General features: G+C 42.9%; 31 protein-coding genes, 6 long non-coding RNA genes and 4 other non-coding genes across 112 annotated transcripts; 20 read left to right on the top strand and 21 right to left on the bottom strand.

Moving 5' to 3' along the window:
• Positions 1-4128: 4128 nt before the first annotated feature.
• On the bottom strand, positions 4129-13543 carry PSMD12 (proteasome 26S subunit, non-ATPase 12). The gene is made up of 11 exons (XM_054083570.1): positions 13379-13543; positions 11616-11675; positions 11220-11348; positions 9764-9871; positions 8706-8810; positions 8120-8269; positions 7822-7956; positions 7151-7263; positions 6614-6788; positions 6020-6097; positions 4129-4794 (listed from the first exon to the last, which is right to left on the bottom strand). The coding sequence occupies exons 1-11, from the start codon at positions 13484-13486 to the stop codon at positions 4585-4587; spliced, it is 1371 nt and encodes a 456-aa protein (XP_053939545.1). The 5' UTR covers positions 13487-13543; the 3' UTR covers positions 4129-4584.
• A 4517-nt stretch (positions 13544-18060) lies between these two features.
• Positions 18061-103681, top strand: PITPNC1 (phosphatidylinositol transfer protein cytoplasmic 1). Its single transcript, XM_054083160.1, has 9 exons — positions 18061-19051; positions 55938-56086; positions 59970-60058; positions 60623-60630; positions 72301-72372; positions 83322-83417; positions 92839-92994; positions 93969-94032; positions 100417-103681. Exons 1-9 carry the CDS (start codon positions 19004-19006, stop codon positions 100674-100676), a joined length of 942 nt encoding a protein of 313 aa, XP_053939135.1. The 5' UTR covers positions 18061-19003; the 3' UTR covers positions 100677-103681.
• A 1511-nt stretch (positions 103682-105192) lies between these two features.
• Positions 105193-107011, bottom strand: LOC128854016 (uncharacterized). The gene is made up of 3 exons (XR_008452906.1): positions 106896-107011; positions 106477-106632; positions 105193-105962 (listed from the first exon to the last, which is right to left on the bottom strand). It is a non-coding gene; the product is annotated as an uncharacterized LOC128854016 (long non-coding RNA).
• On the top strand, positions 106179-120609 carry NOL11 (nucleolar protein 11). Its single transcript, XM_009563902.2, has 18 exons — positions 106179-106371; positions 107669-107782; positions 108647-108703; positions 109296-109441; positions 109704-109761; positions 110296-110431; positions 110825-111022; positions 111700-111776; positions 112499-112622; positions 113252-113355; positions 113628-113705; positions 114167-114351; positions 114604-114729; positions 115386-115607; positions 116105-116183; positions 117054-117146; positions 117442-117549; positions 117808-120609. The coding sequence occupies exons 1-18, from the start codon at positions 106222-106224 to the stop codon at positions 117919-117921; spliced, it is 2169 nt and encodes a 722-aa protein (XP_009562197.2). The 5' UTR covers positions 106179-106221; the 3' UTR covers positions 117922-120609.
• Positions 120610-122358: 1749 nt separating this feature from the next.
• BPTF (bromodomain PHD finger transcription factor) lies at positions 122359-175831 on the top strand. 12 transcript variants are annotated; one of them, XM_054082906.1, is made up of 32 exons: positions 122359-123228; positions 134752-135574; positions 143189-143412; positions 144138-144338; positions 144844-145032; positions 147042-147215; positions 147347-147522; positions 148447-148802; positions 149097-149228; positions 149776-149905; positions 150182-150317; positions 150923-151141; positions 151439-153821; positions 154059-154183; positions 154400-154528; positions 154837-154987; positions 155753-155873; positions 157339-157591; positions 158010-158171; positions 159134-159282; positions 159667-159790; positions 160291-160514; positions 161786-162008; positions 162231-163105; positions 163842-163924; positions 164367-164592; positions 165016-165365; positions 168639-168812; positions 169698-169890; positions 170859-170943; positions 172725-172911; positions 174165-175831. In XM_054082906.1, exons 1-32 carry the CDS (start codon positions 122592-122594, stop codon positions 174169-174171), a joined length of 9621 nt encoding a protein of 3206 aa, XP_053938881.1. In that variant the 5' UTR covers positions 122359-122591; the 3' UTR covers positions 174172-175831. The 12 variants fall into 12 exon arrangements, with proteins under 12 accessions (XP_053938881.1, XP_053938882.1, XP_053938883.1 ...); XM_054082907.1 differs by having other exon boundaries at positions 122360-123228; positions 144919-145032; positions 174924-175831; XM_054082908.1 differs by having other exon boundaries at positions 122360-123228; positions 155753-155792; positions 174924-175831.
• Positions 175832-179627: 3796 nt separating this feature from the next.
• C18H17orf58 (chromosome 18 C17orf58 homolog) lies at positions 179628-185281 on the bottom strand. 2 transcript variants are annotated; one of them, XM_054082918.1, is made up of 5 exons: positions 184983-185281; positions 182501-183115; positions 182310-182381; positions 180543-180734; positions 179628-179956 (listed from the first exon to the last, which is right to left on the bottom strand). In XM_054082918.1, exons 1-5 carry the CDS (start codon positions 185044-185046, stop codon positions 179769-179771), a joined length of 1131 nt encoding a protein of 376 aa, XP_053938893.1. In that variant the 5' UTR covers positions 185047-185281; the 3' UTR covers positions 179628-179768. The 2 variants fall into 2 exon arrangements, with proteins under 2 accessions (XP_053938893.1, XP_009562199.2); XM_009563904.2 differs by having other exon boundaries at positions 182301-182381; positions 184983-185264.
• Positions 185282-187143: 1862 nt separating this feature from the next.
• On the bottom strand, positions 187144-187216 carry TRNAR-CCG (transfer RNA arginine (anticodon CCG)). Its single transcript has one exon. It is a non-coding gene; the product is annotated as a tRNA-Arg (tRNA).
• Positions 187217-188532: 1316 nt separating this feature from the next.
• Positions 188533-195790, top strand: KPNA2 (karyopherin subunit alpha 2). Its single transcript, XM_054082917.1, has 11 exons — positions 188533-188612; positions 189648-189763; positions 189866-190003; positions 190433-190521; positions 191274-191542; positions 192654-192748; positions 192828-193091; positions 193723-193956; positions 194047-194229; positions 194340-194489; positions 194601-195790. Exons 2-11 carry the CDS (start codon positions 189689-189691, stop codon positions 194691-194693), a joined length of 1590 nt encoding a protein of 529 aa, XP_053938892.1. The 5' UTR covers positions 188533-188612; positions 189648-189688; the 3' UTR covers positions 194694-195790.
• A 14730-nt stretch (positions 195791-210520) lies between these two features.
• SMURF2 (SMAD specific E3 ubiquitin protein ligase 2) lies at positions 210521-270591 on the top strand. Of its 2 annotated transcripts, none has more exons than XM_054082974.1 (19): positions 210521-210692; positions 239110-239148; positions 240800-240908; positions 246724-246857; positions 248052-248117; positions 251844-251928; positions 253223-253306; positions 254637-254839; positions 255012-255096; positions 256548-256706; positions 260914-261124; positions 262348-262451; positions 263388-263502; positions 263929-264107; positions 264544-264681; positions 264865-264985; positions 266384-266585; positions 267063-267138; positions 267553-270591. In XM_054082974.1, exons 1-19 carry the CDS (start codon positions 210641-210643, stop codon positions 267650-267652), a joined length of 2262 nt encoding a protein of 753 aa, XP_053938949.1. In that variant the 5' UTR covers positions 210521-210640; the 3' UTR covers positions 267653-270591. The 2 variants fall into 2 exon arrangements, with proteins under 2 accessions (XP_053938949.1, XP_053938951.1); XM_054082976.1 differs by lacking the exon at positions 210521-210692 and adding an exon at positions 236912-236957.
• Positions 270592-270742: 151 nt separating this feature from the next.
• CEP95 (centrosomal protein 95) lies at positions 270743-288901 on the bottom strand. 8 transcript variants are annotated; one of them, XM_054082965.1, is made up of 23 exons: positions 288747-288901; positions 286916-287044; positions 285910-286017; positions 285512-285625; positions 284151-284259; positions 283564-283673; positions 282708-282842; positions 281660-281874; positions 281467-281536; positions 280756-280859; positions 279413-279534; positions 278964-279096; positions 278678-278792; positions 277888-278066; positions 277526-277618; positions 276490-276640; positions 276087-276137; positions 275162-275322; positions 274590-274664; positions 273920-274072; positions 272689-272835; positions 272525-272596; positions 270743-272454 (listed from the first exon to the last, which is right to left on the bottom strand). In XM_054082965.1, the coding sequence occupies exons 1-23, from the start codon at positions 288883-288885 to the stop codon at positions 272278-272280; spliced, it is 2862 nt and encodes a 953-aa protein (XP_053938940.1). In that variant the 5' UTR covers positions 288886-288901; the 3' UTR covers positions 270743-272277. The 8 variants fall into 8 exon arrangements, with proteins under 8 accessions (XP_053938940.1, XP_053938941.1, XP_053938943.1 ...); XM_054082966.1 differs by having other exon boundaries at positions 278964-279093; XM_054082968.1 differs by having other exon boundaries at positions 278964-279045.
• Positions 288902-289012: 111 nt separating this feature from the next.
• On the top strand, positions 289013-293156 carry LOC128853951 (uncharacterized). 2 transcript variants are annotated; one of them, XR_008452792.1, is made up of 3 exons: positions 289013-291881; positions 292035-292458; positions 292574-293156. It is a non-coding gene; the product is annotated as an uncharacterized LOC128853951 (long non-coding RNA). The 2 variants fall into 2 exon arrangements; XR_008452793.1 differs by having other exon boundaries at positions 289013-292237; positions 292377-292458.
• A 1049-nt stretch (positions 293157-294205) lies between these two features.
• DDX5 (DEAD-box helicase 5) lies at positions 294206-301739 on the top strand. Of its 2 annotated transcripts, none has more exons than XM_054083069.1 (13): positions 294206-294362; positions 295799-295964; positions 296112-296208; positions 296295-296428; positions 296552-296617; positions 297034-297175; positions 297253-297413; positions 297595-297767; positions 297972-298082; positions 298306-298367; positions 298446-298505; positions 299758-299982; positions 300548-301739. In XM_054083069.1, exons 1-13 carry the CDS (start codon positions 294331-294333, stop codon positions 300928-300930), a joined length of 1812 nt encoding a protein of 603 aa, XP_053939044.1. In that variant the 5' UTR covers positions 294206-294330; the 3' UTR covers positions 300931-301739. The 2 variants fall into 2 exon arrangements, with proteins under 2 accessions (XP_053939044.1, XP_053939045.1); XM_054083070.1 differs by having other exon boundaries at positions 294210-294338.
• Positions 301740-303541: 1802 nt separating this feature from the next.
• POLG2 (DNA polymerase gamma 2, accessory subunit) lies at positions 303542-310784 on the top strand. Of its 2 annotated transcripts, XM_054083071.1 has the most exons (9): positions 303543-303904; positions 304654-304780; positions 304931-305036; positions 305392-305565; positions 306641-306781; positions 307518-307598; positions 308125-308225; positions 309011-309148; positions 310033-310208. In XM_054083071.1, exons 1-9 carry the CDS (start codon positions 303592-303594, stop codon positions 310043-310045), a joined length of 1194 nt encoding a protein of 397 aa, XP_053939046.1. In that variant the 5' UTR covers positions 303543-303591; the 3' UTR covers positions 310046-310208. The 2 variants fall into 2 exon arrangements, with proteins under 2 accessions (XP_009562293.2, XP_053939046.1); XM_009563998.2 differs by having other exon boundaries at positions 303542-303904; positions 309011-310784.
• Positions 308946-315449, bottom strand: MILR1 (mast cell immunoglobulin like receptor 1). The gene is made up of 9 exons (XM_009563999.2): positions 315376-315449; positions 315239-315283; positions 314150-314437; positions 313539-313823; positions 312906-313022; positions 312363-312452; positions 311243-311305; positions 310791-310850; positions 308946-309080 (listed from the first exon to the last, which is right to left on the bottom strand). The coding sequence occupies exons 1-8, from the start codon at positions 315407-315409 to the stop codon at positions 310798-310800; spliced, it is 975 nt and encodes a 324-aa protein (XP_009562294.2). The 5' UTR covers positions 315410-315449; the 3' UTR covers positions 308946-309080; positions 310791-310797.
• Positions 313829-353549, top strand: PECAM1 (platelet and endothelial cell adhesion molecule 1). 5 transcript variants are annotated; one of them, XM_054083068.1, is made up of 18 exons: positions 313829-313976; positions 314336-314458; positions 318847-318987; positions 324018-324044; positions 325726-326019; positions 326975-327274; positions 327361-327630; positions 328013-328273; positions 328552-328833; positions 330833-331114; positions 331524-331631; positions 332437-332464; positions 332924-332994; positions 333652-333708; positions 335428-335496; positions 340290-340346; positions 347095-347117; positions 352045-353549. In XM_054083068.1, the coding sequence occupies exons 5-18, from the start codon at positions 325791-325793 to the stop codon at positions 352072-352074; spliced, it is 2067 nt and encodes a 688-aa protein (XP_053939043.1). In that variant the 5' UTR covers positions 313829-313976; positions 314336-314458; positions 318847-318987; positions 324018-324044; positions 325726-325790; the 3' UTR covers positions 352075-353549. The 5 variants fall into 5 exon arrangements, with proteins under 5 accessions (XP_053939043.1, XP_053939039.1, XP_053939041.1 ...); XM_054083064.1 differs by lacking the exons at positions 313829-313976; positions 314336-314458; positions 318847-318987 and adding an exon at positions 323583-323878; XM_054083066.1 differs by lacking the exons at positions 313829-313976; positions 314336-314458; positions 318847-318987; positions 335428-335496 and adding an exon at positions 323583-323878.
• A 207-nt stretch (positions 353550-353756) lies between these two features.
• On the bottom strand, positions 353757-359100 carry LOC128853955 (uncharacterized). Of its 2 annotated transcripts, XR_008452800.1 has the most exons (5): positions 358971-359100; positions 357616-358007; positions 357033-357159; positions 355777-355843; positions 353757-354769 (listed from the first exon to the last, which is right to left on the bottom strand). It is a non-coding gene; the product is annotated as an uncharacterized LOC128853955 (long non-coding RNA). The 2 variants fall into 2 exon arrangements; XR_008452799.1 differs by lacking the exon at positions 353757-354769 and having other exon boundaries at positions 355631-355843.
• Positions 359101-364866: 5766 nt separating this feature from the next.
• Positions 364867-415601, top strand: TEX2 (testis expressed 2). 4 transcript variants are annotated; one of them, XM_054083062.1, is made up of 12 exons: positions 364867-365006; positions 390354-392008; positions 396698-396898; positions 397047-397377; positions 398498-398745; positions 401119-401268; positions 402636-402735; positions 406035-406167; positions 409901-410023; positions 411998-412207; positions 412435-412555; positions 413521-415601. In XM_054083062.1, the coding sequence occupies exons 2-12, from the start codon at positions 390380-390382 to the stop codon at positions 413641-413643; spliced, it is 3369 nt and encodes a 1122-aa protein (XP_053939037.1). In that variant the 5' UTR covers positions 364867-365006; positions 390354-390379; the 3' UTR covers positions 413644-415601. The 4 variants fall into 4 exon arrangements, with proteins under 4 accessions (XP_053939037.1, XP_053939035.1, XP_053939034.1 ...); XM_054083060.1 differs by lacking the exon at positions 364867-365006 and adding an exon at positions 367652-367735; XM_054083059.1 differs by lacking the exon at positions 364867-365006 and adding an exon at positions 367664-367730.
• A 1203-nt stretch (positions 415602-416804) lies between these two features.
• LOC128854053 (small nucleolar RNA SNORA76) lies at positions 416805-416937 on the bottom strand. The gene has a single exon (XR_008452958.1). It is a non-coding gene; the product is annotated as a small nucleolar RNA SNORA76 (small nucleolar RNA).
• A 168-nt stretch (positions 416938-417105) lies between these two features.
• On the bottom strand, positions 417106-417168 carry LOC128854051 (small nucleolar RNA SNORD104). Its single transcript, XR_008452956.1, has one exon. It is a non-coding gene; the product is annotated as a small nucleolar RNA SNORD104 (small nucleolar RNA).
• Positions 417169-420102: 2934 nt separating this feature from the next.
• Positions 420103-453260, top strand: ERN1 (endoplasmic reticulum to nucleus signaling 1). Of its 3 annotated transcripts, none has more exons than XM_054083393.1 (22): positions 420103-420228; positions 428655-428766; positions 437571-437604; positions 438554-438626; positions 439792-439864; positions 440856-440978; positions 441811-441912; positions 442429-442690; positions 443306-443384; positions 444136-444298; positions 445585-445703; positions 446041-446232; positions 446842-447097; positions 447484-447574; positions 447901-448090; positions 448631-448730; positions 449158-449357; positions 449589-449736; positions 450185-450312; positions 450878-451001; positions 451249-451316; positions 451548-453260. In XM_054083393.1, exons 1-22 carry the CDS (start codon positions 420169-420171, stop codon positions 451752-451754), a joined length of 2904 nt encoding a protein of 967 aa, XP_053939368.1. In that variant the 5' UTR covers positions 420103-420168; the 3' UTR covers positions 451755-453260. The 3 variants fall into 3 exon arrangements, with proteins under 3 accessions (XP_053939368.1, XP_053939367.1, XP_053939369.1); XM_054083392.1 differs by having other exon boundaries at positions 446821-447097; XM_054083394.1 differs by lacking the exons at positions 420103-420228; positions 428655-428766; positions 437571-437604; positions 438554-438626; positions 439792-439864 and having other exon boundaries at positions 441792-441912; positions 446821-447097.
• A 564-nt stretch (positions 453261-453824) lies between these two features.
• Positions 453825-470368, bottom strand: LOC128853981 (uncharacterized). Of its 4 annotated transcripts, none has more exons than XR_008452853.1 (4): positions 461859-470368; positions 454980-455179; positions 454070-454212; positions 453825-453962 (listed from the first exon to the last, which is right to left on the bottom strand). It is a non-coding gene; the product is annotated as an uncharacterized LOC128853981 (long non-coding RNA). The 4 variants fall into 4 exon arrangements; XR_008452854.1 differs by having other exon boundaries at positions 453828-453965; XR_008452852.1 differs by lacking the exon at positions 453825-453962 and having other exon boundaries at positions 454007-454212; positions 461859-461935; positions 462514-470368.
• Positions 455055-461852, top strand: LOC104061984 (sterile alpha motif domain-containing protein 9-like). 2 transcript variants are annotated; one of them, XM_054083389.1, is made up of 3 exons: positions 455055-455192; positions 455915-455959; positions 456481-461782. In XM_054083389.1, the coding sequence occupies exons 2-3, from the start codon at positions 455956-455958 to the stop codon at positions 461217-461219; spliced, it is 4743 nt and encodes a 1580-aa protein (XP_053939364.1). In that variant the 5' UTR covers positions 455055-455192; positions 455915-455955; the 3' UTR covers positions 461220-461782. The 2 variants fall into 2 exon arrangements, with proteins under 2 accessions (XP_053939364.1, XP_053939366.1); XM_054083391.1 differs by lacking the exon at positions 455055-455192 and having other exon boundaries at positions 455299-455959; positions 456481-461852.
• Positions 470369-474099: 3731 nt separating the features above from the next.
• On the bottom strand, positions 474100-486383 carry ZNF207 (zinc finger protein 207). Of its 8 annotated transcripts, XM_054083396.1 has the most exons (13): positions 486184-486383; positions 484213-484339; positions 483628-483766; positions 482853-483023; positions 482062-482137; positions 481524-481571; positions 479602-479672; positions 478528-478688; positions 477621-477713; positions 476213-476455; positions 475338-475500; positions 474975-475158; positions 474100-474754 (listed from the first exon to the last, which is right to left on the bottom strand). In XM_054083396.1, the coding sequence occupies exons 1-12, from the start codon at positions 486222-486224 to the stop codon at positions 474998-475000; spliced, it is 1494 nt and encodes a 497-aa protein (XP_053939371.1). In that variant the 5' UTR covers positions 486225-486383; the 3' UTR covers positions 474100-474754; positions 474975-474997. The 8 variants fall into 8 exon arrangements, with proteins under 8 accessions (XP_053939371.1, XP_053939370.1, XP_009562206.2 ...); XM_054083395.1 differs by having other exon boundaries at positions 474100-475158; XM_009563911.2 differs by having other exon boundaries at positions 474100-475158; positions 482853-483020; positions 486184-486382.
• Positions 486384-487247: 864 nt separating this feature from the next.
• C18H17orf75 (chromosome 18 C17orf75 homolog) lies at positions 487248-493516 on the top strand. The gene is made up of 10 exons (XM_054083713.1): positions 487248-487395; positions 487541-487603; positions 488533-488658; positions 489063-489203; positions 489400-489457; positions 490113-490232; positions 490995-491059; positions 491178-491314; positions 491875-491978; positions 492087-493516. The coding sequence occupies exons 1-10, from the start codon at positions 487274-487276 to the stop codon at positions 492294-492296; spliced, it is 1146 nt and encodes a 381-aa protein (XP_053939688.1). The 5' UTR covers positions 487248-487273; the 3' UTR covers positions 492297-493516.
• A 5319-nt stretch (positions 493517-498835) lies between these two features.
• Positions 498836-554453, bottom strand: RHBDL3 (rhomboid like 3). 5 transcript variants are annotated; one of them, XM_054083652.1, is made up of 9 exons: positions 554324-554453; positions 550794-550817; positions 520422-520580; positions 513847-514071; positions 512980-513128; positions 508134-508246; positions 505468-505568; positions 502314-502374; positions 498836-501606 (listed from the first exon to the last, which is right to left on the bottom strand). In XM_054083652.1, the coding sequence occupies exons 1-9, from the start codon at positions 554441-554443 to the stop codon at positions 501335-501337; spliced, it is 1224 nt and encodes a 407-aa protein (XP_053939627.1). In that variant the 5' UTR covers positions 554444-554453; the 3' UTR covers positions 498836-501334. The 5 variants fall into 5 exon arrangements, with proteins under 5 accessions (XP_053939627.1, XP_053939630.1, XP_053939628.1 ...); XM_054083655.1 differs by lacking the exon at positions 554324-554453 and adding an exon at positions 552516-553584; XM_054083653.1 differs by lacking the exon at positions 550794-550817 and having other exon boundaries at positions 554324-554451.
• Positions 554454-560379: 5926 nt separating this feature from the next.
• On the bottom strand, positions 560380-587289 carry RHOT1 (ras homolog family member T1). 4 transcript variants are annotated; one of them, XM_054083371.1, is made up of 21 exons: positions 587156-587289; positions 582820-582878; positions 580628-580709; positions 579381-579424; positions 578662-578715; positions 578249-578301; positions 577610-577718; positions 576957-577058; positions 575453-575551; positions 575029-575137; positions 574014-574134; positions 573632-573716; positions 573123-573268; positions 572424-572524; positions 572049-572179; positions 571595-571678; positions 570709-570828; positions 570176-570378; positions 568555-568677; positions 562987-563130; positions 560380-561515 (listed from the first exon to the last, which is right to left on the bottom strand). In XM_054083371.1, exons 1-21 carry the CDS (start codon positions 587190-587192, stop codon positions 561398-561400), a joined length of 2124 nt encoding a protein of 707 aa, XP_053939346.1. In that variant the 5' UTR covers positions 587193-587289; the 3' UTR covers positions 560380-561397. The 4 variants fall into 4 exon arrangements, with proteins under 4 accessions (XP_053939346.1, XP_053939344.1, XP_053939342.1 ...); XM_054083369.1 differs by lacking the exon at positions 562987-563130 and having other exon boundaries at positions 570176-570375; XM_054083367.1 differs by lacking the exon at positions 562987-563130 and having other exon boundaries at positions 560382-561515.
• Positions 587290-590230: 2941 nt separating this feature from the next.
• ADAP2 (ArfGAP with dual PH domains 2) lies at positions 590231-598540 on the bottom strand. Of its 2 annotated transcripts, XM_054083286.1 has the most exons (10): positions 598293-598540; positions 596798-596928; positions 596016-596107; positions 595803-595888; positions 595358-595467; positions 594634-594780; positions 594345-594428; positions 593893-593955; positions 593279-593356; positions 590231-592660 (listed from the first exon to the last, which is right to left on the bottom strand). In XM_054083286.1, the coding sequence occupies exons 1-10, from the start codon at positions 598375-598377 to the stop codon at positions 592442-592444; spliced, it is 1095 nt and encodes a 364-aa protein (XP_053939261.1). In that variant the 5' UTR covers positions 598378-598540; the 3' UTR covers positions 590231-592441. The 2 variants fall into 2 exon arrangements, with proteins under 2 accessions (XP_053939261.1, XP_053939262.1); XM_054083287.1 differs by lacking the exon at positions 594345-594428.
• On the top strand, positions 596938-608766 carry LOC128853976 (uncharacterized). The gene is made up of 3 exons (XR_008452848.1): positions 596938-597575; positions 598992-599133; positions 607920-608766. It is a non-coding gene; the product is annotated as an uncharacterized LOC128853976 (long non-coding RNA).
• On the bottom strand, positions 598663-619259 carry ATAD5 (ATPase family AAA domain containing 5). Of its 6 annotated transcripts, XR_008452847.1 has the most exons (25): positions 619089-619259; positions 615967-617753; positions 615547-615634; positions 614871-615035; positions 614218-614356; positions 613662-613746; positions 613022-613203; positions 612083-612240; positions 611611-611764; positions 611092-611385; positions 610841-610937; positions 609928-610010; positions 609669-609814; positions 609403-609553; positions 608776-608946; positions 607795-607913; positions 606912-607005; positions 606622-606686; positions 605880-606060; positions 604968-605155; positions 603860-604671; positions 602570-602734; positions 599923-602383; positions 599716-599819; positions 599131-599319 (listed from the first exon to the last, which is right to left on the bottom strand). XR_008452847.1 is itself a non-coding variant. In XM_054083283.1 (23 exons), exons 1-23 carry the CDS (start codon positions 619152-619154, stop codon positions 602305-602307), a joined length of 5469 nt encoding a protein of 1822 aa, XP_053939258.1. In that variant the 5' UTR covers positions 619155-619259; the 3' UTR covers positions 599131-602304. The 6 variants fall into 6 exon arrangements, 2 of the variants coding, with proteins under 2 accessions (XP_053939258.1, XP_053939260.1); XR_008452844.1 differs by lacking the exon at positions 599131-599319 and adding an exon at positions 598663-598735 and having other exon boundaries at positions 599320-602383; XR_008452845.1 differs by having other exon boundaries at positions 599716-602383.
• Positions 619260-619668: 409 nt separating this feature from the next.
• Positions 619669-635169, top strand: CRLF3 (cytokine receptor like factor 3). The gene is made up of 8 exons (XM_054083152.1): positions 619669-619892; positions 622214-622421; positions 624236-624323; positions 624749-624926; positions 626378-626600; positions 627265-627397; positions 631616-631728; positions 632045-635169. Exons 1-8 carry the CDS (start codon positions 619770-619772, stop codon positions 632296-632298), a joined length of 1320 nt encoding a protein of 439 aa, XP_053939127.1. The 5' UTR covers positions 619669-619769; the 3' UTR covers positions 632299-635169.
• SUZ12 (SUZ12 polycomb repressive complex 2 subunit) lies at positions 627439-661449 on the bottom strand. 2 transcript variants are annotated; one of them, XR_008452807.1, is made up of 19 exons: positions 661125-661449; positions 657467-657513; positions 657306-657370; positions 652980-653048; positions 650569-650618; positions 649400-649485; positions 647895-648126; positions 647020-647122; positions 644129-644234; positions 643382-643559; positions 642605-642696; positions 642056-642199; positions 641196-641353; positions 640567-640765; positions 639718-639797; positions 636358-639429; positions 635823-635944; positions 631827-631961; positions 627439-628709 (listed from the first exon to the last, which is right to left on the bottom strand). XR_008452807.1 is itself a non-coding variant. In XM_054083151.1 (16 exons), exons 1-16 carry the CDS (start codon positions 661432-661434, stop codon positions 639084-639086), a joined length of 2265 nt encoding a protein of 754 aa, XP_053939126.1. In that variant the 5' UTR covers positions 661435-661449; the 3' UTR covers positions 636351-639083. The 2 variants fall into 2 exon arrangements, 1 of the variants encoding a protein (XP_053939126.1); XM_054083151.1 differs by lacking the exons at positions 627439-628709; positions 631827-631961; positions 635823-635944 and having other exon boundaries at positions 636351-639429.
• Positions 661450-673170: 11721 nt separating this feature from the next.
• Positions 673171-684269, top strand: UTP6 (UTP6 small subunit processome component). Its single transcript, XM_009564009.2, has 19 exons — positions 673171-673287; positions 673481-673565; positions 674154-674195; positions 674281-674373; positions 675002-675049; positions 675605-675668; positions 676057-676175; positions 676772-676849; positions 677268-677349; positions 677885-677966; positions 678566-678747; positions 679245-679324; positions 680001-680078; positions 680236-680415; positions 681081-681161; positions 681724-681833; positions 681921-681987; positions 682283-682355; positions 682885-684269. Exons 1-19 carry the CDS (start codon positions 673196-673198, stop codon positions 683040-683042), a joined length of 1794 nt encoding a protein of 597 aa, XP_009562304.2. The 5' UTR covers positions 673171-673195; the 3' UTR covers positions 683043-684269.
• A 793-nt stretch (positions 684270-685062) lies between these two features.
• COPRS (coordinator of PRMT5 and differentiation stimulator) lies at positions 685063-857370 on the top strand. 5 transcript variants are annotated; one of them, XR_008452810.1, is made up of 7 exons: positions 685679-686408; positions 686976-687224; positions 813220-813330; positions 834832-836213; positions 848202-848283; positions 849108-849259; positions 853025-853893. XR_008452810.1 is itself a non-coding variant. In XM_054083158.1 (4 exons), the coding sequence occupies exons 2-4, from the start codon at positions 686324-686326 to the stop codon at positions 689400-689402; spliced, it is 504 nt and encodes a 167-aa protein (XP_053939133.1). In that variant the 5' UTR covers positions 685063-685133; positions 686321-686323; the 3' UTR covers positions 689403-690295. The 5 variants fall into 5 exon arrangements, 2 of the variants coding, with proteins under 2 accessions (XP_053939133.1, XP_053939132.1); XR_008452809.1 differs by lacking the exon at positions 853025-853893 and adding an exon at positions 856846-857370 and having other exon boundaries at positions 685700-686408; positions 834832-846219; XR_008452808.1 differs by having other exon boundaries at positions 685700-686408; positions 834832-846219.
• On the bottom strand, positions 800360-805694 carry LOC128853957 (uncharacterized). Its single transcript, XR_008452811.1, has 3 exons — positions 805486-805694; positions 804682-804974; positions 800360-801705 (listed from the first exon to the last, which is right to left on the bottom strand). It is a non-coding gene; the product is annotated as an uncharacterized LOC128853957 (long non-coding RNA).
• Positions 857371-874698: 17328 nt separating the features above from the next.
• On the bottom strand, positions 874699-874770 carry TRNAT-CGU (transfer RNA threonine (anticodon CGU)). Its single transcript has one exon. It is a non-coding gene; the product is annotated as a tRNA-Thr (tRNA).
• A 4871-nt stretch (positions 874771-879641) lies between these two features.
• RAB11FIP4 (RAB11 family interacting protein 4) lies at positions 879642-997102 on the bottom strand. Of its 6 annotated transcripts, XM_009563919.2 has the most exons (15): positions 996811-997089; positions 959675-959762; positions 949839-949927; positions 900136-900359; positions 896526-896717; positions 894875-895009; positions 893333-893368; positions 892330-892429; positions 891817-891920; positions 891141-891281; positions 890531-890612; positions 890136-890273; positions 889779-889937; positions 889279-889422; positions 879642-887644 (listed from the first exon to the last, which is right to left on the bottom strand). In XM_009563919.2, exons 1-15 carry the CDS (start codon positions 996952-996954, stop codon positions 887528-887530), a joined length of 1893 nt encoding a protein of 630 aa, XP_009562214.2. In that variant the 5' UTR covers positions 996955-997089; the 3' UTR covers positions 879642-887527. The 6 variants fall into 6 exon arrangements, with proteins under 6 accessions (XP_009562214.2, XP_053939282.1, XP_053939283.1 ...); XM_054083307.1 differs by lacking the exon at positions 896526-896717 and having other exon boundaries at positions 996811-997102; XM_054083308.1 differs by lacking the exons at positions 949839-949927; positions 959675-959762; positions 996811-997089 and adding an exon at positions 942200-942313.
• Positions 997103-1005044: 7942 nt separating this feature from the next.
• SCPEP1 (serine carboxypeptidase 1) lies at positions 1005045-1017753 on the bottom strand. The gene is made up of 13 exons (XM_054083558.1): positions 1017596-1017753; positions 1016045-1016190; positions 1015032-1015121; positions 1013984-1014139; positions 1013424-1013498; positions 1013125-1013197; positions 1012112-1012149; positions 1011807-1011935; positions 1010241-1010325; positions 1009302-1009412; positions 1008508-1008645; positions 1006837-1007000; positions 1005045-1006716 (listed from the first exon to the last, which is right to left on the bottom strand). The coding sequence occupies exons 1-13, from the start codon at positions 1017657-1017659 to the stop codon at positions 1006651-1006653; spliced, it is 1335 nt and encodes a 444-aa protein (XP_053939533.1). The 5' UTR covers positions 1017660-1017753; the 3' UTR covers positions 1005045-1006650.
• Positions 1017754-1017976: 223 nt separating this feature from the next.
• COIL (coilin) lies at positions 1017977-1024097 on the top strand. Of its 3 annotated transcripts, XM_054082956.1 has the most exons (8): positions 1017979-1018281; positions 1019132-1020296; positions 1020631-1020717; positions 1021120-1021167; positions 1021738-1021813; positions 1022301-1022389; positions 1022896-1022998; positions 1023435-1024097. In XM_054082956.1, the coding sequence occupies exons 1-7, from the start codon at positions 1018031-1018033 to the stop codon at positions 1022983-1022985; spliced, it is 1806 nt and encodes a 601-aa protein (XP_053938931.1). In that variant the 5' UTR covers positions 1017979-1018030; the 3' UTR covers positions 1022986-1022998; positions 1023435-1024097. The 3 variants fall into 3 exon arrangements, with proteins under 3 accessions (XP_053938929.1, XP_053938931.1, XP_053938930.1); XM_054082955.1 differs by having other exon boundaries at positions 1022896-1024097; XM_054082954.1 differs by having other exon boundaries at positions 1017977-1018281; positions 1022301-1024097.
• A 2592-nt stretch (positions 1024098-1026689) lies between these two features.
• Positions 1026690-1038039, top strand: LOC104061995 (E3 ubiquitin/ISG15 ligase TRIM25). 2 transcript variants are annotated; one of them, XM_054082952.1, is made up of 9 exons: positions 1026690-1027351; positions 1029452-1029547; positions 1030413-1030646; positions 1031163-1031319; positions 1031929-1032009; positions 1032387-1032452; positions 1033129-1033155; positions 1033498-1033593; positions 1034262-1038038. In XM_054082952.1, the coding sequence occupies exons 1-9, from the start codon at positions 1026770-1026772 to the stop codon at positions 1034789-1034791; spliced, it is 1869 nt and encodes a 622-aa protein (XP_053938927.1). In that variant the 5' UTR covers positions 1026690-1026769; the 3' UTR covers positions 1034792-1038038. The 2 variants fall into 2 exon arrangements, with proteins under 2 accessions (XP_053938927.1, XP_009562307.2); XM_009564012.2 differs by lacking the exon at positions 1032387-1032452 and having other exon boundaries at positions 1034262-1038039.
• Positions 1028326-1057157, bottom strand: DGKE (diacylglycerol kinase epsilon). Of its 2 annotated transcripts, XR_008452791.1 has the most exons (14): positions 1056453-1057157; positions 1054460-1054619; positions 1053873-1053992; positions 1052865-1053008; positions 1050788-1050945; positions 1050452-1050503; positions 1050182-1050295; positions 1049621-1049692; positions 1048984-1049111; positions 1048286-1048397; positions 1041135-1047983; positions 1039197-1039256; positions 1031763-1031843; positions 1028326-1028435 (listed from the first exon to the last, which is right to left on the bottom strand). XR_008452791.1 is itself a non-coding variant. In XM_009564013.2 (11 exons), exons 1-11 carry the CDS (start codon positions 1056902-1056904, stop codon positions 1047792-1047794), a joined length of 1704 nt encoding a protein of 567 aa, XP_009562308.2. In that variant the 5' UTR covers positions 1056905-1057157; the 3' UTR covers positions 1040743-1047791. The 2 variants fall into 2 exon arrangements, 1 of the variants encoding a protein (XP_009562308.2); XM_009564013.2 differs by lacking the exons at positions 1028326-1028435; positions 1031763-1031843; positions 1039197-1039256 and having other exon boundaries at positions 1040743-1047983.
• A 1938-nt stretch (positions 1057158-1059095) lies between these two features.
• On the top strand, positions 1059096-1064486 carry C18H17orf67 (chromosome 18 C17orf67 homolog). Its single transcript, XM_009563922.2, has 4 exons — positions 1059096-1059252; positions 1059920-1060020; positions 1062471-1062610; positions 1063970-1064486. The coding sequence occupies exons 1-3, from the start codon at positions 1059198-1059200 to the stop codon at positions 1062585-1062587; spliced, it is 273 nt and encodes a 90-aa protein (XP_009562217.1). The 5' UTR covers positions 1059096-1059197; the 3' UTR covers positions 1062588-1062610; positions 1063970-1064486.
• The last annotated feature ends 1678 nt before the right edge of the window (positions 1064487-1066164 follow it).

The following is a 1066164-nucleotide window of genomic DNA, read 5'->3' as shown; positions in this document are numbered from 1 at the left end:
TGAGTGGGCAGCACGGACCCCGGCTCAGGGCCGCGCGTGGCGGCATGAAGTGGACCGCGAACCAGCAGCCCCGGCAGGAGGTTTTCCCCTTTTGGGTTATTTGGGGTTGGTTTTCCTTTCCTCTTTTCCTGGGAAGCTGTGGCCACCTCTGCGCGAAGGGATGCTGCGAGGCAGAGCCCTTCGGGGTGGGCTGTGCTTTCCCCGCTGCTTTTCTACCATTGTGGTGGTTTATTTTGAACTTACTGCCCTTAAACTGGTGAAAGCGGGGTCCGCGTGCACAGCTGCAGCCAGGGCTGGCAGCGATCCCCCTGCGCTCTGCACACCTGGCGTTACCAGCATCCCTCGGGAACAGCACAAGTCCAGCTGTCCATAGGGCCCGGAAACTGCTCCGCCTAACACTTCTGTTTCTGAGGAGTGATCTTCCCCTTTAGCTGTGTTTCCAAAATGTTTGGCAATCAGTTAATACCTGTTGGTTTGTTGGCAAATGGGCTCTCCCCAGCCCACCTCCACAGCCATGGATAGTGCCCCTCGTAGGGCATTGGCCATCGGACTCCAGGGAAAAGTGGACAAGAAAGAGGAAAAGCAGCTCACTTCAGGATCTTAATGAAGTTTATCAACAAAACAGGATTCCAGTGTTTTCCAGAAATTTTTCCTCCTATTTTAATTAAAGTAATTAAAAAGATCCAGATCATTTTAGTATCGGATTTTCCTAAATACAGTTCTATTTAAATTTGCATGTAACACCCTTTGAAGCATAACCACCAGCCGAGCCGGTGATGCATTGCCGCTGCAAGAAGATACTTGTGCCCAGGAATATTTTCAATATTCATCAGTAGTGCATTTATAAAGAGGGCTACTTGCAAAAATGTAAATGCAGAAGGAAATAAACGTAAAGAAATCCTTTGCATTTGCAGCTTCAGACTTATATCAGTCCAATTTGAATTCAACTTCATAAATAGAGTTGAAAGTATAATTAACTGTTTCCCTGCCCTACCAGAGGCCTTGCCAGAGGGTAGCATGGTTGGTCCCAGCCCCGGAAAGGCCATTTCAGGAAGACAAAAGCCATCCCGTGGAGCTGGCCCTTGGATAACCGGTGGTCCTGGCTGCCCACCTGGGACACAATCCCCAGTGAGCTAAGGCGGATGCTGTGACTCTGCAGTGCAAGTCCCAGCTTGCCCATGAGCTGCACACTTAGAATCACAGCCCTATCTTGGCTTTTGCTTTTCAAAACAAAACTGTTTTAATTGATTCAAACTTACGTTGCTCCTTTTTCTTCTTCTCAGACTTGCTTTCACAAGAAATTCAGAAAATCAATTTCTATTTTACGATCCTGTTTCTGGTAACTGGCATTTCTTGAATTCCAGTACAGAAAACATGATTTTCAGTCAGCACCACTCATGCCTAAGTTCAGAATACAGGAAAAAAAACCATTACCATTTCCATTTCCATGTAAAAGTAATTAGTACATAGAATACAATCAGCACAGAATTGCCTCCCTGACCCTGCAGTCTAACATCCCAGCATCTTGAGCAGTTTTCACCTCTGAGAAACAAAACAACAGGCGGCCTTTCTCAACAGAGGTTCCAGACTGATTGCAGCAATAGAAGCAATGTTTTTCTTGCCTTAACACACTGGCCCTTTATAAATTTTTGAACTCCCTCAGAAGCAGCACTCATGGGAAACTAACAGAAGTTAAGTGGTTTACCCTCTGCCACAAACAAGTCAGTGGTAGACCTGAGGTTAGATAGCAACACTCAGTCTTACTATACAATACAGCAAACTGTTTCTAGGCAGCCATTAATGTGTGATTATTAGGCTGAAGAGTAGTAAGTTTTGATTTTCCAGCATGAAAATTCCCCTGGAATTCCTCCAGAGTCCTCTGAAGAACAGATGATCTCATCTTTAATCTTACTTCATAATTATGCAAGGATAACATTTCTCCAATGTGGACTCTTAAAACACATAAAATTTCTAGCGCAAGTAATATTCAAACTCATTCAAACTCAATTCTTACTCATTTTTCCTTTGATCCACAAAATGAGAGGGTTGAGAAGCAAACAGCAGTAAGGGGAGTTTGAGGGTACATTGAGGAGATAGGAACCACAAAGTTCACATTAATGTAATGGTTTGATCCCACACTGTCAAGAACAAAGATCTTCAATCTCGGAGCATTTTTTTTAAGTAGCCGGCATGCCTGTATGTTGAGCTTTAAATTGCTCATGGAGGAGTGATATCTGACTTAGATCCGCATTCTTGGGCTGAACTAGCAGCAAGTTTACAGCATGCCTTTTTTTTGTAACAACTGGAATGTGGCAACCTTTTCCAGAGAGACTCAAAATACACTCCTTTCATTTTTATCAACAGTAGCCTGCCAACAAGAAAAAAAACCACCAAGCTAAAGGAATAAGATTCTTTTCCACTCCTTTAGGCTTACTATACAGCCTAGCAATTCTACAACTCTGTTTTAAAAATCCTCTTAATTTTGTGATGTGTGGGGAGACAAACCCTGAGGGAATCTTGCTTCTGGCACTAAATTCTAGGTACACAAGCTATCCTACTCTAAGGACAGTTAAGTGGGGAGTCTGCCTCAGGCAGTACGTGGTCAGACCAAGACGAACGCATTTTAAGCAAACTTGGCAAAGACTAAAATTTATTTCAGACCAAAAGGCAAAAAAGCTTGATCATTGTGGATTTTTGGTATGAGTCTCATGGTCTGTAGACCATGAAAGTAAATCTTGAGAATCCTTCTGAATTGAGTTTTAAGGAGATACTTGGACTGTTAAGAGTGCTTCCATGTTCTTTGCAGCGATGACAGCAAAAAGTAGTTGGAGGGAAATCGCCTCTTCAATACACTCATGCTGTAAGTGCAAACAAAGGCAGCAGAGAGGGACACAGCTAAGCCAGAGAGGGAGTGGGATCTGCAAGAACCTCCAAAAGTAGGGCCAGGGCATCAGTGAACCACTCCACTCCAAGACAAAAAGAAGAGAGTTGGCTGTGGAAACAGGTTTGCTCTCTCATCTGGTGTAAGTCACAGAGCCCTTAACCTTAGATGCTTGGGATTGTAGTTTCCAGACCAGATTTGCAAACAGAAAAGGTTTATGGTAAGAACAGGGAGAGGCGAGTTCCCACTTCCCCTTATGACCCATTGTTCCCCTTTCTGATAACCTCTTGCCTCAGAAGATTGAATTTTGCTGGTCAAAGGCCGAAACAGAAGTAAGTCACTTAGTTCATTATCCTGGCAGCAGCCAGTTTTGCTGCTGCTAAGAGTAGCCTTGCAAGAAACAGTACATCCCATTCTCAGACACAGCTGTGACAAGATCTGACAACTCATAAAACTGTGACTACAACACAATTTAAGAAGTTAGATGGTAAATGTTCTATGCATTCTAAATAGTCTGATCCTCTTTCTTCCTTCTCTTGCTCATAGTTCAGCTTTTTCATTGCTTTGATGCAGTGAGCTGGACTGGTATGGCTTTGACAAAGTTAAGAGCCTCTACATCCAAAGTCTACGTTTCAAATGCAAATCACTACTTAGAAGCTTCCATCTTTTCGTGTCCCCTCACAGACTTCCCTCACTCAAAAACACTGTCTAAAGTTTCCTGACTTGCTATGTATTCATATGATAATTCCCTCTCCTAAAAGCGTTAGTTTGAAGTTCAGTGAGCTTTTAAAGACATGAGATTTCTACATCTCAATACAGCGCATAAAATTATAGTCTCTAATTAATTATGAATTGAATAGTTAGTTGTGGCTAGCTTTGAAAAGCATTTCAACCCAGAGCAAATTCAAGAAAAAAATCTATTGATTACTGTATCTGTGCTACAATTTTACTTTCTTAAAAAAAAAAAGCAGGCACAAGGGGAAAAATCTACAGTTTCCCTCCATTACAAGTAGGCTAACGCAGATGACAGGACATTATCTAGTCTGAATTAACACATTCAATTATGAGAAGCAGCAGCTTTGAAGTACTATCTTAGCTAACTGCATAATCACTAATGTAGCCATAACAAACTGCAACGACAAAACAGTGAAAATCAGAGACTTGCACCAAGCAGACAAGATTCAGATAGACTTCTCAGTCAGTTTATAATTAATAAGTTTATCTGCAGTCCCAAGTGACAAGAACAGCACTATTCGCAAGCATGAACATCCAGAACTTTGTTCAAACAGTATCTTGACATAACATCACGATATTATCATTGTAAATTACCTCAATGCATGTTACTGTAAAGCCCTAGTATTTTCTTATTTACAGTATATCCTCTCAATCACTGCCTCAAAAACTCCTGTGATAAAGTAACCACAGAATTACATGTTAGATAAAAGTATACATGGAAAAGAAGAAATCACAAAACTATTATTATACAGGCAATACAGTTTTATTATGTTCTTTCAGCAATTCTAGTGAAAACATTGAACAACTGAATGAATAACCAAGGGAACTTAATTGTCAACAGGAATTTCAGCATTATGTTCTAAATTTTAAACCAGGAAGGCTTGACAGGGAGAAAACAAACCATATACACACTGTAATAAGTCTTTATTACGAAGATTCTTTAAAAGCACTGAGATTACTGAGGCACCTTACTGCAGGTTATGTATCATCTCTTCTTTGGCAATGAGATGCGTGGTCTTGTTAACCAGAGCCATTAGTGAGTTGAGCTTGTGAGACCAGTCATTGAGTATATTGTTTGGGTCCTTCGGCCTCTGGAAATTGATAATTCCTGCCAGCCTGTCTACTTTAGCAAAGATAGTCTTATTAACTACTAGGTTAGACAGGAACTCCTCCGATTCCTGCAAAGACAAACAGCACTAAGTCAAGCAAACAGCATTTTTATCTACAAAGCATCAATATTCCTTTTAAACAGCATTAGAGAAAAGGGAACAAGGTTTTCTTCATACTTAGAAGAAACACAGCTGTAGTAATCCCATACTTAAAATTCACATAACACTTTTCTATTATACCTGTTCTCACTGCAAGCTCCTAGCACCATCTATTCAAAATCTTTTATTGTTTTAATTTGACCTATAACTGATTGTCTTTCATTTAATTAAACATTCAATATACTATGCCAACAGACTTTTTGGAGTACTTGGGTATGCAGGTATCAAAAAGAGCCTTCTGACAAGCAGCGCATAGGAAAATCCACCTGAATTACTGACCACTGTCAAATAAGGTTTACTCCTAGTTTGTGGGAAGGAGATTTAAATAAACAACAGTAGGGTAAAGCTTTCTATTTACACTTGAAATACCAATACGCCTTGATATATGAATCTCTTTGGAAAGAGAAAACACAAAGGAGGGGGGTGACAGGAAGACAACTCCACCCTATGTTCCCAAAGCACAATCATCTATAAAACGGACATTTAAAGATGTGAAACCCTGTATCTTCAGTCAGTTTTAATCACCCATTGACAAGATCTTTTTAACACTGAAACACAAGACAAGAAGCTCCAGCATTTAAATGAGATCTTGAACATAAATTGATTTTTTAAGAGCAGCTTTTGCCTTATGGGCACAAGCATCATGACACTGAGTTCTGCCTGGATTATAAACCAGTTTTCTAACTTCCATAAAGGCATGAAATTACACTCAAGTCTTTGTATCGACTAGCAAAGTGACAAATATTCATATTAATACTATTAATCGCAACAGACTTCTACACTGCCTCCCAAAAGAAGAACCCAATGAACTAAAGTTCACTTAATGCTCCATGTCCATCTCTATAGCACACTATGTTCTTCCTGGTCAGAGCTGAAAATCACTGCCAACAGAAACAGCAGAATTATACTAAAGATAAATCTAGCAGAGCTGCAAGGATAATACAAAGACGGATACATAAAGTTTCAACAACAGATAGAATTTTGTACCAAGCAGTATGTTTTTTTAAGCTAAAAAGAGAACTCTAATTAAATTCAAAGAGAACATTACTTTGCTGAATACTTAAATTTCTGCCACAAATGTGCGCATGTACACTTCCACACCGTTCACGGAAGGATAAAGCAAAGCAACACTTACGTCAACAGACAGATCAAGGAGCTGTGCCATTCTCTTCATTGTAATTCTGGTATAATACTTAGCCATTATTCTAATATTCTGCAATAAAAGTGTTCAGAATAGAAGGTTATGTGCAAAAAAAAAAAAATTGAAGTAGGCTGCAAAAATGTTAAGTCAAAGTTAAAAGCAGACTAGGAGCTGTAGTGCTGTAATGGCAGTCCAGCATAACGTACAGGAGGGAGTTGTGAAGAAACAGTTCTTTTGCTTGTTAAAGGTATAATAATTTGTCACGTAGAGACTTTTAGGTAAGGAAATCAATTCATTATGAATTTAATACAAAGCAAGACTTTGAAGTTTCTACTCCAAAATGTGAATGCTAAATCTCACAATTTTGAGTGCAATACACTCTTTTTTCTCGTAACTGTACCAAATACCCATCTATAACAAAGATACTCAAGCAAATAATATGTTGAAAATATAACACAAAGAAAAAGGCAAGTTATCTGCTGCTTTACTGCATACTTTTTTTCTTTGTAACTAAACTATGACAAGCAAAAAGCTTTTTTAGTTGAGGCACTGAATACATAGCTAATGCTTAAACACAGGCATACTTACATGTTCCACAACTCTGTTCTTTAAATCTTTCCATCTCTTTTCACCTTCTTCTGTACAGCCAAAAACGTCTGTTGCAGGACTGTCAAGCGATCCTTCTCTCAATTCTTTACCATATTCTTCAACCAGGGCAGTCCATCGCATCAATTCCATGGTGGTAAATAGTTTTAGGAGGTCTCTAAATGGTTTAGTGAAGTTGGTTTACAATCCTGTATTAATAAGGCTCATTTCATACTCAAAAAGATCAAATAAATAATTCTAAATGTTTTAATTTTATTACCATTAATATTCACTGTTCTCCAAGAATATACTCTGTAATACTTCACACTATCAGGGGCAGCTCAAGTCAAACTGTACTTGTAACAAAAATCTTTCATTTTAATATAGAACTTCCAGTCATGAAGGCTTTGCAGTATTTTTCATACAGCATTACATTTTGAGATGCTTGCAGCAGACTCAGCATAAGCAGATTTCACTTGCACAGCTATTTTGAGACACACTTTTTTTACTTAAGAGTTGTTTATTAGGGAGAATACTTACTTATACTTCGGGATTTCTTCTAGCTTTTTGTCACTGCTGATTCTGTGCACCAGATCAGATTGTTCATTGTCATAAGGTGAAAGAATAACATAAAGAACAACGCTCTTCAGTGCCTGTTTAAGAGACAAGAGTGTGTTTTTCTCCCCATAATTAATCAGAGGAATTGAAAACACTGCCCACAGAGCTTAGAATTATAACAAGGAAAAGGCTTAAGCCCAGTGTATTAAGAAGTTACAGTGAAATTAATGTCACCTTGCAGAAATGAAACCCCATTCACAGTGACAGATTTAAATTTCTTCAGGTTAATCAAAATTCTTGTGTTTAAAATAAATACATGAAAAAAACCTTTTCAAATATGTAACATTTGTTCTGCACACACAACAGTATCATTGAGACCATACTTGCACAGCTGGTTTTAATTTCTGCGCTTGTATAAAACAGATGAGACATTCTCAAGCATTAAAAGACAATATAATGAAGATGTTAGCTACAAATACTCATTTAAAATCAACTTTATTATACGTGTTTTCAACTAACCAATCCGTTAATATAGCCATTAAAAACTAAGAACAGACAGACGAGATATTTAATCTGCAGTGAATCAATCTGGTAATGAAATGGGTATCTGCCACATGGAAATACAGGCATTTTGTACGCTGTGTTGTTTTTACCTGCTGCCACTTTTCACTTTCGGCCTGGATACACGGCGTATCATAAATGGCTCTGTAGTGCTTGCAGATGGAAAGGTAGGAGCCTTCATGTTGATCCAGCTGAATCATTAAGTTGTAATACTTCAACTTTAGTTTCTGAAACAGTAAAGAGTAAAATCACTACAGCTCCATGAGTTAAGTAAATTAAATCCAATTGCATCCCAGAACACAGAGGGATTCAAACACATCTGGACTTGAATAGAAGCAGGTCAGATTAAATGGTGCAAAGGGGCAAATAAGAAATCCTCCAATGACTTACTTCTGTGTTTTCTTCTTGAAAAAATTTTGTATTAATTTTTTTGCTGATAATTTGAGTCCGAATATAGTCTTTTACAGCTAGACAGAGTCTCATCTGTTCCAAGATAAATTCTACACGTTCTTTCTTTTCCATTGAACCATAGGTTTCCACCTAAAATGAAAATGCAACTATTTAACACCATCAAAGTAAAATCAAGCGAAAGCTTAACTGATAAAGAAGAATGGGAGGTTGTTGAAGGTGGGAAACAAAACAAAATGACAGAAAACACAGCTATTCCAAAACAAATGAAAATGGATAAAAAGTTACTCTATTTGAAATTATAGCCCCCACTTACACCGGAAGAATCCACTAAACCCAATGCATTACCGAGAGAATTGAAATCTATTTTCCAAATGGGAAATGGTATATGCAACCTAACCATGAGACTAACACAAGCAGTTAAAACTGAATTACACTTTCACTAATAACAGTTAATCTCATTCCAGGCATTTCTGCAGATGTACCTGATTAAGTTTCTGAACAATAATCTAAGAGCAGTCAGAATTAATTTTTATTGCTGACGCAATTTTGAGTTACACAACATTACCTGCAATTCCTGCAGAATAGAGGCAGCCTCTTTCACTTCACCATTCTGTTCTTTTATTGTTGCAAGCGTCTTTGTCAGGCGAGCACGTTCAATTTCCACATATATCTGAAACCGGAAATAGTAGTTTAAACACTGGAGTTTTCTAAAGAAGAGCACAAACTCTAAGATCAAAACCCCAATAAGACACACATTTAACGTGTTCATACTACCAATTAGTCCCTTGTGTATCCATACCCTATACTGGTACTATCCACAACAGACACAGATAATGACGATAGCTGACACACCAGAAGTATTTGGACCATTTTAATCTATAAAATAATGGCTAAATTTGTCTACCATTCTTTAAGCAAACATAAAAAGATGTGCACTGTGAATGATCAGATATTTTGTCTTTATTTGTTTTGATTGAAACAGACAGGAAGTAGACTTGACTGATTAATGTGTAAGTAGTACCATTTGCATTACTTCCCTCGCTCCTAACCATTCATAAATCAACCACACTTGATTAGAAACAAATTAGACTAACCTTGAAAAGGCAAAAGCTGTAATATTAATACAAATTTGCCCTAATACGTAATTGTTCATTTTCTTAAAGTAAAAGTAACATCATGTAAATAAATAACTTGGTATAATGCTTTGATACCACTTTCTGGTTACTGTAAATGTACACGACAACTTGCTAAGCCAAGGGGAAATTCAACTAACCCTGCCCATTTCTCTAACCAATTAAAATATATAACATTTCAAAAAGTGAAAAATAAATGGCATTTTAGACCTCTGAAATGTTTTGTTAATTATATTAGTAATACGTCCAAACATCTACATCATAGAAATATGACCAGTGTTTCAGCAAACTATTTAAATACGAAATCTGGAAGATATTTGCAGTATTTTGCAAAGAAATACACTACTTAGCTTCTCAGGTTAATTTAAAAATATACTTTTGTTCTTATTTGAACAAGACTAAAAAAATAATGTTAAAAGGCTATGCATCTATAGAAGGTGAACATTTTTATTCTACCTTTTAGACATTCAGTCTTAAAACAAAATCTTACTTTTCCTTCTGTAACCATACGCAACGTGTCAATTAAGCGCAGTTTGACTGGTAAGTCTGTGATCTCTTCAATGTAAGTGCAGCACTGCTGGACCATTTTAGCAACTGCCTAGTGCCATAACAGAAAAAGAAAACAGGTTTTAGACTTCACAAATGCATTCTAACTATAACATTGGAGATAAGTACTAAATAGTTTCATATCAAACTAAAGAGATCCATCTCAACAAAAAGCATGCAAGACACACCTAATCACTTTGATTCATAAAGATGTGTGAAATCATGCTAGTGACTGACAGTAGAAGTCAAATGCAATGCTGTTCTGTCATTTCTTTCACTTCTTTTTCCAATGATATTCAAAGTAACTCATCCCATGCGGTTCCCTCTTGAAAAGCAGTACCTTTCTGCCAAATTCACACCATTCTCACATGGAATGGCAAAACTTATTGTTTGCTCCAAGACCTACATGGCTAAAGGGGAGGCACATCTTCTCTTAAGCATGTGCACTAGCCCTTCTTTTCAGAACATCTGTTGATTTTCAAGGAAGAGAAGAAAGAGGAATAATTATTTCTGACTGACACTTTTCCATCTCTACATATTCCCAAACAGGTACCTTCAGCGGCAAGCACAGGTATTGAAATATGTTCTGGCAACAACACTGACAGAACTGTCACAATTATTATTAAAATACCTACTTATAACATTAAATACATTTAAAAAAAAAACAGTGGAGCTTCTACAAAACTTCTTCCTCAAGAAGAAAATTCAGCTGAAACAATCCAAGTTTTCAGCCACAGTTTATGCAAGCTAGAGAACTAAACTGTACTCTACTTGCACACAAACTCCTCATGTTTCTGCACAGTAAAAAGTAGGCAAACCTTTTCTCCCTAAAGGAATGATGCCATTAAAATTACCTGTTACTGACTTCTAACTAAGTCAAGCTAAACCCACAGTGCAATAAACTTTCTACCTTCTTAAATGCAAATGCTAAGAGATGATTTCTGAGACAGAACTGAATTCCAGAGTCCAACAGTTTCAACAGCAAGCATGGAAAGCATACATCATATTTGATCACAACAAATCACAATAACTCTGTGCAACGTGCACTTGGTGAATACGAAAAATTAAGAATATGTCTACAATACAGACTGTATAAGAGTGGAAAGATGAGCTGCCACCTAAAAGCACTGGTATGCACAAAAGCAGAGAAGTCACAGCTGTGTTACCAAGAATGGAAAGCTGGACCACATGGAGCCCGAGCACAAAGTGAAAAGACAACACCAGACATCACCTTCATTATTGCCTTTCCTACTTCTACCAAAAACTGTCCACAGAAGCTAGCTATAATGTATTCAGGCAGGTGCTACGAAGTCTGAAAGTCCCTACACACAAGGGGGAATCAGATATTTAATACAGCTCCAAATAAAATTGTATCTTTTGTTTCAAAGGATTTAACTCACCTGTTTTAATTGACTTCTTCTCTTTGATAGAAGAATAATATTTTCATTAAGAGCATCCCAGTCTTTAGCTTCATAACACATTTTCACTATAGCAACTAAGATACGAGATGTGGAGACCATGTCAGATGCCTGTAACAAACAAACAATGTATTAGTGATAGGATAAACAACATGCAGACCTTCTATTATAGGGGAAAAAAAATTATTATACCTAGCCTTATTAATTTTATATTTAAAGAAAAGAAAAGAACAACAAAAGAGACAGGCCTGTATCCTGATTTCCTTCACAACTTTCATGCAGTAGAAAAATGTGGTGTATAGGAAACTCAGGATAAATGCGCACTGAATGTGGTGTATAGGAAACATATAGCATAAATGCGCACTGTACGCTACTTACAGTTCGTGTTTGTTTTTCCAAGGAGAGAAGGTTTTCAATTACTTCTTGTAATCTTCCTTCCTAAAGTAGTATGCAAAGAATAATCACCATGAATGAAGAACACAACTCAAGTTTAAATTGAGAGCAGCTCTAATTATCAGGTAAGTAACAAACATAAGACTAGCCTGTACATTTGGTTTTAAGCTTTTTAGTTCTTAAAAAATGAAACAGACATAGCACTAACTTTAAATACATGGTTCTACAGAGCTTAAATTGTAAAGGCACCAGTCCCTCTTTTGCCCAATGCATGCTCCAAATTGTCTGTCTAGTGTGAGAAACCCAGCATGTTTCAGACCGGTTTGGTTAGTTCACGCTCACCAAACTAGATAGAAGACTCATTTCTCTTCTAGCCAAACAAAGCTCTATATATTGCTCTCACATATGCAATTACATACCTTGGCCAAAAATTGTTACACTATTACTTTCATCCATTACCTTAATCACAGCATATTGTGTAGGAAGCATACATTACATGCTTCACAGTCTAAGCATGGAATTATAATAATGCTATTTCAAGAACTACATTTGTCTTTGTTTGAAGGAGTTAGACATGAAAATGTACTTTCAATCCTAAATTGCAATTCCTAGCAAATACCTTGTAAAAAAAGTTAACATGGGAGAACGTTTAAGAGCCTACATCAACTGTGGGGCTGCAAAAAAAAGTTGGAAACTAGGCAAATCATAAAAAAAGGAAGAAATTACATTTGTCTCTAAAATTTACCTACCCTAATGAAATGTTTTAAGCCCTGTACAATCGTGTGTCAGGGACGCGCACTTAATGTACACATCCTGCGGCAACAGAACATGGTCTTGGTGTCTGTACCAATGCGGAGCTGTGCCCATGGGATAAAACACCTGTGCCCACTCTCTATGCAATACAGTCTTAAGATAGGGTAAGGTGCAATTTACTTCTCTTAATCCTACTGCCTTTAGAATTCTAACGTTTGCTATGTAGTACAACACATCTACCACAATGACACACAAAGGATTTGCAGCATGTACAGAATCAGATGCCATCCTATGGCGACAGAACATAATACCAAATCCAAGCAATTGGTTCTGATGTCTGAGATGGACAAGAATAGCTACACTACCAAGCAAGCCTACGAAAAGTCCTTAAGATGCACCACATGTGAGATTACCTACGATCCCACCGAGACACTCTGTTGTCGCCTGTGGTTGGGTGCACACACAGATTTGCTCAGCAACGCCCAGCACCGGCTCTGGCCCTTCATCCCAGACTTCTGGGGCACGTATATAGCGTGACGCAAAGCACTGTCTGTCTAACTTGACACAATGACACAAAGACAGCCTTAGCCTTCACTCCTAGGATGAATAAGCGCCTGCCCAGAAAAAACTGCAGTAGGAAAAAGCCAGCTCCTTTAGAATCTTAGAATCACTAGGTTAGAAAAGACCTCTTAGGTCATCGAGTCCAATCATTCCTATCTGCCACTAAACCATGTCCCTGAGGAAACCCGAGCAAAACCACGGCTCTTCTGGCGAACTCGGGCTGCGCCCTGATGCCTCCTCCCATCTCCCTCCCAACGCGACGCCAAATAAATAGCAGAGCAGCCCTTTCTTCTCTCCTTCCCGACATGAGCCCCCGGGCACTGGTTCGCCCGCCGGTCGCATCGCACGAGGCCGCCTCACCGAGCGCGGCCTAGCGCCGCACGCCATGACTCAGCCCATCCGCGCGGCCGCTCTTTCTCCCCGCCCGCCCTCACCTGCGCCAGCCGCTCGCACTCGGGCAGCCTCTGGTCCACCGTCGCGCTGTAATCCACCTCCATTTTCACAATGCGGCCATCGGCCCGCTCCGCGCCGCCCTCCGCCATTGCCCCTGCCCTGCGTCCCCCCACGCGCGCGCACCGGAAGCAGTGGCCCCTCGCGCGCGCGCACCGGAAGTAACGGGGTCCCGCGCGCAGGCGCTCCCTGAGACAGCCCTGCCGAGGACCCAAACGCTGCGCTAAACAGGCGCTGCCGGGATGCTCAGGGCTTCTTGCGTTGCGCCAAGCAGGCGCTGCAGGGACAGCTCTCGACTGCCTGAGGACCCCGGGGGGCGCTTGGGCGCTTGGGCGCTGAGGAGAGTCGGCATGGCTGGCGCTGGCGGCTCCCGGTCCGTGGGCAGCTCTGGGTCCAACCCCGGGCCCGAGCCTGACCCTAGCCCCGACCCTAGCCCCGACCCCCAACCTGCAGGCAGCCCCACTGTTAACCTTGACATCGCTAACCTGGCCCGCAGGCAGCTCCACCCACAAGATCCCTGACCCCTGGCCTCACTGCTGGTGATCCTGACCTCTGGAGCAGCCCTGCTGCCACCAAACTTGGTCTACAGGCAGCAGGGCTGCTAACCCCAAGCCTAACCCCGATCCCTGGCATACAGGTAGCCCCACCACTGTAGACCTTCACCCTTAGGGCAGCCCCATTGCAGTCATACCTGCCCTCCATCAGGACTGATCCCCAGCCCACAGGTTTTGATGACCCCAACCCTTGGCCAAAAGGCAACCCCACCAATAATGACGCCAACCTGTGAGCAGCCCCACCACCACCAAACCTGACTCCAAGCCCACGGTCAGCCCTGCAGCTGCTGCTACCCATGGGCTGTGGGCAGCCCCGCTGCCTCTGACCCACAGGCCTAACCCACAGCCTGAGGCAGCTCTGACAACATAAACCCACAGCCCACAGGCACCCCTGCCAACAATAACCCTGACCACTGGCCTGCAGCCTGCCCCACTGCTGCTGACCGCTGGCCATGCTCGGGTCAAAGAGACTCCTCAGCCCTCAAGAAGGGGGAGTGTGGCACTAGGTTTGGGGCAGTGATTTCCCTACGGACTCCCGTGTCTCAAGAACTTGAGACCTTGATACTGCTATAGGGTGGTGGATGATGGTCAGGAGGATTGTGGTTTGATGCCATTTCCCCATATTTTGAGAGGACCACGCTAATGTTGATGTGTCAGGCTGCACCACAGCATGGCCTCTGTGGAGAACTTGGTGTGCAGTACTGGTGATTTCACTGCAGTGATCTCACCACCTTGCAAGTTTGACTCACTTAATCATCCTGCAGAGCTGGAGAGGTGGGGGCAAGGTAGGGGTCACAATGATTTTTAAGACCATAAGGGATCCAGATTTTAGATGGTGTTGCACCATCAGTTGTTGGGAGACGTTGCTGCAACACTTGTGGTTGTACGTTGCTACCATCTCCCATTACAATACAGAATTTCATACACTACAGAAGTTCCACTTACTGCAGAAATTCAGAGAAACTCACTTGTGTTTGCAAGCAAAGAACTCTGAAGGAAATACTGATCAGTGAATGCCCTATATCTCTGGTTGTAATTCAAGACTCCCAGAAAAAATTACTCATAAATTTCATGGTAACTCTACTAGATACCTAACAACATGATGTGGCAAAGGGTTATTTGAGATAACTGCTCCATGTTGCTTACAGGGTTAAGGCTGAGTTACTACATTTGCTACACTGGTGTAATTTAAGAGTAATTCAATTAAGTGAATTCAGAGCTATGATACAGTACTTTGTGATTGTGTCTGATACACGCTTTCCAATTAGCACAGCACAGACCAGGACTTTGCGTCACTTTCTGCTTGAACTCAAACTTGATTTTAAAAGTTAAGTAATAGAATTTATCCATTATCCCTAATAATTTTTAGTTATTAATTGACCTAAGTACTGAAAACACATGCAGAAAACATAGAGTGTACAAGTTTTTCTTTCTGAACTCTGGCATTTACAAATTTTTACAGAGCTTTGACTACTTCTCATAGAATCACAGAATCATTAAGGTTGGAAAAGACCTCTAATATCATCCAGTCCAGCCATCAGCCCAACACCACCACGCCTACTAAAACATGTCTGTAAGTACCACATCCGCACTGTTTCTGAACACTGCCAGGGTGGGAAACTCCACCACTTCCCTAGGCAGCCAGTTCACCAATGCTTCACCACTCCTCAGTAAAGAAATTTTTCCTAGTATCTACCTAAACCTCCCCTGATTGCAACTTGATGCCATTTCGTCCCACCCTGTTGCTTGTTAAGTGGGAGAAGAGACCAGCACCCACCTCACTACAACCTCCTTTTAGGTGTGGCAGAGAGTGCTGAGGGCTTCCCTCAGCCTCCTGTTCTCCGGACTAAACAAGGCCAGTTCCCTCAAGTGCTTCTCATAAGCTCTGTGCTCCAGGCCCTTCCCTGGATTTGTTCCCCTCCTCGGGACGCACTCCATCCTCTCAATGTCTTTCCTGTGGTGAGCGGCCTAAACCTGAACAAAGGGTTCAAGGTGTGGCCTCACCAGTGCCGAGTACAGGGGCATGATCACTTCCCTCCTCCCACTGGCCACACCAGCACTGATTCAAGCCAAGATGCTGTTGACCTTCTTGGCCACCTGAGCACGCTACTGGCTTATGTTCAGTCAGCTCATGTTATTGTGAATTGTAAAATCTCATTCTTTCAGCTCATTGTAATATTAGTATAATTTTACAGTCAATGGACAGGCAGTAATGGCTTTCAGGGAAGTGAAAAGTCACTTACTAATCTAATGGAACATATTCCCATACACAGAAATTTCGGTTCAGACAATGAGTGAAAGAGGAAGAAAATTAATGCATACTGCAACTGTTCTCTTCCTTTGCGTGCATGGGTATGCTGGAAGATGCGGAAGCAGCTTTTGCCTCCAATGTAGACTATCTCAATGGCTCAAAACCCCATAAATTCTTATTCAAAAGTCCTTAGTAAAACACCTGAAGAAATAGCATGACTTTTAGTGTCTCTTATCACAAAGTGACATTTTGCTGACACAAGACCATCTAAAGTTAATGTCCAGCATGGCATAACACACGTTTTTTTTACCCCCAGGTCAAAAATGAAAGATGAGTGAAATATGTCTTATTTTTACAACTGATCACAGAGAGCCTGTTGCAGAGGTAAGAGTTTCTGACAATTCACAGAAAACAAAGAACCAACATTCAGACAGGCATGCTTGGCAGAAACTACCTGTCTGGCTGGAGCTAGAAGTTTTCTCTCGGCAGGTTCTCCCAGAAAGCATTTGGTAAGCGTGCTTCTTAGAGAGTCCTGGGAGAGTAGTCACAGCAGGGAGTCATAAAGGATGCTGTTAGGGTCACTGTTTTCTTCCCGTATGTATATGTATATGGAGATGGCACAAGATGGAGCTGTGCCTGTGGCAATAAGCATGGGGTGACTGAAGAATGCTTTCCTGTAGGTATAGGAAGTAGTTTTAATCTCCATTTTCAGTAGCTTCTGGATTTGACACACTACTTTCCAAAGATCTGCATGCTTTGCTAGTTTATACAGACTTGTAAGATTTGGTTTATGTTGAAAACACATAGTAGGCGATAAACTAGTTCAGGGTGTTCTCCTGTTTTTATTGGAATCAGTGTCTTTGCCTATAAATGAGAAGCGTCGTGTCCCTATGCAAAATAGTTCAATTTTTTATCCTGCTTTTCAGCAGAAATCCAGAGATATTGCTCCCAGTGAATGAAACAACTAGCAAATCAATTAAAATTGAAATAGATGTTTTAGAAGTGGATTTGGATATCTCTCGTCTATAACTAATATCATGGTATTGCCTTGTTTGTGCTATTTTCCATAGAAGTTTCAGGAACATACACTACCAACGTTATGAATTACAGCAATGGTTCGGATATTGAGAAATGGCTGTTGTCAGATTTGAGATACAAGACTCATTAACTGCATTGTTCATACCTCAGTCAAACCCCCAGACTATTAACAGAGCTCCCAGATTTTCAGTCTCTCTGTAGGTGTTTGCACTTCACTGGAAGGACAGGGTGCGTGAAATATTGTGCCATTATTGCCAGGGAATGGAAAAGTTATGTTAGTAGCTCCAGGAGATGGCACTGTGTCCTCTCTGGGCTGAAAATTATATACATAGCTTTGAAATGTACATTCAGTACCAATGAAAATCAGAGGTTTTTTTGCTCTTTCTTGTTATGAAACATTTTATTGTAGACCTAAATTAATTTTAACTGTCCCGATACGGTAGTTCATCATTTGTACTTTAACAAATGATTTATATTTAAATGCAGAGGTATATTTGACCACTATCCCAGCAGTGCTTTGTATTTTCACATTCCTGTCCCAGCACTTCTCTGCGGTTTATGCTTTACAGACATTTGGGAGGAACGGCAATGTGAGCGTGTTATGATTTACCTGCAGTTGTGTAACAGGTCAAGGTTCTCAGCAGGTTTCAGAGTCGGGTCCCTGCGTGCATCAGGTTGCAATTAATAATGCAAAACACAAACCCCAAGCATATTAAAACGCTTTAACTGACAAATTGCCTACCAAGGAGCCAAAGAAAACAGGGCCGCCCGCAAGGGCTCCGGCTTTCTTGCTCAGCTAGCAAGGAGGCACTTTTTCACTGAACTTTCTGGGTGGCATTTGAAAGTAAAGCGCTGATAGGAAGAAGGCGGTTTATTTGTGTTGCCAAACGTGCCGGCCGAGAGCGGCGGGGCTGCCCGAGGGGGAAATGGGCGAGGTCTCCGCATCCTGCGGGCGCTGCCGGGCGCGGGGCTGCCTCCCCCGCGGTCCCGCCGGGCTCACACCGCCTTCTAAACCCTCCGCGAGCCTCAGCAGCACACGCAGGTCAATCGACTCCCTCTGAATCGAGCCGGCTCGGCGAATTAACCCATTTAAACGGCGCGTTCCGCCGGGAAGCGCAGCCGGGCGGAACCCGCGCCGGCCACCTCGCTCCGTTTAAGCCCGCCCGAGCGGCGGCTGCTGCTGCTGCTACCCGCCCCCCCCTTCTCTTTCCTTCCCTTCCCTTCCCCTCCCTCCTTCCTGCCGCCCCGCTGATGTCAGCATCGCCCCCGCCGGGGCCGCCGCCTCCCCTGCACCCCCGGCACGGCGGGAGCGCCCGCAGCCGCGTTGCGGTGGGAGCCGCGCAGGGGGAAAACGCTCTTCAAGGGCTTTTTGTCTCGGCTAATCGGCATCTGCTCTTCCCCCGCGGTGGGGGAAAAAGCCACGTTCTCGCCTCGTTTGTTCTTTCCGCCGCCCCAGGCATGTCTTGACAGAGCCGCGAGAGCCCCAGCGCTGCCAACGCGGGTAGCGAAAGCGTTCGAACGGGCGGTGAGAGTCGGGGCGAGCCCGGGGGGTTCCCGTGATCACAGCCTGAACGAGGAAGAACTGGAAGAAGGGAGAGATTGTGTTGGTTTCTCTTCTGGCTGGTTCAGCCCTCCTGGATGGTTGCGTTCTCTCCTGCGGACACGCTGCCAAAAGGCTTGATTCTTTTTTTCCCTGATTGGTTTTCGTCGTGCAGGAAGAAGCACTTTTCTCCCAGTTCGCGGCTCCGCACCGAGGCAGCGGGAATATGCTCATGAAGGAGTATCGGATCTGCATGCCTCTGACAGTCGAAGAGGTAAGCAACCCGCCGCTCGGGGGTCTTCTCCTTCCAGCCGAGCTGAGGTTGTGTTTGTTTAACTGAGTGTTTTTAATTCGTGTAATCAACTTAGCCGGAGATGATTGGTTAGAGAGGTATGTTTTTATTGGAAAATAAGCGAATCCTGCTGGAACGAAGGTAACTTAAGTGTATGGAAAGCATTGTTTCGTCAAAGTAAAGGTTATCAAGATTTTCCAACCGGACTTTTGAAGATGCGTGTTTGCAGGAGCATGGTTTGTACTGCAATCCTCTATCTGTTAAAGCTTTTATCCAAAACCCAGATTCTAAATATATCTTCACCTTTGCTTAAAATACCCTTGCAGATGGCAGTGCCCTGGAACTCTGGCACAGGTAGGGTGGGAAGGCGACCATTTATCAGTAAAACTTTTTTTTTGTCGTTTGAAGAAATGGTTCGAAGTCGAACTGCTTTTTTTTTTTTTTTTTTTCTGTCGAGGTTCCAAACTGTTAAGAACGTTATGTTTTTATTTATCTGCAAACAGCCTACCTGCTCGTTGTTTTAAGTAAGATAGTAACGCCTACATGGAAAACACGTGCCGTGTAGTTCCCGTGCCTATAAATAGCGCTGCTTTATGGGTGCCATAGGTACCTAACGGCCTGATGGCCAAATGAGGCGGTGCTTTCGAGTTCACAGCACCTCGCACGAGCAGGAAAAGCGGAGCTTGTTTTAATTACCCGGTTTTGCCGTGGAAAAGGGCGCTGCAGCGGGGATCAAACCCGCCGTGCAACTGCGCGCCCCCTGCGCGGGGCGCCCCGCTCCGCGCATCTTGCGCCGGGGCCGCCAGGGGGCGCGCTGCCCCGCGGGGTCCGTGTCCCCCGGCCCCTCTCCCCAAGGTTATCACAACACACGTTGGCTCCGCACATCAATTAACGCGGGTTTATTGGTTTAAACACATCCAGGTGAGTGTTTTGCGGCACAATTTGATCTTATTTTTAGTAGAGGAGCCTTTACGAGTATGATTGAGGAGTCGTTTCAATGGGTTCTTTGTATCATCAGGTTTGGCAAATTCACTGTATTTTAAAACTGAGAATTCAGACTGCCAAATATTTATTCCAGGCTGCTCAGGAAATTCCTTCTTCTGGGAGCAGGACCTAAACCCACCACATTCGTGCACACAAATTGGCGTAGGTTTAATTCTGGTATTTTTCCAACCCAGTTATAAAGTATGCTGTGATATTGCGTGACATTATTCTTCTAATACGTAATTTTATTTGTTTATTGTGTTATCCTAATGTAGACAACATTTTATCCAAGCCAGTTCCTGATGTCCTCAGACTACCACACTTAGTAAATAACAGTTCATTATGTCATCAGAAGGGAGCAGATCTAATTTATTTTGAAAAATTATCATTAAGCAAAATTTCCAGGTAGAGAAAAGTTTAAAAATCAACCAAAACAGGAATGGCTGATGCATGGTGAGGCAGAAGACAGCATAGGAAGCATTTTGTTCTCTAGAATGTTAACAGAATTAGTAAAGATATTCATATGTTTTGTAGTTTCTCTTACGATGAATTAAAGAGCGGCAGCTGAGATGCCTGAATGAGAGACCTAGAACATGTGTGATATTTAGCATGAATTTGATTATTAATTATAAAATGAACTACCATAAAATTGAAATTAAAAAATCTTTTTTGTTACACTCTTTACATACTAAAAATGCTTTGCGCTGTATTTCCCATAGTTGTTCATCTTTGTGACATTTCCTGCCATCTGTGAGGAGGCTGTTATCTTATTTTACCTCTAGTCGCACATGAGCTACCAATAATGCCTGGTGATTTCGGCATCTGTGTAGAATAAGAAGGGGATGTGGTACGTGCTTAGTAGGCGAACATCATGGGGCTATGTTAATCCTTCAAAAAATGAGCATTTTGGTTCTAAGAGGCCTAAACTGGCTTCTGTGGCGTACTTTGATGGAAATACCATTTCCAAAGGATATTTGATTTCTTAGAGGATTGTGATATTGGGCCATTATGTACTATGGTGCTTAGGTACCCAGCTGGCACTGACATCACGAGGAGTTAAGCACCTGGATATTTTTGAGGTTGTCTATGTCAGCAGGTATGTGAACAGTGCAGCTGCATAGCTTCTCTTTTTGTCCTGTTTTCCTTACTTAGGCTTTACAGCGCTGTTTTTTACACTCTTTGAAAGTTCTGGCTTTTGGCTTATGCACTTTATACATACATTCAAAAGCATTTCCTTGAGCAGTTGTTCTTTTTAGCACTGACTTGCCAGTTATCTATACATAGAAGTCTCACGACACGAATGAGGGAGAATTCCATCTTTAGTCAGTGCTGGTATGTTGTCTAGACTAATATCTAGAAGTTATTACTTCTGCATGCAAATGAATATGCACACAGCAGTATAGCAATTAATACTGCACATTAAGACCTAAATTTATCCCTAGAGAAGAGTGAAAAACTGATAGATGTCACTGTAACAACAACGCCATCCCCAGATCTGTAGAGTTTCTGCAGAGGAGATTCTGCATAGCTGGTCTTCCTCAGCTACTGCGGATCATGTTCTTGAGGCATTCTTTCATTGATCAGCAGATAAGATACCCAAATATTTATGTGAGTTTTGTTTGTATACCTGTCAGCTTAGAGGCCAAGTGCTTGCTTGGAAATAAAACATTTCCTAAGGAATGTTGATGGCTGTAGACTTCTCTTCCTGTGTATTTTGAGATAGGGTACAGGAATCAGAGATGCATCTTTTAATTCCTTGTCCAGAAGCACCAGGAAAGACAGTCTATTCCAAGAACACTCGTTGAGGTGCTGTGGCACCACAGTACAGTTCTTATTCCCGGCTGAGGCCAACTCATGAAACTGAATTTTTATTGACGTTTACTTAGGACTGTTACATATACATTGCTGCAAGCTGCCTGATCAGCTTTGACATAATTTGAGAAAGTAAATATCATGTTAACTTTTAAGCAAAATAATAACTACTGTAAGCTTTGCAATTTAGGTCAAAACATAGCTGTTGGTTGACAAAGCCAATTTGATTGCCTGTTAGAAGTCATTCTTTACCTCCTTTGTGGTATTTTTGGGAGGCATGCATGCAAATTCAGTCCTTTTGTTAACATTGAGACCTTATAAATTAGGAAAAGCCATTTCTTTTGGTTAATACATAAAGCAAGTAAAATCTGTTGCAGTAATTGGTTAGAATATGCTACCAATCTTCATCCCAGCTGCAATTAATAAATGAGTATGCCTCTTGGTTATTTCCGCCCTTGTATTTCCATGTGTTAGTTCATTCTTACAAATAGTTTGTTGCATTATATGAGAAAATAGTATAACAGGCTGCATTGTGGCTTTTTAAATATCATCAGTAAAAAAAAATGCATTCCTAAGCAAGTGAAAAGAACACCAAGCCATTGAAAAGAGGGGAGATGCTAGGTGATTCTCGGACTTAGGTCTCATTGCGAATGGTAATTCCACAATTCTTCCCAGGAAGGTTGACGTGGTTTTGTGCTTTTGAGAGGCCTTTATCTGAAAACGTAAAACAAATCTGATGGGTTAGCACGTGACTGAACTTGTGTTTTGGAAGAGGCGAAGTACAGTGAAGTCTATGATTTCTGTGGAAAGTGATTATTCTCTAGGGGAATAGGTGGAAAGACATTTTTGCTGGACGCTGTTGAAAATGGAGTTGTCATTGTTGTAAAATGCTAAGAAAGATGCGAAGCTGGGTTGTATATATTTAAAAGCTGAGTATCGAATAAAATACAGTAGTCACCACAGGGGTTTTTTTCCTTGGAAACAGAGATGACCATTAGCATTTCTGTTGGTTCTGAAGTATGCCTGCCTGGCTGGTACCTGAAGTCCTAGTAGATTTTTCTTTCCTTTGTTCTTTATTTCAACCGAGATTATCTCTGCTGAGGTTGGTGGAATTGCTGCCCTTCTGTGCTTTAGATAAAAGTGAAGTTTGATCTGTGGGGAGCAGTGCCTGCATGAGAAATGCAGGAACAGCTGTATTGTTAGGAATACAAACAAGCAGAGACCTGCGAAACACCCGTAAATGTAGATCATGATTTTTCAACAAGAAAATCCTCTCAACATTAACAAATTCTGGTTTTACAGGTGTTGTGCTTGCTCCTTTATAAAAATATCCGTTGTTTAGCTCTTGTTTCAAACATTATGAATTCTCCCAGTGTGGATTATTTGTGTAAAATTATTTCACCAACATATGTGTAACCAGTGTTTGTATTCTCTGAATCTTGTGTAGATTTCTTCTTTAGAAAACTAGTTTTGTGTTTAAAGGGGACCCCGTTATAGGACATTTCATTCAGATGGATTTAAAGCTCAATGAAAGCATTTGAGACTGTTCTTATGCCCTGAGAGTGAGCAGGTGTTATGTTATTTAGACATAACTGTGTATGTAGGACAGAAAAGCCTTTAGTAGGATATAAAGCGTAAAATAGTTTCTTTCAGAACCATAGTTATCTGCTGCAGCACAAACTACATATACTTGTCCTGCAGTTAATACAGATGGATTAAATAATGATGGATAATGAATGCTTTTTTTAGCTTCCCAGGTATTACATATTTTCAGGAATATGTAAATGTACGGAACACTTGAAAGAGCAGTGTTGGTTGTAAGCAAGAGAGCTATAAGCAAACATAAGGTGAAGTCAGCTTTTCAAATTTAGTTCAATTTAATTACTTGTGATTAAAATAATAGTTGGATTGTATCATGGCCATGACCTCTGCAGAAAAAGTTTATTTGGCAGCTTTGAGCTGAAGTTGTCCAGCAAAGATGGAGGTTTATTGTGCAATTTTAATTTAAACTATCAACAGCTGTGATGCATCGATGGTCTTAGACTCAGGCCTATACAAGATGCTAGAGTGCTATGAGAAGTAAAGGGCTTCTCGCTCCGGTTAATCATTCTTTCTGGATGTGCGTTTTGAGAGCATCACCACCCTTACCTTCTTTTTGCAATTAATGCTGTGGAGGCACCGATACGTCTGTCTGAGGAGCATTCAGAGTTAATTATTAATCTAGAAGTGCAGAATGGTGTAAAGAGCTCATCTTTTTACCCTTCAAAAGGAATTATTATGTAAGATTCTCATTAGCAAACAGAAGTCTGGTCTGTTGTGGGCGGTGATGTCTACTGGCATCACAAGGCCTCTGCTACACACAGCGTGACCTTTAATTGACCTTAGAGCTTAGGGGCTGAGAAGGATCATTGCAGTGATCTGACAGATAAAATAGGTGAGAGAAAGCACCAGAAGTTAGCTTTCACTACCAGAGAAGGATAACTGTTTAATTCTCTTATGTTGTCTAGTTGTGAGAATGCCCAGAAAGTGAGAGCTGTATTTTGCCGTGGGAAGAAAATAAATACCTCACTTTAGCTTGACCTTCCTGTACTGGTTGCAGTCACCTAGAGAGCTGTGACAGCAAAGCAACACAGATGTCAAGTCTTTATTCAACTCCTCTGCAAACAGAAGACCAAAAATAACCAGTTTTCTCCTCTACTTCTGTTTGCACACTTCAATACCACTGTGTGAAAGAAAGAAGACAACCTTTGTTCTCAAAGTTTGAGTGTAAATCATTAAAAAAAATCTTTCAGTGGAAGGGATTAGATATTACTCAAGAACTGCAGGCTCTGACATATGTCTCTCTTCATCTCTCTTGCTCTGCCTCTCCTTGTCAACACTTGTTTTCTCAAGCTATATATAGCGAATAATACTGCACATGTGATTTGAAGGCTTTGTTGGCAAAATGTAGGGCCCAGGTTTGCATTTTCCATAAGAGAAGATGCAGCTCGCCTGTGTTCTATGACATTTTCTAGCTAAATGGAGCTTCGGTGCTGTCAAGAACTCTGCAAAGTGTATTTGTCTTTGAAACATAATGTAGGTTCGGAAACAAAAGAACAGGGAGAGAGACACAGAATGTCAATACTGGCTTTTCAAACTTACTGTTTTCTGGGTTTTTATTTTTTTAGATGATCTTCAAGTTGATGAGAGCATGAAGCTCTTGTAAGAGTTGATGTGAGCACTAAGTGAGCAGCACTTCTGAAATTGTGGCCACATTTGTTTATGAACCTATAATGAATGTAGATGCCAATATTAGCACCTTGGAGTTTGGTAACTCTATGTCAAATACATTTTCCTTTTGTCCAGTCTGTTTAATTTCCTCATCTGTCTAATTGTAAGGTTAGAAATAATATAATTAAACCAATTTTCTTGTGCTTTTTGCCTGACAGCATGTGTCAAAAAATGTTAGGTGATTTATAGCCCTTAAAGAATATAAAGCCTTTTAGATAATAGGAAGGGATGGTTTCTGTGATAACTAGGAAAGGCTAAAAATTATATTTTCCTTAGCGAGTGTTTAGTTTAGTCTGATAGGCATTTCTATTGTTAAAATGTTAGAGATCATACTCTTTCATACAAAAGACTGCCTAGCCAGGTAATGGGAAACTCACCGTTTATAGCAATGATTCATTCACTATATTCTTCTTTTTGACTAGTGAGTTGACAAATATGTTCCCTAGGCTGTCCTTACAGCATGGAGTCGTATGCTGAGATACGTGCTGAGTCTCTGTCCTGAATGTCTGACCTAACACACAACTAACTATTAAATACTCTAAGGATGGGTGTAGATAATACACACATGCAAACCTGTTGAAATATACTCAACAACTGTAGGTGAGGAATAATTATATCTTTGCTCATGGAAAACTTATTTGACATTTAATATTTTTTTCCCAAATAATTATAATTTTCCTTATATTTTATCCTTTTCTTCTTTGGTTTATAGAGCATTTATCATGACCAGTAGTGTCTTTGGTACAAATTGATACCTTGATAATAAAATAAAGCAAACGGTGACATTTCACACAAATCTGCTATGGTAGCCTTCTAGTACAGCCTGGAGAACTTTGTGTAGGCACATTATGCACTATTTAACTGAAATTACCACTGTCTGCATGTGTCTAGAAAGCAAGGAGAAAGGTGCTCCCCAGGATTATTGACTAGGCTTAAAAAGGAGTAAAGAGAAGATAATCTAGATTTCAGTTGGGTTAACAGATGGGTTTGTAGTCTGTATGTGAGGGAAACTACACCTGAACTTAACCCATGTGTGTATATATAGTGCTTTTAGTCTAGTCTTAGTCTTGTTTATCTCCTTCTCAGTTCATCGTTTCTTCCCAGTTTTGGTTATGAGTGATCAGCCAATTTTTAATCCTTGGATATGTACTAAAATACTGTTTTTACTTTTATGAAGTATAATGCAGGGTGCTAAATTGTAGGAATGACATTTTAATGGCTTTTCTTGGAAAAAATATCAATCTTCTATCTTATTCCTGTTTGTGGTTAGAAAATGCCAAAGCAGTTTTGGACTCTATTAGTTTTGTAGTTTTAGAGCTCCAAAGCTGGTTTTACAGTGCACATTCTAGCTTTTGCATGTGTTTAACTTGCGCACATATTATTTTAAAGCACAAGTAGTCACATGCCATGAGTCACATGCATAAATGTTTGTGGACTGGGTTGAGTAAAAGGCTTATTCATATGCTCACCAGAAAAATCATGGTCTCTATTTAGGAGTTTTTACATCTCTGTTCTAAGATTAGCCTTGCCTAAGAGATTTAGGTATACTTAGGCTCTGTGGGAATTGTTTTCTGTGACCATGATAGTACGCCTTATTTTCCATTGCATCACAGTAAATGTCATTTTAGCTTTAGTGTGTTGCCCAATTAATGACTACATTTAATATATTTTTGGTAAAAATATTGTTACAATGCATGACAAAATAATTGTGATAAGGATACTCCAGTATAATGCATGCTGTTGCTCAATTGCTTGATTAACAGTCACTCACTGATAATAGTCAGACAAATAACTGTTGAGTGTATTTTCAGCTTTTTGCTTCCATTTTATATAAAAATTATTAAAAAAATGTAAAAATAACCATTTGTGTTGCTTGAAAGCTTACCAAAATACTGAAGTCCTCTGTGAACCAAAAAGTTGTTCTTATCAGAAGGATAAAGAGATTGATAATGCTGTTGATTATTATTGCAAATGCCGTGCATGTATTTCTCCTGGTCAGACATAGATGTTTTTGAGTAGTCTCACTTGTTAAGCCTATGGAATATACTGATCTTTAATATGTATAATCTTATCTTCTGAAAGGTGTTTGACAAATCTATCCAGCTTTTTATCTGATTTTGTGAGGTTTTCCTGGAAAGTGCAAATTAGCTGACCTGTAAGTTATATTTTTAATAAATTAATTGTATAGTGACTTGAAATAAGCCAGATGAAACATATGAAATGTACACATGGTTTCAGTCTTAAGTAACCTGCCTGCTGCGTTTATCACATAGACTTCGTATCAAGTTTATTTAAATCTTACTTCATTGGATCGGCTTTTGTTTTGCTTCGCTCTGTGTGAAAGGAAAATCATTCAATGGAATTTAGACCACAGCACTACCAGTGCATTCTGTCGCTGATGTCAGAGAGGCCAAGATTTCGCCAAATATGTATGACAAAACACAGCGTATTTTTAGAATAGAAGTGTTGGGAATTTAAATTCCATTTTAGTTGCATGGTGCAAATGTGAAATAATTCCATGGACCTCAGTAGACGCATTGCAGGTTTCTATCAGTCTAATCAGAAGTAGACTTCAGCCAGTAGCTGTAAACTAAAAGATGTTTTCACACGCTTAGATTAAGGCCCCAGATTTGTGTCAAACCTGTGATAACGTCTTTGAGCCTACAGAGAATTAAGTAATTGCTGTCCTTGCACTGCAAAGCTTGGCAGTAACCTCTTCGCTCTCAATTTTCAGTCCTAACTTTGTAGAAATGCTGATTCTCTTTTCTTTATCCCATTTTTGAGCCCTTGGTCATCCTCCCAAATAAGGCAGCCCAGCCAACCCCAGCAGGCGTCTGGCCAGCTGGCAGAAAGCTGCTGCTCGGAACAGCAGCCTGCTGCTCTGGCTCTGCCTCCGTCTTGCGGGGAAGAAGGAACTCTACAGCAGAGTGAAACAATTGATAATTCAGCTCCCCTCTGAGTACTGAGCACAGGCTTCAATCCCAGTATTCCCTAAGTTACCATGGATCTCTGGGCAGACTGAAGCTAAAGAGAAATCTCTCAAATGTTTTAGAGGGTTGCTAAGTTTATTTGCATTTCCAAACTGTTTGCTAATCAGTTAGGCCCAAGTTTTTTTGTTTTCCTTTTTTCTTTCTTTTGTTTTCTTGTTTCCTTTTTCTTTTTTCTTTATTAATTTTTTTCTCCCTGTCTTCCTTTCCCCTCCCCTTCCTCCCTTCCCTTTCTTTATTCTTTTTTCCTCTCCTTTTCTCTTTTTTTTTTTTTTTACCCTCTCCCAGGAATGATTCAATACAAAACCATACATTCCATATACTAACGGGTGTCTCTTATGCAGGGTGTGTGGGGAGTTCTCATTAACTTCAGTGGAAATGGAATAACACCTACTATGGGGATTTTTTTATTTAATTTATTTTGCACTGTTCTGCTATAGTTTTTCTCCACTGTCTCTGTTTTTTCATGCCTGAACGTGAACTTGCTCAGAGTCAAGTGAAGCTGAACTTCTATATCTATTCTGAGTGGGTTTGAGTTAAGGCAAATAACATTTTAGTGGAAATGCTATGTCATAGTAATGAATGCCTATGGATTAGTTAGTTTATTTCCAGGACCTCACGGGCTATACATTGCTATTTATAATTTAACTCTCTTAAGCAGCATCGGCTGTGTTTATGTTACCATGGTGTTACTTGCCATACTTGATGGTGGATAGTAAATTCTATAATTGAAAATAGATACTCCCACTGAAGTAAGGGTAACAGGTGGTTATGTTTTCATTTAATCATGCTGCAAGCCTAATACAAGTTAAATGTGGATACCTCTAGCCCTGCCTTTTCACTGGGACATTTTCAGACATGCCGATTTGTTTTTAGTGGCCAGAACTGAAGTAAACAACACGAGTGATTTGTCTTGTGACAGCCCAAGGTACATCAGTGGCAATCAATGAGTATCCTCCCCTTCAGGCTTCAGAAAGCGAATGTTCTTATGCGGGAGAAGACATGCTGTGTTACAGAAGGGAAGTCTGCATCTCATCCTTCTCCTGGGGACCATAGTCTGGATGAAGCTCTGATTCTTGAGGAGCATTTGAGGAACAGTGATTGCTCCTTCCTTGTGATTCCTCATATTAGCTCTTTATCTCACCTCATCCCTTAATTTCCTTCAGTTGTCCACTGTAAGGAGCTGCACATCTGTTTTGAGGTCGCTCTGTATTATGTGGCTTAGTTTGGCATTAGCTTACCCTACCTTCCTGGTGTTGGCAGCACACATCCTACTGGCAAACCTGTTCAAACCATCCTCCTCTCACAATCGTATGAATGGCTTTTGATTAAATTTTGTCAGCTTCCATAAAATCAGTGAACTCTTGTGTATATATAATATATAATACATAAATAATATAAAATATGAATGCGTTCTATATGAGTACATATATATTTTTTCATTCTCAAGGGTAAAAGGACAGAAACGCATGGATATTATCCTAAATTCTTCTAAATATTTAGGCAGAGGAAGAACAGATTGTAGATTTTTCTCTCATAAATATTCTAAAATATGTGAAAATTAAACAATTCAAACCAGCAGTATTGCTTCACACTCTCTACTTACTGCAAAAAGTCGTATGCCCAAGAGTAATAAGTAACCAAGTGTGAACACTTCAGTCAGAATATTATGGTTATTATCAAAGGCATTTGTAAAATACATTTTAATAGAACCATACAAAAGATATCTAATCAGTGTGATTATATGAACAGTAAAGTGCAGAGTAGAGACTTGCATGAGTTCTGCACATCAGACTCCTTGAGGATTTTTGTACCTTTTTTAGAAGTAGCTGTCAGACTCCCATCTACTCTGTTATGCTTTGTACCAACCCAAAGCTATTTGGGTCCTCCCATTTTCATATAGCTGTAGGCTAGAAAATTAATTTTCATCAGCAGGAGAAGTGTGTGCACATAGATATTCTCTTGAACTCAATTCAAGGTGGTTCCTCAATTTTCTTTTTACCCAGTGAGTAAAGCAAAGCAAAAAAAAAAATAGTTGTGGTTCAGAAAGCCGTATGGTTTGTCATATTTTGTTTTTAAGCTGGTTTTCATTGGCTTGAGAGGTTATTTAAGCCGGTATCACTTCCTGTGTACACAAGACTGAGAGTCACAGCTTAAATCCTAAAGCTTTGCAAAGAGGTCCTTAAGGCCTTTTACAAGCTTCTAGCAATTGCATTCCTTCCCACAGGTTGTTGTACTCAACATCTTTGTTTGTAGGCCTTTTCCAGGAGTAACACTTTTGGAAGTTAGACTTGCAAATTAAGTGAGTTACTGTGGCTGTCTGGCTTACCTTCTAGGTAGCAGTTGATTTACTTTATTGTTGCAGAAAAGCTGAGGACATTCCCTAGGGCCACTAGCAAACTTCCAAGTAACAGTAAGTATGCAGTAAAGCACTAGTCTTTGAAGTGTTCATGCATATTTAATGGGAAGAAGAAGAAAACTCTGCATTATAGCCAGTCCAAACCTTTAACAGGAACGGTGAGTTAAGAAAAAAACATTGAGTTTGCAAGATGTTTTTGGTGAAATAAAAAAATGCAGCTCTGAAGGTGATTAAAATAGATTACTAGATCATGTCTGTTAAGAATTGTCATAGATCCACTCATCCAAACTGAAGTTCACTATCAAGCTTGGGTTTTTAACTGTCTTGCCAAGTTGTTGCTGTTCAGCTGGCCCTTTGCCTGTTTTTTTTCTAGATGTAGGAGCTCTGCTTTCTTTTGGTGCTAGTACGGAGTCTGAAAGTCACAGAATCCTTTCTTAAACTGGTGGTGCCCTTGAGCTACCTAAAACATAGACTATTGACCTGGGAAATAACTTCCTAGCATAGAAAACCAATGTAGCCTATGTGGGTACAAGAGTGAGTCTTGAGTCAGAGTGCTGGTTTAGCAAAGTCTTCATCGATTATAGGTGGGAAATTTGTCTTGATGTTAATGTAAGATTTTCCATTGTGCTCTACCAGGCTTAATTTGTTAGTGTTTATACCTGGTTATTCCATGCCTTTCTTAAAAAGTTATCTGTTAATTCTTAGCAGTCACAATTCTCTGCATGACATTGTAGCGTGGGTTTTTAGGTCGGTGTTGATAGGTGCTTCCTAATATTGCCCCTCTCCTGCCCTGAGAATTCCTTTCTCTGGTAACTTTCTTAACTTCAGGTTAGACAGTGCAGTGCAAATGCTCTGTGACTCTGTCCAAACCAAGAGTTTTACCCATTTTGTCAGCTGAAAGAAAATAAGGGAAAAGTAAGGGAACAAAGTTGTATACAGAAGGCGTTTTCCAGGCAAAGTAATTTAATAAATAATAATGTTTTACTTCAATAGACAGAATTCACTTGCTCCATAAGGTGACAGTTAAAAGCATTTTCCATTTTTTTGCAACTGGAAATATAGGAAATCTCTGCGGGAAAAGAAATAGTCTTGCTGATTAATGAAAGCTTTGTCATTCTTTAAATATTTTGTCATGTCATCACCGACACAAAATAATTACAGAGCTGTCAGGGTAGATTTTTGCCTTTCTTATCTTGCAAACCCTTACTTTTCTTTTGCACTCTGACACCTTCTGGTCAAGAGTTTCAGAGGGAAAGGACTTTTACTCCATTTTGTCTACATAACAGTTCATCATCCTGCTGATTCGTGTCTGCAAATTGTTTGCATACGTCAGATTTAGACATGCACAGTTTTGGAAGCACTGTAAAGTTTGCAAGTCGACATTTAAAGTTTGCCTCAGTAAGTCAGCTGAAGATAAGGTCCCTTGTGTCCTTTCTGTAGCAAATTAGTGCACTATATCTGCTTATAAACAGGGAAAGAGTAATGATATTACCAAAGTTTAAAAGGTGAGCATCAGTAGACATTTTTTTACCATTTCTCTTACCTGCATGGTGATAACAAGTTTAAAACTATTTTTTCTTAGGCTTTTAATATTGAATATTTTTTCATATTTTGCATTTATACTGATGAGATTAAAGGTTCAAAACTGATGAAGTAACTAGTTACTGGGTTTGTTCCTGTTAGGTCTTTAGCATTCTTTTATAAGCTCCAATAATATACAAACTCTCCTGTGAATCATTTCTTGATGAAAACCAGTGTTTCAGTTTATCTAATGAAGTTGCTGAGGAGGTTCACATTAGGGAGCTGCTGTCATGAAAATGCAAAGACTTGTGTGACATAAAGCTGTTCTAACACGCCAAGTATGGGATCCTTTTCAGGCAGGCTCTAAACAACTTTGCAAATTAATCATTACCTTAAGGTAGAGGATGGCACTGCAGTGTGTATTGCTTTTCATAAGAATGAGAATTAAATAGCCTGAGATCAAAGGCTTGTGTACTGTGTTCCTAAGGAACCGTGCACTGGTAGTATGGGAGGTGGTCTTCCTCTCAGTAGGTCTTTTGAGATGTTTCTCTGTAATTTCATACTATGAAGTCTTGTGTCGCTTGTACATTTGCATGTTTTTGTAAGTAGAAGCAGTAACAGTTGCAGCACGATAGGGAGTAACTAGTGGTGACTTGGAAGCTCTTTGGTTCCTCTGTGGAAGACCACAGTGAAGCCTAAATTTTCATCCCGGAATTCTTCCATCTGTCATGCGCTGAGGTGACCCTATGGTGAATTTGGGCTAAGGAATTTTAAGCTGCTGTTCCAGGTGTTCATTGCCACTAGGGTCAAGGGAGACAGTTACTCAGCTTTTCATCTAATCAAGAGTTGCTCTCTAAGCTTACAGGCTGCAAGTGATCACTGTAACTCTGTATTCTCTCTGCTCTGTTCTCTCCTTTCTTTTCTTTGTACTCTATAATATGCCTCCCACTCCCTCTTTTAAATCCTTTTGTAGGAGGTTAATTACAAAAATGTAGCTTTCCATCCTTGTTGAGTTCAAGTTATCACTTGTTCTTTTTATATATTGTTCATTGGGGATTTTTTTTAATACATTGCGGATGAGTATGTTACTGTCGTTAATGAGTGTGTGGAGCACTTCAACACCTAGTACAAATTCCTTAGGGACTTCTCCGGTGTCCTCTCTCCAGTGGTAAAAAATACTGGTCTATTTACTTTGCTTTTTCTTTGTGTCTTTTAAGCAATGATTTATACATATAAGGACCTTTCTTACCACCAAAACAGTGCTAGCTTTTCCACTTTTTCCTCTATATTTATGCATCCATGCTTTGTTTCTAACATATTTTCTTTTTTTTAATCCTTTGAGAAATAGGAATTGCCCTCATACCCTCTTTCTCATTTTTCTGTTCAATACATTGAATTGGTCGTAGCAAATGAAAAGCGTCTGAAAAACAAAGTAATACAACTCCTGTCCTACTTTATTGCATTTAAGCACAAAATTCTGGCAGAGGATTTTTGATGCCTTCCTTTGACGCTTCTTCATCGAAATGATTGGCTGACTGGAGACTACTTCTTAAAGACAGTCAGAGAGGTAGCGATAACAGTAACAATTAGGATTTCAGGGGATTTATTAATATTTTGGCAAGCAATATTTGTTAGTGGTGTGCACCACTATTTTCATATTACATTATCAGATGTTTTGCCAAGTGCTGGTTGGCAGTATGTCATGTTCCTTAGTTTCCATTTGGAACCAAGTACTTCTCTGATCGTTTCATCTCTGAAAGGAATTAACATTTGCTTTATTTTAGTTAGTAGCTCTTGTAGGATGCATATAATTTAAACTAGTAGTATACTGTGTTACGAGGCATGATTCTTTTGTTTATCTAGGCTTTGTCATTGCCAGTAGCAAACGTTGTTCTGCTGCTGTTTCATCACCACAGTCCCAGTTCATGCCCAGTGCACACAGAATTGGCAGACTTGAAAGCAGAGATAAATTTCCATGTCCATGTTTAACTTTGATTTGTTCTTATGCTTTTACTATAACTGCCTCCCACTGACTGTAAATCAGTACGTGAAAAGCACACCATGTACGCTGTCTGCAGCCAAGCACTTGATATGGTTGTAATTAATTGACAGCATTCCTATAGTACGCTGATAAACAAGATTAGTGCCCTGCTCAGGTCCGCTTCTGCTCACAGTGAAGTCAGTGGGAGTTTCCCTTCTTTTGCATTAAGAATGCAAATCTATGATCCCGAGAGAATTTGTTGAATGAGGAGGAGCTATATATGAAGTACCAGAGAAAATCGGCACTGAACTGCACTCTGTAGGACTCCATTGGCTTTAGGTAAAGCGCAAGAAAATGTAGTAATTTATCTGTCAGTGGGAAATAAAGATGATGTCTGCAGGCTTGTAAATTTTGAATTTAAGATTTACCTCAATTGTGGTGTCTTTGGATTGTAATAACACATTAAATCAGTTTGCAATATAATCAATGGGCCAAATTAATACCAACTATGTTAAACGTTATAATTGAGACAGGTAGTTTTGTAGCAAGAACAAACTAACTTGAAAATAAATTTTCTAAGGTAAGATCTAACAGAGAGAAGGAAGCAGTGTTTCTGTGGACTGTAAGCTACTGTCATGTCAGAGTCTTGTGGCTTTGGAAAAACAAATGGGTCACTGCCAAACTTCCTCTGCCGTTTCCATCTTTCACACTTACAGAGGAGGTTGGGTGTAACGGTCAGAAGGAAGCAGGATCAGAAAAAATAAGAGCATGCGATCAAGTGCTGATGGCAACACAATGGCTGAACCAGCATTTGAACAGAGCAGAAGGTTTGCTTTGGGAAGGTATTCTTCTAGGTTGTGCATACTCATATTTTGTTCCTGGAATGCTAAAGAATCTCCTGTTGCTATTTGTGTAACACAGTGCCATTTCCATGATTCAAGCAAGTGTTTTTTGTCTTACTCTCCCACAAAGATCAACAAGTCATTTTTGCATAAGACATTCCTGTTTATGCGTTCTTTAACTTGTTCTGACAGAGGCCGAAGTTATGTTAGGAAATTCGAACAGTTTCCTAGGGAATTCTATTAAAATTGTGGAACAGATCATTTGGTAAATGACATATGTTATGGACAAAACGGCAAAAGATTTCTGGGAGAGATGAGCCTGGTTTGATAAGCAGTGATACATTTCTAGCACTTGTTACTTTACTGTCTCATCTTCTTTAGCAAGTGAGTTAATAGTAAGTAATTCTTCATGTTCTGTTCTGTTCTGTGACTGAGATAATTTCATTGTTTCTGATGATTAAAAAAATCTTAAAACTTGTCTTCTTCAGGAGAAAACCTGCTTTTCTTTTAAGGAAATTAAAGCATCCCCTGACCACAAGTGCGGGAATGCCAGCAGTCTCAGTTAAGCTCCACATTCAAATAGGAATGACATCAGTAAATGCTGAGACCTTTTTGTTTTGCTGATCGTGCTCTCTTGCAGTGGCTGTAGGCACTGATGGCCCATGGAGGCTTTCGCTGTCAGTAATGGGGAAAATGTGCAAATATAATAATCTCCTGAATCATCTTTTATAAGGCGTTACTGCAGTATGAGATGGAATTACAAGCCACCAGACCATGCAAATCAGGTTGGTGAGTGACAGACTGAGGGTGTCCCTCTGTTTTAATAGGGCATTACTCAAAATAGTACTATTCCAACTTTCCATGGGAAAGTACTTTCTGTTCAGTGAGATGTTTTCTTTCTCTACCTAGTCATCAAAAACACCATCAATCCCATTTCCAGTGAGGCAAGCTTCTGTGGAATGTGACATTTATTTCCCTTACCTGATAAGAGCTGTATACTTAGGCTTGTGCAGCATGGAACACATACTTTTTTTGTTACTTTATTTTTTTTTTAATGCTTGGAAAGGGCTTGTTCAGGAGATCTTTGTCCTGGAAAATTGATTTTCTGGCTAGATGCAGGAAGGGTAAATTCACTCTTCCTATTTTTTTTCGGTTTTGGAGCACCTTAATAGGAGAGAGTCTGAAGTAATGATATAGAGTAGAGTTTATGGTTGCAGATAATTCAAAGGTAACCTCCAAGTGATATTTCTGTGTCTGTTGGAAAAAAAGTTGTGTAGCACTCAACTCCCAGATGACATTTCAAAGTGTATATTTTACAGAAATAGAATATGTTGTGTATATTGTAATCGTGCTACCAGTTTATCAAATGTTTGTGGTAGGATTAAAAATGTAAAATTAAAATCTATATGGGCTATAAGCATATTATTCAACCAGCTACTCTCCTGGATCTTCTTTTCTCTGCATGCATGGACTTTATACAGGCATCAAGAATTTTGTAATAATATATAGAACTGACTATCAAACAAGATCCACTGAAAAGAGGTGATAAAACTTTTCCCTCCTTAGTATTCAGAAGCCTAATTGCATCGCAGATATATCATTTCATATTTGGATATAACAAGAAGCTTTGAAATGTTATAGAATGCGGGAACCAATATGTCATTTTTATGTTCATTTATCAGGCTTCGGTTTTTCCTATAAAATAATATGGTCTTATTCTCACCATTTCTTTTGCTCGAACATTTAGTATGATCGACCAGTTCAGCTCGAAGTACTGAAGGGGACATATTCATTGCAGTGTATATGTCCTTCTGAATATCAAATTACTCATTTGAGTCATGGAGGTTAAAAGGAATTTTAAGTGCTGCTTTAATGAGGACAGATGCTAACATCTTTTGATACCTTGTATTGAAGTTAAGTAGTATGCCTATCTGATATACTATTATAGTGGTGCCCGCTAGTGCTTCCATAATTATGGGCCTGTCAGCATTTCCATTACAAACCCCTATATTACAGCTGAAAATATCACTCCAGGATGAAGTTTTGTACAACGGCTTTCAGCCTCAAACGAAGAAGCTTTCAAAATTCATTTTGCTGCTTCTCCGGTTTAAAAAAAGAAGTTTTGCTGGTGCTTACCCTACCCTGTATTAATGTCTTGTTTTCAGAAAAAAAAACCCCACGAGGTCAAAATACTGATGTTTGTTTCCTGTAACGTGAATGTAACACATCCAAAAGATAAGAACTGAAAGCTGAACACTTTCATTTAACTGCAAAAAGGAAAACAAAAAGGCAGCACAAGCAGGAAAAAGTACATCTGCGAGCTGCCGTGCTGAGCCCATACCGACTTCATTTGGTACCTGTCTGCAAAGGTTTCAGTAGCCTCTGTCCTTTTTCATAGATTTAGAAACAGCAATGAAATTATAATTTCAGTTTTTATCAGCATAGACTGGATTAGAAATAATTATTTAAGGGTTCAAGAAACAAGCACTTAGAATTGGGAGTTGCCAAAATCAACATTGCCCATACAGTTTTTGTTTTCCTGCTTTTTGAATATATTTTCCACAAAGCTGGTTCCTGGAAAGGTTGAGTGATGCTCAAGGAAGCACTGCTTTCTCATTATATAATTTTTTGTTTTCTTTTCCAATAACTTACTACTGATCTCTGAGGTCGGAACCACTGTCTCTCATGGTTTTGAGTGGTGTTTATCATTAACGTGTCAGAATGGTTTACTAACCATTAATCAATTTGTTTTCCTTACACTTTTGTCAAATGGACAGGTTTTCTAATTTTACACGTGCTGAGTACCTGTATTGAGACATGACAGCTGAAATTATCCCCTTATTTTAATTATTTAACAGTTAGAACCTGATTTTTCAGAATGGTGTTGCAGAACCCATTTAAAACACAGTTCTCATTGACTTTAGCTACTTCAGTTTTAGCTGGTAAATTTTTAACATATCTTTGAATCAGATCTCTTGTGTCCGGTGGGGTGCATAGATGATGAGGAACAAGGAGATAGCAATTGCTTGTGAAGCATTTGGGGTCAAACAATTTGTCTTGTGGTACCTAGATTTCTTAATTTCTGTAATTTTTCATCCTTATGCATCACAACTGAGAACTGTTGTGTGCTGGTGATGCCCAGAGGATAGGCGCTGATGTGGATTCTTCAGTTCGTATGACCTTGAGCTGGCACAGTTTTCCTCTCCCAGTATGTTTTTCAGCTCTTCGGCCAGTGGAGCAGAAGCCCTATGTAAAATCTACATTGGTATGTAACTATCTCAAACAGGGAGAAAAAGTGGTACCTGATTGTTTAACTGTGGCAGTGTTTATGCACACAAGCGCGTTAATATCCAATAAGCCATCTGTCACTTTTCTGTAGCTCTTAACTGACTAGCTTGACAAGCTTGACAAGGTTTCCTTAAGTAGAGCTCTTGTTTTTAATTGTTTTGGAGGCATTTAAACCGTTCTGAGGATAAAAAACTTGGACTGTAAGGCCTCACGCAAACCACTTTCTGATTTATCATCAGTGTTGGAACCTTGAAATGCACTGCACAGACTTCTGCACTTGAGATAACAGAGCGTAACAGCTAAAATAATAATTCACAATGCACACGATGACATATGATAGAAGAGAATAAACAATAGAAACAAGTGATAACATGCAAGGAGAACATCCTATATATAGCAGGAACTGAGAGAGGCTTGAGAGTGTGCAGTAAGCACATAATATTTTGATAATTCATCTGGAAAGCTCTAAAAAGGTTCTGTTGAAAATATGGAACTGTATTTGCAGCGGCTTAAATTTAAGGTTTATATTTAGCCAAGGGGCTAAATATGAATAGATTTTCATGTGAACAGCATAAAATAGGTATTTATGCAAAGACTACGTCTGTTGAATTTCAAATCTCTTTTTCTAGACCATTCTAGGCATGAAAGCCTTTGAAAGGAAAAAAATTACAGCATTTATTTCTAAGACAACAAATAATTTCTATTTAATAATTACAGTTATTCTGAACCAGCAACTGAAACATTCCTGAACCATTTTGACTGCAGCTTTCTGAGCCTGAAGTAAAACATTCATGCAACTAAAATTTAGCGGAGTTTGTTACCAAGAGAACAATCTCTTCTAATGGAAGTCGTCAGCAAGGGTAATCTGTTACTTTCTCTGCTTATACTTTAGATATATATCTCTTCAGTATGAGTGGTTCATTTTCATATTACTGCTACTGATGGCGTAAATTTTAAATACAATTCTGTTAACATAGGAAGTCTGCTACTTATTTACACAATACGCTGCCTATGTCAATGTTAAAGTAAATAGTTGATGGTAACGTAAACTTGTGTTCTACTTAACTGGCAATGACCTGCCACACTATCAACATTGCTGCTAGTAATATAAACAGTACAGCTGGTAAATACACAACACGTTCACTAAACTGACTCTGTCGGAATTGTTGTCAGAGCAATATTTTATTCAGTGAAACTGCCAGCTGTTTATGGTCTTTTAGGCCAGATTCAGCAAGGCAGTGGTTGCCTTGCAGTCAAATGCAGGTCAGCAGGAGCTGTGAATCAGTGTTTGGCTGCAATTATAAGCTCCTTTATCTTGTATTCCAAATAATAATAATGAAACGGAAGTCAAAGTTAGCAAAAGTTAAGAAGGAGCTAAGAGTGTAGGCAGACTTTTGAGTGCAATAGTGTGGTAGGTTCTCTATGCAAATGTTAGCCTGGGTGTTGGAAACAGTCTAGCCGTGGTAGCACAGCGCAACTCAGCCGAACAAATTAGCCCACACTGAGCTTTCACTGCAGTAAATGTCTGTAACTTTTTTTTTATTATTATTATTATGTTGTTTCACAGATCAATAATTTGCTGGCACTTGAATCTCATCTTTCAGCATCCTCTTCATAGAACCTTCTGACAGTGTTCTCTGAGAGGCTAAGATTCATTTCTACTATGTTCATGGGTTTGTATTCTTGTAGGGGCAATAGCAATTTTAGGAAATTCCAAGAGGTTCTTGTGATATCTGGAAAATTATTTTGAAGCCAATACCTGATTGTAACCTGAGAGTTCATTTAGTGGTGCTTTTTCTTTCTGATGTCACTGGAAGGAGAAATGTCAGTCAGATGGCTGTGATGAAACATTTGATCTATGGATGAATGGAGAGGCAAGCATGTCTCTGCAAGCTTCTCTTTGGGATTGCCTGCATTTCTGTACTTGAGAAAGTGCTTATTGTGCTTTGTTGTCGCCTTGAATGCATGTGTTCATAGAGATGAAATAGTAAAATGATGCAGTGACGTCTTCCAGTTAATCACATGGTAGAAGTACTCTAATGTGGAAAACTGTTTCACATCACACTGACTTTGCAAACGCCTTAGCTGCAAAGATAAAAGCATCCACTTTGTAAATAGTGTAGTTTTCTGATATAAATCTTACCAATAGATAGAAAAGGAAAGAAAATAATATAAAACTGGAATGGCAAAGAATAGTATAGTATGCCAGTCCTGCTTGATTACTTTGAATAGTAAATGGAAAACCAACACTATTTTTATTTTTCTCATGTAATGAAATAGTGAATTATCCTTTCATTACTGCAGGTCAGAAAAAAATAATTAGGAAACTTGATCCATCATAAATGTTGATTCACACAAGTGAATCTTTAGTCATTCGGACTCTCATTGTGACAGTGAAGTAGTTTGTTGAGTAGTTGGGGTTGTCAGGGCTTTGTGGCAGAGTAAAGGACTAGAATACAGTGTAAATAGCAACCCTCAAACTCCCTGACTATAAAGAAAAACGTTGTGTCTCTGTAGCACACGTTATTGTTTATAGGAAAAGCATAAGGTCTTTCTAAGGAAGCAGCCTTACCAATTTAAGGCAGAGCACAGAAAAGTTGGTTCTCTGATATGTGTGAGCTCTGGCAAGGAAAACAAAGTGATTTTCAGGGGACTGGCTGCAGGTGGTGGGTTCCAAACCCAGTCCTGTTGTCAGTGCAGCTTGGGAAGTTTGCTAAATTTTGTTTAGGAGACCACCAAGAGGCCGTCAGATCTCTAATGCCAAGTGGTCATCCTTTTTCTCTCTGCCATATTTTGACCATAAAGAATTTAAGGAAGTTGCCAAGCTGATACGAGAGCTGTGTCTGCTAGATTTGCACCAGCTGGGGGGAACACTTGTATTTGCTCAATGTGGAATTCTCTGGTGTCCCTTAAGGCAATTTAGCCAGGCAATACAGGAAAAACTAGCAAAGATGAATCCAAGGCTGAAGCTCTGACTTCATTCCTCTCTTCCATGCATTACAGTTCAGGAGCTGTAATACAAATCTTCTGGTTTTTTCTCAGTAACTCGGCAGGAACTTGGGGATGGGAATCCTTTGAGCTGTGAAAGAAGAGCTGTGACCCTTCACTAAGTTATATTGAATTAAGCACATTGCTTATCCTTTTGGAAGGCTTACTTTGTCGTCAGATCTAAGCTTTTGTATTCTGTCTTGATGGTCATTATGTTTGTGTGCTAGAAACTTTTGAAAGAATAAGAAAATAAAGTAATAATCGGTCATGCTTTCCAGACTCATAGTTTTAATATCACTAGTGCCATGGGAAAATGACATTAAAACATTGTATTGTCATCCAGAAGCCCTGAATGCAGTCATCCCCGTCTTTCCTTTCACTAAATTAACTTTGTTTTGCCGCGCAAAGTCCTCTTCTCTGTTCAGGTTTCACTTGAAATGTCTTAAATATTTTTAAATAGTATTTACTGATTTTTTCAATTTAAATTTAAAGAAATAAACTGCAGTCAGAAAGGGTTGTTTAATTTTTAAAATTTTCCTCCGCTTTTAGCATTAAATATTATTTTCAAGACCACTGCGCTGTCTGTTCTACCTTATTGTAATACCTGAGGTGCTTTTGTCTTTATAAAGTAACTTCAGTCGTGTATCTTAGCCGTTTATTTGGCATGAGTTATTTGTACACCTAGGTTATACCAGATAGCAGCTGAGCTATTCCGAATCATGATAAGGGAATGGGCACATGCCAGGTTTGTTGGAGTCCACTGAAGTATAGCCTTTCAGTATATAAACCCATAATTGCTTGTACGCGTGCACACATCCCAGTGGAAATGCCAGATTTCTTCCCACACGCTGCCCTACTTGTCAGCATTTGTGCTTACAGCAAGACGACCATTTGGCTCCAACAGAAGTAACACTTCAAGCTTCCCACAGAGCCAAACTGATAGCTGGCTCTCAGCGACAGTTGTGACCAGTAAAGACAGCAAATTTCTCATTACCGTCATTTCAATCAAGGAGTAGAATGTTATGCACTAATTTATTTGTTTTTAATTGATTGTACACAGCCTGGATGGAAGAAAAGATTCAAGGAGGGCTGTTTAGCCTGATTATCTGCAGTAGCAGGGAATGGCTTTGATAATCCAAGACAGGGAATGGCTTTGATAATCCAAGACTGGGAAGCAGATAGATCAGATCCCTATAATTAAGGAGGATGCGGTTGAAGAGTAGGCCTACTCTGCCGTGACACCACGTAGCTTTAATTTGTTGGTCTGAGGTGCTGGATAGTAGTTCAGCCGTGGCAGTGAGGAATTCGGAGTGCGCTGCCTGCTCAGATGGTTATCTGCTTCTCCGGAGAATCGTGCCATCCACAGGAGCAAAAGGCAAAACAACAACAACAACAACAAAAGAGCAATAGGGAATTTAGGTTTCAAAGTTGGATAATTAACCATTAACATTCCTTATATGTGTTCATTCTGTGCAGTAAATGGGGGAGAGGGAAGAAAATGACACTATAAAGATTAACAAGTGGCGGGAAAGCAACAGCGTGGATGCTGCAGTGACAGTTTGCCGTGAGCTCCCACTAAACCTATTCTCTGAACTACCTAGCTAAAATATTCCTAGACGAGCTCCAGACCCCAGGCCCTGAGTAAAATACCACATTGCAAAGTTTTCCCTGCTTTGGTAACACCTAGTAAATAGTGTGACATCCTCTCCCTCCTTCCTACCCCGAAAGTTTTCAAACATGGAAGAGAAATTTACATTAAAACAGATCTGATAACCAGTGCACTGGAGCACTTAACACGCATTCATCTGACCTTTGAGCTGTAGGATAAAGCACTGAATATTCACGTTCTCCAGTTAAGAAAACTGGTAGATCATAAAGTTTTTAGGATAAAAAATTTGTTCATAAAAATGTTTCGCTGTCATGTGCTTGTAGAAATAGTAGAAACCATCCAAAACAGTAAAACAGCAATGTTTGACCTTAAAAGTAAAACTGTTATGTGCTGTTATGAATGTGTGACTGAACCACATACATTTACAAGTATGTTAAACTGAAATTTTGTTACTGACTGACCTATGGAGGACATTTTTAGTGAGATTCATTCATGTTTTAATCGTTTTTCCGTCCTTCTCTTTTATTATACCTTTTTGTGTTTCTTGAGGAATAATTTACAGCCACATAGTAAAAGAATTTTAGAAACTTTTCCAAGCTCTTTATTTCTATGAAAAGTAATAAGTTTGTCAAACAAGCAGATGTCAAACTAGAGAAACGTCAAACTATGTTGGCATGCAACAAGTTTGTGTGTTTGCTGTCAGCTCTTTCTGCATGCTATAAAAAATAAGAAATGTGTTGGACAAAGGGCCCTCGTTGCGTTACCATTGCTACAGCAACCACTTCCTCTCTCCGAGTTTCAACCAATGGCTTGTTGAGAGTTTGTTGTTTGGGTAGGAGGCAGCGATGGGGTAGCAGGAAAGGAAGCAATGATATCTTTGTATCTGTATTTTTAGACTGTGCTGAGGGTTTTTTGTTTAGCTTTCGTATGTCTGGTTTTGTTTGGTTTTTCCATTGTTGAGGTCTACAGCAGAATGCTCTAGATCTTTGACTTCAGTACCAAACCAGCTTTTCCTAAAGTGTGTGCATTTGCAGTCTTTGTGCTGTACGTTTCCCATTTTAAACATGTGTCTTTGATAACAGATTACAGCTCAGAGCACTTGCATGAACTGTAATCGCGTGAGTCTGGCAGAGCACTGGTCTGAAGGTCCAAAGAACCAGAGGAAGAAAACCAGGTTCTCTGTAAAGAGATCGTATCTATTTATACATGGTTTTCAGCTTTATTCCCTGGTGCGCTATACACCATGAACTCTTATACCCAAAGGATCCATTCCCAATGACGCAGCTGGCTCTGACTAATGAGGAAGTGGTTAACTTGGGAGTAGAAAGTGTAGGACAGCTGTTTGTTCACTTACGTACAAAACTCTCTGGAGTCACCAGGAGAAGCTTTCCATTGAACTCGACAGGATTTGTTCCAACCTAAGTGGTCTTTTGAAAACTTCTCTGTAGCAGAAAGTTCAAACACCAAAGAAAATGCTTTTTGGTGGAAAGAGAGAGATTCCCACTTGCAAGTATTGAGAAATTGCCTTGTTGCTTGTGCCATACTAGTACTTCAGAAGAGTGCCTGGCACAGAACCAGGAGTTAATTCTCCTGTTATTGCTGGTGATCAATACTGCTGTTGCTGGTATCCAGCAGAGGTAGGGTAGGAATATCTGTCCTAGAAGAGCTTTTTAGTTCTCTAGTATATCGTCAAGGCTCCATATGTAGTACTGGATTCTCTTACATGCTGTATATCTTCACTGATAAATTGCTCCTGTATAGCCAGACTGTGGGTATCTCTGCAGGATACAGAGATATTTATTTGCTGTATAAGCTTGAGAAATTATGTGCCATTTAACCCAAGCATCATCACTTTAACTCTGTTACTATGGGTAACTTCCTTAGAGGAAGGTAATTACCTCTCTGTGTTTATGCTTGTAATGATGTATTTCAGCCTGCGAAATTTTGAGGGATTATATTTGGACTCTCGTAAATGTTTGAGTTTTTAATGAAATTGTTGTAAGTCAGTTTGCAGTCCTTCAATTTACTAGACTTGTCAGAATAACTATGCTGTATTATTTATAGTATATTATGGCAGACAGTATGCTTTATTTTTATCAGCTTTAAAATTTTCACTGGCATTTTTCAGATATGGTAATTAAAAGTGCATGGGAAAGAATATTGCATTTGAGATTTCAGTAGCAGGATTTTAAAAATTCATGCACTGTAAAGATAAAACACATTTTAAAAGATTTTATTTCTCTAATATTTTTAAGTCGGATGAACCTGTGTAATTCTTCTGTATTAGTTAAAATTTGCGAGTTTGTAGTTTTCTGTACCTCCCACTCTCCTGTTTCCAAATTCTGTTCCAGAGAAGATGTTGGTTGTGTTTGTAATGTTTTAGGCTTTCATTACAGTATTGCTTTGGGATCTGACACTGATAACTAAAACCAGACAAGCACTGGTAGAATGCTCATTGTGTGACACCGGCTCTCAAAAACATCTGGAAACCACATAGCTTCACATTTCTGGGTTATGATAAAATCGAATTAAGCCTATAGAGTCCCTTGGCAGTAATTCTTTGCCTGCATCCTCCCTTTATTCTATGCGTGGTATTGAAAGAATGTCTGTTCTGGAAGCTGTGGAGTCTGTCAGTTGGTCAGGAATGTGCTCCTTCCTGGAAATTTCACTTATGCTTACATAAGAGCTTCCATTCTCTGTTGTGCTGGAAAGCAGCAATTCTACTCATCTGTATGTTGTGAAAGTGCTTACGCCTTCAAGGTGAAGGAGTTTTCAATGAAAGCTTCTGTATTGTGTAATTAGCCTAGACAAAGAAATTAGGTGGCAGACACATATTGTCCGAGAATCCTCTCTTCTCCAGCATGTGCACTCCGCAAATGTCACAGCTGCATTGTGTTCTGCAGCCAACTTCAGGTTTCTTGCACAAGAGTTTATTTGGCTGCAGTTTTGATTTTCCCTAAGTCAACAGCAAGCGAAGAGATTTCTACCCTAACCCTGCTTAGTATGTTTATTGGAGACTTCATGCCTGTAAAAAGGCATCAATGCAGAAGTAGTGAGTTGCTTCTGTAGTGACTTACTTCAGGGTGGGTATTCTGCAGAGTTACAGAGTAGATATTTAGTTGCCAAATGTTTGTCCTAATGAACTAAAATGGAAAAATTGTATCTCCTTTTGGTATTACTTTGAGATTCCAGTGGAATTTATCAATCTGAGAACCGCAGGGAAGTGTATCTTCATTTCCTTCTGGGCAATTCAAGTCTTGTTCTCGGGTACTTCCTTTCATCAGATGACTTTAGACAATACCTTCATCACCCTAACCTCTAGGTTAGATGCAGAGATGCAGGAGTGGCCTCAACTATATGCAGACACAGAATTGTATCTCTCATTCTTTTTTATCTTCAAAATGCAGACATCAAATGAGTGAATTTTAAAAATCAATTTGAAGTAAGTTTTATTTTAGAAGATCAGAAAGAAAGATGAAGTATTTGTGAAAATAAAATGAAATATTCTGGACTGTGAATATATTTGTTTCTTTGGAAGTAGCCAACAAAACTTCATTTCCTTCTGAATAAGATAGCAGAAGACAGGTTGGGTTTCTCTTATACATCTTGTAAATACTAAGTACTAAATTCCAATAGTCTTTTTCATCTGATATTTTATATCCTAAGAAGGTTGTCTTTTGTTCAGATGTATAAGCAGAATTTGGTTGCCCATCATGCATCATAAGGAAGTTACTTGCCTAAAAATGTAATGGTAAAATTGCCCTCTGTAATTCTGACAAACTGTATGGAATCTTTTGTAGTTTCTTTGGTGCTTCTTAAAGTCAGATTTTAAAGGCAAATTTTTGTTTCTGAAAGCATCCAATTCTCTGTACTTGAAGGCTGATGTTTTTTGATATGAGATTTTTATAAGTCACAAGAGTGAGTAATTACTGAAGAAAAGTAATTAGAGAAAAGTAGCCTGAGGGGAAAGAAGTTCTACTTAAACATTAAGCAAATACCGTTAGCCTTGCAGAAAAGAAAAACAATTTCCGAAAGTATGACTAGATGCACACGTGTTTGGTTCTTTTATAGTTAAAGATAAACCTAACTCCCAAGTCCATTTCTGCACTCTAATGAATTTTGAAAGAGTCAAAGGATTCATGCAACTCTGAATACCCCCAGCTTAAAATGAGTTGAATTAAAATACATTGGTTTATAAAATCCTGCCCACCGGAGAAGTTAACGTAATGGTCAAACTCTGCAGTGTGGCTCAAGCCCTTTGATGTGTTGCACTGCCTGCTGTCCATAGCGTTTCCTCTCTCTAGACAGCATAAATGTGTTTAATATGCACGGCATGCGGGTTTAGTTCCTTCTCTTCCCCCTCCCCCCATTAAAAATCTTGTTTATTTTAACGAGTAAACACATAAGAGCTTTTGCCGTCTGGTTTAATAAAGCAAGCTTCTCAATCACCATCACTAATCCATGGAGAATGTTACTTTTTACTGCAAGTGCAGTAGGTTTGTGGTCACTCTCCACGTAGCGCTGGTGCGCACTGCTGAAAAGAGATCAGCAACGATCATCAAGAGGGAAGCCTATGCCTTTCTATTCTGACTTTCCTTTGAATATTTGAAGTGGAAATAGCGTTTTTCTGGAATATCAGGAAAAGAGGTTGGGTTAGTAAAAAAATTTACTAAACTCTACAAAAAAAGTATGTTCAAGTGTCATTTCATTTTACTGCATTCAATGTTAAAATATTAAGAGATTTACTAAACAGCTCCTTGAGCCTCAGCCTTTAAGTTAATGGCAATCTCATGAATGAATTGTGATTAAAAAATTAAATGTGCTTTTATATTGACTTTGAAAAAAAAGGTCAATAGTATTTGGTAGTTATCAAACCATTTTTTTGCTGTGAGGCAGAGAGACTTGTGCCTGAAAAGCAATACACTGTAATTAAGGCATAGTGTATTTGTGGCTTAATTAGAGGCAGGTACCCTTTAATAGAGAACAGATGATGTGAAGAGTGTTTCAGTATGCATCACTGACAAACTGGTTATAAGCGTTCAAGTGACGTGATACGACCCTTTTAGCTGTCCTTCCTGTTTCTGTGAACATAGGACGTTTTAGACAGCCTCTTGAAAATTTATGTGCATCCTTTGTAGGAAATATATGAATCTTCATAAAATCTAAATAACAGAATATTATCGGTATGTATGGAAAAAGCCCATAGTATAAATGGTTGAAAAATGTATCCAGCTGACTCACTGTAAAATATGGTTAATAAAAACTGGTTCTGTGAGCTTGTACACTCAGTGTAAACAGCTGGCTTTTCTCAATAGCACAGCTGGTGCAGAAGCATAAAATTACTACCATTTGAACAGGACATGAGCTATATTTGGGAAAACATTTGCATGAAAGCTGAAAACTTGCAACTTAATTTTCATTTCTTTTAATTTCATTGTACACCTATTCACCACAGATCCAGACCTGCTCCTGTTTGATGGTTGGACTTGATGATCTTAGGAGCCTTTTCCAATCTTGATGCTTCTGTGTTTCTATGATTCTGTGATTTCAGTGTTACTCGTTCAGGTTGTAAGCCATTATGTGGCAGGACACTGCAAATTTAGCATAGGCAACGGTTCTTCAGCTGAAAATACTAGAGGAGGACACTGTCTTTCTGAACATCAAATATGTTGTTACTGAACTGTCCTTCATAGGAATTTAAAGAGAAGTATCTGAGGATGTAATTTCTTCCTTGAAAAGGCAAAGCAAACCTAAAAGCGGTAAGAACGGCACTTTGCAGCATGCAAAGTCGACTGTTCCTGCTGCAACTGTGTGAGGCTACAAAACCATGTCTCCATGAATTTTGGCAAGACTAAAGACGACTGCTGATGCAAGTCAGATGCATAGTGCATTGTGAATCACAGATGCATGCAGGAATTAACTGAAAGGAAAATCTCAAGTTCAACTCAGACTAGTCAGACTCTTTATAAGTTACTAGGATAAGTGACATTTATGCCATCAAATTACTTGTGCGATTTTCTAAAGCTTCAAATCACAGCAGTACATCATATTTACATTAAGATTTTAGGGCCTTGATGTTTATAGTTATCATAGCCTTCCTGCGAGAGTTTTCTGTAGACCTTGTTAATCAGGCTGGTTTTTTAAATGAAATTACATTAACTATTCATTGTACGCTAGTTCCTGACAGCTTATTCTGTGTCTACGTGTCTTAGCTTTAATTTAGTCCAAGGTCTGCTAGAAAGGCAAATTGCTGCACAGGCAAGGTTGGTTCCCACATTTCTGCTGTGGTGAAGTAATGGACATCCTGTAATAGGGACAGCATTTTGCCAGAAATTTAATCTTTACTATTCAGTTGATGTAGGAAGTTCTACACAGATTATTGTCCTGAGCAGTAATGGCATTGATCACCTGAAATCCTCTATAAAGTGATCTTTTGAAATATTTAACATTAATTCCCTTGCATCTATGATTTCTCCCACAAGTTGTTAGTGAATACTGTCTTGATTTCTTACATGGCTTCTCTTTCTATGCACATTTTTCTTATTGCTGGGTTTTCCTGTATTGCCTTGTTTTTCAATTCGGATGCTTCCTACAACTGGTTTTCAAGACAAGCTACACCTGTAGTGTGTTTCAGCCCAAAGACGATGTTACTCTTTTCATGTTTAGTCATCTTCACCCTAGCCCACAATGTAGTCATTTAACCAGGAAAATCACTGGTTTTAGCAGTATAAACTGCTGCCCTCACATTGGTGAGTTACGCTGCATAAGAGAGACATGAAAGTTTGAATTTATAGCGAGTTTCTTTTCTCTCTGCACATGGCTTTCTAGTCAAGGAGAATTATTATTTCAGTGGCAAAAAGTTTTTTAGCTCTGCAATGATTCAAGTCTGACTGATTTCCCCCCACAGCAATGTTCTGCAGTAAGACCTTGAGGTGGTGGTTGATGTGTACAATCAGGCAAGACAGATTCACTTCCATTACTTGCAAATAGTAGCTCTGAGAGCCGAAAGTCCACCTGAAACCAAACCAAACAAAAACCTAATTTGTGAAGCGAGCCATGTAGGAGCTGATGCAAATCCACCAGTACGTGAAATATGGATACCAGCACATTGTACATTCCTCTATGCTAGTTAAAACCAATCTAGGAATGCTAATCACAAGGAAAACAAATCATCTTGTCAGAACTTGGAGCTTGTGTCATGGAAAAGATTTTCTTTAATTATTCTTAATAGCTGTGAATCATCATCTGCACAAGTACGGAGATCAGAAGGCACAATCGTGGTGTTGTGAGCCTGAGTTACAACTGCTTTAACCTCCAGATGAGTGTGAGGATGCATTAGGCTTCACCATTGCAGAAGGCAGACAGAATGATGTCTAATAACAATAATAGGATGAAGGATTTACAGTCAGTGGGTGAGATAAGAGAAACCACTTCTGTTTAAGTAATTACAGTTTAAAATTAAAAAAAAAAATTACAGGTGTGCCTTATGGTAAAAGCACTGAGCTGGAAATCGCTAGATGGAGATTAAATTCCCTGTTCTGTCACAGATGTGTTTTTGACTTTGAGGTATTAATTTAATTTGTGTTCCAATTAATGAAATCTGAAATAAGGATAATGCTTTCTTTACCTCTCTTACAATATCTATCTGTAAACTTTTCATATTTATGGCAGTGTGGGGCTTAGGTCTTGATTGAGACCTGGAAACAATGCTTTCTAACATCAAAACAAAACACTCAGTCAGAAATGTCATTGTATCCTCCTAAACAAAGATATTTACTCAAAGTACGTTTTGAAACAAGTTGCTCCAGACATAAAATATCTGTGTAAAACTGCTGTTAAGAGACTTCTTCGAGTGACAGGCTATGGTGTTTGGACAAGTAACTGAGCTGGGGATCACCGTGCTTGTGTCATGGTGCTACTTTGAGGAATAATCAGAATGTGTTTTAAATAATTTTAAATGTGGAAATTGTTTTATAAGTGCTGAATAGTGTTCCTATTAATCTGTCTAGTAAAAACATGGCCTGAAGTGAAGTCTTGAAACACATTGACCAAGGAGCACGCAAACAACTTCCAAGGGCTTGAAAACAGACTAGAAACATAGCAGTCAGGTTTAGGATTGTTTTCTGCTAATGAGGCAGCATTGTATAGATCAGAATTTCTTAATCAAATTGCCACTGCTTTGCTTTCATCAATGTCGTGTTCAGTGTGGCTAGACAGATACAACTGACAATGAATTTGATTCATTATGTTTCTTGCTAGAAGTAAATCCTCACTAAATTGAGGTCAATGACAAAACACCTATGGCCATCAGTGGAGGAAGGATTTTGCCCTTTAGAGCTGTCTCTGTGAAGGAGCACGTTTGTGCATGAATACAGATCTGTTTCAGCTTAGCTGTTGCTGGTTTTCTTTTTTCCTGTTTTACCTTTGCAGTTTTCTGAGGACAGGACTAAAAACCACCGGCATGTTTTAGCATGAATCATTGTGTGAGAAATACTTTCCATTGCGAAAATGCAAAGCGCTGAACAACCAATACCTTTAATAGGTATAAAAGACATTCAGCTCTTCTGGACTCCAACTTCTAACTGCAGGGAGGAATCTCACTACTGACTTAGAACAATAAGTTGCATACATTGGAATGGCAGCACCTTCCCTGAGCTCTAGTTATAGAAAAGTAAAAGTAGATGAAAGGGTTCAACTATTCTTTTGAATATGAGAATTGCCATGCAAGATGACACCAATGATAAATGGTTAACATTTTCTGTGAGCTTTCAGATAATAACTTCAAAGAACGGTATAAAAATTTCAGGTTATGGATAGCTTCAGCATTATTTCTTATTTGAGAGAATGGTACTTCTTGCATTCCACATGAAGTTTGAAAGATTGTACTCTAGGACTAGGATTTCCTGTGCAGTTGCTGCTGAAGACAATGGGAGTTCTACAAATGAAAGATACGTGGGGTGGACATTGCCCCTGCATTCCCCACCCCATCTCAAGAATACAAAGAAGTGATTCTAGTCTCATGATTTTAAACAAAATTGGGTTGACCGTCATTATGCTGTTGCTAACATAAACCTTGTTTCTTGTGTGACTAAACCCCCAGTAGGCAAACACCATCTGCCTGTTGAAGGAAGAGAGAAGTCACCACTGAGACAGCATTGGACTCATTAGGAATTGGGAAACAGCATCTACTACAGATCTACATAGCAATATCCTTAGAAATCTTTGTCTCCGTATTCAGTGCATTTGTTTGTTGAAGTTCTTCCTTTGGTGTAGAAGAAAATTTCCTCTATTAAACTGAAGAGTTTTCAAACAAGGGCTTTTCTTCAGAACCAAATTCAGATCAGGTGCTGCTGTGTGAAATTTTACTGACTTCCGTCAAACAGTGTATAGTCTTGGAAATTATCTTATGGCTAAGAACACAGAATTTCAGGTTGCGAGATGAATAACAATATGAATAACAATGACACATTGGTTTGCCCATGCAGGAATAATGAGTATTGTTTACAACTGTAAAATGTGTCTTAAGTGATGTTTCTCCACAATATCAAAACTGTGACTTTTTTTTTTCCCCAGGCTTTTAAATTTTGGCAGGTTCTAAAAGGCAACTTTGCTTTGGATTTTATTTATGTATTTATGAACATACACTTCTTAAAAAGTTACTTTATCTGAAATAATAGTTGTGTGCTCTCTGGTTTAGTAAAGTCTGTAATTTTGGATATTAACTTTCTTCTTCTTGCTCTAGAATGATATTGCAATTTTATAAACCAGATAAACCAAAGAAATAGCTCACAAAGGGGCTAATTTAGCTGCTTTGAAGTACATGTAAAAGTATGTCTCTTTTACAGAGCAGCTGCTTTCTAGCAGGGCTACAGAGTCACTTCAATAGTTTGGAAAGCTGTGTATTTCTAGTTGACTGGTGTCAGATCCATAGATATGGAAGGCCCTTGCCTGGGGGGAGGAGGGTGGCTGTAGGATTCCTCTGGAAGAGCTATCCAGCACCAGTTGTGGTGCCTTCTGTTTTCTTCAGTCTCTCCCAAGTGAGAAGCACCTCCCTGAGCTGCCTTGGATGCCTTCTGTGAGATCTTGGGTATAATTAGAGTGTCTGATTTTGAGCCCCGCTAGAGAAGTAGAACCTTTCTTTAAGTGCTGACTGCAACATCTGTAAGGCAATTATCTACTTGATAACACTGATCATCACGTGAAGAGTGCAGTGGGTATGCAGCTTAACTACTCGTAACCACGTATTTGGACTGATTTACAGTCTTCGCATGTGTCCATGAAAGAACAACAATCCCTGTTAGCAAAACATGTGTTGTTGTCATAGGTGGATATCTCTGATTCATGACGCTGGAGCAAATTATTGTTTTAGTACAACCCCATTGTTAGTTGTCAGTGTGAATCTTCCTTCTGTCTTGAAGTTTCTGAGCCAATATTTCCACCAGAAGCTGAGGTGTTTGACTTTGACCATTAAGACTGAGAGCAAAATTGCAAAGGACTACGTGGAAGTAAGAAATCAAAGCGTGCAGTGAATATTTGCAATGAAACTCTTTCCAGAGATGTCCATGACACCTAAAAGTCAGAACTTTATGGGATAACAAAAATTTCGGTAGAAATACTGGCTTTATGGCAAATAGTTGTTCTTTCTTCTCTACCCACTGAATCTCTTTATGTTCCACAGGCTACAAATTACTCTCACTTTCTTTCCATTGGAAGATAAGCACCTTATCACCTCTCGTCTTTTATAACATCCTTATCACTCCACAGGCAGTAAGCGTCTTTGCTGTCAGGGGGTCTAATTGATACATATCTAATTAAAGCCAAAGCATTTTTTTCTCAACTTGCATTCAGCTTTGAAGTATGTTGCTTTGATTTTGGACCTGAAGAACAGCTTCATGTACCTGAAAGTTCTCCTTTTTTGAACTGTATTAGTTTATCAAATAAAATATACCTCCTCTGCCCACAAACTTTTCTTTGCCTGGCCTGGGTACCAGTGCATTCATTTATTGTTAGTGAAGAAGAGAAGAGAGTTTTTCATGGAACTAGTTTAAAGGTACATGTGAGGACTGCAGCTCTTCAGATTAGGACACAATGTTTAAATATGATGAGACAGAGAAGAAAAGGAGTCACGAAAGACTAACGTAGATAACTGGATTAGCCAGAAAGATAATTTTAGGGCTTATTTCTTAAATGCAGGCATTCTGTATGAAAGAGGTACCAGAGATGAGAAAGCTGTATGTACGGGTAGGAGAGAGTGCCAGCATCAAATTGTTTAAAGAGCGTTATTCAGCTTATCTTGGGAATATTCTACGTAGTGAGAGAGTAGATTCTCCAAAGTTAAATAGGATATAAAGAGAAAGAATGATCACGCTAATAAAAAAAGGCCATCAGTTCTCACCAATTAAGAGGAGAAAAGAAAGGAAGAAACTTCATGTGCATAACCCTGGAATTTCCAGGCACCTCTAAGTTGCACAGCCAGCCCTTAGGCAGATTTACTGGGTCTTTTTTCAGACGTTATGAGGGTCACATTTTCACAGTTAATTGCCCTGACCTGTGTGACACTCACTATTTTTATGACAACTGTATCTTCTTTTTTTATCTAGTTCTTTTTTTCACTAGTTCAAACAAGTTTTAAGAGCGGGTTATGTGTTTCACTGTAAGGAGATGTTTAAAGAAAGGTAATAGGGGGAAAAATCCACTAAAATGACCTAATTAGATTAGAGGAAAAGAAAATAAATCCAAGGTACGTCATCACCCCCTCAGCAACCTTTTGCCCCTAAAGAACTTGAGGCATTTTTAGTACTTTGGAATTATCAGCTGAAAGGGACTTTTTGATCCAAATAATTTGCTTCACTCTTGTAGTGTGTGGCTGGCGAGGAAGCAAGAGGTGTCCATTCAGCTCTAGGAGAAGGCAAATCCCTGTCCCTTAACTGAATGATCCTGCAAGATGCAAGTTCTAAATTTTTTACCTTCCTGTGGCCTTATTGCTGCAGGGGAATGGAATGGGGTTATGTGGAATACAAAGAAATTCTGTAGGGAGCCCTCCGTGATTCTGTTCCTTATCATTTTGTTTAGTAAGATTGTCTTGTTGATAGTTGTTAATAAGGTCTGTGGTGGTTTTGGCACTTTTTTCCCAGCTAATTCCTCTTTCGGTTTGGGCTTTTTGGATGTTTAAAGTCTATGACAGGTTTGCTGTTTACAATATGGAATGGCCACAAGAATCTCGGAATTTTCTGAGGTCAGACTGTCACTATGCTTTTGTTTGCTTATGCTGAGCTGGTACTTGGCAGCTTGTGTAGTCGCTCAGCCATTCTCTAAATTGACAGATTGTTCTTTGTATTTGAAGAGATTGATGTGATTGAAGTGATTAGCATGTATATGCCTCAATAAATCGAGGGAGAGAGGAATCCAAATGGAGAGAACTAGGTAGGTCCAAAGGCAGTTTGTTGTAGGAACCATGGTACATTCAAGAATGTGGAAAGGACTCAAGTGAGAATAAAATCTCAGACCACAAAAAATATATGAGTACGGTTTTCGTCTAAGAGCTTTGCCAGTGAAGGTCCAAGGATGTGCTTTTTGTTACATTTCTCTGGAGGCAAAAGCCCTGGTGCAGATGCAGACACTGAGGAAAAAAAGATCAATTGCTGGTACAACAATTTATTTTTCTGTGATAGGGACGTTGTGTCAACCCTCCTGGGTTTTGGCTTCATAAGTAACTTGAGAGCCTACAGATAAAGAATCATTTAAGTGCTTAAATTTATTTTAATAATGTTGCCAAGTCACTCATCTCAAACATTTTTTGAAGGCCTTATGAGTCTGTTTGGGTTTTTCCTTAAGAGCTGGCATCCCTCTTTCTCTGAATCAGCAATAGTTATCCTGAATCTTTTTGCAGGTTAAAATCCTCTCACATGTCAGCACGTGAAAGCAGTAGATTAATTGTTCGTTTCTTCTTAACTTACATACCTGCAAATACAATCTACAAATAAAGGACTGGCCTGATTCTCTACATCTATAAATGCACGGATTTTGCTATTTTTTCCACAAGTGACACCTCAGACTTTATAAAATAAAGGGAGGACCCTGACTCATAGGTCTGAGCTGCAAAACACTGCTTTTTGCCCTTGAAGTACCTTTTATTTACACATACCACTATATCATTGTTTGACATTGGTTTTTGAATGCACGTGTTTTACATAAAGCTAATACATTGTCCTTGATTTTGCTTTGCAGTACAGAATTGGACAGCTGTACATGATAAGCAAGCATAGCCATGAGCAGAGTGACCGAGGTGAAGGTGTGGAAGTGGTGCAGAATGAACCCTATGAAGATCCACATCATGGTAATGGTCAGCTAACAGAAAAGCGAGTCTATCTCAACAGGCAAGTGCAATAACACTGTTTCTCTCAGTATGGACTGTAATAAAATTTTCAAGGAATATCCCTTCCAGCCCGTAGCCTTTCTGTTTCAAGTAGAACATGTTCCCATAAATACATGTTGCTTCTTGATACCTGCAGGAAGAAGGAAGGTGGGATATACCAATGGCTTGAAATAGGAAGATTAGTTGTCATTTCTTCTAGAGCATCTTTTTGAAGAGAAAGAATTATAACTTGAAGTTAAGGATGTACTGAAAATCAGAACTTTTTGTTTTCTTTTACGCTTAACAGTTTGTTATTCTGTTTTCCAAAATTATGGGAGAACAAAGAAACAAACTAAAAATCAAAAGCAACAAACACCCCACCCTGCAAAAAAAAAAACCCCAAAATAAATCACTAAAATGATTTAAGGGTTTCTTACTTCGTAATGATGTCACAAAGCCAGTACTCTGTGGTTGGTAACAAATGATTTACCTCAGCAAAGTTAATTGACATTATGAATGGCCATTAGGCTTGTACAGTGATGACTTTCTGAACCAAAATAATAAGCTTAAAGACATCATGGAAAAAAATGCTTTTGTTTCCCAAATGTTCCATCCTTTCTTAGTTTGTCTTTTCCTATGGTGAAATCATACTGCTGAAGGTCAGTGCTGCCACACTCAAAGGCTAGAAATGTTTTAAAAAATATATTCTTTTGTGTGTGTCTGTGTGTTCTATGAAATATATCGCTCAATCTGTTCCCATTTTTACTACTGCTGATCTAATTTAATGTTGCTGCTTTTCTGATGTCCTTCTATTCTCCTGAGCCTGTTTCATTCTATTAAACTTGTGCGCTGCAAAATTTTGTAGTGGGCACAGAAACACTGTAGCTATTGCTTCTACATTGCAAGTTACTCCTCCACTGCAATCCTGACATATCTAACCTTAACTCAGCCTAAATTGAATCACCAGTAATGTTGTGCACACACAGAGTCAAATAACATATAGATATCTTGCTGGCATTCAATATTGTTGTGATTGTTCTCTCACAGGTGAGATACAGGACTCGGGAAAAATCAATAAATGTGTTCTTGTGGTAGAGCTCCCAGAAGTTCGGGCATTTTATGTTTCTGAGTATTCTTTTCCTTCATGTTGAAAGGAGATAAAGCTGAAAAGCATATTCAGAATTAACACTTCAGGGTAATTCAGAATAACCACAAGAATTGTGTTTAGGAAGCATGTACCAGACATACTGGGAAAGCATATAATTTCTGGTAGTGCAGGCAATGGAACAAGGGCTCTCTTTCTTAGACAGGTACGAACACAAACAAAGAATATCTTCACGCCTGCGACAACTTGGGAAGTTTATCTCAAGCTGTAGTAGATGTTTGAAGTCAGTCTCACTGAGTTTATTGAGAATTACGAACAGTCCTTGATAATCATCACCAGATTTGCTATTTAAATCCAATTTTGGTGTCACAATACCACTGCAATACTAGTAAAGCTTTGTGGAAAGGATCCATAGGTTTTCAGACAGCTATAGATTTTGCTGGGAGGCCAGGATCTCAGTGGAAGACTTCACTCAAGGAGAAGTGCTGCCATACAAGATGTGCTGCAAACCTCCTCTGCCTGCCTTTCTTGAGGAAGAGGACTCCTTACACCAGCACAATTATCTCCCTCATCTTTTCTTCTTTCAGGGTCTGCTGCCCTAATAAGCTTGCTAGTTTTCCTTCATGTTATTTTGCTCTGGACTGATCTCTACTGAAGAATTTTGAGCTTATATGTTTCAGTAGTGGTTTCTTGGAAAGATTCATACGTTGTTTTCATTTGTCTTTTCTTGCCTGCTAATACTTTAATTCTTGTAGAGGGTTCTTGCTTACCAGTAGTTTCAGCTGGAATGCCTTTAAGAAATGTTTCCTCCCTGTGTGCTGAAAGAGTGAACTTCATCTGGGAAAGGAAAAAATTAAAAACAAAATAAAGATAATGTGATCAACAGATACTTTTGTGCTGCTAAAACAGAAATATTATATTTTCTTCCTTTGAAGAGACGCTTAGAACAATTCATGTGTGTCAAGGACTGACTTGCTGGCAACTCCGAGTGCAGTGTGTATAAAATTACTCGTTTTGGAGATGTGCTGTACCAGCAAAGATAGGTAGACAGGCGTATGTGCTAAAACAACAACAACAACAAAAGCACAAGGAGCAGCTGTATGTTTTGAAGACATTGCTAGTAAAATTTTCTTGTGTCAGTGTAAGCCTTAGTTATATTCAGACTTGTTTACTGCCTCTTCTCTCCCACTGGAGCATTGTTTTCAGAAGCTAAAAGTCTGCATCCTCTGGTATTTATTATTTAGGCATCAGAATAAAGTTTAGCAGAGATAAGGCAGGGAGCAGAGACAGAGTCATAAAATACGCTGACAGAGGCTGACGGAATAAACAAAAGATCTGATACAGTGAAGTCTGTCACACGATATGTAAAATGCTGCTTAAAAGACTGCACACAAGAAAGGTTTATGTAAAGAAAAGAATCTGGTTTTGAGCAGTGTCATGAAAGAGCAAAAGTCAATGCACTTGACTTTGAATCTTTGGGTAATGTAGTAATGTTTGCATTTTGCCTCTGAAGAAATACAATATTTATGTGTAGCTAGATCATGGTTAATAATCCAAACTCTGTATTTGCCTCAGAAATTTGCTAATATGGAAAGTTAATTTACTTTCTGTGCACTGTTATGTAAACATAACTTTTTCAACCATTTCACTTGGAAAGCTGATGTTTGAAAGCATCTACTTCACTTCAGTAAAGCTTCAGTCTTGGGTTGCGTGATCTGCTCAGCCCATCACCAGACTGACTGAGTCCCTAAAGTACAGGGATATTTGTGGTCTCCAGAGGTCTGCCTTCCTGTGAGGAACTAGTATTCCATCCTTGTTCCTGGCAGCTTCAGCAATTATAATTAATGTCATTAAGAAAGGGTTGAAAGATGAATTCTCATGAACTTGCCTTTTAAAATGTATGTTTGTTCATCGCTTGTTTGGTACCCTGAGTGACCAGAGTGCTCGAAATAAAAGACCCGAGATCCATGGTAAACAATACTCCCACTCTTCCATAATGTTATCTAATTACCCTTTAATGATCTTGGCATGTGCTGTGTCCACATCTTTCTTTTCTTATTCCACTGGTGTTGTGCCACCACATTGGGAGGTTCTCTTGAAGGACTGAGCTCTGAACTATGACATCAGCTCCATTAATTCTCTTCACTTTTCTCATTTACTTTTCCCATCAGCAAAATGGGACTAACCCTACCTACCAGTCTTGCAGAGGTGTTTTGAGTGATTTGTTGATTTTAATGTAAAAGCTTCCTACTCAGGAGTTGGTGGTGGTAGCGTGGGAAGAACCGTGTGCAAGGTGAGTTGAACGTAAGGGTTTGTGTGCCTGCAGAGAATATGAAGGAAGAAGAAATAGTCGCTAAGAAGAAATAACGGAATTGGGATCAAAGTGGACTGACATCCCCTATTGCCTCCTGACCCCTTGTTAGGGAGTGCCTGCCTGTGGATCAGGATCCTGTGAGACGGATACACCCTGGATGATATGGTCTAACCGGCTGTTCCTCCATGATCAAAGGCTTAGGCCATAAATCCTTGAAATCTGCAATCTCAATTTAAATCCAATCAGAGGGTTTTGCACTGGCACCCTGTTGTGCTCTTTGAGAGGAGAACAGGCAGGCTTGGTTTCCTGTGTGCTTGTGGAGAAAGCTGAGACAGAAGGCATAGTCATGAGATGAAAATATTGTTGTTAAGTCTAGGTATTGCTGCATCTTGTCTCCAAGTATGAGCACATTTGGATGGATTTTCTTTTCTACAATACTCATAAATCATAACATATTCTAATTTTATATTTTCTTTTTCTTTTCAGCAAACTGCCTGGCTGGGCTAGAGCAGTTGTTCCCAAAATATTTTATGTTACAGAGAAGGCTTGGAATTATTATCCTTATACAATCACGGGTAAGGAACAAAGCAGAGTTTATTACTGAATTGTACTTTACAGATAGTTTAACTTGTCTTCAGAAGCGTGAAGTTACATATTGAGCCACCACTACCAAGTTACTTTAATAACTTCTGTTGAACTGCATATATTTTCCCATCTTATATTGTCTGATATCAGGATATAAAGATAATAGACTATGGATAGGTTGATGAGACTTAGAGCAACCTGATCCAGTGGGAAGTGTCCCTGCCCATGGCAGGGGGTTGGAACTGGATGATCTTTAAGGTCCCTTCCAACCAAAGTCACTCTATGATTCTATGACAGGTAAAATCAGGAGCATTGTATCTATGCCATTTCTTCCTTGCAAAGCAAACATCAGGTGCTTAGATCTGTGCTGACTTGTTCCCTTTATTGTCCCATAGACTTTAGTCAAATAAAAATCAGCAGATTATCTGACACAAAGGTTTTGATTGTTAATGTGTGCTTACTGTAAGGATCTTGCATCATTGTTTTATTTCACATTTCTTTTTTTTCTTTCTCTTCATCATTCTTTTTTTTACAAATGGACAATTGGAAATCAGAGTACACAGTAAGTTTTTCTTCCTCTTTTTATTCTAAATAGAATAATTATGTGAAATATTGTAGTGGAATCCAAACTTATTTCTTCTTAATATAACTAATAGATAATGTATTCCATAGTGCAACTTTATTTTTAGGTATTTGTTTAAGAAATTTAAGGTTAAATTTGAAGTTTTTCTGTGGTGATCCCATAAATCATTTACCTTATTTTTTTATCACTTCAAAATAATTTGATATATTTTTAGTCATTGACGGTAACAAAGAGAAGCTTCTATAAAACAGGGCAAGGTTATTAAGGTTCCAGTTATTACGTGGAGACACGAGAACAGATTTTATTTTATTTATTGTTTTATTAAGTTATAAAATGCTCATCTCTGATATAGTATCTGGGAAACTGTACAATTTGTGGACAAAATTAAACATAATCTGGGCACGGTGCCCAGAAAAATCAACTATCCCCTCTAGTAGAGCTAAGGCAAAATATAACATGTAAATCATGAGAAAAATTGTTTTAAATGTGCTGGCCTCAGTAATGTACAGTAGCAGCCTTTGGAAGATGAGGAGGTGGTGGTGAGGAAGTTCCAGGTGAAAGGACCTTCCCGAAGCTGATTTGGTTTGAACTTGAGTGCAGATGAAACATAATCCACTTGCTTTTTTCCCCCGTAACTCTGCAGTGCTCAAAATGTTTGTGCAGATTTTTTTTTTAAGTTCAGTGAAGAATACTGATTTTAAAATAGAGGAAATAATTTTAATGTGATAGATGTGAAAGAGAAAAAATAAAGGGATTTAATGACTCAGATCAGAAAGATGAAGACTTAAAGTTGATACTGTGATGACCAGCTTTGAAAATCCAAAATACCAAACTGCTTTTCAATAGGTACTGTAGATACTTCTTACATATTCTGCTTTGTTTCATGTTTAAAATTCATTTGGTTGTCAGGAAATCCAGATGTTGCATGACAGACAGTAGTGGTGGGGGGATATATTCTTAGCTGTTTCTGTCAGAAGATGTCTTTGGCAGGGCCTATCACAATTCACATTAATTAAGAGTTTACCCTTTGATAGCAGGTTTAATCTTAGGCTGAGAAGATGATGTGCTGTGTTGGTACCTGTTACTTACACTCTGTTGTTTTATTTTTTCTTCAATTGAAAATCAGTTTGAGCTTTTTAATGTGTGTGTGGGGGGGGTTATTTGACTGAAATAAACAAGTAGAAATGATTAAGGGGGTGGTAGCAGAGAGAAACATGTGTCTGAATTTGAAATGCGATACGTCATCAAAACCAAACAGCAATGTTGTACTCATAGAAGTTGAATCAGGAGATGGTCTTCATCTGATCTGATGAGACAACACCTGAAACAGATTTGGGTGAAGGTCCGTAGAAGGTGTGCGGCTAAAGGACATGTTCGAGAGCATCAACAAAAAGGATTGCAGGGTTGAAGAGACTTGTAAAGAAAAATTAAATCGGTCTACAAATGTAGAAGGTAGGCAAAACAGTCACTAAGTGACAGTATAACTGCCTGTGGGAGCTGGGGACTAATTACTCACCATGGTACAAGGAAACAGAACTAGAAATATTAAAATGAGATTAAGGAAACTGTACTTCAGACAGAAATCTAAAATATATTTTAATGGAGCTGGTAGACTATGAAATTACCTTCAAGGGAAATAGAGAAAATGCCTTTGCCTCAAACTGTTGAATCTAGAACAGAAATATTAAATATACTACTGGGAATAATTCCTATCCTTCTCTGGAGTATTTCCCTAAATTTTGATCTACTATATTCATTAGAGAATTCTGAAAGCAAGGATAAACCTACAGACGATGCCCAAAATATGTAAGATAGCTTGTAAACGCTTTTCTTAAAGATGGTAAATTCCTTCCAAAGGGTCTGCGGGAAACCCTAAGAATTAAATTGAGCCTCATTTTGAGGAAAATTGGTTGTAAAGGCTGGCCAATAATTGGATAAATAAAGCATAATCTTATTGAATCAAGTACATAACGCTGTGTAGCGTGTTCACACCTTACTTAACCTCTTAACTTCCGTTCTAGATAAAGAGCAAAGATCTTAAAGGCTCAGTGTTGTTATTTCAGTGTACACTAGTGATGTGGAAGAGGAGGTGAACGACAGACTGAATCTTGCTGATAGTCCTAAGGGTTTTCAGTTGTAATATATGGAGGCTGTTAGAAATCGCATTCAAGCACGTACACTAGCATTCAGAGGTACAGTGGAGAATAATTTAATCAATGTAGTTTTCCTGTTAAATATTATGGATTTCATAAATACGACCTTCTTAAGGCCCTGAAGTTAGGACATCTAAGAAAAAAAGGTCAGAAGGCATTGAAAATAATATCCAGAATATTATTCTCTGCAGTGGTTGTAGAGAAAGGCAGGAGTGATTGGATGCATGAAAACAGAAATGGAAATTAGAGGGTCATGATGGCTGTACTTTACAGTCAGGGTCCAGTTATGATGGCCTGTTCTTTATGGAATGGTGTTTGTCACACAGCAAACGCCTAAGTTAGCCGACTAACAGCAGGAGATGACTGCTTTGTCTACTACCAAGTCTTGACAACCATATTAATAATATGTAAAGCAGATGACACACTTGAGAGAATGAGCTTAACGTAACTGTTGCACCAGTGATGCTTTTGTGATGTGTGGTAGGTGAAGTATTGTGAAGTCAGGGGAGCATTGTAAAATGGAAACAATGATGTTTGTGGAGGAGGGCCTCATTAAAACTGCTATACAAAAGACTTCCTATCAGGAAGATAAGACGTAGGTAATGTCCCAAGAAAGGCTGTATCAAAGCTGGAGCTGATCCTTGGAAGCTTCCTGCTGACATTGAGAGGGGGGGAGGAAGTGGAAAAAACACTTTTGGAGCCGAAGCCAAAGGAAGTCATCCACGTTTGGGGGTACTATTTAGAGAATAGGATACTCTTCTAAAGGTCAAACCCTGTTTTAGTGGCTGGGGCATTGCTTAAGAACTGTATATGAGGATGTCTTTTAAAGGTAGAACAGCAGTTGTTTTGGTTTTGATCTTGTAATTAGAAAGCTGGCAAGATATCTTCCTAAAATGCTTGATTTTTATTTATAAGTTTGTTTAATATGGTGAGTAGGTTGATGTTAAGCTCATAGATTTGAGGTACTGTGTTTAGGAGACAGCTGAAAGGGAGCCCTGTAAAAGAAACTCCTTGGGACTCCACTCTGTGAGCGATGACTTCGGTACTGCTGAGTGTCTCCAGTCCAGCTACACAAGAGGAATGGGAAAGCTGCTTGCTTTTAGAGAGAATTCCTTTGCTAGTCACAGGTCGGAGCCTTTTTCATTTGGAGGATGGAGGAAAGATGCCTTACAGCTCGCAACAAACCCTTACATGCCGGCTTATCACAGTATTTGCAAATATGTATCTTGAGCGTAAAGTGTTTGTGCTATTCATAGTTATATGGACAAGAATGAGCGACCTTTCAGGAGGCTTTCCTATTTTTCTTTCTGAGGTTGCCCAGCTAGATTAAAAATAATTAACTAGAAAACAAACCTGTCTCTATTACAAACTAAATGAAAAAGGATTGCATAGAACTAAGTTGCTTTACCCGCATCGGGGTATTGTTAGACAATAAGCAGCACAGAGCAAATATCCATTGACTGATTCAAGCAACAGTTTAGATTCTAGACAAGAAGAGAGCAGCCTCAAGCAAGCAAATAATGAGATCGTGCACGTATGGTGACTCAACCAGGGTACAAAAAATTCATATGATCAAAGTACACTGAAAATGAACCTAACAAAGTTTAGCTATCAAGTTGGAGTACAAAGAGCTTAGGAGAAATACAAACAGAATTTAAGTAAACTCTTCTGAGTTTGAAGGTGCAGTTCAAGTGTTTACCGGGGATAATTTCAAATGGTTTTGCTGTCTGATCTGAACAGCTTCAGTGTTGTTAGCAGTATTTCACTTCTGGGACTGAAATTTATAAAACAGCTTTTTAAAGATGCATAATTTATGGCCAATAGTTAGTTTCACAATTGTAAGTATATAAAGCAAAATATAAGCTAAAATGGCATGTTTTGCCCTCTGCAAGGAGGAAGAGTATTCTTTCAACCTGCCACTGTCTCAAATTAACTTAGGAATAAGATATAAATTCAGAATATTTATGCAAACCAGTTAGGGAGCAGAAAGCAGGAGACAACAATTCCTTTGATGATCTATCACAGTGACACTAATTCTTCTGCAGCAAACGGCTGAGGCAAATAAAATTATTTCATCTGGTATGTGTCAAGGCCCCAGAGTGATAGTTGCTAAATGCTCCATTATTGACCTGCTGGTTTCTGATTACCTTTGAGAAGAGGCTTGTTATGTGTTTCACTTAGTCAGTTGTCAGTTTAGCCAGGAAGTAAATTATCTGGAAGTAGTCTTTTTTTAATTGTTATTTTTATAATGGGATGACCTGAGAGAGAAGAGTTGTTTCAGATAAACACTGCAAGGAATCTGTACAGGTTTTTTTTTCCTGTGTTCTCTTTATCTGATTACCAGTGCTTGAAATTTGGATGTGACCTATCTAGTCTTCAGTGCATGAGTTTTTTTCCAGCTGGAGTATATGAAGAATTTGCATCAAAAATTCAACAGAATCTGTGTTGCAGTATTAGAGTCTGCTACAAAGTCACTACCAAAATGCCTCCCTTCTCCCCCCCCAACTTAGAAGTCAGGCTGACTGGTGACATGACTCTAGTAAACGTAGATTTGGTTCTTTGAGAGGTTCTAGCAAAAGGAAGGACTTCTGTGGTATTTATAAGAAACAAATAATACATTTGCAGAAAGCTGTAAACCTCTATTCTCATTTAATAGCTTAATCCATTGAAACATAGTAAATCAAACTGCTTCGGAGAATTCCCTTTTTCCACCACTGGCTTATTATAAACCAGTCCAGCCCCTCTCTGATTCATGGATTGTCATTTTCACTTGTGCACACCGCTTCTCACTTCCACTCTTCCTCAATAACCCGGTTACTGTTCTTGTGTCTCAGAGAAAGGAGATCCTAAGGGAAGGCAAAAACAGACGTAAGTGCCAAGTGCCATAGTGGTTGGAGGCAGCTTGTTAGCTAGCTGTTTCATCTTCAAGTTATTGTATGTAATACAAACAAATAATGGTTTTCTTTCTGAGCTTGTTTATAAGAGTTTAACTCCCTTGCTTATTTTCAAGCCTGAGTTTTGCATTGTTTTACTCTTTCCGCTCAACAGCACTTTTGCTGCTCTTTGCCATCTTCCTGTGTTTATCTTGCTTTCCATCATTGAGTAGCATCTTCCAAACTCTGTCATCACCCTGCCCAGCCCTTTCCGTCTATTCTCTTCTGACTTTATCATCCTGATTGGTGCTAGTTTAAGTAGTAACTAACCTGTATCACATCGCAGCTGTGCGTGCTCGCATGCAGTGCTGTCTGGAGTGCTCTGAAGGTAGTCAATAACATGGTGGCCATTTGCCCAAAAACATTGAATGTTCAATTAAAGAAACTGTCTTTCTCCCTTCTGTAAATAGCTGAAGGAAATATTGTCATTTGAAATATGCTGTAGAGACATCACTATATTTTCTTCACATATCTTCTAGCTTATAAATTGTAAATACTTCATATTGTTTATCCATACCTATGTGTGATTTTTATTTCTTTTCTGCATCCAGGTCTCGCTGTTCTGTCTTCACCATTGTCTAAAGCTGTTGGCAATCTCTCATGTTATATCTCTCCTCCCAGTCCATTCATCCTTGTTTATGAATGCTCCCTGTGGCTCTGGGGACGGTGTATATTGGTGTGCCCATTTTCCCTCCTGGTCCCTTGCTGTTCGGGGCATTCCTTCCTGCTTCACTAAATCTGGGGACCTTCCACTATCCCATAATCCCCAATTGCCATTTTCCTATTGATGAGAAGCAGGGTCTCCATTTGTCTTTTCCAGGTTCTTGATCTTCCATAAACAAAAGCTGTCGTTACCCACTGATTATCAAACACTGCATAAAGATTCTGAACTTAAAGGGTATCTAGAAGATACGCTGTTGAAAACGGCTAATTTTACTTGGCCAGTCTCATTTCATTTTGTAGTGGTTACTGTGTTCTTTAGCTCGAGGCTCTATGGAAATGGCTCCGTAAAGGAACCAGTTCCACGTGTATTGCCAAAATAATGTATATGTGACCATATTAAAAATCAAATCATCAGTCTGGGAAGTGGTGGGAGATCAGAGAGAACATCTACATGAAATGTCTGCCTCTCCAGGTTTTTATGTTAAGATTTAGGGGAATGTGCTTCTACTGCTTAAAAAGAAGTGGGATTAATTTTTACTGACAAAAATAACTCCCAGGGATTGTGGATTAATATTCAGAAGGAGCAGGAGAAGTGATGTGCAATGATGAGGTCTCTAGCAGCTCTTTGAACATTCTGCAGAAAGAAACCACATGGAAAATGAAAGTAGCTATAACGGCATTGATGGAATAGAGCTCGCTCGTACAAAGCAGGATATAGAGGTTCAAGAAACCTTGCTTAGGTGCCCTCTGTCCAACGTATTTACTGGCAACTCTTGTAATTCCTGCAGCCACCTCAAGTGTAATTACTATGCAAAGGTTATTTGTACAGTCCTGTCCATAAAACGATTGTAAGGCGCCGTATGTGCTAGGCTGTCTCTTTAAGACTTTGGCAAGTGTTTTGGCATACTGAGGTTCTACCCTGTTCTTGTAAGTGTTGCTTATTGCTATGGCAACACTAATCAATCATCGTGCTAAAAATAGGCCTTTCATTTTTCAAGAGGTTATCTGTAGTGAATTGAAAATGCAACTGCGGTCTGTGTTTTCTGTATGCTGCTTTCATTTCCCTTTATTTTAATCTGGAAATACCCATGCTTATGTGTGGTAATTACTATTACAGACTCCGGGTATTTCACGGCTTTACTCTCTTGAGCTTTAAACCTCTCCTGTTTCTTCCAGAAGGGCTGCAAATACAGAAAGTTTAAGAAAACAAACAAAAAAAATCCAGAATATTCTTCTGTTTCTGAGTGTCACAGGTGTAGTAGGTTATAACAAATTTTTAAGGAGCTGATAACACATCTGAAAAATCTGGAAGTGGCAATATAAAAGGCGCCTCCTCTAAGGGCATTACACAATGAAACCTTAGCATTCAAGTTGCTAAGACCCTGAAGATTTTGTCCTATTATGTAGAGTTTCAGTCTAATTTCAAGTTAAAGATTCCATTTGGCTCTACTTCTTTCAAAGAGGAACCTCGCAAGCTATAGAGATAGTGAAATGGAAAATTGGAAACAGTGCCCTGTGCATTCCTCTGCGTGCTCAGTGTATCGATCGGCTGCCAGGTTTGTGCTGGAAGAACACACGCTCGCGGGGAGGCAGAGCAGAAAGGGAGTGTTGCTTTGGGGGGAAAAAAAAATCACCTCCTAAAAGGTTTATTACCTACCACTCGCTCCCAATTTTGAGTCTGACTGTTGCGCAACACTTAATCCCTGGCTAAGTAAATATGCACCCACTTGAGGAGGGGGAAAAAAGCCAACGACTTTTTTATGATGCATAATAAAGCCTTTTGTATGATGCATAAACAGTTTTCTGGTTCTGCCAGAGCCCTCTGCCAATTAGTCAGAGTGCACCTGATGAATCATGAGACACATTCTGTGAAGTGCTCAAAAATTGGGACCCTGCGAAGTGTTCCTGAAAGCCAGCGAAACCCCCCTCCGGCTGCTAACACGGGGGCTGCCGGTCAGCCCAGCTTCTGAGCGAGAGATTTGCAACGGAGGTCTTTTTGGTGAATTTTAGTTTTCATTTGGGGTAAATTAACATTATGGTTTATAATCTCAAATTAGAGTATTACAGTCCTCAGCTTTATAGTAAATACACAAGGAGGTTGACTTTTAATAGCTTTGTGCTGAAAATGACTTCTGCTCTCTTGTGAGGTGGCTGGAGGTAAGTGGCACAGTTCTTCTACAGTACCGTGAAGATCTTTAGTCTTTTCTTAGTGTTTCTTTTTTTGAAATACAAGACTGGAAGATCTCTTTTTATGGTTTAGATTCTGGGTCACAGGAAACAACCACCAGATTCAAGCAGCGGCTTGCTGAACTGCTACAGGCGAATTAATGCAGCCTTAAGTTCAATATATGAAATGGCTGCATTTCAAAGTATCGTGACCTGAGTCATTGCTTGTAAACGCTAGACAGTGGTGGAAAAGAGTGTAATTTTTGATAGCATGATAAAACAGAAATCTGGAATATGGCTTTATTCAAAATTTCCTCTGAAACTGTAGCTCTGCTTCAAATGAGCGGCAGAAAGGGTTTTCTTCTTTTGCATATTTATATTCCACTGTACCCGAAATCGTGATCTAAAAGCAACTATTTTGATAAAAGGAAATGTTGTTGAGTATTGAAAATGTACTGCATCCAACAGCTCCTGAATTTCTGTAGTTAGGTCATAAGCAAAGATACTTTAATCAGAACCAGGAACGGGGAGTTGTTTTGGTAAGGGGGTTATTTTTGTGTTACCTGTAAATGTGGAAGATGCTATACTGAAGTTCCTCCTGTCAGTGGAGTTCCCAAACCTGACAGTGGGACCGTGAGAGCAGCACCAAGTCCTGGGGGGGACCCTGTTGCTTCTTAAGAGCTGAGAGAATTACACTGCCTTGAGCCATTAAGGTCAGTGCAGTCAGAGCAGTTTCCATAGTCACTGAGGTGTCTGACGAACCGCCAGGCTCACACTGTAGAACATAAAAGTTCCCAAGCTCACAAAGCTCTGACCTAGATACTCAATCTGCTCAGGCACTGTAGTCTTGATGACCCTTGCACTAGTGATAGATCATTGATGTACTTCTCTTTTCTGTTCTCCTCGATTGCTAGATTTTATTCAGGAGGTGTTGATTTTGTTGAATTTTGTAGCAAAGAAAATTAAATTTTGGTCGTCAAATTAAGAGGGCAGATATTTTCAACGCACTAACCTGTGAGTAAAATATGGCCTAGAGCAGTAACCTTGAAATATGTAGGCACAAGGGTAGTAAACTGTTTTCTTAATAGCTGTTCTAAACAATTATTATATTATAGAGAGTATGGCATATGTCTCTGCTATTGTCAGTGAAATCATTTCTAAAAGCTGTTCTTTGGACTGAAGCACTGAGTCCTCAGTAGTGCCATACCAGTTCCTGCACTCCGTAAGCGCTACTTGGAACTGCTCGTAAAGCAAACTATTCCTCGGCAGTCTCCTCTCATTTCTCCAAGGATACTTTCTCTCAGGATGCCCATGTGCAGAGATCTAAATTGTTGTCAGTAAGAGCTTGGTACACCTGGACTGTAACCCGAGCATTATACATCTTTGTAAAATACAAAGCTGCCGTATACTAAATTTTTGTGACCGGTAACTCATGGTTTTACCACTCTAGTACCAATGGAGTTATTTTCTGAGTGCTCTAAGAGCTGTGCAGTAGATGATGTCTGTTGTTATACATTTTTTTTAAACCTACTTTTCATGATCCACCTCCAGTAGTAATTTACTTTTCAACACTCTGTGTTCCTTGCAAATATGGAAAATAACTAGGCTGTTGGTTTATGCTGTTTGATTGCAAACCCTGAGTGAGATCAATCATTGTTTTAGGATGTGCTGGCATCCCTGTGTCTCCTGGGTCATTCCCTATTTTTGGTAACATCATATTTATAACTTTTCTACTCTAGGAACATTTGATTATAGAATTATTTTAATCAACCCCTTTTATTAATCTCGTCTTCCATTAATATAGTTCAAGGATGTTCATTCCACCTTTTGGCTAATTTTGGAGATACAAATTAGAACCTTAGGACAAATCTTGGCTTTCGCCCTGCCCCCAGCTTCTTTCCCTGCAGTGCCTACTGTTTGCTAAGGCTTTTGTTTGCAGATGCCTTTGGATGTCTGCCAGAATAGGAGCAGCATACAAGATAAATGGTAAAACCTCAACTGGGAGAATATCAGGATATTTTGGGTATTAATTTGTGTTATGAGATCCCTGTTTTTGACATACTGCTTATAAATGTTGTATGTTTTCAACTTGCACTTCCTGAGATGTACATGTAGGAAACGTTTAATTGCTCACAGAGTATGGGTAATAGGAGCTAAAAGATCTGTCCTTGAACTTGTCCCATCCTGCACTCCACATACTGCTGATTTGGGGTGGTTGGGTTTTTTTTGCCTCCCACATATTCACTCAATTCACAAGTTGCAAAGCTGAGAGCCCGTCACAGTTGAGATCAAACCGAAACTCGTAAATGTGCTACTCTGCAGAAATCTTTAATAAAAAGCAAAAAACATTTATAAGATCTGAATAGACGCCTGTGCGATCAGGGCATCTGTGACACCAATGTGTTATGGGGGAGTGTTTCACGTTGTTAATAGGAAGCCAGTTTGACCTTCCATGGCATGAGAACCTTATTCCAGCAAAGCTCTTTCACTCTTTTTTCAGCAAAGATTGGTTCTAGATGTGCTCATTGAATACTGGGGATTCTGGGATCAGAAGATTGAACTTGTTAGGTAATATCCCTGGAAGTGGGAATATATTTTCTGTAGTCTCAAAGGAGTTGGCTTCTCACTTCAATTTTGTTGTGCTACAACTGGCCTTGTAAATCAGCTCTTTCTTAGTCATCAGCCTCTCCCTTAGAAAAACTTCACATTTTATCAAGTCTGAACTTGGACCAACAGCAGTGTGAACACTGAGGGATTGTAACATCCTCACTGTATAATCTGGATGTACAGCGCATGAAATAGTCATCGTCTTTACAAAGACTCTTTGCCATAGGGTATTAGTGATGTCTCGCACAGGGAGCTGGCACTGCAGTTTTGCTGGCAGTTAAGGCAAGAAAAGACTCGATGACTAATAGTAAAGATACTGAACTAGTATTCTTCAGAGTTTGTTGGACATTTTCTGCCTGTCTGAAAAGTTGATTTGAAAGAACTGTGAAATGCTAAAGACAAGATATTTGAAATATTTTTTCACTGGAATTATGTTGCTCAGTATTGTATACTCTAGTCTTGACAAGCCAAGTAAAATTAAGCAGTCCACAGAAAAAACTAAATGTATTTCCATGTAAAATACAGAAATGTTATCTTTGATAGAAAAACATTTGTGCATTCTTAATTTTCTTGCATTATTATATAAAGACTAATTTGGGTTTAATGTAAAAGACTTTCCACAGAAGCTCATAATCCATCTTAATTTCATTAATAGGAAATTATGCTAGAATTCATTTCTCACTGCAAATGAAAAAAAGCCCTCACAAAGCACTGTTGTCTGTTTGGTTGCACCTGCAGCTAGTGAAGTGTCCTTGGATTATTTCGTATGGGGGATAGACTGAACTGTGCTGATGAACATCTAGTTGCTCTCAAGATCTTCGTGAACTGAATGTGTAACAACATTCAGGACATTTGTACTCTTATGCATGAGAACTATTGTATCCAGTTGTTCCAAAGTACTCATACTAATTTATTTATACATTCATTTTAGTATTCAGCTTTCAGATAGAATCTCTCCATCCCTCCAGAATCATAAAAACTTTTGCTTTTATGTTCTGCGTACATTTGACTCTTTTCTTGAAGTAGTGTAATAAAAATAAGAAAGCTGATACCAAACTGTACTGAATACGTCAGCTGATGAAGCAAGGCATAATTTTTATGTCAAACATATTTTTCTTTTGTTGCAGTGTTCATTTTTGCCTAAATTCTCCATTCACATAGAGACAAAATACGAGGACAACAAAGGAAGCAATGACAGTGTGAGTATGATGGCTTTTGCAAAATTTAACTTAATCCTTTTAGTTAATCGTGTTCCTTACCTGGGGGTTGTAGGTCTTGCAGTCTGGGGAAGAGGCTTAATCAGGCTCCTGTCTTTACACCTACCCGGGTATCTTGTTGATTAGCAGCTTGTCAGCTTGCGGCTTGTCAGCTTGCAGCGCGCTTACCTCTAAAGCACCATGAGATGAAAGATTCACGCATACCGCTTCCCTTCTGCATCTCACATTCTCCTTGTTACTTCTCTAAACACGACATAATTTACATATGTGAATTTAGTCCTGGTGAACATTTATGGAGAGTGAAAATTACTCTTGTTTTTTTGGAGTGTAATTGTATTCTACTTTATCTGTTCCACATTATTCTCTCCAAGCAAAGGGGGTTGAAATTCAAAGGAAGAGCAAACAGGAAACTAAACAATGGTCAGAGATGAAAGATCTCAGTAAACAGCTTCGAGGGAACAATGGCTGGGCTAGGAAGGTGATGCTTTTCATGGTCACTTACCAAAAGATACAACGTTCTCAGAGTTGGGGCTTAGAGATGATAAGCATAATTAACTATGCAAAATCCTCTCCAGAGGAAGGGTGGGAGCAGTACCCAGCAGCTGCTGATCAGGAGATGCTCAGGAATAGAAGGCAGGAGGTCAGTCAGGCTTGGTTGCCCAGACAGGGAGCAAAGCAGAGTCGAACAACTTGCAAGAGAAGAATAACGTTTGATAAAGCCGGGCAACCCTTGGCATAATGCACAAATATCTACCCCTCATCCCTGGAGATGCTCAAGGCCTGGTTGGATGAAGCTATGAACAACCTGATCCAGTGGGAAGTGTCCCTGTTTGAACTGGATAAGCTTTAAAATCCCTTCCAACGCAAGCCATTCCATGGTTCTGTTTCTGAATGTTTCATTTTGTTACGGCTTAAATGGTCCCTCGTTGCATGCCTGTGCAAAGAAGTTTCTTATCGGCATGAAATACAGGTTAAAATGTCTGGAAAATGGATCTGTAACACAGAAACCCAATGAAAAAGTGTTTAAACTCATTCTTGAGACAGAAGAAGGCAGTGAAGCAGGTTTCAAGGGGTCCGAGACACAGAGCCTTTCAGGTTCCAGGGCTGTCCCTCTAGCAGCGATGCTGTGGTTAAAGTGTTGTGTTCTCCAGATGGGAGGTGCATTTCCCCAGCCGCCTTGGGCCTGCGTGTTAATGACTCTGACAGCTGTTGCACTGCTTATGGCAGAATAATTACATGTAAAAGAACAGGGTATAATTTTGAATAATGCTTTTGGCATACAGACACTTTCCCAGTGGGAACATGACAGAAATCATGTATTAGCCACCAGATACCAACAACTTTCAGTCACTGCTCATCTAAGCCAGATAAGCGAGAGAGGGAAGAAAAAGAAGTGTTACATTACCAACTACATGAGCGTTATGTGATTTATGCACTTTTTAATGTTCAGTTTGCTTTTTGGCAGCACTTTAATTCAGAACAAGCCCACACCTTTGGTTTTGGGAGGGTGTAGAGAAGTTTTCTGGTACATTATAATGTCAGCAGTGAGAAGACACGTTCTGTACTGATGCCTAATAGAGGAGGAACTGAAGCAATATAATCAGCGTATATTCAACTTTTTTCCTGTGTGTCAGCCTTGTGGCTAAAATACTATGAATTGAGCCCTGAATAGTACCCAACCAGTGAATTTAAGATGAAAGTAACACAGAGATAGGGTACTCAGATGGTATAAATCAAAGAATCTCTACTCTGCTTGAATCCAGCTCTTCAAATGTCATTCTTACCACAGTGCTGGTTGGGTAATATTGTATTACCTTTACATAGTGGTACCTGAGTCACAGACTAAGCAAGTATTTACCAAGATTAACAGATTTAATTGAACTTTACTTGAGCTGAGGAGGAAAATGAGGAGCTGAATGAGAGGGCTGCACTCCAGCCCTGGTTCCCGTGAGTTTGTAACTCTGAGCGCTGTGCTGTTCATTCCTGTGAACACAATAAAGCAGTGGAAGATGTGCACTTTCTGTTGTTGATCCAGTGACATTGATCTGGTGACATCACGTGGCGTTGAAGTGCTGGAAGGTTAGTGAATATGGAGAGAGATGATTGATCCTGGGGAGAGACTTCTGTTAAACCAAACACTTTGGAACTAGGGCTGAGTCAATCTTGTTTCTGTGACTCGATGGGTAGGCTTCAACCTCACTTAAGAAAATGCAAAGTGTATTTCTCCCTCATAAATGTCAGTGTTTGCCCAGTCAGAAAACAACAGGAAACACAGATGTCTATAGATTTCCATAGTTACCCTATATTTTTCTTCATTGCCACTGTCAACCTTGGCTGATGAACCAATAATTAATCCAAAAATACTTCTATAAATTTTGCAGTCATAATTCAAAATATACTGAATGAATATTAATATTGCAGTAATGAGGGTAATAATGCATGTCTGATTTTAACTCGGCTATTTCTAGTAATATTTTTGAGATCATATATAGGGTTTTTAAATCTTGGAACTCTGATCTGTTGTTCATTTCCATGCTGTCTAATAAAGTAGATATTGACTGTGAAAAGCAATAATTAGATATAAGGATACTAAAGCTAATTCCATTGATCAGCGGAAGAAAGCGATATAAATGTTCTTGGGTTCCTCTTGTCATTTAGCAGGTAGTACATTATTAGAATTATTTTATTTAACATGTTGCATTGCCTGGTAAAATTCTACCTAATTACTGCGGTATATCCTCATGCAAAAGTTCTCCTGATTTTTCTTCCCAGTTAACTTGACAGAAGAAAGTAGTGAAAGATAATGATATCTGCTTTGGAACTTGATTTTTCTGTATCTTAGACTTTGTAATCATTTTAACCTATTTTAAATGTGCTTAAAGCACTATTGTTCCAATGTGTTAAAGTTTGCACTTGATTTGCATAAATATAAACATTGCCAGAAAGAACAATGGAGAATAAACCCCTTTATTTAGATAAAATATTGTGTAGATGGTAGTAGTGCAGTACCATAAACCCATCCAGTTGTGATTTCTATTGCTACAGCGCAGCTGATTTTTCAGTGTGGCATCGAGATGTTCGCATGGCAACTCTCTCCTTAGAAAAACAGAATCAGCGTTGAATGAACACATTAGTAGATCAAATATTGTCACTGCTACATTGCAGCTTTATAGCTTCACTAATAGTGCTGGAAACTAGACCAAGGAGTCGGGCCATTCAGTGTTTCCTCTTATGGGTCTTTTTAAAAGTAAAGTTCTCAGTTTAGAGGGAAATTTTGGGTATGTTTTACTTTTATTTTAAATTATAAAATGGGATTTCTAAAAATTAGACTGGTTTGTAAAATGTAAATGGCATTGTAGGTGCTGTCTGCAGAGTACGTGAAAATGTTGCTTCCCTGTTGCATCTTTGGCTGCTTCTGTAAGTCAAGGTGGCAGCAGGAACCTCTGGGAGGAGGGAAGCACAGGTGCCTGCAAGGGACAGCTTCAAGGAACACGGGCAAGCTATGAAAGTGAATATTAAACACTCAGTGCACTTTTTTCCCCATAAGAAAAATGAGCAGTTGGGGAATTTGAATATCGATACATAAAGTCTGTATTTTGAATATTAAAACTGTGGTTGGATAGGAGAAAATTCTTAAGGTCACCTGGTTAATGACATGGTCAGAAACTACAGGCAGAGTGGTTTAAGGTGCTGCTTCAGTAGATGATTGGGCTGTGGTTTTTGCAAGTAGACTTTGTTAACCTCTTTTTTTTTTTATTTGGGCAGATATTTTCTGTGAACATTCTATTGCCCGGTCAGTATTTATGTCACACGAGGCTAATTTTATTCTAAATGCTGTATTGCTCTCACTTTTTTCTCATCTCTATTTTTACTCTTTCGGGGCTCTCCACAGATACACATTTTGTTTATTTTTAATGTTAGTGGGGGATGCACCAGCTCAGGTTTTGTGTTGGTAACGAAGGCTCCGCCACATGGCTCTTGTAGACACCGTGATCAGTGCCTGGGGATCCCACGCGCTGCAGCTCCCTCTCTGTTCTTGCACGCCGCAGTCTGCCTGGTGAAACCATCTAAAAAGCAGTCTGTAGGTGAAGGTAGAGGGAAGACAGACACTGTTTGAGCAAATCAATGAATCAGAGACATTTCAATTTTCTTATTTGTTGCAGAAGGGTTGTTAAACTGTTTGACTGGGTTTTGGTGTGTTGTTTTCTTTTTTGGTCACTGAATTAATTTCTGCTGATATTTGAGCAGTGAAGTTTTGCCATCTGAGAGCATCTGGGGAAAGTAAAAAAGTACAGCTTGTATTATAAAAATAATCCAATAGTTATTAATAATGGAAATTCACTGTATGTAAAACTTAACAGTGCCCTGCCCTTTGCAGCATAACATTTTGCTCTGGAAAATTCAGTGCCCAGATCTTGACTGTTAAAGAATAACCACAAGATCTTAAAGTAGCGTAGCCTTTCTTTTTGTTAAACAGCCTTGATATTCACAAGAATAACATTATTCTTATGAGTAATGAAGGTGCGGAATACAGATGTCGATGTAGAGTTGTATTTCAAGATGACAAAGTATTGGCGTCATTGGGTACGTTTTGGTGTCTCAGCAATGCTGATAAAGTCAGCAGAGCTACAGGGCTAATTCCTTGTCAAACAAGAGAAAAATATATTATCAACGTGTTTCTTGCCTTTCGAAGATAGTGTAGTGTTGAAAATGTCTCAGAATGACCGTTTGCCAAATGAAAACAAGCGGTAGTTCTGTATTCCATGTAGTTATAAATTAACACCAGTTATCATTTGACACATTAATAGCTTTGAGCACACTAAAACCAGCCAGCTAATAGCAGATGCTTTATATGCAACCTATGTAAATCGCAGTGCCATCATTTAAAGTTAGAAAATCCTCTCCTGACAGCGAGTTCTAATTCTGCAGCGCGACGAGTGACCAAGTAGGCAGTATTGGGTCATTCATCATGGTTCATCCTTAGTATTTCTGAAGTGTCGGCTGTGAAACAGTTGGCTAAAGTAAAATAAATTATAGATATGGCCAGCTAAAAAGAAAAGCCATTTCTAGTTTTCCTCTTTTTAGGGTAGTTTTCTCCCCCTATTTTTGTCTCCTATCTTAGTAACACAAAACTAGGTTGTAACAAACTTCAATATAGCGCATGTAAATTAAATGTAAATTCACTATTTAAGGAAGCTGCCTTGGAAAACTGATTTCAGCTGAAATGGATTCAGCTGTCCTGGCTCAGCCTCACTGCGCTGCAGGGTATCGTTCTGTAAATTGTCTAAGGGATTGGTAGGCACTACTGCAAAATATGGCAAAATCAAAGCTAAGGGTGCTTTTAGGGGCAATTTTATTTGCATCTGGGCTTCTTCTCTATGAAGAGCTCTCTTTTGATTGAACGTGACTACAAATAGTATGTCCCAAGCACATATGGCTATTGCAGAACATAAGATGAGATCGACACTGACAGAGAGTGTGAACAAGTCATAGGGTTGTGCCTCTACATTTTGATTTTTCTAAATGAACTACTGAAGTTAATTATTAAATCTGGCTTTAAGAAAACTAATCCCAGTAAATATTACTAATAGTGTATTACGGTTTTGGAAGCGTAGCTACTTTTACATACTTATATAAAGATATATTTCTCTGTTCAGAAAGCACAGAGCCAAACGTGATATTTTATAAGAGGTGGCACAATAGAGGAGTTGTGACATGGAGATAAAAAGGAGGAGGGAGCGAGGTTGCTGATAAATATGTAACTGCCTTTGTGGGTCCCACTCTGCGGCATTTGGGGATGTTCCTGTGCTGTTCAGTGAGCCAAATTTACTGCTCTCAGGGAGAGATTCGGTCTTTTTCCATAGAAGAATTGCTCTTGCTCCCAGTTGTGTGTCTCTATAACCATTTTAGCCAGTGAACAGGTTGAAATCGGTCAATTCTGTAATCTTTACCCAAGTAAATCTCAAAAGCAAATGAATGGACTTTGGGGATAACCGAGGTCAGAACATGACTTACAGAGAAGTGACGCACTGGCTAAAACGCCAGAGATCAAGTTCTGAGTAGATGGGGGGTTTTTAGACCACATTTTCCTTCAGAAAAATGAAATTTTAAGTGGGCCAGATGACACAACCTGCGAAAGGATGCTGATACACTGGAGACCAGCCGGTAGCTCTGACAGTGGCAATCTGAGGAGATTAGAGTTTCAACTTGGAGCAAAGGTTTTGTGCCAGATTTTCCCTTTTTCAAACAGAAAAAAAAAATAAAGAGAAAAAGCTTATTCTTGCAGTCCTGCAGTTGTCTCTAACTTTCACATACTATGAAATCTAGGTTTAAAGCGCCCACAAATGATGGATACGTTTGTATTCTTCTCACAGAAAGCGCTCCTAATCATACAAATTGGTGAGTACCTGCAAGTTGCACGGTTAGACTGCATTTCAGGGATGAGAGAAAATACAGAGAAAACCCAAAAGCTTCAGTGAAATGTCAATATTTGAATGAAAAAAAAAGGAGCATCTGTGTTGCATTTATGCATCTAAGCTTAGGGACTCTTCTAGCTAAATACTGGGTTTTTTCCTGTTTTCTTGAAGCTTGATGACAATGAATGGATCAATAGAATAGTGAGAGGAAATTTAATTTAATTTAATTTGAAATTCTGATATTTAAAGGTAGTTTTGACATGCCACTCATGTCATAGCCTGCCTGTCCCACTAATACATCATCTTGTGACATGCAGGTACTGCGAAGTCAAGGTTTAAGTTTGTTGGGATGCCTGTTGGCTTTGTTGGCAGGGAAAACGGGGAGGCAGAGAGGGAAGAATAGTGTTGCCCAGGGAGGTTGTGGCTGCCCCATCCCAGGAGGTGTTCCAGGCCAGGTTGGATGGGCCTTGGGCAGCCTGAGCTAGTGGGATGTCCCTGCCCATGGCAGGGGGTTGGAACAAGATGATCTTTAAGGTCCCTTCCAACCCAAACTATACTATGATACTGTGTTTTCAGGCATGGATATTAACTCAAAGAAGGATTTAATAGAAGAGGAAATGTGGTTTATAGTAGAAATTCTCATCTCAAGAAGTTATTTTTACATGTTGTCTATTGAACAGCGTAGTAATTTTGGCTTAAGTTTGTACATAGGCACAGGTGTCCAATTACGTACTATATGGACAATAATCATGTTTGCTGCCTTATTACCTACCTGTAATTAACTTAGGAGTGCTCTGCTTTTTTTGGAAAAAAAATCTTTTAGCTCTTATCCATTTGATTTCTCTGCTTTAGCTGCATTTCTCAGCAAGGCTGACTCTGGATCTAACATAACAAGTAAGAAAAACAGAGAGATCTTCTCTCACCCAAAGGGATGGAAAAAATAGCTTCCAGAGAAAAGCACACATTTTTAAACTTGTTTGTTTGTAGTATTGAATTTTCTGTGTAGGTTGTCCTATCGCTTTCATCACTAGCAACTTTGTCTAAGCTGACCTGTTTACTGTTTCCACAGGAAATTATATGTCCTGTATGTATTAGTGTTGAAAATGCAAATTAGCTGCCTTATTACAGCCTCTGACCACAAACTCCTGATATCAAGGCTAGTAAAAAAAGACATTTTGCAGTAAAGACAGAGACAAACAATGTTCCAACCGGTAATCTCTTGAATACCTTCTTTGCTCTGGGTGATAGAAAAAAAAACATCACAAGAGAGAATCATACGTTGTGGAACAGAGCCAAGGCAAACAAGCACAGATTTGACCCTCGGAGTCCTACTGGTGTAGATGAGTGAGGAGTTTGCCAGTGGGAATGTAATCAATGGATTCAGCAGAGTCTGGCTTTATACTATTTATATCCAAGCCAGGTTAGCTGTGGTGGTTGGTCACAGAAGTTAAATTTTGGATCAGCTATATCTGAATGAGGTTAATTCCAGCAAGTTAGCCTGAAGACAGAAGAAAAATGGGAAAGGAGCCAGGAGGAAAAAAGATATTAAATTTGTTGTTGACATACCATCAGCTCATAACCTGACTTTCTGCTCTGGCTTTGGCTACAGGGAAAAGAGAAGTCACTAGCAAAGTACGTGCTAGTCTGTGTCTTTGTAGGTCATGAGGGAAACTACAGAAGAATATTTAAATACACCAGCACTTGTATTTCTGCAGGACCCTGTCTGCTCTGCTGTCCTGCAGTGTTAGAATGAGCTGGCAGGGTTGGTTCTTTTTTTATTTTAGATTTTCTCCAAAGGAAACTATTGGCAATTGTAAATATGATACAAATTGAAACCTTTCTTCTGCTTTTTCTCTAAATAATGATGCGTTTTCATTCCTCTTAGAAACTAGAAGTGTATAAATGTTTGTTGTCAAAAAAGCTGTCACAGCCCTCCCCCCCAAAAAAAAAAACGCTTCCAAAACCCACAGCAAAAAGGGCACTTCAGCCTGAATGTTACTTTTTGTTTTCCACTTGATTGTGTATTTCAATCTCACTTAATTACTTGGCTTCCAAATGTAAAGCCTGTCCAGACCTTTCCAATATAATATTTAATATTCTGCCTCTCCACATCATCTTCTTAAGAATACAGATTGTTCTCACCATTCATTTTCTGCACATTTGCAAATACAGTTGCACAGATTGGGAGCCTTATGCTTCTTTTCGTGGCTTTTAATCTCTTCCTTTAAAACTTCTAAATTTCTCTAGTCTTTTTGATCACAAACGCAATAAACCCATCCTCCCTACAGGTTTTAAGACAATCCCAGATTATGTGGCTAGGAGAGGCAATAAGAGAATTAGAGCTACGAAAGAAATCGCTCCTGTTCTCTAATGACTTCTTATTTTCTATGCTGATAGAATGAGAAGATTAAATCTCTATCTGCAAATCTTGTGAGGACAATCGTAGAAGGGGAGATGCATAAATGATTAGGCAACAATTTCTGCCAGCTCAGGGAAGCGGGGATATCATTCAGCAAACTCTTGGAATGGAGGAGATGGTCAGAGAGAGCCTAAGCAGGAAATAAGGCATAGTTGGAATGATTGGCAAAGGCTTGTGTCAGCCCCAGTTCCATTAAAGCATTGTAAGGAGAGAAAAAGAATTTAAAACTATATTCCTTAGAGGTGCAGGATGTGAATCAAGCTGGTGACAGAGCAGGGTGAAGTTCTTCACATCAGATACTGGGTAATAGTCCCAATGTAGGTCCTCGCAGGCATGCAGAGATAAGCATGTGCTTAAATTTATTAGGCTTATACTTAAACCATGTGCTGATTCAGAGCCTCAGCTGACCTGCTAATGTCCATTTCAGAGAAATCTCCATTATTTTATTTGAAGCTCGGAAATTATGGTGAAATGCATCTTGTTCCAGAAATAGTTCAACTGTTTTCATCAAGGAACTACTCTGTATATCTGAATTTGTTTAGAAACAAAGCAAGCATGAACCATATGAAAAGCAACCTATATTATATATATATATATCTCTCAAAAAAGTTATTTTAAAATATATACCCCGGTTCTTGGAAGGAGCGCTACAGAGGAAGGATCTCTCAGCTCAGATTTGTTCAAATATTTGAGATAATTTTTTGGGAAAAAAAGGACTGGAGAAGGAATAGAAGCACACAAATACAAACAGACTAGAGCTTCCCTTTGTTCTGTTCTTCTGCAGTTTCAGACACGTTAACATTTTATGTCCAGTTCAGTAGGCATTCAGTGTTGCCTATTTTATTCCAATACTGTTTACTACAAAGACAAGATAGAATTGTAGGGTCAAACTTCAGCTTTTCATTTATTTGCATGATTTCCTGAGCAGCGTTTTTCTTCCAGTTCACTGTAGTCCATTGCTCACTTTGAGTGCATTACATGGGCAGCGGTGTTTCAGACATAATAAAGTAGCATTCTTGTTACTAAATAGATGCTGGCATTTTGTATTTTTAGCTGTTCCTCTGGAACGAGATGAAATTAAATTAACAGAGCGTTCACTACATTTATTTTAAAAAACAAAACCAAAAATATTTATGCTTCCTGGAAACGTTAGCTATAGAACATTGTGCCCCAAAGGAAAAAACACATCATTAGCTTCTTACTGATCTTGACAGCGTATGCGCAGCTTCCCTGAATTTTATGGCACTAACTCATGATAGCCTTTTAACTAGTCACTATTTCCGAGTCCTGGAGTCATGAGTAGAAATTTATTGCAGACATAGCATAAGTGACATGGGTGACTCAGATTCCCAGATAATTCAGCTATGGACACAGAGGTGTACTAAGCTGCAGATAGAAATGACCTTCAAAATCTTCAAAATATACCCATCCTTTGCCTTGCATAGAACACAGATTCTGTTCAAAACCAGCTCCTAAAGAATTAAAACAAAAATAAGCTCTGTGTCTGCATAAATGGATAATGGAAGTTTCCGGCTTCCAGTGGGGCCAGGTCAACCAATACTTGGATTCTCAGTATAACAGCAAGGTAGTGACACATTCACATTTCATTATCCCTAGAATGAAAAGGTTAGAAATACCCAGAGCCCAGAAAGTCAGGCTTTTACAGTGATGGAATCTAGTTCAAAGATTAGAGAACACAGTAAAACCAATCCTAGTTGTTGACTTCACTGCTTGTGACCCGTCTCCATTCCAAAAAGTGCAAGGAAGAACAGTGGTGTGAGCAGCAAGTGCTGAGCACCAGGTGTTAAATATAACAGTCCACCATCTCTTGAGCTGAGAGATCAAGAGACCTCCCCGAAAAGCCTGTAGCATCGTTCATTTAAACCATTGTTAATCTGGTTTAGGAACACCATGCTTACATATGACCTTAAAACCACCCATTCTCTTCCCTTTGCTGCCTGCAGTGTCTCTGCAAAAAAAGTCAGTACAGTTCTAATACCATTCAAGTCTTTGAAAACAGGTTTTAACCATCGTTCCAGGTGGATTTTGTAACAGTGTTGTTCAGTGACAATGATAGATTTCTTTAACTCTTGCAGATTTTCGACAAAGAAGCTAAAGATCTGGAGCGAGAAGTCTGCTTTATCGATATTGCCAGTGATGAAATTCCGGAGCGCTATTACAAAGAATCAGAGGTAAGAGACAACTTGGTTGTGAAATGGTGAAGAAGGGAAGGTGAGAAGCTGCAGGAAAGCCTTGGTAGGAATCAAAAAAAATGCTGTTTGAATGAAATCTTACTGATCAATAATATTTTAAAAGCTTTCAATTAGACAGGAAGCAGATAGTGACCTCTCTATCTAGATTGCCTGGCACTTTCTTTTGCGGATGATTCCTCCAACCTTTTAAAATGCTTTCACACTCTTATCAGAACATATTCTGTACCTTTGGTATTCACCTGAATACATTCAAAGTATTCGGGTGAATTCAAAGAAAAGGACTTTTCGCTGAAGCATGAAGCTCAGTTAAGTGTTTGCAGGTCTGAGCAGTTTAAACGTTACTGTTGTCCTTATTTGCATCCTGCCCTGAATAATAAGTCACACGAAGTGTCTGAGCCCAGACATCGGACAGATTTGCTGCAGTGAGAATAGGCTTTGCACAATTGCTTAGGGGCGACCGTGACACAAGACCAAGAGGGACTGAAGCACTCTGCACTCTGCAGAAAATCTGCCAGAAAGCATCAATGGCAGCAAACACATTCAGTCTCTTCGAATTCCCTTGGAAATCCCTCCATGTATATTTGATAGTGCACGTCTAGAAGAATGTGTTTCTTTTGGGTCAATGCAATCAGTTTTGAAATTAGCAACCACTGTGCAAACGAAGATGACGTCTCAATGTTTTAACCTCAAATTTGAGAAATGGTGGTTCGCAGGAAGTAGCTGGAGAGGATTGATCAGATCTATGCTTGCATTTAATTTTGGAGATATGATTTGCCTCTGGAGCCAAGTATATGTTCGTAGCTGGCAACGAGCACAGCAGCTGTTTGACTATACAAAACGAGACTACATAATCATTTTTAGGATAGAAAATGAAGATTTGCCAATGAATATATTTCTATACCACAGGAGATATGATTTTCAGACTAAAAAAAGTCAGGGACTTGTTATCTTCCATTTATAGATCTTATTTCAAATTTTACGTCTGGGTCATAAACCAGAATTGGGTCTACAGTAGAATGAAAAGTAATTTTATTAGTTTCTTTACATAATGACACCCATCTGTTTGGTACCAAAAATTACATAACACCTCATGAAACAGCTTATTGGTCCCATCATCTTATCTGAAGTCCACAGTCGCCTGTTTCTGTTTAGGAGTGGCTGCTGCTGGTGCACAGGTCAGCATTTGACTGTTTTTTTGAAGAAATTATGTAAGATTTTTCACTGTGTGCATTTCCAGAAATTGTAAACGTGAAGGTAACCTCTTTTCAGCTTTCCTTCCCGTTTTTAATAGCCACTTCAAAGTGTAATTTATCTTATGATATAGAAAAAGAGCCTCATATGAAGCAAAAAAAGAATTTCAGTGTTTGTGTTGTTATTTCAAAGACAAAGCTAGAGACCTGATTCCAAGCTGAATTTTATATGGTTTTAAACAACAAAAATAGCCCAGCATCTGTTGTTTTTTCTGTGCTGCTGGATGATTTGTATGTTGGCTACCAAATTCTGTTTCAGGATTCATGCAAAGTAGTAAGAACAACTTAGCATTTAACTGTGCACATACTGTAGTCGATATTGAATTAATAATAGTTGAGTTTAAGTATCTTCCAAAGGTTACAAACTACGGGGGTTTTATGCTACCATGAGATGAACGCGAAGCCAAATTCCCATTCCTGATGAGGCCTCTTACATAATTTAGGAGCTATAAAAAGACTTTTAATGATGGTAAATGTAATTTCCGTCTGTTTTAAATCAGAACAGCATAAAAAAAATAACTCTATGTAAATGAGAAGCAGTCTGTGTTGTCCAAACAAACAGTTTCAGAGAGAACTCAAACCCACTTACTGCAAGCTTTTGAAAGGTATTTTGGTTACACTAACAACAATTTGGCTGCTTTTAAATCATTTAATCTGAATTGATGCTAAGTTTATAGATTAAAAATGAAGCCAGGTCCTGAGGACTTAAGAATTAGATCGCACAGGATCTAAGTGTTCTGACTCCCATCCAGAAAGACCGGGGAGAATGGTTTTACTTTCAGGCACGTTCGTAATCTCTTCATTCCAATGGGTCTTTTACTTGCTTAAAATTAAGCAAGTTCTGTATTACGGTGGGCTTACTTTAGCGGCTTCTAGAAATTAGCTTTACATTTCTGTTTTCATCCTAATGAAAGCGCATCCTTCTTCCATTAAAAATATACTTCATTTTTAACAGCAATTTTCATTATTTAGTTGTATTACCGTGTATTAGAGAGGTAGCATAAATAATTAAGACCTTTCACACATTACTTCAACTGCCTGTTCCTTGTCAGTGCTTACGAGCCTGCTCGTAGGGTGACTTCTGATGTGATCACGCAGCACTAATTACATAGTTGCGATTAAGCTCTAGTATTTGTGATTTTGGTTATTTTTAGCTTTGAAGTGCTCAGTTATCCTTCATGAGCTTTTTGGGTCAATATCTTATGTTTTTCAAGAGTCCTCTCTACAAAAAAACCCTTTCTGCAGTTTGACTGTGACCATTCTTTGAGCCAAAGCGTTAAATAACTCATTGATTAGAACAGAATGAAGCAGCTGAGCTGTTGATTTTCTTATTTATATAAACAGAAGATATGGTTGAGTGTGCGTTACACCAATATCATCAATAGAGGCGATAATATCACAGTTACCACAGGAGGGTTCAGGAGATACCCAAGGGATCCATAGCGTAAACCTCAACACAAACAAGTGAACCATTCTCTGCTTCCCAACGCCCAGGATCTAACACGCTATTTTTCACTTGCCCAGACATGAATCTTACGAATAGATCTACGTTCTTCCTTTCATTGTGTCTTACATAATAATGAGTCACGCATAAAAAGACAATATATATAAAACATCTTCACGTGTCTAGTACTCCATTTGAATTGCATAGCTCTTTTTGACTTGTGCTGCTGATGATGAGAAAGGAAAAGCGTTCCATGGAAATGTCATGACGATCGAAGGAATAATGATTGAATTCAGTTTTGTACATACGGGCTTTGTCTCTCTTCAACTTAAATGTTAAAATAAGAAATACAGTTAGCTGGAGACTAAGAAGAGTTGTTGTTGCACCGAGGAACACTTTAGAGGAACCTCTGACAATAATACTAAGTAATCTCTTGACCAGAATCACCCAGGTGATTTGAATTCCTTTAAGAATGGAGGGCTTATCTGGCAGTGTATGCACAAAAGGGTTTAAGTCACCAAGCAAATAGTGAATCAGAAGAGTTTTGTTAGCTATTGCAAACACATACACAATTCTCTCTTCTGTGGAGATCTACTGAATTCTGCTGTCAAAAGAGTTGCCCTTGTTGGAGACTGGAGGAGGTGTAACTGCAGCAATTCAGGGTATCCCAAAGCAAATGACTTAATTTTAACTTAATGACCATCTAGAAACTTCATTAGCCACCAGAGTACTTATCAGTGCTGCCAAATCTTAAATGTAGCTTTTTTTACAGACAGGGACCTGAAAATCCTTGAATTTTAAGATATTGAAATGTGAGGTGCCAAATTGAGAAAGCTTGAATCTAGGTCCAGGCTGACAGGTTTGCCTCTAAGGAGTCACGTGTGTTTCCAAATCTGAATGTACATATTACATTGGATACAGAAATTTATATTTCTATATAAAGAACGTACAAGCGTTCAGGTAAGAGGAGCTGTACATTTTGTAAAGTCATTTCCTTGTGACTTTACCATCAATGAATATGTATCACCAGCCTTCGTGTATTCCCCATATAGACATATATATTTATCTGAATTATAGAAAAGAATAAAACGGAGCTGTGCTGAAGAGTGAGGGCCTCAAGTGAATCATTCACTGAAATGAAACGTTTACTGTAGATGTGAGCTACCGAGCAAAATGTTCTTTGCCACCATATTCGAGTTCTCAAAATCAGCAGCGTTTCATTTCCTGTTTATAACAAAGCAGCTGAGAGTTGGACAAATGGAATAAACTTCTTAAGTTACCTCCAAACAGAAAGATTCTGTGCAGCTGCTGCAGCGTTCCTCTTCAATTGCTGTCTTTTCTGGCATTAAGGCAGCTGCACTGTAATAGGTCCAGCTTAGTGTCCAGGTGCTTTCAGAATGACAAAACCTCTATCGCATTACAAAGCCAGAAAATGATAGTTGTTAAAATAATACAGCTGCCTCAGGCCCAGAGTGGATGTGTGCAACGCGTCAGTACAGTGGATCAGTACAGGGCATAACAAAAACAGATGAAAATTTCCTTTTCCTTACATAACAGTGTGTGAGCTTACATAAAGGCTGGCTGGATTATCATAGTTTAGCACCTCAGAACTGCCCCAGTATTTACAGGTCTGAAGTATTTAGCTGCCTTTTGCAGAAAACACATTTTAATGGAGAATCCAAAAAGAGGAAAAAAAGATCTTAAAAAATTATTCCACGTATCTCTCCAAAGTAGCATCTTTACATCAACAAATCTTTCCAGAGCCTTGGCTGTACGAGCTAAAATCCAAACCCTAGCAACTACAGGTGATGGTGAAATGCCAGATCACGTGTATTAAAGCCATGAAGGATTGGTTCTGAAATTCAAGATCAAACAAATTGGTCTTCAGCTTAAAGGGGGGCAAAAAAGCCCTGATTGCACTTCAAAAGCACGATACTGCTACTGCAGTAGCAGTCTGAAAAAATGAATGGCTGCATTAGAAGGAAGGAAGGAAAGGAGGAAGGAAGGAAAGGAGGAAAGGAGGAAAGAAAGGAGGAAAGAAAGGAGGAAAGAAAGGAAGAAAGGAAGAAAGGAAGAAAGGAAGAAAGGAAGAAAGGAAGAAAGGAAGAAAGGAAGAAAGAAAGAAAGAAAGAAAGAAAGAAAGAAAGAAAGAAAGAAAGAAAGAAAGAAAGAAAAAGAAAGAAAGGAAAAGAAAAGAAAAAAGAAAGAATGAATCTGCTTCTGGGACATAGCAGTAAAAGAACAGGATGCCTGGCATAAGCACAATCCACTTTCACCTCCGCAGAGCAGTTTCAGCTTGGGGATCTTTTTCCATGCTAAAATGGCCATACAAGCAGCAAGTAATTTTCGAGACAGGTCAGTGTCAAGGCTAACAAGATGTTCCGTGCAGGCTTTCAGCAGGCAGACAAAGGAGGTGTTGTCAGCTGCGGAATAGTATGGGATCTTCAGTCACACCTGATACCGCGGCAAAGCTGAGGGAAGGGCTCCCATTCGGATTTGAAAGTTTTCTGTAAACAATGAGTATATTTAATTGTTTAATTTTAAGTAAAAAAAAAAAAAAAATAGCATTTCAGAATTAGATCTGAAAAAACATTGTAGCAACCCAGTGCCGTATTGTCAACACGTTGGTGTTTGCAGCCTGGAAACATCTGATGCCTGTGATGTCCGTGAGGAAGGTGAAATAAATAAATGCTAAATGCTAAATAATGCGATCTCCAACAATAAACATGTTGAGCCAGGACCTGCCAGATGTGGCCTAGGTAAGAAAGAGTGGGAGAGTGCTATGTTTGAAACCACATCCATCGCACTATGGCTTTTATTCTGTTTTATTGTGATTTTATATTTTATTCTCAAATAAGCCCTGCTCATGGGTCACGATGTTTCTGCTAGGTTAGCAGAAGTGCTATTTTTAAACCACTCAGCACCTGGCAATAATGTATTGCAAATACAGGGTAGGTTTTGCTCCTCTGTAGCAAAAGGATTTGCCAGATGGGCTTTCCTAATAAATTGTGCCTGATAAAAGGACGAGAAGGTTATTTAAACAAAAAGATTTTAGCTATGCCATTACATTTAAAATAGATTGAGGATTTTGCCTGTAGATAAATTAAGGGGAAAATAGTGAATAGATGCAGTATTCTTTGGGCGATAACTTCTCTAGGAAGGCATGGGTGGCTAAAAGCAACAATAAGGCACACACAAAATTAATGGTCTAAATAATGACATAAAAATGGGGTCAGACCAAAGATCAGCTTGTCCAGTTTTCGGTTACTGACAATAGTGTTTCAAACACACGTGTGCCACCATTCCTGCCTGGGGAGAGCGCTTCCTCACTCCGGCCTGAGGCCTCTTGAGTATGTTCTGTGAATTGCCGTGCCTTTCACAGAAGAGCAAGGAACAGCCATGATCCGGTGCAGGCAGGTGCTCAGCGCTTCCTCCTGAGACCTGGAGAGATGTCAGCGTGGCACATGAGTCTAATTTGTTCTGTCTGACTAACCTAACCAGTGAGCTGCAGCACGGAAGGCAGGGAGAGAAGCAGTGCTGTGCGCCAATATTATTTCTACTTGTATTTGATAGAAATTGAGCGTCCCTGCTCCTTGGTTTGTTTTATTTTTAGTAGAAGGACCTTACGTGCCTGATTGCAGAAAGGATTCCAGGCTGTGAATCTTAGCCTGACAATCTGAAGCCACAAATTAGGTATGTGAAATCATTCTGGGTTGTGGCTTTGGTGTCAAAGTTCGCATTGATTTCAGTGGGCTTTGGATCAAATATTGAAGAGCAAAGACTAGCAGTCGTGGTAACACCAAAGCTCCTTCTAGCGTGGTGTGCTCCGAGTGGCTGTGGCCAACAGCAGCGGACTAGGGAAGGTGTAAATATATGCAAAAGGTAGAGATAAATACAGAGATTCTTCCCCTAAATACTCCCTCGCATGAGCCATGGCCACAATTTGTGTCTTTCTAAAATAGTCCAAGACTTTTTAAAACACCAGAATGTTTGGCATTGAGGTAAAATCACAGAATGGTTTGGGTTGGAAGGGACCTTAAAGCCCATCCAGTTCAAACCCCTGCCATGCGCAGGGACACCTGCCGCTGGATCAGGGGCTCCAAGCCCCATCCAACCTGGCCTGGAACCCCTCCAGGGATGGGGCAGCCACGGCTTCTCTGGGCAACCTGGGCCAGGGCCTCCCCACCCTCACAGTTACTGATGAAAACCACTCTCCTCTGTGAAACTCTCGTGCCCTTTGGTCCCGAGATCAAACTCTCCAGTTGGCTTTGTTTAGTGTTGCTGTGTTTCTGACATCCACTACTCGACTTATACGCAGTCTTTGAGTTTTAGCTCCCCTGTGCAAGCACTTGGTAAAAGCTTTAACGATCTGATCTTTCATACAGCAATCTAGAAATCTAGTCCTCTGAATTCTTTCTGTTTCCAGGCTTCCGTTCATCAGTCTGCAGTTTTTTAGCATCAAGATGCTAATGTTTTCAGAAAGGCAGGAATTTCCATTAAAGCTATTAGATAGAAGTTGCCCAAATTGCCCGTCATTGCCTGGCTCTTTGCGTGAAACTGTACAGCCAATTTGTGACTAAACATCATGTCCTTGAAGAAAAATAGATGTGATTAATGGAAGTAAAGGTGCCGCCTCTGGGCACCTTTGAAGGTATTTGCAAGTAGGAGCGACGTCATGGATGTGTTGCATTGCAGTAGGTGGATTATTTGTGGGTCACCAATTTAAGAACGATTTGTGCTATGAATGCCCTTTTCTGCTGGGTTAACTTCACTAAAACAAAACAAACCAAAACACTATTTTCACAGAATCCAGAGGGTTCTTGCAGTTTGAACGAGATATAAGTTTTAGGCCTGACTGAGCAGTCTTGCAGGGTGGCTGTTCGTCACTTCATTTTTATTTATAAATTCTGAATACTCGATACCGACTCAAATTCATTACATTAAATCCCTTTGGACTGCACTGAAGTTATTCTATTACAGATCTTGTTATCACCGAAGGGATATCAAGTATCTCTGCATAACACTCAGTGTTATTAAAGCACATACCTGAACTGCTTAATCAAGAAAATGGCTCTATCACACCAACGCCAGACGTGTCTGTAAGAAACAGCAGACCTTTCTTTAAATTCAACTATTTTCTTTTGATTTTCCTTGTTTCCTTTGCTGAATATTATGTCTTAGTTCTTCCCTTTTAAGTTGTTGTTGTTGATTGATTGCTTCAGGCACTAATCGGTTCTAAACCAACTTTTTTTGACGTGAAAATATCTAAATCAGTGCGAGGTCAAGCTTTATTGAGTGAGGAGATGGGCAACAGCATGTGACTGAGCTGTGAGACACAGTGGGACGTTGCTCTGATATACGATGATGCTGAAGTGTTTTTTTTAATGGTGATTTAACATTGAAACCCTATTAAACTGCAAGATTAAAGTTTCTATTTAGAAAAGAACGTGTCAGCAATAAAAGCAATGACTTTCACAGAGAAGGAAGACTCTCACCTCTTAATGCTCTTAACAAAGCTTTAATGACAGAGCTCCAGCTTATGGATAGAATCTGAAGCCAAGTCAGGAGGCGACTATAAACATTAGAGGAAGGAACACTGAATGATGGATAAGCTCACACTGAATGAAAGAAAATTACAATCAGAGTAGTCTTAATTTGTTAGTTTTTCTCCTGATTGTCTTCCATTTAGCACATATTTAACTACCCATTTAACTGCTTTTATAACAAAGGATGGATTTAAAAGATCTTCCCAGGTCTCAGTTTTGGAGAAGGCAGCACAGATGAGCACTACTGGTTGTTCTCAAAGACAGATTTTAGAAGTTTCACTACAAATTTACCGAAAGTAGATTATTGTCAAGGTTTGAAAATCAATGCCTAACTGTAAATTATTTCTATTTTCTGGATGTAATTAGCAGGATAGGACATAAAGTGAAGTGGAGTGATACCAATATGGAACATAACACTTTGATAGATAGAACTGTATCTTGTACAGATAAAAGTAAACCTGGAAGATGAACTAATGTACTTATTGTTTTTTTTGGTCTTGCTGTTGTGATTTTGACACCAATTTATTTGATTTTCCATTTAGTAAAAGAGAGGGAGAGTTGAAATTAGTCAGTGCTCTGCCGAAAGATCCCACAACTCGGCTGTAAGCAGAGATGACTAAGTTGGATGAAATTCAGACTTAGCTGCCCAGCTGGATATACCAGTACACTTAAAATTGAAGGTGGCATTGTTGGGGTCACATCACAGTGTTGCTGTGTCAAAGCGCAAACAGGACATGATTTTAGGAAGACAGGCATGGGTAGAAAGTACTAGTAAGTCACACTGAGACAGCAGTGGAAAAGCAAGCTCTGAAGAAGCAACATTTCTTTTCTCCCCCAAAGGCCATCAGTAACACTTGGAGTGCATTGTATTGTAATGACTTGCAACAACACATTTTCTTATAGCAGAAAATGTCCTAGACGATATGGTTGTCAAAGCATCACCAAGAATATGCTGCCATCGATTCAATGGCTGTTGGATAAAAGACAGGATTTGATTTTAGTACATCCTGGTGCTTATTTAAGGCAATTTCATATTACTTTTTCATAATGTTTATTAGCGTGTTTTCATATTTTATGTCTTATGAAAACATCTACTTTAGCAAACTGACAAACAGGGCTTCCACTCCTGCATTTCCCAGTATGTTTTCTTTGTTTTGCAGGATCCTAAATATTTCAAGTCACAGAAGACTGGGAGAGGCCAATTAAAAGAAGGCTGGAGAGAGACCCATCAGCCAATTATGTGTTCCTACAAACTCGTGACTGTGAAATTTGAAGTCTGGGGACTTCAAACCAGAGTAGAGCAATTTGTACACAAGGTCAGTGAAACAGGAGCTGTTTCTTACCCTTCACATAAGCAGAACTTGAGTACTACCCTGCACAGGAATGCACCTATGGCTGTTTAGAAGCTAGAGACCTCGACCGAAGCTGCTTTCAGACCTCTCTCAAGGTCTGAAAGATCTGGAGCAGAGCCAGGGAGTTTATCTCTGAGAATATACTCGATGAAACCTGGTGTTGCTTAGGCCTAAAGTTGGGAAAAACAATCAGTAACATTTTCAATACTACGGTAAATGTATGAGCTAAAGTATTTATGAGTCTACAGGAGAGCTGCACATGAAGCAATGATGTGCCGGCTTTCTTGCAAACAGGTAGTGGAAACGTTTTCATAGAATCATAGAATTGTTTGGGTTGAAAGGGGCCTTCAAGATCACCCAGTTTCACCTCCCCCCGGGCAGGGACACTCTCACTGGCTCAGGCTCCCCAAGAACCCATCCAACCTGGCCTTGAACACCTTCAGGGATGGAGCAGCCCCAGCTTCCCTGGGCAACCTGGGCCAGGGCCTCACCACCCTCAATGTGAAGAATTTCTTACCAATGTCTAATCTCAATCTTCCCCCCTCCAATTTATAGGCATTCCCACTTGTCCTTTCCAATCAGGTTACCAAAAAATTAATTCATGAATGGCATAACATGGCAATTCATAATATTTTTCAGGGTATTGACCTTCTGCATGTATAAAAAAACTAGCAAGGAAAAAGAAGAGTTCCAGTCTAATTGCCCAAAGATTAATGGGTTCTGTACACATCCCTAAATGGCTTCCCATGCCGGCCAAAGTCATGCTAATGCATAGCAACAGATCCACTTCAAGTGGCACGTGTTAATATCTGGGTCATGTCTTTTTACAGACAAAACTGACAAAATATTTTTCAATTTAAATCTTGTTGAAAGACAACAGTTCTTTTCTAAAATGTTTTGTCGCTGCAGAGGTATTTAACCTTTTCCTTATTTCGCAGGTGGTCAGAGATATCCTATTGATCGGTCACCGGCAGGCTTTTGCCTGGGTTGATGAGTGGTACGGTAAGTATACTCCAAATTTAACCCATTTAAACGGGCTGCTGCAAAGCTTAGGACAATTAACAACAGATTTCCATTTGCTTTCATGGGCCATCGGGTCCTAGTATAAGTTGTTGGCGAGAGAGGTGGAACTATGTTCAGTTTCTCTGGAACATACGGAGCTCATTTACAGCAGGTTCTTTGTCACAGAGTGGGCTGTATTTTAGGCAGCCCGTAGGCAGCATACAGGGATGCCTTTCCATCCCATGCATCTCAGCGTTATGTGCATCGGGACTGTCACCCTGCGCTGTAGGCAGATAGAAGCTGCCCCTGCCAAGAGTCATCTATACGGAGAACCCCATGTGAGTTTGAATAAAGCTTCTTACTAAGACTGCATTAATAGGCAGTCATTTCCCTACTGCAAACTCCTAAGGCCTCTGATCCAACACAATTTCAGCTTTTTAGGAAAGTTTTAAACTGTTCATATGGATTGCAGGAAAGAAAAGATGGAGCTGTAACGTTCCTTCTGAAAAATGGATATAAATGTAAAGCCTACTGGGTCTGATTCAACAGCAGCTGCATGCAAAAACTGTTCTGAATCCATGAAGCAGCTGTAGGAATGGGCATTTTGAATAGTGCAGAGTAATCTGAATATCAAAACAGCCATTTCCATCTTATAAAATAAGCTCACAGGATTTGTGCTTTTCACATGTATTTTCAGTGAGATGTATCCATAATCACAGATACTCAGAGAGCAGTTTCCAAGATGTTCCTGTAACATATAATAGGAATTTGGGAATATAGTTAGAACATTTATTTATACCCTCCTTAAGCTTCAGGAAACACCATTCTGGATATTTCGTGGGTAAGAATGATACCTCTCTCTCATCAAAACTCAGAAACATTCTGCATTGCTTAAAAATAGTCAGCCCAGCTGGTACAAACACACACATCTCCAGTAACTTCAAAACCCTGCATAATTTTACACTAGAATCGAACCACAAACTCACTGTGCTGATTTTGAGGAAATATAGGAAAATTGCTTTGGAGATCACCGTGTTCTTGTAAATGTCATAATGCATGAAAATCTTGGGCTGTAATGATCATAAAAATACTGAACTCTACTAAAAACATCTTTTATTTTGGGTTAGCCATAAGAAACTTTTGTATCTGGTGAGAAAGCATTTGTAAGAGAGAGTATTTTTTTATTTTACATTTTTTTCCCCACTTTTAACCCAACATATAGCGATCTGTTATTTTCCCTGTATGAAGTCAGAGAAATGGATGACTTTAAAAAAGGAAGCCTGACTTTATGTAAAAATTGAGCCCACGAATTTGCCTGAAATTTACCCAAAATATCTACTAAAGCAGAACATAAAGAAATGTTATTGGGAAGCAGAGTCATCTGCGCTTTAGCAGAGTTATCGATAACGGTAACAAGTGAGTAATCATGAAGTAAAACATAGGGAATTGGCTTATCCCAAAAACATTTAGTCACAGATTTTCCCATCCGAACTCTGAATGCACCCTGTCAAAAACACACTTCCCACAAATGAAATATTGTGAGACACAATTATCTTGTGGATTTTTGCTGTCACAGTGAATCCTTTTACTAAATATTAGAGTGTATTTCCAGCAATTAGTTATCAGGCTAAGTACAAAACCTAAAAAATCCATGCTTACTAAAACAGAGAGGAATAAAGGCAAAGTATACGGTGAGATTTATCAAAACAACAAAAAAAAGGAAAGTCATAGTCGTGATCCTTGAAGCTGTCGCGGTGCTGCTCTTGATGTGTTTATGTGTGTAGGGAGAGCTATTCAGAAATACAGTTTTTAAAACATCTGTTACCAACTCCTAACTTAAAAGTTTGAGAAAGACTTGGAGATGACGTAAGTCAGCTAAACTGAATCAAGTAATCCGTGCAATAAAGTGACTTATTAAACAATGTTATGTTAAAAATATTACTGACTGATTACTGTTACTGATACTGTAAGTACGAATGTGTCTTGTCATTAAATTTGCTAACTGTATTTAGCTTTATTATTAAGAAAATCCATTTTCACAGTCTTATTTACTAACAAAGAGCATGTTCTCTGCTTGGCAAAATGCATCCTTAGCATGTTACTGACATGGCTTATGAGCTTGTTTTTCATTCCAGATAACAATAAAACGAAAAGAGTATGAGTTAGAGATATTCAGTGTTTTGTTTTGACCAAAATTTTAGTCTGCATTTCATTGTCACTGATGAAGTACTACATTGTGCTACTGATTTAACAGCTAAAGTTATAGCTTTCCTTGAAAGCTCTCTTGTAAAATGCAGCAAGAGCCTCATAGCACATAAAGTGTGGTGTGATAGAAGAATTCACACATCCAAGTAGCACATTGTAAACCTAACAAAAATGATAGCCTCAAGAACAAAAACACAGTGTACATTACCGAAAGGGCACACATTTCCAAGTACACTGTGCTATTAAACTGCGATTTGATTTTTGTGAGTAAAAAGTCAATTTTCATGAAGCTCTGAAGTTCTCAATCCATTGGAAAGAGCAGATCAAACTTCTGACAGCCTTCGCGTTGATTTACACCTTGCTCTCAAGTAGATTTACTGAAAGCATGGGAATGCTCTAAAGAGTAAGGTCACAAGTCAATTAACTGGATTCTTTATGCTTTTACTGGAAGTGTGGTTTATGACAAAATCTGTAATAATTGCTTTGAGTTTCATAGCAAGCACCTAACAGATTATGCACTAGTTTGACAACATCAGGCGTGCCTCGGCAATGATAAATGATCCTACCAGTAGAATCAGCCTGATTTGTAGAATATTTCTAATTCTTACAATTCATTACATTGCTTGAGGCTATAAAACTGTTAACATATTCACTATTAAATCACTTACCGGTATAATTAAGTGTTAGTTTCTGGAATCTAAGCTGATGCGTGTTCTAACACTAAGAATGTTTGCTGGTTCTGAGCTGTATTGTGCAAAGATAACATAAAATCTTTCCTAAAGTGCCTGGAAAGGTAAGTAAAATATTTGTAATATTTCTGTATCTATCCTTTATTCCAAGGGATCTTCTAAAATCATTTTAGAAGATCTTAGCCTTTGCCAAGGCCTGCACTTCAATACTTTTTGCCCACCTTATTTTAGATACATACTCCTAAGCGATTTCCACTCCTTCCTGTTCTCTGACTCCCTTTGACTTAACCTTCTTGCACCTTCCTTGGCTGACATAACTACCTTTATGAGTCAAGTTTCATAAAGCTAGTTGCTCCACGCTTTTTAAAAAATTCCTTTTTGGCTTCCGCTGAAACACTATGTGCTCCTAGAACCTTCTTGGAAAAAAAAAATATGTTTGCATTGAATCAATGGAAAGCGCCAACGATTTTGAACTTTTTACAGATATGACTATGGATGATGTTCGAGAATACGAGAAAAATATGCATGAAAAAACCAACATTAAAGTTTGCAACCAACATTCATCTCCTGTGGATGAAATAGAGAGCCATGCCACAGCAAGAGTATGTCGATTTTTAAAAGATATTGCCCATCCTCACCTAACACGCCTGCACAGATCAGAGAAGAGCAATGACCTGATCTTGCTGACCCGTCAGTGGAATTCTGGGGAGGCTTTGCTTCAGCAGGAAGAGTCTTTCTGCATGAAGTGGAATCCTGCCTTTCCTTAGCTCTGTTAACTGCCACTGATGTAAGGAAGGGAGGGGCTGGGCTCATACACAACTCCCTTTCTTCCAGTAAAACACAATTCTCAAATTTCAGTTGGATGCGTAAAGAGGAAGTTGATGAGTAGTTTTACCTTCTCTTACTTGAATAGTTCAAAGATGCAAGAGTTCAGAGTGCTTCAGTCAAAAAGCCAGGAACACGGGGAGTGGAAAATTTCTCTGGGACTGATAAAATTCTTTGCTTCACCAGGGGAAAAAAGGAAAAAGTTAATGAATTATTCACTCTTTCCAAACTGATGTGAATGTTGTCATTGATAAGCTACCAACAAGGTGAGAAGTATTTTCCGAAGTGTACAACAGCAGTTCCTGAAGAAGGGCAGGCTCCTGTGTAGGTTCTTTGATCCAGATTCTGGAAACTTCATGAAGTATTTAAGTTCCTAATTTGGGCATCTCAAGTAGAGGCCTAAAACTAGAAAGTATTACTATTTGCAAATAGAAAAAATTCAGTGATATTCGCTTTTGAAGTGTTATTCCTTTTTTTTTCTACTAACTGCACTGTAGAACTCGGTAATGGTTTGATTCATATAATGAGTGTGGGGCAAGGCCTGAAGTACTTGAAATCTTTCTTTTGTTCTTACTCACTAAAAATTGTCACCTGCCTGAGAAGGCGTTGTCTAAGTAATAATCAGGAAGGTAATTCTTGTGTTTGCAATGCTGCAGCTCCACTGACTTTAAGGCTACTCCTTAGCTGAGCAGTAAAATAGAGAATCAGTTCTGACTGGCTCTGCACTTCAGGATTTGGCTTGGAATGAAGTCTGTCATCTGTAGTTCCCGGGTAGCAGAACTGCCATTGAGATCAGCATAGAACTTGTCATTAATGAAAAAGAAGAGCGAGCCTGAGCCATCTTAGCTCAGGGTGAGGACTGGTTTCATTATACTTGAACGTGTATCAGAACAGAAGTTAATTTACAGCTAAAAAGCAAAAGTCACTTGAAGGAACAGTATTTCATGCCTGAATTTAAAATGGACAGTCTCGGAGGATGCCACTTAGTAGGATTTTAATCAGTCTTCACTTCAATGGCCAGTAAACTGAGAAATCTTCCTGTACTCTTTCTCTTCCATTTATTCAGGATGACTTTTGTTTCACATTGCACAGAAATCATCAGTAGAAAATAGCTGGGATGAATGCATGGGTTCCCTTTGATGTTGGGGTGCTTCTAAACCCTTTGCGTTCAGGTGCACCACACGCACTGTTACAGGGTGTAACAAAACATAAAGCAGCAGAACAGGTTCAAATCTATCTGCAGCACAAGTAGGTGCAGTTCTTTCAAGACCATCTTGTTTATTTCTAGCACTTCTCTCAGCTTTGAAAATCGCTTACTCCTCACTCCTGATAACTGGCACAGCGATGTAGGCTGGAAAGGTCCCTGGAATGTCGTTTGCAGGGAAGAGAGAAGGCAGCTGGGAACACGCACGCTTCTGTTTATTTAATAAGATGTTGTAATACAACATAAAGGTTCTCCATAACATTTGCAGCCAAGGCTACAGATGCATGCAGCTGGGTAATACTGAAAAGTATTGATGTACTGAAAATAGAGGATTTTGGTGTACATATGGTGAGGACCATTGCCAGTCCCAAATGTGGGAGAATTTAAAATAGATTTAAATGCTAGTGGATTTATTTCTGGGGGTGGGGTGTGTGAGCTTTCAGAGTTCAAAGAATCTATAAAATGGTTTAATGAAATACTTCACATTTACAAATTCAACATGACGTTCAGTAAAACCCATAAAATTTATTGCAGTTGGCTCAGTGGGAATCTTGCAGGCAATATAGACGTGAAGCAACAGGCTTCAGAAGAGTCTTGCTGATCTTTTTGCTCAACTTACCGGTTTGTAGCAGATGTCATTCATTTGGGATTTTAGCTAGAAGGATTTGCATGGCTCAGCTCGGAGCACTCTCATGCTGGGATCGCTCTGCCCTCTTGTGGGTTTCCACAGCACTGTGACACAGTTGTCCCCTCAGTGAGAAGGCTTTCGCTGCTCTCTGTGGACCCGGTCTTCCATTGCAAAGTGGCTTTAACCTCTCCTTTCATTTTGCCTCTGTTTTGCAGGGAAATAAGCAGTGCAGTTGTCAGTTGGCCATAAATTAAGGACAGATTCTGGCTTTATTAGTTGAAAAGCAAAATAGCCTCAGTTCTGTGCACACAGCTGTTGTGCGTGAAGGGAGAGACATTTTTTCAGCCCTTGATAATTACAGTAGACAAACAAACCGATGGCAGCCCTTTACGTGTTCGTGCTTATGATCGAGATGGAAAAAAAAAAACCCAACAACTTATTAGGGTTTGGATTGGTTTGGTTTGGTTTTTAAGTTCTGAAAAAATCTACTTGCTAACTGTGTGTCTAAATATATTCTTTAATTGCCTTTGAAATAGCTCGGTTTTTCCAGCAGTTGCAGAGGTAGCACTCTTTACTCAGTTCAGACCCAGGCAGAAGAACCATTAGTATGTGATTAATGTACTTAACTTCATTTTCTTTACATTGTCACTTATTGTACTCCAATCAATGTGTTATAATAGGAAGGCATTCATGTGGAGAATCAGTTAATGATATGCATGATAAGCAATCATTCCCTGATTTAGAAATTGGATGGAAGTAGTTAACTGAGTTAATTAAATGATGATTTGAAATGATTCTAATGTGCTTTTATCTTTCTTTCCTTCTTGTTGAAGACATGACAATGGATGAAGTCCGAGAGTTTGAACGAGCAACTCAGGAAGCTACCAACAAGAAGATTGGGATTTTCCCACCTGCAATATCTATCTCTAACATTTCCATGCCTTCTTCAACCCGCAGTGCTCCATCTAGTGCTCCATCAACTCCTCTCTCCACAGATGCTCCTGATTTCCTAACAGTTCCCAAAGATCGGCCTCGGAAAAAGTCTGCTCCAGAAACTCTCACTCTTCCAGATCCAGCGAAAAAAAACCTTTAAATTAACCCAGCATGTTTCCTCCTGATAAGCCATGTCTGCCACAGCAAGAGTGACATAACTCAATTCCTACAAAGGTCATGGTGGTTTGTTGGTTGTTTTCTTTTGCTTAAAATAATCTTACTGGTGTGGAAAGATTACTTCTTTCCTCAGACTTGATCCCTGAGACCTTCAGAGAACTGCATGCAAGAGAACATAGTTTATATATTCCTAAAGTAGTGTTTCAAGCCATATGGTGCATCTTATTGACGTACAATGAAACAGTCTGAGGGGAACCCTAAAAACGAAAATAAATCTTTCTGTAGCAGTGTCCTGCCTACAAATCCTCGTCTAGGTCATAGCATTTATAATTAGGCATAGGTATTTAGTAAAGCTGCCAAGGACTTCTGAGGCAAATTAGTGCCAACCAGAATGCAGGGTTAACAGGAAAAAAACCCTCCCATTTTCTTCTTTTATAGCTGATTTTAAAATCCTCCCTATTCTCAGGCTTCTCCCGTGTGTTCATAAACCTTTGACCTGTAACTCATTGTTCTTGGAACACCAATAGCAATCACTCAGATTCACATTCTGCTCAATATGACTCAGGATTTGGGGCCTACCTAACAAACACAAAGCTTTTCAAACCCAAAATATCACTGTATTGAAGCCCCAATTGTCATTAATTAATTATACTGACTTTGAGGCCATTGAACTATTTCTATCTTGCACAGAATTTGTAAAAGAAACCACCTATTTCTTGTAGATAATGTATTTTAATAGCTCTCCCCTGTCCTTTTGTGATCTCTTAAGTCCGTATTGGTGTTCATCAGTGGTGTTCCATGTGTGAGATTGAAAAAAAGCAGCTAAATTGAGCCAGTTGAGAAGCAAACCCGATGAATTCTGTCTTGTCCTTGCTGGAAGAAGAGTGGTAGTGACGCTGTAAGACCTTGAATGTAAAGGAAAGAAAATATGGGACTCCTTTTTTCTTTCCTCCTTCTCATCTTTCCTAAACAGCACAATCTCTACTGATAGAAGGCTGGATCCAGGAGTTACTGTTGTCTAGGGGAGAGGTGAACAAAATCAGTCAGTTTAAAAAGGAAATGAATCATGGGGCTGCTCAGCCCCGTGTAGTGTGACCTTAAGGAAAGAGAAGTGCTCTGGTCTGCGTGTGAAATCACTCTTCAATCTCAGGAATTAAAATGTGGAAAAGGATGTTTCCCCACTAGGGAAGTGCAGGTTGTGGAAAAAGGAGAAAAATAAACGGCAGAAGTGATCTCTTCCTTCCTTCCTTCCTTTCAAAATATAAACTCGGTGAGATCTTTCCCAGCTGACCCCAGTTTGGGGTACTTTGTTCTCTTTCCTACAAATTGCTACTTAATGAATGCTGTCAGGACCTGTCTCTAGTGGTAGCTGTAGTAGATGTTAAATAAGCTCAATTCCTGGTGAATGACAGCTATGACCTGAATCATGTGATCAAAGTGGGTGATATTTTGTACCAGCGGTGACATGGTACGTGGATTTAAAAGAGGAGGGTCCTCCAGAGCTGAACCGTCACTGACTATTGAACAATCAGGTTGGGGATGGCCTTCTGCCGGGACGGGAGGTTTGTGCCATCTTCTCAGCGCAATGCTGTGATTTGACTGGCTTAAATGCACTGAACTTCTCAATGGCTGTAGATCCAGTAGAAGTTACGTTGAATGTGTGATATTTATAGCATAGATTTACTAGCAGGAGAGGTAATTCCACTGCCAATCTGCACTGAAAACAACTGTGTATATTTGTTTGATAGTTAAAATCCTGTAGCTAGCAAAACCTGAGAGCTCTTGGTAGGTTAGCTGTGGTCTGAGTTCATGCATTCTCCCACTTACTGTCCATGTTTTGCTTTTCTTTTCTTCTCAGAGCGTGTAATTCTGTGTGATTAGTAAACTAATGGTGATGATTTTTTTGTTTAAAAAGAAGCCGCAGTAATGGTGCAAACATAACTTCCCTATGGTAGTTTATGAGTTCAGCTTTAAAAGTGTGGAGATTAAGTATTCATGATTATATTGGTCTAATCTTTTTATCATCATTATTTATTTAGTAGCAAGATTGGAACATTGGCAGAGAAGGGAGACCTTTGAAAACATACAGCATTGTTTGGTTGTTTTTTCCTTTCCTGAGTCTGACCCGTATAAAAATAGTTCAGGGCTGCTCCACCTCAAAGTCTATTTTTCAATGAATTTTTTCCTTGTCAAAGAAACACTTTCTCGGTTCTAGTCAAAATGTCCTTGTGGTCATGTATTACTGCTCTTAAATATGTTATAGCTTCTGGGTTTGACACAGATTATTAGACCAAAACAGTCATACCTTTACTGATAGTCAGCAGATTGATTTAAATCCCATGTGGATACATTGATAATCGTGTTGCAGTAGGTTCGGGGATAAAGCATGTATGGAAATTATTAACATACCTGAATAGGACACGTTTTAGTAGCGGCGCGACAGAGATGTAGGCAAAAGACACTGATCACGTCATTGAAAAATGACAGACTGCTTAATGCCGTGTCTCTGTCTGCACGTGCTGCTCCCGTAGCCCGGGATTGTTCCCCACGATTACCAGGTTTACAGACCGAAGAGCCTGAATTCACTGTTGGCCACAGCAAGGATCACCATCAGCCACGCTGCCTCCGTCTTGCTTCCTGATGAAAGCAGATAAAAAGATCCGTCATGTTTCATTGCTTTGGATAAGAATTATCCCAGATTTTTCATCACCTGTGTAAGCACCCTCTGCTGGATTTTGCTTTGCTTTCCCCACCAGTCCTTACTCATTGGGTCAATGCAATCTTTAAATCTGTTTGATTGGGGTTGTTCGGTTCGGTTGTTTTTTTAAAGCAGGATGATTTTTTTCTAGAATATTCCCAGCAAACACAAAAAACCCCCCACAAAAATTAAATTAAAAGGAAGGTCTGAATGCTTCAGTACGTCCTGAGGCAAAAGGTTGTTTTCATTACTGATCTTTTCACAATGCTTTCTGTTGTATTTTCAAACACGTTTATAAGAAGAAAAATAGAGTGTTTTGCAGGTGTTCAAAACTTCTTTTGCAAAAATAAATGATGTGATTATTTAGTGAGTACATCTTTATAGACTCTGGTGCCAGGCATCACAGCTGAAAAGGCACAATAGCCGCGTTCCTGTTCTCTGCCACAATGACTGAAGAATCTGATGCAGCTCTGCTAGGACTTGACAAGGAATTTTTTCATCAAGGAGAATACAGTTCGGAGCAAACAACATGATTAGTTTGTTTGGGTTTCTTTAAAATGTCCTCCCAGCTTTGCTCATACTTTTATGCATTTCGTATAGAACAATCATTCAAAATAACTGGCAATTCAAAAGGGAGGTATCCATAAAGACTGAGAGGAGCACATTCCTGAAATACATACTTAATAGGATTTCTTATGAATGTAATGGTTAATTTTGTAAATGACTGGATAAATCCTATGGAAAGAAACTATTTGACTTTATTCTTTGGCTTTTTTTGAATATTCTGGAAGGTGACTTTGTGACATCTAGTAGCCATTTTGCATTAATTGCTGCCGTAGAGGTTTTGAAATGGAAATATTTGTTCCTTGAATTTTAGTTTGTATCAAGGCCGCTATATTTTGTTAAAACTGCTTTGAAGCTCGCTGCACTGTATCTTCAAAACGATGTGCTATCATTTGAAATAAGCCAAATGTATATGCTTTTTATGAACTAGTGAGTGCAGTAAGAGAGAATTCATGATCTTGTCAATAGCAGCTTTTCTGTTTCCATTGTTTGGACTTGGTTTTATATGTGTAAGTTAAAACTGCTAAATAAGTCTAACAATGTTTTGCTTTAAATGAACAGCATGGTCATTGAATTACAATCTCGTGTAGTTTTGTGGTGTCACTAAAAGAGGTTCCATTGTTTTATTTTGTTTCTGTGATAATCCCACCTGACTCTGAATGTTTAGTAATTCATTTATTTTCTTTAGAGCAACGATGGTTACAATTATACATCATTACCATCAAGGAAGGACCAAGTGTTGAAATGCTCTGCATGTTAAATAATGCAAGGCTCAGCAGGAGAATTTGATTGTCATATTTCTCATTCATATCACTTAGTTTCTGGTTTTTTCCAAGTTATTTATTATTTTTAATATTGTATTTTCCCTTGCATTTTGTTGTAAATAAACTACCAACAACTATTCTTTACAATTGTGGCTATTTTCTTTTCCTAGGTCTTCTCTAGCAAGGATCATATCCATGACTGTTTCTATCCCCAGCTCTGTAAGTCACTTCCTCAGAGTTAAATAGCATAAAGAATGGGCTCTGTAGGGAAAAATTAAACGACTTGGGGGTGCTGATTGATGAGAAGCTTGACACGAGCTGTCACTGTGCGCCTGCAGCCCAGAAACCGACCGTGTCCTGAGCCGCATCCAAAGCAGCATGGCCAGCAGGGAGAGAGGGGATTCTGCCCCTCTGTTCCTCCCTTGTGAGACCTCAGCTGGAGTATTGTGTCCAGTTCTGGAATCCTCAACGTAAGGAGATGGAGCTGTTGGAGCAGGTCCAGAGGAAGCTACAAGGATGATGTGAGGGCTGGAGCATCTCCCATACAAGGACAGGCTGTGAGAGTTGGGGTTGTTCAGCCTGGAGAGGAGAAGACTCAGAGGAGATCTTATAGTGACCTTCCAGTACCTGAAAGCGGCTACAAGAAAGCTGGAGAGGGGCTGTTCACAAAGGGTTGTAGAAATAGAACAAAGGGCAATGGTTATAAACCAGAGAGGGGCAGATTTAGACTGGACATAAGGAGGAATTTCTTCACCATGAGAGTGGTGAGGCCCTGGCCCAGGTTGCCCAGGGAAGCTGTGGCTGCCCCATCCCTGGAGGTGTTCCAGGCCAGGTTGGATGAACCTATGAACAACCTGATCCAGTGGGAGGTGTCCCTGCCCATGGCAGGGGGTGAAACTGGATGGGCTTTGAGGTCCTTTCCAACCCAAAGTATTCTATGAATCTGTGACTTAGAACATCTAAGTCATAGATGTTCTTGTCCCGCCGTGGCTTCTTAACGATTTTTCCAGGGCGGGTGCCCCGCACTCTGGTCTTCGCCCATTCCTTTGTAAATAGGATAGGAACGGTTGGACTTGATGATCCTGGAGGTCTTTTCCAACCTCGTGATTCTGTGATCCTGTGAAATGACCACTGGGTTGACAAGGAGGTTTTTCCGTAGGGAATCAGGGGCTCGGTGGGGCAGGAGTCACTGGAACAGAGGCCACTCAGAGCCCCTGGGAGGCGAGAATCCTCCATCGCTTCTCTGGAAGTCATTCATTCAGTCAGCAGAGATTCCGCATGCGCCATACGACGTTTCATTAGCGTGGGCGCAGCCAGCCCCGCCCCCCGAGCCCGGAAACTCCCGAAGGGGTTCGGCTCTTTCCGCCACCCCCGCTCGCTCCCACGGGGTCCGGAAAATCCTGAGGGAGTTCCCCCACTGGGGCAGCGGCCTCGGCAATGAGCATGCGCAGAGCGCCCCTTCGCACCGCCCCAAGTCTCGCGAGAGGCGGGAGCTCGCGAAGATGGCGGCGCTGTGTGAGAGCTTCACGCTGTGCGGTTTGGGTCCCAGCGGCGGCGTGGGCCTCGGCAGCGGCCTCCTGGCGCTGGAGCCGGGCCCCGACCCCGACCACGTCCTGCTCACCGACCGCGGCAGGACGGCCACGCTCTTTAAGGTAACGGCCCGGCCTGTGTGAGGGCCCCGCGCCCCGGAGCCGCGCTCCCTGCTGCCCGGCCCCTCCGTCACCGGGCCCGCCCGCCTCGGCTGCCGCTGAGGTTACCTGCGCGCTGCTCCATGTGCCGGTGTGCTGTCTCCGTCCCCCGTTGCAAACAGCGCTTCCATCCCCAAGGTGCGGGGCCCGTAACGCTCCCTCGCAGCAGCCAGAGTGACGCGCTCTGTCCGGCTGCCAGGTTGGTGTCCGCTGCCTTCCTGTGGGCTGGAGAATGAAAGAGTTCAGTTTGCAGCGCTTCCTACTGAAAGTATGTTCTGGTGTCTCTTCATGTGCACGCAATAGAACCACAGAATGCATTGGGTTGGAAGAGACCTTTGCAGGTCATCCGGTCCAACCTCTCCTTGGGCAACCTGTGCCACGTTCATTGTAAGAAATTTCTTCCTTATATCCAGTCTAAGTCTGCCCTCTTCTAGTTTAAAACCATTACTTCTTTTCATGTCACAACAGTCCTTGGGAAAAAGCCCCACCTTTCTTGGAGCCCCTTTCGGTACTGGAAGGCTGCTCTAAGGTCTCCCTGCAGTCTTCTCTTCTCCAGGCTCAACAACCCCAACTCTCTCAGCCTGTCTAGTTCAGTAGAATGGAATAAGAAACTTCAGGAAGATATTTGGGGTTCTATTTTTAATGAGCTCTCACGTTCATGGGGCTGGGGGTTGTGTCTTAGTGCGTTCATGACACTGCCCCTTTGGTTTGTTTAGTTGCCAAGACCACACACAAGATCATAAATATGACCAATGACAATCAAAACTGAGGGAAGGGGGCTGAGCACCCTCAGCAACCGAATGCCAATCGTACATAACACAAGTTTAGACCAGAAGCTCTTGATCACAATAGTTTACATTGAAATAGGAAGAGAGAGAGTGTGTTTCTGTGCATGATTGTGTTAATGAGTAAAAGTAACTGACGTTGGTGATTGAAAGTAATAGCTTCATTTTGGAAAAGCCACACATCGTACTTGTGCGCTGTGGTGCAAGTCCGCCTGACTGTTGTGGATCAAAGTTATTTCTTACATGAAAAGGATTTTTTTCTAGTTAATAAAGAGTTCTTTCATGTTATTCTGAAATTTTTAGTATCAAAGTCAGGAGCAGGAATGCTCAAGTGGAAGTTCAGAGTGTAGCAGTTTCCGTATTTTAATATTCCAGTCAGATGCCCCTACCTCGCATTTCCTTTCTGTCATGTGAAAAATCCCCAAACTATACCACCTTATATTTTAATTACAGTGTCTTTCTTCTGACTCTTCCAGGTTTCAGATCAGAAGCCCCTAGGTTGTTGGTCGGTTAAACACGGGCAGATTATCACATGTCCAGTTGTGTGCAACTTCGAAACTCATGAATATATAGCTGTTCATGATGACAAGGTGAGATCCTTTATCTTTTCTTAATGGGAAAAGAAGGATGTCATGAGTTGTCTGAGTGAATGTGCATAGACAAGAAATCAGCAGTGATAGATTTTTGGCTAAATATAACTGTGGGGCTGTCAGCACCCTCTTGCAGTTCAGGTCACCTCTGCTCTTTGGGGACACGGGGATGTGCAGTTCTCTGCTGGCAAGGGCTGTTCTTTTTGTTAGAGACCATCTGTGCTGAGTAGCAGTTGTGCAGTGGCCTTTTAGAAACTGAAGCGTTCTCAGTGAAGAAAGCCTCACGCCTGTATTCCCTAAGGATGAGTTATTTCTTTTGTTGCAAACTGGTTGACATTTAGAACTGCATGAGGATTGTACTGAAATGGCTAAAATGTTCACATCTGCATCCTTGGCTCATGTTTTACAGCTAAACATTTTTTCTTAGCGTGTGCGTAGTGTTTGCTCAACTTGTGCTGAGCCTTTGGCTTTGTTTTGATTGTTGTCAATGTTATACCTTTCCTGACCTTGTGTTGTTCTGCTTGAAACATTCTCTGCCAGATCAGGTCACCTGTACTTTAATCTGTCTCCATCAATTGGATCTACTTTCATTTATAATTCTGTTGTATCTTTTTCCTTAACCTTACTCTCCTATCCTTTCTTCCCAATTCAAGATTCCTGAGCTCGGTTGGTATTCTTGTTGTCTCTGCTTCAGCTTCTTCCCATGCAAACTTTCCCAGGACTGATTTCCACTAAGGTTACTGTGAATACTTCCTGTGTGCTTACCTCCTGTGTTTCACTCACAATGAATTACTGGTATTTTGGATGTTGGGAAGTCCATATGTTGCTGTTTAATGTGCTTAGAAAACAATGTTTCTCTTAAAGGTTTTAAGAATATGGAAGAACAAAGATATTAACTTGGACAAAGTGTTTAAAGCAACGGTAAGTCTCTTACATGCGTTTGCTTTTATGTAAATGTTTTGAATCCCGTGAAGAGATGCTAACTTTCATAGTACCAGTAGTATAATATTTTAGTTGACTATTGTCTTAACTTATGCTTCATGATGTTCTGGAATATTGCAAAGACTCCACTTGGACTGAGAGACTTGATCATCAAAGATTACTCTTAAAATTATTCGTATCCCAAGTCCTATATTTTAGAGGACTATCTTTAAAGGAGGTGAATTATGCTCAAGCACGGATATTTCTGTTCTGCTGGTGGGTATGTTAACACTTTGTTATGCTGCATAACAGTTGTTTGAACTCTTTACTCTTGACTACATTTTTTCTGATATGACTCAGAAATGCAGTGCTCCTTGGGACACTTTCCTGGCTTTTTCTTGAGCGGTGATTTGCATTCCTCATAGCATTTCAGAAAATCATTGCTGCTAGGTCTAAATTATTAGGAATCTTGCATTTTAACCATTCTCCTGTTACTCGTTTATTGAAAGAACTTTTTAAAAAATCACAGATAAAGCACTTGGCTTTCAGGGTGATGTACTGAAGAACCTAGGAATGTTTTTTTTCTTTGTAGCTCTCAGCTGATGTATACAGAATACATTCGCTACCCAACGGAGGGCCGGTGGTACTGTTCAAAGGAGGTGGTGTTCGAACTTTAGATGTCCTTTTGGAAGCCCCACAACAAGAAATTGAAAACATTGTCTCAGATGAAGTCATCAAGTAAGTGACATGACTTCATGAGGCTTACTTCTTGCTCAGAGGAATTGATGATGATGATGAAAGTTGTTCCTTTTTTGAGGGGATAGGAGAGAAATCTGAAGACCAAGATCTTGGGGTTGGGTTTCTTTTCCAATACACTGTTTTTAAAGTCTTAAAACTGTTTTGACAGCCATTCTGAAAATAAGAGGCTGCCTAAGGCATAGTGATATGACTTTAGTTATAGTCCTAGAATTTGTATGTTCATGCAGCTTTCTGGTTTTAGGTGGAGTCAAGCTTTCATGGAAGGTCAACAGCCTGTCTTAATTTTCGCTACTGAGAAAGTGAGTTGAATACTTTTTAAAAAGTACTTTCGTAGCAGGAAATCTAAGTGCTTTTCCTAAAATCTGTCATCTATTTCAATGGATTTTAAGAGCTTTTAGTGAAATCATTATCGTGATGTAATCAATATCCTGTATATGTATTGTTTCTTATACAACAGTTAAATTGAAGTGGTGTTGCTTTCAGGCTGTGGAGCCTGGCTCTCGGAACTTCAGAGAACAGCTAAGATTAAATAGAGTAGATGTGGTTGCGTGACTCTTTATTGCCCTCAAATACTTGCTTATTGTGCAGAACTCATTTAATATGATATGTGTGTATCTGGTTTTATTCAAATGCTGCTTCCTGTGAATCCATTTGTTTCATCAAATCAGAATTTTCTTTACATGCTTGAGTCTGAAACTTTTCTGAATTAGGCTGCATGTCCTGTAGAAAACACAAATTCATTTTTTAACGTTCAAAGTTAGACTGTACTAATACCTGAATTTGTTACTTCTTTGTGCATTTACACAAAATAAACTTTATTTTCTTTGTTTTAGGATGGGGATTTTTTTGTCTACGTGCAGAGGGTTAAGATGAATAGTCTACACAAATATAAGCTTGAACAACAGGAAAGTAAACCTATGAATTTCACAGCATGTATAAAAAATCAGTTTATCACATTGCTCTGTTTGTGTAAGTTATATTTTCTAATGGGATATGATAATAAAGCAAATAATTGTATAAAAGGATGTGAAATGTTGATATTTTTTAATTACTGTTAAATATTTTTAGGTCTTTAAACTTTCTGAACCAGCTAGTGGTAGAAGTTGTAATTAAATCTTCCTTATATTTTAATGACTGCAACAGCTGAATGTTCCTAAATGTTATGACTTGTACAGCTAACATGAGATCCGCAAAGTACTTTTATTTTGCTACTTTACATCATAACTTGTCCTTCAAATATTGTGTATTGTTTATTCTATCAGCAGTCATTGGATTTTGTTCTCTTTGGGTGTCCTCTTACCATATCTTTTCAAATAGATAACAATAACAGATCATAAAAGTGTCATCACTTCTCTTTGACAGATTCCAATGATGCTGTGTACAAGGCTCTGATACCTCTGCAACAAAATGCTGAAGAGGAAGAGCAAATTTTGTCCAAGTCGCTACTACTAAACCTTTCGGTATCTGGAAGCGTTCTAAAAGGCACTTCTTTTGTTGTTCTTGATAAAGACCATATCGCAGTATTAGGAAGTCTGGTGACATCGGGAGAAGAATCCAAAGGTAACTTGACAAATCAAATTAAGATGTTGTAATGTCTCAAATTTCCTTAGGCAAAGCAGTAAGCAGGAAATAGTGCAATTAAAACGTTAGCTGGTTCTTGAAACTACTAGGTACTTGCTCAGAGTAGTAGCTAAAAGATAACCTTTACCAGTAAACAGCAGAGCGGGTTGCAGGACTGCACTCACTGCTGTCTGTCAGTGTTTGCTTTCATGCTGTTTCTAAAACAGCTGAGAAGATGCAGCAGGAGAACTCATGGGTGGAGGGGAGTTGAAAGGAGGACTTGGACACTTCTAAAGGCATCTATGTGGGCAAACAGACCTAATGTCCTACAAGAATTCAGTGTCTAAAATAAGTGAAATAAACACATCGATCTCATGCCTGAACTTCTGAAGTACGTGATACCTGGAATTGAAGCCACTAAACATAACATTTTATTACAAAATGTTCTGAGTGGAAGCTCCACTGGCTGCTGTCCCTTTCGCCACAGCATCTTCACTGGCAAACTTACTCGTCTTGATGTGTTTTTCTTGAAATCTAACCGGAATGACTGAATTCCTAATATTGAAGGTATTAATTATTGAATCATTTTGAAACTTGTTTCTGTTTCCACAAGTGTTTTTAACTGACACCATTTATGTTGCTTTTTAGTTTGTAACATCTATCTCTTGTTTTCCCAGAATGCCTAACAATATGGAATACGAAATTTCAGACACTGCAGACTTCAAAGGAGCTGCCCTTGGGAACCAGTGGACAAGTAAGCTCCGTTTTTAATTTGTGATCCATAAGCTTTGTGCATTTGGTGTGTTAGCAGTCAACAGGCGGATGGGCTTCAGAGTTCTGCTTCTGTCTGGAAGAGCAGCAAATGCCAACTTCTGAAACAGAATTTATGTTGACCAGTTGATGAACAATTTGGTCAGACTATTTAAAGTGAGAGCAGTGGCTTATGGCAATATCTTTGATAATTGAGTATCTTCTCACTTCTGATGACCTTGGTGACAATACAATAGCTAATTAAACAGAAAAATGAGCCAGTATCTCTTCTCTTCAGACAATTTGCAGTTGACTGCCTAAATGATCCCTGCATTTCCCTAAATAGTGTGAAGATGTTCAGGTGTCAGTTAATGACAGGGGAAAACTGACATCTAAGTAATAAATGCACCGGTGAAATAGAACAGCTGACTGGTTCTGTCATCAAATGGCACAAAAGAGAATTTAAAATATTAAACTACCAAGTGGACTTAATTTCTCAGAGCTGCCACTGTACTTGAAGCCATCGTTCTGAAACATGCATCAGAACGCTTCTTATTTCTGTACTTAAGAGGTAATGAAGGTCTGCTAAACTTGCCAAAACCAATTTACAGTAATCTAATGAGTGAATTTTAGTTGCATTTTGTAGTCGGGAGTTAAGACAGCAAGTTGTGCAGGAACATGTCTCTGTTCATATCCTCATTAACAATATGTTTCAATCTTTTGTAGTTGTGGTGTTATGAGGAAAAATTTTTTTTTACTCATGGGAAAGTGCTAACGGTAATTATTTACAAGTGTGAAACTTCATCCTTGGCAGCTGCTGTGGGAAAGCTCAAGGACAGTCGAGCCCCAGGTAAGAATTTTTATAATTACAGTGAAAAGATCTTACAGAAGGAAAACATCTGAAATTGTATAAAAATTACTTTAATACAGTCCTATAAAATCAATTGACTCTAAAGAGCTTTAAGTAACCTAACATTCTGAAGCACACAAATGTCTGAATTCATTGTAGCTTCACTTAAACTAGGTTGCCATTCAAATATGGGAATTACTGAAAATACTGGCATGCTAGCTGTGAATACTGAAAGCAAAATGAAGTGCTGTCTTCTGTAAACCGATTTTCAAAGAGTTTGGGATTCCATAGGGCAATGTCAAATGGTAGTTTGTAAACTGGAGTTTAAAATTGTACCGTCAGTGTCTTTAATGGTAAAACTGGTAAAACATGGGTTGCAAGTAGTGCTGAGAATGAATTCTGTAATGACTTATTTCTCTTCCTCACAGAGGCTAAAAGGAAAAACAGTATGCAAAAAGGGTCACAAAATTACCTGCTGCTGAGATAGAACTGGAAACTTTCTTGGCAGAAAATGACCTGGATTATACTTTAGAAACTACCTATTAGTATAAGAAGTCGATGGAATATTAATACTTGAATAAATGTGCTTTAAATGTTACCTTCATATAGTTTAATTTTTGTGCTCACAGATGTGTCTACATTTGTAAACTGGGATACCCTTGGAGAAGCAGAGCTGGCGGCTTCGTTTCAGTCACAGCAGTCTGTGCCTCTGAAATCTGAGCCCAAAATGACGGTAAGTTAGCATTAGGAGCATAGGAGGTTTTTGCTTTGTTTCTCTTGGCTTTTCCCCATGCTGCTACTTGTAGGGACTGTACCAGAAGGAGATTTCACTTTGTATTTGTCACTCATTTCTAACACTGTTTTTGAAATTGTACAGCCATTTACTAATTATATTCTGTGCAGCAAGTTGACACATGAAGCTCCTAGTTAGTTTGATTTGAAATCCTTAAATATAAACCATCTTTTTGGAGTGGAATAATAACTTTTTGTTTTCCTTTATAATAGTTAAGATCAAGAAGGAATGCTGTTACTAAAGTACAGCAAGATACCTTATCAGTTGGGCAGCTCTTACTAAATCTAAAGGTAAGTGAGCAAAATATCATAAAGCAGTGTTTTAGACACTCTCAGAATATTATAGTTGTCTCTTAAGCTATTTTCTTTTCCTATATCCCTTTGCCCTTATCAAGTTGTCAAACCTGCCTTAGGCAGGTAAGTTGAGGGATATTATTGCATTAGAATAGCATGTGATCATGATGAAAATAAAGATTTGTCATGGGAGTCTGTACTGAACTGTACAATATAGGGTTTAGAGTAGCTGTCGGAGCTCTGAAAATCGCACAAATTTGTTCAATTTTAATGAAAATCTTCTCTTGGAGTGAATAAGTTGGGAGGATTTTTCACCTGAACTCTGATTTTTTAAGCTTTCTTATTTATGCCTTTAATTTTGTTGAAGACATTTTGGATCCTTCTACTTGGTCTAAGTAGTAACAGTAATCAAACCTGTGCCTTCTGCTACTGAATTGCACAGTATTTGTAATTTTCAGGACGCTTCTACAACTGTATTTGAAGATGAATTGAGACAACTGATGTCAAAAGCACAGATGCCAGATATCCAAGCCACAATTGGATGTGTAATGACTGCCATTACAGACAGATGTAAAGCAAATCCGAAGTACTACCCGCAAAGTTTCCTGGTACAGATAGTCCAGACCCGAGACTTGTCTTACAGGTGATAATTCTGTGGTTTTTTGAATTATGAGGAGTTGTCTTCAAAAACAACAAAAAGTATAAATGCAGTTCTTTATAAAACACTCTTGAATTATTGGAATTTACTATCAAAGGTGCTTATGCTTGTTTTCTTATGAAGCTGACACTTGTAGGTGGATTTTTGTGAAAACAAGATCAATACTTCTCCAGTAGTTGTCTACGTAGTTTTCAGTGGGTGTGAACCATGCAGCCTATTCTTTTCATATTCTTACAGTTTATGTCCAGATTTAATGGTCGTTGCTTTGGAGAAAAAAGATGTGCATCTCTTACAAATCTGCTTGCAGCGGTTTCCAGATATTCCTGAAGAAATTACTTATGCTTGCCTGGAATTATTTTTAAGGTAATTTGGAATCATTTTCTTTTCATTATTTTCTTCTTTACCAAACCCAGGCCCTTTAATAAAAAGCTGTGTGTTACTTTAGCTTAATAGATGAGCAATTAATACAGTATGTGAAATTCTTAATTCTGAGCGCAGTCTATGTTGTAGTCTTGCAGAATGACAGACTTTTTACAGATGTCTGTTTTTCATATCCTAGAAAGGCTGGGCCTCCAGAGCAAAAAGGATTTTTTTATTATTAGAAACATCAGATTTTGTTAATTTCATACCTTAGAATTGTCAAATAGCTTTTTACTAAGGGTTAGGAAAATCATAACTCTCTTACATGTTGAAGTAGTCCCTCTAATGTCAGAATCAAATGACAGTTTTGATTGAGGTATAACCTTTAAATCAGCCCTTGACAGAATGTCTAATAATAGAGTAACTTAAATTGTTGCAATAAAAGAGCAGCACATATATTGCTCAAGGTTAACAATTACAAAATATTAATTCTTCTTCATGGCCTTTATTCGTTCTGCAAGACTATATTTTAGTGTATCTTTTTATTTTTAGAGTAAGCCTCAGAGAGTTTATAGTGTGTGCTGCTGTTGGGTTGGTGGCATTGCTGATTTTAAAGCTAGTAATTACAAGTATTAATGGTCTGGAATTTCCTTCTACAGCCTTAGTGAAGCCTATCTTCAAAGCACAGATGTGAATCTAGAATCTGTAATCTGTTACATTGATGTTGAATTCAACAATAAAGAAGTTAAGAGTGAAATTGTAGAAAATGGTTTCAACGCAGAGCTGGAAAAAGACAGCTGCGAGACTAAAATCACAAAGGAAACCCATCTGACAGCTGCTGGTGAACTCTGCCCTGTTGGACCACAGAAGGCAGCATTATTGTATCCTTTTTATGTTTTAATGAAGGCAATTCAGTGTATTATAGGTGATGTTAATGTTGGTATTAGTATTACTGAAAGAGATATCTTCTGTGATTGTTGAAAATTTCTGAGAAGTTATGATAAGAGAAGTTCTGATTCACTAGGAAAATTGTTTAGAATATAAATAGAAAAAATTATATACCAATTCAAACTTACATTATTGCAAAAGCGTAATAAAACTTTGTCTATTCAAGAGAAAATAGCATCAGTGATTTTGATTTTGCTTGTTGCAACACATGAGCCAGTTACCTGCTTGCAGTAAATAAAACTGTTCACACTAACCGTGGTGTGATACTTCAGTTGCTCTGTGTACTTCATTATAGAAATAAGGGAGATTCAAAAAGCTGAACCAGGACCTCTCTCAAAGAACCTGGAGAAATATTTTAATTAGAATTCACTTCAGTTTGTAGAAACTGGTATTTTTCCTAGAATTTTAGTTCCTTAATAGTACTGCCCAGAAATGCTGTTCTCCAGTCAGCTTACAGTGAAACATTTCTTCTGCCTCATCTGAAAAACCTTCCAGCTCAGCAAGCTGTTGTAAGTATGTTAAAATTAAAAAGTTTTTAAACCCTTGTTATTTTAGGAGGAGGGAAGGGGAAGAGAGTTTTTCAGTTATATATGAGAAACTTACCACTCTTACTGGAGTCTGAATCTCAAACTAACGCATGAGAATGAAATTAAGATGCCTAATAAGACTTAGTATTAACAAATGTCAGATTTTTCCACATACACCTGGAGCTTTTACTAATTCTAATAGCCCTTGCTTATTTTAGAAAACGTAAGTAAGAAATCCTCTTCATGACCCAGTCTACTTGGAAAATACTGTTCATATTTTGTTAGTGAGTATAGTACCTTTTATTGACTTGGGTGCTTTTGAAGGAAGGAATGAGACTTACTAACTTTCCAGGGTTTCAGAAGAACCCACACATCAGAACAAAGCTGATCTTAGCACTGACCCATCTCCTTTCTCCCTCCTCTTTTGGAGAGAGAAAGAAAGCTTTGACTTGTGTTAGCACAAGATGATACTGACCTGATTCTGACCATTAGCAATTTATTGTTGGCTATTGAAAGTGGACCTGGGACTAAAATTTTTCATGGTGATACAGTTTCTAGCCAAGTTCCTAGGGAAGTCTTTGTCTGAATTAAATTACACTGACGTGGTCGCTGGAACAATGATTACTGCTGAATCATTACACTGACTATTACTGAGTGAGAATTTTCAAACACCTAGCTATAGAAGGTGTAGGAGAACCAGAAAACTTAGTTTTAACCCATGGTATAAACTAACTAAATAAAATCCTTATGAGTATTACTGTATGCAGGACAAAAATTCTTGGTCTATTAAATCGTTTGTCCTTGGTCTATTAATCGTTTATCCTTTAAAAATACCTTCTTTTCTACTTTTAGCTGTTTCTCAGATATTTACACTACCTGCATGTGAAATGTAGTGAAAAAATTAATACCACTCTTCCTGGAATACGTGCTCCAACTGTAAATCAGGTGAGAAGCTATTTGTACGAGTTGTACTTCCTTCAGTTTCTGTGATGTATAATTTAGTGAGTAGCTGTAAATATCTAAAATCAACAGAGACCTACATTGATTCTACAAAGTATTGTCTTTTGGTATAACCCATATGAAATCAGATGTAACATTTTACTATTGGGAAGTAAATATACTGCCTGAAAATGTGAAACAACATATTTTGCATTGGAAGTTAATGTTTTGGAGTACAGTTCTTAAAGCAAAATCTGTATATATCATGAAGTGTAAGTGTGCTTTCCTTGTTTGTCTTCAGATTATGGACTGGATGTGCCTGTTAATTGACGCTCACTTCACAGTTATGGTGATGCTACCAGAAGCAAAAGGGTTGCTTTCAAACCTGCATAGGTTTGTGAGAGCCCAAGTAAGTTGCATCTTCTGGGTTAATTGTTTCACTTTAGTATGGGTTTAGAATATGGGCATTAAGAATTAGGGGGCAAACAACAACAAATGAGCATAAAATGGCAGTTGCCTCTTCTTATTTTGATTTCAAAAGCTGCTATATTTATTTGGTTTAAAAATCTGAAACTCCGCAGAAGCACAGCTGATTGTGCAGTGTAATGATATATGAAAACAATTAAGATTTACTTGACAGTAAATATATGTATTTTCTTGGTTTTAGGTACGATTCTACTCCGAACTCAACAAGATTGAAGGAAGCTTGCGAGAGTTACAAAGACTTAACCACCAGAAAGACATTCAGACATATTCTATTGAAGTGCTGGAACTTATTTGAATTTAAAATGACTTCTTAAGAAATTTATTTTTTATTGATTCCTTTAATGACAAGGATATATTAGCACTCCATATTGGGGATGTGAAAAGTTGTTTTCTACATAGCTGGAGCACGATTACTCTGTAGCTACATGAGAGTTCTAAGTTTGAAACTTGTGTATTAAAAGCTCTCTTTTTGACTGGTTGAGAAGCTGGATGCTTGTTATATTTCCTCCATGTGTAATTTCAGTACGCAGTCATAAGAACATCCTAAAAAGCCATGTGATTCTTTACAAAGAATTAGGAGAACATTTGCAGTAAGGCTTACACAGACATTTCATCAAATGAGTTGACAGTTCTACTTGCTGCTTTTTTTAGTTAATAATTGAAGTCTAATTAGGTTGGTCACAGTACTCTTATCTCCACTCAGGTTATGAACTGTAGATGAACTCATTTGAGTTTGCTTGTCTTTCTATTTTTAAGTTATTTTTACTTATTCCAAAGATTCCTTTGACATTTTCAGACTTAAATAACTTAAAACAGGGAAGGGAGCTTAACTGTAGGTATAGGGTTGTTACCTAATTCACACTGCCTTCTCTCTCCTGTGTCATGGTATCACAGCTTGTTAGTGTACCCTTTTGGGCTTTCCTTTCTCATCTAACCAGCTGCTCGTATGTTGCTTTTACAAAAACTGAAGGGAGTGGTGTGTGGTGATTTGTAGTTAAAATCTTGAATGACAATAATCTAAAGCTGTTTTGATGCATCTCCTATCTGATAAAACCACCTATATCCAGACGCTTCCCACAGCCAGGAACCAGACTCCTTCCTCAAATGAAGAAGCAAAGTGCAGTTATTTGATCTATGTCTTATTCCAGTTGTTACCTCAAAAGTTGCCATCAGATGAAGACAACTTTGCTCAAGCAGATAGATTGCTCCCTAAAGCAGAGTGGAGTTCCTGCATTTCAGCATAAGGAGCTGTACTGCAAGACTTCTGCTTTAGAAATTTCTGGAGCTTTCTGATGTTGAAAGATTCCATCCATGACCGTCTCCGTTTTTTAAATACTTCTCTCTTGAAATCTTGTCTAAATACATTTATACTCCCCTTCCCTCAAAGCTTCAAAGATAACATTGAGGTGAATTTTAATGCTGTGGACTTCAGAGCGAGTTTGATGTGTCTTTAAGCTGACTATGCAACTGATAACTGCTAGCAGAGCTCAGAGCAAGAATGGTATCTTGCTATTAGATGGAAGCAAAGAATTAATAACTTCTGTTTCTGGGTAGTGATTTTTCTTTGGTAGTGTTGACTTAAGTATAGGTCACTGGATATAGAGGAGACATTCAGTTTGATTTGGAGCGGAATATTGGAAATAATTGCTTACATAAAAGGCTCCTTGACCTTTGTCAAGTTAAACTTGCCTGAGAATGAACAGCAGCGTTTTCTTCCTGTCTCTGGATAGGGCTAGAACATAAGATCATTATGGCAGAAGTGCTAGGTGCGCAAGTTACTGGACTTTGGTTGTGTGACTTTGAAATAGCTGCACACAGTTAAAAGCCTGAAGACTCTTGGAATTTGACACATTCCAGTTGTATACAGTGTTACTGGAGGTCAGTACCAAATGTATGTAAAAGTAAAATTAAAAATACACTACAGTGGACAGCTGAAGAATCATGTGGAGGGATACTTCTTGGCACTGGCAATACTTTAATTTTCTGAACAACAAAATCTATCTCCAATTTAAGTAAGAATGTTCTTACCTACATCAGTGTCTGTTTTCCCCAAGTACTCTGTCAAAGAGTGAACACCTCACATTAAGCTTAATCTCCTCAATACTGCTTGTCCTGTGCAGCTTGAATTTTAGCTTTTCAGAGTATGTCTTAGGTTTAGATTTGTTTTGACTGTCTCTTTTTTAAAAAAAAATGTGATGAACTAAAATTTTATGAAAGCAACACTTGTTAAAGGTATTACAGATATATGCATCTATTGAATTACACTTCTGCTTAGGTCTTCAAACTGACTTTTAAGTTGTGGAACTGAATAGTCATTCAATTTAAGCTCATCTGGGATAGGGGAAAATGGACAGATAAGCTTAATGTCTTATCTTGATCACATGGATGGTTGACAGAAGCCTTCAGAGAGGATAGACTTGTTCAGAATAGATAGATGTTCAGAATAACAAATAAGATGTTAAAAACTTATTTTTACTAATAATGTGATTTAGTATTAACATAATTCAGCATATCAGTATATTGGTAAGCTTTGGTTTTCATCATACTAAATAAAATGGTCATTGGTAATGTACTGAATTACACCAGCAGAAGTAATGTATGCCTTTGCTTCCTAAGGCTGACTGTATTTAGTCTACTGCTGAGCTGTAGTCCAACATTGCTTAGAAACACCGTGGCATCCTATAAATGTATGTGTAACTGATTCTAGAGCTGAATACTTACATTCAATGCTTAATATATGTTATGAAATAATTCAGAGGGAAGGACTGGACAACAGCAGGTCAATAATTAAAGCCAGAGCATATGCTCCCTTGTTATTAGTACCATCCAGCTTTAGGTTCTTAAGTTATTTCTCTTACCCTTGGAGAAGGGAACCCATCCAGACAACAGCTTGGCACACTAGGCTATTCAAATGCCTTTTGAAAGGAGTCTTTTTCTGCGTGTCTTGAGTATGGAGGCAGTGTAGGGCCTCCTACCTAAAATTCCTCCTCTTGCTGTTTTCAGTTCACTTATAAATATGCTAATTTAATAATAACAGTAGACTCAAAATGGGAACTTCGTGTTCCTAATGGAAATCTGTTTTGTTCTTGCAAGTGGACATGGGTAGAAAAGTTAGGTTAAGGGGTTAGGGTTGATTTCTCTGTACTGAGCTACGCTGTGTGTTGGAAAGGACTAATCTATGCCTCTATGCATCCATCTCTCCACCTACAAAATTCAAATTCTTTATGTTCTATTCAGTAAGCACTTCTAAACCAACTGATAAACTTGTGTGATCTTACACAAGAGATGAGATTAAGAAACAAGGTATTCTGGTTTACAGTATTCAAAAGCAAATGGTTCTTAGCACCTTTGATCTATTCCAGGTACACAGAATTCACAGTAGAGATGTTGATGCTCATAATGCTACAGGCTGGTTGTTAGAAAGGCAAGATGCTTGCCTGCCGTGGGCTGGCTTTCAGTTTGTACTGCTTTGGCCTGAGAAACCTGTACCCTGAATTCATGTGGTGGCATTAGAAACCCAGGAGTGCAGTTGGTTTATGAGGAATTTCAGCCCTTTAGGGTCTTTGGCAAATGGGAAAACAAGAGGGGATACAAAACATATGAAGCCCATCAGGAAAAATTTCTTCATGGAAAGGGTTATCAGGCACTGGAACCGGCTGCCCATGGAAGTGGTCAAGTCCCTGTCCTTGGAGATGTTTAAAAGATGGGTAGGTGACGTGCATGGGGATATGACTTAATTGTGGAGAGGTATGGTTGATGATCTCAAAGGTATTTTTCAGACAAACAATTCTATGATTTTCTGCAGTGCTCCAGTGAACTGCAGACACCATAGAATCATAGAACGGTTTGGGTTGGAAGGCACCTTAGAGGTCATCCAGTTCCACCCCCCCGGCATGGGCAGCAGTTCAGAGGAATTAAATGGGCAAAAATGCCAATAGTGGAGCCTTGTTTTGCTTTATCCCCACCCTGGTCAGGTAACAGTGAGCTGTGAGAGAGCACTAATTTCTGCATAATGGGTGAAGACATAAAATGCAACAAGAGACGAATGTGGCAGTGGTAAAGGGGGAACTGGTGAGCGCTAGGTGAGGGCAGGAGATCTCCGATGGGGGAGAACGTCTGCTCAGGTCCCCCTCTGACGAGGGGAGAACTTCTCCTGAGGGAGAATCTTTCCGGGGGGGGGGCACCTCTGTTGAGGGGAAAATTTCTCCTAACGGGAGACCCTCTGCTGGGAGGAGAATTTCTCCTGAGGGAGAATCTCTGCCAAGGGGATAACCTGTGATAGGGGAGAATTTCTCCTGAGGGGAGAAACTGGGGGGGGGGGGGGCACCTCTGCTGAGGGAGAACCGGTGGTTCTGGTGTTGGTGGGGGCCCAGACCCCAGCAAGGAGCCCCTGCCCGTGTCTGAGGGAAGCTCAGGGCTCGCCCCGTGCCCCTCAGGGCTCGCCGAAGCCGCAGCGCGGGGCGCTCCCCTCCGGTCATCCCCGGGCACCAGGAGCTGTCGAGGTGCGGGGGGGGTCTGAAAGGAACCGTGAGGGGTCCGAGAGGAGCCGTGGGCAGCGCTCGCCCACAAGTGCCGGCTGGCGCCGCGCAGGATTCCAACATGGCGGCGCCTGGCGGCAGCGCCCCCTGCCGGCGGCGCGCGGGGCGGGCGCGCGCGGGGCGGTCACGTGGTGCGCTCGGGGCCTGCTGCCGCCGCCGCCGCTTCCCCCAGCCAGCGCGGAGCGAGCCGAGGCAGAGACGAAGAAACAAGATGGCGGCCGGCGGCGATCCGGAGCGGGACGCCGGCAATTCGGATTGAGCCCCTCGGCCCTCACACAGCTCGGCGGCGCCCCCTCCCCGGCTCGGAGCCTTCGCAGGGGGGGGAGCTTCCCCGTAGCCACCTGTCCGGACTCGGAGCGCCCTCCCGAGCCTTCCTTATCCCGTCCCTTTCCCTCCCCCCCCCCCCCGCCGCGGCCAGCGCCCAGCGATGCGGGGCCGGCGGGGCAGGCCGCCCAAGCAGCAGCAGGCGGCGGCGGGCGGCGCTCAGGCGAGCTCCCCGGCGCCGGCGGGGCCCATCGGGGGACTGAGGTCCCGTCAGCGGGGCAGCAGCCGCGGCAGGTGGGCGAGCACGGCCCAGGCGGAGGCGGCGGCAGGGCCCAAGCAGAAAGGAGGCGCGGGTGCCCAGGCCTCGTCGTCCCCCGCCGCCGCCGCCTCGCCCAGGGGGGGCGGCAAGAGGAAGGGAGGCAGCACCCCTGGCGGGGGAGGCAGCGGCGTTAAGGGCAGGGGCAGGGCCGGGGCTGCAGGGGGAGCAGGAGGAGGAGGAGGAGGCTGCAACAGCCAAGGCAGGGCTGCCTCGTCCAGGAGGAGCATCAGCAAAGTGGTGTACGACGATCATGAGAGCGAAGAGGAGGAGGAGGACGAGAGCATGGTGTCCGAGGAGGAAGAGGAGGGAGACCCCGACGATAACCAGGACTCCGAGGAGGAAGAAGAGGAGGAGATAATGGAGGAGGAGGACGACGACGACGAAGACTCCGACTACCCCGAAGAGATGGAGGATGAAGACGATGCCAGTTATTGCACTGAGAGCAGCTTCAGGAGCCACAGCACCTACAGCAGCACCCCAGGTAGAGCGTCGGTGGGATGAGCTAAAACGAGTCGAGGGCGCCCCACATGCTCCCTCTAGGTCTGCAGATGGGGTCCACACGCCTTCTTCCTCCCGTGTGTGTGCGTGAAGGGATGCCTGCGAGCGCTCCCAGGCACCGGGGAATGCAAATTAACGCCTGGCAGCCCCACGGATGCAGGGAACGCTAGGAGATGCTTCCAAACACATGCACTGAGAGGAGGGAGGGCGGGCAGCACATGCTGGAACGAGGGGATGCTTTGCAACCGTGCATGGGGATTTTGGTGACTGCCCAGCTGCAGGTACTCCAGGACACGGTGCAAACTATCAAAAGTGTATAGAGTGTTCCCTTAAAATTTAAAAGCCAGGGGAACGAGGTGCATGCCTTGCAAAGAGGTCCTTTTAAATTTTTACGGGAAAGAATGGCTTGTGCTTGCAAATATAACTTGATGTTAAAAGGAAAGGAAGCACATGCGACTTGAAGTAGCCAAAAAAAAAAAAAACCAAAACCCCTTAACCACCGAAAATCTTCAGGATCTTGAAATCAGAGTTATAACTGGAGCCAGCTTTTACTAGCTTTAAGGCAAAACTAGCTTCCCAAGGAGGGAAATGAGGTGCATTGTTCAAAATGGAGATTGCATTGTTATAGTTTGGGGAAAAGTGCTCAGAGCTTCAGTGCAAGTGTGTTAGATGAGTTTTTAGTTAAACGCAAAGGTTAAAAGGTGGGGGTTATGTCAAAAGTCTTGGATTTAAACATTGTATTTATCTTAAGATATGGCAACCTTTAAAACTCACCTTGGGGTTTAAACTCATTAAACATCATTGTTATAAATTTTTTTTAAACTCTAGTGGCAAATTTGGGCTTAAATTTTTAAGGCCTGCAATTCTCTTTCTCCTTAATTAGTTCATTAACTATGTAGGTTTCAAGCTTCAGAAATGTTTTTATCTAAATTTAAGCACTTTATTTGAATTCATTCTAGAACAGATTTCAAGCTTAGTTTAATTTGTTTTAGGTCTCTGAACCAGAAGAGTGGTTAAACTTAGGGATAACCTAGGAGTGTTTCTGAGTTGGGCTACAGAATCGCAAACGCTGCTGTTTGGAAGGGGAGAGGAACAGGTTGTTGGTGTAAGAGCATTGCATCTTAATTAAAAAAGGAGTGTAGTTTCAAGTAGTTAGCTGACGGCTTTTTAAAAGGGGGAAGTACTGGCTGCTGAAGTGTCATTTGAGTTAATGGTATCAGCTCAGTGTGTGACTCCATAATAGTCTTTTAAAAACCTCTGCGTGTCTCTCTATGTATATATATAATTTTAATCTATATCCACATGCTCAGGACCCTAAACAAATCAAAATATGTACATACATTGCTAAATTAATTTAATTTAGAGATAAATACTTAAGGTGGTGTTTTTCCTGTTGCAGGGATGGTCCTGCAATCAAATTCAATTTTTTTGATATTTATTCCTTTTAACGATTGGGGTCTGGCTTCACAGAAGAAAAAAAAATGAAGTGGTCTCTTGACTTTTAACTCTTCATTTTCTCCTTAGTTGTCATAACTTTAATTTTGATTACTTTCAAGGGTGCTTTTGTTGGGGAAATAATATTTTTATGATTTTAATTGGCTGGATAGGGAAAATATTTTTTACGTGAGCATCCAGGTTTAAAATGGGTTCTGCAGAGCGTGGGTATATTCAGTTTTTGAAATGTACTGAAGTGTTTTGGCAAATAACAGGACACCTCCGTCTGCATTGCTGTGCAAGCATAGACAGGTTTTATGTGGTATTTAGGTGTATCAGAAACCATTTTGGTAATTGATACGTTCATGTCTCACTCAGTCAAGGTAACTTTGGTTAACTTTTTAAGGATAAGTTTAAGTGTAAACATTTTCATCCTTACGTGCTTTTCTTTTTTAATACTGGATTTTTGGTAGTTAAGACATCTATGTTGTAAATCTGGCAATTTACTGGCAGTTCTCTTGAGTTCAGTGTTTGCCTAGAGGTCTCCCTCTCTTCTTTCCTCTCTTAGATGTTCTGCTGCCCTTTTGCAAAGGAAGTAGGAACTTCTCATCCATCAGTTCACCCTGTCTCTGGTTTGTGCCACATTGTGAGCACTGCTGTGGGGTGGTGGCACGAATTGAAACCTTCCTCTTATCACAGTGCAGGAAGAGATACTTGACATTAGAACAGCACCAATACCCAAGGAAAAGGTTCTTTCTTCAGTATCTCTCAGTCTGACGGTGGTCAGTGCAGAGAAGAGTGTTAAGAACAGGGCAGGCATGCGGGGATGTCTTCAGAGGCTCTTCATGGGCTCCGGTGCGCTCTGACTCGGGTGCATGCTGAATCAGAACTGGTCTCTAGCTAGGTTTAAATACAGGTTTTTTTCTTTCATGTATTTGTCTTCAAACCAGACAAATTGTAATATACAATTGTAATATACAATATATATAATGGCAGAGTTCTGTGGACAGATTGAAGGAGCATCCTCTCCTTTGCTTCGAGCTGTCCCCGACAGAGTCCTGCGGTGCCAACCTGTTTTTTGTGCTGGAAGAGAGAATGAAGGATAATGAAGGATGGTTCTCCACTTGCCTTCAATCAGTCATGCAGCTGGAATTGCTGCCACTCGCAGGATGTAGTCTTAGAGGCTGGAGAGTTCATTTTTTTAGAACAGGTATTGAAAAATTGCAGTGCTGATCAAACTCGCCTACCAGCCAAGTTTTCACAGCTAAATCACATTCTGCTGAAATGGGTGACAGACTTTTGACAGTTTTTTCAAACTTGTATTGAACAATGAATTAAAAGATCCCTGGTAATGTCTCTAGCCAAGAAGGGCTCAATATCTGGGCTGTGCTGAGGAGTTCATGATGAACTTGGATGTAGAAGTACTTTTTTTACTGTATTATTATTGAAGTATTTAAAGAAGTGCAATCTTAGGAATGGTAAAATGCCTTCGATATAACTTTTTATGATGGTACAGAGCTTATTGTGTGAATGCAGATCACATTTATCGTTTCTTCTGCTGAATGGACTTTTGGTAGAGGGATTTTGTGTGTGTGTGTGTGTAATGTCCCTTCTCTCTTAACCCTTTGGATCCCCAGAAGGTAGATGTACTTTTAGGACAGGTATCCTGTATATCTTCTACCACTAAACATTTTTGCCATTACTTGTCCACTCTGTGTTCTACTTTAGACTTGTCACGGTTGTGTTACAGATATCAAGTATTTTCCATATGCTGCAGGATTTTAAACGAAAGATTTAGTCAGGATACCTAGAACCCCTTCATTTTTTCTGTTTCTTGCTTTTCTTCATCAAAAGCTTGGAAAACCAGCTTTTGGAAGAGCTGTATGTGGATAGGGATAGTAATCATCAGTCTGTCTAACAAACAAATGCCCAACAGTGGAGTTGTGAGCCAAAAGATTTATCTTAAAATACATTAAATACATCTTTTAGATGGATTTTACTAGTCTGAGCATTTACAGTGATTGGCTGTCACTTCTGTTAACCATTTACTTTCAGTGGGGTGCTTATCAGAGTGAAAGAATTTAAGTGGAAAGGAGGTGCTGCCTTTTATCTGTAGTAAGTTTGTATCTTAACACATTTTCATGATCTTGAAGACTTGCTAAAGTGAAGCCATTGAGGTACAACAGTCAGATAGGCAGGCTCCCCTGTCTGTCCTGGGAAATTTTCCAGCCTTCCCAACATCTACCTAGGGTAACCTGTTCTCTAAATTTAATCTGGTGTGCTGTTATTTTACGGTTCATCAATATGAACTGTGATTTGTACTCTAGAGGAACCCTCCCTAGTTCATCCTGACTAGGATTTCAGTCATGAAAAATGGAAGAGAAGTCCTAGGAAAGAAATGGTGTAAAAGGCCAGAAGAGTCAATCTGTGGCTGATTCTGTTGTATTGACATGCAAATTTGCAGTTTATCTGAATAGAGCATTTGTACTTCAGTCATCTTTCTAAGAAGCAGCGTACAGCAAACACTGTACCATTGTCAAAGCACGTTTGTTATAAAAGGCGGACTAATTTGATGTACTGCAGGTGAGTTTATTGTGCAGACTCCTTTAGGCTTGCAGTAAAATTCCATAGCTGACCATTGTGTTGCGTAGAGTTGGTGTAAGGTGAATAAACATGGGTTTTAGTAGTTTGGGCCTGGTTCTCAGGGCTTGCTCACTTCTGAAATTAGATACAACTTATCCAGAGTGTGTTCCAACTAGAAATTGTCAGAATGTTCCTGAAAACCCTTGTATTAGTGTTACTTTTTGTTTGTTTGTTTGCCTGGGTTCTAGGCACAAAGGGACTATGACTCCTCAGAATGACAGTGTGTATCTCATCTACGCTTGTCTTGCATTAGTAATGCATATGTTAAAATGATGACTTAGGATACAGGGGTTTCTGTTCCTGACACCTGCTGCAAGTGAACTGGTGGCCACAGTGTGGAGAAATTAAATTCTTCATGTAGAACCAGTAGAGAAGGCTGGTTTGATTTAGGAGCGTAGTACTGGCAGATGTACAAACTGAGAAAATAAACAGCCAATAAGTTTTAAAGTTTTAAAATAGGTTTTGAAGAACATCAAGACCTAGTTTTGTACATTTGGAAGGCAGTAGTCAAACTTAACTCAGGAGGACGTGTTGACAATTTCTGTGATATGGGTGCTTTTGGGAAGATGCTCTCAAGATCTACTCTCACAACCAGTTATTTTTCATTTGAGCTTCAACTTCCAAAGCTTTGTAGTGTTTGGAATGTCTCATTTTTAATGTTGGTTTAGATTTTAAGTCTAATCTGGTTTGTGGTTGGTTTATTTTCTTTTTCCAGGCAAAATAAATAAATTTGGGTTAAGTACGATTGTTGCAGACAGCATTCAAATTGGAGCTGCGCTTACAAGTAGTTGCAAATGCATCTTATTCTTTCAGAAAATTTCTCTGGAAGAGATTATTTGACTTGTGAATATTAGAAACGTTGGTTGTCATGTTGGTGTTTTTAAAAGAGAAAAAACTTTTCTGTAAGTCAAAGCTTTTAATTTTGGCCTTTCCCAAGAAAAAGATTAAGATTTTTCTATTTTGGTACTGCTTTTCATAGTACATTCTTATTTTATGTTAAACTGTTTCATTTTGCTGCTTTTTCTTTTTTGGTGTAAGCTGAGCAAATGCTTTCCCAAGAGGCTGACTTTTAATTAAGGAATTACTTTGGATGTTACTGTATCCAACGTGTAGCTGTATTGAGTTCATGCACTCTGCTGTAGGAAGAGAAAAGGAAAAGACATTTTCATCCACTGTTATCTGTTTTTATGTTGATTCCTTACAAGTACTTGTGTGTCACTGTATGTTCTCATTTGGAACTTGCCTGGTGCAAAGTAGTAACACGGCACACCAAGCATCTGGTTCTCACCTCTTTTTTTAAAACCAAATAAAATTAGAGTAGTCCTAGTGACTTGAGGAGGGCAGTCAAAAGTCAGAATTTCCAGGAGCAAGGAAAACGTAGGAGGGGGCATCTCCTCTAAGGAGTACTCGTGCTTCCAGGACACCATATTACTGCCTCTACATTGAGAAGTTTCTGTAGTGACTCATAATCTGGAAAACCAACCCAACCCAGTTCTGCGTCTACTAAAGATGAACTTTTATGTGGTGGTAGTGCGGAACTTGAAGCCAAAAATTAGTCTCTTACTGGGGGCAAACTGGAAGTCTTTCACTCGCTAGGATGAGTTTTGTGGACTGTGCCTGAAGGGGTGTTCTATATTCTTTTCCCCCTGCCCTTCTGTGACAGATTTCTGAAGTATCTCAAGCTCATTGAGGGGTCTTTTCTCTCTCCCCACCACTGAACAGTAATTCTGAGGAGGAGTCTTGGTGCTCAAGTGCTGAAAAATATAGGAAGGGAGAGTTTTTAGAGAAGAGAAATGGGACCAGATGTGAGTTTTCTAATGATGTAATGCTGGGACCAGTGGGGTTTTTTTAGGTCATACCAGTGTAGCTTCCACCCTCATGCTTTGAACAAGACAGTGATTCTGGCAGATAATCTCTTATGGCTTCTTTTAAACCCCACTTAATTTCTAAATTTTGAAAGGGTCAGCATTTGATCCGTGTAGGTTGAATAGATGGAAATAAAAATTACAAAAAAGTAAAGCAAGGGTTTAGATTTGTGTTTCAGAAAATTCTGGTTTTGGGTGCTTAGCCTGTCACTTCAGTAACTTCATTGCATTTCAAATATCATTAGTGTGTTTTGCTTAAATATTTGTAATATAAGTTATTTTACTAGATTATGGTAATTGTAAACTATAATTATCGATATATAATTATATGTGCCATGTGAATAAAATTGTTTACTCTTTAATCTTAATTACAGGCAGCTCTTCTGCTAGAGAATTCAAAATAGGGAGAGGCAACCATTGCAGACTACTTCACTTTTGGAGACAACTAGTGAAGGAACGTGATTTAAAAGAAGCATATGCTAGGTAGAAGTATAGTGCTGAGACACTGAAGATGATCTGAATCCTGTAAATTGTGCAGTTGTGGCAGCAGGAGGCTGTTGCAGATCGATTTATCCTTCCAAATACAGCTACGGAATTTCAGTGGCATAAGGTGGACATTTGCTCTCTTTGTACTGGCTCAAACTTGAAGGTGGAATTTGATTCGGGCATTTGGTTAATATGTAGAAACACTGTGAAGTGTACAGTTTGTGTAAACGTAGTCCATTTTGGGAAACTTCACTGTGAGTAAATTGACATTTTTAGTGGTGAACAGATGCCTCGATTCCGTTTGAAGTCCAGTGAGTCAGGTGGTAGTGGTGCCTAAAGGAGAAGTAACTTCTGCTACTACACCTGGTCCGGAATCCTCTTTTTTTAGATTCAGGCCAAGTAGTACATATTGCATTTTCTACATGAAACAAAAAAAAACACTGCTGGGAGAAGAGATTTCCACAAACGAGAAATTATTCAGAGCAAATCATAAATATTAGTTATCCAGAGTTATTTGAACTATACCAAGATAAATTGAAAAATATTACTGGCAGTAGGCGATGCAGTAATACAAAGTCAAGGAGAGAGCAACAGCATAATTCTGTTGACTGCTCAATTTGGAATTGCACAGAATTTCTTGTTCTAGTTCACTTCTATATATTATTTTATATATATGTTAATGGAATGGACATATGTAGCATCCCAAATCGAAATAACTGTGTAATCATCAATTGTATAGTCTATGCAGGCTTGCACTTCTCTCTTCAATATTTAAATTGGGGTCATTAATTTTTTGAATCTATTTAATTACATTTCAGTTTACATTCTTTCTCACAGATAGTTCTTGGAATTCCCTGGGGACGGCAAAATCCATGACAAATGTCAAATGGAGGGGAAAAAAAGTTGCTGTCAAATCCCAGAGTCTTTAAAATCATTCAAAGTAAAATAAAATCATTTGAACATACAAATATTTGAAGAAACCAAAGTAGGGGGTTTTTTTGTCTTTTTTTTTTTTTTTTTTTTTTTTACCTGCCAGGGAATGTCAAATTCAAGCTGTGGGCAGTGTGCCTTGTGGAAAAGAGAAGATTTTCCTTGAAAGCAAGAAGCTTGAACAGTTGGTTATGTTTATCGTAGGAAAACCTTTTTCAAAATGTGAGGCATTTCTTTGTGTATGTGAAGAGTGTATGTGAAGAGCAGTTGGGTAAACATGATCTGTGAGCTTCAAAAACCTTCACAGAAGTTGAAACTGCTTGTAAGTTGTGTGAGCTTGTATGGGCTGTCAGAACACTGCGGATAATTAGCCATAAAGAAATTGTTGTTATCAGAATTGCAAACAAGTGCAGAGTCCTTATTTGGAGTTCAAAACTGCCTTTCTTCAGCTGTCAGAGCTGCTGGCAAGGGAGGGGCTGATCCACCCATGAGCAGAACACAACAAATTTCAGCTCTGAACAGAGACTCTAACACTTTGACACTGGTCTGTCTAATACTGTTGGCCTGCACTGGGGATTAAAGTTCAGCAGGCACTGAGAGTGCTTCAAGGTTTCCGAGCACCTTGGCAGAGAGCATCCGACTTCTTCGCTGGAGATTGGACCGCTTGGTTTCGTTGGTTTGGTTTTTGGGGGACAGCTTTGTTTTTTAAAGGTAACTGGAGTGTTCGTTGAGATTGCAGTTTGCTCATCTAACAGTAACAGGTTTAAGCACACGTTTGGAATGTCTGAATTTCCAAATCACACGTTGTGATCTTTCCGAGTTTCAGACTTCAAGTTCTGTTCAGCCCAGGTACAGAAGTTGGAAACTGAAAAAGAAACAGCGTAGAAGGATTTGAAATACTGTGTCACCAAGCTGTTCAAGAAAAATATGTCTGGGTACTGTTTCCTTCTAAAATATTCTTCATCTCTGAATACTTTCCCTTTTTAGCTCTGGAAATGAGACTATGTGCAGTGCAGGATTGTTCAGAGCAGTTCAGTGCCTGAAAAGAGAAATGGTTTGAGATGTGGTATGTGATTTACAGTGTGGATTGGGAGTGTTGAGTGGTATGATAAAGTAACCACTGCGTACTCTGAGGCATAACACAAGGCAGTGGACGGATGAAACATGCATTTTATAATGCAGTATGTTTTCCTTATTGTCTAAAATATTGGTCTTACAATTACTTTTTAAATTTCTATGCTTTTTTTACCAAAGCAAACATGAAAATATGGAAATTGATTTATATAGAAGATGAAGGGTGGAGTGAATAATGCAGCCACCTGCTTACATTGTACTTGCACCAAAATGCAATTCTTTATGATGTTACTGTGACATCCTTTGTGTCCTGATAACACAATAACTCCTCTCTGGGGACACCTTATAGCAGCCTTCCAGTACCTGAAGGGTGCCTACAAGGAAGCTGGGGAAGGGCTTTTTTGCAAAGACGTGGAGTGATAGAACGAGGGGAAATGGCTTTAAATTGGAAGGGGGAAGATTTAGACATTAGGAAGAAATTCTTCCCTATGAGTATGGTGAGGTCCTGGCCCAGGTTGCCCAGAACAGTCATGGCCGCCCCATCCCTGGAGGGGTTCAAGGCCAGGTTGGATGGGCCTTGAGCAACGTGATCCAGTGGAGATGTCCCTGCCCATGGCAGGATTTGTAACTGGATGATCTTTAAGGTCCCTTCCAATCCAACCCATTCTTTGATTCTATGATTTATTCTAGACCTCTGATTGTACCAATGTGTTTCCTTTGTGAGACAAAGCATTAGAGAACTTCTGTAACTTTTTAAGAAAACGTTAGGAATGCCTTAGTTTGAGTTTGGTGGGTTTTTTTGCTTCTGTTGGTTTGATGATACAAATACACCAGTGTTTCTCTCCTGTGAAAGAGACAGCAGCAAAGATGGTATACAGGGGGTCTGTTTTTCAATGAAGGATAAAAACAATGCATAGGGTGGTTATAATTTTGTTCTTAGAGTAGAAAATCTGAGCAACTGAGAGGAAATAAGGAATCTCTGCTTCTTTCAGCAGTGTTTCTTCATTCTGGTTTATCTTTTCCTGAAGTTAGGAAGAACTGGTGGGGGGTTGTGGTGGTTTGTCACTCTGTTGTGTGTCGCTTCTGACTAATATAAGTAAACCAGGGTTATCATTCTTGCTGCTTGCTTTCTTCAAGAGCTGTTTCTTTTATGGCTTTGCTGTGTGACAGACACATTTTTCTGCTAGAATTGCAAATGCTGAAAAGAATCCTAGTTTACAGCTCTGCCAGGGTTTTTTTTGTGATATTTGGACTCTGTGAAGACCATTAGTGATTTCAGAATATCTGTTCTGCTTTGTTGTTGTCTGGCATGACCGCCTACCAGGACTGGTCCTACACCGTCCTGCTATGGTGAAAGAAGCATCAGGACCCTAAAGTAATTTAATCTGAGTGTGTGTGTTTGCTTTCAGGGTCTTCTAATTAAACCAGCTTTATGCATATATAATTTTGGATCATGATGATAGAGGAGTTTGGTTTAATCTCAGTGTTTTATGCTGTAAGGATGCTTGCTTTGTGCCTGGTTGTGAAGCTCCTGTTTGTGTGTTTGCCATGATTAACCATTTTGCACTGATCTGTGCAGAGGCATATTGGAAGTCAGTCATACCAGCATTCTTTAGTTTTCCACAGTCAGAACTCAACTAAACTTGGAGATACAGTTTTATGTGCAGACAATGTTGACCATTGTCTGCACATAAATACATTTCATAGATCAGTAATGGAAACATCTGGCAGTTCATCTTCTGTATTGTTTTGGAGTGTTTAATTTGTTGCGTAAGGTTTCATTCTTTAAATTTTGAGAGGAAGAGATGTATCTGGTGTCATCTTGGGTTATTGCTCAGGGACTGATTCCATTTTCTTCTGGAATCATTTGGCAGACTGCTGTGCATCAAGATGTTTCTTACAGGTAGCTTTTCTTTTTGCTGACTAAAATCTTAGTTCTTGATTTTGGACCAAACTGATGCGTTTGTGATTAGTTTATAAGATTGTATAAATTTCATTATGGGTTATTTTCAAACAAAAAGGCAGTAGGATTAAAGAGTGCATCCTGATACTTTAGCTGATGGCTGCAACATAGGTTCATGTAGCTGGACACTTTTAGATACTTGATAGGAAGGTTGAAATAGTTCGTCTGTTGAGCAGTGTCAACTACAGAAATTTCCCTCTTTTGTTTTTCCTTGTGCTTGGCATCAAGGTCAAGGTTAGTGGAATTAAAGGGAAAAAAGTGTAGCATCTCACCTGAGTTACCATCTGAGACCGAATTCATTATGTTCAGTGTCTTCTCCTTTAGGTAGTGAAACGGCTTTTTAGATTAGCTTTTTGTGTTAGGCTTTGTCCTTCCATGATTTTACCTCCGTTTTAGTCTGTTTCTCTCTTCTGCTTTAGTGAAGCATGGATGTGGTTTGAGGGGCTCTGTTTTTTTTATAATAGGAAGTTCATGAAGTACTTTCATAAAACATGGAGTTTAACTTTTGTTTCTGGCTTGTAGGTATCTAGGAGAAATGTTCTAGTTAGAAAGCGATGCACAAAGGTTCTCCTTTGGATTTTAATTTGATGCAAATTCATGTCCTAAGACATCTGCTTGAAATGATCTTTCCTGTATGCTATTGCTGGATAGGAGAATAGCTTGCAGTATTTTAATACAAAATAGCTGTTGTTTGAAGCTTGATTCTTCAAGTTTACAGTTAACATTCCAAGAAGAAATGATAAACTAGTCATGCTGAATAAAAATTAGAAGAATCTGTAAATTAATGTTTTGGCTGAGGGAAGTGTCTGTCTTTTTAACTAATTTAAACAATTAAAAATCTAGACATCGTTTTGAAGAATCACTGGATATATATTATATAGGAAATGCAACTACTCTGAGTGTCTGAAGCAAAACTTCAGATATCTTGTGTGTTTTATTTTCATACTGTTAATTAAAGTATAAGATTTTTAGCTGAATTATCACATGTATATAATTGTGAAGATGTGAATATTTGCAGTAGCTTAGAAAGCTTGACACTGTCATTGCTGATAGATGTTTAAACATGTCGCCCTGTGCATGGCAAAATTCTTACTGTTGTTTTTCATTCCAGGTAGGAGAAGACAAAGAGTTCATCGTCCTCGTTCTCCAATATTGGAAGAAAAAGATATCCCACCCTTGGAGTTTCCTAAATCCTCAGAGGACTTAATGGTGCCTAGTGAGCATATAATGAATGTTATTGCCATCTATGAGGTACTAAGGAACTTTGGCACTGTTTTACGCCTCTCTCCTTTTCGTTTTGAGGACTTCTGTGCTGCTCTGGTAAGTCAAGAGCAGTGCACACTTATGGCAGAGATGCATATAGTGCTTTTAAAAGCAGTTTTACGTGAAGAAGACACTTCAAATACTACCTTTGGACCTGCTGACCTCAAAGATAGTGTTAATTCCACTTTGTATTTCATAGATGGAATGACGTGGCCAGAGGTTCTGCGGGTATATTGTGAGAGTGACAAGGAATACCATCATGTTCTTCCTTATCAAGAGACAGAGGACTATCCTTATGGACCAGTAGAGAATAAGATCAAAGTTCTGCAGTTCTTAGTGGATCAGTTTCTTACAACAAACATTGCACGTGAAGAGTTAATGTCAGAAGGTGTTATTCAGTATGATGATCATTGTAGGGTTTGTCACAAACTTGGGGATTTACTTTGCTGTGAAACTTGTTCAGCTGTGTACCATTTGGAGTGCGTGAAACCCCCTCTTGAGGAGGTACCTGAAGACGAATGGCAGTGTGAGGTCTGCGTAGCACATAAGGTGCCTGGAGTAACTGACTGTGTTGCTGAAATCCAAAAAAATAAACCGTACATTCGACATGAACCTATCGGATATGACAGGCATAGACGAAAATACTGGTTCCTGAACAGAAGGATCATTATGTAAGTAAACTAATAATTTAGTACTTTCTGAGCAATAGTGTGGTATCAAATGTATTTTCAGTATATAAGTTGCTGTTGCCGTCTTAAAATTGTTCTTTCTTCAGATAAGACCATTACTTGGAGTTATGCAAGTGGATTTCTAAAAACCGTGTATTTAATCCATCAATTTTATCCAAAATAAATATCCTCATAATATGTATATAAAAAGGAAAAAAAGCGGGGCCTCCAGAGTAATTGTAATATGCCTGAAACACATGAGTGTGAGGAAGAGAAAGGGAATTTTAATGAGAACTCCTCGGTTTCTGGTAACAGTTAGTGAAAAGTGGTTTAACTCTCTGTGATCACATAGGACAGTGGTTTTGGTAGTCTGTCACCTGCTTAGTGTTTAGCAGTTCGATACTGGCGCTGGTTTGAAGGTCTGCTTTTGAAGCTAAAGCTTTCAGAGGCACTCACAGGTGTTCACTGTGTCTGTTAGCTAGAAATGCAGAAAATGTTGTATGTGAACGTTTATATAGGCATAAAGAAAGTAAAAATGGCAGGTAGTGCCTGTCTTCAAGTGATCTCCAGCTTTGTGTGTTTAACGTGGTTTCCTGTTACTGCTTGGTCTTGAGCTGCTAATGTACTCTGAAGACATTAATGATAATCAAACCCTTGTTAGTGAGGGCATTGTGCCCTGTTTTTACCTGAATAGTTGAATGTGAAATGATAAAAATACATTTTTCACAGGAAAATAGCTAAAGACAGGTCTTTCTTATAGAAGACTGGTTTTATGCAATTGTTCTCATAATGGAGGAGAAATGGTATTTAAGTGAAATTAGTGGTATTGTTAGTTTAGGAAAAACAAGGAGGTTTCACTAGATTTCTTGCAATACAATTTTCCATTCAATCCTATGGAGAAAAGGCACAGGTGGACACCTTGAGAGTTTCATACCAAACAGACTACAATGAAAGTTAAGGTATTAGCCAGTGTCTTTAAATGGGATTGCGAGGAGTGTTGATAGTGTTTCATCTTGCAAACGAGCCACTTCTAAGGACTCAGTTTAGACCTTTAAACTATAGTGCCCTTGCTCGAGTGTATTGTTAGCTGATGCTTAAATTATTGCTGCTCTTTCCTTTGTTCTTCTTTCATAGTTGTGAAAAAAGAGCCCACGTTTGATTACTTTTAATTTCTCCGTGGTATAAATGCCACACAGCAGTGTCATGTGATCTTTTGAAAGATGCAGAGAGTCCATTATACACCTTTTTTTATACTCTGTTTCTCAATCGCATGCTCTGCAGTAGGTGGTTTGTCGTTCAGAGGGTTCAGCAGGATGTGATGGTCAGCCCGAAGCTGTTGATATCCCAATCTTCCCATTGCCTCATACATAATATTCTACCTTCTGTTACCAGAAAAGGAATCAAAAGTTTTATTTTTCACAAAAAGCCTGGTTATGAAGGCCAGGTAACTGATGGTCTTTTTGCTGTAGTTACCTGTGCTTTAATACCTTACAGATATTCTCCTCTGTGTGGAGATTTTGTATCTTTCTTTTCAAAGTCTTGAGGAAAAGTTTGTTCTAAAGATGCTTGTCCCACAGCTCTGCTATACTAGCAAGAAAGATTATATTCTGCGTGCCATCAGAGGTCTGGAAATTAACATAAATCCAGAGAGTGAGTCACTCGGGAGGCAATTTTAAGGTAAATGGGTAGGCTTTTTCCCCCCAGTATGCAGGCAAGTTGGTAATTATTTTTGACTAAACTTATTCTGTGAAACAATTTTTTTCCCAATAAAGTGGAATATTTGATGTTCAGAAGGTTTTGATACAGGCAGTATTTGAACATATTTTAAACTACAATCACAGGTGCTTCTTGAAAACACATGTGAAAGTTTTTTCTCTAGCACATTGATGTTAATTTTTGCTGGACTAGGAAAGACTTCTTCAAAGGTTGAATGTTTCGGGGTTTTTTTAATGATTTTGCATTCCTCTTAGGAGTTCAGGGGGCAAATATTAAATATTTTTTTCAGAAATCGTAAATCGAGTTTTATAAGTGCAAGTTTTGTATCTTAGTTGGAATTTATCTAAAGAGAAAATACACCAGTATTCCATTTCAAATCAAAATAAATGAGAATTGTAAACAATGCCACAAAAGGAACATTTTTATTGGATTTTCCATTGTATTTTTTTTTGTTACGGATTTAAATATTTCAGAATGTAAATAGAGAAGTTTTCTTTATGTTTACAAAGACAAGAAGAAATGCAGTTCATCCATTAATTGTTCCTTGACTTTCTTTCAAATTCTCATGCGGATCATGTAGGTTGAAAGATTCTTTCCCTGCTGGTCTGTGTCTTCCCTGTTGCCGTTAAATATCAGGCTTTCTGCCAGTGCAGGTGTACCTGTGCATGCTCTCAGACCAAGTTCTTTCTGAAGCGTGTGGTTTGGATTAAAAGTTCCTGATGGCATCAGAATAAAAACCAGGCAGTTGTTGTGGTGATCTGCCGCAGCAGTGAGAGATGTGCATAGTCAGTCAGTTCCGCTAGACTTTTCACAGAACTTTGACATCATTAAATTTATGCATAATGTGCCTTAGAACTTTATGCGGAAGCCATTTCATAAGCGGGCAAAACTATTTCACTACACAACTAAATTCCAGACAAATATAACTTTAATAATTCACATAGATATTAAACTCTGTGCTTTGTTTTTAACGTCTTTTAGACCCAGTAAGCATGCTGATTGCAAACCCAACCATTTAACTTATATGTACTGAACAAGATCAAACCATGCCTGGTATATTGAATAACTGAAGGATAACTTAAAGGATGACTGACAAGTGTTAAAAGCTGAGATTTGTGAAATGATATTACCGGAGTGTATTCACCAGTGCCACAGGTTCAAATCTGTCAGAGGAAACTGATAGATTTAAAAATAATCTGTGGAAACATGGATTTGAAATCTTGCCCAGGGAGATTAGAGAAACAAAATCCTGAATTCTTGCGCTTTTTTGTGGTTTTTTTCAAGGGAGTTTTTAGGGCTTTTTACTGCATCTCCTCTCTCCCTTTATAAATGTTACAAATCCACCATACCACTGCTTTTCCCATCTTTTTCAAGGGCACTGTAGACGTGTTGTTCAGTGATTCTTTTATTTCCATGCTCATCGCTTGCTGAGGGTAATAAGCCTCGCATAAGCCTGTCATTGTGGTTTTGTTTCTCTTTTTCACCTCTTCTGTTTTACAAAGCTGGAAAAGTGGACACTGAGGAGGCCTCTCGTAGATCCCCGTGAGTAAATATCAGCTAGGTTTAAAAGAAGGGCAGGAGATAATTAATTCCTGAGTTTTAGTTTCAAGCTGTTATCAAAGCTAGGATGCTGTGTCCGAGTCAGTTGCATTTGTTTGGCTTTTGAAGGTTATTTCTGCAGGGTTACAAGGCAGGAAACTTAGGACTTGGACTTGTTCTCCTAGGAAGCTGCAGCAGTATTTTAACAAGTTATCTTTGTAGAACTATTGAGATGCCTTGGATTTGTCAGATGTCTATGAAAGAACATAATGAAACATTGTTTGGCTTTTGTTTTGGTAGCAGAAATGAGACACAAAATGTTATTCCTGACTTGTATTTATCTTCCTTGATGGTCAAAACCAGTTCAATTTTTTTCTCCGCAACATTTGTCGTGTTGTTTATATTCTTAGCGGGTCCTTCTCTACTTTCTCCAATTAAGAAGGTTTTGAATCTTCATTTGAATAGAGCACTTTAAAAAACTTGCTGAATTATTCAGTTAGCGCATAATTCAGGAAGGGGTGTATCTACTGTGCTGTTACTTTATTTGAAAGTCTCTAGGATCTTCTGTGTTGGCATTTTTATCAGTCTTTAAACCTGCCCCCAGAGCCTGCCGCTGAAAAGTTCTGGGCAGCGAAGGAGGCTTAAAGTGGTAGGAAACACTCGTGTGATTCTTTCCTCCCATGCACGGCCTCGCTTAATGCCAGTGACTCAGCCGAGTCCCCTGGGGACCAAGCAGACCCATCCAGCACCGCGCTGGCAAATCTTGTCAACAGAAACACTGGAACTGGCCCTTGCAGCCTCCCATCTTATTGTTATGACAGCCTCTTTGGTTTGTTCAAAGGGTAAAAGGAGGGTCCCTTTAGCTGATGCAAGAAGGTGTTCAGGGAAAGTTAATTTAACGCTTTTAATTGTTAATTTAAATCTTAATGAACTTTGCCAAACAGGATTGCATAGAATGATTTCTACTGTAGTTCTTTGACTGTTAGTGAGTTGGTAATGAGCACTCCAGGGCTTCCACTGGCATACAGCTGCATCTTGAAAAGAAGTCTGACTTTGTGTAAGTGTATATAAAGCAAGCTTGTGCCTTTTGATGTTCTGTCTGTTCTTTTGTCAAGAAAAAACATTAATTCCTGAAATTCTGTTATTAAGGTTGTGATGGCCTTCAATTCAAGAGCAATTCTATGTTCATAACCCTATATAAATGAAATAGAAGGGATATAAAATACCCTTGGATAACCTCATTGTTTCTAGAATGTTATCTGAGCGGTTCTTTAATTAAACTCATTGTTTCTGAGCAGTTCTTTAATGGGCAGGACTCAATCACACATGGAAAGCTGAGCTCTAGGTGCCTTCTGTGGTCTGGTGTCTGGATGCCTCACAACATGCTCCTGGGTTTTATTGCCCTATAATACACCACACCTTTACTGGTACTGATGGGTTTTTTGTGAGTTATATAGGGACATTGAAGATAACAGCTAATTGCTTTTCAGTCCAGTGGAACTTTGTGACACTGGAATAGGAAGAACTGTCAGGAAAGGAAAAACTGGGTGATGCTTGGGATTTCCAGGTGACACATACACATCCTGGATGCATTAGCATTGTTGTAGCAGTTTGAGATTTGCTAAATGAGGGAAGAAAGTGGAAAAAGAAGAAGTCCCTTGATTGATTACTATCCAAATTTAAGCCAGATGTACAAGCCTCTGTGCCTGAGCTGCCTTGGCCAGCGGGTGCTAGCACAGCCTTCCTTCATGGAATGGAAAGACTATATAAAGCTTTTGTGTTGTTGCGTATCTAGGTCACGTAAGAAAATGTATAAATGGCATATCTGTCTCACAAATAATTGTGTAATGAGCTAGGGATTCAAAATGAAATGTTAAAGTTCCCTTTTTGGTAGGCTAAGAAATAATTAAAGCATAAACTTAGCAACAGCATTATGTTCTGCGGTTGTGTTTGTGAGGCACAGAGCAGCCAGCCTCACAGCTGCTGCTGTGCAAGTGTCTTGCTCTCACCACTTCCATTGGATGTTTGCCAGGGAAGGTTCAGAAGGCATACTTTCCCTGACGTTTTTAGTTAAGCATTGTGTGTCATTCTTCTCTTTCCTCTGGCTGTACAAAGGTGTATTACAGAATCATAGAATAGTTTGGGTTGGAAGGGACCTTAAAGATCATCTAGTTCCAACCCCCCCCTCCCATGGGCAGGGACATCCCACTGGCTCAGGCTGCCCAAGGCCCATCCAACCTGGCCTGAAACACCTCCAGGGATGGGGAAGCCACAACTTTCCTTGGCAACCTGTGCCAGTGTCTCACCACTCGCATGGTGAAGAAATTCTTCCTAATATCTAATCTAAATCTGCCCCTCTCCAGTTTATACCTGCTCCCCCTCATCCTATCACCACAAGCCTTTATGAACAGCCCCTCTCCAGCTTTCTTGCAGCCCCTTCAGGTACTGGAAGGTCACTATAAGATCTCCTCGGAGCCTTGTCTTCTCCAGGCTGAACAAACCCAACTCTCTCAGCCTGTCCTTGTAGGGAAGGTGCTCCAGCCCTCCGATCGTCTTTATAGCCTCCTCTGGACCCGTTCCAACAACTCTGTCTCCTTCTTACGTTGAGGATTCCAGAACTGGACACAGTACTCCAGATTATTGCCTTCTTATCTCCTCTTCCATCTTAGTTTTTGGGTGTTTTCCTTTATCTTCCTTTTCTGTTGCTTTTGTTACAAACAATAGTAAAGGTGCTGCCATTCCTGTTATGAGTAAATAGCTTCCTTAGTTCAGCAGAAATGTGGTTTAAATAATAATTTTTCTTTAACTTGGAAGTCTACAGAATATTCCATGAAGTGCAGTGATTTCAGCTGTTACTTTTTGGTGTGTTGTATGTGGACAGCCTTCCTGAAATGAGCTGTTTTCTAAGAAAACTTGTCAAACTAACCATGTGAACTTGTTAAAACTAACGGAAGATTACTGGTAGCTTGGAGGAGTAAATGGGTAAAGGAGAATTAGTTGCTTTTTTTGAGCAAAGGCCTTTGGAGAGAAGTGGTGGTGTTTCTTTGCAATACACCAGATTTTATCATCAAAGCCAAAAGTCTGTTTTGTAGTCATGGTTGTGACAAATCAGTAGTAGAATTTTGAGTAATGTTACTAACTTCATAACCACTTTATTTTAGTAGTATTCTGATTGAGTTGTGAATATTACAGTTGTTTGTTAAATAGAACGTGGAAAATAGCAAGTAGTTGACAATCAAGTTGCCTTGTGGTTGCGTAGCTTCTGAATGTGTGAGGCCAGTTTTCTCTGTCTTTCCTGTGTGAGGGAGGCAGGCAGTGGAGTGGAGCTCACAACAAACCATATGAGGAGTAGAGCTTCCCAACTGCAGACATCTTTCAGTCTCTAGGGATGCTTCAGTTTAGGATTGATCATTAGTGAGCCATAGGCCTGTAATGCTTTTAAGGGGAGTGCAAGTGTGGCAATGGTTGAGCTCCTCTTCCAGATAACCAGGCAGAAAAAATCATCTTGTCACTCCACACAGTGTTGATGGTATTGAGAGTACAGGGGTGTGCTGTGGAAACAAGTGGTCCTGCCCCCCAGCTGCCATGAGTCTGGCTGCTGCTGCTGCTGAACAGGTCCTAACAAGCCAGGTTGAAATCAATCAGCCTCCTTCTTCTTGATGTGCTCCAGTGTTCCAGGAGAGTCTGTTACCCAAGGTATTTATGGAGCTTGCTTGGATCTGGTGACCCTGTTGAGGTGCTTTAGATACTGTGGTCTTCCAGCAGTTCTGTCGAGGCTTATGGTGTCATGGAGTGCCCGGGATAAACAATGTGGGAATCCCTTGATCTGTTCAAAGGATGGTGTTACGATTCTTTATCCCTTACACGTGTGCTCTTAGGTGAATGCCATAGAGATGCTAATATAGAATATTTCATTAATGTGACGTTCCACACTTTGAATTTCCTAACTTTATTTCCTGAATACGCACCCAGAAACGCTGCCCTTTATGGATTCCAGAGCCAAACCCTCTTTCATTGCAAATTGTTTGAGACTTAGTAATGGATTACTGGTTACAGTAATAGCGACTATAGTGAGAATAAACCTAGTTGCCAGATTGGACAAACCAGTTTTCGGGAGAGTCTTCAAAAGCTTTCCTGAGGAATTTGTCATGAGAACTTCTGAGGGGATGGAGAAAGGGAGGGAAGTGAGAAAAGAGTGTTTGGGTACTAAACTGGATGCGTATGACTTGTCCTCACATGATTTGTTTCTCCACACTTGGGTATTGGCATTAAGTGGTTCTCTGCAAAAAAAGGAGGCTGATAGTAATTTTTGTCATTTATCCAGACATTTTAAAATTAATATTTTTTTAAATACTCTTTCAGAGAGGAAGATTCTGAAAGTGAGAAGGATAAGAAAGTCTGGTACTATAGCACAAAGATACAGCTGGCAGAGTTAATTGAATGCCTGGACAAAGATTACTGGGAAGCTGACCTATGCAAAACTCTGGAAGAAATGCGTGACGAAATTCATCGGCACATGGACGTGACAGAAGACCTTACTAATAAAGCAAGGGGCAACAACAAGTCTTTCCTTTCTGCAGCAAATGGTAAGAATATGTTGTTTAATGGGAACAGATGTTGCACTTTGAATGAAATACTGGTTTATATTTATCTTGTTATAAGAAGTTTATAGAAGTTGATGGAGAAGCATCATGCAGGTGTATCAGCATGGCTGTGTTGTGCTGACTTCTTGTAGGACTATGTATCATGTATTCCAGGACGTCCTGAATGATTCAGAATCTTGATATGCTTAGGGTGTGCCAGATTGTGATCATTCCAGGTGGAGCTGTGTTAACTGTCGAAGGGTTCTGGATGTACTGTCTTTTATATATAGATATATATATACACACTCCTCATAAACATTTTACGGTCCAATGGGAGTTGGAGTAGCAAAAATATTAGAGCTCCAGTATTATGGAAAGTGTGGAAAAGGGCATATCTCCTCTGCAGTTCCCCACCAGCTTAATTTCTCTACCTTGGAGCAACGAATAGCAATATAAATCTCTGGAGGTCTGAAATTTGGTTCTCGGGAAGATTAGATATTTGGGTCTAAAAATTTATTTAAGTACTCACTAAGTGCACAACTCTGAGGAATCAATAGTTTGATCTTTGGAATTACTTCTTGTAGGTGGGGAAAAAGTAGTAAGAAGTCGGATGTTACCTTTTGTCTCATTGGAAAGATGCAGTGTTTATGTCATGGTTTTTCTGCTCTGAGGCTCTGTAGGTGGTGGTGGTTCATTGTTTATTGATGACAACGTAACCTCTGTTGCAGATGAAATTTTGGACATTATCAGAGCAAGAAAAGGGGAAATAGTGGAGGATAGAACCACAGCAGATGATGAAGCAGAAAAGGCCAAAAGTGACGTTGATAATGACCAGACAGATGCTGAGAGAAGCAAGGAAGAATCAGGAGACCAAGACAAAATTGAGGAAACTGCTAGTGAGCAAGATGCAGAAAAAGTGAAAACAGAAGGTAAAGAAACTGCAACTTTAACAGCTGCATTTAAGTGAAGTGAATCTTTAAGTAAGATCCTCACATTTCTTCACGTGTTACTGTGTTTGGGGTTTTCTGTGTGATTGTCCAAGTTATTTAAGTAATAGGTGATTTTTGTCAGTTCCTTTGTGGTTGTATATTGTATTTATTTTTCTTGTTAAGTAATTTCACCAATTTTCCTACTTTTCAACATAAATACAGCTACCTTGGCTTGAGGTACACATGGTACTTAGAGGATCAATACATTTGTAGTAAGCAATATTGCAGCATTTCTAACATTGTTTTCCCCATCAGGTTTAGTTTTTGCTTTGATTCTGAGACAATGCTATCTCACAGGGAAAGTAAAAGGAAAGGAAAAAACTTGATGTTTTTCAGCATTATCAGGCAGATAGAGCTGCCAAAGCTGCTTGCTATGGATGATGCCAAATGACATCCTAAGATACTAAAGAATATCCCTAAAGTTTTGTTGTGCGTTTTACTATAGAGGCAACAGTCGTTGGGAATAAAAGTAACTCTGTGGCATCAAGCACTGACGACAACCACCCAAATCCTTCTGCAGGAGAGTCTAGTTGCTCTGAAGGGAAGAACGCAATGGGGTGTCAGTCAGAAACCCTTGAGAGCAACAACGTGGCAGAGAAGAAGGTGGCATCAGAGCTCCCTCAGGAACTCTCAGGTACAGAAGGCACTGTTACCAATGCCTCTGTAATTTGGGGAATCTGTTACGGTTTCTATCCGGTTTGTCCACTAAAACCATTCACAGCGTACATCACCCATGCCGTTTGCTTGCAGTGCCATCCTTTGCTGCTACGTTGTCATTAACATTTCAAAGTTAATTTTCTTGCAACTAGTGCTTGAAATTTATGGTCCTCTGTGACATTAGCATTTGTTTCCATGCCTTCCAAAGATGACTGTGACTAAGCTTTTTATGTCTATTTTCTGTATATTTTATTTTTCCATAGTGATCCATAATGATTGTTAGCATCTTATCAAATTTTATGTCAAATTCTAATTTGCTGCTGGCTTATTATTTTAACCTCTCATTTACATATAAATTACTAACAAAGTATTTTCATTGACGAATAAACCATTGCACTGAAATGTCGAGACTAAATTGTCATGCTAGGAGATGCAAACATACTTCAGAATTATACGAACAGGGGTCATTGTTGTGTTTTAACGTGTCTTATTCTGCCATGTCAGTGAATCGAAAGTATTAATTAATATATATTAATTCTAAAAAACGCTGAACTTGAGATTCAGGAATACATGGGACTTCATTAGGTGTAATGTAAATGATCAATGTACTATTTTAGAATTACTTCCTATTATATTAAGAGTTATTATGTTCTAATGCAAGCTTTACTACGTAAACAAATGTTATTCTAAACAGCTGGTTACTGTTAAAATGATGAGTTTTATTTTCAGTTCTTAAAAATGTGGGAATACTCTAATCTGTAATGTAGCCATCCTCAGCATGTTATGTTATGTTATAAGAAGTGGTGGTAAACATTTTCTCTCTTCCTGAAATAGCTCTCCATTCAGATACAGATTGCAGTTCTTGGTCTTGGAAATGTAAATGCATCCAAACCTTGTAATTAACTTTGTTAATATGAGAAAAAAAAATGAAGGTTCAGATTACTCTGTAATCTGGAAGCCTGATAATAGTTTTTTAATATAGAAAATGTCCTAGTGTGTGGGCTAAAAAGCATACATTTTAGGTATCTGACCAAATTTTTGCCTTTTCGCATAATTTTTATTCCTTTTTAAAGTTAAAATAGAAGTATAGAGATTTAATGGCAAAGATACATATTCTTTAACTTTGTTCCAGGCACATCTATGGGTTTGTATTTTATTTTAAATGTGTGCTTAAATATTCATAGTTATTTCTTTATTGTACTTGCATAGGTACTTTTATCCTTCCAGAGTTTCCAGCTTGTTTTGAAATCAGTGGGCTTATTTTGTAAAGAAGTGTGTATGTATGTGTAGAGGGTTCTTCCTGAAGTCTAATTTTTTCATAGTGATACTCATGTTCCTGTTATGAAATAGTGGTTTGAGACTCGTTTCAGAGAGAGGTACTGAACCTGTGTCAGTGAGGCAGCTGCCTCCAAATGGGGGTGAAAATAAGGGTAAAATGCAAAGCTAGAGGAGAATGTGTCTGTCACCATCCTTGTTAAATGTGATTTGGATACGAGTCAGTGAAGAGTTCAGTTTGGGTGCTTCCACTCAACTCCAAACAGCAGGCACCACAAATGGCTTTATTTTAACTCAGAGAAAAAGGGAAATGAATCGAATGGTGGTGATCACACACTTGGCAATGTCAGAAATCAAGATGTGTTCAGGTTAGGGATCTTAGAAGAATCCCAGAGTATTTACCGAGTTCTTTCTGCCGGGAGTGGGTATTTCATAAAAAGGAGGTTTTGTTCTGTCACCTTTCTTAGGAACAACAGAATCCCTGATGTTTTGGAAGAATTCCAGAAACATAAAAACCTTGTGTTCTTTAAACAGCAAAGCTGCGTCTGTTTTGCACAAAATCAGGAAGATGTTGTTGTGAGGGATGGTGGCCTGTTCTCGCTGGGAAGCTGGAGTGATTTATTTCTATGTCACTATACTAGAAAGAGTAGAAAAAAAATGGCAGTGGTCCCATTTAAAAGAAAAACTAAAAATGAAGTTATTGTTTTGTAGAAGAAACTGGTCAGATGATCCCTTGCAACAGCAGCAGCGCATCCACTGCACCTCTGCAGTCAGATGTTGACAACAGCTGTAGTAGTGAGTTGGGCTCGGGGCAGAATGACTCCATTAAGACACCTGATGATGCTGAAAATGCAGAGAGGGGATCCCAGACTTCAGAAGACATAGGTAATAATTACAGTAGCGTCTGTAACTTTCATTTCATCTGTCTTTTCTTCTTTGCTTTATAACTCCCATACATCAGTAAAAAACTTCCGTTTTTAAAGTTTGTTTTAAAAGCTTTTTTTTTTCCTGGGCAGGAGAGAAATCTAATGGTGAAAGAAGTGATTCTCCAGGTGCAGGAAAAGGCACGTCAGGTTCAACGCGAATGCTCACAAGACTACGAAATCCTGATAGCAAATTGTGCCAGATGAAAAGCCAGCAGGTTGCTGCTGCAGCACAAGAAGCAAATAAGTTACATAAAGAAAGCAGAGAGGTTTGTGCATATCTTGGAAAACTCCAAGAAGTATGAAAACTGTTTTTGAAAACTGATAGTCTTTTTAAAAGTAAAGCGATTTTTGAAAAATGTGGAGGTACTTAAAAATTAGAAGTACTAATAATAAATCAGCAAATGGTGCAGTTCTAATATCACAGTAAATTCTCTTCTCTTTTGCTCTTGCTCTCTTAGTTGCTGTCTAGAGTGGTGTGGCAGTGACCCAGCACAACTGCTTTCCTTTAATGTGTTCATCATAAAAGTTACTGGTTTACTGTGTAGCCAGTAATAAATTATATGTGTTTTCTCCCACTTTTGTATTCAAATGTCTCAGAGCTGGTTTGCCTAAACTAGAACTTTACAGTGGTGGGTGTTTGGTAATTGAGTAGTTAGGTCATAGCCACATTTCTAGTTCATAACAAATCTGTGCTGGCAGAGCAGGAGCATTTAACGACAATCAGTTCAGAATTGTAATACTGTTTGATGCAGACCAAGTGAAATCTCTCTCAAATGTCTGCCGGGGGTATACATTTTTTGTATGGCTGTGTAGGTGGCTGTTTTCTGTTTTGTTCACAGAAAACTTACTCAGGTGTTTTAAGCTCTTTTCACAAGGCTGGCTGCCTCAGTAGCCGTGATTCAAAGGAGCAGAACAGGTTCCTGTTTGACTTCCTGTGGAGCCTGAGTGGCAGTGTTTTTTAACGTTAAAAGTTGATCTTTGTGAACATCTTAACTCTGTATACAATCAGTGATGAAGTACTTAGGTTTAGTATGTCAGATAAACAATTATTTGCTTCTACAAACAGCTGCAAGGTTTTTTTTTTTTTTGTTATTTTAGATAGACAGTTGAAGCCTAAATCATAAATAACTGAACAGAAATATTTGAAACTTAAGTGAAGCTTTAAAACCGTTCTGTCTTTCTTTCCCAAGGTTCTGGTGGTCAACTCTCAAGGTGAAGTCTCCCGACCGATCGTGAAGAAGGAAGTTGTGATCAAAGGAAATCTCAACAATTATTTCAAATTAGGGCAAGAGGGGAAGTATCGCGTTTATCATAATCAGTACGCCACTAATTCATTTGCATTGAACAAGCACCAGCACAGAGAGGACCATGACAAGAGACGACACCTCTCGCATAAATTCTGTCTGACTCCTGCTGGCGAGTTCAAATGGAATGGGTCTGTACATGGGTCCAAAGTTCTTACCATATCCACTTTGAGGCTAACTATTATTCAGCTAGAAAACAATATCCCGGCATCATTCCTTCACCCTAACTGGGCTTCCCACAGGTAAATTGATAAATGAAAATATGTATTATCTTGTTTTACTTGTATTTTTGCTAACAGTCTTAATAAGCAATGGTCTTTATTTTTTTCAAATGGGTCATTTCCAAGCCCTCTGCTTCAGTATGTTAAAATGTAGGATAACGTGTTTGTGTTTTGTGAGGGATAACTAAAAGGATTGTGTATTTGAGTAAAGTATTAAAATACAGGAAGGTCTATCCTACCATTAAATCTTGTTAACTTAGCATGTTGTATCAGTGCATGTATATGTTTCAGGTTTTTATCTCTTTTCCAATTTAGGTCTAACTGGATTAAGGCTGTTCAGATGTGCAGCAAACCCAGAGAATTTGCACTAGCACTGGCTATATTGGAATGTGCAATTAAACCGGTTGTCATGCTGCCAATCTGGCGGGAATCGTTGGGGCACACTAGGTAAAATAAATAAACATAAACCCCTTTTGGATATGAAAACTTTACTTGGTTTTACATTACTGGTTTCTCTGAGGCTGTAAGAGTTATGTTTAAATTTAGTCAGTCATTCAGCACTTTAAGTGTTTTTCTCAATCAGAAACACTGAAAAATACATGACAAGATTTTTAGAGTGTCATTGCTCCTGCAATGAAAGTTTGTTTTCATTATCTGAGTCACAGTCTTAAAGTGATAAAACTTTCAGAGACTAGAAGAGTAAATCTCAACACACTTAATTCAGTGGTGTCTGTCTTTTCCCTCCCTGTGTCATAGAGCAGAAACAAAAGGTGTCTTCTGGCAGGCACAGTTGCAGGCAGCTGTTTCCCTTGCTGGGATGGCCAAAAAAAAGCAGTGTTCCTGTTGCAAGTAGCACATATAACCTTATACTGGGCTTTCCTCTTATCCTCAGATACTTGAAATTATTCAAAGGGGTAGTAGGTGCTGCTGTTTGACTTCTTATATTTCCTTAAAAGAACTAGGACTTCAGTGTACTTAAATCTGTGTGTATTAGATTGCGCAGAATGACAGCACTAGAGAGAGAAGAAAAAGACAAAGTGAAAAAAAAAGAGAGAAAGCAAGAAGAAGAAGAAACAATGCAGCAAGCTACGTGGGTGAAATATACATTTCCTGTCAAACATCAGGTAATTTTTCTTTTTGTATGAAGAACAAAAAAAAATACATTTAATTTCTTACTCTTTTTCTGGTTTTATTTTAAACTTTAAAGTTTAATTATCAATGTATCTATCTTTAATTTTAGATAGTATTTTTTCCTTGCAAAGTACTTCAAATTGCTTGAAAAAGTCTGTAAATTGAAGGGGTTTCGTTTTAAAAATCATGTTAGGTTTTTAAATTAATCTGTACATGAATAATGCAGCAAATAGCACCGTTAAAACTACTATTTTAATAATATTTAACAGGTTTGGAAGCAAAAAGGAGAGGAATATAGAGTAACGGGTTATGGTGGCTGGAGCTGGATTAGTAAAACACATGTCCACAGGTTCATGCCCAAACTGCCTGGAAATACTAACGCGAATTACAGAAAATTGCTACCAAGTAAGTGTCTGCATTGCTTACGGTGTTTAAAATTATTAAGATATTGCTTCTCATTGCTTATTCAGTTATTCAGTAGTTATCTGCATGCAATATTTCTTAAGTAGACTTTGTTGCAAATAGTGTTTCAGAAGAGCTTTTGTGGATTTCTGCTAATCTTTGTCAATACAACCAGTTCAGCTATCGTAGACATTTCTTAGCTACATTGATTTGTTTTCAGTTATGAAGTTTAGAGCTTTTTACAGCCTTATTTATATTAAAGGTAGATAAATATTACATAGATAATCACAAGCAACATTTAAAGTATTGGTGTACACACACCTCTTTCCCTGCTGTGGTGGTGTGGCTTTTGAGAAAAGCTGAACATGGACTCCAGAAAAAATAACGTAAATGAAACATTTTTATCTCTGCTGGGCTTTTAGATAATTTTTTTTTTTTTAGTTCAGTATTGCACTGAGCTTAATCTATGATGTCACCATTGTGTATTTATTTCTCTTGCTGAATTTCAGTAATGGTGTGAGTGATTTGAGAGGTAAACTAACATACCTTAAAATGTAACAGGGTATAAAAGATATTCTTAATAATTCTAACCATGTATTTGTTAATAGCAAAGAGCGAAGATGAAAAATGCAACTTGGATAAACGAAAAGGTCCAATTAAGGTAAAAACAGAGAAAGATAAAACAAAGGAATCACATGATATGCAAGCAAAAGACAAAGCAGATGTTTCGGAAACCTTGGAGAAAGTACGAGTGAAAGAAGAGTCGCGTGAAGAAAAAGTAGAAGTCAATACAATTTCTGAAAACGTAGATCCTGCAAAAGGCAAAGGTGATTTACTCAGTTATTGTAAAACTAGCAATTCATTACAATATTGTAGAAGCACAGGACCTCAGAAATAGCTATTGAAAAGCTGTGTAATGGGTTTTGTGAAGCCATTTAAAATGTGTCAGTTAAATGATTGCTTGTTATCCTTGTAGTAGCATCTGCAGTTTTTGTTCCTTTCTTCTTGGAATCTATTAATATGCTAAAATATCCATTTGTTTCCTAGTACTTCCTGTAAAAATACAGTTTGGTATTCGTTGTTAGGGGAGTTCACTGATTGAGAGTTGTTATTTCTTTTCACAGCGGACAAAGACGTGGATGGTGAAAATGATAAAGTCGTAAAGGAAGAACCTATGGATGTAGATGATGTAAAAACTGAATCCCCCATAAAAGATGAGGATAGTCATTGTAAGCTGGATATAATCAACGTCAGTGAGGGATTTCATTTAAGGACTTGCTACAAAAGGAAAGTAAAATCATCAAAATTAGATGGACTACTTGAGAGGCGAATAAAACAATTTACACTGGAAGAAAAACAACGCCTAGAAAGGATAAAACTGGAGGCTAGTGCTAAAACAATAGGCATTCAGTCTGCAAGCCCCCATAAAAACATAGATGAGCTACAAATGAGAAAAATAAAACAAGGAAGCCAGCTTGACATGTCGTCCCAAGATCAAACCTGTGTTGTAGATAAGACCCAAACCGGAGATGGAGCACAGGACTGCTTGCCCATCAGCAGCATCTGTGGTACCAAAAGTGGTGACGCGGATGAGTCCTCTCTGTCTTTGACAAACAGGCTGTCAAAAAGAGAAGGCCAGCTACTGGATGAAGACTCGCCTCAATCCTCTGAAGGTGAAAGCAGCATTCATAATGATCAGAAAGAAGACAACCCTGAACCTGTGACTGCTGATAAACGTCAAGGACAAGAGGTTGTTGGAGAGTCTGAGAGTTCCTTTGTGGATGACTTGAAACAAAGAAATACAGAAGGTAGAATCAAATGGGATGTTTCAGAAACAAGTGAAAAACTGCCTATTACCAGAGTATCTCAGCTGGGGACTGCTGAGAGCAGCTGTAGAAAAGGTGCTCTGAGCGCTCTTGAAGAAAATGATTCAGAAGGGAATTCTGAACAGCAGAGCAAAGATCCAGCAAACAATTGTATGATAAAAAGCCATATTGAACCAATGTCCTCTCAAGAAAGTGAAATGGAGGAAGAAATTGCTCCAGGAAAGACTGAAACTAAATCTGAAAACAAGATTATATTTCAGCAAAAATCATTTAATAAAGATCTAGAACCATTTAAAACAGAGCTAATTTCTGGAAGAAATCTTGAAAGCCAAACTCCAGAACACATGGATGAGGTAGAAGTTGATGAGGATTTACGGAGCTCTAAAGTAACTGAGGCTAATGGTCAAAAGAAAGGTCGGGAACTGAAGGTGGAGACAAGTACCATAAACAAATATCATGATCAGACAAATAATGGTACTGACAAAAAGAATAAAGGTGAAGAAACTGAGACAGACTTGGGAAAAGAAAAATCAGCATTTCAAATTAATGGAAAAGACAATGACATTAAAGTATTACCAAATGATGACCACTTAGTTAAAGATCCCTGTGAAGCTAAGGCAGGTGGTGATATTGAACCAAAAATTAATAATATTAATAAATCCATTCCAGAACATGAAATAAAACCTTTGGCTTTGAAGGAATCTTCAGTAAAACCATTCATGAATGGTGACATTGTGACAGAGGAAACAAAGGACAAAAATAATGTGGACCCAAAGTCACATCTGCAGAGTTCGCCGGAGTTTGAGTCTGGAGAGAGTCTTCAGCCACCAGATGAAGTTCCCAAATATATGCAAAAAGCTGAAGAAAAACAGCTTTCTCCTGAGAGATCTGCTTTTGTTGGCACTGCGTCTGTGCCAACACATACTATGTGTAAAGAAAATAGTCTGAATAGTGAAACAGAATCTATGGAAACTGAAGCAATTGAGGAAAAGAAAGTTGCTCCATCGCCTGTAACCTCGTGTGAGGAATCTAGCCTGAGTAGTGACTTTGCTGATCAGAACGGTGTACAGACATATAAAATGGAAAATATTAATGGAGAGAGTAAAATAAAAACTGTTATTACTGAAGTGACTACGACAACATCAACTGTGTCTACAGAATCCAAAACTGTGTTTAAAGTTGCAGAGACTGTAGCCTCTAATGATGAGAAAACCACAGTGGTGTCATCTACAGAAAACTGTGCCATATCCACCGTCACGACCACCACCACTGTGACTAAGCTGACCACTCCAGCTACAGACAGCAACGCTGATGTCATTTCTGTGCAAGAACATAGTAAAACAGTGGTGACAACAACAGTAACCGATTCACTGACCACCCCAGAAGGCACACTGGTGACTTCCATGACTGTCAGCAAAGAGTATTCCACAAAAGACAAAGTGAAGTTAATGAAATTTGCAAAACCCAAAAAAACTCGTTCTGGAACTGCCTTACCATCTTACAGAAAATTTGTTACCAAAAGCAGTAAGAAAAGCATATTTGTTTTACCTAATGATGACTTAAAAAAGCTGGCCAGAAAAGGAGGGATCAGAGAAGTTCCCTATTTCAATTACAATGCGAAGCCTGCCTTGGATATCTGGCCCTATCCATCCCCAAGGCCAACTTTTGGGATCACTTGGAGGTAAATCCTGTACATTTTTGAGGAAGAGTTTAGGACGTGGTGAAGTTAATTGCATTTTAAAATACAGGTGATATACATGTTCCTGCCAAACGTGCAAATGTTTCTATTCATTATTCAATAATTTTACATATAAATATTGTTCAACGAAGGTGAAATGGAAAGGCTTTGTCCCATTGGTACGGTTAGATATTTTAAATAGGTTTTTATTTTAAAATATAACTAATACTGTATTGTTAGGTACCGACTTCAAACAGTAAAATCATTGGCTGGAGTGAGCCTGATGTTGCGGTTGTTGTGGGCATGTCTCAAATGGGATGACATGGCAGCGAAAGCTCCACCTGGGGGAGGAACTACACGCACAGGTACTATTTCTTTAAATTTCTAGGTTTTTAATGCAGACGCTCTTTGCTGTTAATTTTGAGTGTTGCACTTGTTCCAAGCAATTCTATAACAGCTGGCATTGGAATTTTTTTAGTCAGCAGCTTTTACTTGTGCTGTTTCTTTACCTAGAGTATATGGGGTTGATTGAGCTTTTATTTGTTTTCTGTTACTGACGTACTGGGACTAATTTGTTGTAGAAACGTCGGAAACTGAAATTACAACAACAGAAATAATCAAGCGAAGAGATGTTGGTCCGTATGGAATCCGGTCAGAGTACTGTATAAGAAAAATTATTTGTCCCATTGGTGTGCCAGAAGCTCCAAAAGGTACATCTGTTTAGATATCTCTTTTTTTTTTTTTCCCCCCGCCCCTTCTCATAAGCTCTCACAGAAATTAAGGTAACCGGATCGTTATATTAATTCGGCCCATCCATGGAGCAAATATAACTTGATATGAACAAGTCATTTGCCTGTTTGGAACAAAAGATGCATTTAACAAACTAATATGGTTTATCTGAAGTTGATAGGCCTTACTGTTTATAGAATGAGACCAAAAGAAAGACTAAATCTTGGCTTACACTTTAATTCTGTTTTATGATTGAGCTTAATGTGTGTGTTTTGACTGTTCTCTAAAGAAACTCCAACACCGCAGAGGAAGGGACTGCGATCAAGTGCACTAAGGCCAAAAAGACCAGAAACACCCAAGCAAACAGGCCCTGTTATAATTGAAAGTTGGGTAGCAGAGGAGGAATTGGAACTATGGGAGATCAGGGCATTTGCTGAAAGGTAAACAAACTCAAATGGGCTTTTAAAGAAAGCAGTTTTAATTTCTGTGTGTGTGTTAAATAAAACTTTCCACTGGAGAACACAAACTTGATGACTATAATCAGTAAAAGTGGATCTGGGTTCCATTTTTACTGTATCATTTGATAATGGTATCTGGCTTAAAGCTGCAAACTGTTTGCTGGTACCAGTACCACCTTATGTAGATCTTACAGATTTATTAGAACTAATATTAATTTTTCCATGCTGATGAGCTATTCACTGTCATATGCTAAAAGGCTGTTACTGTAATGCATGGAAAGCCTTTAGGCTACTTCAAACAGTATTTGTTTGAATACTTCTGTAATACAAAGAAAATGAATGTGTAAGAGTAAAGTAAAGGTAAATTCAGCCTGAGAATATTCGAGTCATAGGATTAATGTTTTCACTATTGCATGCTTAGCGTTGGAACAGTGGTTTTGAGTCTCTTGGAAATACTTGTTTTAAATTAATGGTATTACCTAGATTGTTTACAGTCTCAGATATAAATGCCGGTTTTGAGTAACGGTTTTCTGTAAGGTGTTGCAGTAGTTTAACATCAGAATATTTCAGGGATGTTGCATGCAACTTCAATAGTTTATTTCAAAATACTTCAAAAGCTGTGACCAGTTTTTCAGTGATCTTCAGTCTTGAAGCTCTTATGAGAGCAAATAAACTGGATAAAATGCAATCCAGTTTGGTTGGGTTTTATGTAGTGGTGTAACTTACTTCTGGTTGTGTCTTTGGCAGGGTGGAGAAGGAAAAGGCACAGGCAGTTGAACAACATAAGGTTAGTGAACAGAAGTCGGCAGAGGAATTCAAGGCCCAATTGGAGGCTCAACTAAAACACCAGCGATTGGCTGCCCAGCAGGTGGGGGAGCTATTGGTGGTCCCACCTGTCAGCCCATGCACTGGTAGTCCTCACGCGTTAGAACGTGGGAAACAGTTTAGCCCCATCTTACACCATTTACAAATAATTTCCACCTCCTTTGTAAACTGAGGCATCAAGCAATACTGCTCCCACTGTGTACATTCATTATTCTGGAATGGGGTTGACACAAAGATTTGTTTTCAATTCCCTTTTTTAATTTTTTCCACCTGATTTATAACACATTTGAAAAGGTTCGGTTTGTTTCCATTTTAAAAGAAGGCTGAGAATCGCCAATCTCTGGATAAGGTCAGCAGCATTCTGTGGTGTGATGGAACGCTGACGTGGTACATAGCTGACTTGGGAACACAAGGACATTTGTTATTCATGCTTCAATCAAATTGAATCTTTTGATTTTTACCCTATCCAAAGTTGGATGAATGAAACACATAGCTCATTTATTTATATATATGTGTATATGTATGGATGTGTGCATACAAATGTAAGTAATTAAAATGAGTAAGTCCATTAATACCATGTTGGTATTTCACTTACGTTATTAAGAACTGTGCTTTTTTCCAACGTACTCCTTTTTCTTTTCATCTTCCCTGACCAAAATACATTCCCTGTTAATGAATATTTCTGATTCACAGACAAACTGATCTCTGAAATATAAACTAATAGATCATTCCAGTAACACAGGGAAGAATGTTAGATTAGTTGGAATTTGAAGAGCTTTCTGATACTGTCCCTTCACAAAGTGGCTCTAAATTAAATGTACCTTCCTGGCAGTTGCAGCACAGAAGGTTGCTGGGTAAATATGGGATTTCGAACCTATTTTTTTAAGCAGGCTGAAAACTGGATTTACAGTTACTTTTTAAAATTACAGTACTTGATAAAATTGCATTCTTAATGGTGAAGCACCATGACGCAGTCTCTTTTTTTCTCCTGTAACTGGTAGGATCTCAGTGCAGACAGCTCTAAACTTAGGAATGCTAGTAGTAAACTCGGTGTTAATGATGGTCTACTTCATCTACCAGGCTTACTAGATCATTATAACGATCTGCTTATTGAAATAGATGCAGGCTCTGTGCGCAACGTAAAAGCCAAATACAGATGGAGATTGTTTCAGGGTTTTTTAACCTTTCAGATTAAACCAAGTCTAAGATGTTTTCTTTAAAATAAAACGTGTAGTGCAATTAACGTAAGATGAGATTTCAAAGATGCTATAAAGGAAAATTTCTGGCTGTGTTCTACCAACAGGCTTTTAGTTCTGCAGGTCAAGGGGTCTTGTGCCGTAGGGCGTGCCGTCAGCATGTTCTTCAGTCCTTTACAGCCTGAACTAAAGTCCTAGCAGAGCCCTCTATTTTTCAGTACTGGGGGGAGACAACATTTATTTTACAGCATTTGAAAATGTTAATTATCCCTTTGTTTGATTTTTTTTTTTTTTTTTTTCTAACTGCTGTAGAAGCGACTGGAACAGCAGAAGCAGATGCCTGCAGCGAGTGTGGTCCCTGCTGTCACCACAGCCAGCAGCACCGCAACCACTGTCTCAACACCACAAAAGGTTGTGGTGGGCCCTTTAGCGGGCCCAGTCCCCACCGGAACCAAAGTAGTACTTACTACAAAAGTGGGTTCTCCAGCTACAGTAACATTCCAACAGAACAAGAATTTCCATCAGACTTTTGCTACTTGGGTTAAACAAGGCCAGTCTTCAACAGGTAAGTAGTAATTTATCACAGAAAGAATGTGTGACAGGATGAACTCCAGCACAGCGCCTACGTCTTCTCCAGAATATTTAGCATGTTTGCATTTCTTTTAATCTTTGCTTTTAACTCTCTTGCTAAGTCAGCAGGACACTTCTGAGATAATATCTGTCTAATTTTCCCTTGTTCAGACTTGCTCGGTAGTCTTATTTCTGACCTGTCTCATTTATCACTGACAGTTGTCCTAGTAATCATTGATAACGAAAGCTTTCTGTGCTGTAACATACTGTTTCCAAAGAAGCTTTACCAAAGAATGACGCATTCCAGAAAGATTGTAAAAATAATCCTGTAGTTTGCTGTTTCATACTTGAAAAAGTCATTTCATTGACTAATTATTCTGCTCTAAACCTGCCTGTTCTGTGTGCCTCAATAGCCACTAGCACAGCTGCCACTTCAGCCACAACCATTGCCAACACAGGGCAGACCTTCCAGATCTCAGGCAGTCCAGTAACGATGGCAGGGAAAGTGATAACTAAGCTGCCACTCCCTGCAAACAGCAAGATTGTTGCCGTCAATGTGCCATCAACTCAAGGAGGTAGGGGAAAGGGAACTGAATTAAAACTGTATTCCAGCTTGCTGATTAATTCTCCATTGACAGTGTTTTCCCAGTGAAGTAAACTGTGACTTGAATGGGGAAAAAGTCTATATACACGAGTTCCTAGAGCTCGTTCCCCCTGTGCTGTATATTTGTGTCTGTGGGGGAAGAATGCAAGTTTTTTGCCTGTAACTCAGCCTACATTCCATAGTCACATTTCAGAATGAAGCATGCCTTTTTGTTTTTTGGGTTTTTTTTTTATTCTCTAAATTTTACATCAACAAAACCACTTTCTTCACAACAACAACAAAAAAAAGCTGCTGTTCTTAGCTATTAATGCCTGCATCTGCTCTTCACTGATGAGCACGCGTTTGGCTCCAAACCAAGATTAGCATTTTTTCTTCTTGCTTCAAGAAGAAGACTTAATGCTTTGAGATTTGTGAATGTATTTTGACCAGAAACGCTCAATTCTCTGTCTCCATTATACTTAGCATTTGAGGAAATCATGAAGGTTCCCAGTTTTGTATTTAAATTTCTTACAGAACAGGAAAAGCATTACCCATTTTCTTCAGCACCGTGAGCTTACAGGTGTTTGAACTGGTCTGCTACATTTTAAATTAATCAGATTATAGCTTTTAATGGTTGTACGATACTAATTTGTGGCACCGTGTCAAAGCAAGGACTTACTGCAGTTACTGTCAAACTGATCTTTGTGAAGATTCGCCCTTTCCTTAATCTTTCCTACAATGCCTGTTTCTTACCTTAAAATGTAGTTGGACTTTCGACAACGTATAATGCTAATTTTTTTCACAATATGACAGAGGTTCTCCCAAGAAATGTTGAAAGACTCAAAGGTGTTGCAGAAATCTGGAGACTGATTTCTAAATGCTGCCCTGGAGTTGCGTTTATTGCTTTTCCTGGCAATTATGTCATTAATAAATTCTCGATTTTTCTTTAATTAGGTGTTGTTCAAGTTCAGCAAAAGGTATTGGGTATCATTCCATCAACTACAGGTGCGAGTCAAACATTTACTTCATTCCAGCCAAGGACAGCAACTGTAACCATTAGGCCAAACACCACAGGGACATTAGCAACAACAAGCACTTCACAAGTAAGATGGTTTTCTGATTATTTAATACAAAAGAATGTGGTTATATATATTTGAAGTTATTGGCAGATATTGAAAAGTTCTATCTAGTCGCTTTTTAATGTTTTTGGCTCATCTCGGCGACAGTGTTTATGGATCCATTATTCCAAGGAGGTAGAACAATTCTCTCCAGTTGGAAAAATTAATAGTTTAGAGCTTGGTAAGCTTTAGTGGTGTGAGCACAGGTGAAAAAATATTGGTTCTGCTTGCATCCTGTCACTTCTTACTATGCTTTAAAAAATATATTTTAAAAAACTGTTAAACAACCAAACCAACTTCACAAGTTCAGGACGTATCCCAGCAGCTTTTCTCACAAGTTTACCCATGCTCTCCGTTTGATGTGTGTAGGTAGTGCAAGGGACACCGCTCCGCCCTGGTATGGCCGTAATACGGACACCACTTCAGCAGTCAACGCTTGGAAAGACCATCATTCGAACACCTCTAGTGGTGCAACAAGGTATTCTTCCAGCCAGTAGGTTCATTTTAATATTTAAATTGCCAGTGTGAAATCCATGGTTTGTTTCTTCGTCGATATTTTCTGTATCATGTGTCCTAGTGCAAAAATAGCCCTTGTTTATGTGTGCCTTGTCACAAATGCCTGTTGCAGGCTTTGTCAGTGTTCTTCATCATTGACACTGGGAAATCTCATGTTTATTTTAAAGTCCATTCATTTGAAAATGAACAAAAAAGTTTACATTAATTGTGCATTGAGAAAGTCTTTTTCGTTTAAAGGCAAGTGTTCGAAGTACTCTGTAAGTACATTAATTGAATTGAAATAGAAAACATTTTGCAGACATTTTTCAGTCAATTACACAGACAAATGGCTTGTAAAGAAAATTTGTTTGCAAACTGCAGTGTTGGCTTCACTTCTTTGATTTTACACTATTACGAGTTGTTGTGACCCGAAGGTTTGCTGTGCAAATGGTGAAAAGATCTGAAACGTGTTTCTTATCACAAATTACTCTCTCGCAGGTCAGACACAGCAAGTGGTGACTCAGATAATCAGGGGTCAGCCTGTTTCAACAGCAGTTTCTGGTACCAGCACAGCTTCTTCTAGTTCTGGACAGAAGACAGTCACAAGTCCTGGAACACCACCCCAGCAAGTACAGCCACAAAGCACGTCGCAGCCCCCTCGCCCTCAGCAGGGCCAGGTGAAGCTTACTATGGCCCAGCTCACCCAGCTCACCCAGGGACAGGTAAAATAGTTTACATCCTCTGGGCATGAAAATGCACTAAGGCTTAGGACAGATCTTATCAAGTCTTTGGATTTCAGCAGTGTAGTGTGTCTGCTCATAAATTTATGTTTCAGCCTTCACTTAGGATGACCAGTACCATAACTGCAGCCTGAAAGAAGCTGAAATATTCGCTGTAAAGTTTTAAATACCTCTTTGTATTGTGTTCCCTGGTAACATAACAAGCTTCAGGAGTGTTTAGCAGTATGAAAAGAAAGTCTTTGCATTGATAGCAGTAAGGGATGTAATTATTTTGTATGGCCTATTTTGTAGACCTTCAGAACAAAACGTTCGTTCCTTGTCTTTTGATTTTTGTGTGAAGATTTAGTTTTCATTTATGCTATCCGGAGTCTTAGAGAGAAAACTACTGTATCTGGAACTGGAGGAGGAAAAAGTTGTTACAGCTTCTGCTCAGATCATGACAATCTGTTGGCAAAAACTGAGTTTAGACTCTAAACATTTTTAGAGTCAAGTCTAAAAATAGACTTCTGTAAGTTATCACAATAGTTGCTCTTCAAATGATAACTAATATATATATAAATTATTGTAATGTACAGCTGCTTGTTGCTGGATAAGGTTTTTCTGTGTGGAACAAGACTCAAGAGTTCATTTCCACACCAAGAGACTCGGAAGGACTTTTGTAGAGATCTTATCTGTTCTATGTGTTCACAGAAGGGAGAGTTGTGCATGTAGGTGTTGGGACAATCCCCTGCCTTCTCCATCACCAAGTAGAGAGCGATGTTATGAGCTGCCCAAGTGTTAGCTGAAGCAACAAGAGTTCATGTTACAGTGCAGACTGAACAGTCAGTCATGAAAACTCACAGATTGGTGGGGTCTGATGCATAGTTAGGAGATGTTTTCAGTGCAGAGAACCTTTACACAAACTGTTGGGATTCTTGAGAACACAATTAGTGTATGTCTGATTTTCCATGCTTTCTATTGTTTATAAATTCTAGGAACAAATATGTTCCATTTTAGCTGCTTTTTGGCTAGAGTTCTTGTAAGTATTTGGATGAAAATATTTGTAACTAACTCCAACCCGGTAATCTGTTGGCAATAGAATTGTTGAAAGAGTATTTTAGTATTTCATGATCTCAGATGAAAGCTTTGGATTTTAACAATAAGGTATGTGGTAAAGTATTGACTTCTGAAATCCAAAGCCTTGATTTTTCTGCTTTTCAACAGTCTAATACATACATCACTAATTCATCAATATTAACTTTTTTTTTTCTTAGGGTGGCAGTCAAGGATTAACTGTGGTAATTCAGGGACAAGGTCAAACTACTGGTCAATTGCAATTAATCCCTCAGGGTGTGACTGTAATACCTGGTCCAGGACAACAGCTCATGCAAGCAGCTATGCCAAATGGTACAATTCAGAGATTTCTTTTCACCCCCCTGCCAGCAGCTGTGACTACAGCTAGCACAACTACAACAACAGTTTCTACTTCAACTTCGGGTAAGCACTCTTCTGTTCAGCAGGAAAAAGCTTGTAATTTTCGTTGCATGGGAGCTTTTATGCAGCCAGAGGAGTTCTCTTATTACAGTGACTTTGTTGGCAGTGCATTATAAACTTAGAAATTCTGCATAAAGCTTTAGAGTAGTTCTAAAAGGTTCAGATTAGCAAGGTTCGTGTATGTGTCTTTGAAATGAGTGGAGTGCTTGTTTTTATCCTTCACAGCTACAGGGGAACAGAAGCAAGCTCTACAGGCACAGCCAACGTCAGTGTCGCCGTCAGCCCAGCCTCAGAGCCAGCAGCAAGCCCAGCCTCAAGGGCAGAACCAGAGCACTCAGCCTGCGCCGCTGGCCCAGCCGCAGGTGCCTCAGCCAGCGCTTCAGCCTGAAACTCAGACCCAGCCTGAACCTCAGCCTCCTATTGACTCTCCTGTCACACCTGAAGCACAATCGTCTAAATCTCCCGTTCAGTCTCCAGCACAGACCCAGGCTCAAGGGCAATCTCCAGCGCAAGTACCGAGTCAGCCGCAGACTGCAATCCTTCCACAAGGCCAGTCCCAAGTCCAGCCTCAGCAACCAGCTCAGGTGCAGACTACAACCCAACAACAGATTCAGATGCAGCCCCATGCTCCCATACAAATTCAAGCTCAGCTGCAGCAATCACAGCCTCAGGTTCAGACTTCGGTCTCAACCCTTCCAACTACTCAAAGTTTAAATCAGGTTCCTGTGCAATCCCCAACTCGTCCTCAGCTGCAACTTCAGCAGCCTCCAACAAAAGTTATTACAGTGCCTCAGCTTCAGCAACAAGTCCAAGTTCTCTCTCAGCTTCAGTCACATGTTGTGGCTCAGATACAAGCCCAACAAGGCAGTGTGCCCCAGCAGATCAAGCTTCAGTTACCTATTCAGATCCAACAAACTAGCCCAGTACAGGCTCACCAGATTCAGAATGTGGTGACAGTTCAAGCAGCTAGTGTTCAGGAGCAGCTGCAGAGAGTTCAGCAGCTCAGGGAGCAGCAACAGAAGAAAAAGCAGCAACAGATAGAAATTAAACGTGAGCACACCCTTCAGGCTTCTAATCAAAGTGACATTATCCAGAAACAGGTAAAGTTAACAGAAGGAAATGAAAACTTAATGAAACAAATCTCATTTTAAATGCCTGTTCTTGTTAACGATGTTGATACATTTGATAGGCAGTTAATTTGATTCTTTCCAAGTTAGTGCACGATTGCTTTTGGCAAGTTAATTAAATAGTCCAAGTTAATTCAGCACATCAGGTCGGTTGTACCATGTTTGCAGTCTTCTGGCACCTTGATTCAACTTACCACTAGCTGCTAGGACAATGTATCTCTATTCTCAGTTCAGGCAGGTTAGGTTGTAGGTAGGAGAGCTGATGTTCACAACACATGTACAGTGCTTTCATTGCTATAGGAAACTGAGGTTTCAAAGAGGTATCTGAAATGTAATACTGTTGGATGGCTGCGGGGCTTAAAAAAACCCATATATATATAAAAAAATAGACTCTTACCACTTTGTAAAATAAAACAACCAGTCACTGCAGAAATACTATCAGTTTACATTTAGTCCCTAGGTTTAAACTGGGCATAAGAAAATACCCTACTCTGTGTGGAGGGTGGAGGTGGTGTTAGTTTTCAATTTCCTTTCCAATTTTCAATTAACTGCTTTAAACAAGCACCACTCCCCCAATAAAATCAGTTTTGTTTTGTCACTTACTGAAATAAATAACACTTCAACTTTTTCTATGACCTCGTTCTCCCAGTAATATGAAATACTGGCTAAAGCTTTCATGTTTTATTTTGGATTCTGTATCATCCTACAGGTGGTTATGAAACAGAATGCTGTCATAGAACACTTGAAACAGAAGAAGACACTGACTCCAGCTGAGAGGGAAGAAAATCAGAGGTGAATATATGCATCATATTGCATCTTCAGATGTGAAAGTTTTACATTTGTAACGTCTTTTCATGGTGGTATAATAAACCACTGATTTGCAAACACCTGCTTAAAGAAATTCAGCTGTTACAAAATCAGTTAAAGTAACATTCAAAAGTAAGCTTTGGTAGGAGTTTTTTAGGGGAAGGAGAGGAATGATTACTACTCAAATCAGTTAAATGACATTGGGACTGGCCCTCTTGAGCCAAACTAGGGACTCAGTCTCTCCTAGTGGTGTTGTAGTAAGTACGAGCGGGAGCAATGTGTGTTACTGAAATTACCTTGTACATTTTAAGAATGTAATAATTTAGCTTGCAACTTGCAGAGATGGGAGAAGAAATAATTCTGCGTTCTCAGCTGGGGATAAACAGGCAGCTCAGTCCAACGTAATTTTTATTTATTTCTTCCCCAGAATGATTGTGTGCAATCAAGTGATGAAATATATTCTGGATAAGATAGACAAAGAAGAAAAACAGGCAGCTAAGAAACGAAAGCGAGAAGAGAGTGTGGAACAGAAGCGTAGTAAACAGAATGCTACTAAGCTCTCAGCTCTGCTTTTCAAACATAAAGAACAGCTTAAGGCTGAAATATTGAAAAAAAGAGCACTCCTGGACAAAGATCTACAAATTGAAGTGCAGGTAATGACAGTTATTCTCAACGACTAATTTGATTTTAAGCTAGGGAGAACATTTCTGTGTTAATGCTTAATTTATCTGTTTGCTCAGTGAGGTTTTAAATGAACGTACAGGAAGAAGTTGTGGTTGCCGATGCATGGATCTCTGCAAAGCCAGTATATGTCCTTTTATGCTTCTTATTTTTCATCTGGACTGAAGTTGCCTCGTTTTCTGAAACAGCTTTTGATAAATTACAGCTAATGGGTCATAGTGGGCCAAGAGTATTGAGGGAATTGTAGGTTAAGCTCATTAAAAATTTGCACATTTAAATAGTTTCAATTATTTTCTTCTGGTTAAGCGTGGGGATTCCTGTCTAGATTTTAATGCTGTCCTGGAATAATCAAATGGAGTGCCTCCCTCTCTATCTATTCTTTTAATATACTTCAGGAGGAGCTAAAGAGAGACTTGGCTAAAATTAAGAAAGAAAAAGAGAAAGCTCAGGCAGCTGCTGCGGCAGCAGCTGCTGCAGCTGCGGCAGCTGCAGCCGCTGCACCACCGCCGCCACCGCCACCAGTGCCACCACCACCACCCCAGCAACACACAGCAAGTGTCACCTCCTCCTCCTCCTCCACCACAGTCCCGATGCCAGTATCCTCTCAGAAGAGAAAGCGAGATGAGGAGAAAGATTCATCAGCTTCCAAGTCCAAGAAAAAGAAAATGATTTCTACTACCTCAAAGGAAACTAAGAAGGACACAAAGCTTTACTGCATCTGTAAAACGCCTTATGACGAATCTAAGTGAGTAGTGAATGCCACAGCCTCTTACTCTGTGTTCTTAGCTTTAGATCTAGCATTTAGCTGATAGCGCAAGGTAGCTCTAGAATTGGAGAGAATCAGGTGTTATCGCAGTGGTCACTGAGGTATAAAGAATAAAGTCTCTGTTTTCCACTAGCAGTTACAAAGCTATTAACATCCTTGATTTATACTATAGATGTACGTGATTTATATTTCTACTCGTTTGCATGTTTTCATTGTATGACCTTTCTGTCTCACATGCACATACTCTTTTTTATTTTTTTCCTCCGCTCTGTTGTTCTTTCTTTTGCCGTTTTGCCTCTGCCTCGGAAGCAAGTGACAATTTGGGTTGAGCAATTTCTTGGGAACAATTAGCTGCCGTTCTTTAGAAATAGCTTTGGTACCGTCTTCCAATCAGTGCCTCTTTCTGTGAGTCAGTAGCCAGTAAAGGGAGTTCCAAGTTACTGGACTGCAGTTCACTTTGGACAATGTTTCAGGTAGAAATGTTATCCAAGTGTTATAATTTACGTCCTATGCTCATAAAAAATGAGGGTGTAAGCATTTGCCAAAGTGAAAACTGCAGTTCTCTGTACTTGAATTCTGGCTGTGAACGAGGGAAAATATTTATGCTACGTACAAAGTTTGTGAGGATGTCAGTAAGTGGCATAGAGGACTCAGAGGATTGCACGGGGACAGTTATGCATGTCTGCTGGGGCTAGAAGTGACTGACATCAGTAGTTGTAATGGTTCACATCTGATAGCTCCGTAGAGGTGTGTGTAAAGTACATTTGACTTCAGACCAATGCCAAGTGAGTATGTACCTGCTCAACAAGTGAAGATACCTAAAAGTATTAACTGGTGCTGTTGGTGGTGGTTTTAAATGCCAATAATGGACCAAAACCATTGGAGTGGTGTTTTCACTCCAGTAACGCTTCATTCTAGATTTAGGGCCAGGACCAGAGGACCTCTTGAGGTTCCTTGCAGCCTTTTATTTTTTAAATTTTTATTTTTTTTTCTTTTTTTAAACAAAGTTGAGGTCTTTGGGTTTTTTACACCTTGGTTGTTGTAGCTCTGACCGTTCCGTCAGTGAGGCCACGCTCTGTCCCACCGTCAGTGCAGCACTAGCAGCCTGCTGGTGCCCTGGTGGTTAGCTCGCTGCTAGCTCCGAGGGATGTCACCGATCTCATTTAAAGTAAGAACGCTGGGTTAGGCTGCTCTCATCCAGTAAACTTAGGAAGATATCCTGTTCTAGTTTTGTTGTGAAACAAAACAAAGGGCTGTGTTCCTGCCTCTGCTGTAAGTGCTAGAACTGTCACAGAAATGAGGCGAGATGAACAAATCCCATGAGCAGAAGGATTTGATTGTCAGACTCGTTCAAATGCCCACTGGAGTCAGCAGAAAGAGTAAGACTGTGAAAACTGTGGTCACAGAATTTTGGAGGCCTGAATCAAGAACTGTGCTCAAATGCACAGAATAAAACTTAAAGAAAGCAAAATGTTAATAACTTAGCAGGAGGCTTAGCAATCTGATTCGGTTCTGCTGCTTCACTTTTTGTGAATTCTGAATTTTACATCCTTACAAATGGGGACTACACTGTTGTACTGCATTATCCTTCCACTGTTTGGAAAGGGATCAGTCAAGTTTTACAACAGTTTTCTGTAAATGTTTGTTTTTATTTTCATTCATGTATAGGCATCAGATACTCTTTCTTGTGCTGGTGTCTCTCTTTTACTTCAGAAAAGATGGATGTTCTGCTTGAAAACCTCATTTGTGGTATGCTGTGAATACCCGCTCCATTTTTTAGGGTGTAGTAAATCTTCAAAGGTCATTCTGTGTTGTGTATTTTATTGCAAATCTCTTGCATTTAGTTCTTACTTGTGATACTCCAGGGCTGTAGGGTTTTGCTCTTACTGTGTTTGAGGCTGGTCAGTAAGGGTATCCTTCTAAGATTCCTACTTAGGTTGCAGCTCATTTGTTGAAGCATAACGTGACGCCTGTTCCCTGTTCAGGAACAAGGTTTAGCATCCACACCTAGACATGGGTGTGCTTCCAGGTCATCGGAAGCAGGCAGGAACAGAGTCTACTTGGGAAGAGGACACAGGCCAAGTTGCTGGTCGTTATCAGGAGCTATGTCTGTCTGTTCTTGTGGGAATGTTGGGTTGTGTGGTATTTCTTCTAGGATTTGTCAGACTGAAAATGAAGAGCAGAGGCACAATCCGAGTATCAAGGATGTATGTCGAGGCCCGAGAAGTTAGAGGTGCCTGCTCTGTGGAGCACATGCTGGCTCCTGTCCTCTTGCTGGTGTGTGGTGGGAAGTGCTGGCAGGCGGCGGAGCGAGAGTGGCAGTAATTCAGACAGCAGCACATGACTGGTGGACTCCAAAATCTAGGAAGGTCGAGGTTCCGAGTCAGCTTGCTTTTGCTTAGGCAGAGAGAATGGATGTGTACCTTTGCCCATCTGGTTGATCGTCACTGGCCATAGGTGTGTTTTGAGATCTCCATACACAAAATGTCCAACATCCTTGCATAATATTTTACAGTTTTGTCACGTCATTCTGTGCAAGGTCCCATTCCCATGACTCTGTACCTGATTCCCTTCGCTTTGTGTCATACCATACCTGGTTCTGTCACACAGCTGTGTCTGAGAAGAGACATTATTCTCTGAGGAATGGTCCACATTCCAATTTGTTGCAATTTTGAGTAGTTTTAATACCTGTTTTTCAGTCCCCCCCCAAAAAAAATATTAGAACTATGACAAAAATGTCGTGACCCCGATTTCTTTCATCCCATGTTATACCAATATGTACCCTACACATGGCTGGTATGCATGTTCTTCGTAGTTTACTCGTAACCCCTAGCTGGTGTTTGCGCTTCGCTTTTGTTTTTTAAATTAACTGAGACCTACATTTTCAAATCTTAAGGAAATGTTTCAGTGGCTTCCGAGCTGCCGTTTTGAAAATGTAAATCTTTTTCTTTGGCCTTGTCTTTTTGTGCCTTTTACAGTTTTTCACCCGCACATTGGAGACGCACGTTTTTAGCCCAGTTCTCTCCAAATCTGGTTACAAATTGATGTGCATTTTAATGAACTGTCAATTGAAAATTGGCCCTTTTCGGCAGGATAGCTGCAGCGTGAGGTGTTAGTTTGTAAGGATAGACTGCTAGGAGGCAGGGAAACAGAAAACTGAAGCAAATAGACCAGCCAGAAAGAAGTGCAGGGGAAAGTCCATGCCATTTGAAATGACAATTACATTGTCATTTTCATTGTGAATGCTTTTAGGTTCTATATTGGCTGTGATCTTTGTACTAACTGGTATCATGGAGAATGTGTTGGCATCACAGAAAAGGAGGCTAAGAAAATGGATGTGTACATCTGTAATGATTGTAAACGGGCACAAGAGGGCAGCAGTGAGGAGTTGTACTGTATCTGCAGAACACCTTATGATGAGTCGCAGTGAGTTCTGATCAGAACCTCTTATTTGATGTTCAGGTGGCAAACTGCTCTGACTGTGGTTTCCTCTGCCTTGCAATGAAAAAAGACATTGCTCTGCATATGTTGTATTCATTCGTAATACCAATTGCTTTTCAGTAATTGTCTTCCTCTCCAAAATGTTTCTGTACAGTAAAATGTTTAGGAAAAGTGACGTTTGCAGGGTGTGAAAATGTATGGGGTTGGTTTCTAAAAAAAGAAAACGCCATTTACTTTAAAGTGGGATTGATTTTTCTTTTTTTTTTTTTCCTTTTATTTTTTTAAACGAGGGTTGGTCAGAAGGCAAATGTAGTATCTAGCGGATTTCTTTTGTGCTTTAATCTGATCTGGATGGAAAGCCTAATTTCCGTATTGGGGGTACGGGTTGCTATCTCTCTCTGTAAGGCTTTGTGTCACAGAGTTACCCCTTCTCTGTTCACCTGCAAGACTGCAGCTTCCATGTGAAAAATGCTTGTACAAAGTGAAACCAAAGCCCTAGTTGTAGTCCAGTTTGTGCAAAATGTATCTCGAATTGGTTTGCAGTGCTGGTTGGGTGAGGGTTCTGGCATTACACTGTTCCTTTCGACTCTAAAGCAGAGGAAATGATTTTTGAAATCTTGATTGCTTGCAAGTGCCTAGCATCAAATTCAGGAACTAATATTGAAACGGTCTGTAATTTAGCCTGTTTGCAAATACAAAAGCAGTTTGAGTAGTGTAATTGGAACGTGTCAGCCTGAAATATCATGTTATACTGTTGTATTTAATTGTGCCGAGTAACTGCTTGCGTGCAGGGGATTGCAGGTTTAAATGTTTAAACGTAATCTTTAAATCAAGCTGGTAAAGTCACTAACAGTTCTTTGGATCTTGCAGATTTTACATTGGCTGTGACCGATGTCAGAACTGGTATCACGGGCGCTGTGTTGGTATTTTGCAAAGCGAGGCAGACCTCATTGATGAATATGTGTGTCCGCAATGCCAGTCCACAGAAGATGCCATGACCGTGCTTAGCCCGCTCACTGATAAGGATTACGAAGGCTTAAGAAGAGTGCTACGGTCCTTACAGGTGAGAGCAGGGAGCGCTGCAAAGGAGAGTACAGGGCAAATCTCCTGAGTCTTGGAGGTTTTGACATCTCTCTGAGTAGTTTTGAGATTTCATAGAAAGAAATAGCAAAGCTTTTCTTGTGTGTGTAACGAATGCCAATGTGTCAGCTGCAAATGTGGTTGGCATTATACTGCTGAGGAATACTTACAGTAATCAGCTATCACTGCTTCTGAGCCACAGAAACTAAACAATCTCTGCAGTGGAAGGCATTTAAATGAAACAGGTTTGCTTAGAATGTCAAAAGGCCGTATCTGCATGGAATGCAGAAGGTGCAATGTTCTCTTGTCAAATGAGGTTTCAAGGTTTGTGTGATTTCTGATCTATGCTTTCTGTACTTTAATCTCAGTTATTAGAGTTCAAGTGTTCTCACAGAAGGTCGTTAGCAGTGTGTAAATGGTGACATCCTGATAATAAGAATTGTGTCGCTGTTACAGGATGTTTCTGGTTTATCTGTCACTCCCAAATATGCCTCTTCTGCTACAACTGGGAAGAATTTTTCAGAGCTTTGATAAAATTGTGTGGAAACAGAACTCCACAGGCAGTAGTATTCTGCATTGTCCAGTATTTTGCAGACATTTATGACAACAAGTTCATTTTAGAGTACTTGAAAGTGAAAACAATGCGAAGCACTCTCAGTAAATGTATTGCATACTGCGCTGACCAGGTTGCACAAAAAAGTATCTGATTGTGTCTGAATTTCACGTGGTTTCCTGTTTTGAAGACCAAACTACTTTGTTATTGACATTGAGCTTGGAAACCTGACCCAGTCATCAGATGAAAACTAGACACCTTTTCATTTAATGCCACACTTCTTCCTTCAGTTCAGCTCTAGGGTCCAACAGATAGCGGTGTAATGCAAATATTTAGCTACTGAAGGTGCTAATTGAACTTAAGGGGGTTTTTGTAATTATGTATTGTTTTCCTGACAGGCTCACAAGATGGCATGGCCGTTCCTAGAACCAGTAGATCCCAACGATGCACCAGATTATTATGGTGTTATTAAAGAACCGATGGGTAAGTGTCTCTGAGCAACAGTGTGCGTGAGTGGGGTTGGATTTTTGAATATCACCCGCTGACCGCTCCCATCCAGGGATTGTGAAGATATGGGATTGTAAAGATATGTTTGCAGAATACACAGGTTTTGCAGTTAGGCGGACAAAATAATGTGATTTCTCACTGATTTAAAAGTTCACGAGGGTTAATACAGCTCCTTCTAGGCTGACTCCTTAACCCTAAATGTTGTATAGAATGTGAAATTCAGTGCAGCAGTAGGACAGAATTCTTGGGTTTGAATTACTTTATTTCAAGAGGGCACTTCTGCTGTGTTTCGCTTTGCTTGGGTTTTTCTGTCTTTGTGTATCAGTTGCTTCTGCCAAGCGTGGGGTGTTGGGTGCTCCGGAGTTTGAGATGCAAGTTTAAAATTATCTTCATCAGAGTAGTGGCACGCTAAATTTCGTAGTATATGTAATTTGTCTTTAAAGCTGTGTGAACAGGAAGTGATTCCAAGGTTGTGTTTGTGGGGAAGGTGGCAGATGCTGCAGCTTTAGTGTTTTACTCTGCTCTTACTGGACCTGGATAAACACTTGAATGTGAAACCTCTTAGAGAAATCGACCTCCTGTGAGAAATGGAGTTGCTAAATGTTATTCCTTCCCCTCCAGTAATTGAACCAATACCTTTTCATCTGTCTAAATGAGAGCTAGGATATCATTTGAACTTTCCCACCTGCTCCTTATTCATCCTAGAAATAAGAAAGCTAAAATTAATATTGACAAAATGGTGGTATGTTGACTGCAAATCATATTTTGCTTAGAAATTCTGTCCTTTTCAGTTCCAAAGTTTTGGTTTGTGCTGTTAGAAAAGCAGTTAACAACTCCTGTTCCTTAACTGGTGGGTTAAAAGTTTATTAGGAAAGCCCAAATAACAATTTGATTAAGCGTATGATGATTGAATGAAGTAAACAAACATGCAGGTAGCCCTTCCTGACTTAACCAGCTGGCAAATACACTTAGAAGCGTACAAATAAATATCTGTAAAATACAGTGAGTGATCTGGATCCAGCTACACTTTTTTTTCACACATTCTGGCATCCCTGGCATTTCAAAATAAGCACTTCAGGGGCTTTTTCTGAGGGTTGGTCGTTGTTTTTTCCATCCAGAAGTGCCACTGTGCATTTGGACAGCTATATTTATAATTGACAGTTCTCATTCCTCTCCCTCTTTTGTTTACATTTGCACTAAAACAGGACAATTACTGCTTGCTTCGCCATTCCAGTCTCATTGTCTCCAGTCAGTGAGAATGAGAGCACTCGCATTTTGCGTGATCCTCTTGAAATCTCTTTCTTCTGTGCTGTGTGGTAATGTGCGTATGGCCCTGAAAGTTGGTAATTCATTCAAAGCAGTCGTGAATTCCAGTTAATGGTCAGGAGGTTTAGGTAGATGTTCCATGTACACGTATTAGTCTGGGCCTCAGTGAGGGCTGTAAAGCAAATAACATTCAATTCACAGAATCCAGATTGGCTGGCATGTTTTTTTCCTTAATTTCTTCAGAAAAAGCAAATAGCTTCCTGCAAAGATCCAAGTCCTCCAAGGTCGCTTTGATACGTGTATTTAAATTAGCTGCACACAGTGTGTACAGGTGTTTGCTCTGAAGGAGACCTGTTGGTGTCACCCCCTCACGACCAGTGTTCTGGGAAAGCAGCTCACCCAGAAAGGCTTTGTTTCCCCCAGTCTGACAGTGTGCATGTCTGGAGAGGATGAAAATGTTGGCATTTTAATCATCTTTGGTTCCTTTCCAGACCTTGCCACCATGGAAGAACGAATCCTGAAGCGTTACTACAAAAAGGTCACAGAGTTTGTGGCAGATATGACCAAAATTTTTGATAACTGCCGTTACTACAATCCGAGTGACTCCCCTTTTTACCAATGTGCAGAAGTTCTTGAATCGTTCTTTGTACAGAAACTAAAAGGATTTAAGGCAAGCAGGTAAGCTGAATCATTCCTATCACCGATGTTCTGGTTTTGCCTGAAATTTCCTTCATGTTTTTATAAGCCTGCCTTGTGTTCATACGGGGATTTCCCTCTCTGCACTTTCCTGGGCAACTGCTTTTCTTTTAAAGGGGAAAACAGTCTGTTCTGTAATAGCAAGCTGGTGCTTTCAAAATTAAATGTGATTTTGTGGAGGGTACTTTGTAATGTTTGTTCAAAGTGGGTTGTTAGATGGGTATTCGGACGGTATCATAAATGTAGGACATTTGACACTTAAGTCATGGCTCCAGAAAATTTCTTGGGATTCACTTCTGATGGGGACGAATACTGCGTTGTTCTGAGTTCCGGGAATGGTCTGCTGTGCACTGAATATTTTTCAGATGCTCAAAAGAGCTGTTAATCCTTCCATGAAGCTTATAATCCAATGAAAGAAATATAAAATGCTTCAGTTTTTACTACCTTCTCTTATATTTTTATAACTTGACGTATTTGAAACCAAGAGAATGAGTAGAGTTTAAAGCCAGATATGGAAAACTAAACAATTCAAAATTGACTATTTGAAATTAAGCTTTATTTTTTTATAAGCTTTATAAAAAAATAAGAGTATTTCCCCAACATGGACATTCCTGAAAAGGAACAGGCAACTCTGCTGCAGTTGTTGCTCTTCTTTGCCTGTTCTGTCTCGTGACACGTACGTGGGAGCTGCATGATCCTCCTGGGGTGTTTTAGACAGCTGTTCCTCAAACCAGCTTCCTCCGAATGCTCACGGAGCGAGCAGCTTTCTCCCGTGTCACTGCTGTGTTCCAGCATAAGCAGCTGTCACTGAGTTCCAGATGTTGGCTGCCTGTCAGCGATACTCAGGAGTTGTACGTGTACAGGAGTTAACTTTGTCCGTCGACTGTGACAGAGCTGTAGCAGACTGCTGCTCTAAGATATTAATGCTGGATTATAGCCATTTGCAATTAAATTGAAAGCTTCGCTCTCTATCCATTGTTGTGGAAGCTGTCTAATTTGGTATAAGCAACGAGAGTAGGATTGATAAGGGATGAGATCAAATTAATTAATGCAGTGGTTTTCTTTCCCATTTAATACTGTATTAATGGGTTTTAGCGGGTAGTTTTCAGTTCATGTTTCCATCCCCTTCCTTTGCTGGTTACCCAGCGTTCACTGCTCGCACACTGATTTCATTGCTGCATCTTATTTGTTATTGTTTTTCATTTATACCATCCATGTTCTTTCTTTTCTTGCAGATTGTGATATCTTTAGTGTGAACTTTTTAACTGGAGTCAGAACTGGATGTTGGGGTCACTTTCTTTTATTGTACAATTTGGTGATATTAAACTGCCCTAAAAATCCAAATCATTTGTCAAAAAAAGTAAATGCTGTTGGGGTTTTCATTTTTGTTGCCAGCGAACCCATGCTGGTAAACATAACTGTACTAAGAAAATATTTGTCCCGTTCCTCGAACACTGTATTGAGAACAATGAAAAATTCACCTTGGAAATCATGTATTTTATTGTTTTATTTTCAGTCACTAATAAAACTGTGAATGTCAAAGAGGGGGTTTGCTGAACTCTGATTAGCAAAAATGTGATTTTAACATGCCTGTTCATTTTTTTCTATTAAATTAATCCAAAGACTTCTTGAATAAATTTAAGCAAAGTATACCTTATTGTAAATATTCACAATTAAAAATGTCTTTTTGCTTTCCTTTTGATGGGCTACTGTTATGTAAATCTGAGAGTAAAACTGATTTCAGGCATTGGGCAGTATCCAGGAACACGCTGCCTTTTACAAGGACTGAAATATTTGTTTGCTGTAGGAGAAAACATGCTTGAAATTCAGACGGAATTATTTTAAGTGTTCTTTTTTTCTTACGGGGGAAAAAATAAGTGGAAGCAGCGTGGTGGTACTTCCCTCGTTGGGATTTACCTTGGCAACACCTTGCAGCAACTGTGTTCTCCAAAATGAAGGGTGCTTAATTCTTCGCTTTCTTCTGTACTCTGCAGGTCCCATAACAACAAACTGCAGTCCACAGCTTCTTAGAGTCCAGCGTGTTAACCTAACACACGAGCAAGACTCTGGTGGTCTGAAACTTTTTAATTTAAGAAGCCAGATGTTTTTAGTCGGGTTATCCTGACAAGACTTGACGTAAACTGCGTTTTTATTGGTCACAGCAGTCAAATTCTATTCTTGGCTTATTTTGTCCAAAGGACAAAGAAATAAAAATCAGCAGCACCACTTTCTTGTCAAGATCAAATTGTTGTACTATTGTGGCAGAAGCAGGAAAACTTTGTTTTGTGGAAGGAAAGAGAGAAAGAGAGCAAGAAAAAAAGATACAGTAAATGGGGTCCCGTTTCACTCCATGGAAATGCCACGTCTGTTCTTCAGTGAAGAAGCTGGTTTAAAGTCCACACAGAAAACTTTGACTGTATTTATTTATTGTTGCAAAAAAGACGCTTTTTTATTGCTGCCCTCATTTGTCAGCTAATTATTTTTTCTTATAAAATCCAGCCCCGGTTCCATGTAATCCATTCTGTATCTTAACATGATTCCTGTAGGTAAACGTACCAGAAGACCTCTAGATGTCTTTTCTTTCTATGAAAGGAGCTGCTATGTACACATGTGCACACACACAGAACTGGGAATCAACGATGAGTTTATCATTCATGGTAGAGAAAAACAACTAAGCTTGCAGAAAAGTTGGGCTAAGCGGTCACGGACTACAGACTCTGTTGCCTTGAATATAACAGTACAGTTTGTCATTTACTCCGCACCAGACTGAAACGAGTAAAATCTATTTGAAGGTATCTTGTTTGTAAACATTTGTCAGATTCTAATTTTTTTCTTTTGTATTAAAATTCAAAATATGGATGTATATGAAACAAAATAAATGGAGATGGTTGTTCTCCCCACAGATGTAGGTGTCTTTGAGTGTGCGTTGACGTGTTTGTAACGCTCTGGGGATCTGTTCAGCTATTGCGAGTAACGGGGGAGGGAAGTGGCCAGGGAGATCTGACTTGTCTTTGCTCCCAAGGTAGCATTTCCTGCGTTTCATTCCTAAGCAGCTGTCAGCCCTTCATAAAATTTCTGCAGCGGTGCCAAAATTGCTGTAACGGAGAGCGTGGTAGGAAGTACTTTGGGAAATGTCACTGCCCCCGCTGAATCGAGCGATACTTCGCCAAGTGCTCTAGGAATGCCGAGTACCACGCGGAATTCTGTCTCTGGAAGGCGTTCTGGACTGCTCCGTAGTTCCTGTGCGAGGAATGCTCCCGGGAGGGATGGACTGAAGGCACGAGAAGATGCAGATTGCGGATGAGGTTGCCGTTTCTTTCCAGTCTCTCTTTCATGCTGCGTGTGTAACTGACTTGCTGGTGTGACCGGTCTCTAGTCCATCGGCCGTGGTTCACGTGTGGCTCTTCAGCCATCGACTGGCTTTTGCACTAATGCTCCATTAACTCTGTTCTGCGGCGAGCTGGGATGTACCTGACTTACGGATAAGTTCCCTTTGGGTTTAACCTCGCACCTTGCTATGCAAGAACCTCTTCTGCTACTTTTCTTACTGAGATGTTGCTACTGACCACACTTTCTTACACTTCCAGGCTCAGGTGTACAGGTTCTTCTGGGATTATTTTATCTAATAAAAACCCGTGGGTTTTGTACATACAGATGTTGTCATTTAACCTCTCTGTGCAAATTAAAGATAATTGTTCAATGTGAAGACCATAACCCGTTTATGCTTCTGAGAGCTACAGAAGAGTGGTTGCGTTTAGGTTCTGTCGTCCTTTGACGTTTAAGAAATGCTGCACATTGTATGCGCTGTGTTTTTTAACACAAAAAGGAAAAGTCTCAACTTTTAACAGCGGTTGAACATACCCTGCGTTTCATCCAAACTTTGCGGTATTTCTGTACTATTTATTCGTATATAAATCTATAGGTGACATCGTTTAGCACTTTCCTACCTGTAGGCAATAGATTGCTATGTTTTTAACAAATTGTGGCAAACTGAAGAGTACTTTTTTGTACCTTATAGGACACCTCATCCTAGACAAATAAAGTCATGTGTTTGACATTGATTTGTGGTGTTTCTAATGAAACATTGGACAGTGGTGTCGTGTCTAGGTCTCAGCTTTGCCAGAGGAGGTATAATTGCCAGAGACTCAGGTCGATTAGGGAAATAATCCATACACACAACGTGTGGAGAGCCTTTTTCAGTGTTTTCAGTTGCCATCAAGTAGCCTGAGGTGCTTTTCTTCATTTATTTGTGGTGATCTTTTATGCTTACATGGTGTTACTGAAAATACATTGCTGGTAATTGATGACCACCTCCCTTAAAAGCATGGGAAGCTCCTAAGATTTGTGATTTCCGCTCAGTCCTTGTCGTCTTTGTATCCTTACAAATGATTGCAATGTTTGTTTCAAAACAGTCATGTGTTGTAACCCACATTTTGATAATGTGAGCTATGCCAGTGTGAATTTCTTTTTGTCTCCTCAAATGTGAAGCAATTATCCTTTGTCTTAGTTTTGTTACTGCCGAAGTTAATGGGGATTTGAAGTAGAACAAGAAGTTGGGCTTACCCAAAAACCTTCAGCAAAGCCCTGGAAAGACAGGAGGATGACAATATTCCTGTTTACCTGGATCTCTCTGTATTGGCTGCAGAATTTGCATGCTTATCCTGCGGTCAGAATTACTGTGGCAGCTATTGTGTGGAAGCGCCGGCTGCTTCTCAGTATCACTAATGCTGTAAGGCTTTTGTAATTGCATCCGTAAGATTGTGGAATCACCTGATGCAGGAGTGTTTCTCTCCGATACGTCAGTCGCTTGTGATAAGCCTGGTAAGAGAAGAGTCGCTCGGCTCCCGCTCCGGCCGTACGGCAGTCGGGCTGTGAAAGGCGGCGCCTCGTTGCTCAGCTGTGGTCATGTTTAAGGAGCAACCTTCGGAGCAAAGAAGGAAAGGTAAGAGAGCTTTGTGACACAAAAAGAGAACATGGAATACATTGCACTTCGTGCAGCAGCGCAGATGCTGAGTGTCGGTTACTGGCATTTCACTCAGGCTTTGGATGTGATTACCACTGGTTTCCTATTGCTTATTTATTACCCAGAGACAATCCACATGAGATCTCGCTGTGGATGTTAGTTTTGTACCCACGCTTTGCCTGGTTTAGATTATGATAATGTCTTGGGAGCGGGGAAGGCTGCTTAATCGCTGTTACGGGTACGGGGATGACTGTAGGACTTGCTGGTTCCTCCCTGGACTTTAGCTGAAAATAGAAACAAAGAAACTTGAGATGCACATGGAACCCTTTCTCCTTCCTTCTCCTGTCCCTCCCAGTCCACTCCAGCGCTTTGATTCAGTGCCAGGAACAGTCCTTCTGCCAAGTCAAAAGCCCCCTCAAAGTCTCTCAGGAAAATTCTGTCTGTATATGCTGGACTATGTGCAAAATCCTTCACGGAACAGAAGTGGGACTGTGTTTTTCAGACGGACACAAAGTACGAGTACATTTCTGTCCTCTGGCAACAGCCTTTTGGGTCCCTGTTTGCTCTAGGTATTTGGCTCCTATTCCATATCAAGAGCTATTTCACTTGATATGGTATTGGGTGCCCATCAGTGACACAACCGAGCTGCAGGTATGTGTGGAGGTGGAACTGTATTAAACTACCTTTCTGTCCAAACGAAATGCTGGGAGCAGCCACGGGGTCCTGTTCCAGCTCACGTCGTATATATCCCTGTGTGTGTATTTCTTCAAGCCAGCCTGCATTTTCCCTTTTTACTATATAAATATATATCTTAAAATCTATAGCCGACTCATCAAACGGGGAGATGCCATTGTTTGATATCATTTTATTAACTGTTTGGATCTTTCCAAACCCAGGAAACACTGAACCCAGCACCCTATCAACATTTTTAGTTTCTTGTAAAGACTTGAGGGCTGACGGAATAGCAAGCGTTAAGCTTCCCTTTGCAGAGTTTGCGTTGTTCCTTACATCCCACGACATTACAGGTACTAAAAGATTGTATCATTGATTGAAAAAGTAACTTTACTGATGTGCAAGTACAAACTCGGTAATATTCCTTGTGGGAAAATGAGAATATAGTTCTAGCAGTGAGTTTTTAAGGAACCAACAGTGTAACCAGGCACACGACATGCATGCAACCGGCGGTTATTGTGTGTTCCTTGGCAAGAACCGGTGCTGTTATTCGTAGCCTAATTGGGTGTTTGTGTTGTGCAGTTACATGACTTGCTTTCAGTTAATGTATTCACATAATCAAGTAATTACATAGCGATTGTGTGTGATTCGTGTGAGAATCCAGCTCTGTTTGAAGAATGATAACATATGGACATGTTTGAGAGTACCAGAAAGATACAAACGGTACTTAGTTTTGTTGGTTTCTTTTGAATCAAATGTAATTGCTTTTGGCAATGAAAACACAGTGGACATCCTCTGCAGACAAAGCTATGGTAGCAGCTAATATTTGTTCAACATCTAACGTTTGTTCAAGGTTAAGGGCTTGAAAGCGTAGCTGCTTCTTGTGTGCCTAAAACGCCGCCTCTGGAATTTTACTTCACTACAGATTGTGGGGGATGCACTGCAGCCAGGGAGGCAGCGATAACCTGGGCCTCAGAGAACAGCGGAGGCAAATTCACAACTAGTCAATGTTCTCCGGACAGACTTTTGTGCTGAACTTCACCACAGGTAGGTACCTCATTCAGTCGGCACTCGCTGGAGCACGAGTGTCCTGTCAGTCCCACAGGTGAGGAGACCCACCTCCCCCTCCTGCCACGCCATGGCCAGGTTTATTTCAGTGTGAATACTGCCGCTGCCCGTGGCCCAGACGGAGGTCACTGAAGCCTTATCGACATTTACTGCGAGCCGCTTGCACTTTGTGATGCCTCTTCCTGTTGAATCTCTTCACGTAGCTGCTACTGCTCTGAAGCAAGCCATCCCCCGGCCTCAGGCGCCCTCGCAGCAACGGCAGCAGGTCGGCGGGCATCTGTCGTCGCTTGTAGTACACTCGACCCATCACGATGTATCTACTGCCTGCAAAACAAAGGAGACTTGGGTGCTGTGAAGGAAGCGGTGAAGGAAGCGTGGGTTCATTTGCTACGCTCGCTCCGAGGGCAACAGATTTATGATCGGATGTGGAGCCGTGCCCAGCAGAAGCCCGTCCTGAAGGTGTGCACAGTGGCACCCTGAGCTTAGCCGGGCTCTGTGTGCGCAGGAATAATCATTTACTGTCCTGGACTGCAGTTAAAAGCTTTTTTGGAGGAAACACTGGTATTTGATAAACCTGAATGTAGCAGGAAAAAACTGGGCTGTGTACAAAGGCATCGGTTTAAGCTCCTGCATAATTTTGTTTGGCAGTCCTGAGAACTCCTGCAATCATTTTGGAACTGGATAAAGTTAAAGGCCTCTACGCTGCTACCGGAATTCTTCAAGCAGTTGGTTCTCTCTGAAAGTTCAGAGAAGCTGAGAGGGAAAAAGCCCTCATGTTATTGAGTAAATACGTATTTTTTTTTCCCCAATTTTCACCACAACCCAGGATGAGCTTATTTAAACTAAGGCAGACTGCAGTCGCCCTTCATGCAGGAGGATTAGTGGAAGGGATTTAGTTGAAGTTATTTACCAAGTTTGAAGTCTGGACATGGTTTACTGCAGTTTAAGGTATCCACAACTAGAACATGAACTCGAAAGAAGGCGGCATCAGGAGTAACGTACAGGCGACTCATCTTGTACAATCCATCACTGTTCACCAAAAGCGTTATCAGGTGGACTCCGTTCCCCAGTCTTTCTATGTTATAGACAATTCCGTTCAGTGCTGTTTTAATGGAAGAGGAAGCAAGCATCAGATTACAGATCTTGGTGGCAACCCAGGGTAAATGAGAGGGCTCTCGTTTAAAGTGCTGTAAAGTCAGGGCCAGCAGAAGTTCTTTGGCTCAGCAACAGGCAGTCTTGGAAGTAGGAGTTGCTTCAAATGATGTGATGAGGTCGTCACCTCAGTTTTTGCTGAGTTTCTAACCTTATGCTTTACAAATCTGAGATGTTTCCTAGCGACATTTATAAAATGTTTCAAAGCAAAGTAATTTCAGTACTTTTTTTCCAGCCTGATTTACAAAAAGTGGACATATTTACCTCAGGGAGTAGAAATTTCAACTTTAATGCTGCACGACGAAGTCCAAAGCTAACCTGCTCATGAGACGCTTCAGCTTTTGAAAGGAAAGGCCCTGGTCTTGCCAGGAGGCAAGGGCACCACGCAGCCTGTGGCCTATGCTCAGACAATCGCTTCATGCTGTCCACCCAGTTCCCGGTTTTGTAAGTGTTGAGCTGATTACACGAGTCAGAAAACAGCGAATGTTTCGGGCAGGTAGGGCAAGCAAAACTTCTGTAACTGGCGTGACACCTGCCTCACTGAGTGAGAACTCTGATTCGGTCATTCAGTCTTTAATCTGCACTGTAAATGTGAAGAAATGAAAAGCGTTCCGTGGTTACTGCAACAGAACCTTGGCTGATGCGCTGCTCAAAGCTGTCTTTTTCCTACTTGTCTTTTTCAGTTTAAAAGATGAATGTTGAAGTCTGAACTATACCCAGGTCAGGTCGCTGTAAGGCTCACGTCTGTCAGGAATGCATGAGAGTAGTAAAAAAACAGGGATACAGCAGTTGTAGAAAGCACTTCCTGACTTCTCCATTTAGAGAAAACAGATGTCTCATCATGTATTTATATTGTACAAATGGAAACATCTGTTACCACCAGGCGTGTATTTTGCTTATCTCTTAAAATACTGTGAGAAAAAGCTGGTATCTATTTCACAACTTTGTTAAGCGCAAGGCAAGACCTCAGCCAGAAAACGCCTGCTCTTAGACAGTCCACACAAAAGTGCTCGGCTATTTACCACCTTTAGCTGCGCCTTCTTGGACAGGAGGGCTAAAGACAGGGAGTGCTAAGGAACTTCAAGGAGAATCCTTTGTACAGAGAGGATCACGGGTTTCTTTTTTCGCTTGGTGCTGCATTTTATTTTTATTTGAAACTTCAGCCCCCAAAATAATAATTGTCTTTAAATAGTAAGAGGTCAGTAACACAGCTACAACATTTAATCTTAGAGCACCTGAAGCAATGGGTCTTTTCAGTTCTGCTGAGCACCAGCAAGAACATTGAAAAGTAGAGAAAACAGGAAAAAGAGTAATCGCAGCCCAAAGCATGGAAAGGGCAGTGACAGGCTCGGTACCGTTTGTCACAGCACGTTTATAGCTGCGATGGGTCCTTTCAGTGTGTTTAGTACTTACTTAATGTACTCAGTAAAACAGTATCTTAAAAGCAGAAGTGAAAGGTCAGTAGATGAACAAAGGCTGTGCCTGCTTAGTGTGGTTCATGGAGGACACAGCTTACCAAACTCACTAGCGCAGAAGGCCTCTGCTTCGTCTCTCTCTTTCCCGCACTCGGTCAGACATGCTTTCTCCTTATCGCCACCTAGAACAGGCACAGACAGAGGGACAGCAATGGGTCCTTCGGGGTATTTCACCCCAATTTAGCCACCCAGCCTTTGGAAAGGTCAGGGTGCCCCGTGCGAGAGCAGCCTCGGCTCTTACCTCTCCTCGGCGCGCTGAAGTGGTACGCTGAGCTCGGGGACTGGCGGTTGGTGACCCAAGAGGGGTTGGTGACCTTTTTCAAGGGATCATAGGAAATGATCTTGCCTGGTCGGTTGAAGTGATCCAGTGTGTTACGATCATCTGAGTCCACTGCTCCAGAGTATGGAAAAGGAAGAGCCTCCACCAAGGATGTGATCTTTTGGTAGGAAGATGCTGTGTGATAGAAGTGAGCCGACACGCTGTTGGCAGCCTTGTCCAGCCACCTATCCACCTGTTTTCTGTTTGTGTGGTTGAAGCCAAAGGAGGCAGGAGAAGGCCCCTTGGTCGGGCTCTCCAGAGGCAGGGCTCCTCCATACCGCAAGAGGTGTTTCCTCAGCCCCGTGCTGTTTTCTAGGGAAGGCTTGGCGTGTTTCTTTTTGTCTGGTGAAAGGGAGATGATTTCAGGCTTTGGCTGCTGCGGGGCAGCAAGTGGCATAAGCCAGCGTTCCACGCGATTCTCTCTGGCGCTGCTGGTGCCCCAGGCTGGCAGCTTGGCGTGACCGGGTGTGGCATCTGCTGGGCTATAAGCATCTTTGCTCAGTGCCTGACTGGGTTTCTCCGCAGAGGGCAGGGATCCTGCACACAAAAAAAAGGAGAGGGTGAATTAGCATTTTAAGTTCTCTACTCCATGAATGGGAAGTGTCTGGTGGATCTGAGGCTCTAGTCCGTAAGTGAGGCTTTCAACAATAAGGCAATATAACTGATAAATAGTTCCACAGATGAAATAAAGTAGCTCCTCATTCTTCTGTACTCAGACATGGAAGGTCCAGTGCAGAGAATGCAGCTGTGCGAACACAACACAGGAGATTTGCATTTTTACTTTATTATTGTTGCAAATTAAAAGCATGACTTATAAACAAACTCTTTTCTCAAAAGCCTGACTCTCCAGGGAACATCTAAGGAAACAAGGTTCACGTTGCCATTTGGGATGCTTGTTTAAAAAGACTGTGACGGCAGAACTATTTGGTTTTTCCATCCCTGGGATGCCTTATTGAAAATGTCATCTGGGCTCTTCATTGGCTTTGAACGCTACTGAAAAGATCTTTATCCACAGTTTTGGGTCTCTGACTTTTGCGCTACAGCGTGGTATGGTGGCAGTACCATGGCCCAGTAGCGAGGCTATTGCTGAGGAGAAACCGTTTTAAGGCTTTTCTTAAGTGTAGAGGACAAGGGCTGAGAAAGAGAGGAGGTATCTGGGGATCTAGAGAAAAATGGAAAGAATTAATGACACTGTTCAAGCAGTCACCTAGGCCCTCGATTATACCTTCACCTAGAGCACTCAGACCTCACAAAGAAAAATGACTTTTAGCCAGGGAAAAGAGACATTTCCTTTTGCAGTTCATTTTCGCTTTCCTTCATCCCTTCGCTGCATGCCTTGAGTTAGCCAGCACAGTTTTGCAGCTCACCCACCCACGGTGCTGTCTGGGTGATTGCTGTCTGTGGTTAACATCGTGTAGGAGGCTGATCCTAACTCCTTCTGCGAAAAGAGATATTTGACACACACAGATGAACAACGTCCTGGTTTATCTTCTATATCTGACTCAACTGCTGACCTTGCCACTTCTCCCCCTGTGCTCTCACCAGCTGCTGTCATGGGAAAGATTCCCTGATATTTGGGCTGGCCACACGTAAAGTCAAAAGAATGTCCATGAAGAAAGGGGTGGAAGAAGTCCAAGCTAAAGAAAGTAATAAGCAAGGGTGTTCTGGAGATGTTTCAGTATGAAGCTGTGAACTCCCAACAGGTGTTTTGGTTTGGTACGTATACTTTTCTACCAGTTTATCGTGCTTACTCAGTCATGGACTGTAACAAAGAACAGTTCATTTCTCTCTACTCCATCTGTTCAGGACCTTGAGATCCATTCCCCTATAGCAGCGTATTCCTGTCTAGCTCTTGCAACCTGAGAAATACAACTGCAACATCATCAGCTCCTGGGCTTCTCCTTCCCGATGGAATAGAGGGATGTCTTATTTCTGTACCATCAATGAGGTACTAGAAAGAAAATAAATCTGTTCAGGACGGCTCACTGCAGGGACAGCTGACAGCACAGAGAGTGCTGAAAAAAAGTGAGAAATCAGGATTCTACAGGTGAGGGAAGGAACCTAAAAGGGAAAGGTCACATACAAATCAAAAACCTCATATGCAGACACACGTCAAACTTCAAGTGCTGAACGCCGGCTCAGAGCACCGGCTCACTGCCTGCTTTTAGCAGGTGCTCTTAATTCTTTCAAATGCGGACAAATTAAATATTGCAATTTACATTCCCATCCCATGAACATGCTGAAATGTTTCCTTCTTGAGCCCTTACGTGATTACTGCTACCGCTTGCTGATAGCACTACAGCTGAAGAGGGCTGCTAGGGCAAGAATCCATAGCGATACGGTCAGCCTCCCCTGCTACCAAAGCCGAAGGTGCCCCAGCCCCGCTTGGAATGTTAACACTTACCGGCCACGGAGCCGGGAGATGATCCAAGGACAAAGCAGAGGAGCCACAACACTTTGGTTGTCATTTTGAAGTAAAGTTTTTTTCCAGACTCAAAATGAAGTGGAGTCTTTTATGCCCTCCCCTTGGTCCATGCTAATGAGAGGCAGCCTTAGGGGAAACGGGAATCACTCACTGGACAACCCACTGGAGCAAGACCAAGCTGCTGCCGTCCCAGCCAGCCTCCCACTGCCCCGACCAGGAGGGAAGCACAAGGACAATCCCTTCCCGTACGTGCAGCACCTGTGTTTCTGGGAATAACGTATGGATATGTGGGTTCAGCAACAGATTTTTTTATTTCAGGGGTACTTAGCAATAGTTTATTTTCACTTCAGGGGAAGGTCTTGCTTCCTGTGTCATTTCGTAGAGAAAACTCATACAGAACAAATGTGGTTTTAAAGGATATGGAGACCCACGTGATAAAGCACAGTGGATCGATGCTGGAATACACGTCCCGCCGTGATTCAGGACATGCAGTACAATGGAACGCACTTCAGTATTTCTGGCGACCTCCAGTTACGCAGCTGGTAATCTCTTTTAGTTCAAGGAACCCTTTCCAGCGATTCTTTCCAGACTGAAAAATGCAGTAGTTACTGTCCAGGCCAAGGCCCAGCTCTGCTAACCCCAGATAAAGCTTTGTTTTTAAATCTGGATTTGCTAACACAAGGAACTCTGTGAACCTTCACACACCAAGCCAACTCTGACTTGGATTCTTGACTTAAGTAGGCTTATTCCTACGTTCCCAGTCGAAACTGGTGACCTTATTGCTAAATAAGATCTCCATTGTGACGGTTTGTCTCACTGCTGCTACTGGGTGTCCAGACAGTGAACTGGTTCGTGGTTTTCAGGTGCAATTAACAATTTAAGTACCCTACAAAGCAGAATATCCAAGCTCCTGAAACTCATTCGCAGATAGGAAATCATAGAATCAAAATAGTTTGGGTTGGAAGGGACCTTAAAGATCATCAGTTCCAACCCCCCTGGACACCTCCCACTGGCTCAGGCTGCCCAAGGCCCATCCAACCTGGCCTGGAACACCTCCAGGGATGAGGCAGCCACAGCTTCCCTGGGCAACCTGGGCCAGGGCCTCACCAGCCTCATAGTGAAGAAATTCCTCCTTATGTCCAGTCTAAATCTGCCCCTCTCCCGTTTATCCCCATTCCCCCTCATCCTATCCCCACAAGCCTTTATGAACAGCCCCTCTCCACCTTTCCTGCAGCCCCTTCAGGCACTGGAAGATGCTCTAAGGTCTCCTCGGAGCCTTCTCCTCTCCAGGTTGAACAACCCCACCTCTCTCAGCCTGTCCTCGGATGGGAGGTGCCGCATTATCCTCGTAGCCTCCTCTGGGAACACTCCAACTCTCCATGGATGTGGGGCTGAGCGCCCTGCGGAGCGGCACTCCAGGGATTCTCCTGCTTACACTGCCCAGTGCTGCAACCCCACAAACATTAACGCCCGCCTGAGTCTGTATTAACTTCTGAGACTCCTCTCTCGGTCACGATTAAAAAGGCAGGAGAAGCTCCTTGAGGTGCGCAGCCACAGCGGAGAGCGGGAAAGGGGGGGGGGGGGGGGGGGGGGAAATGGGAGGAAGGGGGAAAATCAGAGAAAGGGGAAATCAAAGAAAGGGGAAATCAGAGGAGGGGGGAAATGGGAGGAGAGGGAAATGGAAGGAGGGGGAAAATCAGAGAAAGGGGAAATCGGAGGAGGGGGAAATCAGAGAAAGAGGAAATCAGAGGAAGGGGAAATGGGAGGAGGGGGAAAATCAGAGAAAGGGGAAATCGGAGGAGGGGGGAAATGGGACAAAGGAGAAATGGGATGAGGAGGGAAACTGGAGGAAAAGGGGCATAGGATGGAGAAATCAGATGAAGGGAAAAAATCGAGGAAGATTCCCAGTGTGAGGCAAGCCGGGAGCGGCAGCACCACGGCGGGTCCCGGTCCCAGAGCCAGGCTCCCCCCTGCCCACCACAGCGGTGCCGCGACGGAGGGAGGTGGCGGAGCCAATTTGATGCCATTCCCGCATCCCCTTCAGTCGCCCGCTCCGGTCTGGGTCCCCCCCACCGTCCCCGCTAAAAGCGATGATGGCGCCCCCCCCAGTAGAGGGGGCGCCGCAAAAACAGTACAGGTACGACCCAGATGGGACTCGAACCCACAATCCCCAGCTCCGGAGGCTGATGCCTTATCCATTAGGCCACTGGGTCACCCGGCAAAACCCGCGCGCGCCGCACCCCAAGAGCTCCGCCCGCCGGCGCTGGCCCCGCCCCCGGCGGCCGTTGCGACCACGCCCCCTCACGCATAGCCATGCCTTCCCCAAACACTATTGGTCGCCGTCGCGAGGCCCCGCCGCCACGGCGCTGTTTCCGCCACGTGCCCTCCGTGGGTGCCGCCCTCCCCGTGTGCCTCGGGCAATCCCGCCCTTTGTAAGTGCGTAGAACCCATCTGCAGCAATCCCAAATCTACCAGTTTTCAGGGCACGCCACGCGGGCAGGCAAACTTTCTTTCTTATTCCATATAATTTAGTTTTGATCCATTTGCTGAAGCACTTTAAACTGCCGTCTTGCATCCCAGTTTATCCTTTAAATTCCCACACACTACGTTTCTAGTAGATGACATAGGGAGTCCCGGGGCAAGCCTGACAATGGATCATAGAATAGTTTGCGTTGGAAGGGACCTCAAAGCCCATCCAGTTCCAACCCCCCTGCCATGGGCAGGGACACCTCCCACTGGCTCAGGCTGCCCAAGGCCCATCCAACCTGGCCTGGAACACCTCCAGGGATGGGGCAGCCACAACTTCCCTGGGCAACCTGGGCCAGGGCCCCACCGCCCTGATGGTGAAGAAATTCCTCCTTATGTCCAGTCTAAACCTGCCCCTCTCCAGTTTATACCCATTATCCTTTGTCCTATCCCCACAAGCCTTTGTGAACAGTCCCTCCCCACCTTTCTTGTAGCCCCTTCAGGTACTGGAAGGTCGCTATAGGGTCTCTTCGGAGCCTTCTCCTCTCCAGGCTGAACAACCCCAACTCTCTCAGCCTGTCCTTGCTCCAGTCCTCGGATCATCCTTGTCGCCTCCTCTGGGCCTGTTCCAACAGCTCCATCTCCTCCTTACATTGAGGATTCCAGAACGGGGCACAATACTCCAGATGAGGTCTCACAAGAAAAGAACAGAGGGGCAGAATCCCCTCCCTCGCCCTGCTGGCCGCGCTGCTTTGGGTGCGACCCGGGACACAGTTGGTTTCTGGGCTGAGGTAGAAACCGGGCTGCACCTGAGCAAAGCACGCAGCACCACACTCAGGGGTCCCGCGCCGCCCTCTGAGACTACAAATCCCATCAGCACCTGCGGCGCAGCCGAGCTGGCGCCCTGCGGCCAACCGCGCGGTGTCTGCCGGGAGTGGTAGTTTGGAGCCCTCTCGCCACGCAACGCATGCGCTGTCGCCCCTCGCGAGACTAGCGTCGTTTCAAACCACCCAATCAGACGGTTGCTATGGCTCGAACCGACCAATGAGAGGGCGAGGGCGCGGGGAATTTAAATCCCGCCTGGAGCCGCCTCTGCTAGTGGCAGCGTGCGCGCGGGCGGGAGCGGAGCGCAGCGCAGCGCAGGTGCGGAGCTGTGGCGGCCGGGGGGCTCTGGGCTTGTCAGGGGGGCTCTGTCCGCTCTACCGGGGTCACCTCAGAGCTTGGCGGGGCCCGGGGAGTGGGGAGCCTTCGGGGTGAGGCCGGGTGGGGGGTGCTGGGCCGTGCGGGTGTGAGGCACCGTGAAAGGGGCGCTGAAGGGGGCACTTCTGGGCTCGCAGCACAGGCGCTCAGACGTGTCCTGGGCCGCATCCAAAGCAGCGCGGCCAGCAGGGCGAGGGAGGCGATTCTGCTCCTCTATTCCTCTCTTGTGAGACCTCATCTGGAGTGTTGGATGGGCCTTGCGCAGCCTGATCCAGTGGGAGGTGTCCCTGCTCATGGCAGGGGGTTGGAAGTGGATGGGCTTTAAGGTCCTCTCCAACCCACACTGTTCTATGATTCTACGATTATATAATTAGCCTGGAGAAGAGGAAGCTGAGGGGGGACATTGCTCTCTACAGCTACCTGAAATGAGGTTGCAGAGAAGTCAGTGTTGGTCTCGTCTACCTCAGGGGAAATTTAGATTGGACATTAGGAAAAATTTCTTCATGGAAAGGCTTATCGAGTGTTAGAACAGGCTGCCCAGGGAGGTGGTTGAGTCACCATCCCTAGAGGTGTCTAAAAGGTGGCTAGATGAGGTGCTTGGGGACGTAATTTAGTAGTAGACAAGTATGGTTGGAGTTGATGATTTCTAAGGTCTTTTCCAACCTAATGATTCTATGATATGTGTGCTGCGTATGGGAAGGAAGACCAGTCTTTCTCCTAAAAACAGTGACTCTGATAGTGTTTTATGATGTTTCCAGCCACAAATTATGTACCTCTGTTTACTGCTGTTGTGTTAATGCTAGAGCTTGCTCCAGTGCCTTAGCATTTAAAGAGATAGCGGTTCAGTTACTGGTATCTTTGATCAAAGCGGAGGCCATTATTGTATCTAATATGGACAAGTATGTCTTGTTCTCAAGTATTGATCTCACTTTCTAACTCTTGTGGAGTAAACTTGCTGTTTACTTTCTCTCTTTTCAGACTTCTTTCTTATCTATCTCTCTCCAAATCTAACAAGCAAGATGTCCACTAACGAGAATGCCAATACAACAGCGGCTCGCTTGAACAGATTCAAGAACAAAGGAAAGGATACTACAGTGAGTATTCTGATGCAGTTAGTATTTTAGCTAGCCATAATTTATTTTAAAATTGGTTGTGAAAGCCAAGAACTTATTATGCTATGAATGTATATCCTCCAGGAAATGAGAAGGCGGCGTATTGAAGTCAATGTAGAGCTGAGAAAAGCCAAGAAAGATGACCAGATGCTTAAAAGAAGAAATGTTAGCACATTACCAGATGATGCTACTTCTCCCCTTCAGGAAAACAGGAGCAATCAGGTAAGTATGTACTTGGATTGGGGACACCCGAAGGTCTTGTATGATAAACTCATGTAGCCACACTGGTATGAATCCCTTCTCGTTTTGGAGACAGCACTGGAACATAAATGTTACCAACTTAACTCTAATGGACAACACTTAAATGTAGTTTGGACAGTTGTGTTGAAGCTTTCTATAACAGTGGTGTGAAGCACTTGGATCAAAAAAGCTTTCAGATAACAGCTAAAGCTTTCAGTTATCTGCAGATAGCTGTAGATTAAGCTGTAGCTAATGAGGTTTTGGAGTATCATGTAATGGTATAATCCTTTAATAAAGGAAGTGGCTGTAAACTGGGTCAGTTAATGGTATTGTGTAGGAGGCCTCTGCAGTCATGAGAACACATACATGGCTCTCCCAGCGAAGCATTCATGTTATTTTTTTATTGTACAGGTTTCGGCACACTGGTCAGTTGAAGAAATAGTCAGAGGAGTTAATAGTAATAACATGGAGCTTCAGCTGCAGGCTACTCAAGCTGCCAGGTAAGGAGTTCAGAGGTAACAATTCAGCTATTCAAGCTGCTAACTAGGCAAGTTAAACCAATTGGCTTTTGAGCCCAAGTGTCAGCAGCTATAAGTCTTCTCATCATAGTATTTTCAAAACCTGAGCCAGTGTTATGTACAATGTTTAGTTATGCTGAATTTAGCCATAATTTTGTTGAGATAATGTGGCTTTTAAATGTTTGAAATGCCTGAACACTTTACTAGGAACTAGTGATTCTCGTGGTTTTGAGGTGGCAAGTTAAACAGTAGTGAATTTCGGAGCCATAGAAGTGAAAATAATAAATATTTTGTTCTGCCAGGATAAGATCTTTAAATGGTGTGCATTGACTACTACTACTTGACTACGGTATTGGAGTCTTTAGTCCACTTTAGAATAACATGAACAGTAAGAAGTCTGGGATTTGAAGTGTGCCAAATTTCTTTTCTGCTTTCAAATCTAAAATAGTTGGCAAACTTGTCTCTCACTGCTGCTTCTGGCAGTCATTAACTTTCTATCTGCTGAGAAACCTCTAGCAATTCAGATGTGTTATGACTCCTGTAGGCCTGCTTTGGTGCAGAGTCTGAACCAAACCTCTCTTATACTGAAGACATGGCAAAACCAGTGTTGACAGGGGTTTAGGAAACTAGTGTTCAGCTTGTTTGTAGTTAGTATGTATTTCTTCATGTCTTGTTGCTTTGCTTTCTCTGAATGCTAAGACAATGCTAAACTTCTTGTTTGTCTCTCTTCTTAGGAAACTCCTCTCAAGAGAGAAGCAGCCCCCCATAGACAGCATAATTCGGGCTGGTTTGATTCCAAAGTTTGTTTCCTTCTTGGGCAGAGCAGACTGTAGTCCTATTCAGTTTGAATCTGCCTGGGCGCTTACCAACATTGCTTCTGGCACATCAGAACAAACAAAGGCAGTAGTAGATGGAGGGGCTATTCCAGCCTTTATTTCCCTACTGGCCTCTCCTCACACTCACATCAGCGAACAGGCTGTGTGGGCCTTAGGGAATATTGCAGGTATGTCCATATGCTGCACAGCTCTGTTTCAGACCTGGTCCCTTACATAAATAGGAGGGTGTTACTACTGACATGTCATGTAATGTGCTGAGCTGCTTGGGAACTCTGCCTTGATGCTTGTCAGGTAAAGACATGCTCAGCAACGTAGAGCGTACTATGGACAACTCTATCTTCAGACCTGGTAGATGTCTCATGCAATACCTGTGGGTTGCATAATGTGGATTGCTTCCATATTTCAGTTCAGTTTTGATAGAGCTATATAACTATCCTACAACACGGGGCTTTTTCACATCTCGCTCTGTTTTTGTGACTTATCAATTTGATGAACTGCTCTCTGTGTAATTAGAAAGGTAAAGGCATGAACCAGATAGTTCACGTAATGGTGTATATGATGGCCAATATCCCTTGCTTTGAAAGAGTTACTTATGTGGAAGTCCTATATACTGAAGTTTCTAATACCCCTTTCAGGATTACTTGATTTGACAGTGTTGGATCCTATTCTGAAAACAAAAACTGGTCAAAATTAGTAATATGGTTATAACAGTTTGCTGTATTATTGCTTCCAGCTGCTGTTCCTTACAACAAATCTTCATGCAGAGAGAATAAGCTCGTTAAACACTTTGTTTGGAGTTTTCTTATAGCTTTTTCTTTGAGTTTAAAAAAACCCTGAGTAATAAAGGTGCTTTCTGTACCTTGCAATAGAATAATCTAGTCAAACTTTGCCATTCCTTCAACACTGTACTATAGAACCCAGTCATGCTACTAATGATTGTAAGGCATTTGAAGTCCCATGTTACGGGAAGCGCTCTGTTCTAGTGGCAAGGTGGCCTAGATATGTTTTCTAAGAAACATTCAAGTCCCTAATAGTTATGAAATCTAAGAAAAGATGTATAAAAACATGTGCTAAATTATCTGGTTTTGCAAGAGAAAAATTGATCTGTGTCTTGATGGGAAAAACACATGCTTGTCGTAACTTCACCATGGCAGTATTTTGTCCTTTTTTTATCTAGCCCTTCTTAAGCAGTAGAATTAATCTTAACATGCAGTAATTCTCTATGCATGTGTCCCTCTATTCTGGTCTTCATCTGGCTGTTCTTTTTTTTTTTTTTAGGGGATGGTTCTACCTACAGAGATATGGTTATTAAATTTGGTGCAATTGAGCCATTGCTGAGGCTACTTGCTATTCCTGATCTCTCTTCTCTGGCTGTAAGTGTGCAGTAAGATTCAAACTAAGATTCTAGCAAGTGATGAAACAATTGCTAACAATTTATTTTGATGCTTGCAGTCTGGATATTTACGCAATGTTACCTGGACCCTGTCAAACCTGTGTCGTAACAAGAATCCTGCGCCACCCATAGAAGCTATTGAGCAGATTCTCCCAACTCTTGTTCGGCTCTTGTACCATGATGACCATGAGGTGTTAGCAGACACATGCTGGGCGCTTTCCTATTTAACAGATGGTTCCAATGACAGGATAGAAGTTGTAGTGAAAACTGGATTGGTGCCACAACTTGTGAAACTCCTGGGATGTAGTGAACTGCCAATAATGGTAAGCCGTCAGATGTGCCAATTGCTGTTGTTTGATATGAGTCATGAATCAAACTGCACTTAGAATAATGTCCGTGTAACTAAATGGTTCTTGCCATACACAAACCTGGAAAAAGCATCAGATTTTGTGTAGATATGACCTGAGCTTCTCTTGCCCAAACACTGCCCCACATGAGGTGTAGACTATTGCTGTTGATGATTATCAAGCTGCTTAACATAATCATTGGGCTGGCCTGTGTGTTAAATCCAGTAGTCACAGTCATATAAAGCTTGCTTTTAACTCTTAAGCTACTGTTGCAAATCTGTGTTCTAGGCACAGTGTTTAGAAGCAGCCTTTGTCCATACTATAATTATAGTGTAATAAAATTGCATTAGCGCTTTGGAGATGATTTTCCTGAAGCTCTGCCGTGAGTAGTTGTTTGCAGGTTGGCCTTGGAAGGTGTGCAGTGTTAGCATGCTTAACATCTGCATATGCAATGCTAATGAGGAGCTTAAAGCTCTTTGGTACATAGCATATCATGCCGTTAAATGGGAAGATCAGAGCAGAGGGGCACTGGGTAATGACTGGTTTTGTTCAAATACAGATTAAATGATACTGATTTTCCTGAGTACTACTTCTATATTTTTTTCAGACTCCTTCATTAAGAGCCATAGGAAATATTGTCACTGGTACTGATGAGCAGACACAGATTGTTATTGACTCGGGAGCCCTATCTGTCTTTCCAAGTCTCCTTGCTCATCATAAGAACAATATTCAGAAAGAAGCAGCGTGGACAATGTCCAACATCACTGCTGGACGACAGGACCAGATTCAGCAAGTTATAGAGCATGGTCTCGTACCTTATCTCATTGGTATTCTGAGGCAGGTAAGTAAAAACTATCTACAACAATGAGGCTTTTGCTACTACTACTACTACTGCTGCTTGTGGTTAAATACCCTGCTTTTACCTTCACAGGGGGATTTCAGATCTCAAAAGGAAGCTGTGTGGGCTGTGACTAACTACACAAGTGGTGGAACAACTGACCAGATCGTGTATCTTGTTCAGGCTGGTGTTGTTGAACCTCTGCTGAATCTTCTCTCAGCTAAAGACAGCAAAACTGTGCTAGTTATTCTGGACGCTATTTCTAATATCTTCTTGGTATGTGGGTGCAGTAATACTCAATCATTGGCCAGGGTGTTGCTGGTGGTTATCCAGTAGCTGGTGCCATACATCTTTCCTGAGGTTATTCCATGTGTTTTCTCTTGCAGGCTGCTGAGAAGATTAATGAGACTGAAAAACTTTGCCTCATGATTGAGGAGTGTGGAGGCCTAGATAAAATTGAAGCTCTTCAGTCACATGAAAACGAACAAGTGTACAAAGCGTCCTCCACCTTGATCGAGAAATATTTCTCAGCAGAAGTAAGTGGTGCCAGAGTGATTTTCTTTTTTTCTTCTTCAGTGTTTATTTACTGTTCTAGCACTACTGGGTTGAAATGCTACTGTTCTTTCAAAAGTCTTTTTTTTTTCTAGGAGGAAGAAGATGAGAATGTTGTACCAGAATCTACTGCTGCCAGCTATACCTTCCAGATTCAGGGCAATACTCCAAATGGTTTCAACTTTTAAGTCTTGCATATGCTGCAACCACCTAAAAGTAGTTTGGCACAGAAATGACTGCCACCTCTTTGTCTTAATTGTTCTTACTGTTTTACTGTTTGTTTTTTTTAATGTGACCTGTAGCACTTTGTCTAACTGAAACATACTTGAACAGTTTAAAACCGTATGTATTATGTGAATTTTCAACTGTCAACTTGATTCTTTGAAGCACCTGTAAATACTTGTTCTCTTTCTGGCTTTTACTGTCCCTTTCAGGCAAAACAATGCAAATGGGCAACGCAGGCTTCTTTCAAAGCGTGAAGCCACTACTCTGTGATAACCTCGTGATAATCTATTATGTTTTATTCCATCTTTTGCTGTAATCAATACACTGAGTAGGCTTTTAGACGGGACTTAGGTTTGAAGTTCAATAAAGTTATATTAGTACATCAAACTGAACTGTCAATTGCTCTCTTAAATGATGACTGATAGGGTAAGTACACTTAAAATGCATGATGGTAAGAATGCAGATCTAAACTGACAGATGATATTCTGAAGGGGGGGGGATTGCTTCTCTTACCCCAATTTTCTCTGTATAGCAGCCTTGTGTTATGCAGAACAAATGAATTGCTGCTTCTGTCTAGATATCAAATGTGATGAGTTCTACCCTGTTCATAACTGAGTGAAATTATCTTAGGCCTTTTGGAGAAATAGTTAAAGACTACTAGTGAGTAACACAACTGCAAGTAACTATTGTAGAGGGTTAAGTAGTGCAGTTAACCCATTGCAAGTATGTTCATGTACCTTTGGCACAGAGCATAGGAAATGCTTTGAAGCAGTTGCCTGCTCTAAAAAGCAAAAATTTAAGGCCTCCTTTTGGAATCTGTTGCACCTCTTCTAAATCATTACTGTCTCTAAAAGTGGCTGTGCGGGGTTGTGTTGTGGAGTGAGGAGAACTGTAGACCTTTTCCAGCTCTTTGGGAAAATGGATTGAGCTATTTAACTAGATCCTCACAGGAGTCAATGTCTGCATAAGTACCTTACCCCTAGCTCCTAGCATGGTGGTCAGTTTTGCAGGGCTAGGTTTTTGTCATAAGCATTACTTCTGCTGTGTTTCGGATATGTCACTTCAGTACTGTTTGTTGGGTATCTCTTCAATATTCATAAAGGGGGGGGGGCCTAATCTATTGTATATGCACTTCTCTCACTTCCTGTAGGCTTTGAGCCCCTTTAGAGGGGAGATGGGTTCAAACCACTTTGTATTTTGCTAAGTGAACCTGATGAAATTTTGGTCTTGTGCATTTGTCTGCTTGTGTACTGTTGAATTTATTTTCAAGTGCATGTGCTTATATAGGTGGATTTGGGTGTAATTTTAAAAGAACTTAAGTTCTTTGTTAGGAATATCTGATCTTAAAATGATGTTATTTCTGAACCTAGATTACCATTCCCATGTACTGCTACCTAAGACTGACTTAAAGGAGTTTCTGCTCGTGTAGAGGATCCCACTGTCTTCCATTATTGTTTGAAAGTCTATTCCTTTAATACTCACTTCACACGTGTTTGTGAACGTGGCTGCCTCCTTGCCTTGAAGCTGATCACATCTGCACCCCCCTGCCTTCTCTGTGCAAGCCGCTTGCTGGGATCTTGGGCCTTCTGGATAGTCATATATTTCTCCTTAGGGTGAGCACCAATAACGTTTCCTGTAGGGTAGTCACTAGTAACCTCCTTGGCATTAAGGCTGTTGGGTGATTTCCGCCATAGGGGTTTCTTCATCCACTCCAGAAGGTGGCTGTGAGACACAGCCATTGCTATCACTGGTGCATCAATGCAGTCGTGTTTTTACGTGTCACAAAAGTTTGTCTTGCAAAAATCATAAGAGCTCTGAGCTGGTTAATGATGACTTCATGTGTTTGTACCCCTTTAAATGCCTTTTATTATTGCCTTATACTTGCTGCAGCAAGTAATAAGCTTTTTAGCAGTCTCTAAAGGCAATCGGACCGATGGTTATTGCAACCCTATCGCATCCTCTGCGTCAGAACCTGGTGTTAGTGTTGCTGTCCTTGTCTCTGTGCCTGTGCTGCCAAATGAAGGGTGAGAGTGAACTGGCTGCAGGCTGTTCCCAGCCCTGTTTCCCTTCTGTACTGATGGCAGCAACTGCAGGTGGCACCCAGCACCTGCAGAAGAAGCTGTAGACAGCGCCAGACTGAGGGGCAGAATGCCTGTCTAACACCACAGATACTGCAATGCCCTTGGGACCGGATTCTGGTGTTATCTTAGTGGTACCCGTGCAAAGTGGAAAGAACCATCTGCCTTGTAATGCTGAAGCCTTTAATCTTTCTTGGGGGAAAAATAACCAAATATGGCATTTATACATCTGCTCTGAAGCCTCAAATGTCCTTTGTTGTTTTCAGGCCAGAGTGGGAGGTTTAACATCAGTTACAGAATCGTGATTTTCCATGTCTGTAGAGAACTGAAAGAATTAGCCTATATAAAAGCAATTATGCAGAGTTGGTTTTCTTAAATGAAATAATTGCTTCTGTGTACTTCATGTTTGTGAGCTTATAAGGGCAATGAGTTGTGAAGCGTAATTCAGAATTCCTGAATGATTTCATTTTCTCTCTGTAAAATCCTGCATCTTCCAGCAGAGGGTGGTACAGGCAGTCCATGGTCTCTTTTGAGCATCAGAGGTTGATGTGCTGCTTCATCCAGCCTGGACCGTTCAGACATGATGTACCTTATTTTCCTTTTAAGAAAATACTGAGATAAAATGTTTTGGGGCACTTGTAGTTACAGAAAACACCTGTCTACTAATTCCTTAGTACTTAACCAGGTTAAACAATGAATATAAGATATATGCTTTTAAGAGTGGTACCCCAAGGCACTGTTATGTTAAAACAAAACTACTTGCTTTAACTTATAGCATGTACGCTGTTGGTTTGACACTTCTGTCTTGGTATATAAAAAAGGAGATGAGAATGCAGAACACTTGTTCAATAGTGTTATCTAAATTTTTTTTCCCTGAAGTAATTGTTCCAGAATTATCTAATATACTGTTAATGAGAGTACTGCAAACTCTTCTCTGTGTCTGACAGCTCAGTGGCTTAATAATTAACTTTCTGGGGACCGAGACTTTGTTTTTATCCAAGAAAAATGTGTTCAGCCTGTCCACCAATGAGCCCTGTTCTTGGCAGCATGTATTTCCACAAGCAACAATCTACGGTGATCATGAGTAAGTGACTGGGGTGAGTCACTCCTTATTCTAAGAAAATGCGAACTATTTCTGAGGTTAGGATCACGGTCATCCATTAGGCTGTGTCTCTAGTTTTAAAAAGTGCTAGGAGGAAAAAGGGAGAGAATTGTTGTTGTTTCTGGTTGTTGGGTTTTTTTGGTTGGGTTGTGGGTTTCGTATTGCCCAGCCAGATTTAAGAGCTAACTTTCTTTATTTGGCAAATGCCTAATTCAGGACAAGGGCTGGAATAAATGTCTGGTGGCCTATGTGTCAGCCTGCCAACTCCTCTGTGCTGAGAGCAACAATAACAGACCCCTGGTGACATCAACTGGCTTGGAATGCAGTTGTTGCTAATGCTACTTTATCTGTGGAGAGATGGCAAGATTTCGGTCTAATATCTCAGCAAACGTAACCATCTCTGAAATCCTGACGCTGGCAGATGCTGCCTGCCTGACTGCTTCCACTCTCGTTTCGGAGACGCTGGGGTCTGCAAGCAGAGCAGAGGCTTTGCAGTCCTGTTCTTCAGCAGCCTGTCTGTTCGCTTTCCACCACAGGAAGAACAGTTTGAACTGTGGAAAAGCTAGAAATGGTTAAATTAAGAGAAACCTATCCTTTATTTCCTTTAGACTGTGAAATATTCTCTTAAGTGAAGCCGCTTCCTGCTACTCCATACAGAATGATTTAAATGGCACAGAACTACACGGTGGAGTATCAGCAAAAAGGAGCAGCTGTAAGTTTGCAGGAAAAGGAATTCACTAGCCAATAATATTTTACATATCTCTTCTGTTTCTAAATCTATTTTGCAGCAGAGTAAACTGCAATACAAGACCGTTATCCACAGACACGCAGAATGTAGCTGCTTGAAGTAACCTGGAGCCTGGGAATCCTGATGTCCATTCCTCTAGTTAACCCACAGCACCTCTGGTCATGATTATCCTTTTGCTGAATGTAGGATTATCCCAGCAGGATTGAATCTCGTTTGTGATAAGGTATGGCTTAACATTTAAGCATAGGTCTAAACCTTGGGAATGTGTACAATTTGGAGAAAAAGTACTGCTATTCAAAACAGAAGTAATTAATGAAGTCTAACTGTAACTTAGCGATATTTCACCTAGAGAGGAAAGGTTGGCATTCACTCAAAACCTATCAGGAAACAAATTAATGCTTTGGCCTGACTTAAAAACTTAAGCTTAACTCACCTTTGGGGAAATGTGCTAGGAGAATGGTGCAAGAGGGAATTACGTGACCCTATTAATGTTGGGAGGCTGTACCTAATCCCATTGCAAGTTGTGGAAAAAGAGCATTCCCAAGAACACTCAAATAGAAAACGTGCGGAGTTTTTCACTGTGTTTGGAAAACCCTTCCTTCTTGTGGATCCTTAGCGTGGCACCGATACGAGTCGGGCAGAAGCTCGGCTAAGAAAGAATTGATTTGCCCCGAGTTTCATAGCCTTTCGTATGAAATAAGGGTCGCTGGATGCCAGTCCAGTTTCTGACTGTGGAGCATTGTCTGTCCCAGACTGGCTCCAGGAAACGGACGCTTTTCCACAGAAGCCGGAGGATTTCGTGGAAGAGCCGTGGCTTGTTTCCAGGCTGCAGTTCACCCACGGCCCTAGGGAGTGTCATTAGTGGGAGGGAAGTGAGGTTGGTGTGAGGAGAGGAGAGAAAAATTAAAGCAGGGTGGAGAAAAATCCTGATCGTTCTTATTAAGCACAACTTGTTTGGCTACAGTAAAATGTGGCGCTAATCATTTAAATAAAACAATGGACCAAATCAAGAAGCGATGTATAAATTATACACCAGGAAGGGAATTTCGGTTGACTGACAAGACTAAAAGCAGTATCAATGACAAGGGCTCACTGGGGAAGAGGCTGGATTACACCTATGAGCTCAACAAAAGAGGCAGTATAACAAGGAAATGTTCTACTTTATTTCATATCTTTCTCCATTTTGCTATTCATCTTCTGAAGGTGTGTGTCTATATACATATATAAATAGAATCATAGACTAGTTTGGGTTGGAAGGTCCTTTAAGTCCCTGCCATGGTCAGGGACACCTCCCACTGGATGAGGTTGTTTGTAGCTTCATCCAACGTGGCCTTGAACGCGTCCAGGGATGGGGCAGCCACGACTTCCCTGGGCAACCTGGGCTAGTGGAACATAGTGGAAATCTGCCTGACTTGTTGCCTGTAACAGATTGCTTTGTGTACAGGCTCACAGCGGTAAAATCGTTATAATACCAGGCACATGTAACTGTGCTCTGTGGGCATGTGGAAAATTGGATGTACAAACTTATCAGAAAATCTTGAATAATCTCCAAGGTGCATTTCCATCATCCAAATCACTTCATTTTTACCCGCTATATGAAACAGATGTAAAAATAGCCCTTTCATCAGTAGATTACTACACAGAGTTGTGCTGCAGAGTTCCAATTCTGTTCAAAGCGATGCTGTGAAATGATTTGCAGAATGTTGCTGTTAATCAGAAGCAGCAATTTAACGTTACGTATCCATCTCTCCTCCCGCCCCCAGCTCCCCTTCCCAATTCTGAGCAGGAAACGATACTTGGATGGAGCTCAGCGTACTAACTTTCTGGATAGGCTCTCTAGGAACGAGGAGGGACTTGAATTCTCTCCATATGTCATTTCCTTTCCCCTAATGGCTAAAAGAAAACATTGCTGCAGTCCATATAACTTACAATACAGAGAACATTACCAATATAGGAAAAAACCCGGGGGGGTGGGACAGGCAGGAGATCCACATTCCATTTCTGAAGAACTGCTTTGCAGAATTTGCCTTGGAATAAGTAGGGATCTTTCTTCTGTGTAGAAAGATTGTTTGATATAGTTCCTAAAACTGAAGCTCTTGCCCCATCTGTACTTAAGTGCATATCAACACCTGCAGTCTGTGGCCAGACATGGATTAGAAAAGGAAAATGTAAGTAGAGGAGGAATGGTAACAACTGTGTGAGATTTAAATTAAGTTAGAAAGGAAAAAATGGAGGTGATTGAGGAAAACTGGCTGTGGGGATCTAATAATTTCTAATAAAACCAATTTTGATAGCAAATAATCCTAGAAATTACTTAAAAATCAGGAGATTAGCCCACTCCTGCAGCCAACCTTTGTCCAGACTGCCTTTAAAAACTCTCCGATCAGTATAACCAACAGCATATGCAGATATCTCAGACTGCTGCAAAATCCAAAACTGAATCTGCCGTATTGCCCAGCGCATTTGCGGCTGTCAACAGAGTTCAGTTACAAACAGAAAAACCAACCCAGGACTAAATGTGACAAACCCACCCATTTTAACTAAATGGAAAGCTTACTTCCTCGTAGCCAACCAGCCACATGTTAGGCTCAAACTGGAACATAGTGTCTTTCTAGCAAAATAATCCCAATGCTTGTTAGATTTACAGCAACTAGACTGTGCAAGGCGCTTTGCAGGATGAATGAGAGATAATATTTGCTCACCCTCCCCCTAAATTTTGCTGCCAGTGAATGAACACCTATGGACAGGAGCTGGATGCATCTGCCTGTGGGATGTTTACACCTGCTGGCAGAGCCAAGGCCTCACGCCTTTTGATAGAAAGAGTGCCGAATTGGGCACATTGCCCCTGAATTCTGCCAGTAAAGAGAAAAGGAAAGGAAAAAAACCCTACCTTTTGTTCAATTCCATTTTTAAGGGTTTTGGGAGTGGAATAAAAGAATGATTCAAGACACATGGTGACAGATTTTGCTTTAGGTTACTTTTAGCACTGCTCCAGACCCACTAGCCTACTTAAATATCTGTGCTGTTCTTCTCTGGTATGCAGCCTCGCTTTATGATTTTTAGGACAGAATAAATTGAGACATAACTTTATCTTAAATCCTCTCAAATTGATTTCACAGTGGTCTTGTGGGTGACTCCGTTAAAGCACAAAAGAAGTCAGTACAGATTGTGGGATGGGCTTGGTATTCCTGCAGTTCACAGAGTGCTAGGAATTGGATAAAAAAAAAAAAAAAGAGTGGGATTGCTGTGTTTATTGAACCTGCAAATGCTTTTGTGTCATGATTGATCTTATTTATAGCTTTAGTTTTCATGTAGCATTTATAAATGCCTACAGACTTCTTAATGTAAGGCAGAGCAGAGTGCTTCCAAAGCCAGTTAGCCTGGGTTTTTCTCAGCAGCTCACAAAGCCCTGTGAGCACATGTGGTATGTGCATTTTAGGACAGCTCATTCTGCATCTTTGCAGTTGCTTCCCCGTGGCAGAAAATAATCATCTTGTGAAGTTAAGGCTTTGTTAGCTATTCTTGTCTTTGAACATTGCGGATTCAATTGCCTTGTGTAGAAGTATACAACACTGTTATAATTTGATAAATCTCCTGGAATTAATCATGTCTCTTGAATGGGAATCTTTGAAAGTAGCTTGTATGAGACATGAAAAAACCTTTCATCTGCTTGAAGAAACATAGAAAATGAGAGCTACCAGGTGAGGACTGTTGTAAGGAGTTTACACTGCCTTGAGATGCTCTGTCGATATCAGGTAAGCAGAAGCATCTGCCACCAGCCTTGTTGCCTATCTGTGTCAGTATTTGTCTCTAACAAACACAGACTCTGTAAGAGATTGGATTGAGACAAATAAGTCGTCTCAAAAACCTCTTCATAACCCCTGATGTGGAATTCTGTAAAGCTAGAAACGTGGGGTTTTAATCCCTGAATATCCAGATAAGTAATGATGGCCAATAAGAGCAAGCTAATTACACTGCAGTATTAAGGCTTATCAGATAATCCTCTAGGGGGGTTTGGGTGTCAGGAAAGCATCTCTGTTTTCCTTGGCTGCGTGGATGGAAGGTGCCTCACAGAATGTTTTTCACTTCTTCCAAAGCAATAAATAGTGGCTGTGGCCCAAGTAGGATGTTAACCAGGCAGTCCAAGAGATTGATTTAGTGTGGCAGCTACCTTCCAATGTATCGCTGTCCGTCAACGGTGTCCTAGTGGTGAATTTACAGCAGCAGGACTGAGTCAGCTTTGGGCATCGCTGTCGGCGGCACCCTTCTCTCACTATCAGCGTAATTAGGACTTGGAGAGACTTATAGTGTAGGAGAGTTTACAGTTCATCTTTTGCAGTCAACAGGATTGTGATTTCAAGTTGATGCTGGACTGTGGTGGAATAGGAAATATTAGAGAAGGTTTGGTATTCCTTTAGTGCCTAAATAATATGTCTTGGTTGAAAACAGTGCTTTATGTCAACTCTCTTGAATACTTGTTTGAGCTGACAGTCTTCCTAATAACACTTCATTTGTCGAGAGCTGCGTACCTCTGGGACAAATGCACTGTGTCAAGTTGAATCAGGCAACGTCTAAAGTCAGATGTTGTTGTACAGTAGTAAATTCTTGATCCATGTCACTCAGAGGAGACAGTTTCCAGCTGTCTTGTTCTGCAGAGTCTTTTAAGAACCTATTTAGATCAGCCAAATAAATCTAAGGATGAGTTTCTACAGTTGCTTCATTCACAAAGCAACATGGGGAAGTCCTGCAGAGCAGTTGTGTAAGGGAACATGCGGTTCTTCAGGAAACTGTAGTAATTTCAGTTGGAATACTTAGCATGTAGCTCTCAAAGCTCTTGGCAAAGCCAGTCATCCAAGAATCTGGTAAAGAAATTGTATTATCAACAGGATTTTATGGGTAAATAAGTGGAAATCGTAGAATAATAAAGGAAATAATTTTCAGAAATAGACCTTTCTGGCCCAGGACTTTTGAAGACTCAGTTTGTACTTTGAGTCAGCATTCCCAGTGATTATGAATGTAAGACAAATCGGGGCAAACCTTTTATAAAGGCCTAAGATGCTTCACTATGCTTAAAGACTGAAGCTTGGCTCTGCCTTTGTGCTAGGCTGTTAAACGTGCTGTACGTCTAACAGCAGAGAACAGTGTTGACTTGAGCTAGGAAACAGGGCTGGGGCTCGAACATTGGTATAATCTGTTCGTTTGCCCAAGTGCCTGGATGTAGTTTCTCACAATAGATTTATCTCTTTCAGAGAATGAATTTTAGACTCTGGCTAGTAAAAAAACCAATGCATCTATTTATTGTGTTCAATGCTTGTCTCTTTAAAATCTGCTTTTTCTTCCTCTAATAAAGTTGCATTAGGATAGCGCTGTCCTGCAGGACACGATGAGGAAATAACATGGGTAAAGAACTGCATGGAATATCTGTGTATCAGTTACTAATCTGTTCTGGATGGATGGACTTAGGAGTTATCTTAGTGACTAACCACTGGAAAATCCCGTGATATGGGAGCTCATGCATTTTTTTGTAGCCACAGCTGCAGTCATTTCCCTTCAGAGACACATCATTTCCCCAAGACACATCCTGTCTCAGAGGGCTATGGTGTCTGCTGCTCCAAGCTGCTGTCCCCTTTCTCAGTAGCCAGCATATGGGTGGAGATTTCCTTCCTAGTTCCTTCTCCTGAAAAGCTTCATCTCAAGCTCCAGCTTGAGAAATGGATTGAATCTTGACCTCTTGCATAAACGTTGTCTCTGCATGCCAAAGGGAGCCTTACTGGAGAACCAGAGCCCCTGTCTAGACATGTTTCTTCATCATATAGCTGATGGGTATGACTTCCACTGCTAGGTTTGCTTTCTCTGTCTCCAAGTTGTGATGGTGCAAGAGTTAAACCAAATATTTAAGCTCGTGCACCTGAATACTTTGTTCAATTCACCAGCAACGCAAGCAATGCTGATGGTTTTCCTAATCTGCAAAGGGAAATAAGGACTCTTGTACAAAGTGAAGCTATCTATTCCTAGTCTTTCTTCCTGAAACATGGAGCACTTTATGCATGACTTCAGTAGAGTTTGATCTTTTTGTGCAGAAGAGCAGCGGGGAAGATGACAGAAAGCCTCGTGGAGGACAGAATTCCATCCAGGAACAGGACAAAACTGCGATGGATCTGCAGTCAATAGACCAAGTGCTTTTGCTACAGTAAGAAGTTATGAATGGATTAGAGAAGGATTAAAAGAAAAAACCTGTTTCAAAGAGGCAGAGGAGGAGAGCGATGCCTGTTGTAAGCAGAGACGTCGACGGAGCAGCACACGGTGGCTAATCTAGTTTAATGACTAGGCTGTGCAGGGTAGTGTGTTGGGACACTGATTTCGATAAGCCTTGCTTGTTATTAGACGCTGCGTTAACACAGTAAGAGAAGGTCCTTGCTTTGAAGACCTTTGCTGTTAACGGTGGGCACTGGCTTGTGATGTGAGGTTTCTCCAAAATGATATTTTGCAAAGCAACAAATAAGAATGCTTTGAAAGGGAATGAGTTAATCAGGCAAACTAAAGAGGCAGGGAACGCTGGTGGCATGAATGTTCACCATTCTTCACAATTATTTCTTTCCAGATGAAATTGGACCAGTTGCGTTTAAATCTTCATGGGGTCGCCTAGCTGTATGCTGCTGTAATACTTTTCTTCTCAGTACTATGCCGTTACATGGCAAAAATAAGCATTTAGCATTAACAGTTGCACATACAACAGAAATACGTCATAAAGATAAAGGAAATAGAGGTGTAATTCTCTTCTGACCAACTCTGCCTTTAACTCCATGATCTCTGGGGGTGGGGTCTGTAATTCAACCACCCCAGGCTCTGGGAAATTTAGTAAATCTTGACTACAAGAAAGAAATACAATCCAGATAATTTTAAATATATTTATTTTTTAAAAGTTGTTCCAGGAAAATAGTTTTAGCCTTTTAATTTACTCACAAAAGCTTAACAGTAGGGACGGGACTCTCTTGCTTTCTTGATATCATCACAGAAGCTGGGGAAGAATGTGCTATAACACCAGCCAGCTCTCATTAGTGCTGAAGGAATGTGGTGTGATTAAACCTCTATACAGAAAGAAATGGAATGTAATTCTTACATGTTGATTTGCTTTGAACACATACCACATGCTGAGGAATGAGTTTCCAGGGTGCTCTTCTGCTTCTAAAGATGGAGAGGACCTCGCCTCCAAAAACTATCCTCCTCTGAAAATGGGCACTATCTGGTTAAAGATGTTTGTGCCTGTTTCCTAGTGTCCAAAATTCTTCGAGAAGCATCTGTGAATGCAAAGCTTTCAATTTCTTCATATTGGGAAATACAAGAAATCAAAGCCCTGTTTTGTGCAGCCATAGAACAAAAGACGTACTTGTATTTCTGCGTACTTTGAAAGTTGCACTGATACCATACCAGCTATTAAATTATTTTCTCCTTACGGACTTCTCTACAGCTCCGTTGGTGCCCTAAAGATGCCTGAGTTTACCGCCTTTCTATACATTTCCTCCAGCTCTTGAAACAGTGCCTCAGTTGCTAACTCATGGCTGAAGAAGACTGGACAGGACTCCTTCCCAAGTCCAGCAGCCAGGCTGTCATCCAAGAAATGAGCTGCGGGTTGATGCAAGGCACTCCCTTCCCTCTGGATTTGAGCAGGCTACCTCATCTTGAAAGGATTTGTTGCTCAATGATATCAGCATACAGCAAAACACGGATCACTTGTCAGCAGTTAATGATGACATTTGCTTGCTTCCTTCACAAGATCAGCACTATAGAGCATGAAACCTCTTCTCACCCTTGAGATGGAACTGCATAATGACATTTACTCTAAACGTTGGCTTCTAAAACCTAAAGCAGGATTAGCAAGATACCTGTTCCATTGCTCTGAGAATATTTTGAGAACCTGGAGGGATAGCATTGGCACAGGAAGCTCGGGATCACAGCATCCATATGGAATTCTTTTGTTGGAAAAGTAGCACTTTCAGTCATCATGTGCTATCAGTATCTTTAGTCTCCTATGTTCCCTGCAGTTTCTGGTGCTTTGCAAGGCTTCCTGACCTCTGCTCACTGCGGATCTTGCACAGATCCCTCATGGGGCTGCTGCTCTTAAATTCTGCCTGGTAATTCTTCTCAGTTAAAGGGAGCAATAAATAAAATTCCTTATTTCCCTGTAGAACTTGGAGATGCGATGGGACAGTAACTTATGTAGGATATCCAAGGCGCTGTAGTTGTAACTCTTATACAAAGCCAGAAGGGAAAAATCAAGCAGTTCACTTTTGGTGTGTTTGTCTGTCCAAGCACAACCTCTTCTAGATCATTTCTACCTGTGTTAGTCAAGAGAGGACCGAAATGGGACATGGACTGTGCCTTCAGGTGGTAATAAGAGCTAAAGCCCTTCTTCTGATCCAGTGGGATGTCCCTGCCCGTGGCAGGGGGGTTGGAACTAGATGACCTTTAAAGTCCCTTCCAACTCAGACTACTCTGTGATTCTCTCCCCCTATTAAATATATACATTCTATATAGGACCTCCTTTTGTGTCACAGATACGTTTTGGATGTATTAGTGAAAAAAAGAGCGCTCAGGCTATGTAAGCTGTTTAATAAGATATAATAAATACAGTCAAACATCACAGATATTTAAAATCACACATGGCAGTAGGAGCGATCTTGCAGTCAGTGCATTTTATACAGGGACCCAAAAGCACAAACTGTCAACTAACGCTCGAACGCTTGCAATATATCACAGGATTTTCACTGAAAAGTGAGCAGCCTGTCCAAAAATCTTAGTGAAATTTATGGTTCAGTGAGTTGCTTTCTGAAAAGCAGTATGAAACTAATTATACTTCATGACCTTTAAAAAAAAAACACTTTCAGGGAAAGCATTGAAATGTTCATATACCTGCTGAGCAATGAAATACTGTATTTAATCCCAATAGTTTTTTCACTATTGGCATCACAGTGAACGCTCGACACGCTGGATATCCATTAGGAAAAGATCATGTAGCAAGAGTACCATGTTTAACATAACCTTAAATACTTCTGTCAAATTATATCAGAATTACTGAACGCTGGGTCAGGAGTGCCCTGTGAGACCCCAGAAACAAATAATCATTGCGTGTTAGGAAAAATCTCAAGTGAAATATATAGAAATATGTAAAGTATGTGAAACGTGGCTTTATATTTTGCTTTTCTAGTCCATCCAGCAGTGGCCAGGTATCCGTGCAATATTTGCAAAGCATCAGTCACTTGCTTTATAATAGTTGATTTTAGAAAAGGATAATGAACCGGAAGTGTGAATTTGCATCAGATAGAAAATTTAATAGTACAACCTTCAATTATTAAGGCCTTTAATTATTAAGGAAGATTTTTTTTCTTTTTTTTTGGTTTTTTTTTGTTTTAAAACAAGAATGAGGACACCCAGAAGGTCTTTGAGGTGTGTGTGAATTTACCTAACTATTATAAAGTGACTTTTTAACTGTTTCATTGCAGCACATACACCGTAAAGCTAGCAGATATTTTGTGGTGAAGGAAGTTTAGGCTTGCTTCAAATCCTCTTTGCTTGGAATAACAGAGAAGCAGTGAAGCAGCGTTTTCTCTGATGCTCTGGCTATGCTGTGAAGAAAGATTCACTTCTAACACTTGGTGGCTTTGTGTTAAGCGGGCATACAGCAAAGGGATCCCGGGTGCTAATCCCAGGACTTTGCTCCCAGGTGAAGTGACGTTGGAACAGCAGTGCCACCAAGCAGGCAGCATTGACACCCTCCACCTGGAAGAACCCAGTGCTTAAGACACTTTGGGAGGAAGGAGCTGTGAGTCTGCATGTACCCGCTGTGGGGAGGGGTCTTATTTTAAGGGAGGAAAGCTTTGAGAACCAAAACCCCCTTCCAAGGTCTTCACTGGGGAAGGGAGTCAGTTGTTCATGCCAGAATTTCATAGAATGGTTTCGGTCAGAGGGAACCTTAAAGCCCCTACAGTTCCAACCCCCCTGCCATGGGCAGGGACACCTTCCACTGGGTCAGGTTGTTCACATCCCCATCCAACCTGGCCTGGAACACCTCCAGCGTTTGATTTAATGAGGCCTGAGCTCTGTCAAGACAAGACCTCTCTAACCATGCTTATAGTTGTTGTGTGTACATAACTTCAGGAAGGAAACCTTCTGGGCTTTGTAGGAGCTACATTACAAACTCTGTGACGCACAGGTCATCTTTTCATCTCATGTTTGCCTCCTGATCCACAGGCTGGATCCTAATCTATGACTCTGCAGATGATAAAGCTTCCCAGGTTGCCTCACCAGGAAGAAGCCAGTGCAATGACTGACACAGCTGAGCAAGGTGTGTGTAAAACGGGTTGTTAGTAAGAATAGGTGTGTGGTTTATGAGCTCCGTAACTGCACTGCGGTGACCTTCGGAGCTCTACTGTGAGCTTTTCCTACCCACCAGAGGCTCCTCTGACCCCACAGAGAGCCACCCGTGACTCCGCGTGCTTCACTCGCTGGAAGCATGCTGCAGTGCTGGGAAAACTCTGGGAAGAGCCACCTTTCCTGCGGGATGGTGGTTAAATTGGGCAAAGTGCTGCGGGTGCAAGGCTTTTTAGATTATTAGTTTTTGAGAACGACAAAACTTGGCTGATTTGTACAAAGCACAGACAAGCAATGAATCGGTTGAAAATTCACCCATTTCCACAGCCGGTCTTCATACCCTATCCGTGGGATACCACCCGGGTGTGACTGCACACCTTCCAGCCTGGCTTTGACTGGTCTTTTCCCAGTTGTACCTTTGATTCTCCTTTCCCAACCACCCCACAACCTCAGTGTCACCTTCCTGCTCCCTCCTCTCAGCCATGGCCCTTCATCCCCGGCGTTCCTGATCCCGAGGAGCACCCCAAGCTTCGACGCTGCCCAAGAGGGAGCCCTTGATGGCATCCATGGGTGATCGAACCAGATGGACAGATGGACAGACAGGCTCCTTCGTCCCAGTGGGGTTCAGGAGAGCTCCTTGGTACCCAGTGGGGTGGTTGGACAGACAGACAGACAGGCTCCTCTGTTCTGTTGGGGTGCAGCACGGGGGACCAGCAAGGTTCGGGGTGGGCTCCCTGTGCCTGGCAGGGGGACGGAAAGATGGACAGACAGACGGACAAGCTCCTGTATCTGAGTGGGGTGCAGGGGCGACAGATGTGGTTCGGGGCGGACAGACAGACAGATGGATGGACAGATGGATGGGGTTCCCCCGGGGAAGGTGGGGGGGAAGAAGGGAGGGAGGTAAAAGAGGGGACAGGGGAAAACAAAGGAGGGGGGGAAGGAAAGAAGGGGGGAAAGGAAAGAAGGTGGGGAAAGAAGTGGAAAAGAAGGAGGGGAAGAGGGGGGAAAGAAAGCGGAGGAAAGAAAGGGGGAGAAGTGGGGAGAAGGGGGAAAAAGGGGAGAAAAGAAGGGGGGGAGAAAAGAAGGGGAAAGAGGGAAGGGGGATAAAGAAGAGGGGGATAAAGAAGAGGAGGGGATAAAGAAGGGGAGGGGATAAAGAAGGGGAGAGGGATAAAAAAGGCAGGGGGATAAAGAAGGGGATGGGGAAGAGGGGAGGGGGAGAGAAAAAGGGGAAAAGAAGGGGAGAGGGTAAAGAAGGAGAGGACAGAAAGAAGGGAGGGGGAGAGAAGGAGAGGAGGGAAAGAAGGGAGGGGGAGAGAAAAAGGAAAAGAAGGGGAGAGGGTAAAGAAGGAGAGGGGGGAAAGAGGGGAGGGAAAAAGAGGGGGGTGAAAGAAGGGGAGAGGGGAGAGGGAAGAGGAGGAAAGCGGCAGAGGAAGGGAGGGCGGCAGGCAGGGCCGTGCCGGTGCCTGGCGGGGCGGGGCGGCGGCGGGACGGGAAGCGGCGGGGCGGCCGCTCCTCCCCGTCCCCGCCGATGGCGGCGCTGGGCACATCCGGGCTCCTTGTGCTGCGGCGGCGGCCGCCGCTGCCCTGAGCGCCCCGAGCCGCGGGGGCACCATGGCCAACCCCGGGGCGCGGCGCAACGGGCCCGTCAAGCTGCGGCTGACAGGTGGGGACACCGAGGGGACACGGGGGACATCGAACCGCAGCCCCGAGACCCGACGGGGCCTCAGGGGGAGCCGGGCGCGACCCTCGCAGCCCGCGTGGGGCTCGGGCAGCGCCGCGGCCCGGCTGAGCCCCGGGGAGGCTGGCACCGGCGGGGAAGGGGGGTTCGTCTCTTTGTTGGGTGGTTTTTTTCCCCTTTTTGTTGTTTTTAATCAACTTTCTCGGCTCGCTGGAGCGCTGGATCTCTGGTGGCAGGAGAGGAATCGCGGGGTCGTGTAGAGGGGGTGGGTTGAGAGGGACTCCAGAGGGCATTCGGTGCTAAAGGGGACCCTGAGGATCGTTCGGGTCCTCAAAGGGGGCTTTAAAGATAAACGGGTTCTTCAAAGGGAACCCTGTGGATCATTCGAGTGCTAAAAGGGGACCTTAAAGATAACCGTGTTCCTCAGAGGGGACCCTGAAGATAGTTCGGGTCCTAAAAGGAGACCTTAAAGCTCATTCAGGTGCTAAACGAGCTCCCTGAAGATCATTCAGATCTTAGAAGGGGACCCTGAAGCTCGTTCGAGTGCTAAAAGGGGACCTTAAAGATAACCGGGTTCCTCAGAGGGGACCCTGAAGATAGTTCGGGTCCTAAAGGGAACCCTGAAGATCATTCGGGTCCTAAAACGGGACCTTAAAGATCGTTCAGGTGCTAAACGAGGACCCCCGAAGATCATTCAGATCTTAGAAGGGGACCCTGAAACTCGTTCGAGTGCTAAAAGGGGACCTTAAAGATAACCGTGTTTCTCAGAGGGGACCCTGAAGATCATTCAGATCCTAAAGGGGACTCTGAAGAGTATCCAGATCCTTAAAGGGACCTTAAAGATCATTCGGATCCTGAAGAGGACCTTAAAAATAACCAGGTTTCTAAAAGGGGACCCTAAAGATCATCCAGTTCGTAAAGGGGACCTTAAAGGTCATCCTTTTCCTAAAAGGGGACCCTAAAGATCATCCAAATCCTGAAAGGGGCCTTAAAGGTTATCCAGTTCCTAATATTTTAAAATATCATTAAAACTGCTCACCTGCCTGCTATGGAAGACAATAAGTTGGTTTTAAGATACTTAATTTTAAGTTTAAATACTTAATAAATATAAATATTTGAAAGTATGTGCTTTTCTGTATAAGAACCCAGGTAAATAAGTTTAGTGGAAAAAATCTTGGGAGTTCTGTTGGAGAATTTCTTAGCTAGGGCTTTCTTAGAAGAAGTACAGGAGCTTTTAAAGGCAGAACCAGTTCAGAGTGTGGTGAGTCCCCACAGCAAAATAAATCTAAATACTTAAAAGTATGTGCTTTCCCATGTAAGAACCCAGGTAAATAGGTTTAGTGGAAAAAATCTTGGGAGTTCTGCTGGAGAACTTCCTAGCTAGGGCTTTCTTAAAAGAAATACAGGAGCTTCTGAAGACAGAACCGGTTCAGAGTGTGGCGAGTCCCCCCCACCAAACAGGGGTTTGAGTTCTAGAGTGTCACTATGTGAAGGTAAGGGATGAAAAAAATAATAGATAACACTGTAAATCCTTTTCTCTGCATGTGGTGTATTCAACCAGCTTGCAAAAGAAACGTGTTTAAAAAACATACTGCAAGAGTTTATATATTTACTTTAGGTGCATGTGAAATATTTCCAGTTTAATGCCTAATAGAGGTGCTTTCATGCTTATTTCTCAAAGTATGTTATTTTTATGGGGAAAGTAAAATGTTTTACTTTGGAAATACTTGGACTGAATTTGTAATCTAGTTTTCATGGAGATTTGTGAGTGTCTATGTATTGAACTTAGAAATAAAACTCGGAATAAGAGTAGCTGGGACCGATGCGTGGCACAGTACTACCTTGTTTTTACCGAGTATTTTGTAGCTCTCTCCTCCGGTTGTTGCTTTATTGATGTTGTGCTTTAATACTTCTTCCCTGAGCAGTGAGTGCTCAGCTTTGCTTATCTGTGAGACATTAAAGATGGTCTGTAGCCGTATGTGCAAGCACAGAAAGTATGGTTTAGGGAGTTGTCTCTTTCACCTTTGGATTTTGTGTTGGATCTTGTTTCACATTTGCTTTATTTTTATTGAGGTTTAAGCATATAGTGAAATCATATCTGCGACAATAGGAGTGTGTTGCGGGGAGTGTGATGGTGAGCAAGGACAAGGCAGGAGTTCTACATAATAAGTTTTAATTGTGTAGTCAGTGCACAAAAAAAGCAGGTACAATCCTGAGGAGCATGTCTGAGTTTTCTGTATTCTTGTATTTTAGGAAGGGAATATACAGAGCATGGGATGCTGGCAAAAGTGTCTTTCTAGGGACCGTTCCAGGGTTAGCAGCTCTTGCGGTTGCTGAGTACCAGTTCTGTTACTTGGACGTTGATGTGAAACAGCGGCCTGTTTCTCGAGTTAAAAAGGCTTGAGGTATTTCATGCTTAGCTAATTGTGTGTTGTTTCTCATAAGGTCATTTGTTGCAGGGAAGCTTTACGTGTTTTAAGAAAAACATTGAAATTTATTAATTCAGCTGACGTTGTCGATTCTTGCGTAGGAATAGTTCTAAGTGTTCTGAGTGGTTTTGATTACCCTTTTTGATTGGAAAAGCAGTTTGAGGGCTCTTGAATTATAAAACTGTTTGGAATTAGAAGAATCTGTGTATCCAGTGTTTTAGAAGTTTATTCTCAAACTGACAAATGCTATTTAATCTTAATTTTCTTTGGCTGTATGAAACTAGCAGTCTTCTGTTTTGGCTCAAATATTTATAGGATTAATTCTGCAATCATTCTATAATACTTTTCTATTCGTTATCTCTGAATTAGATGGTATAGATTAAAAAGTGGATTGCAAGAACTGGATTCAATTAGCAGTTTTTCAGGACGTAAACATTAAAGGTTTAGATGGAAAACATTGTTTTGACTGACTGGATAAATGACAGGGTAATGTTTGATGTGAGTCCAAGAACTGATCTGGAGCTAGTGCCCAACTTCTCAGTCCATCCTGAGGAGCCAAATAAAATATTTAACCTAGGCCTCATTTTGCAAAAAAAGGTTGATTCTTTGTTGGGACCTTAAGAAAGTTCTGAGAAATGTTTGGCATACCTTTACACTAAGTGTTTAACAGTTTATTTAGGTCTGGGTTCCATAACAGAGAGAAACCACAGTGGTGGCATACTTCTAGTAAGTTTTTATTTAATTTACAGTGCATCTGTGTTATACCTTTCTTATAAAAGGTAATTCTTTGCTCCGAGGTTTAGTTGTCTGTCATAAATATCACCTGAGTCTTTAGTGATATGTATGTCGATGCATTTTGCACAACCTTGAGCTGGTAAATCGCTGGATAATTGCTAAAATCCAAAGATTATGCCTTCTAATGATACTTTACTTCTAGTATGAGGTATAAATGTTTGTTTCTGCTTAAAATACAGGCAATGTAATTTAAGTTAGGTAAAGTCTAAAGTCTAGAATTGTGCTAGTCTTCTCCAAAATTGATCTTAGCAGCTTATAACAACATTATCCAAGGAAGCTGTAATATAAGGGAAGTTCCTTTGACTCTGACTTTTTCACCACCATTTTATCTGGTCCCATCCTGAGTACATCCAAGTTCTACAAAAGCCGCAAGTGCTGTCATCCCCTTCCATTCTTACTGTCATTTTTCTCAGTGTTGTGTTGGATTTGTGGATTTGTAAATACACTCTACTCCCAGGCAGAATGTGCTCTTGCTTCCACCTCCATTGAACCAATATTATATTCTTTAAAAAACTGAGAAATTGCCATTGCTTTCCCTTGCTCAGTAAATATTTTAGGTCCCAATCTGTGAAGTATCTAAGGTTGAAATAGTTGTATTTGGCTGCTTTTGCTTATGGTATCAGTGACATTAATCTGAATGAGGTCCTTAGGGCTGGTTTTTTATCAACTAGAAAGGTATATTTAAAAATCAGTTTGAAGTCTGAGAAACTCATGGGCACTAAAATGTGTTGAGTCGAATAAAAGTTAGCCCGTGAATTTATTTGGTTTGTGTGTTATAGCTGGTGGTTGTGTCAGAATAGTTAACGAGTAAAGATGCTTTGTTCCACAAAGCACAGTTACACTGCGTGTAACAAGTGGTGATGAATAATCCCTGGCTGAAACTGGAATGAGCTGGAAGAGTTTTGTTGGTAAAGAGTCAGGTAGGTCTGAAGAGTTGTTAGAGCTGGTTTTCCTCCTCCTCGCTGTGAGCTTTCGGGTTCCCTGGCAGAGTTGGCTAATTATGGAAATAAAAGCACTGGCTCTTGTGTTGCAGAAAACGGACAGCTTCTCATCTTCTGTCCTGCTCTCTCTCATGTTGATTTTCCTGTCTATTCAGTCTTTACAGTACATGGGTGGTTCTGTACTGTCAGGTTATGATGTTGAAGGAAGACAGTGCTGCTTTTTTTATCAGTTCATAGAAACTCTCATGATGCCAATAATATTTCTTAAGGAAAATGCGATTATTCAGGAAAAAAAACAGGATATTCTTAGTTTTGCAAAATAATGTGAAATCTCCAAACCTGGAGTTTATGGATAGCAGAGACTCATTGTAGGAGCAGCGTCACTGATTGTTCAAGTAGCTACCTGTGTTTTTAAGTAGCAAGGCTATAGTGTCATAGTTGACTTAAATGGTAGTGCAATCTTAGGTCAGTTTAAAATCTGTGTGTTGCGGGTATTTTTAGCTCTTTGTAGTCCCTGGCTTCACTTTTGGGCCCTCCCTTGTGCTGACTCCAGCACCTCTTTAGCTATGGTGATGTGAGAAAGCTCATTCTACGGAGGAAAAAGTAGTTTTTTGCCTTGAAGGAGGAGGATGCACAGGAGAAGCTGAAAAGAGGGCAGGGCTGCCTCTTACCAGCAGCCTGCAGTTAGATAGGCTTTGGTCAACAGCAAAACAATGGGTTTCCTTCATGTAAGGTGCATTTGACTTAGTGACACATGACTTACTAAAACCCACTACTTAGGAAAACAGAATCAATAAAATACACAGGTGTATTAAACTGGTCCATTCATAACGAAGTCAATAGGCTTGTGTCTAATCAGATCGTGTAGGGATTGATGGGTGCTTGGCCCTCATCATCAAAGCATGAAGCCTGTGTGTATATGTGTACTTTTTATATAGAGAGTGTGTAGTTATAGATATCTCTATACATATAAATCGGTTGTGGATCGTGCGGATGCCAAGGAATTGTAATAAACAACTGAAAAGCTGTATGGAGCAGTCTCAATGTCTGCTTTTGATGGGGTCAGTCTGTGTGCCAAAGTTTTTGTTCATCTGGGAATAAAATCAGGTATCTGTGCTCAGAGATATGTAGTAGGGTATTGTGGCAAGGAAAATGAAGATCGAAAGGGATTTGGGGGAAGAAATCGTAGTAGGAGAACAGTTCTACAGAAGCTGCAATTTAAAAGAGCAAAAAGGCGCAATAGTCGTCTGTGGTTGTTGAGTCAGAAAAGCATCGAGTAGGGCCTAGCAGAGGATTTACGCGTGTAGGTAGCATATGGGACGAATGTAGGAGATGTATGGGAACTCTGTACGGTCCTAATGTTAATGTTTAAAGAAATGAAGCTGTTGGGGGAAAAAATAAATTAGAAAATCCTGAGGGTGGAAAAATAATGAGTGCTTTTTAGAGTTCCACTTTTCAGTTATGTTTAAAGAGTTTAAGCTCTCTGTGTAGCTGAACTTAACTGCGTAACTCAACGAGTAGTGACAAATCATTTTCTATTTTATTTTGTGTTTGTAATCACACTGAAAATCTGATCAGGCCCCAGATGAAATAATTTTGTCTCTGTGTCCTTAAGGTGAATGGGTTGATCTGGACAAGAGGACGGCTTTTGTTCTGGTTTATCTCCTGGCCTTTGAAGTATGTCCTTGCTTTGCCATTTTACTTAAAATGACATCTCACCGTTGGACCAGACCTTTGTTGCAGGTGTTTCTAAAGCTAAAGGTTTCTTCAGGTGTCTTCCCTCTACTCATTATGATAATGAGATGCCCTGACTTCTGACTTGGCCTGATGGCACGAGTACATTGCTAGGCAGGCTGTTAACGTGCACGATTTAATACACCCAGCGTAAATGCCTGTGACATGCAATATCTCAGATCATTTTGGTGACTTCTGAGAGGCTGGTAAAGATTAATCTCAGTAATATCAGATAGTTTGTGTGAAAGTAGCTACTGTGCACGTCTGCTATTAGCAAAGCCCGTTTCCTATTTGGGAAACAGGATTGAAATCGGGAGGGATGTTTGGCAATAGCATATTCAAGGAAGCAAACTGTTGACTTTTTCTTGCTACTTAAACTTTAAATACTTTCAATGAAAGCATAGATAAGAATGCGTGTAGCTTTAAAGAAGGCTTCATCTGCAGATAACAAAGCTCAGGTCAGAATTGGCTCAGCATTATCATCCGACTTTAAGTGGGGAGGCTGATCCAAATGGAGAATAGACATCCTCAGGATCATAAAAAGGACAAACCAGGTAAAGCCAGGATTTAGAGCCACTATCTTTTGACTTTCTGCCCATGGACATTGTCTCTCTTGAGCTGAAATCCACATAGAGGATAGTTCCATCCTGGGCCTTCTGAGACTGTGCGTTCAGGGTGATTTGGGTTCAGTTCTCTCATAGATTCATGTTGCGGTATTAGCTGGATTTTAGCATCCTGCAGACCCTTGGCAATTACTTTTTTCTACTTCAGTATTCTTTTTTACTGTTGCTCAGGCAAATTAAACTAGGAGCGATATTCCCAAAAGCGAGTAGCAAGTATTGCATAGATGATGTGGTATTCACATTATTTTCGCACTATTCACATTATGTTCAAAATTCTGAAAGTGAAAGAAAAAGCAGCAGTATGTGGGCTTATGTGGCTGGATCTTGTTGTTAGTTTTCTGGAATGACTCCTGGCTTGTACATATTTAACTCAACTTGCAAGGATTGTTCTGTTGCAGAAAGGGAGAGTCGCTTCGGTAATTGTTGGTGTAAATGGGTTCAAATGTGACCTTTCAGTAATGAATTCGTTTAGGTTGTTTCAAGTATGCAGAGCATGCATGGACTATGTAATTTACAGGTCCCAGTAAAATATATACCCAGATTCTACCATTTGTAGTCAAATTAACGTGTGTGATGCCATCTTGCTGCAAACATTAGAGTGACAATGCCATAGTCAAGCTTTCCAACCCACAGCACTGTTTTTTGGGATGTGTGCATCCCTGTGCTCCATCCCGGAGTGTCGGATAGGGTGGACTGAGGAATATATCCAAGTTAAAGCAAACCTCTTCCTCTCACTGCCCTTTTTCTTTTGTCTGGGTGTAGCAGAGGGCTCTCGTGGGTTGGCGCTTGTGCGAGCGGTGGCTCAGGTCAGCCAGGTGTTGGCAGAACAGCAGGCTCTTTGTGGGACTGGGGGACTGTCCTGGCTGATCACGTGGAATAGTTTTGAACAAGTGACATATATTCATTTTCACTCTGCCTTGACCCAGATTTTAATATTACTGACGGAGTTAAGTGGTGTCGTAGCTAGTTATATCTGGAACGATACTTCTTTTTAGCATACCTAACAATTTGATTTGAAGCTTATATATAGATGCGTGCTTAAATTCTGTTATAGTTGAAGTTGTGCGTGTATTTAATTGCAGGTGGGAATCTGTAACGGTAATACTAGGGGCATTTTCTGAAAACTTGAGCCAACATGGTGATTTCTTTATAATGCAGATAAAGATGAGGCTGTGCAATTCTGAAACTGCATCTGGTAAACCTGCTTTGTGGGTATCATAGGACAGGAAGAAAGTGAATGGAGCGTGTTCAATATAAGTTTGCTGTTTCATTTTATTAAAAGGTAGTCTACTACCTTTTGCGATTATTTTTCATGGAAAATATGTAAATGTATCCTCTTTTATTCTTGGTGGAGAAAGAAAGATCTTATCTGGCTTAGAGTGCTTATAAATGTGACTGGTTTAAAAAAAGCAAATCCTTAAATGCGTGTGAAAGAACTAAAGGTGTCTGGGTAAAATGCATAGAATCACTTTTGTGCTTAGCTGCCTGGGATTAGAAATTCGTAGCAGTAATTATGCCAAGTATTTAGGTGTCCTTATGACAAATAATCCTTCAATTCAAATCTTAACAGAGATTTTTCACCTTTTATTGTTCCAAAATTATTATTTTGTGAAGTGTATAAATCTTTCTTTTCAGAGGAAAAGCTCTCATCTACTATTTTCCCCCAGGGTTTTATTACCTTAGTGCTTTGTAGCCCTGCATAGATTGTATACAGGACTAAATGAGTAGCAGCATTGTGCCTAGGTGCTGTAATATGAAGGTATCTCCTTTTATTGTCTAGCCACAAAATAAGTACTTCTGTCTTAATTTATAAAGGGTGGTATCGGGCGTGATGTAAGAAATCATATAAAGGTGGAGCTGGCTTGGGCAGAAGGACTCCTTTGTAAAGGTGTACCAGGACAGAGTAGGGCAGGACAGGAGCTGGTGGAGGACATATGAATGTGAAGTCACAGCCATTATACCACATTTTGTGTCTCTTTATGATGGAAGAAGAAAACAAATAGGGGTTCTTGCACTTGGGCTAAAACCATCCAGAGATCTCTCCTGCATTTTGTGCCACTGGTTGCAATGTTGCTTTTAGCCAAGTAACAGTGATGGCCTTTTCAGTGTGAAAAGTCTGAGGATACCAAGTTTTTTTTGTCTTCGTGCTAATATTGATATCTTTTAAGAGACACAAAATAGATGTGTTGATAAGCTCTCCATTTAAATGGACGTGAAGGACCTGATCCTCCTGTATGCTGGAGAGCACTTGCTCAGCATTACTCACTATGAAATTAAAAATGACTGGCTTCTTTAAGCCTAGGTTCACAGTGGATGACACATTAATTGACCAAGCTTTAAGGAAGGCTGTAATGCGTGTTAAAGTGGAAATTTTCTAGGGTTTTTATTTAGAGGATTCCAGTAGAAAGTTAAAAAAACGCTTTATACTACTCTTGCAGAAGCTTCTTGGTAACTGAAGCCTCTGAACAACTGTAAAAATATTCAGTGCCATCTTTCATAATTTCACCTGTGTTCTATATGTGGCATTTCTAAATGTCTAACTAGCAATTTGGGAAAGGACAAGGTGTTGGTGGACAGAATCTTCAAATGCATCTTTAGCATTGCTGTAATAAACTGTTATTGAAGTATGGATGCATGGAATGGGGAAGAATTGTTGTCCTCTGTTCAAGCTACGTTATGCCTCTGTACAGCGGAGGTTGCCGTGTGTTCTTACAGAAGCAAATGCAGTCTATGAGTTCAAGATGCCCTGCAATAATTGTGGTTTGTCTTAAATAGCTGCATATATGCTTTTTGTCCAAAAGTTAAAGAGTTTAAATCTTTGATTGTAGTTGTGCAGAAATAGCCAAATTTTTCCTAAGGTTGTGATACCGTGTTATATTGGATCCCTTTTGTGAAAATCTTTCACATTTGGGATTTCTACTTAAGAACTGGGTCAAAGTATGTTTTAAAATGTGGGTTTCTGCTTTTTTTCTGCAGCAGGAAAAGAGAAGGCCTTTAAGGAAAAAGTGACTTAAGAGTAATTTTCAGTAGTGCAAACGTTGTGCCTGGCTTGTCATAAAATAAAATATTTGCGTAGTCTTCTCTGCCTTCTTAGGCTGTTCCTGCAGTTCATAATGTTCTCCTAATACCAGTCTTACACAGAGGTGGTAAAAGAATCTTAAGATTTCTGTAATGCTGTCTACGTGGATGGACAATAATTTCTTTTTGTTCCCCTCCCAGACTGTAAGAGGTTTTTCTGCTTGGGGAGGTTCTGTATATTTGCATTTACCTATGTCTTGCTTGCTCCTGTGGCCAAGAGATCATGAAGAAATTCCTGTTCGTTTGTGAAATCTGAATGTGGCATTGTGAATATGTGCCTCGAATTTCCTCATTACGATATTTATCATTTTTCCTGAAAGTTCCTTTCCTCTGGTGAATTGTTCATCCTGTAGAATAAGTCAGCTATTTCCTGTGTATCAGCATAATGTAACTTAATCTGCACCGGGCAGTGCTTTTGGACCTGTTCTGAAGTGACATATTTTTTGTAAGTTTATGAAAATTTAAGACCTTCACTCTCCATATTTAAGCAGTTTTCCTAGTGTGGCCTACAACTGGAGATGCACTTGTTCTGCACCCACCCTGTGATGGAGGAGCAGTAAAGGCAGAGAAAAATTGTCCCTGGTCAACCTGCCCCTTTTGAATGTTCCGTTCACACGTAGATTCCTGCAGTTGCTTCTGCTCCGTGTAGTTTGAACACAATTCTGAATTGTTTTGTCTCTCTAAACGTCTTTGCTTTTTATTCGCTGTCAGTGAAATTTGTTGCCATAGTTGTACTACCGAACTTGACCTCGTAACGCCGATGGTAGTTGGTGTTTCCCATTGTAGCTGTCTCTTCTGTTGCTGTTAAGCATCTTGCTAGTGCTGACGTATTTCACGCTGAGTAGCTAAATTGGGCTGAATTTATTTTGGGAAGAATCAGTTAAAATTCGAGCAATTTCAAGAAGGAGATTGAAATTATGTTGCACATCTTTTGAAAGTCCTTTATTCTTGTGAATTGTTGGGCAGGAACAAGACGGTGGTAATTGGCAGATGTGTCTGTGTCGGCCCAGTAAGGAGTGGTGCGTGGTTTAACGAATGGACCTGGTCTTGCTGTGTTAGTGCTAAACGTGTCCATTGCTTCCCGCGTGAAGAGAGGCATTAGGGAGAATGCAGAGGGTTCAAAAATTGGATGAGGGTGGGGAAGAAGGGAGTGACTCGGAGCAAGGAACTGTCTGCGACAAATGGGTGGTTGGTGGAGACCGATTTTGGCAGGACAAAGTGCTGGGAATCTTTTGATGCCCGGATTGCAGTGTTGTAGCCATGAACATGGTGCAGGGTTGCAGGTCAGCCTGGATTCTCCAGTTTCCAAACTCTTTAACGCTTGGCTCCGTAACCAACGCTGTCACTGTGCGTGCTGTGTTATTGTTAGTGATTTGAGCGTGTCACAAGAAGTTGTCACCTCTAGCAGAGGTGTTTTATAAGAATTGAAGTTGTATAGCAAAAGCAAAGAATTCAAGCGGTTACAGTTGGGTAGAGGCAGAAATTTAAAAACAAACAGGAGAAAACCACCCACCCCAAAATTTCTCCCATCTGTTCCTTTGTTCCACACATTCAACACCTTAATCCTATACAGAAGAAATAAGGAATTAAAGCCTTGCTTCTAAGTGGTTGTGATTCATAACATAATTTTAAGAAAAGCTGGCAGATAAGATCAGGGTTACTCCTTACCTGTAGAACAAAAGGAATTTTTCAGCTTTGGCAAACTTGAAGTGTTTTTTTTTAAAAAAACCTTGATTCTAAGAATCAATGTGATGCTAATGCTTGTATTTTCTTGCTTTTAAAAGGGTTGGAAGACTTTCTGTTAAGTAATAATGTGGTGATTCTGTAGTTTTTAATGTAGTTCTTTGGCTAATTCATGTGCCAGCTCTTCACAAAGGTTTTGGAGTTACCATTAATATTTTTCCAGCTAAGTGATGGGTTAGTTGCGTAAAAGATTTGACCTCGTTGAGTCAATACAAATATGTTAAATATCAGTTGGACAGAGAAGTTATAGAAGTCATCATCGATGTACTCTGAATCTTCCATAGCATGTAAAGATTTCTCTGTGGAAGAGGGGGTTCCTCTAAGTCTACACAGCACATCACCACCGGAACAACTCTCTGTGCTAGTGGGTGATGTGATGCTCTGTGCATTGTTTATAAGAGGTTGCCGGTGCTATGAGAAACTTTGATCTTCCCTCTATATATTAAACACACACATGAGTCTGCAAAGAGAGTTTAAACAATGAAGAAACAAATCAGGGGTTACGTGCAGTGAGCAGGTAGGTGTATTTTCAGCAGGAGCGAGGCATTGTGTTCTGTTTGGATTTCTTTCAGAGGGCTGATCAGAAAATGGCTGTGGTAAAAGGGAACAGGAGTTGTGAGTGTTATCAGGTGTAGGATGTTTTTTTTAGTTAAGTAAAAATAAATGAACTGATACAATGTGAAACTTCAAGGTTTCATTTTAAGTAAACTTACACTCAATATTGTCTAACTGTGAAGAAAAGTGAGCTTTTTAAACTATTTTCATGTTCCTACAGTGTTATTTGTTGATGCTTAACAGTGCTTCTCTTCTGCCCCAGCATTTAATTGATACAAGGCTGAAACAACTCTACTCCTGTGAAGACATCTTTCCAAAAAAACTGCCCCTTTTTTACACCTTCTTGAGCTATGGGCAATTATAAAGTTGTTAAGTACTTGATTTTTTTCGGTTGATACCCTTTTTATGATTAAAGGTCTGTGAAAGCCCTAACTACTTCCCAGGGAGTTGCAGTGATGTTACTGCCTGGACCTTCCCGGAGCTGGAGGTCTGTTTCTTTTTCAGGTACACTACACACATCACCTTTTTGCTGAAATAACCATCTGTTATCAGCGTCATAGTGAGTTGTCAGACTTTCAGGGGCAACCGATATTGTTGTTTTAAGACTGTTAAATAGCTTAAAAACAGAGTACAGTTTCCATCAGATATGCTGTTAACTGTACTTTATGGAATTATGTTTTTCTTACAGGGTTTTTTTTATTATTTGTATATACACAAGTTTGCTTTCTTCATTGTATTTGGCTGTGTTTCTAACTTTTTAATTGAAGTATTTACAATATAGTTATTTTTGTTATAGTGAACCATTTTATTGTTTCAGAAGTGAATGAATCATATATTCTGGGTTATTTTTTCCTGGCAGATATGTTTCTTTAATGATTACTCAGGGCTAGCTTAAATTGTATGGATGAATAATACTTGAAGTACAGTATCTGATTTCAAATGTTACAATGAAAAACCTTGTGAAAATAGATCTATTGGTCCTTTTATTTGCAGGAACAATATCTTTACAGGGAACCAAACTGGCTGTGTAGCTGTTGTAGGGCAATGGAATAATACTCAATTATGTTATTTGTTCTGACTTCATCTCCATTTCCTAAAATCCCAAGAGTTTGTTCTGTTTCCCAGGTTCCATCCGTCTGTCCCACATGGATGAGCAGGTCCTGGCTTTGCAGCGGGTGGTTCTGCCTTGGTGTCCCCTTTGCAGGATGGATGAGCAGTTGCTGGGGTGGAGTAGGGAGCGGATGTTCTGCACATCCCCAGAGCTGCTCCAACTGTCTGTGCGTAGGTGCACCCTGCTTGTAACTGTGTCAGAGCTGTCTTCTCACCTGGGTTTGCTACATCACTATCAACTGCTCCACTTTGTTTATTTCCTGCACCCATGTGTTTCTTGGGTTTCGCTTCCTCTTGTTTTAAGAACTTGCTACTACTTTTCTCATTCATACCGTGTGCTAGCAATGCTGCTGTGCCCCTTTGAGCAGTCTTCCCTATGTCTGTGTTTTAGAAGCAATTCGTGCTACCCATGGCATGAATGATCTCCAGTTCTCTCCTGTGTGGAGTCTGTGCTCTTGATTTCTCTGATTTATTTTACAGTTTGGTTTTTTTTTAATTTATTTCTCGTCTGAAACCAGTCAAGACATCAGCCAGTTTGGAATGTTGTGTAGGTACTGTCATGAGGAAAGCCATCAGCAGGGATGCTCAGCTGGTCTACAAGTAGGCAAATACAGTTAGTTCTTAGTTCTGGAAGCAAATATAGCATAAAGTGACTGTAGGGTGGTGTGGAATCTGCTTACAGTAAATGGCCTTTACATGTTGAATTCCAGTTCCTGACTAGCCTTTCTAGGCAGTCCCAGGTGGAAGAGAGGATGCTTCCTTGACTGCTCAGCAATAATTAATGAAGCCAGGTAGCCAGACTTGAATCCTGGAGATGAGTAAGCAGCTCCATGCCCCCCTAAAATGGAAAAGAAGAGAGGAATGTAAATATTCTGTATTTTTTATTAGTGGAATGGCTGTGTTCTCATATTTTTGTTGATTATACTGAGTTTTAAAATATTTGGAAGAGTAGAAGTATCAAAAGAGCATCTAATATGTGGGTATGTGTTTCTGTGCACACAGTGTGCCCTTTAAAATGCAGAAGGAATTCTAGTGTATAAAACCTGTGTTTTCCAGTGAAAAACCTGGAAAGAGTGAGTCTACTTTTTTTTTTTGCATCCGTATAACTGATTTATGTAATCTGGAATGTAAAGACTTAAGCTCTGGTTTAGGAGTAAAAATGTCATACGCAAATTGTTTTTTCATATGTTTTCCAGATTCTCTGTAGGTAGGGCTAAAAAAACCAAACAAACAGAAAAAAACCTACATATTTTCTCTGTTACCCCTGCCTTTTTAAGCTTCTGTCCAGATAAATATTTATAAACAGAAAATAATGCAGTTTCTTTTGCATGCACAAAGCCCTGGGGAAGATGAGGAAATGTTTAGTGTGTGTGAGGCGTTTAATACTTCGGTTTGCTCTGATTTATCTTTCACAGAGCTGTGGAGGCCTGCCTAAAAAGCTAGAATACACTCCCTGTGAGCTTATATTACTTTTGTTTAAAATAGTCAAACCTCTACTGCTGAAGCTCAGGAATTCACGGGCAGAATGACTAGAACAGCAAATATGACTTTAAAAAAATGCAGTTGTTGGATAAACTGGTATGAGCCCAGCTGCTGTGCATAAATTGATTTTGCTGTTGCTTTAAATCTATGATGTGTTGGTATTTTGGCAGAGTAAGAAAAACAAGGATATTAGAAAGTAATTTACTGAGCTGGGATTAGTAAAGAGTGTTCTGTTTCTGTGACTGGGGCAGAACAGGATGGTTGAGATGTGTCTGATAAACAGGACGAGGTCTAGTCTGACAGCTGGCAACAATAGCTTTTGCTCAAAGTCAGGTGTACTAAATTAGCAAATCTATTACAAGGACACAGGAGAAATCTCACAGAAGACAGCCTTGTAGGCAGAAGTGTTGCCAAATGGGAAATGATTCATCGTCTCTGAATGGGATGAGCACTGAGCAGAAGCAGTTTAAACCTCAGACTGCTTTGGCTCCGAACCACCAAATATGCGATTAACACTTTATCTTCTCCAGTCCTTTGTTTTTTGTTGTCTGCTGAACAGCAGTCTGTGTTTAGGATCAAAATCTAGGAGACTCACTTGTTTGTTTTGTTTTCTCCTTTGTAAGTTTGAATGTGTTGGTGCTTTCTTGACTTTTAGCTAAATCACAAAATGTTTGCATGCATCCTGGAAGCACTCCAGTCTTGTGACCCTCTGGCAATGTCACCTTTTAGTGAGGACTGTTATGTGTCTGGGATGCAAGCGCCACAGGAGTGATGCTGGCAGAACTTGGTGAACTGACTTAATGTAGTTTATTTGCTTATATTTGGTGAAAAATACATGGTTAGTTGGAGATGTAGATTAGTGCCGGTTCCAAGGCGGTCACTGCATTTTGATTTTTAGTATTTTTAAAGTTTCTACATCTACAAAGATAAATGGAATATATTTGTGAATTCTTAAATTCGGTTAATTATGCAGAAAGGAGGTACAGTTTACAAACCTAGTTGAAGGAATATAAAGGGGGAAAAAGTTTGTGCCCTCTTCATTATTCATGTAGCTGATCAGAGTTTTATCATGTCTCTGGTCTTGTTTTATTTAACATAAATTGTTGTCTTGGCTCCAAGATACGTAAATGATCACGAAACAAAAGGAATTAGGTCATGGGAAGGTGTTTAGTATTAAATAATTGAAATGTAAGAAGATAGTTGTGAGAGGAAAAATTATTTTACTTGGTAGGTTAATGTGTTGTTTAGCGAATGATTCTATTTGGAGGGGTGCTGGGATAGCATTGAATTAGCAGTTGAGATATCCAAGGAGCAGTGTGCCTAGGAAGGAGAGTCCTCTGGAAAACTGGGTTTGGCGTCATTGGTCTTGCCTTGCATGTGCTACCATGTAGGAAACGCTAGAAATCAGGAGAAGTGTATTTAGTACAATGTTTTGTGAGCGAAACTGCAGGAGGCTGAAGGTTTCTGTGGTGAAAGACAGCAGAGTTAGTGAGGGCTTTCGATATCTGTGTCCCTTGAAAATCCTAAGAGATTTCTGAAGTTGTGGTTTAAATTGCATGGTAAGCATTTTTGGGCAAGATTCTTTATTTTCACGTATTGGTGAGCTGTTTCGTCTGAATCGCTTGGTGTTGTGTTTCTTTAAAATCCTTTTTATGTTATATCGTACAGTTGTATAGAAATTGTGCTGATTTGGTGAAATACTTTAAGCAACTTGCTTAAAAACAGAGCAGAAGAAGAAAAATGGGGATTTACTATAGGTTGCGTTTGTTGCTGTTGAAATAAATAGGATTGCTCATCCACTTAGCTCATCTGTGTTTAACAGCAGCAGCTTCTTAAACTGTTTGGATTTGATCTGTAGAACACATCTGTTTATGCAGAGAAACCAAACTGAATGTATTCATATTAAAGAACTGCAATAATTTAACTAGATCCGTTTATAAATTGTGTAGTCTATTGATGTAATTATCTCCTGGGAATGAGGCTTCATGGTTGTCTGATGAGGGGGAAGAGCCTGCGCTGAGGTACATGAGAATTTTAATAATGCATGAATGGTGATGTTGTCTTGGTTTTCTGTATGGACTTTCTTTAAGCAGCTGGCACTTTCCTCACTTACACAATGTTACGTTTCTGCAGGTAGAGACAGATTTACGTAATTGAAGGCGCAAGCTTAGTAACCAGGTAAACCTGTAGGTGTAGTCCACACACCTTTCTGCTGACCCTGTTGGTTTTGGCAGAAGCCAAATTGCCAACTTCCAGAGAGAGAGTTTCCAGAGTTAAATGCATTCCACTAAAAACAGTTTATCTCAAAAAAAGTAAATCTAGGGACATTGTAGTTAAATATTTCAACTACATTAAGGGAGAAGGCAGGATCCACGTGTTATCAGGGAAACAGATCAGAATCCATATCTGAAGTTGTGGATATTTATGATAACGCAGGAGGATGTCAACGGAACACTACTCATTGGTATTCCTTGTATAATATCGTTTGGTACATCAGATGTAGTAGTAAAACATAATTCTGCTGAACTAGGAGTTTAGGCTAAGACAAATGCTTAATTAGTGATTTTTACTAATGATAGTATTGAATCACAGTCTTCATGAACTCCTTAACATTAAGTTGTTTACTAGAGAACGATTTAAAAAAACCCAACTCTTTCAGGTTGTGGATTTGAAATGCTAGAATTTACTTCCCCCTCCCCCAGGACAGTTGTCACCTTAAGCTGTGTTCATGTTTTAGGAATTGTTTCTTACAAAGCAGCTGACAAATCCTTTTGTTAGTGTTGATAAAATTAATATTTGCAGCGTTTTGCTGTGGTGCCATGGGAATTACTCATGAAGGGTTAGTGATGTCCATGCTTTTGGTGTCTCTGGTGGTTTCTTTTTTTCCGGTGGTTCTTTTTCTTTTGCCTCTTCCCAACAGAGCCCCAGCAGCAGCAGCAGCGTCCTGCTAGGATCGTGTCTGTAGCGGAGACAGAATTTTGAAACTTCCTGTTTAAATCAAGTGTGTGACTGTGTCCCGACGGAGATGGCAGCAGGCCTGCAGTCTGGAAAGCTGCTGGTATCTACAATTCCAGCTGCCCAGGAGCCTGGGTTAGTTGCAGGTGCCTCTTGTCTGAGGCCCTTCTTAAAATTCAGGGCATTTTTGTCTGGTTGGTAATTAGATCATGAATTTCTTTTGTTGTTGCCTCTCCTATAGATCATTTAGAGGGTGGAGAGTTTCACTGCAGTGAACCAAATCCTAGGGTTCTGCTTCTCGTTAGCATGTTTTTCCCCCAGCACGTTTTCAGAGGTGCATGAAATACATCAGGACAGAGCTATAATTTGTTTCTCCTGTTAGCTTTTCCCCCCCTACTCCTGTTCCTATCAAAACAAGCTGAGAAATGTATGAGTAAATTTCCATGGTAGCTTTTTTCTTTATTTACCCCTCCTCAGAGGAAGAAAGAATCCTGTGCTCTCTAAGTATTTTGCAACTTGATAATTTTGGACTAATCACTTCTGTCCTACCTGGGTCTTGGTTAAAAAATAGCTGCTGGGATTTCGCACAAGTCTTTAAGGATTGAGGTAAGATTTCAGCACAATGATTCTTAAGAGTTTGAGATAAGAGTACTCCCTTTTTGAGCTTTTAAATATGATTTTATTTCTGTATTTCTAGGAAAATTGAGTTAATGCTCATAATAGAATTTAGTTCACTTACTTGCATACAGTAACCACCTCTGTGGGTTTCAGATGAGTTAATCTTGGTAGTGTTACTTTAAAGTTTCTTTTAATGGCAGTTATGTTTTTAATATTGCAGGAAGATAAAATAATTTAAAAAAATAAATTGAGAGGAACAGACAGCAACTATAACAGCAAAGATCTTTTTCTTTTCTTCAATGGATCTTCCCACCCTGATTTTTCTTTTTTTACTGAATACAATTCTAAACTTACTACAAATGTGAGAAACAAAAGAGAGAACTTTGAAATTGGTCTGAAAATTGATCTTTGGCTGCTGACCTTTTTTTTAGGTATTCTTAGAGCTGTTAATTTAAAGCTGTGTTGTTCCCCCTCTCTCCCTTCCACCCAAGCTGACCAGCATAGCGTTCAGGCTTCGGAAGGAGTGTATTTCTGATGACTTCATGGTACCGGAGTGGTTTTTCACATGTTGAAAAATGGACAAGAAGTGAGGGTTAGGCCATTTTGGAGTAGGGTGGAGAAGTGAAGTGGAATTTCTAGTGTATGAAAGCTATGTGTTAGAAACATCCTGGCTGGTCTGAGAGGCTCCGTCTACACTAAACCAGGAAATGCAAATATTCGCAATAGCCTTTGTTTTCCTAAAGTTTCCCACGTGTTAATTCTGCTTCTTTCTCCTTGCTCTGGGCTGTGACTGAAGCTCTGGGTTCCACAGAGTCCTGATGGGAATGGTTAATCCTCTATCATTCGCATTTAGTTTGTGTATTTGGTATAGAGCTAAAAAGGGCAAAGCCAAAATCAACTTAAGGTTTTGTATTTATGTATTCAGCTTCACTGGTTCAAACCTAAATCGCCATAAAAGAGACTTGTAAACCTTCATGGTAAGGTTTGAAATGCTTAGGGAGCATTGCTACCTTCATGGCAAACATGGCAGCGTAATTTCTTCCCTTTACCTCTTGACAGGCGTATCGAATAAATGGGACAGATGAATAGAACGGGTGACACGTGTGGCAGCGAGCCCATCGCGGAGTCACTCGAGGAAATGTGAATGCATTCGTTGCTTGAAGGAAGAATTCAATGGTGGGGGGGTGTTTTGTTTTACTTTTGGCTTTGAGTGGAATAAGGGAGGAGAAGTGGAAAAGGAAGCCTTTTGTTTACAGCAAAACAATACTGTGAAGTAGACATCATGATGTTAAAACAGGAGTCTAAACATGGCAAATGTAGGCAGGCTCCATCTGGGCTGGCCGTGTCCACAAGCCATTCAGGCGTCCCAGCACAGACTGCTGGAGTCTTGAGTTGCTGTCGTGTCGTCCCCCATTACGGGAATTTAAAATAGCCTTGGAGACTCTGTCCCAGAATTTTATTATTACATGAGATGAATGATTTATTGGCTTTAACTGTTTATATTCAGTGATGCAATTCATCTTTAGTAACGTTTCTTCCGTGATAAATGCACGATATTTTCATTTTGAATTTTAATCTCTGTGAGTTATATTACACGTAAGTAATATGGGCCTAGACTTCTAAAACCAATCGAAGCACAGCCCATAGGCAGAATTTAATACAGTGGATCTGTTGGAAAGAAAAATGTACTGCTGCTCCTGTGTTAGTGTCTGGCATATTTTGGGTGATTTAAAGGACATTGCGTTATTAGGACATTTTTCACTTCTGGGTAATCTCTATTGCTTTTTGGGGGTTGAATGCACATTATTGTGGTTTTGTTTGTTTAGTCCTAGAGGAGTAATTCCAATTTGTTGAGACACAGATTTCTATCTGACAATGCTTATAAGCAGGTGTATGTGATCCTTTGAAATGGGTTTCGTTTTACATGCAGTATATTAAGGATTTAGCGTCTGGCTTGTGTTGAACTTGCAGAAATGTGTTTATGGGACAATTTAGAATTTTAACAATTATTAAAGGAAAACCTTGTTAAAAGCACTTTTGTAGTTATAAGGGTTTCCTAAGATGTATTTTAAAAGCGTTTATTTAAAACCTGTCTACTTTGTGTTTGGATATCAGCCTAGTAATATTACTTTTATATGGCACTTAGAACTAGTGTTGAATGGGTTTTTTTCTGAACTGACAGGTTAGTATTTAATAGCACTTTAAAAATTCATTAGTACTTCTGAATTGTTCTAATGTATGTTCCATTTAAGACAATTGGAATTGTTACAGAATTCTAAATTTACATTAGGTTTATAATTTTGAAAGAGAATTGAAATCACTTTTCTAGCAGTATGAGCTGTGAGTGTACGTGGTCGGAATATGGGCAGATGGCTGTGCCTGTTGGAGAAGTAACTGTCCCTTCCGAGTTGTCCTGGCTCCCATACCACTGGGGGCAGATGGGATCGTGTTATGTGTCATAGAAACATGGAATGGTTTGGGTTGGAAAGAACCTTAAAGCCCATCCAGTTTCAATCTCCTTGCCATGGGCAGGGACACCTCCCACTGGATCAGGTTGCTCAAAGCCCCATCCAGCCTGGCCTTGACCAGGGAGGGAGTCTCCATGAATTCTCTACTTCTAATTCACCTCAGAAGAAGATATCTAGGTGATACCTGAGTGGTTTGACTTTTGCCTGGCTGCTCCAGAATGCAGTGCTCACGATGCTCTTCCCTGCTGCAGAACCATGGCTCTAGGGGCTGGTGGAGAGTATTTCCAGTTAATCTCATCCAGCAAAGCGTGTCTGAAGTCGGCATCAGTTTGTCCGGTGTCCTTGGGTGAACTGGGCTTCCCTCTGCCTGTCATCTGGCACCTTTACCTCAGCGTGCACTGCCTCCAGGCTAAAAAAGAAGTGGCACTGGGGTGGATATTGATTCTTCCAGTTATAAATTAGTTTTGTGAGCACTGAACTTCAGATAAGGTGGGGAAAATAATTAAACCTTGTTATGAAGGGCATGCTGGCCTCTGTGTGCGTTCGTGGTTTGTACTAGCTCTAGGTAGAGGTCTTGGGTTATTCTGTATTTCTAGTGCTTTGTGAGACTCGGAAAGAGCAGCTGTCAGTGCAGCAGAGCAGCCTGGAAGCAGTTGTGTGTGTACTTGCAAGCGAAATGGTTTCTTCAGTGTTTTGGTTCTGTGCTTCTTGGTGTGCTTTGGGAAACGGGCAGTAGCACTCCATCCAAACGTCTAAGGTTAAGATTGTGACTCTGAAATTCTGAAGGGTGTTAGGTGGTTAATTTGGTTTCCTGATGGCAAAAATCTGCTTTTTAAAAAATTATTTTCTTTTTTTCTTTTTTTTATTTTTCCAAATAAATGGCTGGAACTGCAAAACAGGAGGAATTGTCTATCAGTCTGCATTAAAATTAAAATATTGGGGGCTGTATTTTGGTTTTGGAGCTGAAAACCCCGCTGGTATGGAGTGCAATTTTACATCAGAAAGGTAGTCTTGGCTAATCCTTCCTCCGGTGCAGCCAGGGCTTCTGCTGCTTCCTTTGCCTCACAGCTATGGCTGGTGTGACTGCAGGGTAAGTCAAGGCAGCTCTTGGAGCCAGTGGCAAACTAATCCATCTCCCCGGAAGGGTAATTTTGTGTTAAGCCAGTTCAGCTTCCTGATTTACCTTGCATCCTGGGATTGCTAGACCTGATTTGAGAGAAGAACAGCTGTGGCGCTCTTCATTGTTAGGGGCAACGTGAAACCTTCTTGACCACTGATTCTAGGTAGAATCCTGGTCAGCTGCTGCATTCCTGCCCGTTTAGTGTCTCAGTACCTTTTAGTCAAAACCCCTGTGCACCTGTAAAACATATTTGCTAGGAATACTGATCTTTGTGTCCCTTCTTGACAGTAATCAACTGCAATCTTCTAAAAGTATGAATTTCATTAACCGAAGCTAAATTCTTAAGCTTATTACTGTGGTCTATCACTTAGTTTGTTCATTTGCGAAGAAACACCTTTCAAAGGAAATTAAAATTGAAAGGAAATTGAAACTAAAAAAAAAAAAAAAAAAAGTTAATTATAAAATAAAATTTAATGTGAGTAGTTGGGATAAACAGTTTTATTTCAGAACTTTAATTGGGAAAGTTATTACCTCAGCAGCTGTATTTTCAAATCTGTATGGCGTTATTTACAGCTCTTTGTTCGATGAATGGTTGAAGACCTCCTGTTTTTTATCTTCCCATGTGGGAATTCAGGCAGGTCCAAGGAGGGAATGCAGGCAGAAAAATATAAGTTTCTCGGTAGCGTGCCAACCATGGAAGAAAACAGTTGGAATTTGTTAGAAACGTTTAAAGTCTTGAGCTGTCCCGCTGGGACCAGTGCATGGTGCGCTGTTTGCCTGTCGGTTAAATAAATATATTGATGAAGAGTTTGGTACAACGTGGAGAAAAGCGTGCCTTGTCAGCCATAGGTTCCAAACACCCCAAACAATTCCTGGGTCCCAGGGCAGCCATCCCAAGGCAAAGAGGGGCGTGTGTGTGTTCATTCGCCTCCCTCCCTCTCCCTCCCCCAAGCAGGCTCATTCCAATCAGCAGTGTAATTGGAATGCAACCGCAGTCTGGAGGAGGAAGGGGAATTTTTGGCAAGGAGAGACAGAGCAGTTGGGAGCTTTATTCAGATTAAAGCATAGACGACCATTCATTATCAGTACAACACACATTAGCAACAGCCCAGCATTGTGTTTCTACAGCTGGGACTTATTTCAGTGATGGTGTTGCACTGCGTGTTACATGCAAACAACTGGGATCCGATCGCAGAAAGCAATGCTAATGGCTCTCATTAAAAGATGGTGTTTCTGTAGGGCAGGAAAGACTTGTCTTCCAAATGAACTATTGTGGTAAAAATTGATAAGGAGCCTGTCCTTCTCCTGACTGTCCAGGGTGTCACATATGTTCTAGAACAAGCACTTTTTCTGGGAGAAAAACCTTTTGGTAAACTAAAAAACCCAACAGGAATTCCAGTGTTAGAACTGTTGGTTGGATTCTGAAGGCTGAACCAGTTTGTCTGTGGTGATGACACGTGAAAAGCCAGAAGATTAGTAGACATAATCTTAGCTTTGGACCAAGTCCTTTTCTGCCCTGGTGAACTCAGGACTGTCTGTTGACACAGTACTGGTTCCTTACGGGTGTCTGACGTAAGTGGAGGGTGTTTTCTTACGAAGTCACCTACCGCATCTTAAATGTGTTGGTTGTGGGTTTTATTCTGCTTCTTCTGCTGGTGTGCTTGCAGCCATGGACATTTATATTACTTTTTATTTTCTTCCGTGTCTTCCTATATCTCTCACTGATAGTATTGATGTCTCTCCAGAATACATATATTAAAATCATTTGCTTAAGGAAGATTAATTTTTAATACAAAAATTTTAAAACTATTATATTTACACAGTGATCAGCTACAACTGTAGCGCTGAGGTGCTGATGCCTCGTGTCGCTGGGTGCAAACGCATTTAAACCTTGTAATTTGTCATAGTAGGTAGACAAGAGTGTGCAAACGTAAAGGTAACATAACACTCATGTGCCTGTGACGTAAAGTAGCATTATCCCTGTTTTGCAGATATGAAGAAGTGTGGTGAACAAATTGTCTGTGAACAGTTTCATGCAGACTGCATAAAGAGTTTGATACAGGTTGGAAATACCTGCGAGGGGTGAATAGAAGATCACAACCCTTAAATGTCCAAGTTCCTTAAATTCATATAACATTTTCTTTCTTGTTCCTTCCTCAACACTCATTCCAGGTCTGCTATCCTACCATTGAAGGTGATGGATCATCAAAGACTCTTAGATGATGTCTGAGATGTGGGGATTCTGTGAAATCTCATAGCTCTTCTATCACTTGTTTTCCTTGCCAGCTGCCTACAATCACACTGACCTTTCCACTTTGTGTTTTTCATGACCTTCCCTTTAAGTATGGAGACTTGGTGTTATATACACACACTTACTATTCGGAAGTAAACATACTTTTTAATACTCACATAAAATAGTGGTAATGTGTAACACCAGATACCTTCCATAATAACAGTTTGATGTCTTAAAAGTTTGATTTTTCTGTAAAACCTAATCTAAAGTAAAAAATGGTCACAACGAGTTCTTCAGTAGACAGCAAAAAGAGGAAGAAAAATTCAGAAAATGAAAAAATATTATAATCTTGGTTCCTTTCATTTTTTTTTTTGTGGGATCAGCCAATTATTTCACCCCCCGCTGTAACTGAATGTAAGTTTTAATGGCTAGCACATAAATAAGATTACAGGAGTTTGGGGATATTAAATATTTTGCGTTTACTTGTAGTAGTTTAAATTACTTTTCAGTAAACCATTCTGTGTCAGTCACTCAAGTAATAAATTGGAAAAAGGAAACTGGCAAACGTGATTCACGTGATTCCTATTTTTGAGTATTTGAGAGCGATGCGTAGCAGAGCAGCCGTGGAGGGAGAGTAGGTAGCTTGTAATGTTGTGCTCTCTTCATGTTTCTGTGAGCTGGCCCGAGTAGCATATGTTAGAATGAGATCATAAAGGATGATAAAAGGATATTTGATGAACGTATAGTATGTAAAACTGATGTGCATGTTTGTCTTGGCACATATATATTGTTCCTTCATTTGGAATATTGATGGTCTCTTTTCCGTTGACTACCCAGGAAGTCTGTAATAGATACAAAACATAGCTATCCACTGACTCATTGATTCTTTGTAATAAATACTTGATCTACATATGTATTCTAGAAGCCATTATGTCTCTTGATGATGCACTTATGCTGCAATGCTCTCTCCCCCCCTTTTTTTTCCAGACCAGTGTCACTATCTGCAGGCATTGATTTATGTTCTAGTTTCTGAAAACATTCAGTGCAAGTTTAAACAGCTTAATTTTTTTTTGCTTAAAAATAATTTTAATAAAAAAGATTCTAAAACAAGCACGGACAAACAACAAAAAACTTTGTGCCACCTTGAGAGGATCTGTTAATGGTGCAGCTGTGTAGATCTGATAATGATGAGGGTTTGGGTTCAGAACCATTCGCATGTTAACATGGCTTTGTTGTAAAAAATAGATTTTGCTGTGGTTCGTTCTGGTTTTTTGAATCTTAACCTCAAATTCGACATTGGAAAGAGGTCTCAAATATAATTAAGTCCCAAGAGTTTCATGAGAATTGTTGCCTGGATAAAGAGGAGACCCTAAGAGTGACCTGAAATGAGAGGAAAAAGCTGCAGCGAGAGATCCCGCGTTGTAAGACCACTGGAGAGTCTGCGTGGGAGGGTGTCTAAGTGCCCTGCCGGTGGGAACAGCCTCGGCTATGGCTTTCCATCAACCACAAAACATAAATCCATAGGAAACCGAACTTCCTTAGTTTTTATTCTCGAGGAACTATTAATCAGTTGGTTATCGGAATATTCAGAATAGGTTTTAATGCAGTGTTGAAACTGTTAGAAAAGTGGAGCATAAAGTCTGGTGCTCTCCCGCCAGTGGGAAAAGTCATGTCCGAGAAAAGTCCTGAGATGGATTGGAGCTCTGTGCCTGGAAGGAGATTGTTTCACTTAGAATGGAGCTGATGCTCCTGGGACTGGGTTTTTTTTACCTAGAAATACCTGGCAGAGAAGGTGTTGTTAATAGAAGATTTCTCAGCGTCTCTCCTGTTTTGTTAACCTGACACAGCCAGAATGGTTTGAGAGCTGACTTCCCTTAAATGTGGTTACTAGAGAGGGAAATATTGAGCCAAAAATATTAGTTTGTTCGCTCATGGCTAATTGTTGGGGAAATGGTTGTCAGTCTGTCTGTTGTGCGTGTGCCCGATCTTATAAAAATGAGACTTTGGTTAAATCACACTGGCAGGCTTGCTTAGTGTTTTGAAAGGAAGTGTTTCTAATTAGTTAACCTTGCCATTTCTCTCTGAAAAGATTAGTTAAACCCCTTATTTTGGACACTACACAATTTCAGGAACACACTGTGTGGCTCACTGTCCTGTAGATTACTTTTGACTTAACCACTGGATTTTTAAAGCCTTTAACTTCACTTGATGCTTCCCGTTTCTTGTAATAGGTGAAATTGTGTAAGTAATTATATTTTTTAAAATATTTTAAGAAGTGGTCATCTATGTCAGCATCTATTTTATTTGATGTTTTTCACTACTAGACGAAAGACAGATGGTGAGCAGTGACCTCTTCCAGTTCTTGGGTGAGTGGTGTCTGTTGACAACTCAGGCTGAAGATTTTCTCAGTGTAAGAAAATCTTTAGGAACTGTAGAAGTGCTTTTCTGAGTTTCTTACCTGTTTCTTTAAATGTGTTTCAAGTTCTAATCAATTGTATGGATAGAGTAGACTTCAAATTGCAGGGCACATAGAAGTCTTCCGTAACTGGGTTTTTACTACACCATCCTAAAGACTTCATCTGAATGTCCTGTGAAGCAGACAGTGATGGGACAGTGTTTCCTGCGCATGCTTGAACTCCAGGTATTAGAAACACCCCCAATTTTTGGCTCTTTATGGGTATTTTACTGCTCTTGACTGTTTACAGTGGAATTAATTATTGGGTGAAAATCCCTTAAATAGAGCTCTGCTGTAGGATTATCAGTATGTCTTTGAATGGAAAGAAATACCTGTAGTCATTAGTAGGTGTCCCTTTCTGGTTTACAGAGGAACAAAATTCAGACCTAAGTAGAGGTCTAGCAAGATTTTACAGTGCTGAATTTCCATGGAAAGCAGTTTCGCTGAAATTAACATCTTTATGAACATAAAAATTGGGAAAATGTTAATTTCATTGATTTAGACTAATCTGTAACTTTGTGCTAGCACGTACAACTATTCAGGGTGGTGCTCCTCTGCCCTGACCGCTGAGCTCTCCATGGGCAGCGTTCATGGGCTGCCTCTGCGCGGTGATAGTTGGGCAGGTACCATAGAAGTCTAAATCTGGAGAGAGGCAGATCTGGACTGGACATAAAGAGCAATTTCCTCACGATAAGGGTGGTGAGGCAGTGGAACAGGTTGCCCAGGGAAGTTGTTTCTGCCCCATCCATTGAAGTGTTCCAGGCCAGGTTGGATGGGCTTTGGGCAGCCTGAGCCAGTGGGAGGTGTCCCTGCCCATGGCAGGGGGTTGGAACTGGATGGGCTTTAAGGTCCCTTCCAACCCAAACTATCCTGTGATTTGATGAAGCAGTTGGAGAATCAGTAGCCCTGCAGGATCAGTTTGAGGATATTCTATGGGGAAAAGCATGAGCAATTCTGTTTGGTTTTAGGGGGTTTCTGTGGGATGTGATTACTGCATGCACTTTTCTCTTTGCATTCCCTGGCAATGATAAATATTGGCAATCTCATAGAAAAAATATCCAAGGGAATCATATACTGAGGACTCTTTGCAGCATCAGTTCCAACCAAATACCTCTTCCCCCCACCCCTTTTTGTCTTTCTTGTACTAGCTGTGGGAATTCATGCTGTCATTTCATACCCAAGAATCCTTTTGTGTTATCAGTAAATATTTTAATGTTTCACCGGGGGATCTAATATTTCCTGCTCACTAAACCTGCCATAATAGATAAGCACACATAGTTGAACAGTGGTGCATTTTGTGAGGAGAAGTCTTCTGTGTGTACCTTGGCATCTTCATATGAAAGTTGTCCTCTTTGACCTTTTCATTTATTTATTTGTTTGTTTTAATTTACTCTGTTCTCATATGAGATTGTTTGCCCCTTGTATTTTTAGTTGACAAATGCAAATGGTCCTCCCTTTTAATTTAAACAAAAAAGCCTGAAACAATTATCAGGTTCTACAAATAAAACATATCTTTGGAGCCATCAAAACTCTGGTGTTAGGAGTTGGTGTACTCCACCCAAATGTTTTTCAGGTAGAAACTTTTATTTAGCTTCCACGTAGGATAACGGAAAAGTCCAGGCTGTTCGGTTTTTATGGTCAGGGAAGCTTTTGCAGGTCTGTAGAGCTGAACACAAGATTTTACTGGCATGATTGGTTGTGCCATTGTATGGTGAGCTGGTTAGAAGTAGTCGTGTTCTCTCACCAGGTAAACAGACTTGGCAAAACTATTGGGAAAAAAAATTACCACGTGAAACTACTGCCTGAGGAAACCACTATGGTGTCGCTTCCACTGTGATCTGCCTAAAGGGACCTTGCCAAAAGATGACACTTCTGGCTCAGCTTTCAGGGACTATTTTACATTACAATATAAATTATGTAGGAGCACGATTCATTTATGTTCACTCATTTTACTTTGAGCAGGATTTTCTGGAATGCTGAACAGGTAAAGTAATGTTTGAGTAAGTTGTTTTTTTTACTTGGGAATCAGTAACTTAATTTTGTATTTCTGTTTTTTCTTGCAGTACTGTGTGCAAAAAACTTAGTGAAAAAGGACTTTTTCCGTAAGTAGCTGTTTAAGTTTTATACTTTTATAGGTGGCATAAGTATTACACGGGTTCTATACATCAGTGTTTGCACGTGGTCATTGTGTTAAGATATTTGAATTAAAGGGTCTGGAGGCTTTGTTTTCATACTGCTTTTTTTCAGTGCTTCTAATTTTGTCTTAGGTGGCAGTCATCACAGATTCATAATAATAATAATAAAAACACTGACATGCTCTGTTTTTCATGGGAGTGGGGAACAGTTCTACTCTCTCAGGCAAATTACATGTTATTCTGTTAGTACCCACATTTATTAAAATGCTTTTCACATCAGAGCTTTTTGTCCAGCAAACAGATATGCATCTTAATTATTATTAATACTTACCTACTCTGAAATTGTATTGAAATTAATAATGTTTTGAAAGCAGTGTGAAAGAGTGGATGAATGAGGCAGAAAGGAATGTCATTGGCTGTGGAGGCACACACGCACAGATCATTGTCTGCTGCCTCCCTGCTGGGAGTAGGGAGAATTTGGAAAATCAGACCTGAACATTGAAAAGAACTTGAAGTAGGGATGATACAGAATTATACTGTAATTTGTCATACTTCTCTAACTTGCTTTATATATCTAGGTTTTTGTATTGATTGCAAGTTCTTGGGTGCTCAACAGCTAAGTTCTGCCTAAAAAAACCTCAAGTTTTGAAATCTGTGGTAGCTTTTGTAGTGAAGCACAAATCTCACGAGGTCCCGTTCCTTCTCTTCCACACGTGCTTTGTCTTTGTCCCCACGTGCTTTGTCGGACACTTGTCCTGAGCCACTGTGCCGCCTGACTGGCTCCATTGTGAGTCACCTGAGGAAGTGGAACTGGTATGAAACTTGTGATACAGAAAATGTGAATAATGCTTCACCACCTTCAGCTGACTCACTGGGTGCTCAGAGGAGGGGAGGAATTAGTATGATGGGAAAACGGGATAGGACGGCATGACTTGGGGGCATTAGTGGTGGGAGCATCCCTTTTGGTGTTAGTTAACAGGTTGCTTAGAACAGCAGTTGCAGTAGAGCTAATTGTAGGCTGCTCTGGGCCTGCTTCTTCCCTGTCATCAGCTGTGTAGCCTGGCACCATCCTTACACTAATTTTTGTTGATCAGTTCAGTGTTTCCAAGGTACTAAGCTGGTAGAAAATGGAGTAGAAAGCTAGCAAAAAACCAAAATGGAACTCAAAAGCAAGAATAACCAAGTGGAACTCAAAAGGAAGAATAACCTATTATAGGTGATTTCCTGAAATACCACTAACAACCAAAATCCTGACCATAATTAATCTTAAAAATAGGAAGAACATAAATCTCTTTTCTCTGCGTTCTTCTATTTGCTGAATTCTTTGTGTACAGAGAGCTTACTCAATCCTGAATTAAGAAGATTAAAGTGTTCATTTTTTCTTCCCCCCCAAATGTTTGACTTACACAGGTTTTTCTTGGACTATATCAGTGAAATGAATTGCTAATTTAGCTGTTTCCTGTGCTTAATGTGTCATGTTATTCCCACTCGTTAAATACCGCTCCCTTTTATAAATAAAAGGTGACTTCAAATAAAATATAAAAAGTAAATGTGCAATGATATAGGACTTTAAAGCATCTTGATCCATTTGCTAGCTTTTTTCTTTTCCTCCTCTTAGGACTCCCTGATCCATTTGCTAAGGTTGTGGTGGACGGATCTGGCCAATGCCATTCTACAGATACTGTGAAGAATACACTCGATCCAAAATGGAATCAGCATTATGACCTGTAGGTGGTAACAGTGATAACCAAAGGTTTGAAGTGAAATCCTCTAACGTACACAGCCATTGCCAGATGTTCATAGTACTGTCCTATTTACAGCTTGAAAAACATGCCAGGGTTTATTAGTTTGGGTGAAAAAATACACATGTCAAAATACTACTTTTTCTCATTTCCTGCAAAACCTAAACACTACACTGGGTTATCTCCAGCATGCCTTACATGTACTATAGCATTGTTTTATTGTAATATTTCCATGTTAACAGTTCTGTAAAATGAAGCAAATTGACACTGTTTCCCTCGAGTTGCTCCTTGTGCTTTTTTTTTCTCTGCTGCAATGCTACAGTGTCTATTCTTCTGTGTGGATTTTCTTCAGGTTTTTTTTCTTTTATGTAATTTTCTGTCGCAAATGTTCTTCTCGCTGTCAATTATTATGTTGTTCTCATCACTTGAGCATCTTTCAGTGCATTTGAGCATACATACGTTGGTATGGCATGTATATCTGATGTTTTTCCTGTCTTTCTAAACCTTAGAATGTATAATACAAGTTATTAAAGCTTTCCTTTTTATATAGCTTTCTTTGTGTTTGTGCATGCTTTGTTTTCCCTGTCTTTTATTCTTTATCTTTTATCTTGGAATGGATCATTTGGCAGTTATCTGCTACTAAATTCCATATTGGGAATGTCAGTGGTTCCCTGTCTCCCTCAGTATCTGCCAGTCGCATCTTGGTTTTCCAAGCGCTGTGGTGACAATGCAAATCAGTACTTGACGGGAACAGATTAGATGGTAAGTGCTTCACGAGCTAATGACTTGGAGACTTGGTTCCCTGCTGGAGAAAAGGAGTAGAGGACATGGGAAATGAGAGAGTCTGTTAATATGCAACGAGAGTAATGGAAAAACGTAGAGAGATCTTTAGAAGAAAGTTCCTTTCTGGTTACAATTTTCAAGTAGGTAGTAAGAGAAGGTATTTTTACATTGTTTTGTTGAACAAGTCATGATTGTCTGTGGATACTGTACTTGTGTCAGCTTTGAAGCAAGGCTGTGACTGCAGTCCACATTGTATTACAAAAAGGAGAGAGAGAAATGGGGTTTCTGGCAGAATATTTTGCTCTGCCAGATTCAGGGCATCTCTTGGGTTGATTGGAGTGTCCCCAGCCTGGAATTTGTATAACAGGTTAACACTGCTGCTAATTAACAGTTTAGTGTATCGTGTGATGGCATATGCAAATGATCTGTTGTGATGTATTTATGGAATAATGTCTGAATTAAGTTGCTAATCCCAAGGGAATTTTGAAGCTTCCTAATCTCATTCAGCATAGTAGGTATTCTGTTGTAGAAGATGGTTTTTAAAAAAACCCTTCTGCAGTGTTGTAAAGAACAAAAAAAGGCTTTGCTTTTGCCTTATGTGGTTATTAATTCAGATCTTGGTGTGAAAGGAAGCAGCTGAGTGAGTTAGTTGCTTAGATTCTTCAGTCTAGATGGGTGTGTGTAAGGGGAGAGGGGAATCTGGGAGGCTTTCCAGAAAGAAATTGCCAAATAGTTGCTGTCTGGATGCAGTTTAATGTCAGTAAAATACCATGCTTGCCCTGGATGTATTCCCCTTCCTTATTTTCAGTCTTGTTTGTGTTTTTTCCTATTGTTCAGGCCTTTTCTCAGACCTTAGAACAACCAGACTTAATACTTGTACAGACCTTCTTGCATTCAAAGCGTTTAAGCACTAAACTTTTACTACCTAAACCAGCACTTCTGAAACTCCACAAATCCCCTTCTTCTCTTCCTTCACCTTTCTTCCATTTTGTGTTACCCTCCTCTCTCCTACGGCCTCCCCACGCTCACCTGTCCATAGCAGCCTCTGCCCTTAACGCATAGCAAGTCATATGCTCTGTTTGTCTCTAAAAGATGTTTATTCTGTGGTCTCCACCCAAACCCAGTCCTGGTTCTATCTTTACTCTGTGCCCTTCAAGTCTGCTCTAGCATGGACATGTTGCTCTCCTCCTTTGTTATGTCTCTTTCACCCAGCTTCTGCAACTCCTCCTCTTCCCAAAGTCATCTCACTGTAGGTTTGGTGCCTCCACGTTCTCAAGCTTCTGCTCTGCCCTGACAGAATGACATTTCTCCCCCAGCTCTACTTGCCTAGTTATTGCTAATGATCCTGGATTTTTCCTGGGGAGAGAAGTCAACCGTTCTGCTTAGTGCTGGTTTGGACAATCCCATCCTAAATTAGACTCTCTTTAAGAGCCAACAAAGAGCTCCTTGCAACAGCTTTGCCTTCTAGACATGTTTGCTTAGACCAGTTTGATGAAGCTGATGCCCTTTGCCTTCAGGGTGAAAGCGTTTCTGGGTTGTGTTTGGGCCGTATCGAGCAGATCTGGCCCTTCTGTCTCAAGCACATTAGATGTACAAGTCTCAGCTGAACTGCTTAGGTGGCTCAGTTAGGAACGTTTGGAGTGGAAGCCCACTTTGCTTGCTCTTTGCCTGGTGCAGCTGCTTTTAGTGTCTCGTAGGCTCAGCCCAGCGTTGAGCTGGGCGGCACTGGGGAGGAGAAGGGAGCAGCCAGTCAGTGCCACGTGTCTGTGCTGTGTTTCTGTGTAATCCACAGCCTCTGGCTGGTTCTCCTGACCATCCCAGAAGCTCAAACACAGAGATGAGAACGATGTCAGGGTGAGGGAAGAGAGGAGGAAAAAATTGGAGATGTTATTTTCCATTACGTCTTTTCGCACCCTCTTCTCTCCAAACCTCAAAACAGCTGATATTTCAAAGCCTAACGCTGCCATTATATTAGAAAAAGATCAGAAATGGGAGAATGGAGAAACAAAGTAACTTGTCCGGGTCATAAAAAGACAACATGGGTTAGAAGTAGGGAATTCCTGGCTTCCAAGCTGGAGCTCGTACCTCCCGATGTTGCATTTTTTTCTCTTTCTAGAAGGAGTACGTCTGGCTTGGAATCAGGAAGAGATGTGTTTTTTCAGGAATAATTTTTTTCCACTTTCTTCATTCTGCTTTTCTCTACTGAGCTGAACTCTTCAGGGAAAGTCTCTCTCATGCCATGGGGATGAAAAGTCATTTGATCCCAAACCTTCCTGAGTGGTACATTAGCTCAGAAGGAAATACCACCCTGGCCAAGATAATTTTATTTAGACAAAGTAACAATCATCCTTGTGTTTTAAAATTTGATTAAAATATTTTAGAGGTTTCCAGTATGGCATTTACTTGATTTTTTGTTTAGAAGTGGAAGTGCTACGAGTAGGTACTTAAAATCTCCAAACACGCAGTTTTTATCCAGAGCCCTAATTTTACAGAATCAGGAAATATGGGAGTTAACAAAATGTGTATGGAAATTGAATTTCCAGGTTTCCATTGCATTAATATTAATCCTGTTATCTCTATTGAAGTACAGAGCATTGTGAAATAGATATTGCTGATGGGGAAGGGAGCGGAGGGAAGTCCAACAACCTTAATGATGAGAAGGGAGAGAGAGGCATCCAGTAAAAAGGGAGTTTTGTGTTTTTCCGTGGGCTTTTTTTTGTTTTATTTTTTTTAAAAAAATGTATTCACTTTATTTTTTGGAACATTCTTTTTTAATAACAAATAAAATTCCTAGCTCAGGCTTTTATGTTGGAACTTTATTGCCAGATGATGTAAAACAAATGTAACGCATCCATTAAATGAATTGGAAATGTCAGCTTGTCCTACCGTCACTCTCTAAATGCAACCATGTATTTTCATGCTTGAAATTCTGCTGAAGTATATGAAGCAGTTTGCCATGAAGCCAACCAGCAGTTACTGAGCTGTTTCTTCCTTTGGAAAAAAAAAAAAAAAGAGGACGTTTTTATTTGGAAAATGCAGCTTGCCTTCCTTATTTCCTTTAAATGTGTGAATCAGCCACGGTTTCTGGTGCAAAAATCAGAGTAGGTTATAGTAGTAATATAAACTCCTCACCTGTTTGGTATGGATGGTTTACTGTCTGCATCTCGGCCATGAGAACCTCACCCTGAAAAGTTACAGTCATTCTTGGAAACTGTGTTGTATATTCAGCTGTTCTACTTATTATTCAAACTGTTCTGTTATGAAATTGTGTTTAACGATATACCTTTGACTTTTTTAAAGCAACAAGGAAAACTGGAAAATTGAAGACAGGTCATGATAAGTCTTTATTTTTAAGTGCACCTAACTTTTTGTCATAAGAATTTATTTTAAGTACATGAAACATTGTAGACTGCAACTGTGCACGTGAATACCCATCCTCATCTCTCGTTTCTTTATGCAAAATTGGCATTGTCAAGGTTGTAAGGCCAAAAATCTGACCTATATATGCAATCACCTTACTATTCAAATATCTTTGGGTTTCGTTGTGAGTGAAGTTTGTGTTTTGTCTTGTCTTTTAAATGCGCACTGGTTATTTTAAACCATGCTCACGGGTGTGTGCCTACAGTTACGCTTTTCTGTCTATGCTTCTTGGGTCAGTCCCTGTCTGCAGGTGGGAAAGAGAAGTTGTCAAAGTTCTGCTTTTTGGAAAAGAAAAAATGAGAGAAGTGCTAATTGGGAACTTGGTCACAGCTGCAATTTTAAGCCATGACTGTTAGTTCAACTGTTTGGTTTGCCAACCTTGACAGTATCATTTCTATCTATGAAAATATTAAGATGTTTTAAAGCCAATGAAGTCTTAGTCAGTGGTGGAGGGGTATTTAGATATTGGCTGAGTTTGTTTGATCAGTTTTCCTTCAAAACAAACAAAAAGGCACTTGGAAGTAAACTTCAGAAGGCCAGAATTTGTCGTCTGGGAATGAAGTAGTTCTTGGGATCCGGGCCATAGTTATAAATTCATTTTCCTCAACTTGAAATTACTCTAATAATTCAGTATTTGCAATAGCTGATTTATTGTAGGTGCATTGAAATTGTCCTCTGAACGTTTTGAGAACAAAAAACAGCTCACAAAGGAATTGCTTCTGAAGTGCAAAGCTTCAATCAAAAGAACAAAACCAAAATCCCCTCCAGCGTCCAAGTATCCCAAGTGGATAAAATGCAGGTTGAAGCTCTGCAAAGCATTTCCGTGGTGATGCTGCGAGGAGGCAGCCCACATGGGAGCGGGGAGCAGGAGGGCAATGTAGCACATGGCAGCTAAGATGCTGCATGAGCTTTCTGTGCTGGGTCACATTCGTTATATGTAATGTGTGACGTACAGGCCTTTCTGAAGCTTTCCTAATAGTAAATTAGCTTCCTAGTTTTGCTAACTGCGGGTGTGTGACAAGGTTTGCTTTGTATTTCCCTGAGCGCTCAGAAGGCTCTAAATGAGGGTGACTTGCATTGCCGGTGGTTGAAAGAGTAGCCTGAAAAGCAGCAGCAGACGAAGTACTGCAAAAGAAAGCTACACGGATAATTTCTGTCCTGGCATTGGAAGGGCTCTGCTTGCTAGCACCGCTCACAAACACCTGCTGCCACGAGCATTGCTGCTCAGTTTGGGTAGGCTGAGCCTAGGCATGAATCTGCACGTTTGTAGCTGCTTGAAGAGATGTGGTCACTGAGCCAGCCCGCGGCCTGTTCATGTCACTGCTTTCAGCAGATTTGGGTAGACTGGAATGCCTTCGTCCAGAATCAGGACTTTAGATTAGTTTGTATTCAAGTAAACTCCTTCATAAGACATGCTTCCATTAAAGTATAATGTGCACATCTTCTGAAGATGACTGACTCTTTTGCTGATACAGTGTGTGTTAAATTTTTAATGGTTGATAGTCTTCTTTAATTTTTTTCCCCCAGGGTGATTTCTGGAGCATATTCAAAGTGTTGAGGAAGTGTCGTTCACAGTGCTGTTTTTCACGTTTTTCAGATATATTGGGAAGTCGGATTCAATAACCATCAGTGTGTGGAATCACAAGAAAATTCATAAAAAGCAGGGAGCTGGTTTTCTGGGCTGCGTGAGACTTCTCTCAAACGCAATCAACCGCCTTAAAGACACTGGTTGTAAGTAAGCTGAAGATGAGTGCTTTATCTCTTTCAGACCAAACTCTTATGCACAGACTCTTTGAAGAGTGACAGTTAAATGAGTTTTTGTTGGTTTTTTATAAATCTTGTATATTCCAATTAATTTGGTAGCTTGTAATAGTGTTTTGTGGTGGAGTATAGCACAGGTAGGTCAGAAAATGTAATTTACCTTTGACTTTTCGGCTCCTTTGCTCCGTTCCCGTAGACGGGTAACCATAGTGCTGTGGTCTGGTCGTGGATTGTCAAGATAGAACTTACTGTGTTGGAGTTTTAAAGGAAGATTCTAATCTAAGTTTTGAATACTGATTACTTTAAAATTATCTTTTTATTACATTGAAAAATGCAAGTCTTAAGGGGTAAATGAAAGGTTAAATCTGTCTTGAAGCCAAATTTGTCCTTAAAAAATAAACGAGTCTTCAAAGTGAAATAGTAAATGTTGTCATAAGGCATTAGCACTTAGAGCACTTTGTATTTACTTTCTCAAAAGTTAATTAACATGTAAGATGCTGTTTTCTGATTATCTTAATGTGTGCCATTTACTTCTCAACAAAATTTGGCACACTGTGAAGGACAAGCAGTGCTTGGCTATAAAGATGGTTTAAAAAGAAAAGAGTAACATACTGATAAAGAAGTGTTGTGATTTTACCTTCAATAACAGGTTCCTTGGCAGTAAAATCACTGAAGTTCTCATTTTCAAGAATTTGTCACTAGATCAGTGCTTTAGTGCATCGCACGTAGGTAGAACTTCATAAAATCAAGCAATTTAGTGCTGAGCACGTGGATTGATGCTGTAGTTTAGCTCTCTGCTGTACTAATACAAGTGTTGAACTGGGAATGCATTATGACAATGGCTGGTCTTCACAAGAGAAGAGAGTTTGAAATACTTCTTGCAGTCCCTTGAAATATCCAAGCTAGGATAATGTCATTTTCTCTTCATCAAAAGACCTTTGTGAAGTAGGAAAAATGTTAAAGCAAAGGTACTTTAGACTTGTTTTCTGATTTAAGATTATGAAAAGTGATGTTTTGACTGAAGATTTTGTTTTGCTTCCCTTTCACCGTCTCTTGAACTCTTAACTTTATCTTGCACTGAACTTTGTTCCGATGGTACTTCAGCGTGCCTTTCAAAGGCAGCAAACTGTTGCATGACTTACGCTTTGTGTCCTTGTTTTGTAGATCAGAGATTGGATCTGTGCAAGCTTGGGCCAAACGACAATGATACTGTTAGAGGACAGATAGTAGGTAAGTAAGGAATCTTATCTTTTAAGTCTTTTTGAAGCTTAATAGTAGCTGTAGAAATACCCTTCCTAGATGTCAGTTTTCTGTATTTTTTTTAATTCAGTGTGTGGTGGCAGAGCCACCTCAAGCTAGAAGTGCGTATGTAGAGAATTAAAACAAAAACATGAAAACACCTAAACCAGCCCTGAAAAACCCCAAACAGACCACCCCAAATATTATTATAAGTGTTGAGACAGATAAGACAATAGGTAATAAAAAAATTACTTAGAACGTTTTTAATGTCACTGTAAAGAATGGTGACAATTTAAGCCTGAACTCCCTGTGAAAAACTGACTACAGATTTCTTGGCCATTGCGGGTTCCAGCAAAGCTGTGCTTCATGTAAGTTTTGCGCAAGGGTGAAACCTCTTGCTGTAACCAGAGTGAGTTGTCTGGGATGACTTGCTCGATTCATTTTGTGTTTTCACGGGTTATTAACAAGTCTGTCACCAATCTCCCTAGCTGTGCTTTGTCATTCTGCAAACTCATAAACCTTAAATAACCTAAGAATTAAAAAGAAACTGGCAAATTTAAAAACAAGTATCCTAAAACAACTTCATAAACACTCTCTTTGGTGCATTGCAAGTTGCTTCAGAAGGGAGCATTTCTAGTAGGTCACTAAGGAAGTAAAAAAAAAAAAAGTTGGGATAAGGAGGTCTTTATTTTTGTGGCAAGATGTTAATGAGAATATTTGGATCGAGCGGAAAGAAAAGTGAATTTGCATGCTCAGTTTTATGTTCATTTCCTAGTTCAAATAATAGCCGAGCAGCACTCTTGTTTTGTCAGCCAGAGAAAACTATTGAAGTATCAGCCAGCAAGTAAGGGCTGGGGTGCATTTGTTTGCTTTCCTCAAAGTGCTCTGTTGAATATGACTGCCTCGTTACGTTGCTTTAACCATCTGTCTAATGTCTGATCTGCAAGTGTTTGCACAGTATTAAGATAAGAGTGAGGTGGCACAGGAGAGTCAAATGATGGTAGAAATGTGGAATCCTAAGTGCATTGCTGACACTTCAGACCATGGAACATTACATTTCCCATGTGGGCTTGCACAGAAGAGTAGAGATCATTTTTCTAGGGCACGTTATGCTGTCAGTTTGGTTTGCATTTTGGTTTTGCTCCAGTATACTGGTCCTCTAGTCATCCATGCTGTACGCGTGCAATTTTTGTTTGTGGAGTTCCTGTTGAGAGGAAGCTGAGCTTGGCTGATGGGAGAGTTTGTTCAGGGTCTGCTCCAAGCAGCAGAGATCCTCTCTGCCCACAGCAGTCCTTCAGATGTGTACCCTCACACTGTGACGTGCTCTCATGCTGCCCTCCAGAGTATGCAACATGCATCCTTGTCATCATGACTAGAGAATGATAGCATTAATTAAACAAACAAAAAAACCCAACACCCTGCCCCAAAGCAGAAAGGTCTCAGGATTATTGGGATGCCAGATGGGAAACCTGGGACAAGTATGCTTCTGAGTTAACTAGTCAGCAATGCGGGCATAAACTAGACTGACCAGTTGGCTAAACCTGATCTGATCATGACAAGTGGAATAGCCAAAGCAGTATCAACTCTCTTGGCATGCTGTTGGGGCTGTCCCTAATTAGCAGGAACTGCTGGGTCATGCATTGAACCTAGAAAACACGCGGCTTGTCAGGTTACAGCAGAGACCGAGAACAAATCTGTATGTTCTGCTTTTTGCCGTTATCATCAGAAAGGTCAGATTTCCTCAGTCACGGCTGTGTTTTAATTTAAAGCATCCTTGGTAAGATTCCAGAGACTCCTGTCTTTTTCTTAAATGTAATCGTTGTTATTAAACTCCTTATATTTTACTCTTTCTTGACTAATGTAATTTTGTTGAATGAGTGAGTCAGAATAAAACTAGATCGTTCTGCTGCAGTAGTTACATGGTGGAGAAATCTTGATTAAAAGTAAGTAAGAAGATAGAACAAGTTACAAATACACTCTTGGTCCTTCTAGTGATAAACTGGCCTACATTAAGAGGCTACACAAGATTGAAAACCAACATTAAAATGTAATTGATCCCTCCAGATCAATTCAATCAGCAGATGATAACCTCACAGATCGAGTGTGCAGTGGGCGTGTCTTTATCATCTGGGACAGGGACAAAGGTGACCTTCATCTTAAATACCTGAGGTGATTTTCAAACAGGGAAAGAAAAAGGGATGCTTTTGAGTAGTGGATGCAAAGGGCACCTGAGCTGCATCTTAATCTTGCAGCTCTCTTCTGTGCCACCATTTTATTTCTGGTGTGGCGGTGCAGAACAAATGAGTCCTTACTCATTACAAAATGAAGTCGTGCACAAATTTTGGTCCTCGCATAGGCAAAGAGGAGGTAATTGCCTTTGTTTAGTTTCATTTTTGTCTGTGTGTTTTGCTTGCCAAACCTTGCCTACATGCAGCAATGTGAACTTGCAGCGTGTGGGTTTGTTGCAGAATAAATATATCATCTGAGATTTTGTTTTGTTTGAAATTCAAGGTGTCTTTTGCTCAAAGAAGTTGATTTGCTGTGTTAGTGTCCGGGGAAGATTGGAGTTGGTATTGATGAGGAATAAAGCCAGCGGGTACTGCGGGGCTCCCAGGGTTGGTCTGTTGATGGCCCAAAATTGTAAGCTTCAAAACATACTGTTGTTGAAAATTTGGACACTCTGGCAAACCCTGGCAGTACTACTGCATCTTTTTTAACTTTGTGATCTTGACAGAAGTTTAGTTGGGTTAAGGTTAGTAAGTTTATTTCACAGCTTACGTAAATAGAACATGAAGACAGTTGTCCAGAGGTGCAGTAGTGCCACCTCCAGAAACATGTGCCACAGCACGTATCGAGCTTCTTAAGTAATCGTTTTATTGTTAAAGGCAGAACAAAACATCAAAAAAACCCCAACCCCACAGGAACACAAGTGTCATAAATTATCAGATTGGACATCAGCAAATTATGATATTGGGAACAAAAGCTGACCATAAAAACCTTTGTTTTCATAATTGTAGTACAAAAGCTTCAGGCGTAAATATCCCTTCCAATGAAACGTAAAAAATAGAGGTTACATTTAAAAAAAGTAAGAGTTTTGCTGAGGACTGGAAGGGGTTTTTGGGGTGCTGAGCACGGCTTTGTGTGAGAGTTGCATTTAACTTCTTACCACTGGTGTTTGCAAATAGCCAAGAAACCAAACGTGGTGCTTCTAGCAGTGAAGTTTTGCCTGGTTTTGTGTGTGTGCGCGTGTACATGTGTGTGCTGAATCCCACGTGCACAGAAAATACGTAAGGAGTCAAAAACACATGGAAATTTCTTATTTTAGCTCTTTCTGTTAGCAGGACACGGCTGGCACTAGCACTGTCTCGCTTGCTGTCCCAGCCATGTGCGAGGGTTGCTACACTGCTGCTGCAGCTCCACTGTATCACGTCTGTCTCATACAGGGAAAAGTTAATGAGAGCTTCAGAAACAACTTATTTTTCTGCCTTAACTTGCATTCCTATTCTTCAAGCTAGCTTTTTTGAAGTAATGTGTAGAGGATTACGTGTTTGAAAACATACCCAGTTTCTTTATAACTCTCTTTGATTTGTGAAAAGGAAAAAATATTCAGAACGTGGTTCAGCTTAGTCCTTCAAGTCATACCATTTCTCTTTCAAATATAATGGTACTTTGCATTCAGATGTCATGTCTTTAATAATCCTTTTATTATCTTAATAGTGAGTCTTCAGTCCAGAGACCGAATAGGCACAGGAGGACAAGTTGTGGACTGCAGTCGGTTATTCGATAATGATTTGCCAGATGGGTAAGCTGACCTCACTGTGGTGTAAATACCAATACAGCTCATACTACAGACTTTTGCAGTGATGAGAAATCAGTGTACAAATAGGTTAATTTAATTCTATTCTTGCATTCAAGTGTCTTGTGGTTTTGTATTTAGGAGCAGGAGATAAGCCAGCCAGGCTACACAGAATAGTTAATAATTAGCACTGTCTTGTCTCTTCTTGGGAAACAGGAGCTCATATATACGGGTAAATACATCAAAAAATATACTTGGGTCTAAGAAGACATCTTGTCTTTCAAATGATAGAACTGATAAGCTAATGCAATGTTAAATCACAGCCAGCAAACTGACTTCATCCATAGAGCAGTTCTGCAGCAAGGGTGGAACCACATGCGCCTGGCTGTCTTCTACAGGGCTGTGCAGAGGTGCATGCTTATAACAATGGATCCGTTTCTTCCATGTAAATCATGGCAAAGAAAATGTGTTTGGAAAAGGTAATGCAGCCTGAGTTCTTGCTGTGTTTACCTGCCAAAGGCTGGGTTTAGGATTTCAGTTTGTCCCTGTGAGAGTTAATGACATCATTAACACCTAAAACAGTTTTGTGAATGCAGAAAAAAAGCTCTGTGTTAGGTTCTGGTGCTGTCATCAACTTCAGAGCAAACACAGACCTTCTGAATGTGATTCATGGCAGGTAAAGACAGGAGAAGCTGATTTTTCAGGCAATGAATTTTGAAATGTAAATTATCATCTTAAGGCCTTTAGCATTTTTTTGCTAACTTGGAGTCTGGAGAAGTCAAAAATGTTTTTCAATATGCTTTTCAGATTTCACTACAAAATGTTTTTCTTTTGTGTAAGTATTGCTTACTTAATTGTGTAACTGGAAAGCTGGCTGTACAGCCTTGTATTTTGGAGTACAAAAGTAGTAAGTCATGTTATTTGAAGGTGACTTAATGAAAGCAAGCGTGTGAAGATGCTGTGAAAGCACTTACTAGGATCAGTGGTCAAAAAAAGTTAAATGCATTATTAAACATGTTTTCGAGAATTTTCTTTATATGGCTATTTGGATTTAACTAGAATTCAAATAGTTACTGAATGTGAAGGTGCGATATTGTTAATGATATGCCTGGTTCCAAGGGAAGAATATGTACAATTAATTCTGAGCTGAACTTTGAGTTGTTTCCTGTTACCTTGTCCAGCTAATGTGATTCATAATAGTGTAAGTCTTCCTGAGTTGGCATTTATGTTGGAAACATTTTGTGCCCTGGTTTCCTGGAAATACCACTCATTGCCTTATCTCTCAATGTCTGAATTCTAGGTGGGAGGAGCGGCGGACTGCTTCTGGAAGGATCCAGTATTTAAATCATATGACGCGAACAACCCAGTGGGAGCGACCAACGCGGTAAGAAACTATTTAAAGAGCCTGTGCGTATGAAGAAGTTTGCTTGCTGACCAGGAGCGCTGGGCGCAAGCGATTGTAAGTGGCTTTGATGGGGAATATTCGGCATTCCTCTGAGTCACTTTACAAACTCTGTATGCTTTTCTAACATCCTGCTCCTTCAGTCTGCCTAACGTCTAACTCAGAAGAATCATTCTGACTAGATTTTTTCCCTCCCCTAATACTAGCATCTTTGTTTTCCTGTAACGCTGCTTTGGTACAGCTCTGGTTATGGACATTGCAAGAAGTGAAGAGAGCAGGAATAGCTGACAGACATCGTCTATGTACATGCTATGACCATGTAATCCAAAACTTTTAAAGCTGATGGTTACAGAGCATGTTTCTAAATCATTACAATCACCTTTTCTAATTACTATAGATTTGTGCTGTAAAGCTGTTCCTCAAACCAGTTTTGCTGTTATCTGACCTGTAGACAGTGTCAGTGTGTGGTTTTCAGACTCTTCTGCAGACTGTCTGGGCCTGCAGACTGTCTCTTCCATCCTCAATAAATATTCCAGTCTCTATAGGGAAACTTAAAATAATGCGTACTGTGCATGCTGCCAATTCTGATATATATTTGCAGTTTTCAAGTAGTGAAGGTACTGAACAGCTTTTTTGATTATCTATCTGTATTTTTCCTGATATGTTAAAATACCTATTCTAAGCTCTAGACACATCTACAGTAAAAAAACCAAGCGCAAGGTGTATATTTTTGGAGGGGACAGGACGATTCCCTGCCTTCTTATCAATCCCCCCTTAACCTATTTTAAACCCTTTAGAAAGCAGCATTGAGATAGGAAACTACATAATTTAATGTTTCCTCTCTTGCTTTTATCTAACTTAACCCTTTTTTTACCATCCTCACCTAATAACCTTCCTTAAAACTTAGGAGAAATAACAAGGCCTGATCCCTTCAGCCTCATGGAGCCAAGGTGAGAAAGTTTGGGTTGTATGCTGCTCATTTAAAAATAATCATAGTTTTACTCTCAGCACTCTGTTTAAGGTGGGAACTGCTCCTGTGAGCATTTGATATGATCTTGATCATACAGCATCCTCTATTAAATGTCAGACCAGACCATAAGATAGGTGAGGAGGTTACTAATTACTCTGGGATGAAACGGTGAGCGCAGGACAGAAGCTTTCTGCCCCTCATGGAATTATCCTGCTCAACAAGTCAGCTGCTCAGTTCCGTCTGCAAAGATTTTTCGAGAGCCCCTGGAAGAAGGTTTTAAAAAGCACGTTGTGGAGTCCCATGTCCAGTCAGCAATGCGGTTTTGATGTTTTTTCCCCTCAGGCCAGCGTCTGAATACTCCAGTCCAGGCAGGCCGCTGAGCTGCTTTGTGGATGAGAACACTCCAATTACAGGAACGAACGGTGCGACCTGTGGGCAGTCATCGGATCCCCGGCTGGCAGAGAGGAGAGTCCGGTCACAGAGGCACAGAAATTACATGAGCAGGACACACTTGCACACTCCTCCCGACCTACCTGAAGGATATGGTATGCTAATTAGAATTATTTAATTATAGGTCTCCCAAGAAACTGGGAAAATGGGTTATGTTTTCTCACATGTAAGATCCTTTCGATTCCTTAGCTTGGGGAAATTGGTCTTTGTGACTTTTTATATTGCATTTTTTGTACTTAAAGTTATTAATTGATCTTTATTTTGCAGAGCAAAGGACGACTCAGCAAGGTCAGGTCTATTTTCTCCATACTCAGACTGGTGTTAGCACGTGGCATGATCCAAGAGTACCTAGGTAAGAAATGATGGAAGTATCCTTAAGGTGTCAAATCAAAATAGTACTTGAAGCAGTACTCTCCTCTGATTTCTTAGTCTAATACTGTATTTCTGACTCTTGGCTCCTAATATATAATTTTAACAAGTCATTCATCAAAATAAATTAATCTACCTCAGTTCTTCAAATTGTTATTTTAATGCAAAGACAGAGAATCAAGAAATAAATTACGGCGGTGTTTTGAAAACAGGCATGGTTAACTGACAGTAGATATTGCATATGAATTATAGTCAAGCGCAGCGGTTAAAATGATTTTGGTAAACACACTGATAGTTCTACCTGTTGCTAAGCAAGCAAAGACTTTTCAGCTTCTCATGCTGGCCTGCCGGTGAGAAGGTGATGGATGCACGAGAAGCTGGGAGGGGACACAGCCAGGACAGCTGACCCCAACTGGCCCAGAGGATGTTCCAAACCATGAGATGTCATTCCCAGTGTGTAAACTGGGGGAGTTAACCCCGGGCCAGCGATCACTGCTTGGGAACAGGCTGGGCATTGGTCATTTGAGTGGGGAGCAATTGTATTGTATACTTGTTTTCTATATTCTGTTATTATAATTATTCCTTCCCCCTTCTGCTGTCCTGTTAAACTGTCTTTATCTCAACCCACGAGTGTTTACTTTCTCCCACCCCGCTGAAGGTTGGTGTGGGGTGAGCGAGCAGCTGTGTGGTGCTTAGTTGCTCGATGGGGTTAAACCACGGCAGGTGTCAATGATATGCATGAAAAATCATAGTGTGTTTTTGCAGACTGGTATTTGTTTTTGGTGAACTGGAATGAGTCTACATCTTCCTAATTTCAGTAGAAATTTCTTGAGACCTGTTAAGCTCTCTCTGCATTGCTTAGGGCACAACTGAGTCACTGCTCACACGATATTTTATTTGAAATATTTTGCTAGAGAGCTGTTTGCTTCCCACCAGCACTTGGGGTTTAGGGGCAAAACCAACTGTGGCAATCACATGTATCCCATGCGTAGTTCTTCATGGAAAGTATAACTCCTCAGAAATATCGTTTTGTTTTGTAGGAGTTTTTAAAGTGTGATTCAGAGTTCCTTACGTGACTAATGTTGTTTTAAAAATATTTTCTGTCAGAATCGGTGTAGAACTGCAATTCCATTTTGGCAAATAAGGCAATGGTCTTTGTTTTTGTTTTAAGCCTGTATTAATTTAACATCTGAAGTTAGTTTGTAAAAATGAAGGTTATTTGATAAGAATTTTTTCCCCACGGCATGTGTTTGGGGCATGTGTTTTTTCTTTGGTGGGCTTGCACCTTGGGAGCAGTGATTCCAGCTGAACAGATCAAGTTTCTGAAACAATACATTTTCTCAGACTTCATGGAATTGTTCTGTTACATTTATGCTTGTTTGGCTCGGAGGCCAAATGCTGAGGTATTTTTTCATTTTATATTTGTTTTCACAGGGATCTTAGCAACATCAATTGTGAAGAGCTTGGTCCACTGCCTCCTGGATGGGAGATCCGAAATACGGCAACAGGCAGAGTTTATTTTGTTGACCATAACAACAGGACAACGCAGTTTACAGATCCCCGGCTATCGGCTAACTTGCACTTAGTCTTGAAGTAAGTCTGGAGTCTCTGGCACGCGTTGAGTGGAACAGAGGAAAGCAAGCATCTCCTGAGGGGTGCTAGATTCTAGATCGGGATGTATTCTGCCATTCAGTAGTATTTAAAGTATAGTGGCAGTGGGTGCTCGTTAACACCCCACCAGTTCACTGTTTCATAGCAGAGACAGGTTTGATTGTTCTTGGAAAAAAAATGTCTAGCAGCATTTAGGCCGTTGTGATCTGGGGAAAGCGAGTGCTCTCCGGTGGGAAATGTTGGCCGGTAGAGTTTTTTCTAACAGCAAGGGAGACATTTTCCCCTTTTCTTTATACCTCAGGCTGCTTACAGTTAGGGAGAACTTGTTTTATAATATGAGGTTGTATTCAGGAGCCAGTGGTGGGAAATGCTGATGAGTTGGGCGAAGGTGCACGAGTGCCCAACCCCTCTCCTGGAATAAAGGAGAAATAACGCAACTTTTACCTTCAGTTCTAGAGTGAGGCTAGTTAGGATGTTGTCTAAATAAGAACCTGATAATTTAACTCAGATTTTTTTACAGAAAGAATCAAGTAAAACAGGCACGGTGCTTTTTCTGCATTGGTGTTTTGATATCACGCTTTTCTATTACACTTTTAAGAGGAGAAGGGGAAACTCCAAAGAATTCTGCCTCGTTTTTATTCCCTAGGGTCTCATTTCATGCTAGGGGATTTTCTACTGAAAATGGAAACCGAAAAGCGACCAAATGTTTCCTTTATGTTTTTGCATAGACGTGGCTGCCGGTTTATCCAAGCTACTCGGGAATTTGACTCTATTGTTTCTCCTACAGACACCTTTTATTACTCTTGGGAAACACCTGTAAAGTGCTGAGTAGGTGTTAAGTGGAAGGAACAATGAAGAGTTGGTTAGATAGAAAACCAAGCAGCCCTGAGCAAGGAGGAAAGAGGAGGAATCCTCATTTTAAGGAAGTGAATCGTTGGGAGGGAAAGAATAATGGGAACAAGCACTGAAAAGACAAAACCAAGGAATGGGAAGTAATAGCCAGGAGGTCAGCTTCTCTTTTGTGTAATACATAAAAGCTGTCTAGCCTTTGCCCAATATACGTTTGAACTTAACATCCCGAGCGGAGAAGAGTCTGAATATTAACAGATATGCATTTTAATTTGAGAAGTCGTTGGTTATATACATGTATGTTACCGAACTTCAGTAAGTTCCCATCATCCAGACGCTTGTGGGTCTTTTTTTTGTTCTTTAATTAAAAAAAAAAAGAAATCACTGCTAATGTTAGCTGAATTTAGGTTGCTAGTTTCAAATTAACACGATCTTGAAAAAACATTTAGCAGTGGAGGAGTGTGTTTGTTTGGTACACAGAAAAGTTCATTAATTAATTTAGATTTAGATCTTTTACCCGGAGAAAAACCTCAGACCCTCCTGGCTACAACAGTTCAATTGATAAACTATAGAAAATTCAGTTAACTGGGCTATATCCGAAAAAATGCCTTTCCAAGGTAGATTTCTTTTTAAATGGCAGTAGGGTCTTAGTGCCTAGTTCTACAAGTGTTGTAGAGGACAAATACAGAGCTAGCTTTTTATCTGGAAAATGCTAATTGACTTTCAAGTTCCAGAATCGGAACCATTTTGCATTTCTTTAAACTTGGAGTACTACTAAGCACACTTCAGTTTTTCATTTGTACATCTGTCTTTCATTAGGGAAGGATTTCAGAAATTCAACCAACAGTGTCATCAGCAAAGTCTGCTGCCTGATAAATCTTTCCTGGTGTTTATTCTTTTATTGCACCAAACAGGATATGTGAAAGCTTCCCCCCCTCCCCTGGCTCCTTAAACTCCCCTCCTTATGTGTTCTTTTAGAAAAAAAAATAGCAGTTTGCCTTTGGCCTGACATTTTGTAAATTATCTGAGAAATAAGTTCAGTATTTGGGTGGGATGGGTGTGATAGAGTTTTAGATTCAAAGGCGTAATAAAAGTTTACTCTCGATGATCCTGGTGTTTCTACTGAGCTGAGTAAAGCAGTTTGTTCGTCCAGTGATGACATCGTAAGTTATGAAAACAATCAAACTCGTTAGTCAGTTCTGTTTTAAAATATTGGCCAAGAGCTTGTGATAGTTACAGCACCTGAAAAGCACTTAGCTGTATCCTTAAAGCACCATAGAGAATCAAGTGTAGCCATTCAGCTGTGAAAACACACTGAGAAATTAGATTTAATAACTTTAAACACTGCAGGTTGTTTAGCTAATGCTGCACTTATTATTTTTAGTCTAATATGGAGAATGGCATTTTATTTTTCTCCTGCTAGTACCGCCCTGGTTTAGATCGGTTTGGTTTGATGCACAGATCTGTAGTTCATGCTCGTTTCTGAAATTACATTTTCTTTAAGACTGACATCATTGAGCTTTGTGTTTAGGGCACTTCTGTACCATTACAGCGAGTATGAACATACGCTCACTTTAGTAAATAATTATGACCTTCTCTGGTAGATATAGGCAAGGGATACGTCCACGTGTCTGTCATACAGAATTACAAAGTTCAGAGGATAAAACAGTGATTTTACTTTAATTTTGAATGTCAAGTAAATACAGTTTACGTGAGAGTTGTATTTAAAACTAAGCAGAAGTGAAAAGAAATCACCACGCACAATGCACAAATGACAGAGCCATATTCTGGAACCACATTGAGAGATAAATTGTTGTAGTGACTTGATATCTCAAGGATGACTTTAAATAACTGTAGTTTATTGTGAGACCAATGCAATCAGTTTGAGAATAAAGCTAAGGTAGCCTTATTTTAAAAAGAAAAATCCAGAGTCAAACAACAAAACAGTGGGACTAACAGAATTGATCGATTTTGCTACCTTGTGAAGTTTTGCATCCTAGGAGGTTGTAACCAAGTAGGACTTCTGTGTGTTATTTCCTCTTTAGAGCCCAGGAATAAAGAGGTGTTATTATTCACATTCATCTTTGAGTTCTTGCTGAAGTGATCTCCAATGGGTGCCATTGCAGGGGTTTTTAAATGTTAGCCTTGTAAGATTCCTGATAAAGGTTTCCTGGTCCCTTGAGGATGGTTTGTGCAAAGTTGTTTAAATAGAAGGTTTGCCTGTCACAGAAGGGCTGTCAGAACCACAGGGCAAACTGGGAACACCCCCACCCCTTTTAATTGCCAATTCTGAATGTTCCTGCGGTGGAAGCCTGCTGGAGGGGAAGCTTGGTTGGCCAGGAGAGCCTTTGAGTAGACTTCATTTCAAAACAGACAACAGGCTGTAATTTTTAAATGTATTAAAAACTGCCTTTGGTTCCATCTGATATTTTTTGGTCTCTGATGTTGAAAAAAACAATTCACTAACGTTCCACTGGAAAACATTCTGAATTGTAACCTTCCTTATTTATCCAGTAAATGGGGGTGTTCTCATGTGTTCCAAACAGAGATGTTCTCATGGTTTGGGTAAAACACGGCTTTTATCCTGTGTTGTTTGGAAATGCTGTACTAAAAAGCTATGAAAATATCCGCTTCCTGTGTACAAGAAACGACATGAGAGAGGACATCTCTGCAACTCGATTCATTTACTTTTCCTAGTAAGAAGTTAGATTTACAAAATCTCTTAGAATCGCTAGTAAAACTACTTGTTTATCTGTGCCAATTAATTCCATGTGAACTCCCACATTCCTGTGGTCCAGACTAGGCCAGGTACAAGGGACAAGGTCCTTGCCAAGCTGCCAGTACAAACATCTTTCTGTAAGCGTTCTCTTTTTCAGACAAGCCATTTAAAACAGACTATGGTATTGACTGTAGATTAGAGGCGCAGTGTTTGGCAGATCCCCCAGTTTTAAAACGGAGGAAGGCAAAACACGCAAAGGAAATATGGCAACGGTATCTGAGAAATTCAGTGTCAGCAGCTTAGTAGTAAAATTGTATGGATAGTACCTTATTATATAGTGCTGTTACCTTTTACATACTTTGTAGAGTAGCACTAATAGAAATAACAAACCCTAAAAACAACCGATGGTTGCCAAGAAAGACAGAAGCATATGTCTTGAGGCAGGATAAAGTATCTCTGCATTTATTTTTTACGGGACCCGGACATTTTTAGCATAATCACAGTTATAATCATAGTAAATTGAAAGTAGTTTAGTTTCTTAAAGGTTGAGCCTTTGTAACATCAGAAGAAAACAGGGAACCTATAACTCGAATATCTGCTAACAGCTGTGTTTGTTTCTAGCCGCCAGAATCAACTTAAAGATCAGCAGCACCAGCAGCAGCAGCAGGTCGTGTCCCTGTGCCAGCTCCCAGAGGAGGCAGAGTGTCTGACCGTGCCGAGGTACAAGCGAGACCTCGTGCAGAAACTCAAGATCCTGAGGCAAGAGCTGTCGCAGCAACAACCCCAAGCTGGCCACTGTCGTATTGAGGTCTCCAGGGAAGAGATTTTTGAGGTAATTTGTGAATTTGACCCATTTCTTAACATTGAGGGAAAGGGAGGAGAGTTGTTCATAACTGTCTAAAGAAGTTATTCGGTTAGGTGAAATCTTGAAGCTGGAATTTTACTGGTTGATATTTTTTTTTTCCGTAATCAGACTGACGTTAGGAATTGTCTGCACTTCTGAATGACCAGAGATGCTCACAGCAGGATAGCTGCTTTTCATTCTGTGACGTTATTCAGCAGCATAATTCTGCTGAATTGATTAAACACAGTTATAATTCACTGGCTTCTTTTGGAGAACAGTCTGTCCTCTTCAGAACTATCACCCATCCCACCCATCCCTGCTGCATTTTTACCCCACCCACAAACTTGATAGCCCCACTGTGTTGTCACAGTTTTTTTTGGCCAAGAAAGATTTGTGTTGGTCTTCCCTTTAGAGAGAGTCAAATTGGTTCATAATCAGCTTTAAAAAAAAAGGAGGAAAGGCTGCTGTGCTGCAGTGAAAGTTACTGTATTACATTCTTGTTCTGAAAACTCAGTTGAGTATGTTGGGTCCCAGACACACCTCCCTCTTCTGTTTTGCGAAGCCAGAGACTGGGGCAGCCATACTCAACGTAAATAAAAAAAATATACTTTTTTGGTTTAGTTCCTTTTTAAAAACTGGCCTCTTTCAGCTTTCTTTTTGTGTTTTTTAAGTGAAATCTTCCTGATAGAGGACTAGAATCATAGGATCTTAGAATAGTTAGGGTTGGAAGGGACCTTAAGCATCAGGTAGTTCCAACCCCCTGCAGAATAATTCTGTAGATTTATTGGGATGGCATTGATCCTTTTTTTTTTAAGATGCTTCCTGAAGGTTTGCGTGTGTGTTGTCTCCAGAGTAAAATCTCCACTGTTGTTTTTGCAGCCTGCAAAAATTGTGAGCCTTTGTGCAAAACAAAAGTTTACTGACGCAGATTTTAATATTTTGTAGTTTATGTGAGAAAGAGAGAACGTTCTGATCACTGTACACCTCTGCAAATATAACAGACGGCAGTTCTTCTCACTTATCTGTTTTATTGGACAAGTGTAATCACATTTGTAGACAACTAACTAGCTCTCTGTGATTTGAGAAACTGGTATCTAGGAAAGTATTATCCTCTTCAGAGTTTAGGTCTGAGACTGTCTCCATTTCTAATAAACAGTAGTAGCTTCTTGTCTGTAAATAGCAGTTAATAAAAGAAATTATTGTGTTTACAGGAATCCTACAGGCAAGTCATGAAGATGAGGCCGAAAGACCTGTGGAAACGATTAATGATAAAGTTTCGTGGGGAGGAAGGTCTGGATTATGGAGGTGTTGCCAGGTAAACAGTTGGTCTGCTCTCCCTTTCCTCCTGAAGCCCAACCCCACCAACTGCACCTATGCTTTGAGTCCTCGTAGTAGATTGTGATAATAATAGTGTTTAAAAAACGAAGTTGCAGATGGTGTTGTGTGCTGTTTTCCAGAGTATCTGCTAGTATTTTTCGGCATGGATTTTGTTTCTGGTCTGTGCGCCGTAGAGCCTTTGCTGCCTTCCATATGTGAATATAGGAAGACCAAACTAGAAAGCGTTACAGTTTTCCTAATTCATAGGCCATTATTTGGTGATTTGTGAACATGTAATTAAAACTTTAGTTCGTAGAATCATTAAAGTTGGAAAAGACCTCTGAGATCGTCAGGTCCACCTGTCAGCCCAACACCACTGTGCCTATTAAACCAGGTCCTGAAATGCCACCTCTACACTCCTTTTTAACACCTCCAGGGGATGGAGACTCCACCACTTCCCTGGGCAGCTGGTTCCAATGCTTCACCGCCCTTTAAGTAAAGAAATTTTCCTAATCTCCAGTCTAAACCTCCCCTGGCACAACTTGAGGCCGTTTCATCCTACACCTGTGGTCATTACATATATCCGTGACCTGAAGAGAGTTTATATTAAAAGCTTTGACTCGAATGCCTCTGTAGTGCAGTTGATAGAATACAGAGTGTCTTCTTAGTGCATCATGGGTGAAGGAGAATCATAGTCAGGAACTGTCTTGGAGAAAAATCTTGGAAAGCTGGGAAATACGTCAGCTGTCAGGTGCTGTGCAGTTACTGAGCCAGTAAAAACAATTCCAATTTCAGCCTTATCTAAGCACATTCAGAGATAACTTCTTTTGCACTTATGTTTAACAGTAAGATTTATAATATTCGTAGTCTTTTCTAAAGATTCTCACTGTAGGAATGCATATGCCTACACAATGAATGATTTTGTTTTCTTCAGGGAGTGGCTTTACCTATTGTCCCATGAAATGTTGAATCCATATTATGGTCTCTTCCAATACTCCCGAGATGATATCTATACGCTGCAAATCAACCCAGACTCTGCAGTCAACCCGGTAGGACTGGTAACATCCGTTCTGTAAACGATCGTTTTGTGCCTAGAAATCAAATACATCTGGAGAGCGTTCTGGGCTTAGGAACCGAATTCTCACATTAGCATTGCTGGAGACTGTATTTGTGCAATAATATGATAATTTCTTTTTAGTACTGATCAAAGAATCTTCTCAAATGTGTTCTTAATTTTCTGTAAGATGTCAATTTATGCTTCCTTTGGGAAAAATTAAGTTTATTTTGGTTCTTAATAGTAAGACTTCTGGACTGGAAGCAACGCAGTCAGCGCACTGTGTATAAAAGCAAACAAAACAAAAAGCCCTGGATGTTTTGCGTTTTTTTCTTTGTATTGAAATTTCATTTTATATTCTGTAAATAGAAGCTGGAGGTCTTGTTTAGCTGAATGGCTCAGTCTTTTCTTTCTATTCTAGGAACACTTATCCTATTTCCATTTCGTTGGACGGATAATGGGGATGGCTGTGTTTCACGGACACTATATTGATGGGGGCTTCACGTTGCCTTTCTATAAGCAGTTGCTAGGGAAGCCGATTACTCTGGATGATATGGAATTGGTTGACCCTGATCTTCACAACAGCTTAGTCTGGATACTGTATGTATTGTGAATTCTCTTATAGCATTAAAATTCTGTCTTAGTTAATGTGTGATAATGTTCCTAAATCCAGATGAAAAGAAGCTAAGTTTATTTTGATCTCCTGCCTATGCAGATTTAAGAAACAAATCAGATTCTTTTAAGGCCTAACATGCTCAGATTTGGGGGTAGAGGGGAGATAAAAGATTACTGAGCTGTGAAGGGCTCAGTTCACAAATTTTGATTTATTAATTTTGACTATTTCTAGCAGTAACATTATTAAAATATAATGTTGAAACTCTGATAATGGTTTAAAAATATACTGTAGCAAAGAGGTATGTTCACCTTTTGCTTTCAAGCAGTGATTCGACATGTGCTGTCTGTCCGCTGTGTTCTGGCTGTAACGTATGTGCAGAAGATGGTTTTGCTGAATCACTTGCTTATTTCTTTCCACCAGTGAGAATGATATCACGGGAGTCTTGGACCATACGTTTTGCGTAGAACACAACGCCTACGGGGAAATCATTCAACATGAACTGAAACCCAATGGCAAAAGCATCCCTGTGACAGAGGAAAACAAAAAGGAATACGTCAGGTACATCAATATCTTTTCCAAAGTGTTGTATATTCCTATGCGAGGGGGAAACTTTGACTTATCAGAAATAATTGACAGTTTTGTCTTCCCGTCAGTAATACTTTTTTCTTTTTGGCTCGATAAATTGCAGGTTTATGGTATTTGAATGCATCTTTCACAAAACCAATTTGTGTTTGTTTGCAGACTTTATGTGAACTGGCGATTCTTACGAGGAATTGAAGCTCAGTTTCTGGCTCTACAGAAGGGATTTAATGAAGTAATCCCACAACATCTGCTGAAGACATTTGATGAGAAGGAGTTAGAGGTCAGTCCACTTATGTTGCATTATGTCATCAAGTGTAACAGGGAAAGCCTGAGGTGTTCTTTGGAGACTGAAGAACGTGCGAAGTTGTATCCCCAGCACATTAGGGGCTTGCAGGTGCACCGTAACTAGAAATACAGTTGCTTTTCTTACAGTTATAAGGGGTTACCAGGTCACATAGTCACTGAGATTGCACCTGCCTTCCGCTGTGAGCTACGAGAGTGTTTCTCAAGGTGGCATTTCGTAGCGACCACAGAAGCGGAAGAGAAGTCCCCTTCCTATACCTGAAAACCCTGCCGAACCTATCAACAAGTATCTGCCATGACCTCAGACTGTTTTGGAGAGCGTTACTCCAGCAGAGATGATGGTTTTGCACATCTCTCAAGGTGCAGTTTTGCAATATTAAATTCAGCGCTGGCAGGAAAATAGTCTCTCTCTCTTCCACCTCCCACCACTTGCTCCCAGCCCTCGCAGCGCACTGCTCTGACTTTGGTGTCAGGCAGCTGTGTGGTTTTACAGGGCTGAGTTTTGCCAGGCTTACCTGGCCCTGTAAATACAGCAGACGGAAGGGCATTGTCTGGTGCTGTCACCAACAGACGTGCTACAAAATGTCGAGATTGGCATCCAAACAATCTATATCCTCTCAGGCGAATCCCAGAGATCCCAATATTGTTTTAAAACTGAAGTCTAACATACCGTCTGTTAGCTGTGGAGCTGAGGCTTTTGCAAAGTAAAATGACCACAAGGTGAATTATTCTTGCTTTCTTCTGTTGCCTTGATGTCAGCGATTGTTCTTCTATCCTAAATATTCACCACCAGTGAGCCAGCCGTGCTGTTAGCCCAGAAAACATTTTGCAGATGCAGAACGAGAGAGGGGAAGGTCACTAGAAAATGTTTTCCTAATCCCAGCCGTGTTGAGCTGAAACTGGTCTATTGTGGAGCTTCATTTTAGAAGCGCTGAAAGCTCTTGGTCAGCAGAGGCGCCTGATTTGTATTCCGTGCACAGTGTGACAAGAACTTACTTTTAGGAGTCTAGAGTTGAAACAGCTGATGTGCAGCCTTAGCAAAGAAACACCGAGTTCAGACATGCATTATTGGTGCCCTTTCACACACGGGCAGAATCTGCACTTCTGTTATTTAATTGACAGGTTGAGCCACTTTCATATAAGCTTATGAAATGGTTAATTTTTATTAAACCATAAATGAGGCCATTTAAAAAATAAGATAAAAAAGTATAAAAGTTACATTTCTGCGTTACTTAAGATTAGTGAGAGGCTGTAATTAGCCTTTGGTATCAAATCTGTTGATTTTTCAATATCACTTCATCGTCATTTAGCCAGCTCCAAAACCATTCTTATATTGATGAATAATGAAATATTTAATTCTTTTTTAAATTTACAGCTTATCATTTGTGGACTGGGAAAAATTGATGTTAATGACTGGAAGGCAAATACGAGGTTGAAACACTGTACCCCTGACAGCAACATCGTGAAATGGTTCTGGAAAGCTGTGGAGTTTTTCGATGAAGAGAGGAGAGCGCGACTTCTCCAGTTTGTGACTGGCTCATCCCGAGTGCCTCTGCAGGGCTTCAAGGCATTACAAGGTAAGGTTTCTCCAGGGGTAACGGCAAACGCCTGTACTTGGATGAAGCAAAGGGATGAATCGCACAAACATCAGCTGAAAATGAGACTGGATCTGGCCACTAGTCCAGAGCCGGTACAGCGCGGGGACAGAGATGTACACGTGTTCTGTAGGAAGAGTGCGAGAAGCTGAATTACAAACTGTTAGAACTATGTAGTGCACTGTGTGAAACAGGTATTTCATTCTTCTTTGTCAGTGCTTTGCTTTTGTGGATCTTTCAGTGGTTTAAATAACTGCCTGGTTATCAGTTGTGGGTGGAGAGGCAGAAGCTGTCCCATAGGCACCCTGAGTTTGTCTTTTCCTGCTTTTTTATGATTTCAACGTTGTCAATCAGCTTTTCTTTTTTGTGGTTTTAGTTACTTTTTGTGTTGTCACAGTGTAACAAAGACATTTCATGTTATGCAACACAGCAGTAGCGGAGATCTTTTTGGATTTTCAGGTGCTGCAGGCCCACGACTATTTACAATACACCAGATCGATGCCAGCACTAATAATTTGCCAAAAGCTCATACCTGGTAAGATTTTTTTTGAGCCTCTATTGTGACATACAGATTAAGACCAGTTTGCTGTCTCTGCAGGTGTTCAGGAGGGGTTCAAGGCCAGGTTGGATGGGACTTGGAGCAAACTGATCCAGTGGGAGGTGTCCCTGCCCATGGCAAGGGGTGGGACTGGATGGGCTTTGAGGTCTCTTCCAACCCAAACCATTCTTTGATTCTATGGTATTTTAAGCAGTCATGTTTCTTTTTTCCCCCACCCGTCCTCCTCTGAGGAGTAAAGTTGTGAAAACCAGAGACAGATTTTCCTCGTAGAAATCCCGTTGCCCTTGTTAGGTCTTGCTTTGGTGTTGTCTCAAGTGGGTTAAAGTGCGCCAGTACCTTCCCAGGTGATGCCTGAATTTCAGACAGCTGAGATGTTTCTTTTCTCCACAGCTTTAACCGAATAGACATTCCTCCTTACGAGAGCTACGACAAGCTATACGAGAAGCTGCTAACTGCCATTGAAGAAACCTGCGGGTTTGCTGTGGAATGACCCTTCGCAGACTCACCCGAGACTCTATTTATACTCCTGTCAGCCAGAAAGCCCTTCCCTCAGCCATGACTCAAGAAATGCTTGAAATACAGGAACCTTTCCCTTTTCTACACTCGGACATTGGGAGGGAAAGGACAACTTTGGAATTTTTTTTATGTTTTTTTTTTTTATTTCAAGAAAATCGGTTCCGTGGTTCCCGCCACGGGATCATTCAGCTGCTATTAAAAACTAATATCTTGAACACACAGAATGCTGACTTTTCCTACATTTCAACAGTTAAGCAGTATTCTATACTTAAAGACTACTACTATTTTTGTAAAAGGTAATCTATTCTATTTGCCTACCTGATTTCTATTCTCAGATACCAAGACACAACTTCAGCAGTCGGTACAAGTCACGTTTCAGCCTGTTTTCAGTGTATGATACTGAACAGCATCTATACCTGCTATTTTTGGAAAAGAAATATTTTGGATTATTCTAACTTTGCATAAAATTGGCTGAAAGAATCATTAATCTTTTTAATTAAAGCCACTTACATGTTAACTGCATTTTCTTATAGTAAAACATTATATTCTGCAATGTAAATTCAACTGAACTGTTACCACAGGGGGCTTTTTTTATATTTTTCAAGCATGAATTACAAATACGATGTTTTGGGGTCCTATTTATATCACTTGTCAGATTCCTTAAACAGAATTTCTTGTGAGCGACACATGCTGTATTTGGGACAGTTCTTGTGTTACCGTGCGGAATTGACCTTTTTTAATGAACAGTAGGCGTTTTGATTTTTTTAAAACAGCATTTTTTTTTTTAAAACAAGCCTGTCAAGAGTATTTGTTGTTGCTTTTGACTTTAAACACTGCATTTTTCAACTTTTTAAGCGTGCTGATGAGGCCGTATTTGCCAGCAGGAGCCCATCGGCACTTTGTTTCAGAACCCATCCTGTCCAGTCAACCAAAGCGTGTTTGAATGCAGCCAAATCACGTGATGTGTTTGTTGATGCTAAAGATGAATCAGGTAAAACATGTCGTAATCTTTGTCCAGCTGCTCGTGACATGTGGGTTTCAGTTACAGCTAAGGAAAAATGGTGTTTTAACTGAAATATGTGTAATGTGCTTGGAGAATGAGGTTTTAAAAGCACATAATTTATTGATTGTAGGGATGGAAGTAAGTATATATATGAATTATAACATGGGTTGATCTCTTCAAAGGAATAAAATGCACTACCAGTGGAGGGAACTGAACTTTTGACGTTAGTTTGGGAATTCTCAGTGAAGCTCTGTGTGATGCTCGTGGTCTGTAGGTGAATCGGTCTGCGTACGAGATGGTGGCATTCTCCTCTCAGCCGTGTGGATATTTGGAAGAAATAGCATTTTTTTTTTTATATCAGCATTGTGGTTTTCTAACTTAGGTTATCATTAATCATCAAATCTGCGCTACTTTTGTACTACCTATGAGAAGGAAGTCGAGGGTATCAGCAGTGCTGAAAGAATGGGGCGTAGAGAGCTGTTCTGGTTTTGCAGCGTAAGTCACACAGCGACGTAGCTCATTTTCTGTCTGTTCTGGGGAGCTTAACCTTAGTTCTGTTCTGCCAAGTCTGACTGCCACAGCGAGCGAACGACTACTGGATGTTGTGCGTTAGCGTAGCGGGCGATGGACTGCTTTTGTCGAGTTGTGGTAAGAATCCGGTGAGCCAAATCCACATGTTCCTTTGATTATTTTTTTTGTACAGCTGTTGCTGGAAGGCTTGTTCTGGGAGACTTGTTTCCCATTCTGGGCTGGCTGCGGAGAGGCTGCTTAGGGATGTAAACAAAACCGAGAAACCTGCTTTGACAGCCAGGTTTGAACCCGATCAGGCTCTTTTTTCCCTCATTTCAAGGGACTGTTGCACTCGTGTAAAATGGCCGGTGCCTTTGCAGCTCCAGTCGGGATCCCTGATTCGTGGCTTCCAGGCAGTGCTGTTCCCAGAGGAGCCTGTGTCCGGGTTGCCTGGGAGAGCGCAGGAGGCTGGTTTTCGCCCCGTACAGCTGCCTGTGCCTGGGGTTGCCGCTTGGGACGCTCCCAAAGACCCGTGTGAGTCTTGAGCGCGATGCGAATTGCTCTTCATGGAGACTTTGCAGAGACAGGTTCTTCTGACCACCCTTCCCAGGACAGAGACCCCAGTCTTGTAGAAGTGGTTTATTCCCCACTCCGGCTACACCCGCGGCCTCCCCGGTCGTGAAATGTAAAACGGAGAAGGCAGGAGGGCTCTCTTGGGTGGTTGGAGGGGAAGGCGCTGCCGCTCCCTCTGCAGCAGCCGTCTCCCCGTTCAAGGACTATCCTTGAGGCATCTCCCAACGGTTTCTCCTGCTCCCAGGAACCTTCTCCCTGTCGGCCTGTTGAGGCTGGGAGAGACACTGAGTGCAGAGCGACGGCCGCCCTTGCGTTAAAAGGCATTGCGGAGGAGGGAGGAGACAGCTCTGCAGAAGGGGCCTCTAAATCAGCTGACAAATGCCATTCATTTTCACAGCAGCCTTAGCCGTACGTGTTTGAGCTACCAAACATTTTGATATGGCACAGAAATTTTTTGAACTGCCACAGATAAATATTGTAAATTTAATATATTCTAGGCAAAACTAAACTAAGTACATTTGACTTAGCTGACAAATGAGGAAGAACATATCGAGTATTTTGAGTGCCTTTCTACCTTCATAATGACTGAGAGCTTTAACTAAAGCACCTCATCGCCTCTCGGATGAAAATGTTAAAGGGTTGATTCCTTTGCAAAATTTAGTTTCAAGATCGTGTCAGCTACTTTCCCCCTCAGAAAGGTGCTAAGCCTAATATTGCATTTTAACTTTGGACTTTCACCCCATGATTAATGTGAATATTTATTTCAGCGCGTCCCTCTTACTGGGTTTTACTTTATCCGGTCTTTAGTTGTTTTAGAGAGATGTCACATCATGGTTTTATGCTGTTGCTTTTCATTATGAATGTTTAATTATGAACAGTGACTTTTGTAGATTTCAAATATACAGAACACAGTCGAGTTTCAGAGGATTTAATTTCTCGGTGTAAAGAGTTTTGTAATGGTGCTTTGTACAGTATGTATTGTATTTTTTTTTTTTGCACATAGTTTCAGTTTCCCTAAACTGATTTATTTGTACCAAATTTTTGTGTTGTACTAAAGTCCAGAGCACACAAACAGTTTCTAAATCCTTGTTCTGCAACACTACATCTGAACTTCTGGTGCGTTTAAACTTGGCTGCATTGATGGAAGGAAAAGCTTTGCTTCCCTATCACAAGTATGCGCCGTACAGCTTCACGTAGCTGCTCCAGCTGCTTCAGATTGTAAACAGCACCATGTAGTTAACAGGTGCCATCGGTTGTACTTTACACTACGTAGTAGGTTTCTGGCTCTACCACATCCTCAGAGCTCTGTCTGTAGCTGTAATTAGTTTATACAAGTGTAATTACTCCTCCACAAACTGACAGTTCTTAGTTTATCATTTCCATTGTATTTATTACAGAGTGTTTTAGCATCGATATCATTGTATTTTCACCCAGCTGTTACATGAGCTTTAACAAAAAAAAAAATCTGTATAAAATGGTTTTTAAGTACTTAATGTATGTACCCATGCAGAAGTTGAGCAATAAATTGTATGCTGTTTGCACTGTCACAGCATCAACAGTTTTAAAAGTTTTAAGTTTTTCTTGATTAAATATTTACTTTAAAATGTCACAATATCATTTTTAAGTAATTTAAGTTTGTTTTGGGAGAAAATACCTATAAACTTGGTGTCTTCCTACGTGCTCTTACCTACAGGCAGGATCATGTTCAATGTTCTGGTTAAGAGGTCAGTCTTGTGGCTTTCACGTAACGTGTGTGTCCTGGCGAGGACTTGATCTCAGCACTGGTGCATGGATGTCTCCTCTCAGAACTCAGCAAAGCTGAACCACCTTCCTTAAGGGAAGGAAAACAGTAAATAAAATTGGTAAATACTGGTTAAATTTAGTCAACTTAGCTCGTAAATGTTGTCCCTCGGATAAAGGCTGCAAATGAGCCTGGCTTATAGCAGCTCCCTGGAAATTATTGTTAAGGAAGTCAGGGTTTCTAGCATTGTGGAGGTTTTTGTTGTATTTTGGGGGGGGTTTGTTTGGTTTTTTTTAAAGCGAAGTGTATCGGGCTGGAAGTGCCAGCCTGGTTGGTTTAGACTGGGGGACTGTTTTGGGTTTAATCTGTAAAGGAAGCCTCTCTAGCTGCTGGGGGCGCTTTTTTCCTGCTTAGATCTTTTTTTCCTTCCCAGTGCTTGAGTCCTGATTCAGCGAGTGCGTTGTCAGTTCCGGAACAAGCCATCTCATTGCATATGCAGTGCAGTTAATTCCAGTATGTCCGTATCACTTCTCACCTGCAATTTGAAGCAGGAATTCTTCTACTAAGAAGGTAGAAAGTAAAGTAGTTTAAAAACTTTTATTTGTGATGATAAAAGTGCTGTAGAGATCCCCGACAGCAGCAGTTACCCCTCTGACACGTCCCAATGACACATTTCTGAGAAAAACAGCCACACCCCACCTTCCTGTTAGAGCAGCTCTGGAGGATTCTCACCATCTGAGCCAGAGAACTGCAGTGGTATTTACCGCGATTCTTACAAGAAACTGCTTTTGCTGTACTGAAAGGAAGCCATCTGCAGCCGAGATTTCAGTCTGTCTGCTTCCAGCTCTCGAAAAAAGGTGTCATCATCGCTCTGCATTATTGCTGCTTGCAGTTGCTGAATTTCCTTTTCCATCCTCGATCTCAATTCTCTTTTTGCTTTCTGTAGCATCTAAGGGAAATGCAGGCATTAGCCACAGCACATGAAAAGAAGACGGTTACACAGCATTAACACCACTTACTTGTACTTGTGCTTTCTCCCTGGTTTGGATTTCTTGGCGTTCTTGAGATAAAGCTTCTGCTAGCATGGAAAACTAAGCACAACAAGCGTTTGAGTTGAACCAGTTAAAGAAAGGAATTATTGTGTAAACAATATTAATTGTCTTTGATGCAGATGAAGCTTTACCTGATCTTTGTAATAGTTCTCCATAGACTCCAACTCATTTTGATGCTGTCTCCTTTGCTCAGCACGCTTCTCTTGAGCGTACGCCCTCAGGTCCTTCAGTCTTTGCTTCTGAATTTCTAAGCCTTCTTCAAATAAGCTTTTAAATATCTGCCAGCAATTAAAAAAGCAAAACTTAAAACCTTCCCAGAAACTTCCAAGTATACATTTACGTTTTTCAGCTGCTTTCTGTCTTGATGGGATGGTGACCACATGAAGATCGGTCATTGCCCACGAAAAAGCACACAGATAATGTGCCCAGCAGTGGTGGTACAGACAGAGCTGAGCTGCATTCCCATTACTCAGCTGAAATTCTGAGAGAAATAAGTTTTTTGTGTCAGTTTAGTCACATGATTAAGGGGCTACAACAGAAAATGTGTATCGCAGTTAGAAAATCACTTCAGACAACTTGACAACGCAAGCCAGAGTCTTTGAACATGTGCTATGATTTACAGCCCACCCTGCATTCCGTCATCAATTTCAGGACCTTCATCCAGGTTTCCGATAGCAGAAATCCAGCCTGTGCTCAGCCTTTCCGTTTGTACCAAAGAACACTCTCCAGCTACAGCGCAGCTTGAGGCGAACGGGTGTCAAATCACCAGCAGAGGATTATGCACTGAACTTGTAGTCTTATTTTAAAAGGTGAGAATTGTCTGTCTACTCCTGCAAAGTGTTATAACTCTACTTGCTTCCCTTAGCTCTGATGTCCAGCTCTAATTAGAGATCATATCTGTCAAAAAATCAGCTTTGTTTAACAAACATAACCGCATAACAAGGCTGTCTTTTTGATAGTTCCCTTAACTGAAGATTTAGATTGTTTTCTTTGGATAGTAACTATAGGAACAACTTCTTAATCCTAGTGTTTCTGAAAGCTCATTTCCCCAATTTCTCATGTTACCAGCCGTTTTTCCATACTGATACTTCTCCCTTTCTCTCCTTCTCTTAACCCCATAGGGCAGCCTTTCTTGTTTTACAGTGGTTTGCCCGCAACTGTATCAGTGTTTCCCAGGACAGAACCTTTTCATCTGTGGCCCTGACTGACCAAACATTTATTCCTGGCTCCTGGGCTCCGTTCACTTAACTTGATCTCTGCTTATTTGTGCTGTTATTGGAACTACCAGACTGTGGGTCCTCAGCACTGGGCTCTGAACAAGAAATAATCCTGCACTTGCAAAGCGAGACATCCCATACTTACCCTTTCTTCCCGTGTCCTAGCCCGCATCATCCTGGCACGTAACTGAACCCGGTAATCTTCATAATATCTCCTGGCTCGAGCAATTTGCTGGTGTTTCTCTCTCACTTTATTCTGAGCCCACTTCTGTCGGCAGATACGTTGCCTAAGTTCTTGCTAAATGGAGAACAGTAGCTGTAAGGCCACCAAGCTTCCAATAGATATTGCTGCAGGCAAAGCTTTGTTAATCACTGCTACATAAATAGAGCCCTTTAAGGGCTTTCTCCCGATCCCAATTTTACACTGCATTTATGGTCTAAAGCTTTGGTCACTACTGATCTAGAAAAGCGGTCCCCTCCAGAGCGCTCTGTAATTAAGGAGTTGGCATTGCCACGGTAGCTGGTGTGTTCACCAGCAACACCAGAAGCCTGAAGTTTCTCCTCCTTGCACATCCTTAGGATTTGTTTGCGCTTTTAAAGCAACAGTGCAGTGCAATAATAACAATATTCCATTCCCACGACCTCAGTAGCCACACAGCAAACGGATTACATGGCATTTGAGACCACAGCTACTCAAGAGGCATAAAATCATCATAAGACAAAAAGCCTCTTTCAGGGATCAGGAAATAAGCATTCTAGCTTGCTGAACATGAGTTTTTTTGTATTGTGTAACAAATACCCTTCAAAGAACATACCAGCCTCTTTTTGTGGTCTTGATCTTTTTTCATAATTGCAACAAGAAGCTCATGCTTCTTCAGGGCTTGTTGAACCTGGAGGTTTAAAAATAAAAAAGCTAATTATTTCCATCATTCTGCAGGACAGGCAGTTGTGCGTAGGGGTTTTAAACACTACCCCTCTGCTGTGCTTTGGTTGTTTGTGTTGAGTTACCGTAAGCTAGTCTCAACTTTTGTATCTTGTAACTATTAAATTAAAAGGCTGTTGAGAACGAGCACTTCAAACTACAAAATACTTTTTAAAAAGCGATAGCAATCCTAGGCAGTACTAGAGAGAGGAGTATAAAAGATGAACATTATATTCAAGTGGCTGGTAAAAAGTCCAGATCTGTACATCCCAGTTTAACCCAGCTCAGATACGCATTGTTTCGTATTGCACACTTGCATCCACACTGCATCGTCTGTGGTGCATAAAGAGTCAGGATGATTTTATTACATTGATATTTTTGTTATGCAGTACAAACCGATGTCTGCTGTTCCGCCAGAGGCACTATCCCTGCTGAGGCTTAAAAGGTAAGAATAAGAACACTCACTTCACTTTGGAGTCTTGATCTAGTTGTGCTGGAACCTGCCCTAAGCTGTTCCGTATGCGCACGCTGCTGCTGCCACATCTTATTCATAGTATGTTGGGAAATATGTAGGTGGGGAAACTCTTCCAGTAGCTGAGACAGGAGGTCACCGTCTCTTACTTTCACTACAAGGTAACGACAGATGTAAGCAATAAATTCCTGAAGAATACAATTAGTGGTAAATTCTTCTAGAGAGTGTCAGCCTAAGTGATGAAATATTTGACATCGAATGCTGAGTACAGCTGCCATACTGTCAAGCTAAACGCAGCAGGACATAACATCACCCTGTCGGTACAGCAGCAGAGAAAGCAATCCCAAGTTTTTGTGGGTTTTTTTCTGCTGAAGAATTCTTTCATAGCTCAGGTGTTATTTCCTTCCTTTCACCACATCCAATTAAGACAGGATTCCCCTTCTTCCTTCAAATGGTTCTGACCACCACTAATCAGTGATTTTTTTTTTAATCTGTCTCTCTCACTGGCTGCAGTAACTTAAAATAACGTTAATGCAGCAGTCGTAGTGACAGATCAAGGTCAAGTAAACGGGTGGAAGATAAACTGGTTTATAACCAGCTCGTTCTTATTACATCTTTGATCCTTCTAGCTTAAAAAGATGATAGGGAGTTGAAACAACTGCATATTAACCGGGTACATGGCCTTTAAATGCTGAGGAAAAAATAGGCAATGTCTCGAGCAACATTCATTGATGTAGCGGATTATACCACGATCTTATTCATAAGCATGCACAAGAACTACCAAAATTGAGCCCGTGGTTTGCATGTTGGCTGTTGTTGGAGCATCACTTGCTCAGCAAAACCAGTGGCAGTGTTAACACCATCACGGCAGGGGCTTGAAAGAAAGGTGACAGCAATCAATAGATTCTGCTCCGTTACCTGCCCACGGCTCAGCGCCAGCCCACTCAAGCTGAAGGCCCAGTTTTAAATCTGATTTAAAAGAAAAAAAGGAAAAGGGAGAAAAAAAAAAAAAAGTCCCCACTGAGCTCAGACTATCATGGAGCAAGCACAGGAGTAGCAGTAATGGAAACAAGCCTTGAAAATAATCCAAGGGGTTTTAAGGAGGTAGCAAATGGGTCACAGTTTTGATTATGCATCAGTGGTTTACATTTACTTAAAGCATTATCTTCCCTAACAAAACTCCAGACTTATAGAGGTCATAAAAAGGGGAAAATGCTACAGCTGACTGGTATATGTTGGACTAATGCCTTTATTCTTGGAGTTCAACACATGCTTTCAAAAGATGCCAGTTTTCCACCAAGTATAGTTTTGCAGTTCTTACTTGGAGCTGCTTTCTTTGGCTTCACAGTCCCTCGTTTTGGAATCCACTGGCTGTATTTGGGATTCTGAGGTGTGGTTTTTCTAGAATAAACTTTCACTGGCTGAGGCATTTTTGGAGGTTCTTTAAAGATGTTTTCTTTGTATTCTTGTTCCTTAGCAGATGTAAAACAGATGGAGAACAGGTATGAGAGGAGATAGACTGATAGATCACATAGTTTGGATATCAGAACTTTACATGTCTTTGAAGCTTTAGAATGAGCATTTGGACATATAGACCTGGATTCTCCAGAAGGCCAGAAATTACCAAATGCAGATCAGGGTTCAAATAAAGGCTAAATCTCACTCACTATTGCATAACCTCAGCTCTTCTGCAGGACTAGATGTTCCTGCAGCAGCCTCTGGCCTGCTTCTGCAAAGGTGGGGGTTAAAGGGCCAGTGTAGTGTGCATTGGTGTGACATTGGTATGACCAATTACTTTTCAGCTTCGGTTCTTTGCTGTTCCAGAAGCAGGTAAGAAAGTAGCAAAGAACTCTTTGGCATATTCATAACATTACAGAATCATCCTTGCACAAAGCCAGCTTTTAGAATAGTTAAAAAAGACCTGGACAATATTAAGCAGATGGCCTATAACGTAGAGCGGCTCCAACCTCCCAACCTAGCTGGTGGGGATGTGTTTGAAGAAGTGCCCATCTAGGGAAGCTCAGACTGGACTATAGAAGTGATCTGCTTTACCCTTTTAAATCTGAGTGTCTTGAAGCTACCATGTGAAAAGTGTGGCGGTGAAGTTACCTGTGAGAAAAGGTATTATTCTAAATACACAGAAGTGCTGAAACTTCTAAAACTACTCGTCCCTTGGTTCTTCCACCTATCTCAGGAAAAACTGTCCTTCTGTTTACTACCTTAGTATACAATGCTGTAACTAGGACACTGGAAGTCAAGGAGGTTTTGTACCCAAAAGACATATTCAGTGTCTGGGCAGATCATTTAGGAAATTTAAAAACCACACACATCCCACAATCGCACAGTGCATCACCTACCATCTCCTTGATGACTTCTCTGAGCTTGGCAAGTCTAAGCCTCTCCCTAGCTTCATAAATTTCAAGTTCATCCTCATAAGCTTTAGCAACCATCTAGGAAATAAAAATGAGAGGACTTTTCAGGGAAAATAATCAGACCATCTAACCCTCTCACTGACTTGTTCAGTGTATGGACCAGAGTAGCTTCTTCCAGTTTTTTGCAAAATTTGGGGGGTTAAGTCTTCTCCTCAGCTGTCTACAGGTACCATGGTACAAAATTACTATAGAAGGCCAGATGCCTCCATTAAGTAAGAGCACTCAGTTTTCATGCTTTTAGTATAACTACCCGTAAGAATGACCAATAGGTGTAATGTAGAAATTACCTTTGCTTTTTTCATTCTTTCGTCCCTTTCTTTTTGCAGCTGGCTGCATATTTTCCTTATTCGGCCTGTTCCGTTACCGCTAAGTTTATCTTCCAAGTCAGAAGAGAATTGATGCTGAGATGAAGGCGAGGATGGAGAAAGCGATCGTGGTCTGCTTCGGTACATGAGATAAGGTGTGTCTGTAAGGAAAAGTGATTTGGTATCTAACTCAAAACAAAAAGCACCTCCAGCAAAGACACATAAAGGCAGCTCAAGATGAGAGACTATTTGCCAGGGTCACAAACGGCTCCATCTTGCAATATAACGTTATGCGTGTGAATTACATCAAGCTATAAGATAGTTTTATAGCCTGGAGTACAAATAGGCTGGTTAATATATTGCTACCAACTCATACGCTGCACAGTAGGAAAGATGTATGTGGTAGGTGTCGGCTGTGTTTGGCACAGAAGAATTTGCGGTGAAGTGTACTATGAATAGGCCCTCATTTTAGAATCACAGTCTTATCAATGAGCTTGTGTTCTGTCCCTCCCTCTTCTTTCCGTGCGTTTTTGACTGCAGCTGTGTCTGCTTTGAATTTTTGGTAAAGTTTTACCATGGCTACTTAAGCACTGAATGGGAACTTACTTGTAATTCTGTTACTGTTGCTCAGGTTTGGATCCAAGGCAAGAATATAAGTGAAATAACAATATAAAACTTAGTAGCTTCGAGTAGTTTGAGGGATCAACTTTATGTAAGAAGGAAATTTATATTCCTCTCCATCCTAATACTTCGCTAGCATAAGAATTTTTACCTCGCTCAGCTTTTCTTTGGCGATAATCCATGACACTGTCACTGTGCTGAGACAGGTTGTCATCATCTGCCAAGTCATCTTCTCTGGTGTGCCCACCCAAAGCGCTCTTTAACATCTATTGGAGAGATTTTGGCGGGGTCAGGTTCAATAATTCATTCAAAATTTAGAACTGTCTAAAGTCAGGTGTTAGCTATCCTTTTAATCAATATTAAGTGTATATTCTCATTCTCTCCACTATTATTACTAAGGCTAAATTGCTCAGATACAACAAAGAATTTTAACTTACCAAATCTAGTTCATTTAAGCGTTGGGAGAGTTTTTCTGACGCTCGATGAAGCTCTTGCTTAGATTGCTTTTCCTTTGTTGTTCTGTGGGAAAGAGACTCTTCAAGTGAATCTGTGATAGAATTTTCATATCTGCTAAAACATAGAAGAAACAGATTTCATTTCTGTTCTAAAAACTTGAAGACAAGCATTACTTTGTACAATTCCAGTTGATTTATCCCATGAGCACATTTTTATGCTGAATGTGTAAATGCCTATAACTATATTTAAGAAAATGCACAGATGTCAAGAGAAAGGGGAAATCTTCCTGTTAAAATAATCTTTCACTGTTGTGCAGACGAGGAGGACAAGATCTTATCATTAAAGGAGGCTGGGGGGCAGCACACCTGGTTGGCCATGTATATCAAAGTGCCGGGTGGGCTTAGCAGCAAAAGACTGTACTCGTACTCACCTTTTCTTTCTAGGCAGGTATCTAGATTCAGGCATTGGAGTTGGTGTTACTTGGTCTGCACACAGTGAGAGGTTTTTGTGCGAGGAGGAAGCAGATGTAGAGGTCCCGTGTACCCAAGGAACCTAGGAAAATAAACAAGAATAAATTAAGATTTTATCAAGATCTTCACGGTAAGGGTCAGAAATACCATAGATCGTGTGAGCAGGGAGCACAGGAGAGCCATCTCAAACCCTGTAATTTTATATATAGATCTCTATTAAAAAAAAAAAAAGTAGTTCTGTAGTTCTGTTCTGGTCCCTGACTGAAAACAGAGTGCTTTACAGAATTACGTGTTTAAAGAAACAGACTAGGAGAAATAGAGAAGATCAGTTCAAGACTCATCTCCAGCTAAGCCCTTGAATTAGAACAGCAAGATCTAGGTTAAGTTACATGAGTATCCCTCCACGCTACCTCATTACCCTGGGACTAATGCCAAGTAATGCGAGAAAGCTGAACCTCACAGAGCACAGGCTAAGCTGCAATTCATAGCAAACTCCAAGAAAACACTTACATCCTTCTGCCATTTAGTTAAGCGAGTTTAGTACTGCCTGGTAACATCAAACTGGAGTAATTTGGGGTTGGCGTGCATCTACTTGCAAATACATCAATGGAAAATGGGTTTTGAAACAGAGACAATGTTTTAAACAGACAATATAGAAGTAAAGGCTGTTGAAACTATTGGAACAAATGAAGTCTGCGAGTACCTCTTGTGGTTGCAGAAGGCAAAAAAAGTGTTTTCCAGAGCAAGGAACTTCCTATACAGACATGTTTCTACAAGCACAGGATGGCATCTGCTCATGACTTGGTGGGGTTTGAATTATTTGGTTTTTGAAAACAAAGGACAACACAAGGAAATAAAATGAAAGAATATAGCCAGGCAGTTCAGTGATGTTTACGATGGGGGCGAAATCTGAATTTTCTTGGGAGTCTGAACAGCCCCAGAAAGCCAAAATTCTTACTAATTTAGAATACTGAGAAATACAGAAAAAGCATGTGACAATACTTTTGCGGTTTATAAATCTTTGATTAAAACTAAGATAAGTAGTAAGTGGTTGGTTAAGATAAATTAGGTACTGGCAGTTATACTTCTTGGAGCAAACAGCTCCCAAAAGAACTGACATGACTTATAAACTACACATAGTCACAGTCTGACACCATTGCACCACTGATTGTATAATGAAGAAAGCAAGCCAAAATCAGGTTTGAAAAAAGCCCTGAAGTGCCACAAATTATCAGGAAAATTAAGAGTAAATCCAAAAATATTGACTGAACTTCCACAAATAAGGTAAAGATGTAACAGCTACCTTTGCCACATTGTCCTCAGCTTCACTTGATACCACCTCCTCTCCCACTGCAGGAGCAGATGACAGAGAAGCGTCAGCTGATGGTACAGACTGCACCGTGCCTACTAATGTGGGGAACAAGTGAAAAAATATGTGATCCGTGGCCTTTGGAACCAGATTATTCAAAGAGAACAGAATGACAAAGCAACTGTGCTTACAAAATTGTGACATTCATTTCAGTAATTTCTCAAGTTTTGAATGTTCAGTGTCATGGGAATGCTATGGAAACTAGAAAGGTAAGCAGCGTTTCCCAGGCAACGGAGAAAATAAGCACTGAAAACCAGCTTCTAAACCTTTTCTACAGTAGCAGTTAATGGCTTTTTCCTAGAGCTGAAACTGCCTTGTTTGATCCATGTTTTCCTGCTGAGAATAAGCTCAGCCATGGGAATTATCTGCTAGAAGAGATTTCCATAGCATAGGCATATCTCACCTGGATTAACTAAGAGGTGTTGGACTAGGGACACAGATTATTTTTTTCTCCAGCACAGTGAATATCTTAAAAGTAACCTATTTTTGTTTTTCTATAAAACAGAGATAGAAATATGAACTTGAGCCCAAGTTAAAAAAAAACGCACTAGTAGTTTCAAACTCATGCTTCTTGTAGTGTCAACAGAAATAAATTGAAACGTTTGACACTTCAGAGTTACCCTATAGGAAACAAAAATCTCTCACCAGGGATTTTCCTTGATAGAGGAAGACTACCAGAAACATCTTCAGATTTTTGTGTAAGTGATTTTTCAAGCTGAAACACAAAGCGATATGTTTCCTACAAATTCACAGGAGAATGTTGCCAGGAAGGTCACACATTAGGTTTTAAAATGAAAGCAATATTGATTACAAAGAAAAATAATAGGTTTTTACTTACAGCAGGAATTTTCAGTCCTTGGCCATTAACCAAGGCTGCTGACTGGCTGGCTGAGCTCTGATAACCTCTCCATATAGGATAAAGAGGTCTGGCTTCTGAAGGCTGAAACGGTGGTAGCAAAAGAATAGCTTGCTGTATAGGCTCCCCAAGTTTTGTCGCACTGGCACTCAAACTCTCTTTTTGAGGTTCCGTGGTACGAACAGGCTCCACTGATCCTTAAGAGACAAATACAAAGAACCCGAACTTTTAGTGTTACCTGTGGAAGCAGAACGCTAGTTTCATATATTCCTCATGCGTATTCGATGGAAGTATTTCAATATCTAATGTTAACTGCCATCTTTGCAGGATTGCATAGAACAGTACTGTAACATTTTATGCTTTATGATGTTACTTTTCTTCTGTTTACCGAAACACATACGCAGGCCCACCCCATCTCACTGCTTTTCTAAGAGCACCAGGTTTTTCATGACTGGATATACGCATGTTTATATATGAATATACACTGCTCTCACACTGCACGGATGTAGCTGTGTGTGTAACGGTAAGTAGCTTCCGATTTGCCGTTATCTTCCTTACAGTCATTTTAGCTACATGCTGGGGAATGCCTGCTTGCATGCGGGAATTCTAAGCAATGACAGAGCCACAGTGAGCAGAGACCAGAGATGTTTGGGAGAAGCTGGCTGCCACCTGTCAGAATGATTCACACAATCTATCCATATCTTCCCTTAAAAACAAGCTCCCTTGAGAACGTGATTTTTGATGCTAGGATCTTCCACAAGTACTTTTTACTTTCATTATTTTCCTTATTGAACTATAAAAGGAAAAAACTAGCTGAAGCTGAATCCTAGCTAAGCAGAAATAACCCAGATAACAGAGTTTGCATACTCTGGGACACTAATATATAAAATTCCTGAATACAATTTATTTATTTGAAAATATAGCTGAAATGTTTCCAGCCATCACTAAGGTTTTCCTCGACACTGCCTTAGTATCCTATATTCCTTAGTTATAATCAGTTAGATTAGATACTGGAAGAATGAATACTCACCATCTTCCCTTTTCTTTACAATGGCCTTTTCAGTTTCAGAGAAGTGTTTTGGTAACGTTGCAATAGCCTCTGAGTTTTTAGATTCTTCCACCCCCTCGTCCTTTTCTGCTGGTAACAATTCAGGCAACTGGAATTCTAGAAGTGGTATTTGACAAATTAAGAACTATAAGTATCTTGCTGTTTAGATGGACAATTTTCAGCTTCAGTATGTTAATATCTTGGTGTTAGCAACCCTTAATGTGATCAAAATAGGTCTGTTGAATTCCTACTTGTAATTCTAGGCAATAAAAATGTCATGATTCATAATATTTTTTTATGCTTTGAGAATAGAAATACTTTTATAGGAAAACAGGAAATAAGACTGGATTCTATTTCAGCAGTTCGCACATTATTTCTTCAGAGCCACCCATCGGTTTTAAATGGCACAAACGCCTAACAAGTCCTCCGTAAGATTGAATTTACAAGTCTCTTTACAGCCTTAAATAATACATTTTACACTGCAATAAATGAAGGAAATCAAAGGCTTCAGAAATCTTAGGCTTCAGAAATCTTATTCTATTGAACAAAAATAAAATGCCTTTGTAGGGAGATCTGAATTAGAAGTCAAACAACAAACCTTCATTCAACTAACATGGCCCAGGAGTCATGAAAAACAGTGTCTGAAATCTACATTTTAACTTCAGCAAGATCAACTGCAGGTATGTTTTCTTATTGGGGGTTGGGGTTTTTTTAGGGGCAGGGAGACATAAAGCATTTAAAACAAAGTATTTGCCTGAAAGAAATAACTTAAGAAAACAACAAAAAGGCCTAGAAATGTTACCACAAAGAAGTCTTAATTTCTTTCACCTAAACTCACCTTCCTTTCTCTTGGAAAATGAATAAGCAGTATCTCCAAGTTTAATCAATTCACTTGTAGATTCTGATCCTTCCACATCAGAAGACGGAACAAAAAAGTCTGACTGGGACCTAAAAGGAACATAACGCCATAGAATATTTACTCTAAACATCTTCGCCCTTTCAGTCCACAAGATGGAGCTGCAGAAGAGTGGCAACTCCGCTTCAGGCAGCTGTTTATTAATTATAGCGTAGGACATAAGAAACCACCTTCTACAAAACAAACCAGTGTAGAAGTCATGAAGATAAATCTAATGCAATTTAAATAAAATACAATAGTTAAAAACAGACAAAGTTTTCAACTTGTTTCATTCCACACGTAAAGTAAACTTAAGGGAAACAAAAAGCCATCGGCACTCTTGGAGATAAAAAAATTCTGGATCTAACTTCAGCCCTCTTGCTGCCTGAATAAAGGAGAAAGTTACATTCTACTTGATGTATGTAATCAGTATGTTTCCTACTTGCGTACTATGAAAAAAAACCTACTGGTTTCTCTACAAAAAGATAGTCAATCACTATGTCAATGTGAACATTCAGAATCATTCTCACCGTTCACCTGATGAGAGTATTGCAGGCTGTGGAAGTTGTCCAGCATTGCTTCCCAACTGCTCTTGAAATGCACTTGGAATTTCAGCGTTGGATAGCACGTTTGCCTCATCTGTTATAATAATGAAGAGGCAATTATTTTCAGGGAAACTACTTCTACCTACTAACTAACGGGTATTATTGCCAATATCATCAAAACAGTTTAAGTGTAACAAAACTTGATAACGATGATATCTAAAATCATGACATGTAACTCCCCCTCTATGGGGGGGGAGGGCAAGTTTTATGATAAGCTTTGAAAAGTCATACAACTGTCACATCCCCTATTGTTTCAATTATAAATAACCCCTTTCTTCGTTGAAAGTATAAAATCCTGTGCTTAACCGGCAAACTCGAGCCACTGACTCCTGTCGGGTGGCAGCCCTGGTGGTCTGAGACATGGGAAAAACAGAAGTACAGGCACTGAAAATTGCTGCTGGTCTCCTTCTGCCGTTCACTTGGAGCCACCAAGTGCTCTTCCCTTTACTCGCAGAGGGCAACAGCCAATGATGACAGTTCTTATCAGCTTTAAGATAGGAAGACCAGTACTCAGTTTGAAGCCTCTGAAGGGCTAAGCAGCTTCTCTTCCCCTGCTTAGCATCTTCCTCAAAATAGCCCATGCTATGGATCTGCTCCCAAGACCCACTTCACAGGCAAGATTAAGTCATCGCCCTGTTTGTCTCCTAATAAGTAAAAGGGACATTTGCGTGTTGCTCCAATTTAAGTAAACATTTCCTTCCCTAAGTCCTAACCATAAGTCATTTGACTTACAAGCTGAAAAGCAACATACTAACAGAGGATGAATCGTCTGGAGCAGGCTTCTGCCACAAGAATGCAGAGGATAGATAAATATTCTCCAGTTCTTGCCTTTTAACAAGTCTTGGAGAAAATAAGTTATCTATTTCATCATTATTGGTTTTGAAAACAAGGAATGTAAATGCTCAGTCTGGCCACTGAAATTTCCTTCCCCCGTGGTGTTTCGGTCTCTCCTCTTCTGCATTGTCAGGGTTATAAATAAGGCAAAACCACCAAATAAACTCCTGTTACTGACAGCGGAAACACCTTGTGTATCCTGGAGCAAGGATTTGCAAAGCTTACATCTTCCAATGGATTTCATTCCCTGGAGCTTCTAGTGGGGAAAATGGCAAAGAAACAGTTTGTACCTATTGTGGGAGCTGTATCCCATCCACAAACACCGAGAACTATGGTCATGAGAACCTAAGCACTCAGCAATCTCACTTGATAGCAGATAAATGGAAAAAAACTGTGCATAATACAGCAACAGCAGAACAGAATACATTAATCTAGGACACTCGTCTACTCACCTCTACTCTGAGAAGAAGATTCACTGACTTCTTCTGTAAGATACTCTAACAAACCATCAAATATTTCAAGCAGGTTTCTGATAGATTCTCTTTCTCCTTTCACAATGTTCTCACCTTAGGAGAAGATAATGCCACGTATTAATAATCAGTTCTGCACAGCAGAAAAATTCTGAAGTAAGTGAAGTCTGACTGATTGCTAACTTTAACATTTCTTACAGGTCTGTGTTATACAAGACAGCTCTCCTTTATTCTCTGCTTGCTGTTAAATTTATTTATAACCTGATATCCAAGGCAAGGGTTCAGCATTTTCATGACATTCCCTACAGGAAAAACATCTTTCTTACACAATATTCAAATTAAACCACACAGGCATTCAGCTGGTGAAAACCAGTACTTACCAGTGATATGTGACAAGCTGACCTGCAAATAGTCCAGTGCCAAGGAGTCTATTACTGCTTGTACATTATGTGCATCATCTTCTTGGCTTCTAGTAGTAGTTATGAAATCTATTAAAAATAAATAATAGATTTCAGGCTATCTAAATAGATAGCTCGTTGCAGATGTTTTGACTAAGCTACTTACGCTTTCACTTACAAGTTAGTATTTTTTTAGTACCTTGTGTACTCGGTGAAAAGCCCAAATATCACAGGGTTGTACGAAATCTTTTATAAATACTGAACACAGACGTAGAAACCCCCTGGAATATGTGAGGATTTTATCTGCATCAGTATTAAAATCAAGAACGCAGACTACTAAAGCATTTTTCCTCCTTCCCTCTAGCACAAGAACCTAGTTCAGATGTCAACTCAGAATTGCAGTTTGTGTTAAGGTCCCTTCTTTCCCTGTGAGAGCCTTGTCGGACTGCGATGTGTTACAATTAATTGGGAGCAATGTGATTTTTAGTTCTGGGCTTATATTTAATAGGACTTTACCTCCAATAGCTGCCAGTTACCACAGGACTAGCAAAATTTTCTGCACGTAAGAGTCTTGACACTTCCCAAAGGCAAACACATACGGAAGTGAAATGCAGTTGGGTTAAACCAGAGTTAAACCATTTCTCTTCTTTAAGAAAAATGAGCGGATTCACACCCCTCAAAGGTATTGTGCCTACGAGGCTTTTAAGGCTTAATTTACAATAGAAAGAGTTTTGCTGTAGCTACACTAGTGAACTCCCCTCATAGCTGCCATGCATACCAGCAAAAAAAAATCCCCAAAAAGTCAACATTACTTAAATCATCCTAAAGAGCGACTATTTCATCTGTTTGTCTTTGGAAGGACACAAATACTTTAAAAAACCCTATGTCTACAGTAAGCTTTGCAAACTTGAATTTGTTCATTACAAAACATACTGAGACAGAAAAAAAAAAAAAAGAAAAAAACAAGTTCAGAAATTATGGTTCCCACCTGGTACTTTTTCTCCTAAGATAGACTCATAAAGACGAACAAACACATCAGCACCACATTCCGACAGATTCGTTATGCGCTGGTTTATATGACAGCTCTTTAAGAGATCATTGGCAACATCAACCCAATCTGTTAGGAAGTAAAACATATTAATGTGAGAACTGAAAGAGACAGAAATAAACACACGGTTAGAGTGAAAGACGGAACCTGTTTCAGTGTCTTTGATACCACCATAGGCGTTTGATCCAGTCATGCTATTCCAATTGCCCAAAACATTGACTGTGTTGTATCCTTTCTGCTCCATTCCCTGTTTACTTCAGGCAGAAGCACAGACTTGTTTAGGTTGGAAAGATACAACTTAAGACCAAGTCCAACCATAAACCTCACACTGACAAATCCACCACTAAAGCATGTTCCTAAGTGCCACATCTCCATGTCTTTTAAATCCCTCCAGGGATGGTAACTTCATCGCTTCCCTGTGCGATGAAGCTCTTTTGGTGAAGAAATTTTTAATAGGCAACCTGAACCTCCCCTTTGGCAACTTGAGGCAATTTCGTCTTGTCCTTATCATTTGCTCTTTGGGAAAAAGGACACCAGCCTCACTACAACTTCCTTTCCAGTGGAAACATGGACAGAGAGTGGAATGACACATGCCAGTATCTTGTTTAAGTACACAGTCAGAGGACAACTGGAGTTGAGGGCTGAGGGTTTCATGCTATGTCGAGCACAGTAATATCTGTGCATAAATGCCTTGGTTTCTGCAAAACTTTAGCTCCTGAATTCCAAGTGCTTTGAAGTACACGTATCCTCTACAGTCTTCCTCGTCACCAATTCAAATATCATCTTGGAAGAGAAAAAAGTCATCATCTCTGGTAGTCTGTGATCCCTTAAGGTTGCATTTTCACCCTATTTGTTGCTTTTGCAAACAAAACAGTATTTTAACAAGCATTGTCAAGGACTTAGATTACTAGAGAAAGGATAAGTCACCCTTATCCTTGGAATAAGGAATAACATCCTTGGATACGTCACCCTTACCCTTTTTTTTTTTTTGCTTTGGAAGGAAAAAAGTATACAAGTACTGCAACAGAAGCTAATCCGTGCAGTTTTTACTCTTCTGCACACAGGGAGCAGCGCTTTCCCATTGCTCTATTCCTCACTCAGTTCCAGAAATCACTTGCCCCTGACATTTTACGAATTCCAGGTGCAAGAAAGGTTAAAGGGGCATCTCCTACGCTTCAGACTGACACGACTTCCAATACCTGAAGGGGGCCTACAAGAAAGCTGGGGAGGGACTGTTCACAGAGGCTTGGAGTGATAGGACTAGGGGCAATAGGTATAAACGTGGGAAGGGCAGATTTAGACTAGACACAAGGAAGGATTTCTTCATGATGAGAGCAGTGAGGCGCTGGAACAGGTTGCCCCATCCCTGGAGGTGTTCAAGGCCACGCAGGATGGGCCTTGAGAGACTGATCCAGTGGGAGGCGTCCCTGCCCATTGCAGGGGGATGGAATTAGATAATCCTTAAGGTTCCTTCCAACCCAAACTGTTCTATGATTCTATGACTCAGACAGCTTCAGTCACCGTCCATCCCCGCCTTCACCAATTTCCAAGTGTCACGGGGGGGGGCTGGGTTACACTGAGGTCCTCAGAAAGCCACAAGAGACAGAAAGCCATCCTTAAAGAAAAGCGCCTTAAGGCAGGAGGAGGATGAGGGGGGACAAAAGGCGGCTCCCCCCTCTCCCCTTTGTCCCCCTCTGCCAGAGCAAGGAGAACGGCTGCCTCTCGGGGACTGTCAACCCATCGGTGTCCTCGAGGCCCCCCCCGCCCCTACCTCTCTCCTCAGCGCCTCCCATGGCACCAACGGCCGCAGGCACCGCCCCCGCCTCGGGCTTCAAATCGCCCGTCACGGCGCTCCCCGCTCCCATTGGGGGGCGTAACCGGAAGGGGTGGGGCCTTGGCGCCACACCCATCCCACTTCCGGTCTCGGAGGGCCAGCCCGTGCCTCACAGCCACGCTGCAGCGCGGGTCACGTGGCCGCCCCCGCCCCGCGTCTTCGGACGGTGTCACGTGATGGGCACCGCGGGGGGGTGTCACGTGACGCGCCCCGCAGCCCCCACCGCCTCACGGTCTCCATCGGCCGCCCCGCCTCGCCTGGGGCTCCCTCCCCGTTCTCCTCCTCGTGTTGTGTCCCTTCCCTCTGCCCCGACACCCGCCGGGGCCCGGCTGGGAAGCGTTTGGGCTGTTGAGGGCGTATGGAGGCACAAAATGGCGGCGCGATAACGCCCGGGCTAGTTCCGCCTTCCTCACCCCGAGAGGGAAGAGGGCGTTGGGGCCTTCACGGGTGGAATGAGTGGGAGAGGAAGGGTGGGGCGGGGAAGGTGCCAGCTCTTGGACTCGGAGGCCTGGCGGGGGTGGCAGGAGTGTTACTGGGGCAGTGGGGCCTGGCAGGGTGTGTAGGGTTGCTTGGAATGGTTTGAGTGGGAAGGGACCTCAAAGCCCATCTGACCCTGGATACCTCCCACTGGCTCAGGGGCTCCAAGCCCCATCCAATCTGGCCTTGAACACCCCGAGGGATGGAGCAGCCACCACTGCTCTGGGCAACCTGGGTCAGGGCCTCCCCACCCTCACAGGAAACCATTTCTTCCTAAGATCTTATCTAAATCATCTCTCTCAGCTTAAAACCGTTCTCCCTCATCCTGTCCATGCACTGCCTGGTAAAGAAGCCTTTCTCCCAGCTTTCTTGTAGGCCCCCTTGAAGTACTGGAAGGCTGCTATGAGGTATCCTCAGAACCTTTTCCAGGCTGAACGATACCAGCCCTCAGATCATTTTCGTGGCCTCCTCATTTCACACTGCAACAGCTCCATGTCCTTCTTGTGCTGAGGGCTCCAGAGCTGGATGCAGGACTCCAGGTAAGGTCTCACAAAAGCCAAGCAGAGCAGTAGAGTCACCTCCCTTACCCCGCTAGCCACTCTGCTTTGGATACAGCCCAGGCTGTTGTTGGTCTTTGGGCTGCAGGTGCACAGTGCTGGCTCATATACAGCTTTTTGTCCACCAGTACCCCCAAGTCCTTCTCTGCAGAGTTGTTCCAAATCCTTTCTTCCTCCTGCCTGTAAGCTTGCCCGAACAAGCCCCTTGTACTTGGCCTCATTGAGTCTCATGAGGTACACGCGGGCCCTCTTCTCCAGCTTGTCTAAGTCCCTCTGGCTGACATCCCAGCCTTCTGGTGTGTTAACTGCACCACTCAGCTTGGTGTTATTTGCAGATTTGTTTTGGGTGCACTGGCTGATGCTTGGGGAATGCAGGGTGACAATGGCTTCTGCGTGTGATGGGCACATGGAACCTTCATTACAAGTAAGGTTTGGAAGGTTTTGTCTAGCAAACCTTATTGAATTAATGGCTGCTAGTTCAGGTTTTTGGTGGCATTGCGTGGTGAAAGTACTATCTCCTTTCTGAGCAACTTCCATGTTGCATCAAGTCACGCAGAAACAGAAATAATGGTGCCCTTATCTCTAAGCTCCTGAGGCATGAGAGCAGCAGCTGGGATCCCAGTTCTGGCTCTAAGGACGATGATTGGCAGCCACTAAACATCAGGGCCAAGGTCAGCTCTAACAGCCTGCAGACATCCTGTAGAGATATGTGATCCAAACACACACAATACTTTAATGAACACAACAGAGCTTTTGTGCATATAAGCAAATGTATATCAATACTATAAAAATTAGAAGGAGATGTATTTCGATTTGATCAATGTACAGTGCTACGCAGCTATGTTGATTTGCTTCATGTATGTTGGCTCAGAGTAAGAAAAGAACACAGGAAAAGAAATGGTGTTTAACTTGAAAAGGGTGGGACGCAAAAATGAGGAAGTGTTTTTTCAAAGAGGAAATCAAAAGGAGTTGCTTGCAGACTAAACATGCACAGGCGAGACAGAGAATGAGGTTTTGTTTTAGTCTTTTCAATTCTTTAAAACGTCAGCAAAGTTAAACAGCACAGGAATAGACACCACTAAGTTATGTTCAAACAAAAAAAATCAAACCAAGCTGTGTTGGGCTAAAGGTAGAAGGCAGGAACAAGAAAAAAAATGGACAATTTGCTCATTTCACAGCCTTTCTGGAAGCCTTGTTCAGACTTGGCAGAAGCAGGAAGCCTCCAGGGTTGGTACATATAGGCCATTACAAGGAGTGTTTTGGAAAAACAGTCTTTAACAAGCAATATTAAACCAGTAACTCTTGCTGAAAGAGACTGGGGAGGATCCCCTATGAGAAATTTGCAGAGGGTGGTGTTGAGGAAGCTGATCGAATTGAAGTGCTACTAAAACCCCACATTAATAACGGGGAAAAAATGATTGAGATAGTATTCCAGATTCCTGAGGAGGAACAGCTGTGGCCGTTCATAAACAAAGATAGCTTAACTGAGGTGCTATTTTTGAGGAAGAGATCACAGAAACATCTGGTACTCTTCTCTGAAAACCTTGCTCTGTTCTTAGCAACACAGAAAAAAATAAAGAAAATAATCATGCAGAAATAATAATAATAATACTCAACAGATCAAAAAGATCTTTTTGCCTTCACTAAAGGGCCCAGATCTTATGTGCGTTTCTTGCCAATTAAGAGAAAATGGTAATTGGAATTGCTTTTAAAGGAGAAAGCAGTAGATAGACTGCAGCTTTGGTTTACAAAGGAGGTGACTTTAGAAGGTACTAATGTCCACAAAGGGATTAAATAAACTATTACTCACCATTTCTAATAACTCATGTTTTATGCCTCTTGTTCTTACCAGGAAATGTGTTGAAAATGAAAGGAAATGTTTTTCAGGTAGTAAATAATTAAACTGGGAAACACATTTTCATGGGATCTTAGAAGCCAAGAGTATAAATAAATAGAACTGAAATGGGAAGAAATGGCCATCGAATGCAGTTATGTTATTTTTGTTTCTGAAAAGCCTTTAAGCAGGGACTGCTAAAAGGTGAGAGATTGTAAAGGGAGAGCGCTGTTACCACACTTCTCCTTCCTTATGTTGTTTTCATTTGCATTGGCCACTGCTTATGGCAGGTGGCCTGGCAGTGTGGCTGCTTGTATTTATGCTTTGAGCTTCCCCTTTTCTTTTGTGTGCTTAAAGCCTCAGGTAGAATGTCCTGAGTTGGAAGGGACCCACAAGATTCATCGAGTCCAGCTCCTGGCCCTGCACAGGACAACCGCAGTGTTCACACTGTATGTCTGAGGGTGTTGTCGGAATGCTTCTGCAATATTGTCAGGCTTGGTGCCGTGACTGCTTCCCTGAGGAGCCTATCAGCAGGGCAGATAAGCAACATGGTACTTCAGGTATTTGTTCTTTGTGGTGAGTGTGTGTTTTCAGCAGCCCTGTCCTTCCATGCACTGCTGCACTCTGTGACCTGTGACTTGCTTTATTGGCCCTGCCGTGGGGGTTCAAAAGGCAAAATCAGTAACTTTCTAATCCCAGATACGTTAGAGCACCCAGGCAACGAGGAACAGCCTGAAAGCATTGCTCCAAGAAAGCATTCAAGGAGCTGCTGATACAAAAGGTAGTTACTACTACAAAAAGTGGAATATTTTTGATTTAAGCTAAAGTTTCATCAGTCATATTTTTTTGAAAGTTAGACAGAAGGTCCCTCTGACAGCATGTTTTCTTTCAAACAGTGGTTTTCCAGGCACTGCTCGTTCTCTGAAGATGATAACATCTTGTGTTGATATGATCTATGCTGAACAGATGTGTCGTCTTCTGTAATCACCTCTGTTTGCAGTCTCTCCCTGTCTCAAATGCAAGGTCAGGCAGAGCTGGAGCCAGCTTCGAATTACCAAGAGTTTTGACTGTTGTGAAGTTTATAATAACATTAAAATGAGTCCTTGGAAAGTAATAGAATATGCGTAAGATTTCTGGGAGAATTTAGACACATGCATGTAAGTGGGAAATACATTCTATCCCAGGTCTTGTCTCATTGCACATAATAGATGGAGATTGCTCCCTTGTGTTGCCAAGGCCTGATAAAGGATGGTTGCTTTCTAGAACTCGAAAATGAGTCTTAGAGAGCTTATTTGCCGGCATTTTCAGTATCACTGCCTGCTATCGTGCCTGTGCCCAGCCTGCTAGCACCATGACAGTGAGTCCCTCTGACTCTTGCAGATGCCAGGCCACCTCGTGCCTGAGCTCGCCATTAATTCGATATCCTTTTGTGGCTACAACACATGATTGCAGCCCTGTGGAGAAGGACTTGGGCGTGCTGATTGCTGAGAAGCTCTATAGAAGCTGGCACTGTGTGCTTGCAGCCCAGAACGTCGACCATATCCTAGGCCACATCAAAAGAAGTGTGGCCAGCAGGTCCACGATTCTGCTCCTCTATTCCTGTCTTGTGAGACCTCATCTGGAGTATTTTGTTCAGTTCTGGAATCCTAAGCATAAGAAGGAGATGAAGCTATTGGAACGGATCCAGAGGAGGCTACAAATAAGATCCGAGGGCTGGAGCATCTTCCATATGAGGACAGGCTGAGAGAATTTGGGTTGTTCAGCCTGGGGAAGAGAAGGCTCCAAGGAGACCTTATAGCAACCTTCCAGTGCCTGAAAGGGGCTACAGGAAAGCTGGGGAGGGACTGTTTACAAAAGCTTGTGGTGATAGGACAAGGGGTGATGGGTATAAACTGGAGAGGGGCAGATTTAGACCGGGAATACAGAGGAATTTCTTCACCATGAGAGTGGTGAGGCCCTGGCCCAGGTTGCCCAGGGAAGCTGTGTCTGCCCCATCCCTGGAGGTGTTCCAGGCCAGGTTGGATGGGCCTTGGGCAGCCTGAGCCAGTGGGAGGTGTCCCTGCCCATGGCAGGGGGGTTGGAATTGGATGGGCTTTCAGGTCCCTTCCAACCCAATCTGTTCTATAATTCTATGCACCCCAAGATGGGTTCTTGCTGCTTGCGGGCAGCTCTTCATAAGGGACTGGGAGAACTTGGGAGGCCCTGAGCCTGGGAGCACCACGGGGAGCAGGCGGGCTACTGCTGTGCCTGAGCCCAAGGCCGGGAGCTCCATGGGCAGAGCAAGAACTGGGGGCGGAGGGGGTGGGGGGCAGCTCCCCATTCTCCACCACTTGCTCGCTCTGCGCATGCGCAACTCCCGCTCCCCTTTTCCTTAGAGACCACGCCCCCTTGATGCCACGCCCACACGCGAGGGGGCGGGGGTTCCGGGCCCCGCGGGCCGCTTACATAACGGCGGGGGCGGGCGGGGCGCGTGCGTCAGCAGCCCATCCCAGCGTGCTCCGCGCCCGCCCTTATATAAGGGGGCGCCCGCGCGCGCGCCGCCTCACAGTCAGTGCCCCCCCACACCAACTCACCTCAGCCGGCGAAGCGCCTCGTCCCGCGCCTCTCGCTTTTCGTCACCGGAATCGTCTCGCCCACCGCCACCATTGCCGCCATGCCAGGGTATTCCAGCGAAAGGGATAGAGGGTGAGTCCGGTGGCCCGGCCGGCGCCAGCCGCCGCCAGCATCCGGACTCTTCAGACCGACTGTGGGGCTGCCTTGGCTGCTTTGGGAGCCTCTTAAGATGGCGGCGGCGCGCGGGGGTTAGGCCCTCAGCCCTTCCCTCGGCCCTCGCCGTCTGGAGGCCTCCGGGGCTTGGCCAGGAGAGGCCGGGGGAGGGCATCCGGCCTCGGGAGCCCCTGGCGAGGGGGGTCCGACCGCGTCGAGGGCGGCCGCCGCGCGTGGGTGGCCGCCCGATGCGGGAAGGGCTCGTTTATCCGCCTCAGCGCTGCCCCCGTGGAGTGCGGGTGGGGTTTTAGTGGGGAAAAGGGGCTCCGTTTTTCCCCCTTCCCCGGGACCGCGCCCGCATCGCCCGGTGCCCCCGCGGTGCTGCGGTTTGTGGGTCACTGGGTTGGCCGGGCGGCTCGGCGGTGCCGGAGCTGCGGGGAGCTCTCGATAGGGCGGTTCCCTTTTCCTCCCTTCCCCCACCTGCTTGCAAGGGACGGCGGCTCCGGGCGCTGCCGGCAGAAGCCGGCCGGCTGCCGCTTTGTGTTGTGCAAACGGATGTTAATGGCCGGCCCCGCCATGCGGTGACTGAGGGGAAATCAAAATGCCGGCTGCTGCTGCCTTTGTTCCTCCTCCTCCCTCCTCCTCCTCCCCCCGCCCAGCTCAGGCTCTAAAATGGCAGCGGCTGGAAAATGTGGCGTAGACAGAAATGAGAGACAAAGGAAACAGCGCTGGCAGGAAGCAGTGGCTGCTTAGCCAGGTCCCCTCTGGGAGCGCTGTGTTGTGCTGGAAAGGACCGATCCTAGCGCCTACCCGGGCGAAATCGGGGAGGAATCGGGAGCCCGACGCTCCGATTCTCTTTAGAGTCCTCGGTGCGCGGCTTGGAGCTGCGCCTCGGGGCTGCCAGGGCAGGCGCTCAAGAGGGGCCTTTTCCGAACGGCAGGACCTGACCTCAAAAGCTAACTTAAAATGTGTGGCCTCTTGAAACATCGTCATTGAGAGAAGTTTATCTTCAGGGATTTAAGAATGTGGTTTATGGGGAGGTTATCCCATGGTTTTGTAACTGGCCCTGCCCGCTTTCTGCAGGCTGACGCACAATAGGAGCGTCACTGGAGTGGGAAACCATTTTGATCCATGGGGTAATAAAAAAGTTTTAATGTCTTTGGCCTATGGTGTAACTTGCTAACAGGCCTCTATTTCATTTTAGGGAAACTGCAAAGGTAGGTTATGCGTTAGTGAGGGAGATGGTGGCATCTGCAATTTAGATATATTTTTCTTAAGTTTCATTATCCTGCTGGTGAGGTTTAAAAAACTGAATTTTAGAGCTACAGAGTAGACCACAGAGATAGCGGTTAAATTGTATAAGAGAAGAACCAAAATATTTCTCTTTGTTTCTATGTGATGATCTTATTTTCTAGGTTCGGAGCTCCCCGTTTTGGAGGAAGTAGAGGAGGACTTCTCTCTGGGAAGAAATTTGGGAACCCTGGGGAAAAACTTACAAAAAAGAAATGGAATTTAGATGAGCTGCCCAAATTTGAGAAGAACTTCTATCAAGAACACCCTGATGTAGCTAGACGTACTGTGGTACGTACCCACTCCACCTCCTGCAAAAGTAAACAGATAAATGCAAACGTGCTGAGGGTCACTGGGCCCAGCTGGCGTGTATGGGGTAATTTAAAAGAGAGTGTTGGTATCAAAACTTATTTCCAATCGGGTATTTTTGTCTTGCAGCAAGAAGTTGAACAGTACAGAGCAAGCAAAGAAGTCACAGTTAGGGGCCATAACTGTCCAAAACCGATTATAAACTTCTATGAAGCTAACTTTCCTGGTAAGTGAAGACTAGCTTGCTGGTGGCTTTTCCAGGTTTGATTCAGACAAAGGCTTAAGTTAATAAGTGTCAATTTCCTCTTCAAGCAAATGTTATGGAAGTAATTCAGAGGCAGAACTTCACTGAACCAACTGCTATTCAAGCACAAGGTTGGCCTGTTGCGTTGAGTGGATTGGATATGGTTGGAGTGGCCCAGACTGGATCAGGGAAAACACTGTCGGTAAGTTCTGATTGTAGTCTGGAGTACTGCTTGATTTCAGCAGTGAAAGCACGGCCTGGCTTAGTGCAGGCTGAACTCTTCTGGGAAAGAGATCATAAAGAGACTTTTCTTTCTTCCAAACAGTACTTGTTGCCGGCTATTGTGCATATAAATCATCAGCCATTCCTGGAGCGTGGAGATGGACCTATTGTGAGTATTCCTGAGTGAAAGCTGATCTTAGTTTCTAGAGGATGTGATTTTTTACGGTCCAATTGTCTGTGCTCATAAGTGCATAGCTGTATTGTGTTTCTCTGTATGAGTAAAGTGGTTCCATGCTTTGGTAGTCTCCCAAGAACATTCCATAAGCTTTGATTGGATTGTGCAGAACAGGGCTAGATGTCCCATTTTGGGAATTGCTGTCCCCTGGAAGCTAGTGAATTTAAAGTATCATGCCGCACAACATAGCTCTGTTTGCTGGTAACTGAGATCCTAGGTAATTAGGTTTGCTGGTCTGAGCTACTTAGATCCACTTTAGTCGTTCTGGTGCATGACAATCTTTCCATTTAAAACTGGTTTCCGATTAGAAGCTTCAAATAGATATTAAAAACTGGGCATCTCATTTCTAGTGTCTTGTGCTGGCACCAACTCGTGAACTGGCTCAGCAAGTGCAGCAGGTAGCTGCTGAATATAGCAGAGCATGTCGTTTGAAGTCTACGTGTATTTATGGAGGTGCTCCAAAGGGACCACAGATTCGTGACTTGGAAAGAGGTATGGATAAGCCTTGATGACCTTTGCAGGGGACGGTGTGAAAACTACTGCAGCTGACAGTACTGCTTGGGTTTTAGGTGTGGAAATCTGCATTGCAACACCTGGAAGGCTTATAGACTTCTTGGAAGCTGGGAAGACCAATCTCAGGAGGTGTACTTACCTTGTCCTGGATGAAGCTGATAGGATGCTTGACATGGGATTTGAACCTCAGATCAGAAAAATTGTGGATCAGATAAGAGTGAGTATAAAAGGCTCATGCATTTATCACTGTTATAGAAACAAATACTACTCTGCTCATTAAAGTAAGGGCAGTGCAGCTAACTTCTTCAGGCTTGTCTGAGTAGGTGATTTTTCTTTTTCGCCTGGGCTTTTAACCTAACTGTCTGGTGATCTCATACTGACCTGGTCTCCTTCTCCAGCCTGACAGGCAGACTCTGATGTGGAGTGCCACATGGCCAAAGGAGGTGAGGCAGCTGGCTGAAGACTTTTTAAAGGAGTATGTACACATCAACATCGGTGCATTAGAACTAAGTGCAAACCACAACATTCTTCAGATTGTGGATGTGTGCCATGATGTGGAGAAAGATGACAAGTAAGTACTAAGCGGGGAAAAGCATTTCCATTCGTTGTGTGGTTTTGATGGTTAGTTTTACTTTATGAACTGTGAAACAATTGTTTTGATGGATTTCTTTTCGCCAGTCAGAGACCACTAAAAAAAAGTCAACATCAGACTGGTAGAACTAAGATTGCACAGTATGAGTCAGTCTCAGCTCTAACCATCGTCTCTTCATGATAGGCTTATTCGCTTGATGGAAGAAATTATGAGTGAGAAGGAGAATAAAACCATTGTTTTTGTGGAAACCAAAAGACGATGTGATGACCTTACCAGAAAAATGAGGAGAGATGGGTAAGTAACAGCTTGAACTTCAGTGAGCCACCCTGGCGCTGCTCCTGGTTCTGCCTGAGTGAGCAGTTAGCTGCTGTGTCTAAACTGCCAGGCGCTGACACCAGGTGTCATTAAAAATTTTAAAACTAACTCCAGGAGCTCTTTGGAGTTTGCCCCAGCCCGATCTTGACTAATTAAACTACTTGGGGAATGGTGTGAGGTAATGAGAGTTCTGCATTTTCAGGTGGCCAGCAATGGGCATTCATGGGGACAAAAGTCAGCAGGAACGGGACTGGGTTCTAAATGGTGAGTATTGCAGCAATTCCTGCAAGCACGTGATCTCTGTTACTTAACTAAGAAGCTGATGAGTTGCTTCTGTTACAGAATTCAAACATGGAAAAGCACCAATCCTGATTGCTACAGATGTTGCATCCAGAGGTCTAGGTTAGTACAACTCGTAATGGCAGTTGCCCACAGCTATTTAAAGAAAGTCTATTGCTTTCTTTAACCTCTGCATTTTTCTAAGTTTTCTTCACATAAAGGTGCAGTCTTTGTGGCAAGGCCTAGGCATGACAATCGGAGGACTCGAGGGGGATGGAGGACTAGTGGAAGTGATCGGCTGGCTGCTTCCAGTCAAATAGAGAGGTGAAAGCTGAGAGCATTGTGTGCCAGTAATCTTCAAAAGGCAAAGATCATCCTTTAAACTACCCCCCCCATAAACTGTTCTCTCATGAAATAAGCAGTTTCATTCACAGTTCACTTTGCCCTGGTATTTCTCTTCTCTCCATGCTTTGCATGATTTGCCATGGTGCAGTACTGTTAGTTTTGTGCATACTGTCTGCTGTGATCTGTGGGTCTTTGAATTTCAGTGAGTTTGCTGAAATGTCGAAGGAAATAATTACAAACTTCAATGTTCAATGAAATTTTATTTCAACCATGAAATGGAGAGAGCAGCTCTAAAATGTACTAAACCTTGTACAAATTGGTGAGTACTGGCACATGAAATCTGAGAAAAAGCCCACCTCTCACGTTAGCAAGTGGGGCAGGAAAGCAATGGCTTTTCAAATGCCTTTGAAAGTCGAAGTTCCTCCACCTATAACGTAGTCGTCATGTCGAGACCTGCCAGAGAGAGACACATTCTCAAGTGAACCCTGGCTTCTTGGCAGCGCTTGCCTAGACAAGACACAGTGCATAAAAACAACTTGGTGACTTTGGGGGGACAGGTATGTTTTTCTTGCAGCTGCGGTTCAAAGGTCTTGGCAAGACGAGCAGTGTGGCCCCTTTTTTTCTGAGCTTCTAATGAGTGTGTATGTGAAGGACCTTGTATGTTTTTACTCTAAGGTCCTCAAATGAGCACATGAAGAGGCTGCTGTGAGCTTTAGTGGCCCTACTGCAAGAAGCATTCAGATGTCACTTGATGATTTGTAGAGGGGACTCTTGAGTTGGGAATGACAAGCAAATGCATACTCCTTTATGGTAAGGTTTTGGATCACAGGGTGGGTGATGAGACGGGAACAGACGGAGTGTGCATAACTTTCTCTTCCACAATACTCATGCAGAAATGGATATTCTAACACTGTTCTTTGCAGCCGTTATTTCCTTTAAAGTACCATTGTCTAATGTTTATCTCCGATTTGGCTGTTGTGGTGTGCAAAACTTCGTACCTTGCTTTTTGCCACACTGCAACACTTTACAGATGTGGAAGATGTGAAATTTGTCATCAATTATGACTACCCTAACTCCTCAGAGGACTATATCCACCGAATTGGACGAACTGCCCGCAGTACCAAAACAGGCACAGCATACACATTCTTTACTCCTAACAATATTAAGCAAGTAAATGACCTCATCTCTGTGCTTCGGGAGGCTAATCAAGCCATCAACCCCAAATTGCTTCAGTTGATTGAAGACAGAGGTTCAGGTAAGTAGTGTTTCTTGAGCAGAGCGCATAGCTTTCCTCTCGGAACAAAATGGAAACTCACATTTCCACCTCCAGCCTCTCTCCAAAATGGATGTGGAAGGTGGTTTAGCTACTAGTTATGGTGAGCTGAAAAGGTATTTATTAAACACCAATAACAATAAACAACACCCCTTCCCCCTGGATGCTCCACGCTGATGCTGTGGTGCACCTATGGCTGGTGCTGGCCAAGGAGGCACTTTGGAGTATTTTCTCTGAAATAAAATGCCTCGGGGCTCAGTTTTGTGGCCTTCTCTCATACGGCTGGAAGGATGGACGCAAGTGTCCTGTTGAAAGTGACTTTTTTGCCTTGATGCCACCACTCGCATTAGAGGCGAGAGAGTACCTCGTAGGTTAGACAGCTTTCTCTGTCAAACCAGTCTTCATCCATGTAGCACAGACCTGACTGGAGACCCTAGCTGGATGAAGAGTGCCCAGGAAGGCAGACCTGTATGAGCTGAAGTCATTTGGTGGTATGTAAAATGCAGCTCATACGATATGTATAACTGTGCCTTCTCTCTTTTGATAGGTCGTTCCCGAGGCGATCGACGTGACAGATATTCTGCGGGCAAAAGGGGTGGATTTAGTAGTTTTAGAGAGAGGGAGAACTTTGAGAGAACCTATGGTGCACTAGGAAAGAGAGACTTTGGAGCAAAAACCCAAAATGGGGCCTTCACCGCCCAGAGTTTCAGCAATGGAACTCCTTTTGGCAATGGTTTTGCAGCTGCAGGCATGCAGGCTGGTTTCAGGGCTGGTAACCCTGCGGGGGCTTACCAGAACGGCTACGACCAGCAGTACGGCAGTAACATTGCCAATATGCACAATGGCATGAACCAGCAGCAGTACGCATACCCCGCCACCGGCGCTGCTCCTATGATAGGTTACCCAATGCCGACAAGCTATTCTCAATAACTTAGTGTATTTAAATGTCTCAGTTTTTCATAATTGCTCTTTATATTGTGTGTTATCAAAACAGGATAGTTATTTAAGAAATGGGAAATGCAGAAATGACTGCAGTGCAGCAGTAATTATGGTGCACTTTTTCGCTATTTAAGTTGAATATTTCTCTACATTCCTGAAACAATTTTTAGTTTTTTGTACTAGAAAATGCAGACAGTGTTTTCAAAGTAAATGTACAGTGATTTGAAATACAGTTACAGAAGGCAGTGCATGGCCTTCCAATAAAGATATTTGAAGACCGAATTTTCTTTCAGATGGCAATTTTCTCAACATGTGCACAACTTTACATTAATGGAATGTCAAATGTTTTTATATTAAATTCTAGAAAGGTTTCTCAAATGTGTCTGATTAAACATTTAAGCTTATACAAAAACCAGCCTTGCCTTGATTGGGCTAGATCGCTTAGCATGGCAGGCTCTGCTTCGACAGGGAAGAAAACTAAGGCTGGCTTCTCAGTCACTGTTGGAAATGGTGCTCTTCCCTGGCTTACTAGCATAGGGCCAGTTCTGGAAAAGATCCGCCAGAATAATGGGATAGCTGAAAGTCTTGTGAACGAAAACTCTGCAGTGGTGTTGCTAAGGAGCCTCTACGATGGTAGGAAGCGCTTGCAGCACTGCAACTGTCGCCTTCCCCAGAGCGTCCGTACAGACCAGGCGTGAGTGTCGTGTACCTACAGCTGTCAGACCTTGCGGGTTAGCATGCAGGCTTACTGCGAGCTTCAGAGAAATGGGAAGATCTTAGTATTAAAACTTCAAATTATACTTAAACTGGTATTGAGCGGTGATTTTTTTTTTTTTTTTTTTTATGTAAGTGGGGAAGGGAGGCGGGTGGTGTGGATTTTTCAAGACTTGCAGGATGTGGGAATGACCCCGGGCTGCCCCTGCTAGGTGAAGCAACAGTTTCCTTGGCAAAGACTCTAGCTGAATAGGGGTTAAAGTACTTGATGCTTTCAAGTACACCATTGTTTATTAGTAACAGTGATTAGTTTCAAGTTTAACTATGCTTGCAGCCTAAGGGATTCAGGGTTGAATCTGCAAGATGCTGTCCAGGCTGTTTTGAGCCCAAGTTGGACTGTTTACTCTTGCTTTTACTCTTGAGCTCATTTTCCAAGTAGTCTTGGCGATTGTTTTCGTCTGTGGCTCAGTTTGTGATGTTTTTAACCACGGCCTAATCTGCCTTCTAATGATGTAATTCAGCCTTTTCTGTGGAGTTCTATCAGCTGACAGTACTTAAAGTGATCACTGTTGCTATGAGAACTCCATCTGGAGTCCTGAAATGCCACAGTTGAGTCCAAACTTGTGGTTTGCAAGGTGGAAGGAATCTTTTTAATTGCATTTGCTGAATTCCCTTTGTCCCAGGGCTATCAGTGCTGAAGACAAGGAAGTAGATGGCTGTTTATCTTTGAAATACAATGCATTAATTGCCAAGTTCCCAGATCAGCTGACTGAAACAAAACACCTAGGAAGGTTATCTTTAAAACCTTTATACTTAAGAAGAGCATATGTGGGAAAAGTCCAGGTTGTGAATCAACATTGATGGAGTGGGGGCTTCTGTAACACTGGGAACAGGTAATGTCTGTTCTCCGTTTGGGCGGGAGGTGGCACTGACCAGACCTGTTGAGCTGAAATTCAGAAGGGTGTGAAGTAGTTGGAAATGTGCTCTGCAAACTTAATCAGGGAAAGCGTGGGAAGAGGAAGGTGAACCTTCTGACTTCAGGCTCCTGGGGGTGGACTCCAGTGTAATTGTCCGAAGTAACTTCAGCTGCAGTTCTGCCCGTCTCTGGGAGCTGCGATGTGGGCTACTGGGGTGCTAGTTGAGGTGATTTTTATTCAGTCTGAGGCACAACTCTTGAAACACAGGAATGGCTCTTGTTTATTTTGGCTTTGTGTCTTTCCCCGTCACCTCGAGGGGCTCTCCCTGAGAGGTGGAGGCTTTTGCTCAGGGTGCAGCGGGCACTTGTTCCTAAAATGATGAGGGACGAGCCCTACAAGCCCACTTTGCCAGAGGCTGGTGACAGGATGGAGCAGCAGCTATGTATCGCATGGGGGACCGAGCTGTGCCTCCCCGGGGATGGGCTTTCCACACCAATTCTCCCTTTCATAGAATCACCAGGTTGGAAAAGACCTCTTCGATCACCAAGTCCAGCCCTTCCTATCAGCCATACACCACGTCCCTGAGCACCTCATCGACCCCTCTTTTAAATCCCTCCAGGGATGGGGGCTCCACCCCCTCCCTGGGCAGCCTCTGCCAGGGCCCCACGACCAAATTTTTCTGTGAAAAAGTTCTTCTTGCTGTCCGGTCTGACCCTCCCCTGGCGCAGCCTGAGGCTGTTCCCCTTGTCCTGTCCCGTCACTGGGGCGAGGAGCCCACCTCCCTCCTTTCTCTAAGGTTCTCACGCGCGGGGTCAGCGTTGATTCTTTATTTTCCCCAAGCCTTCTCCTTTTTCCCCCCCTTTCCATAAAGCCGCTTCAAGGCCGGGCAATCCCTGAGGCAACCGCACTCTCCCCCAGGAGCAGCCGAACCCACCCCCACAGCCCCCTCGGGTCAAACCCCCGCTGTGGAAATTTCCACCCCCTGCCCGGCGCATGCGCGCTGCCCGCGCGGGAGGCGGGGATGGCGGCGGCCAAGATGGCTCCGCGCTGCCCCCGCCTCACACCGGCCCCTCGCCGCCCGTTCTCGGCGGTGGCGGCGGCCCCCGGGGCGGAGCTGCTGCTGGAGCTCTGCAAGCGGCGCCGCTTTTTGCGCGACGGCCCCGAACGGTGGCGGCGCGTCCTCGGCGGGGACCACCCGGGCTTCGGGCCGCTGGGCGCCGCGCTGCGCGGCAACCTGACGGGGCAGTGGTGGGACTGGGCTCACCGGGAGCAGGTGCTCGCCGTGGATGCCCCGCTCCGAGCCCCGGGAGGGCTTCGGGACAGCCTCCTCCCCGGTAGGTGCCGCCAGGGGCGTGTTTGCTGCGCGCCGAGCGGCGGCTGTTAAGGGAGTTGGACAGTTGTGTGTCCCCCGTGTCCACTGCTCCAGGGGTTTGTCTTCCCAATTCGAGAGGCGCTCTCTGTCCATATCCCGTTTGAGGGGCTCCATCTGTCCATTCCCCATTCAAGAGGGTTGAATCTGTCTGTCGCCTGCTCGAGGAGGGTCTCCCCATCCCTCGAGTGGGGTCCGTCCCCTGTTTGAGGCAGTTCCATCTGTCTGTCCGAGGGGGGACTGTTCCTCTGACCGTCCATGGTTTGAGGGGTTCTGTGCATCCGTTTGTCCCCAGTTCAAGGAAGGTCTGTCCTTCCACCCCTCCCCAGTGTGAGGGGGTTCCATCTGTCCATCCCCTGTTTGAGGGGGCCTGTCCATCTGTCCCCAGTTCGAGGGCATCTGTTTGTCTATCCACAGTTTCAGGGGAACCCGTCCATCCCTTGTTTGAGGGAGTCTGTCCTCTGTTTGAGGGGTTTGTCTCCTGTTCAAGGACCTGAGCAGCTCAAATGCCGAAGCGCACACTGGATGCTTTCCCGTGGAATTAGGGAAAGGGTGCATTAAAATCACAGTTGCTGAAGTACCCCGAGGATCCGAGCTAAAGGGTGTTGTGCTTATCTCTCTGAAACTTTGACACTAGTTGGACTGCACATAGAAACAGTGAAAAAGTCCAATTCTTCCTGCGTTTGCTCAGATGAGCGGTGTCTCTGTTGGCAGGTGTCCTGGCACAGTACGTCAGCTGCTTAGACCTGGTGAGCAGACGACTGCCTTGCGGCCTCGCGCAGGTTGGGGTTTGCTTTCACACTCTTCCGGAAGATGAACCACAAAACAATAACCTTGAAAGGTAGAGTCACAGAGGGATTCATCCCTCCTCGTGCTTAAATGATCTGTTTGCACTTGTTTCACTTTGGGACTATTTTTGAATACTCTCTTTTGTCTTTTTTTTCTGTTATTTTTGAAGGAGTTAACTTGCTGACCTTGCTGTTCTTTTAAGAATAGGCGAAAGGACCACGTCTTTGCTTGCATGGTTTAGTCCTCCCAGAACTGCAGGACAGTGGCTCGATTATTGGTTACGCCAGAGACTCCAGTGGTGGAGAAAGGTACCCGCAGTGTGCCCAGGGCAATCTTGTCCTGTTTTATATTTCGGACTGGGAGGGAGTAGACACCCTCATGGGTTTCATGGAATTGTTGATGCCTGTTCCTGACACCAAAACACAGGCATTTCTTGTGAAAAAACAAAAAACTATTTAGGTTTATGGCTAGTACTTTACTTGCAGAACGGCAAATGTTTTGTGTTTGTAACTGATTTGAGATCAAAATGCTGTAAAAAAGTAAAAGGCTGTAATTGATAATCTTTTGCTGAAAATCATTGACTTCAGCTTGCATTATAGACTTGTTTTTCATAGTTAACACAGTGGGCACAGTAGTGATCCCCTCTATGTCGTTAATTTTCAGTTCGCAGTAGGCCCATCTAACTTCAGCAGCAGTGACTTTCAGGATGAAGAAGGAAGAAAAGGATTTAATTTACATTACGCATTTCCCTGGGGAACAGAAACGATAGAAACGTTGACAAACCTTGGTGACACCGAGCTGTTACAGACGTATCCAGGGGACAGCTCACAGCTACTCGTAAGCTGCACTGTATACGAAATCTTCTATAAAGATGATAACGTGTGAGAGGAATGGTTTCTTTGCTGGTCTGTTTGCTTAGCGTTTGACTATCTTTTAAGTTTTGTTGTTCTAAAAGTAGTACAGTTGATACTCTGCAGTCATTTCCAAAAGCAGATAAAATACTGTGGGGTGGGTTTTTTTTAAGGAGCAAATTCTTTGGAATTAGAACTGGGCTGTATCGGCAAGACCACTCTTGTCAGCTGCGCAGCCGTTACCGGTATCTGTGAGTACATGTCAAGACAAACTTGGTCAGTGCTTTGCAGTGTTAAGTTTGCATCAAAAGAACCTGCAAATGTTTTTCCTTTCTGTAGTTTGTCCAACTCCATATATGTAGAGGTATACGTGGGTTAATGGATTATTAATGCTGTAGATGGCTTTGTAGAAGCTACCGCACTCAGAAGGGGGAATATATTTCCACAGAATATATTGGAAAGGGACAAACTCTTAGCAAATGGCAATGTTTGATGAGTCAGGCTGAACAGATAACATGGGAGTAACTTGGTACTTTAGCAGTAAATCACAACCTTCTTGTGGCAGTCCTGTCTATCTCTCCTCATTTTGTAGTTTATTTCCATACGGAAGGCAGAGGGCTGTAACGTAACCTACAGAACTGTGGGCTACGCAGTGATTTATCAGAATGTGGGGGCAGGTCCTTGTGGGACTTGGAAATCACCTACAAACCTCCAGAAGGAAATGCAGAGTTCTAAGTATATTTGCTGTAGATTTAAATTTGTGATCAGAGAAGGTGGGACAAGAAAATGATCCCATCCTGCTCCAGTCTTCTGCTTTCCCCAGCGTTATCATCTTAGTTAGGCCACATTTTGTAGATTGCTGGTAACATTGTCAAATGTACATCTGATTGTGTTTTAAATGCATAGAATCATAGAATCACTAGGCTGGAAAAGACTTCTTAGATCATTGAGTCCAAATGTAATAATGGCGCTTGAGCTCAATGACACGTTGTTCATTTAGAGTAAACAGAAACCTCTTTGATGTGGTGTATGAGATATGCCTTTTCTTTTTTTCTCTTCAGGGCCGAGATGGGAGGAAGAACGTTATTCCTCATGTTCTGTCTATGACTGCAAATCTGGACGGAGGAGTGTTAGCGTACCTCTTTGATTCTCTACAGCTGGCTGATAATCCTCTAACGAAAAAGAAAAATTCACAGAGAAAGGTAACTTTCTGAGAAAGTATAAGGGGTGATGGAAGGCAGAGGCAGCTCTAAGTACAAAACAGACAGCGTGATAAACTCAAGCATGGAAATGTTGCCCTTTTCCACATCTCCAACCTGTGTTCCCTTCTCCAACCCCTTTTTGCTGGTAGCAATGGGCTGCCACTGTGGTCCATTTCATTCACAATAAGCAATTTTTCTCTCTTTCTGAGGCCACCTTTTACCTTCTTTCTCTGATGAGTAGGTGGTCTCTTGCCATGCAAGTGATGAAGAGGAATGAGGGCAGGAGGAGTTTGTGTCTTGTGGCAGCATTTGAAGCTGAGAGGAGTAGAGAAAGTGGGTCGCAGATGGTAGTGGGGCATTTCCCCGTGGACCATTGTTATCCCCGCTTTTATACTGGCTTTCTGGAGTTGACTTTCAGACAGCACGTGTTAATCCAACAGCTGTTTGGTCTTGAAGAACAGGGAGTAACTGGGTGGTAACGGCTGGGCTGTCTGATCACATCTCCATTGAAGATGACGGGGCTCTGCTTACAAAACTTCATCTGTTTTCTGGGGCTCAGCCAAAAGGAATGAATTCCGCCACGCTAACCTAAGCAGCATTGATGCTAGTTATGTAAAATACAGCTTGCTTCTAACTCAGGATTTTCAGTGAAAAAAAAACCCTAGTATTTCCTGGTTCTGTTTAGAATTTCACACTAAATACATTCAGTAATCCCTTGTTTCTGTAAAATTATTAGGTGCTTAAGCTTCATCCTTGTTTAGCACCCCTTAAAGTGGCCTTGGATGTAGGAAAAGGTCCAACAACAGAGCTGAGACAGGTACGTTGTAAGAAAATGTTTTAATTTTGAGCATTGACTTCCCATGTAGCCCTCTGTTATGATCCAGACACTGTTTTAAGTTGGGCAAAATCCTGCTGGTTCTTTGATTCTTGGAGGTCCATGGCTGTGCAGATTTCCCAGTGCTGCTGCTAAGCAGCTGATGAGGTATAGCCGAAGGAGTTCACTGCAGGCAGCGGGTAGTAGGTGCCTTTGTTGCTTTAACACCCTCCTTTTAGTAGTAGTAATAGAATCGATGTTTATTCCGTGTAAAACTAAGGAAAATAAATAACTTATTTGTCAGTCGTTAAGCCAGTCCCCACAGAAGGGAGGAAACTTCCACTGGCATGTTTCTGAGTGAAAACAGAGATTTAATTGCCAGGCTGCTTTCTTCTTTGAGATTGTTTCAGCCAAATAATTAACACCAGCTAGGAATGCTAATACCACATGCACTGGAGTTTTAATGGTTTCTTTATAAAGGTTCTCAAACCCTCAAAGTCTGTCTTTCAACTTTTGTTTTTAAATACAGGTTTGTCAAGGATTGTTCAATGAACTGTCAGAAAATAGAATTTCTGTGTGGCCGGGTTATCTTGAAACCACGCAGGTATCTCTGGAGCAGCTTTATACAAAGTAAGGGAAAACAGTCTTTTGTAAATTAAACTATGAAAGATGACTTTCTGTGGACTAGTGAAAATATGCCTTATTTTGGTAAGAAGTCAGATAGTTCATTGTTTAAATTAAGCAAAGTATAAGTCTTTCACACTTCATTGTTATTTCTCTGGAACTGTGAAATGCCTTTTAGAGACCCTTTCTTAAGATGAATCACAAACTCACAGAACTGTCTCACTCTCACCCCCCATTTCTGTATCTGGACTGGTCCTACGTTCCGTTCTGGAGTTCTGTTTCAAACAACACACTGTGTCTAGTCTTGAACTTGAAGGTTCTTCCAAGTCTGGAACCAGTAATGTATGTGATGGAATTTTTTGTGCAGATAGATACTGCTATTCCAGTTGAGGGCCTCATAGATGATTTATTGATCAAGAGTGAATTTTGAGCATATCGCTTCTCACGTCAGTAGATCCTGAACATATGGGTGAATAATTTTTCCCCAGAGAAAATAAATATGACTGTTAATGTGTAGTAGTTTCCAAAGTAAGTCTGGTTATTAAAATACGGAAGAGGGATTTATTTTGCGTCTACAAAAATACTCTTGTAATAGGTCACTAAATAACATTCTTTTTCTGTACCAAAGTAACTAAATAATTTAAAGAAATATAATCCATGAAGCAAGGAATGGCAACAAGAAAACATAGTGCGCTAGAGCAGCAATAAATATTTACAGCTTATGGTCATCTGTACTTGTCTGATTTTTTCATACACCAAAAGCAGTAACAAGTGTGCACTTCCCTTTGCAGGTACGATGAGATGAGTGTTCTCTTCACGATCCTGATAACTGATGCCACTCTGGAGAATGGAGTGGTCCAGCTGAGAAGCAGAGACACCACCATGAAGGAAATGATGCACATCTCTAGGCTGAAGGACTTTTTAACTAAGTATGTAACATCAGCCAAAAATATGTAAACTTCAATTTGTTGAATAAAAGGAATTTCTTAAAGATCTGTGCCTGAACAGTGTCATGGACTCGGGTATCTCTGCAAATAGTTCTGCTAAAACTTGGTGTTGCATCTATTTTCTGTCAAATCCAGACCATCTGGGTCTTCCCGTTTACTTTGAAAAGAGGGAAGAGATGAACTTGTCCCTCGTTAGCAGGGCTAACTATATTCTCTTTCACGTCTTCTGTTTTACTGTCTAACTGAAAATTCTCTGTCCTAACCTAAAAACTCAACTTTCAATTGTTTTTTGTTGACACAATTATGGTCTCTGCTGGAAAATTGTATTTTATGTAAAAGAATTCCAAATCTTAAATGTTTTAATAACATCAGTAAGTATCTTTCTACTGTCTGTTTATAGGAATGTATTTTAATCACGTGGCTTCAGGTCTTAAGCTACTTTATCTTGCTCTTGATAAACATAGAGATCAGAAATACCAAGAGTAACAGAGGAAATAGGCAAATTATCAACTATTTTTGACAAGCATTTTTGTGGGCAACATCTATACATAGAAAATGGTGGAAAAAGACAAATATTTATCGTATACCTAAGTGTTGTAGTCAAAATCTGATACAAGAACTTGCATAGATACGAAATAGATTCTGATCTTCTGTAGATTTACTGTGCATGTGCAGCTTAAGCCGCTGTATGCAATTGCTCTGAGGTGGGTGCAGCAAACAGACACTGATGGTCATCAATGTCATGAAATGAACATTTCTTCTATTAATGTGGTGCTTATTTAACTCTAAACTGGTTATTTGTAACTGCTAAACACTAAAGAATGTTAATTGCTATGTAGTGACTTACTGAACTCATGGAATTCTAGGTCAGCTGACTAAGGAATGGCATGAAACCAACTCAGAAACGTTGAAGAAACAGCCTATAGCAGGATGCAGAACTGGTTTTGGAGTTAAACCATCCCAAAAGTTAATTTTAGCATCCTGTCCCCGTTCCAAGAGATGAAGTAATGTTGAGCTGAAAAATTGCCATCCTTACTGTGAGGTAACAGCAGGTACAAAGGACAAAGCTGGATCCCCCAGCGTGTGCCTAAGAGGGTTGGGATTCACTTATTTTTGATACTTGTCTAAAGCCTCTTCATTATCTTGTGTTTCCAGTTCCTATTTCAGGAGAATTGTTGAATGTACAGGAACTTGGGTCTAAGTGAAAGCTTTACGTAATTTATTCCTTTCTATTTATTTATCAGATGTGTATGATGTCAGATTATCTGTTGTGTCCAGCAGGATCTTACCTGACAATGATTACATTGTTTTGTTTCATTTTGGTTTTTTTATGGTGCTGTTTGGGCAAGAAGCTGCTGTTTGACTAATGGGATTGCTATTTGGGTCTTTGTTAATTCCAATTTTATCCGTTCTGCCTTTTATTTTAAGTTGAAGTCCTTAGAGATTATGACTTGGGGATTTTGCTTGCTGATAGAGAACAAGCTGTATTGTCTGTCTACAAAATAATTAGGCCAATGTCTAAGTATCATCTCGTTCTGTGCGGATTTGGTGGTACTTAGCACATCTGAGGATCAAAAGGTTCTTGAAAAATATGTGATTAAGTTAATTGCAAAAGAGGTCCTACCTTGTACTCAGTCTCTGATGAGGACCTTTGAATAGACTGTAGCAGGTGCCCTCTTCTCCGCTGAAAGCCAGAATCACATAATTCATAATTCCTTTCTTTGGTAGGGATACACAACAAAAGAATTAATATGCCATCAGCAGCTCGATCACTAATAACATCTCCTGCGTGGTTTTGTAATGAAGCTGTTGAATTTTTGGGTCATAGGATGGTGATAGGTATTTTATTTGGATTTTTTTGGGGTCATAGGATGGTGATAGGTATTTTATTTGGATTTTTTTGTTTGCTTTTTCTGCCCCTAAAAGTAATCCTAGGTTATTTCAATTTTTCTGCGGTAAGTAAGCAGTTTCAGTATGTAATTGCTGCTGTCTAAACTCTGCCTTCCCCCAGCAAAATCCCCCTCCAACATATTTGTCCGCATCAGATGTTCCAATGTTATAGCTTGGGGTTTTCACCTGTTTCATCTTCTCTTCTCATAGCAGAAAAGTTGACGTATTCTTCTTCTGGTTTAACAGGATCTGGATTAAAAATGATGAGCAGCAGTTAATTAAATTACAAGAGGGAGACCAGATTTTAAGCAAGATTCCATACTGACTAGAACTCTATCATGCTTTCTGTAGTATAGGTGGAGTTTCTGGGCCTTATCAGAGCCGTTGTTGGTCCTTGCAGGCTGTGTGGGTAGAACGCTGATCGATATCTGGCATGAGCAGCACCTACCTGAGCCCTGAGCTAAGGCAGCAGAGCAGTTATGGTTCTACCTCTCTCCTGTTCCAGTGGACAGGAAGGCTAATCTGTTCAGAGAGAACGATCCCCTTTTCACATTTATGAACAGGAAGCTTAATACCTTCTTTGCTGTTGGTTTGATTTGGGAGTTTCTTTTTCCCTTGAAAATACTGACTTTCATTATAAGGCAAATGTAGAAAACTACAAGATAATTGCAGCCGGGCTTGCATGTAATATCTTTGTTATTGTCTATTTTCTGCACTTGAAGCAGTGCAGTGTCTGAATGTGGGTGAATTGCTTTATTGTCCAGCATTATTTTATCATTTCAGTTTGAACTGACTGAGTCTTGTCAAAGTTAAGGAAGATGGAATAACGAACTGTTGTGTACTGAGCAGTTTTGAACAGAATGCTGGACTTATTGAAGTTTTGTTTAGCTACAGCTTGCATTTGGCCCGCTTTAGTCTCTTAGTAAATGGGTATTGCACCTGTGATCCGCTTACTGTCTTTTAATTTCCTCTGTAATGGCTATTTCAATCCTCACCATCTGTTGGCAAATGCAATTCTTCATTTTACTCCTGTTTGCAGTAGATTTTTGTATAGAATTTCAGTTAACTAGTTGTTTTGGCCGCATGGCTATCAGGTAGTACCAAATACGGATCCTGAGGGACTTCAAATGATGCCCACTATGGTCAGCAGCAGCATTAGCCCACCTACAGAGTGGTACTGGCTGTCTGCTACCACTGTTTCTGCAGTACTTGAATAAATTTGCCCATACTGGCTACAAATATAACAGCATTCTTCAACCAAATCCCCACGAGTAAGTTTTAAGCATAGGGAGTAACATGAACTTACCGATCTCTGCGTATATGACATAGTTTTCAGAGTCTTCGGCATTCATTGTTAAAGGAAGGCCAGCTGGGATCCTAGTAGATTTAAATTTTTCTGCAAATTGTAAAAGAAAAACAATCACATGCTTATGTACATGTATCAGTTTTTCTTATCGGGAAATAAACAGCTCTGTGATATTTTTTGAATACTTGGAGATCTCAGATAATGTTATTTTCGTGATAAATATTACTCCATAACCAAGGGCATTTTTAATAGAATTTCCTTTCTTTACTAAGAACAAAGAGATCCAATTATTTTCAACATCTATGTGGATTAAATTAGACGTTGCTTTGCTTCTCCCATCTCAGAGCTGCAGTCGAAAACATAGCTCAGAGATTTTGCCTTGTCAATGTCTTACGTTACCGGTGCTTGTTAAGAGGAGACTAGACAACATCCGAAAATACAAAGAGCATAATTCTACTTGTAAGATGATGTTTTCACACTAAAATGTGTTGACAACATAAATGAGCACCTCTGGAAAATGAAACAGACGTTCAAATAACTCACTTGCTTTATATGAAGGAATTATGAAAAAATGAATTGCCAGAGCAAGTCCTATGATGAGCAGCAGCAGCAAGATCAGCCCAAGACAAATGATCAGAGGTTGAGAATGCGTTCTCTCTTCTGCCAAAAAGAAAAAAAGAGGGGATTATGCAATGAAATGTGGGGTTTTGGGGTTTTTTTTTTTCATAATCTAAGTATGTTCTGTAAATTAAAATCAAATGTTCGCATTTCTTTCGGTTTTTGGATTAACTGTGATTGATGTCACTACTTAGGACCAAGCACATGCTGCAGCAGGAGGAAAGAAGCTGGCTGGTCCCAGGAGGCTCCCTCGTCCATAGGACCAGAGATAAAAACTAAACTAGGCTCTCCCCAAAGACCAGGGGTCTTGTGTCAAAGTGAATTGTTTACACTTGTCCTTCACGTTCACTTTTATTACTGTCTAGGCTGCATGGAATCTTAACTTTTTGCATTGATTTTAAAAACTTAAATTATTTTTTAATTGTAAAAAAAGTACATTTTTGAACATTACACTGCAGGAGCAACATTTCTGGCTAAAAACCTTGCATCGTTATAACATTCTGAATTTTATATAGTCCCTGTTTATTGACAATGGTAAACTGTTTCACGCATGCATACCTGCCAATGTAAAGTTGAAACTATTGCTGTATTTTGTATTATTGCGAAAGCTATTTTCAGCTCTGCATTTATAGGTTCCAAAGTCACTAGAGGAATTGATAAGTAGAAAAATCACAGCTGCTTCCCTCTTCTGTATCTTCATGGGGGGAGAGATGTTTCGTCTTTCTTTGAAGAATATGTATGTGATAGGAAGAGAGCCGTTCTCTGAGAGACAAGACAGGGTCACGTTCTGGCCTTTCCTTGCTTGAGAGGTGGGTGAGCTCAGCAGTGGTTTTGAAATTGGCTCTGTAAAAAGAAAACTGAAGAGACTGCATCACTGCGTACAGGACAAGCTCCAAAGCAGGACTCGGAGTTAAGTGGCAACACTGGCAAAAGAGATGGGCATCAAGGATGGAGGGCGCGGCGAGCCGGATCAGAATAACGCTGCCAACTCCTAAGGTAATAATAGGTGTTTGCAGTAGAGTTCAGCTCCGCAATCAAGGCAGGCATGCACAGCAGCCTGAAACACTACCTGTCGCAAATGAAGCCCTGATTCCTGCTGCTGCAGATACATCGCTGGGCTATGTGCCCCCAAAATAAAATGTGCTGGGAAGGTACACAGCAAGACATACCTAGAAGGGTAAAGGTGAGGCTGTTGCTGTATTTTCCGGCACTGGAGCTGTTATCCTCAGCTTTGCATTTGTATTCACCCATGTCACTGGCAGAGCTGATAGTCAGCTTAAACAAACCTGGGGTCAGGTCTGTACTACATACAGTGGCTACCTTCTGATTGTGTTTAAACAGTGTGTATCTGACAGGTGGAGACCCAGAGTCTATGCGGCAGGAGACGGTCACGTTCTGCTTCATCACTACATTCAGCGTCCCTGGGACAGGTACAAGCCTGGGATTCGACAGCATCCCTGGAAAGAAGAAACTTCTGAGTGAGTTCCCTGCATTTATCATCCAAAAACTCTTACTTTTTTTTCCCAAAATACGTTGAAGACCCAAGTTAGCTTTATTTCTCTTGAAATAGGAGGTTATATTTTTTTTGCCTCCCATAGCAGTTAACGGAACTTTTCTCTTTTTCAAAATCAGATTCAAACATATGGTGAAAAACGCTTGTCTTCATATAAAAGAGAGTATAGACACACAGAGCCAGCAGATGTATCCAGGTGAACCAACAAAACCACTTTTGGAGTACAGCAGCAATGAAAATATATAGTATAAAATATATATAAACGTTATAGAGTGCTAATTGAGAGGTAGCAAGTGAACTTGGAAGAAAAAGCAGTATATGTGGCTGTGTTTAAACAGGCAGAATTAACTTTATGTCGGTAGACTCAACTTTTGAATAGTGGCGGCAAGAGTCTTGATGGTCTATCAAATTAGTTTGCTTTTATGAGATTATACAAAGAAATTTGTAATAAAACTTGTAATGTCTTTTCCTAGAAAATGGTAGTAAACGAGTCATGACAGGTAAATTATGACACTCGTGGGGGGGGAGATATGTTTTAACAACTTAAAGCAATTTTGACTGTGCATACAAGTCAGTCAAGTCTGCATATAAATAGTTAACTTTGTATAGAAACTTGTAAACTGCCTCTCAGCACAGGCAGATTTAAATTTAGGAGGTTTTGGATATTTTAAAGTCCTCCCCTGTTTTTTTGTTAACAGTCAATTTCAGCAGATATACCAAAATAAAAAAAAAAGAGAGAACCTACCTTTGCCATTTGCAGTAGTTTTCTGAATCTGCTGAGACATTTGGACTAAGAGAAGAAAAGAAAGTGTGTTCAGACAGGGAATAACGGTTCTTGTTCAGAAAGATTTGTAATATGTAAGAAGTATGTCCTTAGCTTACGGTAGGAAACCAGCAGAACTGAGAGAGAAAACATTTTCTTGGTGCTGAGCAAGACAGCTGGTGGAGCTACACTAACGAGATCTTTGAGGAGTGGCTCTAGGAGTTGAGGAAGTCCTAAATATGGAAACAGTGCTGATCTTTACTGATGTTTGTGTAAAGACTTTTGTCATCTTCCACTTAACATTTAGGCTATGGCAGAAGAGTGGGCAGAAGAAGAAGCTGTGGAGTGAGGAACAACAGTTTGAGATGCAACTGAATGTCATATAGAGTTGTTCTAAGATGTAGCTGACATAATTAGCAGTTTTCCATGTGAGAGAGCTGTGTGGTAGACCATGCAGTGTACAAGACTGAATATACTTCTTCCTGCACTGTTTTTAGAAAGGAACAAGATCACTGATTCATATCAAACAGTCACACATTGACTAGAGATAATGCAAGTGATCATATAGCTGAGACTAAGGGTATGTGGTACTGGGCATTTTTAGCAGCAATATAATTAAAAAAAAATGTTTCAAGATGCTAATAAATATTTATAGGTAGCCAGGTTACTAGGGAAATATTGTGGTAAAATTTCAAGTCTTAAACTGTGAGGAAGTGAGATCTTCTACTAGGAAGTACAAGTCTCATCATGACCTTGAGTTCAACACCACTGCAGAACCCAGTTTGATGACTAATTTGATCGCCTAATCGGTAATACAAAGCTACATAATTACAGCTACAGCCAGTAGATGTTCTTTGCCATTCTCTGGGCAAAGTAAATGTAATCTTTAGCTCTCCAGGCCCTGTTGCATGTGACGAAGAATGCCTTGAAAGTGTGGTTGCGTTCCTTGTCGTATTTCTTTGTCTCTAGTTTCTAAAGGTAACAATACAAGGTCCTGCAGACTGTCCTCTTCTCCTGTGTGGCACAGAATCCCTCCCAAAGCCTGGTTTGTTGAAGCGTTGCGCAGTTTCCTTACAAAAATTTGTGTGCAACTTCCTTCCTCCTTGTTTTTTTCTTACATTTTGGTTTAATTTCTTTTAAGATAATCTCCACCCTGCCCTCGCAAATGTTTCATATGTGGAAATGCTGACATCTAACCACAAGACTGGAATATTTTTTTGCAGCTGGCAGGAAGCATGTGTAAAAATGCAGCTGCCAGGAGGAGAACTGGGAGCGTTTGTGCGTTTTCCTGTTGTGGGAGCCTGTGTTTTGTCAGAAAAGCACACAAAAAGTCTTTAGGACACTGGTGGGCAGGTGATGGAGGATGTAAGCATCCCGGCTTGGATCAGCCGTGGGGTGGCCAGAAGGGAAGGGGTTGTGCGCCCTGCACTCAGCGCTGGTGAGGCTGCACATTGAATCCTGTGTTCAGTTTTGGGCACCACAAGAAAGACATTGAGGGGCTGGAGAGTGTCCAGTGAAGGAGACTGGAGCTGAGGAAGGGTCTGGAGCACAGGGGTTATGGCAGCACCTGTGGGACCTGGGGCTGTGTAGTCTGGGGCAGGCTGAGGGGGAGACCTCATTGCCCTCTGCAGCTCCCTGGAAGGAGGTTGTAGTGAGGCGGGTGCTGGGCTCTTCTCCCAACAAGAGATAGGACGAGAGGAAATGGCCTCAAGCTGCGTCAGAGGAGGTTCAGATTAGATATGAGGAAAAATTTCTTCACTGAAAGGTTTATCAGGCACTGGCAGAGGCTGCGCAGGGAAGTGGTTCAGTCACCATCCCTGTAGGCGTTTAAAAGATGAGTAGACAAGGTGCTCGGGGATCTGATTTAGTAGTGGGCAGGTACGGTTGGACTTGACGATCTCAAAGATCAGGGACATGTTTTACTGGCAGATAGGAATGGTTGGACTTGATGATCCAAGAGGTCTTTTCCAACCCGGTGATTCTGTGATTCTATGAGAGTGTCTAAAGGGTGTAAAAAGATTTTTGAACTGTTACGATAGGATTTGGTAGCTGAGGCTTACTGATGAACTTTGTGTAAAAGCCAGGCTTCAATCCCTAGATCATCACTAGCGAGTAATTACATGTACTGGTCAGAAAATTAGACTTCAAATGAAGTTGATAATGTAAATGATTAAGTTGATATAGAGAAGCTTCCAGAAAAATTTACTTGACCACTCAGTCCTGTAGGGTAAGGTAGGACTGGATGTACTAGCATTTTGTTAAAGCATAGACCAAAGAACTGGATGTACCAAGTGTTGTTAAAGCATCATGCAACAGACTGTGTGTACTCATGGGAGCTGTGGGTGCCAATAATGCATTATCATTCTGAAGCGCTGCTGTTGGAATAGCGCTTTTAGTTTCTGCTGTTTTATGTAAATATAATTGCGATGAGCATTCAACAGGTGGATAGCATCTTTATGGCAGCTTGGTAAAGGGCTTTAAGGCACTATTTTTCTACAACATGTGCTGGAAGTGCCCCAGAATTAAGGGAATGATCTTCATTAAGTCCTATAGTATTACTCTGAGACAAAATGTTGCTGTCTTATTTTGCCCTTTAGCAAAGAGAACAGCGTCCATGTTGTCCATATGGCATCCAGTTTGCCATATTGTCAGTCTGAAGCGGGGAAAAAAGGCAAATTTAGCCTTTGGCATTACCTCTCTGTGAGGTTTTGAATATCGACTTTAACTTTGAATACTAACTAGATCCGAAGTCTATTGAAGAGCGCCCTGGATAGTAGTAATCAAAGTTTACTTCCATGTTGATTGTTTTTCTGGCAGAGCTGGTTATTGACTTTGGACTAACGGTGTTGATTAGCTCACGTGTATGCATAGAGTACAATAGCATCAGCAAGATATTGCACAAGCCTAAAGTTCCTGCCTGGAATTATTTGGGTTCTACATGTAGGAAGAACTGAATAAATTTAACAAAAAGCCATGACCAGAAATCATCAAGCCAAAAACAAGTAAGTTAGAAAGTCTGAAAGGGAGATGTGTACCACTTGGTGCTGTGACAATATTCTGTCACGGAGAACAAAAGCAAAACTGAATGTTCATTCACAAGGTCAGTTCTTTGAGTTGAGAATGAAAATAGCGTGAGATAGCATTCCATAGTTAGACTGTGCGGGCTTCACGCTGTATCTGTCCTATCGCAGGCTTCCAGGGAAATGTGCATGTTTCAGTGGAATTATAAAAGTTATCCCCAGTTCCAGTTTCTCATCCTGAGAGCTCCTCCATTCTGGGAGAGCATCTGCTACAGTAGATGTCTGCAGAAGGCTTGCTAGAAATCACCATATATTGATAGTTGTGGCTGATGCTGAATCAAATGAAGTGTTTCTGTTTTGTCTGCAAAAAGGTTTTACTGATATAGCTAGAGCAGCACGGAATACTATATTTTCCACTCCTACTCTATATGGCTGTTGTGGCAAGTCTGCTGTTTACTTTAACTACCTGGTAGTTGATTGTAAGTAGATTTTTTTAGAGGGCAAGCAAGAACAGAAGACATAAGGGTCTTTTCTATATACATAGCTAAGATACATTTACATTTCTTGCAGTGATCCTCAGGTTACGAATGAGAATTTTAACGTAGTGAATGGTTTTCAGTGAACTGCAAATTCTTCTCAGAGAGAAGTGAGGAACCATAGTGCACTTTGCTGTGTGACCATCCTGTGCTTCGCTGCAGTGATCATCTCCCGGTAGGTGGTGCCATTGTGAAATGCAATTTATTCTGAGGAGCACAAGCTTTCAGCCTTCTGGACTTTGGTGTGTTGTAGAACTTCCAGACTGCTGGGAAAAAAAAAAGGAAAAAAAAAAAAAAAAGCTGTTAATTACTTTAATGTTCTTTGTACATGTTCAAAGCCAGGGATAAAATTAATTTTTTATTCTTCTGCAGGGAGGTATAAAGAGACACTTTATAAATAAAAAGAGTGTAAATGTCCCACGTGCAAGAGAAGACAATATACCCCAAAAATATTTGCAGAACAAACTCACTTCATTCCCAGTCCCCCAGGGATTTATTTAGACTTGTGACAGCAGTTGTGTTGGTTATACTATGCTATAGTGTACTGAAACAGAGAGTGATCATTAAGCAAAATAGTTTACAGTTGCAAGGAACCAAAATGATTAAATGATTATATGCATCAGGGGTTGGGGGATTAGAGATCAGAGCTGCTTTAGTAATCCGAGTTCTTGATTTAGTAACTGGAAAGCTGGTGTTGATGCCAGTATAGATGGAAACAAATCTCTGAATTTTTATAGATTTAAAAATAAAATTTAGATAATCCTGAACATTTGTAGATACACGTCTATAGCAATTAACTGCTTTTAAAATCAGATACCGGAAATTATGTGGAGCCTCTGTTATCAGGGACAAGATCTGATGACTCCAGAATGTTGTGTTAAGAGAAATGTGGGTCAGTGAGACAGATCTTGGAGGCAACACATGTAGAGACTTCTTATTTACTCAAGAAAATGAAACTCCCATCAGGAACTGGGTGGTTTAGACCAGGAGATGAAGTTTTAAGGGCTCCAGAAAAATCACTGGGATCTGCGTGTGTTCTGTGAGGAGGTAAGGTGTTCTAAAGATCGGCATGGCGGTGTGCTCTTTACTGTCATGCCAGCCAGCTGGAGAGCAAGTGAAAACAAACGGTTGAAATGTGGCGTGAACTCCGAGCTTCCTTTCCTGTCATAAAGGACTGGCTGGGAACATTGTATTTACAGAGGGAAAAACCTGAAAATCCTAGTCAGCATTTTGTCTTTAGTTAGGAAAATAGCCTTACTTTAGGCAAGGCTCTGTTCAAAAGACAAAGTTGATGGCTTTTAGGAAATGTCATGTGTAAGCAAGTAGAAAGGGACCCAGCCAGGAGAAATAAGGGTCATGAATTCCAAGATAAGCGCAGCTTTAATGCTTAGGAGTCTGATTCATAGGGCAGTAGAGTAAATGTAATGATTCCCATAGGTTTCAAAGGGCATTGCATCAGATTATAGTGACAATTCTGCTCTTTCTGAAGGTGTGTTGCGTTTTTTAGGTAAATCTTACTTTTCCCACAAGTACAATAGGGACTGAATAGTGTTCTTTATATGATGTATATTAGAGTAACTGTCTGATGTTATATATTTCAGAATAACGTATCTTAAGATGTTACAATAAGATAACTACTATGAAATTATACAGTTGTACTACTGGCACAGGTGCTTTTAAGTTTAAATTGTTTAAGTCAATCTGATTTTCAGTTTAACAATGGAACATAGTCTCAAGCCATTCTTTTCTGTTTGGAAAACTTTTCTTCCAAGTTTCATGGTATTTTGGCTTAAGTTCCTGCAGCTGAATTTACTTTTGGTCAATATCAGCTAGATTTTCCTCTCTAGGGCAATGCTGAGGATTTATCAAGAACATGACAGTCTAATCGGCCCTGTGAGATCTTATGGAACATCCTTCACTTGGGAGTGACATCTCACTACAGTCTTGGAGTTTGGCACCATTAAACCTTACTCCTGACCTAGTTCATTCTCAAAGCTGGCCTTTCCACCTCAGTTTGAAACTAGCCTTTTTCTGAGATCAATCATATTGGCTTACTCTGAAGGGTATTGACCTGCACTCACTTTCTCCTTCCCTGTACTGTGGCTGAGACGAGAGCCTTTGTCCCCTTCGTGGGAAAGACTGGTGTGGTTTTGCTGAGCTTTGTATGTCCTGCTGAATTCTTTTAAAGGGGAAGGGAGAAATCTCCTTCCTTCCTAGTTTTTGTTATCAATAGCAAAAGTTGATCTACCTTTGTTCTCCACCTGCCATGTGTCCTCCTCCTTTTCCTTTACCTGGCTCTGGAGACCATTGTTGGCAACCAGCCATCAGTGTTTTCTTGGTGGTGGATTTCAAACACACTGAATTAAGCAGAACAAATATTATTGCTCCTTAGCCAGCTTACTTCTTAGTCATTAATTGCTATGGCCATTGTGCCATTCTGTATTCCCTCCCCGCAAAACAGCTAGATAGATGCTTGTTCATATTGCTGATACGTTGTTAAAAAGATGAGTGTTTGCCTCCTGCTTCCTTTTGTAAAATGCCATGCTTAGGTGTGTAATACCAGCACTAAAGTACATTTATAGCTTTAAACTATTTGGTCTTTTAGAAAAATACAGTTTTCATTGACGCAGGAGGAAAAAAAAGTGAGTTTCATAGAAACAGTGAAGCTTCTAAGAACCTTATGTCTAATTTGTAGACGTCTGTGGCTGTATTTACTATTGTGTTAAGCAGTGTTTTAACAAGCCTGGAAAATGTTGCTGGAAGTAAAGGAATGCATGGACTCTGTCATAATGGAAAGATCAAAAGGATTAAGAGTGGAGCACTTGATTTTCAAGTGTTAACTAAATCACTACATAGAGAGTTCTGGGATGCACAACTTGAGAAACACTTTTTGAAGGTCATGATTTCAACTCACCTTATCAAGGCTATAGAGTGAGTCAGTTTAAGGCTCGAGTGGAATAACTTAAGTCTGACTTAAAAGTGGGATGATAAACTGAGAAAGGAATATCCTGAACAACTGAAAGGTACTAAACGTTGAATTCTTTAAAGTTATGGAGTAAATTTTCTCTGGAAAAATTAAATTGGTGCTTAAATCTGCCACTTCTGCAGTGTCAGGTTATTCAAGATTGAAAGCACATTCATACAAAAATGGTAGTATCAATGTAAGAAAAGTAGAAAAAGAGAGACAGGGACAGGACGGTATCTCTGTAATCCTCTTACTTTCCTTGTTCTGCCTCTCTCTCCCATTCCCTCCCATTTGAATATCAACAAACTGCTTATGGTAATGAGATTTTTGGAGAATGATTACATTTTACTTTTCTTCACAACTAATCTTCTTCAGAACAATGCCACCTAAATCAAAGCTGATAGCTACTGATTTACTTGCATTAAGGCTTTCTTTAGGCTTTTTTCTTTTTAGGCTTTTATCCATAATCAGAAGAAAACTCAATTTTGTTAAAGGAAGTTGAGTGATTCTAAATTTTACATCAGTTCCTCACTGTATCTCAGGCAGACGTTTACATGAGTGGGAATCAAGGGCAGAATTCTGAAGTAGAGTGCTTTGCAACTTTTTCTCCTCCTCTGATCACACTTGTTCAAATTCTGCTTTCGTTGTTTTGGATGCAGCATGAATCACCCCTGATTTCCGACTGGCTGTCAGACAGTCAGGCTACTTACACTACTGCAAAAAACTTGGTGGTGCAGAAAAGGTGAGCAGATCTCTCCGAGATGCCCGAATTCAAAGAGTCAAGCTGCTAGCAGATAAAACTCCTGCTCTAGAGTATTTGCTGTCCCAGATTCTGCCAGTGCTGCATCAGATTTCTGCTGAGAAACGGAATTCTGACTAGTCTTTTTTTGTGGGGTTTAAGTTTTGTGATTGTGTGTGTTTTTCACTGTCCTAACTGCATAGAATCGTAGAATAGTTTGAGTTGGAAAGGAACTCAAAGATGCCCCAGTTCTATCCCCTTGCCATGGGCAGGGACACCTCCCACTGATCAGCCTCCCAAGGCCCATCCAACCTGGCCTGGAACACCTCCAGGGATGGGGCAGCCACAACTTCCCTGGCAACCTGTTCCAGTGTCTCATCACTCTCATAGTGAAGAAATTCTTCCTTATTTCTAGTCTAAATCTGCCCCTCTCCGGTTTATACCCGTTCCCCCTCGTCCCATCACTTCAAGCCTTCATAAACAGTTCATCCCCAGCTTTCCTGTAGGCCCACTTCAGGTACCAGAAGGTCGCTCTAAGGTCTCCTCAGAGCCTTCTCTTCTCCAGGCTGAACAACCCCAACTCTCTCAGGCTGTTGAAAATAAAATCTAAAACAAAATCCTGCGCAGGTCTGTGTTTTTGCTGTGTGATGGTAGCATGAGAGGTCCGTGTGTCCATATTCAAATCTAACACCACAGTAGCTATGGTTTCTGTGATAATTTGAATTTGTTGTGCACCCTACAGTGAAGCTGTTCTTTGCCACAGCAAAGATGAGAGACCGAGATAGGGAGGTAAAGGGGAAAAAAAAATGAGTAATTAAGTATATGTATTCTCTGAAAGAGTTCTCCCTGTCAAGGTGATGGGAAAAATTTGTGCACGTATCTGCTGGGGTCAAACAGCAAAGGTGACTTGTGTTCGTAAATGGTTAATTGTGACTTAAAAATACCCATATTGTCAGGAACTGCAGGACAAATGTCATTGGGACTTCTTGTTTTTTTAATACACCTTAAGAAATTAAACAAAGCAAATGCTTTTGGTGGCGCCCTCAGGAAAAGTCTAGTCACTTCCTGAACAGTAATCTGCCTGGGAGCAGCAGATAGATTCTCATTGTTTGCCATTTCCAGTTTCCAGTAATGGGAACGATTACTTGATCTAGCCAGTCTGTGTTGAAGATCTGGGAAAACTTACGAATTTTAATGGCAAAATTTTATGTATTTCCATAAAACAACAATAGTAAAAAACATAACCTGGTTTTGGTACCTGGAGGCATCACCTCCGATGATGAATATTGTTTTATTTTGGAATTAAGTGTCTGTTCTTCAGGAACGAGATGTATCTTGCTCTTCTGGTGATTTTCTTGCAGTGTAAGTTTAATAACTAAATATCTGTGTGGGTGCAGGTGTTTACGGTTTGTTTGGGTTTTATTGGGGCTTTTTACTGTTTCCCATTACTGTTTCTCAATCTCCAAGCTTTGAAAATAACATTTCTTTTCATTTTTTCCAGGTTCAGAACTTTACGCTCACGAGAGAGGTAGGTAATAATAGGGTTTAAGTGAGAGATGTGCTGCTCATACCTTAATAAATGTTTTAATGTAATGTTTCCTAGACTAATTTGCTTTACTGAGGCATAAAAGAGAAGAGATGGGAGAGGAAATTTGATTACTAGCATTTTTTTGTTTGTTTTTAAAATAATCCTCTCATTCCCACAAGTAAGGACATAGGATAAAATTATAGAATATAAGTTATGGGCACTCTCTCTTGCTCTTTTTCTTACAAAAGAAAATATCATGTGTGAGCAGAGTGCAGAACTTACGTTCTGAAAGGACTGCATTTACTTTATGTTATCTCGCTGACTTCCAGCACGTACACTCTGCATGCTTCCTTTTTTCCATCACTAGAAACAGTTGCTTCTTGTTGTCGTGTAGGCTATTCGCATGCAAAAAAAAACCCCAACAAACAGTTTTTGCGTTGGTTTTATTCCCAAAACTCTCTCTAGCAAGGAAAATGAGAAATAGCTGGTAAGCCTACATGGCAAAGGACTTCTTAGATGCAGGAAAGTTTTCCTCTTCTAGCAGCAAATTTCTAATACAAATCCTGGGGAAAATGGGCATACCCAAAAGCTGTAATTCTAAAGGAAGGGAAAGTGAATGAACTCATAAATCTTTCTCTATACTTGTTCATCTAGCTGTGTGAATAAAAGTATTAATTACAGCAGGATTCTAAGAATGATAAAATTTTAAGTTACAAATTATTTATCACTGCTGTGGTTGTAAACACAGAAGCTCTGTATACAGATTAATGCTGTTATATGCTTTATTAAAGTGCAAATTTTGCTGTCTGGGTTTTTTAAAAACAGGAATATTGTATTCAGTATATTTTTTCAAGGGCTAGCATATCTAAATTCTAAATTAATTGAAGGCATTGCTTCTGCATATCATTCTGCGTTTGAATTACTCAGTGTGTGATTGCTAAGGACTCAAAAGTACGATTGCTGGACTGCCAACGATGTCAAGTTAGGCATGAATATGTTTGCTTGCAGGACTTGAACTCAAATATCTTCTCAGGCTCTAGTTGTCTTAAACTAGAAATTTGAGATTTAATATTATCCCAGACTTGCGAATTATATGTTTAAGGTGGAATTTGCTGAATGACATAACCTTAACCTTGCTTGTGGTTAAAAGGTACTGGGATAAGTCAAGGGATTTCTGCTAATTGCCTAGGGATGAGTTGGATTGGGGTTTAATACAACTCTAAGCAGGGTTTTACTGTCATTTTTCAGTTTATTTAGACAAGTATAAACACAAAGATATTTTCACCTCTCCTGATACTTGGAGTTGAGCATGAGAAATAAGGAAAACAATGAAGCAGCTGCAAACATATTCCAGTGTCCTCTGTGTCTTCTAGGGAATTTAATAGATTTGGCCATGAACATTGCCAGTTCAGTGGTTCTTTCAGTACCCACAGGCACAGACTGAGCAGATGGACAGTGTGTGCTGTGACAATCAGCAGTTGCCTCTAGTGTATCTGTGCGGTGGAAGGTAAAGCTGCTGCTGCTGTCAACATCTGTGTGGTTTGACCACAAGAACTGTGACACCTGCTACTAGGGCGCAACGAATTAATTGTTGTGATTAGCATGTACCAGCTTGAGATAAGGGTATTATGTTGGACTAATTGAAAATAAATATGACTTTATTTATTTTTTTCCCATCAAGTTTTCACTTTCAACACAGTTGAAATCAAGGTTCAGCCATCTGCCAAAGTAAAGAATGGAGCTCCTATGGCGATTGTCTGCCATGCTGATATTAGCAAAAGTACCGATTTCCAGCTGAAGCATAATTTTACAATTTTAAAGGATGGCAAGCTTGTATTCATGACTGTATCAGACAAAGGAGAAGCACGCTATGAAATATCTACAGCTAGATCTTCAGATACAGGAGACTATGAATGTACTGTGGAAGCAGGTGGAAAGACAAAGACTAGTAACTCCTCACATGTTTGGGTAACAGGTGAGTATTCCTTCAAACACAGCAGTTTTCTAAGATACAAAAAGAGAACAACCTTCCAGGGGAAGTAATAATAGTCAGTGCTAAACGGGATATCTCGCAAAGTGTGTTTAATCTATAGACATCACAGTACTTTGTAAGAGTTTAGTGCTAAATCCTCATATTAAGGCACAGAAAGGAAATTGCAGCCCCAACGCTACAGGGCAGATCAATGATAGGAATACAGTCTGTGCCCCCTGTGCCACCATCCCCTCTGTCCTGAGCCTCTGTTCCTTAGACTGGAGAGACTATTATTTGTGAAATCTTGTGGCTATAGATCATAAACATGATGGGGGGGTCAGGCGGATTACTGGAAAACTGGAAATAACGTAGAGATTCTCTCTTTGCGACAGCCATTGCCGGAGCCGTTATCAACTGTGAACTGCTTTTATGGACACTGTTATATCAGTCTTGTTCTTTCATCTCTTGAAAATGGAGGTCACCTCCCTCTATGCTCTTTCTAGCCGTGTGTTCTTGACTGCAAGTGCCATTTTTCCCTTTGGAAAAGCAATTTAGTAAGAATTTATTCAGCATTAAATAGCTACGGGGTTGTACAGGGCCTATAATTTTTCATCAGGGGCCTGAACTTGTACAGAAGCTGTGATGCCATTGAATTTCTTCACTTGCTCATTACTGAGTGGCAATAGAAAACATCGAGGAGGGAGTGATCTTACCTTCAAAACAGCAAGTTTCATGCTTCACACATTGCAACAAGATTATATTACCTTGTTAAAGGACATTCTGTTCTTTTGAAGGTGCCTTGGCGTGCACCCACACACCAAAATAACTGTCCTCAAAAGCTCAATTCTTGCAAATTATTTGCATCTGTTCACTATCATAGATCACTACCATAGTGATCAGAGTGTGTTATTTCGGTGTTATGCGATGTTCTATTTCTCTTCTTGTTTTCTGTTCTAAGGAATGACAAAGCCAATCCTGACTGCTGAGAAAAAAGAAGTTTTGGAGGGTGAAGTTGTGAAATTACGTTGTGAGTTGCCAGAAGAAGTACCTCCTTTGTTTTTCTTTTTCCGGAAGATGAAGATGAATTCAACGCCTAAAGAAAAACATGTATTTGAACCACACAGAAATTTTTCTGTAGTGGAGTTTTCTGTTGAAGAGGGAGATAATATTTTACAATTTGATTGCTTTGGTAGGAGAATTGTAAAACTTGAATACGAAAACTCAGAACACAGCAACAAAACGCTTGTTACAGTCAGGGGTAAGTTGCCTAGCTTTTCTTTTTACATTTCTTTGCTTGCTACAGTTAACAAGTTGGGTCATAAGTTTATGTGTATTCTCTTGCAGAACCATTTATAAAGCCTACTCTGAGTGCCAGGCCCTCAAGTAATGTTACAGAAGGAGACAGAATGCAGTTTGAATGCTCAACTGTTGTAGCCCGACTGCGTGATATTGAGATCATACTCCAGAAAAACAAAACTATACTGAACAGTGTACGAGATGAGAAAGTTTTGAAATACACTGCGGTAGCTACTCTAGAGGACAGCGGTGAATACCTGTGTAAGGTGGAGCAAGGGAGAGCATCAAAAAGCACCAAACTGAATGTTTTTGTGTCAGGTAACACCTCTGCTCATCTTAGATTTTACTCAATGGATTAATGTTTAAATTTAAATTTGGCATAACTCATGATCCAGGCGTAACCTCCAGATCCAGGTGTAAATTCTCCCTAAGATAAAGGCTGTTTAGATTTCAGTTTCCGATTTCTGCCCATCAATACTTTCCAACTAAAAGAATACTTTCAAATAAGACATATGAGAAGTGGTTTCGAGTGAATGCTAAGTTTCTGTTGTCCCTAAAAATATTATTATATTAAAATAACTTGATTGGGGCTTTTTTTTCCTGATTGTAAACTTTCCGTACGTCCTTCATTCCATATACTTTGGTGGTCATGTTCTTTTAGGCTCACTTTAAATGAACGTGTTCTCCTTTTATCTTGCAGAGTTATTTCCCAAGCCAATATTGGTGGCTCCTATGAGTAACCTGGATGAAAATAAAGAGTTAACTCTGAGTTGCAGCATTAGTGGTTTTCGGAAAGCCAACTTCTCTATTTTGCGGAAAAATTCAAATGGAGACGTCTGGTTAAAGAATTCCAGAAACTTAACAATGAGAGTTAATGTGAATGATACTGGATCCTATAGCTGTAAAGCTGAAGTAAGAGGAATAGTCAAGGAGAGCAAACCTGTAAGGATAAACGTTTATGGTGAGTTGATACAGAGGCTTAGAAGCCAACGGGGAGAAGAATGGGGGCCACCTCCATCTATGCTATTAAAAGATGCGTATACTTTATTATCTGGGTTTTTGTTTTGTTCATCACCCCCTGCTTCCATTCTGTCGATGAGGACGAGCTTCCCAGTATAGGCTGCGCACACAAACTAGCTAAATATTGCATATTTGTATGTTTTCTATAAAATAATATTGTATCTGTCGGCCTTACCCAGTGTAATTTGCAACATTTTTTTTCTTTTCTTCCCCTTATAGCTCCAGTCTCCAAGCCAACTCTTTCTGTTGTCAGTGGTTTGCCAGAGGTGGTGTTAGGCAAGTCTCTACGGTTGATCTGTCATTCGGTAACGGGAACACCACCAATAACATTCACATTCTACAAAGGAAATGAAGTTAAGAAAACAGTAATTAATGACACATATGCTACATTCTTGGATGAAAACATTAGGGAAAATGACAAAAGAGGATACAAATGCGATGCTAGAAACAATCACTCCAGTGGTATGAAGACTAGCAGTATTCTAAACATCACAGTGATAGGTAAGTCTGTTTAATTCTTCTTTTTGTCTGATGTCATATTTTGATTTTTGAAACTGTAGTAGCAAAATGGATGTGACGTGTTTACAATTTTTTTTCTCATTTAAATTAAAAATAGTTGGAGATCTATGTCACTAAAGTAAAAATCCAGATAGTAATCTGAATCAAGTGAACTACGATTGAGTTTATTTTAATGTTAAAAGTGGATCTGATGTGAAAATTTATAGAAGCTTTTTTTTTTTTATTTTAAAAATTTCAGGGCCAGATCCATTTACTTCATGTTTCATTTTCATAGGACTGGATTAAATGTATACATAATGATATTGGAGTTAGCGTGTTATTTTACTCACTAAAATAATTGAGCTAGCTCTATTCCTGTTAAAAGATGTAGATTTGCACTTTTAATAATCCCTCTAAACACCTCTGATATTAGTGGCAGTTTTCAGAGGTACTGAGCGTATGTTCAACACCAGGAGCTACAATTACTGAGTAGCTCTGAAAGTCAGTCTGTTATTACTCCTTATTAGCAACTAGGAGTTACTGTATGAGAGCAGAGACTCTGATCTACAAATAGGTGTGAAGTAGAAAGGGAAAATTCCTCTGCCCGTGAGGGAAGTTGCTAATCGAAGCTTCAAAAAGATGAAGTGCAAATCCACAGAAGAAATCGTGCGTCTGATATTCGCTGCGAGTACTCTAAGAAGGGCAGTGCAAGTGAAAAAGCTGTGATTTCCAAATGTGCTGGTGGCAGATATGAAGAAACCGAGGCAAATAATAATTCCATAGTAGGCAATGTGAGACTGGTGTCAGGACTGATAACTCTTAAAACACATGTGTGTGGTTTTCCCTGTCATTATGTGTCTAAGGGAGCATCCTGTCTTGGTAGAATTTTTTAACCAGTATACCCCGTTTCTGTAGATTTGTTTGATGCGCTTGGAGCAGATGGTAGTGAGGTTTCGTGTGACAGTCCCGGGGTGAGTTCCTAGTGCTTCAAAGGTTTGGCTCAGGAAACTTCTGTCACTGATTTAGATGTGTTCTGTCCCCATCACGGGCAGTTCCCTGTGTGCCCAGAGAACGAACTTGTTAACAATAGGTTTTGTTATAGGCTTTAAGGAAGTTTCTTGGATATCCTGTACCCAAGATACGGATTACACCTTGAATTTAATTTGAAAATCTAAGATAAATAATTGTAGAGAACAGAGCAGCTGTTTGAGGAGACATACTGAGCTTTCTGCAGTAGATGAAGATCCCTAACAGTTGCAGGCCTCTCGTTGACAGATACTGTCTTGTTGGGGTTCATCTTAAATAGTGAAAGAGGTAAGCAGAAACAACGGTCTCCTACCCAAGTGGAAATAAAGCATTGATTGTGGCTGCTGCTCCTGGAGGACATGAGAATATTCTTATTCTACAAAAGGAACCAATTAATTTTAGATATGGACCTATTATTATAATATAATAATGTGCCTGTATAATATCTTCAAAATACTTGCCTGCTCAGCAGCATCACCTTGGTTCAGAAGTGGTCAGTTTGTCAGTCTGATGTTGTCGAAAACCTTGACTATTTTGGTAGTGGTTTGATGATACGTAGTGATAGATAAGTAAAGCTGTGTATCCTGTGCATGCTGTTGGCATTTGTACTGATGTCACTTGACCGGATAGTAACCACACACAGCTATTGGAAAAAAGTAGTTCTTTGGGACCACAAGTAAGGGAGTTGGTGGCGGTGGTTCCAATTGTAGAGCCAGGCTGACTGACTTTTGTGGAATGGATAGAGTTTCCTTCTGTGTCTCATTGGTTTCTTTACAGTGCCCTCTCTATTTCTGGGTGTATAAAAACATTTACTAGAGGATGCTGTCTGACAGAGACTGTTCAGAAAGATTAATACTGTGCATTCAGTCTCTGTTTAACTAAGCATTAAAGCAACTATTTCTACAATATGATATTTTATCATGAAGGTTATTTCTAATAGTGCTAATGTTTGTTTTCTTTATGTCTTCCTCTGTAGTACCCATCAAAAATGCCAGCTTGGGCAGCGTTCCTAATGGTGAAGTGGAAGATGGCAGTGATATTGCTTTTCTCTGCACTGTGAATGAAGGATCTTGGCCAATCCACTTCAAGTTTTTTAGAAAAACTGATCATGAAGTTCTGCTATATGAAAGAAGTGAAAATGCAGACAGAATGCTGTGGCGCAAGAAAGGAATGAGCAAGCAGGACGTGGGGTCATATTACTGTGTGGCTTCTAATCGAGCTAAGATGGATGTGAAAAGCCATCCAATAACCATCAGTGGTAAGCTAACTTTTATGAGAAATAAGCTGCATGCTATGTCATCATGACAAGTGAGGTCATTTTCTCTGGGATGTTACTAAGTGTAACTCCCTTACTTGTTTTTTTTCCACCATTGTCAGAAATTAAACAGAGAGAACTATTTATAAGCAGAGGTTGTCTAACTTAACACAGGAAAGTTTAAGGGATGCTCAAAAGGAGCCAGGTGGAAGCTAAATGCAACCCATTGTTGTACTGAGCTTTTGGTCACAAAGGAAAGACTCGCTAGTCAGCTCTGCAAGCAAGTCTCCTTTAAGTTCTTCCCTAGTGTGTAAGAAGTCCAGTTTATAGTAAAATGAAGAGAACTGCAGAAGCTGGTAATGATGACCTGTCACTGTACGTACCCTCTTGAACATATCTTTCTTCTTTCCAGTCATCTTAGCAACTTGGCAGAAAGGAGTCATTGCTGCATTTGTCCTACTACCTATTGCAGGAGCAGTAACTCTCACTTCTTGGTGGTTTTTGTATAAGAAGAAAAAGGGTAATGAATTATTCCCTTCTATTTGTTTGGGGACCAATGTATTACAATTGCATTTCTTTCAGGAAGAAAGGCTTGTGGGGTGAGGCTTCAGGAGATAACTAAATACAATTTAAAACAACTAAAAATCTGCTCAAAGGTACCAGGTGGCCCAAATTAAGCTGCAAGCGTGCTGAAGCTTTCCAAGTATATTGGGCAGAATGTGAGCTTCCAACTAATGGTGTTGGGAAGGCAATTCTGAAGCAAAGGTTATTGGACACAGGCCAGAATTGCACTGTTCTGATGTAGTCCTAAGTCTGAAATTCAGTCCTGTGCAATGTAGAGACAGACAAAACCTGAGGAGTTTTTTGATCCCTTATAGAGCTGTGACAATTTGATTTGAGGTCCCAGCTCAGGTGTAATTGAGGGACTGTAATGCAATTTGACTTAGGGATTTATTTGTCTTTTATCATTAATGTATTCTTTCAGATCTTGCTCTTTCAGAAAATAAGTAAATCTGTTTTATCCTGTGCTACGCATTACATTGCAAAATATTTGGGAAAATTTAGAGTATCTGGATACCCCAGGCTGCTTACGATTGACCAAACTAAAGTCTGTAGTTTGGGATCTTAGGTTCTCTGTGAAAGAGACATTTAAGAGACCTGGATGACAAACAGGATATAAGACACTAGGCAGTAATTTTGTGATAGCCAAGAGAAATTATTCTGACTTGGGTCGATAAACACTATATTTTTGTTTTCATTTTTTACTGTAAAATTCTTTTTCTTGTGCAATCTATTAATAGATGCTTTTCCTTTTCTCTGTCAAGCTAAAGGACCGTCCATGGAGATGTCTGGGTAAGATGGCTTGTTTTATAATAATGGTGAAGTATTTCTGTGTAAAGGGCTGAGGGCCTTCCAGTGTGTGAATTCAATTCATTATGGCACACACCTGCAGACAATAGAAGGCTGTTCTTCACGTACCACCTGCTAACACAACAACAGGATAAGGAAATACTCTAAAAATAGGAAAAGAAGGCCCAGCTAAGAGTACTACAAGAATGTCAGCCTTGCATTTGAATGCATTTAGATATGGAATTAAAACTACAGAGGTCTTAAAGAAGAGTAATGAGAGAGGGAGCATTTTCTACTTTCAAGTTTGTGCTCTTAAAGACAAAGGCAAAATTTTCTTTATCTTTGATAGATAAGCATGTGTGGTAGTCAGCACAGACAGTGACTGGTGTTTGTATATCATCTTGTTGTTTTTATTGACTGGTTTAGGATAATTACATCAACTTTTATTGGTTTGCTTTTCAGTTCTGCCTTGGCTACAAACTCGACAAGTGAAAAACTGACAAGACAGCACAATGATGGAGACTATTATTCAGGTAGGACATTTGGCTGTAAGGTTATTAGTGAGTTGGCTTAATTAAACAGTTGTTTAAAGTTTTGGACTGACATGGTTGTTGTTTGGATAGGGCCCAGTGTTTTGGGAATACAGAGGAATACCAATAACATTCCCCCACTTATCTTCTATCATTTTGTCTTTGTACAGTTTTTTCATGAGCATGTCTGATAGGAAGATTAGTTTCTAAGTCTGCTCTGACGCTTCTACCAGGCGATCAGTTAACAATATACAGATAGAGAGATCACGGTAAAATAAAACTACTTTCTGGGCTTTGACAGTTTTGAGACAGCTGCAAGGAAACTATTTCGGAGAGCAAATATGAATTGTGGCACATGGCCCTGTGATGTGGGCGCAGTACAGGGATGTTAATTTACCGTGACTGGGCATCCCAGGATCTCAATGCACGTCACAAAGATAGGTGGACATGTTGCTTAGAGCACCTGCTATAAACAAATACCTTGGGTATTTCTTAGCTGATCATTTAAAAAGTCACATTCTTCCCATCTGTATTATATGAAAGTCTTAGTTGTGAATCTAAAGGTAGAATTTCTCATATGTAAATAAACATAATGGCGATAGGTATTTGATTGGCTATAATAAATATTTTGTCAGCTCAACTTTTGCTTTAATATTTTAGGATCAGGTTACATTGAAGATAGTGAAAATCACATGAAACCAACAGATGAGAGCAAAGGTAATTTCATACTTAAACAACAGATTTTAAAGTTATTTTATAATTGACAGTTTTCCAATAGCAGCAATCAGGGTTTGCTAAGTCCAGTCCTTTCCTTATTCTCTTTGATAGTGGGGAAGACTCTTCTGCTGAGCTTAGTTCTTTTTCCTTATGTGCAAAATGGCAATGATAGGACCCATTTACCGACTGCATTATGAAGTGTAATTAGTTGTGCTGGATTCCAGGCCATCTAATGAATGGTGGCATAAAAATACAACTTAGACTCAACATTTTAAGTTCTAGACAACAAATATTCAGATTTTTGTTTTGGAGAACTTTTTCTACAGACTTCTGCTGCTTTTACTTCTCTGTCCTTTCTTCATTCTTGTCTTTTTCTATTGTATTTTACCTGTTTCAGATTAAATAGGCTCTGCTCTGATGATCTGCATGTGTGCCAGAAGCAAATCGGGCAGCTTCATTAAAACCAGCTGGGCTATTGCAGGTCTCTCTACCAGATGTGAAAAACAAATCTGTTATTCGTATACTTCTAAAAATAACAATCTCTCTTCTGCATTTGTGTGGCAACAGCTTTTACTTCAGCAAGCAAAAGGAAGGAGCTTATAGTTGGTGCATGGTATTTATTCCATTGTGGCCTGAATAAGTCAAATTAGAACTAGAGAGACATTCTCAAGCAAAACATAGAGACAGCAGAACCATGGGAACATAAAGCTGTATTGATCACTCACAATTGCTGCTGTCGTAGGAAGCGTGTCGTTTAAACTTTGTTAGTAACCAATATGTCACCTTAAACACTGGTTTTGTTTTGTTCAGCCTTTTGTTTTTCCCTTCTCTCACCAATAATGTCGGAAAGCTTCTGCAAAACTTTGCTGGTCTAATGATTCAATCTTTCTCCACTTTATGTTCTAAAAAATCCACAAGCAGTTCTGCAGGATTCTGCTCTGGGTGGCTGTTGTGGTTCCTTCCAGCTTTTCCCAAAAACCATCTCCACCCTTAGGAGAAGACAGAGTAGAAAGCTACAGCTGTTTCTTGTGTCTGTTGTGTCCAGGTAGCCAATACTTGTCAGCCAGTAGTCTTAGTAAATCTAGTGTCTAATCGTTGTCAGGCTTTCTGCGGGCTGGTGGCAGAGAGGCCGTTTGAGGAGGAAGGTGGGCTGGTGTTGATGTTCTATGGGCAACTATAAGAGAAAAGTGCTTAAAATTGCTTATTAGCAAAGCAGAATTTGAGAGTGTGAGAGCTGATAACAGAGGCCGTGAAAGACTTAAGGAAGGCTTTAAATGTGAGGAAAGCAGAGAATGGGAAGTGTCCTGCCATAGCAGCCACAGAAAAGGAGGAAAAAATAAAGGTAGGGAGAGAAATACAAGAGAGAGGAGCGGCAGCTGAGGCAGGAATATAGGAGAAGGTCATATAATTCCTTGCTCCACTTTTGAAGATGTTGAATTGAAACTCTCAGTTTTAGACACAATTTGCTCATCCCGCAGTTTCAGAAATCTGGCTTGAGCTGTTCTACTGCCTTTCAGATCGGGATGACCCTTCCGAATGGGTTGACCTTACAACTCTTAGCAGAATAACTCATGTCTGCTGTACGTAGGGCCTGATCCTGCACCTATCAAAGTCAACAAGGACTTGTCCATTAATTTCAATGGCAGCAGGATCAGATCCACAGCTTAAATGAAGCGTGCAGTCCTACAAAGAAACATCTTCTTGGTATTTTTGGGGCAGGACCTGACCTTGAGAGCGCAGATGTGGAGTACACTGAAGTTGAAGTATCAACGCTTGATCCTCACAGAGGTAATAACCTGTCTGGCCTCTTCTGGTTCTGTTTTGGGAGCAGCTCTGGGCATGGTGTTACTCCCTGACTCTGGTTTGATATTAGCACCTGTGAATGTAAGAGCAGGTTGTGTTTTGTGTGCATGATGGATTCATGCCAGTAGCGCTCCTCGATGATGCTGTGGCAACCGTGCTGTTCATCGCAGCCCTTCTTCCTCTGGGAACCTCTTGTCCACTTGGCCTTCCCACCCCTGTGAGGTCTGGGCAGGGCAGGGCTCCCAGCTGGAGCTGTGGCTCTGAGCAGAAGGCAACCTGCTGTGAATCTTCATGTTATAGGGTCCAAATTCACCGAGGTTAGCCACAGGGTAGGATAACGGGGAGAACAGAAAGCAGTGGAATTTCCTGCTTTGTAAAGGAACTGGTTGAAGGGTCAAAGCTGTGATTCATGTCTTATAGAGAAGGAAGAGAGAGAGACCAGAGTAGATTTAGTCACTCAGTCTGGGAAGGCCTGGAGACCATCCTGGATTTTGTGGCACGTTAAACAGACAACTGAGAATACTGATGCCCAGATAGCTTTGGCCTCCTGCCTGTAGTTCTATGGTGACAGTAACTAGAACTCATTGCCTGAGGCTAAGGTCTGTCTCTGTAACCTTGAAGGCGAAATATCCACTGAAATTTATTCTCAGGACCCAAATGCACACTTCAGTCATTCTGTGTCATCTGAAGAACTGATATCATTATGACCTTGTGTTGAAAGCTGTTAAATCTTTCAGAAATATACAAAAGGTTTCAAGTAGTTAAGAGCGAATAAAAACCATGAGAGATGTTTATGTTACACTCTAGCTTCTTTGCTTTAGCTGAATGAGAAGCAGACTGAGGAAGAAATGGATATATTTACTTTTTCCTGACAGGAAGGATCACTCACTCATTTCAGAGACCAAAGACATTTTGTTTAGTTAGTGATACAGATGTTTGGGCAGAAGTGCTCTTTCTTCAAGCACGGCAGCAAAGCTCTACTGGAACAGCCAGTCCTCCTATTCTTTCTCTGTTTTCACTTGCTGATATTATTCATCAGAGTTTTCCATGTGTTCTAACCATGCTACATACCCACCTCTGCTAAATTCTGCACTGAGATACCGTAGTTGTTGTGTTCTTTTTAAGAAAAAGCTTAACACTTAATTGTTCCAACTGTTTCTGAGCGTGCACTACACAATACAATGCTGTAGGATGGTAAAATATGCCAGTGCATGATTATTTTAATTAAAAGCCCTATGGCATGCAAAATCAGCATCTCTAAAAATAGCCCATTCTTGATACATGCCACTCTTCCCCTTTAAAAAGACTGAGTGATAAGATAGTATCTATACTACGTAGACTGAACCCCATTAAACTGCAAGATGCAAAACAATGTTTAAAAGATAGTGTGTAAATGAGGTCAGATTATTTTAACTGAATGCTGTCACATGTTACAGACTTACCTACGACATACAGAACATCAATTGATTCTGTAAGACTGAACTGTGCTTCAAGTCTATTGAGATGTGATAGTTAGCTAATCTGTTTCTTTTGTTGCAGCCAAGATACAAGTGAATGCTTAGCAAATGCATGCTTTGGTTACTTCAGTGGCAGCTGCACTGTGTTTAATGCATTAATCTTTCAGAGCATCTTGAGGATGCTGCTTAAATGGAACTTGTATGAAATCAGGTTCCGAGATTAATTCTTTCAGCTCTGTGCTGCCTGTCACAATGAGAAAGGGTGAGATTTACTCTTGAAAAAGAGAAGCAAAGCCATTTCTTTATATACGCTTGTAATAATCATGTACAGCCACAGAAATAATTCAGCCACAGGACTGCCACTGGTACTTCTGCCACATTGATGTTATGATACAAGTTTTGTTTCAATTTATAATGTTCTTTCATTGTCTGTCTGTGTGCTATGACCGGCCCATCTTAGGGAACAGACCTTTCAGGTTATCACCTAGCTCCAAATCCCTATCGCGTCTCTTTTGATTCCACGTATTTTCTGAATGAAGACGAAGTATGTCATGCTCACCTTTGCTCTGGGCACGCACGTCTCGTCCAGCAGGCTGCACTTAGAGTCTGATTCTTTGGACCTTTTGAGGAGCTTCAGATTTCTTTGATCTCTCAGGACTAAGTTCAGATTAATTTATCTTCCCAATCACTTGTTCCTCCTGCCAATGTGGTCAGTGTCAATACTAATGTTCATTTCAGGAACAAGAGAATCCCCTTTTGTGTGTTGTGAAAGACTGCTGCAATGAACGCTGCAGTAGCTAAGCTCTAACAGTAGCCTTTATGTCAGTTTTGGGAAATTGAAATAAATCAATGCCACCTCAAAACAGGTTTACATCATTGTAGAAGGATGTACATCTTGTCTTTGACAGTAAAGAGCTACTTGCATTTGAAAACAGTGGTTTCACCCTTTTTTCCCCGGCCACGTCTGCACTAGCTGGTCATTCCTGAAATACTTTTTAACCCAACACAATGGAGATCAGGCTAGTGCATCTAGAACTTTATATGTGCTATGCTTCTGTACGAGGAGTGAAAAAACAGGGTTCAATAGTGTTACTGATAGTAAGCGGTGAGCAAAGTTTCACTACTTTATTTTAAAACTCCCGTGTGGAAAGAACTTGATTCCTACTTTTGGAAGTAGGGGTGAAAATGCTAGATGAGTACAAGGTAGAGCTGGATCTCCACAGTCCAGCTTTTGATTGTGGTAGTCTTAGTGGAATGTTAATTTGGTATTTAAAGAGGTGGTAATTCTAAAGAGTGATTAAATTGAATACTAACAGAGATTACGTGCTTGACAAAAATACAGTGCTTATCTTTTCTAAAGCTTAGTTGTGCAAAAAGAAGGCAAGGTGATTTAGACCCTGTATTGTTAATCCAAGCAAAACCAAACACCAGTGCTAAAGTAAGATCAGGAAATATCTCTAAAGTGAGAAGGGAGAAACCTCTGATCTTGGCAGAGTAAGAACTTGCTCCTTCTTTTCCTTTTATAGCTGGTTAGTTATCTGCAGGGTGGCAACATTTTAAAGTTAGTGGGAACAAAATGTCAAATTATCCAAATAATTTCGCCTAGCACATTTTTTTTTCAGCACTTAGACGACTTTTGGAAGATTAACAAAGAAAATAGCATGGGCAGTGGCATTATATCACAATTTAATGAAATGGGCCTGGAATAAAAAAAGCAAGCAGGCTAAGGAAATGCCTCCCACCAAGTCCTTCCACAGAGTCAATAGGTTTGATTTAGTAGAGTAGATTTAGGACTGTAATCTGCTGAAAAAAAAAGTGTCCCAAACAAAATGAGCTACCTCTCATTAAAATTCTGGGACGATTACTTCTTCCTTTACTGGAAATGGAATTGATCATTTAAGCAATAGTCTATGAGCTTATGAAACGCGCTTCAAGACCTTCGGACTATTTTGCAAAGAAAGTTCATGCCAAAATTGCAAGTTTTAAAGTTGTGATTAGACAGTCAGTGAAGTGTAACCCCTACTGTCATTGAAAGTAATAGCAGTTTTGCAACTCTATTCTGATGTGGTAGATCTCAGTGGTTAAAGGACGCTTAACAGAATTAAATAATAAAAAAAAGAAATTAGCTTTGGGAAATGAGAACATGGTGCCAGAGACACTTACGTTCTCCAGAGCGCTGCAGGACAGTAACGGGCCTGAATCTGAGTCCGGCTGCAGATCAATGGGTCTGAATTCCTTAAATGTTGGGGGTTTTTTATAGCTAAAGTACAGGACTCTGTATCCAGAAATATGAATTTTCTTTCTAGTTTCTTGCAGAGAGAAAAAGAAATCTTGATTTTACTCCTACTAGCCAGAGCTGTGGTTACACTGACCGTAGAGAAACTGAGTTCTTGCTGTTTTCAGGCTTTAGACAAGACTCTGCCCCTTCCCTCCTGCAGTAGGTGCCTATAGTTTGGGATCAAAACTCTGCAAATAGGATTCCACAGATGTCAGACAGAAAAAAAAGGATTTTCACCTCATGCAATAATAGAGGCTTACAGAGGCTTATTTGTAAACCTAAGGGTCTGAAAAGTATGTGTCTAAGACTAACATCACTTTTGTATCTCAGCTGTGTCCTTGGAGGCGCAAATCTCTGTCTACTTTTCCTCTTTACTTTCTGTCTTTCCACAAGCTTCCTCAGCCTTTGCTCCTGCTGTATCCTGATCTCAGTGCACTAACGGAGGAGACTGCCACGCTGAGCAACCGAGAGGAGACCTTTCCCTCCCAGAGAGCACCTGAACAGAAGCTGTGCAGTGAGAAATATACAAATATTATTCTCCCAAGACATTTCACAAAGAACAGAATTAGATTATTTTTGTGCCCATAAGATTTAATCAGGCTGGTTGCCAAGAGGGCATGTAGTTACTCTTCCAAATGATAGATTTCCTCCGGTCTAGGATCCCTAAATCCTTAGAACAAATGGAAGAAGTCCTTCAAAGTGGTCCAGAGCAGATCTAGTGATGGGTTTCTCTGTAAAATCAAAGCAGTATCAATTTTAGTTGAGAATATTATTAGAATGTTAAATTCAGAAAGGGAAGCCTATATTCGTCATCATTTTTACATAGAGGGAGAGACGTCTCCTTCTCAGAACTCTACAGTCTGGATTCAGGGGAGGGGTTGTAGTTGCTTTTTCATACGGACTCCACAAGTTCATTGCTGCTTATGTAAGTACTTCCTCTGAAAGTAAAACAGTGTGTTCTGTTTGTTTAAGGAGCTTTTCATAGGGCAAACAAAAAAAAAAGAAAAGAAAAGAAATTGATTCTGTGCCAATGCATTTTCCAGCTCCTGTACAGAAGGGGACTGAAACAGTTTATAGTGAAATCAGAAAAGCTAATAATGGTAAGTAAGCTAGCGAAAAATTAAACACATAAAGGAAGCTTTTATGTACAGATTAGGGATAAATTTGTGATTGAATAGTTTAGACGATAACTGCCGTAAAAAGCGATCCAGATCACAGATTAGCAGCTATGAAATCACAGGTGTTGATAAGTTGTATGACACCTCCTTGGTTTCTCATAAGCCGGTAATATTTAATGCAGTGAGATTCATATTTGTAACACATACTTCCTCAGACATTTGCACTGTACTTGCCAAATAGTTGGGTCATATCTCTGGATCTGAAGCTGAAGCTAACATGGCCTGTTAGGGGTTAGGATGCTATGTTGTGTTTATCTCAAACTGCTAACGAATCACACTTTTCCCTTAAGCTGACCTTGTTTGCCTGGTGTTATAAAATATTAGACTGGTTTTGAATATAATCCCGCAAATACTATACCTATAAAGCCTCCAACAATAAACTCAAAAAGCCTTTAAAGCAATATGATCACTTCAGGAGGGTGGGTTGTTTGCCCTACGTGCCATCAGGAATTGTCTCGGGTTGTAGGTACAGCCACTCTCCCAAAAGCATTTCTCCGTAGTTTGACAAAGACTAAATCAGAAAGGATTTCTTTCCCTCTCTCTGTGTTGGGAAGTCTAGGTTTGTAAATATAGGGGCTGTAAACTGTTCGGGTTTTGTCCAAGTGGCTTTGTTGTGTGCCATTTTTGGGGTTTGATTGTTGTGTTTTAATCTGCTATTTTTCTGTTTTATAAGGGATTTCCCACCTACTCCAACACAATTTTCTGTTTCTCGGGAATCTTTCATGTGAGGGTCCCCAAGTACTTTAGAAAACATTACTTAATTTTCCCTTGTGAAGGCTTATAAGGCAATTTTTATCTCCATTTTACAGCTGAATAAACAGAGGGATTAGGTCATTTGTTTAAGGCAATGTGTTTAGAGAGTGACAAGACTGGGAACGGAATTTGGGAATCCTGACTCCTGGCTTGGTGCTGAGCCTATACGTTGCACTCGTTTGTCACAGCCTCGCAGTGAAAAGCAGAATATCCTTTACACTAGAGCAGGATCTCTGCGAGCTATTTCATATATGATCTCCTGGCAACATTGTGAGCTAAAAACAGCTCATTTCAGTGCTGGACCTAAAGGGCACTGATGTTCTGAAATGTTTCCCAGTGAGTGTGAACTGGACCTGCAGAAGGTGACTGTGTAACGCCTCGCTTGCTCTCTGCCAAGGTGTGAAGCTGAATATTACACCTGTCAGCATTCCTATTTTTGACCTAACAGAAAGGTTTGTACACTGTGAGGATTTTTTGTGAGTTGTGGTGTAAACTCAAGGCTGAATTTCAAATTCAAAGCATTTGTAAGACTGTACTGGCCACAAAGTGGGAACTGCAATAAAATGTGATCTGATTGAAAGAACGAATTAGCCAGATGATGTGCAAACGCCCCTTAATCTTGCAGTCCACCTGCTCTTTTTTGCATAACATAGTACAATTTCAGTTATTCTTGGAAACACAGTAACAGTTTGTTGTTTTAATCACGTCTGTTTTTCCTGAGTGATGCACAGGAAAAGTGTTTCAATTAGATAAGCAGCGCATCCCATGGCTATGCGGTTGCTGTGATTGGGGACACTACAATCTATTTACATCTAAGATTTACTCTGGCTGTGTGACTGCAAGGTGGCAAAGTGTAAGCGCAGTGGAGGATCCCCAGGAAATAGATCTATCTTCTTAAGTACTTCAATCTAAGTATATTAATGGCCAATTGTGAAAGATGTTGAATGTGACTTGTGGGTGCAGGAGCTGGTTTGCTATTACGATTTTCACTACGTTTGAATATTCTCTGAGATTTTTGAGTAAATGCCCAATAATGAAATGTCAGGATGAGACAAACCTCTCCTCAGGGGAACTTATGTGAATTTGGGAACTGGTGTCAGCTACACAATTTGACAAATTTAACACCTACAGCCTAGGTAGCATTTTATTATTATTTGTTTGTAGGGGACTGACTGTTGTGGTTTGGGTTTGTTTAATTAGAACTGAGTGCTTCATAAGCCATTTTGGTTTTTCACTGGGTTGTCTGTGCATCCCAGAAATCATGTCCACTAGAGAGGAAGCTGAAGAGCTGTCAGTAGCTGTTACGTCTGATGCAACTCTTTGTGACTGAGCTAAAATATTTTTCCTCTTCATTTTTCTGATGCCTCTCACTGCTGTCCCCAGCAAGGCAGATGCCAAATCAGTAACCAGCTTCTCTTGTAATTTGAGTTCTACAGCTATTGCTTGTCCTATTGCGGGTCAAGAATCCAAGTGCAGATAAGGCTCTGACCTTTTCCAAGCCCTAAGCCTTTGGCGGTGTCTGCCACTATTCCTTTTCTTTTTATTTCCTTGGCATTGGCTACGTTATCTCCTGTTGCTATCATTTTAGTGTTTCCATCACACTGTGGTAAGACTTTCCATCCTATCTGCTGTGCTGCCTTCCTTATTCTGAGTGCCAGGCCTAAAGTAGTGTTACATTAAAGACAGACGGAAACCAGCTGTCAAATGCGCATTATGAGTCCCAGAAGACCTGCATGTACTTGAAAGCATTTAACCCCTTAACAGCTGGAAAAGCAGGTCATTTGCAAAATTCAAGCCTAGTCAGGTGTATTTTGATTGAAAGACAAATAATAGAACTGTAGCTGGAGGATGTCAGTCTCTTTAGCTGGATGATATATTTCCTCTGATATAATGAGAGGTTTAAGGAGGATGTTGATTACTAGCATTGTCTTTGGAAGCAACTCAAAGAGATTAAGTTGTCCTTGCATTGTTACTGAAAGGTTAGTTTAATTCAGAAAAAGAAGACGTAGTGTTCAGGAAGTTATTGATTTAAAACCTTTTCGAGAGCAATAGGTTGTTACTTTAGTATTTTACATAGAGCACCTAAAGCTTTAAGCCCCAGCTTTAAATCAAACATTGCATCAAATGGTCAAATCTCCATCAGGACATTGAGTTGTTGACCACTACCATCTGACCAATTCCTGATCCACCAAACAGTCCACCCATTAAATCCATAGCTCGCCAGTTTGGAGAGAGGAATGTTGTAGCAGCCGTGTCAAAGTCCTTGGAGAAGTCCAGGTAGAGTCAGGAATATCTAGCCCAGTCCCAAAGCTCTTTCTTTTTGTTCAGAAAGAACTGAGACAGTCCAAGACTTAATCAAAGTGAGCAATTGTCTAAATCAACAGACTGCCAAGAATGATAAAATGGCCCTGCTGCCTGCGTTGGAGTCCCAGCCGGCAAGGCTGGTGGCTGATGCCCTTCCTGAGGGAGGGGTCAAATGTGTCAGATGTTAAGTTCAGATGGATGGGTGGAGGCTCTTTTAGATGTAGGCCATACTTCCATCACACCTTTCATCCTCCGAAGAGGCAGTGGGGCAGAAAGCCCAAGCATCTCCATGCTGGTTCTTTATCTCAGCTCCGTTTCTCCTCTTAACACTGATCCCAGTTCTTGGCATAGCACAATTCTGTTCCTATCGCTAAGAAGATGAGAGCCAGCTCCAGTTCACAGATTTCCTTACATTTTTTCAGGGCATTTCTTGTGGAAGTCTGCTTATTAGTACATTCTTGCTCCTTCAGTGAACTCTGCCTTTGCCCTGTGTCAGATCTCGCAGAAGCCAGCGACAGGCTTTGCACTGATCTTGATGCGCGCTCAGCTGAACTCATAGTGGCTTACTGCAAGATAACTGTTCCTAATTTCTTATCATGAAAATGGAAATCTAGTGACCAAAACGCAGAGCCAGCCTTTATGCTGCTAAGTATGGAAAAATGCATTGGTCACTTGGAAGCAGTGGCAGTGGCGAGACAGGAAATTCTAAAAATCCTATTGCAACCAACAATGTACTATGGAAAAATAAATATACCCCAGTGGAAAGAGGCATGATAAATTCCCTTTGCATTCAGTGGTTTGGAACAAACTATTAGAAATCAGTTCTAGCAATCAGGAAATCTGCTCAAATACTTTCCTGCTACTGAACTGCAGGCTTAACACTTGTGTGCTGAGCCAGAATTTCCCACTGAATGCCTTTTCCAGCATGGAGAAAACTCACAGGGTCTGGGGGTTCATTATGTTATTCAGAATTTGCGCCTTATGAGCACGTTAGTTGCATGCAGTCCGAAATCAGGCAAATAACCTTTTCCTGCTCCAAAATAAAAACTCTTGGGGATCTTTAGGTTTCAAGACGTGTTCTAGACCAAATCCTGCATCTGTGAAACATTGATTCCAGAGCCAAATGCTTAAGATAGCTTCAGCCAAAAATTAGGCAAATCCAGATGGTTTCAGTAAGACACAAAGATGCAGGGAGCTTCTGACCTTGCTTGAACCTCAAATGCAAGGCTGAATTGCGTGCATGGCCCTGCGTAGGATCTGTTCCCAAGCTGCCTGCCAAGATTCTCTGTTAGAAGCCACTGCTCCAGTAAAAGGCTTGGATTCAGCATCTTAGCTTCCACCGGTGCTGGAGATGGGTTTGGATGGGTTGTGAATGGCAGCTCTTTAGGCATATGTTCTCCTCTCCATAATCTCTGGCAACGAGAAAGTGTCTTCAATTCCTACCACTAATGTATTCCTGTGTAAAAATGTATTCCTTGAATTTAAAATCCAACAACTAAAAGCAGGAGCAAGAATTTAAATTCATCAGAAATCCATAAAAGCACCTTTATCAGACTTGAGAATCTTTTAGAAATCGCCAGGACCAGACCATCAGCTCTGATTCCTTTCAGAAAATATGCAGCTTCTCATTGGCTCTGCTATGGAAGCTTGACCAATTTTTCTATATATGACTAGAATCCAGTATGTCTCGTTTTCCTGGTTTTGTTAGTAGTGTAAAGCCAGGTGTCATTTGAAAACCTTTCTGTCCCAGTAAAATCAGCGTGCGTAAAGGAAAAGCACTTCATGTTCTTAACAAGAATGAAGTAAAAGGGTTGTGAAAAGATTAGTATAGCAAAGAGTCAGCAAAAGCACTCTATTATTGTGCTTTCATTAGAGGCTGCATGCTGGCTTACCTGATTCGTACCCTTTAGAAATCACACAGCCTTCCAGCGGCACTTTCAAAGGACACAGATGATGACTTTCTCCTGGCAGAGATATGACTCTTAGCTGGAAAGCCTCACTATTTTGAATCTGGGTGACAGATGACAAGGAGAAGGGATATCTGTCATTTGTGACCCAGTAGCTATGGGGTAGCAAACATCCCGTTGTTTGAAGTTTGGAATTTATACAAAATTTATCATTTCCTCCTTCCTAGGAGCACAATACATTGTGTGACAGGAGATTAAACTACAGCTCGTTAACACCTCACTTCATAAACCTTACATACAGCTTTGTCCACTTCAAGTCAAGCTTTGATGTAACACTGGGTCAGCAGGGGTTTTGTTCGCTTCTCTCAGCTTGCAGGACGCAAAAAGCTTTTACGTCTTTTCCATGTAACTTTTAATTTTGTTTCTTTTTATACTTGCTAAAGGCATAGGCATCAATCTTGCCAAACGCTGAATAATAATACTGAAATTAAGTTTATGCACTGGTATAAGGTGTTGTATTCACCTCAGTTTTTAATGCTTTTCCTAGGCTAAAAGTTCTGGGTAGAGCTGTCTTGGAGAAAACTCATACTGTACAGGGCCAGCAACATTCATGTAATCTCTCTGTGTGGCAGAGATTGCAGCCTCACTGCATTGTATTGTTCATGGCGCTGCTTTCAGTGAGGCAGAATCGCAATCCTAATGTATTATAAATAAACGTGTGGATGGTAGGAACTGTACAAGGCTAACTGCATCACAAATATACACGGATGTAATCACAGAGGAGAGAGAAAATAGATTTTAGCATTGTTAACTGCCAAGTTAGATTCACGTGTGTTCAGTTGCCTCTGAACCCAGAGCCCTAATCCAAACCCTCTGCTCTAAGCATTGGGTGAATTTCCTTGACACAGCCTCTTTTGGCTGAATTTTACACACTTTCTAAAAAAACACCCTTCAAGATTCAGCATTTGCTTTTGTCACGTGTGAAATATCTTAACAGACCATACAAAGAGCACTTTAATGAAACTTGGAGTCCGCTTGTAAAAGAGGAGTTACTTTCCTCAACTCTCTAAATGGTCTTTGAAGGCAAAGAAATACTTATATTTTCCTATTTGAAGGTATTCTGTGAAACTTCTGAATAGCTAAATCTGCTTCTAAAAAGAAAAAGCCTACAGATTTAGTCTTAAAATTCACTTATTGTAAATGGAAAAAGCCTGTTGGCTCTCAGGCTTTCATTGGGAACCATCACCTCTTTATTAATAAAATTTCAGGTGTCTTTGCAGGATCTTATTTGGCTCTGAAAATTGTATCGTATACCGGATTTCTGCAGTATGTTACTTTCCTGGCAAGAAATTGGAAGAGGAAGTATAATGCTCATGAGAACTTGCCTCTAAAAGGAAGACTCCTTTTTGTCCCGTAACAGCTTGTGCTCTCAGTAGAGAATTCTCCTGTAATCAGGAAAGCTGTCAAACATGTTCTGTTCAACACAGCTTTTGAAATACCTGGTCCCACCCATGTGCTTGAATTAAGCTGGTGCTTGGATACTTCTTAGGACCAGAGCTTGAACCTTAGTTGTAGGTAGCAGTTTTACATCAATGCAAGGTGAATAAAAACATTAGATTAGCCTGTTTCCTGGAATATAGAACTGCAATGTAGTGCTCTCTGCAATGTGCTATTTCATAATTTATACACTGTATTTTATTTTGCAGATTCTGTGGAAAACAGACACTCTGTAAGTATACAATTTATTTAAGCAATTAAAGATAGGGAAATCGGGTTGCAATTATTGTGTATTTAGTAAAAGAGATTGTTTTCTGCATTTTAATTGTTTATTTGTTGTTCAAACCCTTACTGGACGACTACCGGGCAACCCCTTCCTATAGATTCTCCCTAGCCAGGCCTTCAGCACTACGTTTATAGAATGGTCAGCTTTAAAAGTCCATGGAAGCGGCTGGTACTTGGCAGTGCTGGTACAGGATGTAGATGACAATTACTGATCTTCCAAGAATTTGTGTTGAACACCTGCACAGCTTTGGGTCTGTGCCACACATATTCACGCTGACAGAATGGCACAAGGCTGGGATGATTGCTCTTGCTTCAGGTTCCTGGTGGAGCCGAGGCACTCAAGATTTGTGTGTGAAAACCCGCTAAGCTGGTTAATGTGTCACCGGGGACAGAGCTGCTCTTCCAGTTCCATTTGTGAAATCTCTAGTGTGTTTAGTGCCAGGGAATCTCCTCAGGGTGTGCCTGCCCACGTGCACACAAATACATTCTGTGACTGGAATATCCAGAGAAGTGAGGACTTTCCCAAGATGTGAAATGAAGAGTTAAACTGAGGAGAAGTGGCTGATCACCTGAACTTGAACAGAAGTCACTTCTGTTCCCTGTGTGTGACTGTTTCCTTCTGTGTGTGTTTTCACTGACTGGTACAGCGAGTGAGATGACTCTAAGGGCTGGTGGTGAAAACTGAGACCTCGCAAGAAATTTTAAAGGCAGACATTTTTTTTTACCTCTGAGTACAGACGCGTTATGCTGCTCTAACCAAGAGGTGAGAACAGTACCACCCACGTATGGGGAATCTCGGCTAGACAATTAGGAGTTTTGTAAAGCTTCTGTAGGTGGAGAGGAGCTTTATAGGGCGAAGAAGCCAGTGAAAAAGATGATTTTTTTTTTTTTTTTAAAGAATAAAAGTCTTGAATGAGCTCTTACTCTTCTCTTGAGATCCAAGAGGCAGGGAACTTACATTTCAGGAGTACTTCTATCAATGTTAGGTAAGCTATCTAATCCAACCTCAAACTACACAGACCGGGGTGTTTTTGCCATCCACTTTGTGACTTTAGAACTTGTAATTAAAAAAGAAAAAAAGAAAGAGCGACTCATAAATAAGAATCACAATAGCACAGTCTACGTCAGCTTATGGCATCCATTTGAGTTTTTAAAAGCTCCATCAGCACTTGCATCCCCATGGGATAAAAAAGCAGCCCATTGTATTATTTACAGACAGTGGCAGTGCACTGAAGGTCACAGATTGTGTTACAATAAACAGACATACGTTAATAGGCCAGTAGGGCTTATAGTATCATTGTCTCTCTTAGTTTAAAGGTTTGTTTTTATTCTTTGCCCTCAATTTTCTAAAAATAAATTGAGCTGAACCCTCCTATGGGTTATACCAGGCATTCCTTGGAGAGTCACGCAGAAAGTTTGTCCCTGTCGGATGCAAAAGGAAAAACAGTGAAGAGTGGCTGTGACAGACATCTGGTGTAAGCTCAGGCAGGAGGTTTTGTCTGCTTTTTTTCCACACCCTATGTAATTGATAACAGACATTAGATGAAAACCTGAAGTTTTATGAAGATTTTTTTCTTTCTTTTCCTGTGCCCAAAAGGGAGAAAAAAATCTCTCCGTGAAAGTAAAATGAAGCTGCTTCAGTGAAAATACGCTGACTACCCAGTGTAAATCACTTTCATCATAATTAATTGGGCTATTAAAGCTTGGTAAACCAGGCCATCTATGAAATAATTGTAGATTCAAAGGAGAAGAGTGTCAGCTGAGGGCAGTGTTTTCTTTGTATTGTTTGTACAAACTCCTGTTAACAGTAGGAGAGTAATAAAACTAGTTATTTTGTCAAACTAATCCCTTTTTCAGAAACACCCCAAAGAAAAGCCAGCTTTATAATACTTGCACATCTTACTCAAGTTTTCCTAGAAGTAGCCTTACCGGGTTTACATCTGTGGCACTGTCCTCTCCTCAGGTATTGTCCATGTACTTAACGTAGTAGCTATTCCTTTTTTTTGAATTATTGGTGCTTTAAAGAACATAGTAAAAAAAACAGATGCCCAGCTCTTGCTTCTTAAATTCTCACTTCTGTTCCCAATAAAGCCTGTGACAAAAGCCAGCACCATCCCTCTTTTGACCTCTCCAGATCAGTGACCTGAAGTTGGGCTGGATAGATAAATTTCCCTATAGATTTTCCACACCCTTCCCTGTTTGTCTCAGCACTTTTCAGGCAACACTGATGAGTACAGAAGAGGCAACGAGCTACTAAGGTGCTTTCTATCATTTTCTTGCAAATGTTTTTTTTTTTTTCTGTAGCTCATTTTCACACAATGCTTAACTGTGATGAATCTTAGAGGTTTGGTCCAAATGAGAAGTTGTTGATCCTACTTATGAAAAGGAAAATGCTCCTCGTAAAGTGATCAAGTGGCTTAAACTTCCTCCCCAGCTGTTCTACTTCTTTACAGCCAAATGAAGAATTTGGCTCAGAGGTGAAGTTGCTTTCGATCTGCTCCTCGCTTAACTTGTGAGCAAAAGGAGGCCACCAGGAGCCAGGCTGGTCAGCTGGCATCTTCATTGCATGAAATACCAGATGGATTATTTAGCTATGGTGACCTGTCAAAAAAATTGTAAAATTTGATTGTGTTTAGGAAGTAATAGGTATTCCAGAAGTGTGGGACAAAGGGCACCACAGCAGAGAACAGTTTTTTGCTAAGAGCTGTGTTTCCAGAGACAGGACATGCGGCCTTTTTCCTTTACTAATAGTGATGGTGGAGACTTGACAGCAGATCCTGCTGTCCTTTTCACTCTCTAAATTCAAATAACAATGTGGGTTCCACTCCTCAGATAAACTCTGTTGACTAATTCAGTTCTGCGTGGGTCTTCCTGAAGTCCCAGGCAAAATGGAATACTGTACATTGGGAAAGAAAGATGAAGCAAATGGCTTTGATGGCCCTGCTCTTGTGCATCTGCCCCTACGTAGGCTCTGTCAGAATAAATATAATCCAGCATGGAAATGTAGGAATTTTGCTTCATCTCTGCTGGGAAACCATTAGAAAATTGAGCTTGGAACTTTAGTAAACACTGTGTACTGACAGTGTTGCGTTACACAGAGGCATTGAAAGTGTTTGTATTATGTCAAGAAAGGTGGTGCGTTACAGAAACAAACAATTGGTTAAAGATTGGATTATTTGAATTGTATAAAGGCCCTGTTTCAGTACAGGTTCTGACTGATTTGCAGTCCTGCGTACCTTGAATGTGGATGTCTTGGACTTTGAGGTCATTTAGAAATGAACTCGGAGGTTTGGGTTGGGGGTTTCTTCCCTCTTTCTTCTCTGTTTCAGAAATCTGTATCTTAAATGCCATCCATAGGAAGTATTTGCAAAAGAAATGAATTACTTAGAGAGGAACTGGGAGGAGGTTTCCTTCCTGAAATCAGAGCTGGCAATCTTTCTAAGTTATTTAATGGTCCCAGTTTCTGAAAACATATTGAAGGAAATATCTTAACAATGAGATAGCCACTTCGCCAAATACTAATTGGTGTTGTGTCAAATCTACCTCAGCGGTACATTCTGACTTCATATCTCCTCCTCCCCTATTACCTCTTAGAAGTGTGTGTTTGTTTGTTTGTTTGATTCTGTCCTAGGGGTACATGAGGACTGGCAGCCTCAATCAGGACATGGTGTGCTTTTAGTTGCCTATTTGTTCAACCTCTGAGATAGAAACATGTACAATTTAAGTCTATTTGGAGAAAATTCTGGGGTATTTTCAGCTACTTTCTCATCTTACTCAATTGATCTCAAAATTATTTTGTAAATTCCCAGTGGTAGAGGAATTGTTTCACATTGCCAGCACAACATTGCCAGCTCCGAAGGGGGACCTGGCATGTGTTTAACTGTGCAAAGTAACATGGCACAATAGTTTCAGACAGGAAAGAAAGATGAAGGATGTGTCCATTTAGAATTGGGGGGAGTAGGGGGGATTTCAGGCAGTCAGGATATGAAAAACAAGGTGATACACTGAAATAAACACTGAATTATAAACCAGGAATTCCTGCCTCTGACTCATGGGGCAAATCCTTTGGGGGTAAGTTCACAAAAGGAATTAGGCGCCTCAATGCTGACAGACTAAACTATTAGGTTAGAGGCCACCATGTACTCTTAGCAGATATTTGTTGGAGGAAGACTTGCTTTGGCAACTGGTGTCAGGAAAGACTTGACAGTTGTGAATCCCCAGCGGGCAGAATTATTTCTGTCATGTAATTTAGAGACAATGAAGTTTGGGATCTCTCGGTGTCTTTTGCCATGGGTTAGCATAGAGGACACTCTGCACGCCGCCTGCTGTGGTTCTTGGTGCCAGGCTTCTGTGTCCCGGCTGAGTACTGAGTAGATAACCTATTGGAAGGAACAGACTCCTGTAGAAACAGTGTGTCTAAAAGTTGAATGCTGCAGTGCTCACTGCTGAGATACTCGAGTGCTTCTTGGGAAGAGATTTTCATTCTTGTGGGACTGAAGATGGGGGCCTAATTTGGCAACTGGGCATCTTCTAGTAGGTAAGAACTTTAAGAGTCATTGAGTGCCAGCAGTTCCCATAAGAATCCAACTTTTATCTGTAAAAGCCCAGTTGCAGATGGTGATTAACAGTATTGCGGTCTAGCCTGTCATTGTTAACCTAAATCTCCCACTGTCTTATTTCCGTTTTTATCTGATGAAGATAATAGTAATATCTCCCCAGGGAGCTCCGAGTATTTATTAGTATTTATTCCTTGCTGTCCAGTGCTCTAAGGAATATGTTACTATATTTAAAGTTTTTGTATTGATCAAAAGGGACAGGAGAGGTCATTTATACTCATAACTTTTTTTTTTGCTTTTTGGTTTTGTTGCCCACAGAGAATATACGGGCATCCTGATGCCACTTAGAACAGTCATCTCAAACATCAGCTGGGAGAAGAACACAAGCCAAGATGGAAGATGTTGTAAATGTTCAAAAGCCTCCAGCGCTTATTTATGAATTTGCCAGGCTCTTCTTTTCGAAGTTTATTTCCTCAGAGGGAACAACAGAGATGTTCCTAAAGCATATAATGGAAAAAATGACAAAAATTCTCATACAGAAGTGGATCTAGAAACCACTGACCGAGGTTCCCATCTTTAATTTCTCCTGCTAATGCAATTTTGCCTATCTAGCCTCCAGTTCATCATGCTCTGAGGAAATAAAAGGTGAAGCTACAGCTGAGGAAGTCCATTTCTGCAGTGCAGTAACTACTGTGATGCAAGTAGGATGTAGAAATACCTAAGCTTGCTTTAAACTAGCTAACTTGGTTATCAGTACCATCCTACTGTGGCAGAACAGAGCTCAGCACAGCTTGGCCAGCCATGTACGTACTTTGATGAGATCTTGCAGCTTGTGCTGAGCTCCCTGTGCTGCAGCAGCTGGACTGCTACCAGTCTTGGAGCCGGCTAATTTATAGCTCACTTGGATGCTACACCGCAGTCGGGGCCCAATGGAAAAGTGAGCTTTGGGCTCTCTAAAACTTGAATAACTGTTCAGACATTCAGTACTTTACCAAGTGCTTCTATCAGGAGAGGCACAAATTTTCTTTATTCTTCACTAAATTGCTTTCCCCCCCTTGAAAGTTCTGATGCTCATTGGTTACTTTGGTGTGGTGGTTCTTCAAAGAATCGTTGCCCATCACAGTTACTTTGGATGATGCCAAATATAGATCTTGAGTGGGTGGATGTACTGCACCCAGGTCAGTGAGTTTGTACCTGAAAATCCTGTTACATATAATCCTTATTCCTATGATTTCAGGAGAGATCTGAAGTCTCACTCGTCTCCAGTTTGTCCAGTATGGAACTCCATACATGTCTTTTCTCTCTGTAGTATGATAAGCCACTAACATGGGTCCAGTTTGGGCCTGGATTTAATCTTTGCAGCCCATGTTTATCTCAGTTGCATTAGTTTAAAAAAAAGAACACAAAACAAACCAGAAAAATACTGCCCCAAATCCCTTAAACAGCTGGTCTTTGACACTGCAATTGCTTTCCTTTTCTTACTGCAGATTAAATTGCTACAAGATCTGGGCCACAGGTAAGAAGGTTCTCATTTTAATTAGAAAATAGTGAAAGAGAAGACATGGAGTTGTATATACATATATAGTTATTGCTTTAAGCGTTGCATCAAAGGCACAAAACCAGCAAGAAATACAAAAGGGTTTTATAACCTCATTCCACACATTTAATTTTTCAGTATCCAGTTACTGGCTAATATTTCTAATTTATTGTTCCCTGTGCAAATGTTGTTTGTATCATAAGCCTTTCACAAATGACTGACTTCACAGCACTACTCAGTCGACAAATGTTCTTTCTACATCCCATGAGTGTCCATACAAATGCATTAGTGTAAGGAATGTGAAAATGTATTTTAATAAAGAAAGCTCTGAACTGAACTTTGCACTGGATGTTGCATTTCAGATGAGTGATGACTTGCAAATGGACACCTATGGAATTTGTTATTAGTGATGAACCATACAGATCCATTGTATAAGTTTATATATGGAAGACATGATCTCTGCCACAAGTGATCTGTTGGCATGAACCAGTTTAGCAGCAAATGCACTGAATTGGTTTCAGAGTTTCGCAAGAGAGTGCTTTCAGGGGAAAAAAGTTGGGGTCATTCAGCCTGGAGAAGAGAAGGCTCTGGGGAGACCTTGGAGCAGCTTCCAGTACTGGATGGGGCTGCAGAAAAGCTGGGGAGGGGCTCTGGATCAGGGAGTGGAGGGATAGGATGAGGGGGAACAGTTTTAAGCTGAAAGAGGGGAGATTGAGGTGAGATCTTGGGAAGAAATATTTTGCTGTGAGGGTGGGGAGGCCCTGGCACAGGTTGTTCACAGAAGCTGTGGCTGCCCCATCCCTGGAGGGGTTCCAGGCCAGGTTGGATGGGGCTCGGAGCCCCTGATCCAGTGGGAGGTGCCCAGGGCTGAAACTGGATGGGCTTTGAAATGCCTTCCAACACAACCCATTCCATGATTCTGATTCTAAACCAACAGACTCTTCTTCCGTGCCACTGTTAAATCTTTTCATTCCCAGCACACTCGCAGCCGCTCCTTTTCCTGCCTCAGGTAAGCGTGTTTGTGTGCGATTTTCTGTGGGAAACCAGTGGCGATGTTCGCTCCGGTTCGTTAAATTGGAAGGGGAAGATTTAGATGAAGATTTAGATGAAGATTTAGATGACACATGGGAGGTGTCCCTGCCCATGGCAGGGGGGTTGGAACTGGATCATCTTTAAAGTCCCTTCTAACCCAAACCATTCTGTGATTCTATGAGGCATTAGGACGAATTTCTTCACGATGAGGGTGGGGGGATGCTGGCCCAGGTTGCCCAGGGAAGCTGTGGCTGCCCCATCCCTGGAGGTGCTCAGGGCCGGGTTGGATGGGCCTTGGGCAGCCTGAGCCAGTGGGAGGTGTCCCTGCCCATGGCAGGGGCTGTGGCGGCGGGTGCCCCTGTGCCCCCCCGCAGCCGGTCCCGTGCTGACCCCTGGTGGCCGCCGGAGGGGGGAGCGGGGCGGCCGTGGGTCCCGCCATGGCTCCTGGGGAAGGTTCTCGGTCCTCCCCCGCCGCTGGAATAGAGCAGAGGGAGCCGCGTGAGTCTGGTGCGCTCTGAGACCTTCAACCCCACCTCTGCCGCTCCTGAAGAGTAGTTTTCAAAGCTCAATCCGCGGTTTCGATACAGGATGGGGGATGGTGTGATGGAGAGCAGCCCTGAGGAGAAGGACTTGGGGTGTTGGGGATGAGAAGCTCCACACGAGCCGGCAATGGGCGCTCACAGCCCAGAAACCAACTGTGTCCTGGGCTGCATCCAAAGCCAGCAGGGAGGGACGGGATTCTGAACCTCTGTTCCTCTCTTGGGAGACCTCAGCTGGAGTGTTGTGTTCAGTTCTGGGATCCCCAACATAAGGAGGAGATGGAGCTGTTGGAATGGGTCCAGAGGAGGTGACAAGGATGGGCTGGAGCACCTCCCATCCAAGGACAGGCTGAGAGAGTTGGGGTTGTTCAGCCTGGAGATGAGAAGGCTCCAAGGAGACCTCATAGTGACCTTCCAGTACCTGAAAGGGGCGCCAGGAAAGCTGGGGAGGGGCTCTGGATCAGGGATTGTAGGGATAGAAGGAAGGGTAAAGCTTTTAAGCTGAAAGAGGGGAAACTTAGATTAGGTTTTAGGAATAAATGTTTTCTTGTGAGAGTGGTGAGGTTGCCCAGGGAAGCTGTGGCTGCCCCATCCCTGGAGGTGTTCCAGGCCAGGTTGGATGGGGCTTGGAGCCCCTGATCCAGTGGGAGGTGTCCCTGCCCATGGCAGGGGGCTGGAAGTGGATGGGCTTTAAGGTCCCTTCCAACCCAAACTATTCTATGATTCTCGGCATACTCCACCAACTGTGAGTTCTGTCTCTCTCGCACAGGTGAGTGAGTTGTTGGCAAATGCCGGGCGCTCCTGTGCAGACTATATGTTCCAGTCATCCATGGGTGAGCCAGCCTTAGAGTTTATTTATTGTTACGGGGTATTATGTGCTTGTTCTAACTGCTGCCTTGTGAGCTTGGTTCAGTTCATGTTCTTAGCATTACAGTTCCTCACTGAGCTGCTTTGCCTCATCAGCTCTTGCGGCCGGGGAAGCGATGCTGTGGGACTGGTTACAGCCATCCTGTTGTGATGGAGGGAAAAGAAAGTTTGTTAAAAAACAGAGGCTTCAAATAAAAAGAAACCCACCGATTAAACTAGAAATCAAACTGCAAGCAACAAAGAATTGGTAGATTTAAAATGCTAGCACATATTGTGATTTAGAATTTGAAGGCCTTTCTGAATAGGCTGGTGAAAGCAGAATAAACATTGCTTTTACCGTTATTTGGGAGGCAATAAGCAAGTTGTCATGTTTGAAGAATGACAAAGAATAGGGTTATTGTCTTCATGCTTTGAAGTGCTCCACTCTGAATCACAGGTGCTCCCATTAAAAAAAAAAAAGCTTAGAGAGTACAGCAATAAGAGAATTTGGTTTGCATGGGAAGCTTCAATTAAATGTGAGCATTTATATTTATACAGGTAATTTTATTTTTTTTTTCCTCACCAGCCACAGACGTGCTGAGTGGGAAGGCTGAAAAAATTCTCACCATTGCAGGAAATAATCACTGTAGTTAGATGTTAAATTTAATAGCAAAAGAAATCATAGGTCTCTCAGGGAGGGAGTCACCTGCAAAGCTTGATGCCAGACAAACAGAATAACAGAATGAACCTGAAATGAAAGACTTGGCACAAACCGGCAGATGGTGAGGCAGCACTCAGAATATGCCCTGAGTGACTGGGGATCCGCAGCAGCCTGGAACCGTGAGTGAAGCTGGAATGGGGGTTCTTAGAAATGGGCCTCACACTGTGTCCTAGGAGTGACACAATTCCCATGGTTAACAGGAATTCGGATCCAAAAGTTGTTGTTTGAGTAGTTCCACAAATAAACTGTTACTTACGGTAAAGATAGATTCTGGCTCTGCGATTAACAGATGAGTAATACATTTCTGTGTAATCCTGTGTGTACACGAGTGTCAGATGAAATCGGGGCCTCCTGATGGGCCATGAAAATGAGACAGTTTTTTCACTGAAGAGAACCCAGGAGTGACCAGTGTGACAGTCACCATCCTCTGTTATTTTTCTGTAATTGTGTTTTTGTTCTAATGATTTACTCAGGAGATAAAAGGAGCTCTTGGAATGAAGGCTTGTTGCAGGGAAGAATGAGAGTGAAAAGAGGATGAAAGGAAAGACAGGGGAGAGTGAGCAGGGCAGGAGGAGAGAACTCCTCCAAACGGGGCAAGGTTTTGAAAGAAACAACCCATCCGTTCAGTCACCTTGGAGGTGTTGATGGCTCCACACTTGGAGGTGTTGGCCATGCTCTGGGGAACATCCTGTGGCAGAATCAGTGTTGTGGAGGAGGCTTATCCCAAACGTTCGTGTGTTACAGTGCTCCTGTGACCACTAGGAGAAGCAGAAAAGATACCTGTTAATAAAAGGCACTTTTACAGATTAAACCCCCATAGGTCAGAGAAGACAACAGGTTCATTTCAGCTGCTGCTGGACATGCATTTGTCCTGTGTGGGGATGTGTAGCCGTGAGGCACTGTCTGACGCAGAGCTGCTCTTGCAGACTAAGATATTGATGGTGGAATTGAGTGTCTTCAAAAGAAAACATCATCTTTATTACACTGTTATTTAGCTGTTGTAATGCAAGCCCTGCTCAGTGCTTGCAGGGGAACTGTGGCTGCTGAAATAGGCTGTTCCACAAAGCACTTGCCAACCCTTGCGTAGGGAGAGCTTGGCTTTCAGTCCTCTGCCCTGGCTTTTTAGCCACAGGCAGAGCCAAGTCTCCACTGTGACTGACACAGTTTCACTTGTAAATCAATGAGACAGTGCTACAAGGGCAGAAAAGTCTTACCTGTGAACTTCATGTTGTTCGAGCTGCCAAACTGACATCCCTGACTGAGTGCTGTCTTCATGGAACTCATCAGTGCCGATGGCCTGGCCTGCCCTGGGCTCTCTACATCCATCCAGGCTGTTCTCTAGTGGGACCTTCCAGGCTCCAACCAGCAGTGCTGTGTGGAAACGTGTCCTCTCCCAAATGCAATCACCGCTTTCCCTCCCCACCTTTGCCTTAGGGAACTCTGCTCTGTTTGGAGGTGAGAGCTGCTGGTCTGTCCTCAGGAGCGGAGGGGACAGAGGTTGACATCAATGGGACAAAGATGAGGGCTGTGTCTTCAGTGGGCTGAGTCATGGCATTACTGGAAGGGCTGAGCTTGGCATCCTTGCTTGATAACAGGCTGGGAGAGTCTAATGGAAGGAAAAATTGTCAAGTCTATTAAGATGTGGTCAGAGTGTAAGTCAATTAATGAAAATTACAGTCATGCAGGTTATTAAATTAGCATGAGCTTGTCAGTAGGAAATATAGATTGATTTTGAATAATTTTAAATTATTTAAAGCATGCTTACAATGAAAATCTTACAAAGTCTCCACAATGCGAAACTTAGTTTTTATTTTATTGCTGTTTGAGTTCTTTTTTATATTTTTGCTTCAACTTTATGGTTGCTAAAGGAACAGGAGCTTTAAAGAGCAAGACATTCTTATTTAGGAATGCCAAAAGCTGCTGAAGCTGTTATGAGGTAGAAGCTCAGTGGTGACTGGAGATGAGCAGAGATGAAATCAGGTAAAGAGCTGAAATCAGATAAAAATCCATGGCAGAGCTGAAATCCGGTAAAGCCAAGTGTGCCTAAAAGCAGTCTTTGAGTGCAAAATGATAAATTGGATTTTCAAGGCGCTGGTTGTGCTCAGATGACCCCAGCAGGTGATCTGGACTCATGGCCCGCATTGTTCCAATTACTTTGGCCATTAATGACAATACTTCTCACAGCAACCTGGACCTGCTGTGCCTGATACCCAACAGCTCTCACACACGTGGCCACTGCCACTCAAGCTGTGGCCTCCAGGTAGGGATTTGGCTTCTTGTACTGCCCTGGACTCTTAAAAATGCTCACATACAGACGAAGAGGATGGGAGTGAACCACCGACACGGCTGCATATTCCAGCCCTATTTGGTGAGTAGAGCTCAGCCCTGACTCAGGGTGTTCCTCAGACCTGGAAGAACAAATCTGTGTCCTTGCACCATGTGTTTGCGCTCTTGAAACACTGGTTCTGCCTATGGGTGCTGAGCCTGGAACAGCCTCCAAACAAACCCTGTGCCCTGGCTGGAAGTCAGAGACCTGCAGGGAGCAGAGAGGGGAAATCTGGAGACTTACGGAGAGACATTCGTGTCCATCCCTGGGACCTCGGGGGCTCGTTGATCTCTACAGAAGGATGGTATGTTCAGCATGACTGAAAGTATTAGCTGGCTCAGCCCTGAAACCTCAGAACATTGTGTACGCTGCTGAAATCCAGTTTAGTCACTGCTGGAGGGAGGCAAGACTGCCCTCCTGGAAAGCAGCCCTGACACACACCTGTGCTTTGTCAAACAAGAAACGCTGCCTGAAAGGTTTTTCTTTAACTGTCTTCATTTCCTTTTCTTTTTATTTTTTTCTCCCCTGAAGCTGATCTTTTCCTGCTGACTTGATTTCTTTCTGACTGTTCCAGGATGAATCACACGGTCCTACCTGTCTATCTGTATAGCAAATGGGCCTGTGGAAAGCAGACCTGACTCATGTCCCCTACAAGGAGAAAAATGATAATTGATGCTTTTTAATTACAAGTTTCCTGCATTATGGTCTAGTTTTTCAGCTTATTATCATTAACAGTATAACAGAGACTTCAGTAAATTGCTGCCTTTTCGTCTTTCGGAGTGTATATAGGTCAGATTTTCATGTTTAACGGTTATTATCTCTGACACGCTAATTAGTGCACTAACTGGCTGACAAAGGTCACATCTGTGTTTTCTTCGTTCCTTACAAACAGGGATGGGGTTGTGTGCTCACACCAACCGATTCTCCTAATTGCTGTGTCCTCTGGAGTAACTTCCACCAGTGCAAGATCACCAATCTGACTTAGTAGCTGCTTTACACCTACTTTGTACTTACATAGGGAAGTCAGGGAAAGAGAAGGTAGAGGAAAGAGAAGGTTGGGCGCAAAGGGGTGTCAGCTGCCATCACATCCATGGCTCTCGTCCCCTGTTCAGCACTGCCTAAATCATAGCAATCACGCTTCATCCATCCTTGGCTTTTCAAGCTCTGTGCAGCTAGAGCCAAAGGGATAAAGTTGTTGCCTTTCCATGAGGAAATGAATGGAGCTTTTATTCTTCTACTAAAGCACCTTAGATGGTTTTAGGCCCAGTGGATTGTTTCTAATAGCAGGCAAAATTGATCACTCAGGTACTTTGATGCAGCCCTTTTATTTACAAAGTACAAAATTCTGTTTCCTTGAATAGAGGAGGAACCAGACAATAAAGGACGGTTTCCCTGCATGCAATTTCAAACCTTTCAGCCAGCACTTTATCCAGAAACACTCCACCAGTTTTTTTTTTCTCAAGGTCATTCTTGTAGAGTTTATCTGGTTCTGCCTGGTTTGAGAGAAAGGCTGCTCCTGCCAGACTGCAGGAGCACAGGCTCCTCCAGGCACTGCCCTCCTCCCTGCATCTTCAAAGGCCGACATTTCAGCCGGGAGAGACCTTGAATGCATTAGATTCTCCTCCAGGTTTGCCCTTTTGCCTCCTTTCCTAGGGTGGCTGTTGCTGTTTCAGCTGCCTGCTTCTGTACTAGAGCTTGTTTGTTTCTTACACAAGAGAATATCCAAGGAAAGGCAACATTAAACCTGTTGGGGTCATAAGCTTTTGCCTGAACTCTGTGTTTGGCTGGCATTCGGGTTAGATACTCAGTACGTGTCTGTGCACGCTCATTATCAGTGATGAGGAACTGGAATATGTGATGGAATTGGGACAAGATGAGATTCCTACTGTCTGAGTGAAGTTTTTACTATCTGCTCCCCTTGCCACTAGAGAGAAACACCCTGGTGACCAATAAGCAGTATGCATTGCTAATTCTGGATTGAGTTTCTCTGCATTCCTTCCCCTACTCATCATGTTTAACCTTGGATTTATTTGTAGAGATCTGCACAGAAAGTCCTGTTTAAGAAAGGAAGAAACAGAAAGGCTGGACATTGCGTGTTTTCTTGCAATATTGTCCTGGACAGCTTCCAATCTGTTAATGAATGAACACAGATATCTAAACCATTCCCAAGGGAGGTTCAAGATCCATCTGAGTTCAGTAAGAGGTTTCTAAATAGCTGTAACAAGCCCATACTTCAAAAGAAATACATTTTGCTATTTTTAAACATGCAAGTTTTGGAAGGCTTTGAATACTAAGATTAATTCTCTGTCTAAATGCAGCAGAAGGCAGCACTGTCTAGTGAGTCTCGCTCAAGTCTGGAAGGTTTTAATATTGACTGGAATCTGGATTTGATTTCTAAAAGCTTAAGGTATGACTGTGTTTAGTTTACTTTTTTTTTTCCCAGAGCATACCGTGCATGTACTTATCAGATTCCTCAGTATATCTCACTGGGTTTCCGTGAAAAATAGATTATATTACCTAACAGCACTTGAAGGTTTGACTCAGGGATTCTGGTTGGACAGATTACTGGGCAATGTTTAATTAAAAGATTTCATGATACTCTGAACAAGACATGACTCACTCTTGCACAACAGGGAACAGCTCCTGTGTATGAAAAAAACCAGATTATGTGGAGCCAGATGTTGCCCTGCGCAGTGTGATGCTATTTGCAGTAGGTACCGATAGAAGATGGTTGCGGAAGCAGAGCAGCTGGGCAGGTTTGGAGACTGGATTATGCAGCAGGTCACTAAAATTACAAAGTGAAGCTGTGTGGGGTATTCTCAGTGACTTGTATTAGACATCTGTCCTGGATATTTGAGTAAAGAGCCTACTCTGCTCTCAAGTAGAGTCACTGAGAGCCCTGTTCGGATCTGCCCTTTGGAGGTGCCTGTCCCTTTTCATTGCCTATAATAGAAGCACAGATTCCCTATTTAGTGACCTGAATGATTAGCAGTGTGAGATGTTATTTAATATGTCTCTGCTGAGGTCTTCATCCTCAGCTGCTGTACAGTTAGTATTTTCAGAGAGGAGAATACAAGTCCAGAAAAAGAATTCAGTTGTGGAGGCACTGCAAACATTTGGCTTCAGAGGTTGGGTCCAAATCTATTAGAGAAATGGGCCAGGATGGAGCTGTCACTCAAGTCTCTTCAGTGTTTTATCCTTCTTTGATAACTCAGAATTCCCTTCATGATGCAATTTCTGATTCCTTTTTACCAGGTATACATTCAGCACGGGATCAGATGTTAATGCTTGCAGAACAAAGACATCTGAGCAAGCTGTTGCTGTTTCTGTGGTGGTGTTGATGTTTTGACCTCACGCCAGCATGATCCAGGAACAATTCCCATTAAGTCTATTGATGTGAGCCTTTCCTCGAAGGGAACACTCAGGAAACCTTACCTGAAGTATCTTTTAAAGCAGATTAGTCAAATTCTATTAAATCCTCCACAGATATTCATATTCAGAATTAAGTGACATTAATCTGATTTAGTGTACCTCACTCTGAAACTGAAGAAAGCCAAATCAAATGAAGGCTACTAATTCTGAGTAACAGCATTCATGCAGTACTCCAATGCAACTTTAGTAACCGCTTTCAAAAGACACTTGCCGTTAATTTGGATTAATTTTTCTGACTTTCCCTGTGAAGACAAGGGACAATAGAATCATCACAGATGACCTGACCATAGGTTCTGCTCCCCCCTACTCCAAACCACTATGGCCCTAGCTCCTCCAGAATACTGGATGGTTCTGGATCTGAAGGTTACTGTTCATTTCTTGTTTAAAGTCCATGCCCTTTTCTCTTTACTAACCACTTATGTTAAGCACATCAGTGGAGAACCATAGCATCTGTCCAGGCAAGAGCGGAAGGGCACTGCTGGATGATGTTCATGTTCCTCTGGTAGAGCTGTGCTTGTAGAAAAGTTGCAGTGTAGGTGCCGGGTTTAAATACGTAACAGCTTCAGCTGTTCTATATCAGGAGTACTAAATTTACTCGTAGATTTAAAATAGGTGAATGATTTGGCCACTAAAAGGTCAGGACATTTGCTGTTTATTTTGTGCTTTGCTCCTCTTGATTAATAGAAAATTGTCCGTAGCCTCTGATATTGTTGTCAAGGAGTTCTGGTGCAATGCCTGCACCGATAAAATGTAGAATAATGCCATTGTATCCCCATACCTTCTCTCAGCTTTGTATATTTTGTCACAGTTGCACTCTGAAGTAGTCCAGCACTCAGCCAGACTCACAAAGGTCTCTGTGGAGGGAGCAGTATTGACTTCTCCATCATGTGCAGATCAAATTTCAGGCTTTTAGAGTTTTGTGCATTTGCCAGGTACACTGAAATACAGATACCAGCTCTTGCAACCTTCATGTGACTTTGGCAGCATGCACGTGGCTGTTCTGCATGGCACACAGACTCCCTTCTGCCCCAGAGATGAACGGCACCACTGTTATAGGTATGCACCAGTCGTTTTCCCTATCTGGATTCAGTGTCTGAGGGAGATTAGCCTCTGCGAGAAACACCAAGAAGGTTTTGCAGGCCTCAGAGAAACCAGCGCAAATCAACAGCGTTCAGATTGTTTGACCCCAGCTGCATTGAAAAGCACCTTCCCTGGGAACAGCGCTGCCTCTGGGTGTCAGCTGGGCAGCACGGTTCTGGCTCCGCACTCCCTGCTGACCTTGGTTTAGCCTGTTCTGAAGCCACTTGGCCTCCTGAGAGAGGCTATGCTGTCCTCTTCTACCAGTACATCCACCCATAGTTGCTGGGAGATGGGTACAGGTTGGAACCTCTGGCTCTGGAAATGCGTCTTCTCTGCGCATGTGCAAGGGTTTGATGTGAGGAGTAGTGCAGAGCTGCTCTCCAGAGATACCTGGGAATCTAGAAGCCTTCAATAAATTAAAGGAAAAAAGAGAGAGAGGCAGAAAGAGGAGCATCACGAGGACAAATAAAGAGAAGTTCCATCCTCAGCTCAGATTTAAAAATGAAGCAGCAATGGAAACTCCCGCTGCAGAACAATGTGATTTAATACAGGAAGCAACAGGAGCCCAGAGGTCCCTGGGGGATTCCAGAAGCAGAGTTGGAGCTGGCTGGGGAGACTCTCCGAGGAGGGAATGGCCTGGCGGAGCTCTGCTGTGCCCCTGGGAAGCCAGCAGCAGTGCTGCTCTCAGGGGCTGGGATCAGCGGGTGGGGAGGAGCGATGGCTTGGAGGCCAAGATGGGCACATTTGCAGCTTCCCGAATTCAGATCCAAAGACAACAGTGAAGCCATTGCGCAGGGAAAGAATTGGGAGGTGCTGAGGACGCTATCGTTCCAGTGTTTGACAAGCAGAAGATAGGCACACAAGCCCTATGGAAGGAGTGGGGCATTCAGGAAACTTGCAGTGTCCTCCGTACCCTCAGTCAGAACCCGCTGAAACCCACTGGGAAGCCTCTGCCTCTGGAGAGCCTGTCGGGTTGCTGTACACACTGAGTGGGCTGGGGGGCTCGTTTGTTTTTTCCATGCTAAGCCTCTTTCCGTTGTGTTTAATATCGCACAGATAACAAACAGGAGGAAAGCTGTTCTCCCATACACACACAAACCCACGTCTGCCAAGATTCACGCGTGCAGGCACAGCTGCTGCCTCATTTGTTCGAAGGCTTCTCAGCACAAAACTGCAAGCAGGCATGTCCTGTGGTACTCGGGTCTTCCCTGGGAGATCCAACGGCAGTGAGAGTTTTGTGGAAACCCAAATCTCATGTAATGTTCTTTTCTCACAAAAGTACAGGCTTTTAACCGTCCTGAGCTATGAAATTCTGATGGGGGCATTACAGAGAAATGAAGTGAGCATCACAGCAGCTCTGGGAGAGAAATATCACTTCTTATTTTACAGCCTGCTCAAGCACTGCTTTTAAAAGTCATTTAAATGTCTCCCTCGCATATTCCGAAAGATTAAAGTAATTTTTTTCAAAAGCAGCTCCTGACTATGGATACCTATTTCTAGACCCGCAAGCCTGTTGTGCCTCAGAATGACTGCATATTTATACACAGGATACTGGAGTATTAAAAATAAATAAGCAATGTTTTTTTTTTCTCTTCTCTTGTTGTAGGATGGGTGGAAGATAAATTATCCAATAAAAGGATTTACGCTTACAACACTGGATGTTTCTGAAATTCAGAGATTCTTCCTCTTCCCCTCTTCCGTCTGACTGGGATTTGCCTTTAGAAGAGGACTCCCAAGAGGCTGTCACACCATGAAGCTCAGGGGCAGGTAATCTTGTGCTTGTTTTTTCCCCAGCGACTGTTGCTCCTGCCTTTGCTCAGCACTCGTCACTCTCTGGAAGAGCCTCTGCTGAGCACCTAACTTCAGCTGCAAAAATATTTCTCTTGAGACCCAGCCTGTTAGGCCATAGGTTGCTTGAGTTAGATGCAAAGAAAGGGCAGATAAAGCTTCATAAATTCTAGTGAATTGTTTAGAGCTTAACACAGCTCAACCCAACCTGTCAGCCACAGTTTCAGCCACAGTCTCTCTTCCTGTGGGGAAAACCTTTTAGGAAAACAGCCATTATCTTATCTTCAGGCTTTGGAAACACTGACATCAGCTTTGTATTATGATTCAAAGGTCTGCCTTATATGCAATGACAGCTATGAAAAGAAACCTATCCTAGATGACTGAGTATACTTGCACATATATTTAAAATAAAATATTTTGAATTAAAAATTACTGCAGAATAAAGGTGATACATCTCACAATGCAGTCTTTTGTTGGGTTCCCTCAACTCAGGGAGACTTAAGACTGCTGAGTTTACTGCTTGGACACTCAACAGCTTGAGGGATCCATCCTTCCTTTTGGTGAGCTCAGTTCTTTCCTCACTGACCCAGATTTTGCTGGGTGCTGACCACTCTCGGTCACCTCTGGTTTTACAGTTACATTCAGGAATCTTGGTTTTAAAAACAGCTACTAAAAGCCTTGAAGAACCAAAAGATGCCTAGCGATAACTCATTCCCACAAGCACTGAATTGTCCCTGAAATGTACAGAAAGCAGCAGCATGAGCGTGATCTGCATCTACTTTTGATTTACACCGCCAACCCTACTACCTACTCTATACGTAATGCCTAGTGTAACAGACCCCAAACTACGTGACTGCGTGAGAGCTGTAGATAAGATAGGAAAGCATTTGAAAATTAATGTTGTGTATTTAACTCTTTGCATTAACTGTTTTGGAGCAATTTGAATTCAGCTCATGTATCCTACTAAGAGTTGGCTAGTAAATAAATCAAATCGTGCCACATCACCTCATAAAATATCATCGATCTGAGCACTGCTAGGAAATAGAGTCTGAAAGATCTGGTAGGATTCTTCATATCCTAATTTGATCTGAAGTTGTTAAAGAGAAGTGAGAAGAATTCACACAGCCAAGTTAATCCACAGGGTGAGTAAGAAGCCTGGGTAGCCAAGGCCAACCCCAGTCTGACCCAGTGTATATGTTGTGAGCTCATTATTAACTGTCTTCAGAGGAAAGAGCAATTAAGTGACAGGTAAAAGCAGTGCTAAAGCTGTCATTTATTGCATGAGACCATTATTATGAAAACAACCTTTTCAGAGAATTTTCTTTCTCAGTCTGCCCAGGGATAGGAGGAGGTTTTAATCTGAAAGACGGGAGTTTTAGATTAGATCTTAGGGAGAAATGTTTTTCCTGTGAGGGTGGTGGCCCAGGGTGCCCAGAGCCGTGGTGGCTGCCACATCCGTGGAGGTGTTCAGGGGCAGGTTGGATGGGGCTTGGAGCAACCAGATCCAGTGGAAGGGTCCCTGCCCATGGCAGTGGGGTGTAAATGGATGGGCTTTAAGGTCCCTTCCAACACAACCCATTCCATGATTCTGATTCTAAACCAACAAACTCTTCTTCTGTGCCAATGTTAAGTTTTTCATTCCCAGCACACTCACAGATGCTCCTTTTCCTGCCTCAGGTAAGTATGCTTGTGTGCGATTTTCCATAGGAAACCAGTGGTGAAGTTTGCTCTGGTTTGTTAAATTGGAAGGGAGGAGATTTAGATGAAGATTTAGATGACACATGGGAGGTGTCCCTGCCCATGGCAGGGGGGTTGGAACTGGATGATCTTTAAGGTCCCTTCCAGCCCAAACCATTCTATGATTCTATGGGACGTTAGGAAGAAATTCCTCACGATGAGGGTGGGGAGGCGCTGACACAGGTTGTCCAGGGAAGCTGTGGCTGCCCCATCCCTGGAGATGGTCAAGGCCAGGTTGGATGGGGCTTAGAATCATAGAATAGTTTGGGTTTGAACGGGCCTTAAAGATCACCCACTTCCACCTCAGGCTGCCCAAGGCCTTGAACCTGGCCTGGAACCCCTCCAGGGATGAGGCAGCCACAGCTTCCCTGGGCAACCTGTGCCATGGCCTCACCGCCCTTATGGTGAAGAAATTCCTCCTTATGTCCAGTCTAAACCTGCCCCTCTCCAGTTTATCCCCATTCCCTCTCATCCTATCACCACAAGCCTTTATGAACAGCCCCTCTCCAGCTTTCCTGGAGCCCCTTCAGGTGCTGGAAGGTCACTCTAAGGTCTCTCCAGAGCCTTCTCCTCTCCAGGCTAAACAACCCCAACTCTCTCAGCCCGTCCCTATCGCAGAGGTGCTGCAGCCCTCGGATCATCCTTGCAGCCTCCTCTGGGTCCCCTCCACCAGCCCCATCCCCTCCCGGGACAGCCCAGCCCGCCCGGCTCCGGTGGGCGGTTCCACTGCCCATGGCGGGGGTGGCACCGGATGCCTTTGCGGTCCCTCCCACTCCGCCCCTCCCATCGCTCTGTGGGCGGTGCGTGTCCCCCCCCCCCCGTTGCGGCAGCCCCGCCCCCCGCGGGGCCCGGATTGGCGGCACCGCCCCCCCCCCCTCCTTCGCCCTCCCTCCTCCCCCTCCGCCGCCCGCCGCGCGCGGGTGGCGCGGCCCGGGGACGCCGCGCCGGGCGGTGCCATGAGCAGGGGTGAGGTGAGCCGGGCCTAGGGCAGGGGGGGAGGCCGGGCACCCCCGGGGCGCTCCGAGGGGAGCCCGGGGATTGCAGGGAGCTGGGGAGCTGGCAGGGTTGGCTCCTCTGGGGGAGCCCCGGTTGTAGGGCAGGCACCGCGGGGAGAGCTCGGGAGCTGCGGGGAGCCTGGGAGCTGCGGGCTGGGCACTGCTGGGGGAGGCGGAGAATTGCGGGGAGCTCGGGGGCTGCAGGGTGGGCACCGCTGGGGGAGCCCCGAGCTGCGGGGTGGGTACCCCTGGGGAGCCCCGAGCTGCGGGGTGGGCACCCCCGGGGGAGCTCGGGAGCTGCGGGGTGGGCACCCCCGGGGGAGCTCGGGAGCTGCGGGGTGGGCAGCCCTGGGAGAGCCCGAGAATTGCGGGGAGCCCGGGGGCGGCGAGGTTGGCCCCGCTGGGGGAGCCTTGGGTTGCGGGGCGAGCGGGAGGTGCGGGGTGCGCGTCCCCGAGCGAGTCTGGGCGCTCCTAGGGGAGCCCGAGAATTGCGGGGTGGGCAGCCCTGGGGGAGCCTGGAATTGTGGGGCGAGCGGGAGCTGCAGGGTCGGCACCCTTAGAGGAGCCCAAGAATTGCGGGCGAGCAGCCCTGGGAGAGCTCGAGGCTGCGGGGTGGGCACCGCAGGGGGAGCTCGGGAGGTGCGGGGTGGGCGCCCCGGGGCCGTTGCCGGGGCTCGGCGGGGCTGAGCCCTTCCCCTGCGGCCGCCGGGCAGGGTTCGCGGGGGGCGGAGGCGCCGCTGGAGTAAAGGGAGCCCTTAAAAACAAGCGGCGGCGGCTGACGGCACCGGGGAAGGATTTCCAACCGCCTGTAAGCATCGAGGGAGAGTTTTTCTGTCTCCTGAAACTGTTCCTTTCTCTCCTATCCCCGGGGTCGGCTCTGTAGTTTGTGCTTCTCTTCTGATTCTCGGTATCTTGTTGCGTTTCGGCGTTTAAATCCATTTACTGTCTCTCTTCAGCGTGTGCTAAAGTTCCTCCTCGGTGCCTTGTATCTGTCAGCAATGCCTTAAGGAGCTCTTGCCCCTAATTAGAGGAACTCGGTGCGCAGCCGAGTTGAAATCAAACTTCTGTGGGCAACTTCCATCCCCGAAGTGCGAGTGTCAGGCTTGGGTGCTGTAAGATTATCCTCTGTTAAGATGCTTTGTCATACTCTGCCTTCACACAACTCCTCTTTCAGGAGGATCATCCTGCATAACTCGGGAAATCAAGGCAGGCTCACTAGCGTGGGGACCTGTGTGTGTGTTTCCAGAAAGGGAGAGCTTTTAATGAGTGTGAAAATAACTTCATATTCCTAAAACCTGAATAAAACTTGGGCAGAGCAAGTGAGTTACCCTGTGTCAATTTTCTCTGAATTGAAAGTGTGCTAAACTAAAGGTAAAAGCACTTTAACTCAAGCAAAAGGTGTTGTTGGTGTTAGAATTGACTTTTAAAGACTCTGCCATCGGGTTCTTTTATGATCTATGAGAGGTTACTGTTCTAATTGACTTCAAAGCTGCTCTGTTGTAGGTGGTGGGTTCATAATGCTCCGTGTAGGTGCTGAGGTTTGAGGCAGTGTTTCTAAGGCAGGGTTGAGTAAGGCACTTTCTCTCTTGAGCAAAAAACAAGGTTGTTCTGTGCTCCAAGGCATCTTACTCTGGACTCTACCAGGTTATGGTATCCCCTGTGAACTGTGTTGGTAAGCTGAGTACGTCTCTTGTGAACTTTGGGTTTGGTCCATGCAAAGAACTTCTTTGAATGACCTATATTGCTTTGATTTCAGAAAAGACAGGCAGTTAATGAAATCCAAAGCAAAACCGTGAAGGACACAGCCTGATAAAGCACGCGTGTTAATTGCATGCTTCTTTTTGCATGAAGATTACGCTTAGTAGTTTCAAATCTTAATAGCAAATACTTAATTGTTTATAACTAAAGAACGTCTAAGACAACTGTTTTATGGAGTAAAGAGTGTGGAGTGGGGAGCCTAGGCAGAATGTGTGATCCCAGTAATTTCCCTGTTGTGCTAGACATGTAAACAAAGTAATGGGAAGTAGGGGAACTTATCTAGTGAACAGAAGGATAATGCAGCCAGCATAAATTTAAAATTGTGTAGCCAGAGGACTGAAGATGTGTTGTTGTTGTATGCAAACAGCTTCTTAATTGACAGTTTTGGGAACCGTGCGGCTCTAACCTCGCCTTTCTGGGCGAACTCGACCTAACCCATTAGGTGAAGTCAGAAGGCATCTCGCCCAGCTTGTCTGGAAAGCCACCAGCCTTGTATTGTGTGAGTGTGCAGGTGACCAGTCACAAGTACAGCAGTGGACATTCAGATGGATGTGTTTCCTGTGCTGTTGTTCCCCTCCCTGTTCTCCCTGCGATATCAAGGATCGAGGTTTAGCCTGGTATGGCTCACGAGATGAGTCAGTTGTGGTTCTGAGTGCACAGAGTGTCATTGATACCTGCTCGGGAGCTGAATCAAAATAACCTTGTTTATTAGGATAAACTGTGGATTTCAAAAGAAGGAAGAGAAGGGTAAGTAGATTCTGGTCTTAAACAGAGTCTTGGAGCTTGGAAAAGGCCCGCAAATCTCTGGATTTTTGTTCTTTGGCAAGATGGAAATTGCGTTCTCAGACATCCACAGTGAGTAGTAATGTTGTTTCAGTGTGCTCTAAAACACTTATCCTCGAATAAAGGCATCGTAATCTAGAGGCACTTACTGCTCTAAGTGAAACAAGCAGATGACAGTGTATATTGGAAAAAAAGAGCGTAATGTAGGCTTAGAGATTAGAGAAATAAAAGATGAGAGTTAATACCGTGAGTCTTCATGAGTGTGTACGAGAGGAGATGTAATGTGTTCAGAGTAGAAATAAACTCTGGAAATGCGTAAGGATGCCATGTGTGCCCAGTAAAGGGGAAGAGCAGTGGCTACGCTTATTCTAGGAGGTGTGAAAACCAGAAAGGATGTGTTGTGAGTCTAAGGGGGAGGATGGTAGAACAGTGAGCGAACAATCGTATGTGTCAGGCCTGCTGAAGAGCGCCGCTCTTAAGGGGTGAATGAGGGAGTTAAGTAAGGCAGTGTTGGCTTTGTGCCTGCTGGATGGTGAGACTTCTTCAAAGAAAAGCCTCTGTACAGAGCTGTCTGAACTTTGATGTGCTGTCTCGCATTGACGGCTCAAGAGCCCTGACAGTCATAACCAGACTTGCAGTGCTGCGTGCAGCTGACCTTATCCTGTGTCCTCCTCTTGATGTAAGGCTGGAAGTTGACCCTTTTTTAGCAAGAGGTTGGACCAGACCAGCTCCAGAGGTCTCTTTCGGCATAAATTGCGTTGCGATTCTACAACAGTTGCATAGAGGAGAAATGACAAGCAGAAATGTGAGAAATGTTGCTCGCAGAGCAACGCTCTTCTCAGATTTTGAAATTCCAGGTGATGAGCAAATAAATTGTTTATTGTAATTTAAACTTTCACTTATGTTCCTGGAGAAAACATCAACTTCTTTGCGCTGGCATGTGGCATCTAGGAATTCTGTTCATGAAAAGCTTTTAATTTTCCAGGGTGCTGTACAGTGATTGGAAAAGATTCTTCTCTAAAAAGCTGGTATTTCAGGAGGCAACAGATGACTAAATGAAGGAAACGGTGAGACAATACGAGCAGGCATTGATTTCAGCACATTAATAATACATCTATTAAGCTTTTTTAAGGCATTGTGACAAGGGAGAAATTTAAAAGGGATTTTGATGGAGAACAGTTTAGTAGCTTTAATATTTTTTATTAAGCTTGATTCCTGCCGTCTAATTCTCTCTCCACTGCTTTGTGTGCAGAAAAAAACTTTTATTCCAAGTGCCTTTTTGCTTATTGGTGTTTTTCAGCTGCAGATATCGACTCAAGAGTCCTGTCTGTGAATTTAAGAGAAACCATGTTAGTCTGCTCTTCCAGAGGAGTATGTGTTGTGTGAAGAAAAATCTTGTATGAGATTTTAGTTGTGATATTTAGCAGTGTACTTTGAAAGCAGAAGATGTTCTGTGTACCAGATAGGTGCTTTCTAGAATACTGTACTGTTGCAACAGGACATTTCATTACCTTAGTTCCATCTTAATCTCCTTTTTGTTTTATGGTAAAGATTTGTCAGTTAGTATGCCATGGACAAGTCTTTAATGCTGGTGCTTAGGAGAATTCATCGCTCTGTGTGGCGGGAGGAAGGGCTGTAGTAAACTGCTGAAGCAAGCAGAGTGATGCATCTTCATAGCTCTCAAACCATCCTGACGTGAAGACGTGGACATCTTCTGGCATTTCTTCTTAGTGGAAGAGGTCCTCTGGAGAGCAATTCTGAGACTCAGCTGGTGGGAACCGTGCATGAACTCAGCTCTGCTGGGCTTCTTCGTGCGTGGAAGCTTTTCACTCGTGTCTCTTGCTGTCTTAGGTATGCTGCTTCCTGTCTGGATGTAGTGTTTTTGAGAAACTGGTGAAATTTATGACATGGAGACAGTTATCTCAGGTATCTTCTGTTGTTGCTTCATTATTTCTAAGCGTTTTCTATCATTGCTTCGTGCTGTATTGTACAGGTCTGTAGGGGAGGCAACATCTTCGTTAGGCTTGCCGGAAAAGGACATGAAAAACAAATTAGTTTGTATTTGGAAAAGGTTTTTCTTATTACAGTCTGGAATGGAAACTGCGAATTTGGAGATATGTTCAGTCTGGGATCTAAATAGAGCTTAGTAACACAGTCGTAGATAGCTTAAGGAAAAGCAGTATTTAACATTTAGGGAGCAAACTGCAAAGTGCAGCGTTGACTGTCCCTGAGAAATCTCTCTCTAGTGTCAGAGCAGGATGTAAGGCAATCCGAGGCACTGTGGTGAGTAGTGACAGCGTTGGGATCGGCAGTTAGTATTCCCCATTCTGTGTTTATTCCTCCAGTGCACTGATGCATATCGTTACCATATGTGTAAAGCTGTTTGTTGATTGCTGATTTAAAAAAAAAAAAAGAAGTGTACCATTCATCTCATTGTAAAGGATTGTGGTCAGCGGTTCACATCCACAAAGCGAAGGGTTTGGTATTTTTTTGAACTGCAAATGGTTGAGTTTGGCTTCTTTTCTGGATGTGTGAGACAGAATCCCAATTACTGTTTCATAAAAATACATGATCTGCTGCTGTTCTTGTCAGAGCTGTGAATTATCTCTTCTTGGACAGTTTAACTTCTTTTGGGCTTCTGTTAACAAGGCAGGCACGGATGTTTGAAGGCAGAAAGTTAATGACTATTGGTCAGGATCCCATTCCTGCCTAAGGCAACAAAACATGAAGACTACAGGTTGGCAGGAACAACTTCAGCCCAGGGCCTCAGCCTTTGCGTGCCTGCTTGCTCAGGAGCATCACGAGGACAGAGATTTAGCCACCTGGAGAGTCAGCACCGAAGCGCTAAAGCAGTTCTTCAGAAGAAGAACTGGAAGTGAGTGGAGTTGCTTGGATTTGGCCAAGCTTTACACAGTGTACCTACTTGGAAAATGAAATTTTAAGTCTTTTAAGGTAATATTTAGGTTCTTTCCTTTATTGGAATAATTTTGCACTGGAAGCTGCCATATGCTAACATAGTTCCAGGAGTTTTGAGTGTGCTTGCAGAGCAAAATCCCCTTCTGTTTGGCGAGCGTGGTAGCAATATGCCCAAAGACTTCCACTTGGACCATAAATACTGTGTTCTGTAACACAGTATTTATATTGTGTGCTGTCTGCCTTCTCTGTAGTTTCTTGCTGTGGAGCAGGGCTGTTACAGTAATGAATGATTTTGGATCCCCAGGGCTACGGACATTACTCTTAAGACCTAATTAACAGATGCATCACCATTTCCTTTAATGGGGTCCTTGATGACCAGTATCTCTGGAAAATAAAAAGCAAGTGCCTTAAGTTGAAATTGCTCAATTAAGGCATCTGAGAGGAGTTGTTTAAAAAATCTTCTGTGTCAGCTAAGGTTGGTCCTGCCCAAGTTGGAAGTCCTGGCTGTTGGGAAACAGAGCAGCAAGTTTTGACGAGTAGGTGAGAGGGGCTGAAATATCTGCAGTGTGTAGTAATCGCTGTAAGTTCTGCAGGCATCTGCGCTTCCTGCTTCACCCCCTGCTTTGCAGAGGGTGTTCCAAGGTGTCGCGTTATTTACCACTTGTTGTTATTCTCCAGGTGCTCAGAGCTGTTGTCTCTAGTGAAGCCAATTGTTGGTGTCTTTGGAGACACATGAGAGTGTAATGGTAAAAAAGGGTTTATCCTGTGATGTTCCCTATCTTGCCTTCCTGCCTCTCAGAATTCCTAGCTGTGTTTATTGTCTTTCTCTCCTCTTTAACTCTCTCCTTTCCAAACAGCAAGATGTGTCATTCTGCTGTGCAAAGTCCGAATCAATGCATAGCAGAGCAGTTAAGTCGGGCTTCTAAGAGACAAGATGACTGATGGACAGAGGATAACAGGAGATCAATAAAACTTAGCAAACAGTAGTGTTTTCCCATGAAGGCCAGGAGAGTAGCACAAATGAATTGTTGTACAAACTGGACTTTAATATTCATTACTTAGTGTCTCTGTGGTTTATAAACTGTTGTGCTCTCTGACCCCACTGGTGTTGGATGACATTGCATTGTCCCTTAGTGCTAGTAAAAGCTCTGCATGTCCTGGGCCACTTATCCTGTCAGTGCAGGATTGTTATCCTGACGTTGTGGGAAGATAGGACAGTCAAGCTTAAAAGTTTGAAAATGCACCTTCGGGCATTGGGCTGCTGATTTTTAGGTCCGAGTCCTAAAAATTAGGGTATTGGGTTTTAGTACCTTATGCAGAGGACTGTAAGACTCTGGATTTCGCTCTGGATTTCATGTGTTTTGTTTAAATTATACTTCAGTTGTAAAATGGGACTGCAAAAATACAAACCGAGCTACTATTTCCTTTGATACTGGGAATTTCAAAGCGGGTGACAGAGGTCTGAAACGTAAATGCAGCCTGTCACGAGCTGCAATGATGTTCTGATCTGAAGTAGAGAGCTGCAAAAATAATTTTGTTTCACTGGAAGTCAGGGTTAAGACTGAGGCAATAAAACTGTTTCATGGGCCCAGACAAACTCTTAAGAATTAAAGGCTTCTTTGAGAGGAAGGGAGATGGTCATGCTTACACACTTGTGATTGTGGTAGCTTGATTAGGAAACCTTGCTTAACATGTGATGCTAAGAGCAGACAGTGAAAGTCATGGTGTGGGCTTGCTGCTCTGTCCTCTCGCTTGGAGCTGCGGTGTTGTGTTACCTTCTCTGCTGAAACTTCTGAGTATGAAGGACCTGCCTGTGTGGGGCTCTGCCAAACTGCCGAGAGCATCCTTCGCCGAGGCTGGGAACAGTAACTGCACAGCCGAGTTGCAGAATTCCCTTAGCATTCCCGTGTCCCACCTCTCATTCCTGTCTCCTTGCCCCTAAGTCTTATGCAAGGTGAAGATTTCTGCTCTGGATGCCTTCCAAGCTGGGTATTTCCATCCTGCCCAAAACGTTATCTGTCATTTCTGTTGCCTAACGGGGCTTCACTTTCTTTCCCAATAGTCTTGTGTAGCGTTTTGGGTTTAACGCATAAATAAATGTGTTTTGATGGTAAATGAAAGTGACCCATACTTCTCTTGTTTGTAATGGCTGTGAAGTTTGATAAGGCTTATCTTTGTAAGACCTTCTCAGCAGCAGTTCCTTTGTCTAATTGCTTTCACACGTCTTCCTTTTCAACTTGACTTGAAGTACTAAACAAATGCATTGGCAGAAGGGGCAAGAACTAAGGGGGAGATAAACCCAAACGTCTGTCAGCTCAAAAATGTGCTTGTTAATAAAAGCTTTCCTAGGTCTTTAATAAACGTTCTGAGCAAATGCATGACAAGTTTACAAAAGTGTTTTTATGGAAAAAATTGCTACTGTTTATCTGTTATTTTAGTGAATAACAAAAGATGTCGTTGGAGAAAGGACCAGCTGTGCATGCAAACTATCTCCTGTTTGGCAATTCCAGTAGTTATTCCCTTTATGACAACAGACTGAGTTTTCAAGATGCCATAACGCTGTCTAGAGGTTACAGGCAAGCTACAGATCCCTGCCCAACAGTTGTAGGAAACTCTGTGATTGCCTGAAAACATTCATTTAGAGGTGTGTGTATTTAGAAGCGTAAATATTTGGTTGTACAGATCTCCATTTCTTTTGTCATGCAGCTTTGAGATGTGGATTGGTAGTTGGTTTTGAGTCTTGATCAGCCTTTATGAACCCTGGCTCCTCTGATGAGTTGGGGCAACTTTTCAGCTTCATTTCTGTTGGCCAGAATTTAAATGTGGTAGCTAGATAATTATTTTTCTGTCAAGCTAAAACTCCACAATTAAAGTGACAGAAATGAGTAAATTCACTGTGCTGCACCAGGAGTGTTGTTTTAGTACTTTACTTTCTTGTATATAAATGTATTTTAATCTGCTGCTTGAATCCAGATGCCCTAAGCAGTGTATTTATTCACCAGTGAAAACTACTATGGGTTGGCTGTCCTGCAGATTCCTTTTTAGTCATAAAAGAGTATGGCATGAACAGTGGTTTTTCAGGCTTCCTCCTCCAGTGCCCCAAGCCAGATAAATGCTGAATTGTGTGTTCTGGTCCTGTTTCAGACTGTTAAAGAAGGCATTGTTATGATCACGCTTCTGACTCCTTCATGGAGCTCCAGAGAACCGTTGAGGGGATGTAGAGGCTGTTCTGTGGTTTAATAGACGAGCTTGACTTGCGACGTGGTGAGGAGGTTTCCATCCCATGTCCAGATTTCCACTTGTATTGATTTTTTGTTTCCCCAAAAGAGCAACCAGCATTGAATTTAACACCTTCATTGTAAATAGCACGAGAGTAGATGGCTCCTTAGGTGGAGCTTCCTTGCACTTCAGTCACCCTTGTGTGTCACCTCATCCTGGAAGGCAACTGTAACTGCCACCCATGCTTGGCTTCTCTGCTCTGACCTCTCGGCAATTAAAGGCATCGCTAAGCAGCCACCCCTTGATGTGTAGTGATGAATGAGGACGTGAGTACATACACACTCGAACACCTATTAAGTGTGTGTAATTTAGAGCTTGTGTAGCTGCTTGACTGTTTGATAAACAAATGCATGGTGGATTTATTAAGCATGCGTGTAAGAACATTGCCATATGTCTGAAATTAGTGTTCCCTGCATAACACTGTAATGAAGCGAGGCAGGATATAGCTCAAAGACACTTATTTCCCTTTGCCCTTTTGAATCCATCTGGTGGGTTTTGCTGCTCTTTTATCTCCCAGCAAATCAAGACCTTAAAATTGATGACCTAAAATTCATTTCCTTGAAGCTATTTTAATGACACTTCTCTTTCTGTGCCTATGTATGAACAAAGTGTAACCCACGTACAGTGGAGCGCATTTGTTCTTACCTGTTTATCAAGTAATTGAGGCAATAGATGGGATTTCTGTCTACAACAGGAGGAACTTCTCCAGTGCCAAAAAAGTGGACAAACACCACTGAGGGTACCTGGTTATTGAATACCAAACAGCATAGGATGAGAAAGATTTTAGCCCTTTTTTACCGGGGAGTGACTGCAAAGGAGAACGACGGTAGAGAGTTTGCATGAACACTACTTGAATTTAAAGTAGATCTGGAGTTGTTCTTAAAAATTCATGAAGAAAATTTTTTTTTAGGCTCTTTTCTCCATACTGCGCTGTGAATTAGGCAGGCAGCCGGGGAACTGGGGTGCGTAGAGCCACAAGGCACCCACCTTCTGACCTTTTCTTTTTCAGCCTGTGGGGTTGTCAGATGGGATTCTTGGAGAGAGATACGTTGATTAACATTTGCAAAAGTGAGCTCTGCCTGCGTGTTTCACAGCTCCCTATGTAGCAGATCAACACTTAATATCTGCATCTCTGAGTCCTGGAGGAGTGATTTCATTTACAGATGTTGTCCCATCATCTTAGTCTAACTTGAGGTCTACTTTCCACTGGGATAAGGACCCGTGTCTGTGTCTGCGTGCTGTATGAGTGAATTATATTGTGTAGGAACAAATAATTGCCTTTTAAGCTATGAAGGAATGAGGAATGTCTGGCTGTGGTGCTTCCTGCATTATTGATCTTCAGAAACTACTTTTCACCAAAGGTAGTGAGAACAATTTTCAAGGAGCATTGGAAACTTTTAGAAAACTGTGAACTTAAACCTTTTGGAGAGATGTTTTAAAAATATTTTTCTTTTTGGCTTGTGGCCTGTTTCAAGCAGTGAAAGACCATGTTGAGGCAGAGCCATCAGCTGAAGAAAGGGGGAGGAGAACACTGTTTGTCTTCTTCTCAGTCTTACTTTTGTTTGCTTTTTGAGAGTATTCACGTGACAAATTATCTGTCTGGGCGTGTTAAGGGTACCTTCATTTTGAGAGAGAAAAATAGAACCGGGAAGATACTCACATTCTTGTTGCTTATGGATGTGAACAAACAATCTTTAAGGTACGTAACGACCTCACTGTGTCATCCTGGCACTCTGATTTTTCTTCTGAGAAATGCAGTGTCTTTGTGTATCTACTTTTCTGCAAAATGATCCTGCTAACTCAGATGGGTAGTGAAGCCGTTTTCCTTTCATGTAGCTACCTGCCATAGTTTCTTAGTGAGTAGGATTGAAAAAACATGTTGTGGGAGGTGCTTGTCACATTCTGACTCAGTTGGATTCAGAGTCAGCCTCTAAAGCAGCTGTTAGGGTCAGGCAGTCTATAATTGACCTTGCATGTGCTGCAATTAAGATGTATCACAGCTCTCACAAATAGGAGTTACCTCAGTTGCTCTTAGAAATAAAGAAAAGAAAACCCAAACCACCAGAAAGCTTTAATGTATTAAACCGATCCATTAACTATCGTTCTCTCCTGTGTCTGATGCAAGAAATGGAGGGGAATGCAAATCAACTAGTGGCTTTGGTTTTAGTGTCCTGTTTTCGGCAGGGACCTCTTTTGTGTTCGGGACAACAAAAACCAAGGAAGGTTCTTGCCAACTCTGTCAATTAGTAAGTTTGCACCTTGAAACGTTTGGAGTTGTAAATCATAGACTCGTTAAGGTTGGAAAAGACCTCTAGGATCATGAAGTCCAACTATGTGGAAAATGTGTATTTAAATGGGAACACGCGTATGGATTCATTTTGCCATATATTTCTACTATCTTTTGCCTTAATACTTCTGTGGATTTTGTAAAATATTTATGCAGTGATAGAATGACTGGGAATGTTATGGTCACTTCAGCCCTGTACACTTGAGCAGTTTTTTTGTCTGTCTCTCTCGTAGTTCAATATTTTTAATTGTAAAATGCCTGAACCACTCTTGAATGCAAAATGAACCTTTGAGAGACTGTACTGAAACGTATATGATAGTTGCAAGGACCTGGAAGCTTTTTGACAAGCTGAAGAACCTTAAGACCCACTATGTCTTGATAGTTGGGAAGCTGAGAGAGTCTGGGTTACCTGGGCTAATGTTTTTAGTTGAGCCTCAGTTAATATTTCTGCTCGTTGAGGTTTGACTGTGTTTCTTTGTTGTGTTTGGTTTTGGTTGTTTTTCTAATGAACAAGAACTGTCTTTTGCAAGGGAAGACTCTGGTTGTTATGGGCCATCTGGGTTCCGTTTCAGTCTTGGGAACATTTCAATATCTTGGATGGTCTCCTGCCCTCATCACTGCATGGTGTCCTCCAGCTGGAAGGCTGCGATGCTGCTGAACCTTTTGCCTTGTAGTTTCTAGGCATGTGAGCTGAGCAGAAACCTGGATAGAATGAGGTGAATGTTGCCTTAAGCAGAGAGAGATGGCTGATACTCACCAGTTCCAAGTTTGACATTTTGTTTTTCTGCCATTCTTAGGACAAGGTTCCTGCGGACTTGACTTCACATTTTATTAACCACTTAGGGGTCCTTCCATGAATTAGAAGTTCACGGAATTTAAAGCAGAGAAGAAGCTGTTAGTAGTTTATGATGTGCACACGCTTCTTGCTAGAAGAAGATGGGTTGTATGATTCTTCAGCTGCTTTAACTTGGTTCTTAGACTTTGCTGTTGCCGTTTTAAGAAGTTAGTGATTCTGTAGGATATTATTTGTTCAATGTGCTGTGTGAACATGAGTTTTCAGTGAGGTGAGTTAAAGCAAAGTTTTTATCAACTTGTTAATAGTATTGCAACAGAAAATAATGTGATTACCTGCTGAGGGGTTTCAGAGAAATCTGGAATTCTAGTCCATAAGCCATTTCCTTCCAGAATCAGATCACGAAGAGCCTTTTTGTTCATGTGGTGCTGATTTATGTTTCTTGCCTTTACAGTTTCCAGGTAGCATGAAATGTTGGTAATAACCTTTCTCCGTTAATTTTTCCTGTAATCCAGTGACAGGCAAGACTGCTCGGTGAATGGCATTGAGCTCTTGGCCAGACTGTTTCCCAAAGTGTTAGGAAAGATTTTTTTGAGAAAGCTTGCAGCACAGTCTGACTTTTGGGTTGAATTACTTTTGGATTACTTTTGTCCCACCACTTCTCAAACTCGATTGCAGTTATGAAAGGAATTGCTTATTGTGAAGTCCTATTTACTGACCTTTTCCTAAGCTTTTCTGTCCTTTGGACACTCTGGGGTTATGCTTGCAAAAACTTCTGAGCTATCCTGTTCCGTTCTATCTGGAATGCATTTTCTGCATTTATCAAAGACACTTTTTTTGCTTCCCTTGGTAGATGAGATGCAAGGAAGTGAGCAAATATAACCAACATGCCCTCTAACGGTAGTTCCCTATGTTAATAGGCATAGCTTGCTATGTATCTTCAGGTACCTGTCTTAATTAATTTTCAATTGTTAACTACCTTCTATACAGGTATAAATAATTCTTTGTTCATATTAAATGCAGATGTAGCATTCCTCCTTCCATGGACAACTTAAGCTTTCTGAAAGTGGCTGTGCTTTTATTAGTTGTTCTTGTGTTGTTGCCAACTGCCTGGGGATCCAAGAGTTGAAAAAGTACCACCAGAGCCTGCGGATGAGGAAGATCAGAAACCAGATAATCCTTGGATAATGACTGTATTGTGCCTGGGTCCTGCCAAGGTCTCTGGCACGTGAAGTCATCTACAGTTCTATAGGGAGTTCTGTGTTTCTTGGAGCTGAAACGGTGTCCCGTCCATTCCCAGTACCCCTACAAAGGCACATTGGTGGATGCTTGGCAATGGAGAATGGCAAAAAGTCCTGTTGAGACTTGTGTAAGTGAAGCTGTGAAGACTCTGCTGGTGGAGACAAAGATACTCTGCTTGAGTTGGTCTGTGAGAGGTCAAGTGGAAGGATTCCCTCCCTCCTCACGTGCCTTTCCTGCTCTGCCATTGTGACTCTCTGGATTACGCTTAGACAGTAAAATAGATAGATGTGGCGTCACTGGCCATCATGGTTCTGTAGCTCTTTATTTTTTTAGGAGTTATTACCTTCCTGCTTAGGAATGTGTGCTTGGTACGAACCTAAATACTTCTAAATATTAGTCCTCTTCGGTTAAACCAGAGAATATCCCTTCCTCTAATTCTGAAAACATCTCTGAGAAATAAAGAAACCACAATTTTGTACTGTGTCGTGTAAAAAAAACCTTAAAGCACTATTTTTACCTAGTGTGCTAATCCTTCGCAAAACATGAAATTAGAATGAAGGTTGTACATGTGAAATATAAGAGTTGATGAATCATTAGAAATCCGCTGAAAAAGTATCTTGGATACTTAGGGGGGTGGAGTGTAAATCTGTAGATTCTGTTCTTTTGTCGATGATATGTATTAACTACATTTTACACAAACGTAGAGTTTGAGTTATTAACTCCCTTGTTACCTGTAGGCAGTTTTACCTGTTGATGTGCATTTGAATTCTTAGGGGAAAAAATGAGTCCTTAATGCAACTCTGATAAGCCCATTTTAATTTAAGAGTCAAAGCAGCTTATTTTACTTCATTTTGGAAACATGTTTTTCTATAAGTCACTCAGTAAAAATTTCCCCTAAAGATTTTATAGTGACCTTTAATTTAATCTGTGGTGCGGACAACATTTTCGACTGTGGGCTAATCCGTAGAGGTTTTAGATAATCTTTCATCAGATTAATGAGGAGTTGATTTTTTTTTTCCTTTCCACTGGGATAAGAGGAGGAGTTACACTGCTGCTGGGTTTATATTCTACCTCACCATTTACCTTCCCAATAGGATGTAATTTTTTGATGTGTAAGCTTTGGATAAATACAATCATGTAATAATAAAACATTTTCTGTCGACATGCAGAACGTCTGCAGCCCCAGCATGTTCCGATTTCTTCTCCCCTCCCTTTTAGAAGAAAACAAACACAGCGGGTATGTATTTATTGCTCGGGATTGCTAATGGACATAGGGTTTTTCCTCCCCTTTGGCTTGTCAGAATGACTCTTGAGAGGGTGCTTCAGCCAGGTAGGGCAGCAGTTTTAGAACAGAAAAATGGAAAAAAGTTGGGTTTAGACTGTGACAAAAGTTTGCCCCTCTGTGCGTGAGTGCGCTCTGGTTTGAATATGTTCATTTCTAATTCCCTTCCTGCAGGCGTTTCAGATCTAGGTCTGAAAACCTTTGTTTTCCTACGGCATTTCTCTTCTCACTCATGACCAAATCATTTTTTTTGAGTAATTTCCATGGCATCAACTAGTTACGTGGAAGAATATATGAATATATTTAAAGACCGCAATATATGATATAGGAAATCACTGAATCTCCAAAATCTGTGCTGGAGGAGGGGAGAGGGGATTTAGTTGTGATTTCTGTTATTGTTTTGTTCTATTGAGACACTAGGGAACCAGTAAAAGATCCCTTCAAACGGTTTAACGTTGAATGTTTTTGGAGTAAAAGATGTTAGTTGCTACTTGCAATTACGAATGACAAAGAAACAAGAATTCAGTAGTAGGAGGAAAACATGTGAATGGAGAAAGTATAGTGTGCTAGGATTTTCATTTGTTCTCGCTGTGCCAACTGGGAGCAAACCTTCAATGAAATTGCACTCGGGGGCAGTTTGAATCGGCTGCAAAGGGCAGAGGAATATGTTATTGAAAGTGTGAGTAATATGAAGAAAAATGATGATTTGAGTTGACTATATGGTAAAAACCACTTTTTGCTGCTACGGCAGTTCTTTTTGCAGTGCTTTACTGCCGTGTAGTACTTGGAGTACTGAGGAGGTTTTCCAGTCGTAGTGTGAACGGGAAACGAGTATCAGTGAAGGTTACGCTGATTGAGCTCTTGAAGAGCTGTGCAATAAGAAGCAGTCTTTGGGCTCAACTTGTAGCTAACATTCCCAATACTTTGAATTCCAGTGCAGCAGATGATTCTATGATTTCCTTTGTTACAGGAGATGTTCAATTTCTTATAAACCTCTATCCCTTCACTTCAATCTTCAGAAAAGCGTTACATAGGGAGAGGTTACATTTTTCTGTGTTTCTGGAAAACCTTTAGCTGCTTACCTTTTTGCATTTGTTAGGATTAAACTGTAGTGCAGCTTCACAAAGTTTTTGTAAGTGATGTGTCATGGAGAATAGGAAAGAATAACAATTAATATTTTATTGGTGAAGGCAGAGAAACTAATGTGGTAGCTGACCTTTCTTAGGTCTTTGGGGAAAATGTTAATGTAGAATAGACTCGCTTAGCTAGCATTAAACAATTTTTATTGGATTATTTTTGAAGCATTGTAAATCCAAACTTCTATTAAGGACCTTATTAGCAGTGCCTCTCTTTAAAAGAAAAATTTTGTAAGTAACTTTGAAGATTCCTTATTTGCCATTGTGTTTACTTACCCTTTCAGTCGTAGGCTTCAGTAGACAACTCCTCTTATGTGTCTCTATGGTAGGTTTACAGGTTGCGTTAAAAGTATTATCTCATAGAATCATAGAATAGTTTGGGTTGGAAGGGACCTTAAAGATCACCTATTTCCACCCCCCCTGCCATGAGCAGGGACACATCCCATGATCTCATTGACAATACTTTAAAATCTTGCTTAGGGTCTTAGATTTAAGTATCCCTGAGCGCACCTAGACACTGGTTATTTAACTTGGATTATTCTTACTTTAAAAGCATTTGCACAAAATATAATATTTTTTTTTTTTCTTTCTTAATGGGGCTCAGAAGGAATTCCCGATGGGGAGATGTTAGCTGTTAACCAGCTTAGTTGTGGTAACCTGGTTGACCTCTGTTAGAGGCAGGTGCTGTGGAAGGTCTGTGTGCAGAGCACAGAGTGAGCGGCACCATCTACTTTGGCTGTGATCCTAGTGTTGACTTGTCTTGGACGCATTGGACTACATTCTTTTTAAAGTACTTGATACTGATAAACATTCTTTGTTTCTGTGCTTAAATTTAAAACAGGTTTTACTAGGTTTTTTGTTCCTCTTCCCCCGCTGCCCCATATCTGAAATCCAGTTGTGCAAGCTTGAAAGGTGAAGTAAAACTTCCTTCTTACTCCTGTTGGAAAGTGAGCTTTGAAGTATTGTCTTCAGAGTAACTGGATCCCTGACACAAAGATTTCAGGAGGCGATGTGTGCTGGCAATTACCAACACTTTGTGTGTGGTTCATTTAAACGTAATGACTAGTGGATGTAAAAGGAATAAAGTGGGTGTTAACCATGGAATACATTAACTCGTGGAGATGCCAGAGGAATGTAATTTGTCGTGATTAGAAATTTGAATGGGGATAGGAAAGGATGTTGAAGTTTGGGGGTTTTGTATCCTTTTTTTTCTTTTTATGATATAAATGTGCTGAATGAGATGAAATTTGTGACGGATACTGAGCCAGTGACTGTGATCTCTGCTTCAGCGAGGCCATTCTGGGCTAAATGGGAATGGGCTTTCTAGACTAATTCTGTGGTACAGTGGTGCTAAGGAATTATTGGAGATGTAAATGTCCCATGATTTAAAACATGGCTAAAATAGACTGTAAGCAATAAAGATCACTAAAACTGTGCTTTATTTTGAAGGACCTGAAATGAAGACAGGAGTTATGTCTCATGCTGAGAGCTCTGTTATTAATAAATATAAAGAATAGCAATAGTCCTCCCATATCTTGCAGTGCTAGAAGGGGGATACTGGCTAAGTGTCTAAATCGAGTGGAATCTATAATTTCTGAGAGCAGACGTGATTTTCAGTTCACATTGGCGTGTGCAGCTATTCCCAAATGAGGTAACTTCTCGCTTGCTTCTTGCCTGCTTTGGGAACAGTGGCTTAACGCATTAGAGTTCCCCTATGTTAATACCAGATCTTCTGTAGCTCTTCCATCACACTGCATGGATGCTCTAAAGGTAGTCTGAAACAAATACACCACTTCTTCCTACCAAACGAAGGATAGATTTAGAATGTGAATCATATATCTGCCTTCAATCTGATGCTTGGAAATCACTGTCCGGTAACCCAAAATAACAACGAGCCTCATCAGTCAAAAGCAGTACTGTGTTGCCCTGTCGAGGTGAGGGCAGCTCAGCAGAGCAGGAGGTGCCTCTTGGAAGGCTGATGGCACAAAGGTTACTGGGGAAAGCACAGACGTAGTTGGTTAGAAGCATCTTTCCCTTTGAACAGTGATGGCAATCTGCATGCAATCAAATGATGGCATTATCAATAATCAAAGTAGTGCCTTCCTGAATAGCATGTAGGGCTTGTTCTTCTGATGCAAGTGGCAGATACAGGGGAAAGTACTACGGTGCTTATTAGTAACCTGTAAGACTTCTTTACTCAGCAGGAAAGGAATTTCTGTTTTGTGGAAAACACTTTTTATGGTCTGTGCTTAGTAGCAACGAGCAGGGAAAATACTCTGACAAGTTTTGAACCTTGCTGCTCATTTTACTGATAACGGTGAACCTTTCCACCTCGATGTGCATTAAGTGGCAGTGGAATAGTTGGCTGTTGGCAACGTGTGTGAACTTGGTTACTCAATCTATCCTGTTTCTCCAACCAAATGATTGTGAAAGACATTGAATTGCTTTACTGAATATCCCTTAATTAGTGGATGTGGCTGCATTGAGCCATGTATGGGTGGATAAAATAAGCATAGTGTATGCAACTTTTACCTGATCCTATGAGTTAGCTCCTAGTTTGCTGCTTTGTGCATCGGTTGAATCTCTTTCTAAATCATTAGTGTGAAAATAATGGCTTTGTTTTATCTATAAAGTTTATAGTGTGATTGTCAAGGCACTTTGGTGCACCATATTTTCTCTCCGTGCTGTGACAGAGGTGGTTTCTGAGGCTGAGTGAAGGATGGGGCTGTGTCTGCTTGTTGCAGGGACAAGGGAGCAGACTTGTGGTTCTGGAGAAGGTTGTTGGTGCTGCTGGACAAACGGATGGATCGCCTGCGTGCTTGGCTATTTCTGTAAACCCTCCCAGCCGTCATTCCTGGTGCAGGTAGGAGCAGATGTTCCTGTAGTGCCACTCACAAAAGGTGTCGCGGTGTGACTTGACTCAGCGCTGCCGAGCGCCTGGTCTCTCCCTGGGTGTCCCTGTTCGTAAGCAGACAGATGACGGCATGGTGATTTGTCCTCATCCAGGCAAAAAAGCATTCCCAGCTCCTGCCGTGAGCTGCCTCGCAGCTCAGCAGGACAGGGCTGGGCGAGAAGTGGGGTTTTGTGCCTTGTTTGCTTGCTGTTTCCTCTTGTGGTAGCACTTTACAATCCTCACCTCCAGGCATTGCTTCTAAACTGCTGTGACGTGGGCGAGGGGATGCAGAACCTTCACGCCCAAAGTGGAAGTGGCAATAATGAGTTAGTTGGCAGCTCTCTCTTTCCACCCTACAAAGCATCCAATGTTCAAACTCTTCGGGGAAAGGAATTATTTTGCTAGCAGCCTCCTTCCCTTGTTTATAGCTTGGAATAACGTAGAGGACGCGCTCCTGTTGTGATCCCAAAGGATGTTCAGAATACCTGTAATGAAATATCTCATATTGGCCAAAACACAGGTGCTCTCTTGAGTACGCAGCGTTACAGTATTTCTTCTGTTTTGTACACTGGTTTTTTTTTTATGTACCTGTTGTTTGAAACTTTGATAGAAAACACAGCTTTGAGCAGCTTGGGAAAAACATAAACTGCCTGGAAGCAAAGGCAGCCTGTCAACAGGGTTGATTTAGAAAATTCCAGCAAGGCTAAAAATGATTATTTGCCCACATGGAAATGGTTGTTCCTGGAAACCAATCCCCTCAACTGAAATACCACTTTGGGGCAGGTGTTGAGGGCATTGGGTACTACGGAGTTATCTTGTGAGTCATGAGTGAGGATGCCAAAGTGCAAGCATCGTGTTAATATTCTGCTGCTGCCGCATTGATGGTGCTGATTTCAGAATGTGCTTTTATAAGACATAGTTCATGGTATAGCAACATATTTAAGAGTAGGCAAATGTTGGCTAATCGAAAATTTCCTTCTTTTCTGTGTTAACTAGGTCATTGCAACGTAACAAAAATCTTTGTTCAGTAAGTGGTAAAATCTTTTTCTGGTACATTTGGGGCGTGCAAGTAAACTTCTGTTTCAGGTAATTAGCACAGCATTAGTGCAACATAGCAACTGGTGTTCAAACACAAAGTAATTAACTGCACAGTGTAAATGTAGTGTGCTAAAGATCTAACCATACCCACAAATTTTTAGCTAATCGGAAGCGACACATTAGAAATGTTATTTGGGGCTGGGGAGAGTTGTTAGTCTAGCAACACAGGAGAAAAATATTATTGATACGCAATTGGTGCTGAGTGAGAAGAAGAGGAAGAATCAGACACTTCAGGCTGATGCCAACAGCGTTGTATGCAAGTGCAGCTCTTGTGTAGGGTTTTTTATTGGTTTTTGTTTGTTTTCCTTCCTTAGTGTATAGTGTTGTAGTGGCTCAGTGGAATGTGTAGGGGTTTTGTACTTTCAAAAGTTTTGCTAGTCTTGCCATTTCACAATGACACAAAATTTAGAGATGTGGGATAGCTGATGGCCCAGCACTAGGGAAATAAAAATAGAGTTGGATATGTATCTTGTACGCTAGTACTTTTTTTCGCCTCCTCAAAATAAACTTGGGTGCATTTGTGTAAAAAAATTGGGAAGTTTGCTGTTTAAATTCTGAAATGGAACTGTGCCCATAGGTAGCATGGATTCTGTGTGCTGGTGGATCCCGAGTGTGCTAATCCAACAGGGAAACGAAAGACCAATTTTCTTAGGAACTATAACACTCAACCAAGTTACATACACATATAACTGATAAATGCATATCTAAACTTCTGGATGACAGAGTTCTTACTGTAGGGATCAATAACTACTTGACCCACAGATGTGGAAGGAAAAGTAGCGATCTGCCAAATCCTCAGTGGGCTGGAGGTTACCCCTCCATCACTGAGAGTCAGTTCTCCATTTAACACCGCTACTTTGGGGAGGACAGAAGGAAACGGTTCCATGATGAAAGCTTGTATCAGAACCTGATCTTGAGGTAGAGTTTTGTCTCTTAAGCAGTTTGTTGGAAAAATGGTTAGGTGTCAGGTGAAAGGTGTAGATTAGGTTCTGAAAACTGAAATGAAATATCTGGAGGTTTTGCATGAGGCAAGATAGAGCCCAGCTCCTTCTGTACGACCTGACTGGGAAGCACAGAAGTGCTGGAGGAAGCAAGGAATAAACTAGTCAACAATTTAAGAGCCATAAAATGGATGACTGTGGTGAGTAAGTTGCAGGCAGATATTTCCTTCTGTTCCAGCATTCTATGATAAGCTGGGTAGCAAAGGTCTGCTGGTTTAAGATGTTTAACCGAGTTCATTTCACTGACAGGTTAGAAGTGTTTCTATGAGCAGCTCCATTAGCAAGTATGAAGGGCTGCAACCTTCAGTGGGAAGATGGTGACAAACAGGTGGCACCGGCTTGCTGGATAACGCGGTCTGATATCAGCCATTTGGGAAGCGCGTGTTTCTTCACCGCCACGTAATCATTCTTCTGAACCGCTCTTTAAACATCAGCAAAGGCCTCTCATTAATTCAGCTTGACAGTTTGATTACAACATTTTAACAGCTTCTGAAAAATAATTCCGTTACTGAAGTGGTAAACTTGCTGTCTTGACAATGAAGATAAAGCTCTGTCTCGCAGCCAGAAAGGCAGAGCTTATCTCGTAACTCCTGATCCATCTTCGTGTATGGGCACAAGGGCCTTGGTTTGAATGTGTGATGTTTCCTCTCTGTATAAATACATGCTGAGCCCACTCTCATGGAGCGATAAAATGCTTGAAATCACGCGTAGGTACAATTGATGTAGAAGGCAGATGTGTCAGTGTGTCCGTCATGTACGCAGCCTGCGCGCATCGATCCGGTCAAAGATCGGTGTGTTCAAGAGCACTGTGGCTAGATCCTAGATCAACAACAGTTGTCTCTGCTGAAGTGTCCTTAGACGTTCTTATAGCAAAAATTGCTAACAGTAATAAATTCTGTCTGGCTATGTAAGTTATCTGAGGTAGATCGCAAACAGAGCTGTATCTGTGGGTCTTTCTGACAAGAGTTAGTTTGATACAGTCCGTTATTGAAATATTTGAAGCTACTTCATCTTGCTGTACTGGGATTCTGCCGAAATACTTTAGCAAAGGGTGTCTAGTCCTGGAATTCAGGGGAATAACTTTTAATTTTAAGTTCTGTCCGATTCTCCTTTGTTTTGCGTGCAATTATTGAACTATTGTATATCCTGACTATTTGTCTATAGCTTGCAGAACCTGGAAAGACAAAGACTACATAGAATCATGGAATCATTTAGGTTGGAAAAACCCCTTAAGATCATTGAGTCCAACTATAAACTATGATAACACATGATAAAATACAATTTAAATCTTTACTTCCTGTGGACCCGTTCAAACAGGTATACAAGAGAAGGTGCTGTTCCACACGTGAAGTCTTTTACATATATCTGACCTTGCTTTGAGTTTCAAATTTGCCTTATTTAAAAGAAGTAGAAAGCGTTAATTATTGTATGCAGAAGGAACTGAGAGTTAGGAGTGAAGAATTTCAGTGGGATACTGCTTCTGGAATTCAGCAGTGCATCTAGTGGGGAAGATAGGAAGGTGTAGCATCAAAGATGAGCTGTGATTTCAGAGCACTTGAAGGTAATTTTAACAGCACAGCACATCTTCATATTGCCGATTTGTGCTATGTGGAAATACATTAACTAGCAAACAGTAACCCAGATCTGTGATTTTGAGCATAACTGTCTTCTGCTGCTTGTTTTTATTGTGGTTGTGGATTTTTTTCCTACCTAAAATTGTGTCAGCTTCCTCAAGATCATCTGAGAGGGTCTGGTAATGCTGTATGCCTGTCCATGGTGGCCAATTGTCCTAAGCGTGTTTTTCTCCTTGTCTTTCTTTTAATCTGCTCTTGTATTCAGTGGTACTAAGAATGAGGCAGTTAAGCAGATGTGATGGAGCTATTAACTAAATTAAAGATATGATTTATGCAATGAAATAAATCTACGGTCAGTTTCTTTAGTAACAGTCCATCATTTGACCAAGACAGCTTTAAATGCGATGAGTTTAAGAGTGTCCGGAGTGTTTTAATTTTCATCTGACTGACCTGTTGCATATAACCTGTCTCTTATTTGGCTTAATGCTTGAAAATAAGGGTGTTTGCAGGGGGAAAAAATGCATTTAACATAGTATTACATTTTCTTCACAGACTCTGTGACATCTCTGGGACCTGCAATGACAAGTCAGAACAGTAGCCATGCAGAGAAAACTGGTGAAATGTCCTCAAAGCAGTCAGCACCAAAAGTGCAGGTCCAACGATCTGTCTCCCGAGAAACCATCACTATTCATTTCTCTGCATTTGGGAAGGAGGAAGAAGAGGAGGAAGAGGAGTTTAAGGAATTTCTTGATGAGGAACTAGATGACCAAAGCATTGTAACAGCACTTGAAGCCAAGGAAGACCTCTGCTTTGAGCAAACCGGCCATGATTTTTCTGGTCCAGCTACCTCGCTTACCGTGGCCAACTCTGCATCACTACTGTCCTCATCGCCTGCAGTTCTCCCAACTGCAGAGACTGTAAAGCTGTTGGATTCTCCTTCCACATCCCAAGTATTCAGTGCAGTGCCACCAGTCCTGTCTCCATCATCGCACTCATGTCATACAATTAGCTCATCAGCTGCGCCACTACCTGTGGAACAGAAATCCAGCCTATCGTCTTCACCATCCTCATCCCCTTCCAGATCAGTTGTCTGCTCTAGTGGATCATCCACAGTTTCTAGTTCAAAGCCTTGTAAGGGTTTAGTCAAGTCCCTTTCAACAGATGTGGAGCCAAAAGAACCCACCCCACCGATGCGACATAGACAGTTAATGAAAACCTTAGTGAAGTCTCTGTCTACAGACACTTCCAAACAAGAGTCTGAAGCTGTGTCTTACAGGCCACCCGACTCGAAACTGAACTTGCATCTGTTCAAACAGTTCACTCAACCTCGAGCTACAGGTGGCGATTCTAAAACTGCCCCTTCATCTCCATTAACATCTCCCTCTGACACTCGCTCCTTTTTTAAAGTACCTGAAATGGAGGCTAAAATTGAAGATACTAAAAGACGCCTTTCTGAAGTAATTTATGAGCCTTTTCAGCTGCTCAGTAAAATAATGGGTGATGAAAGTAGTAGCCACAGGCCCAAAGCCTTATCTTCAAGTGCTTCAGAACTCTCAAACCTTTCCAGTTTGAATGGCCATTTGGAAAGCAATAACAACTACAGCATTAAGGAAGAGGAATGTGATTCCGAAGGGGATTTCTATGGAAGTGACTCTGCCCTGAACAAGAACGGTCAGTCAAAAGCGGCTGAGGAACATGCGAAAGAGACGGAGACCAAAAGCTCTCAGTCTGTAAGCACAAAGGACGCGAGTTCAAAAACTTCACTCGTACTTGAAAAATGTTCTTTGTCTGCTCTAGCAAGCAGAGAGGATGAGGAATTTTGTGAACTGTATTCTGAAGACTTCACCTTGCTAGAGGATGAAAGCAAAAGTGATAAACCTACTGAAACTGTGCTCGATCCGGAGCTGACTGAGGAAAGTGGTACTCTGCTCAGTAGTGAAGATGAAAATAATCCATGTGTGCAACAGCCTCAAGTACCAGTGAAAACTTTATACTTCTTAACACTGTTAGTCTATGCTTACTTTATTATCCCTCTCCCTGGCTACTTAAGCGGACTTTTCTTTGGAGTGGCCCTTGGATTTATGACAGCTGTCTGTGTGATTTGGGTTCTTACTCCACGTACTCGTGAATATCACAAATTGCATAGAAGTATGAAAAGGCGATGGAATGCAGGAGCTCTAGACATCAAAGAACCTGAAATACTGAAGGTGAGGTCACGGCATTTTGTTTGTTTGTGTGTTTGTATGCATTATTTCGTGTAAAAGTAGTAAAGTAGCTTCATTCGGAAGGTGGAAATGAAGTGAACTATCCACATTGTAAATAGAGTATTATTTTAGGGTCAGATGGCTTTGGAGTGGGGAACAAATGTTTTAATATCCAAGAATATGTAAGCCTTCAATGTCCTTAAGGATTAGCAGACAAACAGGGTTGATTCAAATGTAAAAGGGCAAATGATTCTGCTGATGGATTTGAAATGATGCCACTGAACTACTGAAAGTAAGTAGTGTCAGAGTTTAGCCTGTAAAATAACATTTATGCTTTAAGTTGCATCCTGGGAGATGTATTTCCTTTCTGGGGTATTTTACTGTCTGGACAGTAATTTGTCTGTCTTGTCTGTCCAAGCAGACTCTAAAGTGTTGGTTTTAAGTAAGGCATAAATAGTTGGAGAGCATGTGGATTCCCAAACATTAGCTAATTAGAATGGGAGGAGGAATGGGTGGTGATTGAGACGTACTCATGCATTATGATGTCTGTGGTGCTGTGTGCTGATGAATATTTTATCGTACACCGTGGATTACAGTTCAGTAAAATATGTTCCTGAGAGCTGGGTTTTAAATAGAGCTCTTAGAAAATTTATCCTCCCTTTTTTCCCTTCCCCATTTCTACTTCTGGTTCACAACTGGAAGTTGTTGTCGCTTCATACATCTGGCACGTCCAGTTGTGATCCATACTTCTGGTTACTTCTCTGGCTTTGTGCTGCTTCTTTGTCCTGTCCTGCCTCTCATAATCTCCCTCTCTGAATTAAGAATATTCTCCCAATTGCGGAATTCCAAACAATAAAGCATCTGCCCACCTTAGACCTTTTTTGTGTCTTTAGATTCACTATGAATAAGTGCTCAAAAAACTGCCGTTACATTTTTCCTCATTTATCAAGAAAAATATTATGGTGGTAATGAAGAGGGATACTAATGCAATGGTGCCATCTGAGTGATCAACGGTCTTTCAAGAACTTCAGTGCTGGAGCATTTGATTATTTCTTTTAATGATCATAGATAATAATCAATCTGTTAATATCACTAAGAAAGTCTGGGGGAAGTCATAATCCAAATATGAGCTTGCATTGTGAAGTTGACTTGCCGAGTCCTTTATGTATTTGAAAATGTCATAGAAGTAATGATTTTTATTTTCACCTGCAGACCTGCTCTGTGGTCCCAGCCCTGCGTCCTTTGTAAAGACCTTTTGCAGTTCTCCCATCTCCCCTCTCAGGTCAAGGCATAAGATACCTGAGATCTTAAATTAAGTAACATTAAAAAGTTGATGCTCTACGGGGCTTAATCTCTGCCGTTCCTACTCGCATGAATTAGTTCTGCTAAACTGGAATTTAAATAAAAAATTTGCAGCCCAGGGTCATGAAAGAGGGAAAGAAAACCAGTGTGGGCCTTTTAAAGCCATTTTATGCTGTGCTGTGTTCAGCTCCGTGTGTTCCCAGCGGGCTGCGGAGTTGGTAGCGCTGCTGTGCCAGAGGCGACGTGCTACGCTCCGAGAGCCGGCTCCGTCTGTGAACAAACAGCCCAGATCCTGCAAGCACGCGTGTAGGCTTTCGGTTAGTAGCGGTGACCTTTGAGCAGCATGGCTTTTATCGCGATGTTCTGACCCAATACTTTTCCAGGTTAGTCACCTGTCTGGTGGTGAGCACTTCCTCCCAATTTAGAATTACAGAATGATTTGGATTGGAAGAGACTTGAAGGCTCATCCAGTTCCAACCTCCTGGCATGGGCAGGGACACCTTCCACTGGATCAGGTTGCTCAAATCCCCATCTGACTTGGTCTTGAACACCACCAGGGATGGGGCTTCCACAGCTTCTCGGGGCGACTTGTGCCAGTGCCTCAACACTTAAATCTCCTCTCTTTCAGCTTAAAACTGTTCCTCCTCGTCCTGTCCCTGCACTCCCTGATAGTGAGCCCCTTCCCAGCTTTCCTGTAGCCCCCTTTAAATACTGGAAGGCTGCTCTAAGGTCTCCCCAGAGCTTTCTCTCCATTTCAGCTGTGGATCCTGAGCAACTGCTGACCGTTATAAATGGAGATCACAGGGTCAGTGTGAACGGCAAGCAGCTGCAGGGTAGTGTGTGACTATGGTCTTTGTCCTCCCAGAATTACTAAATTTCTTATTTTAAGAACTTTGCTAGTATGAAGAAGACCCATCATGCAGTCACTGTTCTCCTACACAAGGAAAGCCATTGTTTTTTTGGTAGTTCGGGAAAATTTATCCGTTTCTCGCACGTTATGGTAACGTAACTTCTCTGTTTAGAAGTATTGCAAAACGGTTTCTGTAGGCTGTGAGTCTTCTGTTCCAGTTTGGTTTTGCATTTCTGGGGAGGAAGCATTTCTGCTAAAATTGTTCTTAAAATGCAAGAACTTCTGGGTGAATTTTGGGGTTTCTTGGATAACCTTCTCAAAAATGGTTACATATAGCAAAGTTTGTGCACCTGATATGTGTCTGAAGGTGTTTGTCATCTCAACTCTCAGCTTTTCACTTTTAAAGCTATATTCATGGATTTTGTTTTTTTCTTCTCACTATGGCACGTGGCAGTCAAGAGAACAAAGTGTAGATCACAACTTGTTTTTCATTGCTACGTGGCCTCCATTCAGCTCATGTGTTGGTGCTTGAAAACTCAAGACGATTCCATCTCGAGCAAGATGTTAAGGAAACTTGAGAAGTACTCCAGGACATCCTTCCTTTTTGGGTACCACACGTACCAAGAGGTTTACAATCCTCCTACTGCAAAGAACACTGTAGCTTGTTAGAGTTACGAGGGCTGGTGTGGCTAAACTCTATATACACATCAACTTTCCAAGTGTCCCTTTCTCTTTGTGCCAGCTTGTGTGGTCTTTGGCTGGACTGCCTTGCAGGAGAAGGCGATAAACATTTGAGGCAGCACATTTTTGTCTGTATGTTTGCCTGGCGGCAGGCTCCAGACTTTGGTGTCTGCGCTAGAAATAGCTCAGAAATCCAATCTGGGAGGCAGGTGGGAATCTCTCCAGAGATCTGTGGGCCATATGGATATTCCAGTTCTACACAGAATCAATGGCTCGCGGTGGCTTTAGGCAACTCATGTGATGTCTTTGTGCTTCAAGAAGTCCAGCTGGAGTTCCTGGCTGAAAATTAATTGCTATCTGCTCAAAGATGTCTTGGCTTAATAATTTCTAGGAAGGAAATATGGAATATACCCAAACATACAACCACCTTACTGTGCAGAACCTTGGTTTATAGAAGACTCTTCCTTATGTGTTGAATTTCTATGTGGTGTAACCCACTATAAGCTAAAAAAAACCCGAACACAGAGCTGCTTCAAAGAGGCTGTGTTGGTCTAGATATTTTTGCTAATAAAGAGGTAGTCTGCTTTGCAGCCAAGCAAAGACGAATGAATTAATCTTTCCTGAACATAAAAGAAATGCTAATTTATCTAGGTTTTTCAGGGTTTATAGTGAAAATGGAGCTAGGTGTTGGAGTAAGCAAAATATAGATATCACTGTTACTATGGAACCTGAGAAGGTCTGTGTTGTCTACTTGGAAAAATCATATGGCACTGAAGTAAATGAGCATTAGAATAATTTTTGTTTCTATGTGTGGGTGGAAACTTCTTTTATAAGTTAAAATATTGCTGTAATTTCTGGAATGTTTTGCATAAAGCAGTTAGAACTTTTTGTTTTGAAGAACACTAGGGATGCTCGCTCAGCTCGCCCCATGTCCCAGACGCAGGTGCTTTCCCCGACTGCGCTCACTTAGGTATTTGTAAAGGTGCCATTCTGTGCTCCAGGGTACTAGTTTTTAAGTTCCTCTCCTTTGCTTTCTGTTGACACTAATGAATATCAAGTATGCCAAATTAAGGTTTTGATGTGCAGGTAGAAGTAATTACCAAAGCATGTTGCAAGGCAGGTTAAGAAAAGGAAAACGTGTCCCCCTTCAATGAGTACTCTGGCTTGTCTTCTGCCTCATTTATCATCTCTTATTTTCTGTAAGCAGATGTTAGAGGAGCAGCATAACGCCGGTGGTTAGGGGCAGCGCCTATGGGCTTGTTACAGCAGAGCTGGTTGGTTTGTTTTCTGTTTCTTTCACTGGCAGGAAGGAATGGAATTTAATCGTAGAGCGTGGGACTCCTGTGCTGTAAGTGGGCAGTTACACAATGTGTTAAACGATGTTAAACAGTGATGGTGTGTTAAAACAAACTCCATTGTGGTCTTCCACTCAGTCTTTAATTGTTGGTGATTAAAATGTCAGGGCTGTCTATGAGCAGACAGACTGTTTGCTCTGCCTGGGCTGTTGGTGATTAAAATGCCCGTGCTGGAAGCAGGCGGGCAGCTCTGCGGCGTGTCCTCACCACCTGCCTTCTGCTCGCCCCAGCCAGCCTGCTTCGGCAGACCTTGCGGCGTTCGATGAAGATGAGGTGGGAGAACACTGCGCTACATGGACAAAATTATTTTCTCATGAAAATCCTCATCTCGTGCTCTGTCACTTTGGTGCTGCCTCATTGAGGGTGTTCTCTGCTTTGTTGTATTTGTACAATAAGTGACACAACTTTGGCAAAAGCTTGGGTATTTATTAAAAACTTTGATGTGGAACTGTACTTGGTTTTCCATCAGCTTAAAAGCCTGTTAACAAGTGTTTTCTTCTCTAGGGATGGATGAATGAAATCTATAATTATGATCCAGAAACATACCATGCTACGTTGACTCACTCTGTCTATGTGCGACTCGAGGGAAGCACCTTAAGGCTTTCAAAACCCAATAAAAATATTTCTAGGAGGGCTGTGTACAACGAGCCGAAGCCTGAAGTCACGTATGTCAGCCAGAAAATCTATGAGCTTACAGAGAGCAAGGTGAGTGTGCTTCACTTAGGCCTGAGTTTAACAACAGTCCAATGTAGTGTCCGTATCTCTCGTGTTCCTGTGTTCTTTACATGGCTACAGAAACAGAGGATATATAAATGAAAAATAAGTTAGTTTAACCTTTTCGTTTATTCTTCAGATTTCCCTGGTCCCTAAGAGTCTGGCACGAAAACGTATTTGGAATAAGAAATATCCTATTTGCATTGAACTCGCTAGACAGGATGACTTTATGGCTAAGGCCCAGGCTGATAAGGACAATACAGAAGAAAAGTTATCTGCTGAAAAAGTGGACTTGAACAATGAAGAATCCAAGAAGGATGGTGCAAAGTACACTAGCCAAAAGGATCAAGTGCTTTATCTCTTTGGAAGGACAGGCAGGGAGAAGGAGGAATGGTTCAGAAGGTTCCTTCTTGCATCCAAGCAGAAATCCGAAGCGAAGAAGCCATCCAGTTTATGTGGGAGCAAGCCAGGTATTCCAATTTTGTGTTCTAGTAAAAATGTCTATTAAAAGAAACAGATCAAATTTATGTTTTTCCCAGTGGTAGTTATAGCAACTGTAATGATCTTTGCAGGCAAATAATGCTAAGGCACTCTGCTGCTCCTTATCTTGGCCTCTGATTCCCACATTCCCACCCTGCTTTTTCCTCTCTTGGCTGTATACTTGGCAATATGCCCTCAACTATTCTAACTATTTTTAGCCTGTTTTGTGTGAGTATGCTGTAACATAACACTGGTAATGTTTGTAAGGATGAATTGATCAATCTTTTTTTTCTCTGCACTATTGGAATTGATGTCAATGTTTGCAGTATTAGACTCAATCCTATTATTTGTTCTTCCTCCTCCTTCCTTCCACTCTAGACTACTGTAAAAACAATAGAGCTTTCTTATGGGTTAATGTCGCAAGAAAACATTTTTCTGCTTAAATAAAAAGTCCTGTGTTAATAGATATATCTGAACCACCAAACATGTTAGTCTACGGTATTGAACAAGTGTTTGAAATATTAGTTTTAAACCATCCTCAGATATAATTTTAAATCTGGATGACTCATGTTTTTCTGTCTTTATTCTCCATGAAGCTTTTAAAAATTGGTTACCATCATTATTTTTGGCACATAACTTCTTGAAATGCAAATGCAAAATTAATGGCTAATTAAAATTCTAATAGTTACAAGGGTTTGTCAGTCCTTTTAATTGTAACAGTCTTATTAAATTGAAAAAAACCCGTTTCGTTATATGCACGTTTGAATCGCCTGACTTTTATTTTAGCCATTGGGAATTCTGCCATATGTTGTACATATGTGACTGTCCATATTTAAATATGCTTTTGATCAGCTGAATTTTCCAGTCACACATCGTGCTGGCTGCTGAATCATACCAAATATTGACTAATTTGGGTTTAGGACCACCTAAGCATACAGTAGTGGAATTGACTTTTACCCCTCAAAATGAGAAGTTGCTGTTCCGAATGATCTTTTTTTCAGAATAAATTAAATTTACAAGCTAATTATGTTCTCGTGTTTGATGGTACACTCTGCTGTTTGACTGTCAGGTTCCTTTTCTGTTAAACAGGTATTATTCTTTTTGATTTAGGGATCTTGCCAACACACAGTAGAAGTGATAGTCAATCTGGAGTTCTCACACACAGCCGAAGCAGCAGCAAGGGGAGTGCAGAAGAAATTGCATCCCAGCCAAAGCATAAGGATCTGGCTGGCAACGTGCGGCAGAAGATGCTTCTGGACTACAATATTTATATGGCAAAGTGTGTTCCACAGGAAAAGAAAAGCCCTTCAGGTAGTCCGGTCCTCAGTGCAGACAGCAGCCCTACAGCTGTGAAAAAGGTAATACTTCTCCCCAAAGAGATGCATCAGAGGTGGTGATATATTTTATCTTGTTAACTACTACTTTAAAAATCATCTATGTAGGAAGAAAAAATCATTTCTTTAATTACAGGTTGGACCTAAACTTTTTGTAAAGTCAGTGTGGTTTTTCGTTGATTTAGTTTGATTTCTAATCTCCTAAGAATGTCTCGTTTTGTGGCTTTTGCAGTGTTTTGTACCTAAGAGCTTGTACAGCTGAAGGCAATAAGTCTGTAGATACTGTTCATTAGGAATGCACGGGTGTGTCCTGAAAACCCCTGGTCCCTAAAGAACTTCTTATGTTTGATTGAAACAAAGAAATCACAATTCTGCAAAACAGAATAGTAACAAAAGTTCAATTTTTGTGTATTTATTCTAAAGCAGGTTGAACTAAAATTGTATTTTTGAGGACCTGGCTTGTTGAAGCAATTTAAGTGGAATTTTTAGTATTTGGTAGTAATATTAATATTCATTTTCTACTGATTGTGGGGAGCTGAAGGCTGCCTCCATCCCATAGTGCATCTGAGCACCTGATTGGGGCAGAATTGTCATGTAGCACGAATAAAAGCTGGATACTGTTCGTAGCAGTTACTCAGTGCAGCTATTACACTATAAATCTGTTTTCAGCTCCACATTTGGCTTCTTTCATCCGCTCTGAATCACACGAGGCAGTGTTTTTCTGTCCTGGACTTGAACACTTTTTTTTCTGTTATGTGTTTCAGAAAGCGCTTAACCTCTTCAGTTCTTCTCAAGAATGATATCCTGGCCTTGTTGCCGTGGGCAGGGTTAGGCCTTTGCCTTTAGTATGTACTGATGGTCCTCGGGCTGTGGCTTTGGTGACAGTGGGACAGTTTTTACTGCAGTGTTCCTGCTGCTTGGGTTGATTAGGGGACAGAAGTGGGATTGGCTCTTGTATAGGCTACAGCTTGATTTGGATGACCTTGCTCAAAAGGGCACAAAGCATGGGTGGATGGTTTGTGTGGTTTCCATTTTTGAAATGTCTTGTAAAGCAATATTAAATGGCTGATGTATTAGTGTTGTGTAGTACGTAGCAGCGAGCAGTGTCTCTGGCTCCGACACTAATCCTCTGGTCTCTTGGGCTGCATTTGAATCACTTTTAATAAACAGAACTTTAATATTAAGTATGACGCTCCTAATAAATGGATCCTTAATGTTAAGTGATACCATTCATTTCAAACATGTAATTAATGTCATGCTGCTTTGTTGTCAGACTTTCATACACTGTCCAGAGAGGAGCAGGCGGCCGTGGTACAGCATACAAATAAACACATCGTGTGTTCTCCCAGGAAAAAAAAGATATTCTAGCCCCTGACAACCCATGATGCAGTGATGAATTCGCTGCTGAATCTGGCACGTGTCAGAAATTGTTCTATAAATAGATCAGCAGCGCTGGCAGGAAACTTGCGTCACAGCCGAAGCTACTAACCCAGCAATTCTGCCTGCGCGAGGCTGCAGCCGTCGGGAGCAGTCGCTGCCAAGAAATGATGTTCAGAACTGTAGCAGCTACCCGGCTCCTCTTAGAAAGCACTGCTTTTTTTGCTGGCTTCAGAATTTCTGCCTGTAATAATGAAAGGCAGATTTTCCTTTCATTGCAGGCAGTTGAGAGACGTTAAGTATGTTGTCTTTCCTTCGTGGAAACCACCTGGTTTTAGTGAAACGCATAGATAGCATGTACACACCGAAAATTATTTCAGCTGCCTTTGCTTTCATGTCTATAGTCAGTGATGCAACATCTGAACATATATCTCCAAGCGTTTGGAGACCAAGACACAATCTTTCGGACTGGAGACAAAAATCTGTAATGCAGCAAGAGGGAATGATAAGGTTTGCTGAATGCCATATACAGACACTGGAAGGAAGAATTTGTTTCCCTGCACTGCATTTGTTTATCATCTATTTGTGGTGTTTCAAAACTGGATTTAAGGATGCAAGATTGCATCTTGCTTCCCTATTTCTTTTATAAAACAACAGAAGAGTGGAGCTCTTCTAGATCCTGTTGGGAAGAGAGTGTCTCTGCTACAGACACATTTTTAAGTCTGCCCACTCTGGGCTTATTTGCTTTTTCTGCCAGAGGTTAAATTACATACAGCTTTCTCATTTCATTGCCAGAGGTGAATCTGTAGCTGTGTGGGCTCATTCACTCTGTTGCACGTCAGGATGATGACAAGCAAGCTCATGTCAGGCCAGCTGATGTGGTTGTAAAGCTGCTGTCTGTGCTGAACATGCAGCGCTCTTAGTTAACATGGGCTGTAACGCTGAACTTCCCAGTGTAAATGAGGCCTTTTCTGGCCTTAGTTTATAGAATTTACTGAATGACCTGCTCTGTGTTTTCAGTTGCCAGATGCCCAAGTGGAACCTGAAAAAGAAGAACAGGAGGCCTGGGTGAATGCTTTGCTTGGAAGAATATTTTGGGATTTTTTAGGAGAAAAGTATTGGTCTGATCTAGTGTCAAAGAAGATCCAGATGAAACTTAGCAAAATAAAGGTAACTAATCTGGAGAGTCTCATTACACATTCCTTTTGGAGGAAAACAAATACATAATGTTTGAGTTCTAAAACAGTAGAAGAAACACTTAAGTCATACTTGTATGTAAAAAACAAGTCAATAAATGTGATGCAGAGTTCCAGTTCAGCTTTATTATCCATTTCACAGTAGGATCTCAGCACGTTAATTTTGCTGCTTCAGTTTCAAATGAACTACAACTGGATTAACTATTTGTGTCCGAAGTTTTTATGTAAAAAGTAGAAGTATTATTGTGTTTACTCTGGGGATAAATAGAACTGCTTGTAAGTTCTGAAATCCGCTTTGGGAAATAGTATATTGCCTTTCAGATGGAGGAGATCAGGGCACCACAATTCTGATGTTCTCCTGTTAACTCCAGACGTACGTGGCTTGCAGGAGAGGTCGGTGGGCGTAACAGCCAGGGAAAGAGCTGTCTGTGGGGTGGCAGGGTATAATTGTACACACAGTGCACAAGCTCAGAGGATGGAGGGAGGACTGATGCTTCTGAATGACTTTTGGGTCTTCCCATTGCATTCTGAACTTCTGAACAGCAGCAGTTAATCAGTGGGCTGTTCAACTCCTGATGCTTGGGGAGGAGTTTGCCTCATCCTAAGGGCAAAGGAAGATGTACTCTTGCTGACAAAAGCTCTGAAATTTAGCTGCCAGCACCAGCTGTGAGATAGTGTTGCTGTGCTTTGGGAAATAAGCAGTAACCTAATTCTGCACTGGCTGTTTCCACAATTGTGACCGCACAGTACCCAAATATCTAATTGGAAACAGTTTAAGTGGAAAGACTGGGAATGGGGGGTGGATGTATTTTTGATAGGTTAAATCACTGTCTGTTCACAGGAGATAACATTTCTGTCAATTAGAAATACTTACAGTCAATAGATACCAAAACCATTGTGATTCTGTGCCTCTATTATCCTAAATTTGATACAGATTTTAAAAGCTAATGTGCTATGAAAGAATTTGCCAAAGATAAAATGTTGATATAACTGCAACTATAAAATATGTGACTGAATTTCCAAAGAGTCTTTTGTTTTCATTCACAGTAAAATAGGATTTACACTTCATTCTTGACTAAAAAGCAGGCTGGAGACAGTGTCTGCACTTCAGCATCACTTAAAAACGTTCCAAGTTTAGATACTGAATCTCTCCTTAGAATGTTATTTTGAAACTAATAACTGTGAAATCCTAGAATGGGAAGAAATTTGTGCATTCGTATTTCTTTCTTTCACTGGTGGCTTTTCAGCTCAATCCATTCTTTAAGTTTAATGACCTTTCTTCTCTCAAGAAACAACGATGTTTAGTTCTACAACATTTGTTTTTACATTCTGTTCTTTTAGCTGCCGTATTTCATGAATGAGCTAACTCTTACTGAGCTTGACATGGGGATAGCAGTGCCGAAGATCCTGCAAGCCTTCAAACCTTCTGTTGATCACAGAGGTAAAATACATGCTTCCTCTTCTGGGTTTGGCAGGTTCATGCCTTCATACCTGCGGAGAGCAGAGTTTTTCTCTGTATCTGTGTTTTAAGAAGAAGGTACACGCGAGTAGAGCTTATTCTGAGGAGATACTGAGTGGTCTCTATCTCCAATACCAGTAGCATCAGGCTTAGAATAAACATAATTCTGTAGATATGGGAATATGATCATGTCTTTCCACTGGAAATAATTACTGAATTTAACTAAAATTTATGCAGACCTGTATCTGATACTCTGTTGTGGACTAGAGAGAGAAATATGCATCTCAAGACAGATCTGTTTCTGTACCATACCTGAGAATGGATTTGGCTCTCTTCAAGAGAAGTTGCCCTGTTCTGAGAAGAGTGACTCAGAAAACACAATTGTAATAATGCAGAAAAGAAGAATACAGCGTTGCTTGGAAAAGAAACTTCAAAATACAGCATCGTATTATGTCCGTAGCATTAGAGATTTATTATTATTTTTAAACTGAATGACTTTCACGTTGCTGCTTTATCAATCAGAACTGTTTGTTTTCTCTTCATTCTAGCTTGCATGTGGTCACAGGAGTATATTTGAGGATGCTCTTGTCACTTAGTTTCACAAAGAGATAAACTTGGGTTAAAGTTCTTTAGCTTCAAAAGTATTTGTTCTACATGCTCAGGAGAGTTAGATGTCATATTTCTTCTGAGATGGAGATGTTGCTGATTGGTCTAAAGGGAAATATTTCCTTAGAGCACCTGTTGTGGTGCAGCTATGGGTTGCATGGCAAATAAGTTAGTTTGGTTTTAAACTGTTCTTTCAACTCTTAGATGAAGATATCATCTTGCTGCTTCTGGTCATATGCTTTGTGCACGGAACAGCACATAGGGCATCCTTTGGTGTTCCCAGCAGCCGAGTGGCTTCACCGTGGGGAGAAATTTTATTGAGTTACAGAAAACAAAGCAAAAACTTTAAAAAATCGTTACATGTGTGATGGTCGCCAAGTGGATTTGTGGTTTCTTTTTAAACAAACACGCTCTGGGGTTCTTGCCAGTGTTCCCCTTTGCTGAGATTTGAACATTTTTTGAATTCCTTGCTCTGTTCTCATAGCTTTAGTTGTAACCAAAGACTGCAGTTCCAAGTCATGAGATGGGATTTAGGAGACTGCTCAGTACTCGGCTTCAATTAGTTGTGGACAACAGCAGTGAGAACAACTAACTCCTGTTTCTTGGTCAGTTAAACTGTGACAAACAAACACTTAGAGCAGAATTTGTAACCCTTGTAACTTCTTTATATTGACAAATGACATGTAAACTCAGAATCTGAGATTTTAAGAGCCTGCAGTGAATAATTACTGAAATAACTTGTTTTCCTGTTGTATTTAAAAGGACATGAATACAGGGATGATAACTGGAAATGCTTATTTTCATAAGGATAAATATATTTGTTGGTAACTTGACCTATGAATAAATCACACATAGGAAAAAAAAATCCTAAAACTCTAGGCCAGAATCCAGAACAAATACTTTTAAGAATTTTTTTAAGCGCTTGTGATAATCAGTCATTTGAGGTAGTGTTTTGTGAGGCTTTAAAATTAAATAACTAGTTGTGATGTGCTTTGTTTCATCCATACCTTTTTAGCAGTGTTTGAGAATGAGGAAAGTATTTTTTTATTAGATGGCTCTTCTGAATAACTTGAATTCGCTGACAGACAATGTTAGGAGAAAAAAATAAATAAATCTTATTTCTGTTAATACAGCCCTATTTGCATGACAGCATATGCTGTAGTATTTACTGTACTTCCCTCAAGACGGGAACCAGATAACTCCAAATGAATAGTACCATCTGCCCAATTCATCACTACCTCTCCCTTCCCACCTCCCTTTTTCCCCTCTGGAAAATGCATATGAACGTTTTCTGGCCAGAAGGAATTTTCCCTCTCAGTAACGGCATCCTTTGCTTAATTTGCTCCACTGTTAAAACACCATAGGTGTTTTTAAGCGCGCTGGCTCACTGCTTACCCAAAAGGTCTGCTTAGCTCTTTTCTTGTTTCTGATGATCTTGCTCCTAATTTTATCACTTAAATAGGAAAAAGTCTATATGAGCTTGCCTTTTGTTTTAGAACAGCGTTGGGAAAAGAATGATTTGGGTTAGTAAGGCAGCAGCTTGTCTGCAGTGCTGCTTCCATCATCTAATCTCCTAGCGTATCAGTGCCCTGGTCAGGGGGCACTGGGTGGTATTTCTGTCAATACAAACGCGTGGGACTGGGGACAGTGCCATTCTTCCGTTTCTTTTCTGCAAAAACCTATCAGTTGTTCTTTAACAGCAACAGCGTGTCTTTTTGAGATCAATCAAACCCAAAGAGTGGTTGCCAGTCATCATTTCCTAATAAGTAAATTAAAGTAGAACGCGTTAGCGGCTGCTGTGCCAGATACTGGTGGGCTTGTGTGCAGCTGCAGTGTCTGGAAAAGGAAGATGCATAATCTATGCTTAGTGGCATCTGATTTCTAATCTCTGGATCACAAATACCCTACAGCTTTTTTTTAATCAGTGGGACTGCAGGGTGTCACACAAGAGGCGGGACCTAATCTTGCAATTATTCCCAAGATATTTCTTTTGGTGATTGCGATAAGCGAATATTCTGCCCAGACAATAAGATTTAACTTATTACTACACATCTAGAATTGTTCTAAGTAATGACCCTGTGCTGTGAGTCATTAAAACATGTCTAGAGCTGAGTTACCGAGTGAACCTTTTCATACTTCTTTGATTACACCATTGTCGAAATCAAAGGAGACTGCAGGTTGTGAAGTGCGACAAGCAATATTGCTCAGGGTTTTCAAGTTTTGCTTTGTTTGGACAGCATAAGCAATAGAGAGGAATGTCCCCATTACTGTTTTGCTTGGAACAGTACTGTAAATAGTTCTGAAGTGAATCCCTGATTATATTCTATTTTCTTTGTCTTGATTCAGATCTCTTAAGCAGTTTATGTGTGTGTAAATCACACTCCTTTTTTAGATCATTAGCTTTACTCGCTGATCTGTCTTTCAGCGTGGCTTCAATTCATATCTGAACGTTCTGCTTTGTTCCTTAAGCTTAATGTGAACAGAAAACTTGCTTTGAAAAGCTTTTAAATTTTTGTGAATTAATGACATAATTGGTTGATGAAAAAGTAGTTTTACTCTTTTGAAAAAGAGTGATGTGTAGACTTGTTTTAAAACAAGTTTTGGCTTGACAGTAGGAACAGTCACATTTGCTTCATTTTAAAGTGATGTATTTTTGTTATTGTTGTTAATTTTAGGACTTTGGATTGAATTGGATATGTCCTACAATGGATCTTTTCTAATGACCCTAGAGACCAAGATGAACTTGACCAAACTTGGTAAAGAGCCACTTGGTGAAGCGCTTAAAGTTGGAGAGATCGGCAAAGAAGGGTAAGATATTAAAGACAGAGTCAAGTGAGAGCTTTCATAGTGATAAAGTCAAATTTCCTTGCATATATGCAGCTCTGGCTTTGCAGTAGGTTGAAAGGAGTTGAGGGGGTTGCATATATGTAAGCGTAGGACGTGGCCTTCCTGTGCAACTTTAATGTTTGATTATACCACTGATAATTGTCTTAAAAGGCTTTTGTAGTACAATAATTTTTCTATATATATTTTAGCAGTGGTTTAAAGTGTTCTGTGACTAAAACTTGGCTTGATTTGGGATCTTAGCCAGGAAGATGTGAATATTGGAGGTACACACATGTAGCGACGGAGACAGACACATGCAACATGCTACCCCAGCAGGGTACAGCTGTTGTAAACCATGTAATGGTAAACAGCTGTGGGTACACAGGCTGTAATTGTGTTAGTAAAGACTCTTTTGGTATTTTTATTGCATCGTGGAAATAATCACACCTCTACTTAGTCTCTAGTTTTCCTCATATCCCACTCCTGTTTACCTGCTGTGTCTAAGCGCAGCGTCTTATAGAGGAGCTGGTTAGAAAATACACATTTTAACTTACCTACCTCGTGTTTGTGCTTTCCCTCTCATTCTCACGATGTCTGAATTCCATCAGTCTGTCCATTTTTATTGACCTGGTGAGTGACACCTGTCCATCCATCCTGTCGGCTGTGGCGTGTGGATTCTCTTGGGCTCTGTTCCTTTTGAGCTTCAGAATGCAGTTCCTGAACAGTGAGCGATCTCTTAGTGCACTACTCTAAAGCTGGCCCTTTGTTTAGAAACGAATAAAATATTCTGGTCTTCCAGAGTTAAGAAAACAAATGCTTTGCAGACTCGTGTCGTAGCTCTGAGCATTTATTCTGAGATATCTTGAAGTAATGCTTTTAGGAGCACTACATTACAGTGGAGTCATGACAAGAAAATAAATGTGAAAAAACTAATGGCTGAATGATCTCATGCACTGGTAGAAATTCAGAGGGTTTTAAATTGACCTAGATTCTCATTGTCACCGGTTGAAATAAATATTTCTGAATTTACATCAGTACAATTGATAGATGGGATTTTGGAAAAATCCCTTTAATCTCGTCGTGTGAGAAAGTGGGGGATAGAGAATGAAATGCTATACAAATGGAATTCTTGTTTTTCTTCCCTATCCTTTCCGGGTTTTTTGTGTATTTTATATCTGTCCAGTGCAAGAATGGCTGCAAGAATGACCTCAGAAAAAATTAGTGAACAAATTGATTTCATATGTAAAAATCAGCTTGATTCTGGCTGAGCAATAGGCCCCCAGCAACGCAAATGTAAATGTCTGTAGCTAAGCAACCAATTACTTGAAGGTGGAACCATTGACTGTATTCCTCCCCGCACACGGCTGTGATACTGTGATATTTCAGCGCTCAGGGCCAGGTTCCCTGCCAGCTTCACATAAAGAGCAGTCTAATGTATTCTAGTTTGACTGAGGTTTCTTGGTTGTTGTTTTCCTTTTCCTTTAAATACAATGGATATCATAAACAAACAAACAAATTGAAGACTCGGAGAAGTATAGAACAGTTTGATTCTCATCTCTGCTTTCCGTTGTGTGTGATGATTTTACTGGCTTTTTTAATTACTAGTTCACAGTTGCTGTGACAAATCAAACTACTCGGAATGCGCTCACATCCACAGTCGTGTTGTCTGTAAGTGTTGCTTTCTTGCACTCCTTTCTGTCTCTCAAGAGCCTGGAACAAACAGCCCCTTGAGATGCTGTAACCACAAACTCGTGTAAGAAAGGCAGCTACTCATCCAGGAAAAGGAGGAGTGGGGGGACAGCACTGAGTTTTAACTGTCCTTAAAGTGAGACAAGTGGTTCAACGTTGCAGTCCATTTGATCGCCGCTGCTGTGTTACTGTTTGAAATGGAAGCGTGCTGTTACACAGCTGGACAACGCTGTCTGTCTTGCGTGTACTCTAAGGAAAACGCAGCTCTCAAAAAGGGTAGAAAACTATTTCATTGCTAATTTTATAAAATTGATACGGCAGCAGGTTCTGCCGTACCGGAGATGAGGCAAAAGCAGGCAGGCTAACCCAAAGTTACCACTGTTTCTTACCGCATCAGACCTTTTTGCTGGTTTTTTGCTGTTTAAAAACAAACTGACAAATGACAATTCATAAAATACTCTGCGGTCTGCTCAGGAACAATGCTGTAGCTCCGAAGGGTTTTTCTGCCAATGTTTGTGTTGTATAAACGGTCCATTGTATGCAGAGATCCCTGAAATCTCACCCGAGCTTATTTATTGTCGCTTTGTTTAATGGGAGGAGGTCTTGTGCTCTTTGTCGGTGGGTGCCTGGGGAGGCACTTCAGAGGGTCAGTTATTACCCAGGCAAATGAACCCCCTCCTTGTGAGATGATGACACCCTCGAGAGCCTTGAAAATGCCTTGGGCACACTTTGAATTGGGTATGAGGTGCAGAGGGAAGTGAAGCAAGGTCACACTCGGGCAGAAAATGTGTAGTTTGACCTAAAAATGTGAACTTCTTTCTGAGAAACAGTGCCAGTGTTGCTATTCGGGTCGGTGATATGACATGAAGTGAACTCCTCTCTTGAGCAACAGCTCTGGCTTTGCTGTTCGGGCTGGTGACACGAGCCATCCACCCCACCTACAGCCTTGGTTTGTGGAGCTGTCTCACCCTTCTGCGTGTAGGAAACTCATCTCTGGATAAGAAGAAGAGGTTATGAGTGATTCCACAGCCTGGGTAGTGCATTCTTTGGTGTAGAGGGAGCGTGGGATTCCTGCTCCAGTCCTGAAGAAGGCAGTTAGGAGGGAGTGCTCTGCCCCGTGAGCTGGACGTGATCTATCCTCTTACATTTGGACTTGATGCAGCAACCATGACCTGTCCTGTGGACAGAACAGCAGACAGTGGCCTCGGGCCGTGCCCTTTGTGAGGTTATTAAATGCTTCAAATAAATTTCCAAGAACACAAAACAAAAAAAAAAAGAAAACGCAGCTATAAACTGTGTTCTGAACAAGATGTAGAATATTATAGTCCTTAGGGCTAAACCCGTGTGCTTTTGAAGCTTGTGTTGTGTAACTATTTCAAGCTCTCGCATTCAGTAGAGATCTCTTAGTACTGAAGTGTATTCACTGTATCCTTCCCTAATTGTAATCCGTTTAAAAGATTTGAAATTCTTTCTGTGATTGTGTACGTGAATTCTTCCATAGTAGAAGTCCAGAAATTAGTACTACTGTGTGATGTTTTGTGTCCTAAGAGCAGCACTTGTTTGATTTTATTACTTTACTTTATCCCCCCTCCCCATGACATTCTTTGCCTTATTCCACCTTGGACTCTCTTCAGAAAAAAACAAACCAAAACCTTAAATCCTGTAAACATTATTCACTATGTCAGAGGAGCTTCAAAGTTCACAACCTGAAGGTCAAATTTCCCTACAAATATAGTTAGGGAAAGGAATATTTCCAGCAAAAATACTAAAGGAAGATTATAGCCTAAATTTGTATGGGACAAAAGTATAGATCCTTACGCAGGATTACGTTTTGCTGGAGAAAACAAATGTTCTGTTTTGAAGCGAATTCTGACAGATTGGCTTCAGAGCGGCTCCGGTTTTGTTCTTTTACCTAGAGTTTATTTTAGAATCTCCAACAGAAATCCATGAAATGCCAGCCAAAGCTGCACATGATGAATAGCTATTTAAGAATATTACATTTGACCTGGAAATTGCATTGTTTCAGTTTCAGGCCAAGGGCGTATTGTCTTGCAGACAGTGATGAGGAATCCTCCAGCGCTGGGTCTTCAGAGGAGGACGATGCTCCTGAACTGGCAGGAGAGAAGCAGATGACTCCAGGAGCAGAAGGGTGAGTCTGGAGAGTGTGTGTAAATCCTTTCCTCCCCGCTGCATTTCCAGGCTCCATGTAAGTGATATCCTGGTCCAGCACTGTAGTGCTCATTGTCACGCGGGATGGCAGAGTGTGAGTGTATCCGGGCAATTAAGCAAACACAACTGGCTCATTTCTGGAGCGACAAGCAGCCATCAAACCCTATGTTACAGACTGAAAGGAAGCTGCTCGGCTGAGTGTTTTACCATGCTGGCTGCGTTGTTCACCACACAGCACTTTGGCAGAGTGACCTGCGCTCCGTTTACGCCTCTTAATTCCTTCGCTATTAGGGTTACAGAGAGAGCCAAGTCTTTGGGATGAGAACCCTTGGGGACCTTCCCCAGCGTGCCTTGCTTGGCACCAGAGCCAAGAACAGGATTTTGTGTGTAAGCTTGAAGTACTTTCTTTGTATGCAGTATTATACCCATACTGATCCTGCTGATCCCTTATTTCCAGCATGTTCTTTTGTTTAAAAAACAACTGTTACTCAAGCCTGGCTTTCTTGCTCAGGGGTTTGTGTTTTGGTTTTCTTTTTTTCCTCTTCTAAAGGCTTTGGGCAGCTCAGCTGTGCAATACTGCCCTCTGATGTCGTGCAAGAATGCTAAAGAACATTTCCTCATGTCAGTTTTGCCATGTCATTCCTTGGTTTGGCTGCTATTCTCATTTCTTTTTTTTTTGCTTTTTACATCTGAACAAAATTATGCCATGGAAAGAGAAATTTGGCGTAGCACTGGAATGTCTCAGACAATCACAGTGTTTCTATGTCTGAACATATCTCTGATTTTACAGTGAATATACCAGAAGGCCTCATGACATATTCAAAATGGTCAGGGGAGTTTCCGTGGAGTTTTACTTGTTAAATCCTTTTGAAAACTACTGAATTGTTGGAATTATTTCAATAGATGCATTTCATATATTTAAAAGTATATAGATTGTATAAAGAACTCTTAAGAACAAATATTTTTTTAAAGTAAAATACTGGAAGAATTTAATTGTACCTTTAAAAAATCTGCATTACTATCACTGTAGAATCTGATGAGGGAGTAACGACTTTACCTGGGTAAAGTTAAGAATTAGTGTAAAGTCAACAGCTGAAATTCATTCACCCCTTCTCTGTCAGTCGAGGAGTTTCTTGTCTTATCTCATGCTAAGGAAAAGAATCTGTAAAAGGCCAAATAAACCTAAATTTTTTGTAGGATAGGAAAATGTTACTTCCTTAGCAGGGCTATCTCTGCTGCATAACATCAGGAGCCACAATGGGGTATGTGTGTGAAAATGTCAAACACGCTGCTCTTGTGTATTTCTGAAATGGGAGTGGTGTGAGAAAAGACACATTCAGTCCTTAAAGCATCTGTTTTAAAAGCTAGGATGCTGTCTGACACTGTTGCCAGGAAAAGCAGCTTCTTTTTGCAGGGATAGTTAACCATTTTTGGGATATCATCCTACCCGGTACCAAATATCTCCTTCCTCTTCTTTTTCACCACCTTCATTGTAAATGCTACGATACCTTAGAATGGAAAGTTTTGTTTGACGTGCAGTGTCAAATATACTAGACACGCTGGTTGGGCCTTTTGCACTGATCTGTGCGTATGGCTCTGTCTCTCTGTCTTTTGACAGTTTGTTAGGTTGGTAGGAGGCAGGTTGTCACTTCTCATGGCAGTTTACTGGCATAAACAATGTAGGCATATTTGCAGTTTTTAAAAAGCTGCATTTCAGCGGGGAAGGAGGCGCATTCAGGCTGGACGGAGTTTCTGCCAGACGTGTAGCTGACAAAGAGCACAGCTGCTGTGTTCACGCTCTGGTAGGTACTGCTTGGATGTGTGAATATGTATCTGTTCAGGTTTTTTATATCAAAAACTGTAATGATTTAATAGGAAACCCATGGGTGTCTCAGCAAACAATAGGTTTAAGAAAATTACCTTGACGTACTCTTCTTTTGTTCTCTGACTAAAGGTATGTTGGAGGACATCGGACAAGTAAGATCATGAGAATTGTGGATAAAATTACTAAGTCAAAATACTTCCAGAAAGCAACAGAGACTGAGTTTATTAAGAAGAAAATTGAAGAGGTTTCCAATACTCCATTGCTGCTAACAGTTGAAGTACAAGAGTGCAGAGGAACGCTAGTAATTAACATTCCACCTCCACCTACTGACAGAATATGGTAAGAGGATACTGCAGAACTGGGCAGCATTTCGGGTGTATCCTAAGGAATTGCAACCAAGAAGGAAGGTAAAGAGTAGCTGGAATGGATTCTGGAAGAGGTGTTAATACAAACCAGTTCTAAATGAAGTAGGAGCTGCTGTTGAGAGAACACTGCCAGTTAACAGCTGTAAGTATATGCTTTGTTGGGATGTTTATAATCAAACCTGTTATATGTGCTCTCCTAAGGTATGGCTTTCGAAGACCTCCCTACCTGGAGTTAAAAGCTCGGCCAAAACTCGGGGAGAGAGAAGTGACCCTGGTTCATGTAACAGACTGGATAGAGAGGAAACTAGAGCAAGAGTTTCAGGTGTGTTTCCTTTACATTAGTTTTGGTCTATTAGAGGGATGGGGGCTGTAATTTTTGTGCATCCCCTGTTTCATTCGAGATCCATCGGTGTTTAAAAGATGGGTAGATGGGGTGCTCAGGGGCACGGTTTAGTGGTTGATAGGAATGGTTTGACTCCATGATCCTAGAGGTCTTTGCCAATGTACTGATTCTGTGATTCTTTATCCTTCGCTGCTCCTGGGCAGTGGGAAGGATGGTAAGAATTCAGCTGAAACTAAGTTCTGAGAGGGTCCCAAGACCATGTGTAGATCTCTACGGATATCTTTTTGAGCACTTGTCGGAATGATTTTAAAGGCAAAAATACCATTTCTTTGAAATAGGCACCATGTCAGAATTTGTAGTACTTCTACAAATAAAAAGATGATATTAGGTGTTCTTAGATGACAGAGGGCCAAACTGTTATCTGAAATTAAGAGCAGATGAGGCAGTAAGGTGTCCTGGTACCGCTTCCTTTAAAATGGTTTTAAAAAAATCACACTGACCGTAATGCAAAACACGAAGAAAACTTACACAAATACTTGTAGGAGAGGAAAACGGTTTCCTGACCGGATTCATTCCGGACCCCAACCTGTACAATCAACCAGAAATGAAACTTGCTTATTGCATTCAAAGTACAGTTTGAGAGTGGATGGGTAAGAGCTGAGAAAGAGGCAGAGTTAAAAGTTGGTGTTTCCTGTAGTGCTGTTCCAATTTAATGGAAATTGCAGAGATTATATTTCTGAGCTTTATCTCCAATGCAGCACAACAGAATGGCTTGAATTAATGGACACCGCAGGGCTTTAGTACAGGCATTGAATCAAATAGTGCTGAACCCAAGAACTTTATATCGGGAAATTTGATGCATTTTTTTAATTAAACAAATCAGAAACCTAAGGTTTCAAGTGGGACGTGAGACGTAACTTTATTCAATTGCATCTTTTTCACAGAAAATCTTTGTCATGCCAAACATGGATGATGTTTATATTCCTTTAATGCACTCAGCCATGGATCCCCGCTCCTCCACGTGCCCTCCAAAAGATCTGATCACAGAGGCCGCTGATCAACCGTGACATGTGAAAACTCTTGCAGTTTACAGTATTATAAAGTTATTCTCATGGTTTTATAAACTGTGCTGTAGTTCTCATCCTTAACTTGTGCCACTTCCCCCCGCCGAGGACTGCCTATAACCATCCCCTTGTGCTCACTTGCCTGGTTCTTGTTCCTGTGTACTTCAGCCACATGGAAGGTTCATTCCATTGAGCAGTTGATTTATTTTTGTGCTGGCTGCCATCGGGATTTTAACTCGGAGGCTAATATGACCTGTTCTTTGGGGGAGGGAGGAGGAACCTAACTGTACTAGATCAAGGAGCTTGCTGACACACCTTTTGTTCAGCTTATGTTTTCATGCTATGTTAATGTGCATTAAAGCATTGAAAGGTTGTTTGGCAGCAAAGGAACTGCGTGCCAAATGGAAAAAAAATCCTAAATAAGGAATGAATTTATAAAACTGGAAGAATATTTTTTCTTTCTCAGGCAGTTGGAGGTGTAGAATGAACTGTTTTATGTTCTTTCACTTCTGCAGTCAATAGCTTGTGTCAAGCAATCAAAATATGAAACGCTTTCAGGATAAAAGAATGTAAATTGGATGTATAGGTAATATTGTAATTCAGCGTGGTATATACATATTACTTTTTTTTCATACAGAACTTGTGCTTTTTTTGGGGAAGCAAGTAGCCATAAAACACACACAACTTATCAGTGAAGGTGAGACTGTCACATTTTTTTGTAAATGAAGAGAAAAAGAGTCGGTAAAGCCATGAGACCAAACCATCGCAAGCCGCCTTATAGTGAGGTACAATCACCTTTGGGTCATGATTAACTCTGAATGTTTATAACGACATGAGCACACTCGTAAGTGTCTAACACTGCACACGACCAGAAGTACCGAGTTACCCTGCTGTGTACAGAGCCTCTCGCTACAACAAAACACACCCCCATTTTTTTCCTAGAGGACAGTTTGTTGCTGTTGAGTCTTTTCCATTGCACTGTGTTTACACACAATGCATGGGAGCAAACTCTCAGGTTACAGCCACCCTGCTCCAGGCATCACAGCCTTTGGTGCCTCTGGAAACAGCTGTGACTGAAAGATTTTGACCCCCATGCGTTGTTTTTTTTTGACTTTGTGGAATAGGAATTCAAGCATTGCAGTTATTCAAGCTGATCACGATGTAATTGAGGAGTGTTTCTGCTAATTAATGGCCAAAACTAAAGGGGGAAAGGAACTGCCTTTAATTTCTATCTGATGATTCAAGACTAAACGTATGCAGCAAATCCAATATTTCAACACTACATATCCACTGCTCAACACGTAAAATCTTTCTGATGCTCAATGTTGCCAACTGTTCGTGGATGTCAGAAAACCTTTTAGTTTACAAAGAAGGTGAGTTTTGGCTCTCCTTTTATAACATGATTTGCTTTTTCTTTTTTTTTAGAAGTAATTTTTTAAGAATTTTTGTATGTTGTGTTGTCATATTTGATGTAAATCAAAATTTCCATGTGTAACTTTGATGATTTACCATCTCTAAATGAAGCTATTATATTGAAGGTTTTTTAAACAGCACCTTGCCTGAAACATAAAAGAAAACTAGCATTTAATATATTTAAAATTAATTCTATATTTGAACACCTATTTTGGTTACCTTTAATTGAAATATTAGTAGGTTATATTTGTTACCTGAACTCCTCCTTGACCATTCCAGGCTGTGTATATTCTGGGGTTTGCTCTGATGTAGGCATTATTTGCCTTTCATGAAGTCTGCATGTCTAGTACGCAGGTTTTTTTTATATGATTTAATTTCTATGTGCAATAACTAAAGTCAGAGGACTAGATGCACTAATGTGTAAACAGATTTAGACTTATTACACAAGATTGTCATATTGCACTTCATAAGCTGTGGGTAACTACAATCTGCTTGCTTTGTTTTATTAAATAAATTTATCCCATGTCAACCAATTAGTCAGGTAAAATTTATTTCTTTGGTACTTAGCCACAATCTTCTGAGAGTTGTTTCAGATACTCAATTCAAGAGGCAATTTGGTCAGATAATGGTGAGCTATGTGCTTTTCAGATTTTTGTTTCTATGTACTTGATGGTTATGGCACACCACGATGATTTTTCAGGTTTAAGCAATGCAGAGACTTTCTACCTCTACAAGGAAAATGCTTAAATGCAGCAGTTGTACTGTAATGAAACTGCATTTCACTGCAGCAGTTCCTCATGCTGACGTGCTCCAACACCACTTTTTCATTTTACACCTGTGACAACCTTGATGAGTACCAGGAACTGGATTAGAGAGGTGGCACACAGCACCTTTTGCATTAAGTTTAGTGGTGAAAGCATCTGAACTTAAGCAGCTGCTTTTATGCTCTTGCTCACATCCAATCCTGCCATCAGTGTGCATATAGATGTACCTTTTCTGTGTACGAAAAACTGGAGAACTGCAGCATCGCTGCCTGCAGCACAGAGCACAGTTTTTAACAGAGGGAGAAGATGGAGCCCTTTCCATGGCTGCAGCTTTCATCACTGGAGTCGAGCTCCCTTTTTTTTTTTGGCAACTTCTCAGTTTTTTTGTGCATGAAGGATGCGGAGACTGGATGCCTCTTTTCACTGCCCAGCCCTGGTGCAGCTGTCACACAATGGCTTAGGGTGGAAGGGCTCTCAAGGCCTAATCAGTTTCCCCTGCTACCACATACAGGGATCAGGTTGCTCCGAGCCCCATCCAGCCTGGCCTCAAACACCCCCAAGGATGGGGCAGCTTGGGCCAGGCTCTCCACACCCCCAAAGGAAAAATTCTTCTGAATATCTTCTTTTAATCTCCCCTGTTTCAGTTAAGAACTGTTCCCCTCGTCCTATCCCTGCACTCCCTCATCCAGAGCCCCTCCCCAGCTTTCCTGGAGCCCCTTTCAGTACTGAAGCTTCTCTAAAGTCTAGAAGGGGACATCCATGACCTCTCTGGGCAACTCGCGCCACTGCCTCTGCATCCTCACAGGTAATATTTCTTCTTATTATCTCACCTCACTCCTATCTTTCAGCTTAAACCCCTTCGCCCATGTCCTATTCCTACACTCCCTGATCAAGACCCCCTCCCCCGAGCTTTTCGGTGGGAGCGAACTGAATCCACTCCTTCCCCTCTGCACACACCCCGTGTGTCCCGTTCCCCCCGCCCGTACCGGTTGTCGCTGGCTTTTAAAAGGGCGGCACGGGCAGTACCGAGCAGCCCCAGTTATGAAGCAGCGCTTCGCTCTAGCACCACAGCTTGGCCGGCGGCGCCGCGGACAGGGCCCCGCCGGGTCAAAGGCAGTGCGGAACGCGCGGAGCCACGCCCAAAAACCAGCCGGACGCATTTGCAGGGTGCACACAGCTTTATTCGCCAGCCGTTCGCCGCCGCTCGGGCCCTGCAAGACACAGAGAAGGAAGAGAAGGTTACAAAGCCGCTGCCACGCAGCGCCCCGCCGGCCGGGGCAGCACGGGCGCTCAGTAGTAGGTTTGCTTCACGCACATCAGCAGTCTAACACGTGTCAAGAGACATCACTGCAGCCCAGCCCTATCGCCCACCCACTCGCCTGAACAGCACTCACCTCCCCGCCATGCAAAGAAAAAGGCCGAGCGCCCGCCGAGTGCCCTTATATAGAGCGGAGGCCACGCCCCTCCTGAGTTGATCAATAGTAGTCCGTCATGAAGTCACGTGATGATCGGAGTGCGGCTGCGCGTGGGGGCCTTATGTAGAGGATAGACCACGCCCCTCTGGCGTGGCCAATAGGAATCAGCTTCTTTGGATCACGTGATGGATCGCGTGCGGCTGCGCGCGGCTGCGGGTTGTGCCGAATGCAGGCGGGGTTGGTGATTGTGGGCGGGGCTTGTGCTGGGCTGGAGGCGGGGTTGGTGGTTGTGGGCGGGTTTTAGTTGAGGATATGGGCGAGGGTTTGAAATGGCGGGAAGGCTGTGGCAGGGCCAGTCTGGCTCTATTCCTGTGTCAGAAGCAGCACCACTCCCTTCATTAGTACTTTTCTCTATGCCCTGTTAAAAATAGGGCTTAATAACATCAAAACCACAGAGGTTTGGGCCTCAGGGTTGCCCGCCTCAGGAGGAGCGGGATGGCACATGGCTGCTGCGCTTGCTCTCCTGCCCTGGCTGCCTCAACCCAGGTCCCTGATGCTTTTCCCACCTCCTGTGAGGGCCTTGGGAGGCAATTCTGGTCAATCACTACTTGGTGGAGGCAGTGTTTGTGCAACTGAGCAACTCCTGATGCGATGGGAGGTGTCCAGAGTTGGGCTTTGAGGTCCCTTCCAGCCCAAACCATTCCATGATTCTGTGATTTCTTTTGTCACAGGAAATGTTAAATTTCTTATAAATATCCCTTCACTTCAGTATTAAAAAGAATTAAACAGGAAAAGGTTATTTTTTTCTGAGTTTCTGGACAACCTTTAACTGCTTACTTTTTTGGCGTTTGTCTGTAGTGCAGCTTTATGAAGTTTCTGTAAGTGATGTGTGATGGAAGGAGAATAGGAAAGAACAATAACATTTTATTGGATTCCTCACTTAAGGCAGCATGGTGCAAAGCTCAAAGCTAATGAAATTCATGTTTAAATTAGTATCTGGCCAATTTTCAGACCCATTTTAGAAGCTCAAAACTCGATGTTTAAATCATATCCATCAATGGATATTAATTGATGCTTAAAATCATATCTTTCCAGTTTTCAGGCTTGAGGATGAGACAGCAGCTCCATGCTCATCCCAAGAAGTTCTTTCCCAGGGAAGATGGACACTAGTATGAAGGGAGATGCTGACATCCTGCCATACCAGCAGCGCCCAGGGATGGGAGGTGACTGGAGGCAGCAGGGCAGAAGGAAATTCCCTGCTCTCTTCTCGGGGTAAGCTGAGTTCTTAACCCAGTACGGTATGTGCTTTTTCACACAGGCATTTGCCCATGTTACCTGTTGTCACGTGTGGTTATGAGGGCTCTCCACACGTATGGTAGATGTGCTCCCGTGTCTGTTCTTGCCATGGCGTGTGCAAAGCAGTGCGGGAGATGATCTGCTCCATCTCAAATGGTGTGAGTGCTTAAAATCCAAGACCAGGGTGAAGAAATCCACGTGTCAGTACTAGAGAATGAAAATCTCAGTGTGGCTTGTAGCTCTAGGATGTTTTTATATATTCAAACTCCCAGTACCTGAAGGGGACCTACAAGAAAGCTGGGGAGGGGCTGTTTACAAAGGCTTGTAGTGATAGGATGAGGGGCAACAGGTACGAACTGGAGAGAGGCAGATTTAGACTGGACATAAGGGGGAATTTTTTTTGTGATGAGGCTCTGGAACAGGTTGCCCAGGGAAGCTGTGGCTGCCCCATCCCTGGAGGTGTTCAAGGCCAGGTTGGATGGGGCTCTGAGTGACCTCATCCAGTGGGATGTCCCTGCCCATGGCACGGAGTGGAACAGGATGGGCTTTAAGGTCCCTTCCAACCAAAACTATTCTATGATTCTGTGATTCTATGAGAACTACACCTCCTGGCCAGGCAATCAAAGGCACCCTGGAGCAGAGCTGGTCTGTTACGTGCACATTGCACACTCAGTACTTGCTGTGCCCTGTTGGCGATATCAGTATGAAAAAGCAAACAATCCGAAGCAAGGACAAAGTGGCTTTGTTACCTAAACAGGTATCTGGAAGATGGGCCTTTGCCAAGCAGTGTAAATTTAATCTCTTCTTTTTAAACCTTCTTCCATTTGATTTAGTACTTTTTATGTTTGTTTTTTGGTTGTTCAGAGGAGCTTGGACCTGGGTTTTGGGTTAAGAGAGACACGTTCTTTCGTTTTGCATTTATTTAAGACATTGCAAGGCACCCCAGTCAGCAGTGAAAGTGAGAACAGCAGCTACGCCTAATAAATTTGTCCTGATCTCCTTCGAAAACCAGCGAGGTCACAGCGGGCAGGGTGGAGGGAGGCTGGATTTACCCCGGGTGTTTATAAACAAACCGGCAGCCACCGGCTGAAAGCGCTGAGGGCTGCGGGCACTCCGCACGCCCTGCGGCTCTGCCGGGACTTGGCACGAACCGGGAGTCTCCGGTAGCGGAGCAAAACCGCAGCTCCGGGCGGAGCGGGACGGGGCGGCAGCGGCCGTTGGAGGTGGGCGATGGAGGTGGCGCTGCCTCCTCCTCCTTTCTGTCCCCGGCAGAGCGGGCGGTGCAGGCGGAGCTGCCCCAGACCCGTTCCCGGGCGCTGGGGGCAGTGCTGCCCCGTTCCCATTCCCGTCCTTATCCCCATTCCCGAGCGCTGCCCCGTCCCGGTCCCATTTTCATTCCCGTTCCCGGGCGCTGGGGCGGCGCTGCCCCATTCCCGTCCCTCTTCCCGTTCCCGGGGACTGGGTGTGGGCGCTGCCCCGTCCCCTTTCCCGTTCCCGGGCGCTGGGGAGGGTGCTGCCCCCTTCCCGTCCCCGGGCGCTGGGGGCGGTGCTGCCCCGTCCCGGTGCCCGGTGCCGTCCCCGCCCCCGTGACGCGGTGCCTGGCGCGGCCCCGCCCGCTGACGCCGCGCAGCCCCGCAGCCATGGGGCCGCTCCGCCGCCTCCTGCTGCTGCTGCTGCTGCTGCTGCTGCCCGGGCACGGGGTGAGCGGGGCACGGGGCGAGCGGGGCCGCGGGGAACCATTTGAGTCGTGGGGCGTCCGGGTTGGAGCTGGTCCAGAGGAGGCCACGGGGATGATCCGAGGACAGGCTGAGAGAGTTGGGGTTGTTCAGCCTGGAGACGAGAAGGCTCTGGGGAGACCTTAGAGCAGCTTCCAGCACTGAAAGGGGCTCCAGGAAAGCTGGGGAGGGACTTTTTACGAGGCGTGGAGTGATGGGATGAGGGCGAATGGCTTTAAATTGCAATGTCTAATATAGATTAGGAAGAAATAAGAGGGTGGAGAGGAGCTGGAGCAGGTTGTCCAGAGAAGTTATGGCTTCCCCATCCGTAGAGGTGTTAAAGGCCAGGCTGGATGGGGCTTGGAGTAGCCTGATCCAGTGGGAGGTGTTCCTGCCCATCGCAAGAGGTGGAATTGGATGGGCTTTGAGGTCCCTTCCAACCCAAACCATCTCATGGTTCCACGATTCTCACTTGCCATCAACCAGAACCCTTAGATCCCATCCCTGGAGGTGTTCAAGGCCAGGTTGGATGAGGTTTTGATCCAGTGGTAGGTGTCCCTATCCGCGGCAGAGGGTGGAACTTGATGGGCTTTGAGATCTCTTCCAACCCAAACCATTCTCTGATTTTGAACAGCGAAGACAGTGGCATGGTCTGGGTGTATGTAGGGTTGGTTGGTATCCAAAAAGGAAGTACAGTTCTAAATCCAAAGGTGAGAAACAAAGTGCACAAGTCGCTGCCCTACAAAACCTCTTAAGAAATAACCAGGTCGGTTATAAGGTATTGCGTAGAGCAATAAAAGCATTGGGAATGCTGGAACTGGTGTGAAGCAGATGGAATGCTGAGCATATTATTTGTACGGAGGTAATAACTTCTAAACAGAGTACTGTAAAATGGGTGCTGTCTGCTGTGTGTGTACTGAGATGGAACACCAGGTCTTCAAAAATGCAATTCTGAAAGGTCCTGCTCTTTGCAAGTTCTCAGGATTAGGAGACAATGAAGAAGCCAGCTGGCATTCACTGTTTGCATTACAGGGAGGTGTAGCAGAGGCAAGTTTTAGGTTATGTTCTTTGATGGATTGTTCATTGTTACCTGAAAATGCTGGTGCAATATAGGGGTTAGAGTTCACCTTAAGCAAAGCTGAAAGCTTTGTTTTTAGCCTGGGATCTAATAGCTCTGCTCCCCTTTTTCAAAGGTAAACGCATTTTGTAGTGCAGCTGTGTACTGTACCTCCTGTTTTTACTTCATTAGGAAAAAATTAAATGTAATCTGTCAACAAAAATTGCTTTATGACTCTGCAATAAAGATTTTAATGTCTTTGTCTTAGTTTGGGCTGATATCTGACAGGTCCCTGACAGGCTTGGGGTTCAGATATTGCAGGAAAAACACTGATCTGCAACTCATTAGGTTTTAAAAAATAGTACTCAATAAGAATACTAAGAAGTATTTTTAAGTACTAAAAACACTTTTTGAATCAACAAGTTATTTCTGAGTTGTGTGTAATTTTACTTCCATAGTTAGAGAAATTGGACTGGAGCCCTGGAAGAATTCAGCCCCTTTTTTCTGTGGATTTCTCTTTCCTCTTGGCTGCCCTGCCTGCTTACCTCAGATCAGTATCTGATCTTGGGTTCTCAGGTTCTCTGTTTCTTTTCTCGGCTCTCAGCCTTGTCTTTTTGCTCTGCCAGCTGTAGTCCTCACCGTGGTTTCCAGGCTGAAATCTATTCTGTTCTGCAGGCCCTTTTCAGAACTGGGTTTGATCTCTGTGATCAAACCTGTGTCCCAGTCATCTCACCTGTAATTAACCCACTTAACTGGGAAGAATTATTTAGAACTATTAATGCCGCTTGAGTAATAAATTCCCATGAAAAAGACTTGCATACAATTCTTGGTATGGAGGTCACGTGAAAAACAGGAGACTTCCTAAATACTTTTGCAGATTGTTTTCTGTAGATTTAAGAGTTCTGGTGATGATCTGCCTGTATTCTCTTTGTCCAGTAAATGTACTCTTTGTTTCTTTATAACCCAACTTTAATATTGTTTTCCTACAATTTATAGATGTTCGTACAAGAGCTTTCTTTCCTGTCCTTTCTTTACAAGATGAAATGTTATTTCTTGCTATTCAGGTGACACAGTGCGTAGCCCTTGGAATTGTCCTGCAGATGATGGGAACACATTATAAGAGGGTGACATCTCAAATACCTCAATAAGAAATGCAAGAGAGCTATCAGTAAATAAGCACTCGCTGCAAACATCATTTAGTAATGATTTACAGCTCTGTAGCTTGAAAAAAAAGGCTTGGTTTTGTGAGCCATGGGCATTCCAAACTCTGCCTGTTTCTCTTTTAACATGGAGTCAGTGCAACTCAAAAATAGCTGCCTCTCTGGGATTAAACTGGCGTTTGGAACATTAGTCTATTTGCTCCCACAGGCTGAGGGACTGGTTTAAGTGCTCGGTGACCTGGTGTGTGCGGGCTGCATCTGGCACAGAAAAACCCTGGCCTTAGCCAGGTGTGTTGCCTACTACTGGGTTCTTTATCCAGGCAGGAGGTGTTTGGCCAGTTAATCAATCAATAGGCATGAAAACCTGTGTGAGACAGCAGCAGGTTTTAAAGACAATATCTTCAGTCGCTATGTCAACTAACATAAATGTATTTTATTTGATTTGCAGATCTCTTTGATCACTCAAAAAAAAAAAAGCTACCTCAAGTTTCAGGTTTTTTTACAGGGAGGGGAAATGCAAACTTGTCTTCCACACCTAAAACTATCATGGACAGCTCTGTCCTGCAGTGTAAATGTGTGTACTTGCAACTTTGTCCTTCTACTCATGGTTGCTGGTGTTTTTGTGAATATTGAAATAAGTTTTGGTTTTACAGAGAGACCCATGTCTGAAAACACCCTGGAGTTTGTGGTGTGGAGCACCACTTTAAGTTCAGTCCCGTCAGAGGGTGGTTGGAGTGGAATTCCCATAGTTATCAGTTTTTCCTGCTGTAGTATGAGTGGGTACATGAATGTAAAGTCTCTGGAACTGAGTCATAGTGGTGGGGAGAAATGGCTAACAGAAACACACTGGAGTTTAAATTAAGATGAAGAGATGTGTAGAGTTGATTTCACTTTTGAAAGAAGATATAGTTCATTTTCTGTCAGCTTTCTTTCGTATATTAACTCTGTTATCAGTTACACTGAAAAGCTTCCCCCAGCAGTTCAGTAAAGTTCATAAAGAGTTTCTTCACAGCATGGCTTTGTTATGTATGGTGTTAGCCTCTAGCCTGGCAATGGAATTAGAGGATAGCTGTCAAAACAAGGTTGCTGAATCATATGCTGTCTGTGATGGATATGCCAATTGCTTGCAGCGTTTGCTAATGTTTAAAAATGCTTTGTCTCCTTATCAGTTTATTGATGTGGTTGCAGTAGCAGAAATGATGGTATAGGCCTTTTCTTAGTGGGAGGAAAGTGTCTGGTGCTGGTAATGCTGAAATTTTTTTTTCATAGTTTCCCAGTAAAGGCAAATGTACCATCTGATGTGTATTACGCTAATTATGGAGTAAGGAATGTTGGATTTTTTCCTCGAGTGAATGTATATGTTGTGAACTTTTTTCTTTGGTAAGCCAGGCATTCCCAAAGAAATGATGGGGATGTAAATTGCAGTTGGCAAACCACCCATCCTTTATCATCCATCAGACCTTACACGTTAAGTTGGGTGAACGTGTGCCTACTTCAGACTCTGAAGAGAGACAGTCATTACCTGCTAACACGTAGCACTGCGATTGGTTTACTGGTGAGCACTCAATTATTTCTATGAAATCAGTCCTTCTTCTCAGAGCCAGTGCCGCCACCAAGCACCCCGTGTCGCTGTGAGGTGTTTCGGTACTTGCAGGACCTCTTGTGGCATCACCCTCACAGCGAAACGTATTTCTGGGTTACAGAATAGTAACCTCGAGGAACAGAGTGGCCTAGTTTGCCTTCTGTCTGCTGTGTCCGCTGACTTCAGTGGGATTTGTGCATACCCAGCAACCTGCATTTCAAACGTACTGGTTTTAAGCAGATAAATTAATGGAAGAAATTATTCCTGTGGGTATCTGTTTTCTTCTAACACAATGAAACAGAACAGGGCATTGCTCTGCTAACCCTTAGAAGAATCTGAAATGTTGTGGTGAGTGGAAATAATCTTTGCTGAACTGTGCCACAGACACACCAGAACTTGTTTTGCAGCTTGCGCTGACTTTTGTTTGACTCCCTTGGTCCTTCAGAATTGTTTGGAGCCATTTGGGTTTTTTACATGTAGGGCATAAGCTTCAGCAGTGTCAGTGTATTCCTTAGCTGGTTAATCCCAAGTGCATTTTCAGCTGCTTTGAAAAGTATGAATGAATGGAAGAGTTTTAATATATGGTATTGTATGTATTTTGTCTGTGTGCAAGTGAGGTGAAGGAAAGCATTAGTAAAAAGTGATGCAGGGACAAAGTGGGTTCGAGTGGACAGCATGAGCTCAGCAGAAGCAGTGACACTGCCCAGCTGCATTTGGAAGGTAAGAGGAGCGTGCTGTGGCAGAATCCTTTTGTCAGTGGAATCTGTGTGCCTTTGTGCTGAGTTCGCTCCTTGGGCAGTGTTCCAGAGCCCTTGGAAGAGAAGGTGATCCCTCTGGCTGTTTGGACCTAACAGGCTTTCAGAGTCCTGATCTATTCTGCTCCCTTCGTGCTTTTTTCCTGCCTCAGGAAGAGTTCCCACTTTCCTGTTGGTCACAAAGAGGTAGAAGGCACCGTAAGTACGGGAGCTGGGAGTGGCATTTTCCCTCCCAAACGAAGGATGTTACACTGTAAAACTCAGAAACCCCAATTTCCTGCTCTTAGTCACATCTGAGAAGTTTCTAGTTCATTGTGGGCAACATTCAGGTGTTATCTGGTTTTCAACAGAAAAACTTCTTCAGCGCTGTTTTTCTTTATCATTCAGCTCGTACGTCATCTAAAAGCTCTCTTATACCTCTGACTGCAGAATGTGCGGAGGAGCGTTGGTACTTTCTGTTTGATCCCAAGTATCAGAGCCTTGTAAAATGTCAATAATCGACAAGACAATATTGATTACTGATGTTTTAGAGAGTTTCAGAGCTCACATTTAATTCCATACTTTCTATGGCCTTGATGACAACAAACAGACACTCAAATGTTAAATATGAAAGTCTTAAATTTACAGGAAGTAGTGTTCCATACACTACGTGTTACTGGTATTTGATATGCAGCCATAATCACGGTGGCTATTTTACAGGCACGTTTTTTGTGAAGATGATACGTGCTCTAGTCACTTCTCGGTAAGATGACGGGAGGAGAACGTGCTCCGTGGATAATCTACTGAGTCTGTAAGATAAGATGATGAAAGATAAGAAAAACTTGTGCAGAGTGTAAAAAGTAGCTTAGAAAAACAATCTTGGTCTGTATACATAGAAGATTGCTATATGCTGTATTTTATTTGCAACTAAACTTCAACACCAGTCAATCCATTCTGGGTGTCAAATTCCCACCTGCAATTTAAAGGAACTTCAAGAATTTTCACTTCCTGTCTTTAACTGTTGGATATTCTTGCTCAACTTAGTATTTCACTCCAGATGCAGTTTCACTGTGTTTGTTAACTGAAACAGTTTGGATGATGGATGGATTTGGTGTGTCTTTTCTGGTAGAAAAGCAAACGGTCATTCTAGTCCTTTAAATTACATGCTTTTTGGTTCATGGAGCAGGCTTAGGGGGACATAGGTCTATCACGAAGAAGCAAGTATTTCTTGTGTTCCCTGCTCTGCATAATGTGCAGGATTTATACCATATAACGTACTGTATTGAAACATTGTCAAAAAATGTTTTCTGCCTTATCTGTGAATCTGATGGAAGAAGAATTAAATTCTATGAAACAGAGATTTTTTTGTGAGTACAGATGCAGTGAAAATGCACATTTTTTTTTGGTGTGAGAAAGCAGAAATCTGCTTGTCAGAGGCCTGGATAAAAAACAATTTATAAGAAGTTGTTCAGATGTTGCGGTTCATTGTTCATTAGACTCTCACAGATGTGGGCTTCAACGACTGCCTGCTGGCTGGTGTTAGGCAACCAGTGGCAGTTGAGTGATGGTTAATTAAATGCTGTTAACCCAGCAGGCGCGGCTGGTTTGGGCAATTAGTTGAAATTCAGAGTTGGACTATTCATTCAGTGTCTGTGGTTCATGTTTTCGCTTTGTTTCTGTTTTGTAAGCCCAGAGCCCTGCAGACAGCATTTTACAACTGAGGCTTCCAAGTTATTTCATTTGTTACAAAGCTTCTGAGGTAATAGTTAAAGAAATCAAGTAACTGTTACATCTTACCTAAAACAAAAGCCTGAGGGGGAAAATACCTATTTTTATGCATTAAGTTTATATTAGCTTGAAATTAAACTGCCTTTTCAACATTTTTGTGTGTAGGAGGAAGGAATTCCTTATCTGTTATGAATCACTGGGAATCAGAATTGCCTGGATTTTTGGTTGTTTGGTTTGTTTTTTTTTGTTATAGTAGTTTGCTTTAACGAGAGTAATAAATTTTACAAAAGAATGAGAACTCGTAACACTACAATCGAGCCTCTCTTTGTTCTTACATACACATCGGTCATTAGGCTAGAAAGTTCCTAAGTTCAGTTCTGATTGGTATTGTCTCAAGCTGCGTATTTACAGGCCAGCGAGGGAGGAGCTGTTATTCAATGCACCTGGTTAACACTGCAAAATTTAATTCCAGATGCAGCTGTAAATATTTGATTGAAGTGCAGGTGTTTGTGCAGCCTACCTAATTTAACTACATCAGATAATGAAAATTATATTTATGTGTTAAGCTACATCTTTTCCCTGGGCTTCCAGCAGTTATTTCTGATATATCATTTGTGTATTGTTGATTTGTGCATTCATTTTCTCTGTGCTGTGTATTTTACAGTTGTCTGCTCCAGCTGTTTTCAGTATGACTGGCAAGAATCATGTATGATATTTGTAGGTGTGAACTGAAAGCTGGCAAGTTATTAGTGTATTATATTCTTCTTTTAGCTTTGTGCTTTAGCTGGTAGTCTGACACTGCAGTAGAGTTCCACTAAAAACATACAGTTTTTCAAAGAAAGTAATTCCCGTATCTGTGCATTTTAATTTGGCAGTTGGGTATTCTGCTTTGCAGTAGTTCTAACATGACTGATAACTGTTTCTTACAATTTAAGTCATTGTTATGTGAAATGCATACACTTTTATTTCATGAACTATGGTAGGATAAGGATTATATTTAACCGTGAAACTCCCTGAACCGGGCAGGTGGCTCACAGATGAGTGATGCAGATGCAGGCTACAAATGACAAGTTACTCGAGACTTGGTATATGGAAACAGATCAGTTGTAGGGCATATGAGATCATCTTTAGGCAGAAAGAGAAGAGTAGATGTTAATTTAACATGTTTTTTTTCTGCCCTGTGCTATGAAACACCTGGGACCCAGCCACACTGTTCCCACGATAACTGCATGGTTCTGAGTCCTTCATGTTTGTATGATACCCTTTGATTAAAATCACGTGCTCTGCAATAGCCGGGCTCAAGAGCTGCTTGTACTGTAGGAATAACAGCAGGCACCAAAAGCCCCGTACATGGACGCATAAATACAGAGTGGCAGAATTATCAGAATGTCAAACTGAGATTTGAGTCCTGCAGCTAACTGCTTTCTAGGGGGTCTGTGGATGTGTTAAAACATATGGGCTTTCTTAGTGTTATTTACTGTGTGCTGCAGAAGTACGGTGTTGGGAGACAGGTATAAAAACACAACTAAGAGGCTTAACAGTATGGATTTCCTCCAGCTTTTAAGCTGTGTCTACCCTAAGTATTCTGCCCTTGCTCAGAGACAGTATCCATACTTGCAGCTCCATCCTGTCTCTCAGCCACAGTCAGCACTGTAGAATATTCATCATCTTTCGGTTTTATATATCCTTGTTCTACTGAGCCAATGTCTTTTCATCTCTAGGGAACTAAACCTTGGCAAAGTGTTTTCTGTTTGCTTGGTAGTAGCATGGTTTTGACAACACTTAGGCTCTCTGAGCTGCTTTTGAGTTCATTACACTAGCTAATTCGGTCTTCATGATGGTTCTTTCCTGGATCAGCCCTCTCTCTAGTTTCGCTGGCTCTAGTACAAGAAGTCTTTGGTATAAAATTGAAATGGAAGTTTAGATTAAGCATCTCCCAGTTTGTCTCTAGGGGAACTTAACACTGTAAGCAGTTCCATAACATTTACAGGGAGAAGCAAGTAAGAATGAACTGAATTCAAAGGGGAAAGAAAGTTGTGCAGTCTATGTGATTAAAACCAAATGAAGTTCTAGACAACGTACTGTATGACAGGTAGGAGTGAACTCTGACGTAAATGATTATATTCAGCGTATGGGTTTTTCTTTTGCAGGACACCAGCTCAGTAACTGTGCCAGAAACCCTATTGTTTGTTTCAACACTTGATGGAAGTTTGCATGCTGTCAGCAAGAGGACAGGAGCAATCAAGTGGACTTTAAAAGAAGGTGAGCAGGAGGTGTCTGATGCGCTTGACTCAGTAACAGTAACAACACAGAGTAGATGTCAGATGAGAGTGTCAGCTGGTGGAACTGGTTGCGAAGGGCTTGCATCAATTTGTCTTTGGCATACCCTACATTCAGTGGTACAGTGGATAACATGCAAATCTCTGGTCTTTTTTTTTTATGTGATAGATGTTTAGGAACAGAGCAGTCTCTTAAGTAAAAGAGCTGCACTCGTGTAAAGAAATGTAACATCACTCTGTGACTGGAAGTGATTTTGTAATTTCAGTTTTTGAGCAGAGATAGCTCTTCCTGTCTTCATGAAAAATTCAGTATTTAATACAAATTTGTTTTAGTGGGACTCTGATTACGTGTGGTAGAAGTGGCTATAGCACTTTTTCATCACTTCTGGAAATAACTTGGAAAGCAGGTCAGATGGAAAGGAGTTACAGTGATTGCATCATTCTGCCCTCTATTTTTAAGCCTGATGTCAGTTTAGTGGGAGAGCTGAAATAGTAGGAAATGGGTTGTGTGTATGGGATGTCTGCAGTACAAACTGGTTGCTCTTATTTGTGAAGCCGTTCATATTTGAATGCAAACCCACTAGACTAAAAGTGAATTTCATAAATGAACATGAATGCTTTTGTAGCTTCTCTTGGAGTAAAAAGCACTGTAGGCTGGCACAGTGTCTTGGTGTGAACTCGCCGTTCACTCTTGCACACCGACATTTTCTGGCCAAGGGTAAGAAAATGTCTCTATTTGAACACTTGTCCGCTTGCACTGAGTGAAGCAATTGAGCTGAGCCTTGTCTCGCTGTGACAGGTCAGAACATGTTCTATACCCATCTCTTTGTCTTTCCCACTCTTGGTTCCTGAGCTATGGGCTCAGTCTTGGGCTTTTTTGTGTCAGGCCTCGCAATTCATGTGGTTTGAGAAGCTGTGGAAGTCACATGAAGTGCTGCACTGGCATTCATCGGGAAGAGAGCATTTTATTACTGCACTTAAGCAGCATGTTATTTAACAAAGGGCAATTAATATACTTTTTATTTTTATTGGGGAAAAAAACAAGGCAGTGTTCATTATCAGGCAGTAGTTAAACAAGCATGAAAATCTTGCCATGTGTGGTTTATTTTAATGCAGTGCTGAAGCTTATCTTAGGTGTGCAGAGTAAATGAGCCAGTGGTTATCACCACAGTAATGTGTTTTGGTTTCCTGCCTTCATGTGGCGCTGGCAAGAAGGGCAGCGTGACAACTTGTGCTCCCCATAAAGCAGATAGAAAATGGGTCAGTTAGTAATAGGAATCTGGTAGTTCAGGAACAAAGGTACATTCACCACAGTTATGTGTAGCAAGATTGTGGGCTTATTTGTTGAGGGTGCTTAATACCTTCATTTCCTCTTGGCTTTGATGGATCCCGTGATCTGACAGCTCTCGGGATTTTTCAGTGGCCGGGTAACTGATGTTGCTTATTCCCTGGGCCTTGGAAAGCTGGAATATGGTTGGGAAGTTTATAGAGAGAACCCTCATTCCTTCTCCTCCCAAATTTCTGAGAGGCCTCTGCTTCTGCTGTGGCCCCACACCACCACCTTGTATTGAAAGGCTGTGTAAAAGGGGTGGTGCGCATTTAAGATCAGAGATGAAATAAGGCTCTTAGAGCCATCTCTGGTCAATAAAAGGAGCTGTCAGCTCTAGTGGCAGTGTGATAGGCTCCCATGTTTGCTGCACTTGCCACCAGCGAGTTACTTGGTGAGAATCCTCAGTAAGATGAGTTAGACTCAGATCTCTTCCCCGAAATTACTAGAAATGAAACTACTTCTATTGTTTCCTGTATATCTCTTTGAAAGATACAAGGGCACAGCACTTTAGGTTTGCTTTTCCTTGCAGGTAAGATGGAGATTGTGATGAGTGAGTCAGAATGTGGAGAATGCTTTTGTCCTTACTGTCAGACTTCATATTCTGATTTCAGTGTGAGCCATCTTTGTGAAAAATCATCTGATACACCTTTGTTAGCTCAAGAGCTTTGATGAATGAGCAGAATATTGAATTTTGAGATGTTAAGAATGTAGTGTTTCAGACTGTGCTTTTGGACAGAGTATTTCTCTGTTCTTCAGACTGTCACTTTGTGTCCTGCTCTACTGGTCATAGCGATATCTTTCTTTTCATTCACCAGCTACTTAAAAGCTTTTCCGCTAAGAATTAATGCGAAGTAATTTGCCAGAAGAACATATAATATTTATGTATTTGGCTCTAGATTTAGAGCCAGCAGAAATATTGTTATGATCAAGCAAAAAATGATGGCCTACAATCAATTTTCATTTCTGAAACCTTACTCGTAACCTATAGACTTTAGCAGGCTGGTTATGATAAGACAAAGATATTAATGCTTAATGGTATGCAATATGTAGATTTTAAAGGGCAAATCTGAGATCTGTAGATCATGCTTTAATAATTGGTAGTGGTTAGTCTCAGGCAAGCAGCAATATTTTTGTGTGTAGCTGTAAATTAATGAAGATTGTCAAAACAATTGTGGAACAGTGCTTTTTTCAACAAATTCTAGAGGATAAATTGTTAGTATCTCTAACCTCATTTACTGTAATTGCAAGAGCAGGTGAGGATGGCATGGTTTTAAATTGGCCTGTTAGCCCAAATCTCATGGCAGGGCCTCAGGTCAGGAAACATTTTTTTCCAGCTCACTCCAGTGGGGAGTGACTCATTTGCTGTTTCAGAATTCCTCACTTCTCCTTTTCAGTCACTGGTTCTTTCTGAGAGCACAGTACAGTGGTGAAAGTATGCAACCCTATCTGGTGCATGAAAAAAGACGTGGGTTTTGGTCAAAGGGCAAGTTTTATCTTATAGTGTGTTTGTGAAATACAGTGAAAAGTCAAGCGCATTATATTTAGCGTTATGGTTTTAGTTTCAAAAATTGCATATATGGCTTTTTTCCATGTGTGTATGCAAAATATGGGTTAGAATTATCTCAGAATAACCTGAAATGTGTCGTACGCTTCTACCCACTCACAAGCAAATGATAAAGGCACAAATATTTTCTGGCTATCATGCAACCAAAATTTTATCTGCCTGCTGCCAGGGACATCTGCTTGCTGCCAGGTCAAATTGTTCATTTTAGGAAAGCGTAACTAAGCCCAATGATTTACTAACTTGCTGCACAGTCATTATGTTAACAGGTTTCTAGTAACTGCTGTACTTCTATAAACAGAGTGCTAGAATGAATCTATATAATTTAGGATCAATGTCCCTTTCATTCATTTTTCTTGACACATTTATTTTACAAATATTTTTCTTAGCTTGTAAAAGTTAAAGCTTTTCCATTCTTACAGGACAACATTCTTGAAGTCCCACAATGACGAAGAGGATGTGTCAGCAGTCTTTTTAATGACAATTTTTATTCTGCTGATGCCCTTGAACTTCCTGTGCTTGTGGGCATTAATATGCTTTGCTGAATTAATTTAACAGACAGTGTCAGTGGCAATAGTTTTACTAATGGTGTGTGCCTGTGCTTGTTTAAACACAGGTGTGTTACCAGATCATAAAGCTGAAGCTGGTCTGTATTGAGTTGTAGGATTTTAATACAGAAATCATTAAATACTCTGCCTTAGTGCAGGGAAAACAACTTGGAAGCTTGTGGAAATATCTATAGAAAACTCGATCTTCCATCCAGCACTGGAGATATTTACAGGATGGTGCCCTGCTTCCTAATGCCCCCCCCCCCCATGGTTTTGACATCTTTTTTCTTAGTTTAGAAAGCGGAAAGCTTTTGGGCAGGATATAGTACCGAAAACTTTATGTAGGACGTTGCAAGAAATTGGCTTTTCCCCTGCTGCAGGGAATGGAAGCTTAAGGGAGAGACAGATAGATTTTTATCACAGTTCTATCCCATGTTCTCTGTAAAGTTTTTGTTCCTATACAGAATACTGATCGCTTTGTTCTGTGGTTATCGCTGTTGTTGGCATTGGAACAGATGGGGCCTGTTAGAATGACTTGGCTAATTACAGGGAACTGCGGTTCAGGGAGATTTTGAAAGCAGGATTACGTGATTCCAGACTCGGCATGTTAACACTTGAGCTGTTGAAGAGAAGATAAGGCTTCAGTTCTCTGACTTTTGCAAGAATTTTTTTCCGTTTGATCCGTTGTGGAGCAAAAGGTGGTGTCAGTTATAGCACGATTCATTCTTTCACTAGTCTCTGTTCAAGCATATGAAGAGCACTGTAAGACTTGACAACATTAAATTAAACTCAAGAATCTCTTTTTATTTCACAGTGAGATCTGATTTCAAAACAAACATTGAAATAAAGTTGGAAAATGTCCCAAACCACATGAAAGTGAATGTGAGGAGTTCATTGTCTGTCTTCAAAGTTCAGGAGTTCCTCAGGGTTCAAGATCATGAGTGTTAAGAAAATGAGAAAATTTACATGACCCCTGTAGCTAAAAATGTAGACAAATTGCTTTCCACAGCTTGTCTTTCCAGTTGGATGGTGCTAGTAGCGAAGGAATTCCTTTCACTTCAGAAAATAAACTGCATCAGTTTGTATTCATGTGTGAATAGCCTCATGCATGGAAATAAATATTGATAATCAATGCTTTCTAACTGTTCATATGCAACACTTAAATGTTGCAGGAAGCCATCATAATAAGCTGTATTTTGATCTGTATTTTGATCTGTATGCCAGTAAGTACTAACATTTCCTGCTGCTTTGTAATAACATCTTAATCTGTTCCGTCTACTTCTTTTTATCGTTGTTAATAAATCAAATTTCAATTACTGAGAAAACAAGTAAAAGCAGGTTTTTTTTCATTTCTGACGAAACACTGTTGTTCTTGATATTGAAGACATGGTACTAAAGAAAAGTTTAAGGGCCTCTCGTAAACATGATGGTTCTGTGCAGCACACACTGAACAGCTTGGACCTTGTCGTAAGGCTTCACTCATGTCTGAGATGCAGGAGTGCTCAGAAAAACTCAGTAGAGAAGTTAAAGGGACATTCAAGGGATTTCTGGCGTTGTTAATTAAAGTTAATGAAATGGGTATAAGTGACATTTATCCAACAGCTTTTGGAAATATAAGCTTGACAGTAAAAGCTTAATGTAAGTAAATATTATGTGTGCATGTATGTGTGTGTTCTTTTACTGTTATGGTACTATGTGGTCAATAAAATCATGCAACACTTACGAGATCTTTGAGATGGCTGGAGCAGTGTGGAAAGGTTTTTTTGTAAAAGTAGATTGCCGAGTCTTAGAAAACACAATGAAGTCAAGTTATTGGTCCACTAGTGCTGTGCCGTATTATTATTATTCGCTGGACTTTGGGGGAAGAGAGGGAACTCTTGGAAAGTGTTACTAACCAAGCTGTCCTGGAAATGTCATGGGCAAACCAGGATCAGTTGCTAGAAAACATAATCTGTCTTTTGAAATTTCCTGTGATTGTTCAAGTTTTCCTGAGCATTCTTTGAAAAAACTCTGAAATACTAGTTTGTTCGAGGAAATCACATTCTGGCCTGTTTTGCTGTAGAGGGTGTGTTGAGTATGTCAGTAACGGTGCTGTCAGAAAATTTGGATAGTATTAATTTTGCATTGTAATTTCATATAACAACATCACACCTCCATTCAATTCAGAGCATAAGCAATCCTTTTATTAAAATCAAATTTCAAAGTTTCTGAAGATAATTTGGACAAGAACCTGTTCTCTTATCCTTTGCCTAGGCTGACTGGAAAGTGATTTTAAAGAGAACCTGCATTACAATACTTAAACAATGTATAAGCAGTCAGTTGTTCTTTCAAAAACAAGTTGTGCAGCTTTGTTATCACCAGTGATGGCTTGAGTAGGAGATGTTTGCAGATAGGACAAGATTGCTCAAGCACTGTTGATAAAGATTGCTGGTATCTGGCAATAGTCATCGTCACTGCAGGCAACGGGTCATTTTTCATCAAGTGAGATGCTTTCTGTGTAATCAGTTAATCAAGAGACAGTTTATTTGGTGTTTGCCTTTAGCAACACTTGTAGCATTTGCATTGAATCTTCCTTCAGCTGGGGCAGGTGCCATTTTCTGCTGGTTTATGATGCTTTTTTCTCCCACAAAACTGTGAGAGTTTCCCTTCCCATGAAGCATTCATGATTACAAAACCTCTAACATGGTCTTTAGTGTCTCTTTCTTCTTGTATTTAGTTTCGCCTAGACTTATAGATACATTGAGTATATAAACTGGATGTCTGTTTGCCTCTAGTAGTTCAGCCTCGCAGTTGAACTCCGGAATTGAACTGCTTTATATAATGATCAGCTAATGCTTTTTTCTTGCTTCCTTGTCTTCAGCAATGATGTTCTAAGTCACCATGTGTTGCATTAGATATCATAAAGCTCATGGAACCCTTGAAGCAAACACTGAGAAGTAATTGGCATTTAATCAACTGTAAATTTGGAGCAGGGGATCCCTCCCAACATAAATCAAAGCTAGTTTCTTCGCACAAGGAATAGAAAAGAATTGCTTGCTGTAGTCAATGGAATAAAGGTCTGACTAAGCAGCGTCATCTGTAGAGACAGATACGTAATGATGAATCACTTGGCTCCTTTGTTTGAATGTTAATTATTAGTAGGACTTTTCAGTGTGTGCTCAAGTTCTCAATAAATAAACTCTCCGCTGGGTTTCTTCCCAGAGCTGGCACAGCTCTGCAGGCTCCCTGCATTAGAGGGAGTCCGTTGGGGTGGAGGGAGGCTGTTTGGTGCTGTTCTTGCCAGTGCAGTGGTGAGTGACCATGAGAAGAGGAGCGAGCACGGGTCTTAACAAGATTGCTTGCTGAGCAGTGAGTTTGCTTGCTGGAGTATGATCCAGTGTTTGAGTAGTGCCAACTCCCTCTCCGGTTGATGGGTTTGTTCCCAAAAGTTTAATATGCTTTTGAGTAGTTTATTCTGACAGCTTTGAGGATGTCTGGAACACTGTTTAGGCTTAAAGAGGGAAAAAAGAATAATATATATATGTAGTTATGTTTTGAGCAAAGCTGCTCTGGGTGTGTTTGCTGTTGTGAAAGAAATTTAATGAGAATCAAAGTAGCTTTACTGTAATTCCTCATATTGTGCTTTCTTTATGTCTCCGATACATGTGCACATACGTTTTTCAGCTGCATTGCTGCTAGAGATCTGTTTGGGTAGGATTTTCTCAGTTTTTTTTAATCTGTTTTGAAGAAAAAGGGACAAAGGCTGCTGTCAAACCCAGCAGTTTGTCTGGTGCCGTATTATAGTGCAGGGTGATAGAGACTTTGTAAGACCCATGTAATGATCCCTGAATTTCTTGTTCTTGTCTTGCTTAGCTCTGCAAATATCACAGTACAGTCAGGCTGCTCAGAATCTCTGCCAGCTTCCCAGTCAGAAGCTCTCAAAATCATCAGTTTTCCTCCTGTTGCATCATGGTGTTTGCATGGAAACAGGGCTGGTGAAAAAACAGTATTTGTTTGCTTGGTTATCTTCTTACTCAGGCCTGTTCTGGTGTAAAGGGTTGATTTTGCCCTGCAGCAGTGGAGAGTCCTCGTATCCTCATGACTTTAGAGTTACTTTCTGCCAATATACCCATAAATAAGGACACACATTTGTCTTGGAAGTTGTGAAAGATGTCTCACAAATCTGGGAACTTTTGTGCTTTTGGCATCAAGATTGAAAATCCTGTGGTTCGGGGGATTTTGAGGCCTCAGATAGTAATTTTGAGGTCACACCACCTCACATAAAAAACATGTTACTGTTCTTAATTTACCTTTCAATTTATAAGAATTTAGATATAGCATTGTCAATTTTAGTTTCATGACTTGTTTTTGATGATGAAAGCGAAATCACTTGGATCACTCGGAACACTAATGATTGTGAAATTGTTTCCAAATCTTTTGATTTTTATGTAATGTGGATTCTTGAATAAATTTTAGTGGGAAGATTATTTAAGTGAAAAGATCAGGTTTTAAATAATTTTGTGTAGCCAGTGGCAGACTTCTCTTTTTCTTTTCACTGACGTGCTGAGGTTTTATCTTGGATTGGGAAGTGGAACTAAGTTTTCTGTGACTTGCATCAGTCTTGCCCGTCAGACGCTGGCAGTCTGCCAGTTCTGCTCAGTGAGGGTAGCATGAGACTTGCTGTTTGTACCTTGCATTTCAAATCAAATGTGGAGTTGGCTAGAAAGTGTGTGCTTATCTGCCTGCTACACAAGGTGCTTGAATCAAGAGTAGCAAAGTTTTGTGAAATATAGATTAAAAAAGCACTGGGTTGGCTTTGTTGTAGGAAAATATCAAGATAGGTACTTTAATATCGCTGTTCTCACAATCTCTGCAGACTTTACATGAGCTGTAGCTCGTTTTTAAGTAAGATTGGTTGTAGAAGCCTGGGCAGGGACAGTGGTTGCCTGCTGGGCTGCCAGTGATCACGCAGGCATGTGGGAAGAGAGAGGTTTTATTAATGTGTACAGGCAGTTCTGACAGACTGTGTGCTCTGCCCAGGTGAGAAATAAGGAGAAAACCCAAGATCCAGTACAGTACTGCTGTCTGGTCTGCTCCCAGGGGCTGCTGCGGGTGATGTGAATGAAACTGAGCAAAGAACTTCAGAAGACTTAAAACTTCTCAGCTGCTTTGTGCTTTTCCACTTTAGCAGCTGAGTTTCACGACCAAGCAGGAGACCATGGAGGCTGCTGAGATGGCCGCTTCCAGAGTCCGTACATCACTATTTCAAAAAGGAGCAAGTTGTTTCAGACCTGACTTAATCCTGTATCTAGCAAGTTCAAGGAACTGAATTTCCAGTATTATGACTTTATCTTTTTCTGTTTATACAGACCCTGTTCTCCAAGTGCCAATACATGTGGAAGAGTAAGTCTGTTCCCTTTATCTCATTTACTGCTTGTTTGAATTCACTGACATCTTGAAATTTGGTTTAATTTGAACCAAAACAATCTGTATTCTAGAAAGGCTGCATACCTGGCGTCAGTCAGTGTGAGGTGGTTTAGAGAGCAGATGCAGAAAGGATATAAATAACCACATACAATTCTCTTATTTATAGCAGTAAGGAGAAACATCCTGTCTGCAGGCTGTTCCCTCCAGCCCCTGCTCAGGGTTAGAGATCCGGTGTGCAAACTGTGCCACGATCTTAACTGAACAGAAAATGCCAGGAACAGCTTGGGAGCAGTTTCTGCATTTTTTGCCTATTCTGTTAGAATAAAAGACTAAAATTAGTGAAGCTACCAGAATCTTCAGTGAAACCCTCAAGCTGTTACTTCAGAGTAGCTCCTTTAGCTTACCAATTTTGCTTTTAACTAGGGAATCGGGGCTTTAGCTTTGTGTCTCTGAACTCAGTGGTAACATCCTTGCTTTTTTGTGGGTTTTTTTGATGTTGGGGTTTGGGGTGGTTTACTTGTAGTTGGAGGAGTTCCCATTGCTTCTCAGATTTACATAGTTCTGGCGGCTCCTTTATTGTTACTTGCCTTCTTTATGCTTTATGGATTTGTTTATTTGATGGATTTCTTTAAATCTGTGGCATTTTAAAAGCATTTAGGTCTTGTTTCCATGCTCTTACCCACCTGATTGCCTGCCACATTTGGATCTTTTGAATTTTCAAATGTGTTTGTAATCTTACATTGTATCAGTTCTGAAACGTCCTTATGTCTTTTCATTTTCATAGTTAATAAATGAAACTTCAAAAAATGGATAGTATTAAGTAAAAAAATTTTGATTAACTTCTCTGCAAAGCCGTAGTTGCTCTCCTGTTCTCAGAGATGCACAGTGAATTTTTTATCACTTATAGTTGCTGCTTAAATCCTAGGCCAGCATTCCTTCCAGACCCAAATGATGGCAGTTTGTATACACTTGGCGGCAAGAATAGTGAAGGCTTGACCGTAAGTATGTTTTTAAAATTGTCTCCTCTCATAATTCCTAGGAAAGTGCCTTGATCAGGACTCACAAAGGAGAAGTCCCCAGGGGATCTTTATGGCAGAATTGTGAAATTCTGCAGGCCTTTGTACTGTTAAATGGAAGGGCATCAGTTCCTTGGAAAAACTTGATCAGAGCAGCCAAATCCCAGCATCCACTGCCTGTACCAGTGCTAGGATACAAGTTTTTGGAGGGACAGTGCCCTGTGCTGTTTTGCTAGCACCCTTGTAGAGTGAAAACATAGTTTATTTTATTAGAGCAGATAGTTACCACTTTTCTTGTGATAGTCAGGAAGTAATTACCACTTGAAAATACTAATAACACTTATGTTATAGTCACCAATATGTGTGACCCGCAGATCCGAGCTAACATCGGACTTTTTTTTCTAAACTTTGTGGTGATACTGAGATAAGACGTTTGGCTTCCCAGAAGTTTCTTTTCTCTGGAAGCTGCAATGATTTCCCTTAAGACCTTTAATATTGTTAAATATTTTAGTATTTACTCACTGCTGCTCCACCCCCTGTACAGCCAGATCAGAACTTGCAAAATGATTCTTGGTTCCTTTCCTGGGTGAATCCAGGAAGCAGCAATGTATTTTAATCTATTGCTTTGTTCTGCTAATCTCCTCTCTTTTTTAATTAAAGTATTTTAATTCCTTTTTTTGAGTCATTAGTATAAAATTTTTAGGCAAGAGTGGAGTGATTTTAGCATGCTAATGTAAACTTAAAAAAGGCCTGACCTTCAGACGGCAAATCACTTTATGCCTGTTTTAGGAGAGACAATTCAACCACTTTATGTTGAAGCCAGACAGTTTTTAAGTGATGATGACCTTAAAACCACGGAGTCTTGGCCTCCGAACCTCTCAGCTGCAAGGAGTTCTTCCATTCCACGTGCACCTCTCCTGTGTAAAATCAGACTCGTCTGTGTGCTGGGTTTGCAGAGCAGGGCCTTGACTTGACATGTTGAGTTCTTAGACGCTAAGAATATACAAACAAACACAATAATACAAACAAACAATACAAACCTGTCATTTGAGATTTCTGAAGTTTTCTGACCACCCTTTTCTGTGAACAAATGTGAAGACTATCACACCAATGCAAATAAGTTTTTGTTGCTGTTTTTTTCCCCTAGAAACTTCCATTTACTATCCCAGAGCTGGTGCAGGCATCTCCCTGTCGCAGTTCAGATGGAATCCTGTACATGGGTGAGCTCAAGTTCTGTTGCTTTTACATTGCAGTATGTTCAGCGACTAGAAAATGTAGGGACTGTCGGACAGACTGTGTGGAAATATGCTTTATTTTAGATACAAGTTAATAGTTTTGGAACAGCTTTTCTGATGACAGAAAATCTGATCAATCTAGAATTCAGTTACTCTTTGAAGATTAAAACCAACTACTTTTCCTGAAAGAGAAAGCAGTTTTTCTCAACAGTGAATAGCCTGTGTGGCATTTCAGTTTCTTGAGATGCTGTCTTTCAGCAAAAAGCAACTTCTGCTTAGTCGTCTTATGCTTATAAATGTCATTGACTGCCTGTTAGTTATAATTACATTAGAAATCCCATTGCAACACAGTGAAGACATCCTTCATTGTCTGAGATACAGTCAGTTCACGTATACTACAAATAATAACAAATTTGTGGCTTACTGTCCTGACTCATTCCTGATGGATTTGGGAGGAAAAAGGGAGAAAGGAGGACAGTTGTTGCAACAGTAGATGTGTGAAGGATCAGGATGAACTTAGCATTTTTTTTTAGTCTCCTGATGAAGGGCTAATACCTGCTCCTGGTTCTCCACTTTGCATCTCTCCAGTAAAGGAGTGAAAAATGTTTAATCAAAGCTTCTAAACAGAACAGGCATTTTAGCATCAAAGAAATATTTAAGGTCACAGCTCATGTAATCTTGAGTGGGACTTTAGGATTACAATTCTTGATTTAAAATGTGCAGACCCTCATAATTTTTTTCTACCTGCTGTCCTTTGACATTAGCACTTATGTCTCCTCTTCTGCTTGCCCACAGTATTTACTGTTCCAAGTATTGTATTTAGTCTTTCTTGTCGATATTTGAGATTAGCCAGCATTAAAAATGCTTTATTCATGCTAAGTTCATGAGCCTACTAAAGGAAAAAGAAGTGGAAGTGCACTTGGTGGAAGAGCAGTTTTCTAACTGAATGGTAACATGGCTTACATTATGATTTCAGGTAAAAAGCAGGATATTTGGTACGTGATTGACCTCATGACTGGGGAGAAACAGCAGACCTTGACTTCCTCGTTTGCAGAAAGTCTTTGCCCATCAGCATCCCTCCTGTATCTTGGGAGAACAGGTCATATGCTTCTCTTTCTGCAGCTCAGAAGAAAATGTGGTGTTGTCATTGTTTTTTAAATTTCAGTTCATAACAAATGACATTGTGATTGGTTCAGGTTTTCAAGTTTATTTCTTAGAAAAACTTCCGTAAATTATGATTTTAGGCTGTACACAGAAAAATTATTAAGTCCTTACAGCAGCAGAAAGATAGTTTTTTGAACTTTAGCAGTAGGCACAGTCCATTATTATCCTTGTTGACTAAGTGGCATTCCTATTCTATTTAACAGTGCGTTCCAGTAGCAGCTGTGAACGAAGTTTGCTTTGTAACATACAACTTCTATTAAAAACTGTTTAAAGAAAATGCAGATGCAGTGTATCCATCGATTGCAAATGCAGCATTCTAAGTAACTGTTAAAGTTAGACAAAGAACATGGAGGTGTTGACTGGTAAAAAGGAACAAGTGTTATACTCTTGGTCTTTAACCATTATTAATGTGCTTTCTAAGTGTGAGAGTTCAGTTACAGAACATGACATGCTGAATTTTAGAGCGCAGGGACTGGAAACTTGTAAGTAAAACAAAGTACATCAGGAGAAGCTATGCAGTAAGGACAAAATTCTGGCAGCGTGGGCAGTCGCTGTCTGCAGGGCTTGTGCCGCTGTTCCGGAAGATCAGTGTAGGAGTGGATTGGCTGTTATCCTTAACAGCTCTGAAATGTTTATTTATCAGGAGTGTTGGGAAATTCAAATGCAGAGAGCAGTCAGTGGCATTTTGAAGAGTGTCTCAGATTTGAGATGGTTGATTCTATTCTCTCATAGGTTTTTTTCTTCACAGACTGTATATTTTTTAACAGAATACACGATCACAATGTATGACACCAAGAAGAAGGAGCTGCGATGGAATGCCACCTATTTTGATTATGCAGCTACTTTGCCCGATGAAGACATAAAATACAGTAAGATCTTAATTGCTTCATTTTTTGGTTTGTTTTGATTTGTTTCCCCCTTCCACACATTGACCGTGGGTTTTGCACTCAGGCAAAAATGTTCTGATTTTATTCTATAAAGAATAAGTCAAGCCATCTGCCTGGTTTTTGTGCAGTTAATATGCACCTGCCAGTTCTTATCTTGTACGGGTAACGTCTAGACCCTGTTAGATACTTTCAGGTAAATTGAATCTAAGAAGGTGCAGCTCTTGAAGTTGTGATTCTTTAAAGTTTAGTGACACATGGCAGGAGAGGAATCAAATCTCAACTGTGGTGCACGCTCAGGAAGTGCTATCGCAGTGCTGTTGTGTTGCAGTTGGACTTCTATCAACCCAATTCTGACAACTGATTCTCTAATCGGCTGTTCTTTTGCAATGTAAGGTATAAGGGGCTCCACAGTTAACATGAGGCTTGAACTGTTAATGTATTATTAAACCGTGCGTCTGCAGCACTGCAGATAATCTCCTGTGTATTTGTATGTTGCAGAGATGTCCCACTTTGTGTCTAACGGAGATGGGCTGGTGGTCACCGTAGATAGCGAGTCGGGGGATGTGCTGTGGATTCAGAATTATGCTTCTCCTGTGGTAGCTTTTTACATCTGGCAACGTGAAGGATTACGGAAAGTGATGCACACGAACGTGGGGATAGAAACTCTGCGATACTTGACGTTCATGTCTGGGGAGGTTGGACACATTACCAAGTGGAAATACCCTTTCCCAAAGGAAACAGAGACCAAGAGCAAATTGACGTGAGCATCGCTATTCCTATTATTCTCACTGTCTGTCAGAGCTTTGTCATTACAACCTGACTTGCATACATTGAGTTAAGGGTTGTCCTACAAGCTTCAGGATGGTGAAAAGAATACATGAAAGCAGCTGTAGTTCTCCAGCTGTCATTTTGTATCATGTAAACTTTTGCTATCTAAAGGCAGTGATCAAAAAAAAAAAATCTATCATAAGCTTAGCAAATGTACATTCATAACTGTTATCTGATGTTCTGGATTGAATAGTTCCTTATAATGTGGAATGGAATTGTTTTTTATAATGCCTTTCACTTTATAAAAAACCATGTGTAGCATTTTGGCAAATTCCAGTTATTGAATAATGCAGAAACAGGAGATGAGTTGTGCCAAATGAGTAATTGTGACGTGAATAATCAATTAATGGTGCTTTCATAATTCAAAATAATGGCTTCATGGTCTGGCAGTGCTTAAATAATTTTACAGGTCTGAGTTTTCAAGATATAAATGTTGATTTGAGAAACTCATGCATTAGTTCTGCAGGATTGTGTTGCTAAGGTTTTAGCTAAGATGGTAAAACATCCATTTGTGTGCTCCTTTCTAACGTTGATTGTTCTTTCCCAGACCAACTCTATATGTAGGGAGATACTCCACAAGTCTGTATGCATCGCCATCCATGGTGCATGAAGGAGTAACTGTTGTGGTAAGTTGGGAGCTGCAAGAGTTGATAGACACCTGCATAAACTGTCCTGGGTTTAAAAAAGAAAGTGGAACGGAAACATAGACAAAAATATGTTTTAAAAAGACAACTTTGTAGACTGGCAAAGGGATCCCATTAAAATAGAAAATAAATCACTGAAGGCTGCACATATACAGAAATTTGGTTTTAAATTGCAAGTTGCTATCATGAAATGCATCACAAATTAAGTATTTAATGAAACAATTAACAGTAAGCCTTAGAATGTCTGACCATATTTCAGGAATTGTTTCAAATGCTGCAAGGAGGTAACTGTAGCTCACCAGGCACAGTGCCAGGCAAGATTAGGAGGAATGGACCTGAGGTTGCTATGCAGCATTGTTGGCACATTGTGGTTAATGCTAAAATTGAAGTTTTGTTCATCAAAGTCACTCCCTGTAGATAGGAAATGGTATCAGTGTTTTGTTTTGCTCACACTGTGCCTGCCCAGGTAGGAAATAAAGCTCCTGTTTAACTTTCCTAAAAAAAGAGAGAGTAATCTCTTCTCCTAGGCAACCTGCAACTGGGAAGGTCTAATGTCCAAGGTTGTTGAAGCAGCTGCCAAGTGCCTAATAGCAGTGTTTACTTCCAGTGACTTTGCTGCCAGTAATTTTTGCTTGCCCACCGATTTTGACCTCCATTCTTTTATTTAGTTGCCTATTTAAATACTATAGGCACACAGTGCTCCCTTAATTGTAACGACGATCTGTCTCTCTAGCCCCGCGGCAGTGCCTTCCCCTTACTGGAGGGACCACAAACAGAAGGAGTCACGATTGAAGACAATGGCGAGTGTGTTATCACCCCCAGCACAGATGTGAAGTTTTCAGGCAGACTGAAAGCCAAGACCAAACTCAGCTACTGGAACGACTGGCTCCTCATAGGTATGCAGGGTGGCATTGCCATCTAGTGGGCTCTGCTAATCCAGACCTCGGAGTTCTTCAGCTGCTGGAAATCAGCCGCTGTGACTGCCTGAACTCAGCAATTACTGAATTCTAGTAATCCTTTCAAATTCATCTTTATTTGCATATGAATTGATATCTTTAAGCATACAACCACATACTGTTTTTTCTAAGGCCCCTGCTGTATGCAGCGCGTAGGATGAAGAGTGCGTAGCTCAGTATGTGGAAAGTTGTTTGTTGTTTATTTGCCCCCTCCTTTAGAGAGAGGGATAGGTAATGTATTATTTACTATAAATACTATATCCTGGTTCCTTTGGATGCTTTTGTTGTGCATGATGTTACCCTTATTGTCATCATAAGGATCAGACATTCAGGTTTTCCCCGTTTTGTAAATGGAGGATTAGGGCACAGGGGCTTAAGATAGCTATTTATTAATAAAGTATCAGCCTGTCCTGTGTGTCCGAAATCCCAACATTTTGGAATTGACTTTTCAGGGCATTTACAATTTTCCTTCAAAATTGAACTGTCTGAAGTTCAGTTTTAGGTGATGCAAGTTCATGATGCAGTCACAGATGCCATAGGGTCTCTTGTGACAGCAATAGGATGTAGCTTTCAGTTTCCTTAACTGCCACCTTTCTCTCCTTGTGATCCCTTTCTTTAATACTGCTCCACTCTTGCAGTGTGTCAGGCAGTTCCCTTTAAACAGCTCGTATTCCTCCGCAGCTGTGCGGAATGACCATGCCCTCAGTCTTTCCCCACTTTTCTCTTTCCTGAATGAGCAGGAGTCTGTCTATGCCAGCCGCAAAAGTTGGGAGCACAGCAGCACCTCCCTCTTCTGCCTTGGCCAGGGTGAGCCAGAGGAGTGTGAGCAGCAGTGGTAACTGAGTGCTGGATCGATTCCTGCTTCCTCCTTGCATGGTGCCTTCCAGCCCCCTTAGTACCACTTCATCTTAGAACGTGATCTGCACCTCACGGCCGCATCACAAAGCAAAACTGCTTTGAGAGTGAGCCAGCTCGGAAGTGTCGTGTGTGTCCCTCTAATGGTCAGGAGCCAAATCCCCGTCTTGAGCAAGAATTGTGATCTCTGTACCTGTGACTGCTTGGGAAGAACAGAGGGAAAAAATGTTCTAATTTGAGCTTTTGTCCAGTGATGCTCTCAAGCCTTTTCTAAATCAACTTTATATGTTCTTCAGCAAAGATGCTGAAATCAAGGATATTACTCTTAAAAAAGAGACAACTTCTTATTGTAACATGTGTTTTATTTAAAGGGCACCATGAAACTCCTTTATCTGCCCCTACAAAGATCCTGGAGAAATTCCCAAGTAACTTACCCAAGAGGCCTGAAAATGTGATTCCAGCTGACTCTGATAAAGCCACTATTGAAGAGGTCTGTGATGAGAATCATCATCTCACTGGGTGACTGAAGAATGTAAAGCAGTAGAAGTTGGGGAAGGACTTAGAAGAAAAGCTGAGTGGAATTAGTTCACATTTTTTGTGTCAGGTTTTCATGTGCTTAGCATGTGGAATCAGTGCTATGATGATGGGTCATTGCTTAGTTCAGACTTAGGACTTTCAACTGATTTTTTTTCCCCGCCACATGCAAAATGTTCTGTGACTTTGATAGGATTAGAAATGATTAAAAACAGTTGAGCAGAAAGGTTTGTATATAAATGCTCTGTTACCCACAAAAATATTGAGCTAACAGGGCTTTCTTTGCCTCCTAGGTTATTGACATAGTTGAGGGTTCCTCAACAGAAGATCCTCCTGCTGTCCCAAAGGATATTGAGGAGAAACCAGCTCGGCCTGTCCCTCGGCCAGAGGCTCCCGTGGACTCTATGCTGAAGGACATGGCCACGATCATCCTCAGCACTTTCCTGCTCGTGGGCTGGGTCGCTTTTATCATCGCTTACCCAATGGTAATGCCAACTCAGCTTGATGTGTTTTGAGTTCGGGGAGGGTCACTAACACGTTGCAGCCTAGGAAAAGATACGGGAGTTAAAGTGATGCGCTACAGAAGGCTGTCCTGCCTCACAGATGTGCAGGGGTACAAAGGCTACAAATTTGACCGGACAGTGGTTTCTCTGGGCCCGTGTGCCAGCTCTGGAGATTATTTTTTCATCCCACCAGTTCCAATTTTTGTATGTTACTCCTTTCGTGGACATGATCCTAACACCATTGGCTTCTCTCTTCCTCTCCTGAACCACTGCCAGGCTTTCCAACTTCTGAATCAAAGCCTTTATCCTTCTGTGGTTTGAAGACACCCAGTCAATCTAGTAACAGTTTGCTTTTGCCGCATTAACCAACCAGCATGGTCTCTGGGCTTTGCAATGTGAGTTCAGAATGAAATTGAAAGCATGTGAGTCAAAGTTCCTCAGCCTTATTTATCAGACACTACTTGTCTGATAGCGCCATCACGAGAGTTTTCCTCCCACCTTTGGTTGTAGTGACCCCAATAGCTAGAGAGTTCCCTTTTGTGACTGTAAGCAAATCCACTCCACTTACAGAACTGGGGTCCTTTCTCACAGAGCGTACATCAGCAGCAACAGAGGCAGCATCAGCTGGAAGAGAAGATCCAGCTCTTGCAGCAGCAGAAGCTGCCATTCCATGCTCCCAGCGAGCTGCCCACAGAAGGAGATTTCTTGGAAACCTCCTGTGGACGGACAGAGAGCTCAGCTACGAGCACACCCAATATGTCCCCCAGAGCATCAAACCATTCTGCATATTCCAGCATCTCCACATCTGACGTTGGGAGCTGCCTCTCCACTGAGCAAGAGGAGGGAGGTAAAGTCGATCCACTGTCTTTTATTATAACGATACAGCAGAACAAATAAAATCCTTCACACTTCATAGATCAGAAAGCTGAAAAGGACCATCACTCTCATTTAGTTCGAGCACTTGTGAAACACTGTGTAGGAGGCCATGCCCGGGCTTTCAGCAGGGTCATTTGGTTTTCTACATCCAGTTCCTAACTGCCCTCCGAGGGATCATTTTGTCTGTGGCGGTATATTCTTATAACCTGTAGCCATTCTAGGGTGAGGTTCGTTTAAATAAAAATACGTATTATTATGATTAACTGGAGCTGAAAAATAAGGATTATGTAGGGTAATGTAGGGTGTATGTAGGATTATGTAGGATTATGTAGGGTTCTTGTTTCTTGTTTTGTTCAGATGAAGATGCGAGCAGAGTGATCGTTGGCAAGATTTCGTTCAACCCAAAAGATGTACTGGGACACGGAGCTGAAGGAACAATTGTTTACAGGTAGGAGCCATCAAATTAGCATCAAATAGACAGTGAATGTCTGATTTGCATTAGGTCTTTTTTAATCAAAAAAGGCCTAAACAAACATATCTCATATGAAGGGAAATGAAGCTCTTACAAAAATATTTTGCATGTCTGGACTATTTCCATGCAGTGTTTCTTCACAAGCAAAACCAACTGTAGTTCCCTTAGAAATGTTTAATGACCAAATGTATCTGTTTGCAGCACAAGAAATGCTTTAACACACCTCTGAAAATATCAGTGGCTTTGTACAGGCTTTGCCTACGGAGTATAAAAGGATGATGTGGTTTCCTTCCTGTCTGCAGGGGGACATTTGATAACCGTGATGTTGCAGTGAAAAGAATCCTTCCTGAGTGCTTCAGCTTTGCAGATCGTGAAGTGCAGTTGCTGCGAGAGTCAGATGAACATCCTAACGTGATCCGCTATTTCTGCACAGAGAAGGACCGGCAGTTTCAGTACATCGCCATCGAGCTGTGTGCTGCCACTTTACAGGAGGTGATGGGTCACTTGCAAACCTACAGGATTTGAGAAAATCTTCTCCCTGGAAGGCCTTCCTTTTCCTTTAGCTTAACTTGTGGAAGAGCCAGCTGCAGGGGATGTTCTAGTGACTCCTGCCCTCAACTCTGTGACAACTGCACGTTCCTACATCAGGGTCTTTTCAGACCTTTAGAAAGCCATCCCTGATTCCTTACTGATTGAAGCATGGAAGCTGTTGTCCTTTGATTTTCCTTCTTGTGATGAACTCCCTTCTAGTCATCCTCCCACTCCTGCCATCCAGACTTTAAAGATCCTCTACGTTCTCTTCTGGAGCACATTGCTATATAGATTATAGCTCTGAATGAAGGTTTAGAGATCACCTTCATCCAGAAGACCACGCCACGACTCTTTTGTGTGTGTTACCACTAGCATTAGCCTGCAATTTACTCAACCTACACTTTTGGTTTTGGGGGGTGCAGGGGCTCTACTTAGTGCCTGTGCAAGGGCTGATGATGATCAGTGTCATGACTGAATCCCGTTTTCTGTTGTGATTCACAGTACGTTGAGCAGAAGGCCTTCAGTCACCATGGCTTACAACCCATCACCCTCCTGCAACAGACGACATCTGGTCTTGCTTATCTGCACTCTCTTAGTATTGGTAAGAATACCTCTCGTTTTGGTATCGGGTGGAGAGTTGTACATTTTCTTGCCTATATAAAAGAGGAGAAACTGGTCAGATGCTGGGGGCTTGTTTATTCCATCCCAGAAGAGGGAGTTGTAAAAGCTCTGCCTAGTGCCGGCAGCAGCAGTGTCTGGCCTTCGACAGCCTTGTCCCTGTAACACTCTGCTGTGCTGGAACATTCAGGGTGCTGCATTTTTTGGACTGAAATCCTGTAAAACGTGCTGACCAGTGGTGATGGAATGAAAAAGTGATGAGCCTCTAGCAAAGGCCATAGCGTTGAGGCTAGGATTTCGGTCTAACAAACGGAGCTTCAGCCTTGTGAAAGGTTTACAATGCAAGTACATTAGAAACTTACAAGCATCACTGGGGTTTCCTAGAATGGGTAAAAGGGTGTTTATTGCAGTCCACAGGGACCTGAAGCCCCATAACATACTCATCTCGATGCCCAATGCCCATGGGAAAGTCAAAGCTATGATTTCGGACTTTGGCCTGTGCAAGAAGCTGGCAGTGGGCAGGCACAGCTTTAGCCGTCGGTCAGGTGTGCCCGGCACCGAAGGGTGGATTGCACCGGAGATGCTGAGTGAAGATTGCAAAGAGAACCCTGTAAGTCTTCATCTTTCCATCAGGCTCCTCTGGGGGAGGCAGCACGACCAGTGGGTGTCACGTTTATTGCAGTCAGACCTTAAGATGCGCAGGTGCCGGTGCTGGCAGCTAAATATGTGATTCTGAAAAGTTTCCTTTTGCTCTTAGATGCAAAATAACCGCCCTGTGATGACCAAAGTCTTCAGGGAAGAAAAAAATGTGCTCTTGCTATTAAAGGTTGTTTTTTTGCAGACGTACACTGTCGACATCTTTTCGGCCGGCTGTGTTTTTTATTATGTGGTGTCCGAAGGCAGCCACCCCTTTGGCAAATCCCTGCAGCGGCAAGCCAACATCCTGCTGGGTGCATACAGCCTGGAGTCTTTGAGTGCAGGGAGACATGGTAAGAGAGGCGCCATAAACATGAAGCACCAGAGTCCGGGGAGCTTTCTGTGGGTGTGAAAATACCAACCAAACTGACAGAACTGTGACCCACAGCGATTCCCAAACGGGCTGTGGTGAAGGCTGTACTCCTGAAATAAAGCTCCTGGAGTTCTTAGAATTAGTACCCCAAGGCGTCCCTGGGATACAAAATTTGGAACCCTGCAAGCTTGACTGTAGAGTTATTTCATGTATTTAAAGGTTAGGAAAGGGCTGAACTTTGATCTTTGTCATCACACTGATTCATTGCTACTGACTGCGCTGCCCAGCGTAGCTGTGAGGGCGGTGCTTGAGCAGTGGGGCTGGTGGTCAGGGTCCTCTTGGAGGAAGTAAAGAAAATAGTGATTTTTCTGAAGTAGAAAACATTAGGTTTTCCTACAGCCTAAGAATTATCCCCCTTTTCCTTGCAGAAGACATAGTTGCTCGTGATTTAATAGAGCAAATGATAAGCATGGACCCTCAGAAGCGTCCGTCTGCCAGCTGTGTGCTAAAACACCCATTCTTTTGGAGTTTAGAAAAACAGCTCCAGTTTTTTCAGGTTTGTGTTGACCTTTTCAATCCTTTCAGTTCGTAGGACTCCTGTAGACGTCCTTCAAACCTTGAATCCAGCCTTTCCTAGCTTTGTGTGGATGTTTGAGGCAATAGAATTCACAACCAACAAAAAGCAAAGTTGTAAAACCTGGGTGGTAGCTCTGGAGAAACTGGCTTCACCTCACAGATCTTCTCTAGCGGGGCTGGAGCGAGGAAGGGCTCCAGGAGTGATGCAGGAGAACATGGAGCCAGGCAGGCTTTCAGGAACAGCGTAGTGAATATACAGACTTAGTCCTGATGTGGGGTGGGAGCGGGCAGAGGGGCTGAGGTTCTTTCCAGCCTAATCTTCTGCTCTGTGATAAAAGGCTTTGGCAGATGGTAAAATGACTCATCATTCAGAAACATCTGTGTCCCCATCCCGAGTACAATCCATTGTATTGCACTTTGTCACAGAGTAAAGTAGAATCACAACTCCCTTATCAGTCACGCTGTAATTGGTCAGAAGTAGCAGTTTTACATTGTTGGGAGAAGTGTGGCAATAAAACCAGAAATAACCTGAATGTCTCTTCCAGGATGTTAGTGACCGGATAGAGAAAGAGTCTTTAGATGGTCCAATAGTCAAGCAATTAGAAAGAGGTGGAAGAGAGGTGGTGAAACTGGACTGGAGGGAGCACATCACTGTTCCTCTTCAGACAGGTAATGGATGCCTTTATCAGAGCGCAAAGGAGTTACATTTCTTGTTCCTGGTTTGCCAGGAAAGTAAGGGTAACACCATCTCAGTTTTGGCACACGTGACCTTTATTTGTCATCTCTTCAAACCAAAGGGTGTGATTTAGATATTTAACTTCCCCCCAGGAGGAGCTGTGCCTGCAGTCACCTCACTGATGAGGTCAACGACTAAAACTGCATTCAAACACAAAAAGAAATGTCATTTCTTTTGCAGATCTCAGAAAATTCAGATCGTATAAAGGAGGCTCAGTACGGGATCTTCTGAGGGCAATGAGGAATAAGGTAAAGGACTTCTTTCTGTTAAGCAACACACGCACCGTGGTTCTGCCCCTATTGCTGTGCCAGCCTGTCTCTCGCTTACGCTGGTTTTGGTATTGAGCTGCTTTACAGTAGATGAATAGGAGGTTACTTTGTCCACGGGAATGCACCCGGGACAGACAGCGCTGTTTGAAGAGGATCCCTGAACCCCTCCCCGGCTGACTGAGCTTTTCCCTGTTCTTCTTTCCTGTACAGAAGCACCATTACAGAGAGCTGCCGCCCGAAGTGCAGGAGACCCTCGGCTCCATCCCAGATGATTTTGTGTGTTACTTTACAGCTCGTTTCCCCCGCCTGCTCCTCCACACGTACACTGCTATGCATATCTGCTGCCACGAGAGACTGTTCCAGCAGTACTACCATCAGGACTCTGCGGAGCTGAGCCTTGCCGGAGAGGCTGTTTGAGAGGAGAGGGATGGAGCTTTCCTCTCTGGGACAAACATTCCAAGCACAGGGCTGTGAAACAGGCCTACTTTTAGCAGGGAAAAGTGGGAGCGAAGAGCTGAGTTCTCCCTCTTTGAAGAAACCATGCTTCCAAAAGTGCCTTGTTACCTTTGCCTGCCCTGGATTGGGAGACGGTAGGAGCCCGACGAGTGAGCGGTGATGTCAAAAAAAGCAGGGAACCTGGTGATGGAGTTATTCCAAGGCAGTTTTCAGGATGATGAAAAAGGAGACTGGGTGTAGCCGTCACCCACTATCCCTGTACTGTATGTGATTTTATAACCGATGCGTTTTTACTACAAAGAATTGAAATCCAGTGATTGAAATAATAGCATTACTAAGCCCTGGGATCTGCAACAGGAGCCTTTTAGCTGTAGGAAATCATCTGGAACTGCCCTTGCGCTGCTGCCACGTCCTGCACTGGGCACGGCCCAGTGATTGGAAAGGGAATCATTTATCATCATCCAAAAAACCGTAGCCAGAGTGCAATTTCTGTTTAATCAGCACATCCCTGGAACATTAATCCCTCTACCTGGGCAGATACAATGAAGTTCTAAAAAATACTGACTTGGGGGAAAAAAAAAAACCCAGTTAAATGTTTACCTACTTTGAAATTAAGCTTTATTGTTTAAATATTGACCAGTATTCACAGAGGAGCCCGAACAGCCCTCGGCTGAAATCGCAGTATCAGAGCTACAGAGGTACCCAGAAAAATACAGAGGTGGGAGCAGCTCGCCCGAGGCCGAGCATCGATCTCCTGCAGGAGTTCCCTACTCGCTAGTAAAGGGTCACCAGCTGCAGAGCCAGAGGTGAGAGGAGTCCTGGGGCAAAGGAGCTAAATAGGAAGCAATGAGAGCTGTACAGAGCAGTGAGGTTGTAGGCAGTGTTTGTAATGGGCGCAATAAAGGTGTAAAGGGGTCCTGTTTTGTGTCCCTGGGGGTTCCGATCACATCCGCGCCAACCTCTTGCTGAAGATGCAGTATTTCTTTTCACCGGCCCCAGTGCTGCAGGAAGCATTGAGGGGTGCAAAGGATGAAGACATGCTGAAAGCTAATATAAGAGGGGGGGTTCTTTCACAATGTATTTATTTAACATATTTATATTTATTTAATTTTTACTACAAAGTGGTATCAAATTGAAGAGGTACAAGTATAAAGCACGACAAATCATTCTTAATTGGTTTTGTGTTTATATTTAATCACGTTATAACACCTGGAAGAGGAAAGCAATACTGCATCTTTCACTGGAATTCAGTAAAGGAGAGATTACAAAGTGGGAATTTGTATGACTCTGTCACTGTGTCTTAAACAAATGACTGACTGACAGGGCCCTGTACTGGGCACGTGCAGCTGCTTTGCAGCAGCTACTGTACAGGCAGTTGTTTTTCCAAGCTCGATGCTGTATGAGAGCAATTTACCGAAGCTGCCAACCGTGCAAATTATGCATTTCTAAAGCTTGAAAAAAAAAATAATGGTAGTTTTACCTAAGAAGATTCAAAGCCTCTTTCATATTTTTGTACTTCTCATGTAAAGTGCTTTTCTAAGTCTCCTAAATAAAGACTTGTACTCCGATTAAAATCCCCACCGCTTGTAGTGCCAATGTGCGTGGAGGGAGCTCAGCTGGATGCCGCCGTGTGGGCTCTGCTCAAGCCATGGCCTCCCTGCTCATCCCAGAGACCGCAGTGGAGGAAGGAAACAGGCGCACACTCAGGGTGGGGTGGGAGGCGAGCGCTGAGCCTCCAGGAAGGGCGAGGAGCCCTGTTTTCTTACTCTAACCAACAGTCACCAGGCAGCAGCCGCCTCCAGTGCAGTGTCTGCAGCAGGAGAACAGATGAGGAGGGAGACGCCCATCAATAAAATATTCTGGCGGGAAACAAAGCTGATAAATGAGGGCGTGATTTACAGGAGGGCGGCCTGGCTGTCAGCGGGCCCACGGAGCGCTGGGCATCACCTGGTATGGCGAGCAGTACAAAGGTGTGATGGCAGGTGAGCTGCTGGTGTTTGATGACTGTGCCACCCCCTTCTTCACTGTGCACTCCAGGGGCCCTGGCCTGGAGCGAGCGCGCAGCTGAGAGGAGGGCAGCAGGTGGGGTGGGGCTGCCTGGGGAGAAAACCCAAACCGAAACTCTCTGCAGTCACCCCAGGGGAAAGGCAGCACCACTCAGCAACAGTCCTGCTGAGCAAGAGGTGGAGATTGGGTGAATGACTAAGACTGTCTAAAGGAGTTTTGCTCTTTATTGCGTGGATTACACCATTTAAGAGACACACGGAAACACCCACCAGCTCAGAGTCCAGCCCAGGGAGCAGCAGGTTGGAGCATTTTCCTCCCTCTCTCACCTCCTTCGGAAACACTTCCCTTGCAGGCAGGATCCGGCAGGACAGCCTGGAGGCAGCTCAGTTACCACAGCTCCGCAAGGTAAGCCCTGTGCAAGTACGGGGTGGGAAAGGGGTCTGGGGGGGGTTGTTCTCAGCCTGGTGGGGTACAGGCAGCAGACCTAGGAAAAGCAAGGGTCTCGCGGCATTGCTCCCCCTTCCCCAATCCCACTGGGAAAAAGGGTGCTTGGACACCTCTGTCCCCACAGACCCATGACTACATCCTTTCGCTGCCCCCCCCCGTGCAGCCCCCTCTCGGTGCACAGGCTGCGAGGGGGGCTGCTGGCCCCCTCCTCCCCCCCCCCCCCAGCCCGACTGCCCTTAGAAGCAGGTGGGGGCCTGGAGCCCTTCCAGCTCTGCAACCCCCCTCCCCAGAGCTGCCCCCCCCCCCAGGACTCCGCCCTGGTTTCTATTCTCCCTAAGTTTCATTTTCTCCAAAAACGCGGTGGGCGTCACCCATCACAGCAACTGTGGCAGAACGATAAACGCTTCTGCCCAATCACAGCTTGGGGTGGGGCAGAGGCACTGAGATGGCCATGTTTAGCCCCATTTCCCAGAGGCTGCACCAGCTATCGGCAGGAACCAGACTCCAAATATTTTTATAACCAAGCTAACTCCCTCCCTCCCTCGGAATCTGCTTGCACTTCGAGCACATCCAAGCAGTCCCGCAACACGTTACCCTTAGAGACACTTGCTGGAACCAAAGCTCTCGGCCACAGGCTCAACAGTCACCTCAAGGCACGGGCTCCGCATCCAGTGGTTTCCTAGCATCCTCTGTGCTCAGAACCTCACCAACCCCTCCTTCTGCTAAACTCACCTCTTGCCCAGCCGTGGTCCTGGGCAGTGATTGCTCCTCGCCTTCCCTCAGCTACAACCTTAGTGCCTGCGCAGAGCCCCGCCGCTGCCGGCCGTGCAGACGCCTGAACTCGGAGGCTGCGAGCATCGCTGTTGGACCATCACGAGCAGGGATGGAGCTGGATGGGCTACGGACACATGCTGAACTGGTACAGAGCTGAGCTGTCACAACAGAGTAAGAGAAACACCACCATCCCCTTGCGCGCTGCCCCTTCGCTAGTCTGGTGACCGTGTGAGTCAAGGGTACGGTTCTGGTGTTCCCCTGAGCAGGTTTAGTTCAGAACCAGCTGCGGTGCTGCAGGCCAGCACTGAACCTCTCTTAATGAAGGATGTCACCTATGAGGCCGGGTCACCTCCCGAAAAAGAAAAATCTGTTGGGTTGGGCAGCGAGTTGAACTGCTTCATGGAAAATGCAGTGAGCACCAGAACAGATGTGGAACAAAAGGAGAAAAAAGGGAGAGGGGGAGACGGTACCCACACACAAAAAAAAAAGGGGGGGTAGAAAAAAGGGAGTGGAAGGAGCAAGAGGGAGGGCAAGGGGAAGACAGTAAGAAGTAACAAGCAAGAGAGGATGTCCCACTCAGGGCTACAGTAGTGCTGGGCCTCCTAGAGTCCAAGATCTAATGCGAATGGCTGTTTGATGGGCGCAGTTGCTGTTGGGTGTTGCTCGAGCAACAACCCCCTCCTGCGCACACGCACGTGTGTTTCAGAACGGCCGCCTTGCACAGTACAGGCAAACACAAGCAGCCTAGCGGCAAGACTGGCCTGTCAGAGGTACAGGAATCACCTGGGATCAAATAGGTGGGAAGGGGGCTGGGAAAATAGAAGAAATGCGCCAACTTTAGCTAATACAAGAATATCAACTGCAAATATGAAGAGTTACTTCCCCCCCTCTAGGTTTTTGATCCTGAACGGCAGCATTTCCCTCATCAAAGGCAATGGGTATGTGTTGCTTTCAGAAAATTTGTACTTTATATGTAGCACTTTGCTTTGCAATATCTGCATTTTAAGGGTTCATTGCTAGTGGGGAACTAATTGGTGCTCTTATCTTACGGTTTATATTGATGCCATCTTCATTTAGCAGAAAATAAACAGACTCAAATGGGTAAGTGATCTACCCAAGCCTCTCCAGTTCAGATAATTCGTCCCCTGTCAGTTCCAATAACCTTAAAATGTTTTGGAAGGGAATGATGCAATGAGTTATTTCCAAAACTCCCTTTAAGGACAATTTCCAAACCCCCCTCACGGTTTCCTCCTTCATTGATTTACTGGTTTCATACCACTGCTTAAGCACTGCTTATGATGCACGTTAAGGAAGCTCTTAGTCACCAGAACTGATATTTTTGAGAAGTTAAGACACAGTTGCTCACCAGCATTCCGCACGGCCACTTCCGCAAGGATTATAGTACCTTTTCATGACATGTTTTTAGTTTGCAATGCTAAGATGTAATTTTAACTTTTAGACTACGAAACGTTACCTCTGAGTGAGTGGGATGAGAATCATGTCCAATGTTGGCTAGAATCTACTGGAATCAAGAAAGAGTATGTAGAAAAACTACATGCGGAGGAAGTGACAGGTCCAGTGCTACGGGAACTGGATGAATCTTTCCTCAGAAAGATGGGGATGAAGGGAGGCCAAATCCAATTGTTAATCCGCAAGAGAACTGAACTTTTGCACTTACCGGAAAATGCACAGCAAGGCAAGCCTTCCAGCAGCAAACCATCAGACAAAACTACTACAGAGAGAGATTCAGTACGACCCAAAACCTCCCCTGCTCAAAAATCTTCCAGTGGAGACAGTGGTGGTCCAGCAGAAAAAAACAGCAGAGAGAAAACAGCTTCTACTTCTGGCAAGAAACAAAAGAGGAGTAACAACTCCCAACTTAAAAGCACTGAAGAGGGTTTACAGCTCAGCAACTGTCGCCCATTTAGAAGTCAGAATGCCGATTTCAAGTACGTGAAAGATAAAGTTCTTTCTCCAGAAACAGGAGTCAATGATTTAATCGCTCCTTGCCATGAATACAAATCTTTCGCCACTGCTGCAGAACTGAACAAAAATCAGCTGCAATCAAAATTTGCCTGCGAAGTGATACGGTTTGCTTCAGCCTGCATGAACATTCGAACAAACGGCACCATACATTTTGGTGTCATGGACAGCGTTGGGGATAGCGGTTGGAAACATGGACAGATCATTGGCATAAAGGTCAAAGAGCGAGAGCACTACGTTGATGCATTAGATGATTATATAAAAAAATGCTTCAACAAAAGTGAACAAGAAATTGCAAGGAAATGTATCCACTCACCCGTTTTTGTTGAAGTGATTCCAGAAGAACAAGATCAAAGGTTTGTGGTGGAGGTTGACATTGAACCAACATCCAGCATTGTAAAAAGCAAATTTTTTGAAGTGTGTTTGCCAAAATACAATGAAAGCTGCCAGAAGGTGATCCTGACAAAAGAGCGCACTCTCTATCAGCGACTGGGAGCCAAGTCTGAACCTGTAGAACGCAATGATCTTGCTACTTTTATTCAGGGTTTACCAGACAGGGATGCTCAAAGAGAAAAAGCTGAGCTCTCCAGCACTCAAGTACATAAAGAAGTGCCTCAAAATTTAGGGAGAAAGTTATCAATTCTACTAAACGATGGCAAAAGCTACATGGATACTTCCCTGCGGTATATCCTTGTCACAAACAGATGTGAAAAGCATGACCTGAGCTATATCAACTTTTTAATGCACTTGAACATCTTCTGTGTCTTTGACTTCGATGAAGATTCTAACGTGTCAGGGCTCTACAGCAAGTACAAAGAACACCATGCAACCAGGCCTTTCTTTTTACAGGATTTCTCCACTGAAAGCAAGATTAGCAACTCTGTCTCTCAGAAACATTCATGGGATTTTGCCAGTGAAAGCAAGACTGGTGCCTCTGCCTCTCAGAAACATTTGTGCCTGTTTGATCAGACCAGCTGGATATTCTGCAATGGCCGCAGCGACTTCCTTGGGGATGAAAAACCTTGCGATGAAAATACATGGATTAGAACGAAAAAAAAGTACCTTAAGAAAGCAATTACTCATATCTGTGATGAAATCCTGCCGCAGCGCTCTTTCATTGTGCTTTTCCTACTGCTATCACCAGTGCAGAAACCACTTGTGGACACTTTTCAGGAATTCTATACAGAGATGAACGGCGCAGAGTACATCGTTTGCATTGCGGAGTCCAGAGAAAACTACGAGAAGTGGGCTTATCTAGCTCAGGCATCCTGCAGCATCGAGACACTCGAACAATGCAGTGTTGTGGGTATGAAATTAAGTCACGTAGATGCCACCATCCAAAAAATGCTGCCTTCCACAGCACAACCCAGACATCTGCCAGTTTCCACTGGAGGCCTATGTGCGCTTCCTTCCCTAGAAGAAGAGAAACTGTTTTCCCTAGAAATCCTTTGTGTTGACCAATGTGATGATATCAAATTAGATCTTTTGTCTGAAAAGGAAATACAAGAAATAGAACAAAATTTTTACCGAGGGAGAAAAATCATCTGGAAAAACTTCTGGCTTGCTGAGAAAAAACGCTGTGGGGAAATCATTGAACGCAAAGCATGTGAGGATGCTAGCAAACTCCTAGATGATATTTTACAAGGAAGAGGATTCAACTGTTCTGTGGCTAAACTCAAAATATTCCACCATCCCGGAAGCGGCGGAAGCACGATAGCACGACAAGTTCTGTGGAAAAGAAGGAAGGACCTAAGATGTGCCATTATCAAAACTTCATATTTACCTACAACCGTCTGTGAGCATGCACTTGCATTTAGAGATTATGAAGAAAGAGACATCAGTCATTGTCTGCCTGTGCTCCTCCTGATTGAGGATTATGATGAAGACTACTTAGATGAACTAAAGAATGAGTTAATGGATGCTGTAGCAATCAGGAAAACCATTTTCCCCAGACCTTCCTTCATCCTCATGTGCTGTAGACGATCCAATGACCCGGAAAGGCTTTGCAAGTTTTCTCCAACGGACACAGTTGCTGTCACGCACAAGCTGACAGACTCAGAGAAAAGTCTGTTTAAAGCTAAACTTGAAAAACTGCAGCAGAAAGATGTCAAGCCAGAATTTATACTCACGTTTGTCTTGATGTGCGAGGAGTTCAATGAAACATACGTGAGCAATTTTGTGGGGCACATATTGCAAGGCATAGACCGCTCTTCTCGTGACACTTGCTTGATGCGTTATGTGGCTTTGCTGAATTTTTATGTACCCAATTCATACCTTTCATTGTCACACTGTGAGGCTTTTCTGGGATTGGGGGCGTATACAGAAAAGAAAGCAAGAGCATATGATTTCAAAAGTCACTTAAGTGAACAAGCAAGAATGATTTTTATTGAGCTAAGGGAAAGCACCACCTATATTTCATCTGTTCAGATAATACACTGTCTAGTTGCAAAAGAAATTCTGCATCAGCTTTCAGGGAATGAACCCCAAAGTCAACTTGCAATGACCCTCCTTCAGGAAAATACACTCTTTGAAAACAGATTTGGACGAGAGGAATTCATAAAGTTCATCAGATATCTGTTTATTCGACGTGATAAAAGAAGCAGGGGTGACACCACCGACACTCTCTTCTCCCCATTCATTGAACACGTCTGTAAAGCTGAAGACTGTGAAAAAGCTATAGCTGTTTTAAAAGCTGCATATGAACTCCTTGGGAAAGATCCCTTTTTTGCCCAGCAGCTCGCCCGACTGCATTACAACAATGAAAAATTTAAAGATGCGGAACACTGGGCAGGGGTTGCAAAATTCCATTTGCCAAATGATTCCTATATTTTAGATACAGAAGGTCAAGTCTACAGGAAATGGTTTAGTTTCATGGTGGATAAAATGACACAGGATGACGATCCCGAAAGCATCATTCACAAAATAGAGATTGCTCTTAAAGCTATGAAATGCTTCAAGGCTGCACAACAGGCTGCAAAAGCGGAACGCGAGAGTATGAATAACGCCGGCTATTTCGGAGAAGTAGAAGTAGGATGTCGTCTTTTAAAATTTTTGTCCACGGTCCAGGTATTTCACAGAAGTCCAAATGGGGAACATTCTGAGCTTGTGAAATACCTGGTCACGGATTACATTCCCGAGGACATTGCAAAACCATGGGGAAGGCTTCACTCCCGCTTAAAAGGCTTACGCCAGAACCTGTACAATGCTCTAGAATGGATTTCAGAAGACCTAAGTTACTTCCAAACAGATAAAAACCAGGAGAATGAAGAGGAAGATAAAAGAGATGAAAAGGAAGAACAAATTTATAATCCCAGAAAATGGCTAAAAAGACAGTCCGAGGTATACGCCAGGTTTTTCATCTCAATATCACTTTTTGACAGCAACCACAGCAGTCCTGAGAGTCAGCTGATTAGACGCATGAATATTTATAAGAGTGGTGGAGGCAGCTTCACTAATATCCTGTCATTCTTATCAGATAAGAAAGAGAACAGGTCAGCTGAAAAACTAGAACAGATCCTTGGTTTCTATACAGAAAACCCGCTGAGGGACAGGCTGGAGGACCATGATCTGATCAACTACATTTTGTGCCATATCACACTGGCATGCTTGGCACCAGGATCAGGCAAACTTTTGCCCGCAAACGTTCTTCGTGAGCTCAGTGCAAGATTCTTTAAAGGAAGAGGACCATTTCCAGCCAGTGCCTATTTTTTGCTCACCTTGCTGTACTGGCCAGATGAGGCATTAGACAGAGAGCCTAACCCAGACAAAGATGAAATTCTGAACACAGCCCTTCAAACCCTGAAACGCTTATATGAAATCAAGATGAAAGACATCCCCAACAGAAAGAAAAGAATCTACACACACTTTTTCCTGGGAAAGGGTTATGGCTTAACCAAGATTGTGCACAAAACTAGAATAGATAAATTAATTAGTGGGTCCTTACACGAGAGGAGAATGAAGTGGCTACATGGAACTGTATGGAATATTCCCATGATTCGTGACAGTCTCAAAAGAGTTTCTGGTTGGACCAAGGACAGAAAGTTATTTATGCGCGGTCACGTGAAGGAGTTCCGTATCTTGCCACTCCATCACGATTCAGTGCCCCCTGGAAACGAAAACGTGACCTTTTATTTAGGCTTTTCATTTAATGGTCTTGTTGCCTTCAATATTGAATTGGAAAATACTTCACCTGTCAGCAGAACACAAGCTGTTTAGTACACAAACAGTACTGTGCTATTAGAAGATACAGCACTGGAAGCATCCACTGGCACATTTAAGGAGTGGACTGCACTGGCTGAACATCAGGTAGCAAGACAGCCACAGTTAACTACAGGAATGACAAAATATCCAAAAAAGTTTGAAACCTATGAGTAAAACATACCCTGAAATGGAAGGCTTTGATAGTTTTGGAGTCAGCAAAAGCAAGATTTCAAACTCAAGACAGCAATAATTGCAATATTTGCTTGGGGACTCAGCACAAGAGACCTACTCTTTCTCCTCCCCATCCCAAAATACCTAAGAACTGAGCTCTGGAATAAACAAGTACGGTGTGGATCCCTTTCTTCTCAGCTCGCAGATTATGATTTAAAGCTAAATTCTGTGTGTGCCTGATAAATGAACTCTCTTTGCCTAAACCGATTTATAAGCTTCTTGCTGACAGCACCGTCTCTGCAACTACTGTGTCAAATTAAGCTTCTAATAATAAAGTCATGTTATCCTTGAAAGTTTCACATTGTTTGATACTAATATTGTCCCTAAAATTTCCAGAATACAGCTTAAGTCACACAGCTGATATTTTAACCTAATAACCTTCAGGAAGAATTACTGTTTCTACATGAGCTTAAATTGCCCTACCTGAAGATGTAGTTCTAACAGTAGCAATGGATGATTTGCTTTTCCAACTCCGGTCAAGATCTGGGCACAGCCAAAAACTGTAAAAGAAATTGCAAGCCACTATAAATTCAGAACAAATGAAGCCTCAAACAAGATTAGTTGATCTAGTCCAAGCCTTCACTTTCTGGCCTCAGGAAGCAGACATCAAGCTTGTGACTGCTGGCCAGGCAATACTTGTCTCCCTCCCCTGCCCTCAACCCGTGAAACACAACAGCAAAGCAGACTCCTGGAGGGCTGCGCTTTTTGCCTGGGAGATCCGGCTAGCAGCTTCCACAACCCGCTCAAACGCTGTGGCAAAAGCCTGGCTTTTGTTTCCAAAGCAACTGTTACTTTGGTGAAAATTAAAGCCAGAGAACTTGGTCAAGAGGGTCTGTGCTGTAACTTCTCTCCCTCTTGCCAGCAGGTACCAGACTGGATGCCACCCTTTGCCCTGTAGCCCACAGCCTGCAGACTCGTCTTTCCTTTGAGGGCCAAGCAGGGGCCCTGCCTTTCAGAGATCTCATTTTCTACCTCTCAGAAACTAAAGGCTTGGATCCAAACTCTTACCAGGATATTAGAAACACAACCCTCCGCCCAGTGCCCCACAGGAAAGAAAAAGTAGAGAAAAAGCACAAACCTACAGACTTGGACTCCAGGTCCCACGTTGCAGAACAAGCTGCTGAGGCAGAAAGTACAGACACATCCTTCTTATTCTTTATCAAGTCACACTCAAATTCTCACAGAGTCTGGTAACTCAAACTTGGGACTGCCCAGGCAACACAACCCCCTTTGCCGCAGCTAGCTTTAGGGACAAAACAGCTCTCATTTTCCAAATGCCACATCAGATTCCCCTAGGGCCGAGAGGGACAGAGGACAAAGTCCAGTGAGGAGCTCATGCAAAGCAGCAGTCTTCCCTGAAGGGTCCTCTACTAAGGATGAATTTCCTTTTCATTACACGCATCCTACTCCAAATGCCTTTAGTTGTTCCCACGTAGCGTAGCATTAAAATACTAATTTTATCTTCTACCACCTCTTAAAAATGCATCTAAACATTGGCAGCTAAGCAACACCAACCAGCCCAGCAGTGATTCATCCCTGTCCTGTAGACAGGACCTGCAAGGACACGCATCTTCCAAGCTACCTCATCTCTCCAGCTTTCTTTAAGCATTTACAACAGACCACCTGGCAGCACACCCTCTCTACCAGGTTTTATAAAACTGCTATTAAAGTATTTTTCCTCCACACTCCTCCTCACTCTTCCAACTTAAAACAGTCCATATCTTGGTAGAGTCAGTTCAGCAGGAGGAGAGCAGATGAGCAGCAAAAGGAAATTACAGGTTAAGAAGTCAGCGTTCATTTGCTTGTCTCCCAATATGAAGCGCTTTGTCTATAAAATGCAAAAAAACTCGTTCTTGTGAGCTTTATCTTAAAACAGAGAGCTGGTACAAAGTTGTTTAAACCGTAACATGAGTGAAGGTGGATCCTGTACTCACACAAACTTCAGGACAAGTTACACTTGTTGCAATAATAATTTAAATTGGTTCTCAAGAGGAGAAAAAACACACAGGAACAGCGGTTCACTTCTTTTTAATCAGACATTGTTACAAAGTGGTAGACATACATTACAGATGTGTATATGTGGAATGATCCATTCCTGAAGCACAGTTCACACAAGGTTCCCTATGATGCCAGCGCTGTCAGCTCCGTATCTTCTTTGAATCTTCTTTGTAAACTGAATGCTATGAAATTAAGCTAGTTACTATTACTATGATTTGCATGCATTAAAGTGATGCACATACTTACCAGTCTCTCACTTTCTCGAATGAAATTCAACATCAATATTTTGCCACCTGTCCTTTGAAAAAAGATGAAAGATCCCCTCCTTTTCATATGACTTACACAAAAGTACCGAGTTACAGAAAAAACTTCAGGCCACACGAACTTCTGTGGCTGTACGGCCACTGGCAGAGAACGATCGGGTGTTTCAGGGTACTTTCAGTAGATATTAAAACCAGTCTGGAGTCCGCACTTGCCAGTGAACAGAATTCCTGAAAGGCTGATTTGGAGTCATTAAGCAGAATTCTAAAGAAAATTGAATGAAATAACTCACTGTTCCATATAGAGAGTATCGGAACTGGGAAGGAAGACTTCTGAGCTACATTAGACTGGACAGCTGCTGTAACGGTGTATCAGAAGTTGAGCTACAGCTTAAGACTCACCTGGTTACGAAAGCTCAAATTCCTAGTATTATTTTGGTCTGGTCTCAAAAGAAAATAAACTTAAGTTTACCAAAAAGTACTGTAATTAATTGCCATTAAGTTTCACAAAGAGATGACATTCTACCAGAGTTCATATTAGGATCCACTCTGGGCAAACACAGTCTTTTGTTGATAAGACACTAGAGAACCACTGCCCTTTAGTTATCCCCATCGACTGCCAAACTGGTGCACAAGTAGTATGGGTCAGCAAACAACTGCTGTCTAAGCTGAGACTTCACAAAGCAGCCAAAAGCAATCAGTTACTCATGGGGACTTATTACCAAGCATTGCATTAAGCATCAACTAGGGTCAACCACAGAAGTTGGAAAAAGATGCATACGTTCTGTTAATCTGACAACAGCCTCACATTAAGGCATCTCTGTTATTCGAGCGTATCTGCCATTAAGATTTAGGAAACAGAGGTAAAGGTAAGTTATAAATTTTATTACACCACTTTCCATTGTTTTTGTCTAAGGAGAAACACCTACACAACACTATTCAAAAATTTGCACATAGCTTGTTTTGTAGACAAAACAATTTAGCATTGAGAACAGATGCCAGAAGATGGGCTTCATGTATTAAGCTATGGTAAAACCTCTTTAATTTCCTGTTTTGGTACGATGAGTTCTGCCGTGTCACGCAAGATGTCAACATTCTAAAATCAGCAATACTGCTGCAAGTGTCAAGCCACTAATGGAAGCACTCCAGACCCTGCAGATGAGCTGGCCAAACTGAACTGTCTGCTCAGCTCCCACACTAGGAGATGATCTTTTCCATACCTAATTTCTACAGAACTACCCACTACTGATGTCAAAAGCCCCTCAGTTTCACTGTGTGATAACATGCCCTTGAGAAGCGTGTTAAAGCAGAGTTTTACAGCTCATCCAGCTGCGAAACTATGCTCTGGGCTACATAAAGCTTAAATAAAAAAAATAAATGTATGCAGCTATTCTGGAGATGGTTGCATCTTTTACCCAATCATAAAGAAGCTTTTCTATTTTTGTTTGATGTGAAAAGTGTTCTATAAAATAAAAACAAAATGCCAAAATTTCTGGGAATATGTAATATAGGACAGGAGAAAAAAGAATAGAGGCAGAGCAGTAACTCTGAAGGAAGATAAAACGGCTGGGCAAACCCGCATTTGTAAGCGGCCTCTGAAGTGCAGAAATGTGCTAACAAAAAAAAGAAGTAAACAAAAAAACAAGAGAACAAGAAGCTCCTTGCTCACAGGCCTAACAAGGTAAAATCTGTTGGTAGGAGACAGTTATTAGCAACAGCTGAAGAAAACCAAAGAAAGATTACATCACCGCTACAGAGTTTTACAAACAAATGCTTATTCCCCAACACAGCAAATACTGTATCCTTTAATTGATTTACTGATCAACAGCCTCTTTTATAACTGGCACATTACTGAAGGAGACTGCGACTTTGTATCTTTACGCTTTTCAGTAACACCTATGGCTATTTGTTAGGGTTCCAAATTCAGTTTTCCTTAGAAGCAGGTGCAGATATTGCCTACCTGCAAGTGCTGTTGAAACCATTACCAATCTTCAAAAAAATGTACATGTTCACTCACTACTGAGAACAGTAGTAGATAACAGATACATTCACATTGCAGAGACCAAAATTCCCCTCATGTATTTAAGTGGTATCATTTGAACAAATTATTTCACAAAAGGAACATCAGGTACTTACAGATTAAACTAACCTGTACTGGCAGTGCTGTGGAATTTTTCTTCTCTACCAGTAAGTAGCAAATGCTGAAATTCTGCTGCTAGTTAACAGAAACACAAATTGTATTAAACCAAGGAGTTTAATCCATAATTTAGTTTTTCATTAAAAAGCTGCCAAACTTCAATTACTGCAATTTGTTGCTTAATAAAAAGCATATGAAGTAAAGGCAACTATAAAACTACTTTCAATCTGCCCTTAGTTTCCTGTTATTTTTCGATCAGAACCCAGAAATTTAACAAAGTAATCCTGTTGCCTACCACAAACAAAGGAAATTACAATACTTACATTGCCAGGTTCCTTCATTAAACAGCCTCATAAAGTGTGTTTTCTTATTCTAACTTTATAAATGAAAGAGCAAAATGTATTCTCTTCCACAAAAATTTACGTGAAAGAAGCTAAAGAATTCTGTGCAAGTAACATATACGCAAGTAACTCCATGAAAAAGAGAAAGAAAAGCACTCTGCATGGCATCTTTATTTCAAAGCCTTGCATAACTTCCTCAGTTGGGAGGAAGCGAAATAGCTGCTTTTGGTTGTATGGCATTCTTTTCTGGTAATTTGAAGCTGCTGTTAGCAAAAATCATTTACAAATAATTGGCGGCTAAAGGCAGAAGTTGAAATTCTACAAGCACGCACACCTCTTTCTGAACAGCACCTGGGAACATGGTAAAGATTTAGACAAAATTTAAGAAATAAAATTTGAGCTGTCAGAAGCCTGAATCTGGTGTAAGGCAGTTAGACAGAGCAATATGCTTTCACTGCTAAAGAGAGAATTTCTAAGGAAGCTTTCAAGCTCTCAAAGTTGCCCATTCGTTTGTTTTCAGTTAAGATGACACAAGCATTACAATTCTAATTTTTTTCCTCTAAACTTTTTAATTTCTTTAAAGCCCTGACAAACAAAAACCTTAAGAGAACTTCAAGACAACATTTATGGAGAAGTTAAATTAATGGTGGTCATCCAAACAGCAGCAGTGCCGATTGTTCCTACTGCAAGAAAACCCACAAAAATACAAATTTCTGCAAAAACTCGCTCAGAACGTGCAAGAGCCTCACTACTCCCAACAGCGATCAGGTGTATGAATACCAGCCCTCAGACAGTTCATACACAGACAGCCAATATAGATTCATCAGGATGCCAGGAACAAAAGACTAAGGAGAACATCCTGGATACTGTGGTTCAAGACAGAACAGGGCTGCCTGCCAGAGCAGCAAGCTAATGTGCCTGGCTCCCTCAAACAGACCTTCCCAAGACTGAAGTGAAAATGCACTCATGATACAACAGAACCTACAAGCACTGTACTCAAACTGCATCTTCAGTAGAGCCTTAATGCAACTCCGTGCTCTGACAATGGGATGATAGCAGAAAGCTGCTGTTTGCAGAGTGTAAGAGAACTCTGTTTTTTCAGAACTTTAAAAAGAATGTTACATCCACTACACTACAGAACCAGTTCAATTCCATCTTGATCCCTTCCTTCAAAGGCTCCCTCAAAACTTCTCTTACTCTAGACTAGTGTCCGGCTATCCCAACTGCTATAGGAAAATACAATAATCACTGCATTTTGATAGAACCCAGTCACTACCATTACTTCACTGGCCTGATTATTTTGACAGCAAGTATACACACTTTCAAAAAAATTCTGGAGGTAGCCTATTCCTCAGATTATTTAAGGGCTACAATCTTTATTGGGCAATGCACAGAACACATTATGAACTCGCCACAACTTTATAAACCATGCCAAAAACTTCATGCGTGCTACATACTTTATTTGTCATAGCTCCCATTAACTTCTCTTGTTAAAATCAGTTGGTGCAAATACCCAAATTAGCAGAATATCAGTAATTCTTCCCTCTTAAAATAGTCATGTACTTAAGCTTAAAAAACCCTCAAATTCCAGGACCAGTCAGTAAACACACACTTCCATCCCTCAAAATAAGGAAATCTTGTTTACAATGCAATTTTTTTTAAACCATCCCCCTTAGATCCACACGAGGAGGAAAATGTCAGTAACATCACTTCACAAGAAGAGCAAACTATGAACCATTTGCACTCGGCTGGAATTTTACAAGTTTTGAAGAGGTGACAGGCCAGCTCGAGGAGATACTCCGAGCAAAAAGCATAGAGCCATTATGCCTTGTAATTAGAAAGACAGCAGCACGTGTATCCTCAAGGACAAAACACAAAGCTAACAGAAAATGCACATTACTTGCTTCAAATAACCACAAACATTAGTCTGTGGTAACAGATCAGATTAACATGAACGCAATCTGCTAAAGCTACCAACTCCCAAAGAGGGAACAAAACAGATTTGCCCAGTCCAGTCCTTTAGAGACTTACAGAAAGGACAGGGACATAAAAGATGGAAGTGAAGGATATGTGAACTTCCCACCAGAAGTTACAAACAGTATTTGCAGCGTAGAAAGAAAATCCAAAGTCAAGCCCTTTAATTCATACAGTAATACCCCATGGAACTGTCTTAATTTTAAATGCATTTTTCAGAAGTAGGTAGTGGAATTACCTAAAAGCAGGTTCAAGAAAAAAAAAATCTGCAGCAATGTGGTGCTGAGAAATGCTAAATTTTGGTCACAAATCATGCCAAAACACAAATAAATGGTTTGCTTGCTCCACAGTATTAGTATACAGAGCTTAAACAAAGACACAATGAAAACAGGAATGACATTTTGGAGACATTTTATCCATGAACACATCAAACCTAGTTATCTTCAACAAAAACAGATCAAAGCCATTTCTCTGAATCTGAGAACTCTTAGCTCTCACCAAGAAATCAATTTGTAAGACATAACCCAAGTGTGGATCTAAGTAGGGTTCTCCACTGACCACTAGACAGCATACATATGTTTAGCTTTGTGTGCTTGAACAAGATGAATATGAGCAGCTGGATGAAAACTACCTGGTGCTGCATCGGTCTTAAACAGAAACTGATAAAGTTCAGTATTGGGTATTTGAAGCTTGCTTCTTAAACATCTTGAGTCTCTAAGAGATTCAGATACTTAAAGCAAGAAGTGCAAGACATACTGTGCATTACTTTTGGTTAAACAGTTTCCTTAGACATTCTAGCAAAATAAGAGCCAAGGCAAGTGCTCCTATGGACTAAATGTGTGAAACAAATGCTAGATGCAGTACTGTATCTTGAATTTGTGTTCTCATCTTCACTGTTATCAAGCGTAGCACCACAGTAAGAATTAGAAAAGCAATGCCATGCTCAGTGATCATTTTGCAACAGTTAGCAGGACATGTCAATTCTCCAGTCAGACCAGATGACTTCTACAGGCCTTCTACAGGAAAAATGCAAAGGGTAGAGTACGAACAAAGAAGAGTACAACAGGAACGTGAAATCCACTCTTGTAACTAAGTTAAGAATAACAATTCTATCCTTTATTTAAAATTAATGGAAATCATATTGGGGCAGTCTTTATTTAGCAAAGTCTTAAAAAAATGCCACACTGTCTATGCTTGTGAAAAACATCACAGATTTTAAGCTGTAAAACCTGACCCGAGCGTTTGTTAAACTTTCTATTTCCCTGTTGAAAGGCTGCAAGACCTCCTCGGACAAAGCTGTCGTAAGCAACCTCAAGCATCCAAAGCCAAGATAAGATCTGCAACAGAGTGAGCAGCAACAATAAAGCCAAGTTCTCCTTGCGAAGGGTAGAATGTTTTTACTAGTCACTGTGTGAAAGGAGCTCCAGATCAGTAAATACCAAATATGCAACAGAACACCACCAGGTTTCAAAAAAGTGCTACAACTTTCAGTACCATCGAAATAGACAGTATTTTGTCAACTTTGGTGTATGTAAGAGGCTGACCAAAAAGTTCTCCCTGAAACCGCAAAAGGAAAGAAGTGCAGCTTCGATTTCTTATTCTTCTATTCTATCTTAGCAACTTGAATCTTTGTTTCTTCATCGGGCTCTACATTAATATTTGTTGTGGTGCAGCTCACTATTATGCAGCATATTAACATCTTAAATGGCCTCCAAAGAAATTGTATTCTGTAATTTAGGCAATACCATTTTGTGACTATGAATGTCACTTACTAGTTAAAACCTAAGTATTTTAAGGACTTCAACAGATACTTCTCCCCAGAAGAGGAAACACTGATAACTGATATTCACGTGCTACTAATTCAGAGACTACACAACATCACATTACCAAAAAAGCCCCGAATACAGCACAAATGCAATGCAGGGAGGAAGGGGAGGAGGGCAGTGTGGCTGGACAACCTCAGCAGCCCTGAAGGAAACCTGTTCCCTTAAGAGAAAAGGCACCCAAATATCTTAATACATGTTCCCTCCCCCTAAGACTCTTAAAAACACAATGATACCAAAAAGAGAAATATTAATATAGAGCCCATCTACCAAAAGAGAATAAAAAACCTAAATTAAAATAAATTTAGGGGCCTTCACCAAACTTGCTGCAAGTTTGGGGACATAAATATCCAACAGCCATAAAGCTGTGAAAGCCCCCAGAATGAATAAAATAAATCCCACTTGCCTCAGACTGAACAGGGCAACACTGAGACTCTGCCTCAGCCTGTCCTATGGCAGGGCTATAGGAAGAAGAAAAATTTAAGTTTTAGAAAAAACATGACCCAATTAAGTGAAAGACATGCATTCAAAGTTAACAAAACTCCAGTGATCAAGCAAACAAAAGAAAATGACTGCTATAGCACCTATTTTGTTAGGCCCACACAAAATGTTTTACAGTTGGTAGCTATTTCTGAATCTGACAGTTTGTTTTGCTTTGTATCTTGATCAATGGAACACAGAAGTCAGTTCACTTGGGGCGTTTTTCCCATAACTGATAGTATTCACTGTACTAGCTCACAAAAAGTAGAGTTAGAGATACCGTCAGCCACTGAAAGTGTTCACCCTCACCTTAGTAACTTTTATGTAGAAGCTAGACCAGTACAATTATTAAGACATTTACACATTACGTGCCATTAGTTACCATTTTAGATTGCAGCCCCAGCTCACGAACTAGTAAATCAGCATCTCAATTTAACTGAAGAGTCATAAAGCCCTTCTTGCTGTTTATAAAGCTGAAGTGATCTTGATATTTTATTTTTTATCTTGTATGCAGAATTCTTTGATTCCTATAAAGTAACTGCAGGTTATATATTCCATTCAATTTTATCCAAGTTTTAAGAAAGCAAATTACACAGTTCTACGTAAGGACTGTTCAAGAGCTCCATATGTTAAAATAACTGCAGAAACCATAGAAGGCAGATGCAGCTGAATGTGTTTCTAGAAGCTTGTTCATGTTCTCCCATGCATGCACAGAGCAAGGAATAGTTATCCAATGAAATCATTAGATAGACATCCCAGCCTCAAATTTGTTATGAGTATCTTAAAATCTGAACTGTGAAAATAAGAAAAAAAACAAACCCAGGAGTTCCAGAATTAGATTTTAGTTTGCATAAGCCAGCAAAATTTTCAAGTTTATTTAACACAACCTTTGCCAAAGGCAGAGAGATATTGTAAAGGCAGTGTGAAACTGCCATATCAAGACTTCTGAAACACTGGTCTAGGCTTTTCCAAGGTTCTTTCACGCCCATCTCGCCCCTTCTACTCTAAAACTCAAGAGATAAGAGATCAGTCTCTCATAATGACATTGAGAGATACTGAGAGACCATAAAATAACGTAGAACCTTTTAAACAGGTCCTGGATGTCACAAACTCTAACTATTTTGCTAAACTTATTTTCCCACCTGTGTCTGAACATTTCCTTGCAGCCTGTTTTTTGCTTTCAATATTCACATTACATTCCAATTTAAAGATTGACGAAAATCTAGTTGCAAGTTTTAATTTTACTGTAATATCTGCCACGGCAAAGTTAGGCAACAACCGAAAAACAAAGCCTCTGCCTACGTAACTATATCACTAGAGGCCAGCAACAGATTTAGAAAAGAGATGCTTTTCTGTAATCATAAAAGCTTCTGCATCTCTTTCCAAGGAGAGATTAACTCTCTCTAAATTTTAGATAAACTAAAAAACTGTCTGCATGGCTGTGTTGCATTAGGGACTTTGCTGGCACAACTACATCGATTAAACTTTGTACTGTAAACCAAGCCTTAGTTATTCTACAAGCAATTACTACAAGCAATTGCTTCTACAAGCAATTACTACATTCAAAGCAGTTTTGTTCTTTTTGGGAAAATGCACCATAAATCCAACCCTCTGAACATTAAGAAGCAGTATCCAAAGAGATGAAGGCAGGAACCGACAGACAACAGATGCACTGAAAAACCTGCCTGTTAACAGAAGAGGACACACAGAAGACAAGAGTAACCAAAGACAGTCACATCACAGCTCTTACAGCACAGGAATGACAGGAGCAGGAAAGTAAGTAACTATGTGAAAAGTGATGGAAAAACCATTCATCTGCTTGCTGAGGATTATTAGAGTACCATATGCATAACATGGCAGTGCTTAGTTGAGGGATTATTGTCGTATTTCTACTAAGGAAAGTTTAATCTTAAAATGCATCCAAGTTCTAAGTCTACGCAGTACATAGCTACAAAATAGTACTAGTATTGGAACAATGAGACATTCACTGTTTAAAAGTGGGAAACTAATTAATAAACTTGCAGAATATGCTGAGTTAACAGTACATGCAGTAAGGTTTTCAAGTATTTTTATCCCAGGAAAAGCACGGGTCTGGAGACAATACACCACCGAGTTACAGAAAGACACCAAAGGGATAGTGTGTTTACTTCGCTAGGGGCAGGAGGGCAAAGCATCCTTACAGCAGCAATATGATCTGCAGAAAAAACCCAGAAGTTCTATAGTTTCAAAAGCAGCAGTTAGGAACAATTTACAACTTATCTGTGGTATTACAAAAAAGATGGATATAACACATTAAATCTCTCCAGTGTTTTCTAATTATTCTTAAAAGAGAAACAGAAGAAAAATCAGTATTAGAGCACTGCCTAGGCAAAACAGTTTTATCTGTTAGACTTATGTTTAAAGCAAGATGAAGTGCTAACAAAAGGTCTGACATCAATGCCCACTCAGCACATTCGCAAGCCAAATACTGCACATTTGACAGGTGATCAGCAGATATTGGTGATCAGAGAGAACTGCTTCTCAACAGAGGCTTGGAGTTATGGTCTTAAAACTGCTAGACACTTCAGAAAAAGTGCTTGATAATTCTTAATGGTTAAACTAAGGCCATTAAGCTGCAATTGGAGTGTACTGGGTGCTCTAGCGCTTTTAAAAGCCATTCCGTGGCCCCAGGTTTGACGCTTAGAGACAATGTAGTATTTTAGCTGTACTGCATTTTTGGACTCTTAATTAAGAGACAGTACAGAAAAAAGGGAAGTAAAGTACTTGTGTGCAGCTAAAATACCCTAGACTTTCAAGAAAGAGCTCAAATGCCCAGTACTATAATTAAGCAAAAAACCTCTTCACCATCCTCAAAAACATCTCTGGAAGATAAGCTGAATAAAAAATGCTGATAACCCTTCTAACCTACCTTAAAAGAAGAGATAACCCCATAAATTAAATTGCATAGATAAGGCTTGAGGCTGGAACATGTATTTAAAGTTGACCTGCAAATGAAAAATTCAACACTCCTTTTTTTGTCTCATTGTGAAGAAACCAGGGAAGCTCTCATCCTCCTTCCCTCTACATTTTCATTCTCATCAGAAATATAGCACAGTATAACTAACACAGTAAAGTTAGACATTCAGAGAACTCTGACCTTTACAGCAAGCTATCACTCTACTCAGAAACAGATAAGTGACTAATTCATATGGGGAAAACTTCTCTTTGGTAACAGCAATCAGGAAAACCAATGAAAAGGCCTTACTCAAGACACTTCAATTAAATGGCTGGAGAAACTCAGCCAAGATCTCATCACAGTACACAACGGATGGTTCACCTTCTAGACTCTATTCAGATCTGAAATTCTGAAAGTTTAAAGTAAAAATGCAGCATATAACGTATTACTTTTGCCCCTCTCTCTCTTTTACACTGAGAAGGTCAAGCTACTTTTTCTCTTTTGCAGGTCAACTTCAATACAACATCAGCTGGAAGTCACTCACCCATGTGACATGCACCTAAGCTTCTAGAAATCTTCATCTCAAAGGCTCCTGAAATTCATGTGCATTTGCACATTAAAAAGCATCAGTCGAGGAATTAACTAACAGGACACATCTGGCACTAGGATGCATCTTAGAGCAATCACTTTTACATCCTAGAAGTGAGTGCCAGGACTAGAAATCATTTAAAATTTATTGAGGACAAGAAAGCACAAGTAAACACACATATGCATTAAGAGAAGTTACAACCACGAGTAAAGATGTGCCTCCTGCAGCCTCATTTTTGAGGAGTCGGTTAATAAGTGTACAGGTCTTTGTCTACTCAGACGTGCAGCTAAAGGAGAGACTTAATTCAGGACAGGGATATCAGATTTTACCAAATCAGCACCAATAACTGTGTTCATTACACGAATAGCTACCATGGCATGCATCTGTACAAACCTTTCGGGCAGTTGTCCACAGCTGGTCATGAATAAAAAGGCATATAAATTTTTCTCTTCTTTTATTACAATGAAGTTTATAACAGTACAGAAAAGTCACACGACCTTAGTGGGTCAGTTTGCTTAAACCCTGGAACAGGAGGAATTCTAAATACATTAAATATTGTTACAAGTTCAGACTTAAATGTACAAGTAGTTGGGAACAGTTACAGCCCTCACCAAACTATGTTGGGGACATGAAGTCCAACAGCACTTGAAGTGCTGTGAAGGCATCATTTCACAAATAGCAACATAATGTTACAGAACTTGCCTTTAAGGTGGTATGTTCATGTAATTCCAGCGCCTTCACAATTTAACGAACCATATTTACTATACTTCACTTCTAAAAACCTAGATGAAACATGAAAAAGAAGCCATACAGTATAAATTGCAACATCAGGAAAAGTTCCTGTTATTATTCCAAATAATTTTTCCCATGTAAAATAAGAATGTCCAATAGCTCCTTGCATGTGGGAAGATACTTATTTTTTTAAAGTCACAATGAAGCTTTAATTGACGGAAGCTCGGCTATATTAACAGCACAAGATGAGAAAAGGTTTAATCTCCAAACCTATTAGAGCGAGTGTAGTAGCATCAGTAGCGGCCACCTTGCGACATGACAGGAGGTCTCATTCCCATTGGAGGACGAGGAGGTCCACTCTGGTAAGGGGGCACCATTGGAGGTCCCTGACCGTACGGAGGCATCGCTCCAGGAAGATATCCTGGCATGCCCTGGTGATGAGCACCGTACTGACCTATAAACAGAACATTCAAGATGCAAAATTTAATTTTTTTTTTTCCAAATAATGGGTAGAAGTTGCATTTTGTGAAAAGCTTCTACCTCCCCACCCGTCTACGCCACTTCAAGTTTTAAGAAATTTTCTTAAAAAGACAATTCCTTTCAAGAACAGGGAACTGGAAAACTTATGATTACCATGAGGCGGCATGGGAGGTCTCATTCCTTGTTGTTGTGGAGGCATTCCTGGCTGTGGTGGCATCATACCTCCAATTGGTCCAACTGGTGGATTACCCAAGGCAGCTTGTCCCGGTCGAGGAAGATTACGCTGATATTTAGGCAACTGTGCCCTTCTCTCTTCCTAAAATCAGGAACAGACAACCATAATGCATAGTAAGAATAAAACTCACCAAGAACAAAGTAAATAAAAGCATAGTGAAGTAGATTACAGGTACTAAACTACTTCAACTCCACTGCTGTAGTAACGTTACACAGTAGCATTTGGATTTTCCCCCCCTTCCTTCAAAGTTACAGTATTAATACTGGCCTATCTAGCATTTTGCATCCAACACGTTCTCGCCCTCCTTCCTCAGTTGAGGACAGTCTTGTCCTCATAACAAGCTGAGACAAAAAAAGCCAAACACAAATCAAATTTACCTGAACTGAAATTAAGGTTCATTTGTTTTATCTATAAATCCTATATTTGACTGCTGTAGTAACACCAAGCCCACTTCAATCCGTGAAGCCTTTTGTCCTACACCCACTAGTTATAGCTATTTAACTTCAACCTTGAGTCACTAACAGAAAGAGTTTAAATTATGTTTTAGGTTGAGTACTGTCCTCTAACCGATAAAAACAAAGCTTAGATCCGCAGCAGGATCACTGCAATCTGCTAGTCGTGACTTTGCAAACCAAGAAGTTTGCTCAATGCATGGTTCCATTCCATTAACTCTGTACAGTTCGCACTCTCATCATTATTAAAATATGCATCGCAGAGCACAGAAGAAATTCTATGTAATCAGCCATAATTTAATTGCATTTTTCAGTCAGACGATTAAAATGTTATAACTTACCAGTGATATATCCTCATCTGGATGGATCAACTTACTGGTTGCACTGGTGGTTGTGAGGGTAGCAGGCTTACTTGTTATAGATGTAGCTGGTTTAGCTGCAGTACTGTTTGTCGTGCTAGTGGTTGAGGCTGTCGACTGTGTGTAAGCAGGGAATGTTGGTTTTGGGGGTTCTGTTGTTGTTGCAGGTGTAGAATTAAGAGGTTTGAAATCAGTACCAACCGGACCTGGAACAGCTGCTGCAGCCTGTGAAACAGAGAGAATAATATTTACTTCTCAAAGCATAAGAAAACTTCAATGTCTGTTAGACCTCTGAAACCTTCCAGTGAAATACATAATTAAAACAAGCTTGATAAAAGTAAACTTCAGCCTTATTGCATACCAGAGCAACTGAAAACAAGACAAAATAAAACCCAGGATATACACATACAAACACACACACACACAGAGGAAAGTCTAAAATTTGCAGGTCAAAAGCCACAACTAGAAAAAAGGAATAACAACAACAAAAAACACCCCACTATCAAAATTTTTTATCTCAAATACCGAGTTCGGTAAATGTCTAAATCTTTCCTAAATTTATTAATAGCCTAGAAGTGTAAACTCATCGTTCTCTCACTAAATTATTAGCATACTTCAGCAACCATTAGTTTAGAGTACAGCTCAAAGTGTTAGTATTCATTAAAATTAGGCATTTAAGAAATGTTTTAATTTAAGAAAGCTCTATTGTGTCAGGGGTTTTGTTCTCTCTATAAAAACAATGCTTTATTTTCAGAAAGTACTGTCTCTCCATAGATCTTTAATCTCATTTGTGAATAAAGAATCAACTGAAGGCGGATAAGAGATCCACTACAGATTCCAGTATATCTTTCCTACTTTTACTTGAATTAAAACTTCAGACGAGTGTGCTTAACTAGGCTTTCTCTGAAGATGCAACAATCTCCAAAGCAAGCTTTAGTTATGAGAGAATGCTTTTCTTTCCAATCACTGTACATTTAAATCTGAACTTTCCAATCAAAGCAAAACATTTCAATCTTCTGCATGTTATGCAAATTACAAAATTCCCTACCTTAGGATGTACCATATCAAACAACAAACTAAAAAGCCTTCACCATGCATCAAGCTAACCACTGCCCACTAAAATGCATTTAACTGCTTTCATGCTTTTTTAACCCTTTAGAACCAGGATGTAACATTTCATTCTTTCTCATTAAGAAGAGCTGGGCACTTTGACAGTTATTTCTAGTCAGATGCAACTCCAAATCAAGGACTCTGCAGTTTTATCAGCTAAACATAATCAGGAACATAACCAGAAATTATCTGAAGATGTTTAGTCAATTTTAGATTTTACACAACGGTCCAAAGGGTTAAGTTGCAAAGCAATTTGTTTTAACTGTGACTTCCTGCGTACTTGTGCTGTGCTAGGAAACAGAGCGTTAGAAGATGCTGACAGACTTTCTGAATTGGAGGAAGCTGTACTTGAGCTTGTGACAGGTGTCCCCATCTGTAGCATAAAAGAAAGGAAACGGTGAAAAGTCTCCAAACAAATGGGTGGAAAGTATCCAGATTAAAGGATTTCTCATGCTAAGTCCTTTTTTATGAAAGGATTGTGATTTTGTTAACCAGAGTCTTTCCTGCAGAAGTCCAAAATGCAAACAGTACACTATGATGGTTTCTGAAACATACTTGAAAGTAAGTAAAAGCTTCAGAACTAATACATGAGTGTGATCAAAGTGTAGGCGTCACAAGCCACTATCCCCCACCTCCCACCCAAAACAATTAAATTCTTCCTACCCTAACTTACTCCCCTAAATATTTTAAAATAAAAAAAACTCCTAATTCAGGCAATACTTAACCAGTTCAACAAGACTACAGAATAAATTAGTCCATCTATGGGTAGAGAGCCCATTATGAAACAAACAGGAAAGAACAGGTCACATCAGGATTTATACTTTGGAAATTTTAGGTCAAGTTCCATCCAAGCAGATTCCGGTAGCTGATTAATACACCCCTGCGCCAACCCACAGCACCCTTATAAATGACAAACTAAGGGGATTAAAGAAAGAAGTGTTTTGCCTACTCTCTTCTTCCCCTGTGCTTACAGAACTTCTGTCTGGTTTCATGTCTGTTGCAAGACAAACAAAAGAATCTTTTAAAATTCATTCAAGCACTACACTGCAGTAAACTTAAGAAACAACACAAGCAAGAAACTTAACCAGTCATTTCTCAGGCCTCAACAATAAAGAATGGACACTGTTTAGACAGTGTTGGCAATTTAAAGAACACAGCAGTAGGTTCCAGGCCATGAGACACCTTACCTGCCCAGCACTCGGGAAGAGTGGCTTAGTAACTGGAGGCTGGGGGGTTGGTGCGGCAGCAGCGGGAGCCGGGGGCCTGTTCAGAATGCCCGGTGCTGTAACAGGCTGCGCTTGTGTCATTGGAGGCATCCCAGGACGAGGCCCAACAGGCGGTGGCATGCCTAGAAACCACAGAGAACCGGGAACAGATCAAGCTGAAGGAAGTAAGAGTAACTCCTTTAGAGGAATTCTGTTAGGTGTTCCTCAGAACAAAGTCTCTCTCGAGGAAGATGCAATAAAACATGACAAAGGGTAATCCCAGCAGTTACCAATAGTCCAGGTAACCTCACTTTAGAGCAGTGCTCAATTAAGTTGTGTTTTCTACCAGAGCCTCAAGTAGGAAGTTCACACTCTCAATAAAGTAATGCAATTAATGCAGCAACTGTTTCCAACACAGGCCAGTGTTGCCAAGTAGGTGATCAACTGTTACAAAATCCAAAAGATGCAGCCATTATGAATAGTATCAGAATTTTGACCAAAACAGGGATCAATGTCCCTGGGGATCTTTAGTATAGTGCAACAGTAACACAACCCTAATATTTGTAGCCTATCATCACAATACATACACTTCCTAAGTGCCAGGCACTAGGAGAGGGTCAGATATGGGAAGTTAACAGCTCACTTTGGTTTCAATGCAGTGGAACTAGGCTGTAACTACCCCAGTGCCTTGCTGTCTCCTCCTCCAGTGAGAAATGGAAGCAAGCCAGCCATTCCCAAGCCACCAGGGCACAGCTGCTGGTCAGGTGGAACACCCTCAGAACTTAAGCGTGCTTAACAGCTGCACAAGCTTGAGAAACAGCTCTTCACACAGCAGGTATGATCATCACAATGATACCAAACACAAATAATAATTTCTAATTGAAAGTCATAAGTCAATCCCTCCAACTGTGCACAACAGTGGCTTCCATGGCAATCAATCCACACCAAGCTGGTGGCATAGGTCTGCACCTTCTTTATAGGCATCCAAATCTCTGTGTAAACAAATAAATATAATTTAACTCTTGCCAGCGAACGAGTTTGACAACTCTGACTTACCTGGGGGCATACCAGGCATAAGTGGTGGTATTCCTGGTCCAGGAGGCATCATTCCGCCCATCGGCATCATCCTATTAAACAGAATATGAGCACTGGCATGAACACTCACAATAAACTCTTAAGACAATTGGCACATACCTGTATCAGATAAAAATGTATGGTAAATAATTTCAAGAAGCTCTCAACAGAGGCAATTCAAAACCAGATGACTCCACAGTTAGAAATGTTTTTCCACAAGAAAAAAACAAACAAGAAACCCAAGAACATCCCCATAAACTTTTAATTTTAACTTCACTTCTTCAAGCTTTCACTTCCACTATTATCAGATTTCCAGAACTGGTGTTCCGCCTGAAATCTATTTCAGGCCACTAGTTTCAGCAGTGTCCCAAAGCCTGATCTCAGTACACTCAGAAAAAATGCAAGTAGTAAAAACAACTAACTCTTAATCATAATAAAATCACTGTACATCTGCTATTACTCCCCTCTGACACTAAGAGTCTATGTGTGGTTACAGCACCCTCATACTATTTTAATATATTCTCTGTCCTGTAGTGAACTGCAGACAACCCAAATCTGTAAAACTATCCACTAAATACAGAGCAGAGGCCACAGGGTAAGGCAGCCTTTAGAGTTTCAGTTAAATACTCCCTGTGCTAAGGATGGAAAACTGGGATTTATTTTTTTTAATGACAAGTCCTTATTACGGCCTATTTTTCCTTCATATTAAAGACAGGTTTGGTTTTTTATTTTCCCTTGCTACTGATATCTGGAAAAAAAAAACAAACTTGGTCTGTATTTCCTAACAGAAAGCTGGCATGTAATGACTCATTTATCCTTACCTACCAAACCACGCTACAAATCAATATACATTCCCCATCTACACTATATGTACAACCCTTAACCTAAGCAAATTCCTCCTGCACAGGGCTCGAACTCCATAAAAAAATAAGCTGTCTACAACACCAAGTACTTTTAAATTGGAAAGCTGTCAATATGATCGCTTTATAGTGTAGGTTAACTTTGCTTAAAGTTTCCCAGACATTTGAAGTGTTCGCTCTGCAGAGCAAACTATCTGTTAGGCCCCTCGCCCCCTCCAAAAAAGTGCTGGGGTGCTCAATGCCTGCTGCCACCAGAAAGGTGACTTCCTAATAAACTGCAGGGATAGCACTAGAATTAGAGTCGCACGAGAAACAAGGGTGCGTCCTACCTCCTAATTCTTTGCTCATTTTAAAAGTATCATCGAGGTAAGTAAGCAAAATTTTAGATTAAACTACATAAAATCATAATGTAACACCAATCCCTCGCCCCTAAAATTTCACCAAAATGCAAACACAGTGGATTTTTGGCAAATTAATTTGTGTTTTCTAGCATACAATGTCTAGATGATAGTCTATTCACCTTAACTTAAAGAATTTAACGAGGCCTAAGCACCAGCAAGCCTGATGAAATTCTATTCAGTTTCCATCCAGAAAAACTACAGCCATGATGAGCATCCACCAACTGTTTGACTATGATGCCATATTTAAATTCAAAGTGTTAAAAGAATATTTATGTCTCAGAAAAGAACACTACTTCACCTCGATGAATTTTAAAATTTAGAAGCAAAGTTCCTGCAGTCTCTCCTACAGTGTAAGAGATCAAGCATGAGGAGCTGTACTCTGGTTCAAGAGAGGCTAAGTCCCTACGGATCTATTTCATTAATATTTTGTAGAATACATAGAATCATAACATATAGTCTTGTAACATTCATTTAGACAAAGCACAAAAACTTCAGATACTATACAATAACAGAACTAAACATTTTCCCCAAATTCCTAAGCAACATTCAGAGGTTTTCAGTAAGACAGTTTCAAGCTTATAAAAAAACATAACATAAAATGGGATAATGAATGTACCTATAATTACATTAATGAGATGCTTACATGTTTCCACCACAAAATGACTGCATGTATTTTCTCTGCTGATGTAATCTGTGAAAATTTATGACAAAATCAAAAATCTAACTGTGATTTTCAAAACACATTGTGATAGGGTATGATGTCAACCCCAAACAAGCATAAAAAAACCAACATCGAACTTTTGCCCAAAATACAAGATAAAGTTAAAGCATTCAGCAATTTTTTCCTGTTAGGTCCATGACTGATAAGCAGATGCACGTGTGCAATACCCAAAGGAACCATAGTTCACGGGAGGCTCTAAACCAACACACCAAAACTTTAAATTATTATACTGCTACTCAATAAAGTTAGGAGAAAAGCAACAGACTTTATACATAAATACACAGTTTGGCCATAACTTAATGTTGGTTTACAGCCATCCAATTTTGTTGGCAAGTCTTAACATTAAGGTTACAGACTTCACCGGTTCCCATATACATTCTTCCAATTAGCTTTACTTTTTCTGTGACAGTTTAAAATGCACAGTATGAACACGTCACATTAAGTCTTTCTTGCTACTCACCCAGGTGGCATTCCAGGCATAACTGGAGGCATTCCAGGCATCATAGGTGGAACACCTGCCATTAATGGCGGGATACCTTAGAAGGAAAATGAATTTTATACAACTCTGACAGCGTAGTAACAAGTCTTATCTAGTAAATTCAGAATGGATAAACATTCTACAGGAAGCTCCAAAAGATTGTTTTTTAAAACAGCATTGCTTACAAACAACACAATATAAAAGATTATCTGCAAATCTGACTTTTGAGTCATTGTTTTCAGTCCTGCAAGACTGTGAATTTTCTTAAGTCTCCAGAGAACATGCCTTATCGTTACAGAAAATATGAGAAGAGACCAGTTTTGCTCACTGCCATTCCTAAATAAATAAATAAATAAAATAATCTTTCTTCAGTTATGGCTTGTATGTTAGTTGCCCATCCTGTTAGCAGACCTTAGATGTGTGGCAACCTTTCTGTCCCATTTCCAAAATGTTGTTATAAAATACCAGAAATGTCAGTCAGACTTACGCTTTAAGTACTCATGTTTCGCTCCCACATTAACATTCCTTCAGTCTAGGCACAAGCATTAGGTATTTTAATTTACATCACAAAGAAAGATGTGTGTGCACACAGAATGGGGGAAGGGAAAAAAACTACGGAGAAACTGCTTATGCGCACATCACAACAATTTTATGACCTGTAACACCCAGTCTAACAACCAGTGTGAAAAAGGGCAGATGGTTATTCCAGCATACAAGCAGCAGTCTGCATTTCTCCTCGGCTTTTCAGGAACTAATGTAGAAGACCATCTCACCTGGAGGCATCCCTGGTGCTCCTGGCACAGGAGGCAAACCTGGCTGCGCCATCGGGGGGATGTACCCCTGCTGTGGCTGAACTTGCTGGGGTTGAAATGAAGTTGAAGCTGCAGATTCATCATCTTCATACTCGTCAGAATCATCCTGTTGTTTCTTTTTCTGGCTCTCTGCTGAACAGTACGCGCATATGGTCAAACTGAAGCTAAATCAGACTATGAAACTAATTTTATTGCAAGTATTCTAGTTAGAATAAAACTAATAAAAATCAAATCTTATCAGTGTCTTCAAAATTCACAGAACTACAAAAAGTTACCTGAGCCTACCTATACATACAAATAAAACAGGGAAGGGAAGTGATCAACATTGTAGTGACCCTTAACATAAATGGGGGCCTTCCTTCATGTCAGTCTCACACTGTCCAGAATAAACCAAAGCAGTTCAAACAAACATATACTTAAACAGCAAGGAAATGCAAGTCCCTGGGCATCCTCAGGCTTGTATAACCCACCTTTCATCCCCTTGTCCTCAAAAATAAAATCACCATCCCCATATGCATTAGGTAACAGGTGCACTAGCATGCAGCCATTTCTGAATAGGAATTAAAAGAAAACCTCTCTCATCCTTCTAACACGACTGGAAAATATCTAGAGCTGCAGGTAGAGAAGGTATTAAATCCAGCCTTTACTCTTCCAAGAAAAGAGACCTGTGTCACAAAGCTTCGTATCAGCAAGAGACAGACCACGGAAATAAACAACTCGCTAGATTACACTTTACCCTGAGTTTTTTGCTCAAGTAACCTCCTCCGTTCCTCCATATCTTTTTCTGGAATGCCCTCCATGCCATAGATTTCCAGTTCAATGTCTGTTCTTCCAGGAATAGCATTTGGAACAGCATCTATTGTTTCTTTATGTACCTAAAGAAAAAAAAAAAACAACCAAACTTCCTGACCACAATTCACATCAGGTTCTACGCGTTCCTCAGCCAGTTTCAAGACTCAAAAGGAACATCGTTAATGGGGAAAATCTTTAGCCAAACATTTTCTTGATACGTGCTTTCTAATCACTGTTAACTACTACTAGATTCTAAAACCAGTTCATGTAAACTCATCTTCTGGGCACCAAGACAAGACAGTATGACTTCCTCACTCCTACCCCCCAAAAAGTGACAGGGGAGATCTCTACAGCACACTCTCCGTGTGACTGCTGACACGGCAGGACTCCTGCTCTGGAAATGGACCATTGCTGTCCTTTTCTCACCAGTTTAAGACACTGGAAGCCCTCAACCCCCACTTTTAAGTTCACTATTAATTCCTACTTTAGATACTGATAAGAAAAGCTGATACAAGTCTAAAAAACTTACCTGCATGCAGTGTATTGCCAAACCAGGTCCTGTATAGAGTTTCTTATGACATATATGGCATTTAAAGTGCTTTGCTTTTTGATGCTGTATAAGGATTTTTTCATCATCAAAATCCCTGTTACAATACCTATTGAAGACTGTTAAGGAACAGGTACACAAGTATTTCACAGATGTCTCAAAACAAACCACCTCGTCCTACCAGCAAGCATTTCCCTCTTCCGACAAGTACAAAACCAGCAAGATGCATGCACGTGACCAGAACCATCATTTGATTCAACCTCCTTTGATATATATTCTTCAATTTCTAGTTATTTCTAAGCATTCAACGTGCATAAGTAAATTAAAATAAAGTTGCAGAAACATTAAAGGAAAAATAGACTTGAAATACACAAAAGGGAGGTGATGCTAAATATTTCAAAATGCCTGCTCAACAAGTCTCAGTAGCTAACATTTATAAAAGAGAACAAAGGTTTTATTTAATAATTTTCCATTTTCAGTCATTCAGCCATCAATCGTTACAGCACTGCACACTTTACTGTCCTCATTAAAGAATTCTCTGTTTATAAACAGAAACGTTGTCAATGAACAACTTTCTGTACATTTATGTGACGGAAGAGGCAAACTGATTTCCTCTCTGCAGGTCAGCATTCACATTCCAGCAAACACCCTACACATCTTCCTAAGCAAGGCAAATACACAATTGTTACTTATAGCTGTTTCTTCTTAAGCCATGCCCCTCACTTTTACAAAAACCTGAAATATATTAATATCTAAAATAAAAGCACAGATGCCTTCCAACACAAAGCAGTAAAAGATTTCAGACCAGCTTATAAATGCCTTTATTAAACATTTTTAGATCGAACAAAAACATTTTTAGATCGAACAAAAACATTTTTGAGAAAAGGTAAATCTGTAATCGCCTCACAACCCCCAATAAAAAGCAGATCGTGAAGGACTGATCAAAAAAATCCACCGGTATTTCTGGATACTGAGAAACTGCACGTGACTTTGATGCGGCAATCACAAAAGTGAGAGGCCTCTCCCTCACCCATAAAAACTTTTCAGGACTCTTTTAAGCACATCTGCCTCGCTTCTTGAATAATTGTGTTTATTTATTTGTTTTCTTCCATTAAAATCCTTCCCCCGGGGGATAAAGGCCGCTCTCCATTCTCCCCACGATCCCAGCAACCCCACCAGGCCTGAAGCGCCAGGAGAAGCTGCAGTCTGCGGGGGCTTTTGATAGCCTGTACAGATTTGTATCTGTATACAATCACGATTGCTTAAAGTAACGTGTTTTTTTCTAGTGGCTGAGTTGCATAAATGAAAAGAAAGGAGCACTGTGTGACGAGAAAGCCAGCACCGCCCGGCTGGGGAAGATCAACCTTGAAGAAAAGACATGTTGCACAACACCACCTCAGCCACGCATGCTCAACAGGCCGGTTCGACCAAAAGATACTTGGAATCGATTCCCGAATCCCACCAAAGACCCTCTAGTAGAAATGCTAAGCATAAGGCATGTCACTGTTAACATCAGCTCGAGAAACTGTATGAGTACGCAAAGCCTTTCCTAGAAATAAGACACACACGCATGTAATGAGAAGATAAAAAGCCCCAGCGCTTGTGTTTGAGCAGACGCCTTAGGAGGCGCCGATGGCCCGCGCACCACGGCTGAATAAGAGAACGCCCGCTTTCTAAACTACAAAAACGCTCTCGAGGAGTTTTATTTCGGTAACGCTTTACAAGCAACGCGAGGCGAGGCCTCAAGCGGGGGGGGGCCGCAGAGCAGGCCCTTCCCGCGCTGAAGAGTACGAAAACAGAATAGGAGCGAGCAGGAAGGCGAAATGTAGCAAAAAAAGAAGGAAAGAGCCCCGTCCCGGCCCAGTGAGGAGCGGGACAGGGCAGGACACAGGGCAGGCCGCACCAGGCCGTTGCCCTCCCGCCCCCCCCGCCTCGCCCCACACAGAAGGATACCAGCACCAAGGCTTCAGCTGCTTCTTCTTCTTACGCCCCATGGCGACGGCCCCGATCTATACAACAAGAAGACGGCTGAACTCTCCCCTCAGGAACCGCAGCACCCACACCAACTCCTCCGCGTAGCCGAGCCAGGCGGACACAAAATGGCCGCTACGGCCCCAACTGGCGCCACCGCCTCCGCGCTCCCAGCTTACACCGCGGTGGGCGGGTCTGGTCACGTGACGTGATCGCCCACGTGATACATCCCGGTGTTCCCGCGCTGTTCAGGCCGCCATTTTGTGCCAGGGGTCCCCGAACTCATTTCCCGCCTCCGCGCTGAGGGCCAAGCAAGAACTGCTTTTCCCTGAGGAATCTGGTTGGGCGAGAAGGCTCTTCAAGAGGCTGCCTGGGCCCGTGCGGCCCCCGAGATCCCTGTGCTGACACAAGAAGTAGTTACTATTACAAAAAGTGGAATGCTTTTGATTTAAGCTAAAGATACGTTTCACCTGAATAATCGGATTCCAATTCAGTTTCAATTCAACGACCACGCCCCTTCCGTAAACCACGCCCCTTCGACAACACCTCTCCGTCCATGAACACGCCTAACGACCACGCCCCTTCGAATGACACGCCCACTTATCGGCCCCGCCCCTTCGCAGGCCCCGCCCCACCGACACACAGTCACTTCCCGAACCACGCCCCTTCGATGACGATGAACCCCACTCGCGGTGCCACGCCCCGTCCGCTGCCCCGCCCCTTGCAGCCCACTCCCAGTCGGACCCCCCCGGCAACGACGTCCCCTTCGGTGACCACATCCCATATGATGACCACGCCCCCTCCGATCCCGCCGATGACCACGCCCCTTCGAGAAACCCATCCATTCCTCACCACGCCTCCTTCTCCGACCACTCCCCTACAAATTACGTCATCTCTATGACCACGCCCCCTTCGTTTTGCCACGCCCCTATGCGATCACGCCGAGTCGATGACCACGCCCCCTTCCAATAACCACAATCCTTCCATGAACAACGTCCTTATGTGGCCACGCCCCCGGTCCGACCACGCCCCCGCTATGACCACGCCCCCTCACTGGCCCCGCCCCGTCGCCATGCTGCCCGCGCTGGCGGAAGGCGAGGAGCGGGAGAGTGGCGAGGAGGGCGCGGGTGAGGAGCGGCGGGCGGAGCGCCACGGCAGTTCCTACCACAGCCTCTACGGGTACCGCGGCGGCAGGTGAGGCGGCGCCCGGTCTCTCCGGCTCCTGCTGCTCCGCTGCCATTGTTCCCCCCCCCGTAACGCCCCCTCCTGCTCGAACGGGCCTTTCCCTGCCGCGGGGTCTGTGTCGAGGGACGATTCGTGCTCACAGGTGGTTTTTCAGGTCCCCGCGGGGAGCGGGCGGCGATGGCAGCGCGGCGGAGGCTCCTTCCAGCGAGGACTTCAGGTAAGGCCGGTTATACGCCCAACACCCGCTGCAAGCCCTGGCTGTGCGGGGTGAGGGGAGCGAGGAGGCAGAAATCCCTTCGTCTGAGCCCCCTGGGTGCTTTGGGTGGAATATTTACGGCGTGGACGCAACTATAGAGCTGAACTCATAGAACGGTTTGGGTTGGAAGGGACCTCGAAGTATCCAATTCCAACCCTGGACACTTCCCACTGGATCAGGTTCCAACCTGGCCTTGAACGCTTCCAGAGATGGAGCAGCCACGGCCTCTCTGGGCAACCTCACAGGAGGACATTCCTCCATAAGATCTCATCTCAATCTCCCCTCTTTCATCCAAAAACCATTCCCGCTTGTCCTGTTCCTGCACTCCCTGATCCAGAGCCCCTCCCTAGCTTTCCTGGAGCCTTTCAGCACTGGAAGCTGCTCTAACACCTTCCCTGAGCCATCTTTTCTCCAGGCTGAACAACCCCAACTCTCCCATCCTCTCCTCAGATGGGGGGTAATGTATTAAACATAAAATATCATCTTTGAGTTTGAACTCTTCGCTTTTGACAACTATTAGTTACTTGACATTTCGGTATTAACTTAGTTCCTAACGTAGATGATTGAACTCTATTAAGCAGTTCTAAACAGACATTAGCTTTTTCCAGGAGTTCTGCCATGGAGTTGTTGCTCTGTAGTACAGTGAGGGAAACAAGAAAGTGAGGCAGTGAGGAGTTTTGCATCAGCTGACACCACAATTCCCGACTTCTAATCTAATGGGCAATCCATGAATGGGTTTTTGATGGGCCACCAGTCACAGAGCAAGTGAGCTGTAAGCCAGAGAGACACCACAGTGGTCCCCCTTCCAGAAGCAGGTGGTTCTGTGCTTGTTCAGAGGAACAAAATAGTAACATTTGCTTTTTTGCTAATGATTTCTTTTTTTTTCAAAGCCTCACCTTGCTGGACACTAATTTACCTCCTGAAGCGGAGACCGAGTTGCGCAGTTTTATCGCGAAGCGCCTTAATAAAGGAGCCCTGTTTGACAGAATGGGGAACGTGGTGTCAGTGGAGCTGAGGTAAATTTTACAAATTATTTGTAAGTGATGAACTGTAGGAAACACCGTCAGCATTGCACATCTTACCATCTGCTGTACTCAAGTTTAGTCTCGATTCCATGTTCTCGGTCTATTGCTAACAGCTTTATGCAATCGCATTTCCCTTTTTCTAGGTAGCTTTGAGAAAATTATTATAGTAAATAGTTTACTGTTTGAATGCTTAAAAAATACTGTATGGGTTTATGACTGTTTTCTTTTAAACGACTGCACCACGGAGAAGAAAAAAGAAGTTTAAAGAGCTCTTTGTGTTACCATAGGAGCCACCAGTGATACAGGGTGAAAATTCTTTACAGAAATCACCTGTGCCTGCTTCATGCACTTGTTTATTGTATCTGTAACAAAATCATTCCTTTTTTTCTTCACAGCATACCCGAATGTAAAGTTGGTTGTTATTACTGTCGTTTCCAACATGAAAATCTTCTAGAAACGGCAACACTGGAATCAGACATCAATGCTCCAGAATATGTGGTTTGTTTCTTAGGTGGCTCGGAGAAAGGTCTGGAACTATATCCTTACCTGTAACTTTATCTGTGTGGAGAGGGAAGTGATGTAAAAATTATGTTTTTATTTGGTTTGTTTCCTACTTGAAATCGGCCTGTTTATGCACACCTTCCTGTAATGGAAATTGTTGGTAGCAGCTGGCTGCTGTAAAGAAAAAATGCAGGTCTTAACTGATGCATCTTATTTTCCTTAAGAAGATACTTTCAGACTTGAGCTGGACAAATACATTCAAAGTCTGAAGATAAACCTTGATTTGGAGGTAAGGCCTAACTTCTGGGGGTTTTTTTAAGTGGTGAAAATTAATTACTAAAATAATCTGGAATATTTAGTCATATTTAGAGACAAAAATAAGTGGTTTAAGTACTAATATGAAACACTGTGAGAGATCTCCTTGATTCACTGCAGTGACAGGGAATGTCTGAAGTGCTGCCGACCATGCAAGTCAAAAGGGAAAATGGGGAGGACAAACTTTTTTGTGCCAGTCATAAATCTCTTGAAAGTTAGCTAGATTAAGAGAGAAGAGTGACTAATTAAAGGTAGTGGCCCATAAGAAATTTGTAAACGTTTGCCTGGATTCTTGGCACTTCTAAATGTTAAGGAAGGATTTTTAGTGTCTGTCTTGTCACAAAAGCTCTGCATTTTAAGTCTGTGTCATCGCATCTGCTGTTGCACGGTCTTTATATCTACCCTAATATTACAATTCTGTCTGCTTCTTAAAATGTGAAGCCCTTCATTGCTGATATTCCACAGAATTGTGATTTTAAATGTCCAACTCATTATTTTAGTCTAGTGTGGTTTGAAATTAAGAAGTCTCTGACATGCAGATAACTTTGGTTGAACAGATAATCAATAAGCTTCTATTTGTGTTGAAATCTAACTTGTAGTTAAAGTTGTAATATTTCAATTTGTTACAGCAAAAATTCTTGGAGACCTCTGTTAACCCCTACCTGAGAAGCTGGTTTGAGAATGCCGTGTGCCCGATTCAGAGAGTGGTCCAGCTCTTCCAGGAGAAACTCGCCTCTTTGTTACACGCTGTAAGTGTATTTCAATCTGGATAACTAAAAGGTTCGGAAGGAATTTTTGTGGCTCCAACATGTTAAATGTGTTTTAAAAAAGCATGTTTTGACACTTTGGGGCATGGTTTAGTAGGCATGGTAGTGTTGGGCTGATGGACTTGATCATCTTGGAGATCTTTTCCAACCTTAATGATTCTATGAAAACATTTCTTGCGTTTGCTTTCCCACACAGGAGTAAATGATGAACAACTTTTTTCTTCTTTGGTGTGGGTTTTTGTTCTTTTTATTTTGAGTTCAGCACAAGTACTTTTTTCCTGCTTTATTGCTAAGGAAGCACACAGCAATTTCTTTTAGGAGTTTTCATAGTTAACACATTTTCAATTACGTAGTAGTGTCCAAGTTGAAATTAGAAACAGCACGAGAAAGCCTTTGCTGCTATAATTCCTCTGAACCAAAAGAGATTTTATATTACCTGTGTGCCTCATGTAATTCACTGGAAACAGAAAAGAAATTAGTCCTAGCTCTAGTCCCTGCGTGTAAGGAAGCATTGGATGGAATAGCCAAAAGTATAACTGCCATGTTCCTTCTGAATGCAAAACCAGCTGCAGGAACTATGATCTTGATTATTCCCTTAGCTTCTACTCTTTCTCTGTGAAAAGAACAGCTTTTCCAAGAACCGCGTTATGTATTTATTGCTGGTAACTACAATATAGCAACAGAGGTAATATCAAAGTTGCATTTAGCTTTTTTCCTTTTTGTTCTTTCTTTGCTTGTTTTAAGGCTTTGAGTTACACCCCTGTGGAAGTGAAAAATGCAGATGAAAGAACAGAAAAAGACATTAGCAGGTAAAGATACGTTGACACCAATGAAACAGCAAGGAAGGCTGTTGCAGATGACACCCTCTATTCTTGCTGTTCGGGAATTGTAAAGAAGCAAGCAGTTTACATGAGCTTTTTGTGTTAGGTTTCTGGCAGCTGCCAGCCTCCAAGGACTTGTTCAGGAAGGTACGATGACCTCCTTGTGCATTGCCATGACTGAGGAACAGCACAAGACAATGATTATAGACTGCAGTGGACCTCAGCCTCAGCTGCATAATGCAGGTGAGATTACAGCTGCAAATATTTATTCACGTTACCTGCTTTTCTCCTATAGCTGCTGAGAGTTGTGCACATTAGAGGTCATTGGAGATATTCAGAAGCTCATAAGTTTGTGCTCAGAAAGCTTGGATTCCACCTGGAAACTACAACACCTGGTTTCCTGTGAGGTAGCAGAGCAGTTTGTTTTACCAGATATACTGGAGCTCTGCTATGAAAACGGTTGACAAAGAAATCCACAAGGCATTTAATTTGTAGACCATCTAACTCTGACTTGTACGCTTCAAGGATGTCGCAAACCTTTTTTTCCCTGTTTTGTATTTTTTGACAAACATTGTGAAAAGGGATTGAACAACCAGAACAGAAATTCTTGAAATGGCCATAGCTATGTTTGCTTTTCTTCTCCACATGTATTGTTTTGCTTAAGACTTATTTCCTGGCCCAAGCATACCATTATCCAGTGGTAGGTCAGAACCATTAAACCAGGTAAATGGAGCGGTACATTTATAATGAGCTCATTTACTTTTTCTCATCTCTTCTTCTTTTTGTTCCTGAACACCTAACAGGAAACAACAGGTTCTGTGAGGACTGGATGCAGGCTTTTGTGAACGGTGCCGAAGGTGGAAATCCGTTTCTCTTCAGGCAAATTTTGGAAAACTTTAAATTGAAGGTACCCGTTTATATATGTTAAAGGCTTGGAGAAGACATTGGGGTTACTGAGGGAGCAAATGCTCTTTGCATCAAAGGATAATCAAATGCTCTGTTACTCTTTTCCCAGGCTATACAAGACATAAACAACCTGAAGAGGTTTATCCGCCAGGCCGAAATGAACCACTATGCCTTGTTCAAGTGTTACATGTTTCTGAAGAACTGTGGAAGCGGAGACGTCCTTCTGAAGATCGTTAAAGTGGAACACGCAGAAATGCCAGAAGCCAGAAACGTAGTGACTGTCCTCGAGGAATTCATGAGAGAAACATCAGTGGCTTAAAATGATCTTAATTATTCTGTACTCATTGGAGGGCATTGTATAAATTATTAATTCCTTCTGTGCAGCTTAGTTTTGCTATTGCAGGATTTTTAATTTATACTTAAAAGTATTACCTAAGTCAAAACTCAGGTGTAGTTTTGTTTGCCTTTTCTCTTTTTTTAGGGAAAGCAGTGTGAACTGTTTTTAACGTGCAAAAATCAGATCATACAAACTCCTGCATAGTTTTCAGCGCTTACCTGATTCCCCAAATGACTTGCTCCTTTTCTGAAGAAATTGGGACATTTGGGTTTTACAGTCATTGCATGATAAAAAACCCAAATCCCTTACCTGGCAAGCGTTTCAGTATTTTAAATATCTTCAAAATGATAATTTTTAATTATAAAGATCCAGTTAGTTTTGTTTTAATATATAAAGAAGCACAAACATCTGGATAAAGCATAGTAAATTAATTCATCATTTGTGTTTGTAGAAGAGAATATCAGTAACAAGTAGCTAGTTTCTGCAGTCTGCTTTCAAATTGGCAGGTTGTTCTGGTACCAGATCTTGGTAATGGGTGTGAAACAGAATAGCGTTAAGACCAAACAGTTCTAGGAATCTGCTTATACTTATGCTGGACAGACACATTAAATTCCCAGGTTGTTTGATGAATCCTATTCTTCATTAGTTTGTGCTGTGATCAACACCTTCTTTGTGTGTTCTTGGGACCTTTTTTTGCATAACTCTTAATAATTGTGGGGTTTGAGTTTTGGTGAATTAAACCTGAAAATTTTACAGATTAAATATTAACTCTAAATTCAGTTTCTGAAGAACTTTCTCTGAAGTAAACCAAGTTAATAATTCCGACTTTAAACCATTTCATTACTGTATCTCAGCAATGAGTTCTTACTGCATCACAGGACATTTACACAGCAGCACGCTTGAAGAAGATCTTTGGCTGTGGCTGGAATCAAATCTCAGGAGGCCTACGAGAGGCCACGTAGATGAAGACTATTTCTGCAAACCTGACATAAGCAAAACTCCTTTGCATTCTTTTGCATCGGAGGTGTCCAAGGGCCTAAGGGGCCTTCGAACAGCTCTTCTGAAAACTCTTAACTGCAAGTCTTGCCACTGCTGTTGAGTTGCCAGTACTGTTTATTGTGACAGAAGTTGACTGCTTTCCTGTAACACCGCTGTGTTGAGGCTATAGCAGAGTTTACAATAAACCACATTCAAATCCTTCATACGGTGCCTGTGTTGAATCACAAGTGAGTGTCTTTGTCTCCTGTTTAAAACCCTTTATTTACACAACACAGAGGAGCTGCTAGTGTAACATGCAGGAGTCTGAGTGTCCTACTGACACCAGAGGTGACGCATCATGTGAAAATAAAAGTAGTCTGAAAGAAAACAACCCCCTGATTCTGTCTTTTGTGGGGGCTCTGAGAAATAACAACATTTTTGCGTCAGAATATTTTATTCCTGAGTGGGTAAAGCAGCACCACTCAATAAAACACGTCGCCCTTTGTTGCTCTTGTGCATTCTTGATGAGGTTGGAGCACTGAGCGGTTGGTGGTGTGTCTGATCAGGGGACAGGGCAGGGCAGAGGGGTCAGAAAAAGCCGGTGAGTGCGATGCACAGGTAAGCTGTGATCTGGTACAAACGTAAGGAGCCATCACGTTGCTGCTGTCCTGTTCCTTATGGTGCCGCTGGGTGGATAGTTGGGCCAGAGCCCCGGTGCTGGCCTTCACGTTTACAATGAGTAGGTCAGCGCCGCTGGGGATGATAACCTTCTCTAGAGATGCAACCCCAATCGCTTTGTCCAGCCTTCATCCCTAGGAGTTTTCAATAATAAACTAGCTGAAATGCTGAACAACCTGCGTTACCTCTTTGTTGACCTTGTTGTGAGCAGGAGGTTGGACCAGAGACTTCCCGAGGGCCCTCATAACTGGAATTATCTGTTATCCTGTCTTGTGCTCATTTAAATAAGGTTTTTGTTTTGTTTGCCAGCCATATTATCATAAATCACTCTTCAAAATCCACATATTTTTAATTTCAACTGTACAACTTCGTCTTGTTGGGACTTCCCTCCAGTAATGCATTGCTTGGGATCAGTCCCACCGAATTTCTACTCTTACACGTGGGCAGCTTCAGTCACACCTTCTCCTATTGTAAGTTCCTTCCCCTGAGTTTTCCTAGCACTGAAGGTGGCTGGCATTATGGAAAAACAACTCCTTGCTTTCTGCAGCCTTTGTTTCAACATCATCTCGTTTCTGCCAGCTTTGCAGTGACTTTGCCAGCTACTTTCTAAACTCAAGATGGTCAACAAGGACATACCCATAGAATGAATTTGCAGGTTTCACTGGCATCTTCCCATTATCAATTATATTTTAAAAACCAAAAGTGAATTAAACAAAAGCGTAATAAATAATGCAGGACCAGCTGGTTTAGCTGCATGAATACCCAGAGAGTATTACAACTTCCTTTAGCCATCAGCTATTCAAAGCTCAGGATGAAGCACACTAAAGGTCAGAAGATGCTGAGACATGCATTTAATTTGCAAACATGGAAGATTTTTGCTGTAGTTTTAAAGGTCTTATTAAAAACCCTTTGGGAATAAAAGAAAAACAACAAACCAAAACAACAAACAAACAAACAAACACCTCCTCCCACCCCCCCCGAAGACCCAAACTCCAAATCCTCCAGGCTTATGCTAAGAATGTGGATTTAGATTCAGCTGCTACAGATCTCTTGTTTGAAAGATTGGGGTCTGGTTGGGGTTTTGGGGTTTCCCCCCTCTTTGCCCTTAAAAGGCATAGAAACCAAGTAGTTTGCTCTCTCTAACACTTATGAGCAATGTGTACTATAGAGAATATGAGAGGAGCTATGGAAGTAAAACTATAATGAGTTTGATGAGCGCGTGTGATCAAGGCTGAGTACCACGGCTGCCAGGTTTTGGCTCCTTCTCTGCGACAGACAAGCTGGAATTGGCAATGTTCCTGTCCTTCAGTTTGCCTTCCTAAAATTATTGTAGCCAGCAAGAAAAGCATCTGGTGCGAGCAGACAATAACACTTGCCTTATTAACCGACAAAACCAGACAAAACCCACCTTTCCAGCTTGCTGAAAGCCCTCAACTAATGAATAAAAAACTTGCAGTGTCCCAAAAGCTCAGTCAAGCGCAGAAATAGAACAGCAAGAGCCGAGTCCTAGGTATGGTAGCAGTGAGCGCTTCAGCACTATCAAATCTGATGGGAACGGCTGCTAGTTACACCTGCATTTCTTTAAGACACACTTTAACCCAATGTTTCCCCAACAAAAACACAAAATATTTTCCAAAATAAGCCTCCCTGTCCACTCTGGGCAAAGAGTTGTTACTTCAGTTCTCACAGAATACCTCAGTCCCTTGGAGGTTTGCTGCAGAGCTTCCTGGAGAAGTTCCACCTATCGATTCTAGAGACCAAGATGTGTTGGCTCTGAGATTTTAAGACTTTCAGTAGAGAAAAGATGTTAGAAGGCAACAACCTTCCACCTCAATAAAAAATTTTAAGCAGTCTGACATACTCGGTCATCAGCTTCCTCGCAGCTCTGAGGTCCCTATGGCACCGAAGTATCAGATGTCACATGGTGGGACAAGACCTGAATTCCAACCCAAGTCCCGAGATGGTTCTGCATCCTCGTTATCCTCATGGAGAAATAAAGGGGAAGTGAACCACTGCTTTCTCTTTAAGACATACACTTTTAAAGAGACATAAAAATGAATTATCAATGTCATTATTAAAAGATTACACTGCAGAGCTCAAAACAAACTGCTCTTTTGTTAAATACTGCATTAACTGTAGACAAACACACAAAACTCTTTGAAATGTTTTTCTTGGTTGTTTTTTTTTCTGGCGTATGATGTAAACCAGCTCGATTTTATTAAAAAGAAAACACATCGAAAACCCCAGGAAACCAAAAAAACCCATCAACAAAAAAAAAAAATTTAATGGATTCTGAGCTCAAATAATATCATTACAACAAAAATATACAGAATGTACACAATACAAAAATATTTGGAAACATACCATAGCGTCTTACCTTGCAAATATCATTTTGTTTTCCTTAGCCCTTAACGGGAAAGTATCATTTGTTCAGTATTTTAAGGCAGAAAATTACATTGTTTAGTGCTTTGTGTTTAACACACGGATGTGCTGTTGGCATTAGCAGCGTAAGCAAAAGAAAAGCTGCATAAACCTGACTTTATTTGCAAACTAAACAGACACTGTGGGGGAGTCAGAAGACAATGACAAAGGGATCTATTTAACTTACTGGAAATGAAGGTGTTTTTTTTAAATCAGGCCTAGGGAATATTTTGTGCTCTGTGTTATAAAGTACCCTGAAATGTAATTTTTCTGTGCTACTACAGCATTTCAGAAATACCTCATTAGAAAGCTTTTTCCAATTAAAAGCCAACGATTAATGGCGATATTAGAAATACATTTACCTTTCCAGAAGCTTGGGTTCTGCCTTACGCGTGATTCTCTACAGAGCTGCAAAACGCACTGCTTTCCTTTCCAGGCAGCTCCCAGCATCAGTGCCTGAAAAAGGACTTTTTGAGTCATACCGCAGAGTTCTGTAGAGCAGCTGCTACTGTAAAAGAAACGGAACAGCAGCAATACTCAAAGAGGCTGAAAGCCCAGAGGTGCCGGCTTTTCTTCTCTAGATCCCAGTTTGCCTCCAGAGGTTGCTGGTGTTGAACTGCACCCATGTTCTCCAGTTCCACCTTGGGTAAAGCCAGTGGAGATGGGGTTTCCAAAGCATTTGAGCTGAGCTGGAAATCTGTGCAAACAGATAGAGTTTGAGCTCTTTACTCACTGCAGTATTTGTGAAAGTCCTACCCACGATCCTGTGAGACTAAATATTGGCACAAACCAGCAGGTGTCTTGTGAGGACAACAGGTCACTGTTATTTTGGTGGCAGCTCCTGGTGTATCAGGTTCCCCTCTTCATGCCCCAATGTAAATGGAAATTATCTAATCTGATTTAAAACATACGGACAGTACCATCCATAAGAAGGAGCAAGGCCTTGGGATAAAGAATCCCTGAGCTTTATTTCTATTCCAGCAACCTCGGACAACAATAACTTCTCTGCCCTTCCCCACTGATAAAATACTTCCTACTGCGAGTGGGGCGAGTAGCGAAGAATCACGATACCCCACCTAAGGGCTAAGATTCTTCATGAAGAATAAGTGACACGAGATGTTGTCTTAAGAACTCAGCAGAAGCAAATTCATCAGTGTTTTTACAACTCCTCTACACTTCATTCACAATTTTTTTTCTGATTTCTCCTCTCCCATCACTCCATTCCAAACCTCCCCCTCCTCCTTCCAATATTACTGACGCGTGCAAAATTAATCTCTACCTGCCTCCAAGCATCTAGGAACTAAAGGTGTGATCTGCAAGCCTCGTGGGCTTTGATCTGCCTGGTTCTTCTCCTTCCTCCCCAGGGCTGTCTGAGCCACTTCTCCAGTCTCTTCCCTGGGATGAGGGATCAGCAAGAGACACGGAGCCAGACGCCGCTGGTGCTGTGGCCACGCTGCTGGCACATATCCCTGAAGAAGCTTTACAAGCAGCACCCCAGACTCTCCCAGTCTGCATTACTACTCCCTACATCCAGTCGGGATTAGTGCCTCAGTGTACTTGCTGAACGGGAAATCCAGCACAGAAACAGCTTTTTTTTTCCAGGTGTTGCGCCTTCACTCAAGGACATAAACGTAAAATACCTTCCTCTAACATGCACTGCTGGAATCTGTACGCTGGTAACAGTCTTTGCCTTTTGCTCTAACACATCCGTAAGGTTCAAAAGATTCACATTTTAGCCGACTGATGTAGAATCCTGGCAGCAGCTGAAATAAAACCAAAACAATCAGCAGAACCAGTCCCTCAGCAGACGGCTGCCTCAGGAACACATTGCTGACTGTGACAAGCTGGAATCAAAAACGAGCAGGATGGAGAATATTTCATCTCTAACATAAACCAGCAGCTTCAAGGACATCTGGAGGTAAAAGAAAAGCTGTTTGCTATTAGCTCCCTGGTGCTGCAGCACTGTGGCACACCTGGATGCGTTGGAAAACGACATAAGTAGGTTTCCTGACACTCTAAAACCAGAAGTTTTCGCAGCATAACTCCAGTAATAATAATAATAATAATAAAAAAATCATTGTAATGCTTAAGCACTTTGTGCTGCTCCTGACTCCATGATCTGATGGATTCTTAGCAAACAACAGGCTCTGTGTACGATCTGCTCTACGTGTGGGGAGAGATTTCAGCTGTGAAGAGCACGAAGATGAGAGGGGTTTGTTTCTTCCTCTGCACTGTCTCAAAGTCTGGCCTTTTTCATCCCCAGGGTTGCCTGTAGATTTGCTCAGACAGGGCATGGGGACACAGAGGGGAAGTTAAAGACGAGCAACAGTTTAAAAGAACTAGTCATAAACTCAACCTCCGAGCTCTTTTCAACCAGTTCATGTAAACTGTGTTCGTCTACGGTTAAAGGATCAAAGAAGGGTGCCTGTAGTACTTTGTTCTGCTCCTCAGCAGAGGCAAAGCTACATTGGCCAGGATGAGGCTGATGAAGAAGCGTGCGGCCCTTGAACTTATATCTTCCTGCTTTGCCCCAGAGCACATCACAAGCAGGCGCATAAATAACCCAAAAATAAAAGTGAATTGGTGCATACTGTACTCTTAAATTACAGGCAAAGTAATCTGGGGTTTGTTGTGATTGAATTTTTCTACCAAACCTTCCAAGGTTTTCCTAAAACGCCCAGAGGAACTCCTGTTTCTGCTCACCTCTGATTGAAAGGCATCTGTAACGAGAAAGGCTTAGCCATAGGTCCTCCTTGTGCATTAACCGTGCTCCTGTCAGTATTCTCTCAGCTCTCTGCTCTCCCGCTGCTCCCCAGATGATCTCCATCACTACAAACCTCACCGGGCAGCTCCTGACACGAAACAACGCACGCAAACTCTCGTGACTGCTTTGACCTGAATGCAAATTGCAGAGATAAATAAAACGGCATGGACCAGCAATCCCCTTCTCCAAACTGAACAGAGCTCCGACTCTTTTGCCTTCCTCTACTTCTTCAATCTGAAAGCCCACGGGCAAAGTCTCAGCCATGCAGAACAACGAAGGTGCAGTTGCTCTCAGACATTCGATTCCTGGGCAGGAAGGTGGCAAAAAATGTTTCTTTCGCAGGTAAGGCTTATTCCAAACTGTAGAAACACTGATTTTCTCTCCATCCCTTCCCTTGAGGCAAAAGAAGTTTGACAAGAGTGTACTACGGGAGCAGAACTTCACCCTTCCAGAGGGATTTTCCCTAAGAAGCAAAGAAGGGGGCAGCTGATGAGCACTTGTGAGTGGCCCCTCTAGAAAGACAGACTCCTACCAGTTTGTGGTATCACCTGGCAGCACTGGTTACACAGCTGAGAGAATACAGCCCACAACACAGATGTTTTGCTACAGAGCAAACTGCTACAGCGCCTGTGCGATGCACTGTGGGAGGCTCTGGTTGCTGCTGCCTGGGCACCAGTACAGAAATATTATAGCAAAAAAGGAAGAAAGGAGCTAGCCTAGAGACTCCTGTGGCTGCTTTATCCTGGCAGTCAAACTAGGTGGATAAAGGGGAGAGAAAAGGAGGGCATCTACATTCCTGGCCTGTATTTTGGCAGCTCTCAAAAGTGAGAAGTGAAATAACATCAACACCTTAGAGAGAAGTGTACCGATAAGCACTGTTTGTGTTACAGATGCTCTGGTTTGGTCCCCAGGTCCGTGCAGCATCTGTACAGCCTGTGCTACAGACCAGCTACAGCTTGCTAAAACCTGGGGTTGACCAGTGTTAAAGAAAAAGGCATCAGTGCAACTACTGGTTGCTCGGAGCTCCTGAACGTCCATTGCCTCAGCAAGAGGCATCCTCAAAATTTAGCAGTCACTTCAAAACCAGTTTTCTCTTTCACATTGATCACTGTAACACCCCTTCCCTTCAGTGGGAAACCAGCGCTACAACCTGATTTAATGCCACTGACTTCAGTGGGCAGATTTGGCCCCAGGTGGACTGTATGGCTGTAAAGACTAGGTAGGTCCCACCCTGCACTGCTGTAGGTGATCCTGGTCTCATTTTTCGAGTAGAGAACCTGCTGGGAGAGTTGAGATCCTTGCTCGGAGCCCACCGCAAGCCAGGTGTTAGATCAACGTGGCCAGAAATAAAATGCGAAGAAAACAGCACCTGATTGTCAGCTGATAAACACACAATTGGATACATTTGCACTCCTCTTCTCCCTCCCTCAAAAAAGAAACAGGCTAGGGGAGAAAAAAAAATCATTAAAATCAGGTGAAGCATGCACAGTAAAAGTCCCCTCTGACTGGGTGTCAACAACACTCTATGAGATCTCAAGGTTTATAGTGCAATTTCATTTGACCTGTAGTTGAAGACCAGTCTCCATCACTTTGGGTGATCAAATTCTGCCGATTCCTTTGAAAGGTGCGTAAGACAGGTTTCACCATAGGCTAAAATATCTTAGGAACCATTCAAGTAATTAGACAGTGGCACTGGTTTGGCTGAACAGTCAGAGGTCCGTAGAAACCAAACCCAAGCTGCCCTGTAAGTACCACGCGAGTCTCTAATTAGTAATTGTCTGCTCTTTTCCCTTTCAGTGTTCAGTAACATTGAGGAGATTCGTTCAACAACTGGCCATAGTTCCAGCACCGACCTGGAAAACACGAATATCTCGTACAAAATACCGATGTGTGCTGACAAACCAAGTGATAAGTGCGCAGGGAGAAGTTGCCCAACGGGAGTCTTGGCAGTGGAGAAATCACAGGGTCTGGGCCAACCAGTATTACAGTACCTGCTATATTTGTGAACAAACTGATCGGCCCGTTCTTCCATGAGATCTTTAAGCACTTCCTCCAGCACACACTTGTGTTCAAAAGAATCATCCTCCCTTAAGTTAAATATAAAAATAGATCCTCCATCTTCATTCATTTAACACAGCTGACAGATGACTTCCACTCTCGAGTTTTCTGTCCCACGCTTTCAAGGAGGAGGAGGTAGCTTTAGATCCAACAGGCTGTAGGCAAAAATGTTCCAGAAGATGGCAAACAAGACAAAAATAACATAAATAGAGAGGAAGATCCACCATAAAGTCTGATCTTGGAGTCTCTGCTCATAGTTCCTCAGGATAATGACACCAAGGGTGATTCCAACTATTACCCCTCCCAGGTGAGCCACGAAGCTGGGGTGTGGGCACGGTGGGTAAGCGGAGGGGTGGAATCGCAGCCACACAGCTCTTCCAAATTCGAAGCTCACTAGAAGAAAGGAGGAAAAAGAAATTAATTGTTTAGGTCTATCGTGTTTGAAGTTCGTCTTGCAGGCAGTGCTACATCCCTGAAGAGATGGAGTGGGAGAAACTGCCTTGTGTGGCCAGCACAGGGAGGCTGGGAAGCTGTGGCTAAGTGAGAGCTGTGGTGCAGAGGCGTGGGATCTCCCCAGCAGCTGGTAACTCATCTGGGTTGTGGGAGCAGACACAGGCGGGGCAATAGTCACCTTCCAAAATTTATACCAGAAACATAAAAAAAAAGTTAGTGTACAAAGACAATCATCTGTGATGAATACACGGCCTGCTTTCCCTCACCATGCCACCCTAGGGCATGGCTGGAATATAATTCCTTAACGTGTGTGCTGTTGCCATCCCAGATAGGGAATGCTCTAGAAAACCTAAGTATTATCATTATGAAAGCTTTGCTTGTTTGTGAATTGAAGGGTGAGATGTTTAGGTCCCAATTCTTCACAAATGCCACAAGCTACAGGCTAACAACAAATCCTCGTTTACAAACGTTTGTGTTGGAAGCCAAAATCCGCATTTGAGAGTGATGTGGTTTCTGCTACCAGAAGGTCCAGCTGCAAGTTCCTACCAAAACTGCTGTAAAGTTAAAACTCACTGAACCAGCACAAACTCTTACGACCGGGACAAACAAATGGATTGCGTGTGTGCCAAGTGTCGCATGATACTTACTACAGATCAAGGCAACAGCCATGCGCAGCAGTTTGAATTGGCACTTCATTCCTGACCAGTTCTGGAAAACAAACAAGGAAAACAAAGTGAGGCTGCACACAACAAACCTGGAGGGATTTTACGTTCACATCTGCGCTGGAAGGGAATCAAGGTTGAACACTTCTTAAAACAAACCCATCTCATTGCCTTTGCCACCTGGCTGAGAACTCTCCACTCATCACACCAAACAGTTTTGTCAATTCCAGAGAATATAAAGGTAAAGGATACATTACAGACATATCACGTTATGGACAGCCCACAACTCCTTTGCCTGGCAGCCTTGCTGACTTCCCTTGCCCAAGATCCAGCTGATGTGGCATGTCCTCGGCTGGCATTGCCACTCTCTGTTCTTCAGGTGGACTGATTTTTAACACGTTGGTGTGATGTTTCACCTTAAATTCCGACTTCTGAAAATAGTTTAATTTACCCATCCCGCAACCCCCTTTTCTATTAGACTACAGATTTAGTTATGTTAAGCAGTACCTACACAAGCATCCAACACAAGCATCACCTTGGTTAACATCACGCAGCTCATTGTGATTCACTTGGAAGCCCAATGCTGTCACCTCTCCGCACTTTCTCAGTGCGCTCAAGCTCTGCTGCACCTTTCCTGTGCTGCTGCCTGCACCTCAAACTGCCTGAGGTTCTGCAACTCAGATCCTCTCCAGAGCACACACACAAAATAAAGACCTCAATTAAAGGACACCAAGGAAACAGTGCCATAAAAAAGCCTGGATTTGGCCTCCTGTCTTCAGGCTTGATCGTTAATCAATATAGTGGAATACAAATCAATACAAACAATAGTCAGAAATCCTGGGAGAAATGCTTACATTCCTCCTTTCCTACTTGCACAAAACCTCCAAGTAGAAAAAGATACTGTGTCATACTTACTCAAATGCATGACAACGTTATTATTAAGGGACTAAATTAAATTTTTCCTGTTGAAAGCAGTATGAGATACTAAGCCAGCCAGGTTTCTTGTGACAAACTCCCTATTCGTCACACCAAAAAAAACCAAAAAAACACTTGCAAACTCTCCAGTCTAACTTTAATGGCACTCAGTGACTTTTCAGCTTGATGAATAAACATTCTGCCACAAATATATTATATATTTTCGAGTTTTATGCAGGATCAGTCTGTAAATCACTTCTGTGACTGCAAAACCGCAATCTCTACAAAATAAATAACTCATTTTCTCTCTCTCCACTGAGACATTTAACCCAGTCTGAAGGTTCTGGACTCATGCTGATTAATACTGTACTGCTTCCTTCATCTTTCATTTCTATGTAGCTGTTTTGAATTCCTCCCCTTGCTCCTTTCCTCGAGATGACATTCTTTATTGCTTCCCCCTGTTGGCTATTTTATCTATTTAATTCCAAGTATATTTTTACAAGCAGGAATGTTTTCATTTCCTTTGGTTACCAGGAGGCACGAGGGAACAGAAGATTCAAGAGACCCTCACTGCAACAGCCCCTCCTCTTCCCAGCACGCTCAAAGCATCTGTGCAAGACTCTGTGCTTTACCAGCAAGTGGGCAGCATCTCCCCCAGCACGCCGGAGCATCCAATCCAGATACTGAATGAGCAGAGAGAGAGAAGAGGGGGAAAGAAAAGCAAAAAAAAACCTCCACCAGAATGGAAAACGCGGTAAAAGCAATTTCAGGCAAGAGAGAGGCAGCGGATAATGGAGATATATAGATGCTAGGGCAGCAATTGCTAAATAGATTTGGAAGAGGCCAATCAGCAGTGAAACGATGGCCACTTTGCAATGTTTTCAATAAGTTGCCTAAGGCAGAAGACTCTCCACACATCTCTGGCAGAGACTTTTTTCTCTTAAGGCACCCCCCATTTTCCCCCTCTGACGCTGGGAATCTCCCTGTGAAGCAGCCCTGTGTCTGCATTACCTCTCTGCCAGACAGAGGAGCCTCCCTCCTGCTGCTGCTGGCCCAGCGGCAGGGAACGCAAATCAGACTGAAAATAACCCTCTATATGGAGGCACTTCCCCAGCAGAAACCCTGTGGTGTAGGGGTAGCCTCTCTCCTCCGCTCCATCTCTCTGCCAGACACTCAACTGTCCTAATTTGGCAACAGCCCCCAGCTCATTCATGCTCTGAAAAGCTTGAAGGCAGCAGAGGAGACCTATTCTGCTCAGGAAACCCCTCGCTGCTCCGCTCCAGCTGCTATCAGGGCTGCCTGGAGTTCGTGGGCTGCAGCCCGAGTTGCTGAAACCGCCGCACACAAGCACTAAACACAAGATTTTCTTTCAGGCTTGGCACAAGTACCACCATACACACACGTTTTCCAGCACCCAGAGAACAGACCTTCTGTCTCTACTGCAGCCAACTCACATTATTGTCCCACTCGGACCCCGGGGGAGGACGCATTACCATCATTTTTATGGTTATTCTGCTCTGACAACGCTGGCACAGGACAGATGCAGCCCTGTGCCACTGCACATGAATCCAAATCACAGCAAAACCAGCTCTGTCAACAAAGCCAGCTCTGCTCAGCCGTGGGGTCAGGGGTCAGATGGGCAGATCTGCTGGGCTTTGCCACCACCTAGCTGAGGACCTGGGATGAGCTCCCGCTTCCACATCTTAGAGGAATGATGACACTGGTATTTACTGACCTCCGTAAAGTATTTCATTAGGTGAAACAGCACAAAGATGCGTTACTGGTACGCTCAGGGTTCAGCTTCAGTCTGAGTTTTACAAATGGAGATAAAGGATATCCTGCACACAAATCCAATAAATACTAAATTTCCTTGGGCACTCATTAACACTACCAAGCACACGCAGACAGAAACAAACTGCAGCTTCTGCAGAGCCAGCCACCTCTTTTCCCAAACATTTGTCAGCCATGGCAAGGAGAGTCGATAGCCTGGAGGGCCCTCACAAGTCCTGGATTCCTGGCATCTTTGGCTTCTCCCAGCAAGCTGCCAGTTATTGGGGTACCAAGCCACCAACTGCAGCGTCACATTTCCATTCCACCACCAAGACTCTTCACTGGGGCAAAGCTCTGAACGACCAGCAGCTGCGTCAGGCCCCGTTTCCAATCCCTTTGGGCCACCAGACCTGGCTCACTGCCGAAGAGGTCGGATGGTCACTCTGGTACTCACCATGACTATATTGGCCAAGTGAGCCGAGACAAGAGCATACACGCCTCCAGAGGAGCCCACCACAGGCGCAGTCATATCAGCTACTGACACTGCCAGGGATCCTGGGAGAGAGAACAAGGGTTTGTGACAATTGCCAGCCAAATAAACACAATCTTCTTCTACCCTGCACCCTGCTACCGCCCGTTCCGTGCTAATTGCTGCAGGTCAGTAACGCGCAGATAAAGAGAAGGGGGGAATCAATTGACTCGTGAAACTAACTCAGTCCTGTAGTGCTGCCAAGACAGTGACCGATCGATTCTTCTGCACCTACTTTAAAAGCAGCCAAGCAAGACAGCAGTGTATCTTCAAACTTATGCTGCAAAAAGGCGCTTACACCCTGATTAAAATAACGAGGAAGGAGGAGACAGAAAAATGTCTGTCTTGCTCCTCACCTGAAGATAAAATAGAAGTAGCGCCTTTGCTGGGAAGACAAATGTTTGCACGGTGAGAAGGGACAGAGGACTGGTAACTTAGCTCAGACCGCAGAGCAAAGCATGGCCAGTTAACTTATAAAACTCAGAGTAAACCTAGTCAAAAATAGTATGGATGGAGGCAGTAAATACAAGACAGCGAAATGATAGGACAATCCTACATAAAGGCACCACTAATAACAATATATTTTTAATATCTCTAAGGATGGAGACCCTATAACCTCTCTGAGCAGCCTGTTCCAGCGCTCCATCATTCTTCACAGTAAAGAAGACAGGGATAATGAAGATCTTTGTGATGAGTGGGAAAGGGGAAAAAGACACAACAGCAGGTCTTAAGAGAGTCCTCAGCAGTACAGAATCTATCAAACTCCTTTGCTAATTGCTTCAGCTGATTCTGGGTCAAGAAAAGGCTGAGGTTCCACCAGTCAACTCTGCTGATAGCGCCCTCCTTCACTGGATGACCCTGAGACTTATCAGCTCTTAAACAGTGCCACTAACGAAAAGGCTAATGAGAAGTTAAGAGAAGAGCAATGAGAGCTTGCAGTTAAGGGCACTGCGTGTGTACCTTCAGTGTCTTGATCTCAGTCTCAACGTGGCTTCTTAGTAAAGCCAGACAAGTAAGAAACACACGTAAAAGTAGGGAGTGGCCATTGTGGCCCATGTCTACATTTTACTGTTTGTTCCTGATCCTTTAAGAGTTGTATTACGTTTAAATTTCTTGAGCCTCAGAACAAGGACACCTCTTTCTTTCTGTCCTGGCACATGTCAAAGAGTAAAGTATATTTAATTGCCTAACAAGTCAAACAAGGAAGGGCGTCACGGGATGCTTTTCTGCCTGGGACTGTCTGGTCACATTTGTAGTTCCATCCTGCACTGAAAAAGGAAGTTTTCCCTTTCCATTTGGCACTTTCTTCCACAGTTTATAGGCCATAAGGTGTGAAAGATAAGTCTATGGTGATGTGGCAGCTTGTCTGAGGAAAAATTAGGATCGTTAGTGTAGCTGAAATGCACCAATAGCACCGTGTGGGCTAGTGAGCCACACTCAGGCACTGGCTGCAAAGCTGTGGGCATTCAGCCCAGCCCAAAGTCCAAGCAAATCCACGGCCACAGGAATCCGGGAGGCAGCCAGCAGCTCAGTGCTCGCCTGGGCTCAGCTGCAGCAGATTCAAAGCTCAATTGTTCTGCCTACCTGGCACAGATAAGCTGTGTATTTACACATATATAAATTAAGCCCCAGGGTTTGGTAGATGGGTCTATGTAGAAAAGCTTACGTCTGGAAAGTTGCAGACTGAGGACTACTTTAGTGCTTATTAAAACAACAGGCGAGGGATGGTGGAGCTGGTCTGCTAACTCATTTCTCTGCATTAAATAGCACAGTGTTTGTACCATGCCTCGTCCTGTGTCCTAGTCCAATTATTCTTCCCACAGCCTCTCTCCTGGAATGTAGAATCCATTAGTACCCAAAGCCACCCATTTTACTAAAGGCTTTATCTGCTCATTATGGAAAAAAATAAAATTGTGTAGCTGGAAAAATAAAAAATCACCATAAATCTTGAACTAAAGCAGTCAATTGTCGCCAGAGTTCCACAGTGAAGCCCTTAGTTTTTCTCCCCTCCTGTTTTAATTAGATGTTGATCTATTGTCAGCTAACTTCCATCACCTCCAAACTGCTGGAAATGCCAAACATAAATTAAAGCAATATAGCACAAACTAAAAATCAATCAAAACCCACAGCTTCATGATTCAATGAATTTCCAGATTCGTGTGAGCTGCTCACAACCTACTACCAAACGCTCCTTGCTTGCTCAGGCTGCAGAAAGCAGACAGCACAGGACAAATGGCTCTTCATGCAGGGATGCCTGTGATGTCATCTTGCTTCTAAGCCTCTATGGGACACAAGAGGAAAGCAACAGTATGATCTCCAGCTTCAGGAAGACCATCTCAAGCAAGGCTATTTGCAAGTAACAGGTCGGTGGTGCTTTTTTAGCATGTCTCCTAAACACAGAGCCTATGGCTAGGTAGAAACAGCTGTCAAGTTGTAGCTTTTCCACTCCCAGCCTCCAAAAGAATTTCATTACACAGAAGGTCAGTGACTGCCCTTTTACATCCAAACGTCACAATACGTTTCTTCTACACAGAAAGCACAGAGCGTTTTCAGATGCTTTTCCATCTGGGGCATCCAGAGGTGTCACCTACCTGCCACAACTCCAGCAACGTACACAAAACTGATCCTCGCAGCTCCGTGCACCATTTCCAGGGGAACCCCAACCAAGAGCTGAAGGACAACATTGAGTCCAAGGTGTTCTATCCTGCGGCAAGGAAAAACAACAGTTGTCCTCTTTTCTAACTCTTTGTCTCCCTTTGCTACCCTTGAGACAGAGATATCTTGGAAAGGAAATCAAATAGCACTGCTTTATGACAGTAAACTGTAACATTGGGAAAAACAATAGCTCCTGAAAAAAACCAGACCCAGCTGCAATGTTTCTTCTTTCCTTGCTGCTCGTTATCTTTTTTGCATCAGCCCAGGTCCTTTTAGCCAAAGACCTCATGGCATGGTTGGTTCCTAGTAAGACTTTTTCCTTTTATAAATAGAGTTTGAAGAAGTCAAATGACTTGTCCACAAAATCAGCAAGATGGCAGCAGAGCCTGGAACAGACATGAGAAACTTGACTCGCTCCTCTCTTCTTCCCTCCTAATGATACAGCCTTTCCCTGCACATATTACCTCGCCGTGATGGGGAGTGGATATTAAGTCAATAGTGAGGTAAGTCTCAAGACCGTTGCATTTCCTTGTGACACATAATTCCACTCTACTGTTTGTGGTACCTGACCCTCACCCTTTTCTGCTGAGCCTCCTTCAATGTCATGGTCAGAATGGGAAGCAGAGAGTACTTTTATCTCTGATTATGTGCCCAGTGAGAGTCAAGGTATATTCACAGCTCTCTGTTCATCTACCCTTGTTCCCATTACAAAACTCCTGCTGAACACAACAGGAAAAGCTGGGCTGAGAAGAGCCTTGGAGAAGACCCTGCTGTGCACATCATGCAGAACCACTTGCACTCGCAGCCTAGAGGCAGAGAGCATGACAGCAAAGATGTGCATATTTGGTAAAGACACCAGTGCAGCAATTTTCTTCTGTGCCGAATCAATAGCTTCAAAGCAAGTTCTTTGTTGTTCTAATCAATAATATTTAACACAACAGTCTCGCTACTTGTCAAAGCCCTGTACAACTATTTACCCATGCCCTTGCCATCCGCAGGATCTGCCAGTGATGTATGAACAGCATCAGGCCCTTGAATATGGTCTCTCCCAACACTGTGCCGGTGTCTGAGATTCGCTGCAGGCTCACAGCGCTGTGACCTTGCTGAGTGGTCACATCACGCTGCACCCAGGGGTAGAGTGCTTTCTGTACAAAGAGTGCCAGAGTGTGCTTACAAAGCAGGTAGGCTTAAATAACGCAGTGGTACCCTTAACACAGAAGGCTAACAACTTCTTATAGCATCATAGAATGGTTTGGGTTGGGAGCGACCTTAAAGGTCATCCAGTTCCACCCCCCTTCCACTGGGGCTGCTCAGACTCCCATCCAACCTGGCCTTGAACACCTCCAGGGATGGGGCAGCCACCACTGCTCTGGGCAACCTGATGCTTCACCACCTTCACGGTAAATAATAGCTAATCTAATCTAATCTAATCTAAATCTTCCCTCTTTCAGCTAAAAACCATTTCCTCTCCTCCTGTCCCTACACCCCCTGATGAAGAGCCACTTCCCACAGCCCCTTTCAGTACTGGAAGGCTGTTATAAGAGCGCAAAAGAACTAATGCATTGAAAAATCTACATCCTATTTGATACAGAAAAAAAAGATTGCTTGCAGACAGCCACCAGCAATCTTTGGTTTAAGTTATATGCATTTGCACTGTTTTGGTCTTTCTTCACGTTACCATAGCAATTTCCCCTATACATCAGGGAAAAAGCTGATGGAGAGATGCGGTAATGACAGAACAGGCTCATAAACGAGAATTTAAAGTTGGACCAAAAAAAAACCTGCTAGAAACGATACAGCAGGAAACAATCCTTTCCAGATATCTTAATCGGTTTGTTTGTAATGAATTGCTCTCCAAGGATAAATTTCTCTCCTGGACGAGACACTCAGCACTGCAATTCGCCATCGTGGGAAATTGCTGTATGTAACTGAGCTTTTTATCACTTTGCTCAAGTCTTCTGAAGCCACAGGGCACAGGCACATTCTGGCACCCATTCTGATCCTGCTTGTTCACAGAATTTGGGAATTAAATTAGGAACAACCAGCAAAGGTCAAACAGAGATCACAGAGTCAAAGCATCCAAGTGCTCTTTCATGCAAGGGAAGGAAGAAGCCTTGGCTGGCACACAGTCATGAGGCGGCACCTGACATTTTCACACAAAGCACTGGGTCTTATTTTTCAAAGGAAGCTTTTGTAGGATCCTGGCAAAGTTTATCCTAGGCTCTAAAGTGACTGCTCTGATTCACAGCTGTTCTTAAAAGACTTTCCAGAAGCAATCCCATTCACTTCTCTTCTCCATCATGCTAAGAGCTTTGAAGGCTTCACAGTCAATAAGCACCCATAAAATATAATTAGCCTTTGCCAGTGCTGAATGCATCATTCTTGAAATGACAATCTCATTGATTTATTAAAGACTTTCTCCTTGCCCAGGACCAAACAAATGGGACCGAGCATCAATGCAAGTCATTAGTTATGGCAGTGTCACAAATGCGTGGCCCCCAGATAATCAACGGCTGCTTTCCATGAAAGCAGAAGGGCAAAATTTACAACATTGCCTGCCTTTTCAGCCCTTGACAAAGCTCCTTCCATCAGGACCAACACACAGACTGTGCATTTTTGGAATCTTTCTAGAGGCGCAGCCAGCCAAGCCTTAGCAACTGCTGTCTTCTCGGACACCTTCTGGCTGTCACTTGCTCTTCAAAAACACAGACCAAGTGCATTAAATTAAGGAGCAGCCCACATTACCATTTTAAAGCCTCAGCTGGAAGCAGGATAACAATAGCCCCCATGGCATTGTGTTAGCCTCATTTGAAAATGAGAGGAGAATGATGGCCTTCCACTAACAAATGTTATTACCTTTTCAAGATTTATCTGTTCTCCTGATATGAAAGGAGCTTTAACACACAGAAGTTAGCAATAGATGAACATTTACCCTGACTCCAGATACTGCAGATAAATCATGGGGTTTATTGTTCCAGCGGGACTCTCCGTTGTTTTGAAGGCTATGTAGCTAAAGAACTTGGAATCCATCACCAACACAATGACTGCACACCACATCTTCCCCACTGTTGATCTCCAAGCCAGCCACAGATGTGAAATGAAGCTGAGATACTTTTCAGCTGATAAGCGGGAAGAACGTCAGTGTGGCCTGCTAGAGGAGAGGATGCCCTTCCCAGGGTAGGAAAGCACGCCTCGAGTGACAGAGGAAGACATTTAAATGCTGCAAAAACTGTCCTTGTGCAAGTGCTTCTCTTCACGTGTATCCCAAAGCAAACTGCAGTTCCATAAGTGATATAGTAGAAAAACACCACCACCAGAAGGGAACTCCAATACAGGTGAGCTAATATTAATTAAAATCAACTGTTTCTTCCTTTTACAAGCCCAGTTTTCCCCACATCCTCAGTGATGGAAATTTCCAGTTCTCATTCTACATAACCAGCCTTGAGTCTAAGCCCAGGAGTTTTCTCTTGGAGACCAAAACCTGTAAAAACCAGGCTCTTTGGAGGGATTTAGTGTGCAGAGTACAGATGTTGCCTGTTCAGAAGTTTCATATATACATTTTCCAACATATATACATTTTTTTTCCCAACTCTCCCCTTAGGCGGAGTCTGTTCTGTCCTATAACTTTTATCTAGAGATATGGGGTACATCTTGAGCTCAAGGGCAATTACACACCAAGGCAGTTATTCCACGGCAGAGACATCAGCATGTCTTCCATCAGAGACATGGAGAAAGGATAAGATCAGCTTGATCTTTCTGGCCTTTCATAGGAGAACATTGACTGATAGGAATATGGGCTTTCTGTTTAAGAACAAAGGGCTTTTATCCAGTTTCAAACTATAAGCTACTGCTAAAAATGCTTGTTACTGTGATTTTTCAATGACAGAATTAAAGAAAATCGCAATTATCTGCCAGGAATGTGTGAAGATAATGATCTGAGAAACTGCTCAGAGAGGGTAGTGTTCTGTACAGGGATGAACTTTCCTGACACACTCACTCATCACCATGGCATCACAAACATCACACAATTAAGTCTCTTTGAATCTTGGGAGGACTAGCACAGCAAAGAAGCACAGACTTAAAATCCCCATGCCTTGTATTCTCTTCCCAAGACTGCTATGTACCTCCCATGGGGTGAAGGAGGATTCATTTTACTGTGCACCTTCGTTTTGCGTTAGATGGACCATTCTCTGTCCACCTGGCCAGCAGAGACTGTGAGCTCTTCAGGAACACTGGTGTTTGCACAGTGAGTACAAAATGAGAGTTCAGTATTGAACTCAGGCTTCTAGACATTATCTCAGTCCCTACAGAAGCGACAGCATTACTGAGTGATGACATACCATAGGCACAGGGAATTTGACTGGTCCAACCTCAACTAGGAAGTCTAGCAAGAATAAACCATGTAGTTTTTAAACACCAGCCCAGTGTCTTTGCAGACTTGTTCTACCACTTGCACAGCTCCTCTAGAGGTTCACTGAGCTTCGAGCTGGTGAGTTTTAGGAAGCACACGCTGAGAAGCGCACAATGAGAGGAAGGTGTGATCCCAGCACCGCTGGGGAGAAGAGCAGCATCTGTCAAGTTCCTTATGTTGTCTCCTCCAGAGAGCTGCAAAGGTTTGCCCCTCACTGCCCAACACTCCGCAACAGCTTCCCATTTTTATGTGCAATTTAGAATTGATGATTAAAAATCGATTTCTGAGCTGATTCTGTCACTTCTTCCTCCTCCTTTCTCTATCAGGGGAACCTGAACTGTGGGGAATCTCTGCAGTTTGTAAGTACTCACCCTGCATGCATGAATATGTAGGTTAGGTACCTCCAAGCCTGAGCACGGAGCTGTGGGTGGTAAAGTAATGCATTCTTCAGGTATAAGGGATGGGTGACTTGCAGCACAAATCTGTCTAATACCACTCCATTGTAAAGGAAAAAGGCAACCTAGAAGAGTAGGGAGAGTCCTCGATTAGCGAATGCCTTCTCTCGCTGAAAAGCACTTTGTAGCTCAAAATAATGGAGAAAAAATAAAATGTATAATAATTTTTCTCCTATTTGGCAGCTTCACACAGCATAGAAGTTCCATGTTTTAAGGAATCTGCAACACATTGGTATAACTCTTTACGTGGCCTTCTGTGTCACACCAGCCACTGAGTCAGAGGAACTTGGCGCTCTAACGATCAGTGCCACGTCATATCCTTCTCTGTGCTCATTACAGCACATTACTCAGCAGCTGTGCAAAGATCTTATTTGGGCAACAGATGAGCAGGTCAGAATATTTAATCCAGATTCTTTTCCCTCCTTTTCCTCTCCATTCAGAGAGCAGAGATAACAGTACAGGTTTTTTCCCTCTAATTCCATTATTTGAACTACCAGATTCCCTAGGACGATCTAGATTTTCACTCCTCAAAAAGTTTTGCTCTAGTTTCCCAAATTCTGTAGTTTCATACATAAATTCTATCAACGACTAACAACCATGCTTAGAGACAGATAGGATCACAGTCTCCACTTACACACATATACAGGTAAGTCAAAACAGCTATCAGCTTCGTGCTTGTCCTTCTCTGGCTCTAAACAAGTCCCCTCTAGCTTTTGATGATGTCCCAGCAAGCCTTTCGCAGTGTGGGGCGGGTTCCCAGAGAGAGGGAATTCAGATACTTGCCTCTACAATAGTGATGGTGATCATGAACCAGGGTGGGGGGCAGCAGGTATAGCTGTCGTAGTACCACTTGCGGTCTATCTCTCGCGGCAGAGTCTCATACGCAACGTGCCGGATTAGCCTCTGCGAGAGGCTCAGCCCCGTTTCCTCCAGCAGCGCTTTGCTGCACAGCCTCCTGTTCCCCTGAAGGATGGCTTGGCGGAAACTGTTTGACCTTTTGTTGCTCATCTAGGTAAAAAGAAAAGAAAGAAACTGTGAGGACAAGGTCTGGCACAACCAGCCGGGGAGATTAGCATCAGTTTGGCAGCACCAGGTCAAGGCATGCAGAGCGACCACCAGGCTGGAGCTTTAAGAATCGAGTCTCTTCTTTTTCATGGAAAGAGTCATTGGGCACTGGAACAGCTGCCCAGGGAGGGGGTCGAGTCGCCTTCCCTGGAGGTGTTTAAGGAACGGGTGGATGAAGTGCTGAGGGACATGGTTTAATGGAGTGTTAGGAATGGCTGGACTCAATGATCCAGTGGGTCCTTTCCAACCTGGTGATTCTATGATTCAAGATGATCACAGGGTGACCTACATGGGGTGCGAGGAAATCCATTACCAGGATCTGCTATTACGATGCAAATAAATGAGGTCAGGGCTGAACACTGGCAAGGCAGAGGAGAGGCTGCTGATGCATCCAGCTGAGCTCTCTGGCCCATTCTCCAGCCTTCCATCCACTGTCTTCCCCATCGGGTACCACGATCCACATTGCTGTGTCCTCCTTCCCTCAGCTCTCCCTGCTCCATCACACTTCCCTACACTCGCCATCTCCTGAGGCAGAAAATTTCTTGAACGTAGCAGCAGGTACATCCCCAGCACTTAACCCCTGTACTTTGGTCCTTGTTGGTGGGAGTTAGCTCTGAGCAAAGAAAATGATCCCTTTGTGCAAAACAAAATTCCATGAGCAACAACAACAAACCAACAGGCTGAACCGGTGTACAAGCTGTCATAGGAGCTGCAAACTTGCATGAGAAAAGCATTTCATCTTTCAAAACAGTTATGCTCAGAAGGGGGACGTTTTGAGACAGTGCAGGCTTTGGAGGATACAGTTGATTTCTGTATGCATTATCATCTTATACACATAGAATTAGCTATCCATCTTCTTGAACATACACTTTAATGTGGATGCATAATTAAAGCAATTGCATTTGGAAATTAGGCAGATGGAATTTTACGCCTAGCCTGCAGCAGGGGTGGGGGGATGAGGGGGTGGAAATCAGGTCTAAAAGAGCTTGCTCCCAGATTTGGATAACTGCTAATTAGCCCTGATGTCAAACAAACCTGCTGCACTCGAGTCACTGGATGCACTGGATGAACCTTTGGCAGGAAGTTTTAAAAGGCTAACTGTGCGTAAAGACCACCGCAGGGGGACCTGGGCAGTAAAAGGCAGCAAAGCGAGTGTGACAGTCTGGTCCTCCTTCTGACAGACCTGATCTCAGAAACCACCAGTCTTCCAGAACCAAACAGGAGAAGATGTTCAACCCTGTTGGCTTCCAGTTGTCTTGAATCACCCTGCTTTTAGCTAATATCCTAAGGAGAGCAAAGCCCGGAGCTTGTGCCCTCAGTGCCCGAGCAGACAGATAATTGCTCCATGCTGGACCGAGCTGCCTAAAACACACTAATCACCACAGGCAGCCACCTCCTGTTGATCATTGGAGGAAGGCAGAGGGGCCATCTGAGGTGATGGCACTGTGACCGTTTCTCCCAGCAGCTGCCCATCCCTCCCTCCCTTCACAGCCTGTCCTTCCGATGCAGAAACTCACTGACACAGCAACACCAAATAGACAACTGATCCATCTCAAGGTTTTTAAAACTAGGGAGGAGATTTGTTGTTGTTATTCTTTTTTTTTTTCAGTTGTTTCATTAAGAAAAAGGTTTACCCTAAAAACTTCCTCCTTTCCTGGTATTTCTCCTTTGCTCTCTTTCCTTCGCTCATTCATAAAACACTTGAACACTTCTGGCAAAAGAAGCAGAAAAGGCAAAGAAGAACAAAAAAATCTGTTCACATAAAAAAAGCAGTAAATGTAGATGTTACAAAAGCAAGGGAAGCTCTTGGGCAAAAGGCTGATAGCTCTCTGGTGAGCACGTGTGACTGCGGGAGAAAGACTTTATATACTTCAACACACACACAGGGTTATTTCTACACAGTAGGAGGAGCTGCCCTTTTGCAGCCTTTCTGAGCAACAGGTACGGATGTGTCACATCGACCACACTCGCAAGCAGCAAGTACAGCCTCTTCCTCCTAGGTGATTTTTTTGGTAGCCCTCCCCAGATACTGGAAGAAAACCTCTGGGATTCTCGGCTACCTGTAGTCCTGTTGCTGCCCCAGCTGATCAACAGCCAAGTCAGGTAGCATTTCCCCATCTCCAGTTTCACGGTGGGTGTGGGGCACAGTACCCTTTGTAAGGTTTTTATTCAGCCTCAAGCAGGAGGGTTTGAAAAACATGGATTTTTGCCCATTATGTATTGGCATCTTTGAGGCTGGTCTACGGCTATTTTTAAACTCATACAGCACTGTGACAGGCAATGCATTCAGCTCCCCAGCTCTGATCCTCCAAGACAGAACACTACATCAGAAGTTAGCACGAGCCTTTTAAAAGACTCTGTCAGCTTCAGTTTTATAACCCACTCTACTTACAAACACAGCCTTTCCAATCAATTTTGCTTTCAAGATCCACATTTATTTCCCTCCCTCCCTCACTCTGCACTTCTACAAAATGCTAATGCGGTTAAAAGACTGCTTCTCCCAAAACACACAGCTCAGCATCAAGTTCATCTGGCACAGATGTTCACATCCTCTGAGCCAACCTGGTAGCACTTTCCCAAACAGTATCAAATGGGGAAAAAAAAGCAAATGCCAACATCCTGATTTGTGCTGACCAAGCAGCAGTTTACTCTGTGGATTCAAGAAAAGCCAGAGGCAGGGAAGACAAATTAATTATTCTGGTCATTGCAGGGGTATTCCCTGCTCAAGGTTTAGTCTGGAGTCCTATTAAGTGTGCCAGGCTCAGACCTTAAGGCACTTCTATTGGAAAAGGTAAATCACATTAAGATTTCAAGGTTAATTGCAAGACCACCTCTTGCAGGACAAGACTAACATTGTGGTTCAAATCACGTTGCGTCAAAACACAGCAAGTTTGAAACTTCAACCCCCCCAATACCTGCTCCGTTTTCCATAGGTGCTGGAAAAGGTTCCACAACTGAAATGAATCCAGATTTAACTTTCTGAAACAATTTCTTCAAAAAAAAACCTTTATAACATTTCCTACTCAAGTGGGTATTTTAGATAGGTACACAATTAAAACAGCCAGTTAAGTTGGCATCGTGCTTCTCAAGTTTCAACTGTACATGACTGGAAGCAGCTAAGGAATCATGGTTGAGGATGGAAACTTCTATGCCAAGTTCCACTTTAATTGGCAGAATGATTATTTGCCAGATTAGTTCACTTGGAAGAAAGGTCTCTCTTCTGCTGCTACATGGAGCCTGTATCTAATGGACTCAGATCAATGTACAAGCTGAGTGCACTCCAAAAGCAGCTCATGCATCCCAGTCATTAAGTTTCAAGATACCCACCTGGACCTCTGATGTTTTTTTTCCCTCCTCAGGAGATGCATGTGGCTCTTGGAGCATAAAAAAATCACCAGTTTTCTCTAGAATGGGAAGGAAAACAGCCCAAAGGCAGTGGGAGGCACATTCAATAGGAGAGCTACCCAGCTCCTGGAGATCCTCCCTGGGGTAAGAACTTTGCATCTCAATAAGGGTTTTAATATACAAGGAGGCAAGAGATGGATGAGGATACAATCACACAACCACTCTTACCCATCTCTTGAGAAAATCTCCTCCTTACTCATAATAGCATCATATAAGATCAAATACAGATGAAGATCCAAAACCCTTCTGTAATTAAATATTTATTATTATACCTCTGAATAAAGGCCAGGAAGGGAGCTCAGGAATTCCATACTTTCAGGCAAGACAGTGAATCAAGGACAGAGGGAGCACTCAAAGGGGTGTCTTGTTGGGAGCTGAAGGACATCCCAGAGGACTCCAGAAGGGAGTCCTCCTGAAGGCTGGCAGAGGATCTGCCCTGGTTCAACAGCGCAGCTAACCGGAACACCGAGGGGAAGAAATAGTTCTATAAAACCTGCAGCTTTGCCTGCAACAAACATTTCCAGATTAGTGAGAACAAAACAACAAACACCGGACAGAACCACTAGAATGGTGGTCCTGGATTATTCAGCTACAGCATTTTAAGCTTAAAGCACTCACTAGAAAGAGAACAGGCAGGAAGGAGATGTTCATTTGGGCAAACTTTTGTCTTGCCCGAGGATTCCCCTGAGAATTGAAGATTTAGGCTTTATTACTTATCTTCCCAGTGACTCAGGTAATAAAGAATTATATACAGCTCTGCAAAGCGTTGTTCACCTAAGCGTTCTATGCAGGCTGTCTGTGTGTCCTTTACTGAACCAGTTAAGACAGTGGAAGTGGAATTTATAGCTACTTTATGACTGTGGTACAAGGTACTTTCAAGTGCCATTAAAAAAAAACCTCAAGCAAACCCTGGTTTCAAGGACCTCTCTCGCCTCCCATCCCCCCAAGAACACAGTATGGAACTTCTTAAAAGCTCACCTGCACAATGAGAACAGAGCCCTCCTGATGCTGTCACACAGACACCCAAAGCCAGAAGATAAAATTCAATATTTTCTCTTTTTAAAAGTTCTCATTTCCTCAGAAAAAGAATTGTAGTCCCTTGCCGTGTCATAAGCAGCCAGAAGAAGGTTGGCAGAACCACTGCAAAGCACAAACCCCTTCCCCTTCACAGACGGAAAGGTATTGCAGCCTCTAAGACAACACGGATTTTAATGGCTACAAGCCTATGTGCTGTGATTTAACAAAGCAAAGGGAAAAGTACAGGTGAGTCCAGAGAGAAAACTGCCACCCCCTGTGTAACACAGCTGCTAATTCCTCCTTGCAGAGCTCAGTTTAAAATCTCATTAAACTCCACTGGCAGAAAGAGCAGAAAACCTCACCCCCCCCTTCCTATTACAGTCGAGAGGCTGAAATAAGAGCCCCACTTAATGACATCATCAATGGCATTTCACATGTTTGATCCTAACCAAATTTCCAATAAGTTGTCTAGAAGGGAAAGTTCCCAACAGAACTTCATTAAATCAAAGCACAGCAATTCCACACCTCTTCCTGCTACCTAAGTGCTGTGCAGCTCAATTAGTGAATGCCTGCATGGTACTTTGAATGTAACAGCTGCTTGTTCCACAGTTTGGTACTATAAATACACTGCTGATCACAGAGCACCATCGACCAGGCTGTTTATTAAGCTGGAGCTGAGAAAAACTTAACACTCACTGTGATCCATTTAATAGTTGCTACGTTTATTTTTACTGTGTACCTAAATACATGCAAGGGGCTAATAAAACAGCTTGATTAGATACAGCACATCTATTCCATTGTGCCATCTTGATTTCACCTTCCCACTGCCCGTGGCCTGACAGAGGTTGTGGCCTGGATCCTTGGCAGTTGTGCCCTGTTATCGTATTTTTCTGCTTAATACGAAGACAAGACATAAGGAACACTCTTTCTAAACCAAGAACACATGCATGACCACGACAAATGGCGGGATCAGCCCCCAGGGGCTGACTGCAGGAACACAGAGGTGCAAATTATTATACTCTGCATCAAAACCACATCCAGCTTCCCAGCAAAACCTTAGAGACATCAGTGACTTTCACTGCTTATTGATTTTGTCACCCAGGTTTCTCCTACTGCTGCACTAAATCTGCTGGAACTCGGGTGGGGAATGATAGAGGAAGAACAAGGTAAAGCCCCTGAAATGGCCACTGTTCAAGATACTTACCTTATAAAGAACATTTCTAGGCCATCCTGGGCATCTAACAACACGTCTATGTCTGTGTTGGCTCCCCAAACTGTCTTCATGACAAACAGAGAGATCCCATCCCTATTTGACTCACCAGTAGAGACACAGGAGCATCCAGATCAAGACTTGTGCAGTCTGAGACATCTCACCTGAGATAAAATGAACATGACCTAGAAACACCTTATCTCTGTTGATGCCTACAGCACTGCAACACGACTCCACTCAGCAAGTCAACACAACATTATCTATAGGTCTTTTCTGGAAGTGGTGAAATCTCTAGATAAACAGGAGACATCCAGACTGACAGACCTCTGTTTGCAAACAAATGGCTCCTTAAGACAGTTACCAATTGATATTGAGAGCAAAATCCTCTGAACTATCAGCAGGCACTGCTTCAGAGCTCATCTTACAACAGCTCCTATGGTTTCTTCTCATGCAAACTTGTTTCTTTAGAAAAATCAGCAGCAACTTGACTCGGCTTGAGAGTTCAGTCATCATTAAATGTTTCAGCAAGGCGATAGAAAGCATGATGCAGGGACTTAGCAAGTACTGGTGTTGATAGAGACAGGGAAGGAGAGAGATGGTGCCTCAACAAAGTTTTAAGCAGAGCCAAGGACTCGCAGAGCCTGCCGGTCAGAGCACTCACCAGGTTGACGAAGTCCTGGTAGCAGATCCTCCCCTCAGAGTTGCTGTCTGCCAGGGCCAGCAGGACCTCCAGCTTGTGGGGGTCCAGCTCCGAGCCGTGTCTCTGGAGAAGGGAGCGAAACTTCTCAGTGCTGATGTAGCCAGTGTTGTCAGGATCAAACTGGGATAGGAGGGGAAAGTGCTACAATTAACCATTCCACGTCACACACAACTGCCCACCTGCAGCAGACCCCCGGGGACCCCAGATGCTGCTCTAGGCTCTGGTAATGCATTGCCCTGCGATCATCCCATCTCCAGCTTCCTTTCACTGCTCATGGATGCGAAGCACCGTGCTGCAGAGAGGGGTGAACCCAGGATCATCATCCACACCACCCCGACTCAACATAAACTGCAGCTCCCTTACCTTCCTTCCCTCTGCATCATCACCTCTCTTGGTTATTTTTTATATGACTCTATCTCTGGACTATCAAGCAAATCAGACAAGCCATCTGTGAGATAAAGTGTACCAAAACCAGTTTTCCTTGTGTATTTCCTAACACGATCACAGCACAGAAAGCAGCCATCCCTCCCCAAGCCCTTTCTGTGCTCAGCATTTGACAGTCACCTGTCCAGATCACCTCTACAGATGCTTTCAAAGCGGAAAGTGCTTTCGCTGCTGAACAGCTCTCTGTTTTCAGAGACAGTTTTTGCATAAGGAGCAAAGCAGATAGACATGCCAAACTAAAAGTGACAAGGCAGCCACATGCTATTTTCACAATGTAAACCAGACTCATTAGAAGGGAAGTCCCAGGTGAAATTCAGAGTGAACCCCACTCCGACAAAAAACATTCCCTCAAACTAAGTAGTTCATCTCCTAAAAGTGCCACTGACCGAAGAGACAGCTCTGCCCAAACTCACGAGTGGTTCCAGCAGCCTCCAGCTCCCGCTGAGCTCCCCCGGGCACTGTGAGGGGCTGCCAGCTCGCAGGCACCCCCAGCCCCAACAAGGCCAGCGCCGGCAGCACGCTGAGCATGTTTCTTTTGTGCTTTGAAAATTAGTGGATGCAAGCTGCCAGACAAGCTGTGGAGCAGCCAGCTCTCTGCCAGCTCTCTGTTGCTGGGAGATTTGGCTTTGATTTCCTAAACTTGGCTGTGAGGACCCTGGTGCTCGCTGGCCTCCTTTTGTAGATAATGATATCAAGCTTGTCGACGGGATTGAATGGCTGTCAGGGGCAGGGTGGTCAGGAGGGAGTCTTTTCATGGAAACATTAGGGACATAAAAGGCCTTGGCAGAGCCAAAAAGGTCCTGACAATCCTTGCTATCTCGTAAGGAAGAGCAAAAGCTGAGCAGGCGCCGGGACTTCGATCAGACTTGGCAGAGGAAAGGCTGCCTTGGCAAGGGAGGAAGTGAGGAGGAGGATGTGGCAGAGGATGCTGGCTGCCAGCGGCAGGGCTGGCGCTGCTCTGCGGCGACTACAGCAGCCAGAAACCAGAGTGGCTCCAGGCACAGGCAGCTTGGTTAGAGGAGGCAGTGCCACCACCACACGCCAGGACTTGGCCTTGTCTCCTTCTGGCCAACCACCTTTGTCCCGCTGCTCTTGGGGACTCTGCCGTCCCCGGCTGCTTTGTGGAGGAGCTGCTAACCGTGATGACAGCCCCTCGCAGGAGCAGGGCTGTCTGCTGCTCTGCCCCTCTGTGAGGGAGCTGCCGGGCGAGGGGGTTACAGAAACCAACACCAACCAAGTGACCTGCAGACAGAGCCGAGCGCTCTCCTCTGCCAAGGGTTGTTCTGTCCTTGTGAGGTGGCCTGGATGTACCTTCCTGACAGCTGGCACCCAAAGCCGAAGGTGGATTTCATCAGCTGTTTGCTTTTAAACAAGGGCTTAATATTAATCCCTGGAGAAGTTTAGCTCCTCTATTCCAGTCAGTCCATTCTGATGTTTCGAGTTAATAGATCAAATTATAAAACCAACCCTGAAATCACATCTTCTCCACTTCGGTTCACCTCTGATGCTTTTTGGCTCTTGCTGGGACTCCCAATGAGGGCGCAGCACCCAATTCCAGAGGCACAGATCCCCAGGAAATAAAGTATTATTAGCACAACACCTGAGATGACCTTTCTCAAGGGGAATTTGCAGAAGCTGGGAGATGAGTCATTCGGTGAATGAATCTAAAACTTGCAATCCCGTTGGAAAGGAGGGTGAGCAGAGCAGTATCTCCTAACCAACACCTTGCTTAACTGCACCGCTTTAACCATAACTTAATATTTAACCTGTCAGAACCTCTCTTGCCTAGGACAAAACCATTTTGCTCCTTGGAGGCTTAAACGCCTCCCTACCTTGAGGGCCAGAGGCAGTGGCTGAAGCGTGGGACATTCCCTGTGCTGTGTGCTCACTGTTTGACCTTGTAGGAAAGACCAGCGGCTGCAGCAGTGGGGAACACTGCTGTTCATTCAAAGAGCAGAAGGGATACAGAGCTGAAGCACACGGGCTCCCGATGCACAAAAGAGCTGCTCAGATCACTAATCGCTTTCCCCAGACTCTGTTCTGCTTTCAAAATTCTAAAAAGAAACATTTTGCAACCAAGAACAGAAGGCAATTGCTTCAGAGCTTCAAACCAGTCCACAAGGACACAGTAATGACTCCAGATGCACTACTGCTGGAGCAGATATGATCCTCTTACTCAAGGCTGTGCTGTTCATACCTGTTCCTGGCTGCCGGCTTTCCAAATGGACAGACAGCTCAAGCCTGTGTTGTGGCTGTGAATGAGCCTCTGCTCCAGGATGCTTCTTTCTCACACCAATAAGCACCAGCATTCCTCTCCCAGCTCACCATCTTGCTGCTTGTCCCATCAAAACCAAAACAGCAGCAGGAGGTAGTGAGCATTTTCAGTACTGGAAACGTGCTAGAGAGCCTCTTCTCTCTCACATTCCTACGTATCATTTTCTTTTTGGCACTTAGTTAAAGATACTAATTAGAAACAGGTTTGAATTACAACAGCGGATCTGAACAGCATGAAAGAATAAAAGGTGAAAAATTAACAACTGGCACCTGAACTAAAAAGGTTGGCCTCGGAGCGGGACTAGAACGTTGCTTCCACAACCTGGAGCAGAGCGTTTTACTGTAAACCCCAGCTGTAAGGGAGTTCTCTTATTTTAAACAATTTTTTTCAGTGGAGAAAACAAGTCATCTGTCACCACAACACTCCAAATCCATGCCAACACTTCAAACTGCCTCACACCCCGTTTCTGATAACACAAAAACCAAAGAGTTGAGCTGGTCCTACAGAAATGCATCCCGACATATGGCAAAACCAACGTGTGACGGCACACACTCGAAACACTCAGGTCCATCAATTATAAGAGAGGCAACTGACCTTTGCTAGACGCTTCATGTATTTATCCATGATGATCTCGTTAAGGGCTGGTTGTCCCCCACACGCCCAGGCGAGCACCTTTGTCTCACCCAGAGCACAGAGGATGAGTGGCAGCCAGCAGCACGGCTGCCCTACACGCCAGGTCCAGCCCCACAGGGAGCGCGCCCCAGGCAAAGCCTTCCAGCAGCTAAACCAGCACAGTGCCTTTCTTCAGCGCCGTAGCTGCTTCTGCCTCTCCCCATCTACTTGGGCAGACAAGTGCAACACAACCAGCGCTGGATGAGGAAGGCCATTTGTCCCTCCTTGCCCCCTCAAACAATAGACAGTAACGGCAATTTCATGCAAGGTTTCCTCTGCATTTCAATGACAATCACGCTTAACTCCCTTGATCCTCAACCAGGCTCTTAAGCAAAAATGTAAATATGTTAATGACCGTAGCAGCCATCTGACCCAGGATCTTAATTCCTTGTCCCAAAACAAGCTATTTTTTCCCGTATTTCTTCCTTATTTTAGAGCAGGTGCTCCATAAACTGAAGGTCTCACAGTAAAACTACAAGACAAAAATAAGGGGAGGGGTCCTGCAAACTCTGATGGAAATAGAAAATACAGTTGAGGAAAGAAAACAAAATCTCAGATTGTTCCTCCTCTTTAATTAAAGACACATCAGTCACGGATGAGTGAGCAAGTAGGGTGGAGGCTGGTGCTTCAGACAGACAATGGGTATCTTGGGAAAACACAGACATTTCACAGAGCGCAGCCAGCTGCTCCTCTCCCCCATGGCAAACAGCCCCTCGAGCATCGGAGCAGCTGGAGAGTCAACAGCTGAACTGGGCACAGCGCGAGGATCTGGGCTGGCTTTAGATCAGCGGATCTGTTGCGGGAACAGAGAATCTGCTACCACCCATGGTTACCCCATTGGAGGTCTTCATCTTGGCATGAAGAGGAGATATCTTCCAAGTTATAAGACATCTTTGTAAATGGGCGAAGCTTCAAGCAACTTAATCTAATTTGGAAGTTGGCTTCGAGTTGGAACAGTCCCTTCAAACCTGAATCGTTCTATGGTCTGGTGGCATCGTCACTTCTGGGAGAGGCTGGCCTGGCAGTAAGGCCTCCTGGCACTGACCTCAGCTCTGCTCTAGACTAGGAGCCAGATTCTGGAGATAAATTGCCCCGAGCTTTAGCTTCCCTTCCTATTATATGGAAATAACAACTCTTGCTGTATTTCCCATCAGAAAGGAACTATCAATAGTAGTTCTACTTCTTCTTCACATGGGGGCCTTTTCCCACTGGAAATGGGGAGTCAATGGCATGGAAACACTGCTCATCTCCAAGGGTTTCAGAAGCCACTCTGAGCTTTGCTGGATTTGAACTCAGAGCAGTAGATGGCACAGTCTCCACAACCTAGGGATGCTAAGAAGCTTTGGAAACCACTACACCAGCTCCAGCCTCAAGGGCCATGCTGTAGTTACATCAAGAGTCTCCAAGTCAATACACGGAATTGGGAAACTCCAAGTTGAAGCATTTAAGACAGCCATTGAAGCTTTCCTCAAGATAGTCACATATTTTACCAGAGCCCATTCTATACCTTTCCACAGTCTTTGGGTCAGGCTGTGAGTTGGGGAGAGGTGGATTTTTTGGGGTTTTGTTTGCTTGTTTGTTTTTTGTTTTGTTTAAAAAAAAACCCAATGTGTCAGCAGTCTACGTAGCGTTTGCTGCTTTGATGAAGATTAAAGGAATGACAAGGCAGAATATGAAAGTCTCTTTTATAATCCAAGTGAGAGGGGGCAAAAAGCAGGGGCTGTCTAACAGGAATCTCATCGCTGCCTGGAGGTGAAGAAGTCTTGAGCAGCTTAATGATCCTGCTCTCTCTTCTGATAGTGGGAGGTGCGTGTGAGAGGAGAAGAGAGGAAGGCCAGTCAAAGGTAAGCACATATCCCTGTACCCCAAAATCCAGCTTCTTACCATTAAAAATCACCTAATCTCAGTCGCCTGAATGGCCAAACATTAGCGCTGGCTCCAGTGACGCACACTCTCTTCCCCTGCAAATAATGAATCTACCCACCACTGCCCAGACAACATAAAGTGATTAAGGGCTGTCCAGCGGTTCTTCTAGTCCATGTGAGATTGCTTTGACCTGAGGTGAACCCAAGGGCTGGAAAGATGACCCAGCTCTCAAAAGCCAGGCTGCATTCAAGCACAGAGTGTACACGAGCACTAACTCACTAAGTAGGGCCCCCAAACAGACCCGCTCCCCAGAAAGCGGCAGTGAGAGAGCGCAGAGCTACCCAGCTCGGCACTCACCTAGGTGGGAGGCATTCACGGAGCAGATTGCCCGTCACCAGGACTCGGGCAAGCATCTCACTGCATGCACCACACGGCAAAGTGGAGACGGAGGGAGCTGGTATAAGATTCCTTTTTCCTTGAAGAGCAGAGTAGCCTGAAGGACCAGGTCCATCACCTAGTTGGCCAATCTGTAGAGGCATTTCTATTCTAATTTATTTCTCCTACCGTCTTAGGCGCAAAGACAAGGAAAGGACCTACATTACTACCATCTGTTTTGCCTTCTGCAAAAGCACTTCATCTAGACAGGCATTGGAAGCACAGATTCAACATGAACAGGAGAATAAAAACACTCAGGAGTGCACCACTGCTCAGTTAGACAGAGAGGAAAGAGGGCTTGATTCTTGGTTTGATTCTTGGTATTATCAAGATTTCTGGAGTGAGCCCAGTGCCCCTCGACTTCCCCATCTCTGAGGCACAAGCAACATACCTGTATCTGTGATCCAGCACAGTGAGGGCTGCGGGGCGCTTACAGAGCGTGACTGGATGAGAGCTGCAATGGCAAAGGGCAGTTAGCAAGCCAAAGCGCCGAGTGGCGTGGGAAGAACGTGGACGGAGCTGGCCTTCTGCTGCCGTATCAGGTATAGAAACATATCAGACTTCCCAAAGCCAGTGACAGCTGGACACCACACTTTGCTCCCTGACTCCAGAGAGATTCAGAGCCCTGGTCCAAGGCACCACTGGCCAAGTAAATCCTGCATTCAGAGATCCAAGGAATTTCTGAGCCGCAGCTTGCTGGGCGAGCCTATCACGCTCAGCCAGGTACCCAAACCCATGTTTCTGTCTCCATATACATTTTTAATGCAATTCTTTTCCCCTGTCCTTCCTCTGCTTATGGGTTTCTTGCTGCAAGTCCTTGCTAAGACACTAGGAGAAGACAGAGCTGAGATGCAACCACAGGACCTGAGCTAGCTTTCAGTCCTCTGCCGTCTTGACAACGCACCACCCTGAGCGATGCCGCTGCCTCTCTCCGGCTCAGCCTCCTGGCAGAGCACTCACAGGAATCAGCCGCCAGTCTCAGCTGGGGAATTACACGCAGTGCTCAAGCCACCCGGAACTAAATTATTCAAAATATGCCACTGTGCTGGCTTTGAAACCAAATCCACTCCCCAGAAAGAAGCCGCGGTAAATAGAAGCGCCATTATCAGCAGCACTGACGAGGAAGGAGATGCAGCACTGAAAGTGAGGGAGATAATTATATGATTAACTAGACAGCATGGATGGCAGGAGATGCCCTCCATTATGCCACAAGGCTTAATGCAAAGAGACATGTTTATAGACTGAGCCTTCTCCAGCTCCGCTTCTTGCTCTTTTATTATTTATGTATGTGCATTAAGACTAATGGGAAGAAGCTGAGGCACTCTAAAAAGCTGTGGGTTTCTTTTTAGGTGGAAATATAATATTTAGTCTTGATCCACCAGTGGGCACTTAGACATTTCGCTGGATAGATGTCCTCAGCTGCACCAACAGACCAGGCAGGTTAAAGCCCAGCCCCGGTGCTGACCGTTCTCACGCCCGAGATTGTGGATAAGACAAAGCCTACAAGAGATCATCTGTTGACGGCCATGACCAAACCCACCCTAACCTTTCTTAAATCCTTAAGCAAGAGGTTGAATACTCTTTCCAGATCTGCTTGTCAGCACTGGCCCATTGTTATAAGTACAAATGCTCAATCTCTTCCTCTCCCTTTTGAATTTTTCTGATTTTTAGGGCTCCACAATCTCCTGAGGCCATCAGCTCTGCAGCCTAATTAAAATAAAACCCACTTTTCATCTGGATGGTACAAGACATTACGTATCAAAAGCTGAAACCAGCAATACTCATACCCCCATGACACACAAGGTTGTCATTTACCACCAAAATAATTACTGTTTATGTCTTTTTAGCTATGCCTTACTGGAGAATTGCAAAATCCTGTATCAATATTAATTACATCTCTCAGGGCTTTTACATCATGAGGAGACATAATGCATAAACCACTTCATTCAGAGCTGAAGTGCAATACATTGGGTGGGATGCTGCATTTATTTGGACTACGTAACCCAATAGAAGGCACGGCATGTGCAGTCTACCTCATAGCCTGGAGGCAAGCAGGCTCTAATCACTACGAGGAAATTAAAAGAAACCAAATCGACACACAACAGTCAGCATAGCTGTTCAGCTGGAGCTGTATTCCAGGCCGAGTTTCTGAGGTCAGATCCCTGGCTACACTCAGGTTAGCTGAACACACACAAGCATTTCTGTAAAATTCACTGCTCTTAACAACGTTTCCGGTCACAGCAGCATCTCTGCTGGCACAAATGGGTCTTCTCAATTAAGATGGGTTTGGTCGGTCTGATATTATCTGGACAAAGTGGCATAGGTGATACTAGTGCAAAAGTCAGGAGTAGTCGAAATGTTTCTGTTCTGTATATGGACAGGAGACCACTGAATTATCTCTGTCATACAATGACGATACACTTTCTTTCCCAGCAGGAACTCAGGATGATGTTACAAAGCACCTGCTAAAGATAGATAGTTTCGAATCAGCAGGTCAAGGTAACCGGCATCCAAAAAATTTTAAAAAGCCAATGCTAATACAGATCTTCTGCAAGCCTGGGAACACTGGAAGAACATCAAGATCTGCTTTTTACCTTTCTTCCAGCTTTAAATCGGCATTGTGGCCCTTCCAGCTATGGCTCCACAAGTCCTATCTAAAGATGGTGACAGGCACCCATGCCACTCCCAAAACTACAGGGCTGTGACAGGGGTTTAATGGGACAAAGCAGGTCTATAGGTCTAATAGCAACTCACAGCAAATGAACAGGTGACTGATATTGAGCGATGCATAATGAACTGGTCTAACATCAGTCAGAATAAGCTACAGAAGACAGATTATGCTCAACTGATTATCTGGACAAGCATACAAACCTGGTGCAGATAAGACAACGTCACCCTTATAACCGATCTCTGCAATGCATCCGACAAAACTGTGTATGAGAACTTACTGTGACACAAACTCAGGCTGTCACACGTTCAATACGCTAAAGTCTGGCTATTTGACAGGTGTCAAAAATAAAACTCAGCTAGAGAGCTACCATCTCCATGTGATGCCGCTAATGGGGTCCCACGAGGATTTATTCTCACTCCTACAGAATTATCATTAGTGATTTAGGAGAAAGCATAAGGTAAGTGTGTATCATGCTCAGAGATGAGCTAATGCAGTGAGTTACTAAGCATGAGCTGGGTCTTTTGGTAAAGCTGGGTGCTTGCAAACAATAGATATTACAGTAAAAACAAACAGAAAGCCATGTGGCCAGGAGCCAAGGATACCAGCCAGTTTACGGGATTGGGAATACCATCTTCAGAAGCAGCCTTGTTTGCTACACTGAGCGCTCTAAAGGTAACACTGCCTTGAAAAAAAAGGACCTGCAGATTTGTAAATGAGGTGACATTGTTTAGAACTTTGTTACTGGCATAATCTGGCTGACTGCACGGACAGGCTCAATTCATTAGCTTATGAAAGGGAAGGTTAAGCAATGACTTGATCACTGTCCAGAAGAATCACAAAGGGAACAGAAATTTGGCAGGATTCTCCACTGTGACAAAGGCATAATCACATCTAGGGTCTAGGGGTCAAAGCTAGGCAGCTTTCTATTAGAATAAGTTGATTATTTTTAGTATTAACAAGTTAAACGTCTCAGTATCTTCACCAGAAGTTTTACAATTGAATTGCAAGTTTCCCTAGGAGATGCTGTAGGGCTGAGGTCAAGCAGAAGATCACTCACAAAATCTTCTGGCCTTCGTTTTGAGAGACTAGATGATCGAACGGTTTCCTTCTGACCTGGCAGCAAGTTATTAGGTCTCAGAAAAACTCAGGCCAAACAGATGCATTTAAGGTCCCAACTAACGATTGCCTTAACACACACGTATAACCAGAATGACCCACCTACACTGGAATTCAAACCACAGCTCTAGTTAGAACAACCACCACAGAGCAGAACTCCTACTTAAGCAGACTGGGAAACATATTTAATTCATGCTGATTTTACATCTGGCTTTCCTCACTCACGGGGACTAGGAGCTACCAAACAAACTCTTCTGCTTTACAAGCTAAACTGGAGCAGAAGGTAACATCAGCCTTGTGAAGAGGAGACAGAGGTATCGCGTGATTCCCTGCAATGAAGGGCACCTGGGGTTACACTGCAGCAGCATAACCATCTCAAAAGTATTCCAGACAGGCTGGTTCCAGATGGAGCCTGGGGCTGGGAGGATTCATTATTACTCCAACCTCTATCATTTAAAGACTTGAGAGCAAGCAATCCCAGCTTGCATCTTTCCAGGGTGATCACAGGGGTTACAACGGCAGTAAGGAGCCAAACTGACAGAAGCTGTGGTGGTTCACGTTATTTCTTAGGAGATCTATCCAAATCAGTCCTGGATGGCACCCAGACTGCGCGGAGGGCTGCAAGGGTAAGGTCTGCAGAGCTTTGCGCTTTCCTGGTGTCTGCTATGGCAAATCTATTTTGGTTTAAGGGTAGAAAAGATTTGTTCAAAGGCCAAAGCTGCACAACCACAAATCAGAAAAATCAGACTGTATTTTTGGCTCCTTCCAAGCCCTTACTGGATACGAGGGACAAACGCAAGGCGAGGCACAGTGTTTCTAGAGTTCTCTTTGCCACAGTTTTTGGACAGACACAAAACTTGCCCAAAATTTTAAAGCAAACGATGAATGACTTGAAAATGGGAATACAAATCTGTGCTGTCCGTGCAGGTTCCCAAGGCAAGCCTTGAGGCAGGAGCAGAGCAGTTCTCCCCGAGGTGACAGACGCAGGGTTGGCTCGGGGCTGGCAGCGCCCTGCGAGGTGCAGTGTCTGCAGGGCCCAAATCCAGCCAGCAGGGAATCCCTTTGACACCTTCGCTAGCCTGACAATAAACCACAGCATGGTTCGAAACCTCCCTTGTAGACAGTTAGAGTTGGAAAGGCTCATTCTCACAGTAGTGGCAAATCCTTGGGCTCTGCCTGAGCCATCCCAGGGGCTCCAGGCTGCCTGGGGAGACAGCAGAGGATGCTCCCTCGAGCCTCCCACAGCGAGTTCTTGCCCCGTCAGTCACACCCGCATCGACTCAGGGCCTCTCTGCTCGCCTGCTGCACCTCCTTTCTGCCTCCTTTATTGAACTAATCAGATCTCTCGTGTGTGAGGGGCTCACACATGCTTCAAAGAGCACCTGCATTCTCCGACAAGCCTGTGCGCTCTTCCCAAGCTCTACTATTCCCATTTTACTTGAACAGAGTGGCTTGAATGCAGTTCAACCATTCAAAGCCGAAGCCCCCATCGGCACTGACAGGCAAACAGACCTCCCACTTAGTTTTCTTCCCACACCACAGCAAAGAGACCTGCTCCTCAATAGCACGGGGGGATGCCTGCAGGCTGCTGGCATGGGAGCGAGCTGCAGGCGACCGGGATCTTCGGCAGAGACCTGGGGTCTTGGAATTGCCGCGTCTGCGTCACAAGCCCAGGGTTGTGGTTGCACTGAGACTTAGAAACAACGAGCCCTGGCTACCGCAATTCACAAGAGCCGTTTCCTGGAGACGTTTAAAACACACATTCAAGCGCAGAGATGGTTTTCCAAAACTGATATGATGACCCCAATGCGGATGATTAGAGGGAGGAAGCAGAGAAGGAACAGGCAACGATCATAATGAGAGAGCTAGCGTAATTAAAAGAATGCATGTTAGGCAAGGAGTGAGGAAATGAAAACAACTCCCCAAAGAGTCACCTGAGGGTTGCTACTACTGCAAACAAAGGGAAAACAATCCAGGAGGGAGAGACAGAAAGACCAGGCTGGAAAGGAAGTGTAGGAAATGGCAATATTCTTCCTGATCATGCATCATGCTGTAATTCTGGGAAGTGGGAAGAAAGAGAGGAAGAATAACAAAAATCTTCTCACCTGCAGGGTAACTAGAGAGGCAAATCCATCCAAACCGATCTCTCTCACTCAGCTTCCACTGGCGATTAATTAGCCCACTAAGCGGGGCCAACTTCTAGCAGAGCATCCTCACGGAACACACGGCAGGCTGCTGCGCTTCAGATGGTCCCCGAGAAGGGAGTGCAAAGGCACAAAAGGAGGAGTGTGGAAGGGGCAGGAGGAGAGGGCAGCCCAGACTGGCTGAGAGGAAGCCCAGATGAATGGAGAAAGGCAAGCAGGGAGGTGAATGAGCAAGAGGTGATGAATGGTAGGGAGGGCATGGAAGTTTTACGCAGGGCAGAGAGCAAAGACAGACCTGAATGGGGAAGACTGAGAGATGCTGCTTGAATGGAAGGGGAAAGAGGGAGGAGAAATGAGGCAGAGAGAGCGCCAAGCAGCACAAAGTGAAACAGTGAAGGCAGAATAGCTTCCCACATGGACTTGACAAGGCCTTAGGGAGAGGGACACAAGGAACACAGCACGAACTTTAACCCGGGAGCAGAAAAGCTGCTGGGAGCAGACAGCGTTACCGTCCTCTGTCCCTGTATAATTCCTCCAACATCTTTGCTCCCAGCCAACAAATTCTCATGAACCCAGAGCAACTTGAACAGCAGCCACCAAAGGCCAGGCGGCCCCCATCAAAGGGAGTCGTAGCAAAACTGAGTCAGCGACGCGGAAAATGCTGATAGGATAAAGCACCAAGATAATTAAAAGAAGCAGCCCAAGAGATGCAAGTGTAACACTACCCTAAAGGTGGGACAAGAGGCACTTTATGCCTATGACATAGAAATGTTACTTATAATCAGTGTTATTCACAGGGCTTCCCTCCCATATCTAATAACTGACTGAAAACAGGGAATTGCAAAATACTAGAGGGGACATTTTTAAGGAGGGGTTCAGACAGAGTGAAGGTCAAAGCCCCTCCAGGAAGGATGCTAAGCTTGGTGGTGTCCACAAGCCTCAAGAAAAGATGTCGAAGTGTGAGGGTCTCTCCTGGAACCAGCAGAGAGACAAAGAGATCAATGTGTGTTTGCACAGGAACGTGCACAAACACGGCAGTGGGACCATAAAGGTCTCCAGAAAGGCTGTTCTGCCAAAGCTGACAAGCTTGAACATTGCAGCTTCACAGGCCGGTTGAGCCCATGGAGAACCATTACCGCAAACAGACGAGTGCCTCGCTTTTCCATCTGCCAGCCAGGGCGCAGGCAGATCGTGTTACATATGGCACTGGGGGGAAGGGAAAAATATATGAATAATTCTCAATTCAGGGAAAGGAGTGTGAGTTGTGCAGCTGCTGCAGTGCGGGCAAGCCTTAAGAGCACTGCTCTTGCATTGGGTCAAGAGATCGTACCGTTTTCAGCCGACTTCCTGACCTGTGCTTCAGCCCAGCTGCTTGGCTCGCCCTTTAGTGCCTGCATGCTAGCAGCCAGCTCTCGGGAAGAAATTCAAACACCAGGAGGAGAGATGTTAGCTGTGAGCGAAGGGACAGCACAGGGTGGGTCATCGCTTAATCTAAAAGCATTCAAGTAGGTTCAACACTTACTAAAAATAAATACATGAATGCACTCATGCACTCTATACAGGAGAAAGATTTACTCACATGGGACAGCCAGGAGCTCAGGTGTGTTTGGGATTCCTTGAACGTACATCTCTGGGAAACTGGCAGCTATTCCAACGGAATGAGTCAGATGTGCTGCCAGCAGCTGGGAGCTGACAAGTCATCCTCCTTGCAGGAAGGGCTACTGTAGCACTCATGCTGTTAAGGACCAGAACTGCCACCCCTTCCCCATCTCACATCCAGCCTGAGAATTTAGTTCTTTTCTGCTCCTCAAATTTAAGTGTCCCATACCAGACAGCCAATGCAAGGCCATTACCTCAGGCCAGACAGTCGCCTTATGCAAATGAGCTCAGGGTAATTGGGACAGTTATAATGAAACCCTGACAGTGTTTGCCTTTGTGCACACCAGTGGTAAATACAGACTGAGCTGCTTTCTGAGGATGGGGGTGAGGGGAGAGCACCTCAGCTTCTCAGAGGGATGAGGAGGAAGCAAGCACTGTTGAAAGGCAAGGATGGTCTCAGAAGCATGGAGCTGATGGGCACGGAAGACGCAGATGCTACAAATAAAAATCACCTGCCGGAAGTCCCAAAAACATTCAGGGAATTCATCCATGGAGCTGCCTCCCATATTACAACCTTCAACCCACAGACAGAAAACTTCCACAGCATTCATCCAGCTAAGGATGTCAGCCCATAGGACTCAGATGCTCAAGCAGAGCTCCCACCAGAGCCAAGAGTGGACGTAGCAAAACACACCACCCCGAGCAACTGGGACAGTCTCCAGGCTGCGAGTGCACCATGGTTGGCTCTGCCACTCCTGCACTGACGGCTTTGCCTCTTGGTTATCCCAGCACGCTCCAGCCCCATGAATCTCATATATATGCTCTACTTTTGTTGTGGCCCTCGGGGGCCCATGCAGCAGCCGTGGAAGAAACCTAAACAAAACGCAATCGCCCCCTGAAATCCTGTCATGCAAACAAGACTCTTTCCACCCATTGCCACAAGGACTGAATGGAGCAGGACTGAACGCCCCCCGCCCACCCCTGCCTGGTGGTCTTTTTGTCTCGTGACCTTCCTCGCACAAACACAACCCCACAACAATCAGACAGGCAACATAATGCACCAGCGCCGGCTTTCCCAGCCCTTCAAGGCAAGCTCAGGAGGGAAGGGGGGAGAGCTGAAAGGATTTGGGGATGAAGAGCAGAGAGGATGGGCAAGGAAATACCAAGCAGTGCTTTAATTTCAACTTGCACAGTCCCACAAGTCAGGATAAAAATAGTTTTAATGAAAGAAACAGAAGAAATGTTATCTCAAATGGCTTAAAGTGACATGGGAATACCAGCTAGTGGGATATTCATAAGAGGAAAAAAAGAAATCCAACAAACCCTGTGAACATCTTTTAACATTCCCTCCAAGAAGCACTTGAAATTGAGCCCTTCGATGCGGACTGCTGGTTTTGTTTGGCTATCTTTAAATTTCAAAGTCTGAGATGGATTAGATATAAAGGTTTTCCTTTAAACTGGGAGAAGAGAGAAGACTTTTTTCAGCAGCCGCAGCTGTAGACAGCATCAACACACACGGAAACCCTTGATGAAGCACAGAAAGCTTCTGCCAGTCTGTCCTAACTATGGAAAGAGAGAGTCATCACCTGTGCTACTGACAGCAAGGAGTAAACGTGCCTCCAGCCCCTGGATTGTCCTGGCAAGGGAACAGATACTCTGTGGTTACTGCAGAGGACAGATCATAGAATGGTTTGGGTCAGAAGAGACCTTAGAGATCATCCAGTTCCAACTCCCCTGTCATGGGCAGGGACACATCACCTTCGGGAAAGTAACAAGCGTCAGCAGGGACTTGTAGGAGCCGATCAGGAGACCAAAACAGTAAGGGAATAATCCTGCCTTCTGAAACGCCAAAGGATTCTCCCCTGCTCCCTGTGCACATTCAGGAAAAAACAGACTCCACAGGAAAAGAAACTAAAAAAAATAAAAGAAATATCATCTCTCACAACCTGGACTTGGGGACCTTGGCAGGGCCCTCAGTTACGCTTCTGGAAATGCATACGGAGTATCTTTACCAGGAAGGGAGGCAATGCTTTTGCAAAAAGCAAAATTGCAAAAACTGAGATCTGTGTCCCATGAAATCCTGGCAGCCTACGGGAAGGCACTTGTGTGATTTACAGACACATTATTCACCTAGGGAGCGTTGCACAGTAAGAACCGACCCCACAACTTCTCCTGCCAGCACCCCCTGCAACGCTGTTATCGTTACCCACACCCTTGATTAAAGTGCTGCAATCGCACAGTGGAAGCCACCTGATAAGCCAGGTATGAAATCACCTCCATGGGATGGTGCAGCTGATATAAAGAGACCGAGAGCCTTGCAAAGGCTGCAGCAGCCGCTGGGTGCAGGAGGCATCTCCCAAACCCAGCAGGCACTGCACGAGGCCATATCTGCCCAGCTGACCCCACGAGGGGACACCCAGCTGCCGCTGCCTCTTGTCTACGTCCTGACGTGAACTGCAGCAACTGCAAGAGCAGCAGCACTGAGCCCACCCACGATTGGCAAACTTCCCACAGCAAGGATACTGGCTCCCGTCAATCCACTCCAGCCTTAATCCTCTGTGGAAAGATCCCATCAGACCCCTGCTAAGAGGCAATCTTTCCAGCCAGATGCTAACAATTAATGATGAGGAAGATGAGGAAGGAAAGGACAGATGGAGAACAGGTATAACCAAGCTCTGCTCATCACACTGAGTGACTTGGAGGAGCTGGACAGGAGATATACTGGCAAGATTTTCAGCCCTGCTCAGTCCTGCGGTAAAGTACTGCACATAAACACGCAAATCGCTTGCACCCAGAGACAGATGTAATTCAGTGACAGCCTCAGCCTCACTGCTTCTTCTCTCTAGAAAGAAAGTCTAGAAACACCTGCAGCTGCCACTGAATTCACTGACTTAATCTAAGACTCCCAAGAACCCTGGACACTGACTATTTGAGAAACCAAGCCTCCAGGAGGAATGCAGCTGGGTTTTGCCTACATTCCTGCCTGATGTCCTTCAAGGAAACACAGCAGCTTTTTTACAAGTAGAAAGATGGGCTTATACCAACGCATCGCAGACTGCAGATCCCTGTGATCACAACCAGCTAGCTGCAGAGACCAGGCGTCATAACCAAACACCTCTCCTTGCCTCTAGGGGATTTGTTTTTCAAACACCATAGCGTGGGGAAGAAGCACTATTCAGGTGTCGCTCACATCCCAGCCATTCCACACGCTGGTGTTTCACCCTGGTTCTGTTCCTGCTGCCCAGCCAGCACATCTGGTTCTGTTGATCCAGTTCTCAGAGACAGCTCGAGCCATGGTCCTTTCCACAGGCTGCAAAATGGAGGAATTGTTCAGTCCAACCCTGGCGTATGTTCTTAAGGACAGACCGGAGAGGGATGCAGTACCCGCAGAGTTGTACGTTCTCACAATAACAATAGACTCTCCACAGCCAAACTCACCAGCGTTTAGAGAGGCTGTGGACAAGGAAGACGTGAGTAAAGAATTCTTCCCCTGACATGAAAGATGCTGGCTGTTAGCAAGGCCTGGATCCAGCATTTCACCTTCAAAAATAATTAAAATAAACCATAAAAGCTTTGGGGAAAGAGATCATCTGAGCCTGGCTATTCCTTTCTCTTTGGCACAACTTTATGGTGCGTATCACAATATTCTCTCTGCATATTTGCTCCTCAGCCCCGGCTGGCATAAGTGATGAAGAGCTTAAGCATTTGTCTCGCAGCGCTAAAGGGAAAAGCAAGCAGCGCCAACGTTGTCAGAGCGCAGCCTCTCAGTATCTGAAGGATCATCATGACCTCATGTTCTTGAAAAATGGAATTTATCACACGAGTGCTCTACCATGGAAGAGGTGCACGCTGGGTGAGCTTCCTTTAATAAAGCCCTCAGCAGAAGTATTTGAATATTCCTATGCCTATACGCTTACAGAAACACTGTAAAATTAAAATTAGGGGAAGACTGTACCCTCCTGAAATCAGTAATAAAATTAGTGTGAGGCCCAACGGAAGTAAATGAGGCCCCTTCAGAGGATCCAGAATTTCAGCTTGTGCTTAAAATCCCACATTAACAGATCCATATTTATTTTAACGACCTATCAAATCCTTTTAGTCCTCTACATCCCTCCACGGAAGCCTAATAGTGAAAAATTATCTACTAAAAACTTGGCTTTTCCTGAAAAATAGTATCTGAACAGATCTCCAAAGACAGACATTTCTGTGGACACAGTGAATTTGGACTGCAATGCTTTGTTTTCAGATATCATTGCATTTCACATTTTCACAGCTTCCTTGGAATAACATTTGATACAGAAAAACTGTAAGTGATACTCACGGACAAAAGAGCAGCCAACCCTCTGAAACCACAGGGCCTCTCCACTTGTATTGCTTTTGTAACAAACACAGCCTGCGCCACAGAATTCCAAGTAAGGGATCCTCAGGCAACTTAAAAATTCAAGCAAACTATTGCCATGCAACATTACATGCATTCATTTTTACACAAGCATCAAATTCCACCCATGAATGGATCAGTCATCCTCTGCAGCTACCGATTTACATATCCTGCCTGCAAGCTGCTGAGGGCCAGTGGGCACGAAACACGTGGATACCTTAAATTTGAAAAAGGAAACTCATGTCTATTGTAATTCGATTTAATGATCACGTTTTCTTTGTGAGCAGCAGCAGAGTCCGTGCCTGACAACCACACACCCCGTAAAGGCAACCCAGATGCAATGGAACGCTGAACCCTTTACTTGGAGACTGTAACTGTGATGCACACAGCGTTCACAACTGAGTCACTGTGCAAAGAGGGAATTCCTCGGAGTTACATTTTCACAAAGTGACTAAACCCCATGCTGTTGTAAATGGACTAAATTCCAAGGCCTGATCCTCACTATGGAAGGCAGTTTATCTGAACACACATTAAAACCCTGGAATAATTTCACAGCCCTTTTGCCAAGCCAGGCAGCATTACCAGCTCTAAAGTAACAGCACTTTTGATCTTGTAATGGCTAGAGTGCTGATGGGACACCTATTATTTCTCCTGGAACAGAGCTGTGCTCTGCTATCACACCTACAATTCATTCTTTTTGTGCACAGCTATATAGAAACAGATGTAAGAGAGTGATTCTCAGCAGCACTTACCCCTCCTGTCATCCCAGGGAGGTGAATGACCCTCTTCAGTGCCCGGTCCAGGGACAACTACAGCTATGACAACAAGAAAGGCTTCTATTTTAAGTTTATTGTAGTAGTAACTGGGTGCTCCAGGTAAAAGCACGGACATGGGGAAAAGTGTCCTGTAATCTGGCTCTTTTTCTTGCCTGGGCACCACACAGGTAGACAGAAGCTGGAGAAATGAGGAGCAATCCCATGATCAAACACATTCCATTGTTTTTCTGGTCTGTAGCAGCCTGTCCCCCATTGTAACAGGATATGATCACTGTTCTCCTTTTTCCATGTTTCCACCTGCAAAACTGGATGAACTGATACCGGAGAACAAGCTTTGAAGTCCTCGAAGAGGAAGGACTATTGCAGTGCTGAACAAGGCAAATGCCCTACAGCTCACAGCCACTGCAGTGACACAAGTGAAAACCCTAAGGGGCAGAAGAATCAGGCCCCGAAGGAAACTAAAAAGCTCAGAGAAAAGATGAAAGAAAAAAAAATGTGGAAAGTTAAATCTGATTTGAATAATCACCGAGCAGAAACCCTTCGCAAAAGTGACAGAACTGCAGTCTTGGTCTGGCATGCAGGCTGGCAAGCAAGAGCCACACACCTCCCAAGGGATCCGACTGCGGGGCTTACCCAGACCCATCTCACAGGCATCAGCTAGAGCAGTTTTTCCAGAAAGAAAGGGCAGAAGCTGTTAGTTGAGCAGTGGGGAAGAAGCAAACACCCCTTGTTTATTCACTGGCCTCGCTACTCTAACTTGTTGCTTGCATCAGATGTCACAGTGACAAACACCTGTTTAAGGAAAAAAAAAAACCCCAGCAGCATCAGCAACCCCCCCCTGCCGTTAATCCAATTAAGACACAGGATAAAGTTGTAGAGGTTAATCAGATCTGAGCCACTGGCTCTCTCTCTGCTGCTGCTCAGTGACATATCTGGCAAGCAACATCAGCGAGATGAAGGCCAGGCAGAAGCCATCTAGCCAGCCCCGGGGGAGACAAATGCTGCTCCTCTGCTGCATCAGGTGAAAAAAGAAAGAGAGGAGCATGCTGCAGGGCAGCGGGTGGGTGCTGTGCTGGGCTCCAAGCCTGGCTGTCCCATTAAGCCTTCATAGAATCACTATGTTGGAAAGGACCCACTGGGTCATCGAGTCCAACCATTCCTAACCCTCCCTAAACCATGTCCCTCAGCACCTCGTCCATGCGTCCCTTAAACACCTCCAGGGACAGCGACTCAACCCCCTCCCTGGGCAGCTGTTCCAGTGCCCCATGACTCTTTCCGTAAAAAGCCTTGTTGAGTGCTAGGATGCTGTGTCCCACGGACTGCGCCAGACACTCCTTCCAGCAAAGACCGAGGCTATAACCACAGAGTGCTGCCAGGTTGGAAATGTCCTCAGCAAGGAAAAAGTCTGCCCATAAAACTGCAGGGATCTCGTCTTACCTTCCGTTTCATTAGTTGTGACTGACGAAGGCTGCAGCAGGGCGGGTGAGGGCTGTTCCAGCTCAAGGAGCCACCGATAGAGACCACTTGGACCGTCAGGAATAATCCCATCAGCAGTGGGAGCCAGAAGAGAGCCGAGCTGGGCTTTGCGCTGAAGGAGTTCCACCAGTGCTGGAGGGCCCTGGTTCAGCGCTGACTAGCGAACATTGCTGCAGTCACATCCAAGGCGTTCAGCCTAGTGCCTAGCCTGAAGTCCTGACCAAAAGCTGCCTTGCAAAACCGAGTATGCTGATTTCCCCCTGCTCAAGCCTGCCTGTACGGTCAGATCGGCTCTGCCTCTCCCTCCTCCTCCTCCCTTTAGGGCAAAAAGAAGCCTGCAGTCTCAGCCCTTATTGCTTAGTCTACACCTTGGTGGTAACAACTTGCTCTCCCCATCATCGCACCCTTGGGCACAGCCAGCACAGAGGATGGACCTGCTCTGGAAGGCGACCTCCCCACCTTGACCCGTCAGACTGGGCTGAGGCACAGAATAACGCATTGGGGAGAGGAAGGAACTTTTTCTATACCCATTTTTTTCTGAGCAGGGAGAATGCTTAGACTAGAAATTCATCTGCTCTCCTGGACAACACAGGCCAGCCTTTCAAGAGGACGGGTTGAGCAGCGACTCCAGTGGGATGACAGAAATGTAATGACAGCAAGAGGAAGATGTGCAAGCACCATTCTGCCAGTAATGCTGATCTCCTCAGTCACCAGAAATGTTGTTTCAGGGAAATGGTTCCTAACCCAGTGACCATCATCTCACCTCCTGGAGGGGAACTCGTTCTCTTGATACCTCTCTACTACACTGGACCTTTGCCAGACTCCTCTGTTACAATTGTTCTTCCTTCTTGGTAAATTCTCCAATCCAAGGACACTAATTTCCCTGGTTTTAGTTTCTCAAGGGAACTGAGATCCATAGCCCCAAAAATCAGAATTTTTCCCCTTCCCTGTAGGAAGTTTTATCCTTCCTTTAAAGGCAAGGGGTTTTACAGCAATCAGCCATGAAACTTGCCAGGAGAAAACTAAATTTTATACTCTGAACTTGAAACAGAACATTTCAGATTAAAAATAGCTCCCTTTTTCACTGTCTGCTAGATATGGGAGGGAGGTGAAAATCCACAGGGACTTGATCTGATGCGTGAAAAAGCAGAATTCTATAGCAGTGAGTATGCACACACACTTATTTTAGGTCAAATAACAGCTCTGCTGTAACACTTAGTGGAGAAAACCAAAGCTTGGGATAGATCCATGCTGGTTGGTACTGTGGTACCGAGCATCACAGCAATTCAAGCACATCTATCAGAAGGAGGGGGGAACAACATGACTTTAAATAAATAGATAAATATTTTTTTTTTTTTTAAATCTCATCACATCACAGCTTTTCTACCTTTGAGAGGGTTTCTCTTTCAAATTCCAAATACTTGCTCCTGTATTCAGCAATCATGACAAGTATCTTACCAAGCTGTGAGACATTCTGTCTGTGTGACCCAGGTGGGGACACAGACCCGGCCAGCGCACAGCCATCCTCCCACAGCAGGTAGCTTCAGATGAGGCTCCCTCATTCTATAGGTGTGTAGTGGGGCAGCAAAGGGACCTGGTACAATATTCAGCCTTCCTCCCCTCCCTTCTCAACAGAGGGAGAGGACAGGAGAGTTTCTGCCCACAGCTCTCTGAGCATCTGCAGGTCAAGCCTCAGACATAGCAAGCAGCTGCACAGAGTACTCCAGAGCACCCCATGTTCTGCAAAAAGGGCCAGCTCTGCTCTTTGAATCATACAGAATCTTTAAATACCAGGTTGGAAGGGACCTCAAGGATCATCCGGTCCAACCTCTTTAGGTGATTCATGGTTTAAATGAGGTGACCCAGCACCCTGCCGAGCTGAGCCCTAAAAGCATCCAGTGTAGGGAGTGCTTGGGGTGATGAGTTATCAGTTCGGAAAGAAGAGCAAAGTGGCATCACGTGTCCCAGTGAGCAAAGGCTCTACACAAATCTCTGCCACCAGCTAAACTGACAGAACCTAGCAAAGGAGAACGGGAATCGGCAGGTACAGCTTTGAGTCTAACCACACAGGCAGCGAGACATCCAGTATCGAGGGCTACTGAGTAATGCAGGAGCAATGGGACAGCTGGAGGTTACCGTAGTAATCTGATTAAGCGGGAAGAACGGCCAGTGGTTCCCTCCTTCTGCGTCCGTGTAGGATGACAGAGGCTGGATCAATTATACAATGTTGATAAGCGTCTCCTCATTGGCAAGGAACCCAATACCAAGGCGTTTGGAAACATCCTTTCTCTGATGTCACCGTCACAACTGGCACGGAGAGCATCCTCATCACAGGAGGCTCCCGAGCAGCGCTGACTCTCTTTGCGTGCTAACATCAGAAAAACACCTTTGGTGTTCCCTCTGGGAAAGAGCTCATTCAGCTTCACCTCACATGAAACAGCAAGCAGAGAGCGACCTCAGAAAGACTCACACCGCAGAGAGCATCTTTCCTTGAATGAACTGGTACGACTCAGGTTGGGTGTGCGTAATTCAGGCTGGTTTAGACTACCAGAAATCATCCAATGCAGTTTTGTGTCAAATCTCCACCCACACATCAGCTACATAATTAATAAGGATCAAAGAGAACATTATCTCAAGCTGGCATTAAGATCCTCAGTGATCAGTAGAGCTTCTCGTAGTCTTCAAAGTCAGCAAAAGGAACGTACTTCATGCATTGTACTGCATACTTGGTCATTAAATAGAGGCTTATAAGCTCATAAAGTCTCTGTTGCTTGCAGTTATGGAGTAATTTTTTGCATGAACTAGTTTCTTTTGCAGCAGGCCCAAAAGTTAATTAGTTTTCACAGTTTTATTACTCCACGTGGTCAAGTAACAGCCTGGAGATTCCAGTCAGCTGGAACCGCATAAGGTCCAGAAAATTCTCACTGTGTTTTTCAGGACCGTTTGCTGAGGCCATAAATCAGCAGCTGGCAAATGACTTTCTACCCCAGCTCTCCTCGGCCACCAGTACCAACCCTAAAAGATTCCACAAATCAATGCAGCAACAGCATCCCTTGGTTCAGGGGCCACAGAGGCAGAAAGGAAGATGCTGTTTCAGTCACAGATTACAATTCTTTGGGAAACATTTTGGTTATCATTGCTCTGGGAGATGTCACCAATGCACGTATCTTGTTGAAGGGAACCATGCAGCATTCATGCTCCAGCCAGCTTCAGTTCTCATATGTAATTATGAAGCTACGCCGCTGCTCTTCCCACCACAAAAGCTGTTTCCTTACAGATAAATAAACTGGCCACTGCACGCACTCATAAGAAGAGGAGGCTTTGACCTCTCTGAATGCTGTGGAAGACAATCCAGGGGAGAGTCTGTGTGATGGCAAACATTCAGGACTTTCACTACACTTTCCATCAAGATGCATCATCTCTGGTGATAGAATATCCCCAGCATCACTAGGAGAAGCTGAATCAGGGGGGCTGTCACCACTCGGGGAACTGGGAGAGGAAAGAGAGAAAGAAGTGACTGTCCCAAGTGCTACAGCTTGAACAGGCAAATACTGCAAGGTTTGAATCGCACAAAAATCCAGAGCATTCAGGGATCAGCTACTCTCAGCAGCCTGTACATACAACAGCGCAGGAAAACAGCCTGTCAGCTGAAACCCATCAGCTTTGTCTCACAGGGCATCGGTACCAAGGTGATTCCAAACCAACACATCGTACGATGCCTAGTGGGGAGGCAGAAAGGGATCACAGCTTTCTGGGCTGCTGTCAAACACACCTTGGTGCATTCACACTGACTGCAAATACCAGAAGACAGCAGGAATATCATAGTTCCTGCCATAAAGGAGAAACACTTGCTTTCCAGGTCTAGTAGAGCATAACTTTAAAAGCTCTATAAATCTTACAGGCATAAGAGATGTTGGTGTAGAAAAGCACCTCCAAACTGTTTCCACTCGCTGAGCAGCTGGTTTGTTCCTCTGGAGACAGGATGATCTCTTTCCCTTCTCTGTCACAACAGAGCACACAGCCACAGAGCACAATGCACCAGCGGATTTGCAGAACAGCAGCAATCCACTCTGCTTACAGCTTTCCTCCTCTCTTTGTTTTTAAACACGCAGGCTTAAATGTTTTTATTGCTTCAGTGATTTTCTATGTGCAACACAGGATTTGAGAACAATGCGTTAGCAAGGATCTATGTGCCTAAAAACCATCCCACACAATCAGCTGAAACGGCGGAGTGTACGCTACCGAAGCCTCTCACTGCAGCAGGGATCAGGATGCAGTGGAGATGCAGCGGTCTGGATGCAGCTCACCATTCCTCTCAGAGGCTGTGCTTTAACGTGCAGTTTCCAGACAGCTCAAGCATGGAAGGTACACAAATGTGTAGTGTGTAGGAAGCCTCCTGAGGCTTTTACAAATCTAGAGACATCAAGATGCCAGTAACTCACGAGCTGTGTAAGGCTGACTCAGCCTCCATGTGCATTTTGGTGTTCCTTCTACCAGCAAAAGCTTAATAGTGCTGCGTTTGCTGCATTGCTGACGTCTAGCTCGTATTGATGGCTTCTACTCCCAACTTCTGGCACAAGGCAGAGCCAACAGTCTGTAAACAGGCTGGTGGGATTGGAAAAGAGATACCCGAACAGCCAGGGAAGAAGGAAATGGGGTAGCTGATCACAAACCTCTCACAGTGCATGGAAGGTGTAAATACAGACAATCCAACAGACCTGCGTCCAGCCTAAGGGCTGGCTGGCGTTCAGTGAACAGAGGTATTAGAAGATTAAGGAGGAACTTGGAGAATTTTTGCTGTTCATCCTGGAAGAGGCAGCGAGATCATTAGTGACCTGCAGGTAGCTTTTTCCTGCTGAGCCATCACTCCAGGGTATCGTGGCTAAAAGCCAAATCTGGGTATAAGCCTTGAAGCGCTGGGATACTGCCATCCTCTGTAACAACACTGAGGATGGACACAGGCTAATCCAGGCATGGTAAAAGACATTACCCAGCAGAGGCAATAGTCTCTCAGATATCTATTTGCTGCTCAATGCCTCAGTTACCCTCCTTGAAGCATAAATTCCTCTCTCCTCTTTCCTGAGGGCTGCTGTGTTCAAGAGCCTCTGACAGAAGGCAGCGAGGGGCTGATGATCCGGGCAGCATCAGCAAACCAATCTCCTTCAGCAAAAACAGATCCACTCTCGCCAGCCCATTCTTCCCTTCAAGCCTGTCCACAGGGCAACAAATTTGAAGGGACACTTTTTTCCCCAACCCCGTAACCCAAAGTGGAGGAGTCAAAGGGTTAATGCTGTATGACAAAGGTCAGCCCAGTTTGCAGAGGGAGGAGAAAGGGAAGCATTGTGGCCACAGACAGCAGCTCCCTGCGACCCAAACCACTTGAGAAATGTAAAGCGATGGCGTTTCTCAGAAAAAAAAGGCCCAAGAGCCCTGTCTAAATCCCGGGGCTTTATCACTGACAAAAGCGCAGCCCCTTGAGTCATTAATCGTGTGCTCCATGGCTGGGAGCCTCAAAGAGCAGCAGATGACACATGCCCAGCTGCTATTGCCGCCCCTCCTCAAGGTAGTGAGGCAGAGGCAGGTGCACTCCCAGTGCCCTCTGCTCCAGGCTAATCTATTCTCCCTCCTTGTCCTCTGCCTTTCATCGCCTCCAGCAGCCCACGCTGACAACTGTAAATGGGATTAGACTCCAAGGCATGGGGCAGATGCAGAACCCCCTCCGCGCACTGCCAAGAGACCCCCGTAGCTTTTACAGCTTTCCGCTTTACAACACACAGCTTGGTAGTGGGGGAGAAGGGGGCAAGTTTCTTGTCATGCTGACAGATGCATCTAACGCAGCAGACAAGGTGGACCCTGGGTTTAGGGCAAGGATGCTAATCTGTTATCACCATGGGCAGTCTTCCTACCAGCACTCCTGATTCTCCAGTTCCCGTTAGGAGATGAAGTCTGAGTATTTCCTATAACCTCATCTCCGCAGCATTGCTCCACTTAAATGCGGATGGATGTCCTGACCAACACTTATCTAAAAAGGCAGCGATAATTCAAAATTCAAGCAAAGACTTGGAGGTCGCGTACAACCCCGTGCTCCAGCCTCCGCCTGTCCTGCTGCTGACACTGCCTTCTGTTCCTAATCCTCAAGGAGCACTTTCTGCTCCTCCAGCTCCCTGTGACCCAGACAAACCAGCAGCGGACACGAGCTGTCAGAGAAAGCAGTAAAGTCTCCAAACCACTGCCTAGAGCTCAGAGACACCTGCCCGGCAAGGTCTTCCAGCAACAACAGTCAGGGAAACTTTTCAAAGCAAAGTGTGATGTTTAGCTCAACAGTGCCCCAGTCAATGAACTGGAATTTTTTCTACAGTGTCAGAACCCCTGCCTGTGTTAAAGGCTATCCTGGGAAAAGGGACACAGTTAGCATAACAGGTCATCAAGTTTATAATAATTCCCTTTCTTGGTTACCACCAATCACAATCATAGCCGACCTGATTTTATGGATTGCTTTGCAATTTCAGTCTTGAGGGAGCCAGCCCTGGATTGGAGGCAGCTGCAAAGTCAACACACGCCAATGTTTCATGAGACCACGGTAGAGCAGGCTCAGCTGCACCCACGGCTGGCAGTGCCAGCAACTGAACTCTTCCTGACAAGTGTACGTCTGGGCCAGGACATATCTTTACCGCCTTGTTTCTGAGCTCAAGTTTTTCAGTAGCTGCCTACACAGACCGGGTAACTAGGCATCGCTCTGCATTCCCCATAAACTCTGTTCATCTGCTGCCATCTCACCCACGTACGAGTCTCAGGAAGGAATCCAGGGTTTCTAAAGCAGCTGCAACAAAAACACAGCCTGGATTGACAAGCAATAGGATCAAGGTGCTGAGCTAGCAAGGAAGGTCTTTTTGGAGAGTTTTGCGAGTGTCTGTTTAAGACAAGTTTGTTGTCATGACTACAAACCAGAGTACAGGTGAGAAGTGAGATGAGGGCTGATAGCGTTAATTCACTCTTGAAATCTCAGCAGCCACGGGGATAGGGAAACAGAGAAGAAGATGCAAGCTCTTGGCACCTAACAAGGCTAAAAGCCACCTTCGGAAGGCAGGTCTGTCCTAACAACGAATGCCCTCAGAGACAGCACCTTTCACCCAGCACCGCCAAGGGCTGGATAATACCGATTAGCCGCAGTCATCTCTAAAGCAGGGGCTCTGGGGACGTGGAGGCCAAGAAGGGCAAGCAAGGCCCTAGAAAGGACATCGCAAAGCAGGAACAGCCCCTCAGGAGACTCATCTGTAGACTCACCTCTAACCACCAGACAACTTGGCTTCAACACAGACGATGAGATGTTCTTATTTCAGCGTGCAAGGCAACTAACGTGGCATCTTACGAGCACCAAGAAGCACGAGACTGTCAGGACCTGCTCCCGGGATTGTTGCATTTTTAACTTTACCAGAAGATGAACAAAAAAAACAGTTCTGCCCAGTAAAGAACAAATAAAATAACGCCAAGCGGTTTGCAGAGGGATGGAGAGAGGCAATGCCTTGGTCTGCTCAGAGCTTGGATTCCACACAGAGACAGTGTGGAATGCTCAGCGACGGCACAGGCTCTGCAGAAGGCAGCAGATGCGGAGCTAATGCGTGTGTGGGGGTGGAGGGTGTTTATGAGCACAATAAATAAATGTATGAATCCCTATAAAAGTTCCCATATAAAAGTGAGTTAGAGCTGCCCGAGGGCCACGGCCTCATAATAAAAAAACACATCCTGTAAGCACAGTATGAAGCAGCAGCTGCACTGTAACAGCCTGGCTGCAGCACTAGAAAACCACAAGCCTGCCTGCTCCCAGGCTCTTCAATAAGTGCTGACCTCACTAAATGCAGCAGGAATTCTGGTGCTCGCTTCTGTGTAGTCAGGATTTTGCCCTGGGAGGGGCTTCTTTGAACCTGAAACTCTAGGAAGCATTTCTGGATCTGCTTTTTTTTTTTTTTTTGCCAAATTTAAGTTCATTTACTTCTCCTGACAGTTCCCAGAGCTGGATCAAAACAAACAGATTCTGCCAAAAATCATCATCAGTTACTCCTCCCTCCCAACAACAACAACAAAAAATTAGAAACGCCACAGCTTTATGGCCAAGATGCAGTTTTATACTAAAAATTCATAATTTCTTGATGAAGATGTTGAGGGGGTCATTAAAAAAAAACAAAGAAAATCAAACCCTATAGTTTAGTACATGTAAACAGAAACCTGCCCTTTTTTTTGTCAGTAAACCTAAATAAAAGTACTTCTAAAAACCTCCCCACAGGAAAAAAAGAATTAATAGCGATTTCTTTCCCCTTCTTAAAGGGTCGGGGCGGGGGGGATGCGCTGACTCCTCTTTCACACTGTTTGCTGTCATACTCCATCACCTCAGAAACAAGAGGCTTGCAGGCTGCCAGCCTGGGAATTCCCAGCTGCTTTAACACTTTCTCCAGAGGTTTCTCTTGTTCTGCTGCTCTCCTGGGAGGGGAACACAGAAGCCCACGCATCTCAGCTGAGAGGGTGGCGATCACTTCAATCCCACCCCACGAGTCAGAGATGCACAGGAATCTTCAGGCACCCATTTCCACTCTAAGTGCACGTAGGGCCAGGTCACACCTCCCAGGGAGAGCTGCAACCGTTCCGAGTTTCATCACAAAGCCTTTCTCTAGTTATTAAGACTGTCCTCATGTCAGTTTAGGCGTCCTCATTCACATGGATGCTGGTCAGAATGAAACAAAACACTCCGTTCTCCTACCAGCACAGCACTGCTGGGAATAGCAACCTTGTTCTGTGACAAACAGCATCTTGCAATTCACCGCAGGGCTAATTGCATTGCTGATACAACACTCAAGGAAGACGTCAGCTCCTTGGCTTTGCCCACAGGCAACAAAGATGTTATTGATTTATCCAGGACTTAGGACTAGTCGTCACAGGTTGCATTCTCCTTGATAATAAAGCCTCATGGACAAAGCTTAAATTTCAGCTGGAGCCCTAATTGAAATATAGCTAATTATTGAAGGTCTGCCTTTAGAGCCCATTCCCTCATCACCGGGGTAATGTTCCGTAAATCCAACAGTCAAACTCTCCTCTCCCTTAAAAAAGAAAAAAGAAGGAAAAAAGAAAAAACCCTATCAACTATTCAAGCCAGTCCAGTGGGAAATTACAGATTCCTCTCTTTGAGCCCGAGGTAGCTACCAGCCAAGAGCCCCATCCCACAAGGACTCAATGACTTCAAAGGATGCTTGTAGAATCAGACTCCAAATTAAGGCCAATGTTTGAGAAGGGGGAGAATTCAAAGTGGCTGAAACAAACATTCAGCCCAAACCACAAGCAATTTATTGTCCATCCACCTTTTGAGTAGCAGCATACCCTACGAGCTCCAGCAAATTCAAACACACCGCACAATTTCGGTGTGATCAACAATTACAGTCATCTAATTCCCAACTGCCAGCTTGCTTGACTGTACAACAAATGTACTGCAGTCCAGACACGTGGGTTAGCAGTCGGTCACGGCTAACTGGGTATAAACGAGTGCTCATCAGAACAGGCACTCCAGTTATTAGCTGAATGATAGCAGCACCCCCAGGGTACCAAGGACATCCTCTCACAGACTGCGTCGCAGCTTTTGGCTTTGCAGTTCAGCCAGACACAGAAGCCAGATTATCGCTTCATAAAGCAGGGACAAAATTCCATCTGAACTTCAGTATCGCCAGGACGATGCCAACATCGTCACCTTACGGAAGGTGACATTTACACGTGCACACACCAGCACAAGCGTTTGACATAGAGAGTGCTGCAGTTTAGAAGCAAGTCAACCCCAGAAAAACTCTTCGGTTTATAGCTGCTTCACATTGCAACCTGGCAGATGGAGGGAACGCCACAAAGCAAACACATCAGTTAAGGCAGCTAAAAGCATAATTTACAAACTAGAATCCACAACCCAAACTGTTAGATTTCAACCAGCTACAGCGCTGACCCAAGGCATTTACCTGATACAACCACAGCCTCTGGCACAGAAGCAGCTATTTTGCTCATTCTGTGCAAGTTTAAAGCAGCAGGAACTCCCTGGGGGATGATGTAACCCCGCAGAAGTCACTTCAGCAGCTGCGGAGCTGTTTCAAAGAATACAGCGCTGGTTTTACAGGTCCTCATCTGCCTGCCTCAAAGAGTAGAAGTTCTTTTAATCCACAGAGAAAGGCTAGTGCAGCTGGCAGCAGACAGAGGACCTGCCGCAGCACCTCAGCTCAGATCCTGTGCTAGGAGCGATGGCCACGCTGGGATCCCATCTCTCCCTGGAACTGAAAGGCCCAAAGCAGTCGTGACAACTGTGATTTGCACACCAGCATCTTGGGAAATGGGAACACGGAGCACATTACTCCTAGGCTGTATTTTAAATGCAGGAAAAAATCTAGTATAGAGAAAATTAACTGGAGGTTAGACTCTTTGCTCACAAGACAGAGACAGTATATCATTTTTTCACATACCTGATCAAACAGGGCTTTCCAGTGCTGAGAGACAACGCATAAGGGAGGAAAAAGAAGAAAAAAAAAGGTTTAAGAGCAACATTAAAATACAGTAAACTGTAGAAGTATATTCTAACAGAGAAATAATCAAATTATTTAGTGCCATTTCCAACATCCTCCTTCATCCTAGAACCACCTACCCTTCCGGGGGAGGAGGCAGGGGAATCTACCAACCACAGGGAGGACAGTTTTCATTTATAAATCCAAGTTAGGATGAACTCCGAACATTCATGTGCTAATTCTGTTTTCTCTCGCTTTGTCTACTTGTGGGCAAGGAAGGAATAAAAGGCTTTTTTTACCCATAGGGATCAAGAAAGCTTGGTGTATACTGGGGGGAAGAAGGAGATAGTAGTGGCTTTTCAGATCACTTTCCGAGGTCCCATGGCCCAACGCCGACCCACAGATCAACCCATCATGTTCTCAGAGCCTTTCCAACCGCCCCCTAACTCTAGCAGGGACTTGCTGCACAGTCTTTGATAATTCATCAGCTCTTTGAGCCTCACATGTCCACATCTAAAAGACAGATAATTCCTCTCGCACAAAGTGGAAGGGGGAATGGCTGGAGAGAGCCCATTACAAAGATTTACCCCATAACTGTAGTTCTGGCAGATCTGCCTTAAGAGCTCTGTGTAGGAGGAAGCTCCACTTCAACACAGATGCCCACGTGAATACTCCACAAATCCTTGTCACTTGGGGACAGAAAAAAATAGGTTGGTGAGCAGCTCCAATTTATGCTTTGTAGAAAGACCGTCAGCAAGTCACCTCCCTGCCCTAGACCTGCTGCCTCACGGTCCCACAGGACAGAGGAAATTCCTAATGAATTGTTCAAGGCTCTCATCTCTCCTAGATTTGGGAACCAGCTGAGAAAAGAGCAACTTTCAGTATGGTAACCAACCACTGGCTTGGGGGCCCTAGGAAAAAACCATGCACATTCCAGCTCTCCTGTCTGAAGGGCTATTCAGCACAAGACTTTGCTTCTGCGTCATTCACCTTCCCAGAAAAGCAAAATGAGAAAAGTAACCAACATCAGACTCGTACAAGCAAATTTCCTCACTGTGCTATACACAAAGCTCTGGTGAGAGTCTTGTCTAGTTCTAGGAGAACGTTTCCTTTCACAGAGCAGGTAGATGTAAAGAAGAATTGACCGGAGAGACAGTGGGACAGCAGTCCACTGAATCCCATTAATCAGTGAAACTGTTGGCTCTCCTCCTCCCCATGCCTCTACCCATTTATAAACTCCCATTCATCATCGTAAGCCAGCCTAGCACTTGAAACAGAACATTTTGGGACTGCCTGAATCCCGGCTGTGTGAAACACTTCCCCGAGAGCTGCAGGGACATCACAGCTGAGCTGTTATACACTGTCAGGGCTGCGACAGCCAAACCTCCACTACGTAATACTTTTGTCATTAGTAACACAAAGGCCTGACCTTGTGTCAGTCCTTGCTGGCCGAGCCAGAGAGCTTACATCAAGCTTTCATATGCAATAATAACAAAAGAAAATGAACCCCAGTTAGGTCGGGGGGGGGGGTGGGAAAGGGGGGCATGCTCCTTGCACTGAGCAGTTTGATTTTCAGAGATGATGCTCTGCGGGCTGCTTGTTTCAGCAGGAAATGTTGGCTGTGGAGGAAGAAGGCATCTACACCACTTCCTGCTCTTCTGACTTGCAGATGATATAGGATACCTCAGGCTTCTGTCGCATCATCTATTGCTGGGTCTCGGATGCTTCCCAGAACTAATGCAACCGTGGGCTCTCGCTCTGTTTTGTTGATTGCAGAAAGCAAGGTACCAGAGTCAAATAACAACGCAGATCCCAGCGTAAGCGATGGCGAGCTGGATCAGACCCAAGCTGTCCTACCTCAAGGTCAAGCAGCAAGTCCATAGCAGAGCTGGGACGAGAATCTAGATTTCACCAAGGAAAGTTCACAGTCTCTGCTGTCTCAGAAGCCCAATCCTGCCAGGCACTCAGCACTCCAGCATCTCCTGGGCCCCTGGCAGGATTGAATTGCTAACGGCTGCGGTCGTGCAGTCTGGAGTAACTCCAAGGCACCGATGTGTGTCTCAACAGGAAACCTTTCTTGTAGACCATCCAGACAAGCACAAAATTTGTCAGGAAAGGAGACGTCACAGCCCGAGGTAAGAGAGCACAGGGCTACAGAAACCCGGACTGTGAAAGCTCCTGGAAAGCTGCAGAAGCCCCCGGGGCAGATACAGCGCTCCGGGGAGCGTCGGGCAGTGCTGTAGCAGATGTCAAACTGCACCACCCGCTCCCTCCGACCGCGGAGCGCTCAGGACGTCATCCTGAGGATGCAGCTCAGCTGCACTCCCTCCGTTCCCCTCTGGGAGGAAAATCCAACAGCGATTCCAGGCGACTCCGGAGGAAGGGGTAGGGGACGAGGAGCAGGCGCTACCCCCAGGGCGGGTTCCTCCAGCGGTGTCGTAGAAGTAGAGGGGAAGGGGCTGTGCTGGAGGCTTCGCTCACAAACGCCCTTTTCACGCCGGTGCAAGTGCGCAGAGAGACAGGCGAACCCCCCGCTTCACCCCTCTCCGGCAGGAGCGGCCCCTGCTCTTACCTCTGCGGGCTGAACGCTTCGCAGAGCCCTCATCCCGGCAGAGTTTGCGGGGCAGGATGGCTGCGAGCATCCCTGGGATGCGGCGGGAGCTCGGGCTCATCGCGGACCGCTGCCTCCGGGGGCACCGCGAGCTGCTGCCCGAGCAGAGGCAGATGCGGACCCGCAGCTCTGCGGGCTTTGCTGTGACTCAGCCCGGCAGGAGCGGATTCCGAGCACGCAGCACCGCTCCGTGTCCTTCTAGGCTGGGTGAGCAGAGAGCCGGTGCCGAGTTATCCCGCGCTCGGGTGCAATCGGAGCTCAGAAGCTCTCAGCCCGATGTCACTTTGGTTAATCAGATTGGTTTATGCTGTATGGTACAATATTGATAAATCCTTCCCGGAAAAAAAAAAAAACCAAACCAAAACCAAAAAAGCGGTAGTACTGTCCGGCATTCCATTTCACATACTCCCCGTTAATATCCATTTCAAGAGTGTTTGGTCCTGGATTGAATAGAAGGCTCACGATACTTTAGTGGAGAACGCACCTCTCTCCAAGCTCATGACAGTCACTGACATTTAGACGGGGATAAACCGAGCCGAGGAGAAAACTTCCTCGGCTGTTTGCTGCCCTGGAAGAGGGAACAGGCTCCCGAGAGTGGGAATCTCGATGTTCCCAGCAGCTGGGACTCTGGCAAAGCTCTCGGTACCCTTTTAACCCCTTCTCCACCTCCAGAGCCGGCTCCGCGCATCCCCGCATCCCCCGGCGCCTGCGGGCACCGGCTCGGGGCTGGGAGGAGAGCGGGGACAGCGGCTCCCCTTCGCCCCAGAGGGTCCTCAGCCCCTTTCCTCCTCCTCCCCCCTATCCCGGACTTCATCTATAAATAGCGTGAGCCGATTAACCCAGCCCGGGAGAAGACACGGAGCTTTCGAAGGGGACTCACATCCTCCGCGGCCATAGGTAGGACATCCTCGGAGTCCAGCACCTCGATCTCCTCCGCCTCGGAGCTGGCAGCCACAGCAGGGGAAGAGCTGGCGTGAGGCTCTGGCTGCTTGTCTCCCATCCTTGGAAACGGTCCCCCCCCCTCCAATCCCTCCCCCCCCTCCTTCTCCCCAGATCCTTAAAGAAATTAAACCTAGCTGCTGCTTGGCAAACTTTCAAGCGCAGCCGAGCCTGCCTTCGTGCCTCCCGCAGCCGGGAGGGGAGGGAATCCTCCATCCAGGGAGCATCCAATTAGCGGCATCCCGGCTGCGGCTCCGGCCGGGGCAGGCGACCCCTCCGGGGGCTCCGGGAGGCTGAGCCCGGAGCTCCAGCACGGCCGAGGAGGCGGGGAGGAAGGGGGGAAAAGCCCCGGGTCCCCCGCCCCGGCACCGCCTCCCCGTCCCGGGGCCCCCCCCGGCCGGCACCGGGCACGGCTCAGCCCCTTCTCCCTCTCCCGGGGTCGCTGAGCAGGTTCGGGATTCCCAAAGCCACTGCTCCATCCATAAGGGTGGTGGCACAGGTGGTCCAGAGAAATCGTAGCTTCTCCATCCCTGGAGATGCTCGAGGCCAGGTAGGATGGGGCTCGGAACCCCTGATCCAGTGGGAGGTGCCCGCCTGCCCACGGCAGGAGTTGGAACTGGATGAGCTTTGAGATCCCTTCCAACCCAAACCATTCTGTGATGCAGAGGGTCCCACAGCTCAGGGCTGCTGGTGGGGTTTAAACTCTGTCCCATAATTATTTGCTCCTACACATCAAGATGGGCATCTCAGCCATCTGGAGCCTGGATTAGGAACTTGAGGAATGCTTCGACTGAAGGCAGAAATCCAATAGTTTTAGCTTCTTCCCATCAAGTACAGAAATAGCAGGTTGGCAAGGGGGGAGGGTGAGCGGAGCCAGGCTGATCCCGGCGGTGCCAAGGCCTCTGCGCTCTGCCACACGGGCAGCCAGGGCAGAGTGGGGGCCAACACCATAAGCCATGCATTCTCAATGCAAGAACTCCAATAGCAGAACGGACGCATCAGCCACAGGGACAGAGCCCAGCTACCAGCCCCTCATTTCTCTACAAATTTGTTTACAAAACAAACAAACAAACAAACAAATAACCCCCCAAAAAAACCCAGATGAATACCTCTAGAACAGGACTTCCCATCCAGCAGCAGAGATGGTCTCTCCCATCCAAAGCTGTCATGAACTCCATATTGCATATTACTTTTGATCCAGATCAAACCTGTCCCACACAGTGCTGGGAAACCATGCTCTTCGCTGCTCGGTCCTAGCTTCTTAGTTACTAAAAGATTTTTTTCTTGCAGGAAAAGAGCCAAGCTCCTTCCATGTGCCCACATGAGCTACACCTACCCACAGCCTCCAAGGAACAGCAAGTTTCCGCATCTCAGCATCCTGCACGGCTGGTACTAATTTAAGGTCAGGGCCAAGGGCTAAAATATCATCCTACACAGCTGAGCAAGGTCAAATAAAGGGAGTGATCTCCTCTGTCACTTGATCTGATTGGTTGGAAAGGACAACAGGAGAGGTCAATCCTGCAAACGATCTGTATTTTGGGAACAAACAAAAGCATTAAGATGATGATCTTACCCTGTAGCACTGCCCAGCTGCCCCATCCTGAACAAACATTTGCGAAGAATCTGTTCTCTTCAAGGAGTGCTAAGGTAAAACACCTCTGTTGGGTTCTGAGCCCAGCTGATCACAATCATATTATCACGGAATCATAGAATGATTTGGGTTGGAAAAGACCTTAAAGCACATCCACTTCCAACCCCTGCCACGGGCAGGGACACCTCCCACTGGATCTGGTTGCTCCAAGCCCCATCCAGCCTGGCCTTGAACCCCTCCAGGGATGGGGCAGCCACCACCGCTCTGGGCAACCTGGGCCAGGGCCTCCCCATCCTTACAGGGAAAACATTTCTTCCTAAGATCTCATCTAAATCTCTTCTCTTTTGGCTTAAAACTGTTCCCCCTCATCCCTTCCAGTATTTTGAAGGCCTCAGCTAAACACTTAAAGCAAGTGCAAGACCTGAACCCAGGACCTGGAGACCTGAAGAGAAGAGCTTTTCTATCTTGGGATTCAGCTGCAAAAATGACAATAAAATAACAGCTCTTCAGGGGTCTCCAGAGCAACAGATGAACAAGAAGGCTTCTCTCCCCTTAATAAGCAAACCCACCACTTAAACAGAGCAGACCTTGCTCAGGTTTAAAGGGGATTCCTTCAGCACAGCACCCACTCCTCGCTTGCCTAAAGCCTGCCCGGCCTCCTCTCCCAAAGCATGAGAACAGGCTCTTTTGAGCACTGTTGGGAAGCGCTAACCCACTTTACTCATACAGTGCCACCCCTGCCAAAATATTCCAGGCACCAAACAGCTATTATAAAAACAATCTTTTTGATTAAAAAACTAAACCTCATCACAACTTCAAAACAGATGGATAAGCAAAAATATGCTATGCCAACAGAGAGAAACAGCAATCACTTCAAGATGTCTTTAGGGAGGAAGAAAGAGACATTTTTAAAGTAAAGAGAGACTTAATAAGCTGAATTTCAGGGGTAACAGGTCCCACACAGCTGGGGACTGCCATGTCAAAAGCTCTGTATTGCCTCTGATTCCAGACACTAGCAGAGAAAATGCTAACTGTGAAGTCTAACATAAATGCAATGAACAACAGGAAGAACCCCCAAAGCCTTGCCTTAACACCCAACTCCCACTGAACTGGAAAGCTGCTGCAGAACTGCAAGTTCATTTTTTCTCCCCTAAGGAATGTTTTTCAGTAGTGGTAATGATAGGGTTGGGTTGTTTTTTTTTTTTTTTCTGGGAAATATCTCTGCACATCACACATATGAGCTAGTGTTGCGCTATAATTGTCACAGAAAGGAAATTAACAGTATTCTAATGAGGAGTTTTGTTACAGACAAATTATCAGCTTCTAAGTCTGTGAGAGCTTCTTAATTTAGACTGGCGTTTCTCCCCACTGCATACCCTGGTGGCTCTGCCTTGGAAAACAGTAATTGCTAGAGGAACTAGGGACCTGCGGGCCACCACAGAGCAGATGCAGACAGAGGAAACTTAGACAGAAAGAACTGGAGATAATAAAACCCTAATCCATTTTCACATTCAGTCACGTAGGCAACCTTTTACATTCCTAATACTGCAACTGAAATGGTAGATATACGTCCTTGCTGCGTGGGAAGTGGCTAAAAAGGTCAGCTCATGAATCTGTGATAAAAAGCCCTCAACATAAGGACCCAGCCAACATCTGTTAGCTAAGCCTCCTGGCGTGAATCAGAACAGTTTGTGCAAGGGTCCTTTTGCCACCCAAAGTAGCCCCAAAGGGCTTTTACAAAACCGCCTACCTCTCACAATTGGAACAAGAAGGAGGAACCGATCCAGCTCAGATCCTGCACCGGAGCTCAGGCAGCTGGCCAGCCCTACGGAGCAAAGCACAGCATTTGGGGTCAGAAGCCAAAAATGCTGCACCCAAACACAGCCCTAGAAAGAAGTTAGATAACACATACAAAGTTAGGACTGGATCAGATCTGTCAGATTAACCTCTTCAGACTCATGAAAATGGTAAAAAATCTATAAGGATGACAGATGACATGAGACTGGGGTTTAAACTGTGTCCAGGAGGAAACAGTGGCAAAGGGTTCTTTCAGTGTCAGGGATATTCCTTGTGGCTGAGACATCAGCTCACCTTTTGGGGTCAACATGAATTAGATTGTATGTGCTGCCTTCTGGTTTCCCGATTCATGGGTACTTTCCCTCCTGAAGAGAAGGAATAGCAGGGGAAAAGAGTCCAACATCTTCTCTGATTTCTAACCTGTGTTGAAAGACTATCTTCCTGATCCTCCCTATTCCCCATGGTATACTTAGAGCTTTTGAAAGCCCAGCACTGAAAGAGTAGATTCTAGTCTTTCCACCTGCTGCTCTCTTCTGGTTGCAGCTGGTTCTAATTGTCTTGTCGGTTAGAGTTGGGGAGATAATTAAATCCAGCATTAATCCCTTTTTTTGGGTGGTTGTCTTAAGAGGGATCTCTTCTATCAGGTCAGCCCTACAGTATCTAAAGTGTCTGTGCATCTGGGGTCACAGCACACATAGTAGGTTCATTCTGCATTAAAATAATTGTTTGCAATGGAGATCAGTTAGTACCCTATGGTTATTTTCCAATATAAAATCAAGTCATGCTCACAATTAATCCTGAACTGACAAGCTCTCACACAGGAGGTCAACACTGAGGAGCGAAGGATGTGTCTCCAAGGAAGGTGAAGCAAGCTTTTTGTCCACTCAGTGACTTTACACCACAGCCAGACGATTCTTTTGTCAGACTGAACAGAAAGAATGGATGGAGACCGGTCAGAAACTGTTAGAAAACTGGCAGAAGAGAAAGAGAACAAGTCACTGTTAGGAGAGCAGAATGAATGGAGTTGGCCAGGCTGCACCAGCCAGCGCTCAAGAGCAACAACTCAACGTTTTGGACTTTCTTTTTCACAAAGGGGATGCTTTCCCCTCCCAGGAACTGCAATCCCCCACGGGATCCAGGAAGCCGTGGCCAGCATATGGTGCACATGGCAACTCCTACCAAGGCAGCACGGCCACGACTCTCGCAGCCAGTGCCAGCCACCTGACACAGCACAGCTGGACACCACGACTGGTGTTTGCTTCCCAGCTTTCACTATAAACAAATTCCTCTCCCTGAACCATGGGCTTAGGTTTATATGAGTATGTGGTAATGGGTTCCTCAGCCCAGGAGCCCCACGGTGAGGAAGGGCAAGGACACAGTGGCATCCAGCGGCACTGCCAGCTGCATGAGTACTTTCCTCAGGGAACTGCACCACGGCTCTCCCGCTGGTCTCGAGGGCTGATGGAGCCACTGCTGACAGCAAAGATGTGCCCACTGCAAGCAGCAAAGCTGGTACCTGCTTCACGCAGCAGAACTAGTGCCTGCTCGCACAGCAAAGCAGGTGCCTGCTTCCCGCAGCAAAACCAGTCCCTGTTCCCACAGAACAGCTGGTACCCGGCCCCCTCTGGCGGCAGCTCCTCGGGACGGGTCCGCCTGCAGGGAGAAGTTTTCCTGTTCCCACAGGAATTCCTGTCATCCAGAGAGATCTGGACAAGACTGAACGCCCATGCCAGCCTCGTGAGGTTCAACAAGGCCAAGTGCAAGGTCCTGCACCTGAGTCGGGGCAGCTCTGGTATCCAGCCCTGAAGAGGACTTGAGGTGCTGGGGATGAGAAGCTGGACAGGAGCTGGCAACGTGTGCTCACAGCCCAGAAACCAACCGCGTCCTGGGCTGCATTCAAAGCAGTGGGAGCGGCAGGGCAAGGGAGGGGATTCTGCCCCTCTGCTTCACACTGGTGAGACCTCAGCTGGAGCCCTGCATCCAGTTCTGGAGTCCTTGGCACAGGGAGGACATGCATCTATTGGAGCGAGTCCACAGGAGGCCACGAAGATGATCCAAAGGCTGGAGCACTTCCTGAGAAGAAAGGCTAAGAGTTGAGTTTGTTCAGCCTGGAGAAGAGAAGGCTCCAAGGAGACCTTAAAGCAGCTTCCAGTCCAGAAAAGACAGGGACAAACTTCTTAGCAGGGCCTGTTGCGACACCAGGGGTCATGGTTTTAAACTAGAACACAGTAGATTTAGACTATATCTAAGGAAGAATTTTTTACGATAACAGGCAGGCAGTAGCTTTCCCAACAACCCCCTGGGCTGTTCATCTGTATTGCCAAGGAGAAGAAAATACAGTTCATGGTTGACTATGCATTGGTGTCAGTACTCTAAGATACCGTAGGACCCGATTCGGCCTTTTGACAAAAATCAGAAACAAATCTCTACTGGAGGCAGCACAATCATAAGTCAAATCAAAGAAACTCCATAACAAGACATTGAAGCTCCAACAACTGAAGGCACTGGCAGTCATTCTCTCAGATAAAGAACAAGCTGTGTAAGGACCACGCTGCAGGGCAGGGGAAGAGGAGAGGGGCAGAAAAAAAGATAAACACAAACACAGTACACAGTTATTTTATTGAAATACTTGAAAAGGCCAGCAATGGAAAAATAGGTCTGTCATGAGGAATTAATGTTTGATTTACTTGGTCATTAAAAAAGCTGTGTCTATAGGTAATTCTAGGCAGTTACTGAATGCACTGTGATCCATGCAACTAATATGCTAGAGTAGAATAGGCACTGTGTACTAGTTCAGTTTTACCTTACGCACAGCTTCCAAGAGGGATGACTGACAGATGGGAGAAAGTAAATGGTAATGCTTTCCGAATTATAAACGCTTATAATATACAAATTTGCTCATCTGATTCGTAAGGGTTATAAAACACAACATAGTGGAAAACAAAAAAACCACGGATTACACAAGGCATGTGAAGTTGATCTGGCAGTTTTGGAAGTTTGTTTTCCCTTCTCAAAGAAATATCAAACTACTAAGTCTGTCACTGGTCAGGTAACACAGAAAATCATAAGCCAGGACAGCAACAAGGACTTCTTGAAATACATGGTTAGTGGGGAAATTTGTTCATCAGTTGAGAAGAATAGTTATGAAAACCACGATATTCTGCCTGGTATAGCTTACAGTCCAAAAAGATTAAGTCACTCCAGATGAACGTGAAATAAATAAGCAATTCTTGACGAAGTATGATCCTTGAGTTGAGCCTACGCTACCGAAAATGAATTCCAGCTATACACTAGTATGTCACCAAGGTGAACACCCGAGAACAGTAATTTGAATGCTTTTTGGGAAGCAATGTCTTACTGCTTTAATATGTACAGGTTATTTACAACAAATTCCCTTTTGGCCTCACAAGTTCAGCCATTTCACCTGGCTGTTAAGATGCAATTCTTTTTTTCCACGCTTTATGCAAATACTGTAGTTAGAGCTATAATTTAAAATAATCTTATGCATGAATTACAAATATTAATAAAGTAACTCTGCATATATAAATATTTCTAGCAGAATTTAAAGCATTCAGAATGTACATAAAAGTTTTTTTTTCTTATTTGGTAGATGTGCTTCTTCTCAGATCATCGCTGCTTTAATAATGCTTTGTACATAGCAAAACCCAAAACCGCAAAGACTGTAGCACCAAAACTTGCTCGGAGCCAAAATTTAGAGCTCTTGAGGTCCGCTTGTGTCACATGCCTAAAATTTAACACACACAGAAAACCAGGTTAATTCCATGACAGGAATATCAGACAACTTGTGCTAAACTACTCTGCTTTTGGAAATTCATCACTACACTTGTCACAGGCAAGCAGCTTACAATTCAGCCTCACCAGTACTTATACGGTCATTTCACTTTCCTTAAAAGCTTAGGATTCGATCTGCAGCCCTGACCACATGAGTAGATCTCAATAAAGTCAGACAGCTCGCACAGCAGAAGGGAAAGGCAGGAGCAGATCATTAGTGATGAATGCAGGGAAGGCAGTGCATCTTCTTTGAGAGTACCAGCAAGCATTCAGGAAAGGAAAACAAAAACTGCTAGCAAATAATTCATAACCCCCAGTGAGAACAACTCTGTCCAGCAAAACCCTTTTTTAATGTTGAGTTTGCATATTTCTACTTTTCCAGTGCTGTTGGGTATCTACTCATACTTCTTCCCCTCAAAAAAAGTTTACTGACAAGTAGTAATATCTTTCCAAAAGCTTGAATCAAAAGGACCATTCGTAAATCCCTTTCTTCCCAGTACAGTCACAAGAACAGCAATAGAAACAGTCATTCAATACCAAGCTGAAGCTAAGAGAAAGTGCTACTGAAACAAGCAGTGACAATGGCATCAACAGAAAAAGACAGATGCAACAACAGCATGGAGTGACTGTATGACATAAAAAGCCACATCTCACATGACAGTAGAGACAGCAAATGACCCAACTCTCCCAAACACTGCAAGATGTTGGTGAGCATGCTCAGTTAAACACAGCTAGCCATCCTCAAAAGTAGTCTCGAGTATGACAGCTTACCATAAAGCAGGAGCTACCACTTAAAAAGTGGTCATAAGTACCACAATTCAAAGCACAAGAAATTCCTAAACAACAGTACAGGGTTTCTTTTGTTTGTTTGCTTTTGTTTAAGATAGAACTCACGATAGAACTTCACTAGCCTAGGTGTTTTAGCCTGCGTTAATTATTGCAAGTTACTCGTCGAAGGCTGCAGGAGTATTAATTACAAGGAGCACACAGAGATCCTAAACATACACACTGCACAAGAGTTTATACGGTGTGAACTGCAGAGCTGTAGCGTAAGAGCTGTTTAATAAAGCAGGAATTGTGACTTGCTATTAGACCACACAAAACCAGTTTAGAATCTTCTTTAGTAGACATTTGCAGGAGCAATCTAAGCTGTACAGAGAACCAGTGTACTGTAACCCCACATGCTGAAGGACTGGCTCTGTGGTGCACAAATAGCGAAACACAGCTGGCCTCTAAAAATTCCTCATCTTATTTAAGAATATCTTGCTGGGTTATGGAACAGATCAAATCCATGAATTCCTGCAAGCATTAGTTCTCCACAGCTAGCTTTAATAAACTCTCTGCAAACTAGATGTCAAGTGGTTTGCCGAGGGGAAGAAAGGGCAAAGGCAATGGCAAGGCCACCTTAGTTTGGCTGCTGTTACCTGTCTTCAAGTAAACGTGGACCAAGAGATGACTCCATGAAGATGGAATCTTCTATAGAGCTGACGGTGTGCACCTGCTGCATAATACTGCTCTCCTCGTCTGCTAACAGCGTGGCCCCCAACTCATCTAGGTAGGCTCTTAACCTTTTCACACACATGCACAGTTTGCAGTTCATAGCACGGCTCAACAACAGCAAGTGTCTCAAATACGCTCAAATGACAAAGCCCAGAGAATTTATCACCTTTAGCCACCTCACTCCTGATTCCTGTGTAGTTGTTAAAAACTTAGCGCTCGGGGAAAAAAAAATAAATGGAGTTTGTAATTGTGATGAACTAAGTAAAACACATGATTTTATGTAGCTAAATGCCATTGCTTTAGGGACAAAGAAGATTGCATAAGAAGCAGAATCTCTTCCCACTCCAGTCCCAAAGCCACAGGACACTGCAATACTCCTGCATCATATGCAGGAGCAAGAGGATCTGTGCTAAACACGCTGGAACGACTCCAACACATCTGCCCTAAAACTGACAAGATCTCATTACTGTTAATCATTCAATTAAAGACTGTATTTTATCACATCATGTTATTTTATTAAAAGACTATAAAACTCTTGTCTTCAGATCTGTGAATTATAAAACCTGTGTATGTAAAATAAATCACTTGCATGTAACATGACTTCAATAGATACAGATTATGTGACAAGTGCTGTTGGGTGAATATTTGTTTAACTAATGACTCTCGAGTTTAATTTCATTAATCAAATGCCCAACTACTGGTATAACTTAAAAAAACATCCCTTTAAATGTGCAAATCACTGTTTAAATTGCAAATGAATGCTTTTGCATTGCCTCATAAAGCACTGGGTCTCACACCTAGATTTTCTGATTCCTATCTACAATTTGCCTTGGTTTGACTTTTGCACATGTCCATATGTGCCAGTACGCAAGAAACTTGCTGAGCATGCTTCATCCTTTCAGGAACAATTAAGACATTCACAGTCATGATAAAATCCTCTTTTCATGTCTAAAGACAGAGAAAATTGACTCTGATCCTCTTTCTAAGCCTAACGGGAAGAGGCTCTTTCATTTAAATAAAAGAATTAAATCAAGGCAGGGATTGGTATTAAAACAGCAAGGAAATCTTCTGACTTCAATCAGAAACAACTAGGGCCCCCTGAACACCTGAACCTGAAAACCAAAGTCCAAATACACTGACTGAAATTCAGAATCACAGAATGGTTTGGGCTGGAAGGGACCTCAAAGCTCATTCACTTCCACCTCCTACCATGGGCAGGGACACCTCCCACTGGACCAGGCTGCTCAATGCCCCATCCAACCTGGCCTTGAACAGGGTGGGTGTCTAATTGCTTTATACCTTCAAAAAAGAATTGCAGTTTTTCTTTCTTAAATGTTCCTTATGCTGTCATCAATGCCACTTTTGTTTAGCAGTATTGTTTAGCTGCCACTAAAGGAAAAAACAAAGGCTTCTCTGAAATAATAAAAAAGTATCAACGTTTGTTTCCAGCACAGGTTCTTTGACATGAAGGCTGCTATAAAGCAGAAAACTTTTCTCAGTACATACTTTTCTTATACATTTTCTTAACACATTTCTCTCAGTGGTAGTGAAAGAGTAACTGAATTAGAAAAAGTCTCCTCTCCAAGGGTAAAACTTACATGGATGTGCACACACACAGGAATAGGCAGGACTCCATAAATGGAGCTGTGTTTGAAACTCTTGGTTTTTAGTAATAATAACTAGCTTTCAAACTTCCCAAATAGATCAGTGTGTGTATTTGATAATACAATTAGATCCATACATATAAGATAGTTTAGAAATTTTGCCTTTGGCATAAAATTTGAATTTTAATGCATGTTTTGGGAAAAAGGCAGATTTTTATTCAACCTACCCTTAACAGTGAATCAAGTAACTTGTCACTTTTTTAATAAGATCTCTGAAATCTGTATAGTCTGGCTTGTAAGAGACTTTAACAACCCACAAGAAGTTTGCAACACACACTCCCCCAGTTGGTTAACTGAGCATGCCTGTCATGGTCACACACAGAAAACTGCTGAGTTATGGGCCAACACTGAGACTTTTCCACGCGTCAGCAGCAGAAGATTCCCAAGTCTGGGAATGTTTAACCCTAACTAGAAAACCCGTTCCTGTATTACTTCCCAAAGCATGTGAAAAGCACTCTGGTGAGGCTGACAGGTGGACACACAGCAACTCACACCAAACTCACAAGCAATTTAATGCAGCCAGCAAGCAGCAGGAGCCTGCTCTGACAGAAAATAGGTTCCAACAATAAAATATAAGCAACCAAATCCCAAAACCATCACATAACATGCGCAAGCTGCTGCAGTTTCACTTCGGGCACATATTTTCCTAGGATGCAAACCAATTCCAGCAGTTAGAATTTTCCCCCATGCATTAATCACCTAACGTGAAAAGCTCCAACTGCATCTTATTATCTACAAAACCTAAATGCAATGTAAAATGCCAATTCAATACATTCTATTGGGAAAGAGATCTGGGAATGCAGCCTTGCAAACTTTTACTCAGCGTGGGGAATTAAAATCATTGAGAGGAGGAAAACAGGTGAGTAAAATATTGTTATACTGCCCTAATTTGGGGACACCTAAGTATGGGGGTAGATTTCTGCCATTGGATTTAGTGGCAGAATCTGCGTACACTGCACATAGTGAAAAATAAACCCTGGGTTATATTCTTGAAACTTTCCCGTTCTTGACAGGAAAACAAAACTATTGTCTTCACTTTAATTTCAAATAGGGAAATCTTAATGGGAAAAAAAAAATCTTACAAATAATTCCTGAAACAGCCATGTTTTGTATGCAAGTAGAATTTTGAAAAAAGAAAAACATGCTCTGAGAAGTCCTCCTCACCGAACAACGCAATTCTCATGCATTAGAATTATTTTAGTTTGAAATGAACTTAGCTGACAGAAAATGCCACCATTATACAAGCAAAAGGCAACAAGTGAATGATTTCAAACCAAGAAAGCAGAAAAAACACACGTAAAATTGACACTCTGGAGTTAAAAAGAAAAAAAAAAAAAGCCAAGAATCCAGGCTCATCATTAATGAAAGGATTAGAATGGCATAAGCAGAAACCTGGCTTTTATAAAGAGGTAAAATGATGCAGTAAAAAGAAATCAAGTGCCAGCCAGACAAATACAAGTGAACACCTAAAAGAAAGAACAAATCGAAGATATAAAACCACTACAGCATAGTAACAAGTCTCACACATGCGTGTACAGTGCTTTGAATGCAGTGCCTCCTTCCTCAAAGAGCCAATAAAGTGTAATCCTGGGTAGTTCAAACCAACAATCCCGTTCCTGCACAATAACCATCTCCAAACTGAACTTCCCCAGCCGCTGAACTTAACTTTCTGACAGCCTAAAACCCTGCGGGCAGTCTCTGAGGTTTGTCCACGGAAGAGAAACAAGGCAAGTGTGAATAGGTTTGTAAGCTGCATGGAGGCAATGTTCTTCCTTTAATTACTAAGGTGGGAATATTCAAATGTGATATTATCTTTTGCCTTGGTAACAGTGTTTAAGCATGACTTAGCAACAAATAATACAGGAAGAGGTTCAATGTGAAAAAATTCAATTTAGCTGCTTTTAAAGCTTCCGAACAGGAATGGGGCAGGAGAGTAAAGTAATCTGGAGAAATCTCCATCACCCATCATCTATCTAACTTTTGCCCAACAATCTGACCTAACGGCAAGCGCTTATGAAGGTCAAATAGGAAAAGCTATATAAAGTAACTGCACCAGAAAACCCTTCTTGACTCAAACGCTTTCTTTAATCTAGTGACAAATCTTTACCTTAAAAACACATCTAAGGAGCTGATGTTTCTAAACAAGAAAATCACCTCTACAGCCCTAAGTCTACACTTAGGAGCTATTCCCTCACATTCACAGATAGCTCTACTGTCTATGCAGTTACACAGCAGTGCCCGTACAGCTGAATGACCTGCAGCAATGTGTGCCGTAAGAAAATGCCCTCGAAGCGTTAACTAGGAAGAGAGCTGGTGAGATGAAATGAGCCTGCTGGAAACCTGCAACAAAGCCCTGGTGACTGTCTATAGACCGAGAGATTCTAGCAAATAATTCTACCTTTCTGTAAGGTCAGTGGAAAAGTCTATGAGGAATTCTCTTTACCTCGAATTACAGACTTTTTTAGGCAGGAGATAATCCCTATGTTTAATCCACACTATCCAGTAACCAGGTGTGGAATGACAGCATCCCAAGACTCCACATTAAAAGATTTCCATACCTCGAGTCCTTGACAGAATTTCAGAAGACCAAAGTGCAGTGTCTAATGCAGGACTCAAAAAAACACGGGTCCATACAAGATAAAAACAAGTCATGACACTAATGCAGCAACCCATAATCATTCCAAAAAGTGAGGATGCGTTATAGAGGTGATTTCAGCCTCAATAGTGAAGAGCTGGGATTTTCTAGTAGTGACTGCTGAATGAAATTTAAGAGCCACAATACGCAGAGGTTGCTGTTTCAAAGAATTTTTGTCCAAGAGACGACTGCTGTAGAAGAGGTGCAGCATGAACAGTCTCACTCACTCAGATTCTTTTCCTAACCCAATGACTTTTGCACCCTTCTTTGAACTCTCACTCTGCGGTTAATGCTTGTATCCTGGATTAAAGTGGTGATGCTCTGTACTGTAGGTGTGTTTATCAGTAGCCTCCTACGTGTGTGCAGCTTCTATTTAAAAGAGAGAGACACTCTGATTTGGAGCAGCTACACCAGAGAACAGTAAAAAGTAGTAACATACATGGACAAGCGGCATGTCAGTGTATTCTAACATTGGCCTTCAAATAAATACATTTACCATAGTTGCCTCCAAGAATCACATTTATCATTTATGCCTCCAAGAAGGCTATAGATGATGGAAAGACTGCACTACAAAAATTGTTCGGTTTGAACTCCCATTTGCTGAGGTGCGATGACGAGTGCTGAGGTGTTAGCAAACCACGTGTGTCACAAACTGCCTGCAGTACATGCCCACCCTTTGTGTAAACCAAGCATAGTACACACACACACACATTCTATGAATTATCAAACTAGCAATTATAATCATGAAACGTTATACGATGCTGCTGTAAGTCAAGTTGTGCCTTGTATTTGTGTAACTGACACCTAAAAGGCACAATCTCTGATCAACCCTAAATCAACCTGTAACGCCTCAAGTAAGACACATTACATAGGAGTGGAGACACTGGTTCATGTCCATTACCAGTTCCCTAAAAACACAGTCTCAATTCCTCCACAGTATTTTTGCAATCACAAAGTGCCTGAATCAACTACCAAATTAGTAATGTGTCAAAGAAATCACTGGACTAAGCTCAAAAGACCAAAAGTACCTTCAAGTTAAACAAAGTTTGACAATTCTATGACAATTATTAAAGTACCTGCCTATTTAGTGGATATGGAGTGAAAGCTCTGCAGTACATAAGGTTACCAACTGTTTTTTCAAAAACCCTTTATTTTAAAAGCACACCTGGTACCTAGTAAATAAAGTTAAGGACCTGTTAAGAACTGCAGTGAAGAGTTTGTTCTTTACAGATTGCAGCAAGTCTGAGTTGAGGAAGTTCTGACAGATGCAAAATGTACACCTGTTGCAGGCGCACATACAGCGTAACCGGGCATGGCTGCGAAAACACACAGAAGGACAGGAGTTGAAATTTTGCTCATAAAATCAGGCGCACATTAGGGCTGTCCCACAACCAAGAGAGATTTAGGGATAAAAAGGTACATTTGAATGATTAAGGAGAGGAATAAAATTAAAAAATACACTGGCGAAGCAAGGGTACAACTACAGCTGTGCAGAATTATCAGGTTAGACATTCTACATCTTCAATGCTTTGGCATTACCACCGTACACAGACCTTAATAGCAAAGCACAAACATGAACAAAAAAGTTTGCTGAATTTATTTAGGTTTGTAAGGAAAGCATCTAAAGGCTTCTGAGTATGTCTGCACAGCAATAGGTAACACCCCTTTTTCAAAGGAAAGTAAGCCATGTTTTCTACCACTGGGAATGCACAAAGTGACAGTTACCTCTACTTTTCCCACCCTAACAAACACACATGCTTAGAAACTAAGGGAGAAGCAGGATATTCATATGACAGACATTTGGTCAGTGCTACACTTTAGTGTAGTTTCCAAGTATTCCAGTGCTACAAAATAAATACAAGAGAGCAAAAACAAAACAAAAGCTTTCAAATCTAATTCAATAAATTCAGTTTCTAATAGTTAAAAAAAAAAATCCTACTACTTTGGGTGAAAGTGACATTAGTTCTAGTTAATTTAAAGCAAATGTCAGCTGTCATACTAGACTCCATCTGCTATAATATTTACATAGTTTATCACCCTACTAAAAGCTCCACCCACCAAAAAGAGATGCAAAGTGAGCTTAGCAACAGGGAGATGTGTAGTGAAGAAGTATGTGGGCTTAAGAATCTCATATCTGAAGCTCAAAAGGTGTTTATAGAGAAATTCTATTAAAGATACACGATCTGTTAGATTATTGAACTGAATCACAGACTAGTACACACCCTGAAAAGAAAAAAACCTTCTAGCAGTGCACTGGGGGAACCGTTGTTCACTAACGTGTCATTACTTGTAATCAACTGTCAAGATGAGCTATTAACAAGGATTACAGTACAATTTATTCACAAGCATCTCAAAAATACCAAGATACGAATACTGATAGATTGGGTTATGCGTCCACAATAAGGACCAAACTGAACCCTACATATTCATAGTCATGGAATGGTTTGGGTTGGAAGGCACCTTAAAGATGATCCAGTCCCAAGCCCCTGCCACAGGCATTGACACTTTCCCCTGGATCAGCCTGCTCAAATTCATTGGTTGTTCCAAATTCACTGGAACTTGCAACACGAGCTGGATGAAGTAGTGTATTCTTGAACAAACACCTTAGCTCCAAGGGCTGACAGTGGTGTACGTGTTAAGATATACACCAAACTTTCTCAATTTGAAGTAATTTGAAGGTCCTACTCAAGTCACTTCTGTCTCTCTGTTGCTAAATCTCAGTGAGGCAGTTCCATCCTCGTGGCTAACAATGACATGCAGTGGTACTGTGCGTGACCCATGCAATATGGAAAACGTAACAGTTCAAGTACTTACGGATACATTGCCATAGTTGTCAGTTTAACAAAGATATCCTTACTGGGCACATCAACAGTATTGCAAGTAAAGGCTTGAGGTGGAGGCATTTTGTGTTTTTTGCAGAATTCAGCAGGAGAAATACTATATTCCTGTCTAACTTCATGCAAGTCGGACTTTGCAGCTACCACTAAGCATGGTATTCTGCTATCCATGAAGTGCTGCTGTAAATGTAAAGAAAACAAAGTGAAAGGAACAGGACACATTCAGCCTGGAAAGGCCTGAATTGAACCGGCCACAGCAGCATTAAGGTGTATTCATCGCACTTAAGTCAGGCATTTCTAGAAGCATATTTTCTATTGACAAGTAGACATTAGCTTTGTATGAATAACAAAACCACATTTTTAACACGTCGGGCATATATAACCAGCACTCATAAATTAAACGTCTTTTACGCACTAGAACTCGGTACAGGACCAGTAACTGACAGTGAGTGTTTTGTCAGTCAGAAGATATATAAATGTAAAAGTTTTGTATAAGCAAACGATACAAACCTTAAAAATCCTGGCACAGTACTCAAAGGACTTGGGGTTACTGACATCATAGACCAGGCAAACAGCATCGCATACAGTCTCAGCATCAGTTAAAAATTCAGAGTCACTGACATCATGCAGCTGGAAAAAAAAAAAAAAAGATGGTCAGAGAGGGAGAAAAGCTTTGTCATTGTACAGTTAAGGGAATTTATGACTTTGTTTTTCTCCTAACTTTTATGACTTATTTTTAGAGCTACTGGACTGGCAATAGGCAGAATTAATGAAAAAGAAATAGCAGGAATTTACCATACAGCCAACATATGTGAGCCGTTCACACCACATCTACAGGTTATCACAACCTCAACACAAAAAGTTACATTTACTTTATGACAAAGTCTTAGATCCCCATAGAAACTAGCATTTGTCCTATAGAGGAAAATCACAGAGCACAGCACTAAATCTTGGAAAAGAAAGATAGATATCATAATATCATACAGGAAAAACTACAGTGCAACAAGCTTTGAAGAATTTATTTCACTCACTGAAGATTAACTTCAGTCATCCTGATCACCATATGTGACAGATTCTTCTTTACTGAATAGGCAGACTGCTTGCTGATAATTTATCACAGCATAATTTGAGGCCCTGCTGCATCAACATCGTGGACTGGGTTCTCTACAAGATAGGTCAAGGTTTCAAAACCTTGTTCGGGTCCTGAACAGGTTCAGTTCGAAGTATTAGCAACACGCAAACCTAGAAGTTACTTGAGCCAGAAAAGGGTGTGTGGAAATCCACATTTATGAAGAAGAGACAATTAAAACAGGAATTTGTTTGTAGAAGGCTCTGAATAATCCACTGAATTTTAAGATTAAACAGCCTTATGCAAACAAAAATGAGGCAACCTTACCAGCAAGTATTTTTCCTGTCCGTATACGTAGACCGTATTAATGGCATAGTAAGATTTGTGTTCTGCACGTATTTGCCTCTGTCTCTGAAAACGCAGAATTTTGTGTTAGACCACAGCAACTTTTCCCTTTCAGTTACATTTCAACAGCTGGCTTACTCCATTTATGAGTAAATAGAGTAAATGAAATGGAGTAAATGAGTAAAATGAAAATTACAGCAATCTTTATTTTGCAAGTACACACAGAGCTATAATCCATGAGTACAAGTAATTATTGTATGCAAAAGTCAATGACTTTTTGCTAATAGAAAGCCCCAAATAACTCCCTCCCCAATAATTCTATATTCCCTCGTAGAACTTTCAGTAATAATCTGTAAAGCTCCAAGATAAACAGGTTTTGCTGTCTAAACTTAACTCAAAAGCATATATAGATGAATATAAGCAAAAAGTTTCTTACTACTAAATTTCTTCCAAGAAGAGCCTGAAGAACTCCACTTTTCCCACAGCCTTTCATTCCAACAACATTGCATCGGAAAACATTCCTCTGAGTCTGTTTTTTCTGGAGATCTATCTTTTTATTTCTTGTCACTTTGAAGAAAACATAAATGCTTTTCACTAGATGCACAGGCACGTATGTGTGTGAAAACATGAAATAACTGCCCGCTTACATTAAAACGCACACAAAATCTCTCAAAAATCTTAAATCAGAGGATTGACTTGAGGAGAAAAGTGAAAGAGAAAAGTGAAAAGGGACAAACCATTTGTTTAAACAATTTACTCTTGAGCAGAATCCTAAATTTAAATTCCAAAGTTGCACCAAATCTTTTATTACCTGTAATTGCTGATGCTTGAGATTCTTGTTCTGCAAGTATTGAGTAGCCTAAATAACCCAGGTACTCCAGGCAACGTTGTACATCTAAGTATGTGGTTAGTCTAGTGGAGGGGACAAAAAGAAGTTTCTAAATCGTTGGCAACTGCAAACCAATTCTTTACAGCACTGAAACAACTTTTTCCTCCTGTCTCCAGACTGACGTGACAGAAGTATTCCTGGCACTATGTAGTACTGAAGGACAACAGCATTTACTCTAAGGTAAATCGTGGCAAGTTTACCAGTCCTAAGAGTCAGCAAAACACTATGAAGGCAGCACTTGCTGAGGCCTATCGACACACACATTTTTTTCTCCTCAGTAAATAATGTTTTCCTCATTTTCCATATTTTCAATAGGAAAAAAACCCTCATTACTGAACACCACTATTCATACCATCTCTGAAGAGCAGAACAACAGCAATAAATACTTCAGGTTTCAGGGAGATTTCCAGATTTTGAAGAGGCACTTCCTCATAGCTAGCACTAAATACTGACCAAATATGGAACATGAAACAACTGTCTGAGGATGAGACTTGACTGCTCGGGTGAATTTTCAGGTATTAAACATCTACTCCTCCTACTATGTTTTTAAGAGCAATCTACAAACACATTATTTTACTACCCAAAGCTCTCAACTACCCAAATGTAACACAGCACACTTACGTCCACTGAGAGAGAAACCCTTGGTACGTAATCCACCCCCTTTCGTTTGTACAAACAGTGTTGTTAACATCAGGTCCCCATGGCATGTAAGGGAAGACTTTAAACAAATCTTTCAGTTCCTCAGGAGACAAAGCACAATCCCTATCCTGAAAACAAGCATACAATATCAGGCATAAATCACTTGGTTTATGTCTATTCTAAACTGCTATTTTCTTGCAATATTCAACAAACTTGCTGTAAGAAACTGAGTTGCTTTCTTTTTAATCACTGTTCTTGGTTTTAAAAAAGCCTAAATATATGAGCTAGCTAAAAAAAAGTTGGTAGTACAACTATAACTGTCAATTCTCCTTGTAGACAGAAACACAAACACAGCAGGCTCATTTTGACAAGCCAGAGACGGTTTCCGAATGAACTGACATTATGTCAAAAACACAGATTCAGCACAAAAAACTGTTAGCAAACTATGACTCTTAAGTGTAGGGACACACACACTCAAATTAAAAGCTTACCAAATCATGTTTATCAAAAATACTTTGAAGAAACAAGTACGCATGATGATTTAATTCTGTTGTGCAGTCTGGAGGAATTTTTAGCCTGTTTATTGAAAACAAAAACAAATAAAAGTAGTGTTAAGTGTGGTTATGAAATACACTTTGTATTAAGGTTCTTCTTCTCTTCTGCCATCTTTCACATAAAAAGAGAGAGCCATACATGATTTGGCACAAGAGAAAGAGGTTTCAGCCACATGAAGATTTTAGTGGGTGGGTCATAAAGTAAGGAAGATACGTGACATAACGATGTGTTAAATACACTACAATAACCCCTTCCTCCTGCGAAAGCAGAAGGCAGCATAAATTAAACACACTTAAAGACAAAATAGGTGATACATACGGAGGAAACAAGTATTCTGGCGTAAGCTCCAAGTCATCATCATACCCAAAGCGGCGTAAAACAGTCCAAGTCGTTTCATGCCTTCCTCGCTGAATGAAAAGTGTGTGTAGAAAAAGAAAACCTAAAAATCAAATGATGAAATCTTAAGGCCCCGGCATGCTATAAATGCTCCAAGTGTTTTTAAGAGAATCAGTATCAGACTGAAAACAAAAAAGCCAGAAATACACATTCTGATTTTAATACTCCTGGGTGACCAGGCAGTATTATCTACCCAGCCTGAAGATTCAGAAATCATGCTGTTTGTAAAACCGCTCTCTAAGGAACTGCTTCCTTGAAACAACCCACTAGGTTTCCTGGTTTGTTTGCTTCTTTCAGTACAAGAACTTTAGAGTAACTTAGCTCTATGAAAATAAAGACAACAATATCTTCAGCCATTTAGCAATAGCAAGCTTTAGAAACCTAGAGAGTAGTCTGCCTTTAGCTTTCCTGTGCCAAAATAGCTGGATAGGATTTTTGTTTAGCACTTTCTAGAGCTTAACGAACACTGAGATTTCACTGTTTAGTAAGGGTATGCCTGAAGATTCCCACTCATAACAATTCCTCAGGAGTGCTATTACATAGATAAGCGCCACAAGCAAAGCAGTTACATTGATGCTCAGGAAGAAAACGTTTTCTCTCCTTTGAGATTCGCCATATGCTCTGAGCAAATCTGTACAGCATAGCTGTTGACAGAGACCACACCTTGCTGACAAGTGTTGCAGCCAGTGAGCCTAGAGACATGACACAGATTTATCTGGGAGACAATCTCTTTTCAATATTTATTTGAATTCCAAGTTCTGTAAGGAGAAGTAACAAAGACCTCATTTTATTCACCCTGTTATTCCTCAGTTTAATCATCCTTTGATATCGTACTGCCTCTACACCCAGCTCTTGCAGTCTAAAAGAATCGAGATCATATCCCAAAAGATTAGCTTTTTTATGTAAGGATGATTATCGACTGTATAATAAAGCTTACCTTTTAATGTTAATCCATTATCTGCAACTCCATCACTTAGGTTTTTCCTGACTACATTCTTTACATCTTCCAAAGCTTGAGGTGCCAGTGGTGTATTAAAACAAATTCTCTAACAAAAACCAAAAAGAGCTCATTAGGACCATAAACTTTATCTTATTTTAGGTACATGAACATTGAATGGGCTTGTATATTCGATAGCTTTATTTTTTTTTTTCTGCTCTTTAGCTGGAACTTGAACAAGGTTTAGAAATAAAATTAATACTGTTCCCATTTTCATAGATCTACCCTCCTGCGCTACTTAACATTTAGACCTGATTCCCTTACAAATCACCTTCCTACTATTCCTTCAAAAACAATCACTTGTTTTTCTGGAATAATACAGCTCAGCTCTTAAGCACAGTGAAAAGATAAGCAAATTAATTACCTGAAAGAAGTTGAGCTCTGCATCATTGAGAGTACCATCGTTATCCTGATCAGAAATTCTAAAAATGCGGGTGAGTGCTTTAATACAGGCGGGTTTCATCTAAGAAATAAAAGGAAGTTCAGTACCTTTCTAAGCTTGAATTTAAAGATTGCATCGAATGACATCAGGCAGCTCAATCACACTAAAACAAATATTAGCTTTCATTTTATATATTCATACACACTCACAAAAATTAAAAGCAAGAGGAGACAAAATCTAGCAAATTTGTATCTATAAATTTAAAGCAATTATTCCTCATTAAATGTTTTTCTAGTCAATTATTAGAAAAGTCTCTAGCTCTACAGAAGCTGGAGGTGGCATTACTTTGTTATTTAAAATAAAAAAAAGAGGTCAGATCTCTATATTCAGTCTTATTGCTACAGAAAGCTTTAAAAATCAACTGCATGATTATTTTTTTCCCCAAACATTTTTTGGCTGGGAAAAAAAAGGCCTTGCAATCCCAGTGCCTTGCGAGAATAAACGGCTCTAGAACTACAGTCAACTCTTTCTACAAGCAGACTATCTCTATTCACCATCTCAACTATGGCTTCAGATGGTTTCAAACATCAAATAGTGAAAATCTTCACAGAGCTTATTCATCTACCAGGCAAAGCACTGATCATATGGACTATCTATGACAAAAGAACTGCGAGGATACCTTCCGAGTGAAGGAAAACAGACACTGGTAATTCTCTCCCAACAACTACAGTGATGATGGACTCTTCTCTTCATAGAGGTCACACAGATTGCATAGAGATTTGTAATTGGAAAACCAAAAAGATTTCAGCACAACAATTTTATAACATTACTAACTCATAAAGATGATTCTGATGGAAGAAACCAAAACAGGGTTATTCTCTGGTTCTCTACTTAACAAAAGTATTTATGATTGAAGCAACTTTCCTACTGCCCAATGCTACACAGGGGTTACTTCTAGAGATTTTATTTGTATTTGCCCATAAAATTAAAGTTTTTTAAGAAATCATACACCTCAATAATTTGCTCAGCTCACTACCAGTGATACTTAGAAACCAGCCATGCCACTTCTTTCTTATCCCTGTTGCCAAAGTCTCACAAGTTGCTCAGAAATGTTCTTTTACTTAAATCAGCCCAAGTCTAGAGTATTTTCCTTTAAATAAATAGAGTTACTGTGAAATGTATATCTAAAGCAGAACTGAATGCATGATTTTGTTCCCATTATATTTGGCTTAGAGCCATTACCAAAGCATCTCATTTTACTTAGCAGTTCACACGGGCAACAAAAAACTGTCTTCATTGCTTTGAATGAAGAGAAAAGCGATCAGATTCACACAGCACAAAACAATTGAATATAATGCTTGACATCTGAGGGCAGGGTGGTGGTAACAGAACACACCGAGAAATGCAAAATCCACTGAAAAGGAAAGAATGGGAAAATTATTAACTCCCCCTATATCATTTATTCCGACAATTTACGCATAAATACCTCTTTTTCCTCTGGGCAATAAAGAGGACCTGTAGGATGTAGAACAGCCTTCTGTGCATAATAAAATAGCTCAGATATATTCTTCAGGTTTTTGGCTGAACACTGAAAGAGAAATCCTTACACTGATTAGCTGGTTTCTCTTGACTATTTGGTACTTCTGAAATTTAAGCAAGCATCAAACTTAATGATCTAGCCCCCTCTTGTGGGTACTGTGCTGTTTAGGGAAAAAAAAAAAAAGACATCTAGCCCCTGTCTCTGTTCACTAACAAATAAAGCAGGTCTCACTACAATTTGTTGTCATACCAATAACAGAGAAATAAAAAAATTGTATCTGCTTTGAAAAAATAAATTAAAAAGACAGGCATATTCACACATCCTGATTCCATTTTTAATAATTTGCAGATACCTGCCTGGTTTAATATTAAATTTAAAACACGTGCTAAAGGCAAAGATGTGAGGAAGCTCTAAATATTAGAAGGATCAGAGTAACATATCATTACGCATATAAACTCACCATGATAATGACTTATATTTGAATATTTTATTTTGAACAAAAAGAAAATAAATCACCTTTTCTATTAAAAAGTTGCCATACAGGCTTGGCAAGACTGTATTTTTTGTTACTCGTTCTAACTTCAGAAAGCCTTGCATACCTCTACACAGGTTTCTATCTCTGTATATTGATTCATAATGGGAAGGATGGTTTCCATACTGCTGTATTCCACTAGGTCAGACTTGTTGCCAACTAATATAAGAGGCAGCCTGAAAATAAAAGAAGGTTAGGAGCTTTAAAGACACAGGGATCAAAAGAGACGTATCTTAATTTAGCATCCTACCTCCCACCAGAAGCCAATATATTATTTTCATTACGTAATTAAGTAACACTGGGAGCCAATAGGCAAAGCTAAATGAAAGCAGTTTTAAGTAAATCATTTTCACATACACTTAGAAATAAATGTACTTCTTGTTCATATTACAAAAACCACAGAGGTAAACATGAAAGTAACTAATCATAATACTTTTTACAAAGCTAGCAGGAGTAGAACATGTACACAGACCATGTAGCCAAAACCCCAACAAATATAAACACACCTGGTGAAAGCTGCCCATGAAATTCAACACAAATAGCATTGCTGGCACATGTAACAGACATACACACTTGTTCCTTGGACCTCTTATATAAACTTTAAGTTTAGAATTTGATTTTCTTAAACAATTAACATCCTCAACACTGTCCATCGACACCCAGTGGTGCGCAACCTAATTCACACTTCTCATCTTTACTTATGCACCTGCTATCTTTGTCTGTCCTTTCGTTGATGAGAGGAATCCATCGACTTGTTACCTAAAGCAAGGTAAGAAACATGAAAAACACATTATCAACTTCAACATGACTGAACTGTGCACGTGTTCGACTACAACTGCTACTGCTTCTTTCCCAAGAAGGCACAAATTTACCCACAGAGGAAATAAATAAAAACTAGAGCTGATTAATGAACAGCTTCCACAGATGACAGAGCTGATTGAAAACTCAGATGTTGAAATGGACCAGAAGCAATGATACATCTCCACATTCTCTTAACAACTTGATCTCAAACTCTATTTTACACGTTTTAAACGTCTAATACAGCTTTCAGCTTGCCAGCCAACTAAGAGTGCTCAAGTTACATCTCAAACAATAACTGGATAAAATGTGTTACCATACCTTATCGATAGAATTCTTGTTGTTAACAGCATATACTATGCAAATCACATTTGCCTAAAGTGAAAAGAAAGGAAAGGCATGGAATTGCGTTGTTTACAGTCTCTAGAGCAACAGAGACAATTAAGAACCATATGTAACAACATGAGAGTAAGAACAGCTCCACCAGCAGTCAAAATTCATGTCCCTGGCTTGTTTAAGCTATTTGTAGCCTTAACAACAGCTCAAAACAGATAATTTATATGTTGACAAGCATCAAAAAGCCTGTCCTGCAGCAACATTCACAGCTTATGCCTGCAGAGAGGCCTATGTTACCAAGAAATCTAAACTGAAAACTCATAATGTGCAGCCTCCACTCTAGTGCCAAACAGAATGCCAGAAATGGAACACAACATCACAACAGACTGTACAGAACATGTGCCAAGGTGCTCAGAAAGAATCGAGAATAGGAAACAGAAGGAATTATAAAATTACCAAGAACTTCGTGCTATTCATAAATGCAATAGCACAACATGACAGAAAGTAGCAAAATGGATCTTTCCAGGGTAGGATTACTTCTTACCAAAACTGTCAGCCCCTAGACCTAATGATTAAAAGATAGTTTGGTTCCGTCCTTCCACTTGGAAGGACAAAGCTGAAGATTTCCTTCAATTCACACTGAAGCCCATCAAATGCAGAGGACTTAAAAGGAAAGGTTCTAGTAAACATTAGAACACATGTACCTGTGATATTTCCTGGTAAAGCTGCTCATCACTCTGCTCTGCTTCTGTGTCAAAAGAAGCCATCCATTAATAACAAACATTTTTGTGAACAAAACTGAAAAACTCAAGAACCTGACCCAGCATATTTCACAGTGCTCACAAGACAGCGTTGTAAAACTGTGTGTTTTTATTAAACACACTAAAGAGTGCCTCTGCTGCAACAATAAGAACATTGATCTATTAACTCCCAACGCAGAGACAGTCTGTTGCACACAGAGAGTTTTAGCATCTGTTTTAAAGAGGAATAATTACATCTCCAGACAGGTTCCCTCTGGAGTGAGTTATAGTTTGCATGCCCCTACATTTATCAACAGCCCCTTCCTGGCATAGTAAATAGCAACATCGCTCTATAATGTAGACTTTCACAACAGAATATGGCCTATATTAATTTAATTGCTGTGTCAATGGGCTTTTATTAGTGATACCAAGCTTCTGTTAACCTAATCTATGAAACACTTAATCCACTAGAAAGAACTCGGTCCACATAAACTCAAGTCCAGGTCCAATGAAAAAATTACACGTTATTTCTTTGTTCCAAATAGCTAAACACACCAAAGATATTTCTCAGCAGTGAGAAGGAAGACAGGAAGGTGTCTGCTGACATGGCCCAATTCTCGCCTTCTATTATAAATGGCGGAAGGATTTTTTCTAGCTGTACAACAGTCGCAAGTACTTGTGGCAGTATTTGAACCTGGATACTGATCCTACTTATCTATGTAGAAAGGTCAGGAGATTCGAAAATATTAAAACCAGAAAATAAAAAATATGAAACCGACACAAAAGGATAAAGTGTCCAAACGTAGACATTTAGAACAACATAAAGTATGAAGAACGTAAAGCCTCCTGCACCTTAGTGAATTCTTCACTGAAAGAAAGAAAATAGTTTATAATAGTTTATTAATACCTTCCCGTTCCATGAAAGCACCCACCTCTGTCTGAACTTGTAAATATGTCCATCACACAAAGAACATTAAATTCACTGGACTACTGCTATGTCTTTCATGGAAGTACTGACAGCAGTTAATGTTAGGCTTTGAATTAGAAGCACCAGCCATCATATCTGATTCAGTTTTACCCCACAGGCTTCAGTCTTTCCCTACATGTAGCACTGGTTCCATACCAGAGAGGACTGTTAAAGAGGCTACTGAGTTAGATAAATAATTAGATACCAATCCAGTCATACAGCAACGCTATTGCGTAGTCCTTACCTGAATAATCCACTATGTGGGTCGGCACCCTTTCAGGGGTGACATCAGCTGGAATGGTGATTTCTTCAGCTCGCGGTGGAACCTTAGGTAGTAAACAAACAGAAAGAAAAAGCTTTTACAGATAATCCAGAAAACCCAGACCATCAAAAAAAGTCATATACTATAATATACCTGCCAATTAGTCAGCTTTAAATAGAACAGCTTATTAGTAGTTAAAGTACTTCTGGGTTGGGTTTTTTTTTTTTCCCCAATGTAGTGAAGGTCTCTGCGACCTTCTCATTCGTTATTAGTTCACTTACTGAATAAGGTACTCCCTGCAGGCTTCGCAAGAAAGCAATGGTGTTAAGAGAATCAATAAATGCTTCTATTAAACTAAAATCCACTATGCCCATCCACCTATAAAGAACTATTATAATAGTAAAAACTATAAACAAAACCTAAATTGAAATATACTTTAACCTGTCGCATAAATAAAAGTTCTAAAACTTGAGGGTTATCAGATTCAACCAATTACTTCAATTAACACATTCTTTAGCACCACAGTAAAGTCAGAGTTAGCATGCCATTACTGACAAATAAATCTTGCTTAATCTGTTTGAACGTTTTAATTTTCGCATGATATCCTGAACTTCCTGCTGCTGAAATCAGTACAAGAACTACTCCCGAGAACAGCGCATGAGTTGTTAACAGAAAAATCAAGACAGAGCAAACAAGCATGACAGACAAAATAAAAGTCTCAATTTTCAAATAATCATAACCTGACAGCTTCCTGGCTTCCGAGAGTGCAAAACATTAGGTTCAGCAAAGCCCTAATACTACTAATACTAATAAAAACATAATACTAATAAAAAGTGTGTTCTGTGAAATACTGTAAACCAGGTATGATTGCAGGCCATATTTCCAGAGAACGTTATTCCATATTCAGGAAGAATTGACTTAAACCTAATTTTAATGAAAACTTCCCACACAGCTATTTGTTGCTTTTTACCTGCTGACACCGATGACACTTCTGTTTTCTTTCAACAAAAAAAAAAATGTAAAGAAGAAAAGCCAGTCACCGGAAGAACGGCTCTTCGTAAGGCTCAGGCTCTAACTACACCTCCATCAGGAATTATTACTGCTAATACCCAGTTATCCAGAACACTATTTCATAGTCTGAAATGTCTGTTACACACTCATACAGCTCTGATCTGCATGACTGACCTGCAGGAATTGCACGTCTCTTTCTTCAGTTTAAATAGGATACAGTATTTTTTAAAAAGTTCTGTTATTTCAGGCAGATTTTGTGCTATAAATGCAGCTTTTTCTCTCAACACAAATTCAGAAAAGTATTCTAGATAACACAGCAGGAAGAAGCTGAGAAGTGAACAGAGGCCTAGAATTCATTAAACACATCATGACCAACCTGTCAAAGGAAGGGGGTCCCTAAGCAGTTTAAGAACAAACAGAAACTGGATCTCCTCTTTACCTGCAAGGCTGGGAACTAAATTCAATTATGCTAACAATCCAGTCTTGACTCATGAACTGTGGTAACCGACTGATTTGCATTAAACATAGTGCAGCGTAGATTCAAAGAGCAGCACATGATGTCTATTTTAAGACTTGTGATGAGAAGAAATAAACATTCATGTGTATATGTAAAAAGCTTAACTGTTTGCAGTAGCTGCAGTTCTTTTCATGTTATAAAGAGAACTATGTGCTGTTTTTTTAAACAAACTGAAGTGTAGAAGTAACTTCACTTTCATTATGGAGGAAAGCAGTAAGAGTTTTTAGCATTTTTTACATCAAAAGAGTCAGGAAAACATACTTCAAAACCAGAATTTGCTAACAGAAAAAACAGCTAAGTGTAAGTTATACAATGAGACTTTTTAACTCCTTCATTTTTCAATCTACTTGCTCTTTAAATACAACACTTCAGAAAAAACTAACATTTCTCAGATATCAAAATAGTTCAATTAACCATGTGAAAAATCAAGAAAGGAACTTAGGTAAAATTTAAATTCCTAATCTATTCAGAGGTATATTTAAATTAGCCTACATCACCCTTCCAGAAGTGATCACTGCCATTTTACACTTTATTTTTTTTGTAAATAGGAAACATTTTAAAAGCAGAGCCTACAACCTTACTCTTTGAAAAAAAATTAAACAACAGATTAGAAAGAAGACACAGAAAACAAGCAAGGATGCTCTACCTCTTCTGGAAATTCTTCACTGACAAGGGACATAATTAGTGATGTCTTCCCAACTCTGGCTGCAAAAGCATTAAAAACAGAGATTAGATAATTCAGTTTTGTTATACTCAATAGTTGCATCGCATCTTAAAATGCAAATTATTTTAAAGACATTTCCCAACTGATTATCTTAAAGGCTTCCTATCTGTTGTTTAAGCATACTAAATATGGATGACAGCAATTTTCTCCTAATCCTTTTACTGTAAAACCTTAGGTTCCATTTCACACGTCTGCATTTCATCCAGAAGGGATTAAAATCCTGCTCTGTTTTACACGAAAGAATTAGCACGTTGAACCTTAATACAGAACGGTTAAACAAACGAACAAAAATTCAAACCAAACTGGAATTGCATTTATACAACTTAGAAACAAATAAAGCACACAGAAAGGTATTTAGGAATTAACTATTTCGTAGTATTCTCGATAAAACGATCGTGCTTCGGTCCAAAACTACCAAGGATAAGAGCTGGATAAGAGGATATGGCTCTAGAATCAAAGGACAGTCTCCACAAATTAGTCTGAATACTTAGAAAGTACAACAGCACCATCTCCTTGATAGAAATCAGCTGTAGCCCACAAAAAGTGGAAAAAAACCCAAACTGTCAACATGTCTAAAGTCACAATTTTCTTAATCCAAGAAGAATATAATCTCTGCTTCAATATCAACCGTATTCAAACAAACAAATGCCTTAGTTTACCTGCAAACTTCAGACTTCTGATATCACAGTTAGATTGATTGGGTTTGAGAATCTTGGTAACTGTTCTCAGGATTCCCCTCTCTCTAAAAACCTTCACCTGTGAAATTCCTGTTCCTTTAAAAGCCCTAAGAGGCTATTACCACTTTATTTGGGTTTGAGGCATTTCTTAAAAAACCAAAATGTTCAGATTCAAATGCTAGCTGGAATTCTGACAGCCCTCAGTTCAAGCAAAAAACTATTTCATTCTGGACATGAATGAGCAACTTTGCTAGCTTGCATGTTTTGCCAACCAAGACCTTGCTTACTATCAGTGAGAGCCTGCATCACTGTTCCTAATGAAACAATACAAAATGTCACACCAGAATAAGTTGCTCTACTGGCATCCCTGCATTAACACTTGTCTATCTGTGTATATAATTCTGAGTATGGGAGGAAGAAGAAGAGATTAAATTGTAAGACTGGTTGTTCTGTGCAGAAAACGGTGTTACTGAACTGATGATCGAGTCAAAGTGCATTCAACTTATCCACATTTATTTTTGGTATAGTAACAAGGGGCCTTCTGACATCCAGAAATAAAACCTTCTCTTCATCACGGTAAGATAAAGGGCAGTTATTACAAAATTATGAAAGGCAAAGAACAAGTTACCCTAGGAAGAAGATTTTTGTTTTCCTTAGGGAGAACAGCTGTAAATTTTCCACCAGCAGTATCAGCCGAGAGCAGCAAGATGCAGGTTTCTCAACAGCAACATGGTTATGTTTTCATCAGAGATACTTGTACGAGCTAACACTGTGATTTACGCTGCAGGGCATCCTGCATAAACTGAAGTTTAGTCCTGAAGTTTCATCCTGACAGAAAAGAACTTTAAAAGCTCTCCTATTTCCTTCCACAGGTAAAAATTTTCCTGACAGGCAAGTGAAGTTATTAAATAATTACTGGAAATGGTGCTGCATAGTTTTCATCTGGCCATGTCAGCTTTAATTTGAAATGGTGACAAAACACGTTGGCTTTAAGATATAGAAACTTGTATCATTAATGTTCCATGCCTGAAAATAGAAGATTATGGACTGCTGGTTAGTCAAGACGCTCAGTATTTATAAGCTTCTGATACACTGCCGAGTGTTCTAGAGTTGTTTTTAATGAAAATTCATAGATTCAAGCACAGAGATTTGGTTTATTTTATTTGAATCTGGGTCAACCATTTGTCTTTCCAATTCTGTTTACAGTCTTAGAAATAACAGCCTGACCAATGTCGGCTGACTAAGATGAAGAAAACAGCACAGCACTTTGTGATAATTAACTCATCTTTCTCCTCCAACAGAAGTCTTTTAGGTCACGCTGCACAAAATAACATATTCTGAAAATTACTGGCTATTAAAAATTGATGCTTGCACCCTGGATATTAGGATTAAAACAACCTTAACCCTCAAATATGGGCCACTGGGGAAGCAAGAAGGCTGTGTTTTGGAACAGATGTATAACAAAAGATCTTCACGTTTTTTCGGAGCCTGAACCTGACAGCCACTATTATCACCTAATAAGTACTACATGGTCTAGACTGACTTGTGGTTGCAGACCAATATATATAAAACAAACACACAAAACACTACTAACAGTGCAGCTGACAAGTTTTACCAATTTGTGAAACAATCCCTCTGTTCGTCACAATTCCAACAAAACATAAAGACGCTCAGGATCTCTGCTATGTGCCAAGTACTGCATGTTGCTACCTGTATCTCTGAAATTTCCAGTTGCCCACGCTGCGAACTTATTGCCAAATCAAAGCACCTTTTACACCTGTACTGAAGCTACTGCACAGAGCCAGCTCCAAACACACCGTTGCCAAAGAAGGGAAGGTAAATTCAGCATGAATTCTGAAGAGGAGTGCAACTCTGTATTGAAACGCAAAAATACATTTCTAAATAAATGGAGTCTTGTAAAACTAACCAAATACACACCTAAACGAGTTAACTCTTTCTGCATAGTTCTGTGTTCCTTAAGACTCCTCTCAGAAGTAGCCAGAGAATCCTTCTAGGCAGTACAGAGTCAACCTGCGCTATAGAACAACTGCATAAACTGTGCTATAAATATACACAACACACTCAATTCTCAAGGAAGTTTTGTCAGCAGTACTACATTCTTAGTATAATTAAGTAATTTTACTAATAACACTTGGTAATTACTCTGTATTCTTTTCCTGTGAAGACCTTAAATGTACTTTATGAACTAACAGAACCTCCTTGCTGCTATTTACATCCCTAAGCAGCTGTGTCTTTGAAGCCTCACAGCTCATTTGGGTACCTCAGTGTGAAGGTAAGGACATCGCTTTAGGGACAGCACTTTAGGAACAGGCAAAAAGACACGGACCCACAGTAACTCTGCCGTGCCTACAGGTACACGCTGTTCACTCAAGGTCACACAGTGAGCTGGCAGCAAGAGCCGGGATTTGGCTCCCTGGCTGCGTCGTCGCCAGAAGCCCACAAGCACTGACTGAGAACTGCCTGGAGCGCATCTGATTTCCAAACTCAGTCAAGAAGAGAGATTTAAGTTTGGTTTCCACACACACAAAGAAAGTTTAAAGAGGAGGAGGGCAGGCCCTCTTGTCCCGCTTTCTCCCCAGGGGAGTGCCAGAAGCCCTCGGCCTCACACACCGAGGGTTCCTTCCAAAGGAAGCGAGGGCGAGCGCCTGCTGAGGCTCTCAGGCTGCCCTCCTTATAACTGAAAATGCCAACAAACTCTCTAAGGCTCATTTCAGAGTTTTAGAAAGCAAGCACTCTTTATCAGGCCTGGGCAACAGGAGGGAGTGATCTCCACCAATTGTGTGCAGTGAGGCAAGAGCTGTGACGGAAGATTTACACACATGCAAGTGGGAAATATTCTCCCAGAAACCTTACGCATATTCTATTCCTTTCCAAGGGCCAATTTTAATGCTATTATGAACTTCAAAACAGTCAAAACTCTTGCTAATTTCATAGAATCACAAGGTTGGAAAAGACCTCTGAGATCACGGAGTCCAACCATACCTGTCTGCCACTAAACCATATCTTTAAGTACCTACTCGCCTTTTAAACACCTCTAGCGATGGTGACTCCACCACCTCCCTGGGTAGCTGTGTCTGATGACCCTTTCGATGAAATATTTCTTCCTAATAACCAATTTGAACCTCTTCTGGTGCAGCTTAAGGCCGTTCCCGCTTGTCCTATCACCTGTGACTTGGGAGAAGAATTTGGAGCTGTGGCTCCAGCTCTGCCTGCCCTTGCCTTTTGAGACAGAGGCTGCAAACAGCGGGGATTCCAGAAACCCCCTCCGTTCAGCACAGGTCATATAAACACAAAGCGTTATCATCAAGAATCAACAGTGTGTGGGAAAGCACTACTTGAAAAAAAACATACCACCAGAAAACCTTTTGCCCAGCCCTCAGAGACCACAGAGATGAAACCGAATTCCACCTCAGCCCAACCCAAACCCACTCCACTCTTTCCTCCCGCCGCTGTAACGGGTCCCGGAGCGCCCAGCCCGGCCCCGGCCCCCGCAGGGCGCTCTGACAGCAGGTGGCACGGCGATACCTGGTCGCCATCACTCTCCCTCATCCCGCACTCACGTTCTCCCACCAGGAGGATCCTCACGTCCTTCTTCATGGCCCCGCCGCCCGCCGCCGCCTCGCATCGGGCCCCGCCGCCCTTGCCCGAGCTACGGCGCCTCGCGAGGGACACGCGGCGCCGCGCGCCTGCGCACGCCTCGAGCGCCCCCCAGCGCGTGGCGGGAAAAGCAGCGCGGGAAGAAGGGGGGGGGGAGTTGCCTGAGGCGGGGCGGGGGGGAATCTGCCCGTTTCATCATCAGAATCTGTGCCCTCGCTAATTATTGGCTGAAGCTAATTGCATGGGGTTGAGCCAGGCTCAGTGCTGGGTCCTGCACTTCATAGAATCGTAGAATCATAAAATCACCAGGCTGGAAAAGATCTCTTGGATCATTGAGTCCAGCCATTCCTATCTGCCACTAAACCATCTCCCTCAGCACCGCATCGACACGTCTTTTAAATGCCTCCAGGGATGGGGACTCCACTCCCTCCCTGGGCAGCCTCTGCCAGGGCCCCATGACCCTTGCTGTGAAAATTCTTTTCCTTATATCCAGTCTGACCCTCCTCTGGCGGAGCTTGAGGCCATTCCCCCTTGTCCTGTCCCCTGACACTCAGGAGAAGAGCCCAGGTCCCTCCTCTCCACAACCTCCTTTCAGGCGGCTGTAGAGAGCAATAAGAGAGAGTCTCTTATTGAGAGTCTCCCCTCAGCCTCCTCTTCTCCAGGCTAAACACCCCCTGGTCCCTCAGCCGCTCCTCCTGGAGTAACCCTTGTTCTCCAGCCCCCTCACCAGCTTCGTTGCTCTCCTCTGGACACACTCCAAAGCCTCAACACCCTTCTTGGAGCGAGGAGCTCAGAACTGAATGCAGGATTCGAGGTGCAGTCTCACCAGGGCCGAATACAGCGGCAGACATTCATAAATGTCATGGAATGGTTTGGGTTGGAAGAGACCTCAAAGCCCATCCAGTTCCAACCCTGCGCACCTCCCACTGGATCAGGGGGCTCAAAGCCCCATCCAACCTGGTCTTGAGCACCTCCAGGGATGGTGTTCACCTCTGAGCAACCTCTGTCTGTGCCTCACCACCCTCAGCATACAGAATTTCTTCACAATGTATAATCTAAATCTTCCTTCTTCCAATTTAAAGCCATTCCCTCCTGTCCCATCGCTCCATACCCTTGTAAAAAGCCCCTCCCCAGCTTTCCTGGAGCCCCTTTCCATACTGGAAGCTGCTCTAAGGTCTCTCTGGAGTCTTCGCTTCTCCAGGCTTAACCCCAGCCACAGAGCTTCCTTGGTGCATTCCTTCTTAAGAACATCCCGGGACAATAATTCATTCAGTATATCAGGTTGTATTATCAAACCAGAGTGGTCAAACAGCCACTCAAAAATCTTATTCTTTGTATCTTTATAGGATAGTTAGCTGAGAGAAAAAAGCTGAAATCTTACAGAAAATATGAAAGGATAGTCTATTCTTAATAAAATATAGAATAGTTTGTTTTCCCTAAGAAAACTGTGTGGAAACAATTTTCCTTTTATATATATATTGCAATTTCCATAAGTATATGTATGTACACACAAACTTTCTCTTTTTAAACTTTCTTCTCGTTCTAGAACCGAAACCAAAAGTTTTAAAATGTGTTAGTATGAGATCTAGCAAACAAATACATGCCACAGTCTAAGCCGCATTTGCCTAAATTTAGAAATTGTGGAAATCTCCATCCAGGCTTGTTCTCTCAGCCTGCCTTTATAGTCTGTGGAAACAAACAGGCATCTTGAAGGCTTGATTAATGTCATGTGCAGGTACGCGTCTCAAGTAGGCCATGACTCATCCTCTAAAAGCACCTATTTCTCTTTATTGCCTCTAACAGGACCCTGGATCGGGTATAAACACACAGTCGCATGAGGTGAATTCCAGCACAAGCCCCTGTGCCTTGGCCCTGGAAGTCTCCTGCCTCCTGGCACCATCACACCTAGTGAGCCCCACTCCAAATTCCTGCTAGCTACTCTGCACCACTGATATTGTATTTTCAACATCAAAATGGGCTTTGCAGAATTTAAAGAGCTTTAACTGCCTCTTTTGAGAGCCCTTGACATATTTTCCCAAAAAAAAAGTTGTTAGAAAGTACTTAGGAACTTTGTGAGTTCTTTAGCTTGCACACAGATGTGTATATATGTACCCTGGAAAATAAATAGTGAGTACCTTCACCTTAGATTTGACTCAGGACTGGATTTAAGCCACACAGTTCCCACTTTGCTCCAGCTCACCAACGTCCTTGGAACAAATCTAGTTCTGCATTGCACTCCCAGCCTGTGCTTTTTCTAATACTTCTTCCCTCTGAATTTCTCACTCCAAACTTTCCATAGTAACAGCAATGTTTGTGAACTGGAACCTTTGTAGGTGACGAGAAAAGTGCAGAGGAACCTGAAAGCGCTCCGTACACGTTCAGCTATCCAAGACATTTAGCTTAAGAGTTTCTACTCATCTTATGCCACTTCATTTCATCACTGACCATTTGGGCTTTGATGTCTGGGAGCTCGTTCACTTCCCTACAGAGCTGGTGACCACTCTCTTCAGTTCTCTGTTGAGCCGCTTTTCCCATTTGTTCGATTGGCGCAGGTCCCGGAGCTCGAAGCTCTCCCAGCAGAGCTTCGCCCCGCAGGAGCGTTCGGTGCAGCCCCGGCAGAAGCCGTGGCGGCAGCTGAAGAGCTGCAGGCAGCAGGGACAGCTCAGCTCCAGCTCCACCGCCGCTGCCACCGACCCGCGGGGACACCGGCGGCTTCGCTTTCCCCGGCAATTCCTCCAGCCTCCAGCCCGGGTGCCAGAGGGGAGAGCTCCGGGAAGGCAGCTGTCGGTAAAGGCACCAGAACGGCTGCACAGAGAGGTGGTGGAGTCCTGGTCCCTGGAAGTAGTGGAAAGAGCTCTGGATGAAGTGACTGGGCATGTGGTTTAGTAGTGGAGAGAACAGTTGGGCTTGATGATCTCCAAGTTCTTTTCCAAGCAAACAATTCTGTTCGTATCCACTGTAGAAATGAACCCAGGATGTAGATCTCTCCCTGCCCTGCCCTTGATTTCTGGTGACTCTCCAAAAAAATCCATTGCTGTCTGCACGATTTTAGCAGTTAAACATTGCAACAATCTCCCCAGGGAAGTGGTTGATTCCTCTACAGCGGACACTTTTAAGGCTCAGCCTCACAAGGTGCTGGGTCATCTCATTTAAACTTCAAATCACCTAAAAAAGTTGGACCAGATGACCCCTGAGCTCCCTTCCTATCATTCTATGATTTCATTTTCAGAGGGAATGTCTCGTTTCTGTAGCAAGTCACAGTAGAATTGCTGACAGGGCTGGGCTGCTGACCCATCCGGGAGACTGAGGAACAGCACAGTGGGTCCTGCACAGCCCCATCCGGGTGAAGTTTAGGCCACAGGACGGACTGAACTCTTCTGAGTTCAGCCTGGGTTACTCAGCTCCTCTCAAAATAACTATTAGCATCTGCCAAAACAAACCACGACTGACAATGTTCCTTGTACAAGTCAAAAGGTGCTTTGCTATCAATTTCAAGGCCTGCAGGATTAGGTTGTTGAAAAGATTTGCTGAACCAGCCTGTGAGCTAGAATGAACCAGGTTACGTACGGAGAGAGTGGGAATACAGGCGAGTTTCTGGGAGCACATCAGCAAGCAAAACTGCTGCAGATTGCTCAGAGCTGGATAGTGATGGGCCAGCTGAGACAGGCAGGATGATGCTGAACATTCAAACAATTCCTCTGCACTACTGTGAGGGATGAAAAATAAAGTTAATCTCACTAATCCTTGCAAGTATTGACACTTCCTCATCTCTGCAGAAGAGAACTATTTTGGGTATCTCAGACTGGCTGGCAGTTGTCAGCCTTACGAGAAACTTAGTCTGCAAGACTTCCTCTCGATTTGCAAACTAAGCACTAAAGCTATCTGAGAAGGAGAATTAAATATCTGAATGACTGGCTGCTTGGTGGAACCAAACATCAGACTTGGTCTGAAAGCAAGAAAACACTCAGACCAACTCCACAATTCAAACCTGACTTTTATTTTTTACTGTGCCAGAAATATAACACTGTAAAAGACACAAAACCTATCCAGCTGCAAACAACCATGTCCTACCTGGACAGGAACTGCAGATGGGTAGAGTGCAGCAGCCTGACCCTGCTCCTCCCTGAGAAGGACACTGAGTGACTCCAGCAAGAACTGGTATCTCAGATCTATCCAACAGGATACTCTGACAGGTGATGGTATCTTTGCCTCTTGGTCACTGTCCCTCTGTACTCACAGACGGCCCCATTCACTGGCAGACAGCTGCTGGACTGTCAAGTACATCCTTCAGGATGTGCAGGGGTCCTTCTGACATCAGACAGAGGCAAGAAAAGGAGGATCTGATAGAACATTACCTGCAGGAGTCCTCAAGGAAATGCATTCCAGGTCCTCTGAGGTCAGACTTTCTCCACTGACTTTGTTTTTTTTAAGACAACACTGGACAATTCATCCCTACCTCAGGCTGGGAAATCCTCCTCTGCTCAGAAGCAGAGAAACATAGGGAGAGAAAAGGCACTTCAGGCAAAGTTCTGATGAGCGAAACAGACAAAGGGGGTTGGGAGTGTTTGTTAGAGCTTGGCGTTATTTGCCTTGAAGACCTTGGAAGTTGATGATGAAGGAGCAGCTAGCAGCAGTTTACTGATCAGTGGGCATTGGAATGCAGAAAGCTGCTGCATTTGGTTCAGGAGTTTGAAAACAGCCAGAGGAGACTGAGTCTGCACAAAGTTCAAAAAGAAATATATTCATCCCGAGGAAGACTTCCTACTTCATCCCTAAGACCCCAGCCCACGACCACCAGGAGGCACTATGCAGGTGCAAGACTGGAGTGAACTTTCCAGAACTAATTATAATATGAAGCCAGGAAAGGGTATGAATATGTAGTAGGCGCTTATACCCATGCATGTCTTTACACTATAAGTAGCTGCTTGTTAAGCTATACAGTGTGCAAGCTAGGAGGAGAACCCCCTTGCACCCTAGCGCTGGAAATAAACAGACCTGTGTTATAACTCATTTTGGGTTATAGGGTTTGATTCTGCAAAACAGTTCTGCAGGGGCACAGATAACTTCTGAATATCTGCACTCCCTTTTCTTACTCATTTCTCTGTTGCCACCTTTCCTGTGCCTGTGGCTGCTGAAGGAAGGAGCCCTTCACACTGGAGTCTCTGCAGGGCCTTGAGCACCATCCTTGCCTGCAGATAGACGCTCCAGAGCCCTGCTCAGCAGAGGCCAAGGAGTGCTCAGTACCAGGCTTAGCCACTCAAAGGCTGGGTAATGACTCCATTTAAGGCATCTATCCACTCCCTCTGCTCCTTGTCGTTCTCACATATAAACACAAACTCTCTCGTTGGCGTGACCACGGTGATCGCTGGTTTCCTTTTCTTCATTCGGACTCCTTGGGGCAAGCCAGCTTGAACTTCATATCCCTCATCCATTGTTCCAATAAAAACTTGGCCCTGTGCAAATGCATCCTAGAAGGAAGGAAGCAGAAGACAGCCGTTAGCTGATGGACAACACAGCTCCAGCGGGCACTGTGCTCTCCTTTGGTATGAAGCGGGAACCGGGGCTGCAGGAAGGGGACACTGATATGGTGACAGGCAGCAGGCAACACACAACACGCCAGAGTGTTTTTCACACTCACAGGTGTTCTCAGAAGAAGGAGGTAGGGACCCACCCTTACAGAGGTGGTTGGTGGGTGTTCAGAAGGAGTGAGGAAAGATATTTTCACGGCTGGAGCAGTGCTAGGAAGTGGGATACTGGGGCTGCCAACCCCCTGTTACTGTTGCATTGCTCATCTTGCCTAAGGTTACAGGCACAATGGCAATAGAGCCGTGAGAGAGTGGGCTGTAAACGTTACAGGGAGTAGCAGCTACATCGAAAAGACTTAGATCTTCCTCACAGCCACTGTAAGGGCCAGAGTTCCCAAACAGCTCAGCTTCACGGAGATCCAGTGACAAGGGAGACAAGCATTGAGACTGAGCCTGCTTCAGTCTTGTGCAGTCACTGGAAGACCTGGATGAGAACAGACCCTTCTTCCCCACACAGCTTCACGAAGGGGCTGGTAGAATAGCGAAGAATACTCCTCTTACCAGTGGATTTTTAAAGTATGTCAGGTTCCTTTCTTGAGAATCTAGGCAGAACCAGCGCAACTTGAAGGCTTCCTTCTGCTGCAAGAAGATGGTAGAATCTCTTTAAAAAGATCTTCATCTCCTCCTTCAGCAGAGCCTGAAATCTCCCTGTCCTGTTTCAAGGAGCAGTGGCCCAAATACTTTTCAACAAAAATGAAACCAAAACATAGGCTTCACTGTGGCAAACTTGCTCAATCAGGTTTTGCTGCCAAAAGCAGATGGGACTTCTGTGCTACTGACTATAAAAGAAACAGGGAAGTAGGGGAGTCAGCACGTGATGTTCTGCTCTAGCAGGAGCTGCAGTCAGCAGATACAGCAATCCATCTAGTGTTGCGTAACAGGACTTTGCACATCCCCTGCCACCCAATCCATCTTGCTTACTCTCCAGGGAGGATTCTTCTTCTTGGTCTTATTTTCCACACAAAATAAAACATGATCCCAAAGAACAGAACAGGCTTGTCTTATCAGCCCAGGAAGCATACAGCCACTCAACAATCATTTCCTAGTAACCATCATAGAATTATCGGATAATCTCCATCTGGGATAATTCTGTGTATGGCCAAGTATGCACTTACTTTTGGTCCTGTTTTCTGCATATATCCTTCTTTGACATAATTTCTTGTGATCCTGGGTATGAGCTAGGAGAATACAAACACACACACACAAAGAAGTCTGTCTCAATTCAAGATGGCTTTTCTGTTCTGTTTCTGTCAAAGCTAATCACCATCAGTTTGGGGTTTTGGGGCCTGGGTTTTTTTGGCTGCTCAATAAAGAGATGTCTGGAATAAGAAGGAACATAAGGTTTTTGGAAGACTATGCTTTATAAGGACAACATGGAGACTTTTACAACTCAAATACTGACTACATTTTTGCAAGTTATCCAGCGTGGCCTCCCTTTCTACTTCTCCAATCCATTACCAAGCCCCATATGTTGCTGTTTCAGCACCTGACTCTAGCAGAAGTAGTGAGAAAATGTTTCCCCCTGCTGTGTTTGCACAGACTGCTTCAAGCCCTGTTCAGTTCTCACCTCAGACTCAGGGACAGTTGGGAAGGTTGTTTTGAGATAATGGTAACGTGCTGCCCGAATGGCATTGAACCAGTCAACGATCTCCTGGGGAAAACAGCAGATGCAACCATAAAACCCAAGAATAACAAGGAGGAGTAAGAGTGCTGCTTCTCCAAAATGCCCTTCTCCTTCCTTGTGACCTCTGCAAAGACTACTTCCTCCCCAGGGGTTGGAAAGGGTCAGTGTCTTGTCCCAAACACCTGAAAAACACTGAGCATCTTGCTTATTTCAAAACCTCTGCGGTATTCACCTTTCCACTTTCGTGATAGACAAAAAGGTTCCTTGTTTGACCATCTGCATTGTATGTGATCTGCAGCCCATGAGCATGTTGGATTTTCTCTGTCTGGAACATGGCATTCAGATTCTCAATACTGATGGTGGCTTTTGGACCTTTGGCCTGTGAAATGAAAAACACCGCTGTATTAAAGTGCCATCAGGGAAGGTAATGGAGAATGAATTAGAACCAGATCCCTACTGAAGAGAAAGCAGGCAACCTAAAATATCTGAATATTTGATATACTTGAAATATGAAGCCTTAAATACATGCTACATAAAGTCACTTACAACAAGTGACTCCCTTTCCTTGACAGTTGCTGGGTCAGTCTTGGAGAGGGATGTGTCTGAACTGCAAGGGATGGGACCTATCTCCAACTTCATAGCTGAAGAACAATTAGCTACTCTCTCCCACAGAAGGGAGACATGTTGGCAATGATGCTGCAGCAGCTGATGAGAGAATGTTCTGGTAATATAAGAGGTAATAACTGCCAACAGAAGTTGTTGTACAATCACCAGTATCCATTTCCTTTGTTTGCTAAGCAAAAAGAGCCGAAGATGCCACATATGTTAATGGGGAAACAGCCTGGCTGCAAAACTAGAGACAAAGCTATTCATGCTGCGGTTTTGCTGGTGGAAAGCAGGGTCCAAGGATGGCTGTCGACCAGCCATCTACAGCCAACTCTGGCTGAAGAACTCACTTCTTTGGTGTAGTACTTCATCACCCCTTCCCTTGCTGACAGGAGAAATCGCCTCTTCTGGAAACATTTGCTTTCCCGCCCACGCTTCCAGAGGAATCCTTCATGACTCCCTGCAGATTGGACCAAGATCAAGTGTCAGAGAAAACCAGCAGGACTGTTTATCTAAATGGGGAAGGGGTACAGAGTTTCAAATCTCTTCTCCATCTGAAAATTTTCACCTCATATGAAAAAATCAGCGGAGAACTAGAGAACTTGAAGATCTGAACACACCCTTGCACTTGTCTAAGAGCATTTTCTTAGGAGCTTCTTCTCAAAGACTCAAAGCAAGGCCTATGCATCCACAGTTCAAATATAACAGGGCAACCCTAAAGATCTTTGAAGCTGCAAACATAACACTGTGCTGTTGGCCGTAAGGCTGACGCCTTTTCCCTGACAATCCTTTTACCTGCAGAACAAGGATCTTGGCAGACTTGGGTAGCAACAAATTCCTCACGCTCATATTTAGCTCTAATCCATTGCTCTTTTAAAACCCTGGAAGAGGAAAACATGGATAAAGCTGATCTGCCTCTATTTCCAGCAGCCAACCTGAGATGTGTAGAGGGAAGCAGTAATTCAATAGCTGAAAAGCTCTGCAGCAGTAAATATCCCACCAACTCACAAGCAATCATGGGACTGAGGGATGTAATAGTAGGGAGGGACTTTCGCCTCATATTTAGCTTTGGCACAAAGATTCCCGTGCTTCTTCATAAACTGAAAAGAAAAGAAGTTGCAGTTAGGTGTGCAAATACAAAATCAATACCATGTCATGAACATAAAATGAAACTTGTATCAAAGGGAGCACTGCACTTTGCATTCTGTTTCCCCTAACTCTCAGCACATCTCTACATACCTTTATAAATTCCCTTTAGCACTATTGTTGGTGCTTTTTAGGTTGCTAAGCCTTTTTCAGTATTTAAAGTTCTGAACCAGATGGGAAGGAACTCAAAACTGTGGTTGTTGATTAACAGAACAAAAGAAAATGAGAAGAAAAGATATTTATGATCTCCCTGTACCTTCACCTCCTCCAGCTAATGAACTGTGGTTATATTATTAGCACAATTGAATTGAAAGATGAGAAGCTGAGCCAATATTTAAGAAGGATATGTTGATTACCAAGAGAACATGCTATCCAGCGATACCTCTAGGCTTCTAAACCACAATGAGAAGTCACTGTACGCTATTAAAAAAAAAGTAGACTGCAGGCCGTTAGAAAAATGATCTCCCATCAGCATAGCGTGATTGAGTAGATCATAAAAACCCCCTCAAGCTACTGTGGAGTTAACTTGGCTCTGTGTGGCTTTGTTCCTCTGCCTGTGGTGGACAACGTAAGAATTAGGAGGCAGAGAAGACTATGATGAAATGTGGAGAAAAGTAAGGGAGTTACTGCTTTTTCCTCTGTACCTCTATGAGATTGCTCTCCCAGAAGTCTAGCTGAAGGGATTTGACCTTGCTGATTTCTGGAAGATTACGATGGATTCCAGAGCAATTCAAACAAATGAATATTCCAAGTTTGTAAGAAGCCCATTCTGGATCTGGATAAAAACAGAAAGAATGAATTAATGCATGGGGAAGGGTCCAGCCACCAGCAAGGGCAAAAAAGCACATCTGATGCACAGCCCAGGCCTCGCACATCGTTTATCAACCCTCACGTCATTGTTCACAGCTGTCACTTCCTGGGGCTCAGAGGACCAGCGCCTGCTTTCGCCAGTGAAGAACACAGCCCCTGCATCTGAAGGCTCTTTCACCGACTATTTGTTTAACAATTAATGTGACTGTGCAGGCAGCCGAGCAGTGATGTAAAAGCTCAGCTAATTATTAGTTCTGCATGGAAAGCTGCCATTGCTGAATTAACAATGGAAGGATGGTGCGGGCAGCGAGTGCTACTGAGAGCACAACAGAGGGCAACTACCTGGATTGAGGGATCATGTCTACTGCCCGCGAAAGCTCCTGCTCCTGCCTGTTGTTGCATCCCCTGAAGCGGCCTTGACAGGTCAAGGCTTAGAAGCGTTCCGAGTGCTCTGGCAATTGCATTTCCTCTGACTGTCGCTTTCACCACGTCACCCTCTGCTTCTCCCTTATCACATCAAACACAAGCTGCTTGTCGCCTTCTGCCAGCTGCTACCAATGGACTGCATGGTTTGTGAGGGTGACACCCTCCCTGGAGGAGTTTAAAAGCTGGGTAGGTGTGGTGCTCAGGGACACAGTTTAGTGGCATAGTTGGCAGTGTTGGGTTTATGCTTGACTTTTCCACCCTAACCGATCCTGCCCTTCTGTTCTCCCGAGCTGGAAAACCACTCCATGCTCCGTACTCCAGCCCTGCGCCCTGCCTACAAATAACTCTGGGGAAGCTGCTGGCGCTGTGGCTGCTTCCTGCCCTGCACTGGCTTCTCCTTGCCTGTGGCTCCTGCTGGCTGAGCACAGCCGTGTCCCATATGCGATATTCGACATCCTGTGTCCCATATCTCACGTTCCATATCCCATGTCCTGTATCCCATGTCCCACATCCTGCATCCCATGTCCTGTATCCTATGTCCCACATCCCGCATCCCATGTCCTGTATCCCACATCCCATATCCCATGTTCCACATGCCATGTCCTGTATCCCATGTCCCATGTTCCACATCCCATGTCCCATATTCTGTTTTCCATATCCCACATCCTGTGTTCTGCATCTCATGTCCCATATCTCATGTCCTACATCCTGTGTCCCATGTCCCGTATCCCATATCCCACATCCCACGTCCCATATCCTACATCCTGTGTCGTGTATCCTACATCCCACGTCCCGTGCCCTCTGTCCCCTGTCCTGTGTCCCCCGTCCTGTTCCTCCTGTCTTGTGTCCCACGTCCCATGTCCTGTGTCCCATGTCCACTGTCCTGTTCCCCGTTCCCGGTACCTGGTTGCCCGCAGTCCGCGCAGCGCCCGTTCCCGGCCGCGCTCTGCAGCTCCAGCAGCCGCGGTTTGTGCCGGTCGCGCTCCATCTCCGCCGCTCGAAGGAGGAGGAGGAACCGGAGGCTCTCGCCGCCCCCGGGGGTCCCCCGTCCCCGCGGGGAGGCGCTAGTTAACGGCGCCGCGGGAGCCCGGGGAGCAGCTGCGGCTCCGCTTGCTCGGAGGAGGGCGCGTCCAACCCCTGCGGCTCCGGCTCCGCCGCTCGGAACGCAGCTTCAGCCCCGTGGAACGGCGGCTCCTGGAATCACCAACAGGTGGGGATGGAACGGGCCCCAAAGCCCACCCAGTTCCAACCCTGGGCACCTCCCACTGGATCAGGGGCTCCAAGCCCCATCCAACCTGGCCTTGAACACCTCCAGGGACGGGGCAGCCACCACTGCTCTGGGCAACCTGGGGAACAAGGAAACATTTCTTCCTAGGATCTCATTTAATTCTCCCCTCTTTCAGCTGAAAACCATTCCCCCTTGTCCTATCCCTGTGCTCCCTGCCCTTTCCGAGCTCTCACGTTTATGGTAAGCGTCATGGGCAGAAAGAGATTCTGCTGAGAGCCCATAAATCCAGGCGTTCGCAGGTGTTCAGGTGCCTGATCTCCCCTTGAGGATTTAACCACAGACTATTGAATCTCATATAATTTCCCTTTTTGCAGCTTAAAACCGTTCGCCCTCATCCTGTTCCTGCACTTCCTGATCAAGAGCCCCTCCCCAGCTCCTCTGGAGTCCCTCTCAGGACTGAAAGCTGCTCTCAGGTCTCCCCGGAGCAGATGGAAGCACCGATACCGCAGCGAGCAGGTGAGTTGCGCTCTCCGCAGAGCTCTGCCAGGTCTCAGCGTGGCTGTGACACCAACAGGCTCTGAGGGAAAGTCCTGTCCGCATAACTCAACAACCAGGAATTTCAGGATCCGCACATCCTAACAAAAATGTCCCTCTTTCAAGATAAAGTCCATATCAAAACATCTGACTTCACATTCGGTTTACCTAAGGAAACAAAAAGTCAAAAGAGAAAAATGTCAGTTGAGGGAAAGGCTTTTAAGGTCAACTGCAGATTAAGAGGTATTCAAATGTTTTTCATTTCACTGTTTCAGGTCAAACTTCATTTGCATAGTTCACTTGCCCTACTTTAGCGCACAATAACATGTAATTCTTAGGTAAAGTTTATGTATAATCTTGTAAAAGCCCCATATTTACTTATCTCTAGTGTAGTCTGTCATCTGCAAAACGTGAAAATACTGACACATTTTCTCCATCTTTTTAGGCACTACATACCATTGTGCTTTTTTTATTTAAATATTGTGAAGTTATGAAATAAACAGCAGCAAAATATCTGAAAAGTTGTTCAACTACCTACATAAAGTCTCTCTTTTCAGCACTTACCCTTTCAAAACTGCTGTATACAGAAATGTAAGCATGGATTTAATCTTCCCCAGAGAGAATTTTGTTGCAAGCCATAGACTGGAGCTCTTTGCTAGTTTACGAATCTGTAAAATAACAAAAGAGAATTTGTATAACATCTGCAAAATGAATACAAACCTACCCCCAGAAAAACCCAGCACGGGGCAGAAGCCCCATGGTTTTCCTCACTGTGTCATATGCGGATGGCTGAGCTTCTGTGTCTTTTTTTAAACGTGCAAGGGACGTGTCTGCATCCTTCCCAGCTCTCAGCTGTCCAGACACACCTTGGCCTTTGCTTGTAACAGGATCCTTCCACTCTCCTCCTTCTACTCTGCATTTAGTGTTCACACACTGCCTGCCTGGAAGGGCACACCTCAGCCTTAACTGCTTTTTCTGTATTACTCAAGGGGCTGTACGGTAACATCACCTGCATTTGCATTCTAGAAAGCAATATTGGAACGACAGTAAAAAGAAAGGCTTGAAACTTGACTGAGATCTCCCCAAGAACAACCTGGTTGTTGGTTTTCTGTTTTTCAGTTACTGTATACCCAGCAATAACTGCTGCTTAAAGAGGGTGTAGAGTCATTGTGAAACTCCGGGGTTGTTTCACTTCTGATTTCACTGAATTCTTTGTGTAGGGAGATCGCAGGCTTTGTCTTTCATTTCCAGGTATCTTTAGTCATTCTCAAGATACTTGAAGCTGGTCTTCATGTTTTGGGAAAGGTGATTTCTGGTAATCACAGTCCACACTATTGCAGGAAAATCTTTTGAATCAAAAAACTGGCGCAGTACTGGAATGGATCTTGTGAAGCCCTTTCTCCTTTTATGCCAAGTTAACCCAAACCAGCCCCAGATCTCTTCCCCAAGACCAGCCTGTCCCTCATAGAGACATGCTTTCTTCTAGCATACAAAGGATGCTCATTCTTGATGCATAAAAATGCAGAGTCGCTGGTTTATCAGAGTTCAAATAAACCAGCACAAGTAGATTATCTTTCATTCAAACAAGCCTGAGCTGTTTTCATGTGGCAACTGCACGCAACTATCTCATCAAGATGGGAAATACTTGAGTTCCACCTTACTGTTCAGCCTCTCCTTTTGGCCACCACAGCCTCGCGAGTCTATAAAAAATTAAGGGAAGAACCAGAGAGGTGACAGCAAGAAGAGGCGAGTTGTCTCCCACTGATCTCTGCTTTATGCCTTCTAAATTACCCGTAGTAATACTTTATTGTGCCCATTTCCAAATGATGTAGGTCCCCACTGTAATCGAGTTAGACCGAGACTGCCTTTATAAAGCAGTGAACAGATATGGTTTTACTTTGTTATTTAATTTTTAAAAAACACACTTTTATTTATTTCTTTTTACAAAACTGTACAGGAGCTGCCTAGAGCATAACAATACAACCTATTACAATTTTAACAGCCACCACTTCATTTCATTCTTACTTGACAATTCAGGTTACTATAAAGATTGTCTAAAAGGTGGAAACTAAAAATAATTTACTGTTTTCATAAATATTTCTCATTCCTGAACATCTTTATGACATGAAAAATATAAGATGAGAACAAAATGTACTAGAAAATGCCCTTCCATATTATTGCAGAAACACTGAGGTAATTGAAATACTACTGCATGGCACTAATCCGACTCAGTTTGAGGAAGAGAAACATTCCAACTGCAATATAAATGCTGAAAAGTACATAGTTAAAATATTTCCAGTTAAAAACCCCTTAAACATCATTAAACATTAAGTCTAGGGAGTCCTACTTGTCAAACAACAGAAATATTCAGAATTGTAGCAAAGTTTCACAAATTTATTGTCGTATAAAAACAGATTCAATCACAAATAATCAGGCTGAAGTCTTGTCGAACACAAAATGAAGTATACAAATAGAACACCATATACAAGACTAGAAGTAGTTAAATATTACTGAAACCAAAGCACCACTGGAGTCATTGTTATGTACAAAATCTTGCCTATTCTCCGAGTCTTGAGCTACAGTAGTCACTGCTCTACCTCTTTAGACAAGTAACATGTAGATCTGAGAATAATGAAATCAAACCGATGCATAGAAATATATGTACATCGAGGCACAGTGCTTGTGAAGACTTTGTAGCCCACTTGTTATTGTGAAGGGTTGTTTTCAGTCATTTTAGACGACTTGTCGCATCCTCTCCGTGCCGTGCCCTCCCACCCCGGGTTAACTAACACCTCACCTCAAATTCAGAGAGAAGTAAGCTTGTTTTAATAAAATTATCTCAGAAAAAAGGCAACTTTGCTGTTGGAGTTGTGACAGTTGCTCATTACATGATATCCAATAGCAGTCCCTGTTGATTAGTTTGTGCATTTAATATTATCAATGCACTTATTGGACAAGCACCAAACCAACCCACGGTTCAGTCGTGGGGAACAATAGCAGGACAATAGATATATACATTATTTTAAATACTTATAGAAATTTAATATACAAATGGCTCTGAATATACAATAAAATAATGTGGTAAAAAAATTAAAATTAGACTGTGGTGAGAATAGCACCATTAGGCACAAACTATTGCTGGTGTTGGCAATTTCAAGGGAACTCCAAAGACAGAGCGTTTATCATTTGTTTGGGTATATCAAGATGAATCCCTTCAAGATAATGCAAGAACCTACAAAAAGAAAAGTAAAAGTGACTGTAAGGGGACAATATTATTTCCAAATAGGAGGCAACACTTTTATTAGAGAGGCAAACACTCGCCTTTCTTGTCCAGTATTACTTGACAAAGTATGTTCTTAAAATTCTTGACTATCTCATTTACTGAAATGAAGGAAGATTTAGGAAAACCAAAACTTACCTTCTTTTAGTCTTCCCTTGCTCTTTAAGCTTCTCAGACCTACAGATACTGCGAAGAGTGGGGAGGTATTCAAGTATGCTGGCTTGCTTATTACCCAGGTTTAAAGGGCTTCTGGAAAAAGCAGTTCGGATGACTGCCAGCCTCCTCTCTGCTTTTTCGTGAACGCTAAAATGGAGAAAAAAAGCTTTATTGTTTCTTGTTTAAGAACATGCAAGTCCCTATTCTGTTCTTTTCAGATCAAATATACTGAATGAAAACTCTGATGTCCAAAACTGTGTCCCAATGGATTCGATGCCTGCAACTTCTGATCCTGCATTGCTCACGCAGCATGACCGAGCTGCACTGGGACAGAAACAGGAGTGAGAGCAGTTTGTTTGGGCCAAGGCTCTTAACTATGGAGTCTCATCTGGGGAGGCCTTCACAATCTGGTTACGTATGTGAGGTTTAGTATGTGCATCAGACCATGTAACTGAAAACACCTGTGGTTTTCAAGAACAAAACGTGTCATGCGACTGGTGTTTGCCAGAACGCCTCTATCAGACCCAACATATAACTCATGATGTATCAGCCAGACTTGGGCACAGGTCACATCCCTGGTGACATCGCTGCTCTAGGTACAGACTTACAGAAACAACACCCTACCCTGGCTGCCCATCCACGCACTTCAAGCGGTTTTATTCACCTATTACTCCAGTTTCATATATGATGACTTCTTTAGGCTAGAAATCATCTTTCACATCTACACCGACTAGCAGCAATGTAGCCTTTGATCTTTTGTAGTATATTAAAGGCTATTCTTTGTCTGGAAAAGTTACCACAAAAAAAAGACAATAACTATGCTGTGAATGTTCTTAAGTCTTCATCAAGCAACCCTGATGCATTTAACGCAGGCTCAGTAAGACCAGGCACCAGGTGAAAGATTTGCCTGTCTTGCAGAATCCATTTCAGTCCATCTGTCCTGAAAAAGCCATTCTTTTATGGTTTTATTAGTCTTTTGGGATGGAAGTGGTGTATGTGTTTACTCTAGAGTAAACAGACCAGATTAAGGCTACTACACCTGAACAACGTTATGGTCAAACAGGCAAAGTCACTTTTTTAGAGATTGCCAAGAGGACAATTTAAGGTTAAACAAGCAAAGTGAACAAGGTACTCCAGCGTTTTGAGACATGGTAACAACAGTCATATTGGTAGGAAGGTGTACACACAATATCTGGAAGAACCCTGCAGCCCGTGAGCTGCTCTTCTTCACAAATAATGTACTGTATTGCAGAAATATTAGCGAAGTCTTACCTTGAATCAGCGGAGTGACTGAAGGATACATAATTTCTTGTGTTTGAAATATGCAAAGTCAGTCCCTCCAGCCGATTGCTTTCAGGTGTTTTACTGGTACTCACAGAGGATTCCAAGTTTTGTGAAATACTAACAGAACATTTGTTGAAACTGAGTGCTTCAATAGCTGCCTTTATTTCACTACAGCTCTGGAAGCTCCACCAATCAGTACTTTCTATACTGAATTCATCACAAAGACCATACTTGATTTTGCCATTTAACCAATTAAATCCTTCATCCTTAGAAAACTCCAGCGGTTCCTTTGTGTCTGTGTTTATGCAACAATCCAAGAACGACATGTCCTCCACAAATTCAGCGAGTGAATTTAGGCACTGAACAACAAGAGCAGACTTTTTCTCATTTCCTGGGGTTTTAGTTTTTATGTCCTTTCCTTCTTTATTCATCAACAACTTTGATGCCTCTTTATTCACTTCAGCATGTGTCGTAGGACTGTCTGATGGCAAAGTTATGAATTCAGATGAATAGTTCAGTCCACTATCAAATAAGTCACTATCATCCAATATTTCAAGCCTTTTCTGGTTCTTTGTTTTTTTAGACTTTTTTCCAGAGCTGTGAGTAGATCTGTTTTTCGAAGGAGCAATGGCAGTCCTCGCAAGTGTAGAGTTAGAGGCTTCAGATTGGTTTGAAAGAACTTGCACCGGTAAGGGAAGAATAACTTCAAGATTACTATATATAAAATCCACTTTCTTCATCTGGAATTCTGTGAGAAGCTGCATCAATTTATTCCATTTTTCCATGGTTGTCATTTTGTGCTGTAAAATAATGGTGAAAAATTTATTAATGCATTAAAGTATTTTTATTTAAAAAAGAAAAACGTTGTGACAAAAGTCTCATTCCCCTGGGTCTGTGTTTATGAGGCAAGGGACTGTTTTGCTTGCAGAAGAACACCCCAGTTCAGATTTTGTTTAACAGCTATCAAATCCTCTAATTTCTACAACAAACCTTTTCAAAGAGGTTTGCTTCTAAGGAGATGCTGTTCACAGCAAGGATCACACTCAGTTTTACCTGGCAATCATTCAAAGCACTAGCCAGTCAACTACAAAAATACCTTAAGAAATGTAAACAAGTCTTCTGAAGGCAACAGGATATTCTTAAGGCCAAGCAGTGTCTCTACACAGCCCGTATCACATTTTGGAAGCTCCTGAAGATGCGCATCAGCTGGAGATAAATCAGTCTTGGCATCAGTAGGCTTTTCAGAATTAATCACGTGATCTGCTTTACTTGTCTCATCTCCTCCTGCAGAAAATACCACGCTTTACTTGAAAAGAAACAACCACATCACGAAATTGATTGTTCTCCTCTTTGCCTCAATTCCTTTTATACAGGAAACCATAACTGTTGCCTCTTGCTGCAGTTCTGAATGAATACAGCAACTGAAACGAGTCACCCCCACTCATCATCCCCATTCCATTTCTTTGTTACCAAGTTGCCTGCTCTCCCTTCTTTCCAAGTGACTGTTCAAAATAGTTTGTTCTTTCTTTTGTGCCGGTCCGGTCTCTGCCGCTTGCTCACAGGCTGCCTCACACCCCACCTGTTGAGGATACTCTCCCTGTATCCTTGGGGACCAAGTTCTTACCCTTGATGACCGCTTGCTAGCCGTCTCCTTTCTTCAGTTCTGCATCTTCTAGGTGAATTCCCTACAACTCAGCTAAACAGAAGAACTGCAGACTTCGAGTTAAAGGAAAACTACTACTGGCTCCCTTCTCTGCCCAATTTTGCTACTCTGAAGAGGAAAAGGATAATTTCTCACCCATTGTTACAGTACCCAATAGATGCAACAAAAATCAAACATTCATGCATATATACAAGGCTTTGAAGTAGCCAAAAAAATCTTCCAAACCCCAAACTAAATGTTAAGGAGTCTTACAGAAAGTTACCATCTATTCATACATATCTAACAATGGTTTGACTTAAACAAATTCATGTTAATTTCTAAAAAAATTAAATTAAATCAACCTACCATGACGTGCCAGACATTTGTCTTTTAAGCATCCACCTCCACTTCTAACCCAAAATTGTAAGTAGAGAACACATTGTCTGATGTCACAGTTATTTGTGGTTAACAGAGCAGCCAAATCTTTTACATCTGTTCGTAGGTTCTCGGCCAGACACAGCACCTGAAGATAGCTAGCAGCGTTCATCTAAACAGGAGACAAAAAGCACTGAAACAGCTCCTACCAATCAGTCTGCAATGCCACACAGAAGCAAATCATTCAATTCATGCTTGCAATACATTATTCCTTTTAATACCGATCACTTTGTTAAATTAGATTACAGTTGCAACCCCCTTGCTTCTCATAACATGAGAGCAGATTTTAGTGAACTATGTTCAATTTAAAGGTTTTCCTTTAACTCTGTGATTGCCTGGTAGCCTAAAAGCATTTCAAATTAAAACAAAAATATCCCCTTCTCAAAAGTGAGTTCCTTATGAGTCTCATTTATTCAGGTTTGTTCTTACTGTAATTCTCTGAAATACTAAATAGTTGAGAAAATAAATCCTCCATGCCAGTAATAAAGATGCTACGTGTAAAGATAAATACATCGTACACATCCTTGCAGGAACTTCTCCAAAACGGTCATCTTATGAAACAGATACATTACATTAGATAAATATAAAACTACAGCAATAATGAAAATTCAGAGTTAAATCAGCTGACAGTTACTTGCTTAGGACATATCTGCATTTCCAAACACAGACTTACCAAGGAAGGGGTTTTAAAGTTGATTTCTTCAAAATAGCCATCAAACATCAAGCTGAACGTTGGATCTATATAAAGAGATATCAGTGAAATGTCACGACGTGTTCAAAACTAATTATTTTCCTTACCCGTTAGAGCAGCCACTAACTTTACTCAAATACTAAAATACTTGTCTTATAGTCTCCATTCATTTAATTTTACATTTAGGAGCTCTATTCAACCATAACCATTTAAACCATTTTATTAGAAGAGGTTCTTCTGTCTGCAAAATTACTGTAACGAGCACTACTCACCATTGGTGGTAAGAACTATGGGTCTCTTTGCAGTCGCCATGAATGTCTTTATTGCACTTAGAAATCCTGCATCCTCATCAAATATTATATCTACCTATAGAAAACAAGGGAAATGCAAGATATCAATACAGCTTTCTGGAACATGCACAGATAACAACAGTAGAGATGGTTTGAGTGAAGTTCACTCGTTAGCACACACCACTGATCACTGTCTTCTGTGTTGAAGCTTAAAATCATAGACTGGCTGTGGTTGGAAGGCACCTCTGGAGGTCAACAGGTTCCACCCCTGCTCAAGGTGGGTTGCTTGCAGCAGGCTGCCCAGGACCATGTCCAGGTGGCTTCTGAAGTTTGATTTTTAATACAATTGCACCAGAAATTTGTAGGATCAACCCACAGTAGACAACGTTGTTACTCCTCCTTCATTTACTTAAAATTACATGCTAGGCTGCAAATTTGTATTTTTAGTGTACAACTCAAAAGATATTTTTGGGCAAGAGATTAAAGAAAAGAAGAATTTAAGGTGGGCTTAGATACCGTAATTATTGTGGTGTTAACGGTGACTTTTAAAGTGTCTCTGCATTTAAGTAGTGTAAAATTGTAAACCAACACTTTTGGCACAATCAGCAATCTTGCAAACTGTTCCAACATTGAATAACTGTCGATAGATGGTAACTTCTTTATATTCTAATATAACTTCATAAAATAGCAATTCATGGTAAAAGAAGTATTCATGAGGATGAAGCTATTAAACCCCAGACTAATTTTTTAAGAAGCTAATAATTCTCACACTTGAATCTTCCTCAAAGAGGAAGGGAAAAAAAGTTTAGCTCTTTAAAAATAGAGCAGATATTGCTTATATCCGTATAATTCATATGAATTTTACCTCTTCAAAAAGAATGAGAGATGTTGCACTTTTTCTGTTGTGTTCTCCTCCTTCTACTTCTTTGTTTATCGACTTAATTTGAGCATCTTTCTTTTCTTCATGTGAATTCTGACTATTCCCTGCAGATGGGTGAAGAATTGAGCAAGAAGTAAAGGAAGACTGAAATCATTCAACTTGCATTCTAGACACAGGTTTTGAAACCACCTCATGTATAAACTGCTTAAGAAAATCCAGGCTGACACAAAAGGTAAGGAATCCGACCCACATCCTTTTCTAATGTCTCTAGTTTGCAAACTGGTTTGTGACCTGTGATGTCTTGGAGCATGGGGTCAATGGGAAGTCCTTTAGGGCAAGGCTGAAAAGACAAGGACTAGACTTGATTGCCCCAATTCTGTCCAGCACTGCGCTCAGACATTCATCTGTACTGCCTGTGCAAAAATACTGGCTGTCCAAATACACTATTTCCTTTCTAAAAACATTTAAAACTTCCTGCTCCCATGAGACATTTGGAAACACACATATTAAAGGACTCGGAGATGTCGGTGTACCTTTCTATGTACCGAAATCCATGTTCCATAATCAAACATCTATTGGTTTTACAAGACCTCTTAATTCTGTGGCAGCAGCTTTAATACACATATACACACGACCCAGCACGGTGACCATTCCACACCGATCTGCAACAGGCACTGATCTAAGATAAAGGAGTGGTTTTCTAAAGACAGTTTTTGATTTACCTTTTCTTACCTAAATGCTCTGAAATATCCCAACCCAAACAACTAATGAAAGCCTACTGAACTGCAGACCATAGCCCAGTCAACTCTGCAAAGCGTCTACAAGATGCAATAAGTCAGTCTTGCTGGCAGTTAGGGTGTAGTAAGCGTGCTCTGCTCTCTTCTCCACACAGCTGCACATATATAGCAGCACAGCGTAGCTTTTTCCATCTCTGAAGGAAACATTTGATTCAATAGTGGCACCTACCTTTGTTTTTCTCCTGAGCTGTCACTGTTCCATCATTATCTTTACGTTTGGAAGAAATCTTGAAATAGTTTGCAAGGGTTTTAGGGGGCAAGCTTCGTTTTAATCCTGCTCTTTTCGGTGACAGCGGAGGTTTCCTTGGTGAAATAACTTTCTTTGGAGAATACATTTTTTCTGCAAGATATGTTTTGCACTAAGCTGGAAATGTAATCTCAAGCTGAAGTTTTTCAGGCAAAATTACAGCAAACCCCAGCTTTGTGTCTAGTACAGGACAGGTTTACTGTGCTGATTTCTACTTTTCTCCTGATAGAGAATGTTTTCTGTTCAACTTTCTATTCAAGTGCCACAGCACTTACTCCACCACTACAGAAAGAACTTAAAATGACCAAGTCTTGATCATCTCAAGAAAGTCATTATTTAATTTGGTATGTATATATTGATAAGAATGCTCAGCTGCTTAAGGTCAGATCAACTGAAATTCACTTTTTAAAAGTTTTTTTAAACAACTGATGTCTAAAAATTGTCAGTTTCTAAACAAAACAAAAAATAAAAATCAAACCAACCAACCAAAATTCCACAAAAAACCCACGAGCCAAACAAAAAAACCCAGATACAACCGTGAAAACTTACTTGGTGACTTGGCACTGCTACAGCTGTTAAAAAAGCAAGGCTTATGCGCGTTAACACCTTTTTTGTCCACTTGATGAGACTGAGTAGCTTCTTTTAATTGTGAGAGTATCTGTCTACCACTACGCTGGCAAGAGGCGTTAACTTCAAAGATCTGCAATGATATTTAATTTATATAAAAAAATAAAATCAGACATGTTACGAAAGCTTTCGCATCACTATTTACTAATTAAAAAAAAAAATAGCACTGAGGAAAGGACTCCACAAACCTTAAAACCAAGCTCCTGTGCACAAGCATATACTGCGGCAGTTTTCCCCACTCCCGGTGGGCCAGTGATCAGAACTGTGTTGCAAAGGCCGGTCTCCTCCTCAATATCAGATTTATTATCTTTGAAGTCAAAGTTGTCCAGTGAATCTGTAGCATTATTTAAATGAAAAGAAAGGATTATTCAAACCATTATGAATTCATGTCATTTTATGCCAACTTTAACAAACAGAAGCTATAGATATTTTTAATTCTATCAGCACCTTGATGCTCTTTGTCCTCCTTTTCCCCTTTCTGATTTCTTTTTTCTTCCCAATCAGCTCTTTTTTTCCATTCTTTTAACCAGCTATAAAAGGAAGGAACAGAACAAGAAATAAAAATTACCGCTGAATTAAGTAAACAAAATTCAGAAGGAACAGAACATAAAACTAGGGGACTCAGCCACTTTAGATTAAAAAAAAAAGTTCATGTTTTACTTTGTTCAGTTCTTTCGTAAAAACAGATTCCTTCTTCATTCTCTGCTCTCTTAGTTGGTTGGGATAAAAACAAGTCACCTAGAGAACTACTTAAACTGTGGAGATTGCTTTATCATTTATAGTTTAGTGTTTGTCAGACAGATCTGTAAATTCCACGTATGAACCACAACAATAATTTAAACCTACACAGAAAATTTAAATGAAAGTACGACATATTAAATGGATTTGAGCCCTCATTACTGTCAAAAGCAGAAGCAGTGCATCACAATCAGTATCAGGCATGCTGGTTGGGAAACACAGACAAGGACTGGTAAGTTCTCTCTCTCTTTCATACTCTGTAAGCTTAAATAACCTGGTAAATTACCTAGTAAGTCAGTATGAAAATTGTAAGGGCATTAATTACTTAATTATTTCATTCTATCCCACAGCCTAATGTAGTATTTCATGTGTGGTTTTGTTTTGTACTGTACCACATAAGCCACTGAGGCATTACTGTAAAAGAAACTATGACCAAAAAATCTTTCACACCAATTGACAAATTGCTTCTGCAACTTTTTGGAAGAAAACAAAAACAGAGGTCACAAACCCTGTGGGTGTTTTTCAAGCACAGTGTAAAATAACTGATTTCACTTCTTTGAGTATAACCAAGTAATAGGAAGCTGTGTTATTTTAAGAACTGATCCACGCTCCCACTTCTGACCTGTGTAGCTTTTCTATTTCTTTCTTGTTCCCTACAAGTTCACTGGAATCTTGAGGCTGGTATTTTTCTGTCCAGAGTGTGTCTTCCTTTTCAACACCTATGGAAAACATTGCCACTTTTAATTAGTCCTTCATGCAAGAGTTAATCAAGTCCAGTAGAAAAACAAGACTAGGTATGAAAAAAGCTGACATACATCATATATATTTCCTCAATGCAAAAAGAATTAAAATGCAGACAGGGAATGCAGTTACCTGAAAATGCATTTGGCTCTGGTAAATATTCAGTGTCTCCTGTCATAATGCCTGGTTTCTGGGTCTTCTTGTTTCCCAAATGTGTTGCTTGTTCCGCCTCTGCTTGGTTTTCTCCAGATGCTGGAGAAATAATTTTCCTGGAATCTATGGATTTTATTTCAGTCTCTGCACTTTCAATTTGTTTTCTTCTTTTTGATCTGTGGTCTTCTGTTTCTTTCCTTTTCCTCTTTGTTTCCTTCGAATGGTCAGCATGTTTCTGAGCTACCTCAGAACTGGCAGTGTCATCTCTGCTTTCTAGGGGAAAAAAAATTATATCCTTTTAAAATTTCAAGCTATGTCCATTACAACCATCATTCCTTTAAGCTGTACTTGAAGAATTTGGTCAAAATCAACTACAATATGAGGATCGATTTATTTCCCACAACAGTATTCCTTCACTGAAACATTTCTGGAAATTCCAAGTTGCCTTTTGATTCCAGACAGAGCGTGTGTTTGTTTTTCTCTACATACATTACTAACCTTGTATACTGTTTCCAGAACCCAACCGTTCCGTTTGCTTATTCAGAAACTTGTAGAAGTATTTTCTCACAGGAAACTGAGAATTAGAAGACGTGATCTCATCAAGTAAATCTTTCCTGAATGTATCAGGAAGAACCGGTCGGTGGCCAGAAAGCTGTAACACACATACACACACACACACACACACAAATTATTGTTTGAAAATACGACACAGAATAACAATATACAGTTCACATAATTTGTATTGGTAGCTGTCTTGTTAAACCCACAGACTAACAGAAAAACCTTTGAGAATTGATGGCTCTTACGATTCCGAGTGGGTAAATTACACATAAGGAAAAAAAATATCCAGGAGTGACACAGATTCAAACTACAGGATCTCTTAAAACAACAGAAGTCGCAACAAGGAACAAAACAATCTCAATTTTCTTTCCATTTCTCTTGTAAGACAAGCCCCATTTTCAGTACTAACCACAGGTGCAGAAGAATTTCCAGTTAGTTTTGAATTCACAGTGGAAAATTCACCAAGCGAGAGAGTGATTTTTGTGACATCAGTGATTTCAGAATTCAATTTCCTTAGCTTAGTTAATAGAGGACACGATGGCGACTTCAGTTCCCACATTGGGTAACCTACAAAAGAACCCCCACAAAAACAAAACAGAGGAGACTTTTGTTAACAAAACAAAGATCGTTACAAACAAAACCATCCCACAGTGAATGAGCTCTTTTAATTACAGTTTTATCATGCCAAAGCCAAGCTTATTTAACTTATAGTGCATCAACCTCTTAATCTTCATTAATTCCACCTTCCACAAGCAGAACAAAGTCATACAGTTTTGCATACAGTGTTTCTCCAGTAACTGGGTTTCCTGGGCTCCGCTCGCTTTAAACAACCTGTGCCATCACTAGGTCCGTAGGACAGATGCTCACCAAGGACTTTGTTTATTGGTTCGTTTGCTATTAACCCTGTTAAGTGTTATTGTACCTTCTGCTTTTCCTCATGCCCTTTCATAGGAACACTGTAGCACCCCCTCACTCAGTGCCAAGAAATAGGCTTTTATTTTCTCTTTCAAGATTTTGCCTTTGTCAGAAGGAAATAATTTCTGCCCAATGAGTCCAACGTGATCTTTATTCTCCAAATTCAAACTTGAAAGACTTTTTTGACTAAATACTAAGAACTTTGCATCCCTGCACATAAAAGTATACATTAGCATCAATTTAATTTGTAAATTGTGCATTCAAAAACTTCTCACTGGAAGTCTAAGTTTTGTTTTCGTTTTGTGTCACAGTAAAAGAGGGAACTAACAATCATTCCAGTCATACAGCAAGTTCTGCTGTTCCAGTTTCTTTTCTGCACAGATTTACTAGAAACCATTATATACATTTATATAATTGCTGAACAGACGTTTACCTTCATCCTTCTGCTGTACATGGACGACAGTCTTAAAACATGAACTGGCAAGAGAGTACGCTTCCATTGCTGCTGCTTTCTTTGCAATCTGTCTTTTCAGCGACTCTGGCAATCCGCTCATCAAGAATTCACGTTTTGCTCTGAACTGTTCATCATCTTGAGAATTTTCAGATGCATCTTGGCTTTAATGAAAATAGAAATGAAAATAAATCATTAGACCTATTAGGTGCGTAGTAGGCTTACAACATTCAGTTCTACACACGAGTTAGAAATAGTCTGGGAGAACTGCTAAGACTCATTTAAATGTAGTAAGTTTACATTTAATTTTAAATTGTGTTAAGGGATCTTAATTAAACAGAGAAATCCTCTTTGGTTTTGTATTTTTATAAGTAATGTAGGATTTCTTTTTAATCAGTCAACAACTACATTTTCAACCACCTAAACCGGCTCAACAGTAGGAAACAGCTCTCCAAAAAAGCCCCCAAATTTTGCAAGCAAAGGAACATAATGATCAATGTCGAAGAGATGAGCATTTCCATTGCGTTTCAGAAAATGCATTTAAATTTTTAAACTAAGAGAATGTTAAAGTAACCTTGAAATACATTTTGATTCTTAAGCAACTGCCATCTTGAAAACTGACCTGCTGTCATCAAAGATCACAACTGGTTCACCTGCAGAGTTCTGAGCATTTCTGCCTGGGAAGGAAGGCGGACACCTCAGTTTCCCTTTAAAAAGAAAAAGGATCATTACTAGATGAGTACTGGTACAGAATTGGAACCTTGCTTCCCTGCTCACGATCAATACATTCCATTTAATAACATTAAAGAATCTCCTTTTCTTAATGGAAAGCTGAGTATTCTAACAAAATTAGTTTTATTTCCAGTTATTTCATCACTCTGTTATTTCATCACTCTGTTATTTTCTTTAACATTAAAAACCAAATCCTTACATTATAAGACAACAAAACACTGTTTATTATTGGCAGTTTTTCAAACAGCCTTCCCTGAATGAAGAAAATTCAAAGCAACACATGTAAACAACCTCTGCACTATTAACTTGTGTCATAAAACCAAAAAGGGTACGTTGAAATACTATATAAAAAAAATCAGAAGAAAAGCTGAATGTACTGCAAAGGCAGCTGTATAAAATAACAGGCAGTAACTGTAATCAGAACACATTCAGTAAAGCACAATTACCGCGTGAGTTCTTTGCAGTCTTCAGGTTTCTAGGCTTTTTCCCCAAAACATCATTTAAGCTCCGAAGATTTTTTTGCTTCACATTCTGCACTGTAGTACTGTCATTACTCAGGCTTGAATGTAAAATTATTACCGATTCCTAGAAGGAAAGCAAATAAAAAAGATAGAAAACAGAACTTTTCAACCTTTAATAACACAATTTAGTGACCAATACTGAGAAAACTGAAGAAACTGCTAGAAAGCTTTGAACTGAGAAAATATGATTTGAAGATTACACAATTACTGTTCTCTACACAGAAATAGTCAATAGGAGAAGATCGTCAATATATAAACAAAGGGCAGAATTACTTCCATCTAAATTTAAACGTCTAAAATTGACACACTGGAAACAGACACCTTTCTGCCCCTTAGGAAAGGGGAACAGTCACTGAAGTAGGACCATCTGTTGCATTTTATGGATCTGTATCAAGGTGGGCTTTTCCACCTATGCCTGGCTGTTAATTTATCACTTGACACTTGCCATGCCATGCATAGATATCTACTGTATTTTATTCTTTAGAAGACACATTTGCAAGATAAGAAACCTTGTTGTTGCTTTAATGAATCACAAAAGCATCAAAATATTTCCCCTTCCCCAAAGTACGCAGGCTTACTTCATTTTCTTCTATTTTTTTTTTCTCATCAAGAGCACGCTGTCGAGATGAGCGCCGCACAGGACCTGATAACTCTTCATTGACCTTTGATCTATTATGCCGTATGGCCTTTGCTTTTTCAATCAGTTGTTTTGCTTTGGATATATTTTTAGAAGTAGAGCTTATCTGTTAACAGAATACAAAAGAACCGAAACGCCTAGTGATTAGTAGCAATATAGTGAGTATTTCACCTATTAATACAATTTTTCACATTCATAAATGCAGATAATTTTTATAACATCTTATTTGTATCAAGAAGAAAATGAAAGAATGGAAAGGAGGAGCAAACCAAGATGAACTTCTCAAAAGGAAGTGAAAGCCCCACAGGGGATCCTCCAATTTGTCAACAGAAACAAAATATGGGCAGTGATGTTCTTAAGCATCAGCTGTTCTGCTGTGCCCAAACGCTACTTCCCAGCCCTGGAATGTTATTTCACTGGATTTTTCTGTTATGTTATAAAAAGCAGATTTACAGTAATAGAATAGATTTCAAAATCTGTACAAGAAACTATTTCAAATTCTACCATGAATCACAGTAATATTCTCTTTCCGTAGGATATCAGAGAACAGTGACATTGTTTAGACAATACTATTAACACAATTATATGCAAGTGACAAAATACTTAAACACAGTTACCTTTATATTTTTGGAGTTCAACTCTTCATTTTGCTTTGCTTCAGCATTATTTGATTTGGCAGTCGTATTGATACGTGTAAACCTCATTCTAATTAGGGAAAAAAAGTACTATGAATTTATTACTTTTTAAGAAAGGGAACTGTTACTTCTAATCTTTTTTTCACAAGCATTTAAAAATACAGTGCTGCAAACAGAAGCAACCCCCCTACTGGTGGCTGGTGGGGTTGAATTTTTGTTTCTTGTTTGTCTTTCATGCAAAGACATCTATTGTGTCAACACTGCCCCTTCTGTATTATCCAACATCATCAGTATTCACACAGATTTGGTACGCATGTCAATCAATTTATAATCATGTCTTACTCTTAACATACTTGCAGGAAAACAAAGCACAAAAAGGTAAAGATACTCTAAACATTTTACCTTATTGGGCTGCTGCCATCAAAAGGCACTGTAATCACCTCGGCTTTGTACTCATTACTCTTCTTTGAAGATCGCTTGCTTACTTTTGGTGTAGAGGTGTGAAAAGGAGAGCTATTTAATTCATCTTCAGAAAAGGTCTTTTTAACCTTAGTTTTTTTAGGTGTAAGATTTTTGGATGGTTTTATTTTCTTCTGCCTTAAACTCCTCCTTAACTCATTTCCTTGTGGATTCGATGAAATTCTCACGTCTAAGGTGCTTTCCTGAGTAAGAACGCTAGCTCCTAAATCATCACCATTATAGTTGCTGCTATTGGAGACATTCCTTTTCTTAGTTTCTGAAGCCCTCCTTCTGTTTTCTTTTCTCTGAATCTTTTTAGGTCTTTTGGTTTTAGTCCTGTTGCGTTCAGGACTAGAATGTGTATATTTATCCACACAATCTCCTGGCACCCCACTTTCTAATCCTTTATTTGAAAGAGTGTCATCTTCAGGTCCTTCTTTTTCTTTGGAAGACTTTCCAATGGCTTGCTTTTGTTTTCCAGGTGCCTTTTTAACTCCACTTTTTGTTAAATCTGACGTTGGTTGTCTAAACGCCTTCATAAACTGATGTCTTTCTTCCAGGGTACATCTGGGCTTCAAGGAGTCCGACCCTGCAGTCTCTAGTACAGCTAACTCCAATTCTTCTTCCTCAATAACTACATTAGATTTTCTCTTCTGAGTAACCTGTTCAGTTTGTTCGCTGTCCGAGAAGGGGGGGCTACTTTCTTTCTCCCCTACACAGCCCTTCTGCTTCAAGAAAATGGAAGCTATTTTCCTAGAGCCTTTTTGCTCTTTACATAAAGGAGGTAGTTTTGGGGGAATGGAATGAACTTGTGCGAGGACAGTTACTGTTCTGAGTGGCAGCTGTTGAGACTCCTCACACTTTTCTGGGTCACAAATACTATCACTTTTGTCCATTTCATTTGCTGGAGCAGAATTGTCTATTGTTGGCTTTGTGTCTTCCTCACCATGACCTTCGTTATTTTCTCCCTGACTCTTCAAGAAGTCCTCAAATGACACCGTTATTATGCTGTTATTTACCTGTGATGTCTTATCATCTGTAAGAAATTCAACACTGGAATCACCAATAGTAACATCACACTCTGCTATTGTAGAAGACACCATTGTTTTCTTATCTTCCGTTTCCTTTTTACACTTTTCATTCAACTGGATCTCAGATGAAAAACTTTCAGACAAATCCATATTTACTTTGTGCTTCCTTTTCCTTGATTTTCTTATCCTATTTTTTGTTCCATTTATTTCAGAACCAACTTTTTTCACATTTTTTCTGCAGATGACAGCATCTGAGGAGTTCTCTCTTTGCACACAGTCTTCTGCTAATTCTCTGGGACATTTTTGGTCAACTAAAGTACAAGTAGCTATAAAATCATTACTGTCTTGTTTCAGTCCTGTTATTTCTCTGCTGTCATCACTAATTACTATTTCACGTTCATTCTCAGATTCTTTCATCTCCCTTTGCTTATTATTTAAATTGACCCTCTTCCCTTTCCTCTTCCGCTTTAAAGATGGTTTAAAAGGTGTCCCAAAGTCTATGTCATCAGCATCCAATGGTGTTTTATTTTCTTCTGCTACAACTGATAACGTAGCTTTCTCAGTTGTCTTTTTAAAATAATCCAATATATTGTTGGGCTTTGGTGGTGACAACACTTTATCCGCTGGTTTTGCTAACGGTGAAAAATATGTTGTAATTGTTTTGGCAGAAGCATCTTCTTCTCGCCGTTTCTTGCATGCCTATAAGAGTTCAACATGAATATTAGTTTTTAAAAACTTGAAATGATTTAGTATGGTCATATAAAGCAGTACGATTTAGTGATACTAGTGCTTTTTCAGAGGAGAAAAGACTCGTGTCAGTGTGCTGAGACTGTGCGCAATCAACTTTATAACCATTTGAGCCTGAAAGAATGATTCTGCCATTTCATAGAACCATAGAATGGTGTGGGTTGGAAGGGACCTTAAAGCCCATCCAGTTCCAACCCCTCTGCCATGGGCAGGGACACCTCCTGCTAGATCAGGAGCTCCAAACTCCATCCATCCTGGCCTTGAACATCTCCAGGGATGGGGCAGCCACGACCTCTCTGGGAACCTGGGCCAGGGCCTGCCCACCCTCACAGGAAAACATTTCTTCCTGAGATCTCATCTAAGTCTATATTTCAAATCAAAAAAAAGCAAAGATCCCATGTAGATCTGAGACTGCCAAATCAGAACGTGACCACAAGGTCTTTGAACAGTTCGGCAGAGTTTCTAATACCAGAGTCCAGAAGGTGCACTTCAGATCACAGCGTGTGTGAGTCACCTTCAGATGCCTGCCAGAGCATCTAAGAGGGAACTCCCATATCACTCATGGATCTTCAATCCTACCGTAAACAGGTAACTCATCTTAAGAGGAAAGTACTTAAAGAAAATGAATACAAGAGAATCCACGTCTTATCATTCGAGCCATAGAAGATTATTTATTTGTAAAGCTCCAAGACGGCTCACAAAGACTTCTATCTCTCTCCTAGTTTACTAAAACTTGAACCCTCTTGCAGTCCCATCATCTGAAACGGTAAACGCTCTTTCCCACTTCTGGGGATCCCATAGCCGGGCACACCCCGGGCACCGAGCACCCCTCAGCCAGAGGGCAGCCGGGGCCATGAGTCGCGACACCGGGCACGGCTCAGCCGGGGGCACGCGGGGCTCTGGCTGCCTGCGAGCCGGGGCACCGAGCAGCCGCCAGGCAGGACACCGGGTACTGAGTACGGGACACCGAGGGGCTGCGAGGAGCGGCACCGAGAGCCCGAGGGGGGGCACCAGGCACCGAGCGGCTGCCAGTCAAGGGAACAGAGAACCGGCCACCGACCGGCTGTAAGGGAGGACAGCGGGTACCGTGTATCGACCGCCAAGCGGCTGCGAGCCGGGGGGGGGCACCCCAGGGCCACTGGGCACCGAGAGCCGGAGGCGCCCGGAGAGCCCTAGGAGGCACCCCGGGGGGCACCAGGCACTGACAGCCGGGGGTGGTGGGCACCGGTCGCCTCCCGCCCCGCCGCGGTCGACAAAGACACTCCCACCGCGCCACCGCATCCCTACCTGCGCGTCGCCGTCCTTGTCGGGTAGGGAAGCGGCCAGGGCGGCCACAGCAACCCTGCCCACCATGCCCCGCGGGCGGGCGGGCGCGGGGCCCTCAGCGGCGCGCGGCGGCCATGGCGCGGCGCCGCCTGACAGGAGCCGCGCGGGCGAAAAGCGCGCGCGGAGCGAGGCCCAACCCCTCGGCGCCAGGGGGGCGGGGCCGCCCGCAGCACGTGACCGCCAGCGCGCCCGCCGCAGAGTCCGGTCACATGACCCACGTGAACCACGCCCACCCCCAAGTCGGCGCTCCGAAGCTACGCCCCTTTCCCCCTCCCCACCAGTGATCACGTGATCGAAGAAACCACGCCCCTTTGCCAATTGCTGCCACGCCCCTTCAGACCTCAGTGTCCGATCACGTGACCGCGAAAAAAGGCCACGCCCATCTCCGGTCTCCGCTTCCCGCCGAGCGTGACGTCAGCGGCACCGCCCCCTCTAGCCGCTGTACTATGTCACGTGGTCACAGAGGCCACGCCCACTCCCGTTCCCCGCCGTGCGTGACGTCCGCAGCCTTGCCCCGCCCCTTCACTCCCGCAGAGCGCGGTCACGTGACCGCCGTGGCCACGCCCACCCCGTTCCGCGCTGCGCTTCGCGCCCCGGTGCGCGGCCCTTCCGGGTGCGGGGCCGCCCCCGCCTCCCCCCCTTATGGAGGCCGAGGCAGAGGCGCGGCTCCTGCTGCAGGAGGCTCAGGAGAGCATCGAGGCGGCGCGGAGCTATCGGCGGGAGCTGCGGCAGCGGCTGCGGGGGCTGCAGCAGGCGCGAGAGCAGGTGGGGACGCGCGGCGGAGCGGGGCTTTCTCGGGGCGTTGGAGCCGGGCAGGGAGCGGGTACGAAATGGGGGGCGCTCAGGGAAGGGCGAGCCCCGAGCGGCGCTCTGGAGGCGCTCGGTGAGGGCATATCCCGCCGGTGCCCGTCCCTCTGCCGGGCTCTGCTCTCCCTGAGCTCCGGGGGTCACGGTCGGTGTTCTGTGCCCTGCAGCCAGGGGGGACCACCGGCCCCCTCTCCCGCTTATTGGGACCAGTAACGCACCTCCCCCTGGCACCAGTATAACCCACCCCCTGACACCAGTAAGAGCCCCCCTGCCCTGCCGAGCTGTGCAGAGGTGGGCAGGGAGGCTGTGGAGAGCCGGGGCAGGGCTGGGACATCCTGCCAGCGGCTGAGTTTCTGCGGAGAAGAACCAGTGCTGGGCTGCCTTTCCTTCAGCTCTGACAGGGATAAAGAAAGAAACGTTCTGAGATTGTGGGGTTTTATTTATCTGTAGCAGCCCCATAACTTTTCTGAAGCAGATTCCAGCAGTGTAGGAGCCTGCTGCTAGGTTAGCACCCTGCTCCTGGTACGTTAAATGAGTCTTCAGAACCACGAGCTAATTAGTGAATTGTTCATGACTGTCCTGCATCCAAACTTCATCATCTCAGAGTGTTGACTGATAACTCAATGCAGTTGGAGGGAGTCAGTTTGCTGTTCTGTGGTGGCTGTGAGTGCTCAGTTCGCTCACTGTTCTTTCCTTTTCCTCTCTTAGGGAATCTCTTTGCTTCTGCGCATGTTTCTGTTTGTTCTCTTCCCATCCTCAGGACCACAAGCTCTTTTGTCCCCAAAGAATGATAGAATCATGGAATGGTTTGGGTTGGAAGGGACCTCAAAGCTCCTCCAGATCCATGCACATGGGCAGGGACACCTATGGCTGGATCAGGGGCTCCAAGACCCATCCAACCTGGCCTTGAACCCCTCCAGGGATGGGGCAGCCACAGCTTCTGTGGGCAACCTGGGCCAGGGCCTCCCCACCCTCACAGTGAAGAATTTCTTGCTAAGTTCTCCTCTAAATTTCCCCTTTTTCAGCTTAAGAATCACCCACGCAACACATCCAAGAATCTCCCATGTCCAGAAGTGCTGCATGTCTTAGGCATGTGTTCCGATGGCGGAAGCGTTATTATTTAGGGACTGGTGGGCTGATGAGATAGGAAAAGCACTTTAGATGACTTACGTTGCATCCTTCGTGTCTGGAGCAATTGCACACACTTTTCAACAAGCTTCGTGCCCCTCTGTGTGTTCGGGACCTGCGTTTCCTCTGCTGCGTTGCGGGCGGTACCTGCAATTCTGAGGCTGAGTTGTTGAATTTATTTCTGTGTGTAACGGAGGTGATGGTCATAAAGAAGCGCCTCTTCTCTCTTCTTTGCCTCACTTCTTGAAGTAGAACACTTCCTTTTTTTTCTCAAGCGGTGAAATAACAAGAGAAGGGAAACCAGGCTGTGTGGCAGCTGCAGACGTTAGTGAGCATGACTTGAAGAGGAAATATGTTTTACCTAACCAGAGAGCTTCCTGCGTTGGCCGCCCGTGCTTCTGAAGGTCTAGAAGTGATGTGTAAGGCAGGGGCATGCTGCAGTGTTCCCGGGCGTGTGCGACTTGGAGAGGTTGTTCACAGAGAGGTGTTTATGTCTGACTTCTGCATCTTTAGCTCAGGGGTGTTCAAATGGTTTTATTTTTTTCCCTAAAAGTTGGATTCAGCAATTTGTAAACACTTTGTAATAAGTGCTTGCAGAACATTCTGTGATCTGATTCTTCCAGCGTCGAAACAGACTTGCTGTTCTCGCTGCCCTGTGACCCCGCAGCACGGACAAATCCAAGGCAGCTGTTTGAAAAAATGGGAAAAGAAAGCAGCTTTATGAAGATTTTAAAAGTCCAGTGAAGTAAGGGGGCTTGGAAAAGTGCTTCTAGGTAGTCTTCTAAAAGCCTGGTGTATTTTTCTTTCTGATGAGGAGTTACCTTTATGTGATGGCAGAGCGGATTTTGAACAGGATCACAGCAGTTCTGAGGGATATCAAGGAAAAGACCTGCAGAGCATTCTTGGTTTGCTTAGATAATATACTTTCCTTCTTGTCCGGGCTGTTTCTTTGCCTCCTTCCCTGCTGTATGTGTGCTAAACCCAACTACGTCGTTTTTAACTGCCAGTGATCCTTCTAGAAGGACTTTTAATAGCTGACTTCACGTGCAGCTTTTCTCCAGCAGATATGGATGAGGTGGTTCAGAAAACTAAAAGGTGCGCATGGCCTTTGTCTTTATCCTTAATCCTTCTTTCCTTTTACCCGTATTTAGATCCGAGAAAGTGCAACATTGACCAGAGATGTACTCGAACAACACTTCAGTGACTTAAAAGGGACCTTGAAGAAGCTGTTGGATGAGCGGCTGATGTCACTGCTGCAGGAAGTGGATGCTATAGAACAGGAGAGCATCAAACCCTTGGATGAATGCCAGAAGCTGATAGAGCATGGAATCAGTACGGCTGATGATCTGCTCCGGGAAGGTAAGGCAGGACTGGGTACCGAGTCTTCACTCTGCCTTCCGGTGCATCTGCTCTAAAAGGCTGGAACGTTCCTGTTAGGATGAGCACATTTGGCTCATTTTGAACTTGTCTTAAACCAAATGTTAAGAAAAAGGTTAAAATTGGGTAGATGTAATGAAGAGCCAATCAATATTATCTCCTACAAATCCGTATTTTAATACTCCAGTCTTGGTATGCACATGTGTTAGCGTGACCTCTCCATAAGAGTAAGAAGCACTTACTTTGGAGATGTCTCTCTGCAGGTGTCCTGCACCCCTCCACGCACGATAGAGGGTTATGTCAGGCTGCTTTGAAATAAAATACGTTTTGGGTACCATAATAACAAAATGTCTCTGGCTGAAGCGAGTTAGTTGAAGAGCAGCTGAAGTAAACAGATAATCTCTGCTGCTCAGTGTGATTCTGTTCACTGTTGGTGGGGAACATGAGGAATGGAATGACCACTATATGGGAAAAATGTCTCCTGAAAGCCTGAGGATGAGGCAGACAAAAATGGACGTGCGGAATATTGCTATAAGCACCAGTTTGTACCCTCCTGATGCTAAATACCTAGCCAGAAAGGAATGTCACTCTTGACTGTTTTCCCCCACGCTGGAGAACCTACTGAGAGCGTGTCTGAGCCATGAGTATGTTGGCAGTTTCCTTGCATTGTTCTCATGTCTCAACTTTAACTTTCTTTCAACATGATCTCAGATTTGTGAACTAAGCGCGTGGAGCAGTCTCCCCCGGGAAGGAAATCTGCCAGCTCCGCTCAAGCCATGCGCTTTGTGCCTAAAGAACATGCTGGCTTGGTAGCTCCGTGCCTCCTGCTCACAGGAGTGATATTTAAGATTTGATTTGTTGGGGGTATTTTCTAGCGCCGCAACCACTAGGACAACTCATCGTCACTTTGTTTTTAAGCCTCAAGTTACTGAATCACAGGGTGGGGGCAAAGATTGCCTGTGTTTTATCTGAGTTTCTATCTGATCTCATGAGAACCTGGCTGTGTGCTTCCTTATCCCCTGGGTCACCCTTCCCTCGGTAGCGGGAGAAGCATTGCTAAGTCATGTCATCGAAATGAGCAGACGTTGCATCTGAGTCGGAGAGCAGTTAAGCCTCCGTGGTTATTAAATCTCCTGCTGCCAGTTATGACTTGTGCTTTTCTTCAGCGATTTGTAACGTTTGTAATCCTCCACTTGGAAAGGACTGAGCTTGCTTATGTGGTCGATTACCATAAAGTCATCAGATAGGAGAGCGGAGCATACGTCTCTGTAAGCTGAGCTGTGGGACGCTACTTTATATGGAAAGCTTATAAAAAGATTTTCATTTATCTCCACACTTTAATGCGTGGATTATTTCCTTTGTTCTGACAGTCATTACCAGTCTGTAGCAAACAGAACAGTGGTGGAAATTTGTATTTTTGCTTTACGCTCCTGCTTTTTTTGTCTGCCCAGTGAGGATGCTTTGCTTTTTTTCTTCCTTTAAAGCAGGTGAAAGAAGGGATTAAAAATCCTGATTTCTGGCGTCTGACCCCAGTTCTGCTACTGTCTGAGACCTGAGGCAAATCATTACATCTGTTATGGGTGTATCTACTTGAAGAAGCTTTGAGGGCTTCAGAAGTCGCTAGATAGGCTTTGTATTGTTAACTATAATTGAGTTTTTTAGCTGAGTCTAGGAAAAGTGCTGAGAACGCTTCGCGTTTAATTGGTTGTTCGTGTCAGAACTGGTTCTTCTTTGAAGCGAAGAATGCCTTTCTTGGATATTTTCTCATTAGGAATATTTTTACTATCTGATTCCAGGCGAGAGCGCAGTCCATGGAGATGTGGGACAACAGAATGAGAAACTTTGCAGCTTTACAAAAAAAGCTTTACATATTCAGCTAGATAGGTAAGACGCTGGCACTCTGAGGGGGATCTTTTCTGCTTTGAAATGAAAGGCTTCCACTCCATCGCTTTAGAAGATTCGTTTGAGGTGTTGCTGTCCTGTTTGTTTGGTTGACTTTCACGGGGGCTGGCAGGCACAGATTGGAGTAGTTTTCAACCTCCATATGTTCTGTGCAAATATAGGTTATTTATTTGTGAAGGATGAAACTCCTCCTTGTGAACAGCCTGTATTTCAGAGTATTTACTGAGAAACAGACAATCTGGGTAGGGCTGAAAGACAATGTTTTCTGAGTCTTTTAAGTTTGCCATGCACATGCCAATTTCTGCAGCTGTTCCTTCTCTGCAAATCTGCCCAGATTCAAGCGTATGGACAAAATATGAATTTGTGGAAGCTGGCCCCTTTCATTACAGCAAAATTTCCTTTCCCAGCTTACCAGAAGTGCCCTCCTTGGTCGACGTGCCTTGTTTATCTGCCCAGCTGGATGACTGCCTTCTTACTATATTGAAAGATCAAATATTCAGGCATGGAACCGTGGCATCTCGCCCACCTGTACAGCTAGAGGAGTTCGTTGAGAAGCCTGGAGGGATTTTAGTCCGATGGTGTAAGGTAGGTGAAAGTCATTCAGACTTCAGCTTTCTTGAAAGAAACTGAAAAGGCCACTTTCATTGTGGGTTCTCTACAGCCTTCAAAGGAATAGGCCACTCCAGTGTGTAGTTAGAAACTTTAGTAGAGATTGTTATGGTAATGGCTTCATTTAGAGGTGAGATAATTGGTGATGTTGTGGCTGGCAGTGACACTTGTGTGTTGGGCTCTTGCTGGTGGACTCCCTGCTCCGCTCTGCAGGTAGAAAGAGGCTGACACGCTAGTGCACTGTTGCCTCGCATCCCCTTCTCTGTGTGTGGAAGAGTCAGGAGGGGCAGCTGAGAACACTGATCCTCTGCTTCCCACGCCTAAGTGAGTGCCAGGTACTGGAGAAGCAGGAAACGCCTCTTTCATAGTCTCTTTCCACTAAACAAATAAAGTGTGTAATCTGCCTCTGATGCCTTTGTATAGACAAGGCCCAGCAATCCCAGGCTGTGTGTTTCTGACAAGAGGGGATTTGCACGCAGCTGTTTGTGCTGTGGAACAGAGCGTTTCATTTGTACGGCAACAGCATCTGAACACCCTCAGTGGGACTCAACTTCACTGTGGGCGTGATGCTTTTCTTCCCTTTGAAGACGCTTTAGCAGACCCAGGATGAGGCTGACCCTGTCTGTTATGCTTTTACGCCTAAACACAGTGTTTTGGGGACATGCAGTGGAGAGAAACAGAAAATATTTTACTATTGGCAGTAGCCAGTCAAGTACTGCCTTCCTCTTCAGTACACAAAACCTATTTTTGAGTAAATTGCTGCTGTGCTCTGATGTGGTTTTGTTGTTGGACAGCTCTGTGCTCCCTGGCAGCATTACACAAACTGATATTGTTTTAGCAACAGCGCACCATTGGTCAGCCATCCTTACCTTGTAGAGGATGCGGATTCAGATTACAAAACCATCGGCGCTCTTGGCACACGTGGTCTGATTTTCTGTGCTGTAGAGGCGTTCCCTGAGGCTTGAGGGGTGGTGGAGCTTTTGTGGGGAAAAAATAATGTAACCTTAAGTCAAAAGAGACTTTTTTTAATCAAAGAATTGAAAGTGATTCCTTGGAGCAGTTTAGGAAGGATAATACTGAGCTTCCCTCGCCGTTAAATACTGGCACTGAATTTCTTCTGCAAATCTGACTTCAGGTTTTGGCTGAAGAGTCTTGTTTTACCTCTGCTAAATTGAAAAGCCTTCTGTTGAATGTTTCTTCTCCAAGAGACAGATCTAAACGGTGATGAGGTCACTTTACACTGTGTTTCGGATTTGTTGGCTCAGGCGCTGCTGTGATTTCCTATAAAGGCACACTTTCTGCTCTATAATACCTTGTGATTCCGGATCGCCTTTGGCGGGCTGCAGCGCTGCCCTGGCGTGTGCCATTGCAAAGGTGAAAGGAAAAAAAGACAGGGTCCTTTATCAATGTAATAAATGTTTTTCTAGGTGGACGATGACTTCATACCACAGGATTACAGGCTGCAATACCGCAAGAGCGCTGCCAGTCACTTTGAAGACGTATATGTTGGCTCAGAGACAGAGTTCATAGTGCTCCATATTGACCCCAACATTGACTACCAGTTCAGAGTTTGTGCCCGAGGAGATGGACGGCAAGAGTGGAGTCCATGGAGTGTTCCTCAGATTGGCCGGACCACGCTGGTTCCCCATGGTACTGCTCCTTTGCTCTTCTTCATCTTCAGCCCGAGTCATCCATCCGTGCAGCATTCCTGAAGGTCTCTAGCTGAATGACTTATGGAGCTGCCTTTTGCATGATGATGGAGCCTCCTTAGCTGTGATGTGTGTCATGTGTGATGAACTGTCCTTTCATCCTAGATTTTATTCTTTGCTTCGTAGTGGGGGGGATAGTGAGCTGTCCCAGCAGGTGCCTCACTGCTTGGTCTTGGAAAGCATCGGTGAGCCAGAAGGGCGGCATTCTTTTTCCTTCTCCTTCAGCCCTACCTAAGCATTGATGACCCACAGTCACATAACAAGCTCTTCTCTCGGAGAGAGAAAAACCTACATTTTGTCTTCACCTGCAAATTTTTAAGGGTCACGACGGCTTTCCTTTGCCATTACAATGTGACGTGACAGGGATTACAGCAGAGAGTGAAAATCTGGTGAACCCTGTGAGCTGGGAAATATTTTTATGTAGTTGCAAATGATTTGAAGAAGAAATCTCTCCATCAGAAGGCAGCAAAACCAGCCCCTGCTCTTAACACAGCTTAAACTTCGTCTGTGGTAAACTGAGTGGACACGGTGACTGACTTTGTTTTGCCCAGACAGTAGCTGGTCTGGTTGAGGTTCACGGTGCTTTTTGTTTTCTTTCTTTGAAGAGTGGACAGCTGGTCTGGAGGGTTACAGCTTGAGCAGTCGAAGAAACATAGCACTTCGAAACGATTCTCAGTCATGTGGTGTGCTCTACTCCAAAGCTCCTACATATTCCTGTGGGCAAACATTAACGTTCCGGTAAGTACTTCCTGCTCAGCTGTTGTCTGGTGCATCTCCTGTGAACCAGGCTTCCTTCTCTAGTCCATTACATCTGAATCGTGTATAAACCTGAGTCGTGATGCATGTTAGAGTTTTACATCAGCTCAGCCTTAGTCAAGATAGCGTGTCTGTGTGACATCTGAACTTCCTTCTCCTCTATTTCCTTGGTCTTTAGGAAAATGATGTTTTTGTGGGACCCACACCTATCTACAACAGAGGCAAGAGCGAACTCCTGGGGGGTGGTAAAATACAACCCGTGCTGAGAAATCTGTGGAATATTGAACTTCCTTGAGCTTTGTAGCCACTGCTACTGCTGGTCAGAAGTCAGGGGAGGCTCCGATTCTTTTAACCCTGGGTCAGTGGGTGCTTCCCTTCCCAGACTCTTCACACGCTTAATGACTTCGAACGTGAAAACATTGTGTGCGCTTTTGGGGCAGGTAAGGTTGGCAGTCTGGCACTGATGGCTTTAACATCTGAGAGAACAAGCGCTGATCAGACTCCTGCTTGAAACTTGCATTAGAAACTTGAGTGGAGAACAGATCTTATGAAATTCAAGCCTTTCATTTTACACAAAACATTTCATAAGCCTGGCAGCTTTGCTGCCTGTAGTCCTATCCCTGAGCTGATGCTGTCTAATGGGGTATGAAGAACTTCCCTGTGGATATGTCAGTTGTAATTACAGACCTCAGAGGCTCTGAAGCTTTACTCCATCTTTCCCTGGTTAAATAAAACTACTTATTGTATAGTAGGCAACCCCCAAAGGCAATTTAAGGGGTTTTCATGATATTTTAGTGACATCCCGTGGAATTTCATTTCTTCCTTCCTGATAACGAATTATCTTAACTTTAGATGATTGTGGTATGAGGATGTACTCAGTTGCCTTGTCTGAGATGAGCTAAAAGGATCTAAAGCTTTTGTTTGAAATCTGTTGCTAGATTTAACATCTCTTGGCTCAGAAATGTCTGTGAAATTAAAGGCAGAACTTTGAGGTTTTCCTTGGTTCTTTTTCAGACCAATGCCTTTTATCTTTTTTTATTGGTAGCACATGAAAATATTCAGCTTTACATTTTGGTAATGTGAACTCCTCTCCTGGAGGATATTGTTTCAGGATGGCAGAGCACTAACAAGCATGTGTCCACAAGAACTATAGCGACATGAATCTTAAAATAGAAGGCAACCTCCAAAATCGGTTCTTTTCCTCATCCAAGGTCCAACTGTAGCTTCCTGTTTGAAGATGTGTCAGACTTTCCTGAGCAGGGAGATGTAGTACTTGGCTCTTGGCTTTCTCCATCTGTTGAAACAAAAGTATAGTCAGTGGCTTGTAGAGCAAAACAAATAACCAGGATTGACATTACAGATGTTTGTGAAGCAGCTGTGTATTCTGTTATATTCAGGGCACAGGAATACCTCATCAGTGACAAGGGAATCGTGGAATCACAGAATGGTTTGGATTGGAAGGGAACTTAAAGATCATCTATCATCCAGCAGGGACACCTCCCACTAGATTAGGAAGCTGTGGTAAAGGCAGGACTTGAGATCTGCTTTAGTTATCCTTTGAGGTGAGGCGTTTGGACAAGCAGGGAAGCATTGCTACTTTAAGTCAAGACTCGCTCTATTCCTTTGCAGCCTTCAGGGAGCCGCCTTTAGGAAAGGGAACGTTTCTCCACAGTGACCTGCTCTGCAGGTGTCTCTGAAGCTTCTGCTGGCGGTGGGAAGCCGCAGTCGGTCTGGCCAGGCCGGTGATGTGGGATCATCCAGCAGACACCTCAAAGATCGTGCTGACTTGTTCAGGAGCCCACCACAACTCCACTGACGGCTAATTCAAAGGAAGCGCATGCGATCGCCCACAGATCTGCTTCCTGTGCTCTGAGACAAGTAGAAACTGGTGGTGGTTGAACTGTTTCAGTGGTGGATGCTACAGCGACAGGGGCCAGGCTTCACGCAGCAGCACTGCGAGTGGTGAGAAGGGACTCGGAGAGCGTCCCACAGAGCCTTGTTCCCACTACCTACGCTGTGGGCTTTTTAAAATCTGAAGTCTGGGGGATGACAGAGGCTGGAGGATTCATTAGTGGGAAAGGAAAGATCAGCCCAGTAAAGCAAAGCTTAGGAGATGGTGCGGAGATGCTCCATTCTGTGCTCAGGCGCTTTAGAGCTGGTTTAATTGTGAAGCATCAAAACTTAGTAAGGAAAGGTCTGGTGATCCAGACCAGATCCTGATCCTCTTCCCTCTGCATGCGGGAAGAAGAAAGCTGCTGCAGAAGTACAGACTGGATGTTGCCTTAGGTTGTGCTTCCTCTTTACAGTGTAAGGAAGGTGATTGTTGTGACAGTACAAACACTTATTTCTGATGCAAAACTCAAGGAAGAGATGGAATGAATTAAACATTACTTTATGCCCAAAGTTTACAGATAAAGAGCTATTTCTGAAGCTCACCAGTGACTCGGGCAGAGTTTAAAGTCTGAGGTTGAGTACCAAAATGAATTTGAAATCTCATTTCAGTTGTTTTGGGAGAGCCCTGTGAATCGCTTCCAAAGCAAAAGCTTCTTGGCTGCTTCTTTTTTCCCCTCTGCATTACAGCACACGGCTTTCGCTATCTTAGTGATGTTCCCAGGGGACTGAAAAACCTAATGGAGTGCAAAAGTAAAACATGGTTCCAATTTTATCTTCCCTGTTTGTCTGGAAAGTGTTAACCCATCGTGTGCCAGGCTACTGTCCAGTTTTATTTCCAGTTCTTTAAAAGCTTCTGCTGAAGTTTTTCTGCTGTTTGGCAACAGCCACATATCAGTGTTGCTCTTCTCTCAAGCTTTAATGAAAATAACCATGGTTTTACTTTCGAGAAAAGCCCATCTGAGTTTCCTGAGTCCCTTGAGTTCTCTAAAGTAGGATCTTTCACCTCTTGGAGGTGGCAGTACAAGAGAAAGGACTGGAACACAGAAGAGTCCTTTGGTGTACAAGCTGTGCAGCCTGGCTCAGCTCCTGCGGCCCAAAGGGAACAGCATCCCGGGTCATTTGTACAACTTGTTTGCTTTTTCTTTGGAGATTCTTTCCCAGGACCAAAATCCTAAATGCAGTTAAGCAGAAGCCATACTTCTAAGTGTTCTGCTGGGCACTGGATTTAATATCTATTTGCACCAAGCTGATTTGTTAAAAAACCAACAAACCCAAACCTCTCCACACTCCCCCAAATTCAACAACCACCCTCCCTAAAATACATCAGCTCTGTTCCCAGTCCTTCACAGCTGAGAACGCAGGGCTCAACACCCCCTCCCCGGTTTAGCCATGTGGGTTAAACCCTCGCTGAAACTGCTGCCATCTCACTACGATTAGGTGATGTTGACCAGTAACCTGGAGTATGTGACTGTTCGTTGTAGCTTCGCTCATAGCGGTTGCTTTATATACCTGGAAATAATTTCAAAAGGCTCTGAGTTTTGACGTCTAAGTCTGGAGGCATATAAAGGACGAGTAGATGTCGTACTTGGGGCCATAGTGTGGTGGTGGACTTAGCAGGGCTGGATCCATGGTTGGACTAAATGTTCTTAAAAGTCTTTTCCAACTGAAACATTGTGACAGTGGAGAATTTGATAGCAATGAAATAGCAATGAAAGCTTGTGGGAGGCAGGTCGATGTTTTATAGAGATTAATGTTTGTAGAGATTAATAGATTTAATGACTTTCCAGTACCTGAAAGGGCTGCAAGAAAGCTGGGGAGAGACTGTTCACAAAGGCTTGGAGTGATAGGGCGAGGGGCAATGGGTATAAACTGGAGAGGGGCAGACGTAGACTGGACATAAGGAGGAATTTCTTCACTGTGAGAGTGGTGAGGCCCTGGCCCAGGGTGCCCAGGAAACTTGTGGATGGTGTTCAAGGCCAGGTTGGGCAGTCTGATCCAGTGGGAGGTGTCCCTGCCCACGGCAGGGGGTTGGAACTGGATGATCTTTAAGGTCCCCTCCAACCCAAACTATTCTATGATTCTATGAATAGTTTAATAGTAACAAGCATTGTTCAGTAGAGCTGTTGGGAAAGCTGGGAGGGCTCCTGGTTGTTCATTGAGGATGTCCCCAAAGACTGGAGGAACTTGTGGGAAGCCCTGGAGCCCAGCACAGCAGTGCAGGGCGGTCTGGCAGGGTGTTACTGTCTGGATTCCATTGTATGTTTTGATTTCATGCTTCAGGGTTTGATTTAACTTTTTGCTTGGTAGAATTGAAACTGTGGGACAGCCTGACAGACGAGACAGCCTGGGAGTGTGTGTGGAGCAGCAGAACGGCTCTGACTCTTTGCAGCGGGATAAAGCCGTGTGTATTAGCACAAACGGTGAGTCTGAATCGTACAACTGAAGAATGTGATCTTTTCCTTTCCCAAAACCTCCTGTTCTTTGCATCCCTGAATCATGGATAAGTAACTTTACTCACCTTCTATGTACGCAACTATTGGTGCAGTAAAAATCTTGTGTGAGAGCACAGGTCTCCATCTCCTGCTTGCAGTTACTGCAGCCTGTTTGATGTGACAAAAAGAAGGTGGCAGGGTTGCTTCCCATTTTGATTTGCCTGCAAAAAATAGGAAGAAATAGAATTGGATGTTAATATGTACAGAAAGTGAGAAATAACATCTGGTATCTTGACTGTTCCAGGGGCAGTATTTGTAAATGGAAAAGAAATGACAAACCAACTGCCTGCTGTCACCTCGGGATCGACTGTGACGTTTGACATGGAAGTTGTGCAGTTAGGGCCTTGCAGCAATGAGGGAGGAAACTTCAAGCTTAGAGTAACCATTAGCTCCAACAACCGAGAAGTGGTCTTTGACTGGGTACTCGATCAGTGCTGCGGCTCCTTGTATTTTGGATGTTCATTTTCATACCCAGGTTGGAAAGTTTTGGTGTTTTAGTAGGGAGTGAAGGGATTTTTGTTCTTGCCATTAAGTGTAATGTTAAAACCTGAGTTTCCAGCTGTTTGACATCAAGAACCTGTTAACAAAACCCTGTCTTTATACTACTTGAACTCCACGCTGTTGTACTTCCTACTGGACTCGTTTCAGATAATAATTGTGAAACATTGGATTTGTTACTCTGGAAAAAGTTAGATACCAGCGTTTGCGTAGGCAAATTAATTTAAGCAGCCCACAGGACCTTTCCCTTTTTTCTCCAGACTTGATTTTTGTCAGTATTGCATTGTACTCTTAGCTCAGGGTACGTGTTGTGTAGAATTAACTCTGCTTAATGCTGCTGTACATTGAACGAAGCCTGTAAACATGGAGAGGGTGAAAGGGTGGTAAAGGACCAAAGTTTTATTTATACCACTCATAAAAGAGCAGCGCTGTCCCGCTAGGCTTCCCTGTACGCAAAGCTGCCTTAAGAGTCTGAGTGGCCGGTGGGTTCCGCATGCAACAGCTGTTTCTCTATGCACGGTACTGTTCATTCCTACGGAACAAGGATGTCTGAGCCATAATCTCTGTTCAAATTTGTAGCTGGTCTGTTAGCGCCTAACTCATGTAAGTGCCTTATTTCCAGATGTCTTTTGAACTGTTTTCTGTGTTGTCACTCAGAATATATTTTCCAGAGTAGTTGCACAGTGATGCTTACATCAACTTAGTGCAGATGCTTGCCTCAAACTAGACCAACGCCTAGAGCAGGATGGTTAGCCTTACCTACTCAAACATCTTCCCTAGCTATAATTTATGGCATAGCCTCTGTCAGAGTAACTCTTAGCGATTTAGCACTTTGGTGTGGAGATTGGCAGCCACGATTCCTCACAGAGCCCTTCTGCCACTTGGAGACAACCTTCCTTGTGCCACAGCAGAGACCAGGGAAGGGCTGTTGTGATGTGTGGGATTCCTGGAAGTCCTAGCATGCTCCCTGGGAACATTGAGCATCCATGCGCATGCAGCAGGGCCAGTTTAGGGTCCAGGTGCTTGGGAGGGACCAGGCTGGCCAAGCTTACTGGGGACCCCACTGGAGCCCATCTGGGGAGGGGATGGACATGGCTTGGAGTATGGGCTCCAGGCAGACCCCACTGGCAGAGTTAACCTGTGCCACTCGCAGTCAGCAGAGAGGGGTAAGTTAGCTCTCTCCTCCACGTAATATAGAAGAAAGTATTAAGAATTAATTGACTTTGAATTCAGAAGTTACATAAAGTTTCCACTCTTCCCTAAGGAGCAACTAAGATTTGCAATGAGCTCAATCAAAGAGAGCCTCTTCCTGGTCAAAAGCAACACTACTGGATTTAAAGAATATCTTAAAGTAGTGCTCACTGAGGTCTTTAAAAGGGACCTTTTTACCTCAAATGCAATTAAAATGAGATATACTTTAGCACATTAGAATAGCAATATTTTTTATAGGACCCAGACAATCATTCTGTCCTTTTCCCTTCAGGCTCCGCATGCTACGTGAGCCCTCAGTGCTAGCACAAAAACCTGAACTTACATTAGATTTGGGTCCCCCAATGTCACAGTGCCAGTACGAAGAGATGAGTCTGCGTCCTGCCTGCTTTTTTCCCCCCCAAGGATCTGTAGCAAGGGTCGGAGAGTCTCGGAGAGGGAGAATGGCAGGTGGTATTTATACCATTTACAAGAAAACAAATTATGAGTAGATTTAGATGGGGGCAGAGAACTTGTGGCAGGGGGCAGTTAGGTCAGGGTTGTTTCCCCTAAGACACACGGTGAGGAAGACTGGACACCTGTGGGTGAGATTGTCGGTGTTAGCAACAAAAAACCTGCAGTATTCCCAGTTTACCAAGCTTAACCGGTTCACTGTTAGTTAGGGAACACCAGCATATCCTGCACTTTCAGTGTTCCTTTGGATTATCTTCTGAAGAGAATTTTCAATGCTTTTTAAATGCATTCCCTTCCTGCAAGCAAGAAGGCTCAGTAGCTGATCAAACCGCAGCAGAGCTGATAGAGGGCTGGGCTGCCACTCGAGGTAGCAGCCTGCTTAGATCTGCTTTGCTCCCTAGTGCTGGCAACATTAAACACTTTAGGGGTCAGGTACTCATATCTTAGTACTTTAACCATATGGGAACGAAAATTGTGACTTATCTGCACCTGAGGTACCACGGGCCAGGTACCTTTCCTCTGCTTTTGGAGCAGCTCGTCAGGCTATCGCTTCCGCAGGATATTTACTTGTGGATTAGAAAATAACACTTGAGCATTCAATTCAGGTACTTCTGGAGATGGCAATGACTCCTATTTGTTTGGAATATCCATACAAAGCAGCTTAAGATGACTGTGAAGGGCCAAGGGAGGCCCCTACGCCCTCAGAGCTGAGGACAGCAAGAGAAAATAGGTTTTAAACCTTCAGGCTGTAGCTGTGTTGAGCAAGAGCAGCTTGCCCATGGTGGGGTGGGTGGTTCTGTTTGTTTGGGTTCTGTTTTTTAACTCCGCCTCAGCCAAGCTGTCCAAATCGCAAATCCGGTACGGTCCAAGCACCTCTGGGAGCCGTGCCTTTTACGCCTGGGAGGGGTGAAGAGTTTCAGGGCATGAGACCCAAGTACTAAGGTAAAGAATCAGACAAAGCAAGAATTAACAAAGGTTGAAATTCTATTCTGCCCCCACCAAGTTCAGCCAGACCGAACACTTGACACTTCCAACTTCTCACCTCCAGCTCCTGGAGCCTCGCAAGCAGAGCAGACTGCTTACAGAATCCAGTCCTGAAAGATGTTTTCCTAAGCTGTACATTCACTTACCTCAACCCAGACCTGTGTGTCAAGTGAAATTTCAGTGTTTTTAAATAAAGTTTTATTCCTCACCTGTGCGTGGTCTATAAATCATTTACAGTGCTGCCTTCTTCTAACAAGACTATAAAGCGCATTCTAGAGTTCTGCAGCCACCTCCAAGAGATTGCCACCCCCCTTAGTATTTTCACCTTTCATCTCTCTTAAGTCCCAAACAAATTTATTCCAGGTTTCTCATTTGCGCAACTTTGCTTTCTTTCCAGCTGGAATTAGATCTGAACTGACATCTCTTGCAGAAATGTTCCTTTTTTTACACATCAGTTACAGCATCTGTAAATCTATTCCCCTTAACGTTCCATCACAGCCAGTTCATCTCTATTTTACTGTTCCCATCTCTTTACAGTTGCACTGAGTGGTGACACAATAACAGTTTTTGGCCACCAGTACTCAGCAAGCAGTGGTAGTTAATCTCCTTCACAATAAATCCCCACTGCACTGGACACACAGCATTACCTTATTCTCTTAGTTCTGCTTCACCCACTACCTCTTCCATTGCTTTGGTTGCTTTTAAAGGAAAAAGAACTTTTGAAAGCAGTAAATTTTGCTGACAGGGTGGCTTTCTCCTAAATGCACCCTTCCTCTGGAGAACCTATTTCGTGAGAAGGTGCTGAGCTGTCTCCTGAGAAGCACATCTCCAGTTGGAAAGGAAGCAACAGCAGAGATCAGTCAGGGAAGATCACTTACCTGCTTCAGTCAAAGCTCCTGTCGTCTCAGCTGGAAAACCCTGCAGTATCCGATTTATATCCAGGATCCGCTCCCACAGAAACAGTCAGTCAAGCGCCAGCTGATCACATCACCAAGCTGTTCTGTGAATAAAGAAATCCATGACATTGTCAGAATTGTCCTCACAGAATGGCTTCTACTTTCTCAAAGGTAATATCAAGTGTAGGGTTTGGGGGTGTTTTGGTGATGAGGGAAGTCATCAGAACAGTGCAAATCATTTGCAAGTCCTTCATTCCAGGCACTAAATCCTTACCCACCCCCAAAACCAAAGGCTATATTCAAGATGCACCCAAAGCAACATACAGTTAACAACTTAAATCCATCTAAACATTTTCAATATAGAATTCCATGCACTGAATTCAGTATCAAATAAACGTTAACTTTCAACTTCATGCTTACAGCCCTTATGTATTACAACAATCACACAAAGCACCATCTGCCATGAACATACCAACAGCCACATCAGAATGATTCAAGTTCCAAAGATAAAACATACCAGGCTCATGCAGGCTGAGGTCAGGATACGGCACTGAGCCGTTGTGTCCTGGATTTCAGTATCTGAATGATTTTTAACATGGAAAAAGGTCTTTGGTGCCTGCTTTTTAAAGACAGTCACTGTTCAGCCAAGCAGTGCAATTCCTTACTTGTTCCAGCTGTACCACATCGAGCATCCACGGCCCGCAGTCCCAGAGCAGCTCTATTTTAAACTGACACCAATTTAAACAAAGTACCTTGTAAAATCTGTTTGAAACACGAACCACGTGCATTGAAAAACCTCACAAGTCTTATTTTTCTAACTGACATCTCACAAGTGACATCTCATTTCCCGTTATCTGAATTGTCCGAGCAAGAACACACAATTTAAGCTTGAGGTCTGGTGTTCAGTTCTACCCTCAAAAAGAGAGAATATAAGTTCATATAATCCAGCTAAAACCTGGTAATCGATGGAGACACCGTAAATGCAACAAAGACTGGAGAGAAACAGCCTTCTTTATAACACAAAGGAAGAACATGGATCCAAACTGAAAAGACCTGCAGAAGAGACAGGTTACACACAGTGCTGCTTGCGGCCAGCTGCACGCAGACAAAATGACTGGACAACCATGGTGTCAGAGTTTATATTACTGAACTTTATGTACAAAAGCAGATTTCAAATAAACATTTAATGTAAAAACAATGGTTCATTTAAACAACCAAACTGGTTCTGTTTTTCAGATTCTGTTTGGGGTTCTGTTTTTACATCTACTGTACCATTCGAATTCTTTTTAACCAGCTTACACGGTATCTTCAAAATCTATCAAAGGTACATATAGAAAAGGCATCTTTATAAATAGAAAACAAAGGGATTTTTTCAGCTTTTATTATAAATTGACATGACATACAAAGTTTACTGGACAGAAGTAATTTCATTACTATTTTTGGGGGGATCACCAACTTTTTGTGCAAACAATGCTAGCCTTCTTTTAAGCATTAAGAGCATAACTGCTTAAGAAATGACATAAGCAATAATTCTAGAACTACATCTCCCCTAAAATAATCTATTTTTTTACATATGTGCACAGCTTTAGCAAATTAAAGCCAGAGAGAAATGCTCGATGTACTATCCGGAGGCATAATTAGAGTTTGCTAAAACTCAGCGAGCTGGCAAATTCAAGGAGTTTGTGATGAAAGCTGCAGTTTCCCTCTTTCCTATTTTGTACACAAAATCAGTGACTAAGAACTTAATACTGGATGACGAATCACATCCACACCATTAGTTAAATAGTCTCACAGTTAAACACATCTTAAGGACCATCAAAATCAGTATTTACATTTTATAAATTTCTGAAGACACCATTAGAAAGCTTATAGACCCCTTGAACAACCAGGGAACTGCATCTCATGGTGATGGAATGAAATAAAAAATTAAAAATACCTGTATTTACAGCAGCATTGTTCCTTTATAAATAAAAGAATATGAAAAATGCAATATTTTAAAGGATAATAAAAAATTGAGGTGATGTCACTCAACCACAGTGCTTGCTGGAATAAACCCTTCGGTGCTGATACTGTACCAGTAGTGAAACCACTTTCCATTGGAAAAAATCTGTAAACGTATGCATAAAATGTGTTAACAGCAGTGCAAAACTGCTCATACATAGTTTAGTCAGCATCTTAGTATCTGTATTGAATACAATACATCACAGAGTACTTGCATAAGAAGTGCAACACATTTTCTGGTCCAATTTTACAGTGCATTTTTCCCTCAAGAGTGGCATCTCGAAAGCCAAAGCTAAACCCACGGCCTGGACTTGCAGTCTGTGCTCAGGCAGAACAGCAGGCAGACACTTCCGAAGAAATGGATCGACGTCGTGCCTACATCACTGACTACGGACCCTCGGCTTTAGCATGGCACACTACGATGCGGAACCCCCATAAAAAAAGGGTTTACATCAAATCGTTTGTGTAGCTGTGTAAGTGTGTAAGAAACATCTAAAGGAGCTAAGGTTCAAGTTTAAAATGGTACACTGGGTGATCGATACATCAGAATTATCCACGAAACCCAAACTGCTGGTAACCTCAAAAAGCCAAGGTGGAACTTCACTGTGTCTGTAAGGTGAAAAGCCAAGATTTTTCCAAACAGGCACAAGACAAAGAAGTGCTCAGTTCGCCAACTTTGATAACTTTAGTGTAAAAAAAATGAATTTGTAATTGATGATCAATTGATAAATGATTTCAAATACAAGGATCCAGGTTAAACTTTAAAGAGCAAGATGTTATTTCCACAAAAAGCTAACCGGAGAATTTCTAAGTAAGAAAAGCAGAAACTGTATCCCAATCCCCTTTCCCCAATGTTTCACAACTTCATGGTAGGAAAAACCAGCCAGATACAGATGCAAAAATCTTGATATAAAAACAGTTTTACATATACTTAAATTATGTAAATTTCATAAAGTTCTTAAGACACTAATTACTAAAATTACAAAAAGATTTTCATATTGCTCTTCATGCTCAAACTCTCAGAGTATTGTCATTACATCACCAAAACCAATATACATGTAGTACTTGCATAATTAACTGAAGAGAAACCCTGTTAGAACAATATCCTTGTTGAAATCATTTATTTCCATCCAGCAGTGCCTGTTTGGAATCTGTATTTGCGTGTGTAATTCTTTATAGAACTCATGCACCCTAAAATGTCACTTCAATCCTTGTCCGTTGAATGGCGCTTGACTTTTGATTTCAGAGCTTCTGTTTCTTGCTCTGTTTCGTGACACCTGAGATGCTATCCATGTCTGACACTCTCTCTCTTGTATTATTTTCACTGTATCCATTTGTTGTCCCGCTTTGTTCCTCAGAAGACTCCTCATCCGTTGGGGAGGCCGATTCTCCTTTCTCTAACTTCTGCTGCATCTCTCGGAGCCTGGCAACAGCTTTGTCTATCGACATGATGCTGATGAGGTTAAAGTCATGCATGCTGACCAGATGTAGCATAAAGTTTCGACACAAGTTCTTCTTAATTATTTTTTGTCCGTAATTTTCAACAAACAGCATACAGGCATGATTCATTTGATTGTCAGCAATAAACCTGTCAAATTAGAAAGCCATCATTATGCAATTTTCATTTTCAAAAGACAAAATGATGCTCTACAACATGGTTTATCAATCGTCTCCAGACCTGCAATGTTTTTTCTGTTCAAAGCCATAGGGCCACTAGGCACAAGAACAAAGCTTGTTACCAAATTATGCTTTAATGATCCTTTCCTAAACAAGGGAGCTAATGGAATTTAAGTGCTTAGTGAATAGCAATGCAAAATGGTCAACCAAATCTACACCATAATTAATTTTTATCAAAACTAAGTATACAGCAACATACCCATGCTTCATAACATGAAGATTCCATAATTTCATCACTTCTTTCTCTCCTTCGTTAACATCAGAAAACTCTTCAATTTGCTGGATAAAGAATTGGGAGAAAGAATAGGACAAGAAACACATCAGAACTGCATGTTCGCTAACAACCAAAACCCAGATTATGCCACTTATACATCACAGAAATTACTGCTGAAAATACAGGCACTGCAGTCTAAAAGGTCAGTAAAAGAGTCTTATCACATAGAGACCTGTGATGATTCCATAGTAGACACACACACCGTGTAACTCCTTAGATACCAGCAGCTCCTTCTTTGAAGGAGAAAGCCAACCCCAAGCAATGAAAACTTATTAGGATACATGTGGACGGAGGTATCAGAGAAATGTCTGGTTGGAAAAGACCTTTCAGATCAAGTCCAACCATACCTGTCCACAAATAAATCATATCCCTGAGCACCTTGTCTACCTGTCTTTTAAATCAGGGAAGGGAATCAACCAGCTTCCTGAGCTGCCATTCCAGTGCCTGAGAACCCTTTTGGTGAAGAAATTTTCTCTGATGTTTAATCTGAACCTCCTCTGGTGCAACTTGAGGTCATTTCCACTTGTCCTATCACCTGTCACTTGGGAGAAGAGACTAGCACCCTCCTATCTTTCCAACTCCAGACATCCTTGAAAATACAAACTTTGATTCCATTAACTTCTATCAGTAGTGGCTCAAAAAATTTTTTACTTACTCTTAAAGTGAATGCACAATTTTCACAATGTATGCATTGCCTACTCCCTACAACTGCAGAGCAGCTTTTAAAAAAAACACAATCCATTTTAAATAATTCTGCATAAATGGAATAATTACAGTAATGGTTTTCTCCCGTAGCCATTCTGGGTCCTTTTCATCCTCACTGTCTACTTCCATTTCTTGTGGACGCAGAGGTAAACAAGTGTCACTGTGGAAATAGAGCCGATTGTGCCCGCTGCTGTACGTTCGTTGCTGTTCTACCTCTCCATCTTCAGATTCAAGAAATTCTGACATACTCGCTTTCGTGCGCTTCGGCCTGGCAGAAGGAAAAGAAGAATTGCTTTCAGCCATCACACCCAATATACAAATACTAAGAACTAATTGATAATACAAATTATTCTTTTAAGCCCTAGCTCGCAAAAACACTGGCGGAAAGGGTTCACCAGTGGCAAAACAAACCACATCATAAACCCAATGCCCTGCTCCAACTCACACTCCACCTTCTGGAGACAGAAAGTTTCCAGATAAGGCAGTTAAAGCTCCATTATCATGATCAGATACCTCAACTGAGAAGGTGAAAAAACACAGGTGAAGTTATTGTCCTTTATGTAGTCATAACCCCTGTGCTTTGGTGGTAGTGAAATGTAACACTGTTTATGTGCACCTACAGGTTTACAGGTTTCACGAATCTGGTCTGTATGCTGCATTACACAAGTACAGACAGGTCTTGTTTTCCATCTCCCTACCTGCAAACAAGTATGTGTGTGATAGGAGTTCTTTTGACCGGTCCATTCCGACTGAAGGCAAATCCGGGTTGACGATGGATGTCCTGGGGATTTCCTGCATAGGAGCCATCATAGCACTCGTTGATAGAGACATCTATCCTAGCACCTTTTGGATGATACTGGAACAGATAATTGCGAATAGATTTAGCGAACAGTAATGATACATCAGGAGGTGTGAACAAGTAACTTCCAATTCTGAATAACTTAAGAGATCACCCTATCGATGACCTGACACAGCTCTAGTTTCCTTTTAAAACACTCCAATAATTTTTAACCTCTAGGAACAAATAAGATTAAAGCTTCCTTGCTCTGTACGATTTCACGGTTTTATATAAACCCACCCAGAACAGAACTAACTATAAAGCTAAGGAATATATCAGAAAGATTGCTAATGAGCACCCTAGAAGTTACATTTCTAACCAGCTAAAGAGTGAAGTTGCAGAAGAATTATCCGAGCAGGGTTGTGGTTATAGAAAACTAGGTTATATTCAAATAACTAGGAAAGAACTTCTTTTTAAGGTCAGTTTGGTAGGAACAGGTCCTTACCAGCACATACAATACTGAAAGACTTCCAACTAAACACAGAGTACATTGCTTTCAACATCACGTGAAAGGATTACATTAAGGCAAAAGCAGCAGCTGAAAAACTAAAACCAAACCCACATTTCCCCCCCACCCCTGTAACACAAACATTCACACTACGTTCAAAGGAAACTGCAACTTGTGGATAACTAGAGCTTAACAAGGTAGCAGCAGAATCACTGCATATGTAACATCTGTGACAGAGTTTCATAGCGCTAAACTACAGAAGGACTACTTACAACATAGTTGAAAATAAATCTGCTGTGGCAAAGTTTAAGATGCTTCAGTAAACTATACAGCTTCCGACAGTTCAGTGTGCACCACGGGCAATGCAAGTCATCTCGGGCTTCCGTCTGCTGTCTCGTGTTGTTGTTATAAAGAAACTGATGCAAACAGAACAGGCAGTATCAGCATCAAAGGAGTTCTACTCATCAACCTCCTAGCCCCTGAACAGAGCTGGACATCATTTCAGCGAACAGCTACAGTAACAGGGAGTTCTTGGGGACACCACGACTGCTCAGGGCACTGGAACACTGGCATTTTCTCTATCTGCCCCTCTCTAGATGCCCGAGAAGAGATGCCTGTTGCATTTCGGAATGTCAGACATGCCCCCAGAATGATTAAATCTGCAAAATTCTTCCTGAAGGAAGAAATACATGGGACGGCTCTCAATACATCAATGTGAGACCCCTTAAGGGATCCACCAAAAAGACAAACAGGAATATCCATCCAACTTGGAAGTGAACATTTTAATTTCTACTTTTCCCTTCTAAATTTTATTTTCATACCTGGTAAAATATTCGCAACTTTTGTCGAGGTTCATTTAAAACATCTCTCTCCTTCCTTGTTTGAAGGTCTGTTGGCAAGGATTCTTTCACAGCTGAAAAACACATAGACATACATTTCTTAGGTGAAGTGTTCAGTTAAGCAGACTGCAGCACAAAGTCAGTTACCTGACTCCAGCAGCCACCTCAGTATTGTGCAAGATCTAAATAACTCTTGAAGGGGAAAAAAATCATGGGGTTGCTTCTCCTACCTAAACATGTATCTTAACACTATAATCTCCTGCAAAACATCTCACAGCAATTTTTTTCTGTTCATTTCACACCAGGCATAAATTAAAGAAGCGTGTTATCAGGAAAGCTGTAGATGCCCCCTCCCTGCAGGAGTTCAAGGCCAGGTTAGATGGGGCTTTAAGCAACCTGATCCAGTGGGAGATGTCCCTGCCCATGGCATGGGGTTGGAATTGGATGGGCTTTAAGGTCCCTTCTTACCTAAACCACTCCATGAAATATATAGTGGGATATACTAAGAAAACAAGAGCCATAACTTTAGATCTGCAGTGAATATTAGCAGCCTGCATTAATGTTATTGACACTATGTAACCTCCAAAGTAGCAGCTCAGGTTACAATGGCAATTACCTTAAATTTTCAATGATCCTGTGGCCTACAAAGAAACACCACTTAACTACCTTAGATACAAATCAAGCAAAGAAGTAAAACCAAAGAAAACCTGTGTGCTACTTAAAAACATTTTCATGAAGCAAAACCCACAGTTTGCTTACCTATAGTTTGAGTAGGTTTAACAGAATTGGGCTTGCTTTCTTGAGGGAGGCTTTCAGAATTCCGTGTTGCAAGAGGCTTAGCTATCGGAGCGGTAGACTTATCATTTGTGTCTCCTGTCCAACGAAGAGTAAACTGAAGTGTAGGTCCCTGAGAAAATGTTTCAAACGGAGGCAATCTCTGGGGGGAATAAAAAAATAGAACAGCTGAATTTGTGTTCTCCAGAAACAATCATGAGAAAGTATTCGCAAATGGGGACGGGTGGTTTTTCCTTTAATCACCTGAAGTCCTTGTGTTTCCAACAGAATCATACACCTCGAGATATACTAAAAAAAGCTGACACTGATGACTATGCAGTTTCCTGCCCATTACTGAGCAACCACTTCACGCACGCACGGTGGCACATGTTTTGATGTTTGTGAAACACTGAACAGCAAACTGCACGAGCCCTGGCTAGAAAGAGAACGCCACTTGTCCACCAGCCTGCTGCCAAAGTACTGCTCTTTCTGCTGACACCCACTCACTGCTCTTCCTGCAGTCCAGTATTATATATCAACACACAATGCACTCTGCTTAACGACCTAGTGTAATCAAAGCTTTCCTAAACCAAGAGCTAAATTAAAACTTATGTCCATACATTCAATCCATTTTCAGAGGAATGGCCACTGGCTGCGCTTAGAATTGTGTTGTACCTTAATCCAGACTGTTTTGAGTGAAGACAGGTCTTCCAGCCACTAAACAATCCATACCTTCCCATCAAGTATTGTTTCCCACGTTGCTCTTTTCTTGCTAATGGGACACTCTTCCATTTCCTGCATGGCCACTTCATATTCTCCATCCAGAAGTTGCAAGCGCCTGTGAAGACAAAAGTGCTTTATGTGTAAAGCAGCTTATTTTTATCCTTTGCCTATTAAGAGGTAGAATATATTTTACAGTAACTAATTTTTCATGAAGCTAAAGACAGATTTTCAGCCAAATTTATTTGGCAATTAAGTGTAAAGACTGGGTAAACACCATTCATAATGAAAAAGCTGCCAAACATTAATGCTAAAGCTGCCATCCAAGCGATTCCAAGAGATGCAAGAAAGCTATTGTTAATACAAAACTAATATTATGATTGGAATCTTCCTGTGAAGAAACAGAAGCCACACTGAATGTCAGCCCCCCCAAATAATCTCTTGTTTACTGCTGCTTTATTAATAACTACTCTGTTCTATAAACCAATATGACCACTAATCAGGCATCCAGAACTCAAGAATCCTACCTTCCTATCAGAGCCTTGTCAGATGCAACATTAAGGACGTCAACACAGTATATCTGAAGTATTATGTTCTCAAAAAGCAAGCGAAAAAAATGCCTTGCATAGACTAGAATAGATAACGCAAACACACTAACCAACATGCTACATTTTCACTCTTCTGCTTATCTCGCCTGGCTTCCTCCTATGTAGCCACCTCTTCACTGAGGCTTGAGAGATTCTGATTTCTACTTAGATAGTTTTATCTTGTGCCCACTTGCTGAACAGCACAAGAGAAGCAAAAAATACAATGCAGAGAATCAAAGGTACAGTCTTAGTAAAGTGATGGATATATACATTTTAAATATAAACGCAAATCAACTTATAACACAAGCTCATCTCTCCCACGATTGTGGTTTTCCTTTTCAGACATCACTGTCTGAAACAATGGCACCGAATTCCTGACAACAGATCGTAAGCTACAAAAGCATCACTCAAAATAAGCAAGTTGTTGCCAAGTAGAAAAATTCCATGTGAATGTATGCAACCTGTTAAACAGCCTGAACCGGGGAACTACGTTTCGCAGCTAAAGGCTGCCGCTGCTTCTGTTCCTGGACCCTTCGGTATTCCACAGTAATACTGGAACAGGTACCCCACAACCTATCTTCTTCTTTCACATGTAACCTATACTACTACAGTGGAAGCAACCCAGCAGAATGAAATCACAAACACACCAAGTAAGCCATCAGAGACCTTCTGTTCTGTTTCTTGACAGCATCTTGGAAAACACTAACTCCATCATTCACTCTATTTAGAACAGCAAGAGCTTCAAAAGGTAAAACCCCCATACAGATAGAGAAGATAATGGCCTTAAGACAAAACTTCCTAGACCTACATGATCTGTATAATGGTTTTCCAGGCCTGGAGTCCAGGTAAAAACAACTTATTTTTTCAATTTCTCAATCAAACACAATATTGTTACTTCAAGAGGTTAATGTAAATTAATAGTTTATACTTTTAAAATATTCACCAAGAATTAATCAAGTGAATAGCTTTGCTTTGGAAGACTGCTTTCCACATAAAGTAAAATTTTCAAGATTTTTCTTTTAAATATCAATTTTCACACGTGATTTGGTGCTGCTGCAAATCAGTGTCACAGCATGGCTGAGAATGTCCTAGCGTATCCAGGATCACTACAAAACCACCTAGTGGCCCATACCATGTCAGCGTATTAAAGTTCTCCAGTGGAATGAAGTAATAGAAAAGAACAAAATACTGTCAAAAATTCTAAGATACAGATTAGAGAAAGACATTTCTTAAGAAATCCTTCTCAAACTGTAAGACTTCTACACCTGTATTTAGGTAAACAACCACTTTGTCAGAATTACTTGGAGATACGCTTTAAGCAGCTTTTTCTTGAAGTTACGTTTACATTTCTACTAATATAGAAGGTACATAGATACCTTCCTCTACCTGGGAATTTGCCGTGGATAGAGCTCATATTTTCCTAATCTGCATTGTGGCTCTTTCTGGTATTAACATCTGCTGCAGGACGAAGAGCTACAATGTCCATTTACTGGGAAATGGTACGCTACTCATCTGAGCTGTCTGGATTGCTCCGAGCTATAGCTACACGTGAGCATCCACACTCCGCTGCACTCCCATCTTCTTTAAATGTATTAAGAAGTGTCAAGATAAACATTAAAATATTTCATCACACAAACTATATGACGGAGTAAGTCTATTACTATTTCAACTACTTGTTTGATTCCACTGCAGTACTTGTTTGATTCCACTGCAGTAATGGAGAAATCCTGTCTCCTTTAGGTGCTGGCAGAGTAAAATCTATGACTATCAGAAAGAATATGGGCATGGAGAAAACCGCCACCGAACAGAACGTAAGCAGTAAGCATATTTCAAAGACTTATTTTTGGTTTACTTTTCATTTAATTATAGAATCATAGAATGGTTTGGATTGGAAGGGACCATGAAGGTCATCCAGTCCAGTCCAGCCCCTTTGCAGTGAGCGGGGACTTCTTCATCTAGATAAGGTTGCTCAGAGCCCCATCCAACCTGACCTTATGCCACCACTGATCTTTAACAGATCCACAGAAATTGCACATCAACCAACTGATAAGGAAAAGAAAGTGATGCATCTTAACAGGCCAGTGCTTAAGTTCATAAAAGGGAATTACTTATAACTGTCACTGAACAGGTCTCAGTATGAAATGTACATCCTCCAACATGTTTTTTAAATAAAAGACAACAAGCCCAAGCTCTTCTAACAACCAAATAAAAATGCCATCAAAAACAGTCAATATTGAAAATAAAAAACAGATACGAATTTAATAATAAACACATTCTGAATTATTAACAGAAACTGTTTATTTTGGACAATATTACCTGTTTTTATCAAATACAGTCATTTGTGCTACAAATGTCTTTTCCCCATCTTCACGATTTGAAGAGTTTCTTTTTCTTCTAGCTGGAAGCTCCTCATTTACATCTGCACGTAAGAAACAGGGTATTCAATTATTATACAAGCACGGATTCAAAAGATCAAACAGCTTCTACGCAACTGTAAAGTATAATTGGCTGTTGATTACATCAGATGTCTCACATGATAGAAAAGGACATAGTATTTAAGGAACAGCTCAATGGCAATGGAAAGAGAACTCACTAATTGTATTCCAGATATGTTCACATATATTTAGTTTATTCATATTACCCTGTCAGCATAAAACAATTTGGGATTGGACCTTCCTCCTCTCGTAGCTATAAATAGTGAGAAAGTATTTTTCATTCTACGTGCATTCTTCAGGGCTGTAACATATCATGTCTTGATAAAAGCAAGACAATAGCTTTTAAAAATTTATTAAGGCATTTTCCTTATTAGTTAGTGGTTTAGTTTTGATGAGACCATGCCAGTACCTATAAGCAAGCCAGCAGCGAGCAGTGTTGCTTGAGATTTGATGACAGTCACAGTGACTGCCGGGCACTCCCACACTGTTCATCCCCGCCAACAGCACTGCCTCTCGCCCTCACCATCAGACATTAGGAAAAAAAATGGTGTCAAATTCACACAAAATCAGAAGCACAGTTTCTAGCAACCAGCTGTATTTTAGCCCCACCTCGAAAAAGACTGAAAATAAATAAAAGCAAATTCACTCATCTATTACTGGCCCTTCTCGGAGTATGACCTGTGCTGCAGATCAAGGCAACTGTATATGTGTCTACAAGATTAAACTTGTAAAAACATATTTAGAGATTGAAGTTACCAATGTTTTCATTAGTTTCACCATTGATCAGTCCATTAAACTCTCTTCTTCCTGGGCGAGTTACTCTGAATAACAATGAGTAAGACTTCACCATATGGCTGTTGCTCGGCTCAAACTCATTGCTGGAAACCGCAAGCGATGGGAAGTTGCCTGGTTTTATTTGGCTGAGGTCTGGGTTTAAAGGCACCTGCTTTTTACCTGTAGGAACCTGTCTTATCGGACAACTGACATCCTGTAGGAAAACAAGAAAGCTAAGGTTTAGGTTTTTAGAGCACAAAGTCAAGACATTAAGTGTTAAAATTTGTATCGTTTATGAGTTGTACTTGTCCTGCCATCTTTTTGAAAATAAGTCTTGTAACAGATGTAAATAAAGTCTGGAGTAACAACCCCAGGTTTAAAATGTAAAATCAGATCTCTGAAAGAGTAAATAAAACTAGTATTTTATAACCACTTCTGGCAGCAGCCATCTTTCTCTAAGTGATTAAATTACATGAGGCATTCAGAAAGACTGTGGAACAGTCATTAATTTAATTCTGTTTACCTAAAGAAATTAATATTTCAAGGGCTTCCTATCTTCTCCCTCCAATATTACAAAGTGCACTTTGTGCTATCTGGGAGATAAAGAACCACTTACCTAGATTTATTGCATTCAGTATCTCTCGAACACATCGAGCACTGTGTAGTATTGGAAAAACACAGCAAGATGGCCCAAGTACAAAACTTGCAGCAAAAGTTTTTAAATAACCATCAGCATTTACCACATTTATCCATACTACAGCAAGTAACAAAATTGGGTAGAAACAATATTAACTCTTAAAAACATGTCAAAACAGTTTAACATTCTTAGGGAAAACACAAAATTCTGACTGCAAATCTTTCCCTTTTTGATTAAAAGTTTCAGCCTGCATTACTAAGCCTCCCATATTCTCATGGCTGTGAAGATAATTTGCCAGCTGGTGTGAAAAAACAGAGATAAAACAGCAAGCAAATTCAAATATGTTTAGGAAAAAAAAGAGATGAGACTTGTTTATGATTCAGAGTAGCTACAATCTGCAATAATGGAGATGATCAATGCAAAAAACATAGGTACAAAAAAAGCAAGGAAAGAGACAAGACTTGGCAGATCACTCGGGAATTCAAACAATTACAACTTGTGCCTTTTTATTTCTAAGCTCCAAAAGGCACAGACTATTTTATGATTTTGTGATTGCCTGGTTTACTTAAGCCTCTGGACATGACCACAGAAATAATAGTTCAGTGATGTGATATACAAAAATTGAAGTAAGAATAGAGGTGGCTGAAATCCACGAGTGAATTGGACTTACAAGCAAGCTAAATTCAATGAACAAAGGTCAATTTTTTTAAAGCTTCCTGTTATTTCTCACAAAGCAGATCGAAACCCATGTACACAAAAATATATTTGCTTCTGAAAAATCCATTACCTAGTCAACAGAAAGCAGGTAAACAGTTTACCCTATATTAATAGTTTGACGAATCATTTTTACCTTTCGTTTCTTGTGGCACACCTTCACAAGCAGAACTTCCAGAGTTACAGAATTTTGTTCATTCTCTGAGTTTTGTGATGGCTTATCTAAACAGAAAAACATTTTAACTTCTGAGAAAGTGAAGATCTCCACTTTCTCAGATCTGTTCAATGGAGCAAATCCACACAACATGAACTTGTGAGAGCAGAAAGACGAATGCTCTCCATTGAGAGCAGTGGTATTTTGAAGTTCCAGAAGCAGAACGTTCCTTATCTACAGACTTGAACTTTTTCAGAATAATTTAGTTCCATAAAGAAGAGACTCTGAAATACGGACATGTGCAACTTTAACTTTTGAGCATCTTATGGCATCTTAAGCGCAACATACTTAGAGGGAACATAACATCCAGAACAAAGCACAAAGCCTGTTACGTTAACTGTGTCAGCTTTTACATCCAAATACTAAGATGCCATTCAGAGTATTTTTAACCTAAACATCAGAAACCGCTTTATATTAATGGATAAACAGCTAGGGATTTTTTTTTTTTCCCAGGGAAGTAAAAAGATAGGGAATTTACCCATGCCTACACAGCACAAAGCATCTTACTTCTGCTTTCGTTAAAGGAACAGAACTCTTCATTCTGGTCTGGGAAGTCAAATATTCCAATTTTGAGAGGTAAAGCCTTATGTGCATGAAAGACAACAGAATGACTGCACATCACTAATACATGATTTCTGGGGTTTCTATAATTACTGATATGGCCTTTAGTACATTTCTTAACTACAGCTGATCAAATTTACTCTTGCACTCATTTAGAATTAAAAAAACATTGAATCTGTTTGAAGGCTGAGGGTTTTTTAAAGCTCCTTCAAATGCACCAGAGACACTCGCTCATGAAATCACTTTCTTCATGAACTCAATGTCTATTTCAGTTTGAATGGACAATGCCTTTAAGTATTTCTCAAACTCACTGTTTTGACTAAAACCCCCAAAGGCTTATCTGCTTAACATTACAACTGCATATTTAAAAGTGTTATTCAAAGTATTTAACTAATGGGACAGTCAGAGTTTAAATAAGTTGAAGTGTTGATCCAAGCAGCAGAGATTCAAAATATTCTCCTCACAGATCTATACTGATTTCAAAGGTGCTCCACAAATTAACAATACAATGAATGAATTAGCAAACATACCATTTTTATGGAAGAACCCAGTAAATGTAAGTTGCAAATGAGCAGACAAGCTAAACAGGAAAAAAAGAAAGGAAAAGTTAGAACAAGTAACTATTCTCTTCTCACAGCAGTCGCTCCCCTCCGCTCAGCTCAGGACAGGCCTACACAAAAGGCACAACTATAATGAAGCCGTCCATCTGATAACTTGGAATCTGCCTGGATACAGCAGTAGCAATTGAGGCAAAGTTGTAGACCAGTTTTTGCTTTACAGACTGATTCTCTGTGTATGCTATGACTTGATACATTTAAAAAAAAAAGGAGAGGTTTAAACACTACAGCAGAAGGGCACTGCCTGAAGACAGGAGCTCTTGCCTCTACAGGCAGGCAAGCACATGTCCTCAATGCTCACCAGCAAGACAGAGGAGTTTTGGTGGAAGTTTTCTGTAACTTCAGGCTGAACCATGCACTTCATATTTTTTGGGGAGTTTTATTTGTTGTTTGTTTTTTTTTTTTTTTAACAAGCACTAAGTTTTGTAAGTAGAACCTTTACAATGGGGAAGCTACAGCCATAGAAATAGAGATCACATCAAATCCATCTCATCTATAACGTAGGCAATCAAAACAATAATGGCATCTATGTTGTTTCCCAGCACTGCAGCTCACAGCCTAGGCTGCTCTGCTGCTGTAAAATCATTTTATTTCCAACTGTTATAGCCAGAATACATTTCAGCTTAAAGGAAGTTTTCACAAACCTAGATTAATAGGGGTCTCAAAACCACTCAGTATTTCTGAAGTACACAGCATTGAAAAGAACATCACCTGTTACACTACAACACCAGGTACTACCTTCTCAGGAAGATAAAACCTGACAATTTAATGTCTTATTTTTATACACAAACATTCCCAGGAATGCTGAGATGATTAGTGAAAGCACCCAACTTTGAAGCTTCAGCATTCAAAAGACTGCATTTATATCATCTCACTTTTCTGGCTATTTCTAGACCAAACTCCATTTTTTTTTTTAGAGTTCTGAAAGCACGAGAAAACAACACAGAAAGATATATTCTATTTTGTTTCAACATGATCCTTATCCTTAAAAAAGGGGATATTTACCTAGCAAATATCTACAATATATGGAGCAAAAGATAATTAAGAAAAATAATACAGAGTAAATTGATAACACAAAACTTATAATTTGGTTTCAGACTAAATTCTATCTAAATGCATGGTTGCCTTTGAAGTAGTCTAATTATTTGCAAATGCTATGGAAAAAAACCTCACCTGGTTCAAAACCAAGCAACATAAAAAAAAAATCTCAACAGGTCTTCACACATTCCAGCAACCTAAGTTAGTCTTTAAAACGTCTGCTTTTGCTTTAAGATTTCCAGAGTGCTTTGCATTTTGTGATCTATTGACTATATTAAACAGAAAGATTTTGTCAAATTACCTACAGTCTTTCTACCACAACAGAACTCAACCTGCAAGACTACAATGGATCTCTGACTGAACTGTATGGATTAAACTAAGATTATTTGGGAAGGGTTACAACAGATTGGTTCATTTCCATCCACTAGAAGATTTGGGGTTTACCTAAATCATACAGAAAGAGTATTTGCTACATCTTTTTTCCATCATGACGAAGACAGGCTGAGACGAATAGGAACAGAAACGCATCATTCCCAAGTTTCATACCTCTGAACTTTGACTTTAGCCAAATAAAATAAGGCAAATTCAGCAAGGTTCAGTATTTGTTTCTGAAGCAGCACAGTAAGACCTGATAAAAGGAGTTCTATCCAACATTTAAGCGTGTTATACAATGTAAAGTAAGCTCTCATGGGAAAAAAAATAACATGACAAAACCAGTAAGTACACCAGTACAAAGGTAATTACTGTTCAGTAATTGGAACTCACAGAGTAAACTGCCCCCAAGTGACAACTCCATATGGAATTAAGACTTGAAATTATCTATTTGTTAAAAAGGGAACACTAATAGTCAGTTACAACCATGCAAATGTTCAACATGAGACATACATGGAGTCAGAGCACAAGAACTGCCTTCTTCCCCCCCCAATTAAGTAATACTCCAAGAAAATTCAAAGGGAAACTTATGCAAGTTTTACAGGCTTTAACAAAAACATTTTATAACAAGTTACCCTATTACAGCTTGAGATGCACAGATCTTTTAAATACTGTTAAAAGTTGCAGGGTTTTTTGTTTGGTTTGGCTTCTTTTAGGCCACTATAAGCAGAAGGTTAAAACCAACAAGTATACGACCACATAAACCCAGCAACATTTCAAACAGTAAGTACTTCACTTGTAATAATCACTCTTCATCACTTTGATTTGATCAATCAAAAAGATTTTTGATTGAGTGCGTGCATGTGTTCATTTGTATATACATACTAAAATAAATTACATATGCAGGACAGTACCTGTGAGATTCTTGTTCTCCCTTCATCTTCTCCACTTTTGATAACATGTCATCTACTTTGAATGTTTTCCTGTGAAGAAAAAACAGAAAGAATAATTATACATAGCCACTATTCCCACAATATGTAACAGGAAAATGTATTCAGTCTAAACTTTGACATGGTTTTCAACCTAAAGCCACCTATTTTTACAGTTCAGCCTTCTATTCAGCAAGCACCCTTTTTAGGGACACAACTGCAATATGGCTTCTCAAGCAGTATCAAAGTAATACGAAGACTTAGACCTTTCAGGTAAGAAGCATCACTTAATAGGACCATTCTCAAAACTTGCAAAGAGCATATCTAACCACAGTTCAGCTTTGGCCAAAGAAAACCATCTCACTTTAGCAACACTTATACCTACTAGGAACTTCTGTGTCTACTCTTCTTCTGTAAGAGTAGAATTCATTACAATTCTACTCTTAATCATAATAAAGAAAAACAGTTAACACCTTAGCTGACACAACAGTTAAAAACCTAATTTTGAAACCCTCCTTTCTGCGCAAAATAATATTAAATGGACACAATACAAAGAACAATGAATTCTGAAACCATTTCTAGGCACACTCACAGGAAACAGAGGTGGAGATGACAATCAGTAATATCAACGTCTCAGAATAATCACTTCAAATCACTTCTCTCTGTAATTCTGACAGTATGTTCATGCTCATATGTTCCGCCCGCTGTACCACACAATTTAACGTTCATTTCTAAAGTTCACTCATGAACAGAAGTCATTCAATAGTTTCCAGAATGGTCTTTCGATTTTTCTTTAAAGGAAAATGATTAGACCCAGATGCCAACAAAATTGCACCAGACTCAAGTGACAACACAAGAGTTGCAAGAGCATCCTTCCTTTAAATTTAGACCTTAGAAAAACGAAATGAGAACATAAGGCTGTTGCTGACTACTGGATTTCTTGAGCAGAACAATGACGACATGCTCTGGGGGAGTGGGAAGCACTGTCCACAGAAACATCCTGACTGAAGAAACACTGCTGTCACACATTGCCCACATTCAGCATGTAATGCAACTGAATGATTCAGTTACAAATCCCAGAGCAGCTAGAGAGTAACACTAGACAAGAAACACTGCTCAAGTACAGCTCTGCAGTCAGATAACAAGGAGAAAAATAATTATTTGTGTACCAAACAAACACTGATTCAAAGCCTTACTCAGCCTGAGGTTCACACAGATGACAGATCCAAGAACTGACTCACCTGCACTGCAATGTGGGATTATTAAAATGAACACTGCAATGCTCAGCTCTAAAGGAAGCAATGTTAAAAAAAGGAGGAATTTGTTCTAAGTTTCAGATTCTAGGGTAAAAAACGTCTGTGTGCACTCTGCCCAAGCTCACCACAACCAGCCACTGCTCTGCAGACCAGCAAGTACCACCCTTCGCTTCTGAAGCCTTCCTTCAGACTAAAGAATTGCTTAAAACAGCTCTAGAGCAAAGTTATGTCACAATTGGAATATGAGCCAGAAACCAGCCAAGACACAAACACGTCACAGGAATGGGGGAATGTTTAACAATCTTCCATAGAATATAAGTTGCATGTAATATTTCTGAGCATTACTGATCCAGAAAGATCACAGAATCTTTCTGAATGTTAAACTTGAATTAGTTAAAACAATAGTCCTCCTCAAAAATCTCTTAGAAAAATTACAAATAGAAACAAAAAAAAATCCATTAAATCTAATTTTTTGCCTTTGAAGTTAACTTTTAAGAATGTAAAAATAGTAATCCAGTTTAATGGAATTTCTAGGTATTTTTATGTTCCCATGCAAAAGAGACAAAATTTTTTTTTTAATAACCATCCCCAAGACTTGGGATTTTCAAGACAGCATTTACTCATGCTACAAGTACACGCATCTTGCGCATTCCTTTCTCCACCCACTCTTACTCCACTCAAGCACAGTAATAATTAACAAAATATTAAGTCACATCATAGCATGCTATTACTCTGCCAATAAATGAAAAAGTTAGTCCTTTACCCAAATACTGTATGGAAAGCGACTTAATAATAGTTAGTAACTTCTTTCCAAAACCATCGTTTGGTCTAACCCAGTTACATCAGAAGACAGACCCACAGGTGGAAAGTCCAATTCGCCATCAACTATCACTTGACCAAAGCACATTCCCTCTCCAAGGACAAGCAGTGCCTTTGAGCCCAAGCCGACCCATGCTAATTAACATCTTTGCTACTGACATTTCTCTGTACTGTAAGCATTCTTGATTTATAAACACTTCCTCACTGTACTGAAGCCAGGTACATAATTATTTCCCAAGATAAGCCTCAGGAAGATCATCTACTCTAGTTCAGATATTTTTCCTCTTTCAAAGCCCCTTTTTCACCAGAATAACAGGATCATATACTTTAGCCATGTCCATGGGATGAAGAATGGCAATTAAGGTCTTACACCCACTTGAAAGCATTCAACAGCACTGATCAAACAACTATCCTGCTAACATCCTTTGGAGGTTCAGTTGAGACTGCTTCGCCACTTCATCTAAATTGTCCAAACTACCTTCAAGCTACAACTTCTGTGGTTTTAACCAGGCTGAGAGAAGGATCACAGTACTGACAGAGCATCGAAAGGTGAACCTAGAGAAGAGTGCACTTCTTTGCAATTACTTTGTATTTTTTTTTCCCCTTCAACTACACCAACTCACTTCTTTATCAAAACACAGTAATACAACAGAAAACATACTGCAGCGTTTTACTTAAGTCTGCCTAGACCATATTACCAGAATGATTTCAGTAAGTCAGCACTCTCAGAAAACTACTGAGTGAAATAGTTATTGATCTGTCTGTTACTGGAACGCTACCTACCTAAAATCACAGTTCTAAACCAAAGTGTTAAGGGAACTAGTAAAAATCATTGTGTTTCAAAGAGAAGCAGCATTCCTTGTGCAGCTGAACTTGAACTGGAATTCAGAATGGTGGATGACAATGTACAGGCAAAGCATCCTTTCCTGTTTCCCAGCAGACAGCCAAGGAAAAAGATTCAGGTGAAAGTACACACACATTCAACCAACTATAAGTTAATGTAAATCATAAGGAAGAACTTCCTGTTGCACAATTCAAAAATCAAAATCTCAACACACTGAACATTATTTCTTAATATTTGACTCTGCCCTGTTCTAAAATAAGCAAACAATTCACTTTAGTAACCTTTGGGAAAAAAGCAAGCAGCAACTTCAAGTACCTGAAGCTGTATCTTACTGAATCAGCTTTAAGAAAAGTTATAGTCTAACATTGAAGCTAATGACAAGAACATTAAACAGCATCCAACAGATCTGAGAATGCCAAAGAGAGCTTCCTTCATGTAAATAAAAACGTGAAAACTCTATGCTCAACAAATCATTCCTTACCTTCCTTAGATACAAACAGTTTAAATTATAACTATCTACATTATCAGATTTTATTGCTTTTCCTCAAGTGTTCATTATTAAGTATTTCAGTTCCCCAGCTGTTTCCTAGCACTAAAAGCTTTGGTGTTGGGGTATTTTAAAATGAGTGTTCAGGCTACAAAAAAATCCAAAGTGTAACAAATTATTTTCTGGGAGGGGGAAGAAACCCTGCTGACTTTGCGATTCCGCTAACAACGTACACTGCACTTTCCACTCTGCAGTATTTATATATTTAAAAGTCTCTTGACATGCAGCTGTAGCACCTCACGATGGGAATGGCTACTTTGCAATGAAAAAACGGAAACCCATTTCTCAGCTGCATCCAGTTCAAAGCAAACTTTGAGCTTGCTGGATTTTTCTGTAAAATACTATAAACTGATCTTCATTTTTCACCTTTAAAAATAGTTACAGAAATAATTACTGGATCCCTCCAAGACTAATTAACAAATCCCACACTTTTGTGCCTGGTTTTATTTTTTTAAATAAGTGATTATGTTACAGTTTAAAATAAAATGTTTCATATGGTTATGATCAAGCACCAGTGATTACAAGAGCTTCAATGTTACACAATTTCGTTTATTTTTAAAGACGTTCTGCCCCAAAACACAAAATGAACAAGGGAGAATTTCTTGGGATTCTGAAGAGAGTTATCCACAATTAAGTACTCCCAATACCAACAGAACTCACAAGCAAAGTAACAGTCACACCCCTTTAACATTGCAGGAAAGTTCCTATATCTCAGGAATCAACTGTCAAGTGATGTATTTATTAAGTTCTTCAAACAGAAAAGGTCAAGTTTTTACATCCTCTACTATTTTTTGGGCTTCTGCTACTTTTTAACATTCTAGGATTACTTTTCAAGACAATTTTACCTTTTGATATTTGTTCGGGAGTTTCTGTGGGACATGTAAGTGAGAGTTCTGTGCAAAAAGATTGGCTGTGGGGAAAAAAAACAGGAAAAGAAAAATGTTATGTTTTAATTAAAATTTCCTAAAAGTCTGAAGTAAAGGAGCGATAAAGACCAATTACTCACTGCTATTAGATTCCGGGTACGTAGAAATCTGTATATCTGTGTTGGTTCTAAGAAAAAGAAACACGTGTTATCCAATATACCTTATAGCTCCAGAAATATAGCCTTATAATGATAAAAAAATAATCTAATTTAGTATGATTTTTAAAAACAATTATCACAGAAGTCATCATTTAAGTGAAGCATCACATGGCCAAATAACTCCACGTTAACAAGCCACAGGTTACTCCACCTACTGTATAACACAAAGCAACTTCTTGTTTAAGCTACCATAAATCAGCAGTCACAACTTAACCACAACTGCTCTTGCCTTTCACAAAATGTGTTTCTTACAGGCTTTTCATCACTGAAGAGCAGAGAAAGTCTCACAGCATATTACAACATATGATTGGATAGGTACATTTTCTTCATGAAGTTCATGAACGTATCCAATACAATGCCAAAGCATATATTAAATCGACATAGTTGGACAATTTGTTGGACGATTGTTTTATCCTTCTGGAAAGTACCAAGGTCACTTGCATGAGGTACCAAAACAAGAACAGGGGCTGTCAGTTGACTATGACACATAATAGATCATTCTAAGCAAGCAAATTCATTTCCAAGACACTTTACATTCACAGCATCAGAAAAATGTTGATTCTGGTAAAGCAACTACTGTTTCAAAGTGTGAAGAAAGGGAGGATAACACAGCCATATGTAATACCTGCACAAAAGCGTAGCATCATTTGAAATAGGAGTAAAAAACAAAGTTCAAACTACCAAGACTCGCCTACACAAAAAGGGACCTTCAGTTTAGTTTTTATTAATTCAGTTACATCAGGACAAAAATAATTTTTGTCTGGATCAGGTTATATCTAACAAGAATTCCTACCTAAACTGAAATACACCCCTTTAAAACTGAAACAGAAGCCAGTTTCACCAGGAAACGTCAGCAAGAAACTTGGAAATTACTTGATAAAGCACATTAAGTGGAGAGAAAAAGAGAACAGAGAATGCCTTGATGCTCATGCTAGGGCTGCTAACACTGCCTCCATTTCCAACATAAAGAAAACAAACAACTACTTACTTTAAGAAAAATAAAACTTTATTTTCTTATGACTTCAAAACATTATTTCACTTAGTTGGAAACATTATTGTGATTTATGAAACTCTGTTATTACAAATTAAAAAGGGCAGCATTTTAAATCCTTTATCCCTTTCTAAAGATATGATTCAGCCTCATTTCTACACTTATCAATGTAAGACCCCAAAGAGTCTATTAAAGACATATTATTACTAGAGAAGGAAATCTTAAAATGATCCCAGTATTTCATTTTAGAAGTTTGAAAAAAACCAGTAAAATTCTGCTTAATGTGAATTATCAAAATGAAATCTGTATTTTACATTCAAATACAGAAAAGAAAGAAATTAAGTAATGCGCACTTTGCTAGAAAATTAAAATGCAGAGTAGTCACAACTTCTAAAGAAACACCCTGGGTTTTTTGGTCTACAAAACCCATGATGTAATTATATTTCAGAAAGGTATGAAAACATTAAATTACATTCACAAGGATGTAATTTAATTTAAAGACAATGCCTTGCTGCTTCAACTTCAGTTTTCCCAAGCAGAAAGACTCTGAAACACACTTTTCGACCTGCAGACAAACTTGTGTTTCACAAGTCTGTATTACTCAGCAAAAGCTTAAAATAAATCTTTATCTTTTTCTAGCATATGACCTTGAAAAGGGACAAAAACACTTGGGAAGGATAAGATTCAATATGACATGTGTTGGGATTTTTAATCTAATATTTACTTACAACAGCTTTCCCATAACATTCACACCACAAAGTTAACATACTAAAATACATCTACGCTGCAATTTACTCCTGATCTCTTACTTGCACAGCTCTAACGCTTCCCTTGTCTGACAGACTGAGGCATGGCCAGGATAATTTCCCCCCGTCCCCGACATGGCACAAAACCTCTTAAAACTCCTTTGCCACTTTACCTATTTGCAGCACAGACTGTATGAAACATTCAGCTTTGCTAACAGGGCTGAGGTTCAAAGGACACTGCATTATTAGGGATCTGAGATGCCTCTCAAGTCTCCCCACACTTTCTCAAATGCTGTCACTGTCTGCAGCAAGCGAGCACTAGCAGTGACAGCATGGATCCCAGACTCAGATTGTGCATTCAGCAGAGAATTAAAAATTTCCTTCCAATCTAGCAATTGCACACAATTTTTTTTCCGTACAAACTAAGTTTATTGTCACACTGGGCTTTTCAATCAGATTTCTATAACAACTTTCTTGTGCATCCAAGGGGATTCTGTTCCTAACTAGAACTGCCACAGGGTGATGTGAGGGGTCGCAAAGGTCACTTTCCAATATGAAATCTCAACTACGGGACAATTATCGCCAGACAAAGAAAAACCAACTACAGTGAAGTCCTAATCACATCCTGTCCCTGAGAGGGGCTTGCAAAGCAGCCCTCTCCTTCCCGACTCCCGCTGCCTCCCGGGGCTGTTAGAGGGGGAAAGGGCACCCGCTAGACGGAAAGCCCGCCGGGATCTGTTCCCGAGAGCCAAGTTCACCGGCTGGGCCCAGGCTCCCATCCTTCTACCCCCACCTCCCTCGCATCCTTCACTTTGCAACCCAACCCCGCCGCCTCCCTGCCCACACCCTCCCCTGCTCGCACCCCCAGCCCCGCACGACTCCGCCAACTCCCACCCCGCACCATCCCCTGCTGGCATCCCCAGACCCGACCCCACCACCTCCAGCTCCGCACCGTCCTCTGCTCACACCCTCAGCCCCGACACCTTCTATCTAAAGCCCCGCATCCTCCCCTGCTCTCATCCCCAGTCCCGCACTCCTCTAACCTCGCACCTCAAGCTCTGTACCCTCCTCTACCTCGCTCCCCCAGCCCCGCACCCCGCTCTAACCTCGCACTTCCCTCTACTTCGCACCCCAAGCCCCGCATGCACCCCTCTACCTCGTCCCCCCTTCCCATACCCCTTCCTCGCATCCCCAGCCCCGCACACTCCTCTCCTCGCATCCCCAGTCCCGCACCCTCCTCTCCTCGCATCCCCAGTCCCGCACCCTCCTCTCCTCATAACCCCAGCCCCGCACCCTCCTCTCCCCGCAGCCCCAGCCCCGCACCCTCCTCTCCCCGCAGCCCCAGCCCCGCACCCTCCTCTCCCCGCAGCCCCAGCCCCGCACCCTCCTCTCCCCGCAGCCCCAGCCCCGCACCCTCCTCTCCCCGCAGCCCCAGCCCCGCACCCTCCTCTCCCCGCAGCCCCAGCCCCGCACCCTCCTCTCCTCGCAGCCCCAGCCCCGCACCCTCCTCTCCTCGCAGCCCCAGCCCCGCACTCTCCTCTCCTCGCAGCCCCAGCCCCGCACTCTCCCCTCCTCTCCTCGCAGCCCCTGCCCCGCACCCTCCCCTGCTCGCACCCCTTGCCCCGCAGCCCCTGCCCGCTCCCCCGCCACCTCCCGCCCCCTGCCCGGCCCCCAGCCCCACGCTTCCGCCGCGGCCCCCGGTCCCACCTCCCGCCCCCGCCCGTGTTTACCCCGGCACCCCCCACTCTCCTCCCCCCCCCCAAACCCTCCTCCCCTCCTCCTCCTCCTCTCCCGCCCTTTCCGCGGCGGCCCCGCTTCCCCCCGCCGCCGGCCCGGCACTCACTCTCGAAGGCCTGAAGAAAGAGCTCGTGGTCGGCCTGGATCTGCTCCATCTTCGGTTTCTTCACGGGGGGCAGCGCCGCAGCCGCCGCCGCCGCCGAGGAGGCCGAGGACCCGCCCGAGTACCCGCTCCCGCCGCCTCCTCCTCCTCCTCCCGCGGCACCGCCGGATTTACCGCTCGGAGCCGCCGCGGCCGCTGAGCCCACGAACCCCCCGCCGCCTCCTCCTCCTCCTCCTCCACCTCCTCCTCCCGCGGCGCCGCCGGCGGAGCCCGAACTGGGCCCCGCGCCTCCACCGTGCTTCTGAGGAGCCATGGGCCTGTCCCCCGGGCGGGCCCCGGCAGCGACGGAGACAGGGGAGGGGGGGAGGACGGGCGGGGTGAGCGGGGGAGGGGAAGCGCCGCGCTCCAACTCCTCTAAGTCTCCTCCGCTCTGCTTCTCCCCCTCGGCGCTGCGAACCAGCCGAACCCGACGGCCGCGACGCTCCCGCCCCCCCCCCCGGTCTCTCATTGGCTCCGAAGATGGCGCCGCAGCGCCCGAGTGGCCGGCGCGCGCCCCGCCCCCGCGTGACGCACGGATGGTTCTGGAAGCGTTTGGTTGGTCCGCGCCGCCCCGCGGCCCCGCGCCGCGGCCCCCCCCGCCTTTGAACGGAATTCGCGGGAAAGGGACGCTCGCCCTCCGCCGCGGGGCATCATGGGTACGGCGGGCGGCCCCTCAGCTCTGCCCCCGCCCTCGGGGCTGAGCCGGCTCTCCGTGATGCCTCTAGGGCTGATGGAGCTGTGTGCTGCCCGTGGTCCTCGCACCCTGCCCCTCAGCGCCTTCCCCCGCTCTCAGTGCTGCCCTCAGGGCTGATCGTGCCCGCAGTGCTGCCTCTGCCCCTCAGTGCTGCCCCCTCAGTGCTGGTCCCAGGGCTGCCCCCGCTCTCAGTGCTGCCCCTCAGTGCTGCTCCTGCCCTCAGTGCTGCCTCTGCTCTCAGTGCTGTCCTTCAGTGCTGCCTCTGCTCTCAGTGCTGCCCCCTTAGAGATCATGGAGCTAAACCGTACCCATCCACCACTAACCCACCCCTGGGCGCCTTGACTGCCTGTCTTTTAAATCCCTCCGTGGATGGGCATCCCATCACTTCCCTAAACTACGAATCTCAGCTGCCCACAGGAGCTTGGGCTCCATTGTTCCAACCCCCAAATTAATCAAAATAGAAATTGGGTAGAAATCAGTATCAATTTTGTGATTAAAAAAATGGTTTTACTGGGCAGGACCTGAGGTCCTGCTGGTACCTTCTAGCTTTAACCTTAGTTAAGCGTGCGGTTTCCTCACAGGATGGCACAAGAAATCTCCCGTGGGTTCAGAGAAGCTTGAAGTCTGAGGTGAAGTCATAGAATCATAGAATGCCAGGTTAGAAGGGACCTCAAGGATCATCTGTTCCAACCTTTTTAGGTAATTTATAGTTTAAATGAGATGGCCCAGCACCTCGTCAAGCTGAGCCTTAGAAATGTCCAGTGTAGAGAAATCTACCGCTTCCCTGGGGAGATTATTCCAATGTTTAACTGTTCTCACAGTGAAGAATTTTCTTCAGGAATCCGTTGTTTCTCTCTGGTTTTATTCCCACTTTTCTTTGCTTAATGAGGACCCACGGAGTCCTCAGGGAAATAAAAGTTGTGCCTGCAGAGTCCTGACAGCTGCCCGCCTGCGGCCAAGCACGGCTTTGGGATCAGCCATCGGACCACCCCACGGCCGTGATAAAACATGATCAAGTCCAACTGTGCAGTGGGAAAAATTCAGCACTGGAATTATTTAATCAAACAAGCAAAACAAGCTTTCGTTGCAAGCTCAACGCACGAAAGGCTTCAACAGCCATCCCGTTCTGTTTGCTTTCTTTTGCGAAACTTCTCAAAAGTAATTGTACAGGGCAGGGTAAAAACAGTCCAGGTGTGAAATACAGCCTTGAGTTTTGATACCAGATACAAGTGATGCACTGTACCCACTCGCTTTATTTTCTAATTCTTACTGTTAAGCAAAAGGAACTTAATAATAACAGGAAAACTATCTCAAAGGGGGATTCTGTTGTGATATCTCAATTGTCTGTTATGAATCTTATTATGTTTCAACAAAATGTATGTATATGCATCCCAGACACATTCGGATAAAAAGGTCTTTATTGGTTACTATTTCTCCCTCCTCCAATTTGCTGTGGTTTTATTTGGTTTTTTTTTTTCCAATTTCTTAATATTTATTCTTAAATAACAGCTGAAATTTAATTTTCAGTTACCTCTCTCTTTTTACTCTTTCAGCTGCACCACTTACCTTTCACGTTTGTTTTGGAAAGATCTTTTCTTCACTGATTTTCTTTTCTAATTGCTCTTCTTTCTGCCCTTTCATTTTTATTGGACATAGATGTTTTCCATATAGTCTTTTTTGTAATTTCTTTCAACCTTAATTTGCATGCTTTTTTAGAAAGTCTTCGTTGTCACCATTTTACCTACATTCTATTTTCCATCCCTCCAAACAAAAAATGATATTTCTAAAATACCGTTACACATTTTATCATGATTTTCTCTGCTTAGTATTCCAGTTTCTTAATCCTCTATTCCCTACAAAATTTTTCTACAGCCACACATTTGTTGTTGCTGAATATATGTGTAATTACCCAGTGGCAGCAGCGATATTGGATATTTTGAACATTTCTGAGGACCTTACACATAGCTTCTTCACTTCTTATTACCAGGAGACTTCCTGATGCGCTGGATAATTGCCAGTCTTCTGAAACCAAAGACTAGACAGCAACAGTGCACCAAAGAAAGGACATCTTCGGCTGATCAGAGGCTGACCTTGAGGTTGGTGATACCCTCTGCCAAGTGACAATAGGCAGTGGATACTGTGAGAGGGGCTCCTCAATGTTGTACAGCTGCCATTTCGTCCTTGGAAGTTGTTTATTACCTAAAATCCATTCCTGTTTCTTCCGTACTGTTTATAAGCCTCTGCTGCTTCTCGTGGCTCATCCTTCTAAATTTCAAAACCAGGAGGAGGAGCCAGAGGGCAACTTTCCAAGCAGGAGTAAGAAAGATAATTAGGCAATTAATCTCTGGCATTGGAGTCGGATCTGCTTGTGATCAGAGTGTGAGCAGTGAAAGCAGAAGTAGTCGGCAGAGGTGGTTTTATGATGTGTCAGATTTTATGTCTTGAAATGGCCAATCCATTCTTATTTTCACATACCCTTGGTGGGATTTGCATTTGATAGCCAAAAGATCAGATTTGTTTCCAGCAGATTGAAAGCATATGCTACTTCTAAATCTCTTTTTCAAAAGCCTTTTTACAGCTTGTACTTACCCAGCATTCTTGTCTCTTGAAAGGCTAAACTGCAGTAATTTTTACCTCTTCAGATATATATGAAAAAGTGTGTGCATATTTGATACCACTTTTTTTCTACATTTCATAGTTCCATGCTTTTTCCTCATCACCTGTATAAGCCCTGTAGCCACACCACTTAACTTTCCAGCCTCCCGTCCTCCAAATTACTATATCTCAGCACAGGAATATTAACAAAGTAAATACTTTTTTTAAGGGAGAAATCAATGCCCACATACTTGTAGCTCAGTCTAACTGAAAGTTCTCTCTGTATAATTACATTGTTTTCTTTATACATGAGTCTATCTCTATAGATTGTTTCTGACTGACTAAATGTTCCTACATATCTAGCTTTTCTTCTGAGAACTTCATTTTTAACACGACTTTGGGACAAAAGAGTAGTGCTTACAAGCTGAATATACACTTTTTGTCCATCTTTATTAAAAATTGCTAACAGGTTCAGGCCATCATGAAAGCCAGCGTCAGTATTGATTCAGGAGCACTATTAGATCACATTGGTAAGGAGCTGAAGCTTGCTATGCAGGGTGTTGCTGGTAATAACAAACCCAAAGCGAGTGTTCTAGGTAGCTGCATTTATTCTAGCCTCGAGCTGATGAGAATGTTCAGTGGGATTCAAGGGCATCCAGCAAGGAAAAAACCTTATACACTCCATTTCTGTGGTTACATCCAAACTTTACTTCTTCCTGTTTTCGTGCTCCCATGTTCTCCTTCCCACTCTCTGTCCAGCCCACCAAACCCAGGTTTTCCATGAGAGAAGTGAGGATGCACAAATGCTGCAGAACAGAGACAAAATTACTTCCTGTGTAGGTGGGAAGGTTTGGGTCCCACAGGTCTATCACCATACTCCAAATACAGATCCATTTCAGTGGCATCCTCTTCTTTCACTCACACGAATAAACTTCACTAGATGCTGAGTCAATCTCACCTGCAGTCATTACTAATTCGTTTTTCATTCCATATTCTTTATTTTCAGCCTGATTTTATGTCAATCAGCAGTTAACAGGCCATAGAAATTACTAGATAAGCTACTCCTCCCTACCTACTTGGAAAGCAAAAGTCAACTCCCACTTCGTGTTTTCCCAGTCTCTTGTAAACAGAGGCTACGTAATATCGCAACTGGAAAGGGAGTAGCTACAGCTCTTTGGGTTAACAGCGTGGGAGCGTGCAGGCGGAGTACTGGGGATGTTTAGGATGGCAGGATCATATTGCTGTTGGGATGGTAGCTCTTAGTTTCAGTTTGCTTTTCTGCATGTTAATGTTTAGTGGTGCTCTGTTTTTATAAGCAGAGAGCTAAAAAAAGGAGAAAATAAACTTTACTGTAAGGGAATAATTGTGTTGAAGCATGGCAAAGGGAAGAGCGAAGATGTGACATGGCAATCCAAGTGTCCTGATGTATGGCTGTGAATGCAGCGTGTGTGCAAGATTGACAGAGCAGCCACTTGTGATTCTCATTCATGTGTTTGGCTGAGGACTGCTTTTGTACAGAGCTGTTAAAATGTATTCCAGGAGCACAGTGCTCAAGACACTTGGCCCTCAGGGAATCTTAACGCACCCATAATGCACAGCTTTCAGCAACAGGTTGCTTATGTGTCCTGCGTTATTGTAGAGCGTGAAAAGTGAATGCATGGTATATGTTTTGCACCACTGAATCACCTGTCTTCTGTATTCACGTGATGAAGAAGATGTGATAATTATCACCCAGTAGAAATGTGTGCTCAGGAGTTGTTTCTTGGAGTTCTCTTGGTGATGTTTTAATATATCTCCATGACTCTTCTAAAATGAATCTTATTTCCTGATTTTCAGTTAATGATTTATTTTTTGCTTGGTGGTTTTTAGCAGTAGTGTTTGTCCCTAGTGTTCAGATCATGGACTAAAAATGCCAGAATGGTTTCAAAAGTGTAATGAAAAGCCTAGGCGTGCTGTATTTATTTGCTCTAGAAAGGTAGGAGATCTCTTAACATGACTAATGATAGCCCAGGAATGCACGAACAGTACAAGGAGATCATACTCATTACAGAAAAAATACATCTCGTACAATGAACTAGAAAAAGGTTTATAATGTAAAAACAGTAAGTTCAGGGTAATATCCACTTAGTTTTAAAGACAAAGTCTAACACAAGACTTTATTCACAAAGTCTTTATTCACATAAGATTGGATCACAATCAAAGTGAAACGTCAGCTGAAAGAAAACAAGGCAGTCGTGTTCACCTGAATAAATTCCATGTGTCACTGAAGGCTCCATAGGTAGGAAAAGGACTCATGGAGCTTGTGCAGAAGAAGGACTGTCATTTCTCAGCTGAGTTCACACAGCCCTCAGAACAGACCTCCCCTGGCTCACTCCTTGGTCTGTGCCCTTTGTTTTGAATGTCTTCATCAAATTTGTAATTGTTCAAAAAATTGAAGGTGTTTGAGGGGAGCTCTGTAAAAGTTCTTGTCCCTCTTGTCCTCAGCGAAACTGTAGGTCTTTGTCATGAGCCCCCTTTTTAAACCTTCAGAAAACAAAATTGTAAGTTTTGGATGTTTTAATCCAGTGTTGTTTGCCTTTTTTACAGAAAATCTGTAGACCTCTTGTACATGATAAATTCACAAAAAACACCCACGCTACAATGTGTTTCATGTGTGATTTCAAACAAAATACACAGAAAAACCCACACCAAATTGCGATGTTTAAATGCTTAATATATGGAAATGGAGTAGGAATCGCGCTAGCTCATGCTGCAATTTCAGAGATCCAGCATGTGTAGTACTCACTGCAAAATTATCATCAAATAATTCTAAGTGAACTTTCGAGAACTGTGTTAAGTGAGTCCTGGAAACTGTGAAAGGGATGGCAACGGAAAAACTTTTAATGCAAATTGAATTATTTAACTCAGAAATTCAGAGATCAAATTGCTGGCAAGATGCGAGAATTAAGTCAGTTGCAGATGTAAATAGAAGTTTCTCACCAAAGGTCTGTTGACAGTGCGAGAATGAAAGCTTCAATCAATCCATCAAAAGGAAAAACATAGGAGGATCAAAGAATAAGTCAATAGATAGTAAAATGAAACCTCAAATTAATTAGTTAACAAATTAGTTTCAGCTTTAAGTAAGGGATAAGTTCTAACAGGGATCAGTTCTTTTGTGGCTAAACTGAGTACAGGTTAATAAGATGAGAATATTGAATTTTGTCATCAGCAATTACTTAAATGATAAGATCAGGGCAGAAACTCTTTTCCCAATGTTTTCCAGTTAGCACAGATCACACATGGGAGAGCTGATCTAAGTTTCATACCAAAGTTAACACGTTACCCATGGTTTTCTGTGCTAGAAGTTGCTACAGAAGACTTTTACAACAGTTTACCTTGTTTTTGGAATGCTGCCTGGGCCATATGATGCTGCACACTGTAATCTGAATTATCCATACTCCAGAAGTAGTTTTACTTGTTGTTGTCATGACTGTGGTCAAAGTGCTTTCACCACACTAAACACATCTCTAGTGAAGGAGGTGAGAAACACAGCAGGCGATGAATTGTGACCAGTCCTAATCCTACTTTTTGGAAGGAGAATTAAATCTCTATGTGACGTAATTTATGCCTGCCGCTTTAATTGATGCTGGTACTGACACCTTGGCATTTAAAAGATACAAGGCTTTGCTCTGAGGAAGGTCTGTCCTTGCCTGCCTCGTTACTTGGAATATAGCTGGGTCAGCCGAGGCCGTGCCATAATTGCACCTACTGCTTGAACCTAGACAGGTCAGTGAGGTAAATGAAGATTAGAATGACTATGCTCCACAGAGCGCTGGCATGAATCCATGTACAAATGTACGAAATGAAATCATATTAAATGAAATGTAATTAAGCAGTAGATTTCATGGTGTTGACAATTTGGGAGGATGTAGGAGATGACTGATATGGTTTTAAATTGTTGAAATGTAACTGGCATTCCACTGGATGACGAGCTGGCAGCTAGAAGATGATGACTGACTAGTTATAACCACCGTGCTGCATTTAGACGGAGTGTCAACTACTTACTAACCAGCCAACTGACAACATCAAATTAAAAGGCATACTTCTAGCCTAGTACAGGAGCCTTGTACTACCGTACAAGCTCCTGGAGACCCTGAATAAACAGATGGATCTCGTACCGAGGACCAGATATGAACTGGCAAAAAACCAGTTCCAGAGGCATCATTCCTCTTCACTGAAAAATCTCTACATGGAGATGTTCAGATCTTGGGGCAACTGAGAAGAAACTGAGTGCCTCAAAATGAGTAGGAGGAAAAATCTGATTCATAAAAATTGAGAGAAGAGCCAACGCAGAGAAGAAAGGAAAGGTCTTGCCGTTTCAAAGAGACTATATGTGATAGCAAATTGTTGGATAATAGTTCTGTTAGGCATCAAATGAAAATGTTTATGAGTCTCTTGAAGAAGAGATACGCGAGTGAATGAAATTCTAGGAAGCATTCTGATCTAATGCAGCAGGGTAAGGGCCAACAAGCTGCAGGAGTAAAGCAATTTATGGATAAAGGCAAGGATTTGTCTGTCAGAATGGAAAAGATAACATTTATGTGGGATGGGTACATGTGCCAGTAGTAATGTAGGTATGGAGCAGCTCACTTACCGCCTGCAGAGTCTGCAACTGAAATTTTTGGAGGTTCAGAGTGAAACTGCAGGGCTGAAACCGCTGTTTATGCAGACTGACTGCTGGTTTTGGCAGAGGCAAAACCAAATCGTTATGTCAATTGTTTTCATTACAAAACCAGGGAAGTTAATATAGCCCAAAGTTTGGGTTAGTCTATTTTTGAGTGTAAATTCCAAGCTGCTTTTATTAACAGATGTGTTTATATATTTTTAAACCAAAGCCCCATGTTCTCAGTAAATGCTTTGAGGGCTTTGTTAAAAATGTGTCCCTAAGGATGAACCGCTGGCTCAGCTGAAGTCAGTGGAAGTTTCCCAGTTGTTTTCATGAGGTCAGAACATCACTCGCATTGTTTAAAAAGCATCTTCATATCATATAAGTGCGCTGTAAAACACTGTACATCTGGTGGCATCTTCTAAAAGGTTACAATTGTTTATGCACTTCCATAGTAAAATAGCAGGAATAATTAAGACACATCTTAAAATCAATCTATAATTTAAATATCTGCCTTATGCACAGTAACCATTGCACATTTTAATATGGACAAGACTTAAAGCAAAACCAGTTATTCCTAATTCACAATATATCCATTCCTTGCGGACTATAATCTACAACTATTAAGCTGTGACAGCTTGCCAGAACTTCTCTGATGGAGTTTTTCTAAAGAGACTTCGTAAAAGCAGCAGCAGCAGCAAGAGGGGTGACCCTCTAGGGGCCAGCTGCTGCTGCAGTCTTCCAGTCTTCCCAATAAGATTTGTTGAAACTCTCCGTGTCGCAACGTCTTTATCCGTAATGGATCCCTCCCTTAATTTGCACTGATGCATTTGGAATGTCAGCTTCCAAAACAAGGCACATGGGAGGCATTTAAAGTAGATTTTTTGAAAGAAAAATGAACAAAGAGCATGTCAGGTTTCATTTTGATTTGCATGACAAATCCAGCATGCAGTGTTCTGGTGGGTCGGGCTGGCCTGCCTGCCACTCACTGCATTTGTCACTTTGGTTTGAACACTTTTGACAGTCCGTTAGGTTAATTGTTCTAAGGATTGTTTTGCTGGGGGAAGAAAAGGAAAAGTATTTTTATTTCTGTACATTTTCCACTTACAGGAAAGGGGGGATATGTGAGGGAACAGAAAATGTTTTCGATCGGTTTGTGATCTGTTTTATTTGTAAATAATCCTGTGAAGTCCTCAGAAAGTTCAGTATTTTAAATCTCATTGTTACTCACTTTGTGCATGCGTTTTCGAGTGGGAAATACGAGGCCCTAAACTCGAAACTTGGGGAGCCTATTGTTTTGGTGCACACCATTCTTTCTTCCTTTGAGTCCCATAGCAATGAGTCCTGCAGAGTGGTTTGTACCGTGCCTATATGCTTCTCTTGGATGATATTGTGGTGCTTTGACAAGTGCTAACAAGGGATTTAATGCCCGAAGAGGCATTGTTGGACACACATTGTGATCAGTATGTGGATAGTATGTGAATGACCCTCACATGTGTCAGGCTTGTTGGTACATGTGTACATGGCTGAGTTCTCCTGGAGGCACAATGGAAGGTGGAGGTTCCTGTTGCCCCATCAGGTTCCCACACTTCTCTACCACCTGCATTAAAACAGTCATGGATTGTTTGGTGCAGGGTTTGAGTTTCCAAGCCCCTAACTGGCTACTGGTGGCAGAACACTGTATGTTGATCCCAGACCAATATTTTCAGACTGTTCAGAATGTTCAGCCATAAAGAATCAGGCGACTCTGTTGTTTGTGTTTGTGTCTCTTTCACAGTTGCTGCTGTTTTTCAGCCCAAGGAGAGCACAGTGTTAAAGAATGAGGAGAGCAAGGAGACAGAAATAGAATTTCCCAGAGGTTTCCAGGTAATGACTGACTTCTACCTTCTAAGCTTTGAACTCCTATACTGCATGTGGTGTTCCCACTGACACGTTGTGATCTAAGCGCACCATGACACGTAAGCTGTAAATAGAGAATGCTGCTATAGTACAAAACTACAAAATCAGATGCAGAAATACCATAATAAGTGAAGTTAGACAATCAAATGTAGGAATTCCCACACATTCTTGCTTAGTGATTCGATGCTACTTTTCATGTCCAGTGTAGTCCTTCTTTAGTAGAGCCTGTGGACTTATACGAGGGTCAGTTTGAGATGGTGCATCTCAAAAAAAGCCAAATTAAACATAAGTAGTAACTGTTACTAATGATCATGAATCGTATTATTACACCATCGCTTTGAGAAGGATCACCTGTTGTGCCACTTCACGGAAAGCTGAACTCAGTGGGAGATGAACTCATGGAAATTGAGGTCCCAAGAGGGGGACACAATGGGGACGGCTCACGCTTGGATGGCTGTGCTGATCCTCAATCTGTCCCTCCAGCTATCCTTGCAGTGGGAAGGTCCTCTTTCCAGTGCAGGATGATTTGACTGCTCCAAAACAGCTCCTGGATTTTACCATTGTGAATACTGTGAGTGTGTAAAGTTGAGCTGGCAGCGGTAACGAGCCAAACCACAGCCAGTGGCAGTGAAGTGTGGGACATGGGAGCCTCCATGGTGGACAGCCGACAACAGGAGCTGCTGTCATCCTGTGAGGTGGGTCAGCGAGCCCTGTCCATGAGAGTACTGCGATTCAGAGCTGCCTTAGCCACGAGGCTCTCAACTCTGTAGTCACGGTGTTGTGACTGGATGGTGCCTCTCCATTTCCTGGTGGCTTTCCTGTTTGATTGCTTCTTGGAAAACAGTGTCACTGTTTCCGGTCAGAGCGAAAAGTTCCTAAACCCACTAAAAATTAGGTTTTTTTTTTAATTGGCACCCAATGGTTAGAAAAACCACCACTCATCCAAGTCACTAAAAGTGAAAAAAGCTACCGCTCTTTGTGACAGTTCTTGAGAGTGTTTTGCCTTATGTGCATTTTTCATCAGAATTCAGGTTCTTGCTCTGTACTTGGCAATACTTTTTAAGCTGTTCTACTAGAATATAAGGGAGACATTACCCACAGCATTATTTGGCTATTATCTGGGAAAAAAATGCTGTGCCAGAAGTCCGCTTGCCCTTAGCCTACTGCCTCTTCCCCTTCTGCTTGCTTTTGCAGCAAAACAGCTCCTGCCTTGTCCTCGAGGAGGGAGTCATGAGCAGGAGCAATCAGACAGATGAGGTCCTCACTGTACGTTTGCCATTGCAAAGAGAGCGAGACCCTTGTAATCTCTCTATTTTATACTGAGTAGGATGTGTATGGGATAGAATACTCTGTTGGTCACTTCAGGGTCACCTGCCCTATTCATAGAATCATAGAATGGTTTGAGTTTGGAGGGACCTTAAAGCCTATCCAGTTCCAACCTCCTGCCATGGGCAGGGACACCTCCCACTGGCTCAGGCTGCCCAAGGCCCATCCAACCTGGCCTGGAACACCTCCAGGGATGGGACAGCCACAGCTTCCCTGGGCAACTTGGGCCAGGGCCTCACCAGCCTCATAGTGAAGAAATTGCTCCCTATGTCCAGTCTAAATCTGCCCCTCTGCAGTTTATACCCATCACCCCTCATCCCATCACCACAAGCTTTTGTAAACTGCCCCTCCTCAGCTTTCTTTTAGCCCCTTCAGGTGTGCTGGAAGGTCACTATAAGGTCTCCTCGGAGCCTTCTCTTCTCCAGACTGAACAACCCCAACTCTCTCAGCCTGTCCTTGTATGGGAGATGCTCCAGCCCTCGGATCATCTTTGTAGCCTCCTCTGGATCTGTTCCTACCCCTCCATCTCCTCCTTATGTTGGGAATCCCAGAACTGGACACAATACTCCAGCTGAGGTCTCCCAAGAGAGGAACAGAGGTTCAGAATCCCCTCCCTCCCTGCTGGCTGCGCTGCTTTGGATGCAGCCCAGGACACAGTTGGTTTCCGGGCTGTGAGCGCCCATTGCCGGCTCGTGTGGAGCTTCTCATCAACCAACACCCCAAGTCCTCCTCCTCGGGGCTGCTCTCCATCATCCCCTACGATCCCCCCCGCTTCGTTCGTTTCCCTCCCGCCCAGCAGGGGGCGCCGTAAGTGGCTCTGCGGCCGGAAGTGGCGGCGCTCTGGGCGCGCGCGGAGCCGCCTCAGCTGCCGGCGCCATGGCGGAGCGCACGGAGCAGCGCCTGGAGGACCGCGTGCCGGAGCTGCAGCAGCTCGAGCGGGTCGGGCTCTTCACGCACAAGGAGATCAAGTGAGCAGAGACTGAATGCCAGGGCACTCCCTGCCTCCCCCTCCCTCTCCCCCTTCCCCCCCTCATTCGCTGCTTTTCCCTCTCCCCTTCCCCATCCTCCCCATTCGCTGCTTTTTCCTCTCCCCTTCTCCTTCCTCCCCATTCGCTGCTTTTCCCCTTCCTTCCTTGGCTTACTGAGCTCCCCTTCCTGCAGGGCTGTCCTGAGGAAAGCCTCAGCTCTGGAATATAAAATACAGCGGAGAGCGTTGCGCAAGGAGGACTTCATCACTTATATCCAGGTGGGCTTCCTGGTCAGCAGAGCCTGCTGTCTCGCCATGTAGCTCCAACCCAGAAGCGAGGTGGCCTGTAGTTGCCCCTGTAGGAGGGGGGCTGCGTCCTGAGGCTTCTCCTCAGGCATTCACAGGTGTGTGGTTTATTGGCACAAACTCTTCACTAAGGTGCGCCAGAGCATGCAGCACAGCCAGGAGTTGGTGCCTGCTTTTGGGATGAGAGAATCATCTTTCCTGTGAGCTTTCTATGGTTTATTGTCAGGGGATGCAGAGACCCCAGTTCCCTGATGTGCAAATTGTCGTTAAGTGGAATTAGTTGTTTTGTGGCTTTAAGAGTTTGGCTGGTGCATTGGGAGTCTACAAATATGTGGGGTGCTAACAGCTCATCTGAAAGATCATATACAATACAAATACTTGAGCTTACTTTCAGTCGGACTTGGGAATGTAGAGATTTGGCCATAAAATCATTGCTTATGTTTTTGTGATATAATTTAATTCTCCACCTGATTAGCTGTGAAAACTTGATCTGTATTTTTTCACTCACTATGTCCCCTCATTTCCTTTTGAGTGTTTTTATTTTTTTTCTTCCCATTCTAGTATGAAATTAATCTGCTGGAACTGATCAAGAAAAGAAGAGCAGTAAGTCCGTCAGTTATTTAGAGTGCATAATACTTTATGCCAAATTTTCTTGTGTGATAACATTAATACCATTTTTTTTCTGCAGCGTATTGGTTATTCATTTAAGAAGGATGAAATTGAGCACTCTATTCTGCAGAGAGTCCACAGCCTCTTCAACCGTGCTACAGGAAAATGGAAGGTAAGCTTGTTTTTTTCATTTGTACTGATAGGTTGAAAAGTACCCTTTTGATGTGACGTAAAAATTAGTCCACGTATCACTGCCAACAAATATTTCCGATGATACAGAAGAATGTAATAAAAAAACTAAGTGAATGTTTGGTCTTGCAGAAGCAGATCATTCCCGTTAGACTTTTTTTGTACACAATATTATGTCCTTTCTGCATCATTGGTCCTCAGCTGTCCAGAGCCACGTATTGCCATGTGAGTCTGGTCTGGCTGTTTTTGCAAGGGCCAGGAATAGAATGGAAAGAGCTTTCAGGTGCTTTAGGAAAAGATTGTCTTGATACATCTGATGGTCAAACCTAAACAAGGTGCCTCAGGAACCACTACAGTGAGCCCTCCGTTGTGTAGTATAGTACAGGTTTGACTGGAGAGGCTGCAAGGGTCTGTTTTGAGATGGGAGGGTTGTTTTTCCATTGTTTTACAGGAATTTGAAGATCTGAGGGGAAAAAAAAAAGATTGCAAATTCCTTCTTTCTGCATGCCAAGTTGTTGTACCAAGCGTGTATTGTTTCTTGGTCAATGTGCAAGTGATTTTGTGCTTGTGTTATCATAAGATTGATTCTCTCCCCCTTACATTTCCAACAGGACGATGTCCAGCTTTGGCTTTCACATGTTGCATTTTGCAAGCAGTGGGTGAGTTTTCAAAATGCTGATCTTACCTGATTTGAGATACTGGATCGGTGTTTAATTGGGCACTTGGAACTTGAATTAAAAGATGGGGATACAGACTTTACTGCCACATGCTGTAATACTGGAATAATTTTGATGATATTATTGGAGCTGCCTAGATTTTTCAGTGATTTTTGTAAGTGTAGAATTTGACTTGGGATGAATTAGTATGAAATTTGATGCTTGCAAGTGGCAAGTACCTGGTCATAGAGATGGAAATGCCCAAAGGAAGATGCAGTCTTTGCCTCAAAAGTGGTCAGTGTGACTACGGGTTTGTGACTTGGGCTAAATTTGTGTAGCTGTGTAGTTCAGAAAGGTTTAACTATTCTAATCTGGTAACATTTGAAAGCTGGTCAGTATTGAACAAATAAGAGCAACTGTCTGCTGAAGATAAAGTAGTGGAGAAGTGTCTTTTCCAGTACAATTACATTACAACTTGTAACCTTCCGTAGGGAAACTTCGGTGCTGTTGGTTCGGTTTGGTACAGGCATGGGTAAAACAAAACTTCTTCTTTTACAGAATTCAAAGCATCAGCTTAGTAAGGTGTTCTCTTCCATGTTGGCCATTCATCCCAATAAACCAGGTAAATAAATCAACAGCAAGTGCTGCATAAATGACTAAGATTTTTAGGTTTTTTTGGAGTCCCCATAGTCTGAGTGACCACTTCCCAGTTAGACTGGGGGCTGCAATGTTTCAGAGGTAACTGTTGAATACTCATGATTGCTTTTTCGCTTTAGAAGACGTCATTGTACATTTATCGATTCTGTAGCTGTACCCCAGATTAAACTTCCTGGATCTGCTTAGCTTTTAGTCCTTTAATTTGATTTTACATGGGAGCTCATGGATTACATGGAGATGGATACACTGAATAAAAACAACCTGTGCATCCAGGAGAGTAGCTTCAAAGTGGCTTCTTGTGATCTGTCACTCGCTTTGCCTTAAAATGAATTTATTTGTATCATCCATTGCAGAACTGTGGATTATGGCAGCAAAATGGGAAATGGAGACACAACTCTCATCAGAAAGTGCTCGGCGCTTGTTCCTTCGTGCTTTGCGCTTCCATCCAGAGTGCCCGAAACTTTACCAAGAAGTGAGTTTTCAGATTTCTTCTATGCTCAGTTGTTTGATCAGTCGGAGCAAATCAGATCAGTCTGAGAAAACTGGAAAAAAAACATGTTTTGCCCTAAGTGGGGAAATGCTATCAAAAAGATATTAATTAAAAATAAAACCCTACTTTGTGCTAGTAGCATTTTTCAGTTATTTAGCAAATCCTGTATTGATGTATGCGCAGTGAGGATTTTATGCTGTTTGTAGAAAAATGTATCAGAATTCCTTTCTAAAGCCCTGTACGTCCTGCTAGGACGTAGTTCTCTGGATTAGGTCTGGCATCCCTGGCCTTTGCGAGGGAACATGTTTTCCTTTGAGGGCAAGTTAAGGTTTAAAGAATGACTGGAGAGTGGTCATTTTTCACCAGTTTCCCATGTGGGAGATTTCTGAGTAAATACATAGGGCAGATAGCTGTATGCACAAACCTTTAAAAAACAAGGCTCTCAGACATAGGTGGGATGTTGGCCAAGTCCTCACTTGTAGCTCATCAGGTAGCACTTGCCTTACTGTTTTTGCAAAATTAGATGTTTTATGATTTACCCCTACCCCACAATAAATTAATTTTGTTCTTTCTTGCAGTATTTCAGGATGGAGCTGATGCATGCTGAAAAACAGAGGAAGGAAAAGAAAGCATTCGAACAAGCAAAGATGGACTTGGTAGGTCAGCTAAAGTTACTTGAGAGGTACTGTCTGCTTGCATATCACACATTCGAATGCATAGTTTAAAGGGATCTGTATTAATGGTTAGTTTGAGAACAGCTCAGAGAAGCTTTTTGTTCGTGTCACGTGCCTGTGTTGGCTGATGCTCAACTCCAATGCTTCATACATTGATTTTTCTTTACATTTGTGAAGTCTTTTGCTACATCCCCCAGTTTGAAAGTTAGTAGTAATTTCTGGAAAGATTTAGTTAAATGTCCTGTCTCTTATTTCTTTATTGATGTCCTGTGCAAATTAGATAAAGATAGATTTAGTGAAGAAAAGCACCAATATCTTCTGATGTTTTTTCTGTGTTTGCAAAATTGGCAGCTGAGAAAGGAACTTATTTTTTTCAGTGATGTTTTGCTTGATATTGCAGGGGGAGTTCAGTTATTCTGAAGAGATTCTCAATGGGGAAATGGCTCGCATAATCTACAGGGATGCTGCTCAGAAAATTAAAGGTGATTTTACATTTCTTTTACTTACTTCATAGGAAAACTGTCACCTTTAGCTTACTGTCCATTAGGCAATACAGACAGATCAGAGGGGGGGAAAAAGACATTAAAGGAAATTGCAGAAAGACTTGGCTCAATTTAAATTTCTGGAGAAATACTGGAAGTGCAGAGCCTTCTGTGTTTCATGGCAGAGTCAAATGAAGGAGTAGAGTTGGTGCTGATTACATTTCTGAGTGGAACCAAGCTGGAAGGATCTGTGAGCCTGTCAGGATATTGCTTTGGAGTTTAGAATGTCCTGCCTTTTGTGGCCTTTTTTTTGTAACCGGGTAACATGAAGTCATGAAGAATATAGTCACAGTCAACATCCCAACATGGCTTATCGTATGAGTGGAGCACTGAGGTTTATAGAAAAGAAAATGCTATCTATCTAGGCACTTAGGTTACTTCTGTCTTGACAAAAGCTTGCAAAGATGGAGAAATGTAAAGTGTGCAATGGATGTAATACTCCCCTTGGTCTTTTTTTTCTCCTCTTGAAATACAGGTGTTCCGTTCCATCTGTCTGTGCTTTCTATCGCAAAGCTCTTTGATTTTACCCAAGATTTGCAAAAAGAAATTCTTGAAAGGTGAGGCATGGCTTTGTGGTGTTCTTTTTTTGATTTTGTTTTGTCTTTTAAGAAAGACTTTTTCTAATTTATAGTGGGTTCACAGGTTAACAGCTACAGGCTGTTCCTCTAGGGAGACAGAATGTTAAGGCCTATGGGAATTACTTTTAAGAAAAACAAAACATGAAGCAGGCATGCTCTCTGGGTACAAGTATCCTTTTCTAGCTTCAGAAAAGGCTTTGAGAAGCTGCTAAGGAAATATCAGACAAAACACAGTTGTCGTTGAGGAATTACTACACTTAGTTTCTGTAAATTTACTGCAGGAACTGTGGATTTTCATAGTGTATGTTGTGGTTCTTTTCCATCTTTAGTTTCTCCAGTTGTTCCTCTTGAAAGAAAGGTCTCTCAAGCTTCCTATGTAGTTCATCCTATTACTGGAGAATATCCGTATTAAATAAAACACCAAAATAGGCTAATATTTTGTCTTTCACTTGTGGAAAGGTAAAATGTATTTCCTCTGGCATTTGGTTATTTGAAAATTCAGTGCACTTCTGTATCAACAACCCTTCTAAAGTTTGAAGAATGGTGATTGAGGGATAGTACAGACACACTGTGTTTAGTTTGCAGGCCCAGTACGCTGATGATCCTCTTACCTGGGACTACATGGCCCGTCGTGAGCTGGAGCTGGGGTCCCTGCAGTCCACAGGACACACCACAAAGCAGATGAAAGTATCTGAAATGACCCAAAGAGAGGAACGATGCTCTGCGGTCTTTGAAGAGGCTGTGAGAGCAGTCCCAACAGGTGAAAAGTCCTGCCTGTATTTAAACATCATTTTTTCCTGTTGCTTTAGCATTCTGTATACTGTGAAGGTTTAGAAGTAAGTGTCGGTGGGCTGTGCCATACCTATGAGAAGTTTTAGATGCTCCCTTTGGGGGGTTTTATTTTATGGGTTATTTGGCTTATTTTCCAGTGCATTTATACCCTTGAAGGAGCTGCTTAACTGAAAGTGCTTCCTGTTGCTTGGTTGCTTTTATTAATGTGATTTAGCCAATGAGGAGAATGGAAGCCCACAGATAAAGAGAGACTTGGGAGTTGTAAAGAGAAAATATCCTAAATAAGGGAAACCTGTAGAACTCGAGTTTCTTGCTGGTTAGCTGTAAGCAATGTTTTTGAGTTGCCAGTGGCAACATTTAGAAACAAAGTTAGTGTTAACACTTGGTGATTGGTTCCTAAAAGACTAATATTTGTGCTTAATCCGGTGATTATCTGTAAGTGTGATATTATGCCTTTGATTCTAGAGGACATGTGGAAATGCTACATCACTTTTTGCTTAGAGAGATACAACAGGAAAACCAACAGTGAAGAATTAAAGCAAAAGGTAAAAGCTTATCAGGAAATCATACAAACAAATCATCCCTATTTTTAATGACTTCTATAATCAATCAGAAAAATATATTTCAACATTTTATCAGAAATACTTGCCTACAGCCATTACTGAAAATCATTTAGTCCCCATTGGAGGGGGTCGATTGTACTGTCAGGCTCACGTGGGGCCTGCCTGAACACAAATAACTCAGGCAAAATCCATCCTTCTAAGTGAAGTGCAGTGATCTCTGTGGATGGAATTTAAGAGTGCAAACGTCTTAATGTTTGCTGTGCTTGTTCAAAGCAAAGGATGAACTAAAATCTCTCTTGTAAATATGTCTGAGTAAAGTTTGATGCTGGCATGTGAGCACCTTAATCGTGCATCTGTGCTTGGGTATGACTCAGTGAATTAAGTAATCATCCTGTGCAGTTTGGTTGCCTTTAAATACAGTAAAAACCACCGTTGCTATGCTGTTCTTCAGTCCTTTAAGCAAGAAATGTAATTCAGATGCTCAGATTTTCTCTTAATGTTGAATTGTATACAGGTGCCTAAAGCATTGGATACGTAACTCTTACTAAATCTCAGTGACACTGTACACTAATCCAGTGGGCTTGTTCTTGTGATGCTTGTATCTGGTATATGCAGGAATAACTTATTTTCTTCTCTTTGTCTTTTCCGTTGGTTCTAGAGACTGGAGAGGACACTGAGTGTATTCAACAAAGCCTATGAGTCCAATTTGCTCCTTGAAGCTTTCTATAAACAATGGGTAAGAATTGACACAAAAATAGATTCTGAGGCTCGTGCATTGCTTGTGTGCCTGTCTTTACCATTTTGAGTAGATAGAAAGGTCGGCAATATTTTCATCAGGTCCTTGCTTTTTAACAAATCTCTTGTGGTGATCAGTTTTATCTGCTGGGTTTTAGCTTCAGCTCTTACTGGAGTGCAGCCTCTTTGAAAAGGCTGTGGAGGTGGCGGAAGCCGTGACGAAGCGCTTCACCCAGTCCGTGGAAACGTGGCAGATGAGGCTGCAGGTGCTGATCCAGCTGAAGAGAGATGATGTCACCCAATGTTTTGAAGAAGCCGTTAAACACGTGAAATCTAAGGTCTGTGCTGGTTTTATGGATTTGCATGTAGTAGTCTTGGGCAGGAAACTTATCCTTATTTGAGGGTTTTTATTTTCCTTTACAAGGCATTCAAAGTCTCTAACCATTTCTAAGGTAAAATATAAGAACTTGACATTTCATATTGCATTCAGGTGCATTAGGAAATTACAAATTCATCTCATATTCTCAGTTTTGAATGCTCACAGGTTATGTTTTGCATGTTCTAGGAGTCAGCTGGTATTCATTGTGTCTTGCAAAATGTGTTTCCTTTCCATCACTCTTATTTGTGTGTGTGGTATTTCAAGACCTGAATTAGCTGTGTGCTCTCTTAACTGTTCCTGGGCAAACCCAGTGCACAAGGAGTGGAAACGAGGTGGTTGTTTCTTTCCTCGTTGCTGTTCTCAGAGGTTACCTTTGTACTGCAGTGTTCGGTGACACAGAGAACTTGTCTCTCATCCCCAACAACATTGTCTTGACACTGTCCAGCTAAGTAGTATTTGTCCTGAAAGTGAGGAAGGAAACAAGAAGGGATTTCAGTGTAAATTCCAAAGTTTTCTTTGTAAGAGCTATATCTGAAAGACACTTTTTACAGCAGCTGTAATACAGAACTTGGTAAATCAGGGTCACTGTCTTTCAATCATTTAATATATCTGCGTACCTTGTAGGGCACTTTACCATTATGGATCCTCTGGGTGGAGTGGAGTGAAGGCACAAACAGTAAGGAAGACACAGACGCTCTCTACCAGGTACTTGGCTAATAGAAATCTACTTTTTATAACAGCATGTAAATAAACTGGAACAGTGTCTGTGGATGGAACATGTAACAAATGCTTTATATTGTAGTTCCTTTAGGTTGTTTTGATATGAAAGAATTTCAAGTATAGCTGTGTGTTACCAAAAGGGTGTTGTGTACAGACTCATAAGCACAAATGTCCCCATGCTTCTGAGACATTTAGATCTGCGCAACCAGTGATGGGCTCTTATTTTGTGGTCTAGAATTTTTGCTGTGCTTTCAGATATGTGAACGTGGAAAAGGGAATTCTCTAATCTGTGTGAAAATATCAGCCTTATTACAGAAAACTCAAGAACAAAACTAGGAATTCAATCTTACTGTAAATTTATTTCATAGTATCATAGAATGATTTGGGTTGGAAGGGGCCTTTGACACCTATCCAGTCCAACCCTCCCGCAGTAAGCAGGGACATGTTCCACTGGATCAAGTCGGATTCTGCTCCCTTGTTGCCTCTTCACTGAAGCTCATGCGGTTGGTTTGCTATCTTTTTTTTTTTTCTCCTTTTAAACTTGCAGAGATCCTTACGTGCCACAACTCCTGCAGAATCAGTGACTATGAAAGAAAAGTATCTTGACTGGACTTACAGAAATGGTGGTTATAAGAAAGTTAAAAGAGTCTTTACCAGGTGACAAATGACACATTCAAACCTGTTTGTTCTGGGGCATATGTTAAACGGCTTCGAGCTTAAAGCTACTTATGTTTTTTACTTCAGCCTGTGTGAAAATCGTCCACTTTCAGTTGACTTCTTCAGGAAGATGATCCAAATAGAAAGGGAACAAGTAAGTTGTATATCAAATTAGTGCCTTTATTTGTAAAATACCTTCCTACTTTAGATTTAAATAGGAAACAGGGCTTACGAGTAGTGTTGTTAGTTTGTGGTCAGTTCATATTTGTCTTCTGAAGTTGATTCATAGCATGTAGTACAAAACCGGTTAAGTTCCATGGTAACTAATCTTTGGCTGTGTGCACGTGCGCGTGTAATTACCGTGACACTTTTTCTTTGTAAGAATCTAATCAAGCCGCAGATTCACTTATGTACAAAATATATGGCCTTTTAATACCTTCCTTTGTTAGGAATCCTGCAAAATGCTTCATTTGAGAGAATACTATGAACGTGCCTTGAGAGAGTTTGGTTCAACAGGTTCTGGTAAGGAGATTTTATTTATTTATTCATTCAGTGTTGCCTCTTTTATTTCCATCCATTTCAAAAGGTTGCTGTTTGTTCCCCGTCTGATTGCTGTCATTACTTCTGTGTTGTTGAGTGCATGACACTTAGCAGTGACCCTTCACTTCCAGTCCGCGGTTGTTGTCCACCAACAATCCTGGCTCCTGCAGAATCCCTAACAAATCAGATTTTGACACTGGTTGCTGTAAGAAATGCAGATCACCTTTAATTTGGAGCCTGGAGCTATGTTTGTACAATCAACACTTCTGCAATCTTCCTTTTAAGAAAGTAGACAGCTCATTTATTGCTGCGTTATTTCTTAAGGCATCACCATTGAGCTGGGAACAGAACCCAGGATTTTGGTCCTCAAGGGGCAGGGGTTCTAGTTGCACAAAGTAAACCTTGTTGCATTAACATAGACACAGAAAGAGAGTTTCTAGGTTAGGTTTGGTCCGTTTGTTAAGTAATATCCTATCAAAACCTAAGGAGAGCTTCTGTTTTTCTTTTAAAGATCTCTGGCTGGAATATATCAAAGAGGAGCTAAGTCATCCCCAGGGCAAACCAGAAAACTGTGGGAGCATTCACTGGCGAGCCATGAAGATGTTGCAGGGAGACTTGGTGGAAGACTTCATTTCCAAATACACTTTATTGCAAACTGGACATTTATGAGAAGCTATAAATAGTTACAAAACACCAATGTGGATATTTTTTTTTAACTTCTTTGTACAAAAGTAAAAGTGTGTCTCGACCATATTTATGTGTATCTTCTTTACGTCCTTGCAAATGTGCAAAAAAACCATCTTTCCTATTGCAGTTCTAGTTCTGTCAGGGGCAAGTTCAAGTCACAGTCGGAGGAGAAAGCAAAGGCATCTCTGAGGCTGTTCAGTGAGACTTCTGAGAGCAAACCTTCTTCCTGCTTAAACATTGAGATGGAATAGTCAGAATGCATCGGCTTTTACACTCTGAAAAGCTAATATGACAACACATAAATGCAAAAAAAACCCTTAGAGAGTACACCTGTGGGGGATCTTCATATCTTACTGAGTTGAATAACGAAAAGTGAAACGCTGGAGAAACCATCTGTATAATGTTGGTACTTATTTACTGTTTCCCAGCCTTGAAGTCATCTCTAATACTTTTTTCAAAACCAAACCCAACCTCTTCAAACACCTTTTCTTGGTGCATCTTAAGCTGTGATCCTGAGTGACTATGAAATGTAGGGGTGAGCTGAGATCTGTTACAGATGTCCCTGATGTGACAGTAGAAAGTTCTGATCTATGTTTCAGCTTCCTGACCACAGTGCCTGAAAAATGGGTGACAGTCCTCGGCTGTTTTGCAGAGCCACATTTTCCCATGTCAGTCCCATGGAATCTGCATAACTGCTGTCCTCAGAGCAATCGAGGATGCCTAGGAAAGTACAGCAAGACACAGCAATAGCTCCTTTGTTTGATTTCCCAGTGACTGACTGGTGACATAATGACAGTACAGAGAAATATTTTCCTCACACAAGTAGAAACTGCAGCTCCTCTCTGCAACACATTCCAGTAACTTGACTAGCTAGAAGGAAGGTTTGGATTGCTACTTCTGTGATAGCTGAAGTACGCCCTACTTTGTCTTTCCCAAGCTTTTAGTGAGGCCATCTTCCATCTCCTGCTATTTCTTGGCTGGCTGGTGTCTGGCATTGTGCCTTCCTGACAGTAATCTCTCCTGTCCTGTCCTGTCTGCCCTTTATTATGTTATTCCCTGCCCTGAATCACTTGTCTGTCTTCTTCAGTTGACAATCAAAAAGCTTTTAAGTGCAAAGTACAGGGTTTGGGTGTTTTTCTTCTGGTGGTGGTTGTTTTTTTTATTAAGTTCAGCAAAGCTGAGAGCTCCACCATTTCAGAAAGTGAGCCTTTTTTTTCTTTTAACATGTTCTGGTTCCTTATGGAACGCTGCTGCTGGCTTCACTGCCTGCAACACCTGCGAGTGATACACATTTCCTAAGAGGAGTACTGCCTGTTCACGAAACGCGTGCTGGATCCGTACAGACGCTTCCTATCTCTTTTCACTCTCCCCGCATGCTTCTAGCACGAGGCCTGAAGGATATCATAGAATCACCAGGTTGGAAAGGACCCACTGGATCATTGAGTCCAACCATATTGTCATCTTTTGACAAGATTCAGGAGCCCAGAGCCTGGGGGAGCTCTGATATTGTATTTATGTATCATTATAGAGCGGTTTGGGTTGGAGGGACCTCCAAGCCCATCCAGTGCTCCCCTTGCCATGGGCAGGGACGCCTCCCGGGTGCTCCAAGCCCCATCCAAGCTGGCTTTGAACACTCCCAGGGATGGGGCATCTCACAGGACATTTCCTCCTAACATCTCATCTCAATCTCCCGTTTCAACTGAAAACTCTTCACCTCTGGGCAACCTGTGTCCGTACCTCCCCACCCTCATCATCATGAATATTTCATCTAAATCTTCCCCTTTCCAATCGAAAGCCATTCCCGCTCATCCCATCACTTCACACCTTTGTAAACACTACCTCCCCCCCTCCGGCTTTCCTGGAGCCCCTTTGGGTGCTGGAGATGGCGGAGGGGGGGGCGCGCGGGCTCCAGGCGTGAGGGGCGGGGCGGGGCGGGGCGGGGCGCGCGGGCTCGGAGCGCGCGGGGCGGGGCGGGGCGGGGCTGCGCTGCTCTTAGGGCGCTCGCGGCACGCGGTCGGTTGGGCTGCGTGAGCGCGAGCGGCTGTGCGCCTTGGGCTGGGGAGTGCTTGAGGGGTGAGCGGTGGGGACAGGTCATCCTGGGGGCGAAAGCCTCTCCTTTTGGGCAACAAACCCTCTCCTTCTTTGGGGAACAAAGCCTTCCTCTTTGGGGTGAAGTCCTCTCCTTCTGTGGGGAACAAACTCTCTCTCTTTGGGGGTGAAATCCTCTCCTCCTCTAGGGAACAAACCCTCCCTCTTTGGGGTGAAATCCCCTCTCTCTTTGGGGAACAAACCCTCCCTCTTCGGGGGTGAAACCCTCTCCTTTTGGGGAACAAACTCTCCCTCTTTGGGGGCGAAACACTTTCTCTCCTTGGGGGCAAACCCTCTCTTCTGGGAGAGCTGATCCGTTGGAAACAACCAGCCTTCTTTTTTTCTCCTCGTGGGGGCCAGGTGTGTGTAAGGAGACCTTAGAGCAGCTCCCAGCCCTGAAAGGGGCTTCAGGAAAGCTGGGGAGGGAGTTTTTACAAAGGCGTGGAAGGATGGGATGAGGGGGAATGGCTCTGAAGTGGAAGGTTTAGATTAGACATTGGGAAGAAACTCTCTACTTGCTGAGGGTGGTGAGGCACAGACAGAGGTTGCACAGAGATGAACACCATCCCTGGAGGTACTCAAGACCAGGCTGGATGGGGCTTTGATCCCCCTGATCCAGTGGGAGGTGTTCTCTGTGGAACTGGAGGGGCTTTGAGGTCTCTTCCAAGCCAAACCTTTGCATGATTCTATGATTCTCTGCAGCTCCTCAGCCCTGGCTCTCCCCAGTTTCCCTGGCTGCTCAGCAGTGGGTTCGTAGTCTTGGTGCTCATGCTTCTTCCCCTCCTGGTGCGTTCCCAACCTCTGTAGCTTCCATAGTCTGCTCTCATTCCCAGATGAGCCTGTTTTGGGTCAGTGCTGCAACCTGTTTTGGGACAGTGTTGGAACTCATTCCCGAAGCTCAGGCAGCAGGAATGCAGTCGTGGGTGAGGAAGAGGATGGGCAGTTCTGTGTCAGTTGCCACCCGGAGCAGCTGGTGGAGCCATCAATCCTTGGCATGTTCCCTTTCTGAAGGGAAAGCCTCCCTAGTTGGAAACCTCTGGTTCCCAAAGGGACAAACAAATAAATGGCTTGTGTTCAAGGGCTCAGAAACACTCAAATCTGGTAGAATTTGCATGAGCCTCACTAGAGGAATCAATGAAAGATGCTATGGGATTCTTTACAATGTCTTGTAGGTGATGGCTGCTGCTGTTAAGTCCTCGAGCTGCGAGGAGGAACAGCTTCTGAATGAGAAAGAAATTGTGACCTGGAAGCCCAGAAAAGGTAAGCCTGCCATACTGCAGCAAAGCAAGGCAGCTGGTAAGTAACGGAACTTACACTTTGCTTGAAATAAAGAAACTTAAATTTCTTTGATGCGTGGGAAATGCCTCTTAGTTACTGCCCTGATTTTTTTCCCTGTAGATATTTCTGTATGCAAGAGATATCTGTGTGTGCAAGAGTAATTAATCAATGCTGTGAAGAAATAATGTTCCTTTTGTGAACCAGAGCTGTGGGTTTTCAACATCCCTGTTTTTAAAAATAACAACAGGTGAATGTGGTGACACAAGATTGCTGGGTCCTGCTCTAGTTAAAGGAATTATTTTCCAACGAGATTCTGTGGAATATCCTGCCGTGGGCTGATGTTGTGATGCAAGCCTATGTCTGGTGTTCCCCACATGTGATGCCTGAAGCAGCACTGTAGTGGTATAACAGATGTAAGGAATTACATATGTTATAATTAGGTTAGCAGTCGCAAAGTGCATTCATGTACCTGCCTGAATTATTGCATGCTAGAAGTTCAGTTCCTGTTCAATTCCTGACTATGACTGTTGGCTCTTTCTATCGCTTTAGAATGTTTGCTGAAGAATACTCTTGATAGCAAGTCTGAAGAAAGTGAATTCTCTGCTGTCTCTCACAATGGCAACGATGTCAGCGGCTCTCCTGTTGATTATGTTTATATACATCCTGACCTGCAAGACTTGAGTGGTGATGTCTCCAGTATGCCTGAGGCTGTAACTTCTCCAGAGCCGCAAACTGCTGCTGCATGTGAGGTGGAAGACTGGGATAAAGAATTGGAGGCGTTTGAATGTAGTTGTTATGGTGAGTAAAGATTTACTTGTGCATCATTTGAGTATTGACCAGTATGGGAGTGGAGGTAGGTGCTTTCCAGGAGAATGGTTTTAAATAACTCTATGTTCTGGTTTGGGAAGCAAAGTTTGTTGTTGCTGTTGACCTCATGGGTTTGTAATGTGTAATTCCGTTGTCAAATAGAGGATTTCAAGGCAGTTTTGTGAAGTTCACATTAACCTTTTGCTTAAGCACTTGAGTTCTTAGGGAGTGGAATGGTAAGGAGAAGAATAGTATGTGTGTATCGAGTTTCTCTGGAGAAGGTAGGTCTCAGCAGTGTATTGTTGTTATTCTGAAGCAGCAGAGAGAGGTACATGGAGTGCGAGAAGGTAGATTTGTTGTGTAAAAGGAGTTCTTTCTCTCCTCTGAGAAATTTCATCCAGAGTGCACACCGTAGTGTCCCTTGAGAGCATGGACTTCCCTGGAGGGAAGCAGTACAAGGGCTCAGTCTCCGAGTATGGGTTGTTGTTGCTTTTGTTGTATTGCTTTTTTGAGTTGGTTTGGTTTTTTTGTTTGTTTTCTGTTTGTTTGGGTTTTTGCAGCTGGATTCTCCTCAGTGGTTGCACATGGATAGGTGGCAATGAGTAGAAGCAGTTTCATCCATGTATTCAAAGTTGGATCAATCCTCCAGTTTGTAAACTGTTTTACGGTTACTGCTGTGTTGAACTGAGTCTCAGTTTTCCATCTGCCAGGCTGTGTGTTAGAATAGAACAAGGGGATGGAGTTTAGCCAGCAGTGGTGACCTGCTGTGCTTTGCTTATGCAGAATGGTACCATTTACATTTTCTTCTCATTAATGTGTATCTTTTGTAATTAATACAAGCATTCCTTTCTTTGCTTAGGAAATATCAAATCTCTGTTTATTTCAATTCCATAAATGGCTGTTGTATTCAAGCTCCATTGTTTAATAACAGAAGGAAGTGGGAAGGTTTTTCCAGCCTTCCTGTAAAAATAATTCTGATTTTAAATGGAAATAGAGTAGTGTTTTTTCACGCTGGGTAATCTGAGTAAAAGAGTGTTTCCTTTTCAGATGTTTCCCTTTCTTACCATTCTAGGCTTTCTTTTTTAATCTCTCATCCATTCAAATGTATGGAATGTTTTGAAATTATTTTTCTTTTTTCCACTGGAACTGCCACAAGATCTCTTATTTTCTTCTATTTAACAAACTTATTCCTACCTGTAGCTTATGGTCTTCAAATCCTCACAAACTCAGTTGAAGGGCGTTGTGATTATGGGAGTCAGGTAATTGTGAAGGGTATGGAGTGTGAGTGTCTGAGTTGTTAACTGCTACAAATAAAACCCATGCTTGGTCCGTCATTTTATGGCTTTTAAAAATCTTGGAAATGCTTCCTTTGATGGCTGGTTTGGCAGCATGTTTGGAAAGCAGACACGTGGATATGCTGTGCTGGGCCCTCTGCTGCCCCATGCTCTGAGTTTTACATTTGCTCTGTCCTTTCAAGGACTTTGCCCTATTTTTATGCTAGGTTTGTTAAATAACTGGTTTATTAGGTTTAATTCTAGCCTAGTGGGAATGTTGTTAAGAGCTCACTTCTACAGGGCCCCCTATTCTGTCCAGTGACCCAGTTCTTAAAGGGTTTGCAGGGCTCCTAATTGGGATGTGGTTATGCCGACAGCTGGAAAACAAAAGTAATGTTTTTGTGAGCTTTTTATGCCTGGAGAAACCATAGAAGAACTGCATGCATGGTGAGAGCTAGTGTCGGATACTCTGAATCCACGTATGGAAAACTGAGCTTTTGGAAAACTGTTTTGTCTCTGTGGCAAGCACCTCCCTAAAAATGAAGACATTGCCAAATTTAGCATTCTCCTTGCTTTGTCGGTCAGTGTAATCCATGAGGGCTGGCAGATGGAATCAAAATACTTGACTGGAAAATGCTGTAGATCTGCAAAATAATCTGCTCCTCCGTACCGCTCGTTTCTGAAGTATCTCCCGTGGTTTAAATGTTTTCTTTGATCTTCCTTAGATGCTGGCGATTTCCACTGTGGAAGCTTTCAGGAAAGTAATTTTCTGGCTTCGTACTCATGGCAAGAGGATTCATTTTACTTCCCTGGCTGTCACCACGCACCTCGCATTGCTTTTCCGCCTCCGTATAGAAAGACTGAGACTGGCCAGTTTGATGATGCTGATGAATGAGGTTGACCGCGGTCAAAACTAAGTTTGGCATCTGAGTTGGATTGTGTTCTTTACTGGTTGAGTCCTTTGGTCTGCTCCCAGAGTTCTGTGTAAGGCCAGAAATGCTACACCCTCTCTGGAGTTTTGCTTAAACTGTTTGAACTGTTTATGAATTGACTGTTTGACCTCTGAAAACAAGAGTGCAGGTTCTAGCTCTAAGAAGTCCATACATTTCTTAATTTCTCTTTGTATTTTATAGATTTGTGTTGTTGATGCAGAGTTGTTCATTGAGAGGAAGTATTTAGTTTCTAAACTTCAGCTTGTTTGCTAGGCTTTGCCAGTTTTGACACTTTTGACACGCTGATCCCTGTGTGGCCGTGTAACTTGTAGTTTCCTTTCCTTTTCATTGGATGGTGTCAAGTTGGTTCTGATAGCTTTAGAAAACTCTACCTCCTTCCAACTTCTCTGCGTGATTATGTTGCAGTTTGTGCACTGTATTTAAAACTGGTGTTCAACGAAATGAAAATACAGAATGAGTTGGTTTGGGTTTGTTTTTATGTTGAAGTACTAATAGGGCAGTGAATTGTAGAGGTCCCTCTGAAAAAGCAGAGTGTTGGTGAGCCTGTTCATCCCTGTTCCTCAGCTGCAGCTGGCGATGCTGAGCCCTGCAGAGGGCAGCAAATGCTGCCTGCCCTTCTCTGCTTGGGTTCCTCCGGCACTGCTACTCAGCCGGTTGAAGTTCCCTCCTGGATTCCTGGACGGAGGGATATTTAGCTGTTCTGCACAGTCCTCCTGTTCCCCGGTGAGACTGATTCATGGCTCCGATTACTTTCTCATTTTTTTTAATTTCACTCTGAAGTCACACTTGCTGGAGTGAAAAATTTCTCCCGTGGCTGAGAAGAGCATCGCTTGACTTCGGGCTTAATATATTTTTTAACTGTGCTTGTGGGAGGTGTCCCACCACATTTAATACAGATGAAACGATCGGAATTCTGTGGAAGCAAACCTGCTTTCTAAGAATTGTTTTAAAAGGGTGACCAAAAAGTCTTTTATCACATCAACTAGGATGCTATGGTTCCAGAATTCCAGCATTACTGAACTCTTCAAGCCCTTTTCCATACGTTCTGTAAATCAAGTTTGTTTTTCAACCTGTACCTTTAATTGCAATCAGCCTTTATCTATCTCAGCTGTCTCCTTATTTATGGAGAAATTGTCTCCAGTGGCTGCCTTGCCAAGCTGTTTGTATTTTAAATAATTGTGAACTTAAAAGATCTGTTTTCAGTTTCCCTTTAAGATTAAAACTGACACCACTGCCACCACCTTTGGGGGAAAAAAGTTATGAGGATTTTTCAGCTGGGATGCGTTGGGCTTTCTAAGGATATGCCGGCAAATGTAACTTGGTTCCTTTTGGCCCTGCTTGTTAGGGAAGGGACTTCACATTAAGTTTAATCTGAATACTCTCACACTTGAGTGTGATTAGAAAACCAGATGCAGGCTCCTCAGGCTCTCCAGTGAGGATTTGAAACCAAGCTCACAGATTCCAATGTTTCTGCACCACAGAGTGGTTCAAATTCCATTGTGAATCTTGCACTGACTCTATTTTGTGTTGACACAAGCGTGTCATTCTAGGCAAGAATATGTTGCAAAAAAACTACATAAGGTAACACATCAGCTTATAATTTAACTCAAGAGCATCAACCCTTCAGCCTCCTCAAATTATTGGAGGGAAAAGCCCCATTGCAGGATGAAGATTGTAAATATTTTACACATACAAGAAATACATTGGCAGTACATGAATCAGTTGGAAAATTTATCAGAAGTATCAAAGATTTCTCAGTTAAATATGCACACACCTCTAAAGTCTTCCTCCTCCTCTACCTGCAGTATGAGCTACTATTTGAAGGACAGAAGGCTCTGCTGCAGGTGAAGGTGCTGCTGGGTTTCTGTCCTGGGGGAGTGTCAGTAGTGTGGCATAACGTGGGGACTTGGGAGATCTAGGTACAGCTCTGAAGATGCCCTTGCTTTTCTTCTCCTCTCCCCATTTTACAGGTAGAGATAATGACACCAGCCTGTTCATAAAGTACTTCAGACTCTGAGTGAGAAATTTTGTCTCGAAGGCGAGGCATTAAAAAAGTAAAACAGAATTGTGTTTTCTTCAGACAGGCCAGCAAAGAAACATAAACTTGTTTGGGTGCATCTGTTGTTTCCTTTGAGACCCACATGGAATGATTTGCCAGAGGAAATAATTGAAGGAAATGTGTTCATATTTCCTGTCGATAAGGTACAGCATTTAATTCATAAATCAGACTGGTGAGAGTGGTTCCTCACTCTTACAGAACCACAAAATTCAGTCCATCTAAGTATCTGTTAGAGACATGACTGCTCCACTTGTTGTTTTGTCTTTTAACTAACGCACTTTTGCTCGTAAGACTAGAAAATGCCTGTGCTCTTGAGGGGACTGTGAATATTTTCACAGACTAAAGGAAAAACTCCAATGGCAGCAGCTCGTTCTGGCCATCTGCTGCTTCCAAGGACACCAGTGTAAATCCCATTGTAACAAAGGTCATTTTGTGAACCTCGTGGATAAGTCTGTAGGCACAGAGAAGGAACGTGTGGTTCTTGCCTTCTGTGGTTCTGTATTGCAAATGCAGGCGTCGGAAGTTCGAATATTAGAGGATAAAAGTGGGGTGGAGTTGCTAGTCCTGGGAGTGCCAGCTGTTCATAGCATAGCTTCCTGGCTTGGCAGAAGGAACTGTAACCTGCAGAAAAAAGCTGCAAAGCACACAACCCTAATAATTGGTTTTAGTGATGGAAACAGCTTCCTCTAAGTGTTTGGAATAGATTCTCAGCTGGTATCTGTTGCACCTCATCTTTCCAGTGAGATTGCTCAGACATTACAGATAAAGCCACTTAGCTAAAGGTTTCTCAGGCTGACTGCCTGCTTACTAGATAAGAACTAGTTTAGTTCTATTATCTGCACTTGTGTTAGCAGGTGGATTAGATTTAATTTGGTTTTTGGAGAAAAGTGGGCACACTGCTCCTCAAACGTATCTGGGCTTTGGTTTAAGGATGGGCTCTCTTACATGGCCCATAAAGTGCATTGGAGCCCTGTAGCAATACTTTGTGTCTAGTTCCTGCCTGCGATTTTGAAAGCTGACTGTAACGATGGTGCTTCTAATTATGGATGGATGCATACAAATTTTCAGACCAAAGAGCGGGCAGTTTCATCATCTGACCCATTAACTGCAGCAGGGCTTCTGTAGCGCAAAGGAGCGACTGCCGAAAACCTGCATGAGCACTGACAGTGAGGGGAAGCCCTTCCCGGCTCTGCTGCCTGCACAGGGCACCCTCCAGCCCTTCTCAGTGGGTAACTGATTCAAGGATGTGCTGACTTCTTAAATCACTTAGAGGTTATGTTACTGTCATTTAGTCTAACTGGGTTCCACCTGGAAAGAGGGCAGATGTGGACGTTTTGCCGGTGTAGCAATCAGGCTGTTTGGTGTTACAGGACTGGGGGAACTGGTAACACCCAGCCTTTGTGATCCTGACTGCCTGTAAACAAAAAGGCTGAGTTCAGTGTCCTGCTAATGGCCTTAACTGTTCCATAATTGAGACTCCAGGTACTTAGAAAACAACCTCTTTTGCTACATGTCCTTTCAAGCTTGACTTAATTATTCCGTTTCAGTTTACCCTGGTATTGGCTATTGCTAAAGCTTTAAGCCTGGCTTCCACCACAATTCAGTCCTCGAGGCTTGGCAATAGGGTTTTTACTGGTTTTGAGGCTCTTTCTTTTTGGTAGGATTCTTTTTCTCTCTTGTGTTTTTTTTTTGTACCTAGTGGTTGCTTCTGCCTGTGGTTAAATTTAGGTTTTGTGTCTACCTGCAGTCCTAAGCCCCAGCAATGGATATGAGCTAAAGAAAAGCTGAAATATGTTCTCTGATGATTATGGCAGCATCCACCTTGTGTGACAATTCGAGGGCTGTATCAACAGTGAGCATAGGAGGAGGTGGAATGAGATAAATATGGGAGATCAGTGTGATAACTGTGCTCAGTTTTACAATTGGAGAATGCTTTGAGTTTGGCTTGATTACTTCCTCTTTGATTAATTGAAGCCTCACCTAATTGAGCTGAGAGCTTTCCTTTCGCTGATTTCCAGTGCCTTGTGTCCATTTCTGCTGTACTCGCTGTGGTACCTTAGACACGACGCTGATTTGGGAGGGATATTTATTTTTAGCACTTCTTCCCATGATTAATCCATGCAGGTTCTGTTTGGCCGTTCACTGCTATTTTAACGATGTAGGCAGCAGCTGTTTTCTCCATGTCTTATCAAATATCCTCCATGTTCTAATAATAACAGAGAAGTTTCTTTAGTCTTGGCTATTCCAGAATTCCACTCAGGGGATCTGGCGGCATCTCTTCACAGGGACTGTGATCTAGGAACGAGTACTTGTGGCTACACAGATTCTTTGTTTTAAAAAAAATGTGTGATTGAGGTTTTAGTATTGATTTTACCTTCATTCTATCATTAGATCTAGGATGATATTTAGGGCTGAATTTTTTCAACAGCTCAGTAGTTTTAACTATCTTCTTGTTGTTTTGGTAAAATGACAAATATACCAAAGTTCTTTGCTATCAAATGCTGCAGGGATGATTTAATTAGACTAATTTATGTTTTCATTAACATAGCTGTTGACTGTGTTTTAGTGCTACTGTTTACAGATTATTTTGTGATTTTTTTTCATCGTTTTCTCTCATTCTTTGTCTTGCCTGTTTACTATAAAAAAAACTGATACTGTAGTGATTGTCTAATTTTGAACAGGATTTTGTCTAAGTTGAACAGGATTTGGAAGACAAAGTATTTTCACTACTCTTAACAACTCCTGAGTTAGTTACCACAGAACATTGCCTGTTCTTCTTCTAAAAAAATGAACATTTGTAAATGCTTCATTTAAAAAAAAAGTTATCAAGGACAATAATGGCAGACGTAGAAACTGCTTAGAAGATTTTCTTTGTCAGAGTTGATATGAAAATTATCATAGAATGGTTTGGGACGGAAGGGACCTTAAAGATCATCCAGTTCCAACCCCAATTATGTTTGGAAGGAAGCTGTGTGATAAAGCGCTTCAGGTGCCACTGCTAGTAAACATGAAGAGCTTTGTGTATTGAAAAGCCTGGGTCGCCTGGAAAAAGATGACTTGACTGCCAGGCTGTGATTTGCCAAATGAAATGTCTATTAAAATCTATAATGATCATTACGATGTTGCTATAGTTACCCAAGCTTCCTTAGTTCCAGGGCTGCAGTGTTTTTCACTTGGAGAAGAATCCCTTTTCCCCCTCATTCTTTCAATATAATCAAATAGACCTTTCAGAAGTGCTTTTAATTTGCATGAATTAGTTGATGGAATTTATTGCCACAAGAAATCGTACAAGCCAGAAATATAGCCATTCCCAAACTGCGTGCTTTTTATTTTATGCTATCTTTAAATTAAATCTCATTGAGTCATACTCTTGTGTTCTGTCCTGCAGGGCAGAGGTGGCCACCCCTTGGCTCAGAGGGTAAAGTGCTATCGGATAGCGCTGTGGGTCTCGTGTGTGCGTTACCAAGAGGATAAGTGGTCACACATTTGTCTGAGTTTATATGAGAGGCTTATGCCCACTTGTTCTTCAGTCGGCTCTCGCCCTTCTGAACATTCCTGCTTTGAAGTATGCCTGGACTAAGAAGTGAAAAGGTTGAGGAGGAATGACTTTTCTAGTCAAGATAAGCCATTGTTGTTCCGTTAGAGCTCATTCCCTCGGACTCTGCAGGTACTGCCACCCTTGTCATCGTGGCTGATTGCTGCGGGATGTTTGTGAATCTGTTGGAAAATATAACCTGTTATTTGTAACATGAAGGGATGGGCATAGGTCCCGTGGTGAGATCCTGTTAGACCATTCCTATGCAGGTTTCCTCGCTGAGTTCAATAAATGATAATATATCAAGGTTATAAAAACAATGCAGAGTGAAGCAGAGGAGATAAAACTGAAGGATTCTGCTCTGTCATTGTGGCATCTGGGCTGCACCAGCAGCACATCTGCCCAGCAAAGACCAAAGATCAAGTTTGTCTTACAGTGCTTATTTTTGTCAGGGATTGTTCCCTTCGTAGTTAGCATGAAAGAGTGTGTGTTTAGGCATTTCCCATCGTGTCCCGTAGGGTTATTATGCAAAGATTACTCTCTTGTTGTGGCCGTACATTTCCTGCCTATTACAAAACCTTTTTCCTATCCAATGTGGAGCTTCTATTATGGCTTAAACCCATTTTTAACATGTACATTTGTGTCTATATAAATAACTAATGGAGAGAAAGTATTTGCTGAACTAAATATGTTTGCTTTAGCGCTGCAAAGCTTTGTCCTTCAGGAAAATAATCTGACGGGATACACGAAAGCATTCAGTTTTTAGTTATGAGTGTGCACATCTGGCCAAGGCATGGCATTCCTAGTGACACGATCCCTTGTTCCCTTCCTCGCTGGCCCAGTCTGGCTGGATGAGTGTTCAAGGATGCATCTGCAGAGGAAGGTGAGGGTCTCTAATGTACCACTCATGTCCAGATTCAGATTCGTCATTGATTTTTGCAGGCCCTAGGAGTGCCTGCAGGCTTCCTTAAGTGAAGATGAAAATGAAGTGATAGAGTAATATTGACTGCAGTGTTTGTTGCAGCTTGGATGTGTGGATAAAATCTCCTACCCCTTATATGAAACTACTTGTTTATTGCAGGTGAAAGCTATAGACGGTTGCTATCCCAGCCTTCCTGAGGTTTATGAGGAGCTGAATGGAAGAGGCTTCTTTTAAGCCTTTGATATCTTTAGGTCCATCTGCTCTGTAAGAGCCTTTATCCTCTTTGCGCATTCTTGAGTTGGAGTAAGAACAATCAATATAATTTTGTACACAGAGAAGAAAGGTATTAACATTTGAAATGGCCACAGATCCATATCCTCTTTTTCATATTAAATTAACAGGGAATTGGTTATTTAAATCCCACAAACAGTTTTGAAAGCAGCCGAAAGCTCTCCCAGATCTGCAGCATGCAGGCAGAACGGTTTGTTGTGAAAACAAAATGATTCCCATACTCGGGTATGTCTGAAAGAGTCTGTTCACCAATTCCGGTGTGTTTCGAAGTTCAATTTCCTGGCATCTTTTTAATCTACTGTCTGAACACATTCTGAGGATTGGAAACATCATGTGGGCTGAATAAATAAAACCACCAAATTGCCTGGGGTGCATCTGTGCCCCCCTCGCTGTGCAGGCTGCCTGGTTTTCTGCCGGCAACCTGACCATTTCAATCAAGTTTTTAATGGAGTCCTGGGGCTTCTCTCGTTTCTGTTCAAGCAGAGTCTGGCACCGATCTCCCTAAGTCCGTAACAATGAAAAGCTTTATTTTAGCTTCTGATTGTACAGAAATTTAGTGACAGGTAGGAGAGAAATAAACTGGTCAGGCAAGTGCTAAAATAGGGCTATAGTTAGGAAAAAAAAAAAACAACTTGCATTTTGCTTTGTCAGATTAAGAAATGCAAAGTATAGGGCAGCCATAAATCAGCCTTCTCTGTAATTTTGTCCAGATTTTGACAGATTGACAGTTTTAATTAAGAGTATTTTATTTAATTCCTTTTGCCTTTACACCTGAGAGCACTCGCAGGCTGTTGCAGGTTTAGACTGCAGTCCTGCGGGGTTTTTTTTGAAATATAATTGTTGGTCATTAAAAAAAATTGAAGTAAATATTATGAAAGCTTTTAATTTTCATTCCTATTCAGGAAGTTTCCAAATCACCTCTGACACTTAGGTTATTTTCAACAGTTTCTTGTATTTCAAAACCCTTTTATTATAAAGGAAGAATCTACCATAAAACCAGAACAGTAGCCACTTTGCAATAATTATGGGCTGAAGAACTCTTCTACTTTAAGTAAAAGAAGCTTTTGTGATGGTCTCTCAATGTTAGGATTTTAACAGCAGTTATTTTAACAGTCAATAAATGCTGAAGTACTCTGATCTCTATGGAATTGATGTTGGGGTTTTATAAATAAGAAAGATATTCAGTATCTCTCTGTGTCCTTCAAGGAGTTATGAGCATTATTCTTCCATACAGTAGGTGGAGACAAAGACCTAATGAATTTTATGATGTCTCAGACTGATATTATTGGCTATGCTAGGTTTCTCCTCATTTTTGGTATTTTTAAATGCCTTTATAAAAAGAACAAATATAAACCAATTTTGTTCCAAAGTCATTTAAATTATGTTTACATTAAGAGCTGTAATTCTTTTGCTGGTTACTATTGCTAAATTGTTTTTTTCAAATACAAGGTCTGATTTGGAGATTGAGGAGGTATCTGTGAAACCTTTCTGTGCAAGTTCAGATCTGTCTTAGGCCCAAAAATTCAGGGGTCAAAGCACGCCCAGGATTGGCTTCAAGTTTGAACGTATCTTAAATTCCCAGCAGTGTAGGAGTTGGATCTCTGTGCAGACTGGAAGGCTGAGGTGTGGTGATGCGTCTGGTTTTAAAGTGAATTTGTATGTGTACCTATGTTTATATAAATCATGTGCTTGTTTACAGGTGGGTGTTTGTGCTTACAGCATGTTTGGCAGCACACAGAATGTGGCATTGGCATCCTGCCTCTGCCTAAATTTAACTGAAACCTTACCTTGTGATTTGGAGCAGCGAGAACAAACGGATTGTCATCCATAAAATGGGAGAGATGGGTTTATTAGCATGTCAAAACGAAAATGGAGCTTGCAAGTTTCTCAGTTACATTGATTGACTATTTCAAGTGAAAAATAATCTGTAGATAGGTTTTTGTTTTAATCTTCTCCTAAATATCAGTGTAAGCACTGGGCTGTTAGATGTGTCTTTGACAGAGGAAGTCTCTGCTGTATGCGTCATACCACATGCACTGAAGTTGATGGGAATAGTCACCCCAGATGTGGATTTCCAGATATATAACAGTGCTGGTGTGTTTCTCCAGTTCTGCTGGATGCAAAGCAGGTTGCTGTGAGAGAGAAGGCTTTGTCACATCTGTCCCTCATGCTCAGCTAAGGGTACAATTTGACATTAACCTCTGTGATTTCAGCAAATCAAAGAAGGATTCCATTGTTCGTTGATCTCGGACCGGACTGTTGACAGTTTTTGTGCAGTTTAAGAACTGCAGAGTTCGGCTAGTGAGGTTTGTGACAGCGCAGATACCAGAATACAAAGGGGGTTTAATCCAGCCAGGAGGAAGTGGAACCCCATGGCAGGATAGATCAGATGTCCTGATCTCAGAAGCTGTTTAAACAAACCCTTTAAGAAGGGATTTCTTGCCTTGTTTGCAGTTCCATGGGTTGCTTCAAAGCTTGAGAAGGATTGCTGTCAAGCGCCTTCTGCTCCTTGTCCACCTGTGAAGGGAGAAAGTTTGTTTCTCAGAAGTGATACTTAGGATTAAATTTAAAGCGGGAGAATGAGTTGTTCTGATCAGTTCCTCAGTATGCCACATAGCTTTGTATGGATAGGACATAGCTTTTAATTTCTCTGGAATGCTGACATGCAGAAGAGTTGTGCGAGACCTGATTTTCACTTGTGGGCAGAATGTGCTGTAGAAAGTGAAAATGTATGTTATTATTAAATACAGTTCAAATGAAGAGGCAGCGAGCAGAGTAGTTCTCAAAAATTAAGACAACACAGGCTTTGGGAGTAACTGATGAAGATGTGCAAAGTCAGCACTTGCCACAGTATCGTGTCTGTTCTGGTGAGGTGAGTGTTTTGCAGGGTATTTATCTGAACAAATCTCAATATCCTCCAGTAAACATTAGTGGGAAGCTGGGAACGACATACAGGTGGGTGTATTGGTCTTGCCACCAGTGACACGCAGAGCCTGTCTTGCCAGCATCGTTCAAGTAGCGGCGAAGGGGGATATTGGATTAGAAAGTCTGAACATCTCAACATTGCTTTAACTCTCAAGGACAGAAGCAGCATTCAGCTTTTCAAATGCAACATGGAATTTTCCAATTTTGACTTACTGAGCTAATCACAAGGATTGAACAGAAATCCGGACTTGGAGAATAAATGATGATAGTGAGTGAACACACAGTCAAATGACTTTGTTACTGCTTGGTACAAGGATTACATTTATTGGTCTCACTTAAAGTTATGATTCTTCAGGGTTTCTTGTATGCTTCTTTACTTCAAGAGTGTAATTTAATTTAAAATGTCAAGGTCTGTGTAATAAACTGAGTTAGATCATTAGCAGACATAAACTATTACATTCCTGAGGCTTGTGGCACTACTCACTGTAAATCCGGCACAATGCATCTGCAACCAGGAATGCTGCCAGGGCTGAGAGCTCTGGAGGAACCCTGCTTTTGATGCATCCATCTGAACTTTGTTAGATTGAGGAAATAGCATTTTGAAGATCCCAGAGCCAAATGGAGATGGTCAAACCGATGGCCTGGTCTCTGGCTGTATCTGCCTGCATCTGCTCCTTGACTGGCAAAAGCTAATGAAAGATGTGCTCTCTAAATGAGTTTGTGTATAAGCACTCAGGTTCTGTGCTCTTCTGGACTGCGGCAGTGCAAGGGATGTCATGAAGCAGGAATGTTTGTAGCTTTTGGATAGAACACGTGAGACCACAGCTTGCTCACCTCCTCTGTGTGCTCAAGCTGCTTGCTGAGGCTTCCTTTCTATTTTTCCTTGGCTCTTGAGAACATATGGGGTCTATATCATATATTTGCCTGGAATTGTTACCAAGCACTCCAAAGAGAACTTCTGAATGCCTGCACTGTGTTAGACACCAAGGAAGCTGGGGGAGAGGTGGGCTTGAGATGTGAATCTGATCATAGAGGAAGTGGAGTTGGCAGAATCCCTGTGGGTGCTCACAGTCCCTCCAAGCCACTGCTGGAGCATTTGGACCATTGTCTGGGGAACAAAATCTCTTGAACAGGTGAATTTTTTAAAGGGGTGCTCAACTGTATTTTGGGCAAATCTGGCCTCTTATCCATGGGTTTGTTTAATTTACATGAGAGGATGAGCTGCTTTTAGCATATTCTTTCCTTCTCCCTGTTCTCTTTGTGCAAATTCAGTGCTTGGCCGGTTTGCTGAAACTCTGCTAAGGTGTAAATCCAGGGGTTTGAATGCCTGTGTGCTGGAAAACTCACAAGTTATTTAGCTGAACGTACAGCTTTCAGCATGTATGGCTTTCCAGTTCAAGCTGATGACCTGAAAGGACACGGCCTTGGGAATTATCAGTGGTTGGAGCTGTTTGCTTTCTTCTGTTTTGTGTGCTGGTCATTGTGTATGGAGAGCACACACTTCGCTGCTCGGAAGGGGCTGAACTAAACCCAGTGAAGAAATATTTAGCAATACACTATTTAAAATAAAAACAGTTAATTTTTCCTTCCTTTCCCAACATAATACTACAAGATAAGAACTTTTAAGTTCTGTGTTGTTACGTTTTGGTTGTTTGTCTGTTCCTTACAGATGAAGGTAGCTTTTGTAGTAAGTTTTCTGAAGTGAAGAAAACAATGAAAACTCTGCTCTTTGCGTGTACTTATTCCTGCTTCTAAAATTAATTGCTTGAGTCTGAACAGAATTTGCAACTAAAAAGTCAAAAAACAATAGATGAAATAACATTTGTAGCATTTCAGTGGTGTTCTATGTGGTGTTAAATATTTCACACAAAAATGTGGAAATGGATCAGTATCAATGCCATCAAATTTACTGCTTTTCTGTATGTGAATTTCCCTTATGTTCCTCTGTAAATTCATGTACGTAATTTATACATTGTATTATTCATATTCTATATTGATAGCAAGCATAATTGATGAGGGAAAAACCCCTCAGCAAGTTATTATATTTGCTTATTGTCTGACTTGTTTAAAAATGCCCTTGGAAGTGGAAGGATAATGAATGGTGTGCTGTGGCTTAGTTCCATTTTTAAGGATGGCATGTGGATACTATCTGGTAGGCTTGAAAAATGAAGCTGCCATAGCTGCACATCTTAAGTGCTAATGGTTATGGCAGAGAGGTAGGAACAGTTGCTGAACGGGGAGCTAAGACACTGGGATGGACAGAGCTTTTCATTCCAGTGCAGAGTTAATGTTTTTGTTGGCTTTGCTGTTTCTGTTGGCTTACATTTAAAGGATGCAGCCTGCTCTGTGAGAGGAAGAATGAAGTGTCAAAAGTGGCTGGAGGGAAGCTTCTTTGAAAGTTACTGGATTTGTGAGCCAGTAAGTAAGGGGGCAAATGTAGTGTTAGCTTAGAAGGAAGGAAATTTCATTTGTGTGTGTTACTTTGTTCACAAAGGGCCATGTCTTGGGAGATACTAAGGATTAAGTGTTTTTTGATAAAATGTTCTTTTGTAGATTCAACTTCAAGTTGCCTTGGGTTTCCTTCTCCAGATATGCATAAGATTTGGCTCTGTCTCTGACAGCTCTAGTTTTGCTCAAATTATTTATCAAACTGCTTTGTAATGTCTGACTCGAATGCACGTAACGTTTGCCTAAAAAATGCATTTTGGTAATGAGAGACCTTGCTTGAGGTCTCTGCTATTAAATCTTTGCTGAGGGGCAGGGAGAGGCTGTGAGTTTTTTGGCGAAGTTAATAAAATGTGTGGATTAGCGAAGTGCTGATTAGTGAGGTTCTATTGTAGACAGAAACATTCCTGCCTTAGCTGAAACCCAGATGGAAAGCTGCCCGCCTCGGATTGTGGAGAATGGTTTATGTTGCTGCTGTGCTGTAGTATGTTGCTGAGGTTGCAGCAAAGTGAATCTCACTAATGTCTTCAAGTGTAATTAACAATGTTGTTCGATGTAAATATTTGAATACTGCTCCTTCGGTCTCTATAGGGCCCTGTTTAAAACAATTTTTGCCAAAGAGCTGAAAGGCCACTAGGAATGTGTGTGCATTAATAAACTTCTCTTTGTCCTGGACTTCATCCAGAGCTTATAGAGGGCAAATAGGAAGATCTCATCCTATCTGATGTATTTACAGTAGAGCTCAGAGCGCTTGATCAAGGCTTCATTGTGCTGTCATTGTGCTTGGGGTTTAGTTTAGATATGAAACAGAGTGCGGGACGTGGACACAACAGGCAAAAGGATCCAGGGTACTGGAAGGGCTGAGGGAGAAAAAACAAATGGAGTTGATCAGAAAAGCAGTGGACTGCGTTATCTCCTATGTTACATAAAAATGATGGCTTTTTTAAGTTGTAGAGCTTCCAGTTTTGTTCCCAAACATCAGCTTAAAATCTCAGAAGTAATGTTGGTCAAAACAAAACTCTTAGGGAAATAAAGTTGTATTTTATTGCAATCATCATCTTTTTGGGGGCAAAAAATGTGCTTTTGCCAAAAATTTTGCCAGTTTTTTTTTTAAAAGGAAAATCCTTATTTCTGAGATCTGAAATATTTCTTTCAGAAATGGAGTAAGGACCTAGTTTAGGAAATGTCAGTTCGCTTCCAGGGCATTTAATCTCATTAAAGACTGGACTCCCTAGTTTACCTGTTTTCAGTCTCTCCTATTTCCAAAGACCCTGCTCCTGCCTGCTTAATAAAGTAAAACCACGGCAGGACACGAATGCAGCCAGTCAGTAGCAGATTGTCAGCTTTCACAAGCCCAGCCTGCAACTCCCATAAGATATCCTGGCAGCATTTCCAAATGCAAATATTTCTTCTGGCAAAGGCGATTTTTTTGTTTGTTGGCATTTTGAATTTTCACCAGAAATGCCTTTCTCTGATGAACTCTGCTTCTGAGCAGCCCTGCTCAGTCTCGGCAGCAGTGAAGGCAAGCAGGACGCTGTAGTGATTGTTCGATGGGGAATACAGGCCAGCCCAGACAGTGCCAGGAACTGAGAACCAGGTTTTCATTATATTTCTGGATTGCTCTAGTGATATTCTAGGTAATTCAGTTTAGCCTGTGTCAATTTTTACCTCATTGTGAAATATGTTATAATAATGATACTTACATTCTGTAGATGTTATCCATTTTATTATTTTATGTGGAAGTACCTTAAGATCCTTGGGTGTTAAACCACTGATTATTCCCACTAATGGTATTATCCACTTTGGTCTTCAGATCACTGGCAAAGCTTCAGACAAAGATAAGCAGCACATTGGAGATGGTTGCCTGTAGCTTTGAAAGTGCTTACAAGTTAACTTTTTGTTTTCTAAAGATGTGTGCTCTGTATCTGCCATGAAAATAAACACTGTGATCAAAGGTGATATATATATATATATATATATATATAAAAATATATATATTTATATGTAAAGCGCCTATCACCATATTGATAAATATTCTTTGCGTCGGTCAGATGACAGCCCAGTAGCACAGTGTTTGCCTTGGCTTCTGATCCCGAATCCCCGCCTTCCTCTGAAGCAGAGATCCAGAGGAACAGTCATCTACAGCCTGGCTGCTGCAGTCTCTGTGAATGATGTTTGTTGTGGAGATGCGATCTCTTCCTTTCTTTGCGCCAACAGAAGTCAAAGGAGAAAGGGCAGGACAGGCTGGTTGGGCAGAGAGTTAACTCCTCCGACCTCTATGGGTGACATCCAGATGGCGTCTACATGGAAATGGCCTATTCAAAACATACTAAATAGAAAAAAGAGACCAGAAATGGAAAAATGGATGAGGAAGTGTTGTTTGTGTTTTTTTTTTTTTTTTGTTGTTATTTTGGGGTATTTTTACCTCATATAAATACAAGTTCACTCTGAAGAAAATTACAGTCTAAAAAGACAAGGTGAACAGAGGTGGGAAGCGGTAGGTCTTACTCAGTTTTACAGACTGGCAACTAAGGCACAGAGATGGGAATAATTTTCTCAATGACACGTGGAGCGGGGATAACTGAGGTCAATTCCAAGGCATTCATACCAGCCCCGATTTTCCTCTCTAACCTTGACTAAAACAAACCTTACCTTTGAACATTTTTATCTTCCCTAACAGAGGTTTAAACTCTGAGAGAGGAGGAAAAGTGTGTTAGGGAGAATCTGTACTGGCTGTAGCTTGCTGTGTAGGGAGAGACTCCCAGGCTCTTCTGTTCTGCATCAGATCATCACAGAGAAACAGCTAACTTAGCTGGAGGAAATAGATCCTTGTGTGTGTTTGAGCAGTTACTGTATCGTGCCTGTGGGGGGCTTTGTGAAAGCAGAGTCTGAGGGAGTACACCAATCCTTGTGGAAAATCCTAGGATTAGGTTGATCTCCTTAACAATGTGCCACTGCCTCTTGTGATGTGTGCATGACTGCAGATGCAGGATACATCTCTCTGGTTTGCATATGCAGTATCTGTGGGCTTCAGCCTTTGGGCAACTTGTCAAATAACTGCGGCTGACATAAACCATTGCCGTGCATCAGCAGCAGAGGCAACGGGAGAGATCATTTCACTCCTTGTACTTTGTGTCATATCAAGAAAATTAGAAATTGCTCATCCCTTGGGGCAAGGAGGTGGCAGAAGGAACCTCACTTTATGGAGTGGTGTTTGGTTGGAATTGTGCACCAGCAAACATGTCTTTCATTTCATCCCAAGGTGTCGCTGAGTGCCAGGTACACAACATGTTCTTGAGCTGCATAACAATGCAGGTCAACTCATTAATGATTTATTCTTGAAGCTATGCTCCTTCACTCATAACACCTCTGGTTTGAGATAAATCGCTGCCAGAATTTCGAGAACAGATTTATCGAAGACTCACAAACTGAGGCATTAAACACGCACCTGGGGTGTGCTTGTGAGTCTTGGATTGTCTGGTCAGCCTTGCAGAGCGTCTAGGAGGCTGACCAGTCCCAGAATCGCAGCATGGAGGGGATTGGAGGGCACAGCTCTCTGTTTGGGCTTGGCTGAGTGTGGTATTCTCCTCTTTTTATCTTGTGCCTCCGAGTTGCTCTGAGTACTTAAATCTCCGTGATGCTTTTCCTTCTCAGTCTGTTCTGTATTTCAGCTGTAAGATTCATTTGTAGCAGAGGCTGTCAGAATGTAGCATTATAGATCCTGGATGCAGATCATGCCCTTTGGGGGACCTGCAACGTAAAGAGCTCCCCATAGAGCATCAATGCAAGATAAACGTGGCTGAGAATCTGGCTTGGTGCTTGTTAATTTTTCTGTTATTAATTTTTCACTAGATGCAAAGAATTCCATATAAAATTTTACGGGACCGCCTGGGAGAGGTTGCTTTTGACATTGAATTACATATCTCATAGCTTTTTCAAGTTCATGCATAAATTCAGCATCAGACTGACGGTGTCTGCTTTCTTCCCATTGTAACTGGTTTAGGACAGTGTGTGCAAAAGGAAAGATTAATCTTTTTAGAGACGCTACGAAGAATTATGTGAGCGGTCTTTCCAGGTTATGCTGACTTCTGAGAATGCAACTTCTGGATGAAGAGTAAGGATCTTTGAAGTAGGAGTTTTCTATGAGTGACTCATGAAGCTTTTAGGAGATGTTTATCTTTGTACTAAGTGTGAGTCTTCCCTGTGTGTTCTGCCTCTGATCTATGTGGCTCCACATCATGAATAAGTATTTCTTTTGAGATCCCTCTGACAGCTTAAGCAAATTAACATATGTGCAGACCAAGTGAATATAAAAAAAGCCAAACCAGCACTATTGCAGTTAGCAGTCTTTTTGACTGGTTTGTGGGACCATTGCAGATGACATACTTACCTTTTTCTTCCTGCTTTTGCTATTAGGAACTGGACTATTTCTGTAATCTTAGCCTGTTTGGTCTTGTGCTGCAGCCGCAGGATTGCCTCCAGACAGCAAAGCTCCCCGATTCTTTTAGCGAGCAGAAATGGATGCACTTCAAAATTTTTTTAGAAGGTACCAACAGTGACTTGAGCAAGTGGGAACTGGAGCACTGCAAGTGTTATAACAGTAAAAAAAGTTTCTCCAGGAAATACAGCAGGGTCAGTTGGAGGAAGAGAGAAACCCTTAGGTAAAATTGTGTGTGGAAGCCTTTACTTTCTTCTGATTTTGACAAGAAGGTGTCCTAGAACTAAAATGGTCAATATATTCAGAGAGCTTTAATGGAGTTGGAAATCCTATTCGTAATGAAAATTCCTGGTTTGGGCCAAACCATTGTATTTCACACCGCCAGTGTTTCTATCTGTTTCTATCAATTCTGTTGAATATAGAACCCAAACATAATTTGTTTGTGATTGTGAAGAAATTCCATACTGTGCTTATCTGACCATGGCCAGAAAAGCAATGGTTTTTCATTGAATTATGGAATTGAGAATGCGGTGAGGAAAATCGGTGCACAGAGTGCCAAGGCAACAGATGGATGTATAGATAGTGGTTGCAAAAAGGTTAAATCGAGTTTGTATACGTTATAATCTTTAAATTATTAGCAAACATGCTAATAAAATAGAGTATTTAGGACTCTAAGTTTCAGTGGGATTTGATTCTGAATGAAGACTGTGCCACCCCAGCAGTCTAACAGGATATCTAACGGGATATTAAAGTAAATTTACATTTAATGTATTTTTAAGCTCTTTTGCTCGGCTAAATTATGAAAAGGGATTATATAAAAAGAGAGTTGGCCTTTTGAATTTTCAGCTCTTACAAAGTTGCAATTTTTCCTTTTCTCAGGAAATTGCATTTTTTGAATCTGCATGAAAAATGGCAGAGGAGCCACACACAGATCAGCTTGTGCTGGCAAAATACTTTTTCTTTTAAATTACATTCTCTAGCCTATTTCTGCAGGGTGTGAATCTTTTTTCAATCATACTGTTCTGACAGCAGCTTCATCAGAGTTAAGTCTTAATCTGTGTTTTTGGCTGGTGAAAACATCTTCCTTGCTTTGATTAAGGAAGTTTTGCCATTTTCTCCTTGACGTGCACTTACTGTCGTGTCAAGAAGAATGGAAGAACGGTGCTGTCTCTGCCCTGCAGTTAAGGCTCGTTGTCATGCCCCACTGTTAAGGTTCGCTCATTCATAAACAAGAAAGTCGAGGCTGGAGAGCCTCATGTGCTGATTTCTGAAGTTTTGCTTGTTTGAGCACAACTCAACAGTTGGTGCATGGGTTTTGTAGAGCTGCTGACCTCTAAGCAAAGGGTAAGTCAGTTGAAAGAGTTCACGTCACAGCCTTAACTTGTCCTTGGTTGCCATGTATTACCGTATAGCTGGTCACCTCAGCCGTGGCCACCTGAGGGGATGTGATTCTCAAATGTAACTGCGGTCACAGATGGATCTTAACCTCACCTCTGATGTAGAAGTTTTCATTCTGTGTTTTCTACCTATAGTTTCAGTTCCTCAGGAGATGCTTTGGAGAGAGATTTCTGAGGAATGCTCAGGATGACTGTGGAGCTGACATTCCTGTTTTCAGTCTGAAAACATCATGCAAATGGGTGCTCTTCATCTCCTCAATGAGATGAAGCAGGAATTTCAAATGACTTGTCAGCTTTAAGCAACCCGTGTTGCAAGTTATCCCTCTGTTCTGGCTGAACTCCAGCTTTTCCTACCTATTTTGAAATTATTTTGCAGTACTAAATCTGCATTGATGACCCTTGAGCCCTGTTGTAAACTGCTGTGAACCTCCCTTTCAGGGGAGGCTGCAATTCAACCTTTGTCAGGTACTGTAGAGTTATATAAAATGCTTTGGTTGGTGCAGCTGTGCAAACTAGGTTTTTTTCCTCTGCATCTTAACAGAGGTTCTTTATTTATTGCTAATTCTGGGCACATAACATAAATATACCATTGCTTTTAGTGAGATGTGGACTGTGGGTTTCAGACTGACATAGGTTTCTCTCCTGGCCCCTTAAGGTCCTGTAGTTTTGTAAACAACCCAACTTCAGTGTGAACTTCTCTGTAAAATGAAAATAAATGAAACCAGTTTCCCACCTGGTTTTGTTTATGATGTTTGTTGCAATTCCCAGGAAGAATTATACATAGCTGGTCAGGAATACACTGTCTGTTGGTCCAGGCATGTCTATTAAGATCATTTTTTTTTTTCTATTGGATTGTGGGGGGAAGGTGAAGCTGATGAGAGAGAGAGAGAGGAAGACAGAAATATTTACTGTGACTGGCAGGGAGGATATTTACTTCTCTTCCATGACAGCTCACATTTTCCTCTATGTTCTTCCAAGACTGATCAAAGTTCTTCTTTCTTGGACTAATCAAGATTTGGTAGCTAAAGCAAAGCTCACCCATCATGTAAGATGCCAAATGCTTTCAAATTCATCGATCTCAGTGGATCATGAGGGAGCTCAGCCATCAGTACTAGCATTTCAGTTCTTAAACATTTTCAGGCTTTAAAATGGGCTATTAATCTTGGCTCTGGCGAAGCATCCAAGGACGTCAGCAGTGTGTGATACGTCCCATAAAGTGCAGCTTCTAGGAATCCTTTTTTTCATGTGTAGAGCACGTCAGTGCTCATGTTCTGTTTGCATTTAGTCTAACAGTCTCTCAGAATGTGTTATTTAGAGCACAATTCAAAAAAAAGACTTTGTTAGCATAAAGCCAGTGTCTGGGCTAAAACGGTTACCTTCAAAGTACAGCTGGACTCTCAGAGGTACAGGAGTGCAATGCTTTTTATGGGGAATCTTTATTTTTAAATAAACAGAGCAAAAGTTTAGGGCAACACCTCTCTCTTTATAGTTTATACCATAATTTCATCTGTTTTCATATAAAAACTCGCAATCCTTGTCAATCTACCTGAATTTTAAAAAGTATCAGTACTTTTAGGTGAGCAAAAGGCAGAGACCCAGTGTCCTTCATTTGGTCTTGTTTGGCAAACCTAAACAACAGAGCTTATGGATCCTGAGTGATACCTGACCCTATAATAACAAAGGGACGTGACATGAAATGTGCATGGAGAGGTTGTTTTTCGAAGTATCAGGCTGTGCTTTCACATTTTTAAGGGTTTCAGCAATGTGATAACACTAAGAATTGTGCTTTTTGAGCACTGCATGTTCCCAGTCCCTGTGAAGCAAATTTGGCCGTTGTTATGATGTGCAGCTTTGTGAGAAGCGTAGTTGCTCTGCAATTACTTATCTTCAGGCTTGTGCCAAGGATTAACCCATGGGTTAAGGCCAGAGGGTCCTGGTCTGTTGCCCGTTAAAGTCAGCAGAGAGACTTGCATCAAATTCAACAGCTCCTGGATCAGCGCAGAGAGTCACGATCTGAATGCAGCTCTTAGTCTGCCTTTGGCTTTCGGTGTGACCTGGAGGAATATCACTTTCCTCTTACTTCACTTGACTTTGGCCAAAGCTGTTACTCTCTCTCTGCCTGAGCAAGAAAAGGAGGCTTAGAAAATCATTAGTATTTTGAAAGCACTCATTCTGGAGGGGGGGCTGTAGGAGCAGAGCAGTAAATCCTGCTCTATTGGAGCTGTCCAAATATTATTGCTTGTATTGAAGGAAAGCTCTTAAATGAAAGCTAGTGTTCAGAAGCCAGTGCAGCCCAAGAGTCATCACAACATCACTGATCTTCTGCTAGAAACGCAGACCTCGGCGGCTGACTCAGTGTGCTTTCACACAGACAGGTGATGAACTTCAAGCTGCATGTTTAACTGTTTGTGTCTCTGGAGGAACAGATTTGTCCTTGTTTGATGGATATTCTCATCCCTCTCTTTAAATGGTGCTGCATTTTTGTACAAAGTAGGTCTAGAGTACACGGCTCTGGAAAGCATTTTTAGATTTAAAAATAGATGTTACAGCCCAGTCTCTGTTAAAGTCCCCATTTACGTCATTCTGTCACAGTGAAAATGCAGTTCATCTTTCCTGTGTATATATATAAAGCTATATATATATAAAATTGGGAGCAATTAGAGCTTTCATTGACTTAACTCAAACTCTTATAGATGTGCAGATTTTTTTTTATTGGCTCCTGTTGGCCTTTGGTTCAAGCCCTTCCCTGGTGAAGTGTTTTTCAAGGTAATGTTGTTCTGTAGGAAGATCTTGGTTCCAGTCATTATAACATGAGGTTTTTACTGCAGCTTTTTCAGCTGCAAATTAAAAGCAATCTCACCTGTTCCCCACTCAAATCTGGGCTCTAAGATGTCATGGTCTTGGTGGAGGAGGATGGTCTTGCAAGCCCCAGCTAACTACTGGGAGCATTGCTCCACGAAATGAGACTGTTGCATGCCAGGAAGTAGGAAGTACTTCAATTCCTGCAACAGAATCACAGGTTTCCAAAACACCCTTTGGTTACCTGACTGCCATTAAACCAGCTGAGGGTTCTTCTGGGCATCCTAACTGCAATGTTCTGGCATTCCTTTTGAGCTTTTGCAACACTGAATCATCCTAGAAAGCTGTTCAAGAGGGTCTGAATTCTTTAATAAAAGAAAAAAAATCAACAAACCAACCAAACAACAAAACAACACTGCTAATGAGATCTCCAACGAGGTAAATATTTGGTCAGCTGGATTCGTCAAGCCCAGTGTCTCATGCATGCTTGCACAGACAGGGCCAACTGCAGTGTGGAGGGCTGCTTTGAGCCAGATGTTTGACCTATGGTGTGTGCGTGGAAACATTTGAGCGTGTCAGTAAGTTACCATTTTGCACTGGGACCACTTAAACTTGAAATTTCCAATGATAAATTGAAGAATATTTCTTTTTAAGTTGCAGTGCAGTAATGGGAGTTAGGATTTATAAGCCCTGCCAAATTCAATAAACTTGCGTTATAGCCTTTTAAAATTGTTATATTGAACGTTGCTTATAAAGAGCCATCTTCCTTCTATTGTTTCATAATTTATTCAGTGTTTTCTTAACTGGCCCATCAGCAGAACAGTAAAAATGCCACTGAGTAAACTTTGTTTAATGGTGACCAATTTTTGTCTATGTTACAATAATGTCTGCGGGAAGAAACAATTACCTTGTGATTTGCTGTCAAAGCGGTAAGTGCATTTTCTTTCCAGTTCATTTAGGAGGGCCATCACTTTCAAGCTTTCCCTTGTTCTCTTTGTGGGGTTGTTTCTTCTCCTGCACGTTTAGATTTTTTACTATGCACATTAGGAAGTCCTGGTCCAGCCCTGAGTCCAGGATCCATACAGAGAGTCTCAGCTGTGCCCTGTGCAGCGCTGCATGGCCAGTACAGCTCAGACTCGCTGCTCAGATGTACAGCTCAGATACAATCACACTAAGAACCATCACACTAAGAGGGGAGAGTTGTATCTACAGCCAGTACAGCTCAGACTTGCTGCCCCCCCCGCAACAGAACACAGTTTCACGTCAGCTATTAATGCTATTTCTCTACTGGGTTTGCTGTATGAACCAGCATCGATTGCCGTTTGTTTTGTTACATTTCCATCTTCGATTCCAGCACAGACTCTCACAGATAGGATCTGTTTTCTTTTCATACCTGTCCAAAGTGTTAGGGATGGAAGTGTTTATGAAGTTTTGGCCATCGTGTGCTGGAAGTGTTTATCACTGTTATTCTAATAATGTAAGAAGGCAGCTAGAAATGTTGACTGTAGCCTGAAATGTCTCAAGTGCCTTTCAAATCTTCCTTTTAGTGAGTGATGGTCAGTCCCTGCTATGTTTGCTAGGATGAGAGCATTCAGAGGGACTCTCAGTGGAGTCCGAAAAATGAGGAGAGGAGATGTTTCACTGCCCAGCAGCACACACAGAGACTCTTTGCAGGAAAGATGCTGTAGGTTCAAACACATCAACAGAAAATAGTTGTTTAAGGGTGGTCAGGGTTAGGGCAGCATCCATATGTGCCACCGAGCTGTGGGTATCTGTAAGCAATACAGATCAATATTGAGATTTGTATGCTCTCATCCAAGATGTGCTTCCTGTACTGTTTTCAGGTCCTTAATCCTCAGAAATCCTCCCATTCTCAATGCCCCTATTGTACACTGAAAGGATGAAAAGCTAAATTGACTCCAGGGATTCAAGGTGCTTGCAGTCTGAAGATTAGGCTGCTAAACAGCCCTAGGTTATGGATAGCCTAAAATCTTTCCTTTGGGCTCTACGGGAAGAGTTGAGGCATAATCAGAGTAGTCGGCTCCATATATCACATTACTCTTCTTGGATACCAGAATTCTGTTACAAAAAACATATTTGGAATTCATAAATTGTTCTGCGCTCTTCTCCAGCGTGCTGGCCATTAACCACGGCAGGGATTAAACAGCTACCATTATGTAGGCAGCAGCATCTTTATAACAAATTGCTTCCTTATAGCCCACCTGCTGCTTTCAGTGATTTCAAAGCACAGTGAGTTCGGTGTCGGAAGTTGAATTTTGGAAGATGACGGGGGTTTAAGTAAAAGGTTTTGAATTACCAGGCATCAAATAGCTACTTAGAGAGGCAGTGTCTGGCATCTGGGCTGTTACTGTATTACTGTAAGTCTCTTAATCAGCAAGGGAGACCCTAAACTGAATGGCTGGTGGGATTGAAACTTGACACAAAATGGACAGCAATGGAAGAAAGCTTTGTGAGGAGCTCCCAGAGGAGCAGGAGGAGTGAGTACATCTTTAGCTAAAGAAAACCCAAGTTGCCTTTTAGGATGGAAAAGCACATTCCATTCAATGTGTTTCCTCTTGGTTTTGTTTTTTTGGTGGGTTTATTTTCCTCATGCGGTTTTTGAATGCCTTCAGAGCAGATCTTTTGGTGCTATAAACTGATGTAGCTCCTTTGGCTTCAATAGGTTTAATGTTGATTTACTCCAGCTGAGGATCTGCTGTGTGAGTCTATTCTTGTACTGCCGGAGTAAGCAAGTTCAAGCCCATATTTTGAGTACTTCATGGGTGCACAAGAAATTAATCACAGCAATGATGTGTGCAAAGTATGTGTGAACATTTTTCCACAGGTGATTTTCAAAATTCTTGCCTCTGCTATCTCCATTTAGAGTTGACTCTGTCTCTTCTCTCAGTTGTGTAGGTTTTATCCTGGCGTCAGTCCACTGACTTCACTCCTGGTTAACACCTGTCTGTAAGAGTAGTGTTAAATCATGCCTGCAATGTTAAATCTTGTGTCTCCCCATAAAGCAGCATATCCCCAAGGCTCCTTGTTTTGGAATTATTATCCCCCTCCGTTTAATGTGATGAACTGTATAGCTCCTGTCCAACACTTACTGAAGAACAGTGTTTCACACTGACGTCTGTGGAGATTGGCTCAGGCTCAGATTTCTTCAGGAGTGGTTTAGCATTGCCTATTGGTAACTTTGCCTGTCTCTATGCGTTGCCTTGTCCTTTGTCTGAGACAGGGTGAGCTCGGAGGAGAAAGAGGCTTACCTAGATATTAGTATTTCTCTTTTATGGTGTTCTGAACCATCACACTAAGAGGGGAGAGTTGTATCTAACAGATGCCACCCATCCCTCTTTGCCTGAAGCTAGCAGTGACCATCTGAACTGCATCAGTGTCCTGAGGAGAGCCTGGCCAACGTGCGTTTCAGGACCAGGATTATCAAGTAGGTCCCAAAGCACTGCACCTCAGTGTCAGGACAAACTGGCTCTTAATACCCTCCACCCTTTTCTATTTCTCTTTAATTCCCAGCATAGCAGATCTTAGCTCTGAGCTGTGTTTCCAAAACAGGGGCAGAGGTGTCCTTGCGTGACGTAGGAGAGAGACATTCAGGAAGTCTGAAGCTTCTCTCCTGTGCTGTGTTTCGCTTCTGCTCTCTGCAGCAAAGCTCTTGAGGGTTCACCTCATCTCATTTAACAGCCCTGGCTCCAGGAGGTGCCAATTCCTGAGCAGCTTCCCCAGACTTCCGAGTAGAAGAGAAACCTGTGTTCAGATAAAACACGTGAGGAACCTTGCAGGCTGGCAGGTGGAGAGTCGCAAAGAGAGAAACCAAAGCTGCTAAAGAAATGTTGGGCTTCCTTGAAACGCTCCACAATGGATGACTTGTCTCAGTTTGGATACCTGAGGTGTTTCAAACTAATGTGGCTTAATTTAAACCTTCCTGCTATATGTACATTTGCGTGTTTGCATGGATTAGCCGTTCACGCAGCTGCATGTTTGCACACAGAACCGCTTTGCCCAGCTGTTTAGGTTCCACGCTGCCAGCTACATTGATTTATTTAATTCTTCTCTTGGCTGCTGAATAATGTGTACCAAATGCAGAACTTGGATCTGCTTTATGAAAATAATATAAACTAATCTAACTGCCCAGCAAAAAGGCCATTCTTCTGGTTTTGCTAAAGGAAGGTTTGTGCTCTATATTTGTGCACTGATCTGCATGGGGTCTTTCATTTTATTTTCTTGTCCAAGTTGGATCTGATGGACCTGATGATATGAATAAACAGATTAACGTATTTACTCCACATCTTTGTAAGTCAAACTAGAGATGAGGAGTTATTTTTCAGTATGAAGGGCTGAAATGTACATTATTTGTAGTGCTCTGTTCCATCAGTGGTAGGGATAAGAGGAGCTGAAACCACTGTGGTTACTGAGCACTGCATTTAGCTGATAACCTCTTTAAAACAGCAACAAACACACCTGGTGAAGAGTTAAACCAAAAATACTTCATCAGCGCTAGATCATTATTTTGAAGAGTTGTGTATGCAGGGACTGATTGTTCAATCTCTATGCAAATAAATCTCAGTAACTTCATTCCTAACCCAGCAAAGTTAAATTGCATTTTCTGCAATCCTTGTCATTGTAATTGGGGAAGTTCTGGACTTGCCCTGTCTTTTTAATGAAAACGTTATGATTTTGCTTAAAAAAGAACCTCAATACCATTGTGTAAACAGTCTTTTTTTTCTTCCTCTCCTCTGTAAATACTTTTCGTGCCATCTCATTGCCACCTCAGTCATCTGCTCTCAGAATCTCCTAATCCTGGCTGTGGGACTGCAGCTGCAGTTTATAGACTTCAGTTTAGTTCTCTTTTGCAGATCTCTCTTAAGAATGGAGTTGTGTGTGTGTGTTCCTCCAGCTGCCTGACATCTATTGAAAAAGACAACAGTTTTGCTTCCTCTAGCCAGGGCTGTTTGAAACTGTGTAAGGAATATTTGGCACTGAAGTTAATACTATGTAAAAATGGATCTGTGTCATACATCTTCCATGCGAGCGGCTCTGCCCTCCCGTGGATGGAAGGAGAACTTAGCTGCGTGCCCAGTCCCACCCTAGTCATGCATTCAGTAGAGTCTGGTTTGTGGGAGAGGAGGATCTGGATCCTGGTTTTCTCTGCTGTTAAACACTCCTTCACTGTAGCATGAAGCATCAAAACAACCTTATGGTTTGCTAGAGCAGTTTCCTTTCTTGAATCTTGGTCCTATTTTTGTTTAATTTATTTTTGTGTCCATCCTCATCTCCTCTGAGGCAGGGACACGGTCCTTGCTCTCACCAAGTCAGCCTTACCTTCTCTAGAGCAGTTTCTTGGAGCCAGTGCCACACTCACTGGGATATTTGACGTTCTTGGAAAGAGGTGATGTTACAACATCTGGATGTTCGAAAGAATACTTGTTTATGGCCAGAGCACACTAATGTGACTTATTTTCAATTCTAATCAGCCCCTTATCCAAGTCATTTTAACCCGTCTCCATCTGCCATTGCGTTTCTGGTGATTAGAAGTGCTTTCTCTCTATTTCTTTACTTTTCCTGTCCCATCCCTTATAATTTGTTGGGAGGTACCAAGGCAACTCTGAATAAATCTTTTATTTTTCTGGGAGGAAAAACATGATTAAAACCAGTGCTGGATGATGTTCTAGCCCAGGTGAGCAGGACCATCCAACTGTACTGGTGCTGCTGCCAGTGTCCATGGAGTGAGTGAGGAGAGAAGGATTCATCGTGCAGAGATGTACAGTTTTTTTCCATCATCCTGCCAAGCTTCCTCCCAAAGAGCCAAGACTGCTGACATGAGCAGAAGCTTGACCTGCAGGCAGCAGTGCCAAGCGATGCCGGCGATGTATTTTACACAGGGGTGTGCTAACCTCGGCATTTTTCCCGAGCTAGATCATTCCCACAAAAACAACTCTCTCCCCTCTCAAACGTACACTGCAGTAGAGAGCTTGGTTTGCAAGCTCCGATTTGATGAAACACGCCCAGCAGAAGACAAAATGGAATTGCAGCTTTGCAACTTTAAAACGTGTCCGTTTCCTTTCAAGCCATATAAATCAAAAAGGGGAGACTCGTCCTGTTCCGAGGTGCTCGAGTTGCGTGTGATAAATTTTGCATGGCAGGAGGAACGCGCTGTGTCAGTGTGTCATTAGATTTGATAATTCACAGATTGGACTCAAAAATATTTATTGCCTGGATTTACTTGTCATGAAATTGCCTTGAAATATGAGTGGAAAAAATATCAAGGAAGGCACAAAAAAAAAAAAGAGGAAAATGCATTATTGGATTAACAGAATAAAAAGTCTTTTGGAATTGGTTTTTTATAACCTTTATTTATGTAGGTAGATTCTTTTTTTTTTTTTTTAATGAGTTTATCTATAAATCAGTGAACTATATAGTTTAATGCCGAGAGATCTTCTCAGGAATTCCTCCTCGCAGTGGTGGAATGAATGACTTGGAAGAGGACGCTGGTAGGATTCTCAGTGTCCTTTATTATGCTGGTGGCCTTTTGTGGAGCTGTATCAGAGTTTAACAGTGAATATATTTTTGAATTTGATAACATTTTGTAATTAAAAAAGGAATGCGAATAAAAGACTCTACTAATTAAGCTAGAAATTGAAAGTCATAAACCTTAATCATAAGAATTCTTTTGGGTAGCTTCTTTGCCTTTTTTTCACATTGTTATTCATCTTTAATTTAGAAAGATCCTATTGTAGAAGCAACGGCCAAATCTTTATTCAAGATATTCCAAAGCTCCATTTACTGTCAATTTTGCATTTGGCTTCTAGGTGAGAAATATTAGAGATGCTGTACACTAGAAATTAGACAGCGCTTTTAATGTGATCGCTTGAGTATGTATAAATATGTCTGTAAGGCAACAGTGCTCTTTAGCTCCAAGGCACTCCTCTCCAGAACACTTTCTGTATTTTATTAAGTGCTTGTGTGAAGATGGAGCTCAGCCCCTTTCTAAACATGAGCCATGTGCCAAGTACCACGCTGGCACAGGATCCTGCGGCACAGCTCTGCGGTGATGGCTGGTGAGTTGCTTCCTCTTTGTGCCTCACATTTGTAATGGGGGGCAAAACATTTCATTTTGATAGCTGTGTGGTGAAAAGAAACTGAGGAAACAAAGGCTTGTAGTGATAGGACGAGGGGCGATGGGTAGAAACTGGAGAGCGGCAGATTTAGACTGGACGTAAGGAAGAATTTCTTCGTGTTGAGAGTGGTGAGGCACTGGCACAGGTTGTCCAGGGAAGTTGTGGCTGCCCCATCCCTGGAGGTGTTCCAGGCTAGGTTGGATGGGGCTTTGATCACCCTGATCCAGTGGGAGGTGTCCCTGCCCGTGGGAGGTGTCCCTGCCCATGGCAGGGAGCTGGAAGTGGATGGGCTTTAAGGTCCCTCCCAACCCAAACTATTCTATGATTCTATGAAACTGGAGAGCCCCGGGTGCAGGGATGAGTCATTAGAATTGTTTTGGCAGCGTGGTGAGCTGGAGCTTTTCTCAAGACTTGTCCTGAAGGGCCATTTTATCCAACCACTGCAGTAATGTGCTCGTGGAGGCGAATACGTATCTTGACTCAGCATCCTCAGCCAGGTGGAGAGCTTTGTTTTCTGGGGGTTGGGTTTTTTTCTTTCATCAATTCAGTGCTTAAACAAGCAAGGAAAGAAATCTGCTGGGGTTCAACTCCATTCCATATTTTTCCTACTGAAACAAATCCCCAAACCACTTCATTTTAGCTTTTTTTTTTATGGCTAGAAAATTAATTAGGTACATTTTTAAGCGAAATGTTGTCAACTTTTAAGAATTCAGTGAAGCAAAATCTTTTTTTAATTTCTTTTAATATTTGTCAAATATTGTGCAATCATTTGGATTTTTTCTGCTTTCTGACCTAGTCTCTAGAAGCCAACACTCAGGTGCCTCAGTGGAGAGAGCAAACTCGTCTTAGCAGGAAAGTGGGGGGGGTGTTGAGTATATGTCCATTCCAAATCAAAGCCAGAAAGAGATTCTTCCACAAGTGATTGGATTGCACTTGATGTGGGTGATTGGCACGTTCTGCATCCTAGAGACGTCTGACTGGAAAATGGCAGGTTATAATCTCAGCCCCCTGAATACAGACTCCTTTCCTGCTTTCCTCTCTCCCTTCCTGCGTGGTCTCTGCATTATTTTCTTTAGTAGTTTGTCTCCTGTTTGCAGCTAAGTGTAATCTGCAGAGTAGTGTGCTGTATCAAGCTTTCCTTTCCTCTTTATTATTAATTTAATCTTCAGGTTGATTTCAAGAGAAACAAGGTGGGTATGAAATAGTAGTCTCCCTGCTTTTATTTTTTAACGCTAATGCTGCATTAAATCAGTGTAAATTCCTACAGCATCACTGGGATGATTAATGCAAACTTACTTACTGTCTTTGAATTTGCGCACTAAATGCTGGATTAATATATGGGAAAGGGCTACAACTCTCCCTTTGTAAGGAACAAGCGAGCCTACAGGAAGGTTTGCTCCTCAGCTGGTGGGTGCCATCCAGAGGCCTGGCAGGAGGCAGAGGTCATACTTAAAATTGACGCTGTTGAAGATGACTGCATCTCTGACAAAACCTGTCTCTCCAGTCTGGCAGCACAGAGTTGTGTTCCCTGGGGACGCAAGGGCAGAGCTGGGCTGGTTTGAGATCGCCTCACCCGATTGCTCCAGCCTCTACTAGTGGAATTGCATGTGGTGCATCTTGATAGGAAGCCTGGAGGACGTTCGTGATTCTCCTTGGCATGACAGGGTGCTTCGAGGTATTCCAGAGTGAGCCTGCTGCAGGCTGTCAGATGCTTTTCTGTGTGATGATGACAATGATGATTTATCTTCTATTCAGTTACGTCTCATGGGGTAAATCTGCTGAATAACTATGATCTTATTTCCCTTTTCCCCTTTTCCTTTGTTCTATTCAGGATGGAAACACAGATGACCAAGGGACTGCTAAAAGGCCCACAGCTTGCCTCGGGCGCTTTTGCTGGTATTTTTTCCTGTCAAGCCATTTTCTTATTGTTCTGGAGGCTTTTTCTAGGCATCTCCTTGGGCGAGGGGTATAACTGTATTCCTCATGCCAGGCTTTATTTCAATTAATTCTTACTCTCTCAGCTTCCCTCTCCATTTTCCACTATTTTGTTTGCAACAGCAAGGAACTATTCCAGCAGAAATGCTGAGCCAAATTCCTTGCTGATATAAAACAGAGTTGGGGAACTTTATAATGGCAAAGATCTGGATCATTTGATCTTACCTGTCTGTGTAGAAACCACAGGCTTTCTAAAAAGGGAATTGGGAAACGAGGCCCAGGAGAGGCTCGTGATTGCTAAGGTCACACACGAAGCTGGTAGTATAGCAAGGAATAAAACTGACGCATATGTTTGTCCTCTCCGGCCTCCTGTGATGCTTACAAGATGATAATTGAACTCTGCAGTTTCTTCAGCTAAGGAAAGGCTCAAAGACCTTTCTTGGTGAAAAAGTGCCTCAGGGCTGCAGCAGAGATTGCTTTCCCTATTTTATGCAGAGTCAAGAAGCGAAGGACTTGATCTGTCCTTCCTCACATCAGATTTTATTCATAAACTTGGGTTGCTGATCAACAGTGAGGCCAAAAGCAGAACCCAGGGCCTCACTAATGCAGTGCAGAGGAGCAGAGTGTGTCCTCGCCGTGCGTTTCTCGTTAGTCTGGCTGCAAACCTGCAGAGAGACAGCAGTGTGGGAGGATGGTTCCCTCTCAGCTCACAATCTTCCAGCCCTGGCAATTCAGATCTTGCTCCTGCAAGCCCCCCTTTTGGAGAAGCTGTCCAAAGCATCACAGGGAACTGGGAGAACAAGGTTACCAATTTCTAGGAGTTGCGCTCTCAAAACTTGCACATGGAGGGTTTGCACAGCTCCTCTGCATCCTTTCTGACTGAATTGTGGGTTGCTTAGATGTTTCTCTCGTGTTTCTCATTCTGCTGAAGTCAGTCCCCATGTTGTTTTCCAGAAAGCATTGCTGAATGTAGTCTACAAGTATGCGTGACTTGCTTTTCTTGTTTGCTGGCTTTTGTCCCTCTCCCTTCTTCCATCCACGTTCAGCCATTTACAAAGTATTATTCATTAGAAACTTGAGCATCTCCATCCTGAGGTAAAAAAAAAAGCTTCCAGTGAGCCAAAATTTACTCATCCTATCCTGTTTTTCTGCCTTCTAAGAAAAGTGCATCTCGTCTAATCATAATTCCCAAGTGCCCCATAAGCTGGGTCTGGCTGTGGTAATCAGAGCCTCGTGCTGGAGGCTGGCTGTCAGAGCGGCTTGTTAGAACAATTGATGCAGCAGACATCTGTCTCAGCTGAACTCTGCCTGTACCTTTTGGAAGAAAGTGAGCATTCATTTGTATATATAACAGGGAAACAGGAGAGAATCCACAGTTCTATTGCCATCTTTGTTTAATGAGCTATCATGATATTTCATTAAAAGAACACGCACACTTTGAACTGTCACATCGCTGCAGAAGGTGCTGCTTTAGTAGCTGGAGGACAACTTGCTTCATTGTGCAGGATGCAACACTTCTGCAATTCATTGGTCTGGACGACTGGCGTGTGGGGATAAATTAGTGAGGGTCGGAAAGATTTTTTGCTTGTATAATTAGGGCTGGTTAAAATTTAAATATGTAAAACCCCTGTTTGTCTCCTTGTCTTTCAGTGAGATATTTTAGTAATGTTTTTGGAAACAATTAATACTTCTAGTTCTTCCACAAGGATTGTGCTTCTGGCACTACAGAATTTCCAACAAATATCAAACCCTTGAGTCAAACACGCAGAGGCCGTCATGAGGTTGAAAAGCGCACAAACAAACTATTGTTAAAATTTGCTGATGCTGCTGGCATGGCCGGGAGGGTGTCTTGTTCTTTGCTCATAGGATTTACAGTAATGAGAAAATTCAGAACGAGACGCACTAGGAGGAAGATCAAATGAAAGGACCGAGCCTTCCCCACTGCTGCTGAGCAGTGTTCGGAGATGTACACAACGGGGCCTGTTGCCAGATGGGCAAATGCATTCTAAATACTTGGTATCAGTAGTAAGGGAATGCATGCATGATACCAGAAGAGCTGAGAAGGGGAAAGAAAACAAGATAATTTTGAAAAAATGGAGGCCCACAGTTGCATTTATGGTTTAAATATTCAAGTCTAAATCATATAAGCACAAATTATCTTTTTTTTCTCAATAAATTGTCACTACACTCAACTCACTCAAATGACAATGCATGGGGAAGTGCATCGGCCTGTGCAGATGGGTAATTTTTCCTCCTCCAAATATATTACACTGTTAAATCAGGCTGCATTTTCTTGAACAATGTGTGTATCAATATAAAATGAATCACACGTATTCTTCTCTGGCTTTTATTTAACACTTCCTTTGCTCAGCTTTTAAAATATAAAAATATATCTTTGTCCGTTCTTAGTGGAAATTCTGATATACAGAGTCCTTTGTACTCTATCAACAGAATATCAAATATCTGTCTAAAGGCCTTCAGTGTATCAGAAAATCAAGTGTATGAAGCATCAGATTTCTTTTTTATGAAGACAATTGAAAACTCTTCTGTAGTAAAAAAGAGGAGGATGAAAAGACGTTAGTGGAAACAAGTTGTGCTGATTCCACTTCTAAGTGGAGCTACCCTAAAGCATTGCTGTCCCATTGTGTGGGTGAATGACCTGTTATAAATATTCATGTACGAATACAGCAGCTGATGTGGACTTGGAGGTGACCAACTGGAGCTGCCACCAAAGGTTCTGGGAACCAGAATGTACTCGATGTGATGCCTCACAGCGAGTGGGGTTGGCAGGAGCTCCCAGTAAGGTGGCAATGTGTATGGGGTAGGTCTGGGGGCTGGAGGAGCTGCTGTGGTTATGAAGTGGCAAGATTGGAGTTTGACTCCTTGGGCATTTGGCGTTTGGAAGGGGGATATGGCTGTGCACTTCTTCCCAGCTAAACCATCTGTGATGTGCGTGTATTGGCATGAAAATGTTAAATTGATGTTTTCAGTAGTAAGGTAATAGTGTTCCCTCCTTGGAGTTTGTTCCTGTCGGACAAGTGTAATGTTATACTCTGGGCTTTAATTAATGCAGTGCATTGCCATTTGTGCCCCGCTGGCACAGCCTCAGTGAGCAGCCTTCCTGCACGCTCCCCTGTTGTCTTCATTGCCAGGGCTCTGACCACATCAAACCCAACAACTCCCTACGTTTGTCTGTAGTGCTGGGAAGTGGGTTATATTCCTATTTTCACATGGAGGGAAGTAGGACATGGGCACGATGAGTTTTGCGGGTCCCTCCCTACTGATCCGTGGCATGCCCAGGGCCTGGGCTGGTGTTTAATCTTTGCACCTGAGCCTTAAAATGAACCGGGCTACCCTTGATGCACTGCCCATGGAGCTGAGTTATCTCCTTGTGAAGCAGTTGTCTTTGAATTTGTTTCTGGGACTTAACTGTCTTTTGTTTAAACCCAGGGCTGCTCAGGTCCTTCTGAGATGTTCTGTGTGCTTGAAAATATATTGAATCTGAAGTTGAGTGCATGTCTCATGTACCTTTTTGACTCCTCTTCCTTGTAATTGTTTTCAGTGTTGTGTTTTGCGAGCCTGACTGATTTCAGTTCCCATAACATGCTTAGTCTGAGTATTGGGCAGAGCAACCTGACTATTTCAACCTTCAGTCTGGCTTCCTTTTTCTGTCCTTTTAAACCATGGCACCGGAGACCGGTAGCCATGGTAACTCCCTTATCTGTGTTGAGAAATAAATACTAAAAATTGCTTTTTTTACTATTTATGTAGAAAAATGCAGAAGCAAACAAAACCTGTATATGACTCACTGTACATTTTGAAGTCTCCACTACTTTTGTTAAATGTGGAACCAAATAATCTGAAAAAATGAAAACAAACTCTGCTCCTTTGCAAGAGATTCCATGGGCGATGTGCACAGGAGGGCTTTGGCTGTTGGTTTATGTACCCCAAAGAGCCTCAGCGAGGGTCTGGGCTGGATGCGAGTGGTGGAGATGCTCCAACAGGAAGAAAGCTTAGACTGAAGTTTGCTGGCTTTCACGTCTTTGTTAATCAGACTTTATCCCACTAAAGGGCCTGTGTTTTCCATACCTTTTTATCAGCGTTTATTTTTTAGAATAGGCTGAGAAATGCACCTGCTCTCAGTTAATTTAGCGGAAATCTTTCCAGGATGGAATTGCTGCAGGTCTAGAAATCTTTGTTTAATTACTGCACCTTGATGTCCTGAGACTAGTGCATAATTCAGTGATGCCTTGTAAAGCAAATCAATGCTTTCATTACAATTCCCACATAAAAGAAGCTGCAAATTACTTAAAAAAAATTTCTTTACATTCATTGTATATGAGATATGGCTGCAAAAATGTCTCCCAATTTTTACTGCCTGGGCACCGTTGAGGTGTTTTAAAGAGAATGTACCAGTTCCCTATACTGTCACGTACTCTCACGGCTGCTGGGAAAGCGACTCAGCCAGTCTCAGGGAATCTCTCATCTAAGATCTCCATTTGTTTGCCAGTAGCTGGGCTCCAGCTGGCGCTGAACTTCTCTGCCTTTTGTAAATGCTGATCTTTCTAGCGCGTCTTTTGAGCTAATTCATCTTTCTTTCCTCCACCTACCTCACTAGGATGATAGAAGGTTTTGTAGGGGGAGGTGATGCCTTTTATTAGACCACATGATATAATTGCTGGGAAAAGACACACAAATTTTTGGCCACTACTATATTAATCTGTACTTCACTGTTTGAGTCTGATCTTTTACTTCATTGATATCAGCTTCCATGAGAAAAATGGAAAGTGGATGTTTTCATTGATGATGTTTGAATGGCTGGAGTTGGCAATACTGCATTTTAAATTCAGATAATATGTTGTTTCACTTTACATGTGTGATTTTGTTTCTGTTTTTGGATTGGATGAATGTAACACGATTTCAGTGAAAATGCTTTTGCATGTGAATGCCTTGAGTATATGCCAACATAAGATTGAAATCCTCTTGTTTACAACATTCCTACTTACAACCTTGTTTGCTCGAACAGTCACAGATAGCAAACACAAAAAGAACCATGTGGACTCAGTATGAAGGAAATGATTTTAAAATGTTACTATTCACAGAAATATTTGTTTTGGAGTAGCTCTATTTCCGTGTCACTTCTATTTTCTGTACAGGATAACGTGTGCATTTATTTTCCGATAGGGCTCCTCCGCATGCTGTTCCATTGCTCACTGTCTCTCCTTCTATGTCTCTGATTCACTAATAAACTATTTTTGGTTCTTCTTTTCCTCTGCCTGAATTTCAGCTCTTGCTGAGCTGTTGCAGCTTTGCCCTCTCCCTGCAGTGTGTGTTACCGAGCAGTGATTGCTGGCTTGAGTTTTTTATTTTTCCTTTTTAATAGCTTATGTTCTTTTGAATGGCAGAGTAGCTCCAAAGCGCGCTCCATGGCCATTGCTGTTCCGACAGGAGTCTCTCTCCAAATCAGAGACTCTGGCATCCAGTTGTGACAATTTCTAGGCACGATGTTGAAGGATAAATTGGGAGCATCTGTTACTCCAGGAATGGGCTGCCCGTATATAGGCTGAGCTGATTAGCCAGTGGGGGCTTAAGAACTTGTGGAATTGCTTGGGAATCGAAGTGAAAGGCAGGCAGCAGCGTCCGTGGATCTGTGTGTGCATTTACAAACACTCATGCCTGTGCAAATACATGAATTCAGTGAGCAAGGTATTTTAATTTTTTTTGCCTATCATGTCTAAAGGGAGAAGCGAGCCCCAGTTTGTTCTGTTTTAGTAATATTACTGCTTAAAAAAAAAAAAAAAAACAACAAAAAACCAGAATAGGTTTCTGTATGAGAATATTAAGGACTTTACAGTCATGGCTTTGATTCCCAGAGCAGTGCTGTGAGACCTGTTCCACAGGCTGAGTGGGTTCTCCAGACACTGCAGTTGTTTGGCCACAGAGCTCAGCAGCACAATCCCAAAACACTGGTGCTCGTTGTCCGGCTTGCTCTGCCTGTACCTGTCCCTGCCCTCTGAATGTTTCCTCTTTGTCTTGAGGCACTGCTATTTGAGCTTCTTCCTTTAGGAAAAGAGGAGCTTGAATTTCTTTGCGGAGATTTCTGATGCGTAGGAGAGCTTGGATGAGCTGCAGGAAGCTCAGCACTGCTCGCAGCAGTTGTGCATGTGTTGAAACTGTGCAGAGAGAGGAAAATTTGCTGTGGTGCTGTAGGAACTTCTTTGACAGTTCTGGAAAAAAATCTTTCCTCTTCCTGAGCAGCATCCTAAGTCCATTCTCCCAGCTCAGAAGTGGAACGATGGAAATTCTTGTTTAAATCTCACACATTTCTTACCAGCACCTTGCCCCGATATGTGCTATTTCATGCCCTTATGTGGAATCTGCTTGTCACGGAAGCTGACGGATGCAGGATAAAGTGCACTTTCCTTTGGCTGTGCCAAGTGGATATGCAGCAGCGTGCTCAGCTAGCAAAGCTAACAGCGATTCTGTGCAGGGCCAGGATTGTCTGAAGGAGAGCTTTTCTTTCTTTAAAGTACCTGTTTAAAGAGTGTCTGTGCATCTGCCTTGATGTGCCGGTAGAGATGCGATTCTGGTCAGGAATATTGAGTGAGGTGGACACGCTGAGCCCCTTCCTTCTGTCTACTAAAGATTTTCAAATCCAGAGTGATTGTTTAAATTATCTCTCTTGTGAATTGAAGTTCAAATTGTAGCTTCCCAATTCAATGGCTCTGACACCAGGGCCCACAGGTTTTAGCGGTAGCATCTAATCCTTGCTGCTGAATTAAGGGTGACTTTGCCTAGCAGTTATGTTGCAAGATCTAAGGCCAGTAGATGGGAAAGAAGAGCCAAGAAGAAGGTTTGTTGTGTCTCAATACCCGCCGTAACAAGCCAAGTAGCAAGAGCCAAGTTTGAGCACCGTTACAGATCATGTACATTAGCCCTCCGTTTGTTGTGAGAGTTACTGGTGTTGAAATTCATCTTAAAATATTTCCAGGGACCAGGTAGACATAGGAATCTGGCCAGTAGATGTTGCCTTTCCGTTTCTCAATTTAAATAATTAGTAGATGTTAATTTACTTCTGCAGTCTTCTAGTGATGAAAACATGGGCACGGTGCAGCAAATCATCACACTTGGGCTATTTCTTCTCTTTTCCAGCAGCACTGCTGTTTCCAGGCCAAAGATTGCAGACAGATGGCTTTGTTCCGTGTGCATTTCCAAGCAATATTCAACCTTTACCTTATTTTGAAGTGCCATGGGAAAACTAATCCCTGTTTCTGTGTGTTGGTTTTCATGTATGCAGTTGCAAATGCTGGGTGCCAAGAATGTGAAGGATCCGAACCTGCAGTAACTAACTGTGTCACTCTAGAAATGTTGTCACATGTTTGGGCTTTTGCCTTTTCTTCCTTTGGGCAGGCTGCAGAAAGTAAGGACAGAGCAAGAGGCAGCAAAACAGAAGTTCTGCTATGTACTCTCCCCAGCTATTCCTCAGCCCCAGCTGCGTCCAGAAAATGATAGACCCTAAAGTGGGATTTGTGAAGGATGAGCTAATGAGAAGCTTCCAGTTACGAACCAATCCTTTTTAATGAGCAGGTAATTGAATTGGGAAGCAATAAAAAAGGCCAAATTCTACATCCGAATTAATCATTGAGAGTGTCTACATGAGAACTAGTCAGAAGTTTTTGGCTTGCATTTGTAATTAGAGTTTCCATTTTCACTTGCTGGTGCTTCAACAAGCTTATGCAAAAGTGCCAAGGTTTGTGTTACAGAGATCTGCCTTTATGGTTCCTTGATTCTAAACTCTGACTGTACATAGACATGTTATGAATATCTGCCTGCCTGCTTCCTCACGCAGTCTTTCTGGTCATCCAGAGCACTTGTGAGCTTTCATGTGCTGGCAGTTCAGTGAGTTAATCAGTGAAACTATCACAGTTTTATTCCAACATGTGAGGCAAAGAGATTCCAGGAGCTGAGTAGTTAGTATCTCAGGTGGCCTTGTCTTGGCTACAGCTGTCAGAGGTCAAAATTGGTGGTGAGGGGCACTGTCGTCATCACTGTGAGATGCTCTGCAACTGCATTTTCAGAATTCATGTCCACAGTCTTGACCTGCTGTTCTACAGGCACTGCAGCTCTTACTGTGGCACGACAGAGCAGAACAACCTTGAAATTCTGCAGTGAATGATAAGATTATGTGCTGGGAACTTTGGTCACTGCTTTTGTCTATTGCTTTGGAGAAAAACCAGATTTTTGAAATGGATTTCAGCTTGGTCCATTCTAACCCCAATCAATCACAGTTAATTATCTGCCTGGGGCACAGGGTATCCGTCAAACTATGATAAATTCAATGAACATGCAGATTGTATCATCTTTTGTCATCAGTACCGTCTGTTCCTGGCATTCATGCTACGGGGCTAGACTGTAGATATGTTGATTAGCAGATACGCTGATCAGTCATGAAAATTCTTTTCCAAAATGAATTTGGATTTGGAATGAATATGGGGTTTTTTTTCCACCTCAGGCAAAGGGAGCCTGAATCTTGATTACACATAATTATTTATACTCATATTTAGGCCATTTCATATACCCCCAAGGTGGTGTAAACTGCTATGAGTTTAAATATGAGGTTAGATCTGAAGTGTTTAAGCATCTCACTCTCTTGTTGGGTATTTGGAGAAGGAGGCAGAATGGGAACTGTCTTTCAATTTAGTTGTCTTTACATATAAGCTGATATAGATGTCCTCTGCTGTTTTATTTTCTCTCTGGAGGTCTGACTTCATCTTGAGCAGAAATAGCCCTACTAGTCTCTCAAGTTTGTCCTAGAAAGTTCCCTTTCCAGTAGTTGTGGTTAAGGACCATATTCTGGGGTGTCTGGTCTCCCCATTTTGAAGTTAATGAGAACCCTGCCTGTTATTTCCCAGAAGGCACATGAGACTGCCTTGTGTCTCAGCTTGTGGTGCTGGGAATATCCCCCTTCCATCTTTCCCTCAGTACGTCATCAAGAGGCACCTCTCTGTTCTTCTGCTGTGCCATTACTCTATGATTTCTATGATTGATTATGTTGAAGATAACTGGGGTCCTTGTGCTACGGGCTTCCAAGAATCCTTGCAACACCAGTTGCTTGGCACGCAAAGGAAGTTTTTGCAATGTTTAGGAATGTCAGACTGGTAGCCTGTGCCAGCATAGCTCAGCCAAAATTGTCACCTAGTGTTTCCATAACAAAATGGCCTGCCTAGAGTTCAGTGTCTGCCATCCTAGTACCTTGGGACTGCTGATGGCTCAGTGTTCCTTCCAGTCTCAGTTTTTCCATGTAAACCCAGACAGGCCTTGGTTGTGTTGTGCTAAAACCAGGATGGTACTATGACTTTCTCTCCATTAGTGACCTTTAAGTAAGAACAGTGTTTTAAACTACATCTTGAAAAAAACCCAAACAAAAATCCCCAAGCAATTGGCTTTCTACCTAGCCCAATTTTGCAAGATTTTACATACTATGCGAGAGATTTTTCCGTAGTGGTTGTCTGGGAATCTCTCTTCCAGAAAATCCTGTTGGAGATTTCTTAAATCCGTCTCCAGCTGTCTTTCATGCTGAGTGGCAAGGGGGATTGGAACTTGGTCCCTTCCAACCAAACCCATTCTATGAATCTAAAACCACTCAAGCTCCAGTCCCATGTTCAGGTCTATGGAGGAGCAGCGAAACTCGTTTGGGCACAGTGAAGGCAGAAAGATCTGGCTGTGTGTCACATACTGGTTATAAGGACCTATTCTTCAATATTCTGTATTCTTATTTCCTTTTTAACAGATTAGTGTTTATTTGATCTTCCCTTGGATGTGTGTTGTCCTCTCTTAATTGCAGTTTTTTGAGTATTCACACTCCTTTGCTTAGCTCCGAAGTTTTGCTAATAAGTTTCTGATGTATGCCAAGATAATAGAAGATGATTAATGAAATTGTTACACTCCCTGATTCTTGTCCTAACTTGTTGTCTTTAACTGGTTTCAAACTTGGATTCATCTGCACTGTTACCTGCAACGTGGCCCTTGTGTTTTAGCCACAGAAGCAGAAAAATAGGAACGTGCTTTGCTGGCTCCAGTGATTGTCGTGCAAGAATCCAACTGGGAAATTAAACAGAGTGAGCAGGCTGGCTGCAAGCGGCTGGTAATTCTGTCATGGGCTTCACTGGATCCCACAGGGAGGTGACACAGGTACCAGCAGCTCACTTCTGCATTTGGTAAAAGGCATGTTCTTTCTGTGCCAGACTGCAATTATCCCACATGCCATAAAACAGGACTGGCGAAGATGGTGAAAGAATACATACAAGTACAAAGTGGTGCAATGAGAATTAATAGCTCTTATAATCTCTGTTACACTGCTTGTTTTTATAAGTACTTTTACTCTTCCTCCAAGACTAAAATACAGCAGTTAAGCTCATTAAAAACACTTTAAATTATTAACATTCACCATTTTTCATTTCCTTTGCAAACAGCACTGAACTCATGAGTGTTTCCTTTCCCAGAGCCGTGAATATTTCTTTGTAGAAGAAAGTTTGGTGTGATAAAATTGGGTTTAGTAAAGTGTGAGTGTCAATTCTCTTCCCTCTGACAAGTATTTTGCTTCTCACTCATGTTTTCTTTTCCAAAGATCTGCTTTGTACAGGGAATTTCAGATGTGGAAAGAAAAGAACACTTCACAAAGCTTTATGAAGGCATTTGATGTAATACCCCCTACGTGCTTTGAAAAGCAATAAATAGTGCTGGGACATTGGTCAGATAACTCCTTTGAGGAATACTAGGAAGCGCATCCAGTTAGGTTCAACCAACTTTAATAAAAAAAGCACGGCAGTGTAAAGAAGATTTATCTTGTTCTGGAATTTTGCATGGATTGCAATGAGGTTTTAAAATCCTGCCTGCTTATGAAAATACAGCTGTATTTTATTCTCGGGATCCTTATTCGGGAATGGTCTGAAACAGACTGTGATGGGAGGAATGGGAATCACCAGTTTCACTCCTGTGTTTCCTTTCTGACCTGTTATTTGCATTCTTTCATGCTTGTGTGCATCCTTCCTTGAGAAGAGCAGAAGCCACAGTGAGGAGGAAAGGGCACATTGTGTCTAGTGCAGCCGTGGGACTGTCAGTGTCCAACTGGGGGCTGGTTTGCATACGTAGCTGTAATGCAGTAATTAGTGAGCCTCTGCCTGCCCAGCCTGCCGTTCTGCTGCATGCTGGCAGTTGCTGAATCTTTTCCTAGCTGTCTTTGTGGCTTGGCTGATGCTTCCAGGAGAGTTCAAGTGCACTGGAAGTACAGATCTTCAAGTTTATCTCTCCCTATAAAGCTTGACATATCCCAGCCTGTACAAACTTTTCATCTGTATTCAGTGACCCCACTTGTTATCTGCTTTATAACAGACCGGGAGAAGTCTAGGCAGTCGCGCTGAAGGAGATTTATGTTTCATTCAAGCCCATAGCTCCCAAATATGCAGAGATTCATTTGCCAAAAAGGATGTGTTGCGCCTCTGCCTGATCCAGAGCTGTTCTGGGGCCAAACACACCCTTGGAAACACCTTGTGCATGAATGATAAAGTCAAAATTATTAGTTTCTTAAAACAAGAGCAGAACTAACCTTTTCTGGAACAAAACCCATGCACTGTAGGGCTAAATGTTACTTTTATGTCTGGAAGGTTTGGAGTTTGTGATTGAAATTGAAATAACCTCATCGTGGTTTATGGCCACATCTTGCACACACGCATCATCTTTCTACAAACAAATCAGTTGTTGTGATAAGGAGAGAATTCAGCAGCCATAGTCAAGAGGTCTTTCACGAAGTAGCTGTGAAGAGAAGTACAAACTCATGACATTGATCTGAAGTGTGAGAAACCTGTGTGCAGTTCCCTGCTATTCCACAGGTTTCTTCTCTGACCTTTGGCAAGTTAGTTAATCTCTTGATGCCTCTCTTTAATATCTGTAAAAGTGCTATGAAAGTATTTTTCACCTTAAGGCAATATTGTGGGGATGAATGCATCTGGAGTGCCTTGCACTGCGAAGCAGCCGTTAGCTGCTGTGGCAATCGAGGTCAGGCAGGTCTTTAAGGCTGCAGGCACACAGAGGAGCTCCCTAAGTGCATGGTCTGAATTTTGAGAGTTCATCTTGAGAAGGAGCAGGAGTGTGGGCTCTCTCCCATCTGCATGCCATAGGCTGAGCCTCTGTTCCTAGGATGTAGTATTACTCAACCACCGAGTCTGCAAACTAAGCCTACATATAACAGGGCATCCTCTTGCCTAATTGCAAAACAATCAAGACAGCAGGCTGCTAAATCATCCTACTGATTTTATTGCAACATCCTTTTCTTCTCTGTTTCATCCGAAAAGTCACTGACACTCAAATCTGAAAGTTAGTGATTTATGAATCATTTTGTTATGTAAAGATTATCTGTAAAACCATAGCTTGCAATTCATTATCTGGGTTGATGAAGAATTGAAGAATCAACATAGAATCATAGAATGGTTTGGGCTGGAAGAGACATTAAAGCTCATCCAGTTCCAACCCTTTCCATGGGCAGGGACACCTCCCACCGGATCAGGTTGCTGAAAGCCCCATCCAGCCTGGCCTTGAACATCTCCAGGGATGGGGCAGCCAGCCACGACCTCTCTGGGCAACCTGGGCCAGGGCCTCCCCACCCTCACAGAAAAACATTTCTTCCTAGGATCTCATTTAATTCTCCCCTCTTTCAGCTGAAAACCATTCCCCCTTGTCCTATCCCTGTGCTCCCTGCCCTTTCCGAGCTCTCACATAGGTAGGGAGGACAAAAGGAGAAAGATGTTTCTTGGCAAATGCCGGGGGTGGCTGTGTGGTGCCTCTCCATACAGCTCATGTTTATGGTAAGCGTCATGGGCAGAAAGAGATTCTGCTGAGAGCCCATAAATCCAGGCGTTCGCAGGTGTTCAGGTGCCTGATCTCCCCTTGAGGATTTAACCACAGACTGTTGATGGTCTCCTTAAATTCAAACTCTGATAAGTTAAATTTCAGGACTAACAGCAGGAATTTCAACACATGAAGAAATCTGTGTGTCTGTGGATTTTGATTTAAAAATAAAGAAGCTTTTATGCTTCTTGGAAACTTGTAAAGCTTGTTGCTTGTGTGGCCAGAGTATGTTCAGACTGGGGAAAAGGTCCCCGATTTTGAGCCGATGGAGAGGTGGAATCCAACAGATTTCCAGGAAAATACATTAGTTCATCCTGTCCTTTAGCAACTGGGTAGGATGAGTCCGTTTGGTAGGGATAGTGGCTTCCCAAGTGCAGCTCCTGCCATGAACTTAATGGCATGACTGTTATGGTTATGAGGCCACGATGGCTAGGGCTGGTAGATAACAGTGATACTTTTTATACCCATATTTGCTGTTTTCTAGGTAGTAAGGAGGACTTCCTGCCATCCTGTCACTATAATTTTCTGAATCTGTAATAAGATGCTAAAAAGACTAAATTTGTAGCTTTTGCCAGTTATGTCACAGTATAATTGCTTCTAGTAAATAATAAATAGTTTTTCACTTCCACGTTTGGTTGCCAGCCAGGTAGCCATGTGCTTCCTCCTGCCTTACAGCCAACCCTGCCCTTGCCTTGTTCCTGAAAGGGTTTGGATCACGGACTCGCTGCTCCATGCTTTCAGGAACAGCCTCCCCTTCCAGGCTGTGGCAGGGTCCCTTCCTTTGCGTCTAACTGCATATAAGTGCAAAGAGCGTATCCAAAACGTCTTGAAGCCAGCCTTTGCCCTCCTCTTGCAAATGTTTAAATTGTTCTTTTTGTATGCTAAAAAGATTATCACACTCTTTCAGGGATGCTTCAGCTTTGCTTTCTGTGCTCTGTGGCAGCCAGCTCCGGCTCAGGCTTTAGATGTTTCCTTACTTCAGGCAAGATTCAACAGTCTTAGAGATTTGTGACTCTGTGTCCAATGCCAGGAAACTGTAGTTGAGCCAACACCATTGGCATCACTGCCGAGTGTTAATAAATACATTCATTCCTGTAGTACATTTTTATTGGCACGAGCAAGTCTTAATACATACCGCCTTGTTTTCTCTGTGCCTGAGCAAGGAAAGTTGTGCAAGCTGGACTTACCGGTGATTAAGAGACCTAAGCAAGTTGGACAGATAGATTCATAGATTTTATGACCACGATGTGTCATTATACCATCTTATCTCAGCTCCTGTGTAGCACAGGCTGTAGAGCTTCATCCTTTATCCTTCTTAACCTGATACATTTCGTTAGTCAGACTTTCCTGTAGAGACTACCAGTCAGTACTCTCTGGATTTGAGTTCTTGTGGGCATGGTGCAGAATCACAAGCAGCTGGCCTGTAGCAGAGCTTCTAGACAACTTCTCCTCCTGGTTCCAGATGTGAAGTTTCTGAAACTCTTGCAAAAGTGAAGAAATTAAAAATACCTATGAATCATCCTGAATCGAGTCCCTCAGGGATGCACTTCTTGCACACGGAGTGCCTCCTTCCAAGAGCGCATCTCCAGCTCCACATCTCCTCAGTCTCTCCCTCCACGTGTCTCTGCTACTTGGAGCTGCTGCAGTTTATTAAATATGTCTGAGTTGGGCTCCTGGAGGCTCCTCTGATGGGCGGTGCTTTGGAGCATTGTGGGTGTTGCCACCGGTATCACAGCTGGCTGAGCACCAGCGGTGACCAGCACCTGTCAGAGGACCCGCTGCAGCCCCAGCTCCTGAAACCGGCATGTGTGCTCAGCTCAGCACTTGGGGTGAGTCAGTGGGGTGCTCATGCATGGAATATTGGGGTCCTCAAGCATAAATTTCTTGGGCCTTCATGCATAGAATACAGCCCTCTAGCATCAGTTATTTGGATGCTCATGCATGAAGCGTTTGAGTGCTCAAGCAAGACCTGATGTGGCAGTCAAGCAGATACCGATTAGGCACTCTTATACAAACGAATTGGGTGCTCATGCATGTACCAGCGGGGCACCCATGCGTAAACTAATCATGTGCCCATGCATAAATTAATTGTGCATTCATGAATATATTAATTGGCTGCTCATGCACAGGCTGATTAGGAGCTCGTGTGTATACTAATTAGGCACTCATGCATTAATTTATTGGGTGCCAATGCATGAAGTACTGGAGCATTCTTGCATAAACTAATTGACTGCGCATAGGTGAAGTCATTTGGCACTGATGAGGTGCTTCTGTGTATTGTTTTGGCACTCATGCATGAACTAATTGGATGCTCTTGTGTAAATACCATAAACCCCGCAATTTGTGCCTGATACTCCCATTCCTGTGCCTTCCAAAACCTTTAGCACTTTGGGTGGTTTACAATTGAGTTTGAATTGCGCAATTTAGGCCTAGAGCTGAGTGGGGCAGTAATTAAAAACAGATGGCACAAAAGATGATCTCCTGCAGAGATTAATGACCATCATTTATACGTTCTCTGCCATCCTAGAACATCCTCCCAGCTCATGTAATTGCTGTTCCTATCCTTGCCCTTTGTAAACACCAAATTCCCTTTCTCTGTCCCATATCACTTTGCTGTCCTCCCCAAGCCTTTTTGTTTCCTTCATAGAGTCCAGTTTAGAGCTCACATTCATCACTCTCTTTCCAGAGAACGACTTTCTCAAGTGAGCTAAGCTGTACCTGTTTCTTTCCTTGTGTCCTCGGGTCTTTCTCAGGTAGTGGGTGTGCCTCTGTGCAGGCTGGAAATTGCTTCTTTTAATCATGAGCCTGAGGAATATTGATTTATAAAGGGAATTGGCACCTTGAGACAAGTCAATCTAGCACTTTTTTTTTTTTTTTTTAAGCATTAAGCATCTGTCAACAACTAAAAATTAGTGGTAGAATTAGATGATGTCCTAACCAGGAGCCTACTTTAAGACCACTGCCACAGCAAGAAGAAATTAAAGTGCTGGTTGTAATACAAGCTATCATGGTGAATATGTACTAAATATGTCATTTAAGTGCACATGCAAACACAGGACTATGGCTCAGGCTGCCATCACCAGATGGCACTGTTACATACACACGAGTACTTCTGTCCTCCTGCTGTTGCTGTAGGGTGGGATGCTCTTTTGGGAGAGCTCACACACCAAAAGAGTTGCTGTTCCCTGGATTTCTCTAAGCAGATTCAGTTCTGGTGATGGAATGCTCCCTAGGGTACAGGCAGTTGTGCCTGAGATTTTTTTTGCACGGTTTGTGATGGTTTCCCTTCAAAGACTGAGATTTAGCGTAACCAAAATCAAGTTATAATGACAATCTAGCCAACCAACCCCCCTCTACAGACATGATGGCACCACTTTCTTTTCCAAAGAGAAACTGCTCTGTGGATCAGTGCATGTGAGAAGGAGCTGGTTTGTCCACTTACACAGTCCAAGCATGTGTAGATGCAAGTTGGTTACCTGCACAAACACAAACTTGAATTTCTGATGCTGGATACCACTTTTTGTTCCTGACTTCCAGGAACTGTAATTCAGATTTTGCAACCGTACAAACACGCAATTCTCGCTGAAGTCAGTAGGTAGAAAATGTTGAAGAAATCAGCTCCGTGGGTGGTGTGTGTCTCCAACTTCTTGTTTTATTGGTCTTAAATGAGCAGCGCTGCCGTGTTGGTCGCTATTGTGTATTTCCCAGTGGCTCATATTGTGGTTTTGAGGTTTCAGGCAGGAGCCTGACTGGAAATAAGGCACAAATAAGATACAACAGCTGCCTGCAGCCTCTTGTCCTGAGCTCGTGTGGTGTAATTTCAGCAATCCAGACCTATAGAGCTTTTACAGCAACATAAAGAAGGAAGCAGTAGACCAGCTCCGGACAGGACCATTCTCTCCAGATGTTTCAAGCAGGCACATTGCTGCATTTCAGAAGTAGATGAGAAGATGGCAACTGCAATCCAACTCTTTGCAGCAACTGGGAGAGTCCTGGCACTGGTCCTGGGCTCTGTTTGGCTTCTTGGGGCACTTGATACGCTGCTGCCTGAGGGGCAAACTTCAAGGAGAACCTGGCTGCCTTGGTTATCCCAAGGATGGAGCCTCCACTGCTCTGTCTGAGATCTTCCCCTCCTTTAGGTTGCCAGCTACTTTGGGAAAAGCCAGCATCTGTGTGTGCCTGGCCTCTCCTAGCAGCAGCATGTTCTTCTCCCAGATCGACGTGTAATCATGGCCTCTCAATTTGCGGATTCTCTTTAAAAATAAAAAGCCTTGATAGTGTCCAAGGCAGAGCCTCATTAGAGTTCATCTTTTGGATGGATGCTGCACTGCAAGTGACAGTACATGACTTGTGTGTACAATGAAGTGCGGAGAGGAAAAACATGTTAGGGCAAAGCTTGCTTTTTTGGTTTTTTTTTTTTAAAGGTAATTCTTGGGGTCCTTTCCAGGCTTTTGCAGTGACTCATTGTGAAACTTCAGGCAAGCATTTTGTCTCCCTTAGTTTAGGAAGGTATAAACAAACATGCAAACAGTATTTATCCCATGAACGAATTCCCACTGGAGCAGGACCCTGGCTTCTGTTTCTGACTCTGCCACTGATCTGAAGGCGTTGGACCTCAGTTTATATACTGATAAAAGGGAGATAAAAGTATTAACTCTCCAGCAGGTGCATTTGGAATTAATAACTAGTTGTAAAGCACTTTTAGACTCATCAGTATGAGATAGCTTATCCTGGAAAGTGTTGTGATTAATTCTGACCCTCTGCTGCTTTTCGCTAAAATCTGGTCTGGATTCTGCTCTGGGAAAGGGATGGTTGTTGGAGCTACAGTGTGAAAGTGGGCAGATGGCTCTGCTTTGCCTCCCGTGTTAGAAGGTGCTACCTGCTTCTCCTGCAGCTTCGTCACCCACTGTGTTGGACCAGAGCCTTCAGTCATTTCTGGTGTTGTGTGGTGGGGCAAAGGCTGGCCCAGACAGCTCTGAGCTCACCCAGGGCCCCCAGTTGCTAAACTGATGCCCTGTGCTGCGTCAGAGGGCATCTGTGTGCTTGGCAGGGCTGGAGCCTCCGTGTCTGCCAGATTGCTGCCAGCTAACTGGAGAGGGAGTTGAGTAAGAAAATCAAGTGTTATTTTCATTTGGTAGGCGGAAAACATGGAGCAGCCCTTCCCATGTTTATTGCTCCCTGTTCGGATTATTCATTTCCACACCATTAAAATGTGAATGTAATTCTTGCCCTTTAAACTAATTCATGTAAAAATTTTTTCTCCAACCACTGCGTAGTCTCTTAATGAAAGCTGGGACTGAGTAAGCCAGGCATGGAAATTAAAGCATTACCAAAGTGCTCCACTCAGTGCTGCATTCCTGAGGTGTCTTATCTGATCCTGTACAATTGCCACAGGCCATTTGGGCCAGATTCTGCTCTGCTCTGCAGAGCTTAGGCAGCAGCTGCCTGAGCTGAGGTGATGGCTTTCACCGGTGTAAGGCTGCTGCAAAAGAGGAGAGAGTTGGACCCACTGCCTCCTTCCTGGCAGGAATGAACTGAGCCACTTGAAGAGCAACCTTAATTGCTGTTGAATCAGTCAGGCCATCTTTAATCAAATCCTCCCCTCCCCAGCTTTGACATGTGATTTTTATCTTTTTACCTGTCAACAGTATTTAGTTATATTAATGGCTTTCCTGGCATGAGTCAACATGGTTTTTAATCTATCAGATTTTGGTAATTCTTTCTCTTACACTAGGAATAACCCCATCGAATTTGCAAACTAGAACTGCCCCAGTCTCACCCCAAGTTTGCACAGTGAAAAGGAGTTGTCTTTGCAAGCACCAGTCCGTTGTTCCTCCACTGCTGGCCTGCCGTCAGGGATGGCCACTGAATCTTGGCTGATTTACAGCAGCTTGAACCCGGAAAACCGTGGCCTGGGGACCTGCTGGCTGTCCCCAAGATGATATCTCATAGCCAGAGGGACATCACAGAATGATTTGGGTTGGAGGAGACCTTCAAGATAATCTGGTTCCACCCACCCCCTGCCATAGGCAGGGACACCTCCCACTGGATCCAGTTGCTCCAAGCCCCATCCAGCCTGGCCTTGAACACCTCCAGGGATGGGGCTTCCACAGCTTCCCTGGACAGCCTGCATCAATGCCTCACCACTTCCTTGTAATAGAATCATAGAATGACATCAAAAGGGCAAGAACTAGCAGGAGGTCCCAATGCCGCCTTCGCTGCTGGGCAGTGGGACAGTGACTGTCCTTATTCAGAGCAAAAGGTAAAGTTACAAGCTAGCCTGGAGTAAGTTATTATTCAGCACAAATAAACCAGTAATAATATGTCCATCTGCATTTATAGATAGGAATTTAACGTGAAGCTAAAATAACTGGAGCTGCCTCTGGCTGCTCGAGGAGCGACAGCAATGCTGGGTGGGAGAGAGCCTCCAGGACACTCGGACTCACATTGAGAAGAGACAACAGAAACCAGTAATGATAAAAGTCACTTTATGCAGGTGATCCTTCTGCTGATCCACGATTATTTTGTGCCATGTACTTTCTTGTGCTTTATTGAGTTTAATTTTACGCATCCCAGTTGATGGGGCTTCTACAGTTTCCCTGGGGAACTCATTCCTTAGCCTACCCTAAATTTCCCTTCATCTTTATCTTAGATCTTTCCTTTTTAAAGCACACTAATGAAGTGAAATACTCCTTTCCCTTCTCTCTGTCTTTCTTATGATATTAAAATATATTCTTCCACACCTGGGTTGGCAGCAAGGGCTTTAAATTCGTTCTCTGTGCTGGAGCACTAAAGAAAAGCATCACTCGATGGGAAAGGGTTTGTAAAACCCCTGCAACTGCAGCCGGCTGCAGGCACAGGGATGGGCTTGCATTTATAGGTCTCATCTTCGCTGTCGCATTTCTTCTCATCCTTCAATGTTTCAGTGTGTCCTGTGCCATCTGAGAACAGCAGGAAAATGTGTATTCTCCACAATTTTCGAACATCACAAGAGCGTTAAGAGCACAGAAGTTTCCTACCAGGTCTGGGTGTCGTTAGAGCAGATGCAGATAGGATTTCATACCAGCCTGCGCAGGGACATGCCAGTGGGTATTAACCTCTTCTACTCGACATCTGCTGCACTCTTAGATGCTGAGTTTATTTTCCCATAACTGCAGAGAAAAGGAAAGATTTTTTCCTGATCTTCTAGGCTGCACTAAAAAAAAAGGATAAAAGAAATCACTGGAACTGATTGAAAGCAAAGTATTTTTTTCTGTGACAACTTAAATAATAAATAAGTAGACAAAATGTTTCATTTTAAGCTTTTTGATATTTTATTTTTTTAAAATAAAAGTGAGCTAAAGATCAGTTTGGATGTTTTGATCTGGGAAATTAGAATGGTGTAATTTTTCTGGATTTTCTTTTCGTATAATTTTTCCTTCTTTTGAAGTGCTTTATACAAGCATTTGTGGAACAGTTCTGCATAAATAGTTCAGAATGACCTGACCAGATTTAAAAAAAAAGACACATTTTTTTTTTCCATCTCTGATTTCAATAAAAAAATAAAATTGAGGTTCACATTAGCATAGAGATAGAAGATCCAAGGGCGTGTTGGTTTTAACGTTGCATTTATGCATTCTTCCAAAACGTCTTGGAATGGAAGGAAAACAATGTAGGGAATAAAAGCGAACAAAGGCTCGATGCAAAAACGAACATGATGACAGTGCAGCGAGGCAGTTTATGAGCAGAATTGTTCAAACAGCTGGAGATTGTATTGCACTGTTTATCATATTTAAACCCGTGTCAAAATGACATATACTGTGGAAGTTTTTGTGTGAGATTGTGAACTAGGTATTATGTGAAAAAGTCAACCATATGTTCTAATATTCTTCTGGGGACAAGAAATCTAGTGGAGACTAAAGAGGAGGGTGAGTTCAGGAAAGAAGTTATTGTCTCTTAAGACAGAGGTGACAGCATCGGCTGCATGGAAACTGCTTGTGTGGTTTGCAGAGTTCCATGAATCATAGAATTTATTTGACTTTTTTTCCTCCAATGTTTATCTCTTTATCAAATATCCTTTGGTTTGAGGTCTTTTTTTTCCCTGATTTGTATTATTTTTTCCTAATTTGAGGGGAAAAAAAATATCAGCTCCTTCGCTTTTATGTTTCCTTCAGCATGTGATGGTGCAGAACGGGCGTACCTGTGGCTGGCTGCCCGGAGTCACGTGTGTCATTTCTGTTCTCCCTAGTTCAGAGAGACTTATTCTTGTCATCACGTTTTGCATGTGAACGCTTCTAAAATCTGCAAGTCAGCAGAAGGCTGGGGCACGGCAGAGAGCTCCCCTGGCCTACTGGACAGATTGAATTTCACCCACTAAATATGTTTCAAACGGCGAGAATTCAAGCAGCTCACAATTTCTGTGGTTATTTGCGCTAATAAAGTTTGACAGGCTGAATGTTAATGGAAAGTAAACAGGAGAGGGGGTGCTAACAAGGTCATAATGAAGCTCACATTTAAATGGAATTGAAATGAATATATGAACAGTCATGAGAAACAGTTTGTCTTTCTCCTCTAGGCTGCAGTGCAGCATGTGGTAGCAATGGGCAGTGTGTGAGTGGCAGATAAAAAGGAAGCTATAGCTCTTCTGCAAGGACAAATTATAGCTGCTTTAATAGAGAAAAGTGAAGCTAGAGAGGAGGGAAGCAGGGGAGGATGCTCTTTCTGAGAAGCCCACCAGTCACGACAGCTCGCTCTTGCCCTCTCGTTGCTGTGACTCCCAGCTAACCACGCTTATGTCTCCAGTGTAATTCCTATTGATTTCAGTGGCACAAGCCTGCAGGGAAGCACTGATCCGGGATCAAATTTTACCAGATGTGAATACTCTCAAGTCCTTTTCAATCCCGCTTTGAATCCAAGACTTCTTCACTTCTTGTAGGAGGGGGCTCAGCTGAGATCAGGCAGGCTAGCAGATCCTTTAAAGAAGTCTTCTGCGCCTGACATGGTGAATCTTTTAATGTATTTTAAATAATAGCTGAATACAGATAAATGAGTTACTTGCATTCTCTCGCACGCGTGCATACCATGAATATGTCATAGCCGAGGAATTGGGCTGACTTATCCAAAGCTGTTGGCTCTTTCTTTCCAGGCGTGCTTTCCTAATTCCAGATGGATAATAGAACAGTGGTGTGCAAGGAACCATCCCCCTCCTTCCCCTCCTCCCAACTTTGGCATAGTTGTGTTTATTGCCTGTGACTGAAGGAGTTTCAATATCTTTGCAAAGTTCTGTCTGAGGAAGCCCAGTGAACAGAGCATTATTGGTGCAAAACCCTCTGTAACCATCAGATGCTTTTCCGCGACTCAAAACCATTTCAGGCTCTTTTGTAATAAATGTAAATGGCAAACCAGAGGTCAGGGATGGTCTCAAGGGCAAAAGCTTGTGTCTAATCTTTATTTTCTCTTTATGAGCTGCTGTAACAACTCTGAAGGTATGAAAGAAATCAGCAGAAAAGTGAGACAAGGCAATCTTATTAGGAAACTGGTACATAGCTCCTCAGACTTGTTCTTTGACCTCCTCTGGAACAACTACGGGCCAGAATCCTCAGATGCTGCAAAAGCATAAATGTCGCTGCAGATTTACTTTAGCAGGGATTTAGTGTTTCTGTTCAATGAGAGCTTCCCTCCCCCCCCAGGATGCTTGTTGCAGAAGTTTTCAGCCATTTTAATCTTGGTTTTAATAGAATGGTTCTCTTTACATATTTTTCAAATGACTGTAGAGATGACAAATTGCTTGAGCTTAGCATTTCTGGATGTCTTCAGGAAATGGTGCCAATTTAAGACATAAAGGTTTTAGTCTTGCGGTGATCTTTAAAGCCTATCCTCATAAGTCTCCTTAGGAATCTGCAGAGATGGGGCAATTTTGGCTTGGGCTTGCTTTCATGACATTACATTCTTACCTTTACAAAAACAGTGTTTTCACCATTTAAAGGTCTCTTGATACTGTTTGCAAGGGTGGAAAGAATAATGCCAGTTTGTTGGGCTGAATCATAGAATCATAGATGATTAAGTGCAGAACTTTAAGATCCCTTCCAACCCAAACCGTTCTATGATTCTATGATTCAGATTTGTAAAATGCCTTTGAGGAAAACCCACACGTGTCAGGATTTAGGCTGCAGGTCTAAGAACTGGATAGTCAGAAAAAAATCCGAGCTGTTCCATAAACACATCTTGGGAACCTTCCCCTCCCTTCAGGCTGGTTCCTATGCCAGGAAGAAAAATTACTGCAGGCCTGAAATCTGATGAAATTCTCCCATTGCTTCTGTGTGAGGAAGTGGTTGAAGTGACAGAATCTGGTCAGTCTGTAAAGGTTTGTTTCAGTTGTTGATGAAGGGCCAATCCTGAAATCACTGAGAACGTTTTCCTTTGGGATGATAAATGGTCAAGTCCTCGAGGAAAATATCACGTACTTTAAAAAATGCCCTTTGAGCATCAGAGCAATCAGAGGCGAAGGCCCAGTGCTGCGTGTGCTGCAAGTCCCCTCTGAGAGCGAAAAAGAGACAAACACGAGGACTGGTGAGGGACGGGAAGGGGATCTAAATATGGCATAGTAAGTCCCTTTCTTTTCCTGTCACCCCCCGCACATTAAGCACTGGCACCTAGAGCTGACAGATAAACAAACTGTGCTCTCTTTTAGAAAATATGTGAACAGGGTTGCTCATTGTCAGCCTCGCAGGCAATAAAATAATAAACACAGATGTATATTAGAGAGGGATGGAAATGCTCCGAATTCCCCCAGCTGAAATCCAGGCTCCGAGAGGAGCCAGAGGAGGGATTCTCTGGGTGTCGTCAGTAGTGGCAGCGTGTGGGCTGCGATCCTCTGATTTAAGGACATGAGAACGTTCAGAGGAGGACCTGGCATGCTCCTTACTTCATTCACAGGCTTTTCTGTCCCTTAAATGGTACTGGTTTCTTTTCCTCCCTAATCTGTGATGTCTCTTGGGCTTGATCCCTCTTAGGCTGCAGTAGCAGAGAGGATGTTGATGACATGAGCTGCTAGCCCTGTTTTTCTCTTTTATACTGGTCTATAGCTTTGAATTTGAGCAAAGACCTGCTCTGTGAGCTCTGTTGCTTTGAGACTATGTGGCTGTTGAAGGAAAATATTGAATACAAATATAGATTTTATTAAGCCTGTATATGAAATAATGATTTGCTAAGTGACAAGAGTGTACTAATTATGAATTACTTCGTTAGGCAGCAGTTTTAAAAGAACCCAAAACACTACTCAAATATGTCTGGTGAAGAATGACCTAATTAGCAAACCTTACTGTCTGCATTGTACCCATCACTGGGAGATGTTGGAATTTTTCAAGTTCAGCTGTTAACTTGAGCTGTTAACTGTGTGTACTGCTTAAGCAGTTCAGGCTGCCACATCTCAGAAGGCTCTGCTGCTCCTCTGAGTGCAGCCTCGACCTCTGGCTCATGCTTGTCCTGGTCGTGAGCCTCTGCGCCTCCTTCCAGGACTTTGCCAATGTCCTGCAGCTCAAATCTCCTTACCCATTCCTCCTCTAGTGATATAATTAGCTTTCCACCTAGTGCACCTTGGCAGCAAAGCCCAGTTACCTCGTTACTGGTTTTAATTGCCGTTTCACTAATACTGAGACATCCCTGTCACATTTTAGATCCTATTTTTTTAAATTGTTTTTGCCTGAAATGCAGGGGAGCTGTGCAAGAAAAGCTGTAAACACCTAGAAAATTATTTTGCTTCAAGCACATTTTTCTAGCTTGTTGTCTGTAAAATCCCAAACGGCGAGGATTTGTTGTGTTTGATCTGTTTGTTTGCAGTGAAAGAATTTCTTGGCTGTGTTCTGATAAATCCAAAATCTCCAGAAAAAGAGAGCTTCTGTAATAATAAAAAGCCGAATATGCACAGTAACTCCTCATTCATTCCCAGCAGGGAACTTCTGCCTGTATTTTGAGCTCCAAAATAAAATTCCTCACACACTGGTATTTTCCATTTTATGCCGATGTTCAGAAGTTCCCAACAGGTTCGTTATCCCTGTGTTCCAGATGCTTTATAAACAACAGGGAAAGATTCAGCCCAAGCACGTTTGCAATCTGAACAGAAACCAAAATGGGATTAAGCAAAACTTGGGAGAAGTTAAGGATTCCCATTTATGACTTTTGGTGAGGCCCCACATATGGTTATAGTGAGGATTAATTTTATTACTGTTTATCCTACAAAAATTACAGGATCAGGTCTCAGGATCTTATCACGAGCACTGCGTTAATTACTGTTATTTGGAAAGTCCCAGCACCTAGAGTTAAAATGTTGCTTAAGACTTGTCTTTCATATAAAAAACCCCAGGAAGTTTCTTGTCTTTGTGGTTTTAGAAGGAACTTGAAAACATGACTGAGATGTTGAAAAAACTCCCAATTTGTGATTTTAAGCAGTCTAATCCATGACTTTTTAAATGTCTACTGTTAGAAATACTGGTAAAATGCTCATGAGATGAATCCAGCCTAGCATGAGGCTCGTGAATCCTTGTTGCGTAACAGAATGTTCATTGTTCTGCCTTAGAGTTTAGTTTCTGCAGAATCATGCAGAAATGGGAATCTCCCATTTCAAACCTGTACGACAGTGAAATGCCAGCAAACAAAGCAGTATTTCATTTCATCTGCTTTGGTATCTCGAAGCCTTGCTGCCTTGCTGGTGGAGGATGTGGGACTTCTCAGAGGCATGTACGTTGAGTGTTGGAATCTGCCAGTACCGAGATCTGAGGAGCTCCTGAACGTGGAGAGCTCGTATCAGAGGGTCAGGGTGTGCTGATCCTGCTGCTCCCGTATGGCTCATCCGGCACGCAGCAGTCGGGTCTGTCCCGGTGGGAGGTTCTGACCCCTGGTCTGGACGGGAAGCTGGCAGACAGCTCACTGCAAGGTGTTGAGGGGAAAATAGATTAGTCTGAGACAGAGCCAGTCTCAGAGCTGTCATGGTGCTTTAAAAAATAAAGCTTGAGGTAAACAAAGCAACACGCCTGTTTCCACACAGTCTGTGGGATTGCTCCGCCAGCCTGTTCAGCAGGCTCAGGAATTCCACCTATTTCCTACCCAGCTCCTCTCTGCCTCTCACTGCTGACCAGGACTCCCACGTGGCTGTGGTGAGCATTAGATCCTGCCAAGGAAACTGAGGCACCAGGGAAGAAAGGCCTTGACTTGGCCACGCACTCAGAGATGCCCGAGTGGTCTTCGTCCCACAGCAAGGTTATCGCAGGCAGGGGCTCGGCTACAGCTTGCCGTTTCCTGTCTTAATGCTTGATCAAAGCCCGTCCAGTTCCAACCTCCCTGCCACTGGCAGGGACAATTCCCACTGAATCAGGGGGCTCCAAGCCCCATCCAGCATGGCCTCGAACACCTCCAGGGATGGGGCAACCACAACTTCTCAGGGCACCCTGGGCCAGTGTATCCCCACCCTCACAGGAAAACATTTCTTCCTAAGATCTCATTTCAATCTCTCCTCTTTCAGCTTGAAGCCATTCCTTCTTGTCCTGTTCCTCCACTCTCTTATCAAGAGCCCTTTCCCAGCTTTCCCAGAACCCCTTTCAGTCCTGGAAGCTGCTCTAAGGTCTCCCTTGAGCCTTCTCTTCTCCAGGCTGAACAACCCCAACTCTCTCAGTTTTTTCTCATATGGGAGGTGCTCCAGCCCTCGCATCATCTTCGTGGCCTCCTCTTGACTCACTTCCAACAGAAATCTCATTTATTTTATTTTCTTGCATGAATAAATACTGGCCACCCCTGATGCAGAGTGTCCGTGTGAGTGGCAGCGGGACTGCCGGGCTGCTGCCCTGCCTGCAGCTCTCCAAGTTATTGCAAGGAAATGAGGATTTTCTGCCCCCTACTCTGATTTTGCAGTGCTTTTATTAATTGGACTTGACTCAAGTCAGATGAAATTGAAGCTGGCCTGCCACTCATCTCCCCTTTAAGCTCTCCAAACAAGGCATACATGATATGTATCTATATATATTTTTGCTCATTTCTCATTAAAAGGATGGATTTCACCCTCTGGCTCTCACCATGCTTAATAAAAAACAAAGCCCAAACCTAAGCTTTCTGGTTTTGTCCCCTGTAGCTCGGTCATACCTGTTGCAGGAGAACATGCCAGCCTTGGCTCACTTCCTTGGATGGAGGAGAAGCACTTTCTGCCAGAAGAACTATAAAAATAGCATCCTCTTTAATCCCTGACTCTGATTTCCACCATGACTGACCATTAGCCATGAAGACACCAGTAAACTTTATTGGCAGTAAAAAATGTGTACTATCTGAAAACTGAAAAAAGCAAGAAAAAAAAAAAGTTATATGACCATTACAAGATGTGTGAGGAAGCCTCATTTCACGTTGGCTTTGGGAGTTTTCAGCTGCTCTGATATGAACACTGTCTTGCTGAATGCCTTGCACCAGTCTTTATAGACGATGAAGCAATTGCTTTTGGAAGAGTTATTCCTAGAGTCTCTTAAAATATTGGCATTTGGATGGCAGCAGCAGTTCCGTAATTGCTTTTGTCCTAAAATGCTCATATCAATTTGGTGCTCCTAGTAAAACAATAGGACTTTCTTGGGGATTTAAGTGCTTAATTATTAAATGCGAGTGCTCCATAGTTAACTAAGGTTACGTTTAAAGATAAATTTTATGTCTCTAAGACCACCACTCTAAATTAGATCGGCTTGAGAACTTGAGATGACTTGATAGTTTCTAAAGAGGAGAGGGTCCATTTTCCATCCAAAATTCTTCCTCCTTCATTCCTTCTTAAGTGTTTTTTAGAATTTTGAGAGCATAACACATTAAAAAAGTAGGCTTTTTCAGTGGGAAAAAAATTCATCAGCAGATAGTATTTTATCTAAAATAAAAAAATCACTAAAATGCATTTTTCTTCAAAACCAGATATATAAACAGTCAATATAAATTGACTGTAGTTTAATTTGTCATTTAAAATATTGCCAGATCCTATAGATATTTTCCATTATAGAGAGCTATCACTGACATACTTACATAATATATACATTTAAAAAGAAGCAAAGAAAACTGAAAAATCCACCCATTTCATAGACTGGACAACTTTGAGAGTGTTTGGTTAAATAGTCAGGTTGTTGGCCATCGTGGTTGTAATGCATCCTGAGGCAGAAATGGAAAAATCAGAACATAAAATATGTATCAGAGCTCTTCTTGTTTTGTAGCACTAAAAAGATCTAAAATACTTCTAAATTCTTCTTTTTCTATAAAGGCGTCATTGCTGTGAAAGAGAATGGCTTGAATCACCTGCTTTATTTAGGTAGGCAGATTCTTTCTTTGGTCTTTGAACTTTGCTCTGATCCTGTGTCACCTGTCCATGTAACCAGATAGGTAACGTAATCCTCCATATTATGCTGTCATGAATCATAAGATGATTCAAAGAACTATTTTGTTAGCACATACTCTGTTTAAAAGAGAGAAGGAGCAGAAGCTCAGTTTAGTGTCTGTTTTCCACTCCTTCCCCCCCTGTTGATGGGAATTGCTCTTCCGTTTGATTCTGTCAGTACTGGTTTGAGTCCTGTATGTGTGACTTTGATTTTGGTGTTGCGCCCACTGACGTAGCAGTGATTCATGTGGAGCATCTCTCACTGATTTCATTGGAGCTCAACTGAGAATCGAATGATTCCTTTGACTTTCCTCATCCTGGAGTGGTGGTGGAAATGGTTGGAGTTTGCAGGTGGGTCCCCTACCCCACGTTGGGAGCCTTGTCAGGGAACAGAGTTGCCATCCTCGTCCTGAATACCTCTGTTTTGTAGCAGCCTACATCAATTTTCCCCTGAATTTCCTGTGTGATCACTTTGTCTGATGCAAAGACAACTGTCTAGACACCTATTTAAAATAAAAAGAAGTCTCTCTATCCTGCAGTCTGAGAGAGGACAGAGCACAAGCGCAGATGGGTAAATATAGGGCATATGAGATTGATTTGAAACCAATAACCAGGAAGGTAAGTACTTGCACTTGACTCTGAAAGAGCTGCAGCTCTATTGCACAGTCCTACATAGCTTTTAGATCTCACTCCTACTTACCTGCTCACTATTGATGGGACCGGAGTATTCCATCTCTCCAAGAGCTTTAATGGATTTGTTTGTTATAAACAGACAGCAGTTCCTGGGAAGGGTGCGGTTTTTTGTTGGTTTTGTTTTTCTCTCATATGAAAATATCATCTTAGCACCCTCCTATTCATTGCACTCAGCTTAGGGGAGAAAGCAGAGCGTGCATCGAATTGGCTGTTTGCCTGGTTATTTGCTGTGTGCCTTTAATAGGTGCAGCACTTCGTGTTTTCCCCAACAACTTCATTCTGGTTTCTTCTATCTTCACATTTCTTCTGCTATCCTAGAGGGCAATAATGTGAGCTTTCATATCTGCGTGCTCAAGAGCTTGTTTTGAACCTGGAACTTTGTAGTGTACAGCTGAATTCTCATGCAGTTTCTCTCATGCAGCCCTTCAGTTGTGAGAGTTTGTCCTTCTAGGTCTCCATCTGCTCTGAAATATTCTTCAGCTCAGCAACAGCAACTAATTCATAAGCATGATTTTCCTCTTGTTTTGAACTGCATCAAAAAGCCCCAACTTAATATTAAGAGAATGGTAAAAAGTGCAACACATGCTAGCAAATAAAGACTTGTCCGCTTGGCTTCCACACCTCTCCTGTAGCTTCATCAGCTTTGACATTGGAACCTACCAATTTTATAAGGTTTCCGTTGCACAGGAGGCATTAAATCAGGGTAAACCACTAACTCCACAGATTGGAGACTCAGAGATATTGACTGAATGCAATGCAGTGTTGCACCCAGCATCACCCATGTGCTACCTGCTGAGCTCCTGCAGAAGAGGACATTTTCTTACCTCAGCTCCAGTCTCTTGGTGAACCTCTTTATCAGGGAGTGCAGGGATAGGATGATGGGTACCGGTTTTTCAGCTGAAAGTGGGAGGTTGAGATGAGATCTTAGGAAGAAATGTTTTGGTGTGACCGTGGGGAGGCTCTGGCCCAGGTTGCTCAGGGAAGTTGTGGCTGCCTCATCCCTGGAGGTGTTCAAGGCCAGGTTGGATGGGGCTTGGAGGAACCTGATCCAGTGGGGGGCTGGAACTGGATGGCCTCTAAGGAAGGTCTCTTCCAACCCAAACCATTCCATGATTCTATGATCCTGTGATCTGCCAGGCTCTGCCACGGTGCCTATCTTCTGTGGGACTGGTCGGTCCAGCAGAACTGGGGCTGCCTCACTGCTTCTGGCTGCTGGTAAAATTGCTCTGTGACCACAGTATGAACTAGTGGCCCTGGCTAAAATTGCCTGGGGGACATCAGAAAAGAAAATCAGCTGAATTGCTTTGGGCTGATACCCAGCAGAACCATCGCCACTCGGAGCTCCACTGTCTTCTGGCTTTGTTGCACCATTCACGGCAGGGCAATGACTTGCACTGTGTTTAGCAGCTCTCGTTTGAATGATGGTGGCAGCCAACTTCTCCCTCCAAAATGTTGCCTTTTTGTGCTAAAAACACTGTGCTGATATATTTTGGTGGAGTCTTTCTTAACTCCCAAGCAGCAGAAGGCTGAAGAGGGCTGGGGCAGGGGAAAGGCAATGGTGTATGATGTCTCTTACAGGTGGGCACCACGCAGAAGGCACGTAGCTCGCCCAGGCTTACGCGAGAAGTCTACAGTGATACTGGGAAATGAACCCACATCTCACTGTCTGCTGGCACAGTCCCAAACCACCCTTCCTCTTTGTTAGAATTTGCATTCCGTAGTTTCCTGCAGTTCTCTTAAATGACTTTCAATAGGAGACTTTGCCCCTCGAGGAGGGGGTGTGGCATTTTATAGGCACTTCAGCATGGAAATATTTTGTTCTTCATTATTTCACAGAAAACACACTATTTTCTTCAAATGTCTTTTTTAGGAAAGCTGAACTTTGAATAAACATGTTATTGAGTATTTTAGATAGCTAAGAGAAAGCCTGTGGACCTTTCTGACTATGACAGTAGTTTAAAATCGAGTAATTCCTTATGAAAATATCCACTGTTGACTTGTTAACCCTTTTGAGGAGCAGTTTTTGGAATTTTTCCATTTGGCTTCAATAGGTCTTGGAGTCAGACCATGATAGTACACTTTCCAAATGAAGTGGTTTCAGCCTTTTTAAAAACAGCCTACATTAGCAAAAGGCTTTTTCACATCAAATGTATCGTCAGAAGAGTGAAATCAGTGCTTATCTATTGCTTTGCCTGCTTCCTCAAGGCAGCAGTTTTGAGAAAAATGAAAAGATTGGATCAGTTTATATTAACGTGAAGCATTTTGCTGGAATTACACATATTTTTAAGATACTACAGGACAAAAAAATGTATATAAAAAGGTTAGAATGCATAATTGTTTCCATTAAAGGGACTTTGGTGCCTCTATTAGGTAATTGTAAGCTCCTTTCCCATTAGTGGTGATTTGCCAGAAAAGAAAAGTACATTACATAAATATTTCAAAATATCCTGTGCAGCAATTTGAAGATATTAAGCTATCAACTTGACAGCCCAAAGCACCTGGATTCATCTTAACATCCAGCAAGATCTTAAATGCAAACAAACACTTTCCTTGAACAGGACTGAATTCAGGACCGAGATGAGCTTTGTTCTACAAGATGGAAAGAATATTAGGGACCAATCAGTGTTGCCTCAAGAAGGTTAATTATCTCAGCTGGAAGGAGACCATGTAGGGATGGACACGTGACGAAAACCAGAGTCATTTTCCAAACAAATCCTGGATCCACAGTCCGTACTCGGGCAAACCTGTATTTCATCTGTGCTAATCTCAGAACAGCACTGTTTGGGTTTGATTCTGCTTCCCTGGGAGCTGGGGCGGCAGTCGGACTGCGCTGTGTGAGAGGAGGGGTAAAACCACAGACATAAAAGGAGCAGCTGAATTAGGTGTCACAAGTCATTAGGGTTAAGAGCTGCTTCTCCATGGCCTGAGCCAAAGCCTGCAAAAAAGGTATTGAAGCCTTTTTGTTGACTCCATTGGCTTTTTGATGAGCAGTGGTGGGCTGGATATGCTGAAGGACTTGGCACCCACGACCAGGGGACAGTTACTGAACAGAAGTCAGCTAGTGGATCCAAGGAACCGAACTTCCTTTAAAAACAGGGCTTTGCAGTGTTCATGATGCCACTTCTGGAGAGCAGATAGGATGGAAACTTCTTTGAGCCAAGGGCTTGTTGATTAGAGAAAAACCGTAACTACAGAATTCAGTTATTAATACATTTTTGCGCTACGACTATGCTAAAGTAATCAATAGCAGATGAGTGGAGTTGGAGGAGCTATGTTCAGCCATTGGAGAAAGGCAAGCAGTCCCAGAGACACAAATCTGGCTCGTTCTGGGGTCTGGGTTTGCCTGGGCTGTGAGATGGTTCACTGCTCTTTTTCTCTCCTTCGTATCCCTCAGCACTTCCTCGTGATGCTGATGCTCAGAAATGAAAAATTCAGGATGCAGCCCTGGGTTTAACAGTTGCCAGTCAGCAAATCCCTCCCACTGCTGGCACCTTTCTTCTTTCCCTCCTGCCTTTCCTCCTGTTTGTGCCCCAGGTGTACATCTAAAGTCAGCAGCCGTGCCTTGGAGTGCCGACTTTCATTTTAAAGCCCCCGGTTCCAAGAGGGTTCTTCCTCCCTCAGTTCTTCTGAAGTGTTGTTGAATTTCTCTCTTTCTCTGGCTGTGGGTTTTGTTTGTTTGGTTTGGTTTTTGGTTTTGTTTTTCTCGTTATTTTGTTTTTAATAGGGTTAAAAGAAGTAACTTGTTTTAATTCTCTGTGAAGTGTGAGCCTGCTGGAGGAAGAACGTAGAGTTCCCAGTCACACTCTAAGGCTCATTTGCCGGTCTCCGTACCTCTAGAAAGAAGGTTACAGCCCCTATCACAGGGATTTGATTCCTAGCTGGGTATACTGGACAGAAACTGGCTTGGAGAAAAGTCATAGTCTGTATCTTCTACCTTGTAATTATTTCGGAGCCTCTTTTTGAGCCGTGCCTATCCTCAGAGGGTTCATGAAACAGGGGTCGCAGTGATTTGTGGTCATTAAAGATTATTCTAATCATTGCAGTAATCCCTGGGACTGATATATAAACTCTATATAAACAAATACCGAGAGGCTGTCTCTGTCTTTGGGAACGTACAATCTAAATAGAGAAAAAAGGCAAACAAAGGATTATCATCACCAGGGTTGGGTGGAGCTAAGAACAAACCCCGAATCTCTTGTGTTGCCTTTGCAACGTGTCCTTTCTTGTTCACTCAGATAATCTTGATTATTTTTTTTTTTCCCAAGTAAAAGGGATTTCATGCCAGAGGTCTGGAACAATTCCAGGCTGGATAACTCTGGGTATGTTTACACTGTGCATTGAAATAGGGTTTCCTGAGTGATCAGAGGTTCCAGCCAGTAAGTCCAGAGGGCGCACGCCAGTGTTGCTCAGGCCTCCTAACTGATGCCCAGAAGTCACCTGGCTGCCCTTGCTGTGTGACCACACTGTTATGAAGGCAGCATCGCTGCTTCCAGGCTCAGTTCGACTCACCTCTGGCCGGCACCACGCAGGCGATTGCAGCACACCACGGAGGTGCTTTGATATCATACTTCCCGCTTCCCAGGCCATGTGGGAAGACTGTGCTTTAAGCTGTAGGTACCCACCAGTGTAAGACATGCCCTGTGTTTCCTGAAGTGGACTCATATCCTCTGTTTCCTAAGCTAAACTATAACAAGATGCTGCTGTTTGATGTTATGTGTTGTTCTGCTTCAGCTCAGAAGTGACTTGCAGACACTGGTGAGCACAGCGAGCCTTTGCAGAGGCAAAGAGTATCACTCTGGCCGTGTGTGTGTCAAAGGGACTTGGGGTTATATTATAAATTATTAAGCGTAGGCTGTTACATCATACTGTGATTATTACTGAAAGATGCAAACCTTCTCCAGTCCATCATTATAGGGAAAAAGGGCTGTAGCAAGCTGACTTTCTGAGGCCACTGCCATGGGACTTACACTGGTGTCTCTTGCACCAAGCAAAGGCTTGAGCATCCCTTGCTGAGTGAGTGATGGCTGTTCAGAGGGAGTGCATGCAGCAAAGCTCCTGAGGAGAGCACAGGAAGAGGGCTTCGAGGGGCATTTGCCTTGTAAGCACGTGATATGTGGGACGCAGGAGGAAAGGCTGTATTTCATGCAGTCCTTAGTGCTGTGGCAGAGCCAGACCTACCCCAGTCATCAAACAGTCTTTTCAATCTGGCTTTTGTAGGACAGGTGCAGGAGTTGATAAAGCCCTAATTTGGTGATGTTGAGCTTACGGGTTAATGTTTGTAAAGTGGTGTAGGAAGGCTAGGTGGTACTCTTGAGCTGGATTTTGCCAATGCTTACCCAAGAGGAAAAGTGCTGTGGAAATCGGTAGAGGCAGTCGTTCTTCAGAGCCAGGTACTGTTCTTCATGCTGGGAGGTGGCAGAAGGTTCTCTATTGGTCCTCAGGCTGCAGTCCAGATTCAATCAGGAAAACACTTAAGCACATGATTAATTTCAGGCATGGACTTATTAGCCATGTTGCCATTCAGTATTTATGTGTTTGTTTTGCTGAGTGGGGATGAACTGAAGTGCGTGATCACTCATCCGAAGTCCTGGAGTCAATTCTTTGGTCCTCAGCACAGGAAGGACACGGATCTGTTGGAGCAAATCCAGAGCAGGCCATGAAGATGATCCAAGGGCTGGTGCACCTCCCACCCGAGGACAGGCAGAGAGAGTTGGGATTGTTCAACCTGGAGAGAAGAAGGCTCCAGGAAGACCTTATGGCAGTCTTTATTGCTGAAAGGAGCTACCGGAAAGCTGGGGAGTGGCTCTTTATGAGGGCGTGCAAGGATAGGATGAGGGGGAATGGTTTTAAGTTGAAAGAGAGGAAACTTAAATTAGATGTTAGGAAGAAATATTTTCCTGTGAGGGTGGTGAGAGGCCAGGTTGGATGGGGCTTTGAACAACCTGATCTAATGGAAAGTGTCCCTGCTCATGGCAGTTCCAACCCAAACCATTCTATGATTCTATGATCTGCTGACCCCAGAGCTAGGGAAGCAGATCCTTAATTTGTGATGTCTTCTCTGGGTAAGGCATAAGTGCGTCTGATGATAAGGTTTTCTGTCTCAGGCTAAGCATCTTGCACCATCAATACAACCAACATTTTTACACTGTCACTCAAGGGAGCTGCAGAAGTAAGTGTCGATGTGCACAGTGTCACCTGCGTTGTCTGACACGGGCTTCTGCAAAGGGCAAAACCACCTCTCACACAGTGTTTCCCCTCTGGAAACTTTCACACCATTGAAACTGGTAGTGTTCTCAGTCATCCTGTTTAAAAGTAAGTTTAGTCTGTAAACAGTCAAAACCAGTTTAGTAAATTTTACTGATCAGTAAGCGGCTGCAGAGCGACTGCTGAGGGTTGGGACATTTGGGCTGGAGACAATGTCTACTGACGATGAGATTCTGCAGCACGCAACTCACACCTCAAAATATAACAGCTGCTAAAGATGTATAAACCCGCTACTAGCTGTTTATTAGATATATTTGACTAAAGATGTGTCCCTCAGCTGTACTGAAGTTGGCCGGTGTGGGGTGAGAGTTTGACAGCCCATTTCAGGTGGCCTTGGGGCCAGTGAAGTACAGCACCAGCCAGCCCCACGCTGGAAAGCGGGGTTGTGGCGCTGAGCGGTTGTCCTGGGCTGCTCAAGCCCCGCTGGCCCGGCCATGTGCCTTGCAAGGCCTGAGCCTCTAGTCCTGTGTGGTTTTCTCCTTCAGCATGTGGATGGATTGGACTGTGTAGCTGTTTCGGAGATCTCTGTGCCCTCCTCTCTCGGTCAGTGTAAACACAGTCTTTGCTTTGTAGCAGCTGGAGTTTTGAAAGGTATATAGCCATTTAGGATAAAAATAGGAACCGCTCTAAATCTTTAGATGCCAACGCAGCCTTACAATCTGGCCCTAGATTACTGTTGAAAATGGGATTTAAGCTTCCGTCTCCTTAAAGTGTCCTTAAAAGGTTTGCTCCTGGACAAGTTTATGCTCAAATTTAGAAAGTTTGCCATTCATCGTTTGTTTGACCATACTCGGTATTTCACCAAGAAGGAATTAATGTAGGGAACAATGGAAGATGATTTTGAGGAGAAACAGTAAATAAAGTTGTTCAAAGGGCAAACTTACATGAAGCTGAACTGTGAATTTTTCTAGGAAGATGTTTTTTGTCACAGAGCAAGAGGATGTTATAAAAATGAAAAGATATAGCTGAGCTCTACATTTTGCTTTCAATTCTCTTGGCTCGAGATGTTTAGGAGCCTTCTTTCAAGATACTGAGCTGTGTATATTCTGCACGTGGCATAGCGTGCTGTAAGCTCATGTTGTTCCTGTTGTAGCTGTCACAGCCACTGCTGTCCTGCGGTGGCGTGGTATGTACAGTCCCACAGACATGTCAGGCTAATGCCCTGTGAGAAGCATCACAGATCATTGATAACAGGCTTGAGGCATCTGAGCACTCAATTCTGCATTCATGTGCTTTCAAGTTGTTCTTAAATAGAAGAAAATTTCAGCATAAGAAAGAGAATACTTGAAACACTGAACTTCTCAACCCAGCATCAAGAGGGATAAACTGTATTTAAACAATATGTTTAAATAAAGTCTGAATTGATACTGATTCATTCCAGATGAGACTTTGAGATCTGTAAGAGTGTGGGCTTGCTGTACTATCCTCTAAACTTTTTATCAGGAATGGTCCCCCTCTGCACTAAAACAGGTATCTGCAAGAATCTGACCCACAATTGCTATCACGGCAAACAGTGGCGTCCCTGGTCCTGGCTCCTTATCAGCTTCAGTGACCTGGGGTGTTGGCTCGGAAACAATTCCTTTTGCTGGTGTGTCAGCGCAGAGATTGATGAGTCAGCCTCACAGGGTGCCTTCCCGGATCTGATACGGCATTTTGCAAGTCATATAACCATTCTTTGCCTCAATTTCTCTCTCTGGGAGATGAGAATGCCAGTTTCTCACTGAATATTAGGATGACGAATGCTGCACAGATGCAATGTTTGGTTCCTTTGTACTCTTTAGAGTATCCAGTATCCTTTTTGTCCCTCATTTCAGCATATAGTTTTCTAACTCTCCATGCTCCGCAGTCTCCCATCAGTGCATTTTTTAGTTTATGCTCACAGCATGATATTACTATTTAATGATGTCCAGGGTTTTTTCTGGTCTTCCTTAGAAGACCTGGCAGAAGGACAAACTTATTCCTTTTCTCCTTGGCTCCCCCAGTACCCTTCCAAGTACCCAGCATAAAAAAGCTCTTAAGTATATGCATAAGACCTCGAGTGTTCAGGGAGACCTGTAAACACAGTGTCATTTTAAGTATGTTTCTGAGTGCTTTTGTGAATAGAGATGTTTTCCCAGATCAGTACGATACTTCCATACAGGCTACTGAGCAAAGCTTCATTTCTTTGGTCACTGGGAGAAAGGACACATTCTGGTTTTAACTGGTGGCTCAACTAATTCAGCTGCAGAACAGTAACAGCCTGGTAGAAGGGATGCAGAGAGCTCCTTGAATCCTGGATCTCAGTTTACTTGAACGTTAGTTTCTCATTAGCTGTTTCTTGGCTGCAAAGCCAAAGCTCTGACTTGAGCATCACCACAGCGCATGACGTTGGTGAGTGACTGCTGTGCTACACATGGTCTGAGCAGCTGCAAATGCTCTATGAGTTCTCTTTCTTTCCCTCTCTGATCCATTTTCTCTTATTTTGCTCCATGGTGTCACACAAAGGGGCCGTGTGTATATATATGTGTGGATCTATACGCGCATACACATTTTGTTCTCTCTTCATGCTCAGGGCTGCTGAGCAAAATGTCAGAGTAAGAGGTGACCAGCTGCACATGAGGCTTTCAGCAGAGGAAACCAAAGTCATCTCCAACTGTAGAGTGTTTAATTGCTCTCTGCACAGTTCACTGATTTCAAGGCCCACGGGGACCCCTGTGATTCTTTTGCCTGAACACCTGCGTATTCCAGCCTGTGACATTTCATCCAGTGTTTTCAGTATCACAGCCATCAACATGTGGCTGAACCGGAACGTATCTCTGAGAACAAATTCCAGTCTCAATTTAAGTTTCTTTTGTCAAAAAGGACCTTATAGAGTTAGAAGGAAATGAATTTCTAATATTTCAGATACTCACAGGATCCTTGGAGTATTTCAGCTTCTTCTGGTGAGGAAGCAGCTACCATGGCCCTCAGCATGCACATACAATTGTTAATTAATGTGAAGGGTTTCTCCGTTATTTCCTGTCTCGATAATTTGTGATTCATCTTGTGGTCACTGAGCTTTTAAATGTCTGTTTCTACTTGACTGGGGCGACACATTAAGATACTGTGTAGCTTGTTCCATTTTTGGCCCCTCCATGGTGAAGCCTTGCAGCATCATTCCAGCCAGGAGATGACCAGTTCAGGTTGTGGGATGTGGAGCTACTTGTGCCTTTTTGTGTGTGCATGGGGTTGAGGGTGTTGCTTTTCAGCCCTGTTGTCAAACTTGCAGGCAGTATCCATGCAAACTTCTTTTCAGGTTCTTTCAGATCTGGTTTCATCATCCTTCCATTTCCATTTGGGATCATTCCCAAAAAGTTTATTTGCTGTCTGCATCAGCTGAGAAACCTTTTTTATGAAATCTTGGCTGTCCTCGCTGTTGAGTAATGCCCAGGGTTGCTGTTGTCTGCTCACGAGCATTGTTTCTGTACTGAAGATGTTGGGGAAATGCTGAAATTAATGTGGGCTTCCATTTGACAATTTTTCTGAGGTTTCGCAAGTAAGGCATTTCTTTCTTGCTTTTTTTTTTTTTCATGTAAAGCTTCATATTCTTGCAGTTCTCATGTAAAACTTTAGTCATTTCCACCATCTCAGGTTCTCTCCACAGGTTTCCACAGTCTGCTCTTATTTTCTGATAATGTGCTCTTTTCTAAAGAACCCAACCAACCTTTCTGGGCAGCTGCCTTTTGCAGGTTTATTTATTGCGTTTTCTGCACCTTTTCAAATTTTCCTCTGTGTGTCAGCCCCGAATCAGAGCCTGAGTGAACTATAAAAAAATACCTATCCTGATTTTCGCTTCCATTTTGCCCTAGTTGCTTGCGTTGGCAAAGACCGGGTCCTGAGCCTGCCAAGTGCCGAGCGCTCTGCTGTGTCTGCGTGACCTGTGCGTGTTCAGAGCCATGCGAGGCATTCGAGGCCCCATCCTGGGAAACTCACTGAAGTCAACAGAAAGACTCTCATTGATTTTGTTGTGCATTGGATCAACGTTTAATCTTTGGCAATCACTTTACTGCCAAACATTTTAAGATACTTAAATTTAGAAAACAGAGGTGTGGCAGCTGGAGCCCCTAAACCCGACAAAAGATCTGTGAGTATACATCTGTGGGAACGGCAGGGCTGTCTTTTGTACTTGTTTTGTGTCATGTGTGGTAGGTAGGAAGAATTATTATTAGAACAAGCAGGAGATTGGTTTTAGTGAGATCGGTGTGTGAGCACTTGTGATATATGATGTAGGAGATGTGAAAATCTATTGTGGACAGCAAACCCCTCATTTGATAGGGAGGCAAGAGCTCGGAGACTGTGGACTCAAGCCCCGGAGAGGACGGAGCCCACCTGCTGCAGGGTACTGGCTGCAGCACAGGTTTCTGAAGGCAGAAAAGGGAGAAGAACAGCATCCATCTTCTACCAGAGTTCCCCAGGGAAGTTGTTTAACTTAAAGACCTCTCAGAGTGACTGGAACAAGAGATCTGTATCATGTATTTTTGTATCTACGTGTTTGCAAAAACACTGATTCCCATTTGCAATTGTGAACTCATCCCTGTGCCTCCTGGAAATACATCTAGTTTCTTCTGCTAGAAAGACTTTGGCTTACTGTGACAAGCAAACAAGTCATTACTTCTCTAGAAAGAGAGACCTCTCAAGGTGCTACAACCTGTGGCACTGCTGCCAACGCCAGAGTTTACTTTGTGTTTTCCTAACGAACTGAAGGGCCACAGAAGGAGAGAGAGAAGGGGCAAATGGTTGAGAGGCAATTTACAATCCCAAGAAAAAGCTGTTTTCACAAAGAACCAGCTCAGGGTTGTCTCTTGTGTTATTTTTTTCACACAAGCAAGTCCTGAAACCTTGGTATCTCTGAGGTAAGTGCTTTTTGGGAGATAACAGCCTTTCATGCCCATCTCGCAGAGGGCAAATTCAAGTCCAAGTAACTGCAATATAAGGGCTTGCGAAATCTCTGTTTTCCTGCTTTCCTTTGCGAGCTAAGCAACCTGCCACGCCTCCAGATGTTGCAAATAGTGCATGGGCCTGTACTGAATAGGTAATGTTATTCTGATCCTTTGATCTTGCAGCACACTGCAAACCTCCAAGCCTCAACAAGCCCTGCTGAAGCAGGAGAAATGCTCATATCCCTGCCTTTGCAGGTCTGGAAACTGAGGCAGAGAGGTTAGCCTGCCCTGTAGCCACACAGTGGTCAGTGACAAGCTGAGGAATTCTAAGGACCTCATGCACAGGGCCGGAACAAATCCTTTAACTCCCAGTAACAAAGCTTTTTCACTTTGCTGCCTCTGTCTCTGACATTGGAATTTCATGATGCCCTCCCTGCCTATCTCGGCCTTTCCTTTTCTTCCATTTTAGAGCAATAGGTGTTGCAAAACAGAGTTGTTAAAGGTTCTAATCCACTGGCCTCTGTAGTCCCAGCAGAAAGAGTGTGGAGTAGGATGCTTGTTGCATCCCCTCCTTCCCTCCTCCTGCTGCACACCGTAGCTGCCCTCCTTGGCAGGTGCTTGCTCCTCCATTCGGTTTTATGAAGGAAACAGGGAATTCCTCACAACCAAACAGAGCATGGATACACAAGAGGATCTACTCTTTTATCTCTTCGTCCTTCCCAGTTTCTGGAGTGCCATCCTCCCTTAAAAGCTCCTATCGTGCCTGTGTGGCACCTCTCTCACATGCTCTGAGCACTGCATTGTCCTCTAGAAGAGAAGAAATATGGCTTTTCCAAAACTTCAGCTAGGATCCTTCTACAAACTCTTTTCTTTTTCTTTTTTATTTCTTTATTGTTTTCCCTCGGGACATACTGGTCATGGGGCAGAACTGCAGCGTGTCACCCTGTCCCCGTAACCAGAGAGAGATGCTGGTAGGTTGGCAGGAGTCACTGTGGAGTTTCAGAGCCCTCTCTATGAAATGAATATATTTACCAGATGATTTTCATAGGGCTCAATGTGAAGGTTGTGCTGAATCCATGTTGTATAATATTGACCAGGTCGATTTTTAATGTAATGATGATGGCAGCTTTGATCTGCAAATTAATGTATCTTCACTGCACAGCTTGTAGATCCCGCTTGAGAAGATGCTACAGAAGGATTTTGATATGAATCTATAGATTGCAAGGATGTAACTGCAGGAGATATAGATGCTGACAACATTTAAAGGAGGAAACAAAGGACTTAGTAGAAGTAGGAGGACTCAGGACTACTGCTTTTCATGGGACAGGAGGGAAAGAGGATAATGTGCAATGGGAGGTGTCCCCGCTTGAGTGAAACCTGAGCTATGCAGCTTAGTATAGAGAAGAGTATGTAGGAAAAATATTTTAAGATATTCCCTCTCTCCCTCACCCTCTTGCCATCAAATCAGCTAACTGCATTCTATTTAGCAGAAACAGAGTTTGTTTAAGTTTGGGGAGAAACTTGAATTTTTGGAGGTAGCCTCATAGTTTGTTTCTGTGCTTTTGTTATGATAGATTTAAGAAACCACTTACAGTTCCATATAGACATTTTCAATGTTATGGTCTGTCTCATTGTGGGATCTACTTGAAAATGCACTTTTGTCCTAAGATCATTATTGTACAGATTTCTGAGCAAAGAGTAAAAAAAGATAGGTAGGCTCGGTTAAATATGCTGTACATTTTTAAAGACAGGGCCAAGCAATTGCACTTTGAATGCAACAAACAGAAGTTATTTGTCTTTCATAAAGCCACCGTGAGGTAGGAGAAAGCTTTTTACTGCAGAGGAGTCCATTGAATGTGGAATGGGGGAGCGGGAGGAGGTGGGATGGCAGACAGCGTTCCAGTGCCTGGTGGGGAAGGTGCATAAGGGCAGAGGAACAATAGAGGATAAATGGAAATTTTCTAAAGTCTCTCATAATGGTTTCTTCTTCAAAGCAGACAAGCCACAAACAGCTTTAAATTGTTACAGTCCGATTTGCTGAAATTAAATTAAAATAGGATTTTGAAGAAATGGAGACATTTAAATTGGTTGATGGCTTTTAAACCAGGAAGTTGAGCACACGGAGAAGGTCTGGGCAGCAGATTCATAGACTGGGTATGTCTAGAGAACTGTTTTGGGCCGACAAATTACAATCTACGTTTATGAATTGTGATGGTAGCAACAGACCCTGTGAGGGACGGGTGTTCTCTGAGGTGGTGCAGATGCCAGAGAGGAAGGTTTGCTGGTGAGCTTACCCAGAGCAGCTCGGCATGTCTCGTATGTCAGGATTTTAACCTTGCATGTCTGGGAGAGGTCCATATGTTGCTGGCACCTGCAGTGGCTAGTCCTCACTTACATCTTCATACTTCCATGAAGTTGAGGTTTGGCTGTGTAGCTCACTTGCACTCAAGCCAACACTCAGGCAGCGTCTTCCGTGGGATGACTAGTCAGGCAGTGACACAGCTGAGTTTGGGAGGAGTCTGTTCCACTAATACCTGAAACTGGGAATAGTAAAAGAGGCCTGCAGAGAAACTGAATGAGTGAACGTCAGAGTAAACCTTCTCAGCCATGGATCTTGCTTTCAAAAAGTTTTGTAATTTCAGCTTTGCTTAAGAGCTGGTGACATTGAGAGAGAAAATATCTCTAGGCTTAAGAAGCTTGAGTTTAGTTCCTGTTGCCTGAGATAAGGAGCACCTTCATGAAGTTGTTGGGTTTAGGGGGGTTGTTTGTTTTATTCTTTCACCAACTGGGTATTAAATATTGTTCCCAGCTATGCAGTGGACATGCTTTTGTAGGAGTCCTTCTTTTCATCTCTGCCTCCTGCCACACCTTGTGTGGGGCTTTGGGTTGTAAATTCCTTAGGACAGGGTTTATCTCTTACTAGAGTGATTATTTGCAGCACGGAGTTAACTCTGCAGTGAAGTTAACTCTTCTCCAGTGAGCTGTGCAGAGAATTGACTGAGGGGTGGCTCATACATGATGATGCCACATTGCTCCTATGTAGGATAGTTACCCCTCTTAAAAGCACCCTCCAAACTCAAAGCTTTCTGATAGTTTCTGTATAAATGGTCTTTGAGTGAGGACAAGACCCATGTTATCAGCTGAGTTAACTCCATGGTGGAAACAAGACCTAAGGAATCATGTGGCCCCTAACACATCACATCTGTGATCTTATCTGAGGCCAATAGACCTTTTTGAAGTGAAAGTAGTGATAATTTGAAGCTGTCCTTGGTGCATGGGTCCCCTAAAGAGTGATGTTCTCGACTGAACAAACTGCCCCACTCTTGCAGTCTCCTAGAGCAGGATGTAAAGGACTTTGCCATCTTCTCTGAATTGAACGGCAATAGTATTTTCAAGTTCTGGTATGGGTGTAGGAGCAGGATAAATCCCTCTAATTGTGCCATCCAGTAGACAGGGCTTTGTTTATTTTTTAAGCTGGCACGGAAATGCAGGATAAGCTGACCACAAGCCATTAAGTGTTGTGACTTGAATTGAATACTGAACAGTATTGTTAAAGCATAAAGGGAAACTCTGGAATAAATTAACAGGTCATATAATATCGCACATTTCCCAGAAATGCAACATCAGCCACTCATCTCTTTTCAACTGCCTTCCCAGCTAAGGGTGAGATATTTCTGCTCTAACTCAAGGCACCCAGAAATCAGACATTTATGTTTGAGCTGGACACAGCTGGAGCCGTGCTGCCTTTGCGGTTTGACAAGGATAAATGAGAACCTCGAAAGGGTGATTCAGCTTATCCTAAGACAGATGTCGAAGATGGCTCAGATGAATTGCTCTCAGACGATGCCTGTTTCTCTCCACTGAAGGTTCCTGTAACCACCGTGTACTGCTTAATATGGGACATTATTGCTTCACTGACTTTGATGCTGATGTACAGCTCTGTACTACTGTGACTGGAGCAGGATGGTGCTGATCACTGTTACCTCCCACCACTGGGATATTTGGGACCAAGAGTGCATTTGATGCCTTCGGACTTCTCTTTGCCATTGGGACATGGCAGAGCTCACACTCCACATGACGGATCTGATTCATCCATAATCCATTATGTTAGTTTTCCTGGTGTGAGGAATTCTGCACTTTAAGAGATTCGTATCTTACACTGACGGGAGTGGACGTGACTCTATTGCCGTGAGAGGGCACACTGCTGTGTCTTTTCTCTCTAACAGGCTTCAGCAGATCCGAGAACAAAATAGCTGCTGTCTCTGCCCTAAGGGTGATTGTGGGACCTGGCTTCATGCTGATTAAAGACGTGCAAAAGCCTTGGGGCTGCCAGAGCTGGCGCTGGGGCTGAGCTCAGCCTGGGATACGAATCCAGCTGAAAAGTGGAGCCAGCAGCCTGTGCAAACTGCTAGGCAGTCCTGCCTTCTCTCTGCTATATATGCTCTTCAAAACCGGGATATTGAAGCCTTCTTCTATAGCTGGACTTGGTGCAGTGGACATGGTTTGTTGTAGCTGCTTTGAGCTGGCTGCAGGAACACTTGTGTTCTGGAGCTATTGCCTCGCATGTGTATTTTGACTAAACTGTATTGAGACCGAAACCTTTTTTTGTCTGAACACTGTCTGCTACAAATGCACATTCATATGTGGAATCCTAGAAACTTTGATTGGAAAACTGGAGCTCATTGGAGTAGGAACTTCCAGATCCTACAAATATATGTTGTTATACCAAATAATACATATTACTGCTTAAAATAGCATAGTTATAAAGCAGTGGCTGGCATCCAAAGCTTGACATCCCTGTTGCTGTTGCCAGGATATTTTCCCACTGAAAGTGAATTAAAAACATAAAAATCAATGCCTATTTAAACTGTTCATTATTATTGCTTGGTTAAGTATAAATAGTTTGTCAACACATAACAGACACTTGGAGAGGCTGTTTCCTTGCAGTAACAGAAATCTGCAATTCTCCTGACTGTTTCCTAACCTGGCACTCACAACGTTGAATCCAACTGCACGACTCCAAGTCTCGAAACGAGCCTTCTGAGCTGGGCTTTGGGTAAAGTTTCTCAGCAGTATATAATTATTCCCATTATACCTGTCGTCAGTGATTCATTGACCGCTGAGGCATACATACGAGCTATTTTTCTCTTTATGACTTTTCGGGGGGATGATTCACCGGTTGTAAGTGTACATTATCGTATGACTAAAGAAGAAAAAAAAAGACAAATGGAGTGAAGTGCCACTGAGATTTTCCATATTAAAACAAAAACAGAGTTTAGTCAATAAAACAGTGATGCTTCTCCCACGTAGGGCCAGCAAACATCTGTAAAGCTTCAAACCAGTCAGAATCCACGCAGCTTTACTTTGGTTTCACACTTCTACAATTCAGAAAAATGCTGAAATCAGTGGAGTTAAACAAAGTAAATAAAGCTGAAAAGGCAGGGGGATATTAGCTTTTTTTCTGAGTGCCTTGAATGTTCTCCACTCAGATGTTGGTCGTTCCTTGTTCCTCACTAACCCAGAATCATGGATGCAAGGGCAGAGAGTGCTTTCCTCGTTGTGCAGCAGGGAGCACAGGATCATGGTAGCTGGGGTGTTCACAGCACATCTGTTCTGCTGGGTTTGGCCACAGGAGAGGGGAGAGATCCTGGTCGTTGACTCCAGTTGAATGATATCACTCCTGAGAAATGATGGGGCAGCTCTGGGAAATGGAATAATTGGTGTCAGTGGCTGCTGAAACACCCAAGCGGTCACAGGACTACCTTCACTTCAGTAGCTTTGAGTGGGTTTTGCAACCCACAGGTCAACATGCAGATGGGTATCAAGTACCATTTAAGGTGCTGACTGAAAGACAGAAAGAAAAAACCTCTTCCACTGCAAAATCCGCTTGGCAGAGCGAGACGGTCTGTTGAGCAACAGGGAAAATAGATTTATGTGTCACTGTTAGCTTTTGTGAACAAGCCAAATTGCTTTGGCACAAAGCATACGATATTTATTCACAAAAATGTGGAATTAATTGCTATCATCCACGTTTTTTAATGGGAACATATTTTATTTTTCTGTTACAATAGTCTTGCACCCCAGTCATTGTCAGGAGCGGGACTGCCTGCGTGCGAAGGGCCTGACAGGACACGGTGGTGGGTCTGGTGGGGAGGGAGTGCTATGAAAATACCCATCTCATGGCAGCCTTTGGATGAGGGGAGCTCACTTATATCTTTGTGGAAGTCACATTTATGTCCTAATACAAAGTTCTACTTACGTTGGCTTGTTACTAAGACAGTAGCCCCCCAGGTGTATTACTTGTTTTGATGGTTGTTGCATTTAGTCAGTTTTCCTCTTGTCTGGCTTTTCTTTTAAAAGCAAAGGAGGTGAATTCTTCCCTCTTCTTCTCTTTGTGTCTCCCTTTATGGCTGACCTGACAAATCTTGAAACTGATCCATGTGTTTCCTTTGTCTTAGATCCAAAGTTTTCTACCTAGATCACCCAGGCTCTTGCCAAACGTTGTCTTCCAGGTGCCTGAGACTTATAGTCTTCTCCTTCCCCTCCCATGCTGTGACCCAAACTGCAGTTTGCACCAGGGCACTTTTCTCCTATTGAGCCACCTTAATCTTATCCTCTTCCTCTGCCTCTGCTCATACTTGGCTGTCCCCGTTGCTTGGACCCTAGAAAAGCCTGCTCTGCTCTGGGCTGCTTTGGGACCAAACGGCATTCATTTAGCGTAGAACTTATGAATACTCATTCCTTCATCTTGTGGTGGAAGAGCCAAGAAGGAGAAAAGAAGGAGGGAATGCTAACTGAATTTGGAAAGAGTAGGCTGAGTTGAAGCAGGAGAGAGCGCTCAGTTGCTCGGTTTGAAGAAGGCACTTCTTCCAGGTTAGCAGGAGACATTTCTGCTGTCACCTGGACTGGAACTGGGTTTTTTAGAGTGCTTGTCTACATCGTTTGTCCACCACCAGTGTGAATTGTGTTTATCGTTCAGCAGGCTGTCCTCATGGTGATTAACCATGAGATGTTGAGCTGGGCGGAATGTGCCATATCCTCATGTGCTGTGCTGCCTGGTGAGGACCTGCCAGTCTACCCTGATACACAGTGTCTATAGTCAGCAGCAGCACTAAACTCTTCCCTATTTCCATATTCTTATCATAACTTTTGGGATATAATTTACCTATGCTTTGAACTCTTCACAGTTTTGCTGTACCTGGGTGATCTGCTCCCTCCATCTCCCCGTTAATGAAGAATTGACTGTGTCCTCCAGTGCTTTCATACATATGCAGAAGAAAGAGATTCTTGTCTGCAGAGACAGAGATTGCAGATATATGTATTATGCGAGGGGTGAGCAGGTCATTCTGATGCAATTCCATGGAAACAAGCAATTACATTTATAGGCACGATTGAGTAAGGTAATTTGGAGCACAGCTGGCCAGTAGCAGGGATTTTCTACTCTCTAATCATTGCCATGGACCCATAGGCTGGAGGAAAGCCCGAGTTGAAAGGGTCACTTGCAGGCCAATAAAAGAGTATCTGTTGGCTGGGAACATCAGACTCAACAGTTTCAAAAACATGTTTTTCTTCATCTTGTTGAAACACAAGATTACACTTAGTCATCACTTATATAGTTGGACTGTTATGATCTCACAACTACAAACCTTTTCATTTCTTCCTCCTCTTTCTTTTCTTTTAATTTTTTTTCTGAAGAACCATTTATTAAACATATGTTTTATTCCTGGCTGGGGATTTCCACTCAATTTTCTGTGGTCGATAGCCCAACGCTCAGAGAGTTCTCAGAGTGAGGTTGGGGAGATCTTAGTCAATGCAGCAGGAAAGAAGTCATGACTGTTCCTTTGCGTTAAATAAGTGGGTCAGATTTCCAGCTGGTGCAAATTATCCTGGCGCATATATCTGTTGAGATGGTATTTGCAGCCTCTTTTGGAGACAAGTAAAGCTTTGCTAACAGAGATACTGAGGGAGGTGTTCAGTACTTGTGAGGACATGTTCACGCTGCCAGAGCAGTCTCTTGATCTCGCCTGCAGGTCATCTCTCTTGGAAGGGATGGTGCTACGGTGCCTTGGCCATTTGAGTTAGTGCAGCATCCAAGTTTATGAAATATCTGGGTTTATCGTCTGTGCTTTCTAAACCTTTTTTCTCGATGTCATAGAGCTTTGACTCTTGCCTACAATACCACTAAGGGTTCTTGGTACTGCAGCAATTCTCTAAGACTCAGTAAAGCTGTCCTACGTCTCTAAACCGCCGCTTTTGTTTGTGGAGGATTTCCTTTAGGTTATCTCAGTGGTCCATTTTTCCTCATCCCTTCACAGGCAGAAACTCTATCAGCTTCTCTCGGCTTCCCTGGTAAAATAATGCTACTCAAGTTGCTGCGTCACCCTCTCACCCCAAACTCATTATTTAAACCCATCTTCATTATACAATGTTATCATTACATTTACTATCGTGTCTGGAAGGCTTGAAATGCAGACACACAAAACAGAGAAAAACAGTATGTTCTGCCTCAGTGATCTTCTTGGTTGCTAAAGACTCCTTTAGCAACCTCCAGCTCCACGTACTCACCAATTAAACCAAAGCCTTGTCATTTACTAGCATTATATAAACACTTGCTTGGAAGAAGTTTTGCTGTCTTATGTCATACTGTGTTGTACAACTTCAATTGAAACAGCTGAATGCAGCCAAGCTTTGAATGATTTTTCCTGTGGCATGTCCTGTGCTAGGATATTCAAAATGCTTTTGTATAATGCGACTAATTCCTTGACTAAAGTCCGTCAGTAAAAGCTCAGCTTTGTGTCTTACTCTTTTGAAGTATAAAATAACATTATTTCATCTCCATAATAAGGTTAATCTTTTGCCTATGCTCAATCCTACCGCACAATTATTTACTGGCATCTGTACTGTCAGTTTTTGTGTATATTTATCAATAACTCAGTCTTAAGTATTGCAGTTGAATTGTTACTGTCAGCCTTTGGTGTACCTGGTGATGACGCCCTCAGCACAGTGCTAGTACAACCCTGAGGAAGAAGTTTTTCTTGATTTCTGTTGGGGAAAGTTCTGTCCTTTAGGATCTCCTTGCTCTCAAGCTCCATGAACTTCTAACTAATTTCTGTTTGGTCTCAGGTGCTGCTCTCTCTTGGAGAAATGGTAACTTGAAGGGATGTATTTTGGATAAGAGCAGAGACCAGCAGGTAGCTCAGGGGGCACTCTTAGGATTGCTTACGAGAGCCACCTGAAGGTGCAGGTAAAGCACATGTCTCTGGTCGGAGCACCATGCATTGCTTTGTTTCTCTGGTCCTTGGTGTGTATCCTTGGTTGTGTCTTTGTCTTGGCCTACAACTTAGAGGTTGGACATTCCTGGACAGGGGATAGGATGTGTCTTTGTTACCTTGTACAATGACTATGTTGCTTCCCTTGTTCAGCCAGAGTCATGGGCCTGAGATTTTAGCCGGAACAGTCCCTGTGCAGGGGTTATTCCTGCGGTGAACTAGCAGGGATGGGCAGAGCCTGATTCTGCCCTCCTTCAGCCCAGGGGAGGGTAGGAAGGGGAGAAAGTGGCCAGCAGCTGGCTTAGAGGTGCGGTGGTTATCCACCTGCTGCGATTTAGACCCATTTACAGCCTAAGCAAGTGGCTGTAATGGTCATTCTTTCATGATGCTGTTCTGACTGCCCCCTTGGTAGCCCTCTGGTAGCCTTTGTAAATAGCTTCTGCGTCACAGAAGTGGAAAGGACCACAGAGGATGTACTAACCACACCTAGCACTTCTCCCCAAGGGTGGAACCATGCAGACGTTGAATGACACCATTGCAGTAGGGAACGTGTTCCCTTCCCTCTTTACATAACAATGCCTGGTTACACCTATAACTTGCAGAGCCATTGCACGTATAAGAATACCACTGTATTCCTGAGGCATTTTCTAGTTTGGTTTCTCTTCCAGCCTTCTGTAGGTGCGAGTTTAGCCTTTTGTTTCAGCTCAGAAGCAAACTGGATCCTCTATTTTCAGCTTGTACTTTAGCTGGAGTAAGCCTTGTATTTGGTTTTGGCTTTTCCTAAGACAGTCTGTCTTCACATTTGCTTTTCTCATTTATAATTCAATACCGCAGCACTGCTTCACCTCTATTTCATGAAGGAGCGTTTTGTTGTCGTCTGTATGGCCTGTCCGGTGCTCTGTGATGTTGATGTACAAGATGCTCATTAAAGACATGCCTTAGAAAGGCCCAGCTGCCCTCTGAAGTTGTGTACTCAACCGGCATTTTTGCACTTTACACCACAACAGGTGAATCCGTTAGGCGTTTCATTTCACTGGGATTAATTATAGAGTGAGAATGTTTGTTTTATGGCAGTGAAGTGAAAGAGCAATATCTTTGCCTTTAAACTCCCCAGTCTCACAGTCTGCAGGGAGAAATCCATCAGGAGAGACAGTGCCTGATCTAACTTTTTTGTGTGCATCAATTAAAACTTTTAAACTGGGGTCTGAAAATTTGGGGGTTATTTGATAAATAGAACCTGTGTTGGATTAAAACTCTAGCCTAGAGCAGAACCTGCTTGACAAGACTGGTACCTCAGCTTCCTCCTGGAAAGGACAGCATGTCTCATTAAAGCCATAACTTGTACAGTGCCAGGAAGAATACAGCCTGAGCAGGAAAGTTGGGAATGTTTAATAGGTTATTAGTAATATCTAATGCATAGAAAAGAGCTCCAACTCTGTAGCTGTTTCACCAAAGCTTTGGTATGGATGCATAATTGGTACTGGTAGGAAACGATAGTGTTCAGCAAAGCAGAAGAAGGTAATAGGGGTGGGGTAACAAGATCTAAAAGTGTAATTTAGGAAGTAAAACAGAGAAATTGATAAAGTGAACTTTAGAAGCATATGGCAATGGTTACAGTGCCTGCAGAAACCATCACCAGTCCAGTTACTGTGATGTATGGGCTTGTGAGCAGGACCCTGTTCAGTGCTGCCTTCCTCTTCCGTGCCCCTCGATCCCTTAATCTTTTAATGCCTCTATTCTTCATCTGCAAAGCGAGGATCCAGTATTGCCTTTAGGAGGATGTGGACTGTCTTAAATAATGAATGTCTGTAAAGCACTTTGAAATCTTTGCATGGCTCTTGTTTCAGTGGAAGGTATTATCCACACTATCCTTGCTGCAGTTGTTTGGGAAGCGTACAATGGTTTTTATTTGCAGCTGTGGTCCCAGCTGAACGTTGCAGTTGGTTGCTGGGGGATAGGTGTTCCATTAAAGCTGCATGTGGAGAGCTTGGCTGCCTCTAAATATGAGAGCTGCAGGAGTAATGAGAAAGAAGGCTGCAGGACAGAGATAGATAAATGCTAGCTGCAGCTTTTGCTTTATTCTTCCTTTTTTCTTTGTCATGAATCTGGCAGACTTGAAATAAGAATTTATGCCTGTATCTATTAGAGAAGCACGGCTGGAATGTAGGATTTATTGGTACCAATATGAAGCAGCAATCTCAGAAAGAGCTCTGGAAATAAATTCATGCGTTGGGTTTTCACTTATTCAGAACTCTTCCTCTACAAGAACTAACAAGCAAGGACTGTGCCAATTCATCATTAACCTTTGCCATTCTGTCTCACCTTTAGCAAAGATTCTTAAACCCTCTTTAAGGTTGGCGCTTGGCGCCAACACAACTGTGTGGTAGGGATTTTAACACTCTGCTTACAGCTGGACTGGAGAAATGGAGGGATTCATTTCAAGCCTTGCAAAGTCAACGAGAGCTTCAATAAGACTCAGGCAGGAGCAATGAGACGGCTCTACCCGCATGGCCAGGGCTGAGTTCCTACAAAATGCAGTGCTGTGGAAAGGATGAGTTGAGGGGTTCCAGGAGAACCCAGACTGATGCTGAGGAGTGAAGCAGGGAATATCAGTGTTTTTCAATGGCAGAGGTAGGTGCAGCTGTCTGTGTGTGGAAGCACACAACAAGAGCACAGTGCGGTGAGCCAGCAGGAGTTCCTGTGTTACACAGAGCAAAATGTACATTGGCCTCTGTGACCGCTCCCTGTTCTGCATGCAGACCACAGCTCAGGTGATCTGCTAGTGGTCCAGGAGTACCATATGGACAATAGCTTTGCCTTGTGGAGGGAGCCCATGGGATCAGATGCAACTGTGCTGTGTATGGGAAGTGGCCGAGCTGTCTCATCATGTGTCTGTATTTCACCCATCTGGGACCATCCTGGAGCGTGGATAGTGAAAGCAGGGTCTGCAGACACCCTTCTTCTTCCTATGCTTTGCTCACACCAGGTCTGTGAATAACCTTAGGGACCAGGTAGTCAAGACAGCACGGTGGAGAAAAAGTGAGGAGAAGAGCAGCAGGAATTAGCATGATTTTCACAGGCAACTACACGTGTTTTACTGTAAATTCCTGTTCCAATGTGTAGATTGAGCTTTCTGATCACGTTATCAAAATCTGATCTGCAGTGATGAGCAATGATTTAACAGTGTTGTGAATGGAGGTCATTTTTCACCTCCTTTGCTTTTCTTGATCCTCTGGATTTAGCAAAAAGCCTGGCAAATGATGTCCAAAGTTTCTTGCTCCCCACAGAGCTGAGCTGCAGCCAGCAGGGCTGAATTCATTGTTTGTGAGGAGCCTTTGAGGATGGATACCTTCTTTCCTTAAACCTCCAGGATGCCCAGGAGGTCACAACTTGGAAGTCATTACGAATGGATCATTAGATAAACCATGTTTATGTGTGAGATACTCAACTTGGCACTGGCTTCTAATTCAGGCACAGCTGAGGCTTAACACCGCTCCAAGAGATCAGTGTGTAATGATGTTTTTCCACTTCGTTCCAAGGAATGTTTCTTCTGCCCCTCCTGTTCCCTTGCCTCTTTTAGCTCTGGTTAATGGCAATGGAGAAAGTTCACTCATGGAGCTTATTCTGCGTTCTTGCCGTTTTGTGATTGGTTGCCCGCAGAGAAGCAACTCAGTCTGGTTTTCAAAGCATTTTTTAGGGCTGAACTGAGTATAAAGCTTAATGGGATACATACAGCGTTACACAGAATGAAGCTCTCGTGCTGCGCGCGGAAGATTTACAATTATTTTAATTCAACCCAAATGAAAATATTATGAGCCAAGTTATTTTGCAGACATCTTTTCTGGATGGTTATTTGATTCCTTACACTTCATATGGAAGATTTAAGTTGAGGTTTGGCCGCTATATTCATGTGTCCAAATGTATTTCGGGGTTTGGTTTTTCAAAGCAGGCCTCCTCAGCTTTTGCAGGTGCAGTTCTTTGTCCTTGGAGCTAACTTTGCCTTCAAAGTGACATTTGGAGAGGGGAAAGCGGGACTGACCACAGCACACAGAACAGCACAGCACAGTGGGCACCAGAAATGTGGGGTGAGTTTGGAACACTCCTGCAAATCTGTTTTCAGGGATGGGAAGAATCAGACCAGCTGTGTTCTCTGGCTGACGGCTTCGGTATCGGGCGTTGCGGTTACTTCTGCTTTGTTCTGAAGTGGGGACTGTGCTGACGTGGGCTGACCTGCAGGGTGGAAATCTGTCTCTGCAATGCCTCGACCTTGGCAGACAGGGACCCAAGGCTGGGGATGCGAAAGGCTGCTTCGGTATCGCAGGCAGTTCTGGGCAAGAAAGGCTGTTACCGCAAAGCTTTTTTATCATTCATGGAGAGAAGTAGTTGCTGCTTGGTCCTCCCCAATTGCCTTTGTGAGAGCTAACTGAAGTGTCCTCTAGAAAGCAAACTCAGGCTGTTCAGTGCAGACAACATGAAGAAAGGGCCGTCACATCCTTGCTAGCTCTTCAGTTTCGGCACAGAGCAGCCGTAAAGTCAGTTCTGATCTTGGGCTTCTGTTATAAAGATGTTTTCTAAGATACTGAGGAGAAAGAAATGCCCAGTAGAGATTTTCTGTGTATTTGATTTACATTTGGTGTTTCTTTGGCCTCATGTGGAAGGTCTAGGGGATTGTTTTAACAACCACTTCTGCAGAGAGGGAAGATTTCTAGTAGACAAATGGGACACACTTGTCCTCCCTGCATTTCTGACATTAATTGGGAGTTTGGAGCAAGTTGCTAAGGATTCAGGCAAGCATATTCTTGCTTGGACGTGCCTCTTTCTCTATCCTACTCATGCAAGTGCTCAGGATTAGCACCAGAGACTGAGGGATCAAGAGAGGTGACCCCAGTGTGCCGTGGCTTGGAGCTGGACTGGCCCGAGTCTAAATCTGACCTACCTGAAGGGGAGCCTGAAGTAGGGAGCTTGGCACAATGATCACAGAGCTGTGGCTGGCCTGGTACGAGACTCAAAGCCATATGGCTGCCATAGCAGAGTGGTGGGACAGAGCCGGGGCTGGACAGAGAAATTATGTTTGTGAGACTTCCAGAACTGCTATTGCTTCTAATTGCTCCCACCTTGCTGCTCTCCATTGCACATCTCCAGAGGTCTGGGAATGCCGACAACGTGACCCACATCACTCCTGTTCCTGCCACCCTCGACAGAGGGGTCCAGTGGGTCCAACAGGAATGGACATTTGGGAGCAGTGTGTGGGCATGGGCTCCCAGGAGCCACCCCAACCCTTTCCGATAGCTTCACCTTAATGGCAGAGTCTCTTTGTCAACTGCGACAGCATTTAAATTGTATTAAATAGACTCAGCTGCTTAAGCCCTTCCCGGAAATGTTCTCCTCATATTTTAAATTCCAGCATCCTTTTGTGGAAATCAGTGACATGGAGATGGTCTAATTGCACAGTGCTTTGGTTGAGCTAGAATCAACATTTTCTCAACCTCTTATTAAGCCTATTATAAAGGTATGTGTGTTTTTTGAGGTCACATTGTTAGCACGATGTGCTTGGCTTCATGTCCTGCGGAAGTGTTCAAAAGATACTGACACGCTGAATTGAAGGAAAGAATGAAGATGCTGATATGAAGCCCAAGAATTTTAAGTCTGTTAAAAATTTGACTGTAAAACCTGGGTTGCTGAACCATCTGCTTTTAATCTCCCTATTGCTATGCGGTCTTCTGGGGACTTGGGCTTGGCAACAGATTTTCAGATCGCTAAATTAATCTTGTCAGCTTCAGGAAGCACCAGAAATCCCTTGAGAGGTGGATTCTGCGCTCAGTTACACCTGTGTGAACTCACCGCCCTCGGCTAGCACAGAAATGCTATGTTTCTCTGTAGAAACGTGCAATCAAATATCTGGGCACGTTGATCTGCAAGTGAAAATCTAGCTTGATTACTTGTCCAAAGCCTCTTATGGATAAATGGCCCTGGAATATTCAAAACAATCTGCGTTATCATCAGGCAGTCTCAATTATCCATGTGGATATTGAAGAACAATGCTCAGCAACATTGCAATAGCAAGTCTTTCACAGCAGTGCTTTTTTTGGTTGAGCCGTTGGTTTCTGTGTGGATGAGATGTCCTCACTGAGCCCCGTTCTGTCGCATGTACGTGGCCCGATCAAAACTGCCGTAGCAAAGATCTTAAGCAGAGTCTCTTTAAGTACTCTGAAAAGTTAAACCTGCCTCAAGTTCTTTATATTTGGATGGCAAGCAGAGCTGGAAGCTGGCTTTAGACACCTGTTGGCTTCAGGAAATAACCATGTAGGAGCTATAATTTCTTAATGTGCGTGTCCAGCACATGACAAGTGCTCAACGAATACTGCAACGGAGACGGCTGTTGCTGCCGGTGGCTTTACTGGTATTTCTCTGTAACAAAAGGTGCCACCTCTGCTTTTCTGGCCTTCTCATGTAAAGGCTACAGCTCAGTGGGTGCAGTGGGAAGAAGTGGTGGTGAGGGTCCGGGAGACCTCATGTCCGAGCTGGGCTGGGGCAGCAGCAGGAAAGCGCAGTGCTGCGGCTCTGCAGCTGCCTCTGTCCCCAAGGAGCCACCTGGCAGCGCCGGCAACAGCTGAAGGGTTTTATTAGAAAGCTGCATGTTCTGAAGCCCCGCTCTGCATCTGTGCTTTGTGGTGCTGCAGAGTCTCCCCAGAACATTCTCAGGCTCTGTGTGCCTCATTAGATGTAAAAGACCTGTGCATCTCCATCAAACTGGGAATCTCCTGCACATCTCCCTCATTCTGGAATCTCTTGCACGTCTTCCCTGTGCTGGGAATCTCCTGACGCTTGCTGAGAAAGCTGCTCTCGTGGGGCTGGGTCCCTTTGGACCTTTATCCTGGAGTAGCTGTGGTGGAGCCCCAGCAGCACAAAGTGGGAAGCAGAATTTCCACATTGTTTTTCTTTTTTAATTCTCAGGGAGAAGCCTTTATAAAAATCCTGTCAGTCTCAGTTGTGAAATCTGACGTACAGCTTAAAAATAGCACTTCGGTGAGAGGTGGGAGCGTCTACTGTGAACTGACTGGAGGAACAGAGTTGGCAAATCCGCACTGCTCAACATTTCCAAAACTAATTTTCCACATCAAGTCTCCTCTTCCTTTTCCCTGTGCTGTTTAAACAGGAATGTAAAAAGAAACTGTTAAGGAAACCCACATATGTAATTGTTAAGGGAGGAAGAAAATTTTGTGGCTGAGAAACAGGAGAAGAGCCAGATGATCCTGTTACTTCTCCTGCCACAGACTTACGTGACCTTGGCAAGCCGGCATTTCCCAGATCGTTGACTAATATTGGCTGTTCGTTCCTTGGGCACTCAGCGTGGGACAGTTCGGCGGGTGTTTTAAGAAGTGTTGAGCAGCCAGATTTCCATTAGGTTGCTCAAAAGAAGAAGATACATTTTTTAACCTTGTTCTTGAACTTTGCATTCCTCTGTCTGAAGAGATGGAAATCGCCTTCTCTGAGCAGGGGGTGATGAAGGCTGGGACTGCAGTCAGACTTGGCCATGCAGCTGTGATCTTTCCTACCAGCTGAGGATGTGTCCTTGTTGTCCCAGATTTCCTCATCTGCGGGATATTCTGTCCTGAAGAGTCAACAGTGAGTTCCTGTATTAAAAAAACCTGTGCCCAGAGGAGTGAGGGAAGAATAAGGCTCCTAGACTGTACGGTGCTCCCATTATACTCCTATTTCTTCGGAGAGTTGTATTTCTCAGGCCAGTTTGTTGTCTGATGTTTGTGTCTAATTTCTATATGAGTCAATGGAGTCCAGTGTGGGATGATGGTTGGGCTCGATGATCCAGCGAGTCCTTTCCAGCCTAGTGATTCTATGATTCTATGAAGCAGGATCTCTGCGAGGTAAAGACAAGCAGCAAAGCCACTGTTTCCCAGAAGGGAAAAGAAAAGGTTGTTTGTATCCTGCACCTTCCCAAATTAAGAGGGAAGACTTTGAAGTACAAAAATAGTTGCTGTATTATACACATATTGTAGGATGTTTACCACTGGAGACTAATGCCTAAACAATGAATTTCTAAGCCACTCCAAATACGATCCAGCTTTATTCTAAACAGTCATGAAAAAAATCCTCATTACAACAAATGAAACGCGGCAATTTGTTTTCTTTTCACAGTTGGAGATTCTGTACACACAGAGAAGTTGCTCGGGGTCTGAAAGTGTTTATCCTGCCAAAAATAAATGTTCTAAAAATGATCGCTTAGCATTCTCTGCATCTCTGCATATTTATTTACCATGAAGAATCTGCTTACAGAGCTTATATTGTATTTTTTTTACATTTCAACTTTAGTGGAAAAAAAATGGAGCGTGCCTCTTTACCAACACCCATTTCAACCCAAAGTCATAAAACTGTTTTGTAACTAACTTTGTGCGGGCTGTGGTTAATCTCCAGACGAGTTTGTTTAGCAACCAAAGGTGATGCTAAGCCAGATTTTCAGAGCAGCCTTCTAAATACAGCACTGTGCTTGCGATGACTTCTGTTCCTCTGCGCAAGAGCTTGTAAACTTGCAGGTTTTCATGAATACAGATGGGTTTGTATCCAGTATTAGTAAATTTAGAAATAATAATAATATTAGACTGTTGAACAAAATTCCCTGTTGCAAGAGCGGGTTGTGTGTTGGAACAGCCTTTTTCCAGGAAACTGCCAGAGGGGATTGCTGGAGGAGACTTCACATTCTGGATGTTCTCAGCCACACCCATGATTTCTCCTCCTCTACGAATACTGGTTCAGTTGTGGATTTGTGTATTTAGCGAGAATCTTTGCTGTTTTATTTGAATGCTTTCAGAATTAATGAATTGAGCCTCCTGTGAAGTTTTATCACTGCTTTACAGAGAAGGAAACTGAGAAAGAGAAGTGACTTGCCTGGGGTCACATAAGATGTCTGGGGAGCTTTGGAAGATGCACAGCTCTTCTCCCTTGGGAGATGCCACTTTTTACCAGCTCCCTCGGGCTGTGCCAACTTTGGGAGAGTGCAGCAGGCTATTCACCCTTCTGCTCTGGTCTCTTGGGGAGGTTTCTGCAATTCTCCATCCTTCAATATGTAACAAGTTTGTCCCTATGTTCCCTTTCAAACCTGTAGGAACCACTCAATGAATTGCTAATGCATAGTGGGAGGAAAAAGCCTCTAGAAGCCTTGCAAGTGCAACATCACAGAGCACTTAGAAAGGCAGAAGCACAGTCTCCCCTTCGGCAAAGGACTTGGAAACCTGGCTGTCTGCCTGAGGCTTATTTGGCATTGGGAATCCTTTCCCATCAAACTCAGCAGAGGGAAGAATGAAGGACGTGAGCTTCCTCCCTGGGAGCAGAGGAGCACCTTGCAGGTTCTGCACCCTGCAAGCGAGAGGCATGAGCAGCCAAGCTTCTCCCTCAGTTGCTCTGGTGGTACCTTGTTGTGTTACAGTGGGAGGCACAAGGACAGTGACAGGCAAACAGGAGAAGGAATACGGCCCTTGCAGTAGGGCTCATATGAGCAGGTTTGCTGACGCCAGCTGAGAGCTTGGTCCTGGTGGTTGAGAAGAGCTGATTGTCTGAAGCAGCATCGCAGAAACTGTTCTGCATCCTGAGTGCTTAAAATGTGCACGAGAAGTGAGCACCAATGATGTTAGAATAAAAAAACAGAACTCTCCCAAAAATTGCAACTGCCCTGCCACATCCTGCTGCGCCCTGTCTGCCTGGCAGCGGCACAGAGCCTCCTCACCCCTTCGCAGATAAAAGCACTATTATGTCAGTTTGTGATGAGCTGTTGGAAGGACGGAGGTGCTGTGGCCCCATGCAGGACTGGCAAGGCTGGACTTTGCACAGACGGTGATGTCCCACGCTTTGTGGAGGGAATACCCATCGTTACTACTACCAATGTGTGCCCCAGTGCGTCATGGGCCTGGGTGCTCAACGGTGTTGCGTGTTGCCGTTCGGAGTGCTCCGACACATTCATACCCTCGGGGTACACCACAACTTGTGCCATAGTGGAAGGGCTTGGCATCTTCCCAGCTGAGCAGGTTCAGCTCCAGTGCTGTGACTCTCCAGCATGAAGAGAAGGATGTCTCTTGCAGGTGGAACATGTGCAGGATGTCCTGGTTAGTGACAGGTAAATACAAAATTATGGGGTTTTAGCTTGTCTATCTCAGTAGACGTTTGTTATTAGGCCAGTGCCATTCCACTCACTGTTCAGTAAAGAACAGGATGATCAGCCATGGAGGTAAGGAATTGCTCTGTGCCCTGGCAGTCACTAGCAGCCTAGCGGCGAACTCCTCCCTGTGCTGTTGTCAGATGTCCCTGTCCCCATGGAAGACGCAGTAGAGTGCTTTTGTTATCATGGCACTGACTGAGTGGAGCACATCTAAATAGAAGTCACTTGTCACTTAACATGACTGACAGTGGCTATGTCAGAGCTTGTCTGGAGACCTGATATTGGGGTGTTTAGCGATTCTTCTGACCCAGTTGTTTTCCAGGCTTTCTGGAGGTCACTGGTCCCTGTGTTACATGCAGCTTGGCAAGAGCTGTGACTCCGTTAAGGGTGCCCTTGTCTGTTGTCACTGTAACTTGTCTTCTGACAGCTTCTGTTTGAATCCAGTGGCTTGGTGGGAATGGTCTCGCGTGCAACAGCCGTTTCACCTCTTAAAGCAGAGGTGTTGGTTGCAGTTTGAATGCCGTTACAGTTCCATGACCTCAGGAGACGGCTCTGCATTCAAACTGCCAGGCTGGGAATAGTTGGCATTGGGCAAAAATTGCTATTGTGTCAAGGATTTGGCCTGGCTCCCTGCATGATGGGAAATAGGCGCAGAGCCCAGGCAGCATAATGCAGTTGGTTTCTTGCTGATTTTTACCTGCCAAATCCAGAGCAGAATAAGCAGTTATAGCTGATGTCATTCTTTTTTAGGTTCTTGTTTATTTTTATGTGCATCTGACTAGCTAGATTAGGGAGATCTAAACTCATCCTACACAACTCTGATACCTAATGTGACTATTTTAACATTTTAGGTTCAGAGAGTAAAGTACGTGCTGACCTGCTTGCCCTATAAAATGCCTGTGGTCTGATTGAAAAGCTCATAACTTTTTAGAACAAACTAGTTGAGATTGTTCTGTCTCCACTGCAAAGCAGCTTTTTCCAGCTTTTTTCACCATTCAGCGAAAATGAACAACACAAGTGGATCCAAAACTTGCTTTTAGTGTGGTCCTGGCACTGCCGAGTATTAGTTCAGTAATCAAGGCAGGACAAACTAGTCCAGATCTCATTTTGTAATAAAAGTATTTCTCAGTGCTGGAAATACAATAAATTGCCCACATATTGATATACTTCTGACCTCACGTACATCCTGGGTCACATCTTACTGTTTCTAAGGATGAGAAATATTCTGTGCTCCAACCACAAAAGTCAAACTCAACAGCAGTTGTTCCCGTCCTCAGCCTGCAGCCCTCAAACACAGCTTTCTTCCCTTCCTTCTCAGGACCGGAGCTCAGCTGTGCCCTCCTTCAGCACAGCTGAATTGTGCTTAAACTCTGACAAGCAAAAAAAAAAAAAGGCTGGTTATTTTTGGCCTGGAAACAGAGATGCCTGGACGGGACCATTTCCCCGCTGGCTCCCTGCCTTCCAACCACACCGGCAGCGCTGGGTTGAGTGTCCCTTGGGCTGCAGTGGCACTGGGGCGGCAGGCAGAGCAGAACGAGTTCGGAGCAGTCTCCTTGGGGCTCAGTTTTGTAGCCTTAGAGACCAGATCCTGAAAGGAGATCCTTGAAGAGAGACCTCTGAGCTCATGCAGATCAGTTTGCAGGACTGAGCCTCGAGAACCACGGTAATTAATAACAACTTGGCAAGACCGTCCTGGAGTTCAATAGGAGCTTTGCACTAAAGCAGGATAAGAATATGGCATTAAAATAAGGCAGACAGTTCACAGCAGGCTGAGGAGCGAGGCCAAGATCAACAGGATAAAACTCTCCTTTTACAAAAACTGCCCTAAACCTTTTTGTCCACACCACGGCCTTAATTCAAGGCTCGTTGAAGTCAGTGGGGAAAAAAAAACCTCATTAATTTCGATGGGTTTGAATCAGTTTGAATCCTAGTTTTGGCCAGAGGACAAGTGTTTATAAGCTGGCCATGGATGAATTTAAGCTGGAAACACGGGCACCATCTCCAGGTATAGAACAGGGAGGTTCTGGAGGTACCTTCAGTGAAAGGGGATGTGGCAGAAATATCTTAGTAATTATTGAAATACACCTTGATTGAGCCAAAAAGGAGACTATGTAATGCGGTGAGGGTGTGATAGCGGAGAAGAGGTCTCTGGTCCCTTCCCACCCAGTGGCCCTGCACTGGCCAGGTGACACATTCCTTCTTTTCCTGTAACTGCTGTGCAGAAAATCCTATTTTAGGCAACTGCTATTTTATGCTTCCGGCATAGCTTAATTTCAAGGAGATGATTTATGTCCAAATTATTGAGTATCGGAGGATATTTTGTGACAAATGCTACTGACAGATTCTACCCAAACACCACGCTGGCTGGTATTTCATCTGACACGTCTTTCTTCTTACTGTACTGGTGACATACGATTTCCAGTCATGCTACTCTCTTTGTTACAGAACATATGCTTAAAATATCTTTTTTTTTTTTAGCCCCTTGCGTTTTAGCTGAGCTCTCGTTCCCTCCCCAAGACGTGCTCTTAGGAGTTCCTGAAAGCCACAGCGACCAGAATTTCTGATGGCTGAACTTCAATGTTTGGTGTTTCTCAGATTTGGTGACTGTGCCTTGTCAATGACTTTGATGTGGCTGGGCTCACATCCTTGCTGCTTTCCCAGATTGTCATCTGCCTCCTCAAAGTTTCTGCTTCTTTGCTGTGTTTTACTTTGCTTTTTAAAGCAGGGGGATGTCCGTGCAGCTGGATGAGGGTTTGCTGTGGGCTCAGCAGAGCGCCACAGCACGCTGAGTTGGCAAACCCTGCAGGGGAGGATGCTCGGTTCTGGCACAGTTTATAGCCAGTGTATTATTTGTAAGCATCTAAAGCAAAGAAAATCCATTTCCTAAATGTTAATGCAGTAGTAGGAAACACAGAATCAGATATTTTAAGGAGGTGCGTATTGCTGGTCGTTATCGTGAGTCTGTAACTTTTCTCTGCTCCGAATTCCCTGCTGCTGTGCGGTGCTGTCACTGGCTGGCCAGTGTACAAAGTGTAGTATTAGGCCTTTAATTAACATTATATTAAATAAAATATATGTGATTCAAATAGCTTCCAGTCCTCACTACTGAAATTAATCAGACTCTAAATGAAATTACACCTGCTTGATTGGCTATTGAATTTAGCCACTTTAATGGAAGAATGATAAATTGCTTGTTGTAAACATGCTGCAGTATGGAGCACAGCTTTGATCCAGTTTTGATTGCTCTTAAAATCTCTTACAAAACAAAATTACTTTGTACTGTCAGATATTTAATTTATTTTCTTTTATTTGACATTGCAAACCAGTGAATTTCCAGAATCTCTATACAAAAAATAACCCAAATTAAGGACAGCAATAGCTTTTCACAGAGAGTTAGTAATATTTTTGGAAAAAAAAACAAACCACAAATCAAAAATAACGCTTGTCCTCTGTGGATGTAAATTAGAAAATGATTTCAAAGATAAAGCCAAATTAAGTTCTTTCGTGCTTGTCTTTCCTTAATCCAGATTGGAGCATTGCCAGCAGTTAATGAACTTTTTAAATGAGATTGTTCTGACACAGATTTAGCAAAATCAATAACCCTGCTTAAAATGCTGTTAATTTGCGTGAATAAGATTTTTGATGCTAATGTCATGGTAAAATCCCTTTATCTCACCTAATTTAACCATCGCTTATGTCAGATAGAGAGCCACGGTGTGATCACATACAGAACAGCATCAACCTGGGAGAATCAAACCTGATGGGGTTCATCTGGGTTTGCCCCAAAGTAAATCCCAGCAGAATCTGGCCCTGAGGTTTTTTTTTTAGCCAAAGCAAAACAGAAAAGAGAGTGCTCTGAAGCACGTTCATGATACAGATTTGTTTTTCTTAACAACTGTGAAACGAACTGGCTTAGAGCTGGTGCCAAATTCGGCTGAACTTCTGCCAAGTCTAGCGTGCTGATTTGTGTGGCAACATTGGCAACCCAAGCCAAGGTTTAAGTTGACTGCTACGTTACACATTTCTACAAGACCGGGAAGTGGTTCCAATTACCTCCTGTTCTGCTGGGTGACCACAGCCCATCTGAGGGAACAGTCATCTTTTAATGAGCTCGTAATGAAATGCTTGGGCTGAGATTTAAAAGCCGTTTACAGGGCATACAACATATTACGGCCTTTATCAATGCTACTGTGAGCACGACATGTCAGAGACCATTCTGGTGGTGGGAATTAAGCGATTTGTTTTATGGATAAGTATAGTCACAACTATTTCCTGCGCATTCCAGGGACGAAGAGGTCACCGTGCCAGTTCACTCTTGACATATTTACAGACAGAGAAGCCACCTTTGGACTAGTTTTTGCAAACATCATGTTCTATTATGAAAATGTTCCCAAGGCTGAGGGTGAAGAATCTGGCTCAGAATATCTCCATCCCCAGACAGTGTGGGCCAGTGTCTGATCTCAGCCGTGCTGGGGAACGTCTGAAATAATTCCATTAACTCTTTGGCATGTGTTCTGGACGGGCAGTGGTGTAGCCGAGGTTACAGTCTGACCTTCAGTCTTTAATAGGTCCAAAGTGAACGAAATTGCTGGGTTTTTATTTTTCTCTATTTTCTAAGCAGGAAATAGCCCCACCGAGTCCTTTTATGGGCTCTGCTTTCACAACAGCGAGAGTCTGGAAACTGTAAGGACATCCACTAGTATCCAAATTCCACAATTAATGATGCATTCCCAGAGTGGAAGGGGACTGCTGCAGTTGCCAATAAGGGCTGGCGAGTCTGTGTGTCAAAAGCAGTATTGCAGAGCCGGCAATGTCTGAAGGCAGCTCCAGTACCGTTGGGGCCATGAATAATGGACAAAAAGGCTGCTTAGTTCTGGTATCAGCCAAGCTTTTAAGTCCATTCTTAAATCCTAAGACTAAAGCTCATACTGATTATTGAATCATGGAGTAGTTTGAGCTGGAAGGGACCTCAAAGCCCATCCAGTTCCATCCCCTGCCACTGGCAGGGACACCTCCCACTGGATCAGGTTGCTCAAAGATCCATCCAACCTGGCCTCAAAACACCTCCAGGGCTGGGGTATCCATGACTTCTCTGGGCAACCTGGGCCAGGGCCTCACCACCCTCACAGGAAAATTTTTCTTCCTAATACCTAATCAAATCTCACCTGTTTCAGCTGAAAAGCATTAGCCCTCCTCCTATCCCTGCACTCCCTGATCAGGAGCCCCTCCCCAGCTTTCCTGTAGCCCTCTTTAAGTACTGGAAGGCTCGGGAAGGTTCTTCTGGAGCATTCTGTTTTCCAGGTTGAATAACCTCAACTCACTCAGCCTGTCCTCCTATGGGAAGTGCTCCAGCCCTTGGATGATCTTTGTGGCCTCCTCTGGATTTGCTCCAACAGATCCCTGTCCTTCCTGTGCTCAGGACTCCAGAATGCAGCAGCAGTACTCCAGGTGAGGTCTCCTGAGAGCTGGCCTGCTGGATTTGACTTGATTTAGGTAAAATATTTAGAGGAAAAAAAAAGCAAATGATGTAAAATTGGACAGTGAGTTATGTTTTGATGGGGCCTTGGGAGGTGGTGGGAAAATTCTCCCTGTCCTTCAGTGAGCCTTAAGTGAGGATATCGTTACTGTGTGTGCTTGTATCTGGTAGAAAAGATGAGAGGGCAAATAACCTTTCTGGGAAAGTGGTCACACCGGTGTGACCATGTGGCCACTTCAGTGCTTGAAGGGAGGTTTCTTTCAGTTTGCTCCCAGTGTCTGCATTTGAGCCCAGGCAGCATCTCTGTGAAACACTGCTCCAGAGGAAGATTTTTATCTAACCTTTTGGAAAAAGGTGATGTAAGAGAAGTGCTAAACTCCCTCCCATTGGCCTAAATAGGGACCCACTGCTTTACTGACAGAGGAGCAGGGCACGCTTTATTGAGCGTAGTCATAAGCAAGCAGTGCAGGTGTTACAGTGATGGGGTGTTCAGGTTGCATTTTGCAACAGGTAGATTTCCTGGCACTGGAGGATGATAGCCTAGTTTGCAAAATCACTGAGGTGTATTTTGCTTGCTCTTACATGCCTGCTGCCATTGATGAAAAGGAGAGGTATTGCCCCAGCAGCAGCAGCAGCTGGCCCGTTGTCTTTGCTTTCTGTGTGTATATCAACAGGTGTAAGTGTTTAGTCTCCAGTGGCAAGCCCTGATGAGTAAACCTTGTTAGTAGCAAATGAGATACAGTGAAATGTTGGGGTTATTCAGCTGGGAGAAGGCTGTGGGGAGACCTTGGAGCAGCTTCCAGTACTGAAAGAGGCTCCAGGGAAGCTGGGGAGGGGCAGGGATAGGATAAGGGCTAACAGTTTTCAGCTGAAAGAGGGGAGATTTAGATTAGGTAGTGGGAAGAAATGTTTTCCTATGTGGGTGGTGGCCCAGGTTGCCCAGAGCAGTGGCGGCTGCCCCACCCCTGGAGGTGTTCAAGGCCAGGTTGGATGGGGCTCTGAGCCCCTGATCCAGTGGGTGTCCCTGTGCATGAGGGGGGGGGGGGCAATTGGATGAGCTTTAAGCCCCTCTGCAGCTCAAACCATTCTGATTGTTTCTCACTGATAATAGAAAATATGTGTGAAATAGACCCTGGCAGGTCCCCTAGTCCGAGTGTCTGCCCCGCAGGGTGGGCACAGCAGTGCCTGCAGTGGGCTGGGCCACCAGGAAGGGCTGCTGAGCTCCTACTGTAGCAGAAAGCACCCCCCAGGGGATTGGTTTGTGTATTCGAAGAGAAGGTGATGTCTGTAGTGTTCCTTCTCGGTGAGTTATCTTCATCTGCAAGAAGCTTTGCTAAAACACAGCTATTGTGGAAATCATTGGATGTGTGGCACTGGCTTTGTGACAAGCCCAAATGGGTCCGGGATGAGGTTGTCCTGGAAAAGGAAGGGTTTTAAAACAGACCTCAGTCTAAGCCCATGGAAATTGTGGACTTTGTTGTGGTTTGGATGAAGCCTTCTCACAGGATAATTCTGGCCGGCACGTCCTCGGTGTGCGAGGGCTGGATGCCTTCTGCAGGTTTTGTTGTCTTCTGTCAGTTGTGGGATTCTGGAGTCTTTTATCCTTGTTGGAAATGCACAACCAGTGTGGGTACTGCTCAGAGGCAGAGGAGCTGCTTGCTGGGGCCTCGTGCCGGGACAGAGGAGGAGCGGGCGGCCAGTGAAAGCAGCCCAACCTGCCCTGTCAAACAGCACCTTGCCTGCAGCCTTCAGCCACTCCTTTGAAACCAGAAAGAAATGGGACATCGCCAGCCTTGGGAATGGCTTGTGGTGTAGGTGAGCAGAACCGGCTGCCTTCTCGTGCTGAGTGCCAGGCAAGAGGGTTGTGTTCCTGGGGGTCAGAGATACGGGAACAAATCTGGAACAAAAAGACGCTTATTTTTTTTTAAGGGCTAAATGTGTCAGTTGAGTAATGGACATCTGGATCCCAGTGGGTCTGTGCTGTCACCTGATGGAGCAAAATATTTGAAATGCAGCAAAATACATAATCGTGGGATAAGAAACATGGGAACGGAATCACAGCATCTTGTGATTTCAATAAATTGCGATCTGCGTATCATTATCTTGTAAGCGTATTGCACAGGGATTCCTCGGAGATCTTGACTGTCTTGTTGCTACAGCTTACAGATGACTTTCTCAAACACTGGAGTATCATCTTGCTGCTTCTTGAAGATGAAAAGTATTGATTATACGTGTATGTGTGTTAAATATAAAAAAAGCAGCAAGGCTCGAGATGTGACTGGGGTCATGAGTCAAAGAGACAGTTAGGTTTTTTGTTAAGCCTGCTCATTTTCATTAAGGCTGATGATACATCTGAGAATTTGACATTTATTTATGAATGCATTCCAGATTTGCACACTGCGTATCAAAACCTAGGACAAGCCTAGAGAAGGGCGGGGTGGTGTGCTGAGATACTGTATCTGACTTGCCCTCCTGCCCGCAAGTGAAATTCTTTCCATCTGAGTCCTCTGAGGTGGTGCTGGGTGAAACAGAGCCCTTGGCAGAAGATTGTCTTGTCCCTACTCCTGCCCGAGTCAGCTGAGAAAGTTTGCTTTGTTTTCATCCAGTTCTGCCTCCGCTCTGGCATCCTGTCTGCCTCCAAGGGTGGTGTCTCCCATCTCCAGTTCTCTCCAGGGTTGGGAACTTGTCATCTTGCCTGCCTGTTTTTTCTTTCTGCTTGTTGTCGGAATGGGATTAAACTCCTCTCCTTCCTACGTGGTTGTCTTCAAAGTCTAGACCCACAGGGTGTCCTATCACGACTCCTTTACTTCCCAAATGTACCCATGTGATGTTCTTGGGGAACTGAAGGGGAGGCAGTCCCTGCTCCCCAGCCTTGCTCTACTACATCACGTAGGTGCAACAGTTGCATCCCATGGCAAAGCATCTACTGAAAGGCTTCACTGCCGCATAAGCAGGAACGGCACTCTTGTCCCCAGGGCTGTGCCGACTCTGTGAGTGGTAAGCAGTAAATGGCTCCGTGGTTATTGCGGCAAGAGGCTCTGAGTCTGAATTCATGCGCTGATCAGGTCTGGTGAGTAAGTAGAAGGTGTTTGAAGGTGGCAGTCACTTTGATGGCCTTATCTGCTCTTTGAAGCTAAGGAGCCGCTCCCTGCTCACAACACATGGGATAAGCACCATCAGATTCTGTGTAACTTCTCTGCAAGAATAAGGGGCTGAGTTGACTTGGCTGGAACTGGAGCGCGTGACTCTGGGTGTGCTGTGTTTTCCCACATACGTACGGAGTAGCTGGCATTGGCGTGAGGGGCTGCCCAGGGCACCCAGGCTGGGTGTTGCCGATTTAAATGCCAGAAGAAGCAGCATCCCTGCCTGCCAGCAGCTGCTACCTCTCCCTGGTGGTGCCAAAACTGATGCCACGTTTGCAGTGATCTCCATTCAGACCCAAGGGGGTGATGACCTGTAGAAGTCCCTTCCAGCCCAAAGTGTTCTAGTAGTCTGTCCTACATGGCTTTCAGGAGCCCATCACTGTGGAAGGGCTTTGCCCTCAAGTTGTGGGGTGTCCAGAACTGGCTCAAGGTAACTCGACACTGAGCCATTTCTCATGGAATTTCTGTCAGGAAGAGAATACAGATACTGGGCTGCAGTCAGGCAGCCAGGAATGTCAGAAGCAATAAGGCAGAGCAAAATTAGTTACAAAGCAACTGAATATTTTTCCCTCCCTCTTGCATTTTTTAACAAGCTTCTTTTACCACTAAGAATTTCATCCTAGAGAAGACTAGGAAATGTCTGAGAGGCAGGCGTACCCCTCCACCACACCAGGGAAGGAGCTGGGAGAGTGCTCGCTCTGAAAGGAAGGCCAGCAAGAAATTGCCTTGTCATCCGAATTTATTAAGTCTTTTTAACCTATTAGTTATTGCAGCAACAGCACTTTTCAATAGCTACAGCTTTGCAGGCATGTAGACATTTCTAAGATACTTTATTTGCCAGCAAAAAAATTGCCTAGGAGAGCAGAGGGCTTGTATGTAAATGGGGAGAATAGGGATTGCCGGCCGGGGAAAGACACGGGGAATGATCCATCAGCCTATGCAGTCTGCTTCACCTCAGTAAACATTGTGCTAAACTTGCTGTGGCAGTGCCTGATTGTATGTTAAATGATTTAATAACAATGTACTATAAGTACTAAAAGCAGAAGATAGCTTTTTCTGACCCTAAAACTATACGTTCCACCTTGAGGCAAAAAAAGATAGAGAAGAGAGAGGAAAAAATAAAAAGGTTTTGTGTTCCTAAATGCTGATTTGAAGCCAAAGGATTTCATGTCAGAAGTCTCTCGGATCTCTACGGTAATTGCAAGCAACACATACAAGATCTGAGCTCAAATAACTCCAAGTGTTGAAATCCAACCCGTTTCGGGTCAAGAAGCCAGTGGGGAAATACTGTCTCTGTCAAAATACAGTTGAAGCTAGTTTAGAGCAGATACAAAAAAATTACTTCAAGCTACAAAGCGAAGTTGTCAGAAGCGCATTTCACTTACCAGACTAAAATGCAATTAGGACCTGATTCAGCTCTTATAAAAAATGCTGGAGGTGCTCCCATTGATTTCTGTGGGTGCTGAGTCACCAGCGGGTGCTGAGTCACCGGCCCTGGCTGTCAGAGCCCCGGTTTGAAGGCAGCACTGGTTCAGCTGGGAATATAAGCTTACTTTTATGTACAATCTCATACCAGTTTGTGCCATTCCCTTGCCTGCAGCGGCACTGCACACAGCACAACTGCCTGACGACTGATGAAGCGAGTGTTTCTTAAATACCTTCTGAAATGACAACTGCTTTTTATCCCTAAAATATATAGGAATTTTACAACATTTCCTCCTTTGCTTCCTCTCCTACCTGCTGTGGCAAAAAAAATGTGAAAAGTAAAGGGAAAACCCCACCTTTTTACGAGCTAAAGGTGAACTTATGGCCCGTTGCTTTTTAACAGTGCATAATAAGGAAATTTTAGGAACCTGAAAATGGTTGTCTTAAATAAAATGGGAGAGTGGTGAAGCATCAGAACAGGCTGCTCAGGGCAGTGGTGGAGTTGCCATCCCTGGAGGTCTTAAAAATCATATAGATGGAGCGCTTTGGGTCGTGGTTTAGTAAATGTGGTGATGCTGGGCTGGTAGTAGGACGTGATTATCCTAGAGGTCTTTTCCAACCTTAATGATTCTATGAAAAGGGAAGACTTGTGCATGAGAATGACATTCCAGGTAGTGCCTAGAGAGTGTGAGCAAACTGTCAGGGCTGCCCGGAGAGGAGGAAAAGATTAATTCAGCTGAGCTGCTCACTATGTGGTCACTCATTTGTTGCAGGATTTCTCAAGAGGGCAAGAGCTGCTGAGGAGACCTCCGTTCCAGCAGCACAGGAACATCCCGAACCAGTTAGTGAATCTCTCCTCTGTGCTGGTATGATTTTAAAATAATGGCAGGATGTGCTAAGTGCTTGTTTTGGAGTAGCTGGGTGCCCTGGAAGGGCTCTTTGGGAGTCCATCACCAGCAGTTGCTGGCTCTGGAGAGTAACAAATGCAGACAGCGCCGAAACAACCAAGGGTCTGAAGTGCTCCTGTGTGATAATTGCCATGGGCAAGGAGGGATGAAACATGGAGAAATTAGAAATTTTTGGGCCAGGTTAGATGTCTACAGTGGTGTAAAACGTCTCAGGTTTTGTTTAATGAGTTAAAGCTCCTGACTCTCCTATAACTCAAGGGTTTGCAGTGTTTTCTCCTTATCCCTTTTAAAGCTTTTCGGGAGTCTTTCAGCTGTTTGTGGGGTGAGTGCCACAAGGACAGTGGAGCAGGTTCTCCGAGGGTGGAGGGTGGCAGGAGAGTGCTCACAGCCTCCTGCCCTCTTCCTGTGACCAGTGCTGCCACTTGTGCTGCTCTACCTGGAGCTCTTGGAGTTAGTGAGGCTCCCATAACCATCCTTGTCTCCCACTCCTGTGTGAACATTGCAGGGTACAAGCTGGCAATTTGTCCTCTCTGAGCTTGGATGATAGCTAAAGCAGGCAGCCTCTGCCCCAGCTCTGAGATAGAGCATATTTCTCTTCTTTAATTCTCTGTAAATACACAAAGGTCACAACGCTCTTCAGGCCTTCCCTTTAGCTGTTGAGCTTCACCAGACAGGAGACAGAGATCTCGCAGTGGGGCTGGTTAGGGACAGGCTCACGGTCGCTTCCAGTCTCTTGTTGGAAGCTCCTAACCACAGGGCTGCTCTGGAGGACCAGCCCCTGCGTGGTTGGTCATAGAGGAAGTGCCAAACAAAACAAATAGCACTTGAGGTTAAAAAGCTCAAAGTGTGTTAGTGTCCCAAAACCCCATTTCTGCATCTGCTTCTGCCATTCCGAAATCCTGTCAGAGCAGCAACTATCAGGAGGTCATGGAGATAAGCAGGACCCAGCTGATGCAATGCCACAGCTGGTAGTGGAAGAGCTGTTACCCAAGTGCCAAGGGGATGGGCTTTCCTTTCCCTTGTGTTTGTGCTGCTCCGGTCAAAGTTGCTCACAGCCTCCTGACCAGTACCCAGAGGAGCCTGTGACACTCTAGGACTGGATGTTGATGCTAGATGGATGGTGGCATGCATTGTGGGTCATGCAGCCTCAGGGCTGCTATGGTGGAGAGGAGTCTCTGCTCAGAGTCCTCGCTGCCTGCAGTAAGAGATGGGTGAACAGTACGTAGACAGGCAAGAGGAAGGGGAAGGTAACCTGGCGATTGCAAGACCAAGCAATTATTTGAGCTGACAACAAGCTCAGTGTGAATTGCAAAAATGTCTGATCTTCACTTACAAGGGCGTGAATCGCATGTGGCAGTGCTGGCCGGCAAGGGACTGGCTCTGGATGGCAGCCTGGGGCACAGCTGCAAGCTCTGTCTCATTTGAAGGGGGCAGAAAACCATGTTTGTAGTCTCTGCTCTGACACTTATTGGTACTTGGTGATATTTTTAGATGCTGTGGTACTCATAAGTGTAAATGACAGGTTTTACATGAAATGCATGAAGTTTGGGGCCTTTTCCAAATGACGACATCAGCCCAGGTGCAAACTGTGAGTGCCGTGCACAGCTGGGAACCTGGAGCAATTGGTAACAGCAGATTTTCATCTGTAACTCCTCAATTTGTTTGCTTCCACCTGTAGCACTTGTGAAGCTCCTCCCTGGCGTGCCCCTGCTCCTGGTATTCACCAGTACCTTCACTGATCTCACCTGGAAATCGCACCTTAACATGTGATGTGTTTTATCTCCATTCAGCTGATGCCTATCTTGTAGTAAAATTTCCCATGGCTTATCAGCACTTGACAATTAGATGCTTAACATCCCACTTAATGCAAAACAGATTACATCCTGGGAATTAACAAAACAATAAAATGCCTTAAGGGATAATGGAAAATTTTATATGGATGTGTATATGTTTATATATGTTTATTCATACACAAACACGCATACACAGTCGTGAAATCTGAGTTGCTCATGAGCTTTTTTACTGCTCGATTGGTTTTCACGGCATATTCCTGTGCCTGTTCTGTATGTGTGCAACCTTTTTGGGTAGAAATGGTGTTGCCTGCTGGAAGACACTGTGTGTTGACCTTCTCGAGGTGTGATGAGAGGCTGAGGGCTGGTGGGGTCCCCAGCCCTGGAGCTGAGCTCTCCCCACCTTGCCCAGCCGGCAGCTTTGCTCCCTCTTGTGGCAAACAGTTTGGTCTGTTCCCGAGCTCAGAGTGGTTTATCCCACCTGGGAAGTGTCCGTGGAAAGTCAGGGAGGGAGGAAGAATGTGGAAAAGAGCCTGTACAGCACCATGGCCATGTTCACTTTTGGGTATCTGTGTCAGGGATGCTGATCCCAGGCCAGCCGTGGCGAACTCAAATATAGCCACTCATCTCGAGCTTTGTCAGAGAATGTGCTTGTTTTAACTCTGGTTCTTGCATGTTGCTGAGGCTGAAGCTGTGTTGCTGGAGAAGGCTGGAGAGTTGTCTCCTTCCCACTGCCAGGATCCCCACAGAGCAGGATCCCTGCGTTTTCCAGTCCTGCCATCAGCAGTCTCGTCACTCGAACTTCCAGATGAGGCACGCAGTCCAGCTTCGTAGGCTTGCAGGGCTTAGTTAGGGAAGGGAATGAAAGGAATGAAGGGTCACAGCAATTAGTGAAGGTTTAAAAAAATAATGAATTACTCAGAAATTGTTTTTTAAAGTATCGAGAGAGAAGAACTTGTTCAGTTTGTTCATTCAGTGCCTGTATGTGCAGGGCTGAGCTGCCTGGTGGCCACCAGCCAAAGTGAGCTTGGGGGACCCACTCAGCTCCTCCATCTGCTTGTGGATGCCCTGGACACCCTCCTAAGGAATGTGGCCAAATCCTGGCCTCTGATTCAAGTGTGATCCCTGCATCTCAGGGCAGCCTGATTTAGTGGGATGTCCCTGCCCATGGCAAGGGGTTGGAACTAGATGATCTCTAAGGTCCCTTCCAAGCGTAACTATTCTATGATTCTGCGATCTCCGTGCCTCTGAGTGACCTGTGTGGGCTCCTCCTGGCCTGCTTACATCCTGTGTGGTGCTGTGTCCGCCCCCAGTGAACACAGGGTGGAGCAGAGGCTCATGAGGAATGGTTGAGATGCCTTGTCTGTGCGTTGTTTGGGAAATGCTGATCTTTTGGCTGCCTGCCCTCAAAGAAGAAGACATTTCTGTTGCAGTCTGGTCATTGCAGCCTTCCAATGACTGGCCAAATGCAATAGTTCAGATCCTCACACACGGTGTTTATTCATTTAGTTGGTGATTTTGGTCACAGTGGTGCTCTGCAGAGCCCAGTGGAGGCAGCAGCCCTGTGATACAGAGCACCACACACAGAAAAAGCCATTCGTGCCCTAAAGCGTGTAAATAAATGCCAGGCATAGCACTGTTACCTCTCTTCTGAAATATGAGAATATCTCTCTGATAGAGCTTTACAAAGGTCAAAGCCATTAACCCCATTTTACAGAGGGAGAAACTGAGGAATCGAACTTTTATCCATGGTCATCCAGCACACTAGGAATAAAACCAGGTCTTGGAAGTCCTGGCCCTGCTCATCAGGTCCCAGTGCCACACCTCAGCTCAGTAATGTGTTCTGTCCTCTGTCTTCCATTTCCACCATGGATGAACCTCTCTCAAGTCACTGGCTCTTCGCTTACATTCCCGAAGGATGTGGTCTGGGCAATTCCCCAGGAGGAGGTGAGGAACCCAGACCCCTGCCTGGCCCTACCTCTGCGAGCCACAGGCGCTGCTGGCACAAGGCAAGCCTCTCGTGTGCTCCGTGCTGCTGGAGAAAGCTGAAGTCCTGGTGTGCTCCAGCTTTGTGCTGCCTTTCATTTGCAGATTTTAAAGCAGTAAGTGACTCTTCCAGCCAGACGAATGCCTGGCATTTGGCTGTGCCTGTCTTTTCCTGCAGCCGAGCTGCCCTTTATGAACACTAGAGTCACAGCTATGACAGTCAGCTCACTTGAGCTCTCCCTTCTGGGAGCTGGGGAGGTTTTGTAATTGCTGGAAGAGCCAAAAAATCTTTCTTCAGACCCTGATTTTTTTCCTTAGCAACCAACTTTCCTCCTTGATTTCTCTTCTCTTCACCTTTCCCTTCTATGTTCCACCCAGCGGATGCTTGTTCTTGAGACAGTCTTTTTATTGATGCAGATGCAATCAGCAAAAATGTGGAAGAGTTGCGGAGTTCAGCTTGACTCCATGAAATCACTCATAAATGTGCTTAACTTGACTAAAGCTGTTCTTGTGCTCAGTCTTAAGCATGTGCTTAAGTCTTTTGCAAGTCCTTGGCCCTCTCGCAGTCACAACTGGGTCATGCTGATTACCCAGTAATGGCAGGATGAGGAAGAGGCTCTCCTTGTGATCTCTGTGAAAGCATTTTTCTGAGCCTATGGTCAGTGGTCTGCTCTGATGGCAAATGAGTGCAATTTGTGGTTGTCCAATGAAGGAACAGAGCTTCTTAGATATGTCTGCAAAATGCTGAGTAGCGAGTAAAGCGCCTGTGGCATGGCTGTGCTGTCCTTATTGCTCACAGTTGGTTGTCTGTCTCCTGTCGGCTGCTTTCTCTAACTTGCTCTGGGCCTTACCAAGTTTCCATCTTGCTCAAATGTTTAAAAACAAAACAACATAGAGAAACCAAACCAAAACAAAAAATTCCTGAAACCGAAGCTGGTGTCACAAAGTTATGAGCTAGCAAATCCTGATTAAAGACCTAAATTTAAAAACCTGTTTCTGCTTAGAGATATGGTGGAGATACCCTTTGCCTTGAAATAAGCAATAGTCATTGTGTCCTTTTGTAGTGGTACAGCATGTGCTCACCTGGTGGCTTGCCCTGAAGATTGAAAATAGAATCATGTACTCTATGTAGTAAAGTCTTGCAGAAACTGTTTGAAATCTGCTTTGCTAAATGACTGAGAAGCACATGGATACTGCAAGGTGTGTTTTAAAACTGAATTGATGCATACCGCTCGCTTCAGTTGCGTATCCTTTGTGGCATGGCTGTTCTGTGCAGCACCTTGCACCCTGGGCTGTGGTTCTCAGCGCTTGCTGAAGACAACTATTGATGGTTGGTCCTAATAGCTGCTCTGCTTCACGCCTTTTCTAGTTGGCCAAGACAAATCACAAGGAGATGTCACCGAAACAAATAATTACTGTAATGCCAAATGGCTCAGCATAATTTCTGTATGTAGTAGGAGGGTTTGCCTCTATGATCCATGGCACAAGTTCTGTAGCTTTGCCTGCCCAATATTATGTATTTCTGATCCCAGTTTATGACCTGCATTGCTTCTGAGCCTTGTGCTAAGGGCTTTGACGCACAGGTGAGTTACCACAGTGTAACAAGCTCCTGCATGTCAAGTTCTTCACTGTGCTTGCCTTGTTCATACTCTCCCACCAGTAGAGGCAATGCAGTGATCACATTTTTTGTGGAAGGGGAAAACTACTTTGCTTTACTCTGTATTTGCCAAGGAGGGAGAGCAAGCATGAAGACAATTATTACAGAATTGCTGATACCTGTTAACTGAGTTATTGTTTTTGTTCCTGAAGTTACTTTGTAAATTGGTGTCATGCTCATCATTTAAGATATGAACTTGGTACCAAGCAGGCAAACACTTTCATGGATCTCCTCGTAACCTTCAAATCATAAGGAACTGTCTCCACTGGATGAGTGTAATAGATGTGCCCGGGGCTGTTCAAGCTGGGGCAAGATATCACAGGCAGAAGAGAATCAACATGGGAATATTAACAATACATTATTTTGCTGGTGCAGTTTTCCCATATGATTACAAGTGATGAGTGCTTCGTGGGAGTGAGGGGGGGAAAAAGATCAGGCCTGTACCGATAGGCTGTACTCAGTTGTTCAGTCATACGCCATCCTTTACTGTTAATTCATTTGTTTACTCTTATGCCGCTGTATTCTATCCTGAAGGCTAACCACATATCATATATATTTAAAAGAACAGTAGCGTATAAGTGGTATAGATCTTAGGGTTTCTTTCCCAAAACATTATGATATTCCTGCTGAGAATATGAAGATAAAGGCTTTAATCCTTGGGAACAAAAGGGTGTGAGTAATTCCATTTCATTGCATGACCTGGAATCTCCACCCATATAAATACATCAAAGAGCAGCTATGATTTCACTCTTTGACACCCATGGGTTGAGGTTCTCACCCTGGGAAGCAAACAGCTCCTGTGGTTGGGCTGCACAGTGCCCATGAGGCTGAGTAGCATGGATGTTTTCAGTGTTCTTTGATCTTCCTACTGGACCAAAATTATTCATATCTCCTCAGTGTTGCTGAAAACTTATCCAAGCACTCAAGGCAATTATTTTTAAATGTATGTGTGTTTTGGGCCAAGTCCATAAATCCTGACTCATGACTGACTCAGCCCTTACTTAAGCAAAACTCCACTTGATTTCCTTACAAATGGAGGCAGGACTTTGTGATTTTGCCCCCTGCCAACAGGAGCTGCCTGTAGGAGCTCAGCACCAGCTCTCGGAGCTCATACTCTTCTACAGCTCCTGGTGCACCGAAGTCCTCTGCACTTCTCTGAGTCCTGCACGACAGTGCTGCTGCCTACTAGGCAAAGAGACCCATCCTGCTTGACTGCGCTGGTCAAGCCACCGTGTGGGGTGATGGAGAGCCACACTGGCCTGGGGCTTTGTTGACTAATAGCTCTCAGAGCTAATCCTACCAGCTGGCTGTAGGAAATTCTGTGACCCACGTTAATCAGGAGATCAGACTAGATGGTGGTGATAGCCTGACCATCTGGCTGAGTACTGTGGCACTGCAGATTGGCTGTAACTCATCCAAGTATTTTAGTTTTGTTATAAAATAATTTCCAACACAGCTGACCGTTACCTGAGGCCCGGAGAGTTTAGGTGAGGAAAGAAATAAGATAATGAGTACTGGGAAGAGTCGTACCCAGGCAGGTGTGTGATAGAAGTCTCGCTGATGCGAAGAAACTCTGGGTCTGAGCTACTCTCTGTGCCCTTTCTCCCAGGGTGAGAGTAATGCCTCGGTGCAGCGCTGGACCTGACCTGGCTCCGTGCGCTCATGACTGCAGGAGTCAGCTCAGGTCTCGCCAGCCTTATTAGCTCTGGCTCAGCGCCGACAATTTCTATTCAGGCTGGCTCCATGCAACGTGCCTGGATGTCTGCGCCCTGCACATCCCGGCATGGGAGTGGTGTCCCGGTGTCAGGAATGTGGGACGGAGTCGCTCCGGCTGCCTGCTGAGAGCAGCATGGTCACATTCACACGAGCTGGAGAGGCTCTGCTGAAGCAAGCTGTCCTGCCTGGAGGCTGCCCAAGTGTCTCTATCTTGGCTTGGCTAATCCAGAAGCCACCCAAGGGAGACAGAGTGAGAAAATAGTAATAAACTGTCCTGAAGTGTCCCTGCTGTCCAGGACTCCGCAGAGAGCCTATTAAACCGCAACCATTTTCTGCTTGGCAAGTGTGGCTGCTAATATGTGGTAAAAACAACCAAAAATCTTTAACAGAAATGTTATTTGTTTACATGTCATTTAAGATAATGCTATTGGGTTTCACATGGCTGCACCTTTGCAAATGGCCTGATTGGTTTTATTCCGAACTACAGCTAGAAATAGCAGAGCTGCTGTGCATATCTGTATCATTTGTGTTATTTAGATTTTTGGCTTTCTCAGAAGAGTTTGCAGGACTGGGCTGAGTGTATTGGCCTGTCAGATGTTGCTGCACCCTTTGTTGCCCTTAACCATCTCTTTCATCAGAGTAACCAGGTTTGATCTCCAGTGTGAGTAACTTACCCTTCTGTCTTTTGTAACATTGCATTAATAGGCTTTGAAGAGCGACATTTTCTGCCAATGTAAACACTTTCTTGAATGTGCCAGAAATGAGTCCTTGCTTGCATTAGTTTGTGAACATTAAGAAGGCTATAAAATAATCATAACTATATGTCCTCTTCTAAAGGACACTTGTGATTAAATGGGGGTCTTCTTTCAGCAGGCAAGGTTGTTTTCTTTTTTTCCTTTTTTTCTGTCCGTTTGGAAAAGGGGAGAACTGGAAGGTGCCTGGCCCAGTGATGTTCCGTGTCCCCATCCAACCCCAGGCATCCTGTGAGGAAACATGAATAGGGGCTGTGCATGACTCTATGTTCCACACAACACCTCACCTGTGGGGTATTTGCAAAAAATTTTGTGTTGCTCAGAGGGGTCAGTGAGTTGCGCAGAGGGGTTTCATCGGTTGTCCTTGGCCATCTCTGACTGAAGACACAACTCTCACTTTTACTGCCATAGTACCTGCTTCAGCGTGTGGGCTTGAGATCTGAAACCCACCGTAGTAGTCAAAAATTCTTCCTTTCAACTCCAGGGGTTTGGGGTCCTTTATTTTCTTCAAGGCCATCTAAAGCCCAGGCAGCAAATATATTCAAATATAGGCAACTCTGTGAAGAACTGTTGTAAATATCTTGTCTTCGGCACATTCACATTAAATGTGATTTTGCCTCTGTAGTTGTGAAAAGATACAGAAACTAGAGGGGTTGCCGAGATCTATGTCAGGACTCAGGAAAGCTGGTGAGCAAGGACATTCTTCAGTGTTAGTTCTTCTAGTTTCACATTCTTGAGACTTGAATTCAAATCTGTCCCACACTGAAGAGTCTGGAAACTAGATCTTCAGGTCTTTCCTAGTTGTAATGAGAACACACCCAGTCAGAGTACATGAGGAGAATTAAAGGAAGGAGATTTACAAAACCTGAGATTTGCAAAACCTCTTAAACTAGCAAGCTTCTTAATTTTCCTTTAGAATTCAAAGGAGCCGTCAGCCAAAAATATTTAAGGACTGAAGCAGCTAAGCCCCAGCAGAGTGCATGGCTGTCTTGGTTTGCTCAGGCTTATCTGAATTTTGTCCTGTAAAAGCGTGAATTATTGACTCTCCCCTTTTCTCTGCTTTACAGTCCTCAGGTATCTGGAGGGCATCCCAGAAAAACAGGAGGTTGAGCCAGCCCTCTTGAACGCTGGTGTTTTCTAAGTGCTTTCTGAATCGAACTGGCTAAGCCCAAGTTTGAATATTTAAAGGCCTTCAAAATTCCCATTTAAAACCCTCCACCCCAAAACATAATCCAGCTAAACAGCAGCGCTCCCGTGTAAACCCAACCTGTGGCTGGGGAGCGGCAGTCGTCGCCTCGGCAGCGCTGGGAGCCAGCAGCCGCTGCAAAGACACACTATTATTCCAGCCTAGTGGTTTCCAGAAGCTGAGCTTTGATTGCTGTGGGTGAAATTCATACTGTGCATAGACAGAACCAACAAGGCTTGACAGCGTAGTGGGACAGGATAACGCAGAGCCCTTTGCTAGTCCTGTTGCGTAGGAATGATTCCCACGTCCTTCGGGCGAAGCAGAGGGAATCAGTTTTGAAAAGCCCCTGTGGCAGGACTGTGGTGGATTAGAAAAAATATTGCAAAGTATGAAAGGCTTTTGGTGAGATGCTTTTGGTTTTTTCGGTTGGTCATCTGACTCTTTTTCGTGCTTGAAGGATGTGGATCTGTTAAAGCGAGTGCAGATGAGGCCACGGATATGGTCAGAGGGTTGGAGCACCTCTCCTGTGAGGACAGGCTGAGAGAGTTGGGGTTGTTCAGCCTGGGAAGGAGAAGGCTCTGGGGAGACCTTACAGCAGCTTCCAGTACTTAAAGGGGCTCTGGGAAAATTGGGGAGGGGCTCTTGGTTGGGGAGGGAAGGAATGGAATGAAGGGGAATGGTTTTCAGCCAAAAGAAGGGAGATTGAGATGAGATTTTAGGCAGAAATGTTTTGCTATGAGGGTGGGGAGGCCCTGGCCTGGGTTGCCCAGAGCCTTCACGGCTGTCCCATCCCTGGAGGGATTCAAGGCCGGATCGGATGAGGCTTGAAGCAACCTGATCCATGGAAGGGTGTCCCTGCCCATGGCAAGGAGTTAGAACTGGATGGGCTTTCAGGTCCCTTCCAACCCAAACGATTCTACAATTCCACGAATCTATGAAATTGTGTATTTCTTCTTGCAGCTGTTGGAGTTAGAATGGAGAACTTTTGGAGAGGTGGGGGGGTGTTCCCACGCTTTCACCTGCTTGGACCTGCCACCCCAGGATCTCCACTCTCTCCAGCAGGATCCATCCAGGCTGGGCTGTGCCCCTCAGTCCTCCCTTCTGCCCGTCCAGGGGCCTGAGGGCTGCCACAGGCTGGGTTTTGCAGCACGCTGGACTTGCTGGGCTTGTCATGGGGTCCTACGCTCTCCAGCCCTGTGGCGTTTGCTTCTTTGTGCAGGACAGGGTTTAACACTCTCCCTTGTAAGACCTTGAATTAAAAAGCAGTGTCTTGGAAGGCTTAGATGGGATTAAGAAGCACAAGCCTCTTACACACAGAGCTAATACTAAGTAAGCTTTTCAAAATGGCCAATAGGTGATGTATTAAGATGAGAGCTCTCCTATCGCTCTCCGTCTCAGCTGGGCTCTTTCAGGGGATAGAATGGAAGTTAGGTTTATTGACTTTTACTAGGGCTTTGAGGTTTATTGCCTTTTTTTTGTCTTCTAATGTTCCAGCCATGATTTCTAAAAGCATTTGCCACCCTCCCTGGCCAGAACTAGAGCTGATATAGATGGGTGTAGTTTCAGTTGCTTCAGCAGATCCTGCAGACCTGGAGGCGGCCTTTGTTGGCAGGTAAAAGCAGAGACCTTGGCTAATCCTAGCTCTGTTGCTGACCTACTATGGGCCTTTATCTGCAGCTCTGCTATCCCCTCAACCCTGTCTTTACTCATTTAGAAGACCACTGGATAAGGAGTCCTCTATTATTCCTTTATGCAGAAGTTAGTCTAAGGGGTTAGAGTCATGTGCCACTTCAATTATTGACCTATAATATCATTTGCGCAATTCAATGTGTGAAAAGCTTTCCTGTCCCATGCAGAGGCAACCTGAAGATGAGAGGAAAGCACCTCTGTCTTCTGTTTCCTTGACTGCCTTGCCCTCCAGCACAAAGTCCCATTTAGAGGATATTTATTAGATTGGAAAAGTACAGTAGAGCATAGATCTCGGGTATCAAGAGCTTCGTTGCTCTGCAAAGCAGCACCTTCTTTTTCCCACACATGCAGGGTTCTCATTACATCTTTAAAGAATCACAACAAAGAAAAGAAGCTGACGCAATGAATTTTGATCTGGAAAATGAGATCTGACATAACCAGTAGTTACATTTTTCTTATTCCCTGGTAGTTTGCCTAAAGGCAGCTTTTAAATAATTCCAGCTTTTCACCTCCTGAGAAATAATCTGTTTGCTTCTGAATTAATTAGGCAGCATCATAAAAACCCTCTAGAGACTTTGAAAGCTGCTGATCTAACTTTTTAAAACATATAGTGGGCCTGATCCTTAGGCCAGCTGGTGGGAATTCTGCTCTTAACTTTGATGGGGAGAGGTGCAGGCGTTTTACGTGTGATGCTACTGAAAATACAGTGTTCCCAGTGAATAGTAATAGATGTTGCTTTTTCTGTCTGCTTTACTGGCATCTGTTTCTATAATATCGTGAGTCTCGTGGTATTGAGAGAGCATGTCTTTTCTTATTTCATCTTCCTTTGGACAGCCAGTGTTAGGATTTCTGCTGTTTGCTGCCTTGATGAGCAGATGTGTGCAGGATGGTTCAGTGCTCCGTCTCCACTTGTCATGTCCAGTGCGTGACTGAGATGCAGGAGCTGGGCTGGAGAGATCAGTAGAGCTCTTGTGAGTGTAATAGAACATCTCAAGCTTGGCTTTGAGATGACAGCTACTCTTGCAAACTTAAATCAGCGTCAACTTAGTAAGTGATTCTTAACAATAACTTCATTTTCTGTTAATCTGAAAGATGAAAACATTATAATTTTAGTCTCACTGAAGGGATTTTCTTTTGATGTGGGGGAAAAAAAACAAAAACCAAACCAAACAATTTCAGTGACCAAACTGAACATCTCTGCACAAACCTGTTTACAGAGTGACAAGGTAGAAAAATTGGACAGAAGAAACAGAGATGTTTCCAAGCTCACGAGTTTTTCACGAAGTTGGATTTTATGGTCTGGATGGTCTCTCTCTGTTCTATGTTTCTTTGTTCTCACATTCCTGACTCTGCCTGTTGCCAGTGGCAATATCACCAATACAAGTCAGGACAAGGATTAGATCAAAAGATGCATGAGGAACCAAAGATGGCTCTGAGTGAGATCTGAAGCTGAGATTAGGAGATCTAAACACCTGAATGTCTTTCAGGTATAGGTTTGTGCACTGCTGGCACTGTGCTGAGGCTTTTGCTCACATAGCTCGAGGAGTATTTGTGGTCAGCATGACACCTGGTAAACTTGTCTCATAAAACCGTGCCCCTTTTCTGAGTGACACAGGCTCAAAACGCATGAATTTGCATATACACTTTACATGAACGCATATACACTTTACTCTGGAGCTTTGCAGAACACAAATAACATTTTCTAAGATGCAGAGGCAGTTACTCGTGTTCCTGGCATCAGCTTGGTCTTCCATGTCGGTCTGCCCTGGGAGGTTTTAAAGTCAGTGTGTTCTCCCTGCTCTGTATCAATCCTGAATTTCCAGTCAGGAAAAAGCGTTGTTGTGGGCAAAGTCCAAAGAATAATAGCTTTATTTATGGTTTAGTTACCACCTACAGCAACATAGCTCACCACTACCAGCGCCTTGGGCATGTTTCTACTTAATAACTTAGTGAGGGTCTTGGTGGTGTTGCCAACAGAAGACACGAAGGACCAGGGTGAAACTGTGGCCCCAGTAACATCAGTAGCAAAACTCCCATGGACTTTAGTGGACCAGCATTTCACTTAGGACTGTATGTGAGGAGCACATTTTATTGTCACCTTGATGTCTGGCTGCCCAGCTACTTTTCTCACAGCATATTAAGTCCACGGGCAGCCTTGTGGGCCCTGACAGTGCCTGAGGTATCTTTTCTGTGCTGATAAATCGCAAGTTGGTCTTTCTGTCACATCTGTGCCTTTCTTTTCTGTCTTCAGATCACTGCTGTGTTTCTCTCTAGCTCTTGGAAACTATGATGTGTCCTTCTCTGTAGTAGCTCTAGATCTGAATCCATAGGGAAGAGGAAGCAAAAAGGATGTTTGTGGACTTTCCTGTGGCTACAGAAAAGGATCAGGAGTCAAACTTGTGGGTTGGGTCAGTAGGTCAGTGAGAATTCCCTAGATTAACAAGTCATGTGGTTCATAGAAGAAATGCATGCCTCCTTCTGTTCCTTCCCCACAGTTGTCTTCTCCACTCACTTGACTGAAGTTGTGAAATTCTGGACAGATTGTATGTCCACACACCCACCAAGTGTGCTGTGTAAAGATACACACATACGCATACATAAACACCCTGTATGTGCTTCATAGGTTTGGTAATATTATTTCCAGTAATTAGTCTCCGTGTTTCTGAGTTCGTATGGATTCCTGTCTAATCTCCAGAAAGATTATTTCTTTCTATATCCTGAGTGCCAGTGATACGCAAAAGCCAGACTGCACTGCACGGTGCCCTTTGGGAGGAGACTCCTGCTTTAAAAGCCTTCCAGATCTTGGCTGTCGCAGAAGACTATATTTGGAAGGATAGGAAAGCAACATGAGAGGCACATGGAGCAAAAGCTGTGAGCATCAGCAGTTTACTGCAAGTAAACAGTTTAATTTCTCTAGCTGTTGTGTTCATCAGTCTTGTAAACAGGATCTGCCTACTGTAAGGTAACGAAGCAGGGCTAAACCTACCCTTTTCCTTCATAGCTTGAGTTACAAACTGTCAGCGCTCATGTCAGCCATTCTGTTGCATCCCTCTATAATCTACCAGTGCAGTGTTTAATTCCAGTTTTAGCTCGCCCCTGCAGAGCCCTTTGCTTTGCTGGAAGCAAAAAATCAGCAACCTTGCTTCCCGCTCTTGGAGGGATTTCATGGAATCAGAGTCACTAGGTTGAAAAGAACGTTGAGATCATCAAGTCCAACAGTTGGACTTGCAACAGAAGGACTCGGTTGTCAGGCAGCAGTCCAATTCACTCCCAAACTGTCCTCTGCTTTTTAGAGAATAGAATATTATTGTCCATTTTTGTCCTGGCCATTGAGAGGCAAAAGTGTCGGCAGCTGTTTCTGCTGTCCTGTTCAGAGCTGTGTGATCTGGAAACCAATGGTGCAGTCTTCTCTGATAGCATCTGCTTTCCCTGAATAATTGTGGACGTTCCCACCTTGCCACTCCTCCCTTCGAGCACCTTGCAGTCATAAATTGCAATGTTAGAGCAAAGGGAGTCATGCTTAGGGAATGATCTCCCCGTTCAAGGTGAATCCCGATACCTGATGTATGAGAAGACCAGGCACATGCTAAAAATTCTTTGCTAATTTGGGTTGCTAGTGCATCAAAAACATCCTCCCAAACACGTACAGGATGTATTAAGTTATGGTATAGTAAGCGATCAGCATGTCATACTGACATTTCTGCTCCTTGCCAGAAAGCCCTGGACTTCATTATCTCTGTCAAGAAATCAGATCTGTTAGTGTCACCGTGCAATGAATTTGTGTAACTGGAAACGTCTCCCAAACATACAAACACATGAGGACAACTGAGCATTGCTGAAGGCTGATGTATAAATATATACTGGGTTGACGAATAACATCTCTTCCCTGTTACGCGGCCAATGAGTCTTAGCCTCCAGAGCTTTATTTTACTTTTTAAGCCTTAGTCCAGTAGCACTTTGGCACAGGCGCATGTTATGAGGTAGGGCTTAGCTTTTCGGGCTATCAAATGAGAGGATTTAATTGCATATAAGTTACTTTATGGTGTTAGTTTCCCACTTACCGTTCTATTTAGAAATGCTTGGGAACGCTGCCCATCCTGCTGCGGCAGGGGAGGTTGGCAGGGGTGGCCCTGTGCATGCTGTCGCCTTGGTGACTTGCAGAGCAGAAGGAAGAAGCATTTATAAATGGAACTTCCTCTGTGTGGTGAGCCTGTGGGTAATGTAGTAAATGGCCAGAAAACCTGGAATCTCCAAGTCGCTTTCCCTGTATGAGGTGTCCATCCTCTTCTGTTACTTGAGCTCTGCCTCAGTTTTCTTTCTGGGAAGTTGGACGCGTTCCTCCCTCTTTTAAGACCTGTAAAGAAGAGTTAGAGGTTAAGTATTGTTTTTTTCCTCAAAATTTAAACAATGGTTCATTACTGTGTCTAAGAGACAGATCAATGGAAAACTGGTTTTCCTGTAGAAAGTCCTGAAAGGAAGCATTTTACCTTCTATTCTAGTTTTTAAATACCCTGTCCGTTTTACCATCTGTTATCAAGGTGGTGATGGAATGGTTTTAACTAATGAAAATGTAGTTTTCATTAACCAAAAGTTTTTCATTCTATATGAAATAAAAATTGTCTATTTGTAATTGGGAAATACTGAGGCAGCTGTAAAAAAAAAAGGCAGAAGCACAGAGGACAACCTTTTACCCTGTCAGTGCAGTATTTGAACCAAAACTGTGTGGGCTGGAGCAGAGACAGCAATTACAGAAGCAGCGATATCCCAATGAATCATTATATTATATTATTGAGAATGACCGGACCCAGTAGATGCAGGTAAAACCCTTCGTGTTTTTCAAATAATTTCCCCAAGGCTGAGAGTACCTTCTGTCTGGGTGTGCAGAGCCCAGAGCAGCTCAGTAGCTCCGAGGCCACCACTGTGGCTTCTTGGGGTGGTGCTGATAGCATGAAGAGCAATGTTACACCATGCGGCGGATGGCTGGAAGCCATTTCGGTAGGGCTGGAAGGAGCATCCAGGCTGATCTCTGGCTGTTATTATCATAGGCTGATGATTTCTTGCAGGTGATGAAACTAGTAGTGAGGACTCTCATGGTGTAATAGTTTTCCATGCTGGCTTTCAAATGCAATGCAGCAGGTAATAGTTTACAGGCGTTCCTTGGCTTCCTTATGAGGCTACTTTTGGGACACTTAATTTCAACATTTCTTATTGGTATTCTTAAGGAGGATCAGTACAAATAGTCTAATGTGTTTTGCAGACATCGTTCCAGTCTGTATTCTGTTTTATCTGGTTTCATACCAAGGCATTAGCCCACACGATTGTCTCTTGTTTGCAATTTTGGCTCATTAAGGTGATAATTTGATAAAGCAGGTTGTTGTCTTTACCTTGGGGGATCTTTTCTGGATTGACGTAGTGATGCTGTGGACAGACCTGTCAATGTGTTCCTCTTTGTTCTCAGCAAGTGCTGCAGCAAGTCCTACAAGTGATTAATGATCCCCCTCCCCTCCTGCAGCCTGCCTGCCCCAGCACAGTGTGTGCGCTTGGCAGAGGCATCCAGGGTGTGTCTTGGGAAAAAGCTAGGGATGGGGCACGGGTAAAGACTGGGAGAGTTTCTGAGGAGACCTTCTGTGGCTATGACTCTCCCTGACTCCTCTCAGATGCTTATAGGACTTCAGGGGAGGGGTTTATTCAGCTCGTTGGAGGGAGAGCCCTTTTCTTCAGTAAGTCAGATGCTGCAATGGGTTGAGAAGGTCTCAGAGGTCCACGAGTATGTCTTGGATAAGTTTCACTCAGGGAGAAGTCAAGGCAACAGAGGATGGAGAGGGCCTGTTTCACCCCAGCAGCAGGCTAGGGGCTTGGCTGGCACCTGCCTGCAGCTTCGAGGTGCGCTTTGGCACTCAGATGCGTTGAAAGCACGTGAGGGGTGGTCACAGCTTCATCCCAGCAGCCATGTGGAGGGCTTGTGTCTCCTGCAGGAGCCAGACAAGTGTCAGAGACATCCCAAAGTGAGTGGATGGTGAGGGTAAAGCTGGATCCTGTGTACGCAGCGGTGCTGCAAAGCACAAGCTCTTTCGGGAGCACCTGCAGGGAAGCTCCTGTCCCATCCTGTTCGAGAAACCTGCATCTAATCCTGCTCAGCACTAAGACCCCTCGTTTCCACACCGGGCTGCCTTGGAGATTAATTAATGACATAGAGTGTATGTTATATATTACCGGTACAAGTATTTTTGGTGGTGGAGTGCTGATAAAGAGCTGTTTCTGGGGGAAGAACAGAAATAGTCCCTGTGAGCACTGAACATATGGTGTTATCGCAGTGGATTGGAGCAGGTACGGAGCCTGGCCACCTGTGGAGAAGGCAGAAACCCACCCAGAGAGACCCTTCCCTGAGATATCGCATACAGAATCTTGGTGCTGCACTGTTGCCTGGTCCTCTCTGATGATAAAAGCACAAGTTAAATCATTAATAATAATCTGAGTCTCAATGTGACTGCTAAATAATTTTCAGTTAGACGTTGTGTAAATTTGAAGTAATATTTTACTGATTGTGCATACTAAATTATATTTGGTGATTAAATTTTCACTCTCAGAGTTTAATTGAGATCGTTCAGGAGGTTTGTCCTATAAATCATAGTCCAAGCCACTGCAAAGAACTGCCTGGCTTTCAGATCAGATAACGATATTTTAGGGATGTGAACCTTGCTGTGAGATAATTGCCAAAGTTGTCCTCATCAGGAGGGCCATTCACTCCTGGTTATTAATACATGCAATTCAATGTATGCTTTTTTTGGGTTAAATTTTATGAGTAGACTCATTCCATCATCTATACTCCTGCATAACTCATTGTGAGATAAACAGAGCATTGTTTGATGTCAGCCTAATAGGTTTTTAAAGCCAATGCGACTGAACTGTCCGAAGGGATAGAGTGGATAACATCAAGTTACGTTTTATTCCAGAATAAGTGTGTCCAGGTGTGGCATTTAGCAGAAATAGCCATTGGGCTTTGAATGCACAGCCTTAGTTGGACTCGCTCCTCAGGCTTTAGACAAGCCTGTGTTTTCCTGTCTCAACAGAAGCGCTGTGCGATACGCAGGATGATGCCGATTATGGTGTTTATAATCACAGCCTCTGCAGAGCGGTCAGAGCCACCAAAGTGTTGTGAGACCAACATTAAGAAGTGACTTTCCAGTATGTGTGCAGTTCTCATAGTGGGGAAGCAAAATGAGCAGCGTGCTGGTATCCTGGGAAAAAAAAGATATTGGGAAACTGTCTTATGTTGGTAGTTCCTGGGATGCAGAGTTCTCTCTGGTTTCTCTGGGTGTCTTCGTTGTGCCGGTGCTGTGCACACCTACGGCTTTGCCCCACAAGTCAGCACAAGTCTGCAGGATGTGTCAGTGCGCAGGATGGACCCTGACTCACGGGGAAAGCACGAATGGAAAACTTTGCCATGCTCCTCCAAATGCTTGTTTTTCCTCTTCTGTGTGTTTTTTTTATTCTTTGTCTATTTTAAATAAATCAGGAATTTAGCAATAAATGGTTATGCTGAAAGGAAATGGTGCAGGTGAGCCCTGTAGAATATCACACTGTGTTTATGAACAGAGACTCTTCAGGAGAGTCAACTGGAATTGAAAAATAAGGTGGAGGGCAGCTTCTCTGGTGCCCGGAAGGTAGAGCCTAAAATGGCCATCCTGCTAAATCTTCTCTGCTCTACTTGTTGTTCCAGAGTTACGAAATAACAAGGTACTACTCTGGAATACCTACATCCTGCCAGTTTATCCCAGAATGAAGAGTATTTTTGTTCTAATTCAGTTGAATTCTGAGGAGCAATTCAGTAATAAATATTGTTTCCAATTCACAGTCCATTACTTCTAATTAATTGTCAACAATAGGCAAAATTCTAACTTTCTTCTTCAGCTTTGTTGCTGTAAATCCAGAATAACCCTGTTGAAATAAGCTGATAGTTTTCAGTCATACCTCTGAAATGTGTAATTTCAAAGGAATGTCTCTGCATTTTACCACACAGTGTGTGAAAAGAGACAGTCTGCATTTATCAGACCAAACTGCTCCCTTGGCTGAAGCAGCAACCGTAGTAAAGCAACCGGCAGCAATTCTCACTGTACTTCAGGAAGAACAGAACATCAAGGGAATAATTAACATCTAATTTAGCAGTTAGACCAGGATCTAGGTGGGTTCCTGCTTCCAGAGGCAAGCAAGGTTGGGGCTGCTCACTCTGCTCCACGAGGCCAGGCACCCATCTCCCTCCAGTTCCTCTACAACCAAGGGAAAGCAGGTCCGTTAATGATATTTTTGAGGGTTGTATCTGAGAATGTTGTAAGGACTCCGTCTCTTCTTTAACGTTAAAGAAAATGCAGGGATATAAGTACATCCCTACACTCAGGCATCTTGCTTAGATGTAGGCAGCGTAAATGGCTTTAGGAACATCTTGAGCATCTTTGTGTCATCCTCCTTAGTAAAATCTATCAAAGGCTTATGGTTTGTGTTGGAGAAAATGGCCAACTTGTAGACAGGTCTCTTCTGGAGTAACATAATTTGCTCTGCCGTAGTTTTGGTGACTAATTCCTACATTATACAAGTTTGGGTATCGGTGCATAACAGAGTGCTGGGACTTTTCCACCAAGCAGCCGTCTTCAGTGCTCTCATTGCCAGCCATCACCTTGCAGCAACACATCAAGATCTCCTGAGGATTTTATATTCCCACCCTGTACCTCCATGAATTTAAAGCTGGTTGAGGTGGTTGAAACATAGGAAGAATAAAGCCTGCATCTTTCTGTTTAGTAAAGATCTCTCACAGACTCCTGAAATGGTTTGAGTTGGAAGAGACCCTAAAGCACATCCAGTTCCAAACTTCCTGCCATGGGAACCTTCCGCTGGCTCAGGTTGCTCAAAGCCTCATCCAACATGGCCTCGAACACTGAGGTGATAAATCTCCATGTCTTTCCTGCTCCCAAAGCAGGGACAGGCAGGAGCTTGAGCTCCCTGCCATGCTCTCAGGTCCCCCTGTGCTTGTCTTCATGGCTCAGACTCCAACAGCATTGGCTTTCCCTGCAGTTTGGCTCCTCCCCAAGGAAAGCGCAGAGGGTCAACAGTTGTGTGGGTTTTGATTATTTTTTTTTTTTAATCTTAGATGCTTATTCTGGCTTTGATAATTTCTTGCTATTTGAGACATCTTCTTGATTTCTGCAGCCTCTTGCTGTGGCTCCTCTTCCCCCAGCACAGCAGTTGAAGGCTCTCTGCTGGCCGGGAGGATGGAGTCAGGGAGTTCTCGCTGGCTGCACAGCCTCCACTGCCCACTTGCAGGCAGCTGCTTCTGAGATTTTAACTTCTGTTGCTGACTTTCCGCTCCCTTTGTTTTGCCTTTTAAATTTTCCTTTATTGTTTTAGCCTGTCTGTAAATATATTAGTTTTTCTACTAGAAAAGCCTTCGCTTGCTCAATTAGCAGAGAGTTCTTTGTGGAGAGTGCCGTAGCCCTATTTCTACCATAGCTAAGTGCTTCTGCAGCATTTGGCTTCTCCCCAGAGGGGATTTACCCCTGCCGTCTTCACACTGGGTGTTGCTGGGCATCTTACTGCATATATTGCTGTGTGCAGAGAAGGAGCTTTTGTGGCACAGGAGTCCAAGTGTGTTGCCACACATCAGGCTGATCCAATGTCCCCAGCTACAGTTTTAGCTGCAATTTCTGCTCCCTGCCCTATTGGGTCAATACAGTGTTTTCCCCACACATGGGCTCTTTCATCATCCAGATTTTCTTATTTGCTTTTGTCTTACTTAATGGTTGTGCCGCTTTGTTTAGAGCAGAGGTTATGAGGATACAAGTCAAACCTCTTGCATGTTGGGAGAGAAAGGCAACTGCTGGTTGGTGTAATGCTGGAAATACCTTTGGAGGTTTGTGTCTTACCCACCTGGATCCGATCTGAGCCCTGACCTGAGACATCCACCCTCAGCTAGGACCTGGGCACTGCCCACACAGCGCTGGAGGAGTTTGTAGAAACAAGCCTTGATCTGCAAGGCACCCCCTGCCTGCCCTGTGACAGACTCCAGCCCCAGCCGCCACGGATGGTGCCCTCCAACCTCCAGGGACCCAGTGGCAAACCTTGCAGAAGCCTCTGCCACTACATCTGCCTTCAGTCTTTGCCCGGACGCAGGATGAAAAATTTCTCCTCTCAGGGGGTTTGTGGCACTTGGGTTTGCCGTTTTCCCTGTTTTCACAGTCTGTTTTAATTGTGGGTTTGCCCTTACAAGCTGGGGGCTAAAGCCTAGTAGAAAACTGTTTACGGTGCTGCTTACCAAATCTTCATAGGGTTCAAGGGCCATTTCAGCAAGACATTCCTGAACAGTTCTTCACTTCGTATTCACCCCAATCTGTTCTGTGATCCACTCTCCATGCTACAGCACAAGAGCTCGAACTGTGCCAGCAAACCCACAGCCTTCTCGGGCTCTTTAGCCACCACGTACAAATGGATATCGTGACTCCCTGAGTGCAGGTAAATATTAGGACAGCTTTTGGAACCTTGCAGCCTGGCCCTGGAAGCTGCTTTGGCCAAAACGTTGGGCTGAACTTGATTCATTTTTTCAGGACAGAAATCATTCTTGCGTAGGACATGGCATTAGGATCGTGTCCACAAGGCCCATCTCTCACAGGATGCTGTGCTCTGCTGTGAAGACCTTGCCCCATGTGGGTGGGAAGGCTCTTGGGCACAGGGGTGACATTTGCCCTTGCTGGAACCAGATGTCGGAGCTGGTTATTTGTTTTGTGTGATTGATCACATCTGTATGGCACATAACACTGCCTTGTGAAACAGCCCTTTCATCTGTCAAACTGCCTCACAGCGTGACCCGGTCTAGATGTAAGGCAATATTTAAGGAACAACTGAAATTCACGGACAACTCTGACACTTTCCTATTTTTCCCCTGGAGCAAAAAGCCTTTGTCAGCTGACGGAACAGGGCAGAGTGCCCTGCGGGGCTGCCAGGGTCCCTGCTAATGCCTGTGGACGTGGGAGCTGTGCCGTTAGCTGCTGCAGCGCTCCACCCCGCTGCCCCACCAAGGTGAGCGTGTATAGCTCACAGGGTGATTCAGTGAAGAGGGTGAGGGGCACAGCCCCAGTTTTCCCTGTTTTGCTGCTGTGTTTTCTCGGAAGGTCAGTGTGAGCCACACCGCAATGGTGCTGAGGCCCCAGGTTTGCAGGTGAATGTGCATCCTTCAAAATCCAGTAGGAACTGGGCGTTTAAAATGGCTCTGACCCTGCATCTCCTTTACCGTCTGCGTCTTACTGCCTCGCTTGCACATAAGGTTTGCCTTTTACTTTGTGAACAGCACCCAATACAAAGTGAGGTCTCTTTGCAGTACCTCTGGGGTCTTTAGCGTGGTGCTAATGCTGGGACCATGGAGCAGAGAAAACCAACCATCTGGCTGGCTCCTAGCCTGCTGCAATTACAGAGATGGAGTTACTGGGACGGTGGGCTTTATCCCATCAACACTTTCCTATCGCTGCTGAAGCGATGCTACCCTTACATGTCAACACTGAAAGGATATCTCTTGCTGCACGCAGTCTGTCTACTGGCAACAAATGCTGCAGTGAAAGATGCCTTTTAATTAATGTACTTCCTAACGTCATCTGAAAATGGATCTGTGCTTGGAGCCGGGCGCTCCCGCATGTGCTGTAGCTCCTTGGTTGAGGAAGGGCTCCTCATGTGTATTGTCTGCACGACTGGGTCTTGAGCATTTAAACCTGGATAGTAAAATTGCTTTCTGGATTATCAGTCTGCGCCTGTGTATTGGATGCTGTGGTGGAGACACTGCTGCCTCGCTCACCGAGGCTGCTTTTGAGCATAAATGAGCTACACAGACGCACGGGCTGTGCTCGGGTGTCATTTGGCACTTGTGTGAAGTACCTGGCTGGGGACACGTAGGATAGGCTCGCACTGGGGTGTGGGTGCCGCGATGGATGTGCCAGGCCACGTGAAGCTGGCAGCCTGTCTGCGTCCCTGTGCACAGCAGGAAAACCAACAACAGCAGCAAATTTAAGTGAATGGGATAGAGAGGCCTGAAATAAGTTCAGAGTTGGCCCTTCTGTCTCAATTGGAATAAACCTCCAGTCCTGGCTTCCCTTCTCTCTCCAGAAAGCCTTTCCTTAATCCAGCATCAATGGATGCAAGGACTGCAGGTTTGGGTCTCCTTATCTCTTCCCTTTGCCTTGACCGTGGCAGTGACAAGAGGGTGGGATGGACGAGAGTGCATTTCCTATCCCTGGTTAATCATGAAAGGCAGAAGGAAAAAAATTGTGTTCAAATCTTGGTGTTAAAATGAATTAACGAGCGTCTCAGAAAAGTGAAAACAGCCTTGCCTGGAGTGGTGAGCGATGTGTTCTGCTCTGCACAGGATTTAGTGTTCCTCTTAGCACCCGTGAAAGCTGGCTCTGTGCGCCTCGGGCAGAGCCAAGGCGAGGTACTTGGCAGCTGGGTTTGTTAGTGCCTTGCTTTGAGTCCTCCCTGACGTTGGGCTGAAGAAGACAGATGATCCATCATTTCACGCTCATTTGTCTGGCCCTGTTGACTACAATGAAATGCTTTTGTTTTACCAGGGAGGCCCGAGCCTTTCATACAGAGGCCCATCCTGTGAACTTGAAGGATTCCAGCCCAGCCCTTCACAAGCTGCCATCCCTGTAGGAGCCACCGCTGTGTTGCTGCAGAGGGTATGTTTCCTCTTTCTACCTTTTAACAAACATAACAACTAAGAATTCTCTTGTAGAGGTGTGGTAATTCCATCAGAATCCTGTATTCAAAAGCACAACAGCGCAAAATCCCCCTGTGCAGCTCCCACCCCTCAGCAAGTCCCAGCCAGCAGCGTGGCTTGGTTGGGCGCCCACTGCCATCGGGCCGTGGCCTTTCCTTTGGACAAGTGCCTGGATGCCTTTGTCCATGGGAGGAACCAGCACATGGATCTGCATGGTGAGACTTGCTGTTGGGCACTGGAAGCACCGTAGGAGCAGTGAAAACAGCAGCTTTCATAGAATCGTGTAGTTGGAAAAGACCATTGAGACCATCGAGTCCAACCGTAAATTTCAGCCTGCAGCAGCCCCAGCTTTTGTGATTTTACCACTAATTTTGTTAGTTGGTTTTCAAAGCTCTGGTTCCTCATGTCCTTTAATTATGTGAGAGTTTCGGCATCCTTTATAGCAGAAGGTAAATAAACAGCTTTTGTGATGGTACTGAATAGCTAGAAAACAAGGAAAAAGTTTTGAAAGGAAGAAGGGCAAATAGAGGAAACATAAAATTACATTTCTTTGAGATCTCAAGATTTGTAAGGCAAACTCGTGATTTTGTGGCCTAGGACAGGACTGCTCAGTGCTTGGTGTTGGCAGTGCTGTGTTTATTTTCCATGCTTGGATTTCTGCATGGCTTTTTACACGTTATGAAAAATGCATTATTTTATGTTATTTTTTTAAAAGGAAGCAGATTGCTTTCTTGGGTGATCTCCAACCCAGACTGTACCATGCAATAAAAATTGTATAGTGTGCTGTAACAGACAAAAAGACTTACAAAAGGCTAAGATCTCACTTTACCAGCACAAACCCCAGGCACATTAAGAAGGGAGAGAATTATAAGGTACATAGCTCCTATTTACGGCAAAAGAGAAAGAAAAAAAAATGCGCTCTGTGTGTGCACTGTGTATTGAAATTACAGAACAAAATTTAATTAGGTCTTTGTAAATAAGATCCGCATATGCTGATTGATGATATATTTATTTCTCAGCCTCTGACATGATGGCTGCCTTCACTTTGCAAACCAGTCATTTGCAGACATCAGGACTGTAATTCCTGAACTAACACAACCAGAAGTTTGTGGGTTTGAGTCTGGCAAATGCCAGTCCTGGTGTAGCCATTCCAGAGGCACAGGCTGGGATTCCCAGGAAGGCAGCAGGGGAATCATCCTGCAAAAGGCATCTATAGCAGTTTGTGGGGGTTTTTTGGGGGGTTTGATTTTTTTTCCCAAATATGTAACTAGACCTATTAAGTCACTTGTTTTGTTCATTAAATAACCGCGCTAATGTGACACATAGTCATAGCAGAAGAGAAAATGTATGATCTTTGTAGGCTCCATCTGAACATCCTTTTCTCTGGAAGGAACACTTTGTGCTGTATGTGCAAAAGATGTGTGATTAGTGCCCAAGTCATGAGTGAGAACTAAAAGTGACTGAAACACAGGCCTTTCTTGTGGGAGCTGAGAGCACTTAGGGCTGGATCAAGAGCTAAGGAAACTTGCATATGAAAGGCTGGATCGAGATGCCTGTACTCGGGTTTTCCTGATCTGTATTACTATGCCACGAACTTCCTCTTCTTTGCTTCAATACTGAGAGCAAGTTAGACACTTGGTTTCCTCTCCACTGCTGAGCAGGCTTAGAGGTTGGTGCCTAAATAACTTCGGAGAGTACTATTTTGCATACTACTGCTCGTTGAGCTCTGTCACCCAGAGCAGTGGATGGACTGCAGAGTTCTGATGGGAACCCTTCAGCTTCTGCATGGACACCTTGGCTGCTGGACACAACGCAGCACACCCTTTCCTGAGTACCACTTCTTCCTTTTGGGACAGTCTCAGAGTCGTCTCCAGTTGCCACACAGAGTCTGCAGGGAATAAATTCATAAGAACTTGCCACCAGCTGAACAGGAACGTTATCTGGAATGTCTTGAGTGAAGCCCTGGAGGAAGGTGGTGGCTCAGGGTGAACCCGAGTGCCAGGCTCTCCTTTCATGCCTCTAAAACTGCAGCAGCTTCAAAAGAAGGTGCATTTTTGTTGTGGAAATAGTAGCTCAACTGGAGACAAAACAAGTGCTACTTGTTTTTAGCTACTTCTAACTGGAGGTAAAACTAGATTTTAAACTTGGAAGTAGAATCCATAGAGGATGAGCTCCATGCAGCAGGACTCTTGCTGGAGGGTCACTTCTACTGCTGACCAAAAGGAGCCTGCATCAACTGATGTTGACTGCAAGGAAAGAAATCCATGCTTGTGACCACTTTAGCCTCTGCTACAGGGGATGTAAAAGGCTGCAATGGGTCAATGGTTTACTTTTACCTCCAATTCTAAAGACAGCTTTATTTAATCTCTTCTGGAGATTGATTTGTGTCTTTTACTATGGAGCCTTCATGTCACAGGGCTCAGCTTTCCTCTCTGAAAAAGTACATAGAGATTGAATGAGGCAGCTCTGAGTGGGACTGTCACTGGATGATGGCTCTGTCTCCGTGATATTGAAAGCAGACATCAAGGGACTTTTCACTAACACATTCCATCAATGCTAGAGACTTGTCATGCAGGCAGCAAACACCGAGTGAAGCGAAGGAAGCATTTACAATTTGCTGCTGTGAAAGGAGACAAGATAAATCAATAGGAACTAAATTAGCACAGCCCGCGGCCCTCACACCTACTTTGGAAACTCTATTAAAATCCATGGCCTAGAATTTGCAGGAGGGATTATATGCGTGAAGGGTGAGTCAAGATTTTAGAGTGAGCTAATGTAAGTGACACCCACTTCTCAAACTGCCTGAAAACACTTACTGCCAGAACGCGCTGCCAAAGACAAGAGTTCTAGTAGGTATTTGCTGGCTGTCATTGGCCTCAGATAAATATGTTGGAGGGGAATAGTGGAGGAGTCAATCAAAAGATAACAGTGAGTAAAGCTCAGTTGTGTAACACGACAAGAAGTCAAATTTAACCAGAGTTGAACATATGTCTGGGTACTAGGGGCATGGTTACAAGCGCGATAGCCCAGTACGAATCCAAAGAGAGTCTTCTGTGACAACAACACACAGGAACCAGATCTGACAAACACCTCATGTGGTTGAGTTGGCTGTGTTATTGTGCTGCTCTTGACTGACCTTTTTAATTCAAGTGACATGATACCTGTCCTAAGCTTTTGCAGATCTTCATAGATTTATGACAGCATCGCACTGACACACTAAGGCACAAGAAAATTTGCTAAAAGTCAAGTTGAGGTAATTAGTCTTGCAGAAATCTGTTTATTGGTGCAGTAAGCGTGGCATCTCCAGTATCCCGTATGTGTTCTGTGCAGTTAATCCACATGTGCATGGTAATCTCAAACGCTGGGATTATTGTAGGGATGTGGAGCAGGTTTACAGGGAGCCTCAGGAGAGCTGGGGAGGGGCTCTTAATCAGGGAGTGCAGGGACAGGATTAGGGCTAATGGTTTTCAGCTGAAAGAGGGGAGACTGAGTTGAGATCTTAGGAAGAAATGTTTTCCTGCGAGGGTAGGGAGGCCCTGGCCCAGGTTGCCCAGAGAAGTTGTGGCTGCTCCATCCCTGGAGGTGCTTGAGGCCAGGTTGGATGAGCAACCTGATCTAGTGGGAGGTTTCTGTGCCCATTGGCACGGGTTGGAACTGGATGGGCTTTAAGGTTTCTTCCAGCTTAAGCCATTCTGTGATTCTGTGAAGTCTCCATGATCACATGTGTGTTGTACAGCTGATCCCTGTGTATGTGACAAATCAAGGATAGCCAGAAATGCAGCAGCTGTGACTCTCAGCTGAGCTCCTTGATGTCTAGGAATCCTAGGCAAATGTGTAACGTCCTCTACTTCTGCCAGGCATGACTTGCACGAGGGGGGAAAAAAGTATGTAGAAAAACCTGAACACGCGGCAGCTCCGTGCAAAGAAAATATCATCGTCAACACACTCAGTCCCGACTCCTGGTATTTCATAGCGCCTTCAGGAGGATTTCCTTTTTTCCTGGTATGGGCACCAGCACACCAGGAAAGCCCTCTGGACTTGCAGAGGGAGAAGGCTGGATCGGGGCTGCCTGCACAGCGGTGGATTTTCCAGTTCTGCCCCTTTCCAGAGCTTCCGAAGGAGATCAGTCCTTGCAAGCCGTGGTTCAACACTACGAAAAGCGTAGAGACCGCAGAGTCACTTACCCAGCACCAGAGGAACTGCAGGGATAATCTGGCCTGGTCCTGCACCAGCTTGGCAGCCTTCTGCAGAAGAACCCAGGCTTCATGCAAGAACAGAAAAGCACCCCTCGATAGTTATAAGTCAGCTTAAAGTTGTCAAAGTAGCTACTGAATAAGGGGTTCTGCCAGTCCTGGTGATATTCTTCAGCTTCATTGACATTTCTGAAGTGCATGAGCTGTTCACCTGGAGATGCTGTAGAAACGCAAGGTGTTAATAGCATGGAATACACAATAAAAACTACATGATGGAAAACATGTGCAATGTAAGCAGGAGGAGAATTCTCTGCATGCTCTCTGTGATTGCTCGTGTCCTAAGCACGCGTTAAATTGTAGCAACTAAAGGCTATGGGTCATAAACTTGAATTCCACTGCACAACTGTCAGGGCAGAGATCCGACCAATGTTATAAAACTTGAGAAATTAATTTAGGAGCCTGTGTTTTAATGCAAAGGATTTCAGAATTGCTTTTCAAAGGTCGGCTGCACAGTGTTTTTAGAATATCAGGCGCCAGGATTGCTCTTCTCTTTTGTAAGCCCCCTGATGTTTCTTGTGCATTGGCACTGCACCTCGCTGGGGGAGACTTTGTTTCACAATGGGATATTTGGGCACTGTGGTAATGGGAACTAGGAAAAACTCGGAAGGATTTTCATGCTGAATCACAGCTTATCTTCTGCAGAAGGGAGGATTCCAGACCTTTTCTTCTTCTTTTACCTTTAAGAGATTTATGGCAAACATCGTTTAAAGATTACAGGGAAAGAAATGTCCATCCTCCCTATCTTTCCTGTCTTTTCTGCAGCAAACGGCTGGGAGATAACTCGCTCGTAAGTGGTCGGGTTAGGTGTGCTGACTCTGGTGCTGTGTGCGTGCTGGAAATGAGCTATGGCTGGCAATGCCAACTGGACACTTGGGCACCACCCTAATGTACCGTGTACCACCCATATAGACCTTGGTTTTGCAGAGTAAGAACTAAAACCTGAAAGCTGAGCTTGCAAGGTTACTCTAGCAGGTTGTTGGTGGGAAAGCTTGTCATTGCCCAGTATTTATCAATGGGGTGGCTCTTTTAACCAGCCTGTTCCTCTGGCCCATTTTGAAGGACAACGGGACCGGTGCTGCATGGGAGGTGAAAATGAGGAGAGCTGCTCAGGCAAAGCCTTTATGGCTGTGCTTAAAGATGATTGTTAAATATGTTTAACATGGAGCAGATTTTCTCCACTACTCCTGTCTGGCTTGTTGGGGCCGGGAGACCCTGTGGCGCGGGCACTCTGCGCTGGATAAGTGAAAAGGACCTGTGGGGCTTCATGCAATGGCTCAGGGTCGTAGAGGCCTGGGCTTTCTTTGTGCTCCAGTTCATTTCTCCATCACATCTGGTTTGGTGGTGGTGCCTGCCAGTGTCTCTTTAACCAAGGACTACATAAACCGAGGGCAGCTGATTTCCCATGCCAGCAGAAGAATGCTTTTGGAGAGATGGAGGGTAGCGGATGGCCGTACCAGTACCGTGGGCACCTGAGAGGGGTTCCCTGGAGAACAATGGACTAGGAATGTCCAGGTGAGACACTGTCTGTTGTCGTGAGAAGAGCCCGGGTGCCTGGCCCTGAGCTTGGCCTTGGGGAGCGTTTGGGGCAGGTGTCTGCAGGTTCCAGAGCAGGGAGCTCTGCCACCATCAGCCTCCGCCCGTGCCCCTCGGGTGCTGAGCATAGCCCAGAGGTGGACAAAACTTAACTGTATCTAAAGAAAGATTGTCTGAGCAACATCAGCTCAGTGCCTTCTTTCATCAAGGACAAAACCATCCAAAAGGGAAGGGACTTCCTTAGGGCTAGAAAGCACTTCTTTAGGATATTTTGGTTTCCCAGGGATATTTGCTGGCTTTGCAAATGGATGCAGCATAGGCTTACAGGAATTCAGACATGAACAAGTTGAGAAGGGGTGGTGAGGTAGATCTCACAGGTCTCCTCTCCGCAGCGTGGGGAAGCACAAACGCCGCTCCGTCCTGCCGTGGTGGGGCTGGGGCGCTTCAGCCATGGCCCAGCTCCAGCACTCCAAGCTTCTCCTTGGCATTTGAGCTAGGTCACTTCTGCAGCTCCTCTGCATCCCCAGTTGTTATTGATGGCACACCTGGTGCCAAATAGGATCTTTTCCATTCCTAATCTGTAATTAACAAGGTTGTTAAAGTCATTCTCAGCTCTGGTGAAACCAAACAGAATTTTGTATGACATATTGGGCAAAGGCTGTGTTTGAAGTAGTCTTTGATCTTGGTTCTAGGATTAAATCATATGTAAACAGTCACATTTTATCAGCTCAGCTACAAAGTAATTTATTTGTTCATCTAATTTTAGTAACTTGTAGGTAATGCGATATTATTTGAAAGAGGTTATATAGGAGTGAGCTGATGTAGTTTTCCACCAGCAGAGCAATTAAAGGAGTCCCCTGATCCTGCAAAAGGCCCTTGTCTGTTATGGAGAGCTTCACCGATTGTAGAAAAGCTATTCCAAATGTGTGGAAAAGCCGAGTGACTGAATGTGGGGCTTTGCAGGACCGGGGCCTGCCATTGTGTTTTTCTGGCAGTGGTGTTTGACATTGCAGTAGGTTTTTTGTAAATGCTGGTGTTGCCTCTATTTTTACTGCATTGTGCAATTAGACTTTTAGGACAGAGCTCTAACCGTTGAATATTTTGCTGGAAGTATCCCAATGGAAGAGATAAGCTGTGTTTTCCATGTAACTAGACAAGGTATCCCAGTCCCTGTGGCAAAGAGTTCCAGTGCCGTTGCTGTCTGTCAGCTCTTTCATGCAGTTAGGCTGCATAGTCTGTTATCGGCTGTATTTATTTCATGGGCATTAAAGGTGATGGGGATCCTTGCAAACATAAATATTAGATTAGATTAACCTTATATTACGTTTTTCTTATTGGAAAAATTGTTCTGTGCTGGAAATCTGAAAGATGTTCCCACTTGAAATTGGACGTGCAGGATGTGGAACTGTTTCCCTCTGCATGAAGGCACTTCGGGATCATTTATGAGTGAACACGGATGTAGTTTTATTGCTGCTTGGTGCTAACAGCTGAAGTTACAGGAGAAAGGGGCTGAAAGTCGATAGGCAGCGATCTTGCGTAAAATTGAACTCTGTCCAGGAATATTTTACACACCGAGACTCTCCTCTCCTTATAGCACCTGGGATTTCCAGGTGATTTTGATGGGAATAGAGGGCTCTAAGCAGCCTCCTGTAAAGGAGCATGGCAGCTTCTAACTGGGCTTGTAGAGTCTGCTTCCAAACGGCCTGACTGTGCGTGCCTTAACTCCTGTTTAATAGGCGAGCCTTATTGTGTCATGGGGGAATTTCACCCATAAGTGCCGATCTTTTGTTTTTCTATTGGGAAATTCAGGCTGAATAAATGCCAAAGAAAGCTTAAAATTTTCCCCTGATTTTCTGCCCGGCATCTTGCCTGTTTGAGTACTGGTCATACCCAGATCGGTATTAAGTCACATTGCTAAATGAAATTCCCCCTCAGGGGATCGAAATTGTGTGATCTAAAGTAAGAATGCTTTAATTTGGGTAAAATTGATCTAATCCAGGGTTCTGCAACATTTCTAACAGCTGGCCCGAGTTCTTGACCAAACACATCCTAGTTCTTTACAGAAGCAACATTCACGGAAAACATCTTTCCCCTCATTTTTTGCAGTTCAGCTAGCTGAGAGCATTTCATTATCTGCCTGACTTGCAGATCTGTATTTGAGGATGATTTCAGTTTAAAACACTTTAAAGAATACTCTGAAATCATAACCTACAAGGCTTTCACTTAGTTCCCATAGTTGGTGAATCTGGATACCGGGGCAGTAAAGGCCAATATGAAAAGAATAATGTGACTCAACTGACTGTGAAATTCTTCCAGGAACAGGTGTAATTGTGGTCGTAAACATTTGTGGGATATTTTACTACCAGCTTTAATCCCTGCAGAGGGGAATATTTAGGAGTGGGAGAATAAATGTGAAAGTAACTTCAAAGGCTTAGTTAAAAGATCAGGAATATTGACCTCGGGTCCAGCCAACAAGCGGCTGAGCAGAGGGGTCTATGGCTTGCTTTGATCCATCATTTTCCTCCAGGTCAGTGCATCAGTGACTCCAGGAGGACCCTAACAGGGATCCTTACAGCGGTGGTCACCCCAGCCAGAGCCTGATCCAGTGGGAGGTGTCCCATGGTGAAGGGGTTGGAACTGGATGGGCTTTAACGTCCCTTCCAACCCAAACCATTCTATGATACCATGATTTTTCAATTAGTTCTATTTCTTTAATGAGGTTAACACAAACTGTAACAAATTGATCCTAAATCCCAGGAGGGGAAATAATGAAGTGTAAAATTTTACAGCTGTGGCGCTATGTCTGCTGGAGAAAGTCGTACTGGGTTGGAGTCGCTCTTTGTGGAGGGAGACACGAAGAAAATAGGTGAAAAAGGTCATATTTCCCCATGCCTCGTGGAAGGCACAAAGCTTTCCTTTAATGAATGCACAGGAAATGTAAAGGCAGGCGAGGGTCTGAGAACTGTGTAAGGAAGTTTGATACGGGTTGAAAGTCCTTCCTGTGCTTAGGGCCAGCGTCAGAAGCAAAATGCCGTTTACGTTCCACTGGAGCTCAGGCTTGCACAGTGCTTTTGTAAAGGCCTCTTTGCTGGGTGAATTTTTCCCACTGCCATTAAGGAAACACAACTCATTGGTGGTTTCAAAGAGGGAAAACGAGAAGCTATAAAGACAAACGTGTAGGAAGTGCTCTAGAGTGATAAGGAAGCCAGGATGGTAAATCAAAGCCTAAGGAGGAAGGATATGAAGGGGCACGCAAACATAAATCTTTCTTAACTGGTCAGGGAGCTGGTGGGGCCTTTAGAGGGATGTGAATGGAGAGTCAGTGGTCGGGGCTGCTGAGGGGCTGAATGAGTTCCTTGACTTGACAAGTAAGGGAGAGCAGCTAAGGGTCATGTACTGTAAGGAGGACAGGGAAACACAGTGGGTTTCTATATGGGGAGAGAGAGAAGAAGAGAGACGTTTTATGTATGTAACCTAAGCAGACAGTTGGAAAATTAAAACTATTAAAATTGAAACGTCACTAATTTTAGATTAACTGCAAGCTACAATTCCTGGACTCGGTTTCTGGCCTTGGTGTTTGAGAGGTCCCTGCGAGGGCAGCAGTGTCTGAGGAAGGAGACACAGAAAGCATTGTCTCCTTGTTTGAAAAAAAAAAAAAAGAAAAGGGCTATAACAACAATTTTTTTTAAAGACAGCAATTAGACAAGTTGTAGAGAAGATAAAGCAGATATTACTAAAGGGCAAGCAGCAGGCAATGTTTGAGAACCATTTGTAGGCAGTGAAGTGGCCCTCAATACCCAGCGGTCTCACATTTCTGCAATCTGTACTTTAAATAGGCTGGATGTGCATTAAAAGTGTTTGGTGATTGTACAGCGCCAGCTACCACAAAGATCTGGTTTTGGAAAGAGCTTTGAGATGTTGCTGGAGTACAAACCGCATCCCAGGGTAACGCGGCGCGTGGGGCTGCGCAGGTCGCTGAGAGCAACCTGCACATCAATGTCTTCCCAAGACCCCGATTCCAGTGGGAAGGGCAAACACATTCCAGGTGTGTGCCCTATGAGGGCCTAGATCCTACAGGGTTTTACATCCATGCTATGCTACTTGTTGCCAGTCATAGCAGTGGCAGATGATGAGCTTGATCAAATTGGTGCTTCAAGCTGCCCTGATTTGTGGGGCTAATTGTCCTGCCACTGGGGTGGATGGGGTGTAGCAGGGTGCAGCTTTGTGCTCAGGGTCTTTGTTGTGGTCAGAACCATCGCACCATGGATTTAATTACATCCAGCGCAAGCGGTGAGATCTCATCCTGGAGATGATGTGCTGATGGCAGAGGGCCTTTTTCAGATTATTTTAGCTAAGCCAGTGTTTTCCAACCTTAATTTATTTATCATGAAACATTTGGCATTGCAGGATTTGAGCCTTTTTACAGCAAGCTTAAGCCTGTTTACTATTTCCTTCCTCATGTAAATTCTTAGGAGCTTTTCACAGATCTATGGAAGGAGTCTGTGCACTTGGAAGGGACCACAGCTCAAACTCCTCCTTTAATAAAGCTATTGCTGCTCAGAGCCTCTTCTTCTTGTAAGCTGTGTGAAGGTGGAGAGAGACAAAGAGACAAGGATGCAATACTGCAAGTTCTTCTCACCTTCGAGAAGTTGGGAATACTTTTTATTTAGAGGATAATTTCAATAGAGTTCCCAAGACTGGTGTCCCACTAAGGAGCAGGAGCACAAGGCTCCTCTTGTGAGGTGTCACGTTACCCAGGAGACAGACCGAGCAAGGGAGAAATGTTGCAAGTTTTTGGAAAAGAGATTTATATATAAATGTGTTACGGGAAAAAATACCTCTGCTCATACACATGCTAATTCTTCTGACTTACTTTGTTTGCTATCTGTCTTTCTTTATTGTTTTCAGAGATTTATAGGAGTTTAATTAAAAAGGCAGTTTAACTACCCTCTTCTTTCCAGATTACAAACGCTAAAATAAAATGAAGTGAAATACTGGAGAGCCTGCTTTATATTCCCTTTAAAACTGAACACAAAAGCCAAATGAGATCATAGGGTTTATCAGGCAAGATATTTCCAGAAAAGATGAGGAAGAGCTCCTGCTGTTGTACAAGGAATGGCTGAACCTTTGCCTGGAAAATCATAGCAGTTCTCATCATCCATTTTTGGGAAGGATAAATCCAAAGTGGGACTAAGAAGGTGGTTAGGTCAACGGGTGATGCTTACAGAGAGTAACTGAAGGAATGTGGGTCATTCCAGCAGAGTTGAAGTGAGGGCACTGCTTTCTGTAGGTGCAGCGTAATGAGGAATATTATGTAAATGAAAGGAAATCTTTGGTCGATGGAATGATTACAAACTGTCGTGGAGTACATTTAAGCTGGAATGAGGAGGGCTCTGGCCTTCCAAGCAACTGGGTTCTGCGAGATCTTGCATCAAGACAGTGAGGCCAGGCTCCAATTGCGTAACCCACATAGAAAAGGAATTGCATGTGAAGCTGTGAAAGTGGAGTCTGGCAGCAGTGATCATCTCCAGTTCTGTACTCTCCCAGAATACCATTAATTTCTTCCATTAGCCTGGTGTTCCATAGGCAACTGTCTAGCTGTGATCTTCCAGAGTGCCAAAAGTAGGCTTTGTTATTTAGGTTTTAGCTCAGCTATAATACATCATCTAGAAAAGATCCTGCTGTGCTAAGATGCATTCAGTTATGTGGCCATATCCAGTGTATACATTAAACTGCTCTCTGCTTTGTCTTTGTTGGCTTCTCTGTCAGCAGGTAAGCGACCAAAGTGGCCCGGGACCTGCTGGCTGTGACGCGTCGTGCTTACTCTCTCTCGGTTTTACATCTTTTGCAAACCTGGTGCTTCCACGTTCCTTACCAGCACTTGGCACGCTGGTTTCAATGCATCTCTGCTGGAGTGAGCAGACAGTGCTTTGCTCCTGACTGCCTGTATCCATGCTGTCTGCCTTTCTGCTCTTTCCCTCTGTGGTAGGCTCCAGCTGCTTGGACTCCTCTCTTTGAACCGTGGCTCCTTCCATGCCCACGTGCTCTTTCTTTTCTAAAATACATTTTGAGGCTTCAGCTGTAGTGATCTGGGTGTGTGTTGCTGAGGTACAAACACCACGATCCCCAAGTGGTGGCCCTATACCCTGTGATGGAGTTCCTCCTAAAGGTGGCTTGATGATGGGTGTGCTTCATGGCCGGTAGTGACTGGTTTATGAAACAAGTGTCATCATCTCCAACAGAGATCATAGCCTGGCTTTTCTCCTGGTGGCTGCCGTAGCAGTATTCGCGTGTCTGCAGCCTTCTCCAGGGCATGCTGCCATGCCTTCTTCTCGCAGCAGTTGGATACCTGACTCTCAGAGCTCTTCCATCACTGTGGAGGTACTCGCAGCTCCTCCTGGGCTCATGGGAACTGTTTCATCCCACTGGTTACCAGGGGCTACAGGGGGGACTCTGGAAATGGGGTTGTGGGGAGGGACCAGTAGGTCTGCTGTCATCCTGCCATGCACTCCGCTTGTCGATACAAAGACCTGTCCCGTGTGGTGGAGCAGGGCTTTGCTGAGCGCGGGTGCTGCGCGGCACACGGAGTCTCTCTGCCAGTCCCTCCCGGGGCAGGAGGCAAAGCGAGGAGCTGAGAGAGCAGCACCCGAGTGTCAGATGTCTATCTTAGCCTCTGACCAGCAAGAAGGTCTCCATCTAAATCAACAAGAGCTCTCTGGACTTCGAACCATGGCGGGTGGGTATTTTTAGAAGCCAATCAATCAGTGGTGACTGTTCAAGTTCAGACAAGTCAAACACAGCCTGCAAAGTTACACAGAAGCACTGTGTGTTGTGGAAAGGCTGGTGAGCCTGCTTGTTCGACAAGCTGTGCCAAAGCCAGGAGCTGCCGGAGCTGAGTTCTTTTTGGAGAGATAGCTATAAGAAGTAGAAGTGTAAACAGAGTGTGGATTGTAAAGCGCACACTTTTTTTTTAATTGAAGCAATAAATTACAGTTTGGGCTTTCACAGAAACCTCTTTTCAAGGTGCTAAAAGCATTTTCCAAACCAGGACACAGCCCTAGGTTGAGGGGTTTTCATCTTGGCCTTTTTGCAAGTGAGAAAATTGAGGCACAAAAGTGTTCAGGGGCTACCGAGGTACTGCAGGGTCTCTGAAGAACCCAGCTTGTCTCTGTGGTTGTGCTGCGCTGCAACAGTGCTGAGAGAAGGAAACAAACACCTGTGCCCTGGCATTCGCCTTCAGTCTGATCAGCTGAAATAGCAGCGATGGGGTTAGCTCAGCTTTGGGGCTCTGAATGGCAGTGGCAGAAGGGTGACTTTTTGGTGGCTAAGCTACAAGGCAGCAGCATTGGAAGCCCTTGTAGATGCTTCCTCAAAGAACACGAGCTGGAATTCGCTAACACTGAGCACAGAGAAGAGCAGATTCTTGCAGGAACCTCTAGATGCTCTTCTAGTGTGTAGGGATGAAATAAAATAGCAATAATGAATCATCTCGCTCCATGAAAAATCCTTATGTAGTCTGGACTCAGACTGAACCTCTAAAACCAGACACCAACAAGTCAGTAGCCAGGTTAGAAAATGTTGGTGTTCTGATTTCCAGAACCTCAGTTTTTCCATCTCGAAAATGGGCCTGATGTTTTCTGTTGCCATTAACCATTGAGAAAAGAACCTGTGGCTCCTGCCCTGTCTGCTTCTCTGCTGCTTCTTGTCCTTCTCATCTGCTCCAGAGCTCCTCGCAAGAGTCTTTGCACAGCTGCACAAAATGTAGTGCATGATCTGATTCTCAAACTGGGCTTAACTCGTATGTTCAATGCCAGCTGGAGGGGCCTGCTGAGTTTTTGCTGATGCATCCGAAATATATTTTTAGGAAGGTTTCTCTGTAATTATCACATTATAGCTACTGCTGGATTGCTCAGAGTATAGTAAACAATTGCTATACTTGTTAGAGGTCATGAATATAGAAAAAACAGTCCTCTGCGTGAGGTCTGCTGTTAAATAATAACTTGTCGTTTCATGGTGCAGGGGGAGTGAATGCCCTCGAAGGGACATGCTGACATTGTTCAAGCCAGTGATCCAGTTCCTGTAATTTACACCACTTTCTTAAAGCTGCTTCTCTGAACAGGAACAATGGACGCTCCGAGGGGCAGCTGTTGCTCCACTGCAGCTCCTGGCATCTCGGGTCTTGATCCTCTCGCTGTTTTCTCCGTTACCGATGTTGCAGTAACTCTTAGGTACCCACATCACCAGAGACGGAGGCCGTAGGGTGATGGGCAGGTGAGCGAGGAAAGCCGTTAACAGCACGACTGTGCAGGGTCTGGCTCCAGACAGACAGGGGAGGTGAGTGGCAAGAAAAGGTGATCAGGCGCTCTGAGATTATTAACGAATAATTTTGTGATCAGCAGGTCTAATAAACAGTGTTCATCCTTGCAGCGTCTCCGCTGTCTGATGTGGAGGGAGCACTTGCTGCTGCCTTCTCCTCAGGGAATACTAATGGTGTCTGTATCCTCCGTCTGTCATCTCCAGTGCACCTCTGGGAGCTGTGAGAAATCCTCCTCTCTGTCTCGTTGAAATTGTCTGACATGTTGAGGGACTACTCACGCAGGCACACATGCGCTGAGATCACATGTAAAGCTTTGTTTCGTTAGGAAATCCAGGCTTTACAATAATCACCTTGCCGTTTGCCCAGGCGTAACGTGCAGTTGTGGTTTTCATGGTGCAGAAGAAATACAAGGATCCAGCTGTGGCTCACATCAGTTAACAAAACGGGCAAATTAATGATTGCAGGGCCCCAGGAGTCCTGTCTCAAGGCTAAAGCAGAAACCAAGAAATCTGGTTGACCTGAAAAAGCTGGGGTGGAGCAGTGGGCACTGGCGTGGGTGGGTGACAGATGTCTTTCGTGACATCTCTCAGCCCCTCCCTGTGTTAGGGGGATCTGCCCCTTCTGTGCTCAGAAGAAAATGATATCTTGGCAGAAACATGGCAAGTGTAAGAATTCAGTCTGGAAGTAGCTAAGCAAGGACATGAAGGAGCTGGTTGCAGTATTTCAATGCCTCTCTAGAACCCCTAGCTTGGAGGGAAGAGGAAGATGATACATGGTTGGACTCGGTGATCCGGTGGGTCCTTCCCAACCTGGTCATTCTTTGATTCTGTAAGACCTCACCAACACTGGTGATCTTCGGTAAATGCTGATAGAAGAGTGGCCAAGCTGCCTGTGGTTGGCCAAAGACAGGCAAAACTGTGCTTTAATTGTTGTCTACCTTATGTGAGGAATCATCCCTAGGGAACAAGGATCGCTCCCCAGCAACCTGGCAGCTCCCCTTGACCTGGTAGCAAGGCCCCTGGGCATCTCCTCCCAGAGCCATGAGATGAACAGAGGTGCTTTAAGACTGCACAGCTGATGTGTGGGCTGGGACAGCAGGTGATTGTTTGGTGTGTGAATAATTGCAAGTTAAGGAAAGGTACGTGTGTGACATTGGCCTCAAGGTTTGCAAAGGACTGCAGAGATGGAGGAACATCTTTCGCAGACGCAGCCCTGAGCAAACAGTAGAAGAGCTGAAATGCTTCTAATGATCCATGGCAGAGTGCAAGGGTGTATTGCTGAGGTGAATTAGGATTTCAGGATGACCAATTTAAGTTCAAAACCTGTGACAATCTGGGAGGCTGACACAAGTCCCAGCTGCTGCTGCTGGAGTGGTGGAGCCTCCATCGCTCGCGTTTGCTCCCTGTACGAAGCTCAGCATCTTTCTCTGTGGCTGCTGCGATTCATGGGGTTGATGGGAGGAACAGCACACCATCCACAAACCTGGAGAGGAGGAACACTTTAGATGCACAATGCAGCACAGACTTCTCTTTAATGGTGGTTTATGTAGGCTGGAGGGAGTTACGGCTGAGGGTGGACACTCAGTGCCTCTGGGGAGATTGCACTGAAACAAAACTCTGATAGAGCCTTCAGTTTTGGGAGCTCAGTACTTCTGAATTGGTAGTTTGCATCAGAGCTAAATATCTGCCCCTACTCCTGACCTCAGCCCCCACCCTGGCACTGGGGGAAGGAGCCACCTTCAGATATAGATCTGACACTTCCTCAGATGTGCTGTGACCACCAGGCCCTCCGCCCTTCCGAACAGCACTGTAACAGTCCATATTCACATAGATGAGAGTGATTGAAGGAGGGAATGGTAGTCTCCATACACAGCCCCCTTGCTTTTTTTGGTTTGCATTGCATGCTCTGTGTTATTTTAATGTAGTTCCTAGTATTTAATGCTTTTTTATTGCTTTCTCTAATAACATCGACTGAGCCCTAAGAGCCAAATTAAACCAGCCATGCCAATAAGCCAAATATTTCGCTTCAACCAGCAAAGCGAATGCCTCTTGGCCCTGCTGAAGCTTAGATATGTAAATCAAGGACATCGCTGCTCATGAGGGAAACGAAGCAGATGGCTGCTGAGGTGCAGGTAGGGCAGGGCTGGCGTGGGTGCAGAGGCTGCCGTGGGCCCCATCCCCACACATGCTGGTTTTATCATCCAGGGTCTTGAGGTGGAAGTCAAATAAGGTGAAAAGCTGGTAGTTCCTATGGTCGTAACATGGCATCTTGTCTTGTGGGCTTTATCAAGTTGGGTCTTGTTTTTCTGTGGCTCTAAGGACCTTTAAACCCTTTGACTTCAGTGGGAGCTGGAGTTCATGTTCTGCGTTGCTGAAAGCCTTTCCATACAATTAAAAAACAACCCCAAACCTTCTCCCCGGGTGCTGATCCGTGGTGTGGTGGTGTCGTAAGTGCACTGGAGTTTCACTTACAGCAGCTGGATAGCTGGCCTTTTTATAGGGCTTTTATTTTATTCTCTCTGTCTTTTGCACAATATTCCTAAAGTTTATTTCTCTGTTTGCTTTTCCCCAACAAGCCCCAGCCTTCATCTCTGTCCTCTAAGCACTGCTTCCTGTTGTTCTCTGTGATCTCTCTTGTTCCATCTTTCTTCTCTTCTCTGGTTTCCTCCCTTTCATTTTAGCCCTTTTTTGTTCAGACCGACTCAGCCCATCCTCCCAAAGGGGAAGCGTATCTGTTTCATTCCCCTGTCTCTATTTCCCTCCCAGTCCCACAGCTGTTCCCTCTCTTTCCCGTTCCTACCAGCCCCTCTCCTGCACACAGCACCATCCACTGCCTTTTCTTTTTCCTCTCCACGTCCAGCCCCTTTCCTCCATCAGTGGAGGTCAACAACAGCGAAAACAGAAAATGAACCAGGAGGGGGATGTTACAGCCAAGAATGATTGTGCCTGCGAGATGCCAAGTATTGTCTCACCAGCGTTAGTCTGGACTGCTTTCATCTGGCTGGATGAGCTGCACCCACCAGCTCAAGCACTGACATACGAGTTATCGATCTCTTCTTGCCACACAATCTGTCATTACAGATGAAATTTTAGCCTTTCACTCTGCCCAAGGCTGAAAGGCATAAGTTCTGCAGCAGGGATGTGGTGGGGTGGGAATGTAAACTTTCTAACTTCCTTTCTACCCCCTGTGCTGCACTTTACCAGCAAGGCACCGGGCGTCTGTAGCTGCAGATCCCTGTGCTTTGGCCCATGTAAGTATTTATTTTCTAGTTGGGGTCAGTCAAAAGTAAGAACAGAGCTACAGTCTCTGCTGGGACAGAAAATAATCTAACAAGTTGGCTTGTGTGTGATTAAAGAAAATAGATTCTGCCACTAATTTGTTCTGCCACCGTTTTGCCCTCCTAAGTGGAACTCACTGGAGGAACAGTGAACGCTGAGCGCAGCTCGTCCGTGTTGCAGGTCTGTCTGTTCGCCTGGAGTGAATCAAACACAGAGCTTAAAGGTGAGAAGAGCTTTTCACTGCAGAGGGAACTGGGCTGCACTCTGCGTATCTGCCTCAGAAACTGTCTGACCCCCGTCTTGGGCGCATTTTACAGATCTAGGGAATGATTGAGTCTGGAAGGAGAACCTGCACAGGCTGTGCCGACAGCAAGTAAGCAAAACCCTCCACAGCCCTGTGTGCAGCCCAGATCCAGACCCCAGAGCTGCTGTTTCGCTCACTCCCTGGCTGGGATTGCAGCTCCTACCCCTTCCCCCTCGCCTCTCCCTGTAATCCCCAATTTAGACTTTGCTTTCTGCAGCAATGAAGAAAATGTCTTCAAAAACCTCCTTCCACTGCTGCAGCGGGAGGCTGCGATGGATGCAGTCACGGCTGGGGAATGAGCGCGGAGCAGTGCCGAGCTGTCTGTGCCATTATTGTTCTCTGCTGCAAACTGGAAGCGAGGGAGAGGACAACGCAGTCCATCCTTCTGTAATGACCCCCCTGGGACCTGAGCGAACCTTTGGTGTTGCAGGGTACGCACAATAGTCAAAACTGACACTTCGTTGTGTGAAGATAATGACAAAATCCCTCATCTGAATTGAGTCTCAATATCGATTTCATCGTGATGGCTCCACAGTGATCGACATTTAAACTCTGTTTTAAAAAAAAAACAAGACATGAAAGAGAGGAATACGTGGACTTCCAAGGCAAGCTCATGGAGTGCTGAAAGAGAAGACAATGCAGTGATTGCCCCCAGGCCAGCCTTGGTAAGCCTGACCCTCATGGGGAGAGTTACACAACTTCTTAAAGGGCTCTTCTGGTTCGGGTTTGTTACAGGGCAGTCAGAATGTGTTTCCTTTCTGAGCAGTGAGCTGCTCACACAGGTTCCCTCTCTCTGTACATGATCCAGAGCATCAGTTTGGTACCCTGCATGTAGCAAACATCACAGATGACGTGTAGATGTGGCACTCTGGGACATGGTTTAGGGGGCACGGTGGTGTTGGGCTGACAGTTGGACTGGATGAGCTCAGAGATCTTTCCCAACCTTTGTGATTCTACGACGACTTTGCAATATCCGTTAGTATTTTTAGGGGCAAGAATATACAGAAAAGAAAAGATATGAAGAAAAACGCAAAGGATACTATTAGCTTGCGTTACCCCTTGCTAATGTAGATGATTGAATTAATAATGTTGCATTTCACTATGCAAACAGGCCATTTCTGAATATATCATAACGGCCCTCTAGCAAGCTCCATGGCCCATAAAACTGCCCACTCTGCTTATAGTATTTAATTGTTTTAGCTTTTGATAAATCTCCTGTTACAGCCTGTTGAACATTTTAAAGCGTTTCTTGCTAATGGATTTTTGCAATGTGGTTTAAGGGATGTTGTTATTAATAAATGTAACTGCACTGAATAGTAATTTGATAAAGATGAAAGATGCATTTGTGAGTTCCACTTTTCTTTCAGCTGTTGCTAGGAATTTTCACTCCTTCAGAATATATTGAGCTTAATCTTGATTTCTTTTTGTTAAAACCGGGCTTTTATATTCTGATTCTATAAAGAGAGTATTAGTGGAGTCGGATCAGTTGTCAAGTCCCCTGTGGCGGTGAAAACTCAGTTCTTCTCGGTGTATCAGAGAGGTTTCCTTGCTGTGAGAGAAAACAAGACTGTCCCAGGTATCCCCTACAGACATCCTCAGTACTAGTGGAAAAGGATAAAGGCACTTTGGGATTGGGGCAAGGTTTTTTTTAATGATGATTAGTGAATCTTAATATTGATGGAAACATGGAAGAAAATAATTTGTCTGTGCTAGATAGTCAGTTTTTGCTAATGGGCTGTTCTCCACTATGTTATCGTTGCAATGACTGAAGCACTTCATTGTGTATAAATTAATTAGTGACTTGCATTTCAGTACTGAGCAATGTGTGTTTGGCTCCAGTGAAATAGGAAATGTGGAATGTCTAAAGGCTGGTATCTACCACAAAAATGGCTCTGCAAACACTTGTGGCACACAATAATGGGAAGTACTGTGAGTTCTATTGGGACTGCATCATAAAATTATCATAGGGCTGAACAAGGGCAATTGTGAAGAGGAATGTTAGCAGAAAGAACGGAAAACATGTCCTGTTCTAAGAAGAGAGCTTTGCTTTATTAGGATTTGATCCACACAGAGACTGACGTCTTCAGCACAGGAGACAGGTGTTAATCACAGGAAAGATTTTGTTTGCACAAGGAGCAGAAAGCTACTTCTCTGGGCAAATAAGAAAGAAACTGTTTTCTTCTCCTGGATTGAGCTCCTGGGTAAAGATGCATCACATCCACATGCAGAAATAGAAAGGACTGACGGGCAGCGTGAAGCTGGGGAGTGCTGAGAGCCCAGGGCTCTGCCCCTGCCTCTCTCGGCTGCCTGTTATGTGACGTTGTGCAGCTACTTCTCTTTCCCGCGACTCTCCCTTATCTTCCCCCCTCTGTGTATTTTCTTTGTTGGCTCTTTTCAAGAGCGGAGAATTTCTCATACCTTGTGTTAGCGCTGCGTGTAACTTCTCCAGATGGTATGGCAATATCATCAGAACTAATAGCTCGTCTGCCGCCCAGCTCATTCTCTCAGCTCATTCTTTTGCCAGGCTGCACATCCTTGTGAACAGGCAGCTGAGAGATTTGTATATGAAGCAGTGATATGGATCCGCCTCTGATCTGAAGTGTAAATCAGGGGGAACTTCAATGAAATTCAGCAGGAATAAAGTGGGTATTTGTTAGAGAGGAACCGAGACGTTCTGTACCAAATACACAAACGGCGCTTGCAATGAAGCTTCTAATTCAGGACGATAAAATGGTGTGAGATCTTGGCTGCCTGCACCTTGCACTAGACTCCTCCCTTGGGACAACTGTATTACACTATAATCATTCGGTTTTTCTGGACTGATTTCCTTGCATAGTAGGCTATAAATAATCATTATTGGTATTGCAAGGAGGCTGCAGGTTCCTGAACAACTGTGACTGCACTCTTAATTTGTCAATTACTGATACAATGCATCTGTTTTTCTAATTATTTTAATGGTGTTTTATATGCAAAGGAAATAATACAAAATTACTTAATTTTTTTCTTTCTAGATTTGTGGCCTCATGGGAGGGCAGCCCACCTGTGTCCATCCCTGTCTGTATATCCTGGGTCTGGACTCTTGTGATATTCAGGAATGAGCATTTTGGGTGTGCAGTTTAGCAGTGTGAAACCCCAGCCCCTGGCTGCTCTCTGCAAACAATACCAATAAGTTACCAACATCCCATGGGGCACATCTGATTACCTGAGGAAGATTCTAAGCAATGAAAATGTAGTTTTATCCGTCTCAAAGTGCCCCTTGCCAAAGTCAGCCAAGCATCCAGAAGCACTTACTCTATTATGAGTGATGCATCATTAATATTGTGCTAACTTGCTCTTGCAAGGCAGAGACAGTCTTTCCTGCGGTTTCAATTTCTATAATGTCCAAGCGTTGCCACCCCTATTGCTTTTGGCCCAGGCGTGCCCGTACAGACACCCAGGGCCTGACAGCTCTGATTTCTTAGAAGCCAATGGATCTAAGAACAAGGTATTGATGTAGGAGGGAGATGAATTGGGCCCGAGTCCCGTTGCTTTCAGTGAACAGGCTGTAGTCACTGTGGCATAGATCTTGAGAGCAGGGTGCTTTAATAACTTAGTTCTCGGGCACTCAGCTAAGAAACCACGCTATAGGGAGTGCGGCTGCCTGACGGGATGCTGAATGCTGATAGGTGGCCCAAAACATAGTTGTTGCCAAAGCGAGCTTATTTCCTCTTGCAAATCTAGTCCAAAGAGCTCATGATGATGTAGTTCCGCTCTCCTCCTCTGCCTCTCCCCATAGGAATGCAGGTCTTGACCACACACACAGGACCTCTGCCTTGAACTTTGCGCCTCGGACTTCAGCTTTGTGAGCCCTTCGATGGCCCTTCTGCAGCTGCACGAGGCCACACACAGTCGCACGTCTCTGCCGGGAGGTGACAGGCACAGCGCTGGCACTGGATCTGTGAATACATCTCCTCTGCAAAGTCAAACAGGTGAGCATAATCCACTGGTAGCTGAAGCGCTTTTGTTTGGCTTAGCAATAGCCCTGAGCGGGAAAGAAGCGTGTGCAGGTGGTCTCAGGAGAGGGGGATCACCTGCAGCTCCTCCTAAGCTCTTTCACACAGAGCAAGAAGCCTTGTCCCGATGTGCCGGCTCTCCAGGAGCCAAAAGGGCCATGGAGTCAGTGCAGAAGGGGCTCAAAAGGGTGTCTTTCTGATTTGGTATGACTGATAGGTGATGTTGCAGAGCCTGAGATTGCCAGAGAGTTAGACATACCACAAACTGAATGCAGCATTGTGGAATGTCAATCCCTCACTCCCCTGAGCGATCCCAGCTGGAAAGGCTTTCCAGGACAAATGGAGATGTGGCCCCTGGACTTGTTATTACGATTGCAAACAAGCCTCAGGCATCCAAGCTCTGACCTCTTTGACCAGTTGCTATGTGCTTCTGAAGATGCTCTGCTGCCTTTTCACTAGAAAGCAAAAGCAGTTTTGTGCCCAACAGGCAATAGATTCTGCTCTGTTTTTTGTTGTTGTTGCTCTCCTCCGTTGCCTTCCCTGCAAAGGGAGGGCGGAGGGGTGGTGAAGCCTGTGGGTTTTAAGGAGACACCATCTCTTTTATGTGGAGTTGTGGGGTTTTTTTTCAAGGCCAAAAATAAATGCTAGTGAAGGAATAAACAGACGTGAAAAGAAGACACGGACACTTGGAAGACAAGACTGCTTTGTGCTTCCCAAGCAAAGAGCCTGTTCACAAGGAGGTCAGTCTTAGAAAAACACGAGTCCTGTGACACTGCCGAGGTCAGTAGATGCTCAGCAGAGCAGTGGACTTTCAAGGCAGACATGCTTTGTGAGAGAGGCATGTTCTTCTTCTTCTCCAAGGTATTTTCAAGTATATTGAGGAGAGAAGAGAGAAATGGATAGGAATTTCCTTTGCTCTGCTTTGCTCTTTCATTTCTTTCTACAGGGTTTGAAGATGCACCAGTTGGTCAGTGGAAGACAGCTTCCATCAATCTAGGAAGGTATCAAGACCTTAGTGCTGCGGTAGCATCACTCTCACGCTGTCTGGGGAAGCGAGGGCGGTGCTGCTGCCGTTCTGCAGCTGAGGAAGCAGGTGAAGTGAGGACACGTGCCACAGGCAGGATCCCCGAGTGATACTCAAGGGAGTGGAGAAATCATTGAGCAGGTAGGTGGCCACCGCTAAGGTTCAAACGCACATTCAAGACAGATATCCTATGTGATTGTAAGGCCTGGATTTTTAGAGGGGTTTAGGTGGCTGACATGTTTTTTCCAAAGTGTTTTGAGGGCAGGACTCCTCTTTCCTAATGCTGGCCTAGTACTGCCAGTCTCAGGTAGGTCTTTGTTGCCCGCCAGCTGCATTCCTCGTACAATGCAGTATCTTCCGAGATGTGATCTTCAGGCACTTTGTTTTTCAGTTGTCCGTAAAATGAAAATGTGTGTTAATACAGAGAAGTGTTATGGTGATATGGAGTCTCATGCACAGAGAAAGGCAAATACAATTCTTTTATGGCCTCTAAAGCACTAAGCTATGAGTCATCCAGAGCCTCTGAGGACTCTAGTTAAGAAACAGGAGCTTTTAAATGCACCTTATTAGGGCTGAATCTCCAGCGCTGTCTGTAGTCACACACCAAATATATCCAATTCAAAAAAAGATAAATGTTGAGAAATTAGGGGAACTAATTAGTGGAATCAACTGCACTGAGGAGCAGAGGGGTTGAATGTGATGGAAACTGGATACCAAAACTAGCTGGAACACGCAGGAAGACAAGCCCTGAAGGGAAACACTCCAAAGCCAGTGGGATAACTAACTAGCCCCAAACACATGAGGGGAGTTAACTGAGTGCAAGCCAGGAATGGGCAGAAGATCCGATCAGTGAGAGAATGTTCAGTTCACATGCGGCCAGGGATTGAAATCAGATGTCTGGAGGGGAACAACTGCAGGGAATGACTGCCTGCTCGGCTCTTTGGTGGAGCACATCACCCCTGCCACAGGGCTGACTAAGCAGCTTATGCAGCAGGTCCCAAACAGCCATCATGCCAGTGGCATGTTCAGTCCAGCAGTTCTGGACCTGCTTTATAATCTGTTGTGTCAACTTTGCCACAAGGGTGGCAAGAAATTGGTGGGGCAGAAGACTGGAGGCAGTATTTGCCACAGTCACATGATTTTTAATTTACTGAGGACAGGAAGAGTAGAGGTAGACTGATAAACGTCAAAAGTTGTGAATTAGACATTGAAAAGGGAATTCAACAGATGGCAGAAAGTTTCAGCTGGATAAATACAAAAGAGAAAAAGAGGAGAAATGTGGTCATTATGTACTGAGAACAGGGTTGAGATTAGACCAGTCTACACATGGTCTAGAAATGAATTAGAACCACTTTGTCTACATTTTCAGTAGGGATGATCGTATTGAACAGCAGAGCAAAGACAAGATTTCCAGTAGGAACATACGTAAGATTTTCAGTAGGAAAGAGAATAAGAGAATGAAAGTTATCGCATGTAAGACAGAAGGAAAAGCTTAAAGAATTCAGTGTGCTCAAATCAAGGTACACTGGCAGATTTCCATCCCAGGATTTGGAAAGAACTGGCACATTAAAGGAGCTCAGCTTAACCTCATATTTCTCTTTGATGACTGAATTTATTTTTCTAGACAAATGAAATACAGGTGATTTGCTCTATCCAAACTTGAGTGATGAATCTGGTATTACACCACATGGGAAATTACTGGTTGAAGTTGAGAAGATGAGGATTAGTGGGGATGGTGAATGCAGGACGGCTAAAGCAAATGCCAAGGAGCTCTGTGGAAAGGAGAAACGCTGGGCAGAGGCAGTTAATAAGCGGAACTCCTCAAGGGTCAGTCTTCAGCTCTGTCTTGTTTTGTTAATGACTCTGGCACAGCAGTAGGAATGTAGTAAAGAAATCTGCTGAGGACACGGGCTTTGTTAATACAGAGGAGGATCAGAACATCAATCAGCAATAACTGAATGACAGAATTTGTCTGAAACAGAATAGACAAAGTCTAAAGACATGCAGTTAGAAATTAATAACTGGAATATCACATTACTCACTTGAGAATGACAAAAGCAGGGTGGTGGAAAAAAACATAGATAATTACTTGCTCCAAGGGATAACTGAGAGCCACCGATCTGATATGGAAAGGCAAACACAATCCTAGAAGATACAGGTTCACTCATGTTCAAGGAAGATTAGCAGGTACAGAGAAGGGCACTAAGGATGATCAGAGGGTTTAGAACAAGAGGAGACTAGAAGAGCTTCATTTGTTTAGTTTCTCAAAACAAAGACTAGAGGAGATAGGATTGTTTTCAGTAAATACATCTGATAGGTAAAGATCAGAGAAAAAAGAGAATTGTTTAAACTAAATTACGATGCTGGCACACGAACAAATGATGTTAAGGCTGGAAATTTAAAATGAAGTGCTGGAATAGCCTGCCAAAAAGCGTGATATGATGTAATTGACTGTAATAGTGGGAGACTGGATCAGTAATCCAGAGCCTTGTGTTCCTAGATAACTTTTTTATGGGTAGGGAGTCAGCCCTGGTGATGCTTTCGTGCAGGGAATTGAAAGGAATGGCCTAGGCCAACACCACAAACGTGATCCCAGCAACAAAGTGCAGTAAGCGACTGAGACTCATGTCGCCCCTATCCAGTACTGATCTCTAACTATGCAAGCTATGGCAAAGCACGTGTGGTGAAGTGCTGGCTGTATTGTAGAAACACTGCCACTGAAGCATTTTTTTGTGGGTTTGAGCTCTTTCTTTCTACCCATTTTTCTTTTCACCATCTTTCACCTTGAAAGCCTGAGACTACATGGTTGAAACTACATCTTCAGCGTCGCTGCCTGGTCTCCTGGTCTCTGCTTAGCTCTCGCTGGGAGCTGGAAGCAGGCGATGTGCTCGGCTCCCAGAGCCTTTCCTCTTCTGGTGTCACGTCACCCAAAGCTCACAGCCAAGGGGCAATGCTGTGCATCCTCAGAGAAAAACGTGCAGCAGGCAGGGGTTTGGCAGAGTGGATGCTGGCCTTGAACAAGCACCTCGGTGATGACATTTGCCGATAGATACATGCCACAGTGCCCGTGTGGCAGCAGGAGTTCCCCCGACCTCGCGGCACTGAGCCGGTGATCCCGTGGACCCCTCGAGATGGCTGGGAATGACAGCCAGTGCCCCCAGGACTGCTCCGCTCTTGGCACAGGCTGGGAGCCCAGAGCTAGGAGCCTTGTGCTGCTAGTGCGAGTGTGAGGAAGTATAACTGGCCAGTCATCAGGTTTGGAAAAGCGGGGGAAATAGGAGGCTGATAACAAAGCTTTTATTTCAACAGCTGAAGGGAGGTCCTTCCCTCCTCCTCCCCTTATGGGAACTGGCAAACTCAGCTCTTTAATGTTTCGAGCTCATCTCAGCCTTGCCTATAAATAGATAAATGAGATTCCTCCTGTCCCAGTGAGTAATTCTGACATCCTCCCGTTGCCTCGCAGAGAGCTGAGTCACAGGCACTCTGCACTCTAGTCCCTGCATTACTTACATGGTCTCAAAGGAAATTTTAACACATCCAATGAATCATCAGGGATTGGATCATGTTTAAAGTTATTCCATTGGCATTTCCCTTCTATTGTAGCGAGTCTGCCAGTACTTAAAACTTTAGCTAATCTGGACTCAAAATGCATTGAGGAAATAGCATGTTGACATAAACAGCTACTAATAAAAAATAATAAAAAAGGTCCTTTTAAATCTGCATCAATAAATAAGTGACCCTTAGTGGATTCCTTTAGAGCTTTAGACTTGCTAATTTTGTCAGGCTGCTTCCTTGTTTTGTAGCTGCTTATTTAAAGGAATGCAAAGTTTGAAATGTTTTAATACTCAGTCATTAGGCCCCTAATTTAATCTCCCGCAGATTTCCTGCCAAAATATTATTTGCACTGAGATGGAGCTCGCAGCTCTGTGCTCGTTCTCTCACAGAGACACACACATTCCTGCTCTTACCCATGGTAAAAATAAAATGCCTGCAAAGCAGAGACAAAACCAGAGCAGTGTTAATAACAGAACGCAGGGCAGTAACACACTGCTGTACAGGGTGTTGAGCTGCAGCCTGAATCAATATCTCCTGATGGGACATTTTCTCTTGTTACCTTCCCTTCTCCCAGATGGTACAGTGTGGTCTGATCAGCTTAGAGTCAACACATCATTTGAAATCAGAGTACGGCTCTCTCTCCTCTCTCTGAAAACAGCTGGAAGAATGGAAAAGTTCTCCAGCAGAATTTGGGAGCTGTGAAACAAATATAAAAATATTTCTCTCCATTGGTTTTCTGGCTCACCTTTCCCATCTTAGAATTGGTTGGGACGTTTCACTCATTATTGCCAGACTCTCATTTTCAATGATCAAGGGATGCTAACATTTGCTGGTCCGCTACTGTGGTTTAGTAATTATAGACGGAAAATCTGTCTTGTTCTTTTGATAACCCTAGGAAACCTGTGTCTTATTTAAATATCAATTTTCTAGTACCTTCTCATCAAGCAATTCTCTGCCTGTGCATACATTGTTAATGAGCATTTGTTTAATGCATTCCAGTGTGAGTTGCCGTTGCTCCACGAGATACTACGTCTTCTGGTCCAAGGCTCCTCGGGTTATTTATCAGCCCGGCACAGCTTTGGTTGCCAGTCTGCTGCCAGCTGTGAGCTATACAACAGGGCTGGGGGAAAAAATCAGTTCTGGCTCAGCGTGCAGAATTGGAAATAATTCAACTACCTGTTGACAAATGCTGATTTATTTAACAGCATAAACTATAATATTTTTATAGCTGACAGGTTTCACCCTTGTCTGCAGCTGGAAGAGCCTGTGGAATTCTCAGAAGTTCCTCACTTGTGTCTTTTTCAGTTTTCTTATAGTAATGCCTTGTTCTGCTGTCTCTGTGCAGGAAAAGACATCCTTAATGGGCAAATCAGTGGTGTCAGCACGATGCTGGAATAGGGCGGCTGCATTAATTGGTGCCACTCGGCTCCCCGGTTGGCCTTTTTCCTGCAGCGGAAAACCCTGCTGGACGGTCAGGCCATAGAGATGCTCAAGGACAAGTCAGAGGCCTGAGAAGCAGCCAGCACTTCTGTAAAGCATTAATCACCCTGCGCGGGGCCGGGGGTGGGAATGGGCAGAGGGTGCACTCTCCCTCAGCACGCACATGTTTTCTATCTAAGCTTTGTTTCAGCTGGATCTTTCCCACTAGCGCATCCTTCTTTAACACCTTGTACTCATTTAAAGCGAGGCTGTTTAGCAGCACAAATCAATTAAGTACTGCAGAGACCCGCTGAGACAGACAGAGGTTCCTATCTGTGGTTCAGCCAGGGTGGGAGGCACGCAGAGGTTAAGCCTGTATTTTTTGCCACACAGCGAGTGAGGGTGGAGCGCTGAGCAGCCCCCGGCTCACATCCTGCATGGGTTCCAGCCTTCCCCAGCATCCTCCGTGCATGCCGAGCCCTCCCTGCTCACAGCTGATGCAGCTTTGAGGGCTCTGTGAGCTGCTTCTCTGGCATCAAATCGGAGTGTGCCAGCTCTGCTGCCATGCTCCCCTGGCCAGTCTTACCCTCCTGATGGGGTCTCACTAATGGGGTTATTTCTCCAGGGCCTGCCTGAGCCCATCCTGTCTCCTGGAGTGGGGACACGGTACAGTCAAGGTCTCCGAGTTCACCTCTATGCATCCTGCAGACTTCTCCATCAGGAGGTTGCCTGCTCCTGCTGAGGAGAGTCACCGCTCGGTGGCCACTGGCCAGAGGGACAGGCAGGGGTTTAGGAAGCAGCACAGACACAAAATGTGAACAAGAGGAGGCAGAAAAACCAGGCAGCTTAAAAATAATTGTTTGGATAGTCTTGTTCCAGTTTAACGTGCAAGCGTGAGAGCTCACTGCAATGTCTTCCGGCTGCCCCTCCTGCGGGAAGGCTGGCTGGGCAGATACACCTCTGCTCTCCGCTTCAGGTTGAGTTAGAGCCACTCAAAGACACCACACATTTCAGAAACAGGAGCAAATTGTTCAAGCCAGAGTTGATCCACAACATAAAGGAAAACAAAACCTCACCAACCAGCTCCTGCTCAAGCCTTTAAAATGTGCTTGGCCAAACTGTACTTCATGAGTGCCTTGCTGGAGGGCCACATTCTGTAGGACGTCCTCAGCTCACAGAAAGAGACCATTAATCATTAGTATGCCTTGGTCTCTGGCTATTTTAATCACTGTTGAAATACACATGCAGTTCCCACTCCTAAAAATGGTATTTGACTCCAATGCACATGATTTCCTTTGGCTTCCTTTCCCCGATTAAGAGCAAGCTGTAACGACTTGCAAGTACACACACTGCAATCCATAGATTTGCTTCTCATCTGTCACGAAGCAAAAAAAACACAGTACCACGTGCCGAATGAGACCCGTAGCGGCAGGCGTAACTATCAGAATGTAGTGTGGTGACTGTTGTGCCTGCAGGCTGGTGGCCAAAATCTGTCCTATGGAATGGAGTACTGGGAATGTCATTGGACCCTGCTGTATCCTCAGTCCTTTTCCACTTCCTTATGTAATGATTGGAAATACCTCTCCTGTATGCTGGCGCTGGTGAGGGGATGTCGGTCTGTTGTGGGAGAAGTGAATGAATCATCAGAAGTGGATGAACTAGGAGTGTATTTGTAAACTGTAGAAACCAGTACGTCTGTCTTTAATTTTTCTTTTAAAAACACTGAACAAAAGTCACAGGAAATTTAAGGAGAAACTAAAAGGCTCAGCCACGGATTCAGGAGCGCAGTGAAGCCTGGTACTTCTCAGCTTCTCTCATGAGGCAAATGAGCAGCCTGAGGAGTCTGGGGGTGTGTGTGGAGGAAACTTCACTGCCTTCCCTTAACTGCAGACTAATAAATAAATGCATCATCCCCATCTCCATGGGCTTACCCTAATTTACAGGCTGGATTGCTCCTGTGAATTTCTGTATGCATTCTCTGTCTATGAACATGCTGCTATTGAGCTTAAAGAACCCATCTGAGTTTACATAAAGAGAGAATAAGTGAAGTTTACAGGAATGCGAACTTAAAAAAAAAAAGTAGGGGAAGTTTTGCAGGTACAGTAGTCATCAAGGATGGCTTCAGTATTTGTCACACTGCGTCAGGTCTTGGACACCATGACAAATAGTTGAGAGGACTGCTACCAATTATAATTTGGGATTTAACTCATTACACCTGACAGCATTAATCATGTGTTGTACCATGATCTTTTTTTATTGTATCCTTAATAGTCAGGAAAGAATACATTTTTTTCCTTCTTCTTTTTTTCCAAAGCTGCATAAAGCAGCCTCAGTAATGAGCGGACTTTCAGTCTGCTGGGCTTTCAGATTAGGATGACAGTCCTGCTCCAGTGACATGAAGTTTTCAAACTTGCTGCTGCGGGGAAAGGCACACACACACACGTCACCCTATGCTATGCCAGCTGATGAGTTTGTGTGCTTGAGACTCGGACAAGTCTGTTCACTTTGCTGGGAGATTGTTTTGGTTTTCCTCATTTAAAATTACCAAATATCAACCTTCGAACCCCAGGCAATACAAGCGGGTGACAGAAGATGGTCCAGCTCTTCTGAAGGCTGCCTCAGCCATCCCACTGCTGTAGTCACTGTTTCTGTTCCACCAACTCCTGCAAAAGTTCTCCTAATTAAACACAGCTAATTCAAAAGTCAAATCCCAACAATGACCTGCTAAAGCTAAGAGTTCCTTGAGAAGCTGGATGTCTTCAGTCTTACTGAAAATGAAATGGTTAATTATGACAAAAGTATGCTAAAATAACCATATTTCCTCCATGCAGCAGCTATTAATTAGAAACTACAGTGACCTACCAAAGGGCTTGAGAAAAGGAAAGCAACTAATTTGCCTGCAAAAATATATTTCCTGCACCGGTTTGATTCTGCTTATGTGGCTGACATACAATTTCTGCTCGACTGAATCTACCACATTATTCTGGACAGGCGTTGTGCACTGAAAGCAGCTGATAATATTACAGAGCAGTTCAGAAAGCATCCCCTGCAGTGAGAGACTCCTTACAGCCTGGAACACTGGTACTTGAAAGACATTAATAGAATTGCTTGTAGTTGAAGAGAAATTTGATTTTTTTTACCTTTTCCCCATTGGGATCTCACCCTTCGCTACTTCAGGTCTAGTCTCTGTGGGCTGTTGTAACACTATTGCCAGTCTAGATGCCATGAATCTTCCAAGGATGTGCAAAGCAGCATGAGTGGTGGCTCAAGTTTAGTTCATCTGCTGTTATCCTTTTTTTCAGGGAAAGAATTGTGTGCAAGTACTTGGGGGGGGTTGAATTCAGTAGGGTCTGTTTTAATGTTCATACTACTTAGTGTAGACTAAGAAACGCAACTCAGGGAAGTGTAGGGCAGTGTCTAGCTGCAACAGAAGCTGATGGCATCACCTAAGACTGAAAATACCCATGACTGCCTGCGTGTACTTTTCAAAAGACCTTTATTTTAGGTATTTCTGCATTTTTCCAAACCAAACTGGAGGTGCTAAATGACCCAGAACCTTCGAGAAAAACCCCAAACCAACGAAAATAACAGCCAAATGTGTCCTTGAAATGGTAGTGGTTTGGCTTGGGCAGCAAGAAATGGACTCACGTGCTGCTGAGAATGTCCTAAGTGTTAATGAGGAACTGGCAGGGCTGGCTCCCACCTGCAGGGTATGCACAAGGGATCTGGGATATAAGCCCCTGGCCACGTACCAAACATCCCTGTCGACTTCTACTGCACCTACCTGCCACTCTGCCTGGCAGTACAGCACCTGGAGGGGACATGCGCGACCTGTGTGACTGCGAGAACTGTTTTAGGAACAGAGAGGATAAAAATAACAGCAAATCATACTGCTCTCCTATTCACCACAAGCAGTTACATACATGAAAAGTTTTGTCCACAGAGGCTGTACAAGATGCGTAAGCAGGTACTTGCAGCTTGCCGCGAGATAGATGACACAAGGTTATAAAGCGTTGGAACAGCTTGTCAGACATTTATGTAGGCAGAGTTCCCATAGCGCGTAGAAAAAGATCCATTCATCAGGGCCCTGGCTGCAGGATGAACTGCAGGAGTTTGTGCACATCCCCTGTTAGAGGCTCACACTCATCCTTCTGACTTCAAAATTCGTGAGTGGGTTCGCCTCACAGTGGCAGAGCTCAGATAGGAAGAACCTGGGGAAGCATATTCCAGTATTTGAAAGCAAAAATGTGTTTATTTTAACACATAAATATTCTTATTTTGTGTAAGGTGGTGATACCAAAGATAAAAATGGTAACACAGAAACACATCCAAAAAAAAGTTACAAACCCTTATTCCTAGTCTTCCTGTTTTCAGCACAAAGAATATTCCACTGTTGCAGGTTGTTGCTCTGCAGACTGTTCGCAGTTGAGGTGGTTGGGTCCAGTTGGCTTGGTAGATATCAGAATTGGAACAGATTAAACTAATTCCATCCGCACATCTTGCCAAGGAAACGTTCGAGCCCTTCCATCCCATTTCAGCATCAGATGAAGACGTGAGAGCTCCTCGATGAAGAAATCCTTGTGGAGAGGAGCAAAGGGGCTGGGGCTTCCTACGATGGCGCAGTCTCAGAAATTAAAGGTGTCAAAGCAGGAAGTCCCAAAACAAACAGTTCCAAAAGTGGCTCAGTTCTGGAATCAGCCTGCAGGGAAGGACGTTCCCGGGCAGCCCTGTGGGCCCTTGAACAGCCCAAATTGCTTTGTTCCCAGCTGGTTGAACAGTACCCATCCTTAACTGATAGTGAGGTGCCTTTCTTGTGTCCATTGTCTCATCTTATCAGGTCACACAGTCACTGGGACAAGGATTAGCTCTTAGGGCTTGCTTACACAGCAGAATGGATGATTCCACAATAGCTACGACACGATGGCTTCATGTGAACACACTCGCTCCACAGCAGCAGGTACAGCTCCTGATTCACACCATACCTCAACTGGAGCCACGTCAGGATGTCGGTGTGCCTTACAAAGTTAAACGAGACCTGGGACTCAGTTCAGGGATTGTTGTCACTTCGTGTTTACAGAGAATTCAGCTTTAAGAAAAGCAGCTGAAATGCTCCTGAGAATAACAAATAACAACTGAGTAAATGTTGCTCCAGAGCCAACTCAATTAAAAATAGGTAAGTGATGTGTAAAGCAAGTCTATGTAGCCACTGTAAAAAAAACAAGCATGCATTTCTAATCTATTGGCATATGCATATGAAGCTGAATTAATTGATAAATATATTAATTCATTGATAAACATGTTAATTAAACAGAATTAATTGATAAACATACAATTAATTGATAAACATTATAAAAGCTTTAAACAAAGACTTTTCAAAAAGGTAACGAGTAATCCAACCATACAGTGCAAAAGGGACTGTTGCTGTTGTGGGGTCAGATTAATTGGAATATCCATACCCCTAAGTAAAGTTATTAAAAGATAAAAGCTTTGAACATTTTGCAGAGTTAAATGAAAATGAAAAGTTTTACTCAACATACAGAAGCCCTCAGAAATGTAAATGAAGTGCTAGAATCCATAAATATGGCAAATATTAAAGTTCTGTTTAACAAATTGCTTCTTTGCATGCAATTAGTGATCTGAAAACTGAGAGCTGAAATAAAGCTCAGAGAGAGGTGCAGTGGATGAGCAGAGACCTGCAATGACTTGGAGCAGTGAGCTGAAAGAGGAGCAAGACAGGGAATTGGAGGGGTGCAAGGAACAGTTGGGTAAGGGCTCTTTCCCAGGGCTTGGGTTGCGCGCCTCTCCGGTTGCATTTCACACTGGTGGGGCGAAAGGCAAGACCACACAACAGGGAGGGAAAGCTGTGGTTTGTTTCAATGCCCCACTTTGTGTTGCAGTTCTCATGCTCTGAGCTTCCTACAAAGTACACTCTCCATACCACAATCCACAACAACGTGTCTTTTCAGCTCAGACCCAACAGAAACATTTCCCCGGTCTGAAACACTGCTCCAGTTTGGAAGCCAGCCTTCCCGAGGGCAAGCAAGCCCTTCCACGCTTACCCTGCCCCAAGCGCTAACGCCTTCCTTCCAGGTGTCCCCGTGATGGAGGTCACAGTTGACCATTGCAAGAACAATAAGGATTTTTAGGGGCATTATGACTGGGTTAGTAAAACACAGCTGCCCCTGAAAGTCCCTCATTTTTCTTGCTGCCGCTCAGTCCGTCCCTAGGAGCGCAGAGTCCTTTCTCTCCAGCACAGCCCTGCTGGCACACACAGCTTTGCTGATGAGCCCAGTAACTGCCCCGGCCCCAGTGACCGGTGGTGACACAGCCAACAGAAGGGGTAGAACTGCTCCCAGCAGGGTCCCTCCTAAGCAAACGCCGCGCTGCGCCAGATGGCTTTTCTGTCACTTGGTGGAAATGCCCCCAAACAACGCTTGGCACAGCAGGCAGCCCCGAAATACCTCAAACCATTGGGGCAAAAATCAGTCTGCCTGCAAATACACGTGGTATTGACAATCAGATGAGCATGGGTGCTTTGTCCAGGCAAAGCAAAGACCCCAGGGCTGACCAGCTCGCTACACTCGCAGCTCTGCACACCTCCCACTCGTACATCATAACCTGCAATCTGCAGGGCACATAGAGTGCCCAGCCCAACTGCAGGAGGTGTTGCTTTTAATTTATTAACAGATCTGGGATTTTAATTAGGGAATTAGTACTGATTTCTCAACAATTTTCAGCTTAAGTAATACCTAAATAAGATCTACAGGTTCCCTACTAAAAAGGTGCCAAGTAGTTGGCTGGGAATTTTCAGCCCTCACTCACAAGTCCTCCTGGAAATCCCAGCCCAGCCCATCCTCAGGGCAAGGAGCAACACTTTCCTTTTAAGTCATTTGAATGTTGGTGGAGGTGGACTCAACAGAAACCATAGGCAGATTCCCACTACTCTACTCTGTTGTTTCCCCATGAACTCACTGTCTGTAGGATAACTGGGATGGACCCTGTTCCCATTGTGGGCTTGCAAGAGTCCCTGCAAGCTGTTGCCCTTGAGAGGGACTTTGGGACATGCCTGGGGGCTTCCAGGACATTTGTGGCAAAGCAGGGAACCCCTGAAGACTCAAGTTTTTTCTTCTTTTATCTTTTTTGTTTTGCTTGCAGTGAAGACACTGAGACCTTTTCCCCATTCCCAGTTATAGCGAGGAAGAACAGGAGTGGCCGAGCGTCTCTGCAACCCTGCGAGGTGAGATGCAAGTGGCAGCACGGCTCTCTCAGAGAGCGCATCCCCCTTTCCCTGCCTGGGCCCAAGTCCTTGCTGGCCTCAACCGGTGTGTTAGCATTCAGCTCCAAAACAAAGAAGCTGAGTTGCCACATTCAGCCGCGCAGAGCAGCGTCTTGTTTGGAGTTGCTGCAGTTCAAACATGCCATCTCCAGGGACACACACGCAGCAGGCTGCCGTGGCTGCTCTGCACGCAACAGAAATCCCAAAGCTTGCGGCAGTCACAGAGATCCCGGCCATGTGCCACACAAGACAAATATCCTCACTCGTCCCATCCAGGGATGACACTCCGCAGCAGCAGGCAACCTGGCATCCAAAACCCCCTGACATTACTGCACAAAGCCAACCTTATTTTCATTAAGAATTTCTTCTAAGGCTTGCAAGTCAAATGAAAGCAAACCCTATGCCTTGATTTGGTAATAAAACATGAACCATGATTCTGATCCAAATATTATTTGCATCTTTGAAAAAACTTACAACAGCAGTATAATAATAATTACAAAAAGCAGCAGCCCTCTGAATGCTAATGACGTTGCTGTCCTAAATGAAGCATAAAAGCCAGAGCCTGCAAGAAGCAAAGCATGAGTCAGAGCGTCAGCAGTCCCACACTGAAAGCAGCACTCACGGCTGCTTCATTCATTTAAGGAATCAATTCCTTTGTAATGAGCATCAAGTAGTTTTTAGGACTGAAATTAAAATGAGAGGCATGCTGTTATTATTTTCAAAAGTTCTATGGGTTTTTTTTTTTTTTCTTTTTTCTTGGATTGACAATAAACAACTCTTTGTAGTTGGCAGGAGCCCCAGGCAAGGACCAGGTCCCTGCGGCACTTGCTGTTTTACCAACATGGAAGAAACTCTGATGAGCCCTTGCCCCAGGGAGACCACAACCTCCCCAGCAGCCAGGACCGCACCACAAGCAGACAGAGCTATGGAAAAGCAGGTAATATCAGAGTTGTTGCAGATTTCAGTCTGGGTAGGCTATCTCACTCCCAATTTTATTTTACTCACATCGCATTGGTGGCAGATTCCAGTGAGGGTGGATGTGTGCTGCTCCAGGGAAACCCCTTCACAGAGCCTTTCCGTGTTCCTTCTCCAGCTGCAAAGCCAGCACTTGACTGTGTGTGCTAAGAGGAGGGGAATACTGCCCGAGCTGCTCTCAGCATCCTGACACCCCACTTCCACTGTTAGATGAGGCACAATCAGATTTAAATCACTGGAGCACAAATCTCGATGTTACACTGAGGCTATCAGGGTGATTTGGGACTCAAGTATTTTTGGTGTGTTGGATCTGAAACTCAGAAAACACAGGAACAGCACAAAACCAAAGTGAAGGTAAAAAATTGTTGCAGTTTCTAGAATTCTTCCAGCTTTAGTCATGAAGGGGATTGTTAGAAATGGACAAAGGGCTGTTTCCCTTATTTTTTTCAAGTATGAATTTTGTCTTGACAGTTTCCTTTCAGAAACAAAAATTGAAAACAAATTTTCCCATACACAAAACAAAGGGATAGATCCTCAGCTGGAATAGACTGCCAACTGAATAACACCCACTCATGGGGGTGACGTTCCCTTTTATCAACAGCTCCTGATCCTGCTCTGCCCAAACAGGAGCTCCAGCCTCTAGTTTTAGGTGGCAGCAGTGTTGGCTCCAGGTACCTTGGAAAAGATGACTGTCAGAGCAGCTAAAACACACCAGGGCTCCAAGGACTCTGCACTCTACACTTCCCAAACCTGGAGTTGACTCCGGGTGCATAAGCCAGAGGACACAACAGCAAGAAAATAAGTGTTACCAACATGGGCCTGAAATTAATGAGCTGCTTTGGAGAAATGCTGGCAAAGCAGGCTGCCAGAAACCACTCACATGTGGGGTTTGCTTTCTGAAAAGACGCTTGTCTCAGGTTTTCCTTACACAAACCATGGGCTGATCACCATCTAGCAGATGACATGAGAGGTCCCCCCAAAAACGTGCAGTGCAGGAGAAGAAATGCATGACTAACGGTGATCCATCCCAGCCAGTCCTGCCCCCCCGAGAGACTGCGTCACGGCACCATTGTACCCCGCGTTTGGGAAGTGCCGTCAGCTGTGAACAAGTTACTAAGAGCATCAATTACAGGCTTTAGGTCCTGCCAGCATCAGCTATGCCTCTCATCGGGTTGCCCTCTGTGCGAGCCCGAGCGTGCTCCAGAGGTGCCCATGCTAGCTGGGTTCATTATTCTCCCTCACCCACAAGAAAACAAGACAATAAAAGTACACGCTACAGGAAAAATTAGGAAGTCTCTCACTTTGCCAAGAAACAGACAACATCCCCATTGCTGCTGCATCCAGCAGCGAGAGCCGCCCAGCCTCTGCGTGAGCTCCCTGTCCACACGGCTCCAGCAGAGTCCCCTGGCAGACCCAAGGCACGGGAGCGAACGCAAACAAACGGCAGAGCGCCCGTCCTCCAGGGCTGACAAGAGGTGGCTTTACCCATGGGCATTTTACATATCCCTTCCTTTGCGATCCTCAGTGCGGAGCGTGGCTTCTCCTCCCTCCCACCCGCAGCATCAGCAGAGGAGCTGGAAAGCCAGAGTTATTTTTAGGGGATGGTACATTTAGGCCCTGTTAATCTTGACTGGGTCCCTTTGAAAATGACAAGGTTGGATAATCAAACACATTACACAGACTTTCCATGGATGCCACTTTGGAAACGAGCCTCCCACCGTTCAGCAACATAGGAGCCAATAGTTCAAATAGTAACGCTTGATGCTGCACTGACTTGTCTCTTTGTGGTGACCTCACTAGCGTTTATATGCAAAGTCCTCAGAGAACAAGGAAATTAAAGCAGCTGACTGATTTGAAGTATATAAAATAAAACAATTAGTCATCAAAAAGTCTTCTAAAGGCAGCCACGTTACACCCGTCTCGAGTGGCGAGAGACCATCACCTGGCTCAGGCCAGCAGGATGGCAGTGCTGTCTGGTCAAACATGCGGCCAAAGGAGCACGTCGGCAAAACACACCCAGAGCAACACAGAAGGGAGCTGCTGGTGTGACAGCCAATGTATTAAACGGGTTGGCAAAAGGAAAGGAGAACACTAGGAGAAAAAAGCCAGGGGAGGAGCTCTGGCTGGAAAAGCCTACATGACTGCTATTAAATTAATCAGGGCCTGGCCAACCAGCCCTTTCTGGTCACAGCTGTCCTAGTCGAGTCTTGCAGCCACCTAAAGAAAGGGGGGCACATCCAAGATACAGGTCCCTGGTCCAGGCTGACTTCCCAAGCACATCCAGGATTGGTTGGAAGAGCCCCAAGCCAAAGCTCTGCCCAGAACCCCACTCAATACACAGCCGACTTAGAGCAGCCGTAAGCCAGAGGTGCAGCCCCGGCACAGGGCACAGCAGTGCCGGAGAAACCCAGGCAGGTCGGTAGGTGCACAGACAGCAAGCAGCAGTGCAGATGCCTGACGGGTCCCAGAGGAGCGCTTTACCGCAGAGCTGTGCCTGGACTGGTCACCAACAGGAAAAGCAGCTGTGCTGCTGCCATCACCCTGCCAGCTTACTCCAACTGTGCATCCACCTCTACTTTGACAAGCAAGTTAAGAGAGAAGCTGCCAGCCAGAAGCTGCCCAGCGTGGGCTTTGCTGGAGCAGAGTCTGGTCTGGCTGGCATTAAGGGAAGCAAAGAGTTATAAGAGAGCAGCAGGAAATTGCCAAGCAAAACGCATTTTTAAATCATTTCACTTTAAACAAAACTAAGGCATTACCATAAAGTAAATGGCCACACCTTGCTACTTACACGGTTCTGCTAACAAGACCAGCTTTTCCATAGCTATTCAAATATAACAAGACCTGAGTGCCTAACTAACTCCTTTAAGCTCATTTCCAAACTCCAGCCAAAAATCACTGTCTGATTCACCACTTTCTCAGGCACACCAGTATTTAGAGAACGCCTGCAGGCTGGTACTGAGCTCTACAAAGTACACAAGCACATGTTTAATTATTCCAGGGACCAGGGATGTGATTAATCATATGCTTAAAGTTAAGCATGTGCTTAAGCATGCTCCTTAGTGGCTCTGTCAGGTATTCTGGTGCTGCCCTTTTTCTAGTTCTTTGAGGATCAGTAAGTGGAAAGAATATTCCTGTGGTCACACACCCCACAGAACTCACCCAAAGTCTGCTTTCTGATTTCTTTTTTCTTTCTTAATTACAACTTTTGTACTTATTCTCCCCACGTTCCCACCAATACTGATTATGGGTATTACAACAGTATGTACATTATCAGCATGTATTAGCATTAAAACATGAGCTAATTATTATCATTTGCAAGCTTTTAAAAAGCTTTTGACTTAGTTTTCACTTTCCCTGAATAAAGCTTCAGGTAAGAACTTACATTCATTTCATTTGCACGCTTCAGGAATTAGTTCCCTTACATCTGAGCAGCGTAAAAAGTCCTAAAAAGAGGAAGCCCATCATTAAAACTCTTGCCGCTGCTAGCAGTGGACTCATCGCATGGAAGAACTCAAGCATAAAATATGCATCAGCTATGGGTGGTCACGTAATTCACATGTCATTAGCCACAGCGTACATGATCCCAGTTTGTTTTTTTTTTTTCCTGCAGTTTTCCACCTTTCTAGCAAAGACTTGTTCCTACTTCCCAATAATTTCAGGAAGGTCAGATTGTATTCATCCCCTGAGGAAGAACGAGACCTGAAAACTCCCTTTTTTTTTTTTTAAGGCACAACTACTTCTTTTACGACAAAGGAAATCCCCGCACCAGCCAAGAGCTGCTTCTCGAGGCAGGCGTGTGACCCCTGCGCGCTGCCAGCAGGAGCATCGCACGCTCGGGGAACACCCGTGCCCCAAGATCACCCAATGAAACCATTTAACATCAACAAGCCAAGAGAGTTCAATTAGAGCATAGCATGTGCAAATCGATTTTCAACAACCAACTGCAAGCACACAGGGCTTGATTACAAGAGAGGAGGCACGTGTCTCTGAAAGAGGCCTTCTTTGAGGAAGAAAACAGATCCAATAGTTGATAAAGGTTTTGTCTGCTCCTCCTAACAAATCCCATCACATGCTGTTTCTTGCCAGTACATCCATGAGAACTGCCTACACTGGCTGCCAGGGCACAGCAGAAAAGAGGAAAAAACGCGTCCCTGGGTCTCCTCACTCTTCTCAAAGCACTAAAATATGGGGACCTCGAACTTTTATGCTATCTGTGCCTACTGGCTTGTATCCAGCCCTGAATACCCAGAAGCTCCTTGCAGCAGTAAAAGTCACAGGACCACCACCCCCAGTTTGCTGAATGTCATTAAACTAAACAGGTTTGCCAACGTGAAGTTGAGCGAAGGCTCTTAAAACTGCTCATAGTTGAGAGCCATAAGAACAGGATAGAGACACACAGTTCACTCACCATATTCATTGATCCCACAGCAATCTGATACAGGAGCAGCTCCACAGCCACCAGTGTAGGACCCAAACCCATCAAGGACATCTAAGAGTTGAGTGAAATATGTGCTTAAAAGCCTTGCTCTTTCCGTAAGTTGTATGGGGAGCTGTAAGTCTCGGCATCTGACTGGAAGTGCCCAGGTTTATGATTGCTGTTCACAATCAACACTGCACGGAGTGTCCAAGAAATGCTTGGGAATGGGGGAAATTCTATCCCTTTAAAAATACTATTCATGACCGAGAGGCCTTGCTCGTACCCCTGCTGCGGTTAATAAGATTTCAGCTCACCAGAGTTGGACCCTGAGTACTTTCTGTGGGCATACGCAGGCATTTTTGCTTTGATTCTGAAAAAGCTGTGGACATCACAGACCGTAAGCAGGGACACCAAAACTCGCTGGCAAGAATATGCTGAGTTTGGAAACCTAGTGCCTTCTCTGCCCGCTCCCTGTTGCCCGGTGCTCTCTTTTATTTGACTTCAGGTCAGCCATCATAATCAATGTTCTTGATTTTCCTTTTATTTTCAGCTCTTTTCCTTCCTGGCTGCCTGCTAATAGCTCAGCAGTGCTGCTTACACTCAAAGCCATATCTGGAATTGTGAAATTGTAGCAAATTTCATTTTATTAAAAAAAAAAAAAACAAAACAAACTAACAAAACTAAAGTATTTGGCCATCTCTTTACTTGCTGTGGAAATCATTCTGGTGGGAGCGTATTTCTGGAAGCTGTACTGGAATGTAGAATTCTATATTTCATTCACCCAAACCAAAGTGTTTCCCTCTGGGTAGGGATTTACTCAAGGGGGCAGAAGAACTCAATCACCACGTCCACCGGTTCATCTCCTGCAGCTGCAAAGGCCACATGCAAGATGCGCACAGGCAGCCCTCGAGCAAACCTTCCCTCCTCGGTGAGATCCTGGCTGCACGAACTGGGTCTCTAAAAATACTGCTCATGTTGTGGCCCATCAGGTCAGGACTTTAGGGGGATAAATCAGCACAACTCCACCGCAGTCAACACTCAAGCTCATTTACACCAACATAGAGCACAGCCCACTGTGCTTTGCAACAGCCTCATTAAATGTATTTTTAAGCACTTAAACCTGTGCTTGCTGCCTGCAAGCAACTGATCATAATTCAGCATTAACGTAACACCGGGAGCGAGCGAGTTCTAAAATAGTTCCATTTGGAAAATGCTCTTGAAAGACAGAAGAGGTTTGAAAGTTACAGAATTTATAAACATACCACTCTGAAATGGTAAAAGCGCTCATGGCCGTTCATCCAAAAACATTACACGTAGAGCACAGGACAAACCCCGAGCTGGTGCCGATCGGGATATCTCTGCTGGCTTCCAGGAGATGTTTTATTTAGCACTGGGCACACCTGCTGTTTCCTCATAGAGCTGTAAATTCACTCCGCAGTGCAGACAAACCTACAAGCGTAATTTATATTTTAAGATAAAACTCCTATCACATCTTTTGTAATGAAACTACAGTTTGATTTCTTTTTGAAGGGAATAATAACTTAAAAGTATAAAGAATCCAGACCTTTATGTAACCAGTATTACCCAACGCCGTAAACTGGCTCGTAAGCCTTTTCCTCACTCTGAATTTATTACATTTTGATGTGGGGCATGTGAAACAACTCGCTATACAAGTGCAGTCCCTCACACAGGCTGTGCCAGGGGGGAAAGGGTTCACTCCAGTGGGAATTCTAAAGTGAGAAGCCTATTACTATGTTTGCAAAGATGTCTGTGAAGAAACACTGTCAGGCAAAATGTTGTTTCTTTGTGTCTCCCTGCCCTGAATGGCCATTGATACAGAAATTAAATACAGTCCTGGAAAGAGGGCAGAGATAGAATTAGGTTTAAAGGCTGAATGCATGCAGAGCCTCCAAATGCGTATAGCATTAATGTCACGAATGTGTGTGAATGTTCTCATTCAGGCTATAATTTACTCCCCAAGGAGATGCAAAACCAGCTCAAATATGCTACATGCGACCCAAACTCTTGCAATGAAGCGTGTGCTGTATGTGAATCCTGGAGCTAAATTTAGGCTGAGACTTGGAGTAACGTAATTCTAATCTCAGGGCAGCACTTTTGAGTCGCAGCTAACAAACACTGTGAAACGATTCAGGGAAGTTCTGCTCTGTTATTACAATCTATTTTGGATGCAGTTTGGGAAGCTCTTTACTAACTCAGATTTTAAGAAATTCAGCTTAAGTTACTCAGTTGAATTCCGTTGTTCAGAGCAATTGTTTTAAAAAAAAAAATCAATGTAAGTTGTTTTTAAAATATAGATTCAAGCTGATTTTTGGGTGCATACGATAGCTTATATGAAACAGACACTCTTAATATATTTAAATATATTTAAAGCAATAATGTAAAAGATCATAACTGTATTGCTGAATAATCCACAACACTGAAAAAAATGGATACTATAACATCTGATAATTTCTTTCAAGAATTATGTTATTTGATTGGTTTTATGGTCGAAAGTACATTAAAATGGGCAGGCTAGCTTGTGATTAAGCACCTTTCTGTTTCTTGTTCTGCAGAACTGTTATATTTGCATGGGAATGTTTTCCTCCTACGGAAATATTTCCTTCAAAATTAACAGATGAAGTCACAATTATACAAAATATCGTTGTAATCAAAGCAGATTTTGTAATAAAAACCATTTTAAATGCAACTGAGACCTCAAATTTACTTTTATAGTTTCCTTCAGGTGTAAAATACACCCATTATGGTAGAATTGAGGAAACTTTTATCTTTCAGAAAATATCAAAATAGCATTTAGTTTTAAATCGAGCATATTTTAACTACTTTCTTTATGAAGCAATCTCTCATTTCATACAAGATTTTTCATGCATATTCTGGCTCCAAAGCCCCAAACCAGTTCGCCGCAACTTGTTTCACTGGAATTCATCAAAAGACTAAAAAGCCAAGTGCCAAGGAGGCGAGCTGCGGGCCCCACCATAAACTGTCCTACCAACCACCACAACCTGGAAAGCCCCAGTTCTCAGGATTAGCCGATGTTTTAAACAAGAGATCATAATCAAAATCCTGACAAAATCTCAGTATTTCACTCTCTAAATTCTTAATTTGTTTCCCAGCATTTGTAGGTCGCTGCTGGCTCCACCCTCTCAAATATCAGTGATTGCTGCTGCTCTTAAAGAAAATTCCATTTTGGGGAAACGTGATATTGTTCCAGATGCCTCACCCAACCTGATCGTCACTCTGTAACGAAGCTGAGCGTTCAACAGCTTCTGGAATTTATTCCTTAAACTCCTGCACTTGCATATTTGAATTTAACCCTATTGACAGCATCGTGTTCAGAAGCCCCGGACTTTGTAAAACAGACCCATTCCTAAAGACTTTTTTCCATTTCTGTTCAAAAATATAAAGCCGTGACTAATTTTAGCAGCCTCTGGGCCACTTGTAGCTTAGTTCCTACAGGCTGCTGATTGAATTAAAGTGTTTTAAATCGTGTTCCTTGCCGTGTTTTAAAAGTAATGATGGAAAGAGATCTTGCTGAATGAAATCTGCTTTCAAATTTTATAGTTTGAGGAAATTCCATACTTAGAGCTGTATATAAAGTAAAAGTGCATTTAGAGCGATTCAAAACAGCTGCAAGAACTGGAATGTCACTATTCTGTTTAATCAGGATTTCACCAGGAGAAGGATGGGAAGAGTCCCTGCCCCACCGCCAGCGGTACAGGACTGACCCTTCCACCGGAGCGGACAGGTCAGAGTGAGGTTTGCTCCTCAAAATAACGCCCAAAGCAGCGTGCGTTCCTCCGCGCTGTCATCTGCACTGCAACTGCGTTCTGTACTGTAACAGTCTGAGGAAGCCTCCAAAGGCTTGGTCAGATGGGACACTTTGTAATTAAAGTAATAATAATGAATGACGACACTAGCAGGCACGACCTAGGGGCCAAGACTCCATCCTGGACCTATAAATGGTGTCACTAACAGATCTGTATTGGGAAAATACTCAAATCTTGCAAGATGCCATGGAATGTGGGCACATCATCCACCCACGTGGACGTGCAGGACACCGTGAAGGACTTTCTGCCAAAGGGGAGGAAGAACAAAAGGCTCATTGCCGGCTGCCACAGAAGGGAAAAAACTAACAGCCCAACCCTCCTAAGCTGACAGGCCTCTAAGACCCAAACAAAATCCCAGGGGTCTCTATGAAACCAAATCTACCAAGGAATGTCTTAGCAATATTTCAATTATTCAATGTAAAAGGAATATGCCATGAAGTCCATCAGTCAGGCAGGGAAGAGGAAGCCGTCCCCAGACCAGCATCACCTCTGGCTCATTTCCTTCAGTCTGCAGCCAGATGATTTCTTTTCCACACTGCTGCTGGCTAACGCTAAGGTTCACGCAAATGTGTAGACTAAGATTTGAAAGCACTGCTCTGCCCTGAGCAAGGAAGGGTTTCCCTACCCCAACATCAGGTGCTCATCCTAGCAGCTGTAATCCTCCCGTTGGTACCAGCACACGCACACACCCTCTTATCACTCGCTCCCCCAAAGCAATTGAAGCCAGGCAGAAAACAGAAACTCCTCTCTCAAGCAAGATCACGCCCAGCAAAGGGAGAAAGCCAGGCAGATGCCTCCAATCTCCCTCATTTTACAGGGATGTCACTTGGGCTGCAGGAAGCAGCTGAAGCCTCAAGTTGGGCATCCTGAGCAGCAGCCTCTCCTTGGCACTCCTGCCCTCCTCCTCTCCCCTCTGGGATCTGTCCCTTTTGGGTCCCCAGGAAGGAAAATGATGAAATCTGCAGGATAAGGAAGGGTTTTCTGCAGCACGCCAGCAGTGGGAAGAGAAAAGCACTTTCTCTTCCCCGTCTGTTTTGCCTCTGTGTGCTTAGGAGCTGGCCTGCAGCGGGAGCTGGCACAGTGCACGCCCCAAGCGCGGCGTTTGCCATCTGCAGATGGGGCCAAGAGCGGAGGGGAAAGCGTCTGCAAGCTGAGTGCACACTGGGTGCTTCACACGTGCAATTTACTCCTCGTGAGGGTGCAAGGCTATAACACAAGCATGTCCAGGTTTGGTGAGAGGTCTGGACTGAACAACAGAGCTGATACCAGGCATGGTCTGAATCCAACCTGCCCTCGTAACGCAGACACTGCAGACTTGCTATGCTTCTGCATCTTAAAATATAACCCTGGCTTGAAGGTCTCTATTTGCAAACATAGAGGAACAGCGGTTCCTAAATTGCAGGCAAACATTTGACTTCACTCAGTGCAATTCAAAGAATATCCTGCACGAACCCCACCCTTCTGCTCAACAACTCAAGCCCTTAATGCCTAGATGGTTTTCTTTCAGGCCTTATCACAGATAAAATGTGACCCTTTTTTTTTTGTTGTTGAAGGAATAAAACCTGCCAAATATTTACCAGCTCTTTCAGAATGTTGAAAACGTCACTCCTACAGTATAATAAACTTTGATGGAAAAGCCCTGATAAATAGCGAGCCTCGCTTAGCCCAGAGCCAGCTCAGCGTGGCCCAAGCATCGCCAGGTCCGACCGGCAAAGAAAGCGTGTGTGTACACACAGAAAGATTAGCAGGAGAATCATAAAGTTTAGAAATGAAAATAAAACAAAGCCCCATTATTAACCGGGGGAGGGAGGAATAATTGTGTCCGCACCCCAGAGAGCAAAGGACACTACGAAAGCTTCAGGGCTAACCCAGCAATTTAAGAGCTTGTCCACAACTTGCAGCAGAAGCTGGAATCATCTTCTCTAGCATTTGGGAAGCGCTAAAGTGTGGTCGACCCCCAACCCAGCTGGCAGAGCAGTAATATTATTTAAAAATAAAATATTTTTACTTTGTAATTTGACCCACAAAAAGTCATTTGGGGCATGAGGGAATGCTCCCTTCCAGCCTGAACTTTAATTCAGAGGGAATGTTTAAACTCAACAGTGTAAAACAGATGCTGAGAAATATATCTGCATTGCACTGGATGTTCTTTGGGGCACAAACAGAAGCTGGAAAGCAGCTGCCAATACAGTATGTGCGGCTACGATCTAAATAATCGCTAATAATGCAGATGAATGGAGAAAAAAAAAAGACATTCCTAGTATCAGCAAGTCTGTCAACAAAGTTCTAGCATCCACAATAGTTCAAACGGATGAATGTTGCTTGAAAAAATGTGTCCTTTCACCTTGGCAAATGCCATTAAGGGAAAAAAAAAGATTTCTCAAAGCGACCAGGGAGTTGGAAGCTGTAATGAACACATTTAACAAGTCCCGATGACCAGAAAATGCTGAGTGCTCAGTCCCTACAGAAGCCAGGCTTCGACTGAATCTTCAATGATGCACTCAAATCAAAGATAGTAGCTCAAATTATGCCATAGAGTGCTCCGAAATAGGGTCTGGGGTGACAGAACTTGCCAGAGTTACTTAGAGGCAGGCAGAAACCAATTATTGCAGGAAAAAAAAATATCCAGATTATATTAAATCTGGCAAAAAACTAAACCCAGCAGTTTACCCAGCTTTACAAAGCAAACCACAATTAAGAAAATATTCGCTGAAAGGGAAAACTTCGGTTCAGCAGACCAGCCAGTCCAAGAGTGAGCAGCAACACCACCAACTTCACCAAAACCTGCTGCTTCCCAGCGATACCGAAGAAGTCATGCACCAAATTGGAAGGCGCATCTAAAGAGGCACAGAAATCCGCTCCCCATTCCCCCCTTTCACACCAGCGGGTTTTAATGTTAATGATACGGCTCCGCGTGCTTAAAAGTATTTTTACACTATGCTCGTCGTCTCCTAACTCCGTCTTGTTCCAGGGCGGATGATTAGAATCAGATTTCAGTGATTTCACTGCAGATTAATTTCGTTAAGAGCTACAGATCTGCAGGGAGAAGAGGGCTGCAAAACGGTCTCTAACGGCGTTCCCTCCTAAAAGGGTAACAGCATTTTTGCCTTTACTCCTTACTTTCACATACTTTTCCTTTTTGTGGCCACTAGACAGAATTCTTTGGAAAAACAGGCATACAGGGAAAAGAAATGCACAAAAAAACCCTTTCCTTTAAATTTTGGTTTCAAAGAACACTCCCGAGCAGAACTTCTGAGTAGGTTTATACAGAAAATAGGCCTCGAGAAGACCCGACCGCGCCTGCCATCCCTGAAATCAAACGGGCGATGGAGGGATCGCACACAGGAAACAATTCTGATATATCCAGGTCTGTGTGTCCCGGCGCATGGCAGAGGAACAGCTATTAATATACATTTTAGTATGCGGCACACAAGTGTTTGCACAGAGGGCTGAAGACGAAAAAAAGTACGCAGAGGTCTGCAAGACTATTGGCAAATTTTTCATAATTGTGAACCACTAAATAAATATTGTTATTTTTATAGGCAAATGCTACAGAACATAGCGCTGAAAACGCGGGTTGTTTGCAAAAATCTCATGGGATCAGAGCATAAAAGTTGTGTGCAGTGTGTAAATGTCTGTGTACACACGCGCAGAATGTAGACTCCTGCAATGCCACATCCGAGAGAGAATTAAATTCTAAGTGGCTCAAAGAAAGATTTTAACTTTCCATTTGCTTTTATAGAGCCCTGCCACGAGAATTCTGTTGCCATTTGGCCGTTTTCCGTATTCTAGGCAAACTTCATTCACTTAAGGAGAGAGAAATAAAAGCCTCTGTACATAAATAAAAACAAAACTGTGAGGACCCTCAAAATAAGTTGAATCCTAGAACTTAAATATAATGTAAGGTAAGATGAAGGTCACAAAAGTTCTAACTATGACGCTGTATGATCAGAGAGCAATATACACACACGGAACGGTAGATTTGTTGCACCCAGAGACACAGCACGAAGCAGCATCTCCAGAAGCACCGAGTGCAGCATCGAAATCAAAGACAAATCGTAAGGAGCATCGTGAGGATGGGAATAAAAGTGCTCGGGTGAATAAGAGGAGCATTACCAGGAGCCGGGCTGCCCGGTATGTACGTGCCTGGATTTATTTAACCGAAAAAAAAGGAAATTAAAAAGAAACCCACTGTGTTCTCTGAAAGTGAAAGCGACGGAGAGGCTGCGGGATGGCCCCGCACCGGCGAGAGGCGGCGAAGGCGCTTTCCCAGGTGGAAGAAAACGAAACGCACTTACGGTTTGCGGAGAACCAGCTCCGTCCTCTCTCGCTACGGCCCCAACGAACCGGGAGAGCGGCGGGGACGGGGATGCGGGGGTACCGGGGGATGCGGGGGTACCGGGGATGAAGCAGTGGGGACGAGGATGAGGGTGATGCGGGGGGCTCTGGGGGTGCGGGGATCCCAGGGGTGAAGCAGAGGGCCGGGGATGCGGGGAATCCGGGCATGCAGGGATCCCCAGGGTTACGGGGATGAAGCTGCGGGGCCGGGGATGCGGGGGGTCCCGGAGGTGAAGCAGCGGGGACAGGGATGCGGGAAGTACGGGGGTTACCGGGGGGAGCGGGGCGTGCGAGGGGTCTTGGGGATGCCGGAGGTTGCGGGGATGAAGCTGCGGGGCGGGGGATGCGGGGGGTCCCGGGGGATGCGGAGGGTCCCAGGGGATGCGGAGGATGAAGCTGCGGGGCGGGGGACGCGGGGGGTCCCGGGGGATGCAGGGGATGAAGCAGCGGGGCCGGGGATGCGGGGGTGCCGGGGATGGAGCTGTGGGGCCGGGCAGGTCCGGGGCCGCCCGGCAGCCCCCGCCGGTGCGGGCTGGGCTGATCCCCGCGCCCCGTGCCGGGAGCAGCCCCCTCGGTCTTCTCCCTCTGCGAGCCCGGCAGGTCCTGGGAGCCGAGAACTGGGACTTTGTAGGCCAGTTGAAGACACAAACCTCTCATCTCGCCCGCAAAGACCCAGCCCTCGACTCGCCCATCGGGCGCGGGGCTGCGGTTTCTCAGGGCTCCGCTTTCCCCGAGCTCCTTTCCCCCCGGCGGCAGCCGCCCCGCACCGTGACTCGGCACCGCCGACACCGCTCCTGCGGCCACCTGGGAGCCAAAACACCGGGGCCGACGGCCAAAACAAGCCCGAATCCCTCCGTTCCCCGCACCGAGGGAGGAGAGAAGCACGGGATGGGGCGCAGGGGGGGACCCCGCAGCCGCCCCCCCCCTCCCCCGGACCCGCAGCCGCTCGGGACCGAACTGGGACCAGCGGGTTTCTCCCGCCTCCGGCTGCTCTCAGATGGGCATTTCAAACGGTATCGATCGCGCTGGGTTTCTCTTTTTTTTCTTTTCCAACCCTTCCTCTTTTGCCCTTGCAAAAAAGCAAAATAACAATCAAAAAAAAAAAAAATAATCGTTGCCACAAGGGACGTCGCAACCTTTCTCTCGGCTTTTCAAACACTGCGGCTGCCCCAGAGAGCTGAAACCGTCCGGACACAACGAGCGGCAGAGGCGAAGGAGGGGGAAAAAGGGGGAAAAAAACCCCAAAACACCCTGGAAAAAGGCAATTAAAAAAAAAAAAAAAAAAAAAGCCAAAAAGCAACACCCAAAAGCCACCAAACCAGGCAGAGGCGAGCTGCTCCGTGCAAGGGCCAGGCGCAATCCCGCTGCGGCGGAGTTTCTGTCCCGGGGCAGGCGCGCATCCCTCGAAAGTTTGCTCCACGTGTTGCGTCCCGGGAGGCTTAGGACGGGACGGGACGGGACGGGCTCCGCCGCTCCCCGCCGTTTAAGGAAGAGTCCAGTCCCCACCCCTGCGCCGGGCAGCTCGGCTGCACCCAGCTCGGCGGCGCTGGAGGCTCCCCGGGCCGCCCCCCGCCCGCCCCGCGGCTCCCTCCGGCCCCGCACGCGGCTCCGCGGCCGCCGCCCGCCCCGCGCCCCTCCCGCCGGGGCAGCCCCGCGGCCGCCCGGCACAGCGCCCCCTGCCGGCCCCGCGGCACAGCGCCCCCTGCCGGCCCCGCGGCACAGCGCCCCCTGCCGGCCCCGCGGCACAGACGGGCAGCACCGCGGGGAGCGCGCTGCGCGGCCACAGCGCCGCCCGGACACCGCCCCGCGTCTCCCGGTACACCCCCCAGGACAGCTTGCCGTCTCCCAGTACATCTTTCTGTCTCTCAATACACCTCCCAGTATACCTTCCCATCTCCCACTACATCTTCCCATCTCCCAATACAACTCTTAGTATATCTCTCCATCTCCCAGTACACCTTCCCATCTCCCACTACATCTTTCCATCTCCCAATACAACTCCTAGTACATCTTTCCATCTCCCAGTACATCTTTCTGTCCCCCAGTACATCTTTCTGTCCCCCAGTACATCTTTCTGTCCCCCAGTACACCTCCCAGTACACCTTCCCATCTCCCAGTACACCTCCCAGTACATCTTCCCATCTCTTAATACTACTCCTAGTACATCTTTCCACCTCCCAGTATATCTTCCCATCTCCCAGTACATCTTTCTGTCTCCCAGTACACCTTCCCATCTCCCAGTACACCTCCCAGTACATCTTTCCATCTCCCAGTACATCTTTCCATCTCCCAATACACCTTCCAGTACATCTTTTTGTCTCCCAGTACACCTTGCCATCTCCCCACACACTTCCCCGCACACCTCTCCATACGCCCCCGTTTCCACTCCGCTCCTGCACACCCCGAAGCAGCCACAGAGACGCCCCAGGCCGTGCTCTGCCTCCTGCATGTCCACCCACTTTACATTTACATATCCAAACGACACTGGGTGAACATATCCGCATGACCGGGACACCAAGTAGAGCTGTACAATGTACACAACCTCTAAAGGGACTCTTGTAAATACACTCAAAAGCGTTGGAAAAAAATACCACAAGGCCCTCTGATGGGAGGTCGAGTCAGAAGGAACAGCTAAAATGCCACGAAAAAGAAGTTTTCCTTCTTTCTGCTTTTCAGTCTTCCCTGATTCCCCTGCATGTCCTCCCCTGCCTCCTGTTTCTGAGATTTCTGGACTTTTTGGAATGATGCTGCTTTTATAAGCTCTCGATCCCACTCCAGCACTGTGGGCTCTGCCCACAGGTCAAGGCGGGTTGGGCAGTTGCTGCACCTCCTGTCACTCTTTACTACAGATCCTCTGAATGCCAAACTGGAAAAGGGGACAAAACACACACGTGCCACACACAGCACTTTGGTTCTTTGCATGACCACCCCCCCGGACAGCTTACTCCACCGTGACAGCAAAGTGGTGGCCAGTCCACTTGCTTGTTGATGTCACCAGAAACACAAGAAATGGCTTGCTCAGTTTTGTCCTGTGAAGAGCGAGAAGATGACTCCCTGTTCCTGCAAGATGTCAGCAATCAAGGTGATGTTCTCTAAAGATCGCAGCAGGAACATAACTCCACTGAGTTGAGCAGCAGGCCCACAAGAGATGCAAACTAGAATGAGCTTACATCACGAGACAGGACTACCAACGCATGATAATATCTCCATCTTCTCTTTGGTACTTAGTAGGAAAACCTCAGCTGAGCAAGAATCTCCAAACTGGGCTTCAAGAGCTAATGCATAAAAATAAATAAAATCCACCTTCTAGAGGACTCGTCTTTTAAATATTTGGGTTCAGCAGGACACAAATTCACATTCCTGCTGTCTACACTGAACATTTTCTTCCTTCGTCCATACAGAAGCCACGTGACAGCCACATGTGCGCAGGCTGCACTAGAAACCTTTGTGTGCTCAGAGCTTTATGGGAACAGCATCATTACAAACGTGTCAAGTGACTCAACCTGGCTTGCGTGGATAGAACGTGACAGCGAGGGCTTGAACTGATCTCTCATGTAACTGCTCTTGATCAACACTGTGAAGCTGTCCCCTACTCAGAAGAACATGTTCCTTGGCTGGAAGCCTGATGAATATTTAGAGCCAAGGAACATGTTGTTTAAAACCCAGAGTGGAAGCATGGACCATGGGCAAAAAGGTTTGAAAGAGGGAAGAAGTTGTATGAGCATTTCAGAAATGGGACACGGATGAAGGGCGCGGATGCTGTAGAAATCATTTAGGTTGATTGAGAAAAGGCCTTAACAGCTATTAGAAATTAAGTGACTATTACAGAGACCACAGGCTACACCCACCCCAACCTCTTATTCTCATTCTCTCTTTTTATTTAAAAAACTCCACTGCTCTTTGGCTGCATCAAAGACCTCCTCACAACACCACAGACCAATGTCAAGCACATTCACAGCAAATAATGTACCTGGGGAAGGACGAGCGCGAGCCAGAGAACAGAGAAGTTTCTAATTAAGCCAATGGCATGCTGCTTAGCTGATGGCCTGACCAACTGTTTAATTTGCTATTTTCAGCAGCCTCATACATGTTGCCTCTTGTCTTCAACTTGCCCTGGCTACTACTGATGCAAAACGCCTCGGAATTTCCATGAGAGCACGGCAAGACGCTCACACAACGGTTTTTCCCAGCTGGAGCTCTTTTGCAAGGAGCCCAATCCCATGAGATGTGCTCAGCTGGTGGCAGCCCGCTCCTACCCATGGCACTGGCCATCCTTGGTGGTAACTGGACGAGGCACATATCAGGCAAGTCTTCCCTTGACTTCTGCACCTGAGAAGATCAGGTCTTTGGACTTCACCTCCTCTCACAAATACCTGCTGGCCTGCAAAACCCGTGTGCTGGGAATGCATCCTGTCTGGATGGGAGCTGGGAAGAGGATTAGCTCTGCATTCAGTTCAGATGTACTCACAAGCGTATCAAGTTGTAAAGGATCACAACTTTCAAAATTCTAAAAATAAACATAAGCAGTTTGTTTCAAACCATTTGGCAGCCAAAGGGCTAATATATTAATGACGTTAGACCAACAATAGTCCAGAACAGTAACTATGGAACAATAGATTCTATCACTTCTGAAAATAGCCCTGTTTGCAAGAAAAGAAAATACTTCGACAAGAGCCATGAATAGGATGCAGTAGCTTCTTTATAGCCCTCCACAAAGTGGAAGACCAGTGTGATGCCTCCAAAGCCAGGAAGGAGCTTCTACGGGTCGGAGACTCGACTGCATGTTGCTGGCTGGGACACACTTACACCCTGCGGATGCAGTTTTGGGTAGTTGAATGCATGCTTTAATCTAAGTTTTTCTTTCCTGATCCTGCCTATGCTTATGGAATACCTTTATCTGAAAGCGTATCCATTGATATGTTAACTTCTCAGCGTGTGGGACTAAACACCACGTACACAAGTGTGGCTTGTAGGCAACAGCTTGGTATTTTCAGCATCAGACCTTGTTGACTGGATTGTCAAAAAAGTTAAACTTGAACACAATGTAGGGAGAGAAAGAATTGAAACTCCACTGCTGGCACAGGATGAAATTCACTGTTCTTCACCTGAAAGTATGGATCCGTGCCAGAGACCCAAAGTCAGATATTATTTTTTTTTTATCAAAGCAATAGGAATAGCAAGTTTATGATTAAAAGTTCTGAAATGTGCAAATAAGATGTACTGCAAGGAGCTGGCCTGACCCTGCATACCTCTGCAGGAACACTGAGCAGCCAAGTCCATTAAGGATTTATGGAACCTGCAGTCCTTCTGAGGTCTTTACTGCAACCTTTTTCAGCTCTGAGTACCCACGTAGCACCAGTGAGCTCCAGCCTCTGATCCCCGCCCAGACACGCTCTGGTTCTCTCTTAGCTGCCCAAGGCTCTGCCCATCCAAAGAACCTCTGGCAAATTGTCAATATGAGATGAATCCCCCACCACAAATAGGGCCTTCATATATAAACCACGTGCGCTTGGTGTATACGGGGGAGAGGAGAAAAAAATCACAGGGCTAACAAGCCATGATTAAGCTCAGAAATAATGGTTTCCTGTTCAAACATAGAGCTATGTCTCTTCTTAGTACAACTACCTCATCCTCAATTGTGTCTATTAAAGACAATTACTGGGGGAGGCAGATATGCGTAACCAGATGTGGAATCAACGGTCATGTTATGCACAGTGCCACATGCAGTCTAAATTCTTTCGGGCTGAACAAGTTACACATAAAAAAAAATTGGGTGGGTGGGTGTTTGCGCACAGAGGAGCAGCTGTCAATGGGGAAATCCCCTTAGCCCACTTTAATCCTTCGTTCCACGATCCTTAGGGATTAAACAAATGCACTAACATTATTTACTGTAATGCACCCTCCCTGGGGGGCTTCAGTCCATGAAATCCACTCCAGCATTTGCAAGTTCCAGTTGTGAAATAGGCAGCACACATTCTATATTTGGTAGCTCGCAAGAACACTTTCAGTTGAGCCCAGAGTGATGAAAGGACAGGAGTCAGGAATTCAGCTGGAGCAGAGGCTCACAGGGAGCGGGCTCAGAGTGGGAGCTCATTTCTCACTGCACAGGTCTTACACAAGCACCACGGCATTGCAGTGACGGCTGCGAGGGGACAAGGTTCACAGGACTCTACAAGAGGCTTTCTTAAAGATGCTGGCACACTATTATTCCTCCGACCTACACAGCATGACTATGAAAAGAGGCTTTAAATGCAGCTATACCAGTAAAGCTTCATGTGCCTTCTGCTTTTCTTTTCCTATGACAAAACAGGTGTTTTAACTTGGGTACAATCCCCGTGACATTAGTGACAAGGATTCCATCAATTTAGACGCACTGTCCTCACAGTCCCAATAAGACTGTGACGATGCAACACATCATCAAACTCTTATGACCATTTGGATTCAAGCGATGGCCACTGTGTCTGCCAAAAACATACAAAAGTTTCAGGACGGGGCTCCCAAGAACCTTCTAACATATTTGGAATGCCAGCTGATTGCTCCATCTCTTGCCTGAGCTACTCGTCTAAGTTTATTATAGCTTCTTCGAAGACAGTAAACATTAAATTCTATATTAGGCTGTCCTTGCCTTGAATTCATATACAGTTTAAACTCTTCAACTGAGATGATGGTATCAGCCTAGCACTACGGTTTGAATTACTGCTACCACAAATGAGACGGCAACCCACAGTCAGAGGGACCATCATCCTAACAAAGCCACTGCTGTCAGTATCGGGGCATGTTTGGCCCCATGTCTTTCAGGCAGCAACAACAGTACAAACTTCAAATGCCACGGAGTTTCATGGAATCACAGAATGGTTGAGGTTGGAAGGGACCTCTGGAGGTCCCCTGGTCCAACCCCTGCTCATGCAGGGTCACCTAAAGGCTGCCCAGGACTGTGTCTGAACAGCTTTTGAGTATCTCCCAGGATGGAGACTCCACAACTTTGCAGGCAATCTGCTCCAGCGCTCAGTCGCCCTCACCTGAAAAAGTGTTCCCTGATTCAGCTTCCGTGATTCAGTTTGTGCCCTTTGCATCTTGTCCTGTTTGTTGCCGATGCTTTTTGCACTGCTGACGTGATGTCTCAGGCTGGACTCTGAAGCCTGGCTTTGTCACCCTAATCACCAGGCCAGCGAAGCTCTATTGTGCTGAATGCAAAGGAAATTATACTCCATAATAAGAGGACTAATAGTTCAGAAGCTATATTAGCCAACAGCTGACTCTGCTCCCATGGCACTGCATTTACAAACATATAATTTCATCAGCTCCAATATAATTTTTTTTCTAATTTACACCAAGGTCATAATAAAAGCTATACTCACATTCCTGCCTTTCATCCTGCAACTGCTTCCTCACTGCAGTAAGCTTTCGCTCAGAGGTAAATGCAAGAGGGTACTCACACGGGTAAGGAGAGCCCCTGGGCACAAACCTTCCAGGCCTGAGCTCTGAGCCTCTGCTTCTTTCATGCAGTCGGGAACATGAATAAGCACCTGAGAGACAACGAGGGAGAGGAGCAGAGCTTCTGTGACCAGCAGGCCCCACGCTGCTGAGGTTAAACTGACTGCGGAGGAGATGGGATTAGAAATCTCCCATCCATCCCCCTTGCTCCTCCTTCCCTGCATAATCGAAGTTCATTTCAGACACTGCCTGGAGTGTCAGCTGGCATCTTCAGGGCTTCGCAGAAGCAGTCGCAGCTATTCAGCACCACTTTTTCCATTTAAATACTGTTTTCGCAGGTTGCTTTGGGAAACTGAGTCATGGAGCATCAGTCCACATTGTGCTGGCGTGGCATAAGGGCTCCCGCTCCCTCTCCTGGGTGCTCACACAGCTCATTCACAAAATCCCACTGCTCATCACGTTACACCTTGCTCCCTAAGAGCAGCAGCCACACGCTGTGCCAGACTTTTCGTTCATCCTGGTCAGGGAGGCACACCTGGACCTTTTCATGAGTATCCAATCATAGATGGTGGTGGCATCCCAAAACTGGACCTCTCTAAGAGTTGCTACTCCTGTACCGAAGCAAAACTACAACTGGGATCCTCATAGAGGAACTTCACAACTGCTCCCCTCCTGATGTTTCCAGAGAAGGGCACACCAGTGACTGCTCCTCCAACACAGGATGTGGACACTCACTTGCCTTTCCTACAGTTGCCATAAACAGAGTTTTCAAAAGGGGGGGAAATTTATTATTTCCTGTCTCACTGTCACTTTTTAAATTACTGAATCCTGCAGCATTCAATGGATTACTATTCGCAAACACGTACCTGCTCCTCCGGCAGAACAAATCGAGTAATTTCTGTTTCTGCTCGAGCCTTCGGCATGCAGACAAAAACATTTTTTATTCATCAGTGGTAAAAGGCTACAGCCATTTGACTTTAAACACAGACATGCTTCTGGGCTCTCTTCCAGGAAGTCTGTGTCACCCGGGCTTTAGATCGATATGTTTGTCTGCAAAGTCACCCTTTTGATCTGTAATTTTTCATTTTGACACAAGAAATGCCTTTTGGTCGAACTTCAGCAGTCCATTAAATTCCAGGCATCATGGAAATGGGAATCACATTGCTGTAGCCATGTGAAGATTGCCACAGTTTTGGGGTTTATTTACTCAGGGGTTAATTTACTCAGCCGTAGATTTGGGATTCAGACAACACTGCAAATACCGTTCTGCTGCCTCACCCGAGATCACCGCCTCCTCGCCAGTTCTTGGGTGGTGGTCTCTCCCCAGCACTCGCGGCTTTATGCAATACTTTGTACGTTCGGTTGTCTCATCTGCAGGAAGCGGTATCGCCGGTTGGTATCGCGGCCGCCGAGCACCGTCCCAGTGCGTTCGCCGTGTGCCAAGGCAGGGCTCGGCCGCTGGCACGCCGGTTGTGCTGCTGAGAGCGAGGGCTCTCGCCTGCACACGGCCCAGCTGGCTCCGGCGCCCGGCTCACCCCTGCCACACCACGCTCTATTTGCACAACTTGACACATGCCTTTTTCTTTCCGAGTCCAAGGTTTCGGGGCTTGGCTTTCTTTTTTTTTTTTCCTCCAAGCCATCCCGTGGAGGGAAAAAAAAAAGACAAGCCAACCCATTACTAACGGCGCGAGCGGGTCTCAACAGCCCTGGGGACAATCCCCCTGCCCAGCTCCACACAGCAAAGGCTAAGAAAGGCTTTCAACTGATCTCACTCCTATTCCCCAACCAGACACACAGCTCCTCCTGTGCTGCTACCCCACTGCTTTCCAGTTGCTGAAGTTTGACCTTAGGGAGGGACACGACAGGCACTGAGGAGAGTTGCAAAGCATTGAAAATGTTATTATAATCAGAGCAACAAGGAAAAAAATTAGGCTTTTAGTCCTCGTTCACATCTTGCCTTTCAAAAGCAAGCATTTTCTGCTCAGAAATACATACACTACGTAATTCAGAAACACCACTGTTATAATTGATTCATTTTTACACTTATTTTAACAGGGTCGTGAGGATGTCTGGATCCTGAATAATTGGTTTGTCGAATCAGAAAGGCCAGGAAATTCTGTATCTAAATATGGCCAAGATTTTCAGCAGGAACACATCTTTTAAGTATGTTAATTGTAAGGTGTTTTTATGAGGTGATTAACAGGGACCTCATTTTAATCTTCATTTAATAACTCCTCATTTAATAGAGGTGTTATATTCAGAGGGAGGCTGCTCAGTACTTTCTGGAATAAAATAAAAGACCTCAAAGTGGCTCAAGTGGGACAATTTTTATGCTTTTGGTCAGGACTTGCTTCCAAACCAAACAACTGTCTCTCACCCACCAAAAACACCCAAACCAAAACCATCTCCAGCACAACTATGGTCAGATCATAAGCATCTTGATTAAAGCTCATTGGCGCTTCAGGACTTTAGCTATTAAATTAAAGCCAAAATCAAATTTATTGCCTGAGTGAGTAAGAAGGGAGGGCTGTGAATTTGGGAGGCGAGAGAACAATGTGAGCTGCCTCAACACAAACCTGCCATGCCGGGAGCTCCGGGAGAAGCAAAGGTGTAGGAACATCTAAGAGAGAAGAGCGAGGAGAACCAAAAGTCCATCAGTGCCCACACCAAGTCAGGAGGGAAGGGAGCAGCAGGACCAGCTCCACTTGGTTGTGATAAGCAGGACTCTTTATATGGATCGTATTTTGAGGCTGGACTTTGCTCACACACAAGGTCAGCTGGCACAGCCTCGTTAGCCCGAGCGGATCTCTGCTAATTCACCCCAGTCGGGGTCCAGCTCTTGATTTCCAGCTTTGTTAACAACCCGTGCTGCGCTCCCGTCCCACGGAGGGCACACGCCAAGCACAGCACGCGCCAGGCGACAGCGACACACATGGGGCCAGACTTTCACATCCTGAGCTCCTGCTGCAAGAATTCTCTCCGTTAACTCCCTCCCCAGCCTCCACTCCTGCCTGGTAGGAGTTTTTTCTCCAGGAGGCTCAGCACAGCATCGTGCCCTGGTGTAAACTCTGTGCGTGAGCCCAGAGGCGCAGCGCCTTTCCTTCCAATGAGCCAACCAGAACTCTTCAGAGGCGACAAACTGCTCTGAAAGCATTACCTGTTGAAACGTGGTATTTATAGCAAGGCCTCCACCCATTCTTTTCCACACAGGAACACCTCCTTGGCTTCCTCGGGAGGTTTTTTTGACGGCTACAACCAACACGTCACCTTTCAATCCTACTTTGGGGGTGAGCGGGGGCCCTGTATCGCACAATGGGATTCTGCTGCCCTGAGCAAAACCAACAAGACCTAAAAAGATAGTCCTGATGACTGAGGGAAAATACCCACGCCCTGGGATCGGTGTGTCTGCGGAGAGCTGGAGAACCTTGAAGACAGCGCCGTGAGCAGTGTGGCACACAGAGACCGGTGCGTTACTGAACAGAAAGGATCCGGGTGGGTGAGGTTGTTCCAAGCGTGACGATGCACAGCAGCATCTCCGGCGCAGAGCTTCCCCGCGGGACCTGCCAAGCACCTTCCTCACAAGGCACCCAGGAGGCAGAAACAAATATTCCAGTTCTGCAGAGACTGAAGTTAAGCAACTGCTAAGCTGCCTGGATGTGCTATAGCCACGGGGATGCCAGAGCTTTATTGAAATACCCTGCTCCGAGCCCTGGGTTCATGGCACACGTTTGGGCAAGACTCAGCTGCTTGGGTTTATGGGATGGCGAGCCTGTTTCAGGGAGGACCTCGGTTTCACCATTGGTTTCAACCAGAAACAAACCCACAGAATTCTGAAATTCTCTGCAAAGCAGCTTTGGAATCATTAGAATCATTTTGGTTTGACATTCTGACAGGAGACGCTGTAGAATTAAGTCAGAATAGGGTGTTTCAAAGCTGGAACTTTCATCCTCAAAAACCTCCAACAAAGCTGACAGGATTTTGACAGCACTGCATTTTCTGAGTAAAAGGGTGCTTACATTTTTCTAAACAAGTTCTAAACTGCATTTCCTGCTTTTATATCAAAAAGTACCATGGCTTTTTTTTTTTTTTGTGGCTTGTTAATAACAGTGCACAACCGCTCTGTACGAACCTCCCCAAACACTTCACGCGCACACACTCCCAATACCTGTTGAGAAAGACAATCAGCCTCCCGCCCCATCAGTCCCAGGCTAAGTGCTGCACATTAAACACCAGAAAAGAGCTTTTTCTGAGCATCAAAGGAAGCAGCTAGGTTTTTTTTTGAAGAGGTTCCTCAGCTTTTCCCTGGCTATTGTGATTTTGCAGTGTAATGACTCTACTCTTTACATATTTTAAGCTGTCTGAAAGCAGCAATAATCAAAGCAATGTTACACAGAACCAGCGGAGATGCCCTTGTGTGAGTGTAAAGCTTCACACAGCTTTATGCATCCAGAACTGAGCCATCAAAGGCAGTTCTGGTGTGAGCAGTGTTAGTAGCTGTGTTCATTCCAGGATTCAGCCTCCCCCGACCATTTGAGAGCTCTATATGTTAGAATCATATCACAAAGAGCACTTTCAGCGAGGGACCCACCGCTTTCAAGCTCACCAAACGCTTCCTCCACAGCAATGTGATGCAAACAGCAGCTTAATTTAACTACGATTCATTGCTTTTAAGACAACTCTTTTGAAGTACAGGAGAGCACAGCGCTTGCCTCCCCACCAGTGCCTTGGCCAAGACCCGTAGGGAGTGACCAGATCACCCTAAGGTGGGAATCCACAGGGGCTGTGGCCACCTGTGTGTTTGTGACCCCCTTCCTGGGATCCAATCTCTGACTCCCGGGGCCAAATGCGACAAGGAGCTCACTGACTTTGTGGCCAAGACCTGCAGAGAGCGACCACCCTGGTGGGTCACGGTGGACATCCACAGGTTCTGTGCCCACCGGCGGGTCCGTGACCTCCTCGCTGGGATTCGCAGCTTGCTGGGATCCAATCTCTGACTCTTGGGGCCAAATGCAAAAAGGAGTCCACTGGCTTTGTGGCCAAGATCTCCACCCTGGTGGATCATGATGGGCATCCATGGGGTCAGTATCCACCCATGGGTCCATGACCCCCTGGGTGGCATCACAGCTCACCGGGATCCAATCTCCAACACCCTCAGCCAAGTGCAAAAGGGAGCCCAGCAGCTCCACAGCAGAAACCTGCGGTGACCCCATTCACACCAGTGGGTCACGGGCTCCGGGTCCACCCACGGGGCCGCGACCCGCAGCATCTCGAATCTCGGACCCCGAAAGCAAAAATGGACCCTTAAACAACGGGTTCCACGAATTCCCCTCGCGGGCGGAGCTGCCAGAGCCCCCCCTCCGCCTCGGCAGGCACGGACGGGGTTCGAACCCGCGATCTTCGGTTTACGAGACCGACGCCTTACCACTTGGCCACCGCGCCTGACGGGCTGGAGGCTCCTGCGCGCGGCCCCTGGAACCGCCGCACAGACACACACACACACGCACGCACACGCACACAGAGTGCCGGGACCGCCCGTCCCGGGGGCCGCGAGTGATCGGGGCGACAGCGCTGAACCGGCCCCGGGCCGTGGGGCGGGAGCAGGGGCGGGGCTGCGCAGCGCCCTCGGCTGCCGGGGATCCCACGTCGGCTGCCTGGGATCCCTTCCCTTCGGCTGTGCATCCCTCTTGGCTGCCCAGGACTCGCTCATTTCTGCTGTGCATCCTCCCGGCTACCCAGGACCCCCCTATTTGCATTCCCCTCCTCCCCCCTCTTCATCTATGCATCCCCCTCTGTTGCCGGGATACCCCCATTTCGGCTGTGCATCCCTCTTGGCTGCCCAGGACCCCCTCATTTCTGCTGTGCATCCCCCCCAGCTACCCAGGACCCCCCTATTTGCATTCCCCTCCTCCCCCCTCTTCATCTGTGCATCCCTCGTGGCTGCCCAGCACCCCCCCATTTCAGCTGTGCACCCCCCTCGGTTGCCGAGGACCCCTCATTCCATTTCTGCATCCCCCTCGGCTGCCCAGGACTCCCCCATTTCGACGGTGCATCCCTCCCCAGCCCCGCACAGACACCCCCTCTTGCCCCATGTGCCAAGCAACAGAGTTGGCACCCAGTGCCCGGGGCCGTATCAGACAATCTCACATGGTTTGTGTCAGGAAGTGTTTCCTGATATTCAAACTGAATTTTCACATTTTACTTCAGGCTGATTATCTGCTGTTTACACAGTAAAATCACACCGGCATAAATCATAAATACAATACTACATTATTAATATTTCCTCCTCTGGGTTTCCAGCTACCAAATGTTTAGTCTTATGGCTAATGCTTGGTTAAAACCCAAGAAATGAATCAGCTCTCATTTTTATCACCACTGGCTGTGGGGCAGGCGGGGAGAATTTGAAGGATGCGGTTTTGAACCATTATTTCTCATTCTGGTTTCTAGTTTTCAACCACTGCTGGGTGGCAGAAAATAATCTGCTATTTTTTTGCTTACATACTCCTCAAAAAACACATACCAAACCAATCAAGCAAAAAGAAAATTAAAAAGATCCAAGCACAGCTAGAGCCTACCACCACTCTGACATAATATAATGCTTCTTTTTACTTTATATGTATGATATATTTACTTTATATCTATGAATTTGTAACCCCTGTTTAATCAGATTCAAGTTACACAACCTTTATGACAAGAACGCATACTGCATTTGCCACGTGCTCCTTGCACAAATAAATAAAACACGTGAGGTCTGAACAGCTTGTTCCAAAGAGGAACAGTTGCTTTCCTAAGACTAAGTCCTGTTTTTAGGTATTTATGCAAATATTGTGCCAAATACCTCCTCCTCCTCTAATATTGAAGCTTACTCTTTGGATGCTACAACTGCTTGGCGATGCGAAGAGCCCGGCCGTCCTCTGCTGGGGGAAAGCTCTGCTGCACTTGGGGCTGCTGAGGGGCCTTCAGGGCTGCCCAAGCTTATACTGAATTTTATTTCCTTGGATAAAAAAGCAAACCGTTCTGCTGTTGCTTTTCTCCAGGCAAGCCGCCAGTTTCTCGCTTTGCCCAGGCAGAACTCAGCTCCTCATCCCATGCTTTGCTTGGAGAGGAGGTGTTCCCTCTCTGTCGCACAGGACAAGTGCTCAGGCAGAGCACTGAGAGCAGCCCTGCCCAGGGACCGTTCAGGATTTAAATAATAAACCTGAGTACATGAAGAAGAAAAAAGCCACTCGGTGGCCAGGAGAGATAGTGTTTCATAAAACACAGCCTACAATTTGCTGGCGTTACAGTGCAACAGGGAAAGAGCGAGTGCAGCCTTTCAGCAGCCAAGTTCCATCTCCCTCACTCTGTGCCAAGCCCTGCTATCCACTCTTCTGTCTTTCTTTTCAGAAACAGTCTATACCGTGAGTTGTAAGTCCCATGTTACACGCTATTCCATCAAAATACTAACTACCTTTTCTGTTAGCAAGCTTGGGCACAGCGGGAATAAGGATTTAAGCACTGTGTCAGAAGATACGCTGACATATCATCTCTGCAAAGTTGTTTTAAAACCACCATTAACCCGAACAGTTATGGTTATACACATGGGACAATCTGCAGTTTGCTAACCATATGGTCTAACCCCCGGTTTGCATCCAAAAAAGCAGCTGGCTCCAAGGGCAAAACTTACCCTAAGGCAGGAGAGTCCCTGCTGCGTTACGTGGGTCAAATGATATTTAGAGTGGAGCGACACATCCCAGACCCTTGTCTGCAGTCAGACATTCATGAAAACGTTGTAAGGTGCAAGAACAGCAAACAGAGCAAGGGAAAGCATCAAAGTCAGGGCTTTGAGATGGCTCTGCTCAACAAAACATATCCACCCAGCCAACACTTGGAGAGCAGAGCCTGCTGCCGGACTCCCAGGAGTTGACCAGTGTAGTCGCTCGGTGCTCACATGAGACACGTTTCCTCTTTGTAAGAGCATTCCTTGCCACCGTCCAAGTTTTCAGGAGTCAGAACTCCTGCAATCTATTTCCTACCCTGCTACTGCTTCATTTAACCTCTGTCTGGCTTCAAACCCCTTTCCGTCCTCCCTTTCCCCTAAAAGGTAAGAGCAAGATAACAATCGCCTCCCAGGGAGTTCTGAGCTTTAATTCCTGGTTGCAAAGTGACCCAAGGGTCTCGGCTGTCTAAGAACAGCACAGTTTGTTAGAACTATTACAGACTTTGTCATACACAGCGTTGATGTATTCCTGTCCCCAGAGTAACAGCTGATTTACTTTCCCACTGTGCCTTTCCTGCGTACCAGTGAGTAACTGATCTGAAAGCAGGTCAGCAGTACACCGCGTCAGCCTGAGCTGCTTCGCTTTGGGAACAAAACCGCTCCGTATCTCTCTGGTGAAGTAGTTTCGCATACACAGTGGGGAGTTTTCTTTGAGCTTGCTGTTATAAATCTGAATATCCAACCTCTCCTTGCTATGAGGAATCCGTGCACGGGGAAGCCTGAGAAGGTAACACGCAGGTCGGTTGCTTTATGGATTATTCATACACTGGCTTTGCCCCGACCCCCCAAACATCTGTACCTGCTGGGAGAAGAGCTGCCCAGCAACCACATAGGATGATATTGGAAAGCATATATAACAGGTTCAGACATTACCGACAGCCAAATCCAAGCATTTTGATCACTTGAAGATCACCAAAATGCTGTTTAAAGAAAGCATTTACTCTGCAAAGCTCGAACTGTTCCATGAAGTCTTCTAAAAATTCCCCTTCCCTTGCTTTGAGCTCAGGTGGAGGCAGAAAGCTTTTACCTTGTTAGGCTCCACATTTTAAATCATACACCACAGGCCCGTTTCTCCTCTGCTTATGCCCTTCACCATCACTCATAGGGCTGCAAACCGGTCACATTTTTTACACCCCCTACAAGGGGCTCCTGAGGGAGGGGCAGGTGGCAGCAGTAACTTTTCAGGAGGCAAACTTTACACCTGCTGAATGCCCCAACAAGCGCAGCTGTGAGCCGTCTGCACGCCTCAGCCCTGCCAGGGTGGGGCTTCCAGGTGTTTCCAGGCTAACTCCAATGGCTTCTAACCCCAGGCTAACCCTGACAGGCCGCTGGACAGGCGGGATGGGGCTGCTGGAGGAGACGCTTTGCCCCAGGAGGCTTCCAGCCCACCACAGAAAGCTCCATGGCTCCCAACAAGAAGCACCCAGCGCCTGATTGTGGCTGCACCTTTATCAGAGGCGTCTCCCCAACCCCACGAGCCCCTCTGCTCTGTAATGGTGCCCACAGGCGCCAGGCAGGGCTGGTTGTCCCGGTTGTCCCTGTGGTGACCGTGTCCCAGTGCCCACTCCTCATGCCACACGGGCTCCTGTTAGAAGCAGCCCTGACCCTAAACAACTCGTCACTTACAAAGGTATTTTTTCACTCCGGCTGTTAAAACAAGACCAGTGAAGAGGCCGGAGAGGCCGGCAGCTCAAACAGGACAAGATCAAAAGCAAAAGTTACCTCAGAGTGCTGGTCAAGGTGTCCCCACAGACAGCGGGGCGTCCTCTGCCTCGCGCCGAGCCTGCTTGGCTGGGGTTGGCGATGTGGAGAGCCTTGGCCCGAGCCTGCACCACTCCAGCGTCTCCTTCCATCCCCACTGCTTCCACACACTGCTCTGGTGAGGGGTTCCCAGTCCCTCCTGGGTAAACTTTGCTGCCCTGCTGTGTCAGGGTTTGCCTAAGCCCAGCTGGGAGCCCTGTTCCCTCCCAGGTGGTGGCGATTGGCGGGGCTTTCCCTCCGAGCTCTCCCTGGCACAGGGGAAAGCCCTTTCCCTCTGGTTCTGCTGTGAACCTCCTCTTCCCAGTGCCCCAATCCTGGGGGTGCTCAGCGCTGGCCGTGCAAGGGCAGGCTCTGCCCCAGCTCTGCACCCCAAGGACGGGGCTTCACTCCCCCGTGAAGGAGTTGGAGCGCTCATCAGCCACACGGGTCAGGAAATAATTATATTTAAGTCAGCTGGCTCCAAAGCCATCAGAGCATGAGTTCCCATCAGTCGAGAAGGGGAGTGCTACAGGTGAAAAGGGTGACCCCATGATGTTTCGGCATTATTTATCCCACAAAGCTCCTGGAAATTTGACATAGTTGTGGCTGTCAGATGGGGCAGGTACCAAGACAAACTAATTCCCTAGTGACTTCCGTGTAACTCGGCCAAAGCTAATGAGATTGGTGTTTGGGCAGGTGAGAGCAAAGCTGTGCAATCCCCCTTCAAACGAAGCCCAGAAATGGAGATGCGTACACCCCGCGTGCGCCGGGGCTCCAGGGTACAGAGGGACAGCCGGTCAGTCACCCGCAACGGACAACTTTTTAGTCATGCAGGGAAAACAAATAATTTATTTACACATCTGATTGTACATTACAGCTACCTGAAAGGACCCACATCATCAAGGACAGCTTTATTGTCCCCAGAAAGTACTTCAAGGAAATCATGTAACGGCACATTGCAGCAGTGCTGACATCACTTCACCGGTGTTGGAAATTACAGAACGAGATTAAAAATAGTCATATGCCACTCCTGCGGGCTGCTTTTTTTCAGTGACAATGGTGTGAGTGAACTTTGCTCATTTTCATAGCAAGCAGCCTTGGAAGTAAAAAATAAACTCACCTCCTTGCTTCTAAGGCAGCTTTGTAATCTGCCAAGTGGATGCCAAATTCCGTTAAAAGAAAATCCTGTTCCATGAAAATGGAACATATTATTTTATAGATCAAAATGTTGTGTTTTTTGGGAAACTGAGGGGATGTTGATGCTTTCTCTCTTGTGATTTACCACAATTTATTCTCTCACTGTGTCCAGGGGCTGGTGAGTGTGTGTGGGGGTAATTGATAAACCACGAGGTGCGAAAGAGGGAACAGTTCAAGCATCTCACCAGACGAGGGGGTCAACACTCAAGAAATGAAAGCACCAGCTCAGAGAGAGGTTGGTGGGAAGGAAGGACACTTCTAGGACCAGGTCCCTGGTTGCCAGAGAGTTACAGTCTCACAACACATCTATTTAGCTTCCCAAAAGCTGCCGTAGAGTGCTGTCCCATAGACCCCAATGGAAGGGGTTTATTCCACAGTGGCCAAAACGTGAAAAGCGAGACATCCGATTTCTTACATTTGCAAGAGGAAGATCCTGGTCAGGCAGATCCAGGGTCTGTCCTTAGGAAAAGCTGCCACAGAAGCCAGGAAAGGAACAGAAAAAGAAATCAGAAGCATTTTACCCTCTCTAAGAAGGAGGGTCTATGAGTGGTAACACTCTTTCTTTTTCCATTTCAATGGGCAATGTAAATCACTTGCCCTTTGCCCACAAAACAATCCAGGAACTGAATTTAACCTGAAATGATCAACACGTTCAACTGAGACTTTGGTCTGACATCCATTTCAAGTATAAAAAGAAGCAAATTTGCCTTAGTGTGAATAAAAACTATAATTGCCAAGTCAGGACCGTAACATTTATTTAGGTATTTAATTACTTTGAATTAACTGAAACCAACAAGTGAATAGAATTGGTCTCGTAAGGATACTAGAACCTGGGGAGTGTGTGTGTGTGACATTGCCTTACAAGAGAGACCAGCCATCTGACACAACATTTCTAGAAGACGAAGAACTGCTAATTACGTTCAATTTCATTTGCTACGTAATTTAGACCATGACCTAGTGCTTCTAAAAAAACCTGTACAAAATGAGTATTTTTTACATCTTGGAGGCACATGAATACAAATCTGATCTATTTTATATATACACATGTACATTACAGGAGAACCAGAGATGAAGATCAAATGAAAAAAAGTGTATATAAAAAGTGCCCAAACCAGGAGATAAAACGTGAAAATAAAATGTATCCTCACAACAAAGAAAAGGCACAAGTACTAAAATACATAACCATGCAAAAAATGTAAGTACAGTCTGTGCAACAAAGCAAAACAAATGGCTCCCAAAACCGATTTTACAGTAATTCTCAGAATATCTCAGTATTTATACATACTGTCAGTGCAACATTTACTGCCCTGTAGCGTAGAAAAGCGTTCACACAGCATGAAATTCTTGGTTCCCCTTCTGACTTCCCTTCTCCAAAGCCAGAACTATTTAGCTACAGGTAAAGTATTAAATTATCCGGGACTGATGTTGGGTAGTGTGAGAAGATCACTACTCCAGCTGTCTGAGTAACTGCAGCCCTCCTGCACCCCTCACTGTCTGCGGATTGAACGCGTGTCTGCCAGAACATCACCTCTGCAGCCCTCGCCAGGGCATCCCCGGTCTCATCGGGGCTTTGCCAACGTGAACATCACCTGCTGAGGACGGTGACGCGAAAGCTGACAGCTCAGAGGTCACAGCTGCACCACTAACGACACCTACATAAGACAGAAATACAGATTCTAGGGATAGGTGTCCAAAGAAGCCAATGTTTTTTTTATGCATGCTTCCTTTAGGTTTAAAGTAAAAAGCATTCTCACTCTAATTTTATGTTTGAATAAGTGCTACTCTCACAGTTGAACAAGACTTCAAGGCAGAAGCCAGTAAGCTAAACAATATAATTTGACACTGGTACACAGCGTAGCAGCGTCAGCTGGCTCTGCACTGCTGGGATGACGGTGCAGCGACCCCGGCTGCAGATGGTTCTGCTGTCATTATCTATCCAGGATGCTTGCCAGGCCAAGCGAGGCAGGTTGTGCCTTGCAAACAGAGTGCTGGAGTCCCACGTGCAAGGGGACAGCTATACAGGAGCAAGGCAAGACTTGCAGGGATGTCCCAGTGCTGCCTTACCTGGGTGGACTTCAGGATTATCCACCCTACGGGTCTGCGTATCGTGAGAATCAGCTACAACATTTTGTCACGTTAGGTAAGACACGATTTGTCTTCAGGATCACAAAAAAGGCATGGGCAGGACTGGCCTAGTATAAAAACAGCACTAAAATCCTTCGTCTCGTTAGCTAAACCCATACTGAAACCAAAGACATTGTATTTGTCCCTCCTGTCTGCTCGAAGCGGCTACCCCAAGGCACCCAGGCACTGTGACAGCGGGCTCAGTGGCTGGGGACAAGACCAAGAGTGTAAAGGTCAACAGCAGATATGCTCGGGAGGAACCCCACGAAGATACGACTCTCTTGCACATCAGAGCAACTCCCAGTGCATTTTGCAGGGCTGTGGGATTCAGACCAAACACCTGCTGCGATCCTTATCAAACTCTAAAGGCACATGCAGAGTTTCATTAAATAAGAAACCCACGCATGCCTTGTTCTTCACCAGCAAACTGATCCTAGGATCAATATCTTGGATTGAAAAATACTAAGAAAGCAACCCCGAGGATGCTGCAAAGGAACAAATGCCAGCAACTGTTGAACTATATCCTTTAGAATCAGTGCTGTTACGTCACCTGTCAAGCCTTCTTGACAATGTTCCTTGAGTAACAAATGACATAATGAGAATACCAGCAGGGCTGCTTACACCAGGCCCAGCCCAGGAATTGCTCAGTTAAAGTTTGTCACTTTTCTCTCAAGTCAATATAAGCCAAGCCGCTGCTTTGGCAAGTGTTTGATCAGCTGCTACTTCCTTCCTTCCTTGGAAAAAAGCCCTCAGCCCACACCGTCCAGTGTTTGTTTTAAGAAAAAGCCACTGTACATTCACTGCCATTAAAGAAGGAGAAAAACTATTCGTTTATTTGTAAACTCTAATTCTTAGATTCATCACATGTCGCTAGCACTGGGATGCAGAGACCGCTGAGCAGTGACTGATGGAGGAGGCCAAAGTCTGTGTTTACAGATCAGCTTCCAAGCCTTCAATTACCAACCAGATTAGGGAGCCCAAATGCTGTCGGCCAAGATCCTCTCTGGAGAGTAATGCAGTTCTACCAAGTAAATGGAGCATTGCTGCTTTCAGACAGCAAAGTATTTGTCGATAGACGTATCCTCGAGAATCAATAACATTGTGTTCAATTCCCTACAGAGCTGGCTGAGAAACATCAGAATTTCTCTCAAGCCCACCGAAGGAAAGTTGGCAGCAAAAGTGTATTGGCTTTTTTTCTTGTTTTTGAGACCTGCTACAAATTTGCAAAGTAAAAACTCCTTGAAGAGTTAGAAGGGATGGTTAGAGTTTGTCGCTGTTGCACTTCAGAACCTCAAACAGCTCGAGCCTTCAATAGAAGTTATTCAAAAAGCTGAAAAATACTCTTGTGATGTCAAGACAGTTTTGAATCAACATCACATTCTGAAACCAGAACTGGGAAGCAGCTTAAGAGCGATGTCTGAAGGGAAGCAGCCAATATCAGCAAAGTCTTGACAGACTATGTTTCAGGTACACTTAAGTGCAAGTTTTGAAAGAGGTATTTTGTCCGCAGTAGCTTGTGTGCAGGGTCAGCCTGGTGAAGGGCCATTTTTTTCCACTGTACAAAAAAATACCTGCAGGCGTTTGCAACTGGTTTGACCAGAATATCACTTGGCTTGTGAGAACCTACAGTAGAATGAACTAAGGAGCAGAACAACATACAGTACTGTGGATTGTGTTTGCATCCCTGAGGGTTAAATGAGAAGCACGGTTTCGCCACAAGAATGTTCGCTGCATTCGAGCATTGCTAGAGTGAGAAGTTGCCACATTTCTGTGTCTGAAGTGATTTACCTAGGGAAGCAAAGACATTGTTCACCAACAGTAACACCGAAACAGAGGCAGACTGTACTTCCTCAGCTGGGCCGTGAGCACAAAGGCAGTCCACAGTAAAGAAATAAATTTATCAGAGCACAGACACGGAATCTGGTGCCTCCCTATCTCTCACATCTCCTGTCCGTGCTGCCAACGTGTCTGTCTGACACTTGATCAAAATGCACACTCCCTGGAATGCTGGTAACTCCTCAAATCCACCAAGTGATCCCTTATTACTAAGTTACCTGTACGTCATAAAATGTGATGACATCTTTTCTAGGACAGAAGAGTTCTCTAACAGTTGGACTGCAAGACAAGTTGGTCAAATATCTGTAGTTACTCAGTCTAGGGATGCAATTGCTAATTAGTATTTTTAGAGGTGGATACCCTTAAGAGGAAAATGTGAAACACCTTTCCCACCTCCAGCTCACGTTATTTGTCAAAACACTGCAAGCGTCTGAATATGTATTTGAGCGCTAACAGAAAGCGGTACTGCACAGAAGGCCCCACAGGGGCAGAAGCATAACTCCTTTATGCAATCAAACAAAGCTACAAACACCACCACCACAGTGGTAAGACAACTCTTCAAATGCAAACGCTGGAGCAAAGAAGAGCTTCTAAATGCCAATGCGGCTGCGTACAGAACTAAACAGGAAATCCTGCATGTCTTTAGGAAATCCACTGCTGAGTACCCTTGGCTGCAGTGCCACTTTCAGGATTTCAGTCAGATTTAGTGACTATTATTTACTACCAGCGACTATTCACCTCTTACGTATTACTAATTAGCTGCACAAAAACTTGGCTATCACTATAGTCCCGTCGCCTTCTCTCCGCATCCACAGGCTCTGTGGTCTCAGTGAAGTAAACCAGGCTCTCCGCTTTCCAAGCGCTCAGCATAATTTTCAGTAAAATAATCCTCAACATTTGCTGATGTTCTACCTTAATGGGAACAGGGTTTTGATTATTAAAACCCTATTCTAAAGCTGAGTCCAATTTACTTCAAAATACTCAGCAGAAAACATTCAGTCACTTGCAAAACATTGCAGTACGACCTGCAGGACCTTCACTCATATTTAAATCCACTGCAAGAGTGCAGGACAGAAGCGTGACTTGCGGAACGCAGCCAGCTCCAGCAGCAGGGCCCCCAGCTCCCCCAGCCCTGCCTGTCACAGCAGGTTATCCACAGCCACTGGACAACTGGAAACAGTTCTCTGTGGCCGATAAAAAGAGCAAAGTCCTTGGCACAACCCACAAACAGCACCACGCAGAGGGAAACGCCATCACTAAAGTGCAGGTGAAGAGTCTTGTAGGCAGGGAGCCGTAAGGAGCACCAAGCTGGCTTACTGTTCCTCTTCTACCTTCTAGGTGGCACATTCGGGACGAGGAACAGGTGGGAAAGGTGTGTGCACGGAGTACCCACGGTGTTCCACCTGCTTCTGCACAAACAGGAGCTGCTGCAATTTAGAGCAGAACATTTTAGGCCATCCCCAGATGGCAAAGGAGTAGCCTTCAAATCCCTTCCTCCGGATGACCCTAAAGCCTCAGGAAACCAGCCCTAAGACATCACTATTCCTACAAGACTCTACCATTTCTTCCAGAGCACTGAAGTCCTAAAGACAATTCTGTGTGCTGGGACGTTGTGTTCCACAGTTATTCCTCTGGTCCCTTTTGGTTTTCCAGTTACTTTATGCCTGCCTAACGCAGATACATAGAAGCAAACTGTTTTTATTGTCTTGCCTTCAAGAAAGCCAGATTTCAGTACATCCCCCCCTTCCCCATCACTCCAGTAACGCATCACTGAAGGCAAGAGCACAGAGATTGCAGAAAAATATATATATATTTACATCCATAACTGAATACACCTTTTCTGTATTCAAATTCAGGAAAAATGCATCACATATACACACACCAAGATACATCACGAGAATACTAGGGGCAAGACACTGCCAACGGCAAGAAATACACGGAAAAGCACAGTCATTGCTACTGTAACATTCGTCTGGGGAGTGTATTCAATAAAGGAAACATCTCTATGCACTGGGAAAAGCCAGATACTTGGGCCTATTCTGTGCCAGTTGGTGTGAATCAGAAGTGTGAAATTCTTACTTTAAAAAAAGTGCACGGAATAAAATTGGTTCTTTTATCATTCAACTATCCAAACAATTCCATGAGCTCCTCATATAAGCTACACTAATAATTAAAAAGGTCCTAGCCTTACAGTATGCAAACCCAGCTCAGGAGAACACAGGCACATGTTGAAGTCCATCCCTATTTAAGGCAGCATTTAGGCACACACTCAACTTTAAAGCTTATGTTCTGTCCCACTGACTTCTCCGGGCAGTCACAGTACACATTGAAAGTTAAGCACCTGCGCCACTGCTCATCTAAATCAGGATGTGTTCGCTACTCAGAGCTTTAGATATGCATGCATGTACTCGGTCTGGATTGGCAACCTCTGCGAGACCAAGCTCTTTTTCTTTTTCCTGCCTGATCGGTAAAAAAGTCTGCACATCAGACTTCACCGCTGTGTTAGGACCCAGCCCGTCCTCCCCACAGCTGGCCCACAAAACGTGCGTCTCAAAGGCGTGCAGTGGGGCTGGGCTGGGGAAGCAACTCAACACCTCATTTCAAGCACTGCTCCTCCACCCCCTGAAGTGGGCAATTTCATGCAATTTTTCTTTTTTTTTGTTCCATTTCTTTTTTTGTAAGAACTGGAATGTGTTTGTTCAGTGAAATCTTTAAAATGAAGGGTGAGGGGGAAGGGCAGGATCCCAGAACTCATCTTAATGGCCCATGATAAACCCCTGAAAATAGGGGAACAGATTAGAAGACCTTCTTAGCCTCAATGCTACAGGGACTCTGGCATAAAAAATACACATGCGCGCACACGCTGAAGAGCAGGCTGGCTCAGAGCATCCCAAAGCAGGCTCCAAAGTGATCTTACATAAAAAGCACTTTGTGCTGACAGTGGCAAACAAGTGGATGGTGATTTTTTTACAAAGCAACAATTCTGCAATATCTTCCTCTTCTTCCCTTTTACTTTGTGTCTTTCCTTTACCCCAAAGTTTGGTTTGTTTATCCTATGTGTGGTTTAAGTAGTAAAACTAAATCAAATAGGAAATTACACAGTCAGCACCAGTCAGGAACTGAACCTGGGTATGTTAATCGGTTTGTGGTACCCAAATTCCTGGAAGAACGAAAGAACAATCCTTGCTCCTAAAGTTAGGGCCACATCCATATGTTTCCATTGTCTTTTTCACCTTTACAACTAGAGGTAGAGTCATTTTGTCCAGTATCTAAAACAGCATGATCCAGTTATATCGTTATTACATTAATATACAGTATCCATCTTATCACAGGTATTGAAAGTGCATGGAAAAAGTCTAACCAAGCCAATTCAATGACAAATAACAGTGTACCAAACATCATATAAACACACCCGCGCACCCACACTCACACATAGTGTATATATATATTTATAGATTAATTTACAGTATCAGAGTGTTGTTTAGATCCAGTGGCATGTGCAGAAATATCAGGCAGTTGCTGCTTTTCCTTCTCAAATTCCCTTCAGTTCTTTATTTCCAAGATAGATGGGTTGTGGTCTAGGATTGCCAAAATGATCTTGTCCATATACTGTCGCAATCTGTAATTTATCTCTTCCTGTTCTTTAAGGGCTTCCATGAGCTGAAACACAACATTTCAAAGTTGATCTTGAAATATTCTCACTAGTTTACATAAAAGCATGAAATTCAGACAGGCAAGAGACTGGCGCCTGCTGAGGATCCCCAGTTCCCTTTTGTGACAGTCTACCTCCAGCTCCTCCCAGTATCTCTGTAAGGAACAATCTCTACGTTAAAGACTTTTACTACTAAGGAAAGTGATGAACTGTCACCACCAGGAATCTTTTGGCAGGCAATGTGAAATAAATTCCCCACCTAATGCACCAATCCATCCTGCATCCACACCACAGATGAGCTTCCTTGTCTCAGTGCAAGAACTTCATGATACTCATACCAACAATCCCCCCCAAACAAGACAGCTATGAACTCCTCAAGAACAACCCACTAAATGTTCCATGTTGTATGTGTTTCAGTAGACCTCAGAGCTGTGAGAGGCCCCTCAAACTCTCCAAAGATGAAGACTGCTTGCTTTTTATACTCTGCACGCTTAAAGCCAAACTGACAAAGCTGCCCAGGAGTGCCATAGCCCCAGACCCTCCTAAAGCTAACGTCATCTGGGTGCTCATTTCCACTAGCCAAGGCTCACTCTGAATCTGCAGTTTCTTACCTTCATTTTGAATACACAGGAAAAATGGGATGATAGGAAAAGTTTATGCAGGTCGATGAGGTTTCCTAAGGCTGGGCCACAGCTGCAAGGCACTTTCCTCCTTTAGAGGGGGAGTGCTGGGTATTGCATGAGCCAGAGTCATGAGATTCAGAAGGAGAAATAAACATTTGTCTTGACAATAGCAAAAGCCCAATTTGCTATTACCTAATTAGGCTGTTTCATTGTTGAACTCTTTCTCCAAAGGGCTCCGGTTCAACAAGAAACTCAAGTATGCACTTCGCTTCAAGGGCCTGCCCAGGAGCTAAGGCTAACAGGGTCATTCAGGTACAGACTGGGTAAAAAGGTTTGTCTCAGGACTCCTCTTGAGGAAGAAATGGGAGCTTCTGTCCAGAAGAAACAATTCCTTTTCATCTCTTTCATCACTAACCTGTCTTTTTCCCTGGGAGCTTTTCAATATCCATTGGCCTTATCTCACTCTCTGTCCTGGGGCTTAAAGGCAGCTGTACCAGCCTGACAGCCCACAGACAAAAGGGTCTCCTCTAGCATCTTCCAAAGCAGTACCAGACTATTACTTGTACACTACCTGCTTTCTCCAAGAATTCTCCCACAAAGAATATGTAGCTCAAATTTTGATCTAAGTGAGAGCTTGTTACTGAAGTAACTTCGAAATAAATCTATAAAAGACAGTAAAACTGTGGTTAACTAGCTCTGGTAATTTCTTTATGAAACAAATGTTACAATAGCACAATACCCTGTAAGACAGAAGATGTTAAAATAAATCCATTGTAAAACAGTTCATCGAAATTCTAATAATTCCAATTTTTTTTGGTAGAGACAAATGGAAGAGTTATATTAAAAGAGCACCCAAACCGCCTGTTAGATTTAAGCCAATCTTCCAGCACTCCTGAACTCCTAGCAAAGCAGGTTTTTCTGTTGTTCATTTATCAGCTTCAGATAGTTCAACCTTGACAGTAATTACACTGAAAAGCGCATATTTTTGGATGCAGTACTTGATTAAAAAAGCACCTTACCTCATCTCTTGATGCAGAATCAATTTCAGCAGCCAGTGACTGAGCTTTTGTTTGCGTTGCAAAGAGATTTTTAGCTTCATAAAGACTAAGACTTAGGATCTGTCCATTAAGATCGTCATTTTGGTCACGAAGTTTCTGGTTCTCCTATTTAAGGATGAAAATATATTGGTTTTATGTTCTACCTACAAGGTTTTATTAAAAAATAAATCCATTTTTTAATATGCAAGTAGCTCAGGAGGCATACAGTAACACTGCAAACTAACAGCAGCTCTCTCACACCAGTGACACATCCTCCCTGCCTGAATCACAGGTGCTTCTTATGTGCCAAATTTACACCACTTGTGCAAATAAGTCCTAGACAAATGCAATGAGGGTCTTCTGCTTGTGTGGAAATGGGGAGATGAAATCTAAAGGCAGTGTTCTAGGGCTTGGAGCTACAGGCATTTTTTCAAAGCAGTCCTGTACATCTGACACAGACCAAGAGGCCCTTCCCTGCTCACCTGCTTCAGCCTTTTTATTTCGTGCTCCATTTCCACCTCCCTTGTTTTGGCATTGAATTCACTCACACTGGATGAAGAACTTCTCCCACGTCCAGGACGCTCACATTCCAGCTTGTAGAGCTGCAGGTGCTCCAGTTCCTTCCGCAAGTCTTCAATGAGCTGTGGGCACACAAGCAGGCCATGTGTCTCCAGTCCCTGCACCACCACCCTCCCTGTACCTCCCCCACAGAAACACCATCCAGTAATGCACTCGCTGGATCTCGTACTTTCAATATTTGTCCTGTCCGTTCTTTTTCAGATGGGCTTCCACGCAGATGAGATGCGACTGTCTGGTCTTATATCCCTCTACAAACCTACCTCTTGTGTCGCTTCCCTCTCCTTGTTAAATTCCAGTCTGTTCTGCCGCAGCTTGTCCATCATTCTCTTGTACAGATCCATCTCATCCTTCAGGCGCAGACTAGTGTCTTCCAATCTATCCGACATGCGTTGCCTTTCCTAGAATAAATGGGGAACTTCAGAGCCAGCGTGCAAGTACTTGAACCATCCTCTGTTTTCTAACACAAACCTACAGACGCAGCCGGTCATAAGCTGCCACGTTTCTTGGGGCACTCCTGACACTAACGGTGACCAATGTTCCAGTTCCATCAATATTCTTGTTTGGGAAAGGAAAATTAAAGAAGCTGGGACAATCACTATGTGAATTTGCTCCGACACAAATCAAGCTGCTGTTAAACACTCAGGAGTTTTGTTACCTCATCTAATCTCTCCGTCTGTGATTTCAGTCGTGTGACAGTGCTTTTCAGCTCACCATTTTCTTCTTCCAGCTGCTGAACCCTGTGTCAATAACAAAAATCTCACAGCAAATGCCTCTTCAAGAATGCAGACATGCAAACCAGCATGCTCCAAAAAGCCATTTACTTGTTACTTGACAGAAAAACCAAACAAGAAAATCTACTATTAGTGTTTTGTCTCAAGAGCTATTGGGCACTTGCTATTTGTTTGGTTTTAGGGTCCAAAATGCTACACTGACCCTCAGATTCTTATGCTCCTAACAACAGGTATCTGAAAAGAAGTAGGAAGAAACAAATGCAGACAGTTGTGGCTACAGCTGGTCACAATTTGGTCCTTGAATTCATGCCAAATATCCAGCTAAGCTGTCTACATGGGCCACGTGGATTAAAGCATTAATGTAAACCATCCTCCAAGCTTTTGGGCATTAGACATGCACAGCTACTCTACGGAACCCCTAACCTGTAACCATCTGTGCACTGTCTGGTTGTGAACAGCCTAAGTTTACAGGCAAAGTGAAGATGAAGAAAAGAACTTGAACTCTATTCTGGGTGTCACCAAGATGTTTGTTACCTTGTATTTAGCAGTTCAATTTCAGTGCCTTTCTCTTTTTCATACTTGGTATACGCTTCTCGATGCCTCTTTATCTCTTCTTCCAGGGTCTGTTCTGCCGATGTTTCTTGGTCTTTCAACAGTTCTTCTAGCTCATGAACTCTAAAGAAATCAGACCTCAATTCAGTAATAGCTTCACAAATACTTTGAAGAAAAAAAAAGTGTGCAATTTCATTGTCTCTCTCTTTCCTCCTTATTGCTTTATTTCCTTCTACTTCACCATCTCTCTTGTCATTTATCCTCTCCCAATATCCCTCTTGGTACTTATTCTTCCCAATAAGCGTAGAGTAAGTTGTACCAGTTCATCTATTATTCTTTTATTCTCAGTCTCAAGAAGTTGGAACTATGACCCAGCCTTCCGCTCTTGCTTCGTGCAACAAGAAATTCCAGTTGTAACCTCTTAAAACAGAAAAGCTTGCTCCGTATAAGTCAGTAACATCTGTGTACTAGGAAATTAGCTTAGAATAGGCAGCCCTATTCCACATGGAGTTCTCAGATGAAGCTGTGTCTTATTCTGTCTGTCAGCATTAAGGCAGGAGACTCAGTCATGTTTTACAAGTAGAGATGCTCCTTCCCTCCAACTTTGTTCTAGCTCTGCTCTGACATGATAAAGAGAGCTGGCTCCACGCTTTATTACCTGTGAACTAGCTGTGTGTTCTCTTGTTTCAGTTTGCTCTTCAGGTCACCATTTGTCAGGTTATCATTCTCCAGTTCTGTCACCTTTTTTTCTAGGTACGTTACCTGGAAAGGGAAGTAGAAAAGAATTGAGAGTTTGAATCACTCTTCACACACCACTTCACTCTTTGCAATTGTCATTTATCTACACTACCCTTTTTCAAGGGGGTATACTTCCCTGCAAAGCCAGAAATTAAGCTCTAAAATTCAGAGTTCCCCAGACCCAGCACCTTCCCCGAAGGCGATCAATGCAAATAACACAGTATAGAAGCACTAATACAATGCCTAGATCTGTACTTGCACAGTTCTGGCATTTTTGTGAAGCAAAGTCATAACATTAATGGAACATTAAGGACATTTTCAATGAGCTACTTCAGATCATTAGTAACTGCGAGTAAGAGAGCTTCTTCAATTAATGCACGTCTCCAGTAGGATTTTGTTGGGTACATGAATCACAACGCACTCAGCGTCTCACCTTTTCAGTTATATCATTATCACAGGAGTCTATACTGTCTCTGAACAGGTCTTCCGTGCTGCCATTACTGCTGCTGAAGTTACTGTTGTGGAAGAGTTGCCTGAAAGATCAGAAGAATAATATTTTGCTTGATGAGGACGGAGGAGAAAAAGTCAGGGTAGTGTCTTATAGCCTGGCTTTGCACTTGGAACATGCTAAAATCTGTGCAACCATTTCAGTTACAGGTACTTAAGCACAAGTCTTACAAGAGGCTGGTAGTTAAATGAAGTCAGGTTAAGCACAATCGATGACATTAATTCTAGGGTGCGAGTTCTTTGTTGCTTTCGATAGAATCTCCCACCTGCACTAACACAGTTTAAAAACTACTTAGCCTTATTCAAACAATGTCCTGAGTTGTATCGGCTGTATTGGAAATTCAAAATAAGGTCGCCACTGCTCACTGGTTGGTACAGTTAATATAGACAATTTCACACAGTAAGAACTTCTTTAAAGAACAGAAATCTCAAGCAGTTTCCAGCACAGACTACTGTCAGAATACATAACACTGGAGATTATCTAAAATATTCTTTAAACTCACAGCCCTCCCCAGCCCAGGGCTGGTTCATTCCCTCAAAGGAAGATCACAACTCTGTACGTCACTTCTAAAGGGATGCTCTTGCTTTCCTTTGCATTTTGGCAACAACAACAAAAAGGTCCCTTTTATGAGGGTGAAAGAAGCAATAGCTGGGCTGATGGAACGGCAGCATAAAGGAAAACAGGTGGCAGGCAAGGAAGCAACTATCTCTGTTCTCAAGGGAGCCCTTTCCAGCTCAGCGGCCTGCTTCAAGAGCGGCAGTGGCTTCTACATTCTGTAACATCCCTATCCAAATACCCTTCCTTTGAAAACTTGTCTCTGCATAGTTTTGTTTTCCTAAAATAATTCCTCCTCTCTCCTCCCATCCCCACTTATGGAATTGTTACAGTCGATTCCACATGTATTCATAAACAAGTTGAAGGCTCTTACCTTCCAAAAGCGGTGCTTGATATTTTCCTGTTAGGGCTACATGGAAGCAGAAGGAATGACATAGGTATTAAACACTTATTTGATCAGTGTTGGATTTGATCTTAGTTTAAACTCCAGCTGAATTGCACAATGAAATATAATATTGACATTTTTAGCGAAGTTAAAATACGATTCTGTGAACAGTGGTCTTAGACAAATCAAAAGCTGCAGTTGCCAACAATGTGAAGATGAGTGGAGCCACAAATTACTGTGATCATTAATAAGTCAATTTGCGAATACTGTTATTTTAGCAGAGATTTGTCAGTGTAAATCAGAGTGAGACTAACATTAGGAACATCACAAAGGGACACTGAGTTAGTGATGGACGTTTATTCTGGATTCCCAGTTTTTAGATGATTTTATAAACAGTTAGTTTATCCTCCCCTGTAAAGCTTCCCAATTCCACCCAGGAACTGAGATGATTTCCATTTTCACGGTTCCCTTTTGCAGGCAGAGACCAGTATAATCTAAACGAAGGACAAGACTCCAGACAACAGCTCTAGAACTAAATGAAAATATCCAGCTGCAACTCTCGATCAGAGGGTGTTGGATCTGTGTCTGCACACAGCTACTCCTCTTTGTCAGAGCATCGCGCTCTTTCAGCCTCACTCACCGCATCCCCAAAGACCCAGCTGGTCATGGTCTGGGTGGTGGCAGACTCCTTGCTAGGGCAGGAACATTGTTCACATCAACACTGCTGTGTTATCAAGAGAAGGAGCAGGCAGTGTGCTCTGTGCCAGGGATTATGCAGACAAGCAGGATTTATATTCCGTTTCTAGGGGGAGCTACAAGTCCACCAAATAATTTCCTTCAACCCCCCCCAGCTGATTGTTGCAAACACTGGATTCTTTCCAAGCGCTCAGCACAGTTTAGAAGTGGATGGAGGGGCAGAGACAGAAATTTAAGGAAAAAGCTGAAATTCCAAAGAACCCCAAAAGTCACTTTGCCACAGGGCTCCTCATATTTCCAAGTTCCCTTCAGGACAAAAAAGAATCATACAGGAATGCAGTACCTCTGCCAACCAATAGCTTACGGAGAAGTTGGACTCAATCTTAAAGGTCTTTTCCAACCTAAATAATTCTGTGATCCTGTACTTAAGGTAAGATGCATTGGCTAAGGATCTGCCAGATCACCTCCCCACCAGGGGAAAGCAGTAGCTACCTGCAGATCTGCACTAAGCAGCACAGCAGACCCTGCTTCCTGGGAAAAATTCCTGAAAATATCACTCTTCCTCTGCAATCAAAGAGCTCATTGGTTAAAATATTTGAGTTTATTAATGCTGTCTGCACCTTAGAGTCAGAAAAATACTCATTAGCTGATGAAGAACAGCATTTTGGGTCAGGCTAGATGTGAAGCTCTGAATTTCTTGCTGTTTTGTGAGAACAACACGTGTGTAATGCAGAATGGGATATAAGGATGAAGAGAGCTCTTTCTTCCTCCCCTCCTGCTACCAGCATCCATTTCAAGGAGGCACTGTGAAAAGCAGTGCAATAGGTTGCTTACCTGTTTGCTTTCAAGTTTTTCAACCTGGCTTCCAAATCGTTGAGTAGATTTATCTTTTTGCAGCACTGTGAGCAGTAAACATCCAGTAACTCGCTGTTATAAACATGCCTCACTTTTCGGGGTGTTTGGCCAGCACTGTTTGCAGGAAAGGAGAGATGTTACTGGCTGTTGTAACCAACTCACCACAAGTTTTCCTCTTGACTGTGTGTGTCTGTGTGTCAGAATTGCAGACAAGGGACTTGGGGAACCACCTCTAGCTGCACTTCTCTTAGAGGTGATGATGGAGAACGCTCATCATTTAGGGCAAATCTACCTGTCTGAGTAAAGGCTTCACAGAGGCCGTGTTCTGGGTGTCAGAGGAAAGAATCAGTTTGACTGACTGGAAAACTAGCACAAGGTATACAGAGTTCATGCGATACGTGTAGCAGAAGCAGCTACGCTAGTATCTTCCACTTCAGCAAGGTCCCCCTCTCCTCTTGCCCATCTTCTCACTAGAGCCTGGCATGCAACCTGAAGAGTCTTTTCTTGATGAGAAAGATGGGAAGATGAAAAACAAAGTGGTCTGGTAAGAAGTCAGTGAACCCACTCAGATGGTGGGATGGAAGGAACCTTAGAATGAGGTGAAGAGAGAAGTGGACATAGGTCTGAAGAAGAGGTAACAGTAGCTCTTGGCATGATAAAGAGAAAATAAACTCAAACAAAAGACAGCAACCATGGCATGAAGTGCACAGAGCCCCAGGAATGGGAATGGTAAGGGCTGCATAAACCCAAGGAAACGCGGGATGAAGGACACAAGCCATCACCATAAAGGGGCAGTGGAGAGGGATGCTGGCTCTGCATGCATGACAGAGGTAGCAAGGTTGGATTGCAGAATCCAAAACAGAGGTGCACAGGGAGGTTGCATACAGAACAGAGGGGTACGGTGAGTTTGTCCTGAATTAGCAATGAAGCACAAGACCTTTGTGGGCTATTGATCTGAGCAGACAAATCCTAGAGCATCTTCATGCTTGGCTCTTCCCCAATCCTGCTCATCCAACCCCTTGCATGGGGATGGATTTTAAAATCAGCAACTGACTTGGTCACGGGATGTAAGAGCTACCAGCACTGAGGTCACATCCAAGAAACTGGTGCACTGTAGTGGCATTTCCAGCTTCTAACAGACAGCAGCTACTTGTTCATGTTCTCCAAGACACTCACAGTCAATCTGGATGCTCGTTTCAAACAAACCCCTGTCTGCACACTGCACTTCACCTTACAGGTCAATGCTAAGAATTTGTAGCATCAGACCACTGAAGAGGAACAGCTCTCTTGCAGGTCATCTCCCCACTGCATCAGGGCTGGTGCGTAGCTGGTTTCCAGCTTTAAGTGGATAACTTCCAATGCAAGCCCTAAATGTGAAACCTACTGTCTGCAATAAATCTCTACAAGCAAACCAGTTATTTTAACAGAATCCAACAGAGGTTATTAGAAACAACATATTTGCTGTAGCTCTTGTTACTGTACATAGTCTGTCAGTTGGAGGGAAGAAAATGAAGTGACAATATTTTGCTTTTAAGGTGAGTTTATGTAACCAGTGTAAACTCTGGTATGGTCACCCATTCTCAGAGAAGAATAAAACTGAAAAATGGTTTGTTAACGAATAAGGAGCAACCTGGAAGATACAGATGAGCCAAGGTCAGAGTAGGCGTTGGTTCTGGTCTCATCATCGGGGCATGGGCTACTGGGAGTAAAATCCACATCATCTCCTTCCCCATAGTCTTCAAATTGTTCTTCATTACTGATCAGAGAGGCGGTAGAATAAGTTGAGAGGTCAGAGGCTGCAGAAGGGTTGTGAGGACTTGACCTGAAACAAGAGGTCAAAATGTCTCGAAGGGCTGACTTTGATAGCATTGCACCTCACATGGAATCTTCAACCTTTACAGCTTGTCCCTTCATTTGAAGGATACAAGACGGAGGCTGTTGTTGTATTCCACAATCAGAGTTTCCCAGCAACCCCCATAAACCCTCCCTAACACTCTTGAGCTCCAGCCTCTCTCTTTTGTGTGGCCAGAAGCAAACTTCAGCTCACCGCATGCCAGAGAGTCACTGAAGCTACAGATGTGACCTAACGGAGCCTGGATTCCTGCCCTTCCTTCCTTCGTGACAAAATGTGTCTTTCAGAGGAGATGCAGACCACAAGAAAAGGCTGCTTTATTACCAGAGAAGCACTTAAACCAATGCCACACAGGTAGGGAATGGCAGGACCCTGTGTCCTCAGAGAAAGAGGACATATAGGTAAACAGATCAGCAGAGCCAGGCATCAGAGTAGAGCAGCTGGCAGAGCAGTTTTGAGCACATCACATCTAATACAATAGATCAAGTTTGCTGCAGAGGCTGCACAGTGATTCTCCTGCCCACAGTCCAGACTACCCTGCAGTCATGCACTGCGCTGTCCTACAGAGACAGGTATTTCACGGAGGTTTGCTCAACTCCCACGTCAGCAAGGCACTCGAACGGATAAGCCAGTAAATTCTCATAGAAGTTCCTATAAACAAAATTCTCCCTAGAGAAAACACACATCTAAGGCCTGAAACGAACGCTCCACTTGTGAAGCCCTAGAGTTACCCGACACATCACTGTTCTTACTACAAAGCAGAATCCAGCGCGCCTCTGCAATTCAGACAAGGTGCTGATGCAACCTGCTGACGCTTTGCGTAGACTAGGTTGAATTTTTCACTCTCTTTGCTTCAGTGCACAGTGTTTGTATCTTTGACTCCACTACCTGAGCCATGGGACAGTAGGTCCCAGCTGATGTTGCTTTCCAGCAGCTCAGTAACATTGCTTCCTAGGTTTCTTCTGAGTCTACCCTGAGCCTCTAAACCATGCTCTGCTCTTTCGGAGACAGAGAGATTCCTCTTCCTGTAATACTACACTTGTGAGCTGTAAACAAGAGACACAACTGTGCTCCTTTGGTGGATGGTGCAAGCATTATTTGCATAACCCTTCCCTCCAAAAGCAATTAGTAGAAGAGGAAGCCTGCCAATGTTTCAGATGCATGCTCTCTTGTTTCCCTTGTTTTGATGAGATCCATTTATAACCTGCAATTCATTTATCTAATTCACAGTAACAGAAATTAGGACAAGTCCAGCCTGGCAAACTATTAAAGGATTAAGATCATGAAGATAGGAACACTCAGACTAGAAACGGATCAAACTTATCTAGCAAAGCTCCTTGGCTGGGAGACATATAAGTGAGAAGCTCAAAACATCACACTAACATCTATTCATAAAGAGCTGCTGTACCATAGTCATGCTCTGTATTGGTAAGTTTTTAGGTGACTATGCTCTGTGTAACTTCAACTATTGTTTTCATCTCAATGTTGTTTGGCCAAGTCAGCTTAGGAAAAAGCTTCCCACAACACTTCCACCAGGGCTGGAGGTAAATGACCAGTCCCCAGTCGGGATGGTAACACGTACTTGTCCATATAATCCACTCTCTGGCCTAACAGCCCTGGAACATCACCACTTGCCAACAGTGGAGCTCAGCAATCTTATCCCTCATGCATTGCCTGGCTAAGTTTCTCTTCTGGCAGCTACGCAAACGGTCACCACTGCTCGACCAACCTGATAACACTGCTTAGAACTTCTAATTTGTGGTTATTCTTGGTACATGGTAACTCAGTACGTGGAGTTACAAAGCTATGCCAAACTTTAAACTGCTTGGCTGAAACAGTCCACGCTCAGGGTAGATCCCAAACTAATAACCAGCCTCAGGCTGGAAACTAGGAATTCCACAGTCATTTTCAAGCGAGTTGCTAAAGACAGCTGGTTTTTCCCATTCTAACACTTTCTGAAGGAAGCTTTCAGGTTTGGTTTGTTTCTTTTAAAAAGCTATTGCCTGTTCTTCAGAGCAGGACTTCACAGAGGGCTGACACATCTGATACACGACCCACCTGCTTCTTTAACAAGCTGGTATTCGTGATTTGGCCAAGGTAAAAATCTCTAGTGTGTCTCTTAATACAGAAGCACGAAGCTTCCCAAGTGGTTTCCCACAGATTTACCAAAGCTGAGGAGGCCTCAGAGGATAAACCAAGTTCTATTGTAGCAGCGCAGTTGCTCTCAGTAGTTTTTGCCCACCCCAGAAAGAGGGTACAGGATGCACAATGCCTCCCCAAGGCCCTCCACAAGAGCCAGAACGGCACAGCCAGGAGGAAAGACAACTCATTTCAAACGCAGTATGGGTGTAAGTCAGTCACGGCAAGGATGGGTACTTTGAAGAACTGGGAATGGCAAGGTAAAAAGAAAAGTTTGTTAAAGAGCTGCTGAAAACTGCAAGTGTCTTTAAACAGTCTCTAGGAGTGCTTGGACAAGTGGGAGAAGGACAGATCCCAGCTAGCTGAGAGATTCTGGAGGAGGATAAGGATGAGGCTGCACAGAGAGCACCCAAAGAGGCCTAGAAGAGAGAAGAGGGGCTGCCTTAGCCATGAAAGAAGCTCAAGAGGCACAAACCAAGATGACAATACAGAAATAGGGAAGACAGGTCAGAGGCTTAAAAAGCAAGCCCAGCTGAGCTCTGTCCTGTGGTACTGCATTAACTCAGCTCAAAAAAGGATTAAACCAAGTTGGATCCCTTTCCACCAGTTGGCTTTTATGAACACCCCAAGGTACACATCTGGGAAGAGTCAAGTTAGGATTACAGAGACACTTGTGTTAACAGCAAACTACAGTTACACACGCACATGTCAGGATGCCCCATGTTAAACACTGTTACTGTCGTGCACTAAAGGTTATGAAAAATTAGAAACACACAGAATTAAGTTGGTACATGGAGTTGAAGAGCAAATCTGCAGAGCCCAGAACTTCAGTTAACCAGATATCCAAAAGGCTAAACCAGCATTCCCCGTATTGCACTGCCTTGCAGAAAGTTTTGGTTTACCCCCAGCACATAAAGGTTAAGGGAACACAGAAGATCCTAAATTTGGGGAATGCCAATGCAGTGATCCATTCTGGAAAGACCCAACACTTTTACTTCAAAGCACAACATGCAAGTGCCATGAGCGCTCACAGAACGCGATAGAAGGAGCCAGAGCTGAGACTGTCTAAGCCACTTAAAGGACCTGGACATCCATTGCCCTTTTATTGCAAATGGATATTAAGTTTCTAAATCCTTCAGGCACCCTCAGCCTCCTGCAGTAGGAGTTAGTCACATAAAGGCTCCTTCCTCCCTGGTCCTTTTGCACATGTCTTAAAACAGGGTTGCCATGGAGCAAAACCACTACTCACTTGTCACCAGGCAGAAAGAGGCCACCAAGCACACCATCCTTCTCCTCACTCCGACACACATCGGAGGCCTCCGAGCTCTGGGCGCTTTCAATAGCACTGTCCATGTCAGACTCATGGTGAACCTCTTGCTGTGCTAGAGTCATCGCGTCGTCATCAGGGAAGAGCTCCGACTCGCTGTAGGCACTTTCACTGTCCAGGTAGGCACAGTCCTGGATTTCACCACCCTGGCAAAAGAAGAATCAGGAGACAATTCAGATCATCCTTCAAGGCAGCTAAGAGGATACAGGAGAAGCAAAACCCAGTCTCTGGATGCCCTGGTAAGCAAGAGCGATACTGAATAAAAGCCATAAACCAAAAAGCCTGACCTGCTTTACAAAGGCCGGTTTCTGCGTGTACCTTTCAGAAGGGCTCAAATACTGTCCCTAACTTAGTGTCTTCTCTTCTGTAGGAGAGAGGGACACAATGCCCAGGTGTAAAATGCAGTCAGTTTTGCCCTAATTTGCTATCAAAATGCACTTGCAGTAATAAATATCCTCAAGGTTTTTTTATTATAAAAAGAAGCACCTTTTGTAAGAAGATAATCATGGGACCAACTCTCAGTGACTTCATGTATTAATATTACCTATTAAAAAAACCAAGCCTAGTAAGTCTGACACCTTATTCTGTCTTCGAAGATGGGCAAAAAATGTATAAAGTGAAAGAGATGGCAGGTGGTACAACATTTATACTAAGTCTTGGTGACAAAGATATGAGAGAACAGAAAAACCCCAGAGCCATCTGTTCCTGCTTCCTGGATCCGTGTCTTGATTAAGTATCAACTAAAATAAGATGTCATTCTCATTACTGCAATGCTTTGCTCTTGCTGTTCGTCTCCTCCCTCCCCTTCTTGCCCTGTGAACAACCACAATAGCCAAGACAGGCTGTTTTCTGTTTGCTTGTCCCTGAGGGACAAATAAAAATTCTTAATTGAAAACAAAGGAGCTCAAGATTTTACCCTGTCCTTTGTTTAATATGTAGCAACACAATACTGCTTTGACAATTTCCATCCAGTGTGACACAAATAACTCACGACTCCAGAGCCTGTCCTGCGAACGCTCTGACTCAGAGTTCCACTCCGAGCCTCACCTGTGAGCTCCGCAGGCAGTTTCACCAATGAACTATTGCCAGCAAGTTAAGACAACAACGCGTTTAAGGCTTGGTTTAGTGGCACAAGTAACAAAGCATTTCAGTCATGGATACACCCCATATTCAGGCCCAACTGCCACCCGCCCAGCTCCTTCCCCTGCAATCCCAAGGCACCGGCAGGCTGGCCAACACCACTTGTCCTTCTGGCAAAGCACCTTCAGTGGGAAGCAGTCAGAGGCATCATTTGCAGCAGCACGGCTTCAATCAGCCCCGACAGCCTCTGGGCACTCCCACGCTAAAGCCACAGAGGCTTAAATCCCCTTTTGCAGAACTAGTGATGTTCTGTGCCGATGATACAAATTTTTCTCAGTGCCTTTTTCGTCTCAACGTGAGAGGAGTCAGCCAGAAGCCCCAACTTGCAAAAACTGCTACTAGAAATTCAGTTCTCATCTTCCATTTTTTCCTGAAATACTAACTTATGTGACTGCGAAAACTCTTAGCATGTGGAGGTTTAAGAAATTCAAACCATTTCCTCAAGCCTAGTTAACTAATAAACATCCAACCAGTCAAAAGGACAGCTTTACCTGCAGTGTTTGAATCTCTAAGTAAATACTCGGAGCAGATATCTGGATGCTTTCCTAGCTAAGGTTTCAACAGGTCTTCCAGTATTATCAGTAAGACTCTCCAGCACCATACATTAATAAGCACACGCGTATATGCCTTCTCCCATTTTTTTCATGTCAGCCCCGAAACTTTCCCTAGGTACCACTCCAAGAGATGTCCAAAAGGCTTTACCCTTGGTCTACGTCATGTAGTATTTATGCAAGCCACACTGCCCCGTGCAGTTGGATTTTCAGCTCTGAGCCGCAGCACCTCAGCAGCTCATGGCCACAATCCCTCATCCTCAGGGAGCCGGAGGTTTGGCAGGTCAGACACCAGCCATGGAGCATGTCCCGGCCCTTACAGCTCCAGGTCCTTCAACAAATCTCCTGACCTTCACCTCGCATGCTCCTAGGTAAGCAGCAACAATGACACTGCTGTCTTTGCAAAGTACGTTGGGATCTACAGGTGGACAACACACGCAATACAACCTTTTCTGTAGGTGTTGAAAAAGTAAAGATTGTTAAGCACAATTATGATATTTCAGAAGTATCTGGGAGTGTTTGTTTATTTAACATTTCCCCAAAGTTCCCTCCCACATGCTAAGCTCCCGCTCTTAAAACGTTTAATATAATAAAGGCCTGACTGCCGTTATGGAATTGCACCAGCTGGTAAAAGTGTGCTCCAAGAGGGAACAAGAGAGGCACGGAGCACACAGTGGATCCCTGAAGAAGGAGTTTGCAAATCAAGGGAAGAAAGAAAGATACAGCTCTTGCACAGCTCTTCCACCCAATTAGCACAGAGGTCTTGGAGAAGTCTCTGCTTAAGCAAGTTTTTACAGCAGGAAAATCTCACTGGTATTAAACAAATTAACACAAGAAAGTAAAGGTCAAGAAGAGCATGAAAGACTCCTTTTCTGTTCCCTGTAGGTAACACCACACATTTGCTTTTTCTAATAATAGAAAGACAGATACTAATAAATGCTCCTTAAAAGAAGTCCATTAGCAACTGAATGTGCAGTGTCATCTACAAAGGCGAAGGGCTCACTTTGCTTTCCTGCCACTTGCTGGCAACCTAACCTTCATGTATTTATTTGTATTAATTTGTTTTAGAGTATCCATCTGTGGGTACAGCACAGACTGCACTGTGCCCATGTTGGTCAGTACAATGTATTCTGCTTCCAAGTGTATTTGTTCCTCTCTTAAGCTTTATTGTTAAGCTCCATGAAATAAAAAAGAAGAAAATAAATGAGCTTTTGGAAGCAGCAACCCATCGAAAGCTTGAACACCTGCTTACAACTTCTGAAATGCCTCAATGCAAGACTTGGAACCCATCCTGGTAGCTATACGGAGCTCAGAGACTGATGGGGACTGGATAAATGAAGAAGACGGGCCAGCCAAGCTCCTCCTCGGAGCTCCCCAATAGCTGCCCTCCACTGCTCGCTCCCAGCAGGGAAAGTGGACGCCACATAGCACACCACGTCCCGAGCTGCCAGATCTGCAGAGAGAAGGGAGGCTGGCACCCACCCCTAAGGTCTCTACAAACAAAGTGGACGCTTAGGAAGCACATCTCAGCTGCTCTTCCCAGTACCTGGCAGCCAAAGCAGCCGCTTTGGACGCACACCCAGCCGTTTCAAAGCAAGCAGCACAACAAACAGTGCTGCCAGGGAGGCTCAGCCCCAGTGGCTGCACCAGCTGCTTATTCACGCTCTTAAGCGCTAAGGACCCACCTACAATCAGTGCTAAAGATCACTGTTTCAGCAAGATGTACAGAAACTAGGAGCAGTGACAGCCTGTTAGTTCCTGGGCTGGACCTATGTGCTTAGCTATTAAGCTTCAGGAGCTTAGGGCTGGGGCATCACTACACCCCTAATAACGCAGCGTTTCAGCCACAGAATACCTCCGATGCTGTAAAGCATGGGATGTGGATGACACAACCGAGGCATCTCTTCAGCTCCCTGAGTGAAACCAGCCTTTGGTGTAGCCATCACAATTACACACTTAATGAAAAGCTTTCCTTCTGTGAAAAATAAAACAAAGCACCTTTTAAACAACTAATACAGGTTAAGAAAGCTACTACAAGAAGTCAGAATTGGGGCACGTTTCTGGTGAACAATAGGCACCCACACCTTACTGACTAAAGCTATAACATATTTGCAGCTGTAATTGTTCAGTGATCACCGTTTCTCTCATAGTTTCCATGATGCCATCTAGCACAACCTGCTTACAGACCACACCTAAAGGCAATTAAACACCTAAAAAAATAAAAACCAAAAAAGTAAAGGCTCATTGCACAGTTTAACCTTTTAATTATTCCTTCACAGATATCTACAGCACTTCCTGTACCAAATCAGAGGCTGGCAAGAACAAGCGTTATTCACTAAGTGTTAGCCTCAAAAGAGCTAACTTGTGTTTGAACAGTACGTTGAAGATTAGAAGACACTTCTATTCTGAGTCATTTGTTTTCAGTGTACATGCCATTAGCTGAAACCAGTAAGAGAATGAGGTTCTGACGATCTGAATATGAATCATTGTGAATCTCATTCTGCTAGGCAGTTCCCTTTGTCAGCTCAGTCAAAAGAGATGAAGTTGCTGCTTGGAAGATTCACTTTAAAAAAAAATCCAGCACGTTAAAATACCAACACAACATAACTGCGGGCAGCTTTGAAGCTGTAAGTGCTTTGCACTTTATCTAATCGGATGCTCAAGATAACTCCAAGTGCTTCACAGGCAGTGGGCCAGACACTTGTATAGCAACTGCTGAATATTCAGGAACAGTTTGCTCTATAGAAGCACCTGCTCCCCAAAGATCCAAGGCCACTCCACAGAAACTAATGAATTCCCTTCCTCGAAAGAGGCAATTGTGTGGCTGCACTGGAGCCAGAGGAGTAAGCACAGGCTGCCTTCACACAGCCACCCCAAACAGAAGCAGAAGACAGCAATTCCCATGGATTCCTTCTGATCTTTGTGGGGCAGGAAAGAGGCATCAGTGTTAGGTACGGGAATACAGCTCTGCCTCGCGCTGCAGTAACCTGGCTGGTCTTTCCCAGGTTGAAATCAATCCCTAAAATATGCACGTGAAGCAGCTGAAAGCTCATAACTTGGCTGACAGATGGGTTACACAATGTGCCTACATTCACGCTGAAGAGCAAGCCTAGTCAGAATTCACCTAACAGCACCACTGACATTTAGACAGCAAGTATTCCAACAGTATTCCAGAGAAGACACAGAAGAAAAGAGGATCCGAGTCCTGTAGCACTGGGCAATCTGATTAGCAAGAGCTGGAACCACCGCACAAGACCAGAAATGAGAAATGCCACATGTATGCCAGCCAAGGCGCTTCCCTCACCAGGATCCTGCCCCCAACTCGCACCCTTCCAACAAGCCGGATCTGCCAGCTGTGGGACTGATGGAAGCCTGAGGTCCTGCACCCTCCCCTTCCAGCTTCTTCCCAGCAAAAGTGAAAAAGGAAAAGTCACCTCACCACAACTGGAAGGGAAGAGGTGCCACGTGGAGGTGTGCCAGGCTTGGAGGTCTCAGATGAAACATGGCTTAGGGTTGCACCTCAACCACAGACAAATTCCGGGCTCTCTCATCTTTATTTAAGCAGCCACTGCATTGCAAGGCAAGTATTCTCCTAATTACTGGGAAACGCAGAAGGGTGTGAAACATTTCTCACCGATGTGTTTTAGAAACACACTTCTACTCTACAAATGTTTGCATATTTACACCAACTGGGATACGAACATTTTGAAAGCACAGATTCTCCCCAACATGTTTCCGTTCCTTTTCAGTTGCCAGGCAAAGGAGGAGACATGCTGATCTACCCTTCGATGTGACTGGAAACAGGAGAAACTACGTAAGAGGAAAATGCAGAAGCACTAAATGAAACTACAGTTCTGCAACTGCCTCCAACGAGGAAGCTGAGGAAGCGCCTGCCGGCTCTCACCCACGCAGCTGCCGCCGAGCACAGAGCAGAGCAGGGGCTGTGGTGCGCAGGGTGGGCTGAGGGGGGAGGCAAGAAGTCATCAAAACCGCTTCCATCTTCTGCTGCATCATGGAAGAACACCAAGTCTCTCCACATAGCTGGGAGTTTAAAATCTCCCCGAGTTCCAGATCAGCGTGCACAGCGTGGTTATTTTACCAAGCTGATCAAATAAAAAGCTATTCTAGGGCCACAAGTTAATTTGCCCGCTGCAATAGCTTCCTCTGTTTACTCACTCAAATCCAATATATTGGAAGCTCAGTTTAAGGCAAAGCTTGACACACTGCTGCTGTGGATAGTGGAAGGGACTTCTAGGGGCAAGTTTAATCCCATGATCCAAACCTGAGAGCGAGTGCTGGACAGCATCCTGGAAAGCTGGTGAGGAGTCCCCGGGCAGAGGGCAAGCTGTGCCTGTGCTGCAGCGCGCTGCCAGCCTCCACTTCCTTCACAAGCCAACATCTGTATCTCAGACAATCGAGCAATTCAAAGACAACAGGTTTTGACTGAACGACCGAGCTTCAGCTTCTGGGCTGTTCACACTGAACGACACACAAGCAGAGGGCACTGAGGTTTTCAAAGGCTGCTTTGTGCTCCGGCTAGGAAGTTCAAACTGACGTGCCTTTTCCAAGGCAGAGGAGAAAGGCAGCACGCAGCCTGGAGCCAGCCAGGGAACGGCAGGAGTCAGGAGTGTTTACATTCTGCTACCTGTCACTTTAATTGGCCATAATAGACATGCCAGACCTCATCATGCACAGGGTCTAGAAAGCACTCCCTTTCACAGGTCATTGCTTATGCTCTGAAAGTTTGAACATTAAAAGACTTTAGCAGACTGCTAATTTGATCCTCCAAAGAAAGTAAGGAAAAAAAAAAGGCACTTTCCCATTACTTTGAAGTTGTGCCCCATCACTGCCTGAGCTGCTTCCCACTCCTGGGCTATGGCATCATCAGCCATCACCGCAGGCTCAAAGCAGGGAGCATCCTTTTGCAGAAGAAGGAAACATCCTAGTCCACAGTGTTAGGAACAAGAGAACACTCCCTTCACCTTTGGCATGGATGAATAAAACTCACCAGATTGTTTGGCACCTTGTTCCAACACTGGGCACTTTTAGCTCTGAGCTGCAAGACAGTTTCCATTCTCTTTAACATACTCCAAAGAAAGAGGTGTAAAGTGGCACCACGCTGGTATACCATGAGGATGCCACTCAGTAACTCTAAAGGTGTCCATTCCAGCAAGAGTAGGAATGAGACCGTATTATCTGAAAAGGCCTGGTAGCATTTCTAGTGTGAAATGCTTTTGACTGTGCAAGCTTCCAGCCCTTGGTTTAAAAAAACTGGTATACAACTGAAAAAAAAAAACCTATTCATAATATCTGCCTAAAAAGATCTGCACAGCAGATAAATGCGACATAATTAACCCTCTGGAGAAGCCTTTGCCTTGAGATGAGACAATCTCTTTCTATTTTTAAAGTCAGAACAGCAGTAACAGGACAGAAAATGTCATTCTCTAACCAGGGGTAGTTTTCTGGGACTGGCACTCAGGTCTGTGCCTGTTAACCCCATCCTCTGGGCACCGGCGCCCAGGACCGCAGCACTAGTGCATCGCGGGCAGTAGCATTCACCACGATGTTGGCATGGACAGATGTCACAACGTTCCTCATCCACAGGAAACGCAGAGCTACCGTTCACAGTTAAAGGCACTCCAGACACCCCAGTACAGACCAGCCTCAAGACCAATGGTCAGAGGAGAGCTCAGATTACCTTATTTTGAAGCGATACTACAAGTGAACCACTATACCACGTCAAGGAGCGCTGGAGACTGCTTGCAAAGAACTGTCTTTATTTGAAGTCCAAGGCACGCTCCAGCATTTACCTGTCAGTTCAGTTCCTTAAGTAACCAAGCCATAAGCTACAAGATGTTCTTTGCAACTGGTGTTTGCTGCACAGGAGGCAGCTGAGCTCACACACTCACTCGTTTTCCTTGACAAGCCTCAAGGTCACCCAGTTACTCAGTAAATAGCAAAAATCTTGCATCATACTTGCCCGTGGGTGCTGTTGGCACATGGGTGAGGAGCTCCTGCAGCAAACCCAGCGCTGCTCCAGCCCATGCCAGGCGAGGAGGAGGGTACGCTATACTCTCATGAATACCACAAGGCACAAACAGTGCGGAGAACAGGGAGAAGCTGTCCCAGGCAGGAACAGTTCTGCCCGGGTCTCAGCTAATTATTTACAGAAGCCCTTGTCAAACTCCCTTCCCCCCAAGAATTTAGGAACGATAATAATTGCATTTCTTTTCCATACTACTGCAAGTCTGCCATCCAGCAAACACAGGGAAATAAAGGCATTTAAAGAAAAAAACCCAAAGAAAATAAAATTTTTGCCACCCGGGTTCGATTACACTTTGGTCTCCAGAGCAGAGGAATAACTGGGGAATGGGAGCAATTTCAGACCCCAAGAGGTAGAGAAACATCTCGAGTTTCCCCAGCACAATAAGAAATCCAGCCATGCTCGAGGATGAGTAGTTTACGTTGGCAAGCAGAGGGAAAGCATTAAGGATGTGGCTTTGCTCTAGTTTATACGGAAACGCTTCCCAGAGCTCATTGATCAGGCGCAATGCAGACAAGCCTAAAAGCTAATTTACTTCATGTTTAAGAAATACTGAAGTAGCTTTGAAGAGCTCTTCATTAGGTGGAGGAAGGAGCTCCAGGACCTTGGCTGCTCTTCAGCTGGTGGTGGCTGGGCAAACCACAGGCTAAGGCGTCTCTGCTGCAGGAATAACTGGAATTGCAGCCTTTATCCAGCAAAGTTTGCAAGCCCTGATTTTGAAAGATTTTCAGCCTTCTCATCTATTTATGAAAGACATTTATCTTTAAAGAAAGGATCTCATGTACCTGCTCTTTTATTTTCTTGCCACAGAGTGAACATACTTAATTGCAGAAGGGCTTTGCTTTATTATTTCTTGAACTTTGCCAAGCACATCAGAGTGCTCAACGCATGACAAACACTAATTAAGAACCCAGTGATCATAAACTCTGGCACAGTCAACAACTGTGTTTTTTCACTTATATGGTAAAATTCAAACCATGGCTTATTTTAGAGTTTACAGTTATGCGTAGGCAGGAGATCATAGAATCACAGAATCTGTTGGAAAAGACCTTTAAGACCATCCAGTCCAACTGTTAGATGTTTCCACCCTCAAATCTGCACAGACAAAATGGATAAAGAGTAGAAATCATTTATAACAACATTAGTCTGCACACTGAAAACGAGATTCAAGGCAGAGCCATATCCAGAGATCGCTCCTAGTAACCAGCAGTATCAGCTGCAACACAGTGCCCAAAGCACCGTTTCATGTTGTCAGGAAGCACTTACAGAGCCTGTCTTATGCTCAGTGCAGCGATCAACCTAAACGAGTATAGAAAGAACAAAAGCAATCGTATCATTACGCTGCAATTCAGAATTTAAGGGCTTGGCTACCCAAACACGGTAAGTGTTCGAGAATATCAGTGTTTGCATAATGGTTAATTCAGCAGCAACCCATTATTAGCTTTATAACCATTTGAACTGTGCCACTAGAACACTGCATTCAAAAGACTGAAAGGGTTAAAACCAAAGTGGGCTCAACACGTGTAGCAGGACTGGTTAATCAATAACTGAAGCAAAGCTATTCCATTTTCCTTGTTATTTTGGCACGGAATGTGTTTTGTTTTGCAGCCTCTGCACATGGCTAAGATCCCCAAACCACCGTGGCAGTAAGAGCCCTGACAGGGCAACCACAGCTAAACAACATCTGTACATCAGGTGGCTCCTGGGATATTTGCTGCTCTTAGCAGCAATCCTTCAAATAGTAAAGTTAAAAGAAGCCTAATAAAAGAGGTTTTAAAATGTCTTGAAGGCTACTGCATCTAGCAATGGGAACAGCTCAAGCTCCTCTCAATTTGGGTAGATGCTGCCAAACAGCCACTAGAAATTCCACAATCTCCTGTACCAGGTTGTGTGAATCATATTCCACGCTATTTGGTGTTTCTGGTGGTGACACGGTGCTATTCCCCCCTCTGCAGAAATTAGAAGGACCACAGGCTGAAAATCACCTGCGCTGCCAACAAGTTCACACTTCATTTCTTACTGAGAACCTGGAAACAATTAGGGAAGGGCAATCCAGCCCCATCCCTAGGGTGTAACCCTCCCATGCAGCACACCATATGACCACTAAGATGATTTTTAACAGGAGCAGCTATGATAGCATACTAAAAGGGACCAAAAAAATCACTAATTATACTGGTGCAAGAGCCTGAATGCAGGTACTGTGAAGTCCAAGTTCAGGGCGCCTATTCTGAACCTATTTCAGAAGCGTTCTCTCATCTTATTCTTAACATAAGTCATCAAATCAGACAAATAACATGAAGTCTCTCTTATGAATCTGTTGGAAGGACTGAAAGTTATTGCTACTATCAAAGCAGCAGCCTTAAACTGCCACCCAAACACCAGCCCTCCCACAGCACAGAGCAGGATAGTGTTTGCCTGCCTGGGGAACCTCTGCATAAGAAAAAAGCACAACTGCTTTTCTATTTCATCACACACATCTCTATTTCTGAGACAAACAACTCCAGACTTCTGAACATCTCCTACAGTCCCATCACTGAAAGCTTCAGAGGAAGATCTTTTCTTGTGAGCTCATCCAGCACAGGCCCAACTCTACTCGTTGATGCTCAGCAGAGGCAGGACTTCACTCACCACAAGAGGACAATACAGGTCCCATATGAGGGTGGCACACAAGATCAGCAGTGACGGAACAGACTACAATGATCAGCAGTGACGGAACAGATTGTCGTGACGGCCACACACTAACCACAAACCATTTTTTCCTGACTATGTCACCGACATCCCAGAGCCAAGCAAAAGCATTCAGAACCACAGTTGGGTATTAAAAACGTTCAACAAGAAGCAAGGGCAATCCAAACACAAATTACAAGCCCTTTGCTTGCATTCAAGTCTTAAAAAGCATTCTTTCCCCCCCTCTTTTAACCATTTAAAGCCCAGAGAGTTGGGCATCTCCAGGCAACAAGACCTGAGCGGTGCAGAGCCTGGCTGGAAAACACCCCTATTTTCCCACCCCGCCGTACCTCACACAGGTTGTCATTCCCCTCATATTCCAGCATTCCCTTCTCCATCCAGTCCAACCTTTCCACGTCGATCTCTCTCGAGCGCAAAAGAGAAACCCTCCCTAAACAAACACGAAACCGAAAACCACCCTGGGTTCCTTGTACCTGCCTTATTTCCTGGATTTTTTAAAGGAGAAAAACGCAGCTGCTGCAGCAGAACGTTTAAAGAGATGCTCTTCTACCAGCTGCACACACCAAGCCCTCAATTCCAAAGGAATTTAGATGTAAACGCTGCAAAATTCCCATTTTCCCACGCCGCAGCCCCGGCGAGGGGTCCCGCTCTGCCCCGAATGGGGGCAGAGCGGGACCCCTCGCCGGGGCTGCGGCGTGGAAATCCCCCACACCACCAAAAAAACTTCTTTCTCACCCAAAACCGCCGTCTCCCACCTCCTCCTCTCGATTTCTAAGCGTTGGGAGTTCGGTGCGTTCAATCCCCGCCCGCAATTGGGGGCGGGTGAGTGCGGCAGCTCCGCCTCAATCTTTCTAAGGCGAAGGGATGGAGGTGGGGGCTGAAGGGCTGAGGATGGGGTTTGTTGGCTCCTCCTGCGGATAATTCTTCTTTTTTTTCCAATGGGTGACAGGGTGTTGGGGTGATCCTGTGGGTGGGTTTGCTTGTAATTCATCACTTTTGGTCAATAATATCAGTACTCTTAGTAAAAGAGGGTTGCTGAGAAATTAAACGTGTCTTAACCCTCCAGTAACTCAAAAAATATATATATACATATGAGGTCTGACATAAAAAAAATCCCAAGACTGTGCCTGTAACTCCTTTTATTTAACAAATAAAAGGGGCTACAGGAAAGCTGGGCAGTGATTCTTTATCGGGGAGTGCAGGGATAGGAAGAGAGGGAATGGTTTTAAGCTGAAAGAGGGGAGATTGAGATGAGATTGAGATTGAGATTTTAAGAAGAAAATTTATCCTGTGAGGGTGGGGAGGCACTGGCCCAGGTTGTCCAGAGAAGTTGTGGCTGCCCCATCCCTGGAAGGGTTCAAGGCCAGGTTGGATGGAACTCTGAGCCACCAGATCCAGTGGGAGGTGTCCCTGCCCATGGCAAGGGGATGGAATTGGATGGGTCTTAAGGTCCCCTCCAACCCATTCCATGAATCTATAATCAGCATAAAGACGAACTGAAGAGTTTCTAAGAAATTACTAAAATCAACGACTATCACCTTCACAATTGTTGCCTTCTGATCTGACACATGGCTGCATTTAACGCTGACAATGTTCAATGTGATTCCACAGATCATTTTCTGGAAGACTGTTGAAGTCTCTGCATTCCTTTGAGCACTGACTAGATCTTTGGGATCTCTTCATCGTAAGCCTCAGTATACTGCATGCATTGCCTCCCTGTGCCAGTCTAAATGATCCTCTGGGTGCTACAAACCAAACCAGATCCTGTTAGGAAGTCATATCTGGTTTGTCCTTCATTTTAATCCATTTAGTTACAAGATAAAGAAAAGCAAAACAAAAAGGCTGAGAACACTCACACTGACTTTATTTCAAATTCACTTCACTTCTTAAAAGTTGTGTAACTTCCTTTTTTTCACAATGCCTCATAAGAATTGCGTTCACTGGGCTGTCTGTGCTAATGAAGAAAAAATTAATGAAATAAAAATGTTTCTGTGGCTTTGCAGTGGAGGACTCAAGAGGTGGCATTCAAACTCCTGCCCAGAAGCCAAACTCTGCCCTTACCGACTGTCACAGTTCTCACTGGAGTTTTACACATGTAAGGCAACACCAAACATTCAGCAGACAGGTAGGAACCTCCATCCCAACTGTAATGATGCTGAAAGACTTGGAAACAGAAAGAATCCCCAGTTGTTACACTGCAGTTGGACCAGGCCATATTCCAAAACCTGTTTTGAAAGTTAACTTTGGGTATTTCAAGAGAGTTACGCAAAGCTGTTCATGGCATACTTTAGTAGCAGCGCTCACATACAGAGGTACTGAGATGCTGACTTAAAAAGATCATATAAGTACTTGATATTTCTGTCTTCAAATCTTCTGGACTTTACTGTGTCCAAAAACAGAGTTTTTCCAGAGAGGAGAGAGACCCAGGAGTTACTCAGAGGACTACCACTCTCACCACTTTCACCATGAGGGTGGTGAGGCCCTGGCCCAGGTTGCCCAGGGAGGTTGTGGCTGCCCCATCCCTGGAGGTGTTCCAGGCCAGGTTGGATGGGCCTTGGGCAGCCTGAGCCAGTGGGAGGTGTCCCTGCCCATGGCAGGGGGTTTGAACTGGATGGTCTTTGAGGTGCCTTCCAACCCAAACTATTCTATGAGTTTATGATTCTACGACCAGAGGAAAAGGAAATTATAAGAAAACAGACCAAAGCGGGCAGTGACAAGATCACCGGCTCACACTTCACTCGTACGCATCCACCAGCTTTATGTCACAAGTCCCAGGTTTTGCCTGAACCTGCCTTCATTTTCCGCTCAGCCAGCAACTTCTAAGTGTAAAATGTTGTTCATAAAACAAAAGAAGAGAAAAAGAAATTAATTAGCTTCAATTCTTACACGCAAAGCTTAAACGATTCACTGAACTTGACCCTGTCCCCGTTTCATCGAAAGAAAATGAAAAGAATTCCCTGTCTGCTGAGCAGAGAAGCATTGGAAGAGGGGGGGGGATGCCTGAGGCTTCGCGTAATGAAGTGTCACAGCAACAGCTGAAAGTGAAGAGCACCTTTAGCCAAGGCACACTGCTGTCCCCCTGCGTCTGCGAGGTCCCTCCAGCTCAGCAGGGCACGGCAGGTCCCTGCACCCACGCAGGACCCAGCAGACCCCGGGCTCCCTGCAGTGGCCACAGGGCTCCGGAGCCTTCCTGTTGGGAGCTCTCCCAGGAAGCTGAGCAGGAGCTGATAATCACCTCCCAGACCTCCATCTATTCATTAATCTAAATTAACGGGAAAGCAATTTATTTCTATGTGGCAGATCTGGGGACAGACACCTTCGCTGCATATTAAATAGGACACTTCCAAAATCTGCTTTTCCTTTCAGTATTCATTTTGAAAGAGTCAAAATGAGTCAGTTTTGTGTGTCAAGGGTTCACTGCAGAATAAATAACAATCATAAACACAATAATGATTTGCACAGTACATTTTTAAACGGCTTCCTGAAAGATGCAATAAGAAGTGTTTGCATTGCTGCAAATGGGAAGTATTACAGCCCAGCATGAAAGTTTCCGATACACGATGATTAGCCAACATTGCTATATTTTCATTAACTTGTGATGAGCAAATGGTAAAAAAAAATTAACAGATAAAGCAGCAACGGTTAAAACTAATATTGCAATAGAGATGTGACGAACATCAGTACAACTGCTCAGTACGCCTGCTGAGCCTCTTACTCAGCACGCTACGCAGGGCTTTGCCACTCATGACACAGTAGTAGTTGAGAAGGAATAAATGTCTCAGTGACAGAAGCATTCTTCAGGAAAGGTGCCAGAAAATGTACAGGTTTTCAACAATCACCTCTTATTAAGGAATGACTGTATAGAACTTTACTATGTAGTAACCACAGCTACAATACAGGTCTCTTTCTCACTTCATTCAAGCTGACTGATGAAGGAGAGGTTGTTACAGGCTAGTTTTGATCTCCACTGAGACAAAACCTTATTTTTTACGTGTTTTGTAGTAGAATTACAGAATGGTTTCGGTTGGAAGCGACCTTAAAGATCATCCAGTTCCACTCCCGCTGCCATGGGCAGGGACACCACCCACTGGATCAGGTTGCTCAAAGCCCCATCCAACCTGGCCTGGAACCCCTCCAGGCATGGGGCATATAAAAAATAGTATTTTTCTGTTTAATATGATGTGCGATTTGTTTCCTGCAAAGGGAAAAGCAGAGCACACCGTCATGGCTGAGGGAATGGTTGGACTCGATGATCCGGTGGGTCCTTTCCAACCCAGTGATTCTATGATTCTATGGAGCACAAGTGGCCATCACTGCCTTTCCTTGGAGGAATGAGAACTGTATAGGGAACAGAACTGTATAGGACACAGACCTTTGGCTGCTTCATGCCCAAGGGCAGCAAGGAGGAGAAGGAAGGGTTGCATGGAATGCCCGGGATAGCAGCTTCCACTTGGTAAGACTGGCAGCTGCCACTCAAATGAGACAGTGCCACAGAAAGAGATCTTGCATGATATGTTTCCCCTGTCTGAGACTGGAGGTCTGTTCTCTTCTCAGGATTTCAAGCAGCTGAGGAATCTGTGCAGGTTGGCAATAGCTCACATGAGCGTGGACACTGAAATATGCTGCAGGCTTCAAGCTTAGTTTGCATGAATAGGATCTGTGCATGGAGACTCTCACGAGCACAGTGTTTTCTGACCTCATCAATAGAGATTTCCTCCTTTCCGAAGGAAAGCCGTACAGTGGCAGACGTGCTCCTCCAGTACTCTAATAGCCAGCCCCTGGAAAAGGCAGGGCATTCCCTCACATTCATTTTCCATCTTAATTCACCTTGTTTTTTCCTAAATCCTATCTGCCATATGCCTCCTTGTACAAAGTGATATTTGCAAAGTACAGGTACTCCTGACTCCTGCCCAGGGTTGAGGATAGGGCAGTGACAACTACCTCGCTGTTAATGAAGACTAGACTTTTATTACTACAGGAAAGAAAAGCGATGGCTACACTAGCAAAAGGATGCTTGGTTCTCCCAGATCCCACAGATTAATAACGCTAAGGAGACTGAAAAAGGTGCCAGAGGAAACTTGGGCAAAATACTAATTTTTGGGTGCTTAGAAAAAGATTGCTAAATACATAGCTGAGTGCCTAACTCACAAGCACTGTTGACTTCCATTAGCAGCCAGAGTGCCTGCCGAAACGAGGGGGTCCCAGCCAGGAAACATCAGGCAGGGTACGTTGTTGAAAGGCTTTATGGCAGGGCAACCTGCTGATCTCATACAAAGCACTGCAATTTCTTCTGAAGCAATTCCGAACAAAGGCTGGCACCTCCTCTGCTGTTCCAGAGGCAGAATCCTTCCTCTGAAGCTCACTAACACATCGCTCACAGGCTAGTCACCCTAATGACAAGAAACTGGAGCTGAAATGCGAAGAACAGAGTCTAATTAATAATGAAGATAATGAGATCACCAGAATGTATATACCAAATCCACATCTTAATTATCTCATGAAAACTGGCAACTCCAATCATGCTTCAAGGGCCTTTCATCATGCTCTCTCTGATGAACATTGGTGGCTATTTTGCACAGATACTTACGCAAAAAATGCCTTTTGTGAGTGTTTGTCTCTTACAATAATGGCTGGCCAAGTTACTACTGCACGTAACCACTCTGTTTGAAAATGAGATATCGCAGACAAGTAATTACAGCTGGTCTGATCTTCATCTCATCTACTCTCATCTTATTTTGGAGTGCCTCCTTTGAAGCAAATGCAAGAAGACTAGTGTGAATTACTGCGGCATTATTATGAGTCCCTCTTATTATGACAGAACAAACCAAGAATAATCGCTAATTAAGCTTCTGCAGAAACACAGGGAGCACATAGTTTCTGCCCCAAAGATCTTACAATCAGAAAAGGCAAAGACAGACTTTGAGGTAGGGAAAAGGCGACAGAGGGACTCTCCTGCAACTACAATTTGTTCCCATGACTTCTTTGAAAGGGAAGCTGGAGGCAGGCTAAGATAGGATGAACACAGGAAAGGTGTGGACCTGCTGAGGTGAAGACAGAGTAGGGGCAGCAGCAGGTTGCATTTACAGCACTCAGAGGCTTTTCAGAGCTTCCTGCAGGTTCTTCCCTGCCCTCTTCATCCCCGCAGCCGTAGATGAAGCGAGGTCAGCTCCAAACTGCTCTGGATGGAGCACGTTCCGCTCAACCCCTGCTCCCACCCCAAAAAACAAGACTCCCAGTGTCTGCAGAGAGTCTTATTTTAGCAAGTAAGGAAGCAACTCTTCAGAGTCTACACCATGGAGTAGACCAAGGAGGTCTGCTTTCCCTGTGATCCCCACTAACATTAATAAGAGCAGAGTGCTTGTTTGCATGCTGTCCTCAGGAATACAGCAGGCAGCCTGGCAGATCAAACAGCACAGGGCAAGGAAGGGCTCGCAACAGAAGGTGACTGCACAGGAAAGAGCACTGAAGGTAGGATGGGGCTGGCCAAGGGCCCATCAGCATCACCTCCTTGGGCCTATAATGGAGTTGGACCTAATTCTACTGTGTGCAATTACAGTAGAAAGACATTGCAAGGGATTTACCCATCGCCCTCTGGAGAGATGAGCTACTTGCAACCTCTTTGCCATCAGTAGGTTACATTTTGGTTGCTTACTGAAGCTGTATTTGAAGAGATTTGCTGTGTTCCTCTCCAAAAGCCTGAGGGACAGAAAGTCACGAGAGGGTAGATAATAGAACAGGATATACACCCACCTCTGAAAAGGAGTTTAATTTTTGCTCATCACTGTAACTATCATTAGGTTTATCATATCAAGCTGTGTCTCATAATAGCACCTGTGGACTCATGATTAAAGCACCTTCGTCAAAAGCAGTACAAAAATATGCCAGGCACGAAATCTATTCTGCTTAGTCTTCATCAAAATACCAGATAATAAAATTTTAAAATAAAACAACAGGTTACATGAGTAAATTGAAGTGAAAAATACGTAGCCTGTCCTTTAGAAATGGGCTGAGAGGGCTGTGAGGACCGAGGGCACGGACATATCGACTTCACACAATAGCACAGAAGACAGCAAGGAAAGCGCGAGCAACCCTCAACCACCTCAGCTTAAACCAAGGTGGAGCCAAGCAGCTCCGTGTTGCACCAAAAAGACACAAATATTTCTCACGTGGTACACGGCTAACAGCAAGGTTACCAGAGCATCCTAAAGCAATGAAAAGCCTGTACCGAGCTCATGGGTGCAACGTCACTTTGGTTCTGTTGCTTGTTTGCACTAACATATCTCTTTAATCACACAATTGCACGCTATTTCCCAGTGGTTTTGCTTAGGACACAGGCTGGCTGGTGCTCGGTTTATCAGCAACTATTCAGTATCTGATTTAGTCTCCTTGATCAAAGCGTAGCTTCATGTCTTATTTACGGCTGACTCTACGGCTCTGTAGACAGGACTATTTCTTTCCCCTCAAGCTTTTCTGTGGTGTTCATCACTCTGACATCTGAGTGCTTTGCAAAGATTAATTCATCTTCATAAAGCCTCTTCAAAATGAGAGAAGATGGTATTCCCATTTACAGATCAGGAGCTGTTGCACAGACAGATTGAGGTCAAACATTTCCACTATGATGAGTCCTAATATGAAATGTCTCAGATCTAAATGTTTTAGATATCTTCAAATACAATGCCAAAACAAAAATCTTCTGGTTTGTGTGTTAAAGTACAGCTCCGACTGCCTCCTTATGAAATCAGGTATAACAAGAACCTGATCGAGAGGAGTAGGAACTGTAAATGCTGGTCACCAGAAACAAGGATGAAAGCTTTCCAACTGCCAGTCTCAAGAATGACGAAAACCGATACAGATAACCATGAGAATACAAACCACATTATTAGCCTTCAGTGAAGCAGCAAAATATAACTTGAAAAACTCTACACATAGGAATTTTTCTCTACTGTTTACAACACAGGATCAAATCCCGAGAGCGCGCTTTAAGGTAGGACAAATTGCAGGTTCTCTCCATTTCTTGGGGTCTGGGCCATTAAGCATGGACAAAGCCAGAAAGCTTTGTAGCGCAGAAGACCACCCTGGGAAGGAAGGTTTTTGTTTTATTAGTGTGTTAAAAGCATCTGTGGATCAAATGTGCCAGTATCACTTTACAGCATGAAAACGCTGCCCAGGGGACTCTCAAGACTCATCTCTTCAAACACTGATACCTCTTTGTCAGTTTTAATAAAAGGCAGCTACAAAAACAAAGTGGGCCATGTGGTCTCGGTGAAGCAGAGACTGAGACAATCAATAACAGAAACAATCTGCACTTACTTGCTGGGAGAATTTGCTTTTAGCAGCAACATCTATATAACAAGACATCACTCAAGACCTCCCTTCGATTTCTCTTGGGACAATGAAGCCACTGTGCCCAAAGCACATCTGTGCTTACGGAGATTTGCAAATCCAGGACAGTGTTTAGACCGATAACATGACCATGCAACATATGATGATTGCTTGCAGGATATTTGATCCTCCCTCCTCTGTCCTAACTGGACACTTTTCTGTCTCAAAAGAAAACTTCTCTGATTAAAATGTTGATTTTTTTTTTTTTAATGTCATATAGACATTATTTTCTGCTGCACTTCACAGTCTCTTTCACAGAAGGCACAGAAGTACCCTCCTGGCTCTGTATGCAGGTCTGCCTAGTACAAGCTCCTGCCTCCAGCCCTCGTGTTTAGCAGATGAACGAGGCAGATGTACAGTTAGGAAAGACAATGAAACTCAGGGAGAAGAGGGATATGGAAGCTACAAGAAAGCCCTTTTCATTTGTCATCCCTGAAAGACACCAAACTGTGTCACAGCCAATGTCTTTTAGTTGGGACTCCTGATACATCCCAGGTCCCCAGAGTGTATATGATTTAGATCAATTAAATTTTACTGCACATTGTAGTTTTGTTTGTTTGGAAAAGGGCAGCTGAGGCCATTAACCTTCTCTGTCTCACCACTCCAGTGCCATACACATGTGGCATGTATCCAGTGAGTGGAGCTCCTTGAACACAGATGGCCATCTAGCCAAATGCCACCAATGCCATGAGCTGGCTGTCACCAGGAACAAGGTGGCCTTGTCTCAGTCCCCTGGCACTAATAGCTATGATTTCTCCACTATAGCTAAGAAAGGAATTCTTTAACAGAGGGACAAGAAGGTACGAAGTGCAGGAACTGAACTGTTTGCTGTGTTTGACCATTTTCACTAGATTAAGTTGGTGCGGATCTGCCTGCCTCAGCGGCTCAAGGAATCTGCTGTCTTATGGTGATCTCTAACTTCTTGCAGCTCCAGCGCTGAGCACTGCTGTGCCTCGCCAACCGAGCTCCAATCTTCCACCTGTGACAGACCCCAGCATCCCAGCCCTTGCAGTCCCTAGGTCAGCACGGATACAAGAGGGACATGAACCGGTCTCTTTCCCATCGCTTTGTAGTTCAGTGGTGCTGTGGCACTCAGCTGCATTCCTTATCCTCCACTTTTCAGCAGCTTCCTGGCTCTTCACTTCACCAAACAAGGAACCAGATGTTTTCAGTTCCTTCTGTCTGAGAGACACTGCAAAGCTGATGAGCAGAAGAGCTGGCTTGTCAGGTTAAGCGCGTTTCGGTAACTAATGCTAGTAAAATAATCTCAGTCTAAGCTGCAGCTGCTGCAAATTTGTATATGCCTGGTTCAGGATTAATTTGGGGTTTAGGACCTTAGATCACACAGAAAGTCAGGGGAAGGGCCCAACCATCAGTTCTATCCACAAAAAGAACTTTCATTCTTGGCTAAAGCTAAAAAATAGCAGCCACCAAAACATTAACATATGGATGGAAAACCCCCTCTGCTTTCTATAGGTAACGCCTACAAAGCATTTCAGAGGCAGGGTTGGATATTGCAGAGAGAGCCCAATATCAGGAAGAAACATACAGATTTTCATTTAAAAGTCACACATGGACAGTCCTATCAGCTGAATCATAAATTGCATTCCAGCCTTAATGGCTCAGTATAGACATCAAAATGATTCCAACCTGAACCATCCCTAGCACATTCCTTTACCTCTGTGATTTGTGGTTCCTGTTCATCACCCATTTGCATTCATATTGAAATATAGCAAAGCCAGGTGCTTCCATCAGCTCAGCACCACAGCAGGAATACAGAGCAAACCATTTCTCTGTAGCACCCCAGAGAATGACAACTCAATATTTTCCATGACATTTCATTTTGGTTGATTTTAATCTTGTCCCTAAGAGACAGGAGCTGCTAGCTGCTGCTGGTTTGAGTTTTGTTTGCAAATCACAGACGCATAATAAGGATGGGACCAGTGGAAAGAGAGGAAGAAAACAAGATTTTTGCATGATGAAAGCGGTGCTTTGGAAAACAACTTTTCATACCTCTAGTAAGGTGAGAACGGAGAATAAAATAGGAAAGACATGCTGAAAATGTTTCTGCCAAACCCTGCAACGAGAATTATGCTCTCTTCCTCCACACCAACCTCGCCTAGTCATCAGGTCCCTTTCTCAGTGTATTATTCTGGTATCAGCCAAGACCCAAATCCAAGGCTCCGTGGGGGAACAGCACTGTTACGAGCCAGCTGCATGGAAACCAAGAGCAAAGTCAGCCGAGTTCAGTGAACATCAAGAGAGTGAGCAGCAAAGGGGATTTACTTAGAAACGGAGCACCTATGAACAACCAGAGGGAATAAAGGACTTGCCTTGTCCCCTAGGTATTTTCACTACAGAGGTACATAAAAAAGCTTAGAAAACTCTGTCTTGATACTACAGCAAACAACTCAACAAGGGCTAAGGCAAACTGGCCACCTAAAGCAGAAATGGGAAAGCAACAGGGTTTATTCTTTTACAGTCATTTCATGTTCTGCCCTTTGCTCTAGCCCAGCCAGCTAGAGACAGGAGCCTCTCAGGACACAAAAAGCCCAAGATCCCAGACCACAAGACATAAAAACATTTCTGTGCACCCACTGCCTCCTCACAATAACCTCATTATCACAGCTGTCAATCAACAGGACAAACCAGTCTCTAGCATGGGAACTACTGATAAGAGATGCTCACCCTCAAACGCATTCCCTGCCTGGAACAACACAAGCGATGGCAGCTTTAATACAACAACAGGCTCCTCAAAGGCAGGGTGGCAATCTGTGTCCTGGCTCTTCACTGCAAGAGCCTGGATGGGTCACGTGAAGAGATTCCCTCTGGCTCTGTGCCGAAGCGCACAGCCCCTGCAATTCCATACCTAACTGCCACTCTTACGGAGATAAGTGTTTAACAACCAGATGCACACACTGTCATTTAGATTTATGTCCCACAACAGTGATGTCCTGTGATCAGGTTGAAAATTCTAAGGGCCTTTTTCCTTATAGATTTCCCAGCACATAAATCACGTATCCACTTGTTATCCCCCGTCATCAGTGGCTATCCAAAATCTGAGTGTTATTAACTACTAACTTGGAATGAGACCTCTTTATGTTTTGAAAGTCCTTGTTTTACTGACAAAGGGTGGCTGTATTTCTAACTACGCCGCTGTGGGGCTGGATTCATCACTCGTGCCCAGTTTTGATCTCAGTACTCCTCAGCCACTGTAAAAGACAGTGGCGTTACAGTGAGAATTTGATCCTGATTTACTGTTGACCTGAATAAGTGAAATGGTTTTAACAATTACAGAAAAATTCCATCGTCATTTTAAAATCAGCTATAAATTCTTTCTTAAGGCAGCTATGTTCAAAACCTACCAAATACCCTGAACACTCAGTGCCTTAATCAGAAACTGTGACAGGGGGACTCAGAGAGCTTTTTTTAATATGGGCTATTAATAAATGTTCACAATGACAAATGCAATGTATTTTTAGTCTGTACCAAGATATTAGATATTCATCAGCACTTTTTGCCAAACTTCCTGCTTTGACACAAACCCATGATACTCCTGCTGCGAGGCTGGTGTTTGTCTAAATGTGCAAATACACAATCAGAAGTTCTTTCCAGCCTCATGTTCCTCTTTCAGAGTCAGCTCTGCGAGCTTTCGCACTGCTCTGACTGCCTGCAAGGTGTGTCTGACCATCCACCTTGCTTTATTCCTCTTACAGCATCCAAAAATATTCTTACAACTGGGATTGTTTGCAGCTTAGTTAACCTGGAATTACTCTAGCGTAAATCAATTCAGAATCAGGCTTTGCTAGTGAAATGAAGTCATGATTTAGTTAAGTAGGAAGACCTGGCTCTATACTATAAACACCACATCCACAAATGTCTTTATTAAAGTAGCCTTTTGTCATCGTTTTTCAGAAAGTAAAACCTGGGCAGCAGTGAGGAGGGAAGATGTGGCTGTACGCAATCCAGCTCAGCCGCGCAGCTCAGCGTAGGTGCAGGGTCCCGGTCACCTTGTGTCTCTGCCATGTCTTTACTTCCCAGCTCTACACCACAACCTCTAGAAGCCCAACATGATGAAACGACCTTGCCGTGCTGTGAACCTTGGCTGTAGGCAATGCAAATATTTTGAGTCTGGTTCTTGTGGCCACTTCACTAGTTTACACATGCAGTCTTAATCATTCCCAAAAGAACACTGTGGTAAGCGTAAACTGTGATAACAGCTTGACAAATGCCAGCTGACATAAAATGGACCTATTGTTTGTGTTTAACTGGAGGGAGTTAAGATTTCATGTCTGTAGTTTGTGGTTTCTTCTGTGATTGCTGCAATAGTTTCTATATATCACCCATTTATTCCAGTAGGAGCTCATTTTTGACAGAGAGCACCAGAAAGGACATGGGGAAACCTGAAGCTGTTATAATACTTGCATGAAAAGAAAGAGCAGCCGCTGCCATTTCACTGCAGAGAAATCTGATATGCAGAGGCCGTGGCTTTTAAAGGTGTTCAGACACCTACTTCCCACCCCTTAATTGCTTCTGTTCCATATTTGTGTGATAAAAGCTCAAAGAAACACTTAAAGGCTTTGCTCATCAGCAGGTCATCTGCAGTCCTACAACTACTTCCAAGTGACTCCTCCAAGCTCAAACAAGAAAACCATGACAAAGTTAGGACTCGGGTGCTTTTTCCCCCATCCTTGCAATGCCACCCCCATGGCTCTGATGAGGAACCTTGCTAGGATGGCTGTTGCACAGGGCTAAAATTATCCTCACCCATGACATATCTGCTAGTCCTGGGAAAAGCGATGATTTTTTGACACGCAATTATGCTAAAGCGAAACTCCAACTCTGGTGTAAGACTTCATGCAAGTCTCAGTGGTGAAGTGCCCTTCATCCCGGAGATAAATCTGCCCTCCTTCTATCCTCTGCAGAGCTGGCTCTAAGGACAGGTAGCTGTCTTCCACACCTTTTCACTTCTCTCATGGTTTAATGGCTTCCATTTTACATTTGGGTGACAAAAGCTCAAGAGAAACAAGTTCAAAGGCTTTGTCAAATTGTGGTGTAACAGTAGGTGGTCCCCCTATGGCAATCACACATCTTACAATTAGACAAAAGGAAAATGAAGGAATTAATTGCACTGTCCTGCCCTTGTTGTCAATTATCCCTGCTGTGAGGTGTCTGCCCTGTTTCCTTCCTGGTGGCTCCACCTGGGGCAGGCAGAGGCAGCACTGACAGCCCAAGGATGGATCAGCATCATCAGTCACTTCTATCTGATGTCCAGCATGACTGAAGATTTACTTTAGCTGATGGAACACAGACATTTAATGTCATTTTAAAGCCCTAGGATGCTCAAAGAATTCACACCATACCCACACGGCAGCACCAGCACTGCTGGCACAGGCACCCAGGAGACAGAGCTTACAGGTGAGAAGAGACACAGCCCCCATGCATGCTGCAGCACGCGGGGCCCCGCTTGGCACCTGGCTCCACAGCCCCGTGTTGAGATGGGAACATCAATTCACTTCCCAGTGGCATTTTGCTTCGCTTGTTAGGGTGCCTGTGTAGCTGGAACTAAAGGTACTGCAGTCAGAGCCATCATCACCCTTTTTAATAACTTGAGCAAGCTGTGAGATCCATTCGTCTCAGAGTCCCTTCTGGAAAGTTCAATTTAAGTGGAACAGCAACAACTGAGTTTCTCCACCTGAAACCCAGAGGAACGCACAAGACCTAAGGGACTCTCCTTTGAGGCTGCAGACACTGCCGTCACCTGGGACCTCCCCTACGGCTACTCAGGCTCCTCTTAAGACAGTTATTGGATTACAACTTGGGGCTCAGCATATTATGCTCTAGGCTGTCAGACCTGTTGAATCAGCTGGTAATGTGACACTTCTTTCTATAAAGACCTGAGATCTACTTCCCTGGTAGCAAGCCTTTTCCTCCAGGAGGTCAGCCTGGATCCCTGATTTCTGATGTGCTGCTGGCAGCAGGCAGATAAAACAAAACAAACAAAAAAATAAAAATAAGACCTAGACAGTTGTTATTTCCATGTAAACTTGGTAAGATGTCCTGCTTGAAAAGGACACCTCAATGAGATTCTACAGGCTGACCCATTTCAACCCCAGACAGCAGGAGAAGCTGAGCTCACAACTCCTGTCTTTCTCCAAATTCCCACTGGTTTAAGGTGATTAAGGAATGAGAAGTGAATCTCCAAAAAATCAGAGGTGGCACAACAACCACAGATACAAATACGAGCAAAAACGCACCACAAAAAGATGCTCGCTAGTAGCCCAGGAAGGTTACTGAATAACTCACCTTGCAAGATATCTTGAGACAAGAGGGGTGCTCAGCTCTGGGACATCCTAACTGCACTGAAATACAGCTCCTCAATCCTCATCTCCTTTATATGTAGCTTTCTTGTCTCTGTCATTCATACATCTCTCAGCATCTTTCCATTCTTTTGCCAAGCCACATTTAGCAAGCAACGTAGACAAATGTCCCAGGCAAAAAGCCAGCCAAGGGGGTCCCTCTATAGCCATATGTGATCTTCACCTTGAAAAGCCTTACGAAACATCCCAGCTGAAATATTGACAAAGGCTAATAAAATAATATATACCACCATCTCACCCGGATGCACTGGTACCATGCTTGGTGAAGCAGCTGGGAGCCTTTCCTGCCTCTCTTTTATTCAGCAGACAACAAGATGAGAATTTCTGGACAGTCTCTTATGCAGTATATAACCAGGCAAAGCCACTCTTGTTATTTCCATCATGCAAACTCCACTGCCACTGATTGCTATGAAGAAGCAGCTTTAGTTGGGCATGAATTGAAAAGGCAGTGACTAAAATATTGTATGAAATTGATTTAATAAGGTTCAGCGACTGAAACAGGAAAGCTTTCCCTTAACAATTTGTCTGAGGCCAGACTCAGCCAGTGTGACCAGCTCTGTCGTCAGCCTGACTGAAATCTGTGCAGTGACTGGGGGCAGCAGTCTTTGCTCTCAATTAACTTTTTAATCATACTGAATTGTCAGCACTTCTTTCATCTCATTTTTTAAAAGGTCTGGATATTTGTACAGATTAACAATATTCAGAGGTACCATAACTAACAACCGTAATTTGGGACCAGGATCAGGAGAGATCAGGAGACAATTCTTATTTCCTTTGGAGGGAAGCAGGTAGGAATCTCCTTCCAACACCCACTGCAAGGTCTGCATCTAACTCCAGCTTATCCTCCCACAGACTTCTGCCTACAGACTGAATCAGATGCAACTGGTTGTTTCCTACATTTTGGCAACAGATAGAAAAACCCCAATTCAGCCATCCCTGCCTCTGCTGTCCAGCACCTCCTTTGGAATTACTCCTTATGGCTTAAATGAACTTGTTTGTAGGGAAAAATAACACCTCATGGTAGCTATGTGACACCCTCGAGTCTGGATACAGAAAAATTTGAGGCTGACCAGACCTCAGGTGTTTCACATAATCTAAAATCCATATTCCCAGGCCCTGGCACGCTGCAGACCCCTCGCACAGCTCTTCTTGCCCTGAACACGGCAATGCGTGTCATTACCCAGATGAGGTCCCTGGAGCTTGAGCAGGCAAGAGGGGACACTCAAGCTCCAGCGAGGAACAGCAGCTGAAGCTGCAGAAGGCTTCATGTGAGAATCTTCTTCTCATGAAAATATCCCCATTAATAAAACAGAAGGGAAGGAGAAAAGCAGATTTATCTCAGAGTAAAATGTTTCTTCGGGAGCTCCCTGAAGAGTCAGCAGCAGCTTGTTATGGAGCTAACATGTCTTTTACTGCCGCAGCCGCATGAATAAGAAATATTTCAGTGTTAAGAGCAGTTAAGAGAGGCACAAAGCAGGAAAGCTGGGCGAGCAGAACAAGTGGCTTTGAGTAACAAAACCTGAAGCTACTGGAAAACCTCCTGAAAGGTTTTGAGTTTGAAACAATCTATGACCTAATCAGGTGGCACTGTTCCTGGAGAACAGAGGAAAGGAAAGAAAGGAGGGGGAAGATAAAGGGGGGAGAGATAGAGGCCTGAGTACTCAGCAGACCAGTCCAAGCTGGAGCTGAGCAAGGCTGATGCTTTATTTAACTCGCATGAGCACGCTCCGTGAGGGATGAGGGAGGTGCAGATGAAAGGGGACTTGCTCTGTGCTTGCAGACAGTCTCCTTATGGAGCACATTTTACACACTGAAATGAATGAGGGAAACGCACAAGAAACATCACATTTTGTGGGGATCTGGAATGAACAAGTAATATCCACGCTGGTTTCGGTTACTAAAATATCACATCTTTCTCTAAGGGGAAAAAATGGGTGAGAAGTCTGAAAGAAGCCTTGGAGGAAAGAAGTATTACAGTGCATTGGGCCAAGACATGATAAGGATGCGATCTATTCTGCATCTTTCCCAGAATGATTGCCCATCAGTCATGGCACAAGCACAGTTCAGAGGCAACGGGCACCTCTGAGCACAAGGGAGCAAATGGACACAGCTCCTGCTTGTCACACTCTTACATTCATTCTGAAACAACGACATTCCAGACTCTTAGCTAGGATGCACCGTCCCAGTGCTGACTCCAGTGAGCACTGCGGATTTTAACAGCCAGATTCTGGTCTGATATCTCCCAACTGATACGGGAAGCGGAGAAGAGTCAAACCAGCCAAACCCCTGTCACTTTTCAGCCAAAGAGGTTACAGACTGAGCCACAACTGGCTTCCCACGGACACCCTGCTGTGCGCAGCCCTGGACAGCAGGAGAGCTGATGAAGTGCAGCAGTCTCATCTGGCCGACAGTCAAATACGACGGCCCCTTCTTGAACTACACATTCGTTCAAACAAGGAACTGAAGCTACAAGGATCTGGCCTGACTATCAGATGTGTGAAGCCTTTGAACTAAGTTTCTTCCAACTTTGAACTAAGTTTCTTCTCACAGGCCTCCCCACAAAAAGCACTTGTTTGATTGCCTGATCAAAGAGCATCGATAAATCGAATCTTGACTTCCCTTCCTCCCACTGCTGTGTTCACTATTCCCCGAGGAGCAGGTCTGAATTCTTCACTCACTGTATTCTGTGACTAATCTCCTTCATCCCCACAAAAGGAGCTGCTGAGATCAGGGTGGGTGGCACAGAGCGGTCCCTGCCCCTCACGGAATGACAAGCAGATCCGCTCATCTCGCAGGCAGCTCCATGAGTCATCGCCCCCCACCCAAAGCCACACGAGCTCTCCAGCTCTCCGCACTGCTGCAAGCTGCCTTTCTGAGGGTATAGTTTTAGGTAACTGAGCTGTGAAAGAACTGCAAAGGAGGGAGCCACACCACTGCCCTGGCCTTTCACAGAACCACAGGACGGACCGGGCTGGAAGGGACCTCAAAGCCCATCCTATTCCACCCCCCTAACATAGGCAGGGACACCTTCCACTGGATCAGGTTGGTCAATGCCCCATCCAACCTGGCCTTGAACAAGTCTCTTGGCTCTGTGTTAACACAGACTTCATACAAATGTGCTTCTTCACAAGATGTGCCATGTTCTCTGCCCTGAAACGTTTAAACCAGGAGTGCAGACATCTCTGCAGTCATTGCTGTTTGCACCAAAGGCACAGGAAGAGGTTGCTATGAGCACCAAACCAGCCAGTCACGCCCACTCACCCCAATCCAACCCACGCCGGCATGACACACGCCAGGGAGAGAAGGCAGGGGGGCCTCTGTACCAGCGGCAGCTTTGGAGCATCACTCCCTGAGGTGATGCTGAAAGGCTGCACAGAGGCAAGCGATGAATTCAGACATCCCTGTGCCAAACCAGCCACGCGACCACAAACGTGCCCTCTCCTCTGGTCTGGGGTATCTCTGCAGGGCCTGTATTTCCACAATCCCTTCCTACTCCATTAAAAGCAAACAGAAACATTTGAGAAAGCGGGAAAGCTCAGAGGGAACAAGAGCCCACTGCACGTTCTAGTTCTAAATAAGAAAAAAGGTATCTTAGAAAATCCCATCCAGCCCATCTGAAGTTCCGTTTTCAAAACCACACTGTTTTATCACAGTATCTGTCTGCGGTGCATGAGGAGTGGAAGCGGGCGCGCTCGCCGCACTGCCACGCTACCCTGTTGCATCAGCAGCGCAGGAAGAGATCCGCAGAGCCCCCAGAAGGCATGCAGGGCTCCCCGCTCACGCTGGCGGGTTTGCTGTAGGTAGCACTGCCCACTCCATGCAGCCAGCTCCCTCCTGAAAAGAAATAGCTGACAAAGGGGGAAGGGTCAGGCTCTGCTTTCCCAATCTGCAAAGTTTTCTGAGACTTATGTCCTTCAATCTCGTTAATGGCTGGTTAGAGCAGTTTCACACTAATTGAAAGCAGACTGCTGTATATTTTAACTGTGGCTTTCAGCCTGATTTACATCCCTGATCTATAACACGCTTAACAAAAGATGCCTTCTGGGGGAAGAAAATGTATCACTCCTTAATTTAAAGTTGTACTTACTGAGAACGGCTGGAGAATTCTCGATAGGGAATTGCAGGGTCTCTAAGCCGGTCTTGGTAGCAGCTAAGTTTTCTCTCTTGCCTTCGCCTAAGTGGGATGTGAAGCCAGACCTGGGACACACTGTGTCTGTGCTGATGAGGGCTCTGAACTGTGTATGGTTGCCAAGACACCCGGGGCAGACTCCAAAGCCTCCAGACCTCGCCCTGGCTAAGGCATTCCTAATCAAATCTCCTTTTAACAGGAGCTTCGGCAGGGCCACGGGCATCACACAGAGCAGCAAACAGCATCATTTTCTTTGATTCAGGTGAAGCTAAGCTTTCATGCAGGGCTTTCACTGGTTTGAAACATCGCTTATTAAAAAAACATTTTCCACCTGGAATTGTAACAAGCTCTCCGGGTTAGTCTCACTTTTGAAACAAATGAATTTTCTGTTTCACTCCCCTGCTTTGAGCGGCTCAGGGATCACAGAAACCATGGCAGGATTGAAGTCTGCCTTCATGTTTGATGCTGAAATCTGCAGAGAAATCATTTATTTCTGAAAAACTAGGAGAATTTGCTATGCCAAAATTTTATGACCTGCAGTTGCAAGATTCTGAAGATCTGGAAACACAGAGAATTAATAAAATCAGCTGCTGCAGTCACACTTGCGAGTAAACTACTGCATTACGGCAACAGATCCTAGACAGTCAGATCTCATTATGTCAGGCACCAGTACAAGTTTACAAGGTCTATCCCGAAGATACAAGATCTATGAAGCTGCAGAGAGCAAGAAATAGCCAGATGAAAGGAAAACAGGAGACTGAAGTGCAGCAGAAGTGAAACTGCCTATCTGAAAACATATCACCTCGCTGCTGCATCTCAAACCAGTACAAAAGGTGTGATTTGGGTTTCTTACTCTTTTGAATTGGTTGTCCCTTTCATAATATACTAATTATGGTAATGGCTATTCCATACCTTAGTGGAGTTAGGCTGGAAACGGTTCATAGACCACACCCAAGCCTGTTCGAAATCAGAAGAGATGAATAGGCATTTAAGAATCCCATTTTCCATTGCTCTTCTATTACAGATGATGCTTAAGGCATTCCAGCTTCCTCGTTCAAAATGAATCTCTGTTTCTACACGTAAGTTGGTTACAATAAAAATGCTTACATCGTGGAAGTCAGATCACAGCTCCTCTAAATTATCATTATGACTGATCTGACAGATCATTTTTGTATTTTGGTGTTTTTTTCCCCCCTATGGATCATAAAGTTCTAAAAAAGACCACGTGTAGCGTGGCTAAAATAAACCCCTTCTTCCCAGTAGGGCCTCAGCTCCCGGTTTCAAATAGCAGTCTCGTGGAGGAGGGTGAGAAGCACAATAAGGTCAAGGAAGTACAAAGGAAAGGTAATTCTGGTTTTGCATATGGGTTTTCACATTTCTTTTTATTCCCAGAGACATATTTTGAAAGGAAAAGAATAAACTCCTCCTCTGCCTGCTTCTGGCAATGCATTTGCATTGAGCTCCGGGGTGTGCAGCCTTCAACCAGCTTCATCATTCAGACCGAAAGAGATTAAGCACGAATAGTTCTGCACATAAGACAGATCATCTGTTACTAACACTAGTTAGGGACACCCGAGGGAGTGGAACACCTGAGAGTTCACGTTCTTTACACACAGATGCTGAAGGCACATCACGCTCTAGTATTTGAGGCTCAGCTTCTAGGTCAAATCACTGCCGAGCTGGGTTTGACGTAGCCTCCCTCTCCATCAAATTCAGGAAGATAGTAAGCCATATAGCTTCTTAATTCAGTGGCTTCTCCATTTGCAGCTTACCTGGAAATACCCCACCACAAAGAAACTTTACCCCTTTTGAAAAGCCCCACTGCAGAGCTGCAGTTTCACCCTGAGCCAGAGGATGGGTCCGCTCGGCTCTGGCACCGGCGTCCCCACCGCCCAGAGCAGGGATGGAGCTCCCTCCAGCTCAGGGTCAAGAGCCGTGGGGCAGGGGATGAAGGCAGCTCCCCTCTCCCCAAGTGCCTGAGGTGCCTGACACAAACCGAGAGGGAAGGGCTCCACACTCCACAGCAAAGACCAGTGAAGATTACAATTAAATAAGTGGAGCATGATTAAAAATGTATCTCTCCCACTCACAATTTCCATGAATCTTTCACAAGGTCTAAATCTGAGAAGGTAAATTAACTCCTTATCTGCTCACGCTTTCAGCGTTTTAAAAAGCAGGGCTGAAGTCTGGAATAAATTCAGCAGGCAGCAATTTTTCAGCCTTACATGGGAAAATTTGCCTAATAAAACACTACGATTTTATCAGACTGTTTCCTTCTGTTTCCTCTCTGGTGGGTGATGGAAATTATACTCACTACTTGGCTTTGACATGTGTAACCCAGAAAAGCCTCAGTTAGCTGTAAAAATGCCAAGCGATATGTTTCTTTGTTAGAAGATGTCTGGGGCTCTTGTCGCATTCTTCTAAACACCTCAGGAAAAACTAAATGCTTTGTTAGCAGCTGGTAGAAAAGCACCACCATTAGCCATTCTCCTGAATGGAAAAGAACAATTTCTGATGAAATATAGTTCCTGTTATATTTCTAGATTGCTTTACTGGATAGCTGCCCCGTCTTTCACCAGCCTCAGGCTGAAAGGAGGAACTATAAAAGGGAAATTCAGATATGCTTGAAAAGAATTAAAAGAAAATGTGAAAATTCTCACTTAAAGATTTTTTTTTTTTTTTACAAAAAATTGGGTCAAGCGATTTTGTAAACGTTTATGCAATTAAAGAAATATATTAACAATCCAGTCAAAAACAAACTGAACTTCTCCACTCTTAAAGATATCAAAACGTGATGCTCTGAAACTTAGACAATTTCCATTCTCCTGAGCCAAAATGCTGTCAAAATTGGACATCTGGTGGAAAACAGCTTTACCATTGGGCTCGGCACTCTATCCAAAGGCCATCGCAAGAAAGAGAAGTTGGAAGATACCCAGAGAAAAACCACACCAAGCCGGGCGGCAGAGGCGAGGGGCTGGTGGCTGCAGGGTCTGAGAGCCCAGGGTTCCTCCGGCAGCCGTGCGATGGGCACAGCAGCGTGGCTGTGGGACCCCATCTCCCCCCGACACTTCTTGGGGTGGCCGTACAGGATATGTACAGCTCTGGAAAAGCCACCGTGCGGCTCCGGGATGCATCTGGGATCAGCTACTCCCGCCTAGCAAGGGCTGCTGCCCATAATGCTGCTTTTGTAGCCCAGCATTGTATGGCAGAAAGGCTTCAATCTGCCTCCTCAATGCCTGTCAGAACTGCTACAGCTGCACTATAGCTGAAGTTTCTCTCCGTGCTACAGCAAAACTACAGCTATTTATAAGCTAGCTTATTTCCAGCTCACACTTCTTCCTAGTAGGAGATACAAAGACACGTATAAAAAGCAATTAAATAAAACACAATAGATTGTGTTAACTACCAGTAACTAAGAAGCCACCTTGATCCCTTTCTGCATTTAAGATATTCACCACATGACACTGAGGCCTCCGCTCACAAAGACTTTTCAATTTTGGATTAAACATGTCGCATTGCAAGTAGCTCTGGGAACCCACGGCAGCAGATTAGAGCTGGCAAAGAGGGAAGAAGGAAAGGCAGAGGGGATAAGATCTGCAGTGGGAGAAGGGGTGCAAAGAAAAAACACTACTTTAAAAAAAGTTTTTCCACCTTGCCATGTTTCTAGGACCTGGGAACTGCCTGGCCGTGGAGAAAGAGAGAAATTACATGAACTGGCTGTTCTTACAAAGCCCGATTACACTTGCTGGGCCTCAAGTTCTTAAAACACAATCAAAATCCAGGAAAAAATCCCATCCTGAGAAACACACGACTGAAAACTGCACCACTAAGAATGAGATCAAGCCCTAGCATAACTGGAAAAGGGAGATGCAGGGAAGGCTAGGAACCGTACCCAATGGCACAGTTTTTCCTAGGAAGACTTTATTTGCTTCCAGCTTGCATGATTGCTTCTGAAAGCATGGCTTCCTCCTTTCTGGATGTTCCTGCAGAAACCTCTGCTAGTTACTCAGCAGATGATTCACATTTAGCCTTACAGACTATTTTTAGCCGCTTTTCTTTCAGCACATGTTTTTGGAGAGTCCCTGCTCTTTACAGGGTCTCTGTTTCCCTCCTCTTGCCTTCTCTGGAGAGAAGCTCTATGAGAGCAGAGCTTGCACATCGTTCCTCCTTTTATGTTCTCCACACTGCAAAGCCTCTCAGAGCACTCCTGAGGTCAACAACAGCACTCCTTATCACCACAAAGACAGATAACGGAAAGAAAACAAGCCATGGCAAATCAGACTCCAGTTCCTCAGAGTGTTTGCAGGGCTGTCCTGGGGCTGGGGAGGGCAAAGGTCTGATGGTCTGGACACACGAATAGAGACACAAAGCTGGAAGTGTAAACAAGCAGCAAATACATAGAGGAAGCTGGGTACAATCGAGCACTAAAACCCAAAAGAACATTGCTGCAATTCGTCTGGGGTAAATCTGACACCAAGACATGATGTTACCTCTTTGTTAGGGTCACACGGCTTTAAAAAAAAATGGGATTTATTAACTCATCAGCATGTCCAAGGCCAACACCGTGGAAGGTGTACATATGCCTTTCGAGCGGAACTCTGCTGTCTTAAGGATTAGTTTTATAACTGACACAGATATTGTGGGACATAGTTGATAATAACCTAAAATACGTGCAATTTAAATAATGTTATCAGTTGAAAGCCAGCTTGGGAAAGGGCCTTGTACCAGCTTACGCCAATTTCTTTCACACACGGGAACACTGTAGATGTACTAAATAATTTTTATGCTAGAAAAGTCACATGAACGAAGGCCTTTAACTGTCTTTCTTTAACTATACCCACACAAAAGCCTATTTTTATGAAACATAAGAGTTTAATATTTTTGAGGTTCCTGCCTCTCTTCCAAATTTTTTGAATGAGTCTAAATTTTTTGATGGATGGAAGTGGGACCCACACACACATGCAAAAACACACACACTTAAGACACATCACAAACATTGGGAAAAGTAACTAAAATGTAAGTAAATCAGCTGGGTGTAGAGGTGGAAACACACTCAAGGTATGAATATTAAGTAAGCTTTGATTGTAAATGGTAATTTTTATCTTTGTGATCTTTCTTGGCTTACAAGTAGATCCCGCTGCTACCATGGAGAGATTTGGCCACGTATAACCTCGCCTTTTAAGAGCATCTTGCATATTGAGCTCAAAAGTATGGCGCAAGCTCCTTAGCTTATCATCTGCTACATTAGGAAGAGCTCACAGGGAGCCAACATATGGGTGTACTTCTGAGCACATTAACAGCTGTAGGATAGCAGCTAAGTCCATTACGCTGAGCAATGGAGTTGGGTGTACTCTTTTCTTGTTGCCAGTATGGCAATGATTAGGGCTGCTGTGTGGTCCAGTAGGCTAAAAGAACTGTCAGACCAAATTAATCCCAGGAGTAATTCAAGGAAGACAGAGGAGTTACGTCAGGAGTCGTGGATCACTGTGTCCCTCCCCTTGAAACCCTCGCTTGAAAATATTAGCTATTTGCAAGCAGAAATCTGGGCTACTAAATGGTAATTAGACAGCTACATAGGAAATAATTACCTGATTATGAGTTGATTAATTAGTATGCTGTCAAGATACGATTATCCTGGCATCTAGGGAATACACTGCATTTCTTCTTTGTTCCTTACAATGTGACGAGGGCAGCATAAAGCACTTCTGCCCTAAATCCCTACAGAATTGAACCAGCAAAAGAACACAGACGGTAGCTCTCAGTACCCAGGGATTTAATGAAGCTAGAAATAACACAGCCCAGTCCTGGCACAATGGGTCAAAACCAGACAGGGAAACAGCTTTGCAAAGAGCAAGAACCAAGTAAGATCCTACCAAGCGCGCCATTCCTGACCACAAGCATGCAACCTTGCAGCGGCAGAGAAATAAGATCTGGCCATCTGCGTATGGCCGTGTAGGCACCACACTTCGTAACCATCAGCTCCAAATGTAATTGCCTTTAGTGCTTCTCACATTTAAACTCTTCTTCCAGAGCAGATCCTGTCAAATCCTTAATCCTAGATAAACCAAAGAGCCCAGGTGCCCTTTGGAAGCAACAGGACTCAAGTCCCTGTGCACACTGGTGACACAAGGCCTCCTGGCCATCACCTCCCTGGGTACAGTCAACATTACAGCCTGGGTGCTGAGCACACCGTGTTGAACTTTGCCTCTGTGTCACCCCTTAACTAGACAGCTCCCAATTAAGAACTTTGTGTGAGCCCAACCAGCTCTAGACAACATTTTCAAATGTGACCACCGTGAAAGGAAAAAAAAAAATAGGTCAGGAGGATTATGCAGGGTGACTAATGATTGCTGCATGCTGGGCTGAGATGTGAAGTCTGGCTGTGTTTTCAAAGGTGCATAATAATATGTCCTGGTCTGACCTGTGGTGCTGTTGACACTTTTTCTGAGTTGATGCCTTCTCACAAATCCCCATTAGGCTGGAATCTTGAATGCCCACCGTGAATGATGCCAGCGGAGTGGAAGGGCTATCAAACTTTGCAGAACTTCCATTTAAGTTCCACTTCATTTCTTAAGAGCCAGGCAGCAGAGGCAATTAATTAACTGTCAAGCCCTTTTGGAGTGGTCTCCTGAGGGATGGGACTGCTGTTCTCAGGTTGTGGGGCACAACGTGTTAATACACAGACAGTTCCCTGGAGCTGGTTAACAGAGAATAGGAGAGGGCTATTCTGCCCAGTGCAGCCGGCACATATAGTTAGGAGAATGCGTTTTGCAAGCCAACTCACCATCCAAATAGCCAGAACTAATAGTTTTATCCTTATTTTACTGATAGGAAAGACGACACAGTAAGATAGAGGGCATGGTTTGGCTGCCCTGCCCCAAAATCACAGGAGGTTTGTAGCAACAGGAAAAAGAATTCAGCTGTTTTCTCTCCTGACCAAGTACACCTTTCATTAATAGGGAAGTTAGAATTAATTTTTCTTATCTGACAAACGTTTATTAGTCAAGTATTTGTATCACTCTCTCCATCCCGGTCACAGAAATATATCCTTTTCTATCTATACAAGTTGAAAGAGAAGGCAACTCAACTACAGCTGAACCTTTAGATCGGACTTTGGAGGAACAAGTGATGCAGCAGCCTTGAAAAGTCACAGAAAACAGCCTTTAGTTTCTGCTACAATTCCTTGGAAAAGAGTATAAATATAGCCATACAGAAGTTTCCTTGACAAATGCAGACATACCAGGAAAAACATAACCTCTGGTTCAGCTTAACTGCGAGGAAGATCTGAAAGACATTTCATCTCAGGCCAGTCGCTGCATATGGGCTGTTGGCAGCCTGGCAAAAGCCGGGTGGGATGATGCTAGACTGGATGATGCTGGGCCCTAGACAGGGAGCCGGGAACAGCAGGTGCCAATCTGCTGTAGGAGGCAAGATACCTTCTTCGGTTCGCATAATATTTTTTCAGAAGGCCGCAGGGAAAACTCTCAGCTTTAGTAGAAACATACAGCTGTCCAATAAAACTCAGGAGTGTGGGCAAAGCTGTGAGAATATCAGCACTACCAAGACCCTTCTGAGGCACCATCACATTGATTTTCTACAGCTTTGGGGCAATGTTCACATTTATACAAGGAATGGGGGAGCACAGCACGTAATTGCATCCCATAGCTGCTAAAAAAAGTCTGGTTTTATTTCCCAGTCAACTCTATACAGGCAAAAGAGCAGAAATTTCTTGCTATAGCAAGAAGAGTCGCCTGCGACTGAGAAGGTGCAGCCCAGCAAGCCCTTTCAACAGAGACCCACTGAGGCTTTGGGACCTCCAGGCTCACAGAGGGCTCGGGCTCACACCTCACTCCTTGAGCTACTGCACAGAATTTAACCAAGGATCAATCCATTGTTTGGTCTCTGCAATAGCGGCCCGAGAAGAATAATTTTTCACAAGCTCCTTGATTTAGATCAGTCCAAAAGTGACAAGAATACTCGTCTCGTTTTTTTAAAGAAAAGCCTGCCCGAGCCGACAAGTTGATTGTTCCGTAAATCAATTTTTCTTTCCCAAGCGTAAGACCTCCAATTGCTCATCCTCTGTCTTTCATCCTAATTAAACAGCAGTGTGAAGTAATCAGCAGTATTGTCAGTGGCCCTGGGGCTGCACAGACACTTCTGAATATACAATATTAGAAGTAAACAAAGCCAATGAAGGAGATTCCCCACTCCAGCAGCTGCACCAAGACTGGCAGTGCAGGCTGGGAACATCCATGCAAAACCAAGAAAGCGCAGCCAGGGGCCTCCAGTGCCCCACATCCTGTAAACAGCAGGTCACGGAAGGCTCTCTCCCTGTACCAAACGTGACAGGGCTTTCTCTACCATTTCAGCAGGGAGTAAAGTACTTCCAGTCATCTTTCAAATTCTATTTCCGTAATCTAGTCAAATTAAAATACTGAACTACTCTTAAAACACTGATCCCTGCCCTTGACATTCACCTCTCCTGCCTAATTAATCATGTTCAATATGGAAGCATTTAGATGCCACGTGAAAAGAGATGCTGTGAGACAGTGAGAAGTTGTCAGCGGGGTTTGGGGGAAGCTTTTGGACCCCACATAATCTAAGAAGCAGTTACAGATGGTGAATTACCTCAGGAAACAAACGCGTGTGGTCCATGTGGTTCTTGTTACCCACTGGCTCTTGTGGAAGCTGCAGGAGTGCGAAGGCAGCCCCAGCTTACTGGAAAGCAGGATCTGGGATGGATGTGGTGCCTCCCCAAGTGGACCTGCACAAGCCAGTCCCAGGAGCTGTGCTAACAGAGATGAGCCGAGAGCAGATAAGAGAGGAAGTCCTACCGCAGTCTGAGCTCATGGGAGCTGATTCAGGAGAGTCCTTCCGCTCCCGAGTATCAGATTCCCTCATCAGAAAGAAGACATTGCACATAAAGGTGAGTCTGTACAGAATGCAAGTATCCAAATAAAACTAAATATGAATATTACCAAATGTAAATACACTCTTATATGTGCTAGTTTCTTACCTTTCTCATTTTTTTTTTCTAAAATGAGGTCGTCCTGTCCTCCCAGGGAAGAGGTGAAGGAAGAGCCCCACGTGAAAGGCACTATACAAATACAATCAAGAGAGACTGTCTCTTTCTGTAAAGGTTTTTGATCTAAAGAGACTACATAAGAGCTAGAGGAAAAGCTTGTCACTCCGTAGCACAGCAAGGAATGCCCTGGCTCCAAGTCAGGAAGCATCTGACAATTTTCTTTATTTGGAAAAACCAGTAAGCTTCAAGCACTGCAGAGAAAGTGCTCCAGGGCTTTCCCTGGCCCTGGGCTTTTGCCTCACGAAGCCAATGGGTCAGCGTTATCCAATACATCTCAGTGCTAAAACTTTTCTTTGTAGACCAGCAGGACATCAGTCACTCTTGGCAGGGCACCTCCTGTGGTATCCAAGTACAAACTCTTTCCTCTTTGATTCAAGTACCACCATGTGACATAGGACACCTCCTGATGGCAAAGTTTTGTCACGGTGTGGTAATCTGAGAAGTCCTACTCGAAGTTTCTTTATAGGCATGGAATCATGATAGACAACAGGTGAAAACTCTTAATTTACAGCGCAAACCTCCCTTTGAGAACTCCCCTGCAATATCTTGCCCTTGGTTTGGCACCAAGACAAACAGAAAGCTTTTAAGTTAAGTTTCAAAATATGACAAAAATAGAAAACTGGTGATTTACTCTTTCACATAACTGACAGCTTCCCAGAAGTGTCAGCTCCTGCAGCTACGCAAACCCTACAGAGAGTGATTCATAAAGGGGTGGTTGTTGATCCTTGTGCTGAAGAGTTTAGAGGTAAACAAATATTTATGAAAGGTAATATTTGTCTACTAGTCTCAAAAAACCCCGTGCATTACTCGTTCCTATAAAAATTAGATCTTGGAGACATAGCGAAATACTGACTTCATTCATTCCATAGGTCTCCCTCCTCACTTTTCCACAGGATTAACAGCAATTTAGGGATCTTTCCTTGGAAATATCTGTGCAAGCTCATTTGAAAAAAGCCAAGAACTGAACAAAGCAAAGACTGTTGGTTTACACTAAGATTCTCCCAAACTCCTAAAGTCCAACTCCCATGCAGATGTAGGGTACCTCTGTTATCACTCTAGAGCCTCCAAGTTTTTGCAGTACATTTGCATGTAGAAAGGGAGGGAGAATACCAATGAGGTTCAGACCCACTCTGTGCTCCCAGAGATAAACAAACAAAAGCAAAGCCACAGAGCGCAGATGTAAATGCATGGATCCAGAGCTTTGAAAATGCACATACAACTCCAAACACACCGAGATGGGAAAGGCCTCTTGCAAAGACAAACTGTTTGTTATCACAGTCCTATTCACACAAACTGGGAAAAGCTCCAAGGAATCACATTTTTTGATATGTCTAATTTACCTTACTGTGTCTACTTGATGTATTCCCTTTCCAAACACTTCCTGGTCACGCTGGTTTGGGACTTGGCTGCCAGGTTCACGCAGTCAGCCCAAAATGGTCATCAGCATTTGCGTCAACTCTTTATCTACATTGCCATAGCTACATTATTCCATCTTATCCTTGCTAGTAGCTTATCATAAGGCTACATACCAAAACAAGCCTTGGATCCAATGTACGCATCCACCTAAACAGCCCACTCTATCTCATGGCCGATTCCCTAGCTGATATCGCCGTCAACCGGGTAATTACAGTAACAGGCTGGGTAAAAAGGTGAGCCAAATAGCAAAACTTCTAATTAAGAGGGCCTCTCAGGGGCTTAATTAACCTTGACTGGATATCTGTAAACTTAGGAAACTAACAGTTGATGTTTTCTTTCCTGTTTCTCCTCTGTTTAGACCATGGCTCTTGGAGCCAGGGCTGTTCCACTCTGGCAGGTGGCTTTCACCAGACCTGGTGGCACTGCCCCATCAGCGCACACACAACTCCAAAACCAGCTGAAGGAAAAGAAATGACCTCCCTGTTCTACCGACCTTCAGATGAACACCAGCAGCCTCTTCTTGACCCAAAGTCACTCAACAGAAGCTGCATTGCTCTACATCCTTATTCTAGACAGGGCCTCTGTGTCCCTGATTAAAAGAAGGTCAAATAGCACATATATCAGTTTAATTTTTAATCGCAATTTCATGCTGTTATTTCAGCTGCTGGAGGCAGTGCAGCACAAATCCCTCAGGAGTAATTCCTAGATACTCTCTTGTAGGCTGCCCTACTTTTCCTTCCTGTTCTGTTACAAATTGCTTATCACAGCCCAGATGTGTGACAGCACCGGGAAAGCCTGCCTCCACCCAGCCAAATTCATTCACCATTGCAGCATGAAAAAAAAAAAAGATTAAAAAAAAAAATCACATTTTGATTCTTCTCCAGCTTCTAAAAATAGACAAGATAATCAAGATTTAATTTTTAGCTCTGTGAGCCCAGCTGAGTACGACGGTTTAATTTTCAACAGTTCCGTTCCCAGTATCAGAGGGCAATGCCACAGCCCCGTCATCTCCACAGTGGGAATCGGGTCTCAGTGCTGCCAGTAAAACCTGGTGGGGGGAGACATTCGAATGGGGCAAATTCTATGAGGTTTTGGGGAATTTTGGACACTGTAAGGGCTCAGTGTCAAATGTGAGAAGAAGAAGTGGGAAACATGTCCTAAAGCTTTCGTAACTCGTCAAAGTATTACGCAATTTAATGAACTGCACGGGTCTTCCTAATGGCAATTCTTAAGGCTACCAAAATCCCATATTTGAACCCTAAAATACTGTGGGCAGTATAGCAGCAGCTGTGTGACAAAAATGATTCCTGTAAGATTTCACCTATGGAGGATTATTTTCATGGAAGTGGAAAAATTTCTAGCAGTTCATGCAGCTTCTGATTTGAAAAATGAGAGAAGCTGCCTCCGAACAGACAAGCTGCTCTCAGTCTGGTCAGAGAGGATAGAAGGCAGAAAAGAAGCAGTCAAATCCTTTTTGTTTGGATGTGGAACGAGGGATTTTGCTGGTTTTGTTTAGCTAGAACATCTCTCTGTGTCTGAATTTTTCTCTAGAGCTTCATGATAACCTGGAATCTTGACTTTATCAATCAGCTTTTACAGGTCTATTGAGAGCTTTCTTGTGATGAAACGAAAAAGGATAAAACCCACTTACACCAATGCTTTTTACTCCCTCAAAAAAATTTCCTATTTTCAGTTTCACAGCCTTCCCACCCAAAACATCCCAAGAAAACACTCTATGTTCCAAAGTCTTCCATAAATGCAGCACAAATTTCCCTGAGCAGCAAGCAGAAACGATTATGAAGTAGAACAGGAAATAAAAAAATAAAAACAAACAAAGAGAGAAAAAGTTTCAAGTTTATAAATGAGAGGACAAACTCAAATCCTCATCTTGTCACACAAGTGTCAAGAACCCTCCGAACACTACATGCACCGCTGCTTCTGTGGATACTTTTGGTATCCCCCAAGGGCTTGATATCAGTCAAGACTCGTTCACCGCTCTCTTAGACAGCAGTTGTCGTTCTTTCACGGGAGTACAGCACAATGCTGTCATAATATTTCTTTTGTGGATGTTGTTAGTAACGCTGTATTCAACACAACCACATATTGAAGTGGACAGATTTTCAGTACAGCAAACAAAAGGCAAAAAGGACTAAACCACAAAGCCAGACTTACCTGAAGGATTAAATCAATAGGGATGTGACTTCTTCGATAGAAAGAGACCATCTTTGAGCTTTCAGTCATTTCACAGCCTCTGCCCAAAGACTGAGTCACAGCCTAAATTGGTTTATCCATGGAGAGACAAGGACAGGTGGAATATTTTGCCATGGCAACTGACAATTCCAGAAAAACCACCCCCAAAACTGTGCTCAATCAGAAAGATCAACAGAGTAGAAGCTTGAAAATAATGCCTAAGAAATTAAAAACAGAGATGAGACAGAAAATGTCTATTAAACAGAGGTTCTGTCAAAGAGATGGGTGACAGGCTTTCAAATGGTAAAGGTTTTGAAGGCTATAAAAAAAACCCTACCTGGGCTCGAACAGAAATAAATACTCAAAAGAGAGTCATAGATAAGCACAAACATAAGTGCACAAGATAACTTTGCCGCGGATGCTGCAGTTGGAACTTCACCTCCATCGCTGGGTCCCAGCAAGGATGGCTGAACTGGGCAGTCACAATTCTACCTGGTTCAAACCACTCAGCCCCATTCAGCCCTGAGAAGTGGTGAGTTTTGATTCTGATAAGTACCTGTGGGAAGTGAATAATGTTTGGCCCCTCACTGGCTTCGGCTTCTGTTACAGGAGGCAGTAGTTCAACTGCAAGAGCAGATGCTTAACATTTAAAGCAGCTGTCAGAAGATGTGCAAAAACACTGACAAACACAAACCGAGCCCAGCTTCCCAACCTCCAAAAGATGCCACTATCCGAATAAACACTAATGCATTGAGACGCCCCATTCTGAGGGCTACAGAAACGCAAGGAACCTTTATGAGGTCAGCCCCCAGCCCCGCGCAGTCTCCTGCTGGCCACAGACAGTGGGATTGAATTTGGAGTGAACAAACCCCATTTACCAGAGTGTCATGGCAAGAACTGGGTGGGAAAACATTTCTCCCAGCCTGTGAGCTCTTAGATTTCAAAATATTTTCTTGGCCCAGCTCAGGATGAGAAGGTCAAAAACCTCATATTCTTCTCAAAAGGAAATCCAAGACACATTTTGTGAAAGAGAAGAAATATTTCTTTGAGTGAGCCAAAGCATTCCTCTCCTCGCCTCGCCTTTCAGTTTTATACAACTGAGCAAAAAACAAGTCAGGGAACAAGTAATTCCTCCTTCTAAAAATTTCGGTGTGTGATGTTCCAGCAAATAAAAATTCAGACTGGTTTTGAAAAAGAAAATACTCCTCAATCTCTTTTATGGCTGTTTTTGGAGGAGTCAGCATCTATTTTGTTAGAAGATGCCCACCTTGCTCCAAGTGTAAAACTGCTCATTCTTGGTACGGCGGGTGCTCAGGGCAGCGTTTCCTGATCAGCTTGAGCAGCCAGAGAGGGAGATCATTTTTATGCAGGTGTTTTGTACCAAGGACACTTATTTTTGCATGTATGCACAAATATAAAAGAATCTAATTCAGAATATTGCCAGGTGAAAGCAGGCAATTTCCATGTAAATTAATCCCAAACAGGGGCACACTGTGCTCTTCATTGCTCTTGGTAATTGTTCACTAGGGGTTTCTCAGCAGTTGTAGTTAACGTTGCTTTCTGATGCTTGGAAAAAAAAACAGGAAAAAAATGAATTGCTGAGAGTGTTGCCCTTAGAGGTTAGAATAAACTCATTGCTGCAGCCAGCGTGTTGCCTGTGTATAATCCTGCCTACTCCTACCTAGGAACACAGACTTTTGCTCTTTGTAACCGCATGGCTGCGTTTTATCAAGATTTTCTCTCATTTCCAGTGAGAGATTCAGGCAACAATCATCTCAGGAAAAACCCAAGGTGTTGACCTAACTCCTGCCAGGATCTGAGAAGCCTTTCTACTGATTTCAGCAGGGGCTGGGATTGGTCCATAGGTTGGGCCTCCCAAAAGGTCATCTTTGGAGGTAATTGATGTGTTATACCTCCTTGGAGTGTAGCATAAACACCTCCAGAGTCTCAAGCACAGGGAGGAAAGTCTTCACATGTGAGGCCAACACCAAGCACTTGCAAGGCTGAAAACACAATGGGAGCCAACAATGACTGAGAGAGTGTGGGTGGTGGAGAAAACTAAAGGCTGATAAGAAACAGAAAAGAAAAAGCTCCCATTTACTGTGTTTAATATGACTTCTCCTTACCACATAAGCTGTTTGGTTTTTTTTCCTGTTTGCTATGGGCTGGAAAGGTATTCCCAACTTAATAACAGCTTAACACCTTTGCCTCTGCTCAGATAGGAGTGTCTCTGCCACAGAAGGCAGGAGAAGAGACGTATTTCGCATTAACAGTTTGGCAACACCTGGGTTTAATGTTAGGAAAAATAGGATCAAGAAAACAATCCTGATAAATGAGGTCAATCATTTTGCCCAAGAACACTGGCAACTCAATGGTCAAGGTGGAGCCACTACTTCAAAACACCATGATGATGAAAACACCAGAAGATGAAAATACAAAAAACTCTGGTTACACACTTTCCAAAGCTTCCCCGCTGGACCCGACACGTTTCACTCCAACTTTGCTTCAGCTTCCAGAAGGAAGGGTGTGCTTGGGTACCAGAGAAAACTATGTAGGGAGACTTTTTGTTTGGGGCTCAGCCCTGCCAGGCCTGTTCTGGAGATAAAAATACATCAATAGTCGAGCACTGGAGGATGCATGGTGCTGTCTTTAGTAAAGATCTGCATAACCTTGTGGTGCCAAGTTACTACTGTTCTGGGACTGTCGTCGTCTGTGTGGTGGATGCCACCCCAAACCAGGCAGAACAGATTTCTGGGGAGCTAGAGGTAGTAGGGCAGATGGTTCCTGGACTCAGGTAAGGTTTGATGTCTTTGCTTGCTCCTCTCTACTGCAATGACCCAGAGGGATTTACTCCCTAGCAAAACAACACTGCTGCAACTGCTGACATAAAGGGGTGTCCTCAGTGGGGAAAAAAAAGGAGAGCTTTATTTAAGATGGAAACGATAATAAGAAGAGAATTGCAACTTTGAGTTCAATAAAATATTCAATGCTTTCTTGGGCTTTGCTTTTCAATAAATAGCAAGAGACAGCACAACTGGAGATAATAACTGCAATTCCCAGCTGACAAAGGAGACCTATGCAAATAGCCCTTCACCTTTCCTCGGTTCGGCTGTGTCTCGGACCGCCGCGTGCTTCCACAGCCTTCTGAAAAACCGATTTGGATCCCCATTTTTTTCCAATGCAGAAAGCCCCCCTCTGCTCTGACATAGGTGTTTGCAGATATTCTCCAGCAGCTAGTGAAGAAAAAATTTTTTCAGACGCCAGTGGGGCACTCCTAATTACCACTGAAAAATATTTCCAAAGCAGCAGATCAGCTAGCAGTCCCAGCTCCATCCCAGAGGCAAACACAATTTATTTGTCATGTTTCAACAATTTTTCTGCTGTTCATACAGTGTAATTAATCATTTGGCAGGCAGGCAAACCCAAGACTGAAAAGGCAGCTTATTCTGTGACATGCAATCATCCTGTACCTTGTTAAGAGGCAGATTCGCTCTTATTTACAAGTGATGGCAGCAAAAAAAATGGAAAGCAAGAACTCAATACAGCAACAATTAATAACACACAAACGGGCTAGTTTAAAACAAGAGCCCTGCTATTATTGTGTCTTATAACACGCTCTTCCACTCAGTTTGCATGTATGGCATTTGGGCATTGATTTCAGATGAAAAGCCACTTACTCACATGTAAAAATACTGACTGTCCCTTCATAAACGGCTACTGAAATAGGTACCTGCTGCCTCGTGGTGAGAGGCTCCACGATCTGTCATTCATCCTCCTCTTCTGTCATCTATCCAGGTGATCTAGATTCAGGCTCCCTTCAAATCTAATCAGCCAAAAAATGCCACGTGAAGAGCTGAAAAATCCAACTCCTGTTGCTGATACCTTTTTCGCCAAACTTAGGTGCTCAGACAGAAGAGCATCTGGAGCGAGGTGACTGCTTTGCAGGGCCTGCAATGCAAAGCTTGGCCAGGGAGCTGCAGATGCAGCCAGCCTAACTCTCTCCGAGTCCTGTGGCTAGTGCTCCGAGCTGGCTAGGTGCCCACGAAGGTCCCGAGCCAGCCATTTGGAAATCCCAGACACAGGCACTTTGCTTTGTTTGAGCTGGCTGAATCTGGCTCTGGGTTTTCACACACACACACATTCTCCTGCTGTGGACTTTCTGCTGGTTACCATCTCCAAAAGGCTATCCAAGGGCTCTGAAGTGTTACCAGACGCTTGCCACAAAGCAAATCTCGCACATGGGACTAGGGAGGCTCTTGTCACCCTTCAGATGGGAGCCAAAACAAGAGTTGAGGCCATAGCAGCAAACATCACAAAATGAATTAATCAGCATCGATAAATTAGCTTCTGGCAAATTCAGAGCATTTCTATTATCTCTCTAAAGGCTGTAAGAGACAGAAATTATACTAATAAACAGCACTTGACTGAAGCATTGCCTTAAACGGAGCACAATACAGACCTTAACCAAACCGACTGACTGAATTCACAGACAGAGGGGGAAGGTTTATTTGTAGGTCCCAGAGCTGAAGAACTCTGCAACTGCCAATTCCTAACTGCAATCCCACCCCCCTAAGTTTCTTTGGCCCAGCTTTCTCTGGTCCAAAGAGAAAATGTACTCTTTGCACCATTAATCAATGTTGATGGAAGTCAGTGAGAGATTTCCCACTCATCTGAGATTTCCACACTGAGCAATCAAGTGCTGTTCGCTGTGTATCACACCTTAACAGACCCGAGCTCAATGGAAGAGCTCGTATTTCACCTGAAATATCACTGACACAGTCTCTCTTTATAGACCATTAGAAACCTTCCACCGAATGGCCTTTTGCATATATAATGAGACTTTTTTCTTTCCATTTTGGACAAAGTTTTTAAACACCAAAAACTTGTCAGCTTTTCTTCTCATTTATACTAAAGGAAAAAAGGAAAAGCAGACTATTTAGAAAATCTCAAATGAAATACCCTAAGCTCCTGGATTTTACGTATCAACATAAATTAACTGCATCCAGTTGGTTGCAATTAAAGGCTAGAGCTAGCAGTTTCCTCTTCCCCATTTGACTCAACATACAGAATCAGCCGGATCAGTTCAACACCTTACCGTGGCTTCAGCCACTTCATCTCACTTCTCGGCATTTCCCTCACCTCTTCAGGTTTCTGCCTTTGGGCTTCGGAAAGCTACAATACAGGGAGTGGGTGCTTGGGAGGGGAAGCAAAAGTGAAAGTAGGGGACAAGAGAAATAGCATGTGGCAAGCATTAATCTCCTCTGCCTCTTAAATCACACTGTGAATACAGAGAGAGAATTACAATGAACCAGCTCAGTACCAGCCTCTGTGTAAGTACAGCCCCTTGGGTGGAATAAGAGAGATGCATTCCCTTATAAAATCTCTATTTGTGCCGGCACAGCAGATGTATCCTTCTGCTGCTGGAGAATTTGACTGCACCCGAGAATTAGACGGGCATGCAAAGGGAATACTGAGATGAAAACCAGATTACATGGGCAACTACCATTTGTGCCATTGGGAGCTGCCCATAAACTTGACTACATCACCAGGAACTCACACTCAATATGGTCTGGGAGATACAAGGGGAGCTCATATGTTTCCAGTATATGTTTCCTTGGGAACGGAGAACAAATCTCATCAACATTGATAGCCTCAAATCCACCTGGGCCTCAGCTCTCTGTTCCATCAGACTGAAAACTCTAACTTTATGCCACAGCAGAGGATCCTCAAAGCAAGTTCTGAATCTGTTCACAGCCTTTCCCCAGTCTTTAACTGACATCTAGCGAACAGTTTCTAAACTGCACTTGAAAGACCTGGAGACTGTAGAAGAAACCATCCCCTCTGGAGGGCAGCTGTGCAGAAGAGCTGTGGTACGAGCACAGCGTATACAACAACGTGCCTTGTTTTCCGTCCTCTCCCCACCACAACAGCCCATCTGCCTGTGGGCAGGTGGAGAAGAACCTGGTTCTGCTCGGAGGCTGCACACAGACTGCATTGGTGCAATTAAAGCAGGCAAACAGCTGCCGGGCTGGACTGCGACAGTGCCACCCACTGCAGGGACCGTAAAGGGTGGCTGGTGGCCATCAGAAGTCCTACCTAGGAGTGATCAGCAAGGCTTTCGCCACAGCACTGCCAGATCAACTCTTTCTGAACAGCAAGAGTCACCCTCTGCCCTTTCCTCTCCCAGAGGCACACATCTAGAACTCCAATGGGAAACTCCTTGGTCACTATCTGGATCAGCAACCACAGCTCCCACCCTCAGGCTCTCCTGGTGGGTAGGTAGCGGGAGCGGTGCAGTTTGTGGCCATCTCACAGTTTGTCTTCAAGCTCTCTCTGCAGCACCTCTTTGGGTGACAGTAAATGAAATTCCTGAGGAAGAAAGACCCAACAACCCTACTGCCTGCCTTCAAAGAGCATCAGAATGAGCCTGCAGTGCCTACATAGCAATAGGGGTATATCCAGAGTTTGCAGAGAGCCTGCTTTCCATTTTATTACCTCTACCAACTATCGCAAAACAGGGAGGAGTCTGGCTTATCATACCTATTACGGTAACAAAGCAACAATATGGTGGGTGTCTATGTCATCAGTTACAAAAAACGTAAGGGTTTAGAAACAAGCAGAGTGATGGTGGAGTCAGCCTGCCACAACCCAGGTACTCAAACCAGCTTGTCATTTCATCAAGCAAAAAGAGCCAAAATGCCCAGACAAGTCTTCCTTATTAAGAAAGTTTATGACCTACTGTTCTGCCCTACTGTTTGCAGTCATGGAGGACTCCTTCCACCTTGTGAAAGACATCTTCTGCACTGACGTAAAGGAAATTTCCTTAAAAATAGCGGAAAACTTTTCATGTAACACCAGCATGCTTACTCGTGTCTTTCCTCACTACACAAGTATTGTTCTCACACTTCATCACCCGGAAGGTAAAGTGATTTCCCTACTGATTTCAGGATCACTTGTGGTCTCATAACACCATTGACACGCAGTTCTTATCTGAACATACAGTGCCAACATTACCTTTAATGTTAAGACTTTACACACATGGAGGTGATTAAAACCAAAGTAAAAGGAAGGAGATACAAACGGATCCTTAAAGAAAAATGAACACCACTCTGCTTGTTAGACTGCGCAGACACTGCCAAATTAAGGATACAGATACAGACCTTTAATGGTTTGAAAATATGCTATACCTACCAGCCAGAATATTATCAAGGTTACCAAAGGTGTGTTGTTTCTGCTTTCCAACAGCTGTTGAATCCCTGTTTATTATCTGCAGAAGGTCTCTGAGGACTTGTTCACCTACAAAGTTTGACTGATTTAATTAGATAGAAATCAGTGTTTTCCACTTGTGTGTACAGCGAGCTTGTACGTGACATTTCCCTTCACAGCCAAGCGAATACTGAGGCAACGCTATCCAAATCCTAAATACTCTTAAAACAGCTCACAACTACCCTGTGTAAAACACAGCTTAAACCAGTATGGAAGACTTGCTAACAGTCAAGAATCTAGGAAGGGAAAGTCAACAGGCCAAGTAAAACAACAGCATTTACAATGACCCATCTACACATCGCTCCAGAGGCTCCCTCAGCCCACTAACACAAGACAGAATTAGTGTTTCTCTTACCTGGTAATAGTAATCAACATATTGTGGCTCATAGTGTCGAGGCCCAGAGTTTTCAGGAGACAAGACATCTTTTAGTAGCTCTTCACAGCCTGGCAAACAAAAACAAGAGCAAATGGTCAGGCTGACAGTTTATCTTCCCAAAGACTGCATGGACAACGGAGGAAGAAACACAGGTTTGTAGCTAATCCGAATGCACAGAGCCTTGAAAACAAGCTCTGGAATATGTGTAAACACCTGTAACAAAGCCCTGCCTGCAGAGTTCTGCACAGCACATACTCAGGACGCAGCACTTAAATAAGCACAATTACACTAATACTGACTCTCAGCACAAACACACTACATGCAATGAAACTGAAAGCTGAACACTGTTTGGCTCGGTAAACCGTCCCATGGGACAGAAACCCACCCCCAACCAACCCAAGGCTCTAAAGTCAAGCACTGGATTTGCTGACTTGGCAGGAGTTGGTATCTACTGCACATCAGCGTCAGATTTTCTCTAAGTGACAAAAGGGCAATACCCACATGTCACAAACTGCCCTTCAAAAAGATCCCTTGTCACAGAGCGTACAGCATTTGGCAAGTGTCTAAGCACTGCAACCTGAGATTTTCAGCTGCTGTGTTTGCTTTTGTTACCAACCGCATTTACAGCTGGAAAAATCAATGTGTTTCCCCTAGTCCTTCTCTCATCTGGAAACCTCAGACAAATACAGAAACACTGAAGTCACCAAATGCCTCATTCCCCATTAATTACCAGTGACCACACTTGGCATGTGGAGCTGCAGAAGGCAGCAATATCAGGCCAGGTTATTTTAGAATAACCAGTTTACAGCCTTGGGCCGAAAATGTGTGGAACCATTTCAGTGTGTGTTGTTCACTATCCTACTTGGAAGCTGCAATTATCCAGCAATATTCTCCTCTTCTGTCCCATCACTAATGCAATACATGCGGCTGGGACATTGCTCGCCGATACCCACCCATGAGGCAGAGGACCTGTGACATAAGAAAGTGTGAACTGCACAGGTTTATGCTGTTAGCTGATCTTCTCTCTTGTTTGTAAGATGAAGGAATAACACCTGTAAGGGTGAAGATACCTTGTGGTTATAGAAGGGAGGTCCTTAGAAAGAAAACGAGGATTTAAAAGAACAGAAAAGGTGACCAGATGGAGGAGAGATATGGGAGATCAATATGTTGTCTCCCATCCAGGCATGTGTCGGAGGCAGCGCATGGCGGGTGAAGCAACCATTAGGATCTCGGGAGCGTCACATGGACAGAAGCAGCAGGACTTTGTTCCCTCTTTCAGCTTCTGCAGCAAAGTGAGATTTTTCAAGTGGTACAGAAGGGAGAATAAATTAATAAATAATTAATAAATGATCTATTAATTGCCCCCTTCTGTGCATTTTTCACTTTGCTGGAGAAGTTAGTAGGCAAGAACGGTGTGTTAGGGTCACCTCCCAAAGAAGAGTTCACCTGGGAGAAACAATCCAAACAAATAAATTACTGGCTGATAGAGGCCAAGATGTTAAATTTATTTGCCTAGAGAGGGAATCTTTCTATACAACTTGCCCTGCCCGTGGCTCTCACATTTCCCAACCAGCCACCAGCCTTTTCTTTATCCTGGTTTTATCACTATGTCAGCTTGTGCTTGACTGAGGTTATCCTATAGTCTTCTTACAGAGGAGAATTCAATTTATTGTTTGTACCTTTTGACATTAATAACCACAGCTTATTACTCATCAAGCCGCCTCGTGCCAGCACCCGCTGTGAGAGCCGTTACATGTATGAACCACTTATTTTGCTAAAAGGTCTCTGTGTGACACGGAGCACCAACTCATTACAGTGAGTTATCTCCAGCCAAAGAGAAAATAAATGCCAAGTGCTACCCAGCAATGGATGTAGATTAGTGTAATGAAGAATATGTGTTTGCATAGTTCCAAAAATTCACAGCAATATCTTCAGCCACAATTTCAAGCACTTTTTTCCCCAATTCATTTGTACTGACAACAGCGCTTCTAGCTAAAGACCTCTAAGCAGTCAATCTTCACCTAATCCCGTTAAGTGAGAAGTTGGCACCTCCTCCAGCATTTTTCTTTGGCGGGGAAAAGTCACCAAGGCTGTGGGTTTTCAAACAAGGATTTACCTGCCTAAACCAAGGGGAGTCGGAAACCTTCCTGCCTTGCCTCCTTTCAAAATGCCATAGACTGGTCTGTTCGAGCTAGAGTCACAAAGAGCTCCCAGATTTCCAGTGCCTCGAATCCCAAAGGTCTTCTATGTCCTCTCTTTGCGGTTCAGCTCTTACCTAAGATTATTCCTGATCCTATTTCTTTCATTTTCCTTGTCCATTAAGGTGGCCCCTTCATGGTGGCCCTTGGGCCATTTAAACTCAAGCCTATAATTTATTCAGTAAACGCAATGGGGAAAAAGCATTGCCTCCTTTGTACCTAACCTACTCAGGGCAGCACTCACCACTTCTTCGTGAGGGGCACCTGGCATGAGCTTTTATATCCTGGTCCAGAACCACAGAAGCCGATCAAGCATTTGACCCATTTCCAGATCATCACCAGGCATTTAATCCAATTTGTTTACCCAGCTGCATAGGTTGCAATGGCAAACTAAGCCAAATCTTGCTTTTACTGAAGTCACAGGCCAGGTTTTGGCACAGACAGACTCAGGCTGTGGGTTCATTTGAGACGATTTCCTTCTGCAAAGATGACTTGGCGGGAAGACATTTGAGTGTGCAGCAACCAGTGTCCCCTGCGGGAGAGGTTCGCTTAGCATGCAAGCTGGCATGACAGCTTGGATCTCCTCATCCTGCTGGGAAGATTTGCATGTTATTATACTCCATAAAAAAGGAAGTAGAGGAGGAAATACTGAGAGGCCATTTTCCTCTGAGATTACTAAAACACAACCATCAAATCAATGGAAAGATGCCTACTGGTTTCCAGAATCTTAGAATTGTGCCACTGGTTTTATTCTCATTAATAACTGCTTTTAAAGAATAAATTCTCTGTGGCTCTTTCTCCCTGTCAAGACACAAACCACTGTCTTAACAGGACTGTGGCGCTGCTCTTTTTTTTTTTTGGGCTACTCCTCATCACCAGGATGATGAGCTTTCACACATTGTCAGGAAATGCATCAGCTTCTCACCTTTTGCTCCCCTTATCTAGATGATAATCAGAATTTTCTAAGTACTCCAAAAGGTTTGCACAGGGACATACTACAAGGAGGGGACACCGGACTGTCTCAAATACTGTGCATATTTCTTCTTATTACTGAGCATATTTTGGCTCGTAGCCTGGGAAATGCCAGTGAGCTAAACTAGTGCGTCACAGTCCAGACAGAAAACAATGAAAAATCAAGGTTTACTTTGGCAAATCGCAATATGGAAACTGGACAACACTTGGTACAGAGAACAATCTAGTTTGGCACACAGGATGCTCGCTGCTACCAGTACCATTCTTAAGAAGAAACGGGCTCGCCTAGGCTTGCAGAACTGCCACGATGGATATTTCAAGCTGTGCAGCAGTATGTACCCAAGGCTAGAATAAATAACCCATTGCAAATAAGCAAAGGAATACTTCCTGGCTACTTTACAGACCTCCTGCATTAAGCTGTCCTGTTATTGCTATAGCTTCATTTTCCAGGAAACAGTAAAAGTGAAAGCCACTTACATGGCTGATTAGAGATATTTCATTTGGATGCTTACTTGGATCATCAGGTATTGATGCTCTCTATGTTCTCTCTCCCTTGCTACGGTTGGGAAAATTTCTTCATCTACATTTTTTGGCACTTGGCAAGGAGGCTTAGCTCCACTGCAGGCATAGTGAGGCAGGGGATAGAGGCAAGGAGCTAACCCAGAAATATTCCAAGTCCTTGCGTATTTACTGCTGCAGCTCTGCAAAAGGCCACCCTCCGTGAAGGAACCCTGCGAAAGGGCTGTGTGTGTCATATCTATCACTGTGCCAGGTGGCACAGCTCAGGAACAATCTTGCATTTGGAGAAAGAACTTAACTAACAGATGAAAAAAACCAAGAGTGGACAGAAACCGCTGAATTTTCTCCTCTGTCTGAAGACACCTGATGGGCCAGCACAGAGGCAGCTTCTCTGTGCTGCTCAGAAGACTGTCTGACATGTGGACACGTATCAGTTCTCACCTAACAAAGCACTCAGTCACTCTCCAGTCCGGTCTGTAAAAATTATCTGAATTAAAGAAAGGCTATTTATCCTAATATTAAAAATACACAAACAAACAAAGTTCATTTGGCCAGAACTGGGTTAGGGAATAGCATGTGAGCTTGGAACGATGTACACTTTGCAGGGCAAAGTGTAGTAAAATGGCACGTGGTCATTTATCCTTTCTTTTTCTGAAAATAGCCAGCTAAGATTTTTCTTTTTTCTTTAAAACACCTGACTAAGACCAGTAAACTCTCAAACCACAGTGCTGTCTGTCCAGAGGTAGGGAAGGATCATCTTTAGTCCTAAACAAAGATGATGGAAGTGTTTTGCAAGTCACTGAAGGGGAAAACGCAGACCTTTAACTTTTTTAGTTCACTCAAGATGCCAGACACCACTTCTCTTCCGACTTAATTTTATAAAGTTAACTTCAGTTTAATTTAAAAGAAAAAATAAAATTGTTTTTCACACCCTAGCAAACAGTCAATTTGCAAACAGACATTCCGGTCACAAATAAACACAACCGCAGCAAAGCGATTTCCTGCGAATGCTCTAAGAAGGAGATTTAACCCATAGTGCATCAGGCAATTTTCACAGGCAATTAAGCAATTTTAATACTATAGGAAATCAAATCTGGTTACCTAATTGAATGCAGTTGGTTCCTGGCATTTTTCCTAAGAGCAATAGCTTTTTACTTCATCTACCCTTGGTTCTTTAATAGCGTATTAGACTCAGTCATGGTTTCAGGCTGTACTTAGTAAAATTTAGTTGAGACTTAGAAAACTCTGAAGTACTTTTAAGAGTAACCAGCTTCAGTTCATTTAACAGTTATAGCATAATTTTCAACGGGAGAGCTCAGCTCTTTGCATTTACATGACAGTCCTTCTCCCTAGAGTCGTCCCAAGTACTGCTCCTGTCAATAAGTTATTCTTAAAAGAGTGGATAGATTCATCAAATTACCTCTCGTTATGGCATACTGTGAAGTTTGAGCTCTATAGCTACGAGCCCAAATGGGTTCATAAAGACTTCGATGTTTTCTGCTGTGCTTTTACTGAAATTCCTGTCCTGTGCTGTCCTGGTCTCAGCTACTGGTTTATGTTACAGATACTGGTGTCCAGGAAATAAGGATAAACCCCTTTTACATGACTACAACATATCCATCTCTTATTCCTTACTGGATTTTCAGCACAAATCTGGTACAATACTATTCTCACCAAATTACATTTTAAGGTTAGTTAAAAGAGATGATCAAAACTCAGCACTGGTTTTGTGAGAAATACGTTTGTTTGGAGCATCTGAATGAAACTATAAAAGCAAATTAAAACCAAATCTCCAGTGCAACAGAAGGCCAGGAATGTTGTGCTTTGGCAAATTCCGTTTCCAAAAAAACCATCAAATTTCATACTACATTCTTTTCATATTCTTTCACAGTCTAAGCTATCAGGACACTCAACTTCCTTCTTTGAACACTTCTATAAAGCTTTGGGCAAATCTGTGTTTTTGGAATTTTCATCAAAATTGCTGGGAACTCACAGAGAAACAGATCTACTTTTTAACTTTTACCCACTCACTGCTTGTCAAAGCTTTCCCAGCTGCAGTAATTAGATGCCTAAAGATCCAGGGGAGCAGAGAGAGAGGTTTTTGAAGACACATAATGGTCTGTGTTACTATTTTGAAGATTCAAAGGTTGCTATTGCTGCAGGTGGAGAGGCATATAAATCCGTAACAGTGCTTCTTCCACATTGTTAATGAATATGAAGGAGCTCCTACATCTCTGCATTTTCAAATATCATAACAAAGCATAACTTAAATGTCTTTAAAACTTCTACAAGATGAGGAAAATACTCTCTTGCTGCAGGAGAAAAACAGACTGTATGGCTTTATCTGAAAGAAACAGTGATTCTGGTAAAGCACAAAGATTCATTATTGCATAAATGCTGTGCAGTAACACATCTCAGTCTCTCCCGTTATGAAAGCCATTACCCTCCAATCAGTACACAGTGGTCAGTGTTGTTTTCTTGCTTAAAATTAGCTGTAAAGTTGGAATACATTTGCCTTTATCTTTCAATTCTGCTTTAATTTGTAATCGTGCCGTACCCTCTCATCACTGTGAGCTGCAACACCAAGGTCAGTAGGGGGAGCTCAGCCTTTATTTGTCAGGGTTTGGGTTTGTTTAGTGGAAAATCAAAGCAGAAGGACTTTCGTAAAGACAACAAAAATCTTAAAATAGAAGTATCAGGTCAGACTTAATTAAAGCCTGCTAAACATACAAAGAGCCTGGTCCTGCAAACATGTATGACTGTAGAACCTACCGCCTGCACAGCACGTTAGAAATAACAGTTCCATCAAGCCTTTAAGTATTACAAGTGCTAGAAAATATTTACTGGATCAGTACAATAAATTCAGTAGAGCAAAAACAGACGTTGACTCCACTGAGCAAACAGTAATGGATCCCACACTGACCCTGCTGAAATCAATGGGAATTCAGCCTTTGAGTGATGTTCTGGATGCTCTCAAAGTCTCTAAGCAGTGCCACTTCTTAGCCTGTGCTGGCTTTGACACAGCTGCTAGGTAACAGGGCACTGGCGTTATTTCACAGCAATTGCTCTCTGGACTGATGCAGTTATTAGAAATAAAGCCCTGCAGTAAGCAGATAGCTCGGGCAGCTTCAGCAGGAGTAAAACCTTCATATACTGGCATTCCAATGAAATTGCTGCAAAGCTTTAAATTCAGTGGCAAAGCCTGTCCCGGGCTCTAGCAGAGCCTAATTGCGTGGGGAAAGCAGCCTAAACAGCAGGGGCTCAGCACAGATGCTGAGGCAAAGTCCTTTAATCCACAAAGGACCAGCAAAAAGAAGCAAAGCTTTCCATAAATAGAACGCAACCTGCCTGTTCAGTATTCCACGCCAGGGGGAATGAGTTCCTTCAACAAGCTTCTCCCCTCTAGCATAGATGATGCTTCTTGAAAAGTCCTCTCCATCACTTCCAAAGGTCACTGCTGCTAGTGACTCTCCTCAGCTCATCCTTCCCCACAGTCCCTGCTCCTCAGCAGCTGAAGAAGATTAATTGCCTTTTCCACCTGGTAGCCCCAGCAGCTGCTGTGGAGGTGCATGACTCATATGTCATGAAGTTTATCCAGCTCAGAAGCACTGGGGAGGCAAAGCTTGATGTCCACTTGTACTGTACAAGAGTAAACAACGCTTGGTTTATAGAGGTGAGAGGCCAAGCTGCAGATTTCTAGTTCCAGGGTTTGGAGTTACTCCCTGCAGTGAGAGTTGCTACCAACCAGTTACAGAACAGACACTGAAAACTCTGATGTTTGGGATTTTTCAGGTTCCAACATTTAGATTTTTGCTAAGATCCAAATCTGGACCTGAAATGTTCAAACTGACATCATCAGAGGTTAATTCTTTACCGTTAAGATTTGAATCTGTTGTTCTAGATGCTTCAAACCTCATGCTCAACCTCAAACAAGTTCAAGGCACTGAACAAGGAAAAGAACACTACATCACCTCTGCGCAGCAAAACATTTCTTCAACATACTATAAAGGCAAGTATCTATGAGACAAATTAATTTGAAGTCTCCTAAACAAGAAATACGGCAAGACATTAGGACAGTAACGCTTGTATTTAAACATTTGGCTTCCAGTGCTAGGAATGACACAACTTCATACTCCATTACTGAAAAAAACTGCTGGATTTATAGTAGGATCTCATTTTCCTTTATTAAACTGATTGCCTCAAGCAATTGAAATAGGCTGAGATGTCAAAGGATCATATTTGTAATCTGTTGCTGCCAAGACAAATTGCTTTTGTTTGATAACGAGCCTGCTGCCACCCCTGGGATGTGGCTGCACCGAAAGTGAGAGGTAGCAACATAGTGGAGGCTTTCCATTGCAAAAGGCAGACTTTCTGAACTTCAATATCACCAATTTCATCTCTAAGAAAAGTATGGCTGGTAGCTAAAGCCCAGTAAAATTTCCATGCTGTGACGTAAACAATAGACTCAGCTTTTCCAAGGAGAAGCTGTGAAAGCATGCCTAACAATGTCTTATCAAAAATAGATACAGCTGCTCCTGCAGTTACACAGCGTCGGTGCCAAGCATGTGGAAGTGTTGACAACGCTAATGAAGTGCTGAGAGCGCTCTAGGTGATGCTGCAGAATTGGATGATTTCTCTGTATCTGTTCACCTATACATACTAATATCCATCAAGCACATGATTTGGACCCTGCCTGTAAGATGCTCCACAAAAGGGCTTTAAGCTATTCATAAACACGAACACTCCCAAAGCATCATCACTCTTCAGTAACTGTCAATATGCACGCACTGTCTCTCACAGCAGAAGAAATGTAGCTGCCTGGTCCTTCACTGAGGGTACTGCCCACTGTGAACCAGGGCATGGTTACTACAGAAGAGGCGGTTACTACTTGGTTACTACTTCTGGGTCACGTCTAACCCTTCCTGACTGTATTTTGTGCATTTGTGCACATCTTTAGCCTGTAAATTACAGAGGATTACCAGACGACTTGCAGAGCTAGCATCTTCTTCAACCCAGAACCCAGTTTGCTACAGCATTTCCTGGGCAAGGAAACCTCTAGCACAGACTTTAGTGTCCATACACTAATAAATTAACTCACTGATCTATTAACATTCCTTTTGGGCTTTCTATTACCTCCTAGTCAGACACACGTGTGTCACCTTGGAAGTGTCTCCATGAACATGGACTGGCAGCAGATTCTCACTGTAATTTAGCATAATTATACACTGTCCTCAGCTGCTGTAAACTTTAATTACAATTGCTGTGGGGTTATGTTCTTGCATCATTGTAGCAGATTCCCTAGAGGCTTCTCCTGGAATCACACTAGGATCACCGTGACAATCACCCTGTCCCTGAAGTGAAGCCTCTGGGCTGTGACAGCACCCTGACACCTTACTAAGGACAGACTACGTGTCCGGAAAAGGACAGGCTGGATTATTTTGCTATGGGAAGCTAGGAAACTAAGGAGCAACAAAATAGCTACAGTCTCTCTTCACTGTTTGCTTTGTTGCCCGTTGGCTAAGCTACAAAGCATAACACCTGTCTTCTGCCAAGGACTGTGTTTCCTTGCAAAGGAGGTGATTTCATTTACCTGGTCTCTATCTTTAGGGCTTGCATGGCCAACCTATAATTAACCCTTTTCATTCCAATAAATGTCCCCAAGTACTTTGAAAACACGAATTAACTATACCTTGCAGATACCTCTAGAAGAGTATAATAGTCTTATATGTCCTAGTACAGAAACTAAAGCCCAAGGGCTTTCTAACTTCTTTAGGTGAACCAACAGCGGAACCAGATGAGAACCTGCAAGCGTCAGACTTTGGCCCTATCTGCTAAGCACAAAGCTACACTTTCTTCTGCTACACTTGTCTTTAAACCACATCACATTTGTTCTGAAAACCTGACAGTAAACCAATACACAAGCACCTGTGGATGCAGGAACTCTAGCATTGCTCACCACTGATGCAGAAAAAGGAAAAATACATTGGCTCTGTTCCCAGAGTTGTCCTATTGTCACTACAAATAAACACAGTCAAAAGAGAAGATGTCTTTGATCATCACATTTTCTGCAACCAGAGAAACATTACTGGAACTGAAGTGAATCATTTTTAAGACATATGCACATACCTTTGATAGCAAAAACTCCATGACAGAAGTCCTTAAAATTGATTCTTCCCAAATCATTTGGGTCCAAGTACTTTGCCAGTTTTTCCACCTAAAAGAAAAGAGCATAAAATATGTGTTGAGCTTAGTGTATCATCTGTTGCTCGGTTGGTCTGTATCTTCCACAGAAGACTCCAAGTGGAAAAATACCTGTAAGGTTCATTTGAATCAGCCAATTAATTGTTCTGCAAGGATAAATAATTTCTTATAGTTGGATTATCTGGTGCTGAGTAAGGCACATGCTCTGACCAAAATTTCTGCAGCTGGGACACATTAATACTCTCCTATGTGGATGTCAAGAGCTTAGCAAAGGGTAAATCTGTGACCGAGCCTCTCATCTCAGAGTAGGGTGCTAACAGAATCTCCTTCCTTAGAAGCCCTTGCTGTGTATGAAGCTCATAGGAACTTAAAACCTTAGTGATCTCCATAGCTCTTATCAACAGTTATTGGAGAAGGAGAAAGGACAAAGAAAGATAAGCACAACCCATACTCAGCCTCATTCCCCATAGAATCCAGATTTTAGGAGAGAAAACCCACTGGGCACTTGGAATCAAACAAAACTTCCTGACCACAAGAGAGATTTCAAGTTTTGTATAGGAAAATAGAAGTATATTAACAATGCAAAAAGATTCATGTGCTAAGAAAACAGTTCTGCTCAGTACACCGTGCAAACAAGCAACGTACTTATTGCTTATCATCTCAGTCTCATCGTTTAGCCCTTCTGATCACTACTCACCATAAAATGAGATTACACTGAACAAAACCACAATCACCAAATTGGTTTTTGTCCCAAAGAAGGTCTGGCAGATTTTTCAGGAGGATTTTGGGGAAGAGGGAGAAAAACAGTCCAGACAGCAGAGGCTACTGCGTGTCGTGCTCTCTAGAATAAAGGAACAGAGAAATGAGTGGCTGAAGAAGAATAAGGAGAGAGGCAGAGGTAGGGACAGTGCTAAGACACCCCAGCTGGCTGTTGTCCTCTCTGTGAGAAATGTACTGCATGACATTGCATGAATCTTCTTGTGTCCCTGTGCCTGTCGTATTTAGCAGGCATATTCAGCGAGGCAGAAGCAGCCTCTGGCTGCTCATAAGCAAGCTCACAGTCAGCAGCAGCACAACTCTGACCTTGATCCGGGCCCTCCCGACACCCTGGAGTATAAACAAGATGAGTGTAGGAGGCAAGGACAGCGGGCACGTAGGATGCTGTACAGTCCTGGTGACTACAATGTGAGCTCAGTCTGAGCACCAACAAAAGCCCAGCTGCAAAGATATGCAGCGAATGAATCCAGATGACCCAGTTTCTCAATTTTCTGGTGGTGTTCAGTTTGGTTTTTTTTTTTTTAATACGCCAGCAAAACCCTAGCAGTTTCTTAAAGCCCTGCAGACAATGCACTAATGTGTGCGCATGACGCTCCTTCCTTCAGATTCCCTCAGTGCTTACAAATTCTCTCTGTGCCAATAAATGCCATGATGAGCCAGAGGCCTCATTTAGAACACAAAAATCCGCATAAGAAAATGACAAAATTTTTACTCGCATGCAAAACTGCGTTGAATGAGAAAGGAACAATCTGATCCTTACATTGCATCCTCAACCCTCTTCTTTTCTCAGAAAAAAGAAATCAGCTCATGTAGGCAGGACAAATAAGAATTGAACAACCTGTTCAGAGCCCATGACAAGGTAGAAATCTTGTTAAAACTTTCTTATTGCAGAAGGCTTCAACATCTCAAGGTGACAGCAGAGCCCAGCTGTCAGCTACCACGAAACTCATGACTGGATTCCTATATCTGGTATCAGAATTTCTGATTGTGATTTCTGTAATCCCACTGATTTATAGCAAAAGTTCTATTTCCAAAACGTAGAAATGGTTCTATTTCCAAAACGTAGCCACTTTACCAGACACTGTAGCGTGTGTTTAATGCATGCAAGACTAGCTGGAAATCCTTACTGAAATCAATTAAGTAGAGAAATGCTTCACACAGGAAAGCTGTGTCGGTGGTATTCCTCCTCATCTTCACAAATAACACAGACGTTATAGAAAGATGAAGGGATGGCAGAAATTCTTTTCTTCAATTTATTTTTGGCTGCATTCAAAACAGTCTAATCAAACAGGCCAGTGAGGCTGGGAGCAGCAAGATTTTACAGCTGGAAACCTTCCTGACCACTGTCGTAGCTTTAATACGTGGTAGATGTGTCAGCTGGCGTAACTCAGTCGAACTCCAGAGGCTTTGATGAAGACCTTGGCACGGCCACTAGCTGAGCATACATCCCCTCATGAATACAGCAACAAAATCTAATCAGACAACAGAGTTCTAGGTTACAAGATCAGCCTGTAACTCTCTCTGACAAATGGCAAGCTCCCATCATTGTAATGCAAGTAAATACTATTTCAGATGCTTGCAGGGTTGCTTTAAAGCACCCTATTACCTCAAGGTCTCTTGCTAAGAACTTGTGGTTTAGGTTTTAATGTACAGATTCCTGCAGCCAGCTGGGAAGCCTCTACACTGTTTAATATCGTGCTCATAGCAGTGTCACTGGGCATTTCCAGTGAATCTGGCACATTAAGTTTATTTCTCAAAGCTGATCCAATGATTTTAGCCTATCAGTTGCTCAGCCATATGCAGTTACGTTTTAAAATCAAATTAAGTAAGATTTTTGTATGCCTGAGTGTGTGTACTACAGATGAACAGAGAAAATGTTCACATTTAGGTCTAAACAACGTCTAAACACTAAATGAAATTACCACTTGGGCAAAGTGCTTCAGTCTCCAGTTTCCCCTAAATCTAATTTTGCAGGTTTTCAATTAGGTTTTATAATGCAAATAACTGACATCATTGCAGGAGAGGATGAAGAATTTAAAGAACAACTTGATGGAATATTGCCACTGGTTCTCGCATCTTCAGCCGGTGCGAGTCAACACAAGTCCCAGACACAGGTCAGGGTCTACAAGGATTAACTGGGACTACATTTGGGTGGATACTTGCATGGAATTTGTGCATTAATATACACACAGGTACTGTACATAGATCCCTGCATATTTGCAAAGTTTCAAGGCTGTAGAGCACTTGGTTATGCATTTTTACCAGCAGCTTTCCGGGATAAGGCAAGAAGCTCTTTCTAGTTAATTCCAGACTGAAAGCATTACTTAAAATTAAACTCAATTTCAAGCTGTGGCCAAATAAGCTATGTTCCCACAGCTACCTCTAAATCTTCTTTGCCGTCTATGCTGTTATCACCGTCCTTCTGCTTCACTTTGTAAAGAAATAATATCCTATCCTCCTCCTCCTCAGAAAGGGTTGGCTCCAAGCAATTAATCAGAAGCTGTAACACTTATTTTTTGCCTCCGGAAACATTAAGGGCTTGTCAGCCTAACTGCCAGGCTGGATGGCACAGAAGCCTTTTCTGCAGTCAACAACATCCTGGGCTTACAGCTACGGTTGTCTGCTAGCAAACGAGGAAGTGATGCAGCCCATTTTTGCATGCACGGAGTACGCGGGCTGCACCCATCCCTGGGCACAGCCAGACTCCCAAGCTCCCTGCATCCCCAGGCAGTGCTGGGCTCTGCCTCTCCTGCTGATCCCACCGCAAAGGGCACAGGACTGCACAACCAGCTGCTGCCGAAATGCAGTGCTGTGATGAGCACGTGATGGTTGTGATACCTACAGGCAACACAGGGACCATACGATGTGCTCTAGAGCTTGACACCATTTGCCGCCACGAGAAGCCAGAGATGGTGTTTTGGGCTGGGGACAGTCACTTTTTTCTGCATTGCTGCACAGAGCAGTCCCCCACCACGTGAGACAGCACAAACAAGGTCTGGATAGCAAACTAGTTCTTCATTGTAGGAAGAGGAAAAGGACAGAAGAAAACAGCTGCAGGCTCAATAATCTACCCAGTTCTTTTGGCAGCTGCAAGGGTCACTCTAATGAACCCTTCAGTGGACTCCCAATAGTCTCAGAAAGGAAACATAACCCATTTTTGCTTTGGGAAACAATCAGAGAAAATTAAACTCTTTGTCCCTATTGTTTAACTTGCTTGGATGAATGGGTGATTATTCTTTCAATGCAAACATATTTCTCCATTGTAATAACAGGTCACCTCAGCCAAAGCATTAACCTCCTCTCTGTTGAATTTCCCAGCTCTGCTGACTGTGCTGCAAAAAAAATGTTTGCCCCCTGCTGCTTTCTAACATATAAGAGCAGGCTAGGAATGCCAGGAACGCTTTGAAGAGTCTCTACAATGAAAACAAAGGGATGACGCTCAGTGTGAAGAAACAATTTTGAAGTCAAAACTGACCAAGGCAGAGATGCACCTTAATGAGCAGGAATTAGCAGTACAAAACAGTGGACAATAAAGTGAGGCAGAATATTCTCTCCATTGGAGAGCCTCTGGTCCAAAATAGAAGTTCTGGATGCAACACGGGTGAATGGCTGAGGCTTTGCAGCACATACTTCGTAGGTAAGCAGCCTGGCTTAGGGCAGGAGCCAGGGCGGGCCAGAATCTCAGCTTCAGGGCTATGAGTAAATGATGTGCAACCCAGCTCTATACAGACACTGAACACAGGAGAGTCTCAGATGGAAATCTGCTGCAAGGGGAAGGTTTGTTAGCCTTTGCTCAAGCTAATTCCCTTCCCGGCACCACGGAGCACACCTGCTGACCCAGGACAGCACCGTGGAGTAGGACCATAGGAAACCAGGCTGAATGACTGTTGAGAAGTGAGAGGATTTTTATAGCAGAGAAAGAGAAGAGGACAGGTCACTGACAAACCTCAGAAAAGATTTATTGAAACTGATCTTTTCTTGCTAGTGAGTTTAACATAGGTGCACCTCCCAGCCAAGGAACCCTCTCAGGACTCCTGGCCAGCTCTCTTACTGATGCTGCCAAAACAGCCAGGTATTTTTTTCCAGCAAAGATTTTCTGCCTGGAACTGAATCCTGCTTCCACTTCCAGGCAAGAAGAAACTCAGACCTCTACTGACCTCAATTTTTTTCAAAAACTGACCAGCACAGAAGAGATTTTAACACAAAGACAATCCGTTCGATTTATGTGCAACTGAGTTCTGAGGGACCCCACACTGGCTCCATCCACTGAAACCTTACAGCAGGACCCCAGTCACAGCCAGAAGATGCCATCTGAAATAAACAACTGGTTTCAGCAGGTAACCTTCATGCTGCATGAGTCTGTGAGCATGTCTCCCCCTGAAGTGCGAGAGCAAGGAACACCTGGGAGCTATGAGAATGGCAAGACAAGCACTTGCAGGAAAGGTCAGGCTGTGCTGTGGCAGTGACATTTGGGCAGGATCTCCTGGAGCAGGAGCACTTGTAACAGACCTCAAAAAACAGCAAAAGGAGATTTAAATATGTAAATATCCTCTTCCATTAGTCACCCTCACTGTTTCATAAGGCTATTTGTTTTGTCTCCAGTCCCAATCTAGGGCCTCGACTAACAAAGCAAGAGGGACTCCTGCTGCCCTGGCTTAGTAATTCCTTGCCACGCAAAAATTGCTACTCTCCTCTCCCCCAGCCTGCTTTCCCTTTGCTCTGCAGGTCCTGGTCCTCCACTACTTCACTCTGCACTTGCCACAGCCACCTCCACATCAGCAACTTCTCTCCTTACCTCCTTACAGACAACACTAGATACAGGCTTTGATGTCTTCTTGCTTATATAAGCTTCCTAAACGATGACTCTCGCTATTCTTTAGTTCCCTCTGAAGGGCTACTACTAAACCCAGCCTGCCATAACAGAGATGCACAGGCTAATGGGTGCTCAGGAGACCTATTAGTGCAGAATACCAGTACCTCTACTGGGATTTGGGAGGATTGGTTCTTCCCTGAAGCTATTTGGTGTTTGTATCCACCAGCTGGAAGTAAATATAAAACCATGATGATGAAATTTGCAGATGACAGGCTGATAAATAACAACAATGCAGGCAGTTTCCCATTCCTCTGACAGCTTCATAAGTGAAGCCCACACAGACTTTACTGTTTTAAGCACCGCCAGGCAAGGTCACAAACCAGAAAAGAATACGAAAGAGAGGGAAAAGGAATAACACATCGACAGAGAAGACGACTGTCTTTTTATGAGCTGGGATTTATGGATGCACGGGAAAGGAGTGAGGCTTCTCTGTGATAGTCTGGCAATTCCCCGGGAGGAGAGCAAGATGAGGGAAATAATTTTACATTGCATTGGAGAAACCAACACTAACACAGTTGTGGTACCCACTTTCATAACACATGCTGAAAACCCAGACAGGTTGCAGAGAAATGACATGACATTCAAGTGCTGTGGAAATGCCTTATGCAACCAAACGTGAAGATAGTTTTCTCTGTTTAATTTGGCAAAAAGGAGATCAAATGGTGATTTGTTACTAGGTATAGACTTCTGCAAGCAGGTAATTGCAGGTTCTAGAGGATTCTCTGGTCTAGCAGAGGAAAGACATAAAGAATCATTAGCTGCAAATTAAAACTGAACAAACCCAAACTAAAAATGAGGCACAATTTTTTTATCAGCTTGGTTGTTTACCCATGAGAACTATAAAATGGGACTGGTCTGGAACTATAAAAAGGAACTGGACTCCCTCATTTCAGGCCTTTTGAGAAGACAAAGAGATATACCTGTAAGATTTATCTAGCCTGGGGTAAGTGGGTTAGAAGCTGTGCTGCCACCATTTCAGAACATCACACCAGATGACCTGATGTTATCCCTGAATCTGACCCTAAAGGACATGAAGAACCACATTCCCAGTCACCCATGTGAGGTGTGGAAGACCAGCATTTAGGAATCATGAGTCTAACAAACAGCCTACCCTCGTCATTCTGTGCTGGCAGACTGTACCATAAATAATTCATAACACTGCAAGCAGCATCATGAATTTCCATCAGCTGTTGTCTGATCCCAAAACATGCAGGAACATACATCATTGCTGGAAACAATGGCTTGGAATTTGCTTTGAATTTTGATTTCAAGCAGCAGTCATTGCCCCTTGGTACTTTATCAGCAGGCTGCAAGCCTGAAAGTTGGCTTGTCTGCAAGTTTTCTGTAAACAGAAATGATTGTTTCAGTTTCTGCTTTAACTGGGGATACATGATTTACTGTCTAGAAGGCAGATTTTGGGACTGCACCCTTAGCGACACAAGCAAATTTGTTGACCTTGACTTTGAGCAAATTCCTAAATCTGTCAAACTTATAATGTCCTAATGGCTCCAATGCAAAAATCTGATTAAGTTTAAGGGAGTCCATTCACTGGCTTTCCTGAGTTTAGCATAAACATATGGAATTGCGTCTTCTTCCAAATATGAACTGGGTCCATGTGGCCTTGGTCCAATGGGCGAAAAATATCCACCAGTTACCCAGATGAAGAAAACATCCGTGATGTGGCATTGTGCTGAGCTTGTGAAATGTGTCAGTGAATTACAAAGCCACAGAAAGCAAGAGGTGGTTTCAGAGGCACTGCAGGTGGCGGAGTGCATTCAAAGGAGAAAGGGAAGCTTCTGGTGTTCATGTGTTATTAATGGCCTGCGTAAGCATTACCTCCACTCAGGTGGGCGACAGATGGGGAATGCAGTCCTGAATCAGGGATGGTGAAGCACTGCGGATCTGCAGCGTGCCCACAGGAGATCAGCGCTACCCTGCAGAAATGCAAGGACAGCAAGCGCTCCACATCTGCCCATGCCTGGCAAAGAAGCTTTGGAGCACTTTCCAGAAGTGATGAAAAGGAGAGGAGGGTGGTTAACTGCTTCTTCTGGGACTGGTGAGGGCAGGAGCTACGAGATTCACATCACAGCCTCCACAGCAGCATGGTTTAACTCTCTAGACTGGGATATCCATGCTGCTGGGGAAAGAGATGGTATCCAGTGGCTATGGGACTGTGCCATGGAGGTCAGAGGAGCAGGTTTACCAGCAGCATGTTGTCACCAGTAAATGACTTAATCTGCTTTGGCTTCCCTTTCTTTAAAATGCCTATGGCAATACTTAAACCACAGTTAAAGGACACTATAAAGGCAATGATGCCAGCAACAGCAATGAAATCTGCACCAAGATTGGTCCATGCTGTAGATTATTGGGTTTTTCACTGTCTTGCTTGCCTGCTATAGTCTGCCTTCTGATTTCTCAACACTATGGACTGGTGTCTGTCACTGCTTGACTCTAGAAGGAACACCAGACATGCTAATGATTTGGCCTGATACAATACACGGGTATTGCTAAACCCTCCTGTGTCACCATGGAACTTGCCCCACCAGGCAGACACTCAGCAACATTATGTTTTCTTATTTCTTTGACATATTTCTTAGGTCAAATAGCATTTCATTATCTTCCGACAGTAAAAGACTGAGCCACACAGCACTGCTCACAGAGAACACATTAGGGATAGATTTGTTTAAAACATTCTAATACACAAATAAGCTATTAAGAAAGCATAATACTCCATGAACCTCAAGGACTCGGTGAGTGTAACAAAAGACCAGGCAGTGCCAGGAAAATTGACGCTATTACTTCTGCTCTCTGTTGAGAAATCACTTGCAGTCTTTAATACACATGATGACACAAACCTAACAACAAAATAAAATAAAATTCTTGTGATATTACATACCCAGATTTTGTAGTTAACATCCTTATAGTTAGGATTTCTAACTGTAGCTGAGACCCAGAAGTTATTACACCCTTCTTTTACATCGTATACCTTGCTGGGCAACCTCTCTACTTACAGAACAAAATTTTTTACGATCACAGAGAGTCATCAATAAATTCTGAAACCGAGCATGTGTGAACAGCGCCGAATCTGGCCACACCCGGAAAGGATCATCGCCAGGAATTAAGAAGTTTTCAGAACTTCCTCAGAGTACACATCCCAAACAGACCATTCAGAGCTACAGAAACTACTTTCCCCATCCTATCAGCAAGCCAGAGACTACCAAAAACCTGGTGCGTTTCTCCTCTGCCATCTACAGCACTGGATACATCAATTACTTGTACAGACAATACCACTAGAACAGTATTTTTCATTTATTGGGTCCCTCCTAATGTAATGTAGCAGCTGATGATAAGCAAGCACCAGAATCATAAGACCAACATCTCTCCACAGACTCCTCCACCATCCATGACCCCATATGTGAGAACCTCTCATTTAAAGTTATGGTACTTAAACAGAGCTGATGTGAACAGAACTTCGCTTCCCTCTGATGCTTTGTTGCAAAACAAGATATTTGGCTGAGCCTACCAATCTTACAACATTCTGTGGGGAATCCCACACAGTCGGGAGTAACACGGGACCAGAGAGAAAGGCTAAAAATATGCCAGAGCCATCTGTTCACTCTGCAGTGATTTTTTCATGTTATTCTGGAAACAAAGGGTTAACGTGTTGAACTGTTTTCCTAAAACCACTGATTCACTCACTTGCTAAAATAAGCAGGGTTGTATTAACACCTTCTCCTCTACTTCTACCAGAACCGAAATCAAGGCTTCCTGGAAAAGAAGGCCGTTAGCAAAAGCTGTGACAAGCTGAAACGAAGCACAGCCCATTAGCATCTTGTTTATTAGCATAAGTCAAATATAGCATAAAACAGTCAGACCCCACGAGACAGGAGGCATTTGGTCGTGTGGGTGCAGCAAGCTTTGCCTTTGAACAACAAGGAGGAAAATGTTTGGATAACATTAAGCTTATCTACAAGTGATGCAACATGGATTCATCCTGACTCTCTGCAGCTTGCAGTGTGTATGATCATTCTTGTCCGTGCATAAAGGGAACTTAGATAGAATAATAGTTTTCATGGCTTCCAGTTGTGAGACATCAGCCAGATGGGATCTACTCCGGGAATAATTATCTCTTTTTTTTTGATGTAAAACTGGGGAGGGAGGTGGGGCAAACAGTGCCAGCTCATCAGCCAACACTCCCTCGGAGCCCTCCTCATCTACACATCTGCAGCTGCATTTTAATTGAGGTGTTTCCATATGCAAAGAACAAACAAAATCCCAAAGACCAGCAGGAAGAGGCTAGAGAGGGTGGGGAGAAGACAGAAAGTCTGAACCATGACTGGTAGGTACGGCGCAGCTCCGGCGTCCCCTGTACCAGTGAAAATACAGTGCCCAAAGCCAAACAGAAGCTGCAGGAAATGCACCAAACCAGAGCCTAAGGCAAGTGCCACTGCCACATGCGCTCCAGGCTTGCGCTGAAATCCAGGCTGGCACTCCAGACTGCACAGCTTATGCAAGAACAAGGCACTTCTGTGCCAGCCATACGATGGCACTGCCTTTGTTCATCTCGGATTCACAGGTTACAACACAGCTAGGTGCAGTTTCCTGAGACGTGGCATCACCCAGTTTGTCAGCAACATCCTCACAGGCTGCGTTTCTACCCTTAAAGATACAGAGCCAGTATTACATGTAGTCACTGCTCTTGACAGTGCGCGTTTATTGTTACTCTCGCTCCTTAATGCATCCAAACAAACAATACACAATCAGAACACAGCGCTGTGTTTCACACACAACCTCTGCTTTCAAAACAAATTCAGGTCGTGGTCTGAGAACCAGCCAGAGACCTGCCCAGGGCAGCACAATTTGGCCATCCTCAGCTCTCTCAGCTGGGTGTCCTGAAATCGGTTTTGAACCCAGCTGTTAAACAGGCATGTGATTGGATTTTGGCATGCTTACAGATTCAGAGGAGGAAATTTAGGTCTTGAGATCTGATCTCAAATGCAAACACCTGAGCAGCAGCCTTGAAATTAAACTGAATGAAAGAAATTTCACAGCAAATTAATGCTTTGACACAAATCCTGGGAGGAATGAGAACTGGATGAATCCAGCGCAGGGAGACACACTAGTTAAGATGATAAACATCAGGCAGAAAGGTATGATTAAAGGAACAATCTTCTACTTAGCTGAAGAGAAAGACACTTAACCTTTCAGGAAAGCGGCTGGGAGATATCCATCCTTCCCCAAAGAAAGAGAGGAGGAAATTTGCAGTAAGTACCACTCACCACGGTGGAATAATTACCAAGTCTGAATTAGGCTGACAGGTCTGAACAGCAGCTGACTCCTCTGACGTCAAGACACGCGGAGCACCAGTCAGGACTGCTAATGCTGAGAGGAGAGCAATGAACCCCACCAGGAGCCGGGGGAAGGAGCGAGTCCCTGCTGCATCAGCTCGCACAAGCGGACAGATTCCTGATTGAGGCACTCACAGAGTCAGCAGTGTTAATCTTTTCCCCACTCCCCTGTGCCTTGCTGCAGGTGTCAGCTCCAGACTATGTCACCGCCCAGAAGCCCCCTCACACTTCCACTTCTGGGCAATTTCTCCATAGAGAAATGCATCATTCAAAATGCAAGGGAAGAAATTTTCACTGTATAAAATCACATGTAGAAATCCACATTGCTCTTTGATCTATACTTGGAAAGACATTAGAAGGAATAATAATAAGCCAGCATTTTTGTGTAGGAAGGAACAGATGAAATACAACACCTGTGCGCATAGAAAATACATGCTTTTTCCAGGCTTAGAAGCTGTACGGGGTGCTTCACGTTACAGTACTTCCAACACTCTGCATCCTTATTAGCTGTTACAGCCTGGTCGATATTAGTACTCCTTAAAGGTTAGAAAGCTGAATGGAAGCAAGATCCAAAGCCAGGCAAAGAGAAAGGAAATAAATGTGCCCAGCTGCAGTGGAATTGTACGTCTGTGTTTTAGAATTATGCCCAATTAATGTCATCAATTAGTACTGATATTGTAAGAAGCTCAGTGAGGGACTGGACCCAGTATTCTCAGCTCACTGTACACATTTATTGAGAAGATAATATCTGATGCAAAGGGAATTTTCTCTGCTGGCAGGTGATTTTACCTTCTCATCCAGAAACAGACAGACTGTAAAGAGTGCTGGGCCCAGAGGCTACGTAGGAACAGGAGATTTTGAAGCAGAGATTAGGCTAATGGAAAACCCTACTCTCCTGAGCAGAAATATGAGCTGTACTATGGCATCACAGCGTATGGAATTGGGGTGTTTCTGTGCACACGTACCCCTGTCAATGCGCTGTGGACCTCATCTGGAGTGCACCAGGTGTGCTGTCCCTGGAATCACAACATAGAAGTGCACGAAGTCCATAGAAGTCTCTGTTCTGAGAGATTGTTTCCTCCTAAAGCCTGTTAAGTTACTGGTTTGGTCTTGCTCATTTCCACTGCTGCCTTTTTCAATCAGCTTCGAGTAGGGATGTAGCTTGGATACTTGCATACTTTGTCAATGTGCCTACATTTATCACCTCTCAGTGTAGATTTAGTTTTTATATCTGTTGATGCTCTGTGTATCAGTATGTGAATTCATTTTCCCTCACTTTAAAATCAAACCAAACAGCCTGACCAAAGAAATCTTGCTATTTCCAGCTACTATATGTTCCCTGTAGGTATTATAAACACACACATATCAGAGAGTCCCAGACAGAGAAAATGAATTGCTTGGAAAGTGAAAACAACTAACTCGTTCCTCGAAAAACCAGAATAGGTGCTGCTTACAGTGCATCAAGAGAACCTCTCCTGAGAAGAAGCCCCAGAAATACGGTAAGAATCAACCACTGGAGCTCAAATGATCATCTCTGGTGTAGAACATCCTCTCCTCATTGCCAGTCTACATGCAGTTCTGATTTGGAACATCTACACAAAAGTGGATCCCTTTCACCATATCTCACTCCAGTTCCAGGTATAACACATACATTAAAGCGTTATTTCTAAACTAGAAATCAGAGTAGACACACCCCCTTCTCGGCCTTTCAGTTCACAGGCTCTTCTTCATTTCACACTTACTGGTTTAAACATTCTTGACAATTTATTGATCCCCTGCAAAATCTCTAAATAGACAAAACCTGATTACTGTATATTCACCAGACCTTCCACAGCTCAATTTCTTTCAGATAGTCAGAGCTTCTGCTGCTGCTGCTTTCTCTCAACCTGCCAAAACTGTGCTTGTATCTATTTTCCTCCAACGTAAAGATGTCCTGTAGGAGTTACGATCAAGAGGTAACAGAACGCAGAAATCACAACAGATTTATACTGCAAGGCCCTCACCCAACTGCATTTCACTGCAGAGTCGGATCCGAGAAGCCAGTCCATCGATAATAGCTGGACATATATCAGCCACGAGAAACCACATTGTGCCCCTTGTGCATTTCAAGGGGCAGCAGCTTCTGATGTGCTTAACCTGCAAGTGAACAGAAGATCCCTGGTAGAGCAATGAGGATGTAATTTACCCCTGAGTGAAACCCCGTAGCAAAGGCATATGTATGAAACATGAGCTGGGATGATGAGAGCATGAAAGAAAAAAAAAACGAGCCTTTGGAGAATACTTTTCCCTAGACTAGATCAATAAAGGGATCCTCTCTGCACCACACTAAACCTGACCTTGAACAAAGCCAGAAGCAATGGACTTGATGCAGGAACCACTTGTACTGTATTATACAACGAAAGTCATGCTAGAAGAACTTAATGGCCATAAAACCTATAAATCAGCAACAGCACAGGGAGGTATTTAAATCTGAAAAGTGCTTTTGCAATAAATTTCTAACCTTGGCAAACAACACTTACCCCCTGATTTGAGACATGCCGGAAGGCATCACTATGATGTGGGAGTGAAATCAAACTTGTCTCATACCAGGACTTTAACCTTCTCCGATGGATATCACTTTCCCATGGCCATCATCATTCCGATATGGTCCAGCAGTCAGCACTCTCTACTCTACAGGACATACTCTGCCTTCATTAGTCCAGAATGAACCTCTTTACAGACAGGTTTGTCAAAGCTTTATTAGGCAGGACCAGTACAAATGTGTTTAGAGTTACGAATAGGCACTTGTTTTGAACCTTCGTACCTGTTGGTCTAAGCAGCTGTACTTCTTGCCCAGAGTTTACAAAATGGTTTTGCTCTTCACTGTAACAGAACCCCTCTCGTAATGAGGCCATCAGGAAAGGCTTGCAAGTGCCTTTCAAACTACAGCCATAGAACCAGAGCCTGCCCAAGACATCACTCTGTGCAGGTACCTTTGGTCTCCTGCTGAACTCTCCCTGCATAAAAAGAGGCTCCATGTCTCTTTGGAAGAGCATCAGACAACTCTTTCACATAGTTTGCATCCAGCAATGAGATCAGGGGAAGAATCAAAGCTCTGCTAAAAAGGAATATTTTGTCAGTGAAAAATAAAAAGGGCACCATCTATCTGGCCAGCAGTCAAAGAAGCATAAGCTGGCAAAGGAGACAATTCTCTTGCTCCAGGCTGTTTTGTATCTTGATGATAAACTCTTGTGGCTAAATTGCTTCTGGCTCCCATCAAGTGTCTCATTGCTCCCTGTTTATTTACACTGCTGCACTGGTGAGAATTACGGAAAGCTGCAATAACTGAATTACTGCCACGCTTGGAGATAACGATGGCAAAGCCCTTCCAAGGCTGCTGCCCCAGCAGTTGTTTTGTCTGGGACAGAAATAAACAAATAATAATAATTAATCAAAAGCAGAATCTTCAAGCATAGTGCACACTGAAGAGTGCACCACTGGACGGCAGCATCGGCACCAGCCAGAGACCAATCTTTGTTCCAAAGAAACAGAAGGTAATATCTGTACAAAGGGAAGAAATATTAGAAGGTAAGGTTCGTGTCCTTGTTTCTATCAACTTTATGGAATGTGGGTGAACAAAGAACTCGAGAAAATGAATGGCAAGTGCTCAACTCAAGGGAAGCGGCAGAATTTTACTCTGAAAGCCTTCCACCAACAAACCTCAGCTTAAAGCTGCACCAAACGAAAGGCTTGCTGTAGCCTCGCTCACTGGAGAGGACACCATGGGCTGGGAACTAAGCAAGTGCTGCCAAGCTCAGCAGCGCCTTCAGTGCCAGCACCAAGGGGAGACGGCCAAATCGCCTACGGCTTAAGAGATCCTCACCAAGCCTTGACTGCCCTGCTGGGGACACTACAACAGACAGGCCATATTCCAGGGACAATCAGGAGACACGGTGAGAGGCAAACAGCCAGGATGGATGTACAGGAACCCAAGGGCACTCCTGCGCGGGCCAGCTGTGGCATGGCCAAAATTCAAAGAAGCGAACAGGAATATTTCCATTGACCCAAACACCTTCTGGTCAGCGTGTAGGATCAGCAGCGAGGATAAGCCAATTAATAGCAAGCCCTATTCACCCTTGGTCAAGCTTCTCGCAATCGGCAGCGCTTAGCAGGAAAAGTGAGACTTACCAAGGGATTTGACAGAGATCAATGGCTTTATGGAGCTCTGCCAGAAGTTGCGCCATGCATCAGGAAGAAGCTGCAAACTGCAGATTCACTTTTCCAGTAATCAACCTCCTGAAAAACTGCTTCTCTGTTCATAATTTTTTGTTGTTTCTCTTGGCATTGGAAAAAACTTTTCCTGTAACATGGGATACTCTGTTTCTAGGGCACTTCCCTCCTGCGCTACCTCTCTATAAGTAAATTTTATGTTCTTCTATAGCTCACCTTCACAGTAAGCTCCAGCCTCTCTCATCCAGTTTTCCAGCATATTCCAGTGCCTGCATTCCAGGATCAATTACTCAGTTGATTCAAACCGGAAAGCCAACACTTGCTCCAAAAGACACTTGCTGTGTGGGCTATTAATATCTTACTGGTCACATAATACAAATTTCATGCTAATACAGCGCACTGAATTAAAGTCATGCAGACCAAAGCCTTGAAAGCACTTGTGAATCAGGCACAGGCAATAGCCTTCCAAGGTTTCTCATCCTGGCCATTCAAACCTAACAGAGCACCTCCAAGGTGTGGCCTGACGGTTCATTTTATGCTTGGATACACCACATATTGACAGCAAAGGGAATCTGTGGCAACCACAGCTAGATCTGAGTCGCAGGCCAGTGCTTCAGACAGACTAGACAATCTGTCACTCCTCGAATAAATTATCTGCTCAGAGAAGAATATAATATGATGCTATTCTCAAAAAATCACTCTTTCTTCCTGATGTCCTTTCGTGGCAGTTTAAGCTGTCCACACTGACTGCTCATCTGTGGAAGTTTGCAAACACAGCTGAGTCATTTACTGCCCCAGGGTCTTCCTCCTTTATCACTGAAAATCACACCAACACCAGCAACTTCTTTCAGATGAGACAAGCAGCATCAGTCAAGTCCATAATGCCAGGAAGCTGCCCCTGGAGGCAGGTGAGACTCAGAAGCCTTAAGAGCAAAGGGATGGGAAATACAGGTGAGAAGGGGAGAGGGATTTCTCCCCTTCCCACCTAAAAGATACAGCAACACAAAGTGCAGTCAGATCTCATCACTGCCTCTGTTTGCATCAAGCAAGCATCCATACAGCAGGGTGCTCAAAGTTTCTTGTACCTGTGACACTGAAAATATTTCTCCAGAGAATAAGAGTTTTCTATACAACTCCTGACACGTTTTTCTCCAGTTCCTGCTGAACTTAACAATAAACCTCTGTCATTTACAGAAACAGACTTTTTTTTCCCAAGGATGCTGCTGTTGTTCGCACTGAAGCAAAACTCTCACAGTACAAATAAAACAACTAATAGGAAGGATGGAATAAAATCTGCTCCTTGTGTAAAAGGCCAGGGTTTAGCCTGGGTTGGAGCTGGCCCTGCTCCAGAGTGAGCATAGCTGGTATAAAGGGAATCCTGCCTGAATAAAGAGCTGCAGACGAAATTCCAACAGAAAGCCAACTCAGACTGCTTGAGCATATTAAAGGAGGTCAAATGTTAAGTAAACACTCAATTAAGGAAGGAGGACAAGTAATTATAAGGCTAATTCTGTGCTGAAATGGCCTGGATGGTACACACAAACGCACTCATCCCAGCACCTCCTTCTGTACAAAATAAGTCTCAATCCTTGAAAGAATAGCTCAGCTTTCAGCAGGCCTGGGTTAAAACACCAGCTCTGCCACCAACTCTGTGTTTTCACCACAGACATGTCATTAGCATCATTGCATGCCCAAACCCCCGGGGAGACTGAAAATAAGTACATACTGACTGAGACACCACAGCAATGAACCCAAATCTGTGTGCATAGGTAGGTTTGTACACATTTGTGGCAATTACAGCACTCCCAAGAACTTCTAGAAGTCGAACAAATGCTTCTTTATCCCTGATCTAGTCATAAAACGGGTCCTGTGCAAAGGAGTCTCATTACCAAACAATAAAATGTTATTCCACTTGAGGCACCGGCACAACACTGCAGTGAGTAGCTGGGATATATCATGGATGTATGAAAAGAAGCAAATGCCTTATGCAGTGTTACATAAAACCCATTAGAAACTCCAAGCCTGGCTGGTATGAACCTATTTGGCCTGTACTCTCATCTACTGCAAGTCAGCTCTCACAACCGCCATGCAGAGGTGGAGAGATTCTAAAAATAACCAGTGCAGGGACAAGGAGAGAAGGAGGAGGAAGAAAATGTTTCTTTGGCCTGGCTGACAGATTGGGCAGCAGCTCACAACGCCCAGGAATGCTTGGTTCCAGTCCTGCTCTGTTAGACTCCCCGATGTCTCAGTGGCAGATCATTTATAGAAACTTAACGTGGCCTAAATACATATATAAGACAGGAAGAAGGGATTTTTTCAGTGTGAGGACACGCCAGAAATTGTCATGAATCAGCCAAGAGAGCTCTGAAACAGGACAAAATGTGGCTGTCAGAGAACTGATGTAGGACATCACCCTGATGCTAAGTCAAATAGTCACAGCTGCTAATTCAGTGACAGGAATACAGTCCCCAGCCTGTTTAGCTGGAGGTCTCTGATATAAGCTGTAAAATTTGATTTAAAAAAAAAAGAAATCACACTCTGCTTCCCCAGAACAAACCACTCTGGAGAAGCCAATGCAAAAATCATACTGCTGGGCGAAAGCTTTCCTCTTCTGCTGGAACATTATACCAGGGCTCGGATCTGAGTCTCAGAGTCCTGTCACATTCTGCCCTTCCCATTCCCGTTCTCATTTAACTACAGCATTTTCTAATTTTTGCACAATTAATGCTGCATAAGTGAAAAAGGCTTCCCATAAAGTACTGGGAAAAGTGATGAAAGCAATATAATTGAACTATTTAGATTAATGGTCCCAGCACACGCAGCACATTTTATACTAAGTCACAGAGCTAAGTTTATACAGTACCTGGGAACAATTTCAAGCAGATGTAACACTCAGATTTCATCTAACACTTGCAGCTACCTTGTATTTTATCACTGACACTGACTTCAGGTTACTGTCAAGAGATGGGCAGATATGGCGAGAGCTGAAGATTAGGCATAAGATACCATTAAAGCCAACACAGATGTACTGCATCCCAAATCCTGCCCTTGCAAAATGAGCGTGTCCTGATGGAGCAACAACCGCAGCAAGGTCTGGCTAGATGTGCAGATCTCCTCTAGTCGCCCACTAGAGTGAGACCTGAAACACAACAGCAACACTCCCAACACTGTGCAATTACATCAGATGCAAGATTGAATAGCGGCTAGTTAGGATTAGAGCAAACAGAAGCAACAACAATAAATTTTACTTCCCTATAATCACAAGGTTTTCTCAGACTCCTTGTGTTATTTTTCCCCTAGTGAAAGCATTCAGAGCAATGCTGGAGTAAGAGAGGATAGAGAGCCTGTAGCACTCATGTAATTATCAGTTGTCATCTCATCTGAAAGACAATCCAGAAAGGGTTGTACAATTAACTTGTTCTTCTCTAGCAAGGGCACTGCATGAGAAATAGTTTGGAGGCTCTTCTTTCCCACAAACAACATATGACAAAGCTGTGTTCTCAGTTCAAACCCAGGAACAGCTCTGTTTTTACCTTCAATATTACTGTCTTTGATTTGCACAGAAAATCAATTGTTATCCTATAGCCTTAGACCACAGTTAGTGCTGCAGCTCTGTGTCCTGCTCTGGCGATGGCGTCTACACATACTTCAGCCCAGGACATGGGTATACTGTGCAGGCTAAACTGTCCTGCGATATCTGGATGGTACTCTTGGGTGTACAGGTCTCTGCAGCACTCCACTCACAGGAAAACATGTTAAAAAATGCACAGAAGCCTCAAATCATGCAGCCAGAAGCACTGACATTACACAATTTGGTTTAATTTCATCTCACCACGGCACACGATAAACAAAATTTGACTTAAATGAAATAGCAAACACCGCCTCTGCTCCTGCAGCTGATGGGATCTGTGCTGTCATTTTCCAGGCTCCTGAAAAGTCCCTGTGGGCTTTGATCTCACTGAGTGCTCAACAGTGGCCTTCAGGAGGATCGCACTGCATGGCAGCTTAATGCTCCGTACTCATCCTAAATATTACAGCAACAACCTCAAGCAGCATCTGGACCGTTCAGTGCAATCTATGTGCCCTGTATGTGGGCTCAGCACTGATGGGGATTTTGCCCTTTACAGCTTTTGGAAATAAAACAGGGAAGAAGAGGCACAGGATATTGCAAACTCATCGCCTGTTTGGAGCAAATAATGAAGGGCAAAGTGTAAGAACCAGAGAAGAATGGAATATTGAAAGGGTCAGGTGGCAGCAATAAAACATCACACTTCGCATTACTATTGAACAGAACAATTTATCAGACACTGTCAGGGAACTGTAATACTGGTTCCACTTCCTCACCCCTGAAATAAACTTGTTACATACCAATTGCTGAGCAGATAGGTATCTACAGCCCGTGCAGCCCAGTGACAAAGCTACCATACATCAACTACTCCTGCTCTTCAAAAGGACAAAATTTACACACTAGACAATGTCAAGATAAAGCACTGATTAAATAAAAGAGAAAGTCACTGCAAATGCTGCTTAGCATTTTTCACTTCACTTCATAAAGAAAATGGAACAAACTTGGGACCTGCCAAGAGAAGAAAGGAAATACACCAAAGAAATCACCACCTAGCGCATAGCGTGCAGCCAGCAAGTTCAAATTCTGACAGCAGAAAAAAGGCAAGAGCAAATCCTGTGCAAATAACTCACCAGTAAACGTTTGGAATGAAGGAAAAGGCTTTAAGAATGGGGCTGAGCACAAACAGGAATCAGGGACGCTAAAATCATGGAACTAATGTAAAATATTTAATCTTAGAAGTAGAAAAGAAGGAGACAGCTGTAAAAGCGCTGGATGTTTCTAAAGCACAGGATCATCCAGCAGCTGATCACACCAGTGTTCCCACTCTCCACTGCAGCACAGAGAAGCATATTTGGCTAGGGAGGAGGTACACCAGGATGTCACCAAAACAACACCGATTACTAAAGGTTTCCAAAGGAAGGCTGACACACGCTGCTTCCTCCTGCACGGGCTGGTGGGGCCAGAGCCACTGCTCAGGGACTTCTGCACAGCACAGCAGCTCTCCGCCAGGCTGGCATCCACCCTTTTGCCTGCCTCCTCTGCACAAAAAAAAAGGGGAAAAGAAATTCCTGGTCAGGCAGAAAGCTTGGGCAGTTTTACCACAACAGCTGTGCATACCTGCATCTCTTAAGAAGATAAAGAAACCTGTAAATAAAATCTGTAAATATTTGAAGTGGTATTTATTCATCCCCTCCTTGTTTCTTCTGTATAACGTTACATAATGGCTTTGCGAATAGGGCTCCTGAATTCTAAGCACAAACTCGTACAGCTCATTTTACTCTAACAGACCCAACACAGGCCCTATTCCAGTCTCAGTGTGGCATCAATCAGAATCTCATTAAAGCTCAGTTACACCAGTGCTAGAGTGATGGAGAACAGAGACCCTTGAAGTGTCCTTCAATCTAAAGCAATACAAATTCTAAACAGAATTTTGTCATCTAATAACATACAAAGAGAAATTCAAAATTCTTTTTCCAGGTGGTTTTCTACGAGGTCATCAAAGCCACCGTTTCCTTTTGTTCATGCTTCCAGTGTTTTCAAGAGTGTCAGAGGACAGACAGGTTCTCCCTATGGTTGTCTCTTCTATGCCAGTAAAAACAGAATGTGAAACTTTGGGGATTTGCAGCAGTAAAGACCAAAGATGGTAAATCTCAGATAAAACATCTTTGCTTTTGTTTGAAAAGATCAGCAAAATCTTACCACAAGGACAAAGACATTGAACAGATTGAAACAAGTGCTCTGTTTGCATTTAAAAGTTTTAATTCAGAGCTCAAAGGCATTTTGGTCCAGGCTTGGCTGAGCCCAGTGCAAGCAAAACTGTGAATGTGGTGCACAATCAAAACTGTCCCTTCCTCACTGCCATAGATACACCTACTTTTTCTGTAAAGATTCAGACTTGAATTAGGACTAAGATTTTGTTCTTCCTGAGCAAGAAATTAAAGCAAGAATGAGAAGATCTGGTTTTAAGCAGCTGGTAAAGGTTACAAATCACAGTTGTCATTGGTAAATAAAAGTGAACACTGCAGAAAGATACCGACAATAAATGTAGTGGTTGCACGCGTGTTAGTCTTTTGCCTTTAGTACTGCAGAGAAATCTGCTGATACCCTTCGAGACAGTACTTCCATGCTTCTCCCTCTGTGTTCACTACAACTCACCCATCAGCATTTCTGCTGAGCACCCCTTAGCACGAAGCATCAGGACTGACTGCTCGCTGCGTCTGTCCCATAATTTTATAATCCAATTCAATTTTAAACATACTGAACAGACACCAGGAAAGGCACCTTATTCTCTTCCACTATATCCCAACAATTCTGAAGCTTATTCATTTTTTTTGCACCTACTTCTAGCTCTGTTCTAACTGCCGTGGCCCTTGGTAAATGATGCTTTTCAAAACACGTGCTTCCACCTCTTCCCCTTCTCTTCATGTTACCTGTATTAAGTAAATTGGGCCCTGATCTCGTCACCTGTGAACACAGGGAGCCCTTCTCAAGTCAAGGGAGCTCCATAAAGGCAGTTGGGCAACCACTGATCACAAACACTCAGACCAGACAGTGAAATGGAAAAGCAACTTCCAGTTCAGCAATGTATGGTCAGCCTTTTAATAACAGGAGAAAATAAGATGTCACATTTCAGGCTGTGGCTTCTGACAACAGCCCACCTTTGATTTAGGAAGAAAATGGGATGGGAAAAACTTATATAAAAAAAGCTATTTAAAGACAGCAAGAGTCTCAAGAGATACAGGTAGTTTGGCCAATTTCCTGCCAGATATTGAGATAACACTTCCACATAATGCGCTGTTGTGCTGACTAACGCTTCACTGCAACAACCTGTCAAAATATGTTGACAGACCTTCATGTAGTGAATAGGAACCTGTTTATTTTACTATTAATCCTCCTACTATAATTCAGCTTGATGGAATCGCATACGTCCTTTTGTTCCCAGTGGAACAAAATTCCCAGATTATCCAACGGGCAGATAAGGCCAGTTTGAGGATGCTACCTAGAGGGGGTTTTTTCAGGTCTGGATAAACAAAGCTGTTCATACTTTTGAACTCCAAGATCTGAGCTCCCTCTAAAGTTCTACAGAAGATGGGAACTTTGTGAAGGGATCTGACCCTGCATGAGCTTGGAAAGATTTAAGGAAAAGCGTATGACAATAGTCACTGGAAAGACTGCTGTCCCTGCAAGACTGAACATAAATCCTGCCAAGGGCCTCAGAACAGGGCTAGAGGCAGCCAACGAAGAAAAGATTGGCACAGGACTAGAAACCTGAGAGGAAGGGAAACAAAACATAAAGATCAGCAACATGTTTAACGCGTCCTTTTCACTGAGCGTGTGAACAGTTGCCAGACATCAGTAAGATTACTTGGTGTCTTAGGTCTCTGCTCTTAAAGTCTGCAAGACTTTACTACAAAAGTAGCGCACGCAATCTGTGCACTCGGGTGAGCCAGCAGAGAATTTCCTGCATATATTTTCCTTTTTCTCAGTTATTTTTATTAACCTGATTGCTCTTCACTGCAAAGAGCAGAGCTCTTGGGAAACCAGGAAATATATATGAAGCTCATCTAGGGTGTGATGTATTCAAGCACCTTTTCTGCACCCGAGTTATTTTAAAAGGTCAGATATCATTGCAAACTGTAAATGAAGAATACCTGTATGAAAAAATCTTCTCCTACATATATTTTATTTTGTGGCATGTATACACGAGCTTCCTCACGGCTGTCTGTGATGAAGGTAGATCTCAGAGATCCTTAATAAGGCTGCAGAGCAGTTTATTTTTCCAAACAAAAAGATTATTCCTATCTTGAATTTATTTAATATAAATATTTGAATGTTTTATGCCAAACAAGTGGAGTCAATGGTTGAGTCACAGAGGCTAGCATTGCGCTCTCGGCAACTACAGCCCTCAGTTTAATCAGAAATCACTGCCAAGGAACAAACAGTGTTTGTTGCCAGACCAAGTAGGTTGTCAGAATATTTTGCGTTACCATTTAGTGTGACAACATTATCTCAAAGTCCTGACTCAGACCTGCCTGGAAGATACACTTTGGAACATCTTGATCAGTGAGCTAATTTCCTTCCCAGCCCCACTCTGCTATTCGGAATCTCACCTTGCAGGAATGCTGAGCAGTCTAGCCCCAATCCAGCACAACCGCGGAGCCTGTGCTTCGAAAGGAGAAGCACGCTTGCAGGGTGTTCCCACCTGCTCGCAGCTGCCCAGCAGAACAACGTTCTGAAAGAGGCCACAAATAGTCCCACTGAAGTCAGGGTTTCTCGACCATGAGCTGAAGTGCCAGTTCAGAATTTTTCTGGTTCAAATCCTCTGTCCACACAAGTTTCTGGTTCTCCATTTTCTGCTTCCTAGCCTTCCTCCCTTAGAGGTATCCCTCAAAGAGGTATCCCCTGGTTCATCAGGAATATTATGCTATAGCTTAAGAAGACTGATTTAATCATATTTAAGCGTTCCCAACAGGTGCCTTGCTTAGCCTTCAATATCTTAAAAATTTTACAACTACTCTCAGCAGCTGCTTCCTCTGCTTAGCACTACTTACAGATAATAAAACAGAATCAAGCAATAAATTAACCTCCTTTCTGGAAAAAACCTGTAGCAGTGAATAGAAATGATAGATTTCTACTCTGCTTGTAGAATTTAATAATGAAATGTACTTTTGCTGTGGAATTTTATAGCATGTTAAAACCTTAGAAAGCCGTCAGTTTTTACATCCCTGTGATTTCAGATTAATTTCCAGAGAATTCTGTTAAAATGGATGTCCCCAGTCATACGAGACATCTTGAGGAGGAAAAAAACAAGGCTTAAGTTCAACAAATCACTGCCACACGCATTCAAATTGAATCTTTTATTCCACTCCACCTTTGTTCAACGGAAACCATCAACGCTTTTATCTTCATCCACCTAGACCCTCCTAACACTAGCGGGAGCTGAGCACACACCTAAATGCTTGGCACGACTGAAGCCTACGGTGTTTCCTCCCATTCATTGCCTGTATCAACTTTACCAGTTGTGCCAGGCTACCCACCAGCGTCTGACGTTTATTATCGCCCGGTGTTTGTGCCAAGAGGTTCTAGAGTACAGTCCACCCCAGGCTGAACAAACGCAGAACAAAGTTCCTCTCACCCTGAAAAACCCAGAACTCAACCTGTTTTCAGGGAGACTGTACTCAAGAGGAGACAAAATCCTGAGTTGACTGAATTTCTCAGGAGTCATTCGCAATTTTGGGTATGCTGAACAAGACATTTAAGAGCACTGAGTTCCAGGACTGCTGAACATTTTACCCATAACAAAAACGGAGCCTGGTGCTGCCTCTCTGCATACAGGGCTGGGGTGAATAGTTGTTCACAGATTCTTCTCTAAGTCACAGAGAGATTTCAAATGCCCTTCTTTGACACTCCATCAGATGTCTACTAAGATGCTAAGAGGACAGCACACTCTGAGTATTAATATAGCATGATAAAACCTGTCTTCCAGAGCCACCGGTTGGTGTATTGCTCTGTTGCATTCCTAACAGCAACAGCAAAGAGGAAGAAAAGAGAGATCAGAGCCGCATGGATATTTACCGCTCCAAGACACTCTTTTGTAACACCACTTGCTGAGTGAGAGCCAAGGCTGTAGGAATCTAAGCCTTCGTTTCAGATCTCATACCATGTGGCAGACCTTGAATATTCATTACCTATTAAAAGCTTTGAAAGTGTAAATTCATCCCACAATCAAGCAAACTGATTTATTCACACAGCTGAGTCACATTCATTTACAGCCTGTGACCTAAATCTATTAATCCGGCACTAAAAAAAAAAAAAAAAAAGGCCTTTTTTATTTTGGTAATATTCCTTGAACAAATGTGAATATCTTAAAATTGTGTGTGGTGTTTCTTTTCAAGCAGCGGCTGACACAGAGCTCAGCAGCGTGTTAAGCCTCCCTTCCTCGCTGGCCCCAAGAAGTGGTGCAGATGTTGCTCGTGTTATCTGGTGCATAGTGACCCATTTAACGATGACTCCACAAAATCTTCATGGCAATCACATCAGCTCAGTAACAAGAGTCTCTGAAGTGCCAAGCAGCAAATATCATGGAAAGCTCACCTAAAGGGAACAGTAACATTTAACAGAAAGCACAACAGCCAGTTCTGTCACTGGGGAAAATTGATCTGTTGAGAACAGTGTGTATTTGGGTCTAGCAGCTCCTGCATCTTTTTCTAGGGCCAAGGTAAAATTCTGATAAGCCACTGCTGTACTTGGGAATAAAATCACATTTTCAAAAATGACTGGAGCTTTTCGGAGCTGCTGACTTTCAGCAGAATTACAAGAAGCATCAAATACAGTTTGAGGGTTTACATTTAAAAGGCCATCAAAATTTAATCTTTTGATAGCTTCTCCTTTCCTCCTCACCTGAGAGCCTATGACACTCCTGAGTTCATTGCTGATATCATAAGCAGTCCCACGAGCTCCCAAAGGAAGAATGAGGTTTTTGAAAGGTTAGTTAAAGTTCAGTCCTGTGCTGAAATTGCCATCACAACGCAATTACGGCATGCACTTTGGGCTTTGAAATCAATTTGCCTTTCAGGCTGGTGGTTTACTCCTAGAAATCAGTTCATGCATGCGGGTATTAAGATACACACGCATACATATCCCAACAGTGTAAACACTGATATCCCATTTCCAAGGCTCACAACTTTCACCTGTATTTACTTTGTATTCATCCACTTCTGTCCATCTGTTTGCAATCTGTTTGAAGAGAACATCCTTTTCCCCCCTTCCCACCGGGATTCTTCTGCCTAATTCATTTACGGCAATCACAGGCTGGTCTGGATGGCAGCACACAATCAGCATTATTGACAGCAGGTTCACCAAAATTAAGCAGGCATAATGACTAGCAAACTGACTTGCATCAGCAGCAAGAGTGGGGGAGAAAATACAGGAAAAAAAAAAGATAAATGAAAGTTGAAATGGCATTGGTTTGGTTAGAGAACCACCTTCTGTGACCGGCACACCTGCTATTCAGTGAACACCACAAGGTCCTAAAGCACCGTGAGTTTTGAAGTAGTTATACAGTGTGAAAAGGGAAAGAAAGGCACCAGATCAACGAGGCCAGATCACACAGGCACTTTCAAAGGACTCCAAGAACATCCTTCTGGAATCTCATTTCTTCATGTAAAACCCCCAAAATCAAAGGCCAGCTCTGCATCTTTGCCTGTGTAGCTCCATAGTCTCTTGTGAAGCCAACAACAGTCAATCCAAGTGTCCCTTCAGCCCCCTCGTGCCACAGAGCAGCTGGAAGATGAACCTGATTCTCATATCCCATCACAGAACAAAGTAAAAGAGGGTGGGGTGGGATCACACCCAAAGTTTCACAGCTACTATCCATGGCAACCTCTCCTCCTGTAAAAAAGGTACTTGAAATGTGTCTTTTCACACTTCTTCCCCAAAATAGAGACAGTTAGCAATTTCTTGCTATGAGAGGAGTCTACTCTCCTACTCTCTTCATCAGATACTGTAAATCCAGGGAATCAGTGCTACAGAATAGTGCAACATCTACAAAATGCATGGGAAGCACTGAATCAGGAGAAGTGCCACTGAACAGAACACATTGCTGAAGAGCCGCTGTGGCAGCCAATTGCAATAAACCCAAAGGTAATTTATAGCCACATTATGCCACCAACTCAAGCAAGCAAGCTTTTCACATGAAATGTTGTGTAAAGCATCCATATTTATAACTTCTCAGACCAACTCCTCCAGCAAACAGGTACTAATTTGCTGTAACACAGCTAGACCTCACTGACCACTCTCATTTAAACAGGAGCCACACACCAAAAAGCACAAGCACCAATGAGCTCAAAATTGAAGCTGTCCCTTCCGAGGAAGGAATAAACTGGGAGAATAACATAGCGAGGCCAGAACATCATGCATTACTTCAAATAGTCTCCAGCAAAAAACAGCACCCAGATAGAGCTGTGATGCTGTAGAATGGCAGTGGTGATTACAGTCCATTCATAATGTGTCCCTTGAGGCATCATTGATTCTCATGCATTAAATATCCCTGCTGCATGGTACCATCCTTCTCTTCATATCATTCTGTGGCTCCAGGCAGCAGACTGAGAGCAGCAATTTAGCCCAGCATGTGCCAATGCACAGAATATTCAGTGCCCACCCCAAAGGAACAGCTAATACAGAAGATGACCGATCTCTCTGCCAGCTGCTCCACCCGCTCAGAGAGCTGCACGGTTCACTCGTGCCAAGCACAAGGCAGAGGAACCAAGAGGATGCTTCCACACACCAGGCTTGTCAAGTTTCTGAAGTTGTACGTAGAATGCCATGGGGAAAAAACTATTGCCAGGCATAACAGGTTTCCAAGAAAAATACAGGAAGAGAAATCACACGCACACACAAAGAAAAAGCAATCTGTGCCTTGTACTTGTGGCAAAATGGAAGTAGTTTGTGAATATTTTATCTTTTCCTGAGGTTACCTGGGTGACTACCTAAATCAAGAAACAAATTATTTGTATCTGGCAGCATTCACACCAGGACAGTAACTTGGCCAATGCCAATACAGGTCAATGAAGTGCTTAGGGATATGATTTAGCAGTGGACAGGTTTGGTTGAACTTGATGATCTCGAAGGTCTTTTCCAACCTAGGGATTCTAGGATTCTATGAAATTTACAGTACATAACAAACTATCTTTTCATCCATTGGAAAGACATCGTGAACTTGGTTAGAGCCAAAGCTTCCAACCTGGCTGACAGACATCCAAAAATCCTCTACCTTATTGTTAGAGTCACCTGGCAACGTGAGTACTCGGACCGTTGTGAGGTGGTAGATGATTAATGAAGATAGTAATCTGTCACCCCGAAACAGCACCGGCAGTTACAGATGTATTCGCCTCCAAATTTAGACTTTCCCAAATGACAGTTGGCAAGAGCAGACTGTTCAAACTTATTTCATTCTCTAAACAAGACACATTGCACTGTCTGATTGGAAGCAAATATCACAGCACTTTCCAGTAAGTGCATCCAACTGTGCAGAAGAGCTTGCATTTGGCAAAGGGCACACAAAATTCCCAGGTGAGAAGGCAAGATGCAGTTTTCCTCAGTGGAAACTTCCACGCCTTGTAATTGCTCAGTCAGAGGAGCAAAACTGACATTATCAAAGCTCCTTTGAAGATGTGTCCCAAAACGCTCCTCAATTCTTTATTTTCAAACAAACCCAAAGAGAACTGAGGAATGAAACATCAATTCTCTCTTCACACTGGAAGCTGAAACTCACAGATTTCACCGGTGTCTGGTTGTAGTAAATGAAGTCAGGCTTCATCTGCTCAGGACCACGGAATGATCAGGCAATTGTGATCACAAGCTGTGAAAACCAATAGCCAAAGCAACAACCGCTTGTGAGCAAAACATCCTTTGTTCTCTTGTACCACTCTTTAAAGCTGTTCTGCTTCCTGCACAAACTCATTGATTTTCTTTTCTAAAAGATTATATTCTTTTCTTACACAGCTCAGCATCATCCATAGTTTTGCTTTACCTATCGCTTTATTTTCCAGCAGCTCTGGATAACTGCAAGCTGAACACAATTCCAGTTAGGCCAAGAAGAGCCGTACTGAAAAGTATTTTGTTTTCCTCCTACATTCAAAGTCTCTGCTCTTGCTTGATACATAACTTGCTAAGTAACTGATTTTCTGTTTTCTTGCCAAATAGAGGAAATCAAAACCACTTCTTTTTTATTTTTCATGTTTCTCAGAAGAAAACAGCAGCAAATGCTTTGTCTTGAGCAAAATCTTATGTTTTGGAGCATTTTCACTTGTTATTTGCCAACTATTTCAGTTTAAATTTTGTCAATAAAAGCTAGATTCAAACAGAAACAATCAAGACATACTTTATAAAACCCCAAAGGTGAAGTTAATTACATTCCTACTTTCTAAAGGCAAAAATAATTTGCCAAACTCATCTGAAATCTTAATTGTTTTGTTTTGGAGTTTTTTTTTCCACTCTTCAAACATAAACCTGACTCGGAGGCGGCACGTTACTTGCCAAAAGAAGAGAGAAAACATCAGCTTTAACTGAGACAATATTATGCTGTTCTGTATTGCTGAGATGCTGACACATCCCAAATGAGCCAACACTTTGAGCTTCTTAGCACCGAATAAACACATAATGAATTGTCCACATCCTACCATAACAATTTCATATTGTCAACAGATACAACTGCTGTCAGAAACGTCTGACAATGGGAGGCAACACACGCGTTTGAAGCGAGTTGCCAACCTCTATTGAGTATGCCCATGGCAAAGTTAGGATACTCTGATTCGGAACAGCTTAGCCTACAATGTTTTCTCATTATAAAAATGGATTATCTGATGGAAAAAAATCCCAAAGACACTCATTCAGAAAGAGAGAAAGACTATTCAACATCGCAGTTCTTTTTAGACCAAAGCAAGCACGCGGCTTCAGAGCACTCTCATCAATGAGTTATCTTTAGCCTACCCAGCAGCACTTGGTTCCCAGAAAGATTCCCCAGTTCGGAGCATCACAAAACACTGCCCCAGAACTGAACTGGATTCAAGACTTATGAAGGGGCACTCCTATTTTTGCTTTTAACTGCACACCAAACATGCAAACAGCATTCATAGTTATATAGAAACACTCTCCAAGTGAGGCCCTGCAATTATATCGAGTGAAAAGGAACTGAGATGATCATACAGTGCTTTGTTTATACCCACACGGCTGCTGTAAAACCCTGTTATAGTACTAGTGATTGTCTGCCGCTCTCTTTCATCATTCGTGTACTTAATCACACCCTGCACCGAGGTAACTGCTCTCAGCAGGTATTCATCCAGCAGCCCATGCCAGTATCTAGGTCTGAGATCACGTGTGTGTCTCCTGAAATACTGTGTATTTTAAGAACTGTTAGAACTTCACCTCTAGCTCTCGAGCAGACAGTCTGATTCAAACGGCAAATTGAGGATTTTAAAATGTTTGTGAATATTAGCATTAAAATCAGATAAAATTAATAGGAAATCATCTTGTCAACTACAAAGAGAACAAAACCAATCACATTTACTTATCTAAACATTATACGGCAATTGATTTTTTTCCACTTTGTTGCTATAAAAGCACTGCTGCCGAGCATGAGTCAATTCTGCTAAATTGTAGGTAACAACGCAATTTAGAAACCAAGAAAAATTGTCTATTAGGAATTACCCCTACAAATACCATATGGCAGTGGCTTGTTCCCCCTCCAAGACTTACCCTTCCAGCAATTTTGTATAAGTGACTTTTCAAAGCTTAATCGCATTAGAGGAAAATAAAACTAGTATGTGCTAGAAATCCAAAATTCTCCCTAGGATTTGGAAGAGTAAATTTCTGGGGAACATGCAGACCTATCACAGAGGAAGAAAACCAATTTTACAATTTAACAGCATGGACTGAATCAGGCATGGAGAGGGGGGGAAGAGGGAGAAAAATTCATATCGAAAATAGATGGTCTTGCTAGCAGCTGAATGTTTTAACTTCAACAGTTACACGTGTTCCCCTCCATACTGTGCACAAAAGATGCACTATCACCTTCTATGCTTGATCCATATGCTAACCTTTATATTTACTTCTGCATTTAGTGATAAGACAACACAATATCACTGTACCTTTACTAAATGCAAACACTGAGGTAGTAATAAAACAGAATCATTTATATCTCAAGAACCGCTATCAAAATTGTTTGCCGTTCCTTAAGGCATTAACAACTTTTATTTCAGATCACTGACTTGGATGGCAAAATCAATTCTTCACCATACAGATAACCGCCTCAGAGCTCTCACCTTTGAAATGCAAACACATTACGTAAGGAATTAAACTCCTGAGTGCACAGCAATCCTGCAGTTTCGCTCTTCCTAATAGCGCTCTAGAAAATGTTTGCTTAACAGTGAGTACTAAGCTTGCTCTCTGTCAGCTGTTTTGAAATACGTTTAGTTTCAGGATATGCCAAAAGGCAATTTTAAACAAATTCACTGCTAGTTTGTATTGAATTAGGAAGGTCACAGTGTCTGTGTCTTGACTAATCCATACACCAAGTACCCCACTGTGCCATTTCAGAACTGCATTTTTCCCAAGTCACTGTAAATGATATGAAATATCTGGGTCATTAGCAAACACAGTTTTAAGGAGTCTAAACGTGTGGCAGCCTTGCTGTTTCCTAGAGAACACTATTACGCAGAAGCGTTCATTGTACCCTCATTACATCTAGGCAAAGTTTTTATTCTTCCTTTCAGTAACTGTTTCCAGGAAAAGCAAAGAAGAAGTAAGTCATAACTCTTTTCATCCTACATTATGAGAATGGCATATCACTTGGTAACACCCTAATACTTTTCTTTCAAAGTCTAGTGCCAAAGCCTCCTTTTCTCAAGGCTGCAGGGACATCCAGAGCATACTGCACGTTATCAAGAAGGTATGAACTTGTCTCTGTCATCATGCACACTGATGTAAATTTGCAGTGATTCCATTCATCTCTGGGTGCAACTCTGAACTGCGACACCACAGCCAGGAGCCTAGAATGCACCCGGGCCTTTCAGAAAGACTCCACACTGTCAAGCAGTGAAATTACACTCCTGCTCCTTACAGGACAACCTAGTTATGGAGTGGTTACAATAGAAGGGCTGTGTTGAGAGTATGACTCCACCAGGTGTCCTTGGGAGACATCTAAGAGCAAATCCAAATGGAGCATCAGGACTGTCATTCAACTCAGCCAGCAGCCACAATCTACTCCTTGGGCACCTGATGTCGATGCCTTTAATTTCAGCCCAGAATGGAGATGAATGGAAGAGACTTAAAATAGCAACAAACATCTCCCTATTTCATTTGTTTCATTTGTTCACCTAACATACACAGAATCATAGAATAGTTTGGGCTGGAAGGGATCTTAAAGATGACTCAGTTCCAACCCTCCTGCCATGGGAAGGGACACCTCAAATTGGATCAGGCTGCCCAAGGCCCATCCAACCTGGCCTGGAACACCTCCTGGGATGGAGCAGCCACAACTTCTCTGGGCAACCTGGGCCAGGGCCTCACCACCCTCATAGTGAAGAAATCCTTCATGTCCAGTCTAAATCTGCCCCTCTCCAGTTTATACACGCTGCCCCTTGTCCTATCACTATGAGCCATTGTAAACAGTCCCTCCTCAAATGAACTTGTTTTTAGCTACTGCTGTTCTACACCACTAGTAAAGCACTGATTTCAAGTGAATTACTATCCACTCGCAAGAATAATTGGCCTGTAGATTATTATCAGCTGCTCAAGGTCCCTCCCAGGTGTGACACTTCTTCAAGCTGATGAGCTTCTGTTGATCTTACCACGACAAACATTACTGTGTAAGCACCTGCACGGTTTGCACACCTCCAAAAGGTGATTACATACCTCTTCTCGCCAACCCGTTCAGTACGCTTCACCGGTTGCTGAAAACCGAACGTAGAGTTTAAATAGAATCAGGCATAATGAAACATCAACTGGCACTATCTTGAAATACACATTCACACGATCCCTTGCCAGCACTGGGGCTTGCTGAACACGTCACTCACAACGCTCCTAGACGCTCGGCTGCTGGTGCAACTATCATCCCAGTGAAAGGGAACCAGATGGTGAGCGACTCTTGGCATTTTTCAATGTTATGCGAAGTGTTTCTTCAGCTAGTGAGCACATGCCATCCAGTCAAGTCGCTTTGGAAACAGCCCTTCACGTCTTTCTTCAGATTCCTCCACAAGCGGCAAACAGACCATTCAGTGGGAAATCAAGGCCCAAGCCAGCTATCTTTAAGTGCTGAACCAAAAATCTTGGCTAGGAGTTTCCGTTGTCAGTGGAGATAAAGAAGCATCTCTGAAGGATCTGTTTCACCCTTGGGTCCTGTTTCACCCTCTGAACATTCAATTGCTCATCAATGACCACAGAGGAAGATTACTTTAGACAACTCAGTTAAATGCATACGGTCACACAGGCCAAAAAGAGGCCAAAATGCACTCAACTCTAACATTTTTCAGAAGAGTACTCAACTCTAACAGCCTGGTCTGCTGTTAATTCGGGCATGATTCTGCTCCTGGCTTTGCCAAATTAACATGGCCAAGTCATTTATTCCTCTAGTTGAAGCACATTCCTTGTAGGGCAAAGCCAAAATTTGCAAGCAAACTTGCTAGACATGCTTCCAGAGCCCAAACACCTCCCCCAAACAGCCCCTCTGAGGCAATCGTTATTCCACTGCAGTGGACTCAATGACTGCACGGCAAGAAGAGGATTTCAGTGTGCATGGGAAAGGCAGAATGGAAGGAGGTACAGCAGTGACTGTATGGCCTTAAAGAAGAAAAAAAAAGCCTCAAGCTACGAGAAGCAGAGGCCTCAAAAGCCCACTAAAAGTAAATCAGTAAAAAAGTAAAACAGAAATACTTATTATTTTGGCTATGCAGGTAAGGACTGCTTTGCTTGAACAGAAAGCTGCTGCCTTGCTGCAACATTTTGCCTTGGGGCAGTTTTCAGAGTTGTTACCTTTCAGGACTGATAAATTTCAGCATGTTCGACTACACATACCCACACACACAAAGTAGAAAGAAAAAAAGGAAAGAAAAAACAGAAAAGGCCAAATGCCCTACACAGCCCAAGCCATGAGCCCTACTGAAGATATAGTATTAAGAAATTACAGACTCCAAACTTCGGATGGTGGTGGCTCCAAGGAGGTAGAGAAGTGGAAAGCTGTGTTTATCAGGTCAGCACAACTGAAGGGATGAATACTCACTCATTTCATAAACACGACTTAGGGCTGCTGTTGGGAAGAGTCAGAATTATTCAGGCTGCAAGGCTACTAATTAGCATCCTTCCTGTGACCAGATGGAGCAAATAACTTGCACATGAGGGCAAATCAATCTGATGCCAATGGAAAGATTTGGTTTGAATGTAAAGGGAGCTGAGGTGGATCAGGCCCAAGAAATGTAGCATGTGGAAATGTATAATTAATATTTAATGACAGTAAATATGTTCTAATGTGTTAAAGGGATCTGTTCTCTAGCAGTGCCTCCTCAGTTTAATTTCATGAGCTGCATTCCCACACAAAGCTTATTACGTTCCTGCAGATGCACGGTTGAAAGCAGCATCCTGTATGGGAGAGGAGTTTCTCGCCGTCTCCAAACATCAACTGCCATTCATCACACAAAGTTTTTAATAAGACTGAAAATGAGACTAGCTCACCTACAGTGGTTGTTCTACAGTAAATCTGCACTTGAAAAACTGATTCTGTACTTCCCTAGCAAAGCTCTTTTGGTGATTTATAAATCCCATTTACTCAGCTGACACATGCTCCTCTGGAGTTAAGGTACCCCGAGCCAATGACTGCGACGGACATAGGGAAGTAAACCAGAACAAGTTATATTATGACCCTGACAGATATATAGATACAATTCTCAGACCCAGTTTTTTAAGTGTCTTGTTCGAACACTGCCAGCTACAACTGAACAAAATACAAAGGATGCATTTCTCATCGCTGGGAATCTCTCCCGTCCCTGCCCAGTAAGCAAGCCCACCCTGAAACCCAGATACCACCACTGACAACTGGTACTCTGCTGTTGCTGTCACTGTTGAGATTTCCAGTTTTCTCTTCCTTTCCATTCTATTTAAAGACTCCCAACTAACACAGCCCAATTTACTCTAAGCTTATGAGATTACCACCTGAATTCTCCTTTGCACCCTACAGAACCTGCTCCCCTCTCACAGCCTTGGAGATTCCTAAGACAAAAAAGGATTATTATGATTATCGGATCCATCCTGCTGCAAAATAGCTGATGGAATTTGACCAGTCTTCCTTAGTGCTGCAAGAGAAAGCCACTCATCTGCCTCCTAATAAATGTAGCAGTGCAAAAGGCAATGCTGATGCAGTGTATCTCACAGTAAAGATTTAAAAACCACTTTACTATCAGTTTACATAAAATGATACAACTTACCAAGAGACAAATAAAACCAGAATCAATAAAGCTCTCTACTGTTACTGATTTCTCCTGTTCATTTTGCTGGTTAAAACAAGAAACTCCAGCATCTAATTAAGAAACCGTTTAACAGACCTGTGACTATCTGCAAGCAACAAGCCTTCTGTCTGCTGGTCTTCTGATTTCATTCACAAGCTGTGCTTCATTACCACCGGCACACCAAAAAAAAGTCATTTGCTCCAACAGTTACTGTGGATTCTCTCTGGTTTTGCTGCTTGTTTGGCATTTTTTACACATTACTGTTTTATCCACTCCTCACATTAACTTGTTTTTTTGTACTTCAGGAGGTCGGCTAATACTGGTTTTCTGGGTTCTATCCCAGCCCTAATCCTGAGGATTCTCCTAGGGAAAGCAAGCGTTCCTTACCGGTTAATTTTGATACAGCTGCAACCCTTGACTGAATCACTGAAAGGAACCGTTTCAAACCAAACCCATACCATTCTCCTCACAGACACTGGCGTGAATCCCACTCCCATTTACACTGATGCAACGGCTCCACCGAGACCAGTGGCACCACTCCAGATTTGCGCTGTGTCACCGAAGGGCTGAACGGGGTCTTTGCTTCCAACCCATCAGCTGGAGGTTTCAGGGTGCCTCCTTGGACGCTGCCACCCCTCGTGCAGCCATGGCAGCTCCAGCTCCCTCAGCCCAGGCTCTGCTCCCAAGATCCCACCAAGCCCGGCGTATCCGTGAGGATACAGCTCGGCTAAGATGAAGCAAGCCTGTGCTGTCCCCAGAATAAATGCATCTCCCTGAAAGGCACCGACACCCCCAAGCACTCCTAGCCCTGGGGGTGCAACTGGAGAGGGGACTCATCTCTCCATCCCAGGGAAGCAGGTCAGCCTGGGAGTCTGGGCTGGCCTGAGGAAAGGGGGAGGCTCTAGAACCCACCAAGGGAAGGAGGGAACAGAGCTGCTTTTTGGGGAGGACTCTGTGGGAAGGTGACTGAGTGGCCCTGAGGGAAGGGGGCTCCACGAAGCCATGGGGAGGGAGGAGTTCTGGGACCCCACAGGGGAAGCAGGGGGGCTCTGGGACCCCCTGAGGTACAGAGGGGAGGCTCTGCGTCCCCTGGGAGAAGGGGGTGCCTCCAGGACTCCCTGAGGGTCAGGGGGAGCCCGAGTCGCCCTGATGGGAAAGCGGAGTTGGGGGTCCCTGGGGGACAAGGTGGGATGCAGGATGCAAAGAGGGGTGGGGGTGATGGGGGGGGAGTGCTGGTTGACAAGGGATGATGGGGCTGTGAAGAGGGGCAGGAGAGGTGACGGAGGTCCCCGAGGGACAGGGAGGGTGTGGGGGATGAGAAGGAGTAGGGGATCATGGGGATGTGAGGAGGGGCAGGAGAGGAGATGGGGGTCCTGGGGGATGGGAGAGGTGATGGGGGTTCAAGAAGGGGCGGGAAAGGTGATGGGGGTCCTGGGGGACGAGAGATGAGGGGTGGCAGGGAGGGGTGACAGGGGTCTCTGGGTCCGGGGAATGATAGGGTGCGAGAAGGGGTGGGGGATGATGGGGCTGCGAGGAGGGGCAGGGGGTGATGGGAGGGGTCCTGGTTGACAAGGGATGGCGGAGCTGCGAGGAGGAGCCGGAGAGGTGGTGGGGGTCCCTGGGGGACGGGGAGGATGCGGGGTACGAGGAGGGGCGGCGGGTGATGGGGGGGTCCCTGTTGACAATGATGGGGCTGCGAAGAGGAGCAGGAAAGGCGATAGGGGAGACAGAGAATACGGGGTGCAGGGAGGGGTCGGCGGTCCCGGGCAGAGCCTTTCCCACCCCGCACTCACCTCGTCCCCCTGGCCGAACTGCAGCCCCAGGGCGACGAAATGCTCCACGCGGATGAAGCCGTCCGCATCTTCGTCGCAAACGTCGAAAACCTCCTTGAGCCTCCGCAGGAAGCGCAGCAGGCTCGCCGGCTCCATGGCGAGCATCAGCTGCAGGGCGGCGGCGCGGCGGCAGCCGCTGCGGCCATCATCGCCCTCGGCAGCGAGAGCAGAAGAGGAGGAGGAGGAGGAGGATGCGAGGGGAGGGAGAACAATAGGGCAGCGCCGCGGGGAGACGGAGGAGGGGCGGGGCGGGAGAGGGGGGAAAGAAGGGCAACAGGAGCCGAGGGAGAGGGGAGGGGTTGGGGCGGGGGGAGCGCGGGGGTACAGGGACTGAGAGTGAAGGGAGGGCGGGAACGAGAGCGCGGGCTGAGGGGTAAACGTGAGGGGAGGAGAGGGGAGAGGGAAGAGGGGAGGAGAAGAGGGATAGAGGGGAGGAGAGGAGGGAAGAGGGGAGAGGAGTGGAGGGGAGGAGAGGGGAGAGGAGGGGGAATGGGGAGTGGGTTGGGTCGGGGAAGCGAGTGTAAAGGGAGCGAAGGCTGAGGAGGGAGAGCAGATTGGGAGGGAGAGCAGATTGGGAGGGAGAGGAGAGGAGAGGAGAGGAGAGGAGAGGAGAGGAGAGGAGAGGAGAGGAGAGGAGAGGAGAGGAAGCGGGTTGGGTGCAGCGGGAGCGAGAGGGAAGGGGAGCAGGAGCGGAGGGAGTGCGGGAGCAGAGAGGAGAGTGCGAAGGAGGGGAGTGGAGGAAGAGACTGGAGTTGTGGGAGTGAGGGGAATAGGGATACAGGGTTCAGTGTGGGGATGAGGAGAACCAGGGAGCGGGACGGGGGGAATGCGGGGAGTGGGAGCAAGGGTAAACGGGATGGGGCACAGGGGCAGCAAAAGGGAGCTGCCCTGGGAAGGAAAATTGCCACAGGGAGGAGGGAATGGGGAAGGGGAGCCAGGAGGGAGAAAAGAGGGAGGGGAGAGGGAGAGAAAAGGATGGGGAGAGGGAGAAAAGAGAGAGGAGAGAGGGAGAGGAGAGGATGGGGAGAGGGAGAAAAGAAGGAGGGGAGAGGATGCTCCCCTCAACACCCGGGGGACGGCAGGCCTGGCTCCCCCCTGGGTTCCTTTCCCCACTGTCGCTGCCTCATTCCCCGTCCCTTTGCTGCCCCACACCACGGTCCTCCTTCCCACCACGCTGAATAAAATGCCCATTGCACTACAGTTTATCCTAAGAAAAAGCCATTGATCCTGGTCCGAAGATCCTGGTTCTGGCACAGGCTGCCCAGGGAGGGGTTGAGTCACCGTCCCTGGAGGTGTTTAAGGGATGGGTGGACAAGGTGCTGAGGGACATGGTTTAGGGAGTGTTAGGAATGGTTGGACTCGATGATCCAGTGGGTCCTTTCCAACCTGGTGATTCTATGATTCTAAGAGGTCCAGGTGTGAAGAAGGAAAGCAGAGTGTAGAGAGTTAAAAGGTAATGAAGGAAAACAATCAGCAGCGCTTCCCCTACTCCACTGGTGAACAGACCGGTCAGAGCCACTCCTCGTGGCTGGGTTTGGCTGAGGACACTGCTCACCCAGCTGGACTGAGACATCCCTGCTTTTGCAGGATTCCTCATAAAAGCCTTCTGCAACTGGTGGGCTCCACGGCTGTGTTTTAATTTGATCTCTCCGCTCTTTTCTTTCTCAGAGTATTTTTGACTGCTTTTTAAACCAACAGCTGTGAGCTGCCAGAGAAGGGAAGACCAGGAATGGTTCCTGCATTGTGCCTCAGAGCAGGAATGACAGGGCAGCATCCTGGGGAGGAAGGAGCACTGGCTGAAACAGGCTCAGGTACTCGCTGCCTCTGCCAGTGCTTCTTCCCCACTGCGGCTGCTGAGCAGTGTCCATCCATCACTGTGTGGTGTTCTGTTGGTGACTGATAAAGCTGTCCATCTAAAATGACCAGGAAAGTGGTTTGGAATTGAGACAGTATCCATTCATTTGCTTTTGCAGTGAGAGAGGTCCCTACTGCCCTTAGCAGCTCTGAAAAGCCCACAATTAGAGCAGGCTAGACAAATTCATCTCTTTTCTGGGAACCAATTGGCCTGTTCTTCCTAAGCAGTTTTGTTTCTCTGAGTACAATTCTCTCACCTCTTTTATGTGCAAATTCAGGGTTTGGGAAGTGACAGCCCTGTAGGCTGTAAGTCAGGCGTCAGTCAGCATCACAGTGACAGCGCACACCTCACCAGCAATACAGCTTCCCACATCCCCACCCTTGGACACAGGTAAGGACCTGGTTCCAGAGCCCGGGCCACCTTGACCCACCTTTAGTTTTACAAGAAATGCAGAGGAGTTCTGTTCCCTTACTGACGTACAAAAGGGTCTTTCCAGACTGGAAAAAAAAAAATCAAAGTGCAGAGATCAGATACGACCCTTGGGAAGCAAAGAACTTATGAAAAGGTGTGGAGATCTGAAAGTGAAAAGAGAAGCGTAATATTTGATCAGCAAACTTCTCTGAAGTTGTCTGGTTAAAGCAGGGTTCTTAAGATGTGTGGATGTTTAGCTTTTATCTCAGGACCCTTGAACTCATCTTCAGGTTACGTGGGGATTGAGTTTAGCACTCCCCTCAGAGGCAGTCATTCAAAGTATTCAAAAATCCATGAGCTGGTACTCCTCAGAGCTGTGGAAAGCACATTCCACCTGTGTGGAATCAGCTACTGTTAGTCTGCTCTGAAGTGGAGTTCAGCCTCTTCAAAGCTTCACAGCAATCTGTCATTTTCCCACCTGTTTGCACCCCTCCAAGTGCTCCTTGCTCCATCTGCCACTCTCCATGGGCAGGCAGGCAGCTGCACTGTCCCAGACAGGGAACTGGAGTCACACTTAGTATCGTAGGAAAATAAAAGGCATACTTATTTCTGACACCATGACCAGAGGAGGAATCCCCACACCTCAGAGGAGTCATACTCTGTCTCACTGAACCCAGTTAATTTCTATGGCCTTTCTTTTATCTTCTGCTGGAAGAACAAGCTTGGTCTAGATACGCAAGAGGCAACAGAGATTTAGACCAAAACCGTCACCACTAAAATCCGTGTCATTCTCACTTTAATTTGTGGGGGAGAAAGGTTAGAGAAAAGAAGCTCCAGGTACAGACTCTGCAGTTTGAGGAATTAGTACTGGAGTTTGAGAACTGCCACAGACAGCTTGAGTGCCAGGGAACACCGGAATTGAGCTGATAGGAGAACTGAAGAGGTTTTGGAAGCTGTCATTGTAGACAGCTGAATATTTTGAGGTAAGATCTGACAGCTGGGAGATGATTTGACAGCACTGAATGCAGGAGAATTGGGATGAGAGATGCTGACAAGAAAGGTCCCAGTTCTGAGAGGTGGGGCTGCCCCTTGTGTGGTAAAGTGACAACACTGAACTGAACATGAGCCACACTCGGTGGGCAACCACGCTGGCAAGGTATGGTTTGTAAGACTGAATCAAGGAGAAGGTCAACTTTTATTGCCAGTGGATGTAGCTGGCATTACTTTTTGCTGATCTCTGTCTCCAGTTCTAGGCAGAACATGCCTGCTAGTACCTGTGGGCTATTTTCCTTACTGGTATATCAAAATACTTGTTTAATCAGAGATGTCTGGCAAATTTTTCATTTGACTTACGTGCTACATGGAATAAATATTTTACATGCTGCAAATCTAGTTCTATGAATTTAAAATGTGACTAGTGGTGGTGCTACCATATTTGCTTGTTAAGGATAAATAGTTCAAGAGGAAACATTTCATTGAATACCAGAGGCCGTGGTTGTCATTTGCAGGATTTCTTTACGATCAGCTGCTTTTCCATCAATGTCACTTCCACTTACATAGCAAACCGTAATCTGGTGTCAGAAGCAGCATCTAAGGACTGCATTCCCCAAGGCTGATGACCTTATCTACAATTCTGGTTGTGTTCCAGTATAGAGCAGCAACATCTTGAGGCCCAGCCTCTCAGAGCAGCTTCACAGTATAATTTCTCTTTACAGTATACATAACATAACCCTCACTGAATATTTGGCTTCTAGTAGTCTTACTGTATTCTGAATCAAATCCCGTTTCCAGTTGACTGCTGTAGCTCCAATTAGCACCATAACAGATGTGCTTCAATAGTTGGATATTCTCTTTGATTTTAAATGTCACAAAGAACTGGTAAGAGCTTATTAATAGTCTTGTCCTACCTGGAAACTTAACACATAGTGCACACACAGGCCCTCCAGAGACACCGATCAAATGCTTTAAGGATAGGCAGGGAATGCACCGCTTGGAAAAGAGTGCGCCTAAATAGAAATCACGATACCGAATGCTATGATTTGGTTAAAGCAGGCTAATTTAGCCGTTATTTGCAATTATAAAGCATTTTTATAATTGAGGTTGTGCTCACAAAGACCAAAATATCTGTTCTCATCGAGTTATTGGTAAAATTAAACTGTCCTCTGTACCGGTTCACAGAAAGCCATTCCCACTGTAAATTCACAGGGTCAAACGTGTATTTCCAGAGCTGAGCAGGCTCACCATCTCCAGGGAAGGCACGAGGAGCCTATTCCCATGGAATCTGAGGGTCTGCTTCCTCCACCTGGCGGCCACCTCCCTGCACTGCTGCCACCAGCCCGGAGACTCCAGCTCTGGGTACCCTGCACGGGGCAGCAAGGCGAGGCTGAAGGAAAATCCTATGTAAAACGGAGGTGAATGAATAGTATGGGATAAAGCAAGCTTTCTCCCTGCTCCAATTAGTCTCACAGTCCTTCAAATGCCCTGGGACCAAATCTTTCTTTCTGATATATTCCAGAAGCCTCCCTGCTGCCTTCTCTTGGAGAAAGGACAGTACCCTCAGCTTTTTCTCGGAAGAGCTTTAAGCAGTTGGGTTGACTTACATTTACTTTAGATAAGAACGTGCAATGACGTCTGGCAATCTTGTGAAAGCAGCAACGGTGCTAGAAAACATCCGACAGCTGCCAGGCCACCGGGTCATTTCTGGACCTCAGTGCTTCAGATCTTCACTCGAGATTCTGTGAAGATCTAACTTCACACAGAAATGTTTAAAACTCAAAAACAATCAAGTAAAAAGCATACCTAGTGTAGTAGCTACAGTAATTTTCAACTCCTACCCCCAAAAGAGCCGTCAACAAGCCAACAACCCTCTCTACCTCTAAAAAGCAAACAATAACGGACCTAAGCCCAGACTCTTGAAGGGAAAGGCTTCCCCCTGTCCTCCAATTTATTACAAAAAAAGAATCATCCAGCAGCTATTAAAGACCAAGGGTGCACCAACCAGTGTATTTTCTTTAAGCTAACTCACTCCTAACACAGTGTATGAACTGCTCTGTAAGTTGTCCCTCACTACTTCAAGTAAAGTTTCTAACATTTTGCTTATTTTCTCCTATCTGAGACGGACCACGCAACATCTGAACAAATATGTTCCATCTGCAGTTTTATTACAGCCGACTACAGGAATGTAATTCCCAGATATTGCTGTACTTAGCAACAAGATCTGGGACAGAATAATAAAATTAGAACATGAGATACCACACTGGTGCTAAAGCCAAACAGCGATCACTTGTTGTGTCTCAAAACAGATTGTGTGACGTGATTTCAAGTTGGCTGAGTAATAGGAGACAAAGGACAGAACAAAAATATTTATGCAAGAGATTGTAGGTGCGGCTGTGTTACTGCTGTGACCATCAATAGACCAAATTGATTGTGGTAGGCCTTATCAAATCTACTGCCTACGGCTTGCAGATGGAATTATTCCAGCTGTCTCTTATGCTTAGATGATTCACAGCATCTTAAAACCGACACAGCCTTGTTCATCACAGTATCTACCTAGAAATTTTGGTATTGAGACTCAGGATAAAAATTAAAGGGAACAGAAATGAACTCCTGGATTAGAATTCAGGCAATGATTTTTGCCTCCCTCTTGTACAGTCACTCTGGCCTTACTTGTTCAAGTCTCCTGTGAATCTGTAGTTGCTTTTGCCTATGTGACATCCATGTGAATGTTTTGGATGAGTTCTACATCCTAAACCCCTGCCTTATCACAACAGTACTTTGCATTCAGCTTTGTGCAATGCATTGGATGACAATAGTCAACAGCACAGCCACAGTGAAACGTTTGCTGGAACTGGATATTATCTGGATGGTTTTGGTTGGGACACCCCAACCTCCTCCCTGCAGTACTGTAGCCACAGAATAAACAGACAACCAAAGCTCTGGACCTCAAAGGTACTCTTTAAGTGGAAAGCCCCCTTCCTGAGCTGAGGCCTGATACACTGACCTCAAGATGGATCGTTTCCAGCGGTTGCGCAGTCCCTGGAACAGCAGACAAGGAGCTATTAGGTAGCAAATACCAAAAACAGTTTTCAGAGAAGCCTCCCAAGTCCTCTATTCAAATTTTTACTATTCCTTCGTCGCTGTCTGTGGGTCAGATAAATTACTCCTCCTTTCCTGAATCCCTTAAGGAAAAGAATGAACATACACCAGAGTTCAGAAGTGACACACACAAATTGCGCTGCCATACAGTAGGATGTTTACAGGATAATAGACACAATATGACAATGAAGAAGTGCTCCAAGGTTTCCATCTTGCCTTGGCACACAGGTTTGTGGCTTTGAATACTCAAGATAAACAAATGCAACATTTCAAGACATTAATCTTCTGATAAAGGATAACACAAAGCTACATGCTCACCATTAAGCCTCACACTTTAAAGACATAAAATTGATGCGCATTGTGTCCCAAATTCTCTTTAGAAATAGCTTATGTGATTCACTCTTCCCATGGCAAAAATATTCCATGCCAGATCAGTTAGACGCAAATATCGTGCCTGCACAGAGCCCCCTGTGGTGGCATATGGGGCAGATCTCTTGCCTCCTGCATTCATGTCTCCGCAAGTCTCAACCTCTACCTCATAGGAACAGCTGTAAAAGACAGCTCAAAGTTCCATCCGTCCCATATCCTCCATGCACCAGTGACAATGAGGCACCGGTATACACTGGTTTAAAGCACAGTGGATGCATCAAGTGATGCTTCCTCATTATATCCTCCCAGATGCTGCACAACAGAAAGGCAAAAGACAGATAGGCACCTGTTTATCACAGCCACAAAAGTGGGTAGCTTTTAGGTTTCTTTTTCTGGCTTGGAAAAGGTAGGGTTACAGAAAGCCAAAGTTGTTCATGCTGAAGATGCAGCGCCTAATTATTGATTTTTAACATAGTTGGATTTGTTTCTGTGAAAATTATCCTCAGCTGATGGTGAGCAAAACAAATCAGTGGCTCTCAGGTTACCTATGCAATCAAAGGCTTCAGCTGCAGAGGATGAAATACAAACCTTGGGCTGTTTTCTTTCGACTGGTCCAGCATCTATAAAAAAATCCTATTAATGTTTAGAATGATTCATTCTAATGGATTTGCCAAGCGACAGCCCTTATCAGGAAATGGCTTACTGCATGAAATCAGAATGGACAAAGCCTGTCACTGCTAATCAGATACACAGCGGGACCTGAACTCCTTTCAAAGCAACCCATTTCATACAGCATCTGCTGGACAGGTGACCTACTGTTGTGATGATCCAGAGCTGTGATGCACCAGTTATAAAGCCTTTGGTGAAATAAAAGGAAGGCATCTTCCTTGATATTAAAGGTTTGCTGCTTTTTTGTTGTTTGCATTTAAATGGACACTGTTTCAAAGCCTGTCTCTGCGGGCAAGTGTTTTTATTCCAGTGTGTTTATATTTGGCATAGCCCCTAAAACCAACAAATCATTACCACCAGCCTTCTTTAAATCACCTTTTTTCCTCACATGCCATCTCTTTGGCAACAGAAAAACCTGCAGAAGCTAAAACAAAGCAAGACAACAAATATATATTAGTTCTATCACCGAGCACAAGCTCTAGGCAATGTGCATGAATGTCCATTTGATAAAGAAATGCAGGAACAACAGTAAATGCAGCTTTCTGGAGACACCATCTTCTCAACTCTTTCCCTCTATCAAACCCTATATTATTGTACATAACAGGATTCAGGACTACAAGACAACTGAAACTGCCCAGGCTCAGATATACTTATTTGCTTGGCGAGTTGCTTAAAAACATTCCAAGAATGCAGATTAACACACCTCTAGGACCCTCCTGTTCTCCATCTGATGTTCAGCCTGAAAGAGACTAGAAACAACTGCTGGTTTGATCTGCCCATATCTGGGCAGATTCTGGGTTACCCTTTACACTCTGAAGGAATGCATTTTGTGGGAAGGATGGGAGGGGCTGTGACCCCCAGCACATGTTCTCCTCATCGGGCCTTCCAGTCATGCGGGACAGCACAGACCTGTACCCTTTCCTCTGCTCCCTTCGGCGAGGGCTTTACACTGAAAAGCCAAACCAGAAAAGATGTGATTTTCAAGCAGTGAAATCAACTGGTGCCAAAGAGATATGAATTAGACCTATTATATATTTATTGACAAATGAGTTCTTTTAAAAAAATCCGGTTTTGCATTGCTGGAGCTCTCAAGGATACGGTTCAAGCAGAGACTATGAAGAAGGAAAGCAAAGATTAGGTGCCAATATTCCAGCTGCTGGGTGATTGTGTATGCGTGTACATAGCATTATGCCTCAGTTCTTTGTAAGCCAACGCTATCAGACATTTCATGACAGTTGCAGTTGCTGGAGTAATTGAGGGGTTGCTATTGATTTAGGATTCTGACAGCTGGAACAAGCTGCTGTGCCTCCTAACAGACGCCAATAAACAATGGTCACTGTGCTCCATACCAAAAGTCAAAAGATGCCTGACTAAGTCTCTCTGTGTACCATATTAAAATAAAAGTTGTTTCAAAATCAAAGGTCTCTGCAAGACTTTAAAAAAGCTCTAGAAAAATATGAATCAAGATATTTATTCCAGGTGCATATCCTTTTAAACACTGCTATTATCTTTCAGAATGATGCTATTATTATTGCTCAAATGCTGTTCTCTCTCCCACTCCCCAGGCTATGCTCAGGAGGCTTTAAGAGGCTTCTGTCCATTATAAATCTCTTCTGTACAAGAAGGTGGTATTAACAGGACTTCAGCATGCAGGAAAAGCAGGAATTCCTGCAGGATGTGCTTTAGGTGTTAAGGCTAAAGGCAAAGTCTTCCTAAGGGTCATTAAAGAGAATGAAAACGAGAAATAAATGGTCAGATGAACAAGGTCAAATCCTCCTCTTGGGGGCGCGTTTTTCTCTTTCCATAACACAGAAGCCTGAAGAATCTTCAATCCTAACTGAGGCACCTCAGGAATAAGAGATAGACTACACTTCCTTTAGGGCAGGTCTTCTATGCTGGCTCTGTGTCTTCAGCTTGTAATCCAGCCAGGTGACTCAGGCAGAGGTCTGAGGACACAGGAAGAAACATCCCACAGCCTCATGGAATAGGTTAGCTCTCTGACAGGAACAAGCAGCAAACCCATCAGGACTCGAATCAGTTTAAGTCTTGGTTTGTTAACAGACAAGAGAGCACACGGGGAAGGGCAGCTTTTTACAAAAGCACAAAACCCTTCCAAGTCAAAGGCAATGGCTCAGAGCTGGTTGTTCATCACAGTGGACTTCCCCCTGGAGGAGCCATTATGAACAGTATTAAGGCAGCAAATCACAGCTTACAAATTAAAAAATAACTCATTGAAGGAAAAAAATGCCTTTCCGTAACTGCTTGCACACATTATCAGCAAAATCAGAGAGGCTGTGTGTCCAAATAGCCACCGTTCCTCCTGCGGCTTATTATTCTGGACTCACTCTCTGCAACGGCACCGACATTCGTCAAGGAAGCCATACCAGCCGGCCTCCCCTTCCCTAGTGCTGCTGTTGGGTCACCATCCTGACCATTTTCAGTGCCATCTCTCCTTGATCAGACGGTACCTAGCACAGAGATGAGAGCACATGGTAAGGAGCTGCTATAAAGAAGCAGACAGCAAGCATAAATGCACCTTCCATTTTCTTGCTTATCATCGTGCATCCCTCCTCTAATGTATTATTTACCATGTGCCCAGCCTTAAGAATCCAGAAGAAAGCAAAGTTCTCATAGGCCTTGTGGAAAGCAGCTGTTTCAGTGCAGTCCGGAGATACATAGAGTGCATTCCACCTTTTCTGGTTGAACTGGGCCAAATTAGGCCATTTCAGTTTCCGGATCCATGCCTCCTGGCCTGTTAGAGATAAGAGATATGCTTGGTTACAGATACTGACATAGCAGCTTGGGAGTCCCAGTTCAGCTGGATGCCCACTGTACAAGATACCAATACAGCAGAGTTAGCGGAAAGTCTCTGTGTGCTCAGATTCTAAAACAGTTTTGCCATGCCCGGGAAAATGACCAAGGCTGTATTCAGGACAAACTGAAATGAACCAATGGAGGGAGAACGGAAAAAGCAAACAGTGAAGATGCATATGAAATGCACTTATGATTCCACAACTTGACGTGCCTCTTAGAGGCTCTGCAGTCCTAGAAATCCAGACATATTTTGTTTTACTGCTCAGACACCTTGAATGTCCTGCCATGGAGGAGTACCAGCCACATCAAGTCTCCCTTTTGGAAATCAGGAGAGACATGGCTTCCATTTGTTACAGTCATTCAAGAAAAGCCTGGAAAGGCTTTCTGTTCCCAGATGCCTGCTAGGGAAGGTGGAGGGCAAGACAGCAATAAGAACATTTCCAAGACACCAGGGGAGACAGAGCTTTAGCCTAACTCTGAACTACTGGAAGAATTTACATACTGACTGCAGCTCAATTTTAGCTCAAAATGCGATAAACTGGAGCATCACTAAGCACTAATCTGTTCTGACAGCCTAAATACTCTATTTTCTGATGTATTGATTGCTACGTTTTTTCACGAAGGGCATCTGCATATCTAAGTGGGCAGAGACAGACAAAGGATAAAGCCTTTCACCACACAGGAAGATGTCAGCACAGTTTGTGACTGCAGATTATTTAAATCAATAAAAAACGGTGGATGGAAGAGAGCACAGCAGCCTCGCAGCATGGGGCATTTCAGCAACTTAGCCTGGCTTCCAAACTGTCACCTGGATCAAGCCTGCATCTTGGAGGCAGCAAGGGACAAACAAAGCCCTTGAATGGCCAAGATGGGCAGGTACCTACACATATGAGAGCAGGAGGTGTGATCGCTCTCAACTGTTCCTTCCCTGATTAATGACCAACACCCTTGTTCTATCTCACAGGGCACCGTACCTTCCTCTGCAGCCACTCTGTGAAGGCCACCTGTGGTGTGCACAAATCTCCAGTAAAATATGGCCTTTGCCCCAGAGAACACGATCTTCAAGGCACAGCAGGAGAAGAGAGGATGATCTCCATGATTCTGCATTTATGAATGAGTGTACATATATACACGTGTCTATCCAGAAGAATTAAATGAATCATTAGCTCCATACTTACTTATGGGCTTCCCTGAAGCAAGCAATTATTGATGTTGCAGATCCATTTCCCAACAGTATAATGGAGGTAAGGGAATTGCCTCTCTCAGAGGGATGTAAACAAAACATACTAAGAGCTGCTCATTTATGACTGTAATATTGAAGCGCTGCCAGTTAGACAGGAGATTTGCACAGAAAACTGGCGAGATCCTGGTACCAATATTACCGGCAACTTCACATTCTACTCATCACACGTTCTGTTCCCAGCCTCAATCAACAAGTCCCTTACCCATGGTGTCAACAATGAGATCCAGCTGCCCGTTATAAACTGTAACGTTGACATTGGCTGCCAAAAGCTGATCAACAATATCAATGACAGGTCTCATGAAGTCCTCAGACATGTTCTCAAAGACATCTCTGGACTGACCTGGTTGGAACCAGAAAAGACAAATTTTAACTGATGAACAACATCATCCCTAAGCTGGGACAGAAGCAACTGGCTAAAGGTCTTGAAATTCAGTTTGTGGCTGTATAAAAAAAGTAGTTCTAACCCAAAGCATCAGCCAGTGATTTATCAGTCTGAGTAACGAAAGAGAAGCATAAAGCAGCCATGCTCCCGCTGGAGGTCACACACAGCATTGTCACTTCTGGCTCCTAACACATACCGGCTGCTGGTGTTAGTCTTTGAAGGCTTCCTTTCTGTTTGACGCCCTCCCCTCCACACCATTCAACATTACACGACACCAGATTTTTGGCAGAGAAAAACTGCCAAACTGTCAGGAATTTCAGCAAGACTGCAGAATACAGAAACCAGCTGCTGAGACAAGGAGGGTCTTCTCCCTCCCCTATATTTTTAGCTGCTTGGCTAAAAGATAAATACAAGCAGCAGAATTGGAACCAGAACCATATCTGGTCCCAGGTGTCCCATTACATATTCATTTCTGAGAATAAGTCCTCTTCTTAGGCCCAAGGATAATAATTTTATGTAGCTGCTCACTGCAGTAAACCATCTTCCTGCAGACTGCAATACCGTAAAAGGCAATAATGCACTCATTAGATCCACCCTATCAGGCAGGAAAGTACCTCCCCATGTCACGCAGTCAGGAATAATTTTTAGCTTCTCTCTGATGGGTCCATTCATCAACTCGGTTAGGCTGTCCTTATGTGTTCTTTGGACATGGCGTTGGTAAAGTCCTACAAAAAAAAGAGAACGCACTTTGATTATTGGCACATTTACAACAGTTATCCTGCACAGATAATAATTTTCAGTGTTACAGTCATGGCAAACAGACTCTTTTCTAATGAAAATGCAACACCACAGAGAGACATTTGCTTACTTTTACTAGAAACCACCAAAGTCGACCCTTATTTAGGGCAGGGGATGATATGGGGAGAACCCATCCACCCATTTCTACTTTTGGCTAGCACAGCTATTTTTTCAAGGGAGCACTTCTGCTTTAGCTTCTTGATACACGCATGATTTCCTCTCCTTAACAGACTAGTTATTTTTTAGCTGCAAGGCTTTACTTTTGGGAGTTAATTGTGCTGTTCAACTTTCCTGCTGAAGCCAAGAGAAAGAGGTAAAGGGCTTGAAAGAAATTCTATACATGTGTTTTTCACAATGATGTATAAACACAATGGATAAAAAGAGTCTAATCAGACTATTCATAATGATGAGATATTTTTGTGGCCTGGCTTGAAGACAGAAATGAAAGAACTTAAGAGGAGGTACTTAAAGGTCATAAAACTAGGTCAAAATTATACTAACTACTTCCTTGGGCAGTAATTTGTGCAGGATGTACACGTGGAGGCGTAATCTACAGAAGAGTTGTTCCACATTCGTACTTATCTTTATTTATGCAAAAGGAAACAAGTTCTGCTCAAGAGAATATCAAGATCCTTCGGATCTGAGTGTCCCATTTCGAGGATGTGCTAAATTGAGGCTGTTCCCGCTATCAGAGTTGAAGGTACACAAACGCAAACATAGGGCCTCAGAAGCTCAAGTACTTAAACACAACTTACTGAGACGGAGATTTTCTCGTTCGTTTGATTTAATCTGTGGAACGTCCTTAGTCATGATGTTATAGAAGTTCACATTGTCTGTGTTCTGAAAACACAAGATAATTTCAGTAACACTTGTAACAAAAGCATTTCTCAAATATGAGGAATACACTCTCTTCTGAAAAGAGAGATGAATAAACCCTAAGTAAAGGGGCCCTGAGACCTGCCACTTCAACTACACATCAGGAAGGCTTTACGGGAAAAGTTTTGGTCTACATTTGCTTTGAGAAGTGGCGAAGAGTTTCTCAAGCCTGTATTGTTCACACATGGGTGCCAGAGATGCTATTTACTTCTCTGAAACGGATGTGAAGCTACAGGAAGTCTTACGCCCTGCAAGCAACTGCAGATTCTCATTACTCATTCTAGAGAGCTGCAATGCCAGATGACGCTTTCAGACGGTCTCTGCTAGATCTAGTCTAGCCTGGTGTTGCCTCTTGCTCAACCACCCACCCCACCTACAGCACTTCAAAATCTCGAATGCTTCCTCAAGAACATGGTGACAGGAATCAGCCACCCTTCTTTTGGAACTGCTGAGATCTGGACGAGTGCAAGAATTGTAGAATGGCAGCTATGATGCAGGCAGCAGACTGTCTGCATCCAAAGGACAAATGTGATTAGTGTTGCCATTACAGAAGTTACTCAAGATTCCTGAAGCCCTGCTTTATCCAACTTCTGAATCTTTAAAGTTCTGATGCCTAGGTCTGAAATCAGCTCACAACAACAACCCTAGAAGAACTGAAAAGCCTGCATCCTGACAGCGATATCACACCTGGGAGGAGAAGAGAAGCAGACTTGAAGTGAAAGGCAAAACGGCAACCTCAAGTTCATTCCAAATATTAAGAAGTGAAACCAACTATGTGCAAGGCTCTGTCAGTTATGAAACAAAACAAAACAAGAGCACAAAAGGGAAGCAGGTCTAGATTAGTTTTTTCCATTTAAGGAAGTCAGAGTGAGCCTTACTTGTGCTAAAACAAAAACACAAAAAAGGAAAAGTGAGATTTTGAAGCAACCCTTCAACAGGAAAAACAAGAGCAAAGCTTTTAAACTTGCTAAGTAATAAGATGCAGTAACCTGCAGTAACAGGACATAACTCGAGGTTCCTTTCCAGCCTGTGCACCTATTGCAGTTCTTTAAAGAGAACTTAACTTGAAAGTTGTCTTGCTAGATGCAGTTTTTAATACTGGAAACAAAGCTTTCCAGGAGACATAGCTCTTTAAAGTTGAAACTGGGTTCTAAAGAAATCAATGAGACTAGTAGTATGGTGAAAATTAAGTATCGCTTTAAGTAATGTGCCAGGCTGAAACTTCGACTGCAAGCCCACGTGGGTCATTCCTACCACCACCTCTTCCAGTTACACAGTGGCGCACAGCAAACAAATAGCTCTTATACATCAGCACTGGAATAAAACACACCAGCAAAAGTGACTGGGCAGAGTGTTGGAGGACTCTTGCCAACCCAGTGCTCATAGAAAGGATAACCTGAAATCGCGTGCCTCCCCAGTTATTACCGCATCAAAGAAAATCACACCTCTTCAATGATGTTTTCAGCCTTGCCCCAGAGCTCAGTGGCCAGTCCATATTGATCTTTATTTATTGCATCCATTATTTCTTTGGCAACAGCAGTCACCTCTGCTAGACCTTTATCATCAAGGAAAGACTGGAAGATAAATACAAAAGAGGACCACTTTATTTCACATTAATTTTTCACTAACCACCTCCATGCATTTGAGGTTTTATTCCAGCTAAGAGCTAAACTTAAGAATCAACATCCATTTATACTGGATGGCAGAAAAAGTAATCAGGTGAGGACCAAGTGTTTAAGAAGGTACTTACAGTGCTGTAAAGGTAGGGCCCCCAAGACAGCACAGAGTCTAAAGAAACAGAACAGATTTCAAACATTAGGGGTTTTGACATACAATTTCCTTTACTTTTCCTTTATTGTAGCAATAACAGAAATATATTGAGATGAATCAACTAGCAATAAGGCACTGCCCAAAGGATGTGTGCCACAGAGCGGATTCTTTACAAATCCTGAGAATCAATAAAAGCACTGCAACATCGTTAACCCTCTAAACATTAATGACATTTATTTAAAGCAACAGATTTGTTCTTGCCAAAATGTTCTCAACCCAACACTGCAGCACATTGCTAGAACATGGGGGGACATCTAAGTGAGCAGGCACTCCCTAAACGATCTGTTTGCAAAAGTTACAGGGGGAAAAGTCTAGTTATAAAACAAATTTGGTTTGTAACAAGTTTGTTTACAATGCCTCAAGGATCAGCTGTCCTTAAAACAGATGGGAGTTTGCTTGCTATTGTCACAGCCTGCAGAGAATCTGTGGAGCTGGAGCCTGACCTTGCAGATATCGCTGAAGGACCAAAAGTCCTTCATGTTGCTTTTTGTCCTCCACCAGACACACACCCTATATCTCCCAGGTCTGTGAGCACATCAACTCCCTGGCACAAGGTCTTCTTGTGAAAAGAAAAAGAAAACCTCAGGTGCAACCCCGTGAAACATTGAGCAGCCAAGTTTTAAGTGCAGCACTCTTACCAAACCACCTCAAAGGCTGTAGAGAAGTGTAGTGACATTCCACCGCCACCCCACTTCAAATGCAAGTACACTCCTCACTGGCTTTGCTCTGACTTTTCATAATCTAGATACATTCTAAAGACAGACTCTTCGATCACAGCTTGTAATGTTGAAGCATTTCTTTTTGATTTCCCATACTCATTAGAGATTTAATTCACTTAAGGTGGGTCTGGCATTTTTGACTCTAGGTACCCATGGAATGATAAAACCCCAAAACAACAACCAACTACTCGCAGTGTGATGATTATAAACATACCCAAAGGAGAAATCCATGAGTCTCCAAGAGCAACCCCCATAAAATTGCACTTTATGGTCCCTTTTTGAACAGCCTTGGTGAGTAAGAGGAAAAACAAAAACAAATCACAAAAAATATTTTTTTTTTTAAAAATAAACTTTTAGTTAGATATTCATGACTCTGGAAGCTATTTTCTTTAAGTGAAAAAGTAGGTAGCAGTCTAAATTAGGCAACAGGGACAGTGTATTCCACAGAATAAAAGTACTTCTAGAACACCATGTTTTAGAGTGAAAAGGGAACTACATCCTTCAACAACTTACCTCATGCAGCTCTAAAGCAATGCCAGCAGCCATTTTACCTCCGTAAGATTCAGAAAATATGTAGAATGGGATGTTCTGGAAAGAGAGAAAAGCCACAAGATGAGCTTAGTGGAGAGAGGGCAGAAGGTACCCCCTGCTGCCTCCCACACCGCACAGATGCAGGCACTGGCTCTTCACCTCTCACTGTCAAACACTGGATATTTTTCCGATCCTAAGCTGCAGATAAGATTTCTGTAACATCCTTGTGCAATTACTGGGGTAAGTTTAGACGCAGGCACCTCGGTATTTTGGAACTAGAAAGAGCTATAATCCTACACACTTCTCAGATTGCATGATAGACAATAATCCACCCCACTGCTTATCTAACTAGCACCAAAATCAAGGTACCGCTTCTGAACTGTGGGAATTAAGAGGCAGTGGCTATACCTGCACTGATTCTCACCAAATGCATGCTACCTAGTAGCAAACTGCCCACCTGGAAGGCTGTTCATTAATTACTTTCAAGACCCATTCAAAGGTAAAGAAAAATATAATTCTAACCAAGAATTCAATTCACTTACCTGGAATTCTGTTCTACACGTGAAGAATTCTCCAAGAAAAACCATCATGTCAGAAACTACAGTGGTAAGGTTTTTGGCAAACAAGCTACAATCATCCACATAACTGAATCCGGTGCCCACAGGATTATCCACAAACAAGACACTGGCTGCCTGCAACTGTACAAGCAGAAAGGTTTGTATGAAACCTCAGTTCAGCCCCAACACAAACTTTAGTTTAGATGGCACAAATGTTTAACTGAGCCACTAAATCTCTAGCCCTGAAACAACCTGCAGAAAAATTAGGTTCAAGTCCAAAAGAGAATGTTCGAGGTGAGACCTGTCCGTCAGAGTATAACATAAGAGGGTTGTTCTTTTGGGTTGCTGAGCTTTTGTGAAATAGCTGTAGCGAATGCTGTAGTAGTCTAGTTACAAGTGTACAAATAAAATCAATAGATGAGCACACAGATAGCTAGCTCAGCTCAAAGCAGGAAGGCTCATGAACAAAGAGGTACAACATAAGGTCTTTCAATCTGCAACAAGAAAGGCACCAAAGAAATCCCAGTGATCCAAGGGCAGTTCACTTGTATGATCTAGGCAACTCCAGAGCAGTTTCACTATTTGTAGCTCAGAGCACAAACACATTTCATTGAATAAACTTCTACCCTCACAGCAGCCGTAATTTGTTTTCCCTTGAAGGCTATACTGAATTTGTAATTATGAGCCTTTGGTTATACGTTGCCAGCCATCCAGAAAAACCTCTATGACTGTAAGCAATAAAGCTATGATCTGAAAAAGCATCTTTCTAGAATTTCCCTGCTCTCAGTTTCCCAGACATCTGCAATTCACAAATTCATGGAAGTCCAGACATATTCCATCAGATCAAATTAATAGTCTATTATTCGGTTCTTAACAAGCCAATTTATTAACCACACTATTTTAAGATACAACATTTCAGCTCTATTGAACTTTAAATGAAAACTGTTCAGTGCATTTTCACGTATCAATGATCTGCTTACACAAGTAACAAACACTTGCAATTAGTAACAAGAAGCTGAACTCTCTACTGTACCCAGGTTGTGTTTCTTGGTTTCATTTCTCTATCTAACGGACCAATCTCTTCAAAGTTCCCAAATCCACAGCCTGAAGATCCTGGACCTCCCTGTGGGGAAATACCAGATGACAAATAGGTTAAGAGGCAGCATGGTATAGATATGACAGACAGGATAAAAATAAAAGCAAGCCAGGAAGTAGAATGACAGCGACTTTTAAATAAAAGGGCTTTTACACAACTTAATTTGCAAAGGCTTTCTTCCTCATAGTCTTATGTTCACGCATGCCACTTCTGAAAGCCAGAATTTAAACAGTGAAGCAATCACCCACTTGTAAAAGCATCTAATGAGTTGCAGACTATGTGAATGCAGTTTGGAAACCCTTCCTCTTATTTCTTTAATAACAAATGCAAAAATTAGCTATCTACAGAGCTTTGGTAGAGTCATTAGTTTTATCAGCATCTACAGTGTGTGCATTTCACACTGAAGAAATAACCCAGAAGGAAAAAGACTAAGTCATCCAGTGATTATATCCAACATTAACATCTAAAATGTACTGCTGTGAGTGAAACTGGAGTACACAGCACTGCTTTTTATCAAGCTGTGACTGAAGGGGACCAATCTCTAAACAATCAAAGTCTGTCTTGTTTCCCTTTAGAAGTCTTTCTAAATCTCTGATCGTTTTATCTACTCTCTCTCTGAGCACTGTTTAGACTGCAAGCTCTTCAGGAAAGAAGCTGTGACGCTGTGTACTTGCAGTGTCTGGCACAAAAAGCATGATTATAGCATTCAAGATAAGAACAACTTCTCTTCCTGCAATGTAACTTGATGGAAGGTGAGCAGTTGAGGGCACCCACAACTGCAGAACGATATTTTCATTATGCCTTCCTAACCTGAATACCTCTTTCACAAGGTGAATAATTTAGAATTGGACAATTTTGAATCCTGGTTTTGTAACGCTAACGGATACCTATCAGACTGAACCAGGCACACATGGAAAGTTATCTTTTAAGTGTCGTTTACCAAACCTTACCTGAAGCCACAAGATGAGAGGTAGTTCTGTGAAGTCTTTGGTTGGGTTGTTTGCATAGTAGAGCCACCAGAACATGTGGGCCTTACTTCGAACTTGCACATATCCCCACAGCTCCTTGGGCTCTTGGGATTGTCTCAGAACCACACCTTGGGGGAGAAATAAAATAATCAGCTGGGTAAAAAAAGGCTCAGCTTTGAGCTTTCCACCAGCTTTGCTCAAAATATCACGTCTTGGGTGTGATAATTAGAAATGCTTCTATTAAAAGAATTACTATAAGAAACCTGCCTACGTCTACACCCCCACACATAGATGAGTTATAACCAATGAATGAAGTTAAGTGTGTGATTAAGTGCTTACTTATCAGGGCCTGACCTTACAGTGGCTGCCAAAATAGCAGCCCATTAGCGAGGGCAATTTTTTCTATCACGGAAACATTTAAAGTCTTTTGAAGGCCTGGGCTGAAAGCACAGCCCCAAAAGACAGGATGGATTACTCACACCAGGTCCAGGGGCACAAGGGCTCCTTCAGGGACCCAATACTCTGATCTGAGTTTCTGGGAAGATTAAATCATTTTACAGTCCTCAAGGAGAGTAAACACAGGGTAGACAGATGGGTCACAAACAAACCCAGGAGCACCAGAGCGGGACAGTCTCCTCCCTCACCCAGCTGTCGATGCCGTGCAGGATGCATCCCGGGACACAGCTGCCTTCTTGGCTGCCGGGGTGCTCTACTGAATCATGTTCAACTTGATGTCAACCAGAACCCCAGGATCCCTTTCCAAAGGGCTACTCTCCAGCCTCTCGCTCTCCCTGGGTCTGTACGGATATCCAGAGCCGCCCTTCCTCTCACTCCCTTCAGTCTGTACGGATATCCAGAGCCGCCCTGCCTGTCGCTCCCTGGTCTGTACAGCCATCCAGGTTTGCCGTGTCCCAGGAGCAAAACTCGGCACTTGCCCTGGTTAAACTCCACGCGGTTGACAATTGCCCAGCTCTCCAGTTTCTCCAGATCCCCCCGCAGGGCCTCTCTGCCCCTAAGAGTGTTAACAACCCCCCCCCAGTTTCATGTCATCTGCCAACTCAGCTCTTAGGGGGGGGAGATTTAGATTAGACATTGGGAGAAATTCTCCACTGTGCGGGTGGGGAGGCCCTGGCCCAGGCTGCCCAGAGCAGTGGTGGTGCCCCATCCCTGGAGGGGTTCCAGGCCAGGTTGGATGGGGCTTGGAGCCCCTGAGCCAGCGGGAAGTGTCCCTGCCCATGGCAGGGGTGGGACTGGATGGGCTTTGAGATCCCTTCCAACCCAAATCCTTCCGTGAGCCTATGATTAACCTCTCAATTCCTGCACCCAGATCATACATTCCGGTCCCAACGAGGCTCCCACCGCTCCAGCGCCTTTGCCACCCCCTTCCCCGCGTCTCCCCCTGCTGCCACCCCCCCGCGAAGCTCGGAAACCTCGCACGGCTCAGCCGGAGCCCCTCCCGACTGTCGCTCCGTGCCTGCCGGGGACACTGCGGCAGCACATGGAGGACACCTTCCCTGTCCCCAATCCCTGTACCTGCCGCCAGCACCGCCCACAGCAGCAGCAGCGACAGCCCCGCCACGACGCCCGCTGCTCCCATCGCGCCGCCGCGCCCACGCGTGAGGGGACACCGCCGCGCACCGCCTTCCCGCCACCACTGCGCGGTCACGTGAGCATAACCCGCAGCTGAGGTCACGTGAGGCGGACCCGCCCGCCCACCAGTCACGTGAGGCGAGATCTGCCCGCCCCAGCCCCGCCAGATTAGTCAGGTGAGTGGAAAGCGGACAGCCCCAGCCCCGCCCTCTTGGTCACGTGAACGGAGATCCTCCCGCCCCATCGATCACGTGGTCAAGGACCCGCCCACCTCGGCCACGGAGAGGGCGTGGCCGAGGCTCCGGCGCGCTGTTCGTCCCTTTTTGTCCCACGCACGGCGCCGTACCTACTCTCTCTTCCCCGCCTTCTCCCGCCAAGATGGCGGCGCCCGGCGGCGGCCCCGTGCGGCTGCGGCTGCACTTCGATTACCCGCCTCCCGGCAGCCCGGGCTGCGCGCTGTGCTGGCTGCTGCTGGAGCCCAGCCAGGTGCGCCTCGTCACCGACCTCATCAGCCTCATCCGCCACCGGTTCGGCTTCAGCCGGCGGGCCCGCCTCAGCCTTTACCTGGAGGGAGCGCTGCTGCCGCCCACCGAGAGCGCCCGCCTCGTGCGGGACAACGACTCGCTCCGGTACGGCGGGGGCTGTCCGGCCCCGGGGCGGCGGGACAGGGGCTCCCCGGGCTGCGCCGTGCCCCCCTTCTCCGGAGAATCCCTTCCCGGTGCTGGCGGGCAGCGTTCGCCACAGCCTCAGAGGCCCCGCGGGGCTGGAGAGAGCCCAGGGCCTGGGAGTCCCCTTCGGGGGAGAGCGCTGCCTCCATCCCCGGGTGCTCCCACACCCCGAGCCTGCTTAAAAGCCCAACAGGCAGCCTCACCCAGGCTGCCGGCAGCAAGGGAAAGAGGTTAATTGTTTAAAAGGCAGCCTCCCTCCATGCTGGCAGCCTGGGTAAAAGGGCTTCATTGTTTCAAAAGCCAACAGACAGCCTTGTCTGGCTGCTAGCATCGAGGGAAATGGGTTCATTGTTTAAAAGCTCAACAGAAAGCCTTACCTGAGCTGCCAGCATCGAGGGAGAGGTGTTCGTTGTTTAAAAGCCCGACAAACAACCCTACCTGGGCTGCAAACTTCGAGGGGAAATCCGTTAATTGTTTTAAAAGCCCAATAGACAGCTTTACTGAGGCTGTCAACATGGAAGGAAAGGGCTTCACTGTTTCAAAGCCCCACAGCGTTACTGGGGCTGCCACCATCTATGGAAGGGGATTCATTGTTTCAAAGCTTGACAGGCAGCCTTTCCTGGACTACCAGCATCAAGGGAAAGGGCTTCATGGTTTCAAAGTGCAACAAACAGTGTTACTGGGGCTGCCACCATCAAGGGAAAGAGATTAATTGTTTAAAAGTGCAACAGGCAGTCTTACCCAGGCTGCCAGCATCAAGGGAAAAGGGTTAACTGTCCTGAACAGTTGCTTTTGCTTGGTTTTTTGACAGCGTAAAATTGGAAGAGATAGTCGCAGAGGATTATGAAGAGATAGAGGATGGCTTCTCTCGCGCACCAAAAGAAGACAAAAAAAAGCGTAGACAAAAGCAGGAGGAATTGTCTGAAAATGAAGATGATGGGCATAAAAGGGAAAAGAAGAAGAATAAGCATACTGAGTATTCCTCTTGTAGGGAAGAGAGCTCTGTAGATATTCAGGACTCTCAGAAAAGGTACATAAAAAGAAAAAGAAAGGAAGAAGTTAGTGGGAAAAGTAGGCTCACAGAAGGTAAGGAAGAGAGTCCTGCTGACCAAATGAAAAAGCTTAGAAAGACAGAGAAACAGCTGACAACAAAAAAGAAGGATGAAAAGCAGGCAAAGGCAGCTGCAGCAAAGATGGGTTTAAAACAGGCAAATGAGAACATTTCTCTAAGTTCTGGTAAAAAAATCACAACCCAGTCTGGAAAAACAAAGGTGGGATCTTCACGTTCCTCCAGCACATCGTCTGACAGTGACAACAATGATTTAAATGTAAAGCAAAATAAATCTTCCCATAAACCTGTAGTGGCAACATTTCCCAAGGACAAATCCCAAGCTGCTACAAATTCTGGTGTGAAAACTGTTGCTTCCAATAAAGTGACTGTGAAGTCTAACACTGAAAATTCCGCTAAGACTGCAATTAGTAAAAATGCTAAAAAATCACAGTCCTCTAGTTCAGATTCGGACTCGAGTACAGAGGATGAGAAAGTGGCAACAGCACAAGACAGGACTGTGAAGGAAAAGTCACTGCCAAACAATGCAGCAGCTGTAAAAAACAGTACCACCAAGGCTCCCAAAGCAAAGACCTCCTCTTCAGAGTCTGACAGTTCAGATTCAGAAACACTTGTTATTAAAAAATCCACAGCAAATACTGGACTGATTAATTCCATAGGAAGAAACTGTACTAAACAGTTGCCAACCAGCACTCGAGGACCAACTGCCAGCCCAGGCCGTGGAAGGGGGCGTGGGACAGGAGAGAATAACTTCTGGAGATCATGGGGCCGTGGGTTTCGTGGGATGATGAGGGGCCAAGGCCATGGGAGAGGAGCAAACCCAGGCTTCTTCTATAACTACAGCAGTGAAGGCCAGAAACAGAGGCAGTTAAATGAAACTGCAACAAACTCTTCTGTTCTTGTGCAGGTGAGTGACTTGTGTAGTCATAGGTCACCTTTCTCTTGCAGCTCTAACTGTACAAAAAACATACAGGACAAGGGTAATTTGTAAAAGCAGAAAAAGACTGATGGGATAAAGGTTGATCTTAACCTAGTAGATCTGATATTTACAGTATCTCTGTATAGCAGCCTGAGGAAGTGTTTATGAAACAATATTTAAGTGATTGTATATGTCAAAACAAAGCACCCTGATACGTACCTTGCCCTTCTCAGAACTTCTTACAACCCATACAGCATAAACATTGTTTTCTATTCTTATCAATACAGTAATTAAATCAATTGATTTACTGCTTGTTTCACAGAATCCCGCGGAGGTCCCTAAGAGAGACTATAGCGTGTTACCTCTTCTAGCTGCTCCACCACAAGTAGGAGAAAGAATTGCCTTTAAGGTAAAGAACTCATGAAATACTGAATGTTAGCAGGCTAAAACAGTTTCAGTTGGGTTACTCATAAGCTTTGCAGGACATGCTGCAGATAGCATAGTCCTGATAACCAAATGCTGACACTGAAGAAGTTAATCTTACATTGTTCTGGGACCATTATCCCAGAAGTAGAAGAGTTAAGAAGTGGCCTTCACCCTACTTATTTGTTCTTCTTTAAAAATTCTCTTTTAAGCTTCGGAGCAGTGAGTCCTGGGAGACTACCCGAGACTGTGATCAGCATCAGGATTCTGGAGTGGGAGACTCGGTTCTTGCACTTTCCTTTTGCAGAGGAAACAGTGTCTGAGTATAGGTGGCATCTTCACGAACCAAGAGAAGTTCTAATTTGTTATTTGTATTTTCTTTCAACAGCGCTTGGAACTAACTGAAAATTACAGTCCTGAAGTTTCAGACTATAAGGTACTGGGGTTTTTTTCCTCCCTTAATTCATTCACAAAAGTATTATAGGTGAGGCTTAAGTAATTTTGAGGTTGTGCAGTATTTTTGTTCTTGTCCCCTTGACTCTGCAGGCTATTCCCGGTGCAGCAGTAAATATGAAAACTCTAGAAGCCAAAACAAATTGAAAATTTGAAAGGTGTGGCTGTTATTTAAAAAAAAAAAAACAAAAAAACAACAAGAAGCACATTATTAATGATCATTAATATTTTAGAGATGACAAAAGATGCAGATTTTTTCCTTAGGAGAATGTAGCAGTGTTTGCGTGTACCGCTGGTTGAAGTCAAGGCAAATTCTTGAAACTAGTGCAAGTAAAATTTTGTAGTTACTTCAAATAACTTGGTTTCTGATAAGTACAAATTACAAAGACTGTGCAATAACTTTAGTTTATTGATGTCAGTAACTGCAGATTGCTGAGCTTTAATACTTTACAGATTTTAACTGTGATCAAGCACCACAGTGGTTGTAAATAAGGAATAGTTGAACAATGCTGAGGTATATCTTATCTGATTCTTTTCTTGTTGCTTTACGAAGGAGGGGAAAATAATCAGTTGGAATGCTGATAAAAAGCAGATTGAGCTCGAGATCCTTTCATCACCAGCAGGACAAAGTACGTACTCTGAGGCACAAAATCCTTGAAGTCACACGCATCACTTGGAAAACAGCTAGTCTGAGGCATACTTCATGTTTCAGGAGTATTTCCAATTTCCTTGGGTTCCTTCTCAATGCACATCCCCATCCTCACTCCCTCCCCAAAGGTTGCTGAAATGGAGAAGTACTAACACTTGAATATCTCTGAAAACAAATGTGCAAACTGTGGCTGCCATGTAAGCCAGCGTTAATGAGCCGCCATCATATGAGCATTTCTCTCAAATTTAGGCAGCATATTGTTAATTAACTATTTCATGCATAAAGCATATTAGATAATTACCTTAATTTTGGTTTAACATTCAGTTCTACCTCAGATTTTTGGTTAGAATTGTGAATCCAAACACCCAACACCCCCCCCAAAAACCTGTTTTTTATTAGCTTTCTAAATATGATAAACATCTAACTCTTTTGCTTATAGTTCATGGAGTTTTTTGTTTGTTTTTAAGTTGCTAAAGAGCCAGGAAAATTTGATCTGGTTTACCAGTCTGCAGATGGAGCAGAACTGATTGAGTACGCCGTTCCTCAGGACACAAGGGTACGTGGGTGTCCTCTTCTGAAGCCTGTTACGAGTTTCCCATACCTGACACATGCCCTGCTTTATGACTCTGTCATCTCAGTGAGATTCCCTTTATAATAATGCATCTGATTAAAATTAACAGAAGCAAATAATTGTTCCTTTCTAGCGAGAATGTGCGTGATTACAAGATAAGAACTTCTTGCATGTTATACAATTAACTAGATTGAAAAAACAGACTGTACCTTTTGTTTTGGCTAATAAAACAAACCATATCATGTCTAGACAGAGTTTCAGTTCTTACAAGGTTATTAATTTCATGCACTGCTCTTCTTACCCGCATCTTTCCTCACTCAGGACGTCAGGCAGGTTGAGGGTCATGAAGAAGATCAATGCATCACAGGAAGGATCTGTGATCTTTGCTCAGCAGTGCTGTGGTTCAAGTCGAGACAAAGCACAACGTAGCAGTAATTCCATCTGCCTGTGTAGCTGCTGTGCACTAACTACTGTCTGCATTTTGGTTTCAGATAACTGAAAATTGGGATGCGCTGATAGAGCCCAGACTGATTGTTGAGCCTCTGGTTAACGGATCCAGCACTGAAAATGGAACAAGCTAAGATGTGAATAAATGTAAATAGTTGTACGGACTTGTTTTGTGAAATGCTGCCTTCTAGTTCTGAGGGCAGCAGCTGTACTGGTGGTTGTTTTTAATAAACTGTTTTAAAACTGGAACTATGCCGAAAGAAAAAGAAACATTTTTTTCTTAGTATGTGTTTTTCTGTAATACAGGAATACTTTGTTATAGCAGGTCTGTACTATAGATCCGTTGGATTTCTTATCTTAATAGAAGCTTAGTAACAATTTTTGTATCTTACTGCTGCCGCTGGAATGGTTTGATCAAAAGGATAAGATCTGACCTTGTACTGTAAGTAAATCCATTTAAGTGTCTGGGTATAATTAAGCTGTATAATTGCTATAGGGAGGCAGCTTGCTGTAAGGATAATTAAAAACAACATTTAAAAATGGAATATAAATATTGTCGATGTGCATGTCTCTTCCTCTGCAGCTGGAGAGCATGATACAAACAGGTCACCAGGTGGTGGCAATGAGCTTCACTGATACCTCTGCTGATATCTGCATCCAGGTGGCACTTGGACTCGTAGTACTTGCAGCTGCACACGTCTTACCATGTAAGATAATCCCTGTCTTGGGTTGCCGGCTCTTAAACAGAAGATATGGAGAAAAAAAAACACCCTAGATACAAACACACACCTGAAAAATTACATCATGGTTCAGCTTATCTACTCCGACTAGTGCATGATTACCTTAAAATACTGCACACCTCTGCACTATCCCTATTAAAATGTCTTGTTTCAGAAGGAATTGCTTATATATGAGTAAAACTAATTTATGTATTGTGGTTCTCTTCAGTTGCCATTATTTGGTGTTAGAATTTGGTTTTTAGAGAAGTGGACGGTTTGATTCATATGTGGATATTCTTGCAAACTGGACAAAAAGAAAATTCCAGATACTCCAGCACCGTCATGCTAAGATAGTTTGGATTAATGGGAAGAATTTTTCTAAAGGAAGCAACTGTTAATTTGTATGAAATGGCAAAAGCTAAATGCAGGTATTTCAGAATGTTTCAGAGCAGGATTTGTCTCTTGTTCCATTGCCTACAGTACATTTTGGGTATAAATTAAATGGGTACAGAGTCCTTCTGGCTGTGAGGAACAGATGATGAAAACAAATATACCCCAGAGAGGATGCTTTGAAGATAAAATCTTGAGTCTCGTTTATTCATTGTTATCAAGTTTGAGTGAAACTACTGCTTCAGTGCACAATGTGAATGAAACCCAGTAAAGGCGGGCTGCCCACACCCCTGCCCAGAGCCACACGCAGTGTTCCTCATACCTGGGGCAGGGCTGGGTGCTACGCAGAGAAGAAACACAGAACGGGACAGAAAGTGCTTGTGAATTCCAGAGGGAACTGGTGATACTCGAAACAAATCCTGCTTGCTTTCTGTTCCTCGAGCTCTGAAGTCTCTTGCGAGCCCCTTTGTTGGGGCAGCCAAAGAGTATCACAACACCTGCCTTGCTGTTTGCTCAGCCACATGTAGAGAGAAACAATTCATTCTGCTTTGCTTCTAATGTCCTGCCCAAAATCTGAGTGGCACTTTGAATCTGCAGTAATGGGACAAAGGCCTAGAACTAGTTAAGAACCACATGAAAAAGTCATCAAGTAACTGCAAGGAAGCAAAGAGTAATAACTTCGGTAGCCATTTGAATGGTAAAATCATACAGTAACTTTAAATGTTAAATATTTTTTATTAATTTTAATTAATTATTTTTATTAAGGGTTAATAAAATATTTTTTAGACAGCAGGAGTGGTGGGCTTACTCAAAATAGAATTTCATAAAATTCTTAAGGTTGGAAAAGACCTCTAAGTTCTTCCAGTCCAACCACCAGTCCAACCACCACTCTGCCTGCCAAACCACGTCCTGAAGTGCCACATTTACATGTGTTTTGAACCCCTTCAGGGATCGAGACTCCACGGCTGCCTGGGCAGCCTCTGCCAGTGCTTCACCACTCTTTCAGTAAAGAATTTTTTCTTACTATCCAATCTAAAGCTCCCCTGGCATGGCTTGAGGCCATTTCCTCTCATCCTATCACCTGTTACTGGGAGAAGAGACCAGCACCCACCTCACTACAGCCTCCTTCCAGGTAGATTTAAAGGGCCCTCTGACAATGGAAACCTTCTAAACATCCCATGTTCTGCTCCAGAAGAAAAAGCTACCGTTGTCAGGGATTAGATACAAATATTTATATATGCTTACCTTTGTCTGCATCAGTGGATACAAGATGAGTGCTGCAGAAATTACAGTGATGGTGCTGAGCTTTTGAAAGATGATGGTGGCTTGGTCCAGACAAGCTCCTGAAGAACTGCTTTGTTCACCTACAGGATAATAAGAAATATAAACATGAACAGCTGCTCTTTGGTCCCATGTCTGGTAACAGACACAACCTGTGCCAGGGTTTCACCACCCTCAGTGAATAAATTTCTTCCTAGTATCTAGTTTAAACTTCTCTTTGAGTTTAAAGCCACAATCCCTTGTCCTATTGCTACAGGCCCTGCTAAAAAGTTTTACCCCGCCTTTCTTGTCAGCCCTCTTAAGTATTGAAAGGTATTTGTGTTTGGTTTTGAAACAAAACTCAGCAGCTGTGGCCACCGCAATGGTGGCCCCAGGGGTGAGCGAGTCCCAGGGCATTGTAGGCTGTAGCGAGGTGGGTGCTGGTCTCTTCTCCCGAGCGACAGGCACCAGAGGGAACGGCCTCAAATTGTGCCAAGGACGGCTCAGATTAGACACCAGCAAAAAATGCTTCACCGAAAGAGTTCTCAGGCACCGGAACGGCTGCTTGAGGAGGCGGCGGAGTCCCCATCCCTGGAGGGATCTAAAAGGTAGATTAAGTACTTAGGGATATGAATCATAAAATGGTTTGGGTTGGAAAGGACCTTAAAGCCCATCCAGTTCCAACCTCCTGCCATGGGCAGGGACACCTCCCGCTTGAACCTGGTCACTCCAAGCCCCATCCAACCTGGCCTTGAGCACCTCCAGGGATGGGGCAGCCACCACTGCTCTGGGCAATCTGGGTCAGGGTCTCCTCACCCTCATGGTGAAGAATTTCTTCCTAATGTCTAACCTGAATCTTCCCCCTTCCAATTTAAAGCCATTCCCCCTCATCCCATCACTCCATACCCCTGTAAAAAAATCCCTCCCCAGCTTTCCTGGAGCCCCTTTCAGTGCTGGGAGCTGCTCTAAGGTCTCCCCAGAGCCTTCTCCTCTCCAGGCTGAACCCCAACTCTCTCAGCCTGTCCCCACAGCAGAGGTGCTCCAGCCCTCGGATCATCTCTGTGGCCTCCTCAGGATGCGTTCCAACAGTTCCATATCCTTCTTACGTTGGTTTAGCAGCGGACAGGTATGGTTGAACTCAATGATCTCAAAAGTCTTTTCCAACCAAATAATTCTATGGTCCCCACCCCAGGTCTCCCCACCCTGGGGGATGGAAAACAGGGGTCCAAGTCCCCCCTGGGGAGGGGGAAGGAAGGCAGGAAGGATGTGGGGAAAGGATGGAAGGCAGGAAGGATGGGGAAGGATGGGGGACGGGGGAAAGGAAGGCAGGGAGGAAGGAGGAAGAAAGGGAGGACGGGGGGAAGGAAGGATGGATGGGGGAAGGAAGGGAGGATGGAGGGAAGGAAGGATAGATGCGGGGGAGGGAGGGGCAGGTCCCGGCTGTCCCGGGGCGGGCAAAGGGCGCGTAGATTCCCGGAAAGTCCCACCCCGAGTTTCGTTTCTGGAGTCGGGAGCCCCGGGGCCGATCCCCGCAGGACCAGCGGCGAACATGTCCTCGCTGGAGGAAGAGCTGACCTGCTCCATCTGCCTCTGCCTGTTCAGCAGCCCCGTGACGGTCCCCTGCGGCCACAACTTCTGCTCCTCCTGCCTGGAGCTCTCCTGGACGGGGCTCTCGGAGAACTTCAGCTGCCCGCAGTGCCGGGCGCTCTTCGCGGCTCGCCCGCAGCTCCAGAAGAACACAGTGCTGTGCCGGGTGGTGGAGCAGCTGCAGGGCGGCCCGGGGGCTGCCGAGCGGCAGGAAGAGCAGCAGCAGCAGCAGGAGGAGGAGGAGGAGGACGACGACACGGTGTGGTGCGACAGCTGCCTGCGGGCTCCGGCCGTGCAGAGCTGCCTCACCTGCACCGCCTCCTTCTGCTCCGAACACCTCCGGCCGCACGGCGACAGCCCCGCGTTCCGCGGCCATCAGCTGCGCCCGCCGCTGCGCCACCTGCACCGCCGGCTCTGCCCACAGCACCACAAGCTCCTCGAGTTCTTCTGCAAGCAGCACAACACCTGCATCTGCTCCCTCTGCCTCCTCGGGCACAAACCCTGTCACACCAGCCCCCTGCAGGACGCCAAAGCCAACGCCGAGGTGAGCGGAGGAGAGGAAGGGGGGGGGTGGCTCTGTCCAGGGATGGGGTGCCCTCCCAGGGCCATCCCCAACTCCCTCCCGCTCCTCTGGAGCTAATGCGCCCTTCCAGGGGCTCCCTCGGGGATGGGGTGCCCTCCCAGGAGCATCCCCAACTCCCTCCTGCTCCTCTGGAGCTAAAGCGCCCTTCCAGGGCCTCCCCCGGGGCTGGGGTGCCCTCCCAGGGGCATCCCCAACTCCCTCCTGCTCCTCTGGAGCTCAAGCACCCTCCCAGGACCACCCTGGGGCTCAAGCACCCCCCAAGGGAGCGCCCCTCTGCTCCAGCGGTGCCCTCCCAGGGACACCCTGTGCTCTTTCGCGGGGCTGGGGTGGCTTCCCAGTGGCATCCCGGGGCTCCCTCTTGCTCCCCCAGGGCTAAAGCACCCCCCCCAGGGGCTCCTCCGTGCTCCCTCGGGGCTGGGGTGCCTTCCCATGGGCATCACAGGGCTCCCTCCTGCTCTCCCAGGAGCATCCCGAACTCCCTCCTGCTCCCGCATGGCTAAAGCACCCTCCCAGGAACACCCCAGGGCTCAAGCACCCCCCAAGGGAGCTCTCCTGTGCCCCAGCAGTGCCCTCCAGGGACACCCCATGCTCACCAGGGGCTAAAGCACCCTCCCAGGGGCTCCTCCGTGCTCCCTCGGGGCTGGGGTGCCTTCCTACGGGCATCCCGGGGCTCCCTCCTGCTCCCCCAGGGCTAAAGCACCCTCCCAGGAGCACCCTGTGGCTCAAGCACCCCCCAAGGGAGCTCCTCTGTGCCCCAACAGAGCCTTCCCAGGGACATCCCGGAGCTCCCTTGTGCTCCTCCAAGGCTGGAGCATCCTGCCAGGGGCACCCTGGTGGAGTGCTAGGGAGGAGGCTGGGCTGTTAAATCTCATGTTTGGCCTTGGCAAGCTGTTATCTGCCCCCCAGCGCGTCTTAAGAGTAATTCCTTGCCTTTTCCTCCACTCTCCAAAATGGTGCTTCCAGAGTCTGGCAGTTCCTGTCTTGTGCAGGTCCGACTGTCACTCGCAGAGGCGATCGGCTCCGCTGAGAGTTGGAGTTGTTCAGCCTGGAGAAGAGAAGGGAGCTTAGAGCAGCTGCCAGTACTTAAATGGGCTCCAGGAAGGCTGGGGAGGGGCTCTTGATCAGGGAGCGCAGGGAGAGGACCAGGGAGAACAGTTTTCAGCTGAAAGAGGGGAAATTTAGATTAGATATTAGGGAGAAATGCCCTCCTGTCAGGGTGGTGAGGCAGTGGCACAAGTTGCCCAGAGAAGCTGCAGCGTGGGGTGGATCCAGATGGTCTTAAAGGTCCTTTCCAGCCCAAAACTGTTTTAGGATTCTATGACTGATGAGGCCTCCCGCCTCTGCGGGTGTCACCCCCGGCTCTGAGCCCCCTCTGCTGTTCCCCGCATGGGGTTTGGGATTCGCTGCAAGGTCTTACTGCTGCCTGAGCAAGGGACTGGAGGCAGACATTGCTTTGTGTATGTTCTTGTGAAGCAAGAGTTATAAAAGTAGCCTAGAGGCATCTCTAGCATGTAAAGAAAAGCCAGGAGCAGGTTCTTCACAGAGTGGAAGGGAGGGAATCCCGACCTTTGTATCTTACAGCGAGCGTGTACGCTGCTTACCCTCCGGAGTCCTCCCTGATTTAGCATCTTGAACTAAAGGCACAGGTAATCCACAGCTGAGCAATAGAATTCTCATTTACAACAAGAGAGGTCAACAGTAGCGTTAACTTCATGCTCAAAGTCCAGCCTGAGAGCTACCATAAGGTTTATTATTAGGACCGGGAACTGCTGTGCTGATGAAAGCACTCAGTCCTTATCAAAAGAGTGGTCGGCAGCATATATCTTGCTGGTGGGAGTGGTGGAGCTGCAGGGAGGGTGCTGGCTCTGAGTCACGTATGCAGGACAGGATTTCTACATCCTGAAAGGTTTAAGGAGCAGTTGGTTTTAACTGGACGGTACAAAATGCTTACAATGGTTATTTAAAACTTTCTGTGAATACGATTCCCAGTAAGCACAACCTGACTGAGAGAAGACACGGCAGCTGCTTCTCTGAAATGCTTTCTGATCTCTTCCGTTGCAGTCGGCACTGAAGAAGAAACTGCTGGAGCTGAATAATCAGGGCGAGAGAGCTGCTCGAGCGATGAACACCGTGAAAACAAGCCAAAGCCAAACTGCTGTAAGTGGGCAACTCTCCAAAATGCTGTCAGGTTGCTAGGTGCACGCTGGCCAATTCTACTCCTGGGATAGTTGTTGTAGTATTGAGATTGCCTTGGCAGGAGAAGACGTTGAGAAGTAACAGAAAAGAGGCTTTTTGGTAGAGCCAGGCAGCTCTGTGAGAGATGGGAGTAACCCCAGCCCTGTGCAAGGGCTTTATTACCTGCAAGTGCTGACACCACTCGACCTGTAACACGGCTCAAACCTACTCTTCCCTTTTGCACAGTAAGTGTGTATCTATGCAGCTTAAGCTAAAGGATTAATGAGCTGCAACGGCTGCTCCAGTGCAGAAAGTTGTGATGTCTCTTCCCCGTAAGTTACCACAACTAATCCTTGCTCTTAGCTGATGTTCAGGGTTGCCATTTGTGCCGACAGCTGCATCAAGTATGTCTCACTTGCCCCATCCTTTCCGAATCGAGTGGCAGAGATGAAGAAACTGGAAAACCACCAGGATAGCGCTTCTGTGCTCCTCTGGAACATCTCTCAGAAGATCAGAAATTACTTTGTATTAACCAGGGATACCACATCACGCAGTCAGAAGCGGCGACAGCTGTGCCGGCGGGTGTGTGGTGTCCAAGCTCGCAGTGGCACAGCCCTGTCCCGGTGCTGGAAACTGCTGGATGGCACGTTGGGGGTCCGGAGACTGACAACTGGCCTGATTTCTTGAGAGTAGATCAGTTTTCTTTCCAAACTACAGAGAAATACATAGCTTTTCTATTGCCCTTTTGAGTCATTGAAGCCTACGTGTCTCTCAAAGGCTTGGGTTTGTCTTTTAGTTGCAAACTGTTCTCTTGAAACCAGTGTCTGTCTGCTCTTGTCCGCTGCAGGAGACAGCTTCCAGAAAGAAAGAGTTGATCAGAAGTGAGTTTTCAGAAATTAAAGCTTTAATTGAAGAAAAAGAAAATCAGGCCTTAAAAGTAATTGCAGATGAAGAAAAAAGAGTTTTCAATAGGTTTGATTACATCTACGGTGTTCTGGCAAGTAAGAAGAATGAAATACAGTCTCTCAGAGATCAGATTGAGATGGCACTGACTGAAGCTGATGATGTTCTGTTTTTGAAGGTAATGCGTCCTTGAAATACAAATGCGGTTCTTTGCAATTCTGCATTCTAGAAACCCAAAAATCTGCTGAAGGTATTCCTGCTCTCCAGATGCTTTCCGTCCACTGATAATGCAGTCGTGTGCAAGAGTCTCCTATAAAAGGATGTACTGAAAAGTACCCCAATATCAATGAAAGAGGGCTGAAACGTAGTGGTGTCTGGTACCTACCCCAGCTGAGCCTCTGCTGCAAGCGGAAGGGCCAGAGAGGGAGGGAGGGAATCCCTCTCCATAAGGAGCTGCAGCTCCCGGCCGTGACACCACCTATTAGATCATTCTCACTACTTGAGATATCAGTTGAGAATTATTCCATGTAGGTTGCTGCTCTAATTTTGGCACGGGCTGTGTCTGACTGTAGCCTTTGCTCCTTTGAATTAGACATGAATGCACAAACCCCACCTCATTTAAAGTAACTTAGTTGTATTCTTTTTGTCTGCTACACCATGTGCTCTGCATAAGGTCTTCTGTTTCTCATTTCAGAGAGCAGCAGCACTGCAACAAACATCAACAAAAGATGCCTTTGTCCCTACAAATGAAATGGACCAAAACTTGATACATTCTGCTTATCAGTCTGCCATTAACCTTAAAGAGATTCTGAAACTCTCAGTGACTGAGTTTAAGGAGAAAAGTGCAGAAGGTACTGTATCACTGAGAGAACTGGCATTTTCTGCCTTGGCTTTGAGTTCCAATGAGGTGTCTTCTCCCTCCAGTCCAAATAGTAAAAACAAAATAGCGCAGCCAATACAGCTGGTTACTATAAACTGTCTTGCAGCCTCTGGGCTCATCCATTTCCCAACACAAACACTACAGGCTGGGCTAAACTAAGAGAAAAACTGTGCCCATGTCTCTTTACTTCTATCTATACTTTGGATAAGCTGATGAGTATTTCTCATACCGTCCCAGCACAGCTCAGCCATTATTCCTTACAGTAATTTATGTTTTTATTATGTAGCAGGGTTGGATACAGTTTAGGATGTGAATTTGACGGGAGACATAAAACACTTTGGAGGGATAGGACTATAGTTACCCAGCTGTAAAGGTGCTGATTGTGTAAGTGGTGTAGAACAAAACTCTGCTTACCGGGTTAAACAGAAGCATCTTTTGGACTGGGGCACAGGGAGCTTCTATGCGGTTTCCATCACTTAAATTCTGCTCACGTGACTGAAAAATAGAATCGAAAAATGTCCTTGCTCATGAATTACTGTTCCTGGCAATCAAACTGTAACGTAAAATATTGCCATTGCAGCAAAAGTACCACCTGTGAAGATTAAGCCCCATTTGGCACCTTCTCCAAGCAAACCCGTTGGGAAAAAGCCTCCGGAACCACGTAAGTGCTAAAGAGCATCATCCTCTCCTAACTACGCTTTTACCATTAACTAAGAATTCAAGCACTTACCCAAGAGCTGTTTGCTCTGTGGTGAAGCAGTGATTATCCATAGTGAGCACTTTGTGATGGGAAAGGGAGGGTGTTTTGTGCTCTTCAGCGATGGACGCCCCAACGCAGCGGTGCATTAACCTCAGCGTGTGCCTGTAGGGGTGTCAGTGCAGGCAATAAGGCAGAACAGAGCCTCCCCACCCTCTGGTTCTTGCAGGTTATTTTTTTACTTATACTAAACATCTGTTGGCTTGTTTGACGGATTTGTACATACTGAATCCTGCTTATGAGCCGTTCACATTCTGGTTTTTCTCTTCCCCTCTCACAAGATCATCCCCACAAAGAGAAAACCCTTCACCAGACTCAAGCCGCTTCACCGGCGCAGGCAAACCCCAGTAAGTGGTGGTGAACAGCAGCCTTGCTCGGATGCTTTGCTGGCTGTGTGGCTGTGTCTCGTGCATGGTCTAACGCTGGGGTGATGATGACTTTGCGGCAGGTCATCCTGGGGCCTTTCAGTTTTGTTTTGTTCAGATACCGGTATTAATGTGGCATTCTAGCCTTCTACACCTACCATACTCAACAGAAACAACAGAAGTTTCTGAAACACTTGGATTTACTTCCACTGAGCTCTTGACACATGATCCTTTCCATGGGCTTTTCCTGGGTGTGGAGCATTCAGTGGGGTCTGTTGTGGATTGCTGGAGTTGAATGAACTTGGAGCTTCTGTTGCTGCATAGATGGTCTGTAGTAAAACGAAAAGGAACAGTCTGTGTGCCTCATGGACACAGGCTTATTACCACTTGCCCTAACACGCTGCATCCTGAAGCACGGATGAAGCTCTTCCAGGCTTCCGAGGAAGCAAACAGTGCATTGTGCTTCATGTGTATGTGCTTTCAAGTATGGGTGTATGCATATATGGCTTCGACGTGCTGGACTGTCAGCTTTATCTACTGCTGCAGCTTCAGAAGAGCCATGATGACTGTGTTACAGTCCGCACAGTCTATCGGTGGCTTTTTGGTCTCAGTAAAACTCACAATTCCCTTTTTTCTTTCTTTTTTTTTTCCCCTCCAGAAGAGAAAAAGAAAGCCATTAAAGCTGGTGAGTCCAAACTTTCATCACGCTTATTTCCATTGACTGCTCTTACAACGGTAAGTGTTGGTCGCTAGAGTCGGTGTCAGCTCTTGCTCCGAGAAGGCCCTTACTAGTCACAGTCAGAGCCACCAGGCACTGAAGGAGGTTGCTCAGAGACAAGGGGATTTTCCAAACTTGACAAGACAGTGAGCAACCTGAGCTGATGTTGAAGTTAACCCTGTGTAGAGCAGGACGCTAAACCAGATAACCGCCAGAGGTCTGCTCCATCCTCAGTGTGTCTGCGATGGTGTTGAACATGCAGGGTTTCTTCCCAACTGGCCAAACTCTCTTTTTTTTCTGTTGACACAGCACCAACCGTGGGACCACAAATCGCTGCAGCTGCCGCTGCGACTAAAGAGCTTATTGAGAGCTTTCTGAAGAAATCCAGAGAGGAGCTTTTGCAGTGTAAGACACACAATGTTCCACTATGTAAAGATGAACTTTCTGCTCTTCTTGCACCGATGTTGGGTGCCCTCTCTAGTTGCTGGACAAAAATACCTTTGCAGGGGGTTAGTTATCTCAGGAAGTTACCAACTGATTGTTAACAAATGAAGATTTTGGAGGAGAAGGGAGCAGGAGGTCTTCTAGTGTTTCTTTCGCCAGATGAATCAAATGTATTTTTGTTGTTTATGTATCTTTACGAAAGCAAATGAAGTTTTCTCGGTAATGGCTTTGATTTCCCCCAGAATGTTGGGGTAGCCTAGAAATATAACGCACTGGATTTTATTCTGAAATGAAATGCAGGTTTCTGGTTTGCTTAAGATGCTATAAGAGATGGTATACAATAAGGTATAACTTTCGCTGCCGGATCAGCAATCCCCTTCTGCCAGCACGTATTTGGGTGATGAAGGAATCCCGTGGGGATGCAGGAAGGAAGGAAAGTCACCCTCCCTTTGCCTCCACAGAGCTGCAGTTGAACCCAGCAACTATTACTGTGTCCCTAAGAACTGCCTGTCCTGCGGAGGAGAGCGGAGCAGGGAGACAGACATGCATAGGAACGAGCACCTAGACAGGACAGTATAATTAGAAGTGCTTTGCTCTTCAGTGCCTTCAAACGATTCATGTCGTTGCAGATGCTGCTAACATCACGCTGGATTACAACACTGCTCATAACAAAGTGATTCTGTCTGAGAGATACACCAGGATGTCTGTCTCGGACATCCCCATGAATTATAACCACCACCCTCAGCGCTTCACCGATTGCTTCCAAGTGCTGGGCTTCCAGTATTTCAAGAGAGGCATCCACTACTGGGAAGTGGAACTGCATCAGAACACCTTCTGCGGCGTTGGCATCTGCTACGGCAGCATGGCCCGGCAGGGGCCGGAGAGCCGCCTGGGCAGGAATAGCAGTTCTTGGTGTATCGAGTGGTTTAATTCCAAAATATCCTCCTGGCACAATGATGTTGAAAAGTGCTTACCCAATGTGAAGACTAGCAAGGTTGGTGTGCTGCTCCATTGTGAGGGAGGCTTTGTGATTTTCATGGCTGTTGGGGAGAAGCATAACTTGATCTATAAGTTCAAAACCAACTTTACTGAAGCCTTGTACCCTGCCTTCTGGTTATTTTCTAGTGGCACTGTTCTCTCTCTCTGCCAACTGAACTAGTAAGGCCTCGTATCTTAATTTACTTTACCTAGGTACTTATATTCACACAATTAGTCCAGCAACAACTCTTTGTGTTAGCGTAAGAAATCTCAAAGATTGTTTGAGACAAAAATCATTAGCTCTTTCAAACAGTTCAGGAAATCTGATTTCTTTGGTTTGAATTGCTAAAGGCTTTGGTCAGTGATTTAGTAAAGCGATGATAATAGTAAAAACTACTCTGAAAGGTTTTTGAAAGACCTTGAGTGTCCTTCTAGTAGCAAAGTTATGATACAAACCAGTGTTAAATGCCTTCAGGAGCTGCTGTGGCTTCTGCGGTTTGCTGTAAAGGATCCTCACAATTAATTTTTAGTTCTAAATGTGTTTCACAGGGAGCAATAAGCCCTTTGAGAAGGAAACAGAAAGAATTCCTTGAAAAATGCAGGTTCCAGGCTTTGAGGTATGTCTCAGTGTTGCCTGATGCCTGTAGTTAGGATTTGCAATACGTGTTCTCAGTGTATGACTCCTTGAGATGGTACAGAATGAACTGCTAAAATCAGTAAGTTCAGACACACGACGCTGTTATAAAAGCCAGTATGCCAAATCTCATCAGAATGGAAATGCAGAGGCTGCTGGAGTGGGTAGATAAGAAACGGTGTCAGAATCATCAGGAAATACCTGACCTTGACTCAGCAACTGGGAATACGCCAGAGCCTCCAGGAAGACATCCTGCAGAGCAGTAGTGTGCACCCTCTAATGGTTTGTGGGATGAAGCATTCTGTCTCATGTTCTGACCCAGAATACGCTTTCCATCTTCACACTGAAGGCTCTTCAATGGTATTTTCTTTGTGTGCTGAGGAGTTGTCCCATCCCTAGAGGTGTTCAAGGCCAGGCTGGATGAAGCTATGAGCAACCTGATCCAGTGGGAGATGTCCCTGCCCGTGGCAGGCAGGTTGGAGCTGGTATGATCTTTAAGGTCCCTTCCAACTCAAACCATTCTATGAGTTCAGGGAGTGCGTTTTTGACAGCATAGGGAGCATAAATGTGCTGTTCACTTAAAGCGGGGTCTGCTGTCATAAAGCTTTTCCTCTTTGTGTGGTGGGATATTCTCTCCTCGTGTGTCTTTGGCTGTTCAGGTGGTAAAAACTGGATTTCCTCCCTGTTATGTGGACTCTAATTTGAAGAGTCTCAAGACTGTGCACGGGATGTAGAAAATGCTGCTTCCTCTCTGTTGGAAGCTTCCTCACAGACAGGTGAGTCTTCTGAAGCATACAGGGAATGGAACAAAGGAGAATACATGTCAACTCCCACTGGGATGGATATATAATTCTCCAGGTGTTCTTTGCTTTTGGGTTGTGGTATGTCTTTGGAAGTCCTCACCGTGTACAGAGGAATCTGTACCTCTGCATTTCTTAAAACTTTAAAAGGATCAGTAGGCTATCAAGGTATTTGGATCTCACACTTGTTGGGACTGTATCTTGATGCCGCTGGACTTGCATGCTCGCTCTTATTTCTCGCAGTAGCCCATGAAGAGCAGGGAAGCTCAGGAGAGACTCCTCGGACTTTGATTTGGCAAACTCTTACAGGATTTGGTGAAATGGAACACAAAGCCACTGCTGCCAGTTTGGAAGGGAAATGTTAGAAGGCTCTGAAGAACCTCTGACTGCATTTCACATTAGTCAAAGTGCTTTAGAGAGAGACTCGTGGGAATTCAGGCTTAGTGTCTCTTATTTTTACCGGGTTTGTTAACTCTTAGTACTAGGGACAAGATTTAGTGGCAGACTTGGCAGTGTCAGGTTCATGGTTGGAGTCGATGATCTTAAAGTGTCTTTTCCAACCTAAGAATTCTGTGATTCTGTACATCTGAGAAGAGGCTTCCATTTCTTTGGCCAGAATAGGATATGGAATGGATGGTGGACCTAAAAGTGCTACAGCTGTCTTTGGAGCAGTTGTACTATCTGGAGAGTCTTGGCTTTCCAAAGCACGGTCAGCACTGAAAGAACCAAACTAAGCAGGACACTTCAAAAGGAAGAGAAGGAGGATGTGTCCTGCTAGGAGCCAACAATGAATGCAAAACTTTCTTTCTGCACTCTCAGTTTTTCAGCAGTGAGGGACAAGAACGGTTTCCTTGGAGAAACGCTGTTCCTTCAGCTGCCTGGCTGCGCCCCAGGGCTTCCCCTCAGCGGGGAGAGGAGGAGCGCTCCATCCCTTGGCAGAGGGGGAGAAAGTGCTCTGGTGGTTTGTGCAGTGGAGAAAGTCCACAATTTCTGTTGCTTGCTCTTTGCCTTTAAAGGGGTGTCAGTATTAACTTCCTAGTCTATGGGCTGCTGTAGCCATAGTCCGGAGTGACACTCGAGCAAAGGAAAGAGCTTTTATTCTACCACGATGGACAAGGTGGGATTCTTTAAATGGTACTTTGGTGTATGACCAATGATCTGTAACACATAAGGTGTTCAGGATTAGCTCAGGCAGTGAAACAAGCCTGTTGCTGTTTTCTTGATCTCTTGTTTGTTTGTTTTTCTTTGTGCTATGAATGGCGAGAAATGAGGAAATGAGGTTCTGTTAATTGGGAGTGAAATGAGAAATGCGTAACAGTTTTCAGAAGCGCAGCAATTCAGTTATTTTAGCTTCAGATTTTTTAGCTAGATCAAAGCATTAGGGTCATATAACATTAGAAAAAAAATATTAGTTACAGCATGATAAATAATAATGGGTCAAAAGCTCTTCAATACAACTGACATGGTTTTACTTGGCCAGTAACTATCAAAGCTTTACTGGTTTTAAACAAAAATCTAGATATAAGCATGTATTTTGATTATACTTCTCTTTTCAATGCTATAGATAACTGAACTTATCCAGTCTAGAAAAGATCTAATTCTAGTCTTAATAAGGCCATGAGGATGTGGAATGATTTGCATATTAATATACACTTGAGTAAATGGAGAATCACTTACCCACTGAAAATACACTAATCCGATTTTCATTGAATGCAAGATTAAATTTACATATCAGTAAAATACTGCAGTTAGAAAAAGAAATGCTTATGTAATGGTAAACCTGTACTGATTTATCAGCCGTGCATTTCAGTATCTACGCTATTTGTTATTCCATACAGATGTGTCAGCTGGACATCCTTGTCAGGGCAACAGACAGAGATTTTATGCCATCTATTCTATGACTGTGCCTGATCTCTTCAGCTGTCAAATGAATGAATTGTGGTGTATGAATTCAATAAAAAATCATGATAAACCCTAACTCCGAATCTCTACTTCTGTGCTCGAGGTTGAAGCAAGCAGTAAGGAAGGCAGAAATAAAGATGCTATAATGTACAAATAACAGGTCTTTTACAGCATAACTCTTGGAGTTATATGAGAACTGGGGAAGAGAGAAAAGGAGGAGAGTTGTGTAAGCTGTGGCATCCTCTGGACTGTCAAATTTCAACCTGAATTACCTCCTAGAGAGAAGTTTTACCAGTAGCGCTGCCTCCTAGCCGAGGATAAGGAGAACATCCTTATCCAGTAAACTAAACCAGAGGCCTTTTCAGGTAATAAAAATCACAGTTGTTGAACCCCTCTGGGCCAGGGTCTCCCTACCTTCACAGGAAAACTTTTCTTCCTTATATTTCATCTCAATCTCCCCTCTTTCAGCTGAAAATCATTCCCCCTCAATCCTCTCCCTGTGCTGCCGGATTAAGAGCTCCTCCCCAGCTTTCCTGGAGACCCTTTGAAGTACTGGAAAACTATTGGACATAATCAGAGAGGTACAAATTTTACTGTGCAAAACTACAGGAATAAAATGATCAATCAGGACCAAAAGAAAAAGAAATATATTGCATTATTAACTAGAGAAAAAGGAAAACGCTTTTAGTGTACCATCAAATCAGTATTTCTTACCTTACAAAATATTAACTGCTTTGTTTTCTCATCAGGCGTGAAACCGAACTTTAGTATGGAACTAAAGGAAGTTCAAATCACCTTAAATCCTCAGCGCAGTTAAAAACAACTCTGTCTCTGTAGAAAATGAACTCAGAAGTGTGCAAATTGTGAGGGAAGAGAGAGGGCATCAGGGGAAGAAAAACAACACAGATGAAGCGAACAAAAAAGAGCGTACCAAGCCTGTGTAACTTGCATCTGTAGGTGTGTCTAACAGCAACTTTGCTGCGTGTGAGAGCCAGCAGCACATTTGGAAGAATTACTTTCAGTTCCATTTTAGACCATAATCTTTCTGCCTGCAGGAAACGAGGACCTTGAAAGAAAGCTTCTCTCTCCTAGGTTTAATTTTTCCCCCCATTCCAATCCTTTTTCATGCAGCCATTTTCTCTTTTTTTGCACCAGAGCACACAGTCACACTGTTATTCTAAGAAGCAGCCGCAAATAAATCCATATAATCAATGCATAAAGGCAGAATGACTTCTCTTTAGTCAGCTTACCGAAAGCACTGTTGCAAACAGCCCTCAGAAGTTCCAAGTTGTCACAAGGACGGCACATAGCTGGGAAAAAAAGAAGAGTAAGTTACTTATGATCCCATCCTGTGTCTCATTGCTAAACAAGCGGTGAATTGAGAGAGGGAACAGGGCACAACTACCAGCACCAAGAGCATTAGGATCAGATGCAAACCACAGAGTTGGTTACTGAAGCAAAGAAATAAGCGCAGAGGATTTGCAAGACTGGTGAGGACTATAAACACACTCAAGTGATTTGCAGCTAGGGTGAAGAAAAGCACATATATCAGAGTAATTGTTGTTTAGTCTTGTGTGCTTGACCAGCAGAATCTCAGTATTTAGAAAGTCTGGGAGCTGGAAAAAGTTAGCTATTAAAAGGTTTCAGACCATTATACAGATTAAATCTTGAATTCCTAACTAATAATACACATAAATTTTACTCTGAACCTTCAACTTAAATTACTGTTGCATTTTCTCATTACATTTCAGCCCCCTCTTGTCTTGAAAATATCAAAATGCGATTAATAAGAGCTTTTAATGACAGTTTAGGAACAAACAAAAACCTTGTCACCATCATCAAAGCAAACATCGAATGATTGATGGAAATTCAATAGTTTTAACTTTTGCTTTCACCATTACCTTTCAGGGTAAGAAAGCGCGGGGGTCTGTGACTACCATGCTAAAAGCCGGGCTGTGCCTGACAGTAATTACATTTCCATATTCATTGCCCTTTCCGTATTTCCAACGAGCGACATGGAGAGCTGCTCTTCTGCAGGTCTGACAGAGCCAGGCCTTTTTCTGCAGCGCTTTAGCATGGAATCAGGATTTCACAGCAGGCTGGAACAATGCCCACGCCACAGCTGGGTGGCACAAACTCAGGGCTCCACAGCATTGTTCCCCGCTCTGTGATCCAGCGCCCGTGGTCACCAGGACCTTCCGGCCATCTGTTACCTTGGGGCTACCAGTGTGTTCTCATATTGCTCACGGATGCACATGGAATGAGAAACAGCGTTTCTCATGTCTCGGTGATGAGGACTCTTCCTTAAGAGGAAAATGTATTTGCTAGATATGTCCTGAAATCAGTTTTAGCCCTCAAGCGCCTTATACTCGACTCATTGACTCTTATTCGGACAATGCCTTCCCTCCCTTTACTTTCATTCAACAAATACTTTTATCATCGAAAGACAGAAATAGAATTTGAGTTGACTTGTAGTTATCCGAGATCCGCGTCCTTCCCCACGTTTACCTGTGGTGACTTTGGACACGGCTTCAGGCTAAGGGCAGGCTCGAGGTGGTGCTGTGCACAGTTCAGTACAACAGCTCTAGAAACATTTTAAAACGCATTAAACCTAGATCTTGTATTAATGTCACTGCTAGTGATCATCAAAGCTCTGTCAAAACTATTGTCTTACCCATCTAGGAAAAAACCTGTTGAATATCTGTGCTCTGACCCTATCTGGAATAGAAAACACCACAAAACCAGTCTTTTAAAGGTTTGATTGTGGCATAGCCTGCTCTCTCTTTTGTGCAAATGAGATTGGGGAACAGAGAGGACTCGGGGAGAGAACTGACACTGATGAAGTGGCCCCACAGGAGGGTTTATTTACTTCCCAAAGACCAAAGTGTCCCCCATCTGCTGCCATCAGGAGTGCTGAGCCACTTGATCTCTGAACGCCTTCCAGCAGCAGCGCTTCCCCTTACTGTGGAAAGCCTCGCACGCATTTTGCTGACTTGTGCTCAGCCTCCAGTTTCTATTAACACCACAGAATACCAAATATTTTCCATTAAACATCCTGTTTAGAAATTGCTCTTTACAGGCAAGGAATCTATACGCCCTTTGACTAAACAAGGAGTGTGCATCACAAACTGTTTTAAGATCCCAAATCACTGACAACATCAGTGAAAAATGGGGATACTTCAACTTACTAGTGAAGGCTGGGCTTTTCCAACGCATCCATGATGAAGCGGTACAAACTCAGCTTCTTCTTGAGAGAAAACCTCGATGAGCAGGATGGACCAGAAGCAGGAAAGCAGCTGCCAAGGCATCCTTGTGGGCTACGAATCAGAATTAGTTTCACCTCTGAATGACATTACCATGTTGTCTAGAATTCTTTTTCTACACGTCTGAAGCTTGAAATGCTTGGACTTTGCAGCAGGGTTCGCAGATAGAAGCATGCATGCTGTGTTCCCCACATACCACCATTCTCAAAACCCAAGAGTACGGCTGACCATACTGCATTTTTCCAAAGCCAGGCAGTTATCGTCATCACGGGGGTGTTACAGAGCTCAAAACTCACATTTGCTTCTATGCATAGTGAGGAACAGGGAAAACTGAGTTTAAACACTTTAATGCACAAAATTTAATCTACAGAGAAATACAGTACAAACAACAAGACAAGAAAAAGATGTATTAGGAAATTCAGTAACGAGGCCAGTGCTGTGAAAACCAATGTATTTACAAATTTCTATGAAGAATACGGAGGAGATGTTTCTCAAGAACCTACTGGTAACTCATTGAAGATAAAAGAGCTCTTCTGTTTCCCTGTGTCACTGTGGAGTGTCCGCAGAACTGGGAGGTCCACGACAGCAATGAAGCCACAGCCCCTTACAGACAGAACCCAGCCCATGTACTCAAGCACTACACATCACCGACACGTGATGATCTGTGCAAATCCAGTCACAGGGCGATGGTATTATCACCTGCTTCAAAAATACTGGATGAAGCCAGCGAGGGGGGAAACAAAGCAGAGGCTTTCATGAGATGCTTCAAAATCACACCTCCTGTGCCTACGGAGCGAGGGAAGGACACACTTCCCAGTTTTATGGCTAAGAGTTTTACAGCAATACCCCCTTCTCCTCTCATTGCAGCCTGCCTTCCTCTAAAACAGAAAGGAAAAATAATTTCAGACTTGAAAACGTCATTTGAGGTCCAGAAAAAATTAACAAACTAACACATCTTGACTTTAAACATCTATCTTGGAGGTTCAGTATTAGTGGCTGGTTACTTGCGTGCAAGTGAGATCTGGTTCACTTTACAGCTGTGAGCAGCCAGGTTTGCTCTGAGCTTTTGTTTTCTGAGAGGCAGGAACAGCGTTGATGGCTTTTGCTAATGTCTGGGCACTAAATAATACATATCCAAAACTGCACTATAAGGGAACAACAAAGGTTCTGCCAGGAGCACAGACCGCTCCTCCCCAACTGTTCTGAGGGAAAACCAAAATACCAAGCCCCAAATGTCACCTCTCTTGGCTGAAAAAAAAAAGTAAGATGTTATGAATTCTACTTTTTAATCTATATCTGAATTTTAAGCTTATTTTTAACCTATTTAGTGCAATTTCAGAATATATGCACAAACATATTCAGTACAAATCCCGAGCCACAGCATCACAGTATTTAAGCTAAATATCGTTTCCTTTAAAACTTAACATGCTGGTATTTTCTCATAAGTAGTTATTATCAATTTAAAGTTACAGCTCTTAAAAGTAACATTTGTACAGTATTCTGATCACTAATTACTATATAGAAATAACTGCTATATATACTGAAGTTACAGGCTATAAAAATAAAGATCCATTCTGTTTAACTATAAAAACCCCAGAAAGAGAAGATGGCTGGCGGTGCGCGACAGACTACAACAGTTGGTAGCAAAGTGGCTATCGAGGGCTGTAAACTCTGAAGATAGAGAACACAAAGTCAGGATGTAAATTCTCCCTTATTATTATTAAAATGTTTTTTATGCTCAACTCTAGAAACAAGCAGCAAATGGAACAATGCAACAAATGAATTACATAGAGCAATAAGAGCACACAGCAGAGTAAACTGGGCAGCATTAATGCTGGAAACAAAGGAAAATGTTGAATACATTCACGCTGTTGAACAGTTAAGGGCCAGATCCTCAGCTCATGCGAGTGCAACATCACCAGGCTTAGTCAAGGCACGTGGCTCTACTGCAGCTGGAAATCTCTCCCTGAGTTGCCCTGAACTGGGTATTCAGCACTCTTAGTGAGATAGACATTTTGATCATGTCGTGCTTGCAGAACCGTGGCCTAAATGAAGCTGAAAGACACAATGTGTAAATTCTCTCAATATCCCTAACAGCTAAATGAACGAGTGGTCTCTGCTGTCTCACTCCTGTGTTTAGGAAGCAGCTGTCATCTGTCAGAAAACAAGTCAGAGAATCTTTAAACAAGTGGTTCACATTCAACACAATCAGTTCCGCTACCAGTTTTTGTGAATCTGAATATATCAGAGTTTACTCCTAACAGAAACGTCTAATCTTTTTACTTTTCCAAAAGAAAGAAAACTGCTTGTAACCGGTATGGATTACAGAACAAACCAGGAGTTGCAGTCAGAACACATGCCAAGATTCCCGAGTGTCCCGCTCTTACGCACAGATTAACTAACTAGGACACAGCAGTGCTCTGCAAAAAGCATTCGTTGCCAAGTGAAAAGGACCAAGAATTACACCAGGGATACCATTGGGCTGTTCACAGCTAAAGTACAGTGCTTTAAGTTTGTTTTAACCAGTGAGATACAGTAACATACACTACAAAAACCGTGAGCTTCAGTGCAACAGAACGCAGAACCAGAAAGAACTGGCAAAACCGATATCCAACCTTTAACTACCAGTTCTCACAACCTGTGGAGAGCAGGGAGGTTCCTCCCCAGCAGCAAAGAGCACAAATTGTACTTTCAGAATAGGTCAGGGGACTGGGAACTTTTGGAGTCCTTTCAGATACCCCCAGGAGTGGTGATGGTGACTGAAAAACACAAAGAACTGGGTCAAAGGGCTAAGAATAAGCTGTATGAAGCCATTTCTATTTTCTTTCTGACAAGCCAGCTGGAACAAAGGGTAAAGAAGACAGAAGGGAAGCTCACCACTCCATCCTACCATCATCTGCTTTAAATACCAGGAACAGAAATCCTTAGAAGAAAATACTTAAGTGAATGCCATCCACCTCAGCTGGTTTGAAGGCAAAGAACTCAAGTTTGACCTTAACTCTTTCCAGACATGGAAGGAGATCCAAGGTGCAGGTGGTATATCAAACGGTTCAACCCTGCTATGAATTGCTGAGGTGAAAACACGAAGTAAAACAAAGAATATGGATGCATGTGACAATACACATACACACCATGTTGGTGTGTGTGCAAACAAGTGAGGTCAGAGCCGGCACAGTCAGCTGAGCGCAGAAAGGCTCTCATACAAGTTTTTTGTATTGCATATCACAGGACTGAGGACCCACAGTAACAGGAGTTACCAGAATGCAACCAAACTTTGGTTAAGCTAGTGTACGCAGAACTAAAACATAAAAACAAACTTTGTGAGTTCACTCATTATTTGTCTTTTGGAAACATTGCCCTTACTGTTTTTTTCAGTGTTAATCATTAATGGGGTAAGGGAAAACTCTTCAGTGCAGGACAGGAGCTCCAGATGTGCAGTACCATCTTCTGGATCGAGAACGTACTGCAGGATTTTCAGGTTTCCAATCTTTCAGAGGAGCTACAGAGCAGCTATTTGTACTGGTGCTTTACGCACCTACAGCATTAAAAAAGCAGGTAGCAGTTTTATAGTCACAACACACATGTCAACATTGAGCAGCTACAGTGATATTACAAATTAGAAAAGTTATCTGTGTTAAGCATTAGAATCTGGGAGCCCATTGCTGATATTTACTTTCTGCAGTTGGACTAAAAACAGTTCCCAAAGGTAACTCAAAACTGGCTTTAACCCAATTTGCAACACATTGGAAAAGAGGACACATTGAAATCACAGGATGGCACGTTGGAAACGGCAAGACTTCAGAACAGATTCCAGTGCTAACACTGCATGTTTAAAAACAACTTTTTTTTTGTCATGTATATGTCAGGTACACACAGTTACAAGAGAAGGATGACTCCACGTCTGACTGGGAACTGGGTACTTTGACCTGACAGAACATTCCCCATACCATAAATCCAATTTACAAGGGCCTCCCTGTGCTTACGGTGGCTGAGTTTGGTACCTGCCATTTGCTGCAATCACTAACAGCCAACATGTGCAACACAAACTTTGCCACTTCCTCGTGGAAGTAGGGGGTGATCGCTCCAACACAAGACCATTTACCAGGGGCTGTCCCAGACAAGCGCCAAATTAAATGCTACTTTCATTTCCAGTTCTCTTTTGTTTCTTCAGAACGACAGATTTACATTTCCCAAAGAGGATTCCACACATTTGGGACCGGACTTCTAACAAGCTGCGCTAAGTAAGCGAGAGGATCTTGCCTGCACAAACAGCACAACACCACTGGCACCCACTCAGGCAAAGCACAAGTGAGGAAGTCACTGCACTTACTGTAAAAAAAGCCACTTTCCAAGTCTTGGCATTGATTTGTTTTTCAGAAGTTCAAAGAGTGAAGTTTTTGAACAGTTAATGTTCTTAGGCTATAGAAAAATTTGAATAATCATCGCTTCAGGTAACTCTTTAAATCGTTATCGTGAACAGTTCAGATCAGGTAGCCTGTGGTGTCATTTTCTCTTAAGAAATCCTGCCTTTCAGAGCACATACCCTGCTTAACCAGAGACTTGTCATTTCTTTGTAAACAACAGTTATGTAACAACCAGAGCACACAACAGAACTATTTTTAGGATGCTGATGGTTACAAGTTATTAAAAAAAATTAATAACTTAACCAGTAAGATTTTGAAGCCAATACAAATTGAACCTCATTACTAAAAAAAGGTAGTGGATTTATCCAACATAGTATACTTTTGAGTATATTAAACACTTTTTACATAAATTTAACTCTTAATTTATTCTCTATATTCACATACAATAAAATAATTAAGATGAGGTGTCTAAGGCTAACGAATGTGGAATATACAAATGGCTTCTGTTTTACAGTGCATTACACTCTAGTCACATTTTCAGGCAGCTATAAATTCACTGATAATCAGTAGTATTTAAGATCTAGCACAAACACTTTCTACAACGAATACCATCAAGTTAAAAATGCTCTCCAAGGAGGATTACAGTTAAAGGTTTCAAAAATACTGACTTTGCCAAGGTTTCAATAAATTATTTTAAAATATAAATAGTTCATTCACTATTAATGCAAATGCATTTTATAGCTGGTTGAAAAAGTTTCACTTTACAAAGCCTAGAAACACAGTCTACTTTACCCAATGGAATTGCTGTCAGTTAGCATAGAGAAAAGAGGAAAAAGAAAGAGTGGAGGAGTTCAGACAAAAGCAGCAACATTCAAATTTCAGACCAAGGCTCTCAGCTTCTCTTACGATCTTGGCTTATGCGTAACACATTCAGCACAAGTTCTCTTCCTAACTGGAAGATCACCTTCAGTAACTCAACTGGACTTAACTTACTGACAAATTCTAAACCTCATCTCACCTACAACAGAAAATTAAAAAGGAAGCAGATTTTTACTCCTGTTAACCATGAAGATGTTTTCGCCTGAGAAGCTTTTAAACCTGAGAAGCTTCAGATGTGCCAAACCGACAGTTTCCATGTACTGTTGCAAGTGTTCTTAACTCTCACTCTCAGTACAGGCCACCAATCCTTTTTTCCCCCCTATATTTGAATGGGAAATAGTTTCAGGTCCAACAAAGTATCTTTGTCTTCCTAAGAGCCAGTCAGAAAAGAAACGCTTCCACACTTTCTCACAATCAAATAATACACAGGAATGCCAGAACCTGCTAACCTCTGCCATTCTAGCTCTCAAACTCCACTCTTAAACAGTTAACAGATCATCAGCTCTTTAAAACTCTCCTGTAAACAGCTAAAAAAGACAGCGCCTTTGTCCAAGTCTTCCTCAAGAACTAAGATATTGATATTTGAAGAAAACCTAGAATTAGTCTTTCACTGAACTGACGTACAGTCAGTCACAGGATCATTCAGTGCAAGTCACAGTCCAACTAGTTTGAAGTTTTATCTCAGGTACCTGGGACTTCAGGAGTGCTCTGCCTATGGCTTACACAGCCACTGAACAAGGTCATTCGCTAACAGAACATTTCCAGAAACCTTTGGTCCAAAAGCATCTTTCTTGCTAACCACCTTCCCAAGAGCTCCCACGTTTTCTGCTCTCCCAGTCAAGCCTATTCTATATGCACTGCACAGGCAGGTCAGCTGAAAAGTATTTGTCCCGCTCCCAAGAAGAGGTGGCAGCCAGCTGCAGGCTGCTGTTGGAAAGCCAGCCCACACCCTACTTGGTCTGGTTTTCTGTTTGGGAGCTGTTCTGGGGAAGAGGGGAGGTGGAAGCAGGCCAAACTCACATCTATTCCCCTCTCTGAGGGCATCAAACCTTTTGCATACAACACTATGTGCAGAAGATCTGATTCCACAGCAAGGAACAGCTGCAGTACGTGTCTGTTCCCTGCCATGACAGTAGCCGACTCTTCCAGCTAGAAAGGCTGAGCATCACCACCAATTACAAGGCAAAAGTTTTCATGGACGTGAAAGCATGGCTTTTCCTCAGCTCTAGTTCATTGACAAGTATGAGCCTTAGAGCATAAACCTTAATCGAGGATAGGCGTTCTCAGTGTTGTTAACAAGCTGAAGTTCATCACCGTATTGCATGACATTCCACAAAATCTATACATCTTCATCGGTCTGTTCTCTCACATGGTCTTGCTCAGACATGCTGGAAGCTTCGTCATCCGTTTGTTCACCCGAGTGATACAACATCAGTGCGTGTGTCTTGTGAGTTATAGTAACGGTGCAGGGCCCCTGTGCCCACGGCTCTCCGTCCACCTGCATCGGCATCTTGGAACTCTTCAAGATCAGCTAGTATTGAACACAAGAACACACAATTAGCAGATCACTTCAAAGCAGCTCTGAAAATACCTTTTAAATACAATATACTGATGCTGCTTTTTTCAGCCTGACCTTAGCACAGAATTAGTTGCACTCACAGATCACCAAACACAGCCAGAGAGGACTGAATTATGACAGATTTTTTTACTAAGCAAGAGAACACATCTAGCTCAACCGCAAACTACAACTTCGGATCAGACGGAAAAGCATTTGTGATTCTGTGCTGTGTATTAAGAAACATTTGGAGAAACAGGGTCACAAACCCCACTCACCCTCACTGTGTGCGCCTGCCCCAGGCGAACAGGATTCGCTAGCTTCACCTGAATCTGCGCACAGTGAAAAGAGCCATGAACGCCAACAACTTCCAGAAGGCCATCGTCATGCCTATGAATTGAGAAGCGAGACTCTCTTTAGCTATTAAGTCTACAGGAATATCTTTTAATGGCTGAGTGTTTTAGATTTTGGTAAAGGACCCAGCCCAAATATTTTTTAGAAATCCAGGATCATAACCCTTTCAACAGAATTACGGAGCACATTTATATACACGGCTTCAGAAGGACGCGTCCACAAGAGGGAATAACTAATACCGATCTACCGATCTTTAGGATCGCACCAGCCAATTTACTCAAGCATGGGAGCAAAATTTTTTGCTTGCTTTGTTATTATATGTTAGTGTCTATTATGCTCTGAAATGGATGTATCTCCTACTTTTAGAAGGCTACGTTTATGTTTAATAGCCTCTTCAACGTTATTGTTTGATCACACCAGGCATTTTAAGGTCTTAAAAGACCTGATGTGTGGGATGCACGTAGTCCAAATCTCTGAGGAAAATTAAAACCTGAGCTTCCCTCCTGTCGCAAGGAATCCTTCTGACTTTCTGGCAGGGCTGGCTACACAGGCACAGGAGGAGGGAACTGTTTATACTACAAGAACTGCTAAAGGAGAAAAAGGAAAAAGGTGCACTGTGTACCTCGCCAAGGGATAAGGCTCATCACCCATTCCTTCCCAGAGCCTACAGCCACCTCCCCAATAGCCAATATTCAGGACAATGATGCCTTCCAAATTGGGCAACTCGATTCTCTCACCATCCAACTCTAGCTTTAAAAGACAAAGAGAAGTTAATTATTGTGGATCAAATTCAGTACTTCAATATAAGCTAGTTATCCTCTTCATGTATTCAAATTCTTCAAATTGAAGAAACACTGGATCTGTACAAACAGAACATGTTTTCTTTAAAAAAAAAGACTTGTGATTTCACAAGATATCCTAAGTGGTAATAAATGTCTGTTAATTGAAAATAGAAAAAGGAAGCTTCACTTACGTAAGCCTCTTGTGCAAATGCAAACTTTATCTGAATATCAGTACTTGGACTCACAGAACTGAGTCAAGGCCAGAAAAAAAACTAGGAGTTTTCAGTAAGCTCAAATATATGAATTCCACGGAGTGAGCTGCAGATAGCAAACACATCAACAATACTCCAAGTCCAGAGCCATCCTTATACAAATATCATACAGATGTAAACTGCAAAGCCTTTTCCCTTTCTTTTCCCAAGGTAATTTTTACACTTCGCTGGCTGCCCACGGAACAAGCAAGTTAAAAAAACTTACCTCAACCTTTTTATTAAGATCCTTGCATTCTTGTACTAAGCAGTCTTTGGTTCCATAAAAAAAATAAACAGCCTGTTAAAAAAACCAACAACAGAGAGAAGACAAAACACTGTTAGAAAAAGGCAATACACAGGAAAACTATCTGAAATATCCATGTATAGTTATGGTTCTGCAAAGCTTATCTAAAACTCACATGTAACATATTTGCACATCCTTCAATTAAACTTTCTTCAAGAGACAGGCTACAACTCATGTAAGAAATTTGCTTTCACTTTAAAAGGAACAGGCAACATCCTTAACCCACTGAGTTTTAAAGCAATTGGACTTTCTAAACAAAAACCAAACAAACAGCATGTTCTGCAAGCAAGCAGAGGCAAGGCAGAACACTTGTGAGTAGGCTGGAAACATGTTTTACTCATGGAATTCCCTCCCCAAGAAAAATGAGTTCAAACTCTTAAAATGGCATGAAGGGAAGTAAGGGAACAAAGCAATGTAAAGCAAAAAATAGCCTTAAGTCAAGTCAACAACTACAAGGAGAAAATGCCCCTTTAGCGAACACACCTTATTAATAATTCTGCTGGAAAACAAGGAAGGAGTCTTCTCACGATGAGCATGAAAATTTAAAGCCATGAGGGCGTCCGGTCCTATAGAAAAGTAGTTGTTCATTGTGAATACCTGTAAGACAGAACTTCTAATTATGGTCTCATTAAATACCATTACTAGGTTTTAGAAGTCACGGTGGTTTAGGTGAAGGAGGTAATTAGAAAAATAAGTATAAACATACAGGTATTCTACAAAATCCAGATATATATATATACTTGCAAACCATACCTTTGGTTTCCTTAGGTTGTAGTAGCCTTTGTTTGTTACTTGAACCTTCCACCTGAAAAAAAAGTCATAACTTAGACTCATGACAGACAGACACTGTTCTTACTAAGTATCCAAGCTGTAGTTACGAATCTCATATCTATACCAGGATCAAATTAAAAGATTCGAATTCAGTTGAATTATGGAAGAGTTCCGCCTTGTAGAACAACTCAATAAAGACTTATTTTACACCTCAGTTATTCTGCATCTCCCTCCAACAATCCTTGTGTTTCTTTACACGTGCTGCTGCAACTGAGGATCAGGAGACCTGTAGTAATTTATTGTTTCACTGTCACTTACCTGTCTAGTTTGATTCCATCCGCCTCCATGACATTCCGTAAGATTTGTTCTACTGGGACCTCTCCAGCATAACCTGCACCCCAGCCCAGTGTATTAGACAGGTCGTTACCTGTTCCCAGAGGTAAAATTGCTACTTGTGGAATAAAACGCTCTTGCCCCTAGGATACAGAAACCGCATATTAGCTCCTTCTTCAGCACTCATTTTCTCCCTTTTATCCCCAAATGTTCAGGTTAGATAAATATCAATAATCTTCACAGCAGCTTGTTAGACAGTGTAGAGCAATAGAGCCGGCAACGTTAGCAGAGCCCGCGGCACGCTGGAGTACTTAGCCTAGGGGTAACGGCAAAGGAAGGGAATGTGAAACCATTGCGGGAAGAAAAGAGAACAGAAACACAACATGGAAACAACGCATTATTAATACTGAACAGATTATTCCTTCATAAGAGCGACGTTTTGGATGTGGAAGTAGGAGCCTAAGCTTCTCAGCTGATTCGCAGGTGACTTGTTGAAGCCCTGGGCAAGTTACTAGCACTGCACACACCTCTGCGAAGGGAGGTAAACACAGAGACGTAACAGAGATGTGAGGTTCTGAATCGTAACACGGCACCAAATGCTCTTGCAGGACTGAAGTAAGGTTAGGCCTAAACCAACAGGTGCAGGTAATACCAGAATATTCAACCATGGGCAGAAAATCACATGGTGAAAGAAGGAAAGCAAGTTTCAGAGATGACACACACACAGATCCAACTATCATCAACAGATGAGGCAAACAACCACCTCTGTGTATCACAGAGCCACCAAAGCAGACATTCAAGACAGCCACCCTTAGCAATGGTCATTGCTTTCTTCACCACAGAAGGGTAAACACTTATTTCAGATGTACTGTGGCCTTTGAAATTCAGCTGTGTAAAATACTTGCAACAGCTGGCATTATGGTTGCTGTTTTTTCAAGAACAGGTATCAGCCAGCTAATCTGTATTTGAGAGTCAAGATAAAAGAAAGGAGTAAATAACTGACTGCTGATAACACAGAAGGTCTGCTGATAACCTCAACAGTATTTACTTAACTCCAATGACTCCGTTTGGATACTTGGAAACAAAGAACAACCCAGATTTCATCAACTATATTGGCTCTAAGGAGCGATAGATCAACTGTCCAAGACCAAGTAACCCTACGCTCGGTAACCCTACGCTCGTATTCATTAACCTTTGTAGTTATACTTTTTTGCATTTCTACTTTATCAGTACATAACAATTCTCAAAGAAGTTCAGTTTGACTATGCATGAATTTGTAATAACGACCTTCAACTACAGCACTTCATGTGTTAACAAGAAAGCTGCAGGAAAACCAGTGAAATAAAGACACTGACATAAGAAGAGAAACTTTCTTTCCTTTATCACAAGAGAAAAAGTTTGTTAGGCAAAGCACTAAAGTCCTAGTAATTATTCCTCATTCTGACTTTTCTCAGGAGTTCTTAGGAGTACCCTGTAAATTGGAATACCTTCCATTTCAAATCAACAGTAAACACACAACTTATTTCTTCCTTCTACACTTGCTACTAGTAGGTGAAGCTGCAGAGCGATAGATTCTTTAGAATATATGCTAAGGAGCAGAAGCAAATCACCTTACTCATTTATGCACTGGCAACATAGTCAGTAGGGCCAGAAAAAATATGAGGTTATTATAAAAGATTGAGTATGCTGAGAGAAAAGAGCAGTCAGAGCATGTTAGCAATTACCAGCAATGCCATTCAAAACAAAATGAATCTGTTTAGACAAAGAGGAAAGACCAATGCATAACGTTCTGCAGCCTGTTCTTTGCTTGTTCAAAGAAGAGAACAACTTTAAATATAACTTAAAATCTAAAGCTTTCAGATTTTTCCTGAAGTACAGGGGCTCATAACAAGATGCATCCTCTCCCCCCCAATATATGAATAAGCAGTTCTGCAAATATTCTCTGTAGGCTTATTCAGGAAGATGAAAACAACAACTGCAGGTGAGATATCAGATGCAGCACTTCAGCAGCTGCAAAACTCATTTGACCGTAAGACATCTTTTAATTTGAAAACCACAATACCTTTATCTTCATTTCATCAATTGCATCCAGCACCCAGCCCACTGTGCCATCCCCACCACAGACGAGAACCCTGACCGCGTTGCAAGGCAGCAAGGTGCAAAGTTGGAGCGCTTTCGCAGGTGTGATTTTGCTTAGATCAAAAACCTAGAAGAAATGAAAATACAGAGTCCTCTAAGTTCACAGAACATGACTCGGGGTTTGTCTCACAGAGAAACAGTTTCAAAAAGTTCATTATAATGCAAAAAAAGATTCTCCCTTTACAATATTACACTAGCAAATGAGCTGTCTTGACTTTCATGAGCCGGATTTGGTTTCCAAAATTCATGATAGAGCTCCAGCTGCTTCTCTAGCAACAAATACCATTGATAAACCGAGCTGAAAGAGTCCTAAGGAAAGTCTGTGTCTAGAGGCTCTATGAAAAACTGTAATATTGAAAGACTTCAGATAAAAATTATTCTTAAATACTTGGCATGAAAATAAGTTTATTATTTTTGAAATTCTATTGGGCTGCATTGAAAACAAACACCATTATTTCTATTAGGCTGTTCTCTACGGCTGGGCTTTGAACTTCAAGGGAAGAGCATTAAGGTGCAGCCAGGAAATCCAAGGAACAACTAACTGCCTTATGTTAACATCCTGTGCCTTCCCAGTCGGTTTTAAGGGGAATACGACAACACAAAGCAACAACTGTAAACACTGACATTTTCACAAGTAAAGTGATATAACAAATACAGGCTTCATATGAAGAGGATCTAAATATTTCATTTTCTAAAAGCTGTATGCTGTTTGAAGAGCCAGATACTGACTATTAACAGAATTACTGGGGGTGGGAGAAGCCTCTGCACTTCTGCTCTCGCTACATAAAGCTGTTCTTTCAAATAGAACAAACTGAAAAGTGTGAATTTGCTACCTTCCACAAAATCCTACTGCCACTGGATCTGCCAAGCAACACAATGTTTATTCTAATTTAAGCTTTTCTTATAGTATAGTGGGTTTCACTGGAAATACCTGAACGGGGTTCAGCAGAATTTTAAATTCTCCTAGTAATGTTTCACCCATGTTGTTTCCACTACGAGTATTAGCCAGTATGATAACCGGCATCCAGTATTTTCTGCAGTAAGGTGCCACCTGCAAAAGGGTAAAAGCCAGTCAGTCACACAATTAATATACGTTTAAAGCATTGCTCCAAAACCTGTCTCCTGGAAGTATCAAAATGAGGAAGTTACCAATAGCCTGAAATAGTCAAAAAAGAAACAAATACTTCTGACACATCAAGGCTGAAGATTTCTGTGGCACAGTGTCTGGGACAACAAATAGTAGAATGTTACGAACACAGCAGCAGAAAAATCACAAAACATTCAAGGAAGCAAGGCACACGCATCAACATTGTTTGAATTAACAAAATCCAAATGTCTGCTCACGCTTGGACTACCACGTTAATAGAATGACAAACACCTCCGAACTGACACTGCAAGAACTCCACATACATTGAAACATTTACCTCACAATGCACTGAGTTCAAGTTTCAATGTGTGTTTTTTGGTTTTGTTTTTTTTTTAAATATATGATAAAGCCAAGAAGAAGTAGACAATTACCTTTTCGTAATTGGTTCTTTTGTCTTTACGCATCTGGTTGATTGTAGACAAATAGTACGGTGGAATAATTAAGTCTCTGAATTCTCCAAATGTACACTCCTCAGTCTTTAAAGAATCTACCATGCATTCGTCATGTACAGTGTACTGACACCACACACACCTGGAAAAAAAACCAAAGCGCATAATACATACCCTCAAACAACAGGCACATCAATTGGGCTCATTTATTTTAGACACACTAACTTTCTGAAAGAACTTATATTTACATGTACTGTTATAAGTAATATTTTAAGCACACTACAGAGAAAACAACACATTCCCTGGAAGTTCCCATGCCTATGTATTGGCTACATAAAATGACGTAACTTGGTCATGCGCTCCAAGTTTAGAAAAGTATTTGAATTCTCTGAATAAAAACAATAATTTTAAATTAATTCTACTCCTTTTAATTTCAGAACCAGGTGCTATAAATATCCTCTTGCACTGTGATATAAATAGTTATGCTGAAAGCTTGCATCAGAAACTCAGCTCCCACACACCCTTAAAAAAGTGCAGATAAAGCACTAGAGTTCAATCTAATAAAGTGTTACTAATAACATTAATTAAGATTGATAATACCCCTTTAAGTACTGTGTAAACAATAGGTTTCAGACTGTACAAGGCTGGTAGGATTTGGTTATGCAAACCTGCTCAGCTTTCTACCTGTTCTAAAAGCTGTTCTGGAAGAGGGACCAGAACAAGAGGAAATACTGCAATTCCCACCGCCAGACTCTGCAGAATGTTAATCCTCATTTGCTGCATCCAAAGCCTTGGCTTAAGCAGCTGTGAAAGCTATTTTTGGAGATCTCCTGACTAATCCAGCACACAACTAGAGCAGCAATGATACTCGCTGCGTACTGCGACTTTCTTCTTCTCCCCTTCTTCATTCCCCCTTCCCCTCCAAAATCCTCTCCTTCCCTCCTCTCCTACACACTCTCAAGGTTTTGTTTCTGACACTATACTCATTAACACCATAATTTGTTTACTTACCAAGCAATTTCATAGTATCACAAGGAAACAAAGCAAAAGCTGGCAGAAATACATGCTGGAAACATGACATCCTTGGAGAAGGCTGAAGTAACACTTAACCGTACCCCAGCACCTAGACCGCTAGCACTGCATTTTGGTATAGAATACATTTTGGCATCATGCTGACAACTCTGCAAGCAGCCTAAGTGATAACAGTGCAGGCCTGTTAAATGGTTCCTTGATATTTTTAAACCACTCTTACTGCAAGCTAACAATAGGCGATATCACAGTAGATTTTGAAACTTCCCATTAACTTTTTTTTTAGTATCCTTAAAAATAAACCACACAAACCAGCTACAGGATAGTTGGTTGTTCAAGTTTACACTAAGCTGATGCCAGTTTTGCAGAGAGGCATACATATTTCCATGCTCTGAACTGAGCTGTGCCACTCAAATTGCTCAGGCTACCCACTGTACAAATGACAAGCGTGTTAGAACGTTTTTAAGGCCATCCCCTAAAATATCATCTCTCCTGGACATGAGAAGCCTTTTATACGTAATGATACAACAGCCAATTCAGGTTGCCAGGGGAAGCTGTGGCTGCCCCATCCCTGGAGGTGTTCCAGGCCAGGTTGGATGGGCCTTGGGCAGCCTGAGCCAGTGGGATGTCCCTGCCCACGGCAGGGGGTTGGAACAAGATGATCTTTAGGGTCCCTTCCAGCCCTAACTATTCTATGATTCTACAATACAACGTCGAGAACAAGCGAACATCAGATGCAGTCTATCACTCTGATTACCTACAAGCATCTACTTTAATTCTAAGCTCTTAAAGAGTTCTTTTAAGCTCTCAGTCGAATGGTCGAATATGAAACTCTTAAGCTTAACAGTTTCATATTCGCCTCTGGCGGGATCTCTGGGGTAGCGCGCTCCAACAACCCTGTGGAAAACACAACACTGAAGCGGTATCAAACTTTCTCAGGCAGTACCTGTAGTCGCAGAGCTTGGGCTGCGTGCCGCACTGCTGCTTGCACACCAGGCAGCAGCTGCAGAGCGGGACGTTGCCCCGGATCCAGCGGTGCGGCATGGGGCCGGGGGCTCCGCCGTTGCTCCTCATCATGATTTCCTTGCAGAGGAAGAGCTGGTCGGCCTTCTTGAGGCAGCCCTCGCTGACGCGGAGCCCGCAGCAGGTGCAGAAGGCTCCCTGGAGGATGTGCTGGGCGCACACGCAGCAGTAGGACGGCTGCCCGAAGAGGTCCGTGTAGTGCCAGTCATGTTTGCTCTTCCGAAAGATGTCCCGGATCAGGAGCTGCCGCCGGGACCGCTGGAAGCTGCACCACAGCGTGAGCAGCACCGGCAGCAACACTGAGCACAGCGTCCATAGCACCAGGTTCCCGTCCGCCACCACCGAGGAGGCCAAGCCGCTCCCGGTCCCTTCCATCCCTCGGCCTCTCGCCTCGTCGCCCTAACCCCTCCCACAGCCCGGGCGGGCGGCGGGGCCGGCCCGGGAGCGGCGCCCTCGCTCCAGGCGCATCCTCGAACCCCGCCGCGGGGCCAAGTGCCTCGCTGCCGCGGCCGGCCCGCTTCCGCCGGGCCCCGGGGCCGAAGGCGCCGCTTCCCCCGGGAGGAGCAGGTCCCGGCCCCGCGGCGAGCCTCCCCGGCCGCTCCCCGTGGGCGCCGCGGGGACGCCGGAAGCGGAAGTGCGCGTTGCCAGGAGGCGGCGGCGACCGGAAGCACGTGGGCACGGAGGGAGCCAAGGTGGGCTGGAAGGGACTGCAAAGCGCAGCCGGTTCCGCCCCCGCCGTGCGCAGGGGCACCTCCCGCTGGAGCGGGGCTCCAAGGCCCAGCCAACCTGGCCATGAGCACCTCCAGGGATGGGGCAGCCACCGCCCTCACAGGAAAACATTTCTTCCTCAGATCCCATCTAAATTCCCCTCCTCCAATTTGAAGCCATTCTGCCTCATCCCATCACTCCAGGCCCTTGTAAAAAGTCCCTCCCCAGCTTTCCCGGAGCCCCTTTCAGTGCTGGAAGCTGTTTTGAGGTCTCACCAGAGCCTTCTCTCCAGGCTGAACAACCCCAACCCTCTCAGCCGGGCTTTGGCTTTGGGCTTCGGGCTCTGTGCCTGCTGTTCGTGCTGTTGTGACCCCAGCCGTAACTGCTTCCTCCCTTAATTCCACACTAACATTTTCCAACTGACGGCAAGAAAACATCTCTGTTTGAATACATCTACGCTCGTGCCAAGTGAAGCGATTCAGCTGAGCCTTGTCTCGCTGTGACCGGTCAGAACATATTCCATACGCACCCCTTTGTCTCTCCCCTCCCACTCTTGGTTCCTGGGCTGTAATGTCAGTCTCATGTTTTTTCTGTTGGACCTTGCACATCTCATACAGTTATGTTTGGTATCTCCAAACACAGCGAAAACCACAAATCCTCCACATGCTGACAACACTCGGGTTTGCAAGAGAAGTCCCACAATGGGACCATAACTGCTCAGCCTCCGGACTGCTGCAATTCCATCACCCACCTTCACACGGGCCAAGCCCTCAAGCACGCTGCACTCTCCGTTTTAGCCCATGGTTCTGTCACATTTTTATAACCTCACAAGGAGCTGTGTGAGTAGTTGAGCTAATCCAGCCCCACACTGCACTACTGACGTGAGGACATCCCAGAGGTGTCCGTCCGAAGGGACATTCACCATGGAGGCTCACTCTTTGACCAGCTATTGGATTTCTTGAACCTTTCTGCATCTGAACATTTGAGACTCACAGCTCTCTGCTGGATTTCACCAAAACCGGCTGCCCTGCGCAGACACAGCAGCACAAACAGAACAAACACTGCTGCTTTGGAGAATAAAAAGGCACAGAAGAGCAAGGCTGCTCCGCTGGCAAACCTCCGTGCTGCAGGAGGTGTGGGGATGCACCTTTCCCTTGGTACTCACATCCCTTGTGTGAGCACCGCTGATCAATTCTGCCTACCTGTTTTATATGCTGTAATTAAAAGGAACACTTACTTCTTTTCCCACAGATGGTGATGCTGGTGCTGCTGGTCCAGCACGGTGCTGCTCGGGATGGATCTGGGCAGTCACGCTTCTCAAGGCAGAAACAAGCAGCTTGCAACGACGTTTGTTAAACCCACATTCTTGCTTCACGCTCTGTTCACTAGTTAAGGGCATTTATAATCCTGTTTTCTACAAACTTGACCTGCAAAGAGAAGAATTATGTGAATTTTTATCTGCATGGTTCTATTAATTTGATAAAAATCTCTCAGCTGTGATAATTTGGCTTCGCTAGAGTTAAACCACATTAATATGATCTGTCTTGGAGACAATTTCTGAGGAATGGGCCTCTTTGAGATTCATGTGCAGAAATGGGCAATTGTTTCTTTTAAAACCCAATTGTTTATCTTGGGCACCTGAAACCCTTGCTTCCTACACGAGCTGTAGGGTGATGTGTTTTGTTTTCAGAAATCCAGAATATCCAGCATAACTCTGAAGCCCGAAGTGGAAGAAAGGTCTTTTATTTTCTTTCCCTCAGGAACACAGTTATGCTGAGAATGTGTGAGCAGATAATAGCCTGATTCAAAACTTCGGGCCAGATGTCTTTGAAATCATACTATCACCCGAATTCGTTAAAGCATAAACAAACACTTGCGACTGACGTAGCTACTTCAAATAGGCTCGTGCCTCAGTCAGCGTTGCTCATTTTGGAACAGACTGAAAGAAGGCAGAACCAAAATGAAGATTTTATGTGTGTTTGTCTGCTTTTTGGCCCTGATGACCACTTTTACAGGTAGGAGTTTATATAAACAAACCTGCAATGTATGTAGAGCAGATTACAATAGTGTTAGTTCTTCAACCTGGTATTTTAGTATCTTCACATTTCATTTTTAATACTTATCATGTAAAGCCTGCAATATAAAAATAGTTTTTTAACAATCATGCTATTGTATTAGATATTTTTTTCTCTCTGCATTACCACATTGTACTCATTTATTGTAATAGCAAAATGTTTAATTTTATGAGCTGGCTTACATTATTTCACCATGGTCCTGCAAGCTAAATGTTCAGTGCAATCTCCCTTTGCAACAAAAGTCTAACTTATTACATTGTAAATAATCCTACAAACCAAAACAAAGTAAACGAGAAGGAAGTATTGGAAGAGTTACTAACAGCAGTGGTTAGGTGGTGCTGTTATATTTTCTCATTTTTAGAGAGTAATATGAACAACATAGGGTTTGCTTCATAGTGGGAGAACTATAGAAAGCACAAGTATAAAAATGGTTTAAAATTCCATTCGTACCTCCTGGAATGCAATATCCCCTGGGAAGGGGCTGTAGTGAAAGAACACTTTGTATATAGACAAAAATCAGGTTTGGAGATGTTTCATTTTACAACTTAGAGATACAATATTAACTTTTTGGTGATTTCAGAACTAATTTCTGCTTTTCTGTCTTCAGACACTTCACCGATTTTGGCTGAAAAAGATGCCAAACAGATTCTGAGAACTCGTCGTGAAGACAGACCAAGAAAAGCTGGATTCCCTGATGAGCCAATGAGGGTGATTTATTAATTTTATTTTTAAATTCCATTAACTAAAATAGAAAAAAACAAACCAACCTCACAAAACATTTGTGCTTAGTAGTAAGTTTTTATAGATTTAATTACAAACAATATTGTATTAATATCACCCTTTTAAGCAGCTGAGTTCTCCCACAATATATTACAAACCCTTTAGAAACCTCTCAATTACTGTTAAGCAGCATTCTGTGAATGCTGAATCTTGCTCAGGAAACATATACTTGCAGAACACGGAAATTATTTATCACGGTTCAAAAATGCCGATTAAATTTTGAGAAGAAAGTGGCTTTTCATTTATAGAAACGTAGATTTCATCAGGTTGTTCCTGAAAAACTACATAACAGGAAATGTCTTCTGCTCGCAGTACATTCTGCACTGGAGGCAGAAGGGAGATGGAGGTGTGAGCGGTCACTGTGGAGATTGAGGTAGCTCTCAACTCGCTTTTAAAATCAGTTACTTTTATCCCCTTATTTATAATTGCTGCAGATAGGATGGTTTGTTGTGATATTATAGAAGTTTGTAGTTGCTAGCTTAACGCAACAACATAGTTTTTGCACGGGATAGGTACATGTATTTATTTTTAAACTACATTACAACAAAAGAAAAAGAATTAAGGAGCCTCCTGTTTTACTTGCTTTGACAACATGACACATAATTCTGCACTTCTCAAGAGGTACTTAAGGTATTTTAAAATTACTGCCTGTTTCTTTCCAAAGCAAATAAGCTGTGCTAAAATTGCACGGCTCTGAAGAAGCAAACCCCACAGAAACTCGAAAGCACACAACAGACTGTGCGTGTACGAGGGCTACAAGGGCTCAGTTTAGCAAGGTGCCGAACCCTTCTGGACTTTGTAGGAACTGTAGAATGCTACATACCTTGCAGGACAGAGCTCAAGGCACGCCTGGCTTGTGGAGGTATCTCCTGGTTTTCCTTTCCCAATGGTTATTGTATCCCAGCCAAAAAAGAACCCACTTGGCTGGCCGGCCATACACCTCTCCCAGTGAAAATATTTCTTTGTGACAGCCACTACAAACCAAAGCTGTCGCAGGAGTGTTGCACTGTGCTTGGTAACAATCCTGTACGATGAAGACTGCACAGCAGAGCCAAAAACCAGAAGGCTTTGCTGCTGACCACAACATTCGTGACTGGGTTGATTTCTAAGCTGTTGGGAAATGAGCCTTGTAGTTTTGGAAAATTAGTGGGAATACAGCTCCCACCTATGTTTTGCAGGAAGCTACGTGCATGCATATGACTTATTCATATGGTTTAGTTTTAGGTAGTTCTGTGAGGAGCAGGGAGTTGGATTTGATGATCCTGATGGGTCCCTTCCAACTCGAGGCATTCTATGATTCTGGGTGGGAAGTAGAAGGATCCAGGGCTGGAGAAGTGTTTGATTACTGACCTCTTCTGCTCTGTCCTCGCCATGTCCCACCACGATTGGCAGCAAACACTTGTTGTGAAATTCCAACCTTCTTCTTATTTTTTTTTTTCCTCTGCATCAATGCTGTCTTTCTGTAAGAAAACACAAATATAAAGAGTATTTGTTTTCTCACTGAATGTAAAGGTTTTCAATAGAAAAGGAAACATCTTCCAATAAAAAAAATCTATCCCCCCTGCCATGCAGAACACGGAGATTTTCCATTGGGAATGAAGGTGCATGGCTTTACCATGGGCTCAAGCAGAAAAAATTATTTTCTATGGATTCTTTGTAGCAGAATGAAACAAATGCTGAGATGAACCGACCTCTGTTCATCTATTTTAAGCAAAAGCTGTTTGTATCACGCCAGATCATGCTGAGCTGAGGAATTTAATTTGCAATTCTTTGTGACACTGTTTGACTTCCACGGTGCTGTTTCAGTCAAAAATCCAGTTACAGACAGCAAGATCGGCCCTTTTCCTGTATTTAAAATATGTCATTTAGGTTATCATCGTGTTTTAATCTTACTTTGACCGAGACTCTGCTTTTTATCGTGCGGCATCTTCTCAGTTATAGAGTCCGTTCTTTGCAAATTCAGAGTGCGGTCTCCTGGAGGGATTTGAGCCAACTCTCCCTGGGCAGTGGGGACAGAAAGCACAGTAAAACGCTTCCTGCTGGCACCCACTGTACCAACCCCTCTGGTCAGCACAGAGAGCAGTGAAGTGGATGACAGCAGGAACAGTGCCAGTGCAAAGGGTTTACGCTACAGCTTCTACTCTGGCAATGCCTACTGGGCAAAGCGATGGGGTGTCATTTGAAAAAAAACAAATGTGTCTCATGTTCACAAAGCTCATGAGCCCAAATGCACTGTGACTTCTTAAAAGTAAGTTTTGTTCCAGATGGAGGTCAGATTGTTGTTCCTATACAAGCTGTAATATTCTCCTGGTTCATTGGCCTGACGTTGGGCTGGAGTGCTTACGTAATTAAATTACTTTTTTCTTTTCTTTAAACAGGAGTACATGCTTTACCTCCAGCGCCTGGAACAGAGATCAGAAGAACAATTTCTTGAACACTGGTTGAACCCACATTGCCTGCCACACTGCAACAGGGACTTAGTCCATCCGATCTAATGGTTTTGCCTACCCTGCTATCGGTATATATATATATATTTACAATGTGTATTTCTTTCTTCATAACAAAAGGCAGAGCCACAAATTGGAAGAGGAGAGAATAACCAATGGCTAGAGAAGGTACCTGGTGCTGAAAGGCGTTTGGCAACAGAGTAGTGCCAGGGAACAGAAGGCATCAAGTGTGGCACTGCATTTCTGTTCATGTTGAGAAAACATTTCGTTAAGCATTTCTGCTATACAGATACAAGTTGGTGGCTGCACAACATTCTTATTAATATTGCTACAGATTGCTTCTGTTTCTTTCCTGTCCACTTGCGCTCCTTTCCCAACTCATCTATTTAAGTCTTGTACTTGTCCTCTTAGCTCTCTGTAGGTCTGTGGCAGGATTAAACTCCTAGTTGTCATCCTTGAGCCTAAGATGCAGCCTGACCTGCTAGGAGTTGAGCCACATCTGAGCTGTGATAATTTGCTAGGGGCTGATTTCATCAAATGCATCAGAGTTCAGTGGGAAAATAGGCTCCAGAGCACAGTGCAGAAACCAGGTACTACTCACAAGCAACTGATGACAGAGTGACACACCCCAACAATACTCCTTGACATTAGGTTTGTGATACGAATATCCTTTTCTTCCTTATGTGTTTTACATGCAGTTATGTCAACTCACCGCTATTAAAAAAAAGTGATGCTCCAAGCTAAGGAACGTCTAGGATTGTAAAATGCACATATTAAACTCTTCCAGTTACCCAATAACCACTTGTGATGCTGAAAAATAGAAGATATACCTTCACCTTTATATTTTTATAACAGGATAAGCCTTTCTGCTCACTTTCTTTAAACATGAAATTTGTCAGCTGGGATAAATTTGAACCGTCACTGTAATAGCGATGCAATATCACTCACACTCAACTTTTTAGCATAAAAGTTTCAGATTTAGCTTCATACTTTCAAAAGCTTTTAAGCACTAGAATAAAGACATGGTGCCTGTCAAGGCTGATCTGTTTCAAAAGACAGAAAGTTTGTCTGCTTAAAATTCTGCTTTCTATTTGTACCTGTATTTGTCTAAACACCTTTGAAAACCTGGATGTTGTGGTAGACTTGAATTGAGCTGTGTTAATCCACAAGAAACCAAAGGTCTGAAACTTATTTAAAAACAAAAACATAAAATTCCCAAATCTTAGTCGTAGGAGGTAAGTTGGCAGTGGTCAAATAATCTTCCAGCTGAGACACAGCTGAACGCTGGCTCCCTTCTACCCTGCTCACAGGCTATTGTGAAGAATTAATGTTAGAACAATGCTGAAACGATCTGAAGCCCTTTGTATGTCATTAGTACAGTCAATGTCAGCATGTGTTTTAATTATAGTTTCTTATTTTTTTTCCTGCAGATCTCTTCACAGGCGCTGAAGAGGATCTATACTATGATTGTGATAAGGAGGACAAGATTATTCCTGCATTGGCTATGTGCTCATTGTAGAGGCGAGCCTTTTCGCAATAGCTAGTGATATAGGAAAACTTCCAACTATACATGGCAAGATATGTTATAGATCACCATACATTTTCTACCAGTAATGATTGCATGTATGAATAAATAAATCAAGGGGTTTCCCCAGTTTCTGAGATATGGGCGAGAAGAAATCACTGATCAGCCCTAGGGCGTGCTTTTTAAGGGTATAGCTGCAGATGGTCTGAAGCAAAAGGAACTTCGAGAGAAAGGTCCAGAGAAAACTGGGGAATATAAACATGAAGAGAAGGCCAGCTTGCTGGACTTCGGAGAAATCCATAATTACAGTTCTAGGTTAAATAACAATATTGTCTGAAGACATAATGTTTATGCAACTAATCTATGTTTAATTACCTGATGAGTATTTCACGTATCGTTTCATAATAAAAGCTTGATTCACATATTTTCATATAATTTTGTCTCCCATACTATGTGCTGGAAAAAAAATCACTGGAACTGAGGCTCAATATTGCAAAGTATTAAGGAAACATCAGAGGACTTTTTAGGATGAGCAGCTGGGAAGGACTATGGTGCAATATAATCATTTTGTGGTTTCTCTGCACAACCTTTCCCTTTGCTTTCTAATTCTGCCAGGTCGGGGACATGCATCCAGCCATCTCTTTCTCTGCCCGTGTGCCTTTATTACTCATGCCTTGGTATAGACTCTCTCCTACAGTCAGATGGCAAACACATGGTATCTGCGAAACAACATGAAACATGTCTTGATGGCTCTTAAATGACTGTTACAATCTGTCATAGCAATAGAATTAGATATGACTGCACCAAAGTAACTTTCCGAGTTCCTCGCTGCGGTCACACTAAGAACCTGAGGAATGGTAGCAAAAAACAGTTTTATGAAGGTACAAAAGGTAATTACTGCTGCAACAGAGAATTTGGTAGTCTGAAAAAGATCAACAGTCCTTCTAGTGTGCTTTCCTTCCAGTAAGAGAGCTCTCCTAGATGACTCCAAGGAAATAATTTAAATCTCAAAGCATCAAAGGCTTGCTTTCCTCTACTGCCAAGACAAAATCATAGATTAAATCTGGGAGTGTAAAAAAGTATAATCAGTCTGCTATTGTGTGCTTCATTTATAATACTCTCAATACACAGATCTCCATTTGCATATCTCAATTGAAGTTAAAGTCATTAAGTGAAATCCTGGCTCTTTTTTTCTTGTGCAGTGAAAAATTCACGCTGATCCCACTTATGCCAAATTTCACTCCAGTGAAAGTTGATTTGATTTCTTCTCCAAAATAAAAGAACTCCCATCTACTTATATTCAGTCATGAGCCAGATAACTAGCAAGGTTAAATAGTAGCTTTTAGGTCTACCTCAGTAATGCTGAGCTAATCCTAAAGCAAATGTGGAATAGAGATTGTTCGTTGTTCCACATTAGGGTTGAAGGATCTCTTATAGGTACCTCCAAAGAATAGTTAGGTATTATTTGGTCTAATTTACAAGGAGAAAACTAGAAACAAAGAAAGGTGAAGCACTTCCAGGTGTCTGTTCCATGCTCTCTCCCACTTCATAAGGGCAAAGATTTTAGTACAGTGTTAATAGTCTTTAGCCCACGTTTGTGTCAGAGCGATTCACCCAGCCATTGGGCAAAAAAATCCCATCTTTGCATTCAGATTCAGATGAAAGCCACTACCAGCATTTCTAGAATTCCAGCACATAAGCTTCTTTACAAAAGTAAACTCTCTCAAATGTATCTACATTTCTGTTCCACTGTAGAACTGACCACTTGAAATCATCTACAGTTGAATCAGATCAACTGTGTTCAAGGACCAGTTGGACGTTCTTGTTTGTCCATGTCTAAAATCTTGTGGAAAAATGCTAGACTTTCAGACATGCATGAAACTCACTGCCTTTTCTGATGAGTGAAGATTTACTATAATCTATATGACACTGAGCAATTAGAATTTGCATGTGAAAGCCATGAAAGGGCTCAATGTAATGAAAATAGGAAGACGTCTACTTCTGAAAGTTGTGTACTGAAGGATGGGAATGCTGGCAAAATAATTGATTTCTAAATGCTTTTACAGAAAAGAATTACAACAATTATTACAATTCTGGAAA

Source organism: Cuculus canorus, chromosome 18 (genome assembly GCF_017976375.1).
Source record: "Cuculus canorus isolate bCucCan1 chromosome 18, bCucCan1.pri, whole genome shotgun sequence".
NCBI classification, from domain to species: domain Eukaryota; kingdom Metazoa; phylum Chordata; class Aves; order Cuculiformes; family Cuculidae; genus Cuculus; species Cuculus canorus.
Note: the sequence above shows the minus strand (reverse complement) of the source record. Positions and strands in the feature narration are given on the sequence as shown.

Coding starts and splice junctions, on each gene's coding strand:
- C18H17orf67 (XM_009563922.2), top strand. CDS start 1,059,198: ATGAAGATTTTATGTGTGTTTGTCTGCTTTTTGGCCCTGATGACCACT. Junction 1,059,253..1,059,919: donor CCTGATGACCACTTTTACAG/GTAGGAGTTTAT, acceptor TTCTGTCTTCAG/ACACTTCACCGATTTTGGCT. Junction 1,060,021..1,062,470: donor TCCCTGATGAGCCAATGAGG/GTGATTTATTAA, acceptor TTCTTTAAACAG/GAGTACATGCTTTACCTCCA.
- CEP95 (XM_054082965.1), bottom strand. CDS start 288,885: ATGGGTGTGGCGCCAAGGCCCCACCCCTTCCGGTTACGCCCCCCAATG. Junction 286,018..286,915: donor CTTAGGAGAAAAAGTACCAG/GTGGGAACCATA, acceptor TATTTTTAATAG/ATTTCATAACTACTACTAGA. Junction 277,619..277,887: donor AAAGAATGAAAAAAGCAAAG/GTAATTTCTACA, acceptor TTTATTTCCTAG/ATGGTTGCTAAAGCTTATGA.
- RAB11FIP4 (XM_009563919.2), bottom strand. CDS start 996,954: ATGCTCGCCATGGAGCCGGCGAGCCTGCTGCGCTTCCTGCGGAGGCTC. Junction 891,282..891,816: donor AACACACAGCTAGTTCACAG/GTAATAAAGCGT, acceptor TGATTTCTTTAG/AGTTCATGAGCTAGAAGAAC. Junction 887,645..889,278: donor ATTCTGCATCAAGAGATGAG/GTAAGGTGCTTT, acceptor GTTGTGTTTCAG/CTCATGGAAGCCCTTAAAGA.
- PITPNC1 (XM_054083160.1), top strand. CDS start 19,004: ATGCTCATGAAGGAGTATCGGATCTGCATGCCTCTGACAGTCGAAGAG. Junction 72,373..83,321: donor ACAAAGGAAGCAATGACAGT/GTGAGTATGATG, acceptor TAACTCTTGCAG/ATTTTCGACAAAGAAGCTAA. Junction 83,418..92,838: donor GCTATTACAAAGAATCAGAG/GTAAGAGACAAC, acceptor TTTGTTTTGCAG/GATCCTAAATATTTCAAGTC.
- RHBDL3 (XM_054083652.1), bottom strand. CDS start 554,443: ATGGGAGACAAGCAGCCAGAGCCTCACGCCAGCTCTTCCCCTGCTGTG. Junction 514,072..520,421: donor ACCAGGACTTCGTCAACCTG/GTGAGTGCTCTG, acceptor CTTTTTACCTAG/ATGAGCAACAAAAGGTCAAA. Junction 502,375..505,467: donor ACTTGGCCAATATAGTCATG/GTGAGTACCAGA, acceptor TTTGTTTTCCAG/AACTGGTCAGGAATGAAGTG.
- MILR1 (XM_009563999.2), bottom strand. CDS start 315,409: ATGTTTTCTCTCTCAGTTCTGCTGGTTTCCTACC. Junction 315,284..315,375: donor AGTTCTGCTGGTTTCCTACC/GTAAGCTAAGGA, acceptor TTCTTCTCTTAG/TCCAAATGTCTCAGCAGATT. Junction 312,453..312,905: donor AATTCCTTCATATAAAGCAA/GTGAGTTATTTG, acceptor TACAATTTGCAG/AAAAATTTAAATCTACTAGG.
- C18H17orf58 (XM_009563904.2), bottom strand. CDS start 185,046: ATGACAACCAAAGTGTTGTGGCTCCTCTGCTTTGTCCTTGGATCATCT. Junction 183,116..184,982: donor ATCTCCCGGCTCCGTGGCCG/GTAAGTGTTAAC, acceptor TTTTGTGTGCAG/GATCCCTGCCCTCTGCGGAG. Junction 180,735..182,300: donor CTTCTGCGCTAGTGAGTTTG/GTAAGCTGTGTC, acceptor CCATTAAAACAG/CACTGAACGGAATTGTCTAT.
- ERN1 (XM_054083392.1), top strand. CDS start 420,169: ATGGGGCCGCTCCGCCGCCTCCTGCTGCTGCTGCTGCTGCTGCTGCTG. Junction 440,979..441,810: donor CCTGTATCTTGGGAGAACAG/GTCATATGCTTC, acceptor ATTTTTTAACAG/AATACACGATCACAATGTAT. Junction 442,691..443,305: donor GAGACCAAGAGCAAATTGAC/GTGAGCATCGCT, acceptor GTTCTTTCCCAG/ACCAACTCTATATGTAGGGA.
- COPRS (XM_054083157.1), top strand. CDS start 686,324: ATGGCTGCTGCTGTTAAGTCCTCGAGCTGCGAGGAGGAACAGCTTCTG. Junction 686,445..686,975: donor GCAGCAAAGCAAGGCAGCTG/GTAAGTAACGGA, acceptor CTATCGCTTTAG/AATGTTTGCTGAAGAATACT. Junction 687,225..689,232: donor GTTTGAATGTAGTTGTTATG/GTGAGTAAAGAT, acceptor GATCTTCCTTAG/ATGCTGGCGATTTCCACTGT.
- TEX2 (XM_054083059.1), top strand. Junction 410,024..411,997: donor ATGACTCCAGGAGCAGAAGG/GTGAGTCTGGAG, acceptor CTCTGACTAAAG/GTATGTTGGAGGACATCGGA. Junction 412,556..413,520: donor AACTAGAGCAAGAGTTTCAG/GTGTGTTTCCTT, acceptor TCTTTTTCACAG/AAAATCTTTGTCATGCCAAA.
- ATAD5 (XM_054083283.1), bottom strand. CDS start 619,154: ATGGTGGGCAGGGTTGCTGTGGCCGCCCTGGCCGCTTCCCTACCCGAC. Junction 610,938..611,091: donor AGAGCCAAATGCATTTTCAG/GTAACTGCATTC, acceptor TGTTTTCCATAG/GTGTTGAAAAGGAAGACACA. Junction 609,815..609,927: donor GGAGGACAAAGAGCATCAAG/GTGCTGATAGAA, acceptor ATAATGCTACAG/ATTCACTGGACAACTTTGAC.
- SCPEP1 (XM_054083558.1), bottom strand. CDS start 1,017,659: ATGGGAGCAGCGGGCGTCGTGGCGGGGCTGTCGCTGCTGCTGCTGTGG. Junction 1,014,140..1,015,031: donor AACCAAGAAACACAACCTGG/GTACAGTAGAGA, acceptor CTGCTTGTACAG/TTGCAGGCAGCCAGTGTCTT. Junction 1,009,413..1,010,240: donor ACGAGAAAATCTCCGTCTCA/GTAAGTTGTGTT, acceptor TTTTTTTTGTAG/GACTTTACCAACGCCATGTC.
- PECAM1 (XM_054083064.1), top strand. CDS start 323,845: ATGTATCTTGCTCTTCTGGTGATTTTCTTGCAGT. Junction 327,275..327,360: donor AACGCTTGTTACAGTCAGGG/GTAAGTTGCCTA, acceptor ATTCTCTTGCAG/AACCATTTATAAAGCCTACT. Junction 340,347..347,094: donor AATCAGAAAAGCTAATAATG/GTAAGTAAGCTA, acceptor TTTATTTTGCAG/ATTCTGTGGAAAACAGACAC.
- DGKE (XM_009564013.2), bottom strand. CDS start 1,056,904: ATGGAAGGGACCGGGAGCGGCTTGGCCTCCTCGGTGGTGGCGGACGGG. Junction 1,049,693..1,050,181: donor CCAGCAGAATTATTAATAAG/GTGTGTTCGCTA, acceptor TTTTTTTAACAG/GCTGTTTATTTTTTTTATGG. Junction 1,049,112..1,049,620: donor ATCTTAATAAAAAGGTTGAG/GTAAGTTTTTTT, acceptor TGTCTTTTAAAG/CTAGAGTTGGATGGTGAGAG.
- NOL11 (XM_009563902.2), top strand. CDS start 106,222: ATGGCGGCGCTGTGTGAGAGCTTCACGCTGTGCGGTTTGGGTCCCAGC. Junction 110,432..110,824: donor TATCACATTGCTCTGTTTGT/GTAAGTTATATT, acceptor TCTCTTTGACAG/ATTCCAATGATGCTGTGTAC. Junction 116,184..117,053: donor TTCCAGCTCAGCAAGCTGTT/GTAAGTATGTTA, acceptor TTCTACTTTTAG/CTGTTTCTCAGATATTTACA.
- C18H17orf75 (XM_054083713.1), top strand. CDS start 487,274: ATGCTGCCCGCGCTGGCGGAAGGCGAGGAGCGGGAGAGTGGCGAGGAG. Junction 489,458..490,112: donor AGATAAACCTTGATTTGGAG/GTAAGGCCTAAC, acceptor AATTTGTTACAG/CAAAAATTCTTGGAGACCTC. Junction 491,060..491,177: donor ACAGAAAAAGACATTAGCAG/GTAAAGATACGT, acceptor TTTTTGTGTTAG/GTTTCTGGCAGCTGCCAGCC.
- PSMD12 (XM_054083570.1), bottom strand. CDS start 13,486: ATGGCGGAGGGCGGCGCGGAGCGGGCCGATGGCCGCATTGTGAAAATG. Junction 8,811..9,763: donor GTATGGTTACAGAAGGAAAA/GTAAGATTTTGT, acceptor TTCCGGTTTCAG/ATATATGTGGAAATTGAACG. Junction 7,957..8,119: donor TTCAAGAAGAAAACACAGAA/GTAAGTCATTGG, acceptor TTACTGTTTCAG/AAACTAAAGTTGAAGTATTA.
- SUZ12 (XM_054083151.1), bottom strand. CDS start 661,434: ATGGCTCCTCAGAAGCACGGTGGAGGCGCGGGGCCCAGTTCGGGCTCC. Junction 641,354..642,055: donor GATTTATTTTCAACTATGTT/GTAAGTAGTCCT, acceptor TATCTGTTCCAG/TATCATCCAAAAGGTGCTAG. Junction 639,798..640,566: donor TACGGGAGAAAACCATTACT/GTAATTATTCCA, acceptor TTCTTTATCCAG/CAAATTGAAGAGTTTTCTGA.
- LOC104061995 (XM_054082952.1), top strand. CDS start 1,026,770: ATGTCCTCGCTGGAGGAAGAGCTGACCTGCTCCATCTGCCTCTGCCTG. Junction 1,031,320..1,031,928: donor TAAGGAGAAAAGTGCAGAAG/GTACTGTATCAC, acceptor TTGCCATTGCAG/CAAAAGTACCACCTGTGAAG. Junction 1,033,594..1,034,261: donor CAGAGAGGAGCTTTTGCAGT/GTAAGACACACA, acceptor ATGTCGTTGCAG/ATGCTGCTAACATCACGCTG.
- SMURF2 (XM_054082974.1), top strand. CDS start 210,641: ATGGCCAACCCCGGGGCGCGGCGCAACGGGCCCGTCAAGCTGCGGCTG. Junction 263,503..263,928: donor CAGACTCTGCAGTCAACCCG/GTAGGACTGGTA, acceptor TTTCTATTCTAG/GAACACTTATCCTATTTCCA. Junction 267,139..267,552: donor TTGCCAAAAGCTCATACCTG/GTAAGATTTTTT, acceptor TTTTCTCCACAG/CTTTAACCGAATAGACATTC.
- DDX5 (XM_054083069.1), top strand. CDS start 294,331: ATGCCAGGGTATTCCAGCGAAAGGGATAGAGG. Junction 295,965..296,111: donor ATGTAGCTAGACGTACTGTG/GTACGTACCCAC, acceptor TTTGTCTTGCAG/CAAGAAGTTGAACAGTACAG. Junction 298,368..298,445: donor ACGGGACTGGGTTCTAAATG/GTGAGTATTGCA, acceptor CTTCTGTTACAG/AATTCAAACATGGAAAAGCA.
- ZNF207 (XM_054083395.1), bottom strand. CDS start 486,224: ATGGGGCGTAAGAAGAAGAAGCAGCTGAAGCCTTGGTGCTG. Junction 477,714..478,527: donor TCTTCCCGAGTGCTGGGCAG/GTAAGGTGTCTC, acceptor TTTATGCTACAG/ATGGGGACACCTGTCACAAG. Junction 476,456..477,620: donor TGTTTCCTAGCACAGCACAA/GTACGCAGGAAG, acceptor TCTGTTTCACAG/GCTGCAGCAGCTGTTCCAGG.
- RHOT1 (XM_054083371.1), bottom strand. CDS start 587,192: ATGAAGAAGGACGTGAGGATCCTCCTGGTGGGAGAAC. Junction 582,879..587,155: donor GATCCTCCTGGTGGGAGAAC/GTGAGTGCGGGA, acceptor ATGCTTTTGCAG/CCAGAGTTGGGAAGACATCA. Junction 568,678..570,175: donor ACAACTATGGCAATGTATCC/GTAAGTACTTGA, acceptor GTGTTTTCGCAG/CCATGCCCGGTTACGCTGTA.
- BPTF (XM_009563903.2), top strand. CDS start 122,592: ATGCGGGGCCGGCGGGGCAGGCCGCCCAAGCAGCAGCAGGCGGCGGCG. Junction 150,318..150,922: donor TTACAGAAAATTGCTACCAA/GTAAGTGTCTGC, acceptor ATTTGTTAATAG/CAAAGAGCGAAGATGAAAAA. Junction 157,592..158,009: donor ACAAGGCCAGTCTTCAACAG/GTAAGTAGTAAT, acceptor GTGCCTCAATAG/CCACTAGCACAGCTGCCACT.
- ADAP2 (XM_054083286.1), bottom strand. CDS start 598,377: ATGGAGCGCGACCGGCACAAACCGCGGCTGCTGGAGCTGCAGAGCGCG. Junction 594,781..595,357: donor TGAAGTACTACACCAAAGAA/GTGAGTTCTTCA, acceptor TTCATTTCACAG/GCCAAAGGTCCAAAAGCCAC. Junction 594,429..594,633: donor TCTATCACGAAAGTGGAAAG/GTGAATACCGCA, acceptor TGTTTTCCCCAG/GAGATCGTTGACTGGTTCAA.
- KPNA2 (XM_054082917.1), top strand. CDS start 189,689: ATGTCCACTAACGAGAATGCCAATACAACAGCGGCTCGCTTGAACAGA. Junction 193,957..194,046: donor TCATTGGTATTCTGAGGCAG/GTAAGTAAAAAC, acceptor TTACCTTCACAG/GGGGATTTCAGATCTCAAAA. Junction 194,490..194,600: donor AGAAATATTTCTCAGCAGAA/GTAAGTGGTGCC, acceptor TTTTTTTTCTAG/GAGGAAGAAGATGAGAATGT.
- POLG2 (XM_009563998.2), top strand. CDS start 303,592: ATGGCGGCGGCCAAGATGGCTCCGCGCTGCCCCCGCCTCACACCGGCC. Junction 305,566..306,640: donor GGGACAGCTCACAGCTACTC/GTAAGCTGCACT, acceptor TTTTCTCTTCAG/GGCCGAGATGGGAGGAAGAA. Junction 306,782..307,517: donor AGAAAAATTCACAGAGAAAG/GTAACTTTCTGA, acceptor TAAAATTATTAG/GTGCTTAAGCTTCATCCTTG.
- UTP6 (XM_009564009.2), top strand. CDS start 673,196: ATGGCGGAGCGCACGGAGCAGCGCCTGGAGGACCGCGTGCCGGAGCTG. Junction 676,176..676,771: donor GCCCGAAACTTTACCAAGAA/GTGAGTTTTCAG, acceptor TCTTTCTTGCAG/TATTTCAGGATGGAGCTGAT. Junction 678,748..679,244: donor TGTGAGAGCAGTCCCAACAG/GTGAAAAGTCCT, acceptor CTTTGATTCTAG/AGGACATGTGGAAATGCTAC.
- CRLF3 (XM_054083152.1), top strand. CDS start 619,770: ATGGAGGCCGAGGCAGAGGCGCGGCTCCTGCTGCAGGAGGCTCAGGAG. Junction 619,893..622,213: donor TGCAGCAGGCGCGAGAGCAG/GTGGGGACGCGC, acceptor ACCCGTATTTAG/ATCCGAGAAAGTGCAACATT. Junction 622,422..624,235: donor TGATGATCTGCTCCGGGAAG/GTAAGGCAGGAC, acceptor ATCTGATTCCAG/GCGAGAGCGCAGTCCATGGA.
- COIL (XM_054082954.1), top strand. CDS start 1,018,031: ATGGCGGCGCCCGGCGGCGGCCCCGTGCGGCTGCGGCTGCACTTCGAT. Junction 1,020,718..1,021,119: donor GAGAAAGAATTGCCTTTAAG/GTAAAGAACTCA, acceptor TTCTTTCAACAG/CGCTTGGAACTAACTGAAAA. Junction 1,021,814..1,022,300: donor TTCATCACCAGCAGGACAAA/GTACGTACTCTG, acceptor TTTGTTTTTAAG/TTGCTAAAGAGCCAGGAAAA.